The 1,153,433-nt window shown below is 36.3% G+C and overlaps 1 protein-coding gene and 1 pseudogene across 8 annotated transcripts; both read left to right on the top strand.

The window, feature by feature from the left end:
- The first annotated feature begins 361,104 nt into the window (after positions 1-361,104).
- On the top strand, positions 361,105-1,083,614 carry RALYL (RALY RNA binding protein like). 8 transcript variants are annotated; one of them, XM_045454718.1, is made up of 10 exons: positions 361,817-361,927; positions 362,691-362,779; positions 690,053-690,331; positions 927,393-927,468; positions 954,138-954,170; positions 984,653-984,700; positions 995,544-995,707; positions 1,028,569-1,028,682; positions 1,044,429-1,044,601; positions 1,082,625-1,083,614. In XM_045454718.1, exons 3-10 carry the CDS (start codon positions 690,076-690,078, stop codon positions 1,082,640-1,082,642), a joined length of 882 nt encoding a protein of 293 aa, XP_045310674.1. In that variant the 5' UTR covers positions 361,817-361,927; positions 362,691-362,779; positions 690,053-690,075; the 3' UTR covers positions 1,082,643-1,083,614. The 8 variants fall into 8 exon arrangements, with proteins under 8 accessions (XP_045310678.1, XP_045310681.1, XP_045310674.1 ...); XM_045454722.1 differs by lacking the exons at positions 361,817-361,927; positions 362,691-362,779 and adding an exon at positions 361,105-361,320; XM_045454725.1 differs by lacking the exon at positions 362,691-362,779 and having other exon boundaries at positions 361,624-361,927.
- Positions 735,017-737,415, top strand: LOC123585952 (annotated as a pseudogene).
- Positions 1,083,615-1,153,433: the final 69,819 nt, after the last annotated feature.

The following is a 1,153,433-nucleotide window of genomic DNA, read 5'->3' as shown; positions in this document are numbered from 1 at the left end:
AGAAACATAATCAATTTCCTTCCTTTGTACCTTGCTTTGGAAAATCTATGCAGCTGAAAAAATCTAGTAAGAGTGAGAGTTAATCACACATTTGTGAGGGAACAACAGCCTTCTTCCTTTGTGTAAGGTCACCCTCACCGAGCATTTAGCTAGCGAGTCCCAAATGGAGTGACTAGAGAAAGAGGGGATGGAAATGAAAACCCAAAACTTGTTGATATTGAGTTTCCCATAGTATAAATCCTAATGTAAAATGTAAAATAAAAATAATTCTGTTTTCTAGCTTTTTTTTGTTCCTGCAGTACAGATATATGATTATGCTTCTGGCAATTTAATGCACTTGAATGAGACTTTGCTTCATGACTGAATGAACTTAAAAAAAAATGCAAAGTATGGGATGCATATTTTCTCCTGGTGCAGATTGTGACAGAGGCAAAGTGGTTCTGGACCTGGGTGCTGTGGACGCAGCTTTCTGCGCTGGCAGATTCTTGATTATAGAAGAAGCAGTCATTCCCTTGGGTGAGCAACATTCTGTATTGTGGATCTTTGTGTCATTCCAAAAAGCTCAGCTCTGAGGCCATTTCTTCAGGCATGCCTGCAATTCTCTATATATCTTAAATCCATTTCTGCTCAAACTAGACTAGATGTTCTTCACTGCAACTAAGGAATTTGATCAATGTCATAATTGATTGCATGCAAAAACTTCTCAAATAACATATTCTGGAACTGCATAACTGATACATAGGTTTCCCTTTATATCTGAAAGTTAAAGCGTTCCTACGACACCTTCTGTAAGCCTAAGTGGTTAAAGCAGAAAGTAATTACGGTTAATTTACACAGGAAAATTTTTGAGTAATTTCTCCTAGGCTTTTCCAGTAGCGTAAGAATGTCCTGCTAAGGGAAACACAAAATAAACTGAGATACAGCACAGATGCTCACGGGCACAGTTGAAGCTATGACAGCTTAACGCTGAGATGCAGAGTGTGGTTCTCAGGAAAGGACCCTGGTGTGCCACTCTGCTTGGGGTGCACACTGTCTCTACCATGGCCTGCTGCAAAAACAAAACAAAACAGAACAAAATAAAACAAAACAACACCAAACGCTATTTTTGCTTTTTTTTTTTTTTTTTGCTGCCTTTTTCGCAAAAGCAAAAATCCCCTTTGGATTCTTTTGGTTAACAAAAGCAGGTGTTACTGTATGTCTTTTATTTATTTTAATTTTTTTTACTGTTTATTTATTTTTGAGAGAGCAAGAGACAGAGTGTGAGCAGGGGAGGGGCAGAGAGAGAGGGAGACACAGAATCCAAAGCAGGCTTCAGGCTCCGAGCTGTCAGCACAGAGCCCAACGCGGGGCTTGAACTCACGAACCTTGAGATCATGACCTGAGCTGAAGTCGGACACTTACCGACTGAGCCACCCAGGCGCCCCTGTAGGTCTTTTATAAAAAGTGGCATAATGAGAACTTTTGAAAAGTAGGGACCTCTATGGGGTTTAGATGATGTCATTTGTCTCTGACTTCTTTAAAATAAACTTATTTTACTTGGCATTCTGTGGATTCAATAAGATGTGTTTGGGTTGAAATTTATTTTGGGGGCTCCTGGGTGGCTCAGTCAGTTAAGCGTCTGACTTTGGCTCAGGTCATGATCTCATGGTTCCTGGGTTCAGCCCTGCCTGGGGCTCTGTGCTATCACCCAGAGCCAGGAGCCTGCCTCAGATTCTGTGTCTTCCTCTTTCTGCCCCTCACCTGCTCGTGTCTGTCTCTCCTCTCTCAAATATAAACATTATTTTTTTTTAATTTATCTGTATTTATCCTAGAATTATTTTTTCTGTAAATTTAGGTTTTTCATTTTTTTAGAAAATGTTTACCAATTGTTATCTAAGCTCGTTTTTTTTTTCTTTCCCAATCTTCTAGTTAAAAATGTTAGACCTTCACATCCAATCTTAAATACCTCCTAATTATTATTCTATATTTTTCACCTTGTTGCCTCATTTGGAGTTTCCAGGTAGCTTTTTCAGTTTAAAATTTATTTTCCCTTTCATTAATTCACTTTGGGCTATGTTTAGTTTGAAGATTAACCTATTATTATGTCTTCAATAATTATAATTTTTACTGTATACATAGATATTTGTATTGTAAGCATATAGAGATTTGTATTATATACATATAGAGATAAATGTGTTTGTGTGTGTATATATTCATTTGTAATAGGCTTTTGTTGATTAGTCATATGTGAGATTGGGTCTACTTAATTGTTTAATCATTTTATACATATATATTCTATATTATGTAGCAGGTAGTTCTGGGATCTACAATCCTAGAGGTTCATATCTATTATTTGTTTTTTTCTATTGACTCTTAGAAATATTTACCTGTTTTTTTTCATATGTTGAATGATCTTTGCTTCTAGAGTCTATTCTTGACCTTGACTAGGTGAGTCTAGTAGACTTAATATGGAGTTTGGACATGCATTTTTCCATAGAGGATTATTTCTGCTTCTTATGTTTAGTATCAGGTGCCACCTGCCATGGGACCACTTCAGAATCTCCATGAAGGTACAAGTTCAGCACAGACTTGAGGCTGCCTCTCACCACACTGACCTGGCTGAATGATCTATTTCCTTGCAGTGGCTATCAGTATGTGTCCTCATGCAACCTCTCCTCTTGAAAACTGGTTCCTTCTCCTCTGCCCAGACCCAAGCTTTTTCTCTCTTTGATCTCATTTCACTCTGTGTGTGTGTGTGTGTGTGTGTGTGTGTGTGAGAGAGAGAGAGAGAGAGAGACAGAGAGAGAGAGACAGAGAGAGAGAGAGAGACAGAGAGAGAGAGAGAGAGAGACCAGGAGACAGAGCGGCAGAGAGACAGAGAGACCAAGTGGGAAAGTGAGAGGGAGATAAAAAGGAAGGCAGGATAATGACCACAAAAGGGTAGCTCCACTAATAATTTGTCTGATGTAACTTTATCTCAGAGTCTTCTTTTTTCAGGGTCTAGTTTTCTACAGAACCATCCATTGGAATGCTTAGTTGTCCATAGTGCTGAAAGAAATTTGTTGTTCTACTTTATCCATATATTTTTAGTCTCTTAGTAATTTCAGCCAATTTATGTCATGGACATAAGTAATTTGCTGATAAATTTCAATCTTATACCTATATTCTCAATCATTCCCTTTAATTCCAGGGTCATATGTTCAACAGTCTACCAACATTTCTACACGAAGAAATATAAAATATTAATGTATATATACATATAAATACAAAGATAACACTAAAAGAGAGGCCTTGATCTTCTACCTTGGCCTTCTGAAAAAGTCTGTTAATCCAACTATATTCTCCATTAGTAAACACAACCTCCTCCTCCTCTGCTCAGCCCAAATGCATCATTGATTGTTTCTCTTCTGTTACACTCCACATTCAATTAATCAGCGAATCTTGTTTATTCTAACTCAAATCTCTTCTCAGAACTTAGCTAAAAACATCATCCGTCTTCTGGCTTATTAGTTTGCTCTTTGGTCTCTTTGTTTCATCTTTCCCCTCTTTTTAATCTATTCCACAGCTTCCCTTTTTCTACACAGTAAAACCAGTAATAGAAATAATCTCCATGATCTCCAGTGGCTTGCCAACCTCAGGTGCAACCCTCATCCACCTGCTTCACATCACTGGAGCTTACTGGTATGTCTGTAAGCTTTAAGATACTCTGACATGCTCTGCTCACTCAGTGTACTCTCCCTTGAGCAGTCATCTCACAGATAGCTGCATAGCTAGTTCTTTCATTTTCTTCATGTTGTGGCTCAAACATTGTGGTCTCATTGAAGCCTTAACTAGTTACTTTATTTTAATAAATACTCCAAGAGCATTTCCTAGACACCATATTGCCAGTGCATATAATATTTATGTGAGATATGCATCTCTCTTAACAAATCCTTTTGCTCAAATTAGAAAATTCTGAACTCTGTTATCTCTTACTGGGGTACTGTCAATTATTTAGGAGTCTCTTACATGGCCAACCAAGTCAGAGAAATAGATGATTGAGATCAACATTGTGATAGTTGTAACTTTCATTCAGCACATACTAGGTTTAACTATGAAGGAGTATTGTCACACCAAAGATATCATTAATTTTTTCAAGAAAAAGCAAAAGAAAATTTTCGAATTATTCTAAAATGAACATTTCAATTACACCTTTAAAGATGACAACACTATTATTATAAATATATTGTGCCTTAAAATAATCACTCAAGGGGTGCCTGGGTGGCTCAGTCAGTTAAGGATCTGGCTTTTGAATTTTGAATCCCAGGGTCATGGGATCGAGTTCCACTTCAGGCTCCACACTGAGCATCGAGCCTGCTTAAGATTGTCTCTCTCTTGGGATGCCTGGGTGGCTCAGTCGGTTAAGCATCTAACTTCAGCCCAGGTCATGATCTCACAGTTCGTGAGTTCAAGCCCTGCGTCAAGCTCTGTGCTGACAGCTCGGAGCCTATAGCTGCCACAGATTCTGTGTCTCCCTCTTTCTCTGCCCTTTCCCAGCTCATTCCCTCACTCTGTCTCTCCCCAAAATGAATAAACTTTAAAAAAAAGGTTGTCTCTCTCCCTTTGCTCCCCCCTACCCCCCACTCAGGCTCGCTTGCTCTCTTTTCTCTCTCTTTCTGCTTGTCTGTCTCTAAAATAAAAATAAATAAATAAATAAATAAATAAATAAATAAATAAATAAAATAAAGATAATCACTTAAGAGAAACACTTACTTGGATTTTAAAATTCTGATGCACTTAAAATCTTCTACATTTACTATTTTTAGTTATATGCCATTAACTTATTTCAAGCAAGAAGCAAAAAAATAGGTCTCATCAAGAATATCCTTAAATTTTACACTTAAGAATCATGTAAGTAATGACTTTTTGCAGCAGTATGTTAGTAAACCAAAATTGTGACAAAGAATATTTGTATTCAAAGATTTATACAAATGACTATGGTATTATAAAATCTATACTAGTTCATGAGAAAGTCATAGCTCCTTACTGTTAGCAGATGCAATTTTCATTTAAACTAAAAAAGGGCACAGATTCTAGATGCTCTATGCCCCAAAGGAGCATAATTATTGTCCAGTGTGTATAGCTAATGTGCTGACACCTGAAGTCACAAATACTGGCTGGGCATGTTGTGCCAATTCATTTTTCTTTGGATGCCAAGATTGGTTCCAAGTCTAGGGATAGAATAATTGATTTAAAAATCAAAGAAGCAGTCTTTTAATTGACTCTCAAAGGGAACTATGGGTCTTGGAAAACATATGAAAATTTGGCCAGCTGATGTCTATTCATGCTTACTAATAGTACAGGGAAGTTCATTGTATTTTTCGTCTCTTTGTATGCTTTTAAATATTCATAATATAAAACTAAAATTAAGAAATTACATACAACAGTAGTAAAAGAAGTAAAGAAGAAAGCTTAGTATCAACATCTTCATGTTTTTACAATTGACTGCTTGACCACTCAGTATGCTCTTGAAAACATAACTGCAAAGCATATTACTAATCAGAACATGCATTCTCACACTCAAAGTCAAGGCTGTTGTTGCATCTCCAAAAAACACACACACACACACAACATACACACACACGCGCGCACACACACACACACACACACACACACACATACACAAAAACATGGTATTCTGATATTTATTTTCTTAGAAAATTTAAAATATTGACTATAATAATATAGCTACAAAACCCATCAGTAGAAGTAGAAAAAGAATAATACCTATGTGAAATCTGTTACTTTACATATGAGCCAGATTTCTACATCCTTACATCAAAACCTTGCACAAAGTTTGCTGTTTAAAGGGAAGACCATTAACACTTTGGAGATTCTAGGCAGCCATTTAAGATATGTACTAATGGAGGGGTTTTTGTTTGTTTGTTTGTTTGTTTGTTTGTTTTTTGCATCTCACATCCATGAAATACAGCCAGATCAACACCAAACCATCCTGCACACCTAGAAACCTGATTTGAGTATTAACACAACAATCTGCACAACTTGAACTACAGAACTCAGCATGTCTGTGGTGTGGAGACATGAACTAGGGGAGAGAGAAGTTGTGGAGGGCAGGGATGTGTTTTGCCTGCAGAGAGAGGATGGAGATGGGGGGGTGGAGTACAGGAAAGCACCATTCAAAAGCAGCTGGATAGAAAATGGAAAAGTGGAAACAGTCTCAGGGTCTGAACAAAAAAGGGAGAAAGTAGAGGGCTTAAATTACACTAAGACTCTATAAACAAGGAGAGTTCAGAGTCTGAAATTCTGCAACTCATTACCTGGCAGAGCTCTGGTGAGAAGGACGAATCCCCTGGGAGCACAGAGTGAGGTGCATGGGCCCTCAGGCCACACGCAGAAAGCTGGCTCCCCTGCTGGGAGGACATTTTTTTAGAGGCTGTGTGGCCACTTCACAGGCAAAGTTCCCAGCAGACCCCAGAGAACAAACACATTCATTGGTGCTGGAATAAGGATGTCAAAGGTGAAACTGGTGCCATATATGTGTTGTGATTTTCTATAATCCCTGAAACTGCTGCTACACAATTGCTGGTTAGGGAGAATAGAGTTCTGATACTAGAGACTGGGTAGCTGGGTGATGCCATTTTCACCCCTCCCGCACATGCATATACATACCTACAAGCAGCACAACAATCTACCCCAGTGAACTAAGCAGCACCTTCTAGTGGAGCACCTAGCCATTACACTAAGCCCCGCCCACTGGGTAACCACGTTTTTCAGGAACACCATAAGTCTCTCTGCATGTTTAGTTTTCAGACTATAAAGTGCTTCACAGTTTGACTTCTAGGGGAAAACAATACAATTACAATCATATTTCAGTCTGTTCTCTGGTCCATCTATTCACTTTTTTTTTCTTTTTTTTTCATTTCTTTTCTCTTTCTTGAATACAGAAAGAGAAAAAATTTATTTTTATTTTCAATTTTTATTAAAAATATTTTCCCTTATTTTGTTCTACTATATTTTTTTATTTTTTGGAAAATTTTCAAATTCTATTTTACTTCCAACATTTCATTTTATTCTATTTCATTTTATTAATTTTTTCAAATTTTCAAACGTTTTTGTTTTTGTTTTTCCCTTTTTTCTCTAATCTTTCAAACTCTTTTCATCAACCAGACCAAAACACACCTGGGAAATAACATCATTTATTTGATTGTGTGTGTGTGTGTGTGTGTGTGTGTGTGTGTGTCTGCGTCTGTTGTTTTTTTAATTTTTTAATTTTAAATTTATTTTTACCTTATTAATTCCTTTTCTTCTGTCAAAATGATGAAACAAAGGAATTCACCCCAAAAGAAAGAGCAGGAAGAAATGATAGCCAGGGACTTATTCAACACAGATATAATCAAGATGTTTGAACCAGAATTTAGAATCACGATAATAAGAATACTAGCTGGGGTTGAAAATAGATTAGAATCCCATTCTGTGGAGATAAAAGAAGTTAAAACTAGTAAGGATGAAATAAAAAATGCTATAACTGAGCTGCAATCTTGAATGGATGCCATGGCAGCAAAGATGGATGAGGCAGAGCAGTGAATTAGTGATATAGAAGACAAACTTATGGAGAATAATGAAGCAGAAAAAAAGAGGGAGACTAAGGCAAAAGACCACAATTAAAGGATTAGATAAATTAGTGACTCACTAAAAAGGAACAACATCAGAATCATAGGGGTCCCAGAAGTTGAAGAGACAGAAAAAGGGGTAGAAGGGTTGTGTGAGCAAATCATAGCGGAAAATTTTCCTAACCAGGGAAAGACAAAGAATCAAAATCCAAAAAGTACAGAGGACTCCAATTAGAGTCAACAAAAACCAGCCATCAACAAGGCATATGATAGTCAAATTCACAAAATATTCGGGCCAGGAAAGAATCATGAAAGCAGCAAGGGAAAAAAAGTCCTTAACCCACAAGGAAAGACAGATCAGGTTTGCAAAAGACCAATCCACGAAACTTAGCAGGTCAGAAAGGAGTGGCAGGGTATATCCAATGTGCTGAATTGGAAAAATATGCAGCCAAGAATTCGTTTACTAGCAAAGCTATCATGCAAAATAGAAGGAGAGATAAAAAGTTTCCCAGACAAACAAAAATTAAAGGATTTCGTGACCATTAAACCAGCCTTGCAAGAAATTATAAGGGGGACTCTCTGAGGGGAGAAAAGAGGGAGAAAAAGCAAAAGCAATAAAGATTAGAAAGGGCCAAAGAACACAAGAGAAACTCCAACTCTACAGGCAACATAATGGCAATAAATTCGTATTTTTCACTACTTATTCTAAACGTCAATGGACTAAATGCTCCAATCAAAAGACATAGGGTAACAGAAAGGACAAGAAAACAATATCCATCTACATGCTGTTTACAAGAGACCCACTTTAGATCTAAAGACACCTTGAGACCGAAAATAAGGGGATGGAGAACCATCTATCATGCTAATGGTCAACAAAAGAAAGCCGGAGTAGCCATACTTATATCAGAAAATCTAGACTTTAAAATAAAGACTGTAACAAGAGATGAAGAAGGGCATTATATCACAATTAAGGGGTTTATCCACCAAGAAAACCTTTACGCGCCAAATTGTAAACATTGTAAACATTTTTGTAAACAAAAATTGTAAACATTTACGTGCCAAATGTGAGAGCACCCAAATATATAAATCAATTCATCAAAAACATACAGAAACTCATTGATGATAATACCATAATAGTAGGAGACTTCAACACCCCACTTACAACAATGGACAAATCATGTAATCAGAAAGTCAACAAGGAAACAATGGCTTTGAATGACACAGTGGATCAGATGGACTTAACATATATCCAGAACACTTCATCCTAAAGCAGTGAATACACATTCTTCTCCAGTGCACATGGAACATCCTCCAAAACAGATCACATACGGGGACACAAATCAGCCCTCAACAAGTACAAAAAGTTCAAGATCATACCATACATGTTCTCAGACCACAATTCTATGAAACTCGAAATCAACTACAAGAAAAAATTTGGAAAGGTAACAAATATTTGGAGACTAAAGAACTTCCTACTAAAAAATGAATGTACTAACCAAGAAGTTAAAGAGGAAATTGATAAGTATATGGAAGTCAATGAAAATGATAACACCACAACCCCAAACCTCTGGAACACAGCAAAGGTGGTCATAAGAGGGAACTATACAGCAATCCAGGCATTCCTAAAGGGGGAGAGTTCTCAGATACACAACCTAACTTTCCACCTTAAAGAGCTGAAAAAAAATCAGAAAATAACACCTAAAACAAGCAGAAGACAGGAAATAGTAAAGATTAGAGCAGAAATCAATGCTACCGAAACTAAAAAAAAATAGTAGAACAGATCAATGAAACCAGAAGCTGTTTCTTTGAAAGAATTAACAAAATTGATAAACCAATAGCCAGTTTGATCACAAAGAAAAAGGAAAGAACTCAAATAAATAAAATCAAGAATGAAAGAGGAGAAATCACAACTAACACAGCAGAAATAAAAACAATAATAGAATATTATGAGCAATTATACACCAATAAAATGGGCAATCAGGAAGAAATGGACAAATTCCTAGAAACATATACACTACCAAAACTGAAACAGGAAGAAATAAAAAATTTGAACAGATCCATAACTAGTAAAGAAATCAAATTAGTAATTAAAAATCTCCCGAAAAACAAGAGTCCATGGCCAGATGGCTTTCCAGGGGAATTCTACCAAATATTTAAAGAAGAGTTAACACTCATTCCGTTCAAGCTGTTCCAAAAAAAAAAAAAAAATGGAAATATAAGGGAAACTTCCTAACTCTTTGTATGAAGCCAGCATTACCTTGATTACAAAACCTGACAGAGACCCCACTAAAAAGGAGAACTATATACCAATTTCCCTGATGAACATGGACACAACAATCTTCAATAAGATAATAGCCAACCGGATCCAACAATACATTAAAAAAAATTTTCGCGACAACCAGGTAGGATTCATACCTGGGATGCAGGGATGATTCAATATCCGCAAAACAATCAATGTGATACATAACATTATTAAAAGAATGGACAAGAACCACATGATCCTCTCAATAGATGCAGAGAAAGCATTTGACAAAATACAGCATCCTTTCCTGATAAAAACCCTTAAGAAAGTAGAGATGAAAGGATCATACCTCAGATAATAAAAGCCATATATGAAAGACCTGCCACTAATATCATGCTCAATGGGGAATAGCTGAGAGCTTTCCCCCTAATGTCAGGAACAAGACAGATATGTCCACTCTCGCCACTGTTATTCAACATAGTGTTGGAAGTCTTAGCTTCAGCAATCAGACAACACAAAGAGATAAAAGGCATCTAAATTGGCCAAGAGGAGGTCAAACTTTCACTTTTCTCAGGTGACATGATACTCTATATGGAAACCCCAAAAGATTCCATGAAGTAACTGCTAGAAATGATCCATGAATTCAGCAAAGTCACAGGATATAAAATCAATGCACAGAAATCAGTTGCATCCTATACACCAACAATGAAGCAGCAGAAAGAAAAATCAAGGAATCAATCTCATTTACAATTGCACCAAAACTCATAAAATACCTAGGAATAAATCTAACCAAAGAGGTGAAAAATCTACAAACTGAAAACCTGAGAAAGCTTATGAAAGAAATTGAAGAAGACACACACACACACACAAATGGAAAACTATTCCCTACTCTTGGATGGGAAGAACAAATATTTTTAAAATGTCAATACTACCCAAAGTAATCAACATATTCAATGCAATACGTATCAAAATAACACCAGAATTCTTCACAGAGCTAGAACAAACAATCCTAAAATTTTTATGGAACCAGAAAAGACCCTGAATAGCCAAAGCAATCTTGAAAAAGAAAACCAAAGCAGGAGGCATCACAATTCCAGACTTCAAGCTGCACTACAAAGCTGTAATCATGAAGACAGTATGGTACTAGCACAAGAAGAGACACTCAGATCAATGGAACAGAATAGAGAACCCAGAAATGGACCCACAAATGTATGGCCAACTAATCTTTGACAAAGCAGGAAAGACTATCCAGTGGAATAAAGACAATCTCTTCAGCAAGTGGTGCTGGGAAAACTGGACAGCAGACATGCAGAAAAATGAAACTGGACCACTTTCTTACACTATACACAAAAATAAACTCAAAATGGATGAAAGACCTAAATGTAAGACAGGAAGCTATCAAAATCCTCGAGGAGAAAGCAGGCAAAAACTTCTTTGACCTTGGCCGCAGCAACTTCCTACTCATCATGTCTCTGGAGGCAAGGAAAACAAAAGCAAAAATGAAATTTTGGGACCTCATCAAAATAAAAACCTTCTGCACAGCGAAGGAAACAATCAGTTAAATGAAAAGGCAACTGACAGAATGGGAGAAGATATTTGCAAATGACATATCAGATAAAGGGTTAGTATCCAAAATCTATAAAGAACTTATCAAACTCAACACCCAAAAAAACAAATAGTCCTGTGAAGAAATGGGAAAAAGACATGAATAGACACTTTTCCAAAGAAGACATCCAGATGGCACATGAAAACTGACACATGAAAAAATGCTCAACATCACTCATCATGTGGGAAATAAAAATCAAAACCACAATGAGTTATCATCTCACACTTGTCAGAATGGCTAACATTAACAACTCAGGCAACAACAGATGTTGGCAAGGATGCGGAGAAAGAGGATGTCTTTTGCACTGCTGATGGGAATGCAAACTGGTGCAGCCACTCTGGAAAACAGTATGGAGGTTCCTCAAGAAATTAAAAATAGAACTACCCTACCACCCAGCAATTGCACTCCTAGGTATTTATCCAAGGGATAGAGGTATGCTGTTTTGAAGGGACACATGCACCCCCATGTTTATAGCAGCACTATCAACAATAGCCAAAGTATGGATAGATCCCACATGTCCGTCAATGGATGAATGGATAAAGAAGATGTGGTATATATATACAATGGAGTATTACTCGGCAATCACAATCACAAAGAATGAAATCTTGCCATTTGCAACTATGTGGATGGAAATAGAGGGTCTTATGCTAAGTGAAATTAGTCAGTCATTGAAAGACAAATATCATATGACTTCACTCATATGAGGAATTTAAGATACAAAACAGATGAACATAAGGAGAGGGAAACAAAAATAATATAAAAACAGGGAGTGAGACAAAACAGAAGAGACTCATGAATATGGAGGACAAACTGAGGATTATTGGAGGGGTTGTGGGAGGGGGAACGGCTAAATGGGTAAGGGGCATTAAGGAATCTACTCCTGAAATCATTGTTGTACTATATACTAACTTGAATGTAAATGTAAAAAGTAAATTAAATTAAAAAAATAATAAAATTATATGGAAAATCTCAAAAAAAAGATACACACTAATAGAGATGCATGGGCATGAATGAGATAAACTTTCTTATTGAGAAGCATTTTAATAGCAATTATATTGCATGATTACACATGGAAACTGGGCTATATTTCTATGGGTCATTACTATACTATACTAGAATGTAAGGTTGTCAGACTTCCAAAGCAGAACTTCCTGATTTATCTATTTAGTTACACCCACTAGAAATCTAACTCATTTGCCCAAAAGAAAAAGACTGGCTGAAATCTAAGACTAGAAGGCTTAGTTTTTACTAGAAAAAATGTCATGATCTGAAACTCTTCAACAAATATTGTGCCCCATCTTCATTGGCTTACACAGTGACAGCAAGTTGTCAAATCTAGCCCAATGTCATAATAGATAACACCCTCCCAACTAGATTCTGTAGATAATTATTATTAAATAACTACCTGAATTATAGGAAAAAAGGTATAAATCATGAATAAGTATGGAAATATAAAATGCTAATAATAATTAAACATAATTATTCTTTATATCCTTTGCAACAATTATAAAAAGCCATTATTTATTAAGGTGAGCAAAACATATTATCCTTATGGAGAACATTGGAATAGCATGTGTGGCTATCAAAATTAGTAGGAGTTTAGGAAGAATCAGCTTCCTGCATTCAGTGAACATCTATTGTGTGCTAGGGCACATCACAAATATCCTTTCTTAAAATCTTCCTAACAAATTTTAGAAATAGTTGATACCGTGCCATTCTACAAATTAAATATATGAGACTCTGGTCAAATACATTTTCAACACAGCACTATTGCTTGTTTTGCTTAATTTAGGTGGTTTTCATCTTAAGAAAAGTATAAACTTTTAGCTCTGTTATTAGCATATTACGATAACTCCATTATATTTTCAAAAGAAAATGGGGAACTACTATGACATAATTTGAATAAACACTATCATCCAATAACAGCAGAGGATTTATTATTTTACTTACTAAATAAATCATTAATAATTTCTCATTCCACATTGCAGTTATTTCTAAAATTAGATTATTGATTTATTTAAAGATAAAAATTTCCAGTGTAGCATACTATAGACTTTGGAATATATTTCTCTTTGATCTAATTTTTTCTCATTATGTTTGACTGTTATTATAAACAGAAATTTTACTTTGAGTGTTGAGCTAATGAAATTAGAAAAATAAAATGAAAATGTATTCTGAATATTAAGCCCTTTAATGTTTCACTACAGTTTAGAAACTCCCATTGTTTATTCAGTGGAAATGTGCTTTAAAACTTATAGGACACTAGACTCCCTTTGGATTGTTTGTTTTCCAATAATTAAATGTTAGTATTTTGGCTCTGCTACAGTTACATATGTCCATTCGCCTTTAAAATGGAAGTATTTCTTCATATAAGTTGCCAAAGAATGAAAACCATGTATAAGGATTAAAATATTGTATGAAAATCACTGTATAAAAATTAACTACCTTGACATTGAATTCTATCTTTCCATGAGAACTCCTACCCAACAGTTTTGCTACCTTAGCTCTCTGAGCAGACTTTTATTTTAATATTGACCTCATTCCATTTAAAGCACCTGTTTACTAGAATAAAAGCTCCTTCAGAACAAAGGCTTTCTTACATATCTTTGTGTCACTGACATTTAGTTAAATACCTTCTAGTCACATTGTGGACACCTGAAAAATATGTAAAAGAAAAGAAAAGAAAAGAAAGAAAGAAAGAAAGAAAGAAAGAAAGAAAGAAAGAAAAGAAAAAAAGAGAAAGAAAGAAAGAAAGAAAGAAAGAAAGAAGGAAGAAAAGGAAAAAAAAGAAATAGAAAGAAAGAAAGAAAGAAAGAAAGAAAGAAAGAAAGAAAGAAAGAAAGAAAGAAAGAAAGAAAGAAAGAAAGAAAGAAAAAGAAAGAAAGAAGAGAGAGAAAGGAAGGAAGAAGGGGGAAGGGAGGAAGGAAGGAAAGAAAGGAGGAAGGAAGGAAGGAAAGGAGGAAGGAAAGAAGGAAGGAAGGAAGGAAGGAAGGAAGGAAAGAAGGGAATCTTGAATACTGTGAATTAGCATACTGTATAAAAACTATGACCTGGAGAAGTACAGTCATTTATACTAAGCATAAGGGCACACTGAAGCAGAACTATTAGACGAAAGATATGGATTAACTGTGACTTTGGTTTCACTACTACTTTCCTTTTGCAACTTTCTTATTGTGCCCTAGAGCAGCCTTCAATCTACTTGTAAAGTAACACCAGGCAAGACAACGTTCAGGAATTTTATCCTTCATCACTTACTTCTTATTAAAACTAATGTTCTGAGATCCATCCATCTGGCTGCTTACTGTGAAGGAGACTCCATTCTTTTTTGTCCTATCTTATTGTGTAATATTCTGCCCTGCACTAATCCTGAATTTATGGGTATTAACAAAAATTCTACCTACTCCACTACTAAGTTACACAGGAGGATACTGAGGGTTTAAGAATATCCTGAAGTGTTGTGATAGAACACCTTCACAGAGTTGCTGAATATTTGATATGCAATGACTCAAAATCCAGGCAGGGCCAGGTCTTGTTCATGCAATTTGTTAAACTGTCAGGAAAGTCCTCCATGAAAAGATATATTAACTAAAATATTATGAAAATAGTATGTTAAAATAATGTATTCTTTTTAGTATCGGCTTGCATTAAGTTTTATTCAAAATTGAATCTCTTATCTCTTTACTTATTATATCTAAGTAAAGATAACCTTACTACTATATTAATAAATATCCAATTGATGACTTACTATCTCTTCACTTTCTTAAGGGTTTCACTAAGTTAGCAACTTGCTATAATTTTAGTAATATTCTATTATTAAACTTCTAAAATGAATTCTTCATACTTTATGTTTCTTCCATATACAGAGAAACAAATTAGAAAGTTTGTTAAAAAAAGTGGCATCCCAGCATGAAGATACAGTTCAAATCAATAAGCCCAGCAACACTTTTACGTTTTGAAATTGAGTTTTTTGCAGAGTAGTTTTTCATCAATTTTGTGCATCAAAATCAAGTTCCTTGAAAATTTCTGCAGTTTTCAAACTTCGCTAAAAGAAGTTTCATCATTTTGGGAACTGAATCATTTATTGATCATATTTGGAAAAAGAGTCAAACCACAAACAGAAGCCAAGAAAATTATCCATTGTGGAGATTAACTGGAGGTTGAAAATGTACTTAAATTTACAAGCAAAACAACTTATATCACTTTTAAAAAGTCACACACTTCAAATATGCTTATATTGTAATATTCTCTAACTACATTTGAACAAAATTCTTACATTTAAGCTTATATTATGTGCAAGGCACTGCAATAACTGCTTTATTTCTTGGCAAGGTATTGTGTGTGCACGTGTGTGTGTGTGCATGTGCATGCACATGTGTGATGTTTATCATCAAAAGCCAATCCAACTTCCTAGGAAAATACATGGCATATGATTTAGCAATTCTTGGCTGAGGGAAATATAGAGATACTTTTAGCATATTAAGTATGGGAGATGTGATAAGAAGTGATGATAATAATGAATTTTAAGGAAATTCCTTTATCCTACCATGAGAGCCAGGAGAAACATGGGCAAGTGGACAAATGGTAGTGACCAAAACACTAGGAGAACAAATAACGAGGATTCATATGGAGGTTATAGACAAAAGATAGAATCCAAGAAGCCCACCATGATGGACCTACATCCACTGAGAAGCCAGAGATGGGAGTAAGAGGTCAAAAACAATAAAGGATCTCCTAATGTTAATGGATAATCCCCACATTGACCCTCTTGTTGACTCATTATAATTTGGGAAATACAATTTAAACTTAATGTGAAGTAAAACTGCATACATTCTTTATTTCTCCACATGTGTGCTTGATTGATAAAGTTGTTAAATAATGGACAATACCACCCTCATTCCTGAGATTATGAGCATATGAGCAATGCAAAAACCAACTCCTCTACCAGTCACAACCTAAGGAACTGTTTCTCATTATACAGATGAGAAAATTGAAGCACAGGCAGGATTTTTTAAAAGCAGTGAATTAGAAGAAAGGAAAGTGAACTCAGTCTCTCTGTTTCAAAGGTAGTGTTTTCAAAAGTGTTTCAGAGTGATACATCATATTCAATTTTTTGTGTATATATCTGTGACTCCTTCACTACACTGAGCTTTATGAGAATTGTAACTATGCCTATATTAGTTTCCTGGGGCTGCTGCAACAATGTAACACAAACTCAGTGGCTTAAAGCAACAGAAAATTATTCTTGAACAATTCTCAAAGACTTTTATACAAAATCAAGGTGTCAGCAGGGCTCTGTTCCTTCTAAAGGCTCTGGGGAAAATACTTCCCTGACTTTGCCAGCACTGGTCATTCTGCATAGCTTCAATTTGTGCCTCTTTCTTAATATTGCCTCCTCCTTAGTCTATCTTTTCCCCTTCTGTTTGTGTCGCATATCCCTCTGTCTTTCTTTTATAAAGTCACTTGTCATTGGATTTAGGCCCTATCTAGTTAATGCAAGATGGTGTTATTTGGAGATCACTAACTTAATTATATCTGTAAAAAAAAAACCCTCTTTCAAAATATGAATACATGCAAAGATACTGGGAATTGGAAGATGTAAATATCTTTCTGGGATGCCACCATTAAACCTACTATATATGGGTAGAGTGGACCAGGAATTTTGTCTAATTCATCTAGATGGTATGAACACAAATGGAAGGAGCTAGCACATAAAAAACTCTCAAATTTTCACTGAAAGTAAAACAGATGAAAATAGATACTTAAAAAAAATTTTGTCAGATTATTGACTTAGTATAACTCAGTATAACTGGAAAATTAAAAATAGATCTACCTTATGACCCAGCAATAGCACTGCTAGGAATTTACCCAAGGGATACAGGAGTACTGATGCATAGGGGCACTTGTACCCCAATGTTTATAGCAGCACTTTCAATAATAGCCAAATTATGGAAAGAGCCTAAATGTCCATCAACTGATGAATGGATAAAGAAATTGTGGTTTATATACACAATGGAATACTACATGGCGATGAGAAAGAATGAAGTATGGCCTTTTGTAGCAACGTGGAACTGGAGAGTGTTATGCTAAGTGAAATAAGCCATACAGAGAAAGACAGATACCATATGTTTTCACTCTTATGTGGATCCTGAGAAACTTAACAGAAGACCATGAGGGAGGGGAAGGGAAAAAAAAAGGTTAGAAAGGGAGGGAGCCAAAACATAAGAGACTGTTAAAAACTGAGAACAAACTGAGGGTTGGTGGGGGGTGGGAGGGAGGAGAGGGTGGGTGATGGGCATTGAGGAGGGCACCTTTTGGGATGAGCACTGGGTGTTGTATGGAAACCAATTTGACAATAAATTTCATATTTAAAATAAATAAAAGAAAAAAGAAAAAAATAAATAAACATACAATGGAATACTATTGGCAATGAGAAAGAATGAAATCCTGTCATTTGAAGCAATGTGGATAGAACTGGAGAGTGTGATGCTAAATGAAATAAGTCAGGAAAAGAAAGACAGATACCATATGTTTTCACTCATACGTGGATCTTGAGAAACTTAACAGAAGACCATGGGGGAGGGGGAGGGGGAGGGAAAAAAAGTTACAAACAGAGAGGGAGGGAAGCAAACCATAAGAGACTCTTGAATACAGAGAACAAACTGAGGGTTAATGGGAGGTGGGGGAGAGGGGAAAGTGGGTGATAGGCATTGAGGAGGGCACCTGTTGGGATGAGCACTGGGTGTTGTATGGAAACCAATCTGACAATAAATTATATTTAAAAAATTTATATATTTAGAAAATATATTTAAAAAATTTTATATTTAAAAAATTTATATTTAAAAATTATATTTAAAAAATATATGGAAATAATTCATGACAGACCAGGTAAAGACATTCAAGTTTAAGCATTAACATTTTAAAAACTTTTTAAGAACTTACAATTTTACTTTCTTTTTTTTACATTTTTTTTAAATTTTATTTATTTATTTATTTATTTATTTAATATGAAATTTATTGTCAAATTGGTTGTTGTGGTTTATATACACAATGGAATACTACTTGGCAATGAGAAAGAATGAAATATAGCCTTTTGTAGCAACATGGATGGAACTGGAGAGTGTGATGCTAAGTGAAATAAGTCAGGAAAAGAAAGACAGATACCATATGTTTTCACTCCTATGTGGATCCTGAGAAACTTAACAGAAGACCATGGGGGAGGGGAAGGGAAAAAAAAAAAGGTTAGAGAGGGAGGGAGCCAAACCATAAGAGACTTAAAAACTGAGAACTGAGGGTTGATGAGGGATGGGAGGGAGGGGAGGGTGGGTGATGGGTATTGAGGAGGGCACCTGTTGGGATGAGCACTGGGTGTTGTAAAGAGCTTCCAATTTTAAAAAGTACATTGTTCACCTCTAATGCTGGCAAAGTGAATATATAGGTTAATTACTTCATTATCAATACAGTAATATTCTCTTCTGATTAGAAGATAAACAGGCAAAAATATTTCTTTTTAAAGGACAGTTTGCCATAGATAAAATATGGGGGTGTTTGGAGTGAAAATATCATATACAGAAATTTGTCAGAAGGGATGATTAGATATAAATGAATTTGTTTATATAACAAGAATACTGCATCCTGCATTGTTTACAATCATTAAAAAATTTTAAAAGCTAAATGCCCATTCAAAAGAAAATAAACTATCGTGCGTATACAATGTGACATGTTACATAATTTGACTTAACAGTGTGGATTATATTTTTAAGAGAATAGTAGTAGATTATGGAATAAATTAGCATATTCATATTTTATTAGGAAATAAATCAGTAAGAATAAACAAAAAGTATTAACAATAATGACTCTGGATTGGTTTCTAAAAGATGTTTTCACTTCTTTCTACCTTGTTTATTGCTTGACAATCTTTATTTTCCATTATAACCAGGAAAACTTTAAAGAAATAATTTTATGAAAAGTAGAAATATCTAATGGCTTAGAAAATTACACATACACACACACACACACACACACACACACACACAATGTATGACCTTGTCAAACTAACCACAAAGTGTTAGCATTAGGTTGCTGTGCCACCTAGGCATTGCCAACTTGTAAAGCCATTCGTTGAAAAGACAAAGATTTATTTGACTCCTTTAGCCAAGTACATTTTGGCTAAAAACAGTGAACATACTTTTTTTTCTTAGGTTAATAGTTCACATATACTTTACACTTTTTTGCAAGAACTTTAAATTATTTGCTAAGTTCACAAACATTCTTCTAAAATGATCTTTTCAGATAAGTCTCACAATAATTAAGGCCAAATGTAGCATATTTTGTTTTGTTTAATTTTACCACATTCTTTCATTTTCCTATAAAAATTTTTCACCTGAATTGATCTCAAGTATTCATGGCCAAGTCCTTTTTTTTTTTCCCTGAAGAGCTCATTTTATTTTATTTTTTATTTTTTTAACGTTTATTTATTTTTGAGACAGAGAGAGACAGAGCGTGAACAGGGGAGGGGCAGAGAGAGAGGGAGACACAGAATCCGAAACAGGCTCCAGGCTCTGAGCTGTCAGCACAGGGCCTGACGTGGGGCTGGAACTCACAGACCGTGAGATCATGACCTGAGCCGAAGTCGGACGCTTAACCGACTGAGCCACCCAGGCGCCCCCTGAAGAGCTCATTTTAAATACTTTTCTTTTCAAGTAAACTTCTGTGAACACTTATCCAAAGTAGTTCTAGCCATTATTAATCTCTATTATTCCTGGTTAGAAATCATTATTTATCTTTTTATTTGCTTACATGTTTCCTTTTCCTGTCCACGAGAATGTAAAATCCATGAGGGTCAGATATATTCCCTTCTAGTTCTGCTTCGTATTCCCAACACCTAGCACGGAGTTTAGCACAGTGTATTTGTGTAATAATTGAGGGAAAGCTACATTGGAGTAGATCGTGTGTATAAAACAGTAGATGACAATAAAAGTTTAGATGATTTTTTATTTACTCTACTACTTATAAAAGCTTTCTCCAAAACTCCTCTGCAGCAATTACTTGAATGTCAACACATCTCCGTGCACTGTATTTCCTGTTTCCCTGATTTAAGCCAAGCTGTATTTCAGAGGCAAGAGGAGACATACGAGAAAGGATATTTGCTTTCATCTGGATTTTTATTTAAAAAGAAATGTCTACAAATACTATTTTGCTCTTATATCAAAAACACATTAGTTTTACTCTAGATATTTTCAGGTTTTTCCCAATAGACTTTTCATTTCTGACATAATTGGCATTATATCAACATGAGATAGTTAATATTACTACTCTATATAAAATAATTATACAAATCTAGATTTATAAAAATGAATTTTCTCTAACTTTTGTTATTAGAATAATATACAAAGAATGGAGTAGTTATAGAAAAAAGTATTTCATTGTACATTATAAAGATTAACACACTTTTAAAAATCCATTTATTAAAACCACCATATGTCTTCGCAGTTTAAGAAAAAGTGATTTGAGTGCCAGTTTGTAGTGTTAATAAAAATACCACAGGGAAGAATTGTAGATTAACAACATTGAATTTTAAAATGAAGAGGGCTGCAAAGAGCTGAATCTTTAATCAAAATATGCTTCTTGCAAAGATTTGCTCTTATTAACACCGATGGGGAAATAAAATATTACTTTTTGCCAGAAAAGTGAATTATGGTGATCACAATTCGAAGGAAATGAAAATCAAGCAATATCAGTTGCACAAGCATAGAACAAATTATTCAGGTAAATTCCAAGAATATCTGGAGACATAGAGGTATTTGGCTCCTTAAAGAAAAATGTGTAATGGAGGTATTAAATGTTAGGATCTACCAAGTATTTAATCATTTTTTAAGTGAGCCAGACCATTATCGACAAGTGTTATCATCTGTGAATTAGTCCTATTAGATATGTTCTATACAGATTACTACATAAGATAAAGTCTTTTCCTCATTTGTCCTCTGATAAATGAACCTTAAAAAGCCCATCTTAACCTCTTTTCTTACAGAACCCTTCAATTAATGTTCATTATTGATTTTTTTCAGTGCTCTAGTGTGTTAGTTTCCTTTTTCACTATAAAATAAAATGTCACATAAAATTACAAAACAGTTACTGATCACTTAGGTTGATAAATCTTCAATATTTTATATTTATCATTAATTCTCAACATAAGGGGTTCTGGTATGTTTTTTTAAAGCTACTCAAGACTTACATTTTATATATGTATATACAAAATTTTTATATTTGTGTGTGTGCATGTGTGTGTGTGTGCGTGTGTTTGTGTGTGACAGGATAAAAAATATGGTCTACAAAGATTTTCAAATTTTCTTCAAATTAAATATATCTAGTGTTTTCAAAATCTGTTCCTGGGATCACAGAATAAAAGTTTCAATAGTCACCAAGATATTAACATTTATAGAAAATGTATAGTACCTAAATTAAGGTACACATCAAGTTTATATCTATTGAGTTTAAACTACGTAATTTAAATCTGCATCAGTTTTCTTATTTTGTAATGGCTGTGGTCAATCTTGATTACCTTCTTTCTTCCTCCACATGTGCCATCCACCGTTAATTTTGTTTGGTTTTATCAACCTGACCATTTCTCACCGTTTACACTTCTTCCCACCATTCCAGACCAACATTGTTTTTCATTCACACAACCAAAATCTCCTCATAACTGGCCTGTCCATTGCCACAGTTATCACTTTATAATCTACTCTCCACACAATAGGCAGCATGATCTTAAAAATAAAACTTCAAACGTGCATAAGATCATTTCACTCCCATGATTGAAATATTCAATTGCTTGTTTAAAAAGCTATAATAAAATTCATTTTTTAAAATATTACAGAACCTGGTGCCCACTTCTCTCTCCAGCTTCATTTCTTATTATTTTCCCCTTTGCAATCTAAATACTCCAGTCATGTGTGTCTTCTTTGTATTCCAGGAATACCACTGACTTTGTACCTTATTCCCTTCACTGCAGATGCTCTTCTCTGGAGCTTTGCAGAGTTGCCACATTACTCATATCTGATCTCAAAGGTCCCCTCTTCACATAAGCTCTTGCTGACCACTCCAACTAAAATAATTTTAACAGCACCCATCATATATACCCATTTTGCGAAGTCATTATTGCAGTTTGAAGTGATAATATTTTTGTTTCATTTTTACCACATCTTCCATCCTCCATGAGAACAGGAACCTTGGATAGTTTACCACTATTTTTCTAGAGCTTAAAACATAGCCTGTTGTGATATAAGTAATTAATAGCTATCCGCTGAATGAGCAGATTTGCTAATGAAGCTATCTTATACGCTAATGAGAAGTCCTCTATGATTAGTAACCACATAACTTGAAACAATTACTGTTATGGAAATTTACTCATATGCATAGGCAAAATTTCTGTCAACCTAGGCATACAACCTCACTTACTTCTCAGGGGTCAGACTAAATGTATAATCAATTTGTGTTGAATTGCCCTGGACTTTAGTCTTAGCACACACACTGTTTTTGTGTTGTAATTTATTGTTTCATTATCCTACTTAATGTCTTCTCCACCAGTCAAAACAATGTCAAATTCAATACTGGCATGTCACTAATAACCAGAGCCCCTACTTGCATGTCCTTGTTATTTTAATAAACAGACTCTTTTGTTATTAACAGCAATTAGAAGAAAACAATTGATAAAAATAGGTCATATCTTCAAAGCTGAAAGGAAAAGGTATTAATATTTCATTGAGGCACACTCATTTCCTGAATGGAAGATTAAGGGAGCAGTGGCTTGTATTCTATGCTGATAGATGTGTCTGGGCAACAATAAAGAAACTTATTAAAGTAAATGCAAAGCATAGGTTGATCCCCATGATGACTTATCTTCATAATAACAGAACAATAAAAGCTCACACTGATACTCTCAGAAAAACCCAACACCATCATTTGCATCTACAGTGCCTATACATATGAATGAACATTAATATCTGACCTTGAGCTACTGAGTTTACCATTTTAATTTTTTCCTTTGCAAAGTCCACTGACTGTTAGACATTAGGAATTACAATGAGTTTAATCAGCCAGACTCAGAAAAATCCAGTCTCCACATAAAAATTGGAGGGGAAAATAAAGAAAGAAAAAAAAAAAAAAAAACAAATAGGGAAAGAGGGCAAAGAAACAAAGCACAAAATGAAAGGAAGAAATAGAAATACAAAGGAAAAATGAAGGTGATGATGAATCTGGATTGGTCTTGTGAGAATAAAATTAGTAAGTAAATACATAACCACATTCTCCTCTTCAGTTTTGAAAGTATTATCTGAAGAAAATCAGAATCAGAATTATTTGACATTATTTGTTCATCAAAAATTTACCAAACACTATTATGTTCATTGTTCTAGATTCTGGGGACACCATGGTGAATAGAATGACAAGTCTTTCTTCTGACATAGTTTGTACTCTAGTGGAAGGATTCAGATAAAAACAAAAAAAATAAAGCAAAGCAAAATATTTTCAGATAATAAGAACTCCTCAGGAAAAAGAACTATATTTCTATATTTTCTTTCTTTCTTTCTTTCTTTCTTTCTTTCTTTCTTTCTTTCTTTCTTTCTTCCTCCCTTTCTTTCTTCCTCCCTTTCTTTCTTTCTTTCTTTCTTTCTTTCTTTCTTTCCTTCCTTCCTTCCTTCCTTCCTTCCTTCTTTTTCTTTCTTTCTTTCTTTCTTTCTTTCTTTCTTTCTTTCTTTCTTTCTTTCTCTCTCTCTTCCTAAAGTAGAATGATGCAGTAGAGTTTTAGATGAATAATTATAAGACTGGACAGTCAGGAGAATTATCTGAGGAGGTGGCATTTCAACAGATACCTGAATTATAAGAAATTGTCAACCAAAGATAGATTAGAGAAGACGAATTAAGAAAAAAAATTATAAATGAAGTACTTAATAAAGTACTATGTAAGTAGCTTTTAAAACTAATCAAATATTTGCATTTCCTATTCATGAGTGCTCATAATCTAGCATGAACAATATCAATGTGGCTAAATAAAAAAAAAAAAAAACAGAGCAAAACATTTGGTAGTGAAATCACCAAAAGTTGGAAATTTTGATGATGATAAAGATCAAGGTGAGTATTGATTTTGTCGGTCAACAACTCTTTCAGTAACTAATAGTTCATGCAAAAATAATAGCAATAATAATATATGAACAACATGAGCAAATGACCATTAGCAATAATATGATAGATATTTTCAACCACCTATGCAACATCTGTGAAAACTGACCATAAATTGGTGCCATTAAGCAAGTCTTGTATTTACTAACCACAACTCAATTAACATAAAATATACAAGTAACTATATGTATGAGGTCTTTTAAAGATACTTCATATATAGAAAGGAAAACGAACTTTAGAAATAAAAATCAATGAGTTTGAATCTGAGGTACCTCAGTTCTCTATCAACTGGGCACACTTGCATAATTTAATTTTCTTCTGAGAGAAAGACTGAGAGTCTTTCAGACTTTTCTTCTGAGAGAAAGACTTTCTCCTGAGTCTTCTGAGACTCGGTAAAATCATTTTCAGAAGAATAATAGTATTAAGCACTTAGGCTTGCTATTAGATTAAATAACACTATATATGTAAAAATTTAAAGTACTTAGCATATAACAAGCACTCAAAAACTATATAGTAACATCATGCAGTTACATCTGATACGCCGATATCTACAAAGACCTAAGACTACTTTCAAAAATTCAATCACTGAATTTATCTCAGAAGTAGATAAAAGTCTGTGTTATCAAAAAGAATACTGATTGAAAATAAAGCTGCAAGTTTCATTAGATTAATTGGTCTGGTGTGGCTACTTTTATTTGTTGTTTTAATTAGAGGTAATAAGTATGGTAATCCTAATTTAGAAAATGTATATATATGTAAAAAAAAAAAAGAAAAAGAAACATATATGTGTAATATATAACTACATAGTTTCCTATTTATTTATGAAGATTCTCAGTTTAAACAAGGCTGATACTAGATTAATTGGGACATGTGCAATATCGGTTTGGAAACAAAGATCCTGGTTCACATTTTGGCATCACCACTTCCTGGCTGTGTAATCTTGGAGAAGGAATTTTACTTCTCTAAGCCTGTTTCCAGAAATAGAAGCAAAAGGTGTATAAAAAGAGGGGCGGGGGCGGGGAAACACTATTTGGAGTGCCTGGCTGGCTCAGTCAGAAGAGCATGCAAATCTTGATCTCGGGTTCTTGAGTTTGAGCCCCACGTGAGGAGTAGAAATTACTTAAATAAATACAACTTAAAAAAAAGAACTACTTAAGTTTATTTTGAGAAACAAGTAAGGTAGTGTTGTAAAACAGTTTAGTTTTTGGACAATTGTAAAAGTTTAAATGTCATTATTATTATTTTTGCCATTATCAATAGTATTAATATAATTACCGTAATTAGTATAATTAGTATTAATTAATATAATTACCATAATTAATATAATTAGTAAATCTTTCCTTCCTTCAATATCAGGCAGAATCTATATTGATTGAAAATTCACTTTGCATTTTGTATAAAGGTATATGGGAAGGAGCACACATATTTTATTTTGCACTAAATTATAAACTGTGAATATATCTATATACTACCAAATAGGGATGGAGTGGTTTATTGGACATTTAGTATATTCTAGGAACTAGGTTAAAAAAGAAAATGCTTCTGGGGTGCCTCAGTGGCTTGGTTGGCTAAGTGTCTGACTCCTGATATTGGCTCAGGTTATGCTCTCACAGTTCGTGGGATCACGCTCCGTGTCCAGACTCTGAGCTGGCCGTGTGGAACCTGTGGGATTCTTTCTCTCTCCCTCTCTCTCTGCCCCTGCCCCAACTTCTCTCTCTCTCTCTCAAAATAAATAAACATTAATTTTTTTAAAAAAAGGGAATGTGTCCACTGTGAAGGGCATTATGATATGAGAAAAAGAGCTCTTTGATAAACTGCTGTTCACCTGGGTTATAGCAGTTATAAAAGGAGTTATTGTGGGTAGAAAAATAAAATGTGACCTCTATTTTCAGAATATTAACATACTCTGATCTTCCCAGAATCATATCCTCTAACCCTGAAAGTTTAAGGAGCACAGTTGGAACTACATTTAATAATCATCTTGATTTTTAGAAAGGCCACTGTGAAACAGAAGTGTCACACAGCTAGATTAGTGACAGGTCAAAGACAATATAGAGGTTTTTTTTCCCTCATGTTCATGTTCTTTCCATTACACCTGCATTATCTCTCCAAGTGCTGGTATCAAAAGAACCCATATGTACCCATCCAACTTTATCGCCATGTTTCCAAACCCCTCCCATCTTTCTATTGTTTCTGACATTTTATCATTAACTTTTATAATCCATTTATTATTCACATTTCCAAAAGCTACTTTGGGGGAGAAACTGTGGATATGGAGTCTTGAACACACAAATCCAATTTTTCTGTACTAATCCCCTCTGTGGAGTGCTATGACCACCACATCAGACATTTTGGAAGAGTTTGTATCTTAAATCTAACAGCTGCTCTTGTTTTTCAGAAATACTGGTAGATTTGCAGAATCAGATGTGCCTCTTAACTCTGCCAAGGAAGACGTGGAGGTAGACAGAAGCAGTAATCACAGTTTTCTCTTCTCTAGATTTCCAATATTCTCAATTCCCCTCTGGGAATTTTCCAGTTCTCAATTCCTATATGCTTCCAGTGGCAATTCCTGCACTGATAATCATGCCTAGGCAAGGGCAGAACTGCTCACACTCCGCAAACTGCACAGAAAGTATGCACTTTGTGGGCTAAACCCATGGAGTTGCACTGCTTAACAATACCGATCGTTTCAAGGTATTTCTTTGCAAATCTCCTGGGAATTGCTTGGCAGCCTTTGATTACAATGTTATCTATTCAGGAATATAATGACATTTCCTAGAGTTTCACTTAGAGAGTATGCATCTAGGTTAGTAGTGAGTAATGAAAACTCATAGATGTCTCTAGACAACTAAGTAGTTTCCCTTGTCAGTTGTAAAGAAATATTGTTCTGTGCTAGGAAGGCCAGTAAGAGCCATTAAGGCTAATGACTTTAGTCACAGTTTGGATAAAAAAAATCCTCGGAAAGAAAATGCTTTCCAATTAAAATAATATACACAAACTATAAAAAAACATTAATGTGCACAGGAGACTCAGAGAAGTCATCCAAAGTGTTTCGAAATTAAACATTTATCCAATTTGGGAAAAGACTATTATAATTACCAAATTTAAGTGTGTAGAAGATGACATTTAATGTAACCATATCTGCAACTTAGCAATGGGGACCACTTGTGGGGAAAGATGGGGGTATTTATTTTAAAAATGTTAGATTTATAAAAGGAAAAGTGAAAGGTCTACAATATTTTTAATTCAATATTTTATCATATATGGGACATTTTAAATGAATAATGCATCAACCAGAACAAACTTCATTCCAATATCTGAGTGATTCTATTGAAAGAATAAAGAAAATAAACATATACTGAAGTTCATGGCAAGATAAAAAGATATTAAAAATGCATCCTTTGAAAAAAAAGTGTCTTTGTTTTTAAGCCATATACATATGCCTATCGGGAGTTGTAAAAAAAATAAATCTTGAAGTAAGAAAACAATTAAATATTCATTTACACAAAGCTACAGTTATTCATTTTTATGTAAAAGAATATAATAAGTTAAAAGTGTATCTGTTATGCCTAGCATGGTCACCTGGATGATGAAAGTTTTTTAAAAAAGAGCTTATATTTATTTAGTACTTACAAGTACTTTACCTTATTTAATTCTTAAGACTAAGGGGAAGGTACTATTACCAACTGCATTTTATTTTATTATTTTATTTTATTTTTTATTGTTAATTTTTTTAACGTTTTATTTATTTTTGAGAGAGAGACAGAGTATGAGTGAGGGAGGGGCAGAGAGAGGGAGATACAGAATCTGAAGCAGGCTCCAGGCTCTGACCTGTCAGCACAGAGCCTGAGGCAGGGTTTGAACTCACAAACTGTGAGATCATGACCTGAACAGAAGTCGGACGCTTAACCAACTGAGCAACCCAGGTGTCCCTATTACCAACTGCATTTTAGACAGCAGAAAAAGTTTAAAACATACAAGATTTAGTAGATGCCACAAATATTGGTTTACATAAAAACCCAAAAGAACCTTCTGAAATAGCTGTAACTAATTATTTTCATTTGTAGATGAAAAAGTAATATTTATAAAATGTAAACAACTTGTTCACCTTCACATAGTGGCAGAGGTTGAAACCTACGCTCTTAACAATTACAGTGTGCTGTGTCTCACAATTTAATTTTTGGTGAAGTAAGTACCATATCCAAGGTTACACTAATAGTTAAGAAATACATACAGAACTCAAAAAGCAATATTCTGTCACCTGGGCAATATTGCCTCTGGATTTAATATCTCCATTATTTTATATCTACATTAACCATACTTGATCTCTTCCTGTTCCATGGTTAGCTCCAGAGTTTATATTTGTAGTTCAAGCATTTCCTTTGAAATTGAGATACGTATATCCAACTACCTAGCAAAGTATCAGTCCTTAGATGTACATGGTATCCAATAACATTGAATTTAACGATTCTTAAGGGTACACTTATAAATAACTAGTGGGAATACTAGTGAAAGCTTTACTTTGGAATTATACTGGACAATATATTTAAACTTCTTAAATATCAGTTTTCTTATCTAAAAATGGAGTAAAATAACATCTGTCTCTTAATATTATGTGGCTTCAATAGATTAATATATGAAAACACTAAAGAATGTATTTTAGGTCTTGGAGAGAGAATAATATAAGCATGAAGAGAAACAAAGCCATAGAAAAGAAAAAGGAGAGAAGACAGAAGAGAGAGAAGTATCAAGGAAATGAGGAAGGAATGTATTAATGTCAATTAGGGTTGGATCTTGGATGTTAAACTGCGAAGTTCACATGGTTTATCCGAGAATGTAAACTTTCAGAAAGTTTGTGTGTCACAAAGTGAATGTTATTACCAGAAATGTGCTCTGGAAGTTTAATGTAGATGCCATGTAAATATTATGTAAGGATGGGAATGGAGAGGAATGGGAAGGACCAAGAGTTATTAAACACATCGTAAGATTTAGGTGCCATATGTGGGTGGAGGGGTGGCTGATGCTTCCATCTAGGATTTATGTAATGTTGGCTGCAAGTCAGCACTGCCACAGGATCACTCTGCAATACTACCCCTGCCCACCCTGACCTGTGCCCACCTGTTAGCTTTCGCTGCCCTCCTTCAGTACCAGTTTTGCTGAGTCTTTTTCTCTCCTACTACCAAACAGAAAGCTGGGATGGTGAAGCAGTTTTTCATTTTTCTAAATTTTTTTCTTCCTGAATGAGAACCAGAGAAATCTCTGGAGTGAGAGGAAATTGCACAACAGGAGGCTGTCAACAAATATATGATAGAAAGCCCGTGAAGACACTATCTCTAGGATCAAAAATCTCAGTTGGCTTTCTGCTCTACTGAGACAGATGAGGGGAAAGACTTGCCAGATACAATACATTTTAAAGACTGGAGGTGAGGTAAGTAGAGTCGGTAATTCATCGATTCTCTCCTGCGTTGTCTAGATACCAAGTTCAGTTTCCCTCTGAACAGCCTTAATCTTAGATCTTTTTAAGAGCTGCCTCATCCCAGTACAAATAATCAGAAGAGCAGCAGGTAAAAAGTCTATCCAGCAGGTGGTCACAGTTCTCCTTCCTGCTCTCCAAACGCACACCTCATTCACAGCACACCCTGGATATGGATGGGGCCCTGGAACAGGGAGGAGAAAATATAAAAAGCAATTATAAAAGGAATAAAGCCAAAGACAGTTTGAGTTTCTGTTAAAGGGAATATGTGTTAAGTGTTAGTGTGTTTAAAATGGCTTGAAGTAGTAGGGGAAGAAAAGGAGGGGTTCAAGGGCAAAAGGTCCTAATTCCCAATTAACTAAAAAAGTATCCACAAGTGCAGCAAGAATTGAGGACTAAACCTTTCTCATTTATAATAATTTCAATGGAAATCAAATGGCAAATTGATCATAATGTTCTTGGCATTCTGGATACAGAAGCTTTAAGAGTCTGGCACTCTGCTCATCCTCAGAAAGTGGAAACTACAACACAGGGGGAAAAACAAAATGCCATCACCAGATTGACTAAACCCACCTAAAACCAAAACACAAAAAAGGAGTCTTATTTAAAAATGAAGTCTTACCCATCACCAGAACAGTTCAACATTTTATGACACTTCCTGCCTTCAACACTGTTAATTGCTACTGGTAACGTGCTAATTAGAGATGCAGAGTATGATTATCATGATTTTTACATCTGTCCTCCGACTGGATATCATGAAGGAGCTGAAAAATCATGGGATTCATACATCTGGAAGGAGGCATGCAGATAGGATTAAGAGATGGAGACATATGATGCGAAGCAGGCTCACAAACTCTGTGGGGAAAAGGAAGAGTAGGCAAGATGGGTAAAGAGGTCCCAGACAAAGTGGCCATCCACATTCATCCATCCAACTTCTGTAATTTTCTCTCTGTCTTGCCCACATCGTTTCTTATAATAACTTTTTAATTTCTATTTTTATTTTCCATTTCTGATTTTTTTCCAAGTAAAATCCCATTCTACTATATATTTATATTGTTCTATGCCAAGACAGAAAGATAATGAATGTGGAAAATTTTCAACAGCAGTCCTGGGACTTGGAAATTAACAAAATTGTTAGCAATAAGATAATAATTAGTATCTACTGAAGATTCACTATGTACCAGATACTGGGTTAATTAGTTAATATGCATTATCATATTTAATGTTAAAATATGTTAAAACAGGGATGCCTGCATGGCTCAATCGGTTAAGCATCCAACTTCCACTCAGGTCATGATCTCGTGGTTCGTGGGTTCAAGCCCGGCAACCAGCTCTGTACTGACAGCTCAGAGCCTGAATCCTGCTTTGAATTCTGTGTGTGTGTCTCTCTCTCAAAAATAAATAAACATTTAAAAAAAATTTAATATGTTAAAGCATATATCAAGTAAAAACTATTATTATTCCCATTAGACAAATAGGGGCACTGACTTTTAGGGGTGAAATAGTGGCAAAATTATCATTCAAATCCAGGCAGTTAGACCTTCCTATTTAAACCGCTTTGCTATTCTCATCAACTGAATATAAATCCTTTATCTTATTGCATTAAAACTAAACTACCAAAGTTTTGAAAACAGCATATTAATAATAGGGTGTAGTAAGCATTTTTTTTTCTATATTTTATGGTTCCTTGACATCTTAGGACACTTCACATCCAGGGTGGGACTTAACCTCCCAGAGTTAGTGAATTCATAGACAGAGCAAGCAGCTTGTCTGTGAGTCAGTCTTTGATATGCAAACTAGCTAATCCTGAGTCAATACCCTAACCTGTCTCTTTCTACCACACTCCTGCAGTGCAGAGCACTGTCCCCTGCCCCAAATCACCCCGCAGTCAGATACTGGATGAACAGGGACAACCCCTACAACCCAGAGTCTGCTGGAATTCTTGAAACTAGACAATTCTAAACCTTCTCAGCTTCCTTACCCTCCTCTGTTCCCTCCAGAGAAAACCACAAAAAAGACTGCTGTCCATACTTTCCCTACCTTTCTTTTGCTTCCTGACCTACCCTGGTGCTTGACCATGTGACCCTTTTCAGTGATAGTTGTCTCCTGATCTGTTGGCCTCACCATACCTGAATAAAAACAAATTCCTAGGTATATCTCAGAACTTCCATAGAAAACCTGAAAAGGCATTTTAACTTTTTTCTTATTAATTTGTCTATGTCTATCCACACACTGTCTTTCTATTCTTATCTTAAAATATTTTCCCATCAAAAAATGGTGGCTAATGACAATAATAACAGTATATTCGTCTAGTTTTTTTGTATTTTATATTGCCTCATTTTTCCTAGCAACAATCCTGTGAATGAGGTAATATTGCTATAGTTACAGTGATAAGGAAACTAATTACAGTATCACATATTAAAGATATTTTAAGAAATATTGTCATTACTTTAAGACCTTTATACCTGAAGCTACTCTCTTGCTTCCAGTCGTTGATAAAGTAAGTCACCAAGTTGGGAAATCTCACATTGGGTGGTGTCCACATTGGAGTGTATCCTCTAGCAAATAGCCTACTAGAAACTGATGCCTCATTCCAATGGCCCTTGAGAAACTGCAATTCTGTTCACAGCCATGAAGGCTTGACAGCTATCCTTCCTTGGTCTGGCCTTCAGATAGGGCCCAACCTTGGTTAACACTTGATTTCATCTTTATGAACTATCCTGAAGATGTAGACTCAACTAAGTCATGTCTGGATCCCTAACTACCATAACTATGAGATAAACATGTGTTGTTTTAAGCCACTAAATTGGTAGCAATTTGTTATTCAACACTAGATAACAAATACAGGAGCTAATCCAGGAAGGCTTATCCTTATCTCTCTAGTCCTATATGACATAGTATTGGTGTAAAGAATTGAATTCCATAGACCTGGGTCGACAAGCATTAGCATTGGTCAAGAAAGTTGCTGCAATGGAGAGACAAACCCGTAGCCCAGAGAGTTCATGCCATAACTAGGAGAGACAGTGCAAAAAATTGTGGTGCATATATACAATAATGTAAACAAACAGGAAAATAAAACAAAACAAACAAAAAACTAAGATGTAATTATAGAGGGGTAAAATTATTGTTTTGTCAAGATATACCATTTATTCTGTACCTTGCAATTGCTACTGTAGCAAGTCCTAGTATTCAAAGGATACTGACCACAAAAACGGCTGGGGAATTTGGATACCAGCTGCCAAGTTCTCTTTCAGTGATCATCAATGTTTTACTTCACAAAATTACTCTTTAGTAGCTGTGGTTTCTATTCCCAGTAATCCTCTCTACATCATCCATAAAGATGCATAAATCCAAAGCCCACATAAATTCCCGGAAACACGTGCCCAACTCCAGGTAACTCTTCCCCAGTGGAGGGACCTGTCCAATGGCCTGCCAAAGCAAAAATTTCACTGGACAAAGTTAAGCAGACCAGGAAAGCTTTATTCAAGGCTATTGCAATAGGGGCGAGGGGTCAGAATTAAAGTCTGAATTTAACTCTGATGAAAAAAGGCAGGAGGGGTTTTAAAACTGGGCTGAGAGGCAGTTTTTGTTTCTTGGGTTTTGTTTTGTTTTTTGTTTTGCTTTGTTTTGCTTTGTTTTGCTTTGTTTTGTTTTGTTTTGTTTTGGTCTGAGCTAGCAGTGCTCCATTATTATTTCTATTGCTGTACTTCAGTCCTTCATCCTTCTTACATGGATTAATGTAACTTCTTCCTAACTGACCTCACCATTGTAAAAACAATACAATTTTTAATGTTTAAAAAATTTGTCTGGAAATATATCTCCACCATAATAATGTTTCTTCTTTCCATGTTATTTTTTTTTACATGCATGTATTTTATAGGAGATTTTATGAGAGGAGTAAAAATGATTATGATTACTGGGGAGCCTGAGTGGCTCAGTCCATTAAGTGACTGACTCTTGATTTTGGCTCAGGTCATCAGATCACAGTTCATGAGATTGAGCCCCGTATTGGGCTCCCACTGGCAGCATGGAGTCTGCTTGGGATTCTCTCCCCTTTCCCTCTGTTCCTCCCCCGACCCCGTCACTCTTTCAAAAATAAACTTTAAAAAAAAAAGGATTATGATTCCTAAGAGGAGGGTTATGATGGTTTTTTTACATAATATTGGCATTTTGGTTTATGATTGCCTTTTGGTGGATGTTTCAGAATCTTATTATATAAAGAGAGCTGGGTAGCACTATAGAAGAGTTTTAGGAAAAAACAGGATAGTATTCAGTACTGAGAAATTGAAGAGTATTTGGTGAAAAGAAAGTAATATTAATAACAGAAAATAAACTACGGATGGAAGAGTAGAAAAGATAGATGATAGATGGATAGAAATACACATATGAACACACAGTTAACCCAAATTTTAAAAGTCAGTAAGCACATACCGAGCCTGGGATATTATAGGTACAAAAATAACCATTTGTTCAATAAAATGAATAAATAGTACCAGGGCCATTGATAATGAATTAATATAACTACATTTTATTGTGCACTTACATTTGGCAAGCTAACTAAAACAGTTTCAAGTAGTTTTTACTAATCTCTGTTATGTCTCTCAGGAGACAAAACTTAAACATGGAAAGGAAATCACCAAGACTTGTCATTTGTTGAGGGACTACCGAGCACCAGGCATTACACTAACTGCTCAGACTTTAGGCCAGTCAGATCTAAGTTACAATTCCTACTTTTGCACTTCCTAGAGACGTGAATGGAACAAATTTATGTTTTTCTGCTTAAATTTCCAGATATTTGTGGAGGATTTAACTATTATTGGAGTTTAGAAAAATCAATGTACTATGATAATTCAAAAGAAAAAAAACCCACTATTTTACTTTCTCCCTTATGGGCTTATAAAACCTTAAGGGTTTACATTTCAAACAAGTCTGAAATTTTGTAAATATTTGTTGATTTATAAATGGCTCCTAAATGTCTATAACATTTTTATAAAGAATGCAGGGATAATCATGAAGGTTTTTTATCTTAAAATAGTGAAAAGCAGATAAATACTATGTTTTCAATAAAAATAAAAATATAAAATATTTTTATGCATCTGTCAAAAAAAATAAAAATCAATTATTGCCTACTTCATCATTTGAAAACATTTTGTAGAATAGGTGGCTAAAGCTGTCATTATGATAATTACATACTCATAGTTCATGTAGATTTAAGACATAACAACATAATTCTCTAGCCTACCTAAATATGTTAGTGTGCTGCATACCTGCATTTGGAAATAATCTTTTACATACACTGAAAAATTATTTTTTTTTCCCTTAGCAGGAATGCATGGTTACTTTTACTCTAAAGCTTAAATAGAAACATCCTACTCCTTGACACGTGAGGAAAGATGATTCAGATTCAGTGATTTCATCATCCTGGTAGATTACTGTCCCAAAACACTATAGGTCCAAACATTTTCTTCTTCAGATTGAAAGGATTTAGATAGAAAATCATGACAATTATACTGGTGTTCAGCTTTTAATCCTTATGTTATTCTAATACTCAGTGTTAAAGGGATTGAAAGTGATACTTAGCTTTCCTCCATAGCCATCAGGGATAGTGTAATACAACCATTATCCATTACTCTGTCACTATAATTAATGGGGTCATCCCAATATCAATACATGTCATTGAATAGCACATGATAAAGAATCAGAATATTGTGATGAATTCTAGCAGAATCATTTTTTAGAAGTGTAATTGTTTCAGTTGTATTTCATAGTTATGTGGATCTTAATCTAGATGATGGACAGTTATGTGTCTGCTTGCACTTAAATGAGTTGTAATTGAGTGCTGAGTAATTTCTATGAGCTTAACACTGACAACTGGATCATCTTAAGTCTAAAGGTCTTGTACATCTATATAGAGGATTACAAAGGTATTAACCAGACTGAGTGATGGAAGCTTCAGCAGTGAAAATGTCTACTGAGTAATGACAAACTTCAACTTTAGTGAAATATCATGTGTTTTATTGTAGCCTAAAATTCTTTAAGAGTAAATGTGGAATCTTCTGGACTTTCTGTTTCATGGCAAGTGGGAAATACTATGTTATGTAAAAACAAAAATAAAATCCCATCCTATGCCTGAGAAGTCTCCCAAGTTATGGTTTGATAATCGTATAATAAGGAATATTGTGTGTCTCTAAATTTCTAGCTTTCCCTTTTATCCCTTGTTCAAAATCAAGATTCTTTCCACAAAGCATAGCTTCTTAAGTTTGGATAAAATAAACAATGATGCACTTTTTTATAGAAATGAAGTTTGAAAGAGTCCCATAATGAATTAGATTTTATTCAAAATTCTTTGGATTAAAACCTGCTATGAAAAAAATTCAAATTTTCAAGTTATACATCGAAGCTCCAGGTTTTTCCTGTTTAATCTTAGTCAAAAATGCTATAATAGAAACTACTGTGAAGTTTTCTATACTCCAGCTTCTATACACCTTAAGTGATAATGGACTACAAAAATATTCAATTAAATTTGGGGAACACAAATGCTAAATTTGGGAAGTCAGATTTGAATTAAATACTAGAAGCAGCTTGATTGTCTCTAGCTTTCAATATTAAAATAGGTACTCACTTATTCAGTCTTTAAAAAAAAAAGAAACTTGATGTTGAACTTTAACCCAATAATAAACGTGATGAAAAATGTTCTTTCCATGTCTGTCATTATCAACAACCTATACTAAGTACCTGTATGCAAGTAATATTAACTATTTCAAATTAGGAGTTTCTGTGTTGAAAATAATTAGTATCTATTAATTTTTCAAGTATCTTTAAAAACTATATGAAACATCATTTAGCCAACAAGCAGTAATTGACCATAATTTTATGTGGGAAAATAATAAAGCAAAATATAACTGAGCTTCTTTTAAATATGAAAGAAAATTATACCTATGGAACGCCTTCTTAAAAAGAGCCATCTAGTTATGAGGTAGTCACTTGTTTTTAAAAATCATGCCTATGTCAAATAAATGTAAATATTTTTATACTATGTTGACTTATTTTTTTTTTCTGTAAGACTTGCAAGGGCAAGTGATTAAAAAAAGTGATATTTGAAAGAGAAACCAAACTTTGGAATCACATTTTAATGTTCATTAAGTCACACTAGAGTGTATCTTTCATTTTTGACTAAACTGGGGAAATTTAAGTCTTATCCACACTTGATCACTTAATTTTCTTGCTTGACGAATGTGAGACCCTCTCATCTTGGATCATCCAAATTCCAACACCCCTCCCCAAACACATAACTTTGTCCAAATAAACTCACTTTTTAGCTTTATTAATAATTAATCATTTATAAAATGAAATAATAACTTCTTGCAAGAAAAATGGATATACAAAACTGTGTATATTTTAAAGGATAATTCACTCACACAGAGTTAATAGCCCTTGTCATAGAAAATTGGTATGAACTGTTTGGGGTTGTGATCTGAGTGCCTGTAACTACACAGGAGCTACCAAAACAGAAACAAAAGCAAAAAAAAAAAATACTTAAAATCCAAGGACATATGGTTTCTGAAATCAATAGGTGGAAGGAATCAGACAGAAAATTTTTATTTGACTTTGAAATGTGTTCTAAATTTTCTTGTTTCCTTTCAGTTAGAAACCAATACAATTTTAGTCAACATATCAATCCTTTTATTCCAGATGAACTTACAGCCAATCAGATGCCAAAAATGTTTTTATCAGTAAGCTAAAAAAATATATATGTATCATAAAAAAATGTTCATTAAAGCTTTCAAATTTAACTTATTTAAAGAGCAACTACAGAGGGGTGCCTGGGTGGCTCAGTTGGTTAATCGTCTGACTCTTGATTTCAGCCTCTATTCATGATCTCATGGTTCTGGATTTTGAGCCCCATGTCAGGCTCTTGCTGGGCATGAAGCCTGCTTGGGATTCTCTCTCTCTCTCTCCCTCTCTCTCTCTCTCTCCCTCTGCCCCTCCCCCTCTCATGCTCGCACTCTCTCTCTCAAAATAAACAAACATTAAAAAAAAGAAATAAACAGCAACTACATAAATCTTTAAAAATTCATTCATTCATTCATGCAAGTATTTAAAAGCTACCAAGCATGTTGCTTCAATGATTGATTATGATTACCCTTTTATTCTATTAAACTGTCTTATTTTTGTTAACCAGAGCATTGGACTCACTGTTTTACCTGAAGTTTCACAGCTATTATGTAGGTCACTTCATTTTTCTTTTTGACACTAGAAATTTACTTTAAATAAACCTCTGTGATTTCAGGAGTCCAAATCTTAGCTTTAAAAACTTTTCAAAAAACTCACCATGATGAATCTTCAAAATATGTAAAGTCTTGTAACTTTTCAACAGCATCCAGAAGGCTACTTGATAGCTGCAATATGAAATGGGTAAATAAGCTTCTAATTGAATTATGGAGGGAATACTTTATGTCGTTATCAATATGGAATTTCTTTTATTTTTACTATTTATTAGATATTTATATTATGTGTGTGTGGCCAAATTCTTAACAGTTGAGAAATACAAATCTCCTGTTCTACACAAGAAAATGCATCTCTTTGACTGTTTTTTTAATCCATGCTTCAAATTATTCACAATAATTTGTATATTTTATATTTGTATAGTTACATTTATTTTAAATTTAGAGCTTTAATATTCTCTTCACCCATGCTGCTTTAACAATTCCTTCAAAACTAAATTGTTTGTTGGTAACCAGATACCACTGTTATATTAACTCTAGTAATTTAGTAAGTTGAGGCAAATTTAATTCAAAACAATACAAATTGTGTTGTTGTATTTGTTGTCTTAAATGATGAAATACCATAAGTTAAACATATTTTGATCACCTTCTCTGTAAACTGTATTCGATAAGGGCTTGTTGGGTAATTATTATAAAAAAAGAGAAGGACACTTTATAATTTATATCTTTATGTGAACTAGCAATATTATCAATCAAAGAATAATTTAAAAAATGTTAATGTTTATTCATTTTTGAGAGACAGAGACAGAGTGTGAGCAGGGGAGGGGCAGAGAGAGAGGGAGACAGAATGTGAAGCAGGCTCCAGGCTCTGAGCTGTCAGCACAGAGCCTGATGCAGGGCTAGAACTCATGAACTGCAAGATCATGACCTAAGCTGAAGTTGGACACTTAACCAACTGAGCCACTCAGGCACCCCTAATCAAAGAATAATTTTAAATTTGACCCAAGATCATGGAATTGGTGAACTTTCCCAAATCTGCTCTGTGTGTTTATCATTGTTTTTCTTAGTAATTGTCATACCTATGTCTTCATTGCGAATAAATGTATTCCTTTGTTACTTCCTTTTTTTTTTTTTCATTTTCTGGCTAAAAGTGACATCTCATATTTCCTAAACTATGAGGTATCAAATTGTAGTGACAGGGCCAATATTTAATAAGCCACTGTTGAGAGAACCACTGAGTGTCTCTAATAACAATTAGCCACTGATTTTTTTTTCATTTTAGTATAAGTGCAGATGCACTCCACACCTATTTCTTCAACATTTCCCATGTTAAGAGTAAATTACATAATATGCAACATCAAATATAAACATCCTGCAAAATGCCTCGGATATCACTGAAGCTCACATAAGATATTCTTACAGCTTCAAGTGATATTTCACATATGCAGCACAAATTGACTGCCTATCTTTATTGATGTGAAGAACACAATTAATTTAATTATAAGAAATAATGTTTATGTCTATTTAGCACAGCATGCACAACATTAAACCCGGTTCTCTGATTGGTAGTTATATAAAAAGAGAAGGTACAGTGTAACTTGCTTATATGGAAATTGGATGCACCAAAATTTGAGATATAATGAAATCATCTAAACACTTGCACTGGTAATCTTACATCTGACCAACACATTATTATTAAACAATCAGTAGAGCATTTCAATGCCTTAAATTCTTTTAACAGTGAACTTAATGGGGAAAAACTTCTTAATATACTTAATTGCTCCTTAATTATTCTTCCATGTTTTCTCGTTTTCCTAACTAGTTCAAGCCCTCTAAACATATAATTTTTATAAGCTGAAAATTAAGTTACACATACAAAAACAAGCACATTAGACTAAGGTGAGAAGAAAGGGAATCATACTTCTTAACTGAAATCTTTTCATTACCCAAGCCTTGTCTATACTCTTTTCTGAGCTCTCACTTCTAACTCTCACTCATACCAAAGTATTACTGGATTCAACCAATAAATGCAGCCTTGATTAGTGTGAAACAATGCACAGCCACTGAAAAGTGATGAGCAAGTAAAAAATAAATCAAAAGAAAGCAAAGTGGTTCTAACAATGCCGAGAAAGAACATGAGCCAGTAAATAGTGAAACGAATTCAATGAGGTAAAAACAAGATTCTTTTTATTTTATTTTTTTCAACGTTTATTTATTTTCGGGACAGAGAGAGACAGAGCATGGACGGGGGAGGGTCAGAGAGAGAGGGAGACACAGAATCGGAAACAGGTTAAGCGTCTGACGTCAGCCAGGTCACGATCTCGCGGTCCATGAGTTCGAGCCCCGCGTCGGGCTCTGGGCTGATGGCTCAGAGCCTGGAGCCTGTTTCCGATTCTGTGTCTCCCTCTCTCTCTGACCCTCCCCCGTTCATGCTCTGTCTCTCTCTGTCCCGAAAATAAATAAACGTTGAAAAAAAAAATTAAAAAAAAAAAAAAAAAGTTTAAAAAAAAAAAAAAAAAGGAACCTTAGCTGCTCTGGTTTCTTTCTCTGTTCTAGTCCACAGTGACATGAACCACAGAGTCTCTTTAGATCCTTAAAGCAAATGTATTATTTTTTTATATTGATGAATTAAACTTGTGCCCCTGTCATGAAAGTTTACTGTGTACACCAGCAGAATAAGATTGAGTACAGGAGGCCCAAATTATCTTTCCTAGAAGTAGATATTCAACAAGTTAAAAATGAATATAATACCCTGTTGTCAAATGATATAAATATGGATTACCAGACACCACTGTAATAAAAATTGAAAAAATTAAATGATATCAGAAAGAATTTAGGCTAATCATTGCTAAAATGAAAAACCATCCAAACAAATATGTAAAAATGATAATAAAACAGTACATCATTCACATTTTATGTGCTAAAATCTCAATTTGTTCATAAAACCTTGATAGGGAAAATGCATGTGAAATGCATTTTCTGTTTTGTATTTTGATTAATGCATAAAATAATACATAATGCCATACATAAGAAAACAGAACATTTGAAAAAAAGAAAGGTCATGAAAAAGTGAAGTAACCATTTTACTCTTAATTTCCTGGTGGCTAAAGCAATGGTAAAAATAACATTTCAAAAATCACTGCACTTAAAAGATTAAATCTTTGCCTTGGTTCATGAGAATAATCTCACCATTCCTACCCCTAAAGCATTTTTATAAAAGAAGACCCTACTGATGTGGGAGATAGTATTCTTCAAAATGTCATGGCAATAAATAAAATCATAAATTTTAGGTTTTACATGAATTTTGATGTGCAGGTGCCTCAAAGCAGTCTCAGGGTAAAATGACAAGACCTCAATTCAGTAGAAGCAAATCCATGAAGGTCAAAAGCAGTATAATCTAAAAATTGAAGTTTTTTGAACATCTAACTTACTCCAGTCCCTCTCTCTCTATAGATAGATAGGACAGAGGTGTATATATATATATGTATACATATACATACGCATATGTGCATATTATATTTATATAAATATAGGTGTGTGTTTATGTACGTGTATAGATAGATGATAGATAGATGATAGATAGATAGATAGATAGATAGATAGATAGATAGATAGATATAGATAGATAATATATAGATGATAGATAGATATAGATAGGTAGATAGATAGATGATAGATAGATAGATAGATAGATAGATAGATAGATAGAGTTGATCCTTGAACAATGTCAAATCCCATGCAGTGGAAAATCTTCATGTAACTTTTCACTTCCCAAAATTTAATGACAGCCTACTGTAGACAGAAGACTTACTATAATATAAACAGTCAATTAACATATATTTTTCATATTATATGTATTATAGACTATGTTCTTACAATAAAGTAAGCTAGAGAAAAAATGTTACTAAACATATCATAAGAGAAAATACATTTATAATGCTGTACTGTATTTATCACAAAAAATTCACATGTATGTGGACCTGCCCAGTTCAAACCCATGTTGTTCAAGGGTCAACGGTATATACATGTGCACATGTGTGGTGAATATATATGCATATATATTCATTAACATAACAATGCACTCATCTTTATATTAATTTATGTTATAACATACACATATATTAAGACATATATTTTGGATGATATTGATTACTATGACATTAAAGCAGAATGTATCCACTTCATCCAAAGGATATGCTCTTTGCCAAGTGACAGATAAATCTGCAAAAAACAGATTGAGCATGAGTTGGTGCTTAGAATATGTTGGTATGAAATAAAGGAATATATAAAATGGGTTAAATATCTCTTGTACCTGCTATCACTGCTTTTAGTATTTACTCTAACATATTTATCTTTACTGCTTATTTTACATCCTCTGTAGTGAAATCAAAAACTTTGTTGAACTTTAATTTCACTCCTCAGAAATCAGAACATTGTCTAGCTCATAGTAGATGCTCATAAAGTATCTTTGGATCACTTCATCAATGAGTACTTCATGAGTGCAATACTAAATAAAACCTGCTAGAAAATGTGAAAACTCATGGACAAAAATACACATTAGGAATGAAATAAGCAAAATTAAACTCTTTTCCCTTCCATTCCCAAGTTAATGATATAATGGTGTTCTCAAAATACTTTAAAGCACTTATAAAGTATTAGGAAATGTTAATTTTAAATTTTATAAATCAAACCTACATTTGGCTTGCATTTATAAAACTGTTTAAAAGTAATTGAAAATCTTTCAGAAGTAGATGTTAGGAACAAAATGAAACTTAATCACATTCAATAACCATTATAAGTGGTGACTTTAGTAAATATAAGCTTAGAATTAGGTCAATATGGGGTCTTTATACAATTGTCACAAAAGAGAATTGAAAAATGAACCTCCACAACTTCTTACTTGGGACTTGCTTTGTAATACATCTTTATATTATTATAAGACTATGTTGCTTAACAGCTTAATTGTGAATACTATCATTCATCATTTACAGTTTCCTGAGTTGCAATGTAAGAGAAATCATGAAAAAAGAGAATCATAAAAAAAGCAGTGATCACAGGCAATAAAAATAAGGTGACAGATTACCTTGGTTCCGCCTAGTCTTATCCTAGAACTATAAATAAACATGCTAGCGGACAGGTTTTTTTTTCTTTGAATTTTAATACAAATAAAATAAAGTGAGAGGTTGACACCATATTTTGAATATATTCTGGTTCATCTTTGGATGTTTGAATGAGTGAGATTAATTACCTATCTTTCACCATTGCCCATTTCTATTTACATTTGCCACTTTGAACTTGTTAGTTCATTTGTAATAGCCTTCAAATATGTTTGTACATAGAGTCCTAGGACTTAAAAAAAATCAATAGGCCACTTGAGAAATTAAAGTAGGCAGAGAGTATGTAAGAATTTAATATGAATAGAAAAATTAGTTTGGCTATAGATTTTCCATGACAAGGAGTCTCCATGAGAACAGAAATGGTAATCAGTTTTGTTCACCACTGTATTCCCAGTGCCAACAACTCAATGTGGCACGTAAAGAATTCAACAGATACGTATTGAATTAATTTTGAGAGTTGCCAGCACCATGGAAGAAGCTGAATAAGTCATAGGCTAGGGAAGTCATGTGTGAGCTATCTTCTGATACAAATCGAAGAGAATGCATTAGCCTCTTTTGCGATGTATCTTCTCTATGAAAAGTTTTGGAATTTGGAGAATAAGTACATTCAGTGTGTTATGGAAAAATGAGTACTTTATTGTTAAATCAAAAGAAAATCAAAAAAATACTTTGATGCATTTCCTCTTAGAAAGCAACTGATGGATATCTTCAGTGTTGCAGCAAGCCAAATTACTATATGAATTGATGTGGGACAGCATACTGATCTATCCTGGCTTGCCAGATTTGTGGTTTTTCTTCACAGCATGCTTAATGAGGGGCTCACAATAATATGGAAGAGAAGTTATTTTGTTACCATCAATTGATCCTTGCGCTTAAAGATAATTTATCTCCAGCCAACCTTGAAGCACTTCCTGACTGTAGGCTGACATGTCAACAGATTTTCTAACTTTGCTTTGATTACATAAGATATAATTATAATCACTACTAAGACATCAGACCATGTATATTACATCTCATGGTAAAATGAAAAACAGTTTTATATTATTCAGACATGGAAATCATATTGGTTTTGAGAGTTGCATATTAGATTCGATTTTTATTATAAATATGCTAAAGTTTTTAAATATCTATGATAGAGAAAACAAAGCATGCTTTGAAATTTCTGTTTATTTTCCCAACTTAATCACCAGAGCAGATTACTTTAGGATTTATCCATTGTTATTTCATATGACAAGAGCCAGAATGAGCCCAACATTCAAATTATATCCTAGTTTTTGAGGCACGCATAGGCATCATCAAACTCCAAAATCATTAAAAATTTAATGCTGTACCATTAGCAAAATGTCATTTGAAAGAAAAAAAAGGCATTTTTACTCTTAATTTATGCTATCACATGGGTGGTAACTTTAGATTTAGGCATTTCACAGCTTTGTAATTTCTTTTTTCATTGATTGATAGATTAATGCATTTAAGAAGTACAGAATTCCTTTTCTCAGGGTACCTGTCCTGGGGACTAATTTAGGTAAACATCCAGATTCTAAGAGACAAGAATATTTTCCCACATCCTCCCATCAAGACTCACACAATGGCAATATCCCCAAACCCAAGGAGAAATAAAGAAGTTCACTGCAAATGCTCATCAGTGAGACGCTTCTATTTTTATTTTTATCTTAAAAAAATTTAATGTTTATTTTTGAGAGACAGAGCACGAATGGTGGAGGGCAGAGAGAGAGGGAGACACAGAATCCAAAGCAGGCTCCAGGCTCCTGAGCTGTCAGCACAGAACCCAACATGGGACTCAAACTCACAAACTGTGAGATCATGACCTAAGCCGAAGTCGGACTGAGCCACCCAGAAGCCCCAAGACTTTTTCCCTATTTTTAGACTTTTAGGGAGATATATTCAAACATCAACCACTACACAGCCATAGTATAAACCTGAACCAGTTATTTTACTGAGTAAACAGCAGATTCAAAACCCTTAAAATAAGAATAATATTAACCTTATAAATATTTTTAAATATAATGGAAATAATTTTCTACAATGAATAACATACCACCAATACATATTAGCTATTACTCATTTTGTTCAACAAACATTCAAGTGATATGCTGTCAAAGAAGCAGTAAAAAAGAAAGGCAAAAATTTCTACCCTCGTGTAACTGAGTTCAAACCCTATTTACATTAATTAACTATATAACGTTCAGCAAGTGTTTTTCATAACCGTTAATCTAAAGTATACAGTTTTTCTTCCATCATCCTTTCAACATTTTTATTTTCTTCATATAACTTATTAGTACTGATATTTTCATATAAGCCTTGCAATAATAGGGTCACTGATGGTCTTAATTATTCCTGCATATCTATATGTTAGATAGCACCTGGAACAGTGAGTGGTACATGATAATCACTCAATAGTCTCTAAATAATCAATAGGGGCACCTGGGTAGCTCAGTCAGCTAAGAGTCAGACTTCAGCTCAGGTCATAATCTTGCTGTTCGTGAGTTCAAGCCCTGCGTCAGCTCTTGCTGACAGCTGAGTCTGGAGCCTGCTTGGGATTCAGTGTCTGCCTCTCTCTCTGACCCTCCCCTGCTCGCTCGCTCTCACTCTCTCTCTCTCTCTCAAAAACAAGTAAACATTAAAAAATTTTAAATGTAATAATCAATAAACATAGCTTACCTATGCTTCAGTTTATTAATCGTTAAAACTGAAATCAAAATAGCGAATATCCAATAAGGATGTTGAGGATATTAAAAGAGATAAGACAGGTAAAGAGGCTTAGGATGGTATTTTGGACTATGCAATTAAATAATTGCAATTTATTAAATAATGTCTTGCCACATACAACTATTTTTCCATTGATGTTTTAATCATTGGTCTGTCAAGAAATTGCTAACTCTTCAGACGAGAAATGTGAAATCAGCAAATGAAATAGGTTAATAATTGACTACTAGGATCTTCAAGAATGATATGCTACATCAGTGATAGTATCGTTAATATTAGCCTACTGTACTGTTTTTGTCATCTTTCAGATTTCACACACCGATTTATCTCCTGCACTCCAGTCCTTAATCTATTATTCATTGTTGACTAGTGGCTGTCTCCACATGGTTCCCCTGCCATTACTCAATATAAGGTTACCTAAAACAAATGGTTTAAATCCCAGGACTGTTTCAAACCATTCTCTCAGACAAGTATGTCTGAAATCCTTTAAGCCTACTCAAATCTTACTTCTCGAAAATGTCTTCCTTCTATTTCTGTTGAGGACCAAGTTCATGGATGCACATTTCTGGAATACTGTATTTACTACCCACCTACCTCAAGTTTCTCTTGCCTTTATATAATTCAGCTGCAACTTGCTACCAGGGTATTTTCATAAGTCACTGTATTTATCATGTTCTCTTCCTAATAAAATCTCTTCAGAACTTCTCTGTAGTCTTTCATTTGTTTATTTATTCATTTAATTTGTCAATGCTACATTTTCTTGATTTAAATGTGGAAAGAACTCCTTCTTGATTTAAATGTGTTAAGATCTCTTAACATGAGATCTAAGTTCTTAAAATTTTAAGTGTACATTTTTTATTGTTGACTATAAGTACAACATTGTACAGCAGATTTCTAGAGCTTATTCATCTTGCTTGATTGAATTTTTATGTAAATTTTATTTACTAATTAGTAACTCCTCATTTTCTCCTCCCCCTACCCCAGCTCTTGGCAATCATCAATCCACTCTGATTCTATAAGATTCTATAAGTTGACTATTTTAGACACCTCATACAGCGGAATCATGAAATATTTGTTTTTCTGTGACTGGCTTATTTCATTTGGTATAACATCCTCAAGATTCATCCATGTTGTTGCATATTGCAGAGATTTCCTTCTTTTTTAAGGCTGAATAGTATCCCATTATATGTATCAACATTTTCTTAATCCATTGATCATTGATGGATGTTTAATTTGTTTCCACATGTTGGATATTGACAAAGGGGAATTACAATCAGGATCTCAAAGAGGTATTAACACTTCCATTGCCTTTTAAATGAAGATTAAACTCCTTTCAGAGCTATCTTATGGACCTGTGAATTCATGCTTAGAAGGACTCCATGTTTGGTTTAGTAATCTGTTGTCACTATCTTGAAATTCTTAATATATTTTAACAAATATCTCCACATTTTAATTTTTCCCTAGGTTCCACATATTATGTAACCTTACCTGAAAAGTTAGGCTGGCATCCATTCACTTTAACAATCTTATCTAATTTCATCATTCACTAATCTCATCTTTAAATTCCTTAATTAAAGTTACTGTATTTACTATTCATTAAACATTATTATCTTATTATCTTTCACTTTGTATTTTTCATTTACTTGGAATACTTGCACCACTCTCTACTGCTTAGCTAATTCAAGAGTAGCTCAACACTGAAGTTCTTTGTGAAGTTGATCTGGCCATTGAGATACAGTAAGTTGCTCCCTTTGAAGGAGTACAGCATTTTGCATTTGTAGTACCCATTAGATTGTTATCTAATTTTGTTGTATTTTGTTATTTCAATTTTCCATAGATGGTTGTTATTATACCTAATTTAGTGGCTCCTTAAAAACAAGAATTGCTATTTGTTAGATGTTTTATAGGCCCCACTATACGTATTAAATTGCTTATCATAGAATTGCTATTCAAAGATTATTTTGCCAAAAATGTAAGAAAGCTAAATTATCCTGATGTATGTGTTTATAACATTCACAGATAAGCTATATGAAACTTGTCTGAGACAGGCAGCTGTATTAAATTTTTATTTCTCAAAGAGAAGGAAAAGAGAAACACATTTCTCAGGGCCATACAATTTCAGGAGAAAAGATTTTAAACATGTAATTTAAAATTTACTTCAAAACTGTCTCTGTCTTATTCATATTATTTATGTATTTTCTAAGTTTTTTTTTTTTTTATTTGAGAGAGAGAGAGAGAGAACGAGCAGAGGAGGGGCAGAGAGAGAGGGGGACAGAGGATCCAAAGCAGGCTCTGTGCTGACAGCAGAGAGCCCAATGAGGGGCTCAGACTCACAAATGGTGAGGTCATGACCTGAGCCAAGTCAGATACTGAACTGACTGAGCCAACCAGGCACCCCTTATTTATGTATACTCTAAGTCTTATTATCTATCTGTATCTTCAAAATTGGCTCTAGTCCTTCTAGCAAAATTCCTAGAATGTTACCTTTTTTGTCTTTGGATGCCTAAATTATTCAATTTGTATGAGATATAAGATTAACCATGATGGGCCAGTTCTTTCTTCTTTTGAACTCCCACATAGGTCTGAACTACCATATCGGTTCCAAGCCCCAGAATTGAGATTACTTGTTTCAATCATGAATATGTCCTTGTAGATGCATAGAGAACAATCCTCCAGGTCATTGCTCTTGCCACTTTGTCTCTTAATCATGTCATACTAATATTGGCTGTACCTGGAACCTTCCTAAAAGAGATTACATCTTCTCAGCAGCCCTCTTCCCTTTATCAAATGTCCTTCATTCTTAGTACACATACAGACATCTATTACTTTTACTCTATTCTCTACAGAGCCAGTTGGAGTGTTTTTCCAAGATCTTTAATGCATTTCCCCAGGACGTTGCCAAAATGCAAAGTCTTGGATTCTATCAAATGATTCGGGTGTATGTACTCAAAGGTCTGTACAAAACAAATCCAAAGAAAAACAGCAACAACTTTGCATTACTGGTCTAGTTAATTGAGCCTATGACATAAATCGTATCAAAACATGTCTTCACCTAGTGCAATAGATTCACAATCATTTTATATCATGTTGAAGTCTTCATCTCACTTTCTGTTCATGAAACTGAATACTGATTTCTTTACATTCTAAGACAAACATAAATAACAGAAGAATATAGTGCAAAACTGTAATTTTTAAAGATTAGTGACACTGAGATGAAGACTTTTAAAACTACATATGTACAACCTTGATTGCCTTTGAATCAACAAAAACAAACTTTCTTTTTTTTTCAATATATGAAATTTATTGTCAAATTGGTTTCCATACAACACCCAGTGCTCATCCCAAAAGGTGCCCTCCTCAGTACCCATCACCCACCCTCCCCTCCCTCCCACCCCCCATCAACCCTCAGTTTGTTCTCAGTTTTTAAGAGTCTCTTATGCTAAAAACAAACTTTCTTTGTATTGATCATGTTTCCTTGAAAATTTCAAAAAAACATAGAAATGATAACTTTGAGGAATTCTTATAGTACATTGTCAGGTAGGATATCTATTCCTCCTAACATCACTTTATAGTATTATCCAGTGCCCATAGGTGTATTTCAAAGGTACTTAAACTGTATATTTTAAAAGTACTTAAATTATAACGAGCTAAGGAGATAAAGCAAATGGTATCTAATTTAATGTTGATACAAGTATTAACTGTAATCTAAATTTAAAAAAAAACCTGCATCAATGAAATAACATATAGGTGGAAGAAATATACTTAAAATTGGATAGAGGTACTGATAGCAACTGAAATTTTGCTCTAATTTTTCACTATAAATTATTAGATTCTTATGTTTACATTCCTCACATCATAGTCCCAGTAGTTGTATTTTTAGAAAAAACAATATTTAATTTTTATTGCTTAAGTCATTACATAGTTAGAAGCTAGTCTGTGTCAGTTAATAATAACTATCAATTCTAAGCAACACGGTACAAATACCTGATTGGCATTTGTATATTCAAATATATTTAAAATTCTAATTGAGCATTTAAATACCACCTAAAGCAAATGTTCATCCCCCCAAAATATGCATTTTAGAATGACTTTTTTTCATGTTTACTTATTTATTATAAAAGAGAGAGAGAGAGAGAGCGCACAGGTACACGCACAAGCGGGGGAGGGGCAGAGGAAGAAAGAGAATCCCAAGCAGGCTCCACAGTGTAAGCAAAGAGCCTGATGCAGGGTTCCATCTCATGAACAGTGAGATCATGACCTGCGCCAAAATCAAGAGTCAGATGCTTAACCAACCAAGCCACCCAGGCACGCCAAGAATGACATTTTATACTGACTCTGGCAGAGATTTCTTTAGATTTAGCTTGCTTCAGAGTACTACCCAACTTCAGGAACTGTTTCTATTCACTGTTTTTGTTTTCTATGGATGGCCACATTATCCTGTTTATTTTTGCGTCTTGATATTTTGAGTGGAAAACTGGATATTTTAAATAATATAATGTGAAAATTCTGGATATAAAATTTGCCCTGCCAGCCCCCTTGGATTACTTGTTGCTGATTTAGTGACTTTGTGGAACTAATACTACAAAATCAGTATTTTATATGGTGTGTGACCACTGAAGTCTCTTCTCAGTTAGCTTGGTGGTCCCTTAATGATTAGATTTCCTTAATTGCTTTGAAAGTCTCCTACCTTTCGTTGAGAAATGCTGTGTGCACGTGGAGGCATGCCTTCATCACTCTGGCAGCTTAGCCTCACTGACAGTCAGAAGTAAGGTATTTACTTCTAAGGTCTTTCTTGGTCATGCACACAACCCCGCACATGTGCATGGCCTTCCAGATCTCCATAAATATGCTGGAGCTTTGCGAGGCCCATATGGACATTTTTCTTTGCAGATTTTCCTGTGTAGCTTTCTGGCAATCCTCTTGTTTGCTCCAACTGGTATCACTGCCACAGGCAGCCATTGTTAAATGAAAAGCTTTGGGGAAAGGTCTTTCCTCACTGAGCAAGATTTCAGTCAGGCAAAATAAAGACAAGCCCTGTGAATAAGGTTTTTCATGAGAGTTGCCCGAAAGGTCAAATCATGACAGTTTTCCAGGAATGGGGCATTTTTTGTTGCTCCAGACCCATCTGGCCCCTCCAGGGTCCGCTAGCTGCTGGTGTTCACTGTGATTGCAGAGCTGCTGATTTTCAAGAGCTAAATATCACAAAGCTCGCTGTTCTTACTGAGAATCAGGTGTTTTCTCAAATAAACTGTATTCCAAGTTTTTCAGGCCATTGGTTAAGTTCCAGATTTCTAAAAACGTTGATTTTTTTAAAACTTTCCAGTGTTCTTTTTGATTTTATGGAAGAGAGGAATTTAGGAGGCCATTAATAGATCTGGAGGTACATCTCCCTCTATTACTCTCACTGACTTATAGTTTACCCTTTACTCAAGAGTAACAGTATTAGACTGTAATTAGCATTAGTATCCCTGAGTATGATATAAGAAGTTATATCATGAATATATGGAATATATTCTTCATTCAACTTTAATCATTGTTCTTCAATTTTCATGAACAAAATAGTAAACGCAACGAATATTTAGTTACAAGATGAGTAGCTATGATATTGAAGGAAAAGAAAAGTTCCTGGAGCTACTAGCCACATCTTTCTAAAAGAGATATTTTTGCAGCCAAGAATGATTAATTGTTAGCAGTTCAAAAAGGCAAAAAATAGGGCGCCTGGGTGGCGCAGTCGGTTAAGCGTCCGACTTCAGCCAGGTCACGATCTCGCGGTCCGTGAGTTTGAGCCCCGCGTCGGGCTCTGGGCTGATGGCTCAGAGCCTGGAGCCTGTTTCCGATTCTGTGTCTCCCTCTCTCTCTGACCCTCCCCCGTTCATGCTCTGTCTCTCTCTGTCCCAAAAATAAATCAACGTTGAAAAAAAAAAATTCTAAAAAAAAAAAAAAAAGGCAAAAAATATTCTGAACATTCATACTAACCTCATTTTCCTCTTACAACATGTTCCTTGGCTAAAATCTATAATCATCAGTTTGGACATTTTTGAGAAACTGGACACCCTTCACTCCAGTGCTATTTCTGTTTACTGCTTTTTGAATAGTCCACTCTTACCCCTCAGTACCGGCTTGGAAAGGGGATCCTGTACCGGCCACTCAACAGAATAGCAGAATGGTAGGCATTCCTTCCTTCTCTCTCCCTATTATTTATAACCTCTCTCAGATACTCTCTTTCCCTTAAATGACAAGGAAAATTAACCAGACCCACATGCTCACTCCACAAATTTAACAGTTAAAACTCCAACAGATTACCTTTAGCACAGACTGAGAAAGAGTTGAACACGTTAAAAGAGTTGATACTTGTGTTTTCATGTAACTGGCATTGCCTGAGGACTTTACAAGCATATCTCATTTGCTACTATATCTGCTGCATGTATTGCCTTCAATTTCCCCCTTATCACCATTGGGCACTAAAACTTAAAGTTTTTTCAGCTAATTAGGGATAGAGGAAAAATATCACACACAGTTTTGCATGAATCTAGTCTATGTTCTTTGCAAGGGCTTCTTAGCACATGTGTACCCTCTCTGCCAGCAATATATACACCCACTGGGTTGGAGAAAATTAAATAGCTTAGTTTTTCAGCAACTGATTTCTTAAATAAGTAACACAAGTATCAGCAAATTGTATAGCTTCCATTATCACTCTTTTCTTGAATACTAAAGTATAATACCTAGTGAGCCCAGGCTGGAAAATGAAGGGAAAACTGAGTTTTCTTGGTTTCTGGAAAAGCTCTAATATTTTTTGTTGTATTTTGCAAACTCTGGTTCTGAAATGATGCTCTAGGTAGCACTGACACAATTTTTACTGTCATTTCAAAGCATTTGGGGATGCAATTGTCCTCTACTTATGCTTCTTCACTGTGTCTAAACTAGACACAGGTACATTTTCTACCAAATAAGACATCCTTAAAGCAAGGAAATGATGCAAAACAATCAAAATATAAGCCTTAAGTTATTGAGATTTTCCATAGCCCATGTGGAATATATTTTACCAAAATATATCAAATATATAAAATATACCTATATAATTTATCTTATAATATATATTAAATATATATTCTATCACATATAATATGTATTGAAGTGAAAACTGCATCATTGCATTTTACATTTAAGTTGCTTCACAGCTATAGATAAATGCTAAAGAGGTGGTTTTGTAAATACAGGAATAACATGATGAACAATTTTATGAAGATACATACATTTTGCATTTTAACAAGCCACATATTCTTTTCAAATGTTCATTATATTTAAACATCTTCCTTCTTTCAATCATTCCAACTCGGCCATTTAGGCATATTAGTATTTTTTAGATGTAAAGTTATGTTACTTTTACTTGTGATCTCCTAACAAAATGGCCACAGGTTAGTATTTGGACTATATGAAGTGTGATTTCAGGCTTAAGGCCAGTTTTTATTTGCATTCTTGTAAGTAAACCTGCACCTTTACTGATGACTTCATTTTCATATACCAACCCCTCTCAAAAGTTCCCTCAGGCCACTGACAAACAAATTAAGTTTGCAGAGTCAAAATGGCAACAAAGCCATGAATGAGCCCAGTGCTCCCTGCTGGCAATGCAGTGGTCTGAGCTCTGGGTCTCCTTATTCTCTCCAGACTTACTTTGTATTAAGAATGTGGCCATGTCTGCCTGCCCAGTCCCCTTTGGTTATGCTTGTTTTGTAAGCCTTGTTCTTTGAACTTCCCAGGGACTCTATGACACCCTACGTTCTCATAATAAATTCTGTATCTGTTAAATTAGCAAGTGTCCAACTCTGTTGCTGTCTACTAAGAACCCTAACTAGTGTCCTGTTTCACAGCTATTGTGGGAGAATTAAATGAAATAAGTAAAGAGCCCGGCACAGTGCCTGCCCCAGAGTAAACACCAACAAGTATTAGGTTTTTCCATGATTTAATACAGCGTTCCATTCTGAATTGTCCTTTAAAATCCTCTTGTTAATAAGAGCCTTAATTTAGATCATGGATAACATGCATTTCTAACAATTAAATCTCTCACCATTGAGGTTAATATTCTGCATAATCACCCCAAGATGCAACAGAAAGTTTCCAAACTCATTTAATCATCTGGACTTTCATAAAATAAAAATATCTTAAGTCCCAAAAAGTTGTATACACACATTAATATCTAACGAAAAAAGGGGAGACTTCATCCCTAAACTTTATGCCTCTCCTTCAAAGGTATTTTAGCCTGAAAGTTATTAAGGAGGAAAAAGAAGAGTAATGAGATTTATAGTATTGAGATACCTTCTGTGCCATATTTAGAAGATTTCTAATCAGTGAAACAATGGTCTTTCTAGAATTTGTGTTCTATTTTCTGCCAATAAAATGTAGCATCTCTTTTTACTTTTACTTCAGCTATGTATTTGTTTGAAAGCTTTATGGATTTTTCTATAATAGATCCCAAATTCATCTTCAGTAGCACCTCAAAGTTTTTTTTTTCTATAAACAGATACTTTGTTCAATTAATTTTGGCTGTAATATTTACTTTAATATTCTTGTCCTACATGAATTAAATATATCATTTCTCCACTCTGTTTCCTATATGCTTTAAAAGCTTCCATAAACACATGGCTATGTCTTACACACTTTGTTTGATAATGGTATTGAATCAAGATCTTTGTAGTATTAACTAGATCCCAGGAGAACAGTCTTGCCAATTTTTTTTCCCCATTATACTATTGTTGTTATTATAGCTTCCTTTTTTTAAGACTACGTTTTCTACCTAGATTACAATTCCTCCCACAAAATAATCTTTGTACTCAGAGTTATGAGACACTCGAATGATATTTAAAGTCCAAGATTATACTGGTTAAGGAGTATTAACCAGTATAGATCTATCCACTGGATACACCACAACATGAGAAGTCAGATCTGGTTTAAATCCCAATTGCAATATTTTTTATTGTATGATTCCAAGAAAATTAATTTAAACTCATTGAATCTCAGCTTCTTTCAACTGTAAAATGGGGACGCTATGGGTAATATGTACTCTACCTACTCCGAATGTTACCTTGAGCATCAGATGGTAAGATATGTATGAGAGCAATTTGCTAAACTAAATAGCACTTCAAATTGCTTCTCTCCATGAAAGCACTTATCACAATGTCTGGTAATTATCTGTTAACTTGTCTGTCATCCCCTTCTAAATCCTTTCCTCCTTGAAGGAAAAATGAATGAATGAAAATGTAAATTACAAGTTCCAGAGCCAATAAGAATATTATACTACTAGAAATCTAAGAGATTTTCACCACTTGCTGTGCCTTTTACAGTCTTGCTACTTCTTGCTGAAATTTAGAACCAATTTGTATAAACTCTGCTTCTCCTGTCTTTTTAATTTTTTCTAGTTGCTTTCCTAAATGTAAAATGAGAAAGAGTTGAGGAGAGAGCATGTGGATATAAAAACTTTGCTGTATAGACAATGCCACATTGTAGAGATGTTACATGTAGCCAGTAACAGAAAGTGAAGTTTTCAACTTTGCTTGCTATTTAATTTGATTTTTTATATTCAACATGCTTTACATTAATTAATATTAATAATTATATTAATTAATTAATTAATTCACCCCTGTATAACTTTGAGAATCAAATAATTATCATTATTATAACTAAAGGCATGAGAGGGGACATTCTCATTACAGTTAAAGACATTAGGACTACTGTAACTTAAAACAGGAGAGATGGAATCATTTCTGCTTTCTTGGTTATGAATTTTATTTCCGTTTTAATGTTTTAAAATGTGTTGACATCACTTATCACTTGGAATGTATAGAAAACATGTTATTTTTAATGGAGGATGTTATCTAACAACTCATCACCTTATTTTCGATTAAGTAGTGTTTCATTCCAGAACATTGCAGGAAAACTGTTCTCATTGTTATGAACAAACTCAGTGAAAATATAATCACTCTAATTTTTCCCTTTTGCTTTGGGCCAGGATTGGAAAAAGGAGCCCTGGGAAGAATTTCTGTTAAGAAAATCCCTGTGTATTTTTGAGTGACATAAATTCAGGATCATGTTTTATTGAAAAATGTAACTTCAACAAAAGTGATAATATGTGTCGACAGATGCCTTAGCTGCCAGATGTAAATAAACAAGAAGGTAGCACAATTATATGGAGATATAGCAAGTAAATCATCTTTCCGGACTTTCATTTATCAAATATTAATTGTATATATTTTATACCAACACTGTGCTAGACAGTAGAGCTCAGAAGAGCACAACTATTCTGAGAGCATCTTACGGATGCATAAAATTTAATGCAGTGATGGCTGTTACTCTCACAACTCAAAGCAGAGATAGAGACAATTTGCAAATCAAAAGTGGCCAGAAGTAGTTTTAGCAATCCCTTTCTACAAGTTCACTGGAGCAGAACTGACTTCCTCAAGTAGCACTAAGGTACATTTATGTTTGGCAGCAACATGGATGTAGTAGTTCTTGAAATAAGAATGAACTTAAAGGCGCTGTGCTCAGATACTGAACACTGACAAAAGTCATTATTTTTTCCAAAGAAACACTCAGTTCTCCTACGTGATCGTCACCATCAGGAGGCCCACTAGAATGGGACACAGAAAAAGATCTCTAAGTCATTGTAATGTAGTGTAAGAAGTATGTGGTAAGAATAGAACCTGGACAAAGGTGTTATTGGCATATAATTTACATGCAGTAAAATTCACATACTTTAAAGGTATTTCTCAATGAATTTTTACCTTTGTATATACCAGTTAGACCACTTCCCAGTTCAAGATAGAAAATGTTTCCTTTATCCCAGAAGCTTTATTGTTAATTTTTCCAGTTTATATCTTTCAGAAGTAACCACCATTCTGATTCTTTTATAAGAGCTTAAGTTTGCTTATTATCGAACTTCAAAAAATTGTATTGATATATTACTAAATAGGGATTTTAATTTATGGCATATTTTCATATTAGATTTCTAGTACATTTGCTAATATTAATGGAATGGATTCAGTAATGTTCTACTAACCAATCCGTTCTTTTAGCATTTTAAATCATATGCACAATATTTATTTGTGCATCAATAACCAACACATTCTGAATCCAGGTGACAGCTGCAGGCAAGAATATGCTATATACCCCCACCCCCAAGGGTAGACTAAGTGAGCAGTGGTCATTACATAATGATGGGCTGCTCCTTGAACAAAGTCTCTTTGTGTGTCAAGTTACTGGTTAGTTCCCAAAGTTCTTTTATAGAATTGTTTCATTTGACACTTAGTGCAAGTTTGTAAGAAGACAGGAGTGTTTTCCTGCATATTATTGGGGATTATGAGTGGTGAGTTTCAGAGAAGTGATAGAGGTGGCACCCAAATGGAGTTTTATCTCTCTCTGCTATCCTACACCGCTTTCTTCTTACAATAATTGTGATTATGCTAAGAGTGGTTTATTATAAACATTCCACATAAAAGCCCTCGATTTAGCTCTAGACCATGGTTTAGTTTTTTCTTTCTCCCCTTTTTCCCCTCTTAAAGATATGTTTATGGATGAATGAGCAAAGCAGGGGAATAGTCTGTTACTCCTAGAAGAAAATTAAACAATTAATGTTTTTAATTAAACAAAAAAGAGGTAATGAAGAAGGAAGGTGAGACTGAAAAAATTTGAGTATCTGATTGCATTTCACAACTGCAAAATATGTTAAATACATTGACCTATAGTCAGCCTGATTCCTAGTGATCTTCTCAGGATGAGGGATCAGGCCACCTTGTCACTGAATCCTTTTCCATGCTTTCAGAATTCTTTCAGAGCTCAGAGCCTTAGGTTTACAGCACATGTGGACTGAACCCATCTCTTAGAGGAATTTTATGTTCAGTCAATCTTAGTAGAAGTTGAGAACAGACTATATTACATTTTAACATTTTCTCTAGCTCAGGGTTTTATGATCCTTTGGAGATTCATAATTTCCAGTATCTATGACACTCCTTGGTATTAAGTTGAGTTTTTCTAATTTACTGCATCACACTAAATGGTGCCCTAGTGGTCTGAAAAATGAATGTGTGCACCCAACCCTAAATACTGTATTTAATACACTTGCCACTATCCCTTTCTTCTTTGCATATTCTCATCTAGGATTATCTCCTGTGAGCAGGAAAAAAATCTTTGTCAAAAGCAGTATCAATTAAATCCTGTGTTCATCATATATTAGTCACCAAAGCTTAGACCTCACTTTCTGCATTATAGAAAGAGGAAGAAATTATATACACCTTCTAAGGTGTTAAATTACTTAAGGTAAATAAAACTTAAAAAGAATATTTGGAACCTATAACAAGATATTAATTATATACATATACATACTACTTATACACACATATATATACTAATTATATATATTCTAAATACTAATTATGTATGTACACATATGTGTATATATATATACACACATGCACACACACACACACACATATATATGTTCGCTATATGGCTTGCTCTCAGTTTTCTTACCATGGCATAGTATAATACCCTCCTAATTGGTTTTCCCCTTTCATTTATGATTAAAGTGTAAAATACGTTGTAAAAATGCAGTTGTCCTACTTCATTATCTTTGATCTTTACCCCCAAACCCTACAGTGTTAACTCCCATTTGCTCAGCATGGCCAACAAATCCATCAGTATCTTGCTCAACTTACTTCCCAAATCGATCCTGTAGCATCTCACACTATCCGTCATCCCATCTGCAAATATCTTTGACTGAATCTAACTATTGGTTGTTTCTTAAATAAGCTTTATATGTGGGCCTCTGACACCATTACCTCCTGCCTCTGAGATGCTTCACCCACTTTTCCACATCATAAACTGAGACATCTTTCAAGTTTAGATAAAATATTACCCTCCTAAAACTCAGGCAAGCATTCTCTTCCAGGTTTCCATGGAGTGTTGTCAATTTTGCTGATACAATGTTTAAGTAATTAGGTAAGAGTTAGTTGTTTATGGGTGCACAGCTCTTGACAGTGAGAGACATATGTCATCTTCCTCAGAAAATAGTGTCGGAATTGACCCTATGTCAAAGATGTTAGTCTCCCTTCTGTGCAGGCACAGTATATTTAATATACTTTTGTTTTAAGTAACTTCATTCTTGATTTACTTTTCAGTTTCTTAATTTCCCTTCTAGTTCCAACTCTCTGAACTGAAAGACACTGCATCTATTTATTTATTTATTTACACATTCATCAGCAAGTCTAGGGCTTGACACAGAGGAAACACACAATTAATGTTTGATCTTTTTCATTTTTTATCTGCAAAAAAATAAAATTTAGCAAATCCCTTATGTGAAATTGTGTACTATTAAGTGACTGCATTGGATCATCCACATCCACTGGTTTAGTGTCAAAAAAGAAATAATTTATCCTAAACAGTGTCCTGGAGGAATACAAATGAGCCTCCCAGGGACTATTTCCTTGTTTACTCCTTCTCTCCCTTGTATTTGTAGCATCCACCTGTCAATTGTGCATGCGTGTCACTTTATATACTGGCAAGCATTGTCCTTACCTATCTGAAACTTGATATGACCTATTCGTCATGACTGGCATGGTTACCATTTTGTGTCGTTGTCATTCTCAGCTTACTGGTGTCTTCTGTCAGGCATTTTGAGTGGTGCAAGAGATGAAGTCAGTAAATTTATATCTCTGCCTTTATTTTTACATTTAGACCTTTCAAACTCTTGAGTGGTGCCCGACTTATTATCTGTGTCATTCCATACATTACACATGTTCCAAGCACTTACTTCATTTTTTGTTGCTGTCTCAGACTCTTATTAATATTGTCACTCAGGGACAGTGAGCTACAGTACTAAAGTACTCATTGTATTATTTCAATTTGTATCATGTATAGAAGCTAAAGTACAATAGATTATCTACACTAGCCCACTCTTCAGCTACCTAATGGAGATCCCCAAAAAGAGTGGCATATATGAACAGAAATAGTGACACTGGAACAGTAGCCGGGAATTGGTGAATTATGCTCACTCTTAAACACATCATGAGACCAGCCCCAAATATTCCCCATCTGTTTTCATAGAGGCTTATAAATAAGAGAGAATGTATTTTAAATTTATATAAAAATAATGTATATTCCATGTCCAGCTCTGTAAGGAAATGGTCATTGCTACTCAACAATCATATAAGCCTTCCTTTCTTAAAAATTCTTTCCTTCTTTTTTCCATTCTATTCCTTTCTCCTTCCATTCTTTTATCTTCCATCTTTTTATGCTTATTTCCATCCTTTCCTGTTTCTTCTTATTTTTTCTATATTGCATATTCAATAATATTCTTTTTAGTGAAAGGTATCATACTATGACCTGCAGGAAATACTGATTTAAATAAAATTAACCAACAAATGAAAAAACTTTGTCCTTCAAGAAATGCTATCTAGTATAAATGCATAAGAGTGTATGTGGGTAGCAGATGGCTTTCTTGGAAGGAAGCGAGAGGTAAAACAAGAAATATAGCTGTGATAATAATCATAATATATAGTGGTTAACAGAGACTTACTATATATCGAGAATTGTTCCAAGATTTGTTTAATTTGAGTTTTGTCTTCTTATGCAATGATCTCTGCTTGGAATGGTTTCATTTTTAACATGTTCCTGTAATATGTTTCTGTGTATATACATTTGTGTTTGTTTTCCATCATATCATGCATCACATATGTATGTGTGTGTATCAGTTATGAAGACTATAACAGAAAAAATGAAAATTTGATTTTAAATTTGTAAATACATATAAAGTAGAGATGCACCAAATCAATGTGTGGCCAAATGCTAAAAAAAAATGTTCTAATCACTGTACATGTATTATATATTTAATCATCACAGTAAAAAGAGTTTATTAGAACCATCAAAGAGATAAACTGAGGGTTGTATGGCCTTAGATTGGGAGGAATTACTTAAGGTTATGAATGTGAAATATTTCAGCAAAGATATAACATCCAAATCTGGAATAAAGGGATTAATTATTTTGTTCTGACAAAGAAGGAACAGGTAAGGAGCTGGCTCCCAAACTAGACAGTACATTTTTGTCACTTGGGAATTTCATATAGAGATCTAAATACTTCTGAATCAGAATCTTAGGGGGATTCAGTACTGAGGAGCATGGATAGAGGCCATTTTAATAAATGGACTCAATAACGCACAAATCTACAAGTCAGTGATGTTTGCAAACCTCTGGATTATGAAATAATCTTACATGAGGCTTGGCACAGGCTGGAATCATAATTAGTTGGAACGGAAGGCCCTTGAAGTACATATAAAGGAGAAATGGTTGATATATCTGAAAAAAATAAGTAATTATCAAATAATGAGTTTCTTGAGCATAAATCCACTATTTCTAGTACTTATTTAAAACATTTTTTTTGAGATCCAAATTGCTGTTGAAGGCTTTATGAATCAAGCAATGATCAAGATAGATATTTACTCTTGTGAGGTTTGCATGCTAGTTTGGACAGATGAACAATAAGCAAATTAAAAAAAAGGATTATCTCAGATACTGAGTGCTATAAAGATTGAATCAGTCATGGGATAGGGCAATCAGAACAGTATTGCTTAGAAAGACCTTAAAAATGAGAAGGAGCCATTCATAAGAACATATGGTGCAAAGAATATTCTAGGGAGGACAAGAGGTCCTTAAGCAGGGACCTAGTTGACATGTTTGAGGAAGAGAAGTTATTAATTCCATTATTAATAGGCCACTATGAAATATATTAATGGAGGTTAACATTATTGTACTTAGAAGATCACTTTTTGGGCAATATAAAAATTGTAGACTGTAGGGAGGATAGAGGAAAAGTCTAGATTAAATTTATTTGCATTAACCAGCATAAAAGGTAATAGAATACTCCCTCAAAAAATGACCCTAGGGATGACCAAGAGATTGACAAGCATTTTGAGACATGTTTTGGAGACAGAACTAAGAGGACTTGGTAGTTGACCTTGGCACCATGAGCTACCACAGTAAGGAGAAAGTCAAAACTCAGTTCAAAATTTTGAGTATGTGTGATGTTACTTAACTACTGAATGTAAGATTTCAAATGCAGAATATAAGGATATTTGAAAATAGAACATTTGAACAGACCAATTGTCAGCCAAGAAATTGAATCAGTAATAAAAAAAAATCCCAGCCAAAAAAATATTCCAGGACAGATGGTTTCTCAGGGGAATTCTACCAAACATTTAAAGAAGAGTTAATTCCTATTCTTCTCAAACTATTCCAAAAAAAATAGAAAGGAAGGAAAACTTCCAAATTCATTCTATGAGGCCAGCATTATCCTAATACCAAAACCAGATGAAGACACCGCACAAAAAGAGAACTATAGGCTATTATCACTGATAAACGTGATGTAAAAGTCCTCAACAAAATATTAGTGAAACGAATCCAACAGTACATTTAAAAAAAAATCATTCAGCATGATGAAGTGAATTTATTCCAGGATTGGAAGGGTAATGTAACATTCACAAATTAATCAACGTGATACAGCACATCACTAAGGGTAAGGATAAGAATCATATGATCAATGCAAATGAAGCAGAAAAAGCATGTGACAAAGTACAATATCCATTCACAGTAAAAACCTTAACAAAATAGGTTTAGAAGGAACATACCTCAACATAAGAAAGGACAACTATGAAAAACCTAAGGTTAACATTATCTTCAATGGAGAAAAACTGAGATCCTTTCCCCTAAGGATGGAGACAAAGATGGCCAATCTCACTACTTTTACTCAATGCAGTACTGGAAGTCCTTATCACAGCAATCAGACAACAAAAAGAAATAAAAGGCATCCAAATTAGTAAGGAAGAAGCAAAACTTTCATTATTTGTTAATTACATGATTTTATATATACACATCCAAAAGACTCCACCAAAAATCTGATAGAACTGATAAATGAATTTAGTAATAAAATCAATCTACAGAAATCTGTTGTATTTCTATACACCAAATAATGAAGCAGCAGAGAGAGAAATTAAGAAAATAATCTATTTACAACTGAATAAAAAATAATAAGATACTTAGGAATAAATATAACCCCAAAGATGAAATACCTGTACTCTGAAAACTATAAAATACTTACAAAAGAAATTGAGGATGACACAAAGAAATGGAAAGACTTTCCATTCATGGATCAGAAGCACAAATATCATTAAATTGTCTACACTACCCAAAGCAATCTACACATTTAATACAATCCATACAAAAATACCAATAACATTTTTCACAGAGCTACAACAAACAATCCAGCAATTGCACTACTAGATATTAACCCAAAGAGTACAAAAATACTAATTCAAGGGGATATATGCACCCTGAGGTTTATATCAGAATTATCTACAATAGATACATTTATAATACCTTCATGGCCTACATTATCTACAATAACCAAATTATGGAAACAGACTATGTGTCCACTAAATGATGAATGGATAAAAAAAAGAGGTGATATATATATATATATATATATATATATATATATATATATACACACACACACACATACACACACATACATAATATGGAATATTATTCTATGAAAAATGAAATCTTGACGTTTGCAATGACATGCCTAGAGCTAGAGAGTAAAATGTTGAGTGAAATAAGTCAGTAAGAGAAAGACAAACACCATAGGATTTCACTCATATATGGAACTTAATAAACAAAACAAACGAGCAGAAGGAAAAAAGAAAGAAAGAGGAGAGACAAAGCAAGAAACAGATTCTTAACCACAGAGAACAAACTGATTGTTAGCAGAAGGGAGGTGAATGGGTATATGAGTGAAAGATGGTGATGGGGATTAAGGAGTGCACTTGTGATGAGCGCTGGGTGATAAAAAATTTAAAAAATGAAAAAATTATAAAAAATAGTAAGGATATTTGAAAAAGAAGGCCAATGGAAAAGTATTTACGTATTTGGTTCTGATTATATTAACATCACTCTTTGAGAGTTGGGAAACTTTTTACTGCTTTGTGATGGATTTAAAACTTGCTTCAGTTCAGAGCAAGCTGGTTAATATATATGCCTTATTAGACAAATCATCATTCAATTTGTCTGGGTATTGTATTCATTAGACTTTACTTTTATTTGACCTGAAAAGGTACTGAATTGGAAGATTGGAAACCCTATATGTTTCTAGCTCTAATTGTGCAATCTTGAACACATCATTTTTCAAATTTTCAATATTCTAATTTTAAAAAGAGGAATGAAAAAGAAGTCTTGATTTATTCTAGCTCTAAAAATGTATGATTTTTTGGTCATTTTGATATTTTAGTTAACCTATGAAAAGTCTTTTTCTTTAATGTTCTTTAAGTAGAAATCAATTGCCATTCCTAAAGCATTTATATATTCTCTACATTTAGTGAATAACTTCTCTCAGCAATGCCCAAAGACATAGAACTAAAAATTAGAGTTAATGACTAAAGAAGAGATATTCATGTGGCTACTCATAGCCATTGTGTATATTTTAAAAATATTTTGATTAATATATAATAAATTTTCATCATGGGCAATCAGTAGTAGAGTTAAGACGTATAATCAACATCAGTGTTATACGTAAATGCTGCATACAGGCTGCTCATAGCATTTCTCAAATATTTAAGCCAATACTCTGTCTCTGGTAATATGTGTTGCCCCACCCAAAATTCATATAGTAAAACCTAATCCCCAATGAAGGTATTAGAAGGTAGGAGCTTTGGAAGGTGATCAGGCCATGAAGATGAGGCCATCATGAATGAAATTAGTGCTCTTTGAAAAACACTTCCAGAGAGATCCGTCTCTCTTCCAACATTTGAGGACACAAGGGAAGAAGGCAGCTGTCTGTGAACCAGGTAGTAGGCTCTCACCAGATACCAAAACTGCCAGCACCTAGATTTGGACTTCACAGCCTAAAGAACTACAAGGAATAACTTTTTGTTGTTAGAAGCCACCGAGATTGTGGTATTCTGTTACAGCAGCTCATGGAGACTAAGACATCTGGTTATATATTTCTTGCAAGTTGTGACAGTTTGAGGTGACACTGTTTAAAAAAGTGATTTGTTCTTTGAAAATGTTGGAAGAAAGTATTTTGTAATGGTTGAATATCAGAACAGGATATCAAAAATGTTTTTATTTGCCTCTAAATTCTAAGACTTTGTTTAGCAAAAACTGTATTATGCTGATAGAAGACAAAAAATAACTTTCATGAATGAAAAAGTTGAGCCTACCTCTGCCAAATACCTTGGGCAAGCCATTTATGAGAAAGCAGTTCATTCTCCATAAAGGTAAACTAAGGATAATTGTACCTTTCCTTTACCAACTGCACAGTAAAATTAAGAGGTTTAACTATTCAATCTAGTGCTTCAAGGTCCAGAGAACAACACTAGTAAGTATAATGGACCATCATTAACTGGGGCCTGTGGCATGTTATCTTAACCTTTCTTACCTTTGCTTCCTCATCTGTAAAATGGGGAACTAACAACCCCCTGCCGTACCTAATTATTTTGTAGGTGGACTAATTAGTAAATGATGGCTTTATAAAGACTCATTGAGGGGGGTATCACATTACTGACTGAAGAATCCACAATAGACTATAGTTTTGTGAGTAAAGGCCCAGACTCATCTTTTGAAATAGGTGTGTTGTATCCTATAACAGTTAATGGCTATACTTCTTAGTATTTAGCAATTTAATCTTTATGTATGTTACATATCTAACTCTTAGCACGAAAATTCCTGAAAACATGTCTCTTAGCCTTCATTCTGTATGAAACATTTTTTCTGTATCTTCAATATATCTTTCAGCAGCAAAATTACAAGTATGAGTTCTTAAAAGATCTCATCACAAGAAAAAAATTATAACTATGTATGGTGACAGATGCTAACTAGACCTATTGTGGCGATTACTTTGCATATATTGCAATATGCAAACATCAGGTCATTATGTCATACACCTGAAGCTAATACAATGTTATATTTCAATTATACCTCAATATTTTACTTTTTTTTTAATTTTCTTAATGTTCACTTATTTTTGAGAGAGAGACAGACAGACAGACTGCGAGTGAGAAGGAGCAGACAGAGAGAGGGAGACACAGAGTCCAAAGCAGGATCCAGCTCTGAACCGTCAGCACAAAGCCCATTGCGGGACTCAAATTCACTAACCGCAAGATCATAACCTGAGCTGAAGTTGGACACCTAACCGACTGAGCCACTCAGGTGCCCCATTTATAGCTCAATTTCTTTTAAAAAATGATTTCCTTGAATCTTATATTATTAGTAGTATTTAAAATTTTTTGCTTGTTCCTCCAATTCAGAAATTGCATTACTAAATTACATTTTCTAACACACATTTATATTTATTAATGTGAATCAAAGAGTAATAACAATATTAAAAGTAATAATAAGAGTTTGAAGCATGTATATATTTATCATAATGTGTTGTATTGTATATTAAACATCATATTTTATTTTTAATTATGAAACATCAAGCAAACAAGAGTATAGAACTAAAAGTCATTCATACACAGATGGAGTAAATGTTTATATTCTGCCGTGGTAAAAGTATTTTTTGTTTCCTCTTCACATATATCACTTTTTTAAAGTTTATTTATTTATTTTGAGAGAGACAGAGACAGTGTGAGTGGGGGGAAGGGCAGAGAGAGAGAGGGAGAGAGAGAGAATCCCAAGCAGGATCCATGCTGCCAGCACAGAGCCCAACGTGGGGCTCGAACCCATGGAACCGTGAGATCATGACTGGAGCCAAAACCAAAAGTGGGATGCTTAACCGACTGAGCCACCCAGGCACCCCATAAATATATCACTTTTAAGTGAAAATTTCTTCCACATATTAAAATGACAAAAATAAAATCTTCCTGATTTTTGAATTTTATTTCAAGATAGCTAGACATGTACATTCTTTAAAAGATCTGTTGTGCTAAGTAATTACATTATTTAGTATATAGGATATCTGTTTCTCTGTTTTCCTAACATTACAAACCTGCAGGAATGTGAATTTACATTAAGTTTACTAGTATAAACATCCACTTAATAACTGGATTCAACTTGAGCAGCATTTAACCTTTTATGCCTCTCAATAAAACAGCCCACATTTATTTTCTTTCACATTAGGCTTGATTATGTAAAAAAAATTGGTTAAATTTCAAGAGTGGAAATCATGTTCCAAAACTTTTGTTTTGGCCAGAGCATGAAATTTCCACATTTTGTTACACCTTGTAGGGATAGATTCGCTTAGGATGAAATTTGGTTCTGCAGGATTCCTGTTGTGTTTTGACATTCACAATTAAACACTTCCATACCACCCTAATTACATGCATTGGCTATAGAGACAGAAGTAACATATTTTTTTTCCATTTACGCTGAGTCAACTGTCATAGTAATGAGAAAATCTCACTAGGATGGGAGGCCTTCATGTTGAGCATGTTCTTCAACTATTCTTAAGATAGTTTTCAGCTGATGCTAAAACAATGTTTACCTGGGGTAAAAAACAACAGCTCCAGTGTCCTATTTGCTCTATATCCCACAGAGCTCATCAAAAGAGCTTCTTTTGAATTAGTTCAACAGATTCAGAAGCAGGAAAGAAATAGTCCCTAAGATACCACAAAGTACATACATACAACACACTCTTACTTTTTAAATCTTATATTTTGTCAAGTAACTAGTTTGAATGATATTGCTATATCAAAAAAAAAGAACAGATCAATGCTGCTTACTATATCAGAGATATAGTACTATTTAATTTTTAACAAATAATAGTTAAATTAAATATTTCATTCAATTTTAAGATTGGTTTTTGCCTCCAGGAATAAGTCATTCTATTTGACCCATCATTACTTTCATGTAGGTGAAAAGTTTTTTTCTGAGATCAGGATACTCATATACTTGGTTACAAGAAACAGAAAATTATTCTCCGGGCACTTGGGTGCCCAAATAAGCGCCAGACTTTGGCTCAGTTCATGATCTCACGGTCCATGAGTTCAAACCCCACATCAGGCTCTGTGCTGACAGCTCAGAGCCTGGAGCCTGCTTCGGATTCTATGTCTCCCTCTCTCTCTCTGCCCCTCCCCTCTCATGCTCTGTCTCTCTCAAAAATAAGTATTTAAAAACAATTAAAAAAAAAAAAGAAAATGATTCTGGTTAGGTTAGTCAATGTGTGTATTTGTGTGTGTGTGTGTCTCATACACCAGAGTGGGGTGTTATAAAATGTGGAAAATTAATGAACAATAAAGTACTGGCAAAAGCTTAGCGGACACTCAAATATTTTATACATTACAGAACAGGATCATTTCATCGGGGAGAAGGGTAATTACCAATGTGCAAAAAAGATTTCAAATGTCTACTCATTATCTACTTGCTTATGTGAGGGTATTTTTTCCTATTTCTTAAATGAAAGTTTGCCTTTTTGCCAAGTTTATGTGTTCAGTTAATATCTGCAGAGGTCAACCTCAGTGTTAAATAGCCAAAGTAAACTGGTCTTCAGAATATCAGATACAGTTATTTCAACTTTGCAACCAATTACAAGATTAGATCAACTGCACAATTTCATCAGAGTTTAGCAATGAGGATAAACTACACTTGGCTTATATATTAGGAGCATATATTTATATATAGCTGCAGTGTTCTATTTTATTTCTAGCATGAGCTTCAACTGATCCATACTGTAGTTTTTAAAAGTAACTGGAGATTCTATTTTAAAAGTAGCATTGTATTGCCTTGTTACTTCCAGAAATATCTTTTTTATTAAAAGCATAAACATTGGAATCAGATTGATGCAGCTTCTCTTAAGGCAATGCTTCAATTAATTCCTCTTGTGTTTGCTTCTGGATCCCTTTGCACCTGAAGTTTACTCCACCAGAAACAGAGTTGTCCTATAATCATCTTTAATGCTTTGCAGCATTCTCCTGCAGATGTGAAAAATTCCACTGGAATTTTTATTCTATGTGTCTGATGTCATCTTTCATTCATCTTCCAGAAAGCCCACATACTTTCGTGTAGGAGACTTTCGGGTTTTCTAGCATTGTTAAGACTTTCTCTCTCTAACTATCTCTTTCTCTTTGTCTCTGTCTCTCTCTCTCTGTCTCTCTGTCTCTCTGTTTCTCTGTTTCTGTGTCTGTCTCTGTCTCTCTCTCTCTCTCTTTCACACACACACACACACACACACACACACACACACACACACATTACACTCATGTATATACACCCTGGGTGGGAGAATAGAAAGAAGGTGGTCATGCATATGCATATTTAGTTTGTTGTGTTACTCAAATTTCAGTTGATTATTTTTTATGTCAGTATAAAAATTTGAATGTTATAATTTAGATATTTGACAGTCACAGAGAAATCAAGTTTAAGTGTGGAATCGCATGCTCAAATATGTATATTAGAAAGATAAATCTGGCAAATTTTGAAGGTTAGTTTGAAAAGCTTCAAGACTGTAGGAGGAGAAGTAGATGGCAACTCTTTAAATAATTTAAATGGGAATTATTAGGGGAAAGTTAAGGTAGACGCTCTCATAAAGAAGAGACATATAGAAGATACACTGCATGTTTTGGATACATGGGGCTCCTTAATCGGATGTGGAGATGAAAAGAGAGGGGGTAGTTTGCAATGTCTTCTGAGTATCTCTTTTAGGTCAGAGAGTTGCTAGAGATGCCATTCTCTTAGGTAGGAAATATAAAGAAATGGATCAGGTCGAAAGGAAGTGTAAACTTCATTTTGGCCCTTGAATGATTAGTTTAGAGCTCAGACTTAATCCCTGGGATGGAGACTTTGATTTAAGAATAATCAGGATATAGGCGGGAAAGTCAGAGGAAGCTATGAAATTGCATTCAGAGTTCAGGTGGAACACCCAAGACAAAATGCTGGAGGAAAATAAGTAATGGTTAGATAAAGAAGAAGAGAACAGAAAAGATATCATCGTAAAGGTGAAGTAAGACAGTGAGGACATGAGAGAATGATGTCATGGGATAAAAAAGCAAGAGAAATTCACCCAGAGAGTGGAGAGCTCTGTCGAGTCACATAGAGAGGAAAGCCAACCAAAATGAACACTTTGGATTTGAGAATTAGAAAGCTGGCTTTCTTTGGTAGAACATTTGAATTGCATGGAAGAGTCAGGTCGCAGAATGAGGGAGTGCACAAGGATATAGAATTCACATAATGAATTTGAGGAGTTTGAAAAATAAAAGACAAGCATTGAAACTACCAAATTATATTTGTGATATATAGAAAGAAATATATAAAAGTATCACTAATTACGCCAAGTAAAAATTAAATAAACACAAAATAAACACAAACGCCAATACATTAAAATAAATATAAATATAAATATAAATATAAATATAAATAAATATAAAATAAAAATAAATTTGAAAAAATGAAAAGCAGAATTTCTAGTATTTTTGAAAAGAGAAATCCAAATTTAAACATCAAATGTTAATAATACTTTTACTGGAGCGGCGCCTGGGTGGCGCAGTCGGTTAAGCGTCCGACTTCAGCCAGGTCACGATCTCGCGGTCCGGGAGTTCGAGCCCCGCGTCGGGCTCTGGGCTAATGGCTCAGAGCCTGGAGCCTGTTTCCGATTCTGTGTCTCCCTCTCTCTCTGCCCCTCCCCCGTTCATGCTCTGTCTCTCTCTGTCCCAAAAATGAATAAACGTTGAAAAAAAAAAAATAATACTTTTACTGGAATTTAATTTATTTCCAGAATGGAGTTTTTTGGGAGAATAGAAATAAATCTGGAGAATCCATTACTGTTAGTCTTACAGAAAGAACACTAGTCTATACAATATGAGATAAAAATTTCAAGGGGGCGCCTGGGTGGCGCAGTCAGTTAAGCGTCGGACTTCAGCCAGGTCACAATCTCGCAGTCCGTGAGTTCGAGCCCCGCGTCGGGCTCTGGGCTGATGGCTCAGAGCCTGGAGCCTGTTTCCGATTCTGTGTCTCCCTCTCTCTCTGACCCTCCCCCATTCATGCTCTGTCTCTCTCTGTCCCCAAAATAAATAAACGTTGAAAAAAAAATTTAAAAAAATGTTTTTTCAAGAAAAATATAGAATGTCTAGTAAAATGTAGCAACAGTGACATTGATTGGCTTTGAATTTGGCTAGTGTATCACTTATCCGTTATCATAATAATGCTGCATAAATAAACAACCACAAATTTCCATGGCATATGCTAATAAATGTTCCTTTCTGCCTATAAATCTATAGGTCAGCTGGGTGATTCTGCCAAAGGCCTGGCATGACTCATCTCAGCAGAGCTGGCTCATGGGTCTTTGGTCAACTGGTAGGTCAGCTGGATGCCGCTGGGTCTAGAATGGCCTCAAATGTGTCATTATAATCTCCTCTATATGCACCTGTCATATTATTTTGACAGCCTAGTCTAGCTATTTCCCATGGCAACCACATGGAGGGAATACAAAGCAAAATGTACAAGAGTTTTTCCAGTCTGTTTCACTCAAGTTTGTGAACTATAATATTGACCAATACAAGTCACATATACAAGCTGAGTCAGTACGAGAGGACATTAGCAAATGGCATAAAAATAAGAAGGTGTGGAAAACCTGGGCAGCTAGTATAATATATCTGCCTCACAGGACCCTGCATACACTAGTAATAACACAAAAAAAAGTGTTTGGGAATCCTTGAAAAACAAAGGCTATCAAATAATTAGTTTTAGCAAACATAATAAGCAAAAAAGAGGCTGTTAGCACCAATCTGTACAAAAAAACAGGGGAGGGGCACGTAATGTATTAAAAAACAGTATACCTGTTTGACCCAGCTCACCTTCCTATGAATATTTATTTTTTATAAATAAAGCCTAATACAATCTGTAGAAGGTACAAAGCCTTAGCTAGAAAATTCATTTAAACATTGGTTTTAATTTTTTAAATGAGGAAAATATATCCACAGTAGTGGCTTGATTACTGTTTTGATTAAGTAAATTATGGTATATACATTGTGAAAGATCCCCAAGGACTACAAATTTCCCTCCCTTATCCTTACAAGGTCTTATGCCCCCATTGTTCTTCTCCACCTCTCTTGTTAAACCCAAATAGACCACCAATGGCTGGTACACGCTGATCATTGTCTTACTAGCCCAACATCTTCTCCCACAGCCAATGCAGCTTTGACCATTACCAATGTGTCTTTTAAAGTCTATAAACTCCTCATTTCTCCAGAACATTCATCTTGCAGCTTCTCAGATTGGTACACTTTAATAAATGCATGAAATAATGTTCTTGGTTGTTTTTTCTCCTTCCACTGTACACTCAAGGAACATACATCTATTTTAAATTTTATCATAGGAGATATTTAATAGCATCAAAGATTTTACATAAGATATTATATGAAAAACAGTGATTTCAAATGGATTAAGTAATACAAAATGAAATACAAAGTATGATCTCATTGTGTTTTTTTTTAATGTTTAAAATTCTTTTCTTGTGCTGGCAGCACAGAGCCCTTTGAGGGGCTCGAACTCATGAGCCATAAGATGATGACTTATGCCAAAATCAAGACTCAGGTGCTGAACCGACTGAGCCACCCAGGTGCCCTGACCTCTTTGTATTTTAAAGTTAATTTGTATACCTAAATACACACAAACATATATTTACCCATGTGTGTAAATATATGATAGATATCATAATATATGATAGATATCTTTATAATTTTTTTAATGTTTACTTATTTTTGACAGAAGGAAAGAGCATGAGCGGGGCAGGGACAGAGAGAGAGGGAGACACAGAATTTGAAGCAGGCTCCAGGCTCTGAGCTGTCAGTACAGAGCCCAACGCGGGACTCAAACTCACAAACTGCGAGATCATGACCTGAGCCGAAGTCGGACGCTCAACCGAATGAGCCACCCAGGGGCCTCTATGATAGGTATCTTTAGCAGATAACAGGTGATTGCTTTCATTTTCATTCGTGGAATTTCTAAGTCTCCTCATGCATGTATAATGTTTTATAATCACACACACACACACACACACACACACACACACACACACGGAGATAAATGTTCTGAATACATAAAATAACATCTTAATTTTAAAAATCTACTTACTCCAACCCATCAGGCATTTATGCTTACATGGATGTTTAAGACATTATTTATAAAACATAATTTATAAATACATATATGATTGAAAGTATTTGAAATCAAACATGGAAAGAAATGAAGAGTCTGAAATATTTAAAACACAAGTTTTATATCATAATAACTAATTGCACAACTCTATTTCCCTACTCTTGAAATTTAATAATATATCTTTTTTCATGATAGGGATCAAGCTTCAAATATCTTTTCCATGAGGCTCATTCACATTTGATATTAAAAATATGTTTTACCTTCTGGACTTAAGCCAGAATATTGAAACATTTCATTCTCTTTTATTCCACTAGTGGGAGAAAATATTGTTTTTTTTTATTTCTCAAGGAAACAAATTTCAGCATTGGTTGCAATTTTTAAAATGAGAAAAACTATATCTACAACTATGAAACGAGACACATAATGAACAGTGATGCCCCCAAATTAATCAATTTCTATATAACCAATTTCAGACTGACCCATATCCAATTGGATATAGAATGAAGCATTAATAAAATTTCTACAACCAGATAATCAATAACTGGCAATACCACACAAGGCCACACTTCTCCAAAGTTTTTAGAGCCAAAATGAATATATGTTAAGTCTTTCATTTCAGACTTCGGAAAACATTGTATTAGGCACACAGTTAAATTAATGGAATAAAAATAATCCAGCCACCTGGATCTGCAAACTGCAGTGATCTCCTAGTTAAGAAATGGCTTGAAAGTAGTTTATAGCAGAACTCTCAACAATAGCCAAATTATGTAAGTACAAACTGCAGTGATCTCCTAGTTAAGAAATGGCTTGAAAGTAGTTTATAGCAGAACTCTCAACAATAGCCAAATTATGGAAAGAGCCTAAATGTCCATCAACTGATGAATGGATAAAGAAATTGTGGTTTATATACACAATGGAGTACTACGTGGCAATGAGAAAGAATGAAATATGGCCCTTTGTAGCAACATGGATGGAACTGGAGAGTGTGATGCTAAGTGAAATAATCCATACAGAGAAAGACAGATACCGTATGTTTTCACTGTTATGTGGATCCTGAGAAACTTAACAGGAACCCATGGGGGAGGGGAAGGAAAAAAAAAAAGAAAAAAAAGAGGTTAGAGTGGGAGAGAGAGCCAAAGCATAAGAGACTCTTAAAAACTGAGAACAAACTGAGGGTTGATGGGGGGTGGGAGGGAGGGGAAAGTGGTGATGGGCATTGAGGAGGGCACCTTTTGGGATGAGCACTGGGTGTTGTATGGAAACCAATTTGACAATAAATTTCATATAGTGAAAAAAAAAGAAAGTAGTAATTTAGAATAGATGATAAAGTCCGGAGATTTAATTCTTGGCACCAGAAAATGGCTTTGAAATGCTCAGTAAGGCATGAGTACAACATGATCCAGTCGCCTTGATCAACCCCATCTCTAGTAAATCAGGCATTGCAGAGTAGAGGAAGGGTAAAGAACACAACCCTGGTCTGCGTACTCACGATTCTAGCAATACCGCCCAAAAGGATTTCCTTAAATTCATGGATATTCTATATCTGCCCTGTTCAATATAGTGGCCACTAGTCACATATGACTACTGAAAGCTTGAATTGTGGCTTGTATGACTGAGGAAGAGAATTTTTTATTTTAAAAAATTGACTGAAATTTGTATTGTCACATGTGCCTAGTGGCTTCCACATAGGACAGTTCTATAGTTCCATGTATTGGGTTAGAATCTATACTCCCAACTCAGTCTATTTCTTTCACCGGATGGTAAATTTGGTAAAAAGTATAGAAATTAATCATAATGAGTTCTCTATTGTTCTTCTCCTATTGTGAGTTCGTGCTAGTGTATAATGTAAGAACATATCAGCCAACTTTTAAAGTCACTTGGATAAAAGCAAGTCTGGGGAACACAAGCAGCTAGAAAAATACTAACTCTGGTTTGAGGGGATAAAAAATATTGGAGCCACTGAGTGACACCTTACTACTCTTGACTCATTGTCTGAATGCATTGTTGCAAGGTCTGAGAATCTTTCAGATATATTTCTGGTGATGTCACTATGTGAATATATTTTAAACTGCTCAAGTTGAAGAGATAAATTATGTTAGTCTAGTTGACTCTTAAGTTATCTTTCAATAGCACTTGGCCTTGGTGTAATCTGGCTTCAGAGTTCTGCCCCAAGTGGGAAATGTTTATTTACTTGATAGCACACAGAGCAGCTCTCGGCAGAAGTGATACAAAGCCAGAAACATAGTGGACTAACTTTGCTGTGTGTTTGGATTTACAAATAAAAATGTATTTCCAATGTTTTTCAAATGAGCAGTCCCCATGTGTTCAGCAGCCCTATTGCATCCTATAGAGGATAAGCACTAGGAAATTTAGCTCTGGTCATTCTCACTAGCTTAAACCCTGCACATGTTGACACTTAATGGCTGATCTAAAGGGGAAAGAATAATTACATTCTGCTAAATATTCAGTTAAATATTTCCTTTTGATGTCTTATTTTCTTCAACATGCTATTTCATTCAGTTATATTTGAAAATAGTTTCAAATGACACCGAAGTCAAACTTGTGGTCAAGTTTCTTAAAAATCTCTTTAGCAAGTTCCATGGAATAAGGTATATAGACTGTTTTTGAAGTTTCCATTATGCTGTGAAATACTTTGATTGTAAATGCGTTTAGTTCTATTGTGAGCCTTCCAAATTAATTCTTTAACTTGGAAGCGAAAGTAGCACCTCCAAAGAATCATGGCTTAAAGATTGAACAATTACCACATGATTAATATTTTCTTTGCCTGCAAAATCATCTCTAAGCTTCAGAAATGCACATGTTCTTCTGTTTCATTTCCCACCCTTCCCATTCTTACTTGGATATTTGTTGTTGTTCTTAGTTCATGTTTCATTCTCTATTGTTATCAAACTATCTTTATATTACTTTCCAAAGACCAGCTCATTGCCAAGTCTTATCAGCTCTAACTTGATATCTTCAAACTTAAGACACTATTGAACAAATAAAATCAAAACAAATATTACAATTTAATAATTTTAAAATGTAAATATATATATGCACATATATGTATTAAAAATTAAGGAGGGGGGCGCCTGGGTGGCTTGGTCGGTTAAGCGTCCAACTTCAGCTCAGGTCATGATCTCACGGTCCGTGAGTTCGAGCCCCGCGTCGGGCTCTGTGCTGACGGCTCAGAGCCTTGAGCCTGTTTCAGATTCTGTGTCTCCCTCTCTCTGCCCCTCCCCTGTTCATGCTCTGTCTTTCTCTGTCTCAAAAATAAATAAACGTTAAAAAAATTAAAAAAAATAAAAATAAAAATAAAAATTAAGGAGGATCAATATGCTATTGAATTATTAATGACCAAGCCGGCTTAAGACTAATTTTTATACTACAAAGGAAAAATATGACCCCTTGTTATAATTGGTACTGGAATTTTAGCTTTTGTAATAGGTTTTTAAGGATATTAAAATAGTTTTAAAATGTTTGTTGAAGATGCTAATTATGTTAGTGGCTTTTTTCTCTAATGTTTTGATGTGCCTAAACAACAACAAAGTCTTAAGTCTTCTTGGCCATTAGTAATTCGTTGGTGGCTATTAGATGAACTCAATATTTTTTTTTTCAACGTTTATTTATTTTTGGGACAGAGAGAGACAGAGCATGAACGGGGGAGGGGCAGAGAGAGAGGGAGACACAGAATCAGAAACAGGCTCCAGGCTCTGAGCCATCAGCCCAGAGCCCGACGCGGGGCTCGAACTCACGGACTGCGAGATCGTGACCTGGCTGAAGTCGGACGCTTAACCGACTGCGCCACCCAGGCGCCCCTCAATATATTTTTTTAAGTTTATTTATTTATTTTGAGAGAGAGTATGCCAGCAGGGGAGGAGCAGAGAGCGAAAGGGAGAGAGAGAATCCCAAGCAGGCTCCGCATGATCAGTATGGAGCCCTATCTGGGGCACAGACTCATGAACCATGAGATCATGACCTGAGCCAAAATCAAGAGTCAGACACTTAACTGACGGAGCCACTCAGGTGCCCCCGACCTCAACATTTTTTAAAATGTGTTTTATATCACAGGCTATACAATAATGCAATACTCCTTAGATGCAAACATAATATAAGCCCAAATCAAAAAAATATCTGTGATATAAAATAACTGTTTTGTGATAAATGACAACAGTTTTTGTAAAACATAGGGGTTTGTAAAGATTATCCATATTCAGTTACAAAGAGGCAATATGCGAGTGAGGACTGAGGGGTATGATATTTGTCATTTTTAAAATGACATTTAAAAAAATTTTTTTTAACGTTTATTTATTTTTGAGACAGAGAGAGACAGAGCATGAACAGGGGAGGGGCAGTGAGAAAGGGAGACACAGAATCTGAAACAGGCTCCAGGCTCTGAGCTGTCAGCACAGAGCCCGACGCGGGGCTCGAACTCACGGACCGTGAGATCATGACCTGAGCCAAAGTTGGACGCTTAACCGACCGAGCCACACAGGCGCCCCTAAAATGACATTTTTAAAGCAGGATTCCTTATATAGAATATGTAAATATATAAAGACTTAAGATCTTTAACTTTTTTCCCCATTTTAACGTCCTCTACATTGTTCACCTTTAAAAAAGTGGAAAATACTGGGGTGCCGGGGTGGCTCAGTCAGTTAAGCGTCCAACTTCAGCTCAGGTCATGATCTCCCATTTCATGGGTTCGAGCCCCATGTCGGGCTCTGTGCTGACAGCTCAGAGCTTAATGCCTCCTTCAGATTCTGTGTGTGTGTGTCTCTCTGCCCCTCCCCTGCTCACACTCTCTCTCCCAAAAATAAATAAAAATACATTAAAAAAACAGAAAATACTTATTTTGCCATATTGAAAAATACAGGTAAATTACTATTTACTTTATTATTGGCTTCCAACTCACAACAAAGCTAGACTACCTCCTTTATACTGTATTTTAGAATATGTATGTAACATCAACAACTCCTTATATACCTTCAAATACACCCAGAATTCAACCATTTCCTTATCCTCCACTGCCACCTCAATGCAAGCCACTATCATCTCTTTCCTGGATTACTGAACTAGTCTCCAAAGTTATCTTTTGGTTCTGCCTTTACCACCAATCCTCTCCCCTAAATGGCCAAAATTATATTATCAATTTGGCAGCCAGGGTAGTTCTTTAAGAATGAGTTAGATCCTGTCACTTGTCAACTTAGATCTTTCTAATGACTCCCATTTCACTCAGAATAAAAACAAAAACCCTTATAATGACCCCCTGGGCCATGTGTGATCCATCTTCCACCACAATTTCTTGATCCTTCTTTCTACCTTTCTCACCTACTCTCACTATGCACCCAATACAGACTCCCTTCAAGTTTAACTGTCAGTCAGAAATGCTCACCAGGGGGAATTTGTGCTTGCTCTTCCCTCAGTTTGGAACTTCCTTCCCAAGCTACACACATCACTCCCTATCTTAGATCCTTGGGACTTTCCTTGCCTTCTCTAAGGGCATTTTCTGAATACCCCATTTAAATTGCATTTCCCCAAATATCCTGCATTTTTCATCTTCTCTCCTGCAATAGGTTTCACAACCTGATACACCATATGTTATACTCATTCATTTGCTATCTCTGAAGTCTAGAATATTATTTTCACAAAGGTAGGATTTTTTGCCTATTTTGTTCACTGGATCCCACAAACAAAATCTTTTTTTTTTCTTTTCTTGTTTGCCTACAACAAAATCTGTCACATATGAACAGGTAGTTCATAAGTAAAGAAATATAAATAGCCAATAATCATTTGAAAATATGCTCAACAGAATAAAGGTAATTGCAAATTTATAAATGAAATTTGTATTTTTCCATCAGATTGGAAAATTTAAAAAAATTGCAAGGTGTAGATTCTGAAAAGGTAAGAATTTCTCTAACATATTTCAACAAAATGATGGGTATCTTCTGTTTCTTAACTGATTCCACCCTTAGAGTGATATGGTGTTGACAGGATTTTCATGGTCTCTGTGGTGAAAGAACAAACATTTTATTTGCACCCAAGGGAAAGACCAACACTAAGGAATGGAAATGAGTGTTGCGGGGGCTATTTTCCATTCCATTCTCCCCTTTTTCCCATCCTTCTTTGAGCTCCTGGGAAACCGGCCTGTAAAAGTTATACTAACTACATCCTTGACCCTTGAATTTCTAGTTGTTTTCAGCCAATGATGTAGTCCCAGCAGAAGATGAGAAAAAGGGAGAAGACTGAAGTCACCTTGTGTATGTTACAACGTCCCTTTTGTCATAATCTCTATTGGCTGACTGCTTCCATGAGGAAGGTTGCAACTCCCGTAGGGCAGTCTTCTTCACACGTTCCCTCTGCCTCTAGAGCCTTCTGGTCTAGAAGTGGTAATTCCTTAGTTTTATTAGCATTAGTGGATTGTATCCCTAAATCCTGCCCACTCTTTTGTAATTGGTCTCTTTATAAAATTCTTCTCACATTTGATAACATCCATGTGTCAGTGCTCTATGCTGGGAGCCTAACTTGTACAAAAAGCAATCTGACTGCACATTAAAACTAAAAATAAATGTAATCTTCACCAGCAACTCTTGAAAATATAATCTTCAAACAAAAAGTACCAGTAGCTACAGAATGCTGCAGCATTAACTGTAATGGCAAAATAACAGAAAATAATCAGAATCCCTTTCTACGAGGGAACAGTTATATACATTACGGTGGGATCATATTGAGGGTGTTAATGCAGTTATTAAAAAAGAATGAGTTAGAAGTGTATCTTAATTTGGAAAGATGACCATGATACATTTTAAATAAGAAAATTAAGAGTCAAAGTAATTATTACATTTTTTTTTAAAAGCAATAAACCCCATATATGTGTATGGATAAAGGCCTAGGAAGACACCATAAAGCTATTAATATTAAAACGACCTGAGGGAGAAACACTTAACATTTTTCTTTAAAATATTTGCATCTTTTCAAGATATAAAATGAACATGTATTACTTCTACTTTTAGAATTAAAAAATAAATGTAAAATGGTAAGAGTAATGAACATTGTAATATTCTACAAGCTGAGAGTTTGTTTCTACAAACAAACTACAGTAATGTTTCTACAGGCTAAGAGTTTCTCTAACTCCTAAATCAGACTTTATTTATAAGCTCTTTTTTAACTCTCCTATAAACTCTACAGAGAAATCAGAAATCTGCTTCACTGAGAGTAACAGGCCTCGGATGGAGTAAGGGGGCTGAGTGAAGACCTCTCTATTTTATTCCTTCCTCCCCTTTTTTGTGGGCTGACTCACACAGAGTTGAGGCCATCAGCTTTCCTCTGACTAACATGGTACCTGTATGGAAATACCAGATATTTTCTCTTTTTTTCTTTTTTTTCTTTTTTTTTTTATTAAAAATTTTTTTTTCAACGTTTATTTATTTTTGGGACAGAGAGAGACAGAGCATGAACGGGGGAGGGACAGAGAGAGAGGGAGACACAGAATCAGAAACAGGCTCCAGGCTCTGAGCCATCAGCCCAGAGCCCGACGCGGGGCTCGAACTCACGGACCGCGAGATCGTGACCTGGCTGAAGTCGGACGCTTAACCGACTGCGCCACCCAGGCGCCCCATCTTTTTTTTCTTTTTTTTAAATGTTTATTTATTTTTGAAAGAGAGACAGAGAGAGAGACAGAGCACACGCATGGGAGGGGTAGAGAGAGGGAGACACAGAATTTGAAGCAGGCTCCAGGCTCCAAGATGTCAGCACAGAGCCCAATGCAGGGCTCAAATTCACGAATTGTTAGATCATGACCTGAGCTGAAGTCACATTCAACTGACTGAGCCACCCAGGTGTCCCAATTTTCTTTTGCTTTAGCATTCCTTATGACTATGTACTGTGTTGCAAGAGCAATTGGAAAATATTTTTTTTCATTTTCAATTAATTACAGAAATGTTCATATTATATGGAATACAGTCAAAATCTTATGGATGCAAATCTTGCCTCTTACTTAATAGCTCTAACTTATATAAGCTGTTCTCAGATAAAGAACATGTGTTAAGGAAATAAATTTGATATTAAAGCAAGAAAAGTTCAAAATGTTAGAGTAGAAACCCACTGTAACTTAAATGCTGTGGAGGAAAAATCTAAACCTGAATTATTTTATCCTGTTCATATTTTTATTTCAGAAGGAAAAATGGCCCATAGTATATACAGATCTATTTAAAATTTAGGCTTCAAAGGGAGTTCTATGTGCATGGAATCTCTCTTGGAATTGGAAAAGTACCCCACAAAATAAGTATGCCACCTAAGCTGTCTCAGGCTCATTTCAAATTCTTCATTCCACATTCCAAAGGCATCAAAATAAAACATTAAAAATTGTTGTAAATTGTTTAGAATATGACCTAGATAGATGATATAGTCTCAGTTATCTGTGAAATTTACACAATAATGAAGTTTGTAGACCATTTTATTAAATACATTAAAACTTGCATCAGCAAAATGTGTTAAATGCATTTATAAATCAGATAAAATGCTAAGCCCTTGAATACAGTTATATGATAAAAACATTATTAATAGGAAATGGAACCGAGTAGCTGCATAAATTAATCACAAATAGCTTACTGCAGGGCTTGAGGTTCATATCTAGACTAATAAGATGTGGTGAAGAATTACTTTGGTTAGATTGCGGGAGTAAACAATGATGAAATAGATTTCAAAATCTCAGCACTGATCTGTGTGTTCATAGTATTCTCACCCCCATGCAATAAATAGTCCCTGTTTGGATGACATATTTAAGTGAATGTTAGGACCAAAAAAATGTATGTGTCTGAAATGCCATTTTAATACCGCCAAACAGCTTAGAAAGCTTTATATCAAATATGTAAGTTTCATTTCAAATATAAAGTTTACTTCAAATATCTTGTTTTTAGAATGCATGAATATAATATGGGACACCAAATATTTAACATTTTCATCTTGCATAGTAATTCAGACCAGATCTCCCACTTTCCTCATAATTCAGTAAAGACTACAAGCAATTTACATTGGAAAGGCAACTGTGCTATTCTTTGGTGCTTAAATGTGGATATTTCTATTGTACACATGTCTACTACAGGTCAATAAAATCTAATATTGGATAAAATATTTTCTGCTGAAACAATAAAAAATAACAAATATCCTAAACATTTGTAGACATGGGCACCTATCCACAAATTTTTAAATATAGCTTAATCTGAGAAAAAGACCTTGAAAAGTAATGAAAATATAATTTGTTTTCTCAGCTATAGTACAAAAGCCAGATACAGGTTCCCTTACATTAGGAATAACATTTGTTTTTCTATCACCACATAGGGAGTTAGCTCAAGTAATTAGCCAGTCATTAAAGCACTCAGAGCATTAACCTAATAATAATCCGCAATGCTGCAACTTTCTAGTCTCGCAGCCTCCTCCTAGTACAAGTCTGGGTAATTAGTAACTCTGCCGTAAGCCTGATCGTTCATTTATAAGTTGGAAATAGCCCAACTATCTCTCTGTCTCTTCATCAGAAACACAACCGTGTAGTAAGATTTCTTTTTACCCTGTATTCATACAACTACTGAAACTCTAAATCTTCTGTCCACATTCTTTCATTTGACCCTGGTCATTAGGTAAAGTAACCACACATTCCAGTCTGCCCAAAGCAGATTGGATTATAACTGCTAACTTGGTGTAATTATTAATAATGTACCATTTCATCCAAATAAAGCTAAAAATAAAATATTGTAACTGTCCTGGGACCAAAAAAAAGGTCTATAAATATTTGTTATTTTTTTATAAATGTTTTTATTATGAATTTAAAAAGAAGAAAAGGAACTGGTATTTTTCAATGATCTATGTGCTGTTAATGTGGTCTGGGAACACAATGCTTTGATTATTAAACACAAGTATCCTACATGCCTAGATTTGTATAGCTCACTAGTAAAAAATCAGATTTTACAAATCAAGAAAATAAAATTTGTATCTAAAGAAAATTTATTTTTACCTATGTGATTTTATTTTGCACAAAACCTGAAATATGTTAAAATCTAACTGTGGTAGATTTCAATGAACTTACTTTATTTTCTAAAACATTTTGTTATTTATAAGTAATCTCTACACCCAATGTGGGGCTCAAACTTAGAAACCCCAAGATCAAGAGTCACATGCTTTACTAACTAAGCCATAATATTTGAGGTGGTTCACGTGTTTTCTAAGGTTGAATAAAAGTGCTGGTAAGTTGTTTCAATGTAAAAAAATAATAAATAAATAAATAAATAAATAAAAAATAACTTTGCATTTGGCTGATAAACTATTCGCTCTACTGTAAAACTGAAAAGGTAGAGATTTATCCTTTCATTTTACAGTGATGAAATTTAAGACTCAAAGTTGTTAAGTTAATTATCTTTTATAACACTTGGACCTGGTCAATGCTTTTTCTGCCACACCTTTCTGTTCATGATTGCATAAACTTTTTTTTTTTTTTTTTAATTTTTTTTTTCAACGTTTATTCACTTTTGGGACAGAGTGAGACACAGCATGAACGGGGGAGGGGCAGAGAGAGAGGGAGACACAGAATCAGAAACAGGCTCCAGGCTCTGAGCCATCAGCCCAGAGCCCGACGCGGGGCTCGAACTCACGGACCGCGAGATCGTGACCTGGCTGAAGTCGGACGCCCAACCGACTGCGCCACCCAGGCGCCCCAAGATTGCATAAACTTTTTACTTGGGTACAATAATACATCCATTATAGAGTGTAAATAAATAAAGTAAAATGCTCTCTAGATCCATTCCAGATCCAGTAATTTGCACATAGACTATAAAAACTGTGACATGTATGACAGTAGCATAGGCCTAGAGAGCATCCATACGGAGGAGAAAAAACTTGGTGAAAGATACATCTTGGGAGATTGAAGGATGTATTTGTTTTTCTGAGTAGAAAATGTTATTAGTTTTACTTGGATGAAAAAACTGCAACCTAGGGGAGCCTAGCTGGCTCAGGGGGTTAAGCATCCAACTTCAGCTGAGGTCATGATCTTACCATGTGAGTTTGAGCCCTGCACTGTCAGTGTGGAGCCTGCTTGGGATTCTCTCTCTCCCTCTCTCTCTCTCTGCCCCTCCCCTACTCTCTCTATATGTCTCAGAATAGAGAAACTTAAAAAAAAAACCCTGCAACCTGTATGATTTTTTCTTGTAAAATGGAGTTTACCAAAGAAAAATGCAGTCCTTTACACTGCAGAATAAATTTATCATGATGATGTTCAATATAAGATTATACAATCATAGAATATCTATGATACAAGGAACATAGACATCTTAGAATTCATCTCCTCAAGACCTTAATTTTACAAATGATGAAACCATGTCTCAAAAGTCACATATAAATATCTAAGAGAAGGTCAGTACTATAATATTATATACTTTAAAATATGGGACTGTGAAGAGATAGGTCTCAGTACTTGACAACCATTTTCTTGCAAAACCTGTCTTAGAAAGATCCTTTGGTCATATGTGTTTTTAATTTTTTTTAACGTTTTTTATTTATTTTTGAGACAGAGAGAGACAGAGCATGAATGGGGAGGGGCAGAGAGAGAGGGAGACACAGAATCAGAAGCAGGCTCCAGGCTCTGAGCTGTCAGCACGGAGCCGAGGCAGGGCTCCAACTCAGGGACGCCAAGATCGTGACCTGAGCTGAAGTCGGACGCTTAACCAACTGAGCCACCCAGGCGCCCCAGGTCATATGTGTTTTTAAAATATTTCATATTCACAGCACATAAGGAGACAAAGAGCTCAGTAAAGTTATATAGTTAGGAATCCAATTTTCCTTCTTGTTACCAAGCATTTTCAGAAATTATTTCTCCATATATTCTTATTTTGTTTTTGTGTATTTATTAGGAATATCTATTAGGAAATATTGATCTACAGAGATACTTATCAATCTTTCAAATGAAGACATTCCGTTTCTTCAATAAATGTAGGATGATCAAGAAATAAACAATGACCAAAAAGTTATTAAGAATTTGGCAATTCAGGCTCCTAAGTGGCTCAGGCAGTTAAGCATCCTAGTCTTGGTTTAGGCTTAGGTCATGATCTCATAGTTCATGAGATCTGACAGTGCAGAGCCTGCTTAGGGTTCTCTCTCCCTCTCTCTCTCTCTCTGCCTCTCTCTCCCCTCTCAAAATAAACATTTAAGGGGAAAAAAAGAATTAAAACAAGAATTTGGCAAGAGTAATGTCTTTGTTTCGGTAAAAATAGTTACTAATATTTATATCAGGTTTTATTTAAATTACAAACATTCCTTGAGATGTTAGATTAGATGATTAGATAGATTCATAGATAGATGATAGATAGATACATAGATTGATAGATAGACACATAGATTGATAGAAAGATAGATAATTGATATATAGATATATAGATAGATAGATAGATAGATAGATAGATAGATAGATAGACAGACATTCTCAGTCCCTAGACTGACATGTTGTACAAGGAAATACATATAGAGCAAACTTCAACCTAAACATACATATACAGAATATAAAATAAATGACTAGGGAATGGAAAACATAACCTTGAGGAGAGAAGTAAAGGGCAATAAAATATGAACTATGATTCTAGTTTAACTTAGCCTAGTCACAGAGGTTTGATGAGAAAAACAAAGATCACGTATTCTTTATAACTCTTCCTGAATTTTTGTGTAGAAAACATCCAAAACGCCACATGCCTCACTTGTGTAATTTCACATTGCAGTGCTAACTTATTCCAGAATTGTGTTGGTGTGTTTCACCCAGCTCCTTTTCTTCAAACTCTCCGCGTTTTAAAGTGCTGTCTTGCTTTTGCATTGGAAGAAGTGTGTGGTTAATTATGGGACATTTTCTGTTGTGGAAAGTTCAAGAAACAGTTTCTTCAAATTTCCAGAAAACAAAACAGTCCTTTGCTTATCAAGAATATAAGTAAGGATAGGGCTCATAATCTCCTTCTCCAAAGATCAAACACTATCACGTCAACATATCAAATCTTTTACCAAAATTTATTTCCCTTTTTTCCAAATACCATCTTTTTTCCCCTACAGTTCCACTGGCGGACTGTGCACAGTCCTTGCCTTTTGTTCCAAATAAACATGCATTTGCTAAGTGTCACAATGTTTCTTAACCTTCCTGAAACACATCCAATAACCAAGTGTGATTCTTTTGTTTATAAGATTTCCCAAATATGCTTTAAAATATTAACCTTCATCACAAACTACTATGCATACTAATTTTTCCATAATATAAAGAGATATGTTATTAAACTATTAAAATTCTTTATAAGATATAAATAATAAAAAGAGTAAGATATTTAAAAATTAAATTAACTTTTTCTTTTTGATTCTCTTTCTTTCTTTTTTATTTTCTTGTCCTTTCTGTTCATCCATCAACAAAGAAAAAGGGAGTCTTCACTCCAATTCCACTCTAGTTTAAGGATTTCCAGGTTTATTCTCTGAACTTAAGTCTCCCTACTCTGGAATAGCAGTTTGGACTAGGGATATTAACAGCATACCATGTCTCTAAACTGAAATCTGCTTGCAAAGCTTGGTTTCAGTAAAAGCAAAGCCAATTTTTTTAATGAAAAGTATGAAAATTAATGCAATTAGGAAACAGTTAAGACTTCAGAACACCAAGAATGGCTAACTTATATTTAATGAGCATTTACCATAAGCAGACTACTCTAAGGGTTTTGAATATAGTATCTCATTTAATCAGCAAAATAAGTCTATGCTATTATCCCCGTTCTATCAATGAGGGAACTGGAATACAAATACTTTTGAGAACTTGCCAAAGGGCACATAGTAGTACTTGAAGCAGCAACCTAATGCAGGTAGTTTGATTCTAAAACCCAAATAAATCACTATAATCAAGACAAATATTCTTAAAGTGCAGTACGTTCCATGGGTGGCAGGGCACCTGGTTGGCTCAGTTGGTTAGTTGTCCTATGTCGGCTCAGGGCTCTGGTCATGATTTCACAGTTTGTTGAGTTCAAACCCTACATCAGGCTCCATTCTGACAGTGCTGAGTCTGCTTGGGATTCTCTCTCTCTGCCCCTCCCCTACTTTATCTGTACCAAATAAATAAACTTTAAAAAAAAAGGCAGTTTCATGGCATAGAACGTATAATGTGTGGCTACTTGAGTTCTTAACATTAAACAGTATGGTTTTGGGAGCCAGTGCAAAGGCCCTACTGGGTGAGCTTTGCAGTAAGAGAAAACTTATATTGAAAAGCAGAGCTAAATCTATCACTTTCCAAAAGATCTACCATTGCTTGTTTGGCCATTAGTTATCAGAAACAGGAATTCATAGAGTTGGCCATGGAAGAAGACCCTTCATTGTCAGTATAGGTACCTAACATGTGGTTGACCAAACTATAGTTGCTCCCTTGGTAAAATGAGAAAGGACATTAGAACTCTTCATAGCTGTTGAGACAAGACACAAGTCAATCTTTAAAGCTATGTAGAGAGCTTATGTTCTAACTTCGACCCTGAAACTAAATTTTTAATTTTTCATCAAACTAAAGGAAGAAAGGAATTAAGATTATCTGAGTGCTTACAATGTGCAAAAAACACCATTAAGTTTTCCATTCCATTATTTCATTCATCTTCAGTTTAAAGCCTCTAATGTGATGCAATTTTATTAAATATAAGATGAGAAAACTGAGGCTTCGAGAGATTGCATAATTTACCAGAGATCACATAAGTAGCTAAATTTGGAAGCAACTGGATTAAATGGCATGATATTTCTACCCCACCAATATGCTTCCATAAATTCAATATCTAAACTCAGGAAAATAAGTAAGAGAAAATAAAAACAAAAAGCACCTCTAAAAATAAAGTTTTCCCTACATTTCTCCAGACTTCTTCAGGCTGAAGGTTTAAACACAAGATGTAATAATTAGAACAAGCACTCTTTCAGGGCATGTGGTTGGCTCAGTCAGTTACGCTTGGGACTCCTGGTTTCACAGTTGTGAGATCGAGCCACATCTTGAATACACTTCATCTGGCTCCCTGCTGGATGTGGAACCCGCCTGAAATTCTCTTTGCCCCTCCGCTCCTCCACTCTCTCTCTCAAAACACAAAAACAAAAATAAGCATTCTTTCTCTGATTTTGCCCCAGTTTATGTTTTGGATCCCACACTGCCCAACTTTCAAGAATTTCGTATCTTCATTATCCTTCCTTCTCTTACATGCTTTATCTGACTTAACTAGATTTTTTTTTAATCAAACTTAGTGTTTTTTCAATCTCCTCACATAAAAACAAGATAAAACAAGTGAAAAAATGTCCCTTCCTTCCATATCCTTCATCTTTCTCTAGGTAACATTTTATTTTCCTTTTTACACCACCCCTTTGAGCATATGATCTTGAAAATGTCGCCTTGATTGTATTCAATTCTTCACAGTTCATAAGCAATACTGATACATCATCTGCCCCCACCACTCCACAGAGAAGATTTTGGTGAAGTCACCAATGCCCTATATATTGTGAAAAACCAAGGACATTGTTTTCATTCTTGCTTATAAGCACTCAGTAGCTTCTTACACTGTTAATGATATCCTTGTTGAAAAACCTTCCCTTCTTGGTTTCTGTGAAGGTACATTCTTTTAATTAAAGTCTGCATTGATTTCAAATGTTAAAATCAGGGGGGCCTGGGTGGCTCAGTCTGTTAACAATCCGACTTCGGCTCAGGTCATCATCTCACAGTTCATGAGTTCAAGCCCCACTTTGGGTTCTGTGCTGACAGCTCAGAGGCTGGAGCCTGCTTCAGATTCTGTGCCTTTCTCTCTCTCTGCCCCTCCCACCCCTTGTTTTCTCTCTCTCTCTCAAAAATTAATAAAGATTAAAAAAAATTAAAGTCTGACTTCTCTGGCTACTTACTCTCTCATTCCAAATGGCTCTTTCTTCCACTTATCAGATATTCATTATGGAAGTTCTTCAAGTCTTAGTACCTTTTCTCAATTAACTCTAGACCTAGAGGACCCTAAAGTTATATTACATCTCAGGACGTTCCTTTAAGCCTCAGACCTACTCATTCAAATGCCTTTTGCTAACATTTGTTTGGATAATTTTATATATAATGCAAAGTCAACATGCCCAAATCTGAAATGCTGTTTTCTCTTTCTCTTCCTATTCCCAAATTAGCCATCTTTCTGTGTCCCTTACCTAAGAATGTAGTAACAAATTTCATCCCTTTATGTAAGGAAATATTTAAGAAATCATTCTTGCCAATTACTTCTTCTTATCCCTAATCACCAACCTAGCACTTCTTGCAGACTTGACTTTCCAAATACCTGAACACATAAAAAACTAAAAACTCTGTGTTAAAATGTTCACCGATACCCTGGTTTTGCTCAATATCTCTCAGACATCTTTGTATTTAAATTTTGCCTGTAGATCTGACTCCATGGGTAAAGAGAAATTATTTGTTTCTGTGTCTGTGGATTTGCCTCTTAAGCTTTAAAAGGCAGTGGGGGAGGGGGTGTCATGAAAACAACCCAATAAAAAATATATCCTTCAGAACTAGTACCCTATCCTTTTTAAATCTGTGTTCTGGTACTTCAAACATAGGTATAATAGACACTTCCTAATACATTAGTTTAAAGTAGAATATTTAAGGTGTTGATAATTGAAAACAAATTCTGTACACAGTCTTCTCATATTCCTTTTCTGTAGCTCAAAAATATGGAGAAAATTCTTGGACTATAGGAAAATTCTGTGATTATCTACTTTTTCCATGACTGCTTTAACATTGACTACACAAGTTCGCAGGCCATCCCAAGACATCCATGCATTCTGTCGCTAATGTGGACACAACGTTCTTAGTGCCAGGCCACCTGCCCCCATACCTTGATCTCCTTTTCATCACAGGCTTGCAATAGACAGGAGCTACAAAAATGGACTGTGTCAAAGTGCCATAAAACATCACTGTGACACTCAAACGCCTGCTTCTCACAAACTGAGGCTAAATCTTTCCCTAATACCCAGGACTTCTTATTGGAGGTCAAACTTTGTGCCATGTGGAAGAGGCAGAGAGAGGGGCACAGCTCACAGAAGCTTCTGGCCTTGTCCCATTTCCTGTGGTTTTCATTTCACCAAGTCAAAGAACTCTCTCAGCACGTTAAGACACCTAGCAAGGCACCGTTCGCTAACGCTTTGCTGCGTCTCTTTTTTTCCCCTTTCCCTATCATTTTTCAAATTGACTGGTTCTCATTGGGAAGTATTCTAATGCTCACTTAGTCCACCTTTACACACTTTACCAAGGTTCCAGAAGCCAATTTAAGAAATGTGCCAAGTTTTCTGCAGCATATTTTGCTATATAAAGAATATATGTTATAGCTTTTATTGATGATAAATTTGATGATGATTTGATTGATGATTACGTCTTAGGACAGAATTTTGCTACTTAACCTTTGGTCAAAAACTCTTTTATTGTTCCCCTTCACATAAAAGGACATCTAAAAACTTTCTAAATCTGACTTCAGCCAAGTTGAAGACAAGAAGCTTTCATGATTTGAGGTAAGATGTGAATTATTTGGTGAATTCAAGGTGTAAAAGATGGGAGAAGAAAGGAGACATTGTCATCAGAAAGGTAATTGACAGAAACCATGTGTAGGAAAAGCAGATCATGGTCAAGTGACAATTCTTGCAAATGGAGAAGGACACAGAACTATCCCAATGTTTCCAAGGAATTAGTACTTAGTGCTTCTTTGATGGCACTGTTCTGAAGATAAAAATTTACAATTTATCAGTTCTTTAATTAAGATACTCTGTCAAATCTTTTAATTTTTGAATAATTCAACACACACGCTAAAGTTGCTAAACAACTAACATTGCTGTTTACCCCAGCTGAAACTCAGCACAAGTACACTCATATTCTCTGATATGTCTGAATCACAGCATCCAGGTAGACTGCCGCGCTTTTTAACTTTTCCAGAGAAGCCCACCTAATGCCAGAGAAGAGCAAACCTGTGCTCCCGGGATGTGCTCGTTTACAGACATAGCCACGGGAGTGTAAAATGTATTTCCTTTGTCTTAAAAAGTAAGGCATTTAACTCTGCAAAGCATCCACATAAACATTTTAAATAGGTATTTCTGCAAAATCATTGACATACAGGTCATTTTATCTGGTGGCTTCTTTCCTCCCTAGGTAGCATGAGGTAACAGCATTTTTACAAAGCACTTAATGTTTTTCCTCTCCTTGGTGAAATCTTGCTTGTATCACAGTTTTCAAAGTTGAGCATACTGTGTTTAACATCTAGTTCAGCTCTCTTTTCTCTTGATGGACAGGTCAATTCAGAGGTTTGTGATTGCCTGAGGCAAATATACATGAAGTACATACAAATCACTGCTTTCTTCTAATTAGAGGTATATTTGTCAGGCAAAGGACAAGAGAAATAATTTTATGTTTCTGACCTCATTCTCTTGCTGAAAAATTGGAGATAATTCTCACTGATATTTGAACACCTATTTAATCTTTACAACTAAATCAAACTACTGTCATATCTCAAATCTTTTCTTCTGTTTGTAGAAAGCAGAGTTTAACAATTATCGTGAGAAAAGAAAATGGAGACAGCTGACCTAGATAATGTGGGTGTTTCTTTACACTGCCAAAATTAACTGAATCTCATGCTCAACCTGCAATTCGTTTTGACTGCCTAGGTCAGACTCTTGGCTCTCCTACCTGAGTCCAGTGCAAAACAGGTACTTCGTTCTGGTTAAATGACTACACTTACAGCAGGTCTCAGCACGGAGTCTGCATTCCCCTTCACTAAAGCAAAATCTTCCACCATCACTGCTCACAGTGCCATTCAGTGTATCTATCAAGCACACACCAATATGTCCTGGAAGCAGTTCAGACCATTCGATTTGCAAAGATATGACGGCCCACTTGAGGCCCACCAAATCACTCTTGACTGTAATAATCACATCTAGCCTTGGCACTGAGTCCCTGATTATTCCCCCCAAATGAACAAATAAAACGGTTGGGGGAAAATGCTTCTTGGCAACAGCTTGAACTTAAATGGTGACAACAGCTGGCTTAGCAGATGTTCTTCATGCGATATAACACCTGAGTTCTTGAGGACAGAATTTTGACTAAATTCATACCTCTTTATGTCCTAAAACCTGTTTCAACAGAATTTTGCAAGCCAAATTGGGAAATATAGAGTGAAACCAAGAACATTGATGACATTAAGAAGATAATGCTCATTTCTACACTTTTAGTAGACGTATTATCTCCAGATTTTGACATCTTTCTGCACAATAACCTAGGAATCAAATCCAGAAGGACAATAGGTTCTATCTTACAATCTTGCTAATGTAGAAATGGTTTATATAAAATTGGTCCTGTACAACTAAATGAACGTATAAGTTTAACCTTTGTGTCTTCTTCCAGTAATTTTTAAACTGCAGTATCTGTCTCTTATGAAAGTAATTTTTGCCATAGAAAATCAAATTAGTCAACAAGTACTGATTGAGTCTTAGGTTTGCTTATGCAAATTTGTAAATGCATTGTTAATATGTACAATGTTAATATATTTGATAAATTTTATTCAGAGACATTTAAATTTTGAATTAAAATGTTTCAGAAATTCTGGGATCAATGATTGTGGTAATTTTGACTAACTTGGCTCACCGCAAAATCAGTTACATCTCTGGACCCAGCCATTGTTTTAAAGTCTCATCATAACAAAGATATATGAGAAAAGCATGGAGATATTACATGAACTTTCAACAATATATCAGTCTATATCTGGTAAAGTATAAGTATTTACTAGCAATCTACACTTGAAGAAACAATGTATGAATCTAGTTACAAACATTTAAGGTTTTTTTGGTGCATCCAAGTTTACTAATATATTTCTTTTTAGATCATATAATCATAATGTGATAATACACACACACACACACACACACACACACACTCATATTATTACCAAATTTTCTTTTTTTAATGTTTTTGATGTTTATTTTTGAAAGAGACAGAGACAGACAGGGAGGGGCAGAGAGAGGGGGAGACACAGAATCCGAAGCAGGCTCCAGACTCCGAGCTGTCAGCACAGAGCCCAATGCAGGGCTCAAATTATCCAACTGTGAGATCATCACCTGAGCTGAAGTCAGAGGCTTAACCAACTGAGCCACCCAGGCACCCCAACCATATTTTCTGTAATAAAACTTCATTAAGTGTTTATGCTTTTTTAATAGTGTCAAATTTAAAAGTAATTCCTAGATTATGAAATGTTTATTTCTAAACAAAATTGATGGACAAATAACAATCCTCGATTAAGAAATTATAAGTCAGAGGCTTTCAGTGAACTTCAGCAGTAACAAACGATATTGTTTGAAATGAAACCTTGAGAACTGGCAGGCCTCTGTCTTACAGTAGTTTAAAGCTATACCTGTCAGGCTCAATATTCAAATGGGCAAATTAATGTACTTAACTTTTCAACAGTACAAAGAAGGGGAAATAGCTATTAGAGTAATATATTCTTTCATCCAAAAACTTGAATTGTCATGTTCCATACAGGATTAATCTCCTTCACTCCAATCTCAATCTCCAAAAGATCTAAAATAATTAACTTCAGTTACTAAACTCCTTCTACGTGCCTGAGGTTGTACTATGCATTCAACATTCATTCTTTCATTTGTTTTTCACCATCCTATATAAGTCAGGATTTATTATTATTTTCTACATTACTTAGGATACTTCAAGTTGTATCACTCAACTCCAACTGCCTTAACTAATATTAAAAAATAGTATATTACAGTTGAAGTTTCCAGAAAAAGGACAGGCTTTAGGCTGTTTGATTCAGTACTTCATCAATGTTCTTAATGGTCTGTGTTCTTTCTATTTTTTGTTCCTAATATAGGTTTTATCCTAAATATGGCTCTCCTTATGATTGCAGAATGATTGAAAGAGGCAGCTGGGTTCACATGCTCCTTGATCACATCCAGCCATAAAAAGACTGGCTTGTCTTTCTTAGAAGCTTTGAGCAGAAGACTTGAAAAGAGCCTCATGCTGTAGTGGATTAAATTAGATTAAATATTCTATAAAGCAAGGAGCATGCAGATATTCTGATTGTATGACAAAAAGTATAAGAAATGGAAAAAATATTGAGGAATACAAAATAATGCCATTTCCATTGCCCATTACAAAATAAAAAAAAAAAAAAACTTATGAGAAGCTAACTAATTCTCCTAAAGTCCTACAGTAATTAAATGATGACTCCTGAATCAGGAACCATATCTATGCCACAGTATTCTACTTTATTACGCATTTTCCTTGAATAGCTACACTGGTGGACAGAGGTAAGGAGGAATGAATATATGAACACTAATGATTTTTCCCATTCCTGTGTAAATAGTTAAGTATTTTTTCACAAAGCGACTTCCAAAAGTAGGCAATTCCATATAGTATAAATAAATATACTTGATTTTTTAAGAAGATCTACTTTAGTGACAAGATAGTATAAACCTATTTCCCTGCTTCTACTCACTAAGTGATGACATACCAGCACAGATAATTTAAGGATTATGAAAAGTAGGAAGAGAAAGTTAGATTGACTAATGAATTTAAGACTTGAGAAACAAATTTTGGGGCTTTTTTGTAACCACTGGGTTTTTTTTCTGATAGCATCATATATCATATATAATCAATACCATCAGACACAAGATGACTCAGATGTTGGGATTATCTGACAGATATTTTACAACTGCTATCACAGAAGCATTTCAGTGAAACAAGTGGAACAGACAGAAACAAATAATAAAATGATGAAATAATCCCTAATATATCAATAATTGCTTTAAATAAAAAGAGTTTAAATATGCTAATTAAAAATATCTACAGACTATATGTTTTTTTTAAATAACCCAACTATATGCTGTCTTTAAGAAACACATGTCAAATATAAAGATATCACACAAATATAAAGATATCCTAAAAATAGGAAGAGACATATCATACAAACATTACTTTTTACATAAAAGTAGAAGTAAAAAAAAAGAAAGAAAAGGAGAAGTAATAGTATTAATACCAGATAAATGTGGCTGCAGTGCAAAGCAAATGAGCAAGAGTAAAGAAGAAAATTACAGAACGAAATTTCAGTCCTCCAAGAACATCTGATGATCCTAAATGTTTACACATTTAAAAAAAATGTGAGGTCAGTGGCACTGGGTGGCTCAGTCAGTTAAGCGACCGACTCGGGCTCAGATCATGATCTCATGGTTCACAAGTTCGAGCCTCGCATGGGGCTCTGGGCTGACAGCTCAGAACCTGGAGACTGCTTCAGATTTGGTGTCCCCCTTCTTTCTCTGCCCCTTCCCCACTTGCACTCTGTCTCTGTCTCTCTCTCTCAAAAATAAATAGACATTAAAAATTAATAAAAAATAAAAATATTGAATATATCAACTCATGGCAAAGATATAGAGCAAATGAAGCTCTTATACACTACTGATGGGAATGCAAAATAGCACAATCACTTTGGAAAACAGATTGCGTTTGGTATTTTTTTTTAAATTATAAACATTAAACTATCATATAATCCAGATACTACACTCCTAGATATTTATCCAAGAAAGTAGAAGTATATGTTCTTGCAAAGACTTGACATAAATTTTCATAGAAGCTTCATATGTAATAACAAAAAACTGAGTAAAGTTCAACTGTCTATCAACAGGTTAATGGACTAAAATGTGACAAACTCATCCTCAGAAATATAAAGGAATGTATTGTTGATCAATTTATAAACACAAACAACACTGAAAACAATTCTGAGTGAAATAATCTAGGCAAGAAAGAGTAACTATTTTATGATTACCATTATGTAAACATCTAAACCGTGCAAACACAAAGTGAAAGAAAGCAGATTAGTGATTGCTAAAGGGGCAGGTGGTGTTCTGACTGAGAGAAGCTGGGAAGGATTTCAAAAAGGAATAGTAATCTTTTGGAGGTAATAGATTTGTCATTAGCTTGATCGTGATGTTGACTTTATAGGTGCGTATATGTGAAAACTTATCAAATGTTACACCTTAAATATATTTCATTAATTATCTGCCAATTATACACCAATCAAATGTTAAGAAACGATAAATTGCAAGGTGAAAATTCAAGAATGCATAGATAAGTTTAAGACAGGTCAATCTGATCTGTAATTGCTGGTGCAAGTTTTTCAACACAGAGCTAAAAATTACTGTCAATGGATCAACATTACTATATTAAAATAGAAGTGTCGCGGAATGCCAGTGAGATTCAGGTATGGCAGGTAACTATAGTAAGTCTCAGCAAGAACAGCTGAGGCCCTGGGGCTATTAATGCTAGGGTGTCAAGCTCTGGTGAAAAGCTTGAGTTAGTTTCACATCAGCATTGTCATTATCCAGCTTGAAAGAACCCATACTCAATTCCCAACAACCCATTTTTCACTCCTATCCAATTATTAAGTGTCTTACAGAAAGGGTTTATTTTTATTACTCGAGTATAAGGAGTTTTTTTAACTTACGTTCTTTAATTAATGTGCTTACTATTTTTGAAAACCAGTATTTTATTTTAATTGATGACTATTAATTTCCACTTCAATAAAATTTCAACTTTTATATTACAAACTTCTTTTTAAAAATAGATTTTTTTGAACAGATGTTACTCTAGGCACTTATTCTGAGAGAGAACTTCACAAATGAGAAATGACATAACAATGTTTGGAAGAGTTATAGACCGGCCAAACACTTTTAAAATAAGGCCTTAACCCCATTAAAAATTGACTCATTGAAAGACAACTGCTTTGAGAATATATAAGCACCTGTGGGTGATACAACTGCTGTCTTAAACACTTCCCTTCCATTTGTGTATAATAGAGATGTATTGATTGCCCCTTACCATCTATATTTTTGATGACCTCTTTGCAACCAACAGGATGGCACATTGTCACTTTCAACACTATTCATACCAAAATCATTAAATCAGCTTGCAAAATGGGCATGACTCCTGGGAAAGAAGATAACTTCATTGGAAAAGACAAGGGCAACTCGGAGACATGACTTCAATATTCTGAAATGTCTGTTACAAAGAGAGAGCAACAAATACCCCAAAGAAAAACACTCTTTTATACTATATATGATATCACCAATATGTTTGGAAATTGTAATTATTTATTTTGATTTCTCTTTGTTTCCCTGGATTTTCAGAAGTTTTTCTTAGAAGTGAAATATAAACTAGGTCATAGGTATGAGAGAAGAAAAAAATAAGAAAAATCAAAACAAGAGGTGAAGATTAAGAGACAACTTAAGTGGAAGAAATTAGAGAACAGAAATGATTCATACGAGTTCAGTGTGGTGATAGCACCCTGTACTTGGAGTTCTAAGACTCCAAATTTGACCACTGTTGGCTGTCTTTAACCATTTTGACTTTAAAGCTTCTCATCTATGAATGAAACCGGAAATGAGTGCATATAATGCATTACGCTCTTGTGGTGTTCAAAATAAGATAAATGCAAAATATGTAAGTACAATTGAGTTTTATAAGTATAAGGTATTGTTGTGTGATAAACATTGAGAATTTATAATCTTGTATAACAACAATCTTGATATGGAACAATGCAACTGTCTTTATAAGTCTCTAAGAGTTAGTAATGAAAAGTTCAATTACTATCTTTCTACTCAAAGAACACCATATAACAAACTCCTCTTTTGTAAAATGAAATGAAAAGAGGTAGTAACACCAGAATTTCTATATAGTAGAACCCTGGTGGAAGGAAATGTGGGAATATAGTTGGAAGGCAGGGGTTAGAGGACTTGTCTTGATTCCAAATCTGCATAGCAAGTACATGAATCTTAATTTAAAGCCTCATGTTTATTTTGAGAAGACATGGCTATAGAAAGGCAGCTTTAGGTGGGTGGGAACAGATGCTGATGTAGACTGTGATCATTTGCCAGTTGAACTCTCTCAGTTTCCCTACACCCCCCCTCCCCAACACACACACATACCACCTAAAATACTTTTTGGCAAAACTGCTGATCAAAGGTCCAGTCCCCACATGAAACATAGATATTGAGATCACAATGTCCAAGACTTCAGAATAGTTTTTGTTCTTTAATGGCAGTATACCTTTCAGATATCCAAGCTATTATTTCTCTATTCTTCATTCTTCCAACAATATAATTTTATTTTGACTTTGGTAAAGATGGAAAAATCAGATTAATGATAACTATTGCTTTAGATCCTGCACCAATTCATCATGAGGCGTTCCTTCTGTCAGTCAAATACAATTAGAATGATTACTCACAGTCAGTTTTTCTAAAGACTTCAATTATTCCATAGATTATCCCCTAAAAAATGCTCATCATTTTACTGGCAGAGTTCCTTAAGTGATTCAATCAATGGAACAAATCATTAGTAGTGATTACGATAACCCATAATTTAGAACACAAAGTTGAGGAACAACTTTCTAAAAGTTCTCAGAAAATAGAATGTGATACAATGCAACTGTAAGACATTTAAATATGTCATTTTACTTGTCAGCTAGCTATACAAAGTGTGTGTATGTGGGGGGAAAACATGGTGCACACCATTCAGAATAACAGTTTAGTTAGCCTGGCTTCATTTTGAAGTAAATTACATAGTCTTTTGATGACAGGAACTATATCTGTATTTTTAGGTTTTGATATGATAATGATAAATAGGTTTTTATTCCATGAGTCTATGCTAGTCAGTGCTTGGAAACATTCATGTAAATTATATTTCTCCTGGAACCAGAATGAACTCTAAGTCTCTGTACCTAGAAAAGGGATTTTAATGCTGTGTTCTAAAAGACACCTAGTAGGGCAAAATACCCTAAACATTGATATCCCTTCCATATCTGATCATGAGTCCAGGAAATAGGTGACCTCTGCAGACTATTGAGATTTGGGAATGTGTGACACACCAATTACTCCCAAGGGATTCAATCCAGTATTTAAAACCAATATTTTCTTTAGAAAACACCAAACTCCAACTTTGGGAAACCTACGACTCAATTTTTACTAAATGGCTGACTAGATATAAGTATAAGTGTACAGGCAGTAACTGTCCAAAACTGACTTCTGTTCTTTTCTATTTTTTGAAGCTTTAATATAGTTTGGAGGAGTCAACATGGCAGAGAAGTAGGGAAGCCCAAATTTCCCTTGTCCCTCAAACACAGCAGTATTGAAGCCAGAAGACTTGGAATTCCAGGAATCCAGGCTACAGAGTGACAGAAACATCTCCAGGGGCCCACAGGGACAACTTGGTGGACCATAGGTGTGTGACTGTGAATTGGAAGAAATAACATGGGTGGAATAGGCACGAATGGGAGGCATCCCATTCTGTGGAAAGACAAAAGGAAGAGTAACAGAGGCTGTGGAACTGTAGGATTTTATTTGGACAAGAGAAAAACCTCTCTGGACCGTGGACTGGGTAATGGAAAAAATGGAGAGAGAGCCAATTACTAACTTGCAAACAGCTTTTGGAGTCATGATCCAGGGTTGCGGGACTTCCTCTGGATTGGGGCCTGCTGCCCTGTGCATGTGCCTGGAAGGGAGGGGGAGCCAGCCCTGGGCTGGATAGCTAGCTCAGTGGGAGAGCAGTCCAATCCCTTGAGTGCTGTGGGGAGAAGGTATATAGCCACACCAAGGACAAAAGACTGTGCAGGTGCCTGCCAGCCACAGGCCCTTCATCAGCTGGGCAGAATGGCACTACCACAGAAGCAGAACACACAGAGCAGGATCCTTTACGACATCAGGATTTGAATCCCAGCTGAGCACCAGGGGGGCAGGGGAGACTGTGGAGTAGGACAAACCGGCCCAGTCATGCCCATGCAGTGCTGTGAGGACTGCCTGAACAGTGTGGTTTGGGACACCCAGTCTGGGGTGTCACCATTTTTTTCCCCATCACAAACAAGGTGGGACTTCAGAGAACAGGACAACTGGCCCATAGTGGAGGCAGACCACTTACACCAAACCCTGACTCTCCATGCCTATAACTGCATATCTACTGAGCAAGACTGACACTAACCAAACCAGAGGGGCCCTGCTCCAGACTAGCTCAGCCACCAGTTCCAAGTCACGATCAGTTTTGCATTTTCTGACTTGATTCTTGGTCATCTACATATATATTTGTTTTTCTTTCTTTTCTTCCTCTTATTTCTTCCCTTCTCTATTCTGGTTGTTGGTTTGTTTAAGCAGAGATTTTTAATCTATTCTTTTTATACCTCTTCTCTATCTACTTCTTTATTTTCCTCTCTCTCTCTCTCTCTCTCTCTCTCTCTCTGGATTAAGGTGTATAGTTTCTCTGGTTCTCTGCATGGTCAATTTTTTTTTCGTTTCCCTACCTTCATCATTTCTCTCTTTGTATGGGAGAAGGCTTCCTCCAACACCACCCCCCTTTTAAATTTTTTCCGTGGTGATTTCAATGAACAAATCAAAGCACACCTGGTAGAAGGTCCAAAGCACACCTGGTAGAAGGTCCAAACCACCACTACAAGTAGGGAGATAAAGCAACCAGAGTCACAACAGAGAGCACACAACATACTCCAGAAACACCTCCTGAAAAGCCAGCCTTAGACAGTATACAGGCTATTTAATAGGTATAGGTATTTAATGCAGCAGTGCTAGCAGATGTTGGACACAAAACAAGCTATGAATACATGTAAAGGGTAGAAATCTAGACAAAATGATAAAACAGAAGAATTCTCCTCAAAAGAAAATTCTAGGAAGAAATGACAGCTAGAGAATCGCTCAAAACAGATATAAACAATATATATGATCAAGAATTTAGAATAATAGTCATGAAATTAATAGCTGTGCTTGAAAAAATCATAGAAGACAGCAGAGAATATATTGCTGTAGAGATCAAGGACCTAAGAAATAGTCACAATAAATGAAGGAATACTGTAAATGAGATGGAAAATAAACTAGATGCAGTGACAGCAAGGATGGAGGAAGCAAAGGGGAGAATAATTGAAATAGAAGATAAAATTATGCAGAATGATGAAGCTGAGAAAAAGAGAGGTAAGAGAACACTAGACCACAAAGGAAGAGTTAGAGAACTAATTGATTAAATGAAACTTAATAATAATCATATCATAAGAGTTCCAGAAGAAGCAGAGAGAGAGAAAGGGGAAGAAGGTTTGCTTGAACAAATTATAGCTGAGAACTTCCCTAATCTGGGGAAGTAAGCAGATATCCAAATCCAGGAGACACAGAGAACTCCCTTCAGAATCAACAAGAATAGCTCTTCACCTTTGCATATCATAGTGAAACTGGAAAAATACAAAGATAAAGAATCCTGAAAGTAGCTAGGAATAAACAGACTTTAACCTATTAGGGTAGACACGTAAGGGTAGTAGCAAACCTGTCCCCCGAAACTTGGCAGACCAGAAAAGAGTGGCAGGAAATATTCAATGTGCTGAATATTTCAATATTCAATGAAAACATGCAGCCAAGAATCCTTTATCCAGCAAGACTGTCATTCAGAATAGAAGGAGAGATAAAGACTTTCCCAGATAAACAAAAACTGAAGGAATTCATAACCACTAAACCAGCCCTGCAGGAGATCCTAAGGGGAACTCAGTTAGTGGAATGCTGCAAAGACTACAAAGGACCAGAGACATCACCACAAGCACAAAACCTACAGATAACACAATGACACTAAATCCATATCTTTCAAAAATCACTCTGAATGTAAATGGACTAAATGCCCCAATCAAAAGACATAGGGTATCAGAATGGATTAAAAAAAACAAGATCCATCTATATGCTGCCTACAAGAGAGTCATTTTACACATAAGGACACCTGCATATTGAAAGTAAGTGGATGAAGAACCATCTATCATGCTACTGGAAGTCAAAAAGAGCTGGAGTAGCCATATTTATATCAGACAAATTAGATTTTAAACTAAAGACTGTAACAAGAGATGAAGACAGGCATTATATAATAATTAAGGGGTCTATCTATCAAGAAGAGCAACAATTGTAAATGTTTTTGCCCCCAATGTTGTAGACCTAAATATATAAATCGATTAATCACAAACATAAGCAATCTTCTTGATAATAATACAGTAATTCTAGGTGATGTTAATAGTCCACTTACAACAATAGACAGATCATCTAGACAGAAAAATCAGTAAAGATTCAATGGCTTTGAATGATACACTTGACCAGATGGACCTGACAAATATATTCAGAACTTTCATCCAAAAGCAACAGAATGCACACTCTTCTCAAGTGCACAAGGAAATTCTCCAAAATAGATTACACACTGGGTCACAACATAGCCCTCAATAACTATAAAAGAACTGAGATCATACCAGGTGTATTTTCAGATCACAACACTATGAATCCTGAAATCAACCACAAGAAAAAATTTGGAAAGCCTCCAAATGCCTGGAGGTTAAAGAACATCCTGCTAAAGAATGAATGGGTCAACCAGGCATGAAGAAATAAGAAATATATGGAAGCAAATGAAATTGAAAATACAACAGTACAAACCCTTTGGGATGCAGCAAAGGCAGTCCTAACAGGAAAATATATTGCAATTCAGGCCTGTCTCAAGAAACAGGAAAAATTCACAATACAAAACCTAACCTCACATCTAAAGGAACTGGAAGCAGAGCAACAAAGAACTGCCCTCCCCCCCCAAAAAAAACGGCAGAAGAAGAGAAATAATAAAGATTAGAGCAGAAATAAACGTATAGAATCCCAAAAAAACAGAACAGATCAATGAATCTAAGAGATGGTTTTTTGAAAGAATAAATAAAATTGATAAACCCCTATCCAGACTTCTCAAAAAGAAAAGAGAGAACCCAAATAGATAAAAACACAAATGAAAAAGGAGAGATCATAACCAACACCACAGAAATACAAGCAATTATTAGAGAAGATTATGAAAAATTATATGCCAACAAACTGGACAACCTGGAAGAAATGGATAAATTTCTAGACACCCCTACACTACCAAAACTCAAATGGGAGGAAATAGAGAATTTAAACAGACCCAAACCAGCAAATAAATTGAATCAGTTATCAAAAATCTCCCAACAAATAAAGAGTCCTGGGCCAGATTGCTTCCCAGGGGAATTCTACCAGACATTTTTTTTTCAGTATATGAAATTTATTGTCAAATTGGTTTCCATACAACACCCAGTGCTCATCCCAAAAGGTGCCCTCCTCAATACCCATCACCCACCCTCCCCTCCCTCCCACCCCCCATCAACCCTCAGTTTGTTCTCAGTTTTTAAGAGTCTCTTACGCTTTGGCTTTCTCCCACTCTAACCTCTTTTTTTTTTCTTCCCCTCCCCCATGGGTTTCTGTTAAGTTTCTCAGGATCCACATAAGAGTGAAAACATATTCTACCAGACATTTAAAGCAGAGTTAACACCTATTCTTCTCAAACTGTTCCAAAAAACAGAAACCGAAGGAAAGCTTCTGGACTCATTCTATGAAGCCAGCAGTGTGATTCCCAATACAGACACCCTACTAAAAAGGAGAACTACAGGCCAATATCCCTGATGAACATGGATGCAAAAATCTCAACAAGATCCTAGGAAGTCGAATTCAATAGTTTATTAAAAGAATTATTCACAGTGATAAGGTGGGATTTATTCCTGGGCTGCAGAGCTTGCTCAATATTCACAAATCAATCAATGTGATACATCACATTAATAGAAGAAAAGGTAAGAACCATATGATGCTGTCAATAGATGCAGAAAAAAGCATTTGACAAAATACAGCATCCTTTCTTAATAAAAACCCCTAAGAAAGTCGGTATAAAAGGAATATACCTTAACATCATAAAAGCCATATATGAAAGGCCACCAGCTAATGTCATCTTCAATGGGGAAAAACTAAGAGCTTTCCTCCCGAGATCAGGAACATGACAAGGATGTCCACTCTCACCACTGTTGTTTAACATAGTGTTGGAAGTCCTAGCCTCAGCAATCAGACAACAAAATGGAATAAAAGGCATCCAAATTGGCAAAGAAAAAGTCAAACTTTCACTTTTCACAGATGACATGATACTCTACATGGAAAACCCGAAAGACTCCACCAAAAAGTTACTAGAACTGATATATGAATTCAGCAAAGTCACAGGATACAAAATCACTGTACAGAAATTGGGTGTATTTCTATACACCAATAATGAAGCAACAGAAAGAGAAATGAAGAAATTGATCCCATTTACAATTGCACTAAGAACCATAAAATACCTAAGAATAAACCTAACCAAAATATAAAATATCTGTATGCTGAAAACCATAGAAAACTTACAAAAGAAATTGAAGAAGATATGAATATATGGGAAAGCATTCCATGCTTATGGATTGGCAGAACAAATATTGTTAAAATGTCAATACTACCCAAAGCAAACTGCACATTCAATGCAATCCCAATGAAAACTGCACCACATTCTTCTCAGAGATAGAACAATCCTAAAATTTGTATGGAACCACAAAAGACCCCAAATAGCCAAGTAATATTGAAGAAGAAAATCAAAGCAGGAGACATCACATTCCCAGACTTTAGCTTCTACTGCAAAGGTATAATCATCAAGACAGTATGGTATTGGCACAAAGACACATTAGACCAACTTAATAAAATAGAGAACCCAAAATTGGACCCACAAATGTATGGCCGACTAATCTTCGACAAAGCAGGAAAGAATACCCAATGGGACAAAAAAGACAGTGTCTTTAGCAAATGATGCGGGGAGAACTGGACAGCAACATGCAGAAGAATGAAACTAGACCACTTTCTTACACCATACACAAAAATAAACTCAAAATGATGAAAGACCTTAATGTGAGACAACAAACCATCAAAACCCTAGGGGAGAAAACAGGCAACAACCTCTTTGACCTCAGCCACAGCAACTTCCTACTCAACACGTCTCTGAAAGCAAGGGGAATAAAATAAAAAATGAACTATTGGGACCTTAACAAGATCAAAAGTTTCTGCATGGCAAAGGAAACATCAACAAAACTAAAAGGCAACCAATGGAATGAGAGAAGATATTTGCAAATAACATATTGTTTCAAGGGTTAGTATCCAAAATCTATAAAGAATTTACCAAACTCAGCACCCAGAAAACACATAATTCAATGAAGATTATGGTCCGAAGACATGAATAGACACTTTTCCGAAGAAGACATCCAGATGGCCAACAGACACATGAAAAGATGCGCAACATTGCTCCTCATCTGGTAAATACAAATCAAAACCACACTGAGATACCACCTCACACCAGTCAGTGTGGCTAAAATTAACAATTCAGGAAACAACAGATGCTGGCAAGGATGTGGAGAAATGGAAACCCTCTTGCACTATTGGTGGGAATGCAAACCAGTGCAGCCATTCTGGAAAACAGTGTGGAGTTTCCTCAAACAATTAAAAATAAAATTACCCTATGACCTAGCAATAGCACTACTAGGTATTTATCCAAAGGGTACAGGAGTGCTGATTCATAGGGGCACATGTACCCCAAAGTTTATAGCAGTGCTATCAACAGTAGCCAAATGATGGAAAGAGCCCAAAGGCCCATCAACTGATAAAAGGATAAAGAAGATGTGGTTTATATACACAAAGGAATACTACTTGGCAATGAGAAAGAATGAAATCTGGCCATTTACAACAATGTGGATGGAGCTGAAGGGTATTATGCTAAGAGAAATAAGTCAGTCAGAGAAAGACAGATACATGTTTTCACCCATATGTGGAATTTGAAAAACTTAACAGAAGACCATGAGGGAAGGGAAGGAGAAAAAAAAATTCAAACAGAGAGGCAGGCAAACCATAAGAGACTCTTAAATACAGAGAACTAACTGAGGGCTGATGGAGGGGCCAGGGGTGAGGGGAAATGGGTGATGGGTATCGAGGAGGGCACTTGTTGGGATGAGCACTGGGTGTTGTATATAAGCAATGAATCATGGGAATCTACTCAGGAAGCCAAGAGCATGCTGTTTACACTGTATATTAGCTAACTTGACAATATATTAAAAAATATTTGATATAGTCTTATTTTTATTTTTTTAAGCAGACTCCACACCCAGCATGGACCCCAAAGGGGCTTGAACTCACGACCGTGAGATCAAGACCTGATTTGTGATCAAGAGTTGCATATGTATGGGGCGCCTGGGTGGCTCAGTCTGCTGAGCGTACGACTTCAGCTCAGGTCATGACCTCGCAGTTCGTGGGTTCGAGCCCCGCATCAGGCTCTGTGCTAATGGCTCAGAGCCTGTAGCCTGCTTCAGATTCTGTGTCTCCCTCTCTCCCTGCCCCTTCCTCACTCATGCTCTGTCTCTCTCTGTCGCTCAAAAATGAATAAATGTTAAAAAAAATTTTTAAAAAGAGTTGGATGCTTATGAACTGAACCGCCAAGGTACCCTTTGATAATTTTTTCCCCAACAAGTGTTTTCCTCAATGCCCATCACCTATTTTCCCTGCCCCCCTTTCCACCCTCAGTTTGTTCTTTCTATTTAAAAGTCCCTTATTGTTTAAATCCCTCTCTATTTGTAACTATTTTTTTCTTTCCCTTCCCCCATGGTATTCTGTTAAGTTTCTCAATTCTACATAGGTACATCAACTGATGAATGGATAAAGATGTGATACACACACACACACACACACACACACACACACACACACACACACAATGGAATATCTACTCGGCAAGAAAAAGAATGAAATCTTGCCATTTGCAATAACACGGATGGAACTGGAGGGTATTATGCTAAGTGAAATAAGTTAGAGAAAGACAGATATGTTTTCTGCTCTTTTCTTATCTGGGGTTTAAATCAGAGGCAAGATTTCTGTGAAAGCAATAAAGTTTAAGTTTCTGGAAACTTCACTTGTATGGGCCTCTTCCCAGAATGGGGGAGTTGTCCTCCAAGAAACTGGGGAAGACACAGCTGCTGTCCCAGATGGGGGCCTATCCAGCCCAGGTAGTGGTTTCCAGGTTGTAGGCCAGTATTCACCCACTGCCAGCAACAATCTGCACCTTAAAGACCTCATGGAGCATCAGGATGCTTGAATCCCAGCAGAAGTTGGCTGAAGATCTCACTCTGCTCACTGATTTTGGTAGAGAGACGGCCATGGTCCCGGTTTCATTCAGACCATGTCACCATGCATGGATTCTCTCTCCAAAGCCTCAAAACTGAAAAGCACAATAGATCTGGCAAAATGGAGCTCTTGAAGAACAAAGTGTCAGCACCCAAAGGAGATAAAAGGCCTGCTATTCTCTGGAAATTTCCCCTGGCAAAATATTCAACTTCTCCTAGCAATATCAATGATAAGACATTGTGAAGCGGAAAGAGGCTTATTGAAAATTTTCAATAGTAATAATAACAATAATAATAATTCAATAAATAATGATGGGTGAAAGAACATATAATCTTTCTATTCTTCAAATAAACAATATTAGACAATTGTCATTTGACAAAGTAACTACATTTAGAAATAAAATAAATTAGTAAGAATATTATCAATATATACTGGACAATTGCTATGGTTATTATTGTATGTTACTGTTCTAAATTATGTGCTTGTCAGCTTTTAAATTTTTTAATTTGTCATTCTTTCTCATTCTATATAAATATACAAGTGCATACCTAATTTTGTATTCATATTTCGCATATGTTTGTTTCTTTCTTACTCAATGCATTCCAGGCCCACAAGCCCTGGATCAGCCTCAGTGTTAGTGCATTCTCTAGGCATGAATGCCAACACAGTGCCTTTGGAATGCATCTTACTCTTCTATCATTTTCTGGTGTATAAATCATAAGATTTATAGATTTATTTTACATTTCTCAAGTGCCATTTTCTACAGTATTAGAACTTTTCCCCCATGGTCTTCCAAATGCTATCTTTCCTAAACTCCTTTGATTGTATTCTTCTGAAGCAACTCTTCCCCTGACATGTCCCCTTTCTAGTGTGATTCTCACATTTTGCTGCCTTTTTCGGGTTCAACACCTTTACTTGTACACTCTCTCCTGGTTCTCTTAAACACCCATTTTTGTACCCTCTTTTCCTTTCCCAAGTTCTACCAAGCTTTCCTTTTTGTCCACCCATTCACCCACCCAACTGTTAGCCCAAGTTGCAATTTTTTTTCAGGTACTTTGACCTCTAAAATAAGAATCAGGATATGGAGTTCCTGGAATACCTTTATCTAAATCACTTATTTCCCTTCAGAGGCATAATGAGGTATTGGGCTCAGGACCTGCCTGTTAATAAGCCACCAAAGTGATTCCTATGCATACTTCAGTTCTAATCCTATGGTCCTTTGGAATTAAATTTACTTCCTGATCACCAAGCTATATGGATTTCAGTGGTCACAGAAGAACTGGTAGAATGAGCTTTCCTTATCTCAATTCTCTCTCATCTAGCCTCTTCAAAAAGAATAAAGTAGTTCAGAGGTCTCTCTTCCCACTAATATGAATTATAGTATCTTTCACATTCTAAATTCCAGAGGCTAAAAAAAAGTTAAAATTAATTTTGGTTTCAAATTCCTAAAAATGTTCACCATGCCTAAATTTCTAAACAGTGGCTTTAATCATTGCTTTAAAAAAGTAAATAAGAGTAATTTTATATTTTATGTTTCTGTTTTGTATTCAAGCCATACTACACGTTGAGAAAAGATCGACTCCACATGTGTCTGAACTACATTTTAATTTGTTTTTTTTTCACAATTAATCTCTCTACCATGTATCCAGCACTATAATGCAGCCTCATCATAGCATTCTTGCCATTTCCTGGACATACCCTACTCACCAGCTTGCCCAATGCTATTTCTCATTTTTTTCTTTGTTTCTACTACTGCTGCTGCTGCTCTCTTAGATTTTTAAAGTACTTTATAGTTGACTAAGTTCTTCCACATGTTATTTAATCCTTATAATAATCTCATTAAGAAAAGAGAAAGTTGGGAATAATAAATTCTTCAGAATTCCAGTGTTGGCAAGAAACAGAGTCATGTTCAAACACAAGTTCATTGTTTTGTTTTTTAATTTCAATCCAACAGTCCTGTCAGTGAATCAGTTTTCCAAGAAACATTCCCATAGTGTTCCATAAAAAAGAATTTCCTTGGATTTCATCAATGCTTAAGTGTATGTGAAAGGAATTAACTGTGTTTACATTTCAGTGCTATTGACAGAATTTAAATGCATAAAAGAAAACCAGGCGAAACTAATTTGTGGTGTTGGAAATTGAGATATTGGGTACCCTTGCAGGGAGTAGGGTTAGTGATAAGGTGTCAGGAAGGTGTCGCCTAAGACCTTCTGGGTCTTTGGCAATATTCTGTTTCTTCATCTAGGTGTATATTTCACCGATGTTTTCAATTTGTAAAACTTCATGGAGTTGAACAATTAGAATTTCCATTTTATCTATGTATGCTATACATCATTTATAAAACAACACAGCGCCTGAAAATCTCTCAACAAGTTTGGCAATAAAAACAAATTATCTTCATGGAAATTAATAACAAAATTAATATTTCTCTTGTCATTGTTGAAATCCTTGCTGTATAAGGATGAATATTTGATGTCATAGACAAGGAAGATGTTAAGGAAATTTCATCCAGCGACTGAAAAATAGAGCTGACATTCAATCTAGGTAGAATCCTTTCCTGCTTCTATTCTACTGTAAAATAAATTTACAGTGTATTGAGCATTGCTTGTGGACTGCCTTCAGTGAATATTCTCTAGATATATATTTAGTGACTTCACTAATTTAGCTCCTGGGGCAGAATGTTTGAATCATTTTTCTATCCCATCACCAACCATGAGCTCACACATTTATACATTGTACTGTCCTAGGAAAAACACGTGTGAGCACACAAACACACACACTTTTAAAACTGTCCTAAAGTGAGGGGCACCTGGGTGGCTCAGTCGGTTGGGCATCCGACTTTGACTGTGCTGACAGCTCAGAGCCTGAAGCCTGCTGTGGATTCTGTGTCTCCCTCTCTCTCTGCCCCTAACCCACTCACATTCTTCTCTGTCTCTCTCAAAAATAAATAAACATTAAAAATTTTTTTAAATAAATAAAACTGTCCTAAAGTGAAACAATTTAGATATCTTGAATCAAGGGCATGCTTGTTGCCACATTATCAATGCATTTTTGTATGATCAAGCAAATAGTTATTTCTCAGATTAAATTTTGAAAATAAGCTCCTCAGCAGCTGACTAAAAATCACTAGATAGTGTGTAACTCAATCATCCATGTTCCTGAATTCAAAATCTGCCTATGTTATATTTTAATAAAATGCCCTTTGCAATACACACTTGGAAAGAAATATAATGTTACTCCCTGAACTTCCAGGTTTTGAAAGAAGGTGAGGCAAAGAAACTTGAATAAATAATTCTCTTATGTGTTAGATTCCTTTAAGAAGCAGAGAAATTTACAAGACTTTGGAGATCATTGCAAAAAGCTATGCATTTTTTAAAATAAAGGTATATACGTTAAAAATATTCCATTGTTCCTATTTAGAAAAATAAAAAAATCACATTAACACCTTTCTTTTTTTTCTCCCATGTAGTGATTTAATTGAGTCTAGTTGTTGAGAAATGTTCTTCTTTTAAATTTTAAATACGTTATTCTAGAATTATCAAAGAATAGGAAAATAAGATTTTTCCCTTTCATTTATTATTACAAACCAAATGAAGCCATATCATTCAGTCTATCTAGATAGAGTAAAATGATTTATAAAGAATTCATTAGCAAGTGCTGTGAAGTCTAAATATTTTTGGTATAATATCCAGAATGCTTAATATTTTCAGAGAACCTTAGGTGTTTCTATGTAGCAAATTGGAAAATTGTATAGTTTTTACAAGAATTAAGCTACCTGTTCTCTAACTCCTTATCTTTGCCAGATATAAGAAATAGGATTTAAGATGATTAAGTACACACACATACACACACCCGAACTAATCCAATGTCCTCTTAGATTATGTTTTTGATTTCATATAATATATCTAAAAGAAAAAAGGTATTGTTTGCTGATTCAAGAGTATTCATATGGCTTCTAGGAAAAAGTGTAATTGAGTATCTCACAGAAAATATATGGAAGATGGGAGATAGGTTTCAGGGAAGGAGACAATTTTTTTAAATGGAAGATCCTATAACACTGGTTCACCAAAAAATGTAAGAAAAAACTAAAAAATAAGTATGTCTAACATTTATTTTTAAGTCATTTCCTATTATTTTCTTGGCTCTGTGCATCCCATGTCCCAAGACCAATCTTTCTTGTTTTTCTAAGGACCTTAGAAAATTTCATTTCAAAAGAAATAAAAAGCGTGAATTACAAAAAAAAGTGAGAGAGTACCCAATCAATTATGTGATGAGTGGAAACCGGAATAGAAAAGTAAACAGATAAATTACAGTAAACATTGAGAGCAGCCAAAGGAATATAAGACTCCCCAACTTCCTCCTTGGTAGTCTTTTTCACATGTATTAGCAATGCTTCAGAATTTCTCAGAGACCTGGAAAGAAGTTTGAGTATTTTCACTTAAACAGAAAAGGAAAAAAGTGGCCCTAATAGGTACAGAACTTGGGAACATTTGATGTTATGGGAATGGAGTTTTAGATTTAGAAGCTGACAGATCAGCATTTAATTCCTAGCTCTGATACTTACTGGCTGTGAGATTTGTGACTAGTCACTTGAAACTGGTTTAAAGTGATCTCATGGAATCAGGAGTAGCAAAAATTAGCCCAGTATTTAGAATTCAGGATTAATTATTCCTACCATTTATGAATATATGAAAAATTAAAGTGCCCCAGATATGTCTAAAAATATTTTACATATATTAGTTTATTTAATTTTGATAACAACCTGAAAACATAAGTGGCATTTTTTCTTCTGTTGCATAGATGAGAAAAATAAGGCACAGAGATGCCAAAAACAAGATTTCATATCTAGCAAGGGGAAAACCCACGTTAAAATTCATGCATTAACACTCATATGCTTAACTACTTGCCCTGCTGCCACTAATTTTTAACAATGCCACTATATTAACAGTGGATGAAAAGTTTAAAATACTATATGCCAAATAAATGATAGTTATTTTTATATGCCAGGCACTATTTTAATTTTTGTCACTTAAAAAAGTCACTGACAGGGAGGAGCCAAGATGGCAGAACAGCATGGACATTTTTTGTGTGTCTTGTGTCCATGAAATACAGCCAGACCAACACTAAACCATCCTACACACCTAGAAAACTGATTGGAGGATTAACACAACAATCTGCACAACCTGAACCACAGAATTCAGCAGGTATGTGGGGTGGAGAAGTGAACTTGCAGAGGGAGAAGCCGTGGGAAGGGAGGTGCTTTTGCAGGCAGAGAGAGGATGGAGATGGGGGGGTTGGGGTGGGGAGAATACGGGAAAAGCACCCCTCCCCAAAAGCAGCTGGAGAGAAAGTGGAAAATTGGAAACAGCCACAGGGACTAAACTAAAAAGGGAGAAAGGAGAAAGGAGAGGGTTTACATTCCATTAAGACTGTAAACAAGGGGAGAGCAAAGTCTGCAACTCTGCAGCTTGTTACCTGGTGGTGCCCTGGTGGGAACGGCATATCTCTAGGAGCAGAGTGGGGTCAGGGAGGTTCTTGGGACACAGGGGGAAAAGTGGTTCCACTGCTGGAAGGACATTTGGTAGAGACTGTTGAAGCCACCTGGTCCCAGCAGACCCACATTCACTGGTGCTGGAACAAGGTCATTAAGGGTGAAACCTGGTGCCAGATGTATGTTGTAATTTTCCATAATCCCTGAAAAGCTGCTACTACACTACCTCCCGAACTTTTTCTGGAGTGGGCTGGCACCTGGCCACAGTCTTGGGGCTCCAGCAGCAGCAGGAGCGTTCCTGGGTGCAGCGTTCCTGGGTGCAGCCAACATTCGACCATTGTTCGGTGAGACCCTTCTGCAGAGGGGCAGAATGGGTCAAAGCCACAGTCCTTTAGAAGTAAGGGGCCGGGGAAAACAGCCAGATCTGAGACCATACCCGGGAGAAAGGTACTGTCTGGGGCTTGGTAATGGACAGTGAAAAAGCGGGGAGTGGACAAAAGCTGAAGACAGAGGATGGGTGCGTGATTGCTGATTGGGGAGAACAGAGTTCTGATACTAGAGACTGGGTAGCTGGGTGATGCCATTTTCACCGCTTCTGCGCATAGGCATACACACCTACAAGCACCACAACATTCTACCCCAGTAGGCTAGCAGTGCCATCTAGTGGAGAATGGTGCCATTACACTGAGCCCCACCTAAATGTGCCAACCTTGCTCTTCAAGAACACAAGTCTCACAAACTGCTAAGTTCATGCACTAGAAAGAACTTCATAGTCTGACTTCTACAGGAAAACGAAGTAATTTCAGTCCTATTTCAATCTGTTCACAGGTCCATCTATTCAATTTTCTTTCTTTTTTTAATTTTTCACTTATTTTCTTTTCCTTGAATACAGAAAGAGAAAAAATTCATTTTTCCTTTAAATTTTATTAAAAATATTTTTCTTTAATGTTTTTACTATATTTTTTATTTTTGTGTAAATTTTTTTCAAATTCTATTTTACTCCCATCATCTCAATTTAATTTACTTCAGTGTATTCATTTTTTCAAATCCTCAATTTCCTTTTTACCCCTGCCTTTTTTCTCTAATCTGTCAAAACACTTTCAACACCTAGACCAAAATACACCTAGGATCTGGCATTGTTTATTCAATTTTGTGTGTATGTGTTTTTAATTTCTTAATTTTAATTTTTTTAAATTTAAATTATTTTTAATTTTAATATTTCTACCTCATTAATTCCTTTTCTCCCTTCAAAATGACAAAACGAAGGAATTCACCCAAAAGAAAGAGCACAAAAAAATGACAGCCAGGGATTTAACCAACACAGATACAAGCAAGATGTCTGAACCAGAATTTAGAATCACGATAATAAGAATACTAGCTGGAGTCAAAAATAGATTAGAATCCCTTTCTGCAGAGATAAAAGAAGTAAAAAATAGTCCGAATGAAATTTTAAAATGTAACTCAGCTGCAATCACGGATGGATGCGGCCTCGGCAAGGATGGATGAGGCAGAACAGAGAATCAGTGATATAGAGGACAAACTTATAGAGAATAATGAAGCAGAAAAAAAGAGGGAGATGAAGGTAAAAGACTACAATTTAAGAATTAGAGAAATCAGTGACTCATTAAAAAGGAACAACATCAGAATCATAGGGGTCCCAGAAGAAGAAGAGAGAGAAATAGGGCTATAAGGGTTATGTGAGCAAATCATAGCAGAAAACGTTCCTAACCTGGGGAAAAACACAGACATCAAAATCCAGGAAGCACAGAGGACTCCAATTAGATTCAACAAAAACCGACCATCAACCAGGCATATCATAGTCAAATTCACAAAATACTCAGGCAAGGAGAGAATCATGAAAGCAGCAAGAGAAAAATAAGTCCCTAACCTACAAGGGAAGACAGATCAGTCTTGCGGCAGGCCTACCCACAGAAACTTGGCAGGCCAGAAAGGAGTGGCAGGATATATTCAATGGGCTGAATCAGAAAAACATGCAGCCAAGAATTCTTTATCTAGTAAGGCTGTCTTTCAAAATAGAAGGAGAGATTAAAAGTTTCCCAGACAAACAAAAATTAAAGGAGTTTGTGACCACTAAACGAACCCTGCAAGAAATTTTAAGGAGGACTCTCTGAGGAGAGAAAAGAGGAAAAAAAAAATGAGTGAGAGAGACCAAAAGCAACAAAGACTAGAAAGGACCAGAAAAAACCACCAGAAACTCCAACTCCACAAGCATCATAATGGCAATAAATTCACATCTTTCAGTACTCACTCTAAACATCAGTGGACTCAATGCTCCAATCCAAAGCCATAATGGATAAGAAAACAAGATCCATCTATATGCTGTTTACAAGAGACCCACTTTAGACCTAAAGACACCTTCAGATTGAAAATAAGGAGATGGAGAACCATCTATCATGCTAATGGTCAACAAAAGAAAGCTGGAGTAGCCATACTTATATCAGACAATCTAGACTTTAAAATAAAGACTGTATCAAGAGATGCAGAAGGGCATTATATCATAATCAAGGGGTCTATCCACCAAGAAGACCTAATAATTGTAAACATTTATGCACCAAATGTGGTGGCACCCAAATATATAAATCAATTAATCACAAACATAAAGAATCTCATCAATAGTAATACCATAATAGAAGGAGATTTCAACACCCCACTCACAGCAATGGACAGATCATCTAATCAAAAATTCAACAAGGAAACAATAGTTTTGAATGTCACACTGGACCAGATGGTCTTAACGGATATATTCAGAACATTTCATCTTAAAGCAGCAGAATATACATTCTTCTCCAGTGCACATGGAACGTTCTCCAGAATAGACCATATACTGGGACACAAATCAGCCCTAAGTAAGTATAAAATGATTGAGAACATGCCGTGCATATTTTCAGACCATGATGCTATGAAACTTGAAATCAACCACAAGAAAAAATTTGGAAAGGTAACAAATACTTGGTGGCTGAAAACATCCTAAAAAAGAATGAATGGGCTAACCGAGGAGTTAAAGAGGAAATTAAAAAAGTATATGGAGGTCAATGAAAATGATAACACCACAACCCAAAACCTCTGGGATTCAGCAAAGGCAGTCATAAGAGGAAATGATATAGCAATCCAGGCCTTCCTAAAGAAGGAAGAAAGATCTCAGTTATTCCTTATTCCTTAAAGTGCTAGAAAAAGAACAGCAAATAAAACCCAAAGCCAGCAGAAGACCAGAAATAATAAAGATTAGAGCAGAAATCGATGCTATCAAAACCAAAAAAAAAAAAAAAAAAAAAAAAAAAAAAAAAACAAAGAAACAAAAAACAAAAAACAAAACAAAACCCAGTAGAACAGATCGATGAAACCAGAAGCTGGTTCTTTGAAAGAATTAAAATTGAAAAACCACTAGCCAGTTTGATCAAAAAGAGAAAGGAAAGGACACAAATAAATAATATCAAGAATGGAAGAGGAGAGATTGCAACCAACACAGCAGAAATACAAACAATAATAAGAGAATATTATGAGCAATTCTACACCAATAAACTGGGCAATCTGGAAGAAATGGACAAATTCTTTAAATATATAAACTACCAAAACTGAAATAGGAAGTAATAGAAAATTTGAACAGACCCATAACCAGTAAAGAAATCGAATTAGTAATTAAAAATCTCCCAAAAAACAAGATCCAAGGGCCAGATGTCTTTCCAATGGAATTCTACCAAACATTTAGAAAGCGTTAACACTTATTCTCTTGAAGCTGTTCCAAAAATAGAAATGGAAGGGAAACTTCCAAACTCATTATAAGAATCCAACATTACCTTGATTCCAAAACCAGACAAAGACCCCACTACAATGGAGAGCTCTATACCAATTTCCCTGATTCACATGGATGCAAAAATCTTCAACCAGATATAAGCCAACCAGATCCAATAAAATACATACAAAAAAAACAAAAAAACAATTATTCCCCACGACCAAGTGGGATTTATACCTCGGATGCAGGGTTGGTTCAATATCCACAAAACACTGTGATTCATCACATCAATAAAAGAAAGGGCAAGAACCACATGATCCTCTCAATAGATGCAGAGAAAGCATTTGACAAAATACAGCATCCTTTCTTTATAAGAACCCTCAAGAAAGGAGGGATAGAAAGATCATACCTCAAGATCATAAGAGCCGTATATGAAAGACCCACCACTAATATCATCATCAATGGGGAGAAACTGAGAGTTTTCCCCCTAAGGTCAGGAAGAAGACAGGGATGTCCACTCTCGCCACTGTTATTCAACATAGTATTGGAAGTCTTAGCCTCTGCAATCAGACAACACAAAGAAATAAAAGGCATCCAAATCGGCCAGGAGGAGGTCAAACTTTCACTCTTCGCAGATCACATGATACTCTATATGGAAAACTCAAAGATTACACCAAAAAACTGCCAGAACTGATCCATGAATTCAGCAAAGTTGCATGATACAAAATCAATGCCCAGAAATCTGTTGCATTCCTATACACCAATAATGAAGCAACAGATAGAGAAATCAAGGATTCCATCCCATTTACTATTGTACCAAAAACCATAAAATACCTAGGAATTAATCTAACCAAAGAGGTGAAAAATCTGTACACTGAAAGCTATAGAAAGCTAATGAAAGAAACTGAAAACACACACAAAAATGGAATATTCCATGCTCCTGTATAGGAAGAACAAATATTGCTAAAATGTCAATACTACCCAAAGCAATCTACATATTCAGTGCAATACCTATCCAAATAACACCAGAATTCTTCACAGAGCTAGGAAAAACAACCCTAAAATTTGTATGGAACCAGTAAAGACCCAGAATAGCCAAAGCAACCTTGAAAAAGAAAACCAAAGCTATACTACAAAGCTGTAATCATCAAGACAGTATGGTACTGGCACAAGAACAGACACTCAGCTCAATGGAACAGAATAGAGAACCCAGAAATGGACCCACAGACCTATGGCCAACTAATCTTTGACAAAGCAGGAAAGAATATCAAATGGAATAAAGACAGTCTCTTCAGCAAGTGGTGCTGGGAAAACTGGACAGCGACATGCAGAAGAATGAACCTGGACCACTTTCTTACATCATATACAAAAATGAACTCAAATGGATGAAAGACGTAAATGTAAGACAGGAAGCCATCAAAATCCTCGAGGAGAAAGCAGGCAAAAACCTCTTTGATCTTGGCTGCAGCAACTTCTTACTCATCATGTCTCCAGAGGCAAGGGAAACAAAAGCAAAAATGAACTACTGGGACCTCATCAAAATAAAAAGCTTCTGCATAGCGAAGGAAACAATCAGCAAAACTAAAAGGCAGCCAACATAATGGGAGAAGATATTTGCAAATGGCATATCAGATAAAGGGTTAGTATCCAAAATCTATAAAGAACTTATCAAACTCAACACCCAAAAAACAATCCAGTGAAGAAAGGGGCAAAAGACATGAATAGACACTTTTCCAAAGAAGACATCAGGGTGGCCAGGTGACACATGAAAAAATGCTCAACATCACTCACCATCAGGGAGATACAAATCAAAACCACAATGAGATACCACCTGACACCTGTCAGAATGGCTAACATTACCAACTCAGGCAACAACAGATGTTTGCGAGAATGCGGAGAAAGGGGATCTCTTTTGCATTGTTGGTGGGAATGCAAGCTGGTGCAGCCACTCTGGAAAACAGTATGGAGGTTCCTCAAAAAACTAAAAATAGAACTACCCTATGACCCAGCAATTGCACTACTAGGCATTTCTCCACGGGATACAGGTGTGCTGTTTTGAAGGGACACATGCACCCCCATGTTTATAGCAGCACTATCAACAATAGCCAAAGTATGGAAAGAGCCCAAATGTCCATCGATGGATGAATGGATAAAGAAAATGTGATATATATATACAATGGAGTATTACTCGGCAATCAAAAAGAATGAAATCTTGCCATTTGCAACTATGTAGATGGAACTGGAGGGTATTATGCTAAGTGAAATTAGTCAGAGAAAGACAAAAATCATATGACTTCACTCATATGAAGACTTTAAGAGACAAAACAGATGAACATAAGGGAAGGGAAACAAAAATAATATAAACACAGGGAGAAGGACGCCTGGGTGGCTCAGTTGGATAGGCATCTGACTTCGGCTCAGGTCATGATCTCGCAGTCCATGATTTCGGGCCCAGGTCGGGCTCTGTGCTGACAGCTCAGAGCCTGGAGCCTGTTTCAGATTCTGTGTCTCCTCTCTCTCTGGCCCTCCCCCATTCATGCTCTGTCTCTGTCTCAAAAATAAATAAACATTAAACATTTTTTTTAAAAAAACAGGGAGGGGGACAAAAAAGAAGAGACTCATAAATATGGAGAACAAACTGAGGATTACTGGAGGGGTTGTGGGAGGGGCGATGGGCTAAATGGGTAAGGGGCACTAAGGAATCTACTCCTGAAATCATTGTTGCACTATATGCTAACCAATTTGGATGTAAATTTAAAAACATATAAAATAAAATTTAAAAAAAATATCACTGACACATAATAGACACTCCTACATATTTAATATACAGATAAACTTCTTGGATTTAATAAAACATCTTGGAAGAATTTTCAGTAAAAAAAGTTACTAGCTTATAATTAAAATTTGAATTCTGTATAATAAAGGTAGCATCTACAATATTTAGGGCCCTGAAACATTTTTTACTTTAAACATCAATATTTTTTGTTACATTATTAATATAAACAATATATTTGGGAACTACCTATCTTCTTACATTGTGCAAAAGTCAATTATCAGCCAACTTTCATGTAAATAATAATAAATTAGACCTTAGTGGCTCAAAATGAAAGAATTCTATTTATATGAGCAAGCCTTTCTTTTATAGTTCTATATGCACAAAGTATATGCATGTATACATATATACACAAAAATGGCCATACCTTTGATAGCAAAACATTAGCTGTTCATGTAAATTTTGCTTCTTTCACTATTACCCTGAGGGATTGCTTGGTTGAAAGTGCAATTAGTTTGAAGAAAACATTTAGCTTTTTTTAGTTTCCTTTTGCTATTTGGAACTAGCAGTGTTACTCTGGAATTAGAGATAACACTTGCTTTATCATACACAAGCCATAACAAGAAAAAAGAAGGAACGTGATTTCTGTGTTTTCCATTATCTGAGCTATTACTAGCTTGTTAATCTATTTTAATTAAATGAAAACTAATGGTCTTTAGGTAACTAAAGCTGAAAACTTTGATTTCTTTTTAAAAGAAATCTTGTTTTTAAAATATTTGCATGTGCCTAATTTACTAAATTGGAATAAAAAGGTATATATCCATACATATGTTTACTTTAAAAATCCCTCTTCTTAATTTTAATTGCATGTTATTATGTATCATATTATATATATATATATATATATATATATATATATATATATATATAATATGAGATATATATGTATATATGTAATATGAGATATATATAGATATATATAGATATATATAGATACATGTTTCTTTTTTGAGAGAGACACAAGGTGTGAGCAGGGAGAGACAGAGAGGGAGGAAGACACAGAATCTGAAGCAGGCTCCCGGCCCTGAGCTGTCAGCATGGAGCTCAATGCAGGGCTCGAGCCCATGAACTGTGCGATCATGACCTGAGCTGAGATCGGACACTTAACCAACTGAGCCACCCAGGAGCCCCACATGTGTTATTATAAAGTAGCTGCATCAGTGAAAGCTTACTGCACAAACTCATCAATTATCAAATTCTTAGTAGAAATAGAGAAAATATTCATTTTATTTCTCTCCCTCCTAATTTTAAAGAAAATTTTAGGAAATTTTAAAAATCCATAGTGACAGTAAATGAATACATATCCCTTTATGTTTAGTAGTACTAGACAGATATGTTTTATCGTAAGTGAAGATACATATTTCTGACACATGCGGGTGTGAAGCACTCCAGTGGGCTTCATTACCCTCTAAGGGAGGTCCCCACAGCTTCACTTGAAGACTATTAGCCTTTGCTGACTGGTGTATCCTAATCAACTGCCCATCTGTGAGAGCCATCCAAAAAAGCAGAAGTCCAGTTCCACAGATTTATTTTTATCTCATGAAAATCACTGGGAGTGTTTGTGAACAACCATTTATTACCTTCCTTGGGGCCCATATAATTAAAATTGTCTGTCTCACTGATTTGCTGTTGAGTGAGTTTAGAGGAAGAGTGATATTGCTATAAAATGACACAGTCATAGATTTCATTACCATCCTCACAGGGAACCATTTGTCTTTCTACAGTATCCTCTTATGGTCTCTCATCTGTAACTGATCTGATGGTGAGTTCCAGAAAGTAGGCCTAATCCCTATAGATCCTAATCACACTGAACATAATTATCACCACTTGTTGCGTCTCTTCTATGTGTCAGTCTTTGTTATAAAGGAATTACAATGACTGTTTTTATAGTGCTTTCTACAAAGCTACCTGTGGATATGTGGATTTTACAGTGGATGGAACTGATTTTAAAGACATCAGATGAACTGCTCAGGGTCAATAGATAGTGACTCTGAAGAGATTTAAACTCAGAACTATCCATAGAACCACAGGCTCCGGGTTTTTCACCTGCTCACTCTGCCGGGGCTAAGGGTCTGAGATCTTCCTGGAGAGAATTAAGTAGATCGCTACCCTTTCCAACTTCCAAATCTAACAATATGCTCTAACTAGAGGGGATGGTCACTTAATAAAATATTTCAGAAATGATGACTGAAGCAATAATACTGGATGGACATATATGTATAACTTCTGATAAGAAAAGAATCAAAGATAGATCAGAGATGAGTTTATTCTCTGTGCAACTGATAGGAAATACTCATTCTCAGAAATACAGCCAGTCTTAATGTAATTAGTGACTGCACAGATAAGATCAAGAGCACATGCATAACCTCCTTTTGGCCATCAGTTTCAAATACACACACACACAAAGAAATACAGCATATGACATCATCCTTGAATCAAAAGGCTAAGAACAAATTTTGCATAATATTGTGAATATGCCTGCAATAATTACATTGGATAGATCCCCTAGAATGACAGACATATTAGATATAGCTACAAAATGGAATATTATGTAATCATTTTAAATATATTAACATATTAATGATTTTAAAAATATTCATATAAATCTATTGAACACTTCAGGATATTAACTAAATACATGTTTACACTTACGTAAAGTATGCATAACTATACTCACATATACATTTACTAAAATATGCTCAAATAAAAACAGAAAAATATATTCAATGACTATGACAGGTTTGAAGAATCACAACTTTTTTCTTTTTGTGCTATTCTCTATTTTTCAAGTTTTACAAGTTTTATCGACAATTATAAAATCATTATATAAACATAACATTTTCAAGATGGTATATATACTTTATCTGCAAAGTTTGTTCTTTACAACTATAATCCTGCTCCTCAAATCATGAGAGTTTAATAACTTCATGTTTATTTTACATTCTCTTGTCATGAGTATTTCAAGCACAGATATAACTTGCTTTTCCCTTCTGCTTTACAAACGTGGCAATAGTTTGTCCAAGTAGTATTGCGATTTATCTTACTCATAGTTAGAATTTCCACAATCATAAGAAATTAAATGAACAGCTTGCTCCAAGGCAAAATGCTGTTGTTTATTGAAAAAAAAATCTAATTTTAACTATTGATAGACAATGAAATTTGAGCCAAATTTCATAGATCAAAAATCAAGATAAAAATGAGATAAAATAAAAAATAAATTATAGAAATTTGGTCTTCAAAATCAGCTTGATTCTTCCTCATTTTTAAAACCTCAAACAATATAATTTTATTTTCATAACTAAGATCCATGAGGACAAAACATAAAATAGTCTATCTTTCCATCTATTTCTACTACCTAACACAGATGTTCAATAAATATATCTTTAATGATTAACAATTAAATGAGCAGCAAAATTACTGGCAAATACATTCAAATATCTGCCCCTCCCCTGCTTACATGAGCTGTCTCTCTCTCTCTCTCTCTCTCTCTTTCTGAATTTAAGGAGCCCTAAAATAACTAGGACATATATTCCTATTTTTAAGAGAATATTTTGCTTGGGAAATAAAAAACTCATATTTAGTGATTTAAGAATAAAACACTATAAGTTCAAAATAATTATTAAATGAATATACTATTTTCCAATGTAATTAGTTTCTGTACATTATTTGGTAATCAAAATTCAAGTTCTGACTCCAAACAGTTTTTCCCCTATTTTTAATCTCACCCCAGTTATTGGCCTCATCTGCATGAATTATAAAGTATGATCATTATTCCATGGAGTCATCTTTGATTATTTACTGGAATACTGTATTGTTCTGCTTATTTGTTTTCCTTTATCATGCATCTGCTTCTGTCAAGTAATTATTTCCACCTTGCCTACCAAATATTTAGTTGTTCCTTAGGGTCATTGGAATCCTTATTTGAAAAATTCAGAATTGAAGACACCATAAAATCCCATCTAATTCCATAATTCTATATAAAATTATGAATTTTTTGCCAAATACTATATACATATATGTATATGTGTGTGTGTGTGTGTGTGTGTGTGTGTGTGTATACGACTCATATCTTCAAAAGTAATTTTCTGTGGTGCCTGGGTGGCTCATTCAGTTAAGCCACTGATTCTTGATTTCAGCTCAGGTCATGATCTCAGGGTTGTGAGACTGAGCCCTGCGTCAGGCTCCACGCTGAGCATGGAACCTGCTTAGGATTCTCTCCCTCCCTCTCCCTCTGCCCCTCCCCTGCTTGCATTGTCAGTCTGTCTGTCTGTCTGTCTCTCTCTCTCTTTCTCAAAATAAATAAACTCTTTTTTAAAAAGGAGTCTAAAGAAATCTTTTAAAAAAAGTAATTTCCAGGTCATTTTTACCACTGGCATGGTATTGTACTGAGACCTTTTAGTACTTGTTTTGTACTGAGCACCTTATTGTACTTTGGAGTACGGTAAGAAAATACACAGATGGAATTAATATTCTCAATACAGACAATGTTCCTAACAGAGGGAAAGTAGGTTGTAATTGAGAAGAAAGGGACAAAAGGCAGAATTATTAGCCTTATGCTTCCCTAAATATGCTCATAATTGTGCACGAAACTTGATGGCATAGGGGCTCCAGCAGTGCCATAGAATCATGTACATATCTCTGTGATTGGGTACCCAAAAATCACTGAAGAAAATATCCCATATCACCACAGCAACTGTTTGCTCACCTTTCTCTAAGAAACTATCAAAATTATAGCTCAGAGTTTAGTTTACCTCAATTATAGGTGAAGTTCTAGGCTCACCAAATCATCCTTTAGCATTTCAACATACATCTCTGTGAAGTTTGGCACATCCCATAATCTCACCCAGTCCTCCAGTTCCTTTCTTTCCACTCAAGTCTTTTCAAGTGCCCTCAAGAATTCCCTTCACCTTTTGTCTTAAAAATTTAGCTGTCCTTTGGTGACTGCCTCCCATGCATTTTTCTTTAGTAGAGACTCTTGTTTTTTGTTTTGTTTTGCTTTGCTTATCTTCCCCCAAATTCTCCTCTTATCTCAAGGCCCCGGAGTCAGCTCCACCAAGACAAGTTATTTTTATTTCCACTGCTTTCCATCCTCCCTTTTCTGCCATCCAACAAATTCTAGGCATGCTCTCTCATGCACTGAATCCATTGCCCATGCTCATCAGCTACCTGAAATAATGGTTTTGAGCATTGGTCTTTCTATCTTTACCTCTTGTTTTACATCCCTTTTACTTAAGTGACCCCCTGTGTAGGAGCATTTATCCTCACTGTCCTTCAGTTCTAGTATGTTTTCTTGAATGACTTTAATGATTTTCTCTGCTTATTTGATTCATATAATAAGGCTCTTGATGGATTCTCTAAATGCCCTTAAATTTTCAATATTGTCTATTTGAGATTTTTTTCTTTTAATTCCTGGAAGATTTCTTCTACACTTTGTTTACTACTATTCGTGAATTTTTCATTTCTACTTTCATGTTTTTAATTTCCAATATGATTTTTAATTGAATTCATGTATGAGTTTGATGGATACAACATATTTTCTTATTTCTCCAAAGATATTAGTGATAGTTTTGTGGGTTTTTTTTTTTTTTAACCCTGCACGATCTTTGTCTTGATTAGTTTGTTTGATTGTTTCTTTTTCCCTGTGCATTTGTCAGGGCTTTTCTTAACTCTTTGGGATTCTTGGTTGTCTACTCATTTTTTAAGTCTGTTAATTAAAAGCTAATGGGGAGTTTTGAATGTATGGGGTGAATGCGACTTGATCACTTTAGTCTTCACTCTAAGGCCATCTGGTTGATCAGTGTTTGGAGAATCCCTGATGTTCCTACCTGTAGGTATTTCCTTTGGACCAGATCAGATCCCCAGAGGTCTCAGGAGACCACATAATTTGATGTCAGTGTTCTCAGACCTAAGTTACTGAAAAGGTTGGAAAGTACTGGAATTCAGTATATAAGTATTCACTTGATCCTTTATTTTCAACATGATTTCCTACCTTCAAATGTACCTAATTTTTCTTAGTTCAAAGGTTCTTTGCTTTACCTTCTCCATAGAACAAATGCTCAGGTTTTTTGTTTTGTGTTGTTATTAACAGCTTTAGTGAGATATAATTTGAATACCTTTATTATTAACCACCCAAAGCTTAAAAATCAATATTTTTTACCATGTTCACAGAATTGCTCATCTATTACGATCTAAATTTAAAACATTTTTGTCTCCCGCAATGGAAACCCCATACCCTTTAGCAATTACTTTCCATTGCTTTTGTTCACCACACTGAGCCCTTGGCAAATGTTAATCTGCTTTCTGTCTCTATAGATTTATCTATTTTGCAGATTTCATATCAGTGAAATCATACAATATCTGGTCTTTTGTGACTAGCTTCTTTCACTTAGCATAATGTTTCCAGACTCATGCTGTAGCATGTAACAGTGCTTCATTATTTTTTATTGCCTAATTATATTCTATTATCTGAATATGCCACATTTTGTTTATCTATTCATATAGAATGTATAAAAGCTAAAGAGGCTATTTTCATGTCTTCTTGTTCCTTATTCAGTCTTCCAGACAATAATCTCAATTTCAAAAATAGGTAATGCTACTAACATCTGAAACTTTTAAAGATTCTGTGGAATGAATCAGGTCACTTTTTAGCTTGTACCTTGCCACCTGAAGATACTGCTTTGTTATTTCTTGTAACTCAGGGACCACATTTTTGACTGAGGTTTTGCTTCCATAATTTTATTGTTGTTTTCTTTTATCTCCCTTATTTTAACCTTATTGATTTATGTCTCTTAAAAATCCCTTTACCAGACTCCTCGTGGTTTTCTGGAGATAGGAATATAAATGCACTTCTTCGATGTAAGATCTGTACTCAGAAATCCAGCCCAGGTACATTTTACTATGTGTTTTTCTAATCTAGATATGTAGTCACTGTATAAAATAGGTCTGCACATACCTTCACAAATGGTATAAAACATTTGTATCTCTGTAGTTTATTGTTGTACATCTCTGATATCACCAAACAACTTCCTCAGTGCTAAAATAAGTGTATTCTGCTACATAACTGGTTTTATCATTCATTAAAAAATAAAAATGACTTTTGGTGAAAGTAACTGGTTAGTTACCTGCCATCACTTTGAAACTGTGCACTCTTCAAATATTGCATACCTTATTACTTATCGAATGTATATTTTGTCATCAAGTTGAAAACAGCAAATGGAAGAATCATATTTCTAACTATCTCTAATTTAGTAACTCACTGCATGAGGTTAATGTGAGAAAAAGTTATAGTATATTTCTTTAAGAAGATTCCTAGAGATCACGACTCTGAAAATCCACTTTACTCATACTAATATCCTTTTGTAAATACATGACTTAACCTCTAAGTTTCAATTTCATCCTCCATAGAATTTGTATTGATTTACAAATAAACTCATTGCACAGCTTCCAAAAGAGGAAAATTATGCTGACCTACACTACGGTTATGAAGGAAGGCTAATCATTAGGCAAACATTACCTAGCATAGTGCTAGACACAAAACAGTAAGTGTATGTATACACTAAAGTTAAGTATCATTTGCATACTACTGTGGATGAGAGCTCTGACAACAGAAGCTGGTTCATATCAAGACTTTGCTCACAGTTGATTTGAGGCAATGTCTTATTCCTCTCTGCCTCCATTGCTGGTTTCTACAATTGGGGTGATAATATTATCTGCTCCGTATGATTCTGTGCAATTTTAAATTAATATGTTTGTGTAGAGATCTTATAACATTGGCCTCATCATTAAATATAACATATTCATATTAGGAATAGTTGAACATAGCATACTTGTCATGCTCCTTAAGAAAACCTTACAATAAAAGACATCCATATTCAAACACCACAAAAGTGTTACCAGTTTGAAGAGAAGCCCTAAGTCAAATCATTCAAATACATTGCTTATTAGTTATGTGACTAAGGCCAAGTTTCTTAACCTCTCTGAACCAAAGTATCCCATCTAGGTCATTTGTTCATTCATTCATTCATTCACTCATTCATTCATCAGTCATTTATTTGATAATTATGATGTGCAAGGAACTGTATTGGATGAACTAGAAAGGTAATAGCAAATAACTGTACTATTATTTGGTCCGTGCATTGTGTTGAAAATAAAATAGGTTAATTTATGGAAAAAGCAAATTTAAGAAGTGCCATTTCCCATTTTCTTTCTTTCCCCCATTTTTATTACAGCAAGCCTTCATAGTTTAAACTTGGCCATTTTATTATAAAATCATCAAAAAATATCATATCAGCCCAAAAAGAGATAAAAGAAGTAATCCAGTTCACCTTCCTGTTTTCTGAAAAGCTAATATAAATAAACAAGAAATAATTTCAGTAAAAGGATTTTTTAAAAGCAGCAGCTATATCATAACACTGACAGGAAGAGCAATAATGATTCAGGAATACAAGTAGCCAAACATTTTTAAAAGTACATCAATATCATCATTATTCTAGAGAACATTTACAAAGGTGGCATGTTATCTACTTCTATAGAACAGGGGTCAGTAAACTACTTCTGTAAAGAGCCAGGTAGTAAACAGATATAGTAAATATTTTAGGACTTGTGGGCCATAAAAAGTTCCATTCTGTTTTTCCCCAACTCTTTAAAAATGTAAAATCCATTCTTTGCTCACAGGCCATGTAGGTCAGCCATAGGTGGATTTGGCCTAAAAGTACTGGCTCCTGTGATTTTTAAAAAATTTTGAAACCTGTTCAATTCACAGTTAAAACCTCTTGTAAGGAGCTCTCCAAGAAACTAAGTCAACACCTCCCTTTTCAACAAGGATTACCACTCAGACGATCATCCATTCAACTGATAGGTATTCATCATCTGCTGAATGTACTGTATTATTGCAGACACCGAAAACATAAGGCAGTGTTGTACATGCAGAAGTCTATAGGGTTTATTTTTGTTGCTGTGCTTTAGTGGAGGGCTCAAATATGAATTCAAGCAAGTGTAATTCAGGCTGAAAGTGCTAAGATATGACTAGAAAGCAAGGTATTACAAGGAAAGAAGTTGTAAACTTAGTCTCAAGTGTTCATGGAAAAGAGTAGTTTCTGGAGGAGGTGATGTCTAAATGAAGATGAAATGGTAGTAAGGGATTGGAAGATTCAGGGAGAAGGAACGAAAGTCAGGTGCAACATTTGACAGATGAGAGAGAACTTGGCATGTCTTAAAAGAGGACAGAAATGCTTTCTGGCTAAAGCATTTATAGTGAAAAAGAGAAAGAGGCATGGTGGGGTGATAGATGAAGCCAGACAGGTAAGCAAGAGGTAAGTCATGGGTCGCATAGTCATATCGGGAGAAAAGAGACTTTGTCCTAAAATAAGTGGGGGAAAGAAAACTACGATCATTTATGCAATTTAGAAAAGTACATTCAGAAGAAAGTATGGATTTGAGAGATATTCTGGAAGCAGAATTTATAGGTCTTTGTGACCATGCAAATGATTTGATGTGGCACCAACATCAATGTCCAATTATATAACTTTTGCTGCAATCACATCAAGTTACTGTCTCACTCACAAACCGGTTGTTATCTACTCTTCTTTTGCTCAGATGGTTGTTCCCATGCAGAATGCCTCAAACATTGCATAAGCCTCTTTAAAACCTGTTATTTCAATGCCCAATTTAATCCTGTACTCCTTAACATTGCAACCATTCTTGTTCAAAATTTATTTTGTTTTTTGTTTTTGTTTTTTCAACTCCTATATTATAGAAATCAACAAGATATAGTGATTGATTTTATTTTCTGTATTTTGTTTTTCTTCCCATCAACCAAAACAGTGCTGGTCGCACAAAGTGTGGGGTATATTCACTTATTGATGCAGAGCTCTACAGAGATCGGTGCACTAGGCTGGCCAGCTGCTTTCTACACAGTGTGGTTTGTAAAGCACTCAGCAGAGAGGGATTTTCCAACATTCCTATAGATGAATCTATTGTCTAACATAACTTTCACTGAGACATTTCTTCCATAGCTGATTCAGAATCCTTTATGTATTTTAGATACTGTCTAACAAATCTTTCACTCAGGAAGTTCTTCCCAAGAGGATTCAAATTCCTTTGTGTATTTTAGATGTGTCTAATTTCTATAACCCTACAACACAGTTGGCATACAATCTACCCTCCCTGGGACAGCTATAATGCTGTCCTAATTGATATTTCCCGGCACTAATTATTGTCCCAGTGCATTTTTTTCTTCACAATAGGGACAGGAATATTTTTTAATAGATGTTAGATCATGTCATTCCCCTCCTTGAAACCTTTCGGTGGATTGGGTCTGGAATCCATGTCATGAATTATAAGACTTTTATATACTGAGCCCTCACATGCTAGTCAGCCTTACCTGGAATTTTTACTGATGACCAGTCCTGGGAGTTGCCTGTCCTTTGGTGCCAGTGAATTCACTGCCTTTTGGACTTAGGAATATTACCTAAATCATTGCTTCTACCTGCTACATTCCTTCCTCAACGCTTTGCCCCCTTAGCTTGTACTCATCCCTTGTCTCCAATTAAATATCAATTCCCATGGAAGTCGTCCCTGATGCCCTCAATTCTTAGACACAAACATCACTGAAATCTAGACTTATCTTCCAAATGACATGTGCATTCAAAGTAGTACTTTCTCTATACTCCAAAAGTTTTGAATGTTATTAAATCAACAATGTATCAGACACTTTTTGGCTTCTTACAACAGAAGAAACGTGCCGTGTTCTGAGAGAACTCTACAGTTGCACTCTTATTACAGTTACTATCATTTTCTTTTTTCTCATTTCATCTGACTTAGTACTATGAGCCCTGGACCTGTGCCCATCTCAGTCACCACTCAACTCCAGAACTTAACACAATGCTATAGCTTAATAGATACTCAGTCAATACTCATTGCTTACGGAATGATCTCATCGCTTTTCTTTCTCTCTAGAGGCAAATATATGCTGTTACATGTGATATAAAAACATATTGGGGCTTCCTGGAGTCTTAATTATTTCGGAAATCTTGTTTCAAATCCACAGTTTCAAACCCTATGAGATTATAGCACTTTCCAATATCTTTATTCACAACCTCTGCTTCTTTGTTGGCTCAAATTGCTTAGATTATTTAATCTTGTTAGATAAATGCCCACAACAACTTGTTGCAGGACTCAATAAATTAAACAAAAGGAATTAATTCCCAACCAATATGTCATTTTTTTTCTCTTTGTTTGATTACAAGTTTATGACTTTGAGGTGGAAAGACTTCACATTATTCACCACACTAGATTCTACCACACATCACTGGGTCTCCTTCTGTGCATCAACCCTGTTCCACTCCACAGCCTATGACGCAAGTAGCCACTTCAAAAACCCCAGAGCTGTCTTGATTCTGGATTTGCAAAGAACTAAATGCACCACTACAGGGAGAACAGAAACTCATGAGAGTATAAAGCAAAGAGCATGGATTTTGCAATGAACCGAGTTGAGTTTCACTCCCAGGTCTTCTGTTTACTCACCATGTAACCTTGGGCAAGTTGCCTAATACCTTCAAACATCAGTTTCTTCAAATGTCAAATGATATGGAAACACTTATCACTTACGTTTGTAGTAAAGATTAATGAGCTGGCATATATGGAGCCTGCCGAGTGTGGTAGCAGCAACATGTAGCAGTTTAATAATATCATACCTCTGAATGTGAATAATGGGAAATGGTATACTGAACTCTCTAAAAACACAAAAAGAATAATTTCAGAATAATAAGTAGGGATGGGAAAATTTTCTAGTTGGTAGAGAGAATTCTTTCCCATACTTCCTACACAACCCAAACCTACCCTCTATTTACCATTGAGTAGGGGTGCTCACCTTCAACAGTAGTAGACAATTAGAGCAACGTATCATGATATTCAGCAGTGGTTAAAAATAAAGGTTTATGGTTAAGTAATATTTATATAATAAATTTAATAATTATTTAGTTTAAATGATAGCTATTGGTTTTCATATTATGTTTCAATAATAGCATTAGCTACTAATCCTCTTATATTTAAAAAATATGGGTTTCCTTAGAAATTAGCAAATGCAAGAAAATGAAATCAGTCTTACATTATCATTTATTTCACAGCACGAGAGTTATGCTGTAAATAGTCTTGTGTAGGCATCTGGCCTGTCGTTTAAGAACTCTGATAATCAGCTCACTCAGAACAGAATCAAGCTTTCAAAGCCTGAAGGATAAGTTTGTTCTGACATGGATTAAGATATAATTTTCAAAATGATGGATAATAAAACTTACGTTAATTATAGAGGTTTTGCTTAATCATTTCAAGTGTTCTTAATATTTCAAGACGCCATGGAATTTAAAAGAGTGAGATTTGGTGTAGAATTTAAAGTGAACTCAATTGGTGAAACTCATTTATTGGAAATGTAGATCCAGTCAGTACAGAACATCTACAAAGTCCTCCTTATGTGCCAGCACCTTTACTAGGCAATTTTAAATGAGTATTAAATAAAACAGATACCATCCCTGTCAATGTAGTCCAGTGTGGTAAAGCTTTGTCAGTCAGAACCAAAGACACAAAAAAATAAGACCAGATGACATAAAAATAAACATTAACATAATTTAATACCTAAAAATTTTAGAATTCCATATTGCAAAAAATGCTCTTAAAATGTCAAAGACAAACATAAGACTTGGAGAAATGTATAACAGAGATGTAAAAATAAGCACAAGTATTTCAGTAATAATAACATCTTGTATATGACTTATATTTATCAGTGCATGTAAAAAAAGTGAGGAAGGATACACACCAAACTGTTAATAGTTACCTTTTGGGTACAGAACTAAGGTTAATGGGGAAAGAAGATGTAACTCCCTCACTTTCTATTTTAATACTTATCAGTGATGTCTGAATTACTTACCCAAGCCTATAGTCTATGTACTTTCGAAGATATGTACTAGCCACATCTGTAGCAAAACACAAATGTCTCCAAAGTAAACACAAAATCACCTAATTTATGTCCTGTTCCTTCAAAGTAAAGTTAAAATCATGCGCTTTCATTCAATAATAGAACAAAACTTAATCTTCTACCAGAAATCCTTATTTATAAATAACATGTGTGTTGAAGAAATAATAGAATAATCAATTAAATCACATCTCAGTTATAGGAAAATTAATAACTACATATTAAAATGTATGTTTTTAAAAAAGAAAATATTCATTAATTTACATCTAAAACTATATACTGACCATCATTTAATTGTACTAAGCTCCAGGAAAGCAACTATAATATCGAGATCTTCAAAAGTGGAATAATTTCTTGGGATAGAAGATGAAAATATAAGTAATCACAACGAAATGCAATCACATTGCTAAAGCTACCTATACTAAATTTTGTAGACACATAAACAAGAGAACAACTGACTTTGACCAGAGTCCCAAATGGCTTCCCAAGGAGGAAATTTTGAATCTAGGCTTAATGAGATGAGTGAAATCCATCAATAAAATAAGGGGAAGACTTACATTATAGATAGAAAGAGTGGTGTGAACAATATAGCTAGAATCTGTACATTAAGATTTATAGTTTAGAAGGCATAGTTTAGAAGGCATAGGATCTGTGATAAAAAATTAACATGACTTCTTTTCTTTATTGTGCATATAAACGTGAATGTGAAATCCAATAACCTGTGAATCTGGTTGAAATGCAAATTCCGATTCAGTAAGGCTCAGTTGCAAACTGAGTATTTATTTGTCTTTCTTACAAGCTCTCAGGTAAGGTTTATACTACTACTGCATTCACAGACAACCTTGAATAACAAGGATATGGTGCATGTGATAAACATTGTCATGAAATACATCTGCCTCATCATGGATCCGTATGCCATTAAATCAAGTTTCAACAATTCAAGTTAAATTTGTTACTCCATAATGAAAAACTATTTGACATTTCCAAGTTCAAAGGGAAGTATGTGTTTTATATACTTTTTGTTAGTTGTTATTTTTTAACTGGGGTTGAGTTTGCTCTGTTGGAAGTTGTTCTGCATTTTTCCTTACATTCTTTGCTTCCACACCTTGTCCTGGTCCTGATTCTACAACACCCAAGTTTGGTAAGACCTCTATAATTTTTGGCAGTCATATTCATAGAAGCCTGCAATGCTATGGAAGAAAAGAAATGAGTTATCTACTTCTTGCCTGCTTAGGTAATTGAACATTATTATTTCACATAGGTATTTATAACATATATGCTGGGTAGGAAATACAGTTGATTGTGATACCTTTCCTTCCATTGATGGACAAGGTCGTTGACATAACTAATCCAGGGAAGCAAGTGTCCTTCCTCTCTCTCTGTTCTTAGTACATTGAAAAGCTTCAATGCTTTCAATGCTTTCATAGTAATTAAGAATTTGAAATCACATATCTTAGGATCAAATCTTCACATTTCAATCACAGATAGAATAATTTGAGACAAGAATGTCAGTTTCCTCTTCTGTAAATAGATGGCTGTTGTATTATAAGGATGAAATGAATAATAAATATATACATTTAAAAGTATATGGTGAGAGGAAGGATCAAGATGGTGGGACATGAAGACTCCTGAACCTCCTTCCTTCTACAGACACACTGAATAAATAGCTACACATGGAGCAATGATCTCTGAAAGAAATACAGAAACTGAGTGATTCCTACATATCAAGTAAATGAGAAAATATCCACATTGAAGAGATAGAAAAGGCTGATACACACTCTCACCATAAACCCCATACCCAGCACAGCACCATACAGCCAAGAGGAATTCACAACTCATAGTTTCGGCATGAGGACCAAAGAGGTTGGACCACACATCTAGCAGCCCAACTTCTAAAATTCTCATCCAAGGGTTGGGTCTCCAAAACACATTTCTGACAGCCGATAAGCATTGCATCCATGAGACCCAAGGGACTATAACAAAGAAGCATTTCTTAACAGGTCTGCAAATATTTGCTGTGGCTATCTCCCCAAGGCTCAGTTCATAAGGAACAGGCAAAAATGACCATTTCCTAGTTATTTCCCTAAAAGAGGTTTGACTACATACTTACGATCTGCTGCCTAAGGTTCTAATTTCTAATTTAGTATTTATGTAGGGGCTGGCTACAATCCTCCCCAGAGACTGAGCAAGTTGGTGGGCGCTTCCCCCACAGTATCCATCTGACTCACTTCACCAATAAAGCCAGATGACCAGTATCTCTCTGGAAGTACACATGTGTGGTGCATTATTTATATGAGACAAAATAGACTTTAAGCCAAAAACTTTAACAAGAGACAAAGGAGGCCATTATATAATAATAAAGGGGTCATTACAACAGGAGGGTAGAATACATTTAAATATTCCTATACCCTACATTATAACACCTTAATATATACAGGACAAATATTGACAAGCTGAAGGGAGAAACAGACAGCAAAACCGTCATAGTAGGGGATTTCAATACTCCACTTTCAATAATGGATAGATCTTCCAGACAGAAAATCAATACAGAAACATTGGACTTAAACTATACATGACATTAGATGGGCCTAACAGATATATACATAATATTCAATGCAGCATCCAAACAATAAACATTCTTTTCTTTTCTTTTTAATTTTTTTAACATTTATTTATTTTTGAGAGACAGATCGTGAGTGGGGGAGGGGCAGAGAGAGAGGGAAACACAGAATCTGAAGCAGGTTCCAGGCTCAAAGCTGTCAGCACAGAGCCCGATGCTGGCATAGACTGTGAGATCATGACCTGAGCTGAAGTTGGATGCTGAACCGACTAAGCCACCCAGGTACCTCTACACATCATTTTCAAGTGAAAATGAAACATTCTCCAGAATCAATCATATGTTAGGCCATAAAACAAGTCTTAATAAATTAAGAAGATTCAAATCATCTCAAGCATCTTTTTCAATCACAATAATATGACATTAGAAATTATTTACAAGATGAAAACTGGAAAATTCACAAATATATGGAGATTAGGCAGCAAGTTCCACAAGAGCTAATGGGTCAAAGAAGAAATTAAAAGGCAAATAAAAAAAAATCTCTTGAGACAAATTAAAATGGAAACCTAACATACCAAAGTTTACAGAATATAGCAAAAGCAGTTTAAAAAGAGAATTTTATGGTAATGTCTTTATGATGAAAAAAAGAAGCATCACGAATAAACAACCTAACTTTGCAGCTCAAGGAATTAGGAAAAGAAAAACAAACTAAGGTCACATTTAGCAGAAGGAAGGGAATAACAAAGATCAAAGAGAAATACAGTGAAACAGACAAAAAAAAATAGAAGAGATCAATGAAATTAAGAGCTGTTTCCTTTTGTTTTTGTTTTTGTTTGGAAAGACAAATGGCCTAGAGCTAGACTGAGAAAAAAAGATAGAGAAAACTCATACAAATAAAATGAAAAATGAAAAAGGAGACATTATGCCTGATAATGCAGAAATACTAAGGATCATAGGGTGCCTGAGTAGTTCAGTTAGTTAAGCATCTAACTCTTGATTTTGGCTCAGATCATGATCTCACAGTTTGTGAGACAAAGCCCTGCAGTGGGCTCTGTGCTGACAGCTTGGATTCTCTCTAGGGATTCTTTCTCTCCCTCTCTGTCTCTGCCCCTCCCACCTCAAAATAAATAAATAAGCATTAAAATAAAAGAAATACTGAGGATCATAAACTTTTATGAACAATGATATAACAAATTAAATAATCTAGAAGAAATGGATGAATTCCTGGCAACATACAACCTACTATGACTGAATGATGAAAAAAGAGAAAATCTGAACAGACCAATTACTAGTAAGGATTTTGAATCAGTAATCACAAAGTTCCAACAAATAAAAGAATCCGATGGCTTCACGGGTGAATTCTACCAAACGTTTAAAAAAAAATTAATACCAGTCCTTCTCAAACTCTTCCAAAACATAGAAGAAGGAATACTTCTAAACTATTTCACATGACCAGCATTACCCCAATACCAAAGCCAGACAAGAACATTATAAGGGAAGACAATTACAGACCAATATTACAAGGAGATGGCAAAAGAAAGTAAGAACAAAGAGATTAAAGAAAGGTAGAAGCAGCTCTTTAAATATTAATTTGAGAGATAATTGAGCATATTTATTTTGCTTCATCAAAGTTGAAGAATTAGGCCAGCTTCTCTGTTAAATAAGATGGCTGAATCAGTTCCAGGTTCTACCAGTAAACTAGGTAGTGGAGACTGTGTTTTTAATATTTGCCTAAATGATTTGGGCAATGAAACAGATTCACAGAAGAAACAGGGGAAAAAAGGAGCTACACGAACCCTCTTCCTACACGAAACACTTATAAACAGGATACTTGTCACATGACTAGCAATTCAGAGGTGTAGTGAATTGCAAGAAGAGACTCAAAACCAAGAACTCTCAAAAAACAAGTGTCTACTTGTTCTTACTTTGGAGTAAGTGGGTTCCAAAGACTGAAAGTATTTAAGGGTGTGCAGAATTGAGGTTCCATAAAAATATTTCAACTTTAGACATTCAGGGAATGGTCAGCAAGTATTAAGACATCAAGAGATGCTTTGAGAGTAATTAGGGGTACAAAAAATACAGCAATAAATAAACTCCATCATATTAAAGCCTGAAACCCTTTCCTGAATACCTCCTCTGTATTCACAAATTAGGTACCTACTGCATTTTCTAATTATGTCTTTATCCACAACCTCCTCTGAGCTGAATTTAAGAAATCTTAGTATCCCTCCACTTGGCAGAGTGGCACATAGTAAGTTTGCAACAGGTACTGGTTGAAGCAAACAAATAGCTCTTCATTGCAGGAGAATAAAATAATACTGCAGGAACAGTGTGGAATTAGGAGGTACAAGGTAAAGTGAAAATCAGAAGCGGCAAATGGAAAAACATCTGAAATCTTACAGCTAAAACAGCTCCTTTTTTCCTTTCAGGATGTGAGAGTGACTTTTCATAATCTTACTCTTTTCAGGACAGTGATGTCTTGGGAGACACCGCAAAACAAATTACATGTACCTTAAAAATATTTTTGTTTTTCTACAGATTTGTAAGGGGAAATTACCAGACCTTCTGGTAAGATATATTTATTAGGTTTCAGTATGAATACTCAAACAGAATAAGGAAGGAATCTGTTCTAAATCACCAGGGGCCCTTCATTCCATAGAAACTGTAACAACAATATATGTAGGTAGCTGCTGCTTTGGTTGATTGCCTCTATCCTCTGTTGTAGGCTACCCAAAACAAATCAGTGTATACTCTACCTGTATTTCAGTCATGAACCTGGGATGGTTCTGTTGTTTCTTGTGTATCAAAACAAGATGGAGGTGAATTAGTAGGGAAAGAAGGGATAAAAACAAGGAAAAGGAATGGAAAAGTAAAAACGAATGAGGAGAAAGAGTGAGAAAAACATAAAAGAGAAGAGCGATGATATAGAAAACAAGCCAAAAAAATCAAGTAAAAATAGAGAAAAGGCATATTGGAAACAAAATATGAGAGAAAGTAAAAGAAAGCAGCTCAGATAGATCATATATGATCTTGTTAAACCCACTCATAACTTTGATTTATTACTTTTTAAAATCATTAAGCAGTGTAGAATCATCGAATGGAATTTTAGTGTTCCTTATAAGCAATATATTGATCTCTAGGTAGCCACTAGTCTTATCTAAAACAGATTAGAGTAGGCACTGATTTCCTTATTTAAACATGTCAAACTGTGTGCAAACATGTCAATAAATGACCATCTTACTAAGTGGTGAAGGTTGTACTATTCTTTGTGGATGAAGAAATTGAGTTAGTTATGCTAACTTACTTCATTACTTAGGGTAGCCTAAATAGCTAAAAGTCGATTCTGAAAATATAATCGTTAAAGAATTTTATTGCTTGCTGGCATAACAGTTCAGGACAGCTATTGTAGATTTGTTTGTGCCTTTCTTCCATATGCTGATCCAGTGACCCAGGCTTCTTCCATTTGGGGAGGGTCAGCCTCTTCTTGAACATTATCTTTTGCATCATATTTTTTAAAAAAGAACACTGAGGTTGAAACATAGGCATTCTCTTAAAAGCCCTGATGGAGCAGTAACCACCAGGCTTCTGTTCATGTTCCACTGGAAAGAATATAGCCAAACAGATACACTACTGGAAAAGGTGTATCCTAGACATTATTTTACTTGGCCTTTTAGCAGCTCTTGGCATCAGTAACACATCCCTTCTCCCTAATGAACTTTCTTCATGTGGCTTTTAGGATTCCATACTCTCTTGAATGTGTTCCTACCTAATTGGCTATTCTTTCTCAATCTCCTGCACTGTTTTCTTGTCTTTGACCTCTTATTGTTAGAATTGTCCAGGACCCGCCCCTTAATCTACTGTCTTCTATATCTGTAATCCTCAGTCCTTTGTATGGTTTTATATATGATATTTGATGGCAACTCCCAAAACTATCTAACTCAGATCTTTCTCAAGAACTCCAGCTACTTTTTATTCAAGAAGAAATACATAGTATGTATCTGCTCTTGGATACACAATGTATATCTCAAACTTAACATGTCCAAAATTTAACTCATGTTCTCCCATCGTGAACCTGCTCCTCCTAATGTCTTCTGTTTCCCCCAGCTCAGCAGTTGAGAACTTCATCCTTCAAACTTCAAAGGGCAAAAAAAAAAAAAAATCCTTGATATTTTTCACTTTCACACCCCACATCCAAACAAGAAAATGTTTGATTCTACCAGAAAAAATATAGAATCCCAGAATTTCTCATCGCTTCTGCTCATCTGAACCTGGTCTAACCCACCACCATCTACCGTCTACAGTATTTCAATAACTTCTTAAACAATCTCACTGTGTCTATGTTGCCACCTATAGCCTTTTCTCAATACACGAGCCAGAGTAACCCCTCCAAAAGAGTTAACATTTTGACTGAGATCATTTCACTGCTAAGCTCAAAATCCTGCAAATATTCCCATTTCACTTGGAGTAAAATTCAAGCCATTTACAATGACATGTAACCCCTGTTACTACTCTGGGCTTTTACATGCCCTTTGACTTTCGACTTTGCCCTCTCTTTCTTGCCCATGATACCCCATGGCCATATCTGAAAGGAGCATGTGGGAATATTTCCTCCTGGAGGATCATACTGCTTTTCTAATTCTCTTTTGCTGGTGGGAGTTTGGTTGCATAAGTATAGATTTAAAATCTGAACAGTCACAAGCTTTTTAGGCAAAGGTCATTTTATTTGGCAATAAAATTCCCTCAAAAGCTTAGTACTTCTCCCATGATGCATTTTGTTTCCAGCATGTTCTGTGTGCTAGTGACACAAACAAATTCCTTAATTAGGCATTGATAGTAGTCCTACCGTGTGTGTGTGTGTGTGTGTGTGTGTGTGTGTGTGTATTTTGAATATATATATTTTGAACCCTGATCTGCTGTTGGTTCTTTCTCTAAACGTATTAGTAGAAATTCCCTGAAGCCATCTGGAATAATGAGCTTAGGTTTTCCAAACTCTGGAGAGCCTCCATTTTCTGGCCTCCGTCTTTCTTCCCTCTCTTTACAAATGTATCATTCCCACCTAACCTCATCTCCTATAATATCTTGCCAAAAGCTGTAGGCAGCAGTCAACAGATGGTGACCTACTTTTTTCAGCCATTTCCCATAGATCTAAAGACTCAATACATTCTTGCTTTGTCTTCTAAGTTAGGTCATATGACAGTTTTATCAAATGTTTATCGCAGCTTGACAGGACTGTCTCACTTTTTAAACTTCAAAAAACATTTTTTTCCCAAATTGCCCACCAACTAAATAAATATCACATCTTTTAGTTTTGTTATGGCAACACCCCCTACACCCAGTACAAAGTTCTCTATTTTTAAGAGCTACATAAGAGACCAAAAACAATAGAGGCTGAGCTCTTGTTCTGTTCTATTTATCCATTAAAGACCCATTGCCATTTGCATTCAGAAGGCAAAAGAGAAAGAAAGTGCAAAGAAGGCACATGCTCTCTCTTAAAATCTCTGACCTAGAAATGACTCACATCAGTTTTGCACACATTAGACTAGACAGAGAGAATGCGGTCTACACTTACTGCAAGGGATGCTGGGAAACACTCTACCCACTATGATCCTATGAAAATGGAAGAAGAAGAAGAAGAAGAAGAAGAAGAAGAAGAAGAAGAAGAAGAAGAAGAAAAGAAGAAGAAGACGACACATTTGGCAGATAGCAAACCATCACTGCCACAATTATCAGAGCCTTGATTCTTACATATCAAGAGGAAATAGAAATCAAATATCTCACTTTAGACTTATAATAATTGTGCTTAAAATAGACGTAGTATAAATTTCTAAATTTACAAAGTAAATGGACAAATAACTAGAATATCAAACAATGAGGAATTACAGAATAAGTATATCTCATGTTTAGATATTTCCATTACTTAAGGTTTCTAGGAGGAAGAAAAGCTAATAAAAATATCAGTCTATCACTTCTTAAACTTATCACCTTAAGAACTATGCTATCCTGAGGCCTCCCTGTCCCGGGTGTTCAGGGAGGAGGGCTCCCAGGTGGACCCAGCAGAGAGCTGCAGCTGTGCTCTACACCCAACCCCTGGATGGTCTGCAGGTGTCTTGCTGCCCATAACAACTCCATCTCTGTGTGTCTGTCCATGGTGTCCCAATCCTGGAGCCCCGTCTCCACCCCTCCCACAATGAAGACACTTTCTGACCCCTGTGCCGCTGAGGGCTGCTCTCTCTCAGATAGGCCTGCTCTGCCTGGTTGTCTTCCCTCTGGGCCTTAGGTGGGTCGTGCCTTACTGGTACACGCAGCCTCTGAACACACAGCCATTCATCGGGGAAGACTGAGCACCAATTTAGGGACAGCAACCTTCCCTAGTGGGTATTGCCTGAGCAAGTGGGGGAGGAAGTCAAGCCTCTACCTGGGCCAGGTAAGGCTTGAATCTGACCAGAGAGGAGGGTGTCTGTCACACCCAGTTCCCCATCCTTCATCTGAGGCCTCTAAGCAGCTTGGGGTCCCAGCTGGTTTGATGTAGAGGCTGCTGTGCTGCTGTGCTCCCACCTGCCTCTCCCTGCCCTGGAGGACACCACAGGCCAGCACAGAGCCTTGTCCTCATTGTGGCTCACTGGGGTCCCAGGAAATAACTCATGGGAGAGGCCATTTGTCCTTCTGCCCACCACAGAGGGTGTCCCTCACTCAGGAGCAAGGCCTGGCTGCTGGATGCCTCAACAGCCACTTGCCCAAGGCCTGGTGGGGGAAGCAACAAGCCGTAGGTGGGAACATGGGTGTTCAAAGGCCAATACTGGTTCATTTACTAGTGTTTACTGCACCTGCTTCAGGACCAGCTGCTGTCAGCTCCGCGGGCAACACTGGCCCAAGGCATCACGTCACATCCATGTCCTCACAGGTAGAGAGCAACAAACCATAAGACCAAGGATCTGGAATCCAAGGTGCATTGTTTCACATTTTAGCAACGATGGCATTGGGATAAGGGACATGCTAGAGCTTAATTGTAGCATTCCTTTTTCCTAGTAGCACTTTTAGATGTCTGTGGCATTAATGGCAATTAAATAAGGTGTGTAGCATTACAAAAAATAATTTGCTAATGAAGTGGGAACTAAGTTCCAATTTTAATAATAGATCGAGTCAAATATTAAAATAATTTAAAATTTTTGATATATGGATTTTCCTGTTTTGAAATATACTAGGGTGTTTCTAATAATAAATAATGTTCCCAGAGAAATGAATGTCCCATGAAACTTCAATAAATTATTAATACTATATCATCTATTTTCTAAATATGAAAATTAGAGGTATAAAAATCTCCTGTTTAAAACTTTTTCCTTAGATACAAAGTGGGTCAATTTGAGACACAAATAGAATGCAAGAAGTCAATATTATTTTAGCCCTGTACACAGAGAAAAAATGTCTTTAGATGAAAATGGAGAGTAGCTAAATGTGATATATTTTATGCCATTGCCGAATTGAGGCTCTAGATGAGATTCTGATCTATAAAGAATCCTCAACGAAAATGTACATATCTTTAAAAACCAAGCCTTCTAACAGAGGAAACCATGAAGCCATAATGACATCAGTGAACTCACTTTGTATTGACGTTTACAGGTTCATCTAACTTCATTAAGTTTTTTTCCCCCTTATTATTGCTGAAACAGAAAGATGGCAGGTGAAAGTAGAAATTAATCCATTAGAGTGAACATGTTTCCATTTCAAAGTATGTTAATTTCGTTTCTACTTTGTCAGCTTTAATTTGTCACTGAACCCAAAATGGGATAATTGCACCAGTATTTAAGTTCTCATACGTAGTCAAGGTTTTTCGTAATTTTATAAAATTACATTTAGATTCCGTTGACACTGCTTAATGTATTACAAGGTAACATGTGTTGAGACTTGGCTCCCAACATGTCAAATTAAATCAAAATATAAATTAATTCAATGACAACTCCGTGTTGATATTTGCTCATTATGCTGTAAATAGATTGTGTGTGGAATATCTGCAATTTAACCTAAAATTGTACAAAGTACATTTACCATGAAATCATGACTTGTTTTCAATACACTGGATGTTCACTGTGCCAAACCATAGGTACAATGATCCTTTATTTTTCTGGAATGGGGCAGGGAGTGGGGAGCTAAGCAAAGACAGAGACATAAAGATATCTGATAATTACCAGAGCTACCTGCAAGATTCTATTCTATGTTAACTCATGTTGAATTGTCAAGATGGAATTAAAACACCTTTGAAACTCAATAGCATAGAAATTTTAGTCCTCAAAATATATATTTCCAGTATATCTCCAACTCGAAGTTATTTGGTTACATGACACTTATTCTTAGGAAAGATATCTTTTATCAGTCACACCTCAGTGTAAATGAAAATATCTCAGAGACAAAAGATTTTGTTATGATAACAAAAGATAAAGATGGGGAAACTGTGATACCAGCACATAAATGTCTATAAAGAGAATGATTTAAGAAATAGAATAAGGGCAAATAAAATTTAATAGTTCTAAATCCTATGGCTTTTCCCTCCTATTATGTCATCCACTGTATTAAGTCATTTACTTAGTATAACTTAGTAATTACTTCCCATTAAAGAATATTTATAACACTTCCTCTAAAATGCCAAGACAGCACAAAATCTAAGGGAAAAAAATCATCACTTAATAGGTAACAAATAGGAGTCTCCTAGAACATATTTTCAAAATAGTTTCCACTGCATAAATACCTTGTTCAAAATAAATTTATAATACATTTATTATATTTATATCCTTGAATACAACAAAATACTAAATTTCTGGAACATTTTATGTATTTTGATTTTCTTCCTAAACAACTCATCAAAATTGTACAAACTAATTGCACTTCCCTTATTACGACTGTTAAAATAAATGAGTACATTTTATTCACAATGATGTTAATGCCAAGAAATAAAAATAAAAAATTGTATAGGATCTGTGCCCAAAGTTGTGTCAAACTGAAAAACTAGAATATTCATGTGAATGTTACTTATGAAAATCATTGGTTTCTATAATGAATTTTCCTAAGCTCATCTATTTGATGAAATAATCCTTAAGATTTTATATTTTTATTTGGGCATATATGACTTGTTATTGCCTAAATCATCTCATATTTATTCTCTCTGCATTTGCACTGAATTATATGACTTCTGACAAATAATATGGAATTTGTCATAGTCTATGTTTAATTTTATAGAAATTTGTAAAAAATATCCTATTTTTAATAACCTGATAGTTTCATTCCTTTTTCATAAATTTCCAGTGACCCCATACCAAAGAAAAGGAAATTAAAACTCAAATCTAAAAGTATTAGTTATAAAAGAAGAGTTGGGCAAATTTACAACTCAGACATGCTTTTTAAAATGTGGCTATTTTTCCAGTCATTGTACGCACATGCAGTTGGGTTTTGGTTATGACCATAATCAACTGCAAATATTTTACTTTCTTATCTTGAAGATAATCCTTTAGTTCTAAAACATAACACATTGTTGTGGTAGAAAGTTAACTTCTATTACAAGTCTGGTATATATTTGTTTTTTACAGTCACACTATTATATAACAATTTTAAACATATGTAGTACAGAAATGTTTATTGCTGTTTACAGGAAGATAACACCAAATACATAAAGATCGATTCCACTGACTTGTGGTGATTTTGTTGAGTTATATGGGATCAAATCTAATTCTTCATGAATGATTAACAATGCATTGTATCATATAGAATGTATAGATAAATAATCATGGCATAGTACATAAATTGAATGAATGAATTTTAAATGTAATTGTAATAGCTGAGTAATAGTTACTCATTGTAGGTGTTTATATTTTTACAAATATATATTTTCATCTTTACTGGTACCTCCTTAACTCACATGGTCTTTTAATTAGCTTTCTTGGGTTACCTACATATAAAATGATATCATTTGGAACACTGCTATGTATCCTCCTTTTCTCTCAACACAGTTTTGCATAGAACTTGCCAATATTAAATGTTATATTGTTTAAATTCTAATATATGCATTTTTCATGTTTTTACCACTTCTGAAATGTAGCAGAATCTTATATTTGTTACATATATTTAATGTGATTGTCTTTTCTTAAATCTACTGTTCAGGAATTTTGCATCTATGTTTATCATTGAGATTGGTTTATAATTTCATTTTCTGTCCTGATCTCTGACTTCAAATTCAGCATCATACAAAGAGACAGGTGTTCCCTCTTTTCTATTACCTGGAGGAGACTGTAAAAGTAGGAAATATATAAGATACCAATTTTGAGAGTAACACACCTACAAAGCTATCTGAAGTTAGGGTTTTTGAGGAAATATTTTGAACTCCATATTTAATTTGATTGTTATATAACTTTTCTTTAATTCTATTTCAACTTCAGATGGCTTTTGAAATTTACTTTCTCTATGGAATTATGCATTACATGTAAAATTTCAACTTTATTGTCATAAAATTATTCATAACCTAAATACACGTTTACTTTCTCACACGTGTAAAATTCTTTCCCTTTTTGTCCCTTAAATAAGTTATTTGTAATCTTATTCTCTTGCTTATTATTTCCCCTGATTAATTTGAGCTAGCAATGTGTCTTTCATTCGTTCTTTCAAAAACTAACCTCTGGTTTGGTGTATACATTCTATAGTATGTCTGTTTCTAACTTCATTAATATTTATGTCTATTATTTCATTTATTTTATATTCTTTTATTTTCTCTGTTGTTTTTTTCTTATTCCTTAACTAAATGTTTAGCTATTTAGGGGCGCCTGGGTGGCGCAGTCGGTTAAGCGTCCGACTTCAGCCAGGTCACGATCTCGCGGTCCATGAGTTTGAGCCCCGCGTCAGGCTCTGAGCTGATGGCTCAGAGCCTGGAGCCTGTTTCCGATTCTGTGTTTCCCTCTCTCTCTGCCCCTCCCCCATTCATGCTCTGTCTCTCTCTGTCCCAAAAATAAATAAACGTTGAAAAAAAAATTTAAATGTTTAGCTATTTAATATTCAACCTTTATTTTTTTTTGTGACTATTCAATATTCTACATTTTTCCTCAAGTACCACTTTAGAAGCTTCACTCACATTGATATGTGATAGTTTAATAACTGTCTACTTAAATATTTCTAATTTCAGTGTTTTTAATTAATGAGTTATTTAGAAGTGTTTGTTTTTGTTATTTCCAAGCATATATACTTTTTCTTGTAGTTAATTTATTGTCGATTTCTAAATAAATTACTTTATGTTCAGAAAATCTGAAATGTCTTGAAGCTGTCTTAATGATTTTGAATGTGGTAAATTTTAATTAAAAAGTTTCATGTGTGATTAAAACATGAGAATTCTAATTTTGGTTACAATGCTCTTTATGTCACTATTATAAACAGGAGGAAATGTATTTATAAAGAAAGAGAAAATAATTTCTTTATTGTTTAATTCTTTTTCTTGAGGTAGTTGTGGTTTACAGAGAAAACAAACCTAGTAATGCAATCACAAAGTGATGATAATGGACCAAAAAAAAAAAAAAAAAGTCTATCTTCCTCTGTGGCACCAGACCTAATGACTCCATTTTACATAATACATAGCATGAAGCTTTCATAACACATTGTATTACAATTTCTCTATTGAGTTTTATTCTCTGCATTTTTAGAATGTTTTTTATACTTCACTTTCATCCCAAATAGCAACTCAATGACAAGGTAAATAATAGCTGATCTCTTTAAAGATAAATTAGATGCTTCCCAAAACATGTTAGCACTGTCAAACAAACATCTTTAGCTAACATTGGCTACTGATATTTTTGAAATTATCATAATGGTCTTGCACTCTAAGAATACTTGCTACCCAAACTGGTTTATACATTTGAAATATATTGTATTTTAAGACCAAATCATTTAGTTTCACTTTGAGTAGATACTGCTTTTAGAGACCAAAAGTGAAGCTACAAATAGGACAGCAGAACTGTCACAGAGTGACTCCTGCCATTTCAGCTACTGGTGAGTCTAAAAAGTAGTTCGTTATGATATCTGAATGACTGAATACTCAGTTAATATCAATTATTCTTACCCTATTGCTTTTCGGACAGATTATTGATTAGTATTACAGAAAAATGTAATCAGGAGAACTCAGAGCAATCGTCTGTCATTGCATGTGAACTTCTCAAATCTCAAAAACATTCACTAAAATTCCCATTTCTTTTTTTTTTTTTTTAATTTTTTTTTTCAACGTTTATTTATTTTTGGGACAGAGAGAGACAGAGCATGAACGGGGGAGGGGCAGAGAGAGAGGGAGACACAGAATCGGAAACAGGCTCCAGGCTCTGAGCCATCAGCCCAGAGCCTGACGCGGGGCTCGAACTCATGGACCGCGAGATCGTGACCTGGCTGAAGTCGGACGCTTAACCGACTGTGCCACCCAGGCGCCCCTAAAATTCCCATTTCTACATGTTCTTGTTCCATTCTTCCCTGTTCCTGACATGATCACAAACATTAGAAGTAAAATCAACATAAAAACACAACTTGAGTTTATTTGAACAAAACTTATTTTGGAAAGCAATGTTTTATTCAATACACTTTATTCAATATATTTTCTTCTGTATTGTATATGCAAACTTCTCAGTGAAGGAAGACAGGAAATGAGAGATGAGGTTGGACTACAATTAGCTGATTCTGAAGTAGATAATATAAAGAAATTATAAATAATGGAGGCATATCACCTTGGCAAAGATATTATTCTTTAATCATCACATGTATCAAAGAAGCCAGGAATTCATGAAGAGATAGCTAGGGAAAAATTGATATATTTCTAAATATATCTCCCTACTTAAAGGAAACTAGTCTCCATCATATACTATATTGAAAAACTGAAGATATTCTTGCTCTTTCTCTGGTGTGTGTATTTAACAGATCCATATACACAAATCTCCCTCTGAACTTGTATTAGCCTTAGGCCAATTGAATGAGATAGACTGCATTATTTTTCAAAATACATTGTACTTATTCCTGAGCTCTTGAAGTCGGTTTTGCCTGTGTGGCTTTCCTTGAGCAATAAAATGTGAGTGGCAGTTATGAGTGTGTTCCCAAGAAGAACCTTAAGAGTCATTGTGTTTCCAACCTCCTCTTTACTCTTTCTTCCCAGAACTCAAGAATGCCCACCCAGAGACTAATCCATCTGCCTGAGACTCAAAGTGAAAACACATGGAACTGATCCACAGTTGGACTTCACTGGATATGTAACAAATAGATGACTCCATGACATTGCCCATTCTTCCCTCTTTTAATTTATTTTTTTACTTTTTAAAATGTTTATTCATTTATTTTTGAGAGAAAGAGAGAGGGTGGGGGGAGGGCAGAGAGAGAGAGAGAGAGAGGGAGAGAGAGGATCCCAAACAGCCTCCACACTGTCAGTGCAGAGCCCAATGCGGGGCTCAAACTCACGAACCACCAGATCATGAGCTGAGCCAAGATCAAGAGTTGGACATCCAACCGCCTAAGTCACCCAGGTGCCCCATTCTTCCCTCTTTAATAAGAATATTTATTGCAGTTACCTTCCCAGCATTATAAATTGAGTGTCCAGATGACATACCTTGTCATTTTAGTTCATAAATCTCTAGATCAGGAGAATCCACAACCAAAACCAATGTAGAGACCATCCTGAGACCTTGGACTTTATGCTTGTGCTGTGATGGATGAGACTTTTAAGTTATCTCCCTTGGGAAGGAAGTGGGGATGTTTTCTATGCAGAAGGAAAGTAAATGAATATGTGTGATGGTGAGAATAAATTGTGGGAAAATATATTTTTGCTCAAATTATTTATTGTCCTTTCCCAGTGGATGATGGGTCATGAATTTGCTTTAGTTATTGGAATGAGTACAAGCGACACACATCATTTCTAAACAGAAGCTTAAAGATCCATCGTGTGGTACTACCACGTTTCCTTTTCCTTCTGTCACAAATAAAAGCACCAGCCTACGTAGACTGCTCTAACAGCCGAGGACTTAGAATGCAGCTATGAGTAGCACTACTACAGAAAGCATGGGTCAGTATGTAACATGAGTGAAAAACAAATACTTGTTACAAGACAATAAGATTCTAGGGTTATTTATTAATTGCAACATGAACTAAGCTGAATTACAAATGCATGAAGTAATCAAAATCCAGTATTCTGAGAGGGAATTATCCCTTCCAGATGTGAAGTAAGGACTCAGCCTTGAGAAGAACACAGATAGAATATCAAGATGTATACACCACTTTCCAGTTTCATCTCTCTTATGTTTGATAGTCAGCTGATCATAGCTCTATGGAGAATTTTGGCATGAAAAAGATACAGGTAACTATTTTCCTCCATATGTCTTCCCATTCTTTTTGATTGTTTACTTGACTTTTTAAAAAATCTTATTTGAATGTTACCCACATATTCCCAAGCCAACATCATTTTTACTAAACAAAACTTGGCTAAATACCTAACACACGCATCCCATAAAACAAATAATTAAACAATATTTACAGAGAGAAAACAAGAAAATTTAAATGATCACCAGCCATTATTTTCAGTGGAAACCTAGAAAGATATATTTTTTAATAATACATGTTGTTTTGCTAACCTAAAAATATAATCCATGGATATATGGTAAAAGTCATAGTTCCTACAGGGATATTTTAGAACATCTTAATCAGCTAATGCATAATCAGCATCTCACAATCAGTAAGGTATATGTGTTAATATTTTTTATCTTAGTGCATGATGATACAATATGTGATAAAATAATTTTTCCATAAAAAGTTAGTGCATTATTATAGTTCTCTAAATGTATAAATGATGTGGAAAAAATGGCAAAATGTATTTTTCAAAGATTTTTTTATTTCTCTCATCAAAATATACTGTGAGAATATAATATGTATAGGACACAATGTTAAATGCTAGGAATTTCAAGGGGTTATGATAGATTTTGTCCTTAAGAAATCCCTAGTATCTGTGGGTAGGAAAAAATCACTGTTCAAGGGGAAAGAAATGTTATTACTTAAGACATAGAGCAGTTTCAATGTCAAGTACTTGGTATGATAGAAAATTCTACAAATTTCAAAGGAGTAAGCAATCTCCAAGTACAGGAAGAGTAAGATTTTATGGAGGGAATGGAATCAAGTTGTATTTAAAGATTGGGTAGGATATAGACAAATGAAGTAAAGAGATAACAGCTTTTTTTAAAGGAAAAACTTGAAAATAAAATGACCATCACATTTTTAGAGAAACTCAAAGATCTAGTTTAGCTAAGACAGATCATCTGTAAGAAGGAAGAATGAAAGGTAAGGAGCCTACTTCAGGTTTTTATAAAGGGGGTGACATCTAAACCAATATGAAGGTTAAAGGAGATTTTATTCTGACATTATTGAACAAGAGGGATCAAGAAGGTTTAGTGACCAAAAAAAAAAAAAATCAGTAAAGAAGGTAAACCCAATAATCACTTGCAGAGTGTTGTTCTTCCTGAATAGTGGTAAAACAAATATGTAACAAGTGTATTTCAAGTGAAACAGTAGACTGATGGAATGGGGCAGGTAGAGGAAGAATGGTTTTAAGTTCATGACACTTTGAGTTTATGATGTTAATGTGTTATTCAAATAAAAGTGTACAATTTAATTTTATACATTAAGAATAACTTTGAAAAGTCAGACTTTAAATAAAGTTTTTGGAGTCATTATACAGAATCATGTATAGAAGTGAACACCAAAGGGGTACATGAAAAAAGAGAGAGCTGGAGATATTTGATAAAGACTAGGAAGAGAACTTGCATGGAAGTTTTTTTTGCATCTCGTGTCCATGAAATACAGTCAGATCAACACTAAACCATACTGCACACCTAGAAAACTGATTTGAGGCTTAACACAACAATCTGCACGACCCGAACCATAGAATTCAGCAGGTGCACAGTGCAGAGAGATGAAGTGGGGGAGAGAGAAGCCACCAAGGGCAGGGAGCTGTTTTTGCCAGTGGAAAGAGGCCATAGACTGGGTGAAGGGGGAGGAGTAAAGGAGAAGCACCCCAACCCAAAAGTAGCTGGAGAGAAAGTTGAAAAGTGGAAACAACCAGAGGGACTGAATAAAAAAAGGGAAAAAGGAGAAAGGAGAGGGTTTAAATTCCATTAAGACTCTATAAACAGGGGGAGTACAGAGTCTGAAACTCCGCAGCTCAATACCTGGCAGTGCTCTGGTGAGAAGGGTGAATTCCCAGGAGCAGAGTGGGGTCCAAGTGGTCCTTGGGCCAAATGGGGAGAAGAGGTTCCACTGCTGGAAGGACATTTTGTAATGGCTGTGTGGCCACCTGATCTCAGCAGACACCAGAGAAAAACCACATTCACTAGTGCTGGAACAAGGACTTTAAGGGGGAAGTCTGGTGACAGATGGGTGTTGTGACTTACCATAGTCCCTGAAACGCTGCTGCTACATGATTGCGTGAACTTTTTCTGGGGTGGGCTGGCACCCAGCCACAGTCTCTAGGCATCAGTAGCAGCACGGTCCAGCAAATGTTCCTGGATGCCACCAGCACTGGCCATTGCCCCGTGAGACCCTCCGCCAGAAGGTCTGAGCAGGTCAAATCTGTGGGCCATCAGAAGTGAGGGGCTGGAAGACACAGCCACATCTCAGATAAAACTCAGGAGGCAGGTGCCGACTGGCAACCTGATGGCTTGGTCATGGGCAGTGTAAATGCTGGGAGTGGACAGAAGCCAGAGACAAAGAACAGGTATGCGATTGCTGATTGGGGAGAACAGAGTTCTGGGTAGAACAGAGACTGGGTAGCTGGGTGACGCCATTTTCACCCCTCATTCCCATACGCATACACACCTACAAGCACAGCAATCCACCGGAGTAAGCTAAGTAGCGCCATCTAGTGGAGAACGAAGCCATTACACTAAGCCCTGCCCAGTTGGGCAAACCTCCCTCTATAGGAACACCACAAGTCTTTCTGACTGCTTAGTTTACTAAGGACAATAAAGTACTTCACAGTTTGACTTCTAGGGGAAAACAATGTAATCTCCATTGTATTTCAGTCTGTTCGCTGGTCCATATATTCAATTTTCTTTTCTTTTTCATTTCTTTTCTTTTTCTTGAATACAGAAAGAGAAAAAATTTATTTTTATATTCAATTTCTATTCAAAATATTTTTCTTTAATTTTGTCCTACTATATTTTACTTTTTTGTAAATTTTTCAAATTATATTTTACTTCCATCATTTCATTTTTTTCCTATTTCTTTCTATTCATCTTTTTTCAAATTTTCAAACGTTTTCTTATTGTTTCGTTCCCCTTTATTCTCTAACCTATCAAGCTCCTTTCAACAACCAGACCAAAACACACCTAGAATCTAGCATTATTTATTTGATTTTTTTGTGTGTTGTTTTAAATTTTATAATTTTTTTTACCTTATTAATTCCTTCTCTTCCTTCAAAATGATGAAACAAGGGAATTCACCCCAAAAGAAAGAGCATGAAGAAACGACAGCCAGGGATTTAACCAACACAGATACAACTAAAACAGCTGAACCAGAATTTAGAATAATGATAATAAGAATACTAGCTGGGGTTGAAAATAGATTAGAATCCCTTTCTGTGGAGACAAAAGAAGTAAAGGCTAGTCAGGATGCAATAAAAAATGCTAAAACTGAGCTGCAATCTTGAATGGATGCAATGGTGGCAAAGATGGATGAGGCAGAGCAGGGAACTGGTGATATCGAGGACAAAATTATGGAGAATAATAAAGCAGAAAAAAGAGGGAGGCTAAGGCAAAGCAGCACAATTTAAGAATTAGAAAATCAGTGACTCATGAAAAAGGAACAACATCAGAATCACAGGAGTCCCAGAAGATGAGGAGAGAGAAAAAGGGGTTGAAGGGGTATGGGAGCAAATCATAGCAGAAAACTTTCCTAACCTGGGGAAAGACACAGACATCAAAATCCATGAAGCACAGAAGGCTCCAGTTAGATTCAACAAAAACCAACCATCAACAAGGCATATCATTTTGCCAAATTCACAGTTCAACAAGGAAAGAATCATGAAAGCAGCAAGGGAAAAAAAGTCCTTAAACTACAGGGAAGACAGATCAGGTTTGCAGCAGACCTATCCACAGAAACTTGGCAGGCCAGAAAGGAGTGGCAGGATATATTCAATGTGCTGAATTGGAAAAATATGCAATCAAGAATTCATTATCCAGCAAGGCTTGCATTCAAAATAGAAGGAGAGATAAAAACTTTCCTAGAGAAACAAAAATTAAAGGAATTCTTGACCACTAAACCAGCCCTGCAAGAAATTTTAAGAGGGACTCTCTGGGGGGAGAAAACATGGGAGGAAAAAAAAACAACAAAGACTAGAAAGGACCAGAGAATACCACCAGAAACTCCAACTCTGCAGGCATCATAATGGCAATAAATTCCTATCCTTCAATACTCACTCTAAACGTCAATGGACAACATGCTTCAAACAAAAGACATAGGGTAACAGAATGGATAAGAAAACAAGATCCATTTATATGCTGTTTACAAGAGACTCACTTTAGACCTAAAGACAGATTGAAAGTAAGGGAACAGATAACCATCTATCATGATAATGCTCACCAAAAGAAAGCTGGAGTAGCCATACTTATATCAGACAATCTAGACTTTAAAATAAAGAATGTACCAAGAGATGAAGAAGGGCATTATATCATAATTAAGGGGTCTACCCAAAAATAAGATCTAACAATTGTAAACATTTATGCTCCAAATGTGAGAGCACCCTAATATGTAAATCAATTCATCACAAACATAAAGAAACTCAATAATAATAATCCCATAATAGTAGGGGACTTCAACACCCCACTTATAACAATGGACAGATCATCTAAACAGAAAATCAACACATAAACAATGGCTTTGAATGACACACTGGACCAGATGGACTTAACAGATATATTCAGAACATTTCATCCTAAAGCAGCGGAATACACATTCTTCTCCAGTGCACATGGAACGTTCTCCAGAACAGATCACATACTGGGACAAAAATCAGCCCTCAACAAGTATAAAAAGATAAAGATCATACCGTGCATATTTTCAGACCACAATGCTATGGAACTCAAAATCAACCACAAGAAAAAATGTAGAAAGGTAACAAATACTTGGAAACTAAAGAACATCCTACTAAAGAATGAATGGGGCCAACCGAGAAGTCAAAGAGGAAATTAAAAGGTACATGGAAGCCAGTGAAAATGATAACACCGCAGTCCAAAATTTCTGGGATGCAGCAAACGCGGTCATAAGAGGGAAATATATAGCAATCCAGGCTTTCCTAAAGAACAAAGAAACATCTCAGGTACACAACCTAACCTTAAACCTTAAAGAACTGGAAAAAGAACAGCAAATAAAACTAAAACCAGCAGAAGACAGGAAATAATGAAGATTAGAGCAGAAATGAATGCTATAGAAACCAAAACAAAACAAAACAAAACAAAACAAAACAAAAAAAAAAACAGTAGAACAGATCAATGAAACAAGAAGATGGTTCTTTGAAAGAATTAACAAAATTGAAAAACCACTAGCCAGTTTGATCAAAAAGAAAAAGGAAAGGACACAAATAAGTAAAATCAAGAATGGAAGAGGAGAGATCACAACCAACACTTCAGAAATACAAACAATAATAAGAGAATATTATGAGCAATTCTACACCAATAAACTGGGCAATCTGGAAGAAGTGGATAAATTCCTAGAAACATATAAAGTATCAAAACTGAAATAGGAAGTAATAGAAAATTTGAACAGACCCCAAACCAATAAAGAAATCGAATTTTAATCAAAAATCTCCCAAAAAAACAAGAGCCCAGGGCCAGATGGCTTTCCAGGGGAATTCTACCGAACATTTAAAGAAGCGTTAACACCTATTGTCTTGAAGCTGTTCCAAAAATAGAAATGGAAGGGAAACTTCCAAATTCATTATAAGAAGCCAACATTATCTTTATTCCAAAACCAGACAAAGACCCCACTAAAATGGAGACCTCTATACCAATTTCCCTGATGCACGTGGATGCAAAAATCTTCAACCAGATATCAGCCAACCGGATCCAACAATACATAAAAAAAAAATTATTTACCACGACCAAGTGGGATTTACACCTGGGATGCAGGGTTGATTCAATATCTGCAAAACAATGTGATTCATCACATCAGTAAAAGAAAGGGCAAGAACCACATGATCCTCTCAATGGATGCAGAGAAAGCATTTGACAAAATACAGCATCCTTTCTTGATAAAAACCCTTAAGAAATAGGGATAGAAGGATGATACCTCAAGATCACTAAAGCCATATATGAAAGACCCACCGCTAATACCATCCTCAATGGGGAAAAACTGAAAGCTTTCCCCCTAAGGTCAGGAACAAGACAGGGATGTCCACTCTTGCCACTGTTATTCAACATAGTATTGGAAGTCTTAACCTCAAAAATCAGACAACACAAAGAGATAAAAGGCATCCAAATCGGCCAAGAGGAGGTCAAGCTTTCACTCTCAGCAGGTGACATGGTACTCTATATGGAAAACCTGAAAGATTCTATCAAAAAACTGCTAGAACTGATCCATGAATTCTTCAAAGTTGTAAGGTATAAAATCAACAAAAACAGACACTGAGATCAATGGAAAAGAATAGAGAACCCAGAAATTGATCACAAACATATGGGCAACTAATTTTTGATAAATCAGGAAAGAATATCCAATGGAATAAAGACAGTCTCTTCAGCAAGTGGTTCTGGGAAAACTGGACAGCAGACATGCAGAAAAATGAACCTGGACCACTTTCTTAGACCATTAACAAAAATAAACTCAAAATGGATGAAACACTAAACGTAAGACAAGAAGTCATCAAAATCCTTGAGGAGAAAGCAGGCAAAAGTCTCTTTGACCTTGGCCAAAGCAAATTATTACTTAACACATCTTTGGAGGTAAGGGAAACAAAAGCAAAAATTAACTATTGGAACCTCATCAAAATAAAAAGCTTCTTCAGAGTGAAGGAAACAATCAGCAAAACTAAAAGGCAACCGACAGAATGGGAGAAGGTATTTGCAAATGACATATCAGATAAAGGGTTAGTATCCAAAATCTATAAAGAATTTATCAAAATCAACACCCAGAAAAAAAAATGGCCAGATGGCCACCCAGAGGGCCAACCAACACATGAAAAAATGCTCAACATCACTCATCATCTGGGAAATACAAATCAAAACCACATTGAGTTATCACCTGACACCTGTCAGAATGGCTAACATTAAGAACTCAGGCAACAATAGATGTTGGCAAGGATGCAGAGAAAGTGGATCTCTTGCACTACTGGTGAGAATGCAAACTAGTGTTGCCACTCTGGAAAACAGTGTGGAGATTCCTCAAAAAGTTAAAAATAGAACTACCCTACGACCCAGCAATTGCACTACTAGATATTTATCCAAGGGATACAGGGATGCTGTTTCAAAGGGGCACATGCACCCCCATGTTTGTAGCAGCACTATCACCAATAGCCAAAGTATGGAAAGAGCCCAAATGTCCCTCGAAGGATGAATGGATAAAGAAAATGTGGTATATAGGGGCACCTGGGTGGCTCAGTCGGTTAAGCAGCTGACTTCAGCTCAGGTCATGATCTCGCGATCCGTGAGTTCGAGCCCCGCATCGGGCTCTGTGCTGACAGCTCAGAGCCTGGAGCCTGTTTCAGATTCTGTGTCTCCCTCTCCCTGACCCTCCCCTGTTCATGCTCCATCTCTCCCTGTCTCAAAAATAAAAAAAAAATAAAATAAACGTTAAAAAAATTAAAAAAAAAAAGAAAATGTGGTATATATATATATATGTATATATATATATATATACATATATATATATATATATATATACACCCACAACGGAGTATTACTCGGCAATCAAAAAGAATGAAATCTTGCCACTTGCAGCTACGTGGATATAACTGGAGTGTATTATGCTAAGTGAAATTAGTCAGTCATAGAAAGCCAAAAATCATATGACTTCACTCATATGAGGACCTTAAGATACAAAACAGATTAACATAAGGGAAGGGAAGCAAAAGTAATATAAAAACAAGGAGGGGAATGAAACATAAGAGACTCTTAAATATGGAGAACAAACAGAAGGTACCTCAAGGGTTATGGGAGGTGGGATTGGCTAAATGGGTAAGGGGAATTAAGGAATCTACTCCTGAAATCATTGGTGCACTATATGCCAACTGACTTGGATGTAAATTTAAAAAAATAAATTAAAAACTGCAAAAAATGTAAAATAAAATAATAAAATAAAATAAAATAAAATAAAATAAAATAAAATAAAAATGTTAGTACCTGTGGGGAAATAAAAAAGACTAAAAAGAACTCAATTGAAGAGACAGAAAAGAAACTAAAAACAGGTTTATGAAGAATGAGGAGAAAATTATGTCAGGAATATTACATAATTCCAAGAGTACGTTATCAAGACTATGAACACATTCTGATGTATTATAGAAGATAGGGGAAAAGACAAAAAAAAAAAGCAGCTGAGAAATAAAGGGGATTAACATTTATGTTGATGATTATGGAGCAATGTATAGAATTCTTGAATCACTGTATTGTCCACCTGAAACTAATATAACACTGTATGTTAATTATACTTATATAAAAAATTTAAAAAGGCAATGGAGTTATAATATACTTAGAAATCAGTAAGTGTTCTAAACATGAGTAAGGTGTAGTCAGAATAATGAGGATCAAATAAACTGAGCATGAATTTTATTAGATTTTTAAAAGGATTGCAAAATCATTAGCTGTCAGTTATTCCCTATGGTGGCAGCCATCTGGTTACCATCAGAAAATAATTGCTGGAGAGTGGAGCTTGACTACCTTAATAAATTTCATGACTGTAGAGATACATCTAAATTTGTATTTTTCAACTTGTATCTGTTTATTAAATTAATATATAAATTTGTGTTAAAACCCAATAAGATTGTTAAAAATCAAATTTAGCATTATCTTGCCTCATCCCTGACATGTTCATCTCTCACTGTTTCCACTGGTGATTACTCCCATATTTTTAAATAACATATTTATGTTGCTATTCTTTTTTCCTTTATCAATGTGTAGTAAAAGCAGTTGGCTTTTTTGGCTATGATGTATTTGACCTAAGCCAGTTTATCATTTACCCGATTATTGTTTAGCATACGTTTAACATATCGTTTAGCATAATTACATCACAAAATTTAGATGCCTTACTGCTTAAGTTTGGTATGTTTAAATGATGTTATTTATATTGTTTTACTTCTAATTCCATAGAATAGAGTATTAGTAACACTAAGCATTAAAATATCAAGATATGGATATTACTACCCTTCCAATTTTCCTTCTTCTTTCTCCTTTTACTATCCAATTCTGTCATGGATACTTTTACTTTCATATTGTGAAAATTGATCCCATTAACTCAGTAAAATTGCATTCTCTGTTCTTCGACTTTCAATTGATTTTAACATCTTTTGAATTTTTAATGTTTATTTTTATTTTTTTGAGAGATAGAGCCTAAGCAAGGGAGGAGCAGAGAGAGAGATGGAGACACAGAACCCGAAGGAGGCTCCAGGCTCTGCGCTGTCAGCACAGAGCTTGATGCCAGGCTCAAACTCATGAACCGTGAGATCATGACCTTAGCCAAATTTGGATGCTTAACCAACTGAGCCACCCAAGCATTCCCAATTTTAACATTTGAAATGAATGCATTTTCATGATGTTATGAGTATAAAATATTGATTATTGTAATGTTGATAATTGTAATTATTACATAATTGTAATTGCAATTGTAATATTGTAATGTTACAATTCAGTTCTTGGAAGATTTTCTTTTTCTTGATGTTACTAATTGCATTTGTAAAAACAATCTGTTTGCTTTTTTCACATATTCTGTATTTTCAAACTCCACCATTATGCTATCTAAACCCATAGACATCCTAGCTGCATCGACATTATTGCAAATGGTAAGGTATCATTCTAGTTTATGTCTGAGTAATATTCCATTGTACACATACGGCATCTTCATTATGCATTCCTCAGTCAATGGACATTTGGACTCTTACCACAATTTGGCTATCATTGATGATGCTGCTGTAAACATCACGGTTCATGAGTCCCTTCAAATCAGTATTTTTGTATTCTTTGAGTAAACACATAGTAGTGCAATTGGTAGGTCATAGGGCACTTCTATTTTGAACTTTTTGAGGAACCTCCATACTGTTCTCCAGAGTGGCTGCACCAGTTTGCATTCCCTCCAATGGTGCAAGAGGGTTCCCCTTTCTCTGCATCCTCACCAACACCTGCTATTTCTTGTGTTGTTGATTTTAGCCTTTCTGACAGGTGTGAGGTGGTATCTCATCATGGTTTTGATTTGTTATTTCCCTGATGATGAGTGATGTTGACCATCTTTTCATGCATCTGTTAGCCATCTCTATGTCTTCTTTGGATAAATGTCTATTCATTACCTCTGCCCATTTCACTGGATTATTTGTTTTTGAGATGTGAGTTTGGTAAGTTCCTTATGGGATATTAAGGACAGCACTTGTTGTAATAATCAATGGGTGTTATATATAAGTGATGAATCACTAAATTCTACTCCTAAAACAGATATTACACTGTATGTCAACTAAATGGAATTTAAATACAAACTTGAAACATAAAAACTTGAGGACCTGCGTGGCTCATTCGATTAAGTGTCTGACATCACTCAGGTCATGATCTCATGGATCATGGGTTCAAGCCCCACATTGGGTCCTGTGCTGACAGCTCAGAGCCTGGAGCCTGCTTCAGATTCTGTGTCTTCTCTCTCTCTCTGTCCCTCCCCTGCTTGCGCTCTGTATCTCTCTCTCTCTCAAAAATAAACATTAAAAATTAAAAAAAAAAACTTTGAAACATAAAAAATACATATCTATGGACATCATCTTCCCAGTGCATTTTTTTTCTTTTTGGCTAAATCTTTTTTTTATTGTTTATTTATTTATTTTGAGTGGGAGGAGGGAGGGAAAGAGAGAATCCTAAGCAGGCTCCGTGCTCAGCACAGAGCCCAGTGTGGGGCTCGATTCCACAACTGTGAGATCAAGACCTCAGCTGCTATCAAGAGTCAGATGCTCAACGCACTGAGCCACCTACATGCCTCAGTTTGGGCTCAATCTTACATTTAAACGTGTGTACCCCTTTCATTCTGGACTTTCCTTCATTGTTTAACTGGTTTAAATCTATTTTTAAGTTTTTGTTTAATCCTTCATTTTGCTGAAGTACCTCTTAAAATAACATGCTAAATAGGATGCATAACAAATAAACATTATGATTTCTTAAATGTCTAAAGAGTCTGCACTCAATCTTCACAGTCAATTGACAGTTTCTCCAGGTACAGAATTAGCAGTAGAAAAGAAAAGAACTTTGAAAGCATTCTTATTTTTTTAAGTAGACCCCACACCCAACATGGGACTTGAGCTCACAACTCAGAGATAGAGTCTACTGCTCTACTGACTGAGCCAGCCAGTCTCCCTGGAAGCATTCTTCACTGTCCTCCCAAATCCTCTGTTCTTGCTGAAATTTTGAAGTCAGGCAATTTATTTCCTTTATTTGTAGGTGAACTGTTTTGTTTCTGACTTGTTTGCTTTCTCACTCTGGAATTATTTTTTTTTTTTTAATTTTAGAGAGAGAGATAGAAAGAGAGAGAGCTGGGGAAAGGGACAGAAGGAGAGAGATATTGAAACTTAAGCAGGCTAAATGCTCAGTGAGGTGCTCAACTCAGGGCTTGATCCCACAACCCTGGGAATATGACCTGAGTGGAAATGAAGACTTGGATGTTCAACCAACTGAGCTACCCAGAGGATCTTCACTGTGGAGTTTTAGAATCTTCTCTTTATTTTTTAAAATATGATTGTTTATTTGAGAGAGAGAGAGAGAGAGAGAGAGAGAGAGAGGTGGAGAGAGAGAGAGATAGCATGAATGGGGGTGGAGCAGAGAGAGAGGGAGACATTGAGTCCAAAGAGGGCTCCAGGCTCTGAGCTGTCAGCACAGAGCCAGACACAGGGCTTAAACTCATGAACCTTAAGATGATTACCTGAGCTATAGTAGGATGCATAACCATGTGAACCACCAAGGCACCCTTAGAATATTCTGTTTAGCCTTGGTGTTCCTGACTTTCCCAATATTGTGAATGAGTGTTTTCATGCAAATAGGTCTTTGAATCTAAAGCACTGTGCTCTTGGGGCGCCTGGGTGGCGCAGTCGGTTAAGCGTCCGACTTCAGCCAGGTCACGATCTCACGGTCCGTGAGTTCGAGCCCCGCGTCAGGCTATGGGCTGATGGCTCAGAGCCTGGAGCCTGTTTCTGATTCTGTGTCTCCCTCTCTCTCTGCCCCTCCCCCGTTCATGCTTTGTCTCTCTCTGTCCCAAAAATAAATAAACGTTGAAAAAAAAATTTTAATAAAGCACTGTGCTCTTCAGTGTGGAAAATTCCCTGCATTATTTCTTTGACAATTTCTCCATTTGTTTTCTCTATTTTTTTTCTTTCTCAGATACCAATTTAGTTGGAAAATACACCTCCTGCTTTAATAATCTATATTTCTAATTTTCTAATAATATTTCCTGATTTCCTTTGTCATATATATATTTCTGAAATATTTCCTTTTCCTTATCTTCCAAACATTCCATTGAATTGCATTTCAACACCCACACTTAACATTTGTTAAAAAGGAGACAAGGGTCCCAAATGGAGTCACTGTGTTAAACCCCATAACAAAGTGAGACCTAATACCTAACCTAACTGCATCTTCACCCTCTCCCAGGAATGCAACTTAACCAGTCAAACTGAGATTACTTGGTAGGCTCTGAGATAATCCACTCCATAGACCTATTCCATTCCCCTTAGGAGGGCGATCTTGACTGAAACAGTGCATTCTTTCTGATAATTTCCTTTTATACCCCCTTTCTGCCTCTAAGAACCTTCCCTTCTCTATACCTTGGCAGAACTCCTTCCTATTGCCCAGTAGGATGCTGCCCAATTCTGCCCAATTCACGAATCATTGAATAAAGCTAATTGATCTTGAAATTTACTTAGTGGAATTTTTGTTATTTAATACATTTCAAATTATTCTTCCTTGTGTTCTAATCATTCCATTGCTGTTGCATCTTACTCTGATTTTTGTTTTGTTTTGTTTATTGAATACACAATATCTTCCTCAATCTCTTCAATGCTACAAATTTAAATTTTGCATTAAAAAAATGTCCTTAGGTCCCTAAATTAGCACTACTACACGAAAGTTATCTTGCATGCTTGAATACACTGGGTTCTTTCATTTTACAAATTTTTGCCTAAAACCTGGTGATCATCAGTCGTAAGAATGAGACAATAAAAGCGGAGTGCGATTTCTGAGTATGACTCTTATTCTCAAGAGGATGAGGACCTCACTATTTGGGACTCTAAAACAAAAATGTCCCGAGGCTCTCGTGTCCATACTAATCACCTTAGTTTTCATCAAAGAATTCATTCCGTTTATTTAGTGATGAGTGAGTGGTGTTAAATGTCTCGAATGGAGAAAGGTCAATCATTCCACCTATTGATTTATAATTAACCCCCCACCTCATTTTCATTCCCATTCTTTTTTAATATTTATTTACTTTGAGAGAGAGAGAGAGAAAGTATGTGAGCGGGGTGGGGGGGGGAGAGAGAGAGAGAGAGAGGGAGAATCCAAATAGGCTCCACACTGTCAACACAGAGCCCGACTCAGGGATAGATCTCATGAACAGTGAGATCATAACCTGAGCCAAAACAGTCAGACACTTAACCAACTGAGCCACCCAGGCACCCTTCATTCCCATTCTTTACTTGGCATGCTAACCCCCCTCCCCCACCCCAGGATCCACAAAAGTTTCTGCTATCCCCTTGGCTATAGCCTCCTACTCACTTATCCTAGCTTGCAGCTTTGATTTCACTAGTAACTATTCCTCATTTTCTTTTGGTATATCTTAGGAATGTTGATTTTTTTTATTTCTTGGTCATCAACCCCTTTTCTTCGGCATTGTGAATTTAAATCCTTTTTATTGCATTAAAACCATCTTGATAGCATCTGAGGAGGGAAGAAGGAAAATATGTTTTCTTTCTTTCACACTGATATGGTAATGCCCATTTTTCAATAATAATTTTTAAAAGGGTAACAGTAAAACAAGTGATGATTTAACTGACCTTACTGGAATGAAAGAAAAACACTTTGGCAAAATATATGACTCAACCTTACAGATCAAGATTGATCTAGAGTGCCTGGAACATTACATGTCTTTGACAATTATGTTTCATTTGCTAGGGGGGTTAATACTTTTTTCAGCCTTCTTTTGGAATAAGAAAGTCAAATTATTAAGGAAGGAGTTTGTTTTCATTTTATCCATGTTTAAGGAATTATGTCTTCTATAGTATATCAAAACCAGTATTTCCATGCATGACTATAATCAGGCTGTAGCATCTTTCCTTTTCTTGATGATCACCTGTGTAGATTAGGATTACATAACGGATATCTATATAGGCAGCTCTCAAAACTGAGTGCTTAGAACCTTACTGTGTTTCTTCCTTTACCCTATTTTTCTCTTTGTTAAATGTGGATTTGAACATGCATTATAAAATAGTGTAAGGTTTAGGGGATCCTGGGTGGCTGAGTAGTTAAGCATCCAACTTTGGCTCAGGTCATGATCTCACATTTTGTGAGTTTGAGCCCCACATTGGGCTCTGCTCTGACATTGCAGAGTCTGCTTTGGATCCTCTGTCTCCCTCTCTCCGCTGCTCTCCTTCTCAGGCTCTCTCTCTCAAAAATAAATAATTTTTTTTAAACTAGTGTAAGACTTAATGACTATCATTGATCTCTAGTCTAGTTCCATGCCTGGAACTCCCGGATGTACACCTGAGTGTTGTTGAATGGTAAGGGGTAAGTAGTTCTTACACACCAGGCTGCTGTTATATGATCCTTTTGTAGATATTCTTCTCTGTCTGCATTTCCTTCCCTTGATGCTTCGCACTCCTTCCCACTGTTCCTTCCACTGCTTGAACAGTTCTGTGTTCAAATTTCACCTCAGGAATCATGGTACCACTTTCCTCTCTGCCCCTCTCCCCCAACAGACATCCCACAACACAAGTCCAGTGGTTTCTTCTCACCCTCTGCACTTCCCAGAGTTCCTGTGCAAGTCTATTCAATGTTCCTACCACATGGTGCTGAGTATCTGTTTATGTGGATTCCAGTCTCCCCTCAGACACTATAAGATAATGGATCTAATAGTGGATACATATTACAAATTTTAGAGAGCTTTTAAAATTAAGCCAATCACCATCTCCTAGGATGGGGCCCATAAGGTTTTATAGCTCTCCAAGTGATTTAAGATGCACACAGGGTGAAGAAACACCACTATTAGGCCTCAAGGATAAGAACATGTTTTATTTGTCTTGGAAACTTTAGCCCCTGATACAGTGTCTGATATAGAGTGATTAAGATATTAAAAGGATATGATATCAGCACATCAAATTTTATTAAAATTAAATTACTTTAAAGTATACTTTAGTATTTCAAAACACTGAAAATAAACAGTTATATTTTATCAAGCAATTCAGGTTCATGTTTACAAAATACTTCTAAAGATTATTTAATAATGATCCACCCAAGTCAATCCATATTATATGAAAATAAATATAAATATACTTATCTTCCTATGTGTATATTTTGTTCTACAGATAGATAACTAGCAATACACAAAATGAGACACAACTATACACATATACACATACAGTGATAAAGCTAGATTCTATATTACATTCTGGTATTGGGGGATTCACTAATCAGGGGACTAAAATCATTTTCAGAAATTAAATAAGACTGCTGTGAAACATGATTTCAAAGAGGCTGATCAAAACTAGGTAGATAGTAAGGCATGCTGTCATACAGGATTAGTTATATTTTTCCATCACATTGTTAAAATAAAAATAGAGAGTGGGAAAAAGGAAGGAAGGAAAAAACAAACAAACAAAATAGATCTCATCCTGAATTTTAAACTAGAGATTAGCACTGCAGGTAGACAAAGGTTTTGCTAAAGAAACCATCAGCAGAGAGCTTTGGATTGTATTGCCTGACACTGACATTGAGAGCAAAATTACATATGGATAAACTGATAGATTGATAGCTTTATTCCATTCAGAAAGTAGATCTCCAGAAATAGATTTAATTCAAAAGAAAAGGAGAATGTTTTTCTTGTTTTTGTTGCTGCTGTCAGAAGCCATCTCAGAACTGTCTGGATAATAGAGATTGTTATGGTTTATATTTTAGTTTATAAAGAAAGCATTCAGCACCCTTATCTGAGAGAATCCAGCATAGATAATTCTATATAAAAGTTAATTTATAACCTATTAGGTCACAGATTCAATTTTAGAAAAAAAAATGAAAATTGAATACTTGGTAAATGCGGCATGAATTACTTGAAAACTCCATACAAATAACTTGGTAAGCATGTGAGCAGTTTCTAACCTAACCTAAGTGTCATGCGTGTGAATCTGCCTTTTAAAAAGGAGCCATTAAATTAACTCGTTAGTTAATTAAAAGGCAGCCATATTTGTCCTCACCCATGTCTTAATAATGACATCTTGTCATGTGGTAGTTTAGCCAAAGAAAGACCTATTCAGGTTCATTTAAAAAATCAATCCCCGGGGCGCCTGGGTGGCGCAGTCGGTTAAGCGTCCGACTTCAGCCAGGTCACGATCTCGCGGTCCGCGAGTTCGAGCCCCGCGTCAGGCTCTGGGCTGATGGCTCAGAGCCTGGAGCCTGTTTCCGATTCTGTGTCTCCCTCTCTCTCTGCCCCTCCCCCGTTCATGCTCTGTCTCTCTCTGTCCCAAAAATAAATAAACGTTAAAAAAAAAAAAATTAAAAAAAAAAAAAAATCAATCCCCGAAGGGTGTCCTCTCCACAGCAAGAACAGGAGAGTAGCTTTGACCTGGCTAACCAATAGAACACTTTTACAACTGCAGTACAATTTTCAAGGAACAAAAAACCATTTGAAGGGGTTTGTGATATCAGGGATGTGCCTTCAACTCAGTGCACAAATATTTGGGCATGACACAAGTCCGAGAAAAATGCACTGTAGAGAGTTAAACAGATAAGGGATACTTCATTCAAGAATATTGCAATAGGGAAGAGAGATTGAATTCAACTCTACAGAAACAAAAGGCAGAAGAAATTTTAGCACTGGATGAGCTAGTGGAAAAGTACTGGAGACTAAGTGGGAGGCTCATCGATGTGATTAGGCCTTCTATGTTTGCTAATTATCGCTTATCAAAGTTAGGCTCCTACACTCACAGAGACTGGGAGAAAGGGAGATGGACGTTCTCTCCTTCAATGACTACCTTTTAATGGGATCCTTAAGATCCTTGATCTTAAGTTCCTTGAGATCAGATCCTTGAGAAAGACATTCCTAGGATATAAAACTGCCTAAGAACTGGAAGATTTGTATCACAAAGGGACAGAGAAGAATTTATAACTGAAATTTATTAAAGTAAGTGGTCTAAGGAAAGGGAGGTCAGGAGCCTACAGTCAGGAAGAAACCTGTGTAAAATTTAGTCAAGATGAGGCGAATTTTTAGTCCGTCTTGGTTAGACATAAAGCTGAAAGATTAGCTTTCAAGTTGCCAAGCGTCTGCCACTATTACATATCAAGGATGAGCACTTTCACAGACATGCACTAAGTATGGGGAACTGCCTGGTTCAAATCCCCCCTTGCCACTTCCTGGCTGTTTAGCCTTAAGCAGTAATTTGATCATGTTAAAATGGAAGAAATATATATTTAAAAAAATAATGGCAGCATTTTCCCCAAGTAAGAACCTTACTTTATTAAACCCCACATCTTGATTAAGACATCTAGATTATAGATAAATAAACTCCGGTGCAGGGAGACCTTGAAAAGAATCAAGCAAAAGCAAAATAAGAAGTATTTATTTCCTTTACATAATAGATGATAGGAAGAAAGTCTTGAAAAGGAGAAAAAGAAGCAAAGGCAGAAGGAAATGGAGAGAAGGCACAGAACCTTGACAGGGGCATGGAGCCTGAAGAGAACAGTGGCTGGTGAGAAATTGCTGGGGCTAAGGAGGACAGAAGGACTTTGAAGAACAGCCATGTCTAGCGATCAATTTTAAATGATTTGTAGTTCTGGGAAGAAGTCTCTCCTTTGCTTCTCCCTAATGCATTCAGTAAAATCCTGCTACACACAGGTATCGTCTGAGAGTGCTGCTTTAGGGGAATCAGTGAGAAAGAGGTAAAAGAAAAGTCATGTTATGTGAGAGAAGAGAGATAAGATTCAACATGAATTTGAAAGCATAGGTGGTCTACCACCATCGGAACCCCACTCCCACCCTCTTCAGAAATAGCATAGGATGACAGCTGTAAAATGGAAAGTCAAGGCAGTAAAAGTGACTATTACCTGAAAAGCAGCACCCAAGACACTCAGGCAACTGACACTTGTGTTATGTGAAAACCATAACTGTAATGTCCTGGGAAGGATTAATGTATAGCTCTAAATAGATAATGCAGGTGCCTAATGTGTAGTAATGATGACCAATTGTTATTATTAGCTATTATAAGTGTAATTAAGAAAAAAATGCAGGATCCATTAATAAGATACTAAAGATCATGCAAAAGGTTCTTCAGGTGAGATTGGAGAAAGGTTTTTTTGTTTCTTGTTTTTTGTTTTTGTTTTTGTTTTTGTAAATTTCCACAAAAACTTCCACTAAGGTTTGAATTTCAAGGATATACACTGAATAATATGCTAAAATTGTTGTAGATTCAAATGAAGAATGCAATTTCTACCATGGCCAGTATTCTTCAAAAGTAGATTTGTACTCTTGATTTTTGAGTAGATACTTATGTTTCAGCATAAGTACATGTTTCAGTCAATCACCAAAACTAAGGATTTCAATATATTATACCATAGTTCCTACAGAGATCATTAGAGCTCAGCTCCATTCTCTACTCCTTGCTTTCGAACAGTTTGAATGTAGAATTTGAAGATTTTTTAGCAGTAAGGGGTACAGCTTATTGATTCCTTCATAACAGGCATTGTGGTTACACATATATTTAATTTCTTATTCATGTATTCATTAATTCAACAGTTACTAAGAACTAACTGTATTTAATGGGCAGATTTAATACTTGTCCTCAAGAAATGTTTAACCCAGTATGAAAGACTATCAATCAAATATTTTAAAAACAGCCTAGACTGTCTTTTCAGGCATTATGTTTATTTAGCTTTTTGTTTTACAAAATATAAACTTACTCTAGATTTTCTCCCAAGAAGGCATTGACTCATATAATGTTCCTGCTAATGTTGTCTTCTGAGATACTAGGTTTGAGACTCTTCCTGGATCTTAAGGAAAACCTTTCCTTTAGCGAAAGAGAATTCTTGGGGAAAATTTGGGCACCGTGCAGGCCATAGAAATAAGTACACAAGCCATCATTTCATCACACAAAATTTACTGTTGAGATTATTTAAAAGGCAATATAAGATGAAGTGCCACTTCCACAAAGGTTTCTGTTATTCAAGAAACAGGTATTAACTTGCTGATTTTGTCTAATAGATTGTTCTATACAATCTATATATTCTATTAAGTTCTGTACTGTTGAACTTTAGCAATTTTAATTTAATGACATTCATCTAACAAAACGAATACAAGGGGGCCTGTATTTTAATTAAGTGATCGCTAAGAACAAGGCCTATACTTACTAGAGTATGTGGTACTCCTGACTTATTTTACTTACTTCAAGGTTCTATACACTCTATACAGATTTAGCATTAATCTTTAAATATTAGTTTCTATTTCTTAAATACTAATTTCTATAATTGAAAATATATAAATGATATTAGAAAGTTAATATTTTGCATAACAATTATAGGAATATTTTTTCTACAAGGAAAAAAAAGTGTTTTGTTTTTTTTAACCTTGGGTGAACGTCAACATTTGTTAAAGGTGTCATTAAAGAATTTCCTCTCTTCTTCAATTCCTCCAGCTATTCATCAGCCTTTGAGGAATGAGTGTGCTTTAAGCTTAACAGCAATAGAGTAAAACAGAATATGCTAAAGAAAGTGAATATAAGAACACATGAAAGCCATAAGGTGTAGAAGCAAAGATAAAATAGCTATCTCTTTCGGGAAAGACAAAGGCAAAATAATTCAAGGGAAGACAACTAGGGAAGAGGAACAGCAAGTTTAAGATTAAAAAATGAAATGCATCATGCATATAAATGTCCGCATCAGAAAATGGGATGGCAGAACTCTCGAATGCTTAATATTCAAAAACAGCAAAAGGAAAATTAAATGTTAAAAAGGAAAGAGGGGCGCCTGGGTGGCTCAGTCGGTTGAGCGTCCAAATTTGGCTCAGGTCACGATCTCACATTTAGTGAGTTCAAGCCCCAGGTCTGGCTCTGTACTGACAGCTCAGAACCTGGAGTTGGTTTCAGATTCCTTCTCTCTCTCTCTCTCTCTCTCTCTCTCTCTCTCTCTGCCCCTCTCCCCTCTCTCAAAAGGCAAAAACAAAAACAAAACATTAAAAAATGTCTTTAAAAAGGAAAGGCGGCAGTTTTCTTTAGATCATATACTCATTTAAACCGTCTGTTGGCTCATTTTCCAGGTTCAAGATTTCAGGAGACAAATCTATTAAAGAGTTTCATAGGGTCTCACTTGGTTTATTGTATAGGATTTCTAACATTTTTAAGAAAAGTTGAGAGAGAGTTGGATCAAATTATTCTTTTTAAATTATATATGCAGACACATGTATATGTGTATGTTGTAGCTATGTGTATGTTGTTTTTCCCTGAAGATACTCATGTTAAACTATTTGTATTGCTTAACTTTAAAAATAACAATAACACAAGTGCTTGTCTTCCTATTTTAAAAATTAAAAGTCTTAGGAAGACAGTCATCAATTAAATTGGCAAAATGAATTAAATAGCTAAGAGTTGAGAGGACTGTTATTTGAATGCAGATAATGCACTGTCAAACCCCCTCTTTTATTTACCAGTATAAAACAGACTTGGAAGAAAAAAATCAACAACTGTCCCTGAAATTCGTTTTCAACATATGCATGGCTTTATAATTTTATTGGATATTAAAATTTCAGTATTTAAAATTTTTAACTATTTTTCTCTCTGGTAAGATGACTAAAATTTTTTGCATTTCACTGCTTCATTTTTTTCCTTAACAGAAAGCATTATCATTTCAATAGTATTTTATTCCATGTCAAAATAAAATTAATATTGCAAATAACAGGGTGCCTGTGTGGTTCAGTCAGTTGAGCACCAAAATCTTGATTTCATCTCAAGTCATGATCCCAGAGTCATGTGATCGAACCCCACATTGGGCTCCATGCTGAATATGGAGCCTGATTAAGATTCTCTTTCTTTCTCCTGCCCCTCTCCACTAATGCTCCCTTTCTCAAATATATAAATATATATATATATAACAATTAATATATCAATGCTCCATGCATTCTATAAAGTCATAGAAAAGAAATATGAGAGTTTAAAATATCTGTAGAGTCCAGATCATGGAAAAATCAATGTTAGTACTGAATAGACTTATGACCTTTTGAGATATAAAACTGAATTCATTAATCTTTAGCTATGAAATGATATAATTTTTAAGATAATGAAACAGAAACTCATCTCTTCATTGGAAACCATCTATAAAGGAAAAATCAGGCACTGACCCCTCCAAGATTAAAATGTTAACTATAGAAAAATTAATTAGTTATGAAAAAATATTGTCTATACATATGTAATTTGACAGCAATGCTTGCATCCTGTTTAAAGCAAATAGTCTTACTCAGAAATTTGGTTTTCTATGGTGTTCATTCACTCAAAAGAGTGTATTCATTCATTCATGAAAGGTAATTTGCAGCTGAAACAGCTTTATTTAGTGTGTGGTTTTCTGGAGGAAAATGTACCCAATTTCGGGGACCCTTTAAAAGTGCAAACTATGGCTAAAAACTGAAAATATAAATTTAGACTTTAGTATGGGCAATGAGGAATATTCTGGGAACTGGCACTCAAACGTAAAATTACTTAACTGTGTTTCCTTACATCTGATATCAAATATGGTATTACCAAACTATTTCAGAAAAGTAGACTCCATCTCTCAGGATCATTCCAAATTATATCAATGGTAAAGAATATTAAAGGGGGATATAGAAAAGTTTTATATGCAAATATAAAAAAGAAAGGATCACACAGGCACCTGGGTGGCTCAGTCAGTTAAGGGTCTGATTTCCTTGTCTCAGGTCATGATCTTGCAGTTTGTGAGTTCAAGACCCACATGGGGCTCTGTGCTGACAGCTCAGAGCCTAGAGCCTGCTTTGGATTCTGTGTCTCCCTCTCTTTCCGCACCTCCCCCGCTCGCAGTCTGTCTCTCTCTCTCTCAAAAATAAATGTTTAAACAAAAAAAAAAAAAAAGAAAAAGAAAAAAACTGAAAGAAAGAAAGAAAGAAAGAAAGAAAGAAAGAAAGAAAAAGAAAGCAAGAAAACAAGAAAGCAAGAAAGTAAAAGAAAGCAAGCAAGCAAGAAAGAAAGAAAGAAAAAGAAAGAAAACCACAAGATTTTGCAACAGGAAGAATAATACTCCCCTTCATAAGGATAGTTTTAGTGAAATATTGGAAAAGAAGACTGTGTATCAATGTATTAAATGAAAGGAGAAAATCAAGATCAAGAAACTAGGCTCTTAAAAAAAAGAAACTAGGCTCTTATCTAAAATTTTTTTTGTAAAGGTAAAGAGTGAAATACGGCAGAAGCTAGAGGAAGATTAATCAGTTATCTGGAATGGATACAATGGAATATTATCTATTCATAAAGAATGAAGCACTAATACACGGTACAGCATAGATAAAACTTGGGAATATTATGCTAAATGAAAGGAACTAGTCATAAAATACCATGTATTGTATAATTCTTCCAGTATGAAATGTTTAGCACAGGCATTTTTTGAGACAGATAGTAGATTAGTGTTTCTATGTCTAGAAGGATTGGGGTGAAATAGGGAGTGACTGCTAATAGGTATGCGATGGAGTTTGGAGGGGATGAAAATGTTTTAAAAGTGATTGTAGTGTTGCATACACAACTCAGTTAAGGTACTAAGTACCACTGAATTGTAAACTGCACACGGGTGAACTGCATAGTGAGTTATATTTTAAGAAAACTTTTTAAAAAGATTAGTTATAAGGAATTCTAAAACATGTAAATTCTAAAATATTTAAAATACTGAAAGTAGTGAAACTTTTTTGACTAGATCAAACTCAAAGTCATTTTTTCAGACTCTCATTCTGATTCACTTGTGTATCTGAGTGAGAAAAATACAGTACATTTATATTAATGTACTGTTATAGCTACATTAATGTATTTGCTTATAATTGGGAGTCTATGTTGTTCAAGTTTAAACTCTACTTCAGCAGTTGATAGTGGTTGTGACTATTTTCCAGTTTTGACTACGATTCACTTTAAGTTTGGGTGGATTTTGTCAAAAATCTGTATATCCATGGAAATGTTTTATACATGTTTAAATCATTTGATAACAACACAATTGTTCAACCCAATTTCCTGTAATATCTCAGGCATCTTATAATTTGTATTTACTACATAATATGAACTTTTGTTAGCAATTGGTTCAACAGTTCCCTCACTAATTTCTTCAATAATTTTTATCTTTTTTTTTAATTTTTATTTTAAAAAATGTTTATTGACTGATTGATTGATTGATTGATTGATAAAGTTAGCAGAGCAGGAGCAGAGAGAGGGAGAGAGAGGGGCAGACTCTGTTGCCAGCTCACAGCCCGACATGGGGGTCAAACTCACCAACCATGAGATCATGACCTGAGCCGAAATCAAGAGTTAAACATTCAGGTCGCCTGGGTCACTCAGTCAGTTAAACATCTGACTTCAGCTCAGGCCATGACCTCATGGTTCATGGGTTCGAGCCCTGCTTCCTGCTTTGTGCTGACAGGTCAGAACCTGGAGCCTGGAGCCTGCTTGGGATTCTGTGTCTCCCTCTCTCTCTCTGCCCCTCCCCCACTCATTCTCTGTCTCTCTCAAAAATAAATAAACATTAAAAATTTTTTAAGAAAAAGAGTTGGATGTTCAACTGACTAAGCCAGCCAGGTGGCCCTAAAAATTATTTTTTCAATAGAAGTTATACATACATTTATATACATATGTGATGTTCTGATATACATACATGTAGTAAAGTGATTACTACAGTCCAGCTAATTAACATTCCAAGCCTTCACATATTTACCTCTCACTATGATGAGAGCACCTGAAATCTCTCAGGAAATTTCTAGTATACAATATAGTATTATTAAGAGTATTATTAGCCATCATATTGTAAACTAGATCTACTTCAATTGAGACTTTTACCAAGAAAATGTATCAACTTATGCATCCTCTTCCTATTTCAGTTTTCCTAAGTTGAAAATGCCACATGTAAAGAGCTTAAGCATGATAGAAGTAGGAAAAAAGAACTGCGTGGAAAAATTTAGACAAAATAATTAGTTCTTAAGTTATAGAGACTTATTTGTCAGTAACTTTTATAAATTCTTGCTTTGTTTCCACATACCCTTATGGTTTCAAGAACTTGCCCACAGCATTTTTTCCATTTTTTTATTACATTGCTTTCTGTAGAAAGATTTTCAAGGTTATCACTAAAACATCCTTTTGGAACTGCCCAAATACCTAGGTTATTTATTAGATTTCACTGAATAAGGAAGCACTTATATAAGAATGAAAGAACTCAAAGTTTCTAAAAAGAAAATTAAAAAGTCAAAATAAATTGCCCTTCTTTCTTGTTCAACATATCTCCTGAGAACAAAGAGCAGTGGTTTAGCCCCTCTAAATATAGTCTATATTCATTGCATGCTAAAGCCAATTTTGCATTATTATTGATCAAGGTGAAAGTAAGTCATTGTCTATCTTTATATTACACAAAGAAGATGAAAAAGAACATGATTAATAGTAGAAGTGAAATTTCAAATAGGTTTTGTGTCCAATAAGGAGAGAATAATGCCTTTTAAACTCCCTCTGGCTAAAATAGTTACTCACTCCTTGCAACCTAGTTTTCATCCATTATTTTATTTAAATTCAACTTTTAAAATACTTTTTTGTTCATATAACTGGTGTGAATATCTTCACAAACTTTGAGTATAAACACAGCACTCAGACATTTTAACGATTACCTAGCTGACATCACACACGCTGTAACAGCAGCAAAGAGCCAGGAAGAATAGAGCAGCCACCATACCTAAGTAGCAGAGTGAGCCCTCAAGTCTAACGAGTCTCCCCCCAAAGCCAATGTCCCTGTTATATGATGTCACCATTGGAGCTTGGTCCTGCTTAAGCAGGAGCACACAGTGATACTCTAATTTCTCACCACCTACATCCATGCACAAACCTCAAGGTTTCTGGGGGGGGGGGGGGGCGGGGAACATTCCCATCTCTCAGCACTAACATAAGTCTACAGTCCCATGGTTGACTTCCCAAAGTAACAGCTTTTTTAGTATAGCATATTTAGGTCCCATAATGCACCCTCTCAAGGTGAAATTTGTCACAGGAAAACAGTCAGCACTCATTAGAATAATGCCACCCAGAGTTGGAGCATCAATGTCCTTGTTTCCTTCTCAAGAATGCACCAAACAAGGGGCGTCTGGGTGGCTCAGTCGGTTAAGCGGCCATTTCAGCTCAGGTCATGATCTGGCATTCATATTTTCGAGCCCCACATTGGGCTCTTTGTTGACATCTCAGGGCCTGGAGCCTGCTTCAGATTCTGTGTCTCCCTCTCTCTCTGACCCCCTCCCCTTCTCACACTCTGTCTCTCTCTCACCCAAAAATAAATAAAAACATTTAAAAAATTAAAAATTAAAAATAAAAAAAAAAGAATCCACCAAACAAACAAAAAAAAATAGGTAGCTTTCTTCTTTTAAAGACTCAGAACACAATGGGAACAGCAACAAATCCTTGATCCAATAATCAAGCAGCTAGCCTTATACCCAGCCTCTAAGTGAAAATATCTTCATTTATTTTCCTGGCTTTTCTTGCCATTTTAAGTCAGTGTAACTCCATTTCTATGTGAAGAGTAAGATAACATCAGAGTTTCCACAGTAATTTTATCACTGGAGAATAGAAAAATAATGCACAAAGAATTTCTTTGTGAGTCATCAGACAACACATATGTTTTCTTCTATACAGTGTCCTATGGTTCTTACATTTTATTTGAGGGAAAGCTTAGCAATGAAATTAGAATATGATACTTTCATACTGTTTTCAGTGATTTTACATGGTGAAGAAAAAAACAGAATACTCTTTGGAAATTTAATCATTATATATTTTTAACAGACTTATTGAGATATCATTCCCATACCATAAAATTGAGGCATCTAAAGATTACAATTCAGTGTTTTTTGGCAGCTTGAGAGTTGTGCCACCATCTTCACAGTCTAATTTTCAAACATTTTTGTCTCCCTATAAAGAAACTTCATACCTATTAGCAATCTCTCCCATTCTCTACCCTCCACTGTCAGACCTTGGCAAATACTCACCTACTTCCTGTCTCTGCAGATTTGTCTGTTCTGGGCATTTCATATCAGTGGAATCATACAATACGTGGCTTTTTTTTAGTATAGTATCATTTTTTCAAGCTTCATCCATGTTGAAAGGTGTCAGGACTTCATTCCTTTTAATTGCTGGATAATATTCCATCATATAGACATGCCAGATTTTGTTCATCAGTACATTAACAGATGGACATTTGGGTTGTGTCCGCTTGACTGTAATGAATAATGCTGGTAGTAACATTCGTGTATCAGTTTTTCTGTGGACAGAAGTTCTCATTTCTCTCAAATTTGCTGGAATTGCTGGGTCAAATGATAACTGTTGAACTTTTCAAGGAATTGCCAGGCTGTTTTCCAAAGCAATCGCACTACTTTACATTCCCACATGCAATGTTCTCACCAACATTTATCCTGTGTTTGTTTGTTTGTTTGTTTGGTGTTTTTTTTTTTTTTTTGTGCTATTACAGCCATTATAATGGATAATAAGCAAATATAATGGTATCTCATTGTGGTTTTCATTTACATTCCTTGATAGCTAATAACATAGAACACTCTGTATGCTTATTGGCCATTTGTAAATCTTCTCTGGAGATATGTATATTAAGTCTCCTTCCTATTTTTAATAGGTTTGTTTGTATTTTACCATTGAGTTGTAGGAGTTCTTTATAAAATCTTTCTGTATAAGACATATGACTTGCAAATATTTTCTTCTATTGTTTACATTGCCTTTATATTTTCTAGATGTGTCCTTAGAATCACAAAACTTTAAAATTTTTATAAAGATCAATTTATCTATTGTTACTTCATTTGTTTGAACTTCTGGTGCTGTATCTAAGAAGGAGTTGCCGAATCCAGTCACAAAAATTGACTGCTATATTTTCTTCTAAGAGTTTTATAGATTTAAACCTTTACATTTAGGTCTGTGATTCATTTTTCTATAATTATTATGCACAGTGTGAGAAAGGGTCCCACTTAATTATTTTGTGTATATTTCTACATACATACATGTATGTATGTAGATATATACACATATATGTAGATGTACATATATCCAGGAACAATATAATTTGTTGAATTATTTGCCTATTAAATTATCGTGGCACCCATTAAGTATAAGTAGAAGGGCTTGTTTCTAAATTCCCAATTCTATATCATTGTTCTATATGTCTAAGTGTTATGAAAGAATCACATTGCTTTGAATACTGTAGCTTTACAGATAGAATTTGAAATGGTTTGACATTGAAGACATTGGCCTCATAGAATGAGTTAGGAAGTGTTCCTTTCTATTTTACTTTTTTGAGGTGTATAAGAAAAATTGGAAGAAATTCTTATGTAAATGTTTGGTGGAATTTAGCAGATAAGCCATCTGGGCCTGGGCTTCTCTTTGTGAAAGTTTTCTAATTCCTAACTCAATATCTTTTATAAGTCTATTCAAATACTCTCTTTCACCTTGAGTACATTTTAGTAGTTTAGTAGTCTTCCTAGGAATTTGTCCTTTTCATTTGAGTCATCTAAGTAGTTGCTACCCAGCTGTTTATAGTATTATAATCCTTGTTAAATCTGCATGGCTGGCAGTAATCTCTCCCTTTTCATTCCTGATATTCATAGTTTGAGTCTTCTATCTTTTTCCTTGGCCAGTCTATATAAAGATTGTCAAATTTTTAAATCTTCTTAAAAAATAATTTTTGGGGTTTTTAAAATGCTATTGTTCATTTATTCCCTCTTTCATTAATTTCTGCTCTTAATTTTTTTTTCCCTTTCTTCTACTTGTTATGAGTTTAGTTTGCTTCCATTTATATTATCTTAAGTTAGAAGTTTAGGTTGTTGCTTGGAGATCTCTCTTCTAATATAGATGCCTAAAGCCAAAAATTTACTTCCAAACACTCTTTTACCTATTTTCCATAGGTTTTGGTATATTGTTTCTTCATTTTGTTCATACCTCAAAGTATTATTTAACTTCCCTTTAACTTCTTGAGCAACCCCCTTCCTTTTAAGTAGAGCAGTTAATTACCTCTGGTACTGCCTTACCCTTAGAGAGGAGTAGAGAGTGCAAGGGAGGAAGACAGGAAGAATGTGCTCTGAGGATCCTCTAGAATTCTCATAGTAGGATCTTTGAACCAAAGGTACACTGAATTCTAATATTTCTAAATCCTAGGTGCACTTTTTTGCTCTCCTTTATCTTTCCCAAATCTGCACTGAAATAACTGTACTCTTAATCTGCTATCCATACTGTCTCTTTTCTCTCCTCTTTGATCCCTGATTTCCTCTTTTACTATATTTAAGTACATCTTATGTAAGCAGTATATATTATAAAGAAATTAAATTCATAAAAGTATACATAATTAGTAAATCCAGTTAGTAAAAGAAAGTTTGTAGAGGTATCTATCGACATGTATGCATATGTAAATGCATGTATGTATATGTGTATATACAGCTTTTTGTAAAATGTAAAATGCAACTTAGCTCAAAATAGAATATTTGCAAATATTTATTTATGCTTCCAAGATTTTATCTAAATATTAGCATTTTATTTGTTAAAAAATATTACTAACATGTCTTGTCTTCAAAAATTCAGCACAGGGTGCCTGGGTGGCTCAGTTGGTTGAGCATCCAACTTGATTTTGGCTCAGTTTGGGTCATGGGATCAAGCCCTCACTGGGGTGTAGGCTGAGCATGGAGCCTACTTAAGATTCTCTCTCTCTCTTTCTCCCTCTGCCCCCTCCCCCACTCACACACTCTGTCTAAAATAAAAGGAAAAGAAAAAGAATTCAGCACATACAGGCATAGTGAACAAACAATAATAAGAAAGGAAGGAAGGAAGGAAGGAAGGAAGGAAAGAAAGAAAAAAGGCAAAGAAAGGAAAGGAAAGGAAAAGAAGAAAAGAAGACAAGAAAAAAAAGAAAGAAAAGAAAAAAGAAACCATGGTGTAAATTCTGGGCTGATAGTGCTATTATAGTTTCTTGTGGAATTTTGTTATTTTCTCTCCTTAACCTGAAATATAACAAAAGACCATTTCTTTCTAATTTGGATCCATATATTAAGCAATAATCTCAAGGTCCTCTATTTGCTAGGAACTATGCATGTATTATCTTATTCAGCCCTTTCAAACTTCATGAGGTAGGTACTCTCAGTATTACCACTAGGTAGAGGAAGGTTTGAACTCAGAGATATTAAGCAAAAGAAAACAAAAGCACTCGGGTGGGAAGCTACAGAGCTAGGAAGGAGAACCTGCCTTACAGAAGGCAGTCTTGTAGAAAAGTTCTCTGTCTCACCCACAATCTATTAGCATTGATAAACTAGTGGTTCAAGAGACACAGGCATGATGTGATCCATGGTAGATCCCATTAAAACTGTTAAAGGGTTGGAAACGTGTTCTTCACCATCAACTTTGCCTCCACTGTTCACATCTTTTCCCAGTTCTCCTATTTCTATTGTCACCCAGATTTCTCAAACGGTATTGTCACCAACCTACATCAATGGTCACTCCAGGGGAAATGACTAGCTATTATTTGAGGTCCTTTATAATAAAGTGAAAATCTTGGTTTTCCTGAAATAACAGCATGAGACAGAAAATTCACTTATCACACTAATCACAGATCCCTAGTGTAAGGATACATACAGCATCTTTTGTGTTGCAGAGGACTATGTAGAATACAAGAGTATGTAGAATATATAGTCAGCAGGCACACTCGCTTCATATTCTTTGTGACATTTTATTGGCTTTCATTGTTAGGGATAACAAAATCATGTCCATAAAACAAAAAAATGGCAGAAAAGCTTTCCTCAATTTTACTTGTGTTTGTTCTGCCTTTTCAAGAACTAAAATCCTAAGAAGAACATGGTAGAAAAGTGTCTCCAATTCAAATTAAGAATCACATACTACGGTCAACAAAGAATAGTAAAGAGACAGGTCTGTACTTTTACATTGAAAATGATTTTATTTTTGGCCCTAAAATATTAAGTTGTTTATGATGTTCTAGAATGATTCAGAGTAAATAGAAAACTGTAGTTTTTCTCTTTGTAAACTATTTACTAATTGTAAAAGATTAACATTTCCAAATTTCACTGATTCATTTTAATTCTTTGTGAATCTCAAATGAGCAGCACGTTCAATAAATCATAAATGACAGAAATGTTGTGTTGTTAAAAAAAAAACAAGAATGAGATAATTATGAAACAAATGGGAACTGTAATGACAATTTTCTCTGAATAAAAACAATATAAATCCCATTACTTGTTGCATTTAAGAATATGAAAAGATGCATTATAATGAAAACTATAACTTAATTGTGCAGTTAAGTAGCAGTGTTTCTTCATATGTAGTCAAATAGACAAACTAAGAAAAAGCTGATTAAGTCCTAAAAAATTCATCAGTAATTCAAGAGAATAAGACAGAAGGAACAAGGCACAGTAGCACTACTGAGTGATTATTACAAGATCCTTTGTAACCAAAAGGGTAGCTATTTCCTTAAATAAGATTTACAAAGTGGAAGAGTAGCATAAAGAAGGGTATGAAAACAGAGAAAATAGATACTGCCTAGAGGATTATTAAAAATGGATAAGGCACTAAAGCCTCGAGCATTCATTTCACCCATGGGCTTCCCTTTGGAATTTTACTTAATTAGAATACAGTATTGTTAGTCACTCATTTCTACAAGTCAAAAAATAAAGTATATCAAACATTAAAAGGAGAGAATGATTCTCCAAATAGGTTATGTCCACCTATAACAGTGACGGGGGACTTATTTTCTAGTGATGAAAATAGCATATAAATCAGTCTAAGGAATTTCATCTTAACATGAACTCCTAAAATTGTTAAATTGTCAGTAAGATTTCATTAAGATTTTTAAGCAACATAATACAATTTTTGTAGCATTACAAAGCAATAAAGTATTTCTTCTAAGTAAGAGACAGTGATCTGAGAAGTTAAAGTTCACAAAAGTGAATGTCTGAAAACTTTGGGGTGGGTGGGGAGTGCACAACAAACACTTATAATTCTGTAGGAAGAAGTCTCTCCTCTCTCTCTCTCTCTCTCTCTCTCTCTCTCTCTCTCTCTCTCTCAATTTCTCTCCCAACACCACTGTCCCAGAAGTTGATCTATGCTTTGCACTAAGAAGACCTGAAGTATTAGCGTGTTAATATTTATTCTAATATAAAATATAATATGTCGGGGCGCCTGGGTGGCGCAGTCGGTTAAGCGTCCGACTTCAGCCAGGTCATGATCTCGTGGTCCGTGAGTTCGAGCCCCGCGTCAGGCTCTGGGCTGATGGCTCAGAGCCTGGAGCCTGTTTCCGATTCTGTGTCTCCCTCTCTCTCTGCCCCTCCCCGGTTCATGCTCTGTCTCTCTCTGTCCCAAAAATAAATAAACGTTGAAAAAAAATTAAAAAAATAAATAAATAAAATATAATATGTCATCATTCTATTGGTTTCTGACACTAAGTAAGGATTCTCAGGGTGGAAAATGCCTTGGTAATTAAGTCATATTTTCTCAATTTTACTTGTACGTGGCGCTTATTCCCAACACTTTTCTCATCTGAAGAAATGTAAGAGGCATTGCGTTTTAATTGGAAAAGAAATTTAGCTCATACACAGTTGGCAGATGTACAGTTTTACTGATTACTTTTTTCTCCCCCTTAAGAAAATTGGTTTCATGGTTAAGCTTAAAGATCAAGAAGGAATAATCATTCTGAAACTGTTACATAAGTTACACTAAAGAGGTCAATTCAGTAGAAAAGTGTGATCACCTCATTCAGTAAGGACACTTTGTTTCTACCTTGTGAAAAAAAAAAAACAATAAATATGTGACCTAACACTGTTAATGATTGTACATATTGTTATAAATAAGTTTTCAAGAGCCAAAATAATCAACCAAACTAAAAAGACAGCTTGACAAATTTAGGCACCTGCACTAGGAAAAAAAAAATCATTTAAGCAAATCTTTTTCGCAAGGTGGTTCAGTTTTAATGACAGCATGTGAGCTTTGGTTGAATGCCCAGATGCTGTATTTTTTTTTTTTTTTTTTTTTTTTTTTTTTTTTGCCTTGCTAGTTTAGTGCGTGCTGAAATCCTGAAGAAGTAATAGAAGCAAGTGACAGCACACAAATTAGTAAGGCGTCTGGAACAGCTGACTCTTTTTACCTTTTGCTACACTTGACTTCTTAGGTTTTGGAGTCAGAAGAATATATTTTTATTAAATATTCTCCTTGTGGAAAAGGGCTGTCATGCTAAAAGTTAAAAAATTAATAAAAGGAAGGTATGATGTTGCCCTCCCAAAACTGTCAGGGTATTAGAAGCACAGCTATACCTAAGTAAGGAAAGTGAAGTTGAAAGTTCATAAAATGTATCTAACTTGAGAAAATTTCTCTTCCATTGAAAGAAAAACAAAAAACATTTCAGCATGAATGATTCCGACGGAATATCGATATTGTCCAGAAACCTACTCCACCTCCCCATACCTGGTAAATAGTGTTTTAGGATCCTTATATTTAATATACATCTCAGTAAAATTAAAATGTAAATAGTGCTCTGGATTTTTTAGTCACACTTCCACATAGGCCTTAAGAGTTATTTTTCAGTAGTAGAACTGTTTTTGAGGTGCTTCTGAGAATTATTTTGGTTCTAGCTGGCTATCAAGCCAAGCAAAAGTCTGAAAAATGGGCTTTCAGAAATAAAGCTCCTGGTCTCTCTTATATAGATATACAATTGGAAGATAGCATAAGGGTTTACTTGAAGATCATGTTGTGGAGTGGAACATAGCTCTGACGAAACCAAAATAGTGGCCATGTACTGCCACATCGCCATTGTTGAAGGCTTGCTATTAAGGCAGGAATTGTGTTACCCTTAAATAAGTGTCCCTGTAGAATTATGAGTCTACTATCAACACGAGAACAGCACAATGGGCTTCTTTCTTATATCCAGCTAGTACGTTAACACTTACAAAGGGCCTAAATTATTATGTAGTAAATAATAGTCACTGGGTGGATAAAAAAAAGGAATATCTTATAATTGTTTAATTTGTTTTTCTTTCCCACTACACTGTACCCAGGAAGTGCCATATTGTATTTATTGGTGCATCTCCAGTGCCTTCCATGGAACATAGTAAATGTTTGAGAAATATTTTTGAATGAATGGTTATTTTGTTTGTTTTATATGGCAAAGAAAAATGAAAGAAGAGAGGGAGAGAAAGAGCAAGGGAGGGAGAAAAAGAGAGAGATAGGAAGAGGTGGGGAGAAAGGGAAGGAGGAAGGAAGGAAGGAAGGAAAGAAGGAAAGAAGGAAGGAAGGAAGGAAGGAAGGAAGGAAGGAAGGAAAGAAGGAAGGAAGGAAGGAAGGAAGGAAGGAAGGAAGGAAGGAAGGAAGGAAGGAAGGAAAGAAGGAAGGAAGGAAAGGAAAGTAAGATGGAGAGAGAGGGAGAAAGAACTCAGAGCCCAAAATGCTAGCACATTGTTTGTGTCAGTAATGCTGACTCAAATGGACCGGCATGATAACACAATGCTTACAAGTCCACAAATATTTCTCTAGAGACAAAAGCTCACTTCTCTTTCATGGTGTAACTGTATGATTAGTGGTAGTAAACAGAAATATACACAACATTGCTCTAGGAAAGTCATTGGGCCATCACTGGATTTAAACCTTCCAAGGAAGAGTATGGCTTTATTGGATCTAGCTGATCCATCGAGCCCTAGCTGGAGGTGCTTTTGATCAATCAAAGAATTACAGAGGTTCACCACTCATGGGTTAATCAAGAGTGATTAAAAATGGGTGCTAATGCAGACTAAAATAAATATCTTCTCTGCTTCAAGTCTCCTGAGCCAATGCCCTGTCAACATGAAGAATCTTTGTATGCCAATGAAAAAGTAATTTTGGATTTTTGTCTTTGGCACAGTCTTTTTACTAGAGGAGAAAGTTATTAAATTAATTTTGTAGATGAAATGTCATTTGGAGTGAATTTCCTTGTGGGTATTCCCTCAAAGGATTTCAAAGAAGGAACTTGCTTAATAGTAGAAATATTAAGTAAATAAAATGAACAATCTAATTTCTACCCTTTAGCTAAGAATTTATATATCTACCCCTGACTAGCAACTAGAAATGAAATAATTATCTCATTAATGGGATAATGTGGTAACATGGATAAATCATAGATTAAGATTGGGTCCAATTTTAATCATATTGAAACTTAATAGTTAAAGTGATAGACATTACATGTAAAAAAGACTGCAGTATTCAGAAATTAACCAACATACTGTAAGTTATCCAAAGAAGGATATATAATGTGTGGGCCCTAAATGCATAGACATTATAGCAACATACAATAATATCTCAGTTAAAAAAGTCTTAAGAAATTATTATTAATATGTTTAATGCCTCAAAATTTCAATTCTAAAATTATCTAATTATCTTATAACCATTACGTAAAACTGCAACAAAAATCCACTTTTAAATTTGGTGTCATTAAGTGAATACTTCTATTTCAAAAATGTCCTTAGTATCTTTATTTTGAAACATGCTTTGGTTACTGGGGAAAAAAGGTTTCAGTTTGTCTGACTTTTATGAGACATATTAATATACATGCTTTATTTTTAAATATAATTATAAATTTAAAAATGCAAAATAATAACCACCAGCCAAAAGCTTACCAAGACAACTTTTTACTTAAACCTAAAGGGAAATTAACTGGAGCCTTCTCTAACCCAAATTAAACAAAAACAAAAATTAGTGTGACTGAGAGTGGTTCAAATTCTCAGAGCCATTAGATTGAGTCTATTGCCCAGTGCCTGATGCTCCCACTAAGGGGACCATGTGTTCGCATGGGAGAGGTGGTTCAGTAAGCTTACAAAAGTTATAGAGTATCAGGCAATCTGGAACAAGAAAACTTCTAGTCCCAAAGAAAAAGCTATTTTTCTAAAATGCAAGATATTCAGACACCTGGGTGGCTCAGTCGGTTGAGTGTCCAACTTTGGCTCAGGTCATGATCTTGCAGTTTGGGAGTTCCAGCCCCATGTGGGGCTCTGTGCTGACAACTCAAAGCCTGAAACCTGCTTCGGATTCTGTGTCTCCCTCTCTCTCTGCCTCTCCCCTGCTCATGTCCTGTTTCTCTCTCAAAAATAAATAAACATTATTATTATTATTATTATTATTATTATTTTATTTTATTTTATTTATTTATTTTTTTTTTTTTTAGGAATGGCTGGGTGGCTCAGTCGGTCTTCCGACTTTGGCTTAGGTCATGATCTCTCAGTCCGTGAGTTTGAGCCCACGTCAGGCTCTGTGCTGACAGTTCAGAGCCTGGAGCCTGCTTCAGATTCTGCGTCTTGCTCTCTCTCTGCCCACCCGCCTGCCCCCTGCTCATGCTCTGTCTCTATCTCTCAAAAATAAATAAAGATTAATTTTTTTAATTTTTTTTTTAAAATGCAAGGTATCTGGGATCAGTTTTGAGAATGTACATCTCCCTTCTCCAAACATGTGTTATAGATCCAGTAACACACATAGTGTTTTTAAACCACTGATTCAACTGGTTTTAAGCCACAAACTATTAACACACAAAATCTGTCCTTAATATTCCCTCAGTGAGTCATGTTTTGTGACTTGCTTTCTCCTTTTTACAAATGACAGCCAATCAATAAAAATTTCAGAGCAATCCTTGACTTCCATTGTTTCAATCCCCAGTGAAAAACTATTCTAGCTGGTTGCCCATAGGTTGTACTCATTCCTATAGTTTTTTTTTATTATTATTATTCCTGTAGTTTGTTCTTAATAATAAACTTCTTGACAACATACCTTGTTTCAAAAGCACATAGATCTTCTTTCAATGAGTGACATGACAATCCCAGCATAACTCCTTTTATTTTTAATGATGACCATGTCTAATTTATTTACTTACACATGTAGTTACAACAAAATTACTTTGGCAACTGGAGAACAAACAAACTGAAACAGTTTTTTTTTCCTACTGCAGTAAATTAAGGCTTCCATTTCCTTTCCAGTTCCATGTTCTTTTATGACGCATACAGCTCCAAGCCCCACTCTAGGCCTCAGCGAGAGAGATGCTTGAAGCTAATGGTAAAGAGAATAGAGGGGGAAGCTCACTTCCCTCCCAGTGATCATAACACACACTCATTTCTAGACCTGGTGAACTTACTCCCAATAGCCCATGTCCCAAAAAGCCCACAGCTATAGCCTTATCTTTCTCTTGGATATTCATATTCCAGTTCTGTCAAAAATATTTCAAAGAGTTTGCTTTTTCTCTGAAATGCTAAGTCTACCTTCAAGTTTTTGTCTACTAGATATTCGTATGGCATTCGTCCATTGCTTATCTTCTTTGGAAAGTGTAAAACTTGAAAAGAGAAATGGAGGGGAGCAGGTAAAAGGTTCTCATATTATTCCTCATTGTTGGTTACTTTTTCAAAACTCCAAAAGGTTGTGAGTTGGTGTGGTCAGCAGAGCAGTAAAGGCAGAAGCAGAACCTAGTCAGAAGCAGTAAGCTATTTCCACAGAAAAGGTTAAAGCCATAACACGTCATCTAGGAAAAGGAATGGAAACCAGAATGTATAGCACATGATACAGACAGGGAAACAAGATTTTTGTCAATAAGTTAAATATTAAATACAAAATGAAGTCCATAAATGCACATGAAAGAAATGGCATTCAATATTTAAACTTTTTCCAAACGGAACCTACAACCCCCTTCCTCTGATGCCATAGGCAGCTGATTCAGTTACACATGTAAAAGGGCTAGGTTTGTCCAAACTTAGTCAGAAGCAGGCAGAGATAAGAACGGATTTCAGCAGGAGGTGGCACATTCAATGCGGTTTGAAAACAAAATTAGAAATGAGGTGTGTAGATCTTGACTGTAAAAATGGCCAACAGCCAAATGACAAAGAAGTCAAGCAGTGACAGGGATAGTCCAGAATTGGAGAGACCACAATTAAGATAATTTATAATTGTGTCACTGAGCAAACTGTGTTGGCCAAGTCGCACCGCCACAGAAAGATGAGCCTACATTTCATTTAGTATTATGATTTTCCTAGACCTAACATCATGCTGGTAACTTGGCAGGTGTTCAGTACGTGTTCCCTAGATTGAAATTCCAAGTTAAGAAAATGAAATAAAGACTGATGCAGAGGACTAGGAATGCATATGATGACAAGATCGGTTTCTCTGAAACAGAGTGGTAGGGACATGATTTAAACCTCACGGTAAAGCCTGATGGGATACGGCATTTGCCATCAGCTTTCCCCAGTAACTATTTTCCAATTCTTCCTTTCCATTAATCTGACCTCCCTGATTTCGAATTGAGCACATCATTCCCCAGAATACGTTAGGAGACAGTTCACAGGTCTCCCATGTTTCTGCACATTATTTGTTCCAGGATCTCATTTCAAAGATGTTTGTGTAGCATATAGCCTTGGAAGGTAGACATAGGCTCTCTCTCCAAGGCAACAGACAGATATATTTCCCACCCAGAAAATAAAAAGAATGTATTCCTCTAGGGGCAAAGTTTGAACAAGTTTTCTATACGTGCCCTTATATGGCTGGGGTGTCTTTCGCACAGGGTTCCACGGCTGTGACACAGATCCAGTGTGTACATGGCATCTATGTGGGCCCATAGGTGTGTTCCCCCATGGAAGTGAGAAGTGAGGGGAACTGAAGCATACATAAAGCTCCTGCTGCCTCCTCTGCTGTGTGTAATACAGTCCTTTGCCTTTCCCCTAGAACCACATAGCTTCTGCCAGCACCAATGAAACTATAGCAGGCTAAACAGTTCACTTGCAAATAGAGGCAAGCTTCAGACACTTTGCCATTTGGTCGCCTTCAGTTAAGTACCGGCCACTTGACTAACTCCTGACTACTTGGTTTGAACAAAAGTGCCTTAAAACCTTCAAGACATGTTCTTATTAGCAGAGACCATGAGCTTCTTCTATTCTTCCGGCTGGTTGAAATATACATGAAACTACCGAAGTCGGCATCCATCTTGGAACATAATTTGGCTTTAGGAGTAACATCCATGCAGTACCTAGGTTTCATGGTCTCTGACACTGTATAAGATTTTCTAAAATGCATTAATATATTTTTATTGAGCACTAGAATGCTCATCATGTTATTAAACAACTATCACTTATTATTAACCTAGTAAAGCCTCATAAAAACTCTATAATGCAAACATTACTGTAATCCTTACATGAAGTAAACTGATGATTATTAAACAAGAAATTTAGCCGCCTATGAATTACCACAACCAGAAAGTGGCACACAGCTAGCTAATGGCACACAAGTAGAAAACAGCAGGGCAGGACTGCCAGCTCAGTCTTCCTGATGTTACCAAACAGTATGTCATCCTTTACGCTCCACAAGGGCAAAGGACATGCCTGTTCGTTCCACTACCATATATATACCTCGCAGCTGGCAACATGTCCAATACAAACAAGATAAGTGATAGTAGGTGATCAATAGATGTTTATTTAATCAATTAGGGAGTTAAAGTCACGTAATCATTCTGATGCTCGGTTCCCTTACACATTAAACAAGAATAATAGAAATCTTGCAAAAATGTTCTTAAGATTGGACATAATAGCTGAATAAGTTCTATCATATATCTGGTACTCAATTAATGGTTGCAATTATTAAGTCTGTGATAAGAAAAGTGGCAGCTGATTCACTCTGTTCTTCTGATCTCTAATGACCAATTTTGCTTCCAGGAGTTAATTATGGTAAACATATTAAATACAAAGAGACCCTAATTTATGCAACTAGAGATGGCAAATAATGTTAAAGCTACATGTTGCTACATTAAAAAGATGTTTATAACTGACATAAGAAATAAAGTGGATTGGGTTTTATTTTCATTGTTTTATATTTCATAATGGGTGAAGATCCCTTAAATACCACTCACGTCAGATACTGTCTTCTCTACAACAAATGCCAAATTACTTAGCCCTCAGACAATGGTGAAGCCTACCGATGAATGCTTTCCCAAACAGCTGCAGCACACATAATTAAAATGCACATGTTGGTTGACAGCCTGCATCTTCCTAACCTCTAGCGATTTCATGGCTCTGTTTTTAAAAGACAAATAGAAATAATAAACTATTGCTAAACAAATACAACCAATGAATACTCGAACCCCAAATTTCTAAATATTGAGAAATTACAGCTGGAGACACTGAGAACTCCCCAAATAATCTATCAAATCTAATATGAGGAGAGTGTCATCTCAAGATGAATGGACACAGGCCAACATGGAATAAAAAAAAAGGACAAGAATGAGACCAAACCAGCATGATTAAGGAAGAACAGGATCCAAATGAAAGCAGAAGAGAAATATTCTTGCTCTCTTTTCTGAATAAGGCTCAAATAGGCACCTAGTGGGAAGGAAGTGAGTTCATGCTAAACAAAAATTCTCTAGAATTATTTGTATAGCTAAGATTTTTATATTTACTGTATTGTAGCTTATCTCATAATGTGAGCTCATTGCTTATCAAAAAACAAAAGTATAATAAATTTGTCCTCATACAGATTTACGTAATGGCCCTTTTAGGAGCTTTCCTAACAGTAAGGACCTGATACTTATTGGCATAAAAGCTAAGTGTCATTAAAATTCTATTAAGTAAGTTCTAGAGATTCAATGTAAAACTTGTTGACTGAAGTTAATGATACTGGATCATATAGTGGAAATATGGTAAGATACTAGATCTTAGGGGCTTTCACCACACAAACGCACACACACATACACATAAATACATACACACACAGTGGTAACAAGTGAGGAGATGAAAATGTTAATTAGCTTGACTGTAGTAATCATTTCATTATGTATATGTATATCAAATCATCATGATGCACAGCTTGAATACAAATAATAGTATTTTAAAAAGAAGTAAAAATAGAAAAAAATCAACTAAATATACAGAAATATTATATTTAAAAAGAATCATTTATATATGGTGACTGAAAAGGCTCTTCATTGTGGGTACCCCTTCTTTTGGGAGACATTTGAGACATGTGATAAATATTTTGAATCCTTTTCTGGTATTTCTTTTCAAAATTATTCTCTTCGTGGTTAAGCAAAACATAAATCTACAGGTATATATCTATGAAATTAATACTTTAAAAATAAGGGAGAGATTTAGTAGTTCATTAGTATAACATTATAGATCCAATTCTCCCTTACGTAGCAGGTATCCTATATTATCTCTGCCCTTATTTCTTGTTACAAATTTTATAACTATTTTGGGATATGGTCCTATTTCAGTCAGATTTAAACTCATTACTTCATGCACTTGGTGGAAGAGAAATTATCTGTCATCTTATATTTGACAGGATGTTCTCCTGGGCTGTATATTTTAAGTTCAGATATAGACTCTACCTCCTTCTGTCACTTTGAGTCTTGTCTACTTGGAATGAGTAACTAGGTGGAGACTATTGTGTTTGCTTAATGCTAAATCTATAAATATTGCTAACTTAACATAGTCATTGATATATTTTCTTTATGAACATGTGAAGTGATCAATTTGCCCACAATTTGCCCACTACCTTCAATCTGTGCCTAAATCTTAAATGCATACTCATTGTTTAGGGAGTAGAATTCAGACATTCCCTATCATTACAAGAGCTGGGCATGAAAGCTGAAACAGCTGTGTTTTGGACTGCACACTCCATGATTGGTTCTGATATTTTCGCAATACCTACTACTTTTGAATGCATCTTATGAAAGAATGATCATCACATGACTAAATGATGAAGTCATTTCAAACTGCAAGGTAGAAAAAAAATTAATGTCTCCCCTAAAACCAATTCTGCAAGTGTTCAACAGAACCATTATGATAAAATCAAACAGATTTCCCATTCTTTGGTCTTAGTGCTAGTTTTAACTTTTTAAATTTTTGGTACTATTAAAATTTTATCGCTTCCAGTGGCATAGCTTCAGTCTTTTTTATAACATCATTCCTCAATTATTTTAACTATTAAAATAAACTGACATAAAACTTACGTTCTTAATTAACAAAACTGGCTTATTTAATTTTGCCACTGCGGTGTCTCCTATTTTAATAATTACTGAGTTCTGCCATTTTTTAGACAGAAAAGGCCTACTCTAATATTTTCTGTGACAATATCATGAAAACATAAGAAATTGATCCTATTATGATTAATTGATTCATCTTTAAATGTTTTTAAAGTTATAATTAGAAAGTAAATCTTCAAATCTATCATTTAGCAAACTAGGAAAATACTCTTACTCCAAAAATTCCTAGATATACATCTATGATGAAAATATCATAATTTTATTTTATTATTTTTATGTTTATTTATTTTTTGAGAGAGAGAGAGAGAGAGAGAGAGAAGGGGTCAGAGGATCCAAAGCGGGTTCTGCACTGACAGCAGAGAGCCCAATGTGGGGCTCGAACTCACAAACTGTGAGATCATGACCTGAGCCAAAGTCGGGTACTCAACCGAGTGAACCACTCAGAGGCCCCAGAAAATATCATAATTTTAAAATGACAGCATCAAATCTACATTACTAGTTTCCAAGGGAAAATATTTGCAAGACTATCTTAAGACTATTGCAAGAACTGAACAGTAACCAAACCAGTGCCAAATATCACCAGTATTTGTAGGTGTATTTTTAAATGTGTATATATCCAGAAAACTAGATTTGGAATATTGATGCTCTTTCCTGTAGATAATAAGGAAGAGATCTTTGCAAAGTACTCAGACAGCATTGTAGTAAAATAAGAAAATGACATTGGTTCACAAGTACTGGGAAGAAAAAAATCATGAAAAAATATTTAAAATTGTTAAATTCAGCTAGAGAAATATAAAAAAAAAACCTTGCCAGCCCTTCCTAGTAAGTTATGATAAAGGAGGAAGTTAGTAATTTGGAGATCTGTCTTTGACTAGAACAACTAAATAAGTATCATCCTAACTCGGACACTTTTGAGAAAAAAAAAAGGGACACTATTAACATTCACACCAGGAAAATAAATGCAAATACAGACCACCCCAGTTAAACCAGGTGAGCAGACCACTACTGCTAGAAAATGATTTGTAGAAATATTAGTAAAGAGCAGCTATTAGGAAAGGCTAGACTGGCACTATGTGAGGCCAACTCAAGAGCATGCTGAGATTTGTGGACCACCAACTGAAAAAAAAATTTTTTTAAGGAAGATTTAATACCATTCCTGTTACTCTATTATGGTTTAGAATATATCTACTGTATGCTAAATGCATTAATGCATTTGATTACATAGGCAAAAAAGTACATTTGATTTTATAGCCAATGATTCTATAGATAAAGGCTATCAATTTTCAGCTACATGAAAAGAAGATTTCTGGATGTTTCCCTTCAATTTCTATTGATCCCTTCCTTTTCTCCACATTAAATACCAAATGAGAAGCTAAGGAAGAAAGTTGGGTAGAAAGAGATATACATACTTTTGACTATCAACATCATAATCAGAAAAAAAAAAAAGAAGCAACATACTTGTAGACAGGATTGCATGAAAGATTGCCTTATGAGGCACCCTAAAAGTGCAATAAAATGGATGATGGGTCACTTTTGATCAAACAGTATGGTCTTAAATAATAATGGGTTTAATAATAATTATTATTATATTTGATTGGCACTGCTAATAATAGCTAACATGGAAAGTATTTAGTATCACCAGGAATCCTCCTAAGTCCGCGACATATGTAACTACTTTAAATCTCTAGACAATCTATAAAGATAGATAGATGATAGATGATAAATAGATAGATAGATAGATAGATAGATAAATCTTTAGACAATCTTATGAGGTAGGTATGAATATTACCCCAATTTTGCACATTATGAGCAACGTGAGGTTATATAATTTGCTCAAGCTCACACAGCAAGTAGGTATTTGATTTGGGATTTGAACTCAAGCAGTTTGGATCTAGAATGCTCACAGTTAAAATCCAAACAGAACTATGGTTATAAAGACAGACTTATCCAAAGATAGGATAAGTCTCCTCCAAATGTAGAGAAATTCCAGTAAATAAATAATATGTACGAAGCGGTCTTTCAAGTAATGATTACGCAAGACAATATTATTATAAGGTCTGTTCATCCCCTCAAGATATTTATAAAAGTTTATAAATTTATAAGATTATAAAAGTTACTTGTAAGGGAATTCACTTTAAAACAGGCTGTTTGAAAAATACAAAATATTGGCTGCATTTGTGACCAAAAAATATACATTTAGAAGGAAAATCGCAGGACACACTTGCAGCAACCTAATTTATATGAAGCAGTAATGCTGGCTTTTAGAGTTAATACTTAAAACTTAAAAAAAGCAAGACCCCGCCAAGAGCATAACTTTCTGGTAACTACATGTTTCAAACAGTGAGTTCAAGAGCAAGACCGAATTTCAAAGGAATGATATTTTTTTCCTTTCATGACTCCAGATTCCGATTACAGGCAAGAATAGGACAACCTAAAAGCCAATCTTAAAAGTCACTGTAAAGGACACCTGGCAGGTGAAATAGAAAGTACTCAGCCATACCTAGCCAAAATAAGCACCACATACCTATATAAAACATTCATGTGTGGGGACTCAGCTAGTCCTAATCCATCTGTTGTTGAAAAATATATAAATAAAGAAAAAAAAAGAGATTAAAGAAATAGGCTAAATCTCCCTCAGAAGGAGCTTTCTCTGTTCTATGTTCAGTAACAGCTGTTCTAAACTAATTCAACTGGTTTCCTTTCTGTTTTCTTACATTTTAATTTTGGTTTGTTTCTTGTGTTTTTCCCATGTGAAACACCCCATATTTTTCTGATAAATTCTATGTTGTTACAAATATGATGCCTGTGCCATTAAAACATCAGTAGATTTTTTGAAAAGTGAAGTATTCTTAAATTTAATATTAAACTCATTTTGAGGCACCTGGGTGGCTCAGTCAGTTCAGCGTCTGACTTTGACTCAGGTTATGACCTCACAGTTCATGGGTTTGAGCCCCGCATGGGGCTCTTGTGCTGACAGCTCAGAGCCTGGAGCCCTCTTCAGATTGTGGGTCTCCCTCTCCCTACGCTCTTACCCCACTCACACTCTGTCTGTCTGTCTCTCTCTCTCTCTCTCTCAAAAACAAACATTTTTAAAAATTTAAAATTAAACTCATTTTCCACAAATATTTCCATAGAAAAAAGAAAAAAAAAAGCTTGTAAGAGATATATTATCTGTTTTAGTAATGGATAATCTATTGGTTAAGTAACAAAGAATAAAATTTGGTTGGGTGATTTATGGCTTCCCCAATAAAAATGTACAAGTGATTAGTGGTAAGTTATCAGGATAGCTTATCAAACTTTGCAATTACTCAAGTTTATATAATCCTGGTCTTATTTATTTTTGAGTAATTTACGTACTTATAATCATCATTGAATTATTAAAACAAAATGCCAAGAAGAGCTGATGATAGATACATAGACTAATATTCAGAATTGGGCAATGACTCGATCAGAAATTTGATCGATCACTCATCGACAACAGAAAAACTTTAAGGAACTAACTTTTCAAACTTTAAGAAATATTTTGCCCCATTTCAGTGGGCAGGTCCCCAATGGAATAGAGGCCATTTATTTAATTCAATACATATTTATTGTTTGGCTAATTCTTGTCTGCTAAACACTACTGGCTAAGAAATATTCTCATCTTTTGGTGAGTTTATAATTTTACAGTGGAAAATTAGAAACGAAATTTCAATTTAGTGTTATGGCATGCATGAGATTCAAAACTTAACTGCTTTATTGTGTCTGGAAAAAAAGCTTAAGAGTTTCAGTAATTAGTAAAATCAATATGAAATATGAGTATGATGAGCCATTCATACAGAACTAAAATTCACTGAGAAGTTGTAATAGCAGAGTGGTCTCCAGAACAAGATAAGGGATAATAGAATTTTTACAGGCATTGATCATACTGCTCCTTAATTATTATGTCTCATTGTATCTGAAACTCCAGAGGACAGTGACCACAAAACAGAAGCAACATTAAGTTATGTTATGTGGAGAACGTGGTAACTTACTGCACCAAATCCATTTAACTTTTTCTTGACTTTTAGGCATTTATATAATCTCCATTTTTTTAATTCAATAAACATTTAATTCAAAAACAGTATGTATTTACTATACTATTTTCTTTTTCTCAATTAAAAAATTATTATTAAAGTATAGTTGACATACAACGTTGTATTAGTTTCAAGTGTGCAACATAGTGATCTTACTTCTAATTATGGCCTTTTCTTTCTCACTTAAATAAATCCCTTTAACATTTCTTATAAGGCCAGATTAGTGGTGATGAACTCAATGCTGTTTTCTCACAGTAAAAAGTTACATGTGGAATATTTATGTCATAGAGAAAATACTTGGAAAACGTGGTGCATATGGCCAGATTTCTTGAAAAATTTGACGTTTAACTCTTTTCCTTCTCATATGTGGAAAGGCCTACATTTCAATTACAACTGTGTAATTATACTGTTCAGTATGGTAGCAACTAGCCTTGAGGGGCTATTCAAATTTAAATACAATTTAACATTGTTTTTTCAGTTGTACTAGTTACATGTCAAAAGCTCAATAAAATGTTTGGTAGAATAGTATGTGTTCATTCTTTGTGTAAATCTTGTACATTTTTTAAAAATGTGTACCCAGCTATATCATTATCATTACTGCTATCCAAAATAATTATTTCAATATTATTTTAAGCAAGTATTGGTGATAAATTTTTAAAATATTAATGTTTTTACATCCATGCAATTCTGAACTATTTTTTATGTTTGAATAGTTTCACTTTGATGCTCCTCCTTAATGCAAATGTAATGACATCGGAAATATGATGCCATGGACCAAAATTCCCACGGACCAAAGTCATTTTTAGTGAGGTTGAGTGTAGTTTCTTTGTGCTTTGTCTCCTCCCTTTTGGAAATAGCCCAAATGGGCCACCTTCTCAGTGGTGTACTCTTGCCTCTAGACCTGGCTCTCCAAGACTAGGCAGAACTGTCTCATGCTGGAGTAAATCCCTGCCACTTTTAAGAAACTGGCTTAGAGAAAAATGGCTAGAAGCAAGTATGTGCTTTACTTTAGACCTCCCTTTGAACCATTAAACGCTGTTTCTTCATGGTGAGGGAAGGAACTAAGTGTATGACATATCTCATTTCTTTTATGGTATACCCATGCATCTTTCATTATTTTCTCAAAAACAGGGAATGTTGATAGGACATGCCAAACTTTCCTCAATTTCCTTCCTGAAAACCTGTAATTATTTCCCAGGAAAGGAAATCATGCATAAACTCTTAGTGTCTTCACCAATTTATCTGAAGCATTTTGTATCTGGCAAAATTTTCTTGAGGTTATGATTTGCTACCCTCTCATTTTGTAATTTCACTGCCAATGCATTCTTTGCTTTTTGTTTATTTTTACAGTTATCTCCTTCCTCTTTTCTTCCTAGACTTATGTATTTTTGTTCAAGGTGGGCAGAGGGTCTTATCATTTTTTCTTCACCCATGCAGTACAGAGTTTTATTATTTATCTATAGCTAAAAGCTGAGCACTTCCCCGAGAAAGGCTGTGAAACTGTAGGCAATACCCAGCTAATCTCCAGCACTAATTTAGTATTTCTTGAAAGGTTTTTATAGTTACACACTACTAGGAAATGGGAAAAAAAAAAGTTATTAAGTTTTCAGAAAGGTTTCAAAATTTTACTGAAACAATGACCGTTTTGGACTTGTAATCATGTTGATAATATGGCATCTTGAAGCTCCATAAGATCTTTAGCCTTAGATTCCTCCAGCTTTATTTATATTCTTTTCTATATCATCCTTCTGGGATATTAAAGCTTGTTACTCTTTCCACTTCCTGAAGAGTTCTAACTCGGCTGAAAAGCTTCCTGGGGTAGACAGGGCAAAAGAATAATGATCACCATTTTTAAAAGCCTCAGCATCAGGCAAGACCTGACTTTTTTAGGATCCCCACCATCAAGCACAGATTTTCATGTAGAAGAGCTTTTCTTATTCACATAAATCCTGAAAGAACGATCAGTCCCCAACCACGCACATGCCAAGAAGTACATATATACCAAGAGGGTCTTCTAACATTAAAATTTTCCAAATAAAGAGTTAGAATTTCAGCTCATGTTAGCATTTTCATGAGACTAGACTGATAATCATATTATCATTGTATAATAGAAATTATGACCAAAAAAATAGTAATGCAGTTAAAGTGGCAATTGAGAACTAAAATGTGACTAATATTTAAAATATTATGTTTTATTATCCCAAAACATAAAGATGTGATTGGATTTCTTTATTTCAAAAACACTGAAGAGCTCATCATTTTCATGCCAATGCAGAGGTCAAATCAACCAGAATCATGACTAGTACAGGCATTTCAGCTATTTTAGTAGTCAGTACAAACCGCTGTAGCTAAATTGGTCTTTCCAGGATCAATATCAATTGTGAAGCTACAAAGTTTATGCTTATGCTCAGGCTGCAGTCAAATGGTCATGGGAATTAAATAAATACCAACAGGGTGATACTATCAATAACAATTGTGATCATGTTTTTCCATTATACTTTCTTTTTGTTAGATTAACAGGCTAGCATGTAGCTTGATTTTTTAAATCAGAAAGTAATTTTAGGGACACCTGGGTGGCTCAGTCGGTTAAGCGTACCACTTTGGCTCAGGTCATGACCTTGAAGCACCGTGGTTTTGAGCCCCGCATGAGGCTCTGTGCTGACAGTTCAGAGCCTGGAGCCTTCTTCAGATTGTGTCTCCCTCTCTCTCTGCCCCTCCTCCACTCATGCTCTGTCTCTCTGTCTGTCTCTCTCTCTCTCTCAAAAATACATAAACACTAAATTTTTTTAAAAGTAATTTTTAAAGTTTTAAGATTATTCAAAATACTATGTTAAAAGTGACTCCTTCCTTTCCTCCCCACTTCTCTCAGAAAAAAACAAATAAATGCAATATCACCACAATTATAATGCTGCCTACAGCTATGCCTTAGGCCTACAGGAGAATGTGGGGAAAAGAAAGCAGTTTATTTATAAGTGTGACGAAAGTTTCTTGATGTTTTCTTTACATTCTAAATTTCCATTATTACTATTACTTATGATTTCTCAATATTTAAATGTAACCAATATTGTGATTTTCTTTTAAATAAATCATTATTTTTCCTCATAGTTTATAACATTTCACCCTACTTTAACATTACACCATGATGTTAACTGTTGTGAGTGTATCTAAACGTATTCATTGGTATTTGTTCTTAATATATCACATTTTACATAATATAATATTTTTTAAACTTTCCTAACATCTATAGAATTTAAGGAACTATAGCTGAAGCACTGTTAAATATCTAGCACCAGAGCCTTGTGTCCTTCTGGTCTTCTTTGGATGTCTTTTCCCTGATCAGCAGCCCTTAAGATTCTTTTTGAGGTAGAAAAAAAGGGAGATATGATAAGTGCCAAACCGAAGGGCAAAAAAGGAGAGCAAGGACACAGGTTTCTATCAGCGTTGATTCCCAGCACAAAACACTATTGTTTGGGAAGTCTGTTTATACTTGTGCAATGAAAATATCCATTCTATAGTCTCACCAGTCAATCTTTAAGTAACACATACACACACATACCCACACATGTGCATGAAATATATGTATGCTGCACATCATACAAATAAGACAATTGGAATACAGTTTTAAGGCAACAACAAAGATCATATACTTCCCTTTTATTTTATAAATTCACAAAGGTAGTAATGGATGGGCTACAGTCAGAACATAGTAAGCTTTCAGATATACTTGTGTGCTTTCTATGGAACAACACTCCAAAATATGCAAAAAGAACTCCTTAGAGAAACAACCTTTGCCCAAAGAAAATACAGTCTCTTCATACTGTACTGCAGATTTCAGTGGAGAAATTCTTTTGAAATTTTGGTAACTATGGCATATAGATTTCTCTGTTCATGAAGATAACAAAGCTATTGATTTGGCTTTCCTTGTAAAACTGTAAAAGAATAATAAGTCCACTCCACAAACAAAGTCAAAGAAAAGTATGCTTTAGTTTTGTATGTATCTACTCTTAAATGAACCTGTCAGTGGAATGTACTTCTGGATCTACAAATGCATCTGAGCCCAACATGTTTCCTGAAGATATGTTTCCGATTACACTAATGATTCTTTAGTAGTTTTTGTTTTGGCCAATAATTCAAATATTTTTGTTAATACAATGAAAGATCTTATTATTCTTTAATATATTTTCACTATACAGTTTGTGGTAATAACATGGTTTTTGCTCACTATTGGATATTAATTTTTCATAAAAGATATGTTGTCACATTTGTCATATAATCACTAACTAAAAAAGAATTGGCCAAGAATAGTACTATGTGGTAGGAATAGTACTATGCGGTAGTTAACTTTATTAACTTTCCTTTCAACAATCATGTTGTCTGACACTTTAGAAGTTATCATTTCATGTTTTACGTCCATTTGTCATTCATTACTTCAGCAAACACTTACTCATCATCTAATGCAGTTTTCCTAAGCCCTGAGTAGAAAGATTACAAACATCACTACCGTCAAGGCCTTCATCATGTATGTTAAGACATATTTGTCCATGAGGTGCTCTACTGAAATGTAGTTAAATACATTAGGTTAGGAGAATAAATATTTTTTAAAATTTCATATCTCTCAGTATTATATAACATTTATATAGCATTATAGAAGAATCCTACCCCAAAGTACGGCTCCTTGCTTTGGAACTAAAGAAAATAATGCTGCATTTTGAATGACCAAGTCTCTTCCCTATATAATGCACTGTTACAATAGTCTTTAATACAATTACCATATAACAATACCACTTCTAAATATTTACCCAAAAGAATATAAAGTACCGTCTTAAAGAAACATTTGTATACCCATGTTCATAGCAATGTTATTGACAATAACCAAGAAGTGAAAGAAACTTAAGTGTTGAAGGATGAATGAATGGATAAATAAAATGTAATACATACATGTCATGGAATGTTGTTCAGCTTTAAAAAAAAAAAGGAAACTATGATACATGATACAACATGGGTAAACCTTGAGGTCATTATGCTATGTAAAATAAACCAGTTGCAAAAAGACAAATACCACATATTCCATTTATATGAAGTACCTAGAAGAATCAAATTAATAAGGACAGGTAGTAGAAGGGTGGTTGCCAGGGATTGGCAGAAGATGGGAATGGAGAATTGTTTAATAGGTAGAGTGATAGGAGAAATGGCTATGGGTGATGTGTACCCTCTACTCTAGCATCATAAAGATGCTACAAATTTAACCAAATTATGAATGACTGAAGAAAGGTTTTACAGTGGAAAATAAATGTACTCTTTTTCAAGGGTGACATTCTTTTTATGTACCTTATTGGATTACAGTATTTCTTCTTAGTATCATGCTGGAGAGATTCATAAAATAGAAGTAATCTGGTCTCAAAGAGTCACATCCATATTCAGTTGTGCCACTTGTTCACACACATATGAGTCCTATAATTCTCATTCTTTCCTACCTGAAGTGCAAATAATAATGTCTTTCTGGAATGGGGTTAATAAAACTATCTTTATTTACAGATAATATGATCTTATATATAAAATACCTACAGACTCACTGAAAATTTTTAGAATAAAAAAAAGTTCATCAGGGATATAGAATAGATCAATAGATCAATATTTAAAAGTCAGTTGTATTTCTACACACAATCAATGAGCAATCACAAAATGAAATCAAGAAGCAATTCCATTTACAATGGCATCCAGAAATAAAGTATTTAGGAATAAACTTAACAGATCCAAAGTTTATGACCTGCAAACCATAATACATTGCTGAAGGAGATTAAAGACTTAAAGAAGTAGAAAGCCTATGTTCATGGATCTAGAAACGTAATATTGTTAAAATGGTAATATTTCCCAATTTGATTTATAAAGTAAACACAATATCCCAAGAGGTTTTTTCGGTTGTTTTTTGTTTTTGTTTTGCAGAAAATGACAAACTGATCCTAAAACTTATATGGAAATGAAAAATGATCTTTAAGAAGCCAAATGGTATTGAAAAAGAATAAAGTTGGAGGACTCACACTTCTCAATTTGAAAACTTACAATAAATCTACAGTAACTAAGAATATGTGGTGCTGACATATATATGCAATAGAACTAAAGAGTTCCAAAATAAAATCTTATATTAATGGCCACTTCAATTTTGATAACAGTCTCAAGAAAATTCAATCAGAAAGAATAGTCTTCAACAAATGATGCTAGGACAATGGATATTAACATGTAAAATAAAGTTAGACCCCTTCCTCTTGTCATACACAAAAATAAACTCAAAATGGAAAACAGATCTGATTTTAAAAGTGTTACCTAATAGTAAGTCTAACAAAAATTAAGCATGAGATCATGAACAAAACTGTTTACATTCATTAAATCAAATAAATGGTAAATTTTCTACAATGTTTATAGATTATTCACTATCTTAGGTTCTCTGAAGATTATACTATCAATTCAGTACAATTCAATAAAATTCAGTGTTTCCCACAAAATTTGAAAAGATCTGCCTAAATTTTATATAACAGAACCAATAAAAGCCAATAGAGTTTTAAGAACAAAAATTGTCTCTACTGTATTTTAAGACAAAACATAGTATTTCAAAAAGTGTGTAAGAGATAATTAGATTAATTAAACCAAATAAAAAAACAGATGCAAAATCCACACTTTAATGAAAACTTTGTATGTGACAGATGAAGCATTACATATCAGTGGAAAAAAATAATAAACTATGTAATATATTGTGCTTGTTTAATTGTAGGTCCATACGAAAAGAGATTAAAGTATATACAAACACCATGTAAAACATATTCTCCAGATTTAATTCAAAAACAAAATAAGAAAAGCAAAACTTTATAAGGAAATTAAGATATTATTTTCACAATATTATTAGTGTTAAATATAAGGGTTTTTAACTAAGGTAAATTAACTTTCCTTTGATCAATCCCATTAACAAAAATTTAAAAAAACTAGAGGTTATCTGATTGAAGGTGTCAGAGAAAGCCAACTTAGCCATATCCCAAAATGCCAAGATCCTGAAGAGAAGTGAGTGCAAATTTATTAAACCAAAACTTGGTGTGACATTTTCTCTCAAAGCATTTGCCAATCTACAAATGGCAGAATGGGCATTTGAGAGTCTCGGCAGTGCGTGTGGCCATCTCACAGAACTGCAAAAGCAAGAGTTGGAGTTCAGGACCCACCAAGGTACAGGCACTTTGGTGATGAGCCCTGGGTTTAAGATGGGTCCCCCAAAGGAGTAAAGACAAACAGGGAATAAAACATCCCTTACAGACGAAAACCTGTCGCTGAATTACCTCAATTATTGACTTTAATATGAACATTTGCCTTTGTCTTAGTTATGGCTGTGAAACTGACAAACTTTTGGCAAACCCACACGTTTGAAAGATAAAATGTGGAGTTGAGGATCCCAAAGATGAGGACCTTGAAAATAATCTAGTTTGTCAGTTAAAACCAATAGAGGACTCAGTAGAGGATTAAAGATGACAGGGAAGAGAGAGAAAATATATAACAGAAACTGATTATAGAAATTCAAAGTTGATCCAGATATTAGAATATCAGATACACCATTTATAATTACAATATGTTGAAGGAACCAGAGAAGGTATAACGTATCAACAAAAGAGTATATAAAAGGAATACAAATAGAAATTACAGATCTGAAAATATCATAACTAAAATAAAGAATACAATAGGGGAGCGTGGGTGGCTCAGTTGGTTAAACGTCTGACTTTGGCTCTGGTCATGATCTCGCAGTTTGTGGGTTCGAGACCTGCATCGGGCTCTGTGCTGACAGCTGGGAGCCTGGAACCTCCTTCGGGTTCTGTGACTCCCTCTCTCTCTGCCCCTCCCCCACTCACGTTTTGTCTCTCTCTGTCTCTCAAAAATAAATAAACGTTAAAAAAAATAAAAGAACAATACAAGAGATAAGTTTAATAGCAGATTAGCCACCACCCCACCAAAAGAAAAAAAGATTAATGAAGTGGAAGATAGTTCATTAGATCCAGACTAAAGCACAGAGAGAGAAATGGGGTAGGGAAGAAAAGATGGAAAATACACGAAAGCACTTAAGAGACAAATGGGATATGTTAAAATGCCTAACATAACTTGTAAATAGTGTCTCAGATGGAAAGTCAAAGAGGAGAGTACATAGCAATATTTGAAAGAACAAAGCAAATAATCTTTCAAAGCTGATTAAGTACATTAAACACAGATTCAAAAAGTGCAATGAAGCTCATGCAAAATAAATAGAAATAAAACAACCCTGAGGCAAATCATAGGGTAAACAAAGATTAAAAAAGAAATAAAATCTTAAAAGCAAGAAAGAAGAAAAAAATGGACCCATTACCTAAAATAAGAGCAATAGAACTGACAGGCAGGTGACCTTTCTATTGAAATAATAAGAGCAGAAGATGATACATTTGAGAAAAATGCACTAAAATAGAATGTTATTTACAGGGGAAATATGCTTTTCAAATGAAGGTAAAGACCTTTTCAAATATATAAAACTTAGGAAAATGTATCACCATCAGATCCACACTAATGAAAATACTTAAAAAATACTTAAGGTGGAGGGAAAATGATCTTATGTGAAAGCCGGAGGTCAGAAAGAAATAAAGAGTTAAAAAATTAAATATGTAGATACATCTAAATGAATACAGATTACATGTAACAACATTACTGTCTTGAGTGCATTTAAAATTATGAATAATTAAAGTAAATGACAAACGGCAGACAACTCAGGAGGCGATAAATGGAATTAAAATGTTTTAAAGTCCCTGCATTGTCAAGGGAGCGTTAAAAGCATTAAGTTAAATCAGGCTTTGATAAATCAATAATACATATATTAATTTCTCATGTAAACCACTCAAACAATATTTTACAAACATGATGAGAGAGGATGAATATCAAAAATGCTTAATTTTAGGGGCGCCTGGGTGGCGCAGTCGGTTGAGCGTCCGACTTCAGCCAGGTCACGATCTCGCGGTCCGTGAGTTCGAGCCCCGCGTCGGGCTCTGGGCTGATGGCTCGGAGCCTGGAGCCTGTTTCCGATTCTGTGTCTCCCTCTCTCTCTGCCCCTCCCCCGTTCATGCTCTGTCTCTCTCTGTCCCAAAAATAAATAAAGGTTGAAAAAAAAAATTAAAAAAAAAAAATGCTTAATTTTATCCAAAGAATGAACGAAATGAAAAAAAAAGGAAATATAAAGCTGGTGGAAAAATATAGCACAAATAATCAGATGGTAGATTTAAACACAAATTGAGGGGAAAATACACTAACTATATAAATTAAAAAATAAAAATTTTCAGACTGGATTGTTGAAACAAGGACATAACAAACCTTGAAAAACTGAAAAGAAGACAAAAAGGCAGAAAACAGAATTTCAAACAAACAAAAAACAAATAGTAGATATAAATACAAATTCATCAATGTGTACATTCAGTGTAACAAAACAAATGTACCAAAGTTTTTAAAAAATCATGTTTGGGGACACCGGGGTGGCTCAATCAGGTAAGTGTCAAACTTCGGCTCAGGTCATGATCTCATGGCTCATGAGTTTGAGCCATGCATGGGGCTCTGTGCTGAGGGCTCAAAGCCTGGAGACTTTTGGATCCTGTGTCTCCCTCTCCTACTGCCCCTCCCCCGCTTATGCTCTGTCTCTCTCTCTCTCTCAAAAATAAATAAACATTAAACATTTTTTTTAATTTTTTTTTTCAACGTTTGTTTATTTTTGGGACAGAGAGAGACAGAGCATGAATGGGGGAGGGGCAGAGAGAGAGGGAGACACAGAATCTGAAACAGGCTGCAGGCTCTGAGCCATCAGCCCAGAGCCTGACGCGGGGCTCCAACTCAGGGACTGCGAGATCGTGACCCGGCTGAAGTCGGACGCTTAACTGACTGCGCCACCCAGGCGCCCCAACATTAAACATTTTTAAATCATGTTTGATTAAAAAGAATCAACTATATGCTGATACAAATATTAGACAAAGCAGACAACATAACAGACATTATGAGAGATAAAGAAGTATATTTTAAGACAATATAAGAACCAATCAACCCAGAAGATATTCAATGTAAAATATACTAATTAACATGGTCTCAAAATATATAAATTAAAAATTATTGGAGATGTAAGGATACTTACAGAAAGCAGAAGCTACCGGGTCAAATACAAAGGACAGTTTACTACCCAGCACAATAGCAACAGACAGCACAGTATCACCTGTATTGGCTCCCTAATCCCCAATGTCCAATGAACAATGTGACTCACTAGGAGACGCCTGAAAAAGCAATGGTATAAAAAGCTTCTGCACAGCAAAGGAAACAATCAACAAAGCTAAATGGCAACCAACGGAATGGGAAAAGATATTTGCAAATGACATATCGGACAAAGGTCTAATATCCAAAATCTATAAAGAGTTCACCAAACTCCACATCCGAAAAACAAATAACCCAGTGAAGAAATGAGCAGAAAACATGAATAGACACTTCTCTAAAGAAGACATCCGGATGGCCAACAGGCACATGAAAAAATGCTCAACATCGCTCCTCATCAGGGAAATACAAATCAAAACCACACTCAGATATCACCTCACGCCAGTCAGAGTGGCCAAAATGAACAAATCAGGAGACTATAGATGCTGGAGGGGATGTGGAGAAACAGGAACCCTCTTGCACTGTTGGTGGGAGTGCAAACTGGTGCAGCCGCTCTGGAGAACAGTGTGGAGGTTCCTCAAAAAATTAAAAATAGACCTACCCTATGACCCAGCAGTAGCACTGCTAGGAATTTACCCAAGGGATCCAGGAGTGCTGATGCATAGGGGCACTTGTACCCCAATGTTTATAGCAGCACTCTCAACAACAGCCAAATTATGGAAAGAGCCTAAATGTCCATCAACCGATGAATGGATAAAGAAATTGTGGTTTATATACACAATGGAGTGCTATGTGGCAATGAGAAAGAATGAAATATGGCCCTTTGTAGCAATGTGGATGGAACTGGAAAGTGTGATGCTAAGTGAAATAAGCCATACAGAGAAAGACAGATACCCTATGTTTTCACTCTTAGGTGGATCCTGAGAAACTTCACAGGAACCCATGGGGGAGGGGAAGGGAAAAAAAAGAGAGAGGTTAGAGTGGGAGAGAACCAAAGCATAAGAGACTCTTAAAAACTGAGAACAAACTGAGGGCTGATGCGGGGTGGGAGGGAGAGGAGGGGAGGTGATGGGTATTGAGGAGGTTATCTTTTGGGATGAGCACTGGGTGTTGTATGGAAACCAATTTGACAATAAATTTCATATATTTTTTAAAAAAAGCAATGGGATGCATTACAGGAGTGGAACCAAGTTAAGAAATATCCTAGTCTTATAAGAAAGCTGATACTATTGTGGTCAAACTATTCCCAGAAGGAGACATTATCTTCTTATTCTTAATCAAGAAATAAAGCTTCCTTTTGATCTAAAGGGAGACACCATCTCTATTTTCCAAAGCTGTTTCCTATACAGTCTTGAATAGTCTGAAATAAAAGCTGATTCCAGATGTATAGAAATGCCATGGAGAATTTTCTTTTACACCATTAAGAGAGTGTAGAAAGAAGCCCAACAATGGGAGAAAATATTGCAAATTCATATAACCTAAGGAATCAAAACATAAATAACCCTTGCAAATCAGTTAAGACCGTTTTCAAAAACAGAACAAAACATTAACAAGAATGTGTTTAAAAAGATATACGAGGGATGTAGGCAGAAGGCATATAACCTTGTCACTGCTTTTAGCGATGCTACAACATAGATTCCAAGCACTTGGTGGGTATGGGACTTTTTCTGGGAGAAAGGACATCAGACACAGAGTGGAGAATCTTCTCACGGGAGGGTGGGTCCCTGTGTGCCAGGTTCTTTAATATTTCGAGTTTTGAATCCCAGCTCTGCGCCAAAGAAAAAATACAGAACTATGGTGCAGGGCAAGCTGGCCACCCCTGTTATCCTATGAGAGCTGCCTGAAGAACAGGGGATGTGATATCCCCTGTCCAAGAGCTTGGGAGATAGCCATTTCCCCCCAAATACCAACACAGTGGCACTTCAGAGAGCAACACAGAGGTCCCCAAGGGAGGCAGAAGGCTTACACCAAATCCCATCCCCCTCTGCCCAGCAACTGCTTATTTACTGGGGCAAGATTGGCTCTGAGCCAATGGAGCAGGCCTCTCATCCAGAAGGCCAGCACAGGCAGCACCCCACATGCACCAAGTGTACTGAAAAGAGAGTGCTTCAAAACGACCCCTGCAGTTCTGGTTGAAATAGGACCAGGCTTACTTTTTTTTTTCTTTTCTCCTTTTATCTTTCGGAATCAGGCTCACAGTTTTTTGTTTATTAGTTTGTTTGTTTTTTCATTTCCTTTTCTCTTTGGGTTGGGGGGGAGAAATCAGGTTTCTTTTTTTTTTTTTTTTCTTTTCTATTCTTTTCTTTTTTCTCTTTTTTTTTCTTTCTTTTTCTTTGGAATCATGCTTATAGTTATTTTATTGTCTGTGTGATTTTTTTCATTCCTTTTCCTTTTCTCTTTTTTGGGAGGAATCGATATTTTTCTTCCTTATCTTTTTTTTCCAGGCTTATCTGAACTAACAAGTCAAAGCACACCTAGTCAAAGGTCCAAACACTCCCCACTGCAAGGAAGGAGGAGCTCTGCAAAGGACTGACAAGTGGGAAAGAGCAGCCAAAATGCAACAGAAGAGTGCACACAGCATACACCAGAAACTCTTCCAGAAGTGTCAGGTCCTGGACAGTGTATGACCTCTTTTTATTATGGCATTACTCTCAGGTACAGGAAACATAACAAACTTTTAAGACACACAAAATACTGAAACTTAGCCAAAATGACAAAACAATGGAATTCTCCCCAAAAGAATTACCAAGAAGAAATCACAACCAGATATAAGCAGAACAGATATAAACAATACATCTAAACAAGAATTTAGAACAACAGTCATAAGACTACTAGCTTGGCTTGAAAAAAATGAACAAAAGACATTAGAGAAACCTGTGCTCCAGAGATCAAAGACCTAAAAACTAGTCTTGCTGAAATAAAAAATGCTATAACTGAGATGCAATATCCACTGGATACAGTTACAAAGAGGACTGAAGAAGCAGAGGAGAGAATAGGTAGTACAAAAGCTAAAATTATGGAAAATAATGAAGCTGAAAAGAGGGGGGGAAAAACTACTAGATCACAAAGGGAGACTTAGGGAACTCAATGATTCCATAAAACAAAACAATATCCTTATCATAGTAGTCCCAGAGGAAGAAGAACAGGATAAAGGGACAAAAGGTTTATTTGAACAAATTATAGCTGAGAACTTCCCTAATCTGGTGAAGGAAGCAGGCATTCAACTCAGAGAGGCATAGAGAACTCACCTCAAATTCAACAAAAACAGGGCAACACCAGGACATATCATAATGAAACTTGCAAACTACAAGGATGAAGATAGAATTCTAAAAGCAGCTAGGGACAAAAAGTCCTTAACTTACAAGGAAAGACACATAAGGTTAGCAGCAGACCTGTCCACTGAAACTTGGCAGGCCAGAAGGGAGTGGCAGGAAATATCAATGTGCTGAATGGGAAAAATATGCAGCCAAGAATTCTTTATCCAGCAAGGCTGTCATTCAGATTAGAAGGAGAGATAGAGGGGCGCCTGGGTGGCACAGTCGGTTAAGCGTCCGACTTCAGCCAGGTCACGATCTCACGGTCCGTGAGTTCGAGCCCCGCGTCAGGCTCTGGGCTGATGGCTCAGAGCCTGGAGCCTGTTTCCGATTCTGTGTCTCCCTCTCTCTCTGCCCCTCCCCCGTTCGTGCTCTGTCTCTCTCTGTCCCAAAAATAAATAAACGTTGAAAAAAAAAAAAAAAAAAAAAAAAAAGAAGGAGAGATAGAGTTTCCCAGACAACAAAAAGTAAAAGAGCTCATGACCATTAAAACAGCCCTGGAAGATATCTTAAGGGGGATTCTTTGAGTGGGAAAACAACAACAACAACAACAACAGGAGACCAAAGCAACAAAGACTATAAAAGACCAGAGAACACCACCACAAACACCAGCTCTACAGGTAACACAATGGCAGTAGATTCATATCTTTCAATAATCAGTCTAAATGCAAATGGACTAAATGCTCCAATCAAAAGACGTAGGGTATCAGAATGGATTAAAAAACAAGACTCATCTATATGCTACCTACAAGAGACTCATTTTAGATGTAAAGATACCTGCAGATTGAAAATGAAGGGATGGAGAACCATCTATCATGCTAATTAATGTGAAAAGAAAGCCAGAGTAGCCATACTTATATCAGACTAACTAGATTTTAAACTAAAGACAGTAACAAGAGATGAAGAAGGCCATTATATCAAAATTAAGGAATCTATCCATCAAGATCTAACAATTGTAAATATTTATGCCCCCAACTTGAACACCCAAATATATAAATCAATTAATAACAAACATAAATAAACCCACTGATAATAATACAATAATAGTAGGGGACTTTGACACCCCACTTACAACAATGGACAATTCATTTAAGCAGAAAATCAGCAAAGGAAACAATGGCTTTAAATGACACACTGGACCAGATGGACTTAACATATATACTCAGAACATTTCATCCAGGGCAGCAGAATACACACTCTTCTTGAGTACATGTGGAACATTCTCCAGAATATGTCACACACTGGGTCACAAATCAGCACTCAATATGTACAAAAAGATCAAGATCATCCATGCATATTCTCAGATCACCATGCTATGAAAGTTGAAGTCAACCACAAGAAAAAAATTGGAAAGCCCTCAAATACATGGAAGTTAAAGAATATTCTACTAAAGTATGAATGGGTTAGGGGCACCTGGGCGACTCAGTTGGTTCAATGACTGACTCTTGATTTGGCTAATGTGATGATCTCATGGTTCATGGGTGCAAGCCATGCATCAGGCTTCATGCTGACACTGCAGAGCCTGCTTGGGATTGTCTCTCTCTCTCCCTCTATCCTTTTCTCTCTCCCCCAATGCCCTCTCTCCCTTTCTCAAAATAAATAAATAAAACTGTCTTAAAGTACATTAAAAAAAATGAATGGGTTACCAGGAAGCTAAATAAGAAATTAAAAATACATGGAAGAAAATGAAAATGAAAATATGACAGTCAAAAACGCTTTCAGATTCAGCAAAGTCAATCCTAAGAGGAAAGTATATTGCAATGCAGGCCTACCTCAAGATACAAGAAAGTTCCCAAATATAACCTTACACCTATAGGAACTATAAAAGGAAATGTAAATAAAGCTTAAGGCCAGCAGGAGAATAGAAATAATAAAAATTAGAGCAGAAACAAACGATATAACAAAACAAACCAGTAGAAAAGATCAATGAATCCAAGAGCTGGTTCTTTGAAAGAATAAACAAAATTGATAAACCCCTAGCTAGACATATCAAAAAGAAAAGAGAAAGGACCCAAATAGATAAAATCACGAATGAAAGAAGAGAGATCACAGTTAACGCCACAGAAATACAAACAATTATAAGAGAATACTATGAAAAATTATATGCCAACAAATTGGGCAGTCTGGAAGGAATGGACAAATTCCTAGAAACATACAGACTACCAAAACTGAAATGGGAAGAAATAGAAAATTTGGACAGATTCATAACCAGCAAGGAAATTGAATCAGCAGTCAAAAATCTCCCAACAAACAAGAGCCCTGGGCCACACGCCTTCCCGGGAAAATTCTACCAGACATTTAAAGAAGAATTCATACCTATCCTTCTCCAACTGTTCCAAGACATAGAAGTGGAAGAAAATCTTCCAAACTCATTCTATGAAGCTAGCACCCTCTTGATTCCAAAACCAGATGAAGACCCCACTACAAAGGAGAATTACAGGCCAATATCTCTGATGACACTGGATGCAAAAATTCTCAACAAGATACTAGCAAATCAAATCAACAGTATATTAAAATAATTACACACCATGATCCTGTGTGATTTATTCCTGGACTGTAGGAATATTGTTCAATATTTGCAAATCAATCAAATGTGTTATGCCACATTAAAGAAAGGATAAGAACCATATGATTCTGTCAACAGATGTAGAAAAAAACATTTGACAAAATACAGCATCCTTTCTTGATAAAAATCCTCAACAAAGTAGAGATAGAAGGAACATACCACAATATCATAAAGGCCACATATGAAAGACCCACAATTAATATCATCTTCAACAGGAAAAAATGGAGAGCTTTTTTTCTCTTCAGTCAAGAAAAAGACAAGGATGTCCACTCTCACCATTGTTATTTTTAAATAGTACTGGAAGTCCTGGCCTCAGTAATCAGACAACAGAAAGAAATAAAAGGCATCCAAGTCAGCAAGAAAGACGTCAAATTTTCACTATTTGCAGGTGACATTATACTCTATGTCAAAAACCCAAAAACCTCTGTCAAAAAATTGCTAGAACTCACAGATGAATTCAGCCAAGTTGCAGGATATAAAATCAACATGCAGAAATCTGTTGCATTTCTATAACACACCAATAACGAAGCAGAAAAAAACAAAACAAAACAAGGAATCAATCTCATTTACAATTACACCCAAAACAATAAGATACCTAGGAATAACCATAACTAAAGAGGAAAGGATCTGTTCTCTGAAAACTATAGAACATTGATGAAAGAGATTGAAGAGGACACAAAGAAATGGAAAAGTATTCCATGCTCTTGGATTGGAATAAAAAACACTGTTAAAATGTCTATACTACTCAAAATCATGTACACATGTAATGCAATCCCTCTCAAAATACCACCAGCGTTCTTCACAGAACTAGAATGAACAATCCTAAAATTTTTTATGGAATAAAAAAAAGACCCCAAATTGCCAAAGCAATCCTGAAAAAAAACAAAAAAAAACAAAAAACAAAAAACAAAAAACTGGAGGCATCACAATTCTGGATTTCCAACTATAAATTCAAAGCTGTAGTCATCAAGACAGTATGTCACTTGCACAAAAACAGACATATAGATCAATGGAAGAGAATGGAGAAACCAGAAATAGACCCACAAATATATGGCCAACTAATCTTCTACAAAGCAGGAAATAATAATACAGAGGACTAGCAAAATAACTGGGCAATGAGGGCTGAGGAAGGGAATGTGTTAAATTACTAAACTTCTGGGAAAGATGCATCCAATTGAATGATATTTGTGATTACAGGACCAAAACCTTATATCTGGTACAAAATTGAAACTAGTAAATATTTACTGTCCAATTGAACGTATGACCAATATCAATGTATTACTGATTCTAGATAGTAAAATTATACTGGGTATTAGAAAATGAAAGTATCTGAATGCTTCCTAATATGTATCAAAGGAAAACTATCATAAAGATATTATGATTTAGTAATAGTTCCAACTCAGAAAGAATAATTCTTGAGATTATGGTTATGATAGAGTTTTTGGTAAAAATTTGCAAATCATTTTCAGGATTTGATATTTGCTGAGTTTATATAAACCTATAGGCTACTACTACCTCAACTCATTTGATCATGACAAAATTCATGAGAATCAGCATTAATATGATAATTGTATAGATGAGGAAACAGAATCTCAGAGAGATTAAATAATCATCCAAGAACATTTATTATATATTTATTATTTATTATATTATTATAAATAAAAAATATTTTTTAATAAAAAAGCTAGGATGTAAATTCAACTCCATTTGATTACAGTACTCATACAGTATTTATTAAAAGTCAAAGAATTTTTCATATAATTTTAAAATATAATTAGCTGTTGCAAATTAATTTGAATATTTGCTGAATTTTGTATGTTAATTGAGGAGTTCTTGTGTTATCTAGCCGTGGGTATAAACCAAAAGATGTGGAACACTGAAATTTATTTTGATAATACCTCTAATAATGAGCCTCTTTGTAAACCACAGGGAAAATATTTATTGAAGAGAATATCCTCAATTTTAAGTTTTTTCTATTTAAATTTTTGTCTTAAGCATTGATGATTTCTTCCACTTTCCTTATAGCAAGTTCTAGCAGATGGCAAAAGAGAATGAACAAAAAGCAAGTAAATATTCATGGAAAAATTGGATCCATTCAGCAGGCTTGGATGAAAGCTAGTGAATTTTTCTTAAACATATTCTCTAGGTCATGAATTTATTTGACTATTTAATATAGTCATATTTCATAACAGTGAAAGAACTCCATTTTCACATGCTAGAAAAAAATACATCTATTTTGACGGTGGTGCCCAAGGATTACTAGGACTGCCTATCATTCAAACAGATTTGAGAAGTACTCCCTTCTTTGGCTCTTTCCAACATTACAGCAAAACTGAGAATTTTCTTTATTCTGGTGATGCTCAGCCTACATTATTTAATTTGCTTTGTTTATAGGGATAATACTACTTTTCTCATCTCTAACCTCCTCCTTTGTCTTTCTGACATCACTTCATCTTTAGTGAAATTTTATTTTTTCCTGGCTCTCATTTTAAGTTATACTTAGGTATAGTTTAGTTATATTTACTATATTTTTAATTTATAGCTACAGTCAGCATTTGTTTAAGGGTATTTCTTCATTATTATTTTTTTTTTAAGTAGGCCTCACACCCATGACTCTGAGACCCTGAGAACTCGTGACCTTGAGATCAAGACCTAAGCTGAGATCAAGAGTCAGAAGCTTGGGGTGCCACCCAGTCTTAATTAGCTTTTATAATAATACCTCTTTCAAAAAGTACAGTAATGAAACACCCTACCCTATAATGTATTGGCTATGTTTACCTTCTTTGAGAGGATGATGTCTTTTGTCTAAACTTGATAATATAATTATAATTACCATTCAAATAGTAACATCATTGAGACTTTCTCTTTTAGTCCAGTTCAATTTCTTCTAGTCACACTTAAGCACTTGTAGGAAGATCAAAAATGTATTTAAAAATTCACGCATACATAATAACTAAAATTTAACTTACATGGGGCGCCTGGGTGGCTCAGTCGGTTGAACGTCTGACTTCAGCTCAGGTCATGATCTCACAGCTCGTGAGTTCGAGCCGCGCGTCAGGTTCTGTGCTGACAGCTAGGAGCCTGCAGCCTGCAGATTCTGTGCCTCACTCTCCCTCTGCCCCAACCCACTCGCATTCTGTCTCTGCCTCTCTCAAAAATAAATAAACATCAAAAAAAAAATTTTAGCCTACAGAGATTCAATGTAGTGAGCACCAAGTGTTGTGTTGAGGGGCAATGTTTTCCCTACTACATAGGAATGAAGAAGACTTTTGATGTTGAAAAGTGGTAGGAAACCATATGACCCCTTCAGATATTAATCCTTTTTTTAATGTTTATTTATTTTTGAGAGACACACACACACACACACACACACACACACACACACACAGAGTGTGAGCGGGGGAGGGTCAGAGAGAGAGGGAGACAGAATCCAAAGCAGGCTCCAGGCTCTGAGCTGTCAGCACAGAGCCCAACGCAGGGCTCAAACTCACAAACCACAAGATCATGACCTGAGCCGAAGTCGGCCACGGAACAGACTGAGCCACCCAGTCACCCTGAGATATTAATCCTTTATTGATAATAAATTAAATACTTAATAGAAGACAAAGTTCAAAAAAGACAACTTCTAGGTTTTTTCTCTAAACTAATAATTGGGGTGCCTGGGTGGCTCAGTTTGTTAAGCATCTGACTCTTGGTTTTGGCTCAGGTCATGATCTCAAGGTTCGTGGGTTCAAGCCCTGCATTGGGCTCTATGCTGACAGTGTGGAACCTCCTTGGGATTCTCTCTCTTTCTTTCTCTCTACCCCTCCCTCAATTGTTCTCCTTGTCTCTCTCTCTCTCTCTCTCTCAAAATGAATAAACTAAAAAAATTAACAATCTATTCTTTCATTTTTAAAAGACCTATGAGAATGTGAAACATCTAAAAGGCTTCATGTTATCGTTCTATGTTGGTATACAATACCAAATATAATTTGGTATATAATCATTATCATTTAGAAGAGATTTTAAAGATGCCTAAAGAGATTATATACATCTTAAATTAAAATGTAGCAACCCAAAATAGAATTATTTTTGACTCATAATATCAAATCAACATTAACTAAAGGAATCTTCTAAAATGAGATTTGACAACCTATGAAATTGTCAGTATCTTTTAACTTCTCTTGATGAGCATATCCAGTAAGTTAATATGTGACCAAATTTTAAAAATATAAAGAAGCTAATTCAATTTGGGTTAAGTAAATAGATATTATGAGAAAAAAACGGTATAGTTGTAATTTATTTCCTGCAATTTATCTTTTAGATTTCACTAGAATTTCCCTTTTATCCTGAAATAACAATTTGATCCATTTCCAATGAAACAACTTTGGATTTCATGTAGTCAGGAAAGCTATTCCATCTCACTGAGTTCCTGTGCCAATTATAATCCTGTGATTTTTAAATCATTTATTACTTTAGGAATAGATGGATGGCTATTGGAAATTTGCAGTTTAAGACTGATAAGGTGTCACATTAATTCGTTATTTTAAAACATTTTATAATCTTTTATATATCAAATTAAAAGCTGGAAAAAAAAGCAATATTTAGTTCTGGTTCCAAAAAAATTGAATTTCTTGGGTCCTTAGAGCCTGAATTAAGCAACTGCAATGGAATAATCATCAGTATACTAATAAAGAAAAGGATGTGGATGCTATTCCAAAGAAATTACTACAGTAAGTTTAGCAGTCAATTTGCTAATTTGCTGCTAAAACTAAATAAAGAAGGAAGGAAGTTAACTATGCCATAGTACAAGGATGCTTTTAAATCTTCTCCATAATACTGCCCATAAAATTTCTACTCTCATCCAGAAGTGAAAATATTTCTATTTTGGAAAATATAAGCCATAAATAAAAGAAGACATATGTTCCCACCACCCCCACCATCTCTTCCAAAGATTAAGATAAACAAATCTTTTTTCAGTTATCTCTTGCTGTATAAAAAACCACTCCAAAATTTAGCTGTATTTAGTCGACAAGTTCTACTTTTTTACTTCACATGGTTTCCACTGAAGTCACTCACGCAGCTACATTCAGCTAAGAGTTGGCTGCGGTCTCTAGGTTCTCCTGGACATAATCAGTCCATCAATCTCCCCACCTCCTCCCCATCTCTCTCTCTGCCTCTCCCCTCTCCAAGAACCTATCCTCATTAAGAAGCCTACCTGAAGTTTCTTTACATGGTGGGCAGCCTAACTAAAAATGAAAGGGTGAAAATGGAAGCTGCAAGGTCTCTTAAATAATAAAGCCAACAATTACACATTATCATTTGTACTGTATTCTGTTGGTAGAAACAAGATACAAGGCCTGCATAAATTTAAAGGGAAGGGAAGTACATTCCACTCATTAATGGGAGGAGTAGCAAATTCACATAGCAAACAGCCATGCTGGGCAAGAGGGATAGGTGTGCACATCTTTGGAAAAATTCTACCATTGTCTACCCTCTGGCCACAGCAATTTATAGGCATTCAAAATGCAACCCTCCCTCCTCCAGAAGTCTGATACCCTGAAGGCATTGCCTCAAAATCCAGAATGTCATTATCTAAATTATGTCCATATGTGCCTGAGGTTTCCTGGATGCAGCTGCTTGGGTTCAGTTGCTCTTGATCCAGAGACATGTGAAATAAAAAGGCAGATCGTTTGCCTGCAACACACACTGATGAAGCACAGATAAAATAATCGCAACAGACACTTGCATTTTATTTTTTTTTTTAAGTTTTTTTTTCAACGTTTATTTATTTTTGGGACAGAGAGAGACAGAGCATGAACAGGGGAGGGGCAGTGAGAGGGAGACACAGAGAGAGGGAAACAGGCTCCAGGCTCTGAGCCATCAGCCCAGAGCCCGACGCGGGGCTCGAACTCACGACCGCGAGATCGTGACCTGGCTGAAGTCGGACGCTTAACCGACTGCGCCACCCAGGCGCCCCAGACACTTGCATTTTAAAGAAAGCAGCGATTTGTCATAGGTCCATGGCAATTCTAAATATAGTTGGACACACGTTACCATCCCCCCTACTTGAAAGTCAAGTAGATTGTGGGTCTGGCCCCTAATCCATCGTTTTTCAAAGATTTTTGCCTTTGCTTCAGTCATCTCTCCTTTCCTAGAAGAAATAGCTAGTATGTACAGTGAATAGTTCTCTCAGCCTGCTTCTTTTCCTTAGAAATTGGGAGCTCTTTGCATTTTGAACTATCTCTGTTCCTTTTAGCCAGTCAGGTGGTATTTTAGACAGTACAGCGCTCTTAAAAATTTGTAGATTTTTCTATAAATACTATTATGATTCACTTCATTCACTAAAAACAATATCTATTAATTTCCCCAAGGCAGAGTTCTATTTTGTACATGTGAGAATAATTTGGGAAAATGTCATCCAGATTCTCAGAAGTCCTTATGTCTAGCTGAGAAGTTCTACAGGGAACCATCTGAAATTTTTCTGACATCATTTTTTTAATGTTTATTTATTTTTGCGAGAGAGAGAGAGAGAGAGAGAGAGAGAGAGAGAGAGAGAAAGCAAGCAAGGGAGGGACAGAGAGAGAGAGGGACAGAAGATTTGAAGTGGGCTATGAGCTGAGAGGAGCAAGCCTGATGCAGGGCTCAAGCTCGTAAACTGCAATATCATGACCTGAGCCGAAATCGGATGCTCAACTGACTGAGCCACCCAGACACCCCTCAGATTTTTCTGAGATCTTAAAGGGGCTAATGGACATAAAACAGATGTAAACTTTACTGGGTAGCAATATTTTACTTGGAGAGTCTTTGGTCAGCTGGAGAAACTATTCTGGACCAAAGGAAAGTGATTACCTACTTACTTGACAGGAGAAGATAGATGTCACATTACAAAGGACATGTGCAATAGCAGATCCTGTTGGACATATATGTGAAAAGACCTACCACAATTCCATTTTCAATCTAAACTACTTCTAAATCCTCTGCCCCATCATTTTCTATTTTTATTCATAAATAGAAGCCTCATGTGAAATATTATGCAACAACAATTACACAGCAATAATGTGTTAATATATGACACAGAAACAATACAGATGTCTTCAACGTAGTCCCAGATATTTTGTGCAAAAACTTTGGTTGATTTAAATTTTCGCTTTTAATTGCTTAAATGATTTTATGTCTCTCTCCTACTCATTTTGGATTTTATAACTTTATATTTGTTAGCAATGGAATGAACAGAATCATATTCAAAATTATCACATACCACCTCATACCCATTAGGATGAATGTATTAAAAAAAAAGTAAGCAACAAATGTTAGCGAGAATGTGGAGAAATGAGGGGCCTCTGTATTCATTGCTGGAGGAAATGTATTGGTTTGGCCCCTGTGGAAAACAGAATGGCAGTCCCTCAAAAAATTACACATAGAATTACCACATGATCCAGCAATTCCACTTCTCATTCTCTACTCCAAAGAGTTGAGAGGTGACTCAAACAAACATTTGTCCACCCACGTTTATTCAGGCGATATTCACAACAGCCAAAAGGTCCCAGGGTCTCTTGATTTGGGCTCAGGTCATGATCCCAAGAATGTGGGATTATGCCCGGCATAAGGCTCTGTGGGGATTCAGATTCTTTCCCTCTCTCCTTTTTTCCCTCTCCCCTACTTGTACTCTCTTTAAAATAAAAAAATATATATTAATAAAAAAAAGAAAGAAAAGAAAAGAGGAAGATTTGGACATAGAAAGTAAAAAGCATTTTGCAAAGAATGGCTAATAAAAGCATTCCATTATTTTATAAAAATGACAATCATTGTTTTTTACTAAAATTGAAACTAAATTTAAAATAGATGTAATTAAATAAATAAAATAATAATTTTCATGAAACTTCAACATACCAAAATTAATAAAATAATCATACAATTACGAAGTCAAAATATTCCATGTTCTATATTAATTAAAAAATTTAGGAGCGCCTGGGTAGCTCAGTTGGTTGAGCAACTGACTCTTGATTTCGGCTCAGGTCATGATACCAGGTCATGGGATCAAACCCTGCATCAGGCTCCATCCTGAGCATGTAGCCTGCTTAAGATTCTCTGCCCCTCTCCCCCACTTGTGCTCTCTTTCTCTAATAAATAAATAAATAAATAAATAAATAGTTTGCAGTGCTTAAAAATGTTAACTAGTTAAAGGACAAGTGTTTCATAAATGTTCAAGTAATGAAGTTCTAATTTTGAAAAACACTAGCTAGAGTATCTGATTACTAATATCAAATGATGTTCCCGGTGAAACTAACGAATGCATGTGCATTCATATATTGCAGTGACACTATAACCATATAACCAATACTGATAGTATAAACCATATAACCAATACTGATAGTATAAACCATATAACCAATACTGATAGTAACTACTCTCAACCTTTAAAAATTGTGTGATTTTTCTAAATATTTAAAGTCATAATTTTCATATATTTGTTATTCTTATTACCCAAAAATGAACATCAGGAAAAAATTTTTTACACTAAGTGTTTTTACTTATATGGTGAATTCTGTTCCTACTGTACCTGATATTATTTTACCCAAATGTTTTAAGTAATGGACCTTACATTCTACCATCATTATATGATTGTTATGATTGTTATCTTGACCTCATTTAATTTTGAAAGAATTGCCTTCTTTAAGCAATGTCATTTCATAAACTATTTCAAACTTTGATAGGTAATTGCACTGATGGTTCAGAAAATCACTGTGTCTCTTGAGAGCCCAGATTAAATCAATTTACAAATTAAAGGGGAGGAAGCAATCAGATAACAATCTACAGAGTGTTTTAAAAATTATTATATCCTAGGTGTCTTTTTTTTCAATATATGAAGTTTATTGTCAAATTGGTTTCCATACAACACCCAGTGCTCATCCCAAAAGATGCCCTCCTCAATACCCATCACCCACCCTCCCCTCCCTCCCATCCCCCAAAACCCTCAGTTTGTTCTCAGTTTCTAAGAGTCTCTTATGCTTTGGCTCTCTCCCACTCTAACCTCCTTTTTTTTTTTTCCTTCCCCTCCCCCATGGGTTCCTGTGAAGTTTCTCAGGATCCACCTAAGAGTGAAAACATAGGGTATCTGTCTTTCTCTGTATGGCTTATTTCACTTAGCATCACACTCTCCAGTTCCATCCACGTTGCTACAAAGGGCCATATTTCATTCTTTCTCATTGCCACATAGCACTCCATTGTGTATATAAACCACAATTTCTTTATCCATTCATCGGTTGATGGACATTTAGGCTCTTTCCAAATTTGGCTATTGTTGAGAGTGCTGCTATAAACATTGGGGTACAAGTGCCCCTATGCATCAGCACTCCTGGATCCCTTGGGTAAATTCCTAGCAGTGCTACTGCTGGGTCATAGGGTAGGTCTATTTTTAATTTTCTGAGGAACCTCCACACTGTTCTCCAGAGCGGCTGCACCAATTTGCATTCCCACCAACAGTGCAAGAGGGTTCCCGTTTCTCCACATCCCCTCCAGCATCTATAGTCTCCTGATTTGTTAATTTTGGCCATTCTGACTGGCGTGAGGTGATATCCGAGTGTGGTTTTGATTTGTATTTCCCTGATGAAGAGTGACATTCAGCATATTTTCATGTGCCTGTTGGCCATCCGGATGTCTTCTTTAGAGAAGTGTCTATTCGTGTTTTCTGCCCATTTCTTCACTGGGTTATTTGTTTTTCGGGTGTGGAGTTTGGTGAGCTCTTTATAGATTTTGGATACTAGCCCTTTGTCCGATATGTCATTTGCAAATATCTTTTCCCATTCCGTTGGTTGCCTTTTAGTTTTGTTGGTTGTTTCCTTTGCTGCGCAGAAGCTTTTTATCTTCATAAGGTCCCAGTAATTCATTTTTGCTTTTAATTCCCTTGCCTTTGGGGATGTGTCAAGTAAGAAATTGCTACGGCTGAGGTCAGAGAGGTCTTTTCCTGCTTTCTCCTCTAGGGTTTTGATGGTTTCCTGTCTCACAATCAGGTCCTTAATCCATTTTGAGTTTATTTTTGTGAATGGTGTCAGAAAGTGGTCTAGTTTCAATCTTCTGCATGTTGCTGTCCAGTTCTCCCAGCACCATTTGTTAAAGAGACTGTCTTTTTTCCATTGGATGTTCTTTCCTGCTTTGTCAAAGATGAGTTGGCCATACGTTTGTGGGTTTAGTCCTGGGGTTTCTATTCTATTCCATTGGTCTATGTGTCTGTTTCTGTGCCAATACCATGCTGTCTTGATGATGACAGCTTTGTAGTAGAGGCTAAAGTCTGGGATTGTGATGCCTCCTGCTTTGGTCTTCTTCTTCAAAATTACTTTGGCTACTCAGGGCCTCTTGTGGTTCCATATGAATTTTAGGATTGCTTGTTCTAGTTTTGAGAAGAATGCTGGTGCAATTTTGATTGGGATTGCATTGAATGTGTAGATAGCTTTGGGTAGTACTGACATTTTGATAATATTTATTCTTCTGACCCATGAGCACGGAATGTTTTTCCATTTCTTCATATCTTCTTCAATTTCCTTCATAAGCTTTCTATAGTTTTAAGCATACAGATCTTTTACATCTTCGGTTAGATTTATTCCTAGGTATTTTATGCTTCTTGGTGCAATTGTGAATGGGATCAGTTTCTTTATTTGTCCTTCTGTTGTTTCATTATTAGTGTATAAGAATGCAACTGATTTCTGTACATTGATTTTGTATCCTGCAACTTTGCTAAATTCATGTATCATTTCTAGCAGACTTTTGGTGGAGTCTATCAGATTTTCCATGTATAATATCATGTCATCTGCAAAAAGTGAAAGCTTAACTTCATCTTTGCCAATGTTGATGCCTTTGATTTCCTTTTGTTGTCTGATTGCTGATGCTAGTACTTCCAACACTATGTTAAACAACAGCAGTGAGAGTGGACATCCCTGTTGTGTTCCTGATCTCAGGGAAAAAGCTCTCAGTTTTTCCCCATTGAGGATGATGTTAGCTGTGGGCTTTTCATAAATGGCTTTTATGATCTTTAAGTATGTTTCTTCTATCCTGACTTTCTCGAGGGTTTTTATTAAGAAAGGATGCTGAATTTTGTCAAAGGCCTTTTCTGCATCGATTGACAGGATCATATGGTTCTTATCTTTTCTTTTATTAATGTGATGTATCACGTTGATTGATTTGCGAATGTTGAACCAGCCCTGCATGCCAGGAATGAATCCCACTTGATCATGGTGAATAATTCTTTTTATATGCTGTTGAATTCGATTTGCTAGTATCTTACTAAGAATTTTTGCATCCATATTTATCAGGGATATTGGCCTGTAGTTCTCTTTTTTTACTGGGTCTCTGTCTGGTTTTGGAATCAAAGTAATACTGGCTTCATAGAATGAGTCTGGAAGTTTTCCTTCCCTTTCTGTTTTTTGGAATAGCTTGAGAAGGATAGGTATTATCTCTGCTTTAAACATCTGGTAGAACTCCCCTGGGAAGCCATCTGGTCCTGGACTCTTATCTGTTGGGAGATTTTTGATGACTGATTCAATTTCTTCACTGGTTATCAGTCTGTTCAAGCTTTCTATTTCCTCCTGATTGAGTTTTGGAAGCGTGTGGGTGTTTAGGAATTTGTCCATTTCTTCCAGGTTGTCCAGTTTGTTGGCATATAATTTTTCATAGTATTCCCTGATAAGTGCTTGTATCTCTGAGGGATTGGTTGTAATAATTCCATTTTCATTCATGATTTTATCTATTTGGGTCATCTCCCTTTTCTTTTTGAGAAGCCTGGCTAGAGGTTTATCAATTTTGTTTATTTTTTCAAAAAACCAACTCTTGGTTTCGTTGATCTGCTCTACAGTTTTTTTAGACTCTATATTGTTTATTTCTGCTCTGATCTTTATTATTTCTCTTCTTCTGCTGGGTTTAAGCTGTCTTTGCTGTTCTACTATTTCCTTTAGGTGTGCTGTTAGATTTTGTATTTGGGATCTTTCTTGTTTCTTGAGATAGGCCTGGACTGCAATGTATTTTCCTCTCAGGACTGCCTTCGCTGCATCCCAAAGCGTTTGGATTGTTGTATTTTCATTTTCGTTTGTTTCCATATATTTTTTAATTTCTTCTCTAATTGCCTGGTTGACCCAGTCATTCGTTAGTAGGGTGTTCTTTAACCTCCATGCTTTTGGAGGTTTTCCAGACTTTTTCCTGTGGTTGATTTCAAGCTTCATAGCATTGTGGTCTGAAAGTATGCATGGTATAATTTCAATTCTGGTAAACTTATGAAGGGCTGTTTTGTGACCCAGTATATGATCTATCTTGGAGAATGTTCCATGTGCACTCGAGAAGAAAGTATATTCTGTTGCTTTGGGATGCAGAGTTCTAAATATATCTGTCAAGTCCATCTGATCCAATGTCTCATTCAGGGCCCTTGTTTCTTTACTGACCGTGTGTCTAGGTGATCTATCCATTTCTGTAAGTGGGGTGTTAAAGTCCCCTGCAATTACCACATTCTTATCAATAAGGTTGCTTATGTTTATGAGTAGTTGTTTTATATATTTGGGGGCTCCGGTATTCGGCGCATAGACATTTATAATTGTTAGCTCTTCCTGATGGATAGACCCTGTGATTATTATATAATGCCCTTCTTCATCTCTTGTTACAGCCTTTAATTTAAAGTCTAGTTTGTCTGATATAAGTATGGCTACTCCAGCTTTCTTTTGACTTCCAGTAGCATGATAGATAGTTCTCCATCCTCTCACTTTCAATCTGAAAGTGTCCTCAGGTCTAAAATGAGTCTCTTGTAGACAGCAAATAGATGGGTCTTGTTTTGTTTATCCATTCTGATACCCTAAGTCTTTTGGTTGGTGCATTTAGTCCATTTACATTCCGTGTTATTATAGAAAGATATGGGTTTAGAGTCATTGTGATGTCCATAGGTTTCATGCTTGTAGCGATGTCTCTGGTACTTTGTCTCACAGGATCCCCCTTAGGATCTCTTGTAGGGTTGGTTTAGTGGTGACAAATTCCTTCAGTTTTTGTTTGTTTGGGAAGACCTTTATCTCTCCTTCTATTCTAACTGACAGACTTGCTGGATAAAGGATTCTCGGCTGCATATTTTTTCTGTTCAACACATTGAAGATCTCGTGCCAATCCTTTCGGCCTGCCAAGTTTCAAAAGAGAGATCAGTCACGAGTCTTATAGGTCTCCCTTTATATGTTAGAGCACGTTTATCTCTAGCTGCTTTCAGAATTTTCTCTTTATCCTTGTATTTTGCCAGTTTCACTATGATATGTCGTGCAGAAGATTGATTCAAGTTATATCTGAAGGGAGTTCTCTGTGCCTCTTGGATTTCAATGCCTTTTTCCTTCCCCAGATCAGGGAAGTTCTCAGCTATGATTTCTTCAAGTACACCTTCAGCACCTTTCCCTCTCTCTTCCTCCTCTGGAATACCAATTATGCCTATATTATTTCTCTTTAGTGCATCACTTAGTTCTCTAATTTTCCCCTATATTCCTGGATTTTTTTTTCTCTCTTTTTCTCAGCTTCTTCTTTTTCCATAATTTTATCTTCTAGTTTACCTATTCTCTCCTCTGCCTCTTCAATCCGAGCCGGGGTTGTCTCCATTTTATTTTGCAGCTCATTGATAGCATTTTTTAGTTCCTCCTGGCTGTTCCTTAGTCCCTTGATCTCTGTAGCAATAGATTCTCTGTGGTCCTTTATACTGTTTTCAAGCCCAGTGATTAATTTTATGACTATTATTCTAAATTCATTTCCTGTTATATTGTTTAAATCGTTTTTGATCAGTTCGTTAGCTGTTGTTAATTCCTGGACTTTTTTTTGAGGGGAATTCTTCCATTTCGTCACTTTGGACAGTCCCTGGAGTGGTGTGCGGGACTGCAGGGCACTTCCTCTGTGCTGTCTTGAATAACTTGCATTGGTGGGCGGGGCCACAGTCAGACCTGAAGTCTGCCCCCAGCCCACCGCCGCAGCCAGTCAAACTGGTGTGTGCCTTCTCTTCCCCTCTCCTAGGGGCAGGATTTACTGTGGGGTGGCATGGCCCATCTGGGCTACTTGCACACTGCCAGACTTATGCTGGGGATCTGGCGTCTCAGCTGGGGTGGATCGGCAAGGTACAGATCCACTTTGGGAGGGGACCTGCGGCACCTGGAGAGAATCAGACCACCCTGGAGGGATGGATCCGCAGAAGCACAGCGTTGGGTGTTTGCGCGGTGCAAGCAAGTTCCCTGGCAGGAACTGGTTCCCTTTGGGGTTTTGGCTGGGGGATGGGGGAGGGAGATGGCACTGGTGAGCGCCTTTGTTCCCCGCCAAGCTGAGCTCTGTCGTCCAGGGCTCAACAACTCTCCCTCCCATTGTCCTCCAGCCCTCCCGTTCTCCGAGCAGAGCTGTTAGCTTATAACCTTCCAGATGTCAAGTCCCGCTTGCTGTCAGAACACACTCCATCCGGCCCCTCCGCTTTTGCAAGCCACACTCGGGGGCTCTGCTTGGCCTCCAGGCCGCCCCTCCCCACAGCTCCCTCCCGCCAGTCCGTGTAGAGGGCACCGCCTCTTGCCCTTCCTACCCTCTTCTATGGGCCTCTTGTCTGCACTTGGCTCCAGAATGGGCATTCTCCTAGTCTTCTGGTGGTTTTCTGGGTTATTTAGGCAGGTGTAGGTGGGATCTAAATGATCAGCAGGACGTGTGGTGAGCCCAGCATCCTCCTACGCCACCATCTTCCTATCCTAGGTGTCTTAAGAAAAAAACAATTGAACATGGGGTCTGCCTTCCAAAAAGAAGCTGTTGCCCTTTTCCACTTTGGTTTCTTCTGCTTTGGTAGCTTTTTGTGCACTATCGATTTCCCCAACTTCATGTTTAGCTGCCTCACTGGAGCAGATTTTAGATGTAGAACCCATATTGCCTTATACTTTGAGACTATGGCACTCTTGCTTATTAGAAAATAATTAAAACGTTCAAAATTAGGTTGGAGAGTTGCCAAGAATTCCAGGGTTGTTTAAAGGGCAATGATTTGATAACATTTGTAACTAGGGAACCATTAAGGAGAAAGATACACAAAAGAAGCACTTACATTTTGCATAAAAATAAATCCTAAGTGTAATTACACACAGAAAACAGTTTTCATAGATTGAAAGGTCTACTAAGTAGGAAACCAATTAGAACACATTTAATGAAAGATAACTGAATATATTTATTTAGCACGAGTATTATTAGATTTAAGATTCTTCTTGACTTGCAAAATATCTAACATAAATCTTTAAAGTAAAGAAAATTGATTAACTATTTTGATGATCAGAATGATATGAGAATTTAATTTTAAAGTAAAATCAGAAGCAGAAATTCTACTGTACATCTGATGCAAACAAATGCATACAAGTTATTAAAATAATATCAAATATAATGTTGATCATATCCTGTGTTCTTTGATGTTTCATACTGTAGTCAGGTTTCCCTGTACATATTCTTTATAAAAAAAATTACATGTGTGTCTGATTATGAGTGTAAGATTTTTTTGTTGGAATCATAAATTTTATTTCTCAATTTATCTAGTTATTTTTGTTTACCTCTCAATGTCCTATGTCAAATTCAAATCCCATGATAAAAGATGACAAAATGTACAGAATTATAAAATTAAATATTTAAAAGACATACAATATATTTAATTAAATAATTATACTTTTCCCAGTCTCAACGTAGTGACAGAATATTCTTAAAAGTTAAAAACTATGAACTAGTGGTGTTTTTTAATAAATTTTTTAATGTTTATTTTTGAGAGATAGAGAGAGACAGTGTGCAAGCAGGGGAGGGACAGAAGAGACGGAGACACAGAATCCAAAGCAGCCTCCAGGCTCTGAGCTGTCAGCACAGAGCCTGATGTAGGGCTTGAACCCATGAACCGCGAGATCATGACTTAAGCTGAAGTTGGAAGCTTAATCAACTGAGCCACCCAGGCACCCCTGAACCAGCATTTTAAGTAAATGTTAAAGTTACAGATAATTACTTAGGACTATCATAACGCTTTCTTTATGAACGTTGAGGACTCACAGATGGTAAGAGAAATGCAAAAAATTAGAATTTGACCAACATTTTTACCAAAAATATTAATACAAATCTGTTGACATGAGGTGAGTATCTGAATGCATTATACCACACTGCCAATCTATTTTTATTTTTTGGAATAGTTTATAATCAAATCCTTATAGGGAAAACAACATAATGCTTGGTGATCATTGGTCAGTAATCAACAAGATAAATCTAAGAGAGATGCTCTACTCACCCCTACTCTTTGTCAAAATCAACATGACTGTTCATTCTCCACCAGTAACACTCCTTATCTTTTTTGTGTCCCTCTGTGTGTGTATGCATGTGCATACATATAACACAATAATATTTGATCTTTGTTACTATCACATAGATTGTTTTTATTTCCCAAGTTTAATTGAAGTAATCATATTGCCTGATTTGCCATTATTATGCAATGAGGAAAAATACTGGTTGGTTATTTTTAAGTTTAGAATGTTTTCCCCAGGAGCAATTGCTTTGTATATAATTGAGTATTATATAAATATTTGAGGACAAGGACCAAATTTTGATATTGCCAGTATCTATCACTGAAAGTAAATATGAGATATTCAACAACAATTTAACTTAACTGAATAAATGAACTGTCATGCTTGACCAAAATAATTTCTCTTTTTAAGGAGATTACTAGATAAGGAATAAAAAGTGTTTAGCATGTAATTGGAATTATATATAGCACTTGATAAGTTTTCTAATGATGTATTTATAAAATTATATATAGAAGAGTATGGACATGGTAATTATGTTGATTAGTAAGTAGTTAAACAACCTAGTAGCAAGAAGATTAATTGATACAATTTGTCTGATCAAGCTAAAGAAGTCTTTGCATGGATAACCACAGTACTCTGTTCCTGATCACGTCCTGTTCAATAAAAAGATAAGGAAAGACTTCTGATTTCCAGTTCCACATGTGAGAAGCCTGGAAGTCACCACTCCATCTTAACAACATGGAAAAATCCGAACAGAGTCAAAAATCAACAACTCTCTTGGATCCTTAGAGGGGAAAACACTGCCTCCAACATTGGAGAGAGACAAAAAATACATAAAATCATGGCTTACCAGAGCAATGATTTATGAGTTGAAATGGCAATGACAGCTAATGCTGGAATAGGAAAACCAGAATTGTAACTGGTCAGTTGCTAGAGCTTCAGTATGGACAAGTCTGAGGGTTAAAAAGCCCTGGGAACCCAGTCATCAAGACTCCCTATAATATTATGAGATTTACCTCCAAGAATTAGAATAGAATCCCTAAGGAAATATGGGAGAAATATCCCCTTGTGCTTTCAGCTGGGTTAAGGGGAATGTTACCTTTCTGAAGTATGCCAGACTCCTTTGTTCTTCTAAACAAGGCCTGCTTTCAGATAAAATCAGAGTCTAACCTGCTGAGGCATTATCAGAGCACAACTGACATAGGGAAAGGGAAATACACAACCCAACCCACTATAGCCATTCTGTCCCACCTAAGAGGGAAAAAACACTGAGAAACACTTTTGAAGTTCACAGTCCTCTGAAAGTCTGACTATAAGTTGCTTCCTCTCTCCTAACACCCTACCACCACATTACCAAAGACCTATTTACAGCAGCTCCTTTCAGTCAGCACAACCTGTTAAGATATAAAGAAAAAATAACAAGGCACACCAAAAGACAAAAACACAATTTTAAGAAACACAGAAAGCATCAGAACCTGACATGGCAGGGATGTTGGAATATTCAGATCCAAAAGTTGAAACATCTATGATTAATATGCTAAAGGGTTCTAGTGGATAAATAGCATGTATGAATAGATGGACAATGTATTCAGAGACATAGAAATCCTAAGAAAGAAATTTTAAAAATATGCTAGAGGGGCACCTGGGTGGCTCAGTCAGTTAAGCGTCCAACTTCAGCTCAGGTCATGATCTCGCGGTTCTCGGCACAGAGCCCCGTGTCTGGCTCTGTGCTGATGGCTCAGAGACTGGAACCTGCTTCAGATTCTGTGTCTCCCTCTCTTCCTGCCTGTCCCCCATTAGTGCTCCATCTCTCTCTCTCTCTCTAAAGTAAATAAACATTTAAAAAAATTTTTAAATATGCTAGAGATCAAAAACAGGTAAGTGAAATGAAGAATTCCTTTGATGGATTTATTAGTAGATTGGGCATGGCTGAGGAAAGAATCTCTAAGCTTGAGGATTTCTCAGCAGAATGTCCAAAACTGAAAAGCAATGAAAACAAAAACTGTAAAAGAGAACAGAATATCTAATAACTGTGGGGCAATGTCAAAAACATAGCATATGCATAATGAGAATATCAAAAAAGGAAGAAAGAAAGAAGAAACAGAAGAAATATTTGAAACAATAACAGCTGAGAATTTTACCAAATTAATGTTAAACACCAAACCACAGATCCAAGAAGCTCAGAGAATACCAAATAGGAGAAATGCCAAAAAAAAAAAAAAACAAAAACAAAAAAAAAAAACAAACAATCAAACAAAAATCTAGGCATATTGTTTTCAAACTACGGAAAATGAAAGATGAAGAAAAATTCCTCAAGAAGAGAAAAGCAAAAATAGATCTTAAATATACAAAGTAAACATAACTTCCAACTTCTCTTTAGAAATTATGCAGGTGAGAAGAAAGTTGAGTAAAATATTTTAAGTATTGAGAAAAAAAACTACTAATCCATACATAGAAAATTATCCTTCAAAAATAAAGGGGAAATATTTTTGAGATAAATAAAAATTGAGGAAATTTGTTGTCAGTAGACCTGCCTTGCAGGAAAAGTTTTAAAAATTTCTTTAGAGAGAAAGAAAATGATATGGTCAAAATCTCAGATACACATAAAGTAAGGAAAAGCATCAAGGAAAGAATAAGTGAAAGTCAAATAAAACTTTTACTTTTCTTATTCTTAATTGAAGTAATAGATAAGGGTTAGTTCAAAATAATAATACCTTCGTTGTATTTGATTATGCATGCTTATGTGCATGTGAATGCATATTCTTATAATGGTAATATATAAGTGAAATTAATGACAGTAATATTTCAAGGGTGGAGAAGAAGGAACTAAGATTACTTTCTTATTATAAGGCACTTACACTACCCACAAAACAAAGTATTATTTGAGTTTGGACATGAATTAGATATAAATGGATATTGTAAACTACAGAGCAGTTACTAAAATGAAAAAGTAAAACTGCTATGCTAAGAAAGGAGAGAGAGAATAAAATTACACAGAATGATCAAATGAAAATAAAAAGGCAGAGAAAAAGTAGAACACAATAATATGAACAAAGGAAACAAAAAACAGTAACAAATATGGTAGATATTATTTCAACTGTACCAATAGTCACTTAGAACATCAATGGTATAAATTCACCATTTAAAAGACACAGTTTCTCAGAATGTATCAGAAACAAGACCCAAATATATGTTGTCTATAAGAATGACGCATTCAATGAAAAGACACATACAGATTAAAAGTAAATAGATAGATTTCACCCCAAGAAAAAGGGGGGGCATTGTTTACAGGGATTAAAATGTAAGTGGATGGAGAAAAATACACCACACTAGTCTGAATCAAAAGAAAGTAGAAATAGGTATATTAATTTCAGACACCAGATTTTAAAGCAAGGGAAGTTATCAAGGTTAAAAAAAGGGGGACATTTGTAATGATAAAGGAATAGATTCTCAAACAAAAAAACAAACAAAAAACCATAACAGTCCTTAATGCTCATGCACCTAACAGAACGTCCTTCTGTGATAGCCAAAAACTAATAGAATTGCAAAAAGAAATAGATGAATACACCATAAGAGTTGGAGACCTCAACACCCGTCTATCAGAAATGGACAGACCCAGCAGACACAAAATCAGTAAGGAAATAAACTCAACGATGCCACTTGAATATAATCCACAGTATAGAGTATTTCATCAAACAACAGCAGAATACAGATTCTTCTCAAGCCCTCATGGGACATTCACCTAGATGGAACATATTCTGAGCATAAGACTCACATAACTCAATAAATGTAATAAAATAAAAGTCAATGTCTGCTCTCAGAACACAATGGAATTAAACTAGACCTCAAAAACAGAAAGATAAATGGAAAATATCAAATATGTGAAAAATTAAACCACACACTTCTTCTTGTTGTTGTATATGATCTATGTTTGAGAGAGAGAGCGCGTGCACACAAGTGGGGGAGGGGTGGAGGGAGGGAGTGATAAAGGACCCAAAACAAGCTCTGTGCTGATAGCAGACAGCTCAATGTGGGGCTCAAACTCAGGAACCATGAGATTGTGACCTAAGCCGAAGTCAGCAGCTTAATAAAATGAGCCACCCAGGCACCCCTAAACAACACACTTGTAAGTAACAAATGGGTCTGAATGAAATCTCAAGAAATTTTAAAATATTATACAGATTTTTATACTATTACTCATTTATTCAATTCCCCAACATAAGACATCTTAGTAAGTTTTTCCTTTCTATCATCTTAAAGTATCTGAGTTAATTATTCCATATTATTTTCTCATTATTGTTTTAACTTATCCTGAGTTTTAAAAACTTATTCAGTATGGTCCCTTCATTTCCAGGTTTCCTTGCTTCTCCCTTTAACTGCTTCTTTTCTAGATTCTTCTAAGAACCTATGACACATATGTAAAATAGTGTTTCTCAACTTGTTTTAAGCAATTGTTTTTTAAGTCAGTTCAGGTTACTATAACAGAATACCACAGACTGAAGAACTTATAAACAGCAGAAATTTCTCCTTCACGGTTCTGAAGGTTGGAAAGTCTGAGATCACAGTGTTAGCAAGGCACTTTCCTGATGAGGGCCCTCTTCCAGATTGTAGACCTGTTTTTTTGTTGTTGTTGTATCTTCATATAGTGAGGAAAATAGAGTAAGGGAGCTTTCTGAGGTTTCTTTTATAAAGAGATAAAGCACATTCATGAGGACTCCATCATCTTGACCTTATTGCCCCTCTAAAGCCCTACCTCCTAACACCATCACATTAGGGGTTAGGATGACAGCTTATGAACTGGGGAGAGGAAAACATACACGTTCAGTCTATGACACCTACCTTGATAAATCTAAATATTTCCCCCATTTTTAAATGCTATTTGACATTCCAAATTCATTACTTAGAATCACTAAACAAAACAAAAGCAACTGCAAAATGTCTTTTATATTATCTCCAGACCCAAGTATGTCCCTCCCTATAAATGATCATGTTATTTGCCTTTCAAGAATCAAAATCAAAAGTACCTTGAGAGATAGGCATTCTGAGTTAAATACAACAAGGCAAATATAAAGATACTGCATGTAAGTGAAGCAAGGACAGGAATATTTCTAATAACTAAAAAGTATATGATCTGGTACAACCTATGTTGGTCCCTTCCTAATTCAGCTTTACCCAACTTACGTAGAATATTGAATCTTGATAAACCAGGCCTGCAAGCACATTAGGAAACATGTACAAAACTTAGTGGAGTATCCAAAGAACCTGCTTCTATTTGCCTAGTTTCTCAGAAAGAACAACATATGATACCCAAGAAGTTATACATATTTCATTCTTAATATTCTTTTTATAACATATAACTCATGCTTATATCCAGGCATCCTGGTGTCTAGTTTTTCCCTTTTTGCTCCAGTCGCTAGTGTTCTTTCTTCAATGGGAAGACAAAAGAACTAATAGCTTTTCCATTTTACTTCACATCTACTCTGCACTAGGCAATTGTACTTTGCAATAATGGTATGAAGTCATATTACTAACCACACAGCATGGCTGAAAAAAATGAGTTCAAAATAAAAGTTAAACACATATGGAGCTACCTCTAAATCAGGCAATGAGCATAATGTTGGAAATTGTGGGGGGAAAAAAGGTGCTAATTATGCTCAAAGAGCCAATAGATTTAGGGAGACAGATGGGAAGTCAAATACTCCCAATACAGTGGGGCTACTTCTATGATAGAAATATGCACACAATATTATAGCAAAACGCAGAAGCCATCGTCTTCACCCAGCCTGCAGGACTTTGGGGAAGGTAATTTCTGAGTTTCATCTTGGAGGCTGTGTAAGCCTAAAGCAAATGAACAAAAATGTCTTCCCACCTTTATCCCTCCCCAAAAAAGGTGTTATTAAAAAAAATCTTTGGGGGGACGCCTGGGTGGCTCAGTGGGCTAAGCTTCTGACTACAGCTCAGGTGGGTTCAAGCCCTGCATCAAGTTCGAGCTGACAGCTTGGAGCCTAGAGCCTGCTTCGGATTCTGTGTCTCCCTCTGTCTCTCTGCCCCTCCCCCACTCATTCATTCTCTCTTTCTCTCTCTCTCTCAAAAATAAATAAGCATTAATTTTTCTAAATCTTTGAAACTTCATAATATATATGTATATTTATATAGTTTAATGTTTCTCATAAAAAATGTCATAGACACAAGACACGGAGATGGTAAGGCTGTATGGGTTGTTAGGGGTCAAATAGGAGAATTCTGTGTGCCACATTAAAAGATTTAATTTGATTTTATAGATGAACTGGAAAGCAGACACATACTCATATGTTTACTTTAGTAACATTACTGTGTAGGAAAAATTCAAGGAGGCCTGAAGCTGAAGCCCAAGAAACCAATCAACAGTTATTAGTGAAATACCAGGCAAGAGATGGCAAATGTCTGGGTGGTGAGAACCAACAACAATGGAAAAAGCTAGCTATCTAGTAAATATTTAATAGCTTAGATTTACACTAGGAGATTTATTAGATGAGGATTTTGAGGAAAAACAGGACTAAAGGAAATAACTCACAGGTTTTAAGTTTGGATAACTGGGTGGATAGAAGTTCTAGAAACAATTTAGAAAGCATATGGTATTTGTTCAATTTTTAGATGTTTTGAGTTAGAGGTAATTGTGGGACATTCAATTATTGATCTCAATTAAAATTTGGACTGATTTCTTTGGGACATTCAAGACAGGTTAGAGCTGAAAAAAAAATCACATTGTAGGTCATAAACATTAAAAATGTAGTTAGAACATTGAAAGGTGATTCTAGAATAGCTTAAGAATGTGGAGAGAAATTAGCAACAGTAGAAATTCTGTATCTTTTCTTTATTGCTACATGCAAAACAATCCCCAAACCTAATTGATTGAAACTAAAATGATAAGATACTTTTCAAACCCCTGTGGGTTAATTAAATTATTCTTCTGGCAATCTTGCCTGCTCTCATTCATGTGACTGCATTTAACATACAGATCTCCTGGAGACTGGTCTTAGGGGACACACCTGGAGCCTCTGCGTTCCATTTCTGTGCAATCTTTTATCATAGACTGCTTCTCCATATTTCAAGACAGCAAACGTTGACCCTGTAAAGCCTCTTGAGGCCTAGGCTCCAGTATCAACAATGTCATTTCCACCACATTCTCTTGGTATAAGCAAGACACAAGGCTAGCTCAGATTGGCTTAGGGAAATAGACTCAACCACTTTTGGGAAAGAGCTGCAAAATATTGTGGACATATTTTTTTAATCTACCATATCTAGGAAACACCAATATGTAAGGGTAAGACGTAAAAATAAGAGACAAAAAAAAAAAAAAAAAAAAAAAGAAAACGAATTATCATAAGAATTACGTCATTGGAAGCCAAAAGAAGAAAGAAAAAAAAAAAAAAAACATTAGAAAGAAAAGACTGTTTAACATGGTCAAATTTCCCAGAGAATTAAATTACCACTTGAACTAACGAGCACACGTATCTCTTAGGTTTAATAACGGAAAGTCACTGACGAACAAAATGAGAAAAGTTTTAGTGGTGTGGTAAGATACAACCCAGATTGAAACTTATTGAGAAGTAGATGGAAGTACGAAATGTAAATAGTCATCATGTTAGGTTATTCTTTTTGAATTTTAGGGGAGAAGGAAGTAGAGTGACACTCGGAATCATGTAATGGTTGTATTTTTTTAATGGGAGAGGTATGAATATACATGCAGGCTTAGGAAAAGGAGCTAATAGATAAAGATTGGAAAGATAGAGGTAGATAAGGAGATAGAGACAGATACAGGGGCAGTGATGCTATGGGGGTCGGAGAGGGAGAGAGAGATGAGAGGGAAAAAGAGACAGAAACAGAGAGAAGGGCACCTGGGTAGCTCAGTTGGTTGAGCGTCCAACTCCCGATTTCGGCTCAGGTCACGATCTCCCAGTTTGTGGGATTGAGCCCCACATTGGGATCTGTGCTGTCAGCTTGGGATTCTCCCTCTCCCTCTCTCTCTGCCCCTTCCCTGCTTTCTCTCTCTCTGTCTCTGAAAAATAAAGAAACGTGAAAAAAATTTAAAAAAAAGAAACATACAGAGAAAGAAGTACAGAGATAGAGAAACAGAGAAACAAAGAGAGAAAGAGACACAGGAAGACAGCGAAACAGAAAAAGAGATAGAGAGCCATAAAGAAACAGAAAACACACTGCAGAGCACCACATATACAAGTACAAAGCCATAGAGAAAGACACAAGGCGGTATGGAAATAGAGAGAGGCATACACACAGAAACAGAAAGTCAGAAAACATGTAGAAAGTCAGAAACAGATAAAGAGGGAGAGGACAGACTGACAGACTAAGAATAAATGCTTTCAAGAACAAAGGTGGGGGAATCAGGCGTGGACACAACCAAGGATCTCATCTCTGAAACAGAAAGGGGTTAGAATGAGTGTTGATATGTGTAAATTTACAGGAAGATGAGGGAAAGAAACAAAGGGAATTCAAGTGTGATAGTCTCAATATCTTTGAAAAGATGAGAAGATGACATCTTTCTACTGAAAACAGAAGCACTGGGAACCACACTACAGCAGTGGCTTCAGCCATGGCTGCATGTTGGAATCAGCTTGGAAGATTCTTTTAACACAATATTACTTGGGCCATCCCTCAGATTCTTATTTATCTCCTCTGGTGTGTGCCTGAGTATCAGAATATAAATCTCTCTAGATGACTCATAAATACTGGCAGACCTAAGAACCTTTTGTTAGAGTTTTCAGGATAGCAATGCTGCTTTGGATTCATTCCTGCGAGTAATGTTCCAGGGATATAAGATCGGGAATAAATGAAAGGATTGATGGGTGTATTCACAGCCCTGTGAAAACTGACCCCCCACCACCAATAGATAACTGAACCATTCCACCTGGTCTTTCAGGTTTCTTTTTTGGTATTCAGCTGACCAACCAGAGAGGAGGAGAAGACTGTAGGATTTTCTAGGAATGGTGAGGCCTAATGATATGGAACAGAGGAATCTGCTGAGACATAGTGACAGTGACAAACAAGGACCAGGTTTATTAAGAAAAGAAGCCAAAAATGTCCAGATAGACTGGACAAAATTACAGGAATCACAAAACCATAGTTATAGGTGAAAGGACATATACAAAAGGGCATATTTGAGGTTAACATATACAAGTTTAGGCCTAACAGTGAGTTACGGTGTATAGAAGTATCCAAAATGGAACAGCTCCAGGTCCATGATGTGGAAAAGGTAGATCAGATGAAATGGAGGAAAGGACCAACTGAAAAAGAAAAGATTATGAAACTGCGTTTACAGGGGCACAGAAGCCACTGACATTGAAGATGAAATCACTTGCTATGGTTTTTGTAGAAAATAATTTTTTTTTTTTTGCACGAGGGGGATAAAATGATGGTTTGGAAACCAAAATAGGAGACTAAATGAATGTAGATGGGTAAAGTCACTTTGTGTAAGATCATGAAAATAGACGTGTAGCACCTAGAGCACTGCCTGGTTCACAGTAAGCACTGAATAACAATTAGCTATTATTAGTTGTGCTATTATCATTGAACACAAAGTCTGTCCAACTCAAAAAGTACATGTTTTTTCAAATATACCAAGAAGTTTCATTTCCTACCTTGGAATTACTTCCCGATTCTTACTAGTTCCTGTGAATAAAATTCTGCTCTAAACTCAGCTAGGTGGCTGGACTTGCTAACAAAAGAAACTTTGCCTGTGCCATTCTTATATCCTTATACACAAACCTCTCAGATTAATGGAGGTTGGTAAAGGCGGAACTCTCCCTAGGGAGCCTTTTCTCGCTATCCTTTCACTAACTACCACTGTCATAACCACACTGACCTCAGAGGGGCAATGCTTTCAAGCAATCTTACTTGGGTGAATGTGGGCAGGCTAGGATATTCAACACCTTCTAAAAGGTCTGGAGAATATCTCTTTACTCACATCAAAGAGTAGCACCCATAATCAGAGATTCACAAACGGGTGTGCACTAGGGTCTCAGAGAGATTTGAATCATGACATTTCGTGAGGTTATCCAAGCTAATTTCCACTAAGATCCTCAGGAGGACAGATCCTAATGTGATCACTTTGTAGTCCGAAGATCAACTCGGAAAATCGTTGCATTAACTATATGTTTTGCAAACTTGATAAAAGTAAGAACCACCTGACGTATTTACTAAAAATAAAAAAAATAAAATTCTGGGCCTTTTCCCTAAAACGTATTATTTAATTTAGTATATAAGGGAAGTAGGAATCCATATTTGTAAGAAGAACCTCTGTATGATTCCTATGAAGAATTTGGAAAATTCTGCATTAACCTCCTTGACTGAGGAGATTCTTATCTACTTAAGCCAGGAAACATTGCAGATCTTCTAGAACTTGGCTGCTCTAAGTGAGGTCAGAGGACCCATCATGCTGGCATCACATAAAAGAATTTTAGAAATTCAGAATCTTGGACCTAACCCCACACCAGTAATCTGCATTTTACTAACATCGCCAACTGATTAATAAGAACATTAAAGTTTCAATCTAGAGAGCCTCCTGCCTGAGGCTATAGAAACACTCCCTGTTCTCCCTATCCAACATGAATTTGGGAGAAGCCATCTCTTCTCTTCCACTAGGGAGCATTCTCTGATTCCTGTTAGCCTCTTTTCAACAAGGATGGACCAAATAAGCTTCTCATATAATGCACTACTTCATCTTTGATAGGGCTTTTCTAACTCAACTCCCTAACCAAAAAAAGCTGAGAATCATGATCAACCTACTATCTGGATAATATATCTCCTAGATCACCAACACCTCTGAATAGGGAGTACGATTAGGGCCAGAGAAAGCAATGCAGAGGTATATTCGATGCAATAACAGAAACAAACTAACTGGGGCACCTGGGTGGCTCAGTCAGCTGAATGTCCGACTTTGGCCCAGGTCATGATCTCATGGTTCGTGAGTTCCAGCCCCGTGCTGGGCTTTGCACTGACAGTGCAGAGCCTGCTTCAGATTCTCTGTCTCCCTATCTTTCTTCCCCTTCCCCACTGTCACTCTCTTTCTCTCAAAAATAAATAAACATTACAAAAAATTAAAAGGATGAAAGTCAACTTGTTCTTTATTCCATTCCTTAAAAAAAAAGAAACAACCTAAATAAGGATCAGAGCTGCGCATGAATAGCAAAGGCAGATACCATGGAGTAACTGAGTTGAGCTACACAGTAAACTTCAAAGAATATGCTGGAAGACTATCTGACTGCAAGCTGAAGGAAAGATTCTAGAACCTAACATAAGGTTATAATTTCTCATTTTTAATACCCCTTCCAGTCATGATTTTTATGCTTATAAATATTAATATCTACTATTTTCATATTCTAGAAAACAATAGGATTATTCTTTATATTAGCATTTCCAAAGCATGTCCTACATTTGTGTTTATGTAACACTATACTTTAAAAGTATACAATAATTAAATAAGTTTGAGAATCAGTCATTGAACCTACAAGGTTTTCATTATAGTAATTCTCAGAGCCTTTAATATGTTAACGTTCCTTATGATCTTCCAAGATAAGGGCAGGGATTGCGGTGTTTCCAACATTATTTGACCATAGATTATTTTTTTACAGAACTTCTTGTAGCAGTTATGTTCTGTGAAACACAATTTGGAAAATGAAAATACATAAAGTAAGTCCTCAAATGCATGAAATCCAATAAGATTTGTGCTCAGTATTTTCCTACCTCGTATAGCATCTCTACGCTATGACACTTTACATGGGAAAATGATGCTGCAAATAAACATTTGTCATCACAATCATGTAGTTTGTGACATTTTAACTTCCATATCTTACAAAATATAAAGTACTCCAGTTCTACTAATAATCTTATTTTTTTCTTCACCCAAGCTTCATGGCATTTGAAACACTGTATGCATGAAACACTGCAAAGCAATAAAATGTTAGAATTTTCTCCCCTTTTATTTAAAAAATAAAATTATTTATGATATAAACATGTTTTTAATTGCTGCCATGGTACCAGATGGTATTATCTGATTTTATTTTAATTTAGTAAGTCTGCATTTTTATTGACGAATATTAAATCAGTCATCAAAACTACAACAAATATATTTTGAGTTTAGAATGTCTTCCTATAGATAGATATTAGACTGATAACTCTATATTTGAAAAATCTGGCCCCCTTCCCAAATTCTGCCATTGGAAGAATAATTAAACATGAGATTGTTGCTTGTCAAAAACTCAGATTATCACAATGAACTCCATATTTGATGACAGCAAGTAAGCTATATAATGTGTATATACAACAGACAAACACACAGCACAAACTGTACAACCTGATGTGGTGTTGCCAATCTAATCCTGTGGATTGTCCCAGTGATAGATGTTGATGTTTGCACAATTGCATTAGCAGCAGCCGTTCAAATCAATTATTGAGATAGCTAAAATAGTCATATTGGCCTCCTGTATTCTGGTAATTTCTTGTTTACAGCTTAGACTGCAAAGTCACTTTAAATGTATTTTAAATAGGAGCATTTCTTAAATCAGCCTTCATGACAATTAGTTCCATGCTCCATACTGATGCAATAAAAATATTGTCATTTTTCCTTTTACCTGAAGAATGAAATAATTCATGCTATATAAACATTCTGATACTGCAATGATTTATCATCTGAAAAAAATGAGATTCCAATATTACTTTGAAGGAGATGGAAACTGCCAATGTAAACAGTCAGAGAGAATTCTCATTGTGCTGAATCAGATGCCTCTGAGGCCTTTTGGTGTTACTGAACCCGCATTTTACAGTGTAAATACACACTTAAAATGGCTGTAATGTAAAATTGAAATATATGATATTAAATGACGAATGCATTATTTTTTGAATCTATTCCTAAATTTAAACAAACTACTGAAAAACCTGTTTAAATTATTTTTAAAAAAAAGATTAGCTAAAATAATTTCTATAGTAAAATAGTAACTTAGAAATTTTTGATAAGAGTAGAATACTTGAAAACTCCAGTGCCCAGTTTCCAAGGAAATGGAATTATAATTCAAATATCAAGAAGTATATGAAAGCTATAGTTACATCTAAAAATATATTCTATTTATGAGACCAAGGATTGGCATATTGAGCCATGGTGTCTGTACATAAACTATGCATATCAAAATAATTTTACTTTTTATTATTCATGCCTATGGCATGGATCAAATCATTTTTAGTTACCCAAAGATAAAATTAAGTCCATACAACATCTGTTGCCTGAAAATGTACTAAATTGTCTTTCTTCTGTACCTTTTTCTTTCCCAAATCTAGTGTCCCAAACTGCATTAATGTCTACATTAACTTGACATTATGACTCCATGCTTTGTCCTGTTTCCTCAAATCCAAAATGCAATCTTGAGTTTCTAAGTAGTGATACTGATTATCAATATAGGCTAATGTTATGGACTGCATGTTTGTATCCCCTCAAAATTCACACATTAAAGCCCCAACCTCATGGTAATAGTATTTGGAGATGGGGTCTTCAGGATATAAGTAGGTTTAGATGAGATCATGAGGGTAGGGGCCTCATTGTGGGATTAGTATCCTTACAAGAAGAGTCATCTCCCTCCCTCCCAATCTCTTGTTCTCTCCTCTCTCACTCACCCTCCCCCTCAACCCCAAGCTTTCCGAGAAATCAGGCAGAACTTTGATCATAGACTTCCCAGACTCCAAAGCTGTGAGAAATAAATTTCTATTGTTTAAACCGCCAAGTCTGTGTTGTTTTGCTATGGCAGCCCAATATAAGATAGTAAGAAGAGAGAAGAACATGAGCTTTGACCTAAATAGCCCCAAGTTTTAAACTTAGCCAGTCTACATACTCTTCTGCCCTTAACAAGTTCCTTTATTCTGCTAAGCCTCAGCTTCTTTATTTATAAAATAATAATAATACTACCTAGTTAGGAGACAGTTGTGCGAATCAACGAAGGTAATATTTGTAAACCACCTTATACATATAAAGTGGTCAAATGTGAAGGTTATTGCTCTTAGGATGATTTTATTATATTTTTTCTTCATCTAATAATTTGCTACCTATCTTTTATTCATAATGTCATCTGTTTTATTTTTGAAGAGTCTCTCTAAGCATCTTGAGGTGGATTATTTAAATCAACAGGAAATTTTCTGCCTTCTAACATAAGAAATCTATCATTTAAACTTACATAATTTATCTAATTGGCTCAACTCCTGCCGCCTTATTTTATTATTTATAAATCATAAATTTGCTTTTGCTATCTATGTTTTCTAAAATGGATTTTGCTTTCTTTGCTTGTTCACAAATGTTTGCTTTTATTTTAAATCACTTTTCATTATTATTAGGTTTTAAAAACATTTCATAAGTAACAGGGTCACACCATAAATACAAAATAACACCAAACAAAATACTATAGCATATTACAACTATATTCCATTCCAGAGAAGGAAAATTCTGTTTTAGGAAATCAATATCAAATATCACTACTCTATAGTTTTAAGGAAGAAGAAAATATATAGACATCTTGATGACACAGTAAAGCTTTAGACAAAAATTTAACAACTGTGCATGGTAGAAGAAAATTGAATAAATTTGAAAAAGGAGGAAAGATCTTTATCTTGATTAAGGCTTCCCAGTAGAAAACTATGGCAAATAATGTAGTTCATATGAAGCAATCACTTACAAATCAGGGGTAAAGATAAATGTAGCCACCAGTATATATTGCTTAAAGGTCAACCCAATGTAATAAGGCAAGAAAAGTACGAGGTAAAACAAAAAGTTGGAGCATCTGGCTGACTCAGTCTGTAAAGCAGGCAACTCTTGATTTTATGGTTGTGAGTTCAAGCCCCACGTGGAATATAGAGCTTAAAAGGAAGAAAGGAAAGAAAGAAGAAGGAAAGAAGGAAAGAAAGAAAGAAAGAAAGAAAGAAAGAAAGAAAGAAAGAAGAAAGAAAAAAGTAACTACAGATGTATAAATAAATAAAAAGAAGAAAATGCACCATTACTATGTGCAAATACTATATCTGTGCTCTTAGAAAATAAATAAATAAAAACTAACTGGAAATTATTAGAAGTAATAAAAGAGTTAAAATTATTGCTTTTAAGATCAACATCAGAAAGAAGTCATTTTCTTACATCAGTAAAATAAAGATAAATAATTATAAAATGTAAAGGGTAAAGGTCAAATTTATAAGAAATGAGTGAAAGATTTAATATTCTTTACTCATGTAAAAAATTATTAAAAGTTATGCTAAAGAATACATGAAAAAATGGAAAAACTGTGATCCTGCTTCAGAAGACTCAATTTATCAAATCATAAAGAAATGTCAACCCCAAATCCTGCCGAATGTCAACCCAAAGTTTTCATGTGTATATACCCTTTGTTCCAGCTCACCACTTAAGACTCAACAAAACAGGGGCGCCTGGGTGGCGCAGTCGGTTAAGCGTCCGACTTCAGCCAGGTCACGATCTCGCGGTCCGTGAGTTCGAGCCCCGCGTAAGGCTCTGGGCTGATGGCTCGGAGCCTGGAGCCTGTTTCCGATTCTGTGTCTCCCTCTCTCTCTGCCCCTCCCCCGTTCATGCTCTGTCTCTCTCTGTCCCAAAAATAAATAAATGTTGAAACAAAAAAATTAAAAAAAAAAAAAAAAGACTCAACAAAACAAAAAACTACATACCAGGACATTCAGGCAATGCTTATACTATCAAAAGACTTTTTTTTTTTTTAATCTGCAAATGACCTAATGGCATCAACAAGAGAATGGTAAAAGGGGATTTTCACTCTTTAAGTCATCAATTAATGTATTATTAGTATGTGTGCAGTAAACAATTAACTCTCCTTATCAAGACTGTGTACGTCATAAAGAGGTTTGGCACTTGTCCCTGGCTCATTGGAGGTAGCCTCTAAATCCCTGGAAAATCCTGCCTGATAAGAATGTCTTTGTTTTCATGAGAGCTTTGGGCCATGACATATAGTCTATGTTAACAATGTAATACACGGTGAAGGCCTTGAACTACATGGTGTCACCTTGATATCTGGAGTGGACAGAGCTTCCTTGATTGGGAATACTTTGTACATGTTGTCATACATCATTGCCGGTAGAAATAAGTTCTATCCATACAACACCACTGTGAAAAAAAAAAAACGGGAAGCTTGTTCCTGGTCTCTCCTGGACATTGTAATTAATACCTTTTTCCTATTCTGATTTTAATCTGTATCCTCACGCTATCCATGTATACTTACTGTATCCATGACTATAATGGCTTTACTGAGTTCTAAGAGTCCCACTAATGACTCACTGACTAAGGATCGTCTTGGGAACTTCCCCAACTGCAGTATGCTTTTAACACTGAGGTAGTGTTCATGTATACTTTTAAAAAGTTTTAGGGGTCCCTGAATGGCTCAGTTGGTTCAGTGTCCAGCTCTTGATTTCAGCTCAGGTCATGATCTCAAGCTTCATGAGATCAAGTCCCATGTCAGGCTCTGTGCTGGCAGTGCAGAACCTGCTTGGGACTCCTTCTCTCCCATTGTCTCTGCCTCCCCCCCACTCATGCTCACTCACTCACTCTCTCTCAAAATAAATAAACCTTAAAAAATAAAATATTTTAAACCAAGTTACACATACACATGTATACCTACACAAAAAGGATTTCAACAAAAGGATTAGCCTCTAGTCAAAATTATTACTTTCAAGGTTGTTTTCAATTATTTTTTAATATTTGAATAACATATAAATATATAAGGAAAATGTTCTGCAAAGGCTTGTATGCATCTAATTTCAGTGGTACATGCCACCATCATTGGCACTGCACCATACTCTTGAGGCAGCATAGAAGAATGACAGAGGTCATGAAGCCAAGCTGCCTAAACGTGATCCTGGCTCTTAAGTAACATGAGCCTAGCCAGTTATGCAACTAACTCTACCTTGATTATTTTATTTATAAAAATAAAGATGATTCTAGATGTGTGTTATTTTTGTGGGTTCAATTAATTAATATGAGAAAAGTAAGAACAATGCCTTTAGCATTCACTCAGTAAATAATCATTTTTATTATTTTTATTTTTATTATTTTTAATTTTACCTTTAAAGTGTGATTGCTTTCAACATATCTTTTTGTTCAAAAATGAATGTTCAGTAGGCATCTTTTCTAAGTTATTGCATGTTATTAGCATATATTTCTCCATTATGCTAATTAGGAGTGAAATTGGCTATGTATAACATTTTTGGTTGACAATATTTTTCTCTGAAAGCTGGATAGTGTTACTTCATCGCTTTAGGAATTTAGTATAGCATGAGAGAAGCTTAAGATGAGCTTAATTTGTATTTCTTTTTAATTCACATATTTTGAATGCTTATAGGATCTACAGTTTGTTTTTAGTTTTCAAATTTTTGTAAAAACAATTGCCTATTGTTCTTGCTTTGGATTCTTCCTAGTTAGCCTGTAATTTGTATTTCCATGTTAATCACTATCACTCATTAAGTTTATTTCTACATGTTTTCCCTCTAAATCAGAAAATGTTCTCAGGTTTGTCACCTAATTAGTGATCTCTTTTCCATGTAATCAATAATACCCAATAAATCCTCTAATATTGATTTTGATAATTCTATGAATCTTGGGGGCTTTTTCTTTCTTTTATTTTAATTTATTTCACCTCTTTTCATCTTTGCCACTGACTTTGAAATCTATCCTTGCCAATATTCTTCTTAGTGTGTATTTTCCATATAGCTTCTAATTTTTGCTTTGGTTTCACAGAAGCAATGTCTTCCTAACCCATAAAAAACACAAAATATCTTCTTAAAATTTTGCGTCTCTAAGATGTACCTATAATATGAGACTTGTTCTTCCTCTAAATCTTCACGATAAGCTTTTAATTTCATTTTGTAGCTTCTAATAATAAGACACAGTATTTTTTTCTTCCTCAAATTAGAAGATATTTGCCCAGATAGGGGTCCACCAATAAACAGCAATATGAATTTCTGTTTATCTCACCCTAGATCCACTTCATGAGAGTAAAAATATTCTTGTGAGGTCTAGATGCTTAGGGCAGTTTGCTTGGAAAGAACTCAGCCATTCTGCAGCACCCATGGGTGTTGCCTCTACTCCAGCTCTGCTGGAGTGTTTACCTGCTCTGACTGAATCTCCCTTACAGCAAATGGATGGACAATACAATATACCAACTATGCATTGTTACCAGGACTTTTTCTTTGCCCTCCATGACACACCCAGCCATCTAAAACCTGCATGTATGGAATTTTGCTACTTGAAGTAGGATGTGGTGATTCACTGTCAGTTTCCCCTTTAGTTTCTTTTTCTTTCTTTCTTTCTTTCTTTCTTTCTTTCTTTCTTCTTTTTTTTTCCAGTCATCCACATGAACCAGGAAATGAGGAACTAATGTAATTTGGGCTCAGGAAACCATACTTTGGGTTCTTATTCAAGCAATACTAACATAATAGGTATTTGACTTCTTAGACAGGACTTGCTGGAAGAATCTTTGAAACAAGGCCAATATAGCATACAGCAGGCACTGCTTATCTGTACTTATCTTCAAAGTTGGATTTGTCACATTTCAAGTGGCAAAACACACATGCATCAATTTCAGAAGTCATCTCAGCACCAGAAATTCTATAGTTAGTAGAAAAGAAAATCTCAGATTTTGCCAATCTGTTGACTATCAAAAAACTTCCTGGGTAGTGCTGTTAGAAGTTTTTATTCCTCTTTCTAGCCTCATAGGTATGTTAAGTGACAGTTGGTTCAGGCTAAGAAAGAAATTTCTAAAGAGATGTCATTTTACCTGAAGTCCCCCCTTAAACTGTTTCTATCATAGTAAAAAATATATTTACACAAAATAAACCAGCTAAGTAATGTGTTATCATTTAAACCTGAAATATATAAACATAATTAAGCCTTAAAGTAATAGGGAAAAAGCTAAGGGAATCACCATATTCCTTTTCAGGCTGTAATTGAATCAAACACACTTAATGATAACAAAATTATACAGGGTTTTACATTTACAACCTCTTAACCTCCTGTATTGCTAAGGAATCCTCAAAAGAAGAGAGGAGGCAGAAAAAGGTTGAACTAATTAGAGTACATACTAATTACTATGTGGATGTTTCAGCACAAGCAGCTCACTAATCAATAGCAGAGTCCAAGTAAAAGCCCGCGATTTTATGTTATCTTAAAAACCTCGGTGAATTTTCAAAGACGCATTTAGCATACTTGCAGATTGTCTATAACCTTGTTAATTTGTAACCAAGTGTCTCTAATACATTTATTTAAAAGTCTTCACCATTAAAAGTGGATATCTAAAGATCTGGCACTTTGTAGGGCACCTGGGTGGCTCAGTCAGTTAAGCATCTGACTCTTGGCTTCAGCTCAGGTCATGATCTCATGGTCTGTGAGTTCGAGTCCCACTGTGGGCTCTGCACATACAGCTTGGAGCCTGCTCGGAATTCTCCCTATCTCTCTGCTCTTCTCCCACTAGTGTTCTCACTTGCGCTCTCTCTCTCTCTCTCTATTTCAAAATCAATAAACATTTAAAAGAATAAATAAATAAAGATCTGTGACTTTGTAAAACACAAGTTTTACCTGCTGGCCTTGGCATTTTATATGACTCCTGGACAACCCTCAGAATTGACACAGGAGCATTTTGTTTTGTGTTTGTGTTACTAGGGAACATCTGGCATTGACCCTAATCTCTTGTTTTTACTGCTTAGTAATTGGTATATACCTGTATTTATTTTTACATAAACATAAACCAATCAACTTAAAGCATTCTGGTGTAAAATTGATACTTTTCTCAGGCTGAGAACTTGGAGTACTTTCAGTTGACCTGATGACTAACATCAGAATTTCTACAGATGAACATGCACCTCTGCCAGTTTGACTTGTAGCTCAGGGTTCTGGAAGACTTTTGGTGAAATTCCCCTGTATGGGACTAAAAGAGACAGGACACGCTCTCTTTCCCAAGTTAACTCATGCAATTAACTTCCCCTCCATCTTCAGAAAAAGTAAATTATAATGCAAAACAGTATAGTAGACAAGAAGAGACTCAAGCCAGACAACTCCAGTCAGATAGCTAACTCACTTACTTTATACTAAGGAGTAATATTGTACAAGATATTTAAACTTGGAGCAAGAACAGAACAGATGTCACAGGATAGCTGTAAGGGTCATACCACTTAAAACAATTATACCTACAAAAAGACTTTTGGCAAAATTGCTTCTTTTACAAACTGTCTACATGATGTTTTCATATAAATAATATAAACAGAAAAGGATATGCTCACTGGGGACTATCTCAAAGTCTTCTTTTATGTTAAGCTGCATACATTATTTCATAAAATAATGTCAATAAAAGGAGTAAGAATATTTACCCCTTTGGAAGTAGTTTCCCAGTGGTAAGCACAAATCAGTAAGTTTATTTTCCTTCTCTTATAATCATAATCATAATAATCTTTTAGGAGGAGAGCTGAAATTAGTGCAGACAATGAGTGGCCATTGACTTACTCGCTCATAAGTATTTATTGAGGGACTACTATGTGCCAAGCATTATCCTTGAAACTAGAAATATAAGAGTAGACAAAGAAAACAATTATCCTTGGCCTGTGGAACTTATATTCTAGTGATAGTGACAATTAATATACTATTTATTTTATAATCTGTATATGTATAAGTAAACACACATACACAATATGAGAAGGTGATAAATGTACAGTTAAAAACTGAAAAGTTAAAATGTAGAGGAGGGTCACTGGGCAAGTGAAATTTGAGAAAAATCTAAAAGAATGGTCTTAATATCATGTTAGATCATGAATAAACGGACCATTGGGTTGGGAGGACTAGGAACTTTCCATGGTCCTGAAATATTACCTAATTACTTAAGTCAAACCTAGAGAAGTAAATAAACCCTGGTTTTGATAAGGCCTAAAACACTTGTATAAATAAATGCTGATAATAAAGCTTCAGAGAAAGGCTATAGTTTCACTCATTCAATGGTACCAGGCCCTGGACAAAAATTGTCATTATGTTGTCTTTCCAAAACCTGGTTTCTATCATCCACCTATCTATCCATCATTCTATCTAGAAAAAGTATTTCATTTTAGACCATATAGGATTATCAAAAAGGTTCATTGAAATAGGAACAACACACATTTTTTCAGAGTTAATTTAGGATTATATACTTAACCAATTACATAAGTATTACATACTTAACCAATGACACAGGATCTATTACTGAAGCTAGGATATAAATGCTAGACGTAACTGAAGACACAGATCTTCATCATAGGTCTATTCCTTCTTCTGGATTGCTTTTATTAATTCTTATCCTATGCTGAGATTGGTCTATATAATTGTTTATCAAAGGCCTTTATTCTCACTCACCAATCAAGTGTTTGAAGAAAATTTTTATGAGTGAGTTTTATCAATTGATTGCTATTTGAGTCGTTACCACACTGCAGTTATAAGCTAAAGGCCTGCTTCCTTACTCACCCATGAATGGATATGTTCTGCTTCAGCCATTTCTGTGAATTAGAAATGCTGAATACTGCCTCCTTAGTAGAACCAGAAGACCATGACCACTTTGTATTAAAGTGACAAAATTTTGACAGCTGCATTCAACATATAACCAGCTGTGTAAACTTGGGCAAACCCAAGTTTCTTCCTGTTTAAAAATGGAAATAAAGATATCTAAATCAAAGGATCATAAATATAATTAAATAAGATAAATCACATAAAGTTTAGGGCAGTGCCTAATACATTATTAAAGATCTATAAGGGTAGTTCTTAAAATTTTTTGCTGAATTATTTTTCAGACATCCTCAAATAAAACCCACATGAGAGATATTACATCTAGAGATCTCTGGTATTTAATCTACTTCCCTGGGGTGGTATAGTCTCAGGTGTAATCATCTCCCTTGGGGGTTGCAGAATTCCTGAGCAAGCCTACAAATTTAATTTGTAGTCATTCCCAAGAGACAAAGACACTGGATAAACCTGTAGTCAAAATGACTACAAACAGCCAAAACAAGAATTGTCATTTCCGGCTTAGTAGTATATGGAAGTGAAAGGAAGTAGGCACAATAAGAGACCCTTTCCAATCTCAAAGACACGTCCTGCTGTCACCATCAAAGAAAATATTGTTAGATAAACTAGACTGTCCCCAAGTATACAAATAATTATTACATAGAGAATAACTGGAAGCTGTTCTTTACTTTCACAAAAAGTAGAACAAGAATAGCTCTAGTTTGTAACGTCAGAAGAGGTCATTGAAGGAGAGATGGACTCTCACATGTTGAAAATCTTTTAATTTTTTTTGTTTTGTTTTAGAGAGAGAGAGAGAGAGAGAGAGAGAGAGAGAGCATGAGTTGGGAGAGAAGCAGAGGAAAAGAAAGAGAAAATCTTAAGCAGACTCCATGCTCAGTGCAGAGCCCCATGTGGGACTTGATCCCAAGACCCTGGGATCATGACCTGTGCCAAAATCAAGAGTTGGTCGCTCAACTGACCAAGCCACCCAGGTGCCCTGAAATGTTTAAGTAGCTATCTGCCTCTTTGTCTGGGGTAGTTCAGGCCAAACCATGCTGCAGGTAGAGGAATGGATTCCATGCCCTCATCTCTCCATTCCTCACTCAGTGCTTCTATGATTCCATGATTGCGCTTAAAGCCACCCTTATGAGAGTACATGAGAAGACATTAACATTCCTCCTGGAAAGAGATGATTTTCTGCCTCTACAACCATAAAACTATATCCAAGAGGTAGCTGAAGATTTTTAAAAGAATATGTTCAACTTATATTTTGCATTAAAATTATAAGTTCATATTACTGCTCACTGGTAAATAAAAATTCACCAAGCAGTACATTTGCTAGCTTAACTTATTCTTTGGGAATACTAATTTTTCCAGATGGTAGCACATGCCAGTACCTATAAGATAGTGCGATATTACACAATTTGACTTACAAGAAGTAGTGTACTTTTTTCTATTTTAAAAGTATCACTAGCTTCTCTTTTCTTAGGAAATGTCCCTTGTGAGTAGTAATGAACCACAACCACCTCTAAGTTATTAAGTGTAATTGTCTGCTTTGTGGAGCATTTGACCTGTTGTTTCTTCTTCTCATTCCTCAGGATATCTCCTACTTTGGCAATTTCATTACTCATCCAACACTACCCCAGTGGGTGAGCAGAGAAATAAAAAGAGATAAAATATCCATCAGTTAATTGGCTCCTTTTTAACAGCACCAGAACAGTGTGATAGAGCTTGAATATAGCTGTTAGAATGAGGTTTAAAAATCATTTATGATTGACACAACACCCTCTATATTCAAATGCATTACAATACATGATCAAGATTTGATTGTATTGAATTATAATTAGGTTGCTCCTCTATATGAGGATTTTTCTTACCACCGATCATTCTGGTGGTAAAAATTTTTTAAAACTCTGATAGCCTCCAAATACTTACATATTATTATCTTTTGGGCATTCAAAAGTTGTCCTCAATTGATGCTAATTTAAATTTACTAACAATCAAACCAAAGAAAAAATAAATTCTCCCCAGACTAATGCTCATCTTCCACTTTCACTGAAAACAGCCAACAGCTTATTCTGTTCTGTTCCTCCTTCTTTTGGAATAACTCAAGATGTTCCCCAAGGAATATTTTTCTTTTCCTCAAACTGGTACACTTCGCTTTTAAAATATTCACTAATGTTGAATTTAAATTTGTTTTTTTATGAATCTACATTTACTCCACTTCATAATGCCTATAAACCACCATTAAGAATTGTTTCCTTTAAGGGGCGCCTGGGTGGCTCAGTCGGTTAAGCACCTAACTTAGGCTCAGGTCAATCTCCCGGTTCATGACTTCCATCCAGTCGGGGTCTGTGCTTGCTGTCAGCTCAGAAAACCTGGAGCTGCTTGGGATTCTGTGTCTCCATCTCTCTCTGACCCTCTCCTGCTTATGCGCTGTCTTTCTCTCTCTGTCTCTCTCTCTTTCTCTCTCTCTCTCTCTCTCTCAAAAATAAATAAACATTAAAAAAGAATTATCTTCTTTAAGAGCACAGATATTTGTACTCAGCTGCCATAGCCTTCTGAGTTGTTTCATCAAACTATGCATATTCAATTATTTTAATTTTTCTTCTTAACTTCAATCCCTCCAGCTACTTCTCCTGTATTGCTCTTTCCTGATTTCTATCATATTTTTATTTTCTTTCAGGGACAAGAAGTCAGTGAAATATTTTAAGCATCTCCCTGGAGCTGTGCAAAAGCATCTCCCTGAAGCAGTGACCTTCCAGTTTTTTCCTGAAGTGATGGCTCCCCACCATTTCCCATCAGTATCTTTAATAATATACCAAATATTCAATAGAAACTCATTCCAGATGAGAAAACAAAGAGTGAGACAAAAGGCAATTCATTTCACAACAGTCATTGAAAACTCATTTCCCCCCAAAAGATTGCAAATGTGGGAATAATCTACTCTATTGGGAAATATCACAGAAAGAAAAGCATTAAGAAATGTTACCAAGCCTTTGTTGTAAAATTACTGAAAATCATTGAATTTGTTCTTAAAGTGAAAAATGGTCTCTACTCTTTTATTCATCTCTACCTACAGGTTAAGTATGTAATATATTTTAATGGTTCTGATATTGTCCAAATGTGTATTTTATGTGATATACCTGTATCTGGAGTTGACTTGTTCATTTAAAACTAAGTCCTTTTGTTGAAGTCAGAGTCATTGGTATAATAGCTTTTCTGCACACCTTACCTTCCCACTTTAACACACACACACACACACACACACACACACACACTCACCTTTGGATACCTATCTCTCATGCAAACTACCCTGAGTAAACTTCTTGACAATAGAGACTTTGTATACATCATTATACCTCTTACATATTTTTATATCCCTCACAAACCCAAATAGGCATGTCATAGATGTTTGTTGAGTCAATTAATTAATCAGTGAAAATAAATCAAATGAGACAATAATAGATGACCAAGGCCAAAACCAATGCTAGAAAAGGAAACTTTTCTAGAAATGGAACACTTTTTAAAAAGTCGATACATATGTTCAAACCCTGAATCCAGAAAAACATTTCTCGTTTTTTTATTTTATTTTACTCTGAAATGCATTAAACCCAATGTATTAATATACTTATGGTCTTTTCAAAGTTTACATATTTCATTCAGCCTCTGAAATACAGACATCTTATTTATTCAAAATAATACAAAAAGGAGTTAGTTACTGAAACCTTGATTTAGAAAGTATGATCGTTCTACCCACTACATAGTATCTGACCCTTGTCATTTATTGTGAACAGCTTGATCAATCTCACATGTGTGGGGAAAAACTGGCAATCAGGATAAAAATAAAATATACTATCAAAATTTTCCAGAGGCTTAATTTTTAAAAAATCATTTAATATCTGCTACATTGAAGATGACTAAAGGATCCATTTGAATAGTGGTATCTCTAACATAATATATAATAATTTTTTTCAATAAATTTAATTTCACTTGCAAACCCCTCATTCATACAGAACCTCATAATCTTTCAGTGTTTTAACAAAAAACACAGTTCATTCCTCTCTGTGATTAGTTTTCCTTACAACACATAAAGAATGCTAAAATTTACTGTGTTATCAAAGCTCATGTGACTATGTATCTTGGATTCATTTATGGATACATTTCTTTTTGAAATTTTGGACACTGAGCTCCAAACTATACCAGATGATGAGGGTTTTATTTTAATATTATTTTCCAATGATCTCCTATGCATCCCAAATACTTTTTCTTCCAATTAGATAAAGTCTATTCTTTAACTTGACTGCCCTTCGATGGTACACTTCCATCTCTTACCTCCCATCTTTGGTTGCTGTTTCATCTTTCTCTGATACTTAAAGCTACTTTGGTCCTTTATTTCAGATATAATTTATAGCATGCATTTCACACTTACTGGAATTCTCTATTTTCTATTTTTTTTTAATTTTTTAAAATGTTTATTTTTGAGAGAGAGAGAGAGAAAGAGAAAGCATGAGCAGGGGAGTGTCAGAGAGAGAGGGACACACAGAATCCGAAGCAGGCTCCAGGCTCTGAGCTGTCAGCACAGAGCCTGATGCAAGGCTCGAACTCACGGACTGTGAGATCATGACCTGAGCTGAAGTCGGACATTTAACCGACTGAGCCACCAAAGAGCCCCATAGAATTCTCTATCTTTTAAAAGTTCGAATAACATAGTTTTAATTTTATTCTTTAATTTTCGTCTCCAGAAAACCCTTCTGCTTATGGCGAAGAGTGGTTAGGAGTTCTTTTTCCAATGTTAGACTCTTAACTTTGTGAATCCAAACTGAAGCAGCAGCAGAAATCTCTTGGCTTCTGTGACTCTTGATTCCTAAGCTAAAAAGAGCTTGATGTAGTTATACCAGATGTGAGAATATGAAGCTGCACCTGTGAATGGAATCTCTTGATTATCTATACATAAATCTAATTATAGAAACCAAGATAAACCTATCTAGTAAAGCCAATGATATTACAACATTTGTAACTTAATTTTTCAATATGTGTTTTGTTCTTCTTGTGATAACAAGTATTAAATTAAAATCTTATAAGGAGCAGAGACTTAAAATCATCAGGTTTGTTTTTGCCTAATTTGAGCAAGTTTTTGAGAATATTACCTCAAGGACAAAGTTTTACTTTCATCCTCCAAGCTCTACTTCATGAATCATTCAGTTATTTTTTCTTATATTTTTAAAAGCAAAAACTAATTAATGCGAAGATTTCCCTTGATAATACTTCTTTTCCCATTTCTTGGGATTGTTTTAATAAAAGCTGTGATATTGATTAAAATTTTATTAATTTGATGCTTAAAATGTATTACAGTAAATTATAACATATTTTATGTGTATCTACTTCAGATTTTCCATTATTAAAAATGAGAAGTAAATTTAAATCACATACTTAATGTTTGTGTATATTTTTATCATGGCTGGTAAGCATGATAAATGAATTATGCAAAATGTTTTTAAATAATTTCCTGTCTGGGGTGCCTGGGTGGCTGTTAGTTAAGTGCCCAACTTGATTTTGGCTCAGGTCAGGATCTCATGGTTCATGAGATTGAGCCCCACGTAGGGCTCTGCACTGACAGAGTGGGGCCTGCCGGGGATTCTCTCTCTCTCTCTCTCTCTCTCTCTCTCTCTCTCTTTCTCTCTCTCTCTGCCCCACCCTAGCTCTCTATCTCTCTCAAAAATAAATAAATAAACTTAAGAATAATTTCCTGTTTAATTTGGTTTGAGAGATAAAATTTAAATTGTTTTACACAGAAATAAAAATATTATAATGTATAGAGTAGAATCATCTAATAATTCACGATAAATGCTAGTGAGTATGAAGGGCAAAATAGGGATCCTGCTAATAAGTTGGGTGTAAAGTTGGCGTCTAAGATTCTAAGTATAAAAGAGGCACTATATCATTGAAGAAATAAGTAAAGCCACATTAAAATATGAAAAAAAAAGGTCCAGGGTCAATCTGAAATGTTTTTTCTTTTTTTTCAAGGGGATGTGTTAGCAGTAGAAGTACACACAAAATAAGCACTGGAGAGCATGTTTTGGCAGGGCCCATTGAAGCCCTGTCCAAAGGCGATGGCTTCCCTGCCAGTAACTCAATCACACCAGGTCCTCTGGCAAATCTAGTCCTCTCATACTCAGATGCCAATAAATATCTGGATCATACAACTTTCCCGTCCTGCTTCAGCAAACTTCTATGTATAATTTGGCTTCCAATGTAAATCTGCTTAAAGGGTTATTGTTCTGGCCGTGTTCCTATAAATATGCATGTTCACACAATAGCTCTATTTCTTTTTGGAAATTGGCAATTGGCAACCTGATTTTACATATTATTCTTTGTGATGTATACGTTGAGTCCACTCTGTGATGTATGGTAATTCATTGCCTGTATGAATACATAAATAAGAGATAGATCCACACTCACTGTGATAAAAACATAAATATTGTAAACCTGAAGATGCAAGGGCCAGATAAAGCAAATTCCCCACCTGCGGTGTAAGATGATGACACGTGAGGCTTCTTGGCAATCTGACCACAGTCTTTTCCTGAAGCATATTTACCTCATGCAGTGTTTTTCCTTTAAACTTTAACAGATTGTATCACTGTCTCTGAGAGCAACAAAAATATTTTTGTATTTTCCCATCAATAAAGACACAATACCTACTCTAAAAACAGTTAAATATGATGGATCAAAAGCACACATGTACGTATGTTCTCTTCTAAAACCAAGCTTTAAAGTTTTTTTTTTTTTTTTTTTTCTGAAGACATTAACCTACCAGGTCAAATACACTGATAAAAGAGACAACAGCACAAAAGTTTAGAATCTGCTGGCAGAAGAATATGTGGGAACTAATTTAAGAAACAAAAAACTGTATCTGAAGCTAGTAATATGGGGAAAGCAGAGGATAAATTTATTCTGCATAATTTGTAATAGACCTAGAAGCAGGCGGCAACAGGGCTCCTGAAAATAGGAATTGAAACTGCAATACCAGTAGGTGGGCTGACAGAAGTCTGTTTAAAGAAGCATTTAGGCCACCTCTCATCACACCAAGCAGGTGGGTGATGGCACCTACCCACCTTGGCAGAAGATGGAAATTCAATTCTCTGAAGGAAGTCTAAAAGAGCCAACCCAAATCTACCAAGCCTCTAGGTCTCTGTTTATAGAAGCTACCAGCTGTGAAAAAGGAATGAGTTAAATGATACTACAAAGGACACTCAACCAAATCTAGTAAGTAGAATATTCCATAGTCTAAATAACCTGGCTTTTCCAAAAGTTTGATGGGCCAAAATTTAAAAAGCACTAATTGTGAAATACTGTTATAGAATGAAAAAGAATTATGCACATATGCACACACACACACACACACACACACACACACACACAGAAATACACGAAATGTGTAGATTTGTGTCTTGATTTAAACAAACCAACTACCGAAAGAAATGTTTAAGGCAATGGGGAAAATATGAGTATGGTCTAAGATAAAGATCCATAAGCTTTACTTGCCTTATATGAAGATTATCAAAAGTGCAAGAAAATAAACAATATATTTAATAGCAGATTTATAATTATATGTGTATTTACTATTTGAGATAACAGTCCAAAACCAAAACCAAGAAGACCCAAAATATAAATATTAAATAAAGCATGCAATTAAGTTCTTAAAAACAGGTTAATCATGTAGAAAAACAAGTTATGTAATTGTGCTTGAGTTGACTAGAGAACCAATATCAATAGAAATATTTGGGTTGGTTGACCAAAAAGCTAATACAATATTATCCTTCCCTAATAAATAGATCTTCCCCAAGTGAAACATTTAATATGTTTCATTATACTCTGAACAGACCATGTCAGCATTACCTTTTTGAATATAAACTCTTGGTTCTTGCCAAACCGATTTTCTCCCTATCTGCCAAAAAGTCTATGTTTACTTCTTATTTAAAGGCTTATTAATGTAGAATTCACTACAATAAAATACACTGTTTTCTACTGCAAGTTTCTATGACTTTTGGCAAACACATCTAGTTGTGTAATCAGCACTACAATCAATATATAGAACTGTATTATTTACTACAAAAATTTCCCTCAAAATCCTTTTACCCATGTCCTTCCCCATACACCAAATATCTCTTCTGTCCCTGTAGTTTGTATTTCCAAGAATACTATTTAAATACTGTATAAATACTATAGTGGTTTCTTTCACTTAGCATCACGAATGGTACACACTTCCTTTGCATGTATCAGTAGATAATTCTTTTGTATTATGGAGTAGTGTTCCACTGCACAGAGGTACTCGTTTTTTATCCAGTCACAATAGAAGGACACTTGAGTGACTTCCAGTTTGGGGCTATTATGACTAAAGTGATCATAAATATCCATGTCCTTCTTGAGCACAAGTCTTTATTTCTCTCATATAAATACCCAAGAATGGGATTACTGAGTCACATGACGAGTGCACATTTAACTTTACAAAAACTTGGCCAGCAATTATGCACTGTGGGTGTCCTATTTTGGATTCCTACAATGTGTGAAAGTTTCAGTTGCTCCACATCCTTGCTAGCACTTGTTACTGGCAGTGTCTTTGATTTTAGCCATTCTATGAAGGTACAGTGCATCTGACTGTGATTAGTTTGCATTCGTCCAGTGATTAATGATGTTGAGTGTATTTTCTTAGCTTCTTTGCCATCTGTATATTGTCTTTTGTGAAGTGTCTGTTCATATCTTTTGCCCAACTGTTAAATTGGTTTGCTGTCTTACTTAGTTTTGAGAGTTCTTTTTGTATTCTGAATGCAGCTTCCTTTCCAGATTTATCTTGCAAATATTTTCTCCCAGCCAGGTATTTTTGTTTTTCTTAGAAGAGTCTTTTGCAAAACAAAAAGTATTATTTTTTATGAAATCCATTTTTCCTTGTTTTGAATAAATTGTGCTTTTGGTATTGTATTTAAGTAACTTTTCCTAAAACCATGGTTATAAACTTACTGTCTTTTTCCTAAAAGTTTATAGTTTGGGAATTTATATTGAGGTCTATGATTAATTTTTTAAATTATTTTATATGGTGTGAATATGGGTTAATGTTCATTATTTTACAAATAGATGCCTAATTAGTCTAATACCACTTGGGTTTTTTTCTTTGCTTTTTGTTTTCTTTTGTTTTGAGAGAGACCGTGTAAATGGGAGAGAGGAGCAGAGGGAGAGAAAGAGAGAATCTTAAGCAGGCTCCACGCTCAGTGTGGAGCCCAATGCAGGGCTCAATCCCACAACCTTGGGATCATGAACTGAGCCAAAATTAAGAGTCAGACTCTACACTGACTGAACCACCCAGGAACCCCCTAATACCACTTCTTGACAACACTATTCTTTCTCCATAGAATTGTCTTCATAGTTTTGTAAAAAATCAAGTGACCATATATATGTGGGCCTATTTGTGAAGTCCATTTCTGTTTCATTGATCAATGGTCCAATCCTTTCAGCAATACCACATAGTTTTAATTACTATAGCCTTATAGCAACTCTTAAAATCAGATGATGTGAATCATCCAACTTTATTCTTCTTATTCGAAATTGTTTTGACTATTCTAGTTTTTCTAGCTTCCTTTCTTTTTTCCTGTTCTGTTTTTCTTTTCTTGTTTTAGTTGGTTCCTCTGAAACCAAATTCCTAACTATCTTATATACTAAACCAGCTAACCTTAAAATATAGGTATAATCCCACATCAGTCATAAAGCCTTCATCAGTTACTTTAGAGCTGTAATATCCTGTGACATTTCCCCCCTCATTTAATACATTCCTATCAGTCAGCAATGCTCTCACCTATATCAGTCATACTTCTGGTGAAAAACAGAGGCACATTCTGATGGAATTGCAAGGAAACTGGAGACATGAAAGCAAGTTAGAGGATCCAACAAGTGTTTTGGCTCTAGGGTACTAATAATTTGATTGATAAGCCTTCGCCATCCCTTGGCTTCAAAGAGAAAGAAAAGGAAAGAGTGTTATCAGAACCCAGGGATAATGAAGATGAAGCAGAAAGAGCATTCCAGCTGGAGCTGTCATCAGAGACGTGTTCAGCTACTGTCAGATCAGGGAGAAAGGAAATAGAGAAGAAATACCTAGGTCTCTTTCTCCTTCTGTCCTATAGTCTCTTCATTTCGCCCCCTATTCCCTGAAACTTACTAGAAACAAGGCCAAAGATATTCAGATATTGCAGTCCAAGAAGGTAAGCATCCCAGACACAGCTCACTATTGAAAAAGACAGACAATGGATCTAGATAGCAAATGGAGAAAAGCAGCCCAGCAGCCCATCCCATCCAGGATTCTGACTGCAGCTCAAATATGTCTCCACAGCTCACAAATTTTAAGTTCAAAACTGTAAAACATTATAATTATACACCATTTTAGAGACTGCAGAGAAAACCAATGATCCAGTTTAATAGAGACAATTTTGCTTTTTCTCAACAGAAAAGCTGTTTTTCAAATGGATGAGTATTTAAAATATGATCCATATAAATGATCTAATAAATATGATGATAATTAAAAACGTAAGCAGTAACTTTGAGATTATTTTCTTACTCATTCTACTTTACTTTTGCACAATAAGTTGCTCTTTTCAATTTTCAAGGCTGGCTTTGGTCTCTGAATCATCCCGGAGTGGTTGTTGCTCAATCAGGGTCTAATTGCTTACTTCTCCAAATGCTGACATCTGTTTCTGGGCCAGTTCTTTTCCATGATTCATCACCCCTCATCATCTGAACACTTCCACCTTTCACTACCTTGTACCTCAGAATAACCAGAAGAAAAATAGTAAGTGAAATCATTTTGCTTCTAATTTAGTGTTAAAAGGCCTTTCCACATCAAGCCTCGATTTTACCAAACTTAAGACCTTGTAAATGTCTCCTGATACCTGGTCCATTGTATGTAAGCAAGTTTCAGAGCTTAGACATGTGCTACACCCTTTTTGTCTCATTCTCCACCAAATCCCATCACATCGGAGCCTTGATTTTCCTCAGGGTGTGGAGGAGGTGCTGGCAGGAAGCATTACTTCTACTTCAGGTTGAGACCTAACTACAAACCAATGCATCTTCATAGAGTCTAGGAGTGGGGCTGTCTATATATGTGTGGAGGGAGCAGGGTGGTGAAAAGGAAGAAAATGAAGATATACAGGAGGAGAACAGATACAATTATCAATGATGCTACATTTTATTGAAAATGAAAATGAAAATGAAAATGAAGGTTAGAGTAGGGAGCAAACCACAACTACTGGAAATATTTACATATGGACTACAAAAAATAGTATAGTATCATGTCTATTTGCAAATATCTATATTTAATTTTACCAGTGATTTCTGATACTTATTACAACCAAACTACGTGAAATAAATGTGCATCAATAAAAGCTCTTGTGAGAAAAGACATGATTATTAATGCTGTGAAGCCCTCTGTGATTTCTGCAAAGTGTGCCATTCCTTACATCTAGTGAACTAATAAGTTTGCAATCTTCACGTTATTTTTTGGCAAGAAACTGTGTAAAAATTATGTCAAAATTTATGTTATATAAATTAATATATCAACTTTTATCTGAGCTAAATTTTATATCTATAAAACAAAACAGTTTGAATTTTTTAATCAATTCTATAACTTGTATTTTGTGTTGCAGAGGTACCATTTTATAAAGGTTTTATCTATAGGTCCACACCTTATAGAAATATTGACAATACTCAGAAGCAACCATTTGAGAATGTAAGAACAAGATTGAGACTTACTATATATGTTTTATGATCTGGACTACATTCAGCACTAATGCTTCATTTCATTGCCTAATATTTCTTATTTGTATCAGTGGCAAAAAATTTTGCATTAACTAGGCAGAAAGGAGTTTATGGGAAAATTAACAAACCAAAAAGAGAAAAAGAAGGAAACAGAGAAAAATGGTTTTTAATTTCCAATGTATGAATTAGTTGATAATATCAATGTGAAAAATACAAGACATAAAATAAGAGAAATGCTTGAGTTACAACAGATTGCACTTTTTTAAGCATATATAGTGTATGGAAATTATATTAAAAACTCATTTTCCTGGTGTTTTCATTAGAAACTTAAAAAACATATAATTCAGGATTATTTAGCCTGTATGCATAAAAATGTATGATTGGTAATATCAACCTACAGTCTTATTAAGCCATTTAATGCTTGAAATTATTTCTCACATTGACAGATAAAAATTATATTGCTATTGATCTTTAGTATGCTTCCCTAATAAATTTTTATTGCTTCTTCTGTCCATTCATGCATGACATCATTTTATTCATTACTTGGATGATTCTCTGTTGCGACTCTTTAGTCTTATCTAATAATTCATTTAAAATTTTCCCCTAGTATACATGTATGAAAATGTGTTGAAAGCTCAGCCAGAAGGAAATATTCACTCATTTCAGTATGACTCAAGCTCTAATTATTTTTCATCAGAAACTCTTGAGCAATCATATTAAATCTTACACCTTAGTGCTGTGTTACTGCCATACAATTCTGTAAGCCTGAAATACTCAATACATATCTACTTAGAAATTGTAGAATATCACCCCATGATAACTACAGTATTTTACATGTTTATAAATGGCAAAAAAAAACATTCTACCTTCTTTAAAAAATGTTAATAGCGTAAGTGTTTTATGAAATAATAAATATATCGCTTCTTGTCCTTTTTGCTAAGATCAGGTGAAATAATGAACAAAATAAAGGTAAGAAAGAGGCAGAATGAAAATATGAGAAAAAAAGGAAAATGCAGATCTAGGAAAATAATCAGATAACTTGAAAAATAAATTTAAATATCATATTAATGAATTAGTAGATGAAATATAGTTTAATTTTTAAATAAATGTTTAATTGAATGTATTTATAGTAGGATGGATTATATCAGCCATTTACAATAAATCCAAGGTAACTTCAACCTAAGTAAGTCTTAAAAGCACCACATATTTTTCGGCTTGAGCCTTCATCTTAGCATTTCCTGACCAAATTAAAAATGCAAGAAGTCAAACAAATATTTTGCTAACTTTGTTTAATTCCATGGTTTACTTAAAAGAACTAGTTTCCTGTAGAATGTCATACAGGAAGCTTTAGTTTTATGTTTTGTTATATTGGCTTTGGCTTAGTCTCCTATACCTGCTTAGTGTCTCTTCTAGTTTTCAGTTGCTGCCTATAAAACGTTACCACAAATTTAGTGATTAAAAAAAACACAAGGCATATTTATTATCTTCTAGCATTGTAGGTCAGAGATCTGGAATAGTAGAACTCGGCCAGTTCTTTGCTACGGGTTGTACAGGCCAAATTCAAGGTGTGGGCAGGTGTGTGTTCCTTCCTGTAGGCTCTGGAGATTCCATCCCAAATTCATTCAGATTGTTGACAGAATTTCGTTCTAGGAATTCAGGCCCCTGTTTCTTTGCTGCCTGTCAGGTAAGGGGTTGTTCTTAGTCCATTGAGGCCATCTGCATTCTTTGGCTCATGGCTACCTTCTCCATCCTTTAAGCACATAATGGCAAGTTGAGTCTTTCTTACACTTCGAATCTCTGACTCCCTTTTCTGCTTCATCTCTCCACTCTTCCGGCAGGAGACACTTGCCTGATTTTGAGGGCTCTTGTGATTAAATTGGGCCCACCCTGGGATTTATCCAGAATAAATCCCCATTTCAAGGTCTCTAAACTTTCTCACACCTGCAAACTCCCTTTTGCATGTAAAATAATATATTTACTGGGGCGCCTGGGTGGCCCAGTCGGTTGAGCATCCGACTTCAGCCAGGTCACGATCTCGCGGTGCTGTGTTCGAGCCCCGCGTTGGGCTCTGGGCTGATGGCTCAGAGCCTGGAGCCTGTTTCCGATTCTGTGTCTCCCTCTCTCTCTGCCCCTCCCCTGTTCATGCTCTGTCTCTCTCTGTCCCAAAAATAAATAAACGTTGAAAAAAAATAATATATTTACAAATTTCAGAGATTATGATGTGCATACCTTGCAGGAGGGGAGGCATTAATCTCTCTACCATATTATCTACCTTTCTTGCCAGCCTTTTTTTTATCTCTAATCCTCTCATGAATATGGGCACCACAACCTACACTTCTCAAAGAAGGGTGACAAGTTCACATCCACCTTTGTTGTTCACCCTTTCACCTGAGCCTGAGATACCTTTCTTACTATATCCTGGTTGTTTTAACCTCCCCTTCTCTTTATGACTCTAACTCAAACTCTACCTACTCAATGAATTCTTTTTTTTGTTTTAGACTTGTAAGTTCGATATCTGAAATGATTTATAGACCTCAATGAGACTTTGCGTCTGTTCTTAGAATATATAACTTTCTGGAGAGCCAGCATAATTCAAGCCCTAAAGGCAAACACTCTGAGTTCAAATCCTGATTCTCTCACTATCTTCCAAATATAAGTCCCAGGTTCTCTCTTTATAAAATGTGGCTAATAAAAATAATACCTATCTCTCAGCTTTTGTGTGTTGGTGGGAAAATTATTGAGATAACACAATTAAAATATGTGGAGCTATGCCTAGCAAGTGGTAAGACCTCAAAGACATTATTATTATTTGATGAGCATCTCTAACAAATTCTCAAGAGCTGCTCAAGTTGCTGGGGCATCAATTAGGATGTATTTCAGCTGCAAATAACTGAACGACTTCACACAGGCTGGCTTAATAAGAAAATGTATTTTTTACTTTGCAGGAAATCCAGAAAAATGTGTCTGTGGTGAATGAGAAGTTGTCTAAAGATCAGTTTATGCTGGGGTACCTGGTTGGGCGCCTGGTTGATCAGTCTGTTGAGCGTCCTACTTTGGCTCAGATCATGATCTCACAGTACAGTTCATGATCTCACAGTTCGTGGTTCAAGTCCTGCATTGTTCTCTGTGCTGACAGCTCAGAGCCTGGATTCTACTTTGGATTCTGTGTCTCCCTCGCTCTCTGCCTCTCTCTCTCTCTCTCTCTCCCTCTCTCTCACACACACACACATACACACACACACACACACACACACACACACACAAATAAAAATAAACATTAAAAAAAATAAAGATCAGCTGGGGCACCTGGATGGCTCAGTCAGTTAAGCGTCCAACTTCGGCTCAGATCATGATCTCATGGTTCGTGGGTTTAAGCCCCACATTGGGCTCTGTGCTGACAGCTCAGGTCAAAAACAAAATAAAGATCAGTTGATGCAGTGACTCAATGAGAAGGTCAGTTTTTCATCCTTCTGCTCCATCATTCACCGTATGGCTTCATTCTCACAGCTGTAGCAAGAAGGTCATTGCTATTGGAAATGGCACATTCATTCATAACTCAGTAAAACCCAAAGGAAAAATAAATACTGTTGTTTTCTATGTCTTCCTTTTTAGGGTGTGGAAAAACTTCCCAAAGATCTTACACATGTTCTCACATGTCACGGGACTGAAGCAGTTCACACACTCATTACAGAACCCGGTCCAGAGTGATGTTAGCTTTCCCTAAGGCTGGGTTAGGATTGGCAGTAGAAAAGGGGAGTTGGGATGGAAGGAAGGAGTAGGGAATATCTTTATAAGGCAAGTTTCTGCTGAGAAGCAAGAAGTGAGAATGACTTTGGGGTAGATAAATGATACTCTATCTTCTATAGCAAATATATGTTTACATCACTTTGAGGTCAAATATCTATGATTATGTCCTGCATAAGGTAAAGTAATATTGATATTGCTAATGCTAATTTTTTTATTTTTTATTTATTTTTTTAAGTTTATTTACTTATTTAGAGAGAGACAGAGATAGTGTGATTGGGGGAAGGGCAGAGAGAGAGAGAGAGAAGAAAATCCCAAGCAGGCTTTTCACTGACAGCAGAGCCCAACAGGGGTCTCAAACTCATGAAACCATGAGATCATGACCTGAACCAAAACTGAGAATCTGATGCTTAACTGACTAAGACACCAGGTGCCCCAGGAACTTTTTTAAATGGCATACAAATTTTGACTACTTCCGGAATGTCTAATTATTCATTTCATAAAATGTGTAATATCATTCTAATTATACATTGATTTTATAACTTAATTGTATTAAATTCCTTACAAATAAACATGACTCTTAAGGAAGGTTATTTCTTGCAGGTTGATTCCTAATCCCTTAAACATGCTGTTAAACACTGAAGTGACATGAAATAAGGTGACAGAATTCAAGACACAGGTTTGTGGTTCACAAAGGTAGCCCCCATTTCATCTCAAAGTCTGCGTGGCTCCTTTGTGTCACTTCTTTCCCCGTGAACTCACGAAACACACAACCCACAGCCCACCCCGCAAAGTATTGCCTGATTTGATTTTATGGTGATTTCAAAACTAAGTGGAGAAAATTATCCAAAAGGAATTGTTTTTCTAACTCACACCCTTATTCAAACAATGGTCAGCCCTTTCGTCTCCATTTGTCACAGTGAGAAGCTCCTTCTGAAGTTCAGGTGAAACGTGCTCCACTTAGAGTCCAGAGATTCTGCTATTTCAAATGGAAAGGTCAGAGTGGGGCTTGATGCCTTTCTTTGATCCTTTCCCTTTCTAGTAGAAGTTCCTGGAGAAAATGTTAGATGCCAGGTATCGTGTCATTGGCTGTAAGAAATATAAAAGTGGTGTGATACATACTCTTGGTCCTTAAGTAAATTACAGTGTCATTATGGAAGCATCATGGAGACACATATAAGTAATTTGAAACACATTTGTAATAGTATGTAATTTTGTATTAAATAGATCATATTAAATGTACACCTCTTAGGAGTTCCACAAGGATAGAAATTATTATGATTTGTACAAATTGGAAGACAGAAACAAAAATTTGTTGCTTTAATAACTTTATTCCTTAAATTATTTCATATGAACTAACACAGTCTGCCATAAAGATTGTAATGAAATTTTAGAATTTAGAACTCATAATATTGTTATTATTTATATTAAAGAATTATATATATGTATATATGTATGCATTATATGTACATATTACATATATATGGCTAATTTTCAAAAAGCTATTAGATTGGACAGTCCAATCTGAGAAAAAAATGAAAAAAAATTAAAATGAATTGAAGGCTGAATTCCTGTGTGTTCCATTTAAATGTTTAACAGTTACCCACACGAACTGGATTTGGGAATAAATGAAGATAATGCAAAAGTAGAAATTAAAGTTAAATATAGGCATGGCTTTGAAATCTCAAAATCACTAAAATCGTCAATTATCTTTATTTGGCAAGGGGAAGGCAATAACAGTAAAATGTATATCGGCACCAACTGTGATGTGAAATTTAAAGCTCTAAAACCCCATTAAAATCAGCCTGGTAATGATGTACCATATGCACTGATCTACAGTTGCCGGAGGATCCCTAACCTGTGGCTTCTTCTTCTCTGTCACATTACCTTGTTAACCAAGAATGAGTTGAGAATGTTTGTTTAAGTATTCATAAGATTGTATGTAATATAAAGGTTGACAATTTTAGGAATGCATATATCTTTTGCTTCTCGATATATACTATATGTCTGCTGTAATGTGCCACGTGTGCTTGTTTCCAAAGTAAAATTTAAACATAATGTAACCAAAAGCTATTCATATGGAATAAAATAAATTAGTCATTCTGACTACAAATTTACATATGCATTCTGGTACAGGAACTGGTTTAATGTGATGATTACGGGGGCCTATTAATCAGAGCTCTGATCAGGTGTCATAAAAAAAAAAGATCCATATTTCACCACCATGTTCTGAGGCACCCAGTTCTTTACACTTCTTTATTGCTCACCTTTATAAATAATTCAGTGCCTATTCTCTTTTCCATACACTTACATCTCTTTCATTAACACCTGTGAAAGTTGAGATTTTGTAAGGAAGGTAGAAAAACTTCCAGCTCTAGCTGAACATTTTCATTTTTTAAGCTCAGAGAAATTATTAATAAATAAGCTCTGGGTCTATGAGATAAGTAAAATAACATTTTTATTTACATGTTCTTGACAAATTGATTATTCACATTATTTTCCTTTTCCTGGCTTAGCAGTTTGTCCTTACTATATAGGTATGCTGCCACTAGGATTTTCACAGGAGAAGAAAACTATCTTTGAAGTAACTACATACCTACATATGAAATTTTTAAGGCTGCATGTATGAAATTTCATCTCCACCAAGTTAATTGACCAGTCATCCATACTGTGAAACGCATGACACATTTTCAGCAGTCTGGAAACTACTTACTTTCAGAATTAATTCATTAAAATTCTCTGCCATCAAGTGACATAATCACAGAACCTTAAATTGTCTCACTTGAAGATAGTAAAAGTCAAATATTCTATTCTCACATGACATTTCCCCTTTTTTTTTCTTTCTCTGTCTTTTTCTTCCTTTCTTTTAGATGAATTATTCTAGAAAACTCTTATGCTTTTTTAAAGAGAAAAAGGGGTTTGAATCAATACTGACTTCTTCCACTCTCTATCCACCTGCTTGCTCCCTGCCCCCTGGTTATTTGTTTCCATTTCTGAATGGATCAAGGTGGGAGAGCATGCGTGTTCACTTGTAATAACCTGAGGTAAAATAAAAGCTTGTCTTAATTACATTATCTCTATGTGTTATCATGTATAACATGAGTCAACACACTTTTCTTCAAGGGGCCAGCTAGTAAATATTTTCTACTTTTTGAGTCATAAAGTATTTTTCCCAAGTCATTTCTGTCATTTTAGCATAAAAGCACACTTATGCTACATGTAGATGAATGATTGTGGATATATTCCAATAAAACTTCACTAATGGACACTGAAATCTGATTTTTATATTATTTTCACAAAATAGTCTTAATTTTTGTAAATTAATATCTAAAAATCTAAAAAAGTATTATATCAAGAAATATAAACAGGTCTTAGCTCTCTTTACTGAAAAAGGTGGCAGGTCATATTTGGCTTGCCTGATGTATAATCCCTGCTAAATGATAATACATATAATGGCTTTAGGTTATATCATACATAAGGTGAAAAACAATGAGAACACATAGAATAATATTTCCTGAGTCTCAAAAATTTTTCATTGATCCACAAAATACATAGACATTTGCAAAGTCACATATCTTATTTCCATGTGTATTATAGTTTTTAAAGAAATTATTTTGTTTCTTAATATGTATATATGCATACATAATATGTATGCCTGTGTGTGTGTATATGTATACATGTTGGTTTATTCCTTTCTGATTTGATGTTCTAGTTAAAATACAATGAATATTAATATTTTTTCAAACCATAATCATAATGGATGTGTCAACTCTACCTAGACATTTTACAATCAAATCATATACTCTGTAAATAACTTGGACATATTCTAGGTACAAAGCTGAAACAATCCCTGATAACTCCTGAATCACCATCTACAATTGCAAAATTTCTTGAATTATGTGAATTTAAAGGTGTCACCATTATTATATGCCAAAATCAGTCCATCTGTTTGTCCCACCAACAGACACTTTGGAAAGACCAGACTCAGTATGTTGTGATTATTCCTGCTTGGGCACAACTAAAAGATCACTGTTAGATGCCTGACTCATTGGAAATGCTTCCGCAATCATGATTTTAAAAGCAAACTTAAAGCTCAGAGGCAAATTTCTTTAAAAGCATTTGCTTTACACTTGCAGGTAAGCTATCTTACCTACTTCTGGGGATAAAATTATCTATTTGTGAATCGTTTCTTGCTTTTAGCTTTGAAATATTGTTTTCATTTATTTAAAATGTATATATTAGGGCTCATAGGAACAGCAACTTTTGGTGGGGTTTTTTTTTGTTTTTATTTTGAACTTTATCACGCCTTTGCTATCAAAAAACCAATTTGGTAGATGATCCTATAAGAGTTATAACAATTTTGGCCCCTGTCACACTGAAAATATGACATATATGAAAATATCGTTCCAGGAGCACCTGGGTGGCTCAGTCAGTTGAGCATCCGACTTTGGCTCAGGTCATGATCTCCATTTGTGGGACCGAGCTCCACATCTGGCTCTGTGCTGACAGCTCAGAGCCTGGAGCCTCCTTTGGATTCCCTCTCTCTGCCCCTCCCCTGCTCATACTCTGTCTCTATCTCTCAAAAAATAAAATAAAACCATAAAACATTAATTTTTTTAATACTGTTCAAGGTAATCCCTCGTGAGAATAGAAGAACATTTTCAGTTATGTTATGTGACTCATATTTTAGAACAGGAATAAGTGTGCTTCATTTAATGTGTGCCCTGATTTCCATGTATTTATAGGTCTGCAATAGTTTTGGCAATGGCAAACATTTATGACTAAACTTAGGGTAGTAGCTATATATGATGAAACAATGAGGAATAAGGTCTCTCCCAGACTTTGACATTCTATTATTTTTATAGGTCAGTTTGATTACAATGTCAATCCAGAGCAGGACCAATTTGTAATCATTTACAATAAATACAAAGAATTTTTGCTTAACACAGAGTTAGGCTAAGGCACATGCTATATTGGTACCTCTTGCCAGACATATGGTAAAGTAACTTTTAATTGAATCTTACAACTAACGGTTTTCTATTTGGAAAGGAATATGACTAATATAGAAGAAATTTAAGTATTCATTTTATTAGATATATCAGTCTGAATTAAACACATCTTCCTCCTAAATTTCTGTACGGGTCAATAGTATTCCCACTATTAACTTGTTTTATTTAGGATTACATCAGAATTCTCTTTTCTTTATATTTTGTGAGATACTTATTTTTTGCAAGTTAAATAGTGAAAAAAGTGCTGTGACTTTAACATATATTAAATAAGTCATTTTAAGTAGAAATGCACATAAAACAAGATAATGTATTGATTGATTGGTGAAAATGTGACCAGAGGCTCACAGAAATCTATTCTAGCATTGTCTCTAAGAACAATGGCTCGCTATTCACTAATTCAGTGTTTGTGGTGACTTTATAAAACTTGACTGTCACAAACAGCAAGACTCACCAGTACACATAGACTCAGGACCAGTGTCAATTCTCGATGAATAAAAATTATATATTCTAGCTTATGTTCCTGGTACATTTTAGAAATGTTGAATGACCAGAAAAAGTCATTCTATGCCAAATAGAACATAGTTAATTTGCAAAGAGAAGAAGGAACAGAGAGACTAAGTATACCCAAATTGAAAAAGACAGATGAATGTAGCTTAATATGAATTTCCCGTTCCCCTTCCAACATTATTTCTAGCCAAGACAGCCTTAACATTCCTCTCAGCCTGACTAAACTTTAGACAGGTTTTTGTCCTGACGATAGGCCCGAGACCTCCCTTTTCTTAGAGCACTAACTTTAGAAAACTTGCAATTATAAATTCTCTTTCTGCCCCTTTGAGATGTAAATCTTCTCCCAGCCCCTTGCCACTTTTACAACCCAGGAATGTCTTTTTCAAGGACATGGGAGTCATCCCTCTCAAGTATAACTATCAAGAAAGATATCCCTGTCTCCCAGTCTCTGTGAGAAGGTAGGTATCTAACTTTGATCAAGACCATGCCAATTGACAAATACACATGGCCTGATCACATGGACCTGATGTTCACACTGATGTCCTCCAACACTTTTCCACCAGCTCACTCCAGTTTTTAAATACTCTCTCATCTTTCGTTTCAGCAGATCTGAATTCAATGTCCCTTATTCAAATAGCATTGAATAAAGTCTTCCTTCCTATTTAAATTGTATGGTACAATTTTTCTTTGACATTTCCCTGTATCTCTTTTACTTGACTTAAGTATGAGTGTTTCTGGGGCAGACTACCTGCATATGTTCACCCGCGTGTACACACACACACACACACACACACACACACACACTTGAAGGGGTAATTCAGTAATAAATCATTTCAGGATAGGTGTAGGTACTGATAAAGCTATCCTCATTTCTTATTTTTCCCTCAAAGCAAAAAACATCCATAGTTTCAAAGAAAAGTGGATATGATGGGAAGAGACAAAGAGGACAGTCCCCTCAATCAGAAAATCAGTTGATTCTTATCTACTACAAATGCTATCTCCTCCCCACAGCACATGGTTTCATTTGGAAATACCTCAAGATGGGTTTTATTTTGTTTCTTAATGCATAAGGTAGGTGTATTATTTATTGCCACAATAATGTTCGAGTAACAGACAACCAAAATACAACAATGACATAAAACAATAAACATGTATTTGCCTCATGCATTTACAGAATTCCACTGAGTTGGATTGGGTTTGACTGATCTTGACTACTCTCATTCATGCTTCTGTGGTCCTGAGACCTTGCCACATCTCATTCACAGATGTCTTCAGCTGAAAACCTGCACCATCTGTCTCTGTTCCACGTATCTTTCATTACCCAATGGACTAGCTCAGGCATGTTCTTTTGCATGAGCAAAGGAACAAAAGACAAGTGGAAATGCACAAATGTATTTCCAAGTCTCCTTTTGCATCACATCTGCTGGCATAACGTCTAAATACATCCCATGGAACAAAGTCAGTCGCCAGCCAATCTAGATTTGTGGTGGTGGTGGGATGTGACCTGCAAGGCACACACGGAAGATCACGGATATGGTGGGGAATAGAGAATTGGGGCCTTTCATATGCCTGATCTAATGTGTTCTTTCATATGCCTATTTCTGCATTCCTTTTTAGCTTTACAATGGCCTACTTAGCCCTGACTTGGAGGAAAACCAGTTAATTACTTTGCAAATATATTTACACATATAATTTTAATGTAAATTCTATGATCCAAACCATCATCTACTATACGATATGGCAAATGCTATATTTTAAATATATAATTATCATGAGTTTGGGAATAATGAGTTCTTTTCACTCTTGGTTGAAATGTTTTCAATGTGCTAGGAATCTTTACTAGAAGAGAAAAGTTAAATATTAATAAAGTTCTCCTTTTGAAGCATTTTAATTAAACTTTGGGTAGTTTTACATTTCACTTTATCCTCTTGCATTATCTCACCCTTTTGGAAAAAATTAATGAAAAGGGCACACAGTGTTCATGTTTTATTAAAAGGTGGAGGCAAACTCATTTGAAATAAATGTTCAACTTTTTGCAGTATCACTAAGTGAGTACAATGTAACAAATCTCTCAAGCAGGGCTCTTACTTTGATAAACTCAGCATTTCATCTCATTTGAGTCAGGATGCTGTGTCTTTTCTCTGTTCACAAACAAAGACACTGCAGTCCAATTGTTTGTATAGTAGCTAAAATTATGCAGATGTTTGAGTTATTGTAGTCCTTGGTTTCCTTTATCATCTTGTATTGTTGTGGGGTCAGCTATAGTGCAACGGTTCCTTCCTAATTGTAATCTTCCTAGCCAGCTTCCAGCAGCTGGTAAAAAAATTCATCGGGTAGTCTTTGAATTTCCCACTCTTTTGCTTGAATTTACTTGAAAATACAGTAGCAGTCATGCTAACAGGAAAATTTGCATGAAGTATGCAGTTTCCCCAGAACTCCTGATGTGTGAGTAGAAAGGTAAAAATTTAAGAGAGTCCACACTTGAGAATACACAATAACCCATACTGTTTTTTTCTCTAAGACAGGGACTTGCAAAAACAATTTACATGTCATTAATGAGAAAGGTATACAGGCATGATTCAGAACTTTCAAATATTTGGAACTTCTGGCTAAATTGGCTGCTTGGTCCCCTAATTCAATAATCACATCTATTAAGAAGAAAACATGGAAAAAATTACCATCTTTGTACTATTTTGACCCAGGACTTCGGTTTGAGAAGAGAAAATTCTACTTCCCTATCTGTTCTCCTCATTACTAATTATATGATTTAGTACAAGTCACGTCCCATCTCTGACTCTCAGTCATCATCTTTAACAGGAGCTTATTATGATCTACTTCTCAAGATACTGTAGAGTTATAGGCAGAGCATACACAGGTCCCAGATCGGTGCCAGATAGACTACTATCATAATTATCATTACTACCAGACTCTTTCAAAGTCAAGAATATCTTTACAACAGTAACAAAAAATTCAGCTTTCTACTTTATGAAGATAAAGTGTGCAATGGCTTAATCACAAAGATTCTACTCATGGATGCATGCAATGGTCTTGATATTTGGATGGAGGGGTGGGGTGAAGGAATGGGTGTTTTTTATTTATACGATAAATTAATAATCTGGACAATTTGAAGGAATAAACAACCAGTCCTGGTTAAATAGTGGTTGAAAAGTGGTAGCTTTGATCAAAATGACCCAAAAGAGTAGAGAATGGCCTTAGAAACTGTCCCATGGAAAATAAGTGTGTTTGAAACTGAGTTCTCTATGGAGGAAGTCCTTTGCGAACTGGATATTTGTTTAACAAAGCTAATTTCGTTATTTTCAAAACAACAATTCAAGATATATGAAGTTTTTATACACTCAAGTTGATTGAAAATGACAACTTCTGTTGAATGTGGAAACATTAAATCATATTCTCTGGTCATAAATTCACTGTTCATAAGGCAAACTACTAAATTATATGGAATGGGGACAGAACAATCCTGGCACCAGTTGTCACTACTGGGCTGTAGACCTTATGAAAAAATAAAAATAAAAAAAATTGCATCTCTGTGGGGTATTTATAAAATCTTGTGCAATTTGGAATTTTTGTGAAATGATGGTAATATGCCAGTTTTAAATATAATTTAATCCCCTCTATTCAGGAGGTACTATCATAGGTGCTTGCTTCCACACACATTATCTCCTTTGAGGGATGGTGAAACTACTCTCTCTCTCTCTCTCTTGTTTGTTTGTGGTTTTTTTTGTAAAGATATCATCTATAGATGATATCTTTGTTGAACAGCAAATTTTTTTTGGATCAGTATGTTGGAGCAGCTCACTTGCTGTGGGTGTACTTATTTATTATGACATTAAGTAAGACGCAGCAAGCAGGTATGTTTTATGTGAAGTTATAAATTTCTAAATTCTGTGATTTAATTTTAATGTGGACACAATAAAAAAATTTGATATTACAGAAATTTAATGCTAAGGTTTCCTTTAAAGTAAGAAATATAATACACATATGCATGAAATAATAGTCTTTGCTGGAATGCCTAGCAAATCACTCTACTAACCATAAAAAGACAATTGTTAAGCAACAGGTTTAGACACAAACAGGGCTAGACTCTGAACCTACTGATTATCATAGAGTATAATAACAGATAAAACGTTTTCAATCTCAAAGAGTAGGCAAAGTATGAAATAAATAATATTAGGTATAATGTATAATGTTTGAGTTTGCTTTAAATAGTCCCTCTCCGGCTAATATTAGATTATGGCTTTTCTACTGTCCATGCTTTATACAGTATGTTTTCCTCTATTTTTATTTTATAAACTCTCACTCTGATCTCACCAACTCCTCTGGTGACTGAAGTTGATGGCCATGACATCTACTGTTCCATTTCCAACCTCAGCCCAGACCCCAACTCTGCCTGCTCAGGATCCAACAGTTAGCTGGACATTTCTCTTTGGTTTTCTACAATAATTGCAGCTGACTGTCTCAGAAAACCTGTGCAAGGTTTTATCACCTTTTTTTTTTTTAGTATTCTCTAGTTTAATTAGAGACCCTAACAGTCACCCACAATGGACACTTGAAATTCAACCTGATATTTTTTTAATATGTTCAATAACTATTTCTTAAGTGTCTGTGTTTTCCTCTCTGTACTTATTGCAAACAACTCCTTAATTCAGATCATCATTATTCTTATATGGTTTCACAAAATATACAATACTGAAATTTACTGTAGAAGCGATTGCTTAGCTGGGCCATTTAAGTGGTTGGATTATGTCTTTAAAGCCCGATGGTAATTTGAAGAAGTTGCCACAAGATGGTGTTTTCTTCTTTTTAGTTTATTAATTACATACATTTTAAACCTTGACTAAGCCATGTAAGATAAGTATGATATATAAATTACACTTTCGTAATTGAAGGGTTCAGTATCAGGTAGTCAATACACACACACATAAACTGAGAGAATGTACCAATTGATGTAAAATAATGAGGAATATGATATCCAGGTCTTAGTGTTTTCAAAATACTGTAAACATTCTGGACTGGTTGGCAACATTAAGCATGGTAGTCCGCATGCATTACTAAGCTTCAAAGAGATTCTGCATTCTAATAAGGGAAATGCTATCAGCAAGATCATAATTTTACTTGCTGGGAGAAAGTAGCAGTAGGAAATGATAAATATGATTGGTTTTCTAGCTTTCAAACTTTTGACTTTCTTGCATTTCACAATCCTTAAGTTCCTTTGTCTTTTGTATTCAACATTCTCTCCCCACTCTATGTAAACTCATCAGTTCATATGCCTGTAATTTCTATGAAGATGGCTTTCCAACCCAAAGCTCTAGTGTCAGTTATTCGTTTTAGAGCTACACACACATTAACATAAATCTATTTATTTTTCAAAACTCAATAGCTCTTCTTTATAGCCTCAGATATCCTTATTTCTATAGAAGTCAAAACATGAAACTTCAGTCTTCTTTGATAATGTTCTCTTTCTCATTCTGTCCCATTCACACATCTACTGGAAAAGATGTCACATTTTTAAGACTCTGTTTTCATTGCCTCCAGAAGGTATTTTTCTCTTTATCCTCATAATTTTAGGACCTCACTTCCTCCATTTCCAGCCCCAGAAGGCATTTTACTTTACCTGTATAAACACTCATGTACATCACACAGAAATGCATATACACACATACATACACACACACTTTTGATTTTTAAATCAAGAAATGGTCATATATATATATATATATATATATCTGTAATATAATATTTAGAATGACATGTGGTGTTATATATAATATATAACATAATATATCTTGATATATCTTGATATATATGTATCAATAAAGATTTTTATGTAAAAGAACTCACAATCACCTTTTTGATTAACACATACAGATCTGTATTAGTGTTTATTACCTTCATGCCATGATAATATATCAATGTGCCATAATTAATTTTGATATTCCTTTATAATGGACATTTAGGCTATATCCAATTTTCTTCACTATTACCAATAATGTTACAGAGAATATTCTTATAAATATGTTTGTGCGAGGGTTTTTTTTTTCTTATGAAATAGATTCTCATATTATCAACTATTTGGGTTTGTACTCTTTTTTTAGCCACTTCAAATTATTCTCCAAAAATCATGCATTAATTTGCCCTATCATCAAGATAAGGGATTGCCCATTCTCCCATATATTTAACAACAAAGATATTATTATTTCTTCATATATTCTCTGAACTTAACATAAACTTTTTTATTTCACTTTTATATATGTTTAATAAGTTTCAACAAGTGGCAATGTAGTCATTAGCCATTTTTACTTCTAATTCTTGTTCATATTCTTTGCCCATTTTTCAACTGATTGTTTACAATCTTCTATTCAATTAACTTGTAGGAGATTTTAATATAATGTGTGTTGTGCATAGTTGTTGCTGTTGTTAAGATGTCAATTCTCACAGGTTTAAATGATTGGGAATTTTATCAGTGTTTATATTTCTGGATTAAACAAGTCTTTTTTGCTTTTACGTATTTGTGAATTTTTGTTACAAATGTGGTATTTTTGTAATCAAGAGAAGAAAACACAAATTCTGTTTACAAGTTACCAGTGAGAGTTTGGGGAGAGTGACAAAATTGAAGTGCTATTAGTCATGATGGTAAATTTCAAACAACCTTTTAACTCTTCCTTTTTCTTGCATTTAATTTCTGGTACTTACACACTATACAGAAAGTCGGGCCTATCACAAGACAGGTCAGTGTGAAAAAGAAGAAAAGAATCTGCTTATTTATTGTATCTATTCTGCTTGGCCGGTGCCTATGTAATACCAACTGTCAAAAAATGTTACATATCATGTCTTACTATAAGCTTACTATAAACTTTATTTAAGTTCTCTTGTTTTAAATTTAGAAATCAAATTCTACTCAAGAGCGTGTCCCTATTCCTCCTGCTCACACTATGGTCCTGATGGTAATTTAAGTTTACAATTCTTCCATCACTCACCAAATACGGTTATATACCCCATCCCAGGATGTTCACAACTATGTGAGACAAGGAGGTTCATAATTATTATTCACATTAATGAAGAACAACACTGAGACAAAACTGAGATGTTTCTCAATTTGTTCAACATCATTCAGTTAGTCAGTGTTGGATCCAAGACCTGAACATAGCTCCTTTGATGCTACTCATTTATCAGCATTGCGTCTCTGTGTCAACATTGAATAATGTGCTTTTTCCAAAACAATTCCAGTTAAATTTGAATTTCAGATAAATAGTTTTTGTAAGAACTGTAAGTACATCTCATATGTTGCATGGGACATGCTTATGCTAAAATAAGCTGATTCTCTGAAATGGAACTAACTGAGAGGCCTATATTTTATCTGGCAACCCTGTCTTCACTCTTATTTGTTCTCAGAGTATGAACCATTCTTTAACACGAATGATCCTTCTTACTTGAAATGTATCCTAATCTCCTAACCAAGCTAATCACTTTTTCTTGTAATTCATGATGGTATTTCTTTTTACCTCTCTATTAAAATCTACCTTATAATTTTGTGGCTTCTTCTACTTTTTTAAATATATTAAAATGACTTTGACAAGCTACAGCTTATTCGTCTTAAGAGAAGTCCCAAAATACCTAACATCCTGCATATGGTAGATGTTCAAAAAATCTTCACTAAGGTGAGTTAGTATATGATAAACTATATCTACCTTTTCAATGTAACCTGAATCAATATCTATGACAATATACACTACCAAGAAAAGAGAAAAATAATAGCACATTGCGGGGGCTGGGTGGCTCAATCAGTTAAGTGCCCAACTCTTGATTTTAGCTTACATAGTGATCTCATGGGTTCTGAGTTAGATATCCACATCAGGCTCTGCGCTGGCAGAAGAGAGCCTGCTTAGGACTCTCTCTCTCTCTCTCTCTCTCTCTCTCTCTATCTATCTCTTTCTCTGCCTTTCCCCTATTCACACACACTCTCTCAAAATAAATAAGTACTATATATATATATACATATATACACACATATATATACATACATATGTATGTATATATATGGGCACATTTTAAAAGTGTTACTTGAAATAAGTTAAATTATAAAGAATTTCGTATATTTGGGATATCTTCATGTTCAGAACAATTTTGTTCTCCAGCTACTAAGTGGCCAAGATCATATCTTACCTTGCTTGGTTTTTAGGACCTTGAGTAAAACTTAACTTTTTTTAGCTTTCACATTCTTCAAATATGTGACCATAATCAGGATGAGAGAGCTAGGTCAGATTTTCTTTTTTATCTTAACAATTCATTTCTATCTTAAAACAATATTTTTTATCCTAACAATAATTCATTAACTTTCTCTTATAAATCAAAGTAGTTTAATTTCCCAGATATGATACTTAAATACATAACTGTACATAATTGTCAGCTTTCAATGCATCAAATACTGTGTTATGTATAAAAGACGAAAGTTACATGGTACATGCTCTTAAGACCTTCACATTTGAAATATTATGTACAATATATATATATATATAACTTTAATACCAATAATTTAAAGGGTAAATTTGAAAGAGACAGAGAAAAGGGAGTATCCAAGTATCAGCCAACTTAAGACATTTTAGTAACCTTCAAAGTTTTAATATAGACTCAATATTTCATGTTATATTTTGCATCTATTTTAAAATTTAGCTCAAAGAAGTGACATACACAAAAATTCAGCTAAAGAAGTATCCATCCCATTATTTACAAATATTCAAATACATATACATATAATCGAAGAAGTATTTAATAAAATGTAATACAGACATAAAATACAATATTGTGCAAATAATAAAGTGCCTCTGTGGGAATGTAATATCGTCATAAAAAATGTTTTAGCAAATTATTGAATAAAAAAATTCTAAAATAGAATGACAATAACCATACACTTTTTGTTGTTTCTGTAGAAAACCGATTACATAAGCACAGAGTTAGGAAAATTCTTATCACTCTAAAAAATTACTTTTCATTACCATTATATTTTATACATATTTAGCTCTTTTTTCCTGGTATACTTGTGTACTTAATTTTCTATCTATTCATCTTATGTTTATATAAAAGTTAAAAGATATTAAGTAAAAAGATACTTCTAAGTAAAAAACAGATGATATTAATTATTTTGTATATATAGATACAGGAAGCAATCACAAATGATGTCATTAAGATTCAAGTTCTTTCTACAAATATCTACTCAGTGTTAACGAATACAGCTATCTCCATGTACAAAGAGTAGATATGAGGACTGGCCACGATGTTTTGACCCACATAAAGCATGGATGGTGTCAAATGCATCTTGGGAAGGAACCATCTGAGAATGGCATGTTTATTCTTAGTTAAAAAAAAAAAAAGCAGCTTTCTCCTTCTGTTACTGTCTTTATATCAAACAAGTAAACATGTCAACTCACCGCAGTAAAAGTGTTTCTTTTGAGTTCACTAAGTCAGTTTGGAGTTCAGTTTACCTACTAAGAGGTTAAGTTCTTTTGCCCCTTCTTTTGTGGAAACACCTATTATTCTAGAAACTGCTCCCACAATATTACAAATATGCAGCTCAGCTGTTCTATGGTTAGAATCTTTCCATTTGGGTCAGACTTAACTTGTTTCTAAAACTTCCTCCTGCTGCAGGCTTTTCTGTCATTGTTTTGCAAGGGGACTGCTGTCTATAGTTTAGCAACTCAAACTGATTTAACATCAGAAAAATAAGTATTTGCTCCTGAAATTTTGGCATTAGTTTAGCCTAGGATTTCTGGGCAAGTATATATATATGTGTGTGTGTGTGTGTGTGTGTGTGTGTGTGTGTGTGTGTGTATATACACACACACACACACACATATATTTATACACACATATATATGTGCGTGTGTGTGTATGTTATATAAATGTTTATATATGTTATATATGTGTGTGTATATATGTTATGTATGTGTACATATACACACACACACACATATATATATAAACCTATGTTTTTAATAATGTTCACATTTTACAACATATCAAACATGTCAATGAAATTTGGGAAAGTAGACATGCAAGGGTTTCTAAACACAAAATATATTTTAATTAAGTGAAATCCTCTCTATTTTTCCTTGTGTTTTCACAGAATAGAAACAATAGGCATAGCAAAAGAGCATTCCAGTACTCTCCTAAAAAATGTGTCAACCATGTTGTACACAGAACACCTCTATGGGTGAGATGATAGTTCAGCGAGGATGTTGATTCAGTCTGTAGCATCGACAGAGACTGCCAACAAGGGTGCCACCTGCCAACTGGCACTTATTGCAGTGGCTTTTTCCCCTTATGATAATTGCTTATCAACTGGGAATTTCATTTATTCATTGGCACTATAAATTTAACTTCAGTTTATGAAGCAAGCTCTAATACCTCCAGAATTTTTGTCAATAAAATCATTTGAGATTTTTCATTAGACTAGTGTTTGAAAACATGGCATTGTTGGCTGATTTTGTTCCTCTTCATTGCCCTAATTGTTTATAAAAATTATACTCCATAAGCTTTTTAAGAAAACAAGCACTTTAATGAGAACTCCATTTTAAAAAGTGAGGATAATTTAAGCAATGTAGAAGCCCAGGCATTAGGAATATGTCTCGAGCTATTTTCAATATACCATCCAGCAATCATTATCTCACTAAGTTAATCATAAGTAAAATTTAGAGAGGTTACAATTTTATTTATGTCTACTTAAATGTGACATAAGACCTACCAGAGGGTGTGCAGGAAACTTGTGTCTCCATCCCCCCTCCCACACTGATCAATATGCAATACACTGAAGGGTTCTGCTACCACACCTACTGCATGGAAGGGGAGGAATGGAGGAAAATGCACAGCTTAGATCCAGGACGTTGAACCGACGTAACACTAAATTCTGCTACCACTGTGAGAAGAGTGAGAACGCTGAACAGACTGTACCAGGGAGGCACAGATTCAATGGGCTTTCAAGCTTCACTTTCTGCACAAGGTAACAGTAGCACAAAACTGAAGCAATCTGAAGCCTCTTGTGCACTGAAAATAACTTTAGCAATCACAAGCTCAGATTGGCAGACACAACACTGATCCTCTCCCGCGGATGGTAAGAAAAAGGAACAGGGGTGTGTATTTCTCAATGTAAATATTATTTACCTCAGCCTCTGTGATCCTTTTACTTACAATGTTTAGCATCCCATCAAAAATTTTAGACATTCACAAAGGCAAAGCCATGGTATAATCCATGGCCAGGAAGAGAAGAGAGTAAAGCAAAACAAATAAAACAAACAACAAAAAAGTAGACCCCAAGACAAACCAAAATGTTAAAAATGTTATATGAATACTTTCATGTAATTGTAATTAACATGTTAAATCATGTAAGGTACAAGGTGAAAAACCTGCATGATAAATGAGGAATTTGAACACAGAGATGGAAACTTACATAGGACATTAACAGGAAATGCTAGAAATGAAAACACTATATAAGAAATTAAGAATCCTTTTGATGAATAAATGGCACTTGACAGAGTGGAGGAAAGGATTAGTGAAGTGGAGGAAAGAACTAGTGAATGGAAAAAAAATAAATGGAAATCATCCAAACTGAAATGAAGAGGAAAAAAAAAGTAAAACAGCAACGAAATAGAGCATTCAAGAGCTGGTGGATAATAGAAGCAAACATACAGGTAATTAATATGCTGCAGATTATGTAACACCACAACCAATCAAGTTATCTTAATTAACATTTAAAAAACCAGCACTGAAAACAATCATGGTCATCATTTTCAAGTGACCTGTAACATTCACAAGATAGGCCATATTCCAGGCATGAGGTGAATCTCAATAAATTTAAAAGATTGAAGTCATTCAAAGTATGTTGTCTGAGCACACTGGCGTTAAGATATAATTTTAAAAATACAATAATATCCCAGAAAATAAATAGAACAATCTGCAATGTTTAGAAAACACAGTTAAACACAGTTCTAAAGAATCCATGGTCAGGTAAGAAATTACAGTGAAAGAACAGTCTAACTTGATGTATTAAAAAAATAAAGAGATCAATCTTTCTCTCTGCCCCTCCCCTGCTCAAGCTCTGCTTCTTTCTCTCTCAAAAATAAACATTAAAAATGAAAATTAAAAAAAATAAAATAAATTTTAAAAAGGCGCCTGGGTGGCTCAGTCCATACTCAGTCGACTTGGTATCAGATCATGATCTCACTGTTGGTGAGTTCGAGCCCCTCATCAGGCTCTGTGCTGTCAGCTCAGAGCCTGGAGCCTGCTTCAGATTCTTTGTCTCTCTCTCTCTTTTCTCGTTGCCCCTCCCCAACTCATGCTCTGTCTCTTTATCTCTCAAAAATAAACATTAAAAAACATTTAAAATAAAGAGATCATATGCAAGTCACCAATATTAGGAATGAGAGACAAAATATTACTACAGACTCTATACATTAAATGGATAATAGGGATATTTTATGAGCAACTTAATGCCAATCAATTTAACATGTATGTATCATATTGCTTGAAAGACAAAAACTAAGTTTATTCCAGAAGTGTAAATACCCTGTATACCCCTATATTTATCTTTAAAAATTGAATTTATAGTAAAAAAAAAATATTTATTAAAAACAAAATTTCAGGCCCAACAGGTTTCATTGGGAATTTATGCCAAATATTTAAGAAACAATTTTATATTATTTCTGAGAAATAGATTAAAAACACATTTCAGGGGCGCCTGGGTGGCTCAGTTGGTTAGGCGACCGACTTCAGCTCAGGTCATGATCTCACAGTTTGTGGGCTTGAGCCCCGCATCGGGCTATGTGCTGATGGCTCAGAACCTGGAGCCTGCTTCGGATTCTGTGTCTCCCTCTCTCTCTGCCCCTCCCCAGCTTGCGCCCTGTCTCTCTCTGTGTCTCAAAAATAAATAAATGTAATTTTTTTTTTTAAACACACATTTAATACTCATTTCATGAGGCTAGCCTTGCACTGGTACCAAAATCACAGACCTTACAAGAAGAAAACTGCAGACCATTTTTCCTTATGAACATTGACACAAAAATCCTTAAATAAAATATAACAAATTACATCTAATAAAATAATAAAAAGGACAAAACCAAAGAGAGAGAGAGATGTCTTTTATCAGCTTGTGGATGTCCCTATCTACTACTAGTTGCTTAGAATTATTAACATAAATTGGTATTTGATCTATAGAATCAATGCAATCCCAATCAAAATCCCAGCGAGTTATTTTGTGGGGATCAATTAACTGGTTCTAATCTTTATTTGGAGAGGCAAAAGACCCAGAATACAAAAAACAGTATTGAAGGAGAAAAACACAATTGGAGGACTGACATTAATGACTTCAAAACTTACTATAAAGCTGCAGTCATTAAGACAGTGTATAACTGGTGAAAGACAAGGCAAGTAGTTCAATGGAACACGGCAAAGAGCCCAGAAATATATCCACATAAATATTTGATAAAGGAGCAAATGCAATACAACAGAGCAAACATTCTTTTCAACACATGATGTTGGAACAACTGAACATCCACATGCAAAAATAATTAATTAATTAATTAATTAATTAATTAATTAAAAGAGAAGAAAAGAATCTAGACACAAATCTTATACCTGTGACAAAAATTAACACAAAATGGATCACAGACTTAAATAAAAACACAAAACTATAAAACTTTAGAAAATGACATAGGAAAAAACATAGGTGAACCTGGGGTATGGCACTGACTTTTTAGATACAACATCAAATGCAAAAGTCACAGAAGAAATAATGTGTAAATTGGACTTAATTAAAATTAAATACTTCTGCTTTGAAAAAAAATGATGTCAAAATAATGAGAAAAAAGCCACATATTGGGAGAAAGTATTTGCAAAAGTACATCTGATAAAAGACTATTACCCAAAATAGATAAAGAACTCTTAAACTCAACAATAAAAAACAACTATTAGAAAAAGACCCACGGGGCTATCTTAGCAACGGTCTCAGACCCTTCATAAGTCTTTACATAGTTAGGTTCCTTGTTTTCAGTCTGTTTTAAAATTAATGTATTTTATTTACCCTTTTTTATTTTACTTTGTTTATATCTGAGCAAAATGTTGACATATTTCCATAGTCGGAACTGTAGAACGGTACAAATCATGGAAATCTTGCTTTCATCTCTGTCCCCATCCATCCAACTTTCTATTTCCTTCTCCTTATCAGTAAGCATTTTTATTACTTTTTGTTGAACTTTCCATTGATTTTAAAGAATATGGAGAGATAAACATTAAGATAGAAAGAAATTTAGATGATAGGTAGATAGATAAATAGATAGACAGACAGACAGGTAGAGATGGGCTGCCCATAAACAGACCTCCCTGGAATTCCAGAATTATTAACTGTACAGGGCAATGTGGGATTGCAGAAACAAGAATAAATGGGCTGGTAAAAAGTAAGGGCTGAGATACAGATTTTGTTGGGAAAGTCGTCTCCATAGCTCATTGACTAGCATTGAAGTCCGTGTGGTGTCACAATATTTGAACTTACTGGAAATTTGCCCTGGGGTTTTAGAGCTTGCTTCATCTCAATCCTATTCAGCTATCCCCTGGATGTACTTCCCCGTCTCAGAAAATGAATATTTAACATATGAGATGCAGCACAATGGTATGGTAATGAACCAGACCTCTGGGAAAGAAAGGAAAAGAAAGAAAAAAAGGAAAGGAATCAAAAGGCCTGATTTTAGTGTTTGCTAATTCTCATTGTGTAAACATTACCACCACAGAGAAAATCGTAAGCTACCAACATATTGCTGAACATGAAGTCAGATGTACAGTTGGATATACTGAACACAGGGAAGGATGCCCACAATTGCCTTCTCTTACTGGCTCCAGCAAACCACTGAGTCAACATCCAGCAAAGTATCTTATGTGTAGAAATTGCTTGTCTTTCCATTTGCTTGAGAGAAAAGGGACTCATGACTTACACTTGACCTTCTTTAATAATAGGCACTTAAAGCACTAGGCTGGGTCCCTGAAAGTCCCAAAGTACTGGGGACATAGTATGTGTCTACTCCATTCCACCCAGATCAATGGTGATGTGACAAATTTAATTTTCTCACATTCTGGCTCATGACATTTCACGGAGCTTTATTTTTGCTTTATTTATTCACCTTATTTAGACAGACGTGCTATCATGGCCTGGCTCTTTTTTTTTATAGTCCTCCCACTACCTACTCATTACCAAATCTTCCAATACATACTTTCCCCAAATCAGATCCTTCTTGGTTCTTGTTTATTAAACTGTACCTGGGCTTATACTGTCATGCGAACACCTTGCCTTTTGCCTCCTTTTTTTTTTTTTTTGGCAGTACCAGTCTTTAGAATACAATTTATGCCTAAAATATCCACACGCTGCCATTTTTATCTACTATTTTTTCCTGAGCAAAATGCCACACTGTCTGTGTCAATAACAGTGTATTAAAAAACTGTGACTGGAACAGGACTATGTTGTTATCAAGGCAAAAAGAATTATAGATATAATTATAAACATATTTAAAAATTCAGTGTATGTATAAACATATAAATGATAGAATTTGTATTTACTGAGAGTATATATATAAATTCTCTACATGACTATATGACAGACTTTTCAAACAGTGAAATACTATGGAGATTTTATTATAATTGCTAAAATCACCTATTAACATAGTAAAAACACATCAAAAGGACAGTGCTTTTCATCATTTCTGTAAGAATTTTTGCATTTAAAAAATAATAACGCTTATAAAATGACAGATAGGTACTTTTCTACTGAGGGTCAATACACAAAAATATAAAAATGAGAACAATTTTTCCTAACATGAAGCCCAGTGAAGTTTTTAAATGCTAAGTTAAAATCAAAGAGCAAAATTCAATGCTTTAAACACAGTATAATAACACTTTTTGAACACTTAAATAAAACACTAGATTATACACTAAATATTAATAGTGTTTTTTCTCAAAGCTATAGGATTGTTAACAATCTTTTTTTCTTTTCTATATTTTCCCTACTTTCCCCAGAGTGTGTATTACTCTTATAGTATGAAAATATAAAATGATGTACAGAATTACATTTTAAAGAATATAATGAAGTCAATTTGGTTATATCTTTTAAATACAATTAAAGTAGTTGAAGGAATCATTGGTACAATATTTTTTAAATGAAGATAAAAGATTTCTTCTTTCATTAAATGACAGGGCTGATTTAGCCATTAAAAATTCTATGAAGAAATATCAAAAAATAGCAAAAGTTTTGATATGAAACATCTTGAAGTTAAAGGAAACTACAAAGTATTATTTAATACTTAGCAAATTTTGAAAGGCAAAAGAAAAAGTAACTCGATGAAGTGTTCAAACTACTCTTGTAAAGAAATGATTTTCCGGGCGCCTGACTAGCTCAGTCTATGGAGCATGGGACCCTTGATTTGGGGGTTGTAGTTTCAAACCCCACACTGGGTGTAGAGATTAGTAATAAATTTAATAAAATCTATAAAAAAAAAAAAGAAATGATTTCCAAAATCTATTTTGTGGACATCTTCCTCAAAGGAATTATACCTGGTGACTAAAAACACAAAACAGGCAAAAGGTGAGAGGCCACTGTTAAAGTAAGAATGGGGCAACCCTCATAAGCTGCCCATCCCATAATAGTAACCCTGCGCCTGGGCCACAATCCAAAAATCACTTTCCTGAAGTATGAAAAGAGCAATGAAATTAGAACTGAGAATATTGATACCAAGCAGGCTCTAGTCTATACAAGTATTATTTAGTTGAATAGGTATTAAAGTATTCCAAATCTTTGAGAAGAGTCTGTGAACAATGACAGAAAAGAAAGGAAAAAAATAAAAAATTAAGTATCCAAAGCCCAAAGCTTACCCTGGCTAAAGGGCAGAGATTTATGCTGGCAGCAGTTAGTGAAAAAACTATCAATGCAGTGTTGCAAAGAAAGCAAAAAAAAAAAAAAGAACACATTTTCAAAACCACTACCTTATAGGAATAAACCTCAGATTTTAAATACACAATTGTATAATACAACTGTTGTGTGCATAAGGCACAAGTAGAGCAAAATAAGGTTTTAGAAGTCTTTAAGGAACAGTTTATTCATTGAAAACTGCATTGGGTACATAATATACAAGATAAAAACATGTTCAGGCAATTGTACCAAAAGATCAAAATTAAACATGGCATTTCTATAGAATACTGAATTGAAGAGGAACAAAACCAATTCCAAATAATATAAACCAAGTAGAACATACTGCATAGAGTTGTAATTAGTATGATGAATGAGTAGAATTGGCAGGAGGATTTAGAAAACTTTATTTTCTCCCTTTGCCCATTCAAACCCTTTTTGTGGGACAAGTTTACCCCTTGTCCCTGGATGGGATCCAGCGCAAACCCAATAGCTTTTCCACTCATTCTCAGATAATAAAAAAGGTCTCCAGGTTCAATGATTGGCATACCCAGTCCTATATAACAAAAATAAATAAACTCCAGCTTTCATTTAAAAGTAAATTTCCATTTTAGATTCAAAATCTTATATCTCCAGGCCTTTGATTTTGAAAGTAAAGTTAGTTAAGGAATGTTAAAGAGAAAGAAGGATTATGGAAGGGAGGGGAGGAGAGGAAAACTCCCAACTTCATTTAAAGATAAAAAGCCTGCTCCCTTGGATATGCTTCAGGCTAGCAGGTTGAAAGCATTCTTGGCTTCATTTCTCCCTCCTTGTAGCTAGCTCCTCACTCCTGCTCTTCAGGCATCTTCTAACTTCCCCAAAGCTGAAGAGGAGGATGGAAGGGACAGATGGAGGGGAGGGAGAAAAAAAGTTATGCTTGACTAGTGTCAATCTGATCTGGTTTTTGTTTCCTGTGATCTGACCAGACTTTGTTCTCTTAGCAGCTTTCCTTGCTGGGTGATACTGACTGCCGCTGCCTCCTCTTTGAGTTGCCACTTAAGATTCCCTGTCAGGGTCTGCATCTGTCATCTCACTTTACCAGGGCTATATTGCACATCTGGTTTTGAGGCTTCGTGCACTTTGGGACCACCATCAGTGCAAGCAAGCTAATTCCCACAGAGCCTATACTCCACTATTGTGGCTCCTTCTGCCACTCTTACCTTGAGTCCTGTTTGGTTCTAAGAAAAATTCAGACATTTGTTGACTTTGCCTCACAAACTCCAAAAGACATAGGTTAACTCTCACACTTAGAGTGATTAGTCAGCAAACCGCTCATCCTCATGGGACTGGGGAAAGAGATCATATCACAGCACTGTATCAACTTGTCTAAAGAAGTGCTCTTCCTGATCTCCCGAACGTTCCTGGGGGTGGGTCATTGCTCAGTGAGATCCTCCCCCAGAAGGTCTGAATGGGTCAAGGCCTCAGTCACTCAGAAGTGAGAGGTTGGGAAATGTAGATGCATCTGAGATAAAACTCAGGAGGGAGGTGCCGCCTGGCAGGCTTTTGGCTTGGTCACAGACAGTGTAAAGGGGGGAGTGAATGGAAGGTGGAGACAAAGGAACAGTGTGCAAATGCTGATCAGGGAGAGCACAGAGTTCTGATAATAGAGACTGGGTAGCTGGGTGATGCTATTTTTCTCCTCTCCTGCATATGCGCATACACACCTACAAGCACCACCACAATCCACCCCAGTAAGCTAAGCAGCGCCATCCAGTGACAGAATGGAGCCATTACACTAAGTGCCACCCAACTGGGCCAACCTCGCTCTTGAGGGAGCATCACAAGTCTCTCCACCTGCTTAGTTTATGGACTATAAAGTGCTTCATAGTTTGACTTCTAGGGGAAACACATGTAATTTCAATCATACTTCAGTCTGTTTGCTGGTCCATCTATTCAATTTTTTTTTCTTTTCTTATTCTTGATTACAGAAAGAGAAAAAAATTATTATTATTTTCCATTTCTATTAAAAATATTGTTCTTTACTTTTTTTCTCCTATATTTTTACTTTTTGTAAATTTTTCAAATTCTATTTTTTTACTTCCATCATTTCATTTTATTATATTGCATTGTATTTATTCTTTTAAAATTTCAAACATTTTCCTTTTTTCTCTTCTTATCTTCCATTTTTTTTTTCTAATCTATCAAACTCCTTTCAACAAACAGACCAGAACACACCTAGGATCTAACATCTTTATTTGACGTTTGTGTTGTTTTTAAATTTTTAATTTTTTTTCCTTATTGATTCTTTTTCTTCCTTCAAAATGATGAAACAAAGGAATTTACCCTAAAAGAAAGAACAGGAAGAAGTGACAGCCAGGGACTTAAGCAAGACAGATATAAGCAAGATGTCTGAATCAGAATTCAGAATCTTGATAATAAGAATACTAGCTGGGGTTGAAAACAGATTAGAATCTCTTTGTGTGTAGATAAAAGCTAGTCAGGATGAAAAAAAAATTGCTATAACTAAGCTGCAATCTAAAATAGATACCACAGTGGCAAGTATGGATGAAGCAGTGCAGCAAATCAGCAATGTAGAGGACAAACTTGTGGAGAACAATGAATAAAGCAGGGAAAAAAAGGAAGACTAAGACAAAAGAATACAATTTAAGAATTAGAGAAATCAGCAACTCATTAAAAAGGAACAACATCTGAATCATAGGGGTCCCAGAGGATGAAGAGAGAGAAAAAAGGGTAGAAGGGGTTGGTGAGCAAATCATAGCAGAAAACTTTCCTAATCTGGGGAAAGACACAGACATCAAAATCCAGGAAGCACAGAGGACTCCTTTTAGATTCAACAAAAACCAACCATCAACAAGGCATATCATAGTCTATTTCACAAAATACTCAGGCAAGGAAAGAATCATGAAAGCAGCAAAGGTAAAAAAGTCCTTAACCTACAAGGGAAGACAGATCAGGTTTGCAGCAAACCTACCAAAGAAACTTGGCAGGCCATAAAGGAGTGGCAGGATATATTCCACGTGCTGAATCAGAAAAATATGCAACCAAGAATTCTTTATCCAGTGAGGCTATCTTTCAAAATAGAAGTAGAGATTAAAAGTTTCTCAGACAAAATTAAAGGAGTTCTTGACCACTAAAAAAGCTCTGCAAGAAATTTTAAGGGGGAATCTCTGAGGGGAGAAAACATGAAAAAAGAAAAGACCAAAAACAACAAAGATTACAAAGGACCAGATAATACCACCAGAAAACTCCAACTCTACAGGCAACATAATGGCAATAAATTCATATCTTTCAGTACTCACTGTAAATGTCAATGGACTAAATGCTCTAATTAAAAGACACCGAGTAACAGAATGGATAAGAAAACAAGATACATCTATATGCTGTTTACAAGAGACCCACTTTAGACCTAAAGACACCTTCAGATTGAAAGTAAGGGGATGGAGAACCATCTATCATGCTAATCACTGACAAAAGAAAGCTGGAGTACCCATACGTATATCAGACAATGTAGACTTTAAAATAAAGACTGTAACAAGAGATGAAGAAGGGCATTATATCATAATCAAGGGGTCTATTGACCAAGAATATCCAAAAATTGTAAACATGTATGCTCCAAATGTGAGAGCACCCAAATATATAAATCAATTCATCATAAACATAAAGAAACTCATTGATAATAATGCCATAATTGAAGGGGACTTCAACAACCCACTGACAACAATGGGCAGATCATCTAAACAGAAAATCAACAAGGAAACAATGGCTTTGAATGACACACTAGATCAGATGGACTTAACAGATATATTCAGAACATTTCATCCTAAAACAGTGATATACACATTCTTCTCCAGTGTACATGAAACATTCTCCAGAATAGATCACATACTGGGACACAAATCAGCCCTCAACAAGTACAAAAAGATCAAGATCATACTGTGCATATTTTCAGACCACAATGCTACGAAACTCAAAATCAAATACAAGAAAAAATGTGGAAAAGGTAACAAATACTTGGAGACTAAAGACCATCCTACTAAGGAATGAATGGGCTAACCAAGAAGTTACAGAGTAAATTAAAAACTACATGGAAGCCAATGAAAATGATAAACCACAGCCCAAAATCTCTGGGACACAGCAAAAGCAGTCATAAGAGGAAGTATATAGCAATCCAGGCCTTCCTAAAGAAGGATGAAAGGTCTCAGATACACAACTTAACCTTACACCTTGAAGAGCTGGAAAAAAACAGCAAATAAAAACCAAAACGAGCATAAGACAGGAAATAATAAAGATTAGAGCAGAAGTCAATGCTATCGAAACCAAAACAACAGTAGAACAGATCAATAAAGCCAGACATAGGTTTTTTGAAGGAATTAACAAAACTGATAAACCCTTAGCCAATTTGATCAAAGAAAAAGGAAATAACCCAAATAAATAAAATCAAGAATGAAATAGGAGAGATCACAACCAACACAGCAGAAATAAAAGCAATAATAAAAGAATATTATGAGCAATTATACGCCAATAAAATGGGCAATCTGGAAGAAATGGACAAATTCCTAGACACATATAAACTACCAAAACTGAAACAGGAAGTAATAGAAAATTCGAACAGACACATAACCAGTAAAGAAATCGAATTAGTAAAAAAAATCTCCCAAAAAAACAAGACTCCAGAGCCAGATGGCCTTCCAGGGGAATTCTACCAAACATTTAAAGAAGAGTTAACACTTATTTTCTTGAAGCTGTTCCAAAAAATAGAAATGGAAGGAAAACTTCCGAATTCTATGAAGTCAGCATTACCTTGATCTCAAAACCAAACACCCCACTAAAAAGGAGAATTATAGACCAATTTCCCTGATGAACATGGACGCAAAAATCATCAACAAGATATTAGCCAACCGGATCCAACAATACATTAAAAAAGTTATTCACCACGAACAACTGGGATTTATAACTGGGATGCAGGACTGGTTCAATATCCGCAAAACAATCAATCACATCAATAAAAAAAAGGACAAGAACCACATGATCCTCTCAATAGATGCAGAGAAAGCATTTGACAAAATACAGCATCCTTTCTTTATAAAAACCCTCAAGAAAGTAGGGATAGAAAGATCATACCTCAAGATCACAAAAGCCATATATGAAAAACCCACCACTAATATCATCGTCAATGGTGAAAAACTGAGAGCTTTCCCCCTAAGGTCAGGAAGGAGACAGGGATGTCCACTCTCACCACTGTTATTCAACATAGTATTGGAGGTCTTAGCCTCTGCAATCAGACAACACAAAGAAATAAAAGACATCCAAATCAGCCAGGAGGATGTCAAAGTTTCACTCTTCACAGATAACATGATACTCTATATGGAAAACTCAAAGTTTACACCAAAAAACTGCCAGAACTGATCCATGAATTCAGCAAAGTTGCATGATACAAAATCAATGCCCAGAAATCTGTTGTATTCCTATACATCAATAATGAAGCAACAGATAGAGAAATCAAGGATTCAATCCCATTTACTATTGCACCAAAAATCATAAAATACCTAGGAATTAATCTAACCAAAGAGGTGAAAAATCTGTACACTGAAAGCTATAGAAAGCTAATTAAAGAAACTGAAAATACAAAAAAAAATGGAATATTCCATACTCCTATATAGGAAGAACAAATATTGTTAAAATGTCAATACCACCCAAAGCAATCTACATATTCAGTGCAATACCTATCCAAATAACACCAGCATTCTTCACAGAGCTAAAAAAAAAATAACCCTAAAATTTGTATGGAACCAGCAAAGACCCAGAATAGCCAAAGTAATCTTGAAAAAGAAAACCAAAGCAGGAGGCATCACAATCCCAGACTTTAAGCTGCATTACAAAGCTGTCATCATGAAGACAGTATGGTATTGGCACAAAAACAAACATTCAGATCAATGGAACAGATTAGAGAACCCAGAAATGGACCCACAATCCTATGGCCAACTAATCTTTGACAAAGCTGGAAAGAATATCCAATGGAATAAAGACAGTCTCTTCACCAAGTGGGTGCTGGGAAAACTGGACAGTGACATGCAGAAAAATGAACCTGTACCACTTTCTTACACCATACACAAAAATAAACTCAAAAATGGATGAAAGACCTAAACAGACAGGAAACCATCAAAATCCTTGGGGAGAAAGCAGGCAAAAACCTCTTTGACCTTAACTAGAGCAACGTCTTATTCAACACATCTCAGGAGACAAGGGAAACAAAATGAAAAAATAACTATTGGGACCTCATCAAAATAAAAAGCTTCTAAACAGCAAAGGAAATAATCAGCAAAACTGAAAGGCAACCAACAGAATGGGAGAAGATATTTGCAAACAACATATCAGATAAAGGGTTAGTATCCAAAATCTATAGAGAACTTATCAAACTCAATACCCAAAAAACAAACAATCCAGTGAAGAAAGGGGCAGAAGACATGAATAGATGCTTCTCCAAAGAAGACATCCAGATGGCCAACCAACACATGAAAAAATACTCAACATTACTCATCATCCAGGAAATACAAATCAAAACCACACTGAGATATCACCTCACACCTGTCAGAATGGTTAACATTAACAACTCAGACAACAAGAGATGTTGGCGAGAATATGGAGAAGGAGGATCTCTTTTGCATTGCTGGTGGGAATGCAAACTGGTGCAGCCACTCTGGAAAACGGGTTGGAGGTTCCTCAAAAAATTAAAAATAGAACTACCCTACGACCCAGCAATTGCACTACTATTTATCCAAGGGATACAGGTATGCTGTTTTGAAGGGACACATGCACCCCAATGTTTCTAGCAGTACTATCAACAATAGCCAAAGCATGGAAAGAGCCCAGATGTCCATCGATGGATGAATGGATAAAGAAGATGTGGTAGATGATATAGATGATATAGATAGATGATATAGATATAGATATAGATATAGATATAGATATAGATATAGATATAGATATATAGATGATAGATATAGATATAGATATAGATATAGATATAGATATAGATAGATATAGATAAGATATAGATTTAGATATAGATAGATGATATAGATATAGATATAGATATAGATATAGATCTATATATATAGATATATATAAACAGGGAGGGGGACAAAAAATAAAAGACTCTTAAATATAGAGAACAGAGGGTTACTGGAGAGGTTGTGGGAGAAGGGCATGGGCTAAACGGATAAGGGGCTTAAGGAATCTACTCCTGAAATCATTGTTTCACCATGTACTAACTTGAATGTAAATTATAAAAAATAAATGAATTCTTTAAAAATAAAAATAATAAATCAACCCTTATCAACATACTTAATTTTAATAAGCTAATACAATAAAGAGTAAAGGGCACAAATTAGTTAATTGATTCCATGAAGTCAAAATATAATATTCTCCACCACACTTCACACACACACTTCACACACACTTCACACACACACACACACACACACACACTGTACTGATTAACCTGATGGGTATTTCTTGTGGTTTGAAAATAGATAAAGATTCTAAATATTTCTTATAAAAATATAAGAATTTCATATAAATTTTCTTTAAATTTCATATAAAGATTCTAAATATATCTTAAGGTTTGCATAATGATTCTGGTACTTAGGATACCAAACAAAAGTGAAGTAAAACAAAACCAAGCACAATATACATATATGAACAGAGAGGAATGGATAATTGAAACAATTATCTTGAGCATTCATGCCTAATTTGCTGAAATAATCCAAATAATATCCAAATAATAACAATTACATTCTGTGAGTAGAATGCTTCTGAAGAGAGGAATCATCTCAAACCAGTGCTCCACGGTTTGGCAATGAAATTTTCTTGGTTTTTTGGAAAACAAGGTCTTTTATTTTTTTAATTTTCTGTTTAACATATGGTTACAGAGGCGATTTTCTTCCTCCAGGATGAAACACTAATGAGCATATGCTAAAAGACTGGAAATCTGATGGAAAGATGTGAAGACACAAGGCAGTCTTGCCCTGATTTATCACTTGGTAATAAAAAATATATATTTAAAAGTTTCTGAAACGTTTCCTTCAAGCATTGATTCCTTTTTTGTTTATTTCTTCCTCTCTACTTCTTTTCCTTTGCTTTCTAGTAAGTTGAGGTAAGTGTCTAGGGATGTCAGAGCACATTTTTAATAAACTTTGCTTTTAAATTTTAGATTAGATTTAGATTCTCAGAAAATCTAGAAAACAAATTCCCTTGTCCCCCTTATTCAGAGTGGGGTGGTAGTGACGACCCCTGTCGTTAATATCTTACACTACCCAGACACGTTGGAAAAACTAAGAAACTAACATTGGCATATTACTACTAGTTCAGCTAAGATTTCACTAGTTTTTCCCACTAATCTTGCTCTGTCCCAGGATGGCATCCAGGACACCACAATACATTTCCTACTCATGTTTCTTTAGTCTCCTCTGGCCTGTGATGATTCCTCAGAATTTCCTTGTTTTTCATGAACTTGACAGTTTCTTGACTACCAATGAGGTATTTTGTACACTGTCAATTTGGGTTTGTCTGACTTTTTTCTCAAGGTGAGCCTAGCATGTAAGACTTTTAGGAAGAATATCATGGAAGTGAAATGCTCTTCTCACAGCCTAAGAAGAGTACGTGTTATCACCATGACTTATCACCAATAATGTTCATGTTGGTCACTTGGCCATGGTAATGTTTGCTAAGTTTCTCTGCTGTAAATTTAATTTCCACTTTTCATACTCTATTATTTAGAAGCAGTCATGAAGTAGAGCCAACACTCAGAAGGGAGGGAGGTAGTCAAAATACACTTCAACATGCATAATTGTCCTTAATTGCAAAGTAATTTTGAGTCTGATTCTTTCACTGGATACAAAATCCATGTTTAGCTATATCATATTTTGGGAGGAAAACAGCAATTCCATGCTGATTTTCATATCATTCCAGCCAGACATTTTTGCCTTCTTTATTGATTTATTGAGTACATACTATACATGGTGATCACTCTTCTGGACATTCAAATTTTAAGAAAAATGGCCTGCCCTTTCAAGGTTATATTGGAGCATACTGCTTAACAGTCACACTCCAGGATTATTTCTTTATCTAGGTGAACATGCGTTTGTTTGACCTACTATTTACTGTTGACTACAGCTCAGATGCTATGAAGTTACTTGGTATGTGTAGATTTTTGTTTAGCAGAAACACAAATGATTTGTTTCCTGATAGAAATGTAACCCTAACTTTATTATTATAGTGTCCTATAATACATTAACAACTTTTGTTTCTAAGCTATTAATATTATTCCTCCTTCAGTGCCTAAAATACTTGGTTTCTCAAAAGTTTTGCCAGTTTTACCACCCTAATAGTCATTCCATTAATGATCTGAATAAATCCTTAACATTTATTTATCCAATATTATATGAGAATCATTTTACTTCGACATGGGGATATATTAGTGAACAAAACAGTCAAAAAAAATCTTGTGCCCACAGAAACTATACTATGGTGGGACAGAAACAATACAAAAATAAGTAAGATATATTTTGCTAGAAATTGATAATTACTACATAGAGACAAAAAGAGAATGGGATAAGGAATACAGGAGTAAAAACTGTAATTTTTTAAATAGAGTGGTTAAGCTAAGCCTCTCTGTGAAAGTGATATTTGAACAAATATTTGGAGGAAATGAGAGCACAAGTCATGGGAATTTCTAAGGGAAGAGCATTTCTAGGAAGGAAGCAGTATGTTCAAAAGTCCTCAGTGGGAACACTCCCATCATGATGGAGACAAGCTAGGAGACTAGAAATATACTGGGGAGAGGATAAGGGTGGTATAAAGACATTAGACTTTTACTATGATTGAGATGGGAGACTCCTGGCAGTTTCTGAGCATTGGCTGACAGAATCTGATTTCTTTTTTTTTTAGAGCATCATTCTGGCAGCTCTGTTAAGAATAGATTGTGAGGTCAAAGGAGAAGGGAAACCAGTGAGTAGGTTATTTCAATACTGCAGGAGAGCAATGGTAAGAAAAAAACAAACAAACAAAAACAAGAGAAATGGCAGAGCTATGGACCAGTGTGGTACTGATGGAGGAGGAAGAGGTGAAAAGTATACTTGTCTTGGGGTGCCTGGGTGGCTCAGTCGGTTAAGCATCTGACTTTGGCTCAGGTCATGATCTCCAGATTCGTGAGTTCCAAGCCCTGTGTCAGGCTCTGGGTTGACAGCTCAAAGCCTGAAGCCTGCTTCCTATTCTGTGTCTCCCTCGCTCCCTGCCCCTCCCCTGCATATACTCTGCCTCTCTCACAAATAAATATTTAAGAAATTTTTTAAAAATGTACACTTGTCTTAAATTTATTTTCTCACATGTAAAGAGATAATATGTCAGCTGCCAAAGGGATTACCCAGCCTAGCCCAAAGGGCCAAAACAAACAAACGAAAAACAGACCCAAACTGACAGGGAGTCTGTACAATGTCATAGGGTATAGAAGACAAACTGAGCAACTGAGAAGTCAAAACCATTTATTCCCCCTTTTCAAGACTGTCCTTACTGTGAGGAAGGGGTTTTCTGCTACTTTAGCTGAGGGACATTTTTTTAAGTTTTATTTTTGGATTATGATGCATGCTTATTATAGAGCAGTGGAAAAATATAAAACAGTATGTACAAAAAAAAATTTTTAAGCAATTAATGTCTGAAAGAGTTTCTCATCCAAGAATAATTCAAGCAGCAAATGCTGCCATGTACTATAATTTAGGCTAGTAGCCTTAACGTTAGCACTAAGACAGTGTATTGGGTTTTTGGTTTTTTACTTTTAAGTCATTGAATCCTTTTTGCAAATAATATATTCCTAAAAAATACATAAAACAGTTAAAGGCAAAAATTTGTTACTTGAATCTGGGATATGGGAATAGGAACCTAACTTGTTTAGACACCAATGTTTAATCAGTCACCTGCAACATCCAGAGCTCGGGAGAGCATGATGGCTTCTCTGATCAGCATTGCTTCACTAAACCCAGATAAAAAGCTACTTTTAATGAAAAGATATACATTTGGTTATATATATTTTTCACAATAGGTTAATGAAAAATGTCACAAGAAATAAAATAAAGTCAAGGACACTCATGAACTTGTCCTCTATTTAGCATTCTGAATAATTGATTTGTTTTAAGAGTTTTAGGAGAGGCCATCCTGTAAAAGCAAATCTTGGACCAAGAGTTGAGACACCAATCCAGTAGGTCAATCCAAACAATACAAACACACTGCAGACTTATACCTCTGGTTCTCAATTAGAATAGGCTACTTACAAAAATATTTCAACCACTTCTCCAAGAAGGAGTTGACCTTTTGGATCAGGTTTTTAAATAAATATATAGTGTTAGAAGAAAAAAACATGATTTACTCAGTATATGCTATTAAGTTTCTCTTCTGTTATCTATGTCCAAATGCACACCGTACCATAAGATTAACAAGCATATTTTATTCATAAATGAAAAGCTAAGAGAAAGAGGAAATTGAAATCTTTCGAATGTCCATTAAATATCTAGCATTAGTCTTACCAGATTGTGATCAATCAACATCATTTTTCTTTGGCTATATTTTAAAGACAAAAATAATTGCAAGTTTCAAGAAGAGTTTGGGCCACAGACTTATTTTAACTTAAGAATACAAACCACGAACATAGACAATAAAAATGCACCCAGGAATTGGCCAGTATTCACAATGTATATAGGCAGTGGACTGGTTTAAATAAAGCTGGGGCACCTTATGACCAGGTTCAACACTTTCTTACAACTACAAAAAAATGAGTCCAACTCCAAATAACCTTGGCAAGGACTATAGAGCTTTCCCGCAGGCCTTTTAGTCATCTTATCAATAAGACTTCATTCCACTAAATTTTCTCCTCCCATTCTCTTCAAGCCATAAAACTGCAATCGGCCCTATTACTCTCTTCTTATCTTAAAATATGGGGTATCTAGCCTCCCCACACACATTCAGTGTAGATACATGCACATTCTTGGGGAGCCTTATCTTCTCATTCACTCGGCATCTCCTATAATGCATCCCTATGCCAGTTTGCAAAATAAAATGTAAAAAAAATTTAAAACACCATTTTAGGGACTCAGCTCTAATAGACAGTGGGCTATTTATAAATTTTAATCTTTTGTCCCTGTCACCTATTTTCAACACAGATAAAATCATGCAGCATATTTTGTAACCCACTCTTCCAGTTATCATTGTTATTTCCCCCATATTATTAAATACTTTTGACAATATTTGAATGACTACCTATTGTTTGTCATTTATATTATTTGCAATTTTCTTTGATATTCAAGGATCCCTTTGTATTCATCATTTTAGTCAAAATTTGTATAGTGTCCATGATTTCTAAGAAGAAATTCCTTGAAAATAAATTTTGGGGTCAAAACACATGAATATTTTTAAGGCTGCTAATATATTTTACCAACATTCCCTCTGAGAATTTTATTGACTTGGATTGTATTGTTTACTAAATTGTCTTCACTTTTTTTATTTCTCATATCTTATTTATCCAAATCATTAGTTCAATCCTGGACTGGCATAGTCCATTTCATTGTTTAGATCAAGCTTTATGTAGGGGTTCTCTACCTAGACTGTAAGTATTAATTTCTCACTTTCCATTTTTTTGATACTTAATACAAAAGTGTTTGAATGAGTTTGATTTGGCAGCCTACATGGTTTCCTTATGGAAACCATCCGTGCTCTTGAGTATTTCTCACTGCCTTCTTTCATTTGTTTTTCTCTTTTTCTTTCTGGAATAGTTTCAAATTACTATTTCAGACTGCACAGTAAGCCCTGTGATTTGGAGATTTAGTATTTCTGCTTTCAACAACTGGACAGTAACCATGAAGGTCTAGGTCACATAATTGTTGAAAATTTTGCCAAAGCAGAAATTTGAATGGTGGCACTGTGAGTTTGGGTTGGGAGTGAGTCATTTAGTGAATGCATTTGCATCTCCGCACATTTTATTTACTGGCAGATTCTTCTCTGGTGTCTCTAGGGAAGCACTAATTCTTTTTTTACTGTGAAAAATAGGGCCCAGAAAAAAAAAAACACCTAATAGAGTTGGAGCAGAAACAACAGACAAAACAATGGAGTTTCAAAGGTTACGGATATCGTTAAGAAAATAGAAGTCTTGGTTAAACAAAGTGGCAGAAACTCTAATTCGGTTGCAGACCTTACCTAAGATATCTTTACATTTATCCTATGCTGAGTAGAGAAACTGGGGCAATTCTTGTCACATCAATGTAGAGGTAAAACCTGAGAGAATTTAAAAATTACCAACCTATGTTTTAAGGCTATTCACAGCACACCCCTACCTCTTAAAGAAAATGCAATTCAGGTCAAACCCAGGAAACTGCACAAACATTGCCAATGAACAAGATAGGACCATGAGTAAAAGCTGATGCTGAGAATTTGAAGAAAAAATTAACAGGGGAAGCAGCGTTTGCCAAATATGTGCCTGCTAAGGCTTAACCTCCCAAGCCAAACATCTTCACAGAGGGGAAGGTCCATAGTCCAGAAAAAAAGTAGTCAATGAAGACAAGCCTGTTTGTATTGGAAGAAAGTGCCTTCCTGACCAGGCAAGCATTTAATCCATGCACTGCTCAGCAGTAATCATCATTCATCACCATTGATTCATTTTGCTGACTCAGAGAAGTTCAGAATTAGGTTACTCCAGTAATAATGTAATGTACTATGGAGTTTATTTTAATGGCAGAATTAATTTTAACAGCTTTATAAATTACTTTAGTTCTGTATTTATAGAACCATTAAGGTTATGAAGAGGTCAGTCATATTTTCAGTTATACTTTACAGCATTTATAAAGGAAATTATATGTTACATTGGTATGAGGGAATTAACAGATTCCAACAGCTCTAAGGGTGTAGCACTCAAGAATCTATTCGACTCTGAAACATAGGTTGTGAGCCTCCTCCCCCCTCAGACTTAACTGCATCAACTTATTTAACACTTCACCAAATAATTCTCCCCAACACCTGCTTTCTCATGGGAATGAACAAATTCTGAAAAACCTAAACATTTTTAAAAAGTAAAATGCTGCTTAACCAAAGGTAAAACCAAGATTCTTTGTAAATGCCTTGATTATAATTCTTTTTCATCCATCATGTCCACTAGGCTTTAAGCACGGGCTGCGATCAGGCAGAGAAGATATGAATTACAGAAGCAAAGTTAGAAAATAAACATCGTAAATAGTTCTTCTGTCCAAAATTTAAGAATTATACTTAAAGGCATAGAAAGGTAAACTTGCCTATGAAAGAAGGTATAAGATTTTGTATGATGGCATCTTAAGCTCATGTTTAATATTGAGCCATTTTCTTAAGAATAATTACCTCTAAGACTATGGATTCTAGAAAAATCATAAAGATGCTGTCAAACATATTTCAGTAAGCACCAAATGAACCTCACTTGCAACCATAAATCATTAATCTTTAATCACCAGCCAATTTCTCAATAAGCTCATTGGCATGGAAATTCTAAGATACTCAAAGGATAGTTCTCGCCGATCTGGCATGCATGGTTGGCTTGTGTGTTTAATTACTGTTTATGCATCAGCAGGATCCAGCCTTTTGTATGTAATAAATAGAATGCTGTCATAGTGTCCAGATGGTTTTAGATGCAAGACCCAGGGAGCATGTTTGGAGATTATAGTACTGATTTACTCTCTGTTTGCACCAGTTCAATTGTAAAAATCATGCTAATAGTACACATATCAAAAAAAAAAAAAAAACAACTGCAGTATAGAAATAAATGTACTGCTTTATTGGTTTTTTGAAAGATATTTCATTTTGACTTTACCTTTATCATAAGAAAATGTAAAGAAGTTTTAAAGCAAACTTAATATCTTTGTTTAATATGATGCCTTTTATTTTGGAAGGAGATACAGAGTACCTACCTAGGGTCCAATCACTACCCCATAAAATGGGCTTTTAAAATAAATGAATATATAAACAGATGTTACTAATAACACCTCAAAACAATCCTTTCACAGATTAAAATTTCTCATTAGGCGTGGTAGAATTCTTAGTAGTAAGTTGTAAGGATCAGAAAAGTCATTTTTCTCCCACTCTTTTTGACTTATTTTCACATGATATTTTTAAATGATAGTGACTATGAAATAACAGTGAGTTGGACAAAATATTTACCTAATGTTGATTATTTATTTTCCTCATATGAATTATTTTTGTTTATGGAAAATTCAGAGCCAGATTGTTAAATTCATATCTGGCTGAAATATTAGAAAATGTTGAACATATGGATAAAAATCCTTCAATATCATTCTAACTGGTTTGAATCATGAGCTTTGCAGCCAGTCTAATGAAAAGGAGGAGGAAAAGAAATTATAAAATTTTTAATCCGCTTTTATATGACTGGGTTGAAGATTAATGTTAAAATAAACTGAAGAGGAAAAAAATTAGCCTGTCTACAATTTCAGAATCTAGGAGTACGTTTCTATCCGGGAGTCTGCAATTGAGCATGTATAGGTGTTTGCTATAAAAATATTTAGAAGAAAGCAAATTGTCCTAAAACTGGTCTCTGATGGTTGATATGATCTATTTTCTCTTCTGGAAAATAATTAGTATTTCTGATAAAAATTATTAAGCAATTTTATAAAAGATGTCAATAATTTCAGGGTCCCTTTGGAAAACCCATCCACTTGAGAGGAGCCTAACCAGTCTTACAAAGAGACTGTGATTTTGTAAACAACATGCATTTGGGGGGAGGAAAATCTAGTTTAATACTGACTCTAACTAGTCTAATTTTCTTTGTTTTTTAATTTTTTAATGTTTTATCTTATTTTTGAGAGAGAGAGAGAGAGAGAGAGAGAGAGAGAGACAGCGAGACAGCATGAGCAGGGAAGGGGCAGCGATGGAGGGAGACACAGAATCCAAAGCAGGCTCCAGGTTCTGAACTGTCAGCATAGAGCCTAATGCGGGGCTTGAACCCATGGATGGTGAGATCACGACCTGAGCTGAAGTCAGGCGTTTAACCAACTGAGCCACCCAGGCCCTACCTAGTCTAATTTATTTTTATAAAATGTCTTTACCAAAGGAGAAGCTTATGATTTGCCAGGTACAATTTTCTCAAGGGCTCTTAACTGTTTCAGAAATTGTATTAACACCCTACTGGCATATCTAACATGAAGACCGATGACAACTATGGATCAACTAACAGAGAAGTAACATGTCCGCATAAGAAATAGCAAAAACAACAGTGAAACAGACCCCCATACATATGGCCATGTGATGTGTGACAAAGGCAATCCTGAAATACATTGAGTAAAGCATGCTCTTTTCATTAATGATGTTGAATCAGTTGTAGACCAATGTGGAAAACAATAGATCTTGGTCCCTGCTCCACACCATCCATAAAAGTCAATACCGTATAGCCAACAATTCCACTTCTGGGCATGTACTCAACATAAATGTGCTAATACATTTACATTTTTATGAAAAAGAATGTTCATAAAGGCATTCTTTGTAATGGGCCCAAACAAACAGTTCCAACCTTTGAAAAGACAAATTTAACAAACTCATATAATGATTATGATACAGCAACAATAATGAATAACTTGCAAATGCAAAATATTCAGAAGTATTTCACAAATATAACGTTAAGCGTAATTAGTCAATAAAGAGTACCTACTGCACCGCCTGAGTGGCTCAGTCAGTTAAGCTTCCGACTGCAGCTCAGGTCATGATCTCGTGGTCTGTGAGTTCGAGCCCTGTAACAGGCTCTGTGCTGACAGCTCAGAGCCTAGAGCCTGCTTTGGATTCTGTGTCTCCCTCTCTCTCTGCCCCTCCCCTGCTTGTGCTCTGTCTCTCTCTCTCTCTCTCAAAAATAAATAAACATTAAACAATTTTTTTTAAAGAGTACCTACTGGATGATTCAATTGTATGAAATTCAAAAGCACATGAAACTAATATACTATGCTCCAAGTCAAGGTAGTAGGCTGGTGGTGACTGAAAGGGAACACTGGAATGGTTTTGTGGGTGCTAATTGTTCTGAAAATTCCTTTAGATATTGGTTTCATGTGTGTTCATTTTGTGGACTCTCATTGATTTTGTGTGTGTAAGATATATATGACCTATATGTAAGTCATATATATATGACTTAATTCACATAAGTCATATATGTGTGTATGTATATATATGTATATATATGTATATATATGTATATATGTATATGTACGTATATATATATGACATATATGACTTATATACATATATATATATGACTTACTTCAATAAAAAATTTATTTTATAATGAGAGAAAATTCCTCATTATTCATACCTATATATCAGGATTTTGTGAATCTTAAATTAAACCTTACCATCTATGTATTTGTGATACCTGCCTTCTGGAACTTAATTTTGCCCAGCCTAAGGTCCCAACTCTCTCCTGCTTCTAGTCTGTACAGCATCCAGATCAATGGCCTCTCTGTTTTGTAGACCCCATTGCCTCTTATGCAATTGATAATTGTGATTTTGCTTCAGTTAAGAGAATTGCCTGATATTTTGTATCATAAAATTACTAAATATCTTCTCTAATATCATATATAACTCAGAATATTCTAAGTTTATATCTAATATAGTACTTCCTATGATGCTGTCAACACCTAGCCAAAGCAATATCAATCATTTGATCGACAGCACAGCTCTTAATTGGGTGCAGTAAGAAAGTCTCTTTAAAATCAAACACACAACCACCCAATGCCCTGGAAAAGTAAGAGAGAGATGGGAGCAGGGTAGAGGGCAAGAGAGAACAATATCCTTTCATGCAGGATGAGTTTCTGATTGAAGCAAATAAAGGAAACTGAAAATCTCATTGATTCCTGCACAAAAGTAAGAGTATGACTTCATTGGCTAGTATGAGGTGAAATGCCAAAGCAGAACATGTCAATGAAGGAATGAACCATATTCCTAATCCCTATATAAGTAATTCCTATAAATGCATTGGTATATGTTATTATCCACAGTTCGTTCTCCTCTGCTAGTATTTTTAGTGAGAGAGGGTATGATGTAACCTCATGGAAACTTTATTTAAGAGCAAACACTTTCATTGGCATAGAATAACAGTAATTTATTCCTGGAGAAATTTGAAATAGAATTGCACATCTAAAATTTTAAGTAATCGTTTTTATTTTTGGCCATATTATTGTTCTGAATTTTTGAAATTCATAAATAATATCAAGCTGGCACATTCTATGGAGATACACTGAATACTACTCCTGGATACTCGCTGAATAAAACAATCATAAATATAGTCTGGGAAAATTCCAACAGATCAGTTATTTCCATCTATATCTGGGTGCCTGGGTAGGCAGAACTTCTGTAAAAATGCCAACTAAAAGTTGCCAGAGGCTTGTTTATCTACCTGGATATCTGGAGATTATATATATACTGCCACCTTTCAAGTTATTTTCTACAAACTGTGAAGAAATGTTTGAAGAAGCATCTTAGTTATGATAACGCAAGGCAAGCATGCACCTATTGTTCTGAGGAAAACGTAATAACACCAGTTATGTGTGCTCAGGGACTTTCACTGTCAGTATCCTTTGAGATGCATTTCTGGAGAAGAAGGAAAACGTTTTGCATGGACTCCGAGGAGGAAAAAGATAAGAAACTTCACTTTTCCCTTTGAAGCTCAAAGATTTTAGAAGCACTATGAAATGATTCTGACTCCTTAGTCAAGAGGGCACAAGGACCCAATGGAGAAATCCTTATCATGGTACATTCACATCGGTAAACCTGTATAGTAGTATGTCCTAAAGCTGGATACGTACTCACCTCATGATTTGGCAGTTCCAGTTCTACTTTACATTCAAACAGATATCAGTTCATATGCTGACCTCAAGACTTCTGCTAAAATATTCATAGCAATACAATTCGTAATATTCCTGGGTAGAAACTACCCAAATGCCTATCAACAGCTTAAAAGTTAAATAAATGAAGTGCACTGACATGATGTACTTATATACAGCAATGCGAATGAAAAAAAAAAAAATAGACAAAATATGGTTGAATCTCAGAAACATAATATTGAGGGAATTAAGTTAGTGTGAAATAATACATACTATAGGGAGGGAGTCCTTGTATTTAAAGTTCAAAGAGGGTTAGAACTAATCTATGCGGTTAGAGGTCAGTACATAGTAACTCTTGAATAGGGCCAATGACTGGAAAGAGATACAATGCGGGGTTTGGTGTGCTAGTAATGTTCTTTCTTAATCCAGATACTTTACATGGGAATATATAGTTTGTCAATATTCATCAAGCTGTAGAGCTATGATATGTGTCCTTTCCTATATGTATGTTACACTTCAATTAAACATTTAAAAATATAATAAGTTGTGAACTTTTTTCAAGCTGGCAAATGTGTTATGCCATTTTTAGACATTATATGTTTAGATCTAAATTTGGTGGAAATAGCATCATTAAAAGAACATGAATAAATGATCTCAATAGAAAATATGTTTATATGTGTCATATTGTTAACATATATGTTTAAACAATTTTATAAAATAAATAGGTATATTTATTTGTAACATATAGCCACTTATTTTTGATGAACGGCAATAGGAAAAATTTATTTATAATAAACTTCTTAGCATACCATTATATTGGGCTTTAAAGTTTAAAAGATATCTGATCATGAAAACAGAAATATGTGTCTAATTATAAATTCACTTGTTTCATGTTTTCCATCTATCTTGTTCAACGTCAAAAAATACAACTGTTTTGTACTGTGGAGAAATGACTCGATGTGAGACTGGCATTGCCCAGAAGCTTCTGTACTGAGGGTAGCTGGAACAGAATGTCTGAATGAACAGAGCCCCTAAGAATTTGAGGAGAAAGAGTAAGGCATTATTATTAGCAATAAATCTCAGCAGCCTTGATTACATTTTGTATAATTAACTAACCCCTGAGTCTAAAAATCACTTCTGAATGAAAGATTACTAAAGTGCCAATAATAAATAAGTTTCAGGTAGTATGAATTAGGGAAGCATATTTTAACCTTGGTGTTTAACATTTACATGCAAGAATAATACAGACAACACTACAAAATAGGGATTATTATTCTCCTTTTTTTTTTTTTAATATTTTTTTTCCAACGTTTTTATTTTATTTTTGGGACAGAGAGAGACAGAGCATGAACGGGGGAGGGGCAGAGAGAAGGAGACACAGAATCGGAAACAGGCTCCAGGCTCTGAGCCATCAGCCCAGAGCCTGACGCGGGGCTCGAACTCACGGACCGCGAGATCGTGACCTGGCTGAAGTCGGACGCTTAACCGACTGCGCCACCCAGGCGCCCCTCTCCTTTTTTAAATAAGGTAACTAACACCGAGTGGTTAAAACCATGCATAAGTTCAATAGGATGTGGGGAGTCTGAATTTAAAACCAGGAATGTCTGATTTCAGAGCCCTGGCTCTTAACCAACATGCTATGATAATATCAAAAAACCCCACAGAAAAGACACACGTGTTACAGACATTTTGAACCTAGAAATATAATTTCTTACCAGTTCATCAAAGGGTTGCTAACACTCAGGACAACGGAGGACTTTTTGTATCTTTTTTTTTTTTTTTTAATTTTTTTTTTTCAATGTTTATTTATTTTTGGGACAGAGAGAGACAGAGCATGAACGGGGGAGGGGCAGAGAGAGAGGGAGACACAGAATCGGAAACAGGCTCCAGGCTCTGAGCCATCAGCCCAGAGCCCGACGCGGGGCTCGAACTCACGGACTGCGAGATCGTGACCTGACTGAAGTCGGACGCTCAACCGACTGCGCCACCCAGGCGCCCCGGACTTTTTGTATCTTAATATCACAGAGGAAAACATACACTTTCCTCTAAAAGCTCAGAAAGGGACAGAGACAACATGTGGCAAATATGCTTTTGAAAGTCGGTACTTAAGGAAGTCTGCCTGGGAAAGAGAACTGTGTGGTCCTAGGGTTGAATGACTTGAAGGCTTTAAAAAAAGCTTCAAACTTAAAAAAAATGTTATTCTTAAAGTTGGGAAAATGAAAAACTGCAAAATTACAGTTAAATAAATCTCACAAAATAAACTGATTCCCAGATGCCATACACTTTTTAATTAGTATCCATGCTGCAATGTTTGTCCTTTGGCTGTAATGGCTTTCACTTGTAGCACTACCACCGTCCTTTCGACTTGTGTAAGCTCATTCATCAGTTACTGCACATTAAACTCTGCAGGGTAGCAGGAGCTAGACCATGCAATGAGGGTGAGAAAAAAAAAAAATATATATATATATATATATAATCATATTATATAAAGTTTCCTATCCTCAAGATGCTTAGTCTGTAAAATCAAATCCTTTTGAAATTAATATTTTAGTATAGTGAATTCACTTTTATTTTAATATAGCAGAGAGAGATGGCATCACCCACTTCCCTTCTCAGATAGAACTTAAAATTGATTAGAAGAGCAAGGATGAAAAACCCAAATATCATCTGCTATGAAATTAAGAGATACTTACATTCCTGGACCATGATAGCAATCAAAACCAAAAAGAAATGTCACAAGACATTAAGAGAGGATGGCCCATTGCTGCTGACATCAGACAATGGGGTTAAGAATCCTACTCGGAGGAGAGTGGCACACACCTAGTGGCAAATAACTCCTTGTTTAGAACAACCCAAAGTCACCCAACAGACAAGTGAGATTTTCAGAAAGAAGTTTGTAAGTAAGACTTGGTAAAGATGCACTGTAAGCATATCTATGGTGTCCAACCTCTGTTGCATGGAGAGGAGTGAAGACTAAAAGATCTCTCCCTCTCTTTCCCAATTCCTTATCTCTCTTTCTCCCTCTCTACCTCTCTCTCTCTCTCTCTCTCTCCCTCCCTCCCTCACACACACATAGACATGCACACATGATCTATGTCACACAGAATTCTCACCAGCTTGAAACTAAACTTTATCCCCTTCTCCATATAAGCATCTCAGCTCGGAAAGAACACATCTCAAAGGAAGGTAAATAATAATTGTAAAGAAACCAAAGGGAAATGCAAGATGTTCCCATGACGAAAGGAAACAGGAAAAACAGATGGCACGTAAAAAACTTTAGCCAGAAAAATCTCTTCATGCAGTAAATAAAAACTATGCCCATAATATAATCATGGACATACAAACTAATACAACAAATAAATTTATAAGCCAAAATACCAAAGCAGGGAAATAAGAATTCAGAGGTAATATGCTAGGATAACAGAAATAAAAAAAAAGCATGAGCTGGTAGAACTCAGGAGATGGAATTAAAAAACTCAAACTAAGTTGGTATGACAAATACTATAAACCATCTGACATTGGCTAGCATGACAGGGCAAGTCTTCAAAGCAGACAAAAAAGTTAATATAGAACTTAAAGGACAAATGGAATCGAGGTCAATCAGAGGAAGAAAGGATGTCCAGTTTAATAGAGCATGTACAAAGACATAAGTATATTTTCCAAGAACTAAACATGGCTTTCTACAGGATAAGAGGAAGAGAAAACTGATGAATGGGACTGGAATTGTAGACAAATACTGGATTTTGCATAGTGTTTTATGCCAACCTAATAAATGTAACTTCATGTTATTATAAAGAGGACCTATAGGTGGCTCAAATCAGAAGATTAATATGGCCATTTATATTTTAGAAAGATCCCCCTGCCCACAATGAGGGAGGCAGCTAGATTAAGATGAATATAGGAGGCCAGAAGTGAGAATAATGGTAATTCCTTTCTATAATCCAGAGATAAAATATAATGATGAAATTATAGATAATGGCAAGAGAAAAGTGTGAGAAAAATAAGAAATATTTCATAAGAAACATCTACAAAACAGTTTGGCCAACTGAATACAGCAGGTAAGGGAAAGAAAACCTGAAGAATGACTCTAAGTGTCTGAATTACTCGACTGGTTGGATGGCCTCCCAGAATAAGTGTAGAAACAGTGTAGGAAATACAGTTTAGGGGGAGGGAGGAGGAATAGATGATGCATTACCTACAAGTAAGTATATTAAAATAAATCAAATAACCCAAATAATTATTGGACTTTAATAAAAAATGATACAGTACCAGAAACTGCATTCCAAAAGGTATTGGCAAATTTTGAATGATGTAAAAATAAGAAAGTCATCCCTATGTTTGCACATCATATTTCATAATTTTAATCTAGCATGATTTTAAATGTTTTAAAGTATTAAAATCATCACAAACTGTGTATCTCTCAGTAGCACTAAATGCTCAGAGAATTTACACAGAAATTAGATAATTTTGAAAAGTCAATCTTTAAGGAAATCAACCTAAATTACTGAAATCATGTTACAGACTTGGTTAGGAAACATAAGTACTCTCTATTATTCTACTTGTTTCAATATTTCATTCAGCCTTTACTTTCATGTTGTCTAATATGATGAACGTTATCCAGATTTTCTGTTGTATTAGAAATTTAGGCAAATCTGCAACATCATTTAATAACATTCTATGAAATGTACCAAGCAAAGCAGGCAGGGTTTTAAACTGCATGAAAATCATTAGAATAGGACATTCTATTGAAAAGTTACCATTAAGATCCTCTCCACTAATTGTACCATATTTATTTATCTTTAATGTTTGTTACTACTATGTAATGAATGAACCACTAAGCTTTATCTTAGTTTCAGGTTTTCGTTAAATGCCCTTCTTGGAATTTTGTTCTTTTGGTAGGTGTGATTTGGTCATATTTATTTTCAGCTGTATTTGACTATTTTGAATTTTGATGAGTTTTCTTCCTATGCAGTGATGGAAAGTTATATATACCTTCCAAAAGATAAATGTGAATATAGTTCTTATCTGTAAAGCCACAGCACAAAAAGTAAATTTTAGGGCAGAAGGGGATATATGATAGCTTAAATATATATACATATATATATATACACATATATATATATATACACACACACATATATATATATACACATATATACACATATATATTTATATATATATATGTGTATATATAAATATATATGTGTATATATGTGTATATATATATGTGTGTGTGTGTATATATATATATATATATATATTAGTGTAATTGGAATGAAGATGGTATGTATCCCCCAGAAAACAATGTCCCTAGTCACACAGAGACTGGTGCTGGTAGTTGTGGGATAAATAAGGCAATACCTGTCCTTGTGAAATTTATCCATGTAGTCGCCATGAAAGGCAGGTAATTTGAACTGAATTGTATCCCCCTAAAATTCATATGTTGAAGACAGAAAGGCACTGCGCAAGCATTCTATTGTTCTCTCAAACTTCACAACAAAATTAGCCCCTCCTCCACCTCAAGAATATGCAAATACAGGAATAAAAATAGGCCAGTAGTTGAACAGTAGTGGAGATAACCTAGATGTTTAACTTTGTTTTCCATATAAGGGGGCAAACGTATTTCAATCTTTCGGCTGGTGACATTTTATGAATAAACAATATCAATCTATCAAGAAATGAGATGCTCACAGATATCCATAATTACACAACTTTTGAAAAAAATCATATTTTTTCTAGATTTTTTTCATTCTTTTCTTTCTCTTCATAATTTTGATATCATGTAAAGTTGATTCAGTTTATTCAAGTGAGAGGAGAATTCTGGAAAGAGGGCAGACAAACATACTGAGCAATGAGGATAGTCAAACAAAAAGGCACAGACAATATCTACAGAAAGAAAATTAACACTCTCATGATTACCAAAATGCAAGCAGATGGAGAATGGACCCCTAATACCTAATCTTTGCATGACAATGGGAGAAGGAAGCAAAAGGGCATCTGATAAAACTTGAGAACACGAAATAACCCACAGCTTATATGAAAGTTCAGCAAATCAGTTCGAGAATGGCAGCAAAGCTGGGAGTGCCTATGATTGAGAGAGAACAAGGTGCCTTGGATAAGAGAACAAGGGGTTTCGGATAAGTGCAAAAATGCAGAGCATTCTGTACCCTATAAACTCTTGGAACTAATCTCTTTTCTATGACAATAATCCATGCTCAGGAGAAATGTCTATGACTAAAACTCAAAATAAAAACAACAGAGGCAAAAAAAAGGAGACAGAATAAAGGAGATAGAATAAACTGAAGGAGAAAATCATGAATTCAGGAGTTCTCATGACATAAATTGCTATATACTTCAACTCTTCATAAAAACAACAGAAGAGAGAAATTTCGATCCAAGTTAGAAATGCTATCTTAAAGTTTAATGAAATTAATTTCATAAACATAAATACAACCAAAATGACACCCATCCTGCGTTTCATGGGTTTGAGCCCCGCGTCTGTGCTGACAGCCCAGAGCCTGGAGCCTGCTTCAGATTCTGTGTCTCCCTCTCTCTTTGCCCCTACCCTACTCACGCTCTGTCTCTCTCTGTCTCAAAAATAAATAAGCATTAAAAACATTTTTTTAAAGAAACAAAGAGAGACTAAGACACAAAATAAATAACATCCATACAATGAAGGCAGGTCAGAGGAAATGGCCACAGAACATCAGTATATCAAAATGGATAAAAAGATGAAACAAACGTCATTTAAAATATGAAAGAACAGGGAGCGCCTGGGTGGTTCAGTCGGTTAAGCTTCCGACTTTGGCTCAAGGCATGATCTCACAGTTCCTGGGTTTGAGCCCCACATTGGGCTCTGTGCTGACAGCTCGGAGCCTGGAGCCTGCTTTGGATTCTGTCTCCTTCTATCTCTGCCCCTCCCCCACTTGGGGTCTGTCTCTCTCTCTCTCTCTCAAAAATAAATAAAAATGTAAAAAATTTTTTTTAAATATGGAAGAACAATATAACTCAGAAATGGGGTGATAGGATCAGGGAAGAAGTAGAAACTTAAATATGTCTAAAATATAGAATGAGAAGAGCAAATAACCAGGCAGTATTTTAAGGGAAATAGAAGATTAAAAAAAAATAAAAACATTTTATAAATCAAAAGAAATTACAATAATTTTATATCTAGTCAAGATTAATTTCAAGTATAAAGTTTGCAGAAAATTTGTCATCAGCAGGCAGGGTCTTAGGGCATGTTTTTCTGATGAGTCTTAACTTAAAATTTACTAAATAATGAGCTTCAGACAACGAAAATGACTGCAAAGAATTTGTCCTAAGCACTGGTGGTGAAGATTACAGACTAGTGATTTATCTATAGAATCAAAATTAATGGAGGACATAAAGAAGAGAGTATAGAATGTACTGGCAGTATGTTCTGACAATGGGTATAATACAACTTGAATAAATAGAAGAGAATGAGTAGAGCATTTGAAAAAAGCTCTTTTTTAAACTAAATTGGTGCTAATGTTGGTATTATTATTCTAAAGAAGCTGTGTGTGTAATGTAGGATAAAATCAACAATTCTAATTTTATCAACCCTAGTATCCTTGCAATTTAGGCTATTCAATGTGGGGGAGAGGAGATAAACATATAAAAAAAAGGAAAGGTTAAGTTTTACTGAATATGAATACAAGTTTCATGCAAAATCAGATATCTTATTTTTAAAATATTTAAGTTTTCTTCATACATGTCTATATTTATGTAGAGAGATGATAGATGATAGATAGATAGGTGATAGATAGGTGATAGGTGATAGACAGGTAGATGACAGATACATAGATGATAGATAGGTGATAGGTGATAGATGATAGATAGATAGATAGATTAGATAGATAGATAGATAGATAATAGAGCACACACACATATTTTCTAATGCTGTTCACTGGAAAATTCAAGTAACAATGATCAACCTATTAGGAATGGCAATCCCTTCTCCAAAGTGTGATCTTTAAATACCATCTCCTGCTAGAAGGAATCTGGGCTACTTGGATAATTGGCTAATTCTAGGTCTCAGACAGGAAATGTACAATATACCATTTTCCTATAAGATTGTCAGAGAAGTTGGTTCTAATAACAAGACATTTGATCAGAGATATAATTCATGAAGGAGAGAATAAATTGGGTTTCTGAGAAAGAACGTTCTTGACAGAGGGAATAGCAAAGTGCAAGTTCCATAGGTAGAATTATGTTTGTTGTATTGAGAAAAAGTAAAGAGGTCTTTCTGGCTGCAGCTTTGAAAGTGAGGGTAAGTGCATCAAGCAATGGACAGATGGCTTAGAGGTTGGCCAGAACATGAAGGGTTTTGTAGACCATTTCTAACAGTTTGGCTTTCCTCTGAGAAAAACAATTCGTAGAGTTATTTTGAGCAGAGAATTAGTATGACCCGACTTCTGTGTTGGAAGGATCACTCTGGCTGCTATGTTACATTAAATTATTAGGGGAAGAGTGAAAGTAAAAGCAGGGAGGCCAGGTGAGAGCCTGTCAGTGATCTGGGTAAGATCTGGTGGACACCGGGACATGCATAAGCATAAAAATGGTGAGAAGTGGTAGGATTCCAAGTATCTCTTGAACGTACAGTCAGTGGGCTTTTGTGATAGATGTAGGGTGTGAAAGAAAGAGACATTTCAAGACCACACCAAGGTCTAAGACCTGAGCAATTATAAAAATGAAGACTGTAATTCCTGAGATGACGAAGACTTTGAGAAGTGCAGGTCACCAGGGGACAAATCAAATACAAAAGTCTGCATAACTGTTCATCATAATTATTAAAATTACATTAAAATATATTCATTTTAAAATATTTCTTTTTTCCTACTGCTACATTTCATTAAACATTGTAGTCAATCTTTGCAAATGCATCTTTCATGTCACAGGCTTTGTCAAAATCAGGGCAATTTTTAAGGCCACCTAACACATTTTTTAAGAATACATCATCTTCACTTCTATCTGTGTTGTGAAAAATAGCACCTTTTCAAGTTAGGACTGATACTGCCTCTGGAGATCTGATCCCACATATATAATATTAAAACCATCTTTTGGAAAATTTGTCTTACAAATGTGGGTACATGCTCTCAAAATATAAACCACCTATTAAACTATAATAAATTCCACAACATTTCGGGGCGCCTGGGTGGCGCAGTCGGTTAAGCGTCCGACTTCAGCCAGGTCACGATCTCGCGGTCCGTGAGTTCGAGCCCCGCGTCAGGCTCTGGGCTGATGGCTCAGAGCCTGGAGCCTGTTTCCGATTCTGTGTCTCCCTCTCTCTCTGCCCCTCCCCCGTTCATGCTCTGTCTCTCTCTGTCCCAAAAATAAATAAACATTGAAAAAAAAAATTTTTAAAAAAAAAAAAAAAAAAATTCCACAACATTTCTATCAAGTGTTGTTTAAGGAACTTAATTGAAACACTATGCACCTATTTGCAATGGAGATATTGACACTTCAGGAAAAAATATTCAAACTTGCTAAATTCCGTTGATTTTTTTTTAATTACAACTGATGGTCTCATTCAAAATGAACACTGGTTTTCATTGAGGTCATTCTGGAAGAGGGTGTCTTACCCAAATAGTATTCTGTTGTTTAAAATAAAATAATTATGAAACTACCTTTTAATATGAAAGGCATGGCAAGAACAAGCATAAGAAGCAATTCTATTTTTAGAATGATGATAAAAAGGGAGATAAAATACAAACAAGTGAAGTACATTCAGGAATAATTATTTCCCTAACTCAGGGATTTTTTACTTTCTCTATATTGTTCCATCTGTGTAAATTCTTTGTACCTTTACTGATTTTTCATTCCATATTTAAATATTTTTATTTAACTTTGGAATTTCAGGGAGGAAACTATAGTTAAGTTGAATCTTTTAATCACCAAAAGAAGAAACTTAAAATTACCAAATCTATTCTTAACATTTTCTTGACAAGAGAGCATCATGAAAAACATGCAATAGTGTAATATTTAATTCAAGTTTAAATATTAGTTATATTCCACAGTTAATATAGATATTTAGTCTGATGACTTTCAATTCTGCTCATTTACATTTTGAGGTGTTGCCTAGTAAAATCTGTTACCAAATTTTATTTGTTATTTATATACAAGGGATAGAATAAGGCCTTCTTGAGATAGTAAATCACTGGGGTGCCTGGCTGTCTCAGTTGGTAGAGTGTGTGAGTCTTGATCTCAGGGTCATGAGTTCAAGTCCCATATTGGGCATGGAGCCTACTTAAATGCATACATACATACATACATACATACATACATACATACATACATAACAGAGGGAACAAAAGCACTAAGTCACTATGGTGCCATTATTTTTAAAGAAACTAATATCAATGCTGGAGAGTTAAAGTTGAGATTAACTCATAATGGTCCATAGAAGAGTTATGTAAAGTCTCCCTAAGAAACAGTACTCCAAGGTCAAGACATTCCTTGACAAAATTGAATGTACTCCTACATTTAAAGAAAGAATGTATCAAATAGAAAAGGATTAGTAACCTATAGAAAACTAGAAAAAGAATAGCCAATAGAGACATTGGTACACCTAAGTGTCCAGGGATGACAGCATTTTACCTAAGAGGTTTCAGGCATTTGCTCTCTTTGGTAAGACCATTCCCATTTTGAGATAAACACAAAAGTTTTGGGTTTTTTTTTTTCAATTTCTCTAACCCCATTCACCCTAATTACATGTTTTCAAAAGAACTTACAATAATGCTTTCTTATGGAGATAACATAACCTGATTTCATCAAAACGTGTTGAAATAATTCAAAATTTTTAAAAAACAAAATTTTATCTGACATATCATTCTCCATTATTTTGGTCCCCACCACACTATTCTTCCAAAGACTCATCCACAGTCCCTACTGATAATTCCTCTTGACCTAATTTCTTTAGTACCTATACAAACCAGGATTTTATCCCTCTCTGGCTAGTGAAACAATTCTTGTGAAGGTTACCATTGCAATGCCAATTCCAACAGTTAATTTTTACTCTTATTATGTAATATCAGCAGCTTTAAAAATTATTATTAATTTTCACACATATGGAAGAGTAAGAAGAATAATACAATAAAGCCCCATATAGCCCTTACAATTTTTTTCTTTATTTTTTTTTTTTAATTTTTTTTTTCAACGTTTATTTATTTTTGGGACAGAGAGAGACAGAGCATGAACGGGGGAGGTGCAGAGAGAGAGGGAGACACAGAATCGGAAACAGGCTCCAGGCTCTGAGCCATCAGCCCAGAGCCTGACGCGGGGCTCGAACTCACAGACCACGAGATCATGACCTGGTTGAAGTCGGACGCTCAACCGACTGTGCCACCCAGGCGCCCCCAAGCCCTTACAATTTTTTACATATTTTTGTTTGTTTTGTAGTAAGAACATTTAACATGGGATCAATCTATTCTCAACAGATTTTTACGTGCCCAGTACAATATTTCCACTACAGGCATAAGTTTGTACATCACATCTCTGGTATTTGTCTTGCATAACTGACACTTCATATAGTTGAATGGCAACTCCCCTTTTCCCTCTCCCTTTTGTATGAGTTTGACTATTCTGGATACCTCATAAAGGTGGAATCATGCAGTATTTGTCCTTCCGTTACTTGTACACTATTGGAGGAAATGTAAAATGGTTCATCTGCTATGGAGAAAAGTATGGAGTTTCCTCAAAAATTAAAGAGAACTACCATATGATCCATCAATCCTACTTCTGAGTAGTATCCAAAGGAAGTGAAAGCAGAATCTTGAAGAGTTATCTGTGCTACCGTGTTCATTACAACATTATTGACAATAGTCAAGACATGGAAACAACTTAAGTACCCATCAATAGATGAATCAATAAAGAAAATGTGGTATATACATACTATTTAATCTTTAAAAAGAAGGAAATCCTGCCACATATAGTAAACATGGATGAATCTGGAAGACATAATCTAAAGTCCTTACGTATTCAAACCACGCACCTTACCTATTACTCAAAACCCAACCATCATCAAGATTTTGTCACATTTTCCTTTTTTCATTTGCTGAAGCACTTAAAACTCACGAAGATGAAATTTGTTAAAGTAAATTCCCCCAAATTATGGTATTTTATCACCATCTACTTAAATATGTGCTTCTAAAACTATCAATATTTTCCTGCGAAATCCAAAAAATATATTATCACATTTAACAGAAAGAATAGTAACAAAATTAACAGTAAAATGAAATAATATCCAGTCCATAACCCAATTTCCTCAATTATCTCAAAAATGTGTTTGTATACTTACTTTATTTTAAGGAGGATCCAGACAAGGTCAGCACACTGAATTTGGAATTTAGGTTTTTTTTTAATGTCTCCTTTATTTTTTTTTTAATTTTTTAAAAAGCTTATTTATTTTTGAGAGAAAGAGAGAGATATAGCACAGGCAGGGGAGGGGCAGAGAGAGAGAGAGAGAAACACAGAAGCCTAAGCAGGCTCCAGGCTCTAAGCTGTCAACACAGAGCCCGACACAGGGCCCTAACTCATGAACTGTGAGATCATGACCCGAGCTGAAGTCAGACAACGGACTGAGACACCCAAGCACCCCAAGTCTTCTTAAATAGATTAGCTTCCTCTTGGATTTTTTTTTCAGTTATAGTCATGGATTTTTGTTGTTGCTGTTGCTGTTGCTACTTTAATGGCACTGAAAATTATTCAAGAGTCACATTTTATACATATTTCCCAGAGCGCTTTTAGAGTAGATTCCTTGATGTAACTGGAATGTTTCTAATTATTGTTCAATTTTCTTCATACAGGTCTGAACATCTTTCATTCCCACTAGATATATTTGAGAGTGCTTATTTCCTCACAGCTTCCTCATCAGGCAATGTGGTCAAAATTTTGGATGTTTACCAACCCAATAGGTAATAAACTGTTTTCCAATGTAGTTTAAAATTGTATTTCTTTTAACTGAGTACACATAATGTATTTTCATGTTTTTAATGATCATTTTTACTTTTTCTTTTGTTAACTACCTTTGAAGTCAGCAGCTTTGGACAGGTTTCATTACTACCTCTTTAATTAAATTTTTCTTCATTGGACTCTCAAGACCTACCACTCACCTTCTGTCTCATCTCCTTCACTGCTCTTTCTGCTCTCGTTCTCAGGCCAGATTATTCTCCTCTCAATCTCTCTCAGCTAGCCCCAGGGCTCAGTCTAAGAACATCTTTTCTCCATCTATACTCACTCACGAGGGGACTTCATCCAGTCTCCTGATTAGAATACCATCTACACACTGATGGCAATTCTCAAATTTGTATCTTTCGTCTTTAGTTCTACCTTCAAGTATAGAAAAATATAGAATTCACTACTAAATATGCCCACTTGACTATCAAACCATGCTCTTGATCATCCATCCCTACACTCTAAAGCAAACCTCCCCTAATAATCTCCGTTTCTTGCCTCCTTTCCTATTGGTCAAGCCAAAACCTTTAGAGTGATCAACAACTCCTTTCTCTCAGACCCCTCTTCTAATACAGAAACACATTCAGTTGGCTTACCAGAATTTGACCATTTTACCATCTGCACCATTATAGTTTTAGCCCAAGAGAGCTTCATCACTCTCTTGGATTTGGGGATAAGCCCCTCTTACTGGTCTCCCTGCTTTCACCTTGTTTTCCTGACGTGCAACAACTGAAATATTGCTTTTAAAAGAAATCAGATCAGATCCAGAAACTTCTTTTCTGGATATATATCCAAAAGAATTGAAAGAGTCTCAAAGAGGTATGTGTATATCCATGTTCAAACAACATTATTCACAAGAGCCAGTAGATGGAAGCTTATTGTCCAAATGTTCATCAATAGATAAATAGATTTAAAAATGTGATATAGAAATAGTGGAGTATTATTCAGTCTTATAAAAGAGGGGAATTCTAACACAAGCTACAAGATGAACCTTGAGGACATGCTAAATGAAATAAGCCAGTCACAAAAAGACAAATGCTGTATGATTCCATTTACATGAAGTATCCTGAGAAGTCAAACTCAGAAACAGAAAGTAGATGATGGCTACCAGGAGCTGGAGAGGGAAGTGAAGAGTTGTTGTTTAATGGGAATAGACATTCATCTTTGCAAGATGAAAAGGTTCTAAAGATTGGCTGTACCACAATGTGAATATACTTAACACTATGGAACTGTAGACTTAAAATTTGTTAGGAGTGTAAATTTTATGTTATATGCATTTTACCAAATGAAACTTTGAAAACTTTGAAAAAAAAATCTAAGTCAGATCTCCTTCAAACCCATCAATTTGTTCCCTTCTTTTTCAGAATAACTCCAAAATTCTTCCCAGAACTTTCAAGGTCTTATATGATTGGTACATTCAGCACTTACCTCTGTCCTCATCTTCTACTACTTTCTCTCTGTCTCATTCTGCCTCTGCTTTCCTGCTGTGCCTTGAGCTTGTCTAAAACACTTCTCCCTCGTGTCCTTCACACTTCATGTTTCTGGTGATATCTGCATAATTCGTTCCCTATTTCAGTTCACTGCTCACAGAAGCATTCCCTGGGAACTTTATCTAACTAGTATCTTCTTATTGTCACTCTTTGACCTCTTACTGATTTATTTTTCTTCATAAAACTTAGTGTGTGTGCATGTGTGTGTGTGTGTGTGTGTGTGTAAAGCATTTATTTTTGTATTATTTTTCTCTTCCTCTATCTCTTTTGATGTTCATATTGTCAGGGAGGAAGACCTGCTTCTGTCCTATGGTCCTTCTAGCTAGACTTGGAATCAAATTAATACAAAAGAGATTAATATGAGAAAATCAAATTTAATAGATGCACATATGGGGAATGGACACAGACATGAAATTCCAAACACAATGAGGCAACATGAAGCTTAAATGATGTAAGGAGAGGGGAGGGGTCTGAAGATACAAAGGGGAGAAGACCATTAGCAAGAAAGTGAAAGGACATGTTACCTAAAACAAAGATTGCCCTATTATGTGAATAAGTTTCTTAAGATAAAGGGGACTCTCTCTTAACAGCTCTCTTCCTGGCATAGGCTCTCCTTTCCAATGTAAATTTAGGCAGTTGAGGGGGAGGTAGAGGACTTTTCCTGCATCTGCTAAGTTTTGATTACTTTTAACTCAAAATAATCTTTATGCTAAAGTGGCCCATCTTGGGGCAGCTTGCCCTTGGCCCCTACAAGATGCTTAACTAGTTTTTCTCTCTGCAGTTATTAAAAACTATCTCTTTCACTTTCAATCTCTCTCATAAATGAGCACCATATATATTTGCATTTGCATCTCTACTATTTTCTTCCCTGTAACAATATCATACTACCTTCATTTCTAGAGATTTCTATCAAATCTCATCTGTTAAGTGAAGTATCACAAAATGTCCTTCAAAATGGTCTTGTCTATCCTTGCTCTTTAATTGTTCTTATCTATCTAAAAATAGGCTTGTGAAGTTCCATGAGGATAATTTGTGGAAATCTTAATTGGAATTGCATTGAATCTTTTATTGTTTGTTGGAGAATGTATACCTTTACATTCCTGGATCTTCCCCTCCTTGCATATAATGGAATTTATTAAGGTGGCTAATGTCTTTCAATAAAGTGTTAAGATTTTCTGAGGAAAAACTTTTACATATCTTGTGAGATTTATTTTTAGTACCTTATAATTTGGTTGTACTAAGATAATATATATATTTTTAATTTTTTTAGCATTTATGCATTTGTGAGAGACACAGAGAGACAGAGCACAAACAGTAGAGATGCAGAGAGAGAGGAAGACACAGAATCTGAATCAGGCTCCAGGCTCTGAGCTGTCAGCACAGAGCCTAACTTGGGGCTCAAACCCACAAACCATAATATCATGACCTGAGTTGAAGTTGGACACCTAACCAACTGAGCCACCCAGATATCCTGATAATATTTTTTTAAATACAAGTTTCTTTTATTTTCTGATGTAGAGAATTCATTTAATATCTAGCAACTGTCCTAATCTCTCTTATTAATGCTGTAGATCCTTTGGGGCTTCTGTGTTGTAAATCTTGTATCTGTGAATGTTGATGTCTTTGTTTCCTTTTCAAAACAGTATGTCTTTTCCTTTCCTTTTGTCCTGCTGATCCTTGTACAACAATATTGAATAGAAATCAGGACAGTGAGTATCCTTGTCTTATTCTTTATTTAAAAGATAAATGCTTTTGATATTTTACTGTTAAGTGTTAATTTTTTCTCCAAATGTTCTCACCTTATAGTTCTATTCCTATGTTGCTAAGTATATTTTTGTTTTAATTCATGAATGATTATGCATCTGTTGGGATGATCGTAGTTTTACCTTTCATTTATAAATGCAATAAATTACATCCACATATTTTTTAATGTTGAACTAGCTTGCATGTCTAGAGTAAACCAATTTAGTTGCACTGTTAAATTACTAGATTTGGTTTGCTAATATTTTTAAGTTGTTCTCAACATGTACACAATAGAGATTCCACTATAAAGTTTCATTTTCATATGGTTACTTTCTATTTTTGTAGCAAGGTAAAACTTGTGTCATAAAAAACTTGAAGAGAGCTTCTGTTTTATTTTGTTTTGTTTTGTTTTTTCTCTAAACATGTGCAAGGCTGCAATTATCTGTTTTTCTTAAGTATGTATTTAAACTAGTCCTAACATGTTGTTTATGGGTAATTTTATAAATACTCATTACATTTCTTTAATGATTATGAGGTCAAAAGTTCTGTAGTTGAAGTCATGCAATTAAAATACTATGTGTTTATTTACTGGCAATGTTATAAAAACAAACTATATCATGAACCATATCATGCTCAAAAATCTTAAAAACTTAATTTCAAAACAAGAAATTTTCCTAAAAATTTTAGGAAATTTACATAATTTTATGATTCTAGTTGAATTTCTATTCTTACTTTAAAAAAGTTTTTATTTATTTTTGAGAGAGAGAGAGAGAGAGCATAAGCAGGGGAGGGACAGAGAGAGAGAGACAGAGAGACAGAGAATCCCATGCAGGCTCTGTGCTGTCAGTGCAGAGCTTGACTTGGGACTCAAACTCAAGAACTGTGAAATCATGAACTGAGCCAAAATCAAGAGTCAGATGTTTAACCAACTGAGCCACCCACGTGCCTCAAATTTCTGTTCTTTTTTAATCGATTTTAGAAAGTTACACTTTTTCCAAAAATTTGTCCACAGAATTTATGTTTTAAAAATTATTGCCATCACAATATCAGATTTACTTTTCATTTAAATTTTTAGTGTTTTTTTACCTTTCTAACTTGATTTTTTTTCAAGAAGTTCTGTATGTTATCAAGTTTTTTCAAGTATAATTAATACAGTCTATTAGTTTCAGATGTAAAATGTAATGACTCAACAATTATATACATTTCTCAGTGCTTGTCAAGGCAAGACTACTCTTACCCCTTTATCTATTTCCCCTATCCCCTCACCTAGCCCCTGGCAGCCACCAGTTTGTTTCTCTGTATTTAATAGTTTGGTTTTTGTCTGTCTCTTTTGTTGTTGTTGTTTTTGTTTATTCATTTGCTTTGTTTCCTAAATTCCACATATGAATGAAATAATATAATATTTCTCTTTCTCTGACTGACTTATCTCACTTAATTTCACTTAGCATTATACCTGCTAGATACATCCATGTTGTTGTAAATGACAAGATTTCATTCTTTTTTTTTTTTTAATGTTTACTTATTTTTGACAGAGAGAGAGAGAGAGAGACAGAGCATGAGTGGGGGAGGGGCAGAGAGAGAGGGAGACACAGAATCCGAAACAGGCTCCAGGCTCTGAGCTGTGAGCACAGAGCCCGATGCAGGGCTCAAACCCACAGACCGCAAGATCATGACCTGGGCCAAAGTCGGATGCTCAACCAACTGAGCCACCCAGGCGCCCCAAGATTTCATTATTTTTTAATTGCTGAGAAATATTCCATTGTAGGTATATATGCATATATATATATATATATATATATATATACACACACACACACACACACCTATACACATGTATACACACACACACACGTACACACACACACCAGTTCTACTTTACTCACTCATCTATGGATGGACACTTGAGCTGTTTCCAGATACATATATATATCTTTCCAAATTAATTTTTTTTTCTTTAGGTAAATATCCAGTAGTGGCATTAGTGGGGGTCATATGCTAATTTCATTTTTAATTTTTTGAGGAACCTCCATACTGTTTTCCACAGTGGCTGCAACCATTGCATGCTTTCCTTTTTTGAAGTTTTCTGCATTCCAACTTACTACCTATTCAAGATGCCATTTACTATTATATGCGTGTTATTCTAGGAAGGAGTTAATTTCTTAATAATGAAAATTAACTTTCTATCATCACAACTCTGAGCTTTAGTTCCCTCCTATATAAATGAGGATAAAAATGTCTACCTTGAGAGGATTAGAATTGACATATGTGAAGGATTAACAGTTCCCAGACAAGAGTATATGTCTAAAAAATAGCTGAAAAATAAGTGGATTATTTCCCGAGTGCATATATAGATGTGTTTCATGTATTTGATTACATTAAATGTTTCTTGAGTGAGTCTGCTTTTTCGTATCCAATGCTTTCTAATGTAATACTTTGCATAAGTTAAGACTAAATACTTTTTGTGCTTGGTTAATTGATTGACTATTTGAATGACTAATAACAAGTCAATCATTTGGAATTTCCTATCATTTTTTTTTATTTCAGGTTTTGAATGTCAATATTAAACATACAAGAAAAGCACACAATGATGAATAATGGTCAGTCACTAAAATGAAGTCAAGTTGACTATACTTTGTGTATGGAGATTTCCTAAAGGGTGGTTCAAAGAATGGTCTGTGAAGACATGCTAAGGATGAACCTTAATACAATGGGCCCTAAATAACCGGATGTGTGTATTGTGTACATACACAAACATACTCTAATCCTCAGTAAAGTCTATTACACACATATAATCTCTTGGAATGCTGCCATGGGAATGAAAGGACGTAATTTCCTCCTGCACAATTAAGCAGGCAATAGCAGTATCACAGCAAATGTACAACAGTTCCAGTGTTCCAGATGGGTCACCAGAAATGAAGAAAGAAGACACTTCAGGAGCATTTGGGGAGGTTATTGGGAAGCATATGGCATGGAGGAGTAGATACAAATGGGAGATTTGTGTCGCTTCCAATATCCTCCTCTCCCTATCCACCTTATAGTCTCAAACTTTGCCATCCCTACTCCCACCAAAAGTCTTGATTTAAGTGTTCTCTCTGATCTCAACCTGGTTCCCTTCACATTACTTATTCAACTATGTACTGTAGCTGCTCAATTAAATATTTTGAAGGGATACTTCATACAGTTCTTACCTTAATAACCCTTTATACAAACATTTACCACCTCTTTCCATGTTCAGTTTTACTTTCTAAATGCCTTAAATTTTTCCATACTTATAGTCTTCATACCTATTATAATCTCTTTCCTGGACAACTATGGTAGCCCCTGCAGCCTTTTTGCACTCATTCTTGTTCCCTTCCAATCCGCAGCCAAAGTGATGTTTTTATAAAATTCATCTAATTCCCTCATCCCACCACCATCAAGCTTAAGGTATTACTGAGGATTTTCATTACTTTAAAGATAAAGACCTAAATCTCTAAATTCTCCAAAGCCCTGTCAAAACCTATTCCTTACTTAACTTCTCCTGGTTTATACATGAACTTTCTTTCAGTTTCTAAAAAGCCCCATGCTCCCACCTGCCTCAGAGTATGAGTGCCTGCTGCAACATCCATCACCCTCTTTGCTCCTCAGCCCCCTCCCGAGTCAGCTCCTACTCTCCCTTCAGAATGACACTAGTCTTTTTTCAAATAAACAACTCTCCTAGTGACAATTATATCTGTAAGAGATTTCTTTGGTATACATTTAAGGAAAATTCTCATCATTTTCTTTGGTTTAATAGATTTGGCTCAATAAACAAAAGCAATCACTTAGGAAGGAGAACAGTTTTCATAAAATACATAATACTAACATTGAAGTAAATTTATGGTAGTATCAAATAACTTTATGCATAATTTTCCAAAAATATTTTAAAATGCTGTTTATATATTTGTCAAGGAAGATAACTAATATCGAATAATCAGGATCAATAGAAAACATCTAGAATCCCCTGCTTAAATTAAAAATAGTTTAGGGGTACTTGGGTGGTTCAGTTTGTTAAGCGTCCAATTCTTGCTTTAGGCTCAGGTCATAATCTCACCATTCCATGGATTTGAGCCCCACATCGGGCTTCATGCTGACAGCATGGAGCCTGCTTGGGACTCTCTGTCTTCCCCCACCCCCTCACTCATGCTGTCTATGTCTCTCTCAAAATAGACAAACTTAAAAAAAAAAAGAGACTAGTTTAAATGACAATGTTAATTTTTTTTAATGTTTATTTATTTATTTTATAGAGAGAGCGCACATGCATACTAGAGATTGATAGAGAGAATCCCAAGCAGGCTCCATGATGTCAGCTCAGAACCCCACATGGGGCTCAATCCCACAAACCATGAGATTATGACCTCAGCTGAAATCAAGAGTCACCTATTTAACCTACTGAGCCACCCTGGCACCCCTAATTTACACCCTAATTTAAGGAAATATACAATTATAACAGATGACCGTGCAGTAATCAAGCAAATTCAGATTTGTTTTTCCTCTATAGCTGGTTGGTTTAACTAACGAATGGAATGTTGGATTTTACTTCTGACTCTTAGGTTCAGCATTACATATGAAGAAGTCAAATCAATAGAGAAGTCAAGAGGCAAAGCGGGATAAAGACTGGTAAATATCTCTGGATCTGGAAAATAGTAGGCTATTGTGCTTTGGGGGAGAGAAGAAATACTGAAGAGTGAGTCAGAGACCAGTTGCTAAGGCTGGAGGGGAAAATGGTTGGTGACAAAGCCAAGGTAAGAATGCCAATTGTCATTGCAAAGAGCATGTTTCTCAGAGTTTCGTTCTAGGACAAGAAGAACACTGGAGTCCTAGATTAGAATGTAGACTAGAGGGAGTCATCGCCGTTGTCTTCTTCTTTAGATGGGAAATATTAGTTTGAACATATTTACTTGCTAAAGGAACAGTGCTAGTGTATAGATGGATTGAAAGTGAAGATGAAAGGGGCAGTATTTGTGAAATGAGATCGCCGGAAGAGACTGGAGAGGATGAGATTTAGAGTACAGGAAAGTGATAGGTATTATCAGACAAACCTTAAGAGATGCCAGGTTTATAGTCAAGTTCTAGAAATTATTAAATAAATGTAGTATATATTTATTAAGTACCATGCACTTTGGGATAGACGAGTAAGAAAGAGATGTGACAAAAAATAATAAATACAGTATTTTCCTTCAAAGTGTTGGTAATTTTGTTGAGAGACAAAAGGAGGAAAGGGTAAGCCCTTCTTATGTGCCAGGCACTGTGCTGGACACATCAAGTGCATCATCTCACGTAATCCTATAATTGTCTGAAAGGGAGCATTGTTATCTTCATTTTACAAACAAAGATAATGAAGATGAAAAAGACCAAATAACTTCCCCAACTCACAAAGCTAGTAATTGACTGAGTTGAGATTCAAGCCCAGATCTGTTCAAATCTAAAACATATCCTTTATCCATTAAGGTACATGTTTGAAAAAAAAATGCATCAAATCCTGAATGATCCTTATGTCCTCATGATGATCAAATAGAATATTAAAAACTAGGCAGTCAGAATTTACAGCCTACAGTTTCCTTTCTGCCAAAATGAGATTGGTTGGTTTGAATAACATATTTGCTATTCTGATTGCTTAGATAAAATAAAGTTTTAAGTATCAAAAGGCCATAACAGTCACTTATATCATGCATAAATCAAAATTGTCACAAAAAGATAAATTATTTTAAGGACGTGACTATAATATTTAAAACTTGTACATATGCCCAGATATGTATGTACTGGGAATATTTTGCAAATTAAGGAAAAGTAGAGTTGGGGCAATATCCAGCTACCGCTAAAAGAAGTGAAGTTTTCAATACAAATTTAGATGTTTGCCAACTTGTGTAATTTTGTGAGAGGAAAAATATAAGCCATTCTTTTGGTATCTAATGTGTCATTGTGTCCTTCATTATGATGCTAATAGCATTGCTACTGCTGGTGCTTGACATGAAGCATCTGACACATTTGGACTAAAGCTTCTGAATTAATCCTAAAATACATGAATTAGATCTCAGGCACTGCTCTGTGAGCTCATTTCTTCAAAAAAATTAGGAATAGTAGTTTGCATGAGTTTTGTGTTTGTTTACACTTAACTTTAGAATTTCTCAAGTGAGAGTCTGCTTTCTAAATCTCACTACACATTTTTAGGTAGTCAGGGGTGGGAACTTTGAAAATTTGGATGGCAGGCTGGTCATCGTGGAAAGAGGGAATCATTGGTAGAATGACCACACAATTTATCGACTCAGTTGGAATACGTTTTAGAGCAAAAATGCTAATATGTATGGACATTAGCACCACAGGTCTTAACTAGGATCAGCCAAAGGAAACCAATGCATAGCTCCAGATTAGCTCCAAGTAACATCAGTCAGAAAAGGGGTCCATCCACACACTTGTCAATTCAGGTTTGCCCTCTCTGCATCCAATCTACTCTACCCTATTGGTTTGTCTGAGTTGAACTTAGTATCAGAACATACGGAAATGAAAAAGAAAAAATATAGGATATCTCAGGGAAAATTAAAAGTTTAAAAATTTTGAAACAATTATCAAACTGTAGGTGTCTTGATGATAATACTGTATCTGATACTATGCTTTTTTTCATACTGCAATTCTTTTTAAAATAGCAAACAATTGGGGCTCCTGGGTAGCTCAGTTGGTTGAGTGGTGAACTTCAGCTCATGATCTTGTGGTCTGTGAGCTCGAGCCCCACGTCAGGCTCTCTGCTGACAGCTCAGAGCCTGGAGCCTGCTTCTGATTCTGTGTCTCCCTCTCTCTGCCCCTCCCCTGCTTGCTCTCTGTTTCTCTGTCTCTCCCTCTCTCTCAAAAATAATAAATATTAAAAAAATTAGCAAACAATTACAGAAAATTTTGTTGTATGATTATTAATGATTTAATTAACAAATACTTGCTGTGCAACTACTGTGGACTTGACATGGTTATATAGTCTCGTAGGAGAATAAATTAGATATAATTCCTGCCCTCATAGATGCTGGTAAATGTGTGATTACTTCTACAACTGAAAACAAATTTAAAGCACTTTACATTAAAGATAAGCAATTGTATGGGCCCTCAATAATACTGATTAATTCACAAAATGATAAAATTTTCAGGTTGCATGTTAATAGGAAACATTGAAATGAATTAACATTGAAAATAATTTGTTAAACTCCCTTAGCTACTTTTAATGAGATAAACTCTTCATAAATATTTCTGGGCTTCTCACTAATTTACTTAGAGAAAACCTTAAGTTTACAACAATCAAAACAAAGACACAAATGCATAGACTGCTTCAGAGTGTAGGTTCTGAAAGGTATCTGAAACAAATGCAATTAGTTTATTTCAGTAAGAATATATTTTTACCACATTCTATCAAAGGTAAATACCACTTGGAGATGCCACAGAAAATGTAAGTCACTGAGTAATATGCAAAGTATAGCTGATAGCAATGAAACTGTCTAAGAACAATAATAGCATTTCATTTGAGTCATCCAAGACCTAGATGTAAGCAAGAAAAATAAAATTAGTGAAATCAAAAGCACAGTGTTTTTTTTATATTCTATATCATATATTTATTTAGGAGAGATCTTTTTTTTTTAATTTTTTTTAACGTTTATTTATTTTTGAGACAGAGAGAGACAGAGCATGAACGGGGGAGGGGCAGAGAGAGAGGGAGACACAGAATCGGAAGCAGGCTCCAGGCTCTGAGCCATCAGCCCAGAGCCTGACGCGGGGCTTGAACTCACGGACCGTGAGATCGTGACCTGAGCTGAAGTCGGAGGCTTAACCGACTGAGCCACCCAGGCGCCCCAGGAGAGATCATTTTTTTAAGTTTATTTCTTTATTTTGAGAGACAGAGAGAAGAGAGAACACAAGCAGGGGAAGGGCAGAAAGAGCTGGGGAGAGAGAATCCCAAGTAGGCTCCACAATTTACTGCAGTGCCTGATGCAACTCTTGATCTCACGAACCATGAGTTCATGACCTGAGCAGAAATCAAGAGTCAGATGCTTAACCAACTGAGCCACCCAGGCACCACTACGGAAGATCATTTTGATGGACCACAATTTTCTTTAGACATAAATACTTCTGAGATAAGATGGGGATGTCACAAATTGGTAAATGGTATTTCAGAGAATACAGTACAGAAAAACACTCAAATAATTTTTGTATAAATCAGAGCTCTACAAAACTAAAGATACTCTCCCATTATTCAAAAAAGATCCACATTTCATTTAACAAATGCAAAGAGAACCCTTTCTGCAGTTTCTCAAATTTTTAATTTAATTCAATTTAATTTAATTTAACCTAACTTAGTTAATGGGCAAGGTAGCAGAAGTCCATAGCATTCTCAAGTGATGTGGCTACTGCTTAATTTAAAATTAGAACTTGTTACCTATAAATGTATAGGATCTTTCTTGAAGGGTTTCTCAGACTGAACCATTCCTTGGGATTTAAGGGACACTATTAGTTTATCACATTTACATATTGTGGGACATTTCTGGTTAATAGAAAATGTGAGGTACTGGATCGTATGATATTGTATGATATAGCAAACTGGCTAAGATCAATGACAATATCTGGCATGCTGGTTAAATATCTAGGCATCGATTACCTAAAATAAATGGTAAAAAACTAAAATAATCAATGATGATATAACTTTATATTTTTCCCAACTGGTTTTTCTCTCATTGCCTCAGTTGCACAAATCATCTTAAGTTACAATTCATGTCTCCCCCATTATAATATCATCCTACAGATTCTGACCCACATTTCTTCTTTTATCCATACTGTTATGGATACAATACAATCCAATACAATCCAATACAATTATAAGTGCCTACTTTTTTTGGATTGGACAATTTATACTATCTTGTGATTATCGAGGGTCTTGTGAATACTAGACTCTTCCTGTGTCTTCAGCAAAACAGACATAAATCCCTGCCCTCATAACGTTTGTATTCTAGTGGGGGAAATCAATAATAAACAGCATAAATAAGTATTTCTAGCATATATTAAGTAGTAATAAGTATTAATGGAGGAAAGCAAAGCCTTCAAGAAGACTAGGAAGTGTTGGGAGGCGAATTGTCATTTTTAATAGGATGGTTACAGAAAGTTCAAAAAAGAAAGTGACATATGAGTAAAGAACTCAAGAAAGTAAGGAGCAAGCTGTGAAATGAATAGGTCACAAGGTGTTCTCAAAGAGGAAACATCAGTACATCAGTTGTGTAGGCTTTGGGGGTAGGGAGGTGGGGGGGGTACAGGTTGTACCTTTCCTGTTCCAAGAACAGCAAGAAGGTCCTGAGTTCATATGACCCGAGCAGAGAAAGTAAAGGAGACAGTAGAAGGAAATGAGGTCAGAGAGCAAATGGAATGCAGACCAGGTAACGATCACGGTGAGGATAGATCAAGGTGAGGATGTGTATATTTTGCTCTTACTTAATTCAACAGGATCATTTCAGTAGCTATATTGAAATAGTGCAAAGGGGGATATGGAAAGAAAGACAGAAAGCCTTTGCCTTATAGAATCTTAGAATTTTATTGGGCTCATGATTTACTGAGCACTTAGGAATTAATTTTCTCACTTAACACTCACTGTTAGTATTTAATAATTGCTTTACATTCTTTACCTGACTAATACAGCTAAAATTTGAAGTGCATAATAATATTAAAGGGGAGCAGCATTTGCCACTTCAAAATATGTCTTTTTGGAATAAGGACTGTCTTGAGCTGGTTATATTTAAGAAAAAGCAAACTTAGGAGAAGCTCTGAAAACAAGTATTAGTTACTCTTTTGTAAGAGACTTTCACATTTGTAAGGACAATCTCAATGTGTAAAGGTGTCTTCTTCTCTATACCAAGATGATTAAAGCTCTAGAAACTCTTATCAGTGGAGAAAGCAAGGACCCAAATCTACATGATAACCTTACCCTTGTTTGCTGTGTTTTATCTGATAACCTCTCATAACCGGCTCCCCACCCCCAACATCTTTTGTCTTTAGCTTGAGATGATACTTAAGGTGGTAGCTTGGGTCATTTCAGGCAAGTTATTTTCCTGTGTTATCTCCCATGAATCTCCCATATACACAGGAAGTATATATGTTATTAAACTTCTGATTTTTTTCCTGTTTAATCTCTTTTATTATTGGGGATCTCAGATAAGAACTTAGAAGGGTAGAGGGGGGGCGCCTGGGTGGCGCAGTCGGTTAAGTGTCCGACTTCAGCCAGGTCACGATCTCGCGGTCCGTGAGTTCGAGCCCCTCGTCGGGCTCTGGGCTGATGGCTCAGAGCCTGGAGCCTGTTTCTGATTCTGTGTCTCCCTCTCTCTGCCCCTCCCCCGTTCATGCTCTGTCTCTCTCTCTGTCTTAAAAATAAATAAACGTTGAAAAAAAAATTAAAAAATTTAAAAAAGAAGGGTAGAGGGAAAATTATTATTCCTCCCCTACAATATCAACCCATTTTCCAGATGTGGAAGCTGAGATGTAAAGAGATTGAGTAAATTGCCCTAAACAGAGCTGGAATTTGAAACCAAACCACCCAAATCCTGTTATGCTTACTCAACAGGATTCCCACACCTGCACTTACCACTGGTGATGGTAGAAAGAACTGACCCCAATGTGAGAAGCACAAAAGAAACTTTCAAGGGAATAATTATGTTTATTATTAATTATTCAAATGTGAACATTTTTATCATGTCAGACTTCTTGCTTCCACCATTCATAAGTTCATCATTTTGCTTTTATGGGCTTTGAGTTTTCTGAAAGAAAGCTAAGGTTTTTTATCAGAATCTTAAAATATTAACTAAGACTATCTCAGATGGAGAGGTACTCTAAAAGCAATTAGCTGAGACAAAAGAAAGGAACAGAAAAGAAAAGAAAAGAGAAGGAAAGGAAAGGAAAGGAAAGGAAAGGAAAGGAAAGGAAAGGAAAGACAATTATTAATGAAAATCTTGGGTCATTCAAGTCTATTTTGCTTTGAGGAAACAGTAACAGCTAATCTGGACAAATCAGAGAAAGATGATAGGGCAGATTCAAAAGGTTTTGAGTCTTCTGTGTAGCTCATGCTAATTTTCTTTGAAGATTAAGCTCTAATAATAGTTTTGAATCTCTTTGGGCCTTGAACTTCTAATACTCATTAATTCTCAAAATCTTTTAAGTGTGGACTCCTCATGGAGCATAGTGTCTAGAATTTAGTAGGCACTCAACAGATACCTATTGACTGAATCAATGAATAAATGAACAAAAGAATTATTAGGATCAGAAAACCCCAAACCACACTCAGTCTCCATATGTAGATAGGTTTTACATTCAATCCTTAACTTCAAAAAAGTTTGTGATATTAAAAAACTAAAAATATCAAAATACTCAAAATTTCCCAACCTTAAGATTCTGCACTTATGTGTTAATATTGCCTGTAGAACAGGTTGAATGAAGGCTTTTTGAAGTAAACAAAGAAAAAGGGCAACAACCGATGAACCACAAAACAGCAATAGAGGGTAATATTTGCTGAGTGCTTATTTTGTGCTGAGCATCACACTAGGCACATCATCTAATTTACCTCTTTATTACATCATCCTGTAAGGTGGGTATAACATAGTACCTCCTAAAAATTGGGACACAGAGCCAAAATTCCAGTGTTGGAGCTAGTTAACTATGTGAGCTTGGGAAAGTGGGAAAGTGGCTAAAACCCTCTGTTTCCTTTCTGTAAAAAAAGAATGATAATAGTAGTATCTACTGGGTATATTTGTTTTAAGGATTAAAGTGTTACTATATAGAAATTGCTTAGAATTATGCCTGGCACCAAGTAACTGTTCTATTCAAAGTAGCCATTTAAAATTCCATTTTTAAGATTGAGTAAATTAAGGTTTAGGAAGTCTGTCTTCCTCCTAAGCTTCTGATTGTACCACCAATTCCAATTATAAAATAATCCCATTTATCAAAAATAAGAGTGTTTTGGGGCGCCTGGGTGGCGCAGTCGATTAAGTGTCCGACTTCAGCCAGGTCACGATCTCGCGGTCCGTGAGTTCGAGCCCCGCGTCGGGCTCTGGGCTGATGGCTCAGAGCCTGGAGCCTGTTTCCGATTCTGTGTCTCCCTCTCTCTCTGCCCCTCCCCCGTTCATGCTCTGTCTCTCTCTGTCCCAAAAATAAAATAAACGTTGAAAAAAAAAAATAAGAGTGTTTATAAAGAAAATGCTTACTGTGGTGATTAGAAAAGCTCAAGTCAGATACCCTGAGATATTAAGGTCCTCTAGCATGAGACTTCTTCATTACCCACAGAGATTTAGAAATATACATTATTATGTATATATTTTTATATATGTAATATGTGTATTATGTATGTATGTATGTGGTTCATACAAAGTACGGTTCAAAGTACCAAGTTGCCCCGAAATAAATGGCTTATTAAAAGCAAAGCTACTGGGTATTCTAATTCAATAACACTAGGATGATACTAAATAGGAAATAAACAGAGAAATGAGGATATTCCAAGGAAGAAATTATGGCATTCATTATGCTCTGAATTTATTGCCATCAGCAAGGCAATCCTGAAAGAAAACTATGTATGCCCAGTGTGAGGACAAATACAAATTAAAAATAAGAAGTTTGACTCTCCCTGTTGAAAATAAAGGAAAAGATTTGCTTCCCTTTCTTTTTCTTAGAGCACTTACTGTAAAAAACTTTTCAGTACCTTTTCCTGTCTTTGAATGTATATAAATTCTTTTGAAACTAGATAGGCCTTTTGTCAGCTTTAGGATCCAAGAAAGTCTTGCGCAAGGACCTGAGAGCCACCTTTTGAAAGGTAAACATCATAGGATAGTACCCCTTTGTCCCATTTCTATGAAGGGGTTAGAAAGCTAACTTTGTTGAGTATCTTGCTCTAAGTTGCAAAACTAATTCCTGCCATAAAGATCTGAGAAGTTTGTTTCTCTTTTAGATAAAGTCAGTTAGCTAACATAGTCACCCCAATTACCTGGGGAATCTAGGATGAACTATGCATGGTAACAGTGCTCTCAAGTCCTTTTACTTGAGGACTAGTTATTGTTTATTCTGAGAACAAGTATGGAATAGGTTCTATCTGGCTATAGAAAAGAGATTTCTTTCTGTTTTTGCAGACATTTAGCAGATTACCTATGATGAACATCATTTTCTGATTTAATGTTCATTGCATAATAAACTTGCTTTTTTATGACAAACATTGTTTAAGTTTATTGATTTTGGGAGAGAGAGAGAGACAGAGAGACAGAGACAGAGAGAGAGAGAACAACCATGAGTAGGGGAGGGGCAGAGAGCGAGGGAGTGGAAAAATCTCAAGCAGTCTCCTTGTTGCCATTGCAGACCCAGACACGGGGCTCCATGGCTACATAACCAGCCATGGGATCATGACCTGAGCCTAAAGCAAGAGTTGGACATTTAACCAACTGAGCCACTCAAGCGCCCCTGACAAAAAGCATTTTATTCTTATAAAGGCATCACTTTTCACTGATAATTCTTCTTGTTTCTCTTGGATGCTATTTTCACTTCAATTCTTTCAGAACAGTGGAAGTGCCAGGTGAAAAGAAAAACAATGAAAAAACTGTTTTATTTCTTTGTTACTTTTATGGAGAATTGTCTGGGTTAGGAGCAGATTTTGTTTTTTAATTTTATTGCCCCAGCACCAGTTATCTAAGAAAACACATATCTGTTATCAGGATGGTATTAAGTCAGGTGACATAAATAATTGATTCACAACCAATGTTTCATATAGCAGGAAGTCTCTACCTATTAACCAGGAATTGTTTTCAATTTCATTATTATATATTTGTACTTTATCAAATGTGAAGAAATATACAAAGAGAGGTAAGAAATGTATCAATCAGTTTCAAGTGTTTAAAAGCTAAGAGATAGAACATTTTCATCATTTCAATTAGACATCTACCTAAGAAGGCTAGGTAATTAATATTCTAAAGGTTGAATGGTATAAATAAATCAAGTAACCATTATGATGCCAGTTGCAAAATGCTTTATCCATCAATTAATTCACTCTCTGAATTTTTATTGAAGTGACTACTGGCTGATTATTCTGGTTCCTGTATAGGATACATTGTAATAAAATAGAATTTTTGAAAGTGCCTGAGAATATTAATGGTTCAGTGGCAAACCGCCACTCAGTATTACTGTGGTTAGGAACAGCATTGGCCTAAAGAGATACAGACTGAATTGAGCATGGTTTTCATTTGACCAAATTCTAAATATAAACCTCTTGCACAGAGCTAATTCCCTTTACCTTCTTCCTTACTCATTCTAGGAGAAATACGACCTCTGATAATAGCAAATACATTCTTTTTTTATTGTTATAAATTAGATCATCATTACTGGTAGAAACAATGCTCATTTCCGGCCCATTGTGCTTTTCCATTGATCAGTCTACCCTATGGATCAACTAGGGCTTTGACCTGTCTCCCTGATTACCCACCAACATTTTGAAAAATAAAATGATTCATTAACAAATGAAAGCCAGATCCCATGACCTGCCTCCCCCAAGCTGGCTTGTCTGGAATACATCCAATTAAATAAATAAAAAAAAAATCTATTCCTTTTTGTATTTCTTTACTAATATTAGGTTGCATGATTTTTAAATTTTATTGTATCAACTGTTAAGCATTTACTAAACAAAGGAATGCAATGCTTAATTCAAATTTTTTTATAAATAAACTATAGTATGTATCTATATGGTTTTCTTGTGTCAGATTTTCTCCACAGCATCAATTTTTATATTGTCTTTGAGCAGTGATATATCAGAGGATTTTGATTAAAAACATTATTGCATACAGCTAAGATACATATTTTCTTGTGAATATTTTTACAATTTTATGTACCATAATAATATATTTTATTAATTTACTTTCTACTGAATCTTTATAGTTTTATCAGAATATTAACCTTAAAACTTTTAATTTTTGGATATGATAACATCTGGAAGATAGTTTAGGTTATTAAAATGACTCAATAATCATCTCATCTTAAGTCAGTATGGATGCAAAACTATTCAGATAGTCATTCATTCATTCATTTAATATATATTTATTGACTCACATATGGGCCAGAGACTGACAGGTACTACTTATGTTGAAATTAAGATGATGAAAGATCAGTAGATACTTACATACTGATAACTTACATCCTGAGGAGTTAGAAATGTCAGAGGAGATAAGTGTGGTAGACTCTAATCCTCAATATTTGCAGAGAGAAACTTAGTTAACTATGTCATTTTCAGGCAATCGTCTGACTCCAGAGAATGTATTCACCCAATCAAACCCACAGCAAACAAATTATGATTTATAAGACAATTACTGGGAATATCTGATCAGATAATCCTAGCCAGTTTATTCTTTATTAGTAAAGAGTATTTAAGTAATCAAATTAAAGTGAGATTGTTTTGATACCATGGTAACACGAGGAATCAGATGAGTCTAAGTGTTACTATCACAAAAATTGGACAGCCTGAAAGATTCCCTCACCAGATGAAGAACAAGTTGTGTTGTATTGAAGAGACTGACTTTTGGAGTCAGATACAACTTGGCTCAAACCTCAGCTCTATTACTAGGTAATCTCCGGATTATCGCTTTTTCCGTCTGTATTTTCTCATTTGTGAAACTGGTATTGCTCATAAAAGAAATATTGATCTGACAGGGAAAATAACAATTTAAATCATGACTGAAGTTTCTCAAAGGGGTACCAAAAGAAAAATACACAAAATATTTTACATAATATACAAAACTTCTCTCATAATATACAAAAACTTCTTAATATCTATTTTTTTCTCTATCTCTCAATATTTTAGAAGGCAGTGCTCCCTGTAGAATATGTAGGGCCCTGGGGAAAAATTTTTGTGGGGCCCTTCCAATATAACCAATTTAATTAAAATATGTAATACAAAACTCATGTGTCTATATGATATATAACTATGTATCAATATTTAAATCAGTGGGTAGAAAAAAGGGATTGCATATTTGTTCACTGTTCAATCAGTACCTATAAGTATAGGGGAAGAAAAATTTTTCCTCTACCCTTCTAGGTTCTGTTGGTTGGTCTGTTATTAAATTGACATAAGACAGAGTAACAGGAGAAAAGCAAACTGAATTTCTACAGGAGCCCCACAAAGACATGCGAGTCTTAAAGTTAGTCAGACAATTAAGGCTTATATGCCATCCTGAGCTAAGGAGAAGGGGGTAGTGGTCTGGGGCTTTAAAAGAAAGACAGGGGCACCTGAGTGGCTCAGTCGGCTAAGTGTCAGACTTCAGCTCAGGTCATGATCTTGCAGTTTGTGAGTTGGGAGCCCTGCGTGGGTCCCTGTGCTGACAGCGTGGAGCCTGTAGCCTGTTTAGTGTTCTATGTCTCCTTCTCTGCCCCTCCCCTGCTCACACTCTCTATCTCTCTCTCAAAACTAAACATTATAAGAAAGAAAGAAAGAAAGAAAGAAAGAAAGAAAGAAAGAAAGAAAGAAAGAAGAAAGAAAGAAAGAAAAGAGACAGGAAGAAAGAAAGAAAGAAAAGAGACAGGAAGAAAGAAAGAAAGAAAGAAAGAAAGAAAGAAAGAAAGAAAGAAAGAAAGAAAGAAAGAAAGAAAGAGAAGACAATTCATAGGAAGATGGGAAGAGTAAATGAATGTTTGGTAAACAAGTGTTTGCCATGCCAGGCAGAAACAATGGGACACAGAAGGGACTTTGAACAAACAGGCCCTGCCAACCTCCCACAGCATCCCACAACCTAGCCCATACTGTTTGTAGTTATCTCTGCTGATAGCTCTCTTCCTGGACCAGGCCCTCTATCTAAATTCTGAGCGGTAGTTAAAAGGAAGGTAAAAAAGCTCTTCATTAGTCTTTTGGGCCTTCATTGTCTTGAGCTCAAAATAATCTGCATGCCAAAGTGGCACATTATAAGGAATCTCCTGTTGAAGGTTCTTCATAAGTCTCTTTCCTGGTGTTTAGCCCCTGTTTATGCCTAGAAACCATTTCTTCCTGTTCTTTATTGTCAAAGGTATCATTACTAGCTAATTTCGTATCTCCTATCATGAGAAAAAGGTAGTAACGTTATTATTACTCATAATGCCATGGCTTTTTGGAGCCTGTTTATGCTGAAACAGGTGAGGCCTTCTTCTCTATAGAGTTCCCTAATACCAGCCACTTAATGTTGCCTAGATCTTTGCATGATTTTGGATCACCCAAGGTGATGTCTGGATGTAGTTGTTACTAATGACTCTCTCATAGGTTATTCCTGTGCTTCAGGTCCCTCACATGCAAATCTTAACCAGAGAATGCAGAAAAGAAGCATGAAAAATAATTTATTTTCTAATGATGTTAAACTTGCTATTATAATTTCATTACAATTTTATAGACTAAACAGAGCACATCTTTCAGCCATGTTTTCTTATGAAATCTTTGGGCATAACTGCATACCTAGAATTTGATTCTTTTAATGTTTACCAGGATTTCCCTAGGGATTTGTATAATAGCCATGACCATGATCATCTTCCATAGTATTCAACAGTTAAATATTGAAAAAGAGGACTTTTTCACCTTTCTTAGAACCATAATGTAAAATATGCATTTCATTAGCAGCATGTTTATTGCAATATGTCATAGTAAGACAACTGCAATGATATAAAGTATGTAGAAGGTAAGCTGAAATCCAAATTATAGAGCAGAGCATTTCTTTTGAGTATCATGAGTGATAAATCTGTGAGCACTTAAGTATAATGGAGGCAAATGTCAGGCAAGTGTCAGGTGAATGTGCAACATTTTCTAAAGGGATCCTGAGCTATGGGAATTTGGAACTGTCTCATCCAAAATAATATAAATAATATAATATATATAATATAATAAATATAATATAATAAATGTAGCGTAATATAATATGACATAACAATATAATCCTCTTCAGTTAGAAATTAAAAACACAGGATAGAATGATTTTCTAAAAAGCATAAAATTACTGCACTGCTCAGTGAATCCTTTGTTTCTCAGTCCTGATTTATTTACCAGTGTTGCTCTCTTTGAGCCCATAGAAACTATGAGTTTTGGTATCTCGAGTAGATACCACAGATCATGGATTTACCAGGTAAATCCTAGATTGCTAGGTCTGACCAAATCACCTGGAGAAAGGAAGAAGCCTGGTATTTAGTGAATGAGTACAACATGCCTTGATCAATAGATATGTTTTTATTTTTCTCTCTTAAAAAACATAATGGGTTATTGTTATTTTCATTGCATTCAATTCCTTAAGATGAAGGTAACACATCAGCTTTTCATCATATGAAGCAAAATTCAGTATTTACACTGTGGCCATGTGATCGGGTTCTCACCAACGGGACATGAGCACAAAATATGTGTGAGATTTCTGCCTTACTTGCTTAAAAGCAAATAGCTTGTCCTGGAAGTCTTCTTGTCTTTCCTTTCCTCTGAGCTGGGACACAGAAGTGCCAGTGATGCACTGTAGACCCAGAGGACTAGAGCAATGATGATGAACGGGCAAACCAAACAGAAAGAGAACCTGGGTCTCACAATGATCTTGTGAAGTAGACATTCCTACCAACCTGGATATGCCTGACACTTCAAGCGAAAGGGAAATGAACTCTCATCTTACTTAAGCCACTGTATTTTTTTCCCCAATCTTTTTGTTACAGCCACTCACCCTCTACCTTTCTAAGTAATGTAAGTGATTATGTTCCTGGATGACCTAGCCATCTAGCATCGACTTTGAACTTGTGGAGTTCTAGTGGGATGTGTTACATACTTTGTGCTTAGTGTCCATTCTCCACTGACTAAATTACCTGCAATTTCAATGCTATGTCCATAACATGTTGTGGAATCTATTTTTGTTGATTTATACTTCGAATATGTGAAATGTAAGCAAGCCTTGTTGTTCAAATGATCAACATCGTTTCCCACAAATCTCACACAAAAAAATTGAGTATTTCTCTGTGATTCTAAAAATGTTAAGGCTTGAATCCCATTGCTTTTGGTTTTTAACACTCATCTTGAATTCATTCAAGAACTCTGCTTAACAAATAGATATATATATGTATTAAATATATATATATAATATATAAATAAATATATATTAAATATACATACTATATATATATATATATATATATATATATATATTTCCCCTTCTTTTGCATATCTATTGGAAGTCAAGAGAGATATTTTGCAAGGCTCCAGCCTTAAATTTTCAAATAAGCAACTTTACACATACTACATTCATGCAAGGAAGAATTGTATACATTCAATGAAACAATATATATGTAAAATTTTTCATGATGGACATCTCATGTATATGGTCCACATAAACACCTCCCAAAACCTAATAGAAGCTACTTTGTGCTCTGACCTGGAGCTGAAAATTTTCAACACATACATGAAATTTTCACCCTTCTGTAATGACTAGTGGCTTCAGATTCCTACTTGGGGAATTGCCCTTTACTTACAATGTTATTTGTTGACTCCCCTGCTAAATGTGTTACATGGCAGAGGAACTAGTAACACAATAACAAAATAAGAAGTGGGAAGGAATGAGACCAAAGAGAGATAATTTTGCTGTTGACAGGGAAAGTGGGTAGAGTATGCACCACCAGCTGAGGAAAAGCAGGTCTGAGTGGTAAGATTCAATGAGAGGCTTTGGCTACATAAATAGGCAGGCATAAAAAGCCAACTGATATACAGAAGCATTAACAGGGGAAATAAAAGAGGTAAAGGGATGCTCAAGTCAATTTTGCCTGCTTCCCAGGGTTTCTACATCACAAGATACCAAGACCTTTGCTCTAGACAAGTATCTTACAAGATATACAGCTGACCTCAGCTTCCTGTATTTATTCTCCTGGAATAATCACTTCTTAAAAGGAAAGGGTGATCTTAAGGGAGAGATTATCGCTAAAAAGATTTTGTCCAGAAAATCCAGGAAGAATCACTTTTTATAAGGTTAGGAGTTAATCTCTGCCACACACCATGTCTCATGGGTGGGACAGTTCTAAAGCTGTAAGCATTCTCAATTGCTTTGATTTATCTCAACTCCTTGGAAGTTATAAGAAACTGTTCTGTCTGAGACCATCTCAGATTTGTTATAACAGATGAGATCTTATTTTCCAGTTTTCTTGAATTAATCTATAGTTGAGATGTGACAAGAATAAATAAAGATGTGCTGGGAGAGGGTTACACAGGTATGAACTTAAGAGAAATGTTTTGAAAGGCTGCAGCCTTAAATCTTCAAACAAGCAGATGTACACAACCACACTTGCAAGAGAGACTTTTGTTTGTTAAACGTCAGTAATAAGAGGAAGGAAGAGAGCAAGGAGGAGAGGGAAAGAGAAGTTCACATTTTCGAATACTTGCTTATTATATACTCTTCACGTTGCATTAAACATATTAGCAATGTTTATCTTTTCCCTGTTAAGGACTTTTTCTTGCCTTTGATGACCTTGACAGTTTTGGAGAGTACTGCTCAGATATATTATAGAATGCAACCCTTTTCTCAAGGTTAGATTGCAGTTTAGAAATATAGAGAGGAATACCATAGGCAAAATATTATTCTCATCACATCAAAATAAGGATACATGCTATCAAAATGCCTTATCACTGTTGATGTTAACCTTGACCACTGGGCTGAGGTAGTGTTTGTAAGCTTTCTTTATTACAAAGCTACTCTTTTGCTCCTCTCTGTGTTATACTTTTGAGAAGAAAATACTACTAGCAGCCTGCACTTAAGGAGTGGGGACTTATGCTCTCCTTCCTTGAAGAAAGTGTATCTACATAAATTATTTGGAATTAATCTATATGGGAGATTTTTATCTGTTTGCCTGCATTTATTTACATATTCAATCATTTAATTATATCAATACGGACTTGTGGATATTTACTTTATACTCTGGGTTATAAGCCAATACTATTTATTTTATTGGTCAATTTTTTCTATCTTTGGCTACTGGGCTACTTTTTCAGTTGATTTCTGTGTTCCTTTGACTTAATATTATCCATGTGTTGTGGGATTTTGTTTTGTTACCTGTTTTTGTTTTTGTTTTTTGTGTGCGTGTGTACGTGTGTGTGAGTGTGTGTGTTTTAGCACTTCCTTTTTGGGACTATAAGATGTTCCAGGATCACTTGTGTGCTCCCTGCCATAGCCCTAAAATCAGTTATTTCTTCAAGGAGTCCTGGTTCCTTTGACTAGAGAATGGTATTAGAAACCAATATCTAGGTGCTGTGTGGACTAGTCACTTTTGAAATCTTCACTCCCTTCATTTGCCTTGTAATACCATCCGTTCTTTCAGTTTTTTCTCTGCTTGCCCCTCAAACGTTGGCATTTTTTAAATCCACAATCCCTACAGTTCTCATTCTACAAGCGACGAGAAGGATTTCATCAATTTTTGTGTCTTGCACTACCACGTGTATGCTGCTGGCTCCCAAATTATACCCAGACCTTTGCCCTGATTCCAAATGCCTGATGAAGATGAATGACTAAATTCCAAAGGTGCCTCGAATTAAGCATTCCAACACTGAGTTCACCTTTCCCTCACTGAATCGGTTACCCTTCTCCGAAACTCCATTAATACCACTATTGGTCACCAGTCAATCCCCAGTCTCCGGAGTCATTCTAGTCCCTTCCATGGCTCTCATTCTGCTTCCTGCTGGATAATCAAGAGCTGTTCATTTTACCTCATAAAAGATTATCCGATCAACTTTCTCTTTTGTGTTGCTTTGCCTTCCCTCCTTCTGGTCTAGTTCCAGTCTTTACCAGTTCTCACACGCACTACTGAAAGTCTCACTGTCTCTAATTTTGCCTCCTCAAAACCATCCTCTAACGTGAGGCCACAAAGACTTGTTACAATGTTCTTCAGACTTTTATTATTCTTCTACATATATACCCTATACCATCAGACAGGGAAGAAAAGAAAAAAAAGAAAAGAAAAGAAAAGAAAAGAAAAGAAAACAAGGGCCTATGTTTTGTTTTTGTTTTGTTTTCATTATCATTGTTTGAGCATTTGGCACAAGGCTGACATGTGATAAAAGCATATATAAATAAAACATCATGATTACACCAACCTTCTAATTTTTTATTAGCACCGTAGCAGGTGCTAGAGCAAAGATGACCTCAGAAGAGGTCTCTCAAGGTTTACTTAAACTACTGAAAAATGAATTCCAAAAGTAAATATCAATGTGAAAGTATCATGGTTATCCTGATAGAAGAGTGATCACAGAATCAATATAATAGCACTTTAAGGAAAACCCAATGATCAAAACGCAATGTTGTTTCTTTAGGCAGTTGTCCTTAACTGCTGGGTAGCAAAGATTTGGTGTGATACATTCATTTTTTGAGGCTACAATTTGCTACTACTAATAAAATCCTGAAAAATGCAAATGATTTACATGTTTGATAAGTTACATTTTCTAACATATTCATAAAACAGTGTTTTACTTGTTTCTATGGCAATAGACTTTCTTGAGAGGAGGAGTAAGGCTGTGCTTAATCTTAGTAAGCTGGTAACTCTAGGGAGCATCATATGCATTTGAACAGCCCTCTCTGATAGAAAATCAAAGAAGTAAGAACTGCTACTCTATGTACCAGCAAAACAGAGCTGCTGGTGAGGTCTTTAGGAGTCTGAACCACTTTCACCAACAACATCAGGCTAACTCAACATGATGGATCCCTTCCTTACCTTTGTTCTAAAGGATCACTCGACCAAAATATTTATTAGACAAGCATTTATTCCAATTTTGTGCAATGCATGAGACTGACAGAATCCCATGCTGGTAGACAACATGCATATCATCCTGTTAAAGGTGGTCATCCACATGTGTGACCTTGGTGTGCTTTCCATTAGTAAGTATGACTGATGCCTTAGCAAGTTTAAATAACTAAAGTGTGTGTGTGTGAGCACGTGTGCGCAGTGCCAGAGGTTTAAAGAATACCCAAATAATGCCAAGGATTAATTCCAATAAAGCAGAACACTACGTTTCAGACTCCATCTCTCAGCTTACTGTCAACTATGACACTATGTTTATTTTTTACTCTAGCCAATAATATTATGTGTGACATAATGCAGGGTATTTAGTACTCATCTGTTCTCAATGGCTTCAGGATCTAGCTAGAAAGGTAACACAGACTTTTTTCTCTCTCACACACACACACACATTAAGGAGGTAAATCAAACAGAATTACATAGTAGATGCCCAAAATGAATGGTGCATATAAAATATATTTTTGTACTATTTTTGTATAATATGAAAATGTCTGAATGGAGAGTAGGTTGTAGTTTAACGTACAGGCTACGTGGCATTCATGGAATTCATTTTGGGGTACCCAGGTGGTAACTCGTAAGGATCACAATGGTGCTCAGAGTAGTGGAAATAGAAGTACGAGAGCCCCGGCTGGGTGCTCACTGCAGCAGACCTGCCATACTGATTAGATAGCTTGGGCAGAGAAAAACACTTTTTCCAAACATGAAGCCCAAGTTAAAACTCAATAGGGCAGGAGATTTAATTTGTAGGTGCTATTTTATAATTGAGATGCATCTTACATGGGGAACTCTATGAAGCATACTCCAAAGTAAAGAGCAAGGGATTTACTTCAAACTGTGGTTTACTGAATTTCAAAAAATATTGTGAAAGTCAACCAAACCGTAAGCGAAATGGATTCAGAAAAAGAAGAAATCGTCGTTTGCTAGTACGATTGAAGGGAAGCATTAGAATGTGATTTTAATTGAATTTGGGTCTGTAAATATGTCTATAGTTTGGAATAAAAAGACAAGGAGTAAACCTTAAGACAAGGAAAGAGATACAAAAGAAATAACCTGTTTTGACTGCAGACTCCCAAGCCAGACAATTTTGTTCAGTTATTACACCGACCATTTGTGATGTTTTGGCCCACACTTCAGTTCATTTCACCTCCCAAATTCCCAAATGTCAATCAAGCAATTCCCTGAAGTTTACTTCTCAGTGAATTCTGCCACTAAAAAGGGGTATACACTCCCCACTCCCAGTATAACTTCTAAATATAAAAATTCACTAAACTTGCATCATTGAAAGATCATACTACCTATCACTTCTCCAAACTGCACTGGATCCATCCATCCCTATAACAGTTATTTTTTTTTAATGAAACGAAACAAAATCTAAAAATATTGTAATAGCTGCTTTCCCCCCACCCCCCCCCCCACCTCAGGCAGGAATTTTCTTTCTTTCCTTCCTTTCTCCCTCCCTCCTTTCTTCCTTCTTTCCTTCCCCACCTCCCTTCCTTCCTATACTTTGACTCTCTTCTAACCACACATAAACTGACTCCTTTTTGCTATGTTCTCTTTCTAGGCAACTACTCAATCAGCTTCATTTTTTCAGTTCACGTAAGTTAGGAAGAATCCCTTTGCATATATTCAACATTCTTCTCTGCCAAGATGTGCCTCTTAAGTGTGTAGGATTTCCTCACCCTAAAGTTATACATGTATGCATAAAATTTGTTTGGGCTGCTATTACAAATACCTAAAAGCCAAAAACTAGGTACAGCTTTAAAATAGCTCATTTAGAGAACCACAAAAAATGATTTTTGCATTAGTAATTGTCATTATGGACCCAGTTTGATCATAAGGTATCTTTAAAATGGTGCCAGCGTAATTTATGCCCTTGATTTTACCAAAATTTTGATATCTGACTAATTTTCAGCATCGTCATGCAAATACTGTAGAAAATACCATAAATTATAAATGCTAGTCTACTAAAAGAAAGAAATTGTGTTTAAAATTACTACATAGACATTTTAATGGATAAACATTGAATTACAAAACCTGTGCTATTTTTCAAAGATCGGCTGGAAAATTTGACTCTTTTCACAACAAAGATTTTTTTATTAGACAGTTTTATTTTGTTTCCATAACACAGGAAAGTTTATAATTATCCTTTTCTATCCATATATTTTACCTTAAATATTTTGATAATTAGTTTCCGATAAAAGGGGGTAGAAATAATTTTCTTTCTTGATAAATAAACATCATATTTGAGAAGAGTACATTTACCTGTTTTAGGAAATTACGTGACCTGTTACAATTATAATGTTAGTCAGCATCAGTAAGTTTATGCTCTAATCATTATTCCTTTTTAATATGCTAACGTTATTATTGTTTGCGAATATTTTGGTAAATTCAATTTTTCCTTAGCATGTGCATTCTTGCTTTTTAAATAATTCCCTTTATAAATAAGTTATTTGTGAAATCTCCTGATTTTAAGTTGGTTTTATATTGCTACTTGCAGGTTGCATTTAGGTATTGGTGTCATTATAAACTCAAAGAATATGCTGCCTTTTTGAAGAGATGCGGAGATAGGCAGCAGAAAAGAAAAGAATACATGAATAGCAATGAAGCTCATTAGAACTTACACTATCCTTTTCTAGGAATCCAGCAGGAACAAAGAAATGAACATATAAAACAAAACACATAAAAGCCTTATTTATATCTCATCATTATTTTCAATTTACAGGAAAAAAATCCTATTTTCTCTAATACTTATAATAGAAATATTCAGTCTTTTCTGTCAGTAACCTAGTTCATCACAGTTTCCATTTATAATTAACTTCTGATTATCCTTCGTGACAGAAAATCAATATAAAACACAGAGAAAATAAATTGATAAAGTTCAAATATCCATTTTTTATTACCTTTCTTATTTCTTGTTTGCCTCCAAAAATGCTTCCAGCAGCAATTCTGCTGAATTTTTTAAAAATTCTGCCCGTAAATTTTCTGCAATTTTCAGACTATTCCTTTATCGAATACACAAGTATTAGTACCACTATTGCAGTTCCCGCAAAGTCTAGAAGATACAGAATTCTTGTTCTCTTATGTCTCTTAAATTTCAGCTCTCAGATTCGTACACTTACAAACAGTACTAGTTGCTTTAATACTATGTATTCTTCCTCTTTTTCTAATAAAACTCTGATTTCCTTAAAGTGCTAGTTAAACATAGTCAAGTTTCTGGCTTACCTTACCTTTTTGTCTTTTTACTTTCTCCCGACCAGAACACAGCTGTGATGCCCGGGGTTGGAGAAGCCTTCTTGGTCCCAGGATAAAGAAAGTCGAGGTCTAAGTACAGCAGGATGGACCTGTAGATGTTGGGTCTTGAAGACTTCTTGAAACAATGTGCCAGCCCTGGAAATTTTGGGATGTTGAAGCCGGGCAGTGTGAGACAGAACTGTCAGCCATCAAGCCTGTAAATCATTCTTTGCTGCTATTAACTGAATCCAAGTTCAAAAATAACTTCATTTTTGACACAGAGTCTGAAAGTTTGATTAAAATATTTACGTTTTCTTAGGTAGCATCTCTTTTATTAAGAGATTTATAAAATCTCATTTATTAAAGTCCCTCACATTTATTAAAGACCCTTAAATATTAATTTTGGTAGCTGAACACATAGAAAAAAAATGCTAAAAAATCTGTAAAGTTTGCTTTCATGTTAAAAACTGCAAAGTATGAAGTCGAGAGACGTATCATGCCATCAGATCATGGGGGCAAGGTAAATTAATTTTCTGGTTAGAAAGTCTTACTTTGTGTACATTTAATAACGCTCTTCTTTTTCTAATTGGATAATGTCGATCGGTGGAAATAAAATTTAATTTTTCTGAGATGTGTTTGAAGTTATTTTCACTGCCTGCCCCCACCACTTACAGGCCTTGTTATTCTTGCCAGCTTTGGTACTGTTTCAATTATCTCATGGTTCAGGGAGTTGTTGGGTTTTAAATGGATACTCCCGCTATGGGAAATGGCTGCTGTTTTTCACCATATTTTCTCTTATCATCCACAGATAATTAGTTCTGCCTGACAAAGCACATCACAAGGGACAACTCCATAGCCTTCATAAGCATCTCAGCAGTATCTTCCTTATGGCTAATTCTTCCTCAACCTGTTTAAAACTGCTTCATTATAATTATTATTCCTCATCACTTGTCCACACTGTAAATGTAGGCAGTATTAACAATGTATGTAGCAGATACCTGTATGTCATCTCTTTAATGCTCCTAGATATTTGCATAGCAGGAAAGTGGGGCATAAAAACAACAAGCTTATTCTTCTGACCCTTAGCATCCATACTCGCATCCCACCACTGGATTATTAATGCATCTTAAATTCCCAAATATGTTATGTCCTCCCACTCTTTACATAAGCTGAGTTAACATGTAATCTCTCTTTTTTACAGTAATAAAATATCTAAAAATCATAAATGAAAGTCTGTGACTACCAGTAAAATAGATTTTTAAATTCTAAGATACTATAAAATAGAAGATGCAACATCATTTTAGAAAAGCTTCTCAAGAATGGGGAGAAGTGCCTGGGTGGCTCAGTCAGTTAAGCATCCAACTCTTGGTTTTGGCTCAGGTCATGATCTCAGGGTTCCTGGGTTCGAGCCCTGCATTCCCTGTCTCCCTGTCTTTTTGCCCCTCCCTGTTTGATTTCTCTTTCTCTCACACACACAAAAAATAAACAAATAAGCATTAAAAAAACATTTTAAAAGAATGGCGGGAAAAACCCTCTGTATTAAGGGTATACATCTGGTGTGAACTATAAGCCAATTAAAATATATTAACATGTGAAAATATCCTTCTTATAATCAAAGAAATGTGGTAAGACCATCTTTATACGAAGTTGACAATATTTGAACAAAGAAAATTTTGAAAAAAAATTATTGACTTACCCATGCTCCTTCTTAAAGTTTCTAGCAGCTTTTTTTCCATATACCCCTTCTCTTCCTCTTGTCTTTAACTCTAGACCACCGGAACTTCAGTCCCTGTGATCCCTTGAGGTATTTCCTTTGGAGAACTCATCCGATCAAAGAGCTTCAAAAATCTGTGCCAATCTATGCCAATTACTCTTAAATCTCTGAAGAGACTACAGAGAAATTTACTTTTTATCTGCTGAGTAATTCCATTTGTATATCTTTCTGTCACTTCTAGCACAATACGCCCTCAAACTAATGTGTAACTTTTCCCAACACCAGCTTATTCCCCTAATTTTTTTTTTTAAAACGATACCTCCGTTTTCTAGGAAATAGGTGGCATCGCATTATCTTGCTCTTCTATTCTCAATCTTCCACAATCAGGCTGCAAAGTCAGTTTAAGAGTCACCTTAACACCTTTCTGATGCCATTGTCACCACACTTCTTAGTTCACAAACTTAGGAGTTTCTCTCGGTGAAATGCGAAACTGCTCCCATACACAGAAGCCAAGTAGGGATGGACGAAAGGGTCAAGCCAGATTGGTAGGCGGTGGGTTTAATAAGCAAGGGAACCGACATAGGAGGCTTGTCTCCCGCAGCTGCAAACTGAGTAGATCTCTGCACCTGCTTGCTAGAATCTTAAGTTTATATAGAAGCCTTAACAGCATTCAGCCATGAGTACAGTCCAGGTGGTCTCAATAACACATTACCTTCTCAAGGCTGCATTCTTAAAATAGCTCCTAGTGTGGGAATGGAGTGTGGAATGTACATTTCAAACTACAGGGGAGGGGTAAGGACACTCCCATCTAACTCAAGGATCAACCAGCAGTCATGACCTCGCCATGACCTCTCTAAACACCACTAGTGAGGTTTTCTTTCTCAAGCATGGGCACCAGCGAGCAGCTATGGTGCTCTGATTACACAGTTCACGCTGATGAGATATTTTTAGAATCTTTCTAAAGCTTTTCTTTTATATCAACTGATTCAATACAAAATTCATCAACCTTTGCCTCTCTTGCCACTCTTGCCTTCTTGGAAGTCTCCTGGTTTCCATTCCTTCTGACAGCTCCCTTGTAGTCTTCTTAAATGTTGATGCTCCTTGAGAGCTTGTTAAGAGCTTGAAGTAACACTGCCTGAATGTGAATTCTGACTCTGCAGAATAGTGTGTAACCGTGGGCAAATCACATCATCTCTCTATATATCACTTTCCTCATCTGTAAAATGAGGATACCAATAATATCTATGCCATATGGTCATTATAACTTTAACTGATTTTATCCATATTTATTAGCTCTAGTTTAGATCATTCTCTTGAGCTGCAGATAAGTATTTCCAATTATACAATGGAGATTTTCACTTGGATCTTTCACACAGACATCTTCCCATCTCTCTCTTTCCCCTTCTCCCTCACCTGCTCTCACCTGCCTTCTCTATACTTCCTCCTACCTTTGAAAACTCCAAATTATTCTTTTTAAAAAATTTTTTTAAATGTTTATTTATTTATTTTTGAGAGAGAGAGAGACGGAGAGAGAGAAAGAGAACGCAGGTGGGGGAGGGGCAGAGAGAGAAGGAGACACAGAAACTGAAGCAGGCACCAGGCTTTCAGCTGTCAGCACAGAGCCCAACGCAAGGCTGGAACTCACGAACTGCGAGATCATGACCTGAGCCGAAGTCAGACGCTTAACCGACTGAGCCACCCAGGTGCCCCTGAAAACTCCAAATTATTCTACAATGTTTAGCTTGGCTATAACTGTAATGTAGGAGATAAGATTGTTGCTGAGAGAAAAGAGCAGTGAGGTGTAAAGGACTTCAGTTGGATGGGAGAAGCAGATTCTTAAAGTGGAAAATGGGAAAGAGAGAGAGAGAGAGAGAGATAGCAAACGAGCAGCAGCATAGGTAGGATTTGTAAAAGGCCACACAGCTGTGATTGGACATTCTTCATCTAGAGACACAGGGCATAACAACTGTTCCTCTTTATCTTCCCAGCATTGAGCGCAGTGTAGACAGCATTGCATGTCTGAAATAAAACTTACTTGCATGACTGGAAGTGTTGTTGAAAACCGACCTCTGTGCTCCAGAGCCGAAATATATAACGTGAAGACAGAGCTTGGGTATAAAGAAGAAAGCTAGTTCATTATTTTGCCAGGCAGAGGAGGCTGTAGTTTAATGCCTCCAAGACTGCGAGCCCACGCTGGGTTAAAGGCTGAAGAGTTTTATAGGAAAACAAAGGATCTGGGCAGTTTTGATAGGAATCTGCTACATGTTGCCAGCTGTGTTAGTCATGTCTTCAAGGTAGTCTCAAGACTAGCCCTGGTGCTGGCCATCTGAACCTCCCTATTAAGTATACATTGAGGTCAGCGAGATGTCAATATTGATACTAAGTTCGTGGAACAAAGGATTCTACAGAAAAACAAGTGAAGGGGAAGGGGGAGCTTCAAGGATGAGGAAGGGAAAAATTTGTTCAGTTTAAAGCCAAGCCTTGCTGAAGCACTAGGGTGTACATCTTAATTTCTATCCATCTTTACATTTCTGTGGTGGTTTCAAAAGAAACACATAGATGAGCAAAAAATAAATGAATACATAATGATGGTACACTTGTCTCAGAAATTTTTTTGCTCCCCCGCATTTTAGTGGGGCACAAATTAGCAACATCTATAAAAGTGATCTAGTCTTGGGTAATTATTACCAGAAATAAACGTTTCATAATGTTGTCGAATTGCTATTTGGGACAGTCATCTTGCATTGTTAAAAGGATAATGATAATAATCTCATTCAGTAGGCGTGTGGATTTGGACACTTCCGGGAATGCCTTTTAAGCTCAACATCCTGGAAGATCCTTTACAATGCAGCTCTATTAAAAATCATAGATTTTTTGGGGCGCCTGGGTGGCGCAGTCGGTTAAGCGTCCGACTTCAGCCAGGTCACGATCTCGCGGTCCGTGGGTTCGAGCCCCACATCGGGCTCTGGGCTGATGGCTCAGAGCCTGGAGCCTGTTTCCGATTCTGTGTCTCCCTCTCTCTCTGCACCTCCCCCGTTCATGCTCTGTCTCTCTCTGTCCCAAAAATAAAAATAAAAACGTTGAGAAAAAAAAATTAAAAAATAAAATAAAAAATTAAAAAAAATCATAGATTTTTTGTTGTTTGGGCTGTTTATTGACATCATTGTCCTTAAAAAGTTCAGGCCTTGTTGCTCTTCTTTGGTTTCTCTTCTTGGCAGGATTCTGGGTAAATAGCTAAATCATCCTGTGCTTTTTTCAAAGCAAAAAAGTTGTACCCATCGACTGGTACATTCCTTTCATCACACTTTGGAGAAGTGGCCTTGCTCTCCACCTGTGTGAAAGATACATATCAGGCCGGGAATTTTCACAGAGAATATCATTTCTACTGTCTGAACACCTGGTATCTAAAGCATATGGATATCTATTCAGCAACACCCTCTATCAGCACCCCAGTAACTTGTCAAAGAATTCAACCGTAATCTGACTATAACCCAGTACTTGGGAAAGGCTTGTTTGAAAAGCTGATATTTATGAATGTGTAGGAGACACATTAACTCCAGGTTCTCAAAAACCTAACCGGTTACTTTGTGGTTAGAGCATAGAAGTAAATGGATTCCTACAGATATGCTTTCACTGTAATGTTAGAAAATTAATATAAAGTATTTATGTGAAAATTATTGTTTTTATTACAAAAGCATCATTCTACAGATAGAAAGAAATAAACTCCTTTGAGATTTCGGCATTAAAATAAAGTTAACCCTTCCTGATGAACCTGTGTATTTCCTTGATCAGTCAATGAGAACAAAGGTTCGGAGGGAAATTTATCCTTTGTTAAGGAAATTTACTCATGGTATGTGCTTGGTGCATTGATTTCTCTCCAACTTTTTTTTTTTTAATTTTTTTTTTTCAACGTTTATTTATTTTTGGGACAGAGAGAGACAGAGCATGAACGGGGGAGGGGCAGAGAGAGAGGGAGACACAGAATCAGAAACAGGCTCCAGGCTCTGAGCCATCAGCCCAGAGCCCGACGCGGGGCTCGAACTCACGGACCGCGAGATCGTGACCTGGCTGAAGTCGGACACTTAACCAACTGCGCCACCCAGGCGCCCCGATTTCTCTCCAACTTTTAAGGAAATTTTATGTTATGAAAAAAATCTATCTTAAAATCATGCTTTTTTAAAACAATTCAAATGAACGAAATAAGATCAGTAAACAAAGATTTAGTTTCTGTTTTAGTCTGAATTTAAAATATCGAGAATCTTTACATTTGATATACGTTGATTCCATTTTAAACTTGAGACTGAATAAAGAAATCCAATTCTGATGGGGTTTTTTTTAGTGTTTATTTTTGAGGGAGACAGAGACAGAGTACAAGTGGGGGAGGGGCAGAGAGAGAGAGAGAGGGAGACACAGAATCTGAGGCAGGCTCCAGGCTCTGAGCTGTCAGCACAGAGCCTGATGTGAGGCTTGAAAGTCACCTCCTATGAGATCATAACCTAAACCAAAGTTGGATGCTTAACCAATTGAGCCACCCAAGTGCTACCTGAAATTTTTGGATGTCTTTTATGATCCATATTGTCAGTGTCTCCTGGAAAAGTGAGCTAAGGCATAGATTTCTTTGAGAACATTTTCAGAGTCACATTAACAAAGTTTCAGCTATAAGATTATTTCATCAATCGTTACTTGTTATGCATCCCTAACATTGCTTGAATAGGTTACAAAGTAATTCTACATGTTGATGGATTATTTGCAAATATCCACATATCCATATATTTTAGAATACCAAAGTAACAGAATAATTTTTTTCCATAAGAGCAAATGAATATTTTTATAATCATTATTTAAATTGTACGCAGCTTGGGATGCCTACGTGGCTCCATCGGTTGAGCATCTGACTCTTTATTTCGGCTCAGGTCATGATCTCACAGTTCATGGGATTGAAACCTGCATCAAGCTCTGTCCTGTGCTGACAGTGCTGAGACTGCTTGGCATTCCCTCTCTTTCTCTCTTGGTCTCTGCCCCTCCCCCCGTCTCTCTCTCACACAAAATAAACTTTAAAAAAATAACTTATATACAGCTTATCAGCTTATAGGATGTGAATGAGTAAATTGTGTAAGTTTTAATAGTCAATTTGCCTACCTAACCTGTTTACCTACGTGAGTGTTATACTTGTCATAACCACCAGATTTTTATTGATGACAAGAAAGATACATTATAAATAACATTCAAGTCAACATAAAATTATGATGTATTATGTTTCAGGATTCTTACAATGATCTCTATCCTGAGCAGAAAAGATTCTAGCTTTATCAGTAACTATACTTGATTCCAGAAACATTTTATTAAGCAATAGACCCTTTGTCTGTTCCTACTATGTTGCTGAAAGAAAATTAGGAGATGTTTTACTTTTTGACAAAATTTTATTTATAAAGTCCCTCCTTCCCCCCAAAAGTAGTATGTTCTTTAAAAAAAATTTTTAATGTTTATTTATTTTTGAGAGAAAGAGAGACAGATTGTGAATGGGGGAGGGGTAGAGAGAGAGGGAGACACAGATTCTGAAGCAGGCTCCAGTCTCTGAGCTGTCAGCACAGAGCCCCAACGCGGGGCTCGAACTCATGGGCTGCAAAATCATGACCTGAGTTGAAGTCGGCCATCCAACTGACTGAGCTACCCAGGTGCCCCCAAAGTAGTATATTCTTCAATCAAATCTTTAAATCTTAATTTGCTAGACTTGCTTTCTCTTTATTAACTTTCATTTAGTGTACTTTAATACTTTAATAATAGCGTTTAAAACTAATTGTTCCTCAGTTAATATTTGAAGAATGTTTCTTGATTTCTTCTTATAAGCTTTAAAACATGTTCTATGTCCTGTTGAACAAATAACAAAATAATGACAGACTAATTTTTAATTGTGATAAAAACAAGTACCAAGTTTACAGATTAATTTTTTTTCTGGAATTTACATACGTTTGTTATCTCCTGGGTTTTGCACAGAGTTGATTTAGGGACTACTAATAAAATATTCTGTTTCATTTTTTTTTGAAAAAAGTCAGCTACTAATTCTCTTTGAAAACAAGCAAAAAATGATGTATATCAAATTTTAATGAAATCTTTTTATAGTTAGGTGACAATAGAGAAAAGTCCTTCATGTGATTTTATGTAATTTGTAAAGATAAATGCGTCTGAGCCTGGCACTCATGCAAGGATATGTGAGTACTTGTAATAAATGGTGTACTGCTTTTCTCTGATGTGAGGCCTAACTGGAATGCTTGTGTATTTATTTATAAGTTTGTAGTTTGAAATATTCATATTTTGCCCAGTGGCCTACTAGTAGATCATTATATTTTTATTTGGAAAGCCTGTGTTTGATCTTTGCTCTTGTTTTCTTGGGAGCTTTAAATGAATAAAATAACAAATAATTTACTTCCCTGAAGCCAAACAGCCAAGAGCTCTGATCCTTTCAGAACTTAACATATTTTTTTGACCCCTCTCAACATTGAGGAGGGAGACATCCATGGGGGAGAAAAGGAATCTGGGTAATATATATATATATATATATATATATATATATATATATATATCACAAACATAATTGACTATTTTCCAAAATCATTTTTTAATCAAATGTCTATTCACACATTTGCTAGTACAAAAGGTTTCCATAAATTTAGTAAAAGCAAAAGTCAAGGAATTAATGTATTAATATGCCCTAATCCTGCCCCACACATATGCTATGAATATGTTAGGAAGATAGAAGAGATCTGAGGTCTGAGACAGAAATAAACAAGAGAGGAGAGAATATCAGAGGAAATTAAAAATATAAAAGAGAAAGGTTATATAAAAGCAAACAATTTTTTAAAAAATTTTAAATGTTTTTTAAAATTTATTTTTGAAAGAGACAGAGACAGCATGAGCAGGGGAGGGGCAGAGAGAGACACACAGAATCCGAAGCAGGACCTAGGCTCTGAGCTGTCAGCCTAGAGCCTGATGCGAGGCTCGAACTCACGAACTGTGAGATCATGACCTGAACCAAAGTCGGACACTTAACCAACTGAGCCACCCAGGTATCCCCAAACTATTTACTTTTTTAATAAGAGCAAATACAGAATCTGGAAAATACAGAATTATGCATACCACACATTGTATGTATTTTGTATAATCAGTTTTGAACAAATGCCTATTCATACATTGTTAGTGCAAAAGATGTACATTAGCAAATATTGATTATTCACGTGTTCAACACTATAGTAGAGGCTTGTAGAGTATGTTGTATGATTTGTCAACATAAAATGATTCTATTGTACTTATCTGTCTCTTGAAAAATCTTAACTTCATTCCTATGAAATTTTGTTTTCAAAATGTAAGCTTTGTATTAATAGAAATAATTAACTTACTAAATTTCATGGTAACACCAAGTGCTTTTTATTGACAGGAGCTGAAGACCTGACAATAACCAATGAATCTCATGCATTCATCCTCTGAATGCTATAATCTCTAAACAAATAACAAATGAATAATCCTTACCTCAAAGAAAAAAAAATCCAGACAATTAAGTTAATATTGATACTTAAATCCCTATTGTCTCTAAACCCCAGGTTTAAAAAAATTAAAGCCAGTAAACAAAGAGAAAAAAAATAAACAGGAGAATCACAACTATAACTCCACAGTATCACTGTATGTAAAGAAGCTACTTCATACCTATGAGTCTAAGATCTTGTGGGTTGATACTAAAATGTTGGTTTTCTGTCATTCGTCTTTATTTAGTTCTCCTTAGGCAAAATTAATTTTCCAATGAAATCATATTGTCTTCTCTTACCAGTCAGAATCATTCGGATAAATATATCTCTTAATTTTTAAACACAAATGAAAATCGCTCTTCCGGATCCTCTTTCTTTTTAAAAATATGACTTCCGGGGCGCCTGGGTGGCGCAGTCGGTTAAGCGTCCGACTTCAGCCAGGTCACGATCTCGCGGTCCGTGAGTTCGAGCCCCGCGTCAGGCTCTGGGCTGATGGCTCAGAGCCTGGAGCCTGTTTCCGATTCTGTGTCTCCCTCTCTCTCTGCCCCTCCCCCGTTCATGCTCTGTCTCTCTCTGTCCCAAAAATAAATAAACGCTGAAAAAAAAAATTAAAAAAAAAAATGACTTCCTCGGGTACATAGTTCCGTTAACCTCAGCAAGATGGTTTTCTAGAGTTTTCAGGCAACATTTAGTTGTGCTAAAGAAACATATTGTAAAGTCTGTAATATTTTTCGAATGTACTTTTTGTCACAAGTTTTTTTAGGACTCATCTGTAAGACCTAAATCTGTCCAGTGTTTGCACTTGTCTTATATTTCTCATATATTTTTTTGGAGATTTTTCCAGGCCTCCCAGCCAGTGCTCTTGGTCTTACAACTTCCTTTCCTACTTCTTCTCTTTGCTTCCTCTCTTCCTTTCTTTCTATTCATCCTCCTCCCCATCTCTCTTGCTCTCCTATAGTTTCCTCCCATCCACCATCATTTTCTCAAATTCTTAGCTGTATGATGGAACTTTGTCATTAAAATTACTTTTTTTGTTGCATGGTCTAGCTGTCTTACTGGATATGAAAGCACCTTGTTGTTCTGTTGTTGTCTTCTGTCTTTGAGTCTTTTAGAATCTCAGTTTCTGAGTATGAGGATTTTATAACAGTACATATGTGAAGCATATAAAATATAATAAGTGTTATTAAATGGCATGTATTTTTCCTTTATAGGATATTTCCAACTTGTATTTTGTTTTGCATAAATTCCTTTCCTTCTTGTTTTCTTCAGGCTTCTTGTATGCTTCTATTATATCAATACATGATAAAGTGTTTTAAAATTAACTTAATACTTTTAACCTTTAATACCTATTCAGAAGCTTATTTTTGTCTCTAGGATTACCACATTTTCATCTTTAACTCTTCAAATCTAAAGAGATATTTTGGATTTGCAGCTTACAAATTTATAAACTGACATATTTTATATCCTCTTTAGAATCAACGATTGTCAGATCAGTAATCAATGAAAACTAACAAATGGTGCGGAACACTGAACATGTCATGTGCTGCACAGAACAGGGATAAAAAGGAACAGCTCACAATTGCAACTTTGCCTAAGTTTCTGTTGTTAACTCCTGAGAATGTAGCCAGGAAGTAATGACCACATCTTGTATTCAGATTTTGTTAAAGAAAAAAAGTAACCTCTTAATCTCTTCTTTTGAAGGTTTGCTTCTTCTCCTTGTGCTTTATGGAATTAACATAATGAATGAAAATAGTGTGTACTACTGTGATTTGTGGTGAATAATATAGTCAAATTAATCCCCACAGTTTTTTTTTTTTTTAATTTTTTTCAACGTTTATTTATTTTTGGGACAGAGAGAGACAGAGCATGAACGGGGGAGGGGCAGAGAGAGAGAGGGAGACACAGAATCGGAAACAGGCTCCAGGCTCTGAGCCATCAGCCCAGAGCTGGACGCGGGGCTCGAACCCACGGACCGCGAGATCGTGACCTGGCCGAAGTCGGACGCCCAACCGACTGCGCCACCCAGGCGCCCCCACAGTTTTGTTTTATATTCACTTACTTTATTTAGAAATTTATGCGTGTGTTAATATTAGTACCAGTATTTGAAAATATTTGCTATCTTACATGTTTTATTTTGAAATATTTTATTCTAGCCGTAAAACCAGATAAAATGTTGGTTGAATCACACTTGTAATATGTAATGACCATGGGATCCTCGGCAAATTACTTTAATGCCCTGACTTCATTTTCCTAATCTGTAAAATGAGTATAATATCAACATTATGGAGCAGTTACAAAAACTAAATGAGAAGCTTTGCTCAATAAATACGAATTCTCTTAATCTAACTTTGTATGCGGTTGGTTTTCATATGGCGATGCAGCCTAGGAGATGAGAATGGCACTTGGAAATAAAATACGTGGAATATTTTGAGCACCATACTGTAATTATGTAAGCAAATGGGAAATGTGCAGGGAGGATATTGATGTCTTGCTTTTGCTTCAGCAGAACTGCATTCAACATAAAGGGGAGTCATTTTATTGAATAATAAAAGCCTGACAATCACTGTGATTGGCTGGAGGCCATTACTGCAGTGCAATTCTAAACAGCTTGTTTTTCAAAGTTCTTCTTGCATAACTCTTCCAAACCTAGGCTTTGCCCAGGCTACTTGAAAGTTTCAGAACTCATTTTTAAAATGAAGTTTCTCACTGCCGTGATATATGTAAGGGAAAATATGCATTAAAATAGCATTTTCTTCTTAAATTTTTAGAATCAGATACTTTTTGACATGGAAGAAAACATTTGGAAAATGTAGCAAACTAAGTTTTAATGGTAGACAAAAGCAATTCATGACTCAGAGAAGAAAAAGACCACATGTGAAGAGATCTTATTTAAAAAAAAAAAAAAAACAAAACAAGAAGAACACGCCCAACATGTTTTACAGTGAAAAGCACATTTGGTCTGTATTGTTCAGGGTAAAATCCTATGATTTCCCAACAGAAACCAATGAGGTTTCTGAAGTTAGCAAATCCACCTTGATGCATTCATCTTTTCCAGCATTTCTAATCAGCAATCCTTACTGTAATGTATGTATAATAAGTGGGTGTAGAGTTGGCAACTCACCAAAATAAATATTTAATGACATTTTAATGGTTATTTTAAATCCCTTTTATTTAAATTGTGGATTAATACTTTATTTGGTCAATGAATTCTGACCAGAACGTTTGAGAAACATATTTGCAGTTGAAGCTCTCTATAATGGATGTGTACTTAATTTTCAGAATTGTCCAGGTTAGATCATCTCTGATGGAGGCATTTTATCTTAAATGTCAACATTAGAAACACTGAGATAAAGATCAGGGGCAGCAATCTGTGAACTGCGGAACTGTGTTAATTGTTCATTCTCAAACACAGAGATGCCAATTAATTCCACACAACCCAGATTCAAAGCAGCCATAGGGAGATGGTCCTGATGTTAGTATTGCACACAAATGAAGAAAGTACATGTGCTCCAGCGCCCAGAAAGCCGATTCTTCAACAGGCAGCAACAGAAGAATCCCAGTGCAACCAGCAATTGGTGGATGGAATCTTCGTTCTGGCGATAGGTTCCCTAAGCCAGCTGGTAGGTGGAGAGAGAAATCCCTCTCACCCTCACCTTCAGAATCAACGGCTCAGCCACCTGGGCTCCCGCGGGCTGCGCCACCGCCTCACTTCTGGTGCACGTCTCCCCCTCTCGACCGCCAAGTGCTCACTCCCTCTCAGAGAGCACTTACACAATGGACTCACTTGTTTCCCTTGAACCTCTCCTTTGACTTCCAGCCCCAGCCCACAACTTGAGCAAGAGTCAGGCAGGAGCCTCTGCCATGGAGCACGGAGGAGCTTGGAAGCACGCGCGCACAGGCAGACGAAACAAACAATGCTTGGTCCACGAATGAATAAATTAACGACACCCATGCCCCCACCCATTGCTCTGCAACCTGCAGAAAGAAACCTGGAACGGGGTTTCCTAAACGAGAGATTTTGTTTTGTCTTTCAAACTGCAAACATTCTTCTCTGGTGACGGCAGAAGAGATGCTGTCCGTTCTGATGGCAATAAAGATTGACGGTGGCTTTGCCCGTGACAACGCCCCCAGTATCGCGCCGCGCCAGGTTCCCTAAGAACCGCGAGGGGGAAGCGCAGATCCAGGGGAAAGGAACAGCAGAGGCAAAGGCAGCTTAGGAGGGATGAGAAATGGGCACTCAGGGAGGAAAAAAATAATGAATGAGTTACATAGGGTTTTAATAGTGAAACTTCGGGAGAGAAAGGGGTGGGATCTCTCTCCAGGTAACTACCTTCAAATAAAAAAAAAAAAAAATAGACGAATGCATAAGGAAGTGGCAAGCAACAACTTTGAGGTGAGCAGCAAGTTGTTCACCTCCTCTTGGGCGTTGTATCAGCACGCCCAGGGCTGCCCCAGAACACGCGCTCCCCATCGGAGGAGGCGGCGGCGGCGGGGGGCAGCGGTAGCAGCAGCGGCAGCGGCAGCGGCAGCAGCAGCAGCAACAGCAGCAGTAATAGCGGCAGCGGCGGCACAGGCGGCGGCAGCTGCGCGCCTCCGGCCCAACCCCGCTCCGCTCCCCCTCTCCCCGGCGCCCTGCCTGTCTTGCGTGTGCGTGTGCGTGTGCTCAGCCTCAGCGTGAGGGGCACCTGCTCGTCTGGGCTCACAGCGGAGGCAGCCTCGCCGGGAGCTGCCGCTGCCGCCGCCACTGGTGCTGCCGCTCTCAGGCGCCGGGCTCCCAGTCGCCGCCGCCGCCGCCTCGCCGCCGGAGTTGGGCTCCGTGGGGCTTCCCCCCTCGCAGCCTCGGTCCTTCCCGGCTGCCTGCAAGTCAGCCCTGCTCCGAGTCACGTGTCAGTGCCTGAGGCAGAGACTGAGAGAAAAAAACGCGCTTCATTCCTTCTTCCACCGCCATACTGTATTTTATACTAAATCTCATTTTTATTCCAACATTTTACTCCCGCTCGGTGAGTACCTTCTCAGTGGCATTCTTGTCCTATTCTTTTTTTTTTTTGTCCTTTTTTTTTGTTTTTTGTTTTTTTGTTTTTGTTTTTCTTCTTCTTCTTTTTTTTCCACTTCTTTGATTATTGTTTATATTTGGGAAAGCTGGAGGAGCATGGTTTTGAGCCTTTTCCTGAATCCAAGTTTTTCTAGCATGCGATGGTTCTGTAGACAAGGCGCTGTGTCTGGGAGTCCGTGGCGATCGTGCCCGCCGGGAGCGACTCCCAAGTCCAGCAAAATATGCAACTGGTTTTATGGAAAAAGCGATGTGAAGTATGGTGCCTATTTTTTTTTCCTTTGTAAAAATAAAAAGCATGTTTCTAACTCTTTTTTTTGCATACTCTTTTTCTAATAAGATTTTTGTATAGGTGGGATTTTACGGCAGTGTTTACAAGTTTGTGGCTTTGCAATACTGGTACAAACCACTGAGCAAAGGCATTAATTTTCTATTTTTTGTGCCGTTTTTGGAAGCCGGTGAGAACAAATTCGTTTTTTCCCTCCTGTTTTTGACACCCATTGATAACATGAAACTTTTCTTGCAGCTGGTTACTGGGATAATTTTTAAGCAAAATACTTTTTTCCTCCTTTATATTAACTATGACTTTTGCACATTTGAATTTTTTAAAAACCGAGATAATTTTATGATAGATATCCTGATATCTATATATTATCCCTTCTTCCTTCCCCTTCCCTCCCCGTAAATCAATTTTCAAATGATGGCAGTGGAAGGTTTTTCTGGAAAAAAAAAAATGAAGTGCGGTTTGGTTTCCTTGTCAACGGAGGATGAAGTGAACAGCTGAGCAGCTCGCAGAGAGCAGGTACTTGGTCCCCTTGGAGGCGTTTCCCGGGTTTGCAATGGCAACACTGGTCCTGGCAAAGGAAGCTGTGTGTGTGTGTGTGTGTGTGTGTGCGCGCGTGTGTATGTGTGTGTACGCGCGCGCGCGCGTCTTGGGCAGTGTCCGAGCCCGCGGTGGGGAAAGCCGTGCCGGGAACTAGGGAAAGCCAAAGTCCGTTCCCTGCCTCGGGATCGTTTTTGGATGTGCACAAAATACAGTCCCTCCCCCGGCTGCGCCCAGGTCATCTCCGCCGCGGGCGGTGTCTGCGCCGCCGCCGGCGCCGGCTGGGGACGCGGGCCCTGTAAGTTCTCCGAGGGCCACTTGCAGAGCAGGAGGGGCGAGGGCCGAGGACGCGGCGCGGGCCGGCTGGGGCGGCCCCTCGGAGCGCGCGGGAGACGTGGGGAGAAGCGGCAGGGGCAGCATCTTCCGAAGGGGGCTGGCTCCTGGCCACGCGGGCCGGGAGCTCGAGACATTTCCAGATCCCTGAGGATGGCCCCAGCCCCAGAAAGCTCAACTCCTACTCCTCTTTGGCTTGAGTAAACAACGCAGTAGGTCTTTCCCAGCCCGTTTTGTCTGTTCCGAAGGGTTTTGCTTTCTTAGTGGTGTTGTCTTTGGATCTTTTCTTATCTGGTTGTGTTGCTTTGGTTTTAAGTGCTCTCTGGCGTCTTCCAGGGGATGGGGAAATAGTTACTTTCAGTGATGGTCAGTTGGGTTTAATGTTGAGGACGGGACTGTTAGTTTGAATAATTAGACTACACCCCTAAGGTACAAAATAGCCTTTTACTTAAGTTTTAAAGGGACAGTGTTTTTCCTATTTTTAACCACCTGATAGTGGTTCCAAAGGTTTTCCCCTGAGAACTGGGCACAGGGCAAAGGGTAGGGGTTGGTGATGGTGTGATTTCGGTGTATTGGTAGCATTACAGTACTCAGTGTTGAAGGTATTCTGTGGAGTTTAAGATATTTTATGATTGTTCTGTTACTTATTTCTAGTATCATCTAGCACTGCTTTTTGGAGATGTACCAGTTGGTAATAAAAAACCTTTTCTGCACTTAAGCACAGTGACAGAATCTGCTGGAAAACTTGCTGTCCACACAAATTTCTTGTCATACTTTAAATCTTAAAATCTGGAAAGTAACTATTATTTAAATGATTTGACTTTTAAGCTTTGATGTTCTTTTTCCCCCCTTAAATGAAAAATTCAGCCTTAAATTTGTTATGTGCATATAATTTGAATTCTGTTAAAGTAAATCTAAAGTAAATGAAATAACTCTTTACTTCTATGACTAAGTTTTCTTCTAGGTTATCTATAGACAAAACTAATTCCACAGTACAAAAGGGCCCATAAAAATGGGTTAATTACATACACTTTTGTGGCTTTTAAAGCAAATATTTTGAAGTCTGTAATCTCAGTTGGTGGAATGAAAGTTTTAGGATTATATTTATTTACTCTCTGTGGTGAAAAAGTTATGAGTACAAATGATCATTTATCTGTAGAAGAATAACATTTATTGCAATGTCTAGAAAGCTTTTTTTAAAAAATTCACAGTGCTGTCTTTATTGGTCTTTGGAAGTTGCAGTGTGAGTTATTTTTATACTCAGGGTAGCTTTTCCTGTTAAGAAAGTCCTGTTGCATTTATATAAGCAAGATAGCTCATACCTTGTCTCTGGACTATCAGACTTGATATCATGAAGGGTATAGTTCTAAGATGTGACACAAATATTATGTTACTAAGCTTTACATTTTGGCGTGTGTGTGTGTGTGTGTGTGTGTGTGTGGCGAGTACATTACTAAAATATAGTCTTCCATATGGTTTAAATAGCAAACAAAACATTTAAAAAGCCACTTCAACATTCTGTGTTATTTTATCGCTGTTATAATGTATATGAATAGAAGTGCTCGTTTATTTAAAAATGCAAGCTAATGCACGTGTACAATATTTCTTAGGTTGTATGTACTGTAAACCATTAAGTTATTTTGAATGAGAGAAACGGTGAGTGAAAAAGAAAAAAACTTGCATAATCAAACCAGAATTTTCATTGCTGCCCTAAGGTGGGGGCTATTGGGTCAAAAGATGGGGGCAGAGCTTGTACTGTACTGTATGTAGGATGTTTACAAATGAGATTGACACTATAATGGGGCAGAAGAAGATGGCCACAGGATTTTAATGTGGAACAACTACGTAGTTGTGCTTTGCATTCTGTAACTAAGGATCATATTAAGAACCTTTAAATCATGTTAGGTTTTCATTTATTTAATAAACATAGTTCATTAAATTTCATATTTATGTTAAATTCTATGACATGAAAATTTTTGAAATCTCCTCTTTCATGAATCATACTGAGAAGTGTACAACTCTTTAAACTGATCACCTATTCTATGTGTGTTTTGGTTTAAAATCTTTGAATGTAGTATCCTAGAGTTAGCACCGCCTACTGGCTTCTCATGGAAAAATAATATTGTTCTTCCATTTAGTAAGCAATCCATCCGGATTCTGATCAACTTAATCATCCAGATTATTTTCCACTGCTTTCTGAGAGGAAAAAAAAATATTTTCCAAGGAGAAAGGGCTTGGGAAGTAAAGATGATGGGTGAGGGTAGGAAGACACATAAATTAAATTGGTTATTGGACCATTAGCTGACCTCGAGTATTTTATTATTTGTATCTTGGCAAAGAAATCATCACAAAGGTAAAATAGCCTGTTACATTTCCTAGAACTTTTCTGTGGGATGCCAGAATTTGGACATTCTTGAAAAATCCTGGATTGTTGAATTAATTTTACAGTTTCTGTTCCAGTCTTGAACATTGTAAAGAGACCCCCCTTTGGAGTGTTGTCTTGAGTGTGTGGTTTGTCCAAAAATTGTTGAATACAATTTTCATAATTAAAAATAAACATTTATTTTTTTCCTTTTATAGTTATCCTTACATGATTAAAGGCAAGCAAGGAGCACACTGATTTTTTTTTTTTTTTTTTTTTTAGTATTCATGAAGCAGCCACACCGTAGTGATCTTATGTAGATGGGGGGAAAGTTTCAAACATATTTATAAAGCCACTCTTTATATTCTTAACCACAAAAGTTATACTGCCTTTAAAAAGAAGATAGCCAGTTCATTTTCTCTAATTATTATGAAAGGCTGTTGGTTAGAAGAGCTAATGTATTTATGCAAACAAATGATGCCTTTAGACTAAAAAATAATGAACTAGAAAAGTAATGCACATACATATGCCAAAAATATTGTATTTTCTTAGTTAAAAGAATCATGTGCTATGTGAATAACTGTTTCTTAGGTAAAGTAGTCATTTTTTAATTGAGCTTACATGGTATGAAGTGTGTGAAAAAGCTCCAATGTTTGTTACATTCTTGAAAGCATTCCTCTTGAGTAAGAGTATGGTCTGGATTTCTTTACTGTTTGCTGGTATTGTAAGCAATTATACAGTGCAGCGAATCACATAAAACTCTACACTGGAAGTAGAAGAGAAGCAGATATTTAGAATTGTTTGCATGATGAGAAGGAAATTGAAGAAAACATGTTATTTCAATTTAATTTATATATTCTGTCTGACTTTTGAAAACTCTTATTTTTAAATGATAAGCTGTGATTTTAAGATCCAGTTATTTCTTCACTTCTTTTATCACATTGCCATTAAGAGAATTCCATTTTGTGCATAAAAACTGCAATCGTGATGAATTTTATTCCTGAAACTTGTTTATGGAGCTCTGGAATGTAATTAAAAACTAATTTAAAAAATTCTTCACTGCTCTGAAGTTATTGTTATTGTTTTCTTATTCTTTCATATTATTATTATTTGCTACTTCTAGTGACCTGCAAATGTGCCTTTAAAATCCCATTTTTGGGATGCTTGGGTGGCTCAGTCAGCTAAGCGTCTGACTCTTGATTTCAGGTCAGGTCATGATCTCATGGTTCATGGGTTTGAGCCCTGCCTCTGGTCTTGCTGACAGTGTAGAGCTTGCTTGGGATTCTCTCTCTCTCCCTTTCCCTCTCTCTGCCCCTCCCATGTGTGTGTGCTTTCTCTCTCTCTCAAAATAAATAAAATAAACTTATTTTTTTTAAATCCCATTTTCATAATTCTGTGTGATGTTTTAAAATATAATAAAGTCCTCCATAGTAATTGGCTGTGGCAACATAAACTTTCACATTAATGATGATAATGACAATTACTTTCACTACACTTTGATTTTGAGGATAATTATTAAATAAAATTTAGTTAATAAGTGATTTCTGTATGCACACAAAGCTAGTCCACATTTAGCAAGTTTTATAGAAATATGATATTTATCATTTTTATTTTTATTATTTAATTTTGGTCTGTAGAAGAGATATATCCAGCCATGGACAACCTCTACTACTTTTGGTTATTCTCATAGCTTTTAGATTTTTAAGAAAATATTGGGGCATTTTTTTTGTTGTTGCTGTTCATTTGTTTTGTTAGACTTCTGTTAAATAGCAAACTTACATTATGGTTAATTGATTTTGTGTTTTTGTAATTCTCTTGTAAATTTAAAGCTTTTTGTTTGTTTTGCATTATCTTGCTGTTTTCTGGGGCTGAAATCTGGAGTATATAGAGGTGCTGATTTCATTCTCTATCCATTCCAAGTTGCAGAGAAGGCAATGGGAGAACTTTAGTTAGTGTTTAGCATAAATGTGTTCTGGACTGTCCTTGCAGACACTTCAGCTGGGGTCATGGCTGTAAGATTTATTTCTTGGGCCATATATAAATCTAAATGGAGAGAATTATGGTGGAGAACATGGGAACCCTGTCCTGATTTTCTGAAAGATGCAATGGAATGCATCACTAACCAGCCTCATAACAAAGGAAAATTAGAAATTTTATTTGCATAAATATGTAAAGCTACAGCTAACTTATAAATTTATCTTTCTATATATTTTGCTCTGAATAATATAGCTGAATATTTTGTCTAAACTTTAATTGTGGACATTAATTGCATTCATACAGAATCCATGTGTATAGATACACATTTTGATAGTCAGATGCTAAATTATAAAAGGAACCACATATTTTTGAGTCAGTTGGGAAGTTGGTAGCATGTTGGAGTAGGGAGAGTCAACGTTTTCATTAATCAAGATGAGATGGCGAGAAGAGTTAAGACTAACATTTATTGATGTGTCAAATGAATGCAGTTCATTTGTTCTGCCGTGAGTAAGTAATATCATTATTTTATATTGAGGAAACCAAGACTTACATGTAACTTCCTTAAAGCTTCACAGGGAGTAAAAGCACAAGTGAGAGGAATGTCTGAATTGACACCATTATGTCCCTCCTTCTGTATAGGGATGTTCCATTTGCAGAGTGGAGTTTGTTTTGTTTTAGCTAATCTAAAACAACTGGTCTCTATTCTTGGTACATATTTTAAAATTACTGTAGTCACTTTCAGTAGTGAGTGCTGTGGCCAGGAATAATAGAAAATGGCACCATTTACACAGAGATATTTACTGGTCCTGAAAGGACCTTTAAGTAACCATAGCATCACAAATCTTTCCACAACTCTAGGATTTTCTGAAGAGAACCCAATCATGGAAACTTGTGGTTCTGTGATCAGGACAGAATTAGATGGTTCTATGTCTGTGGGGCTTTGCAGAGGACCTGGGGAAAAAACTCAACAAATACTGACTTACTAAGTTTAAAATGTAATTTCTACTCAAGGGTTTTGCAGTGTGGGGTGGAAAATTAGTCTTTTGCACAAGTAAAACAGAACTACTGATTTCCATAACACAGCAAATCTATAAATATAGGTGTCTCTTCTGTCTACCAACATTTCACTATTAACATCATCTTCACCTCAGAATTTCACTGTTACACATATTTGGATGTGACATTTTTTTTCAAGCTCATCTAATCTATTTGTTAATAACATAAAACACATATAACTGCCAGATGTTATTTTAGGATACTGTTTTTAATTGCCTCTTCAGATGTGTGGAAGATCTTCCATTATTAAATAGTTTCCTTGGAACTTAAAAAAGTGAATATTTTTCAATAAAGAATGGAAAACATAAACCACAGTGAAGGCAGTGTGAATGAATGTGAGAAAATGGATTGCAAAGATAATGGTAAATCTGCAAGTCCAAAAAATAGTGGATTTGAAGGCCAAGGCCAGAAGGATTCTCAAAACCCACCTTTGTGTTTTGGAATCTGGATAACTTGAAAACTAGTGGTATAAAACAAAACCAGAAAATAAAAATACCTAGAGGAGAACCTGACTTGGTGGAGAATGGTTCAGCTTTGGACATATCACTGATTTGAAGTTCCAATATTAACTCTTGGATAAAATGACCAATGTGCAACGAAATTCAGCTCTAAAGTTAGAAAACACACTGAAAGCTAGAAATAGATAGTAAAAAAATTATCTACACTAAAACTTTAGAAGGGAATAACTTCTCCAAAGGCAAAAATTTGGGAAGCACCTGCAATTTTTCTGAGTGTATGCTAAAGGGTCTGGTTAAAATTAAAAAAAAAGAGGAAGAGGAGAATACCCACTGAAGCTTACGTGTGTGTGTGTGTGTGTGTGCGTGTGCGCGCGCGTGTGTCTGTAAAGGAGAAGTGTTGTTCAGCAGGGCTAATGCTGAATAGACTTAAAGGAGGGTGAGGCTTGAAGAGGAGGTTCTTAAATCTGTGGTTAAAATCCATTAATTTTAAAAAAGAAATAAATGAACTTGAACAAATATAATATCCTGGATATGATATGACAGCATCATGAAGAGATCAGTTCCCAAGATTGTATGTGACTTGTGTTTGTGTATGTGTGTTTGTGAGTGTGTGTGTGTGTGTGTAACACAAACTCAATAGAAAGACCAGTAAAAAGTTCCTAGAAGTAGATACATTGATTTTGAATTAGATATAGAAAAATAAAAATGCAAGGATATCCAGGATAAATACCAAAAATGAGAGCGAAGAGGGGACTAACCTATCATATGTTAAATTATACTATAAAGCTTTTAAAAATAAATATATTCATTAGCTCTGTCTCCTGAAGAGGCTTCTAAACAATGTCTCTCCAGCAGCAATGAGCACATTTAGTGCACAAATTATGGTTTCTAAATCCCATTTCCTACTCAAGGGGACCAGAGCTTTTTAGAGAATTGGCTGCTTCTAAGTCTGGGCAGAAAAAGTACAAGATGATCCTGGGATATCTCATTGTGCCAGAAAGTAAGGAAATGTCCAAAGATGAGTAAGATTGTATCAGCTTTATTTATAAACTGTAACTATAGATGAGAGCCTGCTTGAAGGGCTTTCCAGTTGCCGAATTCCAATAAATTTGAACATCAGGTGGGGCGCCTGGGTGGCTTGGTCGGTTAAGCGTCCGACTTCGGCTCAGGTCATGATCTCACGGTCCGTGAGTTCGAGCCCCGCGTCGGGCTTTGTGCTGACAGCTCAGAGCCTGGAGCCTGTTTCAGATTCTGTGTCTCCCTCTCTCTCTGCCCCTCCCCTGTTCATGCTCTGTCTCTCTCTGTCTCAAAAATAAATAAACGTTAAAAAAAATAAAAAAAAATTGAACATCAGGTGTTGTTGGTTTGCAACCTCAGGTTTTTTTTTTTTCTCGGTGAAATTTGAAACTGGCCCCTTTACTCAGAGGGTAAGGAGAAACTGAAGCAAGAGGTACATTTGTCTAGATTGTGACAGTTTTAATAAGAAGAGAACTTACATTGGGTGGCCGCAAGACAAGTCAATTTCTGCATCTATCCACCAGAATCTTAAAAGTTTATGTATAGGTCTTAGTAGATCCAGTCCAGATGGGCTCAACAACACATTATCCTCTTCAGACTGTATACTTGAAATGACTCCTAGTGTAGGAACAGTGTGTGGAATGTACATCTCAAGGACAGGAGGAGGTAAGGAGACTCTGACTGCGTGGGTCCAGCTTGAGGGTTAACCAACTGTCTTGTCTTCTCAGTGGTCTACTCCAGTAAGAGTGACTGTAACGGATTGTACAACATTGAATGAGCGGCACCTGGGTGACTTAGTTGGTTAAGCATCTAACTCTTGATTTTGGCTCAGGTCATGATCTCATGGTTCGTGAGATCAAGCCCTGCATTGGGCTCTGCAGTGATGGCACAGACCCTGCTCAGGATTCTTTCTCTCTCTCTCTCTCTCTCTTTGCCCCTCCCCTGCTTATACACACATGTGCTCTCTCACTATCTCTCTCTCAAATAAACATTAAAAAAACATTCAGTGAAGTAAAATCTGTAAGTCCATAGTGAAACTCTTGAAAAAAGAAAAAAAAGAAAGAAACAATGCTGACAATAATCAAATGGAAAGAAATGGTTAGCCTGTTTTTCTAAGGAGGAACTCTTCTTTAGTTGATGAGGGACCAGTTCTGTACAAAATAATGTGAGTTGATTCATGTAAGAAATGCTAGAAATAGAAAATTACTATGTATAACTCCCATTAAAATAAATGAGTCAGGAATCATCAACAGGTGCTAAAATCATTAGGTAAATGTATGTTGGGCAAACATATTCTCATGGTGCTCAAGTATCACTTCTTTTTTTTTTTAACGTTTATTTATTTTTGAGATAGAGAGAGACACAGCATGAACGGGGGAGGGGCAGAGAGAGAGGGAGACACAGAATCGGAAGCAGGCTCCAGGCTCTGAGCCATCAGCCTAGAGCCCGACGCGGGGCTCGAACTCGCGGACCACGAGATCGTGACCTGAGCTGAAGTCAGACGCTTAACCGACTGAGCCACCCAGGGGCCCCTCAAGTATCATTTCTTAATTGCATCTAGCAGTTGTCTTTTTAAATAAGTGATCAAACCTAGCTTCATTAATAGACAGCCTGATACCACAAGCCTTCTGATGGATGTGATATTAAGTCTCTTTCTGGCCCCATTTGTGAAATATTATTGCTAGAATGTTTAAGCTGAATCTAATAAACCTGTTTAAACTTAAATTTCAGTTTACAGAAAAATACAGGGAAAGAGGAGCAGGTTAAACTAAACTATGAAGAGATAATCAGACAAATTTCCTAGGTTTAGTATTCTGCATCAAACATTCCAGGGGCGTCTGGGTGGTTCAGTTGGTTAAGTGACTGACTCTTGATTTCAGCTCAGGTCTTGAGCTGGGTCCCGAGTTGGGTTCTGCACTGGGCATGAAGCCAACTTAAAAGAAACACACAAAAAAACCCCAAAAAAACATACTAGAGGGGCGCCTGGGTGGCGCAGTCGGTTAAGCGTCCGACTTCAGCCAGGTCACGATCTCGCGGTCCGTGAGTTCGAGCCCCGCGTCAGGCTCTGGGCTGATGGCTCAGAGCCTGGAGCCTGTTTCCGATTCTGTGTCTCCCTCTCTCTCTGCCCCTCCCCCGTTCATGCTCTGTCTCTCTCTGTCCCAAAAATAAATAAACGTTGAAAAAAAAAAAAATTAAAAAAAAAAAAAAAAAAAAAAAAACAACATACTAGATATGTGGCCTAGTTTCTTCCAAAGTCACACTATGGTAGGGGGAGTTTTCTAGATTAGAAGAGAGTGAAAGATAAACAGATGCAGTGCGTAAAGCTGTATTTGATCCTAGTTAAAACAGCAACAACAACAAACAGGCTCAAATCTTGGTAGAATTGGGAAAAATTATATATAAGCTAGATAAATGACATTATGAGACGCATGCCGCATTATTTATTTTTTTCTTTCAACTTTTTTTTAATTTTTTTTTTTTTTTATTTTTGGGACAGAGAGAGACAGAGCATGAACGGGGGAGGGGCAGAGAGAGAGGGAGACACAGAATCCGAAACAGGCTCCAGGCTCCGAGCCATCAGCCCAGAGCCTGATGCGGGGCTCGAACTCACAGACCGTGAGATCGTGACCTGGCTGAAGTCCCATGCTTAACCGACTGCGCCACCCAGGCACCCCAGCATGCCGCATTATTTAGTGATGAGTGCCATACATTCATGCATCATCATGAAGTGTGTGGTGTGCATGTGTAACAAATCATTTGTTAAATTTTTTTAAGTTTATTTTTGAAAGAGAGATAAAGAGAGACTGTGTGCACGAGCAGGGGAGGGGCAGAGAGCGAGGGAGAGAGAATCCCAAGCAATATTTGCGCTGCCAGGATGGATCTCACCAACTGTGAACTCATAACCTGAGCCAAAATCAGCAGTCAGAAGCTTAACCAACAAAGAGCCACCCAGGTGCCCTATCATTTTTGAAATTTTTGAATGCAAGGAGTGATTATGCAGATTTCATAGTATTCTTCCAAATTATCTGTTTGATTTTTCTTTCACTTAAAATGTTGAAAAGTCTATTAGTTGTCATTGACAAAAAATACGTATATTACAGTTAAATAGAAGCAGAAAGAAGGCCAGTTACCCATGTTTGAGGTCATATAGGGTCTTGAAGACACGAAACCAAGAAGTAAATGAAGTTTAAGGCTAATTGTGGGACTGAAATAGTACTCAAGGGAGTAATATTATTGAATGAAGAGTATATTTTTAAGCCAGAATAAAAGAAACTTTGCATATTTACTTTTTTCGGGTTGGAATCCTCTGGCAAGAAGGGATGGAAGTATAAGGAGGAGGTGGGATGGTAATTTTCAGGAGCAAGTTTCAGACTGTCCTAAGGAGGTCAGTGTGATCAGTACTAGCATAAGAAGATGTTCACATCTTAGAAGAGGAAAGAAATTGAGTCAGTTTATTAGTTAAGTAAGGAATTCCTTATTGGTGTAGCCCTGTACTGCAGGATGGGGATTCAGTAGTAATAAGACTAATAAGGAGCCTGTTTGCCAGGAGTTTGGCATGTGATGGTGACTGTAGTCTTCTCAGGTAAGTGCGAGGTCATGGGTTCAAATGAACGGATATGGGGATAGGAGCTTGGGGAATGTAGCAGAGAATATGCAAGAGGTCTGTAAAAAGAATCTAGACCCATAAGGAGGAAGTTGGCAAAATTAACAATTCCTCACATTTTAGTCAACACAATTGCATCACTTTCTTGAACAGTACTTAGTCTGTAATCTGAATGGGTCTAGCAAACAACTGAGGTTTGCTTGGTTAGAAGATTAGCAAGGCACACATGATGCAAAACACAGAGCTGGTTTTTCTAGAGATAGTATGTTGTAGAACAGAAGGGCCATAAATCTGGGCTGGGTAGGGGGGGGCAAGGGCAGCTCCAGGAGATGAATAAACTAAGAACAGTAAGAATTGAGAGCCTGAGGTCAGAATGAAAACTAATAGCAAGTTTACTATTTTTAATTGAATGAGAAATTTGTAAGGATGGATGTCTTTAGTCAGAGGAGAATATTCTTCCAGATTTTGAAAGTGGAGCAGAGTCCAATGATGAATACATTTTAGAGTTTGGGAAGGCATGTGGCTAACTAAGGCAGATGCTGCTGATACTGAGAAGTTAAAGTGTTGTGAGGAGAGGCTGAGTGTTAAAATGTAATTTAGAGAAAGATTAAAAAAATTTTTTTTGATGTTTATTTTTTTGAGAGACAAAGACAAAGCGCAAGCAGGGGAGGGGCAGAGAGAGAGGGAGATACAGAATCTGCAGCAGGCTCCAGGCTCTGAGCTGTCAGCACAGAGCCCAACACAGAGCTTGAACTCCCTAATGGGGAGATCATGATCTGAGCCAAAGTCAGATGCTTAACAGACTGAGCCACCCAGGCGCCCCTAGAGAAGGTTTTTTTTAAAACCATAATTGCAGACAGGGAAAAAGGTGGAAAGGAAAACTTTAAAACGTGATAAAATGTATCAGAGACGTTTCTAGAGGTTTATAGACAATTGATGCCTTCAAGGATTTTTTTTCATTTGTGTAGATTTTAGTCCTCTCTTTTGGAACTTTAAGAAGAGAGCTGTAGGTAAGCAATGTTTGCATTTATCTTGATTATATTTGATTGGAATATTCAGGTAACACAGAAATAAACCCTACAATGGTTATTGCAACCCAAAGTTCAATTTTGTAAGGAAGTTACTGATCAGAACCAGGGAAATGAATATAGGATGCTACAATGAAATACTTTCTAAACATAACAGTAAATGATTCAGATTTAAAAGAAGGTACAGCGTGTTTGTTAATATATTTTGTTGTCTAGTTGAAGCTTTTTCTTTAAGTCAGAAGTCCAGTTATGTAGATAGACAGTAGCTGTTGTTACTGCTAGTTACGTGGCTGCAGCAGCTACAACCTCATTCCATTTATAGATCATTCCTTGTGGGTTCAGACTCACTGCTAAGTGCTTAGTCCTATTGTATCTCATCTTTGTTACACCCTGGAAGAATATATTATTATCCCAGATAGTAATATTTGGGAAGAAATAGAAGATCAGACAGATGACGTGTCAAAATTGCTGTCAAATGTCTGATGGAAGATCTGAGCACAAGCCTTTTTGTTCCACACTTACACCTCCATGCCTTGTTTTAAAAATGGAGAAAAAGAGATATTTGATTTGTATATCATCAGGTCAGTGACATTTGTCTAACAAAATACACACTCACCTCAGCTCCCTATATATGGAAGCTTAAAAAACACAATGCTTTCATTCGGAGCTAGGCAATTGTGAGATTTTAAACATTTGTTCATTCATTCTACCACTATTTATTGAGAATCTGTGGCATGTAAGTGAGGTTTAGGAGATTAACAACAACAAAAAAAAAGCCTAAGAACAAAAGACACCGAACGTATCCTCATGAACTGACAAATCTACTTGAAGGAAACGGTGCAAGTGAAAAGTGACAGTGATGAAGTCATCAGAATTAAGAAAATTACAGATGATTACTTATAGTTACTGAGATTTATTTATTTTGAGAGAGAGAGAGAGCAGGGGAGGAGCAGAGAAAGAGAGAGAGAGAATCCCAAGCAGGCTCTGCACTGAGTGCAAAGTGGAACTTGAATCCATGAACTGTGAGATCATGACCTGAGCCAAAGTCAAGAGTTAGATGCTTAACGGAGCCACCCAGGCACCCCTAGTTACTTCAATTATTAAGGCACCTCAAAAACTTGGAAAGCAGTGCCTCTCTCTTCTTACTTGCAGTGACTTTGCAAGGCCCTCCCATTGGGAAATATGACATTACTCTCTTGATACTGTGTCTGTAGTTAGGAATACGTGAGCCTGAGCTCATATAGGGGAAATGTATAGCGGGAAAAGTAAAAGGGCCAAGGAAAAGAACAGTATAACAAAAAGATTTAGAGACGGCCATCTGGAAAGGAAATTGGGAGATGAAAAGGAATGATAGACTTTTGAAGAACAAAGAGGTCAGCAATAAAGAGGTACAATTGATAGGAGTGTATGACTTTGTATTCATAAATATTTTGTTCACTAAAGTAGAGTTCATTGTTTGGGAAAATGAATTTTATTTTGAACTATATTGAGATTACTCAAAATTTCAAATAAAAATACCTTATTAGAAACTCTTAAATGCTATAAAATATATAAAATGAGTTCAGAAATATCAATGCATTTAGATGTTTTAGGTGGACAGCAATATACAGTTGACCCTTAAAAAACACAGGTTTGAACTGTGCAGGTCCACTTATATGCGGATTTGTTGTTGTTGTTGTTGTTGTTGTTAAGTTTTTGGAGAGTCAGAAGTCATACACAGATGTTCAACTGCACAGGAGTCTGTGCCCCTAACCCCTATGTTGTTCAAGAGTTAACTGTCGTTTTATTAATAATTTAGATTAGTGAACCAGTTGTATGAACATAATTTCTGTTTTATTTAATTTCTTAGCATATTCCATCATCGTTGTAGTTTTTATTTCAGAATCGCTAGATCTTCCTTCCTTATTCCAGACCTCCCTCCTGACATTGTCGCAATTGTAGAAAAAAAATAACAGAAAAAAGAAGGTGTCGAAGGGGGAAGAGGGGAATAGAGGAGGAGGCCAGCAACAGTACGGGGAGACAGTCCCTAGATCAGTACTGCCCCGCTGAAAGCCAGCCACCTTGAGTAACTTTAAATTTTTTAGAAGACCCATTCAGAAGTAGAAAGAAACAGGTGAAATTAATTTTCATAATATGTTTATGTAACTTTATAGTTTATGTAATTTTATAAAAAATGATCATTTCAACATGTAATCAGTATAAAAGTATTTTTTAAATTTTCTACTTTTTTTGGTGTTAAGTCTCTGAAATCCAATGTGCATTTTACATTTAGAGCACAGAACTAGCCAAGGTTAAAGTGCTCAATAGCCACATGTGCTCGTAGCTATCTAGTATCTAGAGGGTTCAGAAGTCTCAGGACGATGTCATGTTTTACAATTTTTTGATGTTTTGCATTTACCAGAGATTAGCCAAGATATACTTTGAAATACTCTCTGATTGTCTCAATTTTAGCCTTCACTTTTTATTAAGAATCTAAATTGAAATCTTTTGAAGTTCATTCCTGCTAAAAAGCGATCTCAAAGTATGGTCAGTTGGCTAAGGAATAATAATATTTGTCCAGTAAATATATTTCTTGACAGTTTGCTTTTTCACCATTCTGTGTGTCATGAGATACTCTATGATGTATGAGAATGGAAATTTCAATGGAGAAGATAGTGATAAATTCCGTGAGAGGTAAAAATAAAGTTCAGGGTTAAAATGGTTTCTGATTTTGTATGAAATCAGAAGATTAATTTCTGTATGTAATTCCACTCACAAAGTATGACTCATAATTTAGTGAATAAAGTCAAGCCAGTTTTAGATGACTATATATAGAGTGACACATTATTTGAAAAGAACACCACAAGTTTGTAGAATATTAAATAATTTGTGTAACCTCCAAGATTAAAGTGCGTTAGTATCTTTGGCTAAAACTTGTGAGTCATCAGGAATTTGATGGGGAAATATGAACATTGAGTGTTGATCCATCATCTCTCATTTTTTGGTTGTTTCAGAGGTAAGCCTAGGTCAGTATACCCTTTACAGGTCTTCCAAGGTCTGTTCTTGGGTGATTGAGAGGGATATGACCACATGAATGTGTGTGAGTGGGTAGGGGAGGGAATTCATTTCTCAAGAAATGGCATTAGGTATCTATTTGCCATATAGAATCAAATTAGAGGAGTAGCTCTCATTCTTTTTTTCCCATTCTTTTTGATGCCATGTTGCTTTGTCCCTAAAAGAGGCATGCGTGACATTATTAATTTAAATAAATTTTACTATAAGATAGATTTCTTGTTTTTGATACCCCTGAAGGGAGTTGGAAACACTCAAAGCATGCTAATTCCAGATTTTTGGGTTCTGAGGTTTTGACTGAATGTGCCATGGTTTTGATTCAGATGTGTAATTGCAAAACAAATTTATTTCAAATTAGTAACGAGCCAGTCATCCTTTTTTCCTTCATGGCAAAATATTATTGTGAAGTTGGTATTTTTACTTATCTAGTGAGCATTATATTGGTCTGTCTGATCTTCAGTTAGAGATTAATCCTTAGTTGTTTTTGATCTTTCTCTGGTAAAGGAGAAGCAGCTTAATCATATCTATATTGAAATCCCATAATCTCTGATTAGGTTTACAGTATACCTAGGAAAGAAGATAGGTTTAGATTTTGTTACAAGTGAAAATAAATGGTTTGGCCTTATGATTTCCTTTAATTGATACAGAATATTATTCATTCTGAAAATCTAAATTTTTAATTTTACACTTAATTAGATGATTTCTTCCAAATAGCTAAATTGATGCATATATTCTCAAAATGTATATTTTCTAAAAAATGAAATCAAAATGAAAAATGCCCAAAAAGTCTTAAAAGGAAGCATTGTTGTTGTGATAGTATTGATGTTGAAATTTTAATCAGACACTAGTGAGAAGATTCAAAATTACATCTTCCTTCTTATTCATACTGTAGTGTATATATTTTTTCAGTTTTGTTTAAATAATGATATAATTTCTAGTAAACATTAGTAATTGTATACTTGTATAAATTATACATAATACATATAAATGTTTATGTGTATACTACATAATATGTATAGTAAAAACTTTTCACTTAATAATATACTTCTCATAATATTATGTATAGTAAACACTTTTCACTTAACAGTAAACTTTAAACACACTGTCATCGACTATCATTTACAATATAATTTTAATGGCAGTGTAGAATTTCACAGTATAGTTTGCTATAGCCCATTGTGAATATTTTAGTTGATTCTCTTTGCATTTTCTTTTGATTTTTATTTCAAATAATGTTTATTCCCATACTTACATCTTTCTGTGTTTGTTTTAGTGCAGTGTTGTAGCATTATGTGCATTTTTAACTTAGATTAATTCATAGATTTTTTGGTTATATATTTAGTGAAAACACAAGCTGAGCAGTTATCCATTATTCAAGGAATTTGTCTTCTTGTCCAACCTTGGTAGAAAAACTGTGTTGGATGGATAAAGAAATTGTGGTCTATATACACAATGGAATACTACTTGGCAATGAGAAAGAATGAAATACGGCCTTTTGTAGCAATGTGGATGGGACTGGAGAGTGTTATGCTAAGTGAAATAAGTCATACAGAGAAAGACAGATGCCATGTTTTGACTCTTATGTGGATCCTGAGAAACTTAACAGAAGACCATGGGGGAGGGGAAGGAAAAAAAAAAGTTAGAGAGGGAGGCATCCAAAAAATAAGTGACTCTTAAAAACTGAGAACAAACTGAGGGTTGATGGGGGGTGGGAGGGGGTGGAGGGTGGGTGATGGGTATTGAAGAGGGCACGTGTTGGGATGAGCACTGGGTGTTGTATGGAAACCAATTTGACAATAAATTTCATATTAAAAAAAACGTGTTGGACTTAGGATAAAAAAAAGCAAATCACATGTAAGTAGTGTATAATCTATTTAAGGTATTTTCATGAGCAATTTTTACATACCTTTCATGATTACTTTGGAACCACTAGGAAATAGGTTATGCAGTTGCATTTTGTAGAATATTTTCTTGCATGGGCAATAACACTGTGAACTTCTAATTAAAAAAATTTCCAGACCGTTTAAAATTTAAAGTTTAAAATGTTATAATGATTTCTTAATAGTTCCACCACATATATGTGTACTGATTTTTGAGTATTCTGGTTGCTTACCAGCACAAATAATACTTTTTAGTAATATGTCACTCACATGTGGAAGTTACTCAAAACATATAAAATAAAAACAGTATTACATGGGAAAGGAGTAGATATCAGTACTTTTTGCAGTTGTAAATCAATTTATTTCCGACAACAAAGAAATGTTAATTCTTTTGAAACAGAAACCATTGGAAATCAGAAGGATGCTTATGCCATTTATCATTTGTCACTCAGGTGAACTGGGCTTTTTACCTGCCATAAGAAGAGTGCCTGGTGCTGTGAATCTTTTCTAGAGAAGAGAAGCTGTATATACGTAGCCTCCTTTTGAGTCCTCCAAAGTTGCCAGAATGACTTAAGTTTGCAGGAAAGAACTAGAACCATTTGGTGTTCAGTTTTTCGTTTGTTTTCATTTTTGTTTTTTGTCTGTTGTGTGAGTCACAGCACAGTTGTGAAAAGTACAGGAAGAAAATAATGATTTTCTCAGCAGATTATTCTAAACTAATTTTAATGGAAGTTTTCAAATGCTTTTCTCTCACTTACACTTGGGTTTAATGAGGGTTTTCTGCCTTCATATTGTTGATGGCAATAGTAAAAAATGATGCTGCTCAAAGTAGTCTGTGGCCTATTTTTTTTAATGTTTATTTTTGAGAGAGAGAGAGAGTGTGAGTTGGGGAAAGGCAGAGAGAGAGAGGGACACAGACTCGGAAATAGGCCCCAGGCCCCAGGCTCCCAGTTATCAGCACAGAGCCCCATGCGGGACTTGAACCCACAGACCAGGAGATCATGTCTTGAGCGGAAGTTGGATGCTTAACCAACTGAGCCACCCAGGCACCCCAGAAGCATTTTATTGACAGACAGAATTATAGCTCTAAAAATTATAGCTCTAAAAGAAATAATAAGGAAAGAGGAGCACAAAATATTTTTTTCTTTTCAGATGAAAATATCTGGAAAATACTGATGGATTAAAATCTGTAAACAATATTCTGTGATTCCCTTAAAGTAAACAATGGAATAAGGTCTTAAATTTTTTTTTTCTTATTTACAGAGAGACACATTTTGACTCCATTGGTTTATGTTGAATGCCTACAAACTTGCATTGTAAATGTGCCTGTTCTTACTGCCTGCAGGTTCTGCAAGTATGTTTACATATCCCTGATTAACATCAGTTTTACCTAAATCAAGTTACTTTTCTTTTTCTTTGTTTTTTGTTTGCTTTTACAGAAATGTTGTTTCACCATAGTATGTTCCCCAAAGTACCACTTTGATGACATCTTGCTTTTTAAAAAATATTTGGTGAATTCTTAAATGTATCTTTTTGGTGCATGCCATATGTTCAACTCCTGTCTCAAATTTCTTCATAAAGCTTATGTGATTATTTCTGTAGTCATTTCCAAAAATAACTTACTCTGAAGACATGATTTTAGTAAGCAAAAACAGTGTTCACAGTGTTACTAGGTTTAAATAATATATAACTGTTTTTAATGTGTATTTATTTTTGAAAGAGAGAGAGAGAGACACAGAGACAGAGCACGAGCGGGGGAGGAGCAGAGAGAGAGGGAGGCACAGAATCTGAAGCAGGCTCTAGGCTCTGAGCTATCAGTGCAGAGCCTGACGCGGGACTTGAACTCACAAGCTGCCAGATCATGACCTGAACTGAAGTCAGATGTTTAACCCCCTGAGCCACACAGGTGCCCCTATAATTAGTTCTTTTTTGTTTTTAATTTTTTTCAATGTTTATCTTTATTTTTGATACGGAGAGAGACAGAACATGAGCGGGGAAGGGGCAGAGAGAGAGAGAGGGTGACACAGAATCAGAAGCAGGCTCCAGGCTTTGAACTGTCAGCACAGAGCCCGACGCGGGGCTCTAACTCGCCAACTGCGAGATCATGACCCGAGCTGAAGTCGGACGTTCAACCGACTGAGCCCCCCAGGCATCCCTAATTAGTTCTTTTAAAAAAAAAGGTCAGGACTCTCTTTCTTTATATCTAAGTAAATTGTATACACTAACAAATTAGAAAAATTGCCATGAGTTATCCTTTTTCATTCACAATATAGTTAGTACATTAAATTTTTTAGACTTGACTCTCAGAGCTGAAAGAGCTTAACTGGTAAATTTTTTAACTGGTCAATGATCAGCTTTTCTGTTGAGGCTGTGTTGGTTCCAGGCCCTTCAGGAGCAACTTCAGCTTTCCAGGAAGAGAGTTCTCAGCGTCCCCAAGGCCAGAGAACCTTGAAAGGGCCTTGGATGGGCAGATGAAGACCTGGATGTAATTCCCACTCTGACTTTTGAGCTCACATTACACTTTGCATGCCGCAGCTTTGGTTACTGCATCTGTAGAAAGTGGTGCTAAATTCCTTTTCCCTGTCTGATTATTGGAATGATTGACAGAAAAACAAAGCACTTTGTGTTACTCAAATACATTATTTCTTAAAAATTTTTTTTTTAAGTTTTTATTTATTTTTGAGACAGAGAGAGAGACAGAGCATGAATGGGGGAGGGTCAGAGAGAGAGGGAGACACAGAATCGGAAGCAGGCTCCAGGCTCCGAGCCATCAGCCCAGAGCCCGACGCGGGGCTCGAACTCACGGACCGCAAGATCGTGACCTGGCTGAAGTCGGACGCTCAACCGACTGCGCCACCCAGGCGCCCCTCAATTGCATTATTTCTTATTTAAATGTCAAATTTCAAAAAATAAGGAAGTTTTATTTTTTAAATGTTTATTTATTTTTGAGAGAGAGAGGGCACAAGCCGGGGAGGGGCAGAGAAACAGAGGGAGACACAGAATCCGAAGCAGACTCCAGGCTGTGAGCTGTCAGTGCAGAGCCCCATGTGCTGCTCAAACCCACGAGCTGTGAGATCATGACCTGAGCCGAAGTTGGACACTTAACTGACTGAGCCACTCAGGTGCCCCCAAATAAGAAAGTTTTAAAGCAGAGGTCACAAACAAGGCTGAAATTGCCTCTCTGTGATATGAGAGGGTTCTCTAACATGACGACCTCAGAGTAGCAGCCTTGTCTAAATAGGAACCCTATTGTATCTAGGATCCCAGGGTAAAAGATAAATAAGAAGGAAGGAGGCCATTTAGTTGGAAGATTGTACTGGCTACATGAAGCTGCCATCCTTGTGGGAGGTATGATTGTGAACTGGAGAAGCTTATATACATACACACCTGAACACATAAATAATAATAATAACAATAATAAAGAAAAACATTAAACATTTAAGTTAACAAGTTTTGCAAGTATACTCCTCAAAGAAGGCTATCCATATAATATATAATAAGGAGCCTCCTCCTTATTTTTCGGGAGGTATTGTCTTTTTGATATTCCCTGATATCCAGCTGGTTCCCATGCAGTTTTCAAAACATTCAAAACAACACTACTGCTGACCAGACAAAATGTAACTTCTGGCTCTTTGTGAGATTCCTTTCACTGGCCACTTTTTGGCCCCAGTTATAAAACAATCTGAAAGCTTTTTGGTTTAAGTCTGGTGTGTTGTAAAAAAACACACCTTTTGAATCTGAGAGATCTGGACTCAAATACTAGCTTTGCATCTACGTCTAAAAGTTTCCTTTTGTCATCTGCAAAGTGGGGATGGTAACATCTAACTCTAATGGCTGCTGTCAGCATCACCTTTAATAAACTGAACCACCACATGACAATGTGTTTAATAAATGATGGGTGGCCCTTACATCCAATTTGGAAGCATCTGGGTGTTAGATAAAAATTTCAGTGCTCTGATTGCAGCTTTGAGACTCAGGTTTATGGGGATTTAGGGAGGAGCTTAGAAATCAGCATATTAGGAGTTTCCAGTTTATTTTAAGGTGACTTTGGGGTGGGCACCAGTGTTCTATCAAGTAATTCATAAACATTACAAAGTAAATTTAGCATTCTGATGTACTGCCCCTTCACCTTTCCACCCCCAGCTCTGTGAGTGTGTGCACGTGTGTGTGTGCACACGCACATGTGCAACTACTCCAGTACGATGACTATGAACAGGCAGCTATCATTGTTTATCCAATATGCTGATTTCTTTCATTTGTCATTTCCTTTACTTTTTATTAACAACATATATAATGTGGTTATGGGTTAATGCAGCTACTTTTTTCATATGGCAAAATCCATACAAAAGCAATTGTTAAAGAGGAGTGTGACAACATTGTTGGGATAAGTGTATATCTCTGATGCTGACAACTTTGGGTTGACAGTAAACACATCAGGGTAGAAATTCTGATATGTTTAAAAAATGAAATCCATGTCTTTATAAGCTGTCTGGTTTTATAGTCTCAGAATTGTACAAACCTGGTCATAAATAAATAAATGTGTGTGTAACTTAATTGTTTTTCAAATTTTAAAATCGCCTTTACAGTTGTTGCATTGACAGCTGATAAGCCTTTAGGTCTTATATTTAACATTTTGGTAACTGGCATTCAATACATTATAGATTTCTCAAGCTAAATGTTTTTTTTTTTATTTTTTATTTTTGTTTTTAGCAGCCTGCTTGTATCACTGTTGGCCTCAATAGTGTATGTGCCAGCACAAGCAGCTTCTCTTCCTCAATTAGTGGGACATTCATAGAAAGAATATCTCATTAACTTTCAAAAACACAAGTAGGATGCTATGATGTAAACAAAATATATACAAGCACTTATTAAAGAGTCCAAGTAGAAATGAAGTGAAGATCACCTGCTGTTCTGGATCATTCCCTCTACTAGTGCAGAAAATAGAGAAATGTTCATAATAGAACATGTTTTGTCTTATTCATTGGAAGGATCCATGTTGTAAGGTCATGGGCCACTGAAACTTTATTTTATAGTTTGCTGAACCTTTTTATTATATTTTATTTTCACAGTCTTAATTCTTTAAAACATTACTCTGTACCGGTCATGCTTATTTGAGAGACACATGTACGTGGATTATTTGTTTCAGTCTGTTTTCATAAATTGTATCATCAGCAGCATGATCATAACCAATTTTATGTACCTACAATGTGTGAGGCATAATCTAGCATCATCTTCATGTTGTTTGTATAATTCTGGAGAATATTATAATAATGCAATTGTGTTTGATGCTTAAACGTTGATTTCTTCCTTAATGTATTTTACAATTTCATGATTACCAATAAAGATCAATACCAACTTTTTTATAAATACATTTATGTATATATATATATATACATAAATATATATATTTATAAATAAGTTTATTTGTATTTGTTTATAAATATAAATATAAATATTTATTTATTTATTTATTCATTCATTTATTTATTTATTTATTTATTTATTTATTTATTTATTTATTTATTTTGAGAGAGAACAAACAGAGGAGGGGCAGAGAGAGAGGGGGACAGAGAGAGAATCCCAAGCAGGCTCTTCACTGTCAGCACAGGGCGCAGTGCAAGGCTTCAACTCATGAACCATGAGATCATGACCTGAGCCGATAGCAAGAGTTGGATAGTTAACCGACTGAGCCATCAGGTGCCCCACCAATTCTTGAATACAAACAGTGTACCGGGTATTACGTAGTCGTCATTTCTAGTATTTATACAATCCCTGAAAGATAGATGTCTTATTATCTCCACTTTATAGATGATGGAACTGAAAACTTAGGTCACTAGCCTGTGTCCTTTAGCAAATGGCAGAGCAGAGATTTGAAAATATGCCTATCTGACTCTACACCTGACCTTTTTCTCACAAACAATACTATTTTATCCTCACAGCCTCCACTTCCGGATTGCTGTTACCCGAAGATCATTAGAATTAGAATTCCTGGAGCCCCTTAGTTAATTCTCTAACAACTCATCTTGATTTGAAATGCATAGCTACTAGCTTTCCAGTCACAGTTTGGACTGGGGCCCAAAATGGTCTATTGAGTGTTTGGTTGTGTAAATGACTGCAGCAACTTGCCATCTTCTCCATCAAGCTACTGAATAGTAACATAATTAGATCCAGCACTTAGATTTTGCTTCCTCCCATGATGTTTTTATCATTTGGTGATTAGATTACAATGTCAATGATTAGCATGCATAGTTTGCCACTCTAAGCAATAAGAAACTCTCTGTTCCATGTTCGAAGTTGGCTGCAGGGTTAATCCACTAACTGCCTGTACCTTGATCCAAAATTATATACTGATGAATGGTGATGAATTCCATGAAATTCAGGAAACTGCTTTGTTGGCTGACACTAAGATGTGTTATGATTTGATGTGGCTGTGTATAAATGTTTGCACTCAATCAGAACCCCAGGAAAATATATTTAGAATATAGAAGAGAGAATTCATGGTGCTGGAGAACCATCCCTAGGCAAAAACCTATGAAGAGAGTGTAATAATAATAATTATAATAGGTCACCTGAGTGGCTCAGTCGGTTAAGTGTCCAACTCTTGATTTCAGCTCAGGCCAGGATTTCATGGTTCGTGAGATCAAGTTCTGTGTTGGGCTCTGCACTGATACCGCGGATCCTGCTTGGGATTCTCTCTCTCTCTCTCTCTCTCTCTCTCTCTCTCTCTCTCTCTCTTCCTGCATCTCTGTTTCTCTGTCTGTCTCCCTGCAAAAAATAAACTTAAAACAATAAAATCATCAACAACTTCTTTAGTACTAGTCTATTGCCAAGCAATAGTCTAAGCACGTTGCAAGCATGAATACCTTTAGTAATCACTGTAACTAGTGAGGAAATTGATGTATAGAGAATGTAAGCCCAGGTCACAGAGCGGCAAAGCCAGAATTGCAGCTCAGGTAGTTGTATTCCAGATTCTGTGTTCTTTTACTTTATTTTCCTTAACAGTTTTATTGAGTTATCATTGACATATAAAAATTATGTGTATTTAAGCTATTCAGCTTGATGTTTTGATATATGATACATTGTAAAATGATTACCACAATCAAGATAATTAACATATCCATCACTTTAAGATTCTGTGTTCTTAACCATTGTGAATTCTGTCTTTCAAGAAACCTTATGTGGATGTAAATGTAGTTCTAAGTATAAAATGTAGATCTAATTTACATGAGCATTTCTAGCAGAGGTTAATAATTCTGAATATAAATGTGGAGTAAAAATTATATTTTCTGTGAATTATCATAGTTTTTCCTGTAAATAGAACTTTTATTTCACATTGTACTTTAAAGATTTTTTTCAGTGTTTGTTTATTTTTTTTTTATTTTTATTTATTTTTTTTTTTTAAATTTTTTTTTTCAACGTTTTTATTTTTGGGACAGAGAGAGACAGAGCATGAACGGGGGAGGGGCAGAGAGAGAGGGAGACACAGAATCGGAAACAGGCTCCAGGCTCTGAGCCATCAGCCCAGAGCCTGACGCGGGGCTCGAACTCACGGACCGCGAGATCGTGACCTGGCTGAAGTCGGACGCTTAACCGACTGCGCCACCCAGGCGCCCCTAGTGTTTGTTTATTTTTGAGAGACAGAGAGAGACAGAACATGAGTAGGGAAGGGGCAGAGAGAGAGGGAGACACAGAATCAGAAGCAGGCTCCAGGCTCTGAGCTGTCAGCACAGAGCCCAATGTGGGGCTCGAACCCATGAACCATGAGATTATGACATGAGCTGAGGTCGGATGCTTAACCGACTGAGCCAGGCACCCCGATTTCACATTGTATTTTTACGATGAAAAATGCTATTCCAGTCTTCTGTCTTACCATAATGATATTACTGTCTTTTGTTTCTTTATTATATTTTTTCACAACTATTTCCAATGTGGTGCAAGTTGCTGTAATTCCCATAACATTAGGTGTTTTGGGGGCAGGTGTTGTTTTCTAAAACTATTAACAAAGAAATTAATTATAGGGATGTGTAATGAGTAGCACAGAATCACCAGCAAGTGAATATGAGGCTTGGAATGAGAACACACATTTGATCTGGAGAAGCAAAGTCTATTGCATCATCTAGATTTTGATGAAATAGTTTCAGGTTTTTAGAAACAAGGTCTTAGTAGCAGTGTGTGAAGCTGTAGGTACAAGCAGCAAAGTGAGGGAAGGAAATGTGAGAACTATACATATAGGAATAGTCCCACTGAGAAACAAGACATAATTTCAGTGTCTCACTAAAAATATTTATGAATATTGAAAAAGATCAGTATTCTCTTCAACATGTATTTTTAAAAATTGCCTTTTCAGGGTCACCAGTGTGGCTCAGTTGGTTAAGTGACCAAATTCATGATCTTGCCATTTGTGGGTTCAAGGTCTGTTTCGGGCTCTACTCTGTGTGAAGCCTGCTGGGGATTCTTTCTCTCCCTTTCTCTCTGCTCCTCCCCTGCTCATGCTCACTCTCTCTCAAAATAAATAAATACAAACTTAAAAAAAATAAATAAATAAAAATAAAAATTGCCCTTTTTATTTTGAAACAAGCTGTATTATTGGCAAGTTTTATAATGAAGAGGTTTTTTTTTTTAATTTTTTTTATTGTTTATTTTTGATAGAGCCAGAGCATGAGCAGGGAAGGGGAAGAGAGAGATAGGGAGAGAAAGAATCCCCAGCAGGCTCCAAGCTCTGAGGTGTCAGCACAGAGCCCAATGAGGGGCTTGAACCCGTGAACTGTGAGATCATGACCTGAACTGATCGGATGCTTAATAGACTGAAGCACCCAGGTGCCCCTATTATGAAGAGTTTCATAAGAAGATTTAGGTATGTCACAAATGACATTTCAGTAGTAAGTAAGTAATGAAGTTCTCCATTTACTTCAAGCTATCAACGTGGATTTCTTTTAACCTCTAGAAATTGTTCTTTATAATTTGCCTTAAGAATTATCCATGTTCTAGGGTTGCCTGGGTGGGTCAGTTGGCTAAAGATCCGACTTCAGCTCGGGTTATGATCTCATGGTTTGTGAGTTCGAGGCCCGTGTCAGGCTCTGTGCTGATAGCTCAGAGCCTGGGGCCTGCTCTGGATTCTGTGTCTCCCTCTCTCTCTGCCCTTCTCCCGCTTGTACGCTGTCTCTCTCCCTCTCAAACAAAACAAAACAAAAACAAACAAACAAACCTCCCCCCAAAAAACATTAAGAATTATCTGTGTTCTCTTTTCCTTACTTTTTGGGTTATTCTCAGAATATGGATATAATTGGTAGTTGTCTTATTGTGTGAAAATAGATTTCTGCATGTAATAAAAAGGTTATTTTATGCTTAAATTGAATATTATTTTGAAAATTTGCATCAGAATCCATTTAAGAGTTCCTCATTTTTCTTAAATTTGTTTTATTTGGAATCACTAGGTATTTTTCTCAGAAGGAAATTATACATCTTTGTGTATTTTGATTCAAGATAAATGTTATCACTTAATATTCACACAAAATGCATATTAAAAGCCAACTTTCATAAATCCATATTTACCATTTTCACAATAAATCCGTAGCATGAATTTCATGTTTCTCATTAATTACATTTGAGAAGTACAATGATTGCATATTTTTATTTGGATTTTGTCCTGAAAATATGTATTTGAATGTTCAAAATTAGTATGTATACACTATAGACAGTTACATATACAGTAACCATTAATGTATATACCATAAATGTCCTCAATATACCTTTTTAATATAAGAATTATTCCCTTATAAGTAAAAGTATTGACCTTTCACAACATTCCTGGAAGTTGAATGAAAAATATGTTCTATGCAGTGTAATAAAAAATTCTATTGTTAAAATTTCTTTATTTTTATTTCTAAATTATTAACACTACTGCAGTTCTCTTGTCTGTAGCTGACTTAATTTTCTGTGGCTGTGGTGCATCATTGTTACCAATTGCTACAACCTAGACCCATATTTTAGGCCAGTTATTTACAGAATATGCTAAGTTAGGTCATATTGTAGTTGTTGCTCTTGGATGGAAAAGATAAGACAAAGTAATCAGCGTGTAAATCAACTTTGAATAATGAAAATTGGCAAGTTACATGTAAGAAATTTGTATTGTTTCATATACATAAAATAAGCAGAATTTTTGACGTTTTTATGGTCAAACTTCATTTTTCATAATTGGATGCATGTTATGGTCAAACTTCATTTTTCATAATTGGATGCACATATATAGATTGAGATGTTATGTGTCTTTGTGCTTTATCATCTTTATAACTAAAAAGAGGAATTACTGCATTTCATGATCCTCATATTTGGCATTAATGCAATAACGTATTTACCAAAAAGCCTGTTTACCTGAATATTTCTAAATTATTTAAAAAGTTTTATCTATTTATTTTGAGAGAGCAAGCGAGCATGGGAGGGGCAGAGAGAGAGGGAGAGGGAAAATCATAAGTAGGCTCCACGCTGCCAATGCAGAGCCCATTGTGAGGCTTGAACCCATGAACAGTGAGGTCATGATCTGAGCTGAAACCAAGAGTTGGAGGCTTAACCTACTGAGCCACCCAGGCGCCCCTACCTGAATATTTCTAAAATATGCAATAAAACTTATTTTGCCCTTTTAGCTATGTGTTAAAATTTTCAAATATTGTGAAAGAGGTAATTTAATTAACATTATTTACCATAATGGCTATGGTAACATGTACGTTCATATTTGTGTTTGTGTATGTGTATACACATAAACGGCAAGAGTTATTAGAGGCGTTTTTATTGAATTGTATGTTAGTCCCTCTCCAGGAGAAAAATGTGTTGTGGTGAACTCAGTGCTCCTCAAAGAGTGGTCTGAGAACCCCAGTTACTCCACAAAGTTTGTTTTGGGCCCAGCCAGGAGATGGGAACTGAGACTGAATGTTTAAGAGTTTTTATAGTAGCAAAGCAACAGTGTGATTTTACCTATTGAGTCTGATGAAGATTTTGGCTTTTCTCTTTGTGTGTCATGTTTTATTACGCTTTCCCAGTGATTATGTTTTATTTTAGCAGCCATGATAGGGAAGGGGGAGGGAAGACTGGTCCTTCATTACTTAGTGTTTAAAAAGCACTGATTTATTTGTCTGATTCATGATTCAAAAATTCAGTGTATAACTAACTATGATACAAAGTTTAATAGTATTAGTGTTACTGGAAACATCAGACTACTTGAGTAAATGTCATGTCCATAAAGATTTTTGACATATAAAATGCAAAAACTGCCATTACCCCTCATAACATTTTTTCAAAATGGTCATCAGCACTCAGATGGATCCTTTCTGTTTATAAAGAGAATATTTACACTTTATTATTTATTGATTTTAAATAGTGTAAATGGTCTTACATTAAAAATACTACTCATCTCAGGGGAGTGAATATATCAAAAACAGATAAATTGAAACTTGAATTATTTATAGAAAAAAATCCCAGACCATATTTCTTAATTCATCTCCTTTGCAACTTGCATCTTTATTTTTCTGCCTGTGGCTCTTTTTTTTGCTGCTATCTTAGATAGGTTTTCTCTGTCTTATAGACAATGGCTTGTTTATCTTTAATTCATAAACCAGCCATTACTTTATTCTATGAAGATGTTCAGATGACTTTTGTGATTTCTGGGTCAAACTACCCACATTAACTCATCCATCTCACTGTGCACAGAGAAAAGCAGAGACAAAGGATCTTTAAAGAACATTTTAAGAATGACTCGTTTGAATAATATTTGCGTGTGGCAAGAAAAAAAAAGGTCTAAAAAGTTATAAACTAAAAGGTACATCCTCCTCCTTATACTCCCTAGAAGAAATGATTGCCAGCTACTTGTGTAAGAAAACTAAAGTATTCTCGTACATGAAGACATGTACACACACACACACACACACACACACACACAAGTCTTATGAAGTCAGAATTGATAGTGGCATGTGAAAGTACATGAGTTTTTGTGAGTGATGTCACACATTCACACTTGCTTTTCGTAAGGTACCACCTTACCTTTCCTCCTCCTCTTTATGCTGTGATCCAAGTGTAATCCCCCTGTTGTTCAGGTAGAAGTCAGTTTTACATGTTGAGTTTGCAGCAATGCTGCATCCAGAATTTGAGCCCTGGCTACTTTGTTCCTAGAGTCTGTGCAGACACTTCGGGGGTGATGTGATACCTACGTTTTTGACAAATCTAACGTTTTGCTGAGCTACTCAGTGAAATTTGTATAGTCTATGGGGAAAATGGACCTAGGTGTATATCTCCTTGTGTCTATGTAACCAGATCATGAAGAAAAATAGCATTATTTTAATAAAAATCTCCGCAGAGTTAAAAGGAAATGTAGACTTCCTAATAAACAATAGGGCATAGTAAGAATTAACCATAGGAAATGGTGAAGATGGCAGGTGGAAGGAAGAATAAGGAAAGGACAACACTGTGACGTTATGGAGAGGAGCAAAATGCATGAAGATCAGGGAGCATGAAATAAGCACTTAGAAGACTGAGTACTTGAGCCAAGAGGATGAAGGAGCCATAACATAACCAAATTATTGCTGCTTTCAGCGGTAATGGACGTTGTGTTCTCTTGCTGCTCCTTGGTGACACAGACCCCTAACTTCTTGGGAAAAATTAAGTACAAACCATTGCTATCCAATGAAATTTCTGCAATGAGGGAAGTGTTTCTGTATCTGCCCTGTTCACTACGACAGTCACATGTGGCTGATCACTTAAAATGTGAATACTGTGACTGAGAAACTGAATTTTTAATTTTATTAATTTTCATTTTTTTACATTTGAATAGCCACATGTGACCGGTGGCTACTAAATTGAACACTGCAGATAGAAACCGAATGATTTCTATATTGTGCTAATATCAGTCTTCTGTTTACTCTTCCATTTGAGCTAATTCACTTTCCAGATAGAGGTGGTATAGCCGATATGACTGGTCTCATAACCAGTATGCTAGGGTCTGTCCAGAAATAAAATTGGAACTAGCTTATATATGCTGCCAGTAGACTGACATCTGTAACAATAATACAGAGTTGTAGAGGGTTAGAGTCCTTTTAAATAGAAGCCTGCTCATCAAGGAGCACAGCTTAGCTTCTGAGCTTATGCAAACTTTCTGTTTCATTAATATGTAAATCTTACCTTTCGTAGGTAAGCTCTTTCAGAACTGTGATCCACTTAGTGTGTTCTTGTTTCCCTGTGAATAATCATTTCAGACATGGACACTTTGTGTTTAAATTCGCTGTGTGAGCTTAGTTTTTAGAAACTACTATGCCAGTTAAGGCCAGTATTTTCTTTTAGAAAAAAGACCATTATAATTTATAAAGTAAAAGTAGTTTAGAAAATTCATATTAAAAATCAATTTGAAAAACATCTCAAAGTATTTAAAATACAATAAATATGAAATATATTTGAAATAAATTATTCTTCAATGTGTATGTTTGCAACATTATTTTATTTTATTTTATTTTTAAAAAAAAATTTTTTAACGTTTATTTATTTTTGAGACAGAGAGAGACACTGCATGAATGGGGGAGGGGCAGAGAGAGAGGGAGACACAGAATCGGAAGCAGGCTCCAGGCTCAGAGCCATCAGCCCAGAGCCCGACGCGGGGCTCAAACTCACGGACCATGAGATCGTGACCTGAGCTGAAGTTGGAGGCCCAACCGACTGAGCCACCCAGGCGCCCCTCGCAACATTATTTTAAATTAGATAGACATCAAAAGAGGATACTTATGCAATATTAAAAACCTGGAGTATATTTAACACTTAAAGCTAGGTCAGTGGTACACTAAGAAAGAGAATTTTGAATGAAAGTTGAGAGCATAAGTTTTTTAAACCACTTGTATAGCTTAGTCACATATATTTTTTTCAGGCCTGTATAACTTGGTCAGTATGTGATAGACTTTCTCAGATCCCTTGAAAAGCAGAATGCTTGGAAAGAGTTTATAATAGATCATCCTTGAAGATAGGTGGTCTCACTACCTGGTCTTTCATAAACATGCTGCCTGTCTTTGATTCGCTCTGTGTAATCAGGCTGTAAAATGATGGTTGAGGATGAAACTAGTCAGATGTTCTATAAACTAGTCACTTACCCAATAATTTAAACATTGTATTAACATGCTTTCTGGTAAAAAAAAAAATTAGATTCTTTAGAAGAGAGATTCTATAACATTTTATTTCAGTACTTGTGAAAATTATGGGCAGGCTGCAGCTATTTCTTGTAAGTGGGTAGAGTGGTCATAGACAGTTTTGTTGAACCACTTTCCAAGTTGATAGAGATGATGATTGTGTTCAATTCTTTATAATTGGGTGGGGGGGGGAAGGAGCTAATTGGGGCTAGTTATGATATTTCAGTAGAAACATTGCTTAAGCATTGTCTTGCAGGATGATAGCTTCCTGTATATTATCAAATTTAACATACCTTTGAATGTCAGATGCATCATTTTATGTACTGATAATGTGGAAAATGCTTTCAATTAAACTATGATATACCCTCACTTATATAATATAGCTTTCTTTCAGAGATGTTAAAAAGTGACTAAAACATGTGCCTAAGATTCTATGAAATAGGATAATTTTTAAAAAAATTTTTTTTTTCAACGTTTATTTATTTTTGGGACAGAGAGAGACAGAGCATGAACGGGGGAGGGGCAGAGAGAGAGGGAGACACAGAATCGGAAACAGGCTCCAGGCTCTGAGCCATCAGCCCAGAGCCTGACGCGGGGCTCGAACTCACGGACCGCGAGATCGTGACCTGGCTGAAGTCGGACGCTTAACCGACTGCGCCACCCAGGCGCCCCTGAAATAGGATAATTTTATCACAAAGGATCCTTTGGTGCAATAATTTTTGGAAATATCGCAGACTGGTATCAGGGAAGACCTTCATACCTAAAGGTTAGAACTCTAGTGACATTTCACTCCTTCTGGAGAATGTTCCTGAGTCCAGACCTGAGTCAGATGCCCCTTCTCTTGGCTCCCACAACACCAGTGCACAGCTCCGTGGAAGCTAAACCTAATAATCAACTTAATGGCTCTTCTGTACCTACCATATGATTTCTGAGCCTCAAGGCATATAATTGACTTTATTCAAATTTCTAGCATTCTGCCTGGTGTATGGTTAATGTTAAGTGACTCTTTCATGAATAAGTAAATAAATAGATGAATACTAAAAAACAAATATGTGCTGATGTAGTAGGCACAATACCAAGTAAAATTCTTTTTAAACTCTTCTTAGAGACTAACAGTAGAACTCCCACATTTGAATTATAATTCAGTGACATTTTCAAGCCATCCTGGAAGCTGGATAATTTAGTGCCTACTCTTGGATGATGTGATGTCAAAGTCACTCCCAGAGTTAATTACAGTGAGCATAAATAAAAACTATAGGCAAGTAAAGTTGAGACTGTGTACTTTACAGATTTTTTTTCAATTTAACGACCCATTTGCTAATTTTCACTCCCTTTATAGTAAGTGTAACTTAAAAATGAAGAAGATATTTCTGTGTTGTTTTTCTTAAAGTGTGGAGAGTAAGCATATTTTTTTTCAAGAGAAGTGGATGGGGATGCAGGATGCAGCATAGCCGAAGTGAAGAACAAGAAATAAAATGAATCTCTGATATCTGAAGTTCTTAAGTTGTAGTAGCTATAACTGGGTCTGACACAGACAGCATGATCTAAGAGTGAGGAGATAAGGACATTGGAAACAAAATATTACTGCCATCCTTGTTCTCCTAAAAAAAGTGTTGATAACAAAGGACATGTAGACAGGCAAAGAGTTATCATGAGATGGGTCAGACACCCTTCCTGTGACAACACCAATGATTTGATTTTTTGGATGTCTTGATAATCTTAGCTTGGTCATCTAGATCAATGTTTGACTACGGTATTCTGGAAATATTGGACACCCTTATGTCCCAACATTAAAAAAAATTTTTTTAATGTTCATTTCTGAGAGAGAGAGACAGAGACAGAGACAGAAAGAGAGAGCGCTCAGGGGAGGGGCAGGGAGAGAGGGAGACACAGAATCCGAAGCAGGCTCCAGGCTTCGAACTGTCTGTACAGAGCCCGATGCGGTGCTCGAATTCATGAGCCTTGAGATCATGACCTGAGCTGAAGTTGGACGCTCAACCGACTGAGCCACCTAGGTGCCCCATTAAGTGCAAAATTTTGATGTGGTTACCCAAATCTTACTAACAAGGTAGCTAATTGTGACTAGGTAATATATCAATTACTCATCTCTTGAAAATGTTATGTTACTACGTTAAGAGATTAATGTGGCTCCTGTTATAAACAATTATGCAAAGTTCTTTAAGACTGCAGAAACATGTTTGTTTCCAATTTATATATTTAATCATTTGTTTTATCATCTGTGTAAGTATAATACATTTTTAAATGATTTGGCTTGATATAACATGCATGATTTTACTGTGAATCAAAAGCCAGTATTTCTCTGCATGTTGAAATATGGTGTATTTTTGTCCCTAACAAATTTACAGCTGGAAAGCAGATATTCTTGTAACACTAATTTTTGAGAAACGTTGTTCATACCGGAAATGATTGACATTGTTTTATGATACTTTCTTGAAGATTATGGTAAATGATACTAAAAAGAAGAAAAAATATAACTCACTTCCAAATGTCTTCCTGATTTTTACATAAGAACATAATTTTTATGCACACATAATAGCTATTTGAAACAATTTCCATATTAGCTAATATTTTATTTCCCCCAGGTGATGAAAATAGCCACTCATTGAGTTCCTTCTGCAGTGAGTTTTATGCAATTAAACCAAAAAAGAAGAACAATTTCTGTAAACCACAGTCTGGAAAAATGAAATAGAATTTGTACATTAGTGATTAGGAGTTCATTATTAATATAACTAAAATTTTTTGTTCCCTTTATTAAAAGTCTCTCAAACATATTCATTTATTAATTTAAATTGTACTATCTTAGTAAATCCCACTAAACTATCATTTAAAAATATTATATGTCTATATCATATGGTGTTAGAATGTATCTTGCTGAAATCTTTATAGAAACACCATCTTCAACACTTTCAGGTGAGGTAAAATATATTTCTCTTCTTTTTCCTCCTAATGATATGGTTGACTGTAAAAGAACAATAATCACTATTGCCTCAGAGTAAATAGGCTTTGAGATTCATTAACCACCTTAGTTTTGCTTCAGCTATTAATCTGAGAAAGCATTTATTACTTTGCATATTACAATGCAGTAGAGAATATTCATTAATTAATTCCATTGGGAGACTTTGGTACTATGATAAACAACATTTAAAAAATAAATTAATCTTATAGGGAAATAGAAAGTAGAGAAAAATATATATGTGTATGTGTGTGTGTGTGTATATATATATATATATATATATATATATATATATCACAAAGAGAAGGAGAACTGTGAGTAATTATTTTCATATTCACAGAGGGACAAGTAGTTATAACTCAGGAATTTTCGCTGGAATGGAGGTAACAAGGAATAGAATTTGATGGTGGGGAGTCAGCTTAGAATGGCATTTAAGTGCATAAATTCGGGAAATACTGGGTTTAGATGCTTATTGTATTGATTACTAGCAGGGGAATCTTATGCAAGTTCTGTTTCTTCTCTAAACCTAGGCTTTGTCAACATGTAATGGAACTTAAAGAGGGTGTTTAGGAACAAGGTAATGGGATCAAGTACCTTGTATTGAACAAGGTATTGTAAAATGTTCCTAGTAATGCTAAATGAATCTTACCTGCTATTATTGGGTACCAGAGTGATACAAATGTGGTTTTCCACAATTGCATCAACACAAAAGGAAATCTGAAACTAAAGTGAGAAAAATATAGCAGTTCTTGTTTTATATATGCTTGAATGTAGATTAACTGGAGTGCAGCCAGAGGGATAAAGTCAATGCTGTTCAGATTCTGGTGCAGCCCCTCTTCCTGGAACCTGCCAGCCTTGTTGTTGTTGTTGTTTACACAAAGCAGACAAATTGCTATGTTTTATAGATGACCTTAAGTATAGGCCTACCCTGGAGATACTGTGAATTTGGTTCCAGTCCATTGCAGTAAAGTGAGTATAACAATGAAGTGCATAGATGAATTTTTCGATTTTCCAGAGCATATAAAATTTATGTTTATACTATATTGTAGCCTATTAAGTATGCAATAGCATCATGTCTAAAAAATGATATACATACCTTAATTAAAAAACACTGTATTCCTGAAAAATGCTGGCTATCATCTGAGCTTTTAGCGAGTCTTAACCAGTGATCACAGATCACCAGAACAAGTGTAAATTTAATGAAAACATTTTAAATATTGCAAGAATTACCACAATGTAACAGAGAAGCACGAAGTGAGAAAATACTGTTGGAAAAAATGGCATTGGTAGACTTCCTTGATGTATTGCCACAAACCTTCGATTTGTAAAATCACAGTCTGTGAGAAGTACAATAAAATTAGATATGCCTGTACTTATTTTTGTATAATTATAATTCATCTAAACTAATCATTTTGGTTTTAGGTGTAGTATGAATATTATAAATATTTGAGGTAAATGTATACTGTGCCTGTGATCTGGGGTGAGTAAATGAGCATTGCTAAATCACCTCTGTAATGGGTACATTAATACCAGTCTGCCTATGAGTTTTTGAGGAACATTTGAGATTATTTATTTTCTGAATAGTACATTGTAAACTACAAATAATATTCAGAGGTAAGTATTATTATGCTTATGATACTTAAGGAAAATAAATAAATATATCTATTTCAAGTATAAGTTGAAATTTATCCATGTAAATCAAAGGACCCAAATTATAACACCTACCATGTTCAATCGTCTGTTGGATCTATGTTGTATTAACACACTAATTAACTTTATTAATTCAGCAGTACATATTTAAGAACACTTATATGGTAACCACAGATACAGAACCAAATAATGTATATCCTCAACTGAATTAAAATGCAGAGTGTTGAGTGCTATAATGGAAGTAAATGCCATGAGTTACAGAAGCCTAGACATGGGTTTACCTTATTGATTAGAAGAGTCTGGGAGGTTTTCCTTAAGACTGTGATGTTTAACTTGGTGAAAGATGTGCAGACCAATTTTCTTTATCTCACTTTGGGAGATAAGGAAAGGGGAGCACATACCATGGAAATTTATGAATAGCATATTTTATGGACTCAGTAAAACCTCACTGATTGAAAAGATGGATTCAATCGCTTTGACCGATAGTAATATGGTCCCTGATGTACAAGAGGCCCTTAAGGTTCATATGCTACTGAGAACTAAGTAGCTTCTTATGTAACAGTCACGTGTTAAGGGATGGGGGAGAGGGGTGCTATAAAAAGATAGGCCTTTGGTTGTGAGCTGAGGGTGATGTGATTGTCCTTGACACTTACACCTGAAATACATGGAAAGGGAGCCTTGCAGGAAAACACGTACCCTGAGAGCAGAGGATCCATTACTGTAGCATCCACTGCCTGCGCAAGGTAGATGTATCTACCTTGGAGAATTGCCCCATTAACAGAATGTTGTGTCTTCCAACTTGAGGTGGGAATTGGGGGAACAAGTAGGATGGAGGAGTCCTCTTTCTCATTCTCTCCCTCTTTTTATTTCTTTCCCCCTCCCTCTTCCCTTGCCTCCCTCCCTCCTTCCCTTCCTGGCTCTCTCTTGATGTGTAGAATTTAATACGGAATGCTGTTTTGGCCAGTAGGTTATGTTGGGAGGATGTTGATAAACTCTTGTCTCTCTGGTTCTTCTGGTTAGCTCAAGGGTGGTCACTCAGATTGAGACAAAGTTCAGATAAAGTGCTTGCCTCTTTGGTGCCACTGGAGGATGACTAGGTAGTGTGGGCAAGGATAGTGGTGAGAGTTTGGAATACTCACAACTAGAAAAGCAAGAGGAAGCTAAGTGACGCTGTATAGAATGAATGACAGGTGATGGGTGGTTTGTGTACCTTCCTTTCTGACCTAGCCCTGGGACCCACAAATATTATGGAAGTGCCTGCCTTCCTCTCAACATCCCTGTCTCAGTTTATAGCATCACCATCCACCCAGTTACTCAAACTAGATAGTCAGAAGTTATTTTTACCCACCCCTGTCCCCCTAGAAGTTATTCTTAATTCTTCTCTTTGCCTTTATCCTCTATTCTGATACTAAGCAAGTCTTATAGGTTCTCCTAGTGAATCTTGAATTTTTCCACTGTTTTGCCCCATCTCCATTGCCACCACCCTAGGCCAGATTACTTCATTCCCGGCTTAGATTCACTGAAAAAGTCTCTTAACTGGACTTTCATGTTTACATTCTCTAATCCATTCTCTACATAGCATTTAGAGGTGATCTTTCAAAAATGTAAATCAGATCATGTCACACATTGGCTTAGCCCTTCAGCAGCTTTTCATTATACTTAGAACAAAATCCAAATTCCTTGTGGTGACTTACAAGGCCCTGCCTGATTTGGCTTCTGCTTATCTCTCCAACCTTGTCTTGTTCCTTCTTGTTGATTATGTTTCAGCCACAGAATCTTTCTCAGTTCCTTAAAGAAGCATTATTTCTGCCCAGACTCTTGGCCATTTCTCTGAATGAAAATTCTGACCTTAGATTTTTTTGCACAACGGATTTCTTTTCACTTTTGATGTCTCAGATTTTATTGCACCTACTCAAGGAGGACTTCTTTGGTTTGAACCTTGTGTCTTCCTTCACTCCTGTTTTTCTCTCTTACAGCATCATCAATATGTTCTTTGTAGTACTTAGCACAATGTAGACTGTGTGTGCTTGTCTTCTGGCTGTTATCAGCTTGCTGTTCCATGAAGATAGAAACCATGTCTCCCTTCTTTTTCCATCGTGTCTTTATCACAGGGGCCATGCCTGTTATATGTGCAAAGTCAGTATGCTTTTGGAAGAATGAAAGACTCAAAGGAAATGAGGAATAGGTTTTTCATAATGGTAATAAGAGGAGGGGAGCTGATCACTATAGATAGCATGTCAAAAATGTAATTTTGATACTAATGTATAGTGGGCTAAGTACGACTGCTTGTTTATTTAGATGAGATAGATGTTGCATTCCTTCAGGTAAGATCTCAATCTTCATCTCTTGATAAAATTCACATAGTTATTCAGATTAGAGCTTAATATTTTATTTAGGTATTTGGTGAGTACCAGTCTTATTCACACCCTCATTTTTCCTTGTTATTTCAATTTGTTCTTATTAATCATTAAAAAAGCAACTATTGCTCAACTTGTCAGTCAAAATAAAGAATATAAGTAAAGGAAAGAATATAAGTAAAGAAAAAATACAAGTAAAGGAAACATAAAGCCATCCAACTTAAATATTTTAACTGGGAGAATTTATTGTTCAGAAGTCCGTTAAGCTACTATGATAATTCATGCATGTCTACAGGGATTGTTTTGGAAAATAAATCACCTTGCATGTAGTAAGTTAGGTATTGTTTCATGAAGAATTGATTCAGTTAGGTGTTCGTACATGTATATGTTATGTGTCTATACTGGATCTCCAGAAAAGTGTATTTCTTGAAAAGGTTTGAAAAAATATTTGAAAGCTGTGTTCTAGGTGCTCTCGTTCTAAAACCTTTGTTTATAATTCTTGCTAGCCCAAGCTCATACAAAAGTTCATTGAGGGAGGATTCAACAGATATTTTTGTTTGTAAGTATAACCAGAATATGATAATTCAGTCAGTTCTTACTGAACAGAAGTTACATAATCTTCTTTTTCACAATTCTAGCTTTTCAATTTTATTGATAAATTTTTGGTTTTGTATTTTCCTCTGAAAGTTCTTTAGTCACTTCAGAGTCACCCTCTGTGAAGATATTCCTCCTGACTCCCTATTACTGTTAAGGAATGATGTAAAGTTGATAAGAATTAATTATGGTTACAATAGCTATGGGTCATTAAGCACCATGCATCAAGTCTTAGAAATTAGTTTCATTATTGTAATAGTGATTTAGAAAACAATTTTTCCTCTTTGACTTTTACAATTATTATTACTGTGATATGTGATATTTGTGGGTCCATTTATCAAATATTAATCAATGAACTGCTTTCTGCCTGCCACTACAAGTTAAAAGACACCTTTCTAGCCTACAGGGAACATGCATTTAAGCATAGAATACAGACTGGTAAATAGATAAGATCATACAGTGAGATAAATGCTTCAATAAGCACAATGTAGAGGTTTGAGGGGAGTGATTTGAAGAGACACTCCCTCATTCTCGAGGGTTCAGTGAAAACTTCTTTGTCCTGCAAGTGTTATTTAATCTGAGACATAAAGGATGAGTAAAAGTTCACAAAACAAAAAAGACAAATGTGATTGTGGTAGTTAATGTTCCAGTTAGAGAAAATAGCATAGTATGGGGAAATGAAGGTGGAGGAGGGCTATGAAATGAAGTGGCAAGAGTGAGCCAAGTTCAGGAAATTAAGTTCCATCCTGGGTGTAGAAGTTTTCAAGTGTGTGAGAGCACATACAGCATTACAACATAGAAGAATTTTGATAGCACTGCTAATCTAAGTACACTTTAGCATAAATGGTAGACTCTTGACAATTAGACTAACATTGGACACAAAGGGCATCAACTGACAAAATCCTGCAGCTTTTGTGTGCAGTTAGAAATGGTAAGAAAATCAGTATTTGGAAGAGAATCTCCAAAACTATTAGGGAACATCTGTGTTTGCATCATGGTGGTGGGGCAGGGCACATCATTTGATATTAAACAAAACTGACTTACCAGAGTTTCATTTTGTACACACATTTTGTACACGCACGTGCATGCACACACACATACACTGAAACACTAGACATATGTAAGAAGTTATATGCCATTCCCATACTGTGGGTTTCCCCCTCCTCTCGTGTGTCCTCTAAAAGGCCCTTAATCTAGGCCCTAGATATTTCTTCAGTTTCATCTCATGCTGTTCATGCATTCATTTATTCATGCATTTATTCATACTTGACAAACGTGCATACATTATTATGTTCAGTCAGTCATTTAGCCATTTCTTGGGAAAAATTTATAAAAATTTATATCCTTCCAGTTTCCTTGGTTGGCACAATATCTGAAATGTATAGTTCTCTGTCCTTGAAGAGAAAATGTTCAGAGTCATGTAAGAAGTATATGTAAATTACTTTGGATTCTCCGGCTCTCTCTTTCTCTGCCCCTACCTCTCTCGCGCTCTGTCTGTCTTTCTTTCTCTCTCTCAAGAATCAATAAATAACTGTTAAAAAAAGGAGTCTATTGTGCTTTGTTTCCCTCTCTTCTCTTCCCCTACCTTCCCATATGTTCATCTGTTTTATTTCTTAAATTCCACTCAGTGAAACCATATGATATTTGTCTTTCTCTGATTGACTTCTTTAACTTAGCATAACACATTCTAGCTCCATCCATGTTGTTGCAAATGGCAGGATTTCATTTTTTTGATCACTGAGTAATATTTCAGTGTGTGTGTGTGTGTGTGTGTGCGCGTGTGTGTGTGTACACACACGGTTTTTTTTTTTTTTTAATTTTTTTTCATCGTTTATTTATTTTTGGGACAGAGAGAGACAGAGCATGAACGGGGGAGGGGCAGAGAGAGAGGGAGACACAGGCTCCGGAAACAGGCTCCAGGCTCTGAGCCATCAGCCCAGAGCCCGACGCGGGGCTCGAACTCAAGGACCGTGAGATTGTGACCTGGCTGAAGTCGGACGCTTAACCAACTGCGCCACCCAGGCGCCCCACGCACCTCTTTATCCATCATCAGTTGATGGACGTTGGGCTCTCTCCATAGTTTGGCTGTTGTTGATAATTGTGCTATAAACATTGGGAAGCATGTACTTCTTCAAGTCATGTTTTTGTGTCTTTTGGGTAAATACCTAATCGTGCAATTGCTGGATCGTACGGTAGCTCTATTTTTAGTTTTTTGAGGAACCTCCACACTGTTTTCCAGAGTGTCTGCACCAGTTTGCATTCCCACCAACAGTATAAGAGGGCTCACCCTTCTCTGCATCCTTACCAACATCTATTGTTTCTTGTGTTGTTAATTTTAGCCATTCTGACAGGTGTGAGGTGGTATCTCATTGTGTTTCCCTGATGATGAGAGATGTTAGCTTCTTTTCATGTGTCATCTGGTTGTCTTCTTTGGAAAAGTGTTTATTCATGTCTTATGCCCATTTCTTTTTTCTTCTTTCTATAAATTACTTATTTTTTATAATTTACATCCAAGTTAGTTAGCACCTGGTGCAACAATGATTTCAGGAGTAGATTCCTTAAGCCCCTTACCCATTTAGCCCATCCACCCTCCCACAAACCCTCCAGTAACCCTCTGTTTGTTCTCCATATTTAAGAGTCTCATGTTTTGTCCCCCTCCCTGTATTTATATTATTTTTGTTTCACTTCCCTTATGTTCATCTGTTTTGTCTCTTAAAGTCCTCATTTGAGTGGAGTCCTATGATATTTGTCTTTCTCTGACTAATTTTGCTTAGTATAATACCCTCTAGTTCCATCCACGTAGTTGCAAATGACAGGATTTCATTCTTTTTGATTGCCAAGTAATATTCCATTGTATATATATACCACATCTTCTTTATCCATTCATCCATCAATGGGCATTTGGTCTCTTTCCATACTTTGGCTGTTGTTAATAGTGCTGCTATAAACATTGGGGTTCTTCTGCCCATTTCTTAACTGGGTTGTTTGTTTTATGGGTGTTGAGTTTGTTAGGTTCTTTATAGATTTTGGATATTAACCCTTTATCAGATGAATCCTTTGCAAATATCTTCTCCCATTCCATAGGCTGCCTTTTAGTTTTGTTGATTATTTCCTTTGATGTGCAGAAGCTTTTTATCTTGATGAGGTCCCAGTGCTTCAGTTTTGTTTTTGTTCCCCTTGCCTCTGGCAATGTATCTAGTAAGAAGTTGCTGCAGTGGAGGTCAAAGAGGTTGCTGCATGTGTTTTCCTGTAGGATTTTGATGGTTTCCTGTCTCACGTTTAAGTCTTTCATTCATTTTGAGTTTGTTTTTGTGTATGGTATAAGAAAGTGGTCCAGGTTCATTTTTCTGCATGTCCCTGTCCAGTTTTCCCATCACCATTTGTTGAAGGACGGTCTTTTTTCCACTGGATATCCTTTCCTGCTTTGTTGAAGGTGAGTAGACTGTATGGTTGTGGGTCTGTTTCTGGGTTTTCTGTTCTGTACCATTAACTTGTGTGTCTGTTTTGTGCCAGTACCATACTGTCTTGATGACTATAGCTTCATAATATACCTTGAAATCTGGAATTGTGATGCCTCCAGTTTTGCTTTTCTTTTTCAGGATCGCTTTGGCTATTCAGGGTCTTTTGTGGTTCCATACAGATTTTAGGATTGTTTGATCTAGCTCTGCGAAGAATGCTGGTGGTATTTTGATAGTGATTGCATTAAATGTGTAGATTGCTTCAGGAAGTATAGACATTTTAACAGTGTTTGTCCTTCCAGTCAATGAGCTTGGAATGCTTTCCCATTCCTTTGTGTCCTTTTCAATATCTTTCATAAGTCTTCTGTAGTTTTCAGAGTACAGATATTTTATCTTTTTAGTTAGGTTTATTCCTAGGTATCTTATTGATTTTGGTTCAGTTGCAAATGGGATCCATTCCTTGATTTCTTTCTCCGCTGTTTTATTACTGGTGTAAAGAAATGCAACAGAGTTCTGCACATTGATTTTATATCCTGAGACTTTGCTGAATTCATGTATGAGTTCTAGTAATTCTTTTTAAGTCTTTTGGGTTTTCTATATAGAGTATCATGTCATCTGTAAATAGTGAAGTTTGACTTCTTCCTTGCTGATTTGTATGCCCTTTATTTCTTTTTGTTGTCTAATTACTGAGGCTAAGACTTCCAGTACTGTGTTAAATAGTAATGGTGAGAGTAGGCATTCTTGCCTTCTTCTTGACCATAGGAGAAAGGCTCTCAGTTTTTCCCATTGAGGGTGATATTAGATGTGGTTCTTTCAGATATAGGAGGCTTAGAGGACATTTTTAAGTATTCTATTTTTTGTTGTTCTTAAAAATATTCTTTGGCTATATGCTCATAAGTAAATTTATAAAATTCTGGTTATTTCTCATATACTTAATTTGCATGTTTATGTCTGCCAATATTTCCATAGATGTTGGATTATCATTAAGTCCATCAAACTCTCTCTTAAGGTAGCTTTTCCATCCCTTTCAAATACACGTTATGAGGAGACAACTAAATATTTTATACAGAATCATTTATAAGATCAAAATACTTGAAGTAACTTCCATTGTTCTCAGGACTGGAGTAAAGAAAGTTCATATAGTATAAAAATACAGTCATTAAAAGTAATCAAGTAGATTAATATTTGTCAACATGGAAAATCCCTTGATATCTATAGATATAGATATAAAGATACAGATATCTCTTGGCAATTAGGATATAAGTGATTTTGTTCAGTTTCACATTTGTATTTTTATTTAGGACATATTTTGGAAAATAAAAAATTTTCCATTTTTATAAGAAAAAAACTGATGGATTTGGTGGAGACAGTACTGTAACAGGTCTTGTGTCTGGGTACAGTCATTATGGTATCAGAAGTGTAGAGTAGCTAGACTAACTCCACATCCATTAGCTGAGTGGTTCAAAGCATCTAACTCACTCCAACTTTTGTCCCCTTTAGTTTAGAAACTGAGCAGAGTTAGAATAATTAGCAATTGAGTTTTGAAATTTTGAGACAAAAAAAAAAAGGAATTACTGTCACCGCTTTGTCCTTCCACCATGCCACCTCCCTCTTCCACTCATAAAAACTCAAAACACTGAAATGCTGGTGACTTTTCACTCTCTTTGTGTTAGTCACCCTCACTACTTACCAAGTGTAATTCCTTCATCCATTCTTTTTAGTCCACATGCACCAACGTCATCATTAAAGATTCTAGCCTCTCCTGTGTGTTGATGATGCAGTGACTTTCCAACTGGTCTGTCTCTTTCTTTATTCTAAAACTGCTGCTAAGATAATGCTTGAAAATGTATGATTCAACTCAAACTTTTAGTCACTTCCTAATACATACTGGAGAGTAGCCTCCTTTCACTTTGTGCTTCATCTGTTGACTATAAAACTTTTAGCTGGGCAGCCATTGTGGCACTGATATATACTTGGCTTTCCAGTCTCATTTGTCTGGAATATCCTGATGTGTTTTTTATTACCTTGCCTTTGTTTCCTTTTGTGGGGGGGCACCCCTATTACATCTTTATTTTTTGTATCTCTCCATATATCAAATTATAACCAGAAATATCAAGGTAAACCAGATAACTCCCCTTATTGTCAGTGCATTTGGGATCTTTGGAAAAATTCCACAGTTAAAATTGTTCATATACTTTCAAGAATCTCGTCATTGCTAATTAGTCCTTTCCACTCAGCCATTTCCTAACTTTGGCGGGTTGTCGCATTTATCCGTTTGTCTTTTGATTCATCTGAAAGAAAAAAGAAGATTCATGCTTCTAAGAGCACAATCAAATAATAACTTTTATCTTCTTAGTCTATGTGATGAAATGACATGTTATGTATCCTATCTCCAACAGAAATACATCATCACTTGGTCTGTAATGATAAGAGAGAGATTGATTGAACAGATTTAACACATTTCAACATCTTTTCCATAAGTGATACAAATCAGTAACTGGGAAACTTATGTAACTTCCTTAAGCCTCACTTTCCTTGTGTGAAAAGAACTACCACTTTTGAGTGATTTGCCTTCATGGAATATCTTTTCTGTCAAACTTTTTAAAATTTGCAACATCTCTTACTTTTTAGTTTGTAAATTTTATCTTTTGTGCTTTTACCCACTTATCCCCTTAATGCATTCATCCTTTTATTATTGCTTCGTAAGATATTTTATGTAGCTAGCTAGCTATCTATCTTCTATTCCAGCTTTCTTCAGATGTAATTGACATATAACATTGTGTAAGTTTATTATATACTTGTTAATTTGATACACTTATATATTGAAAAATGATTACTAGCCTAGTGTTAGCTAACACCTGTATCATATCACTTAATTACCATTTCTTTTTTGTGGTGAAATCTATTCTCTTAGCACCTTCCAAGTATATAAGAGTATTATTAACTAATCACCATGCTACACATTATATCTCCAGAACTTATTTTTACTTTTATGTTATTTTTTATGATATTTAATTTTTAATTTATTTTTAAAATTCCAGTATAGTTAACATACATACAGTGTTAGATTAATTTCAGGTATTACAATATAGTGATCCAGCAATCCTATGCATTATTCAGTGCTCATCACATAAGTGTTCTCTTAATCCCTTTGCCTATTTCAGTCATCCCCATACCCACCTCGCCTCTAATAATGGCCAGTTTGTTCTCTATATTTAAGAGTCTATTTTTTTTTTTGTTTTGTTTTTTTGGTCTCTTAAATTTCACATGCAGATGAAATCATAAGGTATTTGTCTTTGACTGACTTAGTTCACTTAGCATTATACTCTCTAGCTCTATCCATGTTGCTGCAAATGGCAAGATTTCATTTTTTATGGTTGTGTAATATTCCATTGTATATACATATATGCCACATCTTCTTTATTCATTCATCTGCCGATGGACACTTGGGTTGCTCCTGTATCTTGGCTGTTGTAAGTAACGCTACAATAAACATAGGGGTGCATTTTTGAATTAGTGTTTTTGTATTCTTTGGGTAAATACTTTGTAGTGGAATTAGTGGATCATATGGTATTTCTATTTTTAATTTTTTGAAGAATCTCCATACTGTTTTCCACAGTGGTTGCATCAGTTTGTATTCCCACCAGCAGTGCACGAGGGTTCCATGTTTTTTTTCTTTAAGTTCATTTACTTATTTTGAGAGAGAGAGATGGAGAACAGGGGAGGGTCAGAGAGTGAGAGAGAATCCCAAGCAAGCTCAACACAGTGAGCACAGAGCCTGACACAGGACACAAACCCATGAACCATGGGATCATGATCTGAACCAAATCAAGAGTCGGACTATTAACCAACTGAGCCACCTAGATGCCCCAGTGAACAAGGGTTCCTTTTTCTCCACATTCTCATCAACACCTGTTTCTTGTGTTTTTTATTTTAGCCATTCTGACAGATGTGAGATGATACCTCATTGTGGTTTTGATATTTATTTCTCCCATGGTTAGTGATATTGAGCATCTTTTCATGTGTCTGTTGGCCATCTGTATGTTTTCTCTGGTAAAATGTCTGTTCATGCTTTCTGCCCATGTTAAAATTGGATTATTTGTGGGTTTTTTTGGTGTGGAGTTGTATAAGTTCTTTGTATATTTTGGCTACTAACCCTTTATCAGATATATCATTTTCAAATATCTTCTCCCATTCAGTAGGTTTGACTTTTAGTTTTGTTGATTATTTCCTCTGCTGTACAGAAGCTTTTTATTTTTGATACAGTTCTAATTGTTTATTTTTGCTTTAGTTTTTTTTTTTTTTTTTTTGCCTTAGGAGTCATATCTAGAAAAATATCGCTACAGCCAATGTCAGAGACATTACTGCCTGTGATCTCTTCTAGGAGTTTTATGGTTTCAGGTCTCACATTTAGATTTTTAGTCCATTTTGAGTGTACTTTTGTGTATGGTGTAAGAAAGTGGTCCAAGAACTTACTCATCTTGTAACTGTAAGTTTGTATAAAATTAAATAATTTTACTTTTGATTATTTATCTTTAAGAATTAAATAATGTGAAATTTGGATCTTCCAGAAAATTGTTTTATCTAGAATTCCTTTCAGTTCTTATCGGGTGTGTTAGAGTCTTTTCCAAATATATAATTAATGTCAATTGAAGTTTTGCTGATTTTGACCCCACCTTGACTTCCTGAGATGTGGAATATTGAAAGTCCTTCTTTGCTACAATCAGTTCCAATCAAGAGATACTTATTGAGGACCTACTAACTGTAACAGTGTTACAAAGAAATAAATGTCTTTAGAGAACATGCATTCTTTACTGAAGCTTAATTCTTTAAGATGATAAAAGAAATGTCATAAGGTGATAACATGATTCATTGCTACATGAATAAAATAGACAGCAAGTGCTCTTGAGTTTTTGAGTGAGGAGAGAGCTCTTGAGACTTTAACCACCATGAATAACAATGTTCTCATGGCAAGACTAGCTCGAATTGGGCGTTTATGGGAATGTTTCAGTTGGTAACTTTAAAACTCTATCCAGCTAAGTACAGCCTTTTCGCCTTAGCAGAGAACAATAGAAAGGGTGGAGCAAAGAAGCTCACATATGAGAAACAGTTACATCTTAGGATCGGCATTGAATATTTAAAAAAATGTGTATTTTAAAAATTTAAGTAATAGATGCACATAGCCTAAAAATAAAAATAGTAGTAATAGGCCTATAAAGAAAAATAGCAGACACATTCCCCACCCCTCTACCTCCCTGTATTTAAAGGGAAAAGCACTTTTAGTTTCATTAAGTATTCCTTCAATATTTACCTTAGTATGTTAACAGATGTTAGGTGTGTGTGTGTGTGTGTGCACGTGCATGTGTGTGTATACACGTGTACATGAATATATATATGCACAAACACAAATGTCTTCCCCTTCTTTACATAATCTCCACAACTTCTGCTGAGATGCATTGTCAGTATAATTGCTGTTATTTCCTTATAATATTTTTTCTTTCACTTTGTGGTCTGTTTCATCGTGTTTTGTTTTGTTTTGTTTCTTCTTGCTTCTGTTGGTCTTTCTTTTTTTTGTGTTTGAAGCTTCCTCAAATGTCTGATAATCCCTGGTTATGTTCATATTTAAGAGTAAGGTACTAGGGGTTCCCAGGTGGCTCGGTCGGTTAGGCATCTGACTCCTGATCACAGCTCAGATCTTGATCTCAAGGTCATGGGTTCAAACCCCGCAGCATGCTGGCTGTGAAGCCTACTTAAAGAAAAAAAGAAAAAAGAAAAAAAAAAGTATGGCACTATGGCACTAAAGGCTCTCTCTATGCCTGGGGAAGGGTTGGAGAATAAACAGAAGGTGTGGGAGGTTTGATACCTGATGCGATTTTTAGAGGGTGATCAGTGATCTGGACTAAACTCTGTATCTAGGAGGGCTTTAAAGTTTCAGTATCCACAGAATTTTTCTTTGAGGCTCGTCAGATTTTCCAGAGTGGAGTACTCTACGTTTCTGTCTGAAGTTATGCACCTCTCTATCCATGTTCTGAAAGCTCAGTGGGGGAATAGAGCTAAGGGTCCCATAGTTAAATACATAGATTTCAGTTAATTACTCATCCTTCCCACCTGCCCCCTGCTACCCTCTACACACACACACACACACACACACACACACACACACACACTTTGCTTCATGGCCTAATTTGCCTTATTCTTCTCTTTGCTGTGCTGATTTTCTTCCTCTCTAGGGTCTCTTAGATTTAATTTCTCAAAGATAACCCACTTTGCAAGATTGCATTCACATGGTACAGTGGCCTGAGGGGTCATTACCTGTGCACAAGTTGGAGTCACACACTCTTGAGTTAGTGGTTCTGGGACGACATGAGTCAGTCTCCCTCTCTTTGTATTTGTCTCTGCAGTCAGACAGCCTCTGCTCTGCAGGCTCCGTTGTCATTCTTCTGAGAGCTTCACGTCATCTGAAATAGGTGTGATGCTCTTACTGGTTCTCTTGTTGTGCCTTTCATTTTTTTTTTTTTTTATTTTTATTTATTTATTTATTTATTTATTTATTTTTTCAACGTTTATTTATTTTTGGGACAGAGAGAGACAGAGCGTGAACGGGGGAGGGGCAGCGAGAGAGGGAGACACAGAATCGGAAACAGGCTCCAGGCTCTGAGCCATCAGCCCAGAGCCCGACGCGGGGCTCGAACTCACGGACCGTGAGATCGTGACCTGGCTGAAGTCGGACGCTTAACCGACTGCGCCACCCAGGCGCCCCCCTTTCATTTTGTTCATGTAGTTTAATGAACTCTTTGTTCTTTACTGCCAATTAGTGATTTGGGGGACAGTCAGGAGATAAATAACTACGTATTTTCAACCTGTCTCAATGAAATAGAAGCAAGTATTTTGGTCTTGCTATCTCTTATAAACATCCCAGGATATTTCCCTGTGAAGTTATTCCACTTTATACATGAAGGCATCCAGATTCAACAAAGGTTAAATAACTCAGCCAAGACATTTGACTCAAAAGTTTGTACCTTTCCCGCTGGTTCCCAGGAATAATAAAAGAACATAAAAATTCAGGACTCCAAACTTTTTAAAAACTTTTTAAAATGTTTATTGTTTAGAGACAGAGCCCAAGTGGGGGAAGGGCAGAGAGGGCAGACAGAGAATCCGAAGCTGGTTCCAGGCTCTGAGTTGTCAGCACAGAGCCAGACGCGGGGCTCAAACCCACGAACCGTGAGATCGTGACGTTCGCCGAAGTTGGACTCTTAACCAACTGAGTCACTCTGGCACCCCAGGACTCCAAACTTTTTAACATGGGGGATGACTTTATTATTCCTTTTACATTCTGTGCTTTCAGCAATTTTGTTTACCAAGCAAACTGTATATACACATACACAACTTTATTTTTTCCCTTTTTACATTCATCCAAATACATAGCCAAAATTTCCTCAGACTGTGAGTAGCCAGAGTTGTCCAACGGGACAGGGGTTTCCTTTCTTCAGTTTCCAGTATCGATTTTGTACTTTCATTTACACTATCCTGAAGGCCATCCAGCTTCCACCAGCAGAATTGTTTTCAGAACTCTTCCACCTTTTACGCTTGCCATGCACTCTCACATTTGCTGATACGTCTTTATGTTCTTGTTAGGGCAGCGCCTCATTACCAGGTCTTTGTTGTCTTTGCTGCCAACCCAGTTCCTTCACAACCTATTGGCTTAAACCAAAAATGATCGTTTATTACCTCTCCCGTTTTGTGGATCATGAATTCAGAAAGCACAGAAAGCACAGTTGTCTCTCCCATCACAGTGTCTGGGGCTGAGCTGGAATAATCAATGGTTGGGAGGTGGAATCACCTAAATCTCCTTTACTCAAATCTGAAGGTAGGTTCTGGCTACTTCTTGGCACTTGTGAGGAACTGTGAAGGGTCTGAGGTTGTACTGGATATGTAAGCTATCATGGATGATCGCACAAGATACAAGACTCCTGAGTCAGAGACAGAAGAGTTTCTTACTCAGGGCACAGCAGGCTGCATGGGTTTTCAAGGTCACATGTCTTTAAGACCAATGAGGAGGGACACATGGAGTGACTCAGGCAGATGGTACGCTTGGAGTGGGTGTACATAACAGCTGAAGGACTCTGATCTTAGGAAAACTCATTTTTTTTTCAAGTGGTTGCAAGCAAACTTGCCGGAACTTTGCAGCAGAGGACAACATGCTCTTTATTATTATACTGGTCAGCACCAAATCTACCCTTGCTCCAGAGGGAGCAAGACCCTATCTGTAGCTCCCAAAGTTCTTTGATGCACAAACATCCTTAGAATCAGGAATAAAGGACAGTCGGTGTCTCTGCTAGTGAGAGGTGCAGATACACAAAAGACCCATTGAGAAATTTTCCTCAATGAAAGGAAGAAGAGGAGAATGGATATTGGAAAATAATTAGCAGCTTCAGACACGCTATAAGGACACACTTAATTAGAAACAAATCATTTCACCACGATGTAGTAAGTAGAAAGGAATTTGGGCTTCTTAGATGGGTGGCCTTAAGGCAAGACTGACAAATTCTGCTCGGGGACTTTGATTGAAAGGAGGCTTCAAATAGCAAATGCTTGAAGTGAGCAAATCAGGTACTGAGGAAATCTTCACACATGCTACTGTTGTGTTATTGTTATCATTGTCACTAGCTCTTTGGCCACGTGCATATAACATCACGTCTCTAAGATGCTTGAATAGTTTTAGGTGGCATATTTTCATAACAAGGTTTATTAACATTAAAGTAAATGTTTAGCCTGGAGAAGGGTAGACTCAAGGGTATGCACCATACCATGTTTAAATAATCTGAAGGAGTGAGTGCTGTAGGGTGACGAGGATGGAGGTTCAGACCGCTCCAGAATGCAGAACCCAGATCAATGAATAAAGGTTATGGGGAGGCAGATTTACCCTCACTACAAAGAAGAACTTTTTAATAATTAAAGCACAGCCTGGGAGGAATCCTAATTGACAAAGAGAAAGTGCAGCTTTGAAAGCAAATGCAGAGGGCGTCACAGAAAAGAGCGTGCCGAAAACCAAGACCTAAATATTCTAGTATCGTGTCGGTGTTCAGAAGCCACAGTGAGATGGCAAAAGGGTGACAGTGACCCTAAGAGAGAACTGCTTTTGTAAGACTGACAAGTATTCATTCAGTTTAAGCTTGGCAGGGACAAACCGAAGAAGGCTTAGTGCCCTGAAGTTACAGGCGAGGATCAGGGTGAAGAGGTAAAGAACAACAGCGAAGACAGTTGGAAGGGACTCAGAAATGAGCCCCTTCACCACTTTTCTTTTCCTTTACCTTCCTCCTTCTTTTTCTCCTCTCTCTCTCTCCCTTCTTTCCATCCTTCCCCCCCACCCTTTAATCATATAAACATGGTCTTTGCACCAGGCACTATGCTCAGACCAAAGGTGGTTGCATTAGTGAACAGAACTTGCGGTCTTTATTTTCAAGAAACCTGCAAGTTAGTGAGAGAAACAAAATAAAAATAAGACGGCAAAGCATAAATGCCATGTAAGAAATAGGGCGCTTTAGAAGAGATATACAGGGGAGAGCTATATTGGATTGAGAGAATGGAAAAGTTTCACTGAGGAGGTGACACTGAAACTGAGATCTAAAGCCAGGGAGAGCCTGCCAGGTAAAGAAAGAGGGAGCTGTCGTAGAGGTTGTAATGGAAAAGACCTTAGCACATTCAAAAACTGAAGGAAGGCCACCACTGTGGCTGGAGCAAACTTGATGCAGGGGAAGTGATTTGAAATGAAGTTGGAGAACTGGATGGGTCCCAAAGCTGAACTCTGCTTCTGCTTGGAGACCTGATAGGTAGTGAGTAGGTTAATACGGAGGATGAACCACCAGGGGACTATTGCCACGGTCTAGGTAGTGTGGACCAAAAAGTTGGCCTTGGAGGAAGAGAGACCTGGATGAATGCTTTTCATCACCACTGAGTAGAAGAACTTACCCACTCTTCAAGGAAAAAGGCTGATCATCCCCCAGCATTATTTTCTAATTGCCATGAGTTGTCTATGGCCCTCAGAAGGCATGATGGTGGGCAGCGAAGGCTCTGGACTGAGACCTGCTGTGTCCAAGGCTCAGCTCTACTGCATATAAGCTTCATGAACCTGGGCAAATCTGACCTTCAGATCCATCACGAGCTGCACACGAGTAGATGTTTTATAGGATTTGCGAGATTGTCAAAGTGCCGATGGTCATGTGTGGAAAGACATCCCAGGAAGAATATACACGTATCTTTAACGAAGTTTGCAAGAACTTAATTGGGTGGCTGTAGTTGTACAAAGGAGTTATCTCCATTAGAAGAGCAAGTGTACCATGCCTTTAAGTGCATCAGTTGTGCCTTAGCATTCACCTTACCATTACGTCCTTTTTGATGTTTACTTTGTAGTGCCCTAGACCCTTTTGGCTTGTCCCAATACTTACATATTGCTCATTAGATGCATATAACTGGTACAATACTCCCAGCATGTCACTGCGCTTATGTCAAGATTCGTGTAGTGTCCCTTAGCGGATCAAAGATTTAGCTCTATTTGAGTTACTCCTGCAAATTTTTGCAATTATTTAATGAGGCAATTTATATAAAAACTTGGCCCAAACTTGGAAAAACATGATATATGATAGAATGCAGGCTTTAATTGTTAGTGAATCGTTAAATAAATCTATGGCTTAGTTTTGGTTCTTCTACATTCTATTTTAAAGCTTATTCTAAAAAAAGAATTTCTTTTATTTTCCAAGGACTTATAATAAAGTACCCCTTCAAGTGTAATAATCCAGACATGTCTAAACTAAGTGAACCAGCTCACCATCTGCTCACAGTTCTGCTACTTAGGCAGAGATAACAGTAAAAACAGTGTGCTAGTGTTTCAGTTATGTAAATAAAATAGATGGTGGGAACCACACTATTCTTGCTTTGCATTAACCCATAATTCTCAAAACTGACACTCAAATAGAAACAATTCCTCTATGTATTATTATGTCACATGAATATATTTTGTGAAAACCTTTTGTGAAGTGAAAAGTTTCAAAATATAAATAATTTTTATGTTTAAGATTACCTACTGAGCTAATAAATTATAATCATTCATAATAATAATAGTAATCATTGATAAAGTACACGTAGCTTCATTTGTAATTTGTTAAGGGGATACTTTTATATACCTAAGAGGGAAAAATAAGATTTATATGGTGGGTACTAAAATATCTGAGACAAGTTTGGTTGAGTACCTCAGGGTGTTACGAGATATCTCTTCAGGATCCTCATAAAGAAATTGGCCAGGTCTAGGCTCACAGACAGCTTGAAGAATGATTCAAGGGCTCATGGGGGTAATTAAAAGTAAAGATTAGCCAGTAATGGTCTGCTCAGCAACTGCATGAAGCCTGGATCAAATAATCTGCTGATAGGGAAACAATGCCATGCCTTTCTCAGGGGATAACACCTGACGTATCTCTCAGTGCACCTAGGAGCTCTCGGTTGTCAGAATTCATACATCATTAATGATTATTCTAATATTGTTTCTCCAAAATGATAACAGCAATAATTTGATCCTCTCTTCTCTTGCTGTTGATACAGTCTGCGTGTGCGCAGTCCTTAGTCATCTTGTATTCTCCAAAACTGTCTCTCCAGGTTGTAGACTTGCACTGGAGAGCTGTGGAGACATTTTTCCTCTCAGCCCTCTCTCTTGTTATGATGTTATTAATGATTTTGAATTGAGAATCAATAGAGAGGGGGCTGAGGAAAGAGACGGAAAGAAAGAAACACCACATTGTATCATGCTTCTCTTTTTATATATTGTTTATTTCATGGTCATGGAGGGACTACCTTTTAAACAAGATTATTTGTTAATTGTGATAAAAGGGACAACATGATGAACAACAGTGAACTGTACAGACAATAGTGAAACAGCTGAATATAAAAATGTAAGGAGATGTCTTCAAAAACTGGTGTTATTTGGTAACAGAGGGAAGGAATTAATAGAAAGGTGCTAAAAAGTGACTTATGTTCTTTCTTTGCCCTGCTAGCATTTATTGTAGTCAGATGGTTGTTTGACACTTACTAAGATTTATTTAAATTTTGCAATTAGTCAGAAGTGGTAGAGGATATCATATAAATGTTTATTCTTCATCTGTCTGAGATCCATATCAGTGGAGAGGAACTCATAGAATAACTTTCGTTTAAAGTTTTCTAATATATTCCAGCAACTTAGCTATTATCATTAAGCTATTAAAATTTATACCTTTACTAACACATGTCTAAGATACTAAGTGAAACTTTTAACTTTATAGTCCTATTTTTTTAAAAAAAATTGTTAATGTTTATTTTTCAGGAAGAGAGACAGAGTGTGATCGGGGGAGGGGCAGAGAGAGGGAGACAGAATCCGAAGCAGCTCCAGGCTCTGAGCTGTTAGCACAGAGCCTGACGTGGGGCTCAAACTCACAGGCCGCAAGATCATGACCTTGATCTTGGTGAAATCGGTGAAATCGGACGCTTAACTGACTGAGCCACCCAGGTGCCCTGTACAGTCCTATTATTTTTAAAGGTCAAAAAACAAAGACTTGAGGATGTGATAAAAGATAGATGTGGAATCCTGTAGTCTTGCAATTGATAAGGAGTTGAGTATTTTCTCTGCATTTTATAATAAAAGAACCTGAATTTTAGAAAGCAACGGATACGATTAGATTGTTTCAAAGGACCAAATCCTTGATATCTTTGAGTATGCCTTTTCCACTGTACTATACCGCATTTAGAAGAAGGTCCTAATAAATCTTGAAAAAACTTCCCAGAAACTTTTAAAAAGTAATAATACCTGTATTAATTATTATATTTCAGTTCAGTTTATTTTCTTTATACATACGTAATTGAGCTATCAATAACAAAGTAACAGGAAAATGTAAAAAGCTAAACTGTTTATAGTAGGGAAAATATGTTGAAATTAGTCCAAAAATTTACATAATATTAGTATAGAATTTTTTATTTTATTCCTATTTTAGATTAGTTTATTTATAAAGCCCAACATCTTACTTCATTTAACAGTCAAGATTATATAGAAAGGAAACTGAAAATCAATTTATATATGTATAATATATATGTATATATGTATATATATGTACTTATATATATATACATATATATACATATATACATACTTATATATATAAGTATGTGTATATATACATATATAGATATGTATCTATATTAGCTGCTGTATATATATATATATTTATATATATGAGTATATATATAAGTATATATACTTATATACTTATATGCATACTTATAGACATGTATATACATATATATCTACATATACATACATGTATATATTTGTATATGTATAATATATATATATATATATATATATATATATATATACACACTCTTTAATTTTAGAGGAACAGACTCATTAGCTTTCAAAAGTTTTAATGATGGTCAAATGGCAGCTAATATCTTGGTACAGAATTTTAAAAATTTTGCTAAACTCCAAATCCAGATGAGCTGAGTGAGCAGTTAGTGTAAAGCAGAACTTCAGGTGTGTCCTATCTTTATGTTTCATGCATATTCTGTTTAATCTACAGTCAGGTTTAGTGTGATAATGTCATGTGCCAATTTGAAATGACCTTTTCCAGTAGCCCAGAGAAATAATGGCCATTTGTTATTGTTACAGACAAAACTTAGTTTATTAATTATAGGAAATTTCAAGATAGAAATATAGAATTGTATGGATTTTGCCTAGAAAAAGTGGAAACGCATAGTATGCACATACTGCTGAATTGCTTTTAAAAACCATGTGCAAAATTTAATACTCTAGTCCAGGCTGATTTTCCTTAGTGACTGTAAAAGGTGACTTTTCAAACAGTCTGCCATATACTTTCTTAGAGCCTTTTACTACAGATTTATCAGCAAGTTAAAGGCAAAATATGGTGAAATGAAGAGAAAACTACAGTGCCATGCAGCCCTATTTTCACTCCCAACCTTGGTACGTTAGGAGGTAACTACTTTAAAGTCATACTATGGAGCAGTATCTCCCTCTTCAACTTCTACTCTGCTTTTAGCATGCCAGATGTTTTTTATACTTTCTGTGCAAAGCTGTTTGCTCCTAATTCTCCATTATTAAATACTTTTTAAAATTTTCTAAAAGGAATAATGTGTAAAGAGTATTTCCTGTATGCAACATGACAGGTAAGAAAGCTCTAGGTAGTGTTTACAAGTCATTTTTACGTAGTGTGCCTTTTTTTTCTTTCACCATACTCTTGTAAAAATGTAGATGGGGAAGATATTCTGTTTACAGAATTGTGAAAACTGAAGCAGGCAACATTTAAATCATTACTTTGCCCTTGTGCACTGTTGGTGGGAATATAAATTGGTGTGGCCACTATGGTAAATAATATCAAGATTTCTTCAAAAAATTAAAAATAGAACTACCGTATGATCCAGCAGTCCCACTTCTGGTATATATCCAAAGAAATGTAATCATGATCTTGAAGAGATATGTGTACCTCCACGTTCACTGCAGCATTGTTCACAGTAACCAAGATACGGAAATTACCAGAGTGTCCATCTACAGATGAATGGATAAACAAAATGTGATCACACACACACACACACACGTGAATATTATTCAGCCACAGGAAAGAATATTTCATTATATAAGTGTGTATCTATATACGTATATATATATATATGTATACATATACATATGTGTGTATATGTGTGTATATATATATAGGTGTATATATATATACATATATATATACACGTATATATATATATATACATATATATATATATATATATGTATATATATATACACACATATATATACCACTTCTGCTTCATCCATTCATCAGTTTGGACACTTGGACTCTTTCCATAAGTTGACTGTTGTCGATAATGCTGCTGTAAACATTGCAGTGTGTGTGTCCCTTTGAATCAGTATTTTTGTATCTTTTGGGTAAGTACCTAGAAGTGCAATCAAACCTGAGAGACTTAACTATAGAGGACAAAAAGAGGGTTGCTAGGGGGGATGGGTTAAATGAATGATATGTATTAAGGAGGGCACTTGTTGTGATGAGCACTGGGTTTTATGTGTAAGTGATGAATCACTAAATTCTACTCCTGAAACCAATATTACACTAGATATTAACTAACTAGAATTTAAATAAAAAATCGAAATAAACAAAAAAAAGTAAATCATAAAGGTGCCAAATGTAAGATAATAGATAGGTCTGTGGCAAAATGAAGAGGTTCATTGAATTAATATTCAGTCTTTTGTTTTGTTTTGTTTTTTTATGCAGAGCAGGTGAAAGAAATGACTATAGGCCATATTTGACATATGGATAGTGTTTCTATAGACATTGCTTGAATAGTTTTTATGGATTAGTGGTAAAGAGGGGAAGTCTGGGCAAATACCATTTCTGTTGTACATGACCTGCTTTTTTCTATCTGGATTTTCCACCCCTATCCCTTACAGAAAAGAATATGCTGTGTTGATTTCTTTAGTTATGTTGAAATAAATAATCCTTTCAGTTTTCAAACTCAAGTTTTGAACTGAGTTATTTTGTTTTTGAATGTTATTCCCATGTTATGTCCTTTCTTTAAGAATATCAGTCTCCCCATTTTTTATTTTCTTCTATACATCTTTATTTCCCTTGCATTAGTGGAGGATCCTCTGAAGTTTGTCATTTACATTATGGATTTAGTTTCCTGAATAAGTACCCTGTTGCTTTTGCTTCAAATTCTGATTTCAATTTTCCATTTTATTTACACTTGATAAAACTTCCCTCCTAATGTCTTCTGCATTTTATTTGACATGTACTTACCTCTCAACCAGTATCACAGCCCTTAAAAGTGTGTGTGTGTGTGTGTGTGTGTGTGTGTGTTGCCTCATATTACTTTATTTACTGTTTAATGAAAAGAGGCGTTTTTATGCCTGGTATTTGAAAAGTAATTCTTTGGGAAAGATAGATTCTGATTGTTCTGCCATCGAGCCCTGTTGAGTGCTGTTACAGTACTTGTCTTAGATCTTAAATTATAAAAGTTGTTTATGAGTAAGTTTTAGTCATACTCTTTGGATCTTGAATTGGCAAGCTTTTTAAGGGTCTCTAGAATTAAGAAATCTTTCACCCACTATCTGAATAAAGTAGAATTTATACCCAGATAATTGAAAGGAATATTTCTTCCTCTGACATCATTTATACAGAAAGTATTCCTAACTTTTATGGTTCCATTTCTTCCTTGTGCAACTCTCCAGTCCAGGGTACAGCACGCCATTGCATGTCCCCTTGAGTCCAATCCATATCATCTTTTGGAGAATTAATATCCATGAATGTATGAAAATATTATTGCTGATTCTTTTTTTAATGTTTATTTATTTTTGAGAGAGAGAGAGAGAAAGAATGAGAGAGAGTGTGAGTGCTTGAATGGGGGAGGGGCAGAGAGAGAGGGAGACACAGAATCTGAAGCAGGATCTAAGCTCTGAGCTATCAGCACAGAGCCCGATGTAGGGCTTAAACCCATAAGCAGTGAGATCATGACCTGAGCCAAAGAGGGACGCTCAACCGACTGAGCCACCCAGGCGCCCCTATTGCTCATTCTTTTGTAACTTGGATGACCAGCTTGTTCTGATTCGTCTGAGACTTTACTGATTTTAGCACTGTAAGTCTCACATCCTGGGGACATCCACAGAAACTGGAATGTTTGGTTATTTTATTTGCAACCTATGCTGCCTTCTAATAAACATAGAATTCCAAAGTTTTCAGAGATTCTGCTATTTCCAGTGGACCAGGTTTCTTTTCCCTTTGTTGAAAATTATTTATCTTTTTAGTATCAACATAAGCTAATTTGAGTTCATCTTCTGTTGTTTCTATTTTGAAAGCAATGAGCTGTTTTTAAATTTTAATTATGTAAGATTAATTCATAGTATTGAATATACTTGTTCAAATTATGAGTACCTTTCCAACTCAGGCAACTCTAATGCTTGCCTAGCCTGCCCTCAAATGATGTAGACAGAAAAGTACAGGTGGGGGAGTGTAAATAAAGCTGAAATTTGGTTCCCATCATGGGATCAGATTTAATTTTATATGTTTCCTTGACTGGCTAAGGGATGCCCAGATACTTGGTAAAACATTATTTTTGGGTGTATCTGTGAAAGTGTTCCTGGAAAAGATTAGCATTTGAATTGGTGAACCCAGTAAAGCAGAGGGTCCTCCCCAGTGTGGATGAGCATCATCCAATCTGTTGAGGGCCCCAACAGAACAAAAAGGCAGAATACACACACACACACACACACACACACGTGTGTGTGTGTGAGTGCGCCTGTGTGTGTGTGTGTGTGTGTGTAGACTGTGTTGCTTTAGAGAACCCTGACTAATGTAATGTCTCAACTAGCTCTTATAGAAGAGTTCATGTGGTCTGCAGGCCCTGTGATCAATGAAGTCTTTGTGCCACATGCTATGGGGGAGAGATGGGTTAATTCTCCTTTATCCTAGGTTGAGTACACATCCTGGGAGCTCCAACTGCCTTTGGCTTTTGAAAATGTATCCTGAATTTTAGAATATCAATACTATGGGAATTCTGAGGTGTGTGTTTGTGTGTATGTGTGCGTATTTGTATACACTAAATGAAATTATAAAGGCTTAGTACATCAATTTTGTATCACAAAATGATGCATGCTTTAAAAAAATTTTTTAATGTTTATTTTTGAGAGAAAGAGCTTGCGAACAGGGGAGGTGCAGAGAGAGAGTGGGACAGAGGATTTGAGGCAGGCTCCATAGTCACAGCAGAGAGCCTGATATGGGGCTCAAAGTCACGAACCATGAGATCATGACCCCAGCCGAAGTTGGACACTCAACCGACTGAGCCACCCAGTCGCCCCACGATATCATACATGCTTAAAGCTGAAAGTCTTTATTATTTTTTTAATTTAATTAAAATATACTTAATGAATACCTTCTATGTGAAAGGTACTGTGTATAGGACAAAAAATTTAGATACAGAGTCTGCCTTCACACATTTTCCCTTATATTATGTAAGAATTGCCAAACCCAGATTACTAGGCTGCAGAGGTTGGCATGTCACGTAAAAGTGATTTGAAAATGCTGGAAAAAGAGATTATTTCTGATTGGTGGTAATGATAGAGAATAATTTGAGATAAGGCTAAAAGATATGTTGAATTTAGGTTGATAGTACTGGGAAAAGCATATGAAAAACTTTTAGAGAAAATATATGGGAATGTGTAAGTTCAGGATATATTTGAAAATTCAGAAGAAGCTAGGTTTAACTAATGCTTCAGGTCATTGATGGAGGTTAGTGCAAGTTATTCTGGAAAGTTCTGTTAGGACTGGTGGGTAGAGTTCTTTGAAATCCTGACTTAGGGGGTTGACTTATTTTTTTCATCACCGGAACTTTCTTAATAGAGAAATGTTGCCTTATTTATATTTCTATCTATGGAATATTGCCTAATCATAGACACTCAAGAAAATGTGGAAAGTGAAATAATAATATAATTGTAACCTCACATCTGAAATGGCTTTGCATGTGCTTAATGCACATATGCAGAGTTGTTTTCCAGAGATTCCGCTGAGCTTTTCCAAAACCAGTTTTGTGGAAATGGATGAATGAGTGAAATGCAGTAGTAGTTCCCTCGTGTCTCTGGTTTCGCTTTCTGTTGTCTCAGTTATCCTCAGTCAACAGCAGTCTGGAATCAGATGATCCAGCAGCCTAATGCTATGTCACGACGCCTACGTCATTCACCTCACTTCGTCTCACACATAGGCATTTTATCATCTCACATCATAACAAGAAAAAGAAAATGCAGTATAATAATATATTTTGAGAGGGAGAGAGAGACCACATTCATATAACTTTTAGTATATTATTATAATTGTTTAATTTTCTAATTATCATTGTTAATCTCCTGCTGTACCTACTTTATAAGTTAAACTTTATCATAGGTATGCATGTATAGAAAAAACATAGCATATATAGGATTTGGTGGTACTGTTTGTGGTTTTAGGTATCCACTGAGGGTCTTGGAACATATATCTCCTGCCATAAGAGGGGGACCGCTGTATTGCACATAATTTCACTGTAGACTAAATGAGAAGGTTTTCCCCCTTTTATAACTAGGAGCGTAAATAAGGATACCACTTAACAAAATTATTATCATCATGAGTAAGTTTTCATTTAAAAATATTTTGAAAGACACACATTAAATATCACGAAATACCTAGTGTCATGGCAAAAGAAGCAATTTGCCACAATTATACAGGTCCACCAAAGGCCAGAACTGCAAAGGGTATGTCTAATTACTTACTGGGGAAGGTATAATTATCTCTGAGGTTGAGAAGGGTAATATGTGTTGGCTTGTTTGCCAACATCTGTCAGCTGTTTCAGGGTGCCACATTTTCTGTTGTAGTTCTTAGCATTAATACAATATCATCAAAGGTTCTAGGCGAGAGTGGAGTTATACACAAAAGTATCTGCAGTTTTTTTTTCTCTAAGCATATGTTCCTCCATAGAGAAGAACATTTCTGATTTTTGAAAAAGACTTTTTAAAAAAATTTTTTAATGTTTATTTAATTTTGAGAGAGAGAGAGAGAGAGAGAGAGAGAGAGAGCAGGAGCGGGGGAGGGGCAGAGAGAGAGGGAGAGACAGAATCTGAAGTAGGCTCCCGGCTCTGAGCTGTCATGGGGCTGGAACCCACGAACTGTGAGAGCATGACCTGAGCCAAAGTCGGCCGCTTAACCAGGCGCTCTGAAAAAGACCTTTTATTTGCCAGCAAAAGCCTTTGTTTTGACATGTAACAGTTTTCATTAAGTCAAGTGTGTTCTTAACTCTAACAACAGGTAAAGTGCCTCCTGTAGAGTAAAGTGGGAGTGACTCATATTAAGAGACATTCTCTGACAGAAAACCACTTCTGAAGGTCATGCTAGCTGTCCTGAGGATCTTTAGAGTAATCTTGGCTCTACTTGATGTCCCATCTTGCCTACATCTGTTAAAATATAGGTTCTTCATGCAGCCGTGGTAGAGAAAATGCACTGAGTTGGGTAAGAGAAAGTTATCTGAAACAGGATATGCTGCAAATTGACTGTATAGCTTTCAACAAGTGACTTAACCTCTGTGTGTCTCAATTCACTTTTCTTATTCTAGAGGCCTTAAATGAATTACTTATTTTATTCTCAGAAAACTCTAGGGAGTAGGTACCAGTGCAGTCATCCCCACTCTCTAAATTAAGAAACTGAAGTACAAAGAGGTTAAGTAATTTACCCAACGAATAGCATGCATGCCTAGGAGTTGAACCAGGCTTCTGTTTCTTGAGCCATAACCTTACCCACTTTCTTCTGTACCTATCTAACATTATCTAGTTTATGGGATTCTTTTCAGGTTTAATGAGATAATATCAGAACACAGTACGTGTTTATTAAATGGTTTTTGACTCTGAATATAAACTTTTGGAAAGTATAGATCTTTTTTAAAAAGTGTGTTTTGTTTTTGTTTTTGAGAGAGAGAGCACACAAGCAGGGGAGGAGGACAGAGGGAGAGGGAGAGAGAATCTTAAGAAGGCTCCAGGCCCAGTGCAGAGCTTGATGCAGGGCTCGATCTCAGGACTGTGAGACCATGACCCGAAATCAAGAGTTGGACACTTAACCTACTGAGCCACCCAGGTACCACTAAAAAGTTTTTTTTTAGCAACAACAAAAAATTATTCTTGATAAAATAAAGAAAACTTGCTGAGAAAAAGATGGTATGAACAACCTGGCCAGGAAAGGTAATTGGAAAACATTCAGATGGTTGGTGGAGCCCAGCTTTCAGCCTGAATTACTTTATGGAACATTAGGTCACAGATTATTGAATCTTAGAATTATAGAGGAAAATTTATGCAGGATTTCATTGTTTTTGCCTACTTAAATTCCAATTACCAAAGGCTATACCTGGAGTTGAAGGGTCATACTTAGAGCAGTGACACTTGGAAGAAATGAAGACCCACTTAAGTATTTAATGGGACTGCAAAATGCCAAGTACAGCCATAAAATCCTAAGAGTTCACAGCAGGCAAATCTTTTGGTATTATAAATTTTCATCAACATCATCATCATCATGATACTAACATATGTCTTCTTATACGAGGTCAGAAATAACATCGTGCCTGGTTTGTGGTCACTTGTTGGCTGGCTAATAGTGACTCCAGACAAGTAAGCAGTAGGCTCACCTCGTACCCAAAGCATGTTTCCTCTGTCTGATTCCATAAGCTCTCCTGATTGGATAGGTACATTTCCTGAATTTGCACAGGTTTGATTTTCCCAGTACAATAGGAAGAAATGTTTGTTGAGGATATGGGACTGTGGATATTTTATAATTTATTATTATTTGTGGACCACATTATTTTGTGACAAAAGTTAATGAATCATCATCTCTGGATGATACTATTAGGATGAGGCTGCTTTTAAGCAAGTAAAATAATTACAGTGGAAAGGCAGGTTGGTTTTTTTTTTTTTTTAGTGTTTATTTTTTTTTTTGAGAGAGAGAGACAGAGCACAAGCCAGGGAGGGGCAGAGAGAGAGGGAGACACAGAATCCGAAGCAGGCTCCAGGCTGTCAGCTGCCAGCACAGAGCCCAATGCGGGGTTCGAACTCATGAACCGTGAGATCATGACCTGAGCCGAAGTCAGATGCTTAACCGACTGAGCCACCCAGGCACCCCAAGGGAAAGGCAGGTTAAAGGATAAATGGAAATAATGAGGTGTTTTGAAACATTGAGAGTCCTTGTTGCATATTTATGTGAAAATCTTGGAAGATAACTAGACACACAGTTCTGGAACTTAGAGCACAGCTAGAGACTATTGACATTGATTTGAGAATCACCAGCTTATTTGGTCCCTGCAGTATGGGCACTGAGGTAACCACATGCACACAAGGTTGTTTACCAGATTTTCAAGATGGCAGAGGATCGAAATGGTGAGATTTGCTTAGGGCCCTCTTCTGTCTATTTTTTTTAATCGATGATTCAGATGAGCACAAAGACAGTGGATTGTTTTTTTAGGATTTAAGATATCATACAAACTAGTGGTGTAAGTAATTTCCATAATGAAGAAAAACCCAGGATTCAGTTACTCTCATTTGAGTGGAACCAGTGTCTGAAAACAAAATGACAATTTAGAGGAATAAAAACTACATTCTGCAATTAGGTTGAAATAAATGGAGCCCTACAGAAAGGACAGTAAAGTCAGCCTATAAAAGGCTTAGTTGGAAGATAGACTAGGTATTTTTTATACACAAGTGCTGGTTTTTTTTTCTGTTGCTTTCCTCTACCCCGCTTTCCACCCAATGAACAATGTGCAGTATTGGGTTGTCTCAACAAAAGATGAATTTGTGTCCAGGTCTTGGTTTGTTAATTCTCTTCCTCTTCTTCTTCATTCTTCTTCAGATTTGTAACATTTAGAAAAGTGATACCAGTTTGACTGAGGGATGAGTGGATTTGTAAATTATATACCATGAAGTTCATACAAAGACTGTTTAAAAATTTTTACTGAGGGGGGCGCCTGGGTGGCTGAGTCGGTTGAGCGTCCGACTTTGGCTCAGGTCACGATCTCACTGACCGTGAGTTCGAGCCCCGTGTCGGGCTCTGTGCTGACAGCTCGGAGCCTGGAGCCTGTTTCAGATTCTGTGTCTCCCTTTCTCTGACCCTCCCCTGTTCATGCTCTGTCTCTCCCTGTCTCAAAAATAAATAAAACGTTAAAAAAATTAAAAAAAAAAAGAATTTTTACTGAGGTGGAGCACTTGGGTGGCACACTCAGTTAAGCATCCAACTCTCGATTTGGCTCAGGTCATGATCTCACAGTTTGTGAGTTTGAGCCCCACACCGGACTCTGCCCCTATCCCGCTTACTCTCACTCTCAAAATAAGTGAATAAATTTAAAAAAATAAAAAGAAAATAATGGGAGCATTTTAGCAAATGCTTGAGTTGTTAATGTTTACCTTTCCTCACAAATTCACTTTGTTAATATTTCCTCAAACTTATTCCCATAATTGTCTTTCAAGACTCAGTTGTAGGGATGCCATCTCTGTGCAAGCTTGCCTGATGTTCCTAGGTGAATGGACCACTGCCTCTTTTGTGTTCTTTTTGTGTCTCTGCCTCATCCTTATAGTTTCAGACAGCCCTTACCACACTGAAGGACATTAATTTATTGTCATCTATATGTCTCCGCTAGCCTGTGAGAGATATCAGAGCACAACCTTGTCTTACTAATGTGTTGTTCATATCTGTAGCCCACGTCTTAGTTCAATTCCTGACAAAATGCTTTTGTAGTGAATTGAATCGGGGGTTGAATAGAAATGTTCTGTGGTGCTCTGGAGGAAAGAAACAAGGCCAAAGAGCAGAAGTGACAAGGACACAGATTATTTAAACTCATTACTAACAATTAGAGCTGTCTGGAAATGAAATGACCTGCCTTTACAATGTAGGTCAAGCACAAGGTGAATGATAATGCGGAAGCGATGTTGCATAGCCTGACCTCTAAATTCTTCTCCAACTCCTGTATTCTATGCCTTACATTTTTCTCATGTGTCATTAACTACTCTCTCGGGTAGTCTTCAAAAGTGCCCTCTTATATATTATCTCATTTATTTGAACAAATTTCCTGTGATGTATGTCAGGACAGGTATTATCATTCTAATTGTTCAGTAAAATAAGGCATAAAGAAGTTAAGCGACTTGAATAGGGATACTCTGTCAGCACTAAATTTGAGACTAGAATATTGTCTTCCACCTAGTCATTCAGATATTCATTAAAAATATGTTTTTCCTGCTTATGCCCTTATATATGCTTATTTTTTTTAAAAAAATGATCAAACCACTATTAATCCTTTTCATGCTACTTTTAATTGTCATATTTATAGATGGTTTTGAACAGCCAGGACAAAAACAGAAAAGCATGTAATACACAACAGTGCCTATGAGGAAACATTGATAACATGTCTCATATAAGTCTGGATGTGTGATATGTGAGCACACACACTGCCTTCCATGTTAGGACCCCAAGGACAAAGCCCTTCATGTTTCAGGTCCATGATCAGATTTGGCAGAAATATCCAGCTTCAGTGCATTCCCTGAAAAGGCAAGAGATGGAGAGGAGTTGTTTTGGATTATATCACATACCTGTTAACTCATTTTATTTTAATATGTTCTATCTGGGTTCTGGTGGCTATACAAGAAGGATTGTGCTTGAAGTTAGATATTTCCTGAAGTAAGGGTTAAGACCATATGAGGAAAGTAAACTGATCATTTCACTTTCCCATTCCTGTGTAACAAATCATCCTGAAATTTAGTGGCTTAACACAATAGCAATTCTTTTTCTCATGATCCTGCTATCTCAGAAGTGATCATTTGTGAAGCTACATTCAGCTGGTGGTTGGGCTGAGGTTTCAGCCAGAGACCCTTCATTCTCCATGTGACATGTCCAGATGGCTAGATTGGTATCTCACAGCATGGTGGTCTGAGGGTTCGGAGAGAGAAGTGAGGGCTGACAGTCCTGTTAAGGACTTGCTTGAATCTGAAGTCCAGGAATGTCGTTTCATATATAATAATCAGCCTCATGGTGTTGATTAGAGCAATTCACAAGGTCAGCTCAGATTAAAGGGGTGGAGAAATTGCACATCTCAATTGTAGGAATGGTATGTGTAAAATGGGAAAGACTGTTGGTGGCCATAGTTGTATGCAGCCCATTACAGTGACCAACCAGGTAAATAGTAACATGCAGAGAACGAGTAAGCTCTGGAATTACACTGTATATTTGTTAGGATCACAGAACAATCACCTAAAAATTATGTGAATTGGGGCTCTTGGGTGGCTCAGTCGGTTCAGTGGTGGACTCTTGATTATGGCTTAGGTTGTGATCTTGTCACAGGGCTTATGATTGAGCCTTGCGTCAGGCTCCATGCTGAGTAGAGTCTGCTTAGGATTCTTTCTTTCCCTCTTTTTGCCTCTCCCCTGCTCATGCTCATGTTCTCCCCCCCTCTCTCTCTCTCTCTCAAAATAAATCAATAAACTTAAAAAAAATATATGAAATAATTTTCTCTTTGTAATGATTAAAAACCCTAATAATTCTGATTTTCTTAGAGTAAACCAAATTGTCAATAATTCTATTTTATGATTATTTTTTTCCTATCTATTTGGTTACTTTTGTAATTTTGTGGTGTGATAAACATTTTAGCATACAGTAGATGAAAATTGGGGGATTGAAAATTTCTGTCATCCATATATTATTTAACTGTTTGTGTTGCCTTAAGACACTTCAGTTTTGTTTAACTATGACTAGTCCCACCAATTTTCGTGTAACTACAGGAAATCGTTTCTAAAGATTCATTTGTTATTATTATAATTACAATATATTACTTAGTTTTGGATTGATTAATGAATTTTTTTAGATAGAATTAAATTAAATTTTAAATTGGTTTTGAAGTAAAACTCTTTAATAAGTGAATTTGGTTTATAAGTCATCTCAGAAAAGTCCTGAGTCGCATTAGCTTTCGTGTATTACTTATTGATCAATGTATCACAGAAGTTCAATTTTCTCTATATACTATTTTGGAATCTTAAAATAGGGTTCTATAATATAAGTTCAAAATGTCTGGGCTTGTTTTCATTAATTCTACCTGGATTTATTAGTTTTCTAAGCATTTGGTACTGAAAATTTCATGTTTTTAACGTGTTGTATTGCTTTAGTTAAGACATGGCATTAAAATAGCCATCTTAGGGGCGCCTGGGTGGCGCAGTCGGTTAAGCGTCCGACTTCAGCCAGGTCACGATCTCGCGGTCCGGGAGTTCGAGCCCCGCGTCGGGCTCTGGGCTGATGGCTCAGAGCCTGGAGCCTGTTTCCGATTCTGTGTCTCCCTCTCTCTCTGCCCCTCCCCCGTTCATGCTCTGTCTCTCTCTGTCCCAAAAATAAATAAACGTTGAAAATAGCCATCTTAGTGATTTCAAGATGTATAGATTGCTTTTTGAAGTTCATTGTATCAATTCAAGTTTTTGTAAGTTTAAAAAATAAAATCCATATATGTTTATAAATTGATTTCCTGGCTAAATAGACTTTATTTAATAAAACACTCAGCAGGAAATTCTGTCTCATTACTTGTTGAACTCAAAGCTGTATTTAAAAAATATTCTTCTACTTCGTCACTAACATACTTGGGATATTTTCATGGCAATCAAGTCACCTCTTTTCTGTTGATAGAAATTTGCATGATACCAGTGACTGTGAGAGTTATGGTTCCAGATCAGAAGTTTTTGATAAGGTTCTATTTGTAGATGTTATTAATTTCAGTGTTTCAAGCCTGGTTTTTTGATTTAACATTTCATTCTGTCAATTGTATTCTTTTATTAGTGGAAAAATATACTGCACTTTTTTTGTTGTGGCTTTTGTATGCATAAGAATGTTTGTTCTGATCCACACTGGTGACTCAAAATAACATTTTCAGTTTACCTGTGAGCTAAGAGTATTTACAAATCTAAACTGAAAACAGACAGTGTGTTTAGCAAATATTTATAGTTTCTTTCTCTGCTGACACCAAATAATAAATATTAAACAAAGTTCAAATCTGTTTCTTGAGCATTTCTATAAATAAAAGTAAATAAAACTATAATTTATTGGCTTTTATAATATTTTTATAATGATGGATAATACATTTAAGTATAATTTAGCAAATTACCCTATTGTGTTTTGTAAAAGTAAAAACTGAGTTATTTTTCATAGATTGTTTTAATTAATAATGAGAAAAAATGTTTCTAAGTTCTTAGATGGATTGTATAGAACAGCTTGAAACAGTAGTTTTCCATCCTGTCGGTGATCTATTAATCGGTTATGAAATCAGTTTTTTAGGTTACATGCTGCAGTTTTAAAAGACTAGAATAGAAATGAGTAAAATACATTAGAATAGAAAATGGCAGAGTACATAGGCATGTAATAAAGAGAAGACATTTTATGAAAGCTTTGTTTCAGTATTATGCATTTATATGTAGTTGGTCACAGGGTAAAATATGCCTCAAGCTGAGGGTTCTGGTCAAATTCGTTTGAAACCTACCTGTTTAGAAGCAACTATTATTTAGTTCTTCAATAACAAATGGAAGCCTCACGATTGAACTAAGTTTAATGTCTCCAGCTGTATTTTGATGAACCACAGATTACTTTAAATATAAGTATTCTAGTTAGTCACAAAAAGGGTGGAATTTGGGTTTTACAAGTTTTCATTAAATACTGGCCTTGTGTGTTAAATGTTTTTTCTTTAAAATTATAGTGTGTGACTCCCTATTGATTTATCTCTAAGTTTTCAGTGTATTCTTCATAACCGTAGGACAGTCGTCAGTCACGCTTGACATATTTTGACAGGAAACTTCCCTTTGACAGGAGTAAATATATTGATTTACAGGACAGAAAAATTGTTTTTTTAAATTTTTTTTTCAACGTTTATTTATTTTTGGGACAGAGAGAGACAGAGCACGAACGGGGGAGGGGCAGAGAGAGAGGGAGACACAGAATCGGAAACAGGCTCCAGGCTCTGAGCCATCAGCCCAGAGCCCGACGCGGGGCTCGAACTCACGGACCGCGAGATCGTGACCTGGCTGAAGTCGGACGCTTAACCGACTGCGCCACCCAGGCGCCCCAGAAAAATTGTTTTAAGAAATAGTAAAGTTCTATTAATTTTATGTAATCATGACCTGACAAGGTACTTTAAAAATGACATGATGTGTGGTAAATAATGTCAAGTCTCCCATTCTGAATGCAATTTAAATTACTAGTTTGTGCTTAAATGTCTGTAGTATTGAAGTGATTTGTTTTTTTTTTTTTTTTTTACTTTTAGCAATTGGTCATTCTTGTATTTACTGATTGTGCCTTGGCTTAGCATTCTGTGAAAGAACCAAAGGTGTAATTCTTCCTTCATGAAGCTAGCATTTTTGTTGAGGAAACAAAATAAATGATCATAAAATACATGTGCTCCTTGAAGTCAATAATGATATATATTCATATTTATAACTGTTATACCTTTAGGAGTTCCTTTAACAAAATCTCTGTAAGTGTTATTGAATGAATGGGTGATTGAATTAATAAATTTAAATAATGGGGGAAAACTGGCATTGCTCATGAATTTAACATGCAGTCTGAGAAAGGATGCAATAATATGAGCTCAAGTTGTTTAAAAAGAGTTTTGGAGGAGATTGGACTGCAGCTGAATTTTAAAGGATAGAAATGGATGGATCCAGACTGGGGAGAGCAAAACTGCTGTTGTGAACTAGATGTATTTGTAAAGCCTGCCTGCCCCTATCTTTTTTCTCTTTCCAGGGGAAAACAACTCCCTTTGTAGGCTTTGATATTTGGGGGTTGTGGTCGGCAGAATACTAATACATGGAACTAAATATTGGCACCTTAAAGTTGTCTCACACTAATCCTCAGAACCTGCGAATGTTACCTGATGCACAAAAGGAACTTTGCAATTATGATTAAGTGTTTGGACTTTGAGATGGCGAAATAACCCTGGACTATCTGAGTGGCTCCAGATTAATGGCGTGAGTCCTTAAAAGCATATAACTTTTCTGGCTGTGGTCAGAAGTTTGTCAAGAAGAGGAAAGGTTCAAACTGTGAGAGAGACTTACCTCACCATTACTGGCTTTGAAGATGGGGGGAGGGACCTTGAAAGTGGGTTCTCTCTAAAAGAAGGATGAGTCCTCACCTAACAGTCGAAGAGGGAGCAGGTACCTCGGTTCTGCTGTCACATATAAGTAAATTCTCTCGATAGCCTGAATAAGCACAGAATTGGATCCCCTAGAGCCACCAAAAAGGAATGTGGCCATAGGGCAACTTGATCTTCGCCTGGTGACACCTGTGTCAGTAAGACTTCGAAAATACAGAACTAGAAGATATTTTGTGTGGTTTGTGGTAATTTGCTATAGCAGCATACACTCCAACAAACTTATGGTATGTTTTGCAACACTCTTCATCTCTCTTTGCATCTCTTCATAGCAGAAGTGAGTCCTGGACCTAAATGTGTCCAACCCATAGGTTAGCCTATGGTATGCAAACTCAAGGTCAGATAATGACATATAAACTCTGTCCTAGCTCAGAAATAGATATGGCCAATTAGATTTTCTCCGTTTCTTTCTCTGTACTGTGTACTAGTAAAATAACATAGACAAAAGCTGTAGCTGAAAGATCATGAGGTAAGTCAGGGCTGAATGTCCATGATGGTTCAGTACAAATCAAAGTAATGGAGAATAAGGAATCAGGATTTACCTAAGGAAGGTTGTCAGGAGTACAATTCAAGCAGGTGTACAGAGAAGAGCAGAGAACTCACAGTCCTTGATATAGAGATGGAGGGAGAGTCCCCCTTGCAAATTCCGGTTCCCATTGCCATTCATACATATTCTCCAACACACCTCTTTCTCCTTTGGGTAATTTAGGGGAGTCTTTATTTAAAACCCAATGAGCCTAAAGAAAACATGAATGTTATCTGGGAGTAGTCTTTGACAAAGCCACTGTAAATAGTTTAATGTTGAGAATTTGCAGAGAGGAAACTGGGCCAAGAAGAAAAGACATAGAAGATGGAAGAATAACCAACAAAGGCTCAAACGTCATCTGTGAGAGCACGTGTGAGAAATTACACTTGTGACAGTTAACTTATCCCAGGCCAGCATCATCTCATAGGAATAATAAAGTCAGGAGAAGGAATGAATGGTGACGGGTAGGTCTCTATTCTTTCTGATCCATGGTGTCTTAGGTATGAGGGCCTTGGTGGCTTTGTCAGTCAGTTCAGGGTTCAGGCAGCTGACAATAACTGTCCTTGGTTTTAATGGATACCACCCTTGTCCAGGTAGTTAACCAGCCTTGGAATGTACCACTCAGAGACTTCTACCTATTCATTCTTTTCTTCCCTTTCTTTTTCCCCACAATCCTCACCCTGATGTGATGACGGTGTCTTGATTTGCATGAGTCTCCTTTTTCTCAACTTTCCCATCTAGTCTCACCTAGATAGAGCCAGAAAATTATCTTTTAAAACTCCTTTTGATCTTGTTGCTTCCTGAGTCAGAAACTTTAAATGGTTCCTTGACATTTGCAGGATCCTCTGTAGTATAGCTTTCAAGGTACTCTGCAGCCTAGTTTCAACTTCCATTTATCATGCCTCATATCCCATTATATTGTTACAGAAATCATCTTTACCAGCCAACTTGGCTCATTCACAATCCCCTAAATATGCCTGTTGGTTTCTTGCCAGTGTGAATTTTGCCTGCTTCATTCCTCTCACCTTCAGGGTGCTCCCTAGCATACTGTGCCCATTCAGACCCTAGTCCTCTTTTGTTCAGTGTCTCTCAAATGTCTCTGGGAAATGCTTTGTCTCTGGAATAGATTGTGCACCTCTTCTTTTGATACACAATGAAAAGGAAACTTCAGAGCTCCAAGAGAACAAGACCAATGATACTCTATTTCCTTTCTTCCCTAGCAAATGCAGTGTCAAATAATCCTAGGATTTTTCCCTTATCATTTTCATCTTTAGTCCTAAAGGTGGGACTCTGCAAATATCAAATGATCCTAGACTTCAAAGCTGGGTCAGATAGATGAGGCTAGCCCTCTGGCAAGGGGTGTGTTTTGACTTTTTTTTTTTTGCCCTCGGTACTTTACCTGGGAGAGAGATTGAGAACTCCTGGTGAAATTAAATTACGACCTCAGTAGGTAAATGCCAATCCTCTGAGTTGGTGTGGAAACAAAGGGATACCTCCCTGCCTCCTTAATCAGTATGCAGGGACTTCTACTGGGAAGGAGGATGAACGCCTGGCCTTAAGTGGCAGATGTGCTCATTACTCACTCCTGGAGCAGATCTGCAGGAATCTTACAGGAAAGGGCAGAGTGATCTTGCTTGGCAATCTTGATAAAGGAAAAGGATCATAATCCCTTCTTTTCATCCTTCACATAAAAAAGAAAAATGGTCTCGTGGTAATCTATGGGTTTTAGGACCACCTTGAATATTTTCCTGGGCCTCCCTCAAAATATCCAGCTCTAATTCTAAATCCTTTAAGCTCTGTTGCCTAAAATTTCCTAAATTCTGAACTCCAGAAAACTGTAGGAAGTACTTAAAACATACATTAATAATTAATTACAGAGTGGCTAATGTCGCTTATCTTTAGGCTTTCACTCTTATTTAAATTGTATGATATGTTTTAATTATTAGCTATTTTTGTTACACTTCCTTAACAAAATTGTAAGATCCTTGAAAGTAGCCACCACTCCTTATTTTGTGTTGTATTTCCAGGGGTGCTCACCCAAAGCTGTCTTTCACATAACACTTACCGAGCATTTACTGTGAATCAGACGCTGCTTTGGACACCCGCATCTTGGCTATGCTAGGTTCTTTTTCTCATTTCTGGAGTGCCATTTGAAAATATATGGGGCGCCTGGGCGGCTCAGTCAGTTAAGCGTCTGGATTCTGCTCAGGTCATGATCTCGCGGTTCATGAGTTCAAGCCCTGCTTCGGACTCTGTGGTGACAGCTCAGAGCCTTGAGCCTGCTTTGAATTCTGTGTCTCCCTTTCTCTCTGGCCCTTTTCTGCTCTCTCTCTCTCTCTCTTTCTCTCTCTTTGTCTCCAAAACGTCAAACCCAGAAAACTGCAGCCAAAAAAAATTACTTGCTTGTTCCCTGGATGTTCACTGACATCTATGCACTGGGTACAGGATATCTTATTACACACCTATTTGGAGCAAAAGGGTTCAGAGTTTAGGTGGAACAACTGAGATCTATTTTTCACCAAGGTTTACATAAACTCCGTCACTGCAGTTGAAATCAGAGTAGAGATAATTCCAAGAACTTTGACTAGACCAGATTTAGTGTCAGGTGATAGTCTACTCTGTTGCTGATCTTATTTTACTGAAGACTTGTTACCATGACCCTCAATACTTACCAGTGTCAGACTTGCTCCACTTCGGCAGGTCATTTAAAAAAATGTATAAGCAGCAGAATGATTTCTAGTGAGGAGTTGAGGGGAAACTTCTACACGGATCCCTGAGAACAACTTAAATAATTTCTGGCAGCTCTGATCTGAAGGGCTAATCGTATATATGAGATGAAACCATCAGGACTAGGATACCTCTGTTTTAGCACATACTTCAGGAGATTGGGATTAAGAGACAGATATACTGAGAGGTTCTTCAAATAGTGGCAATTGTAAACTGATGACGACATTTCATTTATTTATTGTGGCTATTTAGAAGGCCTTTGGTATTCTGCTTTTTTCAGCCATACCCATATACTTATAAATCACAGTCACCACCTCCATGGGAGGCATCACTCTTAAAAGTGATCTGTAGTCCAATGTATACTGTGTGTAGTGTATGATTCTCTCAGGTTGTAACACACAGAAATGCATAATACAAAAGTAAGCTCCAGAGCAATAATAGGAAAGTTCAAGATTCAAGAAGTGATGTGGAAACTCACAGGCAGAACAGTAGGCACCGGTGATATGATGTCCCTGAGAGTATCACTTTAGCAGGAAGAGGGGAAAAGACATGGCCTGGGTTCACATGAGATAAGGACCTAAAACTGAGACTCCTTCATAAATCTGGGACCCCCTCGTGAGAGGAGGTTTGGAAAAATTCTGCCTTCTGTCCAAGAAAGCTGGTCATCTCTTCAGGCTCTGAGTAGAAAAGAAAAAGAAAAGTGATTCTGTTGGTGATTTCAGTCCACAGCACCGCCCCCCCCCCTCAAGTGGGCCATGCATGAATATGGAATCTGATTTAACATCATGGAGATCTCAAAGTGAAACACCTGAAACCTCCTGGGACCAGCAGAAGCAAGCAAACATTCCTGCAGGAATGTTTCCACAACCCAGGGGTAACAGACTATCACCAGAAGATAGAGCAAAGATAATGATGAAAAAAAAAAGACATTTTCAAAAAAGGGAGTCTAACATCAAAGAGACTTTCACTGAAGAAGCCACCAAAGACTACTTCAATACAAGTGAAATTGAACCCAGAAAGAATTTCTTACAACTCTAAAATAAAAAGACAAAGAACCCAATTTAAAAATGAATAAAGGATAAGAATAAATATTTCTTCCAAGAAGATAAACAGATGGACAGTACATATAGGGAAAGATGTTCAATGTCATTAGCAATGAGAGAAATGTAAACTATAGCCACTAGAGAAATTCAGACTAACATCACGATGAAACACCATTTAATACCCATTAGGATGGTTATAATTGAAAAGACTGATAACAATAAGTGTTGACGAAGATGTGGAGAAATTAGAACCTTCATATGTTGTGCGTGGGAATGTGAAATGAGGCAGCCATCTTGGAAAACAGCTTGGCAGTTCCTCAAAATGTTAAAAATATGCGATTTACCATATGGCTCTGCATGCCCACTCCTAGGTGTATACTCATGAAAAATGAAAGCATATGTTCACCCAAAAGCTTGTACATGAATATTCATAGCAGCATTATTCATAACAGGTAAAGATGTAACGACTCAAATGTGTATCAACTGATGCATGGATAAATAAAATGTGACGCATCTATGCAATGGAATATTATATAAAATAAAAAAGGAATGAAGTACCGATACATGCTTCACCATTGATAAACCTTGAAAACCAGTCACAAAACTTCATATTGCCTGATTCTTCTTATATGAAGATCCAGAACATGCAAATCCATAGAGAGAGAAAGATTAGATAAGGGGCTACCAGGGGGGTGGGGGTGAAGAGGAATGGAAACTAAGAGCTAATGGAAATGGGGTTTTGTTTGGGAGTGATGAAAATGTCTTGAAATTAGACACAACTCTGTTGTGTTAAGTTGTTGCAAAAAAAAAAAAAAAAAAGAACAGAAAGAGAAAAAAGAAAAGGAAAAAAGAAGAAAAAGAAGAAAAGCAATTTGAGATCCAGTGTATAATGTGTAGGTTCAAATAGTAGTGTTTTTCAGAGAGTTGTTGGGAGTAAACTGGGCCTCATATAAAATCCAGTAAAGTAAAATAAACAATATTAATAGGAGAAACAGTAATAATAAACACATTATTTATATTTATATGCTATTTATATAATAGTAGGTAATTATATTACTTTGCAGTTTATTTTTTTATTTAAAACTTTTTTTTAATGTTTATTTATTTTTGAGACAGAGAGAGACAGAGCATGAACGGGGGAGGGGCAGGGAGAGAGGGAGACCCAGAATCTGAAACATGCTCCCAGCTCTGAGCTGTCAGCACAGAGCCCGACACGGGGCTTGAACTCACAAACCGTGAGATCATGACCTGAGCCGAAGTCGGACGCTTAACCGACTGAGCCACCCAGGCACCCCCTATTACTTTGCGGTTTAATTCCTTTCTGGGTTTCACTAAACCATAGGAATAGTTTACAATAAACTTTACAGATTAACAAAAAACTGCAATTATTACAGTATAGCCACAACTTTCAGTGTTAATTGGAAGTAAAAATGCAGAACAGAGGCCACCTTAGGATGGCTCCTTTCTGTTGGGATGGTTGTTTTGTCCAGTCCATCCATGCAGTTTCTGTAACAAAGTGTTGCTAACTGTCATGTGCTGTAGCCTTTTCCAGTAAGAGGGAAAACAGGATGGGTCCTTTGCTGGGTTTCATCTTCATGAATGTTCCCTACTTTCTTTAGCATCTAAGTTCTTCAAAGGCAAGGGAAGCATATTGTTTAACAGGGAGGAGAACAAAAAAGCTTGAATGTTACACACTAATATATTAGCGTGTACAGTCAAATGAAGGACATTTAAAAAAAGTCAATATAACACTGTCACTACTACATACAATAAATCCAGAGGATGAAAGAGTACTAAGTGATCAGTACTGAACACGAATGGCAGAATCATATTGCTGTGCGTTGCTCCTTTTTAGGTGATTCCTATGAGTTTAGAACTGATTCTTTCTCCAAATGCTTTAGCTCTCTCAAGAGCACGTTTGTTACTTTACACTGTAGGAATGGTATAATTAATATGGGAAAGAATGACTACTGCGTAGTGAGGCTAGGAGTGTATTGGTGAATACAGATAAATTAAAAACTAATTAATTTGAAATTTATGGACTGGTGGCCCCTTATGCTGTGACACACTGAATGCTTTAGTAAGCAACTGCATAATTCAACGGAAGTCCTAGTGGGAGTGACTGGCAGATGTGGGGATGCAGGTCGCCTGGCATGAATACAGATGGAGCCAAAGGTTGCTTTTTTCCTCTAGTCCTTATTTAATGATTCCATCTTACAAAATATATTATTTAATTGTTGTCTGAATTAAGAGTGCTCGTTTTCGCCTTCTGTTCTTCCAATTTCAATTCTGATATCTAATTTAATTTCTTTAGGAATTATAAACCACATGTTGTGGATGACAGGAAAATATATCCCATTAAGTTTAATTAGTAGTTCAGGCTGATTAGCAATGGCTGAGTAATATCTAAGTGACTTCAGTAATACATTTAATGTGTACGAACAATTCTAGCTATTATTTTAAGAAAGGTCATCAACTGAGCATTTGTGATTCTATAGTATATTTATGGTCAATATTTTTTCCTATTTCTAGAAATATTTATTGTGAGAAATATGTGTTAGTATGTGTTGAATGATAGAAACAAATTCTAAGTGTATTATTGGAAAGTTAATAATGTAGACATTTAATTGAAGCGCATATTTTTGATCATTGGTATTTTAAAATTGTAGCAGACATGTTTACCTTGATCATTTCCAAAAGTTTTTAAGGTAAGAATGTAAATAAGCTAGTTTTTTTCTGTTGCATAATTGCATTGTTAGAATGCCACACTATAACGGATACCTCGTCATTACTATTTACTATTATACTGTTGAGGGACCTGGGGGGCTCAGTTAAGCAGCTGACTTGATTTTGGCTCAGGTCATGATCTCACAGTTTTGAGACTGAGCTCTGTGTCAGGCTGTACGCTGCGTGTGGAGCCTGCTTAAGATTCTCTCTCTCCTTCTCCTCTTGTCCCTCTGCCCCCCCTTCCCAAAATATAATACTGTTGTAGAAGAAAGACCACAGACTCAGACATTGGCATTTATGTGAATTGCATCATAGGAAGACTGGGTTGAACACTCACCAATATAAAGGTTGAACCATGAGACAGCCCAGTTCTTAACAAATCAAAAGAGCAGATTGTCTTTTATGCCTGTGTATACCAAGAGCTCCTCTACCATTTGCCTTGTGCCAACTACAGGAGATAGAGCACTGGTGTCTCTGAGAAGGAAGAAATGGAACAAATAATGGTCAATGGGAGTGGTGTGATGTTGGAACTTACCACAAAATGACAGATTTCAAAGATGCTATTTGAAAGGTTCTTGATGATTCGCATTTGACAAAAGCAAATGGAGATTGAAATAGAGGTTAATAGTTGAGATTTTGAAAGTAGAGTTAATACTTCAAAACATCGGTTTTCAAAATAATTGTTCAGAGAAGAAAGAGGAGGATGCTAATATTGAAGAGCTGTAAAAGGATTTTGGTTTGTTCAAGGGAATACAGCATGAGGGACCTTTTTATCTTGGTTCCAACTGACCGGCTAACATGAGGTTCGTGTGTGTCTGTGGATCTGTGTGTATCAGTTTCACATATTTGTCTATAAAACATTACTATGCAGTGTACTGGCTAAGGATGAAACTGACGCTATAATATTCACATTGAATGTCTCACGCAACATTTTCATTCTTTTTAAACATTTTTTAATGTTTGTTTATTTTTGAAAGAGAGAAGGAAAGAGACAGAGTGCAAGCAGGGGGAGGGGCAGAGAGAAAGGGAGACACAATCCGAAGCAGGATCCAAACTCTGAGTTGTCAGCACAGAGCCCGATGCCGGGCTCGAACCCACGAATCGTGAGATCATGACCTGAACCAAAGTCAGACACTTAACTGCCTAGGCCACCCGGGTGCCCCTCATTTATTTATTTATTTATTTATTTATTTATTTATTTATTTATTATTTTTCAGAGAGAGAGAGAGAGAGAAAGAGGCAATGTGAGTGGGGGAGGGTCAGAGAGAGAGGGAGACACAGAATCCCAAACAGGCTCCTGGCTCTGAGCTGTCCGCACAGAGCCTGAAGCAGGGCTCAAATCCACGAACCGCGAGATCATGACCTGAGCCAAAGTCAGACATTCAACTGACTGAGCCATCCAGGCACTCCTCAACATTTTCATTCTTTGTTATTAGTATTTAAAATGGGAAAGTAGAAGAAATTCATTCTGTATCTCTTAAAGTTTTGAAGATCGGAAAATAAACATGTTTAACATTTAAAAGTAATTTTTACTGTCTGAGTCAAACAAATTACTTTGAATGAATTAACTTAGAGGCAGATCAAGGGATCTCATGGGATGCCAGTGTGAGCACTGTTTTATGGAGCTGACTCTCAAATTCTGCCTAAATTCACAATGTGATTAGGGATGTTATCCCTTCTTTCTTCAGTATGGCTTTCCTTACTCAGTTTTTAAAAATTACACAGATTTTTTTTCTTATGATATTTGTTATGTTATAAGAAATCCATTTTTGCTATAGACTTCACATGGTTACAGTTAAACGTCTTTAATGTTGTCTCTTTGGTATGTTTGTATTATTGTTGAAACTATATATTTTTCTATTCAAAAATTTTTATGTCAGACTAGGTCACAGACTGCACACACACACACACACACACACACACACACACACACAACTAGAAACCCAAAATCCAGAAATAGCATTAAAAATCAATAAGAATTCCATTCCCGTTAGCATCTAAAAGACTCAAAGACTAAAGTAATATAAAAACAGAAATTATGAAACTTATAAACTAATCACAAGAGTTCCTAAAGGCAGAATTATTCAGGCCGTGTTCAGAAAGAGAAAAGGTTCAAATTGTGAGAGAGACTTGACTGGAATTACTGGTTGTGAAGACGGGGGAAGGCAGGTGGAAGAGAGGAGGGTGGGTGGTCTCTAAAAGCTGGGATCAGTCCTCACCTGAGAGCCAGGAAAGGAACAGGGACCTCACGTTTGCCATCACATGGAACTCAATTCTCTCAGCAACCTGAATGGGCAGGGAAATGGATTCTCCTCCAGAGCCTATAGAAAGATACATTGCCATGTGACATCTTGATTTTGGCTCGATGAGGCCTGTATCAGAAAACATAGAAGAGAATCCTTGTAATCTAGGGATTAGACAGAGATTTTCCAGTATGACAAAAACAAAAAACAAAACAAAACATAAAACATAAAAAATGATAAATTGAACTTTATCAAAATTATAAATGTTTTCTCTTCAAAAACCAACATAAGAAAACAAGAATATAAGAAATAAAAAGCTAGAGACTGGAAGAAAATACTTGAGAAATGTGTATCTGATAAGGCTCTTATATTCCAAAATCTCTACAGAACTTTTTTTTAAAAGAAAAGCTTGATTTTTAAGAGCAGTTTTAGGTTTACCATAAAACTGGGAGGAAGGTACAGAGATTTCCCATATATTCTTGGCACCCATACACGCATATCTTCTCCCATTACCATCTTTTTCTGTTTTGGGGTTTTTTTTTGTTTGTTTATTTTTGTTTTGTTTTATCAAGAATGAACCTACAATGATACATCCTAATCATCCAAAGTCCATAGATTACCAAAGGGTTCACTCTTGGTGTTGCACATTTTATGGGTTTAGACAAATGCATAATATCATATATCCACCATTATGATATCATACAGGGTATGTCACTGCCCTAAAAATCCTCTGTGTTCCACCTATTCACCTCTTTCCCCCCTACTCCCACCCTGACAAAAGCAGATCTATTTATTGACTATAGTTTTGCCTTGTCTAGAATGTCCTAGTCAACATCCTACAGTATGTAACTTTTTCAGATTATCTTCTTTCATTTAGTAATATACATTTAAGGTCCCTCTGTGTCTTTTCATGGCTTGATAAGTCACTTCTTTTTAGGGCTGAATAATATTCCTTTATTTGAATGTACCACAATTGATTTATCCATTTACCTACTAAAGGACATCTTGGTTACCTCTAAATTTTGACAATTACGTATAAAGCTACTAAAACACTCATATGTGGGTTTTTGTGTGGATATAAGTTTTCAATTTATTTGAGTAAATAATGGATACTTTTCAGCAATAAATAGAATGAACTAGTATTGATGCATGCAACAACATAAATAAGTATCCAAAATATTGTGCTAAATGAGAGACTCCAGCACAAGAGACTACACATTGTATCATTTCACTTATTTTGAAGTTGTAGGAAAGACAAAGCTGTAGAGACAGAAGGTAGATCTGTGGCTGCACGATGATGGGGGTGGAGGTGAGAACTGACTGTGAATGAGCACAAGGCAATTTTGAGGTGATGAAAGCATTTTAAAACGGTATTATTATAACTGTTGCACCACTGTATAAATGTCCTAAAATTGAATTGTGCACTTAAAATAGGTGAATTTTATGGTACTAAATTAGCTCGATGGAGCTGTTTAAATTTATTAAGCTACCCTCATAATGATTTTAAGATTATTTTCTGTTATTAGTGGGAAAAGTACATACCTGGTTAATTGAAAAAGAGATATTAAAGGCAAAAACACCCATCTGGAGAGAAGACCATCAGGCTACTACCTGAAAAATTTCAGAGTGGCTTTCATGAACTCAGTAAATTTCCTGTGATAGAACATCTGGCTGAGAAACCTGATTTTATCAGCATGATGAGAAATTCCATTGTCTCATGGGCCAGAACACATCGCAGGTGAAATGACAATTTCACTTATAAATCATCATGAAAATACATTGAAATTTTTGGGAAAAAACAGGCAGTAATTTCAGCTTATGTAAATGGCTCCTAAGCTATATTATAATCAGAAAATTACTTGATAAGCACAGACTCAAAACTAGTGAAGTTAATTAGATAAAGTTGGTATTTACTGGAATCAGGATACAGTAGCTTGTTCACTCTGCGTCATGACAGGATGGCTTTTTCCATGGCCAACAACCCCCTCAGATAGATGACACAGACATAAATAGAGATATAGATACAGACAGATATGGAGATATAGATGCACATAGTTACATGTGTTTGCTTGATTGATTCCTTTCAATCTAGCAATGGTAGATTTGCATTTTTCTGCACTGAAAATTAATTTGATAATCATAATGTTTTATATAGTCAGAGGGAAAATTTATTGCTTTTTATGTTAGTTTTCTTTTACTACATAATCAAAGCTTAGCACCTTAAAACACCAAATATGTACTATCTCATTGTTTGTAGATCAGGAATCCAGAGTCTGAGTGCCTCGATTCAAAGCTACTCATGGGCTGCACTCAAATCATCTCAAGGTCTTCCTGAGGGAAGTTACTCAATTGTGGCCCTAGGCAGGCCTCAGGTCCTCTTTGACTGTTGCCCAGGTATTTGCCGCATGGGCCTCTTCAGAAGGCAACTCACGATATGGCATCTGGCTTCCCTCAGACCAAGTAAGCTAAGAGCAAGCAAGAGCATCCAAGTAGAAACCATAGTTGTTTTGTTACTCATCTCAGAAGCCAAGCCTTTCACCTCTGCCACATTGTATTCTACTCAAGGGAATAGTATTAAACAAGGGTCTAAATACATTTTTGTTTATGTTTTGGGAAAAGCCTCACTCTCGCTGCTGACATCATTTGAAATTTCATCAATGGTGAAAATACACAATTCATACAAAGAAAGACTGGGCAAAATGTATGTGTAAGATTCTTTTGTTGACAATTGAACAGCAAAATCCTTTTCATTAAAAATCAGACAGTATAGGGGTGCCAAGGTGGCTCAGTCAATTGAGTGCCTGACTCTTGATTTCAGCAGAGATCATGATCCTAGGGTTATAGGATCAAACGCTGTGTTGAGCTTAAGATTCTCTCTCTCTGCCTCCGCCCCTGTCCCCAAATTGTGCATGCTCTCTCTTTCTCTCTCTCTCCTAAAAAAAAAAAAAAAAAAAAGAAGAAGAAAGTAAGAAAAAAATCAGACAATATAATGATAAGAAAGGAGAGAGGAGACATATTTTGTTTGAGGTGATTGGGGGGTGGTGGAAATGAGAGGTACAGGGTTACTTAAATAGCATAAGCATCATGCTCCCATGATGTACATTATTACTATGTTTTTTATTTAACATCAGTCTGATGGAACATAAAAGAACTAGGAATAAGTAACCGTAGAAGAGACATCTTTTTTATCTCTCTTTACTGTTCCCTCCTTATTCGTTTATTCTTTTTCATTCTAAAACTTATACCCACTTTGTGATTAGTTAATTAGCAGGAAAAACATTTTTCAACCACCAAGCTGTTCTGAAGCACCCCCCCCCCCAATCCAGGGTCATGATCAAATACCAAGAATGATTGCTCAAATATAAAAATGAAATATGAATTTTTAAAAATATTAACAATTAAATGTGGTAGAGGGTTGGTGGTGGTGCACGTGTATGCCTTAGTTTAGGAAGCCATTGATAGGTTTGCGTAAATGATCTTTACTTCTTTCCCTTCCAGAGTTGGTTGTTAATGACTTTTTTTACTATTATTATTTTGCTTTGCAACCTTATATGAGGGAAAACAAACAAATGTTCTCCTTTGGTTAACTTCAGGGAGCTTAGCTGTATATTCAGTGAATATTTAGTACTCTGCGTGATCAGTATACAGTATTATAAAGCTGAGGTTACTGCTTAGGTAGTATTTAGCTTGGGAGCTAGGAAGAAACATTGGAATTTTTATTCTAGAAAGTAAAAATAAAAGCACAGTTTTTTAATCCAAGATTTCCTTTTTGAACACTAGAGCAAATCAAAACCTTTTTCTTAAATCTCGTAGCCAACATTGATAAAACTTGCTGATACCATGAGAGACTATTCCTTTGGTCTTGACAATTTTGTATAATTTTGTGCCTGTAAGTCATGAAAATCCAATTCAAATGATCATAGGCAAATTGGAGATTTTATTGAGAGAAAGACTTCTATATTCTTGAAGAGAGAATTAAAAAACAAAACTGTATATATGGCTGGAACTCTGTCAAGAGTCTTTCTGTCTTTTCTCTGTAGTATATGGCATATGAGAGGATAGTCTTTAAAGATAGTCTTTAAAGAGATAGTCTTTAGATTTCTACCCCCAAAATGAAAAATCCCAGAGATATTATCTTATGGCTCAGGTTTGGGTGAGGGGTCCACCCTGAATCAGTCACCTGTGTCCTGAGGATCAAGGTCTTGTGATTGATCTTCAAGGTGTTTCTCTTGAACCATCTCCTGAACCAGCTACAGCCTAGCAGGTGGTGTAATACATGAGCATTATGAAAGTTATAAGTCGACTTCCTTTGGCCTTTAAACCTAATATATTTTATTTTTAGACATTTTTATCGATAATTCTATGGAATATCTAACAAACACTCTCAGTTCTCCATACTTGCACTGGAATATAAGATAGAGTACAAGGAGGAGTGGTTTTCAAAGGAAGGGAAGAATGTTAGGAAGTAAAAACAAAAAGTCATTTTCATCTCTAAACAGCTCATGTTCTTGAAAACAGCCTATTTGTTCAGTATGTTAAACAAATGTCCAGATGAAATCCAGTACGACCTGCTAATCTAATATTTCATAACCATATTGGGAAGTGGTGAATACATAAGTTGGATGCCAATATTAGAGTTCTTATACAAGCAGTTTGAATTACCAAATCAGCAGTAATTTTTCTCATTGAACATTCCTTTCTTTCTTAAGGATAGCCCGTGGAAAGATAAAATATCCTCTAGTCAGTTTTTCTAATTTCTTAGCGAGTTCTCTACAGATGTAATGTTCGAAATGAGTTAACTAGGTGTCAGTGGCTTTGAGACAGTCTTTATATTTTGGTTCTAAAGGGAAAAAATTAAGTTTACTTTAGCAATCTACTTTAAAAAATATGGTGCCATTCATGTCACAGCTCATTAGCCTACACTTGCGTATAAGAAATCATATTGATCATCATTATGTGTTTAATCTCAAAACATAACTGTGTGATCTATATATGTTATTTGTATATTGTATCATAAGCTTTAAGTCAGAAGAACCCATTGATAATAAGCTGGGGTTTTTTTGTTTGTTTGTTTCTTGGTTAAAATTTATGATATTTTGGGAAGAAGAGCTCTGGAGACTGACTTTGAATCCAAATCTGCCTCATGTTAGCCAGTGTGAATACGGACATGATTCTTACTGTCTTTGAGCCTCAAATTATTATATACTCACTTGCATTGTCAGGACGGTTAAGTGCTGTTGCATGTGGAAGGCATCTTTGTGGACCATAGTGAGGCTCAGCAAATGTGACTTCCCTTCCACATTATAATTGACTCTGGCTTCCACAGCCTTACTACATTGCATTTTACAAAGTACTTTCTTGTAACCTGTGCTTTTTGAATCTCACAACTTCTTTCCATGGTAAGGAAATAAAGCTGTTATCTTCACTTTAAAGTTAAGCAACTTGAGAAAAAAAGTTGAAAATCATACACATTCATTCAGTATACCTCTGGAAACTTTATTAAAATTAGGTGTGTGAATTAGCCCTGCTGTGGTCATCCTATTGACTCAGTCCTTAGGCCCTTATATGTAGACAGCAGTGGAATGAAAGAAAATGTAAGGAGAATCACAGGACAGTGAAGAGGTGAGTGTTAAATCAGGTGTGATATTTAAAGTTTAAATTGGACTAAATTTGTATTTGCTGTAGATATCTTTTAGGGAAAGGAAAGAGCAGTGTAGTGGTTAGAGAATAAAATAAAGTGACTTGATATTTGTACCCCAGGAAAGTTTGGACTTTTCAATAAAGCAATTACTGTTACAGTAAAACCTTGGATTGTGAGTAACTTATTCCATGTGTGTTCTACAAGATGAGCCAAGATTTCTAATAAATTTTAACTTGATAAACGAGTGATGTTTTGCTATACAAGTAGTATGTGATGCTGAATGAAATTCGCTTTGATTGTGTGTATGTGTTTTGGATTCCAAGCTTGTTTCTGGAACAAGTTATGCTCACAAACCAAGGTTTTACTGTACTAGATTCTAGTTTATGTTGAAACACACGTTTATCCTCAGCAGTTTGTCCTCACCAATTTCTTTTCCCTAAGAGATAAAGGTGATGCTGACATAATAGTGAAGAAAGCCACCATTATCAAAAGAACAAGGTTTGATGTTTGCCTCTGTGTCTTTTTTTATACCTCTTACTTACTCCTTCAATATTCATGTGGTACTTGTTATGTTCAGGACATTCTTCCTAGTGCCGGCATTTCTGCAGCCAATAAGATAAATAAGTTCTAAGCTCATATTAGGGAATTTATATTTAAATTTGGGGAGAAATTCAATAAACAGTAAAATCCAGAAATAAGAGAATTTCAGGTAGGGGCAAGTGCTGTGGAGAAAATGCAATTAAGTATATTAACTTCCTTTTGCTGTTAGGGGCTTAAAACAATGCAAGTTTATTCTTTTAAAGTTCTGCAGGTCAGAAGTCTAAAATCAAAGTGTTTGCAGGGCTGTGTTATATCTGGAGGCTTCGGGAGAGTATCTGTTTCCTTGCCTCTTTTGGCTTCTAGAACTCCCCTGGATTCCTTGCTTCATGGCCCCTCCCTTGCATCACTCCAGTCTCTTGCCTCCATCATATCTTCCACTACTGATTGTAAACTTCTTGGCTCCTTCTTATTTGAACCATTGTGATTATATTTGCGGTATTTGGGGTCTCTCTGGATAATCCAGGATAATCTCTTATCTCAAAATCCTTAATCTCATCTGCAGATCCCTTTTGCCATAAATATAAGGTAACATTCACAGATTCTTGGGATTAGGCCATGGACATCTTGGGTTGGGGCCATTTTTTAGCCCACTGGGTGAGGCTACCTTAGAGAATGATTTAGAAGGAGAATGATTTACCCTCCAGATAGGGGTGATTTCTCTGAAGTGTTAATAGTTGAGCTGAGATTTAAATGCTGAAAGGATATATATTCCATGCTTTTGTGTGTGGTAAACTACTCAATGTGAAAAAATATTTCCTTTGCATTTGGCCACATTTTCTTAGCAGAATCACAGTTGATCAAATCACCATATAATATATTGCAGTTGCAATCTCCTCATCACCAGGAACCGTTGTTGAGGGTCCTTGAAAGTGGAAGGGAGACACAAATCTCGGACCCTTGATAGTGGTACTGGTGAGTGAAATTCTTATTAATTATATGAGGTTAGGAATTCACATTGTAGTGACTTTCTCTGAAAAGATTGTTAGTACATACGAGAAGATAGAGTCTACTGATTCCTCTTCACTACAACATTAAATTTGTGTCTCAGTCATGAATATACAATAGTACTCTTCTGTTTGCCCTTGAAAAGCTTTCAAGAGTAAACTATTTACATTAAATCTCGGCAACAGTATCTCTAATGTCGCTAGATAGGAATTGCACATGTAGCAGAGAACAATATGCTGAACTTTCTACACAGAAAGTATTGATTTAGAGATATTTTAAAATTTTTCATTGAAAGTCAAGAGGTAATATATTGACTTATTTTCCCTGAAACACCAGAATGTGCAATGCCGTATATATAACAAAATATGTTTATGTTCCTAATCTAGGCAGATGGAAGTTTCCATTGGAAGTATCATAAGAAACTTGGTAATAGCTTTTTATTTCTGGATTTAACACCATATACATAATGAATACCAGACACATTAAATAACGGTTCATGCGATTTCAAAGACCCTGACTTCATCTTTGTAGTGATCGTGCTTCCTTGAAAATAGCATATCTCAGCTTTGAAGTCATAGGACCCCTAATTGCACTGGTGTGGATAGGTGATCCATACAATTTTTTGGGGTAAAACTTGGATTGAATTTCATATATATGTGTGTGTATATATATATATATATCTATATATATCTATATATATAGATATATATAGATATATATAGATATATATAGATATATATAGATATATATATATATTTTTTTCCCAAACTGGAAGAGAAGCGGTGTGTTCCTTCCTGTAAGTGGTTAGTCTGCATGAAAACTAATCTTTTGGGAGGAGATAACGTGTTTCGTTGTGATCCCATGAGGTAAAAACATGGAGAGTAGTCAAACTGCTTTTTTCACTTCAGTTTGTTTTCCAGCTTTAAAACTCTGGGATGCTGTGAGCCTATGTTTTCACACTTTGATTTGCATGAGGAGGAGGTGTGTTATCACCAAGACAGAGATTTGTGTGAGGGGCAAGTCCACACTGTTAGCTATGCAGCACTCTCATTAGCACTGAAAAGGGTGTTAACACGCATAGAAGGAGATTTTTCCTAGGTCTAAACCCTGGCTTGCTTTCTAAGTGTCAATCCCAGTTGAAGACCCAACTTGTAGTGGAAGCTCTAAATGGAGCAGTTTCTTAAAACCCCTCAGGACGCTGAGGAATATCCTCAATATCCCTGGAGAATTCTAGATATATGAACCAACACGAGGCTATTTCAGATGTTTTCTGCTATTGATTTAATCATGTCGGTTTTGTGCTCTCTCTGTGTGTGTGTGTGTGTGTGTGTGTGTGTGTGTGTGTGTTTAGTATCATCTTCCCTTGCAGGGAAAAGTGGAATGGGGTATTTGATTATCTGCACACTTATCAAGCACTAAGCTGTTTGAGTATATTTTTTATCCCCAAAATGACTTAAAAAGTGCAGGGTGTTACAACATGTGAATGGAAGAATTTAGCACTGTAAGCCAAACAGAGCTCTACCCAGGGTGTCCTCTCTTGAGTGTTTTGCTGTTTAACTGCATTCCCCTGATATTTGCTTTACCTTTGTTTCCAGAATTTTCTTCGTCAGACTAGTACTGTGTATGAATTATCAGACCATTTTTGGAAACTCATCAGGGGCTAGTCTGTCCTAAAGATCCGCCCCAAACTTTTGTTCTTTAATCAATGTTGGTGAAAATACAAGAATATTAAGAGCAATATCATATATGTATATGCACATATATATGAAATATACATATATATAAAATTATCTGATATATATATATTGTACTCTGATAAGTTCACTCTCTCCTCCTACACCTTTTCAATAGCGTCAAGTGACTTCCCATTTCTTGAGCAAAACTCTGAACTCTGCCATCATCTAGCATCTGCCTTCTTTTTCTGTTTCCTCTTAATTCCAGTCTTCTCTGTGTACTTTGTGCTTCAGCCACGGAAGTATCCTTTCCTTTCAATTCTCTGAGCATGCCCTGTTCTTCGCTAACTCATGAATTTATACATGAAGTTTCTTCTCCTTGGAGATCTCTTACCCTGGTTTGGTATGGATCCGGCTTCCTCTTACCTTTCAGGGATTTTCTTAGGAAGTACATTCTCAGAGAGACTTCCGTCCTAGGAATTTTATCTGAAAGGCTCCCCTCTGTTTTCCTCTATATGTACTATGTGGTATATATGCACTGTATACCACTGAGAAAATTTCAATTATATATGTATGCCTTTGTTAAATTAGTGGTAGCCCCCTTTCTCACTAGATTGTAAGTTCCACAAGGTCAGGGACCTTATCACTTTGTTCTCTAGTATAGACCAGTGCTCAGTAGTATGGCTGGCATATAGTAATTCTAAAGCATATATGCATGAACAGTAAGTAAATAACAGTATTATTATTTTTTTCTTTCTCCTTACCCTATGGTGTCGTCCCTTTCAAATTGTGAACTTTTTGGTCTGCTGGGAATAAAAAGGCAACGGGAGATGGGAGGGGGGTCATAACTTAAAGGTTCATCTTTCCAGTACTCAAAAACTCAACCATGATTTATATTGTCCTGTTTATTTATTTGTTTTGCCATTCGTATTGAAGTCGTTGTATTGATCAAAGGAGAATGTTGTTTTAATAGCTAAAGAGCAGAAATCCAAGCAAGAGACAGGAATAAAATATATGAAGTCACCAAAATCAGGTGACTGTATATGGGTCACTCATACTTTATGTGTTAGATCGAATACATAAGGAGAAATTACAGAATGCTTATTACTTTTTAGTTTTCAAAAGTGAAGTGAGCCAAGAAAACCCTTGAAACTTGGCAAAATGGAGCAGAATATTCAACTACATGTCAATTACATATTTCACTCTTGGTTGGCATAGAAGTCAGACATCTCCCTTCCCTATTTTTAATAGCATCGTAGTATAATATATCACCTAGAAATATAGTAAACAGTAATTAGAAGTGTAATCATTGGTATTCCAGATAGTCCTTTTTGGAAAAAAAGTTGAGGGAACAAGTTGGAAAGAATTTGTGTTACAGTGAATATGATAGCAATGTGTAAATTTTGAGTTATGTGTAAAAGTATTAACCTGATCCTGCTGTTGGATGCTTTCCCTGGGTATTTCTGACTTGTTGCCTTTTCTCTTGACGTGAGTCAAGTTGTTGTAAGCAAAAGTCATACACTTGCACGTCTGTGTTATCCACCTGCTCTGCTTGTGGGTAGCAACACCACCTAAGAGGAGTTACAGAAAGAAAAAGGCAAAAGTTCCCTCTCATATTAAGAAATTATATTATAAAGAAGGAAGCTTTTTTCTTTGCTCCATCTTTGTTCAGGGGACGTTGGCTTGAGGACATGATCCTGGAGAGGTAGCATCTGTCTTGTGACCAAGATGTAATTAACCTGAGGAAGATAATCCAACGTGATGTTGCAGTTGATAAAAAGAGGTTAGGTCTTTATATAATCACTGAATGAATCTTGGAACCAGACATAATTTTAGTGATCAATTAATACTCTTATGATTTATGCCACAGTTAGTCAGACTTTCTATTATTTGTAGCTAAAAGCATCTCTTACAGATTTATTGCTCTTCTTATCACCAAGGATTCTGGGATTACTCAAGGCAAGGACAGGGGATAGCATATCTAAGAGATTCAAAATTTGCTAAGCGATAGGGACTTGGAGCATATATGATGTCACGTAATTCTTATGGTTACTGAAATGACAGATACCCAGATATGTCATGTAATTCTTACGGTTACTGAAATGACAGATACCCAGATGTGAATACATATTCTAGTGGAATAATAAAAGGTGTCAATTATATTTATTAAATGGAGTGTTACTTCAAGATGATTAAAAAAATAAAAAGAAATTGGAGGTCAGAAAATTAAAGAAATCAACTAAAATAGGATATCATTTTGTAATACACACTGTAGTTTTGTTTTATAAGCTAAAAAAGAACAATAAATTAAATAGATGCAAATACTGCAAAGTAGGCTTTAGAGAATTATTCCTGTATTATAATAAAATGTGGCTAGAGAAAATACCACAATGAGAAGCAATCTCATTCAATGATAGGCATAAAATTTTTCCTTCCCCAGATTACCAGGTGTGAAAATATCTTATTTAGTAATACCATTTTCTTCCAGTTTTCCATTATGTGAAAGGTTAGTTATTCTCAGAAAGTCAAGCAGTAATGCAGAAAATTGCTCTGTTTGAGCAATTGTTTTTTAGCTTCTAAAGTCATCTGTAGTTCAACACTAGAGAAATGTATGTTAGGCTATATAAAGTTCATTTTTATTCTCTTATAATAGTGACATTGGTGTTTTGTTTAACAAGCCAGTGCATGTCTAGCTAAATAATGAAATGTTTAGATTCTTAAATAAGTCACTTAGAAATATTTAAGGACCAATTATGTGGTTTTCAATTTTTTCTTGTTTACTGATGTTTTTGCCATTCTGTAAGAGGATTGTCCAAGGGGAACTCTGCAGGAAGATAGACTTTCAATATAAAGGATTCATAGATCACTAACCATATTTAGCCTTATCGTAGTCAGGCTGGGCATTCTCTAAAGATTTTTGGATTAAAGGAAGCTATGAAGTCATTAGCTGGAAGAGGCATGGGTTAAAACTCATTTGACAGAGACCCTTCATACACCTCATAATGGCGAAAGATAGTTAGGGCCAAATTCTTTCATTATAACTAGTATTTTTTCCATTATCTTAAAATATCTACTGTGAATTATTTTAATTACAGTGAAAGATATAATAATTTGGAAACCTAAAATTAGTGTCACTTCTATGCTGGGAGCATATTCAATGCAAGGCCTGGTTGGGTGTCTGTATTTAAACTGAAATATTCCAGTGAATTCCTTTCTCTTTGGAAAAAAATAAAATAAAAATGTGAAATACAAAGGAGCAGAGAGTTGAAGAGAGACAGGAAAGGAGACATGAAAAGGGAGAAATACAATTGTATATGATGTTGGAAAGCAAAAACTTAATATGTCTATTATTTTTTTTTAATTCTAGCACATAATTTAGCCTCCATGACATTTTGGATATTGTTCAAATTCCAAACATGGCTCTGGTTTGCACCTCTGAGGAGCTAGGAACTTTGATCAAACCTATGATTCCAGTGATAACTACAGTGGTGCATTTCAGTGCTGCGGTTAAAAAATAATCTTAACATGCATTCAAAGATGTAACAAGTTATTTAAGTGTGTGTATTCCAGAGAATAGATAATAAATATATCTTGTGACTTGAGAGTTATCATTAACTTAATAATGCTAATTACTAGCTGATAAAAAGTATTGTTGAGATCTGAGCTTTACCTCATGTTTTTAAGACGGTGGGACTAAGCCTGAGGACAAGCATACCAGTGGGAGACAAATAATTAATAAACAAAAATAAATCATGCAATATGGTGGATATTTACAAATCCTATGGCGCATGGCACAGGGAGCAAGAGTGCTGGGTTGAAGGAGATTACCATTTTGAAAAGGTAGTGACTTAGATGACATTTGATACAGGACTGAAGAAGGCAAGAGGAGGAGTTATATGGATATCTTGGGAAGACAGTTCTAACCTCAAGAACAGCAAGTGCAAAGGCTCTGGGGTGATTGCTTTTTCTAACATGTTGGAGGAACCGCAAGGAGGTCAGTGTGACTGATGGGGACTAAAAAAAGGAGAGCAGTCATAGGAAATAAGGTCAGACAGAGTAATAGAGGCAATTGTATGCAGTGTTGAGGATTTTTCTTTTCCTGAGTGAGAATAGAAGTTACTGAAGACAGTTTTGGGTAGAAGAGTAACACAATTTGACTTAAATTTTAAGAGAATACGTATGTGTGCCAGGTTGATGGAAGCAGCAAGACCACTGAGGAGGATTTTGAAATAATAAAAGTGAGAAATGATGGTGGTTTAGACCACAGCAGTAGCAGTCGGGTAGTGACGAATGATCAGATTCCAGATATATAATGAAGATTTCATTGGCAGGATTTGTTGATTATTGGATTTATGGTGTGAGAGAAAGAGCAAAGTCAAGGGTGACTTGAATATTTTTGACTGGCATAACTGAAAAGATAGAGGTCTCAGAGATGAGATATGTCTTTTCATCCCACCATGTTTGGTTACGTGAAAGCAGAAACAAAGTATGGGGAGTGTTAGATGTAGCCAAGATTGACCTTTTGCTACGTGTGTACAATGAGGCAGGAGAGTTGTTAAGGAGTTGGGGATATATGCAAAAAGGTTATCATTATGATGGATGAAACGATTTAATCTGATAAGTAAAATGTGAGGAAGGTCTGATAGGGTGGGAGTGGATGACTTTGGGTAGAGGTCACATTATGGAAAAGAGGAGGTCAAGAGACTGTGAGGACAGGTTATTGGCAAGATCATTGAATCACCAACAATTTTGAGTTAGTGCTGGAGAAAGTGACAATAAACCATGAGCTGAAATCCTACAGGAAAGAGGAATATTGACTAGGTGATTGGTAGATAAATAAGAAAATGAGGGGTCGTGGGTGATGTCTGGTTACATGACATTTAGAAGAGGAGATTTTAGGAAGAATGGAGGGAAATGGACTGGAAGTGGCAAAAAGAAAAAAGAAAACCCAATCATTATTTCACAGGCTATGGAAGACAAACCAGCCTCCTTAATAGTGCTTAAGAGAAGCATCACCCTCAGGGGCAGATAGGATTTAATTTGAGTAAGGGGATGATGGGAATATTTAGGGAAGAATGTGTGTGGGTCAAGAATTTTGCTGATAATTAAACCTGAATTCTAGAAGATCTTGTGGTTTTAGGAGCTGGAGAGTGTGGGTGATGGAGTCATTAGGGGATGTAGAGGATTATTAAAAATTTTTGTTGGGCTTGAGGGATGACCTTGGGTCCCAGATTTCTTGTGATGACCGAGAAATCCTCACTTTGCTGACTTCTGTGAATACTGAGATCAAATCACGTTACCATCAAATGTCAGTTATCGTAGAACCAGGCAAAGGGAGGGCTGCTGGTAATCTTAAATAAGAGGAAAAAGGGGATTAGTCCAGCCCCAGTGGGCAGATAAAACCTGTGGGCTGAGTCTCAGGTTGGAAGTCAGGTGAAAGAGCAGAGTACTGAGAGATGTGTGCAGAGCACCAAGAGTATTGGTTACAGCAATGATTCTCAGTATTTTGGCACATTCTAAACATTTGGGACCTTTAAAAAACCCCAGCGCCTAAATCACAACCCCCAAGGCATCAGTATTTTTTTTCAACATTCCCCAGTGATGCCAGTGGGCAGCCAAGTTTGAGGACCATTGTGCTACTGTATCTCTTAATCCTAGGATATTCAAATCACTGAAAGCATCTGTCCTGTCATCATTGCTGATTCTCTCTTCTTCACTTGTTATCTGTTCAAACTGTGACAGGGCCTCATTTTTCAGTGGCTTAGTTTGCTATATAAATAGTTGCAGAACCTCACATTCATCAATTACGTGGAATTCTGTGTCTGTAGAAGATTTGTAATGTCACATTGCACTCCTTTTGTATTTTCGTTGCATATTTATTGTTCTGCATTTTATTGTCTTATATGAAGCCATAATTATCCAACAAAGATGTTAACCCCAAGAATGGAAATCGATGCAAGATATTTTCATTTTATCATTTCTTTGCTTCCCCATCTAAAAGGGGTGTGTGGAGATGTATAAAAGGAAAATACTTTTCTCTGATATATTTTATTTGCTTCCCAATACTTATAATTTATTTAAACAATTAGTATCATTGAACATTTAATATTTTAATTTCTTGGTATCACAAATCACACATTAATAAATTCAGGAATGTATAATTTTTTATGCTTTCCAAGTAAAAAATTGCACAGGGCAAAGTTAAACAGGCAAGGCTGACTTTATTTAAAGCTATCACAGTAGTGGAGACGGAAGAGAACTGAATCCAACTCTACGAAACAAAGGGCAGAAAGACTTTTAAGTGCTGGAGTGAGAGGAAGACCAGAGGCCATCTGCGTTTACATCTGTTGGTTTTACTCAGAAGCAAAGTAAACTTTCTCCAGTCTTTGTGACAGGATGTAGTTTTATCATTTGTGGCAAGGCACCAGCAGAAGTTAGACTCCCATTCTTCCACAGAAACTGGAAGATAGGGGGCGTTGTCTCCCTTTCTGTTTACATTTCAAAGAGATGGTTCTCAGGTCCTTGAGAAAGATCTGCCTGGATTGTAAAGCTGGCAAAAGGCTTTTTAAAAAGGTTTAGGTCTCAAAGGGCAAAGAGAGAATTCACAGCTGCAAGTTTTCCAAAGTCCTAAGAAAAGGAAGAGGTTAGGGATTAGAGTCAGAAGTCTCTCTAAAGTTTAGTCACACTGAGAGAATGTTAAGGTTATTTTGATCGATGTACATGTCATGTTAGTTCTTAAGAGTTGTGAATTGCTGGATGAGTGCAAGAATGCTTTTAAAACATTTGATTTATACTAGAAAAATGCCATCAGAATTATTTTTTTTAATTTATACGTTCACTGGTGGAGTATGAGTGCTTCCATTTTCCTACATGTGTGCCAGCATGAAACTGTTAAGAGACACTGTTTCCAGCTTTGATTTCTATTTTGGCCAATTTGTAGGTGAAAAATGAAATACCACACTTTCCATTACCCATGAGATTGAACTTTAAAATATATGTATTGTCCATTTGCAATTCCTTGTTGGGAACTGCCATTTCATGAAGCTTTTTCTTTTTGTTTTATAGTATTTATATTATTTTTAAGAGAAAACCACAGCGTTATCCTGCCTAATGGTTCATAAATAGGAGAAAAATCAGTACAGTGTACCCAGAGCTAACTACAAATCAAAGTATTTGGTTTTTCCCTGTAAATTTCAAACCTCAGTTTCCAGTGGGTTCCTTAGTTATGAATAAGAACTACTGTGGAAGAGAATATGTCTGTTTCAGGGATGTTTCCTTCATTTTGGCTTTAGGCAAAAGGAACTGCTACGTCTTACCTTTAGGAAAATATTAGATACTGACAGTTCTGTTGCATGGAGGACAATCAGTGCTTGTTGGAGGGAGGAAAGAGAGGGTAAATATTTTAGAGGATACATTAAATGACAATCAAAACTATGGCTAAGAAAGACAGATCCTCTCTGTGGCTGCCCAACCTCTCCCCCAGCAACAAACCACCCACACCTGGGCACACCAAGATATGTATCATACATGTTTCAACTTGTTATATTAAATATCCATCGTCACCTGTTGTTTATACACTTTCCTCTTTTTAAGAGTCCCCATCTTTACACGTTCATTAAATTCTAATATTCCAGGTCTCTTTCCTGTTCTGATTAATTGATTAATTACTCAATTCTGGAAGAGACATTATTTGTTAGGGTTGAAATACTGAAATGAAACCCTACAATTCCTTCTAGGGGAAGCAGTCATACAAGCATGTAATTTCAATGTAGTGAGTTTAAACATAGACTTCAATAAAGGTAGAAAATGTGAAATAAGGGAACGGGAGGGGGAACTAAAGTTTATGAACTAGAATTTATTATCTTCTAACTGCCAAGCACTGACAGAAGTCCAATCTAATTTAAGGAACACTATTCATTGTGTGAAACACTGTTCTGTGCTTAATTTGGTCTTGTCAGAGTTTATCAGGGAACCTGGCACATGGTAGGTATTAAATAAATGTTTGATAAAAATGTATAGAGGTTTGGGAAACAAGGGCCATTTTAGCTGGTCTTAAAGCATATGTAGAATAAACACAGAATCAATACACAGAATAAATTTTTTTTATCTTCAAAATTCTTTAATACAGTATATAAGTTTTTATAATTTTAACTTTTTAAATTTAACTTCTTTATATTTTAATAACTTTAAGTTTTCAGAATTTTAAATTTCATAATTTTCATAAATTTCATAACTGAAATATCAGTTGAATTATATTTCTGTCTCTAACAAGTATTAATTATAAAAATGTTGACTTTAAGCTGTTGTTAGAGAACCAAAGCCGACATTGTGTTGGCTGGTTTATACTACTGGTGACTGAGAATTATTAAAACTAGTAAAATGTTATGCCATGTATATTAATAATGGACATTTGCTTATTCTAAACATAAAAGATGTCTGGTTTCAGGAGAGCTTATTTGAATGGAGAAGGCTTGTCTTTGTAAAAGTGACATTTTTTGTCTCAATTCATAACCAATAAAATGGCATACCCTTGTAGAGTCTCAGTGGAGTTAATTAATAATAAATGAGGGGCGCCTGGGTGGCGCAGGCGGTTAAGCGTCCGACTTCAGCCAGGTCACGATCTCGCGGTCCGTGAGTTCGAGCCCCGCGTCAGGCTCTGGGCTGATGGCTCAGAGCCTGGAGCCTGTTTCTGATTCTGTGTCTCCCTCTCTCTCTGCCCCTCCCCCGTTCATGCTCTGTCTCTCTCTGTCCCAAAAATAAATAAACGTTGAGAAAAAAAAAAATTAAAAAAAAAATAATAAATGATACTTTCTCTACTGAGTTGTTGCTTAGATGAGGGAGGATATTATCTCAAATTTCCTGTGGCTGAATTCTGAAAAAGCAAATGAAATAAAATGAAAAATACATATGTAATCTACAAATATAGGGATTATATATATTATATAATGTGTATATGAGGAATATATATTAGCTATGTTTGTGGAATATATGTATATATTAATACATATATATGTATATGTCTATGCAATTGGTGTTCTCTCTACCCTAAAGCCCTACCTTACCAAGTCACAAATGGATACTTTTGTATTTTCCACATATTGCTGGAAATAAAATTTGAGCCTAGGATTTTTCTTACCAACATGGGATTGTTAGCCGGAGAAAACACAGTTTAAAAACCTGGCCTCGGGGCACCTGGGTCAGCTGGTTAAGCATCTGACTCGATTTTCGGCTCAGGTCGTGGTCTCACAGGTTCGTGGAATTGAGCCCAGGGTCTGGCTCTGTGCTGACAGCTCATGGCCTACTTGGGTTTCTCTCTCTCCCGCACGCGCTGCCCGTCCCCTGCTCACACATGCTCTTTCTGTCTCTCACAAAATAAGTAAAGTTAAAAACAAAAAAACAGGCAAGCAAACAAACAAAAAACCCACAAACAAACCTGGCCTCAGATTGCAGTGAAATAGCTCTTTTCCCTGTCCTCCCTTTCTGTATCCTGTTCCTGTCTTTTGAATATTGGTAATGCTAATAAATTTCTTTTCAGAATTACTTCAGTATTGTATTTTTACTTAATAGGGTAATAGAAAAAGTGAAAAGAGGGTTAGAAAGGAAACTACTTCTAGATTTAAAATGCAAAATAGATAATTAACTATAAATACCAATAAACTCACCAATAAAGGAAAATTCAAAAAGAAATAAAGGAAAAGAGAAAAAAAAGCAAATCCCAATTGTGAGTCTCTATTAATTAACATTTATAATTATAGAATCGTATGTCACCTAAATGTCAGCTGCCTAGGGGTTCCTAAATCCTCTGGCCTCTTGAAGTTATTCTTCCTTTAGTGAGTAGTAAAATTTAGATAAGTTTCCATCCAAGTTATTATAGAAAAGTCAGCATTTCTCCCACACTACCTATAGGAATACTTGACATCTACATTTCTCCCAGTAACCTCTTGGCCAGTTTCACATTTCCACTGAATTCTCAGTCTTCTGATGTCTTTTGTACATTCTGTGTCGATGTAAGCACAGGCATCTTTTGTCTTTGTTTTCCAAATCAATCACGATCACAGAGCCCTTGAATTTAGCACAGTTTTTCTATTCTTATTTTTTATTCATTTATTTTTTTTGAGAGAGAGAAAAATGAAGCACATCTGCCCTAGTGTGAGGGGGGGGGGAGGGGAAGCAGAAAGGGGCAGAGAGAGAGAGAGGGGAAGAGAGAGAATCTTAAGCAGGCTGCATGCCCAGGGTGGAGCCTGTCTTGTGACTCAGTCTCACCACCATGAGATCACGACCTGAGCCAAAATCAAGAGTTGGATGCTCAACCACTGAGCCATCCACATGCCCCTAGCACAGTTTTTCTAAACCATTTTGGATAACACAGTATGGAAAACAATAACAAGTTGATTATTAGATTATTATTCTTGATAGTCTCAAAGTCTTTTTCACTCCTGGAACTTCTCACAGGCTGTCATTTGTCACCAGACATTGAGGTCCTCATCTCCCCACCCTCTGCAGTAATTGCCTAGATTCATGATCCCCACCCTCCAAGCAGAAACCTTCCCATTTCTCTTTCTTGTGCTTCTTTGTTTCTTCACGTTTTGTTATGTATGAATAATACATAATGGTTTTCTTATTTTTCTTGTTGCAGAAAGCTCTGATATTTATTTTTTACTTAAACCAACCCATAATGTTATTTTTCTGAGTGGTCATCCACTCTGGAGAAAAATTATGGGCCTCTCTTAGAAGGCACATTGTATGTTTTCTCTCCTTGCGTAAGGAGTTGTGGAGTATTTTTCCGTCTCCATTCCCTAGAAGAAAGAAGTATATAATCCTTTTTATTTTACTTTTTAACTTGTTTAGGTAACTTTTAAAAAACTGGATACTTAGAAGATGTCATTGCCATTTAAGAAGGGTTTAAAGATAATAAATTGACTATGTAGCATTACTGTAAGTGGTGCCGAAAGAGATAAAAGTGAATTGTGATTAGATAGCCAGGTATTGAACAAAAGAATGAAAAATGAGAGATATAGAAGACAGTTACTTTTCTAAAAGGAGCAGGATTTGACAGCGAGTTTTATATGTGAACTATATTGTTGTTCAGGAATGCTTGCTTATGGGTATCTTTGGTTTCATTATGAGATCAATAGTATCCAGAGCTCAGCTGACATTTAAACTCTAGGATGGGCAGAGAAAGCCCCAATCTCTATTAAAAACTTGATTGAAAAATTAGTAGTTCTGAAGAATATGCTGCCAATTCTTCTAAAAGCTTCTCCTGTATTTTTCAAATCCTGTTGTCAAAAGCTGGCTCCTGTGGGAAGCAAGGAGGGCCACCAAAATGAGAACAAAAAGAGGCCGTTTAGTCAAAGCTTGTTCTAACAATGGAGTCAGCCACCATCTCTTGTGTTTGGCAGACTCAGAGGCAGACAGGAGTCATACAGAATCCAGGAAGGTGTCAGTGTTTCCGTATGGAAGCTGTTAGCATGGGAAGCTGGAGGTGGGCAATCTAGAATGGGAGGAATCTTTTGTCATGGATTCCAGGGCATCGTTGGCTTTCTTTGCTCGGTCCTGAGTTAGAAGAAGGGCCAAAAAGCAGGGAAGTTGCCAGTCATTGACCAAGTCTTGACCCTTCTGAGCTGGCTGCTCAAGAGATGGTGTGTCGTAGTTCTATTGGCATACGTGGTCTCTCTCTCTCCAAACATTAGCAACAGAACCTGCAGAAAAGACAAAGCTGAATTTTGGCTTATCTGATTAAGGGAGAATGCTGCCTCACAAAGCTTTGACAGCATCTTGGCATGGGGGCCAGTTAAAGTCAGAATTTGTTGAGAGTTTTCATTAAAGACAGCAAAGTATGGTTTTGGTTCTCTGTGTGCAAGCGGAGTGTAGGAGTAAACCAACAGCTTTTGTTCTCTCTTTGTAGCTGGACTATATTCTCTTTGCTCCTGATAGATGCCATTGTCCTGTATTACAGTTTGCATAATATATGAAATCGCCATGTTAAATTCATAGTTGTGTTTACACAAAGGAGTTTATAAGAAGTGCACACTACATTCAATTGCTGAGTAGTATTCTCTGCAAATGCAGTCTATTCCATTTAACGTTCTCCCCTGTGGGTCTAAGAATTCTTGTTTCGCTTGGAATTTGACCTTGTTTGGTCCTGCTGATGATAGGAGAGACTCTGTCCCTGGGACAAAATCAGTCAGTGACGTCTGGGTATCTGAAGTGTGGTAGCATGAAGTGTGCTTTCTTCTCCAGCTACAGCCAGAAGAATTCAGAGTTGATGGAGAGAAGCTGCTGAGGTGGGGAACAGTGCTAGGTCTGGTGAGTAGTCAAAATGTAGTATTGTTCTCAGGGAGGGGAAAAGAGTAGGTGGTTCCAGAAGGTCTATGAAGTAGATTTTTTCATCAAGTTGTGTTTGCATGACAAGCATGTGCTCTTTTTACTGTATGAGTCTTTCAAGTACTTTGAAGGTGTATTATCCTCAAAACCGTAATTTAGCACCTACTACTGGCTGAATGGAGGATTCCTACAGAAGTAGTAATTATTCAAAGCATGGAAATTTCTTTCATGCTAAACTCAGATCAGAGAGTTCAAAGCCAAAACATTCCCAAGCAACCAGAGTATTATCTTAGTGAACAATGCTTTGAATCCCACACGTAGGCCCCAGGATACATCTCCCCTGAGGCTGTGACACCTTATCCTGTTCACCATGTTACTCTGCCTTCCCTTGTAAGGCCCCAGGCTCCTTATGATAATTATTCTATGCAGTTTCCAGGGCTCTGTATGCAAAGAAGTGGCATGCTGAGTCACAAAAAGTCCTGTTTCTCCCATTCCCTAGAGAAGGAAACATCCTTCTGCGTTTGTTTGACTGAGAGGTACACCACTCAAGAAACCTGTAGGAAACATTAAATCTGCCCCAAGTTTATCTGGTTCTTCCCAAATCTACAATAATCAGTAGTTTTTCTTGCGTAAAAAAAAAATCATTCAGTTGGGTAATGATCTGGTAGGGGCACCCAAACATTATTGCACAACCAAATGAATATGCAGTTAATCGGCTGATTATTACAGTTGACCTGTTGCCTAAGGAATCTTAGAAATGTTGGCATTGTTGCCTTTCCGGAGTAGATGTACATGTAGTGAGTGGGAAGCCTAAATCAGCAACCAGTTCTGCACATGATAGTGTGGAAGATAATGAAAAACTTTGCAGGAGTGCCTTGTTGGCTCAGTCGGTTAAGCATCTGACTTTGGCTCAGGTCCTGAAATCACGGTTCGTGGGTTCGAGCCTCATGGGGCTCTGTGCTGACAGCTGAGAGCCTGGCTGCTTCAGATTCTGTGTCTCTCTCTGTCCCTCCCCGCTTGCATTCTCTCAAAAATAAATAAAAATTAAGGGGAAAAAAGAAAAGTTTTAAAGATTAATGTTTTGTAAGATTAGAATTAAGAGAGTACGGGTATTTTGTACTTTGTGTGGTAGTGTGAGACCACAGAAATGATTGTGCCAGCTGAAATTATGTGAAGTGATTTTAATAATCCATGGGGGAAATTACAATTCCTCTGTTACTTTAAAATTTTTGTGAAAACACAAAAAATTATCTTATTCTAAATTGTAAATGTAAAAGGATATTAAAAAATTGAAAACATATATAATATACTGTAACTTAAAATATTAAGAGAATTGAGATTTAAAGTGTTTTATTTTCTTGAAATAACTTAATTTAGTTTGAACAGTACTTGCCTTCCTCTTATCATCATATAGCTTATATTACTAAGTGCACATCTTGTGCCTTTACACATCTTTTGCTTTGCAACTTGTCATATCCCTTTCTAAGTCTGGATACGGGTCCAATATTTTATCCATTGCATTTGCCATATCATAAAATATATCTGAGAGTTTCTTTAATGGAATCGGGGGCCTGGACTATCCTATAACATCAATGGAAAGCCATTTAATGGTTATATGTAGGCAGAAAAATGAGATAAGCAGCTTTGCATTTTTATGAAGATATCTGTGCAGGATTTTAGAAAACGGAAGGCTGTTGGGGAGGGCAGTGGGGTCTGGAGGGGGTGTAATTATGAATCACATGGGGGACATAGGAGAGAAGGGAGAAGAATTCATTAATGTAACATAGAAGCCTTTGACAGTGGAGTTTAAGGACATGCTTTGCACTGAGACAGGAAGCTCAGCAGGTGGCATAGCACAATGACTGTAGGGTCTGGTGGGTCCCCAGGGTATTGGTATGAATGAACAGGTTCCATATGAATGGGCTGGGTTTGGGAGTTCTGGAAAATAGATAATTTTTGTTCAGATCCTTGGGAGTGTCAGGGATGATGGAGAGATATGAAATTTGTTTCTTGACTCTGCTCTAATGACCAGATCATAGACTTAGGAAAAAATAAATAAATAAAGGAGGATCATAAATAAAAGTAGAATGTGTTTTTCCATGAGGAACTAGATAACACAGGTATCAGTGCTTTGGTAATACAGGTGACCGTGTGTGGCCAGAGTGCAGGTTAGCAGTGTTTGCACCAATCTTATATAAAATAAAATCTGGCTCTGGAACAGTGAAGTGAAGTCAGTATGTTTGGCTTCTTAGGATGAACAGCTTTTGGACAACAGAAGACAACACCTGAGGGAGGGGATGCTGGGTTCTAGAAAGAGCATTGACAGGAGACACGTGGCTAAAGGGAGTCTTCCAAATGCTTCGAGGCAGTGATCAATTATCAGGATGCTGGAGCAAAGTAATAAGAAATGACTGGTCAAGAACTTGTTTGGACACCTGAGGAACTCCCAGAAATAATTTGGAAGACTTTGAGATGGAGAATCTAAAGTCCTGTGGTTATATAACAGAGAGTCTATGAAACAGAAAAATTGAATATTAATACTAATGTAGTTTCATCGATTCCAACCTTCTGTTGAGGTTAAGGAACATTCAGCATGCATTTTTACTTTTAATAATAAATTCAGTTATTCTCTATTACAGTGTGACCAGTGGTTGGTAGAGTGACATATGGATGTTTCTGTCTTTGTAATAGCACAGGACTTGGCACATATTAGAAGTAAAATAAATGTTAGCTCAACAAATTAATAAATGAATAAATTACAGATACAAAATATAGTTGTTATTCAGAGGACATTATTAGTTGGATAAAATGTGTTGACTGTTATTACCTTGCTTAAAAATAAACTTTGTGGGTCGCCTGGGTGGCTCAGTCGGTTGGGCGTCTGACTTCAGCTCAGCTCATGATCTCACGGTTCATGGGTTCAAGCCCCACGTCAGGCTCTGTGCTGACAGCTCGGAGCCTGGAGCCTACTTCTGATTCTGTGTCTCCCTCCCCCTCTGCCCCTCCCCTGCTCATGCTCTGTCTCTTTCTCTCAAGAAAAAAAAAAATAAATAAATGTAAAAAAAAAATTAAAAAAAAAACGTCGTGGGTTGAAATTTAGTAATGAAGAACTGCATTATAGTCTAAAAAACATTTCCAGATAACATTTAATAGCTTTACAAGTGTGTTTTAATGAACTTTAAGATATAGCTTCCCCTGTAATTGCTGACAATTGTCTTGTTGTAGGTTGAAGATCATGCATGCTTATCAGAGGTTCTATTGACTTATACTCCTTCTGTTTATTGATCACTTAATTAGTTTTCCAAGATAGCTAATCAGAGAGAGATGTAGGTATTTAGGAGTCTTTCATTAAACCATGCTAAGAAATTTAACACAGAAATGTGTGACTGGAAACTAAAAGCTTAGCAGTGGCAGAGCTCCTGAATTATAATACTCAATCATGAGCAAAATAGTTAACAATTTAATATTTCTATTTGATTTTTCAGAATAACACTATTTTCTTTTTGGTCCATTGAATGAAGAAAGATTTCACATGTACACATCTGTGGTTATAAGCATATTTCAGTTTCCGTCTGAATCTTAGGTTAGCAGAAATCAACATATTTCTTTGGCCTCTGTATATCAAGCACATTTCAGTTCTGACACTTCTACTTTTTATTAGAAATATATTGATAGCATATAAAAGTCATCATGTCTTTTCCAAGTTTTAAAGCTATATTTTTGAATCAAAATCAATTTTGTACTTCTGTTCAACTGTCTACTAATATAATGGGGTATTAGTGAAGACCTTAACCTAGCAATTTTTTTAACTTGAGATACCTTTTTTGAAGATTTCTCTCTGTGTCTTCGAAACCATTCTCTCAGTTCAAAACCACTAGCACTTTTAAATCTTATTCTTCTCTGTTCTATGTGAAATGAATTCCCACAAATATGTTATGCTGTATTTTTAAAAAGAAGTGAGTTCTCATTTTCTGCTTCTCAGAATCACACCAGTTTTTATAAAGAAAAGTCGTAAGATTGTTTTGCTTATTCAACATAACTATACATTTTATTAGACATCTTGCTGCCTTATTTTTCTTAATTTTATCACAATGAATCAGAATAGATGGGATTGTGTGATAATGAAAGCAGAATGTAAAAGATGTGTGATGACATTGAAATTTGCATTATGTACAGTGATATAAGACCATTTAGTCTAGAGAATTTCAGATGCAGACTTGATATACAGTAAACTTAATGAACAGTTTCTGATCTTGAAAATTTTTTAGTGTTTATTTTTGAGAGAGAGAGAGAGAGAGAGAGAGAACGAGTGGGGGAGGGTCAGAGAGAGAGGGAGACACAGAATCTGAAGCAGGCTCCAGGCTCCGAGCTGTCAGCACAGAACCTGACATGGGGCTTGAACTCGTGAACCGTGAGATCATGAGCTGAGCCGAAGTCGGATGCTCAACCGACTGTGTCACCTTGGCGCCCCTGATCTTGAAATTCTCATGTACTAGTGACAAAGGCTCTATGACCAAGTTACATTATTTTTTAATTTAAATGTTTTTTATATGACTTTTGGGAAACATGAGTTGCAGAGCTGATTTGTGGAAAGTACTTGCACCTAACAGAGTGAAAAATTGAGATGATAAAATAGAAGACAGATCTAGGTTTTCTGTTTTCAGCTTAAAACCTAGGAGATATATGAACTATTGAGGAAAAAAGTGCCACTCATCCAAACGTATAACCGGTATTTATTAAGCATATAATATTTGCTCATGTGAAAATTGAATCAGAGAGCTTTTTGTTTCAGGGTAAATCGTTTTCATTTAAAATTTCTTAACATGGAGTAATAAAAGACTCCTATACCTCTAACTCCTTCCTTTAATAATTCATCTAGTCATTTAGCTGATATTTATTCAGCAACAGATGCTCATTTACATAAAATAAGAAACAATATGTTCAGGAATTGGGAGAAATGAAACATGTAGTTATTTAGGAAATATGAATAAGCTTTAATTTAGTGGAATATATATACATGGGGCAATTAGAAAAAAAAACTCTGTGGATTTAATTGTGTGAATTTTTTTAGGAAAAGTAATAGAAATTGCATGAAAAACAAACAAAAAAATTTGCATGTTTTTCAACTTCCTTGAATTAGATCTATTTATTTTCTGTTATTTATAGATAATAATTTAGGAGCATAAATTGGATTCATAATGTGTCATTTTCATATAGTTTATTAAAATGCTTATATTCTACCTTCTAATCCTGTTTTCACTCTTCCTCCATTAAAAGTAAGGAAACCACACTGGCTGGTAATTTAATATAATGGTAATTATTCATTCCATGAAGTGTTCTATCTCCTTTGCTGAATAGTTCGACACCAGTGGGATAATTTGGGTTGGGAAACTGAAGGGAGAGTAAAATATTAATATGAAATGAAGAAAGGCATTCCATAACACATCGGGACAGAAAACAGAAGAGGAGCATGGAGCTCTAGTGTCTTAAGGCAAAGAGATTTTCAGAAAGCACTCACCTTTTTGAATGGCAAAAATTATTCCAACAGTGTTCAGAATAAATCTTATCTTTGACTCTTCCAAAATTGGATTTCTTAAGCAAATATTTTGACTGGGTGAGTTTTTTGGGACAATTATGAATGATAAAAAGAAAATTATCATTTCTAAAGCTAGAATTTGGATGGGCCTGCTGGCTTTATTAGTTCTAGGACCCTGCCTACCTGGCTAAGTGTTTTTAGACCATCTGCTAAAAAGTACAGGTCAAGTTCTGGTGTTGTGGTGGATACACTCGTGTTCTGCCTTGGCCCTTCTCAGGCCAGTGCTCCCATCCATAGGTGCCGAGAGTACCAGCAGTATTTTTCCTTCTCTGAAAGAAGTGTCAGAAATTCCTCTGCACGTTTGTATGGAGGCTAGACTTGCTTTTTGTCCTTTCCTTTTTATTCAACCACTTATAGGTACACTTCACACTGGTCTATAATGTGATAAATCAATCTCTAAGCCTACACGGATGGGCATCTTTGCTTTAAAACCTCCGAAAGTGCAAAAAATGAGTCTTCGCTGAGGAAGAGTCAGTGTCCCACTTGAAAGTTAAACTGATCAAGCAGAAAGACTACAAAATTGTCCTTCCATTCTCAATTCTAGTTTATATGTTTTCACCCTTTACAGCCAAACTTTAAGTTAAGCATCCGACTCTTGATTTCGGCTCAGGTCAGGATCTCATGGCTTCATGGGATTGAGCCCCACATCAGGCTCTGTGCTGACAGCATGGAGCCTGCTTGGGATTCTCTCTCTCCCTCTCTCTCTACCCCTCTCCCACTTACTCCCGCTCTCTGTCTCTCTCAAAATAAATAAACTTAAAAAAATGCACAACCATACATATGTTTAAAATGTTTGACTGATTACAGTAATATTTTAAAAATGCCATTTAGAACAAGCTTTTCCTTTTCTTGTTCTGAAAATGACTCAAAGCCAGGAGGAGATTAGAAAACAAACTTCCAATTATATTTTTGGTGACACTAAGTTAGAAGGCCTGCCATACATGTAGAGAGGAAGAAGGTGAATGAGGAAAAAGGAGAAGTGAGGACTCCTACAGCTGCACATGTTCGAAGGCCTATCAAGTTCACTTTTCAAAGGTGCAAGACGCATTCTGAGTCACAAAGCCAGATCCTTTATTTGAATAGGGCAGAATGGGGTGTTGGCTTGAGTTAGTAACTTTCCAGAATAGAGTTTCTTTCCCACAGAGGGCTGGAATAAATAAAGAATATTCATCAAGCCATGTTTTTAGGAAGAAGTCTGTGTCCATGGCAGGGGAATTAAGGGAGTTTTTAAGTTGTGGAAAAAAAAAAATAGTTGCCTATATTTATTAGCTGTTAAGAAGTAAATGTTAATTGAGCCTCAACCCAAATTGTGGGTTGTAAAAAAAAAATCCCATGTATCTTAGATCATAACTCTGAGCCTTCCTAAACACAAAACCACATATAAACAGGTCAGTAAGGGAAAACTCAGAAACTGAAAGAATGAGTAATCAGAAAGGAATCAACAAAAGGTCTATACAAAGATTCTATAAGAAAAAAAAAGCAAAAGAACATAAAAGGCAGAAAACAGAGTCTTAAAAAAATAAATATGGATGGGCACCCGTGTGGCTCGGTCGGTTGAGCATCCAGCTCTTGACTGCAGCTCAGGTCATGAATCTCATGGTTCGTGAGTTCAAGCCCCATGTTGGGCTCTGTGCTGACAGTGCAGAGCCTGTTTGGGATTCTCTCCCTCCTTCTCTCTCTCTCTCAAAATAAATAAATAAATTTAAACAAATAAATAAAGTGGCCACATAGCAGATAAGAAGATTGATCATCTTGCCAAAAATTCAAATATCTTACGCATGAATGAGCAAGTACCAAATACAGAGGATCAAGAGTTCATGGAATATATGAGAAGATAAGAGATTTGTTATTATTATGTCTCAAGTCTTTTAAAAATCTAGAACAGTCTTCTCTCCCTCCCAGGTATTTTCATGCCATTTGTAGGATGCTGACGCTTTCTAGGTCTCTTCCTGATGTGGTCAACAGAAGGTTTCAGACAAATGTCAGATGTTCCCCAAGCGGTTTGTTGACTGCAGGTGTCTCATCATGTTGCCCAGCATAACAGAGAAGTCGTGTACTTTTCAGATGGTTTATACAGGCAGTAAAGCTGTAACAACTGCTACTGACCAAGAACAGTTGTATCAGGCTGATTATTGAATGACCCCCATGGATTTCAATAATGTATCCAAAGTTTAGAGATGTTAAAATGTGAAAAAAAAATGTGACTTAAAATTGGCAGAACATATTAAACTGAAATGTCAGAACCAAGACAGGCATTTGTGATAAAAATATTTCGTTAGGATGACTATTAAAAGAAGAAAAATGCTATATTTGATCACAAATCAAAGCCCAATTTTGTCCTTTCTGCAACAGATAACTTCTATAATAAAACAATTCTTAAGATTGATAATATAAGCATGGGAATAAAAACATTGGCAATGATACACAAACAAATAACAATAAACATATATCAGGGGTTATAACCGCTACATCATAAAATGTTAAATTAAGGCCCATAACTGCTAATTAACATACAATTATGTTAAAGTATACATGACACAATGAAGGTATAGCAATTACAATTATTTTGTCTACAACAGTGTAGCATAAACATCGATAAAAGCAAAACACAAAGAAAATAGAATTAAACAGAACAGAGTCACGTTATTACCTATCTCAGTCAATGATAAATAAAACTTTAATTTACCTATTTCAGGCAATGACAAAAATAAATACTGTCTAAATAATAAAATTAAACAGTTGTATATTTAACATATTAAATATATAATATACTTCATATAGAATATGTAACATTTCTATACTGCAATAGCCTAAAAAGATGAAATATACTTTCTTTTCAGTGTCGGGGGAAGATTAATAGGAATTGATAACATCTTGAAGTGTAAAGATGGCCTTGGGTCTCAATCAGTCAGTCAAAGTACAAGTAGTGTAGAAAGCATTCTCTAATAACACATTGAAACAAGAAGTGAATAACATTAAAGAGTTTATGGCCACTTTGGTATTAAAAACAAAAACCAGTCGGCAAAAACCTCCCATTTGAAAAAGTAACAAAACATTGTAGATATTCTAGAAAGTTAATAAAATAGAAATGCTTACTAATCTAAACTGTTGGAATCGAGGCAGCAAAGCTCAGACATATTCACGGACCTAAACATATATATTCGCAAAAACTTAAGCACCTAACTAATGAAAGAAAAAGGTCTAAAGAGAAGCAGGAAACATTAGTAAAGGTAAAATTAGAAAATGATGAATTAAAAAAGCTAAAAGAAAAACAATAAAACTTCTTAAGAAGAGGGTGCCTGGCTGGCTTAGTTGAAAAAGCGCGCAACTTGATCTTAGGGTTTTGAGTTCAAACCCCGTGTTGGGTGTAGAGATTACTTAAACTGGATAAATAAATTAAAAAACAAAAACAAAAAGAAAAACGAAAACAAAAAAAAAACTTCCTGCAGCACCTGGGTATTTCAGTCAGTTGAATGTCCTGACTTTGGCTCAGGTCCTGATCTCACAGTTTGTGGGTTTAAGCCCCACATTGGGCTTAGTGCTATCAGTGCAGAGCCACTTTGATTCTCTGTTCTCCTCTCTCTCTCTCTGCCCTTCCCCTGATCATGCTCTCTTTCTCTCTCAATAAATAAATAAATAAATAAATAAATAAATAAATAAATAACTTCTTAAGAGAAATCTCATACTTAGGTTTTTTGAAAGAAGAAAAATGGGCTCACCTGATAAGAAAAATGGAAGAATGTACTATGACCATAAGGGAATAAACAAATAAATAACAAGAGAAATGATCATATACAAGCAAAAATGTTAACATATAAATATATGTACACATATGTATTTGATACATATATTGATATATATTATGTACACATAACTATTTGATACATATATGTACACATACATATTTGATACATATATTGATATATATTATACTTTTAATCTATTTGTAATGTTTTTTAGGCACACAATCATTATCTTTGCAAATAATGATCAGTTAAATGAAAACTATATCAAAAAATAAACAAAAACTATTATAAACGATAAGGAATTTAGCAATAAAATAAAATTTTCTATTCATAAACAAGATTTTTAAAATATAGAATGGTAGAAAAGACTCCTTTTCAGTCTACTAGTGAAACCACAATACTGTACATAAACCTCTAGAAACGTACAAGACCTATATGAAGGTTATGCTATGTACTTGTAAGATTGAATTTACGAAAGAGGACTGATTAGCTGTAAATTTCTGAAATTCCATGAGCCCATTAAAATACCATGGAGGTTGTTTTAGTAACTGATGACATTATTTCTAAATAATAAAAACAGAATGAAGAGCTGAAAGAAAAAGTCTGAAAATGAAGAGTAGTGAGAGGAAACTAGCTTTACCAGATATGGAGATTTGTTATAAAGTTTCAGTCATCTGAGAAATGTAGTTTTATATATACGTGTAGAGACTGATGGAACAATAGCAAAAATAAAACAAAGAAATAGAGCAAATACATGTAGGAATTTACTATAAAATAAAAATGATATTCAAATCTGGTGGATTGTACAATGAATGATGTTGGCACAGTCTTGTGTCCACCTGAAAAAAAATAAATTTGGAATGATATATAATACCTTAAACCCTCAACATTCTGATTTGAGCAAAAATAACACATAATTAAAAGAAAAGATAAGCCAGAGAAAGAAGAAAAGTTATCGTATATATATATATATATATATATATAACATATAAATGTTATAAGGCTTTTGTAAATATGCTACAAAACTTGAACCCAATTAAAAAATAATATGTAAAGACTTTTTAAAATTTTTATTTATTTATTTATTTATTTATTTATTTATTTATTTATTTATTTAGTGCAGGGGGTGGACAGAGGGAGTGGGGGAGAGAGAATCTTAAGCAGGCTCCATACCCAGTGCAGGGCTCCGTCTCAAGACCATGAGATCATGACCTGAGCTGAAATCAAGAGTCAGATGCTTAACTGACTGAGCCACTCAGGCACCCATAAATTTTTTTTTATGTTTTTTTATTTATTTGGAGATAGACCACGTAGGTGCACACACTGGCACGTGGGGAGAGGCAGAGAGGAGAGAGAGAATCCTGTGCATGTTCTGCTGTGTCAGTGCAAAGCCCAACTCAGGGTTCTAACCCATCAACTGTGAGATCATGACCTAAGCCGAAATCAAAAGTCAGAGGTTTAACCTTCTGAGCCACCCAGGTACCCCCCAAAATTGTTTTTAAAAGACATGGTGCAATAAGCAGAATGCAAGACAAAAATGACAGACTGTGGTATATTTTTCCTAAGATACATATAAAGAGCTCATGTGATTTGGTAAGAGAAAGATGAATAAATTAATAGAAGAATAGGCTAAATATATGAGCAAAGAGTTCACAAAAATAAAAAGGTCTTAAGCATATCAAATGGCTTTAAAACCTTTCTCTGGTGTGTGGCTTTGGAGAAGCAGATGTATAACTGGAAAGCATTTTGGCAGTCATTACTGAAATTACCATCCACATCTAAGATTTTTCCCATAGGTACATTCTCATATGTGTAACAGGATATAGATTAAAATTTATTTACCTAATATTACTTGTGCTAACATTGGAAACAAACTAAATGTCCTGCGAGAAGAAAGTAAACTACATTCTATCCACACAATCCATCTAAGAATTTTTCTGTATGTGTATTCCCATATGTACAAGAGAACAGTGGTTAAATAACTTCTGTTTGTCCACATTATAGAACAATAGGCACCTTTAAAAAGAACTAAGTAAGTCTTTAAGTAGTGATGTGGGGGTTATATTAAGTGATATGCCAAAAGTGTGTATACTAGTTTTATACCAACCATGTAGAATTGTTTGTATAAAAGAGGGCAAGGAATATTTATACATATTTGTTGAATATGCAAGAATATATACTTAAATTTATATGGAAGAGACTGATACAATTTGCAACTCATGGAAAGAGACTTGGTTGCAGGTCTGAGGGAGAATCTTACATTAGGAGACTTTTGAATAAGTCCCTTTTTTGTACATCCTGAATGTTGAACCATGGCATTGCCTTACCTTAAGCAAAATAATGAAGATTATTGATTTCAGAGGAATCTGCATATTGGTCAAAATTGGCTGAATTAAAATTGTTTTTAATTGATGCCCAATTTCTTGTTAATTTAAGCCTACTTAAATAGACTGCCTGTGAAACAATGAGGATTCCTGTCGCCTATCTGTGGAACGTAACCCAAGGACATAGAATAGCCCACTGACTGCATGCTTTATAGCCAATTCTGAATATTTAATCTGAGTGAGAAATTGCTTACATTCTGCTATCCTACTGTCTGGCAATTTTTTTCTGAATCAAAGACACAAATATTAAAATTATATAGAATATCTCCTGAATTTTTAAATTTAATGAAAATTATAGGTTGCCTTGATAATAATAGTTCATTAAAGTTGGGGTAAGACTTAACTTTTAACACAAGTGATACTGTTCTGTCCAGTTACTTGATTAAAACACAAAGAATCTTAGCATTTTATAAAATTATTTTCAGTTTGGGAAATTGCACATGCATGTGATTACAGATGTATATAAAACTATGACAAAAAGTGTGCTTTAATTTTGTTAACTTAGACCCTGATAATCAATTTAGAAAGCTATTTAACTTATTTTTTAATTTTAATTTAATTTAATTTAATTTAATTTAATTTAATTTAATCTTATCGTATTTTATCTTATTTTATTTTATTTTTTAGAGAGAGAGAGTGCAAGTGGGGAGAGGGGCAGTGGGAGAGAGAGAATCTTAAGCTGACTCCATGCTCAGTAGAGAGCCTAACACAGGGCTTGAACCCAGGACCCTGCAATCATGACCTGAACTGAAATCAAGAGTGAGACACTCAACTGACTGAGCCACACACATACCCCTAGAAAGCGGTTTAAACTCATGTCTCTATCATGACTTTACCAAAGACATCTTTACTCTGATTGCTCAGAAATTATTATTACTTCTGTTGCTAATCACTTTCCTCTCTGGCATCTCCTAAATCTGTTTAAATGCTTGGTTTGCAATTTACATTTACAATCTATAGAGATTCAGGCTAAGAAAGACATGGAAAAGTACTGTTGGTGTTCTCTTCTATAACCATGTTTCATGTATTCTAAATAATTTATTAGACTTCTCTCAAAAAGTATTTGTGTAGTATTATGCTCAAAAATGAAAAAGATAGATTATTTTAGTTCCATAAGTTTTGCCAAGTTATTAATACTTGTGTTTACATTTGTACCAGTTGATATAGAAAATTAGAAAAGAAAGGTTTTTTTTTACCCATTACACATGCATTCTGGCAAGTATGGTTAGAATAAAAGCAAAATCTTAGTAATTTGTCATTTTGTCCTGTATCCTTTCTCCTATCTGCTTAAACACTGTTAAATTTAACTGTAGTTGTTTTCTGGTGGATCTGTTTATATTTTGTATTAGCATGCTCAAATCTTTATTCTCACTCTGCATCCATAAATTTAATGATTTAAGCTCAGGATTTCTCAAGAATTTGAAATTTAAGAGACGGGGACTATCCTTCTTTACATGTAGAATCTTTCTCAGTTGCTATTCTCACTAGGTAAAAAGTCAGCACAGATAGGGGGCTCTCTATTTCAGTAGAAAAAATAATATAGTAAACCCTTTCAAAATAAAACTTAATTTGAAGTTACTAGCGAGCTTCATTTGTGTGTGTGTGTGTGTGTGTGTGTGTGTGTGTGTGTGTGTGTGTGAGAGAGAGAGAGAGAGAGAGACAGAGAGAGACCATTTAGCATGATTTTAGTTATGTATCTGATTAATTTTGAGTAGCACGTGTTAATTAAAATTTAATAACACTTCATTTAATTAGGTTAGGTATTCTCAAAAGTCTTCCAAAGCTAGATTTTATGATTTACAGAAGCAAAAAAACCCACTTCTTATTCGACATAATGATCCCATGTTAAATGGAAGGCAGAACAGCAGGAATGAAGCGCACGTAAATCAGTACCAAATATTATTTAGTGATATTTTAGCTACACGTAATCCTTAGATCCTAAATTAACTCCTCTTGCGTAACATAACCACAGCTAGGAGACTGAAAATACTGTGCTACATGCTAGGGGCAAAGTAAAGATGAATAAAACAGCCTCTGACCTCAAGGATATTAAGTCTAGTAGGATTAAACGAAAGGAATTTTATGATTGCACATTAGACATTAGAATTTCCAAAGTAGGTGCTCAGAGGCTCTGTAGTTCAGCAGCCGAATGTGAGTTTTTACCATCTTACTTCCCTGTTACCCTGAGCTTACTGTCTCTTTCCTCACGATGTCAAGATGGCTGCCTTAATTCTAGGGTCATGTGCTGGGCTCAAGTGGAAGAGGTGAGGAGGAGACATTCTCCATGCTTCTTTAGCAATGAGGAAAGTTCTCAAGCCCATTTCTCATCATATCCTTGGTGGGAATTGTGCCACACCCACTGATAACCAACCAAGGGAATGGATTTGTCCTGACTGGCTTACCAAAGCACATGGTGCTGTAAAGAAGGGTTTCAACTGAAGGAAAGCAGGCCTCTGCTAGCAAGGAGGACAAGGAAAGGGGACAGGTTTTGTTTAGGCAACTATCAGTGTCTGCTGTATTATTGAAAATCTTTGAGGAAAGATGTGTCACGAGCAGAGCTGTGCTTTTTCTCTTGGTAAGTGAAATGTAATTTGCCATGGTTAGAAAAGCACAATATTAGGTTTCATGAAAACTGACTATTTTATGCTTTGCCTTTCTCCTTTCCTTCCTCTTCTTCCTTCTTTCCCTTTCTTTGTTCTTTATTATTTCAATTATTGAAATTATTAAATATTTATAGCTGTCACCAGCACTTACCTTTTTTCTTCTTAAATACCATTTCCCTCCATCTTCAGTTTACTCTGTTACCATTTGTGTGTGTGTGTGTGTGTGTGTGTGTGTGTGTGTGTGTGTGTAGACAACTAAGATAGCCATGAAACATGTCTACCTTAATCCACTATTAACTCCCTGCAGTAGGATTGGCTATGTCATTTGTTAGGCCTAGTGCAAAATGAAGGTGCAAAGCTTTTTCCTGAAATTTATTAAAACTTTAATATGATAATAGCAGAGCATTAAACCAAGTAAGTGGCTCTGTGGAACAGGACGGAGATCTTTTCTGTTGTTTTTAGGATGAAGTTCTACATTCTTAATATGAACTAAATGTTACCAGCTTAATTTTCTACCTACATCTACAATGTATTAGCCTGCTATTCATTCTCTATTTTCCAGCCATAGGAGTTTTCTATCACTGCCCTTCACATCACTATGCCACTGGCCATTTACACATGCTGTTTTCTCTGACTGCCCCTCCTTTCCTGTATATCTTTCAACTCAAATCCCTCATCACATCCTCCTAAAATCTTCATTGACTTTATAACTGTGGCAAACTTCATGTGGTAGGTTTTGTTGTTGTTGTTGTTGTTGTTGTTGTTGTTGTTGTGTGTGTGTGGGTGTGTTTGTAGCAATTATAACACTTATAAATTCTTTTCATGCACACTTCTTTAATTTTCTTTTTCCCACATTACTGGCCATTTGGTAACGAACATCAGGTGTTTTATTTGTTGATTAAAACCTTGCTGCTTAGCACAGTGCCACATTGAAAGGTCCCAATAAATACTCAGCAATTGAATGGCAATATGGAGCATGATAAGAATAGAGTGGAGAATAGGACAAATATAATCTTTGCCATTATAATATTTACAGTATAGGCAAATTAACAGTGAGGTGTTATGGTGCTAATGCATCAGTTTTGTTATCTGTAAAATTTTATGTATTTTGAATCAAATGAATGAAAGGTGGCTCATTAACATTTTACTTGTTAAATTATTTTAGGTTTTTTTTTTTTTTTTTTTGGCAGGGGAGGGGCATATAGAATGGCCTGCCAACACATATTCGTTTTGATATGGATAAACCTTTTGCTTAGGAATGGCCATTAACAGAGTTAAGTGAATTAAAGTGCTTAACACGCTCTGCATTGAAACTCAGCCAAGATTATTTTAAGTGAATCTGAATACAATTGACCCTTGTATTTACCCACCCCTATTCAGTCAAAACCCATGTCTGGGGGCACCTGGGTGGCTCCATTGATCACTCCATGAGTGATCACTCCATGAGTGATCAACTTCGGTTCAGGTCATGATCTCGCAGTTCCTGAATTCGAGCCCTGCACTGGGCTTGCTGCTGTCAGCTTGCTTCAGATCCTCTGTCCTACTCTCTCTGTCTCTCCCCCTCCCTGGCTCTTGCTCTCTCTCAAAAATAAATAAAAAATTCTTTTTTTTTAATTTTTTTAAACATTTATTTATTTTTGAGACAGAGAGAGACAGAGCATGAACGGGGGAGGGTCAGAGAGAGGGAGACACAGAATCTGAAACAGGCTCCAGGCTCTGAGCTGTCAGCACAGAGCCCGACGCAGGGCTCGAACTCACGGACCGTGAAATCATGACCTGAGCCAAAGTCTGGTGCTTAACCGACTGAGCCACCCAGGTGCCCCAATAAATAAAAAATTCTTAAAAAAAACCCTACATGTCTAACTTTCAACTTTCAACTCTCCATTAGTAGTTAATAGCCAATGGTTGACCAGACGCCTTACCCATAACATAAACAACACATATTTTGTATGTTGTATGTATTATATACTGTATTTTTATAATATGTTAGAGAAAAAAATGTTATTAAGAAAATCTTAAGAGAAAATCTATTTAAAATACTACTGTGTTGGGGCGCCTGGGTGGCTTAGTCGGTTGAGCGTCCACCTTCGGCTCAGGTCATGATCTTGCGGTCCGTGAGTTTGAGCCCCGCGTCGGGCTCTGTGCTGACAGCTCAAAGCCTGGAGCCTGCTTCGGATTCTGTGTCTCCTCCTCTCTCTGCCCGTCCCCTGCTCGTGCTCTGTCTCTGTCTCTCAGTAATAAAAAAAATAAACGTTAAAAAAATACTACTGTGTTTATTGATAAAATATGTATAAGTGGACTTGCACAGTTCAAACCTGTGTTGTTCAAGGGTCAGGTGTATACATCAGCTTCTTCCTGTGACTGAGTCTCAGCCAGTTATGTGGTTGTGTCAGGACCTGGAACATAGTGTTTGAGGGGGTATCTTGAAGAAGGTTCATCTCCATTCTACGTCTATAGAATAAATAGATTGATTCCACTTCTATATAAAATGGAGGGACCATTGTATTTATTCATGCTAAGTAAGACTAAGTCAGCTGGAAAGAATTTCTCAATATTTTGTCATAGAACTCACTGTCTTCATAGTGAATATAGATGGTAAAGTTTTTTTTTTTAAGAAATGTTTGACTTTTACAAAGGGTCAAATTTGCTCTTGGTGTGACAGTAGTTTTAATACATCTATTAGAATCTAAACTGCATTTATGTTATGAATAGCTGACCAAATGCATAACCTTCTCTCCTGCTGAGAAGAGGGAACTGAACCGTTGTTCCTTTTCATTGTCTGAGCTAACACGGTAGAGGGAGGGCTTCCTTAACTTCTTAAGGTTGTTGCAGATATCAGCTGACCTGCTCGGAAGTGCTTTGCTGGTTGTCTTTTTAACTTCACATTCCTTTAATCATAGCTAGAAAAGAGGTCTTTTAGGAAGCTTCAGTATTTTCCAAATGTAAGTAAAGCTTTTATTAACAGTGTTTGAGTCATTGATGCATAGAAGAAGTTAGGAAAGATGGAGCTATTTGAGGTGAAGAAACATATTTTTTCCATCCTTTCATCACTTAAATATATTAGAATGTGTTCCTATTAAACTTCCAAGGAAGATGTATCTTTTGAACTGTGTGAGTCATAAAAGAATTTTTTTTCAAAAGGTACAAATTCTCTAAAGTAATTTGTGAAAATGGAATTCAATTATATAACTAGTATTGTTCTTTTTCTTATTCTACAACTTATTTTTAAATATATATGCAAAATCCTTGCATTATACTTAAAATACATAAATGGTGTCAGTGTACATAAGTTTTTAAGTAAAATATTTTTCGTTTTAAAACATGAGCTGGGTAAATATTTCTCCACATTCTAATTTCAACATTTGGAATTGAAATTCCAAATTTTTGCAGTAGTAGTGATTTTACGGGAAAGCACACACATCTACCAAAATGAGAATAATGACGTCAGATTTACTATATATTTCATGAAGGGTTTTCATGAAGCAAATAATACCAACTGTTGGTCTGTGTTACTAAAGTAATATGAAATCTAGGTAGGGATATGACGGGCATTCTAAACTTGATGTTTTCCCTATGCATGTTTGTCATTTCATTCCCCCCTTTTTCTCTATTTATATATATGTGTATGTGGTATGTATGCATATATATATGTGTGTGTATGTGTATATATATATATGCATACACATACATGTATGTATACGCACATGCACACACACACACACACACACACACACACACACAAAATCACCCTCGATTTATTTCACTGTAGTAAAGTTTCACGCCGGGGCACCTGGGTAGCTCAGTCACTTAAGTGTACAACTTCAGCTCAGGTCATGATCTCATGGTTTACGGGTTCGAGTCCTGTGTCGGGCTCTGTGCTGACAGCTCAGAGCCTGGAACCTGCTTCGGATTCTGTGCCTCCCTCTTTCCCTGCCCCTCCCCAGTTCACGCTCTGTTTCTCTCACTCTCTCTTAAATAAATAAACATTAAAAATTTTTTTAAAAAGTTGCACTCCATATATAATTATAGATTTATATACATACACATTTTACTTGTTGTAACACAATTAAATGTAAATACCAAATATACAGACCTTAATATTTATTTGTAGTTGCTTTTGAAGTTAAAATGAAATGGAGTCATATATTCATTCACTCAGCAAATGTTACCTAGTATCTGCTGTATATGGGAACACAAAAACATTGTTCCAAGGTGTAGGTATAAAGGCTTCTCCTAATGCCTTTTGTATGCTCCATTTTTTGTTTGACTCAAGTAAACTGGAGTTAGAAAACTAAAACAAGATTTTAGATTCCTGATGGTTCCAGCTAAAATTGTCAGGAAGCTTTTGTCACTTTCTACAAAGTGATTATTAGCTAACTGTGATTATTGGCTAACTTATGAACTAACAGGAGTCAGAGAAAAACTGGTACCCTGGAGTTTTCCATGACAGCAATTCTTACTTAGATTTGATGAGTTACCATGGCACATTTTTCAACTTCTTTTCATTTTTTGAAATATATAAATTTGCTAATGAAAAGTCATTTATTAAGGAAGACTGTTATTTGCATGGTGATGAAAAGCCTTTTCTGGGTACAGTAGTAGAAAGAAAAGAGGGAAGAAAGACAATTGTTGGAAAAGTAAAGAAGAAATGAAGAGATTTAAAAGCAGGAGTGGGACTTGTGATTTTAATTTTGACAGGTAATGATCTCGGAAGTTTTCATTCCTGCCCTTACAAGAAAAGCCAAACATACTGAAAAAAAATCAGTGACTTTTCTTGGACACATCAGAGAAATGAGATGTCAAGGCAAACTGCCATGCTGAAATGTAGAAAGATAGGCTAGTCCAGAGAGGCATATCCAAAATCTGCTTACCTGGAGCAGAAGCCACTGGAGCCATAAACTGGTTAAGGAACACCAAAGTGGTAATTTTGATGAATTTCCAGAGGGAACAGAGTAATGTGATTGTGAAAAACTCTTTAGGGGTATAGTGTTAGAGGATATTCCCATACTGTCATGGATTTTGCTCCCTGAGGAACTGAGAAAGACCCTCTCATTGTTCTAGAAGGGGGAGGGGAAGAGTAATCATTGTAAAATATGTCCGGAGCATTCTCCACGACAAAGACCTGTTCTCCAGGAGAAAAGATCTTCCCAGAGCCTTATCCCAATTGCAAGGGGATTTCTCCCCCTACAGCCCCTTAGTCTTCTTGTGTCATTTGGATTGGGTGGTAACTAAAAAGCCCTTTTGAAAGTCACAGCCCAGGGGCATAGAGCCTCTGAAAACCTGAGACTTAATCATAAGATTATAAGCTCTTCCTGTTCTTCATACATGACCACCAACCATCCATCTGAACTCCACTATAGTCATACATATATATTAACATATACAGTAATATACAGTAACATATGTAGTAATATATAGTAACAATAGCAATAATATATAGCAATATATGTAACATATGAATAATAATATAGAGAGTAATATATATTATAATATACAAATAGTAATGTATATAGTTATTAAGGTAACAGTATATATTTCTATATGGTTATATATTTATATGTACTATATATATGTATATATATGTGTGTATATATATATATGTATATATATATATGTGTGTGTGTGTGTGTGTGTGTGTGCATAAGTAAAGATCATAGCTGAAAGGGCTTCAAGACACAGACTTGGATATAAAGGGCTAGGTAAGATTGAGATACCATGCTCAAAGAAAGCTGAAGTAGCTATTTTAGTTTCAGATAAAGCAGACAGAACAAGGAAAATTATATCAAGGGTAAAGAGAGTCACTGTTTGATGACAAAGGGGTCAACTTTATGCAAAGACATAACAATCCTAATTTCATTTTGCCTAACAACAGAGTATCAAAATATGTGATGGAAAAACTGATAGAAATTAAAGGAAAAAAATAGACAAATTCACCGTTATGGTTGGAGTGTTTAACACCCCTCTTTCAGTAACTGACAGATCAAACAGACAAAAATTCAGTAAGGAATTAGCTGACTTGAGTAACATTATCAACTTGGTCTAACTAGCAAGTTTAGAATTCTCCCTACAACAGCATCAGAGTACACATTCTTCTCAAGCTCCCATGAAACATTCTCCACCATAGCTCAAGATTCTGGGCCCATAAAAGGACAGGAAGAAGGAATAAAATGGAGAAAGAAAAGAAATGATAGAGGATGAAAATTACCTGGAAATAATTTTAGCAGGAAGAAAAATTATAGGCAGAAGAAAAGTGAAGAAAACTAGAAAAAGAGAAAAATAAATAATAAGTTATCCCTTACTGAGCTTTTGCTGTATGTGTACAGGTTCTGTGCCAAACTCAGTATGTACATTATGTCATTTAATTATGACACATTCTGATTTGGCCTTTGATCATCATTTGCAGATGAAGAAACAGAGACTCAAGGTCAATAATTTGTAAGTGACAGAGCCACGATTGAAAGCCAGAGACCCTACTCCAACCAAGACTTGACTTTGTTGATATGTGGTTAAGATGACCTTTTGTGAATTTGCATTGGATGGCTCAATCTAGAATGGATCCATTCATCCATAATTGTTTTACGGGATGACTGGTGCCTCGATAGTGTATTCCCATTTTTTCGGGTTCTTTTCCTAATCAGACTCGAGTCTCCCAGACTGCAGCCAGCCTTCTTGGCAATCAGCTCTTCCTCCCCTTTGGTATGTATTTTGTTTTACTTTGCAGGTCAGTTAAGCACTTTCAGGGATGTGTTCATCAGTACTCTACAGACATCACTTCATACTATTTAATGTAGTGAAAAGGCTGTTTTAGTAAAGTTGGTGCCTCTGTCTACAACTAGAAGTTCCAAGTATCAGTTATTCTTGGGTAATGGGACCAGGATTGTTATAGAAGCATGATAGAAGAGATGGTTAAAACCAGAAAGTGTTTTCCCCTCTAAGCAGTGACATAATGTTCCTCAAAGCAAAGATATACTGAGTATATTGCATGATTCTTAAGGGCAAGGGCCATAACTTATTTATCTTTGTTTCCTCCAACTTGAGATTTTATAAATCGAAGTTGTTTTAATAAATGTTACATGAATTGTAAGCCTTCGTAATCACTTAAAATAGTGAAACATGCCTCAAGTTTTAGGAAAAGCTCATAAATATATCCTAAATATATTGCATGCAAAATTAAATGTATTTTATACAAAGGAACGCAGTGCACTATTCATATAACACATAAATAATAAAGCTGCATTGTATCATAAATTTGGCCTACATCTAACAAGCTAGCTATAAAAAAAAGCATTTCCATTTTTTTACTCCTTTACATTTAAAAGAGTTTGTTAGAAGGTTTTAGACAGCCTAGGTTTCTAAAAGAGGCTGCCCTTGGAACTTTCAGTAATATTTTCCTTTGATCTCAACATATATACCTTAACAAAAAGTCATTTTATTTTTTGGCCTAGAGCTAAGCTCTTTTTTAAAAAAAATCTGTTTTCCTCTTTGCAATTCAATGCACAGTGTTCAATTAGTAAACCAGCACGTTAGTAGGTAAAAGCACTTCAAATGTAGTTCTAAATTAAATATCTTCAAATAAACCAAGTGAGGAAAATGGGGGGCTGTTTATGTGACCACACATACTAAATTTCAGGGATTTACTGTAAAGGGGAGTTTCTTTTGTATTCTGATTTCCATCATCCATCATCAAACAAGCGTTTTGTCAGTTAAAATTTTTAAACATGCCATCTTGCAATAGACGAGTGCTACAATATGACTCAGTGCAGCAATTATTCTGGTAATCACAGGGTTGGAATACTAGAATGTGTTAAAAGAGATTGGAATGTCACTATAGCAGTTATGTAATCAACATTTTAAATATTTTCTTTTTGAGTCTCTGGTGTTCTGTAGTTGGATCATGTAATATAGTTAATAGCATATATGAAACGATAGAACTGTGGTGCAGTGAATTTTGAAGTGTGTGTGTGTGTGTACATGTTTATGTTAGTGTCTGGATTGTGAATAAGGATACTTTAATAAACATTTTGTAAATAGAAGTTGTTTTAATAAATACTACATAAATTATAATCATTATCTTTTAAAATAGTAAAACATACCCCATGTTTTTTGGAAAAGCCATAAATATATAATAAAAATATTGCATACAAGATTAAATAAATATATTTTGTACAAGAATTTAATGAATTAAAAGGACTTTCTATTTCACTGAGTGCTTTAAAAATTAGTAGATCAGTGGTTTGACTATTATAGACTAATGATTTGACTATTGAATATCTTGGTGGTTTTACTGTTCAATCAATCAGTGTTTTAATATTATGTATAGTTAATACTCCTACATATGTCTCTTCTTCCCTTCCTCCCTTTCTTCCTTCCACTGTGGATAACATTAACTTCAGTTTGTATTTCAAACAAGATGAACTTTGAGTGATACTTTGATGAGCCATTTACTAGTGATCTTTCTTAACCATTCCATGACTCAGTTCCCTTATTTAGAGTCCACTTCATCTAGTTTTGTTGAAGAGTGCCTGAAACATATTAAAATTTCCAATATAGTGAGAACCAATTCAGTGGAATTTCATTACAAGGATGGTATTACGTTTGGAATTTTTCAAGTCCCTATTATTTTTTCAACAAATATTTTATTTGTAAAAAGCATTAAGTTTTGGTTACTGGTATGAGCTTTTGTTTTTACATTATTTAGTATTAACTGTTCCAGAATTACTAATGCCTCTCTAGACCCTGCTGTCTGTACTCCTACAGATCAGTGAAGGTGAACTCCTGCGATATTTCTCACTGGGGGAAACTGGTGATAGCCAGTTTACCTCCTAACTTTGTCCTGAAGTTGCTAGATTCAGAATTCTGTCACTAACATTTGCCTCCTGCATAATCCATAATAATGTTTTTATCAGAAAACGTTCCAAAATATATCATGCTCTCTACCTCCCGCACTGTAAATCACCTCTAGTACTCTAATTCTGTGAGGCTTGAATTAAACTGTGTATACATAGTTCATCCCTACCCAATTTTCCAATAACCTTTCTTTCTTTTTTTAAGTATTTTTTAAATTTATTTGGAGACAGAGACAGTACAGGACGGGCAGAGAGAGGGAATTTCAAGCAAGCCCCACACCTGCAATGCAGAGCTGGACATGGGGCTCAAACTCACAAACCCTGAGATCATGACCTGAGCTGAAATCAAGACTCGAATGCTTAACCAACTGAGCCACCCAGGTGCCCCTCTAATAACCTTTCTCATTGTGATGTAAGATTGGCTGTGCTATTGGGAAAAGAGTGACGTTACCCTTTACAAGTCCTATGTCCTTATTTCTATAGAAATTTTCAGTGGAGGTCATCAGGTCCACTTTTATAGATTCCTTGTTACAGGGAGAGAGCACCTTACAGCTGTCGGGTACTACCTTTGTTATTCATTGTCGTCACACAATAATATTCTTTTAATCACCATTCTTGATGTCCTAGTCAGTTTCACTCACTGATTTAAGATTTCTGCTTTCCTGGATAAATTCATTAATTACACTGTCCTCCTGACAGACCATGCAGTGACTATAGAATCACTCTTCATCACTGATGAAATATCTTGAGCTGGTAGTTCTTGGATATCTTCAACTCCTCTGGCTTTTGACCTTCCTTCCTTTTAGCCATGTAGTGGCAATGCCAAGTCTTGAAAAGTGTCATCCCTCAGAAGTACTTCACCTTCAAGTTGAGAGCCTCAGAGATAGATGACTATTGTGTATTTCTTCATGTTCTTGACAACTAACAAACACTGAACTGACAGTCGGAAAATGTGAACCCAAATTTGACCCTTCTGTATATTCTTCTTCATTTATCCACCTCTAGTCCTGAGCTAGAGATGAAGATAATTTGTTTCAACATCAACCAGTTACTATCCCAACATGGCTTGCCTCTTGACCCTCAAAGGTTCTACTTTGCTAGCACCATCCTATATGGATAGCAGATAACTTCTGGTCTGTGCCTCTTGTGGAAAAGTACAAACAAGAAAAACATTTGTGCCATTTGTTTATTTAAAAACAAGAAGTAGTTAATGCTTATAAACTCCTAGATTTATTTCATATTAACAGTTTTAATGTATGTATATGATTGCAAACATTGTAGTGTTACATATGATTATATCACTTATGGTGCCTGAATTTCAGTGAAAATTCTGTTTATTTACGAGTCTTATCCTTAGTATACGGTTTTAGGTAATGTGTGTCTTGTGGTCCATTTTAAACTGTATCAGATTCTAGTCTTTCTGATTGCTTCTCTACTAATGACCACTTACTGTCCTAATTGGACTGTTCACTCTTTTTCTAAGAAATAAAAGTAGAGTCTTTTCTCTTTGCACTTAGCTAATTGCTTAACTTTCCTCATTGAAATAATCTCTACAATAAGTGGACAGTTACAAATTTTACTTTTTTACTTTATGCCTTGAACTTTTAGCTGTTTTTATTTTAAAATAATGTCATAATAGCAAAGAGTATTTTAAAATAACATGCCAGGCCAATTAAAATATTTTCATAATTCTATAGAAACATAGTGTTAGATCAAAACATTGGCATTAAGTATATTAATTATAACTACTTTAGTTTGTTTTTGTGTACTTAAGGTAAAAATGTTATCATTTTGTATACTTAAGATAAAAATGTAATCAATCATCAAACAATGAAATGAGGGTGATTAAAAACGTGTTGTTTTTTTTCTCGCATAAAATTCTATGACCTTTTCTGTTACGGGCATGACCCAGAATTTGCATACATTACTTCAGTGTTGATCCCATTGGACAGAACTTGTAAGGGAAGTTTTAAATTGTTATGTTCTTAGCAGCCATGAGTTTGACTTAAATTGTGAGTCTAATACTAAGGACCAAAGTCTTAATGTATATTGAGAGGCAACTAATAGTCTCCACCTCTGATGTTAGTAAGATTTCTTCAGTTATATTTCAAAAAAAAAAATTAGTGGAGCTTCCATCGTATGCTTGGTGCAGAGGATTTAAAAATGAATGAAATATCTTTAACGTGAAGATTCTAAGAAGTAGTTGTGAAAGAAGTGGTAGGCATAGGAGTACAATGTATATTACAATGTACATTACAGTACATTACTAGGTAATGTCAGCTCAGGGATGGGTGTCATTAACTCAGTTTGGGATGAGAAGGGCCTTGAGAAACACTTGAGAGAAGATTTGGCATTAGAGGAAGTGGTAAGAGATGAGGCATTAGAACTACCTTTTGGTGTGATGTGAAGGACTGTGTATGTTTGAATTTCATTAAATAGATGAAGGGTCCACGAACTAGGGTTTATGGGCCAAATCCTTCTTGCCACCTGTTTTTGTAAATACAGTTTTATTGGAAACACAGTTATACACACTTGTTTATCTGAAGTGTTATGTTGCCTTCCTGCTACAGTGGCAGAGTTGAGTAGTTGTGACAGATACAGTAGGGTTCAAAATCTAAAATATTTTATTTTTCAAAATTTATTTATTTTGAGAGTGGTAGAGAGTGGGGGAAGGGGAGGGGCAGAGAGAGAGGAGAGAGAATCCCAACCAGGCTTTGCACTGTCAGTGCAGAGCCTGATTCAGGGCTCAATCCCCTGGACTGTGGGATCATGACCTGAACCAAAATCAAGAGTCTGATGCTTAACCGACTGAGCTACCCAGGCACCCCCTAAAATATTTTCTATCTCACCCTTCACAAAAAATACTGCCAAACCCTGAGATGTAGACAGTGATTTCTCTTTGGAAGTTGTAAAGCAGTAGAAACCTATTAATGAGAGCTTTTTTATGAGAGTGTAGAACAACAACTTATTTGATTTGGATATCTTGATAAAATACTTTTTGTTTTGCTTTGTTTTTGTTTTATTGTTAATGTAGACTATGCTTAGAGAGTAGGATACAAAGGAATTGGAAGATAATGCACTATAAATAGCTTGTTTACTGCCACTGGGAAAGCAATTCAAAAAAAGATTAAAGAGTTTACCAAAAAGGTATTAGAGTTTGCTTTAAGAAGGACCAGAACTTTTACACTGAAAAAAGTGGATGGGCTTTGGTTGCTATTTTAATTAATACTTGAGTTTGTATCTCATTGAGAACTTGCACAGTAACGTTAATTACTGGGAATTATCTTGGGTACGTTCATTGTCATACCAACACAATAGGAGCTGTTATAATAAAGCAGTTCTGGGTCATGACAAACCCCGAACAACTGCAAAGAGCATTTGGGTTAGCTCACCTTCTCTAGACCTAGAAATGTGTCAGTTTTCCGAATGACTTCTTTCAAAGACAAGCCTTCCCCAGGTTTTCCTACACTTGAAAATTTTTAAGAGCTCTTCATGAAGTTGTCATATGGTATTAATGCACAATGAGCATCATTCATTAAGTCTACATTAAGCTGACAGACATTATACTTTAAACAATTGCTGCCTACTGCATTACCTTTGTCCTTTGTGAGCTTTAATTTCACATGTCAACAATAATCACTTTGGAGTGTGATATTTGTAGATACAAAAATGTCTTGCCTTGGCAAATGTGTACTTGAAAGGTAATGCCTTAAGCTAGGAACTCTTGCAATTTTGCTTGCTTCGTGTATTACCACTTTTTAAATAAGTGTTTAGGTTTAATGTCCCTTATGTAATTTTTTGTTCCATTGATTTAAATAAAAATATTTTCTCTTTTATTAATGCAGTATAAATCACTGTGGCCTATTATTCAACAAGCAAATTCTGTTAGACCTCTTGTATTCTTCATGGTAATATGATATCCCTTGGATTTTAAATGACAACCATGCTATAGAATTGACTTTTGTTTTTTATAGTGAGGATATAGATTAGTATCATGCCTTTAATTTGTTTTTAGTGAAACTCTGCCTTATTGGAAAAAAAATGTTGGATGAATCCTTTTAAGACTTATTTAAAAAGCATTATTTCATAGTTAAAACATTAAAAACAAACTGGCAAGTAAGAGAAAAGTGTATTACGAATATGTAAAGAACTAATAAAATAATAAAAACTCATTTCTTAATAGAAATTAAACAAAAATGTGCACATTCAGTTCGCAATGTTGATACAAATGGCAAATAAATATATGAAGACATGCCTCACTGGATTAAAAGGAATGCATATTAAAAACATAATAAAATACTGGTATTTCCACTTATTGGAGAGTAAAGGTGAATAAAATATTAGCTCTCAAGTTACCAGTGTAACAAGCACATAAAGACAAACACTCTAATCTTCTGTTCACAAGAGTATAGTTTTTAGTCTTTCTGGAAATGGGTTTGGCTGTATATACCACATTTTAGGTGTTACACTGTTTACCTACCCATTTTAGTAATTACATAAGAATTTATGCTAAGGATATAGTAGAATAGGGGCATAAAGATGCATGCATAACACTGCTCATCACAGCATTGTTCATACTGAGAATAAACTAGAAACAACCAAGGTATCATTCTCTGGGAGTTGGCAGAATGCCAACTCATAAATGGGTTATTATTTACCTAGTATAAATGAGGAGTAAAAGTAATAGTTTCTTTTTCAAATATTTTTGTCTTTGCTTCCCTTACAGTATACCTATATTTTCCTCTAATGTTTCTGGATTTTGCCTCTCTTTGAAGGTTCATTCTTCCCAAACTAGGAGATAAATTTTGGATCTCACAAAACTCAACCCAAGATTCACTTCCCTTTTCATACTCTCTCCCTTGATCATATTTTTTTTTCAAACTGTGGGTGCTGACCCAATCTTGAGGCATGAAATCAACATAAGGAATAATAACCAACATTTTAAACATTTATGGCAAAGGATATAGCATGGGCAAAGGTACAGAAATGGTGGTTTGTTTGAGGAATTTCAAGAAGTTCTGTAAAACTCAACTGTTACATTCATTTGGACAAGTTGTAGGATGTAATCCTGCTGAGAAAGGCCATGGAGGGCATGGTATGCTGTGCAAAATAGTATTTTATCTTGAAAATGATGAAGAGAGAGTGGTATTTTAAACTGCATTTTATTGAGGAATTTATACACTTACTCTCTTTAAGCAGGAAGAATAGTGCATATATATTCCATTTACCAGAAATGTAAATAAGACATTCTAACATATCTTGATGGCTAGCGTGATATCCAGGCTCACCAAAACATCTCTGCCGAGAATGAGCTTATATCAGTAATCTATTAGGACCTATTCTGGCAGCTAGTCACCATAATATTCATCATTGTACTTGTAGGGGTGTTGCATTTGTAACACCTGTCTGTGATCTTTACTGTTACATCAGAATCCCAGAGCTTGTGTGTCTGAGTCACAGAAAGAAGAGTATTCATCTTATCCTGTACAATTATGATATGTGTTAACTCTGAAGCCACAGCATCCAATTATTATGGTAATCTTCATTTTATTTGGATTCAGTCAAGTCCAATGTTACCTTTTAAAGCAGTTGCTCTTTTGGACTGGTTAGAAGACTGTGTGAACTTAGACTTCACATTTTTCTTGAAGCCATCTTTAGAAACCTCATAAAAAGTTGTTCTTCGTTATGCATCCTTAAGTTTGGGTCAGTACTATGCTCATAGTGAGTCCACAGCATAGATGAAGGAAGGCTTTCTAAAAAAGAAAAACCTGGGGTGCCTGGAGGGCTCAGTTGGTTAAGCGTCCGACTGGCTCACGGTTCCTGAGTTCAAGCCCCGTGTCAGACTCGGTGCTGACAGCTGGGAGCCTGGAGCCTGCTAAGGATTCTGTGACTCCCCTCTCTCTGCCCCCGCCCTCTGCTCACTCTCTGTTTCTCAAAGAATATCATTAAAAAAAATTAAAAAGAAAAAAGAAAAACCTATCTAAAAAGCCTATGCAAATTATATTTCTCCCAAAATGTTTGTCATACAAGTAAATTTAGCTCTGACTAAGCAGTGCAGAAATAGAGTTTGCTGCTTTATCACTGTCTTATTTTTTCATATCAGTAACAACATTTGAATAAATTCTAAAATGTGCTATACATGCCCCAACTTATTAAGCATAATATTCTGTAGTCAAACACATAGCTTCCATCTCTTCTTGATGATTCAGTCACCATTACTGTTTTGCAAATCCTAATAATTCCTTAAGTTTATGTAATGCATTGTAGTAAATAGGTGTATATTCAAATCTTAAATAATGTGAAATTACATGTTTATGTTATCAAGTTCATAAAATAGGTGAAGCTGTTTAAGTCTACACTTAATTAATAGCCCCATCCTTTAACATTTTGAGTAGGCAATGTGGCTTTCGCAAATAATGCTTTTCCTTGTTAAGAAAAAGCCAATGACTTGTGTGTGTAATACAAAAGGGCATTTTATTAAAATGTCAGTTTGAAGTGTCATCTCACTTGTTTTTTGTTTTTTTGTTTTTGTTTTGAGACTTATGGGTCTGGTTGCCTAACACATACCTTTTTTTTTTTTTTAAGTCTTATCTTCAGGGTCTGATTATTAAGAAAATATACCAGGCACATGGGAAGGGAAAGAGTCCCCAGTTTGAGAGAGGGAAATGAAAGGATTATACAGGGTTTGGTCCAGTGCCTATCATACTTATAGGTGTATAGTCTGATACCAAAGATAAGACAAGACAAAGGGGAAGGAGAAGACTCAAAGCTTAAGAGACGGAAATTAAAAGATTATAGGAGGTGTGATCCTATGGTGGGGGGTGGGGGAAGGAACAAGCAACCAGTCAATGAAAGAACAAGCTAATAAAAAGCAATCTTAACTCCATATTTATTGAACACTATTGATAATAATTTTTAGGTTTTTAAGGACTTACCTTTAAAATGTCTCTAAGTTTATTATTTTTAAACTCCCACATACTTCCCTATTATTGCTGGCTGCTGTGTCTGTCTTCCTAGTGACCTTTAAAAGAGGATCTGAGAGCTGAGAAAGACTCAAATGGAAGTATGCCCAGATAATGGCAGCAAAGATGAGTCCCCAGAGGCCATTCTTTGGATTCAAAGAAGAGCCGGAGGGGAGGAGGAGTGACCTGGAAACTAAACTAAGATCCAGAAGTGAACCGGACAATTAAATCTTGCAGAAGGTCCCTGGGTGATTTGCCTAAAAATATATCAGCAGTCCTCTGTTATTTTAAGCCACTTAGGCACGAAAGCAGACCGTATTCTACTACCTTCCTGAGCTAAGGAACAAAATTTCCGGAAGGGAAGAGGAAAACAGAATCACTCTTAAATATTTTACAACAGAGTAATCATAGGTACCTTAGATTCTATTTGCCGTTGGTTAATTATGTGCTACTTATTTTTTTATGTTTGCTTTTGCTTTTATTTTCCTTTTCCCTCCAGAAGAATAGTGTCACCGACCTTTGAATTAATGTTATCTTTTTTAAAGTTATTATGGTAAGAACACTTAACATGAAATCCGTTCTGTCAACAAAACTTAAGTGTCCAATGCTTTATTGTTGGCTGTAGGTACAGTGTTTTACAGCAGATTTCTAGAACTTATTCATCTTACTTTCCTGAAACTTTATGCCCAGTGATTAATAAATCCCCATTTTCTCCTTCCCCTTGACTTCACATGTTTTTTAATGTTTATTTATTTTGAGAGAGAAAGAGAGAGAGACAGAACATGAGCAGGGGAGGGGCACAGAGAGAGGGAGACACAGAATCCGAAGTAGGCTCCAGGCTCTGAGCTGTCAGCACAGAGCCTGACAGGGTGCTTGAAGTCACGGAAGTGAGATCACGACCTGAGCCGAAGTCGGACACTCAACAGACTGAGCCACCCACCCTGGATTCACATTTTAAGTAAACAATTCATAGCTTTGCTTTGTGTGTTAATGTTGGACACCTAACTTAATTGTTTTAATTGTTTGATCAATCTTTCATGAGTATCGGATAACTTATAAAAGTACCCAGTAAAAACCTGACAGGTTATCCGTGGCCTTAAATATTGGTGGTCTTCTTGTAAATAAAATACCCTCTTTTAGATATTATAAACACTATTAACATGCATTAAAAGCAAAGTCTATTCTCAGAAACTTTTCAGTCTAATAAGAAAAAAATAATGCATGCATACTAAAAATCGTTAAAATAGGAAAATATTAGGAGGGGATCATAGAAAGTCTTTTGACATTTGACACTCTGTTGTCTATGCTCATTTTCCTAATAGCAGATCATAGGAATTTTCCTTATCTTCTTTATATGGCTAGGTCAACAATGATCACCTCCCTGATACAGGTGATTTGATCCAGAAAGCTTGCTGACTCCTTTATTTCCATAAAAAGTTCAGACATGATCTGGCTTGGATCAGATGAGTTTCACTTTCTACAGTTGAGTCCAAAAGCTTATGTGGGAATTGGAAGCTATGATTGCTATCTTTGGAAAAGTCAATGGTTGCATACTTCTCAATCTAGTTAATCTCTGGAGTATATAACTCAATAATAAATGCCATTTTTAGAATTAAACCAGAAGGACTAACTCTGTGGAATCTGTGTTTTCTTTTTTTTTTTTTTCTTAATAGATTTTAGCACTTGAGCTCGCCATAGTCAACATTTTAAATCATTTGTATTTTTGATCATCAGAAAAAAACAATATTGGCAGGTAGAAAGTTGAAGCCATCTGCCTTATCATTGTCTACCTCAATGGAGCTGCTAGCCAACTCTCTAATATTCACATTGGGGAAATCTCATTTCCTGATTGCATTTGGTCCCCATTAAGTTGAATATGCTTTCATTTTAATACCTACATTCTGCTTTTTAAATTTCATGTTATATGCATGGATATCTAGATATCTATATCATCTATATCTATCTATCTATCTATCTATCTATCTATCTATCTATCTATCATCTATACATATATATATGTATGGGAAATCTTTGACTTACCCTACCCACCCTTTTGCAAAATTAATTATCTCTGCATTGGCTCTGGGTACAATGGGGGCATTGGGATTTTGAGGAAAGAAAATTATTTTTAGGCCATTCTTTTACAGTTGAAAGCATTAGTCACAATAGAAAATTTCCTTTTAGATTTATATTTAAATAATCTGACATTGATGAATGGTAGCATGTGGGATAAATGTAGAAGAAATTCTTACAGTGTTTTCATCCTGGAGGCCATCATCATAGAATATATTTTAATTAGCTTTTCTCTATTTATACTGCCTTCTAAATAATACCCTAGTCCACATAAAACATGCCTTTCTCACCATCATTTTTGATGTAGCTGTCCTCCAATCTGGTTTGACTTACAGAATTAGAGTTAAGCTTTCTATTCAAGGAACATAGTAACAAAAGAAAACAAATCTAACTCATCTGTCTTGAGGAACAAGTTTCCCCTCTTTCTCTTTTCACTGAATGTTTTACCTATATCCAGAAAATGTAGACTTAAACCCTCTAATTTCTGATTTGTTAAAATATATTAAGAGGTACAGATGACATTTGAAAAAAGTCCTTCTCAGGTTAGTGACATCACATGCAAAATAAAAATCAGAAGTGGTTACCTGGGGTCAGTATTAAAAGAAAAGCTGGCTACAAAAATATCATTGTGTGGATAGAGTCATATATAATACATCATTCTTGTAAGATAAGGGTGAATCCTTAGTTTGTGGTAATGAAATTATGACAAACCACTTGATTTGAATTCCATCCCTCGAGGTGTGAATTTCGTGAATGGGGTGTAGATTTCCAGATTCTCATTGACTAATGAAACATATTTTTTTCCTCTAGCTTTACATTCCAAAGTCAGCTGCCTTGAACTTGTGGACTACAAGCTGTCACTCTGATCTCTCCTTCATACAGCACAGTTGATTAAGCTTCATGCTAAATAAAAATGTGCTGTCTCTAGAACACTTCAAGTACCACTCAATCCCATAAATTTCTGTCATAGCTAATACTTTCCTCTATTAACTGTACTAGAATGGTCCTCTTTGGTGAGACTCTTTTTAAAAAAGAATTAACTGCTCTTTCCCCCCAAATTATAGATCTAGCTTAACAACATAACATTATGTTATTTCCTACATAAAAAGAAGACTGACACAAAATATACCTTTTCCATCTCTCATCAGATTTATTCCACTTACGGAGAAAGCCAAAAGGAACATTGTTTATGATGCCTTCCAAAATAACCTGGCTCTTTTTCTTTGGACAGGAACCTATTGGAGCTAAGGATTTTGAAATTAGTATAGAACTCAGATTATTCATGTTTTGTTTGCACCAACCTCTCAGTTCTACTACAAAATCCAATATTACAAATATATAAAGGTGCCTAGTCCTCTTCAACTTTAGATCATCCCCCCCCTTACCTTTGCTATTAAGCTTTCAGTCACATGGGCCTTGTTTCAAATTCTTACACTCATTCGTCACTTCACTCCTGCATTCTGCTTCTTGGTCTTTGTATTTACTCTTCCCTCTTCCTGGATTATCACACCCCAGTTGTTTGAATAGCTGTTTTTTTTTTCCATCTTATTTAGAAGTAGACTCAAATGTAACCTTTTTGCAACATATTCCCACCTTCTAAGCACTTAGCATTGTCTAGAACTGTGCTGTCCATTATGGTAGCCAGTGGCCGCATGTAACTACTTAAATTTGAAATTGTTAACATTAAACGAAATTGAAAATGAAGTTTCTCAGTCACATTTGCCATATTTCAGGTGCTTGGGAGCCACATGTAGCTACTGTATTGCATAGTGCAAATCTGGAACTGTAATGTTCAGTTATTCTTTTATTGTTCTGTAATCTGTTTCCTCTCCACGTACACTTCTCCTTCCTCTCGTTTTGTTTCTCTCAACTGACATATAAACCTCAGGAAAACTGAACTTGTTTATCTCCTTCACTGGTGTTTCTCCAAGCCAGGAACAGTGTGGCAAATAATAGATTCCTGGTGAACATTTGCTCAATAAATAATGAATATTAAAGATCAGAATGAATGGCTTTTATTTAAAAAAAATTTTTTTTCAACGTTTATTTATTTTTGGGACAGAGAGAGACAGAGCATGAACGGGGGAGGGGCAGAGAGAGAGGGAGACACAGAATCGGAAACAGGCTCCAGGCTCTGAGCCATCAGCCCAGAGCCCGACGCGGGGCTGGAACTCACGGACCGCGAGATCGTGACCTGGCTGAAGTGGGACGCTTAACCGACTGCGCCACCCAGGCGCCCCAGAATGAATGGCTTTTAGATGTGCTGTTCCAGAATAGCACATTTAGAAGGACGTTTCTTATTATTTAACTGATGTAACAGGAAACAAACAAACACAAATGCTATACTGTAAGTCTCCTTGTTTAGTTTAGTTTTGACTTGTCTTGGAGGAGTCATTAGAAAGTAACATTTCCTAAGTAGATGTTCTGTGGATGTTTTACTGAGTTTGTTTATTTATCTTTAATACCATATCCACTTATAAAGCATTATAACAACATCCCTTTCCAAGCAAAAATCTTTTCAAAGTATCTTGGTGTTTTGTTATTGTCATTTGTTTGGTTTAGTTTGGCTTTTGATCCTTTTCTGCTTATAAGTAAGGCTGGGCATCTTATATTTGTTATTTATTTGTAATTTCCCCTGTCTAGTTTGACTTCATTAACTCCTTCCAAAGATTCCTGTTAGCCTGGGAAAGGAGTTTTTGTTGTTGTTGTTTTTTAAGGAAACCAAGAATAAAATATTGTTGGGTGTTACAGACTGAATGTTTTTGTTTCTTCAAAATTCTTATGTTGAAGCCCTAACCCATCATTCAATGGTGTTTGGAGTTGGGGCCTTTGGGAGGTAATCAGGGATAGATGAGGTCATGAGGGTAGATCCTCATGATGAGATTTGTGCCCTTACAGGAAGAGACAGAGGGCTTTTTTGATCTTGCTTTCTATGCGCAGACACAAAGAAGGGAGCGTGTTAGCATATAGTGAGGTGGTAGACAACTACAAACCAAGAGAAGGGACCACAGAATGACACCTACCTCATTGACACCTTGATCTTAGACTCCTAGCCTCTGGAAGTATGGGAAAATAGGTTTCTGTTGCTTATGCCACCCAGTCTGTGGTATTTCCTTAAGGAGACTGAGCTGAATTGTAAGACATTGGAGAAAGAAAGAGAAACAGAAGGAAAGAGGAAGCCCCCAGGCCCATATTCCCAAACCCAACGTGATCATCTTCCTTTCTCTAGAAACACTTTCCTCGTGCTCCTCCCTCCTTAAAGCCAAATCTGTTGTTTTAGGGTGACACTTCTTTCCTGAGGAAAGTTAACCTTCCTTTAATCATCATATCTAGAGAAACATAACCTAGAGTAGAGAATCTGTGGTCCTGACCTTGAACCTCTTTGGTAGCTGACTTGAAGACAAAGGGTAGAAGATAGTACTCCTTCCTCACTTCCTTGTAACTTTTTATTTTGATATGATTGCACACTTTGAAAGGTGCAAATCTCATACAAAGAATCTCATGTGCCCTTTACCTAGGATCACCAGTCTACATTTTCTCTCATTTACTTTATCATTCTCTCTCTCCACATGCATATATTAATATTAAAAATTTTGAGATAATATAATTTAAAGTTAATTGGAAGTAATTTGCAAACATCGTGTTCTTTTACATATAAATGCTTTGGTTTATTCTTCCTAAGAACAAGGACATTTTCTCATACATGAATAGAAAATTATAAACAGAATAGTATAATTTAACATATATAGTATCTTAATTTTTAATTTAAAAGCTTAATTTAACATTTAATACTAAATTAAATTATATACTGTTGACCCTTGAACAACATGGGTTTGATCTATGTGGGTCCACTTACATGCAGATTTTTTACAGTCCAGTACTATAAATGTATTTTCTCTTCCTTATTATTTTCTTTTTTTAAAATTTTTTAATGTTTATTTATTTTTGAGAGAGATAGAGACCAAATGGGAGCGAGGGAGGGGCAGAGAGAGAGGGAGACACAGAATCCGAAGCAGGCTCCAGGCTCTAATCTGTCAGCACAGAGCCTGACAAGGGGCTCAAACCCACAGACTGCAAGATCACGACCTGAGCCGAAGTTGGACGCTCAACATACTGAGCCACCCAGGCGCCCCTTCCTTATGATTTTCTTAATAACATTTCTTTTCCTCTAGCTTGCTTTATGTAGGAATATAGTATATAATACACGTAACATACAAAAATATGTGTTAATGAACTGTTTATGTTATCAGTAATGCTTCTGGTCAACCGTATGCTGTTGGTCATTAAGTTTTGGGTGAGTCAGTAGTTATACATGGATTTCTAACTATGTGGGGTGTCAGTACCTCTAACCCCCATATTGATTAAGGGTCAACTTTTTACAACTTATATGATAATAAAATAATTGTATACTTATAAAAATCGAGAAGTTTAACATTGGTACAACAGTATTAGCTAGTCCACAGTCTATATATAAATTTCATCAATTTTACCTTTAATGTGCCTTATGCTTTTTTCCCCAAATCTACCATCTAGTCCAGGTCATGCATTGTAGTTGGTTGTCATGTCTCTGTATTTTATCTTAATCTGGAACATTTCCTCAAGTCTTATTTGTATTTCTTGACCTTGACATTTTAGGCATTATGAAGAATAAATTCTAAAATGTTTGACATTTTGTTCTATTAGTGCATTCACTAGTCCATTTGCATTACAGTCAAAATTCCAAACCTCTCCTAAGTTCAGCTTCCTCTTATCCAGCTCAGGTCTATTTTTGACTGGATGCAGATAGTGGGAAAGGGACACAAGGTCAGCTCATTTTCTGCTCTCCTCTCTGTTCTTCTTTAGTCTTCTTGTCACTGCCTCTTCCTTACCCAACTGCCTCTTGTTCTTGACTTACCTCGAGTTAGCGGTGGGGAAAGGTGTAGGGTGAGCAGAAGCAAAAGCCATACTTCACCGCCATTGCTGTGGTTGGCATTGCCCTTCCTCAAGCCCTGCTGATTTCAGAGCAGACTCTAATGTGGTATATCCATGGCCTTCAGAGATTCTTCACTAGAGCTTCTGACTACAGCAACATCTCTCCTCTTGCTGGCCATCTAGAACATATTCCCAGCTACTGAATGTGATGAATACATGTCTTTCTTCCCTTTCTGATGACTCCTTGGTCCTGGATGAAGTTATCTTAGTCCAGTATTGTTTTTGCATGGCTAACATTTGTTTACTCCATGGAAAAAAGAATCTTCTCTGTTGATTTGGAAGCATAGCTGGTTTCTTTTATTTATTTATTTATTTATTTATTTATTTATTTATTTATTTTTTAATGTTTATTTTTGAAAGAGAGAAAGAACAAGACAGAGCACGTACACACGCATGAGCAGGGGAGGGGCAGAGAGAGGGGGAGACACAGAAACTGAAGCAGGCTCCAGGCTCTCAGCTGTCAGCACAGAGCCTGACACGGGGCTTGAACTCACGAACCAGGAGATCATGACCTGAGTTGAAGTCAGACACTTAACCGACTGAACCACCCAGGCACCCATCATAGCTGGTTTCTAATATAGTTGCTTATGCTTCCCTGTAGCTGAGCAGGCAGTTGCATTAAGTTTCTCTTAAAATATTTTGGGGCTGTGAGTGGGAAACATAATCCCGAAACTCCAAGGGGGTACATATTAAGCTTTCAGTGTGTCTCATTGAATTCTCTCTCACCTGACTAGAGTTGAAGGGAAGTCATTCTCTCCCTTCCTTTCTCCATTGGGAGCAGAGAAAAAACAAAAACACAGCACTCCAACTACTCCAAAGAAAAGAGTGGTTTAATATTTCTGACATCTATCTTTTCTAATCTTCTTTAACCTATACGGAGCACTGGCCTGAGTGTCTTGAGACCCAATTTGGCCACGCACTTTGCTCGTTCTGCCTAGGTGGTTGAACATTGCACTTCGGAATGTGGAAGTACGTGCCCTGTTGTCTAGTTCACTGCTTTGGGGGGCTTTAGTAAAAATTGAGATAGAGGCCCATGTAACATCCGGTATAGCGATTAGTTCTTCCAAAGGCAATTAAGTAAACCATTGTAGCTCCTGTCTTCCTAGACAGAAAAACAAACATGAAGTTTAACCTTCTAATGGGCTATCCTTGTACACGAGTAAGAACACTAAGACTAATAACCGTTCTAGTGTGGCATACAACGTATGTGCACTTTAAGTGAAAGTGTAAAAATGTCCTGCGAGACTTTTAGTAATTTTAGAGATTGGTTCCACTGCTCTCTACATTATAGTGACTTCTCTGCATAGACTACAGGAGAATTTTCCCTCAGTCTTTTGTTCCCAAAATAATTATATTTCACCTTAGTAGCAGATTTTTTTTTTAATATGATGGACACTCCAATCGAATGTTTCTCACTTGTGATAACCAATGTACTCACTGGAGCTAATATGGATGTGCATCTCTAGAATATGTGCAAAACTGCTAGATACATGTTTTGTCTCTAGTTACAATCCAGGCTTGTATTAGTCTCCTTTCCTTCTTTTATCTTTCTTTGAATTTCTTCACTTTTTCTTCGCTTACAGTCTGACATTTAAAAATACCCTTTTTGCAACAAAGTATGCATAAATTTATTGGAAGGATAGATATTAATATTTTATTTCATGTCAGAGAAAGACCTTATTTCCATTTTATGCATGCTTTAGGTGACAGGATAGGATAATTTTAAAGTATATAAACCTAAGTGTTCTCGAATATCTTTTAGAGTGGTTGGGGAATCATTTAAAATTTGACAAGCAAATCTAATTACTAAGAAATTTGTATATGTTTCTTTAGATGACAAAATCTAAAGAAACAAGCATTATTTCTTTTTCATGTTTTTAAGTTTTTTTAATGTTTTTTAATTTTTTAGAAAGAGAGGAAGAAAGATACAGACTGTGAGCGGAGGAGGGGCAGAGAGACGGGAGACACAGAATCTGAAGTAGGCTCCAGGCTCTGAGCTGTCAGCACAGAGCCCGATGCAGGGCTCGAACTCATGAACCATGAGATCATGACCTGAGCCAAAGTCAGACGCTCAGCCAGTTGAGCTACCCAGGCGCCCCTCTTTTTCACAGTTTTAAAAACAGCTTCTGTTAGTAATTTAAGTAGAGCCACAACCATAACTGAGGCTGACACTGAAAGCTGAAAGTGAGGGCACCCATTTAAGAGGTCCACGGCTGAACCATGTGCAGTGCCGTGGAGCAGAAGCTGAGTCACTGCACATTTACCTGAGCCTGGGAGAGAAGAACCCTCCCTAGACTAGTTTGAACACCACTAAATTTACAATGAATTATATAGAAGACTGAAACCTACACGTGGATTATTGTTTGCTCTTTTTTTAAAATTTTGCTGATAATTATACCTTTTAGGTTTGTGTGTGTGTTTGCACGTGTTTATGGTTGCGTTAGTAGGATTGCTGTTGGGCTTTTCAAAGCAGGGTTAGCAATTGATTGTGGTCTGGTGTCTGATAATCTTTGAAAAGGGTTAATTCAATTATTACATTTTTACTTGAAGCCTACCTCACAGAATTACACACAGTGGAAAGCTAGAGTATGACTATTTTATTTTCAGTGTTTGAGTGCATATTTGATTCGTTTCAGTGTTGTTAGAAAATTAATATGGCATTATGTTTTGGATGATGTTTCCCATTGTAGTCACTACAGAAATGGGGCTATTAATGCCAGCTCATTCAAAGAATATAGCTTCAGGAATGAATGTGGTTTTTTTTTTTCCTTTATATTAAAATGGTAGTTTCCTAATAGAGATACTGAATGTTGTGTATTCAAATATCTTTAAAGGAATAGTTAATTCAGAATTGAGTGCAAAGAAGCTGCAGAAGATTATTCATCCATGTAGATACAATTATATTGTGGTAGATAATGGATTTGTGTTATTCTTAATGTCTATACATGGCTAGAGTGGAGACTAAAGTTGTTTTCATAACTTTTCAGTACATTGAACGAAAGAAAAGTATGACAGTAGAAAGCATCTGATAAATTAAATGTGACATGTTTTTTATCCATATAAAATGGTTTCTGAGCAGCTGGTAATTGTGAATATTTTAGCAGTCTTTTCTGATGTGGAATACTTCTTCTGTGTTCAACACTAATGAATTGTGAGTTGTACTTCATCAAACTGACAGTTTCCTTACTTTTGTAAATAGGAATGTGATACACCTTGTAAAAACTGGTAAAAGATACTCAACTCACCATGTAAGCACATGGCATTTTCTCTTTTTTCTTTTTCTTTCTATGTTTTATCATTAACTTTCCTCTTAAAGGAGATAATGTAAAGGTTCCCATTCACAGGGTGCTTAATTAATTTCAGCATCATGGTAGGTACCATAATGTATATGCTTTCCATTGGATAATTATTATAGCTCAAATCAGCTAAAAGAAAAAAATGAAAGTATGAATTAGCTAACATAGTAAATGAGTGCACCAGGAAATTACAGATTCCTTAAAGTGTTTTCATATGAAATACCTGTCTTTGTTGTGTTGTTTATATAAATTTTTTTTCTCAAAATTTGTTTATTTATTTTGAGAGAGAGAGAGGACACAAGCAGGGGAGCAGCAGAGAGAGAGAGAGAGAGAGAGAGAGAGATTCCCAAACAGGCTCTGCACTGCCAGCACAGAGTCCAGTGAGGAGCTCAAACCCATGAGATCATGACCTGAGCTGAAGTTGGATGCTTAAGCAACTGAGCCACCCAGGTGCCCCTAAATTGTTTTTACAAAATAAAAGATATCTTACATTCCTCCAGCTTCTAAAAACTTTAAAGAATATTTTGAAGTGTTCATCTTTGTAAAGATCCTGTGAAATAGGAAGCTTATGCATTATTCTCGTTTTATACATGAGGGAAGTTAACTGAAAGATGAGTATTAGTCACAGAGGGGACCATAATGCAGATTCTCGTGCTTTGATATATAGTACTATTTTCACTAAGTGGTAGAACAAAATTAATGTAACTGTACTAGGAACATGGCCACTCCTAGAATAAGAATTATCCAAGAAAATTAAGATGTTAAGATCAATTAATCAGGAAGTATTTTTTAACAGTATAACAACCTGAAATTGGCTATGGTACTGGAATAAAAAAAAATCTTGGAAATTATTATTATTATTTGCAATATTAACTCAACCCATTCTCTAGGGTAACATTATATATTAAGACTTCTATTAAAACAAGCATAATATTGTAAACTCTGAGTGGGGCTGAAACTCAGTGTGCAGCTTGTACAGCTGAGCTAGTACAGCTGCCGCCAGCCTTTCAAATCAACTCTTTAATCTGTTTTATACTTCAGGATTCTACAGAAAATTTCTATGAAAAAAAAAAGAGGTCCAGTGCTGACGAACCCATTGTCTGACCACTGATTAATGATCTTCAGGAAAAGGTCCAATAATAATAATTAAGACTCTCACTAATAGACATAATAAAGATGATACCTTATGCTTTCAGAGAAGATGACTGTTTTCTAAGGAATTTCACTTGGATGCTTCTAGAAATATGTCAAAATTGGTAACCTCAAAATCCTTTCCAACACTGGAGCCTCAAAATTCTAAATAATATCTAAGAAACCTCTCTTAAAAAGATGTAGATGAGCTCACAAATAATTAAGGTACATTCTCAGAAGCTAAATACCAAAAAACTAGGGTGGGTCAGGTGGGGTTAATCCGGCTAAGGTAGACTGATTTGGGATCAGTCTTAGTCCAGAGGCTTGTGATTTCTCATTTGCCCACGTGAACAAAATTGCAGCTTAGTCAGCTGCATAAATTTGAACCACCAAAAGAGTGTAACCTAGATAAACTAGAAAACAATTTCTCCTTCAGCACAAGGAAGTGACAAGGAAACTTACAGGTGCTTCTAAGTCCTGCTTGCAGAAGACCTGATGCAAGTCTTGTGCTTCTCCATTAAGTCACTAGTTGATGAGGCACGTATCCTGTCTCTGCTGAGCCTTGGCTTTTCTGGACTAAACATTACCATTTTCTTCAAACACATTTCTGCCGCATAGTCTTTAGTAACCTGCGGGATTAAACATGCAGGCTAACATGTAGAAATTCTGTGTTCAAATTCTGGCTCTTTGAGCCCAGTTTCCCTTGGCTCTAAAATTGAGATGATTGTGTGAGACATAAATGAGGTTAGTAGATATGTAAACCAGTTGTAAAGAAAACTGTTCTATAGATACACTACATTTACCTTAAAGTCACTGTTCACATAACTATAGCATAATAATAAATACATATCATTTGAAAGTTGTTGAAAATAGAGTTTTTGGAGTCAGCCTTTGGTGGTTGAGGTCCAGCTCTTAACACTAATGTCTATGGGAACCTGGAAAATTCACTTAACATCTTTTTTCTCAGTTTTCCCATGTGTGAAATATGGTAGACAAGACTAGGTCATACCTCATACGATTGTAATGAGGACTTTACTAAGTTACATATGTAAATTAATTAATACAGAGCATGTCACATAGCTATTGTTGTCATTATGATTATGCAGGTGACAAAAATACTGTTAATCGGATTGAACTGACAAATGATATCTGAACATAATACACATACACATATTAAAGTTGACATAATTTACTTAGGGGGAACTCTATTGTTACTCAGGAAACCATTGCACAGAAAGTAACAAAAAGACAAAAAGAGAAGAAGGGCATCTGGGTGGTTCAGTCGGTTAAGCATCCGACTCTTGGTTTTGGCTCAGGTCATGATGTCCTGGTTCGTGATTTTGAGTCCCACACCAGGCTCCATACTGACAGCGCAGAGCCTGCTTGGGATTCTCTCTCTCCTTCTCTCTCTCTGTCCCTTCCCTACTCCCTCTCTCTGTCTTTCAAAATAAGTAAATAAACTTTAAAAAAGGGAGAGAAGTCAACTGCAAGCCAGGAAAATCTACAGTAGCAAAAATTGTTAACAATACCTTCACAGTGAGTGAGGCTACAAAACCTTGTTTAAAATATATTTTATATATATCTCAAAAAGCATAGTCCTTCCAAATCATTTAGTGTGAGAATACCCAGGCCTATACATGTTAATCTGTGAAGGCATCAGCACAAGATGACAGAGAAATATTTAATACATTTCACATAAAGTGAAAATTAAACAAACCAAAAGCTTTAGTGTTTAGAGGAGTGAGTTTCCATTATCTAGAGAAATCACTGAAGTAGGTGTTTATTTCCAAATGATGATGGATAAGCAAAGGGTTTCTGTAATTGCTTACTGAACAGACAAATGGTTGACCTAGGCTTCATCTGTCAGTTACTCTTAAATGTGGTACAGCGGGATCCAGCTAGCCAAGGTGATGCAGATTCATCTCATGTCACTTCTGCGTGCCTGGGTAATATTTTGTTTAGTCAAGTTGTGCTTTGCTTTGGCTTTCTTTGGTGTATCAGTATGGTACAGAAAAAGAAATGGCCTCGGGTGGGGGGGGGGGGAATCTGATGAAGCAGGTGTTTTGTCCCATCTATAATTACTGTATATAATGTGTGGGTAAGCAAAAACCCAGTTCGGCCTTTAGCCTTTCCTGCTGTTCAGAATTTGAAACAAGAGTCACAATGGAAGTATGCAGATCTCTCTAATGCATAGTATTCTGCAAACTGATACAAAACGTTTAGCCATTGATTATTTGGTAAGGATCACAGGAGTAAGAATGAAATCATTCGAAGTGGATCACAAATTCAGAGCTGTGAGTCTGGCATTGAAGAATAATTTCTATCAAAGTGGTGTATTTTAAAGATTTAATTCTATAGGTTACCTCTTGATGAAAATTCATGGGAAAATCCTCTCACAGAAAGGGACGAAGGATATTTACTGCCAGTAGGTTTATACTATTAACGAGTTATATTCACAGTTGTATGAAATATTAGTTCTGTCAGCTTCTTACAATTTATGGGACTTTGGCAGACCTTCGGCAATGCAGATAAGCATTGCTGTGCTCACGTGGAATATCGGATGCATCCTCCTTGCACTCTGAAAAGCAAATAGAGTACATACATTTATCAATCCTGACATTGATCCTCGTCTACCTGGCTCAGCAAAGAATCACCTAAATAATACAATATTGAGAAACTGGAAGGCCAAACAGAACAAGCAGTCTTACATTTTATAATTGAAATATTTAAAGGTGTAAGTGAACTAAGGAATATATTCGTATTTAAAGGACTTATTTTTCTTTTCTAAATGCCCCCTCTCTGAAAGAACTGCATGCAAACAGATGACTAACTGTAACTTGGGATTTTGTTTACTGTTGAAAATAAAGCAAAAACAACTTACATAAAAATTTAAATATCATTGTATAGATCCTACACTCAGACGTGGCAATTGGTTTATTGATCATGCTTAGGAAAATTGCCAGTGTGTCTAATTTCATGTTAAAATGACCCATACTTCTTAAAGTTATTATGTATCATAAGAATGTGATCTTATGTAACTGGAATTTCATTTTTTTTTTATGTAGGCATTTGCCACAGTGGGAGGGGACTTTGATACGGAATTTATTTCCTCTTCAGTTTGAATTTTACAGCACTTGCATCCCGTGATCTCACAGAGGAGTATATGATTGAGTATAATACAAATTAACCTATTAAGAAAAGCTTATGATTCTGACAGTTAATCAGGAAAAAAAAGTTTTCGTTCCATAAAATTTAGAGAACTAGATTGTTCTTCAAAAGAAATATTCTGTAACCATGCTTTTAAATTATGCAGTTTTTTTTCTTCCTTAAAAAAAAAAGATTAACTTGTTTAACGTAGGGTAGGATGCTGGGGCGCCTGAGGGGCTCAGTCGATTAAGCGTCTGACTTCGGCTCAGGTCATGATCTCACGGTTCTTGGGTTCAAGCCCCGCGTCGGGCTCTGTGCCGACAGCTCAGAGCCTGGAGCCTGTTTCAGATTCTGTGTCTCCCTCTCTCTCTCTGCCCCTCCCCCACTCACGCTCTGTCTCTCTCTGTGTCAAAAATAAATAAACATTGGGGCGCCTGGGTGGCGCAGTCGGTTAAGCGTCCGACTTCAGCCAGGTCACGATCTCGGGGTCCGTGAGTTCGAGCCCCGCGTCGGGCTCTGGGCTGATGGCTCAGAGCCTGGAGCCTGTTTCCGATTCTGTGTCTCCCTCTCTCTCTGCCCCTCCCCCCGTTCATGCTCTGTCTCTCTCTGTCCCAAAAAAAAATAAACGATTAAAAAATAAATAAATAAATAAATAAATAAATAAACATTAAAAAAAAAATTTTTTTTTTCAACGTTTATTTATTTTTGGGACAGAGAGAGACAGAGCATGAACGGGGGGAGGGGCAGAGAGAGAGGGAGACACAGAATCGGAAACAGGCTCCAGGCTCTGAGCCATCAGCCCAGAGCCCGACGCGGGGCTCGAACTCACGGACCCCGAGATCGTGACCTGGCTGAAGTCGGACGCTTAACCGACTGCGCCACCCAGGCACCCCTAAAAAAATTTTTTTTTAAAGTAGGGTAGGATGCTTAAATACTTTCAGGAGCCAGGCAGTGACATACGTGAGTAAGTGACTCAGGTGGGGAATGTGTCAAGATGTTGGTACTAACTCGGTTGTGGTTTGCTCACTGTAACACTTGCTTCGTTATGTTTCTATTAAAATTATTTGGAAGACATTATTTGAAAATAGGTTTGTGGGATATACTGGGTGGTGGAGAGCCACCAGCTAGAGAGCTTCCTGTTCAGTAGTGTTACTCAGGGAGCTGCACCTAGACCCTGTTATATCAATAGTACAATGGTACTTGTATTCTTTAGGAAATATTAGCCTTTTTCTCACAAAGACAGTTTGGAAAAACGTCATCATAGAAGTGAAATAAAACACTATCATAATTTCTCTACTAATAGATGTCTATCTCAGTCTCTTCCTGAGCCATCCATACATACCTTATATTTACTCAATATTATCTTTTGGATATGTGAGTGTTTTCCTGTCTTTTGTAAGTAGTTAATGAACTTAATTGGTTGAAAGGATATCACCTTCAAAGCAGTCTAAACTGTTTCCGAACATTACTAAAACCCCCTTTTAAAACACCCTGCAGCATCTCCCTCTCATTCCCACTTCTTCCTGTCTGTCCGCCTGCCATGTTCTAGAATGTGGAAGCACATTCATTCACTTCTCCATGACTGGAAATTTGACACCAACTGAGAGCCATACACTGTGCTAGATGTGGTGTTAAATATCAGTGAACCAGAAAGACCAATCCTGCTTTTGGGGAGCTTTATAGAAGCTAGTGAGGCTAGCTAATAATTGTAATTAATGTATTAATTAATCGATTAATTAATATGTTAATGATACAATATATTAATTATAATTACTAATACAATTATAATTACGGTGCATGCTCTGCAGGCACTATGTGTAGCTCTCCCATTTACCTGTTACTACCCGCTTTTCCCTCTGTGAAGTCTTCTCTCAGCCTTCCAACCTGAATTAATTTTTTCTTATTTGGGGCTACCATTGTACCTTCTATGCATTTCTATTTCTATTCCACTTATCCGTAATTACTCTGAATGCAAGGGTTTAATGGTTTGGGTATTTCCACCCTGGACTGGAGTTTGTTAAAGGCAACTGTTCTATTATATCTCCCTTGGTAGCCACAGGTCTTCGTGAGGTGCTTGGCTCCACAATAAGTATTGAATGAATGTTTACGTAATACGTAAATATCACCTGCTTAATTAAAAAACAAAACATACAGGGCCGCCTGGGTGGCTCGGTTGGTTAAACATCTGACTTCGGCTCAGGTCATGATCTCACAGTTTGTGGGTTTGAGCCATCCATGCATTGGGCTCTATGCTGACAGCTCAGAGCCTGGAGCCTGCTTCGCATTTCGTGTCTCCCTCTCTTCTCTGCCCCTCCCCCGCTCACACTCTGTATCTCTCAGAAATAAACATTAAAAAATTAAAAATATGTATGTAAATATTTAAACAAATTGACTTCCCGCATCTGACTAGATTTGCCAAGTTCAGATGATTTTACAACCTCAGATGCTTCAATTAATAGTGTCAATGATTGGTTGACAGGCTGTCCTTTTTTAAACAAAATTTTATTACTCATGTTGATTTTTGTATTGTAAATTATTACTGTTTATCATGTTATTGTAAATAGTTACATGTCATCATATTATAGTAGTGATTTAACAAATATGGATTATACAAATGAATGAATGGTTATTCTTGTTTTAGGGGAAAATGATAAATGAAAGTTTCTAATATTCCTTCAGGCTTGGAATTTTTATGCCAAAATATTGATTTTATAGGAAACTTGCAAATACAGTCCATGGCTTGAAAGCAAACGTGTCAGAATACATGAGTCCACACAAATAGAAATTATAATAAGGAATTGACATTTATGAGAATGACATTTATGAGCTATTTTTATGAAATGAACATGTTTACTGCTGTAGTATTTTTTACCCCCTCCATGTTACTATTATTAAGAACTGTAAGCTCTTGGCTTTTTTCTTTCCTGTCCTATCCATTTCTTTTTCATTTTTTCATCTTTCATCTTTCTATACTCTGCCATTCTTTGCCACCCCATCATGTCTGTGGTATCTTTAACCTTTAAGGTTTCTCCTTCCTCCCCTAACCATTGGTAACTTTTTTCTTCTATCTATTCCTGCATTATCTTTGATTCTAGGCTTGAGATCAGCCATCCTAATCAGCCATCCCGATCATCCTAATCATCCTAATCTTCGATAGGGTAGACTATCCTGTCCCTTTTGATTAATTAGAATCTGTTCCTGGGGTGCTTGGGTGGCTTGGTCGGTTAAGCGTCCCCCTCTTGATTTTGGTCCAGGTCACAATCTCACAGTTCATGAGTTCGAGACCCGTGTCAGGCTCTGTGCTGATAGGATGGAGCTTGCTTGGGTTTCTCTCTCTGCCCCTTCCTTATTTGTGCACACACACCATCTCTCTCTCTCAAAATAAATAAATAAACATTTAAAAACTTAGAATCTGCTCCTATTTAGTTTTGATCTAACTCATCCTTCTTTTCTCCAAAACTACTGTTTACCTGTAGGTTTACCTTTGTCCTACTCAAGGCAAAGGCATAGGTCTCTATTGGCTATTGTTTCAGCAGAAAAAGTCTGCATAAACTGCATCTCAATATTTTAGTCCTCTTATCATTTGTGTTGCTTGGCTTTGACCAGAATCGGCAACTCTAGCTTCTCTGCAGATGGTTAGTGTCTGCAGATTTGGCTTCTTAGGCTTTGATGCCAAAATTACTTCTGAATAAAGAACTCATCATTTGATATTTTTGTGTCAGGCCATCTTGTCAAAGGCTGTGGCATTTACAAAGATCAACTTTGCTGTTTGATGCTAGGACTGAACTTGAAATTGTCTTATATGCATTTTCCTATATCTTTTGTTTATTGTTGATCCATTTCAGCTCCTCTTGCAAGAACTCATTGAATGTCCCACTGACATCCATTCTTCCCAGGCCATTTGGTGGCTAGATTGCCATGAGCCTAACTTTACAAAGCTGGTTATTCTACTCAGTGAATTGTCCACATAACATACAGAATTGTCTGGGTAGCGCTGATCAAATCATTGCACAATGCCAGGCAACTAACCATCAGGAGCTATTGCTCTTTTATCAACTTTCAACATTTTTGCAGAGCTCAAAATAACAAGAAGACCATGTTCCAGTAGCTTCTCAGAGGTATTTAATTTACACATTTAATCCAATCTTACAAATATTTAATGAGAACAACCTTGTTTACTGGTTCCAGGTCAATGACAGAAAGTTGCAAGTAAAGGTTTGCGTTGTGTGTATGTGTGTGTGTAAATTAAGGTAAGTGGGCAGTTATGACGTTTCTGGCCCGCTTACCTATGGTTAAAGTTGTCCTCACTTGCAGAGTGAATCCTGCCCAGTTTTTCAGGCAACCCTAGCACAGGCAGGTTAGGGAAGAGCAGCTTAACACCATTGGTTTAGATTTTCTACTCTATGCCTTGATATCGCTGTGTCTGAGATTAGTCTCTAGATACTCCCAGGTCCAAGAAGCAACCATTCAGAGGCTGTATTTCCTGACTTCTCCTGGGTTTGTCTTCTTACCTAAGTTTGATCATATTTTCAGAATACATCTAGAACTGGAGCCAGGACCTCAAACAAATATTAATTTGCTAGGATTCCAGGTACTCTATTTAGTACCTGCTCCTCTCTGCTCCTCTTACTACCTGCTCCTCTCTGAGGCTAGATCCACAAATTAGGTGATTTATTAGAGCTATACTGTTGCCCTTTTCTTGTCTGTATAACCACAGCTTGCACTCTGCTGTACTCTGTTGTACTCTGCTGTACTCTGCTGATCACTTTACATAAATTATATCCAGTTCTCACAATAACATTGCATATTACAGTTTAAGAAAATGAACAAGGGGCGCCTGGGTGGCTCAGTCGGTTAAGCGTCCGACTTCGGCTCAGGTCATGATCTCACGGTCTGTGAGTTTGAGCCTGGAGTCGGGCTCTGTGCTGACAGCTCAGAGCCTGGAGCCTGCTTCAGATTCTGTGTCTCCCTCTCTCTGACCCTCCCCCGTTCATGCTCTGTCTCTCTCTGTCTCAAAAATAAATAAATATTTAATAAAAAAAAATTAAAAAAAAAAAAAAAGAAAATGAACAAGTAGAATAGCTGAGATCTAAAGCCTCTGACTTGATTTTGGGTACCATAAACTCCCTAGAGCTTCTGCTGTAACACCTTCCTAAAGAAGAATGGACATCTCTGGTAGCAGATCAATCCCATGTAGTTACCTGATCTTCAGATTCTGGAGTCTGCCCTGATATCTTCTCTCCCAATTCAGTCTTGTTTCCAATCAATCAGTCATTGTTCTTAATTGCAATCAACGGTTCCAGATTCTAAATAGCAGAGGTTTAATTATAAGGTATTTGGTAGTTCATAGTATTCATGGGCTTGGGAAACATTGATGTGAAAACCAAGCTTGAGTGAGGCTAAGTCTTCAGGAGATAAGCTTAGAAGCATGCTGTAAGACTGGCCTTGTAAGAGCATTTGCCCAGTGGCTACTATGCAATAAAAGGGAGGGGTGCCTAGCATCCCAGTAAGGTTAGGTCTGAGCAGAGAACTTGATCTTGCATCATTGGATCATTATTACCTCTGATGATGTCTCCAGGAGTATCCAGTCACTACTGCAGAATCCCGAAACTGTGCACAGAGGCTGAAGCTTCTTTTTGACTGTATTCCTATTCAAATGCATGTATCTCTTGATTTCTGCATTTATTATTATTATTTGGAGCTGAGATCACTTGCCTGCTTCCCAACTGTAAGGAAATCTAGGAATTTCAGTTTGGGCTTCTGAACTGGAATAGTGAAACTCATATTTTGAAATAACCTTTAAACACTAAAGGGTTTTTCAAAAGCCATTGTGCAGGCCCATGGATGATGATGCCCACCACAGAAGGCTAGCCTACAGCTTCATTGCTCACATATATCCCTTCCTCGCAAATATCTCTTCTGGGTGACCATTTCATAGTGATCCAAAACACAGATCAGGCCCCACATGCCAACTTTAATAATCATTTGCTATACTGCAAAATTATTGCAGAAGTAATTGTGGTTAAGTGCTATTTTGCAAGGCTTTTTTGTAAAATAAAGGAGTTGTTTCCCAATATTTGCTTATGAATTCAAGTTTTACATTCATTTTTCTTGGTTTTATAATGTGCTTTTGAAATCTGTATATATATATACTGTCCGTGGCTCACTCAGTTCTATACTGGTCTTCCTGGGGCTCCCCCGGAGATGAGATAAATAAGCCTATAAGCCAGTAAGTAAGTAAGTAAGTAAGTGAATAAAAGCATGGCATGGGTACGTTGCTTCAGAATCAGGGCAGTAGTAAACTTCACAAATGCAAATTAATCAGTGTCCTGCACCATTCACAATGGCAAGTGGCCCCTCTCATTATTATTGTAACAATATTGCTAAATAAGCACAACACAAATAAAACTCTCCGGTGGGAAAGTGGCTAAGAATAATTAGGGGCAAGTGGCTTTGTGGGGACTAAAATCCTGTAATTAGAAGGGAGGATTTGGAACACTGTTTGAAGGAGAAGGATCAATAGAAGACTTATTTTCTCTGCTCAGAAAAGCAGCTCTCTTTGTTTGGTGGTAAAATGGAGTTATTTTGGAATAGAAAATGACCCAAGGCTCTATGGACCTGGGACCACCTTGTAACGGGTAGAGGTTTGTGGGGGGGTGGGGGGGTGGGGAAGGGGAGGCGGTGTTGTATTATGGCATGATCTTTTGAAATCATATTGTTAATAACAAAACAAACTTATTAAAAGTAATGCTAATTTATTCTCTTCTGCTTGGTCTGGATTACTCTTCCTTTAAACTTTAAATATCATGTGATGTTATGTTAAAGTAAAATGTGTATTTATGATAACCCATTAAAACCGTTGCAATACTGAATAATAATTTTCTGTCACCTTGAATCTGATTAAGTAGAAATTTTGTTTAGAATGTTCTAAACTCTCTTAACTATAGAGAACACACTGAAGATTACTGGAGGGCAGGTGGGCAGGGGGATGGGCTAGATGGGTATTAACGATGGCACTTGTGATGAGCACTGGGTGTTACATGTGTAAGTGATGAATCGCTAAATCCTACACCTGAAACTAATATTACAATGTATGTTAACTAACTGGAATTTAAATAAAAACTTGGAAGAAGAAAAATTTTAAAAACAAAAATAAAAGAATGGAAAAAATACAGTGTTCTAAATGGAGCAATAATTAAGAGAAAACTTGAACTCTGAATTCATTTTCCCACACTCCTTTTCTAAAAGTGGTCTTAATACTGTGTTGTTTTATTCACATTTTTCCCCTCAGGCTATTTCTTTTTTTAAAAAAAAAATGTTTTAATGTTTATTTATTTACTTTTGATAGAGAAAGAGAGAGCACAAATGGGGGAGTGACATAAAGAGAGAAGGAGACACAGAATCCGAAGCAGGCTCCAGGCTCTGAGCCTTCAGCACAGAGTCTGATGCGGAGCTTGAACCCACAAACCTTGAGATCATGACCTGAGCCAGAGTCGGATGCCTAACCGACTGAGCCATCCAGGTGCCCCTCCTTCAGGCTATTTCTTAATATGATTTATTTTGAATGTGAATTTTGTATTAGGGTATCCATTTTAAAAGGTGGTTGAGTCTGTTATTTGTACTTAGCATTAAAAAAAATCCTATGATACAAAGGGATTTTCCACCTATCAGAGGTGACTTGAGTTTCCTTCTACTACATTGCTGTCCAGTGGATAATGGACTTACCTCTACCGTATCCTTGGAATGTAGCCACCTAGCCACTCTTGAATATAGCCCACTTTATCTATGGATTGTTCTCTCTTTGATAAACTCTCCTGTTATTAATCCGAAATTCTTCTCTAGGTAACATCTGTCCTAACTATGTAACATTTGTCCTAGTTAGTTTTCTTAAGATTGGTGATTTTTATTTCTGCTTTGTCACTATCCATCAGTGGTGTAATATGGTTGCTCCTTGAATATATTAGTAGGTTTATAAAGTACTTGGTATTGCAGAGTATATTGAAATACACATTGTGCTTATACATTCATAATAAATCTTTTGGCATTTTAAATACATTGGTTATATTATCAGTTTATGAAAAAAAAGAATTATGTTCATACACACCGAATGGGATGGGAGTGAGAGTTTGCAAGGTGACCTAGAGAAGTTAATTTCACAGCATGCAATAATTGTTCATTTTTTATATGGACATATGAATGTGTATTTCTGACTCCTACTCTGCAGTAGAGAGGGAGATGCAGAGAACGTTGCTCTCCTGACCTTAAAGCAAGTTGATAGGGAGAGCCTCCAGTTAAGAAAGTTTTGTACTAGTATCTTTTAAATTTAATTCTTACTTTGTTAGTAGAGATACTGGAAAGGTTTTCTCCTTTCAATTTGTTATTCCAGGGCTTGCAGTACGAATCCTCCTGTGCTAAGTCCAGAGAGAAAGGTCCTCCACGGTCTCGTTTTATCTAGTTCCTTCTCTGGTTATACTCTTAAGTAATGAGATCTTCTAAAAGGCTGAGGCCCCTTCAGCAGATTACTGTTTTTTTATTATATTCACTTCATTTATATGAATTTCACCAAAATTAATGAGGAATAAGAAATTAATAATGAAAGCTAATCAACAGGAGATACAGAAATGATAAATACTGAGAGGAAATAAATTTTCAAAAATCCCAGTGTGTTTGAATATTAGAATATTTGAAAGGCCAGTTGGTACTTTTGTTATACCTGTGGGTGAGTATCATTTTAATCCCCATTTTATAAACGAGGAAACTGAGGATCAGACAGTTTAATTCATTTCCCCCCAGCCACACAACTAGCAGATGGTAGAGACTAGATAATTTGTTTAAATGTGGCATTAGGCTGCTTTTAAAAACCGCTAGGGAAATGGACAGGATCCTAGTATCTGTTGAATGCAAACTATTTGACAAATAATCTGCTGTCAGCTGATGCTCAATTATTTCTCATTGCCACCTGTGGATTAGATAGACAAGGTTGGAATGGTTAAGCCATTTTCACACTGGTTGCCCACTGGGTAGGGACCAGGGACCAATTTGAACATTGAGCTATGGCTGCAAAACCTATGCCTTTTCTGCTCTACAAACAAAAGAAAAAAAGTAAACTCGTTTAAGCAGGAAAATATTCAAACTATTTCACAAAAACTCAAGGTAGGTAAGGTGGCAGTCTCCTTGTCTCCTTGTTGGGCCATTCCCAGACTTTGCCAGGGAAGCTAGGGATTTGAAAGTGCCCAGACTGTCATGCTGATTCAAGCCATTCCAGTCTGTTAAGAGTTTACAATTACAAATAATTTTATAGGCACATTCATATTAACAGGTATATACACAGTTCTTCCCTATAACTGTTGTTGATTCAACAAGTATTTATTGAGCACCTATTATGTGCCAGGCTTTCTTCTAGATGTTGAGGAATATAAAGACCAAATCTGGACCTTCATAGAGCTTCTGTTGTTTTGCTATTATCACTACTTTGATGAGTCATTTAACATACTGTCTTGATTATATGTGCACACATTTCATCTCCTACTAGATTTTATGCATCTGCAGGACAGAAAGTGTGTCTTACTTCCTTTTATATCTCCCCCAGACAACTACTACAGCAGTATCTCCAGTGTATTCCTTCTTTTATGCTTTTTCAGCACAGACATATGACATACAGTTTCATAAAATCCATCCCTCCATTTAAATAGATTCCTGGTGTGACAATGTTCATCATTTCCCTGTAGCCTGAACTTTTATCAGATTTCTACTTTTAGAAATGCACATTTACAAAAAATCAATGCATCACTCAGAAAGTATGATTTGTTCATTAGTTGTAGGGCACACTGATTTGTTGCAACATGTAAGACTAAACATTGACTGACTTTCTAACTTAGAAATAATATTTCAACCACCTAAAAAGAACAGATTCATAGGCATTTGTTAGACATCTAGAGGTTGTTCCTCTGAGTGGGGTTATCAGTACTGAGTAAATATTTCTTTTTTAATACTCATCTAAAATGAGATATAAATATTTTCATTTGTATTTGATAGTGTAATAAAATATCTTGGTTCATCTTTGAAAGCTATTATATTACAGAATAATTATTTTGTATAAGAGGTTTTTAGTTTCAAACACAGATATATATATTCAAACACCCTAGGTTATTTTTTGAAAATCTGACAATGACTTCCCATGGCAAAGTGGTTTTGTATAGGTCTTTATTTACAAGCCTGAGTTAATTATAATTTTTTAAATAAAATTTATTACAGCCTTCTTGTCAGGACTTATTTATTTTTCTAGCTTTATTGAGGTTTACTTGAAAAAATACATATAATATTTAAAGTGTACAACTTGATGATTTTATAGATAGATCGATCGATAGGTAAGATTTCCCCCCCCCCATTGAGTAAATTAACAAATCCATCACCTCCCATATTTTCCTTTATTATTATTTTTGTGCCAATATTTAAGTTCTCTTTTAGCAAATTTCAGTCTTACAATCCAGTGTGACCAACTGCACTCATCATGTTATACATGACCCTCAGATCTTGCTCATCTTACAACTGAGAGCTTGTATCCTTTTATCTACTTCTCTCTACTTCCCCTATCCCTTATCCCCTGGCAAGTACATTTCTACTCTCTTTTTCTATGAGTTGAACTTGTTATTATTACTATTTTTAGATTTCACATATAAATGATACCATGCAGTATTTGTCTCTCTCTGTGTGGCTTGCTTTACTTAGAATAATAGCCTCGAGGTACATTCTTGTTGTTGCAAATGATGGGATTTCCTTTTTTTTTTTTTAAGTTTATTTATTTATTTTGAGGGAGAGAGCCTGAGCAGGGGAGGGGCAGAGAGAGAGGGAGAGAGAGAGAATTGCAAGCAGGCTGTGCACTGCCAGCACAAAGCTTGATGCGGGGCTTGAACCAATCAACCGCAAAGTCATGACCTGAACCAAAACCAAGAGTTGGACGCTTAACTGACTGAGCCACCCAGGTGCCCAGTTGGTCCTTATTTTTGAAGGCTGAGTAGTATTTCTTTGTGTGTGTGTGTGTGTGTGTGTGTGTGTGTGTGTGTGTGTGTGTGTTTATCACATTTCTTTATCCATTCAATTGTCAGCTCACAGATTGTTGCCATACCTTGGGTACTGTGAATAATGCTGCTATAAACAGGGGAGTATGTGTGTCTCTTTAAGTTAATGATTTCATTTCCTTTAGATCTATATCCGGAAGTAGGATTATTGGATCATATGGTAGTGCTATTTTCAATTTTTTTTTAAGGAACCTCCATACTGTTTTCCATAGTGGCCATATGAGTTTATATTCTCACTAAGAGTATGCAAGGGTTTCTTTTTCTCCACATCCTCATTAGCATGTATCTCTTGCCTTTTTAATAACAGATATCCTAACAGGGTGACGTGATACCTCACTGTAGTTTTGATTTGCAGTTTCCTGCTGATTAGTGATGTTGAGCACCTCTTCAGATATCTGTAGGTCATTTGTATGTCTTTCTTAGAAAAATGTCTACTTAGACCCTATGTCAGTATTTTAATTGGGTTACTTGTTCTATTATTTTTCTTTTTGCTTTGAGTTGTATGAGTTCCTTGTAAATTTGGGTATTAAATACTTACTCAATATGTGATTTTCAGATAGTCCCTCCACTCCATAGGTTGTCTTCTCATTGGTTGATGGTTTCCTTTGCTGTTGGGAGCTTTTTAGTTTCATGTCGTTCCACTTGTTTATTTTTGCTTTCATTTCCTTTGCTTTTGGTGTCAAATCCAAAAAATCATTGCCAAAACCTATGTCAAGTAGCTTCCTCCCTATACTTTATTCTAGAAGTTTTACATTTGCAGATCCTGTGTTCAAGTTAAGCCTTATGTTCAAGTCTTTGAGTTGATTTTTGTCTATGATGTAAGATGGGGTCCAGTTTCATTCTTTTTAATGTGATTGTCCAGTTTTCCCATCATCCTTTATTGAACAGACTACCCTTCCTCCTTTGTACATTCTAGGCCCTTTTACTCATCATTGATCTGTTCAGAATTTCTATTTCTTCATGAGTCAGCCTTGTGAAGTTGTATTGTTTCCAGGAATCTACCTGTTTCTTTTAAGTTATCCAAATTTTTGGTACATAATTGTTTATAATATTCTCTTATAATCTTTTGTATTTGTGTGATACCGGTTGTAATGTCTTCACTTTACTTCTAATTTTATTTCTTTGCACCTTCTCTCATTTTTTTTTTCTCAGTGAGCTTAGGTTTGTCTATGTCGTTTATCTTTTCAAAAAAAAGCTCTTACTTTCATTGATCTTTTCTACTGTCTTTTTAGTTTCTTTTTCACTTATTTCCACTCTTACCTTTATATTTTACATGGTCCTTTAAAAGAGAATTTATTGTGGCTACCTGAAGAAATTATTGGAAGCAATGTTAAGGATTCTATTTTATATGATAATTTTTCCTTTAACTCAACTTAGTGAAAGCCACCCTGAATGAAGATGGTGTGCTAGAATTTTCTAGTTTCTGAAGGCATTTCACTAAATTTATTGGACAAACTTTGTAATCCTATACTCCTTCCCTAAGGCATGATCTCCCTTAAAATAAAATATAAAACAAACTCTGGACACTTCTTAGAAGATTTTGCTCAGTGATTGTGTGTATAGTGGGATTGAAATTATAGACCACACACCAAGAAATCCTAAGAAATTCCTAAGAAATCTTTTTCCTACCTTTCTTTCTCTCCAGAGTCAGATCCATCTAAGAGAGTTCACAGCTAACTCAATTTCTCCTCTGTCTGTTTTCCAAATTCCACCTTTAGCTCCAGGCCTTTGCCATTCTAGTTTGACCCCCTTCTCCCACATTCTTAACTTTCTTCCTCTGTGGCATGTGATGCATTCTTGTGTAAATCAATTTAGTCTTTCAAGGCTTCTTCTAATTTTTCTCTGCGTTAAATCCCTAAATCAGCACCAGAGTCCTTGGCACCAAGCTGAGCAATAGAAGAGTCCTCCTCAGAAGGAGGAGAACTATTTATAGTTTGGTATTTTTGTCCTTATCACAGTGAGAGTCCAAGATTTAAATTTACTTTTGGTTAATAGTCGTTTTGGAAGGCTACACCAGTAGGGCCTCACAAGATGGCTTTACTTGGAGAAATTTACTACCTTCTAGGGAAAAGCCTTCAGCTTTGTAATGAATCTTGATTTTTGTCTGCATACCAAGAGTGCTTCTATCTGATACTAATCACAATTATGTGAGGCCAGTGTGTAGATCAGAATAATTAATTTATATTGGCAAATACAGTTTTTAAGAGGACCACACTCCTTATTTGATATGCCTAGTTGATTTCCTCCCTGAGGAAGATCTAGGGAGAGAGCCAAAGTTTATCCTAGGAAAATTGTTTGCTCTGTCTTGAATCAGAATAGTAGGGACTAAATAGTTCATTCTTCTATTCATTCTAGCAGTATCATTTGATCACTTTGACTTTGGGGCTCTGCAGGGAACTTAGACTACAGTGACAAATATGTCATATCAACTACCCTCATGTTGTTGAGTTTAGTGGAGAAGCCAGAGCTAAATTAAGAACTACAAAAACTAATTTTGAAGGAAAGTCAGAGTGTTCAGTGAGAGTGAGTAACTCCTGACTGACTGAATTTGTGGGTTAGAAAAGGCTTTTCCAGGGAAGTGATGGTTTAAGCTGACTTTACCTGAAAAAGTCTATGACTTAGGGATGAAAAGTGAGTTTGTGTGTGGGGGTGGTGGTGGTGGTGGTGGGAGTACAATTTTTCAGGCAAGGGGAACATCATGGCTGGTGTATAGATCATGGGGTTCATGTTATACATCTGGTTAAAGATTTGGGAATCTTCTACGGTAAGAAGAAGCTGCTTTTTCTGAGAAGACTAATATGATTAATTGTTTTTGTTTTAGAAAAGGAAGTCTTTTATGGGTAAACAAAGTGGTAGAGTATGAGAGAGACTCAGTGAGGCCAATTAGAAGGCTGTAGCAAAAAGTGCAGATAGAATGATATGGTCATTTAACTTAAGATATTGAAGGTTGAAAATGAGAAATATAAATGGATGTCACATATTTATGAGGTCAGACCAACAGTATTTAAGATTGAGTAGATGTCTCAGGGGGATGGGTAGTGCTAAAAGTTCTGGGGAAAAATGGCATGAAATAATGGATGACAACCAGATTTGAAGGTAAGATATTAAATTCAATTTTTACCACATAAATATGATTTAGGTTGCATGAAATCCAAATAAGAGTAATTTAAAACCATGTAAGCTCCCTTACTCACACATATCAAGAAGATTGAGAGAATAGTTCAAGGTGGTCCATTTCTTCAGTGGCGTTTGCCCTTTTATTCCAAGCTTTGTTACCTCATTGTCACAAAATGACTACAACAAACATCATGTACCTGTTGAAGGTGTGAGGATGGAAATGTAAAGTATTCACAAGCTGTCCTCTTCTTCCTTTCACTTTTAGAGTAAGCAATAAACACACATTTTCCCCCAAGACCATCAGGAGACTTCCTCATAGGTCTCCTTCGCCTTAGCTTTTCCCAACTGGTAAGGATGTTGAACGTTTGGTAAGAGAAAGAGATGATCACAACTGGCTTAGAACAGTGGTTCTTAACTCTATTAGACACCAAAGCCCTTTAGAAATCTGAAATGAAAGTCATAGACAATATAAATTACCTCCCTATATAACCTCACAAGAAAAAACAGATAGTGCTTTATTGGTCATAAAATTAGAAAAAAAATTAAGGAATATGTAAATGGTTAGAGCAGATTCAAAATGAGGTATGAGGTTGTTTGCAGCTGTATATGGAATAATGGGGCAAATGATGTCTGTAATAAATATGGAGAATATCACCACAACCCAGCAGTGGTGATGCAGACTGACACATACGTGCTATATTGGTGTCATAAACAGAATGAGTGGTGTTGCTGTCAACTTTTCTAAAATGTTAAACGACTCTTGGTAACACTGTGAATAAAACAAACTCTGAAGTTTTCTTGATGCTAGTTGTAATCCTGGTGGCACATTAAAGAGTGAGTGGAATGCAGAACAATTCTCTGATAGGGCAGGAAGACACTTCCTGGACCCCACCCATTTACGCCAGTAGTGCTTCTAGTCATTGTTACAAGTAAATTTCCAGGAAAAAAAATGCAGTCGACACACTGTAGATCAGAGTAGAAATGTAAGATCAATTGAAGGCAAAGAAAGATTGATTTCCCTGATTTTGAGTGTCCTCTCATAGATTCCCACACGCTGCCTATAGCTCTTACAGACATTCACTACAAAGTTAAATTAAAGGTTGCCTTGAACTAATTCCTGTGTGTCTAGCCCTGAGGAGTCTGATTATTTCAGTCCAGTAAAACGCTAATTGTAAGGTTAAGGTTTCCTTGGGAGATCTTTCTCTCAGTCCCTTAGGCACTGGGAAAATGAATGCGAGTGACTTCAAACTACATTAAAAAAAAAAAAAATCAGAAACTTTTAATCATTTTTTTCTGGACTTGCAATGAAATTCTTAATTTGTATTTTTGGATATCTAGAAAAATGTGTCATTATTTTAAGATGTTTCCTCTTAAGTTATTGGCGCTTATAGTATACCATCCTGTATTGAATGAGCCAGATTTGATTTTTTTTCAATATATGAAATTTATTGTCAAATTGGTTTCCATACAACACCCAGTGCTCATCCCAAAAGGTGCCTTCCTCAATACCCATCACCCACCCTCCCCTCCCTCCCACCCCCATCAACCCTCAGTTCTCAGTTTTTAAGAGATTTGATTTTTTAAAAATTATTCATTCTAGTCTAATTTGCTATACTTTTTTTGCTAATGGCTATTTTCCCATTAGAAATCAAAGTTAAAAGTAGTTAATCTGGAAAATGGTTAACTGAGAAACCAAAAGAAACTTAATTACTCTAATGAAAGTTACCTTTATGAAAGTTTAAATGACTTTTTTTCCTATGTCACATGAAGGAAATAAGAATTTTTTGCTCTGATATTTTCTCTATCTTCACAGACAGCCTGATAACAGTAGGGAAAATAATTTTACAAAACACATTAGTGTTCTTATAAGCTGCTCATATTACATGTTGCATTTAAGGTAAATTAGAATTATTCCACCAAGTCAACTAATTTCATGTAGTGAATTAAAAAAATGTTGAAGAAGGAATTAAACATGATGAGTCATATTTTATAATTGTTTTTTATTTTGAATTTTTTATTTAAGTCATTAGACTTAAAATTTCTTAATCCCTTTCAAATTTAGAGTAGATGAGATATGGTCATTTTATTAACATCAAGGAAAAATGAAACATTTTGGGAATAGAATTTTATAAAGAAATTTGTAGAATACCCTAGAATTATAGCTTTTAGGCAGGAGGAAGACATAACTCTGTGTGTGTGTGTGTGTGTGTGTGTGTGTGTGTGTGTGTATGAATGTGAATGCCATGGTGTTGCATAAAACCACAAAGCATATGCCTCTATGAGTATGTGAAATTATGTAGCTTATTGCTATGAGGTTTGAGATAAGGGAACTATAAGGTAGGATTGATTAGCCAAAGATTAAAGACGAGAAAAGTGAATGATAGATTAGCAAATGTTGAGCATAGTTTTTAGGGGGCTAAAAGGAAATGATGGATCTGTGGTGATGAAGATACTGATCTGGGGCTTCAGGCTGAGAAAAATTTGGAGAAAATAAGGCGCTCCAATAGTTTGTTTGTGCTGGTGAAACTTTGTTAATGAGGAATTGAAAAGCTCTTAAAATTCTGAACTATGAGACAATGAGGAGATTGTTGATTTTATGTCCTAAGATTCAGGAGATAAAGATGGAAAAATCTTCCAGAAATGGTGTAGGTAAGAGGGTGGTAAGGCAAGAGCTATATGTGAAGTAGTTTTTTTGGTATCTTGTCGGAGAAGGGCTAGGTTAAAGGGAACAGATACAAATTTGTTGAAGTAATTCAATTATAAGGTGACCAAAAACTGGGTGATTAGACTTGTGGCAAAAAAAAAAAAAAAAAAAAAAAATACATGAATGCTAGAAATAGAATCTGACAATGAAAAAATGAAAAAAAAATGTATATATAATGTTTGTGTGAATATATATATGTACATCTATTTAACCACATTAATCAATTTTAATAAATATAAATTAAAGTGAATATTATTTTCCCCATTATTTCACAATGTATAACCCTAATTTTATTTTGGGGGGAAGGGAATGGAGGTGAAGTATTCTGAATTATAAAATAAAGATCTTTAAATTGTTTTGAAAAATGGTTTTAAAAGTGCAAACAAATCCAGGCAAAAATTTCCATAATTTAATGCTATTGATTTATAGATTTCTACTGAATCAGCATAAACCACATTTGTTAAGTTAACCATACACCCTTGTGAAGTCAATAGAATAAAGAATTGAATTAGCTACTGCATTAGCAATCATTTGTTTGCAGATTCAAAGAGTCACATTTACTGTTGGAAAGTAAGAAAACATTTATTATACTTATTTATATGTGGATTTAATATATTTTTTAAAATTTTATTTATTCTGAGAGACAGAGACAGTGCAAGTGGGGGAGGGGCAGAGAGAGAGGAAGACAGAGAATCCCAAGCAGTCTCCTCACTGTCAGCACGGAGCCCGATGTGGGGCTCAAACCCATGAAACCATGAGATCATGCCCTGAGCTGAAAACCAAGAGTCAGTCACTTAACTGACTGAGCCACCCAGGTGCCCTTATTTGTATTTAATATTTAAATTGTCAGGGCCCTTTTTTTTTTTTCATTTTTTTTTCCCAACGTTTATTTATTTTTGGGACAGAGAGAGACAGAGCATGAACGGGGGAGGGGCAGAGAGAGAGGGAGACACAGAATCGGAAACAGGCTCCAGGCTCTGAGCCATCAGCCCAGAGCCTGATGCGGGGCTCGAACTCACAGACCGCGAGATCGTGACCTGGCTGAAGTCGGACGCTTAACCGACTGCACCACCCAGGTGCCCCGTCAGGGCCCTTAACTATCTGCAGGAATCATTTCTTTTATTTTAGTTTAAAAAAGAACTGATCACTTAAAAATATTTTTTAATGTTTATTTATTTTTCAGAGAGAGGGAGCTAGCGTGAGCAGGGGAGGGGCAGAGAGAGAGGGAGACAGAGAATACAAAGCAGGCTTCAGGCTCTGAGCTGTCAACACAGACATGAACCGTGAAATCATGACCTGAGCTGAACCCAGATACTTAACTGACTGAGCCACCCAGGCACCCCTAAACTGATCACTTTTAATCTAAATTAATTCCTATCGTAACAAGGTGTGCTCTGAGAGAAAAGAAAAAAAGAAAAAAAACCCTCACTTTCCTAAAATTGAATAATTTGCAAATAAAACTCTAATACACAATTTTATAGGTATATTTACTACACCTGCACTGTGCAATCCATTAGCCACCAGCCACATATGGTTCATTAAATTTAAACTAATGAAAATTAAATACAGTTAAAGGTAGTATGCATTCATTTCTTGCTATGGAGCACAAGAATATTATTTGAATACTATTTAATCTTTTTTTAGAGTTTACTTGTTGAAGCTACTGCTAGAATTTTGAAACCCCATATCATACCCTTGTCAACTACCAAATATTTTCTTTTTTTTTTTTTTTTTTTTTAATTTTTTTTTTCAACTTTTATTTATTTTTTTGGGACAGAGAGAGACAGAGCATGAACGGGGGGAGGGGCAGAGAGAGAGGGAGACACAGAATCGGAAACAGGCTCCAGGCTCTGAGCCATCAGCCCAGAGCCTGACGCGGGGCTCGAACTCACGGGCCGCGAGATCGTGACCTGGCTGAAGTCGGACGCTTAACCGACTGCGCCACCCAGGCGCCCCCCAAATATTTTCTAAGATCCTCCCAGGATCTTAGCACTTGTGCTGGACAGTAAAAGTGAATATTTTGTATTAACTCAACAAATGGTGTTGTGAATCTTATAAGACAGCGTGTATTCATTTAAAACCTTCTTGTAAAAGTCGTTGAAGTATTCAGGAACTTTCTAGTGGAAGAGACACTGAAATGGTCAAGCAAGTTTTAATGAGTTATTCATTCCAAAGAAGATTGAAGGTCAATAAATAAGACAGTACAGGAAGCATTCATTCTGAATCTTGACTACAAATAGGACAAGAGGAAGCAGAGGGCACAAAGATACTATTGAATACGAGATTTTAGTTAGATGTAAAGAAATGTTTCCTGGTGTGGAAAGTAATTGCACATTGCAAGGATTTATTGAGTGAGGTTGTGGGATTTTTGGAAATCTTTAAAAATAGAATACATTTCGATCTCTCTAGGGATGTATGTGATATGCCTGCAGGCATTGAGTGTGGGGATGAATTAGATTCATTGCCATGGTTTTTTCACACCAACAATTCTATGAATCTGTGGAGGACAATAAAATTGGATAATTCTCACTTGTGTTCTTTAGGGAGTCAGGTTTCCAGACTGCTTTTTCTAACAGTGAATCAGTGCCAAAATACTACCTTACATTCAACAACTTTTCAAATACAAAAAAGAAAAAAAAAACCCTGAAAAATATGAAATGCTAGTGTTTTGCCATTTTAAGAAGCAATGTTTCTTGATGTGGATTAGCATTTCCTCTCCTCTAAGAGGAATAACATGATTTGGGTCCTAGTAGAAGCACTATTATTGGAAAATCTTGAATTCTTATTATGCCACTGAGTTGAAGGAAGATTGTATTTACTGTGATTTGAAAATGCATGTGAAATACTGATCCGTGCCTTTGGTCTGAATAATGAAATTAGTTCCACACGTGATAAGCTCCATTCGTCGCTTTTTGTGAAAGATCCCATCAGAATTACACAAGTTTGGTGTTCTAGCCACCTGGAATTTGTTCCAGCGTTCCGATATTCAAGCCTCAGGCTGTGCTGGAAAGGAGGCAGCAGGTGCCCAGGTCAGAGCCACAGAGAACCAGGAAGTTGGGAAGTAGCCCAAGTACACGCACTAGGGAAGCATTGGAAGAAATTGGACGGAAAGGAAACTGGGACAAGAGAGCTGAGCTCGCTGCCACAGAGGGTGACGTGGCTGCATCAGAGTCGCAGTGAATCTAGTCATATATTAAGTACATCGAAGAAGAAATGCAAAGCCACAACTCACCTGAAAAGCCAATGACTATTTTTTCTCATCCCTTGATGTAATTCTTAGCTAGGTTTAAAATGGAAAGCAGAAGCAGGTCAAGCTGAGTCATACTCATGAGGCAAAATTTGGGGGAAGCAGGAGTCAAAGGCTGGAGGCAGATGGCATTCTAAATCTGCCGAAGACAGTTTGAGAATAGCTAGCAAATAAACAAAGAAAGATAAGAAAACTGGCACTGGAAGTCCACTCTCAAGGGAGGTGGATGGTGAAGAAGTCGAGTAGATTGTGTGAAGCTTCACCAAAGAGAATGTTCTTTTGATAGGCAGCCTGGTGTAACAGAACAAGACCCAGCTTTGGGGTGAGATAGACACAGTTTATTCTCACGCACTGTGTGATTCTGAGCAAGACACTTAATCTCTGTTTCTTCATTTGTACAATTCGGTAATAATTCTTACCTTCCAGGTTGTTGTATTTGAAGTCAAACAATTACAATGCCTGAAAATGCAGTAGAGAATCAATGTTATTCTGTTGAAGTTTCAGTGGGTGGAAACTTCATTCGTTCAGTCAGTAATTGCTTCATTCCTTCAATTCGTTCAGTAAATATTTCTTGAGTATACACAGAATGCCAGAGAGTGCCTGAGGTAGAGGATACAACCAGGACCTAGTTTATTAGTTCTTAGAGTGCCTGATCATGGTTAAACTTTCCTTAGAATATGGATGGTTAGTAGCAAATTTGGCATGGTGCTAGCTATAGAGAGGATGGCACCAAGATTTACATGAGGTTCAGATGTTTTATTGGGATCATAATGGTTTCGGGCATCTCGGTATCTCATGTGTCCCTAATTATTCCCTCTACAGGGATCTCTTTTCTGGTAATAGCAGTTGGTAATAGCAGTTTAGCAGTTTAGAAATTCCTACAGGAATTGGGAGCCACTGAAGACTTTCATATTATATGTGAAATATATACGTGATATATACATATATATCAGACATATACATATATACATACATGCATATGTATCATACACGCACACATATCAGAATTTGTGGGGACATCTGGGTGGCTCAGTCGGTTAAGCTTCTAACTCTTGGTTTTGGCTCAGGTCATGATCTTACATTTGTAAGATCGAGCTCCGTGTTGGGCTCCATGCTGGCAGTGAAGAGCCTGCTTGAGATTCTCCCTCTCCCTCACTCTCTGTCTTCTCTCTCTCTCAAAATAAATACTATTTTTTTTACAAAATAATTTGTGGGAGCGCCTGGGTGGCTCAGTTGGTTAAGCGTCTGACTTCAGTTCAGGTCATGATCTCATGGTTCATAGGGTCAAGCCCTACGTCGGGCTCTGTGCTGACAGCTTAGAGCCTGGAGCCTGCTTCGGATTCTGTGTCTCCCTCTCTTTTTCTGCCCCCCTCTACTGGTGCTCTGTCTCTCTGTCTGTCTCAAATAAATAGCACACAGGAGAGAGAATCCTGGGAAATTAAGTTTCAGCCTTGCTAAGTTCGTACAGTGCAAACCACCCTTGAGAAGAGGGGAGACCTTTGGCATCATTTCCCTCACAGAGCAGCTCTGTGCACTGTGATTTTGTTTCACCATTTCTGGTGATTCACAATAGGAGGTGTGAGGACGAGTTGAGAAGGGTAGAGCCGGTTGAATAGGGGAGGTATCCAAGAATCACTTGGGGAACATTTTCTAACTGCTTACGTTTGTTTCTGTTTCTTTACTTCCCAACCAACACCCTGAGATTTTAATTACAGATTTTGATTTAGAGGAAGAGAATTCAATCTGCTGCTGCTAAAAAATCACAGTATGGCAAGTTAGCAATACTGGTGTAAATGTGCTCCGTTCATTGGGTATATCTATGTGGAGTGAAGCTTTGAACCACTGTTTTAGATTCTATAGTAGTATTTTTTTTTAGTAATGGGTTCTTGGCTCCTAAAAGACAGGAAGAGAGTCTTGTATAGCTTTTCTTCTTTCTGTATGCTCCCCTACAATTTCTGTGTAATCTCATTAGGCAGTAACTCTCAGCTCTCGAGCTCAGGTGCCTTCAGGGAGCTAGACATGCAACTCAAATATGAGACTGAAAAGAATGGTGAGGGCTGGGTGCTAGAAATAGAGTAAGCATTGCCTAACCTAACATCATTCAGTGAGATGGGGGGAAGGAAGGGGAAGGAGATGGAGAGTGAGAGAGATTGGTAGAGGGAGAGACCAAAACAAAACAAAACAAAACAAAACAAAACAAAAAAAGTATATGCTGTTACTACTTGCCCCACCCCTAGTATGGTTACAGTTGGGAACTTCTACACACCATTTGCCATCATGGCTGGGAAAGTGGTGAAGGTTGCCATTTTCATAGTATGGAGTTTACTTTTGTAAGAACATAAGGTCCACTCAATGTGACTTGTATTAAGGAATAAATTATTGTGGATTGTACTGTGACCAGCAAATGATGTTCTTAAGCAATACAGACATCTGACAGCTTTGACAATAACCTAGTAGTGGAAAGTAAAATAAAAATGTTTTATTATTTCATAATTTTTAAGTTATTTATTTATTTATTTTGAGAGAGAGAGCATGAGCAGGGGAGGGGCAGAGAGAGGGAGAGAGAGAGAATCCCAAGCAGGCTCTGTACTCTCAGTGCAGAGCCTGATGCGGTGCTCGAACTCGCAAACTGAGATCATGACCTGAGCCGAAATCAAGAGTCAGCAATGAATCCATTGAGCCACCCAGGCACCCCTGTTTTAATATTTCAGTGAAGTGGCATATGACCTACTGAAAAAGTCCATTATTGCAACGTATTGATATAAGGTGGAAGAAAAATGAGAAGTGTGTTAATACATAACTTTGGCTTATTCTTTTCCCCCAACTAACAAATTATTAGGGTTTTAACAAAACTAAAAGTGTGATTGTGATTTGGTATTAAACAAAGTGTCATCTACTATTATGATTAAGTTACGAAAGAGTAAATGATTCAGACTTATTTATGCTAGTGTAAATTATGTTGTGATGAGACTTACGTTTCATGAATGCTAACTTATAAAACATCGCATTGCATTTCTTTTTTACAAACAATATTTATGAAGAAAGTATATTCTATACTTGTTCCTTAATTCACATTTTTTTTCTAGTTCAGATGAAGCATTTCCAATGTTGCTAAGGTATTACATCAGAAAAATAAATTAACACATTTTATGTGAAAGTAATGTATGATTCAGAAAGGTCTGCCATACCTGGGATTCAGAAATTCAGAGAACACCTTACCTACAGCTCTAGGAAATAGTTTTGAATTTCTTTTTAACTGGCTACAGTTCCCTCCCATGCATTTCATTGTGCAAATCTCTTCTAGCAGTGACAGACATTATTAAACTTTAGTAAGTAATAAACCAGGGATGACAACTGGCACAAGGTTAGTGCTTTGAAACTGTTTGCTGATGATGGGGTCCCTGGGTGGCTCAGTCGGCCAAACGTCCGACTTTGGCTCAGGTCATGATCTCGCGGTCTGTGAGTTCAAGCCCCGCATTGGGATCTGTGCTGACAGTTCAGAGCCTGGAGCCTGTTTCAGATTCTGTCTCTCTCTCTCTCTCTTTCTGTCTCTGCCCCTTCTCCACTCAACGCTCTGTCTCTCTGTCTCTGAGAAATGAATAAGCCTTAAAAAAAATTGAAACTGTTTGCTGATGAACAAGTAAATGAATGAATAAAAAAAGAAGTGACCGATTTCTACCCTTTGATTATTTACCTAGTATTCCTTTCAATGGTAAATTACTTACCAGTCAGTCATGAAAATAAACAACTGGGAGTTCTGAGATCTATACACATGCTACACTTTGTACTTAACATAATGTTCAACTAGTCTGTTCTTATATATCGAAGACACAAATATTTCACTCATATATTCATTCAGTATTTTTCTCATTTCCAGCTAGACACTACCTGTTTTTCCTTGTCAAATTGCATTAATAACCTATAAATCAGTCCTCTTCTGTAGGATGAAGCAGATTTACTATGTTACAAAACTAATGTTGTCCACGAAAGTCAATATACTACCTGGGGTAGTGATAACCCAACTTATATCATAAATAAATGAATAAAAAATTGAACAACTAAAAAAAAAAAAAAACTATGGGCAGTGAAACCTACCATTGACAGTGTCTAGAACATGAAAGTGAATGACTTTAGAAAGCAGTGAGGTACATACAGTGGAAGAAGAATTAAGCTTTAAGGGTCAGTGAGCTTGTGTGCTAACTCAGTACTGACATTATATTAATCAGTGTTCTTGGCGGCAAACAACGGAAAGCAATGATGGGTTTTAAACATAAAAGGAAATTTTTGGAAGACAAGGGTTAGCTCATAGAATTGAATGAAAGACTGGAAAATTGGTCAAAACCACAGTCTTAGAAATGGTTAGGAAACTAAGGCATCTGGCTGGTACAATCATGCCTTTGAAAGAGTGGCTAGATTGTTCCTGCTGCTGATACTGGAGCCCCCACAGCCCCCACTGACACTGTTAGCGTGAACGTAACGTGGACACGCACCACGGCTTCTGCTGTAGTCAGTTCTTCACTGCCCTTAATTATTTATATTACCTGCTCTGGAGTCATAGTCCTACTTGATGTCTTGCAGTTGGTGACTAGAGTCACATGTTTATGCTCTGATATCCAGAGTCGGAGAAAGCTGTTAACTGGAATTTTCAGGTTCTGCTGTGAGAGGGAAGACCCTACCTCTCATCAGAACATGTAGGAAGGTGGCATCTCCAGAATTGAAAGGGAGTATGAAAATGATTAGCAGTAGAGCCATTGAAAAGCAGTGTGATCCAAGAGGACAAATGTTTCAATTTTTGTGGATATAATTTTCAAACCAGCAAAGTAAAGCCTGAGAAATTGGTATCATCTACCTTAAAACAGCAAAGGTTTTAGTTCAGTTAGATAAAGCAAACACACACTGCAAACAACAATGAATAAGGATCTGAATGGGGGTTGGGGTGAAAATGACAGAGGTAAGGGAAATTTTTACACAATTTGATAACTAATGATATCAGAGATGGAAGAGGATGCTTATGAGATGTCTGGCCGGAGTAACTTGGGGGTTGGTTAGTCAGCTGTGTTCCTGCATCGGGTATGCTATTCACCATATCCATGCACACCATAATAACAGCTAGATTTAATTTTTGTTTTTATTTTTTTTACCATTTATTCATTTTTGAGAGACAGAGAGAGACATAGTAGGAGTTGGGGATGGCAGAGAGAGAGGGAGTCACAGAATCTGAAGCAGGCTCCAAGCTCTGAGCTGTCAGCACAGAGCCTGATGCGGGGCTCAAACTCATGGATCGCGAGATCATGACCTGAGCTGAAGTCTGATGCTTAACCAACTGAGCCACCCAGGAGCTCCTAGATTTAACTATTTTGAAAGCAAATTTTCACAAAGGTGGAGAGTAGGATGAGAAAACTGGGAAATAATAGGAAACAGATTATTTGTGGCATCACATAGTAATCTTTTCAGGTTATCTACAACAGAAAATGGCACAAATTATATTGTGGAGTTTGGGAGGAAACACTGCATAGAAATTCTCTTTAAAAAAAAAGAAATTCTCGGGGCGCCTGGGTGGCGCAGTCGGTTAAGTGTCCGACTTCAGCCAGGTCACAATCTCTCTGTCTGGAGTTCGAGCCCCGCGTCAGGCTCTGGGCTGATGGCTTAGAGCCTGGAGCCTGTTTCCGATTCTGTGTCTCCCTCTCTCTCTGCCCCTCCCCTGTTCATGCTCTGTCTCTCTCTGTCCCAAAAATAAATAAACGTTGAAAAAAAAAATTAAAAAAAAAAAAAAAGAAATTCTCTGGAAAATAAAGCCACTTGTATAGCAATTTGGGAGAAATGTATTTCATTTTCTCACAATACCATTATATGTTTCATAATTTTTCATATCTTTCAATATAATTTACATCTGTCAAAAAATACCATTTTTCAGATGCCTTAAAAAGTCAAAAGGTTAGGATCAGCATAGAAGTACTCTAGTATTTTTCAGAATCTTTTGATTTTAGCAAATTGCATTATCATACATAACAATTCTCCTACACTTTTCTCCTGATGAGAAATAACACTTCTATACATCTCTCATTCCAGACTACTTGAATTTTATTATGATTTCCCCCTATCCTTTTGGTTTATCTCATCTTTTAGCCAAACAAATAACTAATATTGAAAAGACTCCTACCATACTGGGCTAGAATTTAAAAAAAAACATGTTTCACTGATTGAAAATTTAAAAAAAAAATTCTAGATCCAGATCCATGCTATTTGGGAAAGTCACATTTTTCCTTCCTTTTCCAATTTTCTCATGTGGCAATGAGGAAATGTCCTAAATATTTCTAAGGTAACTCTCGTCTCTAATATGTGTGATTCTATCATACCCCTCCCTACTTCAACAAGTCACAAACTTGCACTATATGCACAAGTTGCACTGAGTTGATGTTTCTTGACATATTTAACTTTCTTGTTAAGAACTTTTAACTGAGGGGCACCTGGGTGGCTCAGTTGGTTAAGCGTCCAACTCTTGATCTTGGCTTAGGTCATGATCTCACAGTTCATGGGATCAAGCCCTGTGTCGGGCTTTGCACTGACAGGGTGGAACCTACTTGGGGCTCTCTCTGTCCGTTTCTCGCCTGCCCCTCTAAATGAAGAATACATATTAAAAAAAAGGATTTGTAGCTGAAATCAGGAAGTTAAATGTGTAAGAAACACAAATGTTTATGACTCTACTTGGAGACATGCTCTTTCACTCTCTCTTTCAGAAAGAGAAATGCAGATACAGATGGCTCTCTGAGTATAATACACATGTATTCTTAAATTATGGTAAACATAATTAATTTTTATGGATCTTATATTTGTACTAGTATAATTCTAATACACAGTCTCTTCTCTAAAACCCTTAGAAACATGTTCTGGAATTTATAAATAGGAAAGTAATATAATGCATATACCATGTTTTGTATAATACCCCAGAATCATTTGGCCAGCAACCCATAATCAAATATTTTTAATTGAAATGTATTTAGCATTCACAGGTAAACATTTGAATTTCTGCCATGTACATGTATTACACTTAAAAATAAAATCAAAATACAAATCAAAATAATAAAAAAGTAGAATGTTTTGTTTAGAAAATAAAACTTTGATGTTTAAAAAAATTAATAAATGCAGTAGTTTCACATCAAGTTAATGCCAGATTTGTTTGCCAGATTAGTTCAGACTAGGTCCATTTTTGCCATCAAATGAATGAGAAAACAAAATTGTTTTTTAATTTTAGCTATGTACATAATGGATTTTGAACATGGATGTTTTGTCTGAACAGAAACCCCCTTGCTTTGGAAACAACTTTTGGGTTTGCTTCTATTTCAACTATATGTTTCTCATTGAAACTTAATGGTGTCTACAGGCCACATCCTTTGCTGGACAGTTGCTGGGCCCACCTGGGAAAATTTAACTCTAGGGTGGACCATCATATTCTTCCTTGAGATTGTTAAATTAGAGCAAAAAGGCGTGAATACATTTCTCACCTTCTCTCTATGCCAGAGGTTTGAGAACCATCAGAAGCCATGTTTCTTGGCTTGTGGAAAGAGTTTGGCTGTATGGAGACAGAATGAAGGGCACCTGTATGGAGACGCAGTGATGACACATGAACAGTGCCTTGCCAACATTTCACCCCCTGGTTCTTGATCCTGAAGCATCCCATCTTCAAACCTCTCCTTTCCAACAGGTTTCTGTGGATTTAACAAACCAATGTATTTCCATTTAGTTATAATAATTTGAGCTGGTTTTCAATTGTTTTAAATCAAAGATTCCTCACCAAGAATGGAAATTTTTTGTTGAGCTACAAATACTCATTTTGATACCTGAATACTTTCATTTATCTTAGAGTCCTGGAGAGTACGCCAGGTGCCCATTAGTGTTCTCCATCTCTAAGTGGCATTCCTGTTTAATCACAGGTAGTGTTGTGGTGACAAATTAATTCTGAAATCTCCTTTGATTAGCACAGTAAAAGTTTATTTCTGGTTTACAGTAAATCTAAGTGAGTTTGCAGAGAGCTCTGCTTCACATGGTCACCCATGGACCAGATAGACTCGGTCCCACCATCTTTTACCTGCACCATCTGGGGAGCATGGCCACCTAGTCACCGTGGAGAAAAGGAACTGAGGGATCCAGTACTGGCATTGAAATGCTTCTGCCACAAGGGACACGCACCAGTCCTGTTCTGTTGTTTTCCTTAGAGCTGCTCATCTAGAAATAAAGGGTAGATGAAGGGAATTTGGGGAAGGGGAGTAGGCTATGGAAACATATCCGGACGATTTTTTTCTCCCGTAATCGCTAGTTTGATTTCACCTTAAGCGTGTTGCTAGAGTATAATTATTTTGAATCTTTTACACTGCAAATAAACTAGCTGAGTTTCATATTATAAAAGAACAAGGGAAATAAGTCTTACAAGTGAACAGAAAATACCAATATCTCACAGAATGCTTTAGTTTAAGTAGTTATAGGAAGGCGCTCTCCTACTCCTATTAGGATACATTAGCCTATAGCAAATCATTAAAAAAATTCTAATGAGTCTTTTTGTTCCTAAAGAAAACTATTTAAGCGTTCAATCAATTAATATCATGGTTTAAAATAGAACATCATTTTGGTGGCACAGTTTCAAAACAAAAGGATTAGAGGCATTCAGATACTGAACATTCAACACAAGCTATGATTTCAGCAGGGAGTCTTATTTGGCCTTTCTTCATTTTAATTCCATCAATTTCAAATTTTATTAACAGCAATGGTACACATAAAATTCCAACAGTGATGCTTTAAAAAATCCCACAAATTTTGAATAATTTTGGTCTTTGTCAACCATTTTGTTTCCAAGGGTATATGTTTATATATACTTTTGCTAAGATGAATGACTCAATATTTCTCCCAGTGGGCATTGAAAAATTAAATTTTAAAACAGTGATTATTTAGTTTCACTGTATAAAAGGGAAATACCACTTTTTTAACTTGGTTATGAGTACTAAATTTAGGTAAATAAGAAGATGAAGATGAGTTACTTAGTCTTCTGAACCCACTGCTGGAATAATAGGATTGTCAAGAATCAGAAGTTTTTACTTTCACGTATATGAATACGTGACTATACTTTCAGAATAGTTCGGATATGAGACATTACACACACACGCACACAAAGTCGTGTTTTGTGTTTGAGCGTGTACCAATCATGAGTCTTGTGAGGGACAGAGACAGGAACACGGAAACTAAAGAAAGTTACAATCTGGGAAACAGGAAGTGTGCTATAGAGGAACATGAGTGGAGAATCTTCTGTATAGCTAGATGTGGGTGATAAGCTCTATGTGTTAGAACTTGAAGGATTGCACAAAGTTCAGATAGAAAGGTGGTCAGAAATATTTTGTGCAAACTTGCAGAAGCCTGGCAGAAGGATGAGGGCAATACAATTTGTTTACTTCATGGGATAGGAAGTGAGGGTTGATAGATGGGACAATTGGTATGGAAAACCAGATTATCAGAGATCACAGATTTGCCTTGTTCCAGAGAAATGAGAGCAAGACAGTTTCACTAATGAGGTGATTATTATTTTCTGGGTAAAAACCCTCAAAATGTGCTAGTACAGAAAGATTAAATAACACGATCTGGTCCATGATGTTGCGAATAAGGATTAATTGTGCTACTCTCTTTTCCTCATGATTCATTTCTCTCACGCCTCCTCACAGAGAAGCCCATTGATCTTGCATTATGTGTAGTTTCTGAAAAGTCTCCAGAATCTCTATACCTACTGTCTTCTATTTCCCTGTTAAAGGAAACTTTTCAATTCTCATTATTCAATATTTACTATGTGCTAAGAGCTTGGCTAAATGCATTGATGTATTTAATATTACCCAATTAAGAAAATTTGTGATATCAGGCATTGATATTATTTTATACCTCACCATGACATGTATCTGTGGACAATATCCTAAAAGGGGGATATTTAGAGATTCTTAGTGTCAGGTATTTAGTGACATTTACTGGCATTTTATACCTTCCATTCTTCTTTCCCCCAACCAACCAAACAAAATAAAAATTACAAAACTAGTTATAACTTACTACTTTCTCATTATATCTCTATATTGGATTTTTTATGATTGTGACAGCAACTATAGAGAAATATAAGTACTGTATGATCCCTGGAGCTCAAATGTAGGAAAAATGGAGAACACATTTGTAGTAATCATACATATATGTATAGAGGACATTTTTGACATCTTCTTTAAGTGAGCTTACTGGACACTTAAATCCAAAATCCTAAAGAGGCTAAGTTCGGAACACTGTCTGATAACATAAAAAAATCACTAGAGGTGAAAAAAACCTTTAAGTTCATCAGAAGTTTGGAGAACTCTTCCTTATGCTACACCGTTTGAAGATATTTGTACCAATGGACAACATTCTTGAAAAAAATTAAAATTGGCAAATTTCAATTTTGGTGAATTCTGAAAACACAGTCAGTGATAATTCAGTGCTGTGGAAGGTGATAATGACACTGAATGCATCCAGCTTACAAGATACCTAACCGCTGTGATTAGCAGTAGAAAAGTCTTTTCTATGAATTTTAAAAACATAAAAAGAAAAAAAACAAACAGAAAAACCCAAAAAGCTTAAAGTATGTGGCAGCAACTAAAGTAAGTTATATATGAACCATACAAGAGGTTTTAGGATTAAAGGAAGAATAACGGTGGAGACCTGCCACCTCCTGATTGTAGTGGAGGAAGCCCAGTATTCCTTTTCAGATCCACAACATCCAGTAAAACTTACTGGACCCCTCTCTGTGAGCATCCATGACTGGAATCTACCACTATGGAAAAAAGAAGAGCCACTTATTCGTTTTCTGAGAATCCTGGCAGATGGGGGGAAGATAGTGAGCTACACTCACCCAATCATAAGCATCCTCCTGGTGTTTATTTTTATTCTGGATATATCCTTGAGAAATAGGAATGGTTTAAAATCTTTTTGCATGTGGCAACAGCAACAGCAGGCTGCATACAGTAGTGGTCATGGGAGCAAAGGAACCAGAAGAGTTTGAAAACACAGTCTTCGTGTGGTCATCTTGGCTATGGATACCCAGCAGGCTTCCTTTGATTTCTGAACGTGTTCAGGACAGAATCACCCTCATTCCCGTTGATTCTCTGAGCTACCCATCACCTATCCATTAAGGTCATTTTCTCCTCAAGATATCCGGAGTAATTTTCTATTCTTTATCATCAAGAATCTTGACTAAAACCCACATAAAATACCCAAATATAATGGATACAAATTGTCCTGATACCTCTTTGAGCCAAATCTCTAATTAAACATATGAGTCTTTATTACTGTGAGCTTCTTAAAGTTTAAAATGATAACTTAACCATATTTTTACTATTTACAATCTGGAAGAAACCCATAGTAATGTTTTAGAAATACTTCTCCAATGAAAAAATGAAGTAGGCATTTTATGCATAATTCAGTGGAAGTTTAATCCTTACTGAATCAAAGACTGAAAGCTATTTTTATAGAACACACTAAAGCCAGTAACAGGAAGCTATAGAGAACATTACTTGATCACATTTTTCTGAAAATTGAGCACAGGGGGCAACAGTAGTATGCAAATTTATGCCACATGCTTTACCAAGGACTATTCATTTCTTATGATCTTGAATCACTTTGCTAATAAATTTTGTAATAAACAGTAATGGACATTCAACTTAATTTGCTAAAGAAGATGTAAATAGCTCATAAAGATAATACAATCCCACAAAGGGTGTTGAAAATATGTAAAGGTAAAATGTGAAGTCCTTAGCCAAAATGTATCCAGTATTCTGTACAGTGGTCAGTGCACCAGAGTCCTGGCTGGTTAAGCAATGTGACTGCCAGCCAGAAGGGCTCCAAAAAAGACTAGTGATTTGCACTTTCTTATCTTGCAAACTGGTGTACTAAAACAAACAGTAGATTGAGGAAAAGTAACAGTTTCAGAGATGAGAAAGCTGCTAGAATCCTTTAAAGGAATAAGTAAATATGTTTACAAGGAAAATTACCATGTGTGTAATGTATATAATGTATTTTCAGCTGTAAGAAGCCTTTTTTAAGGCCACACACCAAAGACCACTTAAAATCAAGTCACTGTAGGATGGCTTATTTTGTCATGGGTAGAGAATTGACTTATAGGCAAGAAACAAGGGATAAAAGAGGCACTTCTTTGCACAGAAAAATGTGAACTAAAGCTCAATGCTGAGGATAGGTTTATTTTACATTTTCACAAAAGATTTGATGAGTGTGTGTGTGTCCAGCATAATTCATAATTTGGCAGATAGATTTCCAAGTATGGCAGAAATATTTCAGGTGGATCTGAGTGAAAAAAAATGGTATATGAATGTTATTGTCGACAAATATAAACTAATTCTCTGGAAGCAGGCAATATGTGTAAGTCCAGAAGATTACTGCTTAGCTGCCTGCATCAGAGGCAATTGCAAGTACATACTGGGGCCTATGACAAAAAGTAAGACAAAGACAGAAATCCAGGTCATGGGGAGGGTGGCCTATATAAGGCATTGCCTTTCCTGTTGAGGAAGCAGGGTACTTGGTAAGGTGTCAAAACTGAGCATCAAATGACTGGAATAAAAGAAATGTAATTAATGGAACTTGGATACAACAGAATAGCGAAATCAGTGAAGAAATGGGCCAAGGTTGGAACAGAACTTTCTGCAGATTCACTTCACTCTGATCTTCATGAATTTATTCATTTCTTATTCATTGAGGGCATCTTCCTTTCTTTCTGATTAAAGTTTTTGGGGGCCAACTGGATTCTGTCTTCAGCATCATTGATCCTGGCTAAGAATAGAGTTGTCTAATGGGGAGAGGCATCCAAGCAAGTCAGTTTACCCTGCTTGGAATACTATAACAGCCTTAGACCTTAGAGATGGAAAAAAAATAGTACAGTAAAACTGCAAAAGAGCCACTGAAATGAAAAGAGTGGTTTTCAAATGAGGAAAGAATGCAAAAATAATCTAAAATGTAGTATTTTAGGATTAAGAAGTAGATAGTTAATGAAATTATAGCTAATACTGATATGCTAAACACAGACATATTTTCCAAATCCTAGAATCATTTGTGAGCAAAGAATACATCAATGGATTCTAGACCCTTTCTTTTTAACTCTCATGAGTGGTATGTTAAAGTGCCCTTTATCAAAGGGCCTGGAAGTTTGAATCAAATGCCTTAAGTGAGTCCCATGAGCAGCAAGTTTAAGACACAGTGACATACAGAGTGTGTGTTAATTTGTGGATCTCATGCCCCTCAAAACGTGGCGCAGGCTGAACAATAGGTAGAGTCTTGAAGAGTTTAAATTAATGGATGGCATAGTTATATCCATAATGGGTTATTAAGAGAAGGTGCATATATTGCTTTGGCAAACAGCCTAAACGTTTTGAGGTGACATCATTAAGAGCAACTGTGTTTTTCCACAAACCATTTTTCTTTGTAGATAACACCACCTTTCATATTGTCAACCTTAAAAATAAGGCAGCCGGGTATTTTACTAACAAACTGAATTTCTTTGGGAATAACAGAAGAACTGCAATTTGGGACATGCAAGCTGTGGTAAACCATTGGCAAGTCCAAAGAGACAAAGGGAAGGTCAGCTTTTATTAGGTTTTAGAAGGAAATTGGGAGGGTTGTCTTAAAATTTCACCGGAGATGAACAAGAGACTTTGACGCTGTGGCGGTTTCTTGTTGGCAGCAGGTTGTGGTTAGTGCATTGTTGCTAGGCAGAGAGGCATCTTGCCTCTTCTTCTTTACAGTGGGAGATGAAATTCCTATGTGAAAAATGCCTTCTTTGTCAACAATTCTTACCTTCCCTCTTTCTGCTGGTTCTCCAGGCTGCGATGAGTGGTACATGCATGAGAGTACCCCCCTTCAGAGCTTCCCAAATCCATTTTTTAAAAATGAGGTTTATGTATTTATTTAAATATTTTTATTCGAGTATAATTGGAATGCAGTGTTACATCAGTGTCAGGTATACAGCATAGTGATTCAACTCTTCTCTATGTTGTGTTATGATCGCCACAAGTGTAGCTACCGTCTTTCACCATATAATGCTATTTCGACATCACTGACTGTATTTCCTCTGCTGTGCCTTTTATTTCCATGGCTTATTCATACCATAACTGGAAGCCTGTATCTCCCACTCCCCTTCATCCATCTTGCCCTTCCCATTGGCAACCATCAGTTTGTTCTCTGTATTTATAGGTCTGATTTTACTTTTTGTTTGTTTATTCATTTGTTTTGATTTTTAGATTTCACATATGAATGAAATTGTATGGTATTTGTCTTTCTCTGACTTATTTCACTTAGTCTAATACCCTCTAGGTCCATCCATGTTATTGCAGATGACAAGATCTCATCTTTTTTATGGCTGAATAATATTCCATAGTGTGTGTGTGTGTGTGTGTGTGTGTGTGTGTGTGTGTGTGTACATATATATCACATCTTCCTTACCGTTCTTCTATCTCAACTTCATTTTAAATGAGGTTTACTTTATTTTCACAACAGTCTCAGGCAGTAAGAATTTGTACTCCTCTGTTCTCAGGTTGGTGTGGAACCTTACATCTTCAGGGATAGATTTAGTTTCAGCTTTCTAGAACATTTGAGGCAATCCTTTTCCATACTAATGCTTCTTGAAACATTCTTGTATTTTATCCATCCACTTCTCAGATACATCCCACTCATCTTAGAAACTAATGAAATGGGATTATTTTCATGTGAACAGTTGCAAATGTACACCTTTCCAAGCAAACGACAAATCGATAAACCAACATTGGCTGACCTTGTGCTTAACCCAGAGCCCCCCCCGCCAAGTTTTCCAGATAGAAATAAATTATAATTACTGATATTACTAAAGTTGTCACTGTACACCATCTTGAAGAAGAAATAAATGGTGGTTGAGTATCTTCCTATGTTTTATTTCAAAATTTAACAAAGTGATAAGATTATTGACAGGTAATGCTATTCCCTTGGTGCCTTTGAAGAAGTGTTCATTATGGTAGCCTGTTTCTAGAGCATGTTATTTTGAGGAGTTCTTATTTGAATAGGTGAACTGTGCTTTCTTCCTAATTATCTTGAAACAACTGAGATCAAAAATAGATTTGCACTTCATAGTTTTACCTTCAAGGTAATTATATTTGTGCTTATATCCCTTAACTCTTTATTTCTCTGTAAACTGCAAAATAAATTTTAGTGTTATTTAAATAAGTTATATCTTAAAGGCAGCCATTAAATACTGTCTCTGGTGCTTTGAACTCAAAGTGTTCAAATGATATTGGTCATGTCTTGACACATTTAACTCTTAACACATACAGTCTGTGAAGTAAACAAATTCTTATTTTTGAAAATAAATGTGCATCTGAGAGTTTAATTTGTTTCTTTAGTAGTTTGTGTCTTTTTAGACATATGAAAAGAAATAAAATATGTACATTTAACGTTCAGTTTCATAGACCCCAGCATCCCTCTGAGAAGAATAAATGAGTTTGGGAGAATTGGCCTTTGTAAAATCTCACTGTGGTTGTGGCTGAGTAAGTTATTTATAAAATGAACAAAATGCATTACTCATAAACCATAGCTTTTCACAGTTGTGAGCAAAGTCTAGAATTATGATAGTCATATGGTACCCACAGGGTCTAGCTGACATGCCATGTCTAGATGGTAACTTCTGTTTTTGAGACACTTCATTTGGCTTTTTTTAAGTTTATTTTATTTATTCTGAGAGAGAGAGAGAGAGAGAGAGAGAGAGAGAGAGAGAGAAAGAGAAAGCAGGGGAAGGGGTAGAGAGAGAGGGAGACAGAATCCCAAGCAGCTCCATACTGCCAGCACAGAGCCCGATGTGAGGTTCGAACTCACGAATCATGAGATCATGACCTGAGCTGAAACCCAAGAGTCAAATGCTCAACCTACTGAGCCACTGAGCCACCCAGGTGCCCCTCATTGGTTTTTTTTTTTTACTGATCTCCAGAGCAAAATAAGGCTCCTTACCCTGCATTGAATTTGCTATAATACAAGATATGATTCCTTTTGCCTCACATTTTCTTGCTTCAGGTGAATTCATACTGTTCGTTCGTTTGTTGAGTGCTTACCACATACCAAATCAGGTGCTCTGGCTCTGTATTTCTAGTTTTTGACTTGTTACATCAAACTGCTGGTGGTCTGTGAACTTGGCTTTCAAGTTCACTTTTGCTCTTGGAAGCTGCCTGTTTTTTCAGTATCTGTTCGGCTGTTGGTTGCTGACTGTTTTCTCAGACTCAGCTCCATGCTCTGTGGGTATGTCCCGAATCACTTTCTCATTTAGATCAGGCTTCAACGTGAACAAGGAAATTTACATTTGAGCATGACATAAAAAAAAAAAAAAGAAAAGAAAAGAAAAGAAAAGAAAAGAAAAGAAAAGAAAAAAGAAAGAAAGAAAGAAAGAAAGAAAGAAAGAAAGAAAGAAAGAAAGAAAATTCTAATTGCTTCCATGGGCAATCTCACTCTAGGAGGTATTGGAAAGATACAATTTTAGTAATCCTCATGGATTCGTTAATGATGATTATTTAATTATGCTGATTGTTGATAATTACAGTGATGAGAGAGGTAACCAAATTAGGACTAGATTAAAGTGTTTTTCACTGGTTTAAAAACAATGGTTTATGGGGCGCCTGGGTGGCGCAGTCGGTTAAGCGTCCGACTTCAGCCAGGTCACGATCTCGCGGTCCGTGAGTTCGAGCCCCACGTCGGGCTCTGGGCTGATGGCTCAGAGCCTGGAGCCTGTTTCCGATTCTGTGTCTCCCTCTCTCTCTGCCCCTCCCCCGTTCATTCTCTGTCTCTCTCTGTCCCAAAAATAAATAAACGTTGAAAAAACAATGGTTTATGTCACCTTGACTAATTGTACAACTTTCACTCCCATACATGAGAGGTCAATAGTTATTAAACCTATACGCGCAAGTACTTGTAAATAAAAAAGTAAAACTTCCTAGCATTCATATTACTCTGATAGTGTATTTATATATATATTCCTGATATCAGCTATAATAAAAAATACAACTTTAAATAAATATGATAATGATAATATAATAAATATATCATAATAAATGATAATTTAAAACATTTCCCACAGGTGCCAGCTTGTAAAAGAAAAGATTTTCATTTAAATGATCCTTTCCTTCAAGATCTATGAAAATATGCCTTTTACTTGCTTTAATAGTGGTTGATTAATGCTAGAAGGTTTATGTTGAGAATGTTCATAAATAACATGATTTCATAAGATGTTTAGCTAATTGCGTTTCATCCATTACTCCATCAAGTGATAAGAAATTTGAATGCTGGTAGTCCATATGCTCGTCAAAGTATCAGGTAATTTTTTACTATAGAAAACATGCATTTTGTTGTCAAGTCCTGGTTAGAATTCTGATTTTGCTCCATTTGATGTTGTGCAGATTATTACTTCATTTCTCCAAAACACTGGCTTACTCATCTACAAAATGGAAAGAATAATGCCTGTTTCATAGACTCTCTCATTCCTCACTTCCAATCCGTATGTAACTTCTTCTTCTAAAACATATATGAGGCATCATATGTCTGAAATATAAACCAGTGCATTTTCTTCATTGGTAATGTCTAGTCCCTGCTTGTCCATATTCTGTATCAAGAGTCATCCCCCTGGTGGATTTTGATTATAGAGAAGATAATCTTTCCACCTGAGTTCACTAGGCCATGAGGCTTCCGTGCCCCTAAGAATGGGGATCAGATGATGTAAGATAAATTTAGATCAGATGGGAAAAAAAATAGGAGAGCTTTGCTCCTTTAGAGCGTAGGAAAAAAAAAAGAAGCCAGCAGCCAAGTACATGCCTCTTCCTGTTTAAAATCCTGTAAGTGGAAAGGGGTGTGGGGAAGCCAAAGGCGGCTGCAGGTACTTGTGTCTCCTGTTATAAACTGGGGAGAAGACTGCAGATGCATAAGATAGGCTGGCATTAATGGCAGGGGCTCAAACAGAGTAGAGTACTTGTATCACAAAATGTTAAGAAAAGAGGGGGATATAAATTAGCCCTTCCTCAGTGGCCTAGAGAGATGTAGAAGTTTCTGCTTGCTTTGTGGTGGGAGGTGTGATATGTGCATTAACAAGCAGTGTACTTACATCAAAGCCTCCATAACTGAACATGAGGTGTTTCACCTACAGAAGCCGACTGCTTGGGTAGCTTTAGCGGGAGCTGATGAAAGACGTGGTTGATTTCGAAGGTCCACCAAAGCCACGAGGAGTCAAGGTGAGGCCTAATGAGCAAATCAGTAATATATTAGCCCAAAATTCCATTAGGAATCCCAGCTGGAGATTCCAGCTCGAGAAGCCAGGAAGATTTCCATGACCAAGAAGTAAAGGGAATTCATCAAAACAAAAGGCGAGACCCAGGCCCTCTCTTCTTTTCATGAGAGCATTTAAGTATCCTTCTCCACTAAAGTTAGATTCTCCTATAATATTTTCTGTACTTTTAAAGTTTTACTGTTTATATCTTGGTCTTTAATCGACTATGATTTGTGTATGTGTGTGTATCTGTGTGAAGCGTATTCAGGATCTACTATTACATTTTCCGTGTGGATAATAACTTCTTGTTCCAGCAGTGTTTATTAACAACTCATTTCTTTCCATATTGAATTATAATACTACCATTATTAAATAGTATTTCTCTCTAAATATTGATGTATATATCTCTCTCTCCTCTATCTTTTATCCATCTATGGATTCTAATCTATTCCAGTGACCTGCTTGTCCATCGCCATGTAACTCAGTATGCTATGTTTGTTTATTTATTGCCACAGTTTTAAAAATTAATCTTGGATATCTGGTAGGGAATGAGCCTTAGCTTCTTTCATTTCTTCCAAGTTGAAAAGTGTTTCAACTCCTCTTGGCAGTCTACTCTTTTATAAATTTTAGGATCAGATTCTCTCATTTTGTGGGAAACTTTGCTAAGGTTTTGATTAAAACTGATGTCAGTGTGTAGATAAATTCAGGAACAATGGGCATATTTGCAATATTGAGTGCACTTCTCCAACAACATTGCATACCACACTCACGTTCTTCTTTTTCTGGTGTGCTCAAGTACCTCCTTAATATTTTGTGAATTTCCAAATGACAGCTGGCACATCTTTGATTGGACATTCCTGGGAACCTTATTATTTTGTTGCTGTTGTGAAAGGGATGGGGTTTTATCCAACTTATTCCTTCGAATCACTTATTTCTGGTGTAAAGGCACCCTACTGATTTTGTAGGGTGATAGTACATCAGGCATCCTTGCAGCGGTCTCATTAGTTCTGATAATTTTCCTGACTCTCTGGGTTTTCATGTGTAAGCACGCTTGTAGTTTACAAATACAGTTTTTTCTCTTCCTTACCAATTTTAATATTAATAGAAATTTTGATGGATGGATCTTTTTTATATTCCTAGTTTTATTGGAGTAGTTTTAAATGCCTCCATTAAGTATTATGTTTACCTTTATTTTATTTTATTACGTTATTTTTGAGAGACAGAGAGAGACAGAACGTGAGCAGGGGAGAGGCAGAGAGAGAGAGCGTCTGAAGCAGGCTCTGTGCTGACCGCAGTGAACCCAGTGGAGGGCTCAAACTCATGACCTGAGCTGAAGTTGGACGCTCTACTGGCTGAGCCACCCAAGGGCCCCTCAGTTTATCATTTTTTTACATTCCTATTTTCATGCTCTATAATTGTTGGTATGATCTTTTAAAATTGTTTCCGTTTCCCCATTTCTCAGCATTTGACCTTGTTCTCAATCTGTTCCTCTCTTAACAATGAACATGTGCATCTCTTCCTTCTTCCAGTCCTCCTTCTAATTTAAAGAAGTCTCCTTCCCTGAACTCTTCCACCTGTTCTCTGTTTCCCCATCTCCCCACTGTCTTAAAGATCATATGCATATGCCCTAGTTCCCTGCAGTTCCTTCAACCTGTATTTACACTTGAGGTGGGCAGCTGTTTTTTTATTTACATCAGATCTCTTGAAGGGTCAGGACCTCAACTTCCTCCTCATTTACTAAACTGGACTAAGTTTACCTATGACCTAATTTCTCAGTCAATTACCCAGTTTCCATCCTTCATTCCATGTAATCTTGATGCCTTCTTGATCTGATTTTCTTCGTTAGTTTCTGTGACACTGTTTTTCTTTCATTTTCTTTCTACCTACTTTATCATTATTTCTGTGGCTTTTTTTTTCTTGCTCTTCTCTAAATACTAATGAATTTGTATATAGGAAAAAACTAGAAATCATCTTTTAAAACATTAAAGATCTATTGATTACATAAATTCCATAGATGTTTGGAAATAAAATCTTTGTCTAATGTGATTTTAAATGCCTCTAAATCATAGATTATATGACCAAATTAATATCAACAGAATTTTTTTTTTGCATTAGAGATGTTTTCACTCTTCATTTTTGTCTGTGTAATGATTGGGGAAAATTGTAAGAACAACAAAATGAACATGTGCTCATTAAAATATTTATATTTGGAATAGGGATTAAATATAGTATATTTTACCAACATTAAACCAGCACAAGGATAAAAGAATACTGTAGTGAAGTTTTTTTATAATTGAAATAGACTGGCATAACTCTTGTGAAATAGTTATTCTTAAGATTGTCTTTGATTTTTTTTCCCATGGTTTCACATCCTCAAATAGGTCTTCATCTTGCAAAAATCTGTACATAATACATACCGATGCATAAAGAAAATGCATCAACTAAGCAGAATGTTCTAGGATGGCTTGGATTATCAGACATTTGCAAGTTAAATTCAATATTACTGTGTAAATTTAAAGAATTAACTGAAATTAACATAATTTATTTGTTCCTTTAGTGAATAACCAAAAATATAAAGTTCTTCAAGCTATTTTATATTCTTATTAGGATAATTGTAATTATTCATTTTTATTTAAAAATTAAGCAATGTTAAGCATACAGTGTTTGATGAATATGAAAATATATATCATTGAATTATAAATGATTTTGCCTCCAGCTGCCAACTTGAAATGCCAGGCATTTTCCTAATCTTCATATTTCATGTAACGTTGAACCATTTATGGTCCTTGTGCTGCCATATGGGAAAAGCAATATTCATCAACCCTTTATGCTTCATGAAGCAAAAGGTGTTATTTCATTTGTGAGCCTCTTTCCTAATAAAGAGTGATTGAATCTCCTCTTTTATTTATTCATTTTATTTTTTTGTAACTTTAAATGATGGTAGTCAGTCAGAATTCCCCATTGAGGGTATTTATTAATTTTCACCCTGGTAGTAGACCACCAGCTCAGTGAGGGTAGGCAGCAGTTGGTTTTTTTTGTTTGTTTGTTTTTAAGTTTATTTTTATTTGAGAAAGAGACAGCACAAGTGGGGGAGGGGCATAAAGAGAGGGAGATAGAGAATCCCAAGCAAACTCCACAACACAGGGCTCGAACTCATGAAACCATGAGATCATGACCTGAGCCGAAACCAAGAGTCAGATGCTCAACTGACTGAGCCACCCAGGCACCCCAGCAGCAGGTTTATTTATTTGCCATCATATTCTCAGCACTTAACATAATGCATGGTTAGGATGAATGAATGCAGTTGTTTTCAGATTAAAATTTTTTTTTGATATAATTATTAATGTAATGGTCCACCCCTATGTCATCATGACTTGGTACCTAAGGGTGTCACAGGAATATTAATACATGTTGCCTCCTGTCAGAGGTTTTCAGTATAACCGAAGATACAGATTAAGGAATATGGATCAGTAGAAGACATTATGTGGATATTCATAAAAGAGGGCCTTCCACAGAGGTCCAGAATCATAGAAGTGATAGTTGGGTAAAGCTTAGAGAAGAAATATTTGCAACAAACAGGGAAACTTTGCTTTCTACATGAAAACCAAGATATCAAGGGCTTGAGGAAGGAAAGACCATAAAGCATTGGAGGGGCTAGGAGGACCCAGGCTTCATTAAATATGAAATTGGGATGTTTGGAAATTGAGTGGCATTTGTTTCTTGATAATAAAGGATTCTGAAAGGCAGGTAAAGTAGGTTTTACTTTAGAGAGGACAAAAAATAAGAATCTAATGAATATTTTGTGAGGAAAAGAATCACCTAATGGTATATCACAGTAGCTTATAATTGGATACACCAAGATACAGTGTGAAATTGAGTGCATGGTGGAGACGGCAGGAATGAAGGCAGGAAAAAGATGGGGTGGTTGATTTCAGTTAGGTAAAAAGGAAGAGGCAAACTAAAACCAATTTGTCAAATTTGGGATGTTTCATAGTTAGAGATAGGGAAAGTGAGAGATGAGGGTTAGTTTTTGACACATGAAACTTGAAATGGTAGCCAGATAGTTAAATGGAAATGTCGCGAACATAAGGAAGCTACTTAAATTGTATTATTCAAAAAATTTCTCTGTGCCACCTTTCATATCTAATATACATACATGTTCACACAGTTTGTTCTTTTTAATTGTGCCTGTTTCTTCTAGAACATTTTCATCTCACAAAATTTAGTTTTCAGAAACTCTCATTTTTGTAATTTATTTTATAAATGCCTAAGTACTTCAGTAGGCTAGTGCAGATATCAAGAAGAGTGAAATGTTATATAATCATTTTAACACAGAATTACCTATTTGAGAAAGATATAAAGTTTCCTTTCCTTTAAAATGGGGATGATAATTCTTGCCCTACCTAGCTTGAAGGGTTGTTGTAAGGATCAGAAGAGATGACGGGTATGAAAGCTCTTTGAAAACGAAAATCCTTTACAAATGCAAGCTATCATCATCGTGATTATACAGTGCCCTCCATATGAACCTGAAACAATTTTCATCTATCATGTCACTCTTCTAATTCCTGTAGAGCATGTCCCACAAGATTTTTATCACAGGACTCTATTTTAATCAACGACAATGCATTTTCATGAAAGCATAATATTGTTTCTATAATAGATATTCTTTGAACTCTGGATGAAGACTAATACACATTTCAAGGACCATTATACTTCTGAGAATTTTTTCCTATCTCTTTCATTTTATAGCTTCCTTTTCCCCGTATTACATGGGTGCAATAAAATGACTTCATCAGGTAAAGTATCCTATAAAAACTTAACTGTCAATCTCATCCTCCTTTCCCCTAACTTCATCTTTTCCCACTCTGTGAGTTTGAATTCTCTGATAAGCACCAGCCATGGGCTTTACCCATTGGCACCAGTCCAGCCTAGTGATCAAACCAGGCATCGAAGGTGTAGAATATAGCCCTGTCAGCCTCAGGATTTAGTGCAGGTTGGAACCGAGGCCTGGCACCAACCCCAAAACTGTTGTGCCAAAGAGAGTTCTGATTTTTTTTTTTTTAGTTTCTCTATGTGTCTCTCTATCCTTTTATCAAATTAGTACAGCCCTGATGCTTGCCATTCCGAAGGGCTTCTCCCTAGCTTCCTAGGTCGTGGGAGGAATATCCACATGGTTCTGGACTATTTCATAACTTTCTGTCTTGATACCCATTTCCTGGAATCTCCCACATGTTCTTTTTCCAGATTGACCCTGTTTGTATCAGAACTTGACCAAACAGTTCTTAGGTTAATGAAGCCCCTTGGCCTCTACATTGTGGCTGTGCTAGCTGCACCTGTCAGGGCCAGTGTTTGGTATTACATAAATCTCAGACATCCTTCAGACTGCTCCCATAAGCTGGTCTGTGGCTAGCCCTGAGTTCGACTGCTCACCCACTTCATCTAAGTTTGGTAGCCAGTTCCATCATGCTCTCTATCCAGGAGGGCATTAGTGTCCGAGACAAGAGGCCACATTCTTCCCACAGTATCATTCTGCTGCTTCACAAAATTCCCTCATTATCAAAATTTCACCTGGATAATGTTAATTCTCTCTCTCTCTCTATTTTTCTTGGCACTTGTACAAGAAGCGCAAACATCTACTTAGGGAAGAGGGCACGCTGTCAGAGCTGGGTCTTTTCTGATACTTGGATTAGGTCACGGAGTCGCTGCAGATTTATAGTGGAGAGAGAAGCACTACACTTGAGAATTTGCTATAATTGCAAGAAGCACCAAACCTGTAATTACTATTGCCACTCTGGGAACTTCAAGGGAAGCCTCCATAGTTAGCCTTTGCCCTTATCCATCCTGACTTTCCTGCCATGTTTTTCTGCTTTTGCCTTTGTTAGAATTTATAGTAGAAATAGAAATTTAAAAACCCAGCTGAAGATTCTTAGACTAGTACAAAGAATGTATTTTTAAATTTATTTGATGCTTACTGTGCATCAGAGTGCAGAGGAATTTAATTGGCGGTGATGTAATTAATTGTTTATTTTAACAAAAATCAGGGTGAGTTGGCTAACACTTTCAGTGTTTGAGCTCATAATGTTAAGACATATGTAGCACTTCCTAACTTAGCATTTCAGTATAGCTCCACCAGGTAGATGTTATCTTTACTCTATTTAAAAATGAGGATCTTGGGGCGCCTGGGTGGCTCAGTCAGTTCAGCGCCTGACTTCAGCTCAGGTCGTGATTTCACGGTTTGTGAGTTTGAGCCCCTTTTCAGGCTCTGTGCTGACAGCTCAGAGCCTGGACCCTGCTTCAGATTCTGTGTCTCCCTCTCTCTTTCTGCCCCTCCACGATTCATGCTCTGTCTCTCTCTCCTTCAAAAATAAATAAACATTAAAAAAATAAAATAAAATAAAATAAAAAATAACAATGAGGACCTTAATGGGCATTGCACATGAGGATATTAGAGGTCAGAGAGCTCATGCGTTTGCCTAATTCAGCAATGGAGGACTGTCATATGGCAACACCATATTTCTGGGTTCCATGCAGAGATCCCTACCCACCAGTGAATACTTCCTTTCTTGTCTTCATAGTAAATGACAAAGGAGGGTCACAAGGCCTTCTGTTATATCATGCCATCCTATAGCTCAGTTCCCTTCTTTCCTTCCTATATTTCATCCATTCTGAACCTCTTGTAGAGCCATCATCTGGAAATCTTGTCCCTTCTTTTTACTGACTTCTATTTTTTGGGCCAGATCCATTGGGTAACTGATTCCTATTTTGGGGGGGGCAGGTCCATTGGGTAACTGTCTCCTATTTGGGGGGGCAGATCCATTGGGTACTGACTCCTATTTTGGAGGAAAGATCCATTGGGTAACTGACTCCTATTTTGGGGGGCAGATGCATTGGGTAACTGACTCCTATTTTGGGGGGCAGATGCAATGTGTAACTGACTCCTATTTTGGGGGGCAGATGCATTGGGTAACTGACTCCTATTTGGGGGGCATATTCACTGGGTAACTGACTCCTATTTTGGAGGAAAGATCCATTGGGAAAGCTTATGTGTGGTCTGAGTTGGCCTCCGACGACATCTTGTGCAGTCTCTGTTTGAGCCATTAGTATCATTAATGTACCACTCTGGTTCCCTTAGATTAAGCTTCTGAGGGTACAGACTGCCTCTTTCATTCTTGTTTCCTCTTTTTCTTCATCTATAAAATAAATATAATAGTAGCTACCTTGTAGATTTATTGGGAGGATTAGAGGTAATGTATATAAGTAAAGTAACTAACAGTGCCAGAGACATGGTAATAAAACTAACAATAACTCATATTTATTAAACTCATTTTCTGTGTGCCAGGTACTATGGTAGGCATTTAACGTGTATTATCTGTAATCCTTATGTAATGATTTTATTCAATGGCCTGAACTCAAAGCCAGTAGAAGCAGAACACACTTTTACTTTTTCTCTTCAACAATATTATCAAATCTTATGACCCTGCAGTTTGATACATGCCAGGCAGGGGCCATAGTTGCAGACTATCAGTTATGAACACAAGTTAATTTCAATAATTAAAATTTGTGTTCCGTTATTAACATTTCTAGGCTGATTGTTCTTAATTCAGATGAAATTCACGACGTCTCCCTCTCCCTCAGCTGAGGCCTGACACTGGCTCTAGCTCTGCCTTGTGAAATAGTTTTCGACTTGACTGGGGTTTTTCTAGTCATTCTCAGTAATCAGTACCTCTGGCATTGGCAGGAGCTGGCTACCTTGTGGGCTGTGCTGGTAGGCTCTTTAGAGTCCTGCCTTTCCCCCCATACCACCACAATCTGGGAACCCCAGCTTTCTGACGAGGGACATAAGCATTTTAGCCGTCACCCAGCTCTAGCACACGGCAGCCAATCCTACAACCTCCTTCCGCCGGGGTTCTCTTACTTTGGCAGGGGGTTCTTCTCAGTGGGATCCCATAAAGATGGCAGATTACTATGCACTGAGTCAATAGGAAATGCAGGCATTGCTGGCATGCCGGGTAATGGAAAGTAGATGTGTCTGCCTGTCTGCTGTCCTCTCTTCTTGCTCTGCCTGTGTGGATGTTGCAGCTGGCATCCTGCTTTCTGAATTCTCCAGGAGAGAAAGGGGCAGTCATCAGTGTTCACACGTGCGTCCAAACTCTTGGGACCACATGTGAGCTTGTTGCTGCTGCTTCTCATCACAGTGGTCTTGCAGCAGTTGGCTTGCTCATTTCCACAGCTCGGCAACCTGTGGTCAGAATGGACTCCCTGGTCTTTTGTCTCAGAAGTGTGGCACTCACTACTCTTAGATCTTGTAGCAATGTCCCCTTGGATATGTGTATAGAATGTGTCTGCATGAGAGGAGATAAGCCAAAACCCCTCCCTAAGATAACGTCTCATTGCCTCCTTGACTTTCTCTTAATGCACTCCGTAATTATGCTTCTGACAGGGCAGAGGACTTGCCATGTTAGGGGCCAGTTTGGCTGCTTATTAGGAAACCCCAGGAGAGGTACTAGCTGCTCTTCACAGTCCTTTATTGTTTTCAATGTAGGGCTTTTGCTGAAATGTTTGAAGCAACAGGGAGAACCCTGCTCCACATCTTTATATATATACAGCACCCATTTATATCTGAAGAAACTGTGACTCTAGAAGTCAGGTTATTTTTCCTATGGCCCTTAAACTTACTTAGTGCAAGTCCAAACCTAATTTGCATCTAGATTAGTGAAGTCCCAAACTGACTGTTCTGTTCACTGTACTGTTTACTTCAGTATGTGAGTGTTCGATTGTAAATGGTTACCAGAGGGCGTCTCTAAGTTGAGATAGACAGCATTGGCACTCTTGGGGATTTATTTAGATAACTTACAATGTAAAATGGAGCTTTGATGCTGTAGACATATCAACACTTATCCAACTTAATTGACTCCTGTATTTGTGCTAGTAACTATTAGTCATTTTCTGCCAGTTAAAGAAATACTTGGTAGAGCTAAAGCAGTACCTAGCCCATTGTGAGATTTCAATAAATATTTGTTAAATGAAAGACTGCAGGAATTCAAAGTCAGCTGATACAACTACTCCTAGCAAATGGTGACGAGTGCTGAGTTTTGTGGAGTGCTTTGATTGTGTATGTCTCACTGGTATTCTTCCATCTATCATCAACCCTTATATTCAAGGAAATGTCTTTAGCATTTTTATTAGATGATTGCATGTCTCTTACAGGCAACTAGGAGAAATACCAAGCTTTCAAAAGAAGCCTGATTGTGTCAGAGTTGAAAATTCAATCAGCACGAGCCAATTTAAAAGAGCCAAGTTATAGCAAAATCTAGAGAATTCTAACTTTAAATAAAATCCTTTCCTGCTTCACGATAGCCTCAACTTTCTTTTAGCTTTTAAATAAAAAAGTGTTGATAAATGGCCACTGAAGAATAGCTTAATATAGTACAATAGTTCTTTTTTTCCTCAATGTTCACAGGGAAAGAAAATCTGGATAAATCAAAGGGATCTTTGAGAAGTTTTGTAAACTGTCCTCTCAGTCAGGTTAATTTATTAAAGATTAATTAGTAAAAATACCATTGGGAAAGTTTAGTCCTTTGCATATGGATAATATTATTTATTTGTAGAGGGAATTTATTGAAGAGATTTACACATAAAATTATGAGTGAAAACCAAAAATATAAAGACAGCTACAAGTGTTTTATATAGTCTGATATCTTTGTACCTAGTGATGTGTAGCACACATTAAACACTTAAAAACAATATTTTGTATATGAGATTCTTGAAAATGTGAAACTATAGTGAGGGAAGGCTGATCAGTAGTTGTATGAGGGGAAGAAGGTTAATTACAGAGGGGCACTAGGAAGCTTTTTCAGGAGTTGAAAATGCCGTATATCTTGATGTGAATATCTTTCACTTCCTAAATTTATCAAGTAATCTAATTATAATGAGTGAATCTCTTGTATCTACATTATATTTCAATAAGCCTGGGGGAGTGAAAGAGGAAAAAAAATCTTTATTATTGAATTTAGACTATTTCACTTGTAATGTTTTTTTTTTTTTCTGATAAAGTGAGTAGGAACATGGTAAATAGACTACTATAATTATGTTCCATGTGGAATAATAAAATCTCAAGTTTCAAATTATCTTAAAGATCATTTAATCTAATCCTTCTTTCCTTCATTCACTCTTCACTTAGTTGACATTAATGGACTGCTTTCTGTGTTTGAGCAATTATGCTTGTTGCTGGATAGTGAAGTCAAATAAAGCATAATCCTTGCCTTGGGGAAGTGTATTAGTTATCTATTACTGTATAACAAATTGCCCTGAAATTTAGTGACTTAAAACAACACATTTATCCCACCACAGTTTCTGTAGGTCAGAAATCCAGATGGCTTACCTGGGTCTTCTATTTCAGGTTGTCTTACATGGGTGCCATCACAAGGTGCACCAGGCCTGGGATTTCTCATATGGAAGCTCAACTGGTAAAAAGTCTGCTTCCAAACTCACTAAAGTTGTTGTTGGCAGAATACAGTGCATTGAGTGCTGTTAACCTAGGCCTCAGTACTTGCTGGCCGTTGATGGGTAGCTACTCTCAGTTCCTTGGCAAGTGACCCTCTCCAATATGACCCCTCCTCCATCAACGAATGTGCACTGAGAAGCCGATAGAATCAGCTTGGAAATCGAAGTCACAATCTCTTATAACTCACAGGAATGACATCTCCTCAACATTGCCCACATACCCTCGGTTAGGAACAACTTACTCATGAGAAAGGAATTAACGAGGACATCAATACCAGGAAGCAGACATCTTAAAAGCTACCTCACACAGAAGCCTAGTCGATTCAGCTATCTGGGCTTGATGCATCAAGAGATGACCCAGCAAGTGCTTTAATCTTTTTTATTTTACAAAAAAAAAAAAAAAAAAAAAAAAATGTAAGAATGGGGTTTTATAACCAGACTCTTTTTGTTTAACTTCTGGTTCTACGACTTACTAGTCATACATCTGGGAATTAATTAAACATTTATTAAGCATTAATTAGTCCTCTCACCACAAAATAGTGCATATGTGATTAAGTTGCTGTGAAAATTAAACACAATAATGAATGTAAAGTTCCAAGCATGGTACCTGGCAAGTAATAGGCTTTCAATAAGTTCCATAAATGAATTTCTGTTATCATCCTTGTACAAATCTTAATCCTGACCTGAAATCTACATCTCTGAAACTTCTTCCTGTTGAAAAACTTGAGGCTTGCTAATCAAGTCCTATTCATTTCCAAATGATAGCCCTGCCTTTAATTTACATCGGAAGACAATGTATGTGCTGCCTTCCTTTTCTTCCCTCCCTGCACATTCCGGGCTTCTTTCTCTCCAGATATGTTTCTTATATAACATGACCACAAGCCTCCCAAGCCTCTCTTCTTGACATGTTTGTTAGATTGTAAGTCATCACACAAAACTGAATAACCATAAAACACGTCAATAATCAGGAGGGAAAATTTTCAAATGAAAATGATCCATAGATATTATTCTTACCTCAAGTTAATTCAAAAGCATCCTGATCTAGGACCTAATCTAGTTGCATATGACAAGCTCAAACATGTTTCTCAGAACTCCCTAACAAATCCGTAAGCAGTTAGTACATTTCTTGCAAAAGTTAATGTCAAAGCACAAAAGAAGTATTTTAATTGATAAATAACTAATCTCTATACAACAAAGCAATAATTAAATAAAAGAGTATATTTACAACTAAAAACACTTCTAAAACTGTTTAACTAAACATTTACTTCTAAAACTGTTTAACCAACTTTCAAATTAAAACATGATCATATTAAGAATTGAATACTTATTTTAGAAGCAAGAATATTCTAGCCATTGACCTATAAATTACAATGAGTATTTTTAAATATCATGTTATAGGTCAATTATACTTCAATAAAAAATTAAAAGAAAAAATTAATACACTTAAACTTACATCCCTGAGAAAAGATGTATGAAGTAATGTTCTTGCTGGTATGCTTAATTTTTAAGAATTTCATCATCGATATTTCTCATTCTAAGAATTTTTACTTCACAGTCAATTTCAAAAAGGAAAGAGAATGCATTCAAATAAAATAATTTGTCCTCATATGAATGTTCTCTATTATTAGATTCTACTTCAGGAGACAATGTGCACTTTAACTTCGTCAGTATTTATAAGGTATATTGGTGATCATGTTAATATTTTTAATGTGTTAAATGTGTTTCAATAGAAAAATAATACAGTGACATTTATTTGAATTTCCATTGTAATCTAAAGAAAAACACAGGTGTAGATGGTAAATTATTTCATTTACAGATTATTTTGAAGAGTTTTTAGAACTAATTATATTGGCGTTTCTTCTTTTTTTTTTTTTTTTTTAAATTTTTTTTTTTCAACATTTATTTATTTTTGGGACAGAGAGAGACAGAGCATGAACGGGGGAGGGGCAGAGGGAGAGGGAGACACAGAATCGGAAACAGGCTCCAGGCTCTGAGCCATCAGCCCAGAGCCTGACGCGGGGCTCGAACTCCCGGACCGCGAGATCGTGACCTGGCTGAAGTCGGACGCTTAACCGACTGCGCCACCCAGGCGCCCCGATTGGCGTTTCTTCTTACAAAGAGAAAACAAGTATAAATATTTGGTCACAGGAATCCTCAAGTATTTTCAATTTCAAATTCCAAGTTATTGAAACTAATTCCACTCCAAAAATTCATTAGTAAAATACATAGAAATTTATATTTTTAGAATTTTATTCTGTCTTTTGTGTGGAAATAAAATATGACAATGAAGACAGAAACAAAGAATACATAAAGCCTAAATTTCCACTGTATGCATGTGTCTATGTATATATATCAAACACATTTTAAAAATCATTATATAAAATACTGATATCCCAATAAAAAACATGGGCTTATGATAGCAGTCTGAAAGAATATGTATTAAATGAACAGTGGTTGTCTGTGGGTTATGATTTTTATTTTCTTCTTTTTATCTTCAGTGTTTCTGAATGTTTTGTCAGAAATAACGTATTACTTTAACAAGCAGAATTAAACAAAGTTGAACTTGCCATTAAAATATATATTTTGTGCTTAATCTGTGAACCAAATTCAAAATGAACTTAGTTTCATTATGATTTTTAAGGAGAATATGTAGAAAATGCTTTGGTTTTTGAAAAATAGTACTTCCTATTTCTTTGTGAACCTGTAAGAATATTTCACTTAGGGAAAAACATAGTATTTGGACTTCCTTTTATTATGTTTTTTGTGGCAATCCATTGCAGCTAATGGTGAATTATCAAAGAAAGTATATCTCCTTATTAATTAAGTCATTAAAATTCAGAGTCAAAATATTTATAGGTTTATTTTCAATAAATAAGCATCATATTTATATCTGGTAAAGATTTCATTATAGCATATCAATAAACACTGCATACTTATAACTATAAGAAAAACATCTATCTGGGCAGTCTGTTAAATGCTTTTGTTTGGTGACATATTTTATTCAAAAGATAAGAAATATCTCTTTCTTTGCAGAAGGGAGTAAATTACAGTGTAACTTCAGGGGTTGCTTTTAGACTTGCATTAATACTTGCATTAATATAGTACACTGATAGAGGTGGTGATTTTTATCTAAGTATCCTGATTATGTTATTGCTAAATCATCTAACACATGTTAAATGATATATATAAAGGAGCCATGAGGTACCGAAACTATATTCCTATACTTTGCTTTCAGTTTGAATTTCATGCCTATTTTGATCAATCTCTGTGAAAGGTAGTAGAGTTAAATAATATTAAAATCATCATTAGAGCATTTGTAAACTATCATTTTCAAGAATGACATTCATGAATATTGTGCTAGTTAAAAACTAACTTCTTAAAACGGTTCAATAATTATGGAATGTCCATGCCATTAATATTTATTTATTTATTTTCCCTTTTGCATGGATTACACTATACCTGAAATTTATTATTCACTTTTTGTGTAATGAATTAAAAAATACTATTATAGGGGCGCCTGGGTGGCGCAGTCGGTTAAGCGTCCGACTTCAGCCAGGTCACGATCTCGCGGTCCGGGAGTTCGAGCCCCGCATCGGGCTCTGGGCTGATGGCTCGGAGCCTGGAGCCTGTTTCCGATTCTGTGTCTCCCTCTCTCTCTGCCCCTCCCCCGTTCATGCTCTGTCTCTCTCTGTCCCAAAAATAAGTAAACGTTGAAAAAAAAATTAAAAAAAAAATACTATTATATATTTGAAATGAGGCTTGTCTAAAAAAGCATTCATATAGTAGTTAGTTTTTTTTAAGAATTTATTAAGTATTCTCTACACACAACATGGGACTCAAACTCACAGCCCCTAGATCAAGAGCCGCATGCTCTACCAACTGACCCACCCAGGAGCCCCTGATTCTTAGAAAATGATTGAATCTCAGGTCTACATTTAATATTTCAACCAGCAATGTTATTTTACTTTAAAAAATCTGGAATGATAAAGTTGATTTTTGCCTTTTAACATATGGCCATCTGAAATAATTTCATTCATTCACTCATTAATTTATTTATCCATTCAGCAAACATTATTTGTGTTCTAAGTACTGGGTATCCAAGCACTTGCAGACCAGAAGGGGAAATAACAGACAAACAGACAAATACGCACACTCACACACACACACACACACACACACACACACACACACACACACAAGAAAATCGCTTTCTTTTGATGTAGATATTTTGATTGTACCTATATTTTAAATGCCCAGTTCTATCTCTTTTTTATTGAAATACACTTGAACTGCAGTGTTACATTAGTTTCAGGTATACAAGACAGTGAGTGATTCAACAACTGTATACGTTATGCTATGCTCACCACAATTGTAGCTACCATTGGTTGCCATACAAGACTCTTACAATACCATTGACCATTCCCCATGCTGTACCTTTCATCCCCATCACTTACTCATTCCAATACTGGAAACGTGTATTTCCTACTCCTCTTCGCTCATTTTGCTCATTCCCCCATTCACCTCCCCTCTAGCAATCACCTATTTATTTTCTGTATTTATAGATTTGTTTTTTGTTTTTTAGATTCCACATACAAGTGAAATCATATGGTGTTTGTCTTTCTGTTTGACTTACTTAACTTAGCATAATACTCTCTAAGTCCATTTATGTTGTTGCAAAAGGCAAGATCTCATTCCTTTTTGTGGCTGAGTAATATTTCATTGTGTCTCTATATATCCCATCTTCTTTATCCATTTATCTATCAATGGTCATTTAGATTGCTTCCTTATCTTGGCTATTGCAAATAATACCATAACATAAGGGTACATTTACTTTTAGAATTAGCATTTTCATTTTCTTAAGTACTTAGTAGTGGAATTACTGAATCATATGGTATTTGTATTTTTAACTTTCAAAGAACCCTCTACTGTTTTTCACAGTGGGTTTACCAATATACATTCCCACCAGCAGTACACAGGTGTTCCTTTATTTTCACATCCTCCCCAACACTTGTGATTTCTTGTCTTTTTGATACCAGCCAAGTCTAACTGGTATAAAGTGATATTCATGATTTGTGTCCATTATTCTTAATTAACAGAGAGTAGCAACTCTGAAATTTATATATACTTATTATATGTATTTTTAAAGTTTGTCAGTAAGCTTTTTAGAGTTCTATGAAACATAGTTTTAGAAAATATTACTTTGAAAAAAAAAATTGGTCCTGTTACAATTACTGAGATTGTTTTGTTTTTGTTTATAATCGAGCCATATAGGGTTTGTTACCTAATATGTACCTTTATTTCCATTAAGCATTTAACATATTACAACCCAATTGTAGACAGATAATGGCCTCCTAAAGACGTCTACCTCCTAATTCCAAGCACTTGTAAATAGGTTACCTTACATGGCACAGAGACTTTGCTGCTGTGATTAAATTAAGGATCTTGAGATGGAAAATAATCCTGGATTATCCAGTTGGGTCCAGTGTAATCACAGGGTCCTTATAAGAGGGGAACAAGAGGATCAAAGGTGGAAGAAGATGGCATGGAGAAGCAGGGGTTGGAATGACAGGCTTTGAAAACAGAGGAGAGGGCTCCAGCCAGGGCATGTGGACAGCCTCTCCAGGGTGGAAAAGTCAAGGAAAGGAATTTTCCTCAGCGTCTCCACAAGGAATGCAGTAGTGTCTATGCCTTAATTTTAGCTCCAATAAGACTTGATTTGGGCTTCTGACCCCTAGAATTGTACAGAATAAATTTGTGTTGTTTTAAAAAAGTTACCAAGTTTGTGATAATTTGTTAGAGCAGCAATAGGAGACTAATACAGACCTACACAGCACTAACACTTCAAACAGCCTCTGTTCTTTTTTTTCAATTTGATAAAAATCCTAGGTTCATTCGCCAAATGAATCACTGAAGAGATGCTTATCTATTAGAGGAGAATGTGAGGCCTTTTTTATGATTTCCAAGGAAACATAGGTGGGATCGCTGCTAACCCTAACCCTGCCCATCAGGCCAAATAAGTCTTCAAGGGTAGAAGAACCACATGAAGGCAGGTGCTGGTGTAACATAGGCCAGAGCCACTATACTTCTTGATTTTCATAGTTTCTTTTTAACTGAGACTCCAGATACCACTGGAATTTTAAGAAACAGCATAAAAATAAAACATTTGAATATGAATACTTTAGATGCTTCCTCGACTGTCACACATTCAAAAAGAGCCTCCCCTGGTAATAATCTGTGTGGTGCTGTTAGTATATCAATTGCAGACAAGCAGAAAGCTGAACCTTTTATTGCTCCTTCTGTTTTCTGGAAGTATTCAGTATTAGAGTGACTGATACTCTGTTTTCCAGAGTGAGGGGAAAAGCTGTAATAACTTCTGTGCCATTATTTTTGAAACTCTAGAGTTCATTAAAACTCTCTTTGGCTTTCTTGCCTACCATCTTTCTTCTTTCTTATGAATTATTCAAGGCAGATTTCAGTTGAGGTAAATAGTTTGATTTGAAGGTTTTTGTATCTGGATTTAGATGCAACAAGAAGTGTTAAATGCTCAGAATTTTAAGTGCACAGAATGGCACAGACTCAGCTATTAAGATGGAAGACATTTGCTGTTAACGCTCTGGGGCTGCTGTTTGCGACTTCAGCGTGGTACTATTTGTCATTCTGAAGTAGGTAGGCATTATGATGCTTGTAGTATAAATCAGACTTTACAGAATGCTTGGTCCCCAAGCGCTCTGAACATTCTAATCCACTTTTCAGTTTACAGAACATTTTTTGATTTTACAAGGTAAAGTTTCCCTTTCTTATTTAACCTTGCCAATGCATTATTAATCTCTATTATTTTTCAGGTATTGTATACCAAACAACAACCAAAAAAAAAAAACCCAAAAAACAAAAAAACCCTTTAGCCTGCATGTTTCTCTTGGATAAAATGAGGTTGTAAGTTTGAGTTTTTCTTTCAACAAATAATGTGAATGCTAAGAGGACCTAGGAAGCATTTCATTTTTATAAAACTCAAGGTAAGCCTGATTTCTTCTTTCATAGTAGTCCTCTCACCCTTGGATTCTGTGCCTTATATTTTTAATTTTTAAACACTTAGTTCATGAAGTTACTTACCTGAAAGAGTGATATATGAAACACATGGCTGGAAACTACATTGCTTGGGAACTCATGTTCAGCTAAATTCATCTGCTAAAATTCACTTCCTTAATGTCAGTTTCTGTTAAGGCAGTCTACATAAAAATATGTTTGTGACATTAGGCTCAGGTGGTACCGCTTTTAGGCAAAGCATTTTATTCATGTACTCTGCTCTAACGTGATTTTATTAGCAGCAGGAGTTCCATTTACTAAAGAACAATAGGAACTAATATTTAACAATTAGTATGTGTTAGAGTGTGTGCTAGGGACTTCACATTCGTTATCTATGTTAATGCTCACAATACATCTATGATGTAGTAGTTTCTGTTAGCATCCCATCTTCCAGCTGGAAAGTTTCTTGCAGAGCACAGTCTTGAATCTGTCTGACCTTAAAGTCCATGCTTTTAAGTACTCTGCTAGTGATTGCAAATTCAAACATGTGTAAGGACATAGATTTATAATTTTTTTAATGTTTATTTATTTTTGATAGAGAGAGACAGAGAGTGAGAGGGGGAGGGGCAGAGAGAGAAGGAGACACAGAATCCAAAGCAGGCTCCAGGCTCTGAGCTGTCAGCACAGAGTCTGACATGGGGCCCAAACTCAGGAACCGTGAGATCATGACCTGAGCTCAAGTGGGAGGCTCAGCCGACTGAGCCACCCAGGCGCCCCAAGAACATAGATTTATAATGTCACTCAGCATAATGAATGCATTTAAATTTATTTATATTTAAACCATACGCTAAGCAACCTTTACAGATTTGTGGTCTGTATTCAGCTTTCAGCCTCAGGTTTGAAACTCTACACAAAGCCACATTGCTTTCAAAAATATTAATTTATATGCATAATTATTCCTTTATTCATTTCCATCTTATTCAGGTTTTATCAGGGAATATAAGTGTGCAGAGAACAGAACTGCATTGTCCAATTGCCCTTTCATGCCAAATGCCTGCCTGTTAACCCAGTCATGTGGTCTGTCTGGTGTCAGGACTTTTGTCCAGCTAGGAAGGAGCTTCCTATCTGAGTCTGGGGGAGATATTGACATCAGAAGAATGTTCAGACTCAAAAGCCAAGGGAAAAGTTGAGTTCTGAGGAGGTCACATAAACTGAAGAGGCTTTAGAAGAATGTATTAAGATCTAGCCTATAGCACTAGTGGTCTTATGGCCATGAATATGAGAGTGATGGCAGCTGGTGAAGGGAGCTGTGGCAAAACTTCTAAATCAGCTCTGTATTTTGTCTGTGATTGTATCAACCATACCGTAAGGCAGAAATGGATCATTTTTAAGGGACGTGGGATGAAGTGTATGTCAGTATTACACATAAAAATTAAAGATAAACAAGGTGCTTAAATCCTGTAAGAAAAAGCTATGGAAAAGCTGTGTAGGTGCGATTAGCTTTTTTAAGTGTGCAAGTTCCCCTAAGGGATTTTCATTGCTCAGATGTCAGCCAACAGAGAAAGGTAGGGAAATGTTTTCCATTTGATTACTTAAGGAAATATAGTTTTGTGAATTAATAACAATTTCTGGCTATATTTACTTAAGCTGTCCTTTCTCAAAAATCTGTAATAGCACCTCATTTTAGTTATAGCAGACCTTCTTAATTTGATAAATTACGTAAATTCTCTGGTCTTTAATTTCCATGAAACTGGGTGTGTGGTTTTTAAACTTTTTTTCAGTGGATGTGCTGATAAAATATGAAACTTGAAAATCACTGAAATTCTGTGCTCAATCAGAACTCTGTCATCTCTAAAATTCAACAGGTCAGCAGTCAGTTATGACAAGGTCCTTTATTACTTAAACCCCTTCTACTACAATGTACTTGGTGCCCTTCCATCCTTTCTCTCTTCCCTCCTTCCTTCCATTCTTCCTTCCTTCCTTCCTTCCTCCCTTCCTTCCTTCCTTCCTTCCTTCTTTCCTTCCTTCTTTGCTTCCATTCTATTAGAAAATGAACTTCATAGATTTCTTGACTCAGTGGTTGGATATAGTGAAGATTTACCACTAGGAGGCATTTAAGAACATAAGAGGGAATTTTGGGTTTTCTTCATAACTAAAAGAATAAACGGGACCTTGTTACTAACATTTAGTAGGTAGAGGGCAAGGATGTTAAATATCTTGTTGTAGATGGGAAAAATTCTCATGTAAAAGGTCAATAGCACCCTTTGTGAGAAATATTTATTTATTTATTTATTTATTTAATGTATGTTTATTTTTGAGAGAGAGACAGAGACAGAGTATGAGCAGGGGAAGGGCAGAGAGAGAGAGGGAGACACAGAATTCGAAGCAGGCTCTAGGCTCTGAGCTGCCAGCACAGAGCCTGATGCAGGATTTGAACCCATGAACCGGGAGATCATGACCTGAGCTGAAGTCGGAGGCTTAACCGACTGAGACACCCAGGTGCCCTGAGAAATATTTTAATGGATCGTGTCCTTGAAGTTTGCAAAACATTGTAGTAAAATTAATTACCTTTCTGATTAGAATTGTCATTCTTCTTTAAAAATTTTTAAATTCCAGTATAATTAATATACCTAGTAGGATTTTCATTCTTGGCTTGCTCATGCTCTTTCTCCCTTGAACACTTTTCCCAATTATTCTGTCGAAATCCTGGTTGTTTTTTAAGGTTCAGCTCAAATCTTTTCTCCTGTATGAAGTCAATTTTGTAAACTTCTCACTTTACTTTAGGCTCAGAGATCTTCCTTCTTCTTGATGGCCCTTATGTAATCTCTCTCTTGAATACAAACTTCGATCATCTCCAAAGCCAGTGCCAACTTGAGAAAAATGATGCTTGCTTTTCCATTTCTGCTTTTCACATCAGGTTTGGCAAAGGGCCTTGAAAATAGTGAAGAGATAAGGCTGTTGTTTTGTTTTATTTATAGTAAAGTGATTCTCCTATAGAGAAGTAGATCATAAATAATGAAATAGGAATGACTTATCCTCACAAAAACATTACCATGATAAACATGCTACTTGAGATAAAATAAGCTTAAGATTTCAACCTAACTTTACTTATTTTTTATTAATTCATGTTAGGAGCTCCATTAAAAGTAGACCGCCTAATCCGTAAAATTCCTTGTTGTTGGGTGTGTCTTGAATCCATGACTTAAATTTCAGTATATAGACTACCCAGTGGTAAGAAAGATTCTTCTAGAAATAAAAGGAGCTTTCAGAGCTTCTCTAAAAAAAGTTTTCAATATATGATCAACTGCCTACCAGTTGCCTGAAACAAGATCAGGTATCATTGGCCCACTGCCCTAGTTCAAACACAATGAAGGAATCAACACTATCCTGCAGCCTGATGATCCTGGCTTTAAGAAACATGAGTACTTGACTCCTGCTAGATGTTGGTATTAAAAGCAGCTGTTGCCAATATCATGTCCAAGACTTAAGTCTGGAACCCACAGGCATTTTGAGACTTTCAACTCATCTCAAAAGATTCATATTTCCTTTGGGCTATAGTTTTAAAGATGGGTTTGAGGTTAAAGTTTTAATAAGAGAATAGAATTGTTTCTTTGAATATACTATTCTATTTTTGTAGGATATTATTTGAAACGATATTGATTTTAAGTTACTGTTTAATGATCCACGTGTGTTTTCATTCTTGCTGGGTAATGGCTATAAGCTAGAAAAACAATGCAAGAGGATTATAGGTTTTTACTAAATATGAAGGAAACAAGATGATTTCGTACCATTTAGGACCTAAAAGAAAAGGAAAAAAAATATTAAAGGTTCAATTAGCTATACCATCTATTTTATTCTAAATTTGGGCTACAGTGTATTAAGTAAGTACTATCAGATATATGTTAATGTATTTTAGGACATTGCTTTTTCTGCATTCTTTTTAAAAAAACTTTTAAACATTTAATCATCTTTGAGAGAGACAGAGAGAGACAGAGTGTGAGTGGGGAAGGAGCAGAGAGAGAGGGAGACACAGAATCGGAAGCAGGCTCCAGGCTCTGAGCTGTCAGCACAGAGCCTGATGCGGGACTTGAATTCACTGACTGCGAGATCATGACCTGATCTGAAGTTGGACAATCAACCGCCTGAGCCACCCAGGCACCGCTGCTTTTTCTGCATTCTTAAATGGCTACACAAATACTGTCAGTGTTGAATAGCTAAATTAACACTTTTGAAATTCTGTATGTCTATCTAAGTGTTACGTATGTATGTGTGTCTAAGTGCTTATTATTTCTTCTTCCAGTTAGAGTGTGAATTCCTAGGATTTAGGAAGTCCAGTTATTTTTCTTCCTGTGACCTTGGGTTGTACTCCCATTCTCATAATCAGTTTGGCAATATAAAGTCATGTGGGGGTGGTGATAAGGGTGGAGGTGGTGATGAAAAGAAATGAAAAAAAAAATCCCCTTACCTTTTTCTTGGTTTACTAAGTACCATTTGAGAATGTAATGTTAGGTAAATGTATTCAAATATATTCTGGATTGGAAAGTGCTGGGTAAGTGGAAAATAAGAGGTGGCACTTCTGGGCATTTTCTTTTGATATAATATCACCATTTTGAATAAACCATTTACACAAACACATGCATACAACCTCTTACCCAGGAACATCAAAACTGAATACTTAAATTAAGTTTATGTAATCAGGAAACATTTCAACTACCATGGCCTTAGAGTCTAAGGCATGTTGAAATAAATAAAATACCAGTGCTTTCTAGAAGCATTATAGAACCCCGTGCATTCAGGATTTGCTGGAGTTGTCCTTTGTGGCATTGAAAGGAGATGATGGGTGATTACACTGTCAGAGCTTCTAGTTCTCAAATATAATCTTCAAAGGCTTGCTGGTGCAGACATAGAATAATTTTAATGGACTTTGGAACATCTAAAAGCAGAGAAGAAAACTTGTATAATAACACAAGAATATTGTCAACATTATTTCTTCTGTCTCTCTCTTTCTCTCTCTCTCTGTCTCTGTGTAGACACACATATGTGCTTCATTGTATGAATAGGTAATAGAATCATCCTCTTCCACAATATTGGTTATATTCTTTTCCTTAAATGTTGTTAGATACATTTCAAATTTTATTTTATTCTCTATTTTAAGTTTTGAAAGCTACCTCCAACACATATAATTCATATATGCAATTCACTTATTTAAAATATGTAATCCCATGTTTTTAATATTTCACAGAGTTATACATTTATCACCAAAATCAAATTTAGGTCATTTTCATTACCCTAAAAAAGAAATTCTAAACCCTTTATGGTATCCCCCAACCATTCCCATCCCCATCCCTTTCACCCCCCACAACTATTCTGTAATCTGTCTTTACAGAGTTGTCTTTTCTACACATTTCCTACAAATGGAATTATATAATATGTTGTCCTTTGTGCCTGGCTTTTTTCACTTAACATAATGTTTTAAGATTCATTCATATTGTGGCACGGATCAGTAATTAAGTACTGACAATTAAGTACAGTAATTAAGTACTGATTTCTCTTTATTGCTAAACAAAATTAAACTACATTGTATGAATATATTTTATTTATCCATTAATCAAATAATGGATTTCTGGATTGTTTTCATCTTTGGCTATTATATATAATGCTGCCATAAACATTTGTGTACAGGTTTTTGTGTGAACATATGTTATTACTTGAGTGTATATTTAGAAGTGGAATTGCTGGATAGCATGTTAACTTTGTTTAACTTTTTTTATGTTTATTTTGGGGGCGGTGGGGCGCAGAGAAAGAGAGAGGGATAGAGAGGGACAGAGGATCCAAAGTGGGCTCTGTGCTGACATTAGAGAGCCTGAGGTGGGGCTCAGACCCACGAACTGTGAGATCATGACCTGAGCAGAAGTCAGACACTTAACTGACTGAGCCACCCAGGCACCCCTCTGTTTAACTTTTTGAATTAACTTCCAGACCGTTTTCCAAAGTGTCTGCAACATTTTACATTTTCATTAGAAGTGTATGAGGATTCTAATTTCTCCATATCCTTAATAATACTTGTTATTATCTCTTTTTTTTAATTATTATTATAGTCATCTTAGTAGGTATGGAGTGGTATCTCATTGTGGCTATAATTTGCATCTCCCTGATAGTTAACAATCCATCAAGATTTTGAGCATCTTCTTATGTTTATTGACCAGGTATATATCTTCTTTGGAAAAACATTGATTTGGATCCTTTGGCCATTACCAAAAATCATTTTTTTTTTTTAATTTTTTTTTTCAATGTTTATTTATTTTGGGGACAGAGAGAGACAGAGCATGAACGGGGGAGGGGCAGAGAGAGAGGGAGACACAGAATCGGAAACAGGCTCCAGGCTCTGAGCCATCAGCCCAGAGCCCGACGCGGGGCTCGAACTCACGGACCGCGAGATCGTGACCTGGCTGAAGTCGGACGCTTAACCGACTGCGCCACCCAGGCGCCCCACCAAAAATCATTTTGATAAAATATATATATAATTAAAATTTACCCTCTGAGCCATTTTTAATTCTACAGTTAAGTAGCGTCAAGTATATTCATGTTGCCGTAAAACAGATCTCCAGAACTTTTTGTCTTGCAAAACTGAAACTCTGTATTCATTAGGTAACAGCTCCTGATTTCTCCCACGTGCCAGTCTTTGGTAACCACCATTCCACTTTCTGTTTCTATGAATGTGACTACTTTAGATACCTCATATAAGTGGAATCACACAGCATTTGTCTTTTTTGTGACTGGCTTCTTTCACTTAGTGTGATATCTTAAGGTTCATCCTGGGTTAGCATGGCATGGCATTCCATCATACGTTTTTATCATATTGTTTAGCCTTTTATCTGTTAATAAACATCTGTGTTTTGGCTATTGTGAGTAGTGCTTCTAAGAACATGGGTATGCAAATGTCTATTTGAGACCTTTTCTTCAGTTCTTTTGGGTATATACCCAGAAGTGGGATTTCTGAATCATATGGTAGTTCTATTTTTAACTTGTTGAGGACCACCAAACTTTAAAGCAGTTGTACCATTTTAAAATCCCACCAGTAGTGGGCAAGGGTTTCCTTTGAACATTTTTAATTGTGTTATTTATCTGTTTGTTATTAAGTTGGGAGAGTTTTTTTTTTTTTTTTTTAACGTTATCTCCAGCACATTTCTAAATGAGGCCACTACATAGACTGATACAGTATTTAGCTATGTTGTGTGTAAGGGTGTTCTAGAACCAGAATATAAGCTGTGTGGCCTTGGATGAGCTATGCAACCCCTCTATTTCTCCATTTCCTTTTCTGTAGAATAGGTATGATACTAACACACACAGCATAGGTTTTGTTTGGAAGTGAAATCAGGCATTGCTTGAATGGCATGCAAAACAATGTCTGACAAATGATAAATGCTCAGTACTAGTTAGTGGCTCTTTCAGATAGTGTATTAGATTGTTGTTACAACTTGATCTCTACAGTATATACATATTTCTTCAGTATATTTGTATATATTTTATGTATTTTTTTGTATATTTTCAGTGGTAAATGCCTTTCGTGGTTTCGGTTCTCATTGTTAGCATAGCTGTTGGCAGGAAGACCGCACACTGCACAGTTTGATGCCTCTCATCATGGCTAATAGTTCTAGAGTTCCAAAGAATGAAAAAGCACGAACGGAGTGTTACTTTTAAAAAGAAACAAAAACAAAAAAAAAGCCCACCCACTTTATTTTGGTAAGTTTAAAGCATTCGAAAGTAAAGATAATGATTGAAGGAATCCTATGTAACTATCACCCACATTCAACAATGATCAACAGTGGCAAACTGTGTTAGTAGACAAATAATTCGCAGAGGTAATGCAAATATCTTGACTCAAGACTGAACAGATTTAGTGTCTCATGCATTTTACTTGCCTCTTGATATATTAACTTCCCTGTGACTTTGTCACTGTGTGTGTGTGTGTGTGTGTGTGTGTGTGTCTATTTGCTTATGCTGTTCTATTTTTAGATAGAAATGTGGAGTCTGAACGTAGAGTCAACTTTAAGAGGAAAATGAAATTTTAAGTGGGGCTCCTGGGTGATTAAATGTCTGACTCTTGGTTTCTGCTCAGGTCCTGATGTCATGGTTCATTGTGCTAGCACAGGGTGGGTAAAATAGGAGCCCGTAGCAGATCTCCTCCATCCAGACACCCAGGCAGGTTGAGGCTCTTCCGTCGTCATCACCTGGCTTTTTGATAGGAATTGGTTTGCAGCGGGTCTGTAATGCATAATCTACCTCACTGGGGGGATCCCCCAAAAGAAAGAAAGGTGAACAAGTCTGATTTCCTTTAAATAGGCTGATTAGGGGCGCCTGGGTGGCGCAGTGGGTTAAGCGTCCGACTTCAGCCGGGTCACGATCTCGCGGTCCGGGAGTTCGAGCCCCGCGTCGGGCTCTGGGCTGATGGCTCGGAGCCTGGAGCCTGTTTCCGATTCTGTGTCTCCCTCTCTCTCTGCCCCTCCCCCGTTCATGCTCTGTCTCTCTCTGTCCCAAAAATAAATAAACGTTGAAAAAATAAATAAATAAATAAATAGGCTGATTAGTGGCCAGCCTCGTGGAAAACACTATATTGATGATTTATCATCAGGGAATTTTTTTTAATCTCTGAAATGTTCCCGATCTGATCAGGATTGCAGGAAAATCTATACATTTATGGAGGATGCCTTGCTGGAAGATGTCATATAAACTACATATCAGTTGAAATATAAAAGGGAGGTGTTTCATGAGAGAAACTGTCTTTTATATAAGTGGTGGCTGCATTTATCTCTTAAGAGCCCATGTTAGGGGCACCCTGAGCACCTCAGTAGGTTAAGCGTCTAACTCTTGATTTTGGCTCAGGTTGTGATCTCAGTTTGTGAGTTCCAGCCCTGTGTGGGCTCTGCACTGACAGTATGGAGCCTGCTTGGGATTCTCTCTCTCCTCTCTCTCTCTCTCTCTCTCTCTCTCTCTCTGCCTATCCCACTTGTGCACACACACACTCTCTTTCTCTTTGAAAATAAATGAACTATAAAAAATGAAAAAAATGTTAAATCTGGGCAAGAGCGAGTCCTCGTTTGGTCCTAGACTTCACTCTGCTTTGCCTTGCCTTATAATTATTGCTATTCCGAAAAATTATCAGTAAAACTTGACATTGGATAAGATCTGTGATTTTTTTTAGTCTGATTTGACAGTCTAAGGCTTGCAAAGTTGACCTGGTAGGTGTTGGAGGGAGTCTCCATTCCAGCTAGTGTAAACAACAAAAAGTCCACTCATGAAAAAATTGTATGATACTGGCCTGCAAATGGTGCACAGTACTTTCTCTGGCATTTCATGTCTGGGACTCAGCTATGAGGAACCATACTCAATTGCAAGAAAACCAGGGAAATATATTTCAGCTATGGTACCCAGAAAAAAAGAGGAGAATATGGATTTTGGTGAGTTTGTTAAAACTCATTCTGGAAAAATGACAAAAATATTTTGTGTATCTTTCTTTAAAATAATAATATAATTATCACTCATAGTCTTTACTATGGAGTAGACACATCATCACATTTAATCTTCTCCATAGCTCTGTGAGTTAGAGCCCAATGTTGTCACTTTATCGATGTGGATTCTGTGTCCTAATATGGTTACATACATTACTTAAGGGCACTGAGTCAATGTCTGGCATGGACATAATCTGGTTCTTTTCAAAGTACTTGTAACCATCAGTCAAGAAATCTAGGAATGATAATTTCATGTAGGTAGTGTTTCCAGATAAAATATTGGACATCCATGCTATATTTGGACATAATGTGTGCTCAGAACTTATTCAGTGTTCATCTAAATTTAAATTTAACTGAACGTCCTATATTTTTATTTGCTAATTCTAGCAACCCCACATATAGCATTACTGTCTAGGAGAAAAGAGAGAAACTATTAAATCATGCATTAAACTTTTCTATTAATGTTTGGAATAATGTCACCCTTCAATGTTTAGCAAAGTGATATAATTAACCATAGCCATCCTCACATGGAAAAACTAGCAGCATAATTCCATATTGATTATATTATGGGGAAAAAAATGTAGGTTTGACTTCCCTAAGGGAGTATATGATTAGGATTAAAAGCCAAGTCTACCCATCACTAGATCATGTATAATCCTATATAAACTAACTTTAATAGCAAATATTTTAATATTAGAAATTGTATTAAATGTATATAAGGGCAGATTTTTACAGTTTCTTTGCATTTACTCTTGTATATTATGCATTATTTTATTCATTATATATACAAAATTATTTGAATATTATACTAGCTACTATAGGATAAATATGTGAGAATTAACACTAATATATCTCTGTTTCTCTACAGTGTGAATAATTTATTATCTAAACTAGATAGTATTGAGAGGAAGGGATGCTTTTAATAATTCCTCAAGGGCAACAGGTCAGAAAGTGGGATAGTTTCAAGCAAAGCGGGATGAATGGTCCCTCCACGGGGCTGCATATGTTAAGGTTTGGGATCATAGAATTTTAGAGGAGAGAGTTGTCATAGAGCTCATTTAATATAGTCTTATTTTATAGACTAAGAAATCTAAGGTCCAGGGAAAATAAACAATATTTTCTATAGATTAATGATTCTTACTCGTTGATGACACTTTTTCATAAGGAGTGATTGATATGACACTTGTCCCCTCCTTCACTTTCCCTATATTGTACCTAAGATTGTCACTTGCTACGATATTCACTTCAGCTGAAGGTCTAAAGGCCAGAACTAAATCATCCAGTTACAACAGGTATCTGTATTCATTCTTTTCAAACATAAAGTCACTGTTTTGAACCTATTAAGAATTAAGTATGTGTTCCATGAAGTTTCATCTTGCAGTCCTGACTATCTCTTTTATATTTTAATGACTCTATAAGGCTGGAGAACAAAGTGCATGTCATTCTTTTACTGTGGAACTGAACTGAGAAATGGCCAAGCCAAGGAACCTCAGAATCTCCCATTAATATGGTCTCTGGAAAACAAAAGAGCAAAACCACATCTATATTGATATTTTTTGAAGTAGTTAAATATTATTTTTATATAAAATTACTGATTATTCCTTCAGTGCCTGCTATATGCCAGACACAGGTTTTTAATCATTAAACAGGAAAAAAAGTGTTCTGATAATTTATTTACTCCAAAATTTACATATGTTTAAGCATTCTCTTTTGTTCTCAAAAGGAGAGGTGGTATTAAATGATATGAAGAATTTCTAGACAGCTGGGGTTAAAATCTTAATTTAACACTCCCTAGATTGTGAAACATGGACCTGTTAGTGGTTTCTCCTAACCACCCTACTTTTTAGTGTTCTAATCTGTAAAATGGGGGCGCCTGGGTGGCGCAGTCGGTTAAGCCTCCGACTTCAGCCAGGTCACGATCTCGCAGTCCGTGAGTTCGAGCCCCGCGTCGGGCTCTGGGCTGATGGCTCAGAGCCTGGAGCCTGTTTCCGATTCTGTGTCTCCCTCTCTCTCTCTGCCCCTCCCCCGTTCATGCTATGTCTCTCTCTGTCCCAAAAATAAATAAACGTTGAAAAAAAAATCTGTAAAATGGAATTATGATATTAATGACTGCATAATTTTCTTTGAATAGGTAAATGATTTTATTTACTGTTTTAATGTAAAATACTTAAAAGAATGTTCTGTCATCTATTAAGCACACAATAGGTAAGCTCTCACCATTGCACTATTTCTTTTCAACAAAACAGAACACTCTTTTCATTGCCCTTTATTTTTGGTTTCTTTTTTTCAAGTATAAACATGTAAACAATAAGCCAGTTAAAATAGCAAGACATTGTTTGCAATATGTAGTTTTTTAAATTAATTGTTGAGATCAAATTCCAAAATAAAACGACCCTTTTAACATACTATGGCAATACTATGTTAACTTCTTGAACATTTTATAAATAAATTAAAAAAATGATTTAATAATAGCCATTTACTATGTTTGAGAGAAGTTCATCTATTTTATCATTGTCTTCTTTTTGAGTCTCAAAGAAAATATCACACAATTATTTAAGTTGGAATTTAAAAGGTATATTATGGAGAATGAAGTAGTAGAATGTGGTTATTCTCTGCTTGAATTCCCAGCTTATGATATACATATAAAATGAGAAGGGAAATAAACTCTAGGAGAATCCTGTTTCAGTAAGTTATAGTTTTTTTTACCGAAAGTGAAAGATACTTCTTTTTTCAAAAGCACCCAAGATTAATAAATGATCTTATTCTAGATTTAGAAAGTAAGATAACACGTTTTTCCCCCAAAATTTTGTTAAAAATGAAATAAACGCCATATGGGCAGGAATTTGCAATAATCATATTTTTTTTTCCCAAAAACATATCTTCCTTGCAAAATCAGCAAATCAAATATTTTATACTTGACTTTTTCTCATGCTCTTGTCTGCCTTTTCCACTCTCAGGCCTGAAATGCAGAGCATTATTGGAAAAAATAACCTCCTGATGAGGGGGTTCATGAAGCTTCAGATTAGCTATGAGCTGGTTATTTCACTATCTACCTATCTTTTTTTCCTCCCTTCCTCCCTCCCTCCCTTCCTTCCTTCCTCCTTCCCTCCCCTCCTTTTCCTTCCTTCCTTTTTACTTTCATTTTTTGGTGACTTCATGTTGTTTCAATATTTCACTGATTCCTTCAGTTTCCCTACACCGTTTCTGTTACCCCTCCCTCTGACCAGCTGATCTCAACTGCTCAATATGGGGAACATTGAACTCCTTTCACTTTATTCCTGTTTTTTGTTCTTTAGAACAAGCAATTCCATCAACAGTTTTCTACCAAGTGTCTGTCTGTAAGTTACTTTGGCAAGTGGGGCCCCCATAACAGGAGGACTAAATGAGATAATCCATGTAAAGCACTTAGCATAATGCCAGGCACATAATAATGGTAACTGTTACTTCTCTTTTTCCCTATTAAATAGTGGGTGAAGATTCAACCAGGATTATTTATTTAAATACCTTCTTCCAGTAAAATTACATGCCTTTGAAGACAAGATATTTTTCCAACTGTTGGAAATTGTCGTATGTCTTCTAATATCTAAAAATAACTGCATAAAATAATGGTTAGGAGCCAATGGGGCAGACTGCTTGATTGCCTGTGCTCAAATCTCACCTCTGCCATTTTCCAAGCTGGGTGACAAATATCCAGAGACTTAAACCTGCCCCTGTAAATTTGCCCTGGTAAATTGAGGATTATCAGAGAATCTATTGCCAGTATGGGAAAAAGGAAGTCCATTAACATGTATAAAGTGCTTGGAAGTGCCTGACATATGCTTGCACTCAAAAAATGTTAATTACTAGTTTGATTCTATTCAACATTCATCATTTCAACAAATATTTATTGAAACCCTATTAACTCTTAATCGCCATGATTCGTTTTATAGTACAAAGGCAATTAAAAATTTAAAAATTTATTGAAGTCAACAGAGGAACAAGTATTAATAAAATAAATACAAAAATACAAGTAAAACTGCAAACTACGTTAAGTGGAATGAAAGTGGATGGAAGGGGTGTAATCAAATTTGGGAAATAAAGCAAGTCTGAGACCCTGGGGATGAGTAGGCATGCGCTAGAATTTTATTTTATTTTTTCTGATAGCAGTAATGTTTTATTTTCTGAATATTATAAAAGACGAAGCCTTCTGTCTGTTCTTTACCAGGAAATTCACTTAGATTTTCCTTCTGATATGGACACCTTATTAAGTAAAGGAAGACATTTTGGTCTAGGGAGATTTTACTGTGGGTTTCATTTATATATTACAAGTGAATTGCTAATCCCAAAGGCTTTTACATGGTAAAATGTTATCAGTAGTTGGGAAACTAAGGTCTCATTTTTACTTCTTTAATAAGCTTCTAATTATAGATTCCTTTTCCTTTAATTTCAGCCTTTATATTAATGATAAAAGTAAACTGCAATCTCTCTCAAATAACTTTTATGCTAAAAGCAATTAGGTAGATATCTTCTTGGCTCCTTAGAGAGAAAATAGATTTAGACATGTAGGGAAAACTTTGTCATTAAAGGCCTAAGTAACTATATGCTCCTCTTAGAGTTGATGGTGTGATCAGTTGGGCACAAGGAGAGGCGTATAGTACAAAGTCAAAATACTTGACCCCAAATTCCAAGGTGTACTCAGTAATTGGTGAGCTTAACAGGAGGTTATGAAAGCAAAGCCCTGCAGACTTTGGGGGATAGATGGCAAGTTCACTAAAGAGGAAACAAAATGAAAAAAATAAGAAAGAATGCAGCAGAGACAGAAAAAGGATTAATAAAGATTTTCCTAAATGAATATTTACTATAATTCCTTTCTCACTGCTCTTATAATACCAATATTAATTATATGTATATATGTATAAATATATATAACTTTATCAGTACTAAGTATATACTTGTATACATGACTGAAATGAAATTTTTCTAATTCTTCAAAATGTGTTGTCAAAATTACAAGCCTAAATTAAAAGTGGTTATTTTAAGACCACTAAGAGCAAGTTCTGGGAATTTAAAAAGATTTAGGTACTTTCTAAAGTTTTAATATTTTTTCAGTTTTCTGTTTCTTACTTACCTTTATATCTTATGCAACATCTTTATTAAAGAATTATAAATGAATATTATGTATATATATATATATATATATATATATGTATATATATATATATATATATATATATATATATATATATAAAATATATAGAATATATAGAAATATTCAGTTTTCTTGGGGGAAAAAAGGTATTATCCTGACTGGACACTATATGTTTCCAGACAGAGGGAAAAGTACTTCCCTCCTCTTATCAGACACAGCTATATCAAATACTAAATTCAGTATATTTAAACTATTTTTTAAAGTTTATTTATTTTGAGAGAAAGAGAGCAAGGGAGGGGCAGAAAGAGAGAGAGAGAGGGAGAATCCTAAGCAGGCTCTGTGCTGTCAGCACAGAGCCGGATGCAGGGCTCAAACTCACAAACTGTGAGATCATGACCTGAACTGAAACCAAGAGTCAGACACTTAACCGTCTGAGCCACCCAGGTGCCCCTATATTCAGTATATTTACATATGCTTTTGAATGGGCAGCTTAAATTAGTTAGACAATATCCTTCCAATATCTTTCACTATACGTTTTGCATATAACAAGACAGAATTTCTCTCACTTTGCCTTATTTTTTAATGCTTCTCTGGAATGTATTCCTTGTAGAAAGCCTTATATTTAGAGTTGTCAAACACAGTTAATCTTCAGTTAGAACATGCATAAAAGTGCAAATTGTTACAACTTTTACCTTATGCTTTACTCAAAGTGAAGGAGAAATGCATAAGGTTTTACTTGAATTGACTAGATAATCTTCATTTTGCAAACGATTTACATATAGAATGAATGTTATTATAGGGAGCTCCTAATGTAATCAAGATCAGTTTCTTGTTTCCTATTTTAAGTCATGAACCAAATCCTTCATCATTAAGTCTGTAGCCTAGAGTGTGCTTGCTGGCATATATTATCATTTCTAACCTTATTTTTCTTTGAATGCCATATAGGTCAGAGAGGTTTTATATTTGCTGAAAATCACATACACTATGCTAGTTTTTTTTTTAATTAATGTAACCTCAAATCCTTTTTCAATATGAATTAATAAAAGCATATACTTAAACAGAATTTCTAGTGTATTCCACAGAAAAACGGACTTACAATGTTCATATCTTTTTGCCTCCCATGAGATTTATCATTTTCTCATAATCTCTTAATAACGTTTTATTAATTTGTAAATTTTCTTGAAAATTATATTCATCTCTGTTAATATAAAATCTTTATCAATGGTCATCTTTGTTGAAAAGCCAATAACATTTTTGCTATGTTTATTCACTTTTGGCCTCTTCCTGATGGTCGTACTTCTTTTTTGTTCATAGTTCATTAATGTGAATTTCCTAGAAGAAAGTTTGCCAAAAATAGCCTCTCTTACCATATCTGAGTGTGGCTTAGAAAGTTTACTTACATCTGTGTTTCAAATGACTAAATATCTTTGGTTTCTATAATGGCAGGTGAAGGAAAGTAAATGAAAAGGCAGACCAAATGTGTCAGTTGACTTGTACACAGCATCTTTAGATACTCTATTATTCCTATGTTTTATGCCTTCCACTATGATTTCATTGTATTTCAAATAACTGATTTTGAACATAGTTGATGTGAAAATGCATTTAAGATTCAGCTATCAACATTTACATTATAATTAACAATCTAATAGTTTTTAAAAAGTGCAGGTGCCATTTTATTGCTACAGGTGAAGTTTCCTGAACATCTGAATACCCAAAAGGAAGCCATTTTCATTTCTTTGCATTTTTCTTCATGGGTTGTTGGTGTTTATACTTTATTTTCCCTCCAAATAATAAAAATATTGTTGTGGGAGAGACCATAGAGGTCTGTGCTGGAACCTGCCTGGACTGCCTGAGTCATATTGAGGAAGACTAGTATGGGACCACTTATGTCACTTCTCGTCCTTATGCCTGTACTGTCCTGGGTCACCTGGAGCTCTGGAGACACGGGAATAGGCCCACACCTTTAGAAAAGTCCATAAGTGATTGTAATGGACTATCAACACTGAAGACATTTATTTTGCGCATGTAGTCTGCCAGAAAGGTAATAAGGGTTCACATGATTTCTTACTTGCAGAACTGGAATCAGATTTAAGCCAATTGATACCATTCACTATATCATATTGTCTCTATTTTTTTTTTTTAAGTTTTCTTGCCTGGATCCAGCAGCCCATGCTGAAATTCTAAAATTCTGACTAAATTCTTAAATTACTCTGTGTCATACAGGTACTGTGGCCTTATGTACAGACCACATCTAGACACGAAAAATTAATATTTTTGTATAATTAGCCAACATAAATTACTCTGTTGCCATGGCAGTATTACTTACTTAATTTTGATATGTGTGTATAGAATTTTTGTGTGTATATTTATAGAAAGTCGTCAATTCTGTTATTACCACACTTCCTTCTCATTTTTTCATTTATTCAAAAAGTGCTATACCACTAACATACCTGTTAATACTCTAGGATACCAATGTCAGACTTGTTTAATGCCAGCAAAAGTGAATGATTATGTATCATTTAAAGATGAATTAAATAATTTTTAGGTATCTTTGTATCCTATACGTTTACTGCTTATAGGCACTTTGAGATTTCTTATGTAATTATCCCCCTTTGATAATGAAAGAAACTCCTATTCTTCATTTATCCACTTAACTTTTTATTGAGTCAGTATTAACTAAGTATTTATTGGTGAACCAAAATGCAACTTAGGAGCTGGCAATACAAAGATAAGCAAAGTTATACCTCATTGTATAGTTATAAAATTATACCTCATGGTCCTCATTACACATAAGAACTACTGGTAAAGACTGACGTTAAATATCACGAAAATAAAAATAGAATTCGGCCTGTGATAAGTGCAATAACCAAGAGAGCCAATGCCAATGTCTGTGGCAGGAGTGGGGCTGGATGGAGGACCAGGGGCAGGTATGGCTTCCCTGAGAAGATGGCTTTTAAGCAAGTTCCAAATGATAGACATTAAATAGGCAGAGAGGATAGGTGATGGTTGTTGCATGAAGAGATAAGAATGAATGCAAAGACTTGGTATTCTTAACAATCTAAAAGAAAAAAAGGGAAAGTGGCAAGTGGATTTTTGTAAGTATTAACTGGAACCATGTTTCATATATTTAAATTATTTTTGTTTATTTTTTGAGAGAGAGAGAGAGAGGAAGAGAGAGCAGGGGAGAGACAGAGAGAGAGAGAATCCCAAGCAGGTTTTGCACTGTCAGTGCAAGGCCCAAGGCAGGGCTCAAACCCATGAACGTTGAGACCATGACCTGAGCTGAAATCAAGAGTCAGTCATTTAACCAACTGAGCTACCCAAGGGCCCTTCATATATTTTATTACAGGATTACTCTTACCTCTGTGTAGGAGATATATTGACTTTGTAAGAGTTCAGTTTTGTTGAAGGTCCTCAAAAACCAAGGTGACCATTCACCTAATTCTCCCTAGTGTAACAGTCCCAGTGTGCACTTAGCCTTTTTTTTTTTAATGTAATTTCTTCTTATTTTTTCCAAGTTTTTATTTAAATTCCAGCTAGTTAACATACAATGCAGTATTAGTTTCATGTGTTGAGTTTAGTGATTTGTCACCTCATCACAATTACCCTTCTTGATACCCACCACCCATTTAACCCATCCATGTACCCACCTCCCCTCCGGCAACCCTCAGTTTGTTCTCTATCATTAAGAGTCTATTTTATGGTTTTCCTGTCTCTTTTTTTCCCTAGATTTATGTTTTGTTTCTTTTTTTATTTATTTTTTTTTAAATTTTTTTAACGTTTATTTATTTTTGAGACAGAGACAGGGCATGAACGGGGGAGGGTCAGAGAGAGAGGGAGACCCAGAATCTGAAACAGGCTCCAGGCTCTGAGCTGTCAGCACAGAGCCTGACGCGGGGCTCGAACTCACGGACTGTGAGATCATTACCTGAACCGAAGTTGGACGCTTAACCGACTGAGCCACCCAGGCGCCCCTCTTTTTTTATTTAAAAAAAAAAGAAAGAGCACAAGCAGGGTTGGGGTGGAGAGAGAGGGGACACAGAATCTGAAGCAGGCTCCAGGCCCCGAGCCGTCAGCATGGAGCCCGACGTGGGGCTCAAACTCACGGACTATGAGCCAGAGTCGGCTGCTCAACCGACTGAGCCACCCAGGCTCCCCTGTTTTGTTTCTTAAATTCCACATATGAGTGAAATCATGTGGTATTTGTCATTCTCTGACTGACTTATTTCACTTAACATAACACTCTAATACTCTATAGCTCTATCCATGTTGTTGCAAATGGCAACATTTCATTCTTTTTGGTGGCTGAGTAATATTCCAGTGTGTGTGTGTGTGTGTGTGTGTGTGTGTGTGTGTGTGTGTGTACTGCATCTCCTTTATCCATTCATCAGTTGATGGACATTGGGCTTTTTCCATAATTTGGCTGTTGTTGATAATGTTGCTATAAATAGTTGTCTAGACTGAAGTATTAGCAGTCATCTTTTTACTCTTAAATGTGTTCTAGCTTGGATGATAAATTTTATGGCCTGCCTATCTAAAATGAAAGTCAATACTGTTTACTCAATTCTTAGACCAAGTACAGAGAAAATTCTTTTGAATACATACTTTAGGAGAGCACAGCCTTCTTTGATACTGTTTTGCACAATTTCTTGCTATAGAGCAATAAGCTATCAAGTAACCAGCCAACATTTTTACTACTTCTCTTTCTCTCGTATTCCTTTTCAAAGTGGAAATAATATTTATAGATTATCTATGCTATGTCTGGCTGAATGATAGGTAATTAGTGTACAAAAACTAGAACAAATAAAAGAGGAAACAAGATGCATTTGAGGCAGCTTCTGAGAGAGTGTAGGAATAGCTGTAATATGTGTATTGGTTAGGAGATGGGGGTGGCGGTGGGAAGAACATTTTTAGAAGTACTGTTGGAGACTCTTGAAGTCCTTTTGTTGATGTTCCAAAAATATGAAGTAAGTCTGTTCTTCCTGATTCTTCTTGCCCAAAGCCTGAAATCGAGAACGACTTTGGCAAGGCAAGGACCTCTTTGGAGGGTAGAAATTGAAAAGTCAAAATTAGGACCCTCAGTATTTGGTAGATAGAGAAAAACATGCTGGCAACACCTTCTTATAGAGCATGAGCTAATTTCTTTTGATGTTGACACTATTTTTCTCTGGGGTTGCAGCTAAATTTAAGAGGTTGACATAGTGTCATAAAAGCACATGGAGACACTCAGTCTTCCATTGTCTTGTTTTTTTATTCTCTATGGTGTACTTTCCTGAGTGGACTAAGTTTTTCACAGTCCTCATTGCCACGACTATAGTCATCTCTATTATTCTCACTGCATAGTTGAGTAGGGCACATACCAAATTGCGATGGGGGTAGGATTCCCTCTATGCTGGACATTTAAATATCATAACATTACCTTAGGAGAGAGGACACGAGCACAACAAAGGTTCCACATTAGATGCACATCTCATATTTATATTGATATAGCTCCCCTCTCCAATTCTTTCTTTTATTCCCTATTACAGACAACTCCCAGTACTTTTCAACTAGGAGAATATTAAAATCCGAACACTGTTTTAAAAATTCTGTTGATTGGGGCGCCTGGGTGGCGCAGTCGGTTAAGCGTCTGACTTCAGCCAGGTCACGATCTCGCAGTCCGTGAGTTCGAGCCCTGCGTCAGGCTCTGGGCTGATGGCTCAGAGCCTGGAGCCTGTTTCCGATTCTGTGTCTCCCTCTCTCTCTGCCCCTCCCCCGTTCATGCTCTGTCTCTCTCTGTCCCAAAAATAAATAAACGTTGAAAAAAAAAATAATAAAAATAAAAATTCTGTTGATTATCTCAGAACCTCAGCTTTTGGAAATCAAAAGCCCAGAATTTTCTTTTTCCATTCTGTTATTTCCCTCCCTCTCTCTATGTATCTCTCTGTATCTCTTTTTTTGCAATAAAAGCACCTTCTTGAAGACATAAAGACCTCTTTTTTCCCTAAGTGGCTGAACAGGGGAATGATCAAACGGTCTAAAGAAAATATAGGAATGGAAATTTATCGTGTGATGCATCCTTTAGTTTTCCTGGCACAAAGTAATTGCTGACCTCTCCATATTCTGATTACAGTCCCATAAGTGCTCACACTTGACAAGATCTATAGTGTCTGATAGAGACATCCTCATACAGCATGGTGATTAAAAATATGGAGTCTGGAGTCAGATGGTTAGGTTTGAATTTCGACTCTGTGATTTACTGATTGTGGGACTTTTGAGCACATTATTTAACCTCTTCCTATATATCTGCTTTCTCATCTAGGAAATGGAAGTAATAGTAAAGCTTTTGTCATAGGTTTCTTGTGGGAATAAAATTTTGTAATCTGTATGAAACACAGCACAATCCTTGGCACATATTAGACACTCAGTAAGTGTTAGTTACTATTGTAAATGCTTAATAACAACTTAATTTGCATGCTGCCCAGAACTGCTGGTGTCCAACTAGAATAATTTTAGTAGAACAGGGAAAATTCTGATCCCAAGTCTCCCTTCCCCAATAGAAATGAATCATTCTGTTGCTAGAATTCAGTTGAGTCTATAAACCCCAAATTTAGTACTTAACTAAAACCTACATTCACATCAATAGGACCCTGAATTTAGTTTTCTAGTTTTGATGTAATTCCATTAAAATTTAGTGAATTCGATGTCTTTCTGTCTCCCTGCAGAAACCAAGCACTTGCCTCCTTCATCTCCTTACCTCTCTCATACTACTAGTATCTTTTAGCCTTTCCATTTTATCACCTGCAACCTCCTTCAATCTTAAGTAGGCCTCCCTTCCATTGCCTTAGAATCTTATTAAAAATTTTTTTTAATGTTTGTTTTTTTTTTGAGAGAGAGATAGAGAGACAGAGTGCAAGTGGGGGAGAGGCAGAGAGAGAGGGAGATACAGAATCTGAAGTAGACTTCAGGCTCTGAGCCGTCAGCACAGAGCCTAACACAGGGCTCAAACCCACGAGCTGTGAGATTATGACCTGAGTTGAAGTTGGACGCCTAACCGATTGAGCCACACAGGCATATGTCTTCTTGACAATTTCCAACATTCTTTTGAGTCAGGTACAACCTGGGTCTCTCCTTTATACATCATTTCCTTCACTGCCCTTCATGGTGGCATCTATGATTTCTGATTTCTGATATCTCCACATGTGGAAATGTTGAGGTGCAAAGAAGATATCGTGAGCATCTCAATTCCCGTTGCTATTTTCCAGCTTTTTAGTCCAGCCCCCACCCCCTTCTCTGTGGCTAATGCTCACCAGCCATGCTGTTTTACTTATTCTTGTGGCCTTCTTATAGATTCATGGACAACTTTGCTTTGTGCCTCCTTGTTTTTCTTTTGACCATAATTTATACCATCACTAGGGCCCCTTACACTTCCTTGACCCCTTTAGTACAAATGTCCATTAACTCCATTGTGCTTTACAAACTTACTCTTTGTCATCATTTCTGAATTTGCTTCCTTTATTCTGTCTGGAATTCAGTGTCTGTCTAGTCCTTTTAACTCCTTTACTCTGTTCTGCTCCTATACCATTGTTTTTCAGACCTGCCTGAATCTAATAATTTACTTTTCTGGTCCCATTGTGAGAGGCCCATTAGAACCACTAACACAAATTTATGATATTAACTTTTATATGTTCTTCGAATAGCTCCTTGCCTAATTTTGCAAAGTAGCAAACAATTCTAAACTTTTTCTTCCAGGTAATTATCAAAGTTGATATCTAATCCTAACTCCATTGGACCATTGTCACTCCAAAGGATCTCTAGAAACTTGATCAGCCCAACAGTAGGATCTAATTGCAGCATCAGTTGTTAGGAAGCAAGGTGTGTTTGTGTGTGTGTGTGTGTGTGTGTGTGTGTGTGTGTGCGTGGTGCTTGTCAGTAACTGACAGAACTTGAGGTGACAGTTAATCTGGATTTTGTTGCTACCATTGCAACATCTATGCGGTGTCTCTGGGGACACTGGATATAGGAAAAACATGTACATTTATTACCCAAAGTATGAAGAAAGCCAGTATATCCTTTTACTTCATCTTTGGCTGAAAATCTCCCCAAATATGTCCTTGAACTGAGATTCAGGGTCATTTTACTAATTTTAAAGGCCCATTTAATAAGTTAAAACCAAAGAAGGGGTATCGACTCAGAAATTCAAAATGGAAAAGAACCATGAGTACATGGAGAAGACCTAGTGTCAAAAAAGCATTTTAACACAAGGCCATATATCATCATTTGCCTTAGCTACTGGGATAGCCTCTCAACTAGACTTCCAGCTTTTTGCCTCAGCCTCTCTAGTCTATTCTCACTGACTCCAGTCTTCTTTGTATAGAGCGGAACCGATGATGCTGTGTCCCTGTTATGCTTTATCTGGGAGAGGCTCTCAAATGTAAACATCCCCAGAAGCATCTGGGGAACTTGGAAAAATAATGATTTCGAGAATACATTCTACAAATTTAGATTCTGAGCTTGCCCCCATAGTTTGCATTTTAATTAAGCACTCTGTGTTTCTCTATTGCCACTGCTCCAAAAACCTTATTTTGAGGTAACACTGACCTTACAGAATGATGCCCAACATATTTACACAAAAGACTTTTCACAGTCAAGTCTTTAATGTCATTTTCTGCTCTCTGCTCTTACATATCCTGTGCTTCAGCCTTATTTATTACTTGTCTTCCCAGGTTTTCTCTCCACTTTGTATATACACATATGTATGTATGTATTTAAATATATATAAAAGCATACATATAAATATATAATATATTAATGTATATAAATATATACACACATAAAGCAGTTCAATATATTTTAAGTTAATATTGACATTATTTTGCAAAGAGTTCTGTAGAATATATAAATTCTTAATTTATTAATTATAGTCTCTTAATTATTTTAACATATTTTTCTTTCCCAAAGCTAATGTCAGACTAAAAAGATTTCCAGGTGGCCAGATGGTCATTGATCATAAGGGCTTTTTACTCTGTGTTCAGAAGATTTCCATCACTTCCACACGTGTCTTGGCTTCCTTCTAACTTGGGCTTTGAAAAATTGGTTTCAGTTCATATTTAGAGTTTAGATGATTTACATTCTTTTGTCTTTTTTAGAGTACAGCTGGTCAGAAATGGATCATGGTTAAAGGAAATCTTAAACACAGAGTTCTTGTTCTAAATGGATTTAGTCAGCCTTAATTCATTAAAGATTTATCTCCTTCCTTGACATTTTGTCAGTGCCTTTTCCTATTGCTTCCAGAAATTAACTTAGAAATTTTACTATAATATCTCTATCATTTTCTATCCTTTATTTTCTCACACATACAAGCTCACATAGAAACACACATACAATATATTTGTGAGATGAATGAACTTAGAACAAAAACATACATAAATAAGAAATTATCTTTTATTATATAATTACCATGGGACCCTCTACTTTAAATTTCCTCATTTATCTGACAAACTAGAAGTAAAATGTGGAAGAAATTACTCTTATTAATACATTGCAATTTATAATCCATAGACCACCTTTAAGGTAAGATAGACAAACACTGTTTTTAAACGAGAAACAGCTTATTGTTTAATTTTTCTTCTTTTATATATTCCCTTGGACTTATTTCCACATGAAGGATTTATACTTTTTTTTTTCTGTTTGTTTTAAGGTAATTTATGGCCACTTTTCCTTATCCAAAGAAAGCCTAGCAAAGCGAAACAAAACCAAAACCTTTTTTGATAGGAAAATGCAGAGTTCTTGAGTGAGAGGTGTAAGGAAGGGGCAAGAGGAAGCATATTCTATGGTTTAATGCTCCGGGCTTACAAAAGCGTGGTGTTGGAATGGTAATTGGATTTCTGAGCATTGCTTTGGAGAATAGACTGCTTAAATCATTGAAAAGGAAATCATTGCAGAAAAGAAGCAGTGAAGAATTGCACAGGCTGTTTGAGTACTTACAAAATAAGAATAACATAAGGAACAATGAAGAACCGGTTTAGTGCTGTTGAGATTTGACATCTTTAAAAACCTGATATTGTAGCTGTAGTTTTGATCTTTATTCTTTTGTTGAATAAAGTCCCAGTGCATTTTGGACCAATATCCTAAATGAGGACTGAAATAAATGAGACCTTTTAAATGCTTTTAGAGGCAAAGAAGACAACAACATTTTCCCCCAAAGGCTACATTATACTTCTGTATGGAAAATAGATGTGGACAGGTATACATCTCTATTTTTAGTTTGTTTCACATGTGTACTTCTAAGGCAGTTGAATTGCCAGTCTTAAATGTTAGAAGATATCTGTGTCCCCAAACCTTCATGTAAATAGAGTGGCTGATGCACAGCAAACATTTAAACACTATTTTGATGTGATAGGAGAGGCTTGGGTATCTGAGGTGGGGGTTGGGGTGGGGGGAGGCTGACTATTAGCCTCTTAAAATCTCCAGTTAAATTTCCCATAACAATTTGTAAGTAAAACATTGTATTTGCAGGCAAATAGATTTTAAGACATGTGCCCTAGCCACATGTACCTTTCAACAGTACCTACCCACTATTCTTATATGTCATTAACATGGGCAAAACTATTACCTTCGGTATTTACCTTTAGGTAAATAACATATATTGTCCTCACCCCAAATTTCAGGGTTTTGCTCTAAAAAAAGCAGGAGGAAACAACCAAAGACAGAACATAGATTTCTAGGAGAGTTCACTAAACAAATTGTCCCAGTTTTCACGGAGATTTACAACATAGATTTCCACTTACCCTTGTTAGATTTGCCACAGAAGAAACATGTTTTGAGTGCGTTCTTTGTGCTAGACAATTCACTAGTTACCTTAATCATAAATTTAATGTATTCTTCACAATAACCTTTTCCTTATTTTTACAATGAGAGAATAGAAAACCCAGATAGTGATAAAAAAATTTCTCAGGGACACTATAGCTAGGATTTCAATCCAGTTCTGTGACTCAAAATCATTTCTATCCCTTTGTCATGCAGTCATATGTTTTAAGCATTAGTTATATTTGAAGACAATTTTGTCTTGGGGGAATATTCATTGCTTTCTGGAGATTCTTTTCATTTCTATACTCTGTTGTTGAGTTCAAATGCAAATGAACTCTTCTTTTTGTCAAAGAGAGGAAAGAAAGTCACTTACAAAGTGGTAATATGTAAGGACTAGAAAATCATTCTTCTTCTCCACCTGAGACCTAGCTTTTTATAGAGACAATAAGAACCACTGTGAGAAGACCAGTGTATGTCAGTGGTTTACTCCAGTGTAAAATTTGAATTTATCTCATGAAAGGATTTTCAGAAAAGAAATTTTTAGAAATTAAAAGCTTCATGTTTTATCTATGAACTGTCATTCCAGGTCAGGGTTCGGGTGCATAAATAACCAGCATTAGAGAGTTACTCATTTGAAGCAAACATTCAAATACAGTTTCTCTTTTTCTCAAAGAATATGCTTGTGCTTTCTTATCTATCAAAAAAAAAATCTGAGGTTATAAAATAAAAATAATCTGGCTATGGAAAAAGCCATGTTAACACAAGACATGGATGTCCTTTTTAAAATAAAATTATGAATAATCATTTTGAATTTTTTAATATTGCAAGCTTACTTATTTTAAAATTTCCTCATTAGATAGATTTAGAATATATGGGTAAAAATGTGTAAATTGCTTGCTAACTTTCAAAGCATGTTATGGTGATGTGGAAAATATTTCTCTAACGTAACCTTCTGTAACTTATTTCTTACTATCTCCCGAGACGGGACAATGCCTGCCACACCATCGAGGTAACCCGCAACAGCAGATAGTGTGTGAGCTCCAGAGTCACCCAGCTGGATTCCAAGATGTCCCATTAACTTCCTGTGTGATGTTAGGCCTGTCAGCTACCCTCCCTGAGTATGAGTTTCTCTTCCATAAAGTAGGGCATTACATTAACACTCAGCTCATAAAAATGACTGGGAGAATTAACCTACCAATACAGTAATGTAATAAGGGTAGCTGGCTTATACTGAGTGCTTAACAATATGTCCACGATCTTCTCATCTTTACAGGCATTAGCATAATTAGTCATCACAGCAGCCTTATAAACTACGGCTATATGGCCACCCCTTGTACAGATGAGGAAGCGGATGGGCACCCATCCGCTAGGGATAGATAACCCAGCAAAAACAGTGTCAGAACCAGTGTTGGAAGCCAGACATTTTTGTTCCACAAAATGAAATGTTCTGGGATTTTTTTTTTTACCACAATACCTGGGATTTGTTGTCTCACCACTTCAAAGAATGAAGAGGTGGACACAAAATGAGCAGCAGGCAAAAGTTTATTAGAGTATAATAAGAATAGTAGGAAACATGTCTTTACAGAGAGGGGGCATTGGAAAATGAATGCCCAAGGACTATAGGCAAGGGTCCTTGTTTTATAAGGTTCTGGTCAGCCCTTCTCCATCCCTCCCCTTCCCCCTTGTTCCTTCTCAGGGTCTACCCTTATTGGCTGGATAACTCTAGGTTCTGGGTTGTCCATTCCTGATTGGCTCATTTCCATTGTATGAGGGATGGTCTATGGCCATTCCTAGGTCTTATGTCAAATTCCTGAGGGAAACTACCCTTGAAGAGGGGTAGGTGATGTCTGTTACATTCTTAAGAGGAACCTTCAGCCTGAGGGGGTTTGCTGTGGTCAGACACCCCCAGCATTGTTCCAAAATATGTGTTTTTCCGCACCCAAGGACCTCAGGTCTGCTTATTTTATCCTATTTTTTCCCATTATAAAAGTACTGTATAGACTTGACCAATATAATATACCTTATACCCACCACCTATAACACACTAAAATTCTTTAAAAATCAATCTATTAAAAAAAAAACTATCATCTATCACCTATCTATCCAGTTGAATTTTGTTGAACTATATGTTGAATCATGTCTCCCAAAGTGACATGTTGAAATCCTAATTCCCAGTACCTCAGAATGTGACCTTATTTAGGAATGGGGTCATTGCAGATATAGTTAGTTTAAATGATGTCATAGTGGAGTAGGTTGGACCCTAAATCAAATACAACTATCTTTAATAAGAAGGTGACGTGAGCATACAAGGGAAAATGCCGTGTGAAGGTGGAGGCAGAGATGGAGTTACAAAGCAGATTGTGGCTCACCACCAGAAGCGAAAAAGAGAAAAACAGAGGCTCAGAGTCTCAAAGGGAGCATGGCCCTGCTGACATGTTGATTTGGGACTTCTAACATCCAGAACTGAGGCAATAAATTTCTGTTGTTTTAAGCCACCCTAGATTTGTTGGTTTGTGGAGTTTTGTTGTTGTTGTTAAGGTGACTTCAGTAAACTAATATACTTACATGATATTTACATAAAATTGTGAGAAAAGTGTCAGGTATAATAATCACTCAGTAAATATTTGGTCTAATCTTTTTATAGTTTAGTAGCATAGGAATCTGTGTTTATGGAAATCTTTAAAAACAAACAAACTCTTCCTATATAGCATTTTCTAAAGCTAAAACTATAAAACCTTGGATTTTGTATACTCCATCAGGAGACATATTTATCTCTGTAGACATAGGTGTTTCTTTTCCTTTCAGTCAAGTAGCAAATGTACCCAGAACTTGCCATTCATAATTCCTATAGCACTTATAATTGATAGCACGCAGGTGAGCACTTAGGTCTGTAACTGCCGTGTAGTATTTATTTTGATTTCATAGATGTTACTTTCTGTCTGTGTTTAGATCACAAATTCTTACAGTGAAGGTATTATATTTTATACTTCTGTGTAATATGTAACACCTAAAAAAGGATGATGATTATACATGGTGCAAAATATATATTTTTTAAATTTTATAGCATGACAAGAACAATTTTTTTTTCGATCTGTGGTGTTCATATCAGGTATTTGTACGTGGGGACCTCCATTATTCAGCTTAATGGTGTCTTCTGTTCTCAAGAACATTGCCGGAAGGTATATTAGTTTGCTAGGGCTGCCATAACAAACTACCAGACTGCGTGGCCTAAAATAACAGAAATTTATCGCCTCACGGTTCTGGAGGCCAGAACTCTGAGATCAGCATGTTGGCAGGAGGATTGGTTTCTTCTTCCTAGGCTTCTCTGCTTGGCTGATAGATGAACAACTTCTGTGTTCTTGCATTTTCTCTTTTCATAAGGACACCAATCATACTGGATTAGGGACCACCCAAATGACCTCATTTTAATTGAATTACCTCTGTGATGACCTAGTCTCCAAATGTAGTCCCATTTTGAAGTCCTGGGTGTTAAGTCTTTAATGCATGAATGGGTGGCACCATTCAGCTCAAAACTGAAGATGTTGGAAAAAGCTTATGTCTATACAGATTTTTAGCTGAGGATCTACCTAACTAGAAAGCCCTGTGAAACATTTGAATGTAGGATCTATATGGGTAGCTAACATATTTTTTTTTTAAATGAAGGTACCATTCCAATAAGAGTCAAAGTATGTTAACAATAGAATTGTTTCTTTACCTGATAATTTTCTTAAGTTAAGAAAAGAACATGTATACTTATTTGAGAGATTTGAGATTTTGTTTTTGTTGTTTATTTTGTTGAAATACCTGACCTGACACTGGAAATATATATTTTGATTTCATGGTGGTAACCTCTAATATGTCAAGAAATAATATTTAGAAAGTAACGAATGGGAAGAAAATGAACTGATATTCTGAAGACACTAATACAGCTATTCCAAGAATATGACATGACCTCTTCAATTGCCCCAATTGGATTTTAGATGGAATGAAAGGATATTAGTCTCTTAAAGGATGCACAGTTCCCATCTGAGGAACTTTGAAGAGTAAGAAAAACGGCTAGAAAAAGAAAGCTTTTACATTCTTTGATGTTTAGGATTCTGTGATTCTAGGAATCTGTGATTATTTCTCTCTGTACTAAAGCTTAGTAGCCCACACAGATATTAGAATTCATAGCTATATGTAACTCAAAGTTATTTCTGTATGTGAGAAGAGATGTGATTCCCTTCTTTAAAAAATACCTAGTATAGACATAACATTATCACTCTTAGTAGTAGAGATGTTACAAGTCTTAGATGAAATTTTTTTTTCCTCAAAGTACAGATTTATGGTGGTAAGTATATTGATGCCCATCAGACATTATCTGAAAAGAAGGATATGAAATAATTTGTATTTTTCAGAATTTTCAGAGAAAAAAGAATAAATTCTCTTTGTAAATGGGATTTTTAATTGACTCCAGACACATATGTACATTAATATAAATAAATTAGTCAGGTACTGTAATTACTTTATACTATTCCCTCCTGCCCCCCATAATATGAGATCGGGTCATACGGAGTGCTTTACTTAGATCTTGCTATTTTTATCTCAGCATATCATAGACCCTACGTTTTCTTTGTTCCTCAGGAATAGGATATTCAGGAATATTTCCATCATACTCACCAGAGAGACTGAGGTCAGCCTGTCTTTCCTGAAACCTATTAGTCCATAGTTCTAGGACTGGTCTTTTCTTCACTACTGAAAACTTGGCATTGAAGTGTGTTTTCAGTCCAGGAGCCAGTCTTTTCTACTTCCTCTTTGCACAATATCCCCCAGACTCACTCCCTTAGAGCCGTCCTTCTCATGGAGATGTAGGATTGGATAGAAAGGGTGATTCCTTCTCTGGAGTGTGGATTAATAATGTCCTTCCAGCAGTAATAGGAGTCATTTTTATTCCAACTTGCTCTTTTTTCTGTAATGTGTCCTCCACACTATCCTGGTAAGGATGTCCTTGTTTTATATGACATAGGGGATATGTCTAGAGGTGGCCAACTTGATTAAATGCTAATTTCAAGCCTAGGTTACATATAGTACAAGCAGTTGCACCATGCTATAAGACTGTCTCAATGTACATGTTGATGTAAGTGTTGTTTTAGTTTATTTTTTTAATATCCTCCTTTGTGAGGGGTTCTGGTACCTATAAGCTATTTTTGTCATCTGTAGTTCTGATTTCAGAACTTTCACCTGTTTCGTTCTGCACCATGGAGGCTAGACTGGGACTGGTATCTTGTTTTTCATATATATGTGATTTTGTTTTGATTATAGCTTCCATTTGATTCATGTTTATGGTTTTAATGATAAGACACAGAGAACTATACTAGTATTTTCTTCAACCACATTTAATAACTTGTCAGATTCTTATGGTCACACCTAAGATAAATGTGTTTGAAAATGTGTTAATATTTGGATTTCTTTGAAAGTAAAAAATCATTTGATTGGCTATGTGGGATTTATACTTGGTAATCCTTCACTCATGCATACCAATAATCTTCACTGGCCAAATTTCAAACTTTCTAATGTAGTGTAAAGCATAATGATATGTGCAGTCATAATTACTTTCAGAAATAAGTTTTAAATCAGTACAGTAATATAATAGAATCACTATTAATTCATAATATCTCTAAGTTATATAATTTTTTGTTTGTAAATCATAATTAAAGTAAAATATGGTAACTTACTCTGAAATTTTATGAGAAAAAGTATTTACAGCATATCATATATAAGTGATTTTCGATATTAGAGTTTTAGGTAGGTAATAACATTGGAGTATTCAGTTGGCCAACACTAATGAAATTTATTTTCATACCTTTGTATGCATACTTTGAGGATTAAAAAAATGTATTTGTTAATGGTCACAGTAATCTCTCTCTTATGACTTCTAAAATTTTGATATGTCCCTACTCTGAGAGAGACAGAATAGTTAATTGATTAACAGCAAGAGCCTGACTTCAAATTCTGGCTTTTTTAAACCTCCATGTGTTCTGAGAAAAGGAGATAAAGATAGTTTCAACCACATATAGGATTGTTTTCGAGGGGTTGAATACTGTAGTTTGTAGGAGTGCTTACAATACTGATTCCATCTTTGGCCCTCCATCTTGTTCATGTCCACTCCACCATGATCTCCCTCTAGACTGCCAGCTCTAGGCCCCATGGAGGTTAATGTATGCCCTGATTGGAATCCTGGAAGGCTTGTTCTGATATCCTTTCTGGCACACACAGATGGTGCCACTTTAGATAACTACCCTTCACTGTATAAGACTGTGGGTTAAGTTCTGGACTTTGCAGAGGACTCTGCTGTTCATCTGATCCCCCTGTCAGTTTTTACCCTAAATAAAACTATGTAAATTATGGTGTGGCTTTATTTGTTTTTCAGTCTCAAAGTGCTTTCTCAGTCTGAGGGATACTTTACTGTCCCTCTTTCACCTTCTAACATAGCGGAACATGGCAAGCACTTGTATGTATCGACTCTCATGTAGCGACTCTCATGTAGCGACTCTCATAATTAATTTACTCTATTCGCAAGCCCCTGGCAAAGACAAATCAATTTTCTGGCCTTATAGTATTACATATGTAGTCTTTTTTAAGGCTTGCTTCTTCTTTCACCTAACGTTTGAGATTGATTCATTTAGTTCCATGTGTATCAAAAGTCCCTTCCTTTTTTAACATTTATTTATTTTTTGGGGGGGGGGGCGTTGGGTGGAGGGGCAGAAAGAGGAAGACAGAGGATCCAAAGTAAGCTCTGGGATATAAGCACAGAGCTGGATGTGGGTCTTTAACTCACCAACCCAGAGATCATGACCTAAGCTGAACTCAAGAGTCAGGCACTTAACCAACTGAGCCACCGAGGTGACCCAAGAATCCCTTCCTTTTTATGTTGAGTAGCATTCCACTCTATGGATATGCCACAGTGTGTTTATACATTCCTGACTGAGGGATATTTGAGTTTTTTCCAGTTTTGAGCAATTATGAACAAAGGTACTATAAATATGTACATATAGGCTTTTAGGTGAACAGAGGTTTCATTTAACTTGCTTAAATCTCTAAGAGTGGGGTGACTGGGTCATGTGGTGAGTGTATGACTGGGTCATGTGGTGAGTTATAAAAAAACACTACTTTCTGGGGTGCCTGGGTAGCTCAGTCAGTTACGCGTCTGACTCTTGATTTTGGCTCAGGTTACGACCTCATAGTTTGTGAGTTTGAACCCCTCATCGGGCTTGGTGCTGACAGCACTGACCCTGCTTAGGATTCTCTCTCTTTCTCTCTCTCAACTTTGCCTGTGCTCTCTCTCTCCCTCTAAAAATAAACAAATAAACATTAAAACACACACCCACACAAACTATTTTCTAAAATACTTTTGTCATTTTGCATTTTCACTAAATGTAAATGAGTTTTAATTGCTCCACGTTTTTTATCATCAACTTAGTATTATCAGGACTTTGTCTATTTGTTTACATGCTTTGAAATTCTTATAATTATCTATGTGATGATTTTTTTAAGTAAGAAAAAAATATTTTTTCTTCAAGCATTTTTTCTTTAAGCATATAAAAAACAGTCTTCAAACTAAGTTGGAATTACAAATTTATACATTTTAAGAGAATTTTATATTTTCTCCTTTCTTCAGACTTTGCAGGGGAAGAAGCTTTATTTAATTTCATTTTCTGTGGGTTTTATAAGGCACTGTGAGATCTCTGAAAAGTCAAACTTTTATAAGAAATGTCCCTGTCTTCATGTTGCTCATAATTTATCGGAGTTGCTGAGGTGGACCCCTGAATTCAAGCCTAGGTGTATTTAGGAGAGAGGCCATAGTCCAGTCTGGCAATTGAATGAGTGAATTTTGTAGTTGGCCAATACAGATTACAAAAGTGGTTGTGATGTTTATGACAATAGAGCAGAAGAGGGCTTCGAAGGATCTGATGTGGAGATTCAAAATTACCTTCATTTTTGAGCTAACTGCAATAATATTTATTATTTTCTAGTTTGTTTTAGAACCCTTAAACATGGACAATAATATAATCAGATCTATGAAGTACGTAGAATGGTGAGCTGCAGAAAATAGAAAAACCGAGAAAAGAGAAAAAAAAGCAGTGCACACTGAATAAAACTTTAGATTTATGCTGTCTTAAATTGGCATTCCTTCATATTATGATTTAAGTATCCAGAATATTAATAAAATTTTAGGGGTTTATTTGAATTCAAAAAATAAGATTTTTCTGGTATTTTCTTTTAATGTGTTCGAATTCAGGCCCCCACCTCATGGCCCTTCACAATTCACATTACCTGATAAGCATTGGGGCCTTTCAGGATAAATGAGATTTCGCCTGTGACTAGAGTCCTTAAAGTGTTGACTTTTGTCCTTATAATTTTCCTGCAGTCATTTGTGTGGGTTCTTAAAATGCTAAGGCATAAACAGCAATTTCCAGCTAACTTTGAAAATTGTTGTCTGGATCAAAATACACCCAAATGTTTTTCTCATCGCCAGATATAGGTATATGCTTCTCTGAGCACTGCTTCAAAATGAACTGAATGTAAACACTAAGTTAAAATAATGATGGAAAAATTGTTTTATAAACATTTGCCATTTAAAATTTTCTTTTTAAGTTTATTTGTTCTTGAGAGACACGTAGAGAGTAAGCGAGGGAGGGGCAGAGAAAGAGGGAGATCAAATCCCAAGCAGGCTCTGCGCTGTCAGCTGAGAGCCCAATGTGGGACTCGAACTCTCAAACTATGAGACCATAGCCTGAGCCAAAAGTCAAGAGTCGGGTGTTTAACCAACTGAGCCACCCAGATGCCCCAACACTTGCCATTTAAAACAGAAGAGAATATCACTGAATGTGTAGATATTAGCAGCAAGAAGGCAAAAAGAAAGAAAAGTAGGAAAAGCTACAGAAATGCATTTGAGATGTTTGTTACTCTTATGTGGTTTTACTTTTCAAACTCTTCTAAATTTAAATTTTTTCCACACTCTTTTTGTATAAATATGAAAAAAAAGCTATAAATACACATTATTGTGATGACACAGCTAAATTTAAGTGATAAAATATTTTATGGATACTCTGCTTTTAAATGAGGATCAGTTTATTTTAGCACTTGCAATTTGATTCTAATTAAATGCTTCAAATTTAAATGCTGCACATAGAATCTATTTTCCTCGGTATCAAAACCTTTATAAGGCTTGTATTATTTGTTCATTGCCTTATTCCTCATATGACAACATTTCTGCTTGCTTTCTACATATCGAGAACTATAAAATGCCCTGGGGACATAAAACTGAATAAGATCCTAACTCCAAGATGCTTACCTGTCAAAGGTGGGGTAGTTTCCATGGAAGCTCCTGTAGAAAGGAGAGAGACAGAGGTTGACTCAGTAATTTCTGGGCTACTTTGAAAGATGAATAGGAGACTTTCCTGTTATAGGAGAGCATTTGCAGAGGCAAGAAGTGCTGAGCTGCGTGTTTGCATGTAGGCTTGGGAGGTGGATACTCTATGCATGTTTTTGTATTGCAAAGAGGAAGGCAGGGAATAACAGAAAACAGCCAATGTTTGGTCATTAAGGAACTTGTATGTCATGCTCCAGACATACCTAAAACCTACCGCTTTACCGAGTGGGAGTCCGGATATTATTTTGGTCAAGTGTATAGTACTTGGGTTTGTGGAGTCAAAATGCTGGCTTCTAGGACTGGTTCTGACTCCTCTGCTGTGTGACCTTCCTCTCTGCCCATAAGTTTCCTCATCTGTAAGGGGAGGTGGCCATGCATATACTTTATAAGGCTGCTGTGAGGGCTAATTATGCTAATACTTACAAAGATAAGAAGATCATGGACACATGGTTAAGTACTTAGTATATGCTGGCTAACATTATTACGTTACAGGTCTATGTTGGAAATTCTGTGTGTTCAGTTCCCTATCACTGCAATAAATCAAATACTGGGGCACCTGGGTGGCTCAGTCGGTTGAGCATCCGACTTTGGCTCAGGTCATGATCTCACAGTTCCTGGGTTCAAGCCCCGTGTTGGGCTGTGTGCTGACAGCCTGTTTTGGATTCTGTCTCCCTCCCTCTTTGCCCTTCCCCTGCTTATGCTTTCTCTCTCTCTTTCTCTCAAAATTAAATAAATGTTAACAAAGTACTTTATTGCTAAAAACTGCTAACCATTATTTGAGCTTTTAGCGAGTCACAATCTTTTTGCTGGTAGGGAGTATTGATGGCTACTGTCTGATTAGAGTAGTGCTTCCTGAAGGCTGGGGTGACTGTGTCAGTTTCTTCAAATAGAAAACAATGAAGTTTGCTGCATTGATTGACTCTTCCTTTCCTTGAACATTTAGAGGCCATTGTAGCATTATTCATTGACCTGGTTTCAATATTGTTGTGTCTCAGGGAATAGGGAGACCTGAAGAGAGGGAGAGTGACAGGGGAATAGCCGGTCAGTGAGGCAGTGAGGACACACACACTAATCCATTAAGTTTGCCATCTTGTATGGGTGCAATTTGTGGCACTTCAAAGCAGTTACAATAGTAACATCAAAGATCGCTGATCACAGTGGCCCCTGGGTGGCTCAGTCGGTTAAGCATCTGACTTTGGCCCAGGTCATGATCTCGCAGATTGTGAGTTTGAGCCCCACGTTGGGCTCTGTGCTGTCAGCTCAGAGCCTGGAGCCTGCTTCAGATTCTGTCTCCCTCTCTCTCTGCCCCTTCCCCACTCACACTCTGCTCTCACTCTCTCTCTCTTTCTCAAAAATAAACGTTAAAAAAAAATCACTGATTACAGATCATCATAACAAATACAAAATTGAAAAATTTTCGAATATTGTGAGAATTACCATAACATGGCACAAAGACAAAATGAGCAAAGGTTGTGGGGAAAATGGCACTAGTAGACCCATTCAACGCAGGGTTGCCAGAAACCTTTAATTTGTTAGAAGAAACAATATCTTTGAAGCACCGTAAAGCAAAGTGTCATAAAACAAGGTATGCCTGTACTACAGTATGTGGTTAGTTCTCCCTGCAACTTTTATGAAATGGACATTAATACCCTCCTCTAAAGAAGAGAAACCCATAGTTAGGGAGGTTCGCTGAGAAGCCTAACATCGCAGAGGAAGCAAATGGTACCACCTAATAAAGCACCATTAGAGGATCTTCTACAATAGGGAAATAGCTTCAAGGAATATTTCCTCTATGACTCTATAAATTGGGGAATCATTAATGCTAGTTAGTTAAATAGCCCAAAATAAAGACAAGAACAACTAGCATGTCCTGGTATTTTTATTTTCAGTTAATGTTTGGGAACTTACCTCTCATAATGTGCAGCCTCTGTCTGATCCATCAGTAAATCAGCACAGCTGGTTGGTTGCTTTGTGGTGAAACATGGAGTGAGAATCCCATCACAGATGAAGATCTTAGGATACAAGGAGCTTCATGTATATTCCCTCAATGTCTGCATATAAAACCCTTGATTCCCTCCTGGAACAGAGTGGGTGCTCAGACTATGCTCTGTGATCATAATCTCAGTGAGAACCAGGCCAACACTGAATGAAGCAGTTGGCTTAATCCCCTAACAGTTGATTCTTTGGACACAAAACATCTTTCTTTGAATTTTTCTTGAATTGCACAGCCCTGTGTTTAGTTCTGTTTTTCCACTTTTGTAATTGACTTGGATATGAAAACTGCTTTACCTTCTCCTTAATTCTGTCCTACTAAATCAAATAACTCAAATTTGATGATGAGTAGTGGCCTCCAATTCCAGCAACTTGGTAAAGTATGGTGAGGATGCTGGTGAACTGGGGGAAATGGACCACACCTAAGCAAACATGCTGTGTAGGTCTGCTTCATTGCTGATGGTGAGAAGCCAGTAGTTTCATTTTTTTTTTTTTTAGTTTTGCAACAGAAGCTAGAGAAGTCGAATTTTATATTTTATCTTACCTTTTTGTGGGTAAGTTATTAAAATTATATATATATATATATATATATATATATATACATACATATATATATATATATATATATATATAGCAAACACCACATGAGCCAACAATAAGTGAGCCAGCCAAGACAAACTGGGAGAATTTTTGGCAAAAAAGAGAAATGGGTTAGATTTGTATGCTAGATAGACCCATGGGTCTTTCTAGCAGACCCATTTGTCTACCTGTGTTATCTTCCTAGAGGTTGTAGTGAAACTGTGAAAGAAGATGAGATTTCTGGAGACATAGATAAAATGAAACAATCAGGGAGTCCATGGTTGAACCCTGGACATAACCAATCATCAGAAAGGAGCTTATGGAAGAAACAGAAAGAATAATCAGAGAGAAGAAGTAAGTTTAAGAAGGAAGAAGCCTGATAAGCTTCAAAAAGACCTAGCAAAATAAAAACTGAGAAAAGTTCCTTAGTTTTGGTAGATTGAATTTACCAGGAAGTTAATGCAAGGGGTTTTGGTAGAGTGAAGAATTATAGTGGCCGATGGATGCTAATCTTTTGAGAAATTGAGACTAAAAAAGAATAGGTGCTGAAAGTCAGGGGGTAGCAAGGAATTGGGTATCAGGAAAGCGTTTATTTTTATGAAAGAGACTTAAACATATTTATTATCAAGGAACTTTGTATAATATTTACTCAAAGTGTGGAGGGAAACTTTTTTATTAAGTTACCAAATGCCAGTTCCTAATGTTTTCAGGCTATCTCATTAATTCTTACAACTGCTAGAAGATAGCTAAACGTCCTTCTGTTTACAGATGTTACAGTTTGATGGAAGTTAAGTATCTTTCAGGAAGGTACATGACTTGATAATCAGTAATTTTCCTTTTGTTTGCTATCCACCCACCAGCTGTTCTAGAAAGATTTAAGATAATCTAGAAGGATATTTAGTACATAATTATGAACCAAGAATGACTGGTCTCTACCCTTTTTAGCATACTACCCGAACAATATATTTGAAGTTTTAATTTTGTATTAAAGCTATATGTAGTACAGACTTAATTTGCACTTATATATCATAAATCTTGTTTTATTTGGGAAATAATTCATTAAGTGTTATTTTTTTCATCCTTCAGCCAAATAAACTGAAATGAAGAGGAGATGATATTTTTAATATTAATTTGTACTTTGTTATCAATAATGGATTATGCTATAAAATTTATAGCTACATATTTAATCAGGCTCAAATTATCTTCATTTCATTTATTCACAATGTGTTTGAATTAATTGAAAAACATGGGCTCCCTCTTGTGACAAAATCAATGATTCTAAGTGTTTTTTTGTGCCAAACTAAATCACACATCCATGCCCTTTTGTTTTCAAATAATGTTATGTATATACAATTATTTAATAATTTAATGTTTCTCTTTTTTCTGATAATTAATTCTTTCAGTTTCTTGAAAAAGATGAATCCAATCAGTATTTATTCTGATGTGTTTTAAAACGGTATATGCTACTTTAAAATATTGAATTTCAAAGTTGTGTTGAAAATGTCAAAGAAAAGAGGAAAGACCAAATTTGGCTTTTGTTCTTCTGCATTTTATGTGTGCTGTTAGATGTTTTTGAAACCTCTTTGGAAAAATTAAATTAGTCCTTGTAATATTTTAATTGTCTGTCCCTCCAAGCTATGCACACAATTAACTTTATATTCTGTGTGTTCCTCGTGTTTGATAGCTGTGCTTGTACTTTCTAAAATGTGTGGTTTTTCTCTGTTTTGCTCTGCAAACTCTTTGTGTGTATTGTTTCTATATTCCTTAGGGAAGCAGCATGCATATTGGACTATTGGAAATGCCCACAATGAGAAGGTCTAACCAAGAAAGAATAAAAATTACAGTCATTTTAATTTTTTTAATGTTTATTTCTTTTTGAAGGAGAGAGAGACAGAGCATAAACAGTGGAGGAGCAGAGAGAGAGAGGGAAACACAGAATCTGAAGCAGGCTCCAGGCTCTGAGCTGTCAGCAAAGAGCCTGACGCAGGCTCAGACTCACAAGCTGTGAGATCATGACCTGAGCCAAAGTTGAACACTTAACCGACTGAGCCACCCAGGTGCCCCTTACAGTCATTTTTAGAATAAAGAGTTATATGCTTATATGTGTCTATGTGCCTGTGTGTTAGTGTGTGTATACATGAAAGAGTGTAGTGAAAGAAAGAAAGAAAGAAAGAAAGAAAGAAAGAAAGAAAAACGGGAGGGGAGGGAGGGAAGAGGAGAGGAGAGGAGAGAAGAAAAACCCTTAATAGTTATATTCATGGACATATCTCTGAAAGGGTCTTTTAAGGTCATCTTAATACCAGGCTGTGAATTAAAAGAACTGAATTTAGTTGTGACTCTGTCATGAACTACCTACATAGCCTTGGGCAAGTCATTTTCTTTCTTGGAATACCTATTTTGTCACCTGCATAATTAGGTAATTAGTCTAAATCCGTGCTTTTCAACTTATTCTCTGCAGGACCATATCTGTGGGAAATAACAGATTTCCTTGGCTCACTTGAATATTAATTATTAAGGCTATGTTTGTGGAGTGACAGAACAGGGACTTTGGTGGCAGCAGGGTATGAATAGCAGACCTCAGGAGTGAGGGCTGTCAAAGCACAGCCACAGAGGAGTATGATGCTGGGGAGCTGAGTGGAGCCACGTAGGGAGCATTTCCTACTGATGAATAATCAATAAGCTAGAATCCCAGTTTTGTCTTCCATGATTCCGTAAAGACTAAACCAGTTTGGCAATGCCATACTGGAAGTTAGTATGGGAACCAGAACTGGAATTTTACTCTCCCACTCATATTATTTCATATTATTATCATTGTTAAATTTCTATAATTCAAAAATAGTCTGGCATTTTTTTTGTTTTTGTTTTTGTTTTTGTTTTTTTTTCTGGAGTCATAAACTGTAGGCTGCAAAAAACTTAAAATTGAGGACACAAGCTTTTCTTCCCATCAGGGTCCCGTCAGTCTACATTTACTTGCACGAGCCTCCTTCAGTCAGGTACATTACTTGCGCGACTCCGAGGCATTTCAGTTTGTGGCTCTAATTGACATATCAGTAGCTGTTTTTCATGACCTATGTGACTGGTGTTGCATTTTGCCCTGAGAACTTATGTACCATCTGCCCCTCCTTGGGTTGAGCCACAGGCTCCTGTAGGGTGCAGCTGCCACATTCTCTACCTTCTCAGAAGGCACTCTGGCTGGGAACACTCTTGCCTGGATCCTGGCTCTCCTCTTTTTATCCCTCTCCTGGGTGTCTCTCTTTTTTTGAGTGATACTTGTATGGATGATTTGCTTTGCCTTTGGGTTTCCTTTTATTTCTGACTTGTATCTCAGAGCATACACAGGTCCACACTTTGTGGCCCCAGACCAATCTTCCCTTTTACCCTACACTTTATCCAAGTCCTGATTCATTTAAGAGAGTAGGTAGGTCAAGCGAAGAATGAGCAACAGCAGTGGTTGGCTACAACCTGGTGAATAACACACTTGTCATTCATTCATTCTTCAGTGAGACCGATAATATTTACTGAATGACTACAATGTAGTAATTAGATGAAGACCCTTTGTGGGAATCTTAGGACAGAGAATTGCTTCAGATTGTGCAAGGAGAGATGAAAAAAGAAGATGACTATGGATGTATATTAATGTAGACAGCCAGAACTAAAAATGCCTGCATGTTTTTGTTCCTTCAGGAACACCTGAGGTTTGCCTCCTTTGTGTTGAATACTGTTTTAAGATTTGCAACAACATGGATAGCTCTACAGGGTATCATGTTAAGTGAAATAAGTCATTCCAAGAAAGACAAATACCATATGATTTCACTCTTATGTGGGATTTAGGAAACAAAACAAAACCAAACAGAGGAAAAAAAAAAAAAGAGACAAGAGACAAAACAGACCCTTAACTATAGAAAACAAACTGATGTTATCAGAGGGGAGATAGATGGGGGGATGGGTGAAATAGGTGAAGGGGACCAAGAGTACACTTATCACAATGAGCAATGTATGGAATTCCTGAATCCTTATATTGTATACCTGAAATGTATTTCATATATTTCTATATATGAATATATATATTCAGAATATAACTATACTGGGGGAAAAAAAGATTCCACAGAGAAGGACATGAAGAAAGCAAATACATTATAATGTGCCTTATATCATGGGTAGTGGTGGTAGGACATACAAAAATTTTGTGATAAGCACCATTTTGTACTGAGAGAAGGATTTTGTATGGTTTAATATGTAAATGTGATTATACATAAGTAACCAGAGTCGACATCAATTTTTGGTTGTTACAAGAGGTAAATTACTAGGAAAGAAGGTGGAAGGAGGGACCTTCCATTTATTACCGACTACCCTCCAGCTCATCTACCCTACTACATTGTCTAGTTTTGTATCCTAAGTGTTCTATGGTTTTGTGTTTGTGTCCATGTGGGTGACTGTGTGCATATATATGTGGTAGGCAGAGTTTAAGGCTTTTGTGGTTTGGTTGTCGGCTATTTGAATTGATGAACAATCCATAGATTTTCCATTTGGCTTGTTAAAAATAATGTTAATTTAAAAAAAAAGATTTTTTTGCCTCAAGTCAGTTTCTGGCTCCTTGCATAGTGCACAGGTTATGAAGAGGGATGACGAACAACCTTCACACAGGATTATTCACACTCTAGAATTTGTTCTCACCTAACAAAAGCCCTGCTAGAAGCTGCGGCTTTTTTCTGCAGTCAGGAAATAACTTCAGATATTGCCTCTCTAACTCTGTGAATTGGGGAACCATTGACCCTGGTTAGGTAACAAGCCCAAAATGAAGGCAAGGAGAACACCTGGCATGTCTTTCCTGAGTCTTGGGGGTTCGTACTTTCAGTCAATGTCTGGGGACTCACCTCTCACAGCCTGAAGCTTCTGTCTGATCCATCAGTGAGCAGTGGAGCCGGTTGGTTGTCTTATGGTGAAACATGGACTGAGAATCTCATCACAGATGGAAATCTTGGGATATAGGAGTTTCATGCATGCTTAGTCTCTGCATTTAAAGTGCTTTCGTATTGTGCTTACTCCATCGTGGATGCTGGAGTCATGGTGACTTCTTCTTTCCCTCTGTGTTGTTCCAAACATGTTCAGAATTTGAAGCACTATAATGGGCCACTTGTCTCTTCAAGTGTAATGACAGTATGCCAGTATCCAGCAGACGTGTGATCCAATCTATCCAAATAATGAAACCGGGGTATTCGGGTCTTGTGAACTGTTTAATTTTCTGCCTTGCCTTACTGTTTCTATGCTAATGGCAGAATGACCTCCTCTGATGATGTTAAAAAAGAAGTCCTTAAAGAACAGAACTTTGCTTCTCCTAAATTATGTCTATATTTCTATCAGTCTTCCTTTTTGTTCTTATTCGTTGCTGTTTTCGTTCAGACAGAACAGGACTGTAGGAGATGCAGTCCTCTCCCCAAATGCAAAAGTGGTGGGCTTTGAAGCACTTAGCACCCTCCTCAGCAGAGAGAGAAAGGGATTCTGTGTTCCTTGATGGTTTATGGACAATAAAAGCATCGGATCTTCTTTGAGTGCTGCTTGCAAAGCTCTTTCTCATTATTCAAAACCCTTTCCTTTATAGTTGTATTCTGTCTTCTACCATAAATGTCCCCGTGCGTTCTTTGGCTAAACCGAGGGACTGAGCCACGGATTTGCCACTTTTTACTGTTTGGGGCCTTGGTGCAGTGGTTCCCAGCCCTGGCTCCCCAACTCTGCTCCACCTGAGAATTTCTGATCAGTAACTTGGAACATTAACTTTTTGAAGCTAAGGTTCAGAACCAATGCATTTTCTTGTCATGGGTGTTTAATAAATTTCAACTGAATAAAAAAAATGGACTGCATTAAATTTTAATTTTTTTTCTCAAATATCAACTCTCTCACCTAATTGACTTGCAATATCAATTTTATTCTTCCATCTAATCTTTTAAATTTGCCGGTAATCTGAGGAGACACTGAAGGCAAGGGACATAGGATAGCGTGTTATTACAAATGGTTGCTCCTATTTGCCTCATTTTTTTCCTTTAGCACAATCTAGTGCAAATATTCTAGTATGTATCTCTCTTTAGTAGACTGTGTGATGCGTGATTCAGGGACCATATCTTACTCATTTTCATGTCTCAGGACGCAGGCTTGAGTCTGAACTTTCAGAACGTGTTCAGGAAAACGTGAAAAAATGAATGAGTTAGAGCACTGTTGATAATTTTGTCTAAAAAGGCATAGGAAAATTTTTGCAGGATTTTAATTTATACATATAAATAAAACTTTGGTATTACTCCAGAAAATACCATTTAAAATGAGATAGCGATATCGGACAAAGGGCTAGTATCCAGAATCTATAAAGAGCTCACCAAACTCCACACCCGAAAAACAAATAACCCAGTGAAGAAATGGGCAGAAAACATGAATAGACACTTCTCTAAAGAAGACATCCGGATGGCCAACAGGCACATGAAAAGATGTTCAGCGTCGCTCCTTATCAGGGAAATACAAATCAAAACCACACTCAGGTATCACCTCACGCCAGTCAGAGTGGCCAAAATGAACAAATCAGGAGACTATAGATGCTGGCGAGGATGTGGAGAAACGGGAACCCTCTTGCACTGTTGGTGGGAATGCAAATTGGTGCAGCCGCTCTGGAAAGCAGTGTGGAGGTTCCTCAGAAAATTAAAAATAGACCTACCCTATGACCCAGCAATAGCACTGCTAGGAATTTATCCAAGGGATACAGGAGTACTGATGCATAGGGGCACTTGTACCCCAATGTTCATAGCAGCACTCTCAACAATAGCCAAATTATGGAAAGAGCCTAAATGTCCATCAACTGATGAATGGATAAAGAAATTGTGGTTTATATACACAATGGAATACTATGTGGCAATGAGAAAAAATGAAATATGGCCTTTTGTAGCAACGTGGATGGAAGTGGAGAGTGTGATGCTAAGTGAAATAAGCCATACAGAGAAAGACAGATACCATATGGTTTCACTCTTATGTGGATCCTGAGAAACCTAACAGGAACCCATGGGGGAGGGGGAGGAAAAAAGAAAAAAAAAAAAAAAAAAAAAAAGAGGTTAGAGTGGGAGAGAGCCAAAGCATAAGAGACTGTTAAAAACTGAGAACAAACTGAGGGTTGATGGGGGGTGGGAGGGAGGAGAGGGTGGGTGATGGGTATTGAGGAGGGCACCTTTTGGGATGAGCACTGGGTGTTTTATGGAAACCAATTTGACAATAAATCTCATATATTATTAAAAAAAAAAAAAAGAGTGCTTGGATGGCTCAAAAAAAAAAATAAAAAAAATAAAATGAGATAGCGTAAGTTACTAAATCAGAATTCATTAAAACCAACAAAGGAAATCCACAATTTGGTTCCTATGCAGTTTACATATATATTAAGAAATGATTACTAAGGAGATGACTGCTTTTAAAGAACCTGGGAGAACAGGGAAACTTTTGACGGGGGAAATCAGAAATGTGCAGTCCAGTGAAGAATTAAACTTCTGGGAGTAATAATATGGGCTGATGCACTCAATATAGCAGTAATGCCCTCTGAGAAGGATAGGAAATAATTCAGTTCCTCCAGGCTGCATGGAAGCTAAATACAGTATGACAAGAAATAGAAGCAGTACTCATTATGTCTGATTGCTAATTACCCCTTTGAATGATTCAGTTATGCCTGCTACTAGATAATTAGTTTAGTAATTTATGGCTGCGGTGCAAACTAGTATTTTAATTTTCGCAGCACAATTTTCACAATACCTACAGTTCAGATAATATCTTTCTGTTTTATTCAATTTTAAATTGCTTTTTTGAAGGCCTATAAAAGAGCAAAAATCCTTGCATTTTTTCCACATGTATTTCATGCAAAAGTTAGGCACTTTATGGAATTTTATTTAACTTTAAACTGCAGGAAAATAACATCTTATTAAGTCCCGTTTCATTATGCTTCATTTTTCCAATTTTGTGGGCAAAAGGGGTGAAAATTTTTTAAAGATTCTATCAAGTGACTCAATTTAACAGCTGCCAAATTTCATGTTCTAAAAAGACATTGAGCATTTGATAATCTACTTTCCCTTTTTATACATTTCGACTTCAGGCATGAGTTCTGCTTATGTGGTGCACAAACAATTCAAGAACCATCAGACCTTAGAAAAATTCTGACATCATCTCCTCCTTTTCCTGTTTGAGTAAATGTTGATTAATTCTAGCCAAAGAAAGTAGAAGTGAGCCCCTATGGGGGAATTGTGACCTTAGATCTGTTCCCTCTTGAATCCACTTTCAGTCCTCCAGTATTTCAGCAACCTAGCTGGGTTTTGTGGTAAAATGATGGTTATTGTCTTTACATATTTGGTCTTCTTTTATCAGCATTTATTTTTGGTTCATTGTTCCCATCAACCTTTAAGTTATTTCTTAAATTCAGATAGTGGTAAGAAAGTAAATCCAAGACAGGGAGAGGGAGAGGGAAATGTTGATATGGTATGCAAAAAAAATTTTTATGACTCCAAAATGATTGCTGGGAGCCCAAGGGCAACATTGAACAATGAAATTCACATGACAGTTTCAATTTAATCACATTTATTTTATTTGTGTACATAGTGGACATACTTGCCAAATCATTGAGCGATATTATGAATTAGGATTTGATTTCAATAATGCCTTATTCAGATTTTGGATTATGAAACGTGAATTCTGAGTAGCTGATAGAAAAATTGCAACCTTAAGATCATTGTAATTAGGACTAGGTAATTTTTGCAATGAGAGGGAGCATTGAAATGCTTGGAATAACAAAAATTTTTCAATTTCACTAAGTATTTGGTTTTGCCAACCCTAATATATTAAAATGAGTGCTTTTAACATTAATTGATGCTACCAGACACGTTTGCCTTATGGCTAAGAGTTTTTCGCTAGCATTTCAAAATTAAGAATATTTGGAAATAACTCTTGACTCCTTTTAGTTTTCTATTTGGTACTTTTTTTTTTTTTTTTTTTTTTGTAATACAATTAAAAAACGCCCATGGTTTTTACTTGCCATATTGTTCTTGTATCTGATATTTGCTAGTGCTGGATCAGTGTTCTAAAGGGCAGCCCTGACAGTGTTATTTCGGTGAGAATCAGGCTGATGTTTATTATAGGCTGAATCTATGCCCTTTATTGCCAACAGTCCTTCTTGAAATATGTGTTCCTTGACCCATTTAATAAATGGTTCCCCATAGATATGGCAGTGCAATTCTTCCTTTTTTCTATAGATACATTTTTTTAAAAAGTTTCTTACCCATAAGGCAGTCTTTCTACCCATCAAAACATCATATTGACCTTTCCAACTTTGTTCAGGGTGACAGTTGGCTGGTTGTTGACACTTCTTTTTTTTCCTAAGTTGCTAACTAGGAACTGAGTTTTATGCTGCCAGAGTCTGAGACCCATCACCTGTCTTCATATTTGTTGTTCATTCCTCTTCACATATTTCAATAATAGTTATTTATATCCTAAAATAAAATGCACTGTTATAAAGTATATAAATGCATCAGTAATAAGAGACAAAATTTACTGTGGTTAGATTGTTGCCAATGTTATGAAGCTGAGTAGTGTATTTTTTGTTTATATTATGAAATTACTTTGGTTCTACTCCCACTGGTAAAAAACAAAGAAAACATTGGTTATTAATATAGATATGGTATGTTGAAATAAATCAGTGTTCGATAGCACTCTTTAGAAGGAAGATACTATATGGTCATGTGTTTATATAAGTCTCAGTCAGCTGAAAATTTCTTCAAGAGTTCAAGAAATTCGGCCATGGCTCTCAGGATTGTGTTGTTCACAGATATCATTGTATTTGGCATTGAACTTTTCAAGTGTTTTTCTACACTTCTTTCTTGACCTTTATTTTTCTAAATATAAATGTAATAGATCATTAGATAAGAATATCCAAAAGGAAAATTTTTATTCTTTGCATTTCCAGACGCCCATATACTTAACAATTAAGATATTTTTGGACACTTTTCCTCAGAGGAAAGTTAATCAATTTCCTGATCTTATAAATTTGATTTAAAGGGACCACCTTTATCTTATACTGCTTCAAATAGGTGCTATACAGAATTACCTACTATGTCTCATCATATCTTTTGGAGAATTAGACTATTACAGAATTTGATACTTCTGACTGCTAAGAATTCTCTTAATTCCTTGGTATGTGATATTATATTACATTATTTGAATAACTAATATTTTTACACACACAGAGGGGTGTGTGTGTGTGTGTGTGTATGTGTGTGTGTGTGTGTGAGGGTGTGTGTACATATACAATTGGAGTTATTGGCTATTTACAAGTACAACATCCAGAGTTTCTAAACTAGAGATTATTTTGAATTGCCATTTCAGGCATAATATCTACAAAAGTAACACAGTGAGAGAGCCGTGACATGGTTATGATGATTGGTAAGGAAGCAACATTTTATCATACAATTTATTTATCCTGTTAAGTTGATTGAGCTGCATACCAAGAATCCATTTTAAGGGTAAGGAATGTGAACAAGAGCAAGACAGAGTCCAGACCCATGAAGACTATGAGAGCTAACAAGATGGATAAATGAACACATATAATCTACACATAGTCAAAACAAGAGACTGCAGTCAGAGAAATATACTCGAGTGCTAACGCAGCCCAGAGAAAGGAAAGGACAATTAATTCAGTCTTGAACAATTGTCTCAGACTGTTGGTGATATTGTCCTTATTCAGGGGCACAGTATCAATGACATGAGCAACTCTTATTCAGAAATGAGTTAAAAAGCCTGCTAGTTTCATTAATATTATCTCAGATGAGTTTCATTGTTTAAAAAAAATCTTGTGTACTTTGGGAGCATGTAAGTATAAGCAGACAAAGACCATTTTAGAGCTTTAGGTGGAAGTGAAACTTTGCCTTTCTCTTTTGCAAAATCTTTCTTTTTTTCAGTTTATTTATTTATTTTTAGAGAGAGAGTGCACAAGCAGAAGAGGGGCAGAGAGAGAGAGAAAGAGAATCCTAAGCAGGCTTTGCACTGTCAGCACAAAGTCTGATGTGGGGCTCGAACCCGTGAACCATGAGATCTGCCACACAGGCACCCCTCTCTTTAATAAAATCTTGTACCATTGTAATTGTTTGTTTGTTTTTGCCAAACCCAGCTGTAGGCTAACTCAGTCTTAAACATAAAAGCCTGGCAGCGGTTATGATTTGAGTATAAACTCATGCTTAGGATTAGATGTAATAAATGGATTTCATGTAGTTCCAGAATTCCATTGTCAAAAGCAGCGTAATTCTGGTCTCAGGGCAGGTTTAATGCTTCTACCAGAAACAAAGCGAATATACTGTGATGTGAGGCTCCTGCCAGGTGGTTACCAGATGTATAGAGAACTCCTTCCAGGTAGGGAAGGCAGAATGGAGAGAATGCCTATCCAGACAGAATCATATTCTACAGGTGCAAGATTGGGGTGGTGGTAGCCAGGATCAGGTAGACACATAATTAGAAGTTCCTGTTTTTACAGGGAGGTGGGGCAAACCTTTATGAAAACTTGGTGTGAGCTTTTGGAGTCTCCCCAGAAGTTTGCACATACAGACAGACTGCTGTATATAACTTCATGGGCTTCACAGACAACCTGAAACCTTTGCCAGGTTAAGGGCCAGTGGTTTAAGTGGAGGCAGGGATGATGGAAATAGCGTTTTCCTGCACTTGATAAGGACCTCACGTTTCAAATCAGCCTGACTGGTGTTCAAGTTGATGTCCTTATCCCAGATGGCAACTGGAGTTAAAACCGTGACCCAGAGGCCTGGGACTGGTAATCGTTCAACTGACTGGACCACATGTACTGGCTGAATCATTGATGGAACCTGTTTGTTTCTTCCCTCGCATGGCATATTCTTTCCCATATAATTTAAGAACTGCTTCATGTATCTAATCCTTCAGGAAGCTCTTCCTTAACATTTAGTTTTTGGTACCTTTTCAATCCCTCAATTCTCTCTCATAATAGAGTTATAGCCTTTTCAGAGAGTGGATTATATTTCATTCATTTCTGAATCCCTGTTCCCAGCACAGTGCCAGGCATGTGGGAGATACTCGGGAAATCTTTATTTTATTAATGAATAAAAGCCAGCAATTGTGTATAGCAGGTTTTTGCTCTGCTAGAAACGAGGATACACAACTTCAGAAAGACCAAAGTAATGCGTAAAAGATTCATATTATCTGAAACAAGTTATTTTGTATGGATTCAATTGGGAAAGCTATACATAGTATAATATAAAATGCACTGCCATGCCAAGGGGAAAAAAATGAGCCAAGCATCAAACAAATTTGGGAATATTGATTAGGAAACAATTCTGAAGTAGAGGCCTATTATGTGAGTAAAATTTCTGACTGAGTTAATCGGTCCTCCCTGATTGTTCAGCTAATGTCACTTCAAAACAGACTGTGCTTTCCTTCATGTTAACCCTTTTTTAGTTATTGAAATTGTTCAGGGTTTTAGGACTGGATAAGGCAGACCTTCAGTCTGGTGTAAAAGATAAGGCATTCACTGTGGAATACAAAACCAGAAGAGTGGGATTATTTTTTTCCAACAGGAAAAAAAAGAGGACATTATGAGAGAAGAAGACACCTTTAATCAGAGCAAGGGAAAACAATTTCAAATGTAATAAATCTGTGATTTAGCCATCTTCCAAAAGAACTGATTTTTGCCCAGATAAGTACCTCACATTGCTCAGATTTTTGTATTTGTGAGAAAATATAGTATTTTATGGGATTCTGGACCATTTTCTTCATATCAAAGAATTATGTCATCCAGGATTTAAGTGTCAAAAGCGAGATAACCTAAATCTGACAGAACACAGAATCAGCCACAGAAACCTTTATGACAATCAAATATCAAAAGCTTCCTTATATTTGCTTGTTTACTTAACTATGAATAAATGAGTTCAATTACTCAATTTCTTCCTTTTAGGAGCTCTAAATTAACTGAGCTGAAATCATCCTTAAGTCAACTTCTGTATATAAATTTCCACATCTGTCTTATCATTGTGCTTGCAATCTTAGAAATTTATTTGTCAACCCTCCAAAATTTATGTGAGTTTAACCTGATCAGTTAATATAGTTTGACTTCCTAAATTCATTCTAGTGGCATCTCTGCTCCAACTTGTCTGCATCCATGCTATGTCCTCTGCTTACGTCCCTAACCTCAACCTCACTTTTGTCTGATAACTTTGTATTCCTTACTCATCCTTTAGAACTCAAGTATACCTTGTCTCCTCTTTCAATCTGTTTTAGATATGTCTCTTCTTTTCTTGAGCACAATGTACACAGTTGTAAAATACAGTTGTCTCTCTGGCTCGTTTTGGTGGCTCGAGACAGAGACTGTGTGAGGGGCTACCCCAGCCTGCGTAGCACAGGTGTTTGGACCATTATAGGTTCTCACGTGTTTTTCGGTACATTAATGGATGACCTTTCAAGCTCCAGTCTTATGCTTTTATAAGCACTTTACATTTATTTACTCATTTAACACAACATCCATCTGAACTTGGCTATCGCTGTTATACCAAAGAGGAAGCCAGAGGTTGCTAAGATTTAGAGAGGTTAATTCTTTTCTTGAGGTCAGACAACTAGTAAGTGGCACAATCACAATTCTGACCCTAGACATCTGGCTGCAGAGCCCATATGCTTCCCTGTTAAGCTTCATTCCCTGACTTGATTCTATCTTTGAAGGTGTTGGATTGTTGACCTTGTTCTAAAGAGAATGATGAATGATTTATTGCTTATCATGCATACTCTAAGTATTTATTAATCTCTTTCTAGTCATTAATTCAATATTTATTACATCTTATTATGAGCCAGGAATATACAAATGGAAAAGATACTCAATGACTTACAGGTGACTGAGATTCATAAGGGCAAAGCATGTTATTAATAATCTGTCTTTTCTTAACCTCGAATCATAGGAACTTTTGGTCTGTGTTACTTCATTGTAGAATAAGTGAAGTTACATAAAATTCTTAACAGTTTCACTCTCTGTCATGTAGGTATTTGCCTCTGACAAAGATATTAAGGTACATTTCATAGTGAATTATCATAATTGCCCTCTATAGATGCTCAATTGTAGGAATTGCTTTGAGCGTCCATACATTCTCTGCAATACCCAGAGTTTATAAAACTATCAGAAAATAAAAGGGCTGATCTAAAATTCAGAATCTCTATTTTATATTTGTACTCACAATGCAAATCTCTATTTTATTTTGTACTGACAATGCAAATGTTTATCTTTAAAAAAAAATCTTATTTTATTCCCTTTTCATAGCCAAGCACAACTTTAACACTTCTAGAATCTTAGTTTCCATCCCAATTGTCATTCTGAAGAATAAATGTAATACAGGGTTTGGAAATTTTATTTGCTCTGCATTAATAAAAGCAGCAAAAGCTGTTTTCTTCCATCCCTAAATTATGTAGCAATGATTCATAGAGCAGATAAGGGGATATTACAAGATGTCATTTTCACAGTATTTTTCTAAACACCGCTATGGATAATATAAACATTGGAGTACACTTTTAAATTTTTAAATGCTCCTTGATGACAGCAGTGGTTTTCATGGATAACATTTTCCTTTCCTGAATTAACTGTTATCTAGTTAGGCATTTCACTCTTTACCAAATGTCCTGAGAAGTTCTAACTACATAGGACATGCTGTTATGCAGTATTCCAGAAAAAGGACTTACTAACATTTAGAAACATTTCTTTACAAGAACAGAATCACTTTATAATTTTGCTGTAGTGTGACATCATTGTAGATTTATAAAACTTTGTGGCTTGTGTGTGTATATGCATTGTCTCATATTTTATGCCTTGTCTTACGTCATTGCACCACTTATGGGGATCACTCAGCTATTGCTTATTCCTAATGTCCTTTTACCTCACCATTAATCTCACTCTTTGATTTTTTATTGATAACAAACACAACATTATGCCAAAATGCAGTGACAATTCCTTAATAATTTAGCGGTCATGCAATCTTTTAAGAAAAAATATTTTTAAAGTAAATCCTTTAAGAGTCTTGACTGCAGTGTATTGCTTTAAATCATTTATGGAGGCACTGATTAATAATGCATAAATGGTTATATTTTGAGGTTATGGGTGGTAACTAGCAAGGCAAGAGGTAAGATGTAATGCTTTGTTCAAATTTTTACTGTTGAAAATGTGACTGATGAGTGTATTTGTGCTGTCACTCTAAAGTTAACTTCTTTAAGCTTCTGAGATATGCAGCTGTCCATCTTACCTTCCAGATAGAATGAGTAATATAGTAAGTTAAAGGTCAGATACATATCACAGTGCCTGGCACTTGGAAACAATAAAGAGTAACTAAAAGTAATTCTAGCTTAATTTGTCCCTTTTAAATACATATATCATGGATGATGGTTGACTTACAATGCTTATGGATACCTGTATTTGATTTGGAAACCAAAATTTAAACTCTTCTAAGCCCGTCTTGTTATTTGCACATACCTGTCACCTTTCTATTCATCTTCAACTAGAGAACTTAAATTACTTACCCCTTCAAACTGAATTTTAGGTCAGACAACATTACATATTCCTTCCTGGATGTTTCTGTGACTTGTTTTGCTCTCTTATGTTATTAACCTCTTAACCACATTGTATTGAACTTATTTAGTTAAGTGCCTTCTGAATTACGTAATGACATCCACAAGATATCGAATTCTATCTTATTTATACTTTTAGCCCAGTGCCAAGAAGTGTCTGCCATATACCAGATTCTTATTAAGTAGTTTTTAAACTGTCAAATAATAAATAGTATAAAAAATCTTAGGGGCGCCTCGATGGCCCAGGTGGTTGAGCATTCAACTCTTGATTTCAGCTCGGGTCGTGATCCCAGAGACATGGCATCAAGCCCCGCATTGGATTCTGAGGTGAGCGTGGAGCCTGTTTGGGATTCTCTCTCTCTCTTTCTCCCCCCGCTTCTCCCCCACTTGCCTCTCTCCCCTGCTCACATGCTCTCTCCCTAAACAAACAAGCAAAAAACCTTAGACATCTGCTCAAAATTTGATTTTTATAGCCAAATAAATTAATATCCTGTTAACCTAAACTTAATTCTTTATTAGGATACAATGTTTGAATTGCTTTAAATAATCAATTTCAACTGTATTTTAATAGTTCCTTGCATGTGACAATTGATTTTTTGGCTATATAAATGATATTGCAAATGTCAAAGATGATAACTTATACTCCTGTATGTTCATATCCTGATCCAGAATGGATAGTTATAGAAATGTCCATATTAATTAAACCATAAGGTCAAAAAAGTACAGTTCTATATTCCCAAACATGATGGAAAATTAAATCTTTTTACAACTCATTTTAGAGGACATTGTTAAGGTTCTATTCCAAATCTAAAATTGTTCTTATTTTTATTGTTGATTACATCAAGTCTTGAATCTTGGGACAGAAATTCATTTCTGTTTCCAAATTTGGCTTCTCATGACACTGTTTTATGCTTTCTTCCAGTATAGAGCTGCTCTGTTATCCTTCCTCTTTTCTTCTTTTTTTTTTTTTTTTTTTAATTTTTTTTTTTTCAACGTTTATTTATTTTTGGGACAGAGAGAGACAGAGCATGAACGGGGGAGGGGCAGAGAGAGAGGGAGACACAGAATCGGAAACAGGCTCCAGGCTCTGAGCCATCAGCCCAGAGCCTGACGCGGGGCTCGAACTCACGGACCGCGAGATCGTGACCTGGCTGAAGTCGGACGCTTAACCGACTGCGCCACCCAGGCGCCCCGTTCCTTTTTTCTTCTTAAGAAAAAAAATGCAATGAGGTATTTGTTTTGAGGAGGAAAAAAAGCATTTCACATATATAAAATATATTGTATTTTATATATCCTATAAAAGAAAAGGTGGGGGGGTCACGTGGGTAGCTCAGTCAGTTAAGTGTCCGACTTTGGCTCAGGTCATGATCTCACAGTTCCTGGGTTTGAGCCCCATGTCGGGCTCTGTGCTGACAGCTCAGAGCCTGGAGCCTGCTTTGGATTCTGTGTCTCTCTCTCTCTCTCTCTCTGTTCCTCTCCCACTCATTCTCTCTCTCTTAAAAATAAATAAGCATTAAAAAAATTTAAAAAAAAAGTAAAGGTAGGTCAAAGTTGGAACCTACTCATCTTTGTAATGCTACCTTAAGTTTATGATTGATAGGAAGAATGTTGTATTACATAAAGAATATTTTTGTTACCTTGAAAAAACAAATACAGAATTTTATATGTTATACCATTTAAAATATAAATTCAAAAAACATTAGTGTTGATAAATGGTTATTTATGAAGCTATCTTATATTATAAGCAGATGATTTTTAGCAAGTCAGCTTCCATCTCAAATGCAGTATATATGTTTTTCTTAACATGAAGTAAGAGAGCATGAGAACAGAGAATTCTTTGGCGACCAAAAATCATGTGATCAGTTAATTTGATTATATTTTCAATTGAAAGCATTTGTTATTAGAAACTCTGAAACATACTGAGAGTAAGATATAAAAATTGTTTTAAAAGATAAGCCGCAGGACCCTGGGTGGCTCAGTTGGTTAAGTGTCTGTGTTCAACTCAGGTCATGATCTCACAGTTTGTGGGCTTGAGCCCCATGTCGGGCTCTGTGCTGATAGCTCAGAGCCTGGAGCCTGCTTCAGATTCTGTGTCTTCTTCTCTCTCTCTGCTTCTCTCTCTCTCTCTTTCTCAAAAACAAATAAACCTAATTTTTTTTTTTAAAAAAAGATAATAAGCCAAACAAATACAAGCCAGTGTATTCATTAATTATTTTATATTTATTAAGCTTCTACTTTGCATGTAAAAGCCGAAGGAATAGATGTCTATGTACAGGTGATTGTATATAGTGTGATAAATGCTACGATTAAAGTCTAACTGGGGCACCTGGGTGGCTCAGTCGGTTAAGCATCAGACTTCTGCTCAGGTCATGATCTCGCAGTCTGTGAGTTTGCTGACAGCTCAGAGCCTGGAGCCTGCTTTGGATTCTGTATCTCCCTCTCCCTCTCTACTCATGACCCCCTACTCATGCTCTGTCTCTGTCTCTGAAAAATGAATAAACCTTAAAAAATTTTTTTTAAGTCTAGCAAAAGGGTCCATGAGACATCTAGAAGAGACATCTAGCCAAGACTGACTGGTCTAGGAAAATTTTCTAGAAACTATTGCATCTAAGCTGAGTCTAAAGAAGAAGAAGAAGCAGCAGCAGCAGCATGCTGGTGAACAGGAAGGAAAGGGAAATGCATTTCAAATAGGTGATTAAGAGATGAGGGCAAATGTGACAAAAGGGAATTGCATGGGAGTATAAGCTGTAAATGGAAGTGAAGAGACATAAAAATGAGACAGTAAAGGTTCAAATCACCAAGAGCGCTTTAGGTCACTTTAAGGTGTTGATCCTAAAAACAGTGTAGCGTCATTGAAAGAAGTTAAGCAGAAGTGCCAGTGTCAGCCTTACATCCTTTTGCACTGAAGGAATGGAGACAAAGATGTTTCTAACCACGGGGAGGGAAAGCCTGGAGAGAAGGGAGGTGATCCCCCACCCCCCTTAATGGCTACTATTATCTCTATAAATTCCTGAAATCGTCTCCTGTGAGTGAGGAAGAGGAGAGTGGAATAGTGTGTTTATGGAATGTGGTAGAAGACTGAAAATACCATCTCCGGGGAAATAGGACAGAGAATAGACCGGGGAAACTGTAAGAAGTGATTGTTTCACAGTGTAGAACTACCACGTTAGTATGTCTTGGCACTGGGTGGCATACTTTTTCTCCTTGCTGGGAAGTCTATAGGAAGGGCCAGAAAACACTGCCAGCTAAGCCCAACAGCATAGAAATTTCTTTGTTAGGTGGATCTGAAATTTAGGTTTTACTAGATATAGGAGGTAGAAACAAGGGTTAGGATGTTGGATTTTGGAGAGCAGCCAAGATCATGAATTATGGGATCTTGACTAAATCCACGAGGGAGTGAAGCAAAGTGGGGCAGATAGATGGATGGATACGTAAAGCTGTATAGGCTAGAATGTGTGTAGAAGGAGTGAGGGTATGAGAATCTTGAAAGGTTTGGGGCGCCTGGGTGGCGCAGTCGGTTAAGCGTCCGACTTCAACCAGGTCACGATCTCGCGGTCCGTGAGTTCGAGCCCCGCGTCAGGCTCTGGGCTGATGGCTCAGAGACTGGAGCCTGTTTCCGATTCTGTGTCTCCCTCTCTCTCTGCCCCTCCCCCGTTCATGCTCTGTCTCTTTCTGTCCCCCAAAAAAATAAATAAACATTGAAAAAAAATTTTTTTTAAACTCTAAGGGTGGAAGAATTGTGGAAAAGTTCAAGAGATTCACCTGAAAAACTGTTAGACACAATAATATAATTTTGTAAAAGAGCACAGTGAAGATTCATTTGAAGAATCAATAGTCTTAAAGAATCCCATCATTTATTCATCTGGGATTTATTCACCAGGAAATAATTTAGGATGATACAAATATTACTAACAACCTGGGATGTTCATGAGAGCCTTGGAAGTAATAGCAAATGACTGCAGACAGCTTAGAAGTGCAGTAACAGAGGACGGCTTAAATAAATTATGATAAATCAAAATATTTGCAGAGGTATAAATTGGTTGACCCTTTATGGAAGCAGTTTGACCTTGTCCATCAGTTTTACATACAAATGCCACTCAATCAGGAAATCCTGATTGAAACTTCTAAAAATGTACCCTGCAGATATATTTATACACGTGTAAAATCAAGAATGCACAGGAACTTTGTTGCCACATTGTTTGTAACATAAGGTGCCAATCAGAAGGGAATTGCCTGGGCACATGATACTACATCCATTAAATGAGATATTATGAAACTTTAAAAACTAATGGGAAAAATCTTTACTGATGTGAACTGCTTTGCACAAATCAGAACAGAGTGTGTGGTACAATGCCATCTTATAAAAAGTGGGGAAGTCCATACATGTATTTACATATGTAAGTTATTTTTAGATAAATTCATGAGAAAATAATAGCATTAGTTGCTGGTGAGAAGAGAATTCAGGTGGTGAGGGGGACAGCAATGGAGAAAGAACTTTCATAGCCATTTTATCATCTATCTTTTCATTCCGTTTGAATTTTGAACCATATGGATAGAATAAGACAGACTGAGAAAGACAAATGTGATATGGTTTCACTCATATGTGGAATCTATATAAACAAAACAAATGAATAAACAAAAAGCAGAATCAGACCTATAAAACACAGAGAACAAACTGATGGTTGCCAGAGGGAAGAAGGGTTGGGGGATGGGCAAAACAGGTGAAAGGGAGTAGGAGATACAGGCTTTCAGTTATGAAATCAGTAAATCATGGAAATAAAAGATACAAAATAGGGAGTGTGGTCAGTGACATTGTAATAGTGTTATATGGTGACAGATGGTAGCTACAGTTGTGAACATAGTATAAAGAGAAGTTGAATCATTATGTTGTACATCTGAAACTAATATAACATTGTGTGGTAAGTATACTCAAACAAAAAATTAAAAAGAAAAAAAGAATGTATTACCATTCAGAAATTTAAAAAACCAAACTATTGAGGTAACAAATCTAAGTATAAATTTAAAATTTTAGGGGTGCTTGGGTAGTTCAGCAGGTTAAGCGTCTGAGTCTTGATCTCAGCTCAGGTCTTGATCTCAGGGTCATGAGTTCAAGCCCTGTGTTAGGCTTCAAACAAACAAACAAAGTAAAATTTTATTTTAGTGACCTAGAAATATATTCAAAATAATGAGCTTGCAGCCAGGGGAATAATTATAAAAGTGTATGTATGCACATACACATGATACATATATATATATATATATATATATATATATATATATATGTGTGTGTGTGTGTGTGTGTGTGTGTGTGTATATATATGTATATATAAATACATAATAAAGGCATTGTAAAATGATAAGAAAGTACACTCCAATATATATTTAGTGGATATAACAGGTTACAGGATTGGATTACAAGCAGTTTTTATTCTCTTCTTGTAAAGTGTATTTGGAATATATCTCAGTGTATGTACATTATTTACATATGGCTTAATTGGAGCAATGTACCATGGATTTCATTACTGAAGGGGAAAGTATTTTTTATTTTTTATCAATTTCTTATTTTTTATTTAATTTTTTATTTAATTTTTTTAACGTTTATTTTTGAGACAGAGAGAGACAGAGCATGAAGGGGGGAGGGTCAGAGAGAGGGAGACACAGAATCTGAAACAGGCTCCAGGCTCTGAGCTGTCAGCACAGAACCTGACGCGGGGCTCGAACTCATGGACCGCGAGATCATGACCCGAGCCGAAGTTGGCCGCTTAACCAACTGAGCCACCCAGGCGTCCCAACTTATTTTTTATTTTAGAGAGAGAGTGAAAGCAGGGGAGAAGGGGAGAGAGAGAGAGAGAGAGAGAGAGAGAGAGAGAGAGACTGAATCTTAAGCCAACTCCACACTCAGTGTGGAAACCAACACAGGCTCAATCCCACAACCCCAGGATCATGACCTGAGCCATAATCAAGAGTTGGACATTCAACTGACTGAGCCAGGAACCTAGGGGGAAAGTATTTTTTAAAAACACTTTTAGATAATCCCTGAAACTCCATCCTTTCAAACATAGAAACCATGCTTTAGATAGTTTGCAATAAAATTTAATAAAGATAAATGTGTGATCTATAACATCTTTCATTTGAATAAAAGACCAATCTTGACAGATGTACCTACTAAGAACTTTTATATGTTATCATAAATAAAATATATTCACTGATATAAATTAAGAGAATATTGTAAGAATGAGTCTTCCAAAAGAAATCTAATGAAGAATAATATAGATTGTTAGAAGGCCCACATAATTCAAAACTAAAATGAATGGCCATTCTGTTTTACATCTTCAGCATAATTGACAATAAAGAAATAACTTACGTTAGACATTTAGATAAATGAGCATATCCTATAAGTGCAGTGTCTGCAAAATCTTGGTCTTGTAGGAAGCTACGAATTTTAGTAAAATTTTAAAATAAAATTTGAAATAACAATGTATTTTTTCACTTGCTAATTCACAAGTCTATTAAATGTATAGTCCTGAAAGAGATCAAATGCAGAAATTAGACTTGTCGATGGCACAACATAATTATTTTTTAAGTTTATATTTAGTACATCTGTTATAATTTGAATTATATTCTTTGTATCTAATATCCTTTAATTGAATGTTTTTAGAAACTTTTGTTAACACCTAAGCACTAAGATTCTATAAGCTTTTATTCCCCCCCCTCCCCGTCTTCCCTGTTATTAGCATCTTGCATTAGGGTGGTACATTTGTTAGACTGATGAAACAATATTGATATTGATATTAACTAAACTCCATAGTTTATATTAGGGTTCTCTTTATGTTTTATATTTTATGAGTTTTGACAAATGTATAATGACAGGTATCTACCATTATGGTATCATATAGAATATTTTCACTGCCCGAGTAATACATTTGCCCAATTACACCATTTTCTGTTCCTGCCAGCAATGAAAGAAAAGTTCCTGTTGCTTCACTTCCTTGCTAGCATTTAGTGCTGTATTTTGGATTTTAGCTATTGTAATAGTTGTGTAGTAGTATATCACTATTGTTTTAATTTCCAATCCCCTGTTGACATATAAAGTTGAATATCTTTTCACATTCTTACTGGTCATTTGTATATCTGCTTTGGTAAGTGACTATTCAGGTTTTCCCATTTTTAGATTGGATTGTTTTTTTATTATTGAGTTGTAAGAGTTCTTTGTGTAGTTTGGATACCAATCATCTTTCAGATATACATGTTGGAAATACTTTCTTCCATTTTGTGACTCATCATTCTATTTTCTGAAGAGAGCCTTTTCCAGAGCAGAAGTTTTATTTTTAATAAAAGTCCAACCTATTTTTTTTTCTTTCATGGACTATGCTATTGTTTTGTATCTAGAAAATTACCACCAATCCTAGATTTTCAAACCGTGTTATCTGCCAGGAATTCTAGAGTCTTGTATTTTACATTTCAGTTTTGTATCTGAGAAGTCATCAGTAAACTAGATTTCCAGCTATGTTGTTGTCTAGGAATTGTATAGTTTTGCATAATTTTACATTTAGGTCTATGATCTATTTTGAATTAATTTTTGTGTAAGATCTGTGTTTAGATTCATTTTTTTTTTGCATGTGGATCTATTTTTTCCTGTATCATTTGTTTAAAAGCCTTCATTTAAAAAATTAGTATTTTTTTCTATTTTCTGACTTTTTAGTCCCACTCACAAGTTGCATGGATTCAAGCTCATCTCTACTCTCACTCCAGGTTTTTCTCCCACCATACCATAGTTAAAAAAAAAAAATCTTTCGTGGCTTTCTAACCACCTGTCCAATGGAGGAAACTCTTCCATAGAAACCCTGCAAATCCTCATAGTGTAGATGACAACCTCATAAAGCAAGCCATCTTTGTGTTGACTAACTCAAGTTATAATTCGTTCATTCAACATATATTGCATACTCATTGTTGTCAGATACTGATTCAAGAAGTTGTATTTTATGTAGCCTACAATTACAAGATCTTGGCTCCATACTCTTGAGCAATATACAAACATCCATTTCCTTTTTTAGATCTTTGAGTTTTATATGTATTAGAGTGCTTCTCACTCCTTGCATCAGTTTAACACTGTCCTTTTCTTTCAAACATCCCTAATAACATTGATATATTGATATCAGGGTGAAATTTCATTTTTTGTGCTTCTCTCAAAATACTATTTACTGAGAGATAACCATATCTCTCTAGAAGTCATCCATCTGATAAAATGCACAATGGTCTGTTTATTCTCTGTGACCTGGACAACATCCCTAATTAATTAAGCCTTAAATCATTGGTATTTTTGCTGCCAAAATGGCATAATGCACCATTATATTAAATTCATTATGAAATTAACTTTTGCCTGGCAGTCATATTCAATACTGTTTTGTAAGTATGGAAAATCTCAATAGGAAATGCCTTGAGGAGGAAATGTAAGAGTAGGGGACTAATTTTACTTGACTAATTTTAATTGAATTGAACATTATTCTAGGGTATACAAAGAAGGAGTGTACTCTAATAGGAAAAATGCTGGATTTGACATTGGGAAGACCCAGGCTTAGAATATATCTGGTACATATTAGCGTCTTGTCCTCAAGTAAGTCATTTAACTTCTTTGAGCATCAAGTTGCTCCTCTTTAAGATAATGAAGATATAAATATTCTTGTCCCATCCATCTTCTATTGAGTTTTGAGAAGTTAATGTGGAAACATAAATGAAAATACTTTTGTTAAATTTTCTTAATGTTTATTTTTATTTTTGAGAGAGAGGAAGAGAGAGACAGAGCACGAGCAGGGCAGGGGCAGAGAGAAAGGGAGACACAGAATCTGAAGCAGGCTCCAGGCTCTTAGCTGTCAGTACAGAACCTGATGTGGGGCTCGAACTCACGATCCACAAGATCATGACCTGGGCCAAAGCCAGATGCTTAACCGACTGAGCTACCCAGGTGCCCCAGTGAAAATAATTTTTAAGTTAGGTTCCCTGAGGAATCATTTACATACAATAACAATCACACTCTTTAGTGTATAGTTCTCTTGGCTTTGACAACTCATAGACTTACATACACACTACCTCAGTCTTGGTATACAACAATTCCATCACCTCACCTATTCCCACTGGCCTCTTTGTAGCCTACCTTTACCGACTACCAGTCTACTTTGTGTCCTATAGTTTTGCCTTTTCCAGAATGTTATATAAATAAAATCATACCAATGTGGCTTCCTTCACTTTCCCTAATACTCTTTGAAACTCGGTCATGCTGTTGTATTTATCAGCAGTTTGTTCCTTTTTCTTGATATATGAAGACATTTTTTTTAATTTTCTTAAAATCCAATTCATCTATTTTAAGAAAAAAATTAAAATCATCTTTTTTTATAAAAGACGTGATTGAATTAAATCACTTGATTGAATAAAGATCTACATCCTTAGCATAGAATATAGACAATAGCATTTTAATAGTTCTCTTAAGCCCTGCACCAGGATTTTGGAAATATTTATGTCTTTCTTTTCAGATGAAAACTGAATTCCCAAGGGCATAGTTTTCAAGAAATATAACTTTGTAATGTTTGTAGTCATCTGGTTTGAGATGAAATTAAAAACAGGAGGTGGTTTTCTTGAAACATGTGGGATTGAAAGGCCAAGGTGTGACTGATTGTGAGGGTTTTTTTCCTGTTGCCAAAAAAAGCCTTTTTGAGCTGAACAAGAAAGGTATAAAATTAAAGTAATTGCATGCTTCAGATTTTAGTAGCAACATGAAATCTCACTGGCAATTTGATGTTTTACTGACATCGTGGCCTGCTGGCCTGTTGTGAGATACATCAGATGTGAATGCCACTTACTTTTCCAATAATTCTCTGAATGATCTTGTGGAGTAGTTCTTATGATACACCAGCAGTGCGCCAGCAGAATGCCAGCTTGCGTTCCAGAGCCTGCCTCTTGAAAGCTGAATGTTATTCCATGTCCTTTTTTGTTGTTGTTTTTCCTAATTCACTAGTCATTGTGTATAATTATACGTTAGAGGGATGATTACACACCAATGAATTACAATCAAACTTGGCTTGTTAGTATAGAAAGCTTTGGTTGTTAATCACGATCATTTACAAGGAGCTCACCCTCCGAAATGCAGATGTCATGGTAGACTTCCTCAAATCAAACCATGTTGATGTCTCAGAAAGGGTGTTTCCTTGCTGTGAGTTCATCATTGTCAGTTTTCTGTAACATGGGGCATTGCCTCTTGACTTTGAGATTCTTTTGTGAAACTAGGATAAGTAACATAGGCGTTGTATCAGAAAGTATGTTTTCTCCTAAAAGGTAAATTGATATCCAAATTGTTTTTTTATATAGAAAATCAAATTATACCACACCTGGTAAAAAAAAAAATGTGTTGAATTAGTATATCAAAAAGTTATTGATGTAAAAATAAATATGGATTTTAAAACATAGGTTTTTTTATTTAAAGTTTTTTAAAGTAAAACATAATAACAACAAGGATTAGAAGTTTCTCAGTCTCCCAAATGCCACATTACCGTAAATTTGGACACATAGGATTGTAATACAGCTAACATTCTACAAAAATAAACAAACAGGCATTTTATAGGGCAAACCTATTTGAAAGATGCAGGATAGACATTATATATCCTAAATGTGACTTTGGGCAAATTTCTTAACCTTTGTTAGTATCGCTTCTGCATCTGTAAAATGGGGGTACTAGCCTTTCTCAACAGATTTTATAAGGATAAAATTAATTATATTGGTAAAGTTGGTAAGGTATCTACTTGGCTGTTTAAAAAAATACTATGGGACCATTAGTTATATAAAATAAATCTCGTAATTTGGGGAGTATATTGAATTACAATACTTGGACAATGACTTACACATAGAAACTAGTGTGTCTGTTATATGGAATTCAAACTTCTCGGTAGAAACACTTTTATGGCTTTATTAATGATTGGTACTTTAATCGTTAGCCTTTTCTAAAAAAAATATTCTAATAGTTTACCCTGGATTGGCTAATTTCTTTCTACTGAGCAGTCATGTATATATGACTTGGAAAAATAGCTTTTTCCAATTCATTCCTTCATTTGATAATTCAAATCATTTACCATTTATTCAGTCATTCAGAACCTCTTGGGTCTTTGGCTACATAATATCTCTATGTGTAAGGTTTGCTGCCTCACATTTTCTTTGTTTTAAGTTTATTTATTTTTGAGAGAGAGAGAGAGTATGAGCATGAGTAGTGGAGGGGCGGGGGGGGGGAGAGAATCTCAAACAGGTTCTGCGCATCAGTGCAGAGCCCCATGTGGGGCTCAAACCGATCAACCTTCAAATCATGACCTGAACCGAAATCAAGAGTTAGACCCTTAACCAACTGAGCCACCAAGGTGTCCCTCATTTTCTCTTTTAAGAGAGATAAATACATGAAGTTTTAATAACACAAGGGGAAAAACGATGGCAAAAGAACGATGAAGATAAAAGTCCCAAGGGATTCAGAAAAGTGGAGCTAATTTCTGAGTTTGGGAAAGGCGTTAAATTGAGCTGAAGAAGCGGTAGGTTTGGGACACAAGGAGAATTCCAGGCAAAGAGAACTATGAAATCTTAGAGGTCAAGAAAAGTATTCAGTGTTTTGGAACCTAGTCCATTTGACTAGAATACAAAAAATACATAAAAGAACTGGGAGAAATAAGTTGGAAAGAGATCAAATCATAGAGAGATTGGCATGCAGTTGAGGTGGAAAGGGCAGAGAGGAGCCTTCCTGTCATGTGTGGTCAAATCTGAAAAGAAAGTAGATGTGTTCGATCATTTAGTGGAATCAGTCTGGCCACTATTTAGAGCTTGGATGAGAAAGAAAAATATATTTTGACTTCTACATTCTATCCCCAAATCTCTCCTTTATTCTGACAGCTCCAAAAACTTTATTTTATTCAGAAAATCTTTTATGTTGATTACCTACTAGTTTCCACACTTTCAAGGATTTATGTTAATGGAATTGTCTTTGAAACAGTGCTGCAGATTCTTCTCACGACATACCACAATCCCTGACCTTGGTGAGTCACAGCTTTTGTCCTTTTTCAGCCCAAAATGAAGGAACAAATTAGGAAGCTTTAAATTAATTTCTTGTAGTTCTGTACATTCTTGTACACAGCTACGAGGCTGGAGAGGTGGGAGGAGAGGAGTGGTCAGGTTCCTTTAGAATATCTGTATATTAATAGCTTGATTTATTTTTATCCCCTTCTGCCTTTTGAAAATGCCTTATTCGGATTTTTTTAAGAGTTAAACCCTCTGGGCACCTGGCTGGCACAGTTGGTGGAGTATGTGGCTCTTGGTCTCACGTTGGTCAGTTCAAGCCCCATGCTGGGCATAGAGCTTATTTAAAAAACAAAAAAAGAATTACACTGTCAGTGTGTAATGTAATATTTATGCTACAAGTTCTTAAGAAGAATCTAATTTAGGGGCACCTCGGTGGCTCAGTTGGTTAAGCATCTGGCTTTGGCTCAGGTCATGATCTCGTGGTTTATGAGTTCTCGTGGTTTATGAGTTCTCGTGGTTTATGAGTTTGAGCCACACATCCGGGCTCTGTGCTGACCGTTCAGAGCCTGGAGACTGCTTTGGATTCTGTGCCTCCCTCTCTCTCTGACCCTCCCTAGCTTGCACTCTGTATCTCTCTCTCAAAAATAAATAAACATTTAAAAAATTTAAAAACAGAAGAATCTAACTTATTTTAACAAGTTTTTTTTTTATTTTAACTCCAATATCAGAAACATACAGTGTTACATTAGTTTCACCTGTACAGTGTAGTGAGTCAACACTTCTATACATTACTCAGTGCTTATCATGATAAGAAGAGTCTAATTTGAATTCTACACTTGAAAATCAAAGAATGTCAAAGAAAAAGCTTTGCATTTAGTAGATAATCCAGTTAAGTTAATAATGTTAGAATACATTTGAGTCTGCTAGAAGGGATGCCTTAGATCCTAAAAAGCTAGTAAGAATAATAAGAATAATAAGAATAGCATTTAATAGTCTTAAAATACTTTTATCAAGAGCTAAGTGAAACTGTGAAAGTAAATATATGCAGTTAGCAATATTTAGTACAAAATACCCAAATGCAAATTATATTTATTTATTACTTTTTTTTTTTAATTTTTTTTTCAACGTTTATTTATTTTTGGGACAGAGAGAGACAGAGCATGAACGGGGGAGGGGCAGAGAGAGAGGGAGACACAGAATCGGAAACAGGCTCCAGGCTCTGAGCCATCAGCCCAGAGCCCGACGCGGGGCTCGAACTCCCGGACCGCGAGATCGTGACCTGGCTGAAGTCGGACGCTTAACCGACTGCGCCACCCAGGCGCCCCTATTTATTACTTTTAATGACAGGTCTTTAAACTGTCTTTTAAACTTTGAATGTTTTAAAGAATGAAATTTTCCACTTTATGTAGTCTTTTTGCTCTTTAGAAGACTACTCATTACATGATAAATTATTTTAAATATAATATCCAGCATTCTATGTATTTAATTCTTTTGTGTGTATTCATTTGGTATACAATTCTTTTAAGAGTGTCCTTTGAGTTTACATTAACTACTATAAATCATTTTAAATTGAGAACATCTCAACATTTTAGCCTATTCTATGAAATCATTGCCACTTCAAGACATGAAATTTTATATATTTATAGGCTGTAAACAATCATTATTTATCTTACATTTATTATATTGATCTAACACATGAAGCCTGCATATTATTAAAAGAAGTTCCTTTTCTATGGACTGTTTAGGTTATTGGTATTAATATTATTACAAACAATATTATCACCTTTAAGCTATTACAGTAAAATTAATTTAAAAAATCTCTGCTTAAAAGAATAAAATGAAATTTGGTTCATTAATATGACATTCTTTTTCCTACTACTTAAAATGACTTCTAATTCAAGGAGTCATTATTTCTTTTTTTTTTTTTTCAACGTTTATTTATTTTTGGGACAGAGAGAGACAGAGCATGAACGGGGGAGGGGCAGAGAGAGAGGGAGACACAGAATCGGAAACAGGCTCCAGGCTCTGAGCCATCAGCCCAGCGCCCGACGCGGGGCTCGAACTCACGGACCACGAGATCGTGACCTGGCTGAAGTCGGACGCTTAACCGACTGCGCCACCCAGGCGCCCCAAGGAGTCATTATTTCTGATGCATTAAGAATTTCTTCATTATGACATTCTCTTTATTATGTGGTGTAGGATGAAATAAAAGACAGATTTTTTCTTTAATTTATTTAATTTAATTTATTCTAAATTTCTTTAATTTATTCTTTAAAGAAATAATAAATTTCTTTAATTTTCTTAATATTGACACACAATATTATGTTAGTTTTAGGTGTTTACCAGTTTCACCACTGCAGAAGTCATCTTTACTACAATATTTAAAATGGGGAAGAAATGGAGAGTTAGGAGTAATTTCAACTATTGGCTAGAGATTATTTCAAAGTAGAAAGGTTAAATCACCTGGGAACAGAATTTTACCTGACAGTACCACCCACTTCAGGAGTTTCATGCTTGTGCCCATGAAAAGTACTATTGTTATTTGCCCAAAAGTTTGGAAATCCTTGAAATTGTTTGAGAAAAACAAAACAAAACAAAACAAAAAACGCTTTTAACAAAAGTGTTAAGAATCCTTTAGGGAAAGTAAATTTCTAATTCATTTTCCCCACTAGCAACGTGCATTAATTAGTAATCTATTGTTATTACCAGGAAATTGGGTAAGTGCACATTTGTGAGTAAATTGAATGGTGCTCAGTGCATTTTCTATCTCTTTAAAAGATTGTATATGTGGAATAAGTTCCTCCAATGAAATTTCAAATTCCATAGTTACTACTTATGAAGTATCTTTGCAATTGTAGTATATGATAATCTCTCAGGCTTTATCTTGCTTTTAGTTTACCTTGATTTCTTGATTTTTGAAGATGGCAAGTCCAGTCTGGACTTGACATTCTCCAGATGGCAATCTCCAGAACATTCTGCAGATGTTCTTCCTACAAGTGCTGCTTGCTGAGGAAACTTCGATTTTTAGAAGTATCTTTGTTCATTTAAACTAAGTCCTATGTAATGACTGTGATATACACTGTGCTCTGCTATATTTCCTTGAAGTAAGGAAATAGAAAAACTACTGATACAAGGGTAGCTGCTTTTTGAAAACATTTAAAAATGTATAAAATGAGTTTAGACAAATTGCAAATGTATCTAATATAAAATTTCTGAGGGCAAATAGCTCTAGCTCAGTGAGGAACTAGAAAGATAGAGAAGTGTTTCGACATAGAAAAAATCAGTTTCTTTTATGAGAATTGTGAATTGTGATAAATTGTTAGCTGGTAATTTAGATAATTAGCGTGAAAAGAAATTTCTGGTAAAGAACAGGTTTTTTTGTACCTTATGGCTAAAGAAATTATTGGAGATAAGGTCTCTAGGATTTTTTCAATTTTTTAAAATGTTTATTTACTTTTTGGGAGAGAGAAAGAGACAGAGTGTGAGCAGAGGAGGGGCAGAAAGAGAGGGAGACATAGAATCCGAAGCAGGCTCCAAGCTTTGAGCCATCAGCACAGAGCCTGATGTGGGGCTCAAACCCACAGACCGTGAGATCATGACCTGAGCTGAAGTTGGATGCATAACCGACTAAGCCACCCAGGCACCCCAGGGTCTCTAGGATTTTTTAAAAACCTCACCACAATTGCTGTTGTCTCATTACTTTCAAGTGGATCAAGTCAGTTACATTAATGAATAAACACTTTCAAGAAAGTAGATTAGGTTGGCATCTTCTTGGTTAAATGCATGATATATAGAAATACTAAGTATTTAGTCAAAGGAGTCACAATACAGAGGATTTTCAATTTGGCATTAAGGTTAATTATACAAGGTAAAATATAAATCAGTTTAAAAGCTCAGAAGGATTATGCTAATAACAAGCATTCATTCAACAAATATTTGAGTTGTTACTGCTGTGTGTCGGTAGTGAAATGGTGGACAGCAATGGATACAGTCTCTGCCTTCCTGCATCTGACAGTCTGAGATCAAGGTAGTTGTGAGGGGAGACATATGAATATATGAAACAGTCCATAATGTAATTGACACTGAGGAGAGGTAAATGACATAAAGGAGCCTGGGGTGGAGATTTTTGACCTGGATGGAGTGGTCCGAGTCTATGCTGATGAGAATGTGACAGGAATGATATTCTATTTCATATGTACAATTGATTATGTTTATCAAGGGAAAGTTAACACTGAATTATTTCTAGGTAAAACTTTTATCAACCTATTAAATAGTCAGAAAACACTTTTCAAGCATCCACCTCCATACACAATGTCTTAACTCTTTTGTAGAAAATCGGTCTTGCTTTCCAAAAAGATCAAAATCAGGAAAGTTGAAGTATTTTACTCTTCGGCTTTTAAAAAATCTCATCAAATTGCTGTTCCTTCAGCTCTTTTATCATTCTCCCCTGAGGTTAACAGAGATGTTTACTCGATAATAATCTCTAAAGATTTTGAGCCAATGTCTTATTTCCCCCAATACCTGAAGGTTCTTGTCTCACATTACTATCTTTTCCAACCCATATCTATCTACAACAGTATCTTTATTCCCTCCTTGCTTCATTTCGCAAATGCATTTACTCTAGTTACAAAGATATCCACGGAACCAGAGCAAACACATTTGTTGTGCTCTCCCAGGCTTCTGATGTGTTACTGATTTGGAGAAAATTTTGGAGCTATGTGATGATGTAGCAGCTGCAGAAAGGAGTACAACTTTAGAACGAAGTTTTAAATCAGTTTGAAACATTTTCAGTTTGAAAAGATCTGGTAGGTAACTGTCATAACTCCACCTGGACTTCAGGTGTAAATACATCTGTAGCAGAACCAATTCTGCAGCATTTGATTTTCACGTGGTGAATATTAAGCCATGGTTTTGGAAGGTGAGGTGATTCAGAAAGATAATAGACAATAAAAGGAACACCGGAAGGGCTTCCTATTCCATACACAGAGTAAAACATTGTGATAAAAGCTTTGGAATCATTCTTTGCTTCTCTCTGATTCCCTTATCCCTTTGGAAGGTACAAATTGTACTTATACTTTATTTTCCTGATTAAGTCTCAACTCTTGCTATTCTCATTGTCTACATGATGGCTGTATTTGTCATTTTAATCTAACTCACACATGGCCTTCTATTTCTTTACATTGTTCACGTATCCACATCTATTTTTTAACCACATTGTTAGTGTGGGGAGACTGTGTATCTTCTGCAGCATCTAACCCTGTGTCTTTCTCCCCATAAACACTCTCTATCTATGTCTAAATTTAATAATGGGGGCCTCCAGTTCCCTGGCATAATCACTTTATGCAGTGGCAAAAATAGTAAGCAGTTTTTCAAAGTTGGATTTCAGTGGAAGAATTGGATTACAGCTTCACGGAAAGGGATTTTAGCATTTCATTTTGATTCTCAGAGCAAAGACAATATTTCTTGCATTATTTCTTATAAAATGACTATCAGCAATATCCTTAACTCCCATCAGGATTCAGAGGAAGATATGACACCTGTCAAATAGGCTTAAACAATAATTGTATCTGACCAAGCAAGTACAAGTATATAAGAATTAAAAATCCTTTTTTTTCATAGATGAGGAATAATTTTCATTAATTTTTTATTGTTTCCAACTAAAATGTTCATTGAACTTTTAAAAAATTTCACAGATAAAACTTTTTTTTCTTTTTACTATTTTAAGACTCCCTTCTCATTTCTTTGAAGCATGAAGTCTTGGTGAACAATTATCAGTTAAAACCTTTGTCAATACAGAATACGCATTAATGTTGTCAATTACAAATTTGATTTAAAAACCCAAGATTTTATACATGTTAATATGTGTGTAAGTTATTTTTCGTAGTAAAATCCACCACTATGTCCCCTCAGAATATACTGACAAAGATCATAAAGACATCCTGATTAAGGTAGTAAAAATACTTCCTCCAACGGTGAAAATTGATTGCCAAATGGAGGAAAGACAATGATGAATAAATTAAAAATACAAAGCAGTATAAGATGTGCTCTGACAGAGGGAAGCAACTGAGTGGCATAAGAGAATAGAAAAGGAAATCTAATTAAATGTCTAAATGAAAATAACTTAAAATAACTTTAATATCCAGGTTCTATGATAACCACTTTCTGCACAAGCCAAAATGCTAAGTAGTCCATCAATATCCCTACATTTGGGAATTGTCTATTTTTGCCTTTAAAGTTACAAATGTTTGCCCTTATCCTTAATAAGACAAATCAGAATCCTTAGGGATAAAAACTATTCCTCTGGATCACTTTTGCACTGCTGGTGGGAATGCAAACTGGTGCAGCCACTCTGGAAAACAGGATGGAGGTTCCTCAAAAAATTAAAAATAGAACTACCTTACTACCCAGCAATTGCACTACTAGGTATTTATCCAGGGGATACAGGTATCCTGTTTTGAAGGGGCACATTCACTCCAATGTTTATAGCAACACTATCAACAATAGCCAAAGTATGGAAAGAGCCCAAATGTCCATGGATGGATGAATGGATAAAGAAGATGTGGTATATATACACAATGGAGTTTTACTCGGCAATCCAAAAGAATGAAATCTTGCCATTTGCAACTACGTGGATGCAACTAGAGGGTATTGTGCTAAGTGAAATTAGTCAGAGAAAGACAAATATCATATGACTTCACTCATATGAGGACTTTAAGATACGAAACAGATGAACATAAAGGAAGGGAAGCAAAAATAATATAAAAAACAGGGAGGGGGAAAAAACATAAGAGACTTTTAAATGTGGAGAACAAACAGAGGGTTACTGGAGGGTTGTGGAAGGAGGGATGGGCTAAATGGGTGAGGGGCATTAAGGAATACACTCCTGAAATCATTGTTGCACTATATGATAACTAGGTTGTAAATTTAAAAAAATTAAGTAAAAAACTGTTCCTCTGTAACTTGAAAAAACCTCTTGATATTATTTTAATGAGTTTTCTAATTAAAGTGACCATGCACCTGTTTGACCAGGACAGTCTTGGCCCTCTCTCATGTGCGCTTTCCTGCTCTCTCTCTCTCTCTCTCTCTCTCTTTCTCTTTCTGGCACAGTTTCTGCCTTGAGGCTCTCTTCTTCAGATACTCTCTGCAAGCTGTGTTCTCATGGCCTTCCTATGTCCCTTCAGACACTATACACAGAGCTCTGCATGTCCCTTGTGGATCCCCCTTAATCTCATACACTTTTGTAAATGATCCTTTATTAAACTCTCCTAAATTACCCCCAATTATGTGTATCATCTTTTTCCTGGAGATCCTGACTGTCCATTAACATTATATACCAATATTACATGATGATTGGATGCTTAAAATAAGGTTCCTATTTTGAATGCAGAAATCAATATCTCATGCTTCCTCCCATAGACACTGTAATCAAAGAGGACAATATAGCATAAACATTTATATATTAAAAGGAAAGTATGGACCAATCATTTTATTCACTGCAAAGCAGGTACAGGTTTATTTTCCTAGAATGACTGGAAGCTATGTTTAGGATTTAAATACTGCCTGACATTCAGAAATTAAGGGTTAGTTGCACTTTGGGAATGATGAGTGTAGTTATTTTCAAACCATTTTGTTTCATATCTTTAAGATAGTTGGTCAGCTGACAGTTTTTGGTGTCTTTGTTCTGGAAACTAGTATATTGTTGGTATAATGAATGATTATTCCTGAAAGAAGAAATGTAATCAGCATGAAGTACACTTACTCTTTTTCAGATTACTTGGCTACTGCTTATATTGTTGCCCTCTCAAGTCCGATTTCTAGATGTTGGAGACAATGTGTGTCTTAATCATAATCCTAATGTATTCTCTTAGTAAAAATCCAGCTGTTTTCCATTTGGGTCAGTATTGTCAGAGTAGATTACTGAATCTGCTGACAATTTGGAAACATTAACCACTTCAGATGGTGAGGGCACCATTTAATGTCCAGCAGTTTTTATAGACTAAGTGTGACTGAAGTTGGAAAATGCATCTTGATATTTGGAATTCAGAGCTGAGTTGAAAAAAATTCATACTGATCCATAATAGCATTATGAACTAATCTTACTGAAAAGAGGGAGGGAGAGACGGAGGAGGGAGGGAGGGAGAGAGAGAGAGAGAGAGAGAGAGAGAGAGAGAGAAAGGGAGAAGGGAGAGTGCAAGAGCACACACACATACTGGGAACTGTTTTTGTTTCCAAAGGAATTGATATCAATTAATTCACAGATATTTACTGAGCACCTAGCATATGCCCTGTTTGCAATACTTAACAATGTTTTCTAGTTTAATTGTCTAACACATATGAACTCCTGGATTGGGGAGCCTAACTTCTTGATGCCTAGCTCTTATCGTTTTCAAATAAATAGGCTTTGATTATTAATTACATTTAAAGCTGTATAAATAACAACATTATCTTGAACTGCTTAAGGGCCATCCATCTAACATACATTCCAAATTGGAACATTGAAAATAGCTGGAAAAGATAAAATAGAAAGGTGCACTTTAATTGTGAATAACTCATGACTATGACTCATCATCAGTATCTAAAGGAAACTAAAATGGGTTAATGATCTTGAGTTTGTGCATTGTACTTACAATGATCTTGCATCAGTGAGGGAAAAAAAATGCTTACTTTAAGTCTGTCTACAGGATTCCCTTAGGAAGACAACTGTCTTTGTTTAGGAATGCACCTTAATGATTGCCTTTGGCTTTGTAATTAAGGACTTGTGTGCACATCCTAAATTGGATAGAGTTAGAAAAACAACTTAAAACCTTGGTAGGAGAAACCACTCTGTAGAAAAATATACAGGGAATTTTGGAGGATGTAGGCAAATGAGTTCAAGAGGAGATGGGGAGGGGCGCCTGGGTGGCTCAGTCTGTTAAGTATCCGACTTCGGCTCAGGTCATGATCTCATGGTCCGTGAGTTCCAGCCCCGCGTCGGGCTCTCTGCTGACAGCTCAGAGCCTGGAGCCTGTTTCGGATTCTGTGTCTCCCTCTCTCTCTGACCCTCCCCCGTTCATGCTCTGTCTCTCTCTGTCTCAAAAATAAATAAACGTTAAAAAAAAATAAAAAAAAAAAAAAAAGAGGAGATGGGGAGAAGAAAGTCAAAAAAAGTAGTGATAGGCTAGGGGTTCAAAATTGCAGGAGAATGGTGGAGTTCTTACTGGTGGAGTCCTTACTGGTCTTAAAAGAGATGGCATTTTCTGGATATCTTACTAGAAGTCACAAGGACCAGTAACAGCAGAAATGACTTTTATATCTCTACAGAGTGCTGATTCTGAGCAATAAAGCACAACCATGAAAGTGTGCCCAAGGTAGATTTAATAATCTTGGTTGTAATTAGTTTCTTCTGCAACTGATGGATGGTCTTATAAAGTGAGGAGCTAGTAAAATAAAAGTATTCAGTGAAGAAGGTTTAAAGGAAGTTGAATATTTCCATATTTCTTTAATTTTTATATTATTGTAATGTTTAATATCACCTGAATTTATAGATCTCTGAGCATATTTGCTACAGAATACACGCCAACTATTATGAAGAGCAGAAATAGATCTCAGTGTTCCAGCAGGAGGAGGTGTAGAAGTCTTGGCCAGGGAAGGACAATTAGAATTTGAGAACAATCCATTTTTAAGAAGTTATTTGTGCCATAAACATTCCATCATATCTAAATGTGTCTTCCTAATCTCTCTATTCATTATACTTATTTCCAAACTCATTATGATATGCCTTAAATATATACAGATTTTTATAGATTTTTGTGTCAATTATACCTCAATAAAGTGGCTTTTAAGGAGAGATATGGCTTTTGTAAATTGTATTTTTCTAAATCTCCTTTTTCAATTGTTCATTGGGTAATATAGAAATTTAATTGTTTTTGTATATTGACCTTATATCCTATAATATTACAAAATTGAAGTATTATTTTTCTAGATGTTTTGTAACATTTAGAAGGATATTTTCTATGAATAGGGATGTTACCTGTGATTAATGACCATTTTATTTCTTCCTTTCTAATCTTTATGCCCCTTATTTATTTTTCTTAGAGTATTGTGCTAGCTAGATACTCCAGTGTTTGAAATAGAAATGGTAATATAAGACCTCTTTTTTTTGGTTTCTTAGGGAAATAAGGATTGATATTTCACCAGTATGTGTGATATAAAATGTAGGTTTTTCATAAATGTCCTTATTAGATTCCTATTTTTAATCTTACCATAAGAATGTTTTCATCAATGTTCACAAAAGTCCTATTTATAATAAACAAAGCCTGGAAACAATCCAAATATATGTCTCCAAGAGAATGGCTGAAATTGAATTAATAAAAATAGTGATATATTCATACAGCAAAATACTCAACAATAAAAAAGAAAGAAAATACTGATAGATGTACCAACATGAATACATTTTATAGACATTATACAAAGCATAAGAAGCTAGAGAGATAAGAGTTAATAGAGCATTCTATTTGTATGATGACCTAGAAAAGTAAAAGCAATTTGTGTAATGAGAAATTAAAAAGATTGTCTAAAGAAATAACAAGTATTGGCAAGGTTGTGGAGAAAAAGGAACTCTCTACACTTTTGATGGGAATGTAAATTGGTACAACCACTGTAGAAAACACGGAAGTTCTTCAAATGTTAAATAATATAAATACCATATGATCCAATAATCCCACTACTGGGTATTTACTCCAAATAACAAAAACAATAATTTGAAAAGATAAATGCACTCCTGTGTTTATTGTGGCATTATTTACAATAGCCAAATTATGAAAGCAGCCTAAATGTCCATATACAGGTGAGTGGATAAAGAAGATATGATACACACTCACATGCACACACACACACACACACACACACACACAAAGGGATATTACACAGCTATAAAAAAAAATAGGAGGGGGCGCCTGGCTGGCTCAGTCGGTTAAGCGTCTGACTTCAGCTCAGGTCACGATCTCGCGGTTTGTGAGTTCGAGCCCCGCGTCCAGCTCTGGGCTGGTGGCTCAGAACCTGGAGCCTGCTTCCGATTCTGTGTCTCCCTCTCTCTCTGACCCTCCCCCATTCATGCTCTGTCTCTCTCTGTCTCAAAAATAAATAAACATAAAAAATAATTTTTAAAAATGAGATTTTTGCTATTTGCAGCAACATGAATGGACCTAAAGGGGTATTATGCTAAGTGAAATAAGTCAGAGAAAGACAAATAAATACTGTATGATTTCACTTATATGTGGAATCTAAAACAAAACAAATAAACAAAAAGCAGAATCAGACCTATAAACACATAGACCAAATGGATGGCTGCCAGAGGGAAGGGGGTTAAGGAATGGGCAAAAGAGACGAAGGGGAGTAGGAGATACAAGCTTTCAGTTATTGAATCAACAAGTCATGGGAATAAAAGGCACAGTATAGGGAATATATAGTAAATAATACTGCAGTAGCATTGTGGTGGATATATGGTAGTTACACTTCTGGTGAGCATAGCATAACATATAGAGAAGTTGAATCACTGAGCTCTACACCTGAAACCTAATGTAAAGTTGTGTGTCAACACACTGAAATTTAAAAAAATAATTTATAGATCCCCCCACAAAAAAGGGAAGATGTGGAATTTGGGAATTAATAAGGACAGAAATAAGTGAACTGTTTTTTTTTTTAATTAAATAAAAAAAAATAGTCAATGACCTCCATAAATACATACATACATACATACGTACATACCTGAGTATAACTTGATTAATCCAAATTTCCAGTAATATTCAAGTTAGGTTATTTATACATTTGCGAATTTTCAAGTTCTAATCAAAAATGTGCTTAATTGTTTAAAGAAAAATTTTAAGAATCTGAATTTTTCACCACATTATTCAATTTACTAATACTTGAATTTGAAACTAATACAATTATATATCCTTAGATAATTTCTAATGCACTTTAAAGTAAATCATAGTAGGGGCGCCTGGGTGGCGCAGTCGGTTAAGCGTCCGACTTCAGCCAGGTCACAATCTCGCAGTCCGTGAGTTCGAGCCCTGCGTCAGGCTCTGGGCTGATGGCTCAGAACCTGGAGCCTGTTTCCGATTCTGTGTCTCCCTCTCTCTCTGTCCCCCCCCGTTCATGCTCTGTCTCTCTCTGTCCCAAAAATAAACGTTGAAAAAAAAAAATAAATAAAGTAAATCATAGTAAATACCTGAGGATTAGCCAAAATGGTGATTCTAGGACTTAAAATCTTTGCCTAAATATAGTATCAACAAAATGAGTCCATTAAGTAAAACTGTTCCTTTGATTTAAAAAGGCAGTGGTCTATTCAACAACTGCTTTGTTTTTCTATATGGAGTAAACAAACATTTAATGTTGACTAAAGCATGGACTTAACAAAGATAAGAAGGACCAGAATCTAGTCTTGTTTTTTTAGGACGCACTTCATGGAAGAATCTCATACTTCCTCATTGAGAATCCAGATATTGGTCACAATCTAGTTCCTTGGAGGTTTCTATTAAAAAAAAAAAGATGAAACAATATTCCAGGGTGTTAGAAATGCCTTATATCTTACTTGAGCAGTGTTGTATAAATGTATACAGTTGTCAATCCTCATAATATCGAATATTTAAGTCTGATTTTTAATGCATGTAAGTAATACCTAATTTAAGTTGCGGGTGGAAGCCCTGAAATTTTAAAAAGGAGCTATGTTCTAATATTGTTCTAGAAACTCATATCCACAACTTTATAGGGAAAATTGGTAAGCTTACTAATAAGTGGATTTTCTTTAGTTAATAAATATTTATGCTTTATTTTAGTACTTAACCACTGAAACTAACAAATACACAAAATTAAAGAAGAATAAATTGATTGAATCACATTATGGAGAACAAAGGAATAACATCTCCCCCCCCCCACCTTTTCTTAAATTTCCAAATGAGGATAAGATAGTTTCCCATATTAGACTGCATTTTTTGTAATTTATTTATTTATTTTGAGAGAGAATGCAAGCCGGGGATGGGCAGAGAGAGAGTGAGAGAGGACAGGGCCTGATGTGGGGCTCGAACCCATGAACCATAAGATCATGACCTGAGAGGAAATCAAGAGTCAGATGCTTGACTGACTGAGCCACCCAGGTGCCCCAAGATAGCATATTTGAAAAAAAAAAATTACGTGTAACCAAGTTATTTCTATCTTTAATCCTATGATCTGTGGCAAATAACTATTTAGCACAGCCAGTGTTATAATAACTATTTAGCACAACCAGTGTTATTCTGTTTGTGACTTTTTCTCATGGAGACTCGATGAATAGATTTGGTTTTTACTATTAAGTGATTGAACTTTTTATCTGTACCCTTCAGCACCAAGTATCCACTCTTAGGTTCCATTCAAGTTTTAGCAACCTCAAAATCTCCTCAGTCTGTAATTGCTACACTCAAGGAGCTAACTCATGAAACGAGACCAACAGAACATAGATTTTGTACAACAAAGAGTTGTACATATCAAGGAATATATTTTCAGTAGTGCTTCACAGCACTTGCCTTTATTTTTAAAATTGCTGTAGGGAACTGTGTGTCTGTTTCACCTTCATTTTCATAGATATAAGATGATCTCCACTAAAGCAATTCATGATGAAAAGGATTGCATCATAAGAATAATTTGGTGTGCCATGTTTAATAGTGGTGTTTAATAGCATTTGCACTTTTATCAGAAAAAAATGATACTTGTAGGTCACTGATTTACTGTTAGTAAATAAAAGTTTTCAGCAGGTTTGCCCAGGTAAAATAGCTCTTTTGATTTTGTGCTTAGATTGGTGATATACGTAATATATTATTTTTCTGTATTGTGTCTAAGTTAACCTCGTTTTGTATTTGCTAATTTTGTGATTCTTTACTGTACAGTATACTTTTTAAAAAGATCTGAGACAACATAAACCAGAGAATTAGAATAAAACCAACATGAAATTTAATATTCATAGAGGTTTAGCATTTAAAATAAAGATAAAATTATTTCCATTTTCTAATTGGATACCTCTAAATGTTCTTATTTTCCTTTAATTTACATACCTACCTAACATGGCATGATGCTTTGCTAATGCTCTAACAAGGTAGACCTTAAAATTGTTGCTTTGGAGGTTAGAGATCAGATTTTCAAGCACTGGTGTTGGTATACACTTTTTCCTTCATTTTCTTCTTGGGATGTAGATTATTAATTACTCTTGCAGTGTGTACCCTGTGAAGTCACTGAAGACCTCTGAGTGCTTGTGGTCAATCAGACCATGAGGCTGTGACTGATTGGTAACTGTCTTAGGATGCCAGTACTCTGAAAACTTTAATGTCAGTTTAAGAGTCCTCTGCTTTCTGTTTAATAATAACACAAATGAGGGGCACCTGGGTAGCTCAGTTGATTAAACATCTGGCTTTGGCTCAGGTCATGATCTCACAGCTTGTGAGTTCCGGCCCCACATGAGGCTCTGTGCTGACAGCTCAGAACCTGGAACCTGCTTTAGATTCTGTGTCTCTCTCTCTGCACCCCTCCTCCACTCGCACTCTGTCTCTCTCTCCTTCAAAAATAAATAAACATTAAACAATTTTGTTTTGATTGAAGAGTAACACAAATGATTGCAAATCACCAAAATAGTGTTCCTTTGCCCTTAAGCTTAATTCTGCCTGTATGTAACTACGCAAGGACATCATCAACTGGAGGGTGGGAATGTAATAATTGATGAAAGCATGAGATGACTAATTGTGAGGGCAGTTATCACCAAGAAAGAACAGAGAGATAGAAGCTGTTATATTTTTGTAAAATTGTTAAGAGGCAAAACAGATGGGATTGGAATATAAAGCCATTTCTGAACAAAAGCCTGCCGATTTTATATGCAGTGTCATCTTCCAAGATAGAATATGGTTTTACTTTGGAATATTTTATATCTTCTTTTATTTATTCATTTCATGTATTGTCTGTGTTCTAATGTTTAGATTGCCTTTTGAATAGACATTACTGAACTACATCAATTCAGAGATGTAAATAATTTTTCCATTTTAATATTTCTTAAATTAAGATGTATTTTTAAATTGGCATCTGTTGAATTCAGCTTCTCTTTCCAGAAAAACTTTCATTGAGTTGACAGGTTTTCTTGAAACAGATAGCACCTTACCAATCAATAAACTCATTCATTTAACAAATATTTATCAAGTGCCTTCTCTGCCAGGAATAAGAGTAGAGGCTAAAAAGCTGTAACAGGACAGACAAGGTTTCAATCTTCTTAGAGTTCTTGAAGGTAAAGTAAATATATAAACAATTAAATAGAATACAATCTAGTAAAGTACCACTGCAGCATAATGCAGATATATTTAAAATGCTATAAGATATCCAAAGAGGAAGTTAATAATTCTGGATGTGCTATTCAGAAGAGAAATAACTCATCAAGTGGAAGGATACCAGGCACGGGAAAGAACATAAGCCAAGGGAGGAAAGTGTGAAATGTCAGGGTGTGTACAGGGAATGATGAGTAGTCTAGTAGAACTGTTTCTCTTAAACATGACTAATGAGAGAGCACTTTAAAAGGAAAGAATTATCTTGCTAATCTGTAGTATTAACTCAATTTATTTTTATATTTTTATATATGTGATAGTTCTTTTATTCTACACCAATAAAAATCCCAAACATGTTTATTCATGAGATGGGAACAAAATTATGAAACCAAGTAAAACCTAATTATCAACATGAATTTAAAGTGATGTGTTAGTGTTATTTTGGAGCATGGTGAGCTCCAACGAAGCAATGAACTAATTGTTTAACTAGTTCATTCAATAATCTGTGAATTGGATAGGCTAATCCATCTAAGTAGATCTTAAAATATAACATTATTATAATTATAACTAAAAGTGGATAGTATTTTTGAATGTAGTTTTGAGTTGTATATACCAACTTTTTCAGGCAATGACTTACTCTTGAAATCAAGTAGCTTTGCATACATTGAATGGATGACTTCTTCCTGTCTGGTCTGGTTGCCCCCTCTCAGGCATCTTTGCTGATTTATCCTCTTCTCCTAACTTCCTAATGTTGGGGTGCTTAAGAATTCCATCCTTAGTTCTACATGGTAACCTCACTTAGTCCAATGCATTTCATTGTTCTCTGTATCTAGGAACAATTACGTTTTTATATCCTCCAGACTTCTCTCCCATACTCCAAACTCATATATTAAACTACTTGCTTGACATCACCACTTGCAGGGGCCAATAGACATATCATACTGAATACATCCAAATCTGAATTTCTGATCTTCTCACCAATGTTGCTCCTTTTACTGGCTTCATCCTCTCAGTTAACGACAATTCCATTCTTAAGTAGTATTCAGGAGACCCTCAGAGTTTTCTTATTTTTTTTCTCATCTCAGATCCAGAAACTTAAAAGACATTAAATGGGTTTAGTTTCAAAGTATATCCAAAATGAAGTATGCTCTCATAGCTGTCACTGCTACTACTCTTGTCCAAGCCACCATTATGTCTTGTCTATAGTTTTGCAGTACCCTCCTATTCAGTTTCCATTCTTCTACGCTTACTCCCCTATAATCCATTATAAGATATTCTCAAGAAAGCTACCAGTGTGTTTATTTTATTATGTAAGTTGTATCATGCCATTCTTCTAATTGGGAAAAAAAAAGCTTTTTTTCCCCTTTTTTCCTGAGTAAGAGTCAAAATTGTGACTTACAGGGTCCCACATGATCTGCTTCCTAACTCTTCATGTGATAGAGTATATCAGCAGCGTGCCTAGTATATTTGAAATACAGAGTGGAGTATTAAGACTCCCCTCCTCTGTTCAACAAAACATGCTTAGTAATAATTTTGAAATGAAACAAGTAATCATAATGGCCAAAAAATAAACCAAAAGAGTGAAATTTTTCTACTATTGAACTTCATGTGCGTGTGCATGCATAGATGTGTGTGTATATGTATATATATGTATATGTATATGTATATGTATACATATATATATATATATATATATATATATCATGCCATCATATATAAAGAATTGAAAAAATAAAACAAGTGTTTATTACCAAAAAGCATTACTTCTAAATTGTACTAATACATTTTTTGGAAAAAAAAGGAGAAAAATGTCAACGAACATTTTAGTTACCACAATGAGTAGTAAAATTCGGTTTTCTAGTTTTACTTTCTACAGATTTTTCAATGACTTGACCCAAGTTAATTTTCTTTGTATATTTATGCTCAGTTGACCATATAAATGTATTTGTTAGTCTATCCATGCCAATATTTGGTGAAAGAACACTTTTTATTAGTTTTGATTTCAAAAAGTTTCACATAAAACAAAAGATATATACAAAAACAGAAAAAAATCTTAGCATAAGGCTAAGCTTGAAAGAGATGCATAAAAATCCCATTTCGCAATAAATTCGAGAAAATTTACAAATACATGGAAACAGCAAGTAGTTAATTGAAATGACAGAGTTATGAATGACAGAAGTAATAGATTTGGTTTATTTTTATACGTGCATCATTCTTGTTGATATGTAACCTACTCTTTAGACACAGGGATATATAGTACCACAGGGGTTAGAGATATGAACTGTTCCTCAAGTGGGTTCAAATAATCTAAAACTTCACAAATGAAAATGAACTCTCTTGAAGGGAATACTTATGGATGTCTTGGAGACTGACCGTATAACAAAATTGTTTAAATTAATGTAGAATGCAGTGGTTCCTTTCTTCTTTTTAAGGACAAATTATAAAACATGACAATTTGAAATAATAAAACATCAAAATTCAAAATAACCAGAGCAATTGTTTAGAACTTAGACAGAAAGAATTTTCTCAGGGAAAGTAATTTTAACCAACACTGGTTGGAACTGTCTGTGCCCTGGTGTATTGGTCCCACTGCGTTAACCTTGGCAGGCTACTGGTTATAGGATAATGATAAGAAAACCGAGATAAATATACTTTAGTAGAATTCTTTGGATACATTTGCAGAAATCAAGTTCTCCATTGCACTTCCACTTTTGGCTGAATCTTTGATATACAATAAGTACACTCTGTAACTGGTGATTGGTTAACAGAAAAAGACCTTTAAAGTGTGAAATTATTTCCCAGCTTTTTTTTTCAATATATGAAATTTATTGTCAAAATGGTTTCCATACAATACCCAGTGCTCATCCCAAAAGGTGCCCTCCTCAATAACCATCACCCACCCTCCCCTCCCTCCCACCCCCCATCAACCCTCAGTTTGTTCTCAGTTTTTAAGAGTCTCTTATGCTTTGGCTCTCTCCCACTCTAACCTCTTTTTTTTTCCTTCCCCTCCCCCATGGGCTCCTGTTAAGTTTCTCAGGATCCACATAAGAGTGAAAACATATGGTATCTGTCTTTCTCTGTATGGCTTATTTCACTTAGCATCACACTCTCCGGTTCCATCCACGTTGCTACAAAGGACCATATTTCGTTCTTTCTCATTGCCATGTAGTACTCCGTTGTGTATATAAACCACAATTTCTTTATCCATTCATCAGTTGATGGACATTTTGGCTCTTTCCATAATTTGGCTATTGTTGAGAGTGCTGCTATAAACATTGGGGTACAAGTGCCCCTATGCATCAGTACTCCTGTATCCCTTGGGTAAATTCCTAGCAGTGCTACTGCTGAGTCATAGGGTAGGTCTATTTTTAATTTTGTGAGGAACCTCCCACTGTTTTCCAGAGTGTCTGCACCAATTTGCATTCCCACCAACAGTGCAAGAGGGTTCCTGTTTCTCCACATCCTCTCCAGCATCTATAGTCTCCTGATTTGTTCATTTTGGCCACTCTGACTGGCGTGAGGTGATATCTGAGTGTGGTTTTGATTTGTATTTCCCTGATAAGGAGCGACGTTGAGCATCTTTTCATGTGCCTGTTGGCCATCCGGATGTCCTCTTTAGAGAAGTGTCTATTCATGTTTTCTGCCCATCTCTTCACTATTTCCCAGCTTTTTATATAGGGCAGAGGTCAACAACTATGGCTCACAGGTCCAGTCTGTAATTTTTTTTATTTTCTTTTGGCCACCAGTTTTTGTAAATAAAGATTTATTTTTATTGGAACACAGTCATTCTCATTCATTTGCATATTTTCTATGGCTGCTTTTAAGCTTCAGTGACAGAATCGAGGATTGAAAGAGATATTAAATGGCCTCCAAAGACTGAATTTTCTACTCTCTGTCCCTTTACAGAAAAAGTTTGCAAAGAACTTCTTTATTACATTTGTATACAAGAATTGGGTGTTAAATTTCATAATGAATTTATTTATTGACATATATATTTTTAAATTTTTTTATGTTTATTTTTGAGAGAGAGACAGAGCATTAGTGGGGGAGGAACAGAGAGAGAGGGAGACACAGAATCTGAAACAGGCTCCAGGTTCTGAGCTGTTAGCACAGATCCTGACGTGGGGATCGAACTCAGGAACTATGAGATCATGACCTGAGCTGAAGTCAGATGCTTAACTGACAGAGCCACCCAGGCACCCTATTTATTGAATTATATTAACAAGAAACAAAAGCAAATAAAATTGATCTAGTTTGGCTGGGATGTATGCAGCAAGTGATTTACTATCAGAGAAAAGTGTTACTGAGGCAACAGTGTTTTTTAACATGACTGTGAAGTCAGCAGAGGAAAGATGTTTATATCCATGGAACGAGATTTTGAAACATTAACTCTGCACTTGCATTAATACTGGAAACAAAACAGCATTTATAGAGAAAGAATGATTGAAGTGTTAGCATCCGTGCAAGGTAGAGTAACAGCGAAATAATTTATCATGAGATGAATTATAACTTCACTTTACAGAGAGTTATTTTCATGGTACAAATACTTCATATCTGGAAATGATTGCAACAAATGTGGTTTTTTTTTTCTTTCATCATAAGTTGTATGGCTGGCTTCACAAAGTTCATTGCTACTGATTTGTTTGAATATTGTTCTTGCCCAATTAATTGCATGAATCATCACCTATACACTTGAGCAAAAAGCTTAATACCAGCTTTTCGAGGTTTATCAACTTCCAGAATTGATATGGGTTTGGAGGCTTTCTTAGTGTAAAGAACATAGATGGACCCTTGGGAACCCAGTGACCAAGAGGTTCCCATTTTCAAATGCTCCTGGTTCCTATTGTTGCCCTTGCTCCTGAATATAAAGCTTCTGTCTCCTCTGGACCTTGGGTGAACCTCTGAGCCTTGGCCTCTTTCTTCCCAGGAAGCTTCTTGGACTCTTTAATTTGAGGTATTTCCTCCATTAGATTCACTTGTTATTACCAAAGGACAATTGTTTGGGGCAGTGTTAGTCAGACTGTTGAAGGTCAAGATTATTCCCTGCTCCCTATTCTCAGGAAGATGATTACTTGCCGTACATTTGACTGACTTAGAGGGCCGCCTGGTTAACTCCTATAAAGAAGATCATTTCCAAGGTAATAACTGTACCCACCATGGAAATAAGTGGGCTACAGGGTCTTGTTTCTAAAATAATATTTAACATCTCCCTCACAGGTATTACCTGGAAAAATTCCTGGACCACACAGCCCTTAGCTGGTGTTGTAATGTTTCTTCTAGGCCCTGAAGGTCTGACCTGTCTTATTAATAAGAACACACAGTCAATGAGAAGAGATAAATCAATTAAGACATTTGACTGTGGGAGGAAGGGGTAAAGGAAGTCAGGGGCTGGAGGAGGATTTGTAATGAGAATGCATATGTATTATGTGAAGGAAATGGATGTTTCCAAGAATATTTTTTAGGAAGAAAAATATTTGAGCATAATGTAGGCTGAGGATAAATTAGCAAAACTTAAGTATCAGAATGGCAAAAGATGGTGGACAATTTCTGCGAAGGGAATAAGGATTTCTAGAGCATAGGTAAGAATCCTGGAGGGATCATCCAAAGGGATTTAAATTTACATTCAAATACATTCTAATATTCATTCATATTTTTAAAGACCCTTCATATGGAGGAAGGATATCACTTATTTCATGGTACTTTGTAAATAGAACTGCAGACCTCTGGGAGGAGTTATGAGGGACTTGGGAGAACTTTTTTTTCCCCAAAATAAGAATACTTTTATCATCTCCTCTGATATTATATAAGTAATGAATGATAATAATTTTAAGGTATGATGAAAAGTATAGGTAGGAAAAATTTTAAACTCTAAAGTCCTAATATAAAAAAGTCTTTTTGCTAACTGTCTTCCATATTGCTTACTCTATAAATATTCCCACACATTCAGTTGAGGAAGTGGGATCATATCATGTATGGTATTTTCATCAATGTGATTTTAAAAAACAGTCTTAAAAATGTGACTCACTTTTCTTTTCCTCATTTCCTTGTGCTTTATAACCTTACCTGTCCCCAACCCAAGTAACCACTATTAATGACATCTTATGTCTGTTTGAGACTTAGAATCATTTTAGTATTCTCACTACCATATTCTACTTTCCTGGGATATAACCAAGTAAGTCTTACAGTATACGATTATTTCCTTGTTACTTTGTTTATTTTTGTCTAGATATCACAAAATATTCTCTGGAACTTTACCAGGTTATGCCTATGTGTACTTTTTGGAAAAAAAATCTTGTCTGGAACTAGCCTTTTTGTGATGCAAAATTAAACATTTCTTTAAACTAGGAATTTATTATGATTATGATTATGATTATTAATTATCATCTTTCAGAGTTCTGCCCCTTCTCTATGAGTTCATGTTTTTTCCTTCGAGTATGTCTTGTATTTGCATTTTCTCCCCCTGGATTTTTCATGACCTTCTCATTGTTCTATTTCCCCTAATTATTTTATCTTTTTATGTGTTTTCTGATATATTTTGCTTCTTAGGAGTGAACAACATTTTGTCTCTTAGTTCCTGAAGTTCTTTAGTCTTTATGCTGGGTTTTTTATTTAGGGGGTTTATCCTTCTTTCCTTTCTTCCATGCACAAAAAGACATGGAGGAAACTAAAGTACATATTACTAGGTGAAAGAAGACAATCTGAAAAGGCTACATATTGTCTGTTTCCAACCATATGATGTTCTGGAAAAGGCAAAACTATGGGGATAGTTTTTTTTCCCCACCTTCCTGCCTTACTTCCTGTTTTTCTCTCTTTCTTCCTCCCTCCCTCCCAACTTCCTTCCTTCCTTTTTTCCCCCTCTACAAAAGCTCTTATCCTTCTCCTGTAGCAATATTGCTTTACTCGAAGCCTCTTATTCTAGTATTCCGTTTCCCTTTCCCTAGTTCTAAAGTCTCAGGCATTTTGTTAATCTTTGTTAGGTGTGTCTTTGATGATGCTTGGAACAGGTTAAGGGACTAGAAGGTCTCAAGTGGTAACAAACCAGGACACAGAGGGAGGAGCAGCCCTATCTCCTGCTGTCAGGTAATGTACCAGCTCATAGGTTCTCTGTCCGCCATTGAGCAGCCTTTAGGCTTTCAGGTCTTTTTGACAGATTTCATGCTCAGGGATAGGACAGAACTCAGAGCAGTTCTTACCAAGCCAAGAAGACTCAGAGGTGTACCTTTTCAGGGGGAGGGTTGCCAGGCTGTGCATGGCTCTGCTGGAGGGGTACCCTGTGCATAGATTATCATGACATTGGTGTTTGTAATGCTGCCACCCTGTCCTGTGGGCCAGGAAGAGTTGACCCTTCATCTCGGGCCACTCTGCCACAGTCCTCATCATTCCTGTGTGGTCCACAGGACAAGCAAGTCACTCTCCCTGTACATGGCAGAGCACCAATTTTCCACACATGGAGCCTGCCCATCAATTTGCATTGTACTAAGTGTCAAAAGAGAGTTTGTTGGATTCAGTGAGTAAGAAGAGGGCCTCTAGCATTTTCTAGAGCATTTTCTAGGGCTAGAAAGTGGCCCTAGCATTTTCTCAGAGTCACTACTTGTCTTAACAAGAACCAAAGGGAAAACCTCCAGGAGAAATCTTCCTACTACCTAAGGATGTTTTTAAAAAATGAGTTTCAAAATCTTATAAAATACATGTTTACCTATGGTAAGAATTGGTCTATAGATTTTTTTTTTTTTTAGAAACATTTTTTTTTAATTTTTTTTTTCAACGTTTATTTATTTTTGGGACAGAGAGAGACAGAGCATGAACGGGGGAGGGGCAGAGAGAGAGGGAGACACAGAATTGGAAACAGGCTCCAGGCTCTGAGCCATGAGCCCAGAGCCTGACGCGGGGCTCGAACTCACGGACCGCGAGATCGTGACCTGGCTGAAGTGGGACGCTTAACCGACTGCGCCACCCAGGCGCCCCTATAGATTTTTTTTAAAGACAGTTTTATTTAGAGTGGTTTTAGGTTCACAGTGGAATTGAGGAAGGTACAGAAATTTTCGTATATCCTTGCCCCAAAACGTGCATAATCTTCCCTATTATCAACATGTTCTACAAATGTGGTATATTTGTTACTATAAATGGCCCACATTGATTCATTTATAGTTACCCAAGTCCATAGTTTACATTACAGTTCACTCCTGGAGTTGTACATTCTATGGGTTTGGACAAAGTGTAATGACATCCATCATTATAGTTCTACAGAGTATTTTCACTGCTCAAAAAACCCTGTGGACTCAGCCTATTCACTACCTTCTCAACCTCTAGCAAACAGTGATCTTTTTACTGCCTCTAGAGTTTTGCCATTTTTAGAATGTCACATAGTTGGAATCATACGATATGTGACCTTTTCAGATGGCCTTTCTCAGTTACTAATATGCATTTAAGGTGCCTCAATATCTGGGGCCGCCTGGGTGGCTCAGTTGGTTAAGCGTTCGACTTCAGCTCAGGTCATGATTTCATGGTTGGTAGGTTTGAGCCCTGCATCAGGCTCTGTGCTGACAGCTCAGAGCCTGGAGCTTGCTTTGGATTCTGTGTTTCCCTCTCTCTCTCTGCCCCTCCCTTGTTCATGCTCTGTCTTTCTCTCAAAAATGAACAAACGTTCAAAAAAATTAAAGGTGCCTCAGTGTCTTTTCATAACTTGATAGCTCAGTTCTTTTTAGTGTTGAGTAATATTCCATTATGTTATGTTCCACAGTTTATGATCCACTTACTTACTCTAAGACCTTAGTTGCTTCCAAGTTTGAAAATAATAAAACTGCTGTAAATATCTATGTGCAGATTTTTGTGTGAACATAGAATTTCAACTCCTTTGAGTAAATATCAAGGAATACAATAGCTGGTTGGTGTGATAAAAGTATGATTAGCTTTGTAAGAAACCACCAAACAGTCTTCCAAAGTAGCTGTATCATTTTGCCTTTTCTCTAGCAATGAATAAGAATTTCTGATACTCCATATTCTCACCAGCATTTGGTATTGTTAGTGTTCAGGATTTTGGCCATTCTAGTGGTGTGTAGTCTTCGATTTTGATGATGATCTCTCATGGATGCTGTAGAATCAGTTCCTCAGTTAAAAAGCAAGTAGTCCAGGGGTGCCTGGGTGGCTCAGTTGGCTAAGCATGTGAATCTTGATTTAGGCTCAGGTCATCATCTCAGGGTTTGTGAGATTGAGCCCTGCATCAGACTCAGCGCTCACAGCGTGGAGCCTGCCTGGGATTCTCTCTCCCTCTGTCTCTGCCCCTCTCCCACTCGCTCTCTCTCTCTCTCTCAAAATAAATAAACATTAAAAAAAAAAAAGAAGAAGCAAGTAGTCCAATAGGACTTACAGATTTCTTTCCAGTTCTGTGTCTCTATTGGAACATTAGATTCAATTCTTTATTCTTACTACCTAGATCCACATCATTTTGCTATTTTTTGTAAAACTATAAAAAATAATCTTACTTTTAAAGGCAAAATTTTTCATACAAATAAGGCATTTTTCTACAAGTCACACATTTTTATTATAGACTCAGTATTTAACTTAGAACTATAAACAACCAACTTTTTTTTAGAACTCTAACATTACTTCTTGACAAAAACAAAGTATTAATTTGAGAGAAGGCAAGATTCAAATATATTTGCCTTACCTTTTAACTTGCAGAGAACACACACTCATGGCTTAAAAAAATAAAAATAAATGATACATAATGAAATGTAACTTTCCTTTCCAAATCCAGAACAATAGCCTCTGCCCTTAGAAGCAACCACTCTTAAGAAACTTATTATGTAATTTAATAGTGTAGTACAGCAGAGCTTTTAAGAGATTTGATTACAAAATATTTTTGCAGGTATTTCTGTACTGTATTCTATCCATGCTCCAAAAGTAAACAAAAACCCCAATAAATCCTCCTTGCTCTCTAAATTACATTCAAACTCCTTTGCTTAGCATTTAAAATCTTCAGTCTGACCTTAATTTATCTTTTCAGCAGATCTCCAAGCTACTTCTTTATATGGATGCATTGTATTCATCAAACTGAATTTTCTATGAAGCTGTTCATGTTTTTTTAATCTGTTGAAATCCCTTCTCTTTAACTCACCATTCAAATGCCTCAGGCTCCATAAAGTATATTGGATACTATGAGGATATTGTGTTTTTCCTTCCTATGAATGCTTATAATACAAATAGGTATATATTATACAAATGAATGGATACATCTTTAACAAGGCATTACACATAATATTTTCTTGTGTTATATTTGTATTTATGGTTATATTTGCCCTTTAATAGATTACAAACTCTCAGAGGGGTCCAATTATTATATAATTTCAGCACCTACTTAGAGTAAACACAACACACATTCATCTTTGACATGCACAGTAAAGACTAAGATCTTCACTTCAGCCTCTCCTTGGGGAACAAAATTCTATTAAAAAAAAACAAACAAAAAACCTTGACTTGAGAATTAGCAAATGTGCGTGCTTTATATGCCTTTGTTAGAGGCACCTAAAGTGGTAACACAGATTCCACCTCCTTCCGGATAACTGGAACAGTGTGGGAGAGATGTAAAATATTGTGAGACATCGATTTGAAAAGTGTCATTTTGATTTTGTGATGGTTTATTAAAAACTCTGTTGATTTAAAAAAATTCCATTTTTAGCACTCACTATTTTTTAATTTGTTTTAAAAATATTCACCAAAAGATGGTATTTTAAAGAAACATACCTGAAATAAAAATAGGCAATTTCATAATTTTCTGCATTTATCTAGCATATGGAAGTTTTTAGGGAAAGGTAACTAATTTATTCATGTAAGACATATGGCATTTGGAAATTGTCTTAACTATCTCATTGACCATTCATTTTCACTTAACTTCACTCTGAAAATTTTAGGTAATTCTCTTTTTTTTTAATCTTGCTTTTTTACGACCCTAAAATTAAGCAGAGTTTTGTATTTTCTCTTCTATTTCAACTTTTGTCTCTTTGTCACCAGTATAAGTAGAAGCAAGTGCATGAGGTGTCCCTTCAGAAGAAGCAGGGAAGGATGGGGAAACCATTGAGTTACCAGTTACTAATTACTATTTGGCATTTTGTAGTCAAAAGATAACAGATAGACTTTGAAATTAGATTACTTCACTACTCAATAATCATAGGCTTTCAAAAAAGTCATGAACTTCTCTGAGTCTCCATCTGTTCATTTCTGAAATATCTTGTATGGTTTGGTGAGATATAATAAGGGAAAGCACTATGTCTGACATATGTAGGTACATACTAATCGATTGCTATCTGCCTTTTCTAGTAGAAAAGTTGTTCTTTATGGTAAAACAAAGGGTTTCAGTTAGTGAGATATTAATCACCAAACAAACACAAACAAACAAACAAAAACTATACTGAATTCATTTTTCTTTTCATTTTGTTATTTTAGGTTTAGCTGTGGTATTAGTTTCTAGCGGGCCATTCAGACCCAGGTCTCTTTTCCATGCAAACAAGCAAGGTATGAAAGGACTGGTTATTTATGGAGTATCAAATATGGTCATGGTCCAACGTTTGCAAGCCAGTTAGTACTGTCACCAAGTGCTCAGTTGTGGTTTGGATGACTACATTTGGAACGCTGTAGATTCCCCCAAAAGGAAGTTTGACAGGATGGACAAGATCTTGTCCCTTTTAGTTTTGTTTAGTTGCTTCTGTAATAATCAACTCATAACCGTGGCTTTATTGGCACAATTCTCTAACCAGGCAACTGAAGCTACAAAGTATATATTTAAATCATTTCAAGATGGGGCACCTGGGTGGCTCAGTCGGTTAAGTGTCCGACTTCGGCTCAGGTCATGATCTCGCGGTCTGTGAGTTCGTGCCCCATGTCAGGCTCTGTGCTGACAGCTCAGAGCCTGGAGCCTGTTTCAGATTCTGTGTCTCCCTCTCTCTGACCCTCCCCCGTTCATGCTCTGTCTCTCTCTGTCTCAAAAATAAATAAACGTTAAAAAAAATTAAAAAATAAAAAATAAAAAAATAAATCATTTCAAGATATAATAGAATTCTCAAAACTAATCTCTTAGTAAAGCAACGTTAGATTACCTATATCTATGAAAAAAGTTATGATTATATTTTTATATACCAAATGAGGTATATCTATGAATATACCTCTAAGTATGTATATATACATATATGCATATATACCTCCATCCCCGACTTAAATTTTCTAAGAAAATTTCAAACCTCATTCAGTCAGATCCAAAGTAATATTGCTGTTTTATCTTCAAACTTCTCTTGTTTTTCAGCATTTATTATAATTAATCACTGTAGTGTTAGGACAGTTTTAATGTTTTTCCATCATATAATGGCCCTTAAATGAAAGAAAAACAGAAATCTTCCTCTTATTTCCATTGGAATTCCTCAAGAGGCTAAGCACATGAAGTATACAGATAGTTAAAGCCCAAGAATGCCTTCATAATTGCTGCTGAAGTGGTCAGTATTCTAATTCAAACCCTGAAAAAACTGGACCATGATACCACTTAGCCTCTTACCATCCATTAAAACTTCCATTCACATCTTGAGATCCTACTATCTTCTGGTAGTACGTAGAGAACTGGTAAGTACTGCCACATGGTACAGAAACTTGTCTCTGTGATAACGACTCTCAAACATGCATGAGGCAGAACAAGAGAGAGGGAACCTACAAGGCCTCTTGTAAGTCCCAAACCAACTTAGGTCCATAAAACAGGGATCTAAGTATGGGTTTATTCCTTGCATCACATGGTGACCATACCTACTAATAGCTGTGGTTTATTAGATGACTCAAAATAATTCATCGATTTAACAACTCTTTCCTGATTTGTACATATGTGTAGAGTGGAGAGAGTGGGGTTTGTGTAAGGAAGTTAACTTTCTACCCTTTCATAATGTACCAAACTCTTAAGATTATGTAAGTGTTGGTGACATTGAATGGATTATTAACAATGCTTTCTTTCCTTTATATCATACACACAATTTCAGAAGAGGAAATGAGTGAATTTTAAGTTTGCTTTTATTTTTGACTAGTGAAGAAGTCATCTCTCTCCTATTTGCTGGCAGTCAACATAATTCAGTTGTAATTACTAACCACCAAAAGCCACATGATTATCATGTGACCTATAGAAGTTAATATAATACCCAAATTTATAAATTAGAAATTCATAAAAGAGCTCAATGCTCCAAATGAATAAGCTGTCTTGAGTTTCTGTGTTGTAGACTTAGTATCATCACCCTGGGGTATTATTCCCATGATATGATTAGCTCTTTCAAAATTCTAACTACTTTATTGGGCAATATCAAGTCCTTCTTTTCATATTCAGTGTCATTTTCTGTGATTGAATTGAATAATAGCCATTATTCATAATCCCATTAATTACCTACTTTGATGAAAAAAGCCTCATTGCAGCTGCTAATGGATCTCCTTTCAGGGCTTGTTAACATGGCACCTCAAATGAAGCACTCAAGATGCACCTTGCTAGTATTGAATATGCCCATTAATTATATTTTTAACCTCAGGTGGAGAAAGTAAGAGATGCTGGAATTGATATACATGTGAGTTTAATCATCAAAGCTTCATACAGCTCTATAAATTTTGTTCTTATTCATATCCAAATGGAACTGCCTTTTTCAGTACATTCTTTTGGAATAGGGTAATGATAACATACTTTTCAACAGACTATTACATATTATGAGTGATGTGAAAGCAAACCATGGCCACAATACTTAGAAAGTTGGAATATTCTGTTTCCTGAGGGTGTAAGACAAACTTTCTACAATCCCAAAAAAACGAGTTCAGAAAATATCCAACACCATTGTTTTTTCTTTTCCCAAGCTATGATTAGTGAACTCCTATTTATTCAAGGGATAAAAGATTTTTTTGCTTATGTTTTCCTGTTTTTATGCTACTTTATTAATGCATGCTTCATTAGACAAAACTTTATTAAGTATTTACTGTGGGAACAGTCTTGTGAATAAAAGGTAGAAATACAATTTGGAGAATATTAAGCAACTTTCTTTCCTTTTTTTTCTCTTTATGGAATTTAATTAAATTAGCTGAAGAAGAGTAAAGACCTTCAAAGATGATTGTCCGTAGAGTATTGTGTTTGAGTGCACAGCCTCTAGAATGGTGCAGACCTAGATTTGAACCTCATTTCTACCAAACGCTACCTGGGATCTATGTTAAGCAGGTTGCTTTACCTCTGAGTTTCAGTTTCCTGATATATTAGAACTTGTGTATTTATCCCAAACATTGTTATCAGGATTGACTGAGATAATTATTTAAAAATGTTAAGAGCGTTATATGATACCAGGCATATAAAAGGCTCTCTAAAGGACAACTAACATCTTGGCACATGGTGGGTGTTCAATAGACTTGCTTGATGTTAGAATACAATATCTTTTCTAAGAAACCAAGATTGAGAGTAAATTTTCAATTTACCTTTTCGAATTACAGAATATGTAGGAAAAAATATCAAGAAGACTTCTTTCATGCTTGGTGCTTCCCATTGCTGCAGTCTTATACATTGAGCACCTACAAACATTAGGAAGATTTTCATCTGTTGTGAGTTGTGCTCCTGCAGTGTGATTCTGCAGGAAAATCAACGATTGACATCGTTGTCAATCTTTTTAATTTCATACTGCCTGTGGTAGAAAGGACTCTGCTATAACTGTCTTTGAGATCAGCTTTCTTAAGGTGATCTTACGTTGTGTTGGAGGACCTTATAGTGACTTTTTTTAATCTCTTCTTTAAACTAGATGTTCTTTATTGTTCTCAATAAAATATTGGTTTAAAGAAAATAGGAGAAAAAGTTAAATTTAGTGAATTGTGAGGTTTATTAGCAAATCTTAAGGAAACAGAATGATCACCACAATTAAGCTAACATATTCATCACCTCACATAACCATTACCCCCATTCCAACCTCCCCTGCCCCCTGAGCTTGCTAATCTACTCTCTTAGCAAATTTCAAGTATATGGCACAGTCTTGTTAAATATAGAACCATACTGTTCTTTAGATCTCCAGAATTCATTCATCTCGAATAGCTGAAACTTTGTACCCTTTGACCAACATCTTTCCTTTTCCCCCTCTATCCAGCATCTGGAAACTACCATTCTACTCTCTGCTTCTAGGAGTTTGACTATTTAAGATTCCACATACAAGGGAGATCATTTCACAATGTATACATATATCAAAATATCAAATTGTACATCTTAAATATATATAGTCAATTATAACTCAGTAAAGCTGACAAAATAAAGTGGGAGACATTGAAAATCTTTAATAAGATCTAAGAATTATTTTTTATGCAAATTTTATTTACTCACATTACTACCTTTTGACCAGTTAAGCAGTCGCCTATTTAAAACACTGAACACAGGCAGTAAGGATCTGTTGTGAGTTGTACTCCTGCAGTGTGATTTAGAGAGCTCTCAGGTAAGGCAAAGCCAATCAAGAAGAAATGATGGTGATTCCTTCCTTTTTCAAGGAAAAGACCTAACCTTGGACTTAATTGGGAGATCATAAAATCTATTGGCATTTCTTGAGAAACAATGTATCCTCTTGATTTGAGAGTTTATAAAGAAATTATTTTAAATAATTTCTTTTCTTCTACATCCAGAATGATCTGAAACAGTATAAATTTATTGCCATGTATGTTATACTTAATTCTGTATAAAACTGAAAAGTATGATGATTTAAAGAAACCTGATCTTCAAAATGTTGCAAATGGTTGCTTTTTAGTCTTTTTGAGTTGCAGTATTTATTCTGCAACCTTTTTTTCTGGCCTTTCACTTCTTGACATCTGGTAAACTTTACTGATAATCAAGGCTGAATAACTTACAACATCTACAATCAGTATGTAATCAAATCTGATGAAAAAAACATTTGCACATGCTTATTTCATTCATATATATATATATCTATATATATATGTGTAGATATATATATATATATATATATATATATATATATATATAAATAAATAGATAGATAAATGTTTTAAATGAACTATTTTTAAGTGCTGCTGTTTAACATCTTACTCTGTAGCTCTGGAACTGGAAAACCTCTTTTTTGCATTGATGTCCTGGCATGAATGGGAATATTCCACATTAATGTGGTATTAATGATGGCAATTAAATCCAGGTCTTTGTGTTGTATTGTTTGTCCTTGCCTTGAATCTAATACTGATTTGAGGGTTAATATGGTTATTTGTAGAAAAATCTGCATTCTGAGGAGTCACTTCTAAATAGTTGGCATCCAAAATGTTACTAAATGAAAATTAATTGCTTTTCATAAAAAAAGGACATTTTTACAACACTGTGTAATCATATTAAAATAATGACTGGCCTCACTAATGGAAATTAAATGTGATCTTGAATGTTCTGGCAGTGTGGCCTGGGAACTAGGTTTGCATGTAAAAGTGCAATTTCTATCCCCTGAGCGGATTTTGATTCTCAAAATAATTAGTTCTGTCAAATAATTAATTTTGTTGACAAGACTAAGTTGAGCATATACAACCTCCCTCACATATATTATAATTATTTGGAATGACAAGATGATATCAAACAATAATCTTCAATTCTGGATGTCAAACTTGATCAGATCATTTCTTTTAGTACTTCTGAGATTCACGTTCATAACCTTGAATGTAACATATAATTCATAATCTATAATGCCATTTAAATATGGCATATTTATTGTAGTCATTGAATCTGCTTTATGCATGTGTAGGAAATGTCACTGTTTTTACAAAACATGCAGTTTTCCAGGAGATAAGTTCTAAACCTGTACTCAAATTTTAGTATATTTTCTGATGCACTTTAATAAGATATAATTATGTAAATCATGTTTCTTTTGCTCTCCAAAGGTAGAAAACATTAAAAAGAAAAGGCATACTGTTTGCCCTTCAAATGTTGCTACACATCCAATATCACTTTCTCTATAGATGATTTAGAACACTAGAAATAATGAGTCATGTCAATATGTAGTCACAAAGGAACACAGTTTATTTATTAGCCAATATAATTATTTATAAAACTGTGAAACTTTGGTGATATACCAATCAAAATCATCAAAATTCTTACTATTTAACATTATTCTGTAAGTCCATGGTCAAGGCAGTAAGACATAAACATACTTCAGAATGATTTCTTTTTTTTTGAGTTTATTTATTTCAAGAGAGATGGAGACACATGAGTGGGGGAAGGGCAGCTAGAGAGGGAGAGAGGGAATCCCAAGCAGGCTCTGCATTGCCAGCACAGAGCCCAACGTGGGGCTCGAACCCACGAAGCTGTGAGATCATGGCCTGAGCCGAAACCGAGAGTTGGAAGCGTAACCAACTGAGCCACCCAGGTGCCCCAGAATGATAATTTCTTGTAGACTACATGAAAACCAGAATATAGAGACTGAAAAATTACTAGATTAAATATAAGTGTACAAGAATATTCAATTATATTGATCTATTGATCTGTGTCAATTTTTAGTTTTTTTCAAGTTTTTACTTAAATTCCAGTTAGTCAACATACAGTGTAATACTAGTTTCATGTTTAGAATTCAGAGATTTGTCACTTACATATAACACCCAGTGCTCATCACAAGTGCCATCCTTGATAACCATCACTCATTTAACCCATCCCCGTGTGTACCTCCCCTTCACCAAGCCTCAGATAGTTCTCTATAGCTAAGAGTCTGTTTTCTGGTTTGCTTCTCTCTTTTTTTTTCTTTTTACCCTATGTTCATCTGTTTTGTTTCTTAAATTCCACATATGAGTGAAATCACATGGTATTTGTCTGACTTGTTTTGCTTAGCATAATAATCTCTAGGTCCATCCGTGTCATTGCAAATGACAAGATTTCATTCTTTTTAATGGCTGAGTAATATTCAATTATATATATGTATATATATATATACACACACACATATATAAATATACATATATACAGACACACACATATAAATATACATATGCACACACACACACACACACATACATATAAATACACACATACACCTCACCCCTTCTTTATCCATTCATCAGTCTTTGAGGGACTCTTTCCATAATTAGGCTATTGTTGACAATGCTGCTATAAACATTGGGGTGCATTGCCCCTTCAGATCAGTATTTTTGTATCCTTTGGGTAAATACCTAGTAGTGCAATTGTTGGGTCATAGTGTAGTTCTATTTTTAGCTTTTGAGGAACTTCCATACTATTTCCAGAGTGGCTGCACCAGTTTACATTCCCACCAACAGTGTAAGAGGTCCACATCCTGGCCATCATCTGTTTTTTCCTATGTTACTGATTTTAGCCATCCTGACAGGTGTGAGATGATAGCTCATGGTAGTTTTGATTTGTATTTCCCTGATGACGAGTGATGTTGAGCATCTTTTCATGTGTCTGTTGGCCATCTGGATGTCTTCTTTGGAAAAAATGTCTATTCATGTCTTCTGCCCATTTTTTAACTGGATCATTTTTTTTTTTTTTGGTGTTGAGTTTGGTGAGTTCTTTATGTATTTTGGATACTAACCCTTTATCAGTTATGTCATTTCCAAATATCTATTACCATTCCAAATGTTGCCTTTTAGTTTTGTCAATTGTTTCCTTCACAGTGCAGAATACTTATGTCAATTTTTAGACCTACATTTCTATTCCTGTCTGTCACTCATAAAATAAAAATTTGAGGGATAGCATATAGGTGTCATTTTTTAAAAACTCCTTATGTGGTTATTTCATATAGCCAGGATTGGGACCTGTTAACTGCATTAAAAAAATACTAGTATTTTACTCAAAAAAATTTTAAAGTCTTAAGCAAATGAAAATATACCAGCCCTGTTTCTAAAGGTAAGATTGGCCATTGTAAAGGTATAGAGTTTTTTTCCAAATTAATTTGTAGTTTATATAGCATTCCAATCAAAATACCAATTTTTAAAATTTTGATTGAAATATAGTTGACATACAATGTTACATGTCAGGTGTATAACATAGTGATTTGACAGTTGTATACATAACACAGTGCTCACTGCAATAAGTATAGTTACCATCTGTTACCATACGAAGTTATTATAATATTATTGACAATATTCCCTCTGATGTACTTTTCATCTCTGTGAGTTATTTATTTTATAAGTGGGAGTTTGTTTATACATCTTAATCCACCTCACCTTTTTCAGCCAATACCCCCCCAATCCCACCCCTCTGGCAACTACCAGTTTGGTGTCTCTATTTATGAGTCAGCATCTGGTTTTTGGTTGTTTTCTTTTTTTGTATACATTTCACATGTAAGTAAATAATATGGTATTTGACTTTCTCAGTCTGACTTATTTCACTTAGCATAACACACTCTAGGTCATTCTGTGTTGTCACAAATGGAAAGATCTCATTCTTTTTTTATGGCTGAGAAAAATTCCATTGTATGTATATGATATACATCACATCCTCTTTATCCATTCATCTATGGATCACCATTTATGTTGCATTAATATCTTGGCTATTGCAACTAATGCTGCAAAAAACAAATTGTGTGTGTATCTTTTGGAATTAGTGTTTTCATTGTCTCTGAGTAAATAGCCAGCAGTGGAATTACTGAATTGTATGATATTTCTATTTTTAATATTTTAAGGAACCTTCATATTGTTTTCCACAGTGGTTGCACTAAACTACATTCCCACCAGAAATACGCAAGAGTTTCCTTTTGTCCATATCCTCACCAACACTTGTCATTTCTTGTTTTTTTGTTTTTGTTTTTGTTTTGATCCTGGCCATTCTGACTGGTATAATTGACTGTATCATTGTAGGTTTGATTTGCATTCCCTTAATGAGTAGTGATGAGCATATGTCCAATGCGCCTGTTGGCCATTTGTATGTCTTCTTTGAAAAAATGTCTATTTAGGTCCTCTGACCATTTTTTATTCAGATTGTTTGTCATTTACCAAATTGTCGGAAAATATTTTTAAAATAATTTGGCAAATGACAAATAATTCTAAAGTTTTTATCTAAGATTAAGTGGTTACATTTCTGTATAGTGCTCAGAAGGAAATGCAGTAGAGCAGCACCATTATATGTTGACATACTTACAGGTCTCTACATACAATAGTTAATGTAATTTTGATATATATAAGAATATCTCATATCCTATAGGATGTATTGCAGACCGTTAGCTAAACAAATGATTGTTCAGCAAATGGTGTCTGAGTAATTGGCTGTTCTTAGGGTAAAAAAAAAAAATCAGATGTAACTTCGCTCAGGGGCACCTGGGTGCTCAGTTGGTTAAACGTCTGACTCCTGGTTTCTGCTCAGGTCATGATATCACAGTTTGTGGGTTCAAGCCCATGTCAGGCTCCATGCTGACAGGGTGGAGTCTGCTTGGATTCTCTGTCTCCCTCTCTCTCTGCACCCCCTGCATTTGCAATTTGCACTGTCTCTGACTCTCTCAAACTAAATAAATACACTTTTAAAAAAGGGATGTAGCTTCACTTATCATGTTGAAAGTTTATAAATCCCATACATCCTTTGGCCAAATCATTTTTATTCTAGGAACCCATCGTAAAGATAAAAATTAAAAGCTGCAAAGATGTATACTTAATTAATATTAGTAATAGGGAAAAATAAGCAACTCTTAAAGTGCAATATTAATTAAACTCCTATGAGAGAATATTAAAGTGTTTCAAAAACAGCATATTAAAATTTTATTTGTAAAAAGTTATTACAAAATAAATTACATGGAAATACGACAATTATACACTTGAGGTTATTTTTATTTCTGCGTGTTTTAACTTTCTCAATTTTTACTGTTTTCATTTATTCTTGAGAGAGAGAACACCAGTGGGGATTGGACAGAGAGAGAGGGGGACAGAGGATCCTAAGCGGGGTCTGCACTCACAGCAACGAGCCCAGTGCGGGGCTCGACTCACAAACCACTAGATCATATCATGAGCCAAAGTCAGACACTCAACTGGTGTCTGATCCACCCAGGTGACCCATAACTTTTTGAGTTTTTACATGTTTTTAAACAAACATGAGTTTCTCATGAGTAAAAAACAAAAACACATTATTTATATACTATTTATATGTGTTAAGTTATTCACGAAAAATTGTTTAACTTTACTGAATATCATAAAATTAACTAAGAAATAGCTTGGAAATTTTTGTTTTTTTGGAAGACAATATTAAAATGTTTTTTTTTCAGTCTATATACGTAATTCAAGTCCCATCAAAGACTTTGTGTGTGTGTGTGTGTGTGTGTGTGTGTGTGTGTGTGTGTATCATTTTGTTTTATGTAATTGGTTGGTATCTCCAGTGACATGCTGAATAAAAGTAACCATAGAGAACATGCTGAGATCATTCCTAGTCATAAAGGGAAGAAATTCAAGTGTCCATCTTTAAAAGTGATGTGTTGGGGCGCCTGGGTGGCGCAGTCGGTTAAGCGTCCGACTTCAGCCAGGTCACGATCTCGCGGTCCGTGAGTTTGAGCCCCGCGTCGGGCTCTGGGCTGATGGCTCAGAGCCTGGAGCCTGTTTCCGATTCTGTGTCTCCCTCTCTCTCTGCCCCTCCCCCGTTCATGCTCTGTCTCTCTCTGTCCCAAAAATAAATAAACGTTGAAAAAAAAAAAAGTGATGTGTAGTATTCATTTTTTCCAGCTTTATTGAGATACAATTGACATAACATTATGTAAGTTTCAGGTGTACAATGTGATGATTTGATACATGTGTATAAAAGATCCACTCTTTAAAGAAACTGCCAAAGTAATTTAGAGTATATTTTGAAGAATTAATTTTACAGAAAAATTTGAAAAGGAAGAATACTACAGAATCATTTGACCCATTTGATCCATTTTAACATCAGAATAATGGTAAATGTTACCACAGCCTTAAAGAAAATGTTATTGACTAGAATAAAAATTCTAGAGAAATATCAAATTGTAAATGAGAATTTAGTATGTTAAGAGGCTCCATTTGTTTTCCCTGGAAGAAATGATAGCATACTTAATATGTAGTATTGACATATTTGGACAAGAAATCAATTCTACCTCTAACCCTCTAAAAATAGTGAATATAAACAAAAATTCCCAGAAGATTGTTAAAATCCAGAAGGAAAGATTAAATAATGAAGTTTTAGAAACGTATAAGAATGTATATTAATCAAGACATGAAACCCAAATAATTTAAATGAAAAGATAAATATATTGATTTCATAAGAATAATAATTCCTTGCTAAGGAAAGTTACCATAGAGACAGGGGGAAAAGAATTTTGAAGGTAAATTTAAGTAAAATAAAGACTTACTATGTTTATTATGCAAAGACACTTAACAGTTGATAAGAAAAATACAATCAACCCAGTTTTTAAAAAATAGACAAATGATATCAACAGGCAATTCAAAAAGGAGGAAAGGTTAATGGATGATAAATATATAACTGGTGTTAAAATTATTATAGAGAAATGTAAAGGGAAATAATAATGAGCTACCCATTTTCCCATAAGATTAGTAGAAACTAAACTTACAATAATATTTAATGCTGTTGTAGGAATGAGAAAATTGGTACCCTCATATGTTTTTGGTGGAACTATGAAAGCTATGAATTATAATTTTGGAAGTTAATATCACAGTACTTAATAAAAATTAAAATATGTACATAATTTTACCCAGTAATCACTTTTGATAAATTTTCTACAGAAAGAAAAAACCAATATATTAAGCATACACTTTATCATGTACTTTTAGAATACTGGTTGCAATAGCAAAAATTAAGAAGTGTTTGCATGATAATAGTATAAGGGAATGGTTAAACAGATTATTTCAATCTGTTGTAGGAAATATGTAAGATTTAAAGAGAATGAGTATCTCTATCTGTATTGGCCTGAAGGTATTTGCATATTATAGTTATTTAACAAAAACAAGTTGCAAATAATATGTATGATATGAAGCTCAAATGTGTTAGGCATGTTATGGAGTATACAGAGACAGACAGACAGACACACACACACACACACACACACACACACACATACACACATGCACACACAGCAAATAAAGCTATATTAAGTTCCAGATTTAATTTGTCTAAGATAAGAAGTGAACACAGATAAGGAGTGGAGGCACTGTACCTCAGATCATATTCCCTTGGCCTCAAGTTCACAAACTAGGAGACTAGAGAGGTTTAATTATTGCTGTACCCACACGCCTGCTCTTTTATACTCAATGTATAAATCTTCAGTCAGGAAAAATTTAAATCATCAATCTATGTCATGCTGCATATGAGAATGTTACAAGTATTGGATTCTCCTGTCTTATGAGACAAATTTAGTATCAACAGCAACTCACGCCCATCTGAGGGCAGAAGTGAGAGTCAGATGCTGTATGCCCATGGGCAATACAGCTGCCTCCATCTTTTCAGCATCCTGGGATTCCCATTCACCATTTTGACTCAATTCCTTTTCATTGTCTTGGTTCTAAAACAGTTACATCTAGGCTCCACAATTCCAGAAACACTTCCCTCCTTATAACAATTCCATGAGTAAGAATTTGTAGATTCTTATACAATGTTTTGTATATGTTTGTATATGCTTCTAACAAAATGGACAAATACACATTAAATAATTCCCATTTTAATTGAGGTAGAGGAGAGGTGTATTAGTATTGGTTTGGAAAGAAGAATTTGTATTTATGCTTGTTCAATATTGTTTTACTTTGTTATATTCTAACAATAAATTCTATTACTTTTGTCAGTTAAAAATCTTTTCAGGAAAGGAAATAAATAAAAAGGAGCCTAGAATAATTCAGAAATTTTTAGATGATTTAATATTAAATGAAAAAAATCTAAAATTGAATGTGATTGGAAATATTTTTAAAATGGTAACCTAGGGGCGCCTGGGTGGCTTAGTCGGTTAAGCGTCTGACTTCGGCCCAGGTCATGATCTCACAGTTTGTGAGTTCGAGCCCCGCATCGGGCTCTGTGCTGACAGCTCAGAGCCTGGAGCCTGCTTCGGATTCTGTGTCTCCCTCTCTCTCTGCCCCTCCCCTGTTCATGCTCTGTCCCTCTTCTCTCTCAAAAATAAATAAAACATTAAAAAAATGTTAAATGGTACCTCAAAATACAATAAATAAAAATATATATGGGAAATACATTAAAATTTAACAGTTGTTATTAGGTGGTAGGTTTAAAGAGATAAAGATCATAAACATGTTGACAATAGTACATTTTACATGGAGACATTCAATATATAGTGGCTACTTTTATTTATATTGTTATTTTTACTCATGTGTAACTATTATTAAATGTTTGTTTTTGTACGTTTTTGTATCTTCTTTATGTTTGTTAGCATATCATAACACAAAACTCCATAATTACTATTTAATGATAACAATGACAAAGTCAATACTGAATAAATTAACCATGACATTAGAATGATTTTATTCTCTGGAACTTCTGGTTTATTTATGTGCACAATTATTATTCTTCTTTAATGACCATCTTTGTACCAACTAGATCACTGTGCTGTCACTAATATTTTAAGTGTTTACTATGTACCCAGGTATTATAATAATTGCCTTCATCTCTATTCCAGTTTTATGAGAAAAGTGATATCATTATCCCAACTTTACAAATAGAGTTAATGAAGGTGAGGAAAATTAACTTTCTCAAGGTCATACAGATGCTAGGAAATTGTGCTGCCATTTGAACCAAGCCCTCTTAATTTCAGATTCTATGATCTTAGTATTCTGTTATTGCCTCCATATCTATAATTTAATTCATGGAAGATTGGATTTTTCCACATTTTATTTTTGTTATTAATTATTACAAAGTTTGTAGTTCAAATTACTGTTTTCTAAAACAGTAAAAATAATGAGGTTACTAGATTTTTTCAGGTTGAAAATATAGTTAATCAGCTAAATGAAACAATAGTTATTCTTAGGAAAAGGAAGCACTGTATATAGTTTTTCTAAATCTCATTAGAATTAAAAATGGCTTTGAACTGGGTGTTGTATGGAAACCAATTTAACAATAAATATCATATTAAAAATAATAATAAAATAAAATGGCTTTGAAATTTAAGTAAAATAATGTTAGGTCACGGTAGAGTAATTCCAGTTACTTTGTATTTTATCCAAAAATATGGTTTAAATGATTCAACAGACAAAAAAAATCTGCATTTATAGGATACACTACACTGTGTGTGGCCTTTAAATATATTACTTGAGCTAGAATACACGTAAAATTTAACCTGGTTGAAATATAATTTTTAGATTGAATCCTTTCAGCTTAAATCAATCTACTCTTTAAATTTTTAGGTTATCAGATATTTTTCTTTCTTTTGAAGGTAACAAAGGTAGTATAAGTTTCTACATCTGAAACCTGTCACAAGGCAGAGTTCAATTTAACAAAAAAATTGTATATACTTATGTAATCAGAGAAAAGCTGTCATCTAGCTGATATTTATCTGGAAATCACTATGCTTTGAAAAATGTGTCTAGAACATACCATAGAACTAAGGTTTTTTGTTTTTGTTTTTGTTTTTGTTTTCATTTTGCTGGTATATTAATAATGGTGGAGTTTGCCCTGTTGTCCGCTGCTTCTATTCTGCATTTTCCTGCCCTGTCTCTTTTACTTAAACAAAGGCATACCAGAATTACTAGGATACTATCCTCAAAGCCTATTTATCCGTCAGATCTAGAAATAGAATTGAGTGTAAGAAAAATTCTGTTCTGATTTATTCTTATTGACTACAGGTTCACAAAATTGAATTCATAACTCTCAGTTTGTGAGACACAGGCATCATTCATCCATATGTGTTCCATCTTATTCTAAAAGTAATTATTTAATTATCAGATAGCAAAATCTAACAATGGATTCTTCAGGTATGCAGTTCTATAATGAACCAATATTTAGAAATTGTGGTTGGGTGAGATAAACTAATAGGCTTCCAGTCTAAAATTCAGGCTATGGCATCTGGTTAGTATCTTGCAATTAGGAGGAAATAAAAAGGTCTGCCTAAGTACAAAGTATATTAGTTTACCATCATCAAAGATGGATTGTCCGGTCTCATTAAGTACATAGGTTTCTGTTGGCCCCTTTTGTTGCTCTGTGACACAGGAGATAAGCTCGAGTGACTTTACAGCCAACAGTGGTTTATTTTACCGTAACTTCAATGGCAGGGCGTGGTGCGTATTTGGCACAAAGAAGGTCTTAACCTGTATTTGTTAATACAGAGGTGAGCTCTAGCCAATAACTTTAGATACTGTTGTAGACAATTACAAGCAGTTTGTTTGAAAGTGTATTTCACATAGTAATTGTTAGGTCTTGATGATGGTGTATTTCACAATTAGCTAAGAGAATTGTAGGCTTTTGCTCTGGCCAGCCTTGCGTACAATGCTAACCCTTTCTGAAGAAGGAAAATTAAGGACATATTTCACCAGTTGATACCTGGCAGTAGATTAATGACTGGCATTTCTAAGACTATGCGTCAAAGAATTTAAATAAACACTTGTTAGCTTGATGCATTGGAGTCAATGTGCTCTTGTCGCTATCATCGTAAAGGGAAATGATTCAGAAAAAAAAAATTAATGGAAGGCATGTTAGATACATGAAAAGGTCTTACAGTGCTTCAGAAACACTATTTTTTAAGATTATTATCCTTTAGAATAGAATTCTAATACCATGTGATGTTCAAGTTCACATACCTTGAGAACAAAATAACGTCCTCTAATTCATGAGCAATGTTAAAACACTTTTCCATGTGCTTGAGACCCTCACTACAATAATAATGATTGAGGGGCACCTGGGTGGCTCAGTCAGTTAAGCGTCCAACTTCGGCTCAGGTCATGATCTCATGGTTCATGAGTTCCAGCCCTGCATCGGACTCTGTGCTGACAGTTGGAAACCTGGAGCCTTCTTCGGATTCTGTGTCTCCCTCTCTATCCACTCCTCCCAGTCTCACACTCTTCTCTCTCTCCTTCAAAAATAAATAAACATTTAAAAAATTTAAAAAATGATTGAATTAATCTAATAGTTTATGTTAATATGCATCACAAAGAGAAGGAGTGATGTATAATATAAGAGCTGAAGTAAGTGTTAGCTGGCCTGGGACTTAAACCTTTGGTATATGATTATTATCACTGGACGTTTTAGCCTTTCTCCATAAACAACAACAATAGTACAAATCCCATCCATGTTATGGTGTTATTATAAGAATCAATAAGATAATAATAATTAAGCATTAACTATTCAAAGTGAGCTTTGAATTGGCATATAAATATACCAAATATAACTTAAATACAAAATCTTGAAAGGAACTATAGTGTGACAGATGTGTTTATGATTAACATTTATTAATTTGTACTGTATACTAAGTACTGTACAAATAATCTATATTTTTAAAGCTGAATTTTTTGAAGTTTTTCTTGTGATTGGATTTTATCCCATAAAAAGTATAAGTCATCCTATTCATAGGAAATCAAGAATACAAATAAATTAAGCATTTGCCTTAGATCATGACTCTTAGGCTACTGCTACTCCTATTATAACAGGTTGATGATGCATTATAAAAATTATAATAATAAAGCAGTTCAAATAAATCTTTTCAACTTGGTAGATATGTTTGGTAGAATTTAAGGATTACTTATAACCAGATTTTTTAAGTAGGATAAATATCCATGAACATGTAAATGAACATGATAATGACTATATTTCTTAAATAACTAAATTTGGGATTCCAAAAATATTTTTCTACTTATACACTTGCTTGCCTTACTTGTAGAAGAAATATACATACCGTGTTGATTACATGTATATTGTATCATAAAAGGTGTTCAGTTAGAGAAAGACAAAACTTTAAAAACAATATAATGTGTTGAATGCTACAGTTTAAAGAGGTACAAGGTTTATCTGCCTGGATGGAAACATCTTTTGATGTATGGATCACTAGGGTTGATGTTAGTGCTTCAGTGTATTGCTTCAAAGGAGAGGATCTTTTCAGAATGAGAAGGAACAGCCTTAGTTAGATTAAGCACATTTGGGTTGCTCTGATTCTTTGTCTAATCCTCCAGTATTGAAATTTTGAAATGTGTTGTGCAACCGCATAAGAAATAATAGCATGATGGAATGGATCAAGACAGACATTGGTCTGAATCCAGATTCCATTATTGCATAGTCGTGTCCCCTTGGCCAGGTTAGCCTCTGTGTGCATAATTTTCCTGGTCTGTAGAATGTGGATAAAACTGCCTTGCTTGCTCTATAGTTCAGTGATAACTTATGAACCATCTAGGAAAGCATCTGATAAATGTTGGAGCCCACCAAGGGGCAGCTGTTAATAACCTAACCCAATGGAGAACTGGCAGGGGATTGAGTCTAGCTAAAATCTTGATAGTTACCTTGTTTGTTTTGTTTTATTTTGTTTTTGTACTTAGCTGCTCTTTCTTTTCCTCTTCTTGGTTATCAGGAGTCTAAAACGTTTTCATACTTCTGGTTGTTGGTGTGTCTTAGCTTTGAACCTGGCCTCTCACTGTCATTTCTCTGCTTAGAGGTTATAATTTCTGACTAATTCTCCCAATTTAGATTATGTCTCTTCCTTGTTTATCACACTGTTTACATGTGCAAAGCAAAGCATATTTAAGCCCTGACATTTTAAAAATATCCCTATTTTAAGATTTTAAGACACATGTAATGACTGTAGATATTAAGGATTAGTTTTTTCCATTGCCTTTTAGAGGAAGTAACTTACCAGCCAGAAGACAGTATTTAACAAATGGTGAGTGTCTATCAGAGATGTAGCTGCTGATACTCAACCATGGTTTGTAATCTTAGTGCACAAACTCATGATTTGGGGATATTTCCTGAGCACTCATCTTTGAGATTTTATATCAAGAAGTGTAATATCTTGTTACATTTAAACAAGATTTCAATTGCTTTATTTTTTTAAATTATGCATGTATTCTATAATTAACTTTCTTGTTGATAGTCATAATAATACAGACTCATTTTCTGATAAAACATAAAATATGGAAGAAACTTCATATTTATGAAAAGTTACCTAATATAAACTCCTTCTTTCAAGATAAGAAACACCAATATGTGACACTCACTTAGGTTTTCTGACTCACTTTAGCTTTACAAAGTAAGGAAGTACAATGCTTCTTCCGCAAATAAAAGCACACTTAGGAATATTCTCTCATTGAAGAGTGATAAGAACTATTAATGAGTTAAGATCTTTTGAATGTTACATTTAGTTTGATCTGCAATTTTTTTTTTACAATAGGCTCCACCCCCAGCATGGAGCCCAATGTGGGGCTTAAACCCTCTACCCTGAGATCAAGACCTGAGCTGACATCGAGAGCCACCCAGGTGCCCCTGATCTCCAGTGTTTCTAAAATTTAAGAATACACATCAGTTTTGTCTCAGTCTAAGGATCGGCATTATGTGCCCTCGGCCCACATTCTTAGCAAGTTTTGTGTGATGTGTGAATCGTGGCCTACAGATGTGGGTCACCCTAGAAAGAGACAGTTTTGCAGTTGCTAGTATCATTATAAAGGAGGAGTTACATTGGAGAGCCCTTAGAGTTCTGGCAGATGGTTCTCTAAAAGTGGCTGTTAATATGTAAAGTGTTTTATGGGAACTTAGAGATAATAAGATAACACTACAAATAATGCCTGCTGAATATGCAATAGGTAAGAAACTATCAGCACCCTTTTAAAAATCATTTTGGCTTCTGGACTCTCAAACCCATAAAACCTACTTATGTAGTTATAATACCTATGTTTTTCTGTATAAATCTTTGCAAAGCTGAGGTCATTACTGTTTGTTTTTATGACCCTAAGTGATATTCAATTTTATTTTACCAAATAAACTACACAGCTATCAAGTAAACAATAGCTACACAGTGATAGCTATTATTTCCGACTATACTTTAGTAAAAACAACCTTTTTTTTTATACAATGGAGAGAACCACTCCCCATTCAATTTTAAAAATAGCTCTTCTTTCCTGTTTGAATCTGTTGTGTATCGTGGATGCTAAAATGTTTTTGTAGAGAGAAATGTCTTTATATGCCATTTAAAAATAATGAGATCCATTCCAAATATGGAATCTCATGTCCCTTAATTCAGTAGTGGGCACATTGCTTTCAAAACTGTTCACAAAAATTGTGAGGATGCTTAAAAATATATACCATTAATAATAGTAAAAAGTATTTCTTACAAATCTTTGATTCTCAAAATTGTGACTCTTCTTTAGAGAAATATGATAATCCCTTCCAGTGTATATTTCAACCTGTTTGATTTACATATATATTTAATTTGCATAGGCCTTTTTATTTGATTTAGATGGTGGGTCATGCCAGAAAGGTTATGAATATATAGTTGCAAATATTTATTTATTTATTTATTTATTTATTTATTTATTCTACACATGCAAAGATAGTGATTGTACATCATGTATGTACAGAGATGGTATATATATATATATATATATATATATATATATATATATGCAGGATGGAATAAATTTTCAGATGTCAAAGGAGGGAAAAAAAACATATTTTTCCCCCATGAGATATGACAGAGCCTTTTACATATGTTAACCTTTCAGATTTTCTCCTTCATTGAAATCTCTGGCTGCTTCTGTCAGGAATTTTGACCCTCAATAAAATTCATCATGTAATCATTGAAAACAATGGATTTACCAATTACTACTGTTTTATAAAATTATCTCAAAATTATTTTTAAAAAATCTAATTGTTATTTACCGGTTGGGGAGTTGGAGGAGTAGTGTTGATGTAGATGTATGTTTAATTCAAACTAATAATATCAGTAAGAAACAGAAAGAATAGTAGACATTTATCCCCCATTCATTCATTTCTAAATATTAATTTATGAATTTAAATGAAATCAACAAGAGTTAAACACTTGTGTTCAAAGCCCTGAGCTAAAGTATGTAAAACAGTGTTAAAACATATACACACACACACACACACACACACACACACACACACACACACACTTATATTAACATAATATACATCATCCTTGCATTTAGTTTATTAAGAAAATAAAAGCTGTGTGAGAGGATAGTTACAGGCCATAAGTAGTTCACTTTGTTTCTATGTATTTTTCACTAAAATTCTCCATCAAATCAAATGAACAAGTTTATCCCTCCTTGCAAGGTTTTGTATAACTCACTAACCAGAGATTTAAATATCTTAAATGAAATGATAGCCTGAAAAAGCTATTTTGTTGCTTATATTTTGAACCTACATGATCTCTCAGCAATATAGTTTGAAATATTTTAAATAATAATATGTTCTGAGAAAAAATCTGTATGTGAAATTTGTTTTGAAGTATTCGGTGACCACTCTATTGAACCCAAATTCACGTCAAGCCACGGTTAAGGGTCTCTTTAACGTGAAGCAACGATAAAAGATACTAACTACAAGACAAAGACTGTATAAAGAGGAGACTCAGCACTGTTTTCTACTTTTCATGTATAAGCTTCCCTGGGTATCCAGTCCCCAGGAGGATATCTGACTATAGATCATCTCCCTATTCAGGCTGGAGTTCCCCCCACCTGCAGATCCAATTTTCATTTTGTTCTGAGAGGCATACGTCCTGTCACGTTGGTATAGAATAGGCATTTGTAAATCATAAACCATTGCTATCAGTATATGTGTGCAGTCTACAATATGAATTTTAATTTCTATCTGTCTCATCAGCTTGGAAGCTAATATGAGCCCCATATATCATATTTCTGAATAAATGCTTCGGTCTGTGTAGGATTGCTCAGTCTCTCAGTCTCTGACCTTCCCGGAATATTACCCCCACAGACTATCTCATTGTTTTTAGCAGAAATTATAAGAATTATTTGTAGCGGTATCCCAGAAATTTCTAACAAATGTTTAAATAGAGCCCTTGCCAACACTGAATGTTGTTACCTCAGTACATGAAATGCATGTTATAGATGAGGAAGGTTAGAGGCAGGTAATCATCCTGGTTCCTCTGCAAGCTGTTGTAGGTTTCACTTGCAAAAGCAAGCACTCAAAGAGAGGATGGATGGAACATGAAAATCATTTCTGAAAGTGTACGTATAGACCACACCCCCAGACCTTCTGTGATATCCTATTATGTATATGCCTTTATATTCTAGGACTAGGTCATAATACTAAAGGCAAGGTACATGTAGAGTCACAGTTGCTCCATGAGTGTAAGCTAAATATCAACCAAGGCTGTGATGTGTCACTTGTTAATTAAAACCTCTTCAGGATGCTGATTCACAAGAACCTCTTTGGAGAACACGTGCTAACTCCAAAATTACAGTGATCTCAGATACACTATTATTAGAAGCTGTGTCATATCTGTGTCATATATCCAGAGGTCCCTGCAAAAGCACTTTGGGAAAGACCTGGTGGAAAGCAGTAGAAACCAGAGTCCAAATTCAGCCCCAGATAAGTTATCAGTTAGAAAACTAAGCATTACAGAGGTTACATTGGTTTCTTTCATCTAGAAAGAGGCAGAGCTGGCTACTTTTCATGGGATGAAACCCACTCAGAGGTAAACTTTGAAAAAGTTTGTTTTAACTCCAGTGTAGTTAACATATAGTGTTACATTAGTTTCAGGTGTACAAGATAGTGATGCAACAATTCTATACAATACTCAGTGTTCATTGTGAACAGTGTACTCTTAATCAGCTTTTAAAAATGTTATAGATCATTTGTACAGTACAATATAGAACTTGTCTAATAAATGTTAATGATCCTTGTGGAATAAATCCCAACACCAGCATTCTTAAAAACGAAAGTAGTTTTCTTCCCTGAGTCTGACAATTTATGCTAGTTATGCTGTTTTACAACCTAATAGAAAGTCTGTGTGAAGACTAAAAATGTCTGGGGAATTAAGCCACTTAAGTGGCATAGTTATCTCATATCTACAGTTACCCTGTCCTTGCTATTATTTGGGCATAAGATCTTAACAAAGCTTAACTTTCACTAAGGTTATAAATAGGCGATAATTAATAATTACCCTATAGCTTCTATTCAGAAAGGGCATCCATAACTTTTAACTTCCACATTCCTGGTATTTTCTAATGTTATGTGAAGAGTCTGCCTTATGTAGCTGTGGGTGGGAGACAATTGGAACATTTTGTGTATTGTCACAGACTATTGCATCAATAGGGACAGGATTTATTCCACCAAAGAGAAATTATGCTCTGAATCAGTTATTTGCAATACATGGATTGCTAGATCCTATCATTTATGATGCTGCATCTGCATTCATAGCAGTTGAGTTTAAGGAATTTGTAAACAGCAACTTTATCTGATCTAGACATACAGTAGGCATTTTCACTCTATCATTTTTATTGCTACTTAATACAGCTCAAAACATTCAAGTTTGTGGAGGGCAGTTCACCATTGCACCTCTGTAGGGCATTTATTTGTATTTCAAGAGAGCACAGAAATGTCAGGGGATTGGTTGTGGGATTTAAAACCTTTTACTCTAGGGCTGGTCTTCCAAAGCCACATCAATAATGATTGAAAGTTGTTCATCTCTGCGGGCAGTTTAGTAGCCTACATGAAATCACTTAGTGGTCTGAATTTAACTCCTGAGGGAACTGTCATGATTGACAGTTTGAACAAAGAGGACAAGAGTGGAATGGACCTGTTAACTAGGAGTGAGTGAATTTCTCCTGTGGGCATGACAGTGTTTATCTCCTGCAATTTAGCTTTAAGTGACCTGAGAGTTCAAAATGGAGAAAGATGTTTTATTCAGTGGAAGAATATGGGGGACAGAGCAGAGTGTCGTTCCAGTGAATACACAAGAACAATCCTCTTACTGTTTCTTCATTTCTGTCTTGATATAATGCATCAATTATAAGTGAATATTATGATGCTTTCACTTTGAATGTCCATATTTACATTTTTAGATTTTATTAATGTCAACTATATCATACCATTTATAATAGTGTGACTTCAGAAGGAGGTGAATATGAAGGTATATGCATTCTACTCTATTTTATATTTTTTCAGGGAAACTGTATGAGGAAAAATTTACCAGAACCATCTCTGGGCATTCCTAAGAGACTGTGTTACCTGGCATTCTTAATATAATTCTTAACATAAATCACGGACAAAGTCTTAACAGTTTGTGGCTATTCATTTCTGTATAGCATGAATAGTTACAGTGATTATCAGTCTTTTCAATATAGAACTCTTGGGTACTATTGTGATCGGTGTCTTCCTTGTGTAAATTGGAACGCTTTTCTGGAAATACTCCAGATCCCAGAGGAAATGAAGGAAAAAGAAACAACCCTCTCCTAACTACTGTAAGTGAGTGAACATTTAATAAGCACTTAACCAATGACAGGTATATAATAAGTTCTACGTGCATGTAAATATAAAGTAGAGTAGTGTACATGTTGCATAACTGCTTTTGAAATAGTTTTAATAATTTATAGACCATCTTTTAAAATTCAAACTATCTTAAATGGAACCTCTTTTAGAATGTTTACAACAGGCATTAAAAAAGAAGGGGTATGTGATGAATGAAGTGACACTGATTATTTGTTCCATACTTTATTCTGACTTCATGGTCCCAGCCCGCTAAGGGGTCTTTTCAAATAGGCCATGGTTTCTACATGGATGTTGTTGGCCAGTCAGAAACCAAGGTAATGGTGCCTCATTATCCATAGCCCTCTGCCAGATAATGGTTCAAATACCAGTCAGTGCCACGTATCCCTCATATCACAAAGGTCCTGTCCCAGACTGACTTACTTTCCTTAGTCAAGTAGAAAGAGGCTAATTATTGTTATTTTGACTTCTCTATGTAACTCAAAGCAATCTTCTGCCTAGGTCATGTTGACCAGTGGAGTTATCTTAAAAGTATGATTACAGTCAGTATCTTAGGCAACTTGTGGGACTGAAGATTCTGTTTTGCAGAGGAGAAAGCTTTTAAGAACATTGCATGCAATAAATTTCATAGATTCATATCAATTTGTTCATATTGTAGAGGTTATGAGTATACTTCAGGATAACTCCATGAAGTGAATACTTTTGAGTTATATCACCATGTGGTTTTATCTCTTTGAATCTTGGTTTCAGTTTAAAGCTGATAGTTAATTTTATTTGTAAAAACTCATTGGAATCTTATACATTGAATGTAGGGATCTGACAAATAGACAATGCTTACATGATTCCTGAAATAACAGATGCAACACCAGTCACAATGTCTCTAATGGCTCAAAGAAAGTTTGTTCCATTTCATGAAAACTCCAAACACAAGTAGATTCTTACCCTTGGGTAATGTGAACTTCTATGGACTAAATTATGTCCCCTCAAAATTCATATGGTTGAAACCCTAACCCCTTATGTGATGGTACTTGATGATGGGGTCTCTGGGAAGTAAATAGCTTTAGGTGAGGTCATGAAGGTAGGGCTCCCATGATGGGATCAGTATCCTTATAAGAAAACAAAGAGAGGCCAGAGCTTGCTCTCTCTCTACATGTGAAGACACAGCAAGAAGGTAGCCTTCTGCAAACCAGGAAGAGATCTCCTACCAGGAACTGAACCAGTTGGCTTGGACTCTCGCCTTTACAACTGTGAAAAATAACCTGCTCTATAAACCACCCATACTAGGGGATTTTGTTAATAGCAGCCCGAGTTGATTAATGCATGAAGAAAGAAGGGAATTGTACTGATTATCTGTTCCTTGCTTTACTTCTTGATACTTGGCCTGGCCTGACCAGTGCTCTTTCAGATTGATCATGATTTACACATGGATGTGTCTGACCTCTCATGAACTAAGGTGATTGTTTCTTTTTTTTAATTATTATTATTTTTTATTAATATGAAATTTATTGTCAAATTGGTTTCCATACAACACCCAGTGCTCATCCCAAAAGGTGCCCTCCTAAATACCCATCACCCACCCTCCCCTCCCTCCCACCCCCCATCAACCCTCAGTTTGTTCTCAGTTTTTAAGAGTCTCTTATGGTTTGGCTCCCTCCCTCTCTAACCTTTTTTTTTTTCCTTCCTCTCCCCCATGGTCTTCTGTTAAGTTTTTCCGGGTCTACATAGGAGTGAAACATATGGGATCTTTCTCTGTATGACTTATTTCACTTAGCATAACACTCTCCAGTTCCATCCATGTTGCTACCTAAGGCCATATTTCATTCTTTCTCATCTCCACATAGTATTTCATTGCATTTATAAACCACAATTTCTTTATCCATTCATCAGTTGATGGACATTTAGGCTCTTTCCATAATTTGGCTATTGTTGAAAGTACTGCTATAAACATTGGGTACAAGTGCCCCTATGCATCAGCACTCCTGGATCCCTCGGGTAAATTCCTAGCAGTGCTACTGCTGGGTCATATGGTAGATCTATTTTTAATTTTTTGAGGAACCTCCACACTGTTTTCCAGAGCGCCTGCACCAGTTTGCATTCCCACCAACAGTGCAAGAAGGTTCCCGTTTCTCCACATCCTCACCAGCATCTGTAGTCTCCTGATTTGTTCATTTTAGCCACTCTGACTGGCATGAGGTGGTTTTGATTTGTATTTCCCTGATGGTTTCTTTAGACCATAACCTTCTGCTAAATAATGGTTCGATCTATAGCATCTCATTAAATGCTTCACAAGAGATGGCTTAACAATTACTATTACTCCTTATTTATAAAATTTCAATCATTTATTCATTTGTATTTTCCAAAATGATTTTAATTCAGTTTAACACAGAAGTTGATTAATATTTCCATTTCTTAACTAAGTTTGAAATGTTGACTCAATAATATCCTTTGATTTCTAATTTATAGTTAAAATCACCAACGTAAAATAATAACTTTTTTGTAGCTACAATTGTTACATTATTTATACCTATATATTTATTTGTTTTTGTTTTCAACTCAACCAGTTAATCTCCAGATTAAAAATATTTATTTCTTAGTAGTTAATGGTTCTATTCAAATATAATCACTGCTATTAAGATATTTTAGCTAACATTGTTTGCTTTATAAAATTAATGCAATTCTTATTTTTATAGTAATTTTATTTTTCTATTGCTTACAATAATTTCATTAAATTTTAATGTTCTGCCTGGAACTGTGGAATGGAATACTATCATTTGCTTCATTTTAAAGCCTTTCTATATCCCATTAAATAGCATTTTCAAACCATTTTTATTCCTAAAATACCTCCTATTAATCAACTTTCTGTGAAATTTATCGTATCACCTTTATTATCAGTGAGTTCTTATTGAAAGCAAAGTCTTTTATATGTTTACATTTTTTTACACACAAACTAGTAGTTAAAAGGGAAAAGGAAAACTGGGTTTCTTGGTTCTTAGAGGGGGCTACTGCCACAATATTATACACAGTGTCTGAGGCACATAGTTTTAAAAAAGCATAAAGAATACTTGATGTGAATATAATTAATATTTTCAAAACTTAATGAATAGAAAATTTCACCTTTGCACTGAATGTTACTCGTAGTTGTAACAACTGAATTGTAATACTAAGATAGAAGGGCTGCTGAAGGATACAATATTTTAATAGTGTTTTTAATTTTTTTATATTCCGTAAATTTTTAATAAATATTGAACAGTACTAAACATTAATATATTAAAATATAGTACGTAGACTTAATGAAATGTGCATTTAACAAAGGAAATCAGAGTGATTTTATTATATCTTTAAATAATAATGGCTTTGTGTGGTGATATCCCTGGGAAGCTCCAAACACTAATTCATTTTTTTCTGAGTACAAGAGAGTTATGCTATTTCTGTTATTAGTGCCAGTCTAGCTAAGCTCTTAAACTTCATTTCAGAGATGAGAATATCCCTCTCTTATTTAGCTTATGGTCTGATTGCCCATTCTTCCTATTCAACCTAATGAATCAGAAAATATTTTGAATGTGGTACTTAGGGAAGAGCTAGAAGGCATCAACATTGCTTTGAGTGAGTTAAAACAACCAGTAACAGGTAGGAGTAGAAAGGTGTTTAACCTTTCTAGAAAATAGCTGAGGATTTACGAGTAAAGTTTTTTCTTTCCTATTTGACCAAGGAATTTTAGTATTTGCAATGTATCCTTACTAAATTTCTCAAAGTGTTCATCTGAGATATATTTGTGATCTGAAAAAATTGGAAACAAGCTAAATGCTCATCAAGAGAATGAAGGGGGCATTTGGGTGGCTCAGTTGATTAAGTGTCCGACTTTGGCTCAGGTCATAATTACAGGTTTCCTGAGTTTGAGTCCCGCAGTGGGCTCTCTGCTGTCAGCACGGAGCCAGCTTCTGATCCTCTGTCCCGCTCCTTCTCTGCCCCTCCCCTCCTGGTTCTCTCTCTTTCTCTCTCAAAATAAATAAATAAACTTAATAAAGAAAGAGAAAGAGAATGAAGAAAATGATGGTATAGATTATTACTATGTGATTGTTTAAGTTATATCCAATAAAATTATTTAACAGTGTAATAAAATGGGTATTGAAATAAGTAATGAACTTGGTATGCAGATTTGATGTGTTTTTTTTTTTTTTCGTAATTTACAACTCATTTTCTCCTAAGTACTGGAAAGAAATGACAAAGAAAATACAACAAAATTTTAACAGTAAATATCTTCAGGTTGGAGGTTTTTTTTTCCTTTTTTTTTCTTTCGTATGGATATACAGTAAAGCCTTAGGTGAGCATAATTCATTCTGGAAACATTCACTTGAATTTCAAGAACCATTGGCTCAGTTGTGATCATGTGACATTTGGCATCACATACTACTCATATTGCAAGACTTCACTCATTTGCCAAGTTAAAATTCATTAGAAATGTTTGTTCATCTTGAAGAACGTTCGGAGATCAAGATACTCACAATCCAAGGTTTTACTGTATTTTCCTTCATGTGTACATGTTCCCAAAATATTTTCTTTTAAAAAGAAAGGTGCCCTTTGGGGGCACCTGGGTGGTTCAGTTGGTTGAGTGTCCGACTCTGGCTCAGGTCATGATGTGGTGGTTGGTGAGTTTGAGCCCCACATGGGGCTTCCTGCTGTCAGCACGGAGCCCGCTTCACATCCTCTATCCCCTTCTGTCTCTGACCCTCCCCCACTCATGTTCTCTCAAAAATAAACAAAACATTTTTTTAAAAAGTCACCTTTAGGGGCGCCTGGGTGGCTCAGTCGGTTAAGTGCCCGACTTCGGCTCAGGTCATGATCTCGCCGTCTGTGAGTTCAAGCCCCGCGTCGGGCTCTGGGCTGATGGCTCAGAGCCTGGAACCTGCTTCAGATTCTGTCTCCCTCTCTCTGACCCTCCCCCGTTCATGCTCTGTCTCTCTCTGTCTCAAAAATAAAATAAACGTTAAAAAAAAAGTTTTAAAAGTCACCTTTAGATTCTTTCAGGAAGTACTTTGAGATTTAAGAATCAAATATTCGTGGGGCACCTGGGAGGCTCAGTCGGTTTAGCATCCAACTTGGGCTCATGTCCTGATCTCGCAGTTCTCGAGTTCAAGCCCTGTGTCCGACTCTGTGCTGACAGCTCAGAGCCTGGAGACTGCTTCAGATCTATGTCTCCCTCTCTCTCTGCCCCCCCCCCCGACTTGCACTCTGTCTCTCTCTGTCTCTCAAAAAGAAATAAATGTTTAAAAAAGTTAAAAAATATTTGAATATTCATATGATTATGACATTTATCTTTATTGAATGGTAGAGATATCACCACATATGCTTGATTGTCCTGTGGCAAGTGGATATCTGAAGATATTTCACAAGACAGTGTTTTTGAAGTTTTATGAATTCCATTGAAGGATTGTCACTGCCCTGGTAGACATAAGTTATACCTTCCTAAGTTATGGATGGTTTTCTAAAGAATAAATTCAGACTTTTGGGGGGGGGGCATTCTTTTGATTTATTCATCTAAGAAGAAATGTTTAAATACATTAGTTTATTTCAATTCAGTTTTTTCCCTTTTTGTAGTCATAAATCTAAGCAGTTTTATACCAACTTTTTAAATGGAGAAATATTCAAGTACATTTAAATGAGTTAAAAAGTATTTGGAAAATAATTGTCTTCTTGTGCATGCTAAGAAATTAGCTATGCTCTTTGAATTTTGTAATATCCTCTAATGATGAATTCAAATATCTTCTTTTTTAAAAGTTTATTCCAACTCATGAACCAGGAGAAGTCAGATTCTTAACCAACTGAGCCACATAGATGCCCCAAATATCTTCTGATTCAAGTTTTCTCTAGTCTTTTTTTTTTCCAGAAATTACAACTTTAGTTTGTAAACCTTGCAGCATTTGCAAGGTTTTAACCTTATATTATAGAACTTATTTGAGTACTAGTTCTAGATTGTAGCAGATTATAACATTTAGGGCATGATATTTTTTTTCTTACTCATTTTTGTATCTCTTTCATCTTTTCCCAGGTTCTTGAATATAGTATTATTAATATTGTTAGCTGCCTTTCTTGAATACCTGGGTAGTTCTTGTTGAACTTGTTATTTTGTTTCTTCATTCTTTGTTCAATAGGAATATCTGAATAAATCTAAAATTTAAATTGGAAATTCAGGACCATGAAATCAAGAGGAGGATAGAATTTATTGTCCTTTTAATCTTGTCTGCTCCAAATTTTTTTCTCTAAAATAAACTTTAATGTTGTCTTTAATTCATAATTAATGTATCTTTTTAGATCCAAGGGTAAAAATCTTCTTCAAATATAAATAAAAGGCTTTAAGTACTCTAAACACATTCTTTATGATTTTATAGAGCATTCACCATCCTAGTGTGATATTTCCAGAAAGAAAATATTATTCTTATGTTAGTCTTCTTATGGCAACTGTTTGAATTTTTGCTTCTTCTTCTTCTGAAATATATCGAATACCATCATATTTTTCGTAAGTTTCTGGGACCAAAATACCTCCATAATACATAAATAAAACAAATTATTTCTGATTTTTGTTGACTCTATATTTTTGAAAGACTAGAGTCCTGTTAGCCTTTTTGGGTATGGAAACCCACTAAAATACTGCTTTAATTTTAACTAAATAAAATTAAAAATTTGGTACTTCAATCTCACTGGCAACATTTTAAGTCTTCAAAAGTTGCAGAGTTATTCACTATCCTTTTGGATAGTGCAGGTATAGAATGTTTCCATCTTTACAGAAAGTTCTGTGGGGCAGCAGTGATTTATAGTTTATTACACAGTAGCCTTCATAAACACTTAACAGTAGCTCCATTCAAACTTCTAGCTTAAAAATGAAGAGACAAGTTCTATATTTAATTTCATTTTCACCAAAAAAATCATTTTTCTCGTTATTTCTTTTGTAGCTATAACATCTCCTATTGTTTTCCTGTTTTTTTTTTTTCTTACAATGTAAGCATTTTTTGCAGTGCCTCAGAGCTCCCTGATTTTTTCTCTTTATCAGTGGTTTTCAATAATTTGATTTGATGTGTCTGGGTGTGGTTTTCTTTCTTTGTGTTTATTCTGATTGGAGTCAGTGAGATTCTTGAATCTGTGGGATCATATACTTTTCATCAAATTTGGAAGATTTTTGGCTATTATTCTTTTGCACATTTTTACCCCTGTGAGACTCCAAGTATATTATATTAAATAGCTCGATAGCATCATATGACTCGCTGAGGCCCTTATTTTCTCAATGTTTTATCTCTATGACACGCTTTGGATGTTCACTATTTCTACAACTTCAAATTCACAAATCCGTTCTTCTGCAGATTCTTATCACCTGTAATATCCACTAAGTGTGTTTGTGTGTGTGTGTGTGTGTGTGTGTATGTATACATACATTATTTATTTTAGATATAATCTTCATCTTTAGACATCCCCCTTGATTCTTTTTTTTTATATCACTAATTTTTCTCCTAGTTATGGGTCATATTTTCTGATTTGTGAGATATCTAGAAATGTTTGATTGGATGCTGAAGATTTTGTATTTTATGTTGAGTGCATCTGAGTTTTATTTTTTAAAGAAGTATTACACGTTGCTCTGGTAGACATTTAAATTGTTTTTGGTTTATTTTGAACATCTTAAGATTGTTTTTAAGTTTTATTAGGGTGGTCCCAGAGTACTTTTCACTGTAGGGATCATTTATCCCCATCACTAAGGCCTAGCCCTTATGATGTCTAAACTTAATGCTCCAGGGGCCAGTTTGGACACTCCACCGTTGCTGGTAGAAACTGCAATGATACTCATACTTTTATGGGTCTGGAAATTCACAGCCTCCAATAACTTTTAACCAACCTCATAGACACTCACCTTTTGCATGCATATTCTAGGAACCAGCATAGATTTAAAGGATCCCTAAGCCTATTTCTGTAGTTGTCTGTCTTAGCTCTTTTCTCTCTAGAAATCTGCCTCAAAAATTCCTGCCTCCTCAGACTCCCTGAACTCTGATTTCTATTGCGTCAACCCAGTGAGATAGCTGTCTGTGTTTTCAATTGCACACACATGCACACATACACATGTATCTCAGCAACGATGACCTAAAATATGTTTCTTTTCTCTGAGATGTCATGGCCCCTGCAGTAACTGTGGTTTAATGTCCAAAAACAGTTTGTTTCATCTATATTAGCTTGGTTTTAGAGTCAGGAGTTAGAATCAGGAAGGTTAATTTATAATCTCCTGTTATTACATTATGTCTGAAAGTGGAAGTCCTTCTTCAACTGATTGAAGATTCATGTAATGAAGAAGTACAGCTAAATATTACACTATGAACGAAGACTTGATTTTGCAGAGAATGTTGAAATGTTAATATACAGCACAGTGACAAAGCTGTATCATTTTAAATACTGCTAGAAACAGACAAGTAATGTTTGTGTGAGAAAACAGACATATGCAGATTTTAAGGTGATGAAGAGTCCGTAGGTAGAATTACACGATTGGCAATTTGGAGTTGCGGTTTCAAGAGTCATTTACATAGAGTAAAAGGACAGAGTCAGAGAGAGCATGGGGATATTTACGGTGAGAAGTCGAGTACAGCTATGCCATCATCTTCAGTTTGACCACTGGGCTCTGTCAGCCATGGGTCTGACCTAATCCCACAGTTCTTGAGTTTGCATTTTAACCAGCTTGTCCCTTGTCAGGAAATAAAACATCAACCATAGTAATTGTTTTTACTTGAAAGTAACTGATATTGCTAAAAGTATTGATCACATAAGAGCAAAAAGAAAATAATAGTATTGCTATGGATTGCATTATTGATGTTGGCTTAGAGTGGTAAGAAAGATAACAATCTATCGATTCTGAAGCCCCCAAAATGGATATTTAGTTTGTTTTTCTTTCTCAATGTTATTAAAATACACTAAATTATATGAGAAAGCTAAACATTTATTTAAAATATATATGTACACCTTAATTTTTCTTTTTAAAAATTGACTCTCAAAGCGTTTGTCTTGAGGTATGTAACAGCTCATATTGCAAAATGGAAAAAAATCATCAGCTTTCCTTTCTTTCAACCCTAACCTTGAATAATTCATAAAGCAACCACTTAAATCTAGCTAAACTGAAACAAAACAAGGCAGCAGCAATATAATCTTTGTTTTTAATGATGCCATACTCTTTTTATGTGAATAAATAAATGTTTATGAACTCAACCTTGATTTTAAAGAGATATATACATTTTCCAATATTTAGTAAAATTTTAATAATCCAAGATAATTAACAACTTAATTTGAAACATTTTATGTTATTTGGTTGCTCTTGATCTCAGAAGTAACTGGCTTAAATGCGTAGTCAGTTTTCAGACATATTCAATTACATACCTTTAAGACTTCTACCATTTTAATGCTCAACTTAAAATGTCATTTGAAATTATAAAAAAATAAGATGGACTTATTAATTGTTTTTATAGCTATAAGTTTTTAAAAGAAATTACTCCTATAAAAATATATCACTGATAAAATGTATTAATAAGCTAATATTTAACAATGATCATCAGTATCCGAGATTGTATCCTTGTTGAAATTTTATTTTTACCACACTGACTTTTTCAAAATGTTAGTCACTTTAGAAGAAGATGCTTATCCAGAAAAGAAAGGAAGGGAGGGAGGGAGGGTAGGAAGGAGAGAGGAAGGAAGGAAAGAGGTGCTTAACAAATATTGTTGAATAAATGAATGAATGAATAAATGTTTAAAACCTTAAAAAAATAAATCTGTAAGTGCTGGAATGCTTAGAAATAAAAGTTTCATTGAGTTTAATTAAGCACAATTAAATACTCTGCCAAGCTCAGAAAACAATTTTAGAAATACTGGCAGTCCTTAGGCAACATAGGAACCATTAGTTTAATGAATTAAAAATGAGTTTGAGAATACAAATTTCAACACAGATACCCAGTCCACTAATTTGCTGATCATTGATAAAAACTAGCCACATGTGCTGCCTTCTTTTTTGTTGTTGTTGTTTTTTAAAGCAACATATGATATTGGTTCAGTTAGAGAGAAGCTATGGAATTAACTCTGGTTAAATCCCTTACTTCTATAGTCATGTTTTTCTTATGTTAAAAGTTTAAATTAATTTTTAAACCCTTTTTCTCTTCTACAGCATTTAGTGCAAAGAATTGTTAGTTTCTGATAGAAGGGTTCTGATAATGAAATAGCCAATATATGTACTTTTCACAGAAAATGTAGAACTAAAAATGCATGTTCTCAGCAATAAAAGGCGGATTCTTCCTCAAACTTGCTTCTGAAAAAGTGAGAGACTTAAAATAAAAATGACAAACGGTTTAGTCATTATTCAGTCCTGAATTTGGAATAAATAAGTCAGGAATTTATTTATGACTATATGCTAAGAGTTAATAGTGTTTTCTTACTGCATTTTATAATGCAATGTTCACTTTTTATATTACTAAATTTTCTTCTCAAGAAGACCAGTAATAATTAGGGATCTGAGGTTACCTGGTACACTATTGAAAAATTGTTAAAAACCAGTAGTATCCATTCAATCTAATTATTTTCCTCTTGATTGTTTTTGTTTGTTTGTTTAAGGATTAAAACAAGGTGAGCCAACCATGACTGGCAAAACACAGACCAGCAATGTCACCAATAAGAATGACCCCAAGTCCATCAACTCCCGTGTTTTCATCGGCAATCTAAATACAGCCATTGTCAAGAAAGTTGACATTGAAGCCATATTCTCAAAGTATGGAAAAATAGTTGGATGCTCAGTTCACAAAGGTTATGCGTTCGTACAGTACATGAGCGAGCGGCATGCGAGAGCTGCAGTGGCTGGAGAAAATGCCAGGATCATCGCCGGCCAGCCACTTGGTAAGTCACGCTCAGTTATGGTTCTCACATTAGTGCTCCAGTCTTTGCACATATCTGCCTGTTTTTAGTTTTACTATTAAGCCAGCCCTGCCATAGTGTCTACCTCCTATTTAACCAATTATAAGGTTTGCATATTTGTAATTTACATTACTTTCTTGTTTTCGTATTGATTCACATGGTTCTTATTTTCTCTACAAAATATGATCAGTTCTGCTCTGCAGTACTTGTTGCCCCCACCAAGCCTAACAGGGCCAGGGAAATAAAAAATATGCGTCATGTGTAACTTTATTTGACTTGAAATGGTTTCCATATTCCAGGAAACACTATGCTAAGAAAAAAGTAACTCTGCTTTGTAGCCTTTGCTCTGAGGGCTAACATTTTCCTAATTTCCTGTTTTTATTGTTAGAGGAGTAGCAATAGAAAATAGCAAACAGAAGTCAATCTTGAGAACTGGGAAGGGAATATAAGCCAGTCTTTCTTATGTACTATGGAATCCTGCACATCATGCCTGTTCAATCATGTGTAATAATCAGATATTTGTCTAAAGTCCAAGGAATACTACAGTTTTTTTTTTCAAAGGAAAGAATACAGTCTGAGGTAAAATGCAAATATTTAGGAGGAACTATATTGTAGTAAATATGCAGATTAAAAAATAAAAATTACACAATCTATTTTTCTACTTGAGGAAAAAGCAGAATTAATACATCAGTGATCCCTTAGTGTATGTTTCTTACCCTGTCCAGATTCATATTTTAAATGGATTGCACAACATCTTCTCTCAGCTTTATATGCTCAGAACAAAACTCATGATTGTTCACACCCTTAACTTCCTTCATTCCCAGGCTTCTCCATCAAGAGAAATGGAACCTTCACTTAATCCAATTTTGCAGACAAAAACTGAGGTGTCAGCTCTGATTCCTCTGTCCTCCCCATAATCCAGATATAACGCATCATCATGTTTCATGCCTTTGATATATCCCAAACCCAGTTGCCTTTTAGATGGGTACTGATAGCCATCCATTCAGGCCACCATTATATCTCACCTTGACTACTGAAGTAACCACCTAACAGTCTGCCTCTTTCCACTCTGGTCAGTGTCCCTTTAAAATGTACATGTGGGGGCGCCTGGGTGGCGCAGTCGGTTAAGCGTCCGACTTCAGCCAGGTCACGATCTCTCGGTCCGTGAGTTCGAGCCCCGCGTCAGGCTCTGGGCTGATGGCTCAGAGCCTGGAGCCTGTTTCCGATTCTGTGTCTCCCTCTCTCTCTGCCCCTCCCCCGTTCATGCTCTGTCTCTCTCTGTCCCAAAAATAAATAAAAACGTTGAAAAAAAAATTAAAAAAAAATAAATAAAATAAAATGTACATGTGATGATACTCTTAAAACCCTAATGCTTTTCCATCTTACCCAGGGTAAGATTTATATTCTTTACTCTACCTCCAATGCCTCACATCTTTAACTTCATCTCCTCCTCTCTGCCTTCTTGTACCACATCAGTAATGCTGATCTTGATATGCCCCAAATGTTCCAAGATTGTTCCTGCCTCAGAGGCTTTGGAATTACTATTCCTTCTGCTCAAAAGATAGGTCTTTGCTAATAATTTATTGCTCCCTGCTTGATCGTGTGCTGTACTCAAATTTTCCTTCCCTGGAGAGGCTTTTCCTGACCAACCTAAAATAGGGTAGTCTTCTTCCCTCTTGCCTACATGGTCTGTTTCATTACTGTACTTTATATTTTTTTTCACAGCCCTCATCGGTATCTGGGATTACATAATTTATCATGTACCTCTCTCAGGCCCACAGACCTAAAGATGAAGGAGCATATAAAAGAAACAAGCTAAAAGCATAGACAAATCAAGTTAGAAGAGTGTTAAGAACATTGTATTATCAAGTCACATAATTATAGTTATGAAAAATATTGGGGAGGGCAAGAAATTCAATAAAACAGGAGTGAAGTCTGAGGTAATAATCTTGAAGGGAAAAAAGGATTTTTACATAAGTACTTGCTATAGACTCACTTATAATGACTAACCACAAAGAATATAGTTTTTATACCTTTCTCTAATTCATTTTTTAATATTTTAAAGAAAGGTAAGGCTTTACAAAAGACATTGGTAAGTTTTTCATTTGTTCCTTTGTATTTTCCTTAATGTCTCCATTCCACTTCTTACCTTGAAGTGGGAATTTTATGACCATTTTTGTTTTCCTAAGTTGAATTTTTTTTAACATTTATTCCTTTTTGAGAGACAGAGCTGAGTGGGGAGGGGCACAGAGAGAGAGGGAGACACAGACTCCAAAGTAGGCTTCAGGCTCTGAGCTGTCAGCACAGAGCCCCAGCCGGGCTCGAACCCATCTGAGCTGAAGTCAGAGGCTTTAATCAACTGAGCCAGCCAGGCACCCTCTAATTTGAAATTCTTATTTCAGGGCCTCATTCGAGCAAATGTCAAAGAAATGCTCATTTATTGTCTGTATCCTGACTGTTATGAAGCTAGTACATACTTGTAGAAATGTACTTAATTATTATTTAAAAAAATTAATTATCACTATAAGGTCAATTAAAAGTTCAATTCACCAGGAAGCCTGGGTGGCTTAGTCAGTTAAGTGTCTGATTCTTGATTTTGGCTGAGGTCAGGATCTCCCAGTTGCGAGATCAGGCGTGTTTGGCTCCATGCTGGGCATTGAACCTGCTTAAGATTTTCTCTCTCTCTTTCCCTTTGCCCCTCCTCTTCCCACCCCCCCCCCCCCAACTCATGCATTCACACTCTCTCTCTCTCTCAAAAAAAAAAAAAAAAAGTCCTATTCACTTACTAATGAACAATAGCTAATTTTTCAGAGTCCTGTTTTTTTTTTTCCCCACTGCTCAGTTGATTACTCTCCTTTTGAGAAGAATGCAATGGAGGAGGAGAACATCAATACTAAAAATTGTGTGCCTTGCTTAGAAAACCCAAAGAAAAAAAATGATGACACCAAATCACTATGCTTTGAGAGGCACAGAATTAAATTGTACTTCTAATAAGATATCATTTCTCATTTCTAATCATTTGTCTCAGATCCTCTCTTTGTTGTGTCCTCAGGTTAAACTCTGGAGCATATATCTCGATCAGCCATAATCACCTTTTCTGCCTGAATCCAAGTTAAAGACTTTCTTCCTTCAGTTGAAATCTGGTCTTTCACTATTTGTGTCTAAGCTGAATGTCTTTTTATACAAAGCAAGGGCTTTATAATAGCTAGTAACTGCTTTTCAGGTCAAATGTCTGAATTTCCCCCACCTTTTCTTGAACCATATTGCTAGAAATTCAGGCAAGTTTTCCAGTTGTTCCCTATAGGGAGCTGGTTCCCCAGTCAAGTCCTGAAGAAGACTCTGAGTTTTCCAGAAGGTATATCCATTATATATACCTTTAAATATTATACCTTTAAATATTTACCTTTAATATTTTACCTTTAAATATTATACCTTTGTTTTTTTGTGACAAGGGAAAATAGGTTTAGTAAATCACCTGCTCCTTGAATTTTTGGACTCTCAAATAAACCCTTTATGATTGTAGCCCCCACCAAGCCCTACGAGCACTTAATTTGAAGTGAATTGATTATGGATTAAATAATAGACCGCTGTCATATGAAATTGATATTAGCTTCATGTACCCACAACCTGTCTAAGCATTCTTTTTTCTCTTAGAGTAAGAAGAAAATTCATAGTAATGAAGACTTGCTGGGCTAGTATGTTACCTTTATTACTTTATTTGATAGCAACACATATTTAAATACCTTCTTCTAGAGAGAAGCAATTTTTTCATATCACTACATGTTTAAATATCTTTATGTACAAATTAGAGATTAAACATCAGTAGTACCAGGAAAAATTAAACATTTTATAGAATATGTGAATTCTTATAGTTCTATGGAAGTTATAAGGGTGTCCTTAAACTGACAATAAGCTACGAATATGATGAAATCCAGCATTTACTAAATGTAAATATTAATGGCTGTTTTGACATGAAAAGATTCTAACTTGGAAAGTAGTAGGCTGAATTGTCTTTTACTGAGAAAATAATCCATCAGCAGTTTGACAGACGGATTAGTGTGACACAAAATTAGAAATGGAACATGTGCTAGGAGCCTGCTGAAAGAGTTCAGGTTTCAAATTATGGAAATGAAGAAGGAAAAATGAGGAAAGGTAGGTAGGATCAATAAGACTAAATAACTAGTTGGTACAGTGAGTGAGACAGAGACAATGAGAGATAGAAGAATCAAGAATGATTCCCATTTTATGGGTTGAGTTTTCTATTGGATAGTCTTGGAGATCACGAGGAAGATGGATAATGATTTCTTAAGGGAAAAGGTTTTTTTGTGTAAGACAGTGAGTGCAGGAATGAATAGATGTATTAAGGTTGATGGGCATGCTTGAAGATATGGAAGCATATGTATACAGTACCTGTACATTGGATACACAAGTCCAAGTTCACAGGAGAGATTTGGACTGAGTAGAGATTTGTATATCACCAGTATAAATGGTGTTGAAGCTATAGAAATGGGTAAGCTGACCCAAGGAAAATGTATAGAGTAAAGAATATTGGCTAAAGATGGATCTGTGGAGAAATATGCCCTCTGAAAATCTAAATCTACTTTCTACACAGCTGTTTCATCCCCCAGCTCTACGCTATAGTTAACCCTGGCCTATCTAAACTTCCTAGAGTGGATGACTGCTTTCTTAGCTGTAGAGTCCTCAAGTCACCTCCAATGAATGCTACTGATTTGCAAACTTTGAAGGCCATGTGTGCAAATACTTTTATTGATTCTAATATTTAAAAATATCATTTATGAGAGCTTAAGCATCTTATCTTTACGCTTAAGTTTCTTTCCATATTAATGTCTTCTATACCCAAGGCCATCTGCCCAGCTAAGTAGCAGAGAAAACTTTATCTACCTTGCCAGGTTTCATTGTCTGTCTTTAATAAAACTATTGGAAAATATAGAAATGTTCCTCAGAGCAGATGCAAGTCAAGCATTATGGATCCAGGAAGGATAATTCTACTCACTTGACTACATTAGTACACCTGAAGATTTAAGACCAATAATTCCATATATCTATATTATTAAACCTTCTGTGTCTTTGGACTTTTACCATGGAATCTTTTACCATGGAATCATCATCAAATTCTGAATTGAAATCCTAAATAGTATATATTTTGTATTCTTTTCAAGTTCATGTAAAATGAGAATTTATTTTAAAAGTTGCTGAATCCAACCTAAAATTTACAATGCATAGAGTAACTAAGGGTGCTGAGAAGTTGGAGCTCAAAATACTGGAACTCTAATCTGAATTTTGAAAGTAGGTCACAGTCTAAAGTCTTGATTAACTTCTCTCTCTTGGACTTTTTATTCTTATTGTTGGCAGAGATTTCTAAATTCTATACCATAACAGGGGAAAAGTGCCAAGAAATAGTTCAGTGACCCATCCATTTTATCAACATGTTAATGAACCCAAGAAATGTTTTTATTGAATGCAAAGTTTGTTTCCTGAGGTCATTTTCCTTAAAGGCATATAACAAATAAATGAATAACTAAGACATAGTACTTTTTCCCTTGGGTTTAGACTTCAATATATTCACTACTCCAGAGCAATTAAACAAAAACAAACAAAAATACTTACTTCCTCAAACTGTAAACAATGTCTCTAGTTCTTTTTTTTTTTTTTAACCTATGATCAAGGCATGTACCAGAACTTCTTGTGAGGTAGACATGTTTCCTTCTTCTCCTATTTCCATACAATTTTCTTTAAAGTTTATGCGTCTCTCATTTCACAGTTCACTCCTTCAGACTTTGGGGCTCTGTGACCCCATGCCGAGTTCTGTCCCCAGGCTGTGACACATGTTTCAATCACCCTCTCTTCTTTTCCCCATTGATGTGTCTTCATTCCCAGGTCATAGTTAGCCAATAAATACCCTTAATCATATGTTTGGAGCTATGATAATTGAACACATTAAGTGATTTCAAATAAATGAACTGGGTGGAGAGATGGATTGTTGGTATTGCTGCTTTCCAAACACTAATCACAGCATACCCTGTGGGTGTTGTACAGAAAGGGAAACTTGGCTGTAACTTAACTTTAATTGCTTTTATACGTGTTTAGTTCTTCCACATGTCTTTTGTACCACAGTATAAAAAGGATATCCCCTTTTTATCCCTGGATTCATGCCTCTGATACGTCATGGAGGATTGCTGAGCTTTCTGTGGCAAACAACAATTGATTCCATTTTGGCTCACATTCGTTGGGATTCTTAAAAAACCAGAATCCAGCTATGAAATTATTCTGAACAATTTTTGTAAAAAAACACAGTTTCTGTAAGGTAAAGCTCCTTATAAAAGTGTATCTCAGTTTAGTTGTTCAATTAAATTTAAATTTAAAAAGGTGAAATACTAATATAACCTTCCTTTAGTATTTCATGAATTTGGCTTTTAAGTTTTGTTAATATTGGAAATATTTGTTGCATTTTTTAATCTAAGTTTGGTCATTGCAGATTTTTCTCTCAAACACATTTTACGAAAGTTGAAACAAACTTTTTAAATGTTTAATACTGACAATTTTTATTTGAGAGGTCATGCATAAAGCATTCTTTTGTACAAAAATATCATGCAGAGGTTGGAGACTAAGTCTATATTAGTGCAAATTTCTACTGATTACACTGGCTTGATTACATGCATACTATAAATAAACATTTGTGATGTTTTTTTAAGATTATTTTACTCTTATGATGCTTGCAAAAGACACAATAATATATGAACTTAAGATGTCAGTAATTAATAGTAGGAGGAATGCAAAGCAAAAACATAATTTATCTATAGAAATCATCCTTGCTCTGAAACCTGAATACAGGTCTCTGTTGGTGAAGAGCAAAGTCTAGTTTAGAAAAAGAATATGTAAAATAGAATTAAATTAATTTCATTACATTATAAATGTCTTGCAAATGCTGAAGGAATTCAAAGAAGAAACATGATGAATACATCGTTAATTTTAAAGTAAATCTGGTGGATGGGACGCCTGGGTGGCCCAGTCAGTTAAGTGTCTGATTCAACTCAGGTCATGATCTCAGTTTGTGAGTTCGAGCCCTGTGTCAGGCTCTGTACTGTCAGCTTGGAGCCTGGAGCCCACTTCAGATTCTGTCTCTCTCCTCTCTCTCTCTCTCTCTCTCTCTCTCTCTCTGCCCCTTCTCTGTTTGTTCTCTGTCTCTCTCTCTCTCTCTCAAAAATAAATAAACATTAAAAAATTTTTAAATAAAAAAATAAGAAAGTAAAGTAAATCTGGTAGATATTCTTAGTCTTAACCATGAAGGAAGTAATGGAAATGCAGTGGTAGAAAGGAGGATCCTGGAGATCCATAGTGAGTAAGAGGAAAGAAGAAAAACACAGACAAATTCTTATAACAGTCTATGAAGCATGCCTTAGGAGTGATGGATTTCAAATGTGTTTTATCCTCAGCTACCATCTTGCATGCAGAGTGATCTTTTTGAAGTACAAATCTCATGATGTCACCCTCTAATAAAAACTTTGAATGATTTCTCATTGTTCTCAGGAAAAAGGCTGAGACCATTGCTGTGGCCTACAGGTTCCTCTGTGATTTATTTCTCACTCATCTGCAGACTTACATCACCACCCTCCCATGTGTTCTATCTAAATTGATTTCTCTCAGTTCTTTAAACAATTCATATTCTTTCCCTTCTCTGGACCTTTACACATGCTATGTGAGACAGTGTAGAATGTCCTTCCCTACTAAGTTCCCTACCATCTCACCTCATTCCCCACTTCTTCACTCCGTTCACTTAACTATTCATCTTTCACATCTCAGATTAAATATCATTACTTTAAGGAAACCTACTTTGATCCCGCAAACATAGTGGGAATGTTTTATTTCCCTTTCTAGCACATATCTTCTTTTCAATTATGTTTCTATATGTACTATTTTGTAACTGGTATCTGTTTCTTCCCCCTCTTAAGCTAAGTACCTGGAAAGCCTTGACTATTTATGTTTATATTAAACTTCTTAGCACTTAGCAGAGTGTTGATACTTCCATGGTAAATGGTGAAGGGTTGGATGAATGCTTGGATGATTGGAGGAACATGAATTTCACTAAAGGGCTTTTTCTTCCATTGAAAGAGCAACACAAGAAGATGGAGACAGAAAGGAAGAAGGAAAAGAAAGAATGGAAAGGGAGGAAAGAGAGGAGGTGGATAAAGAAGGAGAAGGAGAAGCAGCAAGTCCCCTGGAAAGCAAGTAGTTAACAGATTGGGATTGCTGTAGAGAAAAAGCACAGTGGTCACCTTGTAAGGCAACTAGATATTCTCTGAAGTCAGACACCCCCAAGATAGTTATTAAATAGACCGGGTTCATTTTTTTTCTAAACATATTCTAGTCTTTAATAAGCATCAGATGTTAACTCATATATTTTTGCAAAGGTTATAGTGAATGGTATATTGGTTTAAAGAAAGATTTATTTGTGGGGAACTTCTGCTACAGTCCCTAAAATGGCATCTTCTCATAGTTTTGTCTTATTAATAGCTACTACATATTTGTCCAGTACTGCATCATTCTCAAACCTCTTTAACCACAGATTCTCTTCTTTTCTTCCTCACAACAATGCTGAGAGGTAAGTAATATGAGTATTTATGCCTATTCTGCTGGCTAGGAGCTGAAGCTCAAAGAAATTACCTTGCCTTACATCACACAAGTGGTGGGGTAGGATATCAAGCTCAACATATTATGACCCTAATTATTTTCACTCCTGATTCTTGCCATCAATTCTTTCCATATCAGTATATCGGTACAGTAACTGTAGATATTACCATCTAAACCAGGCTACTTCTGAGAGTGAGAAGTACTATTAATGATCATGCTGTGAAATCAGGTGTAAACCAGGATGGTTCTGGACAGACTTGAACGTAGTGTCCTTATTATCTACTACATTTGTACTTAAGGTAGACTCCTCCACTTACTTGATCTTTCTCAGGTCAAATATTGCATAGTATGTTAATTAAAGAATGCCGGTCTCAGGATCAGGTAAACCCAGACGTTTCAATAGTTAACATAATAGAACTTTATTTCTTCTTCACATAGAAATAATCAGTACCCTGAAGAAGAGACAGGCTGGGGGAGGAGGCTCTGTTCTTCTCTTTCATCCAGGGACCAGGCCGTAGGAAGTTCTTTTAGTGAGTGACTACCATAGACCTGGAAAGAAGTCATATCAGCAGACCGTTGAAAAGTGAGGGAGGATGATGCTTTGGCAGTTTTGTAGTTCAAGCCTGGAAGTGGTGCTTACGTGCCATTGACATGGCTAGGTACAAGCGGGCCTGGGCAGCCATTCTCACCAGCAGCCGTATAGACAGGTGGCCATCTTTAGTGAGCAGTTAGCTTCTTTGCTGCATGTAGTTGAATAACATGAAGAAGTTAATCACTAAGAATCTACTTCTGTAAAATAGAAATAGTAGTGCTTAGTTCATACTATAATGCAGAACTCATATGTTTGTAAAGTGCTTAGAACCTTACCTGCATGTGGTATACACCTTGGGGTAAAAAATTTGTGTATGGATATTGTGGCTTCTAGTACTAAGAGAAGTCCTCTTCTTTTTTTTTTTTTTTTTTTTTTTTTTTGGCTGTAAGATTCTAGACAGATTTTGAATAGATGGTGCAGGCAGTCCATAATGGTAGTGTCGGTAATTGAGTAATTGCTGAGAACAAAAGATTAGTTAAACTGATTACAGGTCTGATAGGAGGTGACTCAAGGGAGGGAGAAATTTAAAATCAGTGTTAGGCAGAATTCAAGATCAGTGTTAAAAGCATGGTCAGGTATGGAGAAATAATTCCAGGTGGATGAAACATTGTGCCTGGAGTCCTAATTTGGGCCGAAGTGAGTGACCCACCCTGTGGATGAAGAAGTGGTCTCATGGAGAGGAGTAGAGAGAGGTAAGATTGATGCCAGCCTGTGAAGGGTCTTGAATGTCATACTTATGACACCAAGTGTATAGAAATACAATACTGTGTTCAGTGTAATGAAGATTGGCTTCAAAAGAATATCCTTTCTTAACTATTATTTGATTTGCTGTTAATGGTTTAATTATGTGGCATACTATTTAATATGCACATTAATTTCTTCTCACTGCTGAGAGGTTCATTCACTTCTTCACTTAATTGTCAATTATTAATTTTCTATTCTAGCCTGGAAATTGATTTGGGTGAGGTCCTCTGGGAATACAGACTATACTCAGAGTTAGTGTAATTGTCACAAACTATTTGCTGAATCGTTTATATTTATTTATTGTTGTTGTAATATAATTATCTGTCATTAAGTAGCGTGGTGTTTGTATGCATATTTTGCAATTTTTGGTGAACTTTACATAGCAATATATGTCTTTAGAACAGTGTTTCCTAACCTTGGCAGTATTGAAACATTGGAACTTTGGGGGCCATTCCTTTGTGTTATAAGATGTTTAGCAGCATCTCTGATTTCCCTGTACCTACTAGATGCCAGTAGCACCCCCTTCCAGTAGTGACAACCAAAAATGTGTCCAGATACTATCAAAAGTCCTCTGAGGGCCAAAATCACTACTGGTTAATAATCACTACTTTAGAGCAATTGTAACAAAATAAACTCCATTAATTCATAAATGTTATAGTAGTTTTAGTCAAAATAAACTATATGAAAACAATGCTTTGAATTATTTTGAAAATAATTCATAATTTATAATAAGAACACATCTTTTCCAGTTATTCAGAAAACAAAACTCAGTATGTACCTTTCATAGCAATTATGTTCATGACTATAGCTTACCATTTATATCACCAGTTTGTTTTAATCCTTAAACACAAACACCGGAAACAAATCAATCTGTCTGTATAGTTGACATTTTATAGGTTTACTGATTTCAAGCATAAAACAACAACAAAAAGACTTTTTTTTAAAAGTCCTTTCCCTTCACATCTTGAATATAATGCCTTTTAGAGATGCGATTTTTGTTTTCATTCAGTCCTTCCATTCAAACATTTCAGATCACCACTAAAAATTATGAAGAAAAAGAAAGCCTTGGAAAAATGTTAAGTGAAAAACAGTTCTGAGACTACTCAGATGCGCAGATGATGTTCAAATATTTATTATTTAACAGTACCACTAAAAGCTTGGTAAAACAAAGAAAGAATTGCAGCCTTCCTAGGTGATGTTTTCTCTAACAGATACATTAGTTCTACCATTATATCTATTCTACTTCATCTTGGTAACTATTATTCTCATGCAGATACTTTTAGGTACAATTTAGATGCAATGTCTGAACGTCTAATAAGGATAGATTGATGGCCTGGGTTGACATGATGAGTACAAATAATCATTTTGCACAGTGCAGTCTGTTGCAAAACCCTTTGACAAGTGCACAGATCTTGTGGGGCTTTCTAACTCTCATAGAAAACATCCAAAGAATGCCACCAGTACTAAAGAACACTTTAGCAAGGCATCATTATATAAACGTATTACTATTTCTTCCGATAAACAAGTAAGAAAAAAATTTTCGTGTTTGTCTCAATTTCTAACGAGAATAGTGTCATCATACATTCTCAACTTGATAGTTTGACAAAGCTTTCACTTCCCAGAGTATGTATCATAAATTAATCCTTCAAATTAGCTGAAATTTGAGTTATACACCTTAGAGTTTTTCTTCCTCGGAAACCATTTGCCATTCCAGCTTTTTTTTTCCACTAAAGAAATATCCAACATATCCTTGTATTTTAAACAGCCAATTTCCCCTAAAATAGTATATTGCCCAGATATTCAAAGTGGTTATCAATTGCAAATGTTATATTTACATGGCCATTATATTTGTTTTCAAAAACCTATTCACAGGCCCATGAAGGGTCTTGAATGGTATACGTGACTGGAGGTGTAAAGAATTACTTACGAGATGATATTCAGGAAATTCATTTTGATTTACTCTTTCTGTGGTTGGCAGAAATATGATGCCACTCTAAACCAGTAGACTTTAGTAATAATATTTTTACATATGTGTAATTTTCACTCAAATTTTCAAAGAGATTATTTAAAAATTTCTTTCCAACATCCTTCATAGAAGCTAGATAATTCGTTTCATTCATCTCATTTACACCTAAGTAAATCTTATAATGTAGTGGCTGTTAAAGAAACCGTGTTTTCCCGAAGACAAAAGTCTTGGCACATCCTTCTAACATTTTTTAAAATTACTGTAAGTTATCCTTACTCTACTATCCAAAGTATACATATAATATCTGCTAATTGTTTGGGACGTTCTAACCCTCTTCTGAAACCTTCATCCTCATCCTCCACTGTTCTCAGATAATAAGTATTAAAAAGAATGCTCTGAGGACTGCAAAGCACAATATGCGTATAGGGTTTTTAGTAATTAAATGGAGCTACTTAATATGCTAAAACAAATGCTAATTAGCAAACTTCCATGAACTGGTGGTCTGTTGGCCAGGGAGATACATGGTCCCACAGATGACAGAAAGCCTGGGGAATTGTCTTCATGCCTCTAAAATTATGTATTTGACTCAGTCACTGAACCTAAATCAGTGAAAGCAGTGGCAAATACTGTTCACGTCAATTTTTTCACTAAGACCATCACTGGAAACTCCTAAGTGACACTTAGAAGCATCTTGTTAGTTCTAACTTATTCCCTGGAGCAAAGCTCAGCATAATGTTAGATAGAATACAATACCTCAAATTAACTTCAAACTTGTTAATAAAATGTCTGAAAGTCGCTTGTGAATTGATTTCAGAATACTATATGTAACAGGAACATTTATTCTTCCAACTATCTGTGTGGAATTGTGTTAGCTATTTGTCTATTAAGCTGTAAAGGGGCATGGAAACAAGGCTATGTCAAAATAAAATAAAATATTGTAAAATAATACAATACAACAAAATAGATGATTGCTCTTGGGAAATATTCTAATATACAATATAAAGCACAAAATAATGCAGATCAAGTACTATAAAAGGATAAAATATCATAAGTTAATCACTGCAGTTATGGAATAAAATACACTCATGAAATAACATACTATAGAAGGTGGAAACTATAAGATAAAACATGCTGTAATGTACAACATCAAGTGCTACATGAATTTTAAAAGGGATATACAGTATTGTAAGAATTTTTGAAGAAAGGCTTTGAGAAAATGTTGATTTGAATTTTAAGAGCTTGGAAACCATCTAAAAATAGGCGGCAAAAGACCAGAATATTAAACCTCAAGAACATTTTTAGATACTGCAATTTCTAATTTATTTGAATTGAAACTAAAAATGGAGAAATTGAAATTGTAGCCTCCAACGCTTGTAAAAGCTTATGGTTCAGTGTGCAGGCTCTGGACTCAGGCTTCCTGTGTTAGCATCTTAGCTTTTACTTACTAGCCATGTGATTTGGGGCAAGTTACTAAAGGTCTCAGTGCCTTTGTCTCTAAAATACACATAATCATAAAAATACCCATCCCATTGAGTTGTGGTGAAGATTAAATGCATCAGTATGTGTAAAATGCTTAAAACATTGCCTAGCACCTGTAAAATGCCATAAACACCAGAAAAAGTAAAAGTGCATCCTATTAAGTCTTATTGCATAATGGTTCTCAAAACTATATAAAAATGAATTCAGAAAATTGGAGTCCTAATACTAGATTTTCAGCTTTCTGGAGGTGTTGAGCCTCAACAAACATTTATACTTTCTGCACTCTGATTTCCTCATATGTGAGGAGAGCATAGGCTTTAAGTCCACAAGAAGGTTTCATATCCATGATGGTTTGTGCTTCTTCTGTCCTGTTGAAGAAGTGATTGCCTACTCCATCTATGGTCATGAAGACATACTCTCAGGTTTCCTTCTAAGTGGCTTTTTGTTTGTTCATTTTACCATTTACATTTAAATTTTAATACTTCTGGAATTGAATATTTTGTGTGCTGCAGGTTAGTGAACAAATTCAATTATTTTCACGTGAATATCCAATTAACTCCATTTTTTGAAGAAACCGTTCTTTCTCACTGTCAAGAAATGTCAGTTTGGACATAGAATAAGTGATATATTAAATTATATATAATTACCAATATATATTACATGTATACAAATACATTATATATATAATATAGAATATATATTATTTAATTTAAATCCAACTTAGTTAACATATAGTACAATAGTGGTTTCAGGAGTAGAATTTGGTGATTCATCACTTACACATAACACCCAGTGCTCATCCCAACAAGTGCCCTCCTTAATGCTCATCACCCATTTAGCCCATCCCCTCACCCCATATCCCTCCAGCAATCCTCAGTTTGTTCTCTGTATTTAAGAGTCTCATATAGCTTGCCTCCCTCTCTGTTTTTATTTTATTTTTCCTTCTTTTCCTATATGTTCATCTATTTTGTGTCTTAAATTCCATATATGAGTAAAATCATATGATATTTATCTTTCTCTGACTTATTATAAATATACATATATACACCACAATACACACACACATACACACCACATATTTTTTATCGTTTTTTATCGTTTCATCAGTGGATGGACATTTGGGCTCTTTCCATAATTTGGCCACTGTCAATAGGGCTACTGTGAACATTGGGATGCATGTGACCCTTCAAATCAGCATCTCTGTATCCTTTGGAAAAATACCTAGTAGTGCAATTGCTTGGTCATAGGGTAGCTCTATTTTTACTTTTTTAAAGAGCCTCCATACTATTTTCCAGAGTGACTGGACCAGTTTGCATTACCTCCAGCAGTGCAAAATGTTCCCCTTTCTCTGCATCCTCATCAACAACTGTTGTTTCCTGAGTTGTTAATTTTAGCCATTAATTGTGAGGTGGTATCCTTTTGTGGTTTTGATTTGTATTTCCCTGATGGTGAGTGATGTTGAACATCTTTTCATTTGTCTGTTAGCCATCTGGATGTCTTCTTTGGAAAAGTGTATGTTCATGTCTTTTGCCCATTTCTTCACTGGATTATTTGTTTTCTGGGTGTTGAGTTTGTTAAGTTCTTTATAGATTTAGATACTAATCCTTTATCCAATATGTCATTTTACAATATACTTTATAGGTAATTATATGTAGAAATTTATTTAATATCAATATATGTATAGCATTACATATATGCTATAGATATTATGCTGTTAATAATACTGATACTACTGTAAATGGTACCATTTTAGACATTTTATTTCTTAATTGTTCATTACTGGCACATTTATTGATATACTCACAGAACTTCTAAATTCATTTATTACTTCTGATAAATGAAATAATTTATCTTTGCTTTCAAGGGCATGTTCCATGTGTATGACCATGTCTCTTGCAAATAATGGTAGTTTTATTTCTTATCTTCCAATATGTATTCATTTCTTTCCTTGCCTCATTACAGTGGCTAGTACGTCCAGAATAATATTGAAGAGTAATAATGGTAGCAGATATATTTTTCTCATTGCATGAGGAAGCTGTCAATATTTTGCTATTATCATTTACCATGAGATTTTCTTTTTGTGGAAACTGCCCATCAAATGAAAGAATTTCTTATATTTCTAGTTTGCTATTAATTTTATTGGATTATATTCAATATTTTTGTTTATGTAGAAATTAATACTTTATTTTTCTTTTATTCTGTTAATGTGATGAACTGCAGTTGATCTTTTAATGTTAACTCAATTTCTCCTAAAATCAATGCAACATCATATTTTGTTTTCTTTTTTTTTTTAACCTCTTTGTTTTTGGTAGATATTTAGAGATTGGCCCGCAGTTTTTTTTTGTTGTTGTTAGGTTCTTACCAGTTTTGCTTTTGAGGAGATGCTGACCTCGTGAAATGAACTGAGAAGTGTTCCTTCTTTTACTGTTCTCTGGATGAGTTAGCACATGATTGGTGTTATTTCTTTATAAATATTAGAGAATCCACCAATAATGCCAGGTGGGTTGATAGTGTTTTATGGACAGATCTTTAATACAGATTCAATTGCTCTAATAGACATAGGACTATTCAGATTTTTTTAAATTATTCTTGTGACAGTTTTAGAGGGAGAAGTTTTCTAAGGGATTTGCTAATTTGATACTCATTTTCAAATGTTTTGGCATAAAGCTCTTCATAGTGTTCTCATATTTTATTGCCATTAGGATCTTTAAGTGATATCTTTTTATTTGCTAATCCTAGTCTTGATAATTTTTGCCTTAACTTTCTTTCTTAGTTTAGTCATCTATTCAAATAACCAAATTATGGCTTTGCGTGTTTTCTCTATTGCTCATTTATTTTTGTTTCATTACTCTGTAATCTTATCTTTATTATTTCTTTTCTTCTGCTTGTTTTGGCTTAGTTTGCTACTTGTTCTATAACTTCATGTATGAAACTTAGGTAACTGATTTTCAGCCTTTCATGTTTTCTAAAAATGCATTTAATTCTGTAATTCTCTCAGAGCACTTCATTCCCCAAATTTTAACACATCATACTTTCAGAATCAATTAGTTGATAAGTATTTGTTAATTCACGTTGATAGTTCTCTGACCTATTGGTTATTTAGAAAGTTTGTTACTGAATTTAAAATTTTTATAATTCACTTTAGCCTAATTTCATTATAACTAGAGAATAAATTGATTAAAATTCAATGAGACCTTTTTTTTGTTCTACATGTATATGATCAGTTTTCATAAGTATTCCCTGTGTGCTTGACACACAGCATATATATATATATGCTGCAGCTGTTCTATATAGCCTTCTGTATGTGTCAAATAGGCAAAAATCACTAATTGAATTTCTGATTTGTTGTATCATTATTGATTTTTCTCTTCTTTTCCATCAGTTATTTAGAGAGTGGATTATGATTATGGATTCATCTCTTTGTCTTTTTAGTTCTTTTAATTTTTGCTTTACATATTTGAAACAATAATATTCGGTAAATGCAGACTTGAAATTGTATCTTTCTAATGGATTCATTCTTTTCTTAGTATGATATATCTCTATGTCTAGTAATTATTTTTGTCTTACAGAAAAACATTGTCTAATCAATATAGATTAACTCACTTCCTTTTGATTAATGTTTGCATAGTATATCATTTTTCAACCATTTTAATTTTAGTGATTCTGTGTGTTAATATTTAAAACGTTTGTAAGCAACATATAATCTTTTTAAAAATACAGTTTGACAGCTTTTTTATTTAATTGTAATAATTCATCTGTTATTAGAAATTTAATTCACATCTAATTACTTATATGTTTGAAATTACATCCGTAGGTTTGCTTTTTTTTCTATTTATTCCTTGTGTAGCATTTTCATTTTTCTTTCTTGCCTTTTTTATTTAATATCTGTTATTGTTTTGTATTTTCCATTCTATTTGCTTGTATGTTATACATACTTTTGCTATTTTTGTAGCATTACTTTGGATATTTCAACAGATATCTTTGATATATTAGTTTAATGTAAATTGTCCCTCACTCTACTTTCCAAATAACCCTGAGTTCATACAATACTTTGTTTGTACTCATTGACCCCTCACTTTTTGTATTATAATAGTCATGAATTTTAATTTTGTACAAAGTTTGCTTGATTTCTTACATTTTTAGTTTGGAGATTTTCAGGTATATATGAAAGTGAAGAGAGTAGTCTAATGAACTAGATATACGCCTGACCCCATTTAGCAATCATCATTGCACAACCATATAATTTTTTCTGTATCTCTACCATTTTCTTCCTACTCCCTGGATTGTTTTACAGCAAATCCCCAGACATGTCATTTAATCTGCAAATATTTCCGTATATATATATAATTTTTTTTAAAAGAAAACAGCCACAAGGTCATGATATCACCAAATGTAATTCTACAATCCCTTAACATCAATCTAGTAATAATTCCTTCTTTCCAGAATTTGCTCTCTTATACTTCTTTTTATTGATTTATTTGAATTGGAATCCAAATGAGAGACCGAGACTGGGATTCATTGTTATATCCCTAGGGCTCTTAATTTATAACCTCTCCTAATATATTCCCCACCTCCATTTGCATTTTATATGTTGAAAAAAATTGGATCATTTGTCCTATAATGTTTCGCAGTTCTGCAATTTGGTGATTGCACCCTGTGGTATCGTTTAACATGCTTCTCTGTTCCTTGTATTTCCTGAAGTTTTTTAATTCTATCTAGAAGCTTGGTCAAATTTAGGTGGAAATGTTTAAAGATTTCTTCATGGGTGACTCTGTGCATGTCCATCAAAAAGTACTGTCTTGTTTTCTTTTGTGATGCTAACAGCTACTGGATATATATAGATAGGTACGTAGATAGATATGATGATTTTGGTAATCTGCTTCCTATCCTTTGTTTTCTTTGCTTATCAGCTGGAATTATTCTAAAAGAGAATTTTCTTTCATTATGTATTTGGTTATGCTGAGTTACTATTGTATGGAAAGAAATAGGATAACTCCTTGATTCTTTCCCTTTATATGAGTATTCAAAAGAGTAAAGTGATTCCCTAGCATTCTCTAAATGTTAAAATTAGTTAAAAAATTTTTTTAGTAAGCACTATACCCAGTGTGCTGGAGCTTACCAGCGGGCTGAAACTCACACCCCCGATAATAAGAGTCACATGGTCTACTGACTGAGCCAGTCAGGCACCCCTAAAAATTTTTTAATAATTTGATGAGCTCAAAAATTGAGCGTCGCTAATAATTTGCCAGTCCCTTTCAGTTGTTACCTTCATTAATGATCAAATTATCCCGACTTTGCCTTGTGACACCACTATATTCACATTGTTTCCTGGGTCATTTTTATATAACTCGATTAGTCTTTGATAACTTCCTGTATTCTGATAATAAAATGCTCCAGGATCATAATTCCCTGCCCCAAACTGGGAATCAGCCAGTCTCCAAAGAGCTTTATAGTATCTTGGAAAAAGCTACTTCATTCCAACATTCTGGGTGCTACGGAGGCTCAATGCTACTGAATTGTTATTGTTTCTCAGTTGTTTCAGGAGTCAGAGCTAGGAGATGCACACACACAGACACACACACACACACACACACAAATACATAAACACACACACAGAAACATATACATAGACATTAAAGAAAAAAAAAAACATTTCACATTTATAGTTATACTTCCTATTTAAAATCAAGACTATAGGAATTTTAGTTAACCTCATCAGTCTTACATCTACATCTCCTTCAGCATTGCCAGAAATCTCACATCTTAACAACATTTTATAATAACTTATCTGATTATCCCTCAATATACATAAAAGAGTCTCATAAAATCAGTACCACCAACACCAACATTATTATGATTTCCAAAAACAGTTTAATATTTTCTTATTTTTAATGGTTTTCCCATGAAGAATATTCTACTAGGTAATCGCAAAAAACTTTTAAAGTCACTTGGAGTCATTCTTCTCTGTGAGGTTGTCACCAAATAGATACCCAGTTACAATGTTTGACTATTAAGAATTACTTTTGTTTTTTATTTTAGTTTTTATTAAGGTATGATTGATACACAAAAAATTGCCTGTATATAATGAATACATCTTGGTGAGTTTGGACATATGCATATACCTGTGATATCATCACCACAATCAGGATGGTAACTATCCATCACCTCCACCAATTACCTATATTTTTTGTGATATTTTTCTTTTCTTTTTTCTCCTCTTCTCTTCTCTTCTCTTCTCTTCCCTTCCCTTCCCTTCCCTTCCCTTCCCTTCCCTTCTCTTCCCTTCCCTTCCCTTCCCTTATAAGAATACTTAAGATGAGATCTATTTTCTTAAATATTTTAAAGTGCACAATACCATACTGCTAATTATTAGTACTACTGCACTGCAGATCTCTAGGACTTCTTTGTTTTGCATACCAGAGACTTCACACCCATTGAGCAACAATTCCCCGTTTCCCTATTCCCCTGCATTTGGCGACCACCATGCATGCTACTCTTCACTTCTCTGGGTCTGACCATTTTAGATACTTCATCTAAGTGGACTCATGCAGTATTTGTACTTCTGTGCCCGGCTTATTTCACTTAGCCTAGTGTCTTCAGGGTTCATCTATATCAAACTAAAAAGCTTCTGCACAACAAAAGAAACAATCCAAGGAGGTGAAAAAGCACCCTGTGGAATTGGGGAAGATGCTTACAAACCATCTACCGGATAAGGGGTTAATATCCAAAAAGTGTAAGAATCTCTAGTAACTCATTAGCAAAAAGACAAATCATGGACAAAGGATTAGAATAGATATTTCTTAAAAAAAAACCCTATATTTATGGCCACTAGGTATATGAAAAAGTACTCAACATCACTAATTATCAGTGAAATGCAGGTAAAAGCCACAATGAGGTATCATCTCACAGTTGTTAAGATGGCTATTATAAAAAATAATTTAGACAAGCAAAAAGTAACAAATGTTGGCAAAGATGTGGAAAAATTCGAACCCTCCTATACCGTTGGTGGGAGTGTAAAATGGTGCAGTCACTATAGAAAACGTGTGGAGGTCCCTCAAAAATTTAAAAATAGAATTACCATGCAGTCTGGCAATCCCACTCCTGAGTATTTATCTGAAAGAATTTAAATCAGGATCTCAAAGAGATATTTGTTCACTAGGTTCACTGCAACATTATTTCTGATAGACAAGATACAGAAAGAACCCAATACCCATCCATAGATGACTAGATAAAGAAAATGGATAAAGAAAACGAGCCTGGGTGGCTCGGTCTGTTAAGCGTCCAACTTCAGCTCAGGTCATGATCTCATGGTTTGTGAGTTCGAGCCCTGCATCGGGCTCTGTGCTGACAGCTCAGAGCCTAGAGCCTACTTTGGATTCTGTGTGTCTGTCACTCTCTGCCCCTCCCCCACTCGTGCTCTGTATCTTTCTAAAAAATAAATGAACATTTATATATTTTTTAAATGTGGTGTGTGTGTGTGTGTGTGTGTGTGTGTGTGTGTGTGTGTATATAATACCATTACCAATAATTTATTGTACATGTGGTATTTGGATTTGTGCTTTCATCTAGTTGCTCTGGTCCTCTTTAATGGAAGTATTTGTGGAGACCAAAAACCCATGCTGCCACCACCATATACCCAGAATACATTTTCTATATATATTTTAAGAATCATTAAATTTTATTTTTATTGTTCTGTATAGCCAGTAACGATTGATATTTACCTGAATATTTACCCTTCTTACTACTCCTCTTTCCTTCTTTCTTTTCCATGTTTCTCTCTGAGGAATTCTTTTTAATATTTCATTAATATTGGTCTGATAGTAAAAATTTATCTCAACTTTTGTCTATTTGACAATAAATTTTTTCTCCTGCCCACTTTTTCTTCTGCTTCACATTTGAAGGTTATTTTCACAAGTTATAAAAACCAGGTGGGCAGTTCATTTCTTTCAGCACTAAAGATGCCAGTGAAGAATTGCAGGAAATAATAACGATATTTTCTAAAAATTGAACAGTCCTGGTAACATAGCAGTTAGAGTTTAATCAAGATATATGGACAAAATTATTTGCTTCCATAATATCGAAGATATTTATAGGCAGATTTCAAATAGTATCATACCATTCTTGTTGAACCACTTAATCATGAAAAATTAACTTAAAAAGTTGCTTATATAGGGGTGCCTGAGTGGCTCAGTCGGTTAAGCATCAGACCTCGGCTCAGATCATGAACTCATGGCTTGTGAATTCAAGCCCCGTGTTGGGCTCTGTGCTGACTGCTGAGAGCCTGGAGTCTGCTCCGGATTCTGTGTCCCTCTCTCGTCTGCCCCTCCCTTGCTCACACTCTGTCTCTCTCTCAAGAATAAATAAAAACAGTAAAAACATTTTTTTAAATACTTGTTTATGTAGACTTAGTTAGAATGTTTATTTTTTTAATATATAAACTTCATTTATCATACGTTTTCTACCATACTTTGTAAAAGAAAAAGTGGGTTTATATTATAACAGTAATGACTCCTTTAGAAACTCATAAAGTAGTCATTATTTTCGAAGTATAAAAATTATAAACAGAGTTTCTAGAAATACTATTATTCTAAAAGTTTTCTTCAATATTAAAAATAAAGTTTACTGTGACACCTGGGTGGCTCAGACCATGATCTCAGGGTCCTGGGATCAAGCCTTGCGTCATGCTCTGGGCTGAGCATGGAGCTTGATTAAGATTCTTTCTCTCCCTCTACACCCCATCCTTTGCTTGCTTTCTCTCTCTCCCTCTTACTCTATTAAAAAAAAACAAAAGTTTACTACAAAATTAAAGGCTTTATAAATTTCATAGTGAACTTTAATCTTTTTTGTTTAATAACTATAAAATGTAAAAACATAGAAACAAAAACTTTTCCCAGGTAAGAAAATAATTGTACCATTGCAATGGAATCTTAGTTCTATAACTATCACTCATGATATAAGTATAGCCTAATACCCAAAAGGAAAACAAGGAAAGTGAAACACAGACAAGAATTTTCAAAGCTATTGACTTTTAGACACAAACCCAGGGTGACGCTATCAAGAGAATATGGCAGTTTTTGCAGCAAATCACTCAAATTTTTATTGAAATGAAAGTTCTATTAAAATTTAATGTATATTATATATTATTTATTATATATGTTAATCTATATTATAGAATTATAAGTTGTGTAATTTAATTTATAATATAAATTTAATTTATATTATATATATTAATTTATATTATATATAATTATAAATTATATTGTAGTTTCCTCTTTTGTTTTCTTATTGGAATTTAGATTGATACCAGAGAAAGCCTAGTGGAGAATATAAATGGCACATTAAATCAGCTTTTTTGAAATAATTATAACAAAAATATTAAGCTTTTTTTGACATAAAGCAATTTGACAAAATAACTATTTTTTAAAAACATGGTTAGGATAGTTGCCTCTGGCTTGATGATGAGAATGATATAAGGTATAATTTCTACCTCAGAATCATTTAACTCCAGATCTAGCTCAAATTCTGGGATGAATAGATTATTTGTATAAACATTTTGGGTAAGCATGGTATAAGTAAGAGAAGAAATTGAGGTGGGGTTAATTAAGTAAGGCCTTTCCTCTCTAAAAGATGACTTTTGAGTTAAAATGTTAAGTAATTAATGACTTGGTAGAGTTGTATGTAAGAACATTTTAGTTAAGAGAAATAGTTTGAGCAAGAAAGAGCTGTACGGAAAAATTCAGAAATGGATAATACATAGAGGTACATCATAGCAGTGAATGATTATCTTGGAGAGCAAGGAAAGATAATTATAGAAAGATAGAGGAAAAGTGTTGGGGACAGAGGACCACGTCTAGGTTTTTTAGGGTTGTATCCCCATGTCTTAGGCTCATGCACAGTCCTGAATAAATATTTGTTAAAATAAACCCATGTCATTTCTTCCATGGTTGGACCAAAATAGTAACTGTGTAAATGAAAAGGAATCATTTAATCATACATTTATCCTCAACTCTGCTTTCAATGCCAACCACAAAGGGAATAAAACATTGCCTTGGTACTACAGATCTTCACATTTTTTCCGGAGGCTACAGAATGACAGAAATATATATAATTTTAGTGTATTTTGATGAGTTCAAAAGTAGAGTGTTGAATAAAGTAGAAGGAGTAACTCTGCCAGAAACTTTTAGGAGAAGAAGTTCTATGACTTGGTTATTAGATACAGAAAATGAAAAAAAGTTAGAGAAAGCTAGTTTGAAACTCACTCCAGTGTTGCACAGAACTGGAGCAATGTGGTTTCTGAAAAGTTCTGGTAAATAGAAATAAAATGGTTCTACTTAACAATTAAATTTAGAACGTTTTTTGGTTGTGTTTCTTATGTAACAGTGAGATCTGTATTTCTCTAGTTGAGGCATGGGGATGCAGCAGTGGTAGCTCTTCAAAAATGGGGTCATTGTTGGAGATTAACTAGTGCATCTATCTCCCAGTTTGGTCCTACCCATATACACGCCCTGCTCTTATAAGCAAACTAGCCCAGTTTTACCAATGAGAATAACACCATTTATAAGCAAATGCAAACAGTCGTGTTCTGATGTCTATAGTTCCTTCCTTAACACTACTTGGTCTTACAATCCTGGCTGTTGTTCTAACCTGCTACTCTGATTTTGGATCTTTGTTTCGACTTCGGCTTCCAAGTAGACCCACTTGATTCTTCATATTCCAACTGTTGACATTTCGTTGCAGCTTCATGGAATGGAGTGCTCATGTTGATTCAATGCAATTCAGCAGCTTCATGTTTAAAATACTTCCATCAAATCATTATATGTAAGAAGTACCTTTTGAAGTAAGCAAATTATTATATTCAGAGTCTTCAACATAACACAGAGTGGTAACAGAGAAGCGGCTAATGAATAAAGTGGTTAAAGATAATGAGGTAGGGGTGTGGAGGCATGAGGCAGAAAAGAGTTCATACACATATACATCGTCACACAGACAAACATACGTCCACAGACATGCACACATACATACATGAACTGGATGAGGAAATATATGCTAGTGCTTTTACAAAATTTAAATGTGAAAACACACAAATTCTAAACAATTTCAGGAAAAGCAAGCAAATCTGAAATAATTCACTGAGATAAAGACAGCTCTACTTGCTGCCAAGCACGGGAGAAAGGCCAATGGCATGTACTTGTGCTAAGAAGTTTCTTAAAGATCTCAACAATGAGCCTCACTTTACTCCTTAAGTGAGGTGTGTTTTGGGTACTGGGCTATGTACTTCACATTGTTTCAAGGTTGAAATAGCACAACTGTGCATGAGAAGTCTTCCTGAAAAAGTATATAATAAATTATTTAGTAATCTCTGAAAGGAGTGAAAAGTAACCTTTTTGAGACAATTCGCAACACCATGTAAATTACTAGTTTCCTGGCCCCGGTGCCTTTGAAAAAAAAAAAAAATGAATGAGAATTTAATGAAAATCAGGTCATAAACCCAAGTAAAATCAAGCTATAGGTGACAGTGGACCTTTAAGAAAATTAATGTTCTTGGCCTTTCCTGCCTATTTCTTTTTCTATACATGTATCTGTGTTAGTAGAAATCTATATATTATTAGCCTAGCGATATGAACTGGGAAAAATAACTATTATGGAAACATTGGCTGTGAGAGGAATCATCTCCATATACAAACTATTTTAAAATACTTTAGAATACTGAATTAAACTCTAAAAAAAGCCTTTAAAGCAAAGAATTAATGTGACATAATCACATTCTTAATAGAGTTTTATTTTCTCCTGTTTCTTTATTCTCTTACTGAATTGAAACTTAATAGATTTCTTTTAGAAACTTGATTATCATGATGCAATAGTAGTTTTATAATAACAAAGTTCCTTGCAAAATTGAGTAATCATGGCTGAAATACATTTGTTTGTGTTTGTAGGCAACAATGTCTTATCATTAGCTGAAATCATCTCAGTATTTTTCACTTTAAGTTAATTAGCCTATCACACATTTAAGAAACTGGAAATGTAACAATTTATTGCAATTTCTGGCAGTTGATTGTGTTTTGCTTTACAGCCAGAATGCATTCACTCAAATGGGAGTGTACATCTTCTGAAAAGCAAGTAATATCAAGGTGACCGCGTTAATTATTGTCCTGTGTTTCTATTATAAGTTAATAAAAAATATTACAAGCCCAGGTACCAAGTGTCTTTATCTGTGCAAATAAATACAATCCAAACAATCCAAAATATAAAGCTTTCCAAATTATATTGTAATTATTATTGGTGGCCATCAACAAATGTCAGAGGGATTCCAGACACATAGTTCCAGATATAACTTCTAAGCCCTCTGACCTGTCGTTTTCTTCAGCACCTGGTAGTTTGGGGGAGTCTTGCTCTTCTGTCTCAGAAGAGTCCTTTTACCCACAACATATTCCATTTCCTTATCAAAAACTCCATCACAATCATCTTCACCCCTATTTTATTAACTCCTTTGCAACAGGTCTTCATATACAACAGTACCTTGTTTCCCTGGGATAAATAATTCTAGATAAATCCAAGTAAATAAAAAGCAAATGTCAAAAGTGTTCTTTAGGCCCACTGTAGAATTTTTGATAAATTATTAGTTACAAAAAGTCAAGTATGGGGATGTGTTATCCTTCATAATGTGAGTCCTATATTTTTGGTCTGTTTAAGGAAGTTTTCAAGGATGATTTTGAGTCAATACCATGTTTTGCCTTTATATGCTATCTCTGGATCCTAACTTTATATAATATGTTTACTCCCCTGTAATTATTTATCACTTCTAATGTCTGCTGTATATACAAAGCCATCCCTAAGTAATGCTAAGTAAATAGCCCATTGTGCGTACGTGTTCATTAGTTGGACTCTTGATGGATTTATGGGACATCAGTAGGTTGTTCCACGCCACAAATTCATTGGAGGAGAGACATTTCCCTTCTCTTTCACTAACTGGTAATGGTTAGTACCATTTTCCTAATCAATAAACATATAAATGAATAAAAGTAATACTAAGATTTTGGTTAGAAATTTTCATTTAATAATATGTTCTAAGCTTTCTTTTAGTTTTCTTGGAAATAGTTTTGGCTTCTAAAATGTGGCCTCTTGAGGCGCCTGGGTGGCTCAGTCGGTTAAGCATCCCACTCCCGATTTCTGCTCTAGTAATGATCCCTTGATTCATGAGTTCGAGCCCCATATAGGGTTCTGAACTGATGGTGCAGAGCCTGCTTGGGATTCTCTCTCTCTCTGCCCCTCTGCTTCTTGTGCACCCATTCTCTCTAGCTCTCAAAATAAATAAATAAACTTAAAAGAAAAAATGTGGCCACTTATCTTTGGGAAACAGCCCCAGACTAAACATGTAGATCCTTCCATAAGTATTTGAGGATCATTGTAACTTATGTAACACTTTCTTCATTTAGATATCCCACCAGTATATCCATAACAATCAAGCTACTGGCTAACAGTTTAGAGTGAAATATAATGACATGTAGTGACTTGAACTAGAAAGAATAGGTTAAGGATGGTGTTTATAACCTTCACTGTTTTGGATAATTTGCTTTTGTAAAAAATCATGAACATTAGAAAGATCATCAGAACTTAAAATGACCTATTCACTTAGACTTGCCTCTACAGCATGTTTTTTTATGGAATTTTTCACTCCCTTCCCGGATTAATTGCTTTCAGATCTTATGTATTCACAGGGACAATGTGACAAATGATAAAAACAAAATAAGGTCATTTTATTTGATTAAGGACAAAAGTGATTTATGCAAAATAGTATTAAAAATGACTATTTAAATTGTACATTGCCTGTACTTTTCAGAATTAAAGCAAAGTGCTATGATGTGTAGAGATGATGGATGAGGGAGAGATGGAAATCATATTAATGTATAAGTAGTTTAAAACTTTTAAAAGGATATTCAAGATTTGTACATTAAGTACCTCATTAAATACCTAGAATAAATCTGTGAGACAGATATAATTAATTTTTTTCAGATGGGAAAACTGAGGCAGAGAGGGTTTACTCAAAACCAAAACTTATGAGCATCATGTTTAGAGTCTTATCAAGTTTGTTTGACTAGAAGACTGAGCTTCTGACCACCATGAGAGACTTATAAAAGACAAGAAAATATCTTGAATGTTTAATCACATTCCTAACAAATTATTTACATCTGTAATTTTTGTAACGTTGGTCTCAAGTTTTGACTCCTTCCATACCCTGTTGTGAAGCCTCTGGAGGTAGAGTATTTCTATACCCTGTTGTCAGGATTGCTGATAAAATTTGTTTTGACTCCTTAGAACGTAAGGGGACATGGTACTTCTAAAGAGAAACCTTAAATTCACTCACATCGTTTGATTTTGCTGCTTCCATTCCTGCACTTTAAGACAAGAGCATGTCGGGGCGCGTGGGTGGGTCAATTGGTTAAGCATCCGACTATTGAATTAGGCTCAGTTCACGGTCTCACAGTCCATGAGATCCAGCCCTTATCCCCGCCTCCTCCTCCGTGGGTCTCTGCACTGGCAGCAATGGGGAGCCTGTTTGTGATTCTCTCTCCACCCCTACCTGGTCAGGCACGCATGCACTCTTTCTCTAAACAAACAAACAAACATTAAGGGAAAAAAGGCAACAGATGCCTTGGGGCCAGCTGTTCGTTCACTGAGAAGGCATTAGGGCAGACCCACCCTCTGTGGCAGCCTGAAACATGCAAGGCAGCAGAACTCTCACCACTGGCATAAGATTTGAATGGGAACTAAATATTAAAGCCACTGATATTTGGGTATTAGTTGATATGCAGCATAATTTAGAGAAAGCAGACATTCATTTACCAAGCATCTAGGATATAGTCTCAGGTCTAAATTGATAATTGGTAGCATTTTTATAATTAAAAAAAAAAAAAACTAACTTGTCAAAGCTCTTTTTAATGTATATGGAAAGCAAAAAGTTGTTCTAAAAATATTTTTTCATCTTACATAGAATAGTGTTTTTCAGCATAGTTTGATTGTCCAGATGCCAGAAAAGGGCTTCTATGAAAATATATATCCTCACTATGGTATTAGGTGACAGAAATGCATTCATTTTGTTTAAGCATTGCTTTCTCTGTGTAGGAAGTTTTTATAAATATTACTGGGAGTAGTTACTCATGATGTGAGCAAAGTTCTCCCATGCATGTGTTTATCAAGGTAAATTTCTCCATGATTGTACAGGCCTGGGGTGGACCCAGAGCAATCGGTACTTACTGGATAGAAGGATAGGAGTCTGAAAGCAGAGGGGGAAAGTGGCAAGGCTGAGGAATAAAAGGACTCTTGTGACTTCTTTTGTATCACTGTGATCACTTTACATCACAATCTATAATTAGTAAATATATTCTTAGAGCGTATGCATTCTCTGTGTGAATAAGAATGATACATGCCTACACTGGATCATATCCTTAACCATATAATTACAACCTCCTCTTCTCCCTGGAATAGTGCAGGTTGTTACTGGAATACTTGAGCATTTTTGTGAATAAAATACCCCAGACTCTTGGTGTGTTCATTTTAAACTGTTTTTCAAAATGATACTAGATACAGAAATTTCATGCATAGAAATCTCTTTCTTGAAATTAATCCAGCCAATGCACCTGTGTTCCTGGCCAAATCCCCTTTGGTTGCAAATGATCCAAACCTTTTTCTATTGAAAAAATGCATCAAATCCTTTTTCTCTTCTTTCAACTGACCTTTATGATTCATTTGAGGCTGTTGTTTCCTTGTGAAAAGATATGGACTCTGCAAAACTGACATTTAAAAGGTGAAAAGTCACTAATTGTGAACTGATCTTGTTATTTTGTTTATGGGCTTTTCTTTTAGTGGTAGATTAGAGCATTTCTTGTATTACATTTAAGAAAGTTTTTAAAAATTTGTTTTGGAATGATAGTTGCTATTTCTGTTAGCCTGACTTCTGCACTATTTCTGTTGGCTGAAATCACTTCTATGAGTTTAATTTATTTCCCAGTTTTGCAATTATCAGGGTTTTTTTTTTTTTTCCTGGGTTTATGTTGACCTATATATACTAAAATTTGAATTTAAAATTTCTGGTCGCTGGAGATGAAAGTTCTCCTACAGAGATAATTAGGTACTATGGATATAGTTTTTCAACCTGTGCTGTAAATTTCAGTGAGGATTGTCCTCTATAATTACTTTCAGCACTTTCTGATTTTTGCCCTTGGTGTACTATGCTTTGAGTTCAGTGCCCCTGAAACACATCATTCTCTTCCCTTTGAAGGTCACTAGGCTTAACCGTCTGCATTGGACTAACACTGTGAAGGAACACAATAGCAATCAACAGTAACTTTAGGCCCTAAGCAACATAATAAAATCCCACTAAACATTAATCACATTTCCACATAATTATCATCTTTTTTTCCTGAAAAATAATTTAATGTTCATTGACAGAGACCCAGAATAGCACTTTGTACTCATTCCTGTAGTTCTTCATCTAACATTTTTGTTGGAATTACTGAGCCATATTTTTTATATTTGGTGAAAAGATGATAAAACAGTATTTTTTAATTTTCATATTAGTAATTTGCATACAGTGTTTTTTGTAGCAAGTTTATAAGTATTTAATGTAAGAATTATTTTGAAATCAAACAAATGCACAATATAAAGACATATAGGAACAATTGTACTTATGGAAGTAGGCATGGAGTTTTTTTAGCAGCAAATAAGAATTTTATTGAACCTCCTTATACAACCATGAAATTTATCTAAGGATAATCTCAAAAGGCAGACATGAGACTCTTTTTGTCCTTTATTTATTTTTAAAATTACGAAGCCATTAACCTAGCCTTTGTTATAACCCATCAGCAGTTTGGAAAATACTTATTTCTGATGGAATTAAATTTGCTGTTCATGCTGATTCATTTTTCATGTAAATGATTTTGACGTTAGCTTATTAGATTAGACTATCGGTAATAATGAGAGCATTAAGAGTAATATAATAGAATGGGAAAACTTAGTATATAATTACTGAATAAAGAGTAATAAGGCAAATATCTGGCTGATAAAAATACTGTTAATGATAATGACATCTTATTTCAGAATATAAGGTAGGGAAAAAGTTAGGTATTTCAGGATGTGACCAGACTAAGGTCAAGATTTAAAATAGATAAAATCAGGTCAGGACAGGGAGCTAACACAGATCAGCTATGAAGGGGCAAGAAGTTGGGGGCGAGGGGAAGGAGACAGCGGGGAGACAAACAGGGGTGGGTGATAAGTTTAAAGGGAGCCGTAGAGGCATAATGAGAACACTGAACTCCAGTCACATGCGAGCAAGGTATTTGGGTTTTTTAAGTTGCCAGAAAGAAATATAACTAACTTAAGCAAAAATAGAATTTATTGAACAGCTATGTGAGTGCTTACTGCAACCATGAAAGGATTGGAGAACCAGGCATGGAAAATGATAAACCCAAAATGGCTCCAAAGTGTAAAAAGTATGACTGCTTTTTAGACTCATGGGGGCACATTTGAAGTTTTCATTCTTATGCACAATTCAGGTTCTAAAGAGAGAGTGTCCACATGCTAAGTTTTGTTACCCCTCTACCTCTGGGTAGAGAAGGGCAATACACCTTGAATAAAGCTACTACTGAGCTACAAACAAGAGGAGAAGAGGCAATTTCTCAAAAGAAGAAATTACCAAAAGAAGGTAAAACAGATGCTGAATAATAGCAAGCAACAACAAATAATAACAATAACAATAATAATAACAGCAACAAAAGGCACAAACTGTCTAGTGCCATAGATAAATTTATAGATACATAATAGATTCTGAAGGAATGATACAACAACAGCAGCACCATAGCATGGAGTATAATGATACTTTTGTTAAGGAATCCATCATCACCATTCATTCCTTTCTTCATTGCTATTTCAGTTTCTTAATTATAATTAGTGTTTGTAGCAATGCTTTTCTTCCCCTGAATGTAGTGTGTTTCTTTGACAGAGAGTTATCTTCTCCTGAGAGACTCACTGCTTACTCAACATTCAAAAAAAATTGGTTCAGTTAATTCGGATTAGGGTAAATATTGTATCTGTGGCAACTGAGACTGGAGGGCGGATTTCAAAGTCAAGAAGAGAAGAGATCATAGGCACAGATGCCTAGGGGTTCTGTTACAGAGAAGCAGTCCAGCACCCTGCTTGTCTGATTGGGGAAAGACATTCTAAGAGCAGGTTTCAACTCAGTCTGAAAACTTTTAGATTCAAAACTGTTAATTTTTATCAGTTAGCTGTTCTCGTTCTCCGGATCTCTGTATTACTAAATCCTTCCTGCCACATTTTGTGCCTGTAAAGCAAAGGTATCATCTCTTGGTTTAAGTGCGATAGCAAGTTTTTCTGTATTTTTCAGAAGACTCTGCCTTTCTTTTTGTAGTAAGTCTTTATTGAACACATAGATCAGTAAGTAGATCAAGAATTGTGTCAATTAATGTCAATCTCTGGAAATCTAATCCTTCTTAAACCAAGGACCTGACCGTAGCAGGATTTAAGACTGCATGCTATTGCATTTTTTCTTCAGTAAATGGCAGTGCTGTGAAAAATATAATGAAAACCTCTCACTGAAAATACCAGAGTTAAAGATAAATGAGTGTCAGCTAATCTAATTTTTAAAACAGAACCAGGTGTGTATGAGTAGTTAAAGAATATGGAAAGAATAACGTCTAGGTAATGGGCTCTAGTAAAGAAACGACATTAGCAAATATAAGTTGTGTTTCGTTCTGTGTTTCTCTTTGCAAAGCTCATGGCTAAAGGAACTATTTGTTAAGGTCATTAGAAAATCCTCCAAGTACTTTGAAGTATTGAAGCCTGTATCTATGAAATATTTTCTACTAGGCCTTTCAGACTTTCCCCCAACAGTGGTTCTCTGATTTCAGTATGTAAGGTGGTTTTGTCTACTGACATTTCACAGAGACCCACAGCTATGCCAAGCTTCAGAGGCTACAGTCCAATATAACTTGCAAGTATTTGTTAATCTACTCTGCTTACATTAGTGATTAAATGTGTAAACTCAGTAGCCACACCTGAATCCATGTTGGATTAAAATCTTGACCACACCACTTACTAGTTATGTGACTTCATGAACTGTATGCCTCTAAGTCTGCTTCCTTGTATATGCAAAATGGTGAATCTAAAACTTACCTGTCATGCGCATGTAAAACAGTTAGCTAGGTACTGGTGCATACTGAGCATTCAAAAAGTATTAGCTATTTCTGCATCATTGTTCAGTTCAATAGGCTTCTTTTCTTACAAAGTCATCCTAGAAGAGTTCTGTTTGAGTGACCCTTGTTTAGGTTTTGATCAATTGGGCAATTTTAGAAAACTGATATAACTTGTTATTTAATGTTCAGTAGAAGCCCTGTAGAAGATTGCTCATGGTCATTTCCTTAGCTTTGTTTGCATTTTGACCTACTAGTCCTATTTTTTTATTGTCCCCTATTATTTGATTATTAGAAATCAAATCATGCAGTATGAAATAATAGTATCATTTTATATATTTTCTGGTGTTAGCTTTACATATTGCATTCCTGGTGCAGGTATAATGTAATTTTGACATCCTCTAGACCTAGCAATAACTCAGGTGTTTACAATATGGATGTCTAAAGACATCGTATAAGTTTTAGACTGTAAGCTTCACAATGACATACACCAGTGATTCTCTGACTTACATGTTATGGCCCCGCCCCAAATGGCTTGACCCCCAAAGGCAAAGGCAAGGAGAACAGTAAAAAACTACTCCTGGCACCGTTGTCTGTGACTCCCACCAACTCAGAAAAGCCACCAAGGGAATGAGCTGTATGTACCATCTCTCAGCAGCAGAGTTCAGTAATATAGCAGAGCAGAAAGACAGAACAAGGAAGGCCATTCTGACATATTTGGTTTGTGCCTCCACAACTTTACCTACAGGACACATCGCAGGCACATATGGTGCTCAAGAGGCTCTGCAAGTCCCAAGTCCTCGGCAGCACCAATATTTACCCTCTGTGCCTTCTCCTAAGGCCCCTTTTCAGGTCCCCCAAATTTGCCCATTTCCTTCCACCAGAGGAAAGTTCACCAGCTATTATGGTAGACATTTATTTTACTTGCCTGTGGTTTTACTCATTGCAGTGTCACTTGTATAAAGAGAGTTTGCTGTAGCTGACCATCAGGGTTAAAACTTGCTCAGCCTTTTCTGCCCCCTTGTAATTATCTTCAGCACTGACATTGACGTGCTCCATTTTTAACGGCATCAAAAACAGACGTAAAACCTATTTCATCCACATATGACCAGCACATATACTCCAGATTCACCAATTTACTATTTCTACTAATAAACTTATACTAATGTAATCTGCAAATCACTCCAAAGCAGAAAGAATTATGCAATTTCTTTACGTGCTCTTTAACAAAAGTCTATTTATATGCATATTATATAATTGAGTGAATTCTGTTAATCTGGCAAAATACATTTCTGAATCTCTCTAATCAATACTGACTATTAAGACTATTGCTAGTTGGGGCACCTGGATGGCTCAGTCGGTTGAGCGTCCGACTTCAGCTCATCATGATCTCACAGTTGGTGGGTTCAAGTGCTGCATCAGGCTCTGAGCTGACCGCTTGCTCAGAGCCTGCAGCCTGCTTCAGGTTGTGTGTCTCCTTCTCTCTCTGCCCCTCCCCTGCTCATGCTTTGTCACACTCTGTTTCTCAAAAATAAATAAATGTAAAAAAAAAAAAGACTATTGCTAGCAATGCCTGTCTTGCTGACTGTTAAATCATAATCACTTTGTAGAGTACTTGACACATAATATATTTCCAGTATACATTTGTTGATGAAAGGAATCAAACTATTTGTTCTAGAATGTGAGAACATTCTAGGCTCTGGGATATAGCAATATTTAGAGGATAAATAGCATTGATTATCAGCTAATTATTTAGTTTTGTAACACTTTTTGTTTTAAAAAACAAGTAGGTAAATACTTGAGGCGTCCATGTCGATCATCTTACTTGAAATGTCCACGGCAGCACCAGCATGCTAAGTCAACTTACTGTTTTATATTAAGATGTGGCCCAAACAATCAGGACAGGTTATGAAAATTTGTAGAGGTCAGTACCTAGAACTGCAGTGGAGAATGGAGTTGAAGAAGCCAAGAATAATACCAAAATGTTATGGAGAAAAACAAAAAAAAGAATCCCAACCTGTTGTAATTAGGGATCTGGCAAGTGGGTGAATGGTGGTTAACAGGAAATTCATAGGCAAGGTTCTCAGGTATTCAGCTTTGATATTGACCACCATGCACCTGTGAGCAAGACTTGTGACCCAGAGACCTTACTCCTTGTGGAGGGACACAGGCAGGCAGGGCACTTAAAGAGTTGCAGAAGGAAACTTAGGAAGAAGGTAGAGACAAAGTAGAGACCTCCTTGCCACTTTTCTCTTTATAAATCACTACTAATTACTTAACTCCTTGTTATACATGTGGTCTGCAGACCAGAAACATCTACCTTACCTGGGAGACACATGGGTTCAAATAGATACCTACTGAATCAGAATCTGTATTTTAATAAAATCTCTGGGTAATTTTTGTGCACATTGTAGTTAGAGAAGCATTATGCTAATCTCTTGAGGTGACCAGACACTGGGGATACCCTGCAGAGAAGCCTTGGACACAGGCCGTAATCACCATATGTGCAAAATAAGAACCTGTGGTTTATGGCAGAGTCCTTGGGATGTGAGAGTCTGAATGCCTGCCTGGAAAGAGTTTGGCGCACTGAGAAGTGTAGCCTCTGGAATGGAATTGCAGTCACTGGTCCGTGGGTAATCCTAGGAGTACCTACCCGATGATGCATTTATAACAGATGAACTACACAGGGGAGCTGGATCTCTCCTGGTTCCAAGGACAGGATAACAGCGACCTTGTAGCCAAGAAACTTCCTAATGCCTTCAGTAAGGGACTAATACCTTGCCAGCTGGTACATTATTAGAACATGGGAACAGAAAGTGCACATTATTTCTATAGCATCTTGACTTGATTCTCTCATAAAAAAATAGGCTCAGGTCACCTGCATGGCTCAGTCGGTTAAGCGTCCGACTTCAGCTCAAGTCATGATCTCGCAGTCCATAGGTTTGAGCCCTGTATCAGGCTCTGTGTTGACAGCTCAGAGCCTGGAGCCTGCTTCAGATTCTGTCTCCCTCTCTTTCTCCCCTCCCCTACTCGCGCTCTGTCTCTCTCACTCTCAAAAATGAATAAATGTTAAAAAAAAGATTTTGTTTTTAAATAAAAAAAAGAAAAACAAAAAAGAAAATAGGCTCACAAGAAAAACAAACAAACAAATGCCCCCAAGAGCAGCAGGTAAAAATTCAATTATCCTGAGTAGGACAGAAATATCACACAGGAAGGTTTAATTTCAAGAGTCAGAGGGTTGTGTTAGAGTTACTTAAATTTCTTCTACATTGACAGTAGAGGCGAATGTTTAGCATCAATGTTACTATCAGTGCCATTTAATATTTAATAATCACTTACATCTTCAAAATTATAAAACTATGAATTCATGATGAACATTGTTTTCACTATATTTTTACAGCTTGTCTGGTAATTTGGGGTTTCTTATTGTTTGGCTTCTGGAGCAGAAGCAAATATTTTCATCAGTCATCGTTAATATGAAAAAGAAAATAAAAAATTCCTATTTTTAGAAGTGCAAGTTATCAGATGACTTGTCTGCAAAAGATAATTTCTCATATTTGTAGCTGGAATCTTTGAATATACATTGGAAAGTTTACTTTGAGCACATCTGAAAAATGATCCTAAATTTTTCATGGACTTGTTCAAATTTTCTTTTCAAATGGTAGCCTGTGATGTGCTTGGCTGGCTGAGTCAGTAGAGCAAGCGACTCTTGATCTCAGGGCTGTAGGTTCAAACCCCATGTTGTATGTAGAGATTACTTAAAAGTAAAATCTTAAAAAATGGTAGCTTGCTATTCTATGTGATTGTTAATATTCTAGATATAAGTCTTCTAAGGTTTACTTGGCTAGTTAACAGACTACATTTAACTCATAAAAGAGGTTCTCAGGAAATAGACTACGCATGCCAATGTGATATAACAATAGATGATCACACTTTCCTCATATACGCCTCAATTTCCTCAGCTATAAAATGGGAATCATGGTTTAATGGTAAATGATCTGAGTCAGTCTGCATTCTCAAGTCTGAGTTTCTGCTCCTTCCAGCTGCTTAGTCAGTTTCTCCAAGGCCACAGTCCCAAAAGGATAGGAAATTCCTCTGGCAGAATTGTGTCAAGGTCACATCATGCCTTGGCACTAGTCCACTTCAGGAGATGTACATCTCAAAAAACAGACAAGAAGGGGCATCTGGGTGGCTCAGTTTGCTAAGCTTCCAACTCTTGATTTCAGCTTAGGTCATGATCTTAGGGTTTGTGGCTTCAAGCCTCACGTCAGGCTCTGCACTGACAGAGTGGAGCCCGCTCAGGACTCTCTTTCTGCCCCTCCCCTACTCATGTAGGCACACACATGAGTGTAGGCACACACTCTCTCTCAAAAAAATAAACTTAAAAAAAAAGGACAAGAAGAGATGTCTTTATTGGAGAAAACCTAAGAATGTTGAACATATCTATTGACCCACAAATTTGCAATAGATCACCTAACCACATGGAAGGATTTGGGGGTAAGAATGGGGCCTAGTGGATAAACAGAAAGCTTTCCTTGCTCCATTGTTATCATAATTATGACAGCAACTTTATCTAGCAACCCCACACAGTTATTAACAAACTTGAGTGACTTAAAATGTAAAACTTAAGTATAATCTCATAGAAATGGATATTAGAAATGAAAAATAATTACATATGATTAATATAATTATGCGTTTAATTTGATATCTTTTAAATAGTTAAGCTTATGGATGAGTATACTCTTTCTGTATTTAATCCAACTTTCTTGGAACAATTTTGTGCAGAGGAACCTAAGGGAAAACTCTGTGCTTTATCTTAGAAACACCAGTAGTTTGGGACAGATTTAAAGCATTTAGTGTAAGCAAAACCTGAGTGATTAAATTGAGTAATTTTTTTTTTCTCCTAATTCCCAGCGGTCAATATGTTGTGGTGAACTTAGATCTTTTCTGTGTTGTTTTTATGTACAGGAAATTGCTTTGCTAGAAATAAAGCTTTTCCTCAAACTGTGGTTAAAGATAATAATTTAAAGGGATGCTTCTCTATTATTTCATTTTCAAGGCTTATGATATTATAAATCTGTTGCTTATTTTAATAGCATGATTCTATATATATTTGGGAGATATACTTTACTATAGATTTTGCCAAATGTTATGTTAATTGCTTGTTTTTCATTTTTACGTTGAAGGCCATAAGTTTAACAATATAAAAAGATTTAAGTATGAATTCAGAAGTTCCTAGATTTTGACATGTATGTGCAAGTGTTTTTGAAAATTTTCCTGGAAAAGTTGAAGATATATCTATATGAAACAAAAAGAAAAAATGTCATTACATAAACTAATTTCAGGTGACTGGGCATTATTTTACAGTTGTCTTAACCTCTGTCAGATTTAAGTCTTCTAACCATGTTTGTTCTATCAATTCCAGCCTTAAGGTCAATATATTTGATGAAAAAAGTGGTCCAAAGATATAAGTTAAGTAGTTCTGCCTTTCTCTATCATCTCTTGCTATAAATCTCCTTTTAGCAGGAGCTCTATGTACTCAGAATAATGAATCTTAGAAAGCAAGAGGCATAGGTATCCACAGCCCAATCTTATACCCATTATACAAATACAAATGCCCCTTTATAGTATCTGTTACAAATGGTAATTTGGCTTCTTTTGAACACTTTCAAGAGTGACTATTATTATTGTGGAATATATCTTTGGACTAAACTTAATTCTGTATTTTTGTGATGTTTACTATAGTCCTAAGCTCACCATCTGCATCTTTAGAGAAGCCTAACACTTTATCCATTTATTGTCCATCCAAATGGATGAACACTGCTGTCATTCTCCCAGCTGTTTTTGTTTGTTTGTTTGTTTGTTTGTTTGTTTGTTTTTCTCTGCTAATAGTCCAAGCCCTTCGACATTTTTCTCTTGAATGGTTTTTAAACCTTTTATTGTTTCCCTTCTTGTCCTTGCCTGGTTTCTCCTCAAATTTTTGGTTACTTTTGTAAACAGTGAGGACTTTAAATATATAGACTTTTTCAATTATTGTCTGAACTTAGAAGGGAAGGTGTTCCTAGGACCTAAACCTTTCAACCTGTAATTTATCACATTTATATTAATGCAATCCAAGTTTAATGGATGTCTTACTTAGGAGTGCTTTTATTTTACATTGTAATGATTTTTCAATCAAAAAATATTAAAGTGTTTTTCATATAAAATACAATTAGGCAAGTGCTCTTTCATACTGTGTTAATGCAATTTACTTATCTGAATGTAAAATCAAGGCTTTATATTTTATCACTGCTGATGTTAATTTTGTTAGTTTTGTTCTGTGATCTCTCTTTAAAAATGTCTTTTAAAATTTTTATTCTATTTTCTATTAGCAACCTCTCCCAGACTCCAGCCACCTACCTTCTGGTGACTAAGGAATGGGACAGTGTTAAGTTATATCCTAGAAGATCTCTCTCCAGGCCTATATAAATTATATATGTAGATGATGATAAAATAATTAATACTGCTTGAGTGCAGAATTTCAAAGACTTGTAAATCCACCAACCTGTAAGTTTATATAGCCAAATTTCTCTAAGTTGCCTATGAGGCTGGCATAGGAAAATTTATGAAATACCTTGACAAAATAAAGAATTGTAAGATCAGTATCATTTAACTTATGTACCATGTCTAGTATCAAAACAGGAAATGTTTATTTTAGTATTATTTAGTCTTACTAAACTCATGCTAGTTTCTTTTTCTCCTTGTTGTTTTTTTTTTTAGAGGGGGAGGGGCAGAGGGAAAGAGAGAGAATCTTAAACAGGCTCCACATTCAGGGCTCAATCTCACAACCACAACGTCATCACCTGAGCTGAAATCAAGAGTCAGATGCTTAGTCGACTGAGCCACCTAGACACCCCAACTCCTGATAGTTTCTAAAGAAGTTTCCTATGATTAAGTAAGATTAGGCTGTATACAAAAACATTTTATAAATGTTACAAATACAAATGCACTATAAGAGATTATTAAGGGTTGAAGAAAGATCTGTTTAATAATAATCTGTTCTCAAATTTTTATTGAACACATTAAACATTCTGGTAAGTTGTTAGAATCTTTAACAACTCCCAGAAAAAGAACTAGTAAAGAATAAATCTCAATAAATATGTATGCAATTAATGCATGAGTGAATGCCTGTAGTTGATTGTGATGGGCCTTGGGAGCCCATGTGGAACTGCATGCGGCCAATCTGACTGTGAGGATGACTGCAAGGATTGTGGTGTGGGATGGGTTCTTTTGAGTGTACTTGAGAAATAGCAAAGAGAAAATGACAAGCTCAGACCTGTTAACTCTCAACTTAAATCACTATCTGAGAATCAGAGAGGTTTCATATAGCCCTAAACTAAGATCTTATTTCTGGAAACTGCAGGGTTGATATTGCTGAAAATCTGTATGACAATGCTCACTGAATTGAGTCTCAGCAGATTTGTCATATGAAAGGGAGGGCATTAACTGATCAAGAATGGGACTCTGAATATTGGGATGGGTACGTGTGTTGTTGAATGCTGATGACACTGACACTCTTGAGCCTCCAGATCACTTTGAGACTCCCATCCCATTAGAAGTAGCTTTCCTTCCAGTATCTTAGACTAGCCTTCTGCTTGATAATCTTATGATAACCTTATCTGGAGTGAACATGTGGAAGGAGGATGTCAAAACTTCCTATAACTGTAACTAAGATCAAATCTCATCATGTTCCAAGAGGGATGGGTGCATAAAAACTACCCGCGAAGAAATAGCTTACACATGAAAGAATTCCAAGTCTTTGCAAATATGTTGACTGAAACCTAAGGAATGAATGGGAAAGGAGTCTATGGATGTTAGACCAAGGCAAATGAAATAAAAACCCAAATCTAGCTGAATTCATTGATAAGGGTATATTTGCTGGAGACTCAGGGTTGGGGAGGTAATTAAATTTTTCTTTTAATATTTTTATTGAAATATAGTTGACATATAACATCGTATAAATTTAAGGTGTAAAACATTGACTTGTTACATGCAATATGATACTCACATTGTGTTAGGTAACATATCTACATGATAGCATTTATTTTTTGTCATGGGAGCAATTAAGGAGATTCTGTTTTTAAATGGACTAGCTGGTGCAGTAGGAGATGGTTCTGAAGGATTATGTGGTTCATTGGCTTAAAGTTAGACTCCATGACAGTAGCCTATAGTTAAAGAAGCTGACATGCTACTTCAGTATGATATGAAGGAAGGAAACCAAAAACTTAGAGATTTAGTAATGTTGGACTGGGGGGCGCCTGGGTGGCTCAGTCGGTTGAGCGTCCGACTTTAGTTCAGGTCATGATCTCACAGCTCATGAGTTCAAGCCCCGTGTCGGGTTCTGTGCTGATAGCTCGGAGCCTGGAGCCTGCTTCAGATTCTGTGTCTCCCTCTCTCTCTGCCCCTAACCCACTCACATTCTATCTCAAAAATAAATAAACATTAAAAAAAAGAGGAAGAAGAAACATTGGACTGGATTTATTGTGTGCAACTATGCTTCATGAGAAGGTCTGAAAGACATTGCCCTCAGTGAGGCATTGAAAAATATATTAGTGAGGGAACACCTACATTCTTGAAAAACTTAGTGGTTACTTGCCTTTCATGGTCATGCATGATGCAGGGCAGGAATTTTTAATCTAGTACTATTGACATTTTGGAGAGGATAATTCTTTGTTTTGAGGGGCTTTTCTGTGAATTGCAGGATGAACTGATCTCTACCCTCCAGATGCCAGTATTACCCTCCCCTGAATCATGACAATCAAAAATGCCTCCAGATATTGCTGATTGTTCCCTAGAGGGAACAAAATTAATCCTGGTTGAGAAGCACTATTTTATAGGGTGGTATCTGTATTAGTTTACCATTGCTGCTATAACAAATTGTCAGAGATTTAGTAATTTAAAACAACATAAATTTATTCTACTGTATTTCTGGAAGTCAGAAGTCTGAAATAAGTCTCACAGGGCTAAACCCAGGATGTTGGCAGGGCTGCTTCCTTTTTCCAGAAGAAAATCTACTTCTTGTCTCTTTCAGCTTCTAGAGACAGCTCATGGTCCCTTTCTTTATATTCAACACACAGTGTAGTATCTCTTTCCTCTGACCTCCTGTCTATGTCTTAAAAAGACCCTTATGATTACATTGGACCTACCCAGAAAATCCAGGATAATCTGTCCCTCTCAAGATCCTTAACTATATCTACAAGGTCTATTTTACTATGTACTGTAATATATTCACAGATTTCTGATATTAAGATGTGGACATCTTTGCAGGGAGGAAGGGAAGACATTATGCAACCTAGCACACTACTGTTAAAATGGGTACCCTGATCTCAGTGGGCATTATAGGATCTCAGAGTAGCAGGATCCTGTGGCAGCATTTAATTGCCAAAGACAGGTAGAAACATCTATTTTAAAGGGCAGCAGAGACCCACAGGCCATCAGAATACCTTCACCCCTGGAGATCTTTGGAGGTAGATTATCATGTCCCTAGCAAAATAAATGGGCAGACTAGGAGAATATCACTTGGTCTGTGTAACTGAAAAAGCTCTAGGTCTGGTAGCCATAAACCTGACTCAAGTCTCCACAATGGTGAGCCATGGCTTCTCACTCCATTTCCAGACCTATGTCAATTCACAGATCCAGAGTTCCTTGATTAAAGGGGAGGCCAAGTCCCCTTGAGGAAGAAATAAGGTTCTTTTTCACCACTGGTGAAAGTACCCATCAGAAATCTCCCTCTACTCCCTTTTCAAAAGGGTGTGGACCATTTTCATACACCACATTTGTGTAATCTTGACCCATTTACAAAGTGACAGGCTGCTAGTGTTGAGTGGGGACCAGAAAAAGAGAAGGCTCCACAGCAAGTTCAGGGTGCAGTTTAAATTTCCCTGCCACAAAGAGCTCATGATGTAGCAGATCCAATAATGATACTTCAAGTGTCCATGGCAAAGAGGATTGCTGAATGGAACTTTAGCAAGTGGACCTCTAGGTTTTGGACTATATATGTGTTCCATCTTCTAAAAATAATTACACTCCTTTTAACAAACATCTCTGGTTTGCTATGGGACGTTGCTAGAGAATTCTAACCATAGGTATCATGTCTACAGGCAGCCTGAGCTTCCCAGCATGAAATGGGCATTGTCTGACTCAGCCAGAAGGTTGGGCATAGGCAGCAGTAATCTGTCAGGAAATGCAAATGCTATAAAAGAGATCCAGTTTGGGCAGATTCAGGAAGTTCTGGAAGGTAAAGTGATTTGCAGGAGCAGGTATTTTGGGCTCCATTGACACAAACCATGCAGTGATTATGACTAGGTGTTTTTTTTTAATACCCAGAAAATACTTAGAAAATATCACAGCTACTTCTAAGGACAAATTACTGAATTTTCCTGAAGTTACCATTGAGTAGGCCTTATTTCCAGATTGTGCACTGAAATGATTAAGAGTCACATTAATTTGGATTCAAAGTTTAACTTTGCTATTTATTCATACTGAATGTTGAACGATTTACATAACCATTCTGAGCTGCCTCAATTTCCTCATCTGTAAAGTGTGGTATTACCACTTACCTCAAAGGATTATTAAGATTAAATAAAATAATTTGTATAAAGTAAATATAGCAGCACAAAATTGTTAGTTTCCTTCTTTTCTTTATCCCATCCCCCCCTCCAGTAACTTAAGAAGAAAGGGATTAATTGCCTTGTGCTTTAATATGTTGAACACAAAACCAATTCGTTTGAATTAGGTCAAGCAAAAGTTCAGTCATTTGGCTACTAGTATCCATCCATAATGGAAGTATTATGGTGTGTATTTTTTCCTAGAGGCCATTAGACCGTAGGCCATTTGGATGTCTTTAGAAGAAAGAATGATGATCTTGAATTGCATAGAAAATTTCATACTTTCTCATTCTATACACTTTATTCTTTACCTTTTTCAGAGAAAGTGCTTCTGCAACAAGAGAACTTTTAAACTATGTCCTGATGATATTTCACTGCATTGCAACAAAAAACTGACAAACTCCCAAAAATATTTACACTATGAAAAAGTGATGGGGCAGGGTATGGACTACAAGAGAAACAAACAATCTCAAAGAGTAAGATATGTTCCCAAATTAGAAACTGAATTTAAACAGTGAATGGTTAAAGATTTTAGAAAGCTATGGCAAAACCAAAGATTTAAAAAATTTCTTTATGTATGTTAGAGCTATTTACTTTTTGGTTTCATGTACATCATATGTATTATATAGCAGTAGGCACTTTTGCTTTCCCCAGCCATTTTATTCATGTACTATAAAAACATATTTTGACCCTCTGGATGTCTATTCAGAAATAATGTAACTAAATGAGATTTCATACTCATATGATTTTTTTCAGATGGTCGCAGACTTTTAAGGTTCAATTATCCAAGTTATTGAAGGGGCAGACTTGGACAGTACATCTTGAGAGTAAATAATCCAAACTTTACTGGGTAATATGGGATTAAAAATAAACTGAGGGGTGCCTGGGTAGCTCAGCTGATTAAGCATCCACCTCTTGATTTCAACTTAAGTCATGATCTCCTGGTTCATGAGATAGAGCCCCAGGTCAGGCTCTGTGCTGGCAGCATGGAGGCTGCTTGGGATTCTCTCTCTCCCTCTCTCTCTGTTGCTACCCCACTCAGCTGTCACTCTCTCTCAAAATAAATGAATAAACGTTGAAAAAAAAACTGAAATAAGAGCCAGGCAACAAAATAATTTTTTTCTAGAACTAAGAATTATTATTTTTGGATGAGTTATTTAAATTATTGAAACTCACTAGGCCTCAGTTTCCCCATCTCTTTACAAGAAGAGAGTTAATGGGGCACCTGGGTGGCTCAGTCGGTTGAGCATCTGACTTTGGCTCAGGTCATGATCTAACAGTTTGTGAGTTCAAGCTCTGTATTGGGCTCTGTGCTGACAGCTCAGAGCCTGGAGCCTATTTCAGATTCTGTGTCTCCCTCTCTCTCTCTCTGTCCCTCCCCCACTCATTCTGTTTCTCAAAAAAATGAATAAATGTTAAAAAATTAAAAAAAATAAAATAAAATAAGAGAGAGCTGAGAATGGGAGAAGAGCAGAGCGTCTAAGCAGTACACCCAGCCTCCTCTTCTCGCCACACCTCACTGTCGCAGCCCACCCGCCCTGCTGCCTGCTCGCAGCCCAGAACAGCTTCCACCATGGCCACCTCTGCGAGTCCCCACATGAACAAAGGCATCAAGCAGGTGTACATGTCCCTGCCTCAGGGCGAGAAAGTCCAAGCTATGTACATTTGGATTGATGGTGCTGGAGAAGGCCTGCACTGCAAGACCCAGACCTCGGAAAGTGAACCCAAGTATATAGAAGAGTTGCCTCAGTGGAATTTTGATGGCTTCAGTACTTTTCAGTTTGAAGGCTCCAACACTGACATGTATCTTGTTCCTGCTGCCATAATTCGGGACCCTTTCTGCAAGGACCCCAAACAGCTGGTGTTCTGTGAAGTCTTCAAGTACAACCGAAAGCCTGCAGAGACCAATTTAAGGCATACCTGTAAACAGATATTGGACATGGTGAGCAATCAGCACACCTGGTTTGGAATGGAGCAGGAATATACTCTCATGGGCACAGGTGGGCCCCCTTTTGGTTGGGCTTCCAACGGCTTCCCTGGGCCCCAAGGTCCATACACTACTGTGGCACGGGGCATTGTGGAGGCTCACTACCAGGCCTGCTTGTACACCAGCATCAAGATTGGTGGGACAAATGCTGAGGTCATGCCTGCCCAGTGGGATTCAAGATAGGACACTGTGAAGGAACCGACGTGGGAGATCATCTCTGGATGGCCTGTTTCATCTTGCATCGTGTATGTGAAGACTTTGGAGTGATAGCAACCTTCGATCTTAAGCGCATTCCTGGGAATTGCAATGGTGCCAGCTGCCACACCGACTTCAGCGCCAAGGCCATGCGAGAGGAGAATGGTCTGAAGTACATTGAGGAGTCCATCGAGAAACTGAGCAAGTGGCACCAGTACCACATCTAAGCCTATGATCCCAAGGGGAGCCTGGATAATGCCCAGCACCTAACGGGATTCCACAAAACCTCCAACATTAATGACTTTTCTGCCAGCGTGTCCAACCGAGGTGCTAGCATCCACATTCCCTGGACTGTCGCCAGGAGAAAGGTTACTTTGAAGACCATCGCCCCTCTGCCAACTGTGACCTCTTTTTGGTGACAGGAGCCCTCATCCGCATGTGTCTTCTCATTGAAACTGGCAGTGAACACTTCCAGTACAAAAACTTAGTGGACTAGACTTGCAGCCATCAAACCCCTAATTCTCCATCCTGCCTCCGTGTTTGCCCCTCTCTTGACTGTCCTAATAGCTGTAACTCAAAGGTCAGAATATCAAGGTCTTCTTTTATTCCTCATGCCCAGTTAACATCTCTTGCTTTCTTTTGACCAGGATAGAAGGGTCAAGTTCTTAATCTTTTTACATCCCCCCCTTTTTTCCCTGTTACTGAAGCTGTCTAGTACATTAGTGGGGAGGGGGTGGGGAGACATAACCACTGTTTCCTTTTAATCAGGTGTGTTTGTCCAATAGGCGTAGCTATCTGGACAGAGCATAGTATTTGTGAAGGGAGGGGGAGAGCTTTTTCTTTGAGGTAGCTGAGTTCTGGAGTGGGGGGATGGGTTACTTACTCTGGGATTAGGTTAGGATTTCCTCTCTTGGTGGGAAGTTCCATTTCGTATAAAGTTATAACCAGCTTTCTATTGAAAGTGAGACTTAGGAGAGAACCAAGCAGGAAAATGCCCCTGTCCTCCTGGTACAGTGCTTCCCTTACCCGGGACTAAATGCCCTCACCTGAAGACAAGCTCAGCAGAAGGACGGATTGACCTACCTTAGAAGAAAAAGTTCTTATTGCTTGGTCCTCCATTTATAACACAAAGCAGAATAGTATTTTTATATTTAAATGTAAAAAAAAGTATATGTCTGTGTGTGTGTGTGTGTGTGTGTGTGTGTGTGTGTGTAGATATGTGTGTTTATTTGTTTTCTTTTCCTAAAGTAGGAAAAACATTCTGGTCATTGGGAGCCAAAATTTGAGGTGAATACTCTGGTTAGAAATAAGGATCTCCTTTTGAGCAGGGGTGAGGGAGGTGTGCTTGAAAAAGTTGGCTATCTGGGGCTGTCTTTTTTTCCCTCACCACCACTGCAGGGCTTCTGTGCCCTGCCCACTCTTGGGAACAGACCGCTTGGGTAACCTGAGGATGCATAATATGGAAGGAGCAATCACCTGAGCCTCTTGGCTTCAATTTAAAAGACACACACAAACACACAGAAGTTTAGATTTAAGAGTTGGCTGGTCAACTTGAGCATGTTCCTGATGGGTTATTGGGATTATTTTAAGGTGGCACTAGCATGTCTTTAAAGCAGGCCTTTTGATATATTAAACATTTTTTAAAAGTAAAGTAAAATAAAACAAAATAAAATAAAACAAAATAAGAGAGTTAATGCTGTCTTACACAACCAACATACTCTTAAGTCTGTGATTATGTTAGGTTTTTCAAAGTGACTATGTTCATATATCTGAATATGATTGTCTTATTTACAGTTCCTTTTTAAATTTCTCCCATCTCATAGAACAACTTCTTTCCATTCTTCATTTTCACTGAATATGGACATAATCACATCTTAGAGTAATTCAAATTTTCAGCATAAGAAATGAACTACAGTATTACTTGCCCTCACTTTTTTCTTCATGACTTCCATAGGACTGAGAGTGGTTTAGTTAAAAAGGCCTTCCAAGATCTTTCTGGGCTACACAGTATATTAGAAAGAAAAACTTAGGCCATAAGGATCCCTTGAAAGCCTTGTAGCGGTAAAGTGTGTTAATTTTTGCACAAGATGTTTACATTGGTGTTTGCTATTGGTTTAATAATTCAAAGTGTTTTTTTTTTACAATAGAGGATTCTCAAAATTTGAGTTGTTTCAAATAATATGTTAAATTTTTAAAGGCCTAAGTCCTGCCCCAGATTTACTAGGATTGGGGAGAGTGTCGAGGGAGGGGAGACAGCTCTATTTTTAACAGGCTCCCTAGAAGATTCTCAGGCATCAGATTTACCTATTGCTCTAAACCAGTATTTATGACATAATTATTGGCACATTGTCTCACTTCATTAGAGATATCATATAATATATTCTCTAAAAACTAGGGCTCCTTTGAGAGTGAAAGAGTGTTCTCATCAATAATTATGTCAGTATGAAAGGCATAAAACAGGACTTCTCGGACAAAGCAGGACCAACACTTAACATATAACTTATCTTTGTAGGACCACCAAAAATCTACCTTCAAATCTCACTATGTCGCTTATTGCCCTTATTAGCTATTTTTTAATGTTACACTATACATATGTTATTAACTCATTATATATTAGTAATATTTTTGTTTTAAATGTTTTGCTTTGCACAATTAAGAAATTTAAAAATTGGCAAATATCTTGTATTTATCCACATATTTACCATTTCCAGTGTTCTTTGTTTCCATATGTAGACCCAGGTTTCCTTCTGGTGACCTTTTCTTTCTACTGAAAATCATCATGCAGATATGCTGGCAATCAATCTCTTGGCTGCTGGTTGTCTGAATACTTTGTCTTTATTCTTTTTTTTTTTTTTTTAATTTTTTTTTCAACGTTTATTTATTTTTTTGGGACAGAGAGAGACAGAGCATGAACGGGGGAGGGGCAGAGAGAGAGGGAGACACAGAATCGGAAACGGGCTCCAGGCTCTGAGTCATCAGCCCAGAGCCTGACGCGGGGCTCGAACTCACGGACCGCGAGATCGTGACCTGGCTGAAGTCGGACGCTTAACCGACTGCGCCACCCAGGCGCCCCTGTCTTTATTCTTGAAGGACAATTTTGCTGGATATAGAATTTTTAGCTTGACAGGTTTTTAAAAATTTTTTTTCAACGTTTATTTATTTTTTGGGGGACAGAGAGAGACAGAGCATGAACAGGGGAGGGGCAGAGAGAGAGGGAGACACAGAATCGGAAACAGCCTCCAGACTCTGAGCCATCAGCCCAGAGCCCGACGCGGGGCTTGAACTCACTGACCGTGAGATTGTGAGCTGGCTGAAGTTGGACACTTAACCGACTGCGCCACCCAGGCGCCCCAAGCTTGACAGGCTTTTTACTGCTCTTTCAAAATGTCATTCCATTGATTTCTAATTACATTTTCTGATGAAAAGGCTATGATGATCTTTGCTCCTATGTGCAAATAGAACAAAAAGTCTTCTTTCATCAAGTTGCTTTTAAGAGTTTCTCTTTTTCATTCGTTTTCAGCAGTTTGATTAGGACATGCTTTGGTATGGCTATCTTTTTTTTTTTTTAATTTTTTTTTAACATTTATTTATTTTTGAGACAGAGAGAGACACAGCATGAACGGGGGAGGGGCAGAGAGAGAGGGAGACACAGAATCGGAAGCAGGCTCCAGGCTCTGAGCCATCAGCCCAGAGCCCGACGCGGGGCTCGAACTCGCGGACCGCGAGATCGTGACCTGAGCTGAAGTCGGACACCCAACCGACTGAGCCACCCAGGCGCCCCAGTATGGCTATCTTTTAATTTATCTGGCTTAGGATTTTGACAGGTTTATTGGTTCCATTAAATTTAGAATATTTTTCAAATATACTTTCTGCTTTCCCTTTCTGCCTTAAACACCAATTTATGTATTTTAAACATCTTGATATTTTTTATCAGGTTTCTGAAGTACTTGTAATTTTTTTTTCCGTTTATTTTTCTCTGTGATTCAATTTGGCTGTTTGATACTGCTGTGTCTTCCATGATCAATTTGGAAGTAGTTTCCAGTCAGCTATTAATTCCATCCATTAAATTCTTCACTTCTGATACTGTGGTTTTTAATCCAAAGAAGTTCACTTTGGCTTTTTAATATACCTTTCATTTCCCCTTCATTATATTCATGTTTTCCTTTAAATCTTTAGCTTGTTTGTAATCTCTCTTTTGAAGTCCATCCTGAAAACAACCTCATTAAAAAATGGCCAGAGACCTTAACGAACACTTCACCAAAGTCATATGTGATCATCAGGGAAATGCAAGTTGAAACAACAATGAAATACTACTACACACCCATTAGAATGGCCAACAACCTCATGCAAACCCTTTGCAGACTTCTAGATGTCTTTCTCCACAAAGCTCCTTTTTCTCCAATGCTTAGATATCCCAACCACCTCCATTCTCTCCCGCATACTTCTCTGCCTCAACTCAAAAGCCTGCTCTCTCTGCTCAGCTGCATCCTTTGCCTACCTTTCCTATGCAATGATCTAGCAAGTGCTTCCTGGCAGAAAGCCAGTTCACTTCACATTTCCTTTTCTGGGTATTCTGTCCTGTGTTTTCTGCTGTTAAATGTCTGAACGTGTTTGTTTCACATACATTGTTCAGGTTTTAGGGCAAGGTGATTTTAGTAACTCTGTCATGGCTGAAAATGTGAATAAGTGATGCTTTATCTTGCATTTTTAAACCATCATCAAATCTAAATTTTTGGGTTTGTCTCCATCGTTTTGTCATCAGACTAAAGTTGCTTAAGAATTCTAATCATGGGGCCACCTGGGTGGCTCAGTCCCTTAAGCATCAGACTTTGACTGAGGTCATGATCTTGCTGTTTGTGAGTTCAAGCCCTGTGTTGGGCTCTGTGCTGACAGTTCAGCCTGCTTTGGATTCTGTGTCTCTCTCTCTCTCTCTGCCCCTCCCCTATTCTCTCTCTCTCTCTCTCTCTCTCCCCCTCTCTCTCTCAAGTATAAATAAACATTAAAAAAATTAAAAAAAGAATTCTCATCATATTCTTCTCTTTTGTGTCCGTAATTAAACCCTTATTTATGTGATATATAAAAGTTTCAGGAATGGAGAAAATTCTGGCCATTTTCACCCAGTATCACAATAGTCATAACAGGGTTTTTTTTAATTTTCATTTCACTCCCTTCATAATGTAGAGGTCTTCAACCTCAGATTTGTGAATGAACAAGAAAAAAAATGACTGTGGTTTATAATAATGACATTATATTCTTATTTTACAATTGAAATTAAAAGTCTTTTCTATTCAAAGTATTTCTATATATTTTGTTACTGAATCTCCCATTGAAATCTCATGTATGTCTGTTTCTTATTTATTTATAAGTCAAAATTAAATACAAGTGTCTATTGTTTGTTTATAATCAAATATGAATACAAAATATTGTATTTGAAATATATGCCTTTATATGAAACACGAAAAGTTCATTTTAAAACAACTTTATTTTTTTTTAATTTTTTTTAATGTTTATTTTTATTTTTGAGAGACAGAGAGTGAGAGAGACAGACCTCGAGAGGGGAAGGGCCAGAGAGACATGGAGACACAGAATCTGAAACAGGCTCCAGGCTCTGAGCTGTCAGCACAGAGCCCGATGTGGGGCCTGAACTCACGAACTGCAAGATCATGACCTGAGCCGAAGTCGGACGCTTAACTGACTGAGCCGCCCAGGCTCCCCTTAAAACTCTTTTAAAAAGGGGATGCCTGGGCAGCTCAGTCGGTTAAGCGTCCGACTTCGGCTCGGGTCATGATCTCACCAAGATTGGTGAGTTTGAGCCCCGCATCAGGCTCTATGCTGACAGCTCAGAGCTTGGAGCCTGTTTCAGATTCCGTGTCTCCATCTCTGTCTGCCCCTCCCCTACTCTCACTCTCTCTCTCAAATAAATAAATAAATAAATATTTAAAAAAATGTTTGAACTCCTTTAAAATGTAACTAAAGATAGTTTGAAAGGCTGGCTTCTTTCCATAGAATCCCAGAAGGGGTACAATTGTTTTTGCTTTCGTTTAGTTTGAGAATACATTTTTCCATGAGGCAATTTACTTTACATTTTTAGACATTAGTACTGGTCAATAATTGTCTAATGCAGCATGGAAAGTATTCTTCCTCACAAGATGGGGGAGGACGGTTCAGTCAATAAAGGATCATTCTTTGGGGATTTGTCTTGCTGATACAGCAGAAGCTGGGTCTAAACGCACAGGTACATCAATTTGTGCCATAATGCACACAGACTTGAACATTCCCTTCTTTATTTATTAATCAGGTCAAGATGATGGGCGAGAATTCTCTCTTGCATATCCAAGAGTCCATACTAGAAAATTAAGTGAATAAAAAAATTACGAGAAGTTATGTCAGCAACCTTGCTTCTGAGACAGCAAGTAACTGAAGGCAGCTTCAACTTTGATGACTACAGGTTTTGGAAATCAAAATACTGGATGCAAAATAAATGATTATCCTATCACACCCTGCCTTAATTATAAAAAAAGAATATTTCATAATAGTTTATCCAATAGTTAATATTAAAAGTAAAGTGTCACAGGCATAGATTTGATCATAAAATAACATACCATCAGCAACAATAAGTATATTTTTTTCTTCGATCATTTATTTGTTGGTTTGAAAAAAAGACTCATTAAAACTTTCATTTTAGACTGAAGAAGAGAGAAACTTTATTTACATAAGCCATAAAATCTTTGTTAATTTTTTCTTTACCTGAGAACTATACATAAAACACGAAATGAATTTAAAGATTAAGGAATACTGTAAAGTAGTTATAACTATAGGAAATACTTTTTAAAGCATGCATTTTGATTACTGTCAGTAAAATTTAGTTGCACAGCTAGATGTTTATGTTTATTTGAAATTACATGAGAACACATGGCTGGAATTTAGAAAAAATTGTGCCAACTTGTATTTTGCCTGTGATGGTAGATAAATCAGTAGCTGAATTGGACTGCAGATGCATTTGCTTCTTGTAATCAGAATTGAATGCCTTCAGGTAATACATTTGCTCTCCAGGTTACATAGGTGTCCCCACTCCCAAGAGCAGTACGGCTTGAGATTAAGGCCACTGTCTCTGGTAGTAGACAGCTCGAAATTGAATCCCGCATTTGTTTACTGTGTGACCTTGGGCACATTACTCAGTGATTTAGTTTATTTATCTGTAAAATGTAGAGAATCATGGTGTCTCCCTCATAGCATTTGTGTGAAGGTTAAATGAATATATTGTATATTGCCTAACATAATACCTGGCATATAGCAAGCCAGCAACGATTTTCACAGTACTAGTAGCAGTAATAATACAAATACGTTTTACCTGCCTGGCTCCTGAAAGCACTTGAATTTGTAAATCTCAGTCAGATTTTTATACCGTTCTAGAACATGACGACTGTTGGTCATTGGCAGAACTCCTGGCCACTCTGATTTCTGGTCTACCAGCATCTATTTTTCTTTTTGTAATTCCACCTCCTTGACTGTCTTCTTGTTCACTGAACTTTTGACTGTACATGGAAGCTGACAGGTGTTTTCCCAGAGGTGACACCGACCGCTTCACACAGCTGTTATCTGACAGTGTTCAGGTCTTTCTGAGGAGAGCGCATGATGGAAAGGCCATCAGACAAGCAAGCCAACAGTTGCATTTGGCATAATTACACACTTCTCGAGGGAAGGAAACAGTCAATCTCACAGTTTTTAGTCAGGTTGACACTATCTACCTGTTTTGCAAGGTACATTCACAAAGTTCAAATAGTTGATTGACTGAAGCTGAGAAGAAAAGGCTAAATGTCAGGCTTTTAAGATGAAACCCGTGGCAGCTCTCAAGCAGCCTGGCAGATAGAGTGAAGTCTGGAATTAAGAGTGACAGAGGAACGGATGGCAAGTGGTAAAGGGAAGCCCCAGTTTGCCAGAAAAAAGAAGTCAGCCTGCAGTTAGAGTGCGTGGGTTTTGATGAGGGGTAGAAAGGCTAAAATGTATACTAATTGGTATGTGCACAGCTATTTTAACATTCAAAGAAAAACTTCCACAATTTAACTAAAATCTTGAGATCTTCTTATGTTTGAAATGTTAATATGTTTTTTAGCAGTGCCTAAGATATTTCGATTCCATTTCAAGATCATTTTATTTATCACATTTTTATCACTCTGATCTCTGGTTTCAGAGATGTGAAAATCTAGGAAAATATAAATCAGTTCCATTGGTAAGAGGTCAGAGCAGAGAGAAAAGAAATTTAAAGTTAATGAGAAAATAAAACATGTGAAAAGTTTTGATTCATGCTATTTAGTGTAAAATTAAAGAATTTAAAATAATGAGAATTTTAAATAGTTACAAAGAAATAGTAAATAAAGCATCTTTGCTTTAATAAAATTCAGTATCTAATGTGACTCCATTAGCTTTACTGTGTGTTTCTAAAACCAAGTCTTTTTTGTTGTTGTTGTCCCTATTTTAGAGTGATAGCAATTAAAATTCACATATTAGTGACTTGGGTTATAGAAGTCATTAGGAAAACCAAAATCAGTCTTCTTGCTTTTCATTATTGCAGGAAGTTATGGCAAGATGAGGACTATTAATTAGATTCTATTCTATTTCTTTATTTAGTAAGTATCTAATAGTTTAAGAAAGAATAATAGTTTAGGCTAGTTCTGTCCAATAAATATGTCACTTGAAACACAGTTAAATTTTAAATTTTCTTGGAGTCAAAGTAACAATAATAAATAAAAAGACACAGGTGAAAATTACTTTGTGAGATATTTTATTTAACCCACTAGCCAAATTTTATCATTTCAATGGGTAATCAATATAAACACTATTGAGACAGTGTCCAAAATACTGTTTGGGTGGTTAATCAATGTAAATTATCAATGGGTTTTTTTTTACATCTCTTTTCATAATAAGTTTTCAAATTGGTGTGTATTTCACATTTAGACACATCTCAATTTAATCAATAGCCACATGGGGCTAGTGACTAGCTACCATGAACAGCACAGATTTAGATCATTTTACCTTCATCTCACTCATTCATTCATTATGTGCTTGAAATCCATAAATGAAATATTAATTGATTGCCCTTGTATTTTATTCTCTATATTGCACACTAAAATATATTTTCAAGTCCTTTTCGGTAATGGTCTGTTACAGTTAAAGAATCTCTGCTGTTAGAGGCATGTCTTATCATTATGACTATCGTTAAAATTATTAAAAAGCATTGTTCCAGTTGCTGTTACTGCATAACAGATTACCCCAAATTTTATCAACATAAGACAACTACTTTATTATACTCACAGATTGTGTGGTCAGTATCTAAAAGGGCAGAGCAGGAGTGATGTGTTGCTGATACACAAATTCTGCATAACGGCTCAGTGTCTGGGAACTAGAGTCATCTGGAATCTTTGTTCGTTCGTATATCTGGTGCCTAATTCAGGAGACTGCAAAGACAAAAACTGCCAGCCGAAGCACCTGCTTGTGGCTTCTCCGTGTCGCCTGGCCTCACAGCATGGTGACTCTGTGGTTAGACTTTTTCCATGTGCGCTCAAGGCTCCAAGGGCAGGTGTTCCAGCAAGTAGGACCCAAGTTGCATTGCCTTATAGGGATTAGCCTTAGAAAGACCACAGTGTCGTTTCCTCTCCTTTCTATTAGTTCCAGACAAGCCAAATTCAAAAGGAGTTGATAGAGACCTCACCTTTCCATTTGAGTGTCAGAGAACTTGAGAACATGTTTTAAAACCACTATATAGTTTTGCTTTCTGATGATTTGTTTCCCCATATCCATAGTTATGTGTGATATATGAAATATGTTTGGTCTCTATCCATTCTAACTCCAGATGTTCACTCACTGTACACAGAGATTCACCAGAGATTTAATTTCTGTATGCCCAGAGTCTGACATAATACCACCTTGTTGCACATATAATTTATAGAGTAGTGAGAACTGCATTAACCCATAACATGGTAAGTATTCTGCAGAGGCTTGGCACACTATGTGTTCAGTAACTGTTAGGTTTAAATGTCTTAGAAAGCTATTAATATAATGATGAATCTTTGTTTAAGTTCCAGCTCCAAATCTCGCTTTAATTAAGTTACTAGAGGGGCAGTGGGTGGGGGGATGGGCTAACTGGGTGATAGGCATTAAGGAGGGCACTACTTGGGATGAGCACTGGGTGTTATATGTAAATGATGAATCACTGAAACCAATACTACACTTTATGTTAACTAACTTGAATTTAAATAAATAAATACATAAATAAATAATAAGAGGATTTATTGTATACAAAGAAAAGTTACTGGAATTCTCTAAACATCTATTTCCCTTTTGTTATTAAAGATAATATTAGCCCATTTTATAGGATATCAATAGTATTAAATGGAATAATCCATGCAAAATGCTTATTATAGTATCTGGTATACAGTAAGCAATGTATTTTACGAAAATTTGTCCAGAAATTGTCATTATGACAAATTTCTCAATGGATTATTCCACAGAGAAAAGACTTTTAATCAACACTATGGAGTAGTTATCTATCCCAATCAATAGAGGACATTCTGTAACAGTTTAATTATGATATATTTTATTGCATAATATTATTTGTGTTCTTGAAATAGTCTACAACTAATCAGACCAAGTAAATTTCCAGATTGATATAATCACCAGGCAGCCGCTTAAAGCGTTTATAATCAATTATATAAAATTAGGATAATGAGGTGTCTTTTTTTTTTTTACTGGTACTTATTTTAGTGTAAAACAGAAGAAAAGAGTTCCACACAAAGCTTCATTGTGATTTCCCTATCTATAAACTTCAGTGTATCTGAGTCCTTCCTAAGTGGCTAACAAATTGCTGGTGATTTGCTGTTCATATATGGTTAACCATAACTTCATACTCCAACAGTGCTATCACACTGTGGTATCACAGTGATTATCACTGGTTAATGTTAACCAATAAGTATCAAAGAATGCTTAAATCATAATGATAACTACTGTTACAGCAAATTTAATTAGCCTTTTGTTCAAATTATACTTTTATTTTCTGAAGAGGGTAAAGGCATAAATCCGCAAAGAATCATACTATCTTGGTAATGATATATCAGGCTGGCATGTGAACCACAGTTCTTTCCCCATTCTATAATGTAACTGAAACCAAGTGCACTTACTTGTTAAAGGCTCTCTAGGCTGTCAGTTCTTCACATGACCCATGTGATTTGTGCTGCTAAAAATATTGAATATGTTCCAGAACATTGCTATTATCCTCCTATTTATAGTTCACAGATGATGGTAAGAAAACTATTTAAAAATCTAGATGGTGTTCAGTGAAAACACCAGTTAGATACGAGGAAAGCTGTGTTCTAGTCCTCTCAGCTGCTAACAAAGTAACTGACTTTGAACTTGTCCTCAACCCCTCCTTAAGGGGTTAGTGTGGTCTAGAACCTATTAGGGCAATTACCTACAAATAAGTTCATAAAATATGCTATAGATTTATGCCTCATTGTAATTACCAATATTAAATATATACTTTTTATAACTAAATGATACCTGTAGTTTGGGATGCTATGAGACACTAATTTAAATTTCCTTTACTCCTAAGTAATTGATTACATTCTTGATTTATTTCTTGACTCCATCTATCTGCACACTAAGACACTGAGCTGCCTTAGTAACAGAATCAATGGTAGTGATTTGGTCTTTGATTTCCTTGTCCCTGTGTTCTACTTATCTGGTGAAACTGGTCCAACATTTTCTTGGTCTTCTAACAAATAACAATGCTTTCTTTATGAAATAAAATAACATTATTGACTTCTTGCTCTTCATTTTACATGTATTCTTACTGAAATCAGAATTGTGGGTGGCTAGGTTAAGAATGCTTCCAGATTGTTGATTTGGAAGGTTTTCCAAACTAATTGTTGATTTCCTTAATATGAGTAATAAAATCAGTTGATGAAAGCTGTATCTTTCAGCTGTAGTAAACTTTCGTCCTGTTTACTTTCAGATCTTATGATGAAATTGTTTTACAATTCTGGTAGAGTGAAGGAAACATCCCTGAATAATTATACAACTTACTAAATAAAACCAACATTTTTGATGAAATAGTATGTATTGGATGCCAAGCATTGATTGGAGGCCAAAATCTCTTGTATTACTAAATCGTTGCAAAAACTTGTGATATAAGTTATTACTAAAGAGTCAAGAAAACAGGCTTAGAATGGTAAACTTACTAGCTGTAGTTATTCAGTGAGAAAGATTCAGAGTCTGACTATAACCCATGATTGCAAAGTCAAGCTTACTCACATATTCAGTGATAGTGGATATATTGTTAGTTACAAAAAAAATCTGGATGATATGAAAACAGGTTATATGGAAGAACATATACAGAGGAATATATGGAAACAAATGTAGTACAGTCACATAATTTTTTTACCTTTCTTAAATATCTTTCAAGGGGCGCTTGGGTGGCTCAGTCAGTTAAACATCTGACTTCAGCTCAGGTCATGATCTCACAGTTCATGGGTTCGAGCCCCGCATCGGACTCTGGGCTGACAGCTCAGAGCCTGGAGCCTGCTTCAGATTCTGTACCTCCCTCTCTTTCTGCCCTTCTTCCGCTTGTGCTCTGTCTCTCTGTCTCTCAAAAATAAATAAAATTAAAAAATATATATCTTTCTAGATTTAAAATTTAATAAATATGTTTAGGGATGTATTTAATTTAATAGAGATTTAATCATTTTGGTTATTTATTATTTTTAAAAGTTATTAATATTTAAATGTAATTTCTTTCAAGTTTCTTTTCCCATGAAATAATATCATTTTGTAATCACTGAGATATGCAGAAGCAAAAGAAACTTGATTAAAGCTTGTGTTAAAGATTCATGAGTTGGGGCGCCTGGGTGGCGCAGTCGGTTAAGCGTCCGATTTCAGCTCAGGTCACGATCTCGAGGTCCGTGAGTTCGAGCCCCGCGTCAGGCTCTGGGCTGATGGCTCAGAGCCTGGAGCCTGTTTCCGATTCTGTGTCTCCCTCTCTCTCTGCCCCTCCCCCGTTCATGCTCTGTCTCTCTCTGTCTCAAAAATAAATAAAAAAACGTTAAAAAAATTAAAAAAAAAAAAAAAAGATTCATGAGTTAAAAAAAAAAAAGGAAATAATGATCACAGAGAGATAATAGATCCACTAAAACACATGTCTTTCCATCTCCTGTATCTTCTTAGGATCATAAAGACACTGCTAGAAAGGTGACTTTTCACTTCCATTTAAAGCCTTTTATGAATAGCTATCCCCAGAGCAACTCTGTTCTATGCCATGTTACTCAGAATCTAGGATAATGCAGCCCTTGTTTCTGCCTTACTAGTTGTTCAGTGATGAATGTATTCAGGGTCCTTCCTTGACTTGAGACATTTGTGTCAACCTTCTCCCAGAATGTGTGCTTGAGTCCTGATGGCTGTTACAGGTATTTTTTTTTATAATGGTGATGAAATTGCATTAAGCAATTTAGAATCTTTCACTTTCCTTTTAAGTATTACAGATTGATGTATATGCCATGATGTCACTCATTCTTTCCCTGAATGCATTAACCTTCATTCTCTATGTTTGTGTCTGGTCTGTCTGTCTAATTTAGAATAAAAGCCCTGTGGGAAAAGTCTAATTTGGTGCTGTGTACATTCTAAAGTCAGTGCATGAGCTCAGTAAATGTTTATTAATGAATATAATTGTCAACATTATTAGTGGATATTATTGATTCATAGTAGTGATGATAATCTGCATTTAGTATCACTGGAAGGAGGTGCTAGACCTAATTTTTTTTAATGAGGGAAATACAAGTAATGTGTGTGTCCGCATTAAGTGTAAATACATACACACACACATATTACATATACATATATGTGTATATATATTGAACAACTATTGCTTTTCATGTCCACACTGTAGTATAAAATATTTTCAGATGAACGTTTTATGCTTCATTTAAATATACTTTAATAATCATGAAAATACGCAAAACACATCTAAATGTTTGCATTGTCACATGACTTAATTCAGAAAACTCTTACTATCTTTACATTACCATATGCCAAATGCACCTATTAATCTGCTGTATATTGGAAAGGAAGGAGGAACAAGAAATGGTCCATATCTTCAAGATACCCATCATGCAAAGTACACATAAGTAAGTAGGTACTTGCAGTCCAGGATGCTGAATGCTGAGATATAGTGTCAGGTTGGAAAAAGGAAAGGTATGGGATCCCTTAGCATGTGTGCTTTTTAGAATACTTTCCTGATTCCGATAGGGCACCAGCCTTGTTTTGAGAACTACCATGTGCTAGCCAAATTTAAGCTTTTAAGAACCTAGAGGTGTTCAATTTCCATTTTCACGTGAGAAAACCAACTTAAAAGAATTTGTGATGAACAACGAAGATGACAGAGCAGAAGTTTAAATCCAGTTCTGACATAATCAAGGCCTAAATTCTGTCTCCTTAATAATTGCCTAAATAAAGCCTTAAGATCCAATCTGTTAGAAAATTAGGAAGCTTTCCCTCATTTGATGTATTGATAAATGTATAATGAACCTATAATTTGAATTACAGATGGTTATTATCCAGAGAAGCAACTATTTAAATGCTTGGTCTTAAGCTAATATGGCAAAGTTGAGCTAGACAATAATACTAAATAATGTTTTCTTTTCTTTAAAAAACTGTCCACTGCAGGTTTCTGGTGGTCCTAGGGCTAAAGGTTAATCTCATATTCTTATTTTTTATAAGCATATTTCATGGCCTGATAATGCTCTGGACTTATTGAAGAGGCATGTTCTTTCCTATGTCTTGACCCAGTATTGTTAGAGTCCCACATAATATATTTTTGTGATTCTTACATCGCTGTAAGAAAATTATATGACTCATTTTGGTTCACTTTGTCTGGATTAAGGAGCAACATTGGTGTCTCAGCTGTCCAAGCCTGAAAAATGGATTGCCACTAAACGTATCATTAAGCACAACAATCAGTAACTTCAGCAAAGGCTTCAAGTAGCAATGCTCGTGCTTAAGGAGGAAAAAAGTAGGGATGTAGCCCAGTTAAATACAAATTTATTTGTACTTGATGTTGCATTTTATCTGTTCATAGAACATAGGGTCATAGAATAAATATACATTAAAAGTGGATCTTTTCTTCATTCATTCTAATGGCAAAACTGAAATACAGCCTTTTCAGCTAAATGTTAGAGTATCAGAGTAGATTTTCTGTTAATTCCTACATTTACTTGAAGTTGCAAGCTTCTTTGAGATGGAGTGGCAAGATAATAAGTCCTAGAGAACCACTCATGTTTTAAGGCTTTGATAACTGACTTTAACCTACAATTCATTTTGTCTTCAAAGTGATCACATTGAATTTCAGAAGTATTATATTACCTTTTAAATGTTATTTTTAAATACTTGTTCCTCAGATGGTGTTCTAGCAGTACTTATTCCATAAGATATAATAAATAAAAATAAGTAGCTTATATAAAAAATGTGTCAATAAAATTAAATAAGTATATATTTTTTCTATAGCGCTTTTCAGAATGTTTTTATCTCCCAGGGAAGAGATATAGTATGCAGCATTTCCAAACTTATTCCAGTAGGAGAACTTTTATGATTAAGAATCAAAATGAAGGATATTCTAGGGAAAACACTGTAACATACTGTAGTTATTAACTGAAATTTTAAATTAAGTACTTATATGAAATATAAGGACCAATTGAATGGGACCTTCTAGATGTCTCAGATTATTGCTGAAACTCCAATAATCAAACAACAGATGATGAATAGTCTACAGTCTACTAAGAATGTCTAAACACATTCATAATAACTGACAACAGATGTGCTCAGTAGCTTTTAACTCTCCTTCCACCCATATAAGAGAGGGCCAGAAATTCAAAAGAATGGTGGCATGGAAAGCCATGGAAGTAGAGTTGTCAGCTTCATGGAGAATATTGTGTGATTTCATATGACCGCCTCTATTTCTATTGACGCCACTCCACTTTCTCCCCCCCGGCGCCGCACACACACAGGAGGATACTGATACTTTCTCCTCTAAGCCAAGGGAATACTTTTAAAATTTGGGGGTCTTCTGGAAGGTCCAGGTTAGTATTATTCTCCTCAGTTGATGAAGTACTCAGCTACAGCAATGTGTAGAACTAACATTGCATTTGAGGGATACTCAGTAAGATAATTCTTGAAAGAGCTTGGCTCAGGTCATGACATTAAGGAATGTACATGAACATAGTGACTATTACCTGATTCCCATGCCTTGGTTTTGTTCCAAGCTTGTTTTGTTTTGTTTTTTTTTTTTTTAAAAAAAGGAAGGGGCAGGGGTCAGGATAAGGGAAAAGGTCTGTATTTCTGCATTTGCAGAATATGTACAATGTAGGGGCACCTGGATGGTTCAGTCAGTTAGCTTCCTACTTCGGCTCAGGTCATGATTTCGGAGTTTGTGAGTTTGAGCCCTGCGTCAGGCTCTGGGCGGACAGCTCAGACCCCGGAGCCTGCTTCGGATTCTGTGTCTCCCTCTCTCTGCCCCTTCCTGCTCACGCTTTGTCTCTCTGTCTCTCTCTGTCTCTAAAATAAATAAACATGTTTTAAAAAAACATTAAAAAAAGAATATGTACAACGTATAAGTTTGCAGTGGATGAAATGATTCAAGTGATCAACATGACTTGAACATAAGAGCTACTAGATGAGGCAGAAAGAAGCTGTAAGGTGTGCCACTGGGAGAGGTTTCTGGGATGGGTGGGGTGTTAGAGCACACATAGCACATTTGAGGGACTGTGCAGTCCTATGCAAAGGGAATATGTTCTAGGCAGTGTCTCTGAAGAAGGCACAAATGTGCCCTACGCAAAGGCTGGCGTTTTTAGATGTGCCATAGTGGAGGGCATGGCGTGATGGTCAACAAGCATTAGCCAAGTGAGAACTACAGAGAAATTAGTACAAAGGCTTTTTGCACATCTGCCTTAAATTGCCTTTCCTTGCACTGACCCTGGAAAATACAGAGTTGGAGAGCTAAAGACTAAGTCCCACTTCCTTCCCCACTGGGGGTTCCAGACCCAAAGTTCAACCCCAAAATGAAGGGGGAAGAGTACAGTTAACTGGATGTAAATGTGAAATTTATATTTACTTAGGACTGGAGTTATTAATAATTGTTTGAGTTGTTTTTGTTTTTGTCCTTTTCCCCACTCTCCAGTATAGGACTCATTCTAATCATTGACAATGACTACAAAGCTACAAAATCTCATGGAGGTGTTTCAAGGGACCTGAAAAGGAATCCCCAAAAGCATATTGAACCTTTGGGTTTGAAAAAATAAAGCTTTTTTTCTAATTGTATCCTATTAGATTCAGCCTGTCCAATATGCCAGTTATAGACATTATGTTTAATTTCCATGTCACTAATTTTATGTTAAATTAGCAGGTTATTGTATTATTTAGTTAAAATAATACAAGTTTACTAACTTCAGATGAGATTAATTCTACAACAAACTTAGAAATGGCATATATTTTATATACAGGTGCATAATTTATATATAATGGTTTATGAAATATTAATGAACATAATTGTGAAAAAATATATTTTAGAACATCAGATTAGGTTCAGGAAAATACTTTTAAACAGGTACTATGTATTTTATTATTTTAATTCATAGCTAAAAGCCCAATTATTATATTAATCATATTCTGCTGATAATATCTGGTAATGTCAGAACCCGAGAGCTAATGGAAACTTAAATTAACAATCTATGTCAAATTTCAGGAGAGGAACAATAAGAATGCCAAAAGGGAAAAGAAACATATGAATATAAAATAAATTCAGACACTCTGTTTTAGAAAATTATTAAAAATTCATATATAATATTTCTATATCATGTAGCTGGTGGCAAAGACATCAATCATCATATTATCTGTACATTGAACATGATAAATTGATTGTGTTCTAATGAAAGGATCTAATTACTTAGAGAAATGAAGGGAACATATGAAAGCTTCTTAGCTCCAGTGGCCATACATTATCATTAATAACACTGAACACTATGTGGTTTAATTCCTCTGCTCTGAACATTTTGCAACACACAATCTTCCTAGTTCATTTCCCTAAAGAGAGGTCAGATAATTAATCTATCATCCTCCTAAAAATAGCAAGGGGAAATATCACATGAAACCCCTTCAATGGTGTTCAGAGGTTTTGTACTTCAATTTTTTTTCTCTTTGCTAAACTTCATAGGTAACAAACATTAAGCCTATGCATAATCATTGGTTCAATATATAATTGCAAAGCTCTTTCAGTAATTTTTGTAGTTACGTCCTATTATCATTAAAATTACGTTGTAGCCTTGCTATAGCCATAACACAGAATCAAGATTCAAAATTATTTCAATAGGATGGAATTCAAGGTTGATATCAGTAAAGTAGAATTTAACAGAGGATATGAAAACTTGTGTATCTGGGCTTAAGTGATCGTTTGTGCAGATGTCGCAGAGGGAGACATATACTGAGAAACAAATGGCTGAATAAGAGCCCAATTGAGAGTGAGAATATTACACAGCATTTGAAGGAGGCTTCTGCAGAAGGAAGATTAGAGCTGTAGGCAGATGAGGCTATGGAATTTCTCCTTAGGCAGTTTTTAATTCAAGAAATAATGTGTTAGCAACCACAGCTATCAAATATGGAAATGAGTGTTTTGCAAGGTGGTGAGTGCCTTCTCTTTGGTGTTCTTGGATACTTCCAAACATTGACTGTATATGCCATGAAAGTAGACTATATAAAAGGCATATCTGCAATCAAATCTGGAAGAAATCATTAACTCTACAGTTCCTGGATTGTACTTTTTTCTCACTTATATGACCCATCGACTCTCTCATTGGCATGTATATTGTGTCTTATTAAGTATAGGTATTTATGTAGGTGTGTAGCTCATTTCTAGATTTTTTTCTTATGCAGCAAGTTCTGTAATATTAGTAACCGAATTTTACTTGTATCCTTATCTCCTGTAGGAGGTCTAGAAGCCTTGAACTAGAAGCACACCAAAAATATTTGGGCATATTATGAAATTAACGTATAATAGGACTTTCTTGAACAACATACAAGAGCAATATTTACCACAGTGTTAAAATGATATTTTAATGAGAGATACCATTCAAGAATTGTGAAGAGTCTGAGGTTTTACCTAGCTTGCATGCTAACAAGTTAGCCTATCTCAGCTTTATGGATGCTATCCGAACACCCAAGATTCTTGGGTCAGAGGATATCACAATTTCATGAATGTTAACAGAAGACCCAAGACTCTTGGATTAGAGTCAGAGGATTTTATTACTCACAGTATAGCAAAGAGCATGAGAATCAGCATATGTGAGTTCCTCAAGCTATCAGAGCACAGAGGAGTAAGGTAGATGAGCCAAGATTGTGCATGAATGCCTGGGAGGTTGTATTACAGGACAGAAACCTGAGCTTGCTTAGGGAACCACAGATTTTTTTATAATAGTTATAAGCTGGTTTTCCCCTGCTCCAGAGGAAGAAAATAGGATCCTGTCTTCCTAGGCTGTTTGCTATATGCAAAGGTCTTTGAAAAGATAGTTCAAAGAAAGTTCAGTTAGTACCTCTCATAAGACACACAGAAACACAAGAAACCCATGGAGAATTGCCTCCCAACAATATCATTCACAGAATGCTTCTACATTGTGAGTTAAAGAGGACACTATTTAAGCCAGACTGGTGTAGCACTGTGTGATAATGATGAGAAAAAGAACGTGACAAAAATCATGAAAACTGAAATTTACAGATCCAATGTGTCAGAAGTGACCTCAAGACTATGAATTATCGTTAAGTAATTTGAAGCTAGAATATGTCATGACTACCTCTTGAATTTCATGAATTTTGTGGCTTTTATTTATTGTTAGGACCCTTCTGATTATACCTTCACAATGGTTTATTTCTCCTTTGTTGTTCAGTTGTTACTTTTGTACCTTTGTTCATCTGTGTTCTGGCTTTTATTTTACTGGTTAGCAGCTAACCAGAGTATTTGTAGGGGAGGGTGTCTGGTGATTCTACCCAAGATGGGAGACTTAAAAAAAAAAAAAAAAAGAAAAGAGGAAAAAGCACTATCTATAAAACTCAGGTCCTCTGTAAACATTCCTGTAATTTACTTGGTTTCCATACTTCAAAATAGCAATTCTATTTAAAAGCCATAGGAAGATGATAGTAGATAATATCATGAAAATACACAGGGACAGAACTCTTTTTAACTTTTAAAGTTTTGGAGATAGCAAGTTTCTTTTTAAAAATACCAGTGTTTACTCTACTCAGAAATAACCAAGGCTTTCATTCTCTTTGTGTGTCTTTCTTTCTCTGTATATAGATGCAGTTTGCAAATTGATACAGAGATGACTATTCACGATATCTAAAATGTATGGTTTAAATTTCTTTAAACTCCGTTGAACTTTTTGCTATAAACAATCAGTAATTTTAATGTCACTGAATCTTTTGTCATCATCAACATCAAACCTCATTAATGAAATTCTTAATTGAACGTGGGCCTTTAAATACTATTGAACAAAGGTAATTAGTGATCCCCAAATCAAATATGTGATTACAACAGGTTATGTTATCCCACAATAGCATCTGGAACAGAGGAAAGAGCCAATAACTTTAGTTGAACTGAGCTTACTGTGTTTATCAGGACAAAGTATTAAAATTATAATTTTCATAAAATGTTTCAATAATCATAAAGAGAATAGAATATATTTTGTTATTAAATTTATTTCTGCCTTTATCACTCTCTGATTTACAAAAAAGAATAAAGATATTGTCCAATAATAGATAAGCATTGCCTTATATCATGTACACATTTTTAGACTATAGTATATTTGAGAAACACAGAGACATGCTTTTTGGGTAAATGCACTTCGTTAGTGATCTCTAAAACTACAGGAAGAGCACCGACATTAGACTCCACATTGCATCATCATATGTGACTGCTTTTACACTTCATCTGCTTACAATAAATTTTTAAATGTACTTAAAAATACATACATACATACATGTATGTACCCTTTTAATTTCAAGTAAGAATAATGAAATGAATATCCATTTCAGAAAAGTTAAAAGGGTATATTTCAAGGTTAGCCTGAGGTTCCAGAAACCTACAGACTGGCCTTTATTCTTTCAGTGTAACAAGTCAGTGCTAAGCACAGGCATTGGTGAAAAGAGAGGTGGGTGGAATTCTGAGTCTACCCCTAACTCTTTGTGCTGATTACAGGTGGTTACTTAATCATTCCAGTTTGGTCCTCCCCATTTCCTCCTGTTAATGGGGACGACACCTATGGTTATGCATATCAAATGATACGATATATACAAAGGACTGAACACAGCTTCTTGCACATGTTGCACCATATGATTTCAGCTTTCCTGGGTCTCGATTTCCTCACCTCTAAAAATAGGATTAGACTATATGCTCTCTAATGATTTTCCAGCTTTAACTTTATATGGAGTTTTGTTCAGGTTCCTCATTTGCTATTGCCTGTGGTTCTGCTCAGTTTTGCTATCTTCCTGATGCATTTTTTTAACCAACTGAGTAAGATCTAGGGACTAGAACACAAATATATGATTATGAATGTATTCCATATTATCATGACAGATATCTAATATCCAGACATGGTATATGAGCATTTTTCATGCATAATCTTGCTACACTTCTGGCTCTAGTTTACCTTTGATAACTAAATCATTGATGAGGACCAGAGAGAAAAGGAGTGACAGAGAGAGAGGGAGATAGGGACGATGGCAGGGAGGGGTTGAAACTGAACATTTTAAGGATTCCCACAGCCTGGATACTCTGAGATTTTGATTATGGTTAAAGAACTGGCATATGGTATGACAGAGACTATAGACATCAAACAGAATTAGAGTTCTGGAATGCAGATTCTGTTTTTGCTGAGAACAGCTCTTGACATGCAGAAATGAGCCCCACATTTGTAAAGGCCAATTGACCCAATGTTAATAGATAGTAAACACAATTGTCTCCTAAAGTCTAGACATATCTGATACTACCTTAGACACTTAATGTAGTTTAGAAAGTCTTTTTCAGCATGAAAGATAGCAATAGCAGTGTCTCTCATATCTTTAATAAGAAAGTTACCAGAGAGGTAATTTAGAATTTATATGAGGGATATATTTTTCAATAATTACCTATTTTAACAAAAAGTACATCCATCTTTTGAGGTTGTAACCGTAGATGTTTTGATTTTAGGTAGGTATAGATGTTTTATATGTATGTGTGTACACATGCATATAAATAATTAATGGCCCTGTGGCGAATATACTATACAGAAGCTCAGATGGCTTCTTTTGCATGCCAATGTAGTTACAAGTGTGGGACTTATGTTATTAGATCATTGATGATACATATCTGATATATCCCATTCCTTTCCCTAAATTACTAGTAGCTAGAGGACTATATTTTAGTCAGTGATACAACACCTATGCCAGTGAATAAGTGTGTGCTGAAACAAAACGAAGTCGGTCTCTTGATTTTCTCTATTATCTAAAAATTTCAAAAGTTATATTCATCTCTTAAATGAATACCTTAGTGTCTTTTAAAATATTTCTGTAAATTTTACCTACTTTCATTAATAAAAACTCGTTCTTCCTCTGAAGGTTCTTCAGGGTTTTCCTAAGTTGGGACCCATGGGGTGCATTTGAATAGCATCAGAGCTTTTTTCTTGGCTTTAATCAAAATACTCTCCTATCTCAGCCGCTCAGGGTTATATGAAAAATAAGTTGGTCTGTTTCTCTTCTTCGAGACATAGGGAATGCACCTTTCTTCTTTAAGAGTTTTATAAAATGTCCTTTTCTTTAGGTTTGTCTTGAAATTCTCAACACTATTAGCTTAAATGTCCTCTTTACTAACAGTATTTTGTAAACGCTTTGCTATATCAGTCATCATTTTGTGTTATAGCCTCTTATCTTGGTTTTTGTCTCCTTTGTTAAACTGTGGATTATGTCATTCCACCAACAGCCATGACTCTTGGTAGTGTCAGAGTGAGGATGTCCTCCTTGATTCCCATACACTGAGCAGATTATTTGGAGTACAAAGGATGAACAAACCACGAGCTTTCTCATGCTACTTGCATCCAGCCCATATGGTAATGAACAGAATGGAGTACTTTAAGAATTATGACTTACAAAATAATATTTCCAAAGAACCATCAGCTGTGTTAACATTACCCTATATTATTCCCAAAGGAAAAAAAATAATTCTGCTCTTCTTAGAACTGGCTGATTGTTACTACCATGAGGTTGTAGAAAACATCTGCTTCTAAAAATGTCTTTTGTTTACCATACCACATAAATAAAAATTTGTCTCTGAATCTTAAATGATTTGTATGATAAGGACAGAGGGAGCATATACCCCCTATGTAATTTGTAAACAAATTATAAAAAGTTTATAATTTTTTTTTACTTTGTTACTTTCAAATGTTCGCATAAGTGACAATTATACAATAAAAACCTTTCCCTGTGCTATCTTTACTAAATCTCCAGGTTCCCAGGTGAAATTGGTTCCCTTAAAAAGAAGTTGAGGCCACAGTGGATTTGTTTTATATATAGGATGTGTCACATGTGGGCACTGTATAATAAGACAATAGTCCTAGGGCTGCTGTGACAAAGTACCACAAACTGGGTGGCTTAAAAGAATAAAAATTTACTTTCTAAAAGTTCTGGAGGTTGGAAGTCTGACGTTAAGGTGTCAACAATATTGGTTCATTCTGAGCCTCTGGTGACAGCCAGCAAACCTTGGTGTTCCTTGGCTTGTAGATGAATCACTACACCCTCTGCCTTGTTGTCACAGGGCATGTTCCCTGTGTGCCTGTGTCTCTTCTTATAAGGCAACCAGTCATGTTGGATTAGGGCTCCCTCTAATGACTTTATTTTCACCTAATCACATCAGCAAAACCCCTGTTTCCAAATAGGTACGAGGGGTTAAGACTTCAACTGGTTTATTTGTATCAAATACAAATGTGTTCAGAACATATGTGTTTGGCAGACACAGTTCAGCCCCTCACAGGTATGGCTTGAAGGTTGAATCAGGGTTTGTAATTCCAGGACCAGAAAAAACAAAGACAGACTGTTTGAAATTCATAGCTTTAACTGTATTAACAAGCACTGCTGTGTGTTTCAAGGTCTTTCGTGTATGTGCACTGGTATATCAGTTTTCTATTAGGAGAGAGACTGGGCCCGGCACATGTCATAAACACAAGAAAAATTGCCTCCAATTAATTAATAGGTTTTAGAGAAAGATCGCTTGATTTTGTAGTAGATGCCATTGACAGTATGAATACTGAAACTTAGACTAGTCTCTTAACCCTTTCTATGGATGTTCAAATTTTAATTTGTTAAGGAATAAGGCCAGAAAGATACCTATAGTACATATCGAGCACATTGATTGTTTTAAGTAAATTTTTTAAATTATATAAAAATAAGAAAATCTTCACTGGAACCAGGTTGTCCCCCCAGATAATCCTATATTTTCTGCTAAACATTCACTGCTAACACTCAAGAGAGGAATGGTTTCTGCTCCTTTGACTTTGGGAAAGGACTTTGGGACTGCTCCTTTGACTCCTTTAATTTTTATTAACGATCTTTCTACATAATGGCACAGCTTCATGACACACACTAAGACAGTGTAGACTGTGAAATTGCAGACATCTTCAGGTAAGAGCTCTGTTAGTGTGTTATAAATTCATATAGTAGAGACAAACTTATGTGATAATAAGGATGACTTCTTGTAATGGAAAATGTGGAAATGAGGAAGATAGGTACCTTGTATTACACAGCCAGAGTTCAAGGGAAGGGCACGGCTATAATTTGTGGACACTAAAAAGTCATTAAGAGACTGATGGGATCCAGCTTTTTTTTTGTAACATTTTTGGAGATATAATTCACATGCCATGCTATTCATTTATTTAACATATACAGTTCAGTTATTTTTTTAATATTCACAGAGTTGTGAAACTGTCACCATAATCAACTTTAGAACATTTTCGCCACCCAAATAAAGAGATCCCCAGGCCTTTAGCAGTGACCCCCCTCCCCATTCCACCTCCATCCCCTCTGTTCTAAGCATCAGCTAATCTACTTTCTGTCTGTATTTATTTGCCTATTCTGGACATTCCATGTAATTGAAATCATATAACGTGTAGTCTTTTATAATGGGTTTCTTTCCCTTAGCATAATATTTTAAAGTTTCATACAAGATACAGCATGGGGATGGACAACATTTTATTTATTCATTCATCAGTTGATTTACATTTTGGTTTTTCTGCTATTTGACTATTATGAATAATGTTGCTATGAACATGTGTGTACAAGTTTTTTGCGCACATTGCTTTTCATTTCTCTTGGATACACACTTAGAAATGGGATTGCTGAGGGGCACCTGGGTGGCTCAGTCAGTTAAGGATCTGACTTTGGTTCAGGTCATGATCTCACAGTTCACGAGTTCGAGCCCCACATCAGGCTCTGTGCTGACAGCTCAGAGCCTGGAGCCTGCTTCTGATTCTGTATCTCCCTCTCTCTGCCCCTCCCCCACTCACACTGCCTCTCTCTCTCTCTCTCTCTCTCTCTCTCTTTCTCTCTCTCAAAAATAAACGTAAAAAAAAATGGAATGAGGGGTGCCTGGGTGGTTCGGTCAGTTAAGTGTCCCACTCTTGCCTTTGGCCCAGGTCATGGTCTTATGGTTCGTAGGTTTGAGCATGCAACGGGCTCTGTGCTGACAGTTCAGAGCCTGGAGCTTGCTTCGGATTGCTTGTGTCTCCCTCTCTGCCCCTCCCCTGCTTATTCTGTCTCTCTCTCTCTCTCTCACTCTCTCTCTCTCTCTCTCAAAACTAAATAAACATTAAAAAAAAAAGAAATGGAATTGCTGAGTCATATGGTAACTTTATGTTTAACCTTTGAAGGAATAGTAAGACTGTGTTCCAAGGTGGCACCATTTTAAATGTTCACCAGTAATTTACAAGTGTTCTAATTTCTCCACATCCTGGTCAACTTTTATTATTATCTGCCTGTGATTATAGCCAACCTAATAGATGAGAAGCCTTATCTCATTAATATTTCAATCTGTGTTTCTCTGAAGGCTGATAATGATATGAACATTTTTAATGCACTTATTATTTGCAGATCTTCTTTGGAGAAATACCTACTTTAATCAGATATGTGATTTATAAATATTTTCCCCCATTCTGTGACTCGGCTTTTCATTTCCTTGATGGTGTCCTTCAAAGCACAAAATTTTTAAATTTTGATGAATTTCAATGTATCTATTTTTTTTTTTTTGGTTACTTGTACTTTAGGTGTCATATTTAATGAAACATTGTCTAATCCAGGATCGTGAAGATTTATATCTATGTTTTCTTCTAAGAGTTTAACTTTTCATTCTTATGGTTAGGTATTTATTCCATTTTAAGTTAATTTTTGTATATGGTATGAGGTAAGGGTCCAAATTTGTTCTTTCTGCCTCTATAATTCTTACTTTATCAACAACTTAATTCAGACTGTCCTCTGTATATCTGATTTTCTCTACCTCATGAATTCTGCTCATTCATAACTTCTGATTGATAATAGTTTTTGCAACACAAACTGTCAGCTGTTTAATGTTATCTGTGTTGTGTCTTAAAGACCGTGGCTTTTGATCTACCAACCAATAAACTTTCTCCATGCATCTTCAATCTCCAGATCAGAGTCCTGCAAAAGAAACTGTGGCTGCCACTAAACACCATGCTCTCTGTTTGGACAGAGCTTTTGAAAGATATGGTAGCTTATCAGTTGGCTTTTCTCTAGTAAAGATCCATGGTAGCTTATCAGTTGGCTTTTCTCTAGTAAAGGCACACGCTTTTTGTATTTACCCTCTAATAGAGGATCATAGGAAACAGAATATGGACATTTAACCTATTTAATAATGTGTAGCCATGCACCTTCTCACAGAGCAGAAATCATGGGCCTGTTAGCAGGTAAGCTTCAGATCTATCAGCCATATGTGGTTTTATGTATCCAATGTAAATCTCTATGCACAGACCATTTATAATTTCACAGATTGCATTTTTTCATCTCCAAATTGATTCATTTAAAGCAGAGACCTCAGGACGCCTGGGTGATTCAGTTGGTTGAGTGTCTGACTTTTGATTTCAGTTCAGGTCATGATCTCCTGGTCATGGGATCAAGCCTCCCATGGGCTCTATACAGGCATAGAGCCTGCTTGGGATTCTCTCTCTTTTTCCCTCTGCGCCTCTCCCACTCACACATGTGTACACACTCTCTCTCAAAAAATAAATAAATAGGAGCATCTGGGTGGCTCAGTCAGTTAAGCATCTGGCTGTTGGTTTCGGCTCAAGTCATGATCTCACAATTCCCGAGTTCAGCCCAGCATCAGGGTTCTCTCTCTCCTGCCTCTCTCTGCCCCTACCCTGCTCATGCTCTCTCTCTCTCTCAAAATAAATAAACTTTAAAAAAAATTAAATAAATAAACAAAAATAAATAAATAATGTTTTAAAAAGTTAAGAAAAAATAAAGCAGAGGCCACAACGGCATATTCATTCTTCATCTGAGACCTTGAGGAACACCACATATATATTTTGCTTTGGTTTGAGATTAATCTTTCCATTGCAAAGTGAGCATCTTCCTTCAAAGCTGCCTAAATTCAGGTCCAGTCTCCCATTTCTGATTGAACACACCATTATATGCACAGTTCTTTCTTAGAACTTCCCTGTCTCCTTGTTTCTATTCAGCTTCCATGGGACTGTGCCTCAAAGCTCACTGTTGTTTGTTTTTTTCTCACCATATCATTAATGGTAGCGTTTGGGCCCATTTTAATGCCTTTTGTAGCTCTTTCTACGTCAACTCCCACAATGTCTTCTTACAGATCTCCACATTTTTTACTTAGCTGCTTTTACATCCATAGTTTGACCCCAATCCTCATTAGGTTTATGTACCTGGCTTCTATTTTCCAGCCCACTTTCATTATCATCTGTCAATCAATCTGATACCTAAAAAGCATTAACATCTCTGAGATATTTATTCTCACTTAATAACTTTTTTTCAGAAATGGAAAAAATCCTGATACAGTCTACAATAAATTAGACAAAATAAGATAGTTTGAACAGTATAATCATGTTGCCTAATGTTTATTGATGTACTAAAAAAACTACGTTATAAAATTAAGACAAAAAAAGTTCTTTTTTCGTCCTGAGTGGAAACTTTAAAAGGTTTCTTATATAAACAAGATTATATTAAAATCCAGTTATAAGTATTAGGAATATAATTTGGTAAAAACATTTTCAGCATTCAGAATATTTATATTGCTTTTAATAATTTTGGGGAGCAAATAGCTGAAGCATTCTACTTTACTTAAAAATATGTACTAACAACAATAAACCTGGAAATTTTAAGAGAATAAATTTTACTATAATAGCACAAATCATTATTTCTTCTGTCTGCCACAATCATTACTTCAGATAAAACCAAATGTGCTTTCGGCTAACATAAAAGAGGAGACATTTTCATGTTAACAGTTGTGAGACTTTTTTTGTAACCTAAATGATTCCAACTATTGATCCTAGATTGAAATCTTCAAATAAAACTGATTTATTTCGTTAATGGAATATTTAAACTAGGGAAGTCTATCAAGTTGGGGTTTCAGCCTGAATGAACCACCTCCATTTAGAAAATTGATCTTCCAGTCATACCTTTATTAACCTTGAGTTTTTAGAGCATGGTTGCTTTTAAAGAGAGAGAGAGAAAAAGAAATCGTCTCCAGTAACATTTTATAGCATTGACAAGTTAGAGTATGGACATTGGAGCTAACTGGCTTTGTGGTATATAACCTCCCCACACACAAGCAAAATGAACAGTGCACATATTTAAATATGCAAACTAGAGCACTAAGTAGGAAGTAAGCTCTATTGAATTGGTACTGGGACACCAGTGCATTCTACTAACTCTGATAAAGGAAAAAACTCCAGGAGAAATGATAATTCCCCAAAGATTACTTTTAATCACCAAATTATGATATTTCCAAGTTAATAAATTACTCAACCATGTTGATGAAGATTTGAAAATGTCCTTGAACAAGCGGTTCAATGTCTTACCTCTTGACTCATTATGAGAAGGGCATTGTTGGGATCTGATTTACAGAGTTTGGTGCCCAGACTTAACTGGACACAGGACGAGCAGCTCACAAAGCACTAGAGCGCCTACCAGAAAGCTATGTGATTGGCTTACAGTGGGACTACTTGGCAGAGTAGCTGGAATGCAGCTTTAGAGCTCAGTAGAACTAGGTTTGAATCCTGGAAGCAGCTCATAAAGTTTTGTGTCTTTGGATAAGTTTCTTAACCTCCGTAAGCCCTTCAAAGTGTGGATAACATGCACTTTCATGGGTGTGAATGTTAGACAAAGTGTTTGTAATTGTGCTTTCTAAAAAGGAGCCGCTGTGTAAATGGTGACAATTAATAGGAAACATACCTGCAAGAGCCATGAAAAATCCCATCTTTTGGCAACAGTTTTTCCCCCCTGTTAGAAAATCACAGGGAACAAAATTAAAATCAGAAGTTTTAGGATTGCCTGGGTGGCTCAGTTGGTTAAGCATTCATCTTTGACTCAGGTCACAATCTTACAGTTTGTGACTTTGAGCCCTGCATCAGCCTCTGTGCTGACAGCTCAAAGCTTGGAGCCTGCTTTGGATTCTGTGTCTCCCTCTCTCTCTGCCCCTCCCCTGCTCACGCTCTCTCTCTCTCTCTCTCTCTGAAATAATATAACCATTAAACATTTTTTAAGTTTTATTTTTGTGGGGTTTTTTCCCCAAGAAATCAAAGCAAGAGGGATTTGCACTATGCACTTAATGCTCAAGGCATGCGCCTTCAGAATAGAAAAATTTCCGTGTAAACTGAGCAGCTGGAATCTTCAGGGTCACCCTACAGGGTTGGAGAAACTCAGACATCCTTTTTCTCAAACTACTCATTCTCTTCTTCTGGTCACCAAAGTTTAAATGACACATTTCTTATACATCCCATGAGAAGTTGCTCAGCTAATAATTTCCTAGACATCCTATTAGTTCACTATCATATGGACAAAAAACTCACAAAACTATGCAAATTGTGACACCTAAGTCACAACTCTGTTTGTGTGGGCTCAGCGTAAAGACTGAGGAAAACTCAGGGTGTTTGGGTGAGCTCAAATATACTGACCCTTTCAAACAGGCCCTGCGCAATTACTGTTGTGTTCCATTGTCCATTTGTCCTCATTATTGCTGTTGGCAGTTTTGTGTTCTTTGTATTCACATCACTTACTATTTTTCAACTGATCCATATTTTAGCTCCTTCAATTGTGTTGTTATTCTCAGTGACACTGTTATTTCAAGACCGTGGGTTTCCTCTCTGGCAAAGTCTCATTATGTGTGCCTCTGTGACACCTCATTCTAAATTCTCAGGAGCGTCTGGGCCAGGGCCTTTCGTTTTCCAGCATTAGGGGAAACAATCCTGCACAGGAAAAAAAAATATTTTTTCCACTTACATTTTTGTTAATTCATGCCTTGTGCCAATTTAAGTAACCCTACATTCACCGGCCTTAATTGCTTTATTGTTTCTGATGCCCATGTGACCAGACAGTCTGGTGGGATCAAGGGTAATGGTGAAGCCAACCTAACCCACATTAAAGACACAGAAGTGGGTTATTTTCCTCCAACGTCTCTAGTTTCTCTCCAAGCTGCTCTTTGATACCTGTTTTCTGGTCCCAATTCCCCTGGATACTTCTGCATCAGCCGGTTGGGGAAATAGAGAGGAAAGGAACCCTTGAGTTTACAAGCATTTTTTTTTTTATTTCATTGATTTTCTTTTATTTGCTTTTGCCTTAGCTTCTTCCCTGGGACTTGATTTGTATATAGCAACTAAAGGAACTCTTACTGGTATCAGTAGAGCAGAGTGGGAGAGATTGGTAGGGTTACTTAAAGAAGCAGAATGAGAGCTGAAGGTAATATAATGATTGTAAGATAGAAAATGAGAAGCTACATTGGGGCGCCTGGGTGGCACAGTCGGTAAAGCGTCCGACTTCAGCCAGGTCACGATCTCGCGGTCCATGAGTTCGAGCCCCGCTTTGGGCTCTGGGCTGATGGCTCAGAGCCTGGAGCCTGTTTCCGATTCTGTGTCTCCCTCTCTCTCTGCCCCTCCCCCGTTCATGCTCTGTCTCTCTCTGTCCCAAAAATAAATAAACGTTGAAAAAAAATTTTTTTTTAAATAAAAAAAAAAAAAAGAAAATGAGAAGCTACAGACTTAATAAAATGAGTATAAACTTCAATAGGAAAACAAACCATTGTAAAGACCAGCTTCTCTGAAATGAGAAAATTTGAAAGAATGCAAGTTTCCCAGGACAGGGAAGTGCATTCATAAGTATAAAAGCAGAGAGAACGTGCTAGTGTATAGTAGTGAAACATGGCTTTAGGTCGTCCAGCGGAATGAAGTCTGATCTGCACAACTCACGTTTCTCAGACTTCTCTGGATCTATCATTGTGTGCCCTAGACTATACCCTCTTCTAATTCTCCATCATATTTGGAAATAGCACATCTATCCAGCCATTCACTTCAGAAACCTGCATGTTTTTTGTAATACTTCCCTTATGCTTATCTCTAAATTACCAAATTCTGCTGATTTATTACCCAAATATTCTTGATTTCCCCCTTTCTTTGCAATCTCTACTATAAATATCCTTTTCAGACTCACCTAGTTCGTTTTATTTTTTAAATGTTTTTAATGTTTATTTTTTGAGAGAGACAGAGCACAAGTGGGGGAGGGGGAAGGGCAGAGAGAGGAGACACAGAATCCAAAGCAGGTTCCAGGCTCCGGGCTGTCAGCGCAGAGCCCGATGTGGGGCTTGAATCCACGAATTGTGAGATCATGACCCAAGCCGAAGTCAGACGCTTAACCAACTGAGCCACCCAGGTGCCCAGACTCACCTAGTTCTTATAGTGAGTGCCTAAAATAACTTCTTCATAGCTCTCTATGCTTCTAGCCTTGGTCTCATTCAAATTCATGCTCCATAGATCTGGCCAGAGTATTAGTTCTAAAGCAGGGCTGAGTGAACAACAGCTTGTAAGCCAGATCTACTTCTGGATGACCCAAAGCAAAAGATGGTTTTTACAGTTTTAAATCTTTCTTTTTAATCAAAGGAGAATACTATTTTGTGACACATGAAAATTACATAGGGGCGCCTGGGTGGCTCAGTCAGTTAAGTGACTGACTCTTGATCTTGGCTCAAGTCATGATCTCACAGTTTGTGGGTTAAAGCCCACATCGGGCTCTGCTCTGACAATGAGGAGCCTGCTTGAGATGTTCTCTCCCCTGCTCTCTCTCTCTGTCTGCCCCTTCCTCCCTCTCTCTCTCAAAATAAATAAATAAATAAATAAATAAATAAATATTTTTTAAAACAGAAATTACGTGAAGTTCAATGTCTGTAAATTGACATGTATTGAAACACAACCACACTTCTTTGTTTGCTTATTGTCTGTGGATGTTTTTGTGCTTCAACAGCAGAGTTGAGTATTTGTAACAGGGACCAGAGCATCCACAAAGTCTAAGATATTTACTATCAGGCCCTTTGCAGACAAAGTTTGCCCACCCATGCTCTAAAGCATAAAGATGACCCCATCATTCCTCTGCTCAGAATCTTTTAGTGATACTCCATCACCTGCAAGATAAGACCAGGCTCCGGAATGTGACATACAGACCTCTGTTATCTGCACCCTATGTTTCTCCAGCCTCAGGCTCCTTCTTAGTGTTACCCGCTGTTGTGTCATAGTGCCTTGCCTGGGTTCCTACACTTACCTCCCTGGAATGCCATACTTCTACATTTTGTAGAGTTTAATGTTTCTCATCCCTTTGGAAAGAGTCCTGAGGTCATCTCCTCTAGGGAGTCTCCTTAGACTTCTCCCCCCAGGAATGATGTGTCCTCCCTAACTTCTGTTGTCCTAAGTACCACATTATTTTACAGATATTGCCTTCTGCATGTGCGTAAATAGCAAGTGTGGATTACAAGTCCATTGGCTGGAGAAGGGTCTTGTTTACCTTTCTATCCCCCATGAATATCACAGTGTCTCACACTTAATATTAACTCAATTATTGTTTGTTGAGTAAATTAAAATACCTGACATATAATTAACAATTGTTAGATTTAGAACAGGACTTTATATATAATTATTAAAAATATCATCCTATAACACAATATAGCATTAAATTATTTTAAACATTTAATTTTTATTTATGAAAAAAATGTAATTTTTGGTTTGGAAGCATTGCAGTAAGAAATACATAAGCCTGAGCTAATTTCTTTATATGCAAAAGTAACTTTCTATCATAGGGATGGATAACACATTTAATAAATATTTAAAGGACCTAGCTTGCCATTGTCCCTTATTATCATGTATTGCTGACCATTAAAAATTTCATGGAGCACCTGGGTGGCTCAGTTGGTTAAGCGTCCGACTTCAGCTCAGGTCATGATCTCACAGTTCGTGGGTTCAAGCCCCACATCAGGCTCTGTGCTGACAGCTCAGAGCCTAGAGCCTGCTTCAGATTCTCTGTCTCCTTCTATCTCTGCCCCTCCCTCACTTGTGCTCTGTCTCTCAAAATAAATAAATGTAAAAATTTTTTAAATTTCATAAATGCACTATGATTATAAATAGAGAATATTAAATCCTCATGTATGTGAAATATTTTATATGTATAATCTTGACTAGAAGAAAAGATTTATTATGGTAGCATTAAATTTCTAGATGATTCTTTGTATTTATTTTTAAGTCAAGAAACTATATTGCAAAATAAACTGCTTCCTCCTGTAGAAGTTAGCCAAGTGACCTCAGCAAATACACCCATATTTAAATATTAGTGAAATGTCAGGGCACCTGGGTGGTTCAGTTGGTTAAGCGCCTGACTCTTGATTTCGTCTCAGGTCATAATGTCACAGTTTGTGAGTTTGAGCTCTGCATCAGACTCACTGCCGACAGCCTCAAGGCCTCCTTGGGATTTTCTGTCTCCCTCTCTCTCTACCCCTCCCTCGATCATGCATGCATGCTCATTCAAAAGTAAATGAATAAATACATAAACATTAAAAAATAGATAAATATTAGTGAAATGTAATTTTTTTAATGTTTATTAATTTTTGAGAGAGAGAGAGATTAAGAGTGAGGAGGGGCAGAGAGAGAGGGAGACAGAATATGAAGCAGGCTCCAGGGTCTGAGCTGTGAGCACAGAGCTTGACGCAGGGCTTAAACCCACGAACCACGAGATCATGACCTGAGCCAAAGTTGGACACTTCACCAACTGAGCCACCCAAGTACCGCAGTGAAATGTCATTTTAAAAATGTAAGATGATATGTGTATTGAACCTACTGTTGTGATTAAAATTATCTTTTAAATATTGAAATATAAAAAGGGGGGGTACCAGGGTGGCTCAGTTGGTTAAGCATCCAACTCTTGGTTGCAGCTCAGGTTGATCTCAGGGTCATGAGACCAAGCCCCATGCTCAGCATTTTTTCAGCTTGGGATTCTTTCTCTCCTTCTCTCTTGCTGCCCTTCCCCTGCTTGCTGTCTCTCCAAACAAATAAACATTTTTTTTTAAAAAAGAAAGAAACATAAAAAGGAATTACTTCCTTTGATATCTCTAATTAGAAAAAAATCTAATGTTTTAAATGTTTTATCGTTCATTCCTTTTATATGCCTCCCTCCCCTCAAATAAGTGGATGGATTGAATTACTTGTAAATATATGTGTATGTGTTTCTTAAACACAGGAAGCTCGGCCTCAGATATATATTAAAAAAAAAAAAAGGGTTTTCTTCAGATTAACTGTTCCAAGCACACTCTGCTTTTGTTACTAGAGTGATGTGAGAAATTGGTTTAGGGTTTAGCAGGATACACATGTATTATTTCTTCTGTCATCGGCTGTACAACCCCATTCGTTCTCATAGCCTGACCTAATTTGATGATGGGGTCACTTTTGGCTTTGAATCTAATTTTTAGGTGGCCAGTCTTCGCCAAATTGATGGGTAATATCCTAAGCACATATATTTGTGGGTTTTCACAGCGTTTTCTATCACTTTTTGACTTATTTATTCCTGAAACTTTTAATTTTAAAACTTGCTGTTACTAGTTTGCTTTAATATCGGTTTTATTATTTTGCTTGTTTCCTCTAAAAACAAAACAGCTAGTTTGCAAGTTAATTATACTCTATCCCTTAAGTAGGGCTCATCCTGTATTCATCAAATGTAATACTTTTTTTTTTCACTCATGTGAAACAGTAACACCTCTCCAGAGGCTGAGCTGTACTGAAGCATTTGGTTCTTTTGTAGAGACAAATCATAGACTGATTGTCAGCTATGTTTCCACATTTTTGGTTTCTGCTAGACTTTTTCTCTTGGCTTGACTGACTTAGTTTATCTTATAACCATCCACTCTCTGTTATTTGCCTGCTGAGCACACGCTCTTGCTTTTGCACACTGTGTAGAAAGGGCTGCTCTTTAAGAAGTTAATAGGTAAAGAGAGGTTGGTATTTGAGGCAAAATGTTTTCCTAGGAGGATCCTCATCGCTGACATTTGCTTTCCTTTCAGATCTCACAGTCTGAATTTGCAGGCCTTTGGGGCTCCATGCACAGCCCATCTGTTGGAGCAAACCTATGCCAAGCTGATTTGGATATGTTTGAGAGGAATAAGGAGGGAATTTGAAAAAATTACTTTCATAATCTTTTTTTTTAATGCAAACCCTGATTATTGGAATGAACCTGATTCTGCTATCCTGAACAAACTGACAACATGATATTAGAAATAAACATCAAGCAGAGCCTGTTGAAAGGCCCACTTATATTGGGAAAGGTGTTATATTTAATGCTGTATGTGTTTTTGTTCAACAGTTTGCATCGTGGTGCTGTTGATTATCATAGAGAACTTAAACTCAGCAACAGGTTCAGAAAACATTTAGTGATGTCCTATAATATGTAAAGCAAGGTTATATAAAATCTTAAATATCCAAAGATGTTTGAGATGTAGTTCCATCCCTGGAGAAGATTCCATACCGGGCATGGCAGAGCTAAGATGTAGTCAGAGAATAAGATAAATGCATCTGATACATACAGATAGGATCCTATTAATATTGATACCACTTATATCTCTTTACTGTATATTATTCTCTAAAATGCTTTGTATATTTTCTTTTTTAAATTTTTTAATGTTTATTTAAAAAAAATGTTTATGTTTACCTTTTAGAGAGAGAGAGAGCATGAGCAGGGGAGGTCATGGGAAGAGGGAGACAGAATCCGAAGCAGGCTCCAGGCTCTGAGCTGTCAGCACTGAGCCCAGTGCAGGGCTCAAACCCATGAACCACAGGATCATGACCTGAGCCAAAGTCGGAGGCTTAACCGACTGAGACACCCAGGCACTCCAGTGTTTATTTATTTTTGAGAGAGAGAGAGAGAGAGAGAGAGAGAGAGAGGTAGAATGCGTGTGGAAGCAGGGGAGCGGCAGACTGAGAGGGAGGCAGAGATCTGAAGCAGGCTCTGTGCTGACAGCAGAGAGCCCGATGAAGGGCTCAAACTCATGAACCATGAAAAACCGATCCGAAATCGACGTTCAACCGACTGAGCCATCCAGGAGCCCCTGCAGTGTGTATTTTCTACACTTAATCTTATAACAAGGTGTATCTCCATTCTGCAGGGAAGGAATTGGACCTGTAGAAAGTTGTCCCCTCTGGTCTGACAGGTAGTTAGGAGTGGAGCCTGTCTGTCTTGTCCCCAAACCTATGGTATTTACCAATAAACTACATTGCCTACAGAAACAAAATACAAAGAAGAGGAAAACCAAAAATGTTTTCAGTGCTAAGGCAGATGAGTATTTCCGCTAGAGATGATTAGAAAAACCAAATACCCACCTCCCCAGCCTTCCTGAAGCAGTGATTTTCAGAGTTTCTGCACAAAACTCAATCTACTGATAGGATTTTAAGTAGGTCAGGTGAGGCCGACTCTGCTCTGTCTCCCGGCATTAAACACAGATGCAATGGTCACAGCGGCTGCTGCCACCTTGCAACATGAGAAGAAGAAAAACCCAAAAACAAAAACTAGAGTTCCATAGACCTCGGCTCAGGTAAATTGATGACCATCACTAGGAGCCAAGTGAGAAAAATAATGCCCTGCTGGTTTAAGCAACTTGGCAACCACCATTCTTTTCGCTTGTTTCTATGAATATGGCTTTTCTTAGATTCCACATATAAATAATATCATACAGTATTGTCTTTCTCTGAACAATTTCATGTAGCATAATGTCCACAGGGTCCATTCTTGTTACAAATGGCAGGATTTCCTTCCTTCTCATGACTCAATAATATTTTATTGTATATATTATATATATGCCATCATCTGCCATATGCATATGCCATATATATATGTCCATATATATATATATATATATATATATATATATATATACCATAACCGTTTATCCACTGATGGACACTTAGGTTGCTTCCATATCTACACTAATGCTACAATAAACATGGGGTGGGGTGCAAATACCTCTCCAAGATAGTGATTTCATTGCCTTTTGATATACACACGGAAGTGGGATTTCTGAATCATGTGATACTTCTATTCCTAATTTTTTTTGAGGTCCTAATTTTTTTTGAGGACCTCCATACCATTTTCCATAATGGCTATAGCAATGTACATTCCCATCAACAGTGTACAAGAGCTCCTTTTTTGACACATCCTCACCAGTACTAGTTATCTCTTGTCTTTTTGATGATAACCATTCTGACAGGTGTGAGGTGAGATCTCACTGTGGCTTTCATTTGCATTTTCCTGGTAAACCTCTTTTCGTGTACTTTTTGGCCATCTGTATGTCTTTTTCGGGAAAATGTCTATTTACTTCTTCTGCTCATTTTTTCATTGAATTGTTTGTGGTTTTGCTATTGAGTTGTATACATTCTTTATGTACTTTGGATATTAACCCCTCATCAGATATATGATTTGTAAATATTTTCCCTCACTCTGTAGGTTGGCTTTTCATTTTGATTGTTTCTTTGGCTGTGCAGAAGCCTTTTAGTAGTCCTAGTTACTAAATTTTGCTTCTGTTGCTTTTATTGTTTGTGCTTCCAGTGTTATATCCAAAAAATTGTTCCCAAGACCAACGTCAAGGAGGTGTTTCCCTGATGTTTTCTTCTAGGAGTTTTATGGTTTTCGGTCTAATGTTTAAATTTTTAATACATTAAAATGTTAATGTTTGTGAGTGGTTTAAGAAAAGGGGTCCAATTTCATTCTTCTGCATGTGATTATCCAGTTCTCCCTGCACCATTTATTGAAAGATTTACAAATTTCTCCCCAGATTTGGGAAGGCCTGAGCCATTATTTCTTTAAATCGGTTTTCTGCGCCTTTTTTTCTCTCTTCTCCTCTGGAACTCCAGTAACTTCTACATCAGTTCTTTGAAGGTATCTGTCTCATCGATCATAGAGGCTTCTTCCTTCTTTGTTCTCCTCTGACAGGATAATTTCGAGGATCCTGTCTTTTGCCTCACAGATTCATTTTCTGCTTTATCATTTTTTCTACTGATACTCTTTCTTGCATTTGTTTTCATTCATTGCATTCTTCAGCTCCAGAATTTCTGGTTGATGCTTTTTTTTTTTTTTTATGATTTCTATCTCTGTTAAATTTTTCATTTTATTCATGTATTGTTTTTCTGGTTTCATTGAGTTGTCTTTCTGTGTTTTCTGATAGCTCACTAAAGCTCCTTAAAACAGCTATTTTGAATTCTTTACCAGGTATATTATAGACCTCCATGTTCAGGGATCACTTATTGGAAGATTATTGTGATCCTTTGATGGTGTCATGTGTCCTTGACTTTCCGTGTTTCTTTTTTTTTTTTTTTTTTTTTTTTAATTTTTTTTTTTTCAACATTTATTTTTGGGACAGAGAGAGACAGAGCATGAACGGGGGAGGGGCAGAGAGAGAGGGAGACACAGAATCGGAAACAGGCTCCAGGCTCTGAGCCATCAGCCCAGAGCCCGACGCGGGGCTCGAACTCACGGACCGCGAGATCGTGACCTGGCTGAAGTCGGACGCTTAACCGACTGCGCCACCCAGGCGCCCCAGACTTTCCGTGTTTCTTGAAGTTCGGCGTTGTTGTCTTTGCATATGATGTAGCAGACACCTCTTTCAGGCGTTTGTAACTAACTGCCTTTCTGTGGGACAGAAATGCCTTTCGTCAGCCCTAGGACTAGGGCTTCTGAGGCCTTTTCTGGCTATCTGTGGATGCACTTCTCTCCACACTCCTTACTCCCTCTTGTGGCAGGATCCTTAAGCTTGTGTGCCTTTTATTGATCCTGCAGTGCATCACCAGGCTGGGTGCTGATAGCCTCCCTTTTGTTCTATGAAAGGTGGCACTAAAGCCCAAGTTTGTAGTCTCTCTCTGGCTCCACAGATTCAGGCTTGTTTTGTGTGTGTGCTCACTAGCCGTCTGCCAAAGCTCACTCTGTCGCCGCCATCAGAAGAGTGCACAGGGAGCCGGCTGCAGAGTATCGTGTGGGTAAAGTGCATGGAGTGCTGGGGGTGACCGTGGGCCATTTGGGATGTGTTGCATGTGAGGTGATCCCAGTGGCTCGGGGTTGGGCTTCTTGATGAAGTCCACAATGTAGTTAGTTGGATCCACATCTTTTTAATGTCTTCTGGGAGTCGTGTGTGTCACTCTCCCAGCCTTTTCCTGCCCAGTCATACAGTTCATTACTCTGGATGAGTAGAGAGAGAAACGAGCCTCTTTAGCAACATCCCACACCAATGGGGAAGCTGGGGTCTCATTCACATGCTCTCACTTTCCCCATGAGAGAAATCACAGGCTGCAAATACCTCCCTTGGCCCTGAGCCATGCCCTCTTGAGGCAGGGAGGGGAGTAGTGTGGGAGATGTGGGTAAAGTCAAGGTGCTCCTCTCACGGTCTCATATTTTTTTGGTCCAATGGTATGCTGGAACTTCTTTGGAAACCAGGACTTCCACAAAGGCCCTCTCATCCATGGGTGATTGTCTAAGACAGGGGCTCCCCGACCGTGACTAAGAGGGACTAGAGCCAGTTCACAGGCCACTACAGGGTCCACACCAGAACTGAGGTCTCCCTGCTTATTACCAGATGCACAGATGTGTGGGAGTCTGCCTGGATCTCTTGGCACGTGTACTGGATCCCACAGCTTCCACAAGGACACTTTTGCCCATGGACGGATGCTGAACTGCTGCTGAAGGGAGACCAAAACAAGAGATGTCTTTTGCAGCCATGATGCTGATGTCACTCCCAAGGTTCCATTATTTTCTTCTAATTTTCTCACTGCATACTCTTTCTCTAAGTGAGCCCATCCTCTCCTTGTTGTCAGATAACCATGTATTGTTTCCATAAAAGTTCCTTAATGCCCTGATGTATTTGACTCCCCAGTCTACATCCTAGACCTTTCCCCCCAACCTCCAGACTTAAATATATCAAAACTTCTCATTTTTCCATATAAGTATTATTTTCTTATCTACTCAAATGCCTAAGTCAAAAATCCAGAATTCCTTTTAGACTGTTTCTACATTATCCCTTTATATCAGTTACACACCTAATTCTGTCCATTTGCAATAACCTTTAATATGTTTATTCCATCCTTATACCCACTAACTTAGCCTAAGCTTTTGCAATATCTCTCACCTGAATTAATACGGCAGGCCCTTAGTGGATCTCCCTGACTCTAGTCTTCCTCATTCCAATCAATTCCCCTACATCCTTGGCAGAGTGATTTTCTGTAATAAAAATGCACTGGTGCCATTTGTCTACTGAGATCCTACAAGGACTTTCCAGAGCTTTAAGATCTAGTGCAAACTTCTAACATGGGATTTCCTCGTCTCTGCTTAGTTTTTAAATCTATTCTCTAGTTGTCCTAATTCTTTCACTCATTTCCAATTATCCACTACAGAAATAAATAGTTCCTAAGCACAAGATATACATGAGAACCAGTAACTTCTGGGATTACAGAATTTTCCTGACCCTCATTGCACGTACAGTGGAGTAGGGGAGACAGATAATTTAAAAAGTTGACAAAATGATATCAGCTTGTGATCAGGACATTAGAAGAGACAAATTTCTGTCATTCAGAACGATGATGGGGGAGAGTAGTTTGTATTGTGTGGTCTAAGAAGGTCTCACTGAAATGATAATATTTAAACTGGGACTTACAAGAAGAGAAGGACTCCACCACATGAAGTCTTGAGGGTAAGAATATCCTAAGCGTAAAGAACATAAATTATAAATGTCTCAATGAGATAGAGTCTAGCAGGTTTTAGAAAGTGTCAGAAAGCCAATGAGGGAAGAGAAAAAGTAGTAGGAGGGATGGTATTAAAAGTAACTATTTGTAAATTCCTCCAAAAAGTGACACACTCTTGGGGCACCTGAGTGGCTCAGTCAGTTGAGCGTCTGACTTTGGCTCAGGTCATGATCTCACAGTTCGTGGGTTCAAGCCCCGCATCAGGCTCTGTGCTGACAGCTCGGAGCCTGGAGCCTGCTTCAGATTCTGTCTCCCTCTCTGCCCCTCCTCTGCTTGCACTCTGTCTCTTTCTCTCTCAAAAATAAATAAACATTTAAAAAGTAATAAGTGGCACACTCTCTATTACCACTTCTTCAGATTGATGGTGATGATGATGATGATGGTGATGGTGATTATGTAAAAATCTTCCTTCTTTCCCCTGTGTCGGGCGAAATTCTACTCTTCTTTCAAATTCCTTTGGGACAGCGGGAGTAAGTACTCCTCTGTCTTCTCATCTGACACTGTGAATGACTTTGATAGTAATTATCACATCTAATGTGACTTCTTGTTTGCTTCCCGCATCAGACTCAATTCCCTATAAAGGCTTAGAGTGGAACTCATTCATCCTTAAAACAACCGTGTCCAGCAGAGTCCCCTGTTTCCTTAGAACCTAACAAACACTTGTTGGACAACTGGGTGAATGAATAAAGACATTCTCCTCCTCCAACTGTATGATGGTTAAAACATATAAAAGAATTAGGAATAAAAGAGGAGAGAAGAAAGGTCTGTGCTGTTGGTGGGATATTTCACTTGGTTCAGTCACACTGTGAGGCGAGGGCTGTCATCCTGTTCTCTAGGGCGGAGGGAACACAGGTGAGGGCGGGCAAGTCACCCAAATCGCCCTGGATGACGTTGTGGAGCTGGGATGTGACCGGGAACCTGGCTGCCTGAAAGGCCAGTGAGGCTCCTGTCTTGTAAACTGGACTTGGAAATAAGAAGTAACACTTTCTGACATACTTGGGCATTCACACGTACAGGCTACAGATGTGTTCTTGGTGTTAGGATTTGATTAAATCCAGTGTCTCTGTGGCTCATTGTCACCTCATTCAGGTGTCTGCTAAAATGTCCCTTTGTGGAAAATGCCTCATGCCCTGAGCCCAGGTTAAGGGAAACCTCACCATCCTTCGCTAGACCCTCGTTCCCAGGCTTTTTAAAATAACAGCTGTGCCCATCTGGCATTTTCTATTCATTTGCCTGCTCTTTATAATAGCAGAGCCTGGAACCCAGTACCTTTATGGAGCCCGTGATTTGGATGAGAGGGCTAATACATAGCTCCTTCGTCCTTCACAAAGTTTTCTCCGACCAATTAGAAATACGATGGATGTTTTTCTCCTTTTATAAAACATAGTCCCCGTCTCCTAATAGCACGACTCTAATCTATTTGAACCTCTAACAATGAATAATGAGTTTCCATATCCTACTCATTCAAATATTTTATTTGGGGTTGCTTGTAAGGTGTGGAAGTTGGAAAAATACACTAAGTGAGATGAGGCTACTCTGTCAATGCAGGGTATCCATTTTGGCTGCCTTTTTGTTTTGTCAACTACTTTTATGTTAAATCTTTTCTACCTACATGAAGGACACATGTTAACACACAGTACGGTAGATCCGAGTGCCTTACGTGCAAATGGATAGTTGATGTGAGATTGATGTGAAATACACTGAGATTGTCTGTACCCTAGCACCAAAAACATAATTCCATTTTACTGTACCTGCTAGGGGAGTGTACTGTACTTCCTTGAAAGAATTCCTGCATATTTCTAATTTGAATTTCTGCAAAGCACTCAAGGTGTTTCCACATGTGTATTTCAAATACAAGGAGACTTACCACACACTCTTTAAGAGGTTATTGTCTCTGAAATTGCAGCACATTTTAATAGGGTTGTTTTCCATCATTATTATTCCTTACCTTAACCTCACATCCATTTGAAATCCGTCGATGTGTCACATTTGGGATTTGTTACCAAGAGAAACTTAACTGTCAGGTTTCCTGTTCGCTGTTAGAGGATAAAGAATGCTGTGTAGCTTTTACTTATTATATGTGATAGATGAAGGAAAACAGCAAATGCTACAAATGTATAAAGGAAGAGAGGTAAATCTTTGGAAAGCGCTTTGGTGCCACCATGTGGTGAAATGTGGTACTACCAAAAAAATCTTGGGACAATTGGATTCTTCAAACATTCTACCTGCATACACAATTTTTGTTCCATTACCTTCCTAAGATCTAGCTCTCCCATTATCCTTGAAAAGGTGAATTTTTATTATAAAGTAAATCAAGGGAAGTCTCAGAAATTGATTTGGAGAACATTTAACTTTTCAGCCTAAGTGCATGCTCTCTCTCTCTCTCTCTCCTCCCTTTGAATGTTAAATAGAGGGAAAGTCCTACTTTACAAGTTTCATTTAAGTATTTCCAATAAAAGAACATTATCTTTGAACTAAATCAATACCTCTTACTTGGATTTCCATCTTAGTACACAACTTCAGGCATGTGTATCTCTATGTTCTAATCAAAGACCATCATCTCTCTGTTTTTATTTACAAACATTACAAACATTAATTAATTTATTTACAAACTATTAATTAATAGTGCTACGAACTGGGCACTATTCTAAGGAATCCACAAAAGTAACATTTAATCCTCTTGACAGCGCTTTATGGTAGGGACTATCACCGCAACCATCGCCATCTTAACACAGATTCCACTTATCCCCTACTCTGCTCCCTCTTCTATAGTAGATCCCCTCTCTTCACTGCACCTTATCATAGTTAACCTGCCCCTCAATCCTATCATTCTCTACCTTCTGCAGATTCTCTCACAACTAATGTTCCCAGTGTACAGGCTCAGCCCTGTTTAGTTGTTTAGGTGATTCCAACCAGGGTAGGTGGGTCCGCGTCAGTAGCCACAGTATCATTCAGTACATTGGATCCATTATTAGTCATTTTGCTCCAAACTTAGATCCTGTTGTGCTAGGGACAAGCCCTGTAAATACTCAGATCATGTGGTGGTCTTATTCTCATTCCCTATTCTGTTGGCCCAACCAGCATGAGGTCCTGCCTCAGTAACCTAGCACACTGTGTCCCCAGTGGGGAAGAACACCACCCTGGATTCTGACCTCCTCTAAAACACTGAACTATGATGCTTATGGCCGGTTGACATCAACCTTTCTCCTGAAATGCCCCAACTGCCAGGTTAAACCTACCGGAGTGAAGCTTAGATAGCCAGAGCTTTTTTGTGGAGTTAATTCCTCTGAAAGTAGTTCCTGTATAAGCTGGCCTCACACTTGTGTCCATTTTATCTCCTGACCCCTCTCCTAACTCCTCCGCAGTACATATTAGGTTATTACGATTTCAGAAGCTTTTGCAAACAAATTGGCCCACGTCTTCTGCATTGCTCTCTGCTGTTCATCACCCTCACTTGTTTTGGGTGCTTCCCTATCCCCATCATGCTCCTGCACCCTCATACACATGTCAAATAGCCTCCTTTTCTTTAAAACACTTCTGCTACTTTCCATCTTTCACAAAGATTTCTCTGCAAATTGACCTGAGGTGGAGAGTTTACATTCAATCATAGGAAATAGAATATATCGTGGCCAGCAAAAAATCCTTCCATTATTTGAGCAGGAACATGCCATAAGTACTAATGACCTTGCTGTTGAGAACAGCTCCTACATGCAGTGTTTGGTTGCACATGTGCCTAAAAGTTTGGAATTGAGAAAGACTGAAGATGTTTTTTAATGTTGTTTTAATTAAAAAAACACAAGAACATAGCTTTGGAACCTAGTATCATTCTGTGTATACAGAAAATAACTTAATATGAAGTACTGAATAAGTTAATTGAATACCATTTTAATTCTCCCTCGAAGGTACCAATATGTTTTAAGTTTTTCTGTGCAGAAGTAAACCTATTACATGCACATAATTCAAATGTGGTTGGTATATGCTTCTAAATGTTTATCCAACCTAACTTTGCACAGCCAGGGATTCTTATACATGGCCCTGTGTTTTTGTACAGTTAATAGATGTTGTCTTGTGATAATGCACTTTTTTGCAAGAAGGGTATAAATATGACTAGTCACTAAAGAGCAATATACCATACGTGTGTATGTTTCAGGTCTATAACTGTATAGAGGAAAAAACTCAGTGTGCTTTAGTGGAAAGATTTGGCGTCACAGAATCAAGTTCTAATTTTGCTCCTAACTGTATTAATGACTTATCAGCATTTTATTTCAATAAAAATGTTTATGGAAGCTGAGAAAATAATGCTGTCTTTCCAGAAGTGGTGTATTTGTGTGTGTGTGTGCGTGCTCACGCATGTGTAATGATGATACATCTAAAGTATCATGCATGTGACTGCTACCTTTTAGTTCTATACTGGATTTTTTAAATTTTTATAAATTTTAATTTTTAATTTTCATTTTTTAAATTTAGTTTAATAAAACGAAAACAGCATTTCTGTGTCTTCTTTTTTGTTCTTTCTTTTGTCTTCCCTAATTTTTCTTTTCTTCTGTTCCTCTTTTCTTCCCTCTTTTTTCTCCTAAAAAGAAGTAGAATTTGTAGAAGCAGCAATATGCGTTACCTTTTTACAGACTAACTACTTAATTTCCTTTGACTGTCTCTGGCCAGAGTGCAGATAGGAACTGCGGTAATTCAGTACTAAAATTTGGGAACGTTTATAAAGGCAATTTTGGAAGGAGAGTAATTAAATATTAATTCAGACCCTCAAACTGATGTTTAAGTTGCAGAAATACATCTCTGATGTTCCAGGTTAAAGACAAATCAGTTATGTATTGATTTAGCAAAATGACAGTTCAGGGAGAAGGAGCCTTTGAGCAGCAGAGGAAGGATGCTGGCCAGGTCAGCAGCCTGGGTGTGGTGCCGGGCAGGTCACTGACTGCCCATTTGTCTCATGTTCCTGGACCGTGGAAAACTGGGTGTCCTTTTGCTCTCTCTGTTGCAGTTCTTGTGGGAATAAAAAGAGACAAATTCCGTACACCTGAACAGACTTTAGAAATTATGACGTACTCTAGCCATAGAATGATTTATGTAAGTGTTGAAAAGGGTGCGATTCAGGATCCTTTTTCTCACTATACTAAGGGAAATTAACAATTTCCTTTCCTTTTTCCCTAACATGTATAACATTGAGGCCGACCCGTGATACTCTTTTATTAATGCAAAAAAATGTATCCATGGCCTCAACAGTCCCTGCTCTTAAAATGTCATTTACTAAAGATTATGAAAATATGTCTGTTTTCAGGGTTTTTTATAAATAAAACTTATTTTGTATTTAAAAGAAACAAGCCTCCTAAGGCCACTTAACTTCTTTTTAATTTAAATATACACCTAGTTAATGAGTATCTGAGTGGTAATCACCTTGTAAAAAGCATGAAAGTAATTTATGTTAAGAGATTGAAACATTGGTGACAGACCAATTTTAAGGAAATATAATTGTATACATATATATATATATATATATATATACACATAACATCAAACCCATACAAATGGTGAAAATATGTATCTGTGATATAATTACTAAGTCAAAATTGAGTAATGTTAAATCAGCAGTTAAAGATGTGCAGCCAATAGCCAAACACACTATCCAAATTGTTCTGAAGAAGTCTAGAGATCACTTTAAGAGGCATGACATTGTACATTTGCTGTTGTATAATTCTGGGACACTTACTAGATCCAGAACTAATGTTTTGGGGGTATCATATTAAGACCTACAGTTTGAAACCTTTTTCCTTAGTATGGTTATTGAGGAAACCAGTTCATAAACACACATTTGACTAATACTATTCATTCTTTATGCTAAGACATTTTCTGATTTACAAAGGATATTTCAGTAGCCTCTATTCATTTAAAATTTGAACTCGGGTCACGTATTCAAGAGTTTTCACCAATGGGTTTCTCCATGTCCGTAGCCCATAGACAGAATCCCCCACTATGTAAGCTCCACTGTCCTCTACTCTGAAACTGTGGAAAGCAGGGCCGTTCAGCCAGCTTGGACAACTGTTTCACCTGCCCTGGATCCTGAGCTTTAGAGAGATCCACTCTGTCCTCGCTTGGCGAGGACCGTGTAGGTCCAAGGTGCGTGCCCTTACAACCTATATCCTTCTTCTCAACAGGTGTTTCCCAAATGCTGAAGAGGGAAGGGCTCATTTTTGTCCCGCACTCTGTTAAGGATAAATAATTGATAACATACAAAAATAAATTCCTGCAAATCTAAAATTCATTTTAAAAGATATATAAATTGTAAGCCTTGAAGTGTTTTATTCTTAGCCTCAACAGACCTAAAATTACTCTAGCAAGTGGCTCTCAAGGTGCTAAGCTTTTACTCTTAATTTTTGTAGATATCTCCTTGAGTTCAGGAAAAGTTTACAGACAGCAACCATGCATGGATACGCGTTGAATGGCACCGTTTTAAACCACAGTCACAATACTCAAGACTCCACAATTCCCTATCCAAAGGCCCCAAGCTGGCTCCAACATCCTCTCCTTCAGGTTCATTCTTCAGGTCATAACGAACCCCTCAGACTGACGGGTGGCCCAGGGACAGCTGTTGGTGGAGGCTGTGGGGTTGTGGCTGGAGCCTGGGTATGTGGGCCAAGGTGTCCTCCCATGAAGCCTTGAGCCCTTCATGCAGGGCTGTGCCGAGGATGAGAAGAGAGGGGCCCAGCACCCGGAAGCTCCTCTTTTTACTCTCTCGCCCCTCCCCCTGCAAATGTTAGGGTCAAGCTGAGTTAGCGTTGCTGTTTTGTCAGCGCCCTGGGCCCCTGAGGGCTCTGCTACCACCCAATCCTGCTGTCCCTTGAGTCCAGTGTCGCTGGAACAATCCTGTCGTGCTCTCCTGCCTCACCTGCCTCTCCTGCCGCCTTCCCCAGGGCTGCAGGCATTCATATTCTAAGCAGTTGTTTCATAGTTCCATCCAGCGTCATTTCTGTTTCTTTGAGCATGATTCTGTTAGACTATTAGGAGGTTCTTAAAGGGAAATAAAGTTTGCGATATCCTAAATTCACAAGTCCCAAGATTTTTGTAGGAATGACACAAATTTTCTGAATTCTGGCTGCTTGAACACCTCTTTGCAAAGCTGCCTCTGAAAGGTCTTTCGAAGGCTTTGACCATGGACCTAGCTCTGCCATAATTCCTCAGTTCCAACAAGTCAGGAGAGATGGGGTTGCTTATCTGCAAGGGGGCAGGCATTTCATTGAGTGCTGGGAGTATATGCTTCCTAAGACCAAGCCCATCCACTTAAGGGGTGTACCATCTAATTGGCCTTTTGAAAACAGGTGTGGAATCTGAAGTCAGGATAGTTGAAACATTACCCCAGATCTCACAGTTAGGGTTTGAAAGGAGGAGCCTCAAACTGGGATCTCAGCTCAGAGTCCAGTGACCTTGCCTATTATCATTCTGCCTCAAGCTAGCAAAAACTTCTCAATTGTGTCAGTCTTAGCATACTATATGCATTCAAGAAGTCTATGTAATTAGGATTTGTTGGAGGCATGGAGTGGTGGGAGGAGTCAGGCTGGAAGTCACACCCCTCAAATTTGAACAGCATTTTCATTTACAGTTTCTCCTTAATCAGCTTAACCTCTCAACCTCAGTTTCCTTACCTGTAAAACGGGAATCATATCTACTTCATAGTATTAAAGAATTAAAGATAATGACATACGTGAAAGTTCCTATCACTGAGGCCGTGTTATATTAGGAACTTGGCAAATGAGAATTCCTTTCTGATTGTTGTTCAGTTTTTGAAATCCAAACCCTTGAGCCCATGAGGTGTGTGAATGGTTAAGAATATTGGCTGGAGTATAGATTCACTGTAACTGGTGCCGGATTGACTACTGGATGTTTATCAATAGACTATTTTTGCAGGAATGGTTTTAGATTTACAGAAGATCGAGCAGGTACTTCAGAGTAGCCATATGATCCCAGCTCCCTCATGCACAGTTTCCCCTCTTATTAGCATCTGATGTATTTGCTCCAATTAACGAACCAATATCGATCATTATTATTAGCCAAAGCCATTCAGATTTCCTTAAGTTTTACCTAATGCCTTTTTCCTATTCCAGGATGTCATCCAGGGTACCACATTACATTTTATTGTCTTATCTCTTTAGGATCCTTTTGGCTGTGACATTTTCATGGACTTTCCTTGTTTTTGATGACCTTGATAGATTTGAAGAGTACTGATCATGTATATTGTAAGATGCCTTTCTATTGGATTTTGTCTGATGTTTTTACTATAATTATAGTTTTTTTAATTTTTTTTAATGTTTATTTTTTAGAGAGAGAGAGAGACAGAGTGAGTCGGTGGGGGGGGGGGGAGGGCAGAGAAAGAGGGAGACCCAGAATCTGAAGCAGGCTCCAGGCTCCCAGCTGTCAGCACAGAGTTAGATGAAGGGTTTTAACTCACAAGCCGTGAGATCATGACCTGAGCTGAAGTCAGATGCTTAACCAACTGAGCCACCCAGGCACCCATCCATGGTTATAGATTTTTGAAAGGAAGACCACAGATGTAAAATGCTATTCTCATCACATCATACAAAGGTACATACTATCAACATATTTATAACTGTTGATGCTGACCTTTATCAACTGGCTGAAGTAGTGTTTGTCAGGCTTCTTCTTGTAAAGCTACTCTCCCCCACTGCCCTGTGTTTTGTATTCTTTGGAGGGAAATCATTATGCATAGCCCACACTTAAGGAGTGGGGAGTTAGGCCCTCCCTTCTCTATTGTGAGGTAGCTACCTAATGTAATTGTACATTTTCTCCTGAATTTATAAATTTATTCAACTGTTTATCTACATTTGTATTGAGTCGTGGATGCTTATTTTATTTGGAGGTTATAATCCAACAGTACTTTATTTTGTTACTCACGTTGTTCCAGCTTTGACCATTGGAAACTCTTTCATTTGGTTTCTGTGTTCTGTGACATATCCCCGTAAGTGTGTACGTGTATGTGTGTGTGTTGTGTTGTGTTTGTTTCTTTTGATACCTCCTAACTCCCTGACACTCCAAGATGCTCCAGGCTCATCTTGTCTGTTACCTGCCCCAGTACTGGCGTCAGCTGTTTCTGCAAAGAGCTTTTCCTGTTAATGGAGAATGGCAGCAGAAACCATGATCTAGGTACTAGGTGCCTTGTGGCTACCAGAATGCCATTTCTTATAGGCATGTGGGTTTTAATGCCCACATTTGTGGTGTTGTTTTATCAAAGGTTATCCTACTTGCAGAATATGGGAAGTGATTTTTTTAAGAACATACCACTGAGTGCTTTGTAGAAATATTTTATTCACATAGCGTTTTCTAGTAAATAAATGTCTTGTGGTTTGATGTGTAGAAAATGCCATTAACTTCCTAGAAGTTATTATGTATATCAGAGCAGTAAAGTGATTATTTTTTAGATAATAATGCCGATATACACATTTTTTTCCATTTTGCCAACACTTTTTCTTCCTAGGGTGACCGCATCTTAGTTTTTCTGGGACTGTGGTAGTTTCCAGAATGTATGACTTCGTGTTTGATTGGTTGAGTGATCGATTGATTGATTGACTTTCAAGTGATATGGCCTCTTTTTATTTTTATTTTTTTATTATTTTAAGTCAGGTCCATGCCCACCATGGAGCTTGAACTCACGACCCTGAGATCAAGAGCCGCATGCTCTACTGAGTGAGCCAGCCAGGCACCCCAGGACTTTGTGTTTTAAAACCAGGAAAGCCCTGAGCAAGCACTGGTGATAGGTGGCCACCCTCTACATAGCTGTTATAACAATTATCATTAGACATTAGGCATAGAGAGACATAGGCAGAAATGCATAAGTATGTGTATATAGTAGTTCAGTATATGCATATTTTCTGTATACTGTAGATATGTTATAATGTTGAGGACAGTTTAGAGACTTTCCTGTTATAGGCACATCTTTGTCAGTTCCCATTGCCTGTAATACAAAGTACTATCATCCTGATAGACAAAATGTGGGATTTGTATTTTTGAGCTTGGACGATTTTTCTTATGTTTTTGATTATGTGTCTTTCTTTATTTTTTATTAAATTGACTATTCCCATTTTTTAAGTTTATTTATTTATTTTAAGTATCGACTACAACTCAGCCTGAGGCTCGACCTCACAACCCCGAGATCAAGAGTCACATGTTATACCAACTGAGCAAGGTGCCTCTATGCATTCCCATTTTTTAAAAACTTGTATTTGCCCAGCTGTCTTACTAATAAGAACTCTTTCCATAATAATACTATTAGCCTGTCTTCTAGCAGACACTGAACTTTTTTCTCCCAGATAGTGCTTTGTCTGGCTTGCCATGTAGAAGATTTTATTTGAGGAATTTTTGTTTCTTTCTAGTAGTAAAAAGAATTTAGGATTTATTTATCTATTGTCTCTGGCTTTGGTGTAATTTGTGAGACTTAAAAATAGTGGGGGTTTTTTGTTGTTGTTGTTACAAAAAACAGCACCAAAAATGGCCCATGTGGTTATCTGTGTAGTACCCAAGTCATGAATACCTGGCCATATCAGTTCCAGGGATGGCAAATGTCACAGAATAACAGCAAAAAGGCATAGTCCCTGTTTCAAAGTCCCCCATTTGTAGGCTTTTTAATAGTCTGTACGGTGCTTATCTATGAGTCAGAACAAGACCACTAATGCATTTTATAAAGCCAATAAACAGCCATTACCAGCCTGGGGAGGTAGCTACAAGAAAGGAAATAGATCCAATCTATTACTCTATCTCAGAAGGGAAACATGCAGGCACTCTAAAAATTAATAGGCTTCAATATTTCTTTTTGAGAGAATATGATTCTTTTATTTGAAGTATCTCATTTTCTTTTTATGACAACAATCTAGAAACTTTCAGAAAATGTATGTGTCTGTGCTACTTGTGAGTACTGTTTTGTGTGGTTTGGTGTAAAAGGGGAAATTACAAAAATCATTTAAATGTCCTCTGAATAAACAAGGGATAAAAAGAGTAAGACCACTTTTGTTCAATATGCTTGGAATAGCATTGCTAATGTCACTTTAAAATGCATGCTTATGAATCCACAGTGACAACTGTACAAAAAAAAAATGTCACTGCATGTAAATTGCTTGTATTTTCCAGTAAATATAATTTAGTTACGGTAGCAAAATATAGTGTGCAGAATGGATTCTGTTCACTCTTCCCTTTGAAGGTGGTTGCAAAGCATGTTTACTTGTGATCCAAGTTCATGGAGTGCGGAAGCTCTTGAAAAGATTAGGGGCTTATGAATTGCTTTAGGTAAAGAAGTTAATCAAATGCTAGAAAATATAAAATATCTGAGTAAACACATAATTTCAACATAAAAGGTTTAAAGTGGGAAGAGTTATGCTTGTCTTACAGAATTACGGTCTGAAACCCTAAAGCCTCTATTTTCATAAGAACTGAAAATGAATCCTTTAAAAAAAATCAATTTTAGTACAGTAAACTCTTAGTTGGAAACAGCAGAAACATAAAAGATACACTTCTTTAAAAATACATATCCCTGAACTTCTTACTTTCTATTGATTCTTTGAAGAAGTAACTGATTCTGAATGTAATGTCAAAATGTTGGCAGAAAGCTCATGTGATATTTTCTTGACTTTTGATGATAATAATCACGATAACAGCAGAACCTATTGAATACTCACCATGTGCAAGACACTGACTCTTAAGTATCGTGCGTGTATTAATTAACTAAATCCCCGTAACAATCTCCTGAAGGAGCTGCTATTATTATGGCCATTTTAGATGAGGAAATTTAGACGTGGAGACGTTAAGTAAGTTATGGGAAGTCACACAGTAACTGCAGCAGATAGCAGTTCAATGGAAGTAACTGATAACTGGTCTCAGTAAACACAACTATAGAAGTCTGGAAAATAATAAAAAAGAGAGACATGTAACTGAGCCACTGACTAGTGTGACACAAAGAAAGTTATGAAAGAGTCTTCCTAACTTGTCAGTTATTGTTAGTTTTTAAGCATTGAAACTTCATTTTAATGAGCAGATATACTCCCTAGAGCAGGGACTCCTTAACTGTGGAATGTAAAAGAAATATGGATAAAAATACTATTGAAAATTAGGTTTCCAGGGGTGCCTGGTGGCTCAGTGGTTAAGCATCCTGTTTCAGCTCAGGTCCGTGCGTTTGAGTCCCGTGAGTTCAAGTCCCGCATTGGGGTCTGTGCTGACAGCTCAGACCCTGGAGCCTGTTTCAGATTCTGTGTCTTCCTCTCTATCTGACTCTCCCCTGCTCATGCTCATGCTCATCCTCGCTCTCTCTCTCTCTCTCTCTCTCTCTCAAAAATAAATAAACATCAAAAAAATTAAAAAAAAATTAGGTTTCCAAAGGACATCTTGGAAAGACACTTGAATTCTGCGTAACTAACAATAGGAGAACTACCGGCTCTGTAAATTATGGAAAATTGACCCTGGAAGAAAATGCAGACAACATCGTAAGCCCATTACTCATTTTCCAGATCAGGAACTGACTATAAAAGAAGAGAAATAATTGGCTTACAGCCACAGAGGGCTCATTGGTAGATGGACCTAGGTCCAGACTTAGATCACTGCCTCGAAAATTAGACTCTTCTCTCTCCCCTCTCCCCTTCAAAAAAAAAAAAAAATAAGTAAATAAAAATAAATAAGAAATAAATAAAAATCAGAAGCAAGCCTGAGATGTCAGGTGAGATTTACCCTGGAGAAGGCACAGAAGATTTTACCCGATCCTCCTGAGAGCTTTTCAGAGACCGGGTCACCCTACACTGAGCAGCAGGCATCCAGCACTCCGAGCTTCAAGGCCCTCACACCGTTCATCACTCCCTCACGCCCTGCTGAATCACTTTCCAGACCTACACTGAACTCTCCTCCCTGACAGGCTGTATATATCGTTTCTGTCTCTGAGCTCAGGGTCCATTTTTCTCCCATTTATGGCCCTGCTTTACCCTTTGGCAGAGCACTAACCATGCTTCTCACACTTTGCCTGTCCCAACCCGTGCTAGAAGCAAAAAAGCAAAAGAAGCATCATTAGCAAAAACAAAAATGAAAAATAAATAATAAGCTTCCAAGGCTGTAGTCTTCAAGATCCCGAGTTAGTTGGCCCAGATGGAATTACCCACACTCTCAGGTGGGTTTGTTGTAAGCAGGACTGGGCAGCCTTTGTTTCCAGGGGTCTGCTGTCAGAGAGAACTGATGCCTTGTGGAGAAATCAGGGAAATTGCTTACAACCCATCTCAAAATGAAAAAGGGATCTACCTTACTAAAAGACGTGAGAAGAAACTCATTTGTAAATACAGCTAGCATTAGACAAACAATATTCGTCAAAGTAAGTGGCAAGGCATTTGAGAGCAAGTTAGGCAATATTTTAAGCCCCTGAATATCTTTTCTTACTGTTTATTTACTTTTGAGAAAGAGAGAGACAGAGACAGAGACAGAGAGAAAGAGCACAAAGGAGAGGGGGAAAGAGAGAGGGAGACAGAGGATCGATCCCAAGCTGTGCTGACAGCAGAGAGCCCGATGTGGGGCTTGAACTCACAAACCATGAGATCGTGACCCGAGCTGAAGTGGAACACGTAACCGCCACCCAGGCGCCCCGAATATCTTTGCCAATACTTACAGAAGTGGCAAAGTAGAAGCAATGAAGCCGTAAGGTAATAATAATGGCACTGCTGAGCTAAAATTTACCATAACTTCCACATGCCTGTCACTGCACTGAGTATCTTGCTGTATTATTTAATTTAGCAACTGTTATTTTCTCGATCTTGCAAGTGAAGATTCTGAGACTTAGAGAAGGCCCGTGACCTGCTCAGACTCACAAAGTAATGGACAAAGGGAAGATGTAGACAGTTGCCGTCTGCCCGAGAACTTCCGGTCTGTATTAGGGCTTGTCAAAACTTGTGTGCACAGCAGCCACCTGGGGATCTTCTTACAATGCAGATTCCCATTCAGGAGGTCTGGGTGGAGCCTGAACATCTGGTTTCTGCAAACCCGTCAAGCAATGCCAATGCTTTTGGTCAGAGCCAACTACATAATTTGCAGGGTCCTGTGTAAAATGAAAGTGTGGGGCTCCTGGTTAGTCATTTCTGAACTGCAGAGCATTTAATCAAGTCTTTCTTAGCATAGTGTCTGTGCCACTGCCCAGGTTATAGGACCTTGGCACCCGCCCTCCACACTGGGAGCAGCAGTGCAGAAATCATTCTGACTTGTAAGTCTGTCTTGTTCCTGGATCTAGCTACTGCTCTTCATAAATGCTTGGCAGTAGTGGGAGGTGAGTAAATATCTTTTATAAATGAATTTTGTTTTAATTTTAGCAATACATTATAAATAAATGATTTCCATGCTTATCTCTCGCATGAGATTTTCTCAAGTTCACGCACCTACTGTGCTTGGCTCATAGAATTTACTTGACCTAATTTAGATTCTTCTTTCTTTTGAGATCTTCCTTAACTTCTTTAGCTTCATTTTCTTAATCTTATCATATTTGTGGTATCCGTTCTTACAACTTACAGAATTCTGGTTGACCCCGTACGATAACATACAGGAAAGAAAGCTTTTAAAAACTTACAATGCCTTACACAAGCAAAATATTAGTATCATTATAGGTTTTACGGTCTCTCAAATATTTTCCTAATTTACGCAGAATCATTTGGAGGTCAGAAGTCTCTGCAGGTTTTACTTAGAATAATTTGCTTCAGAACCCTTGAGAGATGCCATATATAAAGTTTGCTATTTCTACTATAACAGCTCCAGAATTTGAGGCCGACCAGGTAACTTCCGTCTTTGGACTACATTGTATAGGATCTTGAGTTAAGAAGTCTTCCCTTTCAAGTTAATAACTCTACAGTTTACCAACTCTTGTAAGCTAATTTGGTTGTTAAGCCTCAGTGTTCTCATATGTAAAATGAGATCCATTAATGGAGCACCTCCCACATAGAATTGATATATAATAAGCATTATTGTACGGGGCGCCTGGGTGGCGCAGTCGGTTAAGCGTCCGACTTCAGCCAGGTCACGATCTCGCGGTCCGCGATTTCGAGCCCCGCGTCGGGCTCTGGGCTGATGGCTCAGAGCCTGGAGCCTGTTTCCGGTTCTGTGTCTCCCTCTCTCTCTGCCCCTCCCCCGTTCATGCTCTGTCTCTCTCTGTCCCAAAAATAAACGTTGAAAAAAAATATATATATTTATAATAAGCATTATTGTTTGTTAGGGTGAATTTTCCAAGATAATAAACTTAAAATACTCTCTCTGTGCCGGGCACACAATAAGGACTCAGTTGTGGCTGTTGCTGTTAATGTTAGTATTAGCGTTACCGTCCATGTAGGTATTAATGTTGGTGTCAGGATTGATCTTACGAGAACATAGAAAAAGTCTGTCTACTCTCAAATTTTGCGCTAAAATTATAGCAATAAAATCACAAAGGCCACCAGGCAACACAGATCTTCCCTGACTTGAGACTGCTTTGCAGAATCTGGAAAACACGTAGAGATGGAATCAGGCACGTAATGGTCCCTGTTCTTTCCATCTTCCCCATCTCTCCAGGTAGACACTGGTGCTACCTCTTCCATCTTCCTCAAGAATAGTTTTCTTAGCTTACCACTAGAGTTGTTTATAGGTTCTTAGACGTTTACATGTGGAAGGGACCTCTGATGCCTTTAATTCGGCTTCTTATTTCTGCATATGGCTGTAAACTCAGAGTGAGCAAGCTTTAGTAAAAGAGGGAGGTCCATGGCCAGATTTTTCTTCCCTTCTTTCCTTTTTTCATTTTCTTTCTTTCTTTTTTTTTTTTTTTTTTTTTTTTTTTTTTGAAAACACTTACATATTTTAGAGGGTAAGGAGCAGGCTAAGTATGTGTTGCACATGGCATTTCCTGGCCGTGGTAAAACAGCATCTCTGTGATGCCTTCCCTTGAAGAATGACAACATAAATTACTGTAAGATCAGTAGAGGCAGAAGCCACAATGCCTTTCCTTGTGTGCTATGATATTTTCAGTCTTCCTCACAGAGCCTGGAAGCTAATAGGTGTTCAAAAATCTTATTAAATAAATATAATCGGGGCGCCTGGGTGGCTCAGTCGGTTAAGCTGCCGACTTCAGCTCAGGTCACGATCTCGCGGTCCGTGAGTCCGAGCCCCGCGTCGGGCTCTGGGCTGATGGCTCAGAGCCTGGAGCCTGCTTCCGATTCTGTGTCTCGCTCTCTCTCTGCCCCTCCCCCGTTCATGCTCTGTCTCTCTCTGTCTCAAAAATAAATAAAACGTTAAAAAAAATTTTTTTTAAATAAATATAATCACATTTCCTTTTTACGTAGAACCATCTTATGAAGTTCTACTTTAAGATACTTTGTAATATTTTGTGGAAATTTTCTAAGATTGACTATTATTCTTTTCCTATACTCTTTTATTAAACTGAGTTCACTTCACTTGATTTAACTAGTCCTGGAGAACTGTTACGGATTCTTTTTCACTTATTTGCTTTTATTTTCCAACTGCATCAGCTTTCAACTGCCTCTTTCTCTGCTGTCATATTTTTAAACATGTTTTAGAAAAATAAAAAGAGGGGCATCTGGGTGGCTCAGTCGGTTAAGCATCCGACTTTGGCTCAGGTCATGATCTCACAGTTCGTGGGTTTGAACCCTGCATCGGGCTCTGTGCTGACAGCTCGGAGCCTGGAGCCTGCTTCTGATTCTGTGTCTCCCTCCCTCTCTGCCCCTCCCCTGCTCATGCTCTCTCTCTCTCTCTCTCTCAAAAATAAATAAATGTAAAAAAAATTAAAAGAAAAAAGAAAAAGAGAAAGAGAAAAGTAAAGGAAAACCAGAGAGGTGGTTAGTGGTTAGCGTGGGCTTTTGCACAAGTAGCTTGTCAATGTCAGTTTGAATTTATATGCTACTTTGTTCCAGAAAAGAACACTAACTGCTTACACTCTCACTAAAAGTTTTGTAAAGTTAAATTAAGTTGTAGTAGCTAGCTTAAACAATCTACAACTACTTGGAAGTCAATAGGTTCTACCAGAACCTGACTGTAGAACTTTCATAAAGCACACAAATTTGTAAAACCAATTTCACTGCTAAAGCAAAGGGTTTTTAATTACGTCACTGTTTGCTGTACTAATTTAGACGATAGTGGGCAGTAACCCTAAGGAAGCCAAGAGGATTACTGGAAAGCGTGGGTTCTAAATCCCGCCCCCACCAAGGCATGACTATTACAGGTACATGTAATGTCGACCCTGTGTAAATCCCTAAAACTCTGAGCGCTAATTCAACCATTATTTTCAGGTTCTTTTTCTGTGAAATTAATCATCTTTGGTCCCTTGGCAAAAGCTTCTCTAGTCATAGCCATTTACTATTCCTGAAGGCATATCTGCATAATTATTGTTAATAGCATCAATAAGTTCATTTAAATGTTTGAGTTAGAACCTTAAATTCATAGGATTAATCAGAAGAGGCCATGGTGAATTAATATTATTGCATCAGTAGTAGAATTTGGAGAGAAGAATTCAAGGTGAAAGTGGTAGTGTGTGAAAATTGGAGCTTTGTTGCTATAAGAATGAAAGGAAAGATGTGTTTGATGCCATGAAGCAGAGAGAGCAGTGGGTGGTGATCCTAGAGAGAAGCAAGGGAAAAGCTTAAGTTACATTTTAGCGTGAAAGGCTTGTTCAAAATTTATTCTAGGAAGAATATAGAAGTGTTTGCTTTATTGGTAATGTCAAATAAATCTCAAGAGTGATTTTCCTTGAGCCCAGAATTCAGTCTCAGACGTGAACATTCATTATTTTGGGGGGCCAGACTATGTTCAGACTTTGGAAATTTTAGAACTTAATCAGGGCCATTGACCTCTGAGCTGATTTTTACAGGGTTGTCATCATTTCCTAGGGGAAAAAAATGGCAGCAACAGATGTGGGAGAGGAAGAATGTCCTTAGAGTTAATGTGTCCAGGGGTCAGGTCATATGCTCAACACAATCTCATGTGCATTAGTATAATTTTTCTAGAGAAATCCCTTTTAAAGTTCATAAAATAAGTCCCTGTCTAATTTCCTTACTGTCCTACGGGAAAGATCAAAACACCAATATGGATGGACTCTCCCAACATAAAGTCCTGTGGGTCATGAAAAGTCCATGTAGAAAATAATGGGGAAAAAAGGAAGCAGAAATACTTTTTCGTTTGAAAAATAGACATCCATGTTTCAAGTAATAAGATTTGAGGTTTACATCCCAAGTTGTGACCTGTGGAAAAAACTTTAAGTGGATTGATTTGTTTGAGATCTGAAGTCTTATGAAAAATAAGAATTAGACACTTCGCTTTATGACATAATCAGGGTAAAATTTTAAATAGATTTGTCTTTTTAAAGGAGAGTACACATCACAATGCTTAAAAATTCAAGTTACTGGGACACCTGGGTGGCTCAGTTGGTTGAGCGTCTGACTTTGGCTCAGGTCATGATCTCACAGTTTGTGAGTTCAAGCCCCATGTTGGGCTCTGTGCCGACAGCTCAGAGCTCAGAGCCTGGAGCCTGCTTTGGATTCTGTGTCTCCCTCCCTCTTTGCCCCTCCCCTGCTTGTGCTCTCTCTCTCTCTCTCTGTCTCAAAAATAAACATTAATTTTTTTTTTAATTCAAGTTACTTATGGCTAACTAAAAGTCAATTACAATATGCACAGTTCTCAAGAAGCAAATGCTAATAATGGTGATAGCTCTAACAGAAATTTAAGTGTGTCTTTGAAGAAAGAACTTGCTCTTACTTTTATTCTGTCTTCAAATATTAGTTCAGTTTCATTCCTCAACTATGACATGGTGTTAGACTTGTTCTTTTATTTATTGTTTAAATCTTCAATGGTAGCAAGTTGTTCATTAGGAAGAGCATTAATGCACCAGATTATATTATTCTAGAGGTATGAAACATCATTTTGAGCTAGCTATTATTTCACTACATGAAATAATAATTATTACCCATATTCAACTTTAAAAGGCATTCCTTGCTATGGATGGGAAGTTTGGTGGTGAGGACAGATGTGTTTGTGAAATTAATAAACACTTAAATTAGTATTTTGAAAAAGATTTTACTCGTGGGGCCTCCCTATTGCCCAGTGGTAAGTCACCAATAGTAAGCAGAATTCAGTTCTCTTAATATTGAGATCATTACTGACCTTGATAGTTCTTTTAGAAAAGTATGGGGAGAGTATTCTCAACTTGAGTGCATTACGGAGAGAGTGAGAACATGGGATCAAGAGGTGAGAACGTGGAATCAAGGATTACAAACAGCTCTTGGAAGGATTTTTGTCATTCACTTCAGTTAGCGCATGAGGACAGAACATAAGTTAATGTTGGACATACTGACTTAGAGCTGCGTGGGGAAATTCCAAGCTCCCACCAGGCAGCTATATCTGTGTGCCTACATTGTGTTAATTCTGCCTTGTTTTACCCTCTGAATGATTAGCCAGCAAAATTCTGTCCTTCTAAGGAACACAGGAAATGGACTTCCGTTCTCTACTGCTGCTGTATTATTAGTTTCTGGCCACACGATGGAGCCCTTTCTTCACATTTCCTCATTCTGAGGTTTCTGTTAAAATTTATCCAAGTAAATATTAGATGTAATAAAAGACCTTTAAACTACTAGAATATTCCTCTAAAAATTTAGGATCTGTTTGACAAGGAAAATGAAATTCAGTGAGTATTCATGCCAGCCACAGAGTATTTCAGATGAAATTTGAGATTGCTATAAAATATTAATTCAGGAATATTGATTTTAATAATTCCTTAAAAAGACACTGAAAAAGCATAAATATATAACTCCCTGAGAACATAGTACTGTTTAATAATGATTAATTTAATACAAACTTTGCAAGTCTGGATTAAGTTTTGAATGTAGTTAAAATAGGAGAATGATTGTACACATATTATCAAGTTATTATATATATGTTTCTGCCAAGGTTTTACATTTTTTTAATGTTTATTTATTTTTGAGAGAGAGCGCAAGTCGGGGAAGGGAAGAGAGAGAGAGAGAGAGAGAGAGAGAGAGAGTCTAAAGCAGGCTCCAGGCTCTGAGCTGTCAGCACAGAGGCCAACATGGGGCTTGCACCCAAGGACGCTAGATCATGACTTGAGCTGAAGTCGGACGCTGACTGACTGAGCCACCCAGGCAACCCCGCCAGTTTTAATATATATTATCAGAGTTTATCAGCTTTTGACCTTTTATCAGTAATGTTTTAGAATAAAATAATACCTTAGCTACTGGTATTGGTGAGCACCTTACAGTTTGCTATGTTTTCATAAGCTTTATTTCATGGGATGCTCAAGGACCAACCAAATCCCTATTCCAGGGAAAATTTAAACACCTGACTGATTCTGGACAAAGTAAAAAATCAGTATCATTACCTCTTTTCACCTTCCTATTTACATTACCCTTGTTTTTTAACAATGTATCTCTATATTATATCCTAAGTATGTTACAATGCTTTTAAATTTTTGCAGCAATAGAAGGATGCTTCTTGCATTTCTGGACTGGATTGAATGACCTAAAAAGGGCTTCTGAAATCTTAAAATTTAGCATTCCTCTCTCTGGTCGAAAGTTGCCCTTTTTGTTTTTTAAGTGGAACAATTCTTTGGGAATAATCCCTCTCCTAGACTGGGATGCTTTTCCAGTTTTCAGAATTTGGGTCTCTGATTCTCCTCTTGTAAGTGACATTTGAGGAAGCCTCAGTGGTAATGCATTCATTCTTAACTCATTCTCACCTAAGGTCCTTCCCTTGCTCTCCGTTGCGGGGTGGGGGTGGGGGGTGGGGGGTGGGGTGGTGGGGGGAAAGCCTTGTTGAATTCACCCACTGGCCAGATTGACAGTTTAGTGAATAATTTTTAGTTTTTCCTCATAGAATCTCTCACTGATACAGATAACGTTTCTTTCTTCCTGAAACATTGTCTTCTCCGAGGTTTCCTACTACATTTCAGGCCACTCTTTCTCAGGTCCCTTTCCCTGTCTCCTTCACTTCGGACTTTGTATTCTCATAAGTAACAGTTTTATTTCCCTAACTCAGACCTCTTCTCTAAGCTCATAATATTACAGCTGAAATTGAATCATGGTACCATCATCCATCCTTTCATTTGTTCAAGTCAGAAAGCCGATTCCCCTTTCTCTTGAACACCACACCCTCTCCAGTCCATTAGCATACCTTGTCAGTCCTGTTTCAAATTATACAACCGCTAAATTAACTTCTTTCTGTGTCCATTGCCAGCAACTGATCCACTTAAGACTACACTGTTAACCTCCTAATTAGTGCAGAGTCTTTCTCTCTTCCCCATCTTTTCACTCCATTCTCTAGAAGCTCCAAGTAATTTTATAAAAATATAAACATGAAGCCACCTAATGAGCAAAAACCCTTCAATGGCTTTTGGATACAGAATAAAATCCTCACTGCTAACCGGTTAGTGTGGTATAAATGGTACTTACCTCTACTCCTTTATCTCAAGTCGCTGTTCCCTCTTCTCATTATTTTATAGCCACCAGCCTTGATGCATCTTCTCAGCTCACAGAACATTTCCTTCCAGCACAGGATGTACTAAGATGCATTCCCTGTGGCTCTTTCTCATCCTTCAAGTTGCAAATTAAGTAATACCTCTTTAGAACAGCCTTCCTGAGTACCCACTGCGATTTCCACTAGACATAATTGTTTGTTTTCTTTATAGTACTTCCTGCTTTTGTTGGCACTTGTCTTCTTCCCTAGTTATAGCATAAATGCCTTTGAAGATAGACCAACAGCTTTTGCTCACTACCACATTTAAATCCTACATAATAGGTCATTATTAATGTTCACTGAAAGAGTAAGTAGGTGTTCTTTCGTGTGTATATACATATACGTATACTATACATATACATATATATGTATACATATACATACATGCATATACATGTATACACATACATATATGCATATACATGTATACATATACATATATACATGTATACACATGTATACACATATATGCATATATACATACACACGTGTACAAAATACATATATACATGTATACACATATACATATATGTGTATGTATACGTATATATGTGTATATATGTATATATACGTATATACGTATACATATATATGTACATATACATATATATACATGTATATACATGTATACACATATACATATATATATGTATACGTATATATGTATACATATATATACACGTAAACATATATATGTACATATACATATATATACACATATATACATATATATGCCAGCCCACATGGCAGTTAAATTCTGAAGAAATCACTATGGAAAATGACAAGCAAGATAATGAAGTTTTATTGACAAACACGTTGAAAGAGTCAGCTGCAGATGGGGAGGATCAGTTAGCTCGGAGATGCCAAAGAAGACCCCAAGTGTGAAGAGAGGGGGGAGAGAGAGATGCCTAATGGAAAAGACATAGCATTTTACATGAGAGCACACAATCTTAGATTAAAAGATGAAGGACATTTGGCAAAAGTAGAGAGAAGAACAAAAATATGAATGGTGAAGGCTCCCATTTCAGTGGACTGGCCAGTAAGAGAAATATGGAAGGTAATTTTCTGAGATCAAGGAACTGGCATATAATTGCAATTATTGACATCTTGATTACCCCAATTCCTGATTGACTCGGCGAAAAGCAGGGCACTTGATGATGTGTAGGACTTTGGCTCAGAATGATAATCTACTGGAGATGACTGCACAAAGAATCTAGTCTGTTACTGTTACTTCTTAATCCCTTCCCTGGTTTTTCTCAGTGGCACATATCATCTTCTAATACTAGGTAACATTTGTTTTACCATCGTCTGTCATGCTCTATTAGTGCGTGTGCTCTAATAAGGCGGGAATTTTTGTCTATTTTGTTCAGCCCTGTATCTCCTGTATTTAGATAGTAGATGCTGAATAAACATTTGCTGAGTGGCTGGAAATAAAAATGAGCTCCAGTATTTTACCTCCGTGTTGGAAGATATTAAAGAGGAAATAATTAGGAGATTGTGGGAAAAATACTTCAAAAATGTGCATACACTTAGGCTTGGAAACTATTTCTGGGTGTCCATCCTAGGGAAAAAAGCAAGCGTACAAGGATGTTCATTAAAATGTTTTTATAGGGGCGCCTGCGTGGCGCAGTCGGTTAAGCGTCCGACTTCAGCCAGGTCACGATCTCGCGGTCAGTGAGTTCAAGCCCCGCGTCAGGCTCTGGGCTGATGGCTCAGAGCCTGGAGCCTGTTTCCGATTCTGTGTCTCCCTCTCTCTCTGCCCCTCCCCCGTTCATGCTCTGTCTCTCTCTGTCCCAAAAATAAATAAAACGTTGAAAAAAAAATTTAGGGGCGCCTGGGTGGCGCAGTCGGTTAAGCGTCCGACTTCAGCCAGGTCACGATCTCGCGGTCTGTGAGTTCGAGCCCCGCGTCGGGCTCTGGGCTGATGGCTCAGAGCCTGGAGCCTGCTTCCCATTCTATGTCTCCCTCTCTCTCTCTGCCCCTGCCCCGTTCATGCTCTGTCTCTCTCTGTCCCAAAAATAAATAAACGTTGGAAAAAAAAAATTAAAAAAAAAATGTTTTTATAATATAATAAATGAGACCTAGCAATCCTCAATAATAGCAAATTCCTTTTTTTTCCTGTTGAAGAAAAATCCATTTAATGAAAGAATTCACCCAAAATTGTAGGCTCTGTTTGGTACTTAATAGTATTTAATTTACAGGTTTTATTAAATTCTATTTTGTTAACTTTACCCATCATCATAAGTGTGACCTTAGAACTGATATACATTATCCCATGGCAGTTTGAAGGGCCTGTGGTCACCAACACGCTTGGACCTCTAACATCTGAGTATTAGCCAGTCATAAAACGTTTCCACGCTTTATTTTTTTTAATTTTTTTTAACATTTATTCATTTTTGAGAGACAGAGCATGAGCGGGGAAAGGGCAGAGAGAGGGAGACACAAAGTCCGAAGCATGCTCCAGGCTCTGAGCTGTCAGCACAGAGCCCAGCGCAGGGCTCAAACCCACAAACTGTGAGATCATGACCTGAGCCAAAGTCTGACACTTCACCGACTGAACCACCCAGGTGCCCCTCCATGCTTTATTTTTTGAATAGTTCAAATTTTCCACTTTAAGTTACTGAGTTAAGAGCTACTCCATGTCAAGTCAAGGGACTGCTAAACGGGAACATTGAACATTTTGGGGTTTACAAAATACCTTTCATAGATAGTGTGACTGGGAAAATGACTCCATAACATGTCTATATCCTAGTTTTCAGAACCTGTGAATCAGTTACTGTGAATCCTGGCAAAGGGTCTTTGCTGATGTAATTTAAGTTAGAGACCTTAAGATAAGGAGATTACCCTGGAATATCCTCATGGGTCCCCTTTAATTACATGAGCTGTTAAAAGCAGAGAACTCTCTGGGGGCACCTGGGTGGCTCAATCTTTTGAGTGTATGACTTCGGCTCAGGTCGTGATTTCATGCTTCGTGAGGTTGAGCCCTGCATCAGTCTCTGTGCTGACAGCTTGGAGCCTGGAACCTGCTCCGGATCCTGTCTCCCTCTCTCCCTGCCTCTCCCCTGCTCACGCCCTGTCTCTCTCTCTCTCTCTCTCTCTCTCTCTCTCTGAAAACTGAATAAGCATAAAAAATTTTTTTGAAAACAGCAGAAAAGTCTGTCTGGATGGAGGAAGAACTGATGTAACAGAAGGAGAGGTCAGAGACATCTGAAATGGGGGAAGGACTCCAGGCACCATTGCTGGTTTAAATATAAGAGATGAAAGTGAGGGATGCAGGAGGCTTTGAGCAGCTGAGAGAAGCTTCCAGCTGACACCCAGCAAGGAATGGAAGGAACCTCAGTCCTATAAATACAAGCAACTGGATTCTGGTAACCATCTGGATGAGCCTGGTAGCAAATTTGACCCCTGAGCCTAGGCCAGCTGACACCCTGATTTTAGCCTTGTGAAACCTGGAGCAGAGGAGCAAGGCTGGCTCACCTGGACTTCTGACCTACAGAAGTGTGAGATACTTAAGTCTGCATTGTTTTAAAGCGCCAGAGTTTTGGCAATTTGCTATTGTGGCAATAAAAAATAAATACATAGATTAAATTATTTTCTCACATATACTAAATCAAGAGAAGAAAAGATACCGCCACAGGTAATGTAAGAGGGCGGATGTATGATTGTCCTGTTTTTAGGTTCTTGGACTTACTGTTTCCCCATCAAGTCATGAAGTGACTTGGGCATTGGCCCAAGAAGCATAGTTGGTGTCAGGAAATGAAGAATAGTTCCCATTGACTAGTTAACCTCAGTTAAAAGTCAGGAACAGGCATTGTTTCCAGAAAGATCATCTTTTAAGGTGTGACTACTTTTTCTTGGTTTGTCCCTGATAGTTGCACAATCACTGCCAGAGCACCAAACACAGCATCCTCACCCAGCAGCACGCAAAGGGAGACAAAGGCAATAGCACCTCTTGAGGAGAGGTGTAGATCCAACCTCACAAAATAAACAGGCTAGAAACATTTCCTCAATCTAACCCGGCAGTGTTTAAAACAACAACAACAACAACAACACTACATCAAAGAAGAATATTTGATACTTTTCCTAGTCCATTCCCATGATCCTCCCCCACCTTCATTTGATCACCCGATTTATAACATTCAAAGCTAAAGTCCAGCAATGTACTAAATACAAGTGGGGGGAGATATAGAATAAGTATCTGACACAAAGGGACATTAATAGCAGATTTCTTAAACAAATTCTGGAACAATCATACAGTGTAAACCTAAAGCAAACAAAAAAAATGTCATTGGGATGTAAAAATGTTTTGCTTATATTTCTCGGTGAAAACGAGGTTCAGATGATGGAACAGTATTATGCATAATAATAAACTGGAAAGTGTTAAATCAGAGTGATAATTACCATAGTCCTAGTTCCTAGCTCAATGACTATTGCAGCATAAACAGGACACACATTTATAAAGGAGAGCAGAGCTACAAATATTATCAGAAAAAAAAAATATTTTAGTAAATCTATCTGCATCTCCAAAGAATTAAATGCTATAATACAGGAAGAAAAACTTGCACATGAGATTAGACTTTTTTTTTTAAATCAAGGAGTTTTGGATAGAATTAGAAGTCTGAAACATATAAAGGTTTGTATTATCAATAGCTCAAATGAAAATTGATCGCATACTGTTTCAATTGCTGTAGCTTTATAATACATTTCGAAATAAGGAACTGTCTTCTTTCTCCAGACTGTTTTAGCTATTTGGGGTCCCTTGTGGTTCCAGAAGAATTTTAGAATTATTTTCTATGTTTGTGTAAAAAATGTCATTGGAATTATAGTAAGAATTGCCTTGCATTTGTACATTGCTTTGGGCAGTATGGACATTTTGACAATTTTAAGTCTTCCAATCCATGAACATAGAATGTCTTTCCATTTACTTTTGTCTCCTTTAATTTCTTTCATCGATGTTTTGCAGTCTTCAGTGTGTAGGTCTTTCACTGTTTCACAAGTTTATTCCTATGCATTTGTTATTTTTGACATTTTGCAAATGGGATTGCTTTCTTCATTTCTTTTTTAGATAGTTTCTTGTTAGGGTATAGAAATGCTACTGGAGGGAAGACAGGCATATAAACCAATGGTACAGAATAGAGAATCTAGACATAAACCCACACATATACAGTCAACTCATCTTTAACAAGAGTTCCAAGAAAACACAATTGGAAAAGAATAGTCCGTGCCTTCAACAAACAGTGTTGGGAAAATTGGATATCCATATGCAAATGAATGAATTTGGATCCTTATTTTATACCATACACAAAATGGAACTCAAAATGGATCAAAAACTTAAACATAAGACCTGAAACTGTAAAACTCTTAGAGGAAAACATAAGAAGCTTTGTGACATCGGTCTTGGTAAGGATCTCCTGGCTGAGACACCAATAACACAGGCAAGAACAGCAAAAATAAACAAGTATGCATCAAATTCAAAAGCTTCTGTACAGCAAAGGGAATAATCAACAGAGTAAAAAGCCAACCTAAATAATGAGGGAAAATATTTATAAATCATGGATCTTATAAGGGCTAATATGGAAAATATATAAGGAATTCCTTCAAGTCAAGAACAGCAACAGTGACAAAAAAATAATGAAAAACAACCAATAAACAAATAAGCAAAAATAGGCAAAGGACCTAAATAAACAGTTCTCCATAGAAGACATACAAATGACCAACACGTATATGAAGGGGTACTCAACTCATAAGTCAGGAAAATGGCAAACTAAAGCCACAATGAGATATCACCTCACATCTGTTAGGATGGGTGTTATCAAACAAACAAAACGTAACAAGTGTAGGTAAATATGTGGAGAAATTGGAACCCTGACACATCGTTGGTGGGAATGTAAAATGGTACAGCCACTGTTAAAAACATATGGAGGTTCCTTAAAGAATTAAAAACAGAACTACCATATGATTTGGCATCCCATTCTTGGGTGTTTATCCTAAAGAAGTTAAATCCAGATCTCAAAGAGATATTTAAATTCCCATGTTGATTGCAGCATTATTCATGATAGTCTAGATGTGGCAATAACTTAAACATCCATTGATGGATGAATCCATGAAGAAAATCGGGCATACGCATGCAATGGGACATTATTCAGCTTAAAAAAAAAGACATCCTGCCATATATGGCCACATGGATGAACCTGTAGGACATTATGCTAAGTGAAATAAATCATCCATAGAGGTAAAATACTGAAAAATTCTAAGATGAAGAATTTAAAATAGCTAAACAGATTGAAGTAGAGGGTAGAATGGCTGTTGCTAGGGGTTAAAGGAAGGGGAAAGTGGGAGTTTCTATTCAGTGGGATAAAGAGTTAGTTACACAAGATGATTAAGCTCTAGAGATCTGCTGTTCTATGTTGTGCTTATAATTAACCACACTATATTGTACACTTAAAAATTTGTTGAGGATTAATCTCATGTGTTCTTACTGGAATAAAAAATTATTGTATAAACACCAGACTGATGAACTTGACACTAATCCCAGGTAAAATTCTAAAAGACATAGAAGGTTTTAGGAACATTCTAGAAGAAAAGTGGTGACCATAAGAGGATGAGATCACAGTTCTCACACCGCATTTCCTTTTCTGATGGCATCCCTAAACTGACAAATTAGATTAATATATTTTTAACATCTCTGCATTTCAACAATATCCAAATGATTTTCTTTTTTGATTACTGAAAATACAATAGGATTCATATTTATTTACATCTATCACATAATATTTATATTATATAATAATATAAAGATACACAATCTACCCTTTATCTTTCTGTCTGAACTTGACATTTAGTATATTACAGTATAGTAGTGACCTTGACTTACTCTAGCTAAAAGCAATGTTAAATGCTATTATTTTGTAAAGTACTGCACAGAGACTATTTAGAAGATAGTTTGTGGAAAGCCTTATGAATATCTCCAAACAAGCATTATTTTGAATAAGAATGAAGGAAAGCTTTTCCCAGAGGAACACACAGTGTTTTCATCTCAGTGACATTGAATTCCCTCTACACATACTCCTGTAGCCTTAATTAAGTAACTGACTCAATATGCTACTATTTTGGGAGCAAAACTCTGTAATGTCTTGATGCCATGTGTATCACATTTCCATTCAAAATGGAATAGATTTCAGTGTAAATATCTATCTCACAAATGTTTATGATAGTAACACTAAATGGATGCACTTCCTCTGGTCATAAAATTGTGGAGAGTTTACTCATAGACTTAGATAGCATAAATTAATATCTTGACTACAACTGATAGAACTGGACTTCTTTTCCCTGAATACTAAGTGTGGTTGTTAGAATCCTAGAGACTGGGCTTGGAATGAATCTCCTTTTAATGCACTTTTCTAGACATATGCTATAAACTATATTTGCATCACTTCAAAATATTCTGTTTTAGAAATAAAATTCATAGCTAGATAAATCACAAACTGATGACCCCTAGAGTTTGGATGTTAGAGGATGACTATGTATCACATCAGGTAAATAAAGTAGAGACTGAATCTTTCTTTCTTTTTTTCCTTGTTCTTTATTTTTAGCTGCACAATTTGAAATACAAAAGATAGCTGTTTCAATAAAAAATTATATTTTATTTTATTACTATTTTTATTTTAGAGAGAAAGGCGGAGGGAGGGGCAGGGGGAAAGAGAAAATATTAAACAGTCTTCATGCTCAGCTTGGAGCCTGGCACCGGGCTCTATCCCACAATGCCGGGATTAAGATCTAAGCCAAAATCAGCAGTAGGACGCTCAACTGACTGAGCCACCCAGGCACCCCAAAAATCACATTTTAAAATATACTTGAGTGGCTCCGGGATGGCTCAGTTAAGCATCCAAATCTTGATTTTGGCTCAGGTCATGATCCCATGGTCATGAGATCAAGCCCTGCATCAATCTCTGTGCTGACAGTACAGACAGAGCCTGCTTGGGATTCTCTCTCCCTCTCTGTCTCTCTCTCAATCTCTCTGTCTCTGTCTCTGTCTCTCTCTCTCCCCCCCCCCAGTCCTCCCCCACTCACATATGTGCACTCTCATAATAAATAAGCATTTTAAAAATAAAATAAATAAATGTATTTGATGTTTGATTGAAATACAGTAACTTTACAAAACAAGGCCTTGATCAATTTCATAGATAAAATTTTTTGGGGGGGTAAAAATATTTGTTTTTAAGATAAGAGAGGATAGTAATACATCATGGATACCAACAAGAACAATGACAACTTAAAAACAGGCTATGAGTCAATACTAGCTAAAGATTAAATTTCAAGTGATGTTTGGGAAATGAATAGCAAACAGCTTATTTTTGCAAAAATGCTAGTTTTACTGATCAAATCATTCCAAATTAAGGCAGATGAGTATGTGTGCGTCTCACACTGTTTTTACTGTTAATACAGAGGCATCGTGGTGTTTGTTACAGTAAGAACTGTCAGAGACAGCCCCCACTTACAATTGTTTGGATTTGGAGCAAGTTACTTAACTATTTTATTTTTTATTTTTTTAATTTTTTTTTAATGTTTATTTATTTTTGAGAGAGACAGAGACAGAATGAGAGTGGGTTAGGGGCAGAGAAAGAGAGGGAGACACAGAAGCAGAGGCAGGCTCCAGGCTCTGAGCTGTCAGCACGGAGCCTGACATGGCACCTGAACCCATGAACTGTGAGATCATGACCTGAGCCGAAGTCGGATGCTCAACTGACTGAGCCACCCAGGCACCCCAATTACTTAACTATTTTAAGCCTCATCTTCAAAACAATTCTAAGAAGTGTTGACCCACGGTCAAATGATATAATGAATATAAATAACTTAACACAGTTCCTACCAAAATACCTCATTAGTCAGTGGCATCATCATAGTTGTAGTCGGAAAGATTGCAGATGAGATGAAGATCCAGCCTACTGTCTGACACAAGATTAGGTTAGATTAGAATTTGTTATTATTAGATCTTTTTTTGTGCATGATTTTCAAATAGAAATGAGAAGTGCATATATAAATAATATAACATCCTCTAGTCACATAGATTTATGTGCTGCCCCTAAACATATCCCCTTCATTTGTTTCTCTTTCTCCATGCTTTCGACCAACATCCTCTGTCTGCCAGCCGTATCTCCCCCTCTCTTCATATCTGCCTTCCCAAGGCTGTAATGTATTGATGAAAACCCACCTGGCCCACTATACCTTCCATGAAGCCTTTTCAGATCTCACAGTTTAAATAAATCTGTCCCTCTCTGTCATTCTTCAGGATTTGTCATTTATTTAATTTTTATAGCTGTTTATGAAATGTTTGTCTGCCCCATAACACTGTGAGATATTGGAGCCAAAATACTACATGTACTCAATTTTATATTCTCCGTGGCTCATAACACAACCTGCCATACTCAATACATGTATTCATTGACCGCAAAATTTTCTAGCACTTTCTGTGTGCAAGCACTGAGGATACAACCATAAACAAGACATCTGTAATAATAGGTAATAATAACAAACAAATGCACTAAAGATTTTACTTCTTTAGTTGTCACATTTCCAGCAGCCTCTGCCATGAGGAACATAACTGTGAACCTGCAAAGAGGGGAAAGTCTCTAAATACCATTGAAAACAATTCTCATAAAGACCATGACTTACTCTGTAAGAAGCCCAGTACTCAGGTCAGAGTGTACTGACTTACTTAGTAATAGATTTAAAAATATGTTAAGGGATTAAATAATTAGTCGTCTGGTTTCTCCTGGCAACCATCAGTTCTTTCTAGTTCCAAGGACCATAAATTATACCCAGAGTGAGTGGGAACCACTTGGAACAGACCCAATGAGAATATTCTAAAGTGTCAGTAGTTAGGGATGATATGGAAGAAATAACAGTAAGAATGGCAAGCTGAGCCTTTCACTGGGCCTTTCGACTATCTCCTTCCATGTCAATAAACTCTAAAGGGTTCATGCTGAATAGAAATAAACATCACCAAGGATGAGCATGGCTTGAACAAAGGGTCCTTTGTATCTATAAAATTATTCAGCGTCAGCTAAGATGAATGCAGTACCACGACCAACAGGTATAGAAAGAAGTGACCACAAACAGTGACAGCGAACCACAGGGTTTCCACAAGGACTGAGGACCCCCTCCACGTTGAGAACACTCTCAAATGTGTTTGTAAGCTCTCTTTACCAAAATAAGAATCCTATAACTACCTAGAAAGGATTTGGGGGGGGGCGGTAAAGATAAAAATAGAATCCTATAACTACCTGGAAAGGATTTGGGGGGGTAAAGATAAAAATTTACTGAATATGGTTTTATAAATAATTAAAAGACATGTTCTATAATGTTGGGGAAATTCAGCCATCAAGACCGAGGCTGATTGAAAAACATCAGTTGGAGTAATAATAATAGAATTCAGTTATGCGTTCAGCAAGAACAGTGAGAATAGCAATACTTAGGAATAATTCCAAAATGCATTCTAATTTGAGATAGTATTGTTTGTTGAGCCTGGAATTGGGATTATGGCATAAAATGGGAAGAGGATGACCAACCATATGCCTGGCTTCCTGTAAGTACTTAACAGGACCTAGAAGGTATCTGCTTTAGATTAATAATGGTCAAACAATATTCCAGTACATACTATGTACTGTCTACTACAAATTTAGCAGATGGTTAGACATTGAGTTCATCAACTTGAGATGTAGTTTTTGGAGTCATCACTTGTAAATTATGGTTGAATACATAGAATTAGATACAGGCATCACCAGATAGAGTGAATATAAAATGCAAAGACAGGGAACCTCCTAGGAATTAAGTTTAAACAATGTGAACAATTCACTAAAAACTTTGGAAGGAAAGGTCAAAAAGATAGGAGGGAAACCATAGTGGAGTATATTACAGGTTGAGAAGAGAACTCCAAGGATTTGGGGGAGGTCAACATATTAAATTTGATAACTACTCCAATTTCTTTGAATTTGTTCTAATGATACCCAAATGGTGGGAAAATGGTATACCACTATGTTCCTTTAGCTTGGTTCTACTACACTTATTGAGTTGAAGCTTTTAACCCTATAAATTATAATTACAGTTTTATTTTTGACCTTGAAAAGTCCAGATGTATATATTAATTATGTAACTAGAGAGAAGCTACTGTTTGGCAGATAATGATGGTGTAAAGGTATGGGAAGTAGTCATGATTCCTTATTTCTGCCATTTTGAAGTATACATCCTATTTACTGAGATTGGTGTTTTTTGAACATTAGTAATGAGCTAAGTAATATGTGAAATGTTTTATATATGTTTTCTCATTTAATTCTTACAATAATTCTGTGAGGAAGTATGTTATATTATTACCCATATTTACTGAAGACAAAGTAAAACATGAAAGAATATTTCATTGATATGCTATTCTGGGTGAAGATAAAATAAATCCAATTATCTTATGCTTTACATCCTTTCCATTTTTTTTTTTTTCTAGTGGCTGTCATGCCCTCTAAGTACTATTTTTACAGAAAAGCTATTCCTTTCATGACAGAGTTTTCAGGCTTTTTGTTTTCCTGGATAATTTTATCAGGATATGCTGTATGTGCACAATGATCTCTTATTAGCCATTTCTTGGTATAATCACCTGTCTTATTGTGGAAACCCCAGTTCTACTGACATTGTATTCAGCTTTTTAGCAATTACATACACTGTTGAGAGATTTAAATAAAGGTCATAAAAGCCTGTATGTCTTTTCGTATAAAGTGAAATTATGTCAGCTTGTCCTTAGATGTGAATAATAGGGGGGCCATTTGATATTTTTTTAGATCTACAAGATATAATAAAATGGCACAGTAAATATAGGAGAGACCTTATTCAACATAAGGCTTTTAGCATGATACCTGAAATATAGGTATTCAATAAATTAGCTTCTGTTACTATTAGTTTTATGTTCTAGAGATGAAGAAGTGGGATAATACAGTTTCCTCACTCTCAACAGTTAGCTTCATGCCATATGACCCCATCTGTGGATTTATTGCATCTCTGGCTTTGTTAGTCTGAACACGATTAAAACCACCTCTTGGCTTTCTGAACCTCTGCCTGTTCCTGACTTGAGACTCTCAGATAACCATTTTTTTTTCAATTCTTTCATCCCATCCCATTCTTCCCAGTTTATTTGACCTCTTTTTATAATATAGAGTGTACTTTTCCAACAGGAGTCGATTTGAGAGTCCTGTAGTATCACACGCCTTCTTAAGAACGTCTGTTTTTTCTTTCTTACTGATTAGGATTATCTGATCATATTACTAAAATTTACTTTTGCACACGTCCACCAAGAAACACCTTCCTTTTTAGTAGTATTGTCTAAAGGGATTATTCTGATATTTGCTCTGAAATTTCTGTAAGGTGCTCTCCTAAATTTAGAATTATGACTATTATCAGTGACTCCTTTCAAGATCATATAGATTCAAAGTGGAAACATGTTTCTCCTCTAGTTAGTTAAGTGCAAGCAAGTTGCTTTAGTACCTGCTTAAGATTCTGTCTCTCTCTCCCTCTGCCCCTCTCCCACACTCACATGCTCTCTCGCTTTCTCTAAAATTAAAAAAGAAAATACACACTTTTCATCTGTAAGTGTCCAGGTATCCAGAAGAAACTCTAACAGAGCTCTCCTCTTGTGGCACCTTGGTTTTGTCAGTTGGGTGCCCTGTGGCAGCACAGCATCACCACGTGCTCTGTCCATCTGGCCAGCCTGTATGTGTAACATTCCCACAAGAATAGCACCTCACTTCCTCCTTTCATTGTCACCGAAATGTTCCTCTCCTTTTTCCACCCATTGATTCTTGGATCTTTTAGAAGTATTTATCTTGTTGACAAATGGTGCTATTCCACATTTTCTTTTTCAATTGGTTTCTTTTGCACAAAGAAAATCCTTCAGCCAGAGTGGCATGTATTTTTTTTAGAATGTGTGGAGAAGAAAAAAATATATAGCAGTATTAAAGTGCATCTTCAAATCTATTTAAGGATAAGATAATATCTGTGCTCCTTGAAGAAAAACATCCTCACAGCTTCTTTCTCACCTTTTCACCCAAACAGAATGGCTGTATGTCCTGACTTTCTAACTATTCCACTATTTCTTATCTTCATCCATGTGGAGCTTGAGTTTAGTGTCATATATGAAAATTAAAATAGGAATACAGTCAACCTGCTTTACCCCCCATATATACATAGAGCTATGGATATATTTGGTAAAAATTGAATTATAATATTGATGGTTTCTGTACTTCAAGTTCCAGAATTCTATGAGTCTGTGATTCTCCCCTGTGAGACAGACAAAGTATTCTTTCACTTGTTATTTTAGTTATCACTAATTCACGTCTCTGAAGGTCCTAAATGTACTGATACACCTAAACATGCTGAAATGTTATATACTTCTACTCTTCCATAGACGTACACACAATGAAAATAAGGAAATGGTTGAGGCGAAAGGAGAACTGTAAGGCTCAGTATTGGTCACTAATATATTCTATGGTTGCTTACCATATATGTGTTCTTATATTAATTCATTACTTTAATTTACGATGAATTCATAAATGAAAGGCAGGAATAGAAGTATGATGTATACCATGGTAACTAAAACTCTATTGAGAAAGATGCATTTATTCCTTTCTTAAATTTTACTACTACTCAATATAACAGTGTTTCTAACAGTGAGGAATGGATATCATTAGAGAAAACTGGAGCACCAAATTGTAGACATTTCATATAAACAACCACAATCAGATAGGACTATCAATTCAGTTTTTATTTTCTCTAGAATAGTTTTGCTCTTTTCAAACCAATATTCCTAAGTACTTAAGAACATCAAAAGTTAGATTTGACACTATTATTATTATTTATTGATATTATTATTGTTATTATTATTATTATTATTATTATTATTATTATTTACCATTACTAAATGTACACAAACATCAAGTGACTCTTTGCTGGAAGATATGCATTTTCTTCTGTTCTTACATGTGGCCTGCAAGGGCATATTATTCCCATTACACAGGTGAGAAAAACCGATTAGATTTATTCATTCATTTAACAACTATTTATTGAGCATTTACTGTGTATTAGGCTTTATTCTAAAAGTTTGACATATACAAATTAAAAATACAGCTAAAATTATTTTCCTCATGGGCTGACATATAGTCGTAAATTTACTCAGTTATTAATACGTATAATAACTGAGTAAATTATATATTAGAAGTTCATACGTTCTTTGGAAAAAAGAAAAAGTAGGTCAGTTGTAAGGAGATCTGCATTGCTGGAGTGATAGCAGGGTAATTTCAGCACTATGAAGTTTATTCTTTCCTCAATGTTTTTGGCTTAAATTGAACTTCATCAGGCATCAGGGTACAATGTCTGCATTCTTGGGTTTCATCCTGTCTTACACATTCCTTTGGTTTTTAGCCTCTGTATGACTATATTTCAGGTTTATCTCTTGTATATAGCATAGCGTTTGGCTCTGCTTACCAGTCAATTTGAAAAATCCATTTTTGAAATTAAATGGGTATGCTCTAATCAAATTTATTGACATTACTAATATGGTGGATCTCAATTCTGTCATACTATCCTTTGCTGTAGTTACTATATATATATATAATATATGTATATTATATATATATATATATATATATATATATATATATATATATAAAATGTTACCTTATTTTTACTGTATTTTGTCCTCTGTGTTGTGTGTCCTTTCTCTTCGATATTGTTTGTTTCTTTGATTTGCTTCTACTATATTTTATAATTGGTAAATATTTCTGTTTTAATGCTGGTGGTTACCTTTGTTTTAATACTTGTACAGTGATCTTAATTCCTTTTTTAAAGTCTTTTTTAAAATGTTTAGTATCTCTTCTGTCAGTTTTGATGTCTTTTGACTCCTACCTAATACAGGTGAGATACAATAGCCAATGAACCAATTCTACTTTCTTCTCTCCTCCATTTTCTGTTTCTTTCTTTTGTTTGTCAGAACATAATCATGTTTCCATATTATTTTTCTACCTATGACTAAGACTTTTAGTTTAAGAACTAAGTTATGTAAATCTATAGAAACAAGTCTTGTCCTAGTTCTGTAATTTTTTTTTTATTTGAGAGAGAGAGATAAGTGAGAGCAAGTGGGGGAGAGGGCAAGAGGGGAGAGAGAGGGAATCCTAAGCAGACTCCACCCTTGGCATGGAGCTTGATGGGAGTTCGGTCCCATGACCCTGGGATCATGACTTGAGCCAAAATCAAGAGCTGGATGCTCAAACAACTGGGCCATGCAGGCACCCCATTAGCCCTATAATAAAAAATGTAAAATACCATCAATCCTTATGCAAGGATTCTCTAGTCAAGGCTCGATTGTATGAAGAGCATCCTCTACTAGATTCCTTTAGAAGGGCATATGTATTCTCTGGGTTTTTGAACATTCAAAACTGCTTTTCTATTGCTCTGATACGTGAAGAACTTAGCTGGTGGCAGAATTTCTTTGTTTCTTGAAAATATCACTTCATATTGCCTTGCTTTATATTTCATTTTTGAGAAGTCTGGTTGCCTGTCTACTTCTCATGCCTTTGTACTTGGCCATCTCTTGGCCTGGAGGTACTGAGGATGTGTTATTTTTCTTTAAAGTCTAATAGTTTTACTCAGATAGGTCTTGAAGTTGCTTGTCTGAATTTGATTTTTCTTTATACTTACTTGGCCCTTTCAATATGCAGATTCAGGTTTTATTTCATTTTCTGGCAAGTTTTCTTGGACTATGGTTTTAAACATGAGTTCTATTCTCTGGTTTTGATTTTCATAGTCAGGGACACCATGTATACAAATGTTGGACATCCTTTGTTCCTCTTCCATTTCACTTTCTGACCCTTTGCATTTTCCTTTTTTATATCATTTTCATTCTTTCTGGTTGATTATCTCTTTTATCAAGACCCTTGATAAATTTTCATTAGAATCCATTCTCCCTTGGACATCATGTAATTTAGTCTTCATTTGTGATTATGTTTCTTGTTTCTTTTCTGGGTTCAGTTAATTGTCATTTTATTTCTTCATCTTTTTATCCATTTCTGCTCCCAATTTTTGTAATTCTAACTCAAAATATCCTTTAAAATTTTCCAAAGTGTTGTTTGGGAATATTTAATTCAGTTTCGTGTATTGTGTTACAGTTATTGTTTTTTTTAGTTTTGTGGGGAGAGTTTTCATCAACTGAAATGCTTTGATGCAATTTTACCGATTTTTCATAATAGTTTTATATGGATATAGTTTGCTCTTTTCTATTCCTGTATCCCTCATATGTAAGGATGCCCACTTGTCCTAGTTCTGCCCTAATCTGTGCAACTTCTTTTATGAATCATGTTTTTGATGGCAGTGTGGTGAGTGGAGAGATTGATGGGGTTTTTTTGTTTGTTTGTTTCTTTAAGTTTCCCCTTGTTTCCTTTTTTTCCTGCATGTCCATATATACTAGTTATGACTCCCCTCTTAATTCATCACACTCCTCCCTTCTCCCCAGAAGCAATGATGCCCTGTATTTGCCACTCGCATTACCACTCATTTTTCCTTAGCCCAGTGCTAATAACTTCAAGTCCCGACCTGTGTTCAGTATTTTGGCATTTGATATTGAACTTTGTCTCTTTACTGATGGTTTCATTTGCATTTTACCTCAGTCATCTTCACTCCTCTCCTCTTTTTAGCTGAGTCTCTTAAGCCTCCTCTCTCTTCCTCTCTACACCCATGGGCTTGCAAGGCAGGCAGTGGAAATGCCTGAAATCGAATTTTTTTCTTCTACTTACAATATAAAGGTTATTATTGCATTTTCTATTTCCTACTGCTGCTGAAAGTGTGGATCATCTGTGGTTTTATTTGCTTTCCTTGTTGGTTTTATAGGTTCTGAGGGGAAGGCAGGTGGAGAGATTTTAATTCAGGCAGCCATTGTCTTCCAAACCCCTAGATCTTCAAGATCTGAAATAGGGTCAGGAGAGGAGATTTTAATGAGTAAGTTATAATAAAGACTTAAAGGAGATTAGGAAGTTATTCATGGGGATTTGGGGACAGAAATATTTCAGGTAGAGGAAATAGCATAGTTCCTGAAGTGTGAGCATGTCTGGCATGTTTGAAGAATAGAAATGAGGGGGATTGGAGTGGACCATGGATATGGATAGGGATGTGGGGGGAAAGAGTAATAAGGGATGGACGTGTTTGTAAGGACTGAATTTTCTTGCCCCAAGGATTACAGTTGAGGGGGTGGTATTCAAATCTAAATCTGTCTCCATGCCTTGTGTCCTTTGCACACTACAATGCTAGTATTCATAAGGAGTTTTATGAAATTGATCCATAATAAAACTATAAGCCAAAATCTCCAATTTTGTGTTGGCAAAATAATCCAGTATGGCAGCAGTATAGACTTTTGGACACAGCTTCTGTCGTAGTCACCTTTCCCTTGAACCTGTCATGTGTTTCCACTATCATCGCAACCAAACTTCTAGGGAAGTACTGAACCCTTTTAATATGGAATTCAAAACAAATAGACAATCCTTTACCTAAGGGATATTTTAAAAATATAGCAATACAACAGCTAAACCAAAGATTTATTTCAAGCAAAGAGGAAACTATGAAATACGTACTGCTAAAAACCATAACACTAACATTATATAGTGCAGTGTGTGCTGAATCTGATGTCAGTGCTTTACCCATATTAAATCATTAAGTTCTTAGCAACCCTGAGAACTAGATGTGATATCATTAATCCTCCTTTAAAGATGAAGATAAGGGCATCTGGCTGGCTCAGTCAAAGGAACGTGCAACTCGATCTTGGGGTTGTGAGTTCGAGCCCCATGTTGGGTGTAGATATTATTTAAATAAATAAAACTTTTTTGAATTAAAAAAAATAGAGATGAAGCTATTGAGGCACAGTTAAGCAAATTCCCCAAGGCTGTCTAGGCATGTAGATGATCTGAGTTATAGAATAAAGATTACCTGTCCTCAGGACTCCCCTTCCTGAATCCAGACCTCCATTCAAGTGAAGTGTAGATATGTTATCTCTACAAAATCTATTGGGCCCTTAGAAGTAGGCTAAGCCCTTTCTTCTAGCTGTTTTTCCTCTACCTGAGTATTTGCCTTTGCTCTTCACTCTCTGATAACTGACACTAGGATAGATTCTTCTTTCTCATATGATACCATGTCCTTAGCAAAGGGATATGTTCTTCCCTTTCATCCACAGTGAAATAAATTTTGTAGCATTCTTGCTGGAAATAAACTGGGTAAGGGTGTGGGTTTCTTTAAAGTGACGTAGCAGAGATTGTAAAATTTGTCTTCTTGTGTTTTCAGTTTCTTTTTTCTCATATCTTTGCTTCTAATTAGTCACTATACTCATTGAAAAAGATAGAAAACTTTTCTCTCTCTCTTATTTTGTCTTGTAGTTCATTAGGTACATGCTTTCTCATCATGAGCACCTGGGAGGATCTAGAAAAAAAAAAAAAGATGAGTGAAGGAACCTTTTTTTTAGAACGATACTCCATTTAAGTCCTCAACATTGGGCTGTGGATCTCCTTCCTTATATCCTGCAAGAAGGCAGTATAGAGAGGTGTCAAAAGATTCAGATATTTATATAGTGACACATACATATATAAACTGAAGGCCAAAAAGAGAGGGAGCTTTTCCTAGCATATGCTTAGTACATAAAGCAATGAAAGAAATGTTATTGAAAATTGGAGAAGTGAGTGGTCATGGAGAAACACTTTAAATGTTTCCTTGTTCTGGTTAATTCAGAAAAAGTGGAAAGAAAAGACAACGGTGTTCTATTCTGTGGCTTAAGTGAATATGAGATATTGGAGATATTTTTGTTTTGCAAACGATTGAAGTGTCATAGCTTGTGGCAATAGGAAGAGCTCGTAGAGAGTCCTGGATTCAATTCCTAGTTTCACCACTGACTAGTTATTCATTCATTTACTCTTTCATTCATTAATGAATGTTTATTAAGTGTCTACTCTTGCCAGCACTGTTCTGGTGCTAGGATGATAGTCATGAGCAACACAGCTAAAATTTCGGTATCATGCAGTTAACATCTTATGGAGAGAGAAGGGCAAGAAACAAGATATGTAAATAAAATATATTATAGTGATAATTACTAAACAGTGAAAGAGGATAAGAAGTGTCCTCTTTAATGTGTCCTCATTAAATTTTAGGCAAGAAAACTAGGGAAAGACTAAAAAAACGACATTTGAATTAAAAACCTGAAAAATGTTGAGGGCCTAATTCAAGATGTTTAATCTTTCTGCACTGAGTTTCCTCATCTGTAATTTGGAAATGGATATTATTTATGATATTAAATTGAATGATCCGTGTCCAAATATCTAACTAAAGAGTAACACCTCACTGGTCTTCTTCACACAGCTGTCTTTTAAATGCCCAGGCTCAAAGCCAGCACCACAGACGATTGTGTCTGTGGTTCTCCAGCTTTATTATAATGCTTAGAAGAAAAAGACAGAGAGAGATTTGACAGGCTCATTTAGTCCTGGAGAAGATTATTTTGGCCTCTGATTAGACATTTCAGCATGAATATCACCTGTGGAGGTGGGCACCTGTGGAGGTGGACTCCTGCAGACACATTAAAGCAAGTTTTCATTAGTGGTGAGAAGGCACGATCAGATTCCAAGGGCGCAGCATGAAATTTACTGACATATCTGAATGCATCAACTACTGTCAGTGTCGATGGCTCAGGCTACTCATCAGTAATGAAAAATGAGGAAGAAAAGTTATGTTTTATTCATTCACTACAGATTTGCATGTGGTTTGATGAGAAAGGAAAGCAATGCAGTCAATAGATGGTGCCAGAGGGTAGGTTGTCACTGCAAAGCTAAACATGAGTTTGTGGAGATCATCTTTTGTGTGAGGATTCTTCTTTTCTCTGACCATATTACACATTTCTCATACTTGATGAATTATTAACATAAGGAAAATCTGAAACTTTATGTTAGTTTCACAATACCATAGAAGAAATGGATACTTAAAATCTCTTCAAGAAGCATTTCAGTATATAAAGTTCCAATGAGTTAGAAAGGAGAAAAAAATAATCCCAGTGTTTTATAATCATACGGTAAGCATCATTGCTCATTTAGTAAAAAATATCACATGCGTTATTTGAGATGTATCTAATGTAGTTAATTGGGTTTTAAATATATTTGTGTATACTTGTGTGCAAGATAGTTAAAAATAGAAACAGATATTTCAGTACTAAAATGAAATAAAGGTAACCACTGAAGTAGATTCAGGGAGCAAAGTAGGATTGAGCCAATTGTAGTTGGGATGGAGCATGTCAAATTCTGTGGAAAAAGCTTGTGAAATAAAAGCAAGTAGGTTGGATAAGGCAATTTGAAAGAGTAGAGAAAGGGTCTGGATATCTTTAATTTCAGAAAATGAGACTATTTCGATGTCTTTGTATAAAAAGCATCTTAGAATATTTTGCTGGTACCCTAAAATTTGTATTTCACATGAAAATTGAACATGTCATTATATCTCAAGAGCCTAGAGTGTCCCATAAAGATTCCAGTCTCCTGTGATTACCCATAGGAATCTGAAGTATAAGACAAATTTGGTGTCAAATGTGTTTCCGCAAGTAGATACAGTATTGTATTATAATTTTAAGAGGAGGGGAAATTTTTAAATATTTGCCAAAGAAACTTTTGTTATCAAAACTTATCATTTTAAGTCAATCTGCTACCTGGAAACTTAAAAATTATTTTCTGTGATGAGGTTCATTGTTCATAGTAGTACAACTATGGATACTCTATTTCATGATTCCATCACTTCAATTTTAGTAAAAGAAATAAGGACTGTACTATTACATATGCCAGAGGGTGCTCAGAGCCACCGCTGGTTACACTGATGGTTACTGAGTAACGATAGTTCTGTACTGCTATGGCCTTAGGGTAACTTAGCCCAATGAAGTTCTATAATAATCCCCTTTCAATGGTTTCTATAATAATTGAACATAATTCTTCCTACCTCCCTTGTTTGCTTAGATCCCATTCCTCTAATGGCTCTGTACTGGACCTGCTTGTGTTTTCATCTGAATAAATCCTCCCAAGCAACACTGGGCTAGGATTTATAACTCCGCATTATGGGCTAAGACAGCCTACAGAGTGTGTTTCAATCTACAAAGGGAGCGATTCAATTCTAGATCTGCTTAACTCTAAAACTGTGGTTCGATCTGTCTCTGGGACCCATATATTCTGGTTGTTTGGGACAGTTCAGATTTATGCCCTTCCAATTTAGCATTTGCCCTCCACCAAAGTGTCCTATTTTAGATGATAAATTATATGGTCACTCTAGATCACACCAAGAAACCAGGATTATTTAATCAGAATTCAGACATTGCATCGATTCACTGGAAAGCAAGAAATGTAGTTTCTACTACCAGTGCCATAAAAAGGAAAATCTGAACATCTGCGCAAGTTAGTGTCTACAGCGCATTTGCATAAATATCACTGGGTACACCAATTAGTCCAATGCTAAAAACAAACAGGGTATGAAACTTGTGGGTGGGTACCAGAGGTTAATACTAGAAATTTTTGCATTCTGAAAACAAGTTTTCTTTAGAAAAAAAAATGTGTCCCTGGGTAAAATTTATTAATACAGGATACTCTTTTTTCGGGTGCTTTGACTCCCTGTCGCTGTTTTTTAATGATATAGAGCAAAAGAGTTTATTTTTTTAGCCAACAGAGTTCTAAGAATATTGTCATCAAAATCATTATCTATACATAGATATAAGCACACTGGGTATGAAACCAAAGTCCTTAAATGTCCTCTAGCCACACACACACACCCCCATCCCAGACCTCATCTCATTCTGCTCTCTCTTTTGCTCCTTCTGCTCCAGCCATGTTTAGCATTCTTGCTCTCCTGGAAACTCTCTTTTCCACAGAACCTTTGTAACTGTCATTCCCTTTACTTGGACTGCTTTTCCTTCTGAAATCCTCATGGCTTGCTTCCTCTTCTACTTCAGGTCTTTGCACAAATGGCATTTCCTGGTAGAGACCTGTTTAATAAAATTAAAATAGTGTTTGCCCCATTTTTGCATACCTTATATTTCCCCCCTCCGTTAATCTTCATAGAACTTGCACTTTCTAGCATACTGCATAGCTTACTTATTTATTATACTTATTCTTTATCTTCCCCCTCTAAAAGATAAGCCCATCAAGAGTAGGTTTTTATTTTGTTTCATTTCAGGGGGTCTATGTTTTTCACCACTATTACTACAGTATGTAGAATAGCATCTGGCATATTATAGACCCTCAATAAATATTTTTTGACCAAGAGAATGAAGAAATAGATTATGAATGTCCTGAATTTCAGCCTGGATAAGGTGATGCGTTGACTTCCGCTGGAATTATTTTCAGAGATTAGCAGTATGATCCACTGGAACAACGTCCCTTTTTGGTTATTCTTTTTTTAAATTTTTTTTTCAATGTATTTATTTTTGGGACAGAGAGAGACAGAGCATGAACAGGGGAGGGTCAGAGAGAGAGGGAGACACAGAATCGGAAACAGGCTCCAGGCTCTGAGCCATCAACCCAGAGCCTGACGCGGGGCTCGAACTCACGGACCGCGAGATCGTGACCTGGCTGAAGTCGGACGCTTAACCGACTGCGCCACCCAGGCGCCCCTTGGTTATTCTTACGATATTAGCCATCACTGAGAGCCAGCAATGGTTAGCACTTTATGTGCATATATATTACCCAATCTCACGTGATGCTACAAGCTGGATATGATGTTAAATCATTTGCCTCTTTCTCACAGTTGCCAAAGTGTAGGGGGGTGAGTTAAAAACCAAAGTCAGGTGTTTTTTCTTTGTTTTGTTTTGCTCTTCTTATTGCAATGAGACGTATTTGCTATGTAACCAAATATAAAGGGGCAAGATTGGTTTTCAGTGTGTTGTGGACCCAGCCTCATAACCTTTTAATTACACTGTATGTCCTTAAAGAGTTGCTATCCAGGAGCCCAAGACAGCTTTCTTTCTGATATTATTGAGGTTCTCATTTGACAGGCAGTATTAATCAGTGACTCTGCGGGCACCCTTGAAAAATAGTTGTTTCCTTGAAATAGATTTTTCAATTCATAGGAATATGATCAATCTCATTCCAATTAATCCATGAAGATGGGAATGTGAAGGTAAATAATATCATTGATTGGATACTGTGTGTTAAACACGCTCAGTCCTCATTTGGACCCTAAGAGAAGAGATATTAGTATTCTGATTTCATAGCAAGAAAACCAGCAGTCTAGAAAATAGCTTCACAGTGCTTGGTAACTAGTAAGCATTCACAAAGTGTCAGTGCCTTTATTTCCTTCACCACCCCTTAAAGCCCCAACATTCTATTATATACTTGAACAATGAATGTAAACAATAAACGTATCTAAAATTGAGTGTGGATTTCCCATAAATAGGAAAATGGTGACAATTAAAGAAAGCATTATCTGTGTATTTTTAAATATGCTTTAAATGCATATAAAATGAGTAAAACTCATTATGTCTTAAAATGCATGGGATTTAAGGAACCATGTGAGATGAATCAATTGACTATTTTCTCATTTAATAACTGAAGTAGCCTGGAAGGTTTCTTGTCCATTTTGCTTGCCTCTGATTATAATTTTATAGCTGAACTTATTCTAAAATACATAGGACAATGGAAATGGAAATGGAATGGAAAAATGTTTTATGTGGCAAACACGAGTTCACTTTAAGCTGCTGATTCAGATTTTACATAATGTTAAAAATTGTTTCTTTTTTTTAATGTTTATTCATTTTTGAGAGAGAGACAGAGCATGAGCAGGGGAGGGGCAGAGAGAGAGGGAGACACAAAATCCAAGCAGGCTTCCGGCTCTGAGCTGTCAGCACAGAGCCCAGTGTGGGGCTCAAACCCATGAATTGTGAGATCATGACCTAACGCTTAACCAACGGAGCCATCCAGATGCCCCTATAAAAATTATTTCTGAGACCACATTATGACAGTGCAAGAAATTTCAGCTGCTAAAAATAAAGATTGTTTTCACTATACTTTTAAAGCATACTAAAAGTCTATAGGCTTCAACAGACATCTAGCATATAGTGACAAATCCACAGACCGCTCTGCTGTTTCAGTGGCAAGTTCTTTTTTGAATTGTATAACTGATGTTGAATTTCGCTCCATCTCTTGTAACCTCAAAAACCATCTAGAGCAGTGCACAGTACAGAGTAGTTGCTTATTAAATGTGTTACCATTTGTCAAATTCGTTTTCTTTTACTGAAAAACAAAAGAATGTGCTGTCACGGGAAAAATTTCCAACAACTCAGAAAGAACTGGGTCCCCAGACAGCTCTTTCACCCTCTTTGTGAGGATTCAATAAAAAGTCAACAGTCTGCAGCTCACAGGAGAGTTCTCACCAGAACCAACCATCCTGGTACCCTGATCTCAGACTTTCAGCTTCCAGAACTATAAGAAATACATTTCTGTTGTTTATAAGTATGGCATTTTGTTATAGCAGTCCAAACCAAGTAAGAGAAATAGAAAACTGAAATTAATGGATATCCTGTGTCAAGGGTTGTTTGGACATGGTACTGAAAAGTGGCGGCACTGGGAGAAGAGTGCACTGGGGCAGGACAAAAAAAGCAGACTGTGTCTCAGTCTTGTATGAACCAGATTCTCCTTTCGACTTTATGCCTCCTCCACAGCAGGATGTGGCCTCCCTCAAGAGATAAGCGCTGTCCAGTAGGAAAAGAGTGAAGGGAGGTCTTACTACGCTGACTCAGACTTGTTTCTAGGGAGGAAGACCGTTTACTACAAGTGGGATGACTGAGAATTGGCACCTGGAGAACTTCCTTTTAGGGCTAGTGGCTTTAGGTTGTCCCGGCATCCTTTTTGTTGGCATGATCTCCAGGTTCCTGGCCAAGGTGCTGGTCACGTGAAAACAGCAAGTTGAGTTCTTGGGGAAGTGGACTCTGAGATGGAAGTTAGCATGTGAGATGTTTATTGAGGACTGCTGTTGGGATCAACACCTTTCAAAAGGGTTGGAGGAAGCAGGACGGGGTTGAGTGAGAGGGAAACTCTGACTGAATTGTTCTCTACTAGGCCACAAATGGGAAATCTTTTATTCTATTGCCTGGATCAGTCATCTGCGGGGCGCCAGCCCAGCAGGGTGTGGCGATGGTCATCGCTGCTCTCTGCACATGAGACAATCTGATGAGGGCTGTCCACTGAGGAAAGGCAGCACTTGCTGTCCGCATTTCCAGCTGCTGAGACAAGTTCTTCCTTACAGGTGACCTAAGCAGTGTCACAATATGCTTGAGATATCAGAAGAACTTGACACGGACAGAGGTTGCTCATCCAAGAACAAGAAAAAAGGGCTATAAAGTCTTCAAGAATGGTGTGGGAGGAGGTGGGAGGTCAAGGCAAACTTTGCCAGAAAGGAAATACAGTTAGCCATTTGGCTTAACGTTGTCACGATAATATAAACATTATTTATTGCTTTTACCTTTTATATCAAACATGTTGAAATTCAGAAGATTGATGGTCATAAGATCAAATGCATTTGCTTTCTGCACCAACAGTCAAAACTTAAAATTATAGATAACTGTCTGGGAATGAAAGGTGGAGAGGAGTGACAGAGAGGGCAAGGTTGACAAGGTAACAAGGTGAAGGGGGAACATAAATACCATTGTATAAATGAGACAAGAAGTGGAGAAATAAATTTTTCACATTTACCTGCTACTATAGAAAAATAAAAATAATGACATGAGTGTATCGAAAGGACGTGAGAAGCAGTGATCGTATAAATGGCCTATATTGTAATATGAAAGAAGGAAATCAAAAGACATAATGGAAAGCAGCTAAATCGAGAGAAGCCATAGAATCACATGATTTAGAGAAATGCAAGGAACTACCTGGAGCACTTTCTTTTTTTTCATTTTTTGAGTACAGTTGACACACAATGTCACAGTAATTTCAGGTGTACAACTTTCATCATGCTATGCACCCAGCAAGTGTAGCTACCATCTGTCACCATAAAATGCTTTTACAATACCACTGACTATGTTCCTTATGTTGTGCCTTTTATTCCTATGAATTACTGATTCCATAACTGGAAGCCTGTATCTCCCACACCCCTTGAATCATTTTGTCCACCTCCCCACCCCCTTCCCTCTGGCAACTACCACTTTGTTCTCTGTTAGTCTGATTCTGCTTTTGTTTATTCATTTGTTTTGTTTTTTTAGCTACCACTTTGTTCTCTGTTAGTCTGATTCTGCTTTTGTTTATTCATTTGTTTTGTTTTTTTAGATTCCACACGTGAGTGAAATCACATGGTATGTGTCTTTCTCTGTCTGACGTATTTCACTTAGCATAATACTAATACCCTCAAGGTCTATCCAGATTGTCGCAAATGACAAACTTTTTTAAGCTGTTAAAAACTAATTGTCACTAAGGATCAATACCAAAAGTAGAGAGTAGTGAGGCAGAGAATCATTACTTTTATTTATAAGCTTTTCATACTATTTAAATTCCTGATTTTTATATATGCAAAATATTTTCAAATATTATGTTTCTTGTGCCTGTTTCTAGAAATTGTCTATGCACAATTGTCTATACACTTTCAAGATACGTATAGTCACATTGTATGTTAGTCAATTTGACAATAAATTATATTAAGAAAAATAAATAAATAGAAGGAAACTTAACAAAGATACATATAATCATTCTATTTGCCTGCACCTCATTCTGTTATGAAGATTTTTTTTCTGTATTAACTTATTTTTATCCCAAAATATTCTGTTGAATAAAGAGTCCATAATATATTTAACTAGTACCTAATAGGAAACATGTAGACACATTGTAGGTTTTCCAAAAATGTTGAATCCATATTCATTCCCATAAAGAGTGAATGAGAATATCTGTTTCATCTTCTGTCCTTTGTTAAAAATATGTATTATAAAACTTTTTACCTTTATCAATATGATGGGTAAAAAATATATATTCTTATTGATTTGTGTTTATTTCTTTAATGTGACCATTTTATTATTTATAACGTTAAAAATCATACCTAGGAAAAACTGTGTAGTCTACATATGCAATTGCAATTACACTAATCAAACTTTGAAGATGTTTGCCTCTGTGTGTCTCATTGGGAAGCCCTTTCTTAATCTAAGATTGTGAAGAAAATATAACATGTTCCTTCTAGAGCAATTGTGATTATATTTATATTTTTATCCTTAATCTGTGGGTCACAACCCACTTGAAGATATTTTATAGTTAGAAATAAGGTATTTTTCTGTGTCAATTTAGTTGTCCCAACATGATTTATTTCAATAAAACATCTCTTCCAAACCGAAACAAAATATTACTTTCACAATATTAGTTGTATTATCTAGAAGCAATTCCTGAATTATCTCTAGCTTTTCACTTATATATATCCATATAAACACTCATATCAACTAGTTTATATATCATAGCTTTATAATGTGTTTATATGTTTTAAAATCTGATAAGACTTTTCCCACTCAATATTCTTTTTCTTTCTGCCCCCCTCCTCATTCGCTCAGAATCATATTTGTACATGTTTATCTTTCCTCTTGATCTGTGGATCACCTCTCAAGTATCCCAAAGTAATATTTAGAGTTTTATTGTTTGCTTGCTTTTGGAGGGGAGGGAGTATTATGTAGGATTTACACATGCACACAGGACAATCAGTATCCTTACAATGCCAAGTTTGTCTATCCAAGAATAAAATACATGGGGCTATTTAGTCAAATATTCATTTCAGGTTATAGTTTGGAATTTTTGCTTCAATCATCATAAGTGTGATTGACTCGTAGTTTTTATCAGGGGTGTGTGTGTGTGTGTGTGTGTGTGGTTATCTCTTTATCAGGTGTTAGTTTCAATGAGGTTTGGAGTTCTAAAGTTTTATCTAATCTTCATAAGCTCTGGATCAGTTTAAATAATAGCAGAAACATCTGTTCCGTGGAAATTTGGTTGGTAGTACATTTGAAATAATCTCCGTGTTTTTACAACTTTCTTAATTCGCTCTACTACAGTTGGCCTATCTGGGTTAAATATTTCTTCTGAAGAAAAGATGCCTGTTGTAAATTTTCCAAATTATGTACATAGAGTAATAGAGTAGAACATGGAGAATTATTTTCTTTAATTATTTCTTCATTAATATTTCTAACTTTGTGATTTCTCTTTTTGTTTCATAATTAGTTTATTAAATATTTTATCTAATCATTTCTTTCAAAGAACCACATGCTGGAATTATGTATTAGTTATACTGTATTTGTACCTTCTAAATGTCATTAATTTCTGTCTTTATTAGTTTTTCTCATCTGTTTCATTAGACTCATTTTATTTTAGTTTTATTTTTTTAGCTTACAAATTAATTCACTTAATTTATATTTTCATACTTAGATGCATAGTGTTTAAAACTAGGAATTTTCCTGTGGTGACAACTTTGACTTATATTATAGATCCTCCCTCTCAGTGTTTTTTAATCATTGTATTTTAGATTCTATAACTGTGTTTTTTCATTTCCTTAGCTTCCAGGTTTTTATTTGAGGATATTTTTTGAAGGGGATTTTGTTTTTTCATTTTTTATTTGATATTGTCACCAGAGAACCACGTATATATTATTTGTAAACTAAGGAATTCACTGGATTTATAATTGAAACTTACTACAGAACAGATTTTGAATATATCTCCCAAGAAAACTTGAAAAGAAAGTATATATTTATTTTCGGGATGTAATGTTTAATATATTCATATACATCTAAAATGCCTTATTTATGAGCTTTATTTTATATCTATAGTCTATAAATTCTTACCGTTTGGGCCATTTGGGATTAATTTCTAGACTTTATGAGTGATTTTGTTATAGGCATGGATAGGCATGGATTTCATTTATAGCAATAGTTGTTTTCTTTACATATTTTCTTTAATTCCATACATTTTCTAAGAAACAACAGAGAACTTCACCTAATTTTATGCTCTTATATTTCTTGACTTTGCTCTTTTTGTTCCCAGATAACCTGGGCTGGCAGCATGGAAGGAATCCTGCGAAACTTTTTTTCCCCTCTTTTCCTTGAGCTGGAGTAGCTCTATGTGGTCATGTTCAGGTTTTTATTTTGTTCTCTTCTTGTGTACCCACACTGCTTGTAGTTATCCAGATTTAAAACTTGCTTTCCTCATGATCTTACAAGACCTCCAATTTCAGTTCCCACAGAAAACAAAGAAGTTTGTGAGTTATTCAAACCCATGATTCAATATGTGATCTCTTTTCCAGCAACTTTTAGTTCCTTTCCTCTTAAATATACTCATGTCTCTCAATCCTTAAAATATTTGAGTGGTTTCTCGTTGCTTTCAGGATAGTGTGCAAACTCCTTCCCGTGGTTTATCACGCCTTTCATGATAGAAATGTGCTTTCATTTCTGAACTTCCTTCTGTAAACTGGTCTTTATGCTACAATTACACTAATATACATTTTATTTCTGTGATTAGTTTACAGATCTTATTTGGATCTTTATTTGAACAGTGTATAAAGAAAAATATTTTTGAGACAAAGAAATTTGACTACTACCTGGAAATTTGGCGATATTTAGAAATTATGCTATTAATTGTAGATGTTATGATAGATAGTATTATAGTTTTGTTTAAACAAAGAAATCATATTCTTTAGTTGTGCACGCTGAAATACTTATGGAAAACATAACCTATGGATTTGTTTCAAAATAACCTGGGGTGGGACAGTAGATAAAAAAAAAAAAGTTGTTTTGAGCTGATAATTATTTAAGCTGGATGATGGGTTTGTGGTATTCATTACACTAATCTCTTGATTTCTGCATATGTTTGAAACTTTACATAGTAAAAAATAAAAAAGAGCTCAGGTCTTGATTAAGCCATCTGATTTAAGCTATTTTTCAGCTCTCTTATAACATCAAATGAGAGATCATGCTGAAAAGAACCATCTGGTAACAAGAAATGGAAAGCAATACTGGACCAGTTTTTGCTTAATCTAGTATTTTTTGGAATGTAGATGTGTTTGGGCTTTGCACGCTGAGAACCAGCAGCCCCCTTAATGGCACACTCATCGACAGACTGGATCTGCGTGTGTTTTCCCAATAAAGCAAAGATAACAGAACTTTGATTCTGCCAACCGTGGGGGTTCTGTTCTTGCTTTAGGAATTAGCTTTAGTGCATGTATCCACCACCATAACACATTTTGCACTGCTATGAAATACCCATTTTTCTCTCTATTGGCTTCATGGCCTGTATTACTTACTTCTGAGAAGCACCAGTGTGAAGACAGTCTCTTGAAAAAGGGCTTTCATATTCATTCACATGAACAAAACATACATATGAAATGAGTGTGCATGTGTTCACACAGAGAGAGAGAGAGAGAGAGAGAGAGAGAGAGAGAGAATGAGCGCTAACACTGTGAGCTAAGCTCTGGACTAGGATCTGAGGCTATAACAGTGAACTCTCTACTCAAAGAGATGTTAGAGTTTGAGAGAGAGGGTGTGATGGAAAATGCATTAAAAACAGATACAAAGCATTTCTTCATTCTGGCCCCACACTTGTGTCTCCTCAAGAGTTGAAAGAAAGAAAGAAAGAAAGAAAGAAAGAAAGAAAGAAAGAAAGAAGAAAGAAAAGAAAAGAAAAGAAAAGAAAAGAAAAGAAAAGAAAAGAAAAGAAAAGAAAAGAAAAGAAAAAAAGAAAGAAATCTTATACCTAGGTCCCATCCAAAATCAAATGAATCAAAATCTCTAAAGATGTGACCAGCTGAAAGTGTTTTTACATTTTCCCCATGTGATATTAATGTGTAGCAGGTATTGAGAATGCTGATAAAAGGTAAGCTTTGCAAACCTTTATCTGAAATCAGTGAAAACCTTTTTGTTGCCATCTTGCCTTTCCTTGGTACCTCTAGCTCCCTACTCCCAGATCAGACAAGTTGGAAAAAGGAGTTATAAAACTAAGAGAAATGGCAAGCTGATGGTGCTGGGAGTTCATTCATTTACTTATTCTGCAAACATTTATTGAGCATCTGTTCTGTGCCGTGTACTGGGCACTCTGGTAATTGGCTAGTAATACAAAATTAACAAGTCTCTGTCTCTGCTCTATCTATTGACAGAGATGGGTAAATAATCTGATTATAAACCCTAATGCTAAGTGCTGATTTGTGAAGATAAATTTAAGTTAGTCAGGTGAAAGGGAAGAAGTGAAGTGGGTTTATTCAGAGATGGGGTCTCCCTCTCTTTTTTATTTAACTCATTTGTGGAAGAAAACAGGATGAATGACTGATTGAATTTTTAATTTTAATCTTCTGGGTCTTCAAAATACTTGTTCCACTACCTTCCCTGTTCCAAAGTATTTCCTGTAAACTGCTTATTAAATCTAGAGACTTGATCAGGTTCAGGTTCAAGTCTTGACAAGAATACTTTATAGTATTAGAGTACTTCCATCAACACACTAACGCTATCTGTCCCTCTTTTTGGAATTTATGGGCCATTTACAATCATTGCCTGAATCTAGTATTTCATCAAGGACTCCAAAATGTTGATTTTCTGTTATTCATTCTTAATTTATTTACTGTAGTATTTCTGTGAAAAGAAACTTCCTCTGATTTATGCTGCAGGGCAGTGGATATAAGAAAATCAAGATAAATGCTTGATTATCAGTTTTCAAAACAATGAGTTGGTTCTTTAGTATCATTTAAAGGTGATTAATGAAGTGTTTTACCTACTATCACTATGAACTCATGTTTTTAAATATTTAATGTTTTCAATCTATTACAGCTATTCCTTTTTTTTTTTTTTTTCCCTCAAACCATTCCAACTTTAATCGGTGCGAACCAGTTCAAGTTGGCTCCAACTTTAGACATGACCTGAATCATCTCTAATGGCTTCTCTGTTTGTGGTATGATAGAATGTAACTGGCCTATCTTGTACCTTTCCTGATCCGCACTCAGAATCAGCCAGTCCTTCCAAGTACCTTAGTGGGCAGTGCTGTGTAAGGATCCCTTCTGAAACCTTGTACCTAGTACACTGCAGAAGATGGTGGCGCTTCTCTGAGAATGAATTAGGAAGAGTGCATATTTCCACATAGGCTGTGGACTGGGTGATGCTCTGTGAAGAAATCATGCCTTGGAGACATGAATTCTTTCCTAAGCTTTCTCATTACTGTTTTTAACTTTTAGGTAAATATTTGTAGGCTCTGTGTCACCTTTCTCCCATGGCTTACCTCCATAGATGAAGAAAAGGCATGTGATGCTAGCAGGCAATTATCTTATAAATTACTACCAATGCCTACCATGGAAGTCTGTGTCTGTCAATGTATACGATGATCAGAAAATGTTTAATGAATAGTCATTGTGTTAGGTGTAGGGGACTCCAACACAATTAAGACTTTATTTCACATGGTCTCTTCAGGTCATTTCAATAGTGCTGAATGCTACCGTGAGAGCCCAGAGGAAGAACTAAGTTCTGCCTGAGTGAAAGAAAGATGTGTTTATGGTGTAAGAAGCTTTTGAGTAAAGGTCTTGAAAGGAATAAAACTCTGGAGTGTGTGTAGAGGAGGGGTGTTGGAGAAGAAGATACAGGCTGCTGTTTTAAACAAACAGAGCAGCAGGGGTAAAGACCCAGTGATTTCAAAGTTGAAAGGGTATTTGATCCATGTGGCTGCAGTGTTAAGTGCCAAGTTTATACAGGGCAGAACTTCAAATATTATGCTGAGAAGACCCTTTGGGTCAGTTTGCTAAGGCAGGGAGGCCACTTTACAAAGTTATTCTCTAAACTTGGGCAATTACAGTGGGAAGTAAATAGAGAAGATTGCTGAGACACTGTATGGATAAAGCAGTCATCATGGTGAATGAATATGAGGGAGAATTGAAAGATGACAAAGTCATCTTGCTTATGATGACTGATATTACAACATGGTTGATAATGGAGTGAGACCAAACTAGAGTTGGAGCTCAGGAAGGACCCGGTGAGACAGAGAACAGTATTAAAGAACTTGCAAACAAGTCAAGAAGTAAACAATAGAGAATCAGAGAGATATGCCAATAAATGAGTTATTTGGAAGGAGGATTGATTGAGGGTAAGTGATTTGTTCAACATCTCATTGATTCATTTATCTGAAGGAAAGAATCATCACATTCATGCATTCACATTCTTTCTGTCCAGAATCAGTCTTCTTAGCATAATATCCAAACTTCCACTCAGGCACTTTATAGTGCAAGCATACAGGTCAACTACCCTTTCAACTCTAAGATCACTGTGATGTTCCTAGTACCATGCTATATACAAGAAATAAAATATAAAAACTTGGTCCTGCCTTGGAGCTGTTATAATACAGTGGTAAATCAGTGTAGGTATCACCTACAGCTAGTGGTAAATAGCTAATAGGTAGGTGATAGAAAGCTGGGAATAGAAGGCAGAACTCCCAATCTGGTGTTGGTTTTGTCACACCATCCCTGCCTGTCCCATCTCACAGGGTCTACTCCTCACTCTTGGACTCTGTATTTTAAACTGAAGGTGACATAGTACTTGCCCACTTTTGCATTATCAGTCTCTATGCTTGGGCAAAGCCGTTTGGGCTCTACCATTTGGGAACACTCATATGCTTTTGGATATGTTTATGATCAACTCTGTGTAAAATAAATGTTAGGGATTTATAAGACTCTTTCAATATAGTATGACAGTTTACATTTTACAGTCCAGGTCTCAAGTAAATGGTCTGTTTCCATCACCATTAGAGTAGGTATATCTAATTTTTTCCCCTGGCTCCATACATTAGATTAGTAAATGACAAATTCTTTTAAAAATTATGTAATTATAGGGGCGCCTGGGTGGCGCAGTCGGTTAGGCGTCCGACTTCAGCCAGGTCACGATCTCGCGGTCCGTGAGTTCGAGCCCCGCATCAGGCTCTGGGCTGATGGCTCAGAGCCTGGAGCCTGTTTCCGATTCTGTGTCTCCCTCTCTCTCTGCCCTTCCCCCGTTCATGCTCTGTCTCTCTCTGTCCCAAAAATGAATAAACGTTGAAAAAAAAATTGAAAAAAAAAATTATGTAATTATTAAATAAGCACAACTTCATTTATTTTCCATCAAAGACTGACTTTAAATATTTTACTTCTTAATGCATCTCTATAAATAGAGAGGTTGGCAAACTGAAAGCGTGCATTGAAAGTGATTCTTAGTTCTTTCATTATTTTTATATTCATCTTTCTTAATTTAGTCTCAAAACACCCCTAGGCAGTTGGTGCTGACTCTTGCTTATTTGATATCAAAATTCTTGGGAGCCTGATCCTCCACAGCAGGTTTTAATTTTCTCATTTTAAGGCATCTTCTTTAACTATTTCCTGCCGACCAAAAAAGAAAAGCCCATCTTCCTCCAACTCTTGCACTGATTTGCCCCTGGGATCCTGGTTATGGACGCACAGCTCAAGATTAGTTCCAACTTGTTTCCCCTGAGAAGACACGTAAAGGATTTGAAAGATCTTTTGTGTGGTTTTCATGCTTTTGCCATTTAAGGAATTATTCATAACTTTCTGCCTTAGCATTCAACTCATTTTGAACACAATGCTTGCAAACCAATTAACAATTCTGATTGGACTCTCCCTTTAGAAGGAGCATCAAGAAGGAAACATCTGGGTTCCCATCTTTCTTACAGAGATGACTCAAAAAATATTAATTTTAATAATATATTCTCACCAAGAAGTTCTGGTTTCTAGAAATGTATTTCTGTAATTCTGTTGGACAAATTTTCAAAGATCTTGCTTTATACAAAGTTGACTATGGTATTAAAAAAGAATTATAGAATTTTAGGAATTGGGAGAGAACTTAGAGGTTTGACAGTTCGGGTTTCTCATTTGCAGGTGATTCCACTGAAGTACTCAGAAAGGCGGGTACTGCTGGATCATGCGGGTTTCAGAGGAGGGCTGGGTTTAGGCCTGGATTTCCTGTTCCCGGCCTCTCTCTATTCCTACTATATTCTTCAACATCAGTCTAAATATTCTCTCCTCTTGTTCTCTCTGGCTCTTTGTACTTCCTCCACAGGCCAAATTGTACAGTTGGGATCATTAAAAAGGAATTTGTAAGTACTAAAAAGGTTGTATCATTATATCATCAAGACTGAAAAATCCTGGTGGATCTATGTTTTTTTTGCATATAATGGGTACTCAATAAATATGCATTAAACAAAATGGCCCATGTTTGCCTTTGACAAAATTCAGCATACTTTCTTAATAAAAACCCTCGAGAAAGTCGGAATAGAAGGGACATACTTAAACATCACAAAAGCCATTTATGAAAAGCCCACTGCAAATATCATCTTCAGTGGGGAAAAACTGAGAGCTTTCTCCCTGAGATCAGGAACACGACAGGGATGTCCACTCTCACTGCTGTTGTTTAATGTAGTTTTGGAAGTTCTAGCATCAGCAATCAGACAACAAAAGGAAATCAAAGGCATCAAAATTGGCAAAGATGAAATCAAGCTTTCACTTTTTGGAGATGACATGATATTATGCATGGAAAACCCGACTGACTTCACCAAAAGTCTGCTGAAACTGATACATGAATTCAGCAAAGTCACAGGATAGAAAATTAATATACAGAAATCAGTTGCATTCTTATACACTAATAATGAAGCAACAGAAAGACAAATAAAGAAACTGATCCCATTCACAATTGCACCAAGAATCATAAAATACCTAGGAATAAACCTGACCAAAGATGTAAAAGACCTGTATGCTGAAAACTATAGAAAGCTTATGAAGGAAATTGAAGACGATACAAAGAAATGGAAAAACATTCCGTGCTCATGGATTGGAAGAATAAATATTGTTAAAATGTCAATATTACCCGAACCTATCTACACATTCAATGCAATCCCAATTAAAATTGCACCAACATTCTTCTCGAAGCTAAAACAAGCAATCCTAAAATTTGTATGGAACCACAAAAGACCCCGAATAGCCAAAATAATTTTGAAGAAGAAGACCAAAGCTGGAGGCATCACAATCCCAGACTTTAGCCTCTACTGCAAAGCTGTAATCATCAAGACAGCATGGTATTGGCACAAAAACAGACACATAGACCAATGGAATAGAATAGAGACTGCAGAATTGGACCCACAAAAGTATGGCCAACTAATCTTTGACAAAGCAGGAAAGAATATCCAATGGAAAAAAGACAGCCTCTTTAACAAATGGTGCTGGGAGAACTGGACAGCAACATGCAGAAGAATGAAACTAGACCACTTTCTTACACTATTCATAAAAATAAACTCAAAATGGATAAAGGACCTTAATGTGAGACAGGAAACCATCAAAACCCTAGAGGAGAAAGCAGGAAAAAACCTCTCTGACATCAGCCACAGCAATTTCTTACTTGACACATCTCTAAAGGCAAGGAAATTAAAAGCAGAAATGAACTATTGGGACCTCATCAAGATGAAAAGCTTCTGCACTGCAAAGGAAACAATCAACAAAACCAACAGGCAACTGACAGAATGGGAAAGGATATTTGCAAATGGCATACCAGACAAAGGGCTAGTATCCAAAATCTATAAATAACTCACCAAACTCCACATCCGAAAAACAAATAATCCAGTGAAGAAATGGGCAGAAGACATGAGTAGACACTTCTCTAAAGCAGACATCCGGATGGCCAACAGGCACATGAAAAGATGCTCAACGTCACTCTTCATCAGGGAAATGCAAATCAAAACCACACTGAGATATCACCTCACACCAGTCAGAGTGGCTAAAATGAACAGATCAGGAGACTATAGATGCTGGAGAAGATGTGGAGAAACGGGAATCCTCTTGCACTGTTGGTGGGAATGCAAACTGGTGCAGCCGCTCTGGAAAACAGTGTGGAGGTTCCTCAAAAAATTAAAAGTAGATCTACCCTATGACCCATCAATAGCACTGCTAGGAATTTACCCAAGGGATACAGGAGTGCTAATGCATAGGGGAATTATCCCCCAATGTTTATAGCAGCATTTTCAACAATAGCCAAATTATGGAAAGAGCCTAAATGTCCATCAGTTGATGAATGGATGAAGAAGTTGTGGTTTATATACACAATGGAATACTACTTGGCAATGAGAAAGAATGAAATATGGCCTTTTGTAGCAACGCGGATGGAGCTGGAGAGTGTTATGCTAAGTGAAATAAGTCATACAGAGAATGTCAGATCCCATATGCTTTCACTTTTATATGGATCCTGAGAAACTTAACAGAAGACCATGGGGGAGGGGGAAGGGGGAAAAAAAGTTAGAGAGGGAGGGAGGCAAACCATAAGAGACTCTTAAAAACTGAGAATAAACTGAGGGCTGAGGGTTGATGGGGGGTGGGAGGGTGGGGAAAGTGGGTGATGGGCATTGAGGAGGGCACATGTTGGGATGAGCACTGGGTGTTGTATGGAATCCAATTTGACAATAAATTTCATATTAAAAATTTTTAGGGGCGCCTGGGTGGTGCAGTCGGTTAAGCGTCCGACTTCAGCCAGGTCACGATCTCGCGGTCCGTGAGTTCGAGCCCCGCGTCGGGCTCTGGGCTGATGGCTCGGAGCCTGGAGCCTGTTTCCGATTCTGTGTCTCCCTCTCTCTCTGCACCTCCCCCATTCATGCTCTGTCTCTCTCTGTCCCAAAAATAAATAAACGTTGAAAAAAAAAAATTAAAAAAAAAAATTTTTTAAAATTAAAGTCATATAAAAATTTAAAAAATAAATAAAATAAAAAGGTTTTATCATTATATCATCAAGACTGAATAATCCTGGCGGATATATATTTTTTTGCATATAATTGGTACTCAATAAATATGCATTAAACAAAATGACCCCTGTTTGCCTTGTTAGCGTGGTCTGTTCTTTGCTTAGTAATGCAAGGAATCTATGATTGCAGAATATTTTACAAGATGTTCTTTAAATGATATAGATTGATCGAAATATGTACCCTAGGTTTAAACTTACTTATTTTTACTTAAATGTTGATTATAAGAAGGTATATGCCAATTTTTTAGGGGGAAAAAAAGGAAAACAAAATTCAGTGCTACCTACTTTTTGTATTAAAATTTTTTTAATATTTATTTATTTTTGAGAGAAAGAGACACACAGAGCACAAGCTGGGAAGAGGCAGAGAGAGAGAAGCAGACCCAGAATCTGAAGCAGGCTCTAGTCTCTGAGCTGTCAGCACAGAGCCCGACATGGGGCTTGAACCCACAGATGAGCTGTGAGATCATGACCTGAGCTGAAGTCAGACGCTCAACCAACTTAGCCACCCAGGCGCCCCAGTTCTAGCTACTTTTAAGTAGTTTTGAGTTCTTTTTTGTTTGTTTGTTTTTGAGAGACAGAGAGATTGAGAGAGAGAGACAGAGACAGAGACAGAGAATGGATTCCAAGCAGGGATTCTGTCTCAGAGGGCTCTATTTCACGACCATTTGGCTCATTTTGACATGAGCCAAATCAAGAGTCAGCTCAACTGACTGAGCCACCCAGGTGCCCCAAGTTCTTAAAACATAAACATGCTTCGTTGAATAATTAAAATGAAGAATTTTTATTTTTTAAGCTTATTTATTCATTTCAAGAGAGACAGAGAGAGTGAGCAGGGGAGGGGCTGAGAGAGAGAGAGAGAGAGAGAGAGAGAGAATCCCAAGCAGACTCCACACCATCAGCCCAGAGCCTGATGCAGCCTAACCCACAAAACACAAGATCATGACCTGAACTGAGATCAAGAGTAGGACACTTAACAGATTGAGTTACCCAGGTGCCCCTAAAATGAAGAATTTTTAAAAATAAAATCTATAACAAATTTATTATAATGCCAGTTGCAAGCAGTATAAATATTCATTTGAAAACTGACTTGCATTTTTCCATGAACCATCTTAGATATACTTGTTAAATGTTTTTATTTCTCAATTATAATATAACTTCAGGTAATATAGGTGGCTTCAGAGTGCACATTGAGGAGTTTCTTTTTTTTTTTAATGTGTATTCAAATATAACCAATTCACCAATTCTGTTGTTTTCCCACTAATGATTTTAAATAATTCATCTTAATACAGGCTTACAAAATACCCCTTAAATATAAGATATAGGGGAGTTGAATGGAACTGCCTGATTCCCCAAATATTAGTTTAAAATTCACTTCATAACTACAAAAATTACCACCCAAAGTTTGGGGAATGTTTTCAAAACTCAATTATGAATTGAAATCCTAGAGGTTGATTTGACTTAGAGAACAAATATTTGATGATATTCATACCTCAAATACAAATGTTGCCAGATTCAAACATTTCTTTTCTTTTGAAAGTCTTTGTCTTTCACTGTCAAATTCCTTAATATTTCATGGTATGGACACTGAGAAAAAGTCTGTCTCCTCTAGCTCGCCACTTTCCACAGATGCTATGCTACCCATGCATTTGCATTGTGGTGTATACATACTGGATGGTCTTTTCTTTATGAAATAATCGTGATAGGAGATACTATTTTTTATTGTCCTTACTTGAAAGAATATTTTCCCTTTTGGAGTCTTTCTGATCCAGAAATCCCAAAGTCAATGAATCACTGATCTGGAAATATGGATATTGAATTTGAGTTGCTTATACTGTAATATTAGAGTGCAGTCCATTTCTTCCTCCAAATTGTTTGTGAGATGTTGTAGATGTCCAAGTGGCAGAAACAGGTCTTAGTTTGTGGCTTGCATGTAAATGTGCAATGTTTAATTGTAAGCATAATGCTATTTTTTCCTATTTTTTGATGAAGATGTTGCAGTCAAAACCATATCCCAAATCCCATATCCCAAATAACATTTAGTCACGTGAGCAGAGTGATTTTATAGTGAATCCGTGAGATACCTGAATCTCTCTCCATGGCTTTCAATGTGTTATGATTAATAGTAGATGACAGTTTAAGGTCTGCACCAGATCCTAAAACAGTGTTACAGATTATTCTAAGCTAAATAAGAGCTAGTTATGCCATAGTTAAGCTTCAACCAAATGATTATTGAGGATTTTCTGTGCTTGGAGTCATGGGGGAACACAAAATGAATGTAGAAGTTGTAATTCTCTCAAAATATTGTCAGGTGCTTAGGCTTGATTACATATACATAGATAAATGTCGTGCACTTTTGCATTTTGAAGGATGAAATGAGGAATTAAGGAAATGCAGAAGCAGAAAGATTTCATCAAGGTGGAGCCATTTAAATTCAGGCATAAAGGCTTAACTTTTTTTTCTCTAGCTGTGAATGTCCTGGATAAAATAAAATTTGATCTTCATCAGTCTTATTAAATAGACTAATAAAGATTTAAAATTGTTACATTAGTAAAATGCATTATGAATAACATGGTTCAGTTACTTTCAGACAGTACTAAATATAGATTAGAGATGATATAAACAATTGAAACCTGGTAGGTACTAATAATCTTAAAATGAAATAAAAGGAAGTATGGTAATGGTATGTGAAAATAAGGAGAGATTACTTACTAGGAAATACTAATTGGTAGTATCAAGAATAAATAAATTGCCTATTTCTTAATGATCACAATAAATATCTAATTGAAGTATTAATTAAATTATTCATCAAGATTGCTTCTGAATGGAAAATTCTTAAAACCAGCAGTATTTATTGGTATTTCATGCAATAAAAAAGAAAATAAAAGATGCAATTACTTCAGCTACCTTCTCAGTTAAAACAGTTTTTAAGGAAAACATAACAGTGGCTAACCTGACTCCCGCATGAGATGACTTTTTTATGACATTTTCAGTGTGCCTTCAATACATGTACTTCTAGTCTAAATTATTAGCCTGAACTACTTTCCTTTTAGACACTTCAGACAGTATTTTTCAAGAAATAAACACATACAGTGCAAGTGGAAAATAAAACCACTTTCCATTTCTCCATTTATGGGAGGTTGAACTTCTTTGGATTGCTAGGGCTGTAGATTTTTCAGAATGTGTTCTTCAGAGTGAAGTCAAATGATACTACTTTTCTCTCAAATTATCAGCCAACTGAAAAAAACAAAATCATTATTTCCAAATTTCAAATTTAACTATACCATAAGTTGTACAAACAAGACCACCTTGCTTTTCTCACCTTTTTTTTAAAATGTGGTCTATGTGAGAATGGACACCTCCTGATTATTGTGGCCTATTGTCAGCTTTATGGATTTCCTTCCATACGCAGACCTCCTCTGTCTTACACAATGTGTAGCATTTTTTAATACAACCAACAACAGGTGTGTGATAAAGAATTTAAAAGGAGGCTACGAAAGGTCAGAAAAAGTACTTGAATCTCTTTCAACATGGAGCGATTTCTTGAGTCTTTTTTTTTTTTGTTATTTTCACATTTCTTAAAGAAACGTAATGCTAAACTATCATTAGTGCATACAGGAAATAATGGCAACAGAAGTCATCTATTGAATACGTATATGATATTGAGCAAAATCACTATGCTGAGCACATTTGTGTTTTTCAATAAATATTTATTGAGTACCTACTATATATCCGATAACATAGAAGGAATTAGGAAAAGGAAGGTAATCACTGCCCTCAAGGAACTTATAATCCAATATTTAAAAAGATGAAGATATGCAGCAGGAATTATGAAAGCATAGACTAGCTTGAGGCAAAGCTTTCTGAAGGAGTTGAGGATTGAGCTACTACTAAAGGATAATTGGAAGATTTGCATATACAGATGAAGAGAAATGACATTGTAAACAGAGAAGTTGTGTGAACAGAGTATCGATGAGAAAACAGTATATGATATGTGTTTAAGGAATAACAGATAATTTGGCATTTGGGAGGTTGGGCCTGGCAAGAGATTAGTCTGGGGAGGTATGTAGAGCTAAAATCATGAAAGCACTGACATGACATGTTAAGATATTTAAATTTTATCTAAGAGGCTTGTAAGCCAGTTAAGAGTTTCAAAAGTTCTGCATAGCTTATATACATATCTTATATACAATCTTATAACACGTATCAGGGTAGAGTTTGTATTTATGAGATTGTATTAGTTAGGGCTACCAAAAGAATTTACTATAGACTGGGTGGCTTAAACAAATTTATTCTCTCACAGTTCTGGAGGCTTAGAAGGCCAAAATCAAGGTGCTAGCAAAGTAGATGTCATTTTGAGGTCTCTTTCCTTGGCTTTTTGATGGACACCATGTCACTGTGTGCTTGAGCACGGAGAGGGGGGAGAGAGAGAGAGAGAGAGCTCTCTGGTATCTTTTATTGTAGAGGCACTGATCCCATTATGAGTCCCCCACTGTCATGACCTCATCTGACCTTAATTACATCACAATGATTCTATCTCCAAATAACATCACATTGGATGTTAAAGCTTGAGCATATGAATTTGGTGGTGGGGGGGGGGGGGAATCACAGACATTCAGTCTACAGCAAAAAAAGAAAAAGGCTGTTATAGTAATTAGGAGGGAGAGATAATAAAGGCTTGAGCTAGAACTGGTAAGGTACATGGACAAAAGGAATGAGAGAGTAGTTATGGGGTGAAATCAATGGATTTTGGTGATTGACTGGAGCTGAGAGAGAAAAAGCAGTCCATTTTTTCCCATCTCCAGTATCACCCGTCAACTCCAGACCACCAGGTGAGGCTAATGTCCAGTCTCTGCCCTGCACTTACCCAACTCCTACCTGTTTCCACACTGCTGCCCCTCACCTCACTACCCTACTTAGGACTTTCCAGCCATAATGATACTCAACAGCTTCTTCCAAGTACCTGATTATTTCCCAGTTTAGCACATTTACACATTATGGAGGACAAAATAGGTAAGCATACAAATAAATGCAACCTTATACGCTAGGTACCACTGAATCAGAAGAGGAAGCAACTAACAGGAGTATAGTCAGTTCTGCTATGACGCAATGTTTGCTTTTCTAAAAATCAACACGCTATGCAAAATTGTGAAATATGAAGCTACGAGGCTAATGAGAAAATCAAGGTTTGGATTTTCAAAAATTGCGTTACTGACTTTTTTTTAGCGGTAAGAACCTAATACAGATGGTAGCATTGTTGATATTTACTAATAGTTAAGAAATACATAAATGACACAATATAAAATCTGAAGTTTGCTTCGGCATCAGAAGAGTTGTGGTTGTGTTACTGCGGGGTAGAGGAAGGACGGTGACCTGAAATCCGAGCGAAGGTTGTAGCAGATGCAGATGGATGTGACTCTTAGGCCAGTGCCCTGAAATAGCGTGTTTGAGGTGTGCATCAGCTCGAGTTGCTGCTTTTCGCTGCCAGTCAGCTGGTGCTGTTTTTTGCGTTCACCTCATGTTTCTCATGGGGGAAATCGCACATAAGCAATCCCAAACTGTCCCTTGGTACCAAATGCTTTGTTACAAGTTTACATTTTCAAAACAATCATTGTGACAGAAATGAGTATAATTGTGCCTAGAGCAGTTGGGAACAGCACCACAAAGGTGGTGTCGTGTGAAGTGAGTCTTAAGACATAAAAAGTGTGTACTAGCAGGAAAAGAGGGAAGGGAACTAGACAAACAGAAACGTCAGACATAGAGCGGATGAGGTGTGAAAGAGAATGTCATGTTTTACAAACTGCCCGGAGTGTGATTTTCTCATATTAACCCATTTCCTGGGTTTTTTAAAAAAATATTATTTTCCTCATAGGAATTATCCTAATTTTGCCCCCCCCCTTTTCCCACACTTGATTCTTTATTTTGTATTATTTGGGGAAAAATGATTTGCTTTCATTTGATATCTGAAATCTCCATTGTATACGTGTGCTTTTATTTTTGTATAATTCACCAGGTAACATGACAACATTGTACACATTTCATGCCTTTCTTCCTAATAACTGAATATACAAATAGTCCTTTCAGGTCTAAAAATAAGCAAGCATAATTCACATACTTGAAATGACTAAAATGGTAACTTTATGATTTCTAATCCTGGTATAATCATGTCTTCATTTTGTCTGTATTCTGAAATATCACAAATTTAAAGTTCATGTTAGCCAAAATTAATGTTAGAATTTTTAATTCCGCCAAGGAAGTATTGCTTCTAGGGGTGTAATTTTACATAGTTGATTACAAGTTAATACATAGATCCATCATATCAATTAAATTGATTACAAGTTAATACATAGATCCATCATATCAATTAAAATCACTTATTTAATACCTGCCGTATGCATAATACGATCTTTGGGTCTGTGCTTCTTTTTCATTTCAGTTCATATCTTACAATTTCCAGTGCTCCCTCCTGTGTTGTATATTATGAATTTGTACTGAGAATACTCCTGAGGGACGCACACTGAATGGGAAAAAATACTTCAATGAAAAACAACATTATTTAATTCACTCAAATGATTGTGTTAATTGATTTCCTGATAGACACAGACCTTGTTTTTCCACATGGATGATCAAATTTATTTTAGAGTCAAATCCTTTGAGGACACTGCAGTCTAAGTTTTCCATAACTTTCTGTTTTATATTGGCAAATATCTTTATTAGATGGAGCAGTCACTTGAGATAGAATGAAAAATGTGCTGCTTAATCAACAAAATCATTGAACCTATTCAAACTACATGTAGTACATTGTTTCCTTTAGGGTCCTATAAAGTGTGCTGCTGAAGTGTTCTAAATGCTGCTTTTATTTTCTGCAAAAATTCTGTAGCATTTTAAGTGTCTGGGTATTTATTAGCTCTCCAATGACATCTGGAGGGCAAATGTTTCACTGAAATCTCTAAGATAGTTGTAGTGACGCTTATTCCAGGAGGATAGTTATGTAAGTCCTTTGATTCTTATTTCCTGTTTCCAATCTCCCACTTGCCCTTTTGCGCAATTCGCTTTACTCGCTTTGCACATTTTGGTACTCTAAGATGGGAACAGTATGAGAAAGATAATAAATTCGTATAAGTTAATTCTACTGTTCTATTGGTATAAATTAAAGAACAAATTTTAAAATGGATAAATAAGACCTCTTTTTCATTTATTCAGCTCTTCCAAGTGCCCTTGATTAAATGAGCTGCTTCTTCATTCCTCATAGTTTTTATCTGTTTTTTTCAAACTGTAGAAAGAATGTTTGAAGTGTAAGACGAGTTTGGATAAAACTTCTTTTATGCTTTAAATAATATGTCATGTTCGTCAATTTAGAATTTATTTGGGAGACACCTTGAAATCCAATTATCTGAGAAGGTGAGGGGACAAAATAACAGGGTACAGGTAAAGCCGAATATATGTCCAATGATAAGATGCAACTTATAAATTGCTAATGTAAAGAACTATTGCACTTTAAAAATATCTGCCATCATCACATTTAAATAATATGCAAGATGGAATCAGCCTAAGTTCTACAGCCACATATTAAATAATTAAAATAAATGTGGGAAAATGAAGAGAAAGAAAGTAGATGGTGAAGCCTAAAATGCTGGAGTGTGAGAACTCTGTTTTTGGAGATAGCATCTGTTATTTCATATATTTTTATGAATTTATCAGTGAAGCTAAGAGAAATGTGAATCCACAGGAGGAAAAAAATGACATAACTGCTCTTGAAGGTGTGATTGCCAAAATCCTTATCCTTATAAAAGTGATTTTTGGAGGTTAAAAGGAAAAGAAATCTAGCATCTGTAAGCATTTTACAGTTATAACATTTTACAAACAGGTTAGAGCACTGTTGGGAGAATTTCCACATGGCTGGTATTTATTAAACCTAAAAGTTAAAATTACTTTCTTCAGTTTTATTGCAATGCAAACATTTTGTATTGTTTGTCAGGATAACTTTATAAAAGATTTAGAAATGGGAAATGTGCTTGCGGTGATCTGTGACTGAAGGAAAACAGAAGGGACTTTGGTTTCTGTCATACATAAAGTATGGCATTCCGGATTACAAGGAGGGTTCTCTTTTTCTGCACGTCTCTCTTGAGATCAAATCTGGGACATTCTAGCCATCTCTGGTTAGCTGAAAGTATAGATTATGTTTTGGTTCTCTAAATCTTTTTGCTGGAGGAAAATTAAAGTGTGCATTTTAGTAAGAACAGTGTATTTTCATCAAGTTTTTGCAGTAAGTGTGAATTGAGAAAGGGTACAATACGATTCAAAAATGAAAACTAAGATCTCCCAGTTATCTGATTATGTCCCTAAGGAATGAAGCACAGCCCCATTTAATTCAGGAAAGATGTATGGTGCGCCTTCTAAACCACAAATACTGGCATATTCTTTTTCTGCTTATACTCTCCTGGGGAAGTGGGGAGACCTTTAACCGAGGACTGTTCCAGGTGCTATGAAAACCACAAAAGAGACTGGCTCTCTCTTGGAGGAAAAGCAGGGAAGGGAGATTCCACACAGAAAAAAAAAAAAAAAGCACATACAAAAGAAGCGATGCTAACATCAGTGGAGTGGGAACATACAGTCCAAGTTTTTCATGAGCATGAATCCAAAAATCTAAACAAGAGGAAAATATTAGCAAATCAAAGTCAGTGATCTATAGAAAGGATAACGTATAATGATCACATTGGGTTTATTCTAGAAATGCAAGTCTGGTGTAACATTTAAAAATGATAACCTGAGCCCCACTCACCTCACATCATACAAAAAAATGTTTTCAGTTATATTGGAGATCAAAGTGTGAAAATAATGAAACTTCAACGCGTAATCATAGGAGCATATTTTCATTATCTTGGTGAACACAAAATTTTCTTAAAGGTAACATAAATTAATAACTACAACAGGAAAAATGAAAATATAGACCTAATTAAAAATAAGAACTTGTAGTTATCAAATATATCACCTAGAGAATGAAAAGCAAGCCAAAGTATGGAAGAAATCATTTGATCTGTCTCTACCTGTATTTCTATATATCTGACAAAGAATTCCTATCTGGAATTCATAAAGGAGTCCTACAAATCAATTTAAAAGAAAACTCAACAGAGAAATGGAGGAAAACTTGAAATAGCACTTTAGAAGACAGGATATACAAATGAAAAAAAAACACAATAGTTTATAACCTCATTAATCACTAGGGAAATGCAAATTAAAAACTATAGTGATATCCTAGTACACACCCACCAAAATGATTAAAATAAATGTACTGACAAACGTTGGCAAGGATGTAGAACATCAAGAACTACCTTGAATTGCTGGTGGGAGTGAAAATGGATATAAGCACTTTGGAAAATATTATATAGCTACAATAATTAAAGCAAAGTCTTGGTCACATCTATTAAGGCTGATGATAGATCACCTAATGAACTAGTAATTCTACTCCTAGATATAAATATATACCCCCTAAAAACAAATACATATGTTTACCAAAAGAGTTATAAAAGTATTTTCATATGTTATTTCTAGTAGCTCCAAATTAGAAACCACCCTAAAGTCCATCAACATTAGAACGTACAAGAAAAATTGTAGTGTATTGATACAATGAAATGCTCTTAAGTAATTAAAATGAATAGAATATTCTGGTATCCATCAGCGCATTTAAATATCGCAAACATAATTTTGAGCACAAGAAGGCAAATACAAGAGTACATAGCATATGGTTCTATTTATATGAAGTTCAAAAACAACTAACTTATGATGTTATTGGTTGGTATGGTGTTTACTTGAAGAAGAGGTGACTGGGAAGAGCTAAGAGTAGGGCAGTTGCTGGATCTTGGTACTGATTACATAGTGTGTTCACTTTGTACAATGTATCAAGCTCCACATTTATCCTCTGTAAAACTTGTATGTGTTATTTTTCAATATAAATTTTACATATAGATTATTACATCTAGAAGTACTACTAGTCTGGGCTTTTGGTGTCATGTTTTCAGTCATTGTCTTTCCAGCCGAAGGGATAAACTTTTTTATGAGCAGAGACTAACTTGTACATTGTGTGCAATCCATTGGTACCATCCCCATGGATTTAATTAATTTAATGGGCGCTCTTAAGTATTGTAAGTGGAGAGAAACATAACAGGATTTTCATTTTTAAAATGTTATTGTTATTCATAGAGGTTTCATAATTTTTTGAGTTTATGCTATTTAAGGCAAAGTAATGCATTAAATGAACATATTATGACATTTCTCATATTCCAATTCACCATAGATGATGAATATGATGACCAGGCATCTATTCCAACCTTTTCCTGGTTTTACTTGCTCTGCTTTGGAAACTGGGAAACTAAAAATGCCAAGCATGGGTCATTTATTTTGTTGATTTCTATTGTAATAGGCACAGTGTGGTTTAGGAGCGAGCTATTGTTTCCTAATCCTAAAGGCAGATTAGCTGTGACAATGGCAACGGTGGCAGGATTCTAGAGCCTATTTTGTACTCAGAAAGTGACTTCCTGAGCCAAGAGAAATGGTGGCAGCTCATCTGGGTGCTCAGTTCTGCAGTGTAGCTTTGAGTGAGCTTTGATGAAAGCTCAATTTAAGTCTCTTTCTTCATCCCTTTCAGTGATCTTGTAAGCTATTTAATGCCTCATAGTAAATGCCTTTCTGTACAAAGTACCTACAAGTGAATCTGTTTTCTGCAACTGATTCCTAGTTGGTAACAAAAGAGCATAGTCAGCATTCTGTACAAGGAACAAAACTTTAAACTAAATGGATAAACAATTTGTATCCTCCTCTATAATTAGAGTTTAATCTTGGCCGTCTCATCTATGATCACAGGGAATGTTAACTAAAAATAAGTGTTGTCAGTTCAATTCCATCACCACTCTTGAAAACTTTAAGATACCATATTCTACTTTTATTAAATCCAGTAAGATATTCCATGTAATTATAAGCATTAGGGTCTACACGAGAAAAGCAATACGAATGTCATTGTACTACTAAATAGTGAGTCTTTGTGGTTGTAATTTACCTTTTCCCATTTGCTTATTATGCCATGTGGTTGTATTTTCCCTGTACTAGTGAATCAGTAGGTGCAGGGTTCTTCTGTCTTATTAGATTTCATTGAGTTGATTTACTCCCATACAGGAATAGAGGAGAAATCTAAAAGTCATAACAGTGCATGCAAGCACACGCATACACACATGCACACACACACACAGAAATAAAGAAAGAGGAAGATGGGGGAGTGGGAGAGGGAGAGATAAAGAGAGAAACAGAGAGAGGTGGGGGGAGAGAGAATCTGGTCTATTCAAAACATGAAGTATTGTATATCATGGCCATTTCTTTAGCTAAAGGAGTAGAGAATTTTTTTCCTAAAAATCACAAAAGAGGATACTGGCGATTTATTTAGTTTTCCCTCATGGTATTAAGCCACAATAAACACTATTTTTTTTGCAACATAATGACTGTTAAGCAACTTTGTATATGCTTGCCTCTTGATGGATTGTTTCTCAATTTACAATTTCACAATTCATGTAACATTTTATTGAGCACCCACTAAGTACAGAGTGTTGGGCATTATAGGAGATATAAAGCTACCCATGAAACTGACTCTATTCTCATAATTGATCTTATGGGAGAGGCAGACACAAATATTTACTTTAATTATAAAACAAATCACTATAATTTGTTGTAGTAGATTGTGGTCAATATTATAAATAAATTATCATGTGAGTATAGAACAAGGAAGAACAAATTCCAAAATGAGGGTACTGGAGAAAGCTCAGGACAGATATTTTGTTTGAGTTACATAGCAGGACCTTTCAAAAAATAAACATCATAAACAAATGCTATTAATGGACAGGTAGGTTTATAAAACAACCAAGAGCTGTTCCTTTGCCATATTATGGAGGGTGGGGGAAGCTAAGACTATAAAAGAAGAAAAGTTGAGACCAGAGTTTGGAAGATCATAAACATCATGCTAAGAATTTTAGATGTTATTCCATTGTCATCTGGAAGCAAGGAATTAAAAATGTAAGTAAGTTAGGGCATTCTGTATTGACCAATGGAAAGATTGGAGCTGAGTGAGAGAGGTTTGAGTGGTAAAAAGTCATGATAGTAGGAATGGGGAGGGGCAACGTACATAGGAAGTGTATGTTGATTAAGGAGTAATAAGAGGACTAGTTATGAGAGAAAGATCCCTAGAATGTGGCCAAAGAAACCTGCGTATAGGGTATCATTCACTCAAAGTGTTAGACAGAATAATGTCCCCCTTAAGATGTCCATGTACCAATCCCCAGAACCTTTGAATATGTTAACTTCTGTGGAAAAGAGACTTTGCAAATGTGGTTAAGGATCTTCAGATGGGGAGACGTTATCCTGGATTATCTGGATTGGTCCATGTAATCATGAGGGCCCTTATGAAATGGAGGCAGCATGATACAAGTGAGCAAAAGGAGATATGAAAATGGAACCAGCTGTTGAAATAATGTACTTTGAAGATGGACAAAGAGGCCATTAAGTCAAGAAATGCCAGCAGCCTCTAGAAGCTAGGAGATGCAAGGAAATGGGTTCCCCAGATTCTACTCTGAAGCATCCAGATGGAATGCAACATGACCTACAATTTAACTTTATACTTTTGATTTACAGCCATTAAGAAAATAAATTTGTGGGGTTTTTTTTTCCTAATTTTTGTTACGAAAAATTTTAAATGTAGATTTTATAGTGTACATACTACAGTGAATTATTGTTACAGGGAATTCTTACATGTCCGTCATTCAGGATTTTTTAAATAATAGTGTAATTTACATAGTATATTAGTTTCAGGTGCACAACATGATTTGGGATTTGTATACACTACAAAAGTGTAAGTCACAATAGGTCTAGTGATCCACCATCCATCACTACACAGACTTGCACTTTTTTTCCTTAGGATTAGAACTTTCAATATCTACTCTCTTAACTACTTTCAAATATAGAATATAATATTATTGACTACAGTCATCATGCTGTACATTACATCTCCAAGATTTATTTATTTTATAACTGAAAGTTTATACCTCTTAATACCTTTTACCATTTTGCCCACTCCCCTACACCTCTCTCCCCTGGCGACCATCAATCTGTTCTCTGTGTCTCCTGGTTTTGTTTTGTTTGTTCATTAAAGTTCATCTGTGTTGTCAAAAATAACAAGATTTCATTCTTTTTTATGACTGAGTAATATTCCATTGTGTGTGTACATGTATATGTGTGTATATGCACATATGTATATGTATGTGTATATATATATATATATATATATATATACACACACATATATGTATATATTACATTTTCTTTATCCATTCATTCATCAGTAGACATTTAGATTGTCTTCATATCTTGACTATTGTAAATAGTGTTGCAATAAACATTGGGGTATATATATGTTTTCAAATGAGTGTTTTCATTTCCTTTGGATAAATACCCAGGAATAGAATTAATGGATCTTATGGTAGTTCTATTTTTAACTTTTTTGAGGAACCTCCATACCATTTTCCATAGTGGCCACAATAATTTATATTCCCACCGGTAGTGAACTAGGGTTCCCTTTTCTCCAAATTCTCACCAACACTTGTTTCTTGTCTTTTTGACAGTATCCATTTTGACAAGTGTGCGGTGATATTTTATTGTGATTTTGATTTATATTTCCCTGATGATTAGTGATGTTGAGCATCTTTTCATGTACCTGTTGGCCACCTCTATGTCTTCTTTGGAAAAAATGTCTATTCAGATCCTTTGTCCATTATTTAATTAGATTCTTTTTGTTTGTTTGTTTTTTGTTACTGGGTTGTAGAAGAGCTTTATATATTTTGGATATTAACCTCTTATCAGATATATGATATGCAGATATCTTCTCCCATTAATCAGGTAGCATTTTCATTTTGTTGTTGGTTTCTTCTGCTGTGAAGAAGCTTTTTCTTTGGATGTAGTCCCATTTGTTCATTTTTGGTTTTGTTGCCCTTACCTTTGGAATTAGGTTCAAAAAAATTATTGCCAAGGTCAATGTCCAGGAATTTATGGCCTGTTTTCTTCTAGTAGTTTTATGGTTTCAGGTTTGCATTTAAGTCTTTAATCCATGTTGAGTTAATTGTAAAATAGTGGTCTACTTTCATTCTTTTGCCTATGGCTATCCATTATCCCAACACCATTTATTAAAGAGACTGTCCTTTCCCCATTGCAAATTCTTGCTTTCCTTGTTGTAAATTAATTGACTGTGTATTCATGGATTTATTTATGGGCTTTTTATTCTGTTCTATTGATCTTTGTGTTAAGTTTTACACCAATACTATATTGTTTTGATTACTATAGCTTAGTAATATAATATGAAATTAGGAAGCATGATGACTTCAGCTTTGTTTTTTTCTCAAGATTGCTTTGGCTATTTGGAATCTTTTGTGGCTTCATACAAATTTTAGGATTGTTTGTTCTATTTCTGTGAAAAATGCCATTGGAATTTTGATAAGGATTGCATTGAATCTCTAGATTGCTTTGAGTATTATGGACATGTTTAAAAAAATTTTTAATGTTTATTTTTGAGAGAGAGAATGAGCAGGGGAGGGGCAGAGAGAAAGGGAGACACAGAATCTGAAGCAGGCTCTAGCTCTGAGCTGTCAACACAGAGCTTGATGTGGGGCTTGAACCCACAAACTGTGAGATCATTACCTGCACCAAAGTCGGACACTTACCTGACTGAGCCACCCAGGTGCCCCAAGTAATATAGACATGTTAACAATATTAATTCTTCCAAGCCATGAGCACAGAATATCTTTCTATTTATTTGTGTCTTCTTCAATATCTTTCATCAATGTCCTATAGTTTTAAGTGTAAAGTTCTTTCACCTCCTTGATTAAATATATGTATTCTTTGGTATTTTATTCTTTTTGATGCAAATGTACATGAGGTTAAGTTTTTTCTCATAGTTCATTATTATTATATAAAAACACAATAGATTTTGCATATTGATTTTGTAACCTTCAATTTTATGAATTCATTTGTTAGTTCTAAAGGTTTTCTGGTGGATTGTGTAGAGTTTTCTATATGTAAAATTATACCACCCACAATGATGGCTTTACTTATTCCTCTCCAATATGGATGCCTTTTATTCTTTTTTCTGTATAATTACTCTGGCTGGGACTTCCAATACTATGGTGAATAAAAGTGGTACGAGTAGACATCTTTGTCTTATTCCTGAACTTAAAGGAAAAACTTTCAGCTTGTCACCATTGAATAAGATGTTAGCTATGGGCTTGTCGTATATGGCCTTTATTACGTTATGGTACTTTCCATCTGTACTGACTTTGCTGAGACTTTTTATCATAAATGGATGTTGAATCTTGTCAAATGCTTTTTCTGTATTTATTGAGATGATCATTGGTTTTCATCCTTTATTTTGCTAATGTGGTGTATCATGATGATTAATTTGTAGAAGTTGAACCATCCTTGCATCCCTGGAATAATTCCCACTTGATCATTGTATTTGATCCTCTTCACATATTGTTGAATCCCATTTGCTAATATTTTGTTGAGGATTTTTGCATCTATGTTAATCAGGAATATTGGCTGTGTGTGTGTATGTGTGTGTGTGTGTGTGTGTGCTGCCTGGTCCAGTTTTAGTATCAGGGTAACAACTAGCCTTATAAAATAAGTTTGGAGGCATTCCCATCTCTTCAGTTTTTTGGAAGAGCTTGCCAAGGTATTAAATCTTTTTTGAATGTTTGATAGGATTCACCAGTGAAGTTATCTAGTCCTGGCCTTTTGTTATTTGGGATATTTTATATTTTTGTTGTCATATTTTATATCTTTTTATTTTATGTATCCCTTAACTAATTATTGTAGTTAGAGTTATTTTTACTATTTTTGTCTTTTAATCTTCATATTAGAAAGCTAAATTAACTCCAATGACATTTTTACTTTCATGTATTTTCTTGTTTCTACTTAGAGACCCTTCTTTTAAGTTTAAAAATCCCTTTAACATTTCTTTTAAAGCCAGTTTAATAGTGATGAATTCTGTTAGCTTTTGTTTCTCTGGAAAGCCTTTTATCTGTCCTTCAATTCTGCATGATAACCTTGCCAGGTAGAGAATTCTTAGTTGCAAGTTTTTTGCTTTCAGTACTTTAAATATATCACCCTTCTGGCCTATGAAGTTTCTGCCGAGGAATCTGCTGATAGTCCCTGGTATGTAACAAGTTGTTTTTTTCTACCATTTAAAATTTCCTCTTTATCTTTAACTTTTGATATTTTAACTATAATGTATCTTGGTGTAAATTTGTGTTGTTTTAAGTCACTATTATTATGATAATATGCATCCTCAGGAATATGTAACAAATAAAGATTTTTTTTTTACCTAGAAGTAGGTTGTAACTCTAACAGATATCTAAAAATCAGGAAGTAGTTTTGGAATTGGGTAATGGCTAGGGGCTAGAGGAATTTTTAGTATGATCCAAAAAATTAGATTGCGCTTAACAAACTTTTAGTAGAAAATGAATGTTTAAGGATACAGAAAAAAGTGAGGAGCAATATAGAGAAAATCTACATTGCCTTAAAAAATACTTACCTTCATACTAAGCAAACCATTGATAGAAAGTACATTAAATGTTTAAGTTGAGAGATACTGGTGAGGACTCAAAAGGAAATGAGGAACATGTTATTGAAAAAGGGCTTCTTTGTTATATAATGGTAGAAAGCTTGCTTAACTGTTACTACAGTTTTGTGGAAAGCAGATGAACTGTTATCTGGTACATGTAATGCATTTACATGGTAAGTGATGAATTAGGATATTAGCTCAGGAAATTTACAAGCAATGCATTGAAGGTATGACCTGATTTCTTCTTGCTATTTATTGTAAAATGTAAAGAGAAAGAGGTAAATTCAGGAAATAACTGTTAACTAAAAAGGAATCAGGATTTGATAATGTTGGGAATTCTCAGTCTATCCATACTACAAAAGATGCCAAAATAAGGATATTCACTGTCAGGAAAGCATGCTCCAGAGATGTGTGCTGGCCAATCTTTTGTTAATGCTTTGAAAGGATAGAAAGGTAAGTGTGTTCAGTCATACAGAGGGTTTTTGAAGAGATAGGCATATGTCTTATGGGTCCTCTCTGCCATCTTGGCAGGATCCAGGAATAGAAGATTCCCCCCAAAGATTATGGAGGATCTTCCAGTCTAATGGAGTGAATCCCCATGCCATATATGGGAGACCACTGGGTTCTTAAGGATGTTATACAAGCAGAAATACTGCCATCTTGATCTGAAAGGGACAAAGAAAGAACAAAATAAACAACAGCTGGGGCACCTGGGTGGCTCAGTTGGTTGAGGGACCAACTTCGACTCAGGTCATAATCTGGTGGTTTGTGAGTTTGAGCTCCACATTGGCCTTGCTGCTGTCAGCCTGTCAGTGCAAAGCTTGCTTTGGATCCCGTGTCCCCCTCTCTTTGCCCCTTCCTGCTTGTGCTCTTCCAAAAATAAATATATATTTTTAAAAAAATAAATGAAGAAATAAAAAGACTGCTGGACTCAACAAAATTCTGCAGACAAGAAACAGTATGACAAAACTCCTCTACCACAAACATGCACTATTGTCAAGAAAAATTGTGGATGACTCTGAGGGCAGAGCCTAGGACCAAAAGATGGAACCATGGGCCCAAAGAGCAGAACTATGGTCCTGGAGGGAGGAACCAAGATCCATGGGGGATTATTCCCAGTCCTTGAGACATAATGGAGTTTTTCCAGTTGGATTTTGGACTTTTGAGGTGACAAGATGAGATTTTGAACTTTGAGTTTTTATTCTACTGTATTGAGACTTTTGTATATGGGATAGACACGACTCTTTCGGAGTCAGAGTGCAGAGTGTGATGGAGAGAATAATGACTTTCTTAAGATACCCACATCTTAATCCCCAGAACTTTTGTGTGTGTGTGTGTGTGTGTGTGTGTGCGTGTGTGTGTGTGTGTATACACACACACACACACACACATATATATATACATATACATATATATATATATATATATTATTTTATATGGCAAAAGGGATTTTGATCAGTGATGATCAAATTAAGGATCTTAAAATGTGGATATTATCTTGGATTTTCTGAATGGGCCATTGGTAAGTCCAAGTATCCTTTAAGAGAGGCAAGAGGGTCAAAGGAAGAAAAAGGAGATGTGGCAATGGAACCAGTAGTTGGAGTGACATACTTTTAAGGTGGACCAAGTCATGAGCCAAGGAAGATAAGCAAACTGTGGAAGTTGGAAAAGACAAGCAGATTCTCTTCTGAATTCTTCAGAAAGACTGTTGCCTGACCAATGACTTATTTTAATCTTCTTACTTTCTGAATTATAAGAATAAATTTTTGCTGTTTTAAATGACTAAGTTTGTGGTAATTTGTTGCAGTAAAACCAGAAAACTAATATGTTTCATTTATTTATAAATATTTGTAGATCAGCTAGTATGTTTCAGACACTGAGCTGGCTGCTAGGAATATAGTGAACAAATGAAACAGATGTAGTGGATTATAGTTTTATGATATATTTTGATCTGGCCAGAAACAATGGGAAAGAAGCATATTTTTTGCACATGCTGCATTTGATATATATGGCTTTTGGACATCTACATGGATATATTTAGTAAGAACAGCTAATGCTTATGCCAATCGCTGTTCTAAGCACTGTTTATATATTCATTCATTTAATTCTTACAATAATCCTGGGAGGATGTTATATATGAGGAAACTTCTTTTTTTTTTTTAATGTGTATTTATTTAGTTATGAGAGGCAGAGAGAGGGAGACAAAGACTACCAAGCAGGCTTTGTGCTGTCAACACAGAGCCCAATATTGGGCTTGAACTAAGACCATGAAATCGTGACCTGAGCCAAAGTCAAGAGTCAGACACTTAACTGACTAAGGCACCCAGGTGCCCCTGGATGAGGAAATTTCTATACATGAAGGAACTGTGGTATAGATATGTAAAGCAACTTGCCCAAGCTCATGCAGCTGGGTTGCAGAACTATCTAAATAAATAAGCAAGTCTGGCTGCAAATCTTGAGCTTTAAATATATTTAGCAACTTAAGCATATGAGTCTGTCATTTTACAAAGTTTGATCTACAGTTATTAATTTTGTACTTGTAAGGAAAATTAAAAAAAAAACAGCAATAGCATAGAGCTAAGGAATAGGGTTTTCAAGAGAAAGATAATAATTAATTTTGTCAGATGTTGATTAATGTCAAGTGGAATGACAGTTGACCAGAAATGCCTTGATTTGGTGTTCTCATTATAAAATTTTTCTTATTACCATTCTCTGAAGTCATATTTGTTAACCATTATTTCTAAGAATGTGTCAGACCTTTGCACATATTTTTCAGCAATTTATTTATTTCAGCTGCTTCAGGATATTTGGGCAGCTGCTATTAACCCACTCAGGTCATGAGCACCAGCCCACATACCTATATCTTGGCTTACATTCCTATGATATTCTCCAGCATAGATATAATTTGCTTTGTTTCCACTGAAATTTCTCAAGATGTCTTTCCCAGTGATCTGCATGGAATTAGCTCTTGTCAGATACTTACTGACATATTACATGAGCTTCTATCACCACTCACTGCACTTCTGCAAAACTCAAATCAGCATTTAGGTATTGGTACCATATTCATTTATCCTCATTGATAGGAACAAATATTTTAACTGGTATTTTCATTAAATACTCTTTTTAAAAATCTTTGGATTCACATGATATCTATTAGTAAATAAAATTTCAGATTAAGACCATGGTCATTTTGTCTTCCTGTGCCCCCTTCTATCTTGTGTCAGTGTATACTTAATAAATATTTGTGGAATGAAGTAATGAGGCATGCAATTCTATTAACTATTATCATCTTAATTTGAGTAATGAACAATTGTTTGGAGTGTCATTATAAATTGGTAACAAAGTTAACGTAAGAATTACTTTGTCAGGGGTGCCTGAGTGGCTCAGTCAGCTGAGTGTCCGACTCTTGATTTTGGCTCAGGTCATGATCCCATGGTCATGGTATTGAGCCTTGTGTCTGGCTCTGCACTGAGAGTGGAGACTGCTTGGGATTCTCTCTCTCCCCCTCTGCCCCTCTGCCCTGCTTACGTGCTCTCTCCCTCCTTCTAAAATTAAAAAATTAAAATTAAAAAACTAAAAATAATTAAAAATAAAAAAGAATAACTTCAACATTATTTATTGAATATCAATTATGTATCGTCATCCACTTTATACAACCGCATATTTCTGTAAGTTTTTCACCAACCTTGGTAGATCTCTCACCAACACCTTGTGGCCAACTGTGACTATTCTTTGAGCACTCCTTCCACAGAAGGAGCTCTCCTCCACAGAATCTCAGAGAAGAATGGACTGACTTACTGTCAAGGGCTGTTTTTATACACACTGTCATAGGGCCACAAATCTACTTTTAGAGCACCTATTTTTGAATGTACAGAATATATATATATTTTTCAGAATATATTTTTTATGTTATCACTCAATGTCTTCACTAAAATAAAAACTATGCAAACAGTTGTATCGCTGTATTGTCTATCTTTACTCAGCATCACTTTATCCACATGGCACAATTTGAGTATATGGATTGGATGAACAAAAAAAAATTAAAGTTAATTTAGTTTTAGTGAGGTATCATACATAGATTCCTAAATTTATAAGAAAAAAAATATAATCTAATCCTGGTAGGATTAGAAACATCTGCTATTTAATCCTGGTGGAAACATAGGTATTTATGCTACTGAAAATACATACCATAATGTCTTCCAGAAAATCGTAAAAGACAATTGTTTTTTCTCATTGAGTCAAGATCAGGTTGTTATAAGCTGAAATCCTAGTTCCCTCTCTATTGCTACTTTCTTACAAACATTTCTTTGAGGAGTCTTAGAAGTCAGGAACCAGGAGCGCCTGGGTGGCTTAGCTGGTTAAGCTCCCAAATTTGGCTCAGGTCATGATCTCACAGCTTGTGAGTTCAAGCCCTGGGTCGGGCTCTGTGCTGACAGCTCAGAGCCTGGAACCTGCTTTGGATTCTGTCTCCCACTTTCTCTCTGCCCTTCCCCTGCTTGTGCTCTCTCTCCCTGTCTCTCAAAAATAAATAAATACTTTTAAAAAAAGAAGTTGGGAACCAAAGGTTTTTGAAATTGAATAATCACCTTTCACATGCTGTATTTGTGTTCATATTTTGTGAGCCCCCTAATGACTCATTTATGTATTTACTGCACAGTCCAGGTGGGTTTTCTGAAGCTTTCCAAGACATGATTTAAAGATAACTTGAGATTTAATGTTCATCAAACCAAAGGAAAGCGTTTGGAAAATAAAATTTGAGACTCCTTTTTCCATGCATAGTCCTGTTTCTGTATCTGAGGCCATTTAAGTAAACATCTAAAAATGGTTTTTATAACAGTAAGAGAATCATGAATTTCATTTACATATTTACTGTTCACATACTGCTGTGCTGGTAATGGCAAATGCAGAGTTTATTCAAATAGTTGTCTTTGAACACATATGTGAGGTCAAAGACTATCCAGGTGGTTCTGAGCCCTTTAGCAGACACAAATACACACAAAATGAGGATTGGAGCTGGATTCCTGAAATACCCTTGGGCTATGTAATGCTAAATTATACCTGAAAATTCAATCTATTCAACTCAGCAGGCTGAAGTAGCTCATCAATGTGATAATTATAGCTGAATATGAACAGGAAAGAAATTAGGAGAACAGGACTGCTGTGTATATCACTTTTGTAGACAGGCTGAAATGAACTCTATTAATATATTTAAGATATTTTATGTACATTTTACGTTGGAAATGATTAGAAATTTTGAAGTAACAATTTTGATGTTATCATTAGAAATCAATATATGCTGAATGTGATCCATAATAGAAAGTCATGTTTAATTAGCAGGTTTTAAAAGCCCATAAACAATCATACATCTTGGTATTGATCTTTGTCCATCTTAAATATTGTATTTTTAAATCACAAAAAAACTAGCATAATGTCTAGCCCAATATTTTCAAGGGTGTGTGTGCATGTGTGTGTGCGTGTGTGTGCGTGTGTGTGTACACTGAACTTTCTGACCTAATTTTCTCTAATTTTAATTGGAAACTTTCTCCAAGTCATTCTAACCCACTTGATTCATGTTCTTGAAGAACATTCTCCAAATCCTTCCTGGATCTCAAGTTAATACAAATATATATCATATGCATTGATTAGGCTCCTCTGCTGCCTTTACATAAATATCTTTCGAATCCTTGTACATGCATCTCTAGAATCCTTTATTTGAAGTACTGGGATGGGAATCAGAATGTATTCCATATTGAAATTCTGTGAATCAAAGTTGTTCTCCCATTGTTTCACACATTAAAAGCAGGTGCATATTCCAAAAGGATAGCAGTAATTCCAGCAATCTAAACTGAATTAAAATCCTAGATGGTGGTCTCTGTTCCCTACTTTTTCTAAATTTGGTTTTATTGCCTGACATTTCTTCATTTAATATATAAGTTAGTGGTATCATAGATTAGACATGGCTTTTGCAGTTCACAAACTCGGATACAAATTTCAGCTCTACTTTCTGCCAGCGTTGTGAACTCAACCTCACCTGACCTTCAGTTTTCTTACCTGTAAAATGAGATAACAATTCCTTTCTCACATAGCTGTTTCAAGATTAAATAAAACAATATAAGTAAAATCTTTGGCACTAACTAATCACTTAATAATTAATTCTGTAATAAATATTACAGAAGTCAAATATGATTCCATTTGACTTCTGGAATTAATTAATGAACTATTTTCAATTAAAATTTCTCATATGTATGTATATTGCCTGCATTATGAAACTAATGTTGGTCAACCGTACAGGTGATGACATGAAATTAAAATGTTTGGTCCTAACCACAATGTAGTATACTCTTCAAAGCAGAAAATTATACAGCAAAGTGCTAAATCCTGTGAGTCGGGCTTTTTTGGCATAATGTACTTATTCTCTGCCTCATGCCAATAAGAATTTGAGGTGACTTACCCCTTGCTTATACTCCACTACCACATATATCCAATAAAGTATAATTTTATATAGATAAAATACAGCAGAAGAAAAAATAGAATAGAAAGATAAGGCCAGATGCTCTCGTTCAAAGGCAAGAAAGAAGAGAGGGCAAGTTTGATGGAAGAAGTTGACTGAGATAAAAATTGACTGGAAAAAGAGAAGGGCAGTGCTCTGGGGAATCAAACATTTGTGCAAGAGGGCATTTAGCACTTTATTTCTCTGTGAACATTTGCTGCATTTTGCCTTCCTCTGCCTCAGGTGCCACTGCTGGTCACCACCCTTACCCTTTATCTTCTCTGCTTTTTTTTTTTTAATTTTAAATATTTTTTTTTTATTTTTTGAGAGAGAGACAGAGTATGAACTGGGAGGGGCAGAGAGAGAGGAAGACACAGAATCCGAGGCAGACTCCAGGCTCTGAGCTGTCAGTACAGAGCCCGACACGGGGCTCGAACCTATGAACCATGAGATCATGACCTGAGCCAAAGTCGGAAGCTTAACCAACTGAGCCACCCAGGTGCCCTTCTACTCTGCTTCTTTAAAGATCTTTCCTAACTAGAGTCTGGCCACTGAAGTATGGTTCATCCTCTAAGCACCCTGGACACTGTTTTGCTAGGTGGCCCTACAACTTACAACTCTATGGTTTTTAAGATAGGAAGATAATGGGTAAATAGGAAATGATAGACAGATAGATGACAGATGATAAATAGATAGATAGATATGATATGATAAAGCATATATAATTCTTATTTTATAAATTCTGTTACAGTGACATTCTACACATTATGTTCACAATCATGGGAACCATTATGATTTTAAGGATGTTTCAATGTGTCACCATTATTTCTTATTCTTTATAAACTCATAAGAATCCCTTCATCTCAGAACACAGTGAAGATGCTAGGTCTGAGACAGAGTTTTAAGCTACTGAGGAAGTGTTTTTCATCAATAAAACACCACCAGGGACCATGGTAGGGCAATTCCTCCACACCATGCCCATGTCCCGTAAACTCTATTATTGTGTTCATAGGTCTGTGAGGTAATTTGTTACAGACATATTACCCTGTATGTGGTTATCGCCCCTCTGAGACTTTGTACTTTTTAGATCTAGGATTGCTACATTTTTAGTGTGTAACAGTCAACATTTGTTAAAATATGTTGAAGTGAGATAAACTATTTACACAGGCATAAATACCTTACCTCATACTTCCAGCTACAATCTGTAGGAAGTTCAAGGTTAATTTTATTGCTTATGTTTTAGTCTTCTTAAAAAAAAATCTTTTAGTGGGGCACCTGGGTGGCTCAGTCAGTTAAGCGTCTGACTTCGGCTCAGGTCATGATCTCATGGTCTGTGAGTTCCAGCCTCGCATTGGGCTCTGCCCTGACAGCTCAGAGCCTGGAGCCTGCTTTGGATTCTGTGTTCTCTCTCTCTCTCTCTCTCTCTCTCTCTCTCTGCCTCTCACCTGCTCATGCTCAGTTCCTGTCTCTCAAAAAAATAATAATAAACATTAAAAAAAATTACAAAAAAATCTTTTAGTAACCATTAAATATTTGGTTCCACCCGAAGGATGTGATTAAAAAGATAGAATACCACTAGCCTCGAGAAAATGCAAATAAATTTATTCAAATATGAATGGGAAAAGAAGACCACTAAGAAGATAAAACTAAGGCTGAATAATCAGATTTAAGCTATAAGGAAAGAATGATGAAACTAAGACAAGATGGAATGGAAACTGTATACAGAAAAGGAAGTAGGCAAAAGCAAGATTCTCAAAAACAATTACCACTAAAGAGATTCAGTAAAAATAAAATCAATTGTAGGGTGAGTTATAAAGGAGAAACATTTAACTGTGTTGAATACTTTTAAGTATTAAAATACTTTTAAAATTTACTGATTTCAAAGATTTTTTTTATTAGACCATAAGAAACTGGAGAAGGTCCAAAGAAATGGATAAAACCTTAGTAATACAATCCTATTCTAGTTTACAAAAAAATCTTAGAAAAGTCTTCTCCAGATACATAAAAAGCATTTAATGAACCAAACTAGGAATTTACAATTGACTTGTTTGTCAAGTACAAACAGACAAGTATAAAGAAGCATCATTTTGGAAATTTTCCCATTCATTTGAACCTATATTACAAATGAAAACTTGGATGAAACATTAGGAAGTTTTATGTTTTCTCTGATTAAAAAAAAGAACAGTGATAAATCTATTAGTAAAGGGAGGTACTAGGTAAAATGACAAGAACATTTTTTAACATGATAGCCACTCAATATTTTAATTAATAGCTATTTTTAGATTATCCACTAACAGAAGAGCACTTGACTCTGGGCAAAGAGATATGGATCCAGTTCCAGAACATTAGGCAAGACAGCAAATCATTTGATATAGACATGTACAGAGAATGCAGATATATTTTCTTAAATTGTTGAAAAGATGGATCAGTGATTGCGCTGTGGTTGAAAATGCTTGGATGTTATCCATGAAAGTACCTGAGCAAAGGACTTTCATCAAGAATTTTTAGAGACTGTAGCAGCAAGGAGATGTCTTAATAAAGAAGGCAGAGCTCATATCTGAGGGGAGAAAAGGCAGAGTTCCCACAGGGACAGCTGATGTGTCTGAGGGACAGGTAGAGAAGATCCTCATCTGTACATTGTGCTGTAGACTGACAAGAATGACAAAAGAGAAGGTGAATTGTGGGTAACTTTCTGTGAAAACCTGAGTAACACTGACCAAAGGAAAGCTGAGGTATCACTCATATCAATTAAGGAAATAATTTCAGAGTAGGGAGTTCAGAGGGAGAAGCTCCAGGCTAACTCCGGGAGTCCTGGATTGAAGCCCCTGCTGCAAGTACTGGGTTCAAGGTGCTTGAGGTCATGCCCCTCAGTTCCCTTCGGTTTCCAGTCCGGCAAATTTGTCAGAGCTCTCTGTTTCAGACCAGACATCTGTAAATGAGGAATTCTGGCAACTTAACTTTTTACACCTCTTTGGTTTTACCATTGTATTGTTCTAGTAATTCTCCGAAATATAAATATCATGCAGTTCAAGTTAAATATTTCTGCACAGTTCACATACCAAGTCTGATAAAATTCTTAAAAGTTTTATCAAAATTAACACATATTATCATTGTTATTTATTTTTTCCTTCCAAGTTCTTATTTAAATTCCAACTTGTTAATGCACCGTGTAATAGTAGTTTTGGGCGTAGGATTTAGTGATTCATCACTTACATACATACTGTAATTTTTAAACCAGATAAGGAAATCAGAACTCTGGATGGGCTAATAATTTGATGCTCTTGGTGTTCTTTAAATCTTCTTTCAGTGTCTTATTTGGAGGAAAGGATGAGGGCTGGGGTAGCAAGAGGAAAGGTGGGTGAGGTGACATGAGAAAGGGAAAGAGAAGAGAAAGAGAAAGTCCCGAGCAGTCCACTGTGCTTCTGAACGTGGATGTCCTTGACAGCAGCCAAAGCCCTGCAGTTAATTGCATTCACCCCTCTGAGAATTTAAACACCACTATTTGCTATGGAAATAGGTCTCTGTGGGTCTCCCTCCCTTGTTGCCTAAACAGCTACCAAAAGTATCCCTTCAACCTTACATGCATGGCATGTTATACTGCATTGGCTCCAGAGAAAGATCAACTAGTTCAAAGCAGGGCATTACCTCTTGTTCTCTGTGAGACTTTAGTCAGAACACTTAATCTCTCAGCCTTATCTTGATAAACATCAAAAAGGGCAAAAACAACAACAACTATAATAATAATAGTAATAGGAGGAGGAGGAGGAATCCATCCTAGGGTTGTTTTTAGTATTCAGTGAGTAATCCTGTAAAACTCTGAGAAGACAGCCTAACACCTAAAGCGCACTCCCTAAATGAATGTTAGCTCTCATTAAACCACAATGTTCATTCCGTGTGACGAGTTCCAGCAAACATCATTTTCTTGATTTCAGTACACTACTAGTGACATTATAATGACACTTCTACATAAGTCTCTTCCAGCAGCTACCCTGTGCATTGTCCCTTATTCAGTCCTAAAATCATATCTATCTTACAATAAAATAATCTCAACACAACTACGTAAGCCATGCAGTGTCCCTGAATATTATCTGCACCTGCCCTCATCTGGGGAAGTCTTACTCGTTTCTAAAAGGAAGGTAGGGGTGGCTAAGTAATAGAATTGCAAAGATTATGAGACATGATGTGTACTCAGCACAGTGCTTTATACACAGCACATAGTACTTCTTTTCCTCATTCTAACACACACCCACCCACCCACCCACACACACACACAATACACACATTTTTTCTTTTGTGTTTCCTTCCTCCCTCCCTCTCTTCTTTCCTCCCTCCCTTCCTCCCTCCCTCCCTTCTTTCCTTCCTTCCTTCTTTCCTTCTGGTTATTCTTTTATGTTAAAATGTGTCTTCCCTTACTTTGCCAGGAACTTTTATTTTTTAGATAGTTCCTTCCCTGAAAAGAAGAAAGACGTTGATAGAATCATTTGATTTTAGATGATAAATCATCCTTCCCAATTTATCAACACATTAAATTTGTATTGTAAATACGGAATATAAAGATTGAGTCCATTACAGGAAATTATGTTGCAGGGAATAGAGAGATGTTTTATAAAGCAAGCGCTACTCCTTTTGACCTCTGACATTATAGGCATAAAGCTGATTTTGAAGATAAAACAATTGCATTTAGTCTGGATTCTTGAAGAGTGTAGGAAAGAAAGAATGAGATGCCTGGACCTGTCTTCTCTCTTTAACCGCTTTTTTTTTTTGTTCCGTGTGTCCACATTCCTCCTCCCTATTCTTGTGGCTGCAAGTTTCCCAGCCAATACCTTCTCCTCTCCCTCAGCCACTTCATATTCCTACCTGTACTGCAACATGGTACTCATGAAGTTGGTCTTAATTCATCAGGAATATTTGAGGTCCCCAACTTTGATGGTTTGAAGCATGAAACACAGATAGAAGTCAAAGAGTGGATGGATGCCTCTGTATTCCCTGTAGTAAGAAAAGTAACATAGGAAAAGAGTTGACAAGATGAAAATCCCTACATGGAACTAAGAAAGTCAACCCTGTTACAAGGTTGAGAGGGCAAAGGTGTACCAAACATTGATGAGTGTCAGTCAGGATTCTTGTTTTAATGGGTATCTGTGTCTGTGTGATGAGTGAAGCTGGGTCAGGAGTTGTGGTGTGTGTACATGAATTTAATTAAATTGTTACATGGTCTTTACAAAAATTGTTCAGATTGATATTAATTACAGATAATACAGAACAATGTGAAAAGAGAAAAACTATAATTTGTATAATATAATAATGTTAAAATTAATACCATTCATGTCATGATATCATTAAGCTATTTCTTCTTAATAATCACCAATGACATGTTTATTCATATCATAGATATGTATACATCTATGTCAGACAAACTTTTAATTTTGTTTGGTTATAAGAGTTTTTTATGGTTTATTGGCCAGATGGCATGAATAATTTTTATAAAGGAGAATTTGCTTCGTGGTTGTGACTTTGTTTCATAAATTTATAATTTATCTTCACACCTCTAAGTATATACAATTTCATTCAAAACAGTGAACTCAGGACCAAAAGATAGACGTGAAATGACTAGTATTTGCATTAAGTAAGAAAGTAACTTTAGTCAATTAGCATGAATTTGACTATTGTCCAAATTTACTGGAAAATAATCTATAGTTGTATTGTATTTATTATTTAATTTAGTTTATACAGAGCCCTTTATTCAGCAAGTATTTACCGAAAGCCTACTTTATATCAGACACTGATATGCCCTGTGGATATATATCTCTGAAAAAAGAAAGCCCTGTTCTCTGAAGGCTAATGTTCTAATAGGCAGAGACAGAAAAACAAGTAAATACAGACTATATCAGGTGATTATAAAGTGCTATGGAGAGAAGCAGGTAAAGGCTGTGGAATATAAGGTGTATTATATCTCAGTAAGAAAAGGCCTATTTATTGAAAATTTTAATATCACTATTAGAGAAAACACAAGGAAAATCCTCCTGGTGTTCCATAACTGACCATTTCTTATATGAAGATACAACCGTAGTGGTCTTTGACAAAGAATCTTACTAAATACTGCAGCTTGTTAGTCAAAAGTCAAGAAACTGGACAGGAATACTATTTAAGAAAAAAACTGCTTAAATGCTATTCTTGATATCTGTGATCATGAAATATAGTAATTACTTAAATATAAAAGTATTCTTGACATTGAAACAATCCTTCTACTAAGAATTATGGAGTTGATATCTCCTCCTATCAATAAGTAGACTGAGTTTGTTAACACTGGAAAAGAATTTTGGCAGTTGAAAATGTCTTCTGCTTTTAGCTGGAGGATGAAGCTTAATGTATAATCAGGAAGTCTTATTACATAGAAATTATTCACTGGTGGATAAATCCTCTGTATTCTAAATAAATCTGCTTTTCAAACACCCTAATTAGCACATGGAGGAGATTTGAAATCATACACAATTTTGGAGTGGTTGGGAGAGGTAGCACTCCTGAGTTTCTGCTGGGTGCCAGGCAGTGCTCAGCACAGAGAGTACAAGGTGCATGAAGACAAAGCTTCCATGCTGCCCAGTTGACAGTGTGCAATGTGTTCAGATAAGGATATGCCCACAATACTGTGAAAATAGAGGTCTGAGGACAAAAATGAGGCAGGAAGGATGAAGGCGGGGGAAAGATTCGTCAAAAGCTCCTTTCAGGAAGGGACACATAGCACATAGCACATAGGGGATACCTAGCACATAGTAGGCACTCACTGAGCCTGAGACCCTATTGAGTTCCCCTTCAATTCTAGGCCTGGGGAAATAATGTAAAAATATTACAACTCTTGCACTGCCTGAGACGCAGTCTGTTTGGAGAAATAGACCAAACTAAAAGTGATAATTGCTTTAATAATTGAACATGCAAAGTACATTGAGAGCTCAGAGAAAGAATTTAGTAGAGTTTCAAAAATAAAATACACATCTAAGCACTATAGGGTGGCTGAAAGACATATGAACCCAAAGGATAGTTTTTGCTTTCTATAAATATCAAACATGGGTTTTTATATTTCCTATTTATATTTTCAGTTTTACTGTTCTTGCTAAATACACGAATCTGTTCTTAATTCAACATTGCTTCCAGCACAGCACTTTAATAGTGCAGATTTTATTAGAGAACTTAACTGATACCAGTTGGGGGGAGGTGAAGGAAATACAATTTCCTCTAGAAGATTTGCATTAGATAGAGTAGTTACAGGCTGTAGCATCTCCCCTGTAATTTTATGAGAATGGTATTACCCTGGCTTTCACTGTGTGATTGCTGGTTACCTTCTGTCAGTGAGCAACAGTCTTACTGCAAAGCAGGAGCCCAACCGGTCTCTTTGTCTCCGTGGTCAAAGCAATTACTTCTTAGAAAGTCGGATTTTTTCAGAATGACCATGTACAGAAGCAAACGCAGACATCAGAGATGTAAGTAAATTCTGACCCAACTTTTTCATATGACTGTAGTGGGAGAAACATACTTGATTCCTTAAAAGACTAATCATGACTTCTTCAGATCTATCCTGGTAGTAGAAAAAATATTGTAGCTTTTTTCTCTCTAACCTTTATCTATCCCTGTTACATGCTTGGAAAATGTTGGGGGGAGAGGGGATAATTCACTTGTTACTATGGAAACCTTTGGAAAGGTTTACAAAATCAACAGAGAAACAGATCAAATGGAATTTCAGTCTAGCTCAGCAGCCTTCATTCAGGCATGATCACTGGATAGTTCTCTCTCTTTCTTTTTTCTTTTCCTTTCCTTTCCAGAAGTGATAGATTTCCTTTCCTAGAAGTTTATTGAAAGGTTTGGGAAGCTAGCCTAAAACTTCTATTTATTTATCCAATTTCAATTATAACTCTTGGGAGAAATAAAACAGTTCAGAACAGAGGGAGAGAGTTAATTGTGAATGACAAGCTGAATATGTAACAGGGTATTCATTGCCAAACTTCTTGGTCCGGAGCACATTTGGAACATAATTCGCTACAGGCACCACTTTAAAGGGTTAAAAGGAGTCATTTGTAATCTACCCCAAAGGAATTGATTCTGACTGAAAAGGAGCAGCACAGTTACCCTGGCCTAAAGTCCAGAACAAAGATGATTATGTTACTGAAAGCCATTAGGTTTAGCTAAAAACCAAAGTCTTATAATAAAACTGTGTTTTATGGTAAAGCAATATGCCTGCCATGAAAAGCTTTCCAATCACCTCTCTTTCTAGTAAGCTCAGTTCGTTACCACTTCATCTTCCCTATTGTCTAAAGTAAATTTTCCCATATTCAGCCCAGTGTTTCTGATCACTGACTCTGTTTACCACCTTAGGTAACTACAACTTGTTCTTTAGTCGAAGTCTGTACTTTTTCATTATTCCTTATGATGTCTTTAGACATTATGAAATATTATAAAATACAGAAAGACTATCGACAACACTTACCCTATCAAAAGGCCAAAATGTGATAGAAATGTAATATTTTTTTAGTGTGATAATGTTTTGGGTCTATTTCCACCTGAGCCCGGAACACTAACATTTCTCTTGTTCAAAGAAGTTTTATGCACCACAGAAAGCTCTGAGGGCTGGGACTGCCAGTTTGATTTTCTGTGCCTGATTGCCTTTTGATGCCTCTCTTCCTTGTGACTGAGAAATAACGTAGGATAACTGTTACTTGTTTCTTACAAAAATGATTGGTGCAAAGTCTACAAATACATTGCTGATTAATTTCCTTGTGATTTCCTCCCACAAGAATGAATCTAAATTATGCATGTACTCTAAAACCGTCCTGTGCCTTTACTCCTGTATTTTTTATACACCCCCTCATTTTTTTCCATGTAGGCAATCATCACCTTAATGCACATGGCAAATAAAAGATTATAGACAAATTGTACTGAGTCTCTCCTTTAAGATGTGCTTGCTGAAGTCTGCGATTAAGCAGCAGGAAGAAATTGTGAATTACATGAGACAAGTCAGAAGATGTATAATTATACAGGGATGAACACAGTAGGGTGTACTAAATGGTTTACTTAAAAAAACATCGAATGTATTACTTATGTTTAATTGTATCTGTTAGCTATATTATACTGCATTAACTGTTTCTATATTCTAATCATATAAAATATTGGAGAGCAGGAATATAATAAAATTAAAGTATATAGAAAGGTTAGCAATAAAAGCAAATAGAATCCTTAAATGAATTTCTATCTTACACTAATAATATTTGCAAAAATGGAAAGTAATGCAATTGTTTGCTATCCAGTGGGTATATAAAAATATTGAATTATCCCTTCATCAAAATCCTGTGCATTTCCATTTTCAATCATATCTTTTATGTGTGTGTGTTTGACGATGTAAAAGGCATAAACTAGCCTCAAGGCAATTGTAATCCAATTAAGGCAATAATTGCACACTTAACAAAATCTCAACGTGAGAAAGAAGGCAAGTGTTCTTATGATTTTCTTTAAAACTGAAAAAGTACATAAATAAACTTTCTAATTTCCTCGTTCCCTAAAGACTTACTGTACTATCCTTTAGTGGAAATAATGCAACTTTCTTTTTTTTTTTTTAATTTTTTTTTTTCTTTTCAACGTTTATTTATTTTTGGGACAGAGAGAGACAGAGCATGAACGGGGGAGGGGCAGAGAGAGAGGGAGACACAGAATCGGAAACAGGCTCCAGGCTCTGAGCCATCAGCCCAGAGCCTGACGCGGGGCTCGAACTCACGGACCGCGAGATCGTGACCTGGCTGAAGTCAGACGCTTAACCGACTGCGCCACCCAGGCGCCCCGCAACTTTCTTTTAGAGGACCTGGTGAGAGGAATAGGCGAGGTGCATGTGGCTGTGCTAGGGGTTTGAAGAGAGGGAGTGAGCAAGCCAGAATATTGGTAAAAGATATTTTAAAGTGTAAATGACACTAAGCCTTTGAAAATTCACGTGGGACTTTGAAATCCATTCCTCACTCATGTCTAAATTGGTTATTTATAATTCCCTACAGAGGTGAAGGAAAGGGAGGGAAGGGTACTCTTTTCCTTGCTTCTGGTGAAGCAGTAACTGTGGAAAATGGAACAGCTTCAGTGTTCATTCAGGTAGCAGGTCTTACCTGCGCACAACTGCATAATGACTTTCAATTAGATACAGAATTTGTTGCGTGGTAATAAAAAAATGTTCGCATATGTTGAACGTTGATTTTGCCAGAGCCAGACAGGTAGAAACCACTTTAAGGGACTCTAATATATGTAAACCTGTTTTTACACATTAGGTGGAGGAAAGAATCATCATTAGTGTAAATAACTTTGTTCTTTAGTGTTTAGACATAGATTTTTTTTCATGCATACTATATCAATCTATTGAGGTGTGCAGTTTATGTTTAAATTTTCAAAATGTTATAGTATGTATAAAACAATGTATACTTACGACCTCCCTTGTCAAAGTTCCAAATGACCTTGAGCAAACATATTGTTTTAGTTTTTGAAAGAGACATAGAGATAAATTCTTGAAGATGAATATGTTTTTTAAATACAGACTCAGAGAAAAACTAGAGTAGGATCCATATGCTATTAGATACTGAATTTTGAAAATACCACAACCCCCATACCACAGCAAAGAGAACAGTGTACATCTGATTGTAAGTGTGTAACATTTCATCTTATTTTACCAAATAGGAACAGATGTTCATTTTTGATTACTAGTGATATTTTTGGGTGCTTATCCATCTTATCCATCCCATTATGGAAATGCTTAATGAGATCACTTCAGGAACCTGAATACTAGCCATAGTCCTCTACCTGTAATCTTGGCCAATATCTATTATCTCTATGGGTTGCAATTTCTTTTTCTATAACGTTAGCAGACTGTGCACAGAAGATGTTTTCTGAGGTATCTTCAATCTCTAACCCTCAGAGTTTCCACAACATAGACCTCATCATGTAATTCTCCTACTCATTTTATGGGTTCTTGTTGCCTAGACTGTGGCTCTGGGCTCATGTGCTCCAAATCCATGTGACCATGGATTTACTACAAGAGGCCCTAAAATCCATATAAATATTAACCATTGCCTGTATAATGGTGATAAAAAGTGTATATATATATATATATATATATATATATATATATACCTATGTGTATATCTCCCATGTATGTTTTTACAACATATATACACACATACTATTTTTTTTTTGCTTCTAAAGTGACATGTTTAATTAAATAAAATGCATTGAAAAGATGGTACTAAATTTGTAATGGCTTTTAATGCCATATATTTTATATGATTTTTCAACCAATTATATCACATAGGGATTTTGTTATGTTTCAATGTTTTGAAGAAGTGTTTTCATGTTCCCAAATGTTAGGAATCACTGAACCGGTAAATGAAATACAAACATGACCTTATAAACACATATTTACATCACTGTCACTCACTGCCTACTTTTCCTTGATAGCACTTTGTTCTAGCCTTTATCAGGCTACTGAGTCATCCACAAAATTCACTATAGATTCTCTCGTCTCTGTGTTTTTGCTCATACATCTTCCTGTTGATGGATAGTCCTCACCAGCATCTTCATGTGTAGAAATCATCTCTAGTCAAGGGTTCAGTCAAATGTCAAATCCTTCATGAAGGTCTCTTCAGTTTCCACATCAAATTTATCCTTTTCCTCTCTCTTTTCAGTTGCTATTTTATAATTTTATTTGTACTGCCTATGTTCTATCTGAGGTTTTTTCTTGTAAGGTACCTTTAGTTCTTGTTGAAGTATTCTCAGAGCATGATGCAATGCTTTGTCCATAACAATGCATAGCCATCGTGTGAAACTCATTCATTTAAAGAAATATTTATTGATCACCCGTTGTATTACTTTCTAGACACTGCTCTAGTACTATGGCTGTAGTAATGAGCAAAACAAAGTTCAAGACAAAGGTGACAAACAAAAAAATACATAATATGCTGTGTGATGCTAAGCACTATAGTGAAAAATAGTGTAAGCAAAAGGGAAGGGGAGTTTTTGAAGGTAGGTTGGAGAACTGCTATTTTTTATAGGGTAGTCAGGAAAAGCCACTGTGATTAAGATGACATTTACTCAGACCTGAAGGAAAAGAGGGAACAAACTCTGCTTCTTCCTGGAGAGTTCCAGACAGAAATAACATGTGCAAATTCTCTGGGGTAGCTGGGATATTAGAGGACCACAAAGGAGGCAATAGAGAGTTAATGAAAAGATAGGAGATCCAAAAAGCATTGAGGCATTGGATGGATGGAGTAAGACACAGAATTAAAGTAAACAATATTTTTTATTTGTAACTGAATTTGTATATAATGCATGTTAACTTTTAGAAACACTATCCATACTTCTAAGTGACTCTTGCATTGCTTTTATTAAAATGAAAATGATAAAAAAAAAAAGTTATTTTAAAAAGCATTACATTTCATACTAGGCAAGACATCCAGTTGTTAATTGAAGGAGAATCAAATTGTGGTCATATAGAAATCAGAAAAATTATTTGAACAAGAATATCTCTGATTTATCTTCCTGTAAATATCCTTGGATTATTAATTCTCTATATCTTTAAAATCATGCTATGAGAAAAAATAAATTCATAGTTTCATAGAATTGTAAGGCTTTTTAAAGTAGTTGCAGGAAGAAATAAGACTGCTGGCAGGTTTTTTTTTTTTTTTTTTAAGTTTATTTATTTATTTTGAGAGAGGGCCAGAGAGTGAGCAGGGAAGGGGCAGAGAGAGGGAGAGACAGAATCCAAGCAGGCTCTCCACTGTCAGCACAGATCCTGATGCGGGGCTCGAGCTCAAACCGTGAGATCATGGCCTGAGCCAAGATCAAGAGTCGGATGCTTAACTGACTGAACCACCCAGGCGCCCCTGCCAGTCTTGATGTAGAATTGGCATCTCAGTGGTCAAGATGGATAATAGGTTTGATGTCCGATTATTGGAACATGAGTTGTCTTAGCTGTTGCATACATCTTTATTACTACATTTTATCTCATACAAATCTTTAAGTATTTTTTGAAATTCTTTATTACCAACTGGATATCAAAGATAAAAATGGAGTCTTATTTAAAACAAATATTATATTGATACCTTATATAACTGTGAAGATAAAATTAATCATGACTCTTAATTCACAAATGATGACATTATTTATTACAGAATCATTTGAAGATTCATGTGATCTACGTTTCAAAAAATTCTTTCGGTTTACACTAAGAGTAAATAAATAAATAAATTGTGCTTGATAAGTAAAGCTCTCTGGAGGACACTATTAAGTTCAATCGTTTTTTCTCTATTGTTGATACTTGTTTGGAATTCTGGTCCGACATCTGAAATTTCTCCAGTCTTTTTTCTGTCAAGTTTCTAATATGAATTCGGTAACTGATATGGATTGAGAACTTGTAACTTTATACATTCCTCGTGGAATCATGTCTGCATGGATAGATTCAGGATTCTCTGATTCTGCATGCCGAATGGGACCATAGTTACCAGTTTAAGATCAGAGATGTACAAAAGCTGACTAATAACACCCCTGATACTGATTGACCTTATATACAAATACATACTGGTCTGTCTCACATCCTTAATAATTTGCTTTGCTTTTACAGGCTCCAGCCTGTGACTGGTTCCACCTGGAGGAATACTTACTCACTCTCTCCCTCTCCCTCCCTCTCTTCCTTTCTCTCTCTGTCTCTGTCTCTCTCTCTCTCTGGTCCATGTGTTTTGTGTTTTGCAATGCTCCACAAAGTCAGAGGTCACTTTTGTAGAGGGTGATCATTTGTACATTTTCTTTTAACTTCTCTACTTTCAGAAAACAACTTGGCTATCCTAACTCCCCTACTCTTTTAGCTTCTCTCTTCTGAGAAGCTGTGCTGCATTTATATCTAGACCTACAAAAGAGCCATGACATTGACTCTGTCCCCAGTTGTTCACGTAAATGTTCTCTACTGAATGGCTTTGAAGATTATCAGAATTTTAGAAATTGCCTACCTCCTACCAAACATAAAATGTTTATTAAAAAAATTTGAGTTCTAACTTCATATGATTTTATGATTAGAACTTTGCTTATATCCAAGTAGAAAATGGGACAGCAGAAATGAATTAATAATACTACCAAAAACAATAAAAATAACATTTGACATCTATTTTATTCTTACTATATAGCCAGGTACTGTTTTAAGCATTTTGTTACACATGACTAATATAATTTATGTAGTAGAGCTATAACTGAACATGTAAAAGCAATAATCTAGTAATCTATGGCACTTTTAATTTCCATTCCAATTTCAAATGTTATTTATAATTTTGATACTAATCTCTAGGAAATTGAACACAAGAAGTTAAATTGAAATATGTGTGTTGACCAGGGTGAAAGAATAAACTTATATGTCCCTTGAGGAAACAAAGAAATTAACTTCATAAAGCAAAATATATTGTTTGACCAATATTCCTGTTTTTTGAGTCCTATAAAAACAGAAAAAAATATCCTGAGGAAAAGTTTTACATATATATGCAAATGAAATATTCACATATGAATACATTTGCCGTCTTTTCCGCAAAAGAGAAAAAGGTTTCCAGAACTTAGAAAATCGAAGTGCTCTGCAGTGATTTAGTAATTCACTGTGAGTAGTTACACACTTTTTGGTCTAGAACAGCTAAATTGTTTGGCATAACCTTTTGATTCATTTTCCTTTTTGTAGCTATTGATCTTCTTGGCATTATTTACTGAATTGCACTCCCATTCTGATTATGGACTTTCTGACACCTTTACTTATATAAGGCTACATTATATATGTGTTAATATTGACTCAAGGTCTTAATGGTCTTTTATCATTGACTTTATATTATCTTGAGAATTTCATTTATATTTAAAATAAAGATAAAATCCACATCTATTTTGTGAAACTCCTTATAGAGAGTGTGGCATATATATTTGTAATGTTTCATGCCCTCGGCTGCTTATCATTGGGAAGTGTTATATTTTATATTATATGATTCTTTTGACCCCTAGTGAACTTGAAACTGCCTTAGAAGAACAGCTGGATGTATTTCCTTAAATAAACACACATTGTTCTTCAGATTGCTAGTATCTGTCTTCTTAATAGGCTCCACAGGCAATGGGAATCTTGACTTTGAAGTCACCTCTACTGGGTTCATGTAGGTATCTGACTATTTCATACCTTTTTTCCCCCTCATACTTGAATAGTATCTTTCAACTCAAGTTTGTCTTGAAATGTGCAGCATATAGCCATAACTTATCATTTACCTATACTCTACGATTATAATATTTTTGATATTTTACTTTATATAATAACAATGCAATATAAAATAAAATATCAAAAATATACAGCACCTGTAAACGCATTACAGACTACCTGGAACATTTAATTCTATCTAATTTATAGTGTCAGTAATTAATGAGAGGTTGGCTCACAAATAAAAATTCACTCACACAAAATCAGAAACAATTTACTTTTAATTAGAATGCAAGGAAAAATTAATTTGCTTTTTCACTTCTGGTTTTGCTAAGGTAGCAAGGGGAAAATGGCCACTCAAATTTTAAGTGGTCAAAAAATTTTTCTTAGCACTGAATTTGTCCTCCCAGAACTATTTTTACAAATCTAGCCTTTTTCAAATGATCATTTCTAGCAAAGATGATACCCCAAATTTGACTAATGGGTACAGAATCTCCCAAAGAAGCTTTAGCAATTATACTACATGAAGGTTTCTAGAATTTGTTTGTTGATTCACTATTTAGAGAGAAATACTTTTCAGATTAACAGACCAGTTTTCCAAACCACGCTAGATTTTGAGAGAAGATTTGACTTGAATGAATGGGACAATTTATTTGAAATTGAAAGAAAAACAAATCATTTAAAATTATACTTTAAAAATATTCTTTGTTACTTGGATATTTAAGAAAGGAGTAAGCAAGCACAGGAACAAGATATTAAGACATTGTGTCATGAAGTTCATAAATATGTTTGTTGCTGAGATTTTCTTTTACGTTTGTGGAAATGGGTCTCTGGAAATTGGAATCATGCTAAGTTAACGAGTTCATTTATACTGAAAACAGTTGTCCATCAGGTTAAAATCAGTTGGAGTTGCTTTTGTCCTATGGAAACAGCCATCTAACATATTTAGTTGTTTGGGGAAGCTACGAATCGTTAGTAATACCATTTCTCCTAGATTACTACTGACAGTAATTAAATCAACAGTTGTAGTAATTTACCATATACTTCAAGCCCAATTAAGACTTGCCTTGCTTATCTGGCTGTTAAAGGATGAAGGGGCTTGGGATCCAGAATCCTCAGTAAGTTGCCTGCATTATTAATTTTTGCCAATGTTGACTTAGGTTGCAGAGTATAATAAATATCTGTTGTAGGGGCCTCCAAGATGGTGGCATAAGAAATATCCTGAACTTCCCTCCTCTCACAGACATACCCACATCTACAGCTACATATGGATCATTTCCTTCTGGAAAAGATTGGAAAACTAGATCAATGCCCTCCACAACAAAGAATAAAAGGACAGCATTGAGACTGGTAGTGAGGCAGAGACATGGCCTTACAAAACCCCACCTCCAGCACAGCAATACACAATAGGGAGAGATCTCACCAGACAGGCACTTCTCCCAGAGAAGCAATGTTTTGGTGCCCAATGTGTGACCTATATCAGAAAGATCTATACTGTCCCGTGGGATCTATACCAGAAAGATGAGCTCCTGACCATCTGCCTTGAATAAGCAGTGGAACCAATGTCTGAGCATCCCCAAATGCTATAGGAAACTGAGATTTCTTGTGGAGAGCTTACATGTTGTCCTGTTTTACCTGAGACCCAAGGGGGAAAAAACCCAGCAGTTTGAAAAACACCTAAATTATATGTGAGGGAGATTCATTTGCTGGATCTGATATAGAGGCATCAGCTGGGCATGGGGCAGGGGGAGGGTGGACAATTGAGGTGCTCTCCAGAGATGGAGGTATTAGTGGATGCCATTGTTGCACTCCCCACATAGCTTAGTAGCATAAGTAAGCGAGAATGGCCATATCACCCTCCCACCACCTTGCTGGAACAGGTGAGGTGAGTGGTCATGGCACTTGCTGAGGCTGGAGAGCATGGAGACAGGTGCTTGGGACACTTCCCCACCACCTTGCTAAGACACGTGGTGCAAGGAGTCAGATCATCCTTCCATTCATAGCCTAAAACCAGCATATACACAGACAGGGCTGTTCCTTGCCGCATTGCTGAAGCCTGTGAGCACATGCAGACAAGACATTTTCCCACTGGCTTTAGGAAGCCTTCAGGAATGTGCCTGGCCCGCTACACTTTCCAGCTGCCTCACTAAAGCCAGCAGGTATGTGTGGTCTACACAGGGGATCCCCCTGGATCACCTGGCCCTGGTGGTGAAGAGGGCTGGTGTCCCAGAGCCCTACAGGACTATAACAATCTGAAAGATAGCTCTTGGCAGGCCACCAGTTCCAAGGCACTGCACAGACAGCAGACTGAAACAAGCTGTCTTCCTCTGAAAATGGCCTGTTTATTTAGTCTGGAGCTTCAGCCTGAGGGACAGGCTTCAAGTTTCCCACACATCTAGAGGCTAAGGAGGCAACCACAGGGAACATAAGCAGGAAGACACCATCCTTGCACATACCCTTGGCCTTGCTACAACCCAATGAGACTTCTCAGAAAGGAGCTCACATACTCACCTGGAGCCCTGATTTTGACAACTGTCACCCTGGAAACATCCAGATCTCCTGGTGTGGAGGCCTACAGGTATTACAATTGCAGATCCACAGGACTATAAATATTTTCATATCTTAAAAGCTGCTGCCTGAGGGCTTGGCTTCCAGTCAGCCTGAAATTAGGTACATAATGAAATTCCTCCCCTTGACTTAGTAACAAGTCTTGGCACACCATCAACAATGAGGGTATATCAAGAATGAATCAGGCAGTTTAGACAATCACAAAGGTTCCCATGAGCTAGGGCAGGGTTGAGTGAGAAGGGTCATCATCTATACAAGGTCATGCCTTCAAGACTAAGAGAGATAACTGTTGCATTTAATACATGGAAACAAACAGTCAAGCAAAATGAGGAAACAGAAAAATATGTTCCAAACAAAAGAAGAAATCTTCAGAAAAAGATCCAAATGATATGGAGATAAGTAATCTACCTAGTAAAGAATTCAAAGTCATGTTCATAAAGATGCTCACCAAACTCATCAGAAGAATAGAGGAACACAGTGATGACATCAACAAAGAGATGGAAAACATAACAAAGTCACAGAGTTGAAGAATACAATAACTGAACTGAAAAATGCACTGGAGCGGTTCAGCAGCAGACTAGATGAAACAGAAGTAGGGATTTGTGAGCTGGAAGATAAAGCAACGGAACTCATCCAGACCCAGCAGCAAGAAGAAGAAAACATTTTTTTAAGTTTATTTATTTTGAGAGAGAGAGAAAGAGAGAGCACGAGTGGGGATGGGCAGAGAGAGAGGGAGGGAAAGAATCCCAAGAAGGCTCTGCACTGTCAGCGCAGAGCCCAATGCAGGGCTTGAAATCAAACAACAAGATCATGACTTGAGCTGAAATCAAGTGTCAGCACTTAACCAACTGAGCCACCAGGCACCCCAAAAAAAAGAACTTTAAAAAATTGAAGATAACTAAAACAACATCAAGTGAAATAACATTCTCATTACAAGGATCCCAGAAGGAAAAGAAAGGGAAGAGGGGGCAGAAAAAATATTTGAAGACATAATGTCTGAAAACTCTTAGAACCTAAGGAAGGAAACAGACATCCAGGGCCAGGAACACATAAATTTGGGTCCAGGAACCCAAAGAGAGCCACACCAAGACACATTACAATTAAGACATCCAAAGTTAGGAGAACTTGGGTGGCTCCGTTGGTTAAGCATCTGACTTCAGCTCAGGTCATGATCTCACGGTTTGTGAGTTTGAGCCCCATGTCAGGCTCTGTACTGACAGATCAGAGCCTGGAGCCTGCTTCAGATTCTGTGCCTCCCTCTCTCTCAGCCCATCCCCGACTCACACCATGTCTCTCTCTCAAGAATAAGTAAGCTAAATGGGGTGCTCTCCATTGTCATTGTGATTTCTGGAGTGACAGGGAAAAAAGGGAAGGGAAGCATTCTCACCAGTCAGACCCAGAATTGTACTTCTTTGTCTGTCTTAGTCAAGGCATGCAACCTCATAACTCCAGTTGCCAACATTTTGCCAATATTATAAAAATAATAATAAAACCACAAAAGTTAAAGATAGAATCTTAATAGCAGCAAGAGAAAAACAGTGTTAAGTGCAAAGGAAGTCCCATGAGGCTAACAGCAGATTTCTCAGCAGAAATGTTGCCATCCAGAAGGGAGTAGTAGCATGCCATATTGAAAGTGCTGAAAAAAAAAATCTTCTAATCAAGAATATGCTACCCAGCAAGGTGATCATTCAGAATTGAAGGAGTGTTAAGAGTTTTTCAGACAAGTAAGAACTAAAAGAGTTTATCACTCTTAAACCAGCCTTATAAAAAAACACTAGGAGACTTCTTTAAGCTGAAAACAAATGGCAGTAAATAATTACAAGAAAGCATACGAAAGTAAAAGCCTCACTAAAAAAAAGGTAAATATATAGTAAAAGTGGTGGATTAATCACTTATAAAGCTACTAAGAAGATTAAAAGATGAAAGTAGTAAAAATAACTATAACTACAATAGTTAGTTAAGGGAAACCTAAAACAAAAAGAGGTAAAAATGTGATGTCAAAAACTTAAGGCGTGGGAGGAGGGGAGAATACAGAGTTTGGAATGTGTTCAAATTTAAGTTGCTATCAACTTAAAATAGACCATTGTGTGCAGAGGATGATATATGTGAACCTCACGGTAACCACAAAGCAAAAAGTTACAGTAAATTCACACAAGAAAATGAGAAAGGAATCTAAGCATAGCACCAAAGAAAGTCATGAAGCCACTAGGGAAGAAATAAAAGAGAGGAGCTACAAAATTGGCCAGAAAACAACTAACAAAATGGCAAATAAGTACATACCTATTCCCTAACCTAGAAAAAAAATCAATAGAGTAGAAAGTTTAATGAAGGGGCGCCTGGGTGGCTCAGGTCATGATCTCGCGGTCCGTGAGTTCGAGCCCCACGTCGGGCTCTGTGCTGACAGCTCGGAGCCTGGAGCCTGTTTCAGATTCTGTGTCTCCCCCTCTCTGACCCTCCCCTGTTCATGCTCTGTCTCTCCCTGTCTCAAAAATAAATAAAACTTTAAAAAATTTTAAAAAAAAAGAAAGTTTAATGAGAAAAAAATGTGGCAGTGACTGGATAATCATTCACTCCTTCTTGCACAATAGAATCATCAATAATTACCTGGGTTGGTAGCCACATTTTTCTGCCTTCTGGTGGCCAGGTAACTGCTGAGCTGTGAAGTGTGAAAAAGGATGTGTGCAACATCTGGGGCAATATCTCTAAAAGGAAGCAGTTGTATCTATAGAACCTTACCATGTCCTCAGTCTTGCTCTGGGAGCAATAATATGATAGTCATAGCTCACCTTGGACCCTGAGGTTCAAAACCAAGCCCTCAGAATGGCTGAGCAGGTGACCTGGAGAGCCTGGTTTGGGAAGGAGCAAAGAGCCATTGCACTGCCCTAAAGTGCCTTCATCCAGACTTTTACATCAGAGGGAAAGAAACTTTGATCCCCCTTAAGCCCTTTATTTGGGGTCTCCTTTACACAAACAGCCAAATAATTCCTCCCTAATATAAGAAATTCTATAATGCTATACAGGTCCAGATGGGAACACATCCAAAACCTTGACATATCAGTGAGGAGTAGGACATATTCCACAGGTGAGAGAAAAGCTGAAGCCTGGAGCTGCTCAGAGATCCACTGAGAGTCACACAGGTAGTGGCAGGGCACTCCAGACCCAGGGCCCAGGATTCTTACTTCTGGACTAGTGCCTGGCCCTGAGCTGTTCTGCCTTGAGTTCCAGCTGTAGGACCTCCCTGGAATTGAGGGCTCATGACCTCAGGAATGCCTGGGGGCCAAGAAAAGGCTCTGCGAGAGAAACAGTTCTGGGTATAAATGACTGCTCTGTCTTGCCAATTTGAGTCCAGATTGTACTACAACTATTTTGTACTTCGGTTCCCTTGCTTCTTTGGACAGAGCTAAGCATTTTACCAGCAGTTCAATGCTTTGACCTCTGATTAAGACTTTCTGGAAGGAAAGGCAGTCCTTTTGGCTGTAATTCACCGCTGCCATGGTTAAGACATGGATCCTCTTCCAGGAAAAAGTACTGACTGGGGTGCTGGAGGGAGAATTGTTGCTCTCTGCTCAAAAGCGACAGTTTGGGGTGCGCTCCACTGTCTTTGTGGTTTCTGGAGTGACAGGGGAATAAGAGAAGGGAAGCATTCTCCTCATCAGTCAGACCCAGAATTGTGCTTCTTTGCCTGTCTTAGTCAAGGCATGCTACCTCATAACGTCAGTTGCCAACATTTTCTGACTGATTTGGGTTTCGTGTGTAACTCCCGAGTGCTCTGGAAAGAATCTGATTAACCCAATGCCATTTGGTGCCCTCAGGATCCTATATCCACCTGATGTGGACAGTGGGGATGTTCTTTGAGGGCTTTCCAAGGATAGAAAGACAGAACGTTAAATTCTACTAAGGTAGGCAGCCCAAAACCGGAACACTGTTTCCCTATGGCTCCACATGAAAACAACAAACTTGCCTTTCCCTCTTCTGTTACCACAGGCAGCTTCACAGAGGGTACGTGGATGGCAAAATGGGGTTTAAGTCTGCCTTTCCGGCATAGAATAAAAGTATGATAATTTGTATCTAAAAACAAATTAGACTGTAATACTCTTTTTTCCAAAAACATGTTCTAAATATTGTTATTCAGTGTAACCACATCAGTTACGATAATATAACTTCAATTTGGGACCAGATCATTAAATCTGGAAATATGTAATGTATGTTACAATGATGAATATATCCCATTAATCTTTGGAGCTAGCATTCCAATCATTGGTATAGAACAATGCTTAAAATATGACTGAAAAACAATTTTGTCCTTGAAGATTTTCTAGTGGACATTTTATACCTTGCTATATAGCTTTTCATGTACTTAATAACAGTATAGCTTCATAACAAATACTTACCAGCGCCATACTTATGTGGCAATAAAGTTAGTTTAAGTTACTTTTTATGAAGTCATTTATAGCTTTCAGTCATTATTGAGTTTTTTATGACTATTATAAAATGATATGACTTAAGAGAAATTATGAACTTCTCCCTATGGTTATTTGTCATGACTAACATTTATAGAATTCTATTGGTTGTAATGTCTGGGATATTTTATTGTCTTCCTTCTAGACAAGTAAAATAATAGAGATATCCAGGAAAGTAGTTATGAAGTTAAGATTTTGTTGTATGTATTGTATATATCCCCATGACCTGTTCTCCTTTTAATAAACTTTGCCAAATTTCCTGAAAAACCAAGTAAGTCTAGAGGTAACTTCGGTTGGCAAGTAAGCATCATCACTTTGTGTTATAAACTAAAATTTTTACTGGTTCTCCTTTCAGTTATTCTGGGTCAGTTTTTACATGAGTATTATGTGAAAGTCTTAATATTATTTTCCCATATAAACTTTATTATAGGAAAGATATTTTTCTATCATTGCATAAAAACATATGTTTAAAAAGCATTATTTAATTTTTTTATTTTAAAAAAACTTACAAGGCATTTCTTGATCAGGTACCATCTTTGTAGATTCATTTCTTGCCATCCCACTTTGCAGGTGATACTGAATTTTCTTTCTGATGTCTGAGGAATTCTTTTCATCAGTAGCTCCTTATGTTGCTTCTTCTGTTTAGAGCACTCTCCCCTCCTTTCTTAGTTAACTACTTCTCCTTCAGGTTCCAGCTTAGATAGTCACCTGCTACTGATTCATTTTTCTAACTCCTTGTGTAGGAGTAGAGGCCAGTAGAGGCTACTAGAATTGATCTTTTTACATTTTCCTTTATACCCTACATGTGCCCTGTGTATAAATTGTAATGTACCCAGTCATTTGGCCTTAGCTCTTGAGGACAGAAACCAGACCTCTTTGTTCACTGCTGTATCCCCAGCATGGTCTGGCACTAGAAAGCCTTCAGTCAATAGTTGTTGAAGGATGAAAGGAATAGATAGCCTTCTATCTAAACAGGTACAGATATGTACCTGTTTTAGCAAGTAGAAATTGCAGTCATTTGCCCCAAAATAAATTACTATGATATTTCTGTTGATGAAATATTGTTTGCCTTTTCATATTCATAAGTGTCCATGGATGATGTTCCTGTGCTAAGGCCTTTTTGGTGTCAGATTTTAGAGGGTTTTGTTTTTGTTTTTGTTTTGTTTTTGTCTACTCACCACTCTATTTTACTCATTTCCTAAGGAGTATTAAAAGGAATAAAAAACACTTTAAGTCTTGGCTAATTTAACAGTGTTTCCTCCCAAATTTAAGGCACATTTGGAAATGACATGAAATCTCAAGCATTTCTATTGCAACTGTACTAGTTGTTAGTTAATATAAAATGTCCAGAGGGGCACCTGGGTGGCTCAGTTGGTTGAGCGTCCGACTTCGGCTCAGGTCATGATCTCGTGGTCTGTGAGTTCGAGCCCCACGTTGGGCTCTGTGCTGACAGCTCAGAGCCTGGAGCCTGTTTCGGATTCTGTGTCTCCCTCTCTCTCTGCCCCTCCCCACTCATGCTCTGTCTGTCTGTGTCTCTGTCAAAAATAAATAAACATAAAAAAAATTTTTTAAACTTCCAGATTTTTTTATATCATTATGTTTTGAGAACTCAAGACTTATGGCTGATAACACATTCAGAATTAAAACTTGTTTCTTTACCTTCTCATTTTTCCTTCTAGCCAGGTTTGGCTCTGCTGCTAGGTTTCATTATTTCTTAAATCAATTTTGCACCACTTAGAGGAACAATTTGTTTGTTTCTCCTCAGATTTGTAGCTATTAATCTCAGCAGTAAGTCAGTGATTGATTTTTTTCCAGACCCTCAACATTACAAAGACGTAGACTATAAGGAGTAACTTGAACCAAATCCAAGATATACTGGCTGAAAATATGCAAGACTTCATGTCCTATGTAATAAATCTGTGTCACTAATTTGTTACACCACTTTAAAATTTGGGAATATAGTTAGAATGGTCATATAAAGTCATTTCACTGCCTACTTTAAAATTCCCTTCTTTCTTGTCCTCTCCATAATTCTTTCTACTCAGTAGTTGTATCAACTAGACATTCTTGAATTGTAACTAAAAGTGACCTCGTTTCCAAAGCATTTAAAGTGACTGTGGGTGAAAGCCCTCTCAAGGGCTTTCAGTGCTTAAAATGTGGATATACAATCTGTGTCAATAATGAATACTGAACATTAAATTGACCTGAATAGTTAGAGCACAAACTTTTTTCTCAGCGTTGGCAAATTTCTGACATGAAAGCTTAGAATAGGACATTTGAAGAGAAGCTATTAGGATAATGCAGGGACTCTGAAAAGATCTCCATGCTATACATTTTTTTTTTCCCTTTCTGAGTATAATTGAGATTTCCAAGAATTTTTACTGAGGAGCCATTTTACCTTCTGGACTTGGTAATTGAAAAAAAGATAAAATTATTAAGGGAGCAATATAAAATTCAATAAAAAATTGAAGGCAAAATATTATGTGCTTGATAAATTTATTTCAAGCTTTTACCTGAGTTGTTTAGCGTGCCAGGCTAATGAGTCCAAGGTCAGAGATTTGAGCTTTCTGTGGTGTGGATGGTTTCTCTCTGGATCACAGACCACTGTTGTCACCCTGCCCAACCATCCTTCAAAGAAAGAGCTGGTTCCAAGAAAACACTGTGAAAGAGGGAAGACAGATCAGGCTAAAGCCATTATACAGCCATCAGAACTGCAATGTCTCAAAGTGGATATATCACTCACTTTACATATCTATGTATATGTCATATATATGTATAATTTGTGATATTGCTTGCGACACCTTTGTATACAAAAGAGAACACATCTGTGTTTGAACAAGCATGATTTGTTTTCATTTTAATTTATGAAGGCAGTAAAATTAAATCAGCTTTTTAAAAATTAAATGTCAAGTTCATACACTTGGAATTTCACAGAACACAAAATATCTACAATTTCAAAAAAGGCTCGCTTCACAGCAGGATATGAAGTTAGTCTCAATATTTTTCCCTATAGCGTTTTCGTTTTATCAGGCATGTTAAATTTTAGATAATTTAAAAAACATTGAAATAATAAAATATGCTGTTGTCTTCTCTCTCAAGGCATCAGTATGAGACTAGATTTCTCTAAAAAAACCTTTGATTACCATGGAAGAATCTAAGAATCTAAGATTTCTTTTCATTGAGGAAGACTGAGGATAGTTTCAGGTACCGCTATGAGTAGAATTAGTAGGGAATTTTCCAGTTTTACCTAGTTATGATGACAGTATGCCATGGCATCTGTTTTGTTTTGTTTGTTTTGTTTTGTTTTGTTTTGTTTTGTTTTGTTTTTAATAAGCATGTATCTTATACCTCCACTAAAAGTGCAGGCCACTAACTACTGATTTACTTCCAATTCGAAATAAAGTTGTCATGCACATCACAGTCACAGTGGTTCATAGACCTGGATCAGGTCGGACAGAATTATCAGGACTTTCATATTATTTTATGCTCCATTTTTTAATAAATGGAACCCACTAATGACATAGAATCAAGCAAAAAAGATGGGATGTCTGGGTGGCTCAGTCGGTTAAGCATACAACTTTGGCTCTGGTCATGATCTTGGTTTGTGGATTCCAGCCTGCATGGGGCTCTGGGCTGTCAGCAGGCCCGGAGCCTGCTTCAGATTCTGTCTCCCTCTCACTCTGCCCCTCTCCTGCTTGCTTGCTCTCGCTCTCTCTCTCTCTCTCTCCCCCAAAAAATAGACATTAAAAAAAATTTTTTAATAACAAAAACAAAAAGAATCAAGCAAAAAGACTGTGGAGTTACCTAGCCTAACTTTCTCATTTCGTAGAGGAGGAATGGGTTTATTTTATTGCCCATTAGAAATGATGACCAATAGGGGCGCCTGGGTGGCGCAGTCGGTTAAGCGTCCGACTTCAGCCAGGTCACGATCTCGCGGTCCGTGAGTTCGAGCCCCGCGTCGGCTCTGGGCTGATGGCTCAGAGCCTGGAGCCTGTTTCCGATTCTGTGTCTCCCTCTCTCTCTGCCCCTCCCCCGTTCATGCTCTGTCTCTCTCTGTCCCAAAAATAAAATAAAACGTTGAAAAAAAAATTAAAAAAAAAAAATAAAATAAAAAAAAAAAAAGAAATGATGACCAATAAATGTGCCTCCCCACTTTCTTTGGAAGAGTAGGAGCTTATTCAGCACTAGTTAATTCATTAAAAAAAATAGTCATTACTGAAAAGTTAAGTTTTAATGGCAATACACACGACAATATTCTTCTCTTATATTTAACATAAATTTTCAAGTAGTTCTTTTTATTATTGCAACAGCCCCTCTTCCTATTTACAGCTACTTTTTCTGTACTCACCATTCTCATAACTTTTTCTTAGATGCTTTCTCATCATCCTTTATTTTCTTTATTAAAGTAATTACCATCTTGTAAATTATATTTCTTCTTTGTTTAGCTTATTCCAGTAAACTATGATAACTAAATAGATTTTTTTTAATCTTTGAATCACCTTCCCTGGCTCTGTAGTCAATTCATGCTAGGATCTCTGTGAGCACTTAATGAACGAATAAATCAATGCATTCATTAATATTTTGCAGTCCTCGGTTTTACTTTTTATCTTATATTTTATTATATTTGACTTATTTTGCTTAGTAACATAGATAAATCAGAACACATTTATTTACCTTTCTAATAAAATTGTACGTGATGGAACCAGAATATTCTTTGCAGTTTCTAAAAATGTGCATGGCTACAAAGGTTAAACTTGAACTCCTCTTTATGGTTATTAATCTAATAATGATTCCAGATTCATAATTTAAAAACTTTACATGGTCTATTGTTAAATAAAATTTAGGCTTTGTATTTAAAGCTTATTTTTTTTTTTCAACGTTTATTTATTTTTGGGACAGAGAGAGACAGAGCATGAACGGGGGAGGGGCAGAGAGAGAGGGAGACACAGAATCGGAAGCAGGCTCCAGGCTCTGAGCCATCAGCCCAGAGTCCGACGCGGGGCTCGAACTCCCGGACCGCGAGATCGTGACCTGGCTGAAGTCGGACGCTTAACCGACTGCGCCACCCAGGCGCCCCTAGGCTTTGTATTTAAATTAGAAATAATTCATCATCATATATCCACTTCAGAGTGCTAAGCACATTTGTTAAAGATTTCAGTTAGTCATCTATTTATCTATGTTAGAGGAAAAATGTCCAAGGCCCTTGACCTACTACTCCAATTTCTGGCAAACTTAAGAAGTTCCATCTTTGACATTCATTTAGAATTCATCTTTTATCTCTTTTGGCCCAGAGCCACAGGCTTTGATTGAGGACTTCTAAAGCAACTTGTTTTGGCCTCTACTCTGTTACTTGACAAATCATTCTAAAACTGAGGAAAAAAATAATCCTCCTCCACATTTTATCAATGTAATAACCAAAATTCTCAAGTATCCCTTTGTACCTTATTCCATCATTTCCCCCCACACTATGCACATTATGTTGTTTAAGATTTTATAAGCAAGTTCCTCATTTCCCTGGAATTTGTGCTTGGAACTTCACCAGGTAGCTATCAAATCAATAGTCCATAATTAAACTCGGAGTAGAAGTACTCTGTATATTTCACAATGTTTAATTAATCTTCCCCAATGGAACACTTTACTGCTATTTTCATAATGGGAATAGTATTATGAGCTCTGAGAATATTTCATTTCGCAATCATCTATTAATTATGAAACGTAGTTTAATTCATTTTTTTACTTGATATGTGATCAACCTGCTCTTTATCATGGTCTAAGTTTCATGGCAAATAAGGTAGTTATGTATATACTTTAATTGTATGTATTTAATGAGTATCTATAAATTTCCCACTGCCTACGCCAGTACTATTTGTTAATCATGTGAGTACCAATGTTATTCAATTGTGTTGTATTAAAAATGTCACTTTCATCTTTCAGGAGGTGGCTTAAGCACAGTTGGTTTTTTTTTTTCTTTCTAGATATAATATAATTGCCAAAGTCATTAAATAATATAGGAAGATACATTGTCATGACAAAAGACCAGCCAAGAATGGATATAGGCCACACTTGTTTCTTTTCCCATTACGGTAGAAATTAGATTTGTGATAATGGTAGTTAATTACTTTGGACAATGAATCCAATCAATCTAGTCAGTTTACCAAGGAAAAAAGATAGTATTCAACAAGAACTCTGATAAGACTGGAATGGACCACTCAAGTAGATTAATTAGTTCGATGCATGCTTTAATCAAAGCAGTGTTGTCATGTCCTTTAGTAGATAATACATCTGTTCACACATAAAAGAATGATGGTTCTTTAAAAAACTTAATTTCCAGTTCTTTTAATAACAGTAATTTTTACATTCACCGTGTTCTAGTTGAGTGTGAACATTATGTAATATATGTCTGTGAGTCCTTCAATTTAGAAATATGAGTTACTGTGAGAGATAATAAAACTGCCAGAACCCAGATACGTGAAGCTCATAATGAATGATACAGATTCCTATATACTCTGCTCATAAACATTAGAAATGATGAAAAGCTTAATCTAGTTGTAAACAACCTGCATAAATATATTTTATGTTTTTTTCCTGGATGCATATAGGAGTAGCGAACACATTTAATAGTATTGAGCAATCTTAGTTTGAAATCATCAGTTTCTTTTAAATTTAAAATGAGGATTATGAAAATAATTATGCTTTATAAGCAAGTAGGTTTATATTTTCATTGGATATAAAACAATAAAATATTACAATTTCACAAAATTTTAATACAACTAAAGTAGTTCTTTATTATAAAAGTAAATCCAGATACATAAAATGGTCTTAAGGCAACTTGAATATATAAAATCAAGAAATCCTTAAATAACCATTATTTTGAATAACTACATACATAGACAAACCTGCTCACTGGTAACATAATTGATCCATATTCCACCTATATAAGTTTTCCTTTTGGAAGTATAGTCTTATGTAATGTCTCTTTTACAGATAATCACTGAAAAATCAGGGAAATTCCAAAACAGGTGTTTTAGTTACTACTTAACAGGTCACTTGACATTTTGTGGACTGTATAACTCTACATATATGATTTAAACTCTATTTGGACTTTAAAAAGACAGAAATAAGACAGCACTATGCCATTTCTAACAGCAATGTTTATAAAAGAGAAATTGGCTTAAATCCATATTTAGAAACAAAATATACAATGCCATATAGAATATCCAAAATACATGTATATGATGCAGAAAAAATCTATTTTTTGCCCATGGTATAAGAGAGCCAATTTCCAAGGATTTGCTCAATTTTTTCATGTTCATGTCATATTTACCAAGTCTTTTTCATGGCTCCTGCCCAAGTTACTTTCAGCTTTTAAGTGATAAGCATTGAATCCATTCACATATTTAGCAAACATTTATTCAATGAAAAATGCACTCTGCTAGGCTTATAGGGGTTGTAAGTGTACATGAGGAAGTCCTTATTCTCAGGAAGTTCACACAAACACAACACAAAGTAGTGTACAAAATTCCATTTCAGTCTTGAGAAAACAAGATGATTCTGCCATGGTATTTAAACCTTGAAGGACAGGTAGACTGTGGGTAATTAGAAGCAGGGAGAAAGGTATAGAATGAAACAGAAAAGGAGACTTGGAAGGTAGTAAGTGTGTTTTGAGAATGAAGAGGGGTTACGTTTATTTCTCAAGATAGAATTCCTGTTGAATGGCTCTGCTGGGAAGAGCGTTATCAGATGTAAATATAAACAGACATCAGATGGGAAGATTTTGAGTTGTATGCTTAAAGTATGACATTCATTCCATAATGATAATGATACCAACTACTGAGTGTGTCCTAAGATGTATGAGGCTTGGCTCTAAGCATCTGACTGCATTATCTCAGCTGATCTTCAAAGCCTGTAGGGCATTATTATCTCCACTTTACAGAAGAGGACGTCAAGCCTTAGAGACATACAGGAAGTGCCTCCTAGATTGGTGAGTGCCTGAACCAAAATAAATAAATTAAATAAATAAATAAACAAAACACAGCTTCTCACTCCAAAGGCCCAACTCCTCACTATATTTCCATTCCACACGCCAACAGTGAGGAGCTCTGAAAGGTTCTGAGCAAGACCATGGGACATGATGTAAAATAGCAGTTAAGGAACATTCATCTGACAGGGGTGTATCACATGATTTGAAGTGGCAAGCTGGAAGCAATGACACAGTTCATTAGTTAGTAGAGGAATAAAATAATAAAGGCCAATAGTTGGTGGTGGTAATGGGAATGGAAATGGGAAATGGGAATGGGAACAGGAGGGAATGAAAAAAAAATCATTGAGATAAATGAACGAGTGTATTAACGAATAAGAAGAAGAGGGAAAAGGAGAAGGGTGCTAATGATAGTAGGTAGGTGGAGGAAGAGGTGGAGAAAATGGAGATGGTACAGGAGGAGCCCGTACAGAAGAAACAGGGGCAGAAGAGAAGAGGAAGTGAGAGGGAGGAGCAGGAGCATGTTTATTGGTTGAAAACTCTCATTTGATAAAAAGTAAGCAAGTAAGCCACATGGAATATGTGATTTACTTTTTATGACAACCCTATGTGTTAGATACTATTATCATCTTTAATTTGTAGAAGGGGACATGAAAACTTGGAAAATCTGACTTGCCTGTGACCACAGAGCCTGTAGGATATGAAGCTGAAACCTGCACCCACACTGTTGGATGGCAGAGCTCATGCTTACTTGGCCTTCCCAATAACTGTGTGGTGAGCAGAATGGGGTTGTTAATCCTCTTTTAAGGATAAGGCTCAGGAAGTATTTTAGCTGAGAGCATAGAGTATGGTATTCCGCTTTAAAAAAAAATCTCTCTTTTGGAGTACAGGGAAACAGCATACATATGGATTATGCAAACAGTATATCCTCCTGAGATCTCTTACTCCTGTATCTTCCATCTTATTAAATTGTTTTCATGTTTATTTATTTATTTTGAGAGACAGACAGAGAGAGAGAATAAGCACAAATGGGGGAAGGGGCAGAGAGAGGGGGAGAGAGAGACCCCCAAGCAGGCTCCACTCCGTAAGCACAGAGGCCATTTCAGGGATCAAAATCACGAATCGTGAGATCATGACCTGAGCCGAAACCAAGAGTTGGATGCTTAACCAACTGAGCCCTGCAGGCGCCTCCTGTACCCTCCATCTTTCATCTCATTGTTTTTGTCTCTTAAATTGTTCTGTAACCCATCCACTTCTCTCCACCTTCACAGTGACCTACCTACTGCAAAAATTTAATGCTTTGTATTTGGCCTACTGAAATAGTTTTCCAAACAGTGCCTCCCATATCCATTCTTTCCAGGATACCATTTGCTTTTTAATACTCTAGCCAGGGTGATATTTTTAAAATGCAAATATAGTCTTCATGTTCAGCTACAAATAAGTAAATAAGTAAATATATAAATAAATAAATAAATAAATAAATAAATAAATAAATAAAAGATACCTTTAATGGCTTTCTATTACCCTTAGAAAAAAGAGCAAAGTCCTTCAATGATCTAGAAGGTATTTTATAGGCAGGCATGTCCACCTCTGATTGTCAGCCTATTTTCCATGTAGCTCTTGTGCCTCAGCCACATTGATGTCATTTCCTCCCATCCTTCAATAAGCTAGGACTTCATTCACCTGTTCCCTTTCATAAGATGCTCCTAAATCCCCAACCGCCCACCTCATCCTTTCCTTATTTAACACCGTGTCTTTCAGACCTCAGGTCAAATGTAACTTCTTCAGAAGTTGTCCTTGATGCCCAGAATAGAGAAGACTTCCATTGTAGAGGCTTTCATAGCTCTCTCTGCTTTTCCTATGTAATCCTCCCCTCTGTTGGTAAATATGTATTCACAAGTGTGTTTTTGTTGAGTTTCTGTTCATCCTGTTTGTCTAGAAGTGCCATGAGAAAGGAATCACATGTTTTGTTCAAGGTTTTATCCCTAAAACTGGTACCCGAGATGAAGTGGGAGTTCAGTAAATATTTGCTGAATGAACCATGAATGATTAATAACCCTGTCTGTGTTTAAATACTAGCCTCTCCATTTACTAAATGGATAACTTTCTTAAACTCCATAAGCTTTGCTTTCCCCATGGGGGAAAAAAAAGGATAGTTACAATCTAATGAGTAAGATTATTCATGTAGGGCTCTTAACATCTAGGAAGTACTAAAAACAAAACAAAACAAAACAAAACAAAACAAAAAACTGTTATACTGCAAAAACATAAGAGATCCTAAAATGAACGTTTGTTGAGGGGGGATGTCTTTTAGTATAAATAAATCAAAATAAAATACATTGAATGTTTCGGTAATGCCTAAAAGGATGTGACATGTATAATTTACTTGACAAAGCCAATTTTATAATCCTGACTTTTAAATGCTTATTTTGAAAAATTGATATGCTTTTCATTCTGGTCATTTTGGGGGCCCAGATTCAGATATGTTTTGGGGAAAGTCAGAAAAACCAACAAAAATGGAAACAGTGGCCCACTATTTTATTAAGTTTTCTTTGGGGCATGCTGATGCTTCCTGCTATCAGGCAAAAGGATATTATGAAGAACATTCAAATGAACCACTAGTTTATGTCTCAGGAAGCAAATATAGGGCAACAGACCTAGTGTTATACTCAGCTTTCATCCTGTCATCTGTCATCTAAAACTTTATTTTTTTTTTAAGATTTTCTTTCTAAGTAATCTCTACACCCAACGTGGAGCTCAAACTTACAACCCCAAGGTCAAGAGACACATGCTTTACTGACTGAGCCTGCCAGGTACCCCTGTCATCTGTCATCTATAGGTTTCAGATCCCCAGGATATATTTTCTCATTCACTTAGACCGTACAAAAAATTTCTTCATGTTACCAAACAAGAAATTAAACTAACAGTGAAAGAGGGTTCCCCTTTCTCTGCATCCTTGCCAACACCTGTTGTCTCTTGCACTGCTGGAGAGGATGCCAGAAAACTGGTGCAGTCACTCTGGAAAGTAGTATGGAGTTTCCTGGAAAAGTTAAAAATAGAACTACCCTACGATCCAGCAACTGCAGTACTAGGTATTTATCCAAGAGATTCAAAAGTACTGACTTGAAGTGATACGTACACCTCGATGTTTATAGCAGCATTATCAACAATAGTCAAGTTACAGAAAGAGCCTAAATGTCCACCAACTGATGAATGGATGAAGAAGTGGCATGTTGTAGACTCTGGGTCTAAAGTTCTCTCTTGTCTAGCAAAAGAGCGGGATGCAGGATTGAAAGCGAGCAATGGCTAATGTCCGGGAAAAGACAGCCCAGAATAAGGGTCCTTGCCCCATTTTTATTTCGATCAGAAGACTTACAAACGTGGCGATGGACGTGCACAAAGAGACAATGAATCTGTGAACATTAACTTGTGGATGTGTGGGAAAGGGGGTCCTGAAGATATTTGGGGTTAGGGGTTTGGGTTAATACAAAACAAAATCCAGGCACCGGACAGTCTGGAGGAGGGTTGTTTACAGTGGACATGAGGCAGCACCTCTGTTTATCTTAGCTAGACTAAGGGATGAGACAGGTAGGGGAAATAACCTCAGGGTTGACAAGGCACCTTTTCTTTTGTTAACCATCTCTGCTCTGGGCTGCTGTGCCTGCAGCGCAGTGGTCCAGAGTCCAATTCACCAATTTACCTAAATTGGCCCTATCCTCCTGTGAAAGCAACTTTTCTGCCAGAGGACTAAATTGAGGGTGCCTCCACCCTGAATATCTAATCTTGTTTATTTCATATACCGATGTATTGGGCACCTTTGGGGCTGTTCCTATTTTAGTGCTTTGCCTCTCCTTCTCTATTCTGGGGGCTCTGCACCCCCTCTCTATTTTGGGGTGCCTTTGCATCCCCCTATTCTTGGGGTGCCAATCTGGTTTACCCAAACTCAGGTGTGAGCATTTTATGGCTTTGTACTTCTTTATGCCTTGTTAACCCATTGGTGTAAGCCCGAGGGATTCCTAAGCTTATTCCCCACAGTGGCATATATATATATATATATATGTATATATATATATCATATTATATATATGTAAATTCCATTATGTCATTATATATTATATTAATTAATTATATTAATTCCATTATATATTACATATAATGGAATATTACTCAGCCATAAAAAAGAATGAAATCTTTCTTTGTGCGATGACATGGATAGAGCTAGAGAATATTATGCTAAGCGAAATAAGTCAGTCAGAGAAAGACAAATCCCATATGATGTCACTCATATGTGGAATTTAAGAAACAAAAGAGATGAACAAGGGGAGGGGGGAGAGAGCGACAAACCATAAAATAGACTCTTAACTACCGAGAACAAACTGGGTTGCTGGAAGGGAGGTGGGTGGTGGGATGCGCTAGGTGGGTGATTGGCATTAAGGAGAGCACCTGTTGTATTGAGCACTGGGTATTATATGTAAGTGATGAGTCACTACATTCTACACCTGAAATTAATATTATACTGTATGTTAACTAACTGGAATTTAAAGAAAAGCTTGAAAAAGAAAAAAAGAAATTAAACTAGGCTAAAACTATAGGATTCCTTTCCATTCTGACACTCCATGGTTTTATCCCTAATCTATCTGCCTTATCAAGTAGAGTTTATCTGCATAATACTTTATGTGAGGACATACAATAAAAAGTATACAATATTAGTGGTAGCACTGGAAGCAGAAAGATGAAGTTAATCCTAAAGATGGAGAGAGTGGAAAAATAATACCGTGTTATTTATTTATTTTTTTTTTTAAACCTAAATTTTAGTGTGAGCTTTTAAGTGCTAGTCTTGGAATCAAGTGGGCCAAAGTTAGAATCCCTCCCTGTCCCCACAAGCCTGTTTGTTCATCTATACATTAGGAATGATGACAGGATTTATATCATATGGTTATTTTGTTAGATAGGAAAGTATCTGTAAAATCCTTTCCTAGCCTTGTGCATCGGCTACAATGAGCACTTGATAGAATAGTAGGCAGCATTGAAACCACTCACCCAGCACAAACAGACAAGTCCAGAGATGCGAATGATTTGTCTGTACATAGGGTATCACCTGTCTCTGGATTAAATGTTCCAAGGAGACTAACAAAAATATTTAAAAGGCAGAATGAATTTTTGCTATTGATGTAAAATAAATGTGAGTTTTGGCCTACATACAAAGTAAATTTTTTGTTGGAAAATATACACAATCATTTTATTTGGGATTATTGTTACAAATAAACCTTATTCTTTGTTTATGAACTGCATGATTTATGCACACAGATTGTAACATACAAATTCTGCATAGTCTATTTGAATCGGCAAATGGGCAGACAGATTTATCTCTGCTTATCCTTGAATAGCTTTCATTGTTAATTCCATTTTCTATTCCTTTTGTGCATATCACCACTTAATTTTAATCTCTGACAAACTAAGTTACTAAATGGAATAGTTTTTAGAGTGAAAAAAAAGAGATCTTTATTCATCTTTTAAAAATACTAAAATTGGCTAAAACAATACATTTGGCTATAGTTTCTGTATTTATTAGTTTTACCTTGAAAGAATATGCCAAAGATAAATTTGCCTTTCATTTTTAAGGTATAGCCTTATAAAAATTTGTCATTTTCTATTCCCTTATGTTAAGATTGCATAGTATAACAGAGTTATACTTTGGGCATTATGGATAAAAATATCCAGCCGCAAGAGCAAAAAGGTTTATGTCATTCAATATGTATATATAAATAGAATTGTAGAAGCAATATATTTAGTCCTAGAATGCCAAAATGCATTCGGTTGTTTTGTGATATTCTGTTCTTGTCAGTCAGTAAAGACATGTTGATTATTCTCATAAGAAGTGTCTGATCTAAGTCCCTGCATCTTGTCTCTTCTAAATGAAAACAGCACTATCCATGAAATAGGGGAAAATGATGCATGAGGAATTCATTATGTGAATGCTGAAGGTACAGATAAATGTAAAACCATGGGTAGCATGGGAAGTATTACACTAAAGTAATTATGAGAAGTTACACCAAATATCTAGCAAGAAAAATGGAAAAAACCAACATTAAATAAATTAATTTCAAATTAAACACATTGGAGAAGACTAGTATAAAAATGCTGTTGTAAGTTATGACTGATAAGACAATATAATATACAAATATTACATATATCATATATATTATATGTATATCTATAAACATGAAAATTATGTAAGAATGGCTTAGGCATTTGAGGCATAAGATTTGTGAAATGTCTCATCATATTTCATATTGTCATATATGAGTTTATTAGGTAAACATTTCCATTTTCATTGAACTAGAATTCCTCCAACCAACATGCTTAGCGGTCAATTCTCATGTAATTCACAATTGAATTTGATTATTGATTCTGAATTAAATATCCTCTAAGAAAATATTCAACCACTTCGATTGTCTTTGAGTTTCCAGAGTTGCTTGCTCTATCTAAAGCCCTTTTACCTGACCTTTAAAATTATTATTGTTCAGAGGCACCTGGGTGGCTCAGTCAGTTAAACGTCTGACTTCAGCTCAGGTCAGGATCTCGTGGTCCATGAGTTCAAGCCCCATGTCAGGCTCTGTGCTCAAGCTGACAGCTCAGAGCCTGGAACCTGCTTCAGATCCTGTGTCTCCCTCTCTCCTTGACCCTCCCGTGCTCGCTTTTTGTTTCTGTCTCTCTCTCAAAAATAAATAAACATTAAAAAATCTTTAAATAATTATTGTTCTTATTGTTATCTCTTTCATGATAGATATCATGTTATCCATTCACCAACCCCTACAAAAACATTTTTAAAAGGAATATTTCATGTGTTTCTTTTTATAAATCCTATTCAGCCCTACTGCAAATTTTGAAAGAAAGACCCTACTATTACTACTAAAATAGTGCTACATTTATAGAGTTCTTACTTGACATGTTCTATACTAGGCCTTTCATATTTTACAAATGAGGATACTATGGCTTAAAGATGTTAAGTAGCTTAAATGTAATAGTGAGAAAGCCAAGACATGAAATTTCTGTCTGGTTCCAAATACTGTGGTCTAAATGACTACACATTCAGGTGGAACCATATTTAAAATTCAGAATCACTGAAAAACTATTTCAGTTCCTACTAGCAGTTACACTTAACTTTTCATTGCAGTAAATTAAAGGTAAATAAATGCTTAATTTAATCTTAACTCATAAGATTTGTAAACAAAATAAATATTTATTGACATATATTTACCTTTATACAACACTGTTCAACATTAGCCAATGTACCATTAATAGTCAGACTTTTAAGGAAGATATCTTATGACCTTTTTTTTTCCCTTTCAACCCAAATCATCTACATCTGGCAGATCTCCCTATAGAACTAACAGTTATTTCACACTTTTATATAATATACATAGACTTTACACATATCAGGTAAAGAACATATCCATATGAAATGCTTGGGTGTAATTCCAAGAAAACTAGACTAATTTTCAGATCTAGTTTGTACAAATAGATTACATATTTTCATTGAAAACATATATTGATTGCTTACTCTATGTCAGACATTGTGCCAGGTGTTGATACATGGTCAAATTAGATATGGTTCCTTCTCTTGATGAACTCGTAGCCAATAAAATATTCATATAAGTATAACAATGATTGTACTAAGTGCCATAGTGCTTAGGAAAGAGCAGTTAGAAAAAGTGTCTAGTGGAGAAAGATACCCAGCTTAGTTTTTTCAATATTATACTTTAGACATGCTTAATGTCCCTCTGGAAACATAAGCCTTCAAAAGCTGAGTGAAAGATTTTGAAAGATGTAGATTCATCCGCGGGAAGACGGTTTTGTAACTTGGAGAGTTAGTTACTCTTTGCAGGATGAAGCTCTGAGAAAGAAGGACAAAAGACTGAGTACCGAGGGTTATTGCTAAGGTCAGAAGAAGAAAAGAGGAGCAAAGTTCTCTCTTCACTGGCTGCAGAGCAAAAGCAACAGAAGATAATTTATGCTAAAAAGAAACTCTGTAATTTAAAGGGAACATTTTAAGGTTTCATTTCTATCCACCAAACACATCAATACATTTATGAACTTGCATTAAAACTCCAGAGCTTAAAAAAAATGAATCACAAAAATGAATTGTATAGTGTGTAAGGTTGATGGCTCTCCCCAAATGGCTGAGAAGTTTCTGTATTATTCTGGCACAAGCTTTCAGTAATTGAAAGCTATCCTAGTCTAAGCTAGATGGTTCAATGATGACAAGTACCTGGAAATGCATATGTAATGAGAGGATTATGTTCCTAATGTAACTGAAGTGCCAGATGACACCTATTTGGGCTACTAACATAATTATACACTAATATATTATGTCCTCTGAGGCCTGAAGAGTCTTGCAAAAAAAAAAAAAAAATGAAGGAAAAAGGGAGAGAAATAAGGAAGGAGGGAGGATTTTTTTTCGTTAGGGGCCATCAGAAAAGAAGTTATAGGGTTCCTGGGTGGCTCAGTAGGTTAAGCATCCAACTTTGGCTCAGGTCATGATCTCACTGTTTGTGTGTTCAAGAGTCCCATGTCGGTTCCAGGCTCAGAGGTTCAAGCCCTTCTGACAACTCAGAGCCTGGAGTCTGCTTCGAATTCTGTGTCTCCCTCTCTCTCTGCCCGTCCCCTGCTCACACACTATCTCTCTCTATCTTTCAAAAATAAATAAAAAATGTTTAAAAAAAATAAAGAAAAGAAAAGAAGTTATGGTTTACCAAGTCATAGTGTCCATAATGGATGTGAGAGAATGGTTATTTTAAAGGGATCTGACTCCCCTGCCATGTACTACTCGAGTACCATACCCTGGATGAGACTCAAAAAAAGGCCTGGAAAAGAAAAGACCTCATGTCTTGTGTAGTAGGTGGAAAGGACATTGGTGACAGCACTGTTAGCCCCTCTGGGGCACTGCCTGTCGTAGCCTCCTCCAGGGGCATGTTCCCCAGAATGCCTCTGTAACCACAGAAGAAAATGTCACTTTAAAAAGAAAGAGAATTTGCACCACAGCATATAAGCCTTCCCATAGTCCCTCATTATCAGAAGAAAATAGTTTAACAAGGTTTAATTTTTACAGCCTTCCACACTGCATATTTTTTTAGTCACTAACAGACTAAAAATGTGGGCCGATATTATCCAAATTTTGGAAATTAGACTAACCTATTATATCCAAGCCATACTTTCAGGTTCAAGGGAAAGAGAACCAAAAGAGGAATCTATGAAGGTAGATGGGGAATGGGGGAGGGGCTAAAGATGAAAGAAGGTAAAGAAAAATGGAAAAGATACAAACTAGAATTTGTCATATAAAGATTACTTTTTTAAAGAGCTCAAATGTGCTTGATAACCTTATCCATTCCAAGTTTAGATAGAGAAACACTGACAAGGCTCTAAACAGGCATTAGTCTACAGCCTTATGAATTTCATGGATAAATATCCAATACAACATCAATACACTCACAGACTATAGGTTAGGATTTATATATATAATAGCAAGTTTTTGCTGACAGAAGAAGTCAGCGTTCAAATAACACAGTGCTTTAAATTTTTTTGACACATTTCAAACTATTATTAAATTGTTTGATTTTTTTTTCTGGAGAGATGTCCTTAGCAAAAAGTATGCACTTATTAACATGAGATACATGATTAATAAATGAAAAAAAATTGTTAATATTAGTATAGTATAGTATAGTTAATATTAGTATAGTATAGTATAGTTAATTGGAACAGAAGTATTTTTTAAAAGGCTAACCCTAAGAAGTTAACTATATGCAAAAAAAGGGGGGAAGGAATGCATCTAAATAATTGATTACCTCCTTTTTCGGGTTCTTTCAGCTCCCTGCCTTCAGTTGCTTGTGTCCTAACTGTGGCTTCAGGGAGTGAGAAAGATCTAGAGAAAATTGAGAGACGTAGACACCAATTCCTACAGGTCAATGATTTTGATGTGTACCAAGCATTAAAAGCAAGGAAATGCAGGTGTAATGGAACATCCCCCAAGGGAAAATAATATCTTTGCTGGGATAATCCATTACACCTTGGTCCTGGTGAAGTGTTACAGACAATCAGTCTGTCCTTCAGCAGTCGGATTAGGTTATCCATCAGGCTGACTTGTGCACATATAGTTTAAATCAGGAAAGAACAGATAGTTGTCCTCAATTCTATGTGCTCCTAAAGGAAAAAAATAATTGAAAGCAGAAGTTGATGCTACTTATTGACCAAGCAAGATCATTGAATAGCATTAAGCTTGGCATTATTGAATTTACCCATCCGTTTTTTTGGTGCCTGATGGAGTTCTTTCTTTTCTGCTCTTTCCTGGCAATCCTAAGAAAATAAATTACAGTCACAGTATCTACTAGTTTTAAAAATGTATTCAATTATTTTTGTAGCACTTTTGATGGCTGTAACACTTGCTAACTTCAGGCAAATTGGCTGCAGGATTAATGTAGTCATTTCTATAGAAAGCATTTCAAAGCTTTAAAATGACAGCATTCTAAAATAAGATAGTGATTCCTTGACACAGGATGAAGCTAAATGGAGAAGTTTTTTACTCCGTATTCTTTCCTCTGTTTCAGAGGTCACTTTGCATTTGAGTTCTCCTTATTCCTCCATTTGAAACAGAACTTGACCACAATGAGCCTCCGAATATAAAAGGAAATTCAGTTTAGCATTCTTGCTGATTGTCTTCCCCTGCCAAGCTCCTACAAGTGCCTCCAGTGCAAACACTGTCAATTTATGCTCAATATTTGAGGATATATTGGTCTAAGAAAAGGGTTCCAACATTTTAGTCACCAATTTTATTCATAGCTGGAGAGTTACTGAATAGATCTTAGTGCCAGAGAATCTGGAACACTTCATCTGACCAAGAAAAGCCTGAGGGGTAACTGAATAGCTGGATGCTTATTAGAACAACCAAATACACACGTATCCTAAACGCTGCAACAAAATGACCAAGACATAGGATATTCAGAAATAAATATGTAGTTTTTTGGTCAACATCAAAGGAAATTAGAAAGGGAAATATTATTCTGTCCTAAAAAAGGAAAGAAATTCTGACACATGCTCCTAAATGGGTGAACCTTGAAGACATAAGCTAAGTGAAATAAATCAGTCACAACAGGATAAATATTGTATGATTCCACTTATCTGAGGTGCTTATGGTCAAACTCCTAGAAACAAACATAGGATGGTGGTTGTCAGAGGATGGCCCAAGGGGGGAATGGGGAGTTGCCTTTTAATGCATATAGAGTTTAAGTTTGGGGAGACAAAAAAGTTTTGGAGATGGATGGTGGTGATTTGAGTACATCAGTGTGAATGTACTTAATACCAATATCCATAACTCTAAGCTCAAAGCTCCCCAATCACCCTGACTCCAAAGATTCTTGTCCCTACTCTGGCCAGGGAGGTAGTCTCAACCCCACTATGTGATCCCCACAAATGAACAAGGTGCTCCTTGTTTTTGCCTAAAAGTGCTGCTGGATTGAGGCAGACACTCTCCTGCCATCGATTTTCTCTCTTTAGGTCCCATTCAAGCAAAATAGGAAGCCACACCTCAAAGGGACAAATTTGAACTTATCCTTGTGCACCCAGAGCACCAACTGCCTGATCTTTGTGGGAAAAGAAACTAGATTCCATTTCATTGTACAACAGTCTCATTAAAAACACAACTCAGGAGGCACCTGGGTGGCTCAGTCAGTTAAGCGTCTGACTCTTGATGGTCATGATCTCACAGTTCATGAGATCGAGCTCCATGTTGGGCTCAGCACTGACAGTGCAGAGCTTGCTTGGAATTCTCTCTCCCTTCTCTCTGCCCCTTCCCCCCTCATGCACTATTCCTCTCTCCCTCTCAAAATAAATGAATACACTTAAAAAACATACACACATGCAGTTCAGTGTGTATATCAGCCAAGTATTATTTGTGACCCACACTTTGAAAATTGCTAATCTAAACTAATCAAAAAACAGGGCACCTGGTGGCTCAGTGGGTTAAGCGTCTGACTCTTGATTTTGGCACCAGTCATGATCTCACAGTTTGTGAGTTCGAGCCCTGCATCCCTGCATTGGGATTCTCTCTCTCTCCCTGTCTCTGCCCCTCTTGCTCTCCCTCTATCTCTCAAAATAAATAAGTAAACTTAAAAAAAAATACTCTCAAAAAGATCAAGGTTATTCAAGGTTTTTTAAAGGAGAGTCACTGTTTCAGAATCGCCTTTTATTTTTGTGATACTCATTGCAGTGAATCAGTTCAGTTGGAGAAGCAGAGATCTAGGATGGCACTCCTGATTTAGAACTTTTCCAAACCTGAGAGATGACGAATGACAGATCACGATATAAAAACCTTAAGGTACAGGCAATTCTACTATAGTGCTTGTTTGAAACTGTGAATGTATTCCAAAGTAATGGATATACTAAGGACTAATTTAAGCATAGTGCAAATTTTCTGTTTGCCTATACATAAGTTCATCTAGGAAAAACAATTAAGTGTAGAAAACACCCAGCTGAACGTAACCACGTAGGAGTATGCACACACACCCTGAAACACATACACATATACCACATACATGCACACACACACACACACACACACACACCTGAAACATCTACCAAGTGTCTCAGTTCACCAGTCACCTTACTCCATCCGTATCTGATGTACAGCCTTCCTTATGACTTCAGATCCCTCTCCTCCCTCCACTTCACATTAACACACAAGCTGCAACCTTTCCAAGGACCACTTGCACAAGCAAATGTCTTTTTTCAAGATAAAGTGCCATGTTTACTGTAATGCTTATGGATTTCTTAATGGTTCAGCAAGTGTAAAACTATGCTTTTGTTTTTATTATGATTTTTTTATTTTATTACCGTTTTATACTTTTTTTAATGTATCACTGATGAATTTTTTGTGCTGTGTATCAACCTGAAATTTCCCAGAAACCGTGTAGTTTTTATTGTGCAATGTGGCATAGTCCAGTGGTTTCTAAGAACATATATGTGTTATAAAAGAAGTGACTGTATTATGTGAATTATATTATAAGTAAGTTGCAAGATTTACTGTCTGCTGCTCACTAGTGCAAAGAAAATGGAGCTTCTTTATTTTTCTACAACTATCCAATTTTCTTCATGAGGCTCCCACTTGCTAGGTGGCACACAGAATTTTCCTCACATTAGGCATCTCTTATTTATGCAAATAATACCCTTCTGGGACCTCTCCTTCCAGAATCGCAAACCAAAACTAGGCAAAACCCCTGTAATTTTGTTTTCTTCTTCAACCAGTTATTGGACTTCTGATGTACGTATCTCATTGCCTACCTCCTGCTTCTATCCCTGTCTTCTTCCCATGTTCCATGGGGCTAAAAGCACATGGTCTCCACATCTGTGTTTTCTTGGCTTGGACTTCTTATACATGTTATTCCTCTTCCAGAGGCAACAAGTCTCATAGTTCAAGCAGATTAGTGGAAGCAGTCACCACTCCAGGCTATGGAAGACCCTAAGATTGAGCCTGCAAGGTGTCTCAATATTTACTAAGAGGGGCGCCTGGGTGGCGCAGTCGGTTAAGCGTCCGACTTCAGCCAGGTCACGATCTCGCGGTCCGTGAGTTCGAGCCCCGCGTCGGGCTCTGGGCTGATGGCTCATAGCCTGGAGCCTGTTTCCAATTCTGTGTCTCCCTCTCTCTCTGCCCCTCCCCCGTTCATGCTCTGTCTCTCTCTGTCCCAAAAATAAATAAACGTTGAAAAAAAAAATTAAAAAAAAAATATTTACTAAGAAAGAGTAAAAGCACAGAGAAAATCCTTTTATCTCTCAACAAAAGCCAGACTTTCAAGATTATTTTCTAGCTGCAATACCAAAAATCTTACTCTGGATACCAAAATTTAAAAGGTGGCTCTTTTTCCCCTTGCATATCTGCAATAACAGTTTGAATCCTCTCCAAACGCAATAGTCACCTCTCATAGGATGCGGGAAGTCACTCAAATAACACAATAATAATCATCATAATAATACATTTTTTGAACAAATACTAGTGCTATCACAAGCGTATGACTGTCTATTTGAGTTGGCATAGGTACAGTACTTTATATCAGGTAGAAAAACTATGAATATTAGAAAATACAGAGAACTGAAATTTTAGTGAAGCTTTGAGCATATCGAGACACGGTCTAAGATCACGATATAAACATTTATTTCTTCATCACATATTTAAGACCAAAAAGAAACCTTGGACCCTACATTCTTTCAGGTTTAAACCAGGTTACACCTTGAAACTCTTCTCAAAGTTGGATTCCCTATGCTTGGTTAAAAAGAAAACCCAAGCGCACATATTTCAGGTGAGAATGAGTTTTGCAACTTAGTGAATCACTTGTTCTCTCATTTTGTCTTATTCCCTTTAAACTCTTTTTAGCTGATTGGGTAGGAAGGTCTAATTCTGTAACCCTACTTTTCATCTAATCTTCTTATTGTCTGGAAGGATTCTGCATTCTTTTCATACATTTTTTTTCCCTAACCGTTGGCCACAATGCAATGACCTTTATTAACACAAGTGTTTATTTACACGTGAAAACAGTAGGTCTGATGTAGGAATGTTAAGCTCAGTTTACCTAATTGTCAAATAAAATGTGAGGTTTTTCAGTCATCATGGTAGAGCTTGAATAGTTGTTGGGTGATGTGGATATAAAATGAGAAAGACAGGAGAAGAGCAGCTCAGATGAAAAGGGAGAAGATCTAGTTCTAACCGGCTTTTATTATTTACTCTTTGAAAAATCTCTAGAGTCAAGATGGTCTATTATAATCCTACCCCATGTTCCTACATCTGAAATTCTTTGAATTACTTAAAAAACAAAAGGAGAAATATATTGTCTCAAAAGTTTTTGAAGCCAGTAGCTACTACAGGAAAAAAAAAAGTAGCTTACAGGAAAACATCTCTTTCTTGTGTTAGCATTCTACATGAAGGGATCACTTCAAATACATCGCCTTTGCATCTTGACTTCAAACTATGCTAATGTTTAATCCTGTGATCAGAATCTGGAATCTGCTTCTGCTTGAATGCAAATGTTTAATAGTTGATTAATACCACCGAAGTATGTAACCATATTCAAAAATCCCCAAACATTGCTCTTAACACAAGACGTTAGTATTTACCCTATTGGTTGTGATTTGACGTAGGTCTTGATCCAAGGCAAAATATCAATAAGCAGGCATTTCCCCCAGTTTTCCTTTCTGTCCTTTACGTCCTTCATCTTCTTTCTACTTTCTTTGGCAATCCTCAGTTGCCCTAACATCTGCTTCTCTGCAATTAACTTGATCATTTTTGTTTTTGCTACTTTCTGAAAAGAGAATTCTCTGTAATGGCAGCAGGGATGCTCTGAGGATTGAACTGCACAATAAGTTAACCTCCCCATTGTCTAATAACTAGTTAAGTGAGGCAGTGAAGTTAAAAAAAAATTATATGCCAAATGTTCAAAGAAATGCAGAATGAAATCTAGACAGAATTCTTCAGTAACTGATAATAGAAATTGTACAAAAGTAAGTATTATTACCTTTTTGCAGTGTTTCTCACCCTAGACATCACCATTGTTTATAGCCTTTTTACTCTTTCATACATGTTGTTTTAATAGTGTCTTAACAGGTCTTGCTGTCTGATGCATGTGCTTATAACAAATGTAGATTTGTGGCCATCTCACATTGCCTTAAATGCAATTCTGCATCCGTTATCCTTCTTCTGAATCATGTGTTAATTTATTTTACACACCATTTTGGAGCACCTACTATGTGCTGACAAACTCTTAGGCACAGTCTCTTAGGCAAACTTAACAGTAAGTATTGTGCTGTATACTGTATGAAAGAGGTAAGGCCAAATAGCATAGACAAAGGATCTTTACCAGGAAGTCAAGAGAAAAGTGCCCACAAGAAGTGATAGTTAAATTGAGTTTTGACTTAGGCAAAAATTCACAGGACATAAATTAGAAAAGACAAGGCATTTGGAGACAATCACATAGCATCTACAATATAGTAAAAGCCTTTTTAGTCAACATGCTTAAGATAAGCTGTTAGTTAAATAGTTAAAGAGGAGACTCATTTTTAAATTTTTTTACGGTTTATTTATTTTTGGGAAAGAGCAGGGAGGGGAAGAGAGAGGTGGAAACAGAGAATCCCAAGTAGGCTCTGCACTGTCAGCACAGAGCCCCATATGGGGCTTGAACTGATGAACCATGAGATCATGACCTGTGCCGAAATCAAGAGTCAAATGTTTAACTGACTGAGCCACCCAGGGACCCCCATTTTAAAAATTTGGTTGAGAAGATTTATTTTTAAAAATACATTATCAATACTATATTAGGTAGAGATCAGGCAACTATAACAAAATGCAGTGGTTTTAACAAGATAGAAATTACTTTCACACGTTGAAGTCTGAACACATCTATCCAGGACTGATGTAGTGGCCTTTGTAGGGACAGAGGCACTTTCCTTTTTACTATGACGTTACCCCTAGAATGATGCCCTTGTGCTCACGGTTGAAAATGGTCAACCAGCCATTCCAGCCAGTGGGAGGGAGGGGGAGGCTGTGGTCCACCTGCTTTGATGTCCCCGCTTTCTTTCCTGCACTTACTTTACTCATGTGGGGAGGAGACAAAAGGACCCTAGACATTGTCTTCTTACATATGGGACCTTAGAAAAGTGTTAGTCCTTTTGTGGCCACAGTATTCTTCTTTATAGCCTATTTTATGTGATTATGATAAGTATGGTAACAGGCACTCTCGACAAAGAGTTTGGTTTCTGATGAGACTAGGTCTTTGGTCTAATACCCCATTAGTAGAATCACTCCATAATGTTCTGATGTATGCATCTTTTTGCCCCCATGTTGAGGCAGTTTTAGCCAAGCCTATATCAATAAATACCAACCACTCATGATGGATAACTCATACGTGTTGGTGAGCCCAAGCAGAATCTGGATTTGAATTGTGTATTTGAATAGGTGATTGTTGCCCTTTTCTACTTGACCATCCCACTCTACCTTCTCCCCAGTTTCCTTTCCCCTCTGCGGGTTGTCCCAGCAAAATCAAACAAGCTTAGTGATTAATTAGATATCCAATGGTGAAGCTGAATACCATTCTTCCTTTCATGTCAAAATCCTCATGCTTTATAAGTGATTTTCTGAGGATGGCTCAGTCACTTGAGTGTCAGACTCTTGATATTGGCTCAGGCCATGGTCTCATGGTCATGGGATTGAGCCCTGCATCAGGCTCCACACTGAGCATGGAGCCTGCTTAGGATTCTCATTCTCTCCCTCTCTCTCTCTGCCCCTGCCCCACTTGCACTCTCTCTCTCTTTCTCTCAAAATAAATAAGTAAACATTAAAAAAAATGATTTTCTTAAGATCTCCTGTCCTTGGCTTCAGAGATGTTCTCCGATTAGGTATATCTGTCCCCCTTTTCAGTGTGATGATGAAAGGAAAGGAAAGTGCACATAATTCACAAGTAATAGGAACTCCAGAAGTCAACGCTTCCCATCCCAACAAGTCCTCTTTAATTGAATGAGGGACAGAGAGATCAGGAGTAACGAAGACAGATGGCACCATCCAGTAAGCATAGAAAGGTGGATGACAATAATGGTAAGAACAAGAAGGAGGAGAAGGACAAGAAGGAGAAGAAGAGGAAGAGAAGGAAGGAGAGGAAGGTTTAAAATAATAATAACCACAACAGCCTATCAGTGATTACATTACATGCCAGGCTCTCTCCAAATGTTTTATAGGTATTAATTCATTTAATTACTCCCCAAAGCACTATGAAGTAGTACATTTTTTTTTGGTGGATTAGGTTAGGTAATTTTTCCAAGTTTCCAATCTATTGAGTATTAGAGGTAGAATTTGATCCCAGGCACATAGCTCCAGAACCTGGTGCTAGAGCAGCTATGAATATATTGATGCTTAGGCACCATGGGACATTGAGGTTTAATTGTCAAGATGACATAGGGTAGATGTGCAATTTGAAGGAGCTGTTGGAACATGGCAGAACTACATAAGTATGCTATAAAGTTACCAGAGAAGGGATGGATCAGAATAAAATATTGGTGTGGCCCAACAAATAAAGAAGCAGCCATATCTCCTATGAACAAATGCTGTGTCTCTCAAAACAAGTAACAGTATTTTTTATAGACATATCTGAAAATCATCGTTGACCCCATATCAGTCTTTTCTGTCCCAAGTACACACATGAATAACATGCTGTCAACAGAAGCACCTTCTCAAGGTGTGGAGGACACTGTTGTATGTAGCAAGGACTTTAAATCTTAAATGTCCCTCCTTTATATTTAGTCTATCACTGTGTACACATGTCTAACAAATGCCATAACCATAAATAAACTGGACTTCAATTCAGTCTTGTGACGTCAAACTAAAATGTTTAAATATTTTCTTGATAGAATTGGCAAACAATTGTTTCTACTGAATTGGTAGATTTTGCAACACGGTTGAATTAGAGTATGAGTGTATGAGTATTGTGTCTATATAAAATTGCCTGTGTAAGATATGAAAAGTAATCTGTCAGTCTTATGTTGTTTTATAATATTGAACCACAAGTGTTGTAAATATTATTACAAAGGTAATAACAGAACTGTGTGGCCACAGTAGAAATCCAAGAAGATTCTAGTTCTACAATATTGTGACTGAATTTGTAATCCACTTAGTTTAATCATTCTTCACTGCAAATGTTTTATGACTTGACAGCTATTATAAAAAAAGGTAAAATATAGCATATTGTAAAAAAAAAAAGCCTCTTACTGAATGTTCTTGACATTTGACAATGCCATTAAGCTAAAAGTATTGAAGACAGAGTTCTAAATCATGTGAGCTGTGGTTAAGTTGGGCTTTTCCAAAAAGGTTTACAGAAAATGTGTTATGATTTGTTGCGATAAACAGAGGCAACCTACATTTTTCTGAATTTTTGAGATCAGTAGTATACCCATAAAGAATCCGGAATATACATTATCTGGACTAATATACCATGGATTTTATTACCCCTGAAGCTTCCACAATGTACCCCCCAAAAGACAATAGGAATATTTGAAATATGAAGTTATAAAATGTTTTCAAGTGCCTCTTATTCTTTTCTAATTAGAAAAGAAACAGAGTAAAGCAAAGAAGAGGGATTTCAGGTAAGGAGATACAATTTATTGATAAGCGACTCTCAAAATGAAAGGAAAAGATGAGGTCAGTACATACAATTATGGAGACTAATTCAGTAGAATCCTGTAACGCACATAACAGCCCCTCAGTGGCAGTCCCCTACCCTTTCCCATAGAAGCTAAAACATGCTTAAAACATTCTGATGAGAGTGAAATCCTAGTTACAAACCACACCCATAATTAAGAAATGTTTGCCTTGCCAGCATTAGAATTGTCACTTTCTTAATAAATATTGATGGTGTAATGCCGTTATATTTATGTGTATATTTTAGGAGCTCACTAGTAACACATGTCTAGCCTCCCAACAACTGGACTATTAATATAATAATTTATACGGTGTCACCTGCTAATCCTAGGGCCCCAATCTAAGGAAAGAAGTAGTTGTGCATAATTAATTATATTCATATTTTAATATTCATATCGCTTATGATGCTTTCTTGTGATTTATTATCTAATAAGCTTCACATATGAGGCCAAGACATTTGAATAGATATATTTTAAAAGGCTCTTCTATTTTTTCATTAGCAGAACTAATGGATTTGTAGACGAGCACATTTTCCTTTACATAATGGGAGAATATTTTGATAACTCTGAATGAAATCACAATTATTGTTCTCTTTTTAAAATGTACAAAAATTATTTTTCTTCTTTACCAATTTTTCACTTGATTTAGGGACAATGAGTATGAACTCAAACATTGTATATTTTTTAAGTTTTTATTTAAATTCAGTTAGTTAACATACAGTGTAATATTAATTTCTGGCATACAATATGGTGGTGATTCGACAACTTATAAACAACACCCAGTGCTCACCACAAGTGCTGTGCTTAATCTCCATCACCTATGTAACCTATCCCCCACTCACCTCCTTTCTGGTGACCATCGGTTTGTTCGCCATAGTTAAGAGACTGCCTTTTGGTTTGCTTCCCTCTCTCACTTTCTTTCTTTTTTTTTCCTTTGCTTATTTGTTTTTGAACTCAACCATTCTTATTTGAAATTTCCAGTGATGCTATATCTCATCCCCTTTTAATTAAACAGTGATGATATATGTCTTGACACACTAACAAGGAGAATTTAAATTAAGGAGGAAAGGACTTTTATATCCTTTAGGTAGAAATATAGACCTAATCTGTGATTGCTGAATAAGAATAAAATTTGGAAATAATTTTGATAACATAATTCTTGGATGATACACTGGTAATTAAACTCAGATCAGGTGTGGTATAAAATATTACTGGAGCAATGGAGGCCATCACAAAATAAAAGCACATAATCTCTATCCACTAGACATTTCCTTAGGAATTAGTTTCAAGAAGGTAAAACTAGTTCTGATTTCACAGAGAAAATAAAAACAGACACTGATTTATTTAAAAGTACTATTTTCCCTACTGTAACATTTAAGTAAGGAAATTCATTCAGCCTCATGGAAAAAAAAATCTCCAGTGTGCAGTTTGTGTATCTCTTTTATATTCATACATGGAAATGATTTATACACTAGTCGATACTTAAGCTGGATATGGGGAATTATATTTTAGCAGTGCAAGAGCAATGGATTTGATTAACCAACACTTCCGTTTAAAAGACGCTGTGAGTACAGAATTTGTTATCCGAATGTTAGCAAAATTTAAAGAGGATGGGAAGACAACCTGGCTACTTGTCATGTAGTAAAGTTAGCCTGGCTAGTATAAATATTTGGCTAGCTAAGACAAATTACACTCATAAAGGAAAAAAAAAAGCTCCATTTTAATAATAATATTCTATCTGAAATTCAACATAAAAGCATCACAAAGTAAATTGTTATTTTCTTTGTTTAATGGATATATATGTGTGTGTACACACATACACACATGCATATATTTGGCTGGAAGTTATCGAACTTTGTAAATTGCAGTCTAGAGAATATTTCTATATAGCAAAGTAAGAAAGCCCATTAATTATGTCCTGCTTTGTTCCATTAAGTATAGACTAATAGATCAGGGAAAAGCAAAACAGAAGAAAGAACAGAGGAAAAAAATTAGAGGTTAATTGCCTTTGTTGGTCTGAGTAGTTTTGACAGCTCTAATCCACTAAAATATGTGTAAAAGTGGATGGATGTATTCTTAATAAAATGTTTTGAGAAATTTCATTCTCAACGTTGAGGTTTTAATTTGATTTATAATCTGAATAAAAGTTGACTAAATTATATTTATAGAAATGCCAGATTTTATGTGTGTACATTGTTATGCTAAAAGCATTGGATGACTTTCTCACAACTTTCCAATGAAATATGTGCATTCACATGAGAGTTTCTTTATTGAAAGAGCGATATTCACCTAATTAGCATTTTTTTCTTTTCTATTTATTTCTTCACTTTTGATAGGTAAATACAAACTTTAGAGTAATTATATTAGTCATCTTTGACTAGATAACAAGTTCCCAAAGCTTCATAGCCTAAATGAACTTTAGGCCTCGGTAAAAGTAAAGGAGTCAGTTGGGCAGTGTTCCTTTCTGAGGACACTTGGGGAGAATCTGTTCCCTTGTCCTGCCTAGCTTTTAAAGGCTTCCCACATGCCTTTTCCTATGGCTCCCTTCTTCCAACTCTGAAGTCAACACTGGTGAACTGAGTCCTTCTCTCATTGTGTCACTCTGACCTTCTCTTCTTCCTACCACTTCCGAATTTAAAGACCACTGTGATTACACTGGGCCCACCTGGATAACCTTGGATAATCTCCCTATTTTAAAAATCACTTTATTTTATCTTTGTCATGTAATGTAATATATGCACAGGTTCTGGGAATTAGGCTCTGTGTGTCTTTGGGGGACTATTATTCTGCTTCCTACATGTATGAAGGAATGTGTAGACATATTTTCTAAACTACCTTAGTAATCAATCACTATTAAATAATGCTCCTAGGATCTGCCTTTTCCCCAAATACAACACATTCAAGATCCTATCTCTTCAGAATATTCATCAAAAGCTAATAAGCACTAACCCAAGTGGCAAACTGCCTGCAGTAGTCATTCAATATGCAATGGAGATAAACATCTCTATCTTTCTTTTTCTTAGGCATTTCTGGTTGCCAAGAGCAATAGGATAAATTTTCTACCCTTGAAGCGGGAGAAGGTAATTGGGTAGTTTGAGTAGTTTGAGGAAGGTACCTCTGGAGTCACAAAGAATCTAGTTTGAACGTGAGTTCTGCCAGAATACTAGCCGCATGGCCTTATGCAAATTATTCATATCTCTTGCCTAAAGTTTTACTCTCTGTAAAACGGGTAAAGCAGTTTTGATATTGCATAGATATTGTGCAGATTAGCTTATAGTTCAGAAATTTGTACTTCAGGAAAAATCTAGTATATTTTAATTAAATGCCACTACATATCTGTGATATTAATGTTTTCTTTTAATGCTCATAAATCACCAATAAGCAATAGGTCTCTAAAATTATATTCTAGACCCTCCACAAGTGATTTGTACCTCTGAGCCCCTGAGCCAGGTGTCTAACTCAGACATCAAGAATTTCTTTTGAGATAAAAATCAAGGGGCACCTGGGTGGCTTTGTCAGGTATCTGACTCTTGACTTTGGCTTAGGTCATGATCTCATGGTTCAGGGACTAGAGTGTTGCTTAGGGCTCTGCCCTGAGTGTGGAGCCTACTTAAGATTCTCTCTCTCTCTCTCTCTCTCTCTCTCTCTGTCTCTTTCTTTCTCTCTCAATCCTTCTGCCCCACTCCCCCACTCATGTTGTCTCTCTCTCTGTCTCTAAAATATAATTAAAAACAAAAAGGAAGGAAATCCTGCTATTTTTTAATAACATGGATGGAACTTGAGGCCATTATACTTAGTGAAATAAGTCAGACAGAAAATGACAAGTACTATATGATACCACATATATGTAGGATCTAAACAAACAAACAAACAAACAAACAAACAAAAACAACTCAACAACCAAGCTCATAGATACAGAAAACAGATTGATGGTTGGTTGCCAGAAGCAGGATGGCATACAGGGTGAGTGAATTGAACCAAAGTGGTCAAAGGTACAAACTTCTAATTATAAAATAAATAAGTCATGAAGATGTAAATGTACAGCTTGACAATTAGAAATAATAGTATTGTATTTTATATTTAAAAGTTGCTAAGAGAATAAATCTTAGAAATTCTCATCTCAAGAAAATAATTATAAAAATGTGTGGTGACGGATGTTAACTAGACCTATTGTCATGATCATTTTATAATATATGCATATATTAAATCAACATGGTGTACATCTGTAACTAATATAATGCTATATGTTAATTATATCTCAATAAAAAATAAATAAAAATTTCAGAAAGAAACTACTTTCAAAAATTTTGAAACTTCTTTCAAAATTCTTTTTGAAAGTCACATTGTACTGGCTTCCCACCTTATGGGCAATTTCTAGCCATAATAATTATTCCAAAAGCCTTTTAATAACAATGATTAATTACTTTGTTCATAAATTTTAATAGGCCATAAGCTAATTTACTGGTGTCTTTAAATGTTTATTTTAGAATTAAAACCCTTATTGTTGACTGTTAAATGAAAACTATAAATTGATGACATTATTTATAAGTGGTATTGTAAATGTAAATTTAAAAATTCAACATTGAAAATAAAATTATGTGATTTTTTCAGTAATAATATGAAACAAATTTGAGTAGAACACAACATGGTAGGAAAAATAACGTTCTTAGTAAATTATGAAAGCTGTGGAGCAGAAATGTACTTGGAATTGGTTATTGTATATAAATAATTCATAATTGTGTCAAACAAGCTACGATATTCTACTGGTTTATACAGACTGACCTGTAAGTATTATATTTTATAAATATTTTTATGTTTATACAGTCAGAACTACAAAAATGTTGGTGATAAATCTTATTTTGAACTAAGAGTATTGGCATATTATTACAAAATCTCTATCTGCTACCTCTCATTGATTGAATTTCAGATGTTTGAGCCTTTGAGGAACTACTTTGTAAATACTCTAAATTTTCTTACATTTTTTTCAAAATTAGTTGGAAATCTCTAATCAAAATGTTCAGCAAGATTCAAATTTGGAAGTTAATAAAGAATTTTGATTATTAAAAGCAAATCTCATAAATGAAGGGACAAATTAATTCTTACAGAAACAATGAATGGTGTAAATAAATAACAGTGACAGCTCTAGAGATATACAAGATTTAATTTTAATTTTTCTGTTAAAATTCTTTGAAACATCGCAACTTGACAGAAAAGTCTTTTTACCTTTTATGAAGTCCTATTTATAATTAGGTAGTTTTATTTTATACGAAAATGAAATGACATTGAGAATACCCATGGTTGTACGGCATCTACCTTTGCTGAGACATTCAAAAGAATATTAAGACAGTTCTGACAATTTTTATCTTATAAAAATGTGTCAAGAAAAGTCATCTGTAAATGGAAGTAAAAAGACAGTACCTATCAAAATATTTGGGCTGATAAACTTACTCATATCAGCATAAAAATAGAATTAAGAATATTTTCCACTTATCTTCCTGAGCACCTATAGAAGCATTTTCTCAATTAAAATTATTATATTTACAAAGTGGAATAATTTGAATAAACTTAATGATAAAATGCACCTTTGAAGAAGACTTGTGAAATTTTATGAAAAATTTAAAATAAGATGATTGAAAATAAATTTTACAGAAAAATGTGACACAGCGTAAACTGATCAAAGCACCATGAAAAATTATTCAGTTTATATTATGTTTAATATTCAGAGAGTCAACCTAAATTTGTTTTAATTTTGCTTTATTTAAAAAAATCAAGCACTGGGTGTTGTATGTAAGTGATGAATCATGGGAATCTACCCCCGAAACCAAGATCACACTGTATAAACTATTTGTTAGCTAACTTGACAATAAATTATGTTAAAAACATTTTTTAAGTAATAGAAGATCAAGGATTTAAAAAAATCTTTTTGATTACCTCTCATTATAGAACCAGTGATATAATAAATCGGTTTGTTGATCAATTAAGTAAATTTTCAAAATAATATAATTTAATAATTTTAATGCCCTATTGACACCCAAAAGTGACTCATTTAGATACTAACCTGTATGGTCACCATAACTATAACCTTATTTTTGATTCCAATTTCTACTTTTGACAGTCATGTTGAGTCATGAAAGTTCAGATAAAACATTCACTAATTCATTGTCATTGATGTATTCAGCAGTCGCTTATTAGGTCAATCTATTAGCCAAATATTCTGGGTGCTTTGAATATATTTGTGAACAAAACAAAGATCCCTGGCTTCATGGAGTCAACATTTTAGCATGGGGAGAAGGGCATCATCTAGCAATAAACAACGGCATAATACATAAATAGATTTATCACAAATTAGTAAGTGATAAATCCTTTGGAAAACAAAAATTCAAGCAAAGTAACAGGAATTGTGAATGTGAGAAGTGTTAAGGAAATGAAATGCTGCACATTAAATAGGTGAGAAGGTGACATTTGAGCAAAGATTTGATGGGATTAGGGGAATTAGCCATGGAATTATCTAGGGAGAAAGGAGGCCACAAAAGGCAGAGGCACACAACTGAAATGCCTGAGAAACAGGAGACCAGGATGGTGGGAGGGGAACAATGTGAGGGAATGTAGTAGGATATGAGGTGTGAAGGGCAAGAGAGGGAATGTGGCTGGAGAGGATATGATAGAGGCAGAGGGCGCCTGGGTGGCTCAGTTGGTTAAGCAAGTAACCAACTGTTGATTTCAAAGGAGGTTATTATCTCATGGTTTGTGAGGTTGGGCTCTGCACTGACAGGATGCTTTGTCTCCCTCTTCTTCTGCCCCTCCCCTGCTTGCACTGTGTCTCAAAAATAAACATTTTTTAAAAATCCTCTATTTTTGCATTGCAATATCTAAAAGAATTTTGATCTGATTAAATTTTGCACATTCTTGTCTTTTATTTTAGTTTGGCTTTGTTATTAAATATCAGTAATCTCTCTGATTACCAAAAGGAGGTAAAGGAGGTTAGGTCCTTTGTATTTCCTTGATTTCTGGCTCTTCCAGGCTTCAGTTTTCAGGGAAGGAGTTCAGAAGTTTGACTTTCTCATGGGATGTTAGCAATAAGATTTAACTTAATTGTTTTCTACTTTATATGTGCTCCTGAAGACTTTGTGAAAAATTTATCTCTTTAATAAATGAAATTATGAAATATTTTAGTAATTTGCCAATGAATTTTATAAGGATTGCCAAAAGTGATAGCCTTATTTTTAATTGAAAAGTCAAACTTCATCTATAAAACATGATGCATATTTTGAGTGTGAACCTGAACTCAGAATCTGGGCACCACTATTAGCTATACTGTCTTGTGCAAAGAACTTACACTTTCTCAACTTCAATTTGTATAAATGGGAATCCGCAATAAGACCCACATCACAAGTTTATTGTGAAAAAATTTTAAGGTATGTGAAAATGTGATCAAATGTTAAATGATATACAAATGCTGGGAACTATTATCATCATCAGAAATGACACTGAGATACCATTCGTCCATTCTAAGCCTTTAGAAAAGCATTTTTCAAGCTTCTTCCCTAAATGCTTAATTTTTTTTTCTTTTTTTTAAAGTTTTTTTTTTTTTTAATGTTTATTCACTTTTGAGAGTCAGAGAGAGACAGAGCACAAGCGGGGGTGGGGCAGAGAGAGAAGGAGACACAGAATCAGAAGCAGGCTCCAGGCCAGCTCAGCTGCCAGCACAGAGTCCAACGCGGGGCTTGAACTCACGAATCGTGAGATCATGACCTGAGCTGAAGTCGGACACTTAACCAACTGAGCCACCCAGACACCCCAATACTTAATTTTTTCCACTCACAATTTTTTAAATTTAATTTCAGCGTAGTTAACTACAATGTTATATTGATTTCAGGTGTACAATACAGCGATTCCATCAGGATAAGTGTATTCTTAATCCCCTTCACCTATTTCAACCAATTCCCCACCCACCTCCCCTCTGGCGACCATCAGATTCTTCTCTATAGTTAAGAATCTGGTTTTTTTTATTTGTCTCTTTTATTTTTCATTTGTTTGTTTTGTTTCTTAAATTCTTTATATGAATGAAATCATATGGTATTTGTCTTTCTCTAACTGGCTTGTTTCACTTAGCGTTATACTCTCTAGATCCATCCATGTTGTTGCAAATGGCAAGATTTCATTCTTTTTTATAGCTGAGTGATACTCCATTGCATCTATACACCACCTCTTCTTTATCCACTCATCTGCCAGTGAGCACTTGGGCTGCTTCCCCAATTTAGTTATTGTAAATAATGCTGCAGTAAACACGGGGGTGCATATATCCTTTCGAATTGGTGTTTTTGTGTTCTTTAGCTAAATATCCAGCAGTAGAATTACTGGATCATAAGGTAGTTTTATTTTTAATTTTTTGAGAAACCCCCATACTTTCTTCCACGGTGACTGTACCAGTTTGCATTCCCACCGACAGTGTACAGGGGCTCCTTTTTTCCCCATCCTCACCAACACTTGTTGTTTATTGTGTTTTTGATTTTAGCCATTCTGACAGGTGTGAGGTAATATCTCATTTTGATTTGCATTTCCTGATGATGAGTGATGCTGTCTGCTCCAAATTCTTAATACCTTCTTTTCAAAACAGTTTTAAAAAAAGTAAAGCCCTCAATAATTAAAGGAAGGGATTTAAGCTAAATATGTTATATTCCATTGCTTCTCAAACTTGAACGTGCATAGCAGTTACCTGGCTGTCTTGTTAAAATGCAGTCTGGGGGCGCCTGGGTGGCGCAGTCGGTTAAGCGACCGACTTCAGCCAGGTCACGATCTCGCGGTCCGGGAGTTCGAGCCCCGCGTCGGGCTCTGGGCTGATGGCTCAGAGCCTGGAGCCTGTTTCCGATTCTGTGTCTCCCTCTCTCTCTGCCCCTCCCCCGTTCATGCTCTGTCTCTCTCTGTCCCCAAAAAATAAATAAACGTTGAAAAAAAAAATTTAAAAAAAAAATGCAGTCTGGTTCATTAGGTCTGAGGTAGAACCTGGAGTCTGCAATTCAAACAGGTTCCTACAGGATACAGATGCTGTGTGTTTGCCAACCACACTTGGAGTATCAGAGTTGTATACTCATCTCGACATAAAATGCATTTAGCTGCCTAACATTTGCTTTGCTGTTTCATTATATTTATGAATCACAAAATACTCTAAACACAGTAGCTTTGGTGTTTTAAACACTGAATTCAGGGTCAACACAAAAAAGGACCTGAGAAAATAATTTATACATATATGAAAAGAGAAAGATTACAAAAGGAAGGGAGCAGAGAGAAGCAATCCCCAAATCTTCAGATATGCTGTACGTCACTGATGGAAACCTGAGTGTTCTCAAAGAAACTGTTAATCCAGATCCTGTGGTTGAATTTTACTTTCCTTAAGGAACTTTCTATCCTCAAGTATGAAACTAAATAAACTCTTGGGATACAAAGAAATTAATACTGCTAAGCCCATGAACTGATAATGAACATGTGGCTAAGATTATTTTTTACCAGGTATTTGTAGTTCTTATTATCACAACAGTTGTCTCTACTATTAATGCCAATAGGTCATTAGGTGTGTTTGTAAAATTGTTACACAAGGTCCTAAACAAATTCATGGTGCTGCTGGTGCACATTGTCCACATTTTAGATTTCATTCATTTGGTTTCTGGAGACTTTGTCTCTTAATAAAACATACATAGTCCTTCATTTTTACCTTTGGAGAGATTTTTAGAGATATTCATAGAATATAGAAAAACTTTCCTCTCAAGGTAATATAAGAGATAAAGTGATAGAGACAAAACGATGCAAGTTAAAAGTTTTAAGAATTAAGTAAATTCAAATTTGATTTAAAAAATTGCTTCATACCTATGTGAAAATGTGCTTGTATTCTCTGCTAAATAACATTAAACTAGACATTGATTAAATATGCACCAATGCCACAAAGTTTCCTCAGATTTCATGGCCACTTACACTTCAGGAAAATCAGAAGTATTTTAACGAGTAGCCAGTGGCAGTTTGGATGAGAAAAGCAAAATAAAACAAACAAAAGAACAGAAACAGGTCTCTACAGCTTAATGGATAGAACTGAGGCTTTCATAAGAGTTTGCTGATTGATGTGGGTCAGCGAAACAGCTAGCATTATAACCGGTGTCTTTGAAGGAAACCACCTTCTGCACCAAGAATGGATCCTTAAGAGCACTCTCAGCCATAGAAGGTGGGGCACCATGTTCCCAAAGCACACAGTATTCTTCTTTATTGTGGTGTTTATCGTATTTGCTGTAGTTAGCTGCTGGCTTGTCTCTCTCTGTGATATCCTAGAGAACACAGCGTTCATATACATGTACCCTATATTTGGTGCATCCTGCAGGTTCGATGACTATTTGATCAATGAAAATGAATGATTTGTGGCATTTTCATTTTCTTCTTTATTTTATTTTTTTATTTTTTTTCAACGTTTATTTATTTTTGGGACAGAGAGAGACAGAGCATGAACGGGGGAGGGGCAGAGAGAGAGGGAGACACAGAATCAGAAACAGGCTCCAGGTTCTGAGCCACCAGCCCAGAGCCTGACGCAGGGCTCGAACTCCCGGACCGCGAGATCATGACCTGGCTGAAGTCGGACGCTTAACCGACTGCGCCACCCAGGCGCCCCCCTTTTTTTTTTTTTTTTTAATTTTTTTTTCATTTTCTTCTTAATATAACCATTGAACACAATAGACAGTAAGTTAAAAAAGGCATCAACTATACATGCCCACTTCTTTCACTTCAGTTTTCATTGAGGAAAACACAGTTTGAATCTGCCTAAGTCACAGATGGTGATCAGACTTACCAAGCAATTAGTAATAAGTCCAAGTTTCCACTTGTATTTGTCCTTGCAGGCAGAGCCTGGGAGCATAGAGTATTTTCTGGTAACAAATGGGAATCTGGCCAACCAGCAATCTGCGCATTAGTATTCTAATAACCAGAGGCCAGCGTGCCATAGTGCTGCGTCAGAACAAATTTATGAAACCGGGTCCAAAGGCTCATTAAAATGGTCACAATTCAGTGACTACCCAGTAAAATTAGACTACAGTTTCATTCCCACAACAGTGTATATTTTAACATACTATTAAGGACATTTTTCAAGTGTTAAAACTAGCTTTGATTCCGTGAAGGGGAAAAAAAAAAAAAAAAACAAGATTAGAAACCCAGGTACTTTTGACCCTATTGGCTCCACTTTCAGCTTTCAGCTTAAAATGCTTCAAATGTCCAAGTTTTAGAGCACAAGGTAGGCTGTACTTGCATTTGCAAGTCTGGCGCATTTTTTTTCCTTAGAGTAAAAATACTTCCAGGCAGTTCCATCAAACCACAGGGTTGTGAACCTACCTGGCCAAGAAATCTCAAGCAATCAATTGGGTGGATCATGGTTCCCCCATTGCTCCCTACAGCATTCTTTTAATCATACATCCTGCACCATGATGCCAAAACTCCTGGGGACTCAGAGAATATTACTTTATATGCTACTTTCCACAGCCAAACCAGCATTAAGTGGCATAGAAAATGTGACATCCAAAATCCGGTTAAGAGCAATGTGATAGCGGGAAAGTGCCAGACTGTGCGTCTGGTGCAGCTCCGGTTCAAGGCTGCCGCGGACTCTCAGACAGTCATCTCTCTCAGGACAGGGGCAAGGTATCAGTCGGTGCCTGGCACATGGGCCATGCTCGATAAGAGAGACAGTTGTAGTGAACTGAGCTAACGATATTATTACGAATGCCATTTAATTTCTCGGTACCTCAAACATCTATGTACATGATGTGGGAGTAATGACTCCTGCTCTGCTTATTTCACAGGATTTTTTTGAGGATCTAAACTAATAAATGCAAAAACACTTGTAAATGATAGGGTGCTTATACTAGGGTAATGTATGGTTTCATGCATTCACTTGTCAAACATAACAGACTATTTTCTTTATCTCCTGAATTTTTATTCAATGGAATAGTAATGAATCCCTAAATCTTTTAAATGTGAACAATAAAAGGCTCTGAATGAGTTTTCCGAGCAGTCTATATGCCATGGCTGAATTATTTAAACTTTTATTTAAACTGGGAAAGGAAACAAAACAAAAAATCTCAAGATTATATTACTTATAGGTAATTCTTCTAGAAAAATATTTCTTTTATTTTTTCCATCTAAAAAATGATATTGATGATGTATATACCTTTATTATACTATGAGTTATACATTGCTTTCATTTTTTAATGGTTTTTTTTTTGAGAGAGAGACAGAGCATGAGTGGGGGAGGACCAGAGAGAGAGGGAGACACAGAATCAAAAGCAGGCTCTAGGCTCTGAACTGTCAGCACAGAGCCCAACATGGGGCTCAAACTCATGAACTGTGAGATCATGAACTGAGCCAAAGTGAGACACTCACCCAGGTGCCCCAGGAATATAAGTTAGGCATCACTTTAATATCAGTGTTAAATTCCTCTAGAAATGGCAGATGCCAACAGGGATCACTAGTGGTAGAGGTAAGTAGCAAGTGCCTATTTGTTGTAGTAGTGTAAATAATATGCAGTTGAAAAGATTAAAATAAATTTTCACCTGAGGATATTCCAAATTGAAACGTGGCAAAAAAAAAATAAATGTAAAATGTTTTCTAAATATTTCAGTGTATTTCATAAACCTGTGTTCTGGAAGGACACCGTTTTGCTGAATGTTTACACGTGTGTCATCCAAAATATACTCTGTGTTTATACACACATGCACGAGCGCACACACGCGCACACACACACACTTGAGTTAAACATAACTGAATGTTTCTTTTTTTTTCCAGAATCTTATCCTTTCATATGCATTACAAATATCCAAGAGAGAGATAAATTATAGCATTTTTACAAAACTTATGTTACCATTATTTATTTGCTTGGCAATATACCTGTTAACATCTTCCAAAACATAGTTCAAATAAATATCACTTTAGGAAATGTGCTGACAATGTGTTTGGCTAGAAACACTACAACCTGTGCAAGGATATACCTTCTGGTCTGTATGAATTTAATCAACCAGTAGACAGACCCACTGAACACCTGTTGGATAAATAACACCGTGCAGGATAAAAGTCCAACGTCAAAGGGAGGCACTCAGTAGTCTGTGCCATTGGAGCAATGTAATAACATAAAATGGGGATCGCAGTGTTTGGGTGTTGAAGTAGAGGTATCTTCCCAAGAGTCATAAAGCATGAACTAATAGAATGCTGTTACCATCATCTTTTGTTGCACACTAGCAAAAATCGGTCAAAGAAATGCATTTACATGTTTTGAATATCATTTCTGAGAATGACACTTTGGAACAGTACCTGTCTCCATTTGCCTCATCTCATTTACCTCAAACCAGAATAGGTTCATCTCATTGACTTTTTCCAGTTCTCTAACTTTATAGTTGTTTCTGTCATGGTATGTTGACATCACTTATTTAGCTTCAATATAAAGAAGCAAGGAAAACTGATTAAATTTTTTAGAACATTTAATATGTTTTTAAGTAGTTTACTGTGAAAAGATATAGTTATTAGCCCAACAGGATATTTTTCAGTTTGTTTGATTCTGAGGTTTAATTCTAGAAGAATAATTTTAGAGTAAGTTTTTATTTTTTCCACCTATTTTTTTCATGCTAACTTGAAATATTGAAACTTCAAAATAAATATGGGGTCTGTTCTTAGTTGGTCCTTACGTAGGCTTATAATGTCATAGGACAAAATGCAGATACCCATCTTCCCTCCTTGTGGAGGTCTCCTGTCTCCAGTCATCTCCTAACCGTGGGTAAGGCTTTCACTCCCTTCTGCTTCATCCCTATGCCTGGAAACGGTTTGGGGGAGTTCTTCCACACAGTATGATGTATATTGCACCCAAACATAAACACTTCAAGAGACCTCCTTTTAATGGTGCTTACCTAATTTTACTGACTCTCTCTACAAGAATATAATTCTAATACTCAGATAATAGAATCCACCTTCTTGATATAGAGGTACCTTTATAGATACTTCTGTAAAACAAGTAGGAATTTAACTAGGATATTTTGGATGATCTCAAAAAAAATTTGTTGAGAATGATAAAACCCGTATCCCTTCTTGAAGACAATATGGGATTTCTAAATATTAGTATTTGGTATGACTCTTTCTAAATTTGGGAATTTAAGAAATAACACTTTATTTTCTGTACCTCAGTATTTTACTCCAAAGCCCCTATCTTTATAAGAATGGCAGAAAATTGAATCTTGGTCATTTTTCCTCTAGTCCTACCTATGGGAAACTTACACAATGTGTGACAATTAGAGAAGAAAACCTCAGGATGTCTCTCCATCATTGACCACAGATTTTACTGTTACGGTGTCATTTGCCTTATTTGCATGGTCCCTTCAAGGCCAACAGCTCTTGAGTCATGAGTACCTGAGCCTTGGCTTCCAAATAAGCCATGTTGGCCTGAAGACACAATTAAACCTTGTATTTAAGTTGAGGACAACGGAAATGCTCATTCATCCAGAGCTTTGCCAAATTTTCTATTTGGTGGTTTGACTCATATAAATGAGTCTTTATATATTCCAGAAACACTTTGTCAAGGATTTCTTCATCTAGTTTGTGGCCTTTCTTTGCATTGTCTTTTTGTGCCTTTTGCTGAGCAGAAATTCTTTTTATTTTACTGTAATGTAGTAGAATTTATCAATCTTGTATTTTAAGGCTAGTGCTTTTTATGTCTGGTTTAGGATTTCCTTTCATACTCTGATCTCATAAAGATATTTTACTGTATTTCTTCTTAAAAGTTATATATTTTGGAGGGGGGTGCCGTGCCTGGGTGGCTCAGTTGGTTAGGCTTCCAACTTCAGCTCAGGTCATGATCTCACTGCTCATGAATTCGAGCCCCACATTGGGCTCTGTGCTAACAGCTCAGAGCCTGGAACTTGCTTCAGATTCTGTCTCCATCTCTCTGCCCCTCCCCTGCTGATGCGCGCGCGCTCTCTCTCTCTCTCAAATATGAAAAATAAAACTTAAAAAAAATTGATAAAAAAAAGTTATATATATTTTGCCTGTCACATTTAGGGTTTTAATCTGATAGTAATTAGTTATTTTTCCGTGCAGTGTAAGGTAGAGGTTCAAGTTGATATTTATCCTCGCAGTAATGTAATCAGTTGTTACAGCCTCAGAAGCCTATCTTTAAACCCGGATCAGCTATGTTATTTCTGTCATAATTCAGACATTCATATATGCGTGTTTCAGTTTGGGAGTTTTCTACTCTGTTGCAATGTTTCATTTTCTATCTTTGTACAAATACTATAGTCTTAATTACTGTAGCTTAAAATAAGTCTGGATAAGGCAAGTTTGCCACCTTTGGGTTTTTTTCCAAGTGGTTATTTTGACCTTTTACTCTGTCATGTAAATCTCAGAATTAACTTACCAACTCCACACAGATATAAAAAGAATGTTTGGTGATATTATTGACATTATACGGAATCAATAAATCAACTTCAGGAGAATTGAAGTGTTTGTTAAATATCAAGTTTTCTAATTTCTCTATTTATGTGAGGTAACCATAAAATCTTCCAATATAGTTATATAATTTTCCTTATAAACATCTTTAAAATTTTATAATGCATTTATCCCTAGGTACTTTACTTTTATACTATGTAAATGACATCTTTTAGAATTATATTTTTAAAACATGTGTTGCTGTGTAGAGATATGAATTTGAATTGTGTATATTGGCATTGAACCCAAGAAGTTTATTAAACTCTTTTATTAATTGTAATAGTCCATGGATATTTTGGAGTTTTTATGTGGACCCAGTTATTATCAACAGTTATGACAGTTTAATTTCTTCCTTCCCACTTCTGGTACTGTTTTCCTGTCTTACTTCATGAACTATGAAATCCAGTACAATGTGATACAGAATTGGTACTAGTGAATACCCTTCTAAATTTCTTGACATGAGGGGCACCTGGCTGACCCAGTCGGAAGAACATGTGACTCTAGATCTCAGGGTCATAAGTTTGAGCCCCATGTTGGGTGTAGACATAATATAAAAATTAGCTAATTAAGTACTCAAATACCTTGATGTTAAAGAAAATGTAGCCAATATTTCACTATTAACTATGACATTTACTAGAGAATTTTTTGTAGATATTCCTTATTAGGAAGGAGGATGAAGTTTCCTTTTCTTCTTAGTTAAAGATTTTAACCCATATGGGTATTGAATTCAGTAATTATATGGTTCATACCCTTTAATGTGGGCACTGTCCCCTGTCCCCTCTAATTCACAAGAACATAAAAGCTAAAGCTCAAGTTCTGGTTTCAGTAAGTGTCTTCAAGGACTAAGCCAGAGCCAGTCTTCCAATTCCATCTGAGTTCCTTTCCTGCTTTGACTCAGACATAGGCTTCTATGAACTCCTTACTTTTTTACTAGCTCAGTGTTGTACTTTTTTAAAAAGTTTTTTTTAACATTTATTCGTTTTTGAGAGACAGAGACAAAGCATGAGCAGGGGAGGGGCAGAGAGAAAGGGAGACACAGAATCTGAAGCAGGCTCCAGTCTCCGCGCTGTCAGCACAGAGCCTGAGGTGGTGTTCAAACTCACGAATGGTGAGATCATGACCTGAGCCGAAGTCAGATGCTTAACTGACTGAGCCAACCAAACGTCCCTCAATGTTGTATATTTTAAAAAAGAGATATATTATACAGTTGACTCTTGAACAACATGGGAGTACTGAGCCCCTGTGCAGTCAAAAATTTACACATAATGTTTGACTCCCCCCAGAACTCAACTACTAATAGCCTACTGTTGACTGGAAACCTTACCAATAACATAAACAATAAATACCTATATTGTATGTTTCATGTATTCTTGTTACTGTATTCTTACAATAGAAGTAAGCTAGAGAAAAGAGAATGTTAAGAAAATCATAAGGAAGAGAAAATACATTTACAGTACTGTAGTATATTTATTGAAAAAAATCTGCATATAAATGGACCTGTGCAGTTCACACCAGTGTTGTTGAAGGGTCAGCTGTATTTTATCTAGAAATTTTGGTTGTTTTCACTGCCGGGTCACTCATTCCTCCCTAATCCAGTGTATTTAGTCCACTGTACAAGAAAGAGAAGTATTCTCCTTCTTTTCTATCAAAATAATGTAAAAAAAAACAAACATTATTTTGATATATTTGATATAGATTTTCTTTCTTATCATGATTTAGAAAGTTTAACTTTATTAAATCTTGGTTTTTATGTGATTTTCCAAACCTTTGTTACCCAACTTTCCAATCCCTTAACTGTTTCACACATTTCTTTAAGACAGAGGTTGGGCAGTTGTATGCAAATACTCTTCTGTCAGGCACTTAAGCATCTTATTGCCTTATCCCAGAGATTTTATCATGATTTTAGTTCACAAGGGCAAAAGTTGTACTCTCTTCTTCTGACTACCCAGGAACTCTATAACTGCACATTCTAGTTTATGAGTGTGTGTGTTGTATTGTTCCTTCAGTAAGCCTGGTATCCTCTAGAGTTCCACTCTTCTACACGCCTTTTCTACATAGATGAAAGATATTATCATTTAAATTAATTCCTCTTAAGAACAAAGCTCTGATCCATGCAAATGTGTATGCAAACTGAGACATTTCTGGCAAAAACCCCGTTGAGAAGGATATCTGGGGGACACCTGGGTGGCTCAGTCCATTAAGCGTCCAACGCTTGATTTCAGCTCAGGCTGTGATCTCTCAGTTCCTGGGGTCGAGCCCCACGTCGGGGTCCATGCTGACAGCATGAAACCTGCTTGGGATTCTCTCTCCTCTCTCTCTCTCTCTCTCTCTCTCAAAATAGATAAACATTCAAAAAAAAGAAGGATATCTCATTCTTTCTTCATTTTACTAAACATTCCTGATTTCTCTACCTCATTCAACATTGTCTTTTTCCATAGTACTTATTGCTTTCTAATATGTTAAGAATTTTTCTGTTTGTTTTCATTGCTGTTGTTGTTGTTGTTTGCCATCTATTTCTCCCCCCAGTAGAAGGTTAGTTTTACAAAGGCATAAATCTAACCTGTTTGGTTACATGACATATGTACCATATGTTACATGACCTGTACCTGTTTGGTACATGACATATCTCAAACAGTGCCTGGCCTAAAGTAGATGCTCAGCAAATATTTGTTGAATAAATGAATAGCATGTAACATTTGTATAGGCAAATGGCGAAAGGAAAAAAAATCTCATCATTTATTTTTCTCAAGTGGATTAATTTTTCCTAATCAGTGCTATATTATTTTTTGCTTTTAGATATCAACATGGCAGGAGAACCCAAACCATACAGACCAAAACCTGGAAACAAGAGGCCCCTTTCTGCACTTTATAGGTAAGTAAGCAATTTTATGATATATAGTAGTGGAAACTTCTTGCAACTTTAAAAAGCAACATAACCTTATAAGGAATCAGATGTTTTAAAGAACAATCCTTCCTGGCATAAAGTACAACAAAATGCTGACAATCAACATACAGATATGTTACCCAGGATTGGCAGGGATCTGTACACCTAACCTTCCCATCTCCACTAAAACAACCCCTCTACAAGATATTCCTCAAATAAAATCTAATAAAAATCTTTCATGACTTTACCTGCCAACGTGCTGGAAAGGACAATACCTTGTGACTACTGCATGCCGTGTACTGTAGGTATTTTTCATGGTGTTTGATTTAATTTAATTTTCATAACCATCCTGCATTGTAGATACTGCTGCTCTTGTCTTACGGATCAAGACCCTGATACACATTTTCTTGGGGAATTTCCCAAAGTCCCACCACTTGTAAGAATGATGGCACCAATATTCAGACTCATGCTGTCTGATGCCATACCTTGAGTTCTTTCCGCCTGATCATTTAGCCTCTTTTGTCACAAAGTATATGCTCATTTCACCCCTATTTCTCTAAAACAACAAATGTAGTCCTTCCCTTCTCCAAAGAGACCTACCTAATACCTTTAACCTTTCCTAATATACTTGGATCTGAGTCAATTTAACATTCCGGTCTTTCCCCTCTCGTTGCCCCAGTTTATCAGTGTCCACATTTATAATCTCAATGCTCGATAGATAAAATTAAACTGTATTTAGCCTCTCTATTGTTCTGTATAAACGTCTATCATGTTAAGTAAAATTCAGTTCATTTGGATAAGAGGACAAGAGTAAGCTCACAGAACTTTTAGTTCTTTAAAAATAGCCACTTATGGGGGGTGCCTGGGTGGCTCAGTTGGTTGAACTTCTGACTTTGGCCTGGGTCATGATCTCAGGGATCACAAGTTTGAGCCCTGCGTCAGGCTCTGTGCTGACAGCTCAGAGCCTGAGGCCTGTGTCTCCCTCTCTCTCTACCCCTCCCCAGCTCACTCTCTGTCTCTCTTTCTGCCAAAAATAAGTAAAAACAGGGGAATCTACGTGGCTCAGTCGGTTATGTGTCTGACTTCAACTCAGATCATAATCTCGCAGTCTATGGGTTTGAGCCCAGCGTCAGACTCAGTGCTGACAACTCAGAGCCTGGAACCCGCTTCAGATTCTATGTCTCCCTCTCTCTCTGCTCTCCCCCACTCACCCTCTGTGTTTGTGTCTCTCTCTCAAAAATAAAGAAACATTAAAAATTTTTAAGTAAATACATACATAAATAAAAACATTAAAAAAAATTTTAATAGCGACTTTTGAAAAAAAAAATGTTCTGTTGCTAAGCCATATGTCCCACTTCATGAACTTTTGCCATTGGCTTTTGTACTGTTAAGTGCCAATTTTGCATCTCTCTGTTAAATCCCCTTTTGTTAGACTTGGCCAATTGTTCCAAGCTATTGAGATCTCCTGTCATCCAATTTATTTGGTTGTCTCCCAGATATGCGTCTTCATTCCATCAGTATCCACATCCAAAGAACTAATGTAAGTGTTGAGCAAGGCCCCCTGTTTTAACCTGATATTATTTGGATAAAGGAGAACTGAGTTCTACTTGTCAAAATTGATTATATTCTAATATAGTACAGTAAGAAGAGTACTCAAAAGATAGCTTGGAGCTGGTTTTTTTCATCTTTGTTCTCTGAGAACTAGCGTATCTCCTTCTTTCAGCCACTCACAGCCTCATTTCCCAAGCTGTGAAATCAAAAAGATCAGAATTAAATGAGTGCCAAGGTCCTATCCATGCTAATGCCCCAGGGCTCTCTAATGCATGACCATTAGAAATCATAAAATAGATATTGAAAATATGTCTTAATTGCTCATATTATTTTAGCTATGTGAATTTACTTCATTTTAATTTAAAAATTTGTATAAAAATGGAAAGGTATAGGCCTTAACAAATTTGATAAATGATCATAAGACAATATTGGTATTAAAGGTCCAAAATGAAGTCACCAGCCAAAGTGAAGTGATACTTTTTGTACCTTGTTTAAGGTAGAGGATACCTTTACAAAAAACTGAAAAAATGCAAGTTCTTTTGTGATCAGATTCATTTTTAAATGTATGTATAGAACTGCCTCTAATGTAGAACATTTCAAAAGCCGTATTTGTAATAATTAACAAAACAAACTGTCAGTGGCTTTTTAAATTTTTTCTCATCAAAGAGTTACCACTGTGCAGTGATGTTTTTTTTCTGATTTTCCCTGTTCTTGGACTGTTTTGATTTTCTTATGAGAAGAGAAGCTTGTGACAAGAAACAGATGTCTTTTTAACTATTATTTCTCTATTACTAAATTACGTTGAATTGTGAATTCAAAAGAATCAAAAGCAGAAGTTCATTTAATCTGATATATTGTATACAAATTACATCGGTGGAGAAATGCTTATTTATCCTGTTTTCATCTGTTTACTCAAATGAAGGCTGGGTTGTACTGAAATTACAAAGAGGTAACAAAGGGAACAAAAGAGAGTGGAATGCACGTCTAAGAACACCCTTTTATACACACTTTCTCATTCTTACATAAGCTTAATAATAGTAATAACTCCTTTTTATGTAGACACACTGTATTTTCAGAGTCACTATTTATCTGTTCACCACAAAAGTCCCCAAGGTTTGTATTATGAGCCTTGTATTATAAATGAAAAAACTAAGTTTCCAAAACAATAAAGGACTCGCCCGAACTAAGATAACAAGATTAGGAACTGAACACTGGTTTTCAGCCTTCAATTCTAGTGATCTTGCCGCTAGATCACTGCTCCGCATATTTGCTCACCTGCCCCTCTCTAAGCATAGAGATTATAAAAAGCAGAGATTCCTACCCAGCAAAACTAATAATCACTTACACTGTCCATGATTACCATGACAGCAGGTAGCAAAGGAAAGACTACACTACACAGTATAAAAACCAGAGAGTTACAACCGATCTCTGTGATCATGGGGCACAAATTTTGAGCTTCAGGTTCTTTATCTCACATAATAGTTGTAGAATTTTCTTGACAGGATAAAATGAAGAGTTGAGGCAAAAGCACCTAATCTTAGTGCAGGGCATATGGTGGCAGCTTGAAAAGAGGTTGTTTCTGCTTTCCTGTTCTTTGTAACTTTGGGTCTCTTATCCATGAAATGAGAAAGCTGGAATAATTTCATTTCTTCGTTTATTTGTTCATTCATTCATACAAGACATATTTATTGTGCGTCTACTATAGTTTAGGCACTGTGGTCACTGCTTGTCAAGGCAAATGACATAGCAAATGCCAAGGCCACGAGGCAAGGAGAAAGCAAAATTAAATAAAAATAAATTATTTTTCGGGTTCTCGGTAACCTCTGATTTACCGTCATGCCCTAAACTGTTATGTCTCCAGATCTCTTTACCCTGTTGGGGATGTATATGATTTGCTATCAGACTTTCTCCTTCACCTGCATCCATTTCATCTCTGTCATGAACCGCAAAGTAGTATTTACATGGAATACACAGTGAGGGATAACCTTGTTATTTCTTTTTTATATTTTTTTACATTTATTTATTTATTGAGAGACATAGAGAGACAGAGCACAAGTTGGGGAGGGGCAGAGAGAGAAGGAGACACAGAATCCGAAGCAAGCTCCAGGCTCTGAGCTGTCAGCACAGAGCCCAATGTGGGACTCGAACTCAAGAACTGCGAGATCATGACCTGAGCTGAAGTCGGACGCTTAACCGACTGAACCACCCAGGAGCCCTTAACCTTGTTACTTCTTTTAACAGGATTTTCAGTTTAGCCAGACAGCCTTCACCAAGCATTTGTCACGTGCTGAATTAACACAGTATAGGTGGAAGCCACAAAAAATTTTAAAAACATACTAAAGCCTTAAAATATTTCCTGTGGTATTCATGAGTTAAATGTACATACAAATAAGGAACATAAATGAAGTATACATACAGTTCTATAAGAAAACAAATGAGAGAGTAACTGATCCTGCCTAAGGGGAGGGGAGGAGGAAGTCTGAGTGACGTTTGATCTGACTTCTGAGCAATCAGGCATTCACTCATAGGCAAAGAGAAAGAGAGCATGCTGGCAAAAGAAAATGTGACCAGGGAATAGACACATAAATAAGAAGAGCATCTCATGGTGAGAACTAGTGTAGTCTACTTGGTGAAGGCAAAGAACGGATAAATGGAATGCCATGGGGCTCAGGCTGTCAGGATCTTAATACGCCTGCTTATCAGATTAAGGAGATTCAGCTTTTATTCTACAGGCAACAAGGAGCCATTTGAATATGGTGAGCAGTTGGCAATGGGATGGAAGGATGAGTGAGTCACAAATATGGCCAAGATTTCCAGCTTAGACAAGTGAGGGGATGATCACATGAGTCTGATAGAAGACATAAGAAAGACATGAGAAGCCCCAGCAGGCTCAGGTGTAAGGTTGGGGAAAGGAAGGAAAAGAAATTATTTCAGTCTTCTACAGGAATTCATAAAGATAGACAATTCATTAAAATAGCACTTGTAATAAAAATGTCTCCCATTAGAGGCTATTTGTAAATGAAACGTAATTAATCATGTGTGAACATTCCATAAATATTGGACCTAGTCCTAATGGTGAATAGCAAATCCATTCTCTAGGGAAAATATTGTGACTTTTAATAAATTGCTGCTTCGAATGTGCTATGTACATTACACAGTATCTATGGTGCTCTACAATAAAATCCTCCCCCAGGAAGTGAGTTTCCCAGCATGCCAAGTCCCAATTAATGCTAAATAATAGCTAAATGAGAATAATTGTATGATGGTTTTGTTTCTGCTTGTAAAGGAGACAGACTTTTCCTCTCTGATGTGAGTAAAACTGACAACCAGAGAACAAAGATACTACTTATCATAGCTGACCAAGAACAGGTTTTCATTCACCTAGAGGCAGCCCTCCCAGTCACAGGGAGCACAAGGCAGTGAGACACATAAAACACAGTGTCATCCTATTCATTGCATGGATATTACTAGGTATCATTCCCAAATATGGCTTTATGGTTATTATACAGATGCCTTTCTTAGCAACCTTCCCACCTCACAGAGACGACCATGGACATCCAGATTGCCACTGCAAGTAACTTTAAGGCTCCCTTACGATTGTCTTAGGATGACCTATAGTATTACCATTTTAAGATCACCACAATTAGTGGCGATAACATGAATGCAGGTTATATTATAGGACTTTCAATGACCAAAACACTTTCAGAGTCTGGGCCAAGTAAGGTGACTCTGCAGCAAAATCTCTCTGGTGATTTGTTTACCACTTGACCTACGTGAGTTCTGTTACCATCCTCATGGCCACTCTGGCACAACATAGAGAAGAGGGACCTTCAGGTGACCCAAAATGTTCCCTAGGACCTTGAAATGAAATCAAATGAAATGAAAGCAATAGAGGCTAATTTCACCCAATGCAAAATAGCAAAAAATCAATATGGAGGAAAAGCATCCTGGATATCTCCACTTCACTGACTTGCTCTGTTTGCTGAGGAATGTTTACCAGTTAGCTATTGGTTATTTTATTTATTTTCTGTCTCCTTTTATAATATCAAGGATAATACACATACATTTTCAGAAGCTTAATACTTTCAGTATCAGCGTCTCCCTTTGCACTGGTAAAGGCTTCCATTTCACCTACCTACTCCGGTGGGCCCACGCGGAAAGCCATCTAGGAATGCACTCTGTGGTTTTTAAATGGAATGTGAGGAGGACAGGGAACTGTTCCTCTCACCCCCTGTGCTGATGCCTTTGCCCTTTTAAAATGGACACAAGCCCCAGCACTGACATGCCTACAAGCTTCAACTTGAAATTAAGTTGTCTCTGGGTCTATGTAGCAATCGCAGTCTCTTTTAGCTCCTGATTCAGTCTTGGGCAATCAAATTACTGGCAAGGAAAAGTGTGGTCGCAGATATGCACAAGAGAAAAAAAAAGTCCACTTCTAAAACTCAAAGCTGAGTATATATATATATATATATATATATATATATATATCTGGGTAATTGAAGGTGAGTTCTCTTCAATTCACACTTCTCAAGCGAACATGAAATGCTGTTGAACCAGAAAAGGTCCCCAGTACTCACTTTGTGGGTGGCTTAAAACTGTGCAGATGTTTTACGTGAGTATGTTTGGTGGAAATGGTATCCGACAGGACTGCCTCCTAAAACTGGCTCAGCAATTTCAGTGACGTGAACTCCGTCTCTTCTTCATTTGCTTCTTTATCTGCTTGAAGGAGGAATAAAAGTTTCCTGAAAGATGACATATTTAAGGACTGGAACTGTTATAGATGCTCTACAAATTTTAGTGATTCTCATTATTATGATTATTCAAAGAGAAAGGTCTATGATCGATTATTTTAAGAAGTTATTTTAAAGGAGCCTTGAGCTATGATGATGTTGCTAAAATCCATACGGTCAGCTAAATAGGTTAACAGTTTCTATAACCGCCTAAAAAGATACTTTTGGGGGCAGAAAAAGATTATGCTAATTTATAGTATGTCCCTCATATTTCAATATTAAACAAATGTAAGTTATAAACCTTTGAATTTAAAACAATTATAAAAATATGGGCATAATGCCCATTAAAATAGTTCTGCTACAGGCTGTTTTCTGCTAGGTGAAGGAATGGCCTGTTTGCAGTCTTTTGTTATTTTTTAATGCATAAATATCCATGAATAAATACCTTCTTGGGGCGCCTGGGTGGCGCAGTGGGTTAAGCGTCCGACTTCAGCCAGGTCACGATCTCGCGGTCCGTGAGTTCGAGCCCCGCGTCGGGCTCTGGGCTGATGGCTCAGAGCCTGGAGCCTGTTTCCGATTCTGTGTCTCCCTCTCTCTCTGCCCCTCCCCCGTTCATGCTCTGTCTCTCTCTGTCCCAAAAATAAATAAACGTTGAAAAAAAAAATTAAAAAAAAAAATACCTTCTTGCACATGGGAAGAACACGGTAACTGTAAAGGGAGACTAGATGGTATAATTCCTTAGAGAATCCATAACTAAGGCTTTTTGAAAGACTATGATTCTATTTGTTTGATTTCAGATAACTTATGATAAAATCAAAGGAAGCAAAATCATGCAACCAATTTTAAAAAGAGGTTAATAATAAGAATCAAGAATTAGGTGGGAATTGGGGTGGGGTGTGGCAGATAGGATCAAGCAAATTATACTTAGAAAACTTATGCAATAATAAGGTATTACAAGTGAGCATCGAACTTAGTTATGGGATTCCTGGCAGTCAAAGAGAAAAGGGATGCATGATAATTTATGTAACCATCTATTAAAAGCAAGTACTCCAATTTGTGATAAGAAACTTTTTCCATAACTCTCCCTTCTCAGAAAAACTTATCACATATGAAAGTATCTAAACAGCTTGGTAGATACTACCCTCAGAACTAGTTATACAATAAACACAACACATACACACTCATGCACATGAAATATTTTTCAATTAATGGTGCTTTCCTCATGAAGTCTGTCAATAACAACACAGACTTTTTTTCTGCTTCTCCCAAGGCAGTTTACCATCCTTTGACAAATTGCATGAAAGTCAAAAACAGTGATGTTCCAAGATGGCTAGATTTACAGAGCAGCCTGGATTCACATTACCCGTATTAGCTGCATGTGAGGAGACAGAAAGCAAGAGAGGCTGACTAGTTAGTTTACTTATGCAGCCCCAAGGACCAGAAGAAAAAGACAATGCTTGGTTGTTTACAACTTTTCACTCAGGTGCCTCTTGATCTTTAATACTCCCCTAGGATGCGGAGAAATGGAAAAGGAATGGGAAACCTAGCATGGGATAGAAGGGGCTGAAATTTCACCTCTTCCTCACAGCTACCAGGTACAAATGAAGAAATGCAACTCTTTTCTTCTAGCCGCAATTTTACTGTACTTTAGAAGCTACAACCGGTCCTGAAATAGTTGCTTTCTTTCATTTGTGAAGACAGGTTTTTCTGTTGAACCCAAGCCTCCTTACCAGGAGGCAAGAGTTATGGCCTTTTATGCTATATGCTCTTTGTGTCTTACTATGTTTGTGCTCTTCTTGCTTTGCATAATGGAGTATTAAAGTTAGAGCACCAGCAGAAGCGCCACTGGTCCCCACGAAGCGTAGGAGGATGGTGGTCACCTCTCATTGTTGGGTCAATGCAGAAGTGCTCTCTGCCTGGGAGGAAGGTGCTCTCTGGATTTTATCTTCCAAAAGACAGTGTTTTTCTTGTTCACAAGATGGAATGTCTTCACTGTCAGTGCTGATTTCATATGTTGTCATCATTTTATTTTTTGGTCATTATCTTTAGATCTAGTGACCTTTTATTTGAGGATGGCCCTAGGTAGAGAACTTGGGTCCCTGAGCTTCCAACCTAAGATAATTGAAATTGGTTGTTTTTCATTTCAAAGGGTTATTTATTTGCTTTGTTTGCCCACCAAGGGCTCATGTCTCATCTGCCTTCTCAATCTACATATTAAGTTCAAAATTCCAGGATATATTTCCTTTTCCTCAAGACTACATGGAAGGATCATAAAAGAAATTGAAATGTGTCTGAAGTCCTACTTTTAAACAAATCAAAAAGTAAAACATCTTTAGTGTGGGAATGGTACCCTCCTTTTACACTGTTGTTAATGTAATTTAAAAAAAAAAATCTTTTCCCAACCCAGAAATCCTTTCCACATAGTTGTAAAGAAGGAAAACACTTTTCTTATTAAATGAACACCCAGAATGTGATGCACATCACAGATAATCTGTTAAGAGTTCACAAAAACAGAAAGAAATCTCACCCTTTAATATAGCAAAGCAGACATAACCCATTCTATGCATGTTCTCAAGATAGATAATAGCTAATCCTCAAGTAAGAGGACTTGAAAGCATCATTTGTCATGCATAGTTCATCATAAAGTCATCTGTAATTGGGGTAACCATCTGTGTTAACTAATTGGCAGTTGGCTTTATCCAGACAAAAATTAAACTTCTCATATCTTTATGACAGGTAGTTTTGCAACCACGAACACCAGAGTTAGATTCCTACCCTCCCAGAAACTGGAAGATAGAGGTTCTATACTTTTTGATGCTTACCTTTCAAAGAGATGGCTCCCATGTCCTCAAAAAAAGATATGCCTAGGTCATACAGACATATCTAGTTTTCAAAGGAATTTACATACATTTCAAAGAAGGAAGAACCCCTTTGCAATGACAAATTTTCTTTTTTTTTCCACTCTTTTTTTTTAATATAATTTATTGTCAAGTTGGCTTACATACGACACCCAGTGCTCATCCCAACAATGCCCATCACCCACTTTCCCCTCTCCCCAAAGCAGTGACAAATTTTCTAAATTAAATGCTCAAAGAAAAAGAAGGGAAGGGAAATATTTTCCCTAATTTTAAAGAGGGAGTTTTAAATTTCTAAGGTTTTGTCCCATTTTTCTTTTTTTTTTTTTAAGTTTATTATTTGTTTTGAGAGAGACAGAGGGGGAGAAGCAGAGAGAGAGAGAGAGAGAGACAGAGAGAGAGGCAGACAGACAGAGAATCCCAAGCAGGCTCTGCACTGTCAGCACAAAGCCTGATGCTGGGCTCTAACCCATGAACAGTGAGATCATGACCTGAGCCAAAAGCAAGAGTCAGACAATCAACTAAGCCAGTGAAGTGCCCCTGTCCCATTTTTCTTAAAGTACAATTGAGAGTGATATTTATGGACTTTCTTGTGTCGAGATTGATGGGAATTTCTTTATATTATGTCCATTCCTGAGAAGTTAGTGCTCTGTACCACCTCACTGACTGCTCCTCTGTGCAAGGGCTTCTACCATAGCATTCCCATCACGCATGCAAGGATGCTTTGTGACCATACGGACTGTTTATCTTGTAAATAAGAAAAAACATAGTGAGGAGAAGTGTCACAATGTAGAAGAAAGTCTGAGTACATACAAAATGGGGAGATGAGAAAAGATGAAATGAATATTCACAATCTAGATGGATAGGACTGAAGTAATGAGAGGCCAAACAGCTTGTTGGCTTCTGTCATCTTTTCTCACTTTTATAAGGTAAATGATTTTAAAATCACGTATAAGTATTTTATAAACATAATTTTTTTATCTTTATAAAAATGTATTTTCTCCTGGTCAATTAAAGTTTGAGAATACTTATCACAAATTATAAACTAATAGAAATTGTTGTTATAAAAAGATTTTTTTATTTTTATTTGAGAGAGAAAGAGCATGTGTGAGTGGAGGAAAGGGGCAGAGAGAGAGAGAGAGAGAGAGAGAGAGAGAGAGAATCCTAAGCAAGCTCCACACTCAGCATGGAGCCCAACAGGGGGCTTAATCCCATGATCCTAGGATTGACCTGAGCCAAAATCAAGAATTAGATACTTAACCGACTGAGCCACCCAAGCGGCCCTAGAAAGATAAAGTTTTAATTATGAACAAGTTTTGCACTGTAAAAAAAAAATGAAGTTTATAAGTTTATTAACTTTGTTTGGCTTTAAATATATTAATTAGAAAACAGTCGACAAATTTTCTTATAAAACTTACATAAACTAAATGCAAGAATAATTCTCCCAAGTTGAGTTATAAGTGCTAAAAAGCAAATCCTGAAATGTCCCTTTTTTTTGATGCCTCGAAAGATGAGGGCAAAAACAACAGCATAGTCTCACTAGATCATGAGTTAGCCACGTGTGATGAATGCTTCTCACAAAAATGTGTTCTTTTGGAAACTAACTCTATTAAACTTTCAAAATTTCTTTCTAGTGGAATTATAGCACAATTAAGAATTCAACTTTATTGGTATTGTTAAATATCAGAATACTTAGGGTACAAGGGGATTTTCTTCCAAACCCAGACAGTGATACACTCTTCATTTATGTTTTGTGTATGGTGGAATAAAAGCACAAGGGGGGGGGGGGGCGCCTGGGTGGCGCAGCCGGTTAAGCGTCCGACTTCAGCCAGGTCACGATCTCGCGGTCCGTGGGTTCGAGCCCCGTGTCAGGCTCTGGGCTGATGGCTCAGAACCTGGAGCCTGTTTCCGATTCTGTGTCTCCCTCTCTCTCTGCCCCTCCCCCGTTCATGCTCTGTCTCTCTCTGTCCCAAAAATAAATAAACGTTGAAAAGCACAAGGGGGTTGCTCTGAGTTAAACATATTACATTGCAAATGAAACTGCAGTGTTTCATGGTTTACACTTTAATATTTGTTTGAAATATCTTCTGCTTCTATGTCAGAATCACTCAGTTCTGAAAAGATATCCATGGTCATTAGAAGGAGCACTGTGTTGGAATTTAGGAAACCTGCAACCACATCATGTATCTGCTACTACCTGCCCATGCCAGCAAGGTGATTATAAGCAATACAACCTCTTTTAAGTCTAACTTTTTTATAACATGAAGGAATCGAGTTAAACCGTTTCTTCGTTGATTCCCATTTCTAGCACTCTGGTATTCTGCTGTTTATTTTTGAATCCAGAAACAAAAGGCTTTATTATCAAGTTTATTCATGTTTTTCCTTCAAACCCCATCCAGTATCTTAGAGTATTCATATCTTTTGACTAGGCAATTCCATTTCCAGAAGTATATCTAAGAAAATAATTCTAAATATTTAAATAACTAAAAATATGTGAAATTATTCTTAAGATGTTCTTTGCAGTTTTATTTAAAATATTGAGTAATCTGATCCAGCCAAAATGTTGTACAATAATGGGTATGGCACATCCATTAGATGGAATGTTCATGAATTGTTCATACTGACACGGGAAAAATTTAAGATTTGAGTAGAAAAACCAGCAAAGCAAAATTATATAAACAGCATATAATTATGTAAGCATCATATACAAGCAGAAAACCAAAACTATTTAATAAATGAAACAAACATGCAGAGAAAAAAGTGAAGATCAAATATTAGCTGTACTTCTTTGAACAGGAAGGATATGAGTGATATTTTTCTTGTAACTTTAATACCTAATGCAAATTTTCTTTAATGAGAATTTTATAACCAAAAGAAAAAGAGAGACAGAGAGAGATTTAAAAGCCAGATTTTCCAAGTGTATATGATAAACATCACACAAAAACACACAATAGGCAACAATGAGGATTTTTTGTGCTTACTGTTGTACAAAAACCAATTCAAAAGGTATAGCCCTTCATCCTTGGAACTACACTTCTTTAGTTACCGTGGTTATTAGAAAAGTTAGTATTCTAAAAAAGGCAACTTCATTAGCATTCAGCGCAGGCCAACAGCCTAGTGGGGTGAAGCAGTTAACTGCCAGGGCTGACTGCAGGAAGTGGCCTGTCAGTGCCACGATGGGATTAGGAGCTCAGCGTACAGAGGGGGGAGTGTAAGGAGCAGGGTGCAAGGAGAGCTGCTGAAGTCATCTAATCTTCAAAAATGAAAAGTCAAAATTTATGAGCCCTTAAGTAATGCAATAAAATAAGTAATCAGGAATGCGTAGTGATGGCATTTCTTCTGACTACAGATTAGTGAGCCAGTAGTAAGACAATGGCGCTTGCCAGACCATAACTGTCCCTCTGTATTTAAAGCTATAATTCAGTCGCTTTGCTGCTGTCAATGCTTTGAAAGGGCATCGTGTATGTGAGCTACAAATAGTAACAGAATAGTTTGGAATAAAGCCCAGGTTTTGTCCTTTAGTGTACAGAGCATGGGACATGACAATAAAAGAGGGGACAGGTTCTGTGTTCCAAACTCTTAACAGAGAGAATCAATGAGTACAGGAGAACCAATGGTAATGAGTCTGAGTATGATAAATGTATCAGAGTGTATGTATCAAGAAGGGGAAAAAGAGGTAGAGGATGACCCACAGATAACAGATAATCAGGTCTAAAATAGCATTTGGAGTCAGACTGCTTAGCAACTCTTAACAAAACTATTCACAGCATCAGGGTGGAGACATTGACATGATATTATGAGAATTCGAGAAGAATTGAAGTCAAATTGTAACCGCTGATTTCTTGATTTGCTGAAGATTGTCTTTTTCTCCTTTTATTTTTTTTACTCTTTACTACCTAAACTCAAGATAATGAATCTCATGTTTAAAGTGTTTAGAAAGAAAAATTACATAACCAGTATTTGAAAAGATGGGCTAAATTAGGTCAAAAAAAGTTGAAATACATGGCATGAAAAAACTTAAAGAGATTATGAAAGAAGTAAGTAATATTAGGCATCCACTTAACTGAAAAATTAAATATATTATTTTTAAAAATGTAATGCTGAATAAACAAAAAGCAAGAAAGAACAGCTTTATGCAGGCAGGCAGTAATTAGACAATTAGTAATTAGACGGTACTTAGACATTGTCTACCAACACAAATTGGTAAAGAGAAATGAAGGACTTCACGTGGGGTCAGCCCTGAGAGTCTTTTGAGAAATGATAGAGGCTTGGAGAAGAATTTCTGATATCAGCAATTTGAATGAACCACACCATCTCCAGCCTGGAAGGATAACTTATCTCTAAGCCTCTATTAACAGACCTGACTGAGGGGCGCCTGGGTGGCTCAGTGGTCAGTGGATCCGACTTCAGCTCAGGTCATGATCTCATGGTTCGTGAGTTAGAGCCCTGTGTTGGGCTCTGAGCTGAGAGCTCAGAGCCTGGAGCCTGCTTCAGATTCTGTGTCTCCCTCTCTCTCTGCCCCTCCCCCACTCGTGCTCTGTCTCTCTCTAGCTCTCTCAAAAACAAATAAACATTAAAAAAATTTTTTTTAAAGAAAATAGACCCGATTCATGGATTTACCAAATTCAGCCTATATTGGAGATTCTCAGTGGATTTAGTGGAGGAGAAGGAAACATAGAATCACTAATCCAGTTGTTTATCAATTATTAAGCACTAACTGAACAATGTCCAGGGCACTGAGTATACATTAGTTAACAAAATGGACCAAACTCCTTGACCTTACCTTCAAGTGTGAGGTAAATGATAATAAACAAAAATCAATAATTAAGTTAAGCTCTATGTTAGAAAGCAGGAGGTGTTATGGAAAAAGTAAAACAAGGCAAGAGGGATAGGAGTGGGAAGGTGAGAAGTGATCTGACTTTGAACAGGGTGGTGAGTGAAGACCAGCTGAGAAGGTGATATTTCAGCAAAGACTTGAAGAAGGTGAGGAGCAGGTAAGGTTTCCCCTGAGGGGAAAGCATTCTGGGGAGAGGGATGATCAGCACTAAGTCCTTAAAGCAAAAGCACACCCAACTATTAATAAAAAGCAAAAGAGCCAATGTTTCTGGAGTAGAATTGAGCAAAGCTGAGGGCCGGGAGGAGGTGAGAGGAGAAGGCAGAGATGAAGTGAGGGTGCCAAATCCTGTAGAGCCTCATGGACCACTCAAGTACTTTGGCTTTCACTCTGAGTGAAATGGAGAGCCTTTGGGAGATTTTAAACAAAGGATTACCATGGCAGCCTTAAATTTCTGAAAAGTCACTTTAGCTCTTTGTTGACAATAGGTTATGAAAGAACAAGGGAGGAACGTGGGAAAACACGCAAGAGATTATAATGATTCAAAGTGGTAACCGCTGAGATGAAAACAGCAGTTATATCATGGATATATTTTGAAAGTGGAGCCAGCAAACTTACAGATTGGATGTGGACTGTGAGAGAAGGAACGAAGGCAAGGATATTATTATCTACTGCTGGGGAAAATTTACTGGCTTAAAAAACTTACTGTTTGTCATATTCGGCAATCTGGCATGGGTTCGGTCGAGAGGTTCTGCTCTATGTGATGTCCAAATGGCTTCTGTGCTTACATATCTGGTGCTTCAGCTGGGGCTGGCTAGAACAGCTGTGGTGACTGAGCATCTTTCTCCACATGGTGTCTCCATGTGGTGAGCTTAGGCTTTATTATGGCACCGTGGTCTCAGGGTGATCAGTTTTACATAGTGACTGAGTTCAAGAAGGAGGAAGAAGCTGCCTGTCCTCTTAAAACCTAGGTTGGAAATTCCGCAGTGTTACATCTGCCATGTTATATTTAGAAGAGCAAGGTATAAGGCCAGTTCACATATAAGATGAGGGGACATAGACTCCAGATATTAATGGGTGGAAGGAAAAATTGATAATGAGCAGACTATCTACCATGGCAACCCCCATGGTTTTTGGACTGAGCATCTGAACATATGAAATTGCAATTAAGTGAGATGAGCAATACTCAAGGCAGAGATCGAAGTCGGCCAAGGTAGGCAGTAGAGATTAGGAGTTTAGTTTTTTGTTAAAGTGGTGATACCTATCAGATATCTAAGTGAAAATGTCAAGTGAGCAGTTGAATACATAATCTGGAGTTCAAGCAGAGGTCTAAGCTGGATGTGCACATTTGTGATTCATCACTGTGTAGATGGCATTCAGAACCATGAGACTGGATGAGAACAAACACCAAAGGGGTAATTAATGATAGAAAAGAGAATAATTCCAGGGACTGAGCTCAAGAACACACTGATATTTGAAGTCAGGATCTAGCAAAGGTGACTCAAAAGAAACAACTGGTGAGGTTGACTAAGTGGTATGAGACTCAGCGATGAAGTCCTCAGGGAGAAGGAATCAGTTGGGTGAAATGTTCTTCGGTGTTCATGGTAACTAATGATTTACCACTAGACTCAGCACTGTGGAGACTGCTGGAAGCCAAAAAGGATATATCCACCAGGTCTAGGGTCTCGGCTCAGTCCTGCATAGTTGACTCAGGGAGCAGCCTAGAAACAGATGGGACCTGGAATTATAAACCCAAGCTTTTGTACAAGAGCTCTAGCTGCAGGGTTAGAGGGACACTAACATGATGCCAAGATGCACCCCTGCCAGTCAGGTGGAGCTTTCTGCACAATCCAGGAAGAGGTAATATTAAGTACTCAAGGCACATGATTGGCATCACCCAATTTTGTCAGCATGTGGCATTCGAGGTCATTAAATTCTGAAATTTGGTGCCAGGAGTTCATGTTTTCAAAGATCCGAGGGGAAAAAACCTCTGGGTCTGAGAGAGGTTGAGGGTACCAAGAAGGAAGATTAATCTGCAAGACAAGTTCATCACTGGGAAGAGGGCAGCAACACAGTTAAGCAGAACATGCAGAGATGAACTGTTGTTTCCCATGCCCGTATCAGATGTCAGCTACAGCTTGGGTTGAATTGGTTTCAAGCATTTTACTAAGAGAAGGCAGAGGAGACGCTAAGGCTGCATCTCGGAGCTGAATGGGTGTGAGAGTGGGGGACACAGAGGAAACATGGGGGCTGCAGGGAGGGCTTGAGGGAGGCACGTGAGACAAAAGCCAACTGCTCATCTCAACCAGCGGGGGGCTGGACTGCAAAGGTGTGTTTTATGTCTTTTAGCAGCAATCACACTCTGTACAACTTACTCTGACAGGCAATCAAAAGACTGTACAGCATTGTATTGCCTCTGATCTCTTCATTTAAAATGGAGTAGAAAGATAAATGACATCATAAGGCTGCAAAAAAAGCAGGACTGAGGATGGAGATTTGAAACTGGATAACTCTGTGACTGATTACCTGCTTTCCCTGTCCGTGCTCTTGGCAGACACACAGTTTAATAGTTATTAGCAAGTAACTAAATAAAACTATTGAAAGAGACAGATGAGCAGCCAATGGCTGGTTTTCCTTAAATCTACTTCCTTTCACTACCTAGGTTTGGAACTGAGATAAGCAAATTATCCAACATGAAAATAACTGAATTTGCAAGTATCTCTCTCTTTTTTTTTTAAGCTTACTTATTTTTGAGAGAGAGAGAGAGAGAGAACCAATAGGGGAGGGGCAGCAAAAGAGAGGGACAGAGTATCCAAAGAGGCTCTGTGCTGACAGCAGAGAGCCCAATGTAGGGCTCAAACTCAGGAACCATGAGATCGTGACCTGAGCTGAAGACAGACGCTTAACTGACTGAGCCTCCCAGGCGCCCCTGAAAATATCTCTTTTCAGAAAATATTTTTTTCTTATTTGAATGGAAAGCCCATGCACTTGTATGCACTCCTTTCCAGTGTGAGGTGTGGTGAGGTTAATTCTGGAATCAGAATAAAACAAGGGTGAGACTCTATACTTTCTGCCTTGGCCAAATATCTTACTACTCCTACCTCTAGCCCTACCCCTGGGCTATTGGAGTAAGCTCTTCAAGCCTCCCAGGAGAATCTGCCAATAGTTAATCTTTCTTGCCTTGAGGATCTTCTCTATACCTCATGTCCGTTCCCCTCGCTGCAGCTCAATCCTCCCAGCAGCGTTGTGAAGCTGCACTGCAGCCTGTGTGGGGACATGAGCCTTGCAGCCTCAATTTACAAAATGGCAAAAGTCAGGACCGTGCATGCCAAAACTGCCCCTGAGATTCTTGGTTGATACCACAGCCATCCATTAACCTGTCCCTGGAGTTAGGAGCACAGATGGTGGGAACTGCAAATGGAACTTACCAAGAGGTCTGATGATAGCTCTAAGCAGAAATTTCAATTGAGCATGAAAGCCCTTGTAAAAAGGTATCACAGGAAATTGAGGGGAAAGCTGTTTTTTACTCCAGAGAAATGGAATCCATTGTAGACAGATCTCACTGCAGGAGTGAATAGCATGTCAAATTAAAAATTCAGCTATTATCGTTATGAGGCATTAAGTATACACTATTATTTGTACACATTGGCATATGGACTCTACATCTAGAAACCTGGGTTCCACTGCAGACTTTATACCTCTTTATTCCTTTTTATAAGTTTGAGCAAATTTCTGTACCTTCTATTCGCACAGAGTTGGTAAATACATATTCGCACACCGTTCTTCTCCTTTCCTTTTATGTTTCTGTGGCAGACATAGGTTAATTACAACCCTCTTACACCCAGAGGCCTGAATAGGTTTGAGAATCCTTATCAACACCTTGTTCCCAGCAGCCACCATCAATTAGTCAGAATTGACACAAAAATTAAAACTTATTTGACCTCTCAGCTTTAGAGCATAGAAGCTTTTAAGGAATGATGGCTCCCACTCTTAGCCGTCTCAGACCATCCCCTCACAGCCTCACCCAGAGCCCTGCTTTGCCTCAGATTTCTCAGTGCAGTTGACAGGACACCATAAAAGGCTATACTTGGGATAATCCTTGTGCGTCTGTTACAACACCATGCCCCGGTAAGAGCCACACCTGAGAACAGGCTATGGTTGGCACGAGAATGCACTGTGAGTGCCTGCTCATGGTCTGGAGACAAAAATGTCTTGAACTCTTGTTCCACCAAAGACACTCATGGTTGAGTCGTACTCAGACTTCCTCAGGCAGGGGGAGGTGAGGAGGTTGGTGCCTGTACAGACCAGTGCTTCTTCCCATGCCACGCACCAATATAGTGTGTCCCTCCTGACAAGCTTGTTGCTCCCCAGGCAAGAGCTTCTAGGCATCTAAGCCCTGGTGGGCCAGCACAGAAACCTGGGCTGCTTTTGCTTCTGTTTTTTCTCTTTAAGTGAGGAGAGGAGAAGAGCCAAGGTAAGTACTACACACAGATTCTGATTTTTACTGGCTGTCAGAGAATTCACCTACAGTCACCTATGAATATCCTGCTCTTATTACATAAAGAAGACTCTTGTTTGCTTTTTAATTTTCTGGCAGTAGATAAATTTTTAAGAATACTGATAGAATCGTGTTATATTTTAGTATGTAAAGTGTTCAGTAAAAGAAGACGTCTATGAATCAAGTTACAAGTGCTTATCTTTGATCAAAATCGTCATCTTTTGCTCAAATTTAATCATTTACCTTGAAAAAAAAAAGCCTGTTTAAATCATAATGCCTTGGAATGATGAAAATGTCATGTAGATGTGTTTAGATTACAAATGGTTGATGATGAAATGTAAACTTTAAATATCAAAGTAAGATTCCTATAATTCAAAAAATGCTATTAAGCTGTTCATAAAATGGCATGTCAAATCATGCCATAAATAATAAGCAATCTGTTAGCTAAGCATTAACTCACAATGACACGGACCACCATGGCGTCCCTTTCTGAACTTGGCATCTATACACCTAGAGGTCTGTTAGTGAGCCTAGGTATCTCTCCTTGATCCTTTTCTTCCCATTGTACACATTCTCTCTGGGGGCCTCCATTCTCTCCCTCGATGTCCTATGCTAACTCTGTTTTGATGACTCCCAACTCTGTATTTCCAGCACAGAAGTCTGCCTGCATTCCAGGCATACATGTCCATCTGTTACATACCTTCACCAACATAGCCCCGCGTGATCTGCTGTTATACAACTGCTGCACCAACCTGTTCCCCAGCCTGGACTCCCTATATCTGTTAACTGGCCATGAATCCAGGAACAATCTGAGCACTTGGGGATAAAAAATAATAATAACAATGATGGCAGAAATCTATTAAGTATTTACCTATTTATTTATTTATCTAATTAATTTAGTTATCTATTTCATTACTTACTTATCTAATTCTCACAACAGCCCTAAGAGTTCAGTTTATCCTTACCTCATTTTGCAGATGAGATCATTGAGGCATAAAGAAAAGCGCCTTACTTTTTCAAGGCCACACAGCCAGATGTTAAAGTCAGAACTAGAATCAGGCTGACTGATTCTAGGAACTGTGTCCTTAAGCTCTTTGGAACATCCATCTTAAATGTAGGTCAGGCTTGGGTTGCCATTGCTAAAGAGAATAGATCAGATGGTGGTAAATAGTGTTACTTCTTGGCAATTTTTACTGCAAAACCATACAAATATCATAGGGGAACATAGTTATGAGTCACTTTGGACTCATAAAAAACCCACCAGTTTTACAAAAACAAGGTAGTTGAAGTCATTTCTGCAAAAACACAGTATCTCCCCAAGCACAGGGAGTGAGAAAGCAAGATGCCACCCTGACGGTGAGCATTTGGCTCAGCTTGGCTGGAGCATAGAATTTGTAGGCTGAAGTGGCAGAAGAAAAAGCTGGGAAGGTACTAGAACAAGATTTTGAATAAACTTTTACTTATATTAAAGGATTTGGACTTTACTGTGTAGGTGAATCCTGGAAGTAGGGGTGCGGGAGTGAGGCAGGGAAAGTTCATTTGAAAAAATCATTCCTGCAAGCCTCCTATGAAGTAGGAATGACTCTAGGTACTTGAAATACATTGAGTTCCTACTTTCAAGGAGTATACAGTCTTTTTTTTTTTTTTTAATTTTTTTTTTCAACGTTTATTTATTTTTGGGACAGAGAGAGACAGAGCATGAACGGGGGAGGGGCAGAGAGAGAGGGAGACACAGAATCGGAAACAGGCTCCAGGCTCTGAGCCATCAGCCCAGAGCCCGACGCGGGGCTCGAACTCACGGACCGCGAGATCGTGACCTGGCTGAAGTCGGACGCTTAACCGACTGCGCCACCCAGGCGCCCCAAGGAGTATACAGTCTTAATAGGGGACTTGTTAAATATACTAGGAATGTTGAATACATCATGATTAGGTGTTACAGGGTGCTATCAGAACAATTATAAAGCACTCCTAACCAACCAATGGTGCTTTATGAGAAAACATTTCCTGGAAGCACTCACAGATGTGTAATGAGGGGAATTACATGATCATATTGCATGATAGTTATTTTAGAAAGATGATTTTGCTAGTAGATATAGCTATTCCAAAGAATACTGAAGAAGGAAGGTGAATGAGGAGGTTTTTCTAATAGCTCACATAAAGGTTGATGATCATTTAAACTGTAATAATAAGAATTAAGAAGTAAGTAAAGAACTAAGAGGACTTTGGGCAGTAGAAACAGCAGAACTAGAGGGTCAACTGAAAGTGCGTGCCATTGGAAGGGATTTGAAGAGAGAGATTATGATCTTTCTAGTTTGGTCACCTGATTGGCTGATTATGCCATTGAGTTAAGGATGAAGAACAGAATGAGGGAGGCAGACAATGAATTTTGTTTGGAACATGTTAAGTTGAAGGCATCTACAATTAGAGATATATGGTGGACAGATACAGAGGGATAAATAGAGTAATACTAAAGACAAAAGTTTGGAAATATCAGGGGTGCCTGGGTGGCTCAGTCTTGGTTAAGCATCCGACTTTGGCTCAGGTCATGATCTCACGGTCCATGAGTTCAAGCCCCGCATCTGACTTTGTGCTGACAGCTTGGAACCTGGAACCTGCTTCAGATTCTGTGTCTCCTTCTCTCTCTGCCCCTCCCCTGTTCGTGCTCTGTCTCTCTCTGTCTCAAAAATAGATACACATTAAAAAAAATTTTTTTTAGTTTGGAAATATCCAGCATATCAACAACATGTGAGACCAGATAAGATTTCTCAGTGGAGTATAGAAACTATAAAGAAAGGAAATGTGATAATGCCGTTAGGCACATATAAGCAAAATAAAACAAAGGAAATAAATTGATGAAAGACAATGCACAATGCGAGACACGAGCACATGAAGTTTAGAGCCAGAATGCCTAAATTAAAATCCTAGCTTACACTGTTAGCTGTGTGACCTTAGGCAAAACATTTAACATCTTTGGGTATCAGTTTCCTCATCTGTAAAATGAGATCTGTCTCAGAGGATATCATGATGCTTAAATAAATCAGTGTTTATAAAGCATTTTTAATAACACCTTGTCTTTAATAAATACAGCTTAGATTTTTTTGTTATTAAATACAAAGTGTTATAAATCCGTTAACCCCAAATATTGATCTTCACTTTGCATTCTATTTTTATTTCTTTACTGTGCCTATTTTTCCAAAGGCTATAGTTTGTTTATCTTATTATACTCCTAATTCTAGCCAGTCCTGAATGAAGTATTATTAAATTCACTACCCAGTTCATGTTAAAAGTAAATCTTAGGAAAGACAAAACCAGTCCTTTTCTTCACAAAACAATTACCTTGTTTAAAAAACTCAGAAAAGTTCTCTCTGGGCATATCACAATGTAATCATATGTTTCTAAGGATTACACTGATAAACAATTTTCTCCAAAGGGATATTTCTCCTGATAGTTTCCTTCTTTTGCATTTTTTTTTTCACTTTTCAGGACTAAAATCATAAGTGTGAGCTTTTCACATTTTCAGGCAGTTTCAGCGCATAGAATTAACAACCTATCTTTGGCATGGTCATGACCATCACAGTCTACTCTGTGCCAGGAACTGTGTTAGTTGCTCTAAGTATATAATCTCATACTCTTCACAAGATATGTTGTAAGTTGCTTATGATGTTGGCTGCATAATTAATGAGAAGATATGTAAAAAAAAAAAAAATCTCTGAATTAACTCAACTGGGGAAGTTGACTTTGTGTAATGAAACCATGACTAAGCAGTTGGTTAGAAAGCAGAGCATTGTTCAGTGTGGGCCAGTTATCACCTCCCTCTACAGTGTGCCATCATTTTGAGGATGAGACGTGGCATAGGATTGCCTGATGGTGGCTCCCCACAGATTTCCTGCTCTGTATCACCACTGAAAATGCTTGGAGCTCCAGGAACCTAGGGCTCATTTTCATTTGGAATGTCATTTGGAATGACTAATGGACAATAATCTTTCCTTTCTGCTCAGCTGGTGGAGCATCAGCCAGAACCTCCCCTGGACCATTAGAAGGTTTAACACAGAACTTTGATGAGCTTCTTCTCTAAGCAGACTTGAAAGTTTAACATTCTTACCAATCTTGAAACTGGAAGCTAGACTTTTAACCCAAGACTATTGTCCAGAGAATATGTCATAGTAATTGAGATAATAAGTAATAGAAGCTTAGTGACAGGACTGTCCCTGTAAGATGAAGGTGTCAGGATTAGCTTTATGAAAGAGTTAGATAAACTCATAAGACAAATAGATCAAGGGAAAGGAATTAAAAACTAGTATTCTGGTACAGAAAAAGAATGCTTAAAGACATCAAAGGAGATTTGTTTAAGTCATAAATAGGCAAATATCCTGGAATAAAGTGGTTGGGAAGAGAAGTGATAAAGAGCGACATGGAAAGTTAGCGTGAGGCATGTTTCTCACAAGCTTTCAAATGACACATAAAAAGTTTGGGCATCTTCCTATGGTTATCAAAATTGTCAAGAAATATGGTGACGCGAAAATAGCATTGTAAGAGAGTTGATCTGTCAGCAGTAGGTGCAGAGATTTGGTGATGTAGAAAGGTAATTCAAATTATTCTGAACTTCTAATTCTGGGAGAATATCTTGATATATATTAAAATAAAGAGTGTCTATTTTGACAGGTTGTTTCCAGTTTCTTTCAGCAAGATAGTTATGGGTTGGCAAAACTTTTCTTTTTTTTTTTTTTTAATGTTTTTATTTATTTTTGAGATTTCTCTCTCTCTCAGAGTGTGAGTGGGGGAGGGGAGAGGGGACACAGAATCCGAAGCAGGCTCCGGGCTCTGAGCTGTCAGCACACAGCCTGACGAAGGGCTCGATTCACGGACCGGGAGATCATGACCTGAACCGAAGTCGGACGCTTACCTACTGAGCCACCCAGGCACCCTGGTTGGCATACCTTTTCTATAAAGGCCATAGAGTAAATACTTTCAAATTGTGGACATACAGTCTCTGTTACAACTACTCAACTTGCTACTATAGCACAAAAGCAGCCTTAAACAATATGTAAATGAATAAGCGTGACTGTGTCTCAGTTGACTTTATTTATGGACTCTGGAATTTGAAAGTTCATATAATTTTCATGTGCCAAAAAGTATTATTCTTTTTTGATATTTTTCAGCCATTTAAAAATGTATACTTGTGGGCACCTGGGTGGCTCAGTTGGTTGAACATCTGACTTCGGCTCAGGTCATGATCTCACAGTTCGCGGGTTTGAGCCCTGCTGTGCTGACAGCTCAGAGCCTGGAGCCTGCTTCGGATTCTGTGTCTCCCTCTCACTCTCCCTCCCCCACTGACACTCTGTCTGTCTCTGTCTCTCAAAAATAAATAAACACTTAAAAGTTAAAAAGAAAAAAAGAAAAAGAAAAGAAAATTGCACACTTGTGAGCATGGCCCAACTGGTAGAGATGCTGAATCACTATGTTGTACACCTAGAACTAATGTAACATTGTGTGTCAACGACATAAAAGTCATTCCTAATGTGTGGGTTCTACAAAAACAGGGAAGCCTGGGTGGCTCAGTCAGTTAAGCGTCTGACTTCGGCTCAGGTCACGATCTCGCGGTCCGTGAGTTCGAGCCCCACGTCGGGTAAGCTGCGGGTTTGTGGTAAGTAGGATTTGGCCTGTAGAACAGAGTTCACCAATCCCTGGTTTATAGAACATCAGTCAGAACTCTCAAACCAGTATCACTTTGAAAATTTTGAATTTTCCCCTGAATTCTTCCATTGAACATTTGGGAGGAAATAGTTGAAGTGAGTGGAGTAGTAAAAGAAGAAGGAGACAATTCACCGGCTAGTGAGACTAACCATATCAACGACGGGTGCCGGTGGGGCAACATATGTCCTTACAATGCTCCAATCCACCGTTTGTCTGAAGCCTTCAGAAAAAGAAAAGGAAAATCAATAAGTAAATACTACTTCAAACACATTCTGACTCAGCGTTTCAGTAATTGCACAGGGAAAGGCAAAATGGTGGGTCTTTCTTTTCTTCATGTTGTTTGTGATAACTTCAATGAAAACAGCACCATGCAGGCCTTAAACAAATTATATGAGTGGGGACACTGAAGGAGGTTTTAGGGTGAAACAGTGTGAAGTCGCAGCAGCTGTGAGCAAAGAATTTACGTTTGGAGAGACCAGCTAGGCTGGGGTAAATAATGAGAACCAGCCTGGGAATAGAGTGAAGAGAGGGAGGTGAAAGTCACATAAAGGAAAAATTGCCAGTGCATTGCTCATTGAGATGTGGAGGATGAAAACGAGAGGAATCAGATATTTTAAGTGTTTCTTTTACTGGATTCCTCAATGCCGCTTAGAAACAGGGAGCAGTGAGAGGCAAGAGGGACACTGAGGGAACAGGAATGGGGAACTAGGAGCCTGCGGGCTAGCACCTCAAACAAGCAAATTACACACATACACCAAGGTCTGACAGGTATGAATCTGAAATTATTGGCTAAAGGGATCCCATTTAATACCCACATGTTATCTACTTACTAAGTATTGCTGATTAGAGTGTAATGGAAAATCATTACTGTCATGATGTTGATGATACAAATAAATAAATGGTCCCCTGCATCACACTGCATAGAATCCCCCTCATTTCTTCCAGGTAATTTCTTTTGATCACTTAGCACTGGTCATGTCTTATAAAACAAGCATATCCAAATATATTTCATTATTTATCTTCAACTTTTTCCCCTTAGTTCTGTTTGCTTAATCATATCTTAAATATATGGGAACAACAAACACACAACATGGCAAATAATTTCCAGGGAGGTGTGAATAAAATCAGAATTCAGAAAATGAAAAGGCTGCATAAATGTATGCATCCAAACTGTGAGAACCATCTATTGGTTTTCTCTGCTTCCCTACCTGCCACTGCCCAGAGGGATTGCTAGGGTGCCTGTTCCCTAAAAGAGGCCCTTCGGGCTATGATTGTTCACTAAAAGCAGCGTGACAAGTGGCAGGGAGCTGTGTCAGCTCTGCCCATTAAGTGGGACAAGGCATATTTATAATAAACTATTTTTATAAGCATAAAACAAAATAGAGACAAAAAGTGATTATTGCCTTCATTGTGTAGGTTCATATAAAAGTACAGTATTTTGGCCTAATTCTATGACAAGTCCTTTCAATTGTCCACTTCAATATGTAGTCAGCTTGTGTGGTGTTGGTTACAGGATTAAATTTCCTACCATTTTCCCACAGCTATTTACATGTAAATAAAATATTTTAAAACACGAAGGCTCTTTAAAGATCTTAAACACCAGAATTCAGATAAAAATGTCTTTATTTAACAGATAATCATATGTTAAGAAACTTGTATGAAAACGAAGTGGCCAATATACAACCACCACTGGTCTCCTTAGTTATCAACCAGGGAACATTTAGAAGTGTACACTCTCCTGATTGATTTGCTTTTTGCAAAGAATATACAATTAATTTGTGAAATATGAAAATTAACTGGAAACAATACTAGCCTATTTTATAGTGAGAAAAGTAAGCCCCAGAAAGCTTTTCAAGTGGCTTGCTCAAGATGCCACAGCTAATCGGAGGCTTCAGAATTAGAATTCTTTTTTAATATGTTAGGAGGTACAAAAATACCTGATTCTTAGGAGACACAGAGGAGGCAGTAATATTCTAATCTGTTGATCTGACTTCCCCTCAGCCCACCCCCCCCCAGTCTTGCTCCTGCCCATAAATGACCATGAATGTCACTCTGCTTCTTTCTTTGCTACAGAATATTTACTAAAAACAAATTACTTAGCCAGTATGTAACCAAATACATTATAAATGTCTTTACTACTACAACAACCACAAATAGATATATCAAAACTTCTACAAATTCCAATTAAAAAAAGAAATAAGTAGATATAGAGAGTGCAAATCAGAATTAGACTAACAGTATTATTACTTTAATGTATCATTTAATGCTACATTCCCATTCCAGTTTTTCATTTTATTTAGCCTCTGCATTAAGGCAGCCCGAATTTGAATTAGTCAAGATTAGATCTTGATATATTATTTGTAGCTTTTTATTAGTGCTAAAGTATACATTTTCATCTAAACAAGTATAATAATTTTGTCCGATTCATATGAAAACAGTTTTTAAGTGTACAGCAAATTACTATGTTAAAATAAATTTTTCATATTTTTTCACAGACTTGAGTCAAAGGAGCCTTTCCTGTCTGTTGGGTGAGTATATGTCTAAATATTTTAAATCTTAGTTCTTTAATTGATTTTTAACAAGGGCTTCTGGGATAGTGTTTTCAGTCACATAATTCCATATTCAGAGTCATCCCACATCATTGGGTCATATCCTCAGCAACACTGCTATCTACATTTTATAAAGATTTAACTAAAATGCTCAGTAGGCTGTTTTATGACCTCAGAAATTCAGCAAATGAATGCATATGAAATTCTGTATCCTCTAAAAAAGCCAAAAAAGGTATACGGTAATTTTCTATATTCTCATCATGCAAAGATATACACAGATTGGTTTCACAAATTCCCCTGAGCCACAGTTTCACTATTCCTAGTCTGTCTTCTCATTTTTGCACTGTTTTCTCTTCATCTACCCCTACTGTTTCTTCTCCCTTTTTTTCCTAAATCTGTCTTCAAAGTCTGTACTGTCTTCTCTCCTTTTCTCCCATTTCATTTTTATTTCTCCATTGGAGAAATCAGGTGCTTCTCTGAAGGCAAAGCCAAGGAACCATGAGGCAGATTGAGTAAGACCAACACTTGCCTTCTCTGGTAGTATTCTGAGTTGCAGTACGTGTTCTAATAATAATGTATTGTTGACAAGAATATACATGTACTATTTCCAAGCAATTTGCTAGTTAAGAATCAGCCAATTGTTTTTATTGATCTACCAAATGATCTTTTGATTAATATATTAAAATATCTCATTAGGGGACTTTGGCATGCTCGGCATTGTGGTTGATGTTGTAAAGTATCAAAAAGTGCCAGAATATGTGATAGTTTAAAGGGAAATATGCCATAGTTGACGAGAAAAAAATCACATATAAACAGCCACTATACTCAAGCTTAATGAGCAGAAACATGGGATGGGAGTGTATTTTTTAAATGATCATATTAATTTTCTTTGTTTGCCGTCCTTGAATATGTCTGTCACTCCTTGAGCAACATGGTTCCTTTTCTCCTTCTCCTCCTCATAAAAGCTTTTGAGAAACCCATTTGAATCATGAGAATCAAAATAATTGTTAGAGATGCTGAGAGAAAAATGGAGTAGATGCATTTATTGGAGGATTTCATGAAAAAATGAAAGGTCAAGTTGATCTGGTCCAAAAAAAAATCATTAGAGCATGCCTCTTTCCTTCACTGATCATCAGCTCCTATTGTTAAAAATCTTTAAGCCTGAAGAAATCTTTTATTTTGAATGCATATGTGTCCTGCCCTCAAGTCAAGAGGGCTGAAATAGCTTCTCTTCATGCCTCGCTTAATGCAGTTTCTCTGCAGCATTTCCTGTTCTCCTAACTACTTTGAGATGGAATTCATTTTTTACTTCATACCTCCGTTTTACAAGGGCAGACTAAGTAATCTTTGTATTACACTTATCAGGAGTTTAAAACTCTGTATTAGAGCCTAGAAAAAAAAGTTTCCAGAAAAGAATGACATATAACTCAGCAAATACCCATAATGGGAAAATTGGCATGACAGTTAAGAAGGATGATGCTGCTGTTCCTTAGATGGGTCTTTAAAGTGGAACGGAACATGCAACCCAAATGGTTCTGCTGACTGGATATTTCAATATATAGCTAAACTTCTCCATTTTTCTCCAGGAAAATTATTTTAAATAAAATTGTCCAAAGTTTGTATGGATCTGTCTTCTGACCTTGTTGGTAAGAGCATAAGATGATAGTGAACATAATGGACACTATGAGACTACTAGGCAACAGGTAGTCTAAGACAAGAACCATTACTCAAATTTGTGACTTGTAACATAGTCACATACCAAAAGGAATAATACATGGTATATGGTCTTTGGTATGAGTTGACCTTTAAGTCTATACCAGTGGGGGCGCCTGGGTGGCGCAGTCGGTTAAGCGTCCGACTTCAGCCAGGTCACGATCTCGCGGTCCGTGAGTTCGAGCCCCGCGTCAGGCTCTGGGCTGATGGCTCAGAGCCTGGAGCCTGTTTCCGATTCTGTGTCTCCCTCTCTCTCTGCCCCTCCCCCATTCATGCTCTGTCTCTCTCTGTCCCAAAAATAAATAAACGTTGAAAAAAAAAAAAATTAAGTCTATACCAGTGAGTTTTTCTAGGACCCTGCACACCTCACATTAATTTTAATTCTGTTTAATAAAAAAATCATATTAATGAATAGATCAGTGCTAAATATTGCATACTTGTCCATTGTCTGCCAGTGTCTTAAAGCACTTGTTAATATGTCTTCTAGAAGTTGCTTTTGCTTTCATAGGCTCTGACACTTACAAGCAATGTGTATTAGTTTAGGCAATTACTTAAACTCCCAAGCTTTGGGTCCTTATTTGTGATATGGTGATTAAGTAAGATAATTTAGATCAAGTATTTAACACTGTTCATGGCACATAATTTCTCATAAAGATTCGGTTTTATTACACATGTGGAAGGTATACTCATATGTAATGCTCCAAAGAATCCATCAGAGAGCTCAGAAATAGTTCAGAGATTAAAACTCCACTTTAACAGGTCATGCTTTGGGTTACATGTGGAAACAAAAAAAAACATTTTTATAATGGAGAGGGGAAAAAACAAAACAAAACTGTGAATGGAGTAAACTATCAAACAAGATAAGCACAGATACTGTTTTGTATTTAAATGATGAAAACTAGTAATTGTTATTTAAATTTTTTAAATGGAACCAAATATTGATAAATTTTTAATGTGCATCTGTTTTTAATATAAACTAGGGAAAAAACTCTTTCATAAATGTGCTGCAGTATTTATGAAATAAAACTTTTAAATGTCACAACATAAATTCAATCTGAATATACCAATGGAAAAAAATTGTCAAAGAAAGTTATAACGCAGGAATTATTTGCTTATGGAAAAAGAATAGGGAATTGTGAATAGAAGTTAAGTGAAATCTCAGATCTCAGACCTTCAACTAAACATTGATATTAGAGGGGCTTTCTTTCATATGCATCAGTAAATTATTTTTTTAATGTTTTATTTATTTTTGAGACAGAGAGAGACAGAGTGCGAGCAGGGGAGGGGCAGAGAGAGAGGGAGACACAGAACCCGAAGCAGGCTCCAGGCTCCGAGCCATCCGCACAGAGCCCGACACGGGGCTCGAACTCACAAACCGCGAGATCATGACCTGAGCCGAAGTCGGACGCTTAACCGAGGGAGCCACCCGGGCGCCCCCATATGCATCAGTAAATTATTAATAAAATAATGTCCGGAAAAAATAATAAACTTTGGCTTAGAGTCAGGTAGGAAGGCTCATCCCAGAGTCTCATTCTGTTTACCCAGGGGAAGCCAATAAATGCAGTGTGATCCAAGGCCGTCGAGGCAGGCCTGGAAAATATTGTCTACATCATGGTTTTATTCTCCCACCCCTTCTCTTACATGAATGCACAGATTGCTCTTATAGACATGTAGAGTCTCTGGAATTTTTTCAGAAAATCTTTGAAATACAACTTCCCATAGTCTTTCCCAGTTTGGGAAAGTTGGGTTTTTTTCCTTCACTTTCTTCTTTTATTGGGAAATAGACACAGGGCTTATCACAGGGAAGGAAGCAGTGTGATACCGCCTGGCAAACCCAGGACAATGGTAGCCAGAGTCAGGGATACCACCCTGGCCAACCCTATGCCCAACATCACAGAGGTGTGAGGAGAGACTGACCCCTCCATACCATGATCACCAGCCTTTCCCAGGAGGTTCAGAGGCACCGCCGTAATATCGCTTCTTTAGTCACATGACTGCAATTGTGATTTGGGGAAGCGGCCTTGTGCTGCCGTCTCTCTAGGTGGGACAGCCTCCTTGCGTGGCCCAGAAGGCCACAGCTACCTGTGTTACCACAACGACAGATATGAGCAGGGCCTTCGACTCGGGACCACCTGTTGGAGGACTCGATGAAGGAATAGGCTTTGTTTAGCTGGTCCAGGACTTAGCCAGAGTGACCTTCAGATGGCAGGTGATATAGATTGTGTTTCTGAGGTCATTAGCAAAGTGGAACATGTCCACTATGAATTGAAGAGTCTCTGGCCTGGGTCTGGGGACTTTGAAGGCAGAAGAGACATCAGAAAGACCATCCACCATGCATATGGTGGAGGTGGGCACATTGATCTAGAACTGTCTTGGAGTTCACCCATCACAGACCAGGATACGTGTAAAAAGACCAGATGGTATGCCATGGAAGCTTCCATGGTACACAAAGAACATACTACCTATGCTCAGATGCATAAAAACTCATTTTGATGTTGTCCCAGACCTATGGAAATATATTAAACTTTAAATTATTAAATAATATCATTTAAATATTTAATAAATAATTTTATTAAATGATTAAAGTATTTCATATTTTACATTATAAATATTGTGTATGTAATATATGTTACATACATAAATTTATTATAAATATATAATATAAAATATATTTATTTTTTAAGCAAAATGAATTTAAATAATACATTTAAAAATTAAACCTCCCATCTCACTCCCCCAACAGTAAAAAAAATCAGGTAAGCAAACTTGTTTTTTAGTGTGGAGCTTAGGCTTGCAGTGCTGAACAAGTGAGTACTAAGCATCTGATATTCTACTCATCTTCAAAATGTTACATTTTAGAGCAATTAAGAAAACTCTTCTGGCAAATGTTTCCTTTTATGTGGCATCACATACATTCTGAATTTGGAAATAAGCTGGGAGAAAACAGGCATCAAGTGTGCATTTAGGAAAGGGAACAAGAACTGAGTGATCATCTCAATTAAGATTCTAAGATATAAATCTTAGTGTAAAACCAGTTGCCTTGAAAAAGGATTTTACAGCTTTTTAATGAAAAATACAGATGAAGGGAAAGGAAGCTTTTGTTCATTTGACGTTTAAGATTCACAGTGTAAAAGGGCGTGTCAAGACAATGCATGAGTTCTCTTCAAGCACAAGTGACTGTTGACACTTTGCAGACACTGAGCCACTTTAAAAATATACTCAAGGCACTAAGTGAAATTTTCCTTGTGAATTATTTCTTCTTGCCTCTTCAGCATGAAGTTGACCTTTTAAAAGAAGACTTTTAATATGAATCGGTTGTATTTTGGAATTGAAATTTTTGTTCATACCAATATTTCAGCTGATGAATTTTTGCATGAGTGGTTTTATTATTGAGGAGAATTATGTTTTGCGTCGGTAAAAAAAAAAAAATTTCAGGGGCACTTGGGTGGCTCAGTAGGTTAAGTGTCCGACTTCAGCTCAGGTCATGATCTCTCAGTTCGTGGGTTCGAGCCCCCTGTTGGGCTCTGTGCTGACAGATCAGAGCCTCGAGCTTGCTTCAGATTCTGTGTCTCCCTCTCTCTCTGCTCCTTGCCTGCTCACACTCTGTCTCTCTCTCTCTCTCTCTCTCTCTAAAATAAATAAATATGTAAAAAAAACTCTTAAAAATTCAGAATCTTTTCACTCTATTAGCATAATTTAAATAACTCAGAATAATTTTAAAAAATGATATTGATAAAGCTCAGAATTTTTACTTCTCAAGCTTCTCTGAGAGACATTCAAAACACATCAAAGGTAAAAATAATAAAATTCTCATATTTTTCTCTATTCAATGAGTGAACAAATCATGATCCAGTCAAGCCTCGGTATCCTGTGTGCCCTGAGATGGAGTGTTCCCATTCTACTAAATCCAAACAAGAGGAAGCGAACAGTGCCAAGACAGCAAAAATTGATACTCACATAATTGCTAGCATCTATATTTTGTAATAGTTTTTCTTGGGGGATATTTTCCCCCTTTTATTTCCAGTCTTGGAACAGAATTTGGATCTTCAGTATACTTCTGCTGTTGTTATGAAGACATTATTAAATCTTGACACCCTTATTAGGTCCAATATTTACACTATTTTACTTTTTTCCGGGTTTTGTATGACACCTTACATTTACTAATAGATGCTATACATTGATGTACTGTTCGCGACCTATTTTAAGAGCTTAAATTCTGTAATTTGATTTCCTTGGTTTGAATTCCATTCTGTTACTTCCTAGCTAGGTACCTTGGGCAATCTGTTTAGCTCTTCTCCACTAACTCTTAGGACTGTCTTGAATGATACAATATTGCAAAGTGCTTAGCAGTATCTGACACCTAGTAAACAGCAAAATAAATAACCTATTTCTATTTCCTATTACTATTTCACTATCCTGTGCAACAAAAAATTATATTAATAGTTTTTTTTTTTCCTAAAGGAGTTAAGTTCCACTGAATGATAGAAATGTTAACTAATTGAATCCCCAAAGCCTGAATATTCAGTTCCTAGTAATGCAGTTGAATTCTGGGAATAGAAATTCACAAGAGACTGAAATCGGCACAGAAATGAAGGACTGCCATACTCAGAAGATCTTTGAGGAAGATAGACAAGAAAAAGTAAAATAGCATGAAGACAGGGAGACAGTTCCAGAGGGTACTTAGATTTATAGAAAATGTCATTCACAATACTAAAAACTTTAATGAGAGGAACATGAAAAAAGGAAAGCAACACCAGTTTAGGTATGGTTTCAGTAAAGCATGAAAACACAAAACAAAATTATGTGACTGCTGTGAAGTAATTGGTGTTCACCAATCATTTAGGAATTAAGAGTTAATCTTAAGAACTGAGAAGTTGGGGGCACCTGCGTGGCTCAGTTGGTTAAGCGCCGACTTCGGCTCAGGTCATGATCTCCTGGTTTGTGAGTTCGAGCCTCATGTTGGGCTCTGTGCTGAGAGCTCAGAGCCTGGAGCCTGCTTCAGATTCTGTGTCTGCCTCTCTCTCTGACCCTCCCCCACTTGTGCTCTGTCTCTCTCTCTCTCACAAAAATAAAATAAACATTAAAAATTTAATAAAAATAAAAACTGAGAAGTTGGAAGAAATGGCCAGATTATCAGGAAATTTTTCTAGCCAAAAAGCAGGACCTGAGTTAATCCTCAAGGTCAGGTTAAAAATTCCCTAGAATATTGAGAGAGGGAAGAGGATGAATATCCTTTCATTCTATGGATTCAACGGAATCATTGGATGTTTGCTTTTGTCTGTTTTGTTTTTAACCGAAGAGTGATGTTTCCCAAAGTTCATAGTAGAGCCATCTAGAAAGCTGTTGTAGTAGTTCAGGCATGACTTAAAAAGACTCATTCATGACTTGAGCAGAATGAAATCACCTCGCACCTGTTAGAAGGACTCTTATCAAAAAGACAAAAGATTACCAGTGCTGGTGAAAACCTGGAGAAAAGGGAATCCTTGTGTACTGTTGGGGGAAAGTAAACTGGTGCAGCCACTACAGAGAACAGTGTGGAGGTTCCTCCAAAAATAAAAATAAGACTACCCTATGATTCAGCAGCTCCATTTCTATTTATCCAAAGGAAGTGAAAACACTAACTTGAAAAGATATCTGCATCCCCCATATTCATAGTAGCATTATTTACAATAGCCAAGACATAGAAACATTCAAGTGTCCATTAACAGATAAATGGATAGAGAAAATGTTATATTTATGAAATATTACATAATTCCGTATAATAGAATGTTATCCAGCCTTTAAAAAGAAGGAAATTCTGCCATTTGCATCAGTGTGGAATAACCTGAAGGACATTACAGATGCCAGACATAGAAAGACAAATACTGCATGATCTCACTTGTAGGTGGAAACTAAAGTAACTGAACTCAGAAACAGGGAGTAGAATGATGGTTGCCAGGGAATAGGAGAATTAGGGAGGCAGAGTTTTCCGGTATACGGAATGAATAGGAATTAGAACACGATGACTTTAGTTAATAACACTATATTGTATACTTGAAATTCACTATAAAAAAAAAAGGTAGGTCTGAAGTGTTCTCATCACACAAAGAAATAACTATGTGATGTTATGGATATGTTCATCAGCTTCATTATGGTAATCATTTCACAGTGTGTATGTATATCAAAATGTCATGTTGTACACCTTAAATATATACAATTTTCATTGAATAAGATCTGTACAACAAAAAAATAATGGAAAAGAAATGCCTGATGAAAATAATATTTTTGAGAGTATTAGTGTCAGTGAGTGATGGAGTGATGTCTTAGGGGTTTCTCAGCTGAACTTTGTGGGATCATGGTGACACTATGATAGGCTAAAGTCCAGGTGGAGCGTCAAAACTAAGGGAAGGTTAACAAGAATCTGTCCCGAAGCTCAAAATATACCCATTTGACATCCTGAAACCACGAATGGCCGACTCAATGCCTATCTTTTGATAGTGTGGTTTCAATTTTCTGTGAGTCTCCAGGGAAAAAGGGATAAGGGGATAAAGCCAATTTTCCTCTTCTAAAAATCTTGTTTTTTTTATTTGTTTAGACTCAGACAGTGCTACCGCAAAATTAATGATTCCTTTAGCAAGTGCTCTTGTTTCATTTTTTCCCTAGGCCCTCCAGGCTGCTTCTCTGGAGAGTACACAAAGTTTCCACGGCGCTATTTTTGTAATCTAAAGCCTTGTGCTCTCAGGCCTGATGCTACAACTGTAATTTTAATTTATCAACCTGCCACTCAGGGAAATGCTGTAAAAACATTTGAAAGCTTAAACCCATTATTTATTTCTGCACCTGTCAATGCCACTCTTCTGTACTTGTCGAAATCATTTAAACTTCACTGTAATGACGGGTACAGTATCACCAATAAATTGGGTCATCGGTCATGTATGTATATATCCTGACAGTGGTGTCTTGAATGCATGGGCTCCAGGACACATTTTTAAGGAGCAAGAATTCATTACTCTCCAATAATAAAATAGAGTAGAGTCATCAAAAACAGTCTTCCTCAGTCCTTACCATTTGAAAATGTCTTAGGAAGCAGAGAGACTCATGGTGACTGAAACGACTTTTATTTCTTCAGTGAAATGTTCTCCTCAGGGAAAAGAAAGTAATTGCAGATTATAGCAGGCAGGAGTATAGTGTTACTTAGAGGGAAGAAAATACATAGGATCATTAAATAGATTTATTTAAGTTCTGCTTATAAAGAAAGCAGTGGTGCAGGACTTTATAGCTGATGATATTTCAAAAGAGTGTTATCAGCACTTCCACTAGTGTCTAATTCATCCATATAATAAAGTGTCACATTAAGCCAAATGTCACAGTTCATATCAGTTTTACTTTGAGAATTGGTATCATTATATATCTCAGGTAACCTCTCCCCACCCTAGAATTTGGATGAGATATTTGATCATAATAAATTAAGGTATTTAAAAGTCAATCTGTCATTTGGTGTGTGTGTGTGAGAGAGAGACAGACAGACAGACAGACAGGAGAAACACGTGTTCAATCATTAAATCCACTCAACCCAATAACAAATCTGATATCATAAAGGCTAGATGTCCATTTAAGATAAAAATGCTGTTAAAATTGTAACGTAAGTAATATTGGCTAAATAATCTTACTGTATCCTCTAAGCTCTTAGTCATAGCAATCCTCACCCTATAATTACATTAAAAAGGCAAGTCTAATGAGAAGTCCTTTAAAGTCTACAAAGGATTTATGATCACTTCATTTCATACAATTTTAAAGTAGCCAAACGAATTTGTAGGCATCAAATACCCATACATAAGAAAATAAATAACTGAACTTGTCATACATAAAATCTTACTCATGAGAAGAAGTAATCTTAAATGATATCATGGAATCAAATTGAAAACAATCAGAGCTTTGACAAGTACATTAACTTACACAATTACTACCATTTCCTTATTACCACCAGCACTGTCTTTGAGGAACATGAGTTTTTAAAGTGTCAGGCTACATTGGAAAGGGTGAGCAGATAGTTTGACCAATGAAAGATAAATTTATTGGATATAGATATGAATAAAATATAAATTATGGCTTGGATTACTTAGGTTTCATATTTAGAAACACTACATGAAGATAGTGCTATTGATTCAATTGGAAATAAGATCTTAGTTTCATATACTTTTTAAATCTGTCCTGAAAATACTCAGAAGAAATAAATATTCAAAATAAATGAAGTGTTGATTTCATTAAATTAAAGTCGACCCACATCCAAGGAAAGAAAGCTAATTAATTTTTCTTATTTTTAACTCCATAAAGGTACCTGAAATGGGCTTTCCAGTGGAATTATACTTGCTTACCTAAATAATTTCCTGGACCCCTTCCTCAAGGGTCCAAATTATTGATTAGCCTTTATTTCCTATTGTTCAATACATCTATACTGATTCTCATATAAAGAAAATAGATGTTGTAATTATTTTAATACTGGAAAACTAAGACACAGAGATGTGATGTAATCTCCATAAAGACACAAAGCACATTGGTAGCCATTTTAAAATGGAGTCCAGGCTGGGGCTTTTGCTTAAAGAGCGGTCAATTTCATGCACACTGATGCTTCATTCTCTCTTCTGGGTTTCACGTTCATTTGAATCATCATGAACATCCACACAATAGCTTTAATTATTCAGGAAAATAATCATGTACATAAAGAGTTATTTATTCCTTCCAGAGGCAGTGTGAATCTCAGATTTGCATTATGAAACTGCTGGCAAAAGTTTTAAAGCCTCGCTTCCCAATTAAATTCTGTTCATCCAGCCAAGAATGACTGATCTGTATTTCATCAATCTCAAAATGTGACCTTTTCAACACTTTTAATGACATTTTCAAAGTGCAGAATACTTCTGATTCAAAAGATTCCCTACTTAACTCTGCAGAACAAATCAGTTATCACAGTAAAATCGATAGCTGCCAAATATTAGCAAGAGCCAGGCATCGCTTACACTTTAGAAGCTAATCGGGGCAAAAAAAAAAAATGTATTAAACAACTTTATTTTGGGATGCCAACTAAGGTAGATATTAAAATGAAAAATCAACCCCCAATGTTTCATGTCTTTAGAAACATTATTTCTCTGGTGAAATTTTCATTAGACCACATTCAGAACTTAACCATTAGAACCTGCAGGTCACATTCAACTTCAAAATAACATAACAGTGCCTCTGGTTTAATTCAACAGTAGACAACCCTGGACTATCGCTTCCTCTTAGCTTCAATGAAAAGCATAAAAAAGACGAAACACTTGATGAGATATTCCTCCCAGATCTCGGTTAAATTATCTTATCGTGCTAGTGGTATTTCAGTGAAGTGTATATTACAGCCCTATCGGATACTAAAAATCTTGAAAGCCTTTTAAAAAGTGAGGCTCCCTAAAGAAGTGATTTTAAAAATGTGTTCCTTAATCATGGGCCTTTGATGACCAAAATGAATCTCAGTAGACCCCTGGCATGCTGAGCACTCCAGATTCCCATGTCAGACCACCGAGTCAGAGATTAGGGGGCTTCCCAATAAATCCAAACATTCATTCCTATTTGCTTCAGTTACCAATTGTTAGTTTGAAGTTCACAAGAAATAATTTGATAGCATTGCTGCCCTTTGTTCAATGAATAGGTGTCTAATTTCATTAAGTGCAAATTCATTATGTGAAGACCACTGTGAGTGTATGTGTGAAATATTATGTAATAACAATGTCAGACTCTATTTTAAAACCAGACTACTAGACAGAAATAGTTTCCTATTAGTATGATTGAATACTGAGCTTTTTTCCATACTACAAAGATCGCAACACCAACTTATTGCTGGAAAATTTAGTAAGGTGAAACTTTACTTTTGACAATGACAGACGAAGGGTGGCCCCAAATTATTTAGACTTAAATGTCGAGTAGATTGAAAAACTTCTGCAATTTGCATTATTTTTGAGAACATTGCTAACTGCTTAACATTTAAACCTTCCAACTACAAACCAAGAGTTAAAAACAAGAAGTGGATATTATGATGCCATTTCATTCTAATCAAATCCAGGATCTTTATCTTTATTTCTGAATATCAATTTAATTACATTTGGATGTGATTTAATTTATTCTGTACAAAATTCTTCTCAAGTCATATTTCCAGGATCAAAGCAAGATAGTGGATTCAGTAAAACAGTGCCAATCCATGAACTGATTTTAACCAGTGTGACTAGTAAAATACAAAAAGGAAGAGAAAGCATTTAGAACATTTTATAGCATTTATATCCTGCTTTGACATCTAAGTGTATGATTTTGTGTTTTATAAAATTATCAGTCTGTGATGGATGGGAAATTTTTAAAATAAAAAGCTGGTCCTTCACTACAGTAGTTGAGAAGTTTTGGACAAGACTGTCTTTGCCTTTAAGGACCTTGTCATCTCATGAAGTGTATAAACACAAAGAAGCTTGTATCTATAATACAAGGCATTTCTTGGCAACGCTAATCTGCTATAGGAGAAAAAAATAAAAATAAGCATATCTTTGTGGTGTGAGGGATTACTTGATAATTCTTGAAAGACAGGTTATAAACAAAAAGTCGTGATGGGACACAGGCAGGCTTAGTTTCTATCCTGGAGATAACTAGGAGTGCCATTTGGCTGCACCAAGGGTATCTTAGAAGAGACACTGAATGACATAACTGGCAAATTAACCAGTAACCACATCACGGGAGACTGAGAAACCCTGTGCTCAACCTTTCTTCAGCTCCCCTCACCCCTTTTCCCCCCTCCTGCCTCCTTTCCCCTCCTTCCTTCTCGATATTCTTTTCTTTCCTCCTCACTCTCCTCCTCTTCCTTTCCCTCTTTTTTCCTCTCTCTCCTCCCATTATCCTTCTCTCATCTCCTCACCCTTCTCTTCCTCCCCTCTTCTCCTCCCATCTGCTTCTCTTTCATTTGCTTCATTTAAAAAATGTATGCATTCAAAGAGGAGTTTATGTTCTCCTGTCTGGTCTTCGGTGACTCCCTTTGCTTTGCAAGATATTCTACCATAAGGAAGAAAATTAATATATGTGAAATGTTTGCTGAGTGCCAGAAATCACATTAATTCCTAACACTCCAACCCATGCTCTAGCTTCACAGTTGGGAGCAGGGGGTGGGGTGGGGAATCCTGCCACCATCTTAATGGCCTATGGAAAAATGAGGGCAACCTTAAAGTGCCATTATTTTTCAACATTAGACCTGGATGAGATTTCTCTTTAATTAAGACTTAGCAGTTTATCCTCTCTGAGAAAACTGGCCATCTCAGAAGATCTGGTAATACTGACATTTTACAATCCCAGTAAACCCTAGGATCCTGCCCCATCACACCGCAATGAGACCCTCCAGTCAGCAAGTCCTGCATATGTATGCACACACACACACACACACACACACACACACACACATCCAACATCCAGCCAGGTTTTTGGTGCCATGCTCTGAATTATGATCTGAAGATCACCGGATATTTGAGAAAATACTCTAACGTGACAGGAAGAAAACCCCAGAGAAAATCAGAATTCCACAAAAGTAAAGGAAATATAAGGAGTATAAAATACAGGGAGTATAAGGAGTATAAACTAAACTAAAGTAAACAAACCAAAAAAATCTCAAAACAAAACAAAAAAAATTCCTAGAAATTAAAAACATAGCAGAAATGAAAAGTTCAATGAAAGTTTGGAATATAAACTTAAAAGATCACAAAGGCAAAGCACTGGAAAATAGTAAAGATTTAAAAATGATTAGAGGCTTACTCTCAGAGAGCAATATCTAGTAGTAATTGTTTCACAATGAGAAAATAGGACATTATCAAATAATTAATGCAAGAAAATGTCCTAAAACTGAAACACAGGAGTTTTCAAAGGAAATATTTTCAACACAGAGAATGACAGATGATCCAGACTAAGGCAGTTTAATTACTATAGATGAGAAGACCTTAAACCTTCAAGTAGAGGAATAAAAGTCACATACAAAGACTCACAATCAAAATGGCATCAAATTTTTCAACATTAGGAAATGACAGACAACGAAGTAATGCCCTCAAAATTCTGCAAGTGATATCCAACCCGAAGATCCAGACTGTCACTCCTACCAAACACTTTGTCAATCAAGCATAAAGAAAGATAAGGAAAAGATCCACTTGACTCTTGTATTTTTGTGGTAGTTCGGTTCTATCAAGTCACTCCAACCACTGCATCAGCAAATACTGAATCATTACTCCTAAGGGAAATAGAGGATTAGGTTCCCGTGAGCCTTTGGTCACAACATTTTCGTTAACCAATTAATACACAACCTTGCTTTGTGTGTGTTTCTGTTTAAAGATAGCTTATGTCCTACATATCATTGATTCATTAACATTGAACTCATGGCCAACCGCACTGTAATTCTTGCCTAAAGCAAGCTTGTTTGACACACATATTTTCTCCCTAGGGCACATCACAGCCTTTTGTGGTTAGAAACACTAAGCAGCACTTTGGCATACTATTTAGGAGCCATTGCAGACAGGAAAATCACCAATGAAAAACACAAAAGTGCAAAAAGTGTGGCATAAGTAGACCACAAAAGTATACTTATCTGCAGTGTCAGATCTGAACAAAGAAACTTGGTGTGCTGCCTCGGAACTCAAACTTTTTGCCACTCTGGGTATGTCTGTTAATGACCACAAAAGCACACAAGTATTGATCTGAGGGCTATAAGTAATCGTTGCAGATTCACAAATACAGAATCCGTGAATAATGAGAATCAACTGTATTTTCAGAAATCAAAGGATTAGCAGATCCTTTCTAAGAAATTTACTCATGCTCATTCCACCAGAATCATTGATGAACCAAAAAACAAAAACAAAAAACAAACAAACAAAAAACAAAAAAACATCTAACACAAAAAAGAAAAAGGTCCCAGTGGCTGGTGAAGAAAAGTACCAAGATTGTAGCTTTGTAGCAGACCCAGAGGGGACCCGTCTGGGTTACGGCAGGACAATGGAGAACTCCAGGAAGGATTAAAAATGAGGCCATCACAAAGGCCAAGTAAACAATTTGTACAAGAAGGAAATGTAATCACATTTGCTCAACTGTAAATAATATTTACGTAGTCATAATAATGTAAACACTGAATATTGACTTAGAAAAGAACTAATGAGAAAAAAAAAGCCGGGCAGCTTATGAAAAAATTCCTCACTACAAGTAAGCCCAGCAATATTGTGAGGTCTCAAAGGGACCTCATACCTCTGAGTAAGATTTAATTCTGTTCAAAATGAATATGTGGTTGAAATACACACACTTCCGAGTATAAGAGAAGTCCTGGCAACATAAGTGATTATAGTTAATTTTACTGTGTTGTATATTTGAAAGTTGCTAAGAGAGAAGATCTTAAAAGTTCTCAACACAAAGAAAAACAATTTTGTAATTATGTGTGATGATGGATGTGAACTAAACTTATTTTGGTAATCATTTTGCAATATATCAAATCATTATGCTGTACACCTAAAACTAATACAATGTTATACACCAATTTTATCTCAGTTTAAAAATAAAAACAAGGGGCGCCTGGGTGGCACAGTTGGTTAGGCGTCCGACTTCAGCCAGGTCACGATCTCGCGGTCCGGGAGTTCGAGCCCCGCGTCAGGCTCTGGGCTGATGGCTCAGAGCCTGGAGCCTGTTTCCGATTCTGTGTCTCCCTCTCTCTCTGCCCCTCCCCCGTTCATGCTCTGTCTCTCTCTGTCCCAAAAATAAATAAACGTTGAAAAAAAAAATTTATAAAAATAAAAACAAAAGATTTAAGAACTGAAGAATATTAAAGAAAATGCCTGTTAATTTAGCTCAATAAGGCTCAGAACGAAAGTGCCTCTAAAGAATATTCATAGGTGGTAAGAAGAGACTAATCTAGAAAATATCAGCTGATCTTTAACTGAACTCCAGATTCGATACAATGCCTCCTAGGAAGAAGTAAATGGCACATTTGATACCCCACTTGGGCGGGGGGAGCCAATTAGTGATATTAGGGAAAAAGATGATAAACATTTCCTGAGTAAAATAGAGGAAAGTGGCAAAATGAGAACAAGGAAAAAGAAATGGATGTAAGTTCATAGAGTTTAATCTGGAAATAATAGATATTGTCACAGAAAATAATATTACAGAGCACGAAAGAGTAAGCAATGAAAGATAAAATATAATTATTGATTTTATAAATGAGGTTTTTACAATTTGAAATGTAAACAAAGCTATTGGTATCCATCCCCCCCCCCAAAAAAAAGCTAACTTTAAGAGAAAAACTAAAGTTGGACTCAGTTTTCTCTGTGATGTTATACTAGGAAGTCAATAACAGATATTTTTGAGGGAAAAGATTGTAACAAGAATTCTGTCTTCAGCTATGTCACCTTTTATTTGTGAAGGTAACAGAAAGACATCAAGAGATAATATGTCTTACCATGTACCAAACCCAGACAGAATTTTATAAAGATAGCTACTAACTTTGCTTTGATTCTGGACACCAGCATCAGAAGGATCAACTTAATTTATAAATATATGTTTAACAGCCATTTAGTCATGTTCTTTAACTGAAAACTTCATGAAGGGACAAAATGATTTGCCAAGAAAGACTAGGAAAAAAATGACAGTGGTGGGGAAGAACTGACAATGTTTCTAAAGTTTATCTAGAGCTGATAATAGTATATAAAAAAAAAAAAAAACTTGAAGAATAGTAATTATGAAGGAGATGCTCCCTTCTACAAATGTGTAATTTAGGGCAATTCACTGGCAATTCAGTGAAAGTAGAATACAGACTGCAACAATAAGCTATGTTTATACATGATGGTACCCATGAGGGTAGTTATTGACAGAGTATAAACCAAGTCAATAAGGAATGGAAGAATCATTCAGTATTCCTTCTTGTTTGGGGCACATATGTATGTAGTTTTCTTTTGGACTGTTTTACTTAGAGTATATCGTAAGGAATGCCTCTGAACTTTATCAAATACCTCTTTAGCATCTACTGATGAAAATCATATTTTCCTCCTTTCATTTGTTTTTGTGCCAGATTATGCTGATAGATTTTCAGACTTGAGTCCGATATTAGTTTCCTCTCCCTAGTTTACTTTGGCTTATCGTGTTGCTGTTTCTCCAGTAAGATTAAGACTGAATTCTCTTCTTTTTCATGTTTAGTCTGTAATAATGAACACGTTTAAGGTATATATTTTTCTGAGTCTAGTTTTTAGTGTGTCCCATAGGTTTTGGAAGAAACGTTCTTTTTATTTATTTCTAGATAATATGAAAGTTCAATTTTGATTTCTTCTTTAATTCTGCATAAGTTTGACTGAGAAAAGTCAAAGAGACTGGAACTGGTGCTAAGCAGAAAATCTTGTTTCTGTCACCATGTTTCCAAAGACTTGTAGGTGAATAGTTAAATGTTACATTTTAACAAAGTAATTTGATTTAATAAAATCATGAAATTTCAACTTGGAAGATATCCCAGAACTATGTAATGCATCGATTCTCTTCTCGATTCTCTTCTCTACAAAATCCCTAACAAATGATTTTCAGGCTCTTCTTGAAGCACATGTATCTGTTACACTGTTATACTAGATCATACAGTGTTTTGTCATGGTATTTTTCTTTTTATGATTCTATTTTCTTGCCAAAACTACTAGACACTCAAGATATTCGGAACTCATTATTCTATTTCTTTGTTATATTTAGCAGTAACATTGTTCCTTATAATTACTACCCTTTAAGACTTATTTTGCCTTCTGGACCCACAATGAATAAATTCAACGCCTCTGTCACTGGACAACCTTTCAAATAATTAAATAGTTAGCTGCCTTCTTTCCCAAAGGTTTTCTTCTCTAGACCAAACATCCTTATTTAATTCAACCATTTTCATACAGAGTCATTTTTTGAGACTTATTGCCATCCTAATTTCTTTCATTTGTATGCATTCCAGTTGGTTAATATCTTTATGAAACTTTATTGAAATATGCTAAACTATTCCCAGAGATGTCTAAAAAGTAAGAGTCCAGTGGAATTATTATCTACTTTTTTAAATACGCTACTCTTTAGTTAATGCCCACTAGTCTTCTTGTACAGATTGTATTGCAATCTGAGGGAGAGTATCCAAAGAAGGAAGAAATTTGAAGAGCCTCTCTCTCTGAGGCTGAGATTCACCCCCCATAAGAGATGGTGTGACTGCAGCCTACTGTGTGACAGAGAAATCAGTTGGGGTGTTGGTGGCCTGGGATAATGGGTAGGCACCCTCCTGCTGGGGTGCCAGTGAGCATCACTGGCTCTCCCACATGCTGCCGACAGCAGTGCCAGATGAGCAAGGAGAAAAGCCTATGGAAACCTGGAAAAGAAGCTGCTTCCTCTTCTTTGCCTTGTGGTTTTCCTCCAGTGCCCTCTGACAAACCCTAACATAGTGCCAACGGACAAATGGGCGATGTTTATAGAATCTAGCTCCATTGTCACAAAGCAAGAGCAAAAAAAAAAAAAAAGTGGATCTAGAATAGATATCAATTTATTGGCAGAAAAGTCTCAGGACACCTGGGTGGCTCAGTTGGTTAAGCGACCAACTCTCGATTTTAGCTCATGTCGTGATCTCACCATTCGTGGGTTCAAGCCCCATTGGACTCTGTGCTGAGACTGCTGAGCCTGATTGGGATTCTCTCTCTCTCTCCCTCTCTGTCTGCCCCTCCCCAGCTTGTTCTCTCTCTCAAAAAGTAATTAAACATAAAAAAAAAAATTGTTGGTAGAAAAGTCTAACCCAACACAGCAATTGTTTTATTTTTTAATGTCTATTTATTTTTGAGAGAGTGAGAGAGAGAAAGCATGCACACGAGTGGGGGAGAGGCAGAGAGAGGGAGACAGAGTATCTGAAGCAGGCCGGGCACTGTCAGCACAGGGCCCAACGTGGGGCTCGAACTCAGACTGTGAGATCATGACCTGAGCCGAAGTCGGATGCTCAACTGACGGAGCCACCCAGGTGCCCCAACACAGCAATTGTAATGGTCTAAACATACTAATATTAATATTCAGGTGTTTGAAAATTTTAATATAGACATTTTTTTCCTACCAAAAGTAATAACAATACATATTATAGCAGAAATTGTCACAGACACATAACATTCAATTCAAAATATTTCAAATGGATGAGTGCAAACACTCTGCCTTTTCAGAGCTCACAATCTAGTGCAATAAACTCATAGATGGTCACTTCTTATATGATATGGTCAGATAGAAGTATGCATAAGGAGCTGTAAGAATGAAATCTGAACATTTATGGCTGAATTCAGTTAAAACAAAGAGATAGATAATACTCTACAGGATTTTGACATGAATCCACCTGGAATATTTTACTCTGGAAACTTCCATGTCAAGAAATTAAGACAAATTAGATTAAGTTCAAAGAAGGAAGACAAGAATGATGAATGGAATAAAGAGATTGGTTTGTGAAGGGAAAGGCTAACAGAAATAAATCTATATAGATTAGCTAAGTGACAGGAAAAGCAGAGAGCTGACAAGCAAGAATTAAGTGTCAATTCAAAAAGACTATAATCAAGGAATAGCACAATATATGGAATTCAGTGTAACCCCACAGACTTTATACTTGGGGAAAATGTGGAGTTTGAGTTTGGCCTTTAAGAATGGATAATATTCAACTGAAAGAAGATATAACATGTTGACAGATGGAGAGTTTGAGCAAAAACCTGTAATTGGAAACTGTTGAGCAACCAGTTGGGATAATACAGAAGACTGTGTAGAGACATGAGAATGTCTCCCTATGGACACAAGGAATGTTTCTCTGCCACAAGAGTACATGTTGAGAAATGCTGAATGGTTGAAAGAGTAGTTGAATGAATTATTAGAGAATATTGAAGAAGGATCCGTGTTTCGGAGAACACTGAATACTAAAGAGTCTGAACATTACCTTGTAGGCCACGGGGAATAATTGAAGAGTTTTTGTTGTTGCTTTATTTTTGATATTTTGTAAAAAGGTTGCTTTCAAGTCACTAGCAGTGTATATCATGGGCAGAGATGTAGATATCCTTGGGACCAGAAATACCAGTTTGGAGATCATTTCAGTGGTCCAGGCAAGACTATTTATCTGTAGGCCAGACCTTGTCAATAGCTACATTCTTCATTCTCTTGCCTTCACGGTTATAGCTCTCTTACCAGGTATGTCATGCTGTTTGCAAAAAAGTAAATTTTCATTTCATTATAGCTTTATCAAGTAATTATTAATTAAAAAGAATTATTTTCTTTTCATTTATTCTAGACCAGAAGACAAAAGCAAAAACTAAACACAATTTTGGAATTTCATGTGTAAGCAGAACCAGGCATAGAGAAAGGCAGCAAGCACTCCCCATTCAGGAAGATACTTCCAAAATCACAATCCCTGTGTTAACTCAGCCAAAACACAGAAAAATAATTCTTTTTCCCCTCCTTTTTCTCTCTTGTTCCCAGAATGCACTCTCTTCATCTGCTTTAGTTAAAGTAATTATCCATTAAGTGTGTGAAACAGGGAGCTTGACTCCATCGTCTAAAAGACCAGAACTCATACCTGAGCTGGCTGGATTGTTTTCATCTTTTCAATTTCTTAGTTACTGCATCTTGCTAAGCTCCCAGGTCTGATCCCCAATTAAGGAACTCAATGAATGTGTCACAATTCTTTAGGTTCCCACTCACCTCCTCCCTCAATTCCAGAGTCCTTGGTAGTAAATCAAGTATTTTGTCATTGAAACTTAGACTAAGTGGCTTCTTTCACTGTTTTTGAATTTTTAATGTATGTGTGTGTGTGTATCCATTACACACATACACACACACACACACACACACACACACTCCAAAGTAAAATTAAATTTTTGTGTATTCCCTAAAAGAAAATAGACAGATTTTTGGCCACGTACATATTATCTTGACAAAGTTTATAAATCTGTTCAACTGTATATTCTCTGGCATTTGGAAACCTACACCAGATTTGATGACAAGTTAGAAATAGGATCCTATAGGTACCTCTGAGGATACTTATACCAACAATCTTAACCATGGAGAAGTATGCTCCGGAAATTCAGTCAGTTAGCCTACATCATGACCTCTGCATTGATGACTTCCACAGGTACTCTGAAGAAAAGTTGTGCTAATGACATAGAGTAATAAAAAACACATTGTTTTACAAACTTATTCCACGTTTTCCTACCACCAATTCTTGACCTTCTGGAATGGCCTCCTTTTGAGCATTCACTTGTCAAATTCCTAACCTTTACAAAGACCAATTCAAATGCCATCTTTTTCTAAAGCCTTGCTTGATATCTGTGTCCCACCGACCACAACCTATTTCTTCTGTCTATAAGCTTCATAGAAGTTTTAATCTCTATTTTGGCATTTTTTTCAAATTCTGCTTAAATTATATTCATATGTATATTTGTCTAATCCCTTACACTTAGATTGACATTCCTTGAAGTTAGAAGCCATGTTCTGCAGATATTCTTATTCACAACTCCCAATATTGTGCCTGACTTAAAATACTCAGCAATTGATTATTCCATTTAATTTGGAAAGCCAGATATAGCAATTGAGAAGGTTCCAGTAGTAGCTACTATTGGCAGAATGTCTGTAATGAAACCATTAAAAAGCTCCCTCCTTGTGCTAGGAAGTTTATTCATTTTCTTCAGATTATATTTTAATGAAGTTCTGCAATGGAAAATAAAAAGAAATACTTTTGTGTATTAGTCTAGTCAGAGGAAGCTGGTTTTATGAATTTAAAGGGATTAGATAAAATTGATCTCATATATGCAAATCCTAATGAGTTGTGATTTCTTCTTCTATAAATGAAAAAGTTTAAATTAAATTTCAGGGAAGCTATTTGGTGTCATTTAATCTTCAGTAATAAAATAAAGATTGTGAGTGTGCAACTCTAAACAATTACTAATTCCAGTTTCTCATTAAGTTTTGAGGGAATCTGAGCAGGTAGAACAAAGGTACACATTGAAAAGTAGGATAAAAGTCACAGAAGTGTACCAGATTTAAAAATTTTAAAATATGCACTATTTATTTGTGTGAAATATCCAAAACTGTTGTTTCACTTTTTTAAAAGTCAAGTACCTGCCCCTTGCCAGTGACCACACCTTTAAACAACAGAAGCCTTGACATTTCCTTGACTTAGTTCCTTCTTAGAAACTGCCTAAAACATGTAATTTATGACCATTTTGTTTTCAGTAGACTAAGAACCAGATTGTCATACAAAGCTACTACAATGCGAGTTGCAAAATTTCTACCTTTAAAAACAAAAACAAACAAACAAACAAAAAACAGAAAAACAAGGGGGAAAGGAAGAGAAAAGAAAATTATCTCATGAACATTAACCATTTATGAGGAAAGGAAAGACTATCTTTTTTTAACTTGAAAGACAAGTCTTTCCCGGCAATAAAATCCTAGAATACATAAAACACCTTAAACACCTGAACATGACTTCTGGAAATGCCATTTTTTGACAACTAATTTCAAATAGAGTTTCACACAGAAAGAAAAGGAAAGGATTTTTAAGAGAGACAAAGCTGGGGAAGGGAAAAGAGAATATAAGGAGCTAGTGGCAGGAAAACTGGGGAAGCATAATTGTCACAAATCAGACTTGCCCTGTGGTTATCTCTTTTCACCTCTTTGCATCTCTTTTTCTTCCTTGGAAAGCCAGCTTGATTTTGCAGCCTATGACCTGAACCGACTACAGCCATGACATTTCTGCTAAAAGCCCAAGCCATTAAGACAAAAACAGGCTTGTCATGATTACCAAGACAGGTCTGTTTGTGCATTTCATTTCATTTTGAACTTTGACAGGTAAAATTGAGTTCCTGATGGCAGACGGTGGGACTTGGAGATCAAACAGTCAGGATGCTCAGCTACCACTTGTTCTTGCAAATATGTCTTAGCAGTCAGGAATGAACAAAAAATAAGCAGATTGGACAAGATAATTTAAGCAGCAGCTAAGAAAAATAAAAATGATTTCTTTTTTCTCATGCATTTTTAAACTTCCAGAAGGCTGTTAAATTATTGAAGTATTTCCTAATGGTATGAGACACATGAGTGGAATCATCATTGTCATCCCCATTAATAGCATATTTATTAATTGGTCCATATGTCATAGTTGGCACTTGGGGAGTTTAAAAAGAGAGAGGAGACATATATAAAAATTAAGATGAATTTGTATATCTTTAAGTGTTCTCATCATCATGTTCATAAATCTTTAAAATGCTCTCTTGAACATCTGAAGATAAATAGTTATATATGCTAAAGCATTACCATTATTAATTTTTTTAAGTTAACAAATATCTCATGCAACATGACACAATAAGAAAAATCACCAACTTCCGATTCAGATAAACCTGGGTTTAAATATCAGCTCTATGAAAAATGATTAAAAATCGTCACTAGAAACTGTGCTACTCCATTTTGCAGTTGCAGTTTGCAAAGATTAAATAGATTGTTCAGTGTTGCTATGAGCTAATTCATTCCCCCAAAATTCACCTGTTGAAACCCTAATCCACAGTTCCTCAAAATGTGACTATATTGGGAGGTAGTGTTTAAAGAAGTGATAAAGTTAAAATGAGGTCATATTGGTGGACCTTAATCCAATATGACAGGTATTCTTATAAGAAGAAGAAATTAGGACTCAGACAACACAGACAGAAGGACGACCACATGCGGAGACAAGAAGGTAGCCATCTGCCAAGTAAAGAAAGTGGCCTCATGAGGCACTTTGGTGGCTCAGATTAAGCTTCCGATTCTTGATCTCAGCTCAGGTCATGATGTCAAGATTCATGAATTGGGCCCTGCACTGGCAGTGTGGGGAGCACTCTTAGCATTCTCTCCTCCCTTTCTTTCTGCCCCTCCTACCCCCATCTCTCTCCTTTTCTCTCTGTCCCTCCCCAGTTCACACTCACTCTCTCTCTCTCTCTCTCTCTCTCTCTCTCTCTCAAAATACATAAACTTTAAAAAAAAGTGGTCTTGGGGTGCCTGGTGTCTCAGTCAGTTAAGTGTCCAACTTCAGCTCAGGTCATGATCTCCTGGTCCGTGAGTTTGAGCCCCGTGTCGGGCTCTGTGCTGATAGCTCAGAGCCTAGAGCCTGCTTTGGAGTCTGTCTCTCCCTGCTCTCCCCCACCCCCCACTCGTGCTCTGTCTCTCTGTCTCTTTCAAAAATAAACAAACGTAGGGGCGCCTGGGTGGCGCAGTCGGTTAAGCGTCCGACTTCAGCCAGGTCACCATCTCGCGGTCCGTGAGTTCGAGCCCCGCGTCAGGCTCTGGGCTGATGGCTCAGAGCCTGGAGCCTGTTTCCGATTCTGTGTCTCCCTCTCTCTCTGCCCCTCCCCCGTTCATGCTCTGTCTCTCTCTGTCCCAAAAATAAATAAACGCTGAAAAAAAAAAAATTAAAAAAAAAAAAAATAAACAAACGTAAAAAAAATTTTTTTTAAAGGGGCCTCAGAAGAAATCAAACCTGTTAACACCTTGACCTTGAATTCCTAGCCCCCAGAATTGTGAGAAAATAAATTTTTGTTCTTTAAGCCTCCTAGTGTGTGGTGTTTTGTTATGGCCACCCTAGCAAACTAGCACAAATGTCACACAAAGTCAGTGGCAAGCCGGGGCCCAGACTCAGAGCTTTCATAGTTTCAAACTCTGTCTCCTGTCAACATCTGACCAAACTATTTTGCTTTTACTCCTCTTCCCTGACCTCTACAATTCTACGATCCCCAAGACCGACCTCCATTTCCTCTCTCTCTACGCTCACTCCTAAAGATCTCACCTTTTTAATGGCCTTATTGCCATCAGCATGCTCATAACTCCTGGACTCACTTTCCCAGCAAGCCCTCTCTTTGGGGTTCACCTCAGTAAGACTCATCAATCACCCATGAAAGTGTTTCTTGATTGAATCAGAAGCATCCAAATACTATCTTGTCCAAAACTGAACTCAAGATTTTCCTCTAGAACCTCTTCCTCCCAATCTTTCCCAGGTTGAAAAAGGATAACAGAGTCTGCCCAGTTTCTGACACTGACTCAGTGAAAAATCCACTTGAGTCTGCCTCCAAAACGTGTCCTGAACCTGTTGACCCCTCTCCATGTTTTCTGCTGCAGTGTTGCTGAGGACACTGTCTGTTCTTGTCTGAGTAATAACAGTAGCCCTGGACTGACCCTCTGGCTTCATTGAGTCCATCAGGGTTTTTCCTGACCTGTGCCTTTTGTGCCTTCTGTTCCCTCTGTCCCTTTTCTCTCCTGGCTCTTCATAGGACCTTTCTCATCCTTCAAGCCTCCAGTTGTATATCACCCCCTCAGAGAGGCCAGACTTGATTCATCTCTTTAAATAGTTCTCCCCTTCTGTCTTTCTCTATCCCATTCATTTACTTCCGAGTATTTCCAATGTAAAATGGTTTTCTTCTAAGCTTTTTATCTGTCTCCACCACTGTCAAAGAAAAAAAAATGCAACACACAAATTAGACAGGCACAGAAAGACTATATTCAGGACTCTCTAAATAGAGGGCAGAGGTTGAACTCAGTTCTGCTGAAACACGATGCAGGGGAGTTTGTGAGATGCAGGGTGAGCTAGTGGCAATAGAAGGGAGATGGATCAATATCATAAAGTCATCTGTGTTTGCTAATTGGCGCTTACCAAAGTTAGGCTCCTACCTTGCTTCTCTTTTTTTAAATGTCATTTTTTATTTTTGAGAGAGAGGGAGAGAAGCAGAGAGAGGGAGACACAGAATCTAAAACAGAATCCAAAATCTGAGCTGTCAGCACAGAGCCCGATGCAGGGCTTGAACTCATGAACCGTGACATCATGACCTGAGCTGAAGTCGGACGCTTAACTGAGCCACACAAGTGACCCGTTTGCTTCTAAACCTAAGTGCCAACAACAGTTCCTGACACACATGTCCTTAATCAAATTTTGATAAATGAGCACATGAATGAATATGCTTTACTAGAATACTTGACCTGTGTTATCTAGGGTGTTTAATATTCTCTATGAAATATGGCCTTTTGGGGCGCCTGGGTGGCGCAGTGGGTTAAGCGTCCGACTTCAGCCAGGTCACGATCTCGCGGTCCGTGAGTTCGAGCCCCGCATCAGGCTCTGGGCTGATGGCTCAGAGCCTGGAGCCTGTTTCCGATTCTGTGTCTCCCTCTCTCTCTGCCCCTCCCCCGTTCATGCTCTGTCTCTCTCTGTCCCAAAAAAAATAAATGTTGAAAAAAAAAATAAAAAAAAAAAATATGGCCTTTTGTAGCAACGTGGATAGAACTGGAGAGTGTGATGCTAAGTGAAATAAGTCATACAGAGAAAGACAGATGCCATATGTTTTCACTCCTATGTGGATCCTGAGAAACTTAACAGAAGACCATGGGGGAGGGAAGGAAACAAACAAGGTTAGAGAGGGAGGGAGCCAAACCATAAGAAACTCTTAAAAATGGAGAACAGGGGCGCCTGGGTGGCACAGTCAGTTAAGCGTCCGACTTCAGCCAGGTCACGATCTCGCGGTCCGTGAGTTCGAGCCCCGCGTCGGGTTCTGGGCTGACGGCTCAGAGCCTGGAGCCTGTTTCCGATTCTGTGTCTCCCTCTCTCTCTGCCCCTCCCCTGTTCATGCTCTGTCTCTCTCTGTCCCAAAAATAAATAAACGTTGAAAAAAAAATTAAAAAAAAAAAACAAACAAAAAAAAACGGAGAACAAACTGAGGGTTGATGGGGGATGGGAGGGAGGGGAGGGTGGGTGAGGGGTACTGAGGAGGGCACCTGTTGGGATGAGCACTGGGTGTTGTATGTAAACCAATTTGACAATAAATTTCATATTAATATATATATATATATATATATATATATATATATATATTCTCTAGACCTCAGCGTCCTGTAAAACTGGAATAATACTCTACATCTTATAGATTGTTGTTAAGATTAAATAACATTATGTATGTTAAAATACAAAGAATAAGGCTTCAATAAGTAGAATGTTTTCTTCTCCAGATGCTGTGTTTCTAAACAAAATCTAGATAAGTCTCTTAAAATGATAATCTTTTTTTTCTGTGCTTTGGCTGTTGGGAACCTCATTTGTGTTATATAAACACAATATATAAACACATTTGTGTTATATAAACACAAATGCTTTTATGCATACATTTGTATTCTACCAGAATATTCCTTTTTTCCCAGCTTTATTGAAATATAATTGACATATAATGTGCAAGTTTAAGGTATACACAATGTGTTGATTGGATACACTTAATATATTGCAAAATGATTACCACCAAGCATTAGCCAACTTCTCCATCACATCACACAATTACTAGCTCCTTTTTTTTTTTTTTTTGAGAGAGAGAGAGAGAGAGAGAGATAGGGCACAAGTGACTGAGGGGCAGAGAGAGAGAGGGAGAGAGACTGAGAAGAAGGGCTCGCCCGAAGCAGGGCTCGCGGATTTTTTTTTTTACCCAAAGTGGGGCTTAAGCTCATCTGAGGCGGGGATTGAGCTCACCTGATGTGGGACTTGAACTTACAAACCATGAAATCATAACGTGAACTGAAGTCAGATACTTAACGACTGAGCCACCCAGGCACCCAATTACTAGTTAGTTCTTATGTGTCCATCAACAGAAAAATGAATAAAGAAGGTGTAGTGTGTGTGTGTGTGTGTGTGTGTGTGTGTGTGTGTGTGTGTTCAACAATAAGAAAGAAAGAAATCCTGCCATTTGAAGACAACGTGGATGGGCCTTGAGGGCATTGTGCAAAGTGACATAAATCAGGCAAAGAAGGATAGTGTGTAATACTACTTACATGTGGAATCTGAAAAAGCCTAACTCATAGAAACAGAGTAGAATGGTGGTTACCAGAGACTGGGGGGTTGGGGGTGGATAGAGGAAATGCAAAGATATCAGTCAAAGAATACAAACTTCCAGTTACAAGACGAGTAAGTACTACAGATCTACCAAGATATTCTTAAAAATAAACATAAGAAAATATGATGGTTACTCGTGACAAATGTGAGTCGAAGTAGCATAACTTTAAACTTTGAGACTTCCAGACACGTGTTTGGATCCCGTGTCATCATATGCCTTGTTTCCACAGAAGCGAGTAAATTGCAGTGAAAGAGGCATATGCACTGCTGTATCAGAAAGGTTTTGAGGTGAACTTTACACGGTAGGGATTGGTGGTAGCCAATAGGTGGTCTTTAAAATCTCTTAACATCATAGCTGTGTCTACACCAGCAAAATCAGCAAAACAAACTGAAGCATAAAGCACTACTACCTTAACAATCTGTGACTGTCAGACGAAAGTGGCTATTTTTCTCTTTAGACAATAGTCTCCATGACCTCCTTGTTTTGCATAACAATGCACCAGCATTGGCCTGACCATCGCCCTCCATCCAGACACTCACTGAGAGTACGTCTGCACTTTGCGTTTCAGAACTTGAGTTCAAACTCACCATGTTCCATTAGACAGTGTTAGAGGCAGAACTAACTCTAATAGGCCTGGTATGCTATATCCAGCTTTTCCCCGCTATGAAGTGAGTGTAAAAAGATATAAACACCTTTATCTCTAAAACCAGGAATAACAAGTGCTTCTTAATACGTTCTTTCAATTTTCCTGATTCAAAAAAAATAGTTACAAAATAAAGGATTGTTAAGTGGATCAATTGGGGAATATAAAATTACTTGCCTGTCTCATGGTGGCTCCTCAAAAAGTTAAACATAAAATTACTTTATGATCCAACAATTCCAGTCTAGTTACATATATCCCAAAGGGATGAAAGTAGGGACTCTAACAAATGCTTGCACAAAGTGTTCATACTACCCTATTCACAACAGCCAAGAGGTGGAAACCCCTCAAATGTCTATCAACAGATGAGTAAACAAAAAGTGATGTGTGTGTGTGTACACACAGTATTATATTATTCAGTGATAAAAAGGAATGAAATTCTTGTGCCTGGGCAGCTCAGTCAAGTGTCTGACTTTGGCTCAGGTCATGATCTTGCGGTTCATGAGTTCGAGTCTTGCATCGGACTCTCTGTTCTCAGCACCGAGCCCACTTCAGATCCTCTATCTCCCTCTCTCTTTGCCCCGCTCCTGCTTGTGCTGTCTGTCTCTCTCAACATAAATAAATAAACTTAAAAAAAACGATTGAAATTCTCATGTATGGTACAATAGGGATAAACCTTGAAAATAATATGCTAACTGAAAAAAACAGGCTAAGAAGGACAGATATTGTATGATTCCACTTATATGAGGTACTTAAAAGAGGCAAATTCAGAGACAGAAAGTAGGATGAGATTACCAGGGGTTGAGGGGACTGGGGGATGGGGAGCGACAGAATGCTCAATGGGTACAGAATTTCTTTTGGGGATAATGAAAAATTCCTGGAAATGGATTGTGTGATCTTTAAACAACATTGTGAATGTACTTAATGCCACTGAATTGTAAGCTTAAAATGGTCAGAATGGTAAATTTTGTTATGTATGTTTCATGCCAATAAAAAATTAATAAATAAACGTTAAAAATCATCATTCCCTTATAGTATAGATACTTAGTTCATCATGAGTTTAAATTTCTTGCAGGTGGGGGAGGGTTGTACAGTAAGATGGAAAAATCCTTCAGACATGGATTCAGGAGTCTTCTCCAGTCTCAGCTCCGTCACTTACTAGCAAAAAGAATTTGAACACGTCACTTAGGTCCTTTGCACCTTAGCTTCTTCTAGTTACAGTATCCAACCAAGTTGTTCTGAGTACTAAAATAAAAGAAAATAATGCATATAAAGGGCTTTGTAAATTCCAACAGTTATATAAGTAGATAAGAGCAGTTTTATGATGTATTCCTTTAAGAAACTTAATCTTTTCACTGAAATATACTTACTTATTGCTATTTACATATTCTAAAATATTAAGGTATTGTTGGCAAGATTCAGCCAAGGTGGATTTTTTTCTCTGTGGATTGAATCATAAGTTTTTAGAGTGAAAATAAAGGGGCACATGGGTGGCTTGTCAGTTTAGCGTTCTACTTTTGATTTCAGCTCAGGCCATTATCTCATGGTCATGAGATTGAGCCCCAAGTCTAGCCTCACCTTGAACCCTGCATGGAACCCACATCGTTGTCATTGTGGAGGCCCCGTGGAGCCCCCATCAGGCTCAGGGCTGGGAATGGAGCCTGCTTTCAATTCTCTCTCTCCCTCTCCCTCAGCCCCTCCCCTATGCATACTTGTCCTGTCTCCAAAAAAAAAATGAGAAATTAAAAACTTTTTAAATAAAAATAGGATGAAAAAATGCTAAATTTCTTAAAAAACGACATTTCTACTTAGCATTCTTATAGTCAGTGAGTCATTAAGCCTTTCCTTTCCATACCTTTTGTTCATTGTTTAGCCTCTTTGTACATACCTTAGGAAGAAAATGATAACTATGTTGTATCTGGTCTGGAAAAAGGCCTTCATTCATATTTAATTACAAATATTAACAAATTTTGTTTTGCTACCTGCTCTCATCTTCCATCCCAAACCATGCATACCATTGTTAGTCTTTGTATTGCCAGACATACAATAATTTGACATGGCACTGTATCCAATTGGACATTGTCTTGTAAAACCCTTTGGAAACATAATTACATTGAGAACTAAGTATTTAAAAAGTAACAAATTTCTAGCAATAACCTCATAACTTTATGCCAGAATGAGTGTGGTTGAGCAAGTGTCAACTAATTTTTTGTTTCCCTCCTTAGTGGTTATGTCTTTGACTATGATTACTACAGAGAAGATTTCTACAATCGGTATGTAAATTTTTCATTCTCGTTTCCTCTTGGTTTAAATGATCTTTTAACTGTTTTGCACATTTCATTCCTAGATATTCTTGACTGATATTTGAAATAAAGAAAATTCTTTTAAGTCCCAAGAAGTATAATATAGGCAGATTTTCCTATTTTCATTGTGCTTACTGAAGCCTAGTGCATCTTGGACTTTTAGGACTTCAGAGGTTCTTAAGCCTAAAATTCAGTTATTGAATATTTGAATAACATTCCAAAAATTTAATTAACCAATACTGTTTTCCAGTTCTGTTGTTGACTTAGAATTCTTCAAGACTGAGAGTTTGGTAAACTCAGAAAATGACTCCAACCTTCCAAAATACATCTGCTTTCATCTGACACATTGCAATGCTGTATTGGTTAGATTCAATAAAATTACAGACAGTTCTTGCTTTGCATAGTAGTGTTGGACCATAAAGGAAACCATACCAAGTGATGTTAATAACCAGTGGAAAAAACAGAATTTTCCATGAGGTCTAAAAATGTAAAAACATTACAGACTCTCCTACTGTTGGTTATAAATAATAGGGAAACACAGTAAAATAGCTTTAATGCACTATAATTTAAAACAGTAAAAAATGAGAACTAACGTGTTTTACTTCTTTGTAAAAAAAACCTGTCAAAAGTAGTTTGAACCGTGCTTGCTTTCTCGTACAACTTACAGCACGGAACTAGCACACCTCTTGTGCCTTGGTGAGTTGTCATATTCTTTTCTCAGGCTGGACCAACGTCAGCAGTATACCAGTATTGTGAACCATCTCTGAGAGTTCTTCAGTGTGTAGTTCTTTTGCGAGTGTCACTTCTTCTGGGGCATCCTCATCCCTTTTTACCACTTGACAACGATTTTCCTCATTTATGTCAATATGTTTGCTTTAATAAGGTCCCCAGGCTCGATATCTAGACTCTCTCCAATAGAAGAGTGTCAACAATCCTCACTCAGCTATTCCTCCTCGACTTCTCCATTACACCTAATTTTATTTCATTTCCAGTGCTATCCTTCCTCTGTTCTTTGCTGCACTTTCATCTTTGTTGACCAATTTCCTCTTTGGAGTGTCCGTTTTTGTCAAGTGCCACATGGGTTTGTCACGGGCAACAAGGAGACAATACAACTACACGGTTACTGTCTGTGTGTGAACTGAATAACAGATGCACCACAACCAGACGGACTTTGAATGAAGTGATGTAACTGATCACTGATCGTGATGCACATCTGTTATTTACAGGGATTTGTGGACTGAAAAACTAGCAGCAAAGTTCAGACTGTATGAAATTAATCAGTTAGTATATTGTGGTAACTGAAATTTGATTTGTGCTATGTGGAGACTGGTGTTATTTAACTAAATATTGGTCATGGAAATTCAGAGATACACAGAGCAAGGGCCGACTGTACATAGGTCGTTAGACCACACACACACACAAACGAGGTAAATATCTTTTAAGCTGTTAATTGTAAGTTCTAGTCAAACAAAATAACAAAAAAATCCCAAGGTATAAAAATGCAAAATAGTTTTGCATTTAGAATAAGAGTTTGTAATGGACATTTTAAATAGGGAAGAAATTTCACCACCCCTTGGGAGCGCCTTGTTCTTTTTGCTCTAGCCACACGGCTCTTTTCAGTTCCATAAGAACACCATGGACCCTCCCACCCCAACACCTTCCTCTGTGCTGCTCCTTCTCCTCATACCTCCCTCTGCCATCTAGTTAACCTGACTTCATCCCTCAGATCTCAGCATGAACACCACTCTCAGACTAAATTAGGTTCCTCTGTGGGCCTCTCTCAGCGCCCAGTATTGTTCCTTCACAGCACTTCTGGTTTTTACTGTTGCGCTTCTTTGTGGTGACAGTATTTGATTTATGTCTGCCTCTCTTCCTCCATGAAGGCAGAAAAGATGCCCAGTTTTTCTTATTATTGTATCCTCAGGCACTATCATTAAGGCTCAAACATAGTGGATACCCAATTTGTATTAATTCATCTCCATTGTTTAGAGAGACTTTGGTTTTCCCAAGATCATAGAGTAAATTCATGACAAAACTACAATCATAAACTATTCCTTTAGATTCAGTAACTGACTGTGTGAATATGCAAAACAGAAGGAGAACAATTCAGAGTTAAATAAAAGGAGACAGCCTTACCTAAAGGGAAATAGGACCCACAATCATACCTTCCTAACCACTATGTTCAACTGCTTAGTTAAGCAAGTTATTTCACTAATGATGCCTTTATGACAAAATATGAATCTTAAATGATAATTTTCTCAAAGGATCTTTATAATTTCTATAAAATATAGTATTTTATTTTAAATACTAAATAGTTTATAATAACTTGTCCTAAAAATGACCTGAAGGTCTGGCAGTATTAAAAAATCCCATTTACTATTAAGGAAAGGTAACATTTCAATAGTCTGCATACCATTTGAAAATTTTAGTTTTTGACCATGCTAAAGACATCTTCTAATACAGCTTTTTTTCAGGATGTAGAACAATGTCCTAATTGCTATGAATAAAGTTTTCAATTAACATACATTGTGTTTTAATCTGTCAGTATAGAACTGTTTTAGAATTGTAATCTCTTGAATGTTTTCAATCTTGTGGCATCCTTCTACATTTAAAGAATTTCTGCTTAGGGGCACCTGGGTGGCTCAGTCGGTTAAGCATCCTACTTCAGTTCAGGTCATGATCTCGCAGTCCGTGGGTTCGAGCCCTACATCGGGCTCTGTGCTAACATCTCAAATCCTGGAGCCTGCTTCAGATTCTGTGTCTCCCTCTCTCTGCCCCTCCCCCACTCATGTTTTGTCTCTGTGTCTCTCAAAAATGAATAAATGTCAAAAAAATTTTTTTAAGAATTTCTGCTTAAAATGGCTCAATAAAAATCATTAGCTAGATGATAGATAGATAGATAGATAGATAGATAAATAGATAGATACATAGAGATAGAGATGATAGATAAATCTATCCTTACCTGCCACAGAGCAAGAGCCTTAATCAGCCAAATAGTTACAGAGCTTGAAGCTTTCAGATGGCTCTCCACTACACAAAAAAGCTAACCCTGAACAATTCCCAAAATAATTTGTTTGTCTTATATAAAACCTGTTTGGCTTATAAGTGCGCAAAAGATCAGTATTGTTGTGTTGCTAACTGACTGTCTAAGCAATCTGTGCTCTTATTAGTTTATTTTCCATTTCTCACACTTGGCTAAGAAAGATATAAGCATTTGCCACTAGTGGATAGAGTCAGGAGTTCCCTGTGAAAATAGATTCTCATGAAAGGAAAACAGAATGGAGAGGCTGGACAATATAAATAGCTTACAAAGTGTTAACAATTTTATCCACAGTAATCTCTCATAAATTACACTCTGCTTGAATTTGTGGTTAATTTTTTTTCTCTTTTTACTAGTGGTGCAAACTTGGGCAAGTTATTTAATACTACAAAATATGTTATTTCATCCACGATGTGAGCAAGAAATTAATTTCTGCATCATAAGATTGTTCTGAGGATTAAATGAAGTAACATATGTATAATGATCAGCATTATGCTTGGTATATTTTTACTGCGTAATCAATGTTAACTACTAATAATTGTTAACAGTAACCATTAACAATAATGATGAATGTATTTCTCTGGCTGATATTCACGTAGCATCGTCCCTGTGAGAAATAAACTGGTGGGTCAGTTGGTCCAAAACAGTCTATTGTGATGACTCCAGATTATTCTGTTTTATGGTTTTCCCTTTTCCTGCTCCCAGCGCATTCTGGTTGGAGCTAAACACACTTACTTGCAGAGAGAGGACCCTCAGCTATTTCCTTTAACCCCAAGCGGCCTTGTTTTTGGTTCTGAAAACAGAAATCACTTAGTTACATGTAACAGGGATAATTGTATGTAAAAACTTTCTAACTAGGTATTAAGGAACTGAAAAAGCAAAAAGAAAACACTGTGGTGTAATGGAGTTAGCCACTACAGGAAGTAGCTACCAACTCCAAGAGGATGAGGTTGGGGATTATCAAAATTTAATGTGGAAAAGGGGAGTTACAGAGCAGAAACTCTGCTCAGCCGGTGCTGCTTTATCTGAACCCAGAGGGGGAACTTGGGGTTTGAAACCTAGACCTTCTTAAGGGAAGGTGAAGGGACTGTCCTGCATGTGTTGCAAAGTCACTTAAACTGGAGTCATCTGAGTAGTGACTGAGTGGGCTAAGCCCAGCAAGGAGCCAGCTGGCCCCCACGGAAATGTAGTTGGCAGAGTCCCAACTCTAACTGTGGTTAAAGGTGGGTCTGAAGCTGAGAGATAATAGCTTAGTCTCTGACATACATCCACATCCTATTGTTATCCATTTTCTGCCAGGTTTGGGGATTTTAATGTGACTGGGGATTTTCAACCCTTAGATAGTTTCAGCTTAGAAAACTGCTTTACGTAAAGTGCCATTGTATTGTCATTGTTCTGATACGTTGGCCCAGCAGTAACTTTTCTAAAGACTAAATGAGTGTCTGTTCATGGCTACGAGGATCATGAAGATTATCACTAAATAATAGACTTGAGTGATTATTCTAAACTTAAAAAAAATTTTTTTTAATGTTTATTTATTTTTGACAGAGAGAGAGACAGAGCATGAGTGAGGTAGGGGCAGAGAGAGGGAGACACAGAATCCGAAGCAGGCTCCAGGCTCCGAGCTGTCAGCACAGAGCCCAACACAGGGCTCGAACTTACAGACCGTGAGATCATGACCTGAGCTGAAGTCAGACACTCAACCGACAGAGCCACCCAGGCGCCCCTAAACTTTTTTTATATTACACAAAGCATTGCTCAATAATTTACAACATTAGATGGCATTTTCTTCTAAAAGGTCAAGTCTGACTCTAAATGAAGGACATTACATGGTATTAAAACTAAAGATAAATATTTATGCCCTTCCAAGTTAAGTAAAAAGAGATACGTACATTTAAAACTATATTGAATCCCCCCAAGGAATGTTTTCCATTTCTGAGATATTAGCAGTGTTAATCCAATCCTTTTTCAGTGGTATCAGGAACAACACTGAGCCATTTATAAACTCCAGGATGAGTAAGTTTCTGTTAATAGAGGAAAAGAAATGCCTGAAGTGCTTTACCATATAAAAAAACATGTACACATATTAAATGATGTGAAATAGGCATTGTTCAACTCTGGCACAATTTTGACCTTGTGTATCTTAACAGAAGAGAAGCTATTCCAGTTGTCGTTAATGAAAAAACTCCACCTCAAGTTGCAGTTGTTGAGGTTATTGATTATAGAGCACAGTATATATTCTCAAATATTGGGAAAACATATTAGCAAGAGGCAATGTATGTTTCATCATGCAAGTTTAAATTACCATCCAATAGAATATTATACCACTTAAAACATTTGGAGATAACAGCATGGTACACTTGACAAAGGGTATGATTCGGAGTAAGAAGGCATGAATTTCAGGCCTAGTTGTGCATGTGCTGACTGTTTAAACTTAGCCAAGTCACTTCATCACTTTTTTTTCAAGTTTTCTTCATGGGCAAAATGACCTAACAATAGCCACATTACAGAATTATAAGCATTAAATAAGAGCATCATTTTAGTCACTTATAACCTCACAACTGCTGTTTGAATATATTAACTTTTTCATTACCCAAAACTGTATACAAAATATAGCAGAGAGCAGAGTTGTGCAAAAGATAAAGATTATATTAATATAAGGCAAAAAAAAAAAAAAAATTGCAAAAAAGACCACTCAGGATTTCAACCACCTTGCCTTTAAAAAAATTTTTTAATGTTTATTTATTTTCAAGAGAGAGAGAGAGACAGAGCATGAGCAGGGGAGGGACAGAGAGGAAGATACAGAATCTGAAACTGGCCCCAGGCTCTGAGCTGTCAGAGTAGAGCCCTATGGATTCGGGGTTCAAACTCACCAACTGTGAGATCATGACCTGAGCTGAAGTCAGATGCTTAACTGACTGAGCCACCAGGTTCCCCATCAACCACCTTGCCTTTAAAATCATGTCCAAGATCCAGGGAGACAACTTCACTGACAATCTTAGAAAATTTCAATAACAGAAAAACAACAGAAGTTATTCATTTACTGGTCTCCAGTGGAGCGTGCCTTTGAAAATTCTCTGTGGATTCAGTTGTAACCAAAGGCTTACTTGAAGTTGGGTGGAAATTATAGACAGATTTTATGAATTTTGAGTAGTTCAAGCAGTATAGAAAATAGATATAACTATGAGCTATAAGAATCATTCACGTGGATTTCAAATATATCCCTTCTGAAAAATAAAGAAGCACCTTAATCTGATTTTGTAGACTATACAACTATCAGAACTTAAGCATGCTGAAGAGGAGGGTTTAAGGTTGAATCAAGACACAGAGGAAGATCTCTGATGCTCTGGTTACTGATTTTCACATATGCTAAAAAGCCCCAGTGAGGTCATGGCTCTGAACTTGTTCTCAGGTTTTGACTCTAGGCAGCCTAGTTTTTGAGCCTTTAGTCCAGACTGCATATTTTTGTTAGCATTAGCCACATTAACTTTTGATTCACAAGTAATTAAAATGAACAACTCTTCTCATGAAGGAAATTTAGAAAAAAAAACAGGTAATTACCAATTCTTGAAAACTATCTATCTAAATAACTTATCTAAAATTAAAATTTAGTGTTCAATGACAAAATATTATGCAAATATTACATTTTTTTTAAATTTTAAAATCACATTAGTGAAAAATAAACATAAGTCAAAGTTTCTCAGGTAATTATTAGAAGATGGTATGTCTACTTGAGAAAATGCACCACAGCAATTAAAATAAACATTAGGAAGACTACATACCAGGCTTGAGAAATGTTTTTAATATAAACCAAGGAGAATTAGCCAGAATACATGACCATGCATAGATTAGGTTCTCAACCATGTGAAAAATAAGGATACCTGTGGAAAATATTTAGAAAATGATAGTACTTTTAGAGTTTGATGTTGGGAGTTATGTTCTTTTCATGTATTTTTTCAAAAATTCTGCTTTATTACTATTAAAGCTTAATACTAACAAGGTTTTAATTAAAACAAACATTCAAAATCACATTCATTTTATATGTCACCATGCCTTTAAATTGCCTTTGTCCAAAACACAACTAATTTTTATTTATTTATTTATTTATTTATTTATTTATTTATTTACATTTCTTTCTTTTTGAGAGGCAGAGAGCATGAGTGGGAGAGGGGCAGAGAGAGAGTGAGACAGAGAATCTGAAGCAGGCTCCAAGCTGTCAGCTCAGAGCCGGGTGCGGGGCTCGAACCCATGAACTGTGAGATCATGACCTGAGCCAAAGTCAGATGCTCAACCCACTGAGCCACCCAGGTACCCCACACAGCTAATTTTTAATAGCTAATATCTATATCCTTCTTAGAAACAAGCTATGTTTATTTTTATCAGGTGTATAAATATTAAGATTCTTTACCAGTTTTTATCTTTTACTGGGTAATAAAATTACATATCTCAGATACTATTAAAGCAAACAAAATGCAAAACAAGAAATGACCACATGAAAAGTAGATATGTTTATTAAATAAAGCAAACTAAATCCTCAAATTTCATTAATGGGTTGTTTTTATTAAAATCTGGTTACATTTATTTTATTAACTGCTCGAGAGTAGGTCTTTTAGGGTTCTTATTTTAAGGTAGACATTGAAGAAGGAAAAATTATGTGTTTGGCTTCATTATAAATAATTATCTATTTGACCAATAAATATTAGAGGGAAAACAGTATTCTATGCATATTAGGGAAGCTGAAGAACGATTAAAGAAAAAGAGAGGGTAAATAATTCTAACAATTGAAGGAACAAAACAAGTGAGAGGAAAAAGTTTTAAGCTTTTAACTGACCTTTGAAATTTAGATTCTATTTAATTCTTTTGCATTTGCGATCTTTGCTGTCATCTGTAATTCTAAGTGGACTATTTCCATGGTCTCAACAATATTTGCTAATCTAATACCTTGTAAAGGCAAAATTTCTTAGATTAGCTATAAACAGAATTCTGATGAGAAAGCCAATGAGTTAGTTTTCACCTACTTCCGTCTGCATTTAGAAGAACCCCTGCATCCCATCTTGAATCCTAGAAAATCTGCCCCCACTTCCCATCCTTCTCTTGTTATGTTTTTGTGCCTTCGGACAATATCCAGTCTTCTTTCCTTTTATTTCTGAAAAAGCGAGTGTAGCCAATGAAAATTAAGAAACTCCTCAGCTCCATTAAATTTTGTAAATTCAAAATTATACTGACATGTGAAGTGTCCATACCCTTCTTTAGCTTTTGTTGTTGTTGTTAAATTTGTTGTTGTTATATATCCCTTGTCAAAATTTAAGTTCTGGTATTGCACATCTTCCCATCAGAATGGCAGAAAGAATTGGTAAAACTTTCCCTACTTCTTGACGAGAAAGGAGTTATTGCCCTTTGAAGCAACTCATCAAGGGTTACGCTCTTATAGGAATTGACGGCAAAGGGCACCACGCATACTGAGTATGTTTCTGAGTATGTTTCTAAACACATACTGAGTATGTGACATACTAAAAGTATGTCACAAATACAATGAACAAATGCAGCTCTGTTTTCTCAACATGAGATTAGGCCTGGCCAACACTGGAGGCTTTGCAATCCTTGGTCCGGGGAAGCAATAGAAATAGTGATAATCATTTGTTTCACTTTCCTGTAAAATATTCTTGAATTACGTTGTAACTGGAGTAGTGGTGACTATGGTGGCTTTACTTGGCCTGCATTTTCATTATAGCGTTCTTCCATTGTTGCATAGTTTAGTTGTGCTTTAGAAATTTTCTTACCCAATTTATAGATCAGCTTAATTAATGAACCAGCTAAATTGCACTTTCATGGCCAGAGGAGATGGACCTTCCAAAACAGGCTGCCCCTCATCTGAAGCAGCAGCATCTACCCTGGAAGAGATGAGTCAATTGCCATATTTTTTCCCCTCGACAGTGTTGGGTGTTAGAGCTCCTAAAAAGTGCCTTCATATTTTGGTTCACTAGCTTAAGGTACTCTGTGAATTCAACTTATAAATAAGTGATGTGGTCCTTGTTTTGTGATTGAAATGAGGGGCAGGCTTAGTTGACCCTTTTGATTTTCCAGCCCCAGTGGTATGGATGATATTCATAACCCTTTTCAGCTTCATCCTGACGCTTCCCTTTGAAGTAAACTATAATGTGCTGACCTCCATGACCCATTCTTTGCTAGCAGTTCTTCAGTTCTAATGGACTTTGCTTATTCACAGAGGATGGCACCTCTCTTGAACTCTGTCTCATTCCATTTCTTTTCCTTTCCAGACATCTCTTAGTTTCTCCCCAGCATGCTTCCAAATAGTTTTTGAACACTTTAGCTGTCTAATGCGGGAGACATTCACAGGACTAAGTTCTGCTTCAAGTGTGGTTTATATACTACTTTTTTGCCCCCATAGTATCAGAGTTTTCAATGTTTCTGAGTGAATATTTGGACACCCCCCATCTTAATTTTTATTATATTTCATATATTATTTTCTAAAAAGGGATTCGTCTGTATATGTTATCTGTATATTCATCGATGTAATGTTATAAAATAACCTGTTGTAGAAATTTTTTCCTTCGTATTATAGAAATTCACTCTGACTTCCATATTAGATTATTCTTACTGACTGTTTTAAAGCAGTTTTGAGAATATAATCCATATAGTGGTATCACAATAAAGTAATATCAATAATCATTCTAAGTCCATTCTAGTGGATAAATAGTAACGCATCTTGTTCACTGGTAAATTAATGACTAATACATCCTCATGTTTTTCCCTGACTTTTTACACTTCTCAGATGTGCTAAGTATGTAAAAATTTGCTGTTTTTTGAGTATGCAGTATGAAGAATATGAAGTTTTTGAATCTATGCATTACATATGTATATAAATGAGTAAATACTTTCATACTTTTATTCCTTTCATTGTTTAGTGGAAATGCATTGATTGTGGTGAATATCATTTTTTCACTTTTTGGTAAAAGCTTCTAGGATTTTTATTGGTACTTTTTTTTGGTTAGAGAAATTTTCAACAGCTTACTATACAAATATCACTAGTCTCAATTTGCATGTCTAGCAACTGGTCAGAATAATAAAAAGATATCCCAATACGTATTTCCACAAGGACTCTCTAGTCAACAAAATTTTGTCCTCTTGCTAGTGCCATTTTATTTAAACTCAGTCTCCTTGTTTGTACAGTCTGGGGAGTCTTTTGTTACTTAAAAAGTCCTTAGAGACAGGTATGGCACCATGTTGATTTGTCTCTCACAGCTGTTCTCTTTAATCTACAGTTACTTCAAAATGATTTTCCTGATGAGCTGTGTTATGATGGAACAATAATTTCCTTTGCTTTGTTCCTGATTCTGCATGATCTTTCCCTCTTTTCAAGCTACGTGCTAATAAGTGTTGATGTGTAAGAGGAAGATTTCTATTCTAAGAAGGGCAAATCTGTTAAATGAAGCAAAGAAATACTCAGGAACAAAGTTTAGCATAGTTTCAACAAATTGCATGGTACCATTGGAGCAAAGTTCCTTGACCGGTCACACTTTAAAGATGAGTTCATATTGGAGGATCAGATTCTAATGTCTACAATGCACAGACTATATCAGCGTCCTATCTCTTTAGTGAAAAACTAAACTTCCAATAAACACCTGTGTGCGAACAACGATAACAGAAACATTTACTAACACTTTTTACAAGGCCATTTTCTTAATCATTTCACACGTTTGATAGAACACTTAGGCATAAACCAACTCTCAGCCATGCTTGTGTTTTGTGAAGGTTATTTGATTACCATGGGCGTGTGCCCCCACCTCCCCGTGCAGTAATTCCACTGAAGCGTCCCAGAGTGGCCGTCACAGCGACTCGCAGGGGTAAAGGAGTCTTTTCCATGAAAGGGGGATCAAGATCTACCGTCAGTGGGTCATCTTCATCAGGCTCCAAATGTAAGTAACCTTCCTTATTTTACTTATGTTTCAAAAAGGGAGGGGCTGCTCATCATTTGCATGAATGCCTATATACAATAAATTAATAATCATGGAGTTTCTGCTGTGCACAGAGTATTAGGGAAATATATAATGGATGAGAAATGGACTCGGCTTTCCATCAGGCTACATTTCAGTAGGGGAGACAGACACAAGCACGAATAACAAAAACCCAGGACCAATTTGAAAACTTTTATCAGAGCAAATAACATGCTTTCGGCCCATCTGGTTTGTGACATATTACAGTCCTGAAATATAACATGTTGCTTTTAGGGAAGAAAAAAAAATTCAAACGAGAGTGCATATACTACCTTTCAGAGAAGTAGTATACAAAAATTAGTGCATGCTTTGAATATTTGAGCACTGGGATAATAAAGATAGGCAAATGATATAATAGAGATGTTAAAAATGTAACTTGCCATATTATTCTAAATCATGATGGTGTCTGAAAGCATATATTATGTCACAAAAAATAAAATAAGGTTTATGTAACTTCACATGAATTAGTTAAAAGTAGAGATACAAGCTTTCTGACTAACCACGCTGCTAAATTTTTATATAGAGGGATTCAGAAAAACTCTAATTTGTTATTAGAATATTATTCAGAAGAAAAGATAAGAAAATGTCTTGCATTCTTTGGGGTTACTTTGTAGCAGAGAAGAGGCAGACAGTAAGCAAACAAATTAGAATACGAAATGTTACACAGATCACTGCTATGTCAAAGGATAAAGTAATATAAAGCAAAAGAGAAAGTTTCACAGGATGGTCTATTACTACCTCTCTGAAAAAAGTGGCATTAGAACAGAGACCTGTTGCAAGGAGGGAAGTGAGGGGGTGAGCCTGAAGCTCTCAGAGACAGAGCATTGTGGGCAGAGGAGTATCGGTGTTGAGACCTTAGGTTAACAGTCAAGGAACACCAGAGAAACCAATGTGGCTCAGCAGCGTGAGGGAGGGAAAATGTAGGCTGGAAATAAGAGAGAGGTAGAGAGAGGGAAAGTTCCAGAGTAGCGTGGCAGGCCATTGTGGTGACTTTGTAGTTGTTCTGCATCCCAACATCTTCGGACAAGTAAGGCAAATACTATTATCCCAATTTTAAATTGATGGGTAAACATAGAGAAGATCACGTAGCGAAGACTAGAACCCATGTCTCTTCATTTTCCTCCCCACATCCCATCTACTATAGAACATTGCTTTTACCGGGGCGCCTGGCTGACTTGGTCGGTTGGGCGTCCGACTTCGGCTCAGGTCATGATCTCACAGTCCGTGAGTTCGAGCCCCGCGTCGGGCTCTGTGCTGACAGCTCGGAGCCTGGAGCCTGTTTCAGATTCTGTGTCTCCCTCTCTCTCTGCTCCTCCCCTGTTCATGCTCTGTCTCTCTCTGTCTCAAAACTAAATAAACGTTAAAAAAAAATTTTTAGAACAAGAACATTGCTTTTACCTTAGTACCATCACAAGTACTAAGAAAGAACATTGTTGAAATATTTTTTTACATGAGAACGTGCAAAAACATAGTTGCCAGAAGCACTAATGCTTCTGGTAAATGACTCAAGTGTGTTTTGCTCAGAATCTGACTTAGCTAATATAATCTAAATAACAAATTAAATTGATTTACAGTTCCCTATGTACTCATTTATCGATTTATCTATTCTGAGAATAAATATGAATACTCTTTTTGAGTCTTAGTAATAAAAGAAAAATTAGTTTCTGCAGCAATCTCTAAACAGTCTTGTATGCTCTCATATTATTGTCAAAAGCAAAGAAAGTTCTTGAATTTGGTTCTTGCTGTAAAAAATTGAACTTTGAATTGCCTGCTAGCTTTATAGAAGACTTTTTTACTATGGTCATACTAATTTAATTTCAGACGAGATCGGGCACGTTCAGGGTGGTATGACCGTAGACTAATTTAATTTCAAATACACGTATCTTAAGCATCTGCAGTCACTGTTGCCTCGTAGTCACTTTTAAAACGGTGTTTACCAGTGGGGGCTTTATTGGCACTTTGATCATGGAAGTTCTACCCTGTGTAAGAGTATTCTGAGCTTTGTTGAACTTTAGCAGTCTTGACCCCCAAACCCTAAATGCCAATAGTACTCCTCAGTCTTTGTAATGACTGTACATACAATTACATATTTCTAAATCTTCCCTGAGGAGATGCTACCACTAATGGTTTGGAACCACTAGTTGGTGGCCATTCTTGGGCAAGCACAACTAGGTGGGACTCAGCCACTTGATTGCTATGCACCTCACTGTTGCAGAGAAGAGGAGTCGTGTCCGAAAGTTGCTTGGAAGTAGGTATCTTAATGCTGACATCGTTCCATTGTTTTTTGGCATTTTTATTTTTTGATTTCTAGTTTTCTTGGATCATGGAGAGAGCATGGGGATTATAAAAATCTTTTTTTGAAGATCTTATAAGAGCTTCTTTTGGTTCCATAATAATCAGATGTTCTAAATGAAATGTAGAATATATTTTCTACTTTTCGTATAGACCAGAGTGTGTGTTTTACCTTGTTGATCGTATTAACCAGTCCTCCCTAGACTTGCTTTTTTGTGGAAAATTATGTCAAATTCTGAGAGTGATTATTTAAATTCCTCTACCATGATAGTGACTTTATAAAGTTTTTTCTTTTCTTGAGGTTTGGTTTTATATCCCACGTTGCTAGGGTGGTTTTTATATAGTGTTTTACATTAGTAACAGGAAAGAGAATAATAGCTAACACTTTTTTGGTGGTTATAACAACTATTGTTCAATCACACATTAACACATATATTAATTTGCATATATTAATTCATTTTAAAATATTAATTTTACATATGTTCATTCATTTCTTTTAAGTGCCCTATAAATGAAGTATTATCAGCATTCTCATTTTGTAGATGTGGAAAATGAGGCATAGAAAAGTTAAGTAATATCCCTAAAGCCACAGAGCCATTCAATAACAGAACCAAGAACTACCGCCAGGTTCTAGAGCATCTGGTTCCAGAGTATAATCTCTTGAGTCTGTGGCCTTTTCCGTACTAACTCTCTATAACCTCTTGGAGAATTATAACTGTTACATTTATATAATATCCCATTTACTATTTTTGAGCTTTTAATTCTGATTTGTCTGATGCTTTTATCCTTTACTGCTAAGGCTTTCTTTTGGTTCACATTTCCCCCATATATCCATTTATTATATTTTATTTTATTTTATTTTATTTTATTTTATTTTATTTTTAATTATTTGAGAAAGAGAGTGCAAATGAATGGTGGAGAGGAGCAGAGAGACAGAGGGGAGGAAAGGCACACAGAGAGAGAGAGAAAGAGAGAATCACAAGCAGGCTCCCATCATGGAGCCCAATGTAGGGCTCAATCCCAGGAGCCTGAGATCACGACCTGAGCCAAAATCAAGAGTTGGACACTCAGCAGACTGAGCCACCCAGGTGCCCCTATATTTTGGTCTTTCTTTGTGTATTAGTTTCCTAGGGCAGCTGTTATAAATTATTATAAACTGCATGGTTTAAAACAACAGATATTTGGAGGCTGGAAATCTAAAATCAAGGTGTCAGCAGGGCTGTGCCCTGTCTCTGGAATTCTTAGAGGACAAATCTGTTCCATTCCTTGCTCTTAGTTTCTGGTACGCCGGCAGTCCTTGGCATTCTGTGATGAGCCGCACCACTCAAATCTCTGCCTTCACTATATTTTGGTGTCCTCCTCTGCGTCTTTGTGTCTGTGTCTCTTCTCTTCGTGTGAGGACACTAATCATATTGGATTAGGGCTTACCCTAAATGACTTCATCTTGGATACATCTACAGAGATCTATTTCCAAATAACGTCACATTCACAGGTACTGCAACAAATCTTTGGGGAGAACATAGTTCAACCCATGACACTGTACTTTATTTTTGTATATTTCCTAAAACCAACATATCTCAATTTTGATTTTGAAAACAGTATGAAATTCTTTGTTAGGGAAATTTGATTCTTTTACATTGATTGGATTAATTAGTATATTGGATTATATTCCTTCCATCCTTATTTCAAGTATATAATTTATCATTTCCTCTTGTTTACCTTTCCTTATGCTTGCTTAATGAATTTTCTTTTAATTCTTATCTCTTCCATCGTAACGACCTTAATTTGGATGTTCTACCTGGCCTTTCAGTTTATTCATGGTTATATTAACATATTAAAAAGTTATAGATAAATCTGTACCCAGCTGTTAATCTCTTAAAGTCAAAATGTAGCTATACTACCTTCCATCCAAGCATGAACTTTTGAAAGCTTTTCCTTCCTCACTGACTCTACACCGACCACCTTACCTCTATACCCCTTGTCTCCAAAAAGCTCATGTTTTATACATAAACATTGGAGGTTGAGTTCCCAGCTTCTGTTACATATTTATATATTATACATCTTTTATTTTTCAAATATTCTTATTTGACAACTCCCAGGGTCTGTCATCATTATTACCCATTAGGTACAATTTGGGTATTGTACCCAATGGACTCAATTTAAAATTTTATAAGATTAATTATTTGCATCTGTTCTCATTTAATTCTTAATTTTTAGGTTGCTTCTAAAATAATTTTCTTGGGGGCGCCTGAGTGGCTCAGTGGGTTAAACGTCCAACTTTGGCTCAGTTCATGATCTCACAGTGAGTGAGTTTGAGCCCTACACTGGGCTCCATGCTGACAGTAACAGCCTGCTTGGGACTCTCTCTCTCTTCCTCTCTCTTTGCCTCTCCTTTGCTCTCCCTCTCTCTCTCATAATAAATAAATACAAACTTTAAAAAAAATAAAATAATTTTCTCAGGTAAATTAATAACATAATTTCTGAACCTATACACATCCAAAAAAGTCTGTTTCCCTCACATATGTATATTTTGAGTTGATCTAGAATCTTTGCATTATGCTTCCTTTCCTCCCTAACATCTGATGTACATTATTTCAACATTTTTAAAAATATTCCAACATCTTATCATTTCTGGTGATTAATCCATGGTAAATTGAAAATATCATAATTAGAAAATGCATTTCATACCTAACCTTCTGACCACCATAGCTTAACCTAGCGCACCTTAAATGTCCTCACAACACTTCCATTAGCCTACAGTTGAGCAAAATCATCTACCACAAGGCCTATTTGTAATAAAGTTGAATATCTCATGTAATGTATTGAATATTGTACTGAAAGTCAAAAACAGAATGGTTGAATGGGTTCAGAATGGTTGTAAGTGTATCAGTTGTTTACCTTCCTGATCACATGGCCAACTGGGAGCTATGGCTTACAGCTGTTGTCCTTCATCAGGAGAGAGTATCCTATCACACCTCAGGAAAAAACCAAGAATCAGAATTCAAGAAACAATTTCTACTGACTATATATAGCTTTTGCACCTTCATAAAGTCAAAAAATCATAAGTTGAACCATCGTAAGTCAGGTGTTTCTGTTTAAGGGTGCCATGCATTTTTATCAACATTTTCTAACATTGTTTTTGCATCCACAGTATCCACCCGTTCTAGCTGTTTTCCTCATCTCCTACAAAAAGCTGTGCTCTGTTAATTGTTTGCTTTCTTACAGAACTCCTCAACATCTGGGCACATGAAGCTGTTTTTGTCTCATGGGCAGTGAGGGGCTAAGAGAAAATAGAATTTTTTATAAAATTGACTGGTAGTTACCTTGGACTTCTCTTTTGACGCATGAGAAGGCCTCTTTGTTCTCAGGTGTACATTGTGATAGGCTGCCTACACCCAACAATGCATCTCCCCTCAAGGAATGCCTCTGGAGTCAATGGGACTCTCAAACTCTTCAAGGATTAAATACTGTAAGGTGCTACGTGTCATCTTCTGTTCGCTCTAAGAGAATTTACTGAAGCTCCTTTCTCCTCTCCCACCAACCCAGGGGTCAGTCAGTAACATTCTTCCCTGCCTTCTAGCAAAGGCAAGCAAGGCCTTTTCCAAACACGCGTATACTTAGTACCTTCCCCCACCCCCACATGTACAAATGCTGTGTTCCTAAACCTCCACCTCCTTTCAGGAGACATGAGGCCTTAGGTATATATGGATGTTCCTCCAGTTTCCATATCAACCATAACTTATTAATCCTATTTTAGAATTTAATTTAATATTATTTTTTGGGAGTTGAGTCACCCAAACATAGAATATACTCATGTTTCTACCTCTACTTAATATCCAAGTATTGAAAAATTTATTGACTTTTCTTCTTACATTGGGATAAATAAATACTGAAAGGCAGTTTGTAGAAAAGCAAATCGCTAAAGTCAGCTACTTGGAAAAATAATCCAAACTAACTTCATGGTTTGTTACTAAACTACATGTAAGATAAGACTCTCTTCTTAAATCCAGTGATAGAACCACTGGTTTAATTTGTTCTTCTCTTCCTGGTTTCCTGTGACAGATGTGATCGTCTTCAGGGAAAACTAAGTGAAACTATACTTCTTAATGTAAACCAGAGATGTTTTGAAATAAATTTAGTGTATTTTAATTTCTAGCATCATTTGGAACTGTGCATTCCAGAGTACCTTTGTTACTCTGGAAAGATGAGCACAAGTAACAAGTAGAAATATTAGATAAATTATGGGATGAAAATATTTTGTATAAAATATTTAACCGAAATTTACTGTGGACATATTAATTCTCAAGTTATGTTAATTTTAATAAAATTATTAGTATAGAAAAACAACAGACTAACAGGGAGCAAATATCTTATGTGTGTTTCATTTACTTCTTTACTTTTAGAGGCTTAATTCATAAAAACTAACTGTAGATTAGTGTTATTTTAGTAAAATATAAATCTAAACAATCTAATCTATATATATATATATATATCTAATCTAATCTATATATATCTATATATATCGATATATAAAATCTAATCTATATCTATATCTCTATATCTATATATATAGATATAGATATAAAGATATATATCTAATCTAATATATATAATCCACTAGCAAGCACAACTAAAATCACAATTGCACATTCTCTCTAAAAGCATATTGGCAGACTGTGTTTTATATATGTGTGTGTGTATAAATATTCATTAATTAATAGTACTTTTATAATTAGCCTGGTGCCTGGGAATAACAATGGTTTTCAAATTTAAATCACAAATGAAAAATTCGAATGAAGTGTAAAATATGCTATGTTAATATTGGCTTAAGTGAATGAATATTTACAGAGGTACATCTTGCTCTTTTATTAAAAGCTGCTTCCCAGTATTTAATGACTTGGCGAGTACACAAGAGGAAATTAATGTTATAGCTGGGACAACTTGTCTTTTCTTATTTCATAATTTTAATCTGATTAAACTCTGCTGTGGAGAAAAAAACCACATAAGGAAAAAAATATATTAACACTGTAATGTGCCAAATTTGAATATGGGTAAGTGTTTAAAATAGATTGCTCTTTTAAAAAATTAAATTACCGCTAGGTATTTGTCCCTTTGCAAATCAGCTTGAACTAAAACTCCACAATTATCCCCCCTTCTCCGCGGTTTGGCTTTCCACAGTTTCAGTTACCCGTGGCCACCCAGGGTGCAGACACCGATGCTCTTCTTTCTGACGTTTCATCAGAAGGTCAATAGTAGCCTAACACCTACGTCATTCCCCTCACTTCTCTCACATGGGCATTTTATCATCTCACAAGAAGCATGAGTACAGTACAATAAGATACTTTGAAAGAGAGAGAGAACATGTCCACGTAACTTTATTAGAGAACATCATTATAATTGTTCTATTTGTTATTGATCTCTCACTGTGCCTAATTTACAAATTAAGCTTTATCAATGGGTGTGAGTGAATAGGAAAGGACATAGTATAACAGGGGTCAGTACTATCTGCAGTTTCAAGCCTCCACTGGGGGTCTTGGAGTGTATCCCCCAACTACTGTAATCAGTTTGTCCTGTCCCATGGAATAAGATAAAAAGATGATGTTGCTAACAAGCATTTTGCCGAAAAGAAGACATAAATACTTATGAGCTATAGATGTAGTTTCTTAGTAGAAAAATGTGTGCCCTCTGGAAAAAAAATATTAAATCAGTTTTAAAATAATTTAAATTCTAATGTCTGACAAGAAAAACCATAGTAAGTTTTGATGTCTTTGGGGTCCTCTCCATGTACTTTTGATGACAGAATGGTGATAGATTTAACACAAAAGCCCTGAAGGACCTAACAGGAAATTAAAGACAGTTCACTTAAATGTAAGAAATGGTCGTTGAGAAATTATCCCCAAGACTAAGGAAGTATTGTGTTGGGGGTTTTCTTCAAAAGCATGTTGTTTAAATATGGAGACAAAGCATCAACCAGAGACACAATTTTAATATCCAGCAAAATATCATTAATCATCCCCATCCGTCTATAATTTTGGCCAAAAGACCTATTATGCTTTTAGGTTTTAAGGAACGAAATTACTGTTGGCCAGAGGGTTTAGAGAAGGCTTAATGGAGAATATTGAGTTAAGTTTAGATGGATAAGTGGATTTGGAAAGATAGAGTTAGAGACACTCTTATTTTCCAGGACACAGTACCTAGGTGGAGAAGAGCAGAAGTTTTGCTGTCAAATTGCCTTGGGTGGAATCTTTATTAGACAACCTACTCACTTTTCACCTTGGGGAGATCTTTCAATCCCTATATGCCTCCGTTTTCTGTCTGGAAAATGGAAATAACAACACTATGCATCCACTAGGTTGTTGTGGGAATTAAGTTACTTATGCTTATAAAGTTCTTAGACATGTCTCGTCACATAGTCAATGTTCAATGAGGTTTATTATTATTATTACTACTACTACTATCATTATTATTATAACAGAGTATAATAGTTAAAAGTATGAGATATAAAATTGCTATAACTGGAATCCAGCAGTGGCTCTGCCATTTACTAGCTGTGTGTTTTGGGGCAACATATTTTGTTTGTTGTACCTTAGTTTGGGAAGTACAAATGATAATCTTATTGCCCTCTCTGTAAAGGTTTTGTGAGGATTAAATGAGCCAACACACATGAAACTCTTAGAGAGTGTCTCATATTCTAAAAATCTTAATAATAAACTATAATAGCCATAATGATAGGATTTATTATTAATTATTATTATCTAAAGCAAAAATTTATTGCTAGATATGTCAGTTAAGAAACTGAGGATATTGGGGCACCTGGATGACTCAGTTGGTTAAGTGTCTGACTCTTGATTTTGGCTCAGGTCATGATCTACTGGTTCGTGGGATCAAGTCCCATGCCGGGCTCCATGCTGACGGTGCAGAGCCTGCTTGGGATTCTCTCCCTCCCTCTTGCTCTCTGCTCCTCCTGGCTTGTCTGCTTGTGTTGTCTCTCACAAAATAAATAAATAAACTCAAAAAACAAAAACAAAAACAAAAGAAACTGAAGATATAATAATTAAGCAAAACAAAAGATAAAGTTGGGTAACAGGACAATGGAAAACTGTGGACAACATTAAAGAGTTTGAATTTCATCCCAGGCTGAGGGAAAGACTCAGCAAAGTGATACCTGATCAACACAATAGCTTGAGAAATTTGTATGACAGTTATATTTGTCTGCTAGGGCTACCACAATAAAATACTATAGTCTGGAAGGCCTAAAGAGCAAAACTATTTTCTCACAGTTCTTGGGTCTAGAGGTTGGAGATCAAGGTGTCGTGAGTGTTTCTTCAGAGGCTGTGGGGGAAGCTGCTACATCAGCCCTCTCTCCTTGGCTTGTAGGTGGCCATCTTTCTCTGGGTCTTTACATCATTTTTTGTGTGTGTGCAAGTCCCAATTTCCTTCTTGTAAGTACACTAGTCATATTGGAGTAGGGAATATTGGATCGAGTGACCTTGTTTTAACTTGATTACCTCTTTAAGGTCCCAATCTATAAATATGGTCTCATTCTGAGGTACTGGGGGCTAGAACTTCAACATGTAAATTTTAGAGGGGACATAATTCAGCCCATAACATGAATGTAATATGCATATAAAACCTAAACAAAGTATGGAGATCTTGGCATATCCTTCGATGTTTTCTTATTTTAAGAGCCAAATTCTTGGATATTATTTAGTTAAGTAATTAATTTAGGAAAATGGGATTCAGGCCCATTTAGCTCATCTTGGTAAACGTAACTGAATTTCTCAGATGCACATGGCTTTTCTGTCTGAACACAGACTGGCACTTTGTATAAACAGTAATAAATCCCTGCTAACATCACAACCCAATATTTAGATACAAAGCAGCCCAACCAAAATAATTATAGTGTATTTATAATAAATAAGTAAATATATTTGTGAGCATCTCCTCTGGGCTTTTTTTTTACCAGGTTTTAATGTGGCTCATTAATATAACAACAAAAAAAGGCAAATAGCAAAACATTTGATAAAATCCTAGTATCAATATAGATTGTGGGCATTTGAGATGGTTTTCTCAGGTCTTCTATACAAGTTATGTTTTTCTTTTTGCTCTACTGAAAGTTCCAGAAAGGGTCTAATCTTTCCATTGTGGGATTATAAAATTTTGTGAGCATTAAATCCTATCAAAACTCTTAATAACACGTTTTACCTCTGCTGTTTCTTCTGCTGCTTTTTCCTAGATCAGGTGCTGACAAGCAGAGCCTTGACTATTCTTCATCCTCGACTCGTTTTCTTGGCTCTATGTGGTCCCCCAACCCATTAATTCCATGCCCAACTGCAGAATTACTCAAAACCAAATAGTTTGGGGATTCCTCACTCAAATCTCAAAATTGCTACCATTTACCTAATAAGAATGGAAAATCTTCAGTGACTTTTCAAGATATATCCGATCTGCTACTTCCATTTCCAATTTCCCCCCATGCTTCCCCTCACTTAAATGAACTCATTTAAATGTTTTAGGCTTATATTCATATACCTCCACCTGAATGCCCTTTCCTTTATCTCAAGAAATCTGTTATCAACTGTGTTATCTATCTTATATGTAGATAATCATTATTAATAATTTTACCTGGCTCTCAAGGTCCAGCTCAGGTAAGACCACTCTTATGAAATAAGTTTGGACCCCTCTGTGCTACAAAGGCATCATCATAAAGCCAAACCAATTGTTCGTCTTCCTGTTACAGGACTTAAGCCTGTTGCTTCATGTTATGGTTATTTGTATATACATCTATTCTCTCCACTATAGATCACAAATTCATTCTTGAGGTTACTTTTGCATTGCACAGGGTATACTCTTACATAGGTGTGGAATATTTGTCACCAATATTATTTTTATCTTTCACACTTTATTTTTTTTGTTTTTCATATATTGCATAGTTGACTATGAACTGCATCTTTAGAAATGCTACAACTCAGAGAAAATTAGTGATAGTTTTGAGTCAAGTAAAACAAGGGGACAAATTCTGGCCTATATTCCAGGGTCTAAAGGAAATCAAGATGTTGATACTCATTTTCAAGCTCTGTAATTTAAGACTTCCTACCTCCTTTACTTAGAAAACCATTTTTGCTCGCTGAAATCCAAATCATCCTTCCAGTCACAGTTCAGGGACCCATTCTTTCATGAATATTTTCACAGCCTTTTAGCCCCACGAAAACTAATTTTAGTTGTCTTTGCCCACATAGTTGACATAAGTTCAATTCATCAGCACCTACTACATGACTACATAACTGCCAAACTAATATTCCATGAATGAAATAAACATGTTTTCAGGTTCTTACAATCTGGTGGGGGAGGCCAAAAAATAGGAGATAACTTCAATATCAACCAATAGGGTACTTTTCACTATTCCTCCACTATTTTACATATTTCACGTTCATGTGTATTATTTTAACTTCTGACACGTTTGCCTCCTCCACTAATTATAAATTCCATGAGGTTAAGGAGGCAGTTCATTATGATGAGCAGCTCGTGGCATGGAGAGGGGCGGGAAAGAATCAACAAACAAAAATAAAGCATGGCTTTGGAGTCAGGCAGCCTACTCCAAACTTGATTCTGTCGCCTTTTTGCTAGGCAGATTTTTGAGTTTCTTCTGTTTTTGTTTTAGGAGTATGGAAATAGATATTTTTAAGTATATTTCTTTATTTTGAGAGAGAGAGAGAAAGCATGAGCAGGGGAGGGGCAGAGAGTGAGGAGAGAGAGAGAATCCCAAGCAGGCTCCACACTGTCAGCACAGAGCGTAATGTGGGGCTCCAACTCACAAACCTCAATATCATGATCTGAGCTGAAGTCAGACGCTTAACTGACTGAGCCACCCAGATGCCCCACAAATAGATTTAATTTTTTTTTTAATTTTTTATTTGCATTCCAGTTAACATACAGTATAATATTCATTTCAGATATACAATACAGTGATTTGACACTTCCATACAACCCCCAGTGCTCATCACAAGTGCACTCCTTAATCCCTATCATCTGTTTAACCCATCCCCCTACCCACCTCTCCTCTGGCAACTGTCAGTTTGTTCTCTGTAGTTAAGAGTCTGTTTCATGGTTTGCCTCTCTTTCTCTCTCTCTTTTTTTCCCTTTGTTCATTTGTTTTGTTTCTTAATTTCCATAGATGACTAAAATATCATATGGTACGTGTCTTCCTCTGACTGACTTATTTCACTGAGCATAATACTCTTTAGCCCCATCCATGTCATCACAAATGGCAAGATTTCATACTTTCTTATGGATGAGTAATATTCAATTATATATATGTATGTATACATATGTGTATATATATATATATATATATATATATATACACACATATACGGCATCTTCCTTATTTTTTAAAAATTTTTAATGTTTATTTATTTTTGAGAGATAGAGACAGACACAGTATGAGCAGGCAAGGGGTAGAGAGAGGGAGACATAGAATCCGAAGCAGGCTCCAGGCTCTGAGCTGTCAGCACAGTGCCTGACACGGGGCTCAAACTCTCAAACCATGAGACCATGACCTGAGCTGAAGTCAGACACTTAATCGACTGAGCCATCTAGGAACCCCAACTTCATCCTTGTTTTTTATGCAGATCTAGGGTTCTGGGTTGGGTTCAGGCCAGTGTTAGGTTTAGGGTCAGGGTGAGGGAATGTGCCTCGCATCCTGCACTTCAGAGACCTCCCCAGGGTATTAAGTTTAGGGTTAAGTGTTAGGGTAAGCGTTAGGAATTAGACGTTACTGCTAGGCAGTCTTAAACATGTAACATCTCTAACATTCACTTGTCTAGCCCATAAAACAATTTTCATAATGCATATTTTGTATACTTATCATAAAGATGAAGATGACACAAGTGCAGCTGGTAATGATGTGCTAGATACATGGGTGCACACAGCAGGTATTTGAAGAATAATTGAATTAAAAAACTCACTCATTTTCCATTTTGTATTCTCTTTCTAAAAACATATAGAAAGGATTAGTATAGATGTATGTGGGCATAGGTATTATGACTCACATATATGCACAAATAGGTAATTCCTTTTTTCTAGGAAATTCCATTCATGGATGTGGTAATTGCCAAACTATAGTTACACATATAAATGGACAATTACACAAATTGCTTCGATTTATTGTAGCAAAATTTTTTAGAGTCTAACTTTTGAAAACTATTTACAAAGGTAGCAAATTAGCTTCTACGTGTTCAACTAGCTTCAAATATATGAATAAGAAGAAAGAGACAAACAGAAACAGAAGTAGAAAAATTGAAGTGATAATGATAAAGATTTCTTTTTTTTTTTTTTAAATTTTTTTTTTCAACGTTTATTTATGTTTGGGACAGAGGGAGACAGAGCATGAACGGGGGAGGGGCAGAGAGAGAGGGAGACACAGAATCGGAAACAGGCTCCAGGCTCTGAGCCATCAGCCCAGAGCCTGACGCGGGGCTCGAACTCACGGACCGCGAGATCGTGACCTGGCTGAAGTCGGACGCTTAACCGACTGCGCCACCCAGGCGCCCCAAAGATTTCTTAAAATACACTTTATGGAAACCAGTGGTCTTCATTTTTTCTGGATTTGACTGAATTAAAATTAACACGGTTTCTTAGTGCATAGTGAGAGAAAGAACTAAAACTGACAATCATATAGTTCCCATCAAATGAAGCTGCATGGCACAATAAAGAGTGTGGAATTCATGGTCAAAAGTCCTAGGTTTGAGCCTGAATCCTGTTCAGATTATTACATTACACAAAGTCACTATATGACTTCGAGAATGTCATGTAAATTGTCAGGTTCTCAAGTTCCTTTACTGATGAAGTAGTGTATGTAAACATGACTGATAAATTAAGTTCTATGCAAATTATAGTTATTCCCTTATTATTTATATTTAAGTAATTTATCAAAGGCTGGGGAAAGTAAATAAAAAGAGAAACAGGGGCGCCTGGGTGGCTCAGCTGGTTGAGCATCCGGCTTCAGTTCAGGTCATGATCTCACAGTTGGTGAGTCCAAGCCCTGCGTCTGGCTCAGTGCTGACAGCTCAGAGCCTGGAGCCCGCTTCAGATTCTGTGTCTCCCTCTCTCTTTGCTCCTCCCCCACTCATGCTCTGTCTCTCTCTCTCTCCTTCAAAAATAAATAAAAACATTTAAAAAATTAAAAAAAAATAAAAAGAGAAACAAATTAATGTGAATTATTGTTAATTATTGTCCACATGGTTGCAAACATTTTTAAATTTTCAAAATTGTTCCTAATAAACATGGTGTTGGTGAAGGAGGGTATATAGTTATTTAGACTAGGGTTTCTAAGGCTTGACGCTATTGACATTTCTGATCAGATAATTCTTTGGTGTGGTGTGGGGGGCTATTCTGTATGCTGTACAATGTTTAGCAGACCAGATGCCCACAAGATGCCCGCCACCTCTCTAAACTGTGACAATCAAAAATGTCTCCTGACATTGCAAAATGTCCCGTGCAGGTCATTACCCTCTGTTAAGAGCACTGATCTAGACAGTTAACTAAAGATTCTTTATTTGTCCCTGAATAGACTTGACCCACAGGTGACTAAAATAAATTGAAAATTTTTCACCACATAAATCAGAGATGCACACATCTTTTGATATAAAAAGATGGTATCATCTCATATGCCTAATTTCCTTTTTGGTTATATCTCATCTCTCAGGAAAAGGCACGAACATTATCTTGTTGACTGTATCAGAATGTAATAACATTTATCACCAAATCATTGAACTCTTTAGAGAGAGCAGGTCTGAAATGATTTAATGTGGCTTCTTTTTTTTTTTTTTTTTCCAAAGTAAAATACTATAGTGATGGTTTAGGAAAAATATTTAAGATTATCTGTATGATGTAACCTGACTCCTAGCTTCTCTAGTATTGTTCTTGCCTAAAAGCAAGCTAAAGTAATTTGTTCTAGGAACTTTATTTTTATTCACTTATCATTTTGCTGATCTTGAAGAATAATTCTAAATTGAAGTCCTATAATCACTCATAGAAAAATAAAGTATTGCCTCTGGACAACCAAACATTTTATTATTATGACAGTATGTTTTCTTTTGTCTGTACTTTTGCAGGGTTTTGTTGTAAAATTTATCTAAAGGAAGAGGAAAAGACATTTTTCCTTTGAAGATAATATTATTTTGCTTGTTTCAAGTTTTTTATTTCAATTCTAGTTAGTTAACATATAGTATAATATTAGTTTCAGGAGTGGAATTTAGTGATTCATCACTTACATACAATGCCCAGTGTTCATCACAACAAGTGCCCTCCTTAGTACCCATCACCCATTAGCCCATCCTCCCACCCACATTCCCTCCAGCAACCCTCGGTTTGTTCTCTATAGTTGAGTCTGTTTCATGGTTTGCCTCTGTCTCTATTTTTTTCTTCCTCCTATATTCATCCATTTTGTTTCTTAAATTCCACATATGAATGAAATCATATGGTATTTGTCTTTCTCTGACTGACATATTTCACTTAGCATAATACATTCTAGCTCCATCCACACCATTGCAAATGCAAGATTTCGTTTTTTTATGGCTGAGTAATATTCCATTCTGTATATATACCACATTTTGTTTATCCATTCATCAGCCAATGGACATTTGGGCTCTTTCCATAATTTGGCTATTGTTGATAATGCTGCTATAAACATTGGGGCACACATACCCCTTTGAATCTGCATTTTTGTAGCCTTTGGGTAAATACCTAGCAGTTCAATTCCTGGGTCATAGGGTAGTTCTGTTTTTAACTTTTTGAGGAACCTCCATACTGTTTTCCAGAGTGGCTGCACCATGAAGATAGTGATGGGGTTTTTGGAATAATGGTGGGGTTTGGAGATGATGGCCGAGAAAGAATTCTTGAGACATCTTTGGTGCAAAAGGTGATTTTATTAAAGCACAGGGACAGGACCCATGGGCAGAAAAAGCTGTTCAGGAACGTAAAGAGACACTAATTATATACTTGGGAGTTGGGGAATGTAAAATCAAGGGGAAGGTTCCAAAAGGATTTTAACATACTAAAGAAGACTCACAGGATACTGGAGGCCTAGCTATTGTCAGGCTAAAGCAGTTTTTCCCTTTATCAAAGCATTAACATTAAGACAGTAGGGAGTTTTACTCTGCCAGCCTCAAGTATTTGTTAATGGGCTGAAGGTTATAAGGAAATTTAATTTTATCTGCCATTTCCTTCTGCCTTTGTTTCCCACATCAGATAGCATTATTGATGTCTTCTAAAACACCTATTAGGTATATATTCTCAACTACTAGGGCAAACTCAGCCTATTTAATAAAATAAAATACTGTCTCTAACTGGTTACTCCCAAATTTATTTTTCTACCTTTGATCTCTCCCATAAACTCCAGACTCATATACCCAACTGCCTCTTTATCACTTGTATTTGAATACTAAGAGGCATCTCACAATTAACAAGTCTAAAGCAAAACTTATGATATCCCCCTACAGCCTGAACCTCCCTAAGTCTTCCCCTATCCTCATAAATGGCAATTCCGTCCCTCCAGTTATTTAAGCCAAACATTTTGGAGTTCTCTCTGACTTTCCTCTTTCACCTACACTTTATCTCCAATCAATCCACAAATCCTTTCCCCTCAGCCTTAGAATATATGCAGAATCTATTTACTTCTCACCACCCAACTGCTAGTTCCTTGGTCCAATCCAGTCTGCCATCTGTCCCTTGAATTATTTCCACAGTCTCCTTAGTGATCTCATTGCTTCTACCTTTGCCCCTTAAGTCTTTTCACATCACAGACTCAGAATGATGCTCATCAAATGTGGAATTTAAGAAACAAATTGTAGCAGTGAATCACACACAGAGAGTCGGGACACAGAGCCTTTTCTTTCCAGGAAGCAGCTTTATTCATGCCAGCAGGCTAAACAGGCTCAGCAGGCTAAGACCCAAAAGGCTGAGCCCCTAGCTCAGCAGGGAGTTGCCTTTTGTACAATTTTTGCTACTTTGTCTCCCATATGTGGTAACATAAGTCTGATTCGTTGGTCTATGTTACAGAGTCATGAGGAATGTCGTACACGCGCACATAGCCAGGTTGCCTTCCCTTGTCTTGAGGTTTTCCCCACATTCCTTAAGGAGGGGATCTACCACATTCCACCCTTTGATGCTCAGACCCCCTATTTTGGTTTAAAGAACATCATCTTGGTTGAGAGTTTATATTTCCATAACATCATCACGTGTGGCCATTTTCCTTTTGACCATTACCTCAATGAGGATGGAGACAGACTGTATAACCAGGAGACCTAGGCAAGGTAGGATTAAGCAAGCTCCCAAAATTCAAGAGGATAATCCCCATGAGGGTTTTGAATCCCCTGAGAGTTGAAAATCATCCACCAAATAACTCCCTGGGGCCCCAACCTTTCCAGGTTTGGACTGGGACATGAGCAACCTTTCTCATTCGATCTGTCATCTCCTCTGTGACTTTTCCTCCATTTCCTGTCTGTAGGCAGCAGTTGCTCAGGTTAAACTTTCCATAAACACCTCCCTCAGAAGCAAGCAAGGAATCTAAGGCCAAGCCATTTTGATAGATATCATTGTGCATTTTGGTTTGCTGCTTGGCTAGTAAGTTAAGAACTCTGGTGGTTTCATTGGTAATTATTTCTACAACTGTTTGATTATGTGCCTTAGCATGTAAATGGGAGTGCGGTAGCCCCAGGACCCGTCCTCCGCCCAGGTGGCAGGGCCGTAATATTGGATTATACACTCAGGAGGCCATTCATCATCTTTCCAGTTGCCAATTTGTAGGGCACACCATTTCCTTTGAATCTCCCTGTCCCAATACACTTGGACTCCCAAATGTTCCCCTCTGACAAGTGGGAACAGGAAGTAAGAAGGATGAATAGTTCTTATCAGACAAGACCCTGACCAGCCAGAGGGAAGTACTATATAGGCTGTCCTTCCACATATCCAGTATAGTCCACCTGGGGCCCACCATTCGATGGCCACATGGACATGGTCCTAGGCCTCTCAGAGATGAGAGGAGTTAGACAAGGGGTGGGGATCTGGCTCAATGTGATCTGGGGACCCCCACCATTGGGTTTCCTTGGCAGATGAGTTCTAAAATCTTTGGCCTAGGTATGTTAAGCTTCCAATGGAGATGGTGAACTTTCTTCCCCACCAGGCAAGGCAGTTTTTCCCAATAATTTAGGTTTTGAGGAGCCAAACCCCAGTAGTAGGACTGGGGTATTTTGTTTCATTACAAGGTTCACAGGGATCTAATTCTCTAGCCTGCCATGGCCTTTGATCCCCCATGTTAGTTCCCCCACATACACAGCAAGAAGAGATCTTCAGAGTCTGAGCTATAGTCTCTGCTAGGGCTAGAAACAAGTTCCTTGCTGTGACTGAAATGGGAAGGGGGCTACTTCTTATTTTATAGAAGGAGTGCAAGACTTGATGGGACATGGTTGGATGGGGGGTAGTGACTCTCTTGAAATATAGCATAGTCCCTGTGTCTCTGCCTTGCCAACAGATCCAGATGCCAATTTGGGTGCCCCATTGCCATTTGGGTTAATGATGGTAAAATTAACAGGGTTATGGGGCGCCTGGGTGGCACAGTCGGTTAAGCGTCCGACTTCAGCCAGGTCACGATCTCGCGGTCCGTGAGTTCGAGCCCCGCGTCAGGCTCTGGGCTGATGGCTCGGAGCCTGGAACCTGTTTCCGATTCTGTGTCTCCCTCTCTCTCTGCCCCTCCCCCGTTCATGCTCTGTCTCTCTCTGTCCCAAAAATAAATAAACGTTGAAAAAAAATTTTTTTAAATTAACAGGGTTACAGGCCTTTGATTGACAACCTGATATAGCACCCCCCCTTTTGAAGGAGTGCTGTTGTTGCCTTCTTTTTTCCAAGTAGCCCATGAAACACAGCTCCAGCTGGGGCATAAAAACTCAGGTGTATAGGCACGTGAACTGTTTTCCTCACACATGTATTTATCATTGAGTCAGTATTTCTTCTCCCAATCTAACCCTCCACATGGTATATATCAAGAGCCCTTGGGCCCTCTATGACAAGTGCCCACTTTTTTCATATGACAGATGCCTCTGGGCCAATACCTACAACCACACATACATCAAACAGCATTGACATTGGTCATTTTGGGGTAGCAATTTGTGTCCAGCTGACCAAGGCTCCCCACTTGGTAGGATCAGACTTCTAACCAGTCTTCACTGGGGGTTTATTATGGGTCATAGCATGTGTATCGACTCTTCCATTGGCAGATAGAATAGGTGGTCTTACTGTGTCTGCAAGTCCCCAGGACTTTTCCTTGGCATGAGAAGTGGGCATGGTATAGTAACATCCAAGTGACTTCCTGGCCTGATCTGGTTATGTGACCACATGGGTCACCTAATGAGGAATCGAGGTCTACAGAAGGGGACCAGATTAGAAGCAACCAATACCAACAAAGCATCCTATCCACAAAGGGAAGGTGAGTGCTAACAGAAATCTCTCACCACACGTCCAACCAGCCAGGGTGGCCTCTGCCAATCCTATGGTGAAAAGTAGAGCAAGAATCACAAGAACAGTAAGAAACAAAACAGGACAGTGCATCATCATAAGGAAACAGATATAGAAAATAAGGACAGTGTGTTTGTTCCACCAGATCGTTGATTCCTCAAACTTCTGCTGTGTGTGGTCAGCTTCCGGAGTGACTAAAGCAGAGCTGCAGTCTCCCAGAGCCTCTGGAATTGCAGATTGCTTCTTCTGTATGGTCAGCTTGCATGGCATTGATGGATCAGGAATGCACTCCCAGTTTCAAAATGCCGACTTCACTCTGCTGTGGTGAATCCAGGGACCCACCTCAGCTACCTTTACTGCAGTAGGGGTGGACAAAATGACAGTGAGCAGGCCCCTCCAGAGGGGTTTTAGGGATTCGACATTCCACTCCTTCACCCATACAGCATCTCCTGGTTTAAAGGGGTGAGCGTCTGTGGTCAGACTCACAGCTAATCGCTCCCTAACCCAGTGGCGTAAGGTGGTTAGGGTAGAGTCAAGAGCCCGCATCTGTTCCCTTAGGGTTAGATTGTCTACTTCATTTAGATCCTCCTTTATGCCCTTGATAATGGGGGGAGGGCAGCCATAAAGGATTTCATAAGGGCAGAATCCCATCTGCTTTGGGGGGCTACACCTGATTCTTAACAAGGTGATTGGCAATGCCTGGTCCCAGTGTAGGTGGGTTTCCTGACATTGTTTACTTAATTGAAGCTTCAGGGTTCCATTCATTCATTCCACCTTCCCGGGGCTCTGGGGTCAATATGCCATGTGTAACTTCCAGGTGATCTTTGGGATCTTTAACCCCTTTGCCACCAGCTGCACCAGCTCAGCCACAATTGCTGGCCCGTTATCTGATCCCATAGTGAGAGGGATCCCAAATCAAGGAATGATTTCTTTTATAAGAAGTTGGGCCACTTCATGTGCCTTTTCTATGCGAGTAGGAAGGTTTCCATCCAGCCTGAGAAAGTGCACACAAAAACCAACAGATATTTACAGCCTTGGACCTGGGGAAGCTCAGTGAAGTCCACCATGATATTTTCAGATGGGGTTCCCCCAACAGTCTGCACCCTAGGGTAGGCCTTGGGTTCCTGATGTGGGTTATTCCAGGCACACATTTCATATTGCTAGCATACTACTCAGGCTATGCTGGAGAGTCAAAGGATGTAGAAATGTCGTCTCAACGTAGTCTCGAGAGCTGTCCCGGTAGTGTGTGTTTCCTGATGGAACTTCTTGACAAAACCTGGAGACAGGGCCTCAGGAATTGCTACTCAGCCATCTTCAAATTTTCCCCATCCACCTGGGAGGTAGCTTCCATTTTCAGTCTTAAGCCAAGTACTCTCATGTTCTGAGTAATTAGGGTCCCATTCTGCCAGTGGACTAGGGAACAGTGCAGCAGTTAAAGCCGCTGATTCCACTGTTCCTTTGGAGGCTGCAAGCTTTGCCTCTCTGTCTGCCTTAGGGTTTGCAGCCATGGGGTCTTCCCTTGATGCATGCATCAGTGCATGACTGCCACCCTTTTAGGGGCCCACACAGCATCTAAGAGTTAAGGATTTCCTTACCATACTTTATGTCTTTTCCTCCTGAGGTTATTAGATCCTTCTCTTTACATAAAGCCTCGTGTACAGTGGAGGGTGGTGATGGCATACTTAGAGTCTGTGTATATATTAACACATATCCTTGCCACCCGTTGGAGGGCTGGGGTTAATGCGATGAGCTCTGCCTTGTATGCCAAAGTCCCCCTTGGGAGGGGTTTGGCTGATATAATAGAATTCAGGGTCACCATGGAGTACCCTGTAAGATGTTCTCCCTCTTTCACAAAACTGCTACCGTCAGTGAAACACTCAGCATCGGACGCCCTTGAGGGGATGTCCCTCAAGTCTGGTCAGCTGGAGAACACCTCATCCATGACTTCAGTGCAGTCATGTTCTGGTTGACCTGGCCCCACAGGCAGTAGGGTTGCAGGGTTTAGGGTCTGCACTACTTCTAGATGAACGCACAGGTTTTCACATAGCATTCCCTGATATCTCATCATCTGGGCGTTGGTTAGCCAGTATTGTCCCCTGTACTCCATTAATGTCAATACTGAATGTAGCTCTCAGACTGTCAACTCTTGTCCCATAGTTAACTTGTCATCCTCAGACACTAAGAGGGCCCTGTCTGCAAGTGCCCATAGGCAGGATAGCCAGCCTTGGGCAACAGAGTCAAGCTGCTTGAAGAGATGTGCCACCAGGGGATGCCATGACCCCAACATCTGGGTTACAACTATTGCGACTCCAGTATGCTCATGAACATATAAGAAGAAGGGCTTGGACATGTCTGGGAGCCCCAGACCAGGCACGTTGGTGAGGGCCCTTCAAAGGCCCTTTGCTGTACTTGTTCCCATAACAGAGGTTCCCGCTCTCCCCTCTTTGTGGTCTCATAAAGGGGTTTTGCCAAGACTGAGAAGTTAGGTATTTAGATTCTACAGAAACCTGCGGCCCTGAGAAACTCCAGAACCTGATGTTGGGTCAACGTGACCAGGATTAAACAAACGGCTTCTTTTCTCTCTAGGCCAAGTTGGTCCTGCCCCGGGAAAGGTGAAAGCCAAGGTACTTGACTTTCTTTTGACAGATTCGGGCCTTTTCCTTGAGACCTTATAGCCAGTGTCCCATGGGGGAGGGGGGTGGTGGTGGTGGTAAGGAGCTGCTGAGTTCCTTCCATGTAATCCTCTTGAGACCTTCCAACCAGCAGTAAATCATCTACGTACTGAAGCAGAATACAGCCATTTTGATCCACTGGGAAGGCTCTTAGGTCTAAGGCTACTCCCGTGCCAAAAATAGTTGGGGAGTTTTTGAACCCCTGAGGCAATCTGGTCTAAGTCACCCGGCCCTTGTCACCATTTTCGGGATTCTCCCACTGGAAGGTGAAGATCGGTTGACTCTGGGAGGCCAGTAGAATGCAGAAGAAGGCATCCTTGAAGTCTAGTCATATGAAGAAGGCAGCTTTGGCGGGAATAAGACCCAAGAGAGTGTATGGGTTCAGGACAATCAGGTGCAGGGTGACAGCAGCCTGGCTTATTGCATACAGATCTTGGATTGGCCGATAGTCACTGGTGCCCAGCTTCTGGACTGGTAGGAGAGGCATGTTCCAAGATGACTGACAGGGTCGGAGGATCCCATATTTTAGAAGTCTCTCCAGATGCTTCTGTATTCCCATGTGTGCCTTACAAAGGATGAAATATTATTTTTGGAAGATGGGCCCTGCCCCTGGCTTTAGTTCTACAATTACTGGAGGTATGTTCTGGGCCAGTTCTGGTGAGTTGGCCTCACCCCACACCCCTAGTGCTCTGAAGGGAAGCTTAGGTCCCTGTTGTGGCTCCTCCATGAGACTAGAGGCACCATTGTTCCCCTTGGGGAATCAGGAGAGTCATAATCTTTGCTTCTGGCTTTTGTAGGGTCAAAGCAGCTTGTCTGTGGGAGTTGAAAGTTATCTGGGCCTGCAGCTTTCCCAACAGGGAAAGCCACAGGGCAGTCAGGGAGGTACAGGAATTCATGGATGATTTAATGCCCACCTAACCTGCATCTCCAAGGAAGCAGGACGGGGTGGCATGTCCAACGGCCCATGGCCCCCACAATGGTGGCTTGTCTCTGTGAGAGGGGGCCCACGGGTTGGGTCACCTCGGGTGTTCCACCCCAGTATCTACCATGAAGTTGATGGGTTGGCCCCCCACATTCATTTGGACCATAGGCTCTTGGTAGGCTAACAAAATAGAGCCCACTCTGTCTTAGTCCTCCTCATAGTCCTCCATGGCAGTTAGCCCCACAAAATCATCTTCGGGGGCCCCATGAGGTTGTGATGCTGGTTGGTACTGGCCCTGGACCATATGGCCTCTTTCTTTCTGTTTGGGGCCCTGCTGAGAATTAGTCAGCTGCAGAGTGCATTAATTTTTCCTGTGGACCTCCTGACAACAGTGAGCACAGTGATTCTGTCCTAACTTTGATCCTGGGCGAGATGATCCTCCCTGCAATACCTTTTTGGCCCCAGCCCTGTCCCTGTGGGGCACCTTTCTGGGAGCTTTCCAACTGCTCCATCAAAGCAGCAGCTAACAAGTCTACCTTTTTCTGCATCTTCTGGCATTCTTCCCTCCACCCCACCTGGTCACGGTTGACAAACACCTTAGTTGCTACTTCCAGCAAGTGACTGGCATTCATGCCAGCAAAACTCTCTAGCTTTTGCAGCTTGTGCTGGATGTCCCCTTGTGCCTGACCTATGAAAGCTGCATTGACTGTCTGTTGGTTGACAGGCGCCTCTGGATCAAAAGGGACGTAGAGATGAAATGCCCCATATAGTCTCTCTTAGAACTGGCTCAGGCTCTCCTTGGGTCCCTGGAACACTTCTGATGTTTTGCTCATATTCATGTCCTCTTCCCCCATTCCTTCATGCCATTTAGAAGGGCTTCTTGATGCCATCCAGTCTTTGCGAGCCCTCCATCTACACTTGAGTCATTTGGGTTCCATTTGGGTCCTCCCCAGGCAGGTGAGCCCAAGCATAAGCTTGAGTGTCTAGCATCGCAGCAGGGGCATTCTCCTCCAACCATTTTAGGGCCGCCTGGATAATTCGGCAATGCTCCTCCGTGTCAAAGAGGGTCAGGAGGAGTGGGCAGCAGTCTGTCCAGGTAGGTTTATGGGTTTGAATTATGGACTGCATTAGTTCAATCACAGCATGGGGCTTCTCCATATAGGAGGGAGCCTGGTGCTTCCAATTTAGGAGGTCTGTAGTGGTAAAGGATTTGTACATAAAAACATGCTGGCCTTCTCAGATCTAGCCTTCCTGGTAAATAGGTCCCCTAGTTCCCCTCAGTGGCATCTGTAGGGCTCCCAGTGTTGCTGCAAGAAGGGACTGTCTCCACTGGCCTGATCTTCTAATCGCCTTCCAGGAGGGGTGTATGAGGTTAGGACCAGTGGTCTGGGCAAACCAGTCACATCTGGAGAGGCCAGTGGAGCTAGAGGTGGCGAGGCCTCAAGACTAGAGGCCGGCTCTGGTGGGGTTTTGGCTGCCAGGGCAGCTGGAGGCTCAGGTGGCAATGAGGGGTACAGTGGGGCATATGGCAGTGGGGTCCCCTCATAGTCTCTCCCAACAGTATGGTTTTTCAGGTTTTTCCCAGCATTTGGAGGAAGCTGTGACATGAGCCATCATAACTTTACAGTTCTCTTCAATACAGACTTTTAGCCAAGGTGGGTGGAATAGGACTAGGTCTTGCCAACAACCAATGTAAGGAAATTGGGTGGGGTGGCCTGGATCCCCCACAACGACTCTGAGCACTTAACTAGTTCCTTATCAAGTGAGCCCTCAGAGGGCCAGCCCACCCCGAATGATGGTCAATCAATTTCACAGAATTTCCGGAGCTTTCTAGGAGTTAATTTCACACCCTAATCTCCTGAATATCCCTTTTTGAAATTCCTCAACATACACTCTAGGGGAGTCAGTTTACTCTGTTTTCCACCCATTTCCTCCCCCTAACAGACACCTTTCATACACAAAAGAGGGAAAAGGGAGAAGGGAGGGACTAATTTGGAGAGGATACACGCTCCCTTTGTCCATTTCCGGCTGCTCTCCTCTCAGAGATATTTCAGGCACTTGTTAGCATTAGTGGGTTCAGTATCAAGCCCTGACCCGGATCAGGGACCCCAGAGGAAGTGTGACGCTGCCCTAAGCCATATGAGGTCACCATGGAACCATGGATCAGGACTCAACACTAGCTTCATCCCATTGGTCAGGTCAAAACCTTTCGTCTGTCTCATTCACACACAGTCACACAGTGACTTCAACCCACTGCCCAGCTCCCAGCACCTTAGAGTTGTGGTTTCATTTCTTATGGAACTACTCAGGCAGCTCTGGGAGATATCAGGCTCCCCTTCTGCCTCTTAGGGGCAGGTCTACCAAAACAAACCCAGATTCTTGCCAGTCTGATGGGTAGTACTCCCTGATCTCGTTCCTGGGCCTCACCAGGTTCCTTTGTTCATCTGGGGACCTCGCCCCAGCATGCCAGGGGTGGCTAGTCTCCTACTGATTGAGCGGTCTGCTGGAGACAGATGAGGTCACCTCTCCTGGTGACCCGAGATTCACACCCCAGCGACAAGCGAGGTGAAACACCATCCCCACCTCCCAGGTGAGCCCCCACGAAATGTAGCAGTGAGTCAAACGCAGAGAGTCGAGACACCAATGCTTTTCTTTCCAGGAAGCAGCTTTATTCGTGCCAGTACAGACTCAGTGGGCTAAGACCCAAAAGGCTGAACCCAAAGCTCAGCAGAGGGTTGCCTTTTATACAATTTCTGTTCCTTTGTCTCCCATATATGGTAACATACAGTCTGAACATACGGTCTATGTTACAGAGTCCTGAGGAAGGTCACGCCTGCCCACATAGCCAGGTTGCTTTCCCTTGTCTTGAGGTTTTCACCACACTTCTTAGGGAGGGGCTGTACCACAAAATGAACAAAGAAAAAGAGAGACAAACAAAAACAAAACAAAACAAAAAATTCTTTTTTTTTAAATGATCATGACCTGACCCGAAGTCGGAAGCTCAACCAACTGAGCCACCCAGGCACCCCAAAACAAACAAAAAAATTCTTAAATACAAAGAACACACTGATGGTCACCAGAGGGGAGGTGGATGGGGGGATGGGTGGAATAGATAAAGGGGACTAAGAGTACACTTGTCATGATGAGCATTGAGTACTGTATAAAATTCTTGAATCATTATATTGTACACCTGAAACTAATATAACAATGTATGTTACTTATATGCAAATTTAAAAAATTAACAATTTTTTTTTTATTTTAAATTTTTTTTTTCAACGTTTATTTATTTTTGGGACAGAGAGAGACAAAGCATGAATGGGGGAGGGGCAGAGAGAGAGGGAGACACAGAATCGGAAACAGGCTCCAGGCTCTGAGCCATCAGCCCAGAGCCCGACGCGGGGCTCGAACTCACGGACTGCAAGATCGTGACCTGGCTGAAGTCAGACGCTTAACCGACTGCGCCACCCAGGCGCCCCAAAAAATTAACAATTTTAAATGTACTTACTCCCTAGCCAGGTCTTCCTTAACTTCTTGTATGCATCTTTTTAAAAAAAAAATTTTTTTAACATTTACTTATTTTTGAGGCAGAGAGAGACAGAGCATGAACGGGGGAGGGGCAGAGAGAGAGGGAGACACAGAATCGGAAGTAGGCTCCAGGCTCTGAGCCATCAGCCCAGAGCCCGACGTGGGGCTTGAACTCACAGACCATGAGATTGTGGCCTGAGCTAAAGTCGGATGCTCAACTAACTGAGCCACCCAGGCGCCCCCTTGTATGCATCTTATATTCATAAACAAATAAAATGTATTTGTTTGTTGTCTTCTTCCACTGCTAGATGGAAGTTCCATCATTTCAGGGACTTCTGTCTCTTGTTTATGAATATATCCCCAGCTCTTGGGAGCGAACCAGACAATAACAGATCTTCATGAATATTGTTGAATAAATGTGTTCCACACTTGAGACAAAAATGAGAGCAGTTCCTGTTTTTGTCAAGGAGACAGATTTTTAACTTTTTTAATGTTTATTTATTTGGGGGGGGGGGGCAGAGTATAAACAGGGGAGGGGTAGAGAGAGAAGGAGACATAGAATCCAAAGCAGATGAGGCTCTGATCTGTCAGCACAGAGCCCAACGTGGGGCTTGAACTCACAAACCACAAGATCATGACCTGAGCAGATGTCGGACGCTTAACCCACTGAGCCACCCGGGCACCCTAGCAAGAGAGATTTTTTTTTAAAGAAGAGATCATTTAAAGTGTCATCTGAAGAAAGAGGATGAGTTTATTAAAGAAGAGTATCAAGTTTGATAATGACTTTACTCTCTAGGAACATTTGAGCTGAGGATTTAAAAATTAAATGGCATTTACCAGGTAGAGGAGATGAGAGTGTAGGGCAGACAAATAAAAGCAACAAAAACATAGCTATAGATGTCTAAAAACACAAGATACATTCAAGAAACAATGAACAGTTGTGAGTAGAGCCTAAATTAATTAGAAAGGCAAGCCTAAATTAATTAGGAAGAGTCAAGGGAAGGTAATTTGGAGCTGATTGGGAAGTAAAGCAATTTTCTCAAATTCTCAAATCAATAAAGTTTAAATTGTAAAATTCATAACCTTTAGTAATTGGCTCTAATTTTCCCAAGCCCCTAACTTGTCTACATTGGGTTGCTTTTGCATAACAGTTATGTAACAGCAAGTTGATTAAAAGTATTCTGCATTATTCTTAATAAAAAATACTCCTGACTCTCACAATCTAATACTCTACCTAAAAATAAAGACACTATGGTCTATACAATGTATCTTTGAAAATGAGGATTATGGATTTCAAAGAATTAAGGTAGAATTAGGGAAGAACGCAAAAGTGTGGTTGCCAAAGTTATGTGTGCTTATTCTTTTATCATAGTGCTTCTGATTAAGAAACAGTATGTTTCCACGCTGATTTTCTTCTTGCACTTCTTGCAATCTCTCCATTAGACATTCAATTCCAGTTTACTGTCTGGTACATACACAAAGCTTTAAATAAGATTTGTTGGTTAGGTTGAAATTGCATCCAGTGACCCTACCTACTTATACACATACCTACAAATTTTCTGGAATTTGCTCATTTCTTCCCATGTGTAAGACACTGGGTTAAATTCTTTTAAACATGCAAGGAGAAAAAGAGAGAAAGAAAGAGAAAAGGGAAAAAAAGAAATAGAGAAAGAGAAAGGAAGGAAATGAAGGAGGGAAGAAGGAAGGAAGGAAGGAAGGAAGGAAGGAAGGAAGGAAGGAAGGAAGGAAGAAAAAGAAGGAATTGGATGCTTTCTCTCCATTCAAGACAGTTTGGTTGTTGAGAGCCTATGATGTGATAAGTCCATTAATATGTCTTCTTCAAACAGCTGTCTAAAATTTCTTCTTTTTCAAATGTTGCCTTGTCAGAGATCAAAATGATTTCTTAATCTGCAGTCTGAATAATTTTTTATGGTTCTGGTTAATGATGAAAAGACAAAGTTTTCAGTAGGTACTAACATAATTTACAATCTCTTCTGAAACCTGTTAATACATTTTCTAATTATGGAGAACAGACTTCAAAGCCCAGGACCTCATGGTATGCATCAGGAGCTTCATCAGTCAATAAGAGAAGAAGGAATTTAGTAAAACACAGAAAATACTCAAAAGCATGACTCCTGAAATTCTTCAGTGTCTAATCAGGCCTTCACTCCCAAGAAGCTCACAATTTAATATGAAAAGTGTACATACTAAGTAAAAATCAATACACAGTATGTGTCTAGCGGTAATTATGAGATGCCACTAAATAAATTATAGACGAGAGATGCACTCTCCAGAGGATTACTCAAAGAAGAATCCACAGGAGAGGCAAGACTTAAATGAAGCCCTAAAAGGCATATCGGATTTTAATAGATATATTTGCAGGATACAGAGAGTCTTTGCTGGGATAAACATATAAATAATAATAATAGCAATAATAATAATAGTCATAGAAATAGTATCTTCTGCTACTACCATTTACTGGGCTTGATGATGTTCTGGGCATGGTGCTAAGTGCTTTATATGAATTACCTCATTAGGTTTTTATGACAAGCCTCTAAAGTAGAGAATGGAAATTGCAGATGTTGAACCTGAATCCTAGTGATTACGAGTGACTTCCCAAAGGGACATAGAGGTGAACTAGAGTCTATCTGGTTCCATGCACTATTTGAGTAAGCACTAAGATTATCTGTTCAAGTGAAGAGTTTGCTTTGAGAGGAAATGGAATCTATAGCTGGAAATATACTTTGGAGCAGACCCTGAATACCAGTTTATAGCGTTTGTGCACATGTGTGTGGGTTTCTGGCCTTTTTCCTATAGAAATGGGGACACTGTAGAAGTGTTCCGTAGGAAAGGTTTATGACTTATAACTATCACTATGAAGGCACTGTGCAGTAGACTGGGCAAATTGAAGGCAGAAGCCCAATTGAGAGTGTGCAGAAAATGAACAGGGGGAAAAAGATGTGAAAAGAAACGAAAATGAACTGGAATACTTTGGACCCTTAATTCTGAACTCATTTTTATTTTTTGGAAAAGTATCAGAAACCTAAGTTGCAGAGATTTAAAAATTTTTAAGTTTAGAAATCTATACTTGTAAAATATGCATCTATTTTGATGGCGTAGGGGATTAATGTAATCTACGGTGCAGCAGAGAAATGGTTAACAGGAGCCCCATGCCCACCCCACCCCCCAAGAAAAAAAGAAAGGGAAGAGTTTGAGAGGGAATCACATGAGCTATAGAGGTGGGTCATCTCAGGAACTCCATCCTGAAACTGACACATTAGCACAGAACCACACCCAATCTATAGATTGTGAATCCAACTGAAGAAAGGTAGAAACAGGACTATAACCAACTAGGCCAGGTAAGTGGCAGCCTTCTTCCAAGGATAGCACTGAAATGCAATAAGAAAACAGCTTTCCCAGTTGCTCAAGAAGCAGCCAAAACGATTTTGAAGCCTTGGTTTTCAAGGCCTTGAGGATCCTTTGCTGCTAGCCATTCCAAGATTGAAGCCAGGCAACTTGCACAGGCTGGAAATGTTCAGCATTTCCTGGTAAAGACAGGAAAAAGCAAACAGAACCTGTCCAGATTACATCCTTATTACCTCTAAGCTTAAATACCATGGACTAATTAAACTCAAATTTTATAATGGACTGACTTTGATCTTAAAAGGGGTTCCTACAGTGCTAGACTTGAGTCTAGACTTAAAGCCAGCCTTGACTCCCTGGACACTGGTAAGTTCCTACTTGGTGAGCCTAGATTTCTAGTGGCTTGTAACGTAGTTTCTAAAAAATGGGGCATTGGTGGGGTTTTTGTTTATTTTTTAAGGATATAAATAAATTAAAATTAGTCAACTGCATTTCTGAGCTGAGAAGTGGCTCTACTTACTAAAACATCTATTCTATTAGTTTCCAGCCACAATCCCATTTCTGCTGCATTGAAATCTAATGCTATAAGATAAAATATTTTCTATTAAATTTGATAGGTTTAAGTAAAACTACATGGCATGCTTCCATCAAAGGAAATAAAAATCATTCTTCAAAGTGGAATCAATTTGCAATTGTGACAGATGATGTTTTTCAAATTTAGCTGCAGTTCCACAATGGTACTTTGATGTCTCTGAAATAATTGACATAAGGAGCAATTCTCTATTTTAAACTGTGTTCTACTTTCAGTTTGGTTCTTTATAATAGGAACACTCCACAGGGTCCTGGATTCTTGCAGTTTTTATTTTGCAAACTGCTTTACATCATAAATAAAAAGCTTCTTTTTATAAAAAATGTCTGATTTTATAATAGAACATGTTCTCTCATTTTTATATTGGAAATAATCTGTTCTTCCTTTGAGCAATTAATGTATATTGGTGCATAAGTTATCATGTATATTATCTCATATATCTTAGTTGACAAATATCTCCATTCCAAGCAAGCATAGATTGCATTTAGTTTTTATTAATCATAATTTTTTCCTGGAGACTAAAGAATTAAACTAAACACTCAGTTTCTTCCAAAATTTCTCGGAAATATCCAAGCTGAGATCATCATAAACTTGAAAGCAAAAGTGACAGAGAAGAATTAATAGGCTGAAATCAAGATCTGTGCCCCAGATCTTGAAGCATCTTTGCTGAGGCATGGCTACCTGAAAACCCACCTACTGAAAGTTCATAGGCAGATGTAGATGTTCTGTAGTGATAGCTTTGAAATCTTTAATACTCTGGTTCTTGTGGGTTCATGGCAAATTTTCCAATGGTTCTCAGAAAAAGGAGAAAATAAGAACAGTGCTGCAATGAATTTTTCATAAACATAAATATATTTATTGAAATGATTGTCCTTTACATAGGAGATTGTCCTTTTCTTAAGCCCTTTCTTTACAAAATAATTATTAGGTTGATAATAGGATGTTTGTTGTTGTTAACATCTTACTTGGTAAAATGAAAGGTTGTCTTGTGTTAGTCCTACTTGTTTTTCTTTGTTTTTTTAAAATTTTTTCAATGTTTATTTTTTGAGAGAGGGACAGAGAGAGACAGAGCACGAGCAGGGGAGGGTCAGAGAGAGAGGAACACACAGAATCTGAAGCAGGCTCCAGTCTCTGAGCCATCAGCACAGAGCCCGACGCAGAGTTTGAACTCTCTAACCGTGAGATCATGACCTGAACTAAAGTGGACGCTTAACCGACTGAGCCTCCCAGAGCCCCCCACTTGTTTTTCTTTGAAACCATGCTAAATACCAGTGGGAACTTTAGTGAATCTCCTTCCTTCCAGCCCCACGGCTTAAAAGGGGGCATGTACAACCCATTGCCTCACTTTAAAAAAAACAAAAGAGTAGGTGAAGTGGCAAGAGTTCTGTTAGAGTTCTCTAGCATCTAACATTTCTGTAGAGGATAAATATTATATCCTGGTTTCAATAAAATACCAGGGGACTAGATTAAAAATGTCATTGACCTCTCAAATATGTATTACAACATAGATCTCAAATCAGTATTAACATACCTGTCATGATTTTATCATTCTTCAAGCTGAATCCATTTTACAGTGCAGATTAACTCTACTACTTGCCAAAACTGAGTTTAGTATCATTTAGTTATTTGATAAGCTGTTTCTGGGTTACTCTGTCCCTTTGCCTAACTATCAGTGAAAAGATGAAATGCTAGTATATCAAATGCTCACGTCACTGAAAATCACTGTAATTCCCAATGTCATCTGGTACTCTAGGATCACTGGAAGTAACAAGAAACCAATGAGACTGAAAAGTATCCTATGTGATTTGACATAGTCTTGAGAAAACACGGGGTGTCTGTGACTTGTGTTTTCCATGAGTCGTGGTACATTTGACGTTCTATTGCTTTCTTTCCCTTTTCCCCTTTCCAGTGAAGTCAGATGAGTTACAGACAATCAAGAAAGAATTAACCCAGATCAAAACGAAAATTGACTCCTTGCTAGGGCGCCTGGAGAAAATTGAGAAGCAGCAGAAGGCGGAGGCAGGTAAGTGAAAAGGATCTGTGGCCACAGACACGTCGGAATTAAACCAGTGAAACACTGTCAATCACAGGGACAGCTCAGGGCCGGGGGGACACTGGCTGAGTTTAACAGTTTAATACAGATACGTGAATAAAGTCTTTAAGCCAAGAGTTGCAACAATGCGATCTAAGTTTTTACTGTTTGGAGAACATGAACCAATTTGTCTAAAATTCATATTTTTAAAAAAGGAAAAATATTTTGATAGTAATAATAATAATTATATCATAATTACAAGTTAATATCTCAATATCAAGCAACTTTAAGAAAATTAAATCAATTAATGGAATAACACTGTCAGACTGAAATAATATTCATATTTAAATAAACAAACTGCAGAAATATAACAGATTTCAAAAACAGTGATCATAAAGCCCAGCTCCTGCGTTGCTACACCCCTGCAAAACTTCAGTCCCCAGTTTCAGAATCCTCAAAATCAAGAGCATGTCCCTGACCACCCGCGGCCAAGTCATTTGATTATATCTCTTATAACTTAATGTTTCCCTCTCCTTTGAATTATCAGCCTTGACCCTATTTGTATTCTAATACAATTCTAATGCCCTTGTCATGTGGTTACAGATATTTTTTAAATCACAGAATATGAGAACTGGGATAAAATTGGAGATGAGCGAGTGCACATCATGTTCTGCAAGGCCTCACATGCCTCAGAGGCTCCCTGGAGATAAGATGAAGGTTAGAAGGAGGCCCGGGAGGTAGATGAATTCTTGCTTCCTCTAAATTCAGCCCTTGTTCTACCTGCATCTATTTTAAATATTGGGATTCAACATAAGGCTTCATATTCTAAAAGAGCTTCACTTTTTAAAAAATAAAAAATACAGTCTTGAAAGCCATGGATCAAATCCAGCCTCCTCATTTCAGAGGCAAAAATACAAAGATTCAGGGAGGTAAATTGATTTTTCCATAGTCACCTAACTAGTGAGTGATAGACCTAGGTCTCGAACCCAGGTCTCGTGAGTGAATCCAGTGCCCTTCCCATTTGTAGTTTCAATCTCAGGTTCCACTCAGGGCCTGGTGCCAGGATCTCACTGACGTGACGCTACCTGGATTACTCTTAATTGATGAGAACTGGTGGGGATCCTGGAGCCACTGAGCTACAGCAAAGAGGAACCTGCCTATTCATTCACCGTACCACTGGGGTGATGACCAGAGCTTTTACCTCCTGCCAATGAGCAGAGTATAGCAGTGGTATAGCATAATGAATGAGAGATATAAACTCTGGTTCAGATTCTCACATGCCAGTGACTGAGCCTTCTCCTTTATAGAATGAAGATAATAATCCCCACCTCACTTTGTGAGAAACAAATAAAATATCACATGTAACTTATATGGCACAGTAATTAGCACAGAGTAAAGGCTCAGTAATTAGAGCTGTTTGGCATTGGTACTAACACAAGCATATAACTGCAAAGAATATTTCCTGCTGTTTTCACGCAACCCATTTTTTTAAAAACATGAGCCATATACCTAGCATGTGGCAGATTTTCATCAATGTGAATGTGAAAAAATAGATAATACAGAATTGTTTTTATTAAAAATTTCTATTATCAGCATATTTTCTACTATAAAAAGATATGGGCAAAAGATTTGAGTGAACATTTTTCTAAAGAAGACAAACAGATGGCCATTAGGTGCATGAAAAGATGCTCAGCATCACTAATCACCAGGGAAATGCAAACCGAGACCACAAAGTAATATTACATCACAGTTGTTAGAATGACTAGTATCAAAAAGACAAGAAACAACAAGTGCTGGTGAGGATGTGGAGAAAACGGAACCCTTGTGCACCATGGGTAGGATTGTAACTTTCCACTATGGAAAACAGTATGGAGGGTCCTCAAAAGATAAAAAATAGAACTTCCATATTATCCAGTAATCACACTACTGAGCATTTATTTGAAAAAAAACAAAAAACAAAAAACAAAAACAAAAAAAAAACAACACTGCCTACACTTCTTAATAGAGAAATTTAGATTTTAGGATGTTTTTTTATATGCTGTCTATGGCAGTAATGTAAAGTGTTTCTGTGACTGAACTATCCTGTGATGTTGCCTAAATCAATATTTCCCTTTGAGGAACTTTTGTGAAATTCGTTATTATGTAAAACAACCCTTACAGCAAAGGACTTTGATAACCAATTTGCACTTCAGTTTAAAGGATTATGGAGAACTCATTTAAATATAAATCACCTCAAAGAGAAAAATGTGATCCTTATTCTATCATATTATACCTTCCAGTTTCCTGCAATGAATAATACCTTTCACTTATCTTCTTGGGAGATCATCTATAAATGTAACGCCAAAATTCAAAGCTTGCATTTTCTTTTCATGAGAGGCTGTCACCTTATTTTTGTACGTGTTTAAACTTTCCCAGTCATGAGACATTTATTTTTAAAATGATAGGCTTAGTCTTTTGATATTTATGTCTTTCTTACTTTAACATGTTAGGAAGAAAATGGAATTATTTAATTTGTAATTTCACTCACTTAGCAATTGTCTCCTGAACAGCATTTGTATTTAATGGAGATAAGGTGATTACTTTCTATATTTTCTTTATGAAAAGAAAAGTCTTTCCTTGTAAGGAAAGACTCAAGATTAGATTATAGAAAGTGGCAAGAAATATGATAAAATTCTTAAAAAATACTCCATATCTCCTTACTAAATTTAAGAGAGCACTCATTTTAATGCTTACTCTGTTGCAAACTAATTATCTGCTCTTCATTATTCTCTTTCATACATCTCCCATTCCCAGTCTTAGTTATTTGATAATGAAAGTATCCAGCATAGGGGCGCCTGGGTGGCTCAGTCAGTTAAACATTCCACTTGGGCTCAGGGCATGATCTCGCAGTTCATGGTTCGAGCCCCGCATTGGGCTCTGTGCTGACCGCTCAGAGCCTGGAGCCTGCTTCAGATTCTGTCTCCCTCACTCTCTACCCCTACCCCGCTCGTGCTTTGTCTCTCTCTCAAAGATAAAAAATAAACATTACCCAAAACTTTTGAAAAAAAAAAAAAGAAAGTTTGCAGCATAAAATACTGACAGGAAATGGAAGATCATGAACCAAAGATGGGGAAAACCACACAACATGGAGATTGTACAGTATTCGAGTCATAGTATCATTTTTTTCTTCTTTGTTTGTAGTGAATTTCTAAGCTATGAGGAATAATTGTAATGAAGTATCATTACTTGATTTTGTATTCTATATACTGACTAATAGATATTTGTATGGCATCCTGTCTCTTTCTTTGAGATTGTAAGCTTCCTGAGCACATGGTCATGTCTTCTCTTCCTTTTCTAACTCTTTCCAACATGGAGTATGTACCAGGCACAACCTGGCAAGTCATTTAACTTCTCTAGGTCTCAACCCTTCAAATGTAAACTAGAGGAATGATTATGACCTCAAACATAAATCCCAACTTTTAAGCTATAAATAGTATGAATCCATAATGCATATGTTATTCTTTTCTATTGAATAATTCAATTAACATAACTTTGGAATGTAGTGACTATGTAGATTATTGAAAACAACAAATAACACATATCAATGTAACCTACAACTGTGCCTCATTCCTAGATGATTCTTTTAAAAGAGCCACATATAAATGGCCACATATGAATGGCACAATTTATATGTGGTTTGCACAGTGATGTTAAATGACCAAAAGGGATAAAAGAAGCAAGAAGGAAAACTAGAGACTGGGTATCTATAATGGGCACAATTAATCCACAGGTACCTATATGTAAAAAAAAAAAAAAAAATCAAACTTCAGGTATAAAGTCTCTGATGTGAAAAGGCAAATAGACATTATTTAATTCAGCTTTATTCTCAGTGGTATGCCTGATACATGGCCAGCCAGTGTGCTGGGACAATTCCAATGATAATAGCCAGAGTTTGACCTAAGCATTGGAGAGGCCACAAACCAGGTCCCACAGGAAAATTCATCCTGCCCAGATGTTTGGTAAAAGGAAAAGAATTTTTAAAAATAAATTAATATCCAAGGGGCTCCTGGGTGGCTCATTCTGTTAAGCATCCCACCCTTGATCTCCACTCAGGTCATGATCTCACAGTTAGTGAGTTCAGGCCCCACATCGGCTCCACGCGAGTAGTGCAGAGCCCGATTGGGATTCTCTCTCTACTCTCTCTCTCTGCCCCTCCTCCCTCCCTCCCTTCCTCTCTCTCTCCAAATAAATAAATAAACATTTAAAAATAAATTAATTGTTAATTAATTAATATCCAAGAGTTATAATATTACAAATAAATATAAAAATATATAACTGCTTTTGAAAAGTTAGTATCTTCCAATACTGCTCTCAGTTTACACATGGCTTACTCTTTTCAGTAAGCTAGTATTTTTATTTAGCCAGTTCACACATTAATGTCATTTACTTGGACCCTAGTGATATTAGCGTCTCAGACTCCTACGGTCAGTTCTTCTTCTACTGCACCAAACCAAAAGGTTTTTTGCTCTCATTTGGTCTGGTTATCTGTTTTATGCCCCCTGAAACCAAGTTTAGTGTCCAGCCCACTGTGAATGTAACAGCCAATTAAATATTTTAAAAGACCTATAATTTTCTCACTCCCAACCTTTGAACGGAGAGTCAACATAATTGACCCATAGATGTGCCACTTAGGTGCATTCAAACTTTTGTCGTGGCATCTTTGAGCCCTTCTTTTCCCTAGACAGATGTCAGGAGTTTTTTCATCTGCTACCCCTGTAATTTGGTTTTGCATCTTGCACCATTGTCGTCTCTCTTGTCTGGTCATTGTATGGTTTGTCAACCCCAGATTGAGGTACTCAGAATGGAAAACGTTGCTCCAGTTATGATGTGACTGCTGCCACCTGTAACGTGACTGCTATTTCTGTTCTGAATACCTTACTGCTAGCATTTACACACTGGATTAAACTGGTGATGTCTCTGGTCACAGATATTGAATTAAATACATGAATGGAGCTCTGTTCTCTCCTAAAACTGCATTAAAATGGTAGGATTTTTTAAAAATCTCTAGAAGAGTTAGAGATTTTAAAAATCTCTAAAAATTTAAAAAAAATTTTTAAAACCTCTAGGCATAAAGAGAATGGGAACAAAATTTTAGAAACTGGACAACAGATGGAGAAGGTACCTGAGTTAGCATACATACCCTAGAAATCTAATTTTAACCACAGAAATCCCAAAAGGCTGAAAATCAAAGACATCATGTTCCTCTGGAAAAGGAGGTATATACATGGCTGCAAGTCGGTTAAGGAATCAGATTCCTGTATTCCCAACTGTCTCTGACCCACTAGAAATCTGGAGAAGTTACCTATAGAATAGCTAAAAAGCAGATCCCAAAGCTGGTAAACAACACATTTGAGTGCAGTTGAAGACAAGGAGAGAAGTGAAAGTTTACACAACTACTGTAGAAATTCCAAGCATTCTACCCCCTCAGCTGCCAGACTATTGGCAAGACACCAGAATTTTAATTGGGGAGATGAGCATCCTAAAAAGAAAGACTTTTTTTTCAATATATGAAATTTATTGTCAAATTGGTTTCCATACAACACCCAGTGCTCATCCCAAAAGGTGCCCTCCTCAATACCCATCACCCACCCTCCCCTCCCTCCCACCCCCCATCAACCCTCAGTTTGTTCTCAGTTTTTAACAGTCTCTTATGCTTTGGCTCTCTCCCACTCTAACCTCTTTTTTTCTTTTTTTTTCCTTCCCCTCCCCCATGGGTTTCTGTCAAGTTTCTCAGGATCCACATAAGAGTGAAAACATATGGTATCTGTCTTTCTCTGTATGGCTTATTTCATTTAGCATCACACTCTCCAGTTCCATCCACATTGCTACAAAGGGCCATATTTCATTCTTTCTCATTGCCACGTAGTACTCCATTGTACCCCAATGTTTATAGCAGCACTCTCAACAATAGCCAAATTATGGAAAGAGCCTAAATGTCCATCAACTGATGAATGGAAAAAGAAAGATTTAAAGATGCTGGCATAGGTGTCACCCAAGAAAATGGTCAACCACATCACCCTGCAAAAACAATATCCCTTTGCTTACAAAGCTGCCCCTTGATATTTTAATACCTCACTGTTCAGTGAATGGACAAGCATCACCCAATAATTGCAAACGCTTACCATGAAAAGGAGATATCAAAAAAGGGAGAAAAAAAGAAAACTTGGATGAAACATTGTGCAGCAGAGGGAATAAAACTTTAAAAGAAAAAGTAAAAAAAAAACTGATTAACCTACTCAGAAAGAATGAGAAAATATTGCATTCATGAAATAAGAACATGAAACTAAAAGTGAGTATTCAGAAGACAGATAAAAGAGCTTTTAGAAATTAACATGTGATAGCACAAATAATTCAGTATTGGAAGACAAAATTGAAGAAGAAAATAGATATGGAAAATAGGAGGGGAAGGATATGAAAATTACTGTATGAATATCTGAATAATAAGGTTACAGAAAGAAAGAGGGGAAATCATCAAAAAAATTTTTAGAAAAAAACCTGAAGGGAACACGCGGGTGGGTCAGTCGGTTAAGCATCTGACTGGTTCAGGTCATGATCTCATGGTTTGTAGGTTCGAGCCCTGCGTTGGGCTCTGTGCTGACAGCTCAGAGCCTGGAGCCTGCTTCAGATTCTGTGTCTCCCTCTCTCTGCCCCTCTCCCCCACTTGTGCTCTGTCTCTCAAAAATAAATAAATGTAAAAACATTTTTTTAAGAAAAAACCTGAAGAACATTAGTTAATCAGGTTGAAAGAACCCACTGAATGCCTGAAACAATGCACGAAAAAAGATGCACATCAAAGCATCTCATTGTGATATTTCAGAGCATGAGGGCAAAGAGAAGGTCCTACCATCTTCCAGAGAGACAGGAAAGGAGAGAAAACAGTTTTCATATAAAGAAACAGGAATCAGAATACCAATAGGCTTCTCAACAGCCACACTGAAAACCAGGAGGCAATGAAAACATACCCTAAAAATTCTGAGGAAAGATCATTTACAAGCTACAATTCTGTACCTAATGCCCAAACTATTAAATGTGAGGGTAGATTAAAGACATTTGCAGATACATAAATATCAAAAAATGTATCTCCAGTTCACTCTTTCCCTGAAAAGGACCGGAGGAAGTAGTTCACAAAAACCAGCAGGTAAACCAAGAAAGGAGAAACGTGGCTTTCCCAAAGCAGGGAAATCCCGAGGCAAGAGCAAGGGGAATCACAGGATGGTGGTAAAGGAGAGTCAAGCATATGAGCTGTGCAACAGACCCAGAAAGAAATCGAAATCCAAACAACTCAAAAGCTCCGGGAGAGACTTTTTCAAGATGAAATTGATAGAATGGCTAACGGGTAGGTAAGTGAATTGGTTTGAAACAAGATTTACAGGTCTAGTTAAAGTTGGCACAAGTATGTATCTGTACACAGGGAACTGAATTAAACAAAACGAAATAAGATGAAAAGTTCAAGGCACTTTTTAACACCAAAGAAAATAATACTGTTCAGGAAAGAAAAATTATGTGTTATATACTAACAACTTAGCTGCACAAAGCATTTTCATACTTAAAATTAAGTAAACACAGAACATTGATCTAATCTAATTTACAGTGTAACTCCCTAGAGTGATGGGAAGTAAGTGGGGATTGTATGACAGAGAATTGAGTCCTCAGCTTCCTAAGTATGATATCAATAGGTAAAGCCTAAGACTGATCAAGAGACAGCAACAGAAACACCTATTTAGAAATATGAGGGCATATATTTAAAAGAATGAGCTGAGTTGAAAGCCTTTAAAAGAGCTGAAAATGGTGAGCAGGTAGGAACAGAAGACTGCTATTTTTCATAACAAGTCTTGTGGAAATATTTAACTACAAAAATTAAGTGTTTTAAAGAAGCTAAATTTAAAGTTGTGAAAAGAAAATGACTCGTCTTTAGCAGTTGGATCAAAACCTTTCCCTTTGCTTACTGGAGAATTTCCAATGGCTATCCCTCAGGGAACTGTAAAAGAAAATTGCACTGGACACTTATTAAACATGGCATAGGAAGACTTTATTCTAGACTATTGCAATAGGGGTCAAGACTAGTGCAGTAGGGGGTGGAAATTGAATGCTACTAAAACAAAAGGCAGGATAATTTTTAAACGCTGGAGTAAGCTAATGGAAAAGTATTAGAGGACATTAGTACAGAGGTTGGTTGGTATGACTGGGCCATCTGTGTTTGCTAATTGACTGTTATGGAAGATAAGCTTCTACTCTCCCACAGAGACTATCTTTCTTGATGATTACATTTCAAGGGGATGACTTCTAGGTTTTAAGAAAGACAGGCCTAGGTTGCAAATGATTTACATCTCAAAGGGGCATAAAAAAAACTTTACAATTCCAAGTTTTCTAAAGTAAATGCTCTAAGAAAAAAGAGGTCTGGAGCCTATAGTCAGGAGGGAGCTGAGGGGTACATTAAGGTCCTTGGTAATAACTCAATCACCATCTTTCAAAATAGAAATCTTTTTCCCCACTTTCTTATCTAAATATACTCTCTGTGTCCAGTCTCTGTCACATCACCACTCTATAAGTCCTGTGAATCAAATTGCCAAATTAACATTTTCTGTTCCTTCTACAACCAGTGTTGCAAAATGTTACCTTAGCATATTTTTACCTCTTCTCTTTGTTTTGCCAGTGCTATTGCCTGTACCCAAGCCCTCATCTCTCACTTGCTCTAATGAACTCATCTTATTTTTTTACCAGCTTTATTGCATGGGCATAAAACTCACCCATTCCAAGACTGTAATTCAATGACTTCTTAGTATGTTACTGAGCAGTACAACCATCACCACAAAGCAGCTAGAACATTTTCATCCTCCAAAGCCTCACCTGGTAGCCAGTCACCCCACTTCTAGTTTGCTTCCTCCTTAATTCATCCTCCTTGTGGCAAATAGATTTACACTAGCAAGACATCTATAAGGCCCCATACTTAAGAATCAAACAGAACTAGATCCAATCCTAAAACTTACTAGTTGTGTGGTACTTGGTATTTATAAATTTTGAAATTTATAAAATAGGAGTTGGGGTGCCTTTGTGGCTCATTCAGTTAAGCATCTGACTTCACTCAGGTCATCATCTCACGGTTTGTGAGTTCAAGCCCCACATCGGGCTCTGAGCTGAGAGCTCAGAGTCTGGAGCCTGCTTCAGATTCTGTGTCTCCCTCTCTCTCTGACCCTCCCCCGCTCACACTCTGTCTGTCTCTCTCAAAAATAAATAAACATTAAAAAAAATTTTTTTAATAAATAAATAAATAAAATGGGGGAAATTGGGGTGCCTGGGTGGCTCAGTTGGTTAAGCGTCTGACTTCAGCTCAGGTCATGATCTTGCAGTTTGTGAGTTTGAGTTCCATGTCCGGCTATGTGCTGACAGTTCAGAGCCTGGAGCCTGCTTCAGATTCTGTGTCTCCCTCTCTCTCTGACCCTCACCTGCTCACACACACACTCTCTCTCTCTCAAAAATAAATAAACATTTTTTAAAAAGTAAAATGGGGGAAATTAATATCTATTCCTTAAAATTGTGAGGTTTAAATAAACACAATGTATCTGTAATTTTAAAAATTATTTATATTGGGGGTGCCTCGGTCGCTCAATTGGTTAAGCATCTGACTTCAGCTCAGGTCACGATCTCACAGTTTGTGAGTTCAAGCCCTGCGTCAGGCTCTGTGCTGACAGCTCAGAGCCTGGAGCCTGTTTCAGATTCTGTGTCTCCCTCTCTCTGTCTGCCCCTCCCGGGATTGCACTCTGTCTCTGTCTCTTTCAAACCTAAACATAATTTTTTTTTATTATTTATATTGAGTCTGTGGTGACCTTAACAATCCAGGGTACTCAATGAGAACAACTTTGAGATCATTTTCTCCAGGAATGTACTTCTGTAACTGACATTTTAGTGTGAAAGCAATTATCCTATGAAACTTTCTTTATGCTCATTTACGTCATTATTAGTAATACCATGCATAATACGTTGTATCTTTTTAAAAAGCATTTATTGAAATCTTTGAGTTAAATTCATATTATATACAGGTGTTGTAATATAGAATTTTTTTAAATACAGCTTATACTGGTATGCGAAAACAATAGTTATAGAATACTAGCTTGACTCTAATGAATAATGTGACTGTTTTATATCAACATTCTTTCCAACCATCTGCCAAGTACAATTTAGCTAGTAATTAGCTATCAATTAAGCCAGCCCATCAAAAAATTTAATTGCCAACTCAACCAATTTTCAGAGTTATATTAATGATAATAGCTATGCAGCAAACTGAATTTAATGAAAATACTTTGAATATATATCCCAACAATTCTAACTTGTTTTCTATATCATACATCGCTTATGAAATAGAAATGAGACATACAAAAAATGTTTTGAATATGAAGATTGAAATTTAATATAAATTCCTTTCTTTCGTGGCTTTTTAAAGCCTGAGGCATATTCCCATAAACAGAAGTACTTAACTAGCACTTGTACTTCTTTTCCTTTGATAACCATTATTTAGTTGGAGCATGTGCCCCTAACCAAACAGACTTCTTCATTCTTTAATTTGAAATTATCTGGTTACTGAGGAGATCCAAAGCTCTATCAAATTAGGCCTTTTTCTAGAGATATATTAGGAAATAGCCCAGGCTATGGAAACAGAAAACCTTAAGTGGGAACTCGAACACTTGCGCTCATTAACTGTGTGACCACAGGCACCTTTTTTTTCTCCACCTGGAAAATGATAAAGAGGCCTACCTTGCAGGATGTCTCAAGGCCTGTGGTTAATGCATGCTTCATGGTCAGTACTTTGTAAGCACTCACTAACTTGGAGCCATAACCTTTTTTTCCTCCTGAAATCCTTATTTATGTAATATTAGAGATATCTTTTAGGCATATAGCTGCTAGATTTTTGGTTCTTAATACATTCTTTCAAAAAATATCTAAAATTCACTCTGCCCACCAAAGAAATCCTATGGCCAACCTGTCATTCAGACTTAAAGAATTCAGCAGAGGCTCCAAAAGATGCCAGTGTTCCAAAGCGGCCATCCTCCCATAGGTCCTTGCACACTTCACATTTTATTTTTTCTCCTGAAGACTTATCGTGTAAAAAGGAACAATCTTCTAAGAAACTCTTAGACCCCGCATTTTATTTGACTTAATGGTATGGGACTCTCATGTAAAATGTGACAAGGATGTTTCTTTTAACCTCTGTGGATTCATATTTTTGCAACCATGGTGCCAAATTCAACAATCACTCTGACTCTATGAAAAGAATTTGACACCCACACATTTATTTTCATTTTTTGGTCCCATCACAATTCATGAATATATTCAGCAGATATTTCATTTGCATGTAAGGCTCTGAGTGAACCATCAGGGCTACAAAGATGAATAAAAATGTTTCTTCCCCAAAGAACTTTAGTGGTAGAGACATAAATGGGCATGCACACACATACATAGTACATATACGCTCAACACTCACAATAAAAAGGAAAAAGTGATAAACAGAAAAAATAATTATGTAGGTGAAGAAAATGTTATAAAAGCAGAAATAAACTAAAAAATACTCCTCGTTTCTAGGAGAAATAAAGTTAGATAATTATTCATAAAAAATAGAACAAGCTGCTTTGTTTCCACCTCAACAAAATAATTACTGGATCAAAACTGCCTGTTAAACTGTGAACCAACAGTTTAATAAACAAGATGTGCTTTCATGTGCGATTTTATTCCTGGAACCTATCATTGTTTACCGAATATAACATTTCTTATGAGGTAATGACAAAAATCTATGATGACTACATATTACTGAAGTACAGGTTGATTGTATTTCTGTTAAACTGCTATGAATTGACTGCCATTGTAATTAAAGTTTTTTTTCTCAAACCAGATAATGTCTTCCATGCATTTAGCCTTCAACTTAATTAATGGATGAATGAGGATGAGTCCTAGGTTTTTTTTGTTTGGTTTTGTTTTGTTTTGTTTTGCATTGAACACTATTGCCTTTGAAATTGGCTGTCAGAGGAGTTGCATGTATGTTGTATAACATACACAAAAAAGCAGAGACTAACTTAAAACATTATGTCTGTCTAAACAGAAAGGAAGGGACCATGTCAAAGCCCAAATTGTCCTTGTAATGTAGATGCTTAATGGTCAATAGTAATGAATCATTTTGACATAAACTGTTTGCCTAGAGCAATAATACAGGTTCAACTCAATAACCATTTTTGAGCCTGTTACGATAACATGTTTGTGTCGCCTTTACATTTTAAAACACTCATTTGAGTATACAACAACTCTCTGAAAGATGTTATTTTCATGCTCATCTTTTAGAGAAGAAAGCTATAGTTAATAGGATTAGTAATTAACAGAATTATGAATCTTAAATTCTATATCGTTTCTAATAGCTTATATTATCTCTTCTACACACAAGGCATTCAGTAAGGGGTACAGAGCAAATCAAACTATTTCTTGATAACTGACTTGTATTGCACTTTTCACTTTACAGAAGATAAACATCTATATTATCCCCTTTGAGTGTGACAATGACCTTTTGAGGCAATAGCTCTAGTATTAAAGAAACTTAAACACCACAGAGAGAAGGATAAGACAAGAGTAGGCTAACTATAAGGCAACGTTTGATTTGGGCTTTGGTTATCAGGGAAGAAGGGATGTCATTCAGTTTAGGAAGATAAGGAGAGTCAGCATGGATTTCAAACATAACTGCAGCAAATTGATACACAAAGCCAAATGAGGGCTAGGCATCTTTAAGTTCTGATCCCACATGGGTTCTCTGAAAATCTTCTGTGGTTCTTTGGCCAAAAATTTTCCAGAGGGGGAAAATAAGAATATTACTTTCAACATTAAAAGCGAGGGTTTCCAGAGAACAAATACTTCTGAAAATTATTAGAGAAGAAATGTATATGTCAAGCCAAATGAATTTCCAAAATAATATTAATCCTAAGTTGTGTACTATGACAAAAGAATAAACATAATGACCTAAAATCCAGAAAGTCTGGCTTTAGGAAAAGTTATACGATACATTTTTCACTGTATAGGATAATAATTGTCCAATCCCAAATGCCCATTCCTCTCTCATTCCTGAAATATCCGCACCAGGTCATGACAGCAGTGGTATTTTGAACGGGTGGTAACCTAGAGTGGCAAAAAGGGAGGGGTCAAATGATAAACACAAAAATCACTCTAAGGAGAAAGGCTGAAGGATGGAAACCAGAGTTGCCAGATGCATTGTGCTGTCCAAAGGGTCAGCCATAGTAGAGGCTATCAGGTAGAGCATGGGATGTGATCAACAGCAGAGATTCAAAACTTCAGTGCTCAAACTAGTCTGCCCATCACAGTTTTTTCTACATTGGTGCTGGTCATGAATGTGTAGATAGGTTAAAGGTCAAGAACTACAGAGGTCAGTGATAGGTGGAAAGAAGGTGAGATGAATCAAAACTAGCAATTTTCAGTAACAGTTAAGTTCAGCATGTGGTCTGTGTCTGTGTCTCTTGCCTGATTTGCCTTCCTTTAAATCCAGAGACTTGGGTAATCTTCTCCCAATTAAACTTTTTGGTTGAGTTTTACAATAATCACTTTAAAGTCTTCATAAGACTTTCTATGCTAAAAGTGATGTAGATAAGACATCAGAGAAGAAGGAATTTAAGCTACTTGCTTTCATCAGTACACTCACATATATGAAGATAAAAAGTGTAGCTTTAAAAGCAGAATTTACATCATCACTACAGTAGTTATGCTGATCTGTGGAAAAAAGCAAAACTGACAAGTTGATAGAAAAACATCATGAAATGTATAGTCTGTGTCTATATATGGGAAGTAAATGAAGAAAAAGACCTTAGGTTTTGTCATTTTAAGATGCCTGTAGTAATTATTTTTAGCCTTTTTGGACCTATCAGCTCTTCTCCTCCTCTGAAATGGAGCCTCAGCCCCACAAGTTTTTCAGTCATTCCTGATCTTACCAGCCCTCTTGTTCCATGCCTACTGGTGTTGTTATCCTGACACTTTCACAGTGAGGAGCACACAGTCTCCTTTTTGTATGTAACAGTACACATTTATGTAGTCCTTCAAAGTATGCAAAACATTTCCAAAATAGAAGCTCTGTTAATCCTCACAGCCAACCCCAGAGGTAGGTTTTTTTTAATCAAAGCTTTTATACAGATGAGGAAAGGTTGACCTAATACATTTAAAGGACCTGACCGAGTGGCCAGGCCCACTGCACATGATTCCACTGGCAAGTAGCTAAGCTGGAACTAGAATGCTGTCCTCTGACAGCAGGACCAGAGCACAACCCTATCCTTCTGCCTTATTTTCAATACATAAACTTTATTATTTGGAGAATTAAACTGCAAAAACACATGTATTTACACAAGTAACTATTACAATTTTAAACAATTTATAGAAGAGGATACCTGCTTATTTATACATCATTTTTATCAGTTTGTTGATTTACATGTTACTTGTATTTGAAAAGATTTGTGCTGAGTCAAAATATATGTATATCAATGCTTACTTTCTCTTTAACTCACATTTTGAAAAAGACTAGGAATGAACACCCCTCAATTTATTTGGCTCTATAAACTGTCTTTATTGCCATAAAAATATAACTATATAAGCTTAAAAGGTAGCATCTCTTAAAATTCAAGTCAAATAATGGGATAATTATCTGATAAAATTACAATGATCACAATGAGTGAAAATCACCCAGCTTTTGAGATAGCCATGTATACATGGAATAAGTTAAGAGAAGGAGGTACAGTAACTGATCTCGTTTATTCAATACCCAACGCTTCTTGATATTTTCATAGGAGATGAAAACCAACCACTAGGGGAAATATTTATTATGTTGTCAGCATAATTCCCATCAGAGTGAATTTCTGTAAATGGAGCATGCACACCCTGGTAATTGTAGGGAATTCTGTTAATGTAGAATGTAACTTCATCTGTTGAGCACTTATTATTTGCAAATAACTCTACTAAACACTATTCCAAACCCTGGAAGTTAAGTAGTTATCCTAATTATATGGATGAAGAAACTGAGGCACAAGAAAGGTTAACCACTTTGGCTTTGCATAACAAAGTTAGTAAATCTAACACCAGAATTTTATTCGTAACCACTGCAGTTAACCATATCTGCCAGACTCTAGTCTAGTCTAGAATCTAGACTCTAAAATTTCAAATTATTGTTCACATAGACAAGTTGTCTGAAAGACAACACATGTGCTTTTGTACTTTTTTTCCTTGGGGAATTTTTGTCTTTTTCAATTAAGTTTGAACTTGTCAATGAGCTTTCTTCATCTTCCCTCGTACAGTGAACAAGTTCTATGTTTTATGTGATTTTTACCCTCTGTTTTTGTTATATTTTTTCCTCTAAGAGTATATCCCTATTAGAAAAGAATATATATAGCTGGAAAGATCCATCTATTTATGTAAATATTTATTTCTTTATATACTAGTATCATCTAGATTTCCTAATTTTTGCTAATTCCATTTAAAAGTAAACATACTTCCATGAAAATGCACACAGATTAGGCACGTAATTTACATGACTGAATAAATTCAACCAGAACATAAAATTACCTTATCCTCCTCACACAGAATTTACCCTTTCATAGACTGTTTTTTCATGGTTTATCCAAATGGCTCATGAGCAACCCAAGGTAGTAGTCATTTGCTTTCTCCCCCCCCAGAAGCTCAGAAGAAGCAATTGGAAGAGAGTATAGAGCTGATCCAAGATGAATGTGTGTCAGAGAATGCAGATCACTCTACAGAGGAGCCTGCTGAAGGAGGGCCAGATGCGGATGGAGAAGAGATGACTGATGGGATAGAGGAGGACTTCGATGAAGATGGGGGTCATGAGCTGGTAGGAACTAAACATTTGGTGTTCACACACTTTGGTAACAGCACCAGCATGTCAGCCACTCATTCATTCTAAAATAAGGATAAAATATCTGGGGGTTATTTATTTCTTATATGCATATATGTAAGGCAACATCACTACAGTGCTTTGCACATAATAAGTGCTCAATACATTTCTGCCAACTTAAAATATGACCAAGTTAATGGACCGTTGAAATATTATATATGAGATTAGTTATATTTGAAGTTCCAAATGAAAGGTTCTCTCTTCTGGATGCTCCATCATAAAAGGAATCTTGCATTTGTGCAATTATATGTGAACTACATGTGGATATAATATCCTGGCAACGAATGACCATCTACTGGAAGATACATGGCTCCCTCTCTCACTCAATAGTATCACTCAGTGATGATAATTGTCTTTACTAGTTGTATGGCCAACGGTTGTTACTACAGTCTGCAGACTAAGATGACCCTTGGTATATGGCCAGTTTGCCATCATCAGTGCTAGTGCCGCTTGATAACCAGTTTTTATGAGCTAAGGATTTAGCCAAGACTTGATTCTTTATGTGTTTTATTTTCCCAACGTTGTAATCATACTACTCATTTCTGATGCCCTTACCTATATACTCACACCAAGGACTTGGTAAATCTATGCTGATGAAGATGCAGTCTCTCATATTTTATCATCCATGAAACTAAACATACTATTTTAAGGGGATTGACTAATAAAAATGATGAGAGGGCAAGTGTGAGTGTGTGTGTGTGTGTGTGTGTGTGTGTGTGTGTGTGTTGCCGATTCTCAAATATCTCTGTGGACTGATCATATTAAACTTGACTTATCCCAGGTAATATCAGATTCCAATTTGTTAACAATACTTACTGTTACTTAACTAAATTTGACATGGTGGTCGTTGTTTTGGCATGGTAACCACTCTGTCAGTAATTTCATTTATGGAGCTCTGTATTGATTTTTTAACATTCCAGTTCTGTTTAAATTGCATGGAACCTTCATTTAAACTTTTCAAATATGAGTCTTTAATAACCACCCTTATTTCTCCAAAAGCCTGCCTCAGTTTGAAGGGCTTTGGTTACTTTTTGAATGGTTTTGATTTCAGAAACCTATTGAGAGGGACTAGAATGAAGAACTTACAACTTTTTCAGCTTCTCCTCAGGCCAGACTCTAATTCAATAACTTAATTTCCTCAACCCATTCTAATCAGACTTTTGATTTCACCATTCTATTGTGACTGCTCTTGCCAGGGTCTCTGGAGCCCTCCATGTTCCCATTTCCATTCGTTACCTCTCTGTCCTTATTCTCATTTACTTCTCAGCAGAATTTGACTGAGAATTGATTAGGAGAATTCTAAGAAAATATCCTACCTTACCAATTGCTCATTCTCATTTTCTTATGTTAGAAATTTTCACTCCATACTTCCATGATATATATATATTTTTATATATTTAATTAATAATTGATTAATTATATTTATTTATTTTATATTTTATATTTATATTTAATTTATATTTTATATTTATATTTTTATTTATTTTATATTTATTTATTTATATATTTTATATTTATTTAATAATATTTTTTTTTTGAGAGAGAGAGAGGGAGAGAGGAATCCCAAGCAGGCTGTGCACTGTCAGTGCATGCTGATGTGTGCTCAAACTCACAAATTGTGAGATCATGACCTGAGATGAAACCAAGAGTCAGACACTTAACCAACTGAGCCATACAAGTGGCTACTCATTATAAATATTAGAGTAGCCCAGAACTTTGTCATAGGCTACATTCTCTTTCTACATACTTTCCCAGGATTCCTTAGAGCTTCAAATGTCATCTATAGGCCAAAGATTCCTAAATCTATATTTCTATCCCTGATGTCTTCCTAGAATTCTAAACTCAAGCATTTATATGCCTATCTTCTCATAGATCTCCAATAAACAATTGAAACTCAACATGAACAAAACATTCTTGGTTTTTTTTCCAGTCATCTTATCCCTTTCCAGTCTAACAACATCATTATCCACATAGTTGTTAAAAACAAAAAGACTAGGATTACCTTTGATTCTCTCCATCCTCTCCCATTAACTCTACCTCCAAATCATAACCCAAATTTAGTTACATCTCCACTACAGCTGAACAGATTTTCTTGGTTTAGCCCATGCACTCCATTCTCCACACAAGAAAGGTAAAATCTTCATAAACTATATATCAGGTAATGTTGCTTCCTTGCTTAAAATCCTACAGGGCCTTTTATGACACTTAAAATCAAAACCCCCCGGGCACCTGGGTGGCTCAATCAGTTAAGCATCCAACTTCGGCTCAGGTCATGATCTCACAGCTCGTGAGTTCGAGCCCCAGGTCAGACTCTGTGCTGACAGCTCCGAGGTTGGGTGGAAGATGCCAGTGGAGAGAGAGAACTTGAATGAAGAGAAAAAGTTCCTGATGCTAAAGGGAAAGGTATGGTGTATGGGCTGGCCTTCAACACAAAGAAAATGAACACTCTTGCACTGAAACTAACTGCAGTAACTCTGAGGATTTGATGGCAGGTGTTTTAGGGAGTCCAAGCACAAACTATATAAGCCAGAGGGTGATGATCCCTGGAGAGTGAGGAGAGACAGGCAGGACCACAGATTTGAGGAAAATAGAGATTTAAAGAAGCTAGTATGCAAAGCATAGAGGATCACTGATGTAGAAAACATATAAAGATTGACAGCTAGTACCAATAGCAAATTGAGGTTAAAGACAAAGATTTGATACAGTAGTATTTTTTGAACTTTATGGTGTATCAGGATTACCTGGGAAACTTGTTAAAACACATATTGTTGTATTTCATTTCAAGAGTTTCTGATTCAGTAGACTGAGTGAGTCTGGGCCTTGCATTTCTAACAAGTTCCCAAATCATACTGATGTTACCAGTCTGGGGACCACACTTTAAGAAACACTGTTGTAGAGACATTGGTCAGCCCAGCTGTGGGATTTCCTCCATTGACTTGTATCAGCCCTGATAGAAGCAGGGAGAAAGCCAACATGTTCAGAATTGGATTTTTGTCAGATAAGTGCAAAGAAAAAACAATAAATAAAGAGCACTGAGGACATTAGTAAAGACTAGATAACTAGATGAATCATGTTGGGGAACCTGAGCAAGGAAGACAGGAACACAGGAAGGGGTTGAGAAGGAGAAAATAGAGGCAGAAAGGGAATAATAGTCCTATTCCTTTAAAGGGAGATCATGTGGGGCGCCTGGGTGGCGCAGTCGGTTAAGCGTCCGACTTCAGCCAGGTCACGATCTCGCGGTCCGTGAGTTCGAGCCCCGCGTCGGGCTCTGGGCTGATGGCTCAGAGCCTGGAGCCTGTTTCCGATTCTGTGTCTCCCTCTCTCTCTGCGCCCCCCCCGTTCATGCTCTGTCTCTCTCTGTCCCAAAAATAAATAAACGTTGAAAAAAAAATTAAAAAAAAAAAGGGAGGTCATGCTTGTCTCTCCTCACTCTCCAGAGATTATCATCCTTTGACTTACATTTATATAGTTTGTGCTTGAACTCTTTTAATGAAATGCATATGAGAAAAGTGATGATTGTACTGGAGACTGAGATATTTCAGACATGTGACAAGTAAGAGATAAGAAGATCTATAGGAGACTGTGATGGAAGTGGACTCAGAGGAAAAGTCACCATATATGAAAATTTCAAGGAACTTCGAGGTTCAGCTGCAAAATCGGTCATCTACCTGAGCATGAGATCACTTCAAATACCAGATAAAGTAAAAGAAGTTAAGGAGTAAGACAGTTACCAAACGTCAGCAGCCATGAAAGAGGCAGCATGGCCAGTTTTAGTCCCAGATCTATCACTATCCAATCCAACTGAATCACCTTAAACAAGTAACTTCTCTGAGTCTCAACTTTCTTATCAGCAGAATAGTAAGATTATATCAGATATGTCTAAAATCCATTCTGTTTGATCTTTACTCTGAGTCTGTGTTCCAGGAACACCACATCTGAAGGAGCAAGGGTTGATCATGCAGCCAAGGGAATAAATCCAAACCATGGTGTATGGTTTATACTCTAAACACACAGAAAGTAACTGATTAGACCTATTGCTGCCTGGAGATGCTAGGGTTTTCTCCCTCAACCCTTGTGTTACAAGTGGGAGCTTAGGGTCCTGAAGAATCAAATCCTTCTCTAGTATCTCACTTTGGTTCCAAGACTTGGAAAACAATGAATGAAGATGAGCAATCTAAATGGAGACTGGGGAGTCCCTCCTAGTGATTGCTCTAGAGAAAATTGCTCTATCTGGTGTCCACTGTTTTCTCCTTTCCAGATCACATGAACCAAATAATCCATGGCTCCCAAAAAAGGAAAATAAAAGCATAAATACTCTCTTGTAGAAAGGCAGATATTATTACAGATTCAGCAAGGATACAATATAATTAGGTTTTTAGCACACGCAGTAGGAGTCAGAAAGAAGAGCTAGAATCTACATGCTCAGGCAGGTGCTCAAAGAAAATCAGGAATGAACAGGAAACAAGCATTCTGTCTGAGGCAAGGGAGATGCAGCAAAATAAGCTAATAGGGCAGCTGTAGGTGGTGGTATCCCTTGTGAAGCATGTGAGAAGCTGAAGGCATGAGCTATCTATTCATCATCCAGTTCTAAATATCCAGTTAGTGAAATTGATTTCCAAGAAGCAATCCAGTCAGCTGATATTTGGTGCCTATTGTGTGTGAACGAGGTGCTACAAAAAATGCAAAGGTAACTAAAACTATTGCTTTATGTATGAAATGAAATGTTCACATAAATGGCTCCTTTTTTTTCAAGTAGCTTAGTGCCTTATAGAATCTAATTTCCTCAGGTAAAAAATAATAGACTTGTACTTGATAATTGATGAGAGGTCAGCCAAAGCTAAAAATTTGTGATTCTATAATCATCTATGCCTATATATTTCATTAATTTTTAGAAATTAATATTTGAATTTATTTAAAATTGAACTCTATTAATGCATTGTACATACATTACCACACTACCGTATTCCTCTTTCTGAATAAATCCATTTGCAAATATTTATTGACTGAACACTAATGAATGGCACAGAGTTTTTTGCTATGGGAATAAAGAAGGACCATCATAATTTTTCCCTCCAGAAGTCTACAAATTGACTGAGGATAAGGGCTACAGATGTGTTTTTTTTAAAGCAGTATATTATGGTAAGAAACCACATGAGAGATATAGTTTATTAATGGGGAATCCAATAGAGCTGGAGTGGTCAGAAAGACTTCTGGCAGGAGTAAGATTGGAACTTTATGTCAAAGGGTACCAAATTACAGCAACAGTATGTGTTGTGGAAAAAAATATGTGTAGAAAAAAACAGTATATGTGTAGAAAAAATATTCAAATCAGACTTCATTGTTCCTAGACCATTTTATAGAATAAATATTTAATATCCAATATACATTAGATACTTCATATGATAAGTAGGTAGGTGGGTGGGTGGACAGATGGATGGATAGATAGATTATGAACGTATTTTTTTATAAAACTACTGGAAACTTCCCAAATAAGACGTTTATCTTCCAAGCTTTTTGATTTTTTTTCAAATCTGCCAAAGTTGTAATCACCTTTTTTATAAAATAACATGATCCAAAATAAAAGTAATCTGTGTCATAATGGAAATACTATAGAAAAGTAAGTGCTCAGTACCTTGCTAATGAACTCTACCCAAGCTTCTATGTATATACACTCCAGGACGATACACAGCTGTCAGATATGAAAAGGGACCTTAGAGAGGCTCTTCGTTGTATTCCAAATCAAAGTTCTTGGTCGACTTGTATCCAAATACCTAAGGTGCTTTCTGAAAATGCTGATATGGATTATCTGGGAAAGAGCCCAGAAATCTGTACTTCTATCAGGTTGAGGTCTGAAAGTACAAAGCTAAACCATCAATTCACGAAGGAAACTATAGACAAACCAAACATTTAAATGGATTTTAGAGAATTTGAGCTCTTTTGAAATCTACTTGTAATTACTTTTGCTTCTGCTGACTACATACAATCAAATCAGGTAAATCTAGTAAGAATCCACAGTAGAATTACCTAGCTAGACTGTGTAATGCTTAGGTATGCACGCTGAGTACTACGTTGTAATACATCTTTCGGCATTTACCAAAGCACTCAAATTAAATTTAAATTAAGCAGCAAGTCACCTAGGCTTTAAGGAATTGAATTTCTATGCACATTGGAGAAGGTTTGGACCACAAATCGAACCTGAGAGTTGAAGAGACCTCTAAGCAAGCATTCTGATACACCCCTGAAAAACCGAAATGCATAAAGCACTCTGATCAATGTTTTCAGTCTTTATGAACAAGACTGAAAATGTCTCCTTTTTGAAACTTTTTATTTTTTTCCTAATGAAATCCTTCGCCTGGGTGCTCCCTTTTATCAGCCATGCATCTCTCTCTTTTCATTTTCATCATTTGGGCTGAATGCTAGCTAGGGAACCAGCAAGAACTTGGAAGACACACTCCCAAAGGTAGTGTCAACTGAATTAGTTAGCGGTATTTATCACAAGGAAGCAAGAAAGTGGTTACTTAACCTGTTTGATTTGGACCTGTATTTCAGTGCAGCATTGAGACCTTCGTCTTGAATTCTGTCAGTCCATAATTTGGACAGAGTTAGGGATCAGATGAACAATCATGGTGCATGCGTCCTGCAAGTGACCTGGCCTGGGTGACTTACTGGTGAGATATGAATGACCAGGGCCACTACAGCTAATTGGCCAGCTCTTCTCAACAGAAATGGGAGATGGCTAAGTGCTCGATAGGAGACAAAAGTTGTGACAGGTGGACATCTATATCTGGCTCTCCAGCCTGGAATCCTGCCTTGTCAGGAGCTTTGGTCTCTGTAATAAGTGTTCCTTGTAGTGATTTTCAGACTTTCTCTTCTTGGCATCTTTCTTTATTTCAGTCATTTTTATTTTAGCTAAAGAACTCTGCCTGGCTTCTTTGGATAAACTTTTTACCCCTCCCCAGAGGAGGCTTGATGGCTTAGTTGTTTTTAAACACACAAACTCTTGGGGCACCTGGGCGGCTCAGTCGGTTAAGAGTCCAACTTCAGCTCAGATCATGATCTCATGGTTTGTGGGTTTGAGCCCCATGTTGGGCTCTGTGCTGATAGCTTAGAGCTGGGAGCCTGGAGCCTGTTTCAGATCCTGTGTCTCTCTTTCTCTGCCCCTTCCCCGCTGGTGTTCTGTCTCTCTGTCTCTCAAAAAATAAATAAATGTTAAAACGTTTTTTAAAACACAAACTCTTGGGTGCCTGACTGATTCAGTCAGTAGAGCATGCAACTCTTGTTGTCAGGGTCATAAGTTGGAGCCCCACATTGGGCATAGAGATTACTTTAAAAAAAGAAAAAAAAAAACATGCAAACTCTGCTGAAGTTTGACAGAAACAGTTCATGACTTTGTACAAGCTGCTTACCTGTATCCTCACTGGCCTCAACCTTTTTTCATCTATAAAAGGGGATTAGTAATAATATATGCCAGACCAAGGATTGTCGTGAGCAATAAATGAGGTAATGTCTAAAAAGCACATGCCTGGCACAAAAGAGACATTCAGTTAAAAATTTGCCAAGTGTTTGTGGGTTTTTTGTAGGGTACTGTATCCTTTCACATCTCCCTTTGTGTTTTCTTTTCCCCTTGAACTTCATTTATTTAATCTTGCTAACCCCGTTTTTTCCATGCGTATCCAGGTATGCTGTAACTTAGGTCACAGTAGGACTAATAATAAAAGTCCTTCAGCCTCATATGAACCCCTGAACAGTTGTAGTACCTTGCCAGCCCCACCCCCAAGTCTCTCCCAGTTGGAGGTGGAAGAGATCCTAGGAATGCCTCATTTATGCTCAGACACATGATATGTGTTCCTGCTGCCTGTCCACCACCTGCTCTCCCCTTCAGTACGCAGTCTTGCCACAGCCTTTGCTGTCCCCTCTTGTGAGAGAACATTGTTCTCTGCCCAGAGCGCTGCCTCTTCTGCACCCAAAGATGCAACACCCACAAGGTGCTCCTGGAGTAGCGTCCCTTCAGGTCTCAGGATGAAACACCAGGTTCCAAGTTAAAGCTGAGAGAATGATGCCCTTCTCCCCAGCTGCGAGTTGGAAGTTGTCACACAGAGCACAGCATAACACAGGTTGAAGCCTGAACCCACCGTCAAGAAAAGCAGCCACTTGAGCTGCTGCTGCCTGAATATCTGCTATACATCCCTGCTTCTGTGCGTGATTCTCCAAACAGCAGTCCATATGCTCCTGTTAAAACTTAAGCCAGGTCAGGGAGCCTGGGTGGCTCATTCGGTTAACCTTTGACTTCGGCTCACTTGATCTTGCTGCACTTGAGTTCAAGCTCCATGTCTGGCTCACTGCTGTCATCAGCACAAAGCCCACTTCAGACCCTCTGTCCCTCTCTCTGTGCCTCTCCTGGGCTTGCACTCTCTCTCAAAACAAAATAAAACATTAAAAAAAAAAAAAAACTTAAGTCAGATCAGGTCATTCTGTTTTAAACACCCCAAGAGTTGCCTACCTCACTCAAAGTAGAAACATGTGTCCTCACAGAGATCTCCACAGCCCTGCATTCCATAGCCTTTGATCTGGCTCTGACTTCTCTCCCACTCATTCCATGGCAGCCACACTGGCCTCCAGGCCCACATCATTCAGCTCCTGTCTCAGAGCCTTGACACTTGTTACTCCCCTGAATGGAAGAACAGAAAGGTGGAGTCCAGATCGTAAAGGGCCTTGATGTTTGAAGTTTGGTCCATAAATTTCATGTAAGTAAATTGGGAATGGACTTTATATAAGAGAATTAGGACACAATGCAACATAGGGGTCTGATGCAAATTTTTCTGGCATGAAATAAAGCAGGGTTTTCAGATTTAGCAAATAAGAATCCATTTAAATTTGAATTTCAAATAAACAATGAATAATTTTCTAATGTAATCATGCCCCAAATATTACACAAGGCATACTTGTAACAACAACAACGAAAAAAACAGTTTTTATTTGTCTGAAATTCAAATTCCCCTGGGCTTCCTGTAATTTATCTGGTAACCCTCCCCAAAAATGGGTTTGAATACTGACCTTGAACAAACTCTTTAACTTCTCTCAGCCTCTGTTTTGTCATCTGTGAAATTGGAATAATAATACCTACCTTATAGGGATCTTGTAATGATTAAATGAGATAACTCATGAACATCATGAGTTAAAGTTCTTTGGCACACGGTGAGCTAGTAAATTGCAGCTATTGTTATCATTGCCATCATCATTACCATCTCATTTTGCAAGTGAAGCTTTCAATAAAACATTACAACATTTCTAACAACAATCCTCATATGGAACTTTGTGTTTTTAAAGTCTCTGGAGATTCAATTTGTTAAAAAAAAAAAGCTTCTTATTTGATAAGAAAGCCTTCAGGAAACAAATATAATATGCTGAGAAAAATCATACTCTGCTTTCATCTTGTTAAATTTTTCTTTGATTTTATACTTGCTGGCTTATTCAATTCAAAGTCATTCCTTTCAAGTCCGCTTCTTATGCTTTTTCTTTTCTTTTCTTTTTTTAAGATAATGCTAACTGTAACCTATGATGATATGTGGCTTTCATTTGAGTTGTTGCTGTACATTTGCTCTCAGGCTCCTGTGATCTGGCTCCCAGTTTAATTACAGATGGTCAATTGTAGTTTTAAAGAATCTTAAGCATGTGAGAAGCCTTATATGTCACATTTTCTACCAGTTATCCAGCTACTCACAACAACCAAAAAAATTCTTTAAATAAAATAGTGGAAACTTGGTAATGTGCCAGGTGTTGCTCGTGGCTAAAGATTCAAAGAACAAGGTGAAGTGGTTTCTGATCTTACAACACTCTCAATGGGTACACGAGGGAAGTACTGCAGCCAGAACAAATAGATGTTAACCAAACAGTGTGATAAGTACTATTATCACATGAGTCATCACAGTAGAGTGTAGCAGACAAATGATGGAGCAAATGAATCTGAGCAGACTTCAGAAAGGTTGTGACATTAATGCTGGTTCTTAAAGAATGAAAAAGCATGTGCAAGGAACACAAAGAGATAGGACATCAACAGAGAGAACAGAATACACCAAAGAAAGGCTTGCAAGAATCTGGTGTCTATTGAGAAGTCGGGTTGGTTCTTTTGGCTAAAGCAGCAGTTCTCACATGGTCGTTCCAGGACCAGCAATATCACATCATGTGGAAACTTGTTAGAAATGCCAATTCTCAGAAAAGCAAATTCTCAGACTCTAACCCAGACTCACTGAATTAGAAACTCTGGAAGTGGATCTCAGCCATCTGTGTTTTTAACAAGCCCTCCAGGTGATTCTGATACCTAAGAAAGTTGAGAACCACTGGACCACAGCGATAAGGTTTTCAAACCTGGGTGCACATAGAATCATCAAGCATGCTTTTTAATAAATACCAGTGACAGGGGCCTCAAGCTATACAACTAAATCAGAGTCAGGATGGAGTCAAAGCAAAAGTCCAAAGATGTTTTAATGTGTAGCCAGAATGGAGAAGCCTTGAGATACAGCACATGGTATATGAAGAAGGAAGGGCAAACAGATGCTTCACCAAAGAAGTAAGCACATGAAAACTCACTTAAAATCATTAGTCTTCAGGAAAATACAAATTAAAGCTACTAAAAGGTAATATTGCACATCTTCCAGAACAGCTAAATGGACTGATGTAGTGAAATATTGGCAAAGATATGGAACATTCCAACTCTCTAGGAAGACACAATGTAATAACCATTTAGAAATATCTGGCAATTTCTTATAAAACTCAATATAATGAGGCAGCAGTTCAACTCCTAAGCATTCAAGAGAAATGAAAATATATGTCTAGAAAGTACTTGTGTGAGAATGTTTTAGCAGTTTTACTCATAATATCCAAAAACTAGAAACAATCCATCAATCAGAAAGTGGATATATAAAGTGTGGTTATATATTCATACAGTGAACACTACTCAGCAACAAAATGGAACAAACTACTGAAATTACACCAAGTGAAAGATGCTTTGCACAAAAAAGTACAATATTGTAAATTGCATTTAAATGAACATAGGTGGCCTGCAGGGTGAGGGTTAGGGGCAGGAATTAACTTTCCTGGAATGTCATTCTATCCCTCATACTGGTGAACATCCACTTTTATTACTCAGCTCTAATATGACGCCCTCTAGAAACCTTCCTGATATTCCCAGTTAGAGTTAAGTATGTCCTCCACAGCTCACACAGACTTCTATTAGAACACTCAGTTCATTGCTATTACTTTTTAAAAAGTCTCTTTCTCTAACTGAACTTAAAGCCTCTTGCAGACCAGATGGTCTCTTTTGGTTTTGTATCCCTCTTGCATATGGTACAAGGCACAGGAGGATGGATGAGGTGGATAAGATAGAGGGATGCTGAATTATTTGATGGTCTTTGACATACTACGTCATACTGTGTGTATGTGCTATTCCTTCTAACTTGAATACTCTTCCTCACTTTGTCTGGCTGATCAACATACCTTGTGTCTTCAAGACTATTGTCACAATTCATGAATCCATCCCTGAACAAAACCCCCAACCTTCCTGGACACATTTGAGTTTGCTTCTTTCTTTAGACCACTCTCCATACATATCTCATCAACCTTAACTGGCTATATTGTAATTAGTGATTTCCACTCCTTCTGGCTTATTGATTTGTGAATTTCTCAGGGCTTATTTTATTTTGTCGTTTTCCTTAGTATGGTGCTTAGCACATGTTAATGTTAATGAATATTTGATAAACAGAGGAATATGTCCTCAGATTCACCCAAACTATGAGCCTTCTCCTATTTCAAGCACATTTTATTGTGTATTCTAATCAGATTGGGTTCTAAATATTACTTTTGTATGCATGCCCTCTGTGATTTAGAGGATTATTATACAAAGCAGAGAAGCAAACCATTTTCATTATAACTTAGTCACTAGGTCATTCAAGCAGCATTCTGTGCATCTTAAAGGCACTGAGGAGGAACAACAGAAGGAGACTTAAAACCAACATATCAAAGTCAACACAACAGTATTGACTGTTGTGTTGGTTTTCAGTGGTTCTGTATTATTACCTCCCGTGAGTGATAAAAATGCAAATTTGAAGTAACCTGAATTTAGTTAACAAAGCTAGGACACCCAGTTATAAAACAAATCAAGAAATAAGCCTCTCTCTCACTCCCAATCTGCAATTTTTAAACCCAGAAAGTACACAAAAAGCTGAAAGTCACAAGTTCATAAGAAAATAAACTTCAGAGAATTCAAAACTAAATTATGCCCAGATGAGTATGATAGATGTTGTGGTTCCAAATGCAGCTAGGGCTGTATCATGGTCAATAGCAAATTCAAAAGCGAAGGCTTTAGAGCTAAGGGCTTTTGAGATGTTAGAACTATTGTGGTAGACATGTAATTTCCAAACGACCTCTAATGATGTTAAAAGGCAGTGTAATAAATCGAGAGTATAGATCCAAACAAAATAAAATATTTTCACCATCCCAGAGTATCTATACAAAAAAGGCAAACAAAAAAGGAAGTGAATAGAAAGGTTCTGAAGTCTTAGAAATGAGAGGCAGTCCAAAAATAAGCTTAAATATACAAAAACAAGGAAAAAGAGCTACTTTTCTAGAAATGTCATAATGTTCTAGAGGAAAATAGTGCAATCTGAAGCATTAAAGCTGTCAGATTTCAAAGGCTAGTAACGAAAGTTGTTGAGAAATAAAACAATCCTGCCAACAAAAAGGCCCTTTCCTCCCAGTATAGAACAGAAAATAGAATTTTTGAGTAAGCAGTCACAGATTTATATGCATAGAAGGTAGGACTAAAGTGATCACAATGTTAATATCAAAGAAAAATTGCACTGGATAGAGTTAAGCAGGTAAAGAAGACATTATTCAAGACCATGGCAATGGAACAGAAAGACTGAACTCAACTCTTTGGAAACAAAAGTCAGCAGAGTTTTTAAGCCTGGGTGAGTTGTGGAAACTACCAGAAGACGTTAGTGCAAAGGTTGATCAAGGTGATTAGGCCACCTATGTTAGCTAATAGTCACTTGTCTAAGTTAGGTGCCTACCCTCTCAAAGAGACTGGGAGATAGGGGGAGCTATCTTCCTCAATGAGTACATTTCAAAGGAAAGGCTTGCAGATCCTTGAGAAGGAAATACCTACATTGTAAAACTGGCAAGAAGCTGGAAGAAGATTTACATCTCAAAGGGGCAGAAAAATAATTTGCAAATGTAGGTTCTCTAAAATAAATGCTCTAAGAAAATGAAGGTCAGGAGCCTCTAGACTGGAAGAAACCCATCTAAAGTTTAGTCAAGCTGGGGAGAATGTTAAGGTCTTGATCATTAGGATAAAATCTTATGCATTTTATGCAGCAAAGCAGAACAGTTATCTCCCCAAGAGACAAAAAGCCGAACCTCGTGACAATCTCCTGTACAGCTCTTAAGAGGTCTCAGAGCCCAATCCAGAGCTACCTTTTACATACGTCAAATTAAAAACAATTATAAATTTAGTAAGTAAATGCTTTACTTGAAAAGATCATTGCAAGGGAGGATGGGGCTAGTGCAATAAAGAGCCTTGACCATAAGCTCTGCAAGCTTCTCAAGAGTTAAACTAAAAGGGTTTTTCCTTTTCTGGAGAAGAGTAAACAAAGCTAGAGCTAACAGGATATGGGGAAATGGGGTGAAAAGTTGACAAACTGAATAATATATCAGGTAATGTTTTACCCTGGGGCCAGCCTATTTTCCCAGAAGGTCCCTGCCCAGAAGGGTTGTATACAGTCTCAGGCTGAGAGTGGGCCAAAGTTCAGAGTCCTGGAAGAAGAGGAGCTTAACCAAAGTTTGATTAACAAGCATTTTATTCTCATTGATCAAACAGGGATAAAACAGTTCAGCTAATCTTTTATGAGACCAAGAATGGAAATTTGGAGGGTCTGTGTCTAACTGTGTCATAGGTAAACAAGTAGGCATCAATAAGTCTTACCTAAGTCAAATGGGGAAGGATGGTTCCTTGCAGTAAACCATTTTCCACACAAAGGGTGGACTGGGGCAACAGCAAAGAGTGTTGTTCTTAACCTTCACTGTTTCTCAGGATTCCGGCTCAGGTAAAATTCAACATTATCACATACCTAGAGGTTATTTGGCCCATGGTCTTGGAGCTATCACTACACTTAAACATTAGAGATTGAGATTAACCCCTAATGGGATTTATCTTTATGTCAAAGGTTAGAAGGAAAGATCTAGATTCACTGGACCTCCAAAGAGACATTCTAAGAAAAAAGCCAAGGATAAGTTGGTCTTTTTGCCTTTTTAAATGGAGAAAAGCATTTCCATTTACCCTTACAAAGTGCCAGATGTAAGTTTAGCAATTCAGAAGGGTTATTTGGGTTTTAGATTCAGATGGGCAAGTCTTTTAATAACTACAAGACCTTAGGCAAATCATTGACTCCCTGAGGCTTACTTCAACATCTGTTAAAGGAAGTTTTTGCAAGTTATTGAAAGGATTAAATAAGATCATGTTTATAAAAATCCCTGCTATAAGTATATGTGTATGGCAAACTTAATCTCTTCCCTCAAGTAACAAAATTTAATGAAGTGCCAATTGTAGGAAATTTTAATAACTTTGAAAGGAAAACATTTAAATGATTAAATTACAGTGTTTATACACATCCCTTACAACTTTTGTTGTCTTAAAATTTCAGCATATTTTATTATTTTTTTACAGTTTATTTATTTTGAGAGAAAGCGCACATGAGGGGGGGAGAAGGGTAGAGGGGGAGAGAGAGAGAGAAAGAGAGAGAGAGAGAGAGAGAGAGAGAATCTCAAACAGGCTCCACATTGTGGAGTCCAACTCAGGGCTTGATCTCACAACTGTGAGATCATGACCTGAGCCAAAATCAAGAGTCAGACACTTAACCAACTGAACCACCCAGGCACCACCACCCCCAGCATATTTTATTAACAATCTGTGTCATACATCAAGGCACTCTTTTGAGATAATCTCTGTTGAACTGTAGTATAGGAGTTTGTAGCCTGACACAACCATTTGAAATCTCTGAGAAAAGTTACACTGATTTCAATTTTGAAGAAATTATTTTCATTTCTATAGGTATAGTAAGAAGAATGAACTAGGCAAGGAATAAAAGAAGGTACATAATTATCTCATTTAGAGAGAAGATTGGTCTACCACTTCTTAGCCATACATAATCACACTTGACAAATTCTAAATTTTTGTGTTTAGTCTTTAGATCTCACTCTACCCCCATCTCCTAATCCTCACCAATGGGATCTTGGTCTCCTCACAATTGATCTGAACACAGAGACTGGATCATTTATGGATAGGGATTCCCATCCAAGTAGTCAAACACATATAGGGAGTTCCATGGAGTAGACATGTCATATTCTGGCTGCCTAAGAGGTAATTCCATTAAGGATGAGTAAGATGTTACATATTCATATCAATAACATAGGGTTCTTAAAATAGCCCACATATATGATTTGTTCAGAAAGCCTATTTTTGTGCCAGATAGCTAAAATCCACACCACAATTCTGATGTTGTCTAGCCAAGCAACATTAAATCAATAAACTCTTCTAAGATTCTGAGAGGTAAACAAATATTTCTCTTCCTGTAAATTATTATAGAATTCCAAAGAGCAAAATCTACTACAAAGAGGGTCCTCGTGATGTTACGAGTTTTAGGCAACAGAGAACAGTTTAGCTACATATGTGTTTTTCCATTCATGCCATTTTTATTCAGGCAAGCAGCAAATACTTATCAATGATTATTATAATTATTATAATTGTGTGATTATTATGCTCAGGCACCATTCTAAGTGCTAGTTACAAGTCAGTGAATAAGAAAGAAAATGCCTCTTTTGGGGGTGGAGGGCGCCTCATTCTCAGATGGAAACTTACATTCTAGTTAAGGATTTATATTCTAAAACATATTCTTCAATCTGCATATATTCCGTAAAGCTAATACAGTGACTGTAATATTAAATTAATTGTTACTCAGTTGTTCATTATTAAGCACCCCTTCATTGTTCAAATTTGAATTTGCCAGTTAAAAGGTCTATTTGGAATTCACTGAAGAAAATAGACATGATATTTTAAATATAGGGCCTATTAAGGGTATATAAGTAATAGGAATATAAGTAAAAAGTAAATTTTGTTAACTACCACTAGTTCACCAGTGCTTTCTAAATCTCTAGCTTTAAGGAAATTAGTGCTGTAGACACTTCTCTAAAGAAGACATCCGGATGGCCAACAGGCACATGAAAAGATGTTCAGCGTCGCTCCTTATCAGGGAAATACAAATCAAAACCACACTCAGGTATCACCTCACACCAGTCAGAGTGGCCAAAATGAACAAATCAGGAGACTACAGATGCCGGAGAGGATGTGGAGAAACGGGAACCCTCTTGCACTGTTGGTGGGAATGCAAATTGGTGCAGCCGCTCTGGAAAGCAGTGTGGAGGTTTCTCAGAAAATTAAAAATAGACATACCCTATGACCCAGCAATAGCACTGCTAGGAATTTATCCAAGGGATACAGGAGCACTGATGCATAGGGGCACTTGTACCCCAATGTTCAGAGCAGCACTCTCAACAATAGCCAAATTATGGAAAGAGCCAAAATGTCCATCAACTGATGAATGGATAAAGACATTGTGGTTTACATACACAATGGAATACTACGTGGCAATGAGAAAAAATGAAATATGGCCTTTTGTAGCAACGTGGATGGAACTGGAGAGTGTGATGCTAAGTGAAATAAGCCATACAGAGAAAGACAGATACCATATGGTTTCACTCTTATGTGGATCCTGAGAAACTTAACAGGAGCCCATGGGGGAAGGGGAGGAAAAAAGAAAAAAAAAAAAAAAGAGGTTAGAGTGGGAGAGAGCCAAAGCATAAGAGACTGTTAAAAACTGAGAACAAACTGAGGGTTGATGGGGGGTGGGAGGGAGGAGAGGGTGGGTGATGGGTATTGAGGAGGGCACCTTTTGGGATGAGCACTGGGTGTTGTATGGAAACCAATTTGACAATAAATTTCATATAATAAAAAAAATAAATAAATAAACATTAAACAAAATTTTAATAAAAAATAGTGAATAAATGGATAAATAAATAAATAAATGTTTTCTATTGTGCTCAGCACCAATATTTACCAGAATTTCTGTTTGTAGGACACAAACCTGTAATAGAGCTTCAAACAGTAATATATAGGTTTAAATTCACATTATTTCAATATCCCAACTATCAATAATAAAAAAATTATCCAACCAAAAAAAAAAAAAGGAAATTAGTGCTGAAATAATATGTGAAGTTTTATTTTATTTTATTATTTTATTTTATTTTTTTTTGAGAAAGAGAGAGGGTGCATGAAAGTGAGGAGGGGCAGAGGGAGGAGAGAGAAAATCTCAGGCAGGCTCCATGTCTAGCACAGAGCCCAACCCAGGGCTTGATCTCGCAAACGTAAGACCATGACCTGAGCAGAAATCAAGAATAGGGACCCTTAATCAAGTGAGCCACCCAGGCACCTGATGTGAAATTTTAAAATGCTAATATTTGCACAATGTTTTTAAGAAATAAAAATAATTTAAGCAATTAATGTAATGAATAAGAAAGCAAAAGAATTTTATTTCTATAAGAAAATAATTCCGTAATATATGAACACTTGTACTTCTGCATATGCTTAGCAAAGCTGATTACCTATGTTTGAAAATGTTTCCATTTTTCTCTAAGCCACTCACGAGAAAGAAATAATCCACTGATTGCCTAGTAGACGTAGATTTGCTTCATTTGACTTTCAAAGAATAAATTTAACTAGAATTACTTCCAGTTTAGGGGGAGACATAAAGATTCTACAAATTGCATTGGTTAAAATGGCATTTATAAAAAATGGCACTGTAACCATGGTAATATAAGGGTCATAAAATTTAAGCCACACTTTGTCTATATTACCTCCCTGGTTTCTAATGTTGCCTTTGTGCACCATGGCATATTAGATGCACATTCTGTTAAATTCTCTGGGGCCTTTTCACTCTTTACTGTTTTATGGACAGTTGTGTCGGTACAGACTCCAGACACTGAAGCACAAACAGCTCAGGTGAGTGTGTTCACCACATTTGTTTAGCCAGGTGAAAATTAGTGTCTTAAACTTTGCCTACCTATCTCTATATTCAAAGAATGCACATAGAAGTTATCCATTCATCTTATTAAATAATAGATGTAGGATTCCTGACATAACAGTGATATATTCCTTGAATTTTCTGGCACTAACACTATAGTAATGCTAAATTTTTAAAAAATTATTAGCATTTTTTCTTCCCAGATCTGCATGTTAGTAATACTTCCTATTTTCTATAATACTGAATCTATGAAAACATTGGAACCCTTAGCTATGTTTCTTTATTCTAAATATAAAATGTTAAGCACAGGGGCGCCTGGGTGGCGCAGTCGGTTAAGCGTCCGACTTCAGCCAGGTCACGATCTCGCGGTCCGTGAGTTCGAGCCCCGCGTCAGGCTCTGGGCTGATGGCTCAGAGCCTGGAGCCTGTTTCCGATTCTGTGTCTCCCTCTCTCTCTGCCCCTCCCCCGTTCATGCTCTGTCTCTCTCTGTCCCAAAAATAAATAAACGTTGAAAAAAAATTAAAAAAAAAAAAAAATGTTAAGCACAAGTAATACTCAATATGAAACTATCAGAAGCTATATCTTAGATTGTCCATTCATCCAAAGTCTTAAAGAGAATTCAAATTATAGAAGACAATTTTCCAACATTATATTTACTGGATAGATTAATAGATGTTTTGGGGAAGGGTCAGTTAATTACAGATACTGATCTCTCATTGCCTTTTCCAGAGGCTGTTGAACTTAGTGGACTGAGCATTTTATCTGCCAAATGACTACCAATTTTTTTTTTCAAGTTTCAGATTTTTGTTAGTGCTCCAAATACAGCTGACCCATCACCAAGTGTGTTATATGCATAGGACTTTACAGATCTTTTTTTTTTTTTCCTAGCTAGTTTTAAAGTTACTGAGCATAATGAACTTTAAAAACTCTTCAGAATAAAAACCAATGAATAGATAAAAGACTACCTTCTTTGATAAATATCAGTGCAAGAAACTTGTACTCGAGCAAGCTAAGAAAGTCATTAACAGCAGTATTTCTGATGGAACTAATGTTATACCTACTCAAGCTACACTGAATCTAATAATCTGCGAAAGGAGAAATGGGAAAAGGTATGAAAGCTCTTCATTAAATCAGAAACTGAAAGAAAGGAAAAAGTGGCACTTTTTTTTTCAGTTTTATTCATAGCTCAACAGACAGGATCACAATGGAAAAGAGATTAATCGTTTAAATGATGCTGACCTTTTACAATTCTTTCCCCACACTCCAGAAGTTAATTGCTTAAAAAATGCATTTCATGGAATGCACGGAAGTTTTAATCCAGGCAGTATTCGAGTTGCAAAGAGACATCTTCCAGCTCACCCATCTGCACTGTGTACCTTTATGACCAAAGCAGTCAGGGACTATGTCTGGCTGATTCCCCACACATTAAAATTCTCACAGGTGCAAACCAGGCCACACTATCAGCCATGGTTAAGGCTCTTCCCTTATAAACCCTTCACTGTCTTTAGAACGGCTCTGAACATGGAAAAATCACCAGCTCCAGGGTAGCCTGAGATGAAATGCAAGTACAGCCCTTTGGAAACCTGATTAGAATTCTTATCAACTGGAACCTGATAAGTATTCTGGATACCTTATGCATATTTAATATTTCCTATCATAACACATTTTTAGGAATACATTTTAATAATGTTCAGTAACAGTTTCTTTTTTTTTTTTTTTAATTTTTTTTTTCAACGTTTATTTATTTTTGGGACAGAGAGAGACAGAGCATGAACGGGGGAGGGGCAGAGAGAGAGAGAGACACAGAATCGGAAACAGGATCCAGGCTCTGAGCCATCAGCCCAGAGCCCGACGCGGGGCTCGAACTCACGGACCGTGAGATCGTGACCTGGCTGAAGTCGGACGCTTAACCGACTGCGCCACCCAGGCGCCCCAGTAACAGTTTCTAAAAGCAAACTTTGCTAGTCTGTGGTCTACTGGTCTACTGGAAGTAACAACTACCCCTGCCATATAAGTCTGTGTGAATTAAACAAGTTGGGAAATCACTTTGGGCCTTAGTTGTCTCAAAAATGTGGGAAAATAGCCTATCTTTAAAAAAGCAGAAAAGCTGAGAAAATAGGATATAAGGTATACACACACACACACACACACACACACACACACACACACATATACACACAGAAGGAAAGAGAAGATTTTTATTTCATTCCAAATTGAAAAAAAAAAGGAGCAAAGGGAAAAATACTTTTTACCTTCCAGGAACAACACTGAGTTTTTTCATATACATAATTTCCTGTGTTGTATAAAATGAATTTAGGGATAGATATTTTACAAATAACTGATTTTAGAAAGGCTAAGTAATTTCTCCGAGGTCATGCTGTTAATGAAAGGCAGAATCAAGATTCACCCAGGGTCTGTAAGATTCCACCACCGTTAGATTTTCACATATTAGTGCTTACAAATTTTATTACTTTTAATTTGTTTGAACCTTTATGATTTTTTCCATATTTATACACCACTCGTAGTATTTTTAGCTTAATTTTTAAATCAAATTGACTCCCTTTTTTTTACTTAAAGTAAATGTATCTTTAAAACTAAACTGCAGTTCATTCCAGTAAATGAAAAACCAAGTATCCTTTTTCATAAATAGGAAGTATATTTAAGGTAAATATGATGAAAAGACAAAACATTTATTTTTAAATTCAGCTCAGTAATTTCTTTTTAACTTTTTTCAAGTTTATTTTTTATTTTGAGAGAGAGAGAGAGAGAGAGCACAAGCAGGGGAAGGGCAGAGAGAGAGGAGAGAGAGAATACCAGGCAGGCTCTGCACTGTCGGTGCAGAGCCCAATGCGGGCCTCGAACTGACAAACCACCATATCATGACCTGAGCCAAAATCAAGAGTCAGACACATAACCAACTGAGCCCCCCAAGCGCAAGTACCACCCCCTGTATACATCTTGTTTAAAAAAAAGAGAGAAATGTAAGAACTACACCAGCAGACACTTTATCATTAATGCAGTCAGAAAACCAGAAGAAAGAACATTGAGAAGGGTAATTTTCTCACTATGTGAGTCAGTTTTTAACGTGCCTTCCCACCTAACTATCTTGGGTGCCTTTAGTAGTTTGTGCACCACTCTGGGAGCACGGAGCTCAGTCGTGCTGACCTGCACTTCACGCTTGATGAGATGGTAACTCTGATGATATGCTGATTGGCCGTCACCCTCCTGCAGTCATGTGCTTTGCACAGTTTTCTACCTGAAGTTGGCAGAAACCCTGCATGCAAATTGATTTGTTAAATTACAGTAGAAAAGTACCTTGAACTTTACAGAGTTTAATGTCTCAGAAGTGATAAAAATGAAAGAACATTTTTATGTGGTACATCCCCAGAGCCCTGAGACTCTCAGGAGGAGGTGGCCCTCTGGGTTACTACCCACTGCTGGCCCTTACCTTGCTGCTATCTAATGCATGCTGTTATTTATTTATTTATTTACTTATTTAATTTTTAAAGTCAAGTTTTTATTTAAATTTTATTTAGTTAACATGTATGGTAAAGTTGGTTTCAGGTGTAGAATTCAGTGGTTTATCACTTATATATAACACCCAGGGCTCATCCCAACAAGTCCCTCCTTAATGCCCTTCGCCCATTTAGCCCATCTGCTGCTCAATCCTTCCATCATCCCTCAGTTGGTTCTCTACAGTTAAGAGTCTCTTATAGTTTGTTTCCCTCTTTCTCTTTTTTCTCTTCTCCTATGTTCATCTGTTTTGAACACAGGATTGAAATCATATGGTATTTCTTTGTCTTTCTCTGACTGACTTATTTCACTTAGCATAACACACTCTAGCTCCATCTACATCATTGCAAATGGTAAGATTTCATTCTTTTTTTAAAAATGTTTACTTTTGACAGAGAGAGAGAGAGACAGAGACGGAGCATGAGCAGGGGAGGGGCAGAGAGAGAGGAAGACACAGAATCAGAAGCAGGCTCCAGGCTCTGAGCTGTCAGCACAGAGCCTGACGCAGGGCTCGAACTCACAAACTGTGAGATCATGACCTGAACCGAAGTCGGACGCTCAACCAACTGAGCCATCCAGGCGCCCCAAGATTTCATTCTTTTTGATGGTTGAGTAACATTTCACTATATATATATATATATATATATATATATATATACACATATATATATATGTATATATATATGTATACATATATATATTCTATATATGAAGATGTGCGTATATATATATGTATATATATAAAGAATATGTGGTGAGTGTATATATATGTATATATGTGTGTATATATATGTGTGTGTGTGTGTGTGTGTGTGTATTCATCCTTTTTGTTATGATGTGGTATATATATACCACATCTTCTTTATCCATTCATCAGTTGATGGGTACTTGGGCTCTTTCCATAGTTTGGCTATTGTTGATAATGCTGCTATAAACATCAGGGTGCATGTGCCTTTTGAATTAGTATTTTTGTAAATACTTTGTGTAAATACCTAGTAGTGCAATTGCTGAGTCATAGGGTGCTTTTATATTTAACTTTTTTTTTTTTTAATTTTTTTTTTCAACGTTTATTTATTTTTGGGACAGAGAGAGACAGAGCATGAACGGGGGAGGGGCAGAGAGAGAGGGAGACACAGAATCGGAAACAGGCTCCAGGCTCTGAGCCATCAGCCCAGAGCCCGACGCGGGGCTCGAACTCACGGACCGTGAGATCGTGACCTGGCTGAAGTTGGACGCTCAACCGACTGCGCCACCCAGGCGCCCCTATATTTAACTTTTTGAGGAGCTCTGTTTTCCAGAGTGACTGCACCAGTTTGCATTCCCATCAGCAGTGTAAGAGGGTTCCCTTTTGTCTGCATCCTTGCCAACACTTGTTGTTTCCTGTGTTGCTAATTTTGGCCATTCTGACAGGTGTAAGGTGGTATCTCTTGGTAGTTTTTATTTGTATTTCCCTGATGATGAATGAAGTTGAGCATCTTTTCATGTGCCTGTTAGCCATCTGAATGTCTTCTTTGGAAAAGTGTCTATTCATGTCTTCTGCCCATTTCTTAACTGGATTATTTCTTTTTTTGGGTGCTGAGTTGGATAAGTTCTTTACAGATTTTAGATACTAACCCTTTATCCAATATGTCATTTGCAAATATCTTCTCCCATTCTGAAGGTTGCCTTGTAGTTTTGTTCATTGTTTCCTTTGCTGTGCAGAAGACTTTTATCATGATGAAGTCTCAATAGTTATTTATTTATTTATTTAGAGAGCACGTGCACTTGCAAGCAGGGTAGGGTAGTAGGAGAGGGAGACGAGAATTTTTTTTTAAGTTTATTTATTTATTTTGAGAGAGAGATAGAGAGCAAGCAACAAAGGGAAAGAGAGAGGGAAAGACAGAATTCCAAGCAGGCTCCACACTGTTAGCCATTGCAGGGCTCGAACCCATGAACCCCTGAGCTCATGATCTGAGCCAAAATCAAGAGTCATATGCTTAACTGACTGAGCCACCCAGGTGTGCCCCCTCGATAGTTTTTTTTTTGCTTTTGTTTCCCTTGCCTCAGGAGACATATCTAGTAAGAAGTTGCTATGGCCAATGTTTAGGAGTTACTGCCTGTGTTCTCCTCTAGGATTTTGATGGTTTCCTGTCTCACATTTAGGTCTTTTATCCATTTTGAGTTCACTTTTATGTATGACATAAGAAAGTGGCCCAGTTTCATTCTTCTAAATGTTGCTGCCTGGGTTTCCTGACAACATTTGTTGAAAATACTGCCCTTTCCCCATTGGATACTCTTTCCTGCTTTGTCAAAGATTAGTCCATATAGTTATGGATTCATTTCCAGATTTTCTATTCTGTTTCATTGATCTATGTATCCCTTTTTATGCCAGTACCATACTGTCTTCGTGACTACAGCTTTGCAATGTAGCTTAAAGTCCAGAATTGTGATGACTCTTGCTTTTCTCCTTCAAGATGGTTTTGGCTATTCAGTGGTTTTGTGTGTGTATGTGTGTGTGTGTGTGTGTGTGTGCTTTCATATAAATTTTAGGATTCTTTGTTCTAGCTCTATAAAAATTTTAATGGGGAGTTTGATAAGGATTGCATTAAATGTGTAGATTGCTTCAGGTAGTATAGATATTTTAACAATGTTTGTTTACCTATCCATGGGCATGGAATGATTTTACATTTCTTTGTATCATTTTAAATTTCTTTCAAAAGCGTTCTATAGTTTTCTAAGTATAGATCTTTACCTATTTGATTAGGCTTTTTCCTAGGTATCTTCTAGTTTTTGGTGCAATTGTTAATGGGATTGATTCCTTGATTTCTCTTTCTACTGTTTCATTATTGGTATATAAACACCCACAGCTAATATCATCCTCAATGGGGAAAAACTGAGAGCTTTTCCTCTATGATCAGGAACAAGACAAGGATGTCCACTCTCACCATTGTTATTTAACATAGTACTGGAAGTCCTAGCCTCAGCAATCAGAGAAATAAAGAGAATATAAGATAAATAAATATGCATCTAAATCAGCAAGGAAGAATTACCTTTTTCACTTTGTTGGTGAGCCCGTAAAGCCCAGAGGCTGGAAGAAGTTAACAGCTCAAAAGAAATTATCTAACATCAGTGGAGGTACCCTAAAACACAATTAGTCATAAAGACATTTCATAGTTAAATACAGTGATAGGTGCCATGTGTTATTATATACAAGTAAGATAGCTTTCATAGCTCAAGACAAAAAAACTGTTACCTTCCCTTCCCACAAAAATTAGTGACTCATCTAATAATTTGAAAATGCTCTTTTTTAAATCACATACATACCTTCACCTTTTCAGCACCTAGACTGCACCTCATTCCTCGGAAATGTATCCGTGTGCTAAAGAGAAACAATCTTGGTTCTTTTCTTTTTAATTTTTTTAAATTTTCTAAAACTTTTTTAATGTTTATTTTGTGAGAAACAGCATGAGCAGGGGAGTGGCAGAGGGAGAGAGAGTCACAGAATCTGAAGCGGGCTCCAGGCTCTGAGCTGTCAGCACAGAGCTGACATGGGGCTCGAACTCACAAACCGCGAGATCATGACCTGAGGTCGGACGCTTAACAGACTGAGCCACCCAAGCGCCCCAAAACAATCTTTGTTCTTGTGAAAAGTATTTAATGTTGTCTGTTTTTAAAAATTGTTCTTAACCTTTACTATAAGAAAAATAATAATAATATGAATTTAAATAGCTTGAAATTTCAGAATATTCATATGAGAAGTAATAACTGCAAAAACAGGTCCAATTTTTCTTAAATTTTACCCATAACTTTAAGGGGTCTCAAAATTTAAAATACAAAATACATTTTCTTTTCTGATATTTGTGGCCACATTTGATCTCTGTATGTACTGATGCTAAGCAAGGACATTTTGATTTAAGCCATCTCTGTAAACATAAATTGAGTAACTATATCTGGAAGTAAATTAAGTTGGAAAAGTGCAGCTATTTAATTGATTTTTTTTCTATGTGAGGTATGGTACTTTCTTATGGCATATAAAGTGATAAAATTGGTTATTTCATTTCATAGCCTAAATGGGTTCAGTAAATGAGAGACAACAAAAGATATAGCAATCTAATCACAAAATATCATTGTCTATCAACCCTTAAAAATTAATGAAGTTTATTTAAAATGTATTATGGCTATGTACACATATACAAGTAAATACAAATAAAGCAATTCTTTATGACCCAGAAATGAATTCTCTGTGCTTTTCCACTTACCCATATTTATTGCAGCAAAACAGGGATTTTTAGAATAGTTTCATAGGTGCCTGCCCTATCAGCTTCCCAGCACTTATCCACCAAAATCCCATTAGTCTAAATGCAGCTCCTAAGGCCCAAACAAATAAAGTCAGTGGAAGCATTCTGCCTAAAACTTTACCTGAGCAACTGTTTCCCTAATACCTCCCACCAACACCCCAAGTGTTTACAGGCAGGTTTGTTGGGAGAACATGTTGCCCTACCTGCAGACATGGGGCGTCCATTCTGTGATGTTTATGTCACATCAAGTATTTACTTAATGTGACCCTCAAGTAAGAGCAGAATAATATAATTCTGGGCTGGATTTATTTTTTTACCACTTCATTAAGACTCTGGGCAAGTGACTTTATTCCCTTGTGCCTCAGACTTCTCTTCATTAAGATGACTGTAAAATGCTATAGAAATAATTTATAGCTTCAGATATGCAGTGCAGATGTAGCATACATTATATGTAGGTGCCAAGTAATACCACACGGTGCTTACTCAGCAAAATAACACCAGGTGTAGATAACACGACAGAGAGCCCCATAGACCCAGGGCCCTTCCTCTTTAGCACACAACAGAGTGTAGTCATCATGAGTCTTCCGTGCAGTTTTACAGCTAAGTCTCAGGAACAGATGATGTCACAGCATCCTTTCAGGTCCACTGAGTGTGACTTGCTAGAGAAATTTAATTACAAAGAAAAAAACCTCTTCAAATAAAAAGTTTGATTTGGGGATGATTTGTTCATAGATATCTTCTAGGAGAGAACTCAACTTATATTGAATTACGTCATCAATTTATTGAATTAAATGATCCAAGCTCTTGTTTATCTTGATCCGTACAGAATCACATAGCTGACACTGTTTCTCAATTCTATACTCTCTTATAATAAAAAAAAATGAAAACACAGATAAATAAGGTGATATCCAAAACCTAGTTTTAAAAAGTCACCTACAGAGGATATGACATAATCAGTCACACATAAAACAGATAAAGCCCAATTTCTAATTCCTTCTATCTAAATTACAATTCTGGGATTTTTCATGATCATGACAGTTTTAGGTACTACAAAATTCTGAAATCTCTTCTGAATCATCTAGGATTCTATTCTGTCCAGCTTAATTTGAGTGCTAAGAGTATTTTGATAATACTATTACTAGGAACTATCCCAAAGCTTTAAGCCTTCAGATTTTTTTTAATTATATTTCTCAAATATGCTGATAAAAAATAGAATAATAGCTTAAGTATGTCATCACTTTACTATGTCACTTGATCTCTCAGATTAATTTTACTCAATTTTAAAGTTGAAACTATTTTTTTTATATTCTAATAGTTTGGTGTATACGGTAAATTTAATTAAATGAGAATTGTTAAATAGCCATGACAGCCTTTCCCCCAGCTATTCTGAATGATCAGGAATTAACTATACAATTTCCAAGGGCTTTTTAATTTATACCTCTAAATCAATCAATTTTAAATCCCATTTTTCTGTTAGACATAAAATGATTTCTAAAATATTTCTTCTTGTGATGCAAAACAAATTACTCAAAGAACTATAGAAAGGAGTAAAATATACGAAATTTCAAAGTTCATAATAATCTTAGCATTAATCAGCATTTGGCAGCTAGCACTGGAATTAACTTACACAATTTGGAGTATTATCCTAAAATTATCATTGCCATTTCCAGCATTGGGAGTCACTAACGGTTGTTAGACACTATATAATTAGCATGAGAAGTGAGAAATTGATGCATGACCAAACACAAGTTATGTGCCAAATAAAATTACTATAATTTATCAATTCAGCTAGTCAAATGTGATTGTCAGTGAGCCCAGAATACTCAAAACACAATCATAATTATGTTCAGAAAGTATCAGGGAAGAGTTTGGGGGAAAAAAAATGTTACTGTGTTAATGTATGTATAACAGAATATCCAAGTTCTGGTAAATCATAAAATTTAGCAATATGATTAACTTTTTTTCAGTATTAACTAAATTTTTTACATAGATGTTTTAAATAAAATTATGTAACCCACATTAGATAATTTTACTGTAAAGTTAAATGTTCTTTTTTCTTAATCAAATGTATTTTATAACATAAATGTGCTCCTTTAGACAGATGATGACTAAAGCAAAATTTTAATTAAAATGGCTTTTAAATTAGTTCAAGATGGAAATTAAAAAAAAAATCCAGGCAAATCTGCTACAAATCAGGGAAAGGCAGGTTGTAAGTTATGTGCAAATCCTGGTACATTCCCAATAATTCCATCTCTTTTTTCCCCACTCCTCATAGGGCACCAGTGTACTTTCATATCACGGTTGAGATCACCTGTACTAAAATTGATGATATACCCAGTCTGCTTCCCTACTCTCCTCCTTCCCACAACTGGGCAGAATAGAATATTAAGGAAAGCACTGGCCTTAAATAAACAGTCCGGGTTTGATTCAGGCAAGACACTCACTCTCTGATTCAAGAATTAATGAATAACGTAAGGATGATTCTTGCCCCAAAATCTACCTCACTGGTTTATAAAGAAAATCAAAAGTTTTTTATAAACTTCTATACACTATACAAATAAGAGTTATTATGATGATTTGTGGCCCATGCCCACAGATTTAGCCCAGTCCCAGATTCTAAGAATAACTCAAACCAGTCTCTACGTGGAATGAATTTAGGAAGCCTCAGCTAAGTAATTCAAATGCCTCAGATTCCAAAATCTTCTTGCTGTTTCTCTTGCTGTAAGCTTATTACAGTTGCTCTAGGCTTTTTTCTAATAACCGGATCTTCCTTTATTCTGGGAACAAACAGGGTCCCCAAAAACAAATGAATAAATAAATCAGAACCAGAAAGTCTCATTCTTCAGATGCCAGCTTTTAAGTTCTAATACCAATCCATTTCCCCCCTGTAGTAGATCTCTGCCTTCCTCTCTTCTGCCATCTTAGGATATCTGACCTGAATCCATACCCCCACAGATGGGAGCCGCCTAGTACTTCTGTAATGCTCAAATTCCATCTACCTGCCTGACTTGTCACCACACTCCTTAGATTTGGGTGCAATATATAACCTAGCCATTTGGCAGATTTAGACTCAAGATAGAAAATTCTTTTCTGGCCACGATTTTCTACAAAAGGAGCAAAATGTCTTGTGAGATAATGAGTTCTATATCCCCTAAGGTAAACAAGCCAAAGCTACGTACCTATCAGCAGTGATTACCATGGAAGGCACTGCTGCTCTGGTTGGGAGGTTAGACAAGATCACTCTACAATCCTAGGTCACCTGCTTAATTAACGACTCTGCTACTCTGTTTCTCTGATGCTTTGGAGCGAGAATGGATAAGACAATATATGGCTCCTGACATTGTTGCATCTTACTTCACTAAACAAATTATTCCTATAATGAATCCAAGAGACCGCATGCTATTTGTGTTATTAGCATTTTATTTGTGATACTAACTAAATGAAATGCACTCTAGAAACACAAATGTTCTTTGCGTGTAGATGTTAAAAACTGTTACTGCTCTAATGTCCTTGTTAAAGAGAGCCATATTTAGTTATAGGAAACGATGTCATTTAACTCTGAAAAGAGTGGGTTTTTTTAAATCACATATGGGAAGCCATGAACCAACACCAAGCATCCATAAAGAAGATGGCATTTCTAATTATACTTTTACATTAATTACCACACTCTTGTCACTTCACTATCAAACTGTTTATATTCTCTCTGTAAGTCAGTCGCATAAAGTAAATGAAAATATGAATGATGCAAAACTTGGCAGTCACTTTATAATATTTGTAGGAATACAGTGTATTTGGATTTGGTACATAGAATTAAATTATTTTAACATTATTTTTTATTTTATTCTGGTTTTATAATATTGTATTATATTTTCCTTCAGTTTTAGAAAAGGAAATCAAACAGCATTACTCAAGCAGTAACTTAAGTCTATTATGTTATACCAAATAACTGATTTCCCCAGTCTTTTCATCTTTCTATTTGGTTATGGAATAACAAAGCCTACCTATTTGAATGTTTGTGATCCATTATAGACATGTAAGACCTTTTTTGTATCTTAGCCATACTTATTTCTTGAACACTGGGAGACAAATGGAGAACAAGACAAAAACATGGGAGTTATCGGGCAGAATCATGGGCATGGATTTCAAAAATGAACTGTTAGGAATTAGAAGCAAAAAAGTAAGTAAGGAGAGAGGAGGTGGTATGGAGACAGAAAAGAAATGAGGACGTCTAGAAGATGGTTTGCCAGTGGAGTCGTGACTTGCTAAGAGTCCCTCTAGTTGATCAAGAATTGATCCAACTTAGGGGCACCTGGGTGGCTCAGTCAGTTAAGCATTCAACTTTGGCTCAGGTCACGGTCTCATGGTTTGTGAGTTGGAGCCACACATGAGGCTCTCTGCTCTCAGCACAGAGCCCGCTTTGAATCTTCTGTCCCCCTCTCTCTCTGTCCCACCCCCACTTGTGCTCTCTCTCTCTCTCTCTCTTTCTCTCATGAATAAATCAACATTAAGAAAGTTTTAAAAAAGGAAGAAAGAATTAACAGAATTGACCCAACTTAAGTAAGGTTGATGGTATTTAGGAGAACTGAAGCAGGAGAACTCTTACCAAAATAACTATTCAAGCTAGTAAATTAAACATCCCTAGTTCCATGGATGCTGATAAGACAAAAGACTTTGCTTCTCAAAGCAAAAGACATAGGAGTATCAGGACAGTTGTCCTGGTTTCCTAAGCTCAGGACCCAAGTCCAAGATGCCTCTACCAGGTAAAGCCTACATGCAGTACAGTGCCCTACAAAAGAGAGATCTTGAGTATAGAGAATCCAGCTTTCCAATAAGCAGTAAGCAAGCCTATTCTTTATCCAGACACAAGATTTATTACAGAACTACATGGCTCATTCCAGAGAGGAGTTACCTCACTTCTCGGGATTGCCAGCCAAATAAATAATTCTAAGACGTAGCCTTGGGGAAAGAACAGAGATCTTACTCTCAGCTGGACACATAGGAGGGCAAACAGCCCACTCACAGAAGACTGCTACTCAACAGCGAAGTGAATCAGCATCACTCAGAAACTTATCAGAAATGTGACGTCCTGGGCCTCGTTCCAGACCTAGCTGACTTAGTGCATTTAGACTGCTATAACAAAATACTACAGACTGGGAAACTTATAAACAACAAACATGTATTTCTCAGAGTTCTGGCAGCTGGGAAGTCCAAGATCATGGTAGTGTTAGGTGTCTACTTGGAGCCCATTTCCTAGTTTATAAGCAAGCAGTCATTTGCTGTGTCTTCATATGGTGGAAGAAGCAAGGGAGCCTACTGGGACTTCTTTTATAAGGACACTAATCCCATTTATGAGGAATCTGGCCTCATCACCTAATCACCTTCCAAAAACTCTACCTCCTAATACCATCACATTGGGGGTTAGGATTTCAACATATGTATTTTGAGGAAACACAAACATTCAGACCATAGCATTAGCGAATCAGAAATTTGGCAATCTGAATTTACTATGCCACTTCTGAGGCCTATTTAAGTTTGAGAACCAAACATGTAAGGAAAAGAATTCTGGATAGCAGTCAAGATTCTGGGTCTAGTAAGTGTTTCTATCAACTACCTGGGTGTGCCTTTCAAACTGTCTGGGCCTTAGTATCTTCACCTATTATAACAGGAGAGGGTCAGGTAATTTCTGATTTCTTACTGCTCAGGTTCAATGAAATTCTATATTCCTTGACATGTAGTTTATAAATATTGCCTATATTAAAGACCTTAAAATATGTATGGCAAGTACTGGGAAACTAGGAGAGATAGCAGCAACACAGATCCATAAGGACCCGTATGTGGCTTCATAGGCTCACAGAACTTACTTGTCAGCATGCTGGGAGTAGAACAATACCTCAGAGAAATGTGAAGTAACCAATCTGGTATATCAGAAGATCTGTTTAAGAATTTATGGTGGTTCCCATCACTGAAAGGGAGGCCAGTCTTGTGTCCTCTGGCCTGAGCATTCTCTTCCAAAGGGCATACTGTTACAAATTATAATCAGAAGTCTTGCCTGGGGAGCATGGATTTGGAGCAAAGAGTTGATTGAATGTTCTGAGATTGCCTGATGTGTCCACATTTGTCACCATAGTCTAGGTTCACTTCCAGGATTTGGATGCCTTCTTCTGTGGAGAACACCTTCTCCCGAATGGGTGCAACTGAGTTACCCTCCAAGAAGTTACTCTCCTACTTTTCCGTACTTGCAGTGTCAAACAAGTCTCCCTCCGATCAACACTTTTCTTTGGCAGATTTAGTAAGTTTCACTTATGTTCTAGTCTAGACTCAAAGACTTAGAAAATTCTGCCTCTCTTAAGTGACCCTGTATATTCTCTACCCTGATCATTTAAGTCTTGATTTTAGAGTTAAAAATCTCAGAAGACAGCCCAATTATTTTATTTCCAAGTTTCTGATGGACTACCACACTTTCGATTTTGCCTGTGTTTCCGGCATCCCCCAGCCCCTAGATCTTAAATGGCCATCAGTTCGGGAATGGAGACTAAGCCTCCAAGAACTACATAATGGAGGAGTTACCTTCACATGTAGCCATCCCAGTGAGTGAATAGCCATCTTAGTTTCCATGCCATTTATGGTTTTTGTGATGTGATTCTTTTAGCAAAGTATAATGCAATTCTGGCCCCAAGAGCTTATTAATAAAAAACAAGTTTTAACTTACAATGTACAGTAGCTTCCAGGAATGTTTATGTTATTTAGAAATTTGAATTGAATTGTAAAAGCCAAATGTATTCACATTGTCTGTAAAAAGTGAATGGCTGAACAGTTACTCAGTAAACATGATGGGTGGTGACAACAAATTTAGGTAACTCCTGCTTGTTAGACTATGCTTTTCTATAAAATGTTACACAGCCTATATTTTCCACATGTTTTCTTTCACCTTTTTTGCTTTTATGGATGCTAACTAAAAAATATGAATTGTCTATATTTCTTTCATTATTTATTAGTTATAAATCTCAATTAGATAACAGAGGCATTTCTGACACTAAAAAAGTCACAAGGCTTCTTTAAAAATGTGATTTTTAAATTTTTTTAATGTTTATTTATTTTTGAGAGAGAGAGACAGCATAAGTGGGGCGAGGGTCAAAGAGAGGGAAACACAGAATCTGAAGCAGGCTCCTGGCTCTGAGATGTCAGCATAGAGCCCAATGCAGGGCTTGAATCCACAAGTTGCAAGATCATGACCTGAGCCAAAGTCGGACTCTTAACCAACTGAACCACCCAGGCTCCCCAAAATGTGATTTTTCTTTGGTAGAACTGTTAGTAAAGTGTATTTATTCTACCTATTACTATACCTTTATAAAGATGTTCAGCATCACTAATTATCAGGGAAATGCAAATTAGAATCACGATGAGATACCACCTCACCCCTTTCAGAATAGCTATTATCAAAAACAAACAGAACAAATGCTGGAGAGGATGCGGAGAAAGGGAACCCTCATGCACTGTTGGTGGGAATATAGACTGGTGTAGCCATTGTGGAAACCAATATGGAGTTTCCTGAAAAAATTTAAAATAGACCTACCATACAATCTAGCTATACCACCTCTAGATATTTATCTGAAGAAAATGAAAACACCAATTTGAAAAGATATATACACCCTTATGTTCATTGCAGCATTATTTACAATAGCCAAGAATGGAAACAACCTAGTGTCCATGGATGGATGAATGAATGAAGAAGGTATGGTATATATATCCAATACTACTAAGCCATTAAAAAAGAAGGAAATCTTGCCATTTGAGACAACATGGGTGGACCTTGAGGGTATTATGCTAAGTGAAATAAGACAGAGAAAGACAAATACCATGCATGTGATCTCACTTATATTTGGAATCTAAAAAACAAAAAAGAAACAAAACAAAACTCAGAGATACAGAGAATATATTGGTGGTTTTTAGTGGGGGAAAGGTGGTTTGGAGGTAAAAAGAGCAAAGGGAGTCAATTCTATGGTGACAGATGATAACTAGACTAATTGTGATCACCTTACATACAAAGACTGAATTATTATGTTGTACACCTGAACTAATATAATGTATTATTATATTACAATACAATATATACCAATACAAAATATTACAATACAAAATATACCAATTTTACATCAATAAATGCATAAACATATATATATATATTATATATATTATATATATTCATGAGGTTTAAAATTAAATGTGCTTTCCCTGTAGATTAATACTCTCCTTTTTAACTTGGTCAAGTAGAAGTACATTGCTTGGTTCAGTACAATTCAGGCCCATCTGAGTGGCTCTTTTTGTTTTTGTTTTTCAGAAACGGGAGAGATTGAGAGTTGGAAAAGCATTCATCATCAGGATAATTTGTTTTAAAAGCATCCAGACTCCCATATAGCCACTAGATAAATTACCCACTATTCAAGAGAAGGAAAGCACAATTAGGTTCACATTATAGTAAGCCAATCAGCTCAAGTGACTGTCATTCTTGAGAAAAAGGGAACAAGAATGTCATAGTTGTGCCCTTTCTCCCCTGCCTTTAGAAGTAAACAGCAATCCTTTTATCAGACTGGAAGCTCTATGGAAGGCTTAGTGAATATATTTTGCCATTGTTTTTCGATAAGGAGAATTGTATTCATGACTTGTATCCATATGGTTAATAACACTTACTTCACAATGCAAAGTTAATGGAGCTTTTGTTTTGTACTAGGGACGGGCAAATGCTTTGAAGCTTTATGGCAAGGAAGTAAGACTTTAGTAAATTATTTTCAAACCTCCTTTTCTTCTTGCCAGGATAATTATTTTTATGTAATCACTCACAAACAAGAGGCAAAAGAAGGGGCAAGGAGAAATCATACTAGTGATAATGGAATATGCACAAAAAATCTGCAGGCTGTTTTTCTCTTCTTACAATGGATAGTTTCTAAACAACCACTCATTACCTCTTTTGAGACAAGCAGGATGGTGTAAGAATATACTAAATGAATGTTATCTGCCATGACTTAACCTGAAGAAACTCAATACATACACAGCTGCTGTGGCATCTTAAGCATCTTGCATGTGTAAGAAGAGTGATCTATGAAGGCCTCACAAGAAAGAGGGCAACTGCAATCATATAAATGAAAGAGCTTTAGTTCCTTTCTGAACACAAGTGTTAAATCAGTCAAAACCCAAAACCACTATGCCTTATGTTCACATGTCAGCATCATTCTACAGGTTAAACTTAATTTTATTTATTCACATATTCATTTTCACATTGATAATGGATCGTTTTTGGTATGTGCATATAGAAAATGTATAAAACTTCCTTTTTTTAAGTTTATTTTTTGAGGCAAAGAGAATGTGTGCACAAGAGGGGTGAGGGTACAGAGAGAGGGAGAATCTCTCTGTCAGCACAGAGCCCCCAATGCGGGGATCAAACTCACAAACCATGAGATCATGACCTGAGCCGAAGTCAGACACCTAACTGAATGAGCCTCCGAGGCACCCCAAACTTCTTTACAGCACACAACTCATGGCACACCTGCTTTGTACCATAAGTTGAAAACGTTGTGCTTTAAAGACTTACTGACTGTATGTACGAGAACACTGCTAGGAACTGCATGAAGAACACATTTGAGTAACGTTTAATTTTTAAAAACATGCGTGTGTGATCAGTAAGCATATAGTATAGACTGGGTGAGGAAGAAGAGGAGGAGGAGGAAAGGAAAGAGGAAATGGGGCAGAAGAGCAAAAGAGAGAGAGAATCACAGTATCAAAATGTACTTAGCCCTTAAAGGATGTAAGTTTCAAATGCTTTGGATGAGAGACTAGACTATTAAGGGTGCATATTTTGTTAATTCTTAGTCTTTTGATTTATGAAAGTTTTAAAATCAAAATTATTAGGCCTTTATTATTACAATCAAGTATAGCAAGGTTTACAAAGTACTGAAAGTCCTCTGAAAAATGATTGTTCCAGATTTCTTAATTAAATAGCATTTAGACACTGTAAATGGCATTTGTAAATTTAGTATATTTTATACAGTTTTTAAAATTCATTTGTCTAGTTTAACATATCTTTCTGAGAATGAAATAATTCTTAAAATATGATGAATTCAATGTATCGATACGGCCTAAGATTTTCTTAGACTTTCCAATAACATGTACAAACTTTAGATTTGGTCATAAGATTTAAAATCATAAAATTGAAATCCTATATCTCAATTAATTTTTAATAGCATATTTAGAACTGAAACCACAGGACTGGCACACTAACAGGCTAAATTCTCTTACATAACACAAGTATTTGCAGTTCAAATATTCAAACATTTTTTTCTTAACACAAAAACATTATGATTTCTATTCTTGCAAGTACTTTGTGTTTAATTCTATATCTAACAAGAATTAAGATATGTACTCACTAAGGAAGAAAACATCCCAGTACACTGAAATTACTCAGATGTATATGTTTCTGAGAGTGACAAATGCATATTCATGAAGGAAGAGAAAATACCATACTAGTTCACTGATACTTTTCAACAAGGGACCTTGGCCAGGTGAGATCTGGAGCAACAGACATCCAGAGCAATTGTCACCACCCCAACTGCCATTCTCAGTCTTTTTCATAATCTCTATATTGTATAGGCTTCAAAATTTTAATGAAAGTTCGTTACCTAATCTCTGGGTATTCGTAGGATTCAGCAACTGTTGGGAAAGGCAGCCTGTGCCTATGGTCCTTCAATGCCCACTCCACCACATAAGAACATGCCTTGGGCTTTCAGTACTTCCTTACCAAGAAACAGAGAGCCACAAAGCCTGTCAGTTTTATCACTTGTGTGAAAATATCTTTCCTGGTTCAAATTCAAGGAGTGTTTCTGTATTCTGCTTAAATGTGTATGTTAATGATTGTCACACACAACTTTCAATATTTCAGCCTCCAAGGGGCAGAGTTCAGGGCCCTCTTACTGCAGCCAGGGAGAGTTATGTTATAGGCCAGTTGTCCTGAATCAGCTGCCGTGGGGACTCGCTAGCCATGAGGAACCAAAGCACACTACTGGAGCTGGAAAACGTTGCTCCACCCAATGCTGACTGTGTTTTGTTTTCCTCGCCAACTCTGATACCAAAATACAAGGGACAAAAATGCTTGGAGTCCTTTGCTGAGATTGATTACTAATGGGTGGTATTTGCTCCCCCAGGACTGACAACTGACACACAGTGTTTTTCTCAACAGCAACTCCCATCCAAATTGATACCTTGATTTGCCTGTCTTTGTCTCTTAAAACATATATACAGATTTTCCATCTAACTGCAAAAACTTTGAGGTTGATGGGATAATAAGTATAATTATATTTTCTATCTAAATATAAACCTTCAGCTTGATAGGATTCTAAGACAAATGCATGCCTTTTCCCGCTACTGAAATCTTGCATTATTTTATCTTCGTATTCATATGCAATTTCTCAATTCAATTCTTCTACCAATTAAATTTTGACTCTTATGTGGTGTTTCTGGCTCATGGCTGTACGATGGGTCTTTCACTGCCCTTCTTGCATCTAGCTTTCTTCTCTTATAACCAAGATTGTGTATCTCAGATCAGAAATCTGTATTGCTTTTTCTCCTTTCCCGGGTGCATAAGGCTTGGGACCACACTGTTCAAAGCCTGTTACAGGGGAAGTGTCCCATGGTCACTCTGGTGAGGAGCCGCAAAAATGCAAAAGCAACTCAGATCTCTTCCCCTAACCTAGACTTCAAGTGGCTCCCTCTGACCTGGTCAAGGGCTCTGGTTGGAAGATAATTGCTGATCTCGGGCAATAATAAATGGACTGGATCTTTAAAACTCGTAACATATTGTACATGTAAATAATTTTAGCATTGCCTCCCACAAAGGATCCAAGAACCTAAAGTTCTCAAAAGTGTTTTTCCTAAACATCTAGATCTTTTATCATTTCCTGATTTCACCTGAGAACCTAACTTATATATATGTATGCTATCAACAACGAAGCATGTATCTCAATATTTTAAAATACTTTTTTTTTCTTTTCCCAGTTTCTACAGATAAAGTGATCTGAAGTACTGAATGATGCCACGAGAACAGAAAAGAGAAACTGTGACAACCCCCAGAAATGTGAAAGGAGGTTTCTTACTGGATTGCAGCTTCTTTGGTTCAATTTATTTAAAAAAAAAAAAACCCAAATAAATAAAATGGACCGTATTGTTCAATTTTAGAAATTCCACTTCTTCTATGTTCTAAGCTATATAATTGCCAGGTTTTTATGGTTTAGATTGTAAATGTGTTTTCCCCTTTGCTAATTATGTTGTGTTTTTTTTTTTAAGTCTTTTAAAGTCTTAAAATGTGAAGGATATTTATGAACGGTAAGGGAGACACTGTATACAAATGTATATTTGTAAAAGCTATTTTTATGATTAGCATGTTTTACTGTTGATCATATATAAAGTCAGGTGATATTGCAATTCTATGTTTAAAGCTTATTTCCAACAATGTCATGTAAGAAAAGATACATCGTAAGCTAGTTTTTATAATTTATTTTTAATTTATAGTTTAAAGTACTTTAGATCATAATGATAAAATACTTGAAAAGGTTATATTTCTGCCCTCCATAAGCACCATTTTTATTAATAAAAATGCAAGTATTTCAGTGATTCAATAGTGAAAGGACTGTTGCTTTGATGTGTGATTAAATTGAGCATTCTCTACTCAACTGAAATGATCCAATTGTTACCCAGTACTTCAGTGTGAGTAGGAGATCCCTTGGACAGGTTAGTGCCAATACAGGTGAAAACTATATTGGCAAGGAAAGATTGTCTTGTTTTTGGTTCCCAAAAGTTTAAATAGTGCACATATCACTTCATTGCATCTCCTATTACTCGGAACGCTCCATTCCCAAGCATTGCAAGTGTTTTCCAGATGCTCTTTGCTGTTGTCTTGTGCTGTGGAAATGGAAGAAACCATCTTCACAGACTGTAGGAGAATTCAGCATATAATTTCTTAATAAATACTGTTTCTTTTAAAACAAAGTTGGTGTGTATCTTTCCTTTGGGGTGCACTTAGTTTTAGTACTCAGTTTGACTTTTTATGTCCCTGCAGTGCCATAAAGTTAGTGCAATAATGAAAGTGACATAACTTTACCAAAATGTGTGTTATATGTTTTAAATACCCATGCTTTTCATGGAGTGACTGGCATTCTAGAACACATTAATTTGCCATGTAATAGAAAGCCAGAGGGCCCTCAATTCTTGACAGAAGTCACATCCTTGTTTACATTTCTAGAAGGAATTTTTTTTTCACTCAAACATGGAATTTTAGGAAAATATTTCAGGATAGAAAGCAAAGCTACCCCAGAGGCATTTGTGCTGTCAGACAAGCGCACTGCGAATGACTGGAAGCTCCTCATTAAAAGCAGAGAGACATGTACATGTAATGTCACCAAGGACACCTAGAGGAATTAAGGCCTCCTTTTTTCAAAGAAACTAAAATCTAAAATCACCTGGGTATGTTTTCTTATATTTGTATTTTAATTTATTTATGGTAATTTATCTACTTTCTTTATGTGTTTCAAATATAAGCTAATGAAAAATTATATAATCCCATCCTGCAAAAGTTATCTAAAACTAAAATTGTGAAAAAAAAACAAAAAAAAAACAAAAAATAAGTAAATAAAAAATAAAATTGTGAAAGCAAAAATTAAAAATTTGCACATGAGAACCTAGGATCTGGATCGGGAATGTACTTACCTTTCCTGGAAATGTGAAAATCACAATGTGGTATGCTGTTTTTTATTTTTATTTTTTTGTTTTTAGAGAAAGCAAGCAGGAGAGAGGGGCAGAGGGAGAGAGAAGGAGAATCCCAAGCAGACTCCACATTCAGCACAGAGCCCAACACGGGGCTCAATCCCACAACCTGGGATCATGACCTGAGCAGAGATGAAGAGTTGGCCACTCAACCTACTGAGCCACCTAGGCACCCCTGTGGTGCACTCTTTTTGGTGGCCATAATGAGTATTAGAGAATTTGCGACTGTTGCACTTGGATTCTGAAGCTGAATAGAACCTGTATACAGTTCTACAAGACAATAAAATCAGCAGAATGATTTCTTGGTTTGCTGCCAAAGAGATGCATTTGCCTGGGATAGGTAATCTGATGCCCCAGTATTGCAGGCATTGTCTATTAAGAGAATCCACAGGTGAATTTGAGAAACATAACAGAAGACCATGGGGGAAGGGAAAGAAAAAAAAATAGTTACAAACAGAGAGGGAGGCAAGCCATAAGAGACTTTTAAGAATTACAGAGCACAGAGGGTTGGGAGGGTGGGGAAAATGGGTGATGGGCATTGAGGAGGGCACTTGTTGGGATGAGCACGAGATGTCTTATGTAAGTGTTGAATCACAGGAATCTACTCCCAAAAAAGCACACTGTATACACTGTATGTTAGCTAACTTGACAATAAATTATATTAAAATAAATAGAATCCACATGTGGATATTTTTCTCATTTCCATTTATCTATCCTTAATGTTCAACAAACAGTGTAGCATTTATAATAGTCATTATCATAAATTGAGAGTATTTACCTTCACAGATGTTCATTAACTATTCTCAAAGTAAAATGAATAATTAAAATGTACAATTCTTTGTTACTGGCCATAATTTTCTCCACACAGGACTTGGAAGTATGAAATCATAGATCTTTCTCTTTATTCATTACCCATTCCTGGCTTAAGAATTCCTTTTGATGACAAATATGGATAAAATATATACCAGATCAACAAAGTATAGATTATATGGGATTATAATCCCTGAAGATTTAGTGTAATAATTTAAAAGGGAGCTTTTAAGAGATGACAAAGGGAGTGTGGGCTTCTAACTCTAAATAACATCAGTTCCATTATGGAAATGCTAGGGGAAAGAAAAGAAGCATTACTCACTGCATTCAGCTCAAGAAAACTGTGGGGAAATAGGCCCACTGCTTGTGAAGTTAGGTCAACTAATCACTGGTGACAATGTGACACATTTTGCTTCCATCTTTTAAACAAAACTTCAAAGCAGAAATACACAACAAAATAAGTTGAGGTAGAAATGAAGCAGAAGATAAGAAGGAAACTATCTTAAATGGGTTAAAGTTCAGAAAACAGAAATCACAAATGCAAATACCTATAAAGGCCTGATAAACATAAATGAAAGAAACAGTCAAGAAGCCACTCAGGATACATTAATTGCCACTGTGCTGATGAGAAGAGAGTCACTTCTTAGTTCCAGCAGGCTGCCTGATCCAGAAACATGGCCCTGGATTGGCCAGGTTTCCTGATTTTTCAGGAGAAGGTAGACATCGAGAGTTTTAAATGGTATGTCCTATTTTTGTCTTGTTTTGTTTTAATATGAATCTGAAGGTCAATGAAACCATATCTGTGATTTATATCCAGGATTTAATAGTTGTAGAAGTTACAAAAATAAACGCACAAGGATGAATAACAACAAATTTAGGATTATCTGTAGTGAGAAAAAGAAGGGAGAATAGAATGGGGGTATTAAATAACATCTGTAATATTTAATTTATTAGGAAATACATTTGAATCAAATATTTTGAATCAAGTAAATATCAAATGTTAAGCTTTGATAAAAGTATAAGTTACACTGGTACTTGTTATATTTTCTCTATGTCTTTTTGTACACTTAAAATATTCCACAATGAAAGTATGTGATTTATATCTCAATGTTTATACATCGGTAGATATAAATGTACATATATATTGATGATACAGAGATGTGAGTTGTATAAATAGCATATATAAAAGCAGAGACTTAGACCTTTGGATCCATCAGAAGTCTGCAAGTTTGTGATCTACCTTTTATAGAGATGTGCAGATTCCTAGAAAAGAGTATGACTTCGAGAAAGAAAGATGCACTACTCTAGCGTTTCAAAGGCATTTTGGGAGAGCAGGAATGTATAAGTGAATCTCTTATTTGTTGTTCAAAAGTCTTCCTATCAGCCCTTGAGATATTTAGAACCACTCTAGGGATCTAATTATGATTCAGGCAAGAATTTGGGGTACCTGAGCATGCAAAATAGTCCCCATGTTTATTCTGTTGCATCTGTAAGAATAAGGACTGTGCCTTCTCTACCTTTATATCCGGCACGCATGGTACCTTGTACATAACAGGTTACTTCTCCATAAACGTTTGGAGAATTAAAAGAAATAGTGTGTGTTCTGGGTTTTTACGTTATTGTAAAAAGTTTTAAAAGCTGTGATTTCTTAAGCAACCACAATATGCCGAGTTAACAGCTGTGTATGCATTATCACTGTGGCACACAGGAAAACTGAAGAATAGGTATTGTCAGCTCCAGTTTCCAAGTAAAGAGAGATCATTTATTCATTCATCGGTTCTGTATTTAGTACCAACTCTGTGCCAAACTTTTTACTGCCAATATAGGTGCAGCTGTAAATAATAAAGACTAAAATTCTTGCCCTTGAAAAGCTTATACTCTTCTGGGCGGGGGTGGGGGGGGGGGTAATGCCTAATAGGCCAATTGACAAGCAAATGTAAAGTATTGCAGATGATAATGATGATGAACACAGAGGAAAAGGCAAAGCAGGGAAGGAAAGAGGGTATTTTAAATAGGCTGATCAGGGAAGACTCCTTGGTAAGATGGCATTCAGGCAAAGGTGTGGAGTAGGTGAGGGTGTGAGCCTTGTCACCTTTTATGGGAAAAATGTCCTGAGCATAGGGGACAGCAAGTAAATCCCCTGAAGTGGGAATGTACTTGGTGCATTTAGGAACAACAAGGAGGCCCGTATAGCCGGATTGGAATAAATGAGGAAAAGAAAAATAGATGAAGCCACAGAAATGCCAAGATTTCAGATCATAGAGCCTTACAAGTGATTCGGAGTTCACTGGTTTTATGCTGCTTTAGATGGGAAAACAGCAGGAGATTGTGAGCTCAGGAATGATAGGGAATGATAGGAATGATAGAGTAATCTTTGATAGCTCAAAGATTAGAAGAATCATTTGGGCTATTATGTCCTGAATAAACTATAAAGAAGAGAATCCAAAAATCCCTGCATTCCAGGTTGAGAAACAGCTACGTGAGTTTGGTCTGAGAATAGCCTGGTATAATCGGAACAGAGAAACTTGCTCATCCACTCATCAAATATTTGTTGAGCCCTTACTCTGTTCTATAGTGACAATGGGCATGCAGTGGTGGACATAGACACATTTTTTTTTTCTCATGGCACTTAATCCAGTGAACAATGTTAGGAAATAGCTGAATAAAGATATCAAGAATAAAAAAGCTTAAAAAGACATTACAAAATAAAAAGAACAGTTTATGCCAAAGTCCTTTTCCTTATAGCTCTGATGGAAGTGGCTCAAGGAGCACTTTTTAAATTACCCTTTCAACCAGCAGATATAAACAGCATAAGTGCCTCAAAGGATAAAAGGACTTTTCTAGATCCTCAGGATATATCTGAAACCATCAACCTTGGTGAAATTTACAAGTGTCAAGTCTCTATTTTATATAAAGGTAATCACTAATAGAATTAGAAACAGATTATGTACCCCATAAATCCTCAAAGGTAACAGAATCAAGCATTGTCTGCACCCCAAAAGAGAAAGAAGAAATAGAAAGAATAGAACAAAGGAAGGGGGAAGGAGGGAGGCAGGGAAGGAGGAAGGAATGGAGGTAGGCAAGCAGCAACAGAAAGTGAAGCAAAGTATTTTTTTTAATGCCTAAACACAGAGTGATAAAATACCATTAAAAACAATAAATGAAGATATGTTAAATCAACATATTGAGTAGCAAAACAACCAAAATCTGTGATGTTGTCCTGAAGACAGCCATAAGAAAAATAATATTAAGAAGTTAAAAATGAAGGGTAAACACCCCAGGAAACTTCAGGCTCAGAGGTTTTATACATGTAACCTATTAAATATTCAAAGAATAGTTCATTTCCTTGCCATGTAATCCACTTCAGAGCTCATAAAAAGACATGAATCTATACAACGCATTTTATGAAACTACCATGACTCTCACACAAAAACTTGACAAAAGAAGTAACCCCCCAAAGCTAATACAGATGACTCATTAATATAGATGTAAAAATCTGAAATAAATCAAAATATTAGCAAAAATTAAACAAAATATAAAATATGCCCCATGACCAAGTAGGGCTTTATGACAAAACACACACACGTACACATGTGCATGTGCATACATGCAAACACACACACACACACATATGCATCTTAATTTTTTTTTTAATGTTTATTTATTGCGTGAGCAGGGGAGGGGCAGACACAGAGGGAGACACAGAATCTGAAGCAGGCTCCAGCCTCTGAGCTGTTCAGCACAGAGCCAGATGCGGGGCTCGAACTCACAAATGGCGAGATCATGACCTAGGCTGAAGTCAAATGCTCAACCGACTGAGTCACCTAGGCGCCCCCACAAATATGCAACTTAAAACAACATTCTACTTCATACTGAAATTGAACTTGCATTAAAAATAAAAATACTCCTATTTAAATTAATATTTCTTTTTTTTAATGTTTTTAAATGTTTTTATTTATTTTTGCGACAGAGAGAGACAGAGCATGAGCAGGGGAGGGGCAGAGAGAGAGGGAGACACAGAATTGGAAGCAGGCTCCAGGCTCTGAGCTGTCAGCACAGAGCCCGATGCAGGGCTCGAACCCATAGACTGTGAGATCATGACCTGAGCCGAAGTCGGACGCTTAACCAACTGAGCCACCCAGGCGCCCCTTAAATTAATATTTCTAATTCATCCTAGAAGACAGAGCTAGTGCAATAACGAAGAAATGTAAATGAATAGTGTGACCATTAGAAAGGATGAGAACATTTTTTTGTTTGGATAGGATGTAATTATCAGCCTCCTTGGCTGAAGAAAGTAGGAAGAAACCCTATTAGACTCAAATATGAATTTTACAATTTTTAAAATATCCAACAAAAGTAAAAACTTACATAACTTTGTAATATACAAATAATAACTGTGGAAATAGAATGAAAATGTTGCATTTTATAATGTTAAAATACTTGGGAATAAAATCAATAAGAAATATACAAAGCTATATAGCACACACCACAAAATTTTATTCATAGAATAAAAGGTATGAATATATGAATAGATATCAGATGTTCCTAGATGGTAAGTATGAAGTTATAAATAAACCAATTCTTTGTACATTAATTCAATATACATTTTCCCCTAAGCTTCAAAGCTCTCATCCACTCCTTTGGCTTTTAATGCCCTTTTATATGCTGATGGGTCCCAAAAGTATATTTACAGTCCTGACCTCTCTCTTTGTACAGCCAGCTTCTCACTGGACATTTTCACTTGGATGTCTCATAAGCCAAAACTTAACTTTTGTTTTTCCACCTAAAGTGAATCCTATTTCTAGAGTACCATCTCTGTAAGTGGCACATCTCCCTACTCATTTACTTAGCCAAGAAATCTAGGAGTCATTTTAGATTTCTTCTCTCTCAACTCCCATCCTCAATCTACCACATTTTGTTGTTTCTACCTCCAAATATACTCCGAATTCCTCTACTTTTCTCAAGTCTGTCTCCAATATTCCAGAAACCACTTCCTAATTTTTTCCCTCGTTTCTATTCTACCTGTAGCTGAAATCTAAATGGCATCTTTTTAAAATGTCAATATAAATTGCTACACCTTTATTTAAAAACTCAATACTATCTCAATGCCTAGAATAAATCCAAAGCCCTTGTCATTGCCCATGAAGCTCTAATGTCTGAGGTCACTTACCTCTTCTGTTTCTTCAATGCACTGAGCTCTTTTGTACTTTAGGGCTTTGCCTTTGCTAGTTCCTTGTCTAGAATGCTCTCCCTCCATCTCTTTGTAAAGCCAGCATGCACTTGCTCACCAGTTTCCAGGCTTAAGGGTAAATACCATTCTGATGCAGGTCTCCCCTTCCTTTGCCCTGACTCCATTAATCTTTACCAAAACATCTTGGTTGTATGTTTCATCGTACTTCCTGATTCATAATTTGTGTACCTGTTTATTGTTTTACTGCCTGTCTTCTAGACTAAATGACAGGTCTTGAGAAGACCAGCGTGTTAGTCTAGATTTTCATCATCCGACAACCAGCTCGCACCTTGCACATACTAGGAAAGCAATGATAATGTCAGTGAAACTTGTATTCTAATGGAACTCTTATTTATTCTAAATTCCACCTGGACCAATAACAAATCAAATTTAAAAAAAAACAAAACAAATACAGTTAATAATGAATAAAAGAATTTTGAAGGAAAGCAATGAAGAAAGAAAAACTTGCCATTGCATTACAATAACAATTAAACCAGAGTGTTGAGAAATCAAAGAGAAAGGGGTGCCTGGGTGGCTCAGTTGGTTATGCGTCCAACTCTGGATTTCAGCTCAGGTCATGCTCTCACTGTTCGTGAGTTTGAGTCCCACCTCAGGCTCTGTGCTGACAGTGCGGAGGCTGCTTGAGATTCTCTCTCTCTCCCTCTCTCTCTGACCCTCCCCTGCTCACTCATTCTCTCTCTCAAAATAAATAAACTAAAAAAAATGTTTTTAAAGAAAGCAAAATAAAAGAGAAGAAAAGAAAGAAAAAACAGCAGTTAACCTTTTTTAATGGATCACCCTGCTTATATATAAGAACTTAATATTTAGGGGCACCTGGGTAGCTCAGTCGGTTAAACCTTCAACTTTTGACTTTGGCTCAAGTCATAATCTCATACTTCATGGGTGTGAGCCCTGCGTCGGGCTCCATGCTGACAGTACAGAGCCTACTTGGGATTCTCTTGCTCGCTCACTCTCACTTTCATTCTCTCACTCTCTCTCTACCCCTCCCTACTCCTGCTCTCTCTCTCAAAATAAATAAATAAACATTTTAAAAAAGAACTTAAAATTTGGGCATGTGGGTGGCTCAGTCAGTTGAGACTTTGTCTCAGGTCATGATTTTGTGGTTCCTGGATTCGAGCCCTGCCCAGATTGATCATGATCTCAGAGTCACGAGTTCAGCTCCACATTGGGCTTGCTGCTTTCAGTGCAGAGCCCAGATCCTTGGTCCCCCTCTCTCTCCATCCTTCCCCTGCTTGCACTCTCTCTTTCAAAAATAAATAAACATTTAAAAAATAAAGACTGAAAGAAAGAACTTAATATTTAATGAAAGCATTTATTATATCAATAAAAATGGTACAATATTTAATAAATACATCTGGGACAATTATTTAGGCACTTTTAAAAATACATAAAATTTAATACCACTCCTTGCATTACTCATCACAATAAATTAAATAGTTACTTTTAGAGTAAATATTTTAATCAATATTTTAGAGTCAATCTTTTTAAGATCTTCACTAACACTATACTATCCCTTCTTTGGATGAAGAATGGTCTATGCATAAAAACAATAAGAACTCACAAGAGAAAAGATTTTATTACAAAAAAATTAATGTCCTTAAGTTAATAATATCAAACAAACTATAAGAAGTTTTGAACATTAAAATTGATATCTTTAATTTAGAAACAGATTGAAATGCTAAGAAATGTCAAGCGCATCAATAGATACTTGGGAAAATGGCATAAATAGATAACTAACAAAACCTGACAATCTTTTCTTGAACATCAACTAGCTGGAGGCAAAGACCACGTTTCAATTCACCTAAGCACTGACTCCTTCTGGAAGAGGCTGTGGCCTTGCTAATGATGTGTTTGGCTCAGAAACTAGGAGAGCTTGATATTTGTCAATACATTGACATTGTTAGGAACATAGACATTACAGGAACATTGTTAGTATAATTCTTTAGCAGTGGTGATATAATCCTGAGTATAATAGAAACTGGTGAAATGATAGTTCTGATTCTTTCACACCTTCAGAAAAACCCTACAATCATCACCCCATAGGAGACGAGGATTAATGAAAAAGCTGCATGGAGATACATCACATCTGCTTCTACTTTGTGTAACCATCTCTTTTCTGATAAATTCAGTATCCTTGGCCAGACTGGGACTTCATAGCAATGTGTTTGTGTCATCTCTTCTGACTAATGCATAACAAGTGCAATACTGCAATGACTAGCTAATAAGCATAAGATTGCAAGTTAAAGTAACATTGAGACTTTGTTTAACAACTATAAAAATAATAAATATTACAATATACTAACATTCAGTTGTGGTTAGCAGGCAGTGGGGGTTAAACTCTTAAATTCTTATATTTAAGCACTCCCACAGAATTCTAGTAGGATTACTAACTGGGAAGTGTTTTGAGAATGAATTTGACAATCTATCTAAGTATGTTTCAAGAGCATTCACAAATTGTGTAATCATTAAAATTATAATTATGTAGAATTTCTAATGACATTGTAGAAAATTTAGAATTAAAAAAGGATAGCAATTATATACACAAAATTATAAAAAATTAACTAAGATGAAAATGTGGGATTATATATGATTTTTCTTCTATCTTTATACTTTCCTGCTCTTTGAATATATCAGTCAAGTCTTGTTAACTGGAAGGTGGTATTGTTGTTTATAGAAATGGATGAATCAAGAAGAGATTAATAGATTTTTTTTAATTTTAGACATGTTGGATTTTAGAGCACATCAATACATCCAGTATGAAATTAACTAGCATGTGGATTAAATATCATGAAAGTGACCAGGACTGAAGGTGTTGTTTTGGAAGTCGTCTACAGAGACATCATAAAAAACTGAAGGAATGAACAAAACCTTCAATAATTTGGGAACAAAGACGGTGAAGGGGCTAACCTCCTGCAATTTTTACTGGCAAGAATGGAGAAAGCAGAGGAATTGGGTGATCGAAATAGAAAGATATACCTATGGTGTCCCTCATGCATGTATTAGAAGTAGATGTTGGTTTCACTGAAACAAAAGCCTTTATATTTAACCCATAGATGGTCATTTTATGACACCAGTGCAATTGGAGTAAGGGGTCTATCAGAAAGAATGATCAGCAGACTTTAACACCTTATTATAAATTGTTACAAGTATCCTAAACTTTTGAAATAAAGCCCTCTCAGGAATTAGGGACATAGCAATCAATGTTGCCCAATTAGTATAGATAGCAAAGTACCACTTACCCATCAGCTCATACTCTTTCATGGATGATGCATTTTTCACCAAACCTCAGTACCCAATTCCTACTTCCTAATTTCCCCTTGGAGCCCATTCAACACTCAGGGTAAGTCTTGGGCAGAAAAAGATCTTATACATTGGTATTCAGGGCTGAATTAAGGGGTCAAGACAATAAGGTGAAAATCAATAAAATGTGCTAACTTGATTTATTGAAAACGGAAGAAGGACAAAATTTTATTTACCATGACTTGTATTAGAAAGAGAACTGTCGGCAGTTAGAAGAATTACTACGATATGCCTCTTGGCTCATTTAATACCAGTAACAAAGGAGAGGGGGAGTTCTACAAATTCAGATCTTTTGTTTTTTGCAAGCAATATTTAAATGAGCGTTCAACCTCCAGATATCCTTTTCTATACTTCTTTCATTCACCTTCACATCAAGACACACACACACACACACGCACATACACACACATGAACGTAACTGTGTCAAAGAAATCCTTAATGATCACCTATTAGAAAATGTCCAGGGCGCCTGGGTGGCGCAGTCGGTTGAGCGTCCGACTTCAGCCAGGTCACGATCTCACGGTCCGTGAGTTCGAGCCCCGCGTCAGGCTCTGGGCTGATGGCTCAGAGCCTGGAGCCTGTCTCCGATTCTGTGTCTCCCTCTCTCTCTCTGCCCCTCCCCCGTTCATGCTCTGTCTCTCTCTGTCCCAAAAATAAATAAACGTTGAAAAAAAATTAAAAAAAAAAAAAGAAAAGAAAATGTCCAAAATTATTAGCCTGTCCCAGGTACAGAACCAGGTTATATACCTCCGAGAAGGTCTACAGGTAAGATGAGTCCTGTGAAAGATATATTTGCCCCACTTTGCTCACAAATAAAATGCCAGATAACCTGAAATCTGCCCAAGATATGTCTTCTCAATATGATCCTGCCCACAAGTCTTTCCCATGCCCCAGTAATCTAATGTATAACTCCTTTTCAAGTTGAGGCTGAAAGCCCTTGGAAGAAAGCCATCCATGGATTTCACCGTTTTCTGTTCCCTTGTTGCAGAGCTAGATGCATTTTAAAAGTTTAGAAAGAAGTCCCATTTAGAGTCACTCATCCTTCTCAACTTCACTTCTCTCTGATCGCCTAAAAAACAAACAAACAAAAAGAGCATCTCTCTAAGGTTAGCTTTGCTGTCAATTTTCTGTTCTAGTGAAAGAATCTTTGAGGTACAAATCCTCTCTGGAGTCATAATTTCTCTTTACACATTGTGTTCTGTTTATGTTATTTTAGATATACTAAAAATTCTAGTTTTAGCCTTACACTTGGAAGAAAGTATTATTAACTTTTTAATGATTTTTGTTTGTTAGGCTCTAAGGCTGAAAGCATCTATTCTTTACAGACAAATAGTAAAAAACTATGTAGCCATTGTCTTTTACAATTTATCCTAAGTCTATGTAGAAGACTGGCTTTTTTTTTAGCTTTCCTGAATTATTTTTACTAATACATTAAATGCCTTCTTGACAACTGTAGGATTCAAAGCAATTCAAATGAGATTAGTTCATTGTGGTTAATACAAAAGGCTTTATCTTTTAAAAAGTGTCAAAATTATTATCAAAAACTCCCAGAAACCAAATGCATTTTACTGACCTTTATTACTTTCTCTCTTACCTTGCTCTACTAACCGGCAACACAACGCAAGTTACTCAGTCTGGCATTTAAAAAAAAAAAAAGGCCTTTTATCATTTCAGTGCATTTTTAGTTTATTAATCTGCAACCTTCTCCATTAAACAGAATACAGATTCCTGCCATGTAAAGCTCTCTGATGCACAGATATGATAGCATCACTTTCCTTGCTTAAAAAAAATTACATCATATTTTAAAACCTGGGTGATTTGTCAGTATCTAAACACTCGATCCAGCATTTAAGGTCCAAAATAATCTGAAATCAACATAGACATTCAGTTGCTCTTTCCCTATTTCCCTCCATGTAGGCAAAATGCTCATGGCAAAAACAAACACACTGTAGTCTCTTTTGCTCTCAGCAGCATTAAACAAATATTTAAAATTATTTACATAATATCCATTATGATTTGTACACTATTCTGGTTAGAAAGCCTCTCTCTGATCTGGGAGCTGCCAGTGATCATATTGCCCCCTCTCTCTCACTTACATTTAATAAACCTATGCCTGTACAAATGCATTTATATACACCCATTTCGTTAGGATTTAAGGTGAGCACTGTTTATGATTGTTCGTTCATTCATTCATTCATTCAGGTACTGAATGAATTTCCTGAGTGTGTCCTTCAGACACAAAGGCTGGTAAAGACAAAAATCTCAGTTTTTAAGAATTTATAATCTAAAGAGGTTGACAGAGACCTAAACTAATGAGTAAAATCCCTGGTGATACTTTTGTGTTGGCATAGCACTCCCTTGCCAGACATGAATCACCAAGAAAGAAAAAGCACACAGCCTGGCTCCCAGGGAATAGTCATATCCTAGTTGGGTTTGTGTGTGCACAGATTGATATGTGACAGGTCCAGGGATGTTGTTTCAACTCTCTTATCGGGACCTCATACTCATTGTCTTCTTTTATATCTAGTTTAAACACAAACTGTATATGTGACTTTACTTGAGATGCTGATGAAGGTCTCCTTTCACGCTTGATTCTAACCTCTCATAGAGACACAGACCCAGTGAATAAAACATGGCTTATCAAAAATCTACCAATAATTTCAGTGCTATAGGTGTGAAAAATGTTTCTGAAACTAAATTGTGTCAAATTCTCCATTTATTATCTTATCAATGTCATTAGTAAAGCTCATTCATCACATACAATGAACTAGATTAGACACTTATTTCACTATATGATCAACAAAAGTTGACTCCATACAAAAGTTTGGATAGTTATGAAATATTAAAGTTCCTCTTTTTCATATGCCAATAGAACTGTCATTTTTATGTTTCATATGTAATTTAAATTGAGCAACTAGGCTTTCTTTTTTTTTAATGAGCATTTATTGAACACATGTTGCATGTAGATCCCTACCTAATAAAAGAATACTGAAAAGCAATTCAAAGCAGGATTCAAGCTATAGCCTCAAGCAAAAAGAAAATAAGAAGGACTTTTTCCAATTTCATTTCTAGAAAAAGGGCTTTCCTTTCTATGTCTAAGAAGTAGAAGAGCTAAGGATATAAATGTTTGATAACCTGAAATAAATCTGTCAGGAAAGAATTCCAGCTGCTATCTTAAAGCAAAAAAGTAGCCAAAGGGAGATGAACCAGTCTGAATTCTCACTCCTGAAAAACCCAAATTTATTACAGAACACTGCACAACTGGGAAGGGCTCATGACAACTCAGTTAAATAATATTCAACTCATTTCTATGATCTCCCAGGATTCTTGAATGACCATTTGAGCCACTGTTAGGGAACAATGAATTAAAATGTCTTGTAACTCCTTGGAAGTTTCCACGGTTAGGCACATAATTCGAACACAGTAGTCTGTGAGGCCTTGACTGGGGAATGGTCTACTGTGAAGCAAAATAATATGTGAGCTATTTATTTTAGTGATTAATAACAGGAATCATAGTACAAAATGTTCTGTTTTCCTTCTTTGCACCTGCCTCAGTACAAGCGATATGCCTTGGACCAGCATATATTTTGAGAATAGTGACTGGGCTCTAACCACTTTCTTTTGGTTACTTGCTCAAAGACGCAGCTGCTCCAGTCCACATATACCAATACAAGTGTGAGAACAGAAAACTGAAAGATCTGAAAAGGTATGTATTTTCATAGAATGCACTAATACATGACTTCAGGAGAGGGAGACAAATTCCACAGTAGGAATTCCAAGGGAGTGGGAGAACAAAGCAGCCTGTTATTTTTCCTTTCCCACCCAACCCAACTTTCACCCTTTCCTGGGACAGTCCCCAGTGGGCTCTTCTTAAAAGTTCAGGAGTATCTGTGATCAGGAGAAAGTTATTCCATTCTTCAAGCTTTTTGAAACATCCTCCGAATGAAACTAATGTCAACATAGCATTCTTCTTAATCAGAGGAAGCTGTAGACGTTAGCTACAAGCTAACTAAGACGTTAGCTGAGTCAAATTAAAGTCAAAAGGCAAACTCACTAAGGGAAGGGAAGGGCTCCTTTTGTGTTGGAAGCTTCATAGAATCTTCCATGTTAGAAAGCTGCAGTAGATTATGCATAAGTCACCAAACAGCTGCATCACAAATTACCCATGCCAAGAGTACAGACTGTATGGATATCTGAAGCCACATGGAGACAGCAACAAGTAAGTCCAAGGGCTTGGACATGCCTCCTCCACTCTGTCTCACCCAAACTTATCTAAGGCTTATCTACACATGTTCTGCCTGGTTTGTATGCAATTCAGAGGAACAGAATGGGAGACAGAGATCCCATCTGGGAGACATTTGTGAGACCAACTGATTTAAATAATACTATTTAAATATGGCAGAAAAACCTTTGGACTGGACTGAGTACCTGAGAGTTGAAAATTAGTTTTTCTACTGCTAAGAAGAAATACAGAGTCAAGGCAAACAAAAATATGTTCAGTTATAAAATAAAATCCTACTTTTCACCTCAGAGATTTACGGTCTGTCAAAACCACAAACACTATGATAATAAAAACTAACTTGTCCACTTGTCTTGTATGCTTCATATACAAGAATCTTATGTGAAGTAATCATCAGAGAAGATTCAGCCAGTCCAGTCTCTGAAATGCAAAGTATCTATAAGGGTGATTATAGGCCAGATTTCTTGAAACTATAAAACAATTTGGTAAAAGTAAATGGAATGAAAACTACTCTTCTGGACAATACAGGTATTTCAACATGATTGTATATAACAGCTTAAAAATACTATGTAACAGTTCTAACATTAATTTCCAAATATCTCTGTGCTAAATTATTGGTTAAAATAACTTATATTTAATTATTCATTCATTCTATTCATTATTTCATTCAATGTATTATTATGAAGCACCAAGACCATCAGGCACTGATGCTTTAGGGACACAGTCTTTGCCTGCGAGGATCCTAGGGTGATAGGGAGATAGATATGTACACACATAATTATAACACAGCTCGGTAATGCAATGATTCAAGAGCGAATGAGGTATAGTGGTAGTACAAGCTCAGTTTGGCATGGGACAGTTAGACAAGACTAGGCAGGCAGAAAAGGAGATGATGATAAGCAGCAGAGCAACATATGGATGTCTACAACAATGGCATTTCCAGAGAACTGTGTGCAAATAAGGATAACTTGCATTTGGTCTCTCTGGTACATCTATGCTTGTCTCCAGGGAAGCCTGGACCCTGGTAATGACCTTTGGTCAAGAAAGTAATAAATTGTACTAATTAGTCATTAAAATATGCTGTTTGAAATCTAAAATTCTTTGAGACAATCTGTCTTAGCTCATCCACATTGTTTATTGAAAATGAATAGATTTCTGCTTCTAGCCAAGATTAACATGGGTTGGAATTAAAATCTGACAAAATATATGAAACAACAGTTTTCAAGTCATTGGATAATGAAAGATGGTAATCCCTGAGACACAGGAAGTACATGAGGTGAGCCTACAATTGCCTCAGCTTACTGTCTGAAGATAGATTCTAGTTGGTGGTAATGAGGTGGAACCCAGTCAAAACCCTGAGCTAGTCTATCTGAATTGAAGAAATAGAGCTAGGCATTCAGGAAAGCCAAGATGGCTATTATTTAGAGGTTAGTGTACAGAACAAGCAAGAGCTGCACCGAGAGAGCTCCTGAGACCATCAGAGGTTCTTCCTTGAGCACTGAGTTGAGAACTGATCAGTACTTGCATATGAGGGAAATACCTGAGTTTAAAGAAGGACCACCCACAAAGGGAACAGTGCCTGGAAATCTCATAGTGCCAGGAATAGTGGAAAGCAGTCATGGTGGAAAACTTCACAATTCACTTAATGTTCGTTACAGTATTAAAAAGGATCTTGCTCAATAGTAGGGAAGAATCACCTTACACTAAATGCTGCCTTTGTACCACCTAACTCAAAGGCCAAACTGTTTTCTGGCATTGAACCAATCATCAGGCATTTAAAATATAGAATACATGACCATATTAAGGAGAAAAATGAATTAAATGAAACTGAACCAAAATGATACAGGTGATAGAACTTGTAGACAAGAACATTATGGTTGTTATTATATTGTAATATATTATAATATTATACTATATTGTATTGTAAAAGCTAGAAAAAATTTGAATGTGCCAAGTAGAGACATGGGAGATATTTTTAAGTGTCCAAATGAGACTTCTATAAATAAAAAAATGCAAAGTGGGAAATGAAAAATATATTGGATTGGAATAACAGCAGATGAATCATGACAGGAGAAAAGATAAGTGAATTCAAATACATATCAATGAAAACTATACAAAACTTTGATCTATTCTATATTATAAAAAATATATATATTAATAGTTTGCAATATATTATTTTAAAAGACATATTAATAGTTTGCACCGGGTGTAAGCAGCTATGCAGTCTGGTTTTAACTACAAGACCAGTGGCTTCAACTATATGACCAGTGGTTTGTAAAATACCCCAGCAAACTTGTGCCTTTGTCCCCCTGAAACCAAGATGTCTTGTACTCTCTTGGTGGCCCACAATCTGAAGATGAAGCACATCTTGTGCAAAGAAAGAGCCCTGTGAGCTGTACCTGGATGTTTCACACCTCTCTGATATTTATCTATGTTATCTTTCTCTTGCTATGACATATCCTTTATCGTTTTTTTTTTTTAATGTTTATTTATTTTTGAGAGAGAGAGAGAGAGAGAGAGAGAGAGAGACAAAGCACCAGCAGGGGAGGGGCAGAGACAGAGGGAGACACAGAATCCAAAGCTGGCTCCAGGTTCTGAGCTGTCACCACAGAGCCCAATGTAGGGCTCAAACACACAAACCATGAGGTCATGACCAGAGCTGAAGTTGGAGGCTTAACTGACTGAGCCACCCAGGCACCCCCATATACTTTATCTTTATTAAAGTTTTGTGTGAATATACCCTCTGCAGTTTTGTGTTCAATTATTTGACACTGTATACAACTGAAGGAAAATATAGTTTTTAGAGGAAGGGGAAGTAGATTGTGGTTAATAATAATATCATAATTTAATGTGGGGGTGAAGGAAAGACAGAAACAAGTTGGATTTCTGTGTTTCTGGATTCTGTGTAGAAACAGAATGAAATTTAAGAGAGGCAACACAGTGAGATAGATAAGAACATGGGTCCTAAAATCAGAACTCCTCTATTCATTTCCGAGCTACGTGACATTGAACAAGTTGCTTGACCGTTCTGTAGTTTAATTTCCTCATCGGTATCTGGTAAATATGGCAAATAGTAAAAACTATATGAATGTGTGATATTCATTTGATTTTATTTCTATCCATATGCTGTTTGAGGTCTGAAAAGTATCCTTTTTTTATTAATTTTATTAAGTAATAATATATCCTTGAGTTTTAGATTAGATATTTATTCCAAAAACCAAAACAAGAAAATGATAACAAGAAACATTGTATGTCATAGTGAATAAAGTATCTTTTATCTCCAAATCCTTGACTCTCATATAGTTATTTTCTTGCTAATAAAAACCAGTTTTTAAAAATCAATTTTTGTCAACAAGCCTACATAGAACTGATAGGTGCTTCAATAAATTAAATACTTATTTTTATCTTAAATAATGTAAAAGCAAATGTATTTAGAATAGAGTTATAGAAGATATTCTGAAATGAATAAAGAAAAAATTGAACAATTCACTGGGGAGAACAACGCAATACCAGGGTAAAATAAATCTCTCCTTTTAAATCACTAAATAGATTTAGAATCATCAACTGTAACTCAGATGACTACAGAAGGGAAGAAAAGAGACAGAACAATTTATATCACTATATTAGCCCAGAGTTTTTGAATATTAATAGGTCATTGCTACCTGCTTCACTAGCTCAAGTGCTTATCTATGTACATCAAATTGTTAATAAACTTGCAGTAAATTTAATAATATTTCTTAATTTCAACTGTAAGGAGGTCAATAGACTTTGAATTTTAAAATATTCTGCATTCAAAATACATTTTGAAAGTGAAAAATGCTAATATAGTTAATAAAAACATAATTTATTAGGGAGCTTATTTGGGGGGAATGACAGGATGAGTCACCTTTGTCACAAACTGTGAAAGGTCTCAAGTTTCACTCTAATAAGTTAACTTGTTACCATTTTATTGATACTGACAGTAGACGGAAGACTTCTGGGTCAAGGACAATGGACTTTATTACTTATGGCAGAACAAGCAGCGTGAGTTTTAAGCTTATGTTTGTCAGCTCCCTTTGCCTCTACATTCGAGCAATAAGTAGGGGCCCTGGTGGATGCTATGCATAGTCACTTGTGTCACAGCTGAGGAACTGCAAGTTTGGGGAACCCAAATATTTACAGGGGTTGCAAGTAAACCTGTCCTTTCTTAAGGGAGCCATCTTTATTATACTGGAAAGAAAGAAAGTCCACTCTTTGCTCCGGAAATTCGAGACGCTATGTCTATCTTCCAAGGCCATTCACCTACAAAAACACCCTTAAAAGGTAGTCCAGAACACAGACTCTCCTTGTAAGACATCCATAAATAAACAAACAAACAAACAAACAAACAAACAAAAAACCATGAAAAATTTTCTCCCAACAGTCTTTTAGGGTATTTTAATACCTTTCTAACTGCCTACCTTTCCTTTTTGCCAATTAATTAACTATATTGGTTGGATCTCAAATGAAGGTAACATAAATATGAAGTGGGAAACGGAGGCAGAACTGACCCTTCATTCTGTTCTGTCACCATCATGTCCTCTCTTCCCTGCCTTTATGCACCACATTTGGCTAGTTATTCAGCTGCATTTGGCCATTCACTGACAGACATATAGTCTAAGGTCTGAGTGCTTCAATCTCCCATCAACTGCAGTTTTGGTTAGGAGAGTGGCAAAAGATGGTAAAGGCCAGGAGGAAAATGGTACATCCTTGGACAGGTTGATGGGCAGAGACTGAAGATGGCATTGAGGAGATGGTGGCCGAGTTAATGGCAGCCGCATGACAACAACTGAAGAAATAGCAACTGTGCAAGGTGATGGACAAATTTCCAGCCTTAATGGAGCTCCAAGATGATGAATAAGGTAACAATTAAAAATCCACTGTGATGTCAGCCTCTGTTCTGGTGCTGAAAGCACAACAGTGAACTGCTTTATGCAGCTGACATTCTAAAGGACAAAGAGTGGTGACTTCCATTCCTTCTATGATGATTAAAACTCTCCCTTCCACAGCAGCGTGTTCTTGAATTTGAATCACTGAATATTCTCTGAATAGAGAAAAATACTGAGGAAAGGGACATGCACATTTCACATGTTGAGAGCTAATATTAAATTCTGCCTATGCATACACACAAAAACATGTGCTGTTCTGTTTACATGATTTGCATGGCAGTCACATAAAGAGAGATTAATAACTCAGACTCAGAAAGGATAGTCTAATAGTTCAACCAATTCCATACAGATCAAATTACTTTGGTTTAGAGAAGTTCTTAGAAAAGAGATTAGAAAACTTCTGGTTATAGTTCTAACACGTGAAGAACTTGGTAGTCAGCACTCCCATCTTTACAATAGAAAAACAGCTACTCCAAATCAACAACTTTTCCTAGGCTCATCAGAGAATTCAGGTTATGAGGCAAACCACCACCACAAAATTTGAAACTGCTAGAACTGACACATGAATTTGGCAAAGTTGCAGGATATAAAGTTGATGTACAGAAATTGGTTGCATTTGTACACACCAAAATGAAGCAACAAAAACAAAAAGCAATGAATCGATCCCATTTACAATTGCACTGAAAACCATAAAATACCTAGGAATAAACCTCACCAAAGAGGTAAAAGATCTGTATGCTGAAAACTATAGAAAGCTTATGAAAGAAATTGAAGAAGACACGAAGAAATGGAAAAACATTCCATGTTCATGGATCAGAAGAACAAATATTGTTAAAATGTCAATACTACCCAAAGCAATCCCTATCAAAATAACACCAGCATTCTTCACAGAGCTAGAACAATTCTAAAATTTTTATGGAACCACAAAAGACCCCAAATAGCCAAAGCAATCCTGACAAAGAAAACCAAAGCTGAAGGCATCACAATTCTGGACTTCAAGCGGCATTACAAAGTTGTAATCATCAAAACAGTATGGTACTGGCACAAGAACAGACACTCAGATCAATGGAACAGAACAGAGAACCCAGAAATGAGCCAACAGATGTATGGCCACCTAATCTTCGACAGAGCAGGAAAGAATATCCAGGGGAAAAAAGACATCTCTTCAGCAAATGGTGTTGGGAAAACTGGACAGTGACATGCAGAAGAATGAAACTGGACTGCTTTCTTACACCATACATAAAAATAAACTCAAAATGAATGAAAGACCTAAATGTAAGACAGGAATCTATCAAAATACTATAGGAGAAAATGGGCAACAACCTCTTTGACCTCAGCCATAGCAACTTCTTACTAGATATGTCTCCAGAGGCAAGGGAAACAAAAGCAAAAATGAACTATTGGGACCTCATCAAGATAAAAAGTTTCTGCACAATGAAGGAAACAATCAACAAAACTAAAAGGCAACCAAAGGAATGACAGTAGATATTTGCAAATGGCATATTGGATAAGGGCTTAGTATCAAAAATCTAGAAAGAACTTATCAAATTCAAAACCCAAAAACAAACAATCCAGTGAAGAAATAGGCAAAAGACATGAACAGACACTTTTCCAAAGAAGACATCGATGGCTAACAGACACATGAAAAGATACTCAACATCACTCATTATCAGAGAAATACAAATCATAACCACAATGAGATTTGGTTGTGGATCTGACCTCACACCCGTCAGAATGGCTAACATTAACAACTCAGGCAACAACAGATGTTGGTGAGGATACTGAGAAAGGGAAACCCTCTTGCACAGCTGGTGGGAATGCAAACTGGTGCAGCCACTCTGGAAAACAGTGTGGAGGTTACTCAAACAATTAAAAATAGAGCTACCCTATGACCCAGCAATTGCACTACTAGGTATTTGTCCAAAAGGTATAAAAATTCTAATTCAAAGGGGCACATGCACCCCAATGTTAATAGTAGCACTATTAACAATAGCCAAATTATGGGAAGAGCCCAAATGTCCATTGACTGACAAATGGATAAAGAAGATGTGATATATATATATATATATATATATATATATATATATATATATATGAAATCTTGCCGCTTGCAACAATGTGGATGGAACTGGAGGGTATTATGCTAAGTGAAATAAGTCAGCCAGAGGAAGATAAATACCATATGATCTCACTCATATGTACAATTTAAGATACAAAACAGATGAACATAAGGGAAGGGAAGGAAAAATAAGATAAAAACAGAGAGGGAGGCAAACCGTAAGAGACTCTTAAATACAGAGAACAAACTGAGGGTTGCAGGAGGGGTGTTGGGTTGGGTGATGGGCTAAATGGATAATGGGCATTAAGGAGGGCACTTGTTGGGATGAGCACTGGGTGTTATATGTAAGTGATGAATCACTAAATTCTACTCCTAAAACTTATATTATTTAGCCCAAATCAAATGCCACTTATTCTCTATGCTTTCCCTGCCACTTCTCCACACAGTAAAAATCATGTCTTGTCTATGTCCCCAGAGCACTTTCTTACTACTTCTATTTCAGTTTCTATCTGTCAGTGAACTATTCATGTGTTTCTACTAATCTGTGTACTTCTCATGGCATTAACATCTATATTTTAATTCCTTGTTTTCTGAAGAGATGATCTTCTTGGTATTATCTTAGAAATATTATTGCCTTTTCCAGTATGCTCCAACTCCTAATAAAGGAAAAAGTCTAATTCTGCAATATGTTACTTATATGGCTATAATAATGTGTAGTATGTAGAAAGGAAATGGGGAAATTCATCAGTGAAATATGCTTAGTTTCAAAGTAAAAGATATCTGAATACATTTTAAATAGAAGGAGAAGCTAATGATGAGACACACGCAAAATCCATTATTAACAAAAAGGTTTAGGAAGGAGGCATTCCACCAAAGTCTGAGCGAAGGTTCCTGTAACTTCTATAGTGGACATTTGAGTCTCTCTTTCTCCCAGACAACATCCCAGGAGAGCTGAACAGTGGGGCACAGAGTGAGGAGTGACACAGTGCATGGACGCTCCCAAGGCCCATCACAGAGTTGCCAGATGTCTTCTGTGCACAAGAAGTTTGTGCTTTTTTTTAATCTTTTTTTTTAATTGAGGAAAAAATCTCTTTAGACAAAATTTCTTAGCATTAAAAATTAAATTTGAGAATTAACTTCATATGAATCCAAACATACACACTATCTTGTTTTGAATACAATGAACCTTTCTGGTGATCATCCAAGCAAGCCGCCTTGAGACTCCATCTCCTTTCCCCACTTGCCTGGCACTGAACATTAGCCCCCTGAGTTCTTACCATTCCTTCTACATATTTCTTTCAGAGCTCTTATCACAACATCTCTTAATTATTTGTATATACTTCTGTTTCCCACACTAGATTGTGAACTTCTAGATAACAGGGAACTTTTTTTGTTCATTCTTTTATGTATCCTCAGCATCCAGCTTAGTATGGGCATAAAAAAAAAAAAAAAAAGTTAATGACCAAAAAAGAAAACAGAGTTTGTACTGAATGCCATGGCATTTCAATACTTTATTAAAAATTAATATAATTTTTGAGGATAAATCTGATTTAAACACATAGAAAATATGCAAAGTTATTTGGCCCATTATTCATTCATTCTTTCATTCATTTATTCATTCAGTTATATTTACCATATGTCATTAAGCATCAAAGACTTCCAGATTAAAAACCAAGTGCCCATTATTTTTCAGTATTTCAAATCATTTTCTTATGTGTACTTCTGCCTGAGGATAAAATGCATTTTATAGTTCCAGCTGAGCTTATGAGATTTACATTTCTTTTTTTTTTTTTTTTTTTTTTGAGATTTACATTTCTGACAGGTAAAATACATGTTGCCTTTTTCTTTATTTGCTTCACTGAAAACCAACAAATAATTTAAGAGATAGAATTTTCAAACTTAAATCTCCCAAGTCTTTTGACTAGGCAACTGTAGAAAATATTTAACAAATCATTAATAATCCTATAATCATTTTACCAAATAACATATATAAAAAAGTCATAAACTAGAATTGGCAGGATGTTATCATATTCTTCTGAGAATGCTATTTTTTTAGAATGGGCAACCACCCATTACATTATTATATATACAGTCTAAACACAGAGACACTGCAGAGCTCAGTTCCTTGATTTAATGACAGAAAATATATTCCCACAAATAAAATTAATCTCTAAGCTGCAACAGTTAATTTTCCAAATTTGGGTCCCATAACATATTTGTTGTGTTTACGCTTTGAATACAAAGTAATGAAATGGATTTTTTAATAAGCATATCAGAATATATGCATCCAAATATGTGTCACCACTCAAAATAGTCAATTGGGTTAAGACATTTTTAATTTATTACAAGAATGTTGCTATTCCTCAAACATTTATTATGGAAGAAATAGAGATAGGTTTATGTTGGGGTGACAACAAAAGGATGGAGTGATCAATTTTATCTGGATTTTTGAGAAGGACTTCAGAAAGAGTTAGGCTTTATGCATGGTCTTAAATGACACTAAGTAGATGCTTTGTCATGCACATGGATGGCACATACCAAAAAAAAAAATCACACAGAGAAGAAAGATTGGGTCTCTGTAATTATCAGTGGTTTGACATGATTGTGTGAGAGTAGGGGTGAAAGCTTTAGAAGATGGGACTCAAGAAGTAAGCAAAGGCAAGGTCAGTGAAGGCCTTGTATATCATGCAAAAAAGTTTGAAACAATCCTATACACAGAAGCTAGCACAATGGGATTTGTATTTTAAAATAAATATTCTGACCATAATATGGAACACTGATTACAATGGCCTGGGGCTGACGGGAAGATCAGTTAAGAGACAAGTGAGAGCTAAATTACTACAGTCAGAGTAAGGATTGATTTGAGAATTATTTAAAATATAGAACTGATGAGTGAGTAACATGTTACACAAAAATTCCAATGAAGATAAAGTGTGATGACTCTCAGGTTTCTGGCTTGTAAGATTGAGTGAATAGTGGTACCAGTAGCTAGACAAAGAAATATAAAGATGGGTCAAATGTGGGGAAAGAATATTCAGATTTGAAGATGTTGAGCTCCACATATCTGTGGAATTTTCCAGTTGAGTCTGATTGCAAGAGACTGATCTAGCTTAGTGATAAGAATCTATGGGTGATGAGGATATACATAGTAAAGGAAACCATGCGACAGATGAATTCCCCCAGAAATAATATAAAGAGAAGAAGAAAAGAGAACCAACAAGGAATTTGAAGTGAAGGGTAGTATTACAGGGGTGCCTGGGTGCCTCGGTTGAGCATCCAACTTCCACTCAGGTCATAATCTCGCAGTTGATGAGTTTGAGCCCTGTGTCAGGCTGTGTGCTGACATCTCAGAGCCTGGACTCTGCTTCGGATTCTGTGTCTCCCTCTCTCCCTGCCCCTCCCTCGCTCATGTTCTATCTCTCTCTGTCTCAAAAATAAAATAAACATTAAGGAAAAAATTTTTTAATTATAAAAAGGATAGTATTACAAAACAGAGGAGTAAGCAGGCAGTGGGTAAGAGGAGACTTTGCTAAGTATTGTGTCTTAAAAGCCAAGGGATAAAAACTCAAAAAAAGTGGGGGAAGCAATAAGAAGTAGTAAAAAGTATTAATCAATGTGTTATGTGCTTTCTTCTATATTATTTTTATTTAATCCTGAAAACATGCCTCTAAAAGCAAGTATTTCTCATTTTACAAGAAGATAAAGTAGGCCAACTTGACCAATGTCAACAGCTAACAAGTTGTGGAATCAGTATTTGAACTGAGGTCCATCTGTCCCCAGGACATATAAATGAGGCCAATAGCATCATAACAAGAAAGAGAGGAAAATGGACATCACATGTGGTACAGTATAGTCAGTGGAGTAACCAGAATTATGGAAATCAGAAAGTAAATCCAGTGGACACTGACTTCACTTTCAAAAGGCTTGATTTATAGGTTTCAGTGAGAGGGGATCTTAGGGATAAGGGACTTTTCCCCAAAATTAAAGGGACTTAGCCATGTTGATGAGAAAGTACAAATAGAAAAGGAGAAGGTAAAGTGGCAGAATTAAGACCATTACAGAATCCAGGCCTTTAAAGAGATGAGATGAATTAAGGTTTAGGTAAAACTTGAGTTTTGAATTTGTACCTCATCATGATCTCTAGATTTAATGGATGTCATCAGAGCTATAAATTCCAAATCGTGTTTGACCCTTATCTTACACCATATGCAAAAATCAACTCAAAATGGATTAAAGACTTTAACATAAGGCCTGAAACCATAAAACTCTTAGCAGAAAACGTAGAAGAAAACATCCTTGACATTGGTCTTGGCAATGATTTCTTGGGTAAGACTACAAAAAGCACAGGCAACAAAAAAAACTAAAACAAATGGGACTGCATCAAACTAAAAAGCTTCTACTCAGTAAAAGAAATTATTAACAAAATGAAAGGGCAACTTATGGAGTGAAAAAAAATATTTGCAAACCACATTATCTGTGGTTAATACCCATCCCACCCCTCCAAATACAAGGAACTGATACCACTCAATAGTGAAAAACAAGTAACCTAATTGAAAATTGAGTAACGTCCAACTCTTGATTTCAGCTTAGGTCATGATCTCATGGTTGGTGAGACTGAGCCCTGGGTTGGGCTCTGTGCTGACAGCATGGAGCCTGCTTGGAAATCTCTGTCTCCCTCTCCCTCTGCCCCTCCTCCACTCACACACACACACATACACTCTCTCAAAATAAATAAACATTTTAAAACAAACAAATAAATAAATGACAAAGAATCTAAATAGATATTTTCCAAAGAGATACAAATGACTAACAGGTATATGAAAAGGCAGTCAACATCACTAAATCATAAGGGAAATGTTAATCAGAACCACAATGAGATATCACCTCATACTTGCTAGTATGGTTATCATCCAAAAGACAAGAAATAACAAATGTTGGCAAGGATGTGGAGAAAAGGAAACTCTTGTCTACTATTGGTGGCGATGAAAATTGGTACAGCCAAAATGGAAAATAGCATGGAGGTCCCTCAAGAAATTAGAAATGGAAATACCATGTGAGCCAGCAATTCCACTTCCAGGTATTCACCCAAAGGAAACAAGATCAGTTTATTGAAGAGATATCTGTACTCCCATGTTCACTGCAGCATTTTTCACAATAGCCAAGATAATGGTAACAACCTACATGTCCATTAATGGTGAATGGATAAATGTTGCGATATAAATATACGATGGAATATTATTTAGCATTTTAAAATCCTGCCATTTGTGACAACATGGATGAATCTTGAGGGCATTATGCTAAGTGAAATAAGATAGACAGAGAAAGACAAAAACTGCATGGCATTGCTTGTATGTGGAGTCTAAATAATAATAATAATGAAGAAGAAGGAGACAGAGGAGGAGGAGGAGAAGGACAAGGAGAAGGAGAAGAAGGAGAAGGAGAAGAAGAAGTCAAACTTACAGAAAACTGATTCCCAGGGGCTGGGGGGTGGTGGGGAAAATAGGGATAGGCTGATAAAGGGATATAAACTTTTAAATATAAGGGGGGTGCCTGGGTGGCTCAGACGGTTAAGTGGCCAACTTCAACTCAGGTCATGACCTTGCAGTCTGTGTGTTTGAGCCCCGCTTTGGGCTGTATGCTGACAGCTCAGAGCCTGGAGCCTGCTTCCAATTCTGTGTCTCCCTCTCTTTCTGCCCCTTCCCTGCTATCTCTCTGTCTCTGTCTCTCTCTCTCAAAAATAATAAACATCAAAACAAATTTTTAAATATAAGACGAATAAGGTCTGAGGATGTAATGTATAACATAGTGATCATTGTTGGTAACATTGTATTTCCTCATTGAAATTTGGTAAGAGAGTAAAACTTAAAGTTCTCAACAACAAAAATTATATGTTAGGTGACGGATGTGTTAATTTACTCAGTGGGGGGATCATTTCACACCCGTACATGTATATCAAATTACCATATTGTACACTTTAAATACCTGAAAATCTTATTTTTTAGTTATGCCTCAATAAAGCTGAAAAAAACATACAGTATGTATAATACAATCGACTTTAAAAATAGTAAACCATAAAGAGAAATTCAAATAAAATTAAATGGCTACAATAGACAGTGAATTATTTCTAGTATACTATAGCACCAAAGAAGCTTGTCAAGTCATTCCTGATCTTTTGAACATTGGCTTTTTAACACTGATCAAAGATAGCTATCGCAAAGAAAGGTGGAAGAAATGCGGTAGAGTAAGCTGGAGGGATGCTGGGCAAGTTAGTAGTCTGATGTAGCAACAGCTATTCAGGCTCCTCTGAAGGAAGGGGTCTTCTCAAAATTAAGCACAGCTCAGTTTCATCTTCGTTACTGACAGAAAGACCATATAATTTATAGTTCTAACCAGGACATTTCTGAAAGTGAAAGTGGATGCTATATATAACTACTGTGGGACAGCAGATTTATTCTAGAATTGCCCCAGTTAAATCAGGATATGCGATCACCCTAATTACTCATCACCCTGTTAAGAATTATGTTAGGAATGGGGGATGGGGCAGATGAGGACATTTGTAGCTACACAATACAACTTTCCCTCAAGGAATTACGATTTGAAGAATGAAAAAAAAGTTAAGTAATTCTAAAACACAGCTGTGACAAGATGGAAATTTAAGAGAGAAGCGCCAGTGTGGCACGGATGATAGGTGGAGCTAATTAGTAAAGCCTAGCAGAAATCAGTAAATTAAATTGTTCACCAAATAAAGTGTGCCACATTGCACAATCTTTTCCCAGAGGCTAGGATAAGTATTTCACTTTTAGGTTTTGCTTTTGTGCAGTTGTTGCTACCTCTATTACATATTTCACACGTCAGTGAGATAAGAATGAGATACAATTCAAACTGAGACCTTCACCTTCCTAACCACATATGTTTATAAGCAACAAGGAAATAATGAGTGTAGTGGGTGAACTCAATTCTAGCTTCAGACTAAACAATGAACTAGGATTTTATCATTGCAAGTACAGCGAAGGTTTCATGTTGTATATAAACAACCAACACTATTTCCCCCTTTGATCATGCATCTCCATTCTGTTCATAAGTGTTTTACGTCCAGTTTTTGGATAGAAAGTTCAAAACCTATTCTATAAAATTCCTGTCGGCGTTTTTAGAACTTTGGTATATGTACGAACCACTTAGGGATTGTGTTAAGATGCATATTTTATACACCATATCTGAGGAAAGGCACAAATTCTGCATTTCTCCCATCCTAGTACTAACCAGGCCCAACCCTGCTTAGCTTCCAAGATCAGATGAGATGGGGTGCATTCAGGGTGGTATGGCTTTAGACATAAATGCTGCATTTCTAACAAGCTCTCATGTGAGGCTGAAGCTACTGATCCATGGACCACACTTTGGAAAGCAGCAGTCTATGTTGTTCTAACACCCCTAACTACACAACCTACTTTATTGTCATTTTAATTCAAATCCAAGGAAATAAAGACTAATCTGAAATGTCTCTAATTACAATTTCATCAATCACCTCAGGAGATTTGTAAGAGATAGAGGATGTTTCAGTAGGTGTAGGAAATACTCAGGGGTATGTGTGCTTATTTTTTTACTATTTTTCAAATTTAAATTCTAGTTAGTTAACATATAGTGTAATATTGGTTTCAGGAGTAGAATTTAGTGATTCATCACCTACATATAATACTCAGTGCTGATCATAGAAAGTGCCTTTCCTAATACACATCACCATTTAAAACCATTCCTCACCTATTTCCCTCCATCAACCTTCAGTTTATTCTCTGTTATTAAGAGTATCATGGCTTGTGTCCCTCTCTTTTTCTGCCTCTCATATGATCATCTGTTTTGTCTTTTAAATTCCACATATGAGTAACATCATATGGTATTTGTCTTTCTCTGACTTATTTCGCTTAGCATAATACACTCTAGCTCCATCCACATCATTGCAAATGGCAAGATTTCATTCTTTTTGATGGCTGAGTAATATTCCATTATATATATATATATATATATATATATATATATATATATATATATATCATATCTTCTTTATCCATTCATTAGTCGATGGGCACTTGAGCTCTTTCCTTAGTTTGGCTACTGTTGGTAATGCTGCTATAAACATTGGGCTGCATGTCCCCTTCAAATCTGTATTTTTGTATCCTTTGGGTAAATACCTAACAACACAATTGTTGGTTCATAGGGCTGTTCTATTTTTAGCTTATTGAGGACCCTCCATACTGTTTTCCAGAGTGGCTGCACCAGTTTGCATTTCCATTAGCAGTGTAAGAGGGTTCCCCTTTCTCCACATCCTCATTATCACCTATTTTTTCTTGTGTTGTTAATGTTAGCCATTCTGACAGGTGTGAGGTGGTATCTCATTGTAGTTTGGATTTGTATTTCCCTGAGGATGAATGATGTTGAGTATCTTTTCATGTGTCTGTTTGCCATCTGGATGTCTTCTATGGAAAAATGTCTATTCATGTCTTCTGCCCATTTCTTAACTAGATTATTTGGTTTTTCAGTGTTAATTTGATAAGTTATTTTACATTTTGGATACTAACCCTTTGTCAGACATGCAAATATTTTTTCCCATTTTGTAGGCTCCCTTTTAGTTTTGTTGATTGTTTCCTTCTCTGTGAAGAAGCTTTTGATCTTGATAAAGCCTCAATTGTTCATTTTTGCTTTTGTTTCCCCTGTCTCTGGCATCGTGTCTAATAAGAAGGAGCTATGGCTGAGGTCAAAGAGATTGTTGCCTGTGTTCTCCTTCAGGATTTTGATGGTTTCCTGTATTATATTTAGATTTTTCATCCATTTTGAATTTATTTTCATGTATGCTGTAAGAAAGTGGTCCAGTTTCATTCTTCAGCATGATGCTGTCCGGTTTCCCCAACACCATCTGTTGAAGAAACTGTCTTTTTTCCATTGGATATTCTTTCCTCTTTGTCAAAGATTAGTTGGACCTATAGTTGTAAGGGATATGTTTGTTTAAACAGTTCTTTAGGTAGTTCTAAAAGACAGCCAGGTTTGGGAAGCACTGCCCTAAATTATAGTTGAAACAAATATGGTAACACCAGAATATTCACATAAAAACTGGGTAGCAAGTCAACTTGTCTCTGTTTACCACAGAATAAAAGCATTCAGTCTTCTACACCATCAGTTCTCTTTATGAGTTTTGAATTCTCATAAAAAAATTAAATGAGGTCCTTAGGCTCCATGTGAGGGAAATAATATTATTTTCCAAGTATCACATAAACAATGTATGTGGGTATATATTCCCTTTAAATGCACTTGTGTCCACAGCAGAAGTTGTTGTAATATTCTCTGAAGTGGATGATACAAATTTTCCAACTCAATTGTTTTCATTTTAATCTGAGCCTTTATAAAAATCAAGACTGCCAAAACAAAATGTATCAGCATGTGCCATTCTAAGCTAAGTGAGAAAATGTATTTGCAAGTATCTTTTTCTAACCAGTGCTTTTTAATCACCTTCTCAGTCTCCTTTGACAGGTAGATATATTCCAAGACTTCAAAAGAGTTTTGTGGTTTAAATCAATTTCAGAATGCTAAAATGGCTAATAAGCCAAACTAGTGTGTATATCATTGGTTCACTGAGTATAATATTATTTTGCATAATAACATCTACCAACTTTTGAATACCTTTCACATACAAGGCTCCAGGCTAAAATATTATGCTCACTTAAATTATCAAATATAGAACTAAGAGCAATAATGCAAATAGCTAATATAAAACCATTTTGTAAGTATGGGGAATGAAGCTTGAAGAAGTTGAGGATCTTAGTCTCTGTCAAATATGAGCCTTATTTTATTTCTTTAAGTTTTTTTTAAGTTTATTTATTTTGGGCGGGGGGAGAAAGAGAGAGCATGAACAGTGGAGTGGAAGAGAGACAGGGTAATAGAGAATCTCAAGCAGGTTCCACTCTATCAGTGCAGAGCCCAGTGCAGGGCTTGAACCCACGAACCATGAGATCATGACCTGAGCTGAAACCAAGAGTTGGATGCTTACCCAACTGAGCCACCCAGATGCCCTTATGAACTCTTATTTTAACCCATACTTCCCTGCATCTTATGCAGGTGATATAAATTCCACTATGACTTTCAAAACCTGTGAACTGATAAAACAGAAGTGGAAGCCATATTGGCTTTATAAAATTAAAGAACTGTCATAGCATCAATGATCCCTATTTTCAAGAAACCAAGACAGTCATTGTGTACACTCCAAACAAATGAGAATACAGATCCTTTAAGTTAGGAGACCTAGTGTTTTAGCTTCACTGAAATTTTCTACGTAATACAGATTCCAAATTATAGCTGTCCATATAAATAGACTTCCAATTAAAAGCATTTATAACCACTACTCACAGTGTTACTAAAAGGAAAAGTCCCACAAACCCCAGTTTATATGAAAAAGGAGAAAAGTACCCAGACACCAGACCAGAGCAGTTTGGGGAGTCCATCAGGAGGTACACAAAATTGTGTAGGGGTGTCTTGGCAGAGGTGGAATGCAGGACAAGTCTCCCAAAGAAAAGAGCTCTACACTGAAAAGAAACTTCTGAAAGCAGGTCTGATGTCTGGTGTGTCAAACACTGGCAAAGGGGAATTATAATGAAGGGTTCCAGAGTTTGCATCTTGGGGGGTAGAGGGACACACTTTGGAAGGCAGAGTCAGTATTGTTTAGAGGTAGCACCTGCTGATAAGTGACAGGGAAGGAAGAAAGCAGATGATAGTAGTATTTATTATCCTACTGAAACAAGATGGATTCTAAAAAACAGGGGGATCCTGAATCTTATACTAAAGAAACTTCTCTTCACATAGTGACAGAAAGAATCCTCACAGAAGAAAAAAAAAAGGAAACAAATAATAAAAAGAATCAGAGAGAACATAGTACAAGTGAAAGTCAGGCAAAGAAGATTACTATAGTAGTTTACTAGGGTGACTATACCAAAGTACTGCAGACTGAGTGGCTTAAAACAAAAGAAATTTGTTGTCTCTCAGTTTTGGAAGCTAGAAGTCCAAAATCAAAGTGTCAGCAGGGCCCTGCTTCCTCTGAAACCTTTAGTTGTTCCTTGCCTCTTCCTAGCTTCTGGTGGTTTGCATGCAATCTCTGGTGGTTCCTAAGCTTATAGCTGCATACCTCCAATCTCTATTTTCATTGTCACATAGCTTTCTATTTCTATCTTTACACAGCCATCTTCTTATAAGGAACACCAGTCACATTGGATTAGGGACCCAACCTACTCTAGCAAGGTATTAACTTAAATAATTACATATACTATGACTCTATTTCCACATAGGGTCATATTTAAGGTATTGGGAGTTAAGACTCCAACATATCTTTTTGGGGGGTGGGGATGGGCGAGGACACAATTCAACTCATAACAATCATGTACACATGTAATATGTGCATTTTTTCCTGATGAAAAAACTAAAACAATAAACACAGCAAGTATTTATATCATAATTCAAGATTCAAGAAAACTTTTAGAAATAAAAAAATATCCCTGTGTATATATTGCAAGCAGATACTATATACTTGGTAAACTGATAAAAATGTTAACTCGGAGGCATACACTGATAAAATTATTATACTTTAAATTTAAAGAAAAATCTCTAAGCAAAACAAACAAACACAAGAAAAGAACATCCAAGTCATTTATATAAAAGAAACAAAATTAGATTGTCATAATCTTCACATAAACACATTGTACACAAAGCACAGTCAAGTGATATCTATAAGGGACTCAAGGCAATGAGCGTAAGCACAAGTTTTTATCTAGCCCAGCTGACCTTCAGTAATGAGACCATTTGGAAAATGCAGAACTTAGGAAATATTGTACCCATGTGTCCTGGAAGATTTAGTATGAAAAATCGCTCAACCAATAAATGATTGGGGAACTTTAGAAAAAGAACTGATGGTGAGCAGTGAATTTATTGAACTATAGATCTAAGACTACAACAAAGTTGGGAATTGATGGCTTTAAAATATGTCCAAAATTCTTTTATACACCTGCCTTCAAGAGGCCTAGCCTAATTCCCCTCTTGTTGAGTGAGGGCTGAACTTAGCGACTCCTTACAAATGGAAAAAAACAAAAAGCAGAAGTGATGGTGTATGATTTTGGAGACTAGACCATTTTTTAAAAGCATGGCTTTCTCTCTCTCTCTCTCTCTCTCTCAGGACTCACTCACTCTGGGGAATACCAACTGCCAACCACCATGTCATAAGGGTACTCAGGCAGCTCTATGGAAAGGTCCCCAAGATAAGGAATTGAGCCTTCTGCTAAAAGCCATGTGAGTGAGCCATTTTGAAGCCGAAACTCCAGCTCTTGTCAGTCCTTCAGGTGACTTTAGCCCTGGCCAGTACATTGAGTGTAACCTTCTAAGAAACCTAAAGCTAGAATCACTGAGTTAATCGACTCCTAGACTTCAGAAACTGCATGGGATAATAAATTTTCATTGTTTGAAGTTACTACATTTTAGATAAATTGTTACATAGCCAGAGACCGCAAACAGATTTTTGTAGCTGTGAGTGGGGTGTTCTCATGGGAAATTAATGAAAATGTGGGTGTGGCTTTGAAACTTGGCAGCGGGCTAATCTGGAAAGACTTTGACAAGGCTGTTAGTGAAAGCCTAAAATGCCTTGAACAGGCTGTGGGTAGATGTCTATACTTTGAAAAGTCTTCTAATGTGACCTTAAAGGGAAGTGAAGAACATGTTACTGAAAACTGAAGGAAGGGGAATCTTCATTATATAGTAACAGAAAGTTTAGTGTTACTGTGACCAGTATCTATGTAGAAATTAGAAAATGTACCTAAAGAACTGGGTGATATAGCAAAGGTTTAATCGTAATGTTAAAGCTGGTTTATTCTTGATGTTTGTAATAATATGGGAAAGAACAGAGGTGAGGCAAAAATAATACGAAGAATAACTGTTAAAAGGAGTCAAGACTTGATAGTTTGTATATGTGCTGCCGAAGTGAGCACAAGACTTGATAGTTTGAAGATTCCCAGCCTTACCAAATCACAAATGATACTAAAATTAAGAAATGGCTTCCAAGTAAAGATGAAATCAAGGGCACTGCCAGGAAAACCTGGTCTAAAGATGAAGCAGGGCATGGCTTCAATCTTTATTAAAATTATTTCTTTAGACTGCAGACAGCTTTAAGGTGGTGCTTAAGAGTACCATTCAGTGAGACAAAGGCACTCTAAAGAGCCTAAGGATATGCCTCACTGGGGCGCGTCTCCTAACAGTTGCATTTCTAAGAGGCTTAAGAGCTTTATCCCTCAGCAATCTCTGCAGAAGGTTAAGAGAGAGGGTAGGAGGCTTATCCTGAAGAGACTGTGGGCATGGTTTTTATCTAATGGAGTGAGTCCCCATTAAGATTCACAGGAAACCCACAGAGTTTTAAATAGAATTCTATTTTCAGAAACACTTCCATCTTAGAATAAAAAGGACAGAGATAAGACATAATGAAAGAGGTCTCTAGACTCACAGAATTCTGGCATGAAGATGGCTGAGAAACTTCAGCTGTGAACGTGAGTCACCATTCTTGGAAAATGAGGATGACTTAGAGGGTGGAGCCAACCTCCCAAAGGGGCAGCCAAGAGCCATGGATATTATTCCTAGCAGGAATAGAACTGAGTCTTAATCTAGAAATTGCCAACATTTGCTCAGCTTAATTTTTATAATTGCTATAGATGAGTGACTCCTTTCATCACCAATTCCCTTCTCTTTTTTTTTTTTTTTTCAACGTTTATTTATTTTTGGGACAGAGAGAGACAGAGCATGAACGAGGGAGGGGCAGAGAGAGAGGGAGACACAGAATCGGAAACAGGCTCCAGGCTCCGAGCCATCAGCCCAGAGTCCGACACGGGGGCTCAAACCCACGGACCGCGAGATCGTGACCTGGCTGAAGTCGGACGCTTAACCGACTGCGCCACCCAGGTGCCCCATCCCTTCTCTTTTAATAGGAATTTGAGAGGTTACCTTAATGCTTATCCTACCATCATATAGTTGGTACATGAGGTGGAAGATAACTTGTCTCTTTAGTCAAAGGCATTCAGATCTAGAGGAACTGTACTTAAGGAGATGTACCAAAGGAACTGTACCCAAGGATCCTGAGAAGTACCTAGAGCTAATTTAAATGACAAGATTTTGACCTTCAAGGTGATGTGTTAATGGTAGGAAACACTTAAGGGTTCTGGGAGAAGAAAGTGTGTTTTGCATATGACAGGAATACTTTGTGGCCAAGGGATGAACAGTAGGTTTTTGTTTGTTTGTTTGTTTGCTTGGTTGGTTGTTTGTTTTTAAATATGCCTACAAATTCTCTGCTACTGTTCTATTCAGGAGGTATAGCCTAATTCCCCCTCCCCTCAGTTGTGAACTGGACATAGTGACTTGCTTCTAACAAATATAAAAAATGCAAGTAATGGTATGCAACTCCAAGATTAGGTCATAGAAGACACTGAAGCTTCCTCTTGCTCTGTGTTGGAGCACTCACTCTGAGAGAACTCAGCTGTCATGTAGTGAGGACACTCAAGCAACTCTGAAGAAAAGCTCACATGACAAAGAACTGAGGCCCAAGGTCAATCACCAGCAGTGAAGTGACTCATCCTGCCAACAGCCATGTGAGTGAGTCATCTCAGAAATATATCCTCCAGCAGGGGCGCCTGGGAGGCTTAGTCGGTTGAGCATCTGACTTCAGCCCAGGTCATGATCTCACTGTGAGTTCGAGCCTCATGTTGGGCTCTGTGTTGACAGCTCAGAGCCTGGAGCCTGCTTCGGATTCTGTTTCTCCCTCTCTCTGCCCCTCTTCCACTGATGTTCTCTCTCTCTCTCTCTCTCTCAAAAATAAACTTTATTTTTTTTATTTTTTTTTTAACGTTTATTTATTTTTGAGACAGAGAGAGACAGAGCATGAACAGGGAAGGGGCAGAGAGAGAAGGACACACAGAATCTGAAACAGGATCCAGGCTCTGAGCTGTCAGCACAGAGCCCGACGCGGGGCTCGAACTCACAGACCGCGAGATCGTGACCTGAGCCAAAGTCGGCCGCTTAACCGACTGAGCCACCCAGGCGCCCCTCAAAAATAAACTTTAAAAAAAAAAACGAAATATATCCTCCAGCTGCAGTTAAGCTGTCAGATGATTACCACACCAGCCAACAGCTTAATTTCAACCTCATGAGAGACCCTGCATTTGAATCACTCAGCCAAGCACTGGTAGACTGCTGACCCTCAGAAACTACTTAATACAATAAATATTTGTCTTAGGTTAAGTTTTTTTTCTCAATTTGTTTGAAGTTTATTTATTTTGAGAGAGACAGAGACAGTGCAAGTGGGGGAGGGACAGAGAGAGAGGGAGACAGAGAATCCCAAGCAGAGTCCACACCATCAGCACAGAGCCAGATGCAGGGCTTGAAGTCATGAAGCTGCGAGACCATGAGCTGAGCTGAAACCAAGAGTCAGATGCTTAACCGACTGAGCCACCCAGGAGTCCCCGTCTTAGATTAAGTTTTGAGGGTAATTTGTTATACCTAAAAAGTATTTTTTAAAAACATAAATAATGTAGGGGGTAAATAAATGCCATATGACTTGGGAATGTAGAAATAACAAAATAACAAAAAAAATGAGGAAATATTTACAGAGAGGAAATAATTCATCAATTACATCACGGTGGGCATCAAAGAATATAATCAACTGATAAATTAAGTAATAAATCTGAATATACCTCTGAGTAAAAGATGAACACTTAGAAAGCTAATACCATTGGTTCAAACCAAATGAGAGGATGGTGAAGAGAGACATAGTACTAATCAAATAAAACAATTACTAAAAGTGACAATTAACTAAAGAAACAAAATAAACCTAACTGCATATTAAATTGATAACATTAACATCCATTTGGCAGAATCATTTCAGGTGACTTTATAATCTAGACTTTGTATGTTCTTAGTGGCATACATTAAAAAGAAAAATAAGCAGGGGCACCTGGGTGGCTCAGTCGGTTGAGCATCCAACTTTGGCTCAGGTCACGATCTTGCAGTTCATGAGTTTGAGCCCCACATCGGGCTCACTGCTGTCGGCATTTCAGATCCTCTGTCCCCCTCTCTCTGCCCTTTCTCTGCTTGCACTCTCTCAAAAATAAATAAACATTAAAAAAAAAAAGCAAACAAGAACTGAAGATGAAAAATATGCAGCTAAATTCTTTTCATAGAGAATAGTGATAAAACATAATTACACAGAAATTATTACTGGTAATGAGATGACAAAGATATGTAGAAGAAGTACTAAGTAAAGTAACACAAGATATATTAATATCATGGAAAATTGTTTTCAACGGAGAAAAATATTAGAGATAAATAGGTCATTATACATGGTGAAAGAAGCAATACACCAAAAAAATATAAAAATTCACAATAACCTAATTTCAAAGTATTTGTAAGTGACAGAATTATAAGGAGAATTTAGACAATCTACAATAAAAATGAGAGGTTTGTTTAAACCTACACTACAAACAAGTAATTGATAGATCATATAGATAAAAAATTAATAAGGATTAGTAATTTAACTTAGAAGGCTCACATAATATGCGAGTGTGTGTATATATATATATATATATATATATATATATATATATGTTTATATATATATATGCATATGTCTACATCAAAATATCAGGATGCACGCTTGGAAAGCAGTCCTGAAACATTTAAAAGCTGGCCAGGGCTTAGGCCACAAAACAAATCTCAACAAAAACACTAAAAAACTACTTTCTCATAACACAATATAGTACAACTAGAAAGTAACATCAAAAGTGGGCCCCCAAAGCTCATATATCAGAAAAATAATAAAATACATGTGAATAACTCATAGGTTAAAAAAACATAGTAAGTATTATTAAATAATTAGAACTACTTGTAAAATCCAGCTAAATTAATACTTAGAGGATGATTTATAGGCCTGAATGTATATATTGAAATATAACAAATATAAAGAATTATGACTTACATGGCACAAAAACATACAGATCAATGGAAAAGAATAGAGAAACCAGAAATGGACCCACAATATATGGCCAACTAATCTTTAACAAAGCAGGAAAGAATATCCAATGGAATAAAGACAGTCTCTTCAGCAAGTGGTGCTGGGAAAACTGGACAGCGACATGCAGAGAAATGAACCTGGACCACTTTCTTACACTATACACAAAAATAAACTCAAAATGGATGAAAGACCTCAATGTAAGACAGGAAGCCATCAAAATCCTTGACGAGAAAGCAAGCAGAAACCTCTTTGATCTTGGCCACAGCAACTTCTTACTCAACACATCTCCGGAGGCAAGGGAAACAAAAGCAAAAATGAACTACTGGGACCTCATCAAAATAAAAAGCTTCTGCACAGCGAAGGAAACAATCAGCAAAACTAAAAGGCAACTGACAGAATGGGAGAAGATAGTTGCAAATGACATATCAGGTAAAGGGTTAGTATCCAAATCTATAAAGAACTTACCAAACTCAACACCCAAAAAACAAATAATCCAGTGAAAAAATGGGCAAAAGACATGAATAGACACTTCTCTAAAGAAGACATCCAGATAGCCAACCAACATGTGAAAAAATGCTCAACATCACTCATCATCAGGGAAATACAAATCAAAACCACAATGAGATATCACCGGACACCTGGCAGAATGGCTAACATTAACAACTCCGGCAACAACAGATGTTGGCACGGATGTGGAGAAAGAGGATGTCTTTTGCACTGCTGGTGGGAATGCAAACTGGTGCAGCCACTCTGGAAAACTGTATGGAGATTCCTCAAAAAATTAAAAATAGAATTACTCTACGACCCGGCAATTGCACTACTAGGTATTTATCCAAGGGATTACAGGTATGCTGTTTCGAAGGGACACATGCACCCCAATGTTTATAGCAGCACTATCAACAATAGCCAAAGTATGGAAAGAGCCCAAATGCCACTGATGGATGAATGAATAAAGAAGATGTGGTATATATATACAATGGAGTATTACTCGGCAATCAAAAAGAATGAAATCTTGCCATTTGCAACTATGTGGATGCAACTAGAGGGTATTATGCTAAGCAAAATTAGTCAGTCAGAAAAAGATAAATGTCATATGACTTCACCCTTATGAGTACTTTAAGACACAGAACAGATGAACACAAGGGAAGGGAAACAAAAATAATATAAAAACAGTGAGGGGAACAAAACAGAAGAGACTCTTAAACATGGAGAACAAACAGAGGGTTACTGAAGGGGTTGTGGGAGGGGGATGGGCTAAATGGGTAAGGGGCATTAAGGAATTTACTCCTGAAATCATTGTTGCACTATATGCTAACTAATTTGGATGTAATTTAAAAAAATAAAATTTAAAAAAAAAAGCAGTCAGTGTAATGCTGAAAATGTCTGTTTCTTGATCTGGATGGATAGTAACATGAATGTATTTACCTTCTGAAAATTCATTGCACTTTATACTTCTGATATGTGCAGCTTTTATGAGTGTATGTTATACTGAGATTTTTAACAAGTTTTTTTAAGTCAGTATCCTCTAAGATGTGTCTATGTGATTTTTATACAGAGGCAATAAAATTGATCACAAAGAAAAAAAAAGAATTTTGATTTACAAAAGCGGTTTAAGAACTTAGAAAATCCAAGTAGAAGGAATGAAATATTGAAGGTAGTATAAAGTAATAAAACAGAAAACAAAGAAATGATAGGATGTGGTAATCAAACACAGATGTTTCTTTTCTTCTTTTAAGATTATTTCTTTATTTTGAGAGAGAGAGAAAGCAAGAGCTCGAGCAGAGAAGAAGCACAGAGAGAGGGGGAGACACAGAATCCGAAGGCAGGCTCCAGGCTCGGAGCTGTTAGCACAGAGCCAGACCCAAGGCTCAAACTCACAAACTGCAAGATCATAAACTGATCCAAAGGCAGACACTTAACCAACTGAGCCACCCAAGCACCTCAGAATCAAAATGAATCTTAACTTGACAAGGAATATCTATCAAAAATCTACAGCAAGCATCTGTCCTCACATAGTCAATATTACACAGAGGCTCTAGCCTCTATATATGCAATGTGCAATTCAAACCAAAGCAATAAAACAAGATAAAAAATGAAAATCACTGACAATTATTAAAAGTAAATCATACTATATGGATTTATGAGTTTTTAATCCATATAATTGTGTGGGGGGTGGGGAGTTCCCATAAAACAAAAACTGAAAGATCAACAATTCATATTAAGAAAAGATAAAACAGGGGCACTTGGGTGGTTCAGTTGGTTAAGCATCTGACTCTTGATTTTGGCTCAGGTCATGATGTCACAGTTCATGGGACTGAGCCCTACTGCCAGCACAGAGCCTCCTTGGGATTCTCTCTCTCCCTCTGCCCCTCTGCCCTGCTTACACCCTCTCTCTCTTAAAATAAATAAATAAACATTAAAAAAAGAAAGGATAAAACATAAGAACATGCCATTCATAGAACAACAAAAATACAGAATAGTCAAAAAATATATTTTTTAAATTAGGAAATAAATATTAAACAATAAGGAATTGTCACTTCTTAGTAATATTGGGGGGTGGAGAAAAAGAACTTGATGGCACCAAGTTCTCTTGATGTTGGGAGTGACTAGTACCCACTTGTGGTTGGTGTGTAAATTAGCAAACCTTTGTGAGAAGTAATTATTAATATCTAGCAAAATTTCAGATTTGCATACATTAGAACTGAGTGATTCTGGACACTCACATTAAACGCTGTTAGCAGACCTTCAAATATCATAGTTCAGAGTGCCAGCTAGGTTCTCCATTATTTCAATAGTAAAAGCCAACTCATATCAAACATGTCCTTAGGAGGCATCTTAAAGGTAAATCTCAACTTTTAAATGTTTGAAAGGTTTTTCTGTAAAAGAACTCTTCCATGCAGTACACTGAAAAATAAATTCAGACTGGATGAAAGACCTAAATGTAAGACAGGAAACCATCAAAATCCTAGAGGAGAACACAGGCAGCAACCTCTTTTTTTTTTTAAGTTCATTATTTTTTAGGGAGAAAGAGCAGCAAGAGCAAGCAGGGAGAGGGGCAGAGAGAGAAGAGAGAGAGAATCTCAAGCACCAAGCAGGCTCTACACTGTCAGTATGCAGCTGGATGCATGGCTTGGTCCCAGGAAGTGTGAGATCATGACTTGAGGTGAAATCAAGAGTCAGACACTCAACCAACGGAGCCACCCAGGTGCCCCAGCAACCTCTTTGACCTCAGCTGCATTCAGCTTCCTACTAGATATGTCTCTGGAGTCAAGGAAAACAAAAGCAAAAATTAACTACTGGGACCTCATCAAGATAAAAAGCTTCTGCACAACAAAGGAAACAATCCACAAAACTAAAAGGCAATCTTCAGAACGGGAGAAGATATTTGCAAATAATAGTCAGGTCAGTATCCAACCTTCATCGGGTTAGTATCCACAATCTAGAAATAACTTATCAAACTCAACACCCAAGAAAACATACAATCCAGTTAAGAAATGGGCAAAAGACATGAATAGACATTTTCTAAAGAAGACATCCAGATTCCCAACAGACACATGAAAAGATGCTCAATATCACTCATTGTCAGGGACGAACAAATCAAAACCATTATGACATACCACCTCACACCTGTAAGAATGGCTAAAATTAATAACACAAAAAACAACAAGTGTTGGTGACGATGCAGAGAAAGGGGAACCCTCCTACAGTGCTGGTGGAAATGTAAACTGGTACAGCCACTCTAGAGAACAGTATGGAGGTTCCTCAAAAAAACTAAAACTAGAACTACCATACAATCTAGCAATTGCACTAGTAGGTATTTATACAAAGGATATAAAAATAGAGATTTGAAAGGGTATGAAGGGGTACATGCACCCTAATGTTTATAGCAGCATTATCAACAATAGCCAAACTATGCAAAGAGCCCAAATGTCCATCGACTGATGAGTGGATAAAGATATGGTATCCACATGTACACACACACACACACACACACACACACACACACACAATGCAATATTACTCAGCCATCAAAAAAGAATGAAATCTTGCCATTTGCAATGACATGTATGGAACTAGACTTTATTATGCAAAGCAAAATAAATCAATCAGAGAAAGACAAATACAGTATGCTTTCACTCATATGTGGAATTTAAGAAACAAAAAAGATGAACATATGGGAAGGGGGGCAGGGAAGAGAATAGAGAGAAACAAACCACAAGAGAAATAGAAAACAAACTGGGTTTGATGGAGGAAGATGGGTGGGAGATGGGCTAGATGGATAATGGATACTAAGGAGGGCACTTGTTATGAGCACTGTGTGTTGTATGTAAATGATGTATGTAAATGATGAATCACTGAATTCTACTCCAGAAACCAATATTGCACTATATGTTAACTGCCTAAAACTTAAATTTATAAAAGAAAAAATTAAAAAAAATTAAGTAGGCTTTCTCTCACTTAAAGAAATAATGGCATCTTGAAAAAAAAGGTACCCAGGATGCTCTGACATCCAACAATCATAGAAGGATGCATATACAAAGAACAAAGGGTTCCAAAGCAGCTGAACCTGTTCAGAAGTGTCTATACATTGAGGATTCAGGGAATGATTTTTTTGCTTCAAATTACTTTCACCAGTTGAATCTTGTCACTATAAACTACTACACCAATAGAACAAGAAAATAATGTTAAGGAGAAAAAAATGTTACAGGAATGATTTCCACATCAACTCAGCCCCAAAATGTAAATAATTCATGGGGGAAATGCATCATAAAGTGCGTGGCCTCACATAAAGGTGACCTAAGAACAACTATTAACATTTCTTCATTGGAATTAAATAAGTATATAAGAAAACAGAGAAAAAACAAATCCCTCACCAAAATGGTCAGAAAATTTTATGAAATCTAATTTCTTCTATCTAGATATAATCCAGAGGTTCATGACCAAGAAAAAATACATTATTTTTAACTTCTGTAAATATAAACAATTATACTACAGTTAATGATCTAATTATAATACCATGTCTCCTTTTAGAGAGAAGATATTTCAGTTATTTATGTGCTTTTCTGCATGGCTAACACCATAATATAAAGAGTATATTAAATTTATCAGGAAATTATACATTCACTTTCACAGATGAAAGAAAGACTATAGTCCCCTAGATAGTAGAAATAAAATAACCTAGAATGAAATAACCCATATGTATATTAAAATAGAATTTGTGAAAATGAAGCCTGCCAGATATTAGAAATGATCTCATTATAAAATCTTCAGGTTCTCATTTCTCGGAAAAGCCATAATTACAACCTTATCTTTTTAGTGACCAATTACTGTATTCAGGGTATTTTCTGAAATAAATGCTTTGCTATTTTTATGACTTGCCTATCTGTATTTCCAATTCCAAGAATAGAAAGCTTCAATACGACCATTTACATAAATAAGACACTGTTCTATCAAAACACAAGTACAAAACCTTTAAATTCTGGATGAAATGTAAAATAGAAATCTTTATTAGCATAAATAAAATACTTAGATGAAAACCTTGATATCTCTCCTGTTGATCAAATTAGGTCATTAGAGCCTCCAAACTGACAAGAAAAAAGTTTGCCTGTGCCATACAAAGTAAATTGGCCAGCTTTTCTAATGAGTTAGTTTCTTGCATAAGAAAGGAGTAGCTGCTTTGCATTCCCAAAATATAAGGTTTTAAAATATCTTATTTTTCTAAAAGGGATAACTTTTTGCTATACAAATTAATGTTCTTACGTTCCATTTTCGTTGCTAAACTAGACATTCACAATGTAAGCACTACTCTTGGTGTGTAGCTATGTGTGTGGTGATATAGGTGCTGGTGAAACAAAGTGTGGATGGGAAACATGACAGCATTCCCACAAAACACCCTCTTCTAAAACTTGCCATGAGAAGCACCACCAGGAATAGCATTCAGTCCTCTGAAGTGACCATTGTTCTAGCACCTCACTCCTGAAATCATTTGGAGAATACAAAACAGAAATATTACATAACCTCATTAGAACACGCTTGGTATTTGAGTATTGCTTGAAAAATCATGGATCATCACTGCTAAAAATGTACACATATGTGCTCCAACTACCTTCCAAATTGATATGAATGGATCCCTTCCTCTATAGCACTGGTTTAGGAGAAAAGCGGTTTCTATTCAACACTGATACAATCTCTCAGCTTTCATATTGAGCAAATGAATGAAGAGCTGGTAAACTAGCCTGGAAAAGAAGTCAGCCATGCCTCAGAGGAAAACTTATCTTTAAAATCTCTGAGTGACTCTGGTCATCTTTTTCAGGATATTTCCCTGCCGGAAAATGTCCTGTTTAGTCTAATTTTTTTTTAATTTTTAGCTCCTGAAACTATTTATTCTCTCAACTTTTGGGCTTATTCAGTGAATAAAGAGAACTTTCTAAGTAGTCCCAAACTGAAGTTGATATTTAAATCTTTCTTGGATTACAGCTTAGGGATTCTCAACAGTGGTAATGTTGATAGTTTGGGCCAGATCATTCTTTGTTATGTTGGGCTGCCCTGTCCATTGTAGGATGTTTAATAGCATCTCTGGCCTTCTACCTACTAGACAACAAGGTCAAGCCCCTCACACTCTCAGCGCTGTGATAACCAAGAATGTCTCCAGACATTGCCAAATGTCTTTGAGATAAAAACAGCCCCTCCCATTGAGAAATCCTGGGTTAATATGGGTTTTTTTCTTACACACTCAAATAGAAAAAAATCAAACAAAACAAACAAGCAAAAACAATTAAATCTCTTAACTTGAGATAATAACAAAAGTACTCAGAGGCTCTTTCCAGGGCATGAGTAAGCCCAAGCCTGTAAAATTTTTGAGAACAGTGATGTGATAGTTATTTTAATGTATCAATTTGACTGGGCCACAGGGTGCTCATATATTTGGTTAAACGTTATTCTGGGTTTGTCTGTGAGGCTGTTTCTAGATGGATTAACATTTGAATTCGTAGACTGAGCCAATTAGACTGACCTCCCTAAAATGGGTGGGCCTCATCTAATCTGTTGAAGGCTTGAATAAACCAAAATTGTTGACCCTTCACTTAAGCAAGGAAATTCTTTCTACCTCACTGCCTTCAAACTGGGACATTGGCTTTTTTCTGCCTTCTAAAATAACCAAAACACCTGTGCTTCCTGAATCTCAATCTTGATGGCCTTTGGATAAAGCTATACCATTGCTTCTTCTAGTTCTCAGGCCTTCAGATTCAAACTGGGACCACACCATTGGCTCTCCTGGGTCTCCAGCTTACTGACTCACCCTACAGATCTTAGAACTTGTCAGCCTCCACAATGCCATAAGGCAAATTCCTCCTAATAAATATAATAGATATGATTTATTTATATTTATATTATGTTATTATTTATATTTTATTTATTTTTGATTATTTACATATATTCTACTAGTTTTGTTACACACAATATACACACACACACATAAACAAATATGTATATACATATACATCCTAATGATTGTGTTTCTCTGGAAAATGCTAATACAGATGACCTGGTCTTTGAGGGAAAGAAAGTAGGGAAGAGAAGAAGGGAGCACCTGATTAAACATCTTTACTCAAACAAAAAATCTGTACACAAATATATGTTGAACTTTACTGTGCTAGTCAGTGGCTCAATACAATAAGTCATGATTTGGTTCTCCTAAATTTTGCATTCAGTATCCAAAAGGGAAAGTTAGTCTTTATACCCAGGTCATAGGGTTGTTGGACACAATTGTCCCCATGGGACAATTGATTCTAGGCTATTGCATTTAATAATATGTTGCTAAAGATAGAATAAAAGGTACGTCAATACAAGGAATAACTTACAACTTCTGTCAAGGCCCAGGCTTAACCTAGATTCCTTACCAGGTGAATATTTTCCTCAATCTTGATCTCCTGCTCAAGACTAATAGCAGCTTACTGCTTTCTCCAAAAAAACATCACCAGTAACACTTCATTTCTCAGAGCAAAATGACCCCTCGCTTCATTTCAACCTCAAACCTATCTGTTAAACCTTATCTTGACCTCTTCCCACAATAACTGAAAACTGAAATGTCTATACTCTTTAGAAGAAACTACACTCCCATCAGTCCCAAGTGTGTGATCTATCCCTATGCTTTAACAAAACAAATTCATAAAAATATAATAGTACATTTTTCAAAGTTTTAGGCTAAAAAGATCTTGGAATCCAATCTCAAAGGTTGTCATCTGATGATGATGATGTAAAAATGATCAGGATATGATAAAATTTAAAAGCATGGACAAGGTACAGGACTGGACAAATTCAGAGAAGAAATCTTGGAATATTTTATCCTTAGGCTGACAGACATCTAGAAAAAGTAACTGGGTGACTGAGCAATGTTCTTGACAGCTCAGGGCTAGTGGGGGAAAAGTTGGATTTTAAAGCTATGTTTTGGTTTGGGACCCCAAAAGGTTACACTGCTGGAATAAGGGTGTACTGGAAGTAATTGCCTTCACAAAGACTGCATTCCAACTTTTAGCCATCTGGGTGACACAAAAATCTTAATTCCTGAAACTGGTTTTAGGAAATACCAGATAAAGTCAATCCTGATTATTCATCTATTCACTAAAATTTATTTGCACCCCCCAAATCAATACTCATGGCATTTCCATGGTCATTTGAGGACATGCACACAGTGGCAAAAAATTTGAGTCACTCAACATACATATTTCCAATTGAGGTCAAATAAGGTGATGTTCTGCCTTCCTATGACAGCTTTCATACCGCAAGTATCCTTTTCGCAGTCTACTTAGTTTCACATTTTTCCTATTTTGTGCTTTTTAGTGGTGATTTTGTTTCTGAAAATGGCCTCTAGAGCATCTGGGTGACTTTTTTGGTTAAGCATCTGACTCTTGATTTCAGCTCAAGTCATGATCTCATGGTTCGTGGGTTCAAGCCTTGCATCAGGCTCTGCATTGACAGCACAGAGCTTGCTTGGGATTCTCTCTATCCCTCTTTCTCTGCTCCTCCCTTGTTTGCACACACACATGAGTGCGTGTGAGCATGTACTCTTTCTCTCAAAATAAATAAACTTAAAAACAAATGGCCTCCAAGTGGAGTGTTGAAGTATTGTCTAGTGTTCCTAAGCACAAGAAGGCTGTCATGTGTCTTAGGTAGAAAATGTGTGTGCTAGATAAGTTTCATTTGGGCATGAGTTCTAGTGCTGTTGGCTGTGAGTTCAATGTTAGTGAGTCAGCAATACACTATGTTCAGAAAAAGAAAGAGAATATTTGTCAATCTGTAAATGAGGCCACTGAGGAAGGTGCTAAAGTTACATCTACAACATATGATGAAGCCATGGAAAAGTGGCTACATTTGTGGATTCATGAGGTGACAACCATAAGGAAAGTATATTGAGGAGCATACTCATGAGGCTAAAATTTTAGCCTCAGAAATTTATAGTCATGTAACCCAGGATCAGAAAAATGTTAAACCCTTCTTTTCAGCTGCTGCTGGTCTCCACATTTCAAAAGTTGTTATAGGTAAAAAATGTTAAAATAATAAGCAAAACAGTTCTGCAGATCAGGAAACTACAGTAGAATTTGTTTAATATCTGCTAGGTGTGACAGGAAAGGGTTATATGGAAGGGCTGTTTTTCAGTGCTGATGAGACTGGCTTATTCTGCAAGGATGTTGGCAAATAAACCTATATAATACAAATAGCCTCCAAAGCCAAAGCCCCTGGCTTTTAATCATTCAAAGATCATATAACTAGTTATTTGAAAGAAATGTGTGTGTGTGTGTGTGTGTGTGTGTGTGTGTGTAAAAATTAAGGTATATTTAATTTATTTTTTTAAGTTTATTTATTTTTGAGACAGAGAGAGACAGAGCATGAACAGGGGAGGGTCAGAAAGAGAGGGAGACACAGAATCAGAAGCAGGCTCCAGGTTCTGAGCCATCAGCCCAGAGCCCGACGCGGGGCTCGAACTCACGGACCGCGAGATCGTGACCTGAGCTGAAGTCGGACACTTAACCGACTGACTTACCTTACCTTACCTGACTTACCCAGGCGCCCCTAGGTATCTTTAAATAAAAATACACATGAAACAAGGTTAGGTATTATTTGGTTGATGATAATGTTGTGACCAGAGGCTCACAGGAACTTATTTCTGTGTTTCACCTAAGAGCAATGGTTCCATATTTGCAAATTCAGTGCTCACAGTAACTTTGTGAAACATAACCACAGTGAATAATGAGAATCAACTATAACTAATGCCCTGCATGCTAGATAGAGGCAAATGAAAAACTCTTTGAGAAAAGGTAACATACTAAGTCTCAATAATTATTCCTACAAACATTTCCTTTTTGCAAACATAATGTCTGACACATATTCTAAGATAATATAGGAGTTAAGAGTTCATGAAGAATAGTGCACAGAAAAAAAAAAGATAATGGAGAAGGGCTTCTGATATTGGGATTATTAAACACAGTCTTGTAGCTTATTATGCTTTTGGTTGAGGAGATAAAATACTATGTTCACAGAGATTTTTAAAAGATTGTAAGTATAGCAAATAACTAAGAAATATACACAACTGGCATCACATATTTGAAAAAGTACCATTGGAATATCTAGAACAAAAATAAAATATGTAAAATTAAGAACTCAGTGAATGAATTTGCTATGGACTGAATATCCTCCCAAGTTCATATGTTGAAATTCTAACCCCCATTGTGATGGTATTAAGAAACGGGGCATTTGGGAGATAATTAAGTCATGAGGACAGAGTCCTCAAGTAGGATAGGCATCCTTATAAAAGAGACCCCCATAGAGCCCTCTCACCCCTTCTACTATATGAGGACAAGTGAGAAAATGGCAATCTACGCAAGAGGAAGAAGGACTTCACCAGATACCAAATCTGCTGGCACCTTGATTTTGGACTTCCTGGCCTCCAGAACTATGAGAAATAAATATTTGTTGTTTAAGCTACCCAGTGTATCATATTTTTGTTAGAGCAGCTCAAACCCGACTAGACAGGGTTTAAAATCTACTTATTCATTTAGTCCAATATAGTAAAACTGGTGAAAACAAAGAAAAGAAGAAAATGTTAAGGGTAAGAAAAGAAAGATTACCTTCAAAGGAGCAAAAGTGAAATTCACTTCTAATTTATCAACACATTTAGTGAACATCAATAAACAATGAAATGCAATTTTTAATGTGCTGAAAGATGACTACTAACCTAGAAATCTTTAATAATGAAATTTCATTTTTTAGAATTAAGATGAAATGACATTTTCAGATAAATAAAACTAAGATGATTTGCCACTAGCTGAGACACACTAAATAAAATATTAAAAGATATTCTTTAGGCAAAAAAATAACATTTAAGCAAAAAAGAGATACAAGAAGGAATAAATGAAATAAAAATAATAAGTATGTGGGTACACCCAAATGAATAATGACTGTATAAAAATGTTTAGATGTCTTGAGAGGTTTAAAATATAAGAGAATTAAAATAAGAAGGCAAGAATAGGACAGAAGACAGGAGAGGGATACATGGAGTTAAAGCATACTAAAGTTCTTGATTGAGAGGGGACAAAAGCACCAATTAACAGAAGAGAAGTGTAGCAGAATTATTTTTTAAATAGTCAAAAAAAATGAAAGCAATCCACATTTGCATCAATGATAAAATAGATTAAGTTGTTATATATTCATACAATTTTACACAACACAGAAATGAAAGTAAGTTGACTATAGCCTGTGAATAAACCTCAAAAAATTCGTGTTTAAGAGAAGAAAGTCAGACACAAAGAACATATATCTAATTATTCTATATGTACAAAATACAAAAACAGGTAAAACTAAATTTTGGTGTTAGTAATTATGCTTAGGCAATAAAACTTAGATAATAAAACTACAAAGAAAATCAAAGAACTCATCACCATAAAATTTAAAAGAGTGGCTACCTTTGGGAAGGATTGGGGCTGGGAGGAAATCTTCAGAGGGTTTCTGAACTGCCAAAGCTGATAACGTTGGATTTCATGACCCTTGCAATCACCTAGGTGCTTGCTCTGAGATATAATGTCAGGCTGTGTATTTTATTTTCCATACTGTTCTGTATGTATTTCAAAATCAAAATATTTTAAATGCAAGTTACAATGCATAATTTATAATAGGTTCCCAATCTTATGTTATAATTTTATGTGCTATACACATTTGAAACACTGGAAGATTTTCTCAAAACTATTAGCATAGTCGTTTTTTATTTCTGTTTTCACATTTTCTGTACTGTCCAAATTTTCTACAGTGAAAGTGTGCTTCCAATTGTGCATCCATTACACAAAAATACTATAATTAATTTAAGCAATATTATAAGGGACATTTATAATGCTTTCCATTTTTTCACACCTAAGTGTAACCATCCTTCTACATATATATCTCTACCCTTTATTGTGAGATAAATTCCTAGAAGTTAAATTACTGGCTCAAAAGTCTAAATATCTGACATCTGCTAGGTACTGCCATATTGGTCTGTAAAAACATTTCCCACAACCTTGCAAACAATAGATGCTGTGATTGTCTGAGAAATGGCCTCCAAAGAACCAGGTCTTAATCCCTGGAACCTGTTGAATATTACCTTAAGTGAAAAATAGATTTTGATTAGGTTAAGTATCTTGAGGAAATTATTCTAGATTACCTGGATGGGCCCCCAGAACAATCACAGCCCCAAATATAATCACAAATGTCTTTAGAAGAAAGACTTGGTGTAGAAGTAGATGTAATGATGAAAGCAAGACATCGGGGTGATGTGAGGATGGACTGTAAGTGGCCTCCAGACGCTAGAAACGAATTCTCCTCTAGAACCTCCAGAAGGAACCAGCTCTGCTAATGCCTTGACTTTAGTCCAGTGAAACTGATTGCAGCTTCTGGTCTGTAGGAGAATAAATTTATGCTGTTTTAAGCCATGCAGTTGGTGGTAATTTGTTACAGCTGCCCTAGGAACCTGATGTAGATCCTATAACTTTTTAATTTTTGCCAATTTGATGGTTCAAAAAATTATCTGCCTATTTTCTTTCTTTCTCTCTCTTTTTCTTCCTTCCTTCGTTTCTTTCTTTCTTTCTTTCTTTCTTTCTTTTGCTACATCAGAAAATTTGGTCTTTTCTTATTTTTTTTTCATTAGTGTTTTTCCTATGAATCATCTGTTCATATCACTTGCCCTTTTTGATATTAGATATTGTATATTATTATGTATTGTAGATCATATATATATAATCTCCTTATTATCTTCCCATTTCTCTCTCTCAAAAAAAAATAAAGTATTTTAATCCTTTAAGTGGTTGAGGCCCTCTTACTCATGATAGATATTCCTAAAGCTAACTGCTTGTCTGAATTTTTGAGCCCATCGCTGACCACTGCATTTCTGCACCACCCTCGAACTAATATTTTGCTTCTCCTGTATCAACTGTGTCCTCATGTCTCAAAAAGCCTTATGCCTACAGACAGGTGAACTCATTGTTGTGATATATGGCCAGCACCCACCCCCCAAAAAACAAGGAATTCTTTATTGTTTTCTTTTAAAACTGTATGGCCTCCCTCATCTCTTGGACTTTACATCACTGCCTTGGCTTTCTAAGTCTGGCAGTGGCTCCCAGATAAGTCATAAATACTACTACCCTAGACTAAGCTTTGACTTATCTGGTGTTCTCACTATGGACCAGGTATATCATTTCTGTGGCTTTTGAAACAAATATGCTGGAACCCTATACCAGACTTACACTATATATTGTATGTTTATCTATCTCTGCAGGTGTAGTCCCAGTAATTATAAGCCCATACTCTTCCTTGAGGACACCCTAGTCTATTCCTTCCCAAATCCAGTATTCTTCTGTAGTACAGGTGCTGCCACTCACATTCCTGCCAGGTGAACTCTCATCCCACAGATAAGAACTAAACATATAGGAGAATCATCAGCAGCCATTTGATTTTATACCATAATCCATACATCTGACGAGTTCTTTCTGGAATATGAAACTGTGTTCTGTGTTCCTAGCCCTATCCTTCCATGCACCCAAGCCCTCCCATCCCTACTGTTTGTGTCCCAATCCACCATGAAGTCCGGGCCCCTTCCAACTGCTCCATACCACTGTGGATAACTTTTTTATGTCAAGTTTTATGCTAATATAATTTTACCTACTTCTTGAGGTTGTTGGGAGGAAAAATATAATAATGGAAATGGAATTGTGTACTTGTAAGGCATGATCATTTATCAAGTTAGCTGGAATTGAAATAAATTTATATTCGAACGTGATCTGGAATCATATCCATAGTTCTGATTACAATTCATTTCAAGATCTGGAGTATACTCCTATTTCCATTATTAATGAAATGAAATGTTATACCAAAGACAATTACATTAAACCCTCAATAAAATCTGATTGATGTCAGGTGAAAGCCTTTCTATTGAATTTTACTTAAGTGAAGAATCTATGTTTTACTCACTTGGTTCAAAATCAATCAAGTTACCAAGGACATAAAATATTCCAAGCACAAATTAATACCTCATAAGAAAGGCAGTTTAAAAAGGTAATCTACATATATAATCAATAGAGAACACTCAAAGACAGTATTTTTATAGTTTCTGAAGTATTCAAAGTAAATTTTACCTTCTTCCAGCACTTCTGAAGTCCTGAAGTAAAGCTTTTATTACTAGGTAGATTAAAGAAAATGACCTAAAAGTGAGTCATTTTCTCAAATAAATTGAAATACTATTATCTTAATTCTCAATTCGTTTCTGAGTATAGAAAGTTATTGGAATATTCAAAAGATAAGATTAATGATGTTCCACTCGTCTTGATGGCTATAAAGTAATTCTAAAATTGGCTGCATATTATTTTCTCACAAACTAAAATAAAATATACTTATAGTAGACCTGGTGCACTATATGTGTGGGCATGAAAGAGAGAGAGAGAGAGGCATGCAACATTGCTGTCTTAGGGAAAATACCCTTCATTCACGCATTTGTTGGGATAGGGCTGACTTCCATTAGATATGTCTAATCAGAGTTCTCCCTGGTATTTCCCCAGAGCCTTAGGAAAAATATTTATTTTCTCCAGGATCTGAAGCTTTGAGGGTCTTGTGAGGCCAAAGCCTCTGCTGGCCATTTTCCAGCCTCACAGAGAGTCTTTATAAAAATGAAGCCAATACAGAGACAGAGACAGAGACAGAGACAGAGACAGAGAGAATTGAACCCTGTAAGTAATGTTTAAGTACTTGTAATAAGGTCATACATGAAATTGTAAAATTTTTTGTACACTTAGTATCATTAATAAATTCTTTAGAAAAAATAGATTGCAGATAATAACATCCTAATTCTGTATTATGTTTCATGTTATTGTTCTCAGCATTTCTATTGACACCAAAACATTTCAGACTATGGTCCCTACTAGAAAATGATCATCAACTCTCTCTGGGTTTTCAATAATTGCTCTTCCTTTTACCACAAGCTTTTAAATAAATTTGACTTTGTAGATGTCACCCTGTTGTCCTAAAAGACCATCCAGAAAATTTAATTGAGTCTACTCTAATAAAAATACTCATTATTTAAAGCTCCCTTGTAATTTACATTTGCAGTTAGGGTTAGAATTTATCTTGATATTAGACTTTTCTTTTCAAAGGGAAGGAAGAAATCAATTTCGTACCTTTTGTCTGATCAACAATATTTATTACCATTTCCAAAAATTGATTCTCTAGTACTAAGGCTGTGCAATCAAAACAAGAAAACAAATGTTATCACAGATGAAAAAAACTTTGGTTCCTCCATTTTCCAGGAGTAGTCTACATTCAAGGGGATGATACATTGTTTTATCAGAACTTTAATGCATCTCTCAAATTTCTCTTTAATATTCAAGCAGTATTTAATAGAATTTTAAATATAATCTGCTGTCATAAAGCCACAGATATGTTTTGACTTGCATGGCTGAAGAAGAAGATAGTACACAGACATTCTTCCCAAATATTAAAATTCAACTGTTTACTATTTATGTGGACCTCAAGTTTTAAAACTGTTCAATTATTCAGCTCTAAATTCAAATTCTGGGCTTTGGAGAGAGAGATTTTATTGCTTATAAATTGCAATGTTAAGATATTTTTTCCTGACACTTAAAATATGACCAATTTGAATATTTGGGATGAAAAAGACTAGGTTGTTTACAAAAGCAGAGACTATTTCTGTGACAGGAAAATAGTCACTTTAATTTCATTCAACATTAACTTTATATCCATGTGTTCAGCTAAGAAACAAAATTTTCCATCTCCCCTTGCAGCTAGGTAATTAAAACATGTGATTAAGTTTGGGTCAATGAGATATTACCAAAAATGCCATGTGGATGTCCCTAAAGGGAGGAGATAATATTTCTTTATTTTGTTGCTTGCTTGAAATGTGATGTGAACTTCAAGATAAAACCACATACTGATGCACAGAACAGAAATATTAAAACCAGGATGCCTGATGATATAATAAACACTCTGTACAGTCCTGAATTGCCAAATTCCAGGCTTGTTTTATGAGAGAAAGAAATAAACTTCGATCTTATTTAAGCCACTATTATTTATGGGACTTTTTTTGTGTTTTCTGTTGCAGTTAAACCTAATCATGCATACCAATTTTCTAATTTCCAACTGAAAATGTCTCTTGCCAGTGTTATACCAGCGGTTCCATGTGCATTAAGATAACATTATATGCTTCAAATTCTTATTCTCTGTCTCTCTTTTCTAATTCTCCAGCAGCCAGTGTAAAGAAGAGACAGGAATTAATCAATGAATTGAGGCTACATAGAAAACTTCACTGAACAACAACTATCAGGTATACGTGGGGCAAATACATGCATTGATTGTGATAAAACATAAGGCATATTTTTTTTTCCAGGTTCTAGCATCTTAGCAAACATCCATACAAACCTTTGTGACAAACTATGGAAACAAGACAATCTTGCTTTCCTAGTGATAGATATGGGCTACGCTTATTCAGAATGATGTTACCAGATCACCTAGTGAAGCCTACTAAAATGTTTTCTTTCATGTATGTCTTTCTTCTTTCTTTTTTAAGTTTATTTATTTATTTTGAGAGAGAGGTAGAGAGAGCACACATGCAAGTGGGGGAGGGGCAGAGAGAAAAATGGAGAGAGAGAATCCCAAGCAGTCTCCATGCTGTCATCACAAAGCTCAAAATCACAAACCATGAGATCATGCCCTGAGCCTAAAGCCAGAGTCAGACACTTAGCAAACTGAGCCACTGGGGAACATCTGTCTTTCCTCTTTCTAAGTGTAAGAATTCCTGGGGCACTTTCTCCTACTTTTTCCAGCTTCAATACACTATGTCTTAGGAAGTCCATTGTCATTATAACCAGTGATCCTGGGGTGGGGGTAGAGAGTGGTATTTCAGGACTCTCTTTCTCAGACCATAAGACAACTAACATTCTGAAACATCAACTCTAACAGATCAAGTCATCAGTGTAATGAAACACTTTCTATAAGCCATTAAAATTCAATGTTCACATCAAATAAAAAATATGCATATATAACATTTTTCCTACATTAACTTTTTAAAATCCAGAAATGATTTTTTTAATTTGGAAGAAAAATATTCTATTATCCTCCTTTCCACTTTCCAAGACAGTTTATTGAAAAGAGCTGACCTAGAACCTGCCCTGAAAATTTCCTGTAGATATTTAAGGCTATTTAAGAAATGTTGCAATTTCAGAGTTTCTTCCAATTGTATATATGATAAAAGGTAAAGAATGGGTCTAGTAGAGCCTTTGGTACAGAACAGAAGCTCAGTCCAAATTATGATCTGCAACTCTGAGACACTTTCAGGTCAAAAGTATTATAAGGTCAAAGTATTTTCATAAAACTACTAAAACATTATTGATCTATTTCACTGTGCTGACATTTGCACTTCGATGGTACAAAAAGGAATGTGGATGAAAATGCTGGTACCTTAGCCTGAATAAGGCAGTGGGTCTAAAGCTAAACCAACAGTCCTTGTTTTCTTCCCCTCCACACACCCTCCCTTTGAAAAAAAAAAAAAAGTCAATTTCACTTCAGAATGTTTTTGATGATATGGTAAAATAATTTTATTAAATATTGAGAATTTGGGGAAACTTGATCTGTTACTGTATAGCTCTCTAATAATGAGGTTTCTGATGAGCTTAGTGGCGATGTTAACAACTGTGATTTTTAAAAAATTTTTATTATTATTTTTAATGCTTATTTATTTTTGAGAGAGAGTGTGTGATCAGGGGAGGGACAGAGAGAGAGAGAGAGAGAGAATGTGAAGCAGGCTCCAGACTCTGAGCAATCAGCACAGACCCCAATGCAGGGCTCAAACCCCCAAATTGTGAGATCATGATCTGAGCAGAAGTTGGATGCTTAACCAATTGAGCCACCCAGGTGCCCCCAAAAATGTGATTTTTAAGTGTTTTATGATGAAATGTGTCACTATGTGGAAGTCTGCATAACTCGGTGGACCATTTTCCAAGTGGCCAAAAAATGATGTTACAAAATCATTCATGGGTAAAAATATCCATTCAGAATACAACATAGGCCATGGATTTCAATGAAAGAGTATGAAAAGCTCATTAATACAGTTTAGATTCTATATTGCAACTAATGTTTAAGAACGTATCACTTGTTGAATTTTGGTGTAATATCAAAAAAAAAACCCACAATTATCTGAAAAAGCTACACAAATATAGCCAGTTCTATTTTAATGCTCGTTGTGAAAACCTGAATTTATTCCAACAATAATAACCACTGGATGAATAAGGGAAAGTGAACACAGCTGAAGTGATCTGTGTAGGAATACATAAACCACCACCAGACACACATCTCACAAGGACACCGAGACACATCTGACATCCAGTGTTAGCAATGTTCCATTCAATTTCACATCACCCTCCTGCCACCACTACACAAAAACTCACAAGGTACAATTGTCAAGGACACAGACCCCATCCCTCCCCCTCTTTAATTTCCCCCTTTCCTCAGCCCATATTGTATTTCTCTCTGTGTTCCCTTTTCTTTTTCCTTCCTTCTCTCTCATTCTTTTTCTTTCTTCTTTCTTTCCGTTATTTGAAAAATGTTTTATTCTCCTATATTAGAAGAACAGAGGTTTTTACTATTTTGCTATTTCTTCTTAAAATTTTTTCTACTTTATTGATATACAATTGACAAACAAAATTGTAAGATATTTAAAGTGTACAAGATTATTTGACCTATCTGTACATTGTGAAAGGATTCCCCTACCAAGTTAACTAACACAACCATCACCTCACGTATTTACCTTGTAAATGCATCCACCCTTGGTGTTTGTAGAAGGCCACAGAGTAGAATGACCAACATGATCCACGTCTGAAGAGCCCTTTTATCCTTCTAGAACAATCTATTAACTCAGCTCTGCCCATCTAAAAAAGCATCCACCCTTGGTGTTTGTAGAAGGCCACAGAGTAGAATGAGCAACATGATCCACGTCTGAAGAGCCCTTTTATCCTTCTAGAACAATCTACTAACTCAGCTCTGCCCATTTAAAAAAGCATCATCGAAGCTATGTTGTAAGGGAACCACAGTCTCAGGAATACAGAATTTAGCATCCATGTGGAATAACCACATGGAATTACTTCTAAGGGATTTTTTGTTTTCCTTCCACATTCTTGTAACTATGTAAATTCCATTCTCAGGCAAAGTATGGGTAACTCATATATCAAATATTTGATCTGTTAGATTTAAGGGAATATGATCATCCTCTTTGTAGCTTACTGTCAACTCTTTCTTACATTATTATATTTTATTCCACATTTGTTTTAGAAAAATTAGATAGCAAATGGAAGAACAAACATTGTTACAATGTTTCTCCTACCCAAAGTAATCTACACATTTAACGCAATCCCTATCAAAATGCCCCCAAAATTTTTCAGAGCTATAAAAAACAATCCTAGAATTTGTATGGAACCACAAAAAATCCCAAATAGCCAAAGCAATCTTGAAAAAGAAAACCAAAGCTGGAGGCATCACAATTCTGAACTTCAGGCTATATTACAAAGCTACTGTAATCAAGACACTATGGTACTGGCACAAAAACAGAGACGTAGATCAATGGAATAGAGTACAAAACCTAGAAACTGACCCACAACTTTATGGTCAACTAACCTTCAACAAAACAGGAAAGAATATCTAACGGAAAAAAGACTGCCTCTTCAACAAATGGTGTTGGGAAAACTAGATGGCAAATGCAGAAGAATGAAACTGAACCACTTTCTTACACCATACACAAATATAAATTTAAAATGGATGAAAGACCTAAATGTGAGACAGGAAACCATCAAAATCCTAGAGGGGAACACAGGCAACAACCTCTTTGAAATTGGCCATAGCAAATTTTCACTAGACATGTTTCTGGAGGCAAGGGAAACAAAAGCAAACATGAACTATTGGGACCTCATCAAGATAAAAAGCTTCTGCACGGCAAAGGAAACAATTAACAAAACTAAAAGGCAGCCTATGGAATGGGAGAAGATATTTGCAAATGACATACATATCTGATAAAGGGTTAGTATCCAAAATCTATAAAGAACTTATCAAACTCAACACTCAAAAACAATCTAGTTTAAAAATGGGCAGAAGACATGAATAGACATTTTTCCAAAGAAGAAATCCAGATGGCTAACAGACACATGAAAAGATGCTTAACATCACTCATCGTTAGGCAAATACAAATCAAAATCACAATGAGATACCACTTCACACCTGTCAGAATTGCTAAAATTAACAATGCAGGAAGCAACAGATAATGATAAGGATGAGGAGAAAGGGGAATCCTCTTACATTGCTGGTGGGAATGCAAACTGGTGTAGCCACTTTAGAAAACAGTATGGAGGTTCCTCAAAAAGTTAAAAATAGAACTACCCTAAGACCCAGGATTGCACTATTAGGTATTTACACAAAGGATATAAAAATACAGATTTGGCAGGGTACATGTACCCCAATGCGTATAGCAGCATTATCAACAATAGCCAAACTATGGAAACAGCCCAGATGTCCATCAACTGATGAATGGATAAAGAAGAAATAGGATGGAATATACAATGGAATATTGCTCAGCAATCAAAAAGAATAAAATCTTGCCATTTGCAACCATGTGGATGGAGCTAGAGAGTATTATGCTAAGCAAAATAAGTCACAAAAGGAAAAATATATGATTTCACTCATGTGGAATTTAAGAAACAAAACAGACGAACATATGGGAAGGGGGAAAAAGAGAGAGGGAGGTAAACAAACCACAAGAGATTCTTTACAATAGAGAACAAACTGAGGGGTGATGGAGGGAGGTGGGAAGGGAATGGGCTAAATGGGTGATGGGTATTAAGGAGGGCACACGTAGTGTTGAGCACTGAGTATTATATGTAACTGATGAATCACTAAATTCTACTCCTGAAAACAATATTACACTAATGTTAACTAACTAGAATTTAAATAATAATTTGAAGAAAAAGAAAAAAATTAGATAGCAGTAGTCATTTCTTACTCCATTTTGCAGTGAAGAATTTACAGTGATAATTATTAATGTCTTTGTTCAATTTTTGCTATTGTTATACCAATAGGTAACATTCACCTCCTTCTTTTTTTTAACACTATTTTGAAAATTGAGTTGGTAACCTATCTTGCAGATGCATAAAGAAGCTTTGAAATAGTATAATATAATAGCAGTCAGTCAGTTTTATTTCTTCTTGTACATTGGTTTTTGGACAATGTAGTTTTTTAAAAAATGAATCATTCATTTCATGAAATTTATAGAAAGAAAAAATTATGGGTGCACACACAGAGAAAATTACTCACTAGATAATACAAGGTGAACATAGGTAAGTTCAATGAAGCAGGATTTTTTTGTAATCTTTTATGAAAGGTTTTTGCTTGCTTATTTTGGAGTTGCTGGCAGCCCTCTTCTCACTCACCTCTCATTTCTACTTTTTGGTGAAGAATTCCCTTTTCTCTTATCCTGAAGATAGTAATATAATCATTCTAATCACTCTACCAATATATCACTTTCATCTTAAAAAACTGGATAAGTTATTGAGATATCTACTAATTATTATTGTTTCTGAGGAGAAAATATTATGGTAGTTTCTTTTCTCCTAGATTCAGAGACCAACAAATTATAAAAATAAGTAATACTAGGCAAAGTAAGAAAAAATAATATATTCTGATTCATAACAGTAGTAGCTTCTCCGTAGTTGTTAAAACTAAACAATTCCCATAACATGAAAGCAACCATAAACCTTGTCACTCCTTGATTTTCTTGAACCCTTTTATGGTTCAGACAGGAATGCAGCTTCATAGGTGAAGAGGTCATCTCTCCTTTTAGTTTCCATTATCATGAAATTGAAGCTTAGAGCACTTAAATAGTAAACAAGACAAATTCTTTAGGTGAATCATGAAGTTCTGAACTATACCGTCATTTTGATATTCAAATTACAGGCAGATTCCAAACAGCAGCTATTTACCATTCTGAGAACCTCGAATGACAAGTGGTATATAAATAGGTGTTGCTATTACTGTACTTAGGAAATCTTAAGCGTTGATGTACAAGACTCCAGGATAACGAGTTTTTGAAAGAGATGTTCCCACTCTGGATAGCAACACTATTATTAACTTTTTGTAAATTTTTCAAATATATTCTATAAAAGTTGATCACTTTCTAGCATCTTTCCGAAGTTAGCCAGTAATCCTTCTTTGTGCTTTAACCAGTTTTCTTATTCTCTCCTTTTTTCAGCGGCCCAGTATGAGAAAAGCCATCAGGTTGAACCTTAAATGTTTAAAATCCTCTGACTCAGGTCCATAGACCCTAACTGCAGCCAGTTTGACCAATATTCAGGCATTAATATTAAAGTTGAGCGTGAGACATCCTTTCAATATTTCTCAAAGTCTAGGAATTGGGAATAATCAATATTGCAATTCCTCTGACTAGCTCAATAGATAACCTATGTCACTACAAATTTGCTTTCTAGGGTCATTAGAGAAACCCTTCGGAGTCAAGAGCAATAACCATAACAAATGGTAAATGAAAACTTGTGAAACCAACTTTGAGTATCCATATTTCTTTTCAAATAAGAAACAGGAGTAGTGTATGAGACAGCCAAGAAAGTTGAAGAATCATATCTCAATTTACACACTAAGGATGAATTTCTAAATAGGACCAACAGACCTCTCAATATTTGGGGAGCTTGAGGCAGGAGCAACATAGACTCACATGGCACACATCTAAATATTTAAAGTTATAAATTAAGCCAATAAATTCTTAAATAAAGCGTGTTATATCCTCCTACCTTCACAGTTCTTGGATTTCTCAAAATGCCACCCACGAATGTGATGGTGTAGGGAAAGTCAGCCCCACATCAACACTCACTTCAGTTCCTGTCCCTGGCACCTTCCCACTACTTTCTTGGACCTGACTTGTCCCTCACCATGAGGATTCTTATGCCACAGGTATTTCTATCCCAACTTACACATCCAAGCTCTATCTATATCCAAGCTGTATCTATATCTCTCATCCAGCAACTAACCACTCCTTAGCCACTCCTTGGACCAAGGGATGTCCTCACCATTGATGCAATTTCCCCTTTAGAATAGAGTATCATTAATCATTCCAGAGGCCAAATTTGGAGGAAAATATTAATTTGGACTTCACACATAAGTCCAACATTGGGAATGGAATTCTAGGCTCCCAGGTACCCAGAACATGGTCTAGATGGGGAAATGATGCAGGAGTTGAAAAGGCATGTCCCACTAGCCCCATAGACTCCTTGGCCCATTAAGAATATCACAGTCGGGGCGCCTGGGTGGCACAGTCGGTTAAGCGTCCGACTTCAGCCAGGTCACGATCTCACGGTCCGCGAGTTCGAGCCCCGCGTCAGGCTCTGGGCTGATGGCTCAGAGCCTGGAGCCTGTTTCCGATTCTGTGTCTCCCTCTCTCTCTGCCCCTCCCCCGTTCATGCTCTGTCTCTCTCTGTCCCAAAAATAAATAAACGTTGAAAAAAAAAAATTAAAAAAAAAAAAAAAGAATATCACAGTCAATGGAAAACCATAGCAGGGCCAGGGTCCCTCTTGTCTGAATGTAAGGGTGATATTGTAAATTCATATAGTTTACTTATTTTCCAGAGCAATAATGACATGAGTAATATCCTTAGATTTTTTGTGGGTCCTTTTTATGCCATTATACATTATACATACCATCAAGTGGCCAATGGGAAGTTCTGAGGCAAGGAAATTTGAATTTAAAAGGTCAGTAATATTGGATGCAGAGCAAAAGATGGAAAATCATTGGCAATGTCCATATAATAAGGCACAGACACCACCATTTTCTAATGATGTCATTTGTCACAGAAGAACTTGGAACTTTCATCACTATGCAGCTGCCTCCAGATCCACATGCCTGTTCAGAAGCATGCACTATGCTTGTTCAAGTCTGCTTTACTTTGGATGCAATCTGTCCATTGGAGAAGGTAACCATTCTTGTTGGTTCCTAATGAGTACTCAGCCCTAGGCATCCAGACTAATTCAAAGGAATGAGCATTTGTTGATCTGTAGAGTGGTGCTGGGTAATAAGTTTTAAAGTGTAGGAAAGGCTGAGATAAATGGGGCATGTGAAACTCTGACCCCTCTCACTGCAGGCAGAAGAGAAAGAGAATTTCACAGGATTTCCCTGATTTAGGTGACAGTGTCAGGGTTGTCATGTCCATGAATTATAGGTGTTCTGCATAGAAGTGGCACCAAATCTCTTTATAAAGTAAAGAAATGTGCCTCTAATGCTTTGTGCTTCCCTTTGTCATGACCGTCTGGCTTCCTTCATTGTTGGCCCTCAGATTCCTGGGGTTCCATTACAACTGCATCTATTCATTTCCATAGCAGACTAAATCATGACCAGTATCTCCAGGACATGTCTGGGGAAGTCTTGCTGAAGCAAACACTGCTCATTTCTGAAATCACCAGATGTAAGAATGCAAAGGACTTTAGCAGTCACCTACCCCAGATGCTCATTTTATAAATGGACAAGATGAAGCCTAAAAATTTAAGTGACATATGCTTGATCACATAGCTTAGGACCAGAATCCAGGGTAGGGAAAGGAAAAGGAACAGAAATAGCTAATTGATAACTATTCGTTTTTGATGAATACATGCAATATACCAGTTTTTGTGACTCAATTAACAGCTCTTAACCTTCACATCAATCATGTAAGGTGAGCATTTATTTATTAATCCATTTTACAGATAAGAGAACAGAGGCTCAGATCAGCTAAATAACTTTTGTAAGGTCACAGTGTAACCAAGTGGCAGAGCCAGGATTTTAATGTCTCAGTTTCTTTCATTACATGAAACTGCCTCTCATATTCTAATACACCTTTATGTTCCCTATGGTATGTATGGTAAATATGGCGGTCATTCACCATATATTTATTTAAAAATAGCCTTACACAGGGGAGCCTAAGTGGCTCAGTTGGTTGAGCTTCTGACTCTTGATTTCAGTGCAGGTCATGATCCCAGAGTCATGGGATCTAGACCCGTGTCTGGCTCTGAAGTGGGCATGGAGCTTGCTTAAGATTCTCTCTCTCCTTCTGCCCCTCCCCCACTCACATATGTGCGCTCTCTCTCTCTCTCTCTCTCTGTCTCTCAAAAAAAAAAAGAAAAAAAAATAACCTAGGACAAAGCAGAATAATAGAGAGGACAACTTGGAACCTCCTTTCTTTCACGATAAAAATACACCACTATAAAAATAGCAATAAACTGAGTTGCTTTATTCAGTTCATAGTAATATGACTAACAACTCATAATTACACAGCAATTTATAATCTTGAGCTCAACTGCCTATAGGGTTATTGCTATTATTATCATTTCCCTTAAAAAATAATAAAAATATTGCTAAAAAATTGCTATTATTATCATTTCCATTAAAAAAATAATAAAACTGCAGGCGTTTGGGTGACACAGTCGGTTAAGCAAACAACTTTGGCTCAGATCTCATATTTTATCAGTTCAAGGCCCTTGTCGGGCTCTGTGCTGTCAGCTCAGGGCCGGAGCCTGCTTTGGATTCTGTGTCTCCCTCTCTCTCTGCCCCTCCCCCACTCACACCCTGGGGGTGATTTTCTTTCAAAAATATAAACGTTAAAAAACTTTTTTAAAATAAATAAAATAAAACTGAAAAAGAAGTAATGGGACTGAGACACAACAAAAGACCTTGAGAAACATCCTCCAAAGTCACAAAGGTAAGCAGGAAACAAAATAGAAAATTAAAAATGAATTTCTTCCCATTCCCCTATACTCCTTCCATCTGGCAACTACCAGTTTATTTTCTGTATTTGTAAGTTCATTTCAGGGGCAGGGATTGTTGTTATTTTGTTTTGTTTTGTTTCTTAGATTCCACTATAAGTGGAACTCCTTTAGTTTTTGTTTGTCTGGATAACTTTTTATCTTTCTATTCTGAATAATAGCCTTGGTAGACAAAGTTTTCTTGGCTGCAGATTTCTCCCATTCAGCACTTTGAATATGTCATGCCACTCCCTTTTGGCTTGCCAAGTTTCTCTGAAGAGATCTGCAGCTAACCTTATTAGGCTAGGTCTTTGTAAGTTAGGCACGACTTTTGTCTTGCTACTTTTAGAATTTTCCTTTATCACTAAATTTGCAAATTTAACTACAGTATGTCTTGGTGTCAGCCTGCTTCTGTTGATTTTGATGGGAGTTCTCCATGCCTCCTGGATTTGGATGTCTGTTTCCTTGCCCAGATTAAGGAAGTCTTCAGCTATAATTTCCTCAAATAAACATTCTGTCCCCTTTATTCTCTCTTCCTCTGGAGCTCCTATGATACAAATGTTATTATGTTTGAAGGAGTCACTGAGTTATGTAAGTCTACTTACATAATCTGAAATTTTTCTTTCTCTCTTGTATTCAGCTTCATTATTTTCCATAATTCTATCTTCTATATCACTTATTCATTCTTCTGCTTCTTCCATTTTGTCACTGTACATTTTGTCATTTCAAATCTCAGTTATTGCATGTTTGATTTTAGTCTTATTGGTTTTTAGCTTTTTTATCTTTGCAGTAAGGGTCTGTTGTCTTCCATGTTTTTCTCAAGCCCAGCTGGTATCCTTATGATTGTTGCTTTAAATTCTTCATCAGGTATATTACTGATGTCTGTTTCGATTAGATCCCTGGCTGTGACCTTTTTTTATTCTTATTTTGGGGATGAATTCCTCTGTCTTGGCATTTTGTCTAGGTCTCCATCTTCTCCTGTGTGTTAGAAAAGCCTGTTATGGGGCCCCTGTGTGGCTCAGTCATTGAGCATTCAACTTTGGCTCAGGTCATGACCTCATGGTTCATGAGTTTGAGCCCCATGTTCAGCTCCCTGTTGTCAGTCTGTCAGTGTGGAGCTCACTTCAGATCCTGTGTCCCCCTCTCTCTCTATCCCTCCCCTGCTTGTGTTCTTTATCTCTCAAAATAAATAAAAACCTAAAAAAAAATTTTTTTAAATAAAAGCCCATTATGTTGCCTGCTCCTGAGAGTAATGACTTATGAAGAAGAGTTCCTATAATGTCCAGGGCCTGGCGCTTCAGGAAGTGTCTCTGGTGTGTGCTACATGCACTCTGCTGCTGTGTTTCGACTGCTATATCCTTTAGGTCAGTTTTCTGCAGCGTTTATCCTTGTCTGCAGTGGGGTGTCTTTGGACCTTGGCCAGAGTGTGGTGAATTTTAACTATGTGTGCTCTAGTCTGCTTGTTAAAAGAGACCTGATGCTATTTCCACCAGTGCTGAAGCTTTTCAGAACTCTATGGTCAACAGTTGTGATGCAAGCAGGGGTCCGTACTGGTCTTCCAGGGGAGCAGCTCACTGCTCTGGTCCTTAGGCAGTGAGGTCCTTAGGTCCTTAGGTCCTTAGGTCCTTGTTTGAGAAAAAGCAGTACCAGCAGAGTGCAGGGAAGGTTGGGACTTGGTGTCAGCAGGTTAGACAGCCAGTGTTGGTGCTGTTCTGTTTACTGTATATGCTGAGGTGTGGGGGAAGGTGGGGTTCAACCTGCTCCTTTGTCCCCAGAAACAGGAGTCCATGTTTGTTGCTATCACGAAAGTATTTGCAGAGGAGCAAATAACTTCCCCTGTGTGTCACAGGAGTTTTTCAGATCGCTGATCTCATGCTGTCTATCTCTAGGTCGTTTGCCTGCTTGGAGAAGCACAGAGCATCTTGGGCTCTACACCAGCCAGGCCTGCTGACTTCTAAACTTCCAAGCTTCAAAATGGGCAAAAGACATGAATAGACACTTTTCCAAAGAAGACATCCAGATGGCTAACAGACACATGAAAAAATGCTCAACATCATTCATCATCAGGGGAATACAAGTGAAAAACACGATGAGATACCACTTCACACCTGTCAAATGGCTAAATTTAACAACTCAGGCAGCAACAGATATTAGCAAGGACATGGAACCCTTTTGCACTGTTGGTGGGAATGCAAACTGATGAGGCCACACTGGAAAACAATATGGAGGTTCCTCAAAAAATTAAAAATAGAACGCCACTACAACCCAGCAATTACACTACTAGGTTTTTATCCAAAGGATACAAAAATACTGATTCAAAGGGTCATATGCACCCAAATATTTTTAGCAGCACTATCAATAATAACCAAAGTATGGAAAGAACTCAAATGTCCATTGACTAATAAATTTATAAAGAAGATGTGGTATATATATTCAATGGAATATTACTTGGCAATCAAAAAGAATGAAATCCTGCCATTTGCAACAACATGGATGGAATTAGAGTGTACTGTGCTGAGTGAAATAAGTCAGTCAGAGAAAGAAAAATACATTATTTCACTCATTGTGGAATTTAAGGTATAAAACAGATAAGCATAAGGGAAGGGAAGCAAAAATAATATAAAAACAGAGAGAGAGACAAACCATAAGACATTCTTAAATACAGAGATGCCTGGGTGACTCAGTAGGTTGAACAGCTGACTTTGGCTCAGGTCATGATCTCATGGTTCGTGAGTTCAAGCCCCGTGTCAGCTGTGCTGACAGCTCAGAGCCTGGAGCCTGCTTCGGATTCTGTGTCTCCTTCGCTCTCTGCCCCTCCCTCGCTCATGCTTTCTCTATCAAAAATAAACATTAAAATTTTTTTTAAAAGACACTCTTAAATACAGAAAACAAACCGAAGGTTGCTGTTGGGGTGTTGGATGGGGAGAAAGGCTAAAGGGGTGAGGGGCATTAAGGAGGACACTGGTTGGGATGAGCAATGGGTGTCATATGTAAGTGATGAATTACTAAATTCTATTCTTGAAACAATAAGTAAATATATTTTGATTAAAAAAAATTCAGAACTTCAGGGACCTGTTGTAATGGGAACCTGCACTGGTCCTCTGGGAAAGGGTCTTGCCACATTGGGACTGATTCATGTTTGACTCAGAAAGGCAGTCACCCAAGAGAACAAGGGTGTGGGATTTAAAGAAAAGCAGTCTAAACAGCAAGTGTCTGGGTTAGCCACCCTCAGCAGGTGCCTCTGCACCTATGCTGAGTGGCAGAGGGATAAAATGGTGCCCACTGGCTCTTTTGTTTCAAGAGAGGCAATTCCACCTCTCACAGATGCATTCTAAAAAGTATGAACAGTCTCTCCCCGTGAGACTTAGGCAGTCCTCAGATGGTGCAGTCTGCCCGAGGGTTGTTTGCCTGCCTCCTCTCCAGCAGTGGGGCAGCATCCTCAGGTCTCTATCCCAGCCAAGCCTAGGGACCTCTAAAACTCCAGTCTTTGAGCCCTGCAGGTGGCACAAACTCATGAAAATCAGCCCCTCTAGTTTTCCCAGCCAGTGACTTTGGCAAAGTGGTCTTATGCGTAGCCCTGTGCACTCCACTCTCTCTCGCCTTTCTCCACAACCAAGGCTTGCTCCCTTGGCAGCATCGGTGATCTGTTTGTCCCCCAAGCCACATCTCCGCACTTCCTACCTTCCTCAATGTGTCATCTTTTCTCCCTCTACTTGTGCAGTGTGTTCTGTCAGTCCTCAGGTTGATTTCTTGGGTACTCAGAACGATTCGATAGGTCTCCGGCTGTGTTTGATGGACCAGGCAAGGCTAGGATCCTCCTACTATGCCACCATCTTAGCTCCCCACTTGTATTTCTTGTCTTTTCGATACTAGCCACTCTGACTGGTGTGATCTGGCTCCTGTCTCATCTCCTCACAATGGCATTCATTCAACAACATTTGTTAAGTATTAATTATGTGTCAGACACTGTACTAGAGTATTGGAATGCAGTGCTGAGTGAAAATGACACCCTATTCACCTGAAGTTTACAGATATTAGTCAAATTATCACATTAATGCAGAATCAAGCATTTGCTTAAGTTTTCAGTGGTCCAGCCCACTAGGTTCAGGGTCTCACTTCCCACCAGATGTTTCCAGCCCAGTAAGCCTACAGTGATGCAGTTCCCCCTGGACTCATTCAATAATCAGTTGACCTTTTAACAATGTGATTTGTCCTACTAATAATGCAGAAACATCCACTTCTAAAGAGATGGCACTTTTTGTGCCATAAATAAATTTTTATTTTATTGAAAGAAAAAAGTGTTTCTCACTATACACACAAGCTTTTGATAAATTCTTTAAAATTTTGAGGAGTTTGTAAATAAAAACTAGTGTCCTATTAAAACTAGTCAATAAATACACATTTATTATTTGGCAAATGGCAGACAACTATGACCCTTTCCTACCTCAGTTGCTTTGAAGCGTTCACAGAAATTTAATGTTCATAATTGAGCTTAGGAAAATAACAATCTACACTTGGCAAATGCACTATTTCAGTGTCACAGGTGACACAAAGAGCAGGCTGAGAAGCTCATTAATCACTGCTTTCCTCTTACTGATTCCAGAAAAACAAGAAACCCAGTTCAGTACTGCTAAAATAGAACAAAAGAATTTCTTTTACAGCAACACACAATCCCTGAATTTCCTGAAAGAACATTTTTGAGTCATGATTGAAGTCAAGTATGATTGTTTCCAAAACTTTTATTTTAAATAACTTTATTAGTAAGCTATGTTAAACAATATTTTAACAAGGAGACTATGCTGATTTTCACAGGTAATGTTTCTATGAATGTACCATTTTGGCTTAGAAGAAAGCAAGCAAATAAAAAGATGAATTGTTCCATCTAATTATCTCCCGCAAAAGAATTTAAAATACTGTCATTTAAATTACCAAAAAATACTGCTTCCATAAATCCATACACAAAAGTAGAAAGAATACTATATTGAAAGAATTTGTTGTACTTATCTTATTAATGTACAGTGGTAAAAATTCCTGTAGTAAAGGTGTGATAATATTATAATAAAGTGT

The sequence above is a fragment of the Leopardus geoffroyi genome, chromosome C3 (genome assembly GCF_018350155.1).
Source record: "Leopardus geoffroyi isolate Oge1 chromosome C3, O.geoffroyi_Oge1_pat1.0, whole genome shotgun sequence".
NCBI classification, from domain to species: domain Eukaryota; kingdom Metazoa; phylum Chordata; class Mammalia; order Carnivora; family Felidae; genus Leopardus; species Leopardus geoffroyi.
This window is presented reverse-complemented; position numbering and strand designations above follow the sequence as displayed.

What these genes read in the sequence shown, in the direction of transcription:
- RALYL (XM_045454722.1), top strand. Translation starts at nt 690,076, where the DNA reads ATGACTGGCAAAACACAGACCAGCAATGTCACCAATAAGAATGACCCC. An exon ending in CATCGCCGGCCAGCCACTTG is followed by an intron (nt 690,332 to 927,392) that starts GTAAGTCACGCT and finishes TTTTGCTTTTAG; the next exon opens with ATATCAACATGGCAGGAGAA. An exon ending in ATCTTCATCAGGCTCCAAAT is followed by an intron (nt 995,708 to 1,028,568) that starts GTAAGTAACCTT and finishes TCCCCTTTCCAG; the next exon opens with TGAAGTCAGATGAGTTACAG.